Source organism: Drosophila santomea, chromosome X (genome assembly GCF_016746245.2).
Source record: "Drosophila santomea strain STO CAGO 1482 chromosome X, Prin_Dsan_1.1, whole genome shotgun sequence".
Classification (NCBI taxonomy): domain Eukaryota; kingdom Metazoa; phylum Arthropoda; class Insecta; order Diptera; family Drosophilidae; genus Drosophila; species Drosophila santomea.
This window is the reverse complement of record NC_053021.2, coordinates 15,096,396-16,207,254: the sequence shown is the minus strand read 5'-3', so window position 1 is coordinate 16,207,254 and position 1,110,859 is coordinate 15,096,396. Positions and strand designations below refer to the sequence as shown.

Here is a 1,110,859-nt window from a genome sequence, read left to right as displayed (position 1 = left end):
GTTGTGCTTTATTTCCTTTCTGTAGAACCTTTTTGATCTAGAGGCTTTGGTGTTCCAATAAAATGATCTACTTCCTACACAACCATTTTTTCCAGTGCACTTACTCACCTCTGTTTGTGATTCATTTTCTAACCATACAGAAAATTAAACGCGGAGCAGTAAAGTCCATGCGGAAGCGGAGGCAGTAGCCCCCGAATCTGAATCTGAAACTGAATCCGAGTCTGAATCCAAATCCGAATCCGAGTTTGAAGATGGGGCTGGAAGAAGAGTGGCTTCGGATCTGAAGTGGGTCGAAACCACTTAACACAAATTACGCAGCAAAATGTCGAGACGAATTGAAACGTTTCATCGTTTCTTCGATCGGCATTCCCGGCATCAATGAAAACGCTCGGTTTGGTTCATTCATGAAAAAGGCGATCAATGAAATGGCAAAATACCCGAACGCGACTATTAGACACATCCACAAAGTCAACAGATCGCTGGTGAACAATATATTCTAATGACAAGCGCCTGATCCCTGTTCCCGAACCCTTGTAACAGATTAAAAACACGTCTTGATATATATATGTATATATATACGAGTATATCGGGGATAATTATAACACCTCGTTAGTTTCTTTTTTGTTGGAACATTTACCCATTGATGGATCGCTTCTGGGGAACTTCAAAAGCCCTGCCGTAATGATGCGGATTGTTAATTGCGCAGAGCTTTTATTCGGCTGCCTATTATATGTTAAAGGTGCGAAAAGCATACGATCGCCAATTCAATGGGAAGATATATGAGCTGGTAGGTCGAAAGGATCGAACTGAGGTCCCAAGACCAAAGTGATCAGCTGGCCAATCAATTGGCTGATTAACTTTCTTGTAGGGGAAATCTTTGGTATCCGATGACTCAAGGTTAAGAGCGAAGTTTTGGTTCACCTTTTGGAAGGAAGGAAGGAATAACCTTATAATGTTATAATTATTAGACAACTAGGCACTAACCATTAAAGTTATGTTAACATTAGCATGTGACTGGGTCAAAGAATTAATTAACTTATGTAAATTTGCTTTCCCTTTCTAAAGAAATTATAAAATTTCTAAATTTAAACATACATATGTGTCAGCGTTAACTCGTGACAAGACCTTCAGCTACTGGACACTGATCGATCTATCAAATCTTCCGAAATATTTCCCCGTATTTAAATCATTTGTGATCATTGAACTCCCCTAAAAACGCAATAATTATGGGGATGCCGACACGCACAAAAAACGAGAAGAAAATACCAGTAGCCAGCACATTTAGCCATCGAGAAAATAAAAGTAAGCGAAGAGAAAATGAGCCAGTGGCCAAAAGGGGTAACCATTTTTCGAAAGATTTTGCATAAATCTTCAGCCAGAGAAATCACAGCCAGAGTCTGAAAGAGGAAGACGTTTTCGCAAACCAATAATCAGCGTGCTGCAGAATTGTCTACAAACCAAAAAGAAAAAAAAAATGGAAAGCCCCAAAGATTTAATGAAGTTTAGCACGATCACTTCCCCCAAAGAGATCTTGGGCTGATCTTGGCCCTAATTGGATGCATTTGCCCCGATCCCCGATCGCCGATCCCCAATCGGATTCGTTGCGATCCGCCAGATAAATGCTCAAAAACTGTGGAATAATGAGATAAACGCGAAAAATTAGCGATCGCAATGACGAAGATCCAAGATCCAAGATCCAAGGAATCGAGAAATCGAGGAATCCAATGTGGGATGTGGAATTGAAATCGGTTCGGTTTTTCAGCTTCGTTTTCAGCTTTTAATCCAATCACAATCACGCAGCTGCATTTACTCACCAAAAGTCGTTAGCCTAATTATATAGTGTTTCGATCGCCTCGACTCTACTCGTATCGTTTCGTTTCGTTTCGTTTGCATACTATATCTCGCAATTGTTATTGTAATTGGCCATGATGGCTGCCAAAGCTTGCCGTCTCTTTCGCCAGTAGCTACTCCCGTCTCTTTCTGTAATGTAGGCCTTGTGTTTGAGCCACACATCATTTGGCCAACTCCTCTCGTAAACGAAAACGTTTTAAGGCTTTTCATAAGCAATCTTTGCGCCGGTTTTTAATGACGCTTTTTTTCACTTCGCTTTTTTTTTCTTTGCCTTTGTTCTTCATTTTGTTTGTTCACCTCGCAGAAAAATGGGTGGATTTCGAGGTGGGGACCTAAAGGGGTCTTAAGAGCAGCTATCACTTAAGTGGCCAACGTTTCCGGCTTACAGGCCATTCCAAATGTCATGGGAATCACCGAGGCGAACCGATGTCGCTGTTTCTCGTTTCTCTAAATTAAAAGCACCTAACAAAAGTGCCATGAAAAATATGGGATTTGTTGAAACAGAACTTTGCATACATTTGTTGCAAAACCAAACAGATAATAGCAATCTATCCATTCTATCCATGATCTTTAGTAGTGTAAAAACCACACAATGGTCCCATTCGACAGGTTTCCGAGATATTTTCCTCTTCAAATTACATCTCCTCACTCCGCTCTTACCGCCCATTCATCATCGATTAACAGCTCTTATGAATGAAAAAGAAAGGCGTTTTCGGAGTGGGGATTGTACTGGGGAGCCATTACATCTATTTTCAGTTAATTTGCTTCTCTCCCTCGCAGCTCCCCAATAAACTAGCCCATAAATAATTGAACTCGAACGGAAAAGAGTTGGCGTAATTACGCTACAGGCTCTTGGTCTTTTGTCTTTTGCCTTTTCCTCGCGATACACACTGAAAAATATTCATTACTAAATATAAAAGCCTAGAAAATTCGAAAAACTTAGAAACATAATAACTTGCTCGTTAGATTAACTAAATTCCAGGAGTAATTTCATTTACTATGATTGAAAATATAAAAGCTTTTGTAAGGTTTGCACTAAGAAATATTAAACAGATATTTGACTTGGATAGGTAATTTCCTCAGAATTAAACACCTTTTCTTTGCAGTGTAGGATATACATTTCCCGCTCAACTCTTTGTGGTTAGCCATTGTCTTGGCCCAAAGTGGAGCCGGCTTTTGTGGCGCGTTTAATGCGTTTTAAATGGTTTCAAAATTTGATATAATTATAATTACGCTACTACCGCGAACCGTCGAAAAAAAAAAATAGAGAAATAAATGGATAAAAACGAGAAGCGTTGTACCGCAGACCGCAAAACGCGTCTAACAAGCTCCGGTGGCAATTACGGAGCGAATCAAAACGCCGGACCCTGAGATTTTTGAAAAGGCAGCTAATGCAACAATTGTAACCCCTTTTTGTTGCTCTTAATTAATTGCCAACAAATGAGGAGGGAAGATGTCGTTCTGGCTACCGCTGCAATTCTGCCACTCTGCCACTCTTCCACTCGAGTGACCTGCGATTGGTTTTATGCGTTTTTTATGCAAATGCAGGTCCTGCCAGGATCATTAGCATGCTCTTTCGGTACTAATTCGATTGCGCGACTCAAAAGTCGGAGCTCGAAAAAATGCATAAAAATGAAATGATAAATGATGAATGATATATCCACTCCCCCAGTCACTCAGCCAGCCGGCCAATGTCAAATGTAAATGATTATTATAATTGCATCTGAATCTGAATCCGTATCTGCATTTGTATCTGTATCTGTATCTGTATCTGTATCTGTATCTGTATCTGTATCTGTATCTGTATCTGTATCTGTATCTGTATCAGCATCAGTATCTGTATCTGTCGGACTTAACCATGCGTGAAATTTATTTAAATTCACTTTTAAGTGTGCACAAGTTGGAAATGTGTATAAATATTAAAATAGATTTATCACACGACCACTATGTATCTTAACAAAGAATAAAAAAAGGCAATCATTTCACAGCGAAAGCAATTTTATTTGGAATTACTAATGCTAGTAAATTGTAAGTGGATTGCGATTGGGATAGGGGGTTGCTGACTTTCCGACTTTAGATATTACCTATGTACATAACTAATTTTCTGATGTGATAATATATTTTTAAAATATGTTTATTCAATTAGATAGTGCGAATTTGGTGCTGCCTGTTTGTAATTTAAGATCCAAGATGTATGCCTTTGGATTTCAGGATAGCATCATTAATTTGTTGGACATTATATGTTCTTCTATATACAATAAATATACATATATATAAATTTCTAATATAGCACTTGATCGATGGCCACAACATTGGGGCTTTTGTTGTGGACGGCCGTCCGCACTTCCTGCCGCCCCATGAAGTGCCATTCAAAATGCGATTATGACAATTACAGTGTGCCTGAGTGTGTGTGGGAGTGCGTTTAGTGTGGCCAGGTAATTGCGTTGAACGTGCTGACAGAACGAACGACACGAAAGCGAAGAGTCGAGAATCAGTGACAGGAAACGTGGAAGTGGATGTTGGCTGAACGACGATGATGATGATGATGATGACAGCGCTTTGTTGACAAAACAGCTCGAAAACAGTTAAATGCATTTTAGTTCATATTTTAACAGTTGGTTAAGTTCTGTTTAATGATTTAAATAATTGCAGGCAGCTGACGACGACGCACGCAAGCTGCATGATCGGGGGAAAATTCCGAACGGCGGAGGGCGGTAAAAGCGGGAAAATTTCGAGGTGAATTGACGTTTTTCCCAGTGACCAGGAACCGAAATTCGCGCGACAGGAACAATTAAACGAGCAGCCGACCATGACACCCCACTCCAATTGTTCAGTTGCTCAGCTCTATATCCATATATATGTATATACTCGTATATGTATATATATTCTACAGATATGTTAATGCCTCGACGCAGGGAAATTGTCTCATTTATCAGGCGCGCAGGCGCACAAAATAAACGAGTCCGAATTGAAACGAAATTGTTCTCGCACTCGACAAACGAAATTTAAATATTTTAATCGGTTTGTTTAGTAGCGGCACAAAAAATACATTAATGCAATTAAAAATGAGTCAGCGAAACGGGCCTTTAATGCGAAGAATAAATGCTCTAGGAATTTTATAAAGTTTAAAAATGTAAATGTTTAATAAGGTAATGCGATTTAATTTTTACTATTTAACTATGTATTTAAAAAGTGCATTTAAGCCTCAAGTTGAACCCTTATCATTAACAATACGTACAATTAAAAGATTTTTTTTTTATTTATTTATATAGAGCTAAGTTACAAAGTGAATTTATAACTTAACTTAAAGCTATAGCACTGCACTAAAAGATTTTATTTGTACACACTGTATGTACACACTGTACACTCTACACTCTTCACTATACACTGTACATTACAGAAGAGCCCTAAATGCCATTTAAGGGTAAGAACACATGTGCCCTGCTGGTTTTCAAGATCAGACAATTACCTCACCTCGCAGATTAGATCACCAGGGGGCAAAGCCCAGTTGCCCGTGGGTTTTTGGCAAATCCCGAGTGGTCTGCACTGGGAAAAATGCTATGTATATGGGTGTGGGGTTACGAGAAGCGGACTTGGCCCGATAAGCATCGCTTCCGGTCTGGAGTTGGCGTTGGTGTTGCTGGTGCTGGTGTTGGTGTTGCTCTTGGCCCGAACTCGAGAGCCGAGTTTAAACAGCGAACTGAAAGTGGCCCGCGGTTAGTCGGGTGTATCAAATGGGGTCTGTGGCACCTCCGACCCCGAGAACAGGGCCATAAAAATGCGTCGTCTATCCACTATCCACTATCCATCTCGCTGACTAGATGGCCACGATCCTCCCCCGATTGTAGAGCGCGATACTAATTTTTGGTACCTACACTTAATTTACCTCGGGCCAAGCGACTAGGCGACAGCACACACAACCCCGCTTAGGAAATGGACATGGAAATGGAAATGGAAATGAAAATCTGTAAATTTGTTTTTATTGTCATTATAATTTGTAGTGTTGCGGTGTTGTGGTGTTGTGGTGTTGTGGTGTTGTGGTGCTGCTGTGCTTCCAACTAGCCGGTTCTAGTTGGCTGATAGCGTTTAGCACCTGACATTTTTAGTGGCAATTATCGGGGGCCACTGAGCGAAGTCAACGAACTGCCGCCGCCGAGTGGGAGACAAAATGCCTAACTGTTCTGTTCTCTATCTGCCATTTATGCTCGTTAGAGGAGCATTAAAAGGCACACACACAAAAGCCACAAAAAATTCAACAGCCCAACAGCCAAACAAAAATCATAGAAAATCAGAAAATCAGCTGCGAACGTCATGTTGCATGTTGTCATGAGTCATAAAGCAGAGTTGCATGTCCGCGGGCAACAGCAACAGCAACATCCACATCCACGGGCTGCAAGTCTCCAAAGAGCCGGGCTTAAAACTAAATTAGAAATTAAAAAACAGAAACGAACGAACAAAAAAAAATAGTAATGGCAAATATAAGCACATAAAAGGCGGAAGTGGAGCACTTTTTGTAGATTGTTTTGTGGGTCGAAATAAACTGAGAATGGTGGCCTACACCCTGCACCTTAATATTCTATTCTATATCTAGAAGAAGTCTATCTATTCTTTTTTAGCAATATAGCTTACAGCTTAGCTTTAAGTATTACTCTAAAATATATCATATTTCCTATATACATCAGCTTACTTTGCAGTGCATTTAGTGTGCGATTAAGTCACCTCGAAAATCCCAAAAACCAAGCTCCACTGCACTTGGCTGCCCATTTATGAGTCCGAATGCATTCCTGCCACCGCACCACCCACCTGAAGCCCCAACTGCACCACCTGCCACCCACCAAGTAGGCCCTCTCCACCCCCCTTTCACCACTGCCATTTCTGTTTCGAGGCCAACTATAATATTTTGAGTAGCGTTTTTTACGACCACGATTACGTTTACGATTACATAAGAATATAATATCGCAATTAATCGCATTTAACACAAAAATGTTCGGACCGTCCAAGGTGGTATGCAACCACCTCCACCACCGGCCACCCCCTCTACGCCCCCCGCCGCCCCCTTTGGGCATGGCATGCGTGTTGTTGCTGCTTGCGGCTGGCGCAATCTCGACACGACATACAACAATTAAAAACTTTTTTAATCGCCCCGTTTTTTCTTGAATTTAATTTGATGGTCTGCGCCGAACTCCCTTTCTTGTGCCTCCCCCATTTTCGGATTTCATTGGCATGCGATTTTGGATTAGCGTTACGAATTCCAAGTCCCACTTCCAGTTCTCCTTTGCCCATTAAAAATGAAGTACACTCTATTTTCCTTCTCACCTACAGAGTGCTACTACCTGGATAGTTATTTTGAGTGCTAAAGTACTGCAGCTTTACAACTTTTAGTCAATCAAAAGGGGGCTTCAAAACAGTTGGAGTTGCCAGTCAATAGCGAGACTCAAACCGCAACAAATGATCCCCCAATTCCATCCATTAAGTCGCATTAGGATTTAAACCCATTTGAACCCAACCAAAAGGCATCCAACTAATTTTCGAGCGCATAAAAACTTTTCAACGCACTTCAAGTGGCCACATAAAACACCTCGCATCACATCACTTTCCACACCTGGTCAAGACCACGCCCACGATTCGGGCTGGGATTACGGCCAAGTATCTCCAGCCATCAGCCATCGCAGACATCTCAGCCATCTCAACCATCTCCAGCCATCTGAAGCTCCGAAATTGTATTTTATTTGGTGTTTAGATTAAAAGATTTATGACTACAAATTATGGTACTTTGCTCCGGCGATAACATTTCCGTTCGCGGGGCGAGTCGCAGGCCTACTTAAACTCAACTTAATTTCCTAAGGCCAGCAATAAAAAATTAACAATTAATCTTGAATGAAAAATCTAACGGCCCTTAAGTTCACAGAGAGAGAGAGAGAGAGAGCGATTGCTACGTTTTTCTTGATTTTCCTTGATTTTTAGGCCCTATTTAGAAGGCTTAAAAACCAATTGAGTGGCCATTATTAAAGCGAGAAAAGAGAAGCGAGCGGCTCGTAAAACTGAGAAATTTATTCTCACACCCAATTTGAGTTCAGCCAGCAGATAACAGCCCCTGCCCCCCTCTCCCCCTCTCTTTCTATTCGAATACACCCCTCTCTTTCTGCTGCCCCACCACTTGAGGCTCATTAACGTGCCACGGATTCGAGACTGCAAAACACACACCTTAATTTGTCATTAATTTGCATACGACCAAGGAGTCGGTACCCACCCCCAAAAAATGGAAATGGACCGAAGACGATCTTCTGCACTGCGAGAAATAGTGGTGCAAGAAAGCAAGAATTAATTAACATGTTAATCAATCAATACAATCAATCTTTAGTTAGTTAGCCCAAACTTTGTTGCAAGATACATATTAAACCAGAATTTTCCTGTTTATTTTAAGTGCATAATAAAGTTAAAGTTGCTTGAAAATTTTTATTGAAAAGACTGCCATTAAATTTCTCCCAGTGAGCGATTCACCCTCGCACTTTTGAAACACACAAAACAAGAGAATAGACCGATGCGAGTGAATAAAATCGAGAATGGAAGAAGATTAGATTAAATGCAATGCTCGGTTGAAGCTCGGGTCTAGTGTGAACATAACTCTTAAACCAAATTACTATAAATCATTCGAAAATTCCACTTTTCACCTTCTCCCTGCGATGGACCTCCCATCTGGGCAGCGAACCAAGCAGCGCCCCAAAATTTAAATAATGCGGTAATAATAGACGCGCTTCAGTTGCTGTAATGACCGACTTGGCTTTAACTTTTTTTCGGGCTCTCGACTCTTTACTCTTGACTCTTGACTTTACTCTGCCGGGGGTAACACTTGTTCGCTGGCTTGGGGAACATCGTCCATCGCCATAAATTAGGCGGTCAGTTTGGTTCTGAGCTAACAAATTCCACTCCTTTAGTTAGCCGAATTTTCCAGCCGCGTTTTCCGGTCCAGCGATTGGGCCTATCTAATTAATCACACTGACCAAGTACGCATTAGTAGATGATGAGCAGCCATAAATATGTGATATGCATATTAGGCTGAGGGGTTTATCTAAACGGAACCATGTCCTACGAGATCGGCGGAGATATGGCAAATTGGGGTTCGGGTTGAAAGATCTTGTTTGTTCTCTTGACGCAACTCTTAGTGGCCTTTTAATAATACTACTTAGTATATATTACTTGCTTTCTTACTTTGTTTGTGACTAAGCTTCGATGTGGATATGCCCTTCGTGAGAAGATCTCCTTCGTTGCCCTTGGAGCCACTTGCTTTGGGCTTTTAAGCTAACAAGACGTGAAAATGTCGCCGGATCGGCTGACTGAGCACCGACAACAAAGCAGGCGAAAAGCGGAGCATTGGTAAGCATTTTCCTGGCTGCGATGGCTGCTTTTTCTGCTTTTTCTGCGATGTCTGCTGCGCATGCGCAACTCCGACGACTTCCGCTGGAAAACTTTGACTCCAGCTGGGAGTTAAAGCTGCGACTTGAGACGGGAAATTTATGCAGTTTTAAGTAAATTTGTTAAATGCGCGCTTTAATGCTTCGTTAACGCTTCGTAAATTTTTCACAAAACAAAAACAAAAGCATACAAAAAATAAGCAGACTGAGCTGAAAAACACAGAGCGAAACAACAGCAAAGTGACGAACAAAATAACTCGAGATCCGAGATCGGAGATCCAAGACCGGCGATCGCAGATCGCAGATCGGAGATCGGAGTGGAGAACTCCAGGGGCAGTTCGCTAGAAAAGTGCCGGCATTAAAGTCAACCACCTGTAATGAACTGACGCCACCGCAATTTAATTCACTCTCCGCTCGGCCTCAAACTGCAACTTGCAATGGGAATCCGAGTGGTGCGATGGAGGTGGATGTGGATGTGAATGTGGTGGCCACGGGACGGAAAGGGACGGGATCTGGGGGATTCCAGAGGAAGCCCATGACCATGGACTCTGGCAGCGATGCAAAACTGCACTGCGCCTCCGGGCAAAACACTGCAAAAAGTGGGGGATTCTTAGCGGGAATAAATATGCAAATACCAGTTGGAATACAATAAAAAGTGTACAAATGCATTGGAATTAAATGTGTGAGCTCAGCTTTTGGAAGCTAAGAAAACATTATGTGGTGTCAAATATTTGCTTGATTGCGGTGCATCCTTTTTCGGCACAGTGTAGCCGCAGTCCGCGCTCTTTTATACCATTCTGCGCCCCTCGATCCTCCTTCTGTCCGCGCTAATGAGCGTCGAATGGTTCTGGGACTAGCTCATAATTAGTCATAGTCATACTTAGTAGCAGCTGAGGAGCTGAGGAGCTGAGGCGGCCTTGCCGACTACAAATCAGCTGGCGATGGTCACGTGACACGGTCCATTTGCAGCCATAAAAAATATATGAAACTCAATGGAATTCTAATCTTTTAGCTATCACAATCTGACCAAACTAGCCACTATCGCCTGGAACAATATCCTGTACTAGTGTCTGGATTTTCATAAGCTTAGTTTCAAAAACTAGAAAAATATCTATAAGGTAATTATAATATTTAAGAACTATCGCAGCCATCGATCGTGCTGCCATCGCTGATGCAAGGCGAAGCTGCTGCGGTTGCAGATCTCCTTTGAAATTTAATCTATTGTAACTAATTAAGCTGGGAGTGGGAGAAAGGGGAGGAGAGCAGGAAAAGCGCTTAATTTGCAGTTTATTTTCAAGCTTGCGGTTTTCGCATCACTCGCTGAAATGCATTTACATATCGCTGCATTCAGTTGCCCCGCTTTGGGAATTGTTTGCATAACATTTTACACCAGTCTGCCTCCGTGGGAGATGGATTTTCATAATTATGCCAAATCTGTGAATGCCAAAGGCAACTGTACTTAAATGAAAAATATTGAAAATAGTAATTATGCGATGCAAGTGATCGATTTCGGCGATGGCCACTTTCTCACACATTTTCTATAATTGATAATTATACTTTCAGGTAACGCCACCTCCTTTTAATTTGTTATCGTTGGCAACTTATCGATTAATTACCGCTGCCGTGCTGGCCAATCGATTTTATCGATCGCATTAATTGAGCTCTGGCATTAACACGCTAACACATTTTGTGTGCCCAATCCAACGATCACCGATCGCTTGATCACCTGATCACCCGTTCATGATCGCCTGCATCTCCATCTGCATCTGCATCTCTCCTTAAGCCGCCTGATTGCAATTTAGCCCCGCCAGCCGCGCTCTTCGATTTCGCATCCAGATAACCGACAAATGGCGAACTTTTAGGCTGGCTGTCAATATTCGTTAGGCTCGTCCGCCGGCTAAAGTGTCAGGCCTGACAACAGCCGGGACATTTGCTTAATGATCTTACCCAGAAGTCGGGAAAATTGCACCGAGATAGCGCTAAATGAGTTGTGCACAGCGGGATAATCACATATAGGTTTAAAAAATGGTAATCGTATAATAACTAACACATAATGTTGGTTCTTAATAAGGGTTTTAGTATTTGGAGTGGGGTTAGTCATGTTAAGGCACATTTAAATTAATTATTTAAAGGTATTTTTCAGTTTTTCAGTCTCTTTTGAAAAACTCACAAAAAATTGCGAACAGTGGACCAACTTGGGTTAAGAATCCGCATTGCCATACATAAATCATCAATACGCAAATCAATTTGACATTTTCTCTCTTTTTCAATTAACAGCATTATGTTTTTGCTAAAGTTGGCTTAGTCCCGCTGAATCGCGAATCTTGAATTGCGAATCTCGAATCCGAGGACTTGGGCACCTGGACACTCGAAGTCTTCGGGATCAGAGCCCAAAAGTGCTTAATAAACTTGTTGCCAACGGTGAGCGACAGAAATTATAAATCGTTTCTGACATTTCAATTGACAGACACCAATGAGCGAGTTAATTTTCCAGCACCACAGTTCCAGCTTCACAGCTCCAAAGCCAAAAGTAAATCCATTGCGTTACAGTGCCAGCAAGAAGTTATTGCTAAGTAAACTAAGCATTTTTCATTTAACTTAATTCTTACGCTCACTTGAAATATAATATTCATTAAAGCGAAAAAATATTAATTTTTTTATTTTTGATATTCCTAACTTTCCTCTAAGTAACTTGTTCTTCTGGTGTGATAAACCTTCAGTGCCAGCCACCGTTTATAGAGCCAAAGAGTCACTCAACCTCCATTCCCCCCACCGATCCAAACCCCTCCCCGTGAAAATATATACCCCTACCTATCCAATCGACACAGTGGCTACTGTGTTAGCTGTCGCTCAAACTGGCGATCAAATGTGGCGTGATCGCGGGCAGAGTAAAATCCAAAATGTGATTAATTTCTTGCATATTAGAAATCATTTTTCAATTACCAAGACGACGGGCTACTTATGATTCCCTGACAACTTATCAAATTAAAACGACAAAAATCAAAAGTGATATCAATGAAGAGATCAGACCAAGCCAGACCAGACCAAGCCAGACCAGAAGTAGCACCAAAAAAAATCGAAAATCAGTTGGGAGAAAGCCAGAAGAAAGGCCTGGTAAAAAGCGCAGGGGTGAGGTGTACGGCGAACCGATGAATGAACGTGTGTAGCTCCCGTAGTCAATGGAGAAAAGGAAAACCCATAAAAGTATAGGTACACACATACATACATATGTGTATAGTATAGTATATATACCCAATATATCGAACTCTCGTCCGGTCAAGCGGACTGAGACGGGGAAGGGGAAGGGGGTAGCATACCGCTCTTGCAAACACACATCACCGATCCGGGGCCCTTAAGACGCAACGCATCGCGATCTTTAAGCTGCTTAGGGGATTAGTGTTTTCAGACATTTGACACGTTAACGTTACGAAGGGTAAGGTAGAGGAGGGGAGAGCGAGAGGGAGAGGGGCGGGGCAGGGACAGTGGTCTATATAAATAAACATTTGAGTGAGGTAAACTTGCCCCACTAAATACTCGCCACTGCAGAGGAAGTGCGTTCCATGGGTGAGCAGGCCGAAAAGAAAGAAAAAAACAAATGCCAAAACCGAGGCGAGCAATACTCTTTTCGTATAAATTCCCTTGCGACTATCAATAGGTTAGCAAAATAGTTATGGTCACCTAAAACTGTAGCATACACTTATTTCCAAAGTTTCATATCTGTAGTTAGACAAACAACAGAGTTTTGAATAAGCCATTCATAAGATGGGTAGTAACTTTTGGTTTTAAAGCATGCCAATTCTAAAAAGAAAACAAATTCGAGAATTTTGGCTTTAGAAATATTTCAGACATTTACTAATGAGCAGTAGAGTTACTTAATATCCGAAATAATTATACACATTATCAGTCATATTTCTTGCTTATAATAGGTGTCTAGCCATTTCCAGCTCTTTGCTTCATTTGCATTTAAGCGCAAGTAAGTATCTCATGCCAAAGTATCGCTACCCGTCCAGGATTCCCCTTCCTCCTTTCCCCTCCCCCAAAAACGAAGAGCGGGAAACGTTTAAGACACCTTTTTGGTTACGCATCGCTGCGTTGCGATCGCTGCAGTCGCCAGGTGCTGCTGTTGCTGCTGCTGCAGCTAAAAATGAATAAGAAACGCTGCGTTTCCTTATCTTAATCATGGCAAATTTAATTTAAACTCAATACGCAATTTACGCAAAAAGCATTTTAGATAAAGGACGAAAAACCAAAGCGAAATGGGCAACAAAGAGCAGCAAAGAGTGGCAAAGAGCGGGTAAAGTGAGCAGCCGAGCGGCTTAAAGGTCCACCTCATTGTTGCCCCTTCGCCTCCTTCCATTTGTTTCTCCTGCTGCTGCTGCTGCTGCTTTTGCTGCTGCTGCTGCTGCGCATGCGCAGCGCATGGAAAAGTTGACAAATGCCAAAATGCAAGCGGATTGTGTGTGACACTTCTGAAAAGCGGCTAAAAAGCCGAACTGCCCGCCGCGAGGGGGTTAAAGGGGTTAGGGGTTAAGGTTCTGAGGTGCGTCCCATCGCATCTCCCGATGCATTCAATCGTTCAAATTGTTTTGCGCTAAAACTCACGTGACGAGTGCAACCACGACGATGCTGGGAAAGGTTTGCGATATCTTACACTGAGCAAAACAAAATGTTAAAGTTCTTGAAAATATCTTACCTTTAACATGCAGCATTTCCGACATCAACATTGTATTTGCAAAAGCAAAATTATAAGTGTGTATAGCATGACTTATTGTTCTTATTTTTCCCTAGAGAAGAGCATTCATTTTATCGCAGTGTACTGCTTCTGCTGCTTTTGCGCCGCTCTTCATTTTATCAGATTTCTTAAGTGCAAAGCGAACTTGTTGGCTTTTTGTCGTCTTTAATGTTGAGTCCGAGGTTTAAATGTGACACTCGTGACTCTTGATGGGATTGCCAAAGACAGAGTAGAGCGCAGAAAGAGACGGCCTGCTGCAGCGGGGGAAAGAGACAGGCAAAAGGACAGGGGGCTGCGACTTTCGTGGGAATGGCGGATTAATTTGCACACTTAATTATTTTCAAACTCATAAACTAGAGCTCCACTGGAGTGGAGCATTCGACAAATGAATAGAGCCGTAAAAAGTTATGCTCGAAAATTGAAAAACCATGTTAATCCACGCAAAGGCAACAACAACATTTATTTTGATTGCTGATTGAGACAAATGAAACGTTCTATAAACAGACAAATAACGAGGCCCCAACAACTTTGGCCACACGCCGCCGACAACTAAAGACAAACAACAACAACAACAACAATAACAAAAACAAAAACAATAGGTGGGGGGAAAAATCTAAAAGCGACACCGAAGCCTTGTCAAAATGCATAAAAATTCAAATCAGAATCGGGCGAAAGAGAGGGGGCGATCCACAGGGAAAGAGACAGGAGACGGGGCGAGATCAAAGCGGGATCCCAGGGAGTGGGTTGGGTCTGGGTTTGGGTTTGAGTTTGGGTTTGGGTTTGGGTTCGGAATCGGATCGTATTTGGGATCGCTACGATCGCTAAGAAAACTGTGAGATTTAATGCTTATTTGCGCAGAGTCAAAACAGATTTCGTTGCGGCCATAATCATGACATAAAAAAGCAGAACAAAAACGATTTTCAATTCGATTTCAATGCGCACAGCAATTTAATTAAAGTTTTTCGATCTGCCAGCTATTACCACCATCCAATATGCACATACATATTGTACATACATATAGTTTTACCCACAAGTCTTGTCGTTTGTCGGCGCTGTGCTAAGAGTCATTAAATCGGACATGCGATTAATATTATATCATTCTAAGTGACTTTAAATGCGTTCGCCTTGGCAGTGGGATTAATTTCGCATGCATTTGCTTGTGAAAGCAAATTGCCTAAAAGTTGGTTGGAGTTGCTACTTCTTTCAAATGGTATCAATTCCAGGTTCCCCATGTATTAAACCCCATAAAACTGTATGCAAACTGCTCTGTGTACTACAATTTTCCACAATTGCCAGTTGCAAAAGAAAGACAATGTGCTGCGACCTTGATTTCTATCCCATAATGCAACGCCCCAATCAATTTGCAATTCGATGCGGTGATCTCTGTATTAACCCCATATTGTTAGTCGTGTGGGGAACACAAATTTCCAATATAATTTGCAATTTATGTATTGTATTGCGAATGCATTTCATTTCCCTAGATTACCCATCGCGGGGGGGTGCGAATGGGGGTGGAGGGGGTGATTTGAGTGGGCCACACACACGCGACTACGGCCTGCACTGAGAGAAAATGATGGTATTGCAACGCATAGCCCTCCTATTATTTCATATTTAAAGTAGGTTACCTCAAAATGCATATATGGTATACTCAGTAAATATCATTGGTTAACAATAATATCTATAATTAATCAATTATTTTCAGTGATGAAAGAATCAAAAATAATTCAGCAAATTATTCAGCTTATTATGTATGTATTTAAATTATGTAAATAGATTAAATCTCATATCTCATATCAAGAATAGCTACACTCTATAGTTGGCTATTGATTCCCTTACTACATGACCATTTTGCGAACTTTTTCTCCCTGTGCATTTCACTCGGCAAGCTATACAAACATCTATTTTTTCATATCTCGCTGGCCGCCGTATGCAATTAAAAATAGGGATTGGGTGAGAATGAGTTGGCCGATGGAGATGGAAGCGAGCAAAACAAAAGGAAATGTTTAAACAAATTATTTCGAATTAAACCGCAGGTATTTATTAATGTTTTGTGCTTGGCCGAGCGTGTCTCTGTCTGCGGCGCTCAGTCTAAGTGCATTTTGCGAGCGATTGCGAGCGTTTGCAATTTTACAATTTTACAATTAACAGCAAGTGAGTGGCGATGATGGTGGGCGCGGGGTGGACCCGGGAGAGGGAGGGGGAGCGGGGTCTAAGCGGTGGGTACAAAGCGGCGTATGCGTAATTTGTAATCGCTGCCAGCTGCTCTCGTGCCTCAGTGCCTGCAAAAACGTTTCAATTTCGAATTCGCGGAAGTTTTCTTTGCCTTTTGGCAGCACTGCTTTACTTTTCGGTTCCTATTTATATGGGTTTTTTTCGTGTTGTTTTTTTGTTTTTTTGGTTTTTGGTTTTTGCGGGCAGTTTAATAACTGCATCTTAATTGGCCCCGCAATTCCGTGAGGCATGCAACCCGGTTGGGGCAATTAAAAGCACCCGCGGGCCTTATGCAATCGATTTTGGGGTACAGTCGCACCTCGTGCTTGACAAACTGACAAATCCCCCCTCCCCCGACGACGGCCCACTTACCCACTTGGCCATTCGAGTGCTAAATTTGCTAACCGCTCCGATCCGATCCGATCCAAACCAAACCAATCCGATACGATGCGATATCATATGATAGCACCACCTGACACAAAGTCGCTTTAGCCGCAATCGCCGGGCGGATTAAGTATTAAATCACCGCTAAATGGCCATGCGATAATTTCTGGGTCCGTCATAATCCCATAAACGAGAAATGATTGCAGGATCGATGCATCGCAATTTGGCTGCAGTCCGACGTAAACAAAAACTGAAATTGCGCACTTACTTAATCACTTTGCTTTTCTAGGCCACTTTTTATTTGCACTTCTCTCAGCTAATAAAAATAGTTACCTTTCTTAGGCCCATTTTTATGTAGACCAAGTAACAAGTAAGGAAAATCCCGCCAAGAAATAAGCCAATCTATCGGTCAGTATCAATTTCCTATTGATTTTAATTAATTTATATATTAAACACAGTTCGATAGGAAATTTAATTACGAGCTCAACGAGGTATGCCATTCCATATTCGGACCAATATTTCGAATGTTCTGAACAAAATACTGATATTTATAGTCGCAAAATGACAGAAAAGCGGTTATTGGCAAAAAATCATCATCAAAAATTGAAAGAAAAGTGAAAAAGTTATATTTTTTTTTTTGAAAACACAGTTTGATTTGAAATTTAATTACGAGTTCAACGAGGTATAGCATTCCATATTTGGACCATTATTTCAAAAGTTTTGATTGTTTTATGCCGGAAACTAAGAAAAACTGCTTGCGACATCAAATTTAAAAATAAATCCATAAACATATAATTTTCCAATGTGAATGCCAATTTTTAAAGATACAAATTGAGATAAAATTAATAAAAACTCTTTTGAGGCGGAAAATCAGCAAAATGCGAATTCAGTTATAGTCTGAAACATGTATGTCACCATACGAGTATAAGCTCTCATTATACAAATTACCAATCGAAAATTAAAGGAGCTAAAAACTGCAATCGCTGACCTCCGGCCAGTTGTCCATTCAAAAAGCCGATCCCAAACTAACCCAGATTTCAATTTCGCACAGACCCAAAAGCAAACAAAGAGGACAAAGCGATGTGTATAGATATACGCGTATATTTTAACAATAATCGAGGCAATTATTTAACACATTTTGTAACCAATTGTCGAGTGGAGATGACAGACAAGACAAAGTCGTGAGATGGTGAATGAAACCAACATGCTTATGGAGTTTTTTTTTTTGGGGAGGGGGAGATGGAGGTAAGGCAATAAGCGCGGCTAAACAACCAACAAAAAACATGAAGAAAAGGTCTATGTAACTGTCATAATTAAAGTAATTTGGTAGAAAATTTTTAGCCAATTAACCAAAAAACCAAGCAGAAAATACGACAAGAAAAAAAATGGGGATGTCTGACAGCACAGATGCTGCTTAGTTTAATACTATAAAATGCCATCATATTGAGACGATGACGAGGGCAAAAATTTAAAAATAAACTTCCAGCGATCAAAAAAGGAAGAGAAACACGTGAAGTTAGTGTAATGAAAGCCAGTTTTCAGCTGGAGCAATGTAACGCATTTTAGACAGCGATGGCAAATAATACACGAAATATTTATAGAAAATTAAAAATATTTTATTTCTTAAATTGCATCATATTTCTGGTTAAGTATAGTATGAACTTTATGAGTTATCTCCGTTCGGATGACAGCTGTGAGATTCAAACGAGACGCGGCGGCGGCAATCCCAAAAACCGCAAAAGTTTTGACGCTTAATCAAATCGGCAAAGCGTTAATAATCCGATGTGTCGAAGGTGCCAGTCAAGTGTCACCAGGAATTCTGTCAGAACCAATCGAATCATCATCATCATCATCATGGTTGTGAACGAGTATTCCTCGAGATGGGCTCAAAAGCACGCCGCCAAACTCGCAAGGAATTCCCTAGAACCAAACTCAAATTATTTGTCACAATTTAAGACAGAGTTTTTTGCAAAATTATAACATTACATATGTATATTTTACGTTAAATCGAACTATTACACATAGCTAACTCCACGCTATAATATCTTACATGCGAACGATGAAATAACTCAAGTTATTTCATATCAATAGACCGTAGTTCTTGAGATATACCCATAAAACTACAAAACTTGAGCTTCGACGCGTGGGATTCCCAACACGGTGTGAATACGAAATATTTGTAACACCATTGCCTCACCCCCCGAAAATTTCTCTTTCCAAACCGAAGCCATTCAATTCAATTCAAATCCAATTCATTCATACGCGTTGCCCCGATTTTGCTGCCTCATTGTTGTTGTCAGCTGTGACCTTAGGCTGGTTTCAAAAAAAAAAGAAGAAAAAAACTAGAAAAAAATAGAAAAATAGAAAACTGGGGGGAAAAAAAAGTAGAAAAAAGCCAAAACCACGTAGTAACAATCAGAGACAAAACTCCGATTTCGATTCCGTTTGGTCAGTGCTAATTATGTGTGGGGAGAGCGACTGAGAGGGAGAGAAGAAGACAGAGAGAGACCTTACAGAGGTGCCATAAAAATCGGGCGAAACTCACCACACCGACCAGACGACTAACTGCGCAGCCGTGGTGAGTGGCAGCCTGAGCCTCCCCTTAAACTCCGCCTTTTATTTTCTAATTGATTTAAAGTGTGTTAACTTCCGCTGTCGATAATTTTGGTCCAGCCAGTCGCTCGGACCTCTCTTTCGCACCTGCGCAGCGCGCGCTGCCCCGCACATATGGCCATCTCTTTCGCTTCTTTCGCACCAATAAACAGCGACATCAGAAGAGTGCCAAAAAACGTAAAGAAGTAAAAAAAAAAAGATTAAATAAATACGAGGGGTGGGGGGGAGTTGGGCGAGAAGCAGTTGAGAAAGAACTTGGCAAATTGTTAATTAATCTTCATGGGCCCGGGCACATGCCGTCCCGCTCTCTCCCCTGCCGGCGACTGCGCTGCCGGCGTCGACGTCGACGTCGAGCAGGATGTTAAGTAAAAAGCATTTTAAAAGTTATTTTATGGCATTTAATGCAGTTTTGGATACAGAAAAACTGTGCGTTTAGATACTTTGACTCAAAGTTTGCCACTCCTGTTCTGCCATCCCCCTCCCTCCTCCTCTCTCACTCTCTCTCTCTCTTTCTCCGGATCTAACACACTTCCTGACCCGCCACACCCCCTGGTCCACCAGCCGCCCCCTTGTGCGAAAATGGCGAACGTAACGGAAACGCTTTTATACAATTAGATGGCAAGTACGTGGCATGTGGCAAGTACTGGAAATGAGCAAAAAAGGACCAAAAGGACCAAAAAAAGGACTCGGGGGTTGAGCTTGGTTTGCCAGTCGACAGAAAAGCACACATGACGCCAATTCTTTGGATCGGGAATCGACCGAAAGTTGTCAAGGTTGGCTACGGCCTTTTACAAAAGTATTGAATCACGAGTTTACCTATAACTCTGCAAGTCTGCCAGCTAAAGAACTGAGATTTTACACAATGTAATATGGAGCTCATACCTTTATGTTTCCTAAGTTTCACATCAATCTATAGTGATTTAAGGGATAATTAACCGATTTAGTGGGGAATTATAAATGAATATGATCCAAATTCACAAAAAGCGCTGCAAGACTGCGGTTATCGGGAAAATCCTTCGAAAGTTGAGGGCTCCCCATTAACGAACATCGTACGAACTGCGATTTCCATGTAGCAAATACATTGTTGACTGCCAAATGTTTCATGTTAACATGGCCAGTGCAATAATAATGAAAAAATCGATAGCGGCGAATGGTTTTATATAAACACACAATGCTAACACAACACAGCGCACAAAATTGCTTACAAAATCAACAAACAAGGCGGCCGATGTTGGCGATGGCCATGCAAAATGACCCATTACCATTAATTAGTTGCATTTAAACAGCGCCAGCAACAACAACAATAACAACAACAATAACTACAACAACAACAACAACGAAAACAACTAATGAAATGACCGCCGTCGATTAAAAGCGATAAGCAAACAGCGTACAGCAACAAAGTTGTTGCAATGGCCAGTGACAATTTAAGTGCAATTAATTTCTGCGGCCATGCAACAAGGTGGGCGGCACTGAGGGAGGGGGCGTGGCCGTCGAGGGTGCACTGCCGCTCTATCTATATTACATTTTTGCAATACCCTCGACGGGGCACTATCAATAAACATATACTATATATTTTAAAAATGCACATGCTATAATGTATCTTAATAGTTTTACCTATTCAAAAAGCTACATATATGTTAAATTGTTTAAAGTTTGTAAGAGTATTTCGAGCTTCTTATAAGCAATACTTTGTATTTCCAATGCAACTTCTGCTCGACCACGGGTAATTTTTTTAAGGGGAGATCTTTGGGGGCAAATAAATATTATGACGGTATTATTAAATATGATTTGCTGTCACGCCATCTCGCACACGTAATGCTGATTATTTTTTAATTAATTTTTCTACTTTAATGCTTTAATAATTCCAATTTCACTTTGTTGCCCGCCACTATTTTGTTTTCCAGCTTTGTTTCGCTTTGCAGATCAACACAGCACAGAATGTCCATCGATTTGGTCGAAAGAATAGAAAGTTTAGTCGGTAATTTAAAGTCTTTAATTACTGATATAGGATATCATCCTCGAAACATTGTGCAATAACTTCGGTAATATCATATAATTATATAAATATTTATATTTATATTTAAATTGTACTATCTTTTATGGGATGTTGTTCTGAATGTTGACCCGTTTTGAAGTCAAATGAAAACCTAACAATTAAATCAAAATATTATTGAAATATCACCAGGATTTGGAATCTCCGTTAGATGAAAATTAGAGATACAATTATAAAATAAAATCTAATATTTTCTAACCATTTCAGGCATGGTAACCAGTAAGCTGGGAGGTGGAAATCTGACCATAAGGATATGTTCTCCACCTTTTTCGAGGCGCTGTTACGTGTAACTGTAATTAAACGAGTCAGCGATACATGATTTTAACGCCTGTCGCGCAGCCCCAGGAAAAAAAAAGGAAGGCCGAAAAAGGAAAAGCCAAACAAATAACACCTGAAAAAAGTAGCAAGTAAGTTCCGAGGGGGTGAGCGGTTGGCTACGGCCGTTCCGGATCCCCCAACCCCCTTCTGAACGCCGCCCCTGCCGCCGAACAAGTTCACATTACCAGCGATCCAGGACCGCTGAGTGCGCTAAGCGGCTTTTAAGGACATGTCGCTGTGTTTATCTAGTCACAAGGACAATGACGCCACAAAAATGCCTCAAGTGCACTGCCAAAAATGTTTTTAGAGTATCAAAAACTATAGATAGTCTTTACTCAGCTTTTTAACAATAAAAAGGTTTTAGTGCTTTTCAAAATATAAATTAAAAAGAGTACAAATTTCACATAAATACATAACATATTTTATTTTCTGATGACATGATTTAGTTTACTTGGCTAATATGTATTTTTATCTTATTAAAAAAATATATATATAGGTTTCATCACATTTACACATAAGTTTAAAGAAGAAATTTCCAGAGAATTCTTACTATTTTTCCCAGTGCCAGTCGCACAACATGTGCAACCTCGTAGTTCCCTTTGTCCATATCCTGGTGCTTGTGTGTGTTTGTGTTTTTGTGCTTGTGAGTCCTGCCTGTCATGTCCTGGCCAGTTTTGTTTTCATTTGCGGCCAACATAAGTGACCAATTTTATGTGTCATTAAAATTGGACGCGCTACCTTCGCCTTCGTTTGCCTCTCGTTTGCTTCTGCTGCACTTTGTTTAATGAACACGCCAACCCAAACAGCTCTGGAAACAGGACCGCTCCTCGACCGCTCCCCCCGCCACTCGCCACCCCTCCCCCTCAAAACGCGATGGCTACTTTCTATGCTCGCTGGCTTGCATAATTAAATTACACCTGTCCCAGTGGCCGCTTGTCCTTTTTCCTTTGTTCTGTTCACAGCCAGCTTTGCTCTCTTTTTACACTAGATTCGTTGAAAAGTGTGTAGCAGCTAGAAAAACCATATAAAGTATATATGTTCTTGATCAAGATCAGTAGAGAAGGCGATCTAGCCATGTCCGTTCGTTTGTCCGTCCTTATGAACGTCGAGATCTTAGGAACTATAAAAGCAAGATAGTTCACATTAAAGTCCCTATTTATTATTATTTATAATACAAATATTTATTGCTCTTCATACTATATAAAATATTTTCAGAAACTGCTGAAAAATTGGGAAAAACGCCCCCATATGTATATTCCGTTTAAAAATGAATTAAACATAATTAAGAACTGATTTTCTTCCGTGTTTTACGTTGTTCCTGCCACCGCTTAAAAGTTCATTAACGCGCCTGCGCAGCCCAGCTACCGGAAATGTCCAAACTGAGAGCTAAAAGAGTCTATTCCGATACAATCCGATCCACATCGACTAAACTAGTCCAGCTCAAGCCCACCAGAGCAGTGCGTTTTGGACTTGGTGTGTGTTGATAATTAGCTGGCCCAACGGGAACAAAGGAGGGAGTTTACAGTAGCACATACTGCCACATCGAGACATCGAGCCCCGATGCCCGATGCCCCGAGGCGCCCCACAGTGTCCGTTTCTCGGGCATTTCATTCATGGAAACTCACGTCAAAACGCCAGCTGAACCCGAGCTCTCTGGGGTTAATCAGAAGTTCAGATACGCTATCTCGAAAGAAATGAAAACTGGCGAAATGTATCGGGTTTCCAGCTGACTTTGATCTTGAGAAAGTATGATATAAGAAAGGTATCTGGTTACCAAAAATCAAACCCCTATTGCGGTGCCTTTTTGTGGAGTTTTGGTGGATATGTTATACTGGTAAGCTTCGTTAGTATATAAAGGTTATAGGTTAGTCCTAACAATAAACTATTTATGATAGATAGTAGCTTGTTCTGGACAAGCTAGCAATTCAATTTCCTATTCTCCTATGCCGCATCCGTTTGCAAGTTAAGGTATCAGTAAATAAAAGTGTTACGGTTCGATTTGAATTCGTTTCGTATATATTACTGATGGACCGTCTTTCAATTTAAAACCAATTTCGGAGATAGGTAGACCGATACCTAAACGCCGATCATTAAAGGATCATTAGTGCTCATAATCTGATTATAATGCGCTCAGTTTGACTCTGTTTTAGTTGATCTCTGCTTTTTTTTGTGATTTTTTTGTTTTTGTTTTTGGCTTAGCATTTTATTAAGAAAGTTTTACCTGAGAGTTTTTTATGGTCTTGGCGGTGCCCAATTAATGGAGCACATCCCGTTGGCCAGTCACCAGTCACCAGTTGCCAGTTCCATTTCCACTCCCGTGTATCGTATGGGATCTCCTCATATCATATCGTATCGCATCGTATGGGATTGCGTGTCAGCGACAAATCTTGGGCCTTTCGTCTGTCTGCTGGGGGTCATGTGAATCCGGGGAGCTAATGGTGCCGGAAATAGAATTATGAATACGTTGGCGTGCGTAATTTATGCCATTGGAAATGCTTTCCACCACGATCCCCAGTTCTCCACTACTCCACTTCTCCAGTTCGAACCTCTTGCCTCCGGACAGAGCTTTTAGATTTATCTATGGCCCAGCACTAAATAAACCACAGGATGGATCTCCGATCTCTCCTGGCTTGTTGCTTTTTGTATTTTCCTCTCCTCACTTTTTATTTTGGTTTTTTCTTCATTTTTTGTTGTATTTTCTGCAGTCTCAGCGTGTGCGTATAATTTACACTTGAGCTAAAATATTGATACTTGAAAAGCAATTTAGATAAGACTCGCAGCGAGCAGACTGGAAATTCCGCTTCACACCTACCAAAAAAAAAAAAAGAAAGAAAAATTATAAAAATAAAAGGGAAAAAACAGGAGAAGAAGGTGTGAAAGGTATGCAGGACGGACATTAAGTGCCGGGGCCCACAATGCACTGGCAGCTGTCACCAGGACCAGAAAAATACAGAAAACTACGACTAAACATATATATGTACGAGTAATGGTATGGATATAGGTATTAGTATAGGTATAGGCAAAGTCATACAGTCATAGGCAGGAAGAACTGGCGACGACCTTCGCTCGAAGACCTCGTTAGAAGTGCTACCAGCTGTCAGCGGACTTATAGGCCAACTCACACCTCCGCTTAATGAGTGGCGATAACATCAAAAGGCAAAGGCCAGACATGATTTGTCCCAGACATGTGTAACATATATGTATGTGGTATATATAGTACATAGCGTAGACTGGCCTTACAAGTGCCGGATGTCCAGCGGTGCAATTAACGTTCATTTATTTTCGAATTAACATTTGATCATCGCAAGTCAAGGCAAGTCAAGGCGTTGCCGTCATCATTAGCAAGTTGTTCTTGGCCACCTTCATCCCTATTTAACGCCATTTTTAGCTGGCCGAACAGGAAGCTGATCTTATCAGTCGAATTAAGCCGCTTTCGGTCTCTAAAATGCGGTCAAGTCAGCTGTTAATAAAAAGTTAAAATCGAACATGAAAACAGGCGTTTACCCAAGGAAAATATGGTAAAAGTAGTGAAAATAGCTGCTTGTTATACATATATATTTTCATTTGAATAAATTAAATCATATGAGACACAAAAAGATTACTTAAGATGGTATGTATTTAATATCATATTAAAATTATTAAATTGATTAAATTAACTAAGATAACAAAACTTTCTATATGTTTCCTAAAATTTCAAGTAATCACTACCCAAAATAGTTACTTTACAATGGCCTTTCTCGGCGATTGCATCCTTGATTACCTTCGCAGCACTTTTGAGTGGCCTAATGGAAAAGTTGCAAAAACCAAACTTGACCGTGCTTAAGAACAAAGTTGTCGCGAGGAAATGCCCAGCTAATTTTCCACAGCCAGCAAGAGAACAACTTGGCCACGGGCAAAATACAAAAAAAAAACATAATAAAAGTAAAGAAGAGGCGAGAAAAAATGCAAAATGTTTTTAATGCGAACACTTTTAGCACTAATGGTGCCGGAATATTTAATTTGAGGACGCCAAAAGCGGAGCGACGATGGAGATGAAGGGCCCGAAAAGCGAATTCACATTAAGGACCAACCACCCGCCGCAGAGCATGTCAAATGTGAAGCCACCCCCACGGCGCACCACCCCCACTTTCCGCCCCCTTTTCACCCACTTCCCAGCCACTCCAACCACCAGCACCCCCCTCGGAGCTTTTGAGCTGGAGATGTTGGCGTAAATTTGTTAATTTGGCACCGATGACAACCAACCCAAAACAGGCCAAGCCAGCAGTCACCACCACGTACCAGTCGAGCTGGGTGGTGCAGTGGGTGGTGAGTGGGTGGCAGATGGGCGTGAGTTGGTAACATGGTAACGGTAACAGCAACAGGCAACCCCCCGCCCATTTGGCTGGTTGCTGTTCAGGTTTCAAGGACCTGCTGCAAAATGGGTATGTTCTTTATGGTATTGATACTGAAAAATGGGCTTTTTTATATTTACCAAGATATTTTTCCCTTTTCCTTTTATTTGTTTAAACTTCAAAGTTAGTTACGAATTCTAATACAATTAAAATGTTTTTGTATAAAAATTTTAAGTCCCATTTTGGCATAGAAAAACATTTGATAGTTATTTCTACTGCAATTACTTCTTCATTCTTAAACTGAAAAGTATTATAATGGGTATCGACGTGTCCTGTTCCTTGAAGATTTCTCGTTTTTTCGGCATCTTCTTTTTTCCACGCCTGTTGGTGTTGCGAGTTAAAATTGTTTTAATGTCGGGCGAAAGGGAGAGGCAAAAATTTATGCAAATTGCGCTCTTTTTGCATATTTAAAAAGCGAATACACGAGCACTTTGCCAAAGTAATTTGTTACATAATGGTGGCCAGAAGAGCCAGGAGTCCGGAGACGGGAGCACCACCAGCACCACCAGCACCACCAACACCACCCGGGACCACAGAGATGCTGCAGCATCCCGGCATCCAGCATCATCATTTCCACGTTGGGCGCCATTTTTGTTAAAAAGTTTAATTTGGCATAAGTGCGCGCCATTTTGGAACATTTTCTTCAAATTTTTGGGGGGAATTTTTCGACGAAATGGGGAGCACCTACAAAATGGTGGGCGCGAAAGGGGAATGCAAATTATGCAAATGCCGTTTGGCTTTTAAAATATGTTAATGTTAGTCGCACTCTTTGCGCTTCTTTTTGGGCTTTTTTAGCAAATAAGTGGGAGGCCTAAAAGGGACATGGGTATCAAGTATCCAAGGCTGGCAAATATACCTGTCATTATACCTGTCCTTGCAGAAGACGTTTTCTTCTCACATTTATTAAATTTTAATATGTAAAATCCTCGCATCATTTGAAAGTACATTACATTTGGCATACAATGTGACTTTTTCACTAATTTCATGTGTGTCTCGTGAACATAAATCATTTCCGCTGACTGAATGCAGATTACATAAGTCGTGTCATTGTCGGTCAACCAATTTCAATGAAACCCGCATTTTTAGTTTAACATAAAACGCGATTACAAGCTCACTTTCGAAATGCAGCTAACACCTAAGCAGATCCAGTATATAGTATACGAGTATATGAAGGGGATATTGCGTTTGGGGTGGGGGAAGTGCCATAAATCGCCAGACACGCCCCACACATCCCCCAGATGTCTGAAGGAGAGAGAGGGAGAGAGAGAGATAGAGAGCGAGACGGCGACAGCACTCAATGTCACCATTAAAAGCTGGCTAACAAAACCGGCGACAAAAAAATACTTGTCAACCTCTAACGATAATTGAGTCATAAACTTTATCTAATGACGATTTATGCCATTCAAAACAATGCATTGAAATGGAAATAAATTTTATTCGTGCGACGTTAAATCATAATTTCGAACCACAATGCCATTAAAATGAGAGAAAAATAGAAACCCCGGTCTCATTAGTACGCTTAACTGGTAACTGCCAACTGCCAACTGGTAACTGGTAACTGGCAACAGGTAACCCCTACACATCCGAGATCCCAGATCCTTCTTCATGCGTAAAAGGCCGAGAGACGCGCACTAATTAACTAAAAAATTTCAATTAAAATGTCTTTTGTTCGTGTGATTTTCGCCGTTTGGCCATTAGTTCATAGCCGTGGCCAACCGGAAACTTTTGTCACCCGAAAAATGAAAACCGGCCAGCTAATGAATGCACACAGGTCCGCCAGTTCGTTTTGGACATTTCCCCCCATTTTTTAGTTTTCACTTCTATTTTTCAATCCCATTTCCACGATCTATGCACTCAATTTCATTTTGACTCGGTATTCCCCTGTTTATTTGTTAATTTTGGGTTGAAAATGTCTTCATTAGCGCATAAATTAGGTTTAATTACATTTTAGTTGGTTTATTAAAAATTCCTGATCCGCAACAGATCCCACACACCACAGAAGTTCCTGCTTTTAAGTTCCTGAGATCTCCACATTCAAACGGACGGACAGACATACGGACAAGACCAGATCAAAGCTGCTATTGATCAAGAACATATATACTTTATATGTTTAGAAAATATTCCTCTTCGCTGTTATATTCATTTCAACGAATCTAGTATACTGTTTTACTCTACGAGCAACGGATATAATTACCTAAATATTTTGATCTATTAACGTATATCCATTATACCTGACTGGCCCCCCTTCTCGATTTCCTAAGCCTTTTCCACTTACTCCGCTTTTCATTAATCACATACCATTAACCATCAAGTCGGGCCAATCGATTGTCAAGTGCTCAGCGAAAATATAAAGAGAAAACAATTATATTTATTTACTTTTATCGTTGCGTATTTATCTTAATTACTTTTGGTCTATTGAGTGCCCCGCGTCCTGCGTGTTGTACAATTCAATTTGATTCGACGAGCAGCTGAAATAAAGACAATAACAGGGAAAAAAAAGGGAAAAACATGCGACAACAAACCAGAAACAAAAAGAGTCAAAGACAACGACAACGACAACGGCGACAGAGACAGAGACAATTCAATCAATTTTAGCCATGTTATCGCCTATCGATATCCTTTTTAATGATACGAGTGGAGCGGAGTGACCAAACCTTTTTCCATATCTTCTCCCAGTACCCTTACCTTTTGCCATAGAGTTGCCAAGGTCTGGGCCATATCATCGACCTCATCTCAATTTACCTTCGGCTTTTCGGAGTTTCGGAGCGGGAGTGCGAGTGCGAGTGCGAGTATGTCATCAAATCGGGCGGGGGCTGATGGAAAATGGTGTCGTTTTGATTCACCGCAAAACAAAATAATTCATCAATCATGCACACTTGACCGAACCACCGAGCGGACAGCCCAGCGGACGGACAGAGGAGCGGACAGGCAACGTGTCCGGTTCTTTGGAGCTGGAAGTGGATGCCCATTTGGCCATGGGCCACAGTGGGCCTTCGAATTCGAGTACCAAACAATGAACTGACTGCTAAATATAGTACGTTAATACGCCTCTCTCCGCGCTTCTCATGTTTGAATACCCTTAAATAAGACAAGCCTCTCTGTGCGCTTCTTTTAACTTTAAACTTTGACAGATTCTTTTTAGAACTCAGTTTTTAACAGATTCTTAAGATCGCACCAACATCCTTTTAATGAGACGATATGTTTACCTACTGAACTGTAACAATTAAAGCAATAAGTAATGATTGCATATTTTTCACTATCACTCCGTTTGGCTAAGTGCCATCCCACTGTGCCGTCCACGTCCACGCCCATTTGAATGCCTAAGCCTAAGCATTCTCATACCTGGCACACTCACTCGAATAAATGTGTGACCCGGCCTCTTACCCCTTCCAGCTCTCTGGACCACGTTAGTAGTGCCCCTTTGAACGGCGTTAGATTGCCGTCGCCGCAGTTGACAGCGCCGCATCCTTTTTGGCCGAAATTGATAGTCGACCGTGTGACAAATTATCATCAATCAATTCGAACATAGCGTTGCGTTGCGTGGGCCGCCCTTTGGTTGCCACGCCCACGTTAATTTTACTAGCCCTTAGTCATAATAGTTAAGCATGAGTACAAGTTACTGAAATAACCCAAAATGACAAATAATACCCGATAAGTGGTGCATCAACCCTGAGTGAAACCCCTGCGGAGTGGCTCGTCTCAACTATTTCTTCAGGTTTATCGATCGCCGATCAACGACTTTCGCACGCTTAACGACTGAATAATTTTAAGCAATTTAGCTGGTCTGTGTGGGGATTCAGTAAGTGTAAAGGGGGAAGGGTCGCAGGGCGTGGTGTTCAGAGTGAATGGTGAGCAAATTGACAAACGTTCAAAATGTAATCAATGCGAGATGCGAGATGCGTAAACCGAAACCGACACCATACCAATAACCCATACCAAACCATACCATACCATACCATACCATAACATACCTGCTGCGAATATGCGGCTGACTCTGCGATCGGTTGGATATATTGAATGAATCGGGTATGTGGAGCAGGCCACTTTTGACCAAGTTAAGTGCTCATTAATGCGTAACACGGAGATTGGCTTCAAAAGCCATGCACCGAATGCCTTTTAATTGTTATTAAATTACCTTTTGCCAGAGCCCACAGCGAGTTCACATGCCAGGGCTGACTGGACTGGACTGAACTGAACTGGAGTAGAGTGGAGTGGAGTGGAGTGGAGTAAAGTGAATGTGAGGACCACACGGGAGTCACTCAATCGAATACACCCCACTCTACACTGCGAAAATGAATGTCTAAGATGTTTGTGGAACTCACAGTGGTCTACAAGTTGACTAAATGTCTGAAACTGGACAACAAGAATACCAACTATATAATTACATAAGAATGTAAACATTTGAATCCAATATGGATGTAAAAGTAAAATAATAAAGGGAGTTGTAAATTATTTACTACACTGAATGTATAAAAGATCCTTTAGTTTTCCACAGTGCCTTCCATCTGCGTGTGTGTGCACAAATGATATTTAGCGATCTATTGTTGCGACGGGCTTTCGCCGAAGAAGACGATGATTTTGCATATTGTCGGGGGTTAGTGGCAAGTTCAATCAACTATAATGCGAAACCCAAGCCCCAGGGCCCAGAAGCCCAAGCCAAGAAGCCCGCGGCCATTTCGCCAGCTACTGTTCGAGTAAAAAATGAAAATAAACTAAGCGAATATATATATATACATACATATATATCGGGAAGTTGGGGTGTTAGGTCGACGTGTAATGGGGTAAAAATCGAAATCGAAAACCCAAATTATTGACACTTGAGGAGAGAACGTCGACGCCTGTCTTCAACTCTTTTTCGTGCCCGAGCTACCGAAAAGTGTTCGTTAATGAAACTTAATTGATTCAATTCATTAATCATTAACCACGGCTCCCAGACAGCCAGAGGATGTCTCTCTCTCCCCCTCTCTCTCTTTCTCTCTCTCTCTCTTTCTAGCGCAGTAGCCCCGTCTCTTTCCGCGCTTTTCATCCAGAGGGCGGGCGTTACTTCCGGTTGGCTTTAAGGGTTAAGCCCTCTGGATGACGCAGCTTGAAACAATTTTAAGATTATCCAGACTCCTCTGAGACTTTCACTTAATGTTGGGGAAAAATGGGGGAGCAGTTGGGAAATAATCATCAATGGAAAATCTGAGAAGCGGGCCTTTGGTCTCGGGTTACTAGGTCGTAAACTACAAGCCATTCATATATCATCTTCCTAAAAGGCCACATATTAAATTATGGTAAATGTTACAAAAAGACGCTTCAACAATACCCTTTTAAGCGATGTAAATAACGAAAAAATACAGAAAATAACACAAAATACATTAATTCAACGCTTAGCTTTGCAATGAAAGAACTTTACTTTTAAAAACCAGCGAATTTTATTGGATTAATTTCCACCTTATATTTACAAAACCTACTAAAAGTCGAGAGTTGCCCAAATTCCCATCGATAGTGTATTCAATTATGCATTTTTGATTTAAAATGTGCGCAGGCGCAGCCCGAAGAATGGAAAAGTGACAAATTTATGGTTAGACTTGGGCTTTCCACCTCGGTTTTTTTTTGGGTTTTTCTTCTGTGTTTTGACAATGAAAACTCTGGTCCACCGCTTTGATGTGCCAGCGTTTGGATTACCCACTCGAAACATTTGAAAATAGGTGTTAGTCGAGGAACGGGCATTGTTTGTGGCTGTTTAATTTATGTTTGGCTCTTAGCTAAATTCAAATTCTATCGCTCAATTATGTTGAGATAAAAGGAAATTGCTGCGACATTAACACTTTCTTAATCTGATGTTCTGAATTTATGTGCGGCCATGGAATTTTGAGGCGGCGTCTGGTCTCGTACCGCCGAAAAAAAAAAACTTGGGGGGAAAATGGAGAGCTCGGATGGATCTAAAGACCATGGGATGTGTTCCATGTCGATGTCGATGTCGTTGCATTAATGCCACGCGCACACTAAGCGGGCCAAAGTCAAAGAAAATCTGTGTGTTGTGTGTGTTGTGTGTGTGCCTGGGCTGTTTATTTTAAAATTTATTACCAAAATTATCGACTAAACGATGCAAGCAAAAACAATCGATAAAAGTGAATTCTTCGCCTGGGACCCCGAAAATGCCGAGGATGGGGGAAAAACCTTTTAATTTGCTTGTAACAAAAATTTGTTATCTCCTAAACTGTGCCATAAAAAACGAGAACGAAAAAGGCCGCGGCCGCAGTGCCGAACCCAGATCCATTTTAATATATCACACACAGGGACAGGGAGGCTGAAAACCAACAAAAACCAAAAAAAAAAAAAGAAAAAAATTAAGAAAACTGGACGAGGCCATGGGCCACCAGACACTTAGTCTGGAATTGGGTTCGGTTTTCAGTCTTCAGTGTTTTTGGGCTCTGGGGTTTCTGGGCCTGGCTTTTCGGCGGAGTGCAGGCTCTTAAAAGGTGTTGATGTTTAAGTTTAACATTGTTTCTCGTTATCGTTATAGTTTAGTGGCAGCGACAACAAAAGCGGTCCAAATAAAACCAAATAAAACCAAACAAACCAAACAAACCACACAAACCAAGCCAGAGCCAAAGGCCAAAAAACACACACACATCCAGCTAACACCGAAAAGTAACCGAACTTGGCTAATTGATGCAACTTTTATGACGGCGAGCGGCTCCAGCGTTTCGTATTGGGATCGGGATCGGGATTGGGATTCGGATTCGGGGCTGGTATTTTTAGCTCACACGTTTACAACCCGCCGATAAGCATCAGCAATGCTTCAGATAACAGCAACAACGACTGGGACACACTACTATATAAACACACACATAGTATGTGCTATATATGTACGTAAATGTGTGGATATAGGTACATTCGTATATAGTCTCTGGATCCCTCGACCGTGTGTTTGTATCTGGAGCAATCGCGTACAACTTTTACATTATGCACTTTTGAATACATCTTGTGCAGATAAGGCTCGCGTTCTGGGCCCGGAGCTAAAGTCCCTGCGACTTACAGGGTATCGCTGGGGGATGTCCATTTTTAATGCCAAAGTTGAGTGGAATAAATATCTGTTGATATTTGGCCATAGTTGAGTGGAATAAATATTAGTTGATATTTGGCCATAGTTGAGTGGAATAAATATCAGTTGATATTTAATATATTTATTTATATATATTTTAAGAAACTTTAATCCCTTTATAAAAAACTTATTTCCTTATGTGTCTACTTTTATGTGCTTCATAGATCTTTCGATGTTATTGCAGACTTTAAATAGTTCTTAGTCATGTGAAGCATTTTAAGTTAATTTATATATTTTTAATGGGTATCCACTCGACCCGAAGACGTTGTGTTTCCTGTTTGTGGGGATCCTGGGTTCTTGTCTCCGCTAAAATATATTCATCACCGACGAACTGATAGGAGGGCAGAGCTTTAATGAATGGCCACATGGAGAGTCCAGTTCCGCACTGGAGTCGAGATGAAATGAGTTGAGCTGAGCTGAGCTGAGCTGAACTGAACTGAACCGAGCTGAACTGAGTTGAGCTGAGCTGAGTCGAAGGTAGGTAGGTGTGCTAATTGATGTGCCATCTCCCCATCGCCATCTGCATCTGCATCTGCTCGAGGAAAGAGTGTTGAGGATGGAGATGGAGGAGGATGGAGGATGGAGGGCGGATATCGAGGTTGGAGGATGGTGGATGGAGGACTGATGACGGAGGACAGCAGACTGAGGACGAAGGAGGACTTTGGCGCACGTCATCCTGGTGGACGCGTGGGCTTATCGCGGTCCAAAGTTTTTGGGGCGTCATAAAGTTGCACGTTGTCAAGTGGCCGAGAGTCTGGAGAGCGTTGCCTTCGCTTTTTGAGCCTCTTTGAGCCATGTTAATGCATCAATCTGGCCAGGAAGAAAGGCAGAGAGGCCAGGAACTATTTGATTTATGTAGATGCCTGTAACCGAGGCTGAATGTCAGCTGAGGAATGGAATGCTGGATGTGTAACAAAGAGAGTGCCAGACAGAAAAAGGGGCAGACTTTTAAAGGGCATAACAACCGCATTTGCTTGCTACATTAAAACAAAAGGTTATATACTTTCAATTATATTCATAAAGAATTTCAAAAGAAATCAAAGATAGCAAAATCAAATATTTATAAGAGCTGTCTCACCAGGCTAAATATAAAACTGAATCAAACCAATAATCCCACTCAATAAATAGGAAATCCAACTGCAGATAGCAAAAGACCAAAAAACGAAGCCATTCAAAAGTCGGTTAGTATAGGAGTATAGTATAGATATGTCGGTGTTACCATGACAAAGAAGAAATCGTAAGAAAAATTGATTCGAACAATGCGCACACGAAATCTATAAGCATAATCATATAGCCATATAGCCATATAACCATATAAAATAAGCGACAGACATGAGCACAGAAAATATTTATGCAGCGAATACCGTACGAATGGCGAAGCTCGAATAATGAGATTCGAAAATAAATAATTTAGCACTTATCTTTAAGCAAAATGTTAACTTAATTAGATAATTACTTTAATGTCATTTTAAACAAAAACAAATGCGCTGTCGTCGCACTCCGTTTCGATATTCCAAAATCCGAGATTGGATCGGTTTGGGGCATTAACGCACACACTCACAAATTTTACTCAATGAACGCTGGAACAAAAGGAAGAGGAGGTGAAAAGGGGGACAAGGAGGAGGAGATGAAACCAAGATCGAACTGAATCGAATCGAATCGCATCGCATTCGAATCGAGTTGAAAACAAAACGTGTCGCCATCATCATCGTCGTCGTTGTCTCCCCGAAACTTAATTAATGCACAATCTTTTATATTGTTGGAAATTGACTTAAATTATTTATTAGCGAATAAAATTAAAAACTTAACGCCATAAAAGTGTTAAAACCACTTAGCAAGCCATTTGCCAAAGCCACATCACACATCCCCCCGCTGGGCATCCAAATCCCCGCAACCCCAACCACATCCACATCCAAATCCACATTCAATTCCGATTCCGATTCCACATCCACATTCACAATGCCCCCAAGTCGAGGGCAAAATCATTTATATGCGTAAAGCCTTTGTCAGAAATCGCTTCATTTGACAAAAGTAAAACCCAAATAGATTGGACAGTGCGTATCGTTTGCATAGGGCCCTACATTTTGGGTTAGAAAGCCCAAACCCCAGCTATTCCCTGTATTTATTAATAATTATTTAAGTAGTGCGTTACAATCACACTAATAAAGTGGATTTTTGGCACAACGTGAACTGCAGTTCATAATTATAGTACAAATATGTTATTTTTGTAAGTATGTGTTTAAATTAATATTTCTAAAACAGCAATATTTATTTCCAAACTTTATTTCAAAACTCCCTGAAAATATAACCAATAACAATGATGATATTGCTAATAGGATAGGATATCATTATGGTCACGTAACGCACTGTCCACCTACCTATTAGTACGTGCTGCTTTAGAAGTCTTCGATTTGAAGCGCAACTTGGCTGTGTTTTAATAAATTAGCCACTGAGAGCAGTTCGGATCTTCGGATGTTTGGATGTTTGGACCTGCGATCTTGGGCCAGTTGACAAGTCAGCGCCCGATTGCTTCACCTTTAACGTTTTGCGTTTTGATTTTGTCATTTTTCTTGTTGATATAAATATGCCTGTGCGATTAGCATAAAAAAGCAGTTAACAATTTGTACAACATTTATCTAGTTTTTCATTTAACTCTCTCGCCCCGCTCAATCGCGTATGGATTTTAAGTGGTCTTTTGTATAATGTGTAGGATATGAATGGCAGACCGTATATGTCTCTGTCTCCAAACTTTGGGCTCTGAGCTCTGGGCTATGGGCCCTGGTCATTGGGGCCAAGTTGGCTTTTTGGCCCGGATTAAGCCTGGTTCATTCATGCTTTGCAGGTGGAGGAGAGGTGGAATGCTGACGGCCATAAACTTTCATTATTAAGAGCGTTTTTGATCGCAACCGACTACGGGAACTTGACTTGTGGCCAAGGTTCGGTCGTGGAACTTGGTATGTGAATAGTGTTGCTGAAAAGGAAAACGCTTAATAGGGTTTAAGTGGTGCAAATTGGAAATTTGCTTATATCATAATAGATCGAGTTCACCAAGATCGCCGATCGCAGACAGTGGGCTTCAATACACACTTTAATTCCAAGTAACTTAGTTGTTTTAAAACGAATTCCGCCACAAGCGAAAAATGTTAATATGCAGCATTAATTGTTATCGGCTGCTTGTAATCAAATACGGCAATTGCTGCACAAGCAGCGTTCTGCAATTCATTTGGTAATTCGAAACGCTTACAAAGTTACGGCAGGCACAGTGGGAATTCTTTGCGGCAACTGAAAAGTACATCAAAATAGTAATCAAAAGTAATTTGCAACAGCAAACAGAAATGGGCGACAGGCGGCCACTTGAGTCCTTTTTTTTTTTTGTATTTGGAACAGCGGTCTTCAATACACCATATACCATACAAAACCATAGCATAAGGACCTTATGCCACAGGACGACGGGGTGCTCTGCCTTCAAATTCCAATTGCAACTCCAATGCCACTTCCACTTGGTTTACCGCGCACATCAACACCCTCGGCTAATTGATGACAAATTATTATGAGCTGCCGCCTCGCACCCAAAGCCAATTTTGATGAATGGAAATGGAAATGGAAATGAAAATGAAAATGGAATTGGGCAGGGGCATGTGGATGTGCATGTGGAAATCGACAGGCAAATGGAAATGGAAATGGAAAATGAAAATGAAAAGTCCGTATGCCAACTGACGCGCCTGACAACTGTCAAATTAGCAAATGAGCAAAGCAAGCTGCCTCACAACAATGGCAAATTAAGGCCAGGAATTACCATTTTGCATACATACATATGTACATACAGCACAAAGCCAAGGACGAACAAAGGACACGCGGGGGTTGATCGAGGGGTTCTCGAGTGCCGCCGAATGCCGGTAATGCCGGTGGATTAGGTGGGCTTTTCACAGCACTTTTGTGCGATTTGGCATCGAAATCTACTTAATTCAAGCTGACACCCAGTTGCTTTGCCATGCATTTGTATGTTAAATACAAATTTGGATGCATATGTATCAATTCTCTTTACACAGCCAACAAAGATGCTGAAAATATATCAAATTATCTATATATACTGCCCCAAAGAGGTTCATCATAGGTTCATTTTTTATTCAATATTAAACAAATCTCTTTTAAGAACTAGCACTACTTTTGATACAAACTGGTTGGCCATAGTTTTTCTATAAACAGCTTATATACATTTAAAGTTAATTTGTGCAATCCCATTTATTATGCAAACAATATTGAGAATTGAAACTACATGAAAGGCTGCTCTCTTCCCCTCCCCACTTGCCCCTCCCCGCTGATCGATCAACCCTGGGCGGTCCAGGTCCTTTTTGCCGGTCCTTTTTGCCTTTGGCCCTTCGGCGTGCCTTCTCCCACTTATTGCAGTATCGCCTGCTGTTGCCTTTTCTGTTCTAGTTGTAGTTGTAGTTGTAGTTGCAGTTGTAGTTGTGTGTTGTGTGTTGTATTTTTATTCCTGGGCCTTGACTTGGCACAATTGTATCCGTAAATTGGCTCAACTCGAGTCGAAGTCGATGCCAGTAATTGGATACCGATGTGGCAACTGTTTGCTTTCCGCGGCCTTTGTTTTCCGCACAGCTTGAGTTCCATTCAGGACTCTTTTTCTCTCTTTTTTTGACCGACTGACTGGTTGAATGACAGGCGGCAGGACTTGCTTTTAGTTTTGTGCACCATTTACCATTTACCATTTACCATTAACGATTCACGATTTACATGACCGCGGGCGCAGTTTAGTCACACTTCAGTTGCCCCCCAAAAAGTACAGAATTTCAAATACAAAAGTAGGCACTCCACTCGCATACTTCTCTTTTGGCCACGTGCCGCACTCTCGACCTGGCCAAACAAAAGCTTGACTTTTGGCGCCTTTCGAGCGTGTATTACCCATACACACCATATCCTGGGACCACACACAACCTCGGCTAACGGCACTTGGCCCCAAAAACCAAAAAAAAAAAAAATAAGGAAAACGGTGTACATCACATAATATCGAAGCTACGGGAAAGTATCGGCTTACTGCCATATCACATCGCCACGCATGGGATCGCCTTTTCAGCCATCATCATCGCAATATCATCATCGCATCATCATCATCATCATCATCATCGCCGCCGCCGTTCGGCTGTGAGAACCTTTTGACATTGGCGTGTGCCCCACGAAGGCGAGGGAATCAAGTTTTGGATACCCTGTGGCGGGGTATGCTGGGCTGGGGATTGCACAGAAAGAGGCCTGATTTACATGGATAAACTAGAAAGCTAATGAGTTAATTTATGGTATGAAAAGTGCATTGCAACATAGGATTGTGCCACCTCTACTTGATTCGCAAGACAAATGATTTTCATGGAAGTTGATTTTCACTATAGGTTATTCCAGGATAGCCTCCTAGTTCGCCTGATCCTGGGGATCTAGGCACCGCGCATGTACATGTACAGACTGATGATTGCCTTTTGCAGTTTGCACAGTTAGAATTGATTGAAAAACCGAAAACCGAAAACCGAAAACCGCAAATGCAATTGCAGAGCGAATTGCAAATCGAACGCATGCAAATTGGGCCGGCGGCTTCACTTCACTTCAGTTCAGTTCAGTTTAGTTCAGTTGGGGTATCTGTTTTTTCAGTGGCAGGCTCAAAACCAGTAGCCGCCGGTGGGTCCATCTGCATTTTTGAGGTCCAGATTCAAGATTCAAGATTCAAGATTCCCAATGCCAAATGCCAGATGCCCCTGTCCATCAAAAGGAACGTTTGAGCTCCAGAGGGCAGTGCGGCAAATTGGCAGCGTTTAACTGGCGGCGACGACCGACAAATCGATTTTTCTGATCCCTGGCGCCACACAGCCCATTCGCAGTAATTTAAAGGCATCGAAATCCGCTGTAGGAATATACATATATAATATATGGGTATAGTATCTCGGCATTGACATAACCTTGCATCGCCTGCCCTGCCCCTTTGACCACCGCCACATACCATGTACATAAATCTCCGCTGACTTCCTGACCTCCGCCATCTAATTCGATAAACACACGCATTTAAGCGCACAAATTTATTGATAACGGAAGCTCCCAAAATCCCAATCCCTTCAACCCCCTGGTGACTCCATGTGGGTACACTCAGAGAAATAATGGGTATCTTTAATATGTCTCTAAAAGGCCAAGAACTATTTCATTTGTATATCTTACTATACAAGTTGAAAGTTATTGAAGTTATATCAATGCAAATACCATATTAACAATAATAAGGCATACAATTATAGATTTTATTTAATTGTTTCTATATTTTTTAGCTGACTGTGTGTATTACGTACCGTATTCCCATCGATTCAGTGGCCGCTTTGTGCACAACAAATCGCCTGTGTAATGAAGCAGCATCGCCTGCTCCATCCTCCATCCTCCATCCTCCAACCCAACATCCTGGCAGCCTCACATCCTCACATCCTGACATCATCCTGGCATCCTGTGACAAATTAGCCTCACAAAGAAGTCGCTGGCGGATGGAGTGGGATAAAAAAGCGGGCGAACTTAAGGCGCACCCTGGCCAGAAAGTTGTCAATTAACTGGGGGAAAAATGGGTGGGTGGTGCAGAGTGGGTGGTTGGGTGGTTCAGTGGTTCAGTGGTGCGGCGGCATGGAGGACGGCAAACGCATTGCAATTGCTTCCGGTGTGAAAGCACTTTGTCAGCTCGGATGCACAAAAGACACAAATTTGCCAAACTCGCCAGAATGCGACAAATGGCATTGCACAATGGAGGCAATCATGGAAGTAAGTGATAAAATCAAACTAAGTCATTTAAATTCATGATATTCCTATTCCGATATCCCCTCTATATTGTAACTACATTAGCCATAAATATATAAAAAAGAAATACCCAACGAATTGTATAGTCATTTAAATTGATATTATTGTTGTGAGGAAATGGGGCGAAAATCAGAGTGCCATTAAAACATAATATTTGCATACCCCAGATGCACATAAACATTTATTTTAGGCGGATCATCAAAACTTATTGCAACTAAATTATGCAAAATAACAGGACTAGTTAGTTGATTAATCCATTAGACCTATTTTTGGAATACTTCAAAATTCCATAACTAAACCTACTTAACTTACCCAGTGATACTATCAATATTTGTATTAGCGACTTTCCGAGCGAGTCAACTCCATTTGCGGGATTAGCTTGGGAAAGTTGGGAGCCACTTTGTTTGCCCAATCAACTGTGAGATGACAACAAAAATATGCAAATAACCACCACCACCGCCATTAGATTGTGTATACATATATACAAGTATGTAGGCATAGACTCCCACTGGCCCAAAGGACCAAAGGAGCAAAGGAGCAAAAGTCCTGAAAACTTTCGCACGGTCTGGCGATTTGACGGGCCACTCATAAATTTATAAGTACTTGTACTCGAACTCTCAAACTCGGGGCACTCATAAAAATTTCAAATTCCAAATCGATGCGAAAAAACCAAGTTGTATTCAAACCGCAGCGGCGTATAATCAATTTGTTACAGAGGCGTTATGCAGACGTCTCTACGCACAAATCCAGAAGCCAAAATCCAAAATCCAAAATACAAAATACAAAAAAATACCCCATCGACACTTGACTTGGATGACGACGCAGCCACTTCACGCAGCGTTCCAAAGTCAAAGTCGACATTCAAGCCAGTTTGCTTGAGAATCCGGATTCGCATCCGCATCCGCATCCGCATCCGTATCCGGATCAATATCAGGATGAGGAGGACTCGGTGTCGGAGTTGCAAAGGAGTGGTGCTACTTGTGTGTGTGCCACTCGAAGGCAGCGCAAATTGAATTCGCTTAGCCGCAACCCCATAAATTAAAACATTAAGCAAGGCGGCGCTGTGCAGAAATTGAAATTGTCATAAAAGTAGCGAAAATGGCAAGCGGCATGTAAACAGCCAAAACAAACAGCTACGGGGTAGGTCCTTTCACCAGCTAGAGATGGCACTTCAATCGGGCTATCAAGGATATTTGTTTGAATTTACTGGGATATGCAAATGTATAGTTCATTTAAGGTGGGACAGCTTTTGGATTTATGTATGTTTGGTTATTAAATAAGCAAGATAGTTTTCGCTAAAATGAAAGATGGCATTTCATTATTTTCATCAATAACATATTAACATATTTATATATTAAATATATATTAAATATTAATTTTGTATCTTTATTACATTTAAACTAATCTGAATAATGCTCTATGCATTTATGGCAGCATATAGTAACCATGTTGTATAACCATATGAATTCCAGCAATAACCTGGTAACATAAACCCTTTAACCCATGTAGGCTGCAGTTAACCCACGAGTGCCATCTCACGCTGCCATCTCTATGCCCCTGATTTCCATGCAGGGTGGATTGAAATCCCTTCCGTTCCCGGCAAGTCAATTAGAAACGTTTCGACACTCGAGCGGCGAGCGATGAGCGGCGTCTTTGCGGAATCGGAAGCGGAATTGCGATTGGCGATGGGATGGGGCTCACTTCTTGCCAGAACGACGACGACGGCGATGAGAATGAGGACCAGGACCCTTGGCAAATGTTAACAATTTCTAAGTGAGCAGTTTAGTGGCCGCTTCCCAGGCCAAAATGCAACAGTTCCACGAGTGGCCCTATCGAGTTGCGAATTGCGAGTTGCGAGTTGCGATTTGCGTTCGAACCCTCGAGATTTTGACTGCGACTTTGGCGGCTCGTGTGTCAGCTCGCATTAGGCTCAGGATCGCAAAAAGGTCCTTCAGCAGTTGACGAGTCCTTAGGTCCTGTGCAAGACAAAGGCCAGTTCTGGATTGCTCTTTTTGTTGTTTCTTCGCTTTATTATTACTCCACACAATAGACGTCTTAAGACTAGGCACAAAAAAAAAAAAAGTTGTAAAAAAAAATACTATATTGTTTGGAAAAAAATCGTGTTGCTTATGTTGTTGGTCTGCTGCGTATGTACAAAAATCATTTACAAAAATGTACAAAATTGCATCTAAAGCTAGGTTTAATTAAATATAGAAAAAAAAATTTGATTTATATATACGTTTGTTTTTTTGTTCACAATTACTGGGCGTAGCTATTCTGGGAAACAGATGAACATGGGTAGTGTCTAATACTGTTACTTTTTGGGTAATTCTGTGGATATATTTTCGAGATTTTATACAAATTTTTAGTTTTATTTAGTTTACCACAAACATCTTTTAATGTACATTTTTAGTGGCAGTTCAGACATGATTTTTAGGGTTTTTAGCAAGCACATTTTATCTACAGCTGTGTCTTAAATAATGGTAGGTTTATAAGAACTTTCTATGAGTAATGAACTTTCGATTGGTCGTTAAATTTGTATTTCTTTGTAGTTGCAAAACTCTTGCAGACATTTTGAATGTGAGAAACAGTTTTGACATAATATCTAAAAAGGTTTGCAGTTCTGGGGAAACCACATATACAATATGTTCTAAAAACTTTATCTTGAACGCAGCTGCATATGCTTAAAAATCGCATGCCTATGTCTATGTGTATTTCCATTTTATTTTGGGCTTTACAATTTAAGAAAAAACACTTGTGTTCCAACTTTTTTGAAAAGATGTTCACCATACTTCATAGTTCTCGAATACACACCGCCCACTTGCTCATTTCCTTAGACAAATTTGTGAGATCCAGCTGTGGAGGAGGGATGAATTCTCTCGGGGATTCTCAGACCTCCAGGGCCAGTTCCTCGTCCTCATCCTCGTCCTGCTCTCGTTCGCGCTCTCTTTCCCGCTCCCTTTCCCGCTCCCGCTCCCGCTCCCGTTCGATGTCCCGCTCCTCGTCCCGCTCCCTGTCCTCCTCCTCGCCGATCCGCTCCCGATGCGGCGGACTGCCCGGATTCAGGGGCGGACTGGGCGTGATCAGGCGCTGGCGACTGCTGCTGCTGGTCCGCTCGCAGTCCGCCTCGCTATTGGCGCTCTGGCTGGTGGCTGGTGAGCGGGATGCCGCTGGCGGCTGCTGCTGCTGCTGCTGCTGTTGGGCGCCGGCGGATGCGGCCGCTGCCGCTGCAGCGGCATAGTAGCCGCTAAGCATGGGCGCTGCGCCGGGGGGCGGGGGAGCGGGCATGCCCGGTAGCGCCATGCCGGGCGGTATACTTGATGGATACATGCGGTACGAGGCGGGGAGCGAGGGCTTTTGCATGGCTGCTGCTGCGGCCGCCTGGCGGTAATAGATATCGATCGCGGAGGGCGTGGCGCCGTGGGGCGATTGGGCGGCAGCGGCGGCCGCGTACGGCCAGGCGCTCAAATAGGGCGTGGCACCGCCGTACAGCCGCTGAAAGGCCGCATAGTTGCCCGCCTCGGCCAGCAGTTCCAAGCCAACCGCCGTCTGGCGCTTCCACTTGGTTCTGCAATTGAAACGAAAATAGAGAAATAAATTAAACATTTGATATATATTATAAAAACATTTACTCAGTAAAATATCTGCTGTTAAATTTGTTAAAGCCCATTTGTTTTTAAAACATTTTCAGGAAACGAATGCAAGATGCAGTGAAAGCCATCGAGTCCTAGTCCTCATCCTCATCTTCATTCTCTCGATTAATCATGGCATAGTAATGCCGAGTCATTCGAGGCCTCTCAACCCAAAATATCCCGCCGTGCGGAATGGAGAATTCCGCCCCGGCTGTTTATATTTCGCACTTAATTGTTTTGTCATTAATCTTGTGCCAGCCCACCAAAAAAAAAATTAAAGGAAACTGGAAATACAGCTCTAGCTGAAAACTGAAAACTGAAAACCGAAAACTGAGGCCTAATTGGCAGCGACCCGCCCTTCTTTTTTGGCAAATCCTTTAATTGTTCAAGGCGCCAGGACTGCGACCAAAACTAGAACTAGAACCAGGTCGGGATCGTTTATTTTTTTACAATTTTTGCCCATTCATCGTAATATCCTTACGAACAGCAGCTGTGAAGTGTTTCGGCCTAATGGGATATATCATGAGTTGACTTTGGACGAGGTTATGACAGCCAAGGGTTTTTGTTTGTTTTTCCGAATGCTCATTGAATTTCTGACTGCCTTTCGGAAAGGAAATTGGATTAGGAAATAAATTCTTATCTTCGTTGTTTGGCCAAGGCGAAGTTAAAAATTATAAATCCTTCCTGGGTGTAAGTAATGCTAAATGAATTTGCATTAATACTTTTAGGAAATATGATAAAAGCGTAGCTAATTATAAAAACACTATACACTTCCGCAAAACAAGCTCAGTGATGTCTTTGCTTAGGAAACTAAGATGGTATATATACCTATAAAACATGCCACATTATTTTCACATCTAAAAATACATGAAAAAAAGTGTATAAAAAATAAAATAAAGCCCGCAACCCCCTTGGAGAATTCACACAGCCATCGGTCATATCCGGTTGCGTTTTGCGCCGTCAGCTACGCAAGATGTTGGTCTTCCAGCTCCTCATCTCCCATCTCCTCATCTCCCATCTCCCACTCCTAGTTCACAATTCACAATTCCCAATTGTTGTGGTAAGCATTCTGTGCTCGAAATTGTGACAAGTCATTGGGCAATAATTAAAAACGAAAATAAAACGCGATCGAACGTAATAAGGCGGCAATCGAAACGAAAAACGAAAGACTTAGGCAACAAACTTGCACTGGAAAAAATACCGCAAAAACCAGACGCCTCATTTACCGAAAGAGAATTTCTCGTTTAACGACTCTCAGCGCAAAATGCTAAAAATTAAGCAATCAGCATAAAAAAAAAGCACAGCCAACGATAATGTGATGAATGCTGAAGAGCAAAAAAATAAAAAGAAGAAAATTTAGCCATTATGAGGAATTTTATTGGAAAACTGCGCGAAGAAATGGGCGCAACGCTTTAATGGCGCTGATTACCGAACACTCAGGACAGCCCCCCGTAAAAACCAAAACCCCCCACCTCTGATATATGTATACCCATTAAAGCACAAAGCGTGCCGCTCACCTGCGATTCTGGTACCAGGTCTTCACCTGGCAGTCGCTCAGCTCCAGCTTGTTGGCCAACTCCATGCGATCCTGCACGCTGAGGTACTTCTGCCGCTCGAAGGACTTCTCCAGCGTCTGCAGCTGGTGGTCCGTGAAGGCGGTACGCGCCTTCCGCTGCTTCTTGCTCAGGCTCAAACTCAAGTGCGACGAGGAGTCGCCGTTCGCCGAGCTGCCGTTCTTCAAACTGTCCTCGCCATCGTCGTCCTTGCCACCTGCAAATGGAGTACAAGTTTGAAATTGAATTGCAAGTCCAAAGCGGTTCATTGAAGGTGCTAAACTAAACCTTTACGAATATCCATATTTTTGTACAATATCAGTTTCGCTTTTTATTCCCTTTTTTGATTTGAATGCCTTAAATGATTTCGCTCAGTGCACTATGTTTGTTGGAGAAACGTCAAGATATCTATTGCTCGGGGACCTCATTTCTGCCATATCCCCCGAACATCACTCATATATTTGCAATTTTCTGCAACATTTACGCGCTTTTTTGTTCGTTTATGGCCGGCCAACATGCAACAAGACCAACTGCAGCAACAGTTGCAACTGTGCCGCAGATGCAGCAACAGCAGCTACTGCTGCATGTGCATGTGGCAACATTGTTGTTGGTTCTGCTGCTGCTGCTGCTGCGGCTGCTACCTTCTGCTAATTTGCAATTAAACAGTTTATGAGCACAAATTACAACAACAACGAACAATTATCAGCATTACTTTGATGGATATGCACAGTGAAGCTTGCCGCTAAAGGACGACCCTGACCTGTACTTATTAGTGACTTAATGAAGTGGCAAGCATTTAAAAATTTTATTTTCTCTAAATTGTTTTTCTACTTATCGCAGCTAATCATAACTGCTAATAAGTTTGTACATTATTCGCAATAGCAAATAATATAAACAAATAATATAAACAAATAATATAAACAAATAATATAAACAAATAATATAAACAAATGATATAAACAAATGATATAAATAAATGATATAAACAAATAATATAAACAAATATAATAAAAACAAATAATACAAACAAATAATATAAGCAAATAATATAAGCAACTAATAAGAACACATATTTAAAAATATTACGACGCACCTTGTTAACTATTATAGCAACAAAAGAAACTAATTTCAGTAAACTGCTTAAGTTAAGTGAAAAATCTATACAATTAAGAAATTCTCTGCGTGTGCATTCGAAAATCACTTGAGCTTGAAAATCTATCAGAAATCTGTTTTACTTTGTTGAATGCCTCACTAATAACGAAGGCACTTTCTGGAGCCGGCCACGCCCCCGTCTTCCGTCTTCTGGCTTCCTCTTTCTCCTGTGCCAACTCCCACTCCCCGCCCCCCTTCCTCCTCTTGTTGGTTTAATGCATTAACAACCGTTCCCCGAAGAAGTTTGACTTTCGAAGCATTTCCGCAATTTCTGTTCCACACTTACACAGCTTGTAGTGCCCCCTCTTTCTGCCGCCACTCGCCCCCTCTCTTTCACTCCTTCACTCTGCCTTCCTGCCCCTGTTTTTTTTTTTTTTTTTTTTTAGATGGTAAGCCCCCCGTCTGCAGTTTTTACATTCGCATTTGTAATTAAGTGCTTGTGGCTAAACTGTATTAAACATGCTTAAGTGTGCAGCTCCTATTGCTCCCTCTCTCTCGCTCTTTCGCTTTAAAGCTATCCGTCTCCTTCTTTACTTAGTTTTTTTTCGCAGTTGCTGCTTTTTGTGTTTGCATTTTAATTGCGCAAGCGGCAGTAACCATGGGAAGAAGAAGAAGAAGAAGCAGCCGCAACACATTTGCAATTGGCCTTTTTGCATTTTAATTAAAGAATAAAAGCAATGTTCTTCTTCCAGACCACTTCCACTTCTACTTACCACCCCCCCAGCGACCCCCTTTGCCCACGGTTTTGGCTAAACGTTTATCAACATTTTGATAATGTTGGCGTTTAGTGCAGTCTAGTAACAACAACAACAACAGCAACAACAACGGCAGCAACAGAAAACGTTGCAAGTGCAGCAGCAACATGAGAAGCGAGTGGGCTTACATAACGGTGGTTGGCTTTTCGTGTTACCTGCATTATAATTTGTAATTATTATTGTGGCTGTTGGGTATGCGATTCAACATTTCCTTCACGGAAAACGGCTGGAAAATGATGTTGGAAAATCAACAACGAAGCCTTTACTGCTCTACAATTAACTATGAGAACCTTGTGCTTAAAGCAGTTCATGCTAGTTCGAATAATAATCGCAGCTTGTTTCTTAAAAAACTGTTTTTCTAATTTAACCAAGCCATCAAAAAGCTTAAGGCTCTCATTATCTAACCATGAAACACCTCGGTTAGGGCATATGCCAGCATATCAATCAAAACTTAAATAATATAAATAAGAAGCGGTGCCGAAAAGCAGAAGCAGACAGCAGACAGCAGACAGCAAAATAGAAACAAAAGACTTGGGCAACGAACTTGAATCGCTTTTGCGCTTCTTTGTGGCGCACGTGAATTTCGTGAATTTTTCGTGGATATCCATTAAACATTTTGTGGATTAAGTGGATGAGCTTTGTCTGTCCTGTTTGGAGCCACATACCCGTACACCGCATATGAATACGTGATCTTGGAAGCCAAAGCAAAAGTCTGGCATTCCACAAATGCCAAAATACGTAAATATGTGAAATGCGATGCCCGAAAATATCAATTTCAATATTGAAACTCTTTTCGCCTTCTCCTTTTTTTTTTTGTGGCACTCGATGGAGGCATTGAAGTGGCAGGAGTTACCCCGTCTATCATCCAGACTCACCGATTATTTCTCGAGCTCCCCCCTTTTTCGATCAGTGTACGGTTCGTTGGGCAGCGAACAAGCTTTTGGGTCAATTTCAAACGCGGTGCGAAGGATTCACGTTTGAGCCTCGTAAAAAACGCCAAGATGAGTAAAAAAAAAAAAACAAGGATAAAAGAAGGAGAAGACTAAGAAAGAGGTGAGCAAAGAGGCGGAGAAGGAGGGAGCGCAAGAAAGAGCAACAACTGTCGCTCGCACGCGTCTCAAGTGACACGCGAGTATTGAGTGCATTGCATTAGCATATCCCTCTCTTTCTCCGCACATCAGGCTATTCCTTTCTACTTGGTTTTCAAACTTTGGTTAGCTAGTCTAATAACTAATTGTTCATGTTTATTATTTGAGTAAACTTCACTGCGAAGGGCATCGAAATGTTATATTTTGAGAATACCCTTACCCGTCTCGTAGTTTTTTTCTCCTCTTTTTATTTTTTGTATCTTTCTCAGCGTGGGTTCTTCATGAAAGAGCGAGAGAGAAAGCGAGAATGTCAATGGGTGTTTATTTTTTGTGGAGACTGTGTGTGGGTTGTTCGGCTGCCCAGCCAGCAGATTAAATTTAATTTTGATTTTGATTTTGATTTCTTCAGTTTTATTTGGGTTTTTATTTATTTGCGTGTGTGTGTGGCACGGCGTGGCTTATGGCTTGTGGCTCAAGTCAAGGCAATTTCGTTTGGAAAAATTGACAGCGGGAAGTCAAAACAGAAGGGGGTCACTTGGAGGGAGAAATCTCCGCTTTTTGGTTATAGTTTAATTTGTTAATTGATTTTGGCACAAGTCAAAAAAAAACACACACGTAAATGTGAAAATTGTCCATGAAATTGGGCAAGCTTTGATTGAAACAAAATTGCTTAGCTTTAAAATTATCGTTAAAAATTCTAAATTGAGAACGAGCAATTATTAAAATAAGTCAAATTAGTCGGCAATTTAGCCATCCAAAAATAGAGAACAATCCATTTTATCATCTTTTCTGGGGTTTTCATTAAAAAGTATATGTACAGCAAAAAATGTAAGTCTCTATAATAAAAACACACATATTTTTTGACCATATTATTCTAGGGAAATCAACATTCCATTCCTGTAATTCCGATTTCCATGCTCTTTAAAATAAATATATATTTCAGCACGTTCTCGGCCTTTCTAAATGATATTACTGCAAATCAATTGCGAACGCACGATTACGGCTATTTAATAGTAATTTGTTATAATTTGCATATCGTTTAAAAGCACTTAACGAGAGGAAAAAAGCAAAACTAAAACCTGCAACAAAATCAATTAGATTGTTGCATGCAAAACAAGGGTGGTGGCGCGCGGGGCGTGGCACTCAAGGGTATTCCGTTGACAGTTTTGACTGGGAAATAAGCTGAAAATAAGCGCACACTTGGCTAATCTGGCCAAGAAGTAGAGGGGGATATAAAAAAAAAAGAAAACAGAAAAAGACAGACATACACAGCGAGAGGGAGAGGGAAAGAGACACAACCTGAGACACCTGCCTCAGTCTCAGACTCAGACTGAAACTCACCTGTATGTTTCGAGTCTTCGCCTATCAACCCAGCATTTTCCCCGTTCGAGCCTCACAATTTACGGTGGTTGTTGTGGCGGTTGTTGTTGGCCGTTATCTATTAGCCAACAGCCACAACAGCCACAACAAAAACGACAAAAACAAGAGGAAAAACAACCACGCTTAGCACTCAATATATGATATATCTCGGTCGCGGGGAAAATCGTAAATTTTAAGTGGTGCGAAGTCAGGGGTCAGATGGCTAGGTGTAAATTGCTTTCGAGATCCACTTGAAAACGAAAACCGAAGCAGCCGAATCGAATTTTATTAAATATTTGGTGTAATTTAGGTGTATGTTTATAAATATGTTTCTCTATAGACATAAAAGCGATTTTCGTTAAATAAAGTTGCTTGTACAGTGGAACTTTGGTAAAGTTTGTTAATGGAACTTGTTTTAATGATAATTACCTTTATTTACTTCCTTTAACTTTGTATGGAAATTGACTGTGACTTGAATACACACATTAGCTACATTTTGATTGGCTTTTATTTGAATACTGATACTAATGCACGATGATATTGCGTTTATATGTATGTACCTGTCAAAAATAGCCTAATTGAGATTCTAAGCATGCGTTCTTTCTTTGTGAATGTTAAAAACAGCACTATAACAATTAACAACTTTACATTAGTTACCACACATTACTTCTATATTTGAAATCATTCTATATAAATATATATACTCCGCACTTAGTGCTGTTCTTCACTACATCATCTATTCCTATCCAAGTGGCAGACAAGTCTCTTAAAGGCATTCTGCTATATATATATATACATATATGTATATTCGATATATATCCCCGACTATATAGATTTCGATTCATATCACCGACTTACCGCAATCATCGCTGTCGCTGTCGTCGATGGTGCTCGCCTGATCGCCGCTGATGCTGCTGCCTGCTCCGCCGAGCAACATGTTGCCGTTGCCACTGCCATTGTTGTTGTTGCTGTTGCTGCTGCTGTTGCCGCCGATGATGTTGCTGTTGGCACTAGCACTGTTGTTGTTGTTGTTGTTGTTGTTGTTGTTGTTGCTGGCACTGCTGCTGCTGTTGTTGTTGTTGCTGCTGCTGCCATTGCCACTGCCACCGCCGCCCAATTGCTGCAGCATCAGCGGCGAACGGGAGCGCTCATCGTGCATGGAATGATGCAGATGCGGATGGTGCTGCTGGTGGCTCAGGTGGCTCAAGTGGCTCAAATGCTGGCCAGGATCGCCGGGCAGTCCGTGGCCATGCCGATGCAGTGCCTCCAAACGTTCCCTCTCCAGCTGCAGGTGATGCGGGTGGGGATGTTGCTGCTGCTGCTGCTGCTGCTGTTGCTGCTGCTGTTGTTGCTGCAGCACGGCGTAGTGGGCGGGCGGAAAGTGGGCGAGCAAATGGGGTGGCATGGGGTGGTGGGCATAGGGGTTGTTGCCGGGCGGCGAATGCCTCTCCCTATAGTGTTCCCGCTCCCGTTCCCGCTCCCTCTCGCGTTCAAAGCGCAGCAACTGCTGCTGTTGCACGATGTACTGTTGCAGGGCAGCCTGCTGATGTTGCTGCTGCTGCTGCTGCTGCTGCTGATGATGCTGTTGCTGCTGCTGCTGCTGTTGGTGCTGGTGATGGTGGTGGTGATGCTGGGCGACCAGCGATTGCTCCCGCTCCGAGTCCGTCGGACTGCCACGCCCACCGCCGGAAGAGGCGGCTGCCAGGGCGGCCGCTGCTGCTGCTGCCGCCGCCGATGCGGCTGCCGCTCCAGCCAGAATATCGGTGATCATGAAGCGGGATCGCGTCGCCGTTGTGGCCGTCGCTGTTGTGGTGTTGCTGCCGACGGCCGGGGAAGCTGGACGCGGCATACCGCCGCCGACGGCAGCGGGATGATGAGCGGTGGCACTCGGTGCACTGCCAACGGGAGCTGCCGTTGTTGCGGACATTTCCGGTGGCATTGTGGTCATGTGTGGTTAGCCGACGATTCCGCGCTGCTGCTGCACCTGCACTTTGCACCGAAAAAAAACAAATGTGTGTAGCTCTGTACGTGTAACGCGAGTTTCAAGCACTTCTTCTTCAGTTAATTGCTGATAATTGTTAGCTGTTCTCATTTAATTCGTTAACTTGTTCAAGTTCTTGTTGTTGCTGTTGCTGTTGCTGTTGCAGTAAACGTTCGCTTGGCTCAACTGGATTCTAAACGCAAATGTCGCTGAGGTGCGCGCACTTTGTGGTGTTCAAAAGCGGAGCAACAACCGCTCGCCTTTGGCTTTCGACCGAAACTGAAACTTGCTGCCAGCAACAGCAGCTGCCAGCCGCAGCAGCAGCAGCAACAACAGCAGCAGCAACAACAGCAGCAACAACAACAGCAGCAACAACAACAGCAGCAACAACAGTAAGGCAAAAACCAGTTGAGCCACCGCTTCCCATCAGCTGCCACCTGTCGTCGTCTCTTTTTCGCCCATTGACCGGGCCAAGTGGCGGTGTGGTGAGTTTCCCTCTCTGTCGCCCGCTCTCTCTCGCATTCGCTCGCACCCACGGCTGCCCACATTTATTGCCCGCACTTATTGGTCGTAATTGGCAGCAATTGACATTCATTAGGCTTCAATCAGCGGCACTCAAGTCTGCCACCGTGGTGAGTTCCCGCCGGCAATGGCCGCACGCCTAACGGTTATTTTTATGGCGCGTGGTGAAGTTGGCTGTTTCAAATTGCAACCAGCTGAAAAGTATCGCAACTAACTTTATATTTCTTAAATAAATAGAGTTCATATTTAAAAAAAAAATTTTTAAAAAAGATATGTTTATTATGTTAAGTATTTTAGTTTATTTTATATAATTTTTAAGTGCTTGCAAAATCGACTTCAAATCGAAGTTTGATCGCGAGATATATTCACAAAAATAATATGCTTGGGAAACATTTATTAATTTCCTTTCTATTATATTTAATATAATTACTAATTTACTAAAAGTAGTTTCTACAGGAATGGTGACAGGAATCCTTAATAAAACATTTGTATAATCGCTCTGTTTTAGATGGTTTCCCTGCCCAGCGCGACTTGCCATAAACTTTTTATGGCAGCTGGCAACTCAACACGATTATGGCAGCAGGGCAGCTGCTGCCTTTGCTGCTGCTTCCACTTCTGTTGTTGCTGTTGTATCTGATGGACAGATATCCGGATGGCAAGATGGATGGATGGGATGCTGTCAACCCTGTTTTGTGCCAGGCCAGGCCAGGCCACGCCCCCTTAAACTGGTTCGTGCGAGCGAGAGGCAGGCGGCACGACATCCGTCCGTCTCGCTTTGGCCCATTGCCCGACCGCCTGTGGCTCTGGCCTCAGGCCCTCTCGCTCTGCGTACTTTGTTGTTGGTGTCTTTTGTTATTTTTGCGCTTGTTAACACTTTTTGTTTGGCATTTAAACAGTAAATTGGCAGCAGTTAAATGCTGCACGCTGCTCTGTCGCTCTCTCTCTCGCACGCGATAGTGCCCTCTCTTTCCACTCACTTCTGGTTTACTTCTTGTATCGATGTCAATTTGCTGCCTAATGTGCAAGTGAATGGGTCTCAGGGGCGTGGGTATCCAAAAGGGGGCTGTATATGGTGTATACTTGGTATACTGAGCAGGGGGAAGGCTCCAAACCCCCCCACCCCATCCCTTTGGACTAGCAGGAGCTGCTCGAGGAGGCCGTCTTTGGCGCCTGGAGGCGGATGCTGCCGCTGCCACATGCTCATTGTATGGTTAGCCTTTCAAAATGGCCTCACGGCTGCAATTGTCGGGTATTAGTAGTACCATTGGTATGTCTCCGAGTTCCTGTCGCCAAACGCTTCCACGAATGAAGTGGCCTAATCATAGACATATCCCAAGCATTTACGACCTGACAAACGATCGGGCTGGAACAGGAAAACGAAGACGTGACCGGGATCGTTGGCTGCAATTGGTATTCCCACTGCATAAGCCATAAGATTGATTTTCCTGCAACATACCATATGGCATTAATGGATATGAAACATGAATAGAAGGTGGCATGATGTCATATAGCTCTCCTAATCTTTCTAAATATATTTCATACTAAATTCCAATTTAGTTACTTGTAGAACTATTACTATGTTTTAAAGAAAATAACATGGAATGCAAAATAAATAGGACAAGTTCCTGAAATATATATTATTATATTATATATATTGTAATATATATTATATGGATAAGTACTAGAAATCCTCAGAAATCGGTGCTTACTGCACGTGTTCTAATTTTAATTGGAACTCCCCCAAGCCTATCCATCTAAAAGTAACTGGCTCCCACTCTCTCTTCCTCCGGAGTTGGAAACACGACCACCCCATTAATGAGGTTTCCGTAAAAATGTGACAATAATTTATCTCTCAGCATTCCCTTTGCCTGCTAATGAGGCAACTTGACTTTCGCCACTCGCATTCGCCGCCCGCACTCGCAATCACCGAAAATCCCACGGATATTCGACGTATTTTCATTTTCCAGCTTTTCCAGCTGCGTCCGCCATTTTGTCGGGCTCCAACTAACGGCACTTGCCGCTCGTTCAGCGGCTACAAAGCGAAATATAATACACAGCAGCGAAATAAGTTAATTAAAGATGAGCTCGCTGTAAATGGGAAACGTGCAAATACGACTGAGAAATACTCTAACTGAGGAGGAGAAGTTGTAATTTGTTGGCTTTACTTGAAATTCTCAATCAATTCTATTATATGTATAGATATATACTATAGGGTATAGATATAATATAGGGTATTATTAGATAATCCCAAGCTCTCAAGATTATCTCAGCGAGCATGAAAGGAACCATAAGATACTTGAGATTTCGAGTACCAATTTTCAGAATGATGCCACCATTTAATAGCTTCCTCCTTTAAAGAGTCACACATATCATCCTTATAACTCAACAGATCCCACCAAAATTAAAGTAATTCCCAATCAATGGAGTTATTAACGCCGAGTACCAACTTTCAGAACCCCATCATCGCTGGAAGCCCAGTTCGGATAGGATAGTCAGAGTGGCCGTTGCAGTGGAAGTGTGGTTCAGCTTTCGCGTGGTTTAAAAAGACATTAAAAATGACAAATACGCAGTTGGCGGTGCGAGAAGGTCTCGCTCCCAAGCAAATGACTGGGGACGCTCATTAAGAGTGGCTGCAAACTGACCAGCTGACCATTAACGTGACCCCCACACCCAAACCCACCCCCTCCTCCTCCTCCTCCTCCTCCTCCTCCTCCTCCTCCTCCTCCTCCTCCTCCTCCTCCCACCATCAGCAGCTCACTAGTAAATTTCCGAGTGTCGCCGTGGAAAGTAATTTTAATTAGCCAGTGCCACTCACCACCACCCACAGATTGCGATGGCTGGTGGGTGGTGGGTGGTGGGTGGCAAGCGGTGGAAAGTGGCTGAAAAGTGGGTGGAACAACCCCCCGGGGATGCGCTTAAGTGCCTTGAGGATGAGTATCTGAGTATCTGAGTATCCTCCGCATCCTCCGCATCCTGGGCCGTTGGCTTTTTGAAGGTGTCGTAATTGCACTCAGCTCACTTGATTCCCGATAAAAGCGGAACACAGGGAATTCGGATTTCGCATTTCGAATGCAAACAAATTAAAAAGCACTTAACAGGGGTCCACAGTGAGGGGGGAAATTTCCAGCAGAACACCATATATGTATGATATGCACCTTCTAGGCGCCATTCGTCGTCGTCGACCTGTGTGAGATCATTTAGCAGTTCGGATACGGATGCGGATTCGCATTCGTATTCACATTCATATTTGTATTCGCATTCGTATTCGTATTTGGATCGTAAATCCTCTGAGCGCTGAGCTGACCCTGGCGTGTGGCGTCAGTCAAAGCGAATTCAAATTGCCCGAAAGAGTTTAACATCCTGTTGGTTGGCGTCTACCCTGTCTACCTGGTTGAGATCCCCCGTTTCCTCGGCTCCCTCCACGCGAGATATCCACATATCCACAGATATCCAGATACCCGTAGCCCCCCATCCCCCGCGTTGGATCTTAATTGAGGTTTAACACAACATTTACCGCTTTTCGCTAATCGCCTTGATGCTGCCGACATTGGTTCAAAGGGGTCTCGCTGCGCTGCACAGTGGTAAGGATCTATTGTAACTGGATGATCAGTTCGAAATCGTATCTATCGTATAATATAGTATATAGTATAGTAGAAATACATGCATAGTTGTAAGGATCTATTCTTACACGATGATCAGTTTGAAATCGTATCTATCGTATAATATAGTATATAGTATAGTAGAAATACATGCATAGTTGTAAGGATCAGAGAACTGCAACGAGTATGATTAAGTATGAGCAAATACTCTGATCAAAAAGATACATCTTAAAAACATCTGTTGTATGTATAGACTTAAGTGCCATATACTGTGTATAAAAGCTGTTAATCTCTTTATTTAATATATAAATAATCTACCAACTTCATAAATATTTCTTAAAGCAGTCTATGTTTTCCATAAATCAGCAGAGTAATCTAAATTGTATCCAGTAAATTAGAAACACATTCAAGGAGCTGTTTGTTACCAATCCCAAGATTTAACCACTGTTCTTCTCGATCGAGGGAGTGGCCTTTCGGGCCCTAAATTCCTGCTTCGGCTCTAGTAGGCCAGCCAGGCAGAAACTCTTTGCTCATTCATAAAACCTGGGGCTCTGTTATACCCGTTACCCGCAGAGCAAGAGGGCATGCTATTTACTTGATTAGTATGTAACAGATAGAGTCCATAGACATTCTTGATTAGTCTGTGATTTCCTTTCAAATTTATTCCTTGCACTCCAAGTAGCGCAGTAATGGGTATCTGATAGTCGAGGGACTGCACTATAGCGTTCTCAATGGTTTTTGTTTTGATTATGCGGCTTAATAACAACACGTCATGTCATTTCATTTCGCTCTTCAGTTTTCGGCTTTCGAGAGGGTTTCCCTTCCCCATACAATCATTTCGTTGATCCCATTGAGAAATGCTCGACGTTTGTTCATCACGCAATGTCGCGTCCGCATTTAAAACACACGGCAAATACAAAAAAAAAAAACACAAAATAACCAAAATAAATAAATATAAGTTAAAAAAGCAGCAACCGCGGCTCTTTTCATCGTTTCATCAGTCATCTTTGGGAACTGTGTTGTTATTCTCGTTGCATTTATATTTAATAATATTGACGTTTGACCATCATATCGACCCTCGTTAGTTGTTAGTTGCCCCCCGTTGAAGTTTATAAACATTTTTCGGGAATTCATTCACCAGCTAAATTAGGGAAATATTTTTGGGCAGTTTGAGGAGTTGATATCTTGGCCAGACTAATTGGTTTAGATTCCCGAAAGGAAGTCGCACCAGAAACCAGAGAGAGATATCGATTAAATCGTCACTTTCTAAATTGATGGCTACTTAGATGTACTAGAAACTTGCAAAGATCCTATAATTCCATTTGGAATATATGTATACTTTCTTATACTTGAAATATATCTATTGCTAATTTAAAAGTAAAATAAACTATTAAGCAATTCAGCTCTGATTTTTTATACTTATAATTCCTGTGAGTCGAACATTGAAGTTGCATAAAAAATGTGTGTTTACTTGGATGACAACACTCTGGTAATTAAAACCCCTCCCCAAACAAATGATATATGCTCGCATTGGGCCGATTAGGCTTATCGCCTGTTATATATCATGATGGCCGATGGTCGATGGTCGAAACAAAGGCCCACTGACAAAATCGTACAAAAAGAGCCACAAATAAAGGCGAGAAATGAGATTGGACCGAGGCGAAAGACTTTTCCCCGGGCGGGGTAATTTCGAGTTTTATGCTAATTCCCATAGACCATCAACTGTGGACTGTGGACTATGGACTATTCATAAAAAAGCCAATCGAAAGGCGAGACCGAGAGCATCAAATTAAATCAGTTTAAATATGGCATAAAATAAGAGTACAAAATCATGTTTGTTTAAAAGGCCAACGGCCAACGGGGAAAACGGGGAAACGAACGCCAACGGGTTAGAGTTAGTATCTGAAATCGAATTTATCGCCGCACAATTTGTGAAATTAATTTACTCGCCCCAACTTCGATACGATTTTAAGCCCACTCCAATCCATATGAATTGGATATATTCTCGGAGTCTGCTACTCGGACTTTAGTGATTCGAGTGAGGTAATTATGAGTGCCCCTAATGCCGTGGCAGGCGATACGTTGTTTGATTGTCAGCTGCGGACGATAAGTTAAAAGTCCTGGCTGGCTGCCTCGCATAAATCGGGGCCCCTATCAAAATCTTATCGCCTCGCCACATCAGCGGTCAGAAAGTTTTCCCCGCCTTACCTTACCTTACCTTAACTTGCCCCAACTTAACTGAACTCACCTTTCCACAACCCACAATTCACAATCCGAAACAACGGCCGAGAATATCGCCATTTGGCGTTGACAATATTTTTCATGCTAAGAGACTTTTAAGCTGTCAGCGCGCGCCGCTCATAAAAATCGACCACCAAGCTGGACAGAATGGACGGAATCGAATCGAATCGAATTGAATTGAATCGAATTGAACCGGGTTGGATCGGATTGGATCGAGCCGCGTTGAATCGAATCAAAACTGGGCCTAAATCGACACAGAAAGAAAGAAAAACTGCAATGAGATGTAGTCAAGTTCTATGTGCAAGCAATAGAGCGTTTGCTGCAAAACTTGGCTCAAATGAAGATCGAAATATATAGTTTTAATAATTATTTATTTTATTATAATTAATAAATATTTATACTTAATAGTAATACTTAAATAATTAATATTTATACTTGTTAGTAATATTTAAATAATTAATATTTATACTTATTAGTAATATTTAAATAATTAATATTTATATTTATTAGTAATATTTAAATAATTAATATTTATACTTATTAGTAATATTTAAATAATTAATATTTATACTTATTAGTAATATTTAAATAATTAATTTTTATATGGTACTTATTAGTAATATTTAAATAATTAATATTTATATTTATTAGTAATATTTAAATAATTAATATTTATATTTATTAGTAATATTTAAATAATTAATATTTATATTTATTAGTAATATTTAAACTACTTACTAATAAACACATATGTGCACTTAAGTTGCTCTGGATTATAGGAACTTGCACTTTTCAGCTAGTTAGCTTGCATTTCAGTTTTACCCCGAGTTCTTGTTATATATCACATATACTTGGTTAGAACCTGAGTTTCTCTCAGTGCATTTGGAAGCACAAATTGCATTTCGAGGTTTCCCAACAGCGTCAAACTGTCTGGCAATTGTTTTATGCATTTAATGGGCTCCAACTTGTGGGAGGCGGAGACTTCGGACTTCGGCGGGGCTTAACTCGATTGGAATGCGACTTTGGCAAATAAATCAAAAGCCTCCGGAAAATAACCTGATTTCAAAAGGAGCTCGCGGAAAAGCGTAGGCTAAATTCACTGGCTAATATTGTAAATTCGTACATAGAAGCGATTGTAAGTTATTTAACAAAATGGATTAATGATTTATTAAATAGTTTTCCTTTTGCTTGTAACTTTATAACTTCATAAAGATACAAAATTAAATTCACACAATTTTGTTTGCATTTTAAAATGAGTTCTATCCTGAAAATGAAACTCTGGCTTAGGCCACAAACGACATGTATTAACTTGGCTTGCTGGCAGCGAATATTTCATATTTCTGTTTTTCACACCAAATGCCGAATGGCCTAGGACTAGTTGGCCCACTTCCCACTTCCCCTCAAACCCCAGCGGTCTGAATACCGGGCTGTTTTCATCTTTATTTGCTTTTCCAATTGACACGCCCCCCCACCCCATCCCACCCCGCACTTTTCCTGCTGCGATGAAAATCCGGCGAGGGCAAAAACAAATGAAACGAAACGAAAATGAACAAACAAATTGCCGGCGTTGTAACAACTTGACATCAGCACGTGCCCTTGTGTGAGTGCCAATGGGAGTGGGGCAGTGGCGTGCAAGGGGGTTTAGATGCCCCAAAAGGGATTTAGAAACTACCTGTAATATATGTAAGCTTATGCCATATTTATCTTACTAAATATTAAGTCCCAGGATCCTCGACATAATATGATAATAGCATATTTTAGTTACCAAAGCCTGTGAGAACTTTGGAACTATTTAGTGGCAACTATTTTGGTGATCATCTGGAATTTTGAGTTCATTGCGAAACCGATTTCTAAGAAAATACATTTTAAAAAGTAATTTAAATGTTTTGGTGGATGCAGCATTTGAACCTATAAGTTGGTACTTTGTACCTTAGGAAACAGGAACAAACTTACACCGAAATCCTCTTTAGCCCCCCTGTTTCTACGCCTCTGGCTGAGTGTGTAAAAGATTGTTGACAATTGCCAATGGCTGCTTGTAATTCCCAATCTATGAATATCAAATAGGCCGGGGTCTCGCGTCCAGGACCCAAAATCCCCAACCCTTGTTTGCCAATCAAATCATAATCTGAATTTGCGAACAACAAGTAGGTAGTAGCATGGTGGTTGGGGGGAGGGGTGGAATATATAGGATATAGGGACCTCATGAAGGAGCAAATGCAATTTTACAATGTTACATGAAACGAGAAAACGCGCAATTTGCGCCAGAGCGAGATGGCAAATCGAATGGCAGGATGTTGGGTGGGTGAGATGAGGGGAGGGGGGGTGCTGGAGAGGACTTGTGCTTTGACGCCTTTTTGATTTGATTGTCCATGACATGACGGCATCCCAGTCCGCTCATCCTGCCCTTCGTACCGCTCACCACCCCCCCACAACCCTGCACCCTATGTGCGAACACACATATGTACATATGTATGTACATACTTACATAGATATTCGCATATTCCTAGAATCCCCTCCCCCTCACGCTGCTCGTTGCATGGGCGCCATTTGTAATTCAAGTCAAAAGGCAGTTGGTGTTGTTGCCGTCGACGTGATACCCTGCAAAAGAAAGGGTATGCTACATGTAAGCTAAGCTGAGCAATAAAGTAGAATACCTATAAAGATTTGATATCCAGCATCTAGCATGGTACATTTTGTAACGTAAACTGAAAGTTTCGCATATTGTAATATCTTAAAAAAAAAAAGCAGTATTGATAAGTATAATAATATATTATATAAAAAGCAACAATTAAAATGAGTATTCATTTGGAAAGGGTATTTCGGAACTGTGCTCAAGGTTCCCTCTCAGCAACCGGATCCTTGCCGTTGTTGCTGCTGTTATTCCTCGACGGATTATAATTTTCTTTTCCGTTTCAATGCATTTCATTTCCGTGCCAACGCACGAACGACCCTTGATCCCATCTGTATGCCAATGTGTGTGTGTGCAAGTGTGCGAGTGTGCGAGTGTGTAATTGTGTACTTTGTATTTTTGCATTTTTGACTCAATTACAATTTTCATGCAAAGCCGGCAGCGAAAAGGAGAAAAAAAGCAGGGGCGTAGAAATAGTCGCAAGCATAAGTAATATTCCCGGTAATCGGATTACATAATGTGATCAGAATACGACATCAAATAAACAGCAGTCTAATGTAATTTCCTTTTTTTTCTACGACATTCGCCAATTTTCTGATTAGAATTCAAATTCGGTTCATTTGCTTGATGTCTTTGTAGTTCAAATATTTCAGTTTGATCACGTTTTTTGATTTCTGATTTGGGCGGGAATTTTCCAAATTATTGCTTTTGTTGGAATGGTAAATCTTGATTAGTGCTGCCAGATCGATGAAAATATACAACGTAGTGCTGCCAATGAGAATCTAAGGAAGAAAAATGCTACCCATAAACTCCGTTAATTTCGTAAATTTAATTAGCTGAAAAAAGTGAATTACAACTTAAAAATTTGGGAAAAATAAAGAATAAAGAAAGACCATTGCGGTCATTTGACAAAAGACGTTGCTGAAAATAGATTTTGTTTACCAATGAAGGTCCGATTACTTTAAATTTTAATTTAAAATTTAAATATAATTTAAAGCAAATATTTAACCGCCCGGAAATAAAAGACAAGAAACGTTCTTAATCCTCTCGCTTCATTCTTGTTTTTGCTCAATAAAACACTTAGATCTAATTTTGTTACATATTTCTCAGCTTTCATGCTTCTCGATTACTCAAAAAATAGGACTTTAAATTATTGAAAAAAAATTAATTATTTAATTATGCTTTAAACAATCGCACGCACACACAACTTTACCGCCTAAAAACTAACAGAACATAATGTGGCCACACGATTCTGATTCTGATTCTAATTCTGATTCTAATTCTGATTCTGATTCTCACTTTCACTTTCACTTTCAATTTATTGCGCTCTCTCTAGAGAACTATTGCCGCGCACCCTTCGCTCCCTTCTCGATATATTGATATATATATATAAAGCTGATCCTGCTGACACCAAAATTAAGGAGGGGGGAAAAGTGGGAGGAGCAACGAAGGGTCCTGCAATCGAACTCAAACTCTAGTTAAACATGGGGCTGTGTAGTATATGTATGTATATGTATATATATATGAATTATATATTGTATTGTACATGTGAATGGCGTTGGCTACTACATACTCATGTGTATAAAAGTTCGTTTCCTGTATACAAATCAACTACTACTGAGAACAACTTTATGCCTATTTGAAAAAAGAAGGGGAAAAGAAAAGTCTAGTCATATCGTAAACGTTACATCATTCGCGCAGGTTCATGAAATGCTATCGATGAGTTTTGGGACCAAGACAAGGACCCAGCTCGAAAACGGAGGAGGATGCCGAATGCTAGATGCTGGACGCCGCGCTCATTGGGTGTGCGCGGTTATCACGATGTTGATTTGCGGATAGACATCCGGCTTGGCCTCCGACGTGATCAGCTGCACCATCCGCTGCTGCAGCTCGTCCTGGCTGGCCTGCGTGCCCGGCGGTATCATCCATATGGCATCTGTGTGGACAGAAAGCGTTAAAACGGGTCATTAGATGTGGGTGGTTTAAACATAATTATTATAAATACAGTTTAAGAGCATGACGTTAGTACTTTAGAATTATTTACAGACTTAATATAATTTAAAAGGTATATCTAAAGAAATCAAATCAATTTATAAACTTGATTGCCATGATCAACCGGTTGAATTTCTTGTTTAATCGAGGGTTGAGAATACCTCTATAAACTGAATTACTTGTCACACTTGTGGTTTGTATGCTCAATAGATGTTTTTAGTTTCTAGTTCTAAGATCGAGGGCTGTCTCTTGCTCACCGCCAAAGTACCAGCCATTTGGAGTGCACAACCGCCACATGATCGGCGGCTGCGTGGGCATCAGATCCGCCAGGATATCACAAGTTTCGCCCGGACGCAGGGCGGGCACATTGATGCGCTGCGTCTGGATGGGCGAGGTCAGATAGCAATTGTTCGGCCAGCGCTCGGTGCCATCGTTCTGCAGCTGAAACGCCTGCTGCTGAGTATTCAGGTGCTTTCCCTGGACGATCTTCATCGAAGGCAGCGACTGTAAACTGCAGAAGTCCAGATAGCAGCCGACCGCCATCTGCAGGCTCCTAAAATTGTGAAATATGACGATTAATAATGTTGCATTCAATAGGCCATGAGTATGTACAAATTTGACCTAACTATAATTTACAAAGCGATATCTTTAATATTAAAACACTTTAAAAAGTACTTGGAAAGTTGGGGTCGCTCTTGAGATAAGGCTTTAAGATAGCGCTTAAATGTTCCTGTTTATAGTTTATAATAACATATATATATCAACATGACAAACTCAAAAACCTTAGTTTGCCATATTCATTATTCAAGAACTATACCTACTAAACTAGAAAACGTCGCTTATGATGATCCTAACTTGGGTGTATCATTATTATTAACCCATCTTTATGTAAAATATAGATATCTGCTAGATTATAATGTTAATGTTACCTGAATCAGTATAAAATCAAGACTTTATGGCATTTTCTTTGTTCCTAACCTTATGATTGTGATAATATCCACTTGCAATATGGATTTTATACACCAAGTTGCTATCTATTTTCAGGTAAATCCTTACCAGTTACTCATCTCGAGGTAAAACCTTGCCGATTCCCGGTTCATCTGGTTGTTCATTAGGCTCTGGAACTGGCTGATGAGGTCCTCGTGATCCGTGGTGCCCATGCAGCTGAACTGTTGCAGCAGCAGGGAGTCGATATCGAAGTCATTCGTCGGCAGACACTTGATCGTGGATGCGGATGCGTTGGTGGATGGTGCGGATGGACTGGGATTCAGATTCGAATTCGGATTTAGATTCGAATTCGGACTGATGTTTGGAGCGGAGTGTGGTAGCATTCCGGGGGGCGCGGGCAGGGGTATGGCCATCATGGGATTTGTGGTTGTTGTTGTATTGGTTGTGAGTCCGAATAACGGTTCACATTGCATCTGTTGTTGCTGCTGCTGCTGGCTATCCGAATTTGGATTCGGATTCGGATTTAGATTCAGATTCATATTCATGTTCTGCATCTCGGCGGCGTTCTCGTAGTTCTCCTCCACATCCATCTCGCTCTCGCACTCGCTCTGTCTCGATCTCGATCTCGCTCTCTCTGGCTGTGTCCTTTGTTTGCTTTCTCTCCCTTTCTTTCTGTAATTAATATATCAAATCAAAATCGCAATCAAATGAAAATGCGTTTTACGCTTTTGTTGTTGTTTGAGCACTTGTACACGCACGCACACCGACGCACGTTCGGTTGGAAATACTCACACACAGGCACGCACACACAGATGCAGCAGCTGGTTTTAAAGGGCGACAAAAACAACAACAGCGGCGGTCACCACGGCCAAGGGGGCGGGGCGGGGGGCGTTCCGGCTACCAGCGTCCGCTGGCGTGACCTGTGACCTCGAAGAAAGCCGAAAAGCGATCGCTTTGAAGCGAAGAAATGCGGGAATAAAATAAAAAGGCAACAATTCTGGACCGTACAGTGTGACCAGGCGATTCTATTCTTGTAGTCAAATTAAGTGTGAACGTGGCAAGGCGGTTTGCAAATACCACCCGGTAACAGGAAAATACTAAACGTATTTAGCATACAATAAAATAATCAATGTGAATATGTAAACAGAAGAACTTGATTCAGAAACAATACATACGAATATTGTGTACAAATCTTATCTTAAACAGCTTAAACATTCATTTTAAATGTTCTTCCCTTCTTAGATATTTCGATTACCTCGAATAAGAACAATATGAAAGTTATTGGGAGAAATGCAGCGAAAGATATTTGAATTTTAACGAAAATCGAACTTCAAATAGAATAGTATGCCCAGTTTTGGAAATACCGCGGTAAGTACTACCGTATATTGGTGGATTTCAATTTCCGAAACGGTCACACTCCTCGCATTCCGTTTTCTTCGTTCATTTCCCACAATACAACCTGCAATTTAGTTTTCTGTTTGTTGTTAAACATCTAACAAAAGCGCTTCGCACGCACAGCAAACCGGTCGATTCCGAATTCAGACGTGCTTAATAACGTTTGTAAGCAAAATTTGCTCGGTTGAAGTTGTAAATAACAACACGGAGGCTTTAAATCCGGCTTCAATTTTTTTTTTTGGTAAAAACCAGTAACAAACAAAACCAGAAACGAAAGTGTGTGGGTGAAAAGTTAAGAAAAAAGTAAAAGAATTTTTAGAATATTAGCACAGAAACGCACAAATACATAGATACGTATAGGAAAAGGAGCGCGCGGTAAAACAAAAAAAAAGAGGAGCAAAAAGAAGAAAAACGCCGACTGCGAAAACGGCGACAAAGTGAAATTGATAATAAACGGATAATTTATTTAAAATAATAACCAATCAGCGGCGTCAGTTATAAATAATTAAGAAAGTCAAGAAGAAAAGCAGCAGCAGCAGCACACTCTCACACACACAAACAGCGAAAATGGCAACACTAAACAAATTCACAAAAACGCTGTCCATTGATGAAAAGGCGGAGATCAAGGAGAAATTCATAGAGGTGAGATGACAAAAAGAGGGACAAAACGAAATGGTTGTTAGCAATGGCAACAGCAGCCGCAATATTCAATCAATAAGAGTAATAGGTGGCAAATTGTTGAAATTCAAATTGAATGACTCACACACACACGCACGCATGAGGCGCAGGAAGAAAACCGTTAAGCGGTGCATGTGGGCGTCGGCGTTGACAATGGGGAGCAGCGACGCCAACGCCGACTGCGCAGCCAGCTGCGACGCTGGCCTTCAACAGTGCAAAGCAACCCCCCATGAAGTGGACTTAAGTGACGAAGAAGCAGGGGCGGGGAAGAAGGAGCAGGAGGGGAGCAGAGGCGGCCCTAAGGTTTAACTTTGAAGGGGTCTTACTTCTCTGATTTTAAGTCATTCATTTGTTTTTATTTGTCATTTGAGTTGTTTTTACTTTGAATTATTCGCCTTAAAAAGGACTTAATATCCAGAATAAGGAATAAATATACAGAAGCAGCAAAAATTAAGTTGTTGAGATTAATAAAACGAACGCTAGATCACAAAAGCATAAAAGCATTAAACAGATCACCTAAAGGGGAATAAAATGGTCCTTAACCCTTCGAAATTCCCCCCCCATCAGCCACTGGAAAAGGCCGTGAAAAGAAGCAGAGACAAAGCATCGCTGGCTAACGGTTAATGCGCTTCGCCCGCTGCTGCATGTGCGAGTGCGAGGGAGAGGGGCGCGTGCGTGGATGTGGGTGGGAGGGGGCCAGCAGATGAGCAAACAAGTTTCCCTTTCCCGCATCTCTTATCTCCCGCTCTTTGGCACAGTGGAGAGTCGTTATCAAGAAAAAGTGAGACGAGTGGAGACAAACTTACTTTAATTTGTACCATATAGTGAATTTTATATTCGATTTCTGGACGAATATTTAAATTATCAAACTGTAAGGGTCATGTACCATACATATGATAATTCCATCACTTGATTCTACTGTAGACACTTTACTTTGGCTCTTTACCGCCCTGATAAAGTATGCAAATATTTCTTATCGTGCAGCGAGAATTTCCCCCAAATATTTACAGAAAAAAAAAACACTTCTTTAGTCTTACTTTTTGGGTGGAGCCCTTTGCAACTGCAAAGCCAAGAACAAAATCATTATAAAAGCAGCGCATGCGTGGAAAAACGCAAGTTCAATGCCGCAGCCAGCGTCGCTGTCCATTCCCCCCTCCGTCTAAGTGACTAATGCTAAACAAACTAAAAAATAAGACAACAACGTTGCCACCAACCAACCAACCATCATCTTTCACTTGGCGAATCTTTCTCGCGAATTTCGCGAGAACAATATTTGGGCAAGGCCAGCGTTATAACGTTAGCGTATAACGTGCATTTATTTCCATACCATGACACCACGTAAAAGTCGCTCTGCTGCCACCCCTTTTTTTTTGGGGAGTGGGGGGGTCGCAGGGGGCGGCGTGGAGGAATAGCATGGAAAACCAGTTTCTGCTTAAACTAAAAATAAAAATCACAGGCCAAGACACATATACGAGCCCCGTCACCGGGAGAGCGTGAAAAACTACGTCTCAGTCTCAGCTCGGTCGCAGCTTCAATTCAGATTCAGATATCTGCTCTCAAACGCAAGACATGTCGCACAGTGGGCCGCAGGGGGTTGGTCCACGAAATCAATTCAAAGTCTTACAAAGGTGAGAAGGCTAACAATAGATATCCCTACATGGGTATTTTCAATCGATGCAAACCGACGCGAATAGTTCGAGTGCGGGTCAGTTTGGTTTTTTGAAAATCTTTCAATGATTATTCTTATTATGAATTTATCAAATTTTGGTTTTCAAGCGCTCCCATTAATTTACCAGTATAAGATATTGATCTTAAATGATATATAATTTATAACATAGAAACCTTTTTTCTCGAACATGCAACGTTTGATACCCACAATTCGCTGTTTTCGACCCACTGTGCATTCGTCACCTTGGTTCAGGGGGCAACCGGAGTCGAGCAATTTTCGTTCAATTTTATGCACACATTTAATAGTTTGCAATTGTTTCTTGCTGATTTTTCGCTCGCCCGACTTTTCGAATGCCGCTCTGCATTTGGCATTTGGCTTTTCGCTGAGCTCGTAATTCCCGGCAATTCCGAAACCAAAAAAAAGAGGGAAATAATAAACGCCCACGCTGCAATTGCTTCGAGTGCAGGCCATAAAATCCGTATATGCTGGAAGACATAAAAAAAACTTTGCTTGATTGCAACTGCCAACGGGGAGGGAGAAAACGGAATGCAGGCATACAAAAGGAATCCTAATAAAATATAACAATCTTGGCCTAAAAACCCTGCCACAAGTGTGAAACTGGAAATTAAAAGCATTGAATTTAAATCATTTTACTAATAAACAACGTGTTTCATAAAGAGCACCACTTTTTATCTCAGTGTACCATTTAAGTCGGCTGCCGTCGCACGCGTGTTTGGCCGTTAATCGGTCGAACAATATGGGTCCATTGTGCTCGGAAATCCAATGGATCCAATGGATCCAATGGATCCGCGTGGCCAACAGAACGATTTGCAAGAAGCTGATTCCAAAACGAGATCAGGATAAACACTGCCACACCAGGCACACACACACACACAATGGGTGGGAGTTGTGTGGGCGGGGAACAATCGCTGCACTGATTGACACTTGAAAGCTGAAATCTGTTTTTTTGTTGGATGCTGCGATGACTAATGGCGAATGCCTCAAATCAAGGGAACAATTTCCACATCCAAATGAACGGCAATTCCGCGCTCATTTTATTCACTCAATGAAGGCTGCCTACTTATGGTATTGAAATTATGGTAAACAAACTTGTTTATCCCACGGGGACTCTATTTGATATTGTTGCCATTGCTATCTGGTGACTAATTACAAAGTAGGTTTCCCTATCTTGCTAATTGGGGAGTTTTTTGGCTGATAAACTAATATGCGAGGTTAAATAATATATTTGCTATAATAATACATATTACTTCACCGATTTCCAACTTACTATTTATTCGATACAATCAAGATTATTATGGTTCAGAGCATTAAGGATCCGGATTCAGGATGATTGCCCATCGCATGTGAGTGGCGGCACATTGTTGCCATTTGCTTATGTCAGGCAGCAAGACAGAGTTGCCACACCCACATACAAAGCGTTGAATTTGTTTGCCTTTCGTTTTCGTCTCTGGTTTCTGTGTTTCTTTCCCATTCTTTCAGTGTTTTTGTTTCTGTTTCTGCTTCTGCGTGGGAGTGTCAGTGTTAATTGCCGCAAAGCCCCGCATTTTGAGTGCCCCGATGTGAAGGAGATATGCAATGTGTTTTTATGGTTTATCGAGCTTGCATACTTGATAAACAATGACGGTAGAAATTTAAGCATTTCGATGAATACATTAGTGCGCTATATTTAGCAGATTTATGAGTAAGCTGCATTCAGTGTTCCCATAGTTTCCATCGTGGCATTAAACTGCAGTTATACCCGATTTTACACCTTTAGTATTCCTCGATTTATGACTCCGGGGATGCTATTATCTTGGGCGCAAGTGTGTGCCGCCTTTGTTGCATTGCATGTTGCTGTTTTCAAAAGCTGATGGGCAGGCACATAATTCATTGGGCTGCGTTTATTAGGTCTTTCGGCTGCTGCTGCTGCTGTTTTTCCTTTCCCGACGTTTTTTTTTTTCTGCTTTTACTCGTGTGTTCCCATTCACACAAAAAACAACACTTATTGTTGTCTTTTCCGAATTTATAATTCTTGGGGATGTTGCTGCAGCTTGGCTTTTATCAACATTGTTCGGGGCCCTCAAGTGCATTTTGAGTGCAGGCTACTCGGGCACTTAGCGCTAAAAACGCTTTCTTTATTTATATCGTTTTTAACTTCTTTGTCATTTTAATGCACATGCCAAAGAGTTTTGAATACCCGAACATACAGACGGCACACACAGTGCCCGTCAAAAGTCGTGCCGCACAGTGGGTCGTGATCAAGCAGCGATGATATCATTCGATCCGAAGATTGTGTGCTTATGAAGTCCATGGAACACGTAAGTGTTACGTGATTGGGAAGCAAACAAATCGAATGTTGGAAAGTATTTGAGAGCCATTTAAAATGTCGTTTTAAGAATCTGCGTATTAAATCAACACAAATTGCACACCAAACTGTGAAAAATACTTGCATGTATCCATTTTGCTTAAAATGCCAGTAATATATAATTTGTTTTGGAAATATGCATAGTTACACTGTGCATTGCTATCAAGAGTGAAAGTGTTCGTAATGCGTTGATTGCATTTTGTGTGCGATAAGTTGCAGCTGCATTAAGACAACCTCTCCCTCACTTTACCACTTTTTCTCTCTCGCTTATTTGGTTGTCCTTTTTCTCAAGTTGACGCACTGCATTTCCTTTCGTTTTGATACTCTTGCTTGGGGCAAATACAATTTTCCAACTTTTCTGGTATGTGTAGTAACTAACCTATTATTTGAGTGATAAAATAAATAATATCACACTTCTCCACAATATACAAATTTCCAATAACACATACATATGTATCCAAATTGACCTATGTTTTTATCACAGCATCTGGTAACTTTCTTAAGATATAGAATTATAATGCCTTGATGTACAAAACTTCCGACAGATGACCAATTCTAATGGCATTCTCCCCTTAAGGGTATTCAAATCTCGGGTACCATTTTTGGGCGCCTTTCCTCGTTGTTTTCGAATTGTTTTTTTGCGTGCCGGGTTTGTTGAACTCTGGCCAGTTACCTTTTGGGGGCAGCGTCGGATTGTTTGTCATTTCTTTTTATCAGTTTTTGCCATTTTCGGTTTTCACTTTGGCACTTGGCTGAAGGAAAGGTGAAGGGAGAGAGGGAGGAACGGGGTATATGGATATGGATACGGGTATGGTAAATAGAGACACGGATGATTTAGTGGCTCATTTCCAATATTTACCGGAGTGTAACTTGCCTTTCCCCCTTTACTTATCCCCCTTCTTTTCCACATTTTCCCCCTTCGCATTTTCCACAGTGCTTTTTGTGTCGCTGATTAACCGTAAATTTGTCATAATGAAGTGCAGCGTTGACTTTCACAGATCGCTCGTAGTGGCAGTCGCGTGCTCTATACACTTGACGAAACACCGTCTGTTTGTTGTGGGAAATCATTGGGGCGCGGCCAATACAATTAACACCCACATTTGGTGGGCGGGGAACTAGTTCATTAGCCGAACTAAACGCTCCTTTAGCGGCACAATTGAGTGGCCACAATGTGATGCACTTCAATTAGCAGGGCACTGTAAAAAATGCAATAGTTATGTTAAGATTCTTTGGTTCTTTTAAAGAAATATAGAAAAACATATAAATATTTTAAGGAAGATCTGATTGGAAAGTATAAACATAGGAACATTTAAAACAGCATATACGTTTATATGTACAATAGGTTTACATATTTCGTTTTATTCCAGTTTTAAAGTGAAACTTTCATAGTTCCTTATATTTTTTGTTAGGGTAAGAAACCCTTAAAGGAAAGGAAAACTTCAGTGCGAACCCACATAATTTATCAATGACATTTCCATACGATATGTTGTGGCGTCCGTTTCAATCCATTGAGGGTGTTCGCTCGCCTAATTGGCAAGTGGCCTTTATGACTCAGCCCTGGTAATTTATCCTCGCCCCTGACTAATACCCGTATTATATATCACTCGCGAAAGTGTAATCAGTCCGCAAAGCGGGTCTCTGTGGCAAAAGGAAGCGAAAACCCTAATAATGTTTTACTTGTGGTAAGCGGGAATCGCCCTGTCGTATCTGACATTTTTACATACGTATAATGGAGGGAAAGAAAATAGTTACCAAAAAATATAGCTAAACTTAGGTCAGACTATGAAGTTATCCTAAAAACTTTTATGAAACTGTTTTGTACATTTAAGTTCAGCGACCAAGTTGCATATGGAATAAAATGAATTGTTTGGTCAGAAACTCAAATAGTGCATACTGATATTCATAAAGTTTTTGAGTACATTTTTGCTGATGTTCAAATAGGTTTCAAGTACATTTATTTTGTTAGTAAATAGTTATTATTCATGAAATACCTATTATTCACTTTGAAAGTAAATGATTTTTCGTTACGGCCAGTGGTTTAAACCATCTAGTAGAGCCCTCGACCCCAACCAGCATTACTATTATTTTACCAGCAATTGTCTTCTCGGATCCACGCCCACAACTTGGCGAGGGACGCTCCGTCTAGTTGGCGGATATGTGTCACTGCTGATTATACAATTTACTTAACAGCTTTTTTTTTTTTTTTTTTTGTGTTGTGCGTGCGCTGGCTGGACGCGCTGCAAATTTCTACATAAATATTTACTACACTCAAAGTTGCGAGTAATCGCAGACAAGCGAAAACTCAAAATTTACTTTACGTGTTACAAATTTCAATTGACTGCGACAGCGTCGAAAAAAAAAAAAAACATTAAAAAAGACAACGAAGCCCAAGTTGAATGCGAACAACGACCGGCAAACAACCAGAAAAACAGCAGCAAATACAAAAAAAAAACAAAAACTACAACAACGCCAAGAGAAACGAAAAGTAACGCACTGACACCAATTGACACGTCAGGCGACAAAAGTTTTGTGCAGTGTTTCCTATTCGGGGAAGATGTTAAGATATGCAGTACATATATTGTCAATCTTCAAATGGGTGTTATATGATTTTTAAAGTTTCAGAGGCATAAATGGGTTTTAGTTTCTTTAAAAACAAGCATAACTATCTAAGATCGATTTTTTACTTATAACCAAATGCTGAAAACCAAACAAATTATATAAAATAGTACAATTTGAATTTAATTCATGAAAGATATACAAAATCATAATTTGTATTTTCTAACAACTTAATAGAATTAAATACCAAATGATAGATAATGTTGAGGTAAATATTTATACCATAACAACTTGATAGAATTCAGTGCAGAATTGAATACGAAATTTGTTATTAGAATATCAGTGCTGTTTACCTAGGTTAAAGTCGTTATTGATATAAATTGTATATCAAAAATGCAGAAAAAAATTCAAAAGTATTTCTTACTCCTATGTCTGTGTGCTGAAATAAATATAATGTACAATTTCTAGTAATATTTTCACACTTTTGTGGGGTGCACGGTCGTAAAGTATCTATTGGTGGTCTTTTTTTACGGCCGTGCAACGGTAAACAACTATCTAGCCTATCATCATTATTATCGCCAACATCGGCATAGGCATGGGCGCATTATTAATTTTTGTTCAATTGATTTCCCTTGCCTGTATTCGATTCGAACAGCCACTTAGATTTTAGCCCAGCCATCGCGACCTCCGTGGCAGCGGGGTCAAAGGGGGGGCACTTGGGGTACTTTGGGGGTCTTATATGCATGCCGCATAAAGCGGTATGAGTATCTATCAAACAATGCTGATTAACATGTTTCGAATGCTGAGCGTTGACTCACGTTTAATCAGCGCGCGTTGTTGTATTGTTGCTGTTTACTTGTGTGTGCTTTTTATTGTTGTTGTTGCTGATGTTGATGTAATGCTGCCTTTGTTGTCGAGGTCGCGACACACTGAAAAAGTGGGTGGAATGGGTTGGATTGTGACGGGAGGGGTGGGGAGGGGAGGGAAGCAACCATAGTTGCACTATCGGACGGCATTACTTGATATGCAAAAGCTAGGCTAATTCCACTTGTCGTGCCGGGCATACGAAATGACAGTTTTTGGACTCGAAAACCGGTTCAACGAAAGCGAAAAAAGTGGCACAAATACTTGATGTTTTCTGTTTTCTCGGCCAGGTGACATTTGCAATTACGTCACTCAAACATTTTCCCCCTAAAAGCCGCGGCAAACAAAACTTTAAAAACTATAGAGGCCGCTTAGCAATTTTTGTTTGGTTTTTTTGTTTTGTTGCTTGCTTCTTCCTCGAGGCTGCTAATGAACTTCATTTGCTGTAAATTGCCTTTAAATGACAGTGACTAAGCTCCGAATAGCGGCGCAAACATTGACGCTCGAAAAAATAGAAACAACAATTTAAAAAAATAAACAAAAAAAATACAAGAAAAAACGTTCATTAACAAAAATTTCGCGGGTTATTTTGTCATAATTATGATTGCCACCAAGGTTCTATTTTGGGTTCCAGAAAAGAAGAAATCTTACACTTGGACAAACAAATTAGCTATAAGATAAAAGCGTTTTAAAATAGATCTGTAAAACTAGCTACACTTGCTTAATAATTATAAAGAAGATAAATATAAGCATATAATATATATTGTAATTGCTGGTTATAAAACCGTTCTGCTTTTCTTCGAGTGTACATAGCAGGGGCAGGTGAAGGGTTAGCAAACATCGGTGACACCAAAAGTGAACCCGTAGAAAGTTGCTTGGGGTCAGGCGTGTGCGGTTCTGCTGTTTGATTTCTTACTGCCAGTAAAGAAGGTACTGCAAAGTGCCTTTTAACAAATTTAAATCTATAAAGACAATATTTGGGTTCCATAAAATGAAATGGTAGGCGTACTACAGGTGCTAATTAAGTACACTCTATTTTTAAATACAATAAACTCATCTCATGTTGTAAATATTTGTTAAATCATTGCACTTGGACAGGCAATTTGGAATAATTATCGAGGGAAAACAGTAGGCTGTTTAAGAAGGTTAACGACCGATAAACTATATCAGATACGATGTATTATAATGATATATTAGCACAACATTTTCGAAGAACACATTGCAACCAATCTGATGTCATAAACTACATATATGACTAAACCCAGCTGCACTTACTCAAAGTCGTGGATGGTATTATGTAATAACAACTGTTTTACAACAAAAGATGCAGTTTGCTCAGCTGGGTTTATTCTATTTAGTTCGATATATCGATATGTCGATCGAGGAGTGCCGACACTTACGAGCAAACAACTAAGGTCTTTGTACATATGTCCAGTGATTAGTCATCGCGAGTAACTGTTCGATAATACCACTGACCACTGTGCATAACTACACTGGGGAAATAATGTGCCTTCAAACTATTTGATTTTGACTATTTGCTATTTACTATCTTGTTGCACTATTATAAACCCCAAGGCGAAATGAAGTCATCTGAAAAACAGATCCTTGAGAGTTTTACGATAACCCCATGGGTTAGTGTTCAAAGGCAGTGCTAAACATTTATAGCGGCATTTCCTTGTCTTATCGCGCTTCGAACTTTTATTATCTTGGCTGGAATTAGATTTATGTTGTACAAGTTATAACCTAACCGAAATGACAATTGCCACATAATTCCCTCGCTGATACAATGGCTATTAAAAAACCAATTACGTTTAAATACCGTGTCCCTCTCTCAGGTGTTTCTTACACTCATTTTCCCATTATCTCTCTATAAGTTCACCCGCCAAGTGCCAAGTGGTACTGCATTTAACCGAAAACTTTTCGATGCGTAAGCAATTTGTTGAAAGCGATTTTGGGCTCTTGAGAGTTGAGAGTGTTGCGGATAGGGTTGCCACGTCACGGCAGAGGCCGGAAATTAACAGATGAATCAATTTAAATTTAAACCATAAGTGCTTACACTCATTTATTTCAGCTTATAATTCCTTATAAAACTGAATCACTGCTGTAAGTCACGGATGTGTTTTTGTACATTTTTAGTGAATGGTACGGTAATGGATAACCAAAAAAATAACTTAAATTATACTACGATAAACAATAGTGTTGTTTATGTTGCCTATGTGTTATTCGTTATTTCCAACTGAACCCCTATAAGGACTTTTAGATACCCTGCATTTTAAGGCGACTTTGGTACCTTGCCGCATTGTTGCACCTGAGGAAGAGCGAAAGAGAGTGGCCAATATCGGTGAAGGAAGTACAGTGAAGAGGGGACTGGTCCTATCCATTCCAGGAGAAAATGATTTCTGCACACTTTTAAAACCATTTACTTTGGGCTGAGCTATTTTTTATCGTAGCTTTTTTTTGCCTAGCGATTTAGGATGACGCGTTTTTAAAAGGTGTTCTTCTGCCTCTCTTTTCTCGGCTTCTCCCCTCTTTTGCTCTCTCATTTACTGATAAGGAACCGTTCGATTGGAGTGCTGTTTTTTTGCCTCTGTTTTTTGTGATAAAAGAAAAGGCATAAATAGTCCGTTCCACCGAAACACTCAATTAGTACTCAACTGTAGCTCGTGGAAAGCGAATCAGCCCAAAAAGAAAGAAGAACGAAGAACGAGGAAGAAAGCAAGGAGTAGTTACAAGAAATATTAAAATAAAGTTCGCATCCTTGGCTCTCTCTCTTCCGCTCTCTCGCGCCGACTTTCTTTTGCTCTCTCTCTCTCTCTCTCTGTCTCGATTAACTGGAGATCTCTTCCGCTCGCGCACCACCCACCGCTCTCTTTCTGCCGCGTTTGTGCGTGTGTGTGTCTGTGTACTAACTGTGTGCAAATCAATTAATTTTTTGTTGTTTGTTTGTTTTCGCAACGAAAACCAGAAGGAATATCGTAAATAATAAAATTAATTCCGCGTGCAAATATACATTGGAATAATGGCTGATATTCTCAACGTGGAGCAGCACCAAACGGTTCAGGAGTTCAAGCAGAATCTCGAGGAGCTCATTCCCAACGTAGGTGGCGCCACTGTGTAGGCCACAGTGGATAACTATATAACTATAAGCAATTAAGATCGTTTAATAGCAGCTTTGAAAAATTTAAAAAAAATCGGAAGTTAATTTGCAAATTGAATTTATAAATTGAGAAGAACAAATTGAGGCTCTGGAGTTGAACAGCCTTTAAAACAGCGAATTTTATTCTTTATTACTCACAATTCACGTAATCACTCCCTCTCGATTTTGGTGTGTCTGTGTTTCTTTCCCCCTCTTTATTTTCCTGCCCTATCAATTTTTCTCGGGGCACTTTATGGCTTTTTAATCGATAACACCGACAGGTGACACGCATACCAATACCCAATGCCCATAAGAGGGGCCTTTACAGTGAACACCTTCGATAAAGAGCACGCGCTCCAAACTGACCCACTGCTTATCTCCCTCCCCGCCCCCCGAAAATATGGCGAAAATCAGAATCACTTCCGTTCGATGTCAGTCATATGTTAGCCAAAAGAATTTCCCAGCTATCAGTCCGCTTCGATAGTCCCTCTTTTGGCCAAGGACAACACCCTCGTTGGCTAAACGGTTTTCCCCACCCCCTCGAGAGCCCGCGAACCACCACCACCCACTATCATATCATTACCATACACGTAATCGAGTGCTGCTTTCGATTTTTTATGTTTGCTTTTTGGCGCACAGAAATTTATCTTATCGACAAACAGCAAAAGCGGAGCAATCAACGCACCACCACAACCAAACCGAGTTACCAACCAGTGAGCCATAAATTCCACAGTCCACTCTATCAGCCGATCCAGCTTTCCAGCCCCTCCTCTTCCCCCCCTTGGATTTGTCCTATTTCGCACACCCAATATGGCCAAAATGTCGAACCTTTTATTGTACCGCCCGGTTAAATACTTCGGTTTTCCCCAATTTCGATATTTCGCATTGGGGTCCTCGAAATTCGCAACAATCTGGTGGGAAACTAATTTCAATCGTATTGAACTATGGTATATCTTAACACTAAACGACGATATGATATTATATGAAAGCAAATTGCAATTTTGCATTACGAGTACTTTACAAAAAAGGTTCTTATAAGACACCAAGTCGTACAGGATAAAATGTTGTTTCCAAATAATCCAACCTTAATAATATTGAGTTAGGTTAGTTGCCAGTAGGTTTATACAGATAGTAACACTGCAACATGGATCAGGAACCGTTTGTTATGACTATAATAGTTTCAACAAAATGGTTCCCTTTAAATTACATTTTGTTTTGTAACAACTTTAGCTATAAACGTAAATATCTTCTAACAATGACCAAACTAAAAGCTTATCTTATCTAAAATATTTCAAGCATATTGACCAAAACTCGCGTTTAGCCATTGAATATGACTAATACATTAAAGTCTAGTTGTGAAACCCAAATAACTGGGACCATAATATAGCTATTGGATTTACTTTAATTAATTTGGTCTTATATGAGAATATGTTAAGGGAACCCCAGATGGATTAAAATCTGTATTTTAAGTGGCTACCTTTTAGTCATGGAATTTGGCAAGAAATAATGAAGAGGTAAATTAATTTGGTGGTGTCCGAAACTTACCGTGTTTACAAACTGATTCATCGGGTGGTTCACAAACTTTTTTTTAGGCTTTCACTTCTTTAGTTTTTTCCGTAAAACTTCAACCACCTTTTCTACTACTTTTCTCTTATTTTCTGTGGCGCCCACTCACGCTTTTGAACTGTATAAATTGAAGCGAACAATTTTCGATAATCAACGATATGTCAGTCAGGTGGGAGATAGTGCCCCTCGAATTGGAAACTGAAAAGTGGAAATTAAATTCGATAAGGCTGGCACACAGAGTATATAGCAGCGATAAGTTAGCTGGAGATGGAATATACAATTTTGCATACCGAATTCCGCAGATAAAACAGGTGAAGGCACTGGAATGCGGCTGTGTGTTTGGCTCTCGGATTTGATTGATGACTCACAGATCGATGGGGCAATAGGCGACGGGCAACTTACTCATGACCGGGGATTACTCATGGATCTTTCCGCAATTTCAGTTTGTTTGTATTGTGCCCTTTAAAGTAATTTTGTGTTCCGAGAAGGACAGAATTTGTGTTTATGACTAAGGGAGGTCAATAATGTTTATGCCGATGCTATGAAATATTAATGGAGACTGACTAGATCTAATACAAATTATTTAACCGATTATTCTCCTTATTCCAGTTGGATGCCAACAAGGATGGCTTCATCGATCTGCACGAGCTAAAGGATGCCCTCAACCAGGTGGGCTTCAAGCTGGCAGGCTACCAGGTGCGCGAAATGATCGACGAGTACAAGGGCAAACAGCTGACCGCCTTCCAGGGCAAGTTGAATCTGGAGGAGTTCGAGGCACTGTGCCTGGACCTGAAGAGCAAGGATGTGGCCAGCACATTCAAGACGGTCGTCTCCAAGAAGGAGAACCTGGAGACCCTGGGCGGCATGTCGAGCATTTCGTCGGAGGGCACCACCCATTCGGTGCGCCTCGAGGAGCAGCTGGCCTTCTCCGACTGGATCAACTCGAATCTGGGCCACGACAAGGATCTGCAGCATCTGCTGCCCATCGATGGCGAGGGCAAGCGCTTGTATCTGAGCATCAAGGATGGTATTCTGCTGTGCAAAATCATCAACCACTCGTGCCCGGACACCATCGATGAGCGGGCGATCAACAAGAAGAACCTCACCGTCTACCGGGAGTTTGAGAACTTGACCCTGGCCTTGGTTTCCTCCCAGGCAATTGGATGCAACATTGTAAACATCGATGCCCACGATCTGGCCAAGGGCAAGCCACATCTGGTGCTGGGTCTTCTCTGGCAGATCATCCGCATCGGTCTGTTCAGCCACATCACCCTGGACAGCTGTCCGGGATTGGCAGGCCTACTCTTCGACAACGAACGTCTTGAGGATCTGATGAAGATGTCACCGGAGGCCATCCTCCTGCGCTGGGTTAACCATCATTTGGAGCGTGCCGGCATCTCGAGACGGTGCACCAACTTCCAGTCGGACATTGTCGATTCCGAGATCTATTCGCATCTGCTGAAGCAGATTGCCGGCAATGATGCGGATGTCAATCTGGATGCCCTGCGGGAATCCGATCTGCAGTCGCGCGCGGAGATCATGTTGCAGCAGGCCGCCAAGCTCAACTGCCGCAGCTTCCTCACGCCACAGGATGTCGTCAACGGCGTCTACAAACTCAATCTGGCCTTCGTGGCCAATCTGTTCAACAACCATCCGGGATTGGACAAGCCCGAGCAGATCGAGGGACTCGAGTCCATTGAGGAGACGCGCGAGGAGAAGAGTAAGTACTTTACATTAATTTTTAAAAATGGTTACTTGGCCTTTCTTGAAACCAAAGAAATATTAATTGTGACACCAGGCAATAAGGTTTATTTTAATAAGAAAAATGTAGATAAATCCTGCCATTTATAGCATAAGTAAAGCAGTTCTAGCAATTGTAAAGATATTTTTTATCAATTGGCTCTGCACAGGAAGTGCAAGCCATAAAAACTGAGAGTTTTTAACTTTATCAAAAGAAGGAAAGCTAATTGTACATATGTACGAGTATACATAGCCTTGAGTATAGTTAGGTGTGTTATATTTAATTGGAAAATATTTTACTCACATTTATATATTTTCTAGCCTACCGCAACTGGATGAACTCGATGGGCGTGGCCCCGCACGTGAACTGGCTCTACTCCGATTTGGCCGACGGTCTGGTCATTTTCCAGCTCTTCGACGTCATCAAGCCGGGCATTGTCAACTGGAGCCGTGTGCACAAGCGTTTCAGCCCGCTGCGCAAGTTCATGGAGAAGCTGGAGAACTGCAACTATGCGGTGGATCTGGGCAAGCAGCTAAAATTCTCGCTGGTCGGTATTGCGGGCCAGGATCTGAACGATGGAAATGCCACGCTGACGTTGGGTAAGCATTGAAATGAGTTCGCACTTTTGGATGATACTAATTCCGAACTACGTAATTGTTACAGCTCTCATCTGGCAGCTTATGCGCGCCTACACCCTGTCCATTCTGTCCCGCTTGGCCAACACTGGCAACCCCATCATCGAGAAGGAGATCGTCCAGTGGGTAAATAACCGACTGGCGGAGGCTGGCAAACAGTCGCAGCTGCGTAACTTCAACGACCCGGCCATTGCTGATGGCAAGATCGTGATCGATCTGATCGATGCCATCAAGGAGGGCAGCATCAACTACGAGTTGGTACGCACCAGCGGCACGCAGGAGGTGAGTCCTAACAATTGTTATGTCTTGAAATGTGATAAGCTGAACTAATGCTGTTTTGATTTCGCAGGATAACCTGGCCAATGCCAAGTATGCCATCTCCATGGCCCGCAAGATCGGCGCCCGCGTCTACGCCCTGCCCGAGGACATCACCGAGGTGAAGCCCAAGATGGTGATGACCGTTTTCGCCTGCATGATGGCCCTCGACTACGTGCCCAACATGGACAGTGTGGACCAGAACAACCACAACAGCTCCGCCAACAACAGCAATTAGGCGCCATAGCCACAACTCATTTATACATAAACAAAAGGATGGGATTTTGAAAGGGAAAAACAGAGTGGGAACTACGTAAATTTGTCGTATTCGCTAATTACAAATAACTCTATTCGATTGCGTTCCTTCCTGCGCTACCAATACGTTTTTGTGTTTTTTTTTTAAATTTCAATTACTTTTTGTAATTTTTTTTTTATTATATATTTATATATTATATAATTGAGTATGAGTTTCCCCCTATTGTAATTAAGCAAACAGATTTTAGAGTGTCGCACATCTGTTTTTGAGCCCGGCGAGGTGTTTCTTTATTAGTTTTGTTTAACAATTGTTTAATTTTACAACTGTAACCTTATTTTATAAATAGAGGTTTAGCTTTTTCCGCTTTAAATCCTTAAAAGAAAGAATTGTGAAACAAAAAAAAAAAAGATGAAAAAAAAAGCGACTTGTGCAGGATTAAGAGAGAATTATAATATTAACATTGCGACGAAAACAATTAACTTTGTAATATATATACATATATATTTATATACGATTACGATATGCGCCTATATACATAACATATAAATTTACATAAATCGATATATTTTTCCATAAACGCGTTGCCTAAGGGGAGATAACGAACGAAGATCAGGAACGGGGGAATATCCAGAAACAAAACAAGTCGAGGAAAACAGAGTAACTAATTTTATATTTACTATACATTTTTTTGCAAGTAATTGTAAGCCGCTTTTGTTTATGTTTTTTTCCAACGTGTATGTTTGTTCAATTTCTTTTTACATATTTGTATAATTTTGCGTTTAAGTGCGTTAGAGCGAGGTGGCAATAGGCAGCGCCAACACGGCGTAGAAAGAGAGGGCAACAAACATTTTTAGTGCAATGAGGCGACATACAAATCCAAGAGAAAAACGAATTAAGAAAATGATGAAGTAATACTATATGCATAATACAAGTAAAACAATAAAGTAAATAAAAAATACCAAACTGAATGGCGTTTCACTTCCGATGTAGAGTGTCACTTTATAAGTCATCCTATTTGCTTGATAGAAAATCAACATTAAGTCATCGGAGGTATTTTAAGGCAATAGTTATTGCTCTGTCAATTCACACATTTTGTGTCATATACTTTAACCAAAACGTTGACAGGTCATAGGTTGAATCATCTTTGGTTTTTTTGAAATATTAGATCAAGTTTCGCATTGATGACTAATGGCATAGCATGTACTTATTATGTTCACCAATGCAACTCACGTTTCCTGGAATTAATCATTAGGAAGATATGAAAGGCGATGAAGTTAATGGCAATGCGTGTTTAAATCCTTATCGATACGCTCCCCTATATGAGGGGATTTTCGTATTTCGGACCTTCCATCTAATCGAACGGCTTATCAATTGAGGAGCTTCTCACGTGGCAAGCAAATCAAATCGAAGGGCACTTCAATGAAATCGACCAGCAAAGATGACGCCGTAAACCTTGTGGCGAAGCAAACCATGTCATGCATGGAAATCCGTATATGAAATCCGAATCGAATGACCGGCGATTGCAAATTGCAATTGAAACTTGTGTAAATGGTGTGACTGCACGGTGGCCATGACTCTGTAAATTTTCTTTATGGCAAAAAATATTAACAAATTTGGCATTAAGAGATTTAACGTGGCGGAGAAATGATGTGTCGAAATCCATTTAAACTTAAATATTTTCCATTACTTTTATATGTCCTATAATGGCTACAATGGCTCTTAAGCCAAAAAGTAGGCAAATATATTTTGAATGAAATGATATATTTGAAAGTAAAGCATTTCGCATATTAAAGTCAGCCCAACAGTATGATTTAAAATCGAACGGTTGTTCAAGTAGTTGTTATAAGTCTTTCAGGCCCATCGTTATCTATTAGGTTTTTACATTTTATAGATAAATTCGGTGTCCAATGATCAATTGGCTTAATGCGTTATCAGAGCGCCAATGTGACTGGCTCAAGTTCCATTTACTCTTAACCCCTTTGTTAACACCTGAAACGAATGCAAAACCTAGGATATGTGTATCTATAATGCCAATACCATAAATCTAATTTAATATCCTTGTAGAACTAACATTAGTTATAATAAAGTTAAAGCTGGGATAAAGCCTTATGAAGTTACATTTTGGTAAGGTATCTAAAGTTTTTGAATGTGCAAGTCGTACATGACACGTAGAGGGTTAAGAAACCCAGCGATATAAAAGGAACACATCGGAAGAGGTTTCCAATAGTTGGTTCAAAACAACGACAACATGAAGTATACCATTCTTATTTTGGCTCTGGGCCTGCTCTGCGTAAGTTTTGCAATGGAAAATCGCAATTACTTGCGTAATAGTAGCAATTATTTGAATTCAAGGTAAATGCATTGGTGAAGCCTGTTCCCATCGCGTTGGAATCATCGCCAGAACTGGACGATCTGACCGATGGCAGCCTGGAGGTGGAGGACTTTAGCTTGCGTAGTACGACCTACAAATCCCTGAAGATCGCGCTGCGCAGCATCAAGGGACTCAATTGCATCCTCAAGTGGGTGGCGGGCATCCAGGGCAGTGCGACGCAGTTCAACACGGACGTGGTCGTGTGCGGCGTCAGTGCCAGCAAGGATGTGACCAGCCTGATCAACGCCAACAAGAAGATCCTCAGCACCTGCAACGACCTCATCAATCTCAGGTCGAACACTTGTCCCCAGACGGACGACGAGGAGGCCAAGGTATCCGGCAGCTGCTTTGTGAAGACCCTGCGCAAGGTGTGGTCCCTGAAGAAGCAAGTGGACAATGCCATCAAGCTGGCCAAGAAGATCCCCCAGACCGGTCCGAATGCCGTCGCCTGTGTCTCCGATGCAGTCAACACCCTGACCACCTACTACACCGCCTTTCCCCAGAACATCATCACCTGCTCCAAGCTGACTTCTTAGGGCCCACAGTGACCACAATCGATTCGAGCATTCAATAAAAATCCGTGTTAACACAGCTTTTGGTTGTTACTTATTTGTATAAGAGGAGAGAATATGATACTATACTCCAATTATATTTTATATAATTTTATATGGAATATATCTGTTGAATGGAATGTAACAAGTGCATCATCCCATTGTAATCACAATTAATATTGTGTATAATTGATATCATTTATGACTTCAAATAGGTAAAATAGTTAAGGAGGCAAAACTAAATATGTTTAGCTACTCCTAACCAAAAATGAAGTGCTTCTAAAAAAATACTACTGCAAGTGTACAAAAAATATAATAAAGTGAACAAAATATAATTTTTTTTTTGAAAACAGTTCGATAGGAAATTTAATTACGAGCTCAACGAGGTATGCCATTCCATATTCGGACCAATATTTCGAATGTTCTGATCACAAAACTGATATTTATAGTAGCAAAATAACAGAAAAGCGGTTATTGGCAAAAAATCATCAGCAAAAATTGGAAGAAAAGTGAAAAAGTTATAATTTTTTTTTTGAAAACACAGTTCGATAGGAAATTTAATTACGAGCTCAACGAGGTATGCCATTCCATATTCGGACCAATATTTCGAATGTTCTGATCACAAAACTGATATTTATAGTCGCAAAATAACAGAAAAGCGGTTATTGGCAAAAAATCATCAGCAAAAATTGGAAGAAAAGTGAAAAAGTTATATTTTTTTTTTTGAAAACACAGTTCGATAGGAAATTTAATTACGAGCTCAACGAGGTATGCCATTCCATATTCGGACCAATATTTCGAATGTTCTGATCACAAAACTGATATTTATAGTCGCAAAACAACAGAAAAGCGGTTATTGGCAAAAAATCATCAGCAAAAATTGGAAGAAAAGTGAAAAAGTTATATTTTTTTTTTTTGAAAACACAGTTCGATAGGAAATTTAATTACGAGCTCAACGAGGTATGCCATTCCATATTCGGACCAATATTTCGAATGTTCGATCACAAAACTGATATTTATAGTCGCAAAATAACAGAAAAGCGGTTATTGGCAAAAAATCATCAGCAAAAATTGGAAGAAAAGTGAAAAAGTTATTTTTTTTTTTTTGAAAACACAGTTCGATACGAAATTTAATTACGAGCTCAACGAGGTATGCCATTCCATATTCGGACCAATATTTCGAATGTTCTGATCACAAAACTGATATTTATAGTCGCAAAATAACAGAAAAGCGGTTATTGGCAAAAAATCATCAGCAAAAATTGGAAGAAAAGTGAAAAAGTTATTTTTTTTTTTTTGAAAACACAGTTCGATAGGAAATTTAATTACGAGCTCAACGAGGTATGCCATTCCATATTCGGACCAATATTTCGAATGTTCTGATCACAAAACTGATATTTATAGTCGCAAAACAACAGAAAAGCGGTTATTGGCAAAAAATCATCAGCAAAAATTGGAAGAAAAGTGAAAAAGTTATAATTTTTTTTTTGAAAACACAGTTCGATAGGAAATTTAATTACGAGCTCAACGAGGTATGCCATTCCATATTCGGACCAATATTTCGAATGTTCTGATCACAAAACTGATATTTATAGTCGCAAAATAACAGAAAAGCGGTTATTGGCAAAAAAATTGGAAGAAAAGTGAAAAAGTTATAATTTTATTTTTGAAAACACAGTTCGATGGGAAATTTAATTACGAGCTCAACGAGGTATGCCATTCCATATTCGGACCAATATTTCGAATGTTCTGATCACAAAACTAGATATTTATAGTCGCAAAATAACAGAAAAGCGGTTATTGGCAAAAAATCATCAGCAAAAATTGGAAGAAAAGTAAAAAAGTTATATTTTTTTTTTTGAAAACACAGTTCGATAGGAAATTTAATTACGAGCTCAACGAGGTATGCCATTCCATATTCGGACCAATATTTCGAATGTTCTGATCACAAAACTGATATTTATAGTCGCAAAACAACAGAAAAGCGGTTATTGGCAAAAAATCATCTTCAAAAATTGGAAGAAAAGTGAAAAATTTATAATTTTTTTTTTGAAAACACGGTTCGATGGGAAATTTAATTACGAGCTCAACGAGGTATGCCATTCCATATTCGGACCAATATTTCGAATGTTCTGATCACAAAACTGATATTTATAGTCGCAAAATAACAGAAAAGCGGGTATTGGCAAAAAATTATCAGCAAAAATTGGAAGAAAAGTGAAAAAGTTATATATTTTTTTTGAAAACACAGTTCGATAGGAAATTTAATTACGAGCTCAACGAGGTATGCCATTCCATATTCGGACCAATATTTCGAATGTTCTGATCACAAAACTGATATTTATAGTCGCAAAACAACAGAAAAGCGGTTATTGGCAAAAAATCATCAGCAAAAATTGGAAGAAAAGTGAAAAAGTTATAATTTTTTTTTTGAAAACACAGTTCGATAGGAAATTTAATTACGAGCTCAACGAGGTATGCCATTCTATATTCGGACCAATATTTCGAATGTTCTGATCACAAAACTGATATTTATAGTCGCAAAACAACAGAAAAGCGGTTATTGGCAAAAAATCATCTTCAAAAATTGGAAGAAAAGTGAAAAATTTATAATTTTTTTTTTGAAAACACGGTTCGATGGGAAATTTAATTACGAGCTCAACGAGGTATGCCATTCCATATTCGGACCAATATTTCGAATGTTCTGATCACAAAACTGATATTTATAGTCGCAAAATAACAGAAAAGCGGTTATTGGCAAAAAATTATCAGCAAAAATTGGAAGAAAAGTGAAAAAGTTATATATTTTTTTTTGAAAACACAGTTCGATAGGAAATTTAATTACGAGCTCAACGAGGTATGCCATTCCATATTCGGACCAATATTTCGAATGTTCTGATCACAAAACTGATATTTATAGTCGCAAAACAACAGAAAAGCGGTTATTGGCAAAAAATCATCAGCAAAAATTGGAAGAAAAGTGAAAAAGTTATATATTTTTTTTTGAAAACACAGTTCGATAGGAAATTTAATTACGAGCTCAACGAGGTATGCCATTCCATATTCGGACCAATATTTCGAATGTTCTGATCACAAAACTGATATTTATAGTCGCAAAATAACAGAAAAGCGGTTATTGGCAAAAAATTATCAGCAAAAATTGGAAGAAAAGTGAAAAAGTTATATATTTTTTTTTGAAAACACAGTTCGATAGGAAATTTAATTACGAGCTCAACGAGGTATGCCATTCCATATTCGGACCAATATTTCGAATGTTCTGATCACAAAACTGATATTTATAGTCGCAAAACAACAGAAAAGCGGTTATTGGCAAAAAATCATCAGCAAAAATTGGAAGAAAAGTGAAAAAGTTATAATTTTTTTTTTGAAAACACAGTTCGATAGGAAATTTAATTACGAGCTCAACGAGGTATGCCATTCCATATTCGGACCAATATTTCGAATGTTCTGATCACAAAACTGATATTTATAGTCGCAAAATAACAGAAAAGCGGTTATTGGCAAAAAATCATCAGCAAAAATTGGAAGAAAAGTGAAAAAGTTATAATTTTTTTTTTGAAAACACAGTTCGATAGGAAATTTAATTACGAGCTCAACGAGGTATGCCATTCCATATTCGGACCAATATTTCGAATGTTCTGATCACAAAACTGATATTTATAGTCGCAAAATAACAGAAAAGCGGTTATTGGCAAAAAATCATCTTCAAAAATTGGAAGAAAAGTGAAAAAGTTATAATTTTATTTTTGAAAACACAGTTCGATGGGAAATTTAATTACGAGCTCAACGAGGTATGCCATTCCATATTCGGACCAATATTTCGAATGTTCTGATCACAAAACTAGATATTTATAGTCGCAAAATAACAGAAAAGCGGTTATTGGCAAAAAATCATCAGCAAAAATTGGAAGAAAAGTGAAAAAGTTATAATTTTTTTTTTGAAAACACAGTTCGATAGGAAATTTAATTACGAGCTCAACGAGGTATGCCATTCCATATTCGGACCAATATTACGCATGCTCTGATCAAAACACTGATATTTATAGACGCAAAAAACAGAAAAACGAATTTCCGCAAAATGTCAATATGTATATGTATGAATAACTTTATTTTTATTTTAATTATTAAATATGTACGTTTATAAATTAAATATTTTTTGAGAATAAATATTTAGCCCGCATCAAGGCGCAAGTGAACATAAATTTGTAATTTAATAAACTACCTCCTAAGTGTGGAACATACCTGGTCAGGTCCATGATGCACTGCATCCAGAATGACGACGGGATACCCACATGGCCTCTGGAACCACTATCACACACACAGACACACAAACTACTACTTTTACTACCACATTTCAACTTCCGGTCAACTAATTTATGAGCTACCAGAGCGGCTATCCCATAAGGATTGAGTCAGAACTGATTGGGAATTATAAGTATTGGGGGACGAAATTTATTTTACATTACATTAATTATGTAAATTAAGTAAATTACAATGTATACAAAATAACTTTTGATATGTTTAATGTTTTGCGTTGAATGCTACCTATGTTTCAATGTTGAAAATCATTGTTGCACATTCAATGTTGCAAATTCAATGTTGTTAATTCAATGTTGCAAATTCAATGTTGCTAATTCAATGTTGCAAATTCAATGTTGCCAATTCAATGTTGCCAATTCAATGTTGCAAATTCAATGTTGCTAATTCAATGTTGCAAATTCAATGTTGCTAATTCAATGTTGCAAATTCAATGTTGCAAATTCAATGTTGCAAATTCAATGTTGCAAATTCAATGTTGCAAATTCAATGTTGCAAATTCAATGTTGCTAATTCAATGTTGCTAATTCAATGTTGCTAATTCAATGTTGCAAATTCAATGTTTTATGTTCAATGTTACTTTTAAAATAAGTATTGAAGTTAAATTTTACATATTTACTTTAAAAACCTACAAGTACATGGACAAAATAATGAAAATAAAAACGAAGCTTGCCAATTGAATCAAGAAGAGACACAATCGACAAGGATACTGCCGCTGATACTTCCGGCCAAGAAAATGATAGAAAATAAAATGGCATAACTGCAGCTAGTCTGTGTTAATTACGAGCTCAACGAGGTATGCCATTCCATACTCGGACCAATATCTCGAGTGATCTGATCAAAATACTGATATTAAGTGTGACAAAAACATTGTGAAAAAACAATTTTCCAATAGATATGATACCCTTAACCTAGGGCCACTAGATTTCCACTTCAGCCACGAGCAATGTTTGCAGATAAGGCGGCAATAATTTGTATTATAATACGTTTTCCCAACGTTTGATTGTTAATTGTTAATACTGATGCTTATTTCTAATTTAGATTTAAGCCACTTTGAGTATTCAACAGCTGTCAGCTGGACGTTGACAGCGTAGATAGGTGACTTTTCCAAGGGTTTTGTTTTGTTAAACGTCTCTAAAATAGAATACCCTCTGTTTCCCAGGAGCAACAGTCCGCCGGCGATTGTGCAGGTGCAGCATCGACACTTGAGAATGCCTATCTGGGGGATCTTCCAGCACTCTTCCAGCGGCATCGACACCACCCATCTCAGCTCAGCTGAGGAAGTCCCGACCAATCTGTCCATCTGATTATCTGGCTATCTACCTTTGTGTGTCCACGGTGCATAGATAATGCCAAATTAGTTTCGGACTTTGGGTGTGGGTTTAATTAAAATATACATATCGCTGGCACATTGGTTTGCCACTCAACTGATATGGCTACGGCCGATCTTCTATATAAACAAACCCCACGGATCGGTCAGCAAACATTCGCCAGCGAATTAATCCACCAGCAACATGAAAGTGCTCAACATCTGCCTCCTGGTCGTGGCCTCCGCCAGCTTCCTCCTGACCACCGCCAACGTAAGTCATCCGCTGGCCAGGACACACTGTCAAAGTTTTATCTGCTAAAAAAAACACTCAAGTGCCAATTTTAAAAAAAAATCCAAAAAGTGTGACAAAACTCGCAAAAAACCACAATCGTTGCTATAAGCAGTACATTTTTTTAATATTTTTTTACAAAGTTATTGAAAAAACGTTTTTGCTGTTACTAAACCTACAAGTTATTTTGTAAATCCTTGTGCTACTCAGAAAAGAATATTTGGACAGCTATTCCCTGATCTAAGGTGTTAAAAAGATAAACAATTTCGCAACTTCTTGTAGGCCAATGCCGTGGGTGCCTTCGAGGACTTCGAGGCCTACACCGATGCCGAGCTGGAGGAGCTCTACGCCGACGAGATGATGGCCATGGAGGATGAGCTCATGGACTTCGAGCAGTTCGGCTTCATTTCGTCGTGCCGCAAGGTTTTGGTGGCTGGATACAAGGGCATCAACGGCACCAAGTGCATCATCGAGGAGGTGGCCAAAGTGCTGCTCACCTGCACCGGTTACGTTGACGATTTGGCCACCTGCACCGGCAATATTCCCAAGGATGTGCAGGCCATGCTCAGCAATGCCAAGCAAATGATCGTCACCAGCAACAAGATCCTCAATCTGAGGTCCGACCTGTGCGCCTCCACCACCACCACCACCTCCAGGGGCGTCGTCTCCTCCACCAAGAGCTTCGCTCATTGCACCCTGAAGGCCTTCTGCGCCACCATGTCCCTGGTCCGCCGCATGAACACGATGATCAAGCAGGGCGCCGCCCTGCCCTTCAACACCTCCTCCTGCTACGTGAAAGCCACCAAGAAGGTGGTCGATGGCTGCAACGCCTTCGTGCCCAACATCAATGTCTGCATCGCCAGCATGACATAGGCGGTTCCCCAAAATTGGCAATAAAACAATGAAATTTTGAGCAAAGCATATATGCCTTCTTTCTCTTGTGGGTGTCAAGTTGGCCAAGTTAAAAGGGTTAGTTTTAAATTATATATATATATATGTATTTATTGGATTCATTCGTTCGCTTTTTCATTCATAGATGTGTAGTATGTATTCTCGTATGTATGTATGTAATTAAAAGTAATATTGTTTGAGCCGCGAATATAAAAACAAATAACAATAAAAAAATGCTTAACCGATCAATTAAATTAATGCGCCAATACTAAATAAATTCAAGCCGAGTCACAAACAAAAAAAAAAAATAAGTATATTAATAGAGAGAGTAGAAATGATACAAAATACAACACCGAAATAGAACTCAAGGACAGCAGCTAAGATTAGATATATACGTTTGATTCGCCTTGCGATACTGCGATACTGCACTGCCCACTAGGAATAACAATATATATGTACGTTTTGCCGGCCAAAAAAAACATGGAATACAATTAGGTGTAAAAGTACGGGTTATGATAATGCATATAGTACAATGTAAGTAGCTAGACCTTAGGCTTAGGTTGTATATGCTTTATATTTACGCTTTCTCTTGATCATTATAATTTTATAATTGCACATGCTTTAAGTTAATCGAAAAAAAACAAAAAAAAAAAAATGCACCGCTTAGGAGTCGTTTGATAGATTGGATTTCATTATCTTTTTGGGTATGTTGTGGTTGTGTGGTTGTGTGGATGTGTGGTTGTGTGGATGCATCAGATCAGGCTGAGGCGGCTGTTGGTCTTGCGCAGCTGGGCGCGCCATGGGATGATGTTGTCCTCCTCCTCCTCGGCGTGTCCCTGGCTGCCCTCCGATGGCTCGACGAGCTCCTGGCCTCCGCCGGCGCCAGAGTTAGCGTTACCCACAACGCCACCACCACCGCCATTGCCGAGCTCCTGATCCTGCTCAGCGCCCTTGGGATCGCCATGGTTCTCCTTGTTGCCCAACTGAAGGTGATGCTGCTGCTGTTGGTGTTGATGTTGCTGTTGCTGTTGCTGTTGCTGGAACTGGATCTGCTGGTAGTGCTGCTCCATGCCGGCCAGATTGATGTTGATGTTGTCGATGGACATGGCGCGGTTCTTCAGCCGCCAGGTGTCCGCCACCCGGTTGTTCTCCTCCACCTTGGGCGTGTAGATGGCCGCCCTAGAAGAAGGTGAGACAATTGAGGCCAGGGGTCAGGAGACTCCCCACTAGCCACTACACCCACTTACTTCAGCTTGTTCTCCGTCTCCTCGCGTCGCGCCAACAGATCCCGCTTCCACTGGGGAATCTGGGAGAGGCGACGTGACTCCGCCTCCTGGGCCATGCGCTCCTCAAAGTCCTTCTTGGCCCGCTCGGCCGCCTTCTTGGCCATCATCTGGCGCTTCCAGTCCGGTATGGCATTGCCGGCCTGATCCCGTTCCGGTATCTGCAAGTAGATCTTTGAGCCGCCTCTTAGCCACCGGTTCGCATCGGTTTTAGGTGGCATCAGTTGGTGCCAGTACTCACCTGGTCCACGTAGTTGTTGCCCGAGAACTGCTTGGTGATCTCCATGTAGTGCTCGGAGTCCATTCGGCTGGCCATCTGCTGCTCCACCTTCATCTTCTTGATGCCCGGTATGTCCTTGGAGATCTTCAGCTCGGCAATCAGGTCGGACTTGAGATACGTCTCCGTGCTGGAGGTCAGGCACTGCATGCTCAGGCTGCGAGCTGGCATCTGGTAGGGCTTCGGTACCTTCTGCGTGTCCGTGCGTCGCAGCTGGCGGAGATTGGATTGGGTACAGGGTATAGTAGTTAGTGATTGCCTCAAAGATACTATTACCTTTGCAATAATATTGTGCCTTGAATCACAATTGCTCACCTGCACGCTGTTCAGATCCTGAATGGAGATGGCCGAGAGTGGCTGGTGCTGCTTCCTGGTGGCCGTGTCCTGGCTATTGGGTGCCGATCCGTGCGGCTTCTTCGGCTTGTGCGACTTGCCAGACATGGTGGCATCCTGGCCACCTGCCACGCCCATGGGCGGACCCATCGGCGGTTGTGGGGGCAACATGCCATGGGGCAGCGGCGGCGGTGGTGGCGGCAGCGGTGGCTGCTCGCCCATTCCATGCAGCTGGTGGGGATGGTGCGGATGTGGATGCGGATGGGGGTGGTGCTGGTGCTGGTGCTGATGCTGGTGCGGATGCGACTGCGGATGCTGCGAGTGGAGCTGCGAGTGGTGCACCTGCTGCTGCTGGGCGATCTGTATCTGCATATAGTCCTCCGTATCCGTGGAGCTGTTGGGGAAAAGTATTGGATTATAGGGAGAGATCTTGGCTACTTTCACTCGGAAAAATGGCAGTTTGGAGTTGGAATGGGATGGGGATGGGTGTGGGTGGTGGTGGTCAGTGGTCAGTGGCCAATGGGAGCTGGGCGTTGAGCGTTAAGCGGACCTGCGCCAGGCGTGGCGTGTGCGCAGTATCATCTTCGGATTGCAACTGAGTTGCAGTGGCAGCTGCAACATCGGCAACTGTGGCAAGAAAAGTGGCAGGCCGCAAAGTGGCACGCATAAAATTTCATGCACTCTTGAGCGGCAGAGGAAGTGGCGAATCTCTCGGCTCCAGTGCTGCGCAGCTGGCTACCTCTGCCAGTCTTCAAGCTTTAGCTATCCAGTTTAGTTGCGTTGGTTAATGAAAATCTAGCTTTATTTTCCTTGGCGTTTTTCCCGCTGGAAAATGTGACGCAGCACGGCGATCTAGCCAGCTGCTAGCTGCTAATTGCCAGCGGCAGCCAAGCGTCTTTGAAGCCATGTATCTTATTTTATATGTTTTTTTATTTTTATTTTTGTTGTTGTTTTGTGTTTGGATTTTGGCTAATTGAGGCGAGGCAACTGTACCGCCGATACTAATTATAAAAAGCCGCTGCACGAGATGTTCAGCCAAATTAAATCGGCTGCCATGTGCTAATTGAAAGTCGGAGGATGGAGGATATATATGTATATACATACATATACAGGGGGTAATTGGGGGATAAACAGAGCTACTGTGTATGTACTACTCACCGGGCGGAGGATGGACACGAACGCTTGTCGATGCTGATGGACTTGAGATACTCGGACGGCTTGATGAGATGCGTGACGCCGTCTTGTGATTTATTGGGAAAACTGGGCGGCACAAAAGGCAGCACCAGCTGCTTGTTGACCAGATTGGGTCCGCCCGTCCGCTGTCCGCCAGCCAAGTGGGTTTCCCCATAGATCTGCTGCTGCTGCTGCTGCTGCTGCTGGGTGAGCTCGTAGTGATCCTCCGCAGAGGAGCCACCTCCGTACAGGCTGGGCGTATACTGATGCGGCTGCCCAGTCGCGTAGTGCGGCTGATTGGGATGGCTGGCATAGTTGCCGCCACCTCCATTGCCATTGCCATTCCCATTGCCATTCCCATTGGTATTGCTCCTCTGGCTTTTGGCGCCCTCCGAGTAGCCATAGTAATGGGCATTGGCCGCCGCAGCATTGGCAGCTACTCCGGATCGGGAGTGGGAGTGGGAGTGGGAGTGGGAGTCCTCCGAGCCGGCGGCAATGGAGCTGCCATTTGTGCTGCTGGCATTGAGCAGCTTGGCTTTCTTGTTCGCTGGAATTGAACCAATTTATTTATGAGTTTTGTGGGTTAGCAGTTATCAGCAGTCTGACTCTGGTCATGCTAGCTTGAGCAGGCAGCAAATAAACTACAGCAAATGTGCTTAAGAAAATAGGAAAATACAAAAAGTACAACAAAATACGAAACTACGAAACAACGAAAGGCACAAACACAATGGATCGCTGCGTAGGCGCCTTTCACCAGACGGAGATTTGCGAGGAGACGGAGTTGGAGATGGAGATGGAGATGGAGCTGCAACCCAGTTGCATATAAAAATACGAGCACTCGCACAGGTGAATCAAATGAATTACTTTTTGGGTAAAGAAGTGAATAAAATGAATTACTTTTTGGGTAAAGAAGTGAATCAAATGCATTACTTTTGGATGGAAGTTTGGAGGAGAGAAATGGGAAATGAGTGCTGCAAATGGGAATGCAAATAATTTGAAATTAGAGCTCAGTGGAACTGTAATAAGCATATCCTAAGATACTTATTTAATAAATCGATCATTCACTGACTTAACTTTAACTGCTGTTCATTTGACATATTCATAACTTAGCTATTTTTAGGCATACATATGAGCTGATAGGTAAGCTTCAGTATCTCAAATCGAGATCCACGCACACTCAAGTGTTAAAGTTCATTAAGTTGGTTAATGATAACCAAATGGCAGTTACAGCTCTCCATAATCGAGTATCTTATAGGATAGGCTAGACCAAATAGCAGGGCAAAATGTCTGGCGATAAGGGGCCAACTTAAGGGTGTCTGTGATAAGAAGAGTCTACAGTACAGATAAGCAAACGTGGCCAAAAAGTCCACACACGATGATTGAGTAGAACATGATATAGAGATTGCGAACCTAATTATGGGAAAAATATTCAAGTGCCCCAAGCCAATGTCTTTCCATATTGTTCCCCTTGATCTAGCTGAGATTCGATGGAAAGCTCGCTGCGCTTCCTGGGAAATCTCATCTATAGTTGGATTAATATCTGCAGACACGGAAGAATATACATAAGTTCCCCGCCGACATCTTCGTGGGAGTATGGCCATAAAAATTGAATTAGCCGCCGTTTCCATGGAAGTCAGCGCGCTGCATTCAATTTCCAGGCAGCCGGTTAATTGGCCAAAACACCAAAACACCATCTAAACCCGATCGCATCGGGTTACCAACTTTCACGGCCTTTTGGTAACCCGTTTCCACGGCGGCGATCATTACGTGGTTTTGCCGAGACGATGGCAGATTCATTGCTGCACTCTTATGGCCAAAACCACAATCGCAATCGAGTCCAGCCAGTTTGCATTGTGAATTTATTCAATCGATATGAAAAAAAAAAAAAAAACAACTCAAAATGCACACTTTTCCACATGTCCCCACACATTTTATCTTTTAATTTGTGCGGAGCAAAAAGCGGCTTGTACTTGTCAAGTTCGCGGTGAAATTCGAAATTGGAGTTGATGTCCAGTTCGGTTTCGTTTGCAGTTTTACGAGTGCAATGTCTGGTCTTCATAGTATCGCTTTTCAAATTGACTACTTAAGTGGTTTGGCTTGCAAAGTGCAAACAAAATTTGCTTTAAAGCTGGATAATATCACAGATATCAAAGCTTTGGGAAATGATGCTTAAGGTTTTCAATTACAAGTGGCATTGGATAATGTTTAGCATTAAATATTAAATGTAATTTTATGTGTTAGACAACTGTAGGTATTAAGGAATACAATATAGTTACGTTATTTATGAAACTGTTTGCTAACAACTTTATAAAAGGGATAAATTTAAAAATAAATATCAGTTTAGTTTGAATATGATGAAACCGAATATTGTTTGCAGAACTTTACTTCTTTTATTTTTAAAAACAAATTGTAAGTTATCTGGAAACGAAACAAGTTGCACAGTACACAAAGCTTCAGGAAACACAAAAGTGACAATTGTTTAATATAAATAACTCGCTTGTTATCAAACGTCACTTGTTGTAGTATTTCTTTTAAAGCCATCAAGGAATGTAATATGGAAAACCTCTCAATCAAACAACAAAAGGGCACATATTTAAAATAAAAACACTTCACGAGCTTTGAGATTGTTTATAACTCCGATTGGAAGCACTTACACCGAAATATATCAAAACGATGGAAGCTGAGCGTGAAATAATTCCGGCGCGAATTCTTGTGCATCTTAACCGAGCCCAGCATATTCATTCTGTATTTGCCACCTTCAATCAGAGCACATTATCAGAATGTTCGATGCGATATTGACGGCCGGAAAAGTGGGAAAAACGGGAAAAGTCGCGACTCTCAACTCGGGTGACGACGATGTTGCCTGGGCGAGCTCCGTTGGCAGCCTGAACTGGGTTCAAGCCATCGCCAAAGTTATTCACCCAAGACCATGACGACGGATCGCATTGGAGACACGAGTGAGGCCGCTTCGCAGAAACACGTTCACTTTCGTGGGTAAAAGTTTCGCAGTTGGCGGCAGATGCGAAGATCCACGAGCCGATTGCCAGGAGGTGGAGTCGGAGGGGGAGGTGAAGTGGGCGGCGGAGGCGAAGTGGGCGTGCCTCCCATGTGGGCGGTGGTGCGGGTGGTGGCTCGTCGGTGGCCAAATTGCTTCCTCATCGCGAATCGGGTCTCCCAAATGTCCACTGTGGGTATATGGCATACACATGTATGTACATTTTGAAGGCCTCTAACTCTAACAATTGGCAACGTTGTAGGCTGAGGCACTCAAAAAAAATGGGGGGAGCTTTACGAATTTGTAATTGTTCTTCAGCGATTCCCAAGCAATTTAATTTGGCAGTGTGTATTGTAATCAAGAAGCCCCATTTCGCATCGAATTTAAATGAAGTTGGAAATACTATGAAAGGTTATATAAATTTCTTGGCATTTTGGATAATAATGTTTTGTTATATCTTTAATGATTTAATTTAATATATTATTCTGTAATATATATTCAGCATGAAAGCTTAATCTCAATCAATTTTGACTTTAACAAATTAAGTTTTGAAAAGAGTTTGAAAAGGAAATGAGTGAGATGTTTCGCGGAGTGTAGCTCATATCTCATGACTTGTGCCTCGTACGGCAGTCAAGTGGCTGGGATTGTTTTCATCGCTGGCACTTCCACTTTTTCACTTTTCCAGCTCGGAGCCCGACTTCCACTTCTTTGTTTTGGCCACATTTTCCACGGATCTTTGCCGCCTCATCGTGCGAACGTTGGCTCAATTAAAGCCTCTCTCTCCATTTATTTTTTCTCCTGCCCCATCGGACATAATGGGCAATTAACAAATGGAAAATCGGAGCCAACACATGTCAAACATGGCAGGTATTATTCGCATTTTTCACTTGCTTCTTCTTTTTTGCTTGCGTAGTTACGCCTATTTTTGCAATTAAGTAAATACCCGATATTTATTGTGTGATAATGAGGGGGTTATTGTCTTTCCACTAGGAAAACGACTATTTGCATTTTTAGCTAATGAGCACAGGCATCTCTTGCAAGGTGACAAAAAGTAGTGGAAGGAAAATAAAGTAGCATTGATCCAAAGCCAAACTGCAAACTGCATTTGTTTAAATAAGGAGAAATTGTTTGCTGAATGGTAAGCGTATACACAAATCCACTAATCAATCATAATATTTTCCAAGCTGACGACATTAATTGTATGGCTTTGTGCGCACAGCCAGTTGCTCACTTCAATCAAGATGTAACCATTATCCCATCCAATCGACAGCCTTCGACTGCCACTGGGAGATCAGGTTCTCCTCGGGCAACTCGTTTCTGTCATTTCATTCACTGCAGGGCACTTCACAGGCACTTTTCCCCCCATGACTGGCGAATTTCCCCTAATTGATCAATCAAGCTGGACAAGTGGACAGTGAACACAATGGTCACAAGCCATCGACGATGCAGAACCACCCACAGAAATCATGGGGTTCAAAGACCTGGCAAACGGTTGAGGAACTTTAATCAATCACTTAATCAATGATTATTGCGCTCTGGAGTGATAACTGCCACCAGTAAGATTAGGGCAACACACTTTGCCTATTTAACTATCATAGATCCATTAGGGCAACACACTTTGCCTATTTAACTATCATAGATCCATTAGGGCAACACACGTTTTGCTATTTAACTATCATAGATCCATTAGGGCACCACACGTCTTCCTATTTAACTATCATAGTTCTGTAATCACAAAGAACTCACCCGATATGGTGGACATGGTGCGATTGTGGTTGCCGCGCACCAGTTCCGATGGCCTCAAGCTCGGCTCCTCGACCACTTCGAGTCCCGAATCCGAGTCGACTGCTTCAGTCACCGCCACAGGATTGGGTGCTGGAACTGGCGGAGGAGCTCCATTGGCATTGGTGGCACCCTGGTTCGGCATTTTCTTGTAGATGCCATTGCTGCCACTCATGCTGTTCGGCTGCTCGGCGCTCAAGTTGCTGCGTTGCTGCTGCACTGGTGCCCTCAGTGGTGGTGGCAGTGGTGGTGGAGGTGGTCCATTAACTGCAGGATTAGTAAAGGATTTTTTTAGAATTTTTCTCAGTTATCTTCTTATATCAGCTGTACTAACCCACTGCCAGATTTTGCATGGGTGGCGCCGAGGAGACTCGCTTGAGATTCCTGCTGCTCTGATTCATGTTGCCCATGCTGCTGATGTTGTTGTTGCTGCCGCTGATGTTGTTGCTGTTGCTATTGTTGTTGTTGTTGCTGGGGGCATCCGCCAGATTGTTGCGAATCATGGAGTTCTTGTGCGCCTGCTTGGTCCGCTCGGCCACATCCTCCGGCGGACAGACACTCTCGTAGGTGTCGCTCTTGATGCCGCCGTTGAGCAGCTGATTCTTCAGATTCACGTTCTTGGCGCTGTAGTTGTCCTTCAGCGAGGACTCGTATTTGCTGCTGTGCAATCCAATAATCGAATGCGATTTATTGCGATTTAGCAGGCTGTTGTTGTTGTTGTTATTGTTATTGTTGTTGCTCAGTGAGATGTTGCTGCTGCTGTTGTTCATGTTGCTGCTGTTGTTCATGTTGCGCTTGTTGTTCAAGTGCTGCGAAATCAAAGGGAAATCAAAGTTATGTTACAATAAAGAACTTCTAATAAGAAGAAAGCATGGTGAGGTTAACAGGCATTTCAAATACTTTGTGGCATACACTTTGCCAGCTTATAGTTATGTTGCAACAACAAATAAACTCAAATCGTAGTCTTACGTGATTGCTGTACTGCAGCACGATGTCCGTGCTCCTGGTGGAACTGGCGCTGGCCGATCGCGAATGGGAGCCACTGTCCCGCGACCGGGAGCGTCCCACGTTGTACTTGTGTTGCAGCTGCAGCTGCTGTTGCTGTTGCTGCTGCTGCTGCTGCTGTTGCTGGATGGTCTGGTGCTGCAGCTGCTGTTGCTGCTGCAACTGGTGTTGCTGCTGCTGCTGGTGCTGCTTGCGAGACTCCTCACGCACCAGATAGATATCCTCGTAGTCGTGATCCCCGCCGCCATTCTGATTGCTGGCCATGCCCTTGTGCGGCTTGTAGTTGTTGCTCTTGATGTTGCCGCTGGCGCTGATGTTGCTCATGTTGCTCATGTTGCTCATGTTGCTCATGTTGCTGATGTTGCTGCTGCTGCCGTGGCGATTGAAGCTCTGGCTGCGCAACTGCTGCTGCGGCTGCTTGGGCGAGTTGAAGCTGGACGAGATGGAGACGGACTCGTCGGAGCCGCTGCCCGCGCCGCTGGAACTGGAATGTACGTCCGCCTGGATGGTCATTGCGTTGCCCGCCTTCGACTGCAGCAGCGGGTGGGCGTGGCCCTTGCCATGCTGCTTCACACTGCTGCTGCAATCGGAGTCCACGAACAGATCCCGCACCCGATTGTAGATAATGTCCTGCGGATCGTGCAGAAAGAACGACTCTCCGGAGATGCTGCCATTCGGCGAGGGCGTATTGTACATGCCGCCATTCCGCATCGGGTTCACATACAAGCCATCGTTGGGCAGCAGGGCTCCTCCGCCTCCACCTCCACCTCCTCCTCCTCCTCCTCCTCCTCCTCCTCCAAGGCCTCCGCCTGCCGAAGAGGTGTTGCCACCCGGATTGCCGCCCAATGAGGACGAACCGTTGTACAACTTCTCGGAGGAGCTCCTCGATTGCTGCGAGTACAAGGCGTCGCTGTTCTTCCTCGTGATGCCCATTCCCATGCTCATGCCCATGCCCATGCCCATTCCCATGCCCATGCCCATGTTCATGCCCATGCCCAAGCCCATTCCCGATCCTCCTGCTCCGCCGCCCGCTATGGCCGGTGGATGCAAGTAGAATGGCTCCACGTCGGAGCTCAGAGTCGAGGAGGACTTGGACTTGATCGTATTGCTGCGACTCGTCTGCTTCGAGGAATTCGAGTTCGAGTTGCAGCTGCTGCTCAGGTGTTGCTGCTGCTGCAGTTGCTGCTGCTGCTGCTGTTGTTGCTGTTGCTGCTGCTGCTGGTGCTGCAGATGCTGCTGCGACTTGTGGCGCTGTGAGCTACTCTTGCCATTGTAGTCCACCGCAGTGCCGTGCTGCACCAAGACGTTCAGGCACTGAACAAAAAAATGAGGTAGATAAATATATTTATAAGTAAAATGTGAGATTTCCTAAGATGAAAAACGCACCTCAACCTGCTGATTTTCCGCCGCATCGTTGATGGGCGACTTGCCATATTTGTCGAGGGATAGTTTGGCTCCATGATTGAGCAGCCAACGGACTACGGATAGATGACCCCGGGAGGCGGCAAAGTGCAGGGGCGTGGCACCATCGCCATCTCGCAAATTGGGATCCACACCTTGATCTTGTACCTTTAATTCGAAAACATGCGCGGAATCCAATGATTTAATTGTATTACACATTAAGATGTTTATAAGCTGACTATAATTAATGGTACATAAGTGGAAAAACCACAGCAAACTGAACGATCCATCAATGTCTCTTTAGCTTGAAAAACACAACTGCCACGGCTAATCTATCTAAGAGCACGATGTCTTGACAAGATGTTGAGGTATTCATTCCTCGCTGTCCATCGAAATGCAGACTCCTTGTCCACTAAATCAAATCAATGTCTTTCGGCAGTTAAGTATGAGGCAGACTGCGTATGTGGAAAGTGGTTTGCCAGCCGCCAGGCGTTGCGGCTATAATGGAAACTATTTAGTTCAATTTAGAAAGGCGGTTTTGGTTTTCCACGGCCGCTGGCGATGTGATCTTGAAATTGCATTCTGCTTGTTGGGAGGCCATTGTCAGCGTTGCAAGCTGTGGCTTTGCATAAGCCACTCTCTCCGCTCCTTGGACACTTGTCCACTTGGCCACTTGGACACTTGGCAACTTGGCTACTTGGCAACTGGCTTCCTTCTCCATCGGACGCATTTCCCGATTGATAAATGGCACTGGCCTGGCGACAAACTGGCCGGGAATCCCACTCGAGAACCCCGTTAAAACCATTGAAAAACAGGACCCACAGACATCAGCGAATAGAAACGGGTTCACAGTCGCACTGAGCAAAATGAATGCGGGTTAAGAACAATCAATGTTCCTGTTTTCCCATAATAGTTTAAACATCTGAAGCAAAGAAAGTTGTCTCTGGGACTCTGTAAAAACTTGCTACCTGGTAATTGCTAATTAAAAATGAATTTATGACTCTGTGCACAAAGAACTAATATCGATGGTTCATTATATATGGCTAATGATTTTTTTTGCTTTACAGATCATTACAAGTTATACAAAACCCTTATAAATTCCTACTTAAAAATCGGTTGATATTATAAAATATGAAATATTTAAAATCCCCAGAATGCAACCCTTTCTATTTATTGTTCTTGTTTAGTGCAATCCCAATTGCAACATGCATTTTCTGCCAATGCACTCAACTCTGCAATTGACCCGCATTGCCGGCTGCAGTTGGCCAAGTTGGCCAGCCAAGTTAGCAGCTTGCAGATCGGATTAAAAGGCCGAATTTGAAGCGGAGCAACCCAGCAACTAGCCACTACTCACCATCCATTTGAGGCAATCCAAGCAGCCCATTTGTGAAGCGGCATGGATCGGTGCCATACCATCGCGTGCACGGACGTACAAAGAGCCGCCGGCCTCGAGCACCAGAAACTTGAGCACCTCCAAGTGGCCCTCCTGCGCCGCCAGGTAAACGGGCGTGACATCGTTGTCCATTTGCGTATTGGCGCTGCAATCCGGCGGATAAAAAAAAAACATATATACTCATTACTTGTCATCCAATTAGGTGCTTTAATATATGGCTTGACTTAATGAACAAAAAGTTGCACCGAAATAGCTAAAAGTGTTCTCAATTCGAAGGCAGAGTTGTATGCTATATCTAACTGCAGTTAATCGATGGAAACGCACTGGGTCAGTGGAAAATCTCTAGTCAGCATTTTCCTCTTCTTTGACCGGTTTTCCACCCGTTTTTATTGCGGAATATCATTGATCGATCGATTACAAAGAGATGGTCGATGGTAGGCAGAGATTAATCAACTGCACCGCCAATGGAAATGGTAATCTTTGAAGAGAATGTGTGGGAAAAGCTACACAGCGATTTGTCACGCTGTTCAGCGGACTATAATCGCATCAACATCAAATGTGGACTGCCATTGATCGGAATTGGGTAACAAATTCCGAGATTATGTCAAACTCTATAGGCCTCTTTGAAATGTGTAGTTTAAACGAAATGTTAATCGCTTTAAACCAACTAAAGCCATATTTATTGTAAACATTTTAAAAATATCAATGAGTTATTTAAACCCAATAATCGATATAATGGATATATGAGTACATGATTACTGAGATCATGAGTCATTTTAAGCATCCATATAAATGAAATTTGAAAGCAAGTTCAAGTGCACAATTGTAATACAGATTATTACTGATAGCAAAGAGAATGTAATTAATAATATAATTTAACCCCAGACTATACCACATGACCTGTATTTTTCATTCTATATAAGAAAAGTGTTTTCTGTTCTTGAAACTCCAACAAATAGATTAGAGTATCACTTGAGAGCATCGGTTTCTCTTTCAGGGATTTCGCACCTAACGACGCTGCGTCGGTTGTTCTGCTCCTTGCGCCCCGCGCCGCTCATCATGGGCGTGGCCTCGTCATCCTCGTTGGAGTCCTGATCCCCGCCGTCGTCCTCCATCTGCTGGCGCACCACCTCCACGGCGGACTTGCGCTGGTGGTGCGAGTGCGAGTGCGGGTGCGGGTGGTGGTTCATCTCCGTTTGTGCTGGTGGATCCTTGGCGTGCTGAAGCTGAAGCTGATGTTGATGCTGATGCTGATGTTCCTGCTGCTCGCTGCTGCGCTCCTGGGCAGCTGGCTCCTCGATGAGGCTGGTGTGGCCCTGGCCGCCGTCCTCGAGCTCCGATCCTGTGCTGCTGCTGTGGACGCTGCTGCTGAGAATGGTGGCCGTCACCACCTCGGTGGCGATGATGGTGTGGATGTCATTGTTGGACTTGGACTTCTGCTTGCTGCGGCGGTAGGAGGTCAGACTTGTGGTCATGCGGCCCAGGAGGCCCTTCTTAACGTTGATCGTGGAGAAGTAGCTGGCGGAGGAGGAGGAGGAGGTGGTTGGTGACGATGAGGAAGTGGACTGGTTTTGCTGGTCAGGTGAAAGGGGGGTGGTGTGTGTTTGAGTGGGTCCTTTGCCTCTAACATATATGTATATACTATATACATATATATTTATATTGATTCTTATTTTGATGGGTTCGAATTGGCAGTGCTTGTGGTGCGCTGGTGTTTTTTTTTTTGTTTATTGAATATTTTCTTTTGATTGGGTGAACTGTAATTTATTCGCCTGGGCTTACCGTTCCGTTCACGTTCGAAACTTCAGTTTTCAGTTTTTACTTTCGTTTGTCACCGGACTTTAAATATTTTCCGGTTTTCGTGTGTAGCTTTGATTTTCCTTGTACCGTTACACAAACACACACACACACACACTAACAGGCACGGGGGGGAAAAAAAAATGAGTTCGATTTATGGAACTGGTTTAGGAAAAATCACTTAAATGCCTTGCATTTGCATAGCAAGTTTTTGGCTGCAGTCTTTTGTTTTCCACTCGATTTGTACAATTTCTTTATGGATCACATACGAGTATGCTGAGTAGCTGAAACCGAAAGTCGGCATTATTCCGACAGCTCGCTGCGATGTCTGGGCTGTGATTAAACCCTCGATGCTCTATGCTCTATGCTCGATGCTCGATCTTATGCTTATGCTTCTTGCCTCACATCTATATAACTTTTTTTTAGGTGAAATTAACGCCTAAAAGCGAAACAAACAGACTGGGTACAGAAACACAGTCGAGGGGAGGAGGTTTCTCTCCACGAGTAGTTACGCCTGACTCCCAGTCTAAAGTCTGCACTTGTCTTGGCGTCTGCCACTCGTGTAGATGTTGCTGGTGTTGCTGGTGTTACCGTTTAGTTGGCTTGGCCTGGCTTTCCTCATGCCACAGTGGGGCAAGAGTGGGAGTGGGCCCCATCCAACGGTTGTATTATAATGGCCACTGATCACCGTGATCACGCCAATTTGGCCAGCGCCAAAATTACAGGCCAGCAAAACGCCAGCATACACTTGGTCAGCCGTTTCCCACTCCCAATTGCCTAACAGGCTGAGGCTGGAAAATCGTTAGCCAACTTTGGGTATCATTTAATTGTCTACTCCATATACTAGAGCAATAAATCAGGCAGCAGAACTTCATGGATGCCATGGAGACAGTGAGTGGTACCACTGTGCTTTCGCCCCCTGAGCTCCAGAAGATTCGCAGGCCGAACGGAGGCGTCGGAGGCGATGATGATGATGATGATGATGGGGATGGTGATGGTGATGGTGATGGGTATATGGGTACGGATACTAGTATCTGTTCACTTAGTCAACTGGCTTACGACTTCATGGATATTGCGCACGGCGGCGGAGTTAGCTTTCTTCGTCCGACTTCGGACTACTTGTTACATTTTCCAGCTTTTCTCGCTTAGAAATGAATTGTAAACCAATTAAAGTTGATTTTTCATCTTTATCCACTCCATACCGCCATTTATTTTTCGTGTGTTGTGGCTTCTTTAGTAGGTGAAAATACAGTACGAAACATATATCTCTATATATATATATATTGCCAATTTTTTTCCTCTTTGCTGTTTTTTGTTTTTGTGTTTGGCCTCCTTGTCTTGTTTCTCACTATTTGCAATTTAATAATTATTTTTTAATTTATTTAATGTGTCTGGGGGCCGAGGCAGCAAGTGGAATTAAAAAGCGAAATAATTGAGGCGAAGCAGGAGCCTCGTTAGAAATGCCAGTTGACAGTTATAGACTCGTTTATTTAATTGAACATTTGCGTGCTCGAATCCATTGATGGACGATCAACAATTGGCGATCCACAATCCAGACTCGTCGATTGCCCATCGCCGAGAGAATGCAGAATGATAGACATGCGAGTGACACAAAAAGAGCCCAGGCAGATGAAGAGATACAAAGATACAGATGCAGATACTGATACAGATACAGATACAGATACAGATACAGATACAGATACAGATACAAAGTTACAATAGCCAAAGTTTGTATTACGCAGCGATTAGTGGATACATTCAAGTGATTTCCCCTGCAAATGTGGGCAGTAAGTGCCGCTTCTCGATTTGAATTCTCCAGCAATTATCAAGATTTTTCTGGGTTCTCTTAAGAGGTTCTATAAGAGCATAGTTCTAATAATCCTAAGAAAGTGTATGCTTATTTCGGCAACTATAACCTACATAGAAATATGTTAAATATAAATGTTCTGTTCTATACTATTTTGAGCTTGGATTGATAACTCCCCTTTTATAAAGTTCATTTCTATAGAAGATATTTGTTGATTTAGTTTCTAGTTTTTATAAGCATTATTTGTCGAGTCAAGATGCTTAATCACAGTCCAGCGTAATGTATTTAATATGTTCAAAGATCCAGCGAGCTTGAATTAACTTATTTGCTCTACTAGATGGTTCTTCTAATTATAATACATTACAATTGCTACTGTTACTATTTCCATGTACTGACAAGCTGCATTTGTGAATATATTTATTGGTTTTTGAAATGATCATTAAACACAGTCCACGTTTTAAGTGACTATTTAAGTCTGTTTTAAGACCAAGCACAAGCACTCACAACTGAACGCATATATATATTTTAGAGCATTTAATTCCGCACTCGAACACACTGGCAAAAAAAAAGAAACGTATTGGCTTAGCACGGCATCCTTGGCGTCCCGGTGGCCAATTGATATACACTCGCTGCCTTGGCCAATCGATTAGTGGCAACTGAATGTTGGCCAAAAGCAGCCGTGGCTACCTTTTCATGGTTGCGGTTGCTGCGGCTGCTGCTGCTGCGGATGTTGCTGCTGGCTTGGGCATTAAGCCAAATGTTGTGGCTACTGTTTGCGGGGTGAAGATGGTTAAGATGGTGATGTTGCTGTTGCTGTTGCTTCAGCTGCTTGTGCGCCTTGCAGTTCTTTGGTACACTGAAACTGTTAATTAATTCGCGTTCCGATTCGTTAACTGCATTTGAGATACTTTGAAGCGCGAAATTTTGTCTGCCGTTGCTGCTGCTGCTGTTGCTGTTGTTGCTGTTGTTGCTGATGCGGCTGCTGCTGCTGTTGCGGCTACTGATGCTGCTGCTACTGCTGCTGCTGCTGCTGCGGGCTGACCAACGGACAGTCGCGGGGGCGTGGCCGCGCTGATGCATCGAGCTTCACAAAGAAACCGCACTAACTTCACCATTGAAATCAAAATTCAAATTCATTCCATGGCCGCGTGTTGCTGCTGCTGCTGCTGCTGCATAACGGTCGCTGGTAAACGGTAACAACTTTAACACCAACGATCACTGCATATATGTATATTTGTTTGAAATATATATGCTATACGCTATATTATGCTATATAAGACCGATGCGATACAAGACCCACGAACGAAAGCACCGTTCGCCTCGACTAGCCAAACGCGAATAGCCAGCACCACCGAACGCCAAGCGCCATCGAGTGGCCACCGCGAACCACTGGTGGTGGTGGTGGTGCTCCCTCCACTTCTTCCTCTTCCTCTTCTGCTCTTCTGCTTCTTCTTCATCGGCTTGCTCTTCTTCTGGAGACGGAGGAGGGGGCGTGGCGGGGGCAAACCAGGTAGCTCGACACCGAGCTGTCGCCATACGCATTATTATCAAATGGCCAGTGGCGAGGGCGGATCGAAAGCTTAACAGGTGTCAGCTGGCAGTAGGTGCCATTTAACAGTGACGCCCCCTAAAAATATTACAAACTATATTTCACACTCTCAAGTTCCTGAGCCTTCATAATTAATTTCTTTGGCAAGTTGTAATTTAATGTAATTTAAATGTAATTTACAAGAGCATAACAGTAAGTTTATTGCCTAACAAAAATAATAATAATATAAATATATCTTTAGAATTTGAACATAGTTTCAGCTTTTTCACACTTAGCACCTTAAATTAAACTTTTAACTGCACATTAAGTATTTTCATGTTATTCCTCACAGAAAGTCATTAAACTGCCCTCGCTTTCTTCTTTGCAGCGTTGATACCAGAAGCACCAGCTGTTTGCATCGCAGTGTCTCTGTACGCAAAACTATCAAACGGTTTGTGACGAGGGTGGGTTGAAAAGTTCGTAAGGCAATTAACTTCTGGTTTCACTTTATGTGTGCTGATACTCAAATATACTAGTTTAGGCATGGAATGATGATAGAAATAATATCTAGTGATTAAGTAGTCAGTACTTAGGAGCCTTTGTTTGTTTAGTAATAAAATATTTTTAAGCTTGATAATACAAAAATTTCTACCATATTATTATTTATTATATTATTATTATTTATAAGATTTATATTCAGAGCCGCCCTCGTTCTCATCTCTCGTTCTTTTCTGTGTCGCCATGTCAGTTGTCATGTCAATTGATCTGCCTTGGCGCTCTGTAAATATGAATTTTGCTGGTGAGGATCGCGGGAAGTGGGGATCAGGCAGTGGCACTGATTCCAACTCCAACTCCAACTACAACTCCGACTCCGATTCCGATTGTGATTCTGAGTGCGATTCTGATTCCTTGGCCAGTCAGTGCGGAGTTGCTCCACTTTGTGGCAACGAGTGAGGAAAACTCGTTGCAACGGTGCTTTGTGAGGCTGTGAGTTTTCCAGTTTGACTCCAATTGAAAATAGCACACGATGGAACCAAACCTGGCCTGGACTCGATTGCATTGGATGGCTTGGGGGGATCAAATGGAATAGGATGGGATGGGAGACAGGGAGTGCAGAGGATGGAGTGCATCTCGCTTGGCTGGCTCGCCTTGGCCAGTTGGAGTCCCATTCGCATTTCCCAATTAAATGAATCAGCTTTGGACGCGTGCTGCTGTTGGGGCACAGGAATTTAGGTGAATCAAACGCTGGCCACGGATCGCTAACCCACTTGGCGGGCTGTTTTTCCAAGTTTTCCATGTTTTCCAACATATTCGCCAGGTTTTCCTTGCCTTTCCTTGTTTTTACCCACTCGCCTTCATTCTTTCTACTTTGTTGGGTGAGCTAATAAGTTTTAATTAGTGCATTTAATTGCCTGCTCCCAGCTCTTCAGGTGGATAATTCGTAATAAGTTCTCAAATCGACTTCATCGTGTATTCAGTCAGTTTATGGTAATCAGATCGTTACAGAGGCTCAATACACTTGAATGCTTCCATTTAAATAATTATTACATTAGGGCAATAAATGGAGCAGATTAAACGAACAATAAAGTTCTTTTAATGCTATATTTGTTGCTACTGGAAACACTCTATAATCCAGTAAAAAATCAATTTGTTTTGGAAAAATGCTGATTACCAATTCTCCAAATATATATATACATGAATTTGCAGTTTTTCTCTATTACACATAATTTTGTTTTGAAAGCACTGAAATACCCACAATTATACGTTTAGCAATGGCTTTTATGACCAAGTCTATGTGCAGTTGCAACATTTTCCACAGCTAGTAAGCCACTTCTTTTAGATCTTAAACTAATCAAATCAGATAAGAAGCAACTAATGAGAATAATTGTCGCAGGTAAGTGGAAAGAAACCGCATCGCATGGAAATGCAGACAAATGGCGGAAAAAATAAAACACAAAGTGAAGCCATCGATCGTCGTGCGATTTCCCCGACACATAAAAACAAAGAACGGCTGGTGAAAAACGCTTTCACCCCGCAGCACAAAACGCGATGCAACTTTTGGTCATCATAAACTTGGGGACAGGTGCTCATCCACTTACCAAATATCCACGGATGCGGCGACCAGCAGTTGGACGCAATCGAGGCAGCCACGCGCGGCGGCATAGTGGAGGGCCAATGCTCCTCCGTTGGGTCTTTCGCTGCCGGAAACGCTCCCCGGATGGTGCAACTGGCCCACTTGGCCCATGCCGCCCAGGTTCATCATGCCGCCCACTCCGCCGAGGTAGGAGTCCAGCTGGTGGGAGTGCATCCTTATGCTCGGATTGAGGCTGCTGCTGTGGCTTTGGTTGCTGTGGAGGAGCTTGTTGCTGTGCAGATTGTTCAGTTTGTTGTTGTGGCTTAGGTGCAGATTCGAGTTGAGCGCATAATCGTTTATGGTTCTGCAGGAACGAGATAAATTTCGATAGTTTAATTTACCATTTTGTAGATAACAACATAACAATAATCATTTACTAGCCTAATTATAAAGAGCAACTTAATAATTTCATTACAGAAAGTATTGCATACTTTTAAGCTTGCTTTTTATCACCAAATGCAGCACACTTTTCTGCACGCCAAACAAATGACTCAAGTCACAAACTTACGAACTACGCTAAAGACTTAAGACACGAACTTGGGAAAACAATACAATTTTAAAGCACATTATTTATGAAATATCCCTGAAATTCATTTTACACTTTTCTTTTTTTACTAACATCCAGTGACTTTTGTTGCGAAGTGGTCGCATGTTCGATAAAGCCCAGAAAAAATGTACATTGTTATTAAATTATTTGTTTGGCAGCCATTTAGGCACTGCTTTTAATTAATTAATTGGCCTGGGTAAGTGATGGTGATTAATTTTGATGGCATCTGTTTGCGCATCTCGGGCTGCACTTGGATACACTGGGTGCCCTTTTCCGAATCACTAAACCAGGTCAAGTCTGCTGCTGACTCATCTGATTGCCGTTTCCGCGGCACAAACAAACAATCACAATCACAATCATAATGATAATGCTAAGAGAAACAATATACACGGCGACATATTAATTGAAAGCTGAGAAGCAGCGCCGCCAGCATTAAAATGCGAAAATACCGGGCATTTGTGGATGGATCTCGTTTGTCGCTGCTTTCCACTTGTGGCAACAAAAAGAAACAGAAAGCCGCGAAGACGACACTTTCTTCCAGTTTATTGCATCAACGCTGGCATCGCCGCACAACAAATGCCAAATGGAAAATGGAAGCGGGCCGGTAGCAGGTGTCAACAAAACAGGGCAGGTGCCACCAAACCCATGAAACCCGCAAAACCCACGAAAACCCACAAAAACCACAAAGCCAACAAAGCTAACAAAATCCGGCAAAAACCCACAAACATTTAGCTGAGAAAGAAAAAAGTGAAATAAGCGATTTGGCAATAGCATTACAGGCCAGTTGGTCAACTGAACTGGCAAAGGGGGTTAAGAAAATTATGATCTTTAAGGGTGTTAAGAGGTGACCACCGTTTTCTGGCTTCATCTGATCTCTGGTTTGTGATATAATGCAAGTAAGCCGAAAGTAAATACTTAGTTTTAAGGTGAAACTAGTAATGTATAATATATATATATAACTTGTCTGCTTTTAAACAAATTTATTTATTGATTCGTGCAGCTATTTAAAAAATGTATTTGCTCAGTGCTCCTACATACGAAATATTTGTAGTATCTTAACTAATGAGTATAGCAAACGCATCCATGCGGTTAATACTGTAATTTAAAAGGCAAAATTACAAAGCTTTCAAGGCAAGCTGCAAATAGTTTAATAATCTACAGACTTTGAAGTATGTTTCTATTCATCTTTCATCGGGCATCAAAACAAAGGCATAAATAGTTAAGTAAATATGTATTGGAGAGGAAGGGCATAGTCAAAGCTCGGAAAAAGTGGAAGAACGGAGAACGGAAGAAAATAATCATTTAAGAAATTATACTCATTGGAGATCTGTGGCTTTTTGTGGAATGGGAAAGCCGGAAAGTTGGTGGGAAATTTGCATTCTGCTTTCGATCTGAGAGTTCGCACATAATCCGATTGGCAACCACTATAAATCATACACCTATTCCTGATTTTGTCGACTATTTAAATTATAACACGCATTTTCATAGCTTTTTTTACAGTTTGCACTCATAACAAAAATTTGTTGTAGCACTCAAAAAAAAATGTGACACTAAAAGAGTCAGTAAATTGAGATTTCTTGCACTCCCAAATTATTTTAAAATTATTTTAACTTTCGTCACGTAGTTTTTATCGGCACATTACTGTAACTAATTGATTTCGGCGCTCGTCTATTTTTGTGGCTAATTTGTGTTCTGGTTTGCCGTTTTGTTTGTTTTTTATGGCGATTTCTTTTACCTCAATTTGACGGCAATCTCGCGGCACTTGACGCATGGCACCTGACCAGATTCCTTGGCGGTCACTGCTGCACTGCCTCCCTTTTCCGCTGGCGCTATTGTGGCATACTGGGCCTCCTCCTCCTCCTTTTCCAGCTGCTCGTCGTCGGCCTTCTCATCCGCCTCCGTTTCGCTGGCAAAGTCCACGACCAACTCCTCGTTGGACTCCTGGCTGGATGGCACCAATTGCCTGCGGCTGAAGTAGCCCACGTGCTGGTCCACGCCCGCATTGGCGTCCAGCAGGATGCGCTCGTAGGCGGCGCTCTCGTTTTCCGAGAGCGCGAATCGCTGCTCGAAAACCCGGACGGGCAGCGCACTTTTCCGTAGCACCTCCATCCGCTTGTGCCGCAGCTCGATGGAGAAGATCAGGCGGACGCGCACCAAACGCCGGAGACCCTGATGCGTTGATCTGGCGCGCTGTAGCCTTCGGCGCTGCTGTCTCAGCTCCAATTTCTCCAGACCCTTCAGCGACTTGGGATCGTGCAGGCCGTGATTGTAATCCTCCACAGCGGTCAAATCCAATGCGGAACGCGTGCGACGCCACGGCACCAAGTCGAAGTGGGCACCCGCCCAGGGATGGAAGTTCACCTGGCTGACGTTGGTGCTGCGATCCTGCTTGAGTATCCAATCCGATTGCTGCTCCTTGGTCACGCGCACGTGATCATTGCGTGCCGCTGCCTGCGGCTTGTGGCGTTTATATCGCGGCACCAGTGTCGCCTCCAACATTCGCGCATCCAGACCGTAATCGCGACGCAGCTGCTCCAGCTCCCTGCTGCTGGCCGTAAACTGAGCACCGTTCCACACGATCACCGGCGCACAACTGGCCATTGGTTGCGTTGTTCGTGGTTTGTTCCCTCTGCTGCTTGATGGTTCTATATGTTCTGTAAGTTCTGAAAGTCCCCCTGACTTCCGCGCACTTGTTGATTTTGTTCTGTTTCTGTTTCTGTTTCTGTTTTGTGATTTTTCCGAATCCCCACCGCTCGTCTTCCGGTTTCCGCTCGGCAATGTCGCGTTTGTCGCGTCCGCGCTCCGTGACGCCGGCGACGCAAATGTTCGCTGGCCAAAAAAGATACAAACTCAAAATCCGCAGTCAGTCGGGTTCCTATGCAAAAAAGTTGCGCCAGCTGCGCTGCCAGCCAAACGCCACTCATGATTAAGAGTTTTCAGTTGCTGCTGCTCTTTTCTGTTTCTGTTTCTGTTATTGTTATTGTTATTGTTTTTTTTTGTTATTGTTTTTGCTGATGTTGCTGTTGATGCTAATGTTTTTGTTATTGTAATTGCGATTATGGGCTGTTTTGTTGGGGTTGCTGGTGTTGTTGGTGCCGCTTTGTTTGCCGATATTGCCGCGCGTTGCTGCCACTGTTGCCGCAGCTACACGCAACGAAAATGTGGCCAATCTCTAGTTTAGATTTACTTTAATTTAATGTTTGATTTATATACAGTGATATTGTTTTACAATTAAATATCTTTTTTAATTATATGAATTTTAATCATTTTAATTACTCAAAATACATATTTTTCAACGAAAAACGAATACGAATTTTCTTTATAATAACATTTTACCCGCTTAAATAGATACTTGTGTGACTTCTAGATTTTTTATTACTTATTATTTTAGTTATTTATTACGACTGTCAGAGTTACGATAGCTTGTAAAATTACTAACTAAATAAATAGACAGCTGTCTATTTAATAATTTCTCAATTTAATGTAAGACTTTACAGCTTTTTATTTGCAATGTTTTATATTATCGTATTTAAGCATTGAATATTATCGTATTTAAGCACTGAATATTAGACGTTACGTTTGCAGCATTTTGAATCACTTTCCAGCGACTTAAGACTAAACATTTTCAAGGTGATTAACGAAACTGGAAATCGCATTTTCTCTCGGTGCACATTCAACGTTTGCTCAACATTGAAGAGTCGCGGGCTTTGCTGCCCCTCTGATTGTATTATTTATTTATTTTTCACGCTCACTGCCATGTCAACTCTGCTCTGGGGCAACCCTCTGCCGGCGTCGACGTCGGCGTCGCTTCACTCGGCTGCGCACGCGTCAACAACAACAACAACAACAACAAGAGAAACAAACAGCAATGGCATGCATAGTAATAGTAACTAAACCATAGTTGTTGGAATTATCGCCGCTGTTGCCGGGCATTCAGCCATTCGAGTTCACAGTTCTATTCTCGGCTAATTGACAGCATCGGGCCATTGGCATTGTATTGGCCAAATTAACCAACAATTGCGACAGTGAAAAAAGCCCTTTTTTTTAGTAAAGATATGGGAATAACTAATAAAATGAATTTTAAGTGATTTATTCAGATCTCCTAACCAATATATTAACTTAATATATTTAATCCTACAACTATCGTATATTGTATTTATTCATTTACCTTTTACAATTGTAATATTTGTTTATATATTGAATAAAGAAATATTTACTTGTTTCTTTTTATTTTGTGATATACCTTTGTGATAATAGTTAACCAATTATTTCAAATTTAAATACATTACAGCCAGTTAAGGCCAATTTCATCATCGTTTCCCATTTGCCTCGATCGAAGTTTAGCTAATTTCCATAGAAAATATGCAATTAAGTTGCAAAATATCCGCCTGCTGTTTATAGTTCTCATTGCCTTCTAAACAGACATGGCAAATATCAATTATGCTATATACTTTATACATACTACATATATAGAGATATAGAATTGGTGCCCCTAGAATGGGCGCAACTCAGGCGTGGCGAATAAAAATGAATTGGGGGCTGGCTTGCAGCTTCTTGAGTGGCAATTGAGCAACTCCAACTGCGCGCTTTTCCCCCGCATTTTTCCGCCCGGCTTTTCCACCTGTGTGACTCATGAAAAGCGTGTGCAGATGGCGTAAATAGTTGCCTCGATTTCTGGTTCAATGGCGCTGGCGGTCGAACTGCGGGTGTCATTCAGTACGAATATTACGTGACTTTCAGCTGCTGGAAAAGTAAAAACTTGTAGTTAAAGTGCTCAACCTAAACGTCAACCTCAACCTAAAACTCAAACTCTGCGTAATAGCATTCCCTGTGGGCCATGTGACCCAAAAAGGGCAATGAAAATGAAAACGCCAGAGATGAGAGCCATTAGGTGAGTTAGAAAGGCTGCCATTGAGGCTACGGCGAAGTCGTAGTTATAATGCAAATATAACAGAGCACATTATAGTGGAGGTCCATCCATCTCATCCATCCGCATTTCACGTATTTCACGTATTTGTCGCTGGCCATTCAAATTCAAATTCGAATTCACATCTGGCCGAAGGCTGTCCAAATCGCATCCATTCAGTCCATCATCAAAGTGCTGTGACATACATCCCAAGTCATATCGATAATATATTTATTGTATTTACTCTTGGCTCACATTGCCCGTGGGCATTCGTCGCTAAAATTGCGCAAGGAGTTTGTATTTGCTTTTTTCTTTACGTTTGTAAATTAGCATTAATATAATAAAGCGAGAACCGTTAAAATTTATTGGCTAGCAACTCTATCTCTATAAGAATTGTTAACTTTTCGCTAATCTCTACAGGAAATTAAGTAATATTGTTTTTGAGATTTCTCTCGGGATAACCGATTAGGCGTTATTGAAAATGATTTTAGATTATATTTCTATCTATTTGTGTATGAGTATACAAGTGAAGCAGATGTCAGCATTTTGTTGCATTCATATTATAATTTAACTTCCTAGTGCAATAAAAATGTAGATATCATTGGTTATTGTATCAACAACAAAGTGAGCCACACAGGCAGCAGGAAATCCTAGTTCAATGGATTATTGTCACCAGATCAAATGAAGTGCTTGCAAATATTTGCCAAAAAATTCCATTAAATGTGCTATTTATTTTTCTAACCCACTCTTAACTTGTCTTAACGGCTGGCAAGCTATTAATCTGCAAAGTATTCGAAGTACGAAAATAAACAATTTGAAAAGAGCTCAAATCATCAGCTCACAAATGCTCCAGTGATTTTGAAGGGTAAAACCATAAAAAAGGAAAATCATTTCTTTTGGGCGCGCTGGAAAACAGTTTGTTCGGTGGTTAACTGTGTGGCCCACTCGGCGGATGGGAAATGAACATAAAACTCTATAAAAAACAGCACCACTCGCGGCAACAAAAAGCTTTAATAGCACTGTGGTGGGGCAATAAAAACGTACGAAGAAAATAAAATGTGCCTGCTACTGCTATATGGATTTACGAATATTTAGGTAATTGCGCAATATGGAAAATGAGGGAGAATACACAAACGCATCAAAATTGGGTTAATTGGAATTTTACTGGATTTTACTTATATACCAAATACAACACCTTAATATACGTATTTTTTAATATTAAGAATAGTTTAAGCATTTCATTAATAATCTAAACGTACTTATTTGTTACAACAATTATTATACAAAAATTGATTGCTTTACGCTGCTTTCATTTTTCACCCGCCAAATTCTTTGACTTCCGATCACATCTTGCATACTCTTACTTTCGCTCCTTTGTTTCAGTTTTCGAGTTTTGCCAATCAAAAGCAGAACAGTCCGCTAGACTTTGATCCAACGGTAAACGCATCGTTTTCATCTATCCGTCGATTCAAGATCTCACATGGCACCTAAATATATCTTGACCCATCCGTCAATTCAAATTCAAATTCAAATTTTCGAACGGCCGAGAATCGAAACACGGCAAGTTTTCACTTTCGTGTGTGTGATTTTGGCAGTGGAGAAAAAACTTTGGAAGAGGAAAAGTAGAAAGCAAAAGTCAATGTGCTAAACTACTGAACTTTTGATGGCCGATGATATACTATATTAAGAATTTTTGGTGCTTCAGCAGCTATTTATAAATCAGTAATCAATCAGAGAAATTTAGCAAATTTAGTAAAGAATATTCAAAAATTTCATAAAGAACTTAAGCTAGTAAAATCGATGTGAGAAATTTTTGATTTAAATATTTCTTTTGGGAGTTTAAGTTGCCTTGCATTTTTCAAGAGCCACTTCTCTCTTTCTATCAAAATATGCCCGTCTCTGTCTGCGAACCTCCCGTGTCATTCATATGCAAATCTGAGTTGATTCAATCACTCATTCATGCAATTCAAATGAAGTTCGTCCCGTGAAAGTAAGCCATGGCAAAAGTCCGAGAAACAAACATTTGTCCAACAATCCAAGCCAAGCCAAGCCGACAACAAATGTTCAAACAAGACGAGACATCAGCGGCCGTCCACTCACCCGAAGACTCACCCAAGTTGTGACAGGTCGTGGTCCATTCCATTACGCCTCCCGCCTCCCGTCTGCCGACTGCCCTCCTGCCACGCCCCCTAACACCTAGCCGCCCCCTTGGTAAAGAAAAAAAAATAAAATCTCCAAGCGGAGAAGTTCGGTGAATGCCCTGCCTTTTGAGTGGCGACTGCAAATGAGTCAACTGGCTGGCAAACATGAATGCAAATATGAATATGCAGAATACCCTTCACTTTGAACTGAACCACGTACTCGAGGGCTTTGAGTTGGAAAATCTAAAGAAACCTGATGAAGACTGCTCTAGTTGCAACAGTTGTATACATAAAATTTTATCTTAATTCAAAGAGTCCTTAATATAACTTTAAGAACTACCAAACTACCAAAAGAAAATGAAAGTTTGGATAATAAGTATATATTAATATTCAAAACAATTAATAATTTAGTGGTCGTTGCCCATTTGCCTGCCGAATTAACTAATAGTCTGTAATGGACTGCGTGCGTATGGATTAACGAGATTTTTCGCAGCCGCCAAATGGCAAACGCCAAAAATCAATGAACTTGGTGGATTTATGGCTCTCCCTCGGCGACTTTGGGACTTTGGGACTTTGGCTTTCTGCGCTCTGCTAATGACCAAATGCGTGCAGGTTGGTCTTGGCCAAATCGATCGGGGGCTGGCAGCACTTGGACAAATGGCCAATTACGATTGGCGACAAGCCTACAACACGACACAGAGCCAAAGAGCCAAAGAGCCACACCGATGGGTGGGAAACCCGTTCGAGGCGATGGAAAACATGGAAAAGATGAAAATGCAGCGAAAAATGTCGTATGTAAACGCTTGCCTTAATAATCGACATTGGTGGAAAGTTGCAACCGCCACTCGGTTGTTGACCGCATCCATGTATACTAAATACATATATATGTATATACTTGTATATATATAAATATTTAAGTATGTATGAAGAGTCTGGAGTCTGGGCAAACGAAAGCAAAAGCTAAAGGAAAAGGATGGGAGGAGACAGAGGCGCGTCTCTGGAGCAAACAAGTTCCCCCAGAAATTTCACTTTCTTTCTTTTGCCGTTTCTTGGTTTTTAGCTTGGACTTAGCTCAGTTTTTGTTTTTAGTTTTAGACGAACTCCTTTTGGCAGTGGGCAAAAGCGTTGCTAATTAAAGCCATCGCTAATTGCACAAATAAATGTTACCACAAATAATGAGCGTCTGGCAATCAATGCGATCGACTTGTGATATATGTATATGTACGTAATCCGAGTTGAACGAACGGAAATGAAACGAAATTTGCAGGGAAAATCAAACTTCATACCGTACAGAGAAGATAATCTCAATTTGATTGGCTCTGGCAGCGGAATTAGTCACAGAATTATTAGCCAAATTGAAATCGAATTAACCGAAAATGTGCCAGCAACAAAACAATCAAAAATAATGGTGAAAAAAGTGGCGAACAAATAGGAAAGAAAGTTGAAACCAGCCGAATAGTATAGTATCCTATGATGTTAAGATAATAATTATACATTGAAAAAGATATTCATATACAACAAAATGATTTCCATTATTTACAACTCCAAGTTACTGAGCTAATGATTATGTACTTGGTAATATTCATTATTAAGTTATGTACAAATGCGAAATTATTGGAGGCAACACACTAGAACACCCATCGCGTAGAGTATCATATATAATGCAAGAAATATTACTAATCTCCGCGTTTGCCATGCAACAGTGAGCGAGTTTTCCGAAGGGGAAATCGCGGTGTGAGTGTTTGTGTGTGTGTGCAACTCCGAAACAAAACCAAATTTCATGCGGTTTTATTATTACCCATTTTTTGTGTTTTTCTTTCCAGATTCTACGCCTCTCACGTCCGTGGATATGGTTTTGGATATGGATATAGATATGGATATGGCCAGGCTGGTCCGTTCATTTATCACGGCACACGCTCTGGAACCGAATGGCAAGTGGCATGTAGCATGTGGCATGTGGCATGCGGCACGGCGGTACGTTGCACATAAACGCATTCGGCGCTCGGTGGTTACAACACCAGCAGCAAGCGTCGTAATTATCACAGCAAGTCGTATAATCTGAGCCAGCCCAAAACTCGAAGGGTTGTATAACTTAGGCAAATCGAGGCGAGTGATACATCGCACAGCGTTTCGCGGAGAAAGTCATCAACTATCCGTGAATCGACTGCTTTAAGACCGTTCGCCAAGGCCTACGGCGCGGAAGATTTCTATATCTCACTAAGTTCTTCTAGTTTTCATACAAAAATATTGCGCTGCTAAATAAAACATGCAAGTATGGTGGTCATACACAATGAATAACTATTGAATACCAAAACATTGAATACCAAAGCTTTGAACTATAAATAGTGAGGGTCTTAGCATACATTACATTCAATGCCTGCGACTTGCATACTTAAGTTAGCCAATTTCTAATTAAGTAACAACAGTTCTTGCACTACTAAACAATTTTATTTAATCCATTGTCCATTTGCAAAGAGCAAAACTACATTAAAATGTTTCATTGGTATTGGTACTTGGTATTTAAGCTATTGGTAAGGTTTATTGTGATTTATCTACTATTATGAATAATAAGTGAAATACGCTATTACTAGCTCTTTATATTTGAATATTCCTGTAAGTCATCACAATTGAGACTTGCTTGTGTTTTACAATTGCGCTTTATTTTGAGAATTGCCTTAAACTTATCATCGTGTAATTAAAATACTTTTGCAGAACTTACCGCAAAGCATTTCCTCTAGCGATCTGCAAAAACCAGATTTGCCAGCACTGATTGATAGATCTATAGATTGTTTGATTGATTGATTGCACTCACACACGCACACTCACAAGGCGAAGCACATGTTTTTTTAGAAGGCAGTGTGTTCCATGTTCTGTTTCAATGATAAACCTCCAAATTGTTAAACAAAACCAAAAAAAAATGTGTTCTTAAAGTTGCAACTGCATTTGTGCAGGCAAAATGCAAGTTCGTTGCCTAAGTCTTTTGTTTTGCTAGCGGTAAACGGTTGAAGAAAACGTCTGCGTTTTTCGTGGAGCGCGGCACGTGCTGAGCGAACAATGGTCGCGACTTGTTTGAGTCGCAGGTCTTGGCGCGGCGATCGTTGATCGTTGATCGGCGAAAGAGATGCCGTTGCAGTCGGCGAAAGAGATGGTGGCAAGGCCGGAGAAAGAGACGGCGCGAGAGCAGATACCACGCAGATGTGGACCAGCTCGCTCGGCCAGCGGTCGTCGGAGAAATGTAAAAGCCGAAAGCAGCGGACCCCAAAGAAGTGCCGAGCGTGAAAGCTCTCGGCCAAGCCTTCTTGTTGTGCCCGCCGATGTTTATATGTTTATATCTACACTATCTGCGGGTGTGTTGCCTCATCTATGAATTATATACGCTATGTAAAAGAAAGCTTTTTTCGATGTGAGCAGGAGTAAGCTAGTTTCAACATAATTTTGGAATATATACTTTCATAGAATATAAACACCTTTATAACTTGCGCCGCAATTATGACTCGGAAATATCAATGAATAGAATTGCTAGGCTGAAAACCAGCTAAAACTTGTTTATTTACCTATTTTAAATTTTTTACTATTTTATTCTGTAATATTTTACAATACATATCTTGGAATAACTCATAGATACTGTTTGCCTGTGAAGCAATCTTTTTTAGAAATCATGTTGCAACTACATTGGAAAGAGTATTTGCAAGTCGTGGCACACTTTTTGCGACACAGCCGCTGTTGATGTAAACATTTCTGATTCGAGTAATGCGCTTGTGCTCAGTTGATTTTCGATGCGCTTTTTGCACATTGCTAGACTTTTTCCCGCTCGCCTTTTTGTTGTATCAGTATGCTGGAATTTTTCTTTATTTCATTTGCTGTTGCTGCTGTTGTTGTTGCTTCTGCGTAGCTGTGGTGGGTATAATTTTATTCAATAGAATTTATGCTTTTTTATGGTCAAGCTTGCGGCGCGTCATGCGCGGAAACCTCATCGCTAACGGTGTTTTATGGCCAGTTTAAGGTTTTGTGCATAATTGTTTGGCTTGAGTTCGTTCGTTGCTCTGCCTCCATGGCTCTTTAAATCTTTGTGGTACGTACGGCGGCAGAGAGAAGCCCATTTAAATGCAATCAATCAATGACTTACGGCTAATTAGCCGTTGCAATTTAATAGAAATGCGAAAACACTTCATTAGCGCCGCCACTAATGAGGCAACATCGCTTTACGACGTGTTTACTTTGTCGCCCGGCTTCCATTTCCATTTCCACAACAACTTCAACTTCAAATTCAACTTCAAGTTCAAACTTCGAACTCTGCAGCGGTGCAAAGTGCATCGAATTGCAGTCGATGGCATAATTGCGTGCTTGCATCAGTGAAATCAAATTCATCGATTAGGCATTGCAAATTGCCACAAACTTAATTAGTAATTGACACAACGATTGCCCAATTGCTTAATTTCTTAATGGATTTCATAATGCCTAACCCACAAATCCAAATTGGGAGAAACTTCAAAGCGATCACTAAACTAACTACTTGGTATTCAAAGTCCAAGTAAAATAATAAAGTATATTATTTAAGCTTTCTTCTGCAGAACGAGCAAGGATAGAAGGGATTCTTTATAATCGCAGAATTAATTGTTGAAATGTTTCTAATTATATTGCAAACTCACCTGATGGCCGCCGACTGATGGTTGGCCAGCATGCGCATGCTGCCCCCGAAGCGGCGCGGCTGCAGCTGATTCTGGTGCGGATCGAGGTCAGGATCGAGCGGATAGCCGCCGGCCAGGTTCCTGCTGACCTGGCTGATCTGGCTGATGCGACTCATCCGGCTGGCGTGCGAGCCGCGCTCCGAGTTGCACTTGGAGCCGCACAGTGAGTTCTCGCAGAAGCGACAGCACTTGTTGTAGCTGAAGGTCGAGGTGCAGAGCGTGCAGAAGGAGTCCAGCTGCGACTCGGCCTGGTCGTCCTCCAGGTCGGCGTCCTCGTTGACCGACGGCTCCATCAGTTCGAGTTCATGATGGCCATGATGGCCATGATGGATGCCATGATGACGGCGCAATTTGATGGTTTGCGTGTGACTGCTGTGATCCTCGTCGGAGCAAAAGTGATAGGGTTCGCTCTCCGTGTCCTCCTCCTCGCCCAAACTGCTGCCGCCACTGCCTTCCGGGCGACCCGATCCCGTCGAAATGCCGAAGCTGCTCAATGGGCAGGAGGGATAGCGGGCGAGTGGAAAGGGTCGAACATTGTACTTGCTGGCCATCGATAGGTTCTCATTGAAGTAGATCACATTGGGCGACTGCACCTGGCCAGGACCAGCCCTCTCCCGCTCCCGCTCCCGCTCCCGCTCCCGATCACGATCCCTGTCCAATTCGCGATCCCTGCTGATGCTGAGATCGTGGTACTTGCGCAGGAATGCCGCATTGCAATCGGCGGCCGTGTATTCATGCAGTTTCTTCGGTTTTTGGGCGGGCGGCTTTTGGGTTTGCTGATTGTTCGACTTGATGTGATGCGAGTTGCTGCTGTTGTTCGTGTTGCTGTTGCTGCTGCAGCCGTTGCTGCCACTGTTATTGTTGTTGCTGCTGCTGTTATTGTTGCCGCCGGAGCGCAGCAGGTCGAAGAGGCGCTGCTTGAGGTCGCGCATGGCCACATGGGGTTCTGCAAATAAAAAATTAAACATAAAGTTAATAATTAGCTCTAAACCCTTCCATATAGTCAAACAATTTATTGTATGCCAACTGCACATACAAAGAGTGCCTTTTATTTTAGTTGTAACGAGAAACAACAAAAAACAAAAAAGCTTTTGACGCATATTTACAATAAGAAATCTAAAAGTTAAACTTGAAAATTCAAACTTAAGTATCCGTTACAGTTTTATAGCATATAACAAGCTGGTTCGTGTCTTGGCTAGCCCGTTTGAGAGCCACTGTGGCTGGCTACCTGCTGGAGCTTACAATGTTTCCGCAGCAACAAGCAACGGTCACACTGGCCAAAATAAAGTCAAAAATTGCACGCAAAATAAGTGGCGAGCAGCAGTCTGTGATCGAATTAGCCCAATTAAAGCAGGTAAATAGAGCCAAACAGATGATTAATCGAATGCCCAGCTAATGCCCTACGTGTTTGCAGCGCCCAGCAGCCGAAGGAGCCAAAGATGAGCAGCCAGCGCGGCAATGTAAGTCGCACACGTGCGCAGAAGCACAAAAATCGTCATGTTTTCAAAAACGATCTGCACGACAAGACGCCGCAGCAGCTGCGCCTGAATGCGATGCACGTGTCCACGGTGTGCCAGCGGTGCAAGGAGCAGATCGAGTGGAAGATCAAGTACAAGAAGTACAAGCCGCTGACGCAGGCCAAGATCTGCGCCCACTGCAAGGAGCGGTCGGTGAAGAAGGCCTACCATGTGGTCTGCAGGGACTGCGCCATCAAGGCGAACGCCTGCGCCAAGTGCCTGAAGAGCGCCACCGAGGTGGCCATCGAGGAGCCGCAGCCGACGCCCCGCGAGGAGCAGCAGCTGCAGTCGGAAATGGACCGGCTGGTCAAGTCGTTCTCGGAGCGCAAGCGACGTGCCTTTCTGCGCTACATGCGCAAGGGCAAGAAGCAGGAGAAGGATGGCAACGAGGATGAGCAGCTGGACGAGCAGCAGCTGGAGAGCCAGGAGAAGGCCAAACGGGTGGCGCACACACGCGACGAGCTGCTGGACAAGATCAAGCAGCTGAATCTCGCCGGCGATGGTGACGAGGACGAGGATGACTCAGACTTTGATTCCGACGAGGAAGACGACGACTCTGAGTTCGATTCCGAGGAGGAGGACGACGACAGCGAGGAGGAGCCACAGAAACCAGCCACCAAGGCGAAATAAACCTTTTTTTTTGTCATTTAGTTCTAATTAGTTTAGCTACTTGGTAGAGCAGGATAATGTGCACCTGGAGCACCGATTCTAGGCCATAGTTAGCTGACTCTCAGACTCGCACTCCAAAGCGAAGCTGGTTGGGCACAGGAGGAAGGTATCCTGCCCGAGTTGCAATTGCGTGGAGTGTAAACTTGGCGAGAGGCAGCGCCAATCTGTTGAAGAGCCACCCACCAGGCTAAATAAAACCATTTTCATCAAGAATTCCACTTTGTTAAACTTCGTGGCAGATGGCATAAGCCCAATAAGACTCGGAACAGCTGGTAGAATCGCAGTCACTGCGGCGGAATGGGGTGGTTATACATTGAACAAGAACATCAAGCTGCTGGCAGCCAGGAAATCCAATAAAAGAATATGTCCAACAGCTTTGTTAACCTCCGGGGAAAGAAAATGGAGGAGATACAAAGCTTGCTTAGTTTCAAAATCGATGAAATGTCTTCAAAAGCTTTAAATGAAATATATAGAATAATAAAGCTTCTATATAAAGTAGGGAAGCTTACTAATTTGTTCAACTTTCCACTTCCACGTTATATTTAAAAAAATGCCATAATTGTTATTAAATAAGTTTAGGGACTTCCTCATCCTTTCTTCCCCCCAAGAACTGCTGACAGTAGAGCAAAATAAAGAGAGCAGGCTTTTTTTTTGGGATTTTTCCCAAGTTACCATTTATATGAATGATAAAGTGCTCTGATCCGTCTTGTTTAAATTTGCATACACATACATACATATTGTACACATACTTATACCAGGAAAAGAAGAAGAATTTTGAGGTTACATTCAGATATGAAGTTGTAACACTGCGAGAATAATTCGCGCAGAAACAAACGGACGGAGAAAGGAACTTACGAGCATGGCTATACCAACCAGGATGCTGATACTGATCAAGAATTTATATACTGCATAAGTCCCATTTTAAGTATGCAATGACCCCGTTGAAAAATTGACCCCAATAAAAGCCTGCGATTTCTAGACCGTGCTGGTTAGCAGCACACGTTCTTCTGTCTTTTATTTCATATTGTATACGTCTTTCATGATGACAAGGCTTTCAATAGAGCGCAGTTGGATATACAGCTGATTATGAAAGGTTCTGGTTGGTGGCCAACTGATAGCCGACACCGACGGCTCCACCGGCATCTGGGTGGCTTTGATGTCCTTATGAGGGGACAAGTTCGGGGTCGACGACGACATCATCAACGGGTTGAGCAAGGTCGGGAAATGGAAGTCCATCGCCTCTTGGGCTTGCTCGTAGATCATATTCTTGGGCACGGGGAATTTGCGCCTCATAATGGCCCTTATATCTGCAGCCATGTCACCAAAGTCCGGGAAAATTCGTTTGTTGTTCATATTGTTAGAAACTTGGATTCGGCAGTCGAGAATGCAAGGGAAAATATTTAAAATCGCAGCGAGAAATTCGCGTCCGCCAGTCGTCGATGCAAATTTAAAATGGTGCGAACTGCATTTGGCTGCATCTGGCAACGCTGCACAGGAAAACACGCGGTTTCCTGTTTAAAAGTATCCAGCGTAAGGCACCCGTGCGACAGAAAGGGATGACGATAGCGTGCCAATTGCGGCCATTGCAAATTATCTATCAACTCACACATGCAGCGACTCTATTGTAATAATACAACGTTTGAGAGTATTCTGCTTTTTGCGAAACTAATACAGTTGTGTTCAAAAGTATTTGAATTGTGCACATCATTTAAGCCTAATTCATGTACAGCTTGGCATCAATGGAAGGAGCATTTTAAATTCCGTTTGAATGAAATAACACGTTTTAAAAAATGTTGTATGAGAAGGAGGGAAATCGTATTAAAAATGTATACACTGTAGATTATTTAAAAGTCTGTCAACATACTTTTTACTTGTGTGCATGTGTGTGTTTAAGCATTCATATATGTGTGTACAAGTTTTTGCGCCATTTGCTTTGGCGAAACACAATATGGTCTCAGGAGCTAAATACAAAGATATGTTTAGCTGAAGTAAAATGCAGAGTTTGAATCAGAGTCAGAGAAAGAAAATATTCAAAGTAAATATATCATATAGAGACCAGTAAAAGTTTCAAACGTTTATTTTATTTATTTTTGTGGACACACTGTCAGCCGGCCCGATAGGCGAAACCGCCGCCCGCAACAGGGTCCGATAACTTCTGCAATCCGCGCTATCGAAGTATTGCAGAAATACAGCTGATCGAAAACCGAAAAGAGTTGCAAAAAGCGCATAGAGATTGAAAACAGACGAATGGCGGACAGTGAAAAAGCGGTGAATCGTGGCCGTCGCCACGGCAGGAATAAGGCACCTCCGGTGCCGGGACAGCCCACGGCACAGGCACGATTGGTGGTCAATGGCCGGGAAACCGGTGGAGCGAAGGGCAATGGCAAACCAGCAAAGGCACGAACGGGTAAGGATTCGAAGGTCGCCGGGGGCGACAAGCTGAGGCCCGAGGACGAGAAGATGCTGCGCCAGCTGGTCAACGATTTCCTGCAGAGCCGCGAACCGGAGCAGCAGCTGCTCGGACTGACCAAGGCGCAGCGCAGCCACGTGCATCGATTGGCCCAGAGTCGTGGTCTGAAGACGGTAAGCAAGGGTTCCGAGGAGGACCGCGTCCTCTTCATAAGTCGCCCGCAGTCGAAGGGCCTGCAGCACAACCAGCTGGACAACGCAAAGCTGCACACTTGTCCCACGCTCGTCAACGTTTTGGATCAAATGGCCGGCGATGTGGAACGCAGATTGAAAAGCTCCGCTGATGCCTTTCGGCGCAACAATCAGCTGCATCAGGATCAGCGGCGTCCCTCCAACTTTGGCCTGGTCGGGCAGAGGCTCATCCCGCCGCCGCAGAGCAACTGGAACAGGAACATTCAGCAGGAGCGCCAGAGCCTGCCCATCTACAAGCAGCGCGAGAACATCCTCAGCGTGCTGCAACAAGATCAGGTGACCAAATGCTTCCTTCTGTCCTTAAAACCAAAATCTATTGATTATAAGTCAGTGGTTGCCTTTTGCTACAAATATCGAATCTATACTAATACTCAATGTTTGACGTACAGGTTTTGATCATCAAAGGAGCCACCGGCTCGGGCAAGTCCACCCAACTTCCGCAGTACATTCTCGAGTGGGCCGCCGAGCATCGTACTCCAGTCAGGATCGTGGTGAGCCAGCCTCGCCGCATAGCAGCCATTAGTGTTTCGGAGCGCATTTCCAAGGAGCGCGGCGAGGCGCCGGGCGGCACAGTGGGCTATCAGATTCGCATGAATAGTGAGTAGCAGTTGGCCGCAAAATTAATTATAACTATAAGCTATATTCCACTTTTGCCAGGACAATGCAGCAGCCACACGGTTCTAACGCTGACCACCAGTGGCTGCCTTTTGAGAGCTCTCGCCATGGATAACGAGTCCTTCTTTAAGAACACCACCCACTTAATTATCGACGAAGTCCACGAGCGTGATTTGGACACAGACTTTCTGCTGCTGGCCACCAAGCTGGAGCTGCAAAAGAATCCGCACCTCCGCCTCGTGCTTATGTCGGCCACCATGGATCTAAAAGCATTGTCCGATTACTTTGGTAGGGCCACTGTGATGGATGTGGAGGGGCGCAGCTTCGGTGTGGCGATCTATCATCTGGAGGACATTCTCAGCAACACTGGCTACATGCACCCGAGAATGGAGCGATTTTTGGGCGAGCTGACAGGCGAAGAAACTCCTAACGAACTGCTAGCCGCCTATTATGGTGGTCGCACCATCATAGATCCGGATATCGACAATGATTTGATCGTTTCGCTATTGGAGTTATTACTGCGACAAGGCGACGCTGGAGCGGTGATTGTGTACCTACCTGGCTATAGCGACATGACCTCGCTGCGTGACCGCTTGGAATCGTCACTGCCGCGGGACGACATCAAGATCATGCTGCTGCACAGCCAGGTGGACAACAACGAGCAGCGCAAGGCCTTTCGCATTTATTCTGGTGTGCGTTTAAAGATAATTCTCAGTACAAACATAGGACAAACTTCGATCACCATTCCGGATTTACTATATGTTATTGACACGGGTCGCGCCAAGATGAAGACCTATGATCCGGCCACAGATGCATCGCAGTTAACCAGCTCGTGGATCTCGCAGGCGGACGCCAAACAGCGGGCGGGAAGAGCTGGACGCTTGTGCCATGGCAATTGCTATCGGTTGTTTGACAGCTACCGCCTGAAGAGGATGGATCTGTACACTGTCCCTGAGATCATGAGGCGCACATTGGACGAGATATGTCTGCTGACCAAGGTGGCGGCGCCAGACAAGAAAATAGAACATTTTCTAGCTCTCGCTTTGGATCCTCCACAACAGGATGCCGTAATGCAGGCCTGCTCCAGACTGAAGCTATTGGGTGTGCTCGACGAACGGGACGAGATCACGCCACTGGGACGCATCATTGCCGAACTGCCGCTAGGCGTTCAATTTGGCAAATGCCTGGTGTACTCCATTTACTTGCGCTGCCTGGACAGCATGATCATAATTGCAGCATACCACTCGGTGAGGGATCCCTTCGTTCTAAACATGGAGCGCGGCAAGAAATCCGGGCAGCAGAATGCTAGAATTTCATTCGCTGGCGACGGGATGAGTGATTCGCTGGCGGCCATTAAACTCTACGAGGAGTTCACCAGCTTAAAGCGCATGAACATCGGCGACTTTTGCGAGCGCAATTTTGTTTGCCGTAACGCCATGGAGATGTTCGTATCGGCGGTTAGCACGCTACGCGATACCGTGTACCGCATATTCCGCTTTAACGATGCCAGTGCTCGTTTGGCCTCGTCCTTCAACAAGGATACGAACATGATCCGCCTGGCTCTGACTGCCGGACTGTATCCTAAGCTGGCGTACATGGATCGCGAGAACAAAAACCAGCTGGTGGCTGAAGGAGATCCATTTGTTCAGGTTTCGAGAACCTCATGCCTGCTGGGCAGAAAGAAGCAAAAGAAATTGGCCACCGAGTGGATTCTGTTCGTGGAGAAGACCCGCATTGCCGACCACATGTCCTCGCTGGAGCATACCACCCTGGTGAGCGGCTTGATGGTGGCTCTGGCTGGCGGAAAGCAGTTCACAACGGAGCCTCTTGACTCCCAGGTGCTTCTGTGCCTGGACTCGTGGATCCGTTTGAAATGCCCAGCTGACTTTGGACACCAGCTGCATAAAGTGCGAATGCTAATGGAGCGCGAGTTCGCCGTGTTGGTCTCGACACGGAAGCTCAGTCTAGTGGCCGATTTCATGGGGCCTGAAACACTTCGGCGGTTGCTGAAGGCGGATGTGTCCTCGACCAATCTGGCCGAGGGCAGAAGCCTACCGGACAGAGACAACTGTGATAACGACTACTGAATTCTACGCTTAAAACATAAGTTAAAAGTGAAATGCATATACATACTTAGGAACTACTCACAGTATTTGCAAAACGTATAAATAATCCAAGTTTTTGATCATAGACCTATATGCAGTGCGATTCATAAGCCTCGTACCTGATTAAGCCAGCTAATTTCACACGAAGAGGCAAACGAATATTTCCAATTTTTCCATATTTTTGTACAATCTAATGAAAGACTCTACTGTACTTATTACATATTAAGGTACATTTAAGGTAGCACACACGATATCTTAACTAGATTCCTTACATGTTGTGATACAAGAAGACGCCAAAGCGGCTTTCTTTAGCTGTTAAATCCAAGAATACATATATTCGAATTTTTAACCAGATCTCTGCACAATATTCCCTGAAATGTGTCAGCTATGAACTTATGGTCCCTGCCTTGATTTCCATTTTTGAATGATTCTCTTTAAACCAATATTAGTGATTTAAGTGCACTTTTGTAAAGGAAAAACCATTGCGGACGTTATCAGATACCCTAGAAAATACAATTTTTTTCATATTGATTAGAACCTGGCAAGAAATCCAATAAAATCAAAGCGTTTTTGAAAATTGTGCGCGTGAAGAAAAAAAATGTTTTATTTATGCATTAATGTAACTATCTTAAGCGCTGAATCGCACTGCACTGTAGGCACATTGGAAACACAGGGAATTCAAAATGTAAACCAAAAATATGACTTTGGAGACTGCAATTGCGGGCACTCCCTAATTGCCGGGTGAAAATATGTGGGCCACAAGTGCCACGAGATGCCAGGGAGATCGTAGCTCGGAGTCGGAGTCAAAGTCGAAGTTGGTGTCAGTGTCAGCGAGCCCAGTTGGTGGGCGTGGCTGTTCCCTGCGGTGCATTGGGCCATGGCAGTCGTGGAGCTGACGTTTATGCTCCACCTGCCCCACCTGCTCCACCTGCCTCCCACTGCCTCCATTCAGGCGCAAACAAGAGCGGGCAAATGGAGAAAAATACAAAAAAAATAAAAGCAAAGTTAATTGCACAGACGACGCAGTCAATAAACTTGAAGTCGAGCTTGTCGCTGGTGGAGCAACAATGGCCACAGAGACACCGGAGCAACTGCAACAAAAGACAGCAGCTTTTGCTCACAAAGAAAGTGAAATTAATTTGCTATTTTTCGCTCGACTGTAGCTCACTGAGCGAAAAGTCTTTGCAAACTGGGAGAGAGCATGGCCAATCTTCGATGTCTTTTATGTCTATATATATGTCTATATACGAGTATTACATGTTGTCGCTCCCAAAGAATATATGAAATTACAGTGGAAAACCAACAGACAGCACTTGGAAAAACATTTACAGGAACCACGTAAAATGTATTTATGTCTAAGGAATTACTTACTAAGCATTACTTTTAAATAACATGAATGTGAAACATAAAATGTTTTTACTTTTGCGTTTCAAAAAGGCACTTAGCCGATTTTTGATAACATTTTTTTATGAATCTTAGAAAGAGTAGTTATGAAAATCGAAATCAGTGTGTACTTGAAACTTTATGAAGGTTTAAACTAAATTTAAGTGTAAATGTATGCTTGATGTATGTACATCCGACTACTGATCTGAATAATAAAGTTTGATTAGATGTTTGAAGTTCTGTTTGGATTGCCTGCCGCTTGAATTGACCCAAATGAACTGCACCGCAAAGTGGCCATCCAATAATTCGCAACTCATCAGTGGGAATTGCGGGAAATCACAGTGGCCCAACCTCGAATTTTCCACAATTTGCACAGAGAGAATTCCGCAAGAAGAGTGAATGTGAATGGGGATGAGAAATGGGGGCCACCGGGCAGCAAGCCGAAGATCAATTTCCCCAGATGACTCCTCCATTGTGGCTGCCATCGAACTCTGGCCAGGATGAGGATGAGGATGGGTGGGCAGTGGCAGTGTCGGCTGAGTGCCAAATGAATGGCAATCGCCAATTGGCATCTGGCATTTGCTCTCGAAATCAAATGAAGTCAAATGGCCTGGCAGCGCAAGCAGCGCTAATGGATCGACCATAAACCTGGCCAACTAGTGGATCGGCTTCCACGGGGAAGCGGCCGGTTGAACGGACTCGCCACTAGCCACTAGCCACACTCACCATCATTGCCATCAACTCCGATTTAAATTGGACGCGGATCGGATCCCCGTTGCCAACCAGCTGGGCAGGTGTCTCTTTGTCTTTGTCATTGTCATTGGCCGCGGACAGGAAGGCGGAGATTATCGAACGGCATCGGTGATGATGCCACTGATTCCACCAGAAGTGTTTGTCATCCACAACAGGGCTTGGAATCCAATCGACATACAATTGTGTAACATTTAACATATTATATATAGTATTGCTCAGATTAGTGAACTCCAATCGATTGAAGCTTAAATCACAATCTTAAGTGTTTTACCCCTTTTTTAAGAGCGAAAATAGGTCAACTTATGAGTGATAAAATGCTCTGAAATCGAACAAATATTTCATTAGCTAAGCAATCAATACATTTAAACACTTAAGTGTAAACTCCACTGGCTACTGCGATGTATAGAACACATCAATTGAAGTACATTTTTAGTAAACGTGTCTTTCCATCACCATCTAATTGAGGATTAAGCCACAACACCATTTTATGTCAAACTCCGCTAAGAGATGGCAACCGATTCCACTGTCGCAGATGGTCGATGAAATGTGAGCTAATGACTCGACTCGGTCCCTCGACTGATTGATGATCGGTTGAAGGTTTTTTCTTTTAGGGGGGCTGCCAGTTACAGTTACATAATTACAGCAAATTGATTTTGGCAGAAGTTGCCGCCAGTTGTGAGCTGCTCCCAATGCCCCATGCTCCATGCTCTAATGCTCCACGATGATCCCATGGCTTCGGGGCGCCCAGAGATGACATCATCTCACATAATCGCACATCTGCAATAATCCCAGACATTTGACTTGTGCAGCACGGAATGCATTTCGGTAATTCCAGATTCCGAATTCCAAACTCCGAATACCACATATCATAAATATGTACATACGAGTATAGCATGTGCACACATACGTAGGGATTGGATTGGATTGGATCGCGCTGGATGGGATTGGACCAAAGGTAAAGGCACGAGATCACGCCAGTGAAAGTCTGCACCTTTAGCGGGGTCAAATCAATCAGGCTGGGCGGTAACTTGGGGAACTGTCTATCCATCTGGGTGGCACTACTACGAAATCCCCGCCAGATACCCACGAATTTTTTCGGGGATTTGCTCGAGAGCAACACCTTTCCAAAAACAACGCCTAATTATGTCATTAAAACGCTTGGCTTTTGTGAGCGCTTTGTGCGAAGCTGACCTGAAATTTTAATGTTCATAAAAATATTCAAGCTGCCATCTTTATGTCTCAATAATAATTTCGTCTCTCTTCAAAAAGTTTCTTGGAGTAAGCATTGGTTTTTAATGTCGAGTGCATTAAAAGTTGCTTATGTATTAAGATGAATATAAATTGCTGATGAATTAACAAATTTATTTTAATTTTTGAAATATTGTGTGCCATATTATCTGTATTTATTTATATTTTTAACCAGAAAAAAAATGCGTCTAGGACGCAGTCTAGTGAATTTTACAAGGCATTGAGAAAAAGAGGGGGGTACATCGGCGACCCATGACGAACTTTAACTGCGGTAAAAGTGAAGTCATGTGCTTTTGTAAAGTCAGTGTTTGGGGGCACCGAAAAGTAAAAGCCAAAACGAGAGTGAAGTGATGGCAAAACAAGCCGCGATCGTGATTCGCATTTGGCCACGGCCAACAGCCACTGGCCGCATGAATGGCCAGCAAATGGAGCCACCGACAGCAGCAGCACACAGCCTCAACATCAGGAGCCGGAAATCTGGTCAGGTTGTGACCCCCGGAAGTTGGCGCCGGAGCACAATCAATCAATATCTGGCAATAGCTGGCCGTATGCCGATCTATCATTATTTATGCACGACTCGAATATGGTGTAACATCTGCCTTTTGTTTCGTTTGTCACAACAACTTAATGACGACGGGCCGAATAATTTACTTTTTGTTTTTTTTTGTTTTTTTTTCGCTCATTATGGTGGCATAAAGCGTTGCCAATTCCATCGCAAATATTTGGCAGTTCCCGAAAACTGATAATCCATGGCTCAAATCTCTGTTTATGTAAGCCGACGCGAGAAATTGCCAAAGCAGTGCAGCAATGGATGGCCGGAGGCGTGGCAACAACGGCGCCAATCAGTGGCAACAACAGCGATAACAACGGCAACATCAGCAACATCAGCAACATCTGCAATGCCAGACACTCTCCAATGAAACAGCAACACCTGGACAACAGCAATAGCCAGATCATCTACACTCAGCCAAAAATGTATATGTCCAACTCACTTACAAGATTTACATGCTTAAAAAGATCGTATACATTGAAATGATTGCATTAGTTATTGAATATAGGTTTTTGCTATTTTTGTATAGTTTTTAAATATTTTTCTGTCTAAAATTAACATTATAAATTGATGAATGCCAGCCGTTCATTTTTGCGAGTGTACATAGGCAACATGAAGCAAACGCATAACAGCAACACGCTCGAGCATCCACTTGTTGCATAGTCCGATGTCAAGAGCCTCTGCTTTGGTCAAGCGCCAATTGAGATGTGACAGGTTGTCTGGTCAAGATCTGCGACTGACTACCAGGCACTTCACTCGAATCCACTTGTATCCACTTCACTCCTCACCTGCCCACCACCCCGCCACCCAGGGAAAAGGTCATCGGATTCCGGGGCACGAATAAAAAGCTGGATTAGTCCCAGGCACGAATTGCCTGTCATGATTATGCGATGCTATCCATGATATATAGCCCCTTTAATCTCTTAAGTTTTAATTTACCCTGTCTGCTTATACAATGGCCTATGCGCATTTCTTTCGGATTTTTGCAATTTCACAATGTACTTGGCAAAAACAAGGAGAATGCAGGATAACTATGGAGTTGTGGTAGACATGCCCCCAAAAGGCAGATTTCAAGACTAAAAGACTAAAGAAATGTTCAAATTAAATGTATATATATTTATTTATCCCATTTATGATATGTATGATAAAATACGAACTTTTGCAATATAATCTAACATATGTTTACCTTTAAAGGTGAAAGATTAGTATACAAATTATCAAACCGATAATTTCATTTTCCCACAAGCAATGCATTTGGAGCTTAGATCGGCTTAAAAATTATTCAGATCTGTTGGGCTTCGTTTGATGTCCAAACCGCTTAAGCGTCATATAAATTGTATAATTTTTTTTTTTTTATATAAATTGTATAATTTCCGATAACTGTTTTCCACCTGATCTTTGGGCTAATCGCCTTATGTGTGGGGCATCGCAATGCGTTCGAAAGTTACAGGTTTTCCAGTTCGAAAAAGGCCATTGTGTTGAGTTATTGGGACGCCGGGGCTTATTTATTAACGATGGTTTCACTTTCCAGCCACACAATTACGATCGGATGAAGGCGGCGAGGAAATGGGAGAGCAGACCCCGGCGAACAAATGGGACCCAACAAATTTGTTTATAAATGTCGCACAATATTTATTTGTTGACGCCGTCGTCATCATCGATATGTCATTGTTCGCACCGCCGTTGAGGGCAACCGAAATTTATGGGGCTTATGAGACATTTGACTCCATTCCGCGGAAGGTGAAGGGTTGACAATGGGCCACAGAATCGAAATTGGCCGAAAGTGTAACAATGGAACTCCGGACAAGACCAAGACTAAGCGATTCCAATTCGAAAGCGAGCAGGCGGCGCGGAAATTTATGCATAATTTCTGTGACAAATGCCACAAAACGGCGGCGAGAGAGCATGGAAAGTGTGAAAAGTGTGAAAAGTGCATTGATAATTATGATAATTGTCTGCTCTTAACAGGGAAATGATGAGTTCGGCAATAGATCTGTATCTTTAGATTCAGATTCAGATTAGATATAGCTACAAATCCAAAAAGAGTCTCGTATTGTTGAAGTACACTGGCTAACTTTCATTCTTAGTCAGTGATTTGTGGCGGTTGCCGTTTCTTATTCGTTGGCTTATTTCTCTGATTTCCACTGTTTTTGGGTTGCCTGCCTGATTATATGGTACGTGCTATTTCATTCGCCGACAGATACAAGCTACAAGATACTTAGATACATAGTTACAAAGATGCACAACTGCCAACCGCAAGACAACCAACGACATCCCAAGGGGAGGGCTTTGTGATGAGGCGATTAAAAACAAAGTCAATGCGAAGAGCAAAGTGCTCTACGGCCTATGATCTTCTTATATATACTCTATATTTTTTTATGCTTAATATATATATATATATATATGCTTAATATATATGCTATAATTAGCAACGGTATGTTTTCTAATGAGAAGAACGCATATATCCATTTATATATTTATTTATTTAGATACTGCATGTTTATTTAACTTGTTAATTTATTATATATGTTTATATTTATGTTTATGTTTATATATTTTTTACCCCCACACATGCTTCTTGATCAAGTTATTGGACCCGCCACCAAGTTAGCACCACATAAACAGCTACAACTTGATCATGATCATGATCATGGCCGCGTCGCTGTTTTACACGATACCAGCTGCTTCTCGAGGAGGAACCTCATCCCCATCCAAGTCCCCATCCCAATCTCCTTCAGCCTCTCCACCGCCAGGTGAGTTGGCCTACCTGCCCATCTACCTGCAATTATGATCCGCTAGCTGCGGATTGCCTACGAGGCATGTCAACGCCTAGGACGGCGCTCTTGAGTTTTTAGTTGGGTGCCAATCTGCGGGAATTTGCTGGAATCTGTCGGAATCTGTCGGAATCTGCCGGAATCCACGGCATCTACGGGATTCTGGGAAGCACTTCCCGGAGGCCAATTTCCCATTGACGATGCTGGGTTAGAAAAAAATAATAACAAAAGCACACCACTTATGCAAAACGAACGGGCGAGATTTACTTTAATCACACTGCTCTGGCCGATGTATAAAAGTGAAAATGCAGCAGCGCACTGCGGCGGTGGTGCGTTTGCTCGGGTGGTTGGGTGGTTGGGTGGTGCAAATTATGAAATTAGTATTATGTGAAACGGAGTTAAAAGTGTGATTAAACTGGAGCTGCAGTCAAAGTCACACACATGTGTGTGGGGCGTAAAAAGTATAACAAAAAAATTAAAAACAAAACCAACCTGCCGCATAATAAGCCGTCGCCGTCAAGACAATGAAAGTCAACTAAGTACCCACTCCACGGTAAGTGTGTGGGGCAATTAATATCATTTCAGCTTGATGGTGAAAAAATGTATGTGGATGTGTATGTAAATGTGGACGTGAGCGTGGATGCGAGAGACACCGCGATGGTTTTCCAAGTGAGCAGGTCGCCCAAAATGAAAATGCCGTCGTGTTCGACCCTTCGATGCTCAGGGTTAAATGAGCCGACCTTTTAATGTATAGATCTTTTTATCAAAATGGCAGCATTAAATAACTACTAAGATACATTAATTGCCAAAAAGTTAGCTATAAGTAAAGTTATGTTGATGAAGTTTCAGGTAATTCGTAGAATTCCGTGAGGCATTAAAACACCTGCTGGGCATACCTCCTGCTACCCAGTTGGGGCGATAGGAAGCCACGACAAGTGCAGCGACAAAAAAGCAAATAACAATTCCCGTGGCTTATTAGCAATGCCACTTAGAAGTTGGAGCAGGGAGAAAGTCATCCAGCTGAATGCACATGGAGAGGGTATGGAGAGGTTGAGCTGTCAACTGTACCGCCCCCCCATCCCGCACCCACTCAATTTCATACCATGCCATGAGATGCCATCCCGCCAACAGAAACCGCAAGCGCACTCAAGTTTGTTGCCTCAGTCTTTTGTTCTGCCACAACTCTGATTGCGGCTTATGTTGGATTGCGTAGGGAATTTCCCTAATCGCGGTTTCAGTTTCAATCATCAATGGCAATCGTAATCGTAAACGAGGAAAATTTCTAAGCAACGCCGCGGGGCATTGGCACGAGATCTTCTCCGATCTCCGATTTTTTAATATATATAATTTAAGGCACACACGAGGCCCATAAAAAATAAAAGCCATATTAAATGTACGAGTATGTGCATCTATAGTAAGTGCGCATCTCGACGTGCAAAAGAAAATGAGCTGCTTCGGCAATTAATAGACCATGAACAGTTTGCTAGACGAAGAAAATCTGCGCACCACTAAATCCAGCTTCATCTTGACTTTGACTAATGCGCACTTATCAAGAAAGACCCAAAAAACCAAAACTAGTTAAAGATGAAACTCTCTAAATAAGTGTCTATATAATTAAGACGAGCTTGTTTATTTTTAGCTCAACTGTTTATTCTTAATTTGATGTTTTTAATGACGTGCCAACTACTCGTGAAAATCATTTGCATTCCGTGATTCATATTTGAATTAAAGTTGCATGAATGTGGAAAAAATATGTATGCAAATGTTGGTTTTCGATTAGCGTCTGCATAGGTATTATTTAACTTTTTTCTAATTCATTTTTTGCTTAGATTCATTTGCATTTTAAGGGATATATTTTCAATTTTTCATTAAGCTTAACACGTTTTGCTTGGTATGTATTTTGAGTTATTTAATTCTTGTTAGCATACTTTGCATTATAAATTAAAAACATATTTTTCAAAAACATTATTTGTTTGCGTTGCATGCGTTTTACATATTTTATCCTCTGACTTACCGATAAAATTATTAAATATTCAAGACTTAAGCTGTCGTCACTGTATTCCTTTTGCCAATATTCCTCAACTTAAACACAACATATTAATCTTGATTGAAATTTTTAATTAACTTTTTCGATAGGCTGCCAATTATGACAAGTGAACAGGAAAAAAACAAACAAAAGAACACTAGTTGGCACGCACATTTAGATGGAGGTTCAAGGGGCAAGAGGATGAGTTTTCCCAAATGTGGAAGAAGGGCTATTATTCACTGGGAAAATACACGAGACGCGGTGGAAAATCGAGAGGAAAACTGCGAAGATGACGACGCGACGTCGACGATCCGACAGACACGTTTTCCAGTTACAACGTTGGCAACGGAATGAAATGGCCAAATCTGCAGCGGCTTCGTTGAAGCCCCAAATTATCCCAAAGAGCGAAAGCCGGCAAATCAAACAGAGAGCCAAACAGCCAGAGAGCTGAGAAAATGGCCCGGAGAGAGGCTTTCTCCGGCTGAGAAGAAAAAGCGAGACCGTCTACCACTTTGAATACCCTATAACGCAGGTGATCTATGCACCAAACTGTTGGCTTCTGTGCGCCGTTCAGCGCATAAATTTCCATCGCTTATGGGCAGCTCTTGTTGTTGTATTTTCCAGCCAAGTTGTCCCATTAGAGATAATGCCGTGCAGACAGGTGCACTCGATCATCGGCTACTTACAGTTCCACTGCTTTTTACTGGTCCAACTAATCCATTTGATAAGCAATTAATCGCTTACTTTATACGATCAGCAGCCCAATTTCAATAATGGAAAAGTATTGTTTATCAATAAAAAGTGAAAAGTTCACGACGAAGATTATTTAGCTTATTGATGTTCATGTTTATTATATATTTTTATAATTAATAGGGAGATCAGCTTTTTTAAGTGCCAAGCTGTTTAACTTTGTGCTGCATTTTTAATAAAAATTTAATATTGTAAATGTTAGCGATGCTAGTGATTATTCAACGTAATTTGCTTGCGTAAGAAATCACTTATCATTGCCAGAAAAACCTTCACGAATTTTCTAAAAGGCACTGGGTCATTCGCGGTGACTTGGCACAGGTGAAATACAAATTTCAGTTGCATGCCAAAATATTTGACTTCCCCATTTCAAATATTTCCCATTCACAGCATTTTTGCCCGGCAAGATTTCCACTTTATTTCTGTCAAGTTGATGTGTTGCATTGCTGCATTGTCGCTTGCATAACCAACAATTTGTTCACTTTCAAAAAAAAACAAAATAAAAAGTAAAAATACACCAAAAATAAAAGGTTTATGAAGGAGCTGCCAGGAGTGGGTGATGCGCCCACGCAGCAACATGGGCATAAACTGGACGCACTGCGTCCACTTTTCGGGCTTTTAAAACACCTGGCATGGTTGCGATTGGGCAATCGGAAGCCCGCAGGCTAATTGCCGCCATGCAGTTAATTTGTGATCTTTAATTAAAGCCAAGGAAAACAAAGCGAAGAGCAGTTTTCGAAGAGCTATAGATAAAGATGATTTCAGAGGGCCAGAGAATCTAATGATTGAGCGGAGCAAATTGATGTTTTGGTTTTTGAAAATTAAAATTGATTTTTTTTTTGTACATCTTGCTTACTTGTTTCTTGTTTTCTTCGTCGGATCATTAGCCAAAGAAGATCCATAGGACTTGGACTATAAATTCAAGTGTTTCTTGGTCCAAAGGCATCACAAACCATTGGATCTCAGCTTCGATCAGAATCTTAAATCTAATAAACTCAACTTCCAGAATGAAGGTAAGAAATCTCACAGTGCTAAGGATCTTCAAGCGTTAACCTCTTTTATGGCATCCATCAAGGTCTTTGTTTGCTTGTTGGCTTCCCTGGCTCTGGTCAATGCCGGTGGCCTCCGCGGTGGTGCTGGTGGTGCAGGTGGTGGCTATCTGCCCGGTGGAGGACGTGGTGGTGGCCGCCCTGCCATTGGAGCTGGCCTGGTGTCCCACGTCTCGCAGTCGCAGGGCAACACTAAGGTCCACATTGGCGGTGGCTCCGCTGGCGGTGCTGGCGGCTACGTCGGTGGTGCTGCCGCATACGGCGGTGGTGCTGGTGCTGCTTATGGCGGTGGTGCTGGCGCTTCATACGGCGGTGGTGCAGCCGCTTATGGCGGTGGACGCGGAGCTGGTGGCTGGCAAGGAGCTGGAGCTGGTGGAGCTCGTGGTGGTGCTGGTGGAGCTGGAGGCTGGCAGGGCGGTGCTGGTGGTGCTGGTGGAGCAGGAGGCTGGCAGGGTGGCGCCGGAGGAGCTGGAGCTGGCAACGCCTGGGGCAACCCCGCCGAGTTCGATTACACTGTCAACCACGCTTCCGGCGGTGCTGGTGGTGCAGGTGGCGCCTACGGTGGTGCTGCTGGTGCCCGCGGCGGTGCTGGCTGGTGGAACGATTAAGTCACGTCACCTTCCTTATCTGTAAACGAATCTGAATCCGACCAATAAAGAGACTAACAAAAAAAGAAGTTTGCTTCCTCAGTCGTTTGATTTCACAAAACGGGCTCATGACTTTGATTTTAAAATTGACTGTCAGTGGTTGCAAACTACGCTAAGCTTTAATGCCCGAAACTTTTTTGGGCGATTACAAGCAGTTAGCTTTAGCATGCCATACTAAGATATATGAAATTACATTTTAATCAAATCAGGGTAAACGTAAACAGTCTTGAATTGGTAATATCATCTTCGAAATGTTTTAAGGTTTACTTTTATGTATACCAACAGCCAGAAAGTAGCTTTTATAGTGAATACGAATTTAAATGATTACATGGAATGGAATCAGTTATTTTATCTTTAATAAATCGCTACGATTTCTTACAGTGCACAAGCTACAGCTTTTGCGCACAAAAACTTTGCATAACGTGAGCACTAGATGGCGCTGTGCCAAAGTTCGTTGCCTAAGTCTTTCGTTTGCTGGCTCGATGAAACCCGTTTACAACTGTGCTCTTTACGCCCTGCCCATGCGATGGATGTCTGAAGTTCAAGGTCATTCCCAGCCATTGCCACCGAAAGCGAAAGTTAATTACGGAAAAAAGATATGGAAAGAGGAACAACTGCATAGGATCTGCAGTGCAAGCTAAACGACTATTCCTTTTGAGGTCAGGGCGGGGAACAACTAAAGGTGTTAGTGCCAATCCTTGACACCAGCCCATAAAACATCAACTTAATTTAAGTGTGTGTGGTTAACACGAAGTTAAACAGTTTATTGGCTGTCATTGATTTATACGAAAATAAGTTTCTTTGCTTTTCGGTTCTCTTTTTTTTATTTTGTGTATTTTGTTTTGTTTTACTTCCGTTGGCAATCGTTGTTTGGCTTTGAATCCGCCGATTTTCTTTGTCTACGCCATTGTCTTTGATTCGATGATCATGAAGTTGCGGCGTCGATCAGTCTCGACTGAGTTCCATGTGCCATGTTCCATGTGCCATGTTCCATGTGCCATGTGCGTTCTCGGCCTTTTGGTTTTCGGTTACCAGGGAGCCTTGGACAAACGCATTACGATTCGCATTTTTGTTTATAAACAAATCTTTTATTTACACCGATCTGGACAAATTATGCTTGCGTGTGTGGGGTAACCTGTTTATGTTTTTGCATTTTTTCATCTAGTTTTCTGTATTCGAAGAGCTCGTGATGCACATTTGAAAAATGAACACGGCGGAATGTGTTTGATTGGTAAATTTATTTGTAGCTTCGACGTCTTGGGCATTTAATCTGCTTTAATGACAATTACGTGCACTTCCTTATGGAGCTTACGAATTAAGCATGTTATTACCTATATTTTGTTATCTTCTAGAATGCAGTGAAGCTAATGTTTTTGCTTCTAACTTATTATATGGGGAACATCATGGCATTAACGATCCACCCCTTCTAAGCCGATTTTAGTGATTAATGGAAAAATGCAATCGATTAACTTGCAATTAAATATCGATGTTTTACGACCACATCGCCGATGATCCAGCAAAGCAGTATAATTAACTTATATTTATATGAGCCTGCCTGCCATCAATTAGCCTTTTGCATATGTACGAGATCTCAGCTCCGAGATGATCAAATTATATATGTGGAAAACAAATGTATGGAAGGCAGTGATGTGCGATGGGTATTTATGTGTCTGCTGGATTCCCATAAAATACGAAATGCATTGGCATCGGCAATTTTCTATGCAAGCTTGCAAATTCGCATTTGGAATTAAATTAATGCCACTACAATATTAGTTATTATCATTACACATTACCAGCTTATTTATGAGTGTCATCAATTTTAGCCTTAATGTAATGCCCTCCCGACTGGGATGACAATGACTCCATCAAAAGTTCTCCTCAAAACAGCATCAACAACGTTCACTTTTTGGTTGGGGTTTCGGTTTTGGTTTCGGTTTCGGTTTCTATCCATATTTGCCTTTGTGTTTACTATTGCACTGGTAATTTCATTTGGGTACATAACTCGTAATTAAATATGTTAATTCTGTTGTTTTTTAATGGAAGCCTTCAGCTGTCCAAAGCCGTTGCGATGGGAAATAGTTTTGTAGGTTCGGCCATTACAGCCCGGCAATAAAGACGCCATTGTAAAGGAGATATACGTATAGATATACATCGCCATATTCGCATCTCGACTTCACAGCTTGCTGGACATTAAGTTAGTAGTGGGATCTAGGCGATAATCAGAACAGATATGATCTCAGTGGGTTAATGAGCAAACCAGAATTTTCTAAATTAAAGGTTAGACTAAACCAAATATCCATTGAGCAAATAACTAAGCAAAGATATTTATATTGATTTTATACATTATTTAAAAGTACATTTCGTGATCTGGTCTTTCATAATTGATAATCCATAAAGTCAACAGGTTGGTAATGAGGAAATTCAATTAAAACGTACGTTTCCTAGCTTCTGATTTTTCAAGCATATTTTTCAAAACTCAGAATCGCACTTTGTTGCCTCAGCTACTTGTATACTCGCTAGGCCAACTCGTATTCCACTTAATTGATAAGTGACCCATCGAATGCTGTCGATCTGTCGTCGGATCGGGAGCTTACAGCTTGGGGTATAATCGAATAAGACGATTATGAATATTCATACCACAAGAACGGGTATGTAAATGCCAGATGCTCAAGCAAACTTAGAAAAAAAATGAAAATGCCTTTCTATGTGTGCAAAACTTATATTTTTTCCCGATTTCTGAGGCGTGTGCTTGGCGGAGTGCATTGAACCCTTGGACTTGTGGGAGAGTTCTCTGAGGAGTGTTTATCTTTCGGGTTAGTACCGACAACTAGAGGGCCAGCGAAAATTCCCAGGCAATCTGCCATATCCGCCCAGCCAATATGCAAATATATGCCAAACCTAAGCATAGAAATAGAATCGCCGAACCGGTTCTACGAATTAATAAGCGATGATGTGGGCTATGGCTATGGTGTATGTGGGTATGGGTATTGGGTATTTGACAGTAGAATACACATTTGAATGGGCCTGCAATAGGCAAGCGATGAGTTAATAAAAGTTCTTGGCCAAAGCAGGAAGATGCCTTAGTTTTCCCACTTCAATCTGAACCTTGGGCAGAACTCACGATTTGGCCATTCATCAGTTTGACACTTCGGCTGCTTCTGCTAACTGCTTTTGGCCAACTGCTTTCTGCTGGCTAACTGACAAAACATTGATATAAATGTTGATTGTCGATCCATTGTTGCCCACTGCCGGCCGCGGTGATTAAATGCCGATAATTTGTTTGACTTTTAGCGATTTGCACAGTGGTTTATTGCTGATTAATCTATGTTTTTTTGAAGAAGGTATGCAAAACTTCTGGTGTATTAATGGGTACAGAGAAATCAAAATAGCTCCCATAAGAAATAAAGTAAAACAAAATCAAAATTGGTATTTATGTGCATACCACTGTATTATTTATAATGAATTTCCTACCAAGACATGCTAATAGAAGTGGGATCTCTGCTTCAAGTGTACGCTACTCTAAGTGTAATTGCGTTGCAAATTGAATTGTTTGCTCTTTCCACCCGTGGTCAGATGATGTTGTCATTCGTTGGCGATTTCCCAACGGCTGCAGCCCTGCATTTAACACCTCGCAACCCACTGTGCAAGCTGGAGGAGAAGCGGTTCCTCATCCGAAGTAAGCCGCGCATGCGCACAGATTAGCATAGGCAAACAAAAGAACCGCCGGCGAGCATAACCGAATGTGGGTTATTATGAAATCGCAGCCGAATCGATGATGCTGCTCTGGTCGCTCTGGTCGCTCTGCCCATCAATGGCTTCTAATTGGGGCCCCCCCATCTCATTCGGATCGACCCATCGATTTTTTGGGGGGTATAAATGTGCGTGCTCCGTCAGCGTTTGGAATTAGTTTGGTCAGCTGTTTGATAACGATTGTATCCCATTCGCTACTCGAGATGAAACCCTTTGCCTGCATCCTGGTGATCCTTGCCGCCATCCTGTCCGTCGGACAGGCCTCCCTGGGCGGTCTTCTTGGCGGCGGCGGCGGTGGCGGTGGAGGCGGCGGCTCCATTGGCGGCGGCGCTGGCGGCATTGGACAGCTGCTGCAGAGCAAGCTGGGCGGTCTCGGCGGAGGATTGGGCGGCGGCCTCGGCGGTCTGAGCGGTGCTCTTGGCGGCAAGCTCGGCGGCGGTGGAGGCGGTGGCGGTGGCGGCGGCGGCTACTCCGGTGGCTACTCCAACGGCGGCGGCTACTCCGGCGGCGGTGGATACTCCGGCGGTGGCGGATACGCTGCCCCTGCTCCCAGGCCCGTTGAGAAGGTGGTCATCGTGAAGGTCATTAGCGAGGGCTACTCCGGCGCCCAGTCTGGTGGCTACTCTGGTGGCTACTCCGGCGCCCAGTCTGGTGGCTACTCTGGTGGCTACTCCGGTGCTCAGTCTGGTGGCTACTCCGGTGGCGCTCAGTCCAGCGGATGGAACAAGGGCTGGTAAACGTGGAGCACGTCAAACTGAACCAACTACGCATAGTTCAAACTGCCAAACAGAAAGTTCGGCTTAGGATTAAATATTTTTTTTTTTAATATTTTTTTAGCGGTATTTGTTTGTTAGAATTTATACAATATACAAGAAAAGAATTTCCATTTTAAATTGCGTGTGCTTTGTGCTTGGAAGGTAACCGGTTGACTTTGGCTTCCTGCTCCGGCTCCGACTCTTGAGTCGAATCTGCCGCTGACCCAATGGCCAAATGGTTGAGGTCATCACCTGCCAATCGAAGTGGGAGAAGAAGAGGGAAGGTAATGAGACAGGTACTTAGTACACTTTCGACATCTATTTCAGCTTTTCTGCAGCACTTGCGCAACCAAAAAGCGCATTTTATTGTTTTCCCAGACATCGATCAATCCGTCGAGGAAAAAAAGTCTGTCAGAGTCGATCGCACAAAAGAGCCAAATTTGATTTTTATGCCGCCCATGAATTAAAATGGAAACGTGCAAAAGCCAAAAGGTTCAAGTGGTTCGATTCTAGAATTGGCCGATCAGACGTCTATGGTATAATTAGCATTTTGGGCCAAGATAGGCCGCTTTAAATTTTCAGAAAATATTCATTCTTGCCTTTGTTCTAGAGGAATAATTTCTGTGAATAAATTTGTACACAAATGGGATAGACTAATAAATAAAAACTCTTCTTTAACGAGGTTTCCGCAGGTGATGAGCTTTAATTATTTATGCATTTTATTTTTTAGCTTTTAGAATAGGTCGTGCTCCAAAATGGATATTTATGTATGTAGGCTGAAAAAAAAAAATTTTAAAAATGAAGTATATGCGTAATAATACAATATATAAAAGACAGATAAAATAAATATTTTTGAAATAATATATAACTGATCTGGTTAAAGGTATATACGTTTCGGTTTCTATTCTTGCTTCGATTTATGTCTGTGGCGAAATCAAGAATATATATCTCGCAATGATCTGCGTTTTTGGAATAATGAAATCGCATTCAAGCTGACAAAGCTCATCATGGTGTGAGACACCTTCTTTCGAGACCCGTCAATCTCCTGTGATGGGTTCTGTGCCAACTCATAAGTTGCAGCGGAACAATTGGGCCCAAGTCTCCGATTGATTGATTGATTTGCGGTGACCCGATTTCCAAGACAGCACGAATTATGTGCAACCGCACGGTAGCTCTGTAGCTCTGTAGCTCGGTAGCTCGGTAGCCAAAAAGACAAACACGCAGCTGCCTCGATCTCCAAATCCATTTCCATTTCCATCGCACACCTCCGCCACCTGCAGTTGGCAGTGCCAATTTCTACACCGATTCCAATACCCATTCCATCTGTATCACCATCGCCATTCTGAATAATGGGCAGACATAAAGAACCGATCGCCAGATTAATCCCTGACTCCTAATATCTGTAGTAGCCATCCAAACGCCGGCAGGCGAACTCAATTAAGTACTTTGCGGTTGCTACATAAACATAAAAGTGGAGAGCCATTAGATCGGCGATCATGATGCGGTATCAGCTACTGGGCTACACTGTGCTGCAAAAGAAAAGTCTGCCTTGGGTTTAAGTGTGCCAAAATAGTTATCTATTGATTAAAGTTTGAACGCACGAAATGATTAATTATCTTATCAAAAAGGCTTTCTTAGAAGTGTACTTTTTTTAAACAATTCTACACAAATAGTTCTTAACAAATTAGAAGCTCAGAATTTTTTCATTTTACATTCATAGATAGTTACCTTTAGTTTTCCCACTGATGCATAAGCAGCTGTTCATATCCATTATCCTGAGGGATTAAACCATTTGTTGCACCGTGTTTTCTACTTATATAGTAAAGTGCGCCTTTGAGAGGCGTTCGCTGGGCACAGCGGCTGTTCTGTGGGCCTACGTGGACCCACAAAGCGTACGAAACCGAAAGTTGATGGCGGCATAATGAGGCCCCAGTACTAAGGTGAGCTGAGCTGAGCCACCACCCGAGCCACTCTGCCCCACTCCGAACCACTCGGTGCCACCCCGAAGCGCCCAACCACTGGCTATTGTAAGCTGGTCGCTCGCTGGCAGTTTTGGCAATTACATCTGATTATACGAGGCAGCGGCTGTGGCGAAGCTGTCTCTCGGTGGCTCAGAATCTTGGATGGGTATAAATAGTCGAGAGTGGCTGCAGTGGGGCATTAGTTAGTGCACGGCAGCTGCGGAGATGCAAACCATGTTGACAACGCGACGACTTCGACTTCTCGGTCTGCTGGTGGTGCTGGGCTGCATAGTGGCCCAGGGCAAACCACATGGCTGGAGCAGCGGTGGCGGTGGTGGCGGCTGGTCCTCGGGCGGATCGGGTGGCAGCAAGGTCATTATCAGCGCCTGGCCATCCAGCGGTGGAGGCGGTTGGTCCTCCGGTGGCGGATCTGGAGGCTGGAAGAGCGGCGGTGGCGGCGGCGGCTGGTCATCTGGTGGATCTGGAGGTGGCTGGAAGAGCGGCGGCTCAGGAGGTTGGCCATCCGGAGGCAGCTCCGGCGGCTGGTCCTCGGGTGGATCCTCCGGCTGGCCAAGTTCCGGCAGTTCCGGCTGGAAGTCAGGCGGCGGCTCGGGATTATCCAGTGCCCTGTCCAGTCTCTCCAGTTGGAAGTCCCAGGCTTTGAGTAGCTTAGGCAGCGGTTGGAAGAGCGGCAGCGGAGGAGGTGGCTGGTCATCTGGTGGTTCCTCAGGCGGCGGCTGGAAGAGCGGCGGCGGATCTGGTGGTTGGTCCTCCGGTGGCTCCTCCGCTTGGCCCAGCAAGATCAGCAGCGGCTGGTCCTCCGGTGGAGGTGGAGGCGGTTGGTCCGCCGGAGGAGGCGGTGGCTGGAGCTGGTAAACAGATCCTGGCAGCAAGACGACATCCATCCGAGGCAAATCGGCGACGAGACGACACCACTATCCACTGCTCAACATGTACATAATATTGCCCTGTCCCAAATTTAATCCAACTTTTTTTTTTGTTTTTTGTATCTAACTATGTGAATAAATCTTACAAGAATGTAATTTTGCCCCACGTGCTTTTTTATTTAAATGGGTGAGTAAATTCTATTTTTTTAAATTAATTAAAAATAAATTAAGAGAATCCGCTTAAATTTTGTGTTTAAAAGTGATAAGCATTATAATATATATATATATATAAGATATATGTGTTATAAAGTAAATTAATATATAGTAAATTTGTTTACGCATATACAAATTGTTTATTAGGAACATATCACTTTTAGAATTAATCGCCATTGCCGCCAATTTTGTAAAATTCAAAGTTAAAGTTCCAAAATATTGTTTCCATCTCTAAATTAACGATTTTTATATTTTATGAATTGGTTTAAGTATTATTGTTTTTATAAAATTTGTACTTCGCCGTTTACTTATGTTAACTTAACCCATTTAAAAACCAAAACAATTACAAAATGCATAAACAAGATTTATTAGTATAAAAAAACAGTAAAAGCAGGAAAATTGGGGCTTTAGATAGGAGAAAAAAGAGAAGTTTCGAGGGATTGTCTCTATCTCAATGCCATGGAACACAAGTAAGCATCAGCCGGTGGATAAGCTGCTCCTGGTGGTTTCTTTACCAGCCACCGCCGTGCTGTTTGCCACCTCCACCGCCGTACAGGCCACCACCACCACCTCCTCCGCCGCCGCCTCCGTGCTTGTTGCCTCCATTTCCGCCCTGCCAGGACACGGAACTGCCGCGATTGCCGGCCAAGGACTTGCTGGCATGGCCACCGCCTCCTTGTCCGCCGCCATAGCCTCCTTGTCCTCCGTGGCCACCTGAAATTAGTTCAGAGGTTACGAAAAACATGACAATTTTGTATTGCACTGATTTAACCAAGTTAATACCTTGATTGCCACCTCCGTAGCCTCCTTGTCCACCGCCTCCATGGCCGCCTCCTCCGTTCTTCTGCCAGCCTCCTTGGCCACCGCCTCCATGTCCACCTAGAAGGGAAATGTATATAAGTATTTTATAAATCGTGAAACTTAACCTCAGTAAACTATGCACCATTCACAACATAGGTTTTATGTTTCTAAAATATTAATTAAGTGAAGATATGCAGATACCATGTGACATGTGCATAAGCCGTTTTTGTAAAATGAGATTAAAATTAAAAAAAAAGGTAAACAATTAAAACTGCCTCAAATTAAAGCAATGAAATAGTTTAACTTTAAGCATATGCCTAAATATATATTCACTTACCTTGGCTACCGCCGCCGTAGCCTCCCTGGCCGCCACCTCCATGACCACCACCTCCATGGCCACCGCCGCCTCCTCCGTTCTTCTGCCAGCCGCCTTGACCACCGCCTCCTCCGCCACCACCGCCGTAGCCACCCTGACCACCGCCACCACCGCCGCCGTAGCCACCACCACCGCCTCCACCGCCCAGCAAGCCGGCCGAAGCCACGGCGATCAGCAGGCAACACACGAACACAAGGATCACAGTGCGACGCATCCTTAGAACTTGTAAGTCACGCAAAAAAATAAATATAAAAAAAAGAGATTGTGGGACCGAGTTAGAACCGCTGTGCAATCGCTGCTGGAGGCTCAATACCACTGATGAATTAACCCAGAATTGAGGCACCTTTTTATAGCTCCGAAAGGCGGAAACTTCGGCTGAGTCAGCAGCCTGCCATCCCTCCAACTCCAAGTTGGAGCTCCCAAAGGAAGGTTGAGAACTGCACTTCATGTCGGCACAATGCAGCAAGCGGCTTAGCCAGCAACTTGTCTGGTTCAAAAAAGTCTCAAGTACGTCGGCGCACTCGGCGGATACGCAATGTGCGCTGTCTGGGAACATCGCGTATACGCCACCGCACCACTTGCAAACTGCTGAGCCATGGCTGCATCATTAATTGCCAGCGCACATGGCGCATTTGGCCACGAAACGCCTCGCAATTTGTCTTACAAGTTTACTATATCCATGCGAAATTCTAAGAATATTTGCTTTTTTTTTTTCATTTTGCGCCATCCATTCAATTTGTTGTTGAATTTTCTTAATTATTATTTTTAGTCTTGCCGCTTGGCAGGGTTAAGTAAAGTTGGAAATTTATGGAACACATTTATCGACGCTGCGGATTGTGGGAATCTGTGCTTATATTGTTACTTACTGGTATTTACCATATACTAGATTTGCACCCGCATTTTATTTGTTTATTTAATGCACAAATATTTAAATATGTTGTTGTATAAATTGAGCTTAAACCTTCAATACTCGATATGATTTTAATTGCTTTTCGGTTATTTAAGACGTTACAAATTTAAATATCGTTTACTATTTAATACTTTTTTTTATGAATATTTAACACAACAAATTTGTATTTTTCCCACGTCGCAGAGCATTTAAATGGTGCTTTTAAATAGAAAAAATATGAATATAATTTTCATTTCGTAGCTATGTTTGATTTGGCTTCGTTTCTCGCTATTGCCATGCAATGTTTGCGGCGATTAATCTTCATTTATACAGCAGCCGCAGCAATTCAATCGACAAATGGAGGAGACACGACTCCGCAGACACTGGTTCAATGTCAATTGGCGTGCAAACATCGCTGGCTGCATACACTCAAGTGCATCACTTACCATAAATTTCATCAACTCCACCGTGAATGTGAGCATATTGCTTTTCTTGGCTGCCAACGCGTGCTGCAGATATATGTATGTATGTTAGCACATTTGTATTGATGGGGGGCTTAAGCCAGAGCCCAGGAAAATTGTCTGCACATTGTGGAATTCGAAGTTGGAAACTGGCAATGTACGCTATGTTTCCACACGCTTTAATATTTAGTAAAATTTCACATTAAGACATATTCCATTATTAAAAAAATTAAGGTAAATATACCACATCAATAAATCATTTATAAAGACAATACAAGTAAAACCCTTAATTGGTATATGGTATAAGTTACGTTAACTCAATATAATTTCACAAAGAGTGAAGTGCTCTGTGACATTGATTTAGGTTTTAAAAAATAGATTTTAATCTCTGCTGGCTCTTCTTCCTAACAAAGTTGAAGCATACACGTACTTTAACTATTTAATCTGATTTTAAAACGTAACCTTAATAAAGGCCACATAACCAAGTTAAGTTCATTTCGTCGTTTAATTAGTTGTAAAAATTAAATGTTCTGTTTCTTCTTTACTTTTCATTTATTTTTTCATAAGCTTAAAAGTGTAACCACAGTGATTCCAGAAGATGATGATCTCCGCTGAACTCCAATCGCATCACCACCTTGGCCACCAACCTGTGGCTGTTCCACAATCATTTGCGAGATGCATAAACTACTAATAACTGCTCAGTCAGATATTTACTTGCAGACTTAGAATGTTAATTGCTAACGATTCATAATGCAGAGGTGATGCATCAAACAAATGCTAAATGTATGCCTTTGATTTATTCATTTATTTATTTGTTACACAAAAAAAAGGTACTTAAAAACTATGTTACAAAAACGTGCGGATTGTGAACCAGGTGCGGAGAGAGGGGATCGGGATCGGGATTGGGATTGGGATTGGAGTTGGGTTTGGGTTTGGGTTGCGTGTTCTAGAGACGGTATCTCCTCGATTCTTTACCACCAGCCACTATTGGAGCTGGAACTGGACCACCCATTGCTGTTCCATCCGGAGTTGCCGCTGCTCCAGCCAGAGTTGCCACCCCATCCAGAGTTGCCGCCCCATCCGGAATTGCCGCTGCTCCAGCCAGAGTTGCCACCCCATCCAGAGTTACCGCCCCATCCGGCGTTTCCTCCCCATGCAGAGCCGCCGCCGCCGCCTCCTCCGATCTTTATCACCTTGATGACCTGCGGCTGGGCCACCCAGCCACTGTTCCATCCGGAGCTGCTGCTGCCCCAAGGATTCGATCCCCAGCCCGAGGATCGCACCACTCCTGCCGATACACAGGCCACCAGGGCGCAGAGTACGATGAACACCTTCATTATGTTTGGTTTGGGTTTTTGTAGTTTATAGTCCTGATACGGAGTGTAAATCCTGGTTTGTTTTCGCTGTGCGTCTCGAAGTGTGGCACTCGAATGCTGTAACCACTGGATCAGCACTGGCTATTTATCGCAAAAGTAAACGGCGAACTGCGAACTGCAAACTGCGTGGCCCAGACTAATCTGGTCGAGAATCCACAAAATAAATCTCCAGCGGCGGGTGGCTGGGCCCGGGCCAGGCCAGGTCGGGTAATTGCAGTTTATTAAACCACTTTGAGCGTCCGATTCTTGACCAGGGTCAACTGGGTCTGCTTTACAAGCAGAAGCCGCAACTGGGTAGCCATCAAGCCCAGTCAGCCCAGCCAAGCATGTGGCCAAGTTGCAAAATTCGTACATAACTCACACGCTTGATGGATCATTTCCTCGCCTCGCTGCCAGCGGAAACTGCAGCAGCGCCTGCACAGCGAGAAAAACTAGATGGTAAATGTCTACATTTCACTAACTGATCGCTTTTTTAAACAATATTTTCTGCAGTATTCTCCCGTAGCTTCGGGCTAAAGCTTAAGCCGTGAAGTTGGCTTCAGGTGAGTCATTTGTCAAACTGACGGCTTAAGCCGCAAACGGAGACACTTGCAGATAGTTATGAAGACGGAGATGGAAATGCCGATGCAGTTACAGATGCAGATGCAGTTGCAGTTGCAGTTGCAGATGCAGATGCAGATCCCAGGTGAAGGGGCCGAAAAGAAAAAAAGATTAAAAACCCGAACGCCGAGTGGCACAGTGGGGAGATGAGCTCGAAAGGTAACTGGATCTGGGCGATGGCATTTCCTGATCCCGACTGTCAGCCGAAGGACAAGGGAAAGTCGCCGACCAAAAAAACCCCCAATCAATGTCTACGTAATGGTTGATTTGTATATATTTTAAATATCACTTGGCCTATAAGCAACGAGTTTATGGAGCAAAGGCTGATAGACAACTTTTCAGCTATAAAGATGCAATTCCACCTAGGACATCTAGGCCATTAAAGTGATCTAGAATATGATATATCAACGATCCCATCGAGAAATGAAATCATCGCTTCCCCGAACAACATTCACCAACTAAGGCGGCTGACCTCAGATGGCTATAAAACGCATCTGGACACAAAAAGGAAAACCAGATGACATCCAATTTCAATTCCAATTCCAATTCCACTGATAGTGCAATTTGGCCACTGTACCTGGGCGCCACTCGGATAATAGCCAAACAAAAAACATGAATAAAACAACTGCAGTCAGCAGTCAACAATCATGAGCTGGTGACTTGAGGTTAGTGGCGACACCGCGGCCTCTTTTCCACAAGTTATTTATCTTTCGGTTTTCTTCCACGGAGCATTATAATTTACCATGTAATTTGTGACAATAATATGTTCGTACATTATTACCCTGCTCACGGTCCGAAATGGGAATCAATTAATAGGTGAATGTGTGAGCATTCCATTTTTAAAATGCACCCTGCTCTATTAAGCTGATAATATAAGATTATGCCCTCCACACAATGTATTACCATCAATGATTAGCAACTTTTTGATATCTCTATAGTGCAACTATAAGAATAAGCCATATTGGTTGGTTTATTTGTATTTATTTATTTTTAAGTATGCTTATGCCTTTGACCATTATCCTTCGTTATCACATATATAGGGTATTCCAAGTGCTACTTATTCCGCTTTGCATAGGCTTTGCATAAGCACAGTAAACACAAATTTAATTGAATTGTCAACGCTTAGAAGGCAAATTGTGAGGCAATACATCGACCGCAATCGGTTTGAGCCAACAACAAAAAAAAAACAAGGCTTATTTCTAGCTTAGGATAGATTATGGGGCCTCCTCATCCGGACAACCAGGATCCCGATTTTGCAGTTGTGGAACTTGGCGCCTCAGTGGTGGTCGTGGATTCGGAGCACTTGCCGCAATGCTCCAATTGGGCCGATCGCACAATGGAGGCATGCATGCCGAAAGGTGAGTCGCCGCTGACCTCCAGGAAGAAGTTGCCCTTGATGTTTTGCGGCACCTGATAGCCCATGGGCACCTGGTCGCCCGGACAGCGGAAGTCGCGCATTCTCGATATCGAATTGCAGCGAACGGCCATGAAGTTGCGCTCATTTCCTGGATAAATGGTTTCCGCAAAATATTCCCAGGATCGGGCATGGGCACAGGTCACCGAGAAGCAGCCCGTTGGAAGCGGACCCATGCCGCCTGGATAGAAGTCCACATCGCCAACCGGATCCCGCTTGCCCAGCACACCCGAATTACTGTGGATCACATCGATGAAGTGGGCATCGCCGCGCATCAGACCCGAGAGGATTTCACCCTCGTTGAAGCACGGCTTGGCCGGATCCAAACCAGTGATCCTTGGTATCGTCTGATTGGTCATCTGCTGCAGGTGCCGTCCCGCCGAACCCACTATGTGGGCGCCCAGGCTGTGGCCAATGAGGTGGATATTCTCCACCGGCACCAGATCGAGGAGCTTCACCAGTCCCAAGGCGATGTTCTCGCCAATCTCCTCCGTGTTGAAGGCCGACCAGGTGTAGAGGGTATCCACGAATCGAGCAGCATCCACCGCCTGTAATTACGCATTTTGAACCAATTATTCTAGATATACTAGTACATACATATATGCATAAGCTGTGCATTATTAAGTAATGAGAAGTAATGAGAAGTAATGAGAAGTATAATGAGAAGTATAATGAGAAGTTCAAAGCCCGTGGCTTATATAATAGCATTAATTTGAATGAACAATGTGAGGTAAAGTGTATTACATTGAACCTCTTCAAACAAGAATCTAATCTGATCTAAACCTTATCACTTGGCAAACTCAATAATAATAAATATTTATATTACAAACTTATTACCTAGTTACCTTGTGTATTTAAAGGTTTAAATGGTTTAATTAAATTACTCAATTTTGTACTTACCACAAAGTTGACATCCCCACGGCAATTGTAGGCCTTGGAGAAGACGTCGATGGTATCCGATCCATTCACGGTGGTGGTCCATCCGGTGGCCAGGATGACGACCTTCTTCTTGGGATCAAACAGCGGACTAGACCACATGGCCTCGGGACTTGTAAGTGGAAAGTTTTTCTTCATGCAACCCGTTTGCAGCTGGAAGTTCATTTGATTGATATCCGGCGAGTACTTTGACCTGATTCTGTTTGAATGCAGCGCCTGGGAGCCTGAAAACATTCAATTAGCTCTTTATAATGAGTTGCTTTAATTTTTAAATATATTATACATTACTATATAAAACTGCTAAGTTAATTGGTAATTTATATAAATTTACAAGACTCAAAAACTCACATATAATATTCAGCGAGTTGGAGACAAACTCGAATGGATATCCCGCGATGAGCTGTTTGCTGCCATCTAGGAGTGCTTGAGGTGTGGGCAAAATACTGGGATTCACTATGCTGCTGCCCACATTTCCAATGGAATCCAGCACATCCGGAATCGTCCACTCAATGGCATTGATGGTGGGAACCTGAAGCTGGAGAAGGAGGAGGAGCGCGAGGAGCGGAAGCATCTTTGGCGGAACTCGTCCCATCCTGGACACAAACTCGACGAGAACTGAGTGCCGGAAGCCAAATGACAATTGTTTTTATAGCCTCCAGAGGGAGGGGCTCGTGCGACAAACACATTGCCTTATATATATGTATATATATATATACATATGTATATATTTGATTCCAGTCAACTGTGACCATATCGATGTGTGTTCAGATCAGATAAGGTGCACTTGTCACTTAATTAGTTGCCATTTCCATTACGATTCGTCGCCTTCGCCACATCTCGGCGAGAAATTGAGAAATCTGGCTCAGAGCAAGCTGCAGTCGCATGTCCCAAGCTCATCTGCATTTATATTAATTCTAATCGAAAACTAAAGCAAATCGGAAGGCATTAGCACTCAAAAAGATAACGCCGTGTTATGCAGTCGACCGGGCAACTAGTCGACCGTACAAACACCCTATTACAGCGATTATCAGTTTTCAATGGTTTTCATTCACCAAACCACACACAGATTGTTCTTTAATCTCAGCAAACAAAACAAAAATTGGAATTCCCCAAATCCTTATTCGCCACGTGCTGTCTTTCACTGATAATGGCATAAACAATCTTTCAGTTTACCAAAATCCTCAGTCGACTGGCAATGGCCCGTGCCATCGGTAGTGTATCAGAAAATACACTGCAAGAGTATATTGAATTACAACCAAAAGGATAGAGTGTTATTATTTAATTGATGTGAACATTTCTTTAAAAGTTAATTTCTATAAATTTGTAGTTGTAGAAAATATTAAAAATGATTTAATTATGTTATTATCTGGATTTGCTCTTTCTCTTTTCGGCAATCAAATCAGTGTTCTTAATTTATATTACGAGCTAAATACATTTATTTTTTATTTAATTAAGTTTTTCTTAAACCCAACGTGTTTGTATAAAATGATTCCACAATTTATTTTTTAATCTGCAGAAATATCTCTAATAATTTGGTAACATAAACCGATAACTCACTTTTGTTTTCATACATGTTTTTTTTTTTGAAGCTACTTAAGAAGTACTTAATGTTGCAGTGTAAGGTCAATTCTCACGTATTTAACATCAAATAGTGCCTCCGGTTACGACAACAGGGCCATATTAATGGCCATATTAATGCGGGCCCATTGCTCACCACTTATTTCCCATTCCGTATTCCCCGATCTCGGCTCCCAATCTCCAAGCCATTGTCATTCCGTCAACGTGCCCTGGACAATTTTAGTGGGCCCCAAGCGCAAAGAGACGTCACAAAAGAATTAAGTTGGCGTTGACATCAGCTTTCGGCGATTTCTCACACAAATCACGGAATTCTCAATTCTCCATTCTCCGGAAGATGGAAGGCGGAAGGTGGGGGGCTCAACTGGGGTTTGTCCTTGAAATTATCAGGGCAAATCCCTTCGGCATCTATTTGTGAATGTGCATCTGCCTAACAAATGACAGAGAAGACTTACAGTCGATCTCTATAATATAAATATATGTATAAATATAAAAACTGCTTAGGTGATATAGGTGAGGTGATAGGTGATGTAAAAAGGTGCGGATTATGTAACATATCTTGAAAAATATAACACAAAACTTGGCTGCACATTACAGTTTTTATTGCGTTTCTTTTTTAAATTAAAATCTTTTAAAAATTGTTAAAATTTTTTAAATATAAATGCATATACATATATATATTCATGCACAAGCTCCACATTCCGTTGAGGAGTTGGTGTAGCTCTGAAGATTGGCATTTGGGCCATAGGGCTGCACTGGATTGGCGGCCACGTAGAACAGTCCCAGATCCGTGGGCTTGGCGGCATAGCCCATCACGGTGTCCGTGTCCTTGCAATCGTTTCCGAGCAGCAGTTCCGAATAGCGTTTACATCGCTTGGCCAGAAAGTCATTCTCATTGGACGGATACAACGTTTCCGTCCAGTAATCCACAGCCCTCTGGTGCGAACAGCTCATCGGATCGAGCTCCTCACAGCCCGGCTTGAAGGGTATCCGTCCCTGGACAAAGAAGTCCGCATCTCCGGCCCGCTTCGATGTGCCCAGCATGCCGGGATTCGTGTGGATGATGTCCACAAATCGGGCATCGCCACTTCGCAGACCCTCCAGATCGTTGCCGTCGTAAAAACATGGATTGGCCGGATCCAGTCCGGTGATTCTGTGCAGGATTTGTCCGCCCGACATTTGCCGATAGTTTCTGCCCGTTGAGCCGGCTATCTGGGCGCCCAGGCTGTGACCCACCAAATGGAACCGTTTGGTCACATAGCTCGTATCCAGCCGGAGGAGCGCCGTGGCCAGATAGGCTCCAATAGCCTCGGTGTTCAGGGCGGACCATGTATACAGGGTGTCTATGAAGTTGGCGGCATCTAGAACCTGAAAGAAGGTGCATTTGTAATGACTAGAAAGTGGAATACCCATGGTATATATTATGTACGTTAACTGAGTGATTGCATTTTACAGAGAAATATCTCTCTCTTTAATATTATCTGTATCTTTCCCACCTGTAGATAAAGAGGGTATATACGGACTCACCAAAACATTGGTATCATTGCGACAACGATAGGCTTTGGTCACGGGGCCACTATTGGAATTATTAATGCTCGATTTCCAGCCGGTGATGAACAAGACAGTGGGTCGATCCTTGTAAAATCCTTTAGTATTCCACAACCGTTCCGCCTGCGTCAGTGGAATACTGGTGTTCTCGCAATCATCAGTCGAACGGAGCAGAAAACTCATGCGCGACATATCCGGTATTACTTTGGATCTCAACACTCCGAGATCCACGATGGTGCTGCATATGTAGTTCAAGGTGGAGAAGGCCAAGTCCAGGGGCACACCAAGACCGAACTGACTCAACTCATTCTGCAGGTAATTGAGCAGCTGCTCCTGATACGTACCCGCCTCGGCTTTCTTTTTAATAGCAATTAGGCTTTCAGTTGTCTTGTTCATTAAAATATCCCTGGAGCTCTTTAAGATATCACGTGGTTCATGTTCACGTGACATTACAGCTTTGAATGCATCTACAATCTTTGGCATTTTCCAAATTTGAGGTTCGAAATGTTTCAAGTTAACAGACTTCAGAATCTCTGGACTTGGAGAAGAGGTTATCGTTGGAGAATCAGCCTCAATGGACTCAGAAATCCCAACAAGCACCACCACCAGCACCACTAGAATCAAAGAAGAAGACATGGTAATCCGAAAGATACTGTAAAATCACCTACACATGGCTGCCCTTTTATACGAAGGCCAAGTGATATGTATATATATATAACTCCATATATATAGGTATATATCTTTCTTTTCAGTCATTGCAAACAAAATTTATCACCCTCAGAGAAATGAAAATGTTTTATTCCAAGACACGAAATCACGATATAGGCCACTTTCCACGTGTCCGAGCCTCACGAACTACTTAGTCTTGCAAAATCCAGGTAGCAATCGCAAAATTTCCTCCCAAAAATTTTGCGTTAGGAAATGTTGCATCGGCTGCCAAAAAGCGAGCCACCTAATAACCACCTTGCTACGCTCCCAATTACTCACCGCCCCCGCAATCGACGAAAGGCAAAAAATACAAAATGAAAACTAGAGGTAGTCGAGTGACTCGACTGTTAAATACCCATTGCTCAGAAGAAGTTCGAAAAAGAACGACAACCGGATAAGCAAATGAACTGGCACACAGAAAGACAGACGGACACGGTTATATCTAGTGATGCTGCTCAAGAATATATATATCCATAGTCGGAAAGGCTATTGTCTGCTTGTGACATAGCTCTCAACGAACATAATATACCCCTTTTACTCAAAGACTTGCGGGTATAGAAATTAAAAACAAAACAAGCGGCGCTTTTACATTGGCAATTTGTGTGCCCCACTGGTGGTGTTACTGCCGATGTTCGTTGATGTTGCCGGCACGCAACCCGCCAGCAACTGGCAACTATTAACCAGTAACCATCAACCAGCTACCAGTAAACAGCAAACAGCAAACAGCTAACAGCAACATGGAATAAACAGGGGCAATCAGAAGCGCCAAGAGCCCAAATGCGAGTGCTTCCAGTTGGCCATTTGGATGGTGGACTCACAGATTAATACGACTACTGGCCAATTATTCACACTGGCCAACTTCGAAGAAATGACGAGCTGCACCCAAAGAAAAATCACTATTAATGTCATTCCTTATATAGTAATATGTATTGTAGAAGTAACCATTTAAATAACAAATATTCTACTAATTTTTATTCATTTATTATTAGTCTAGTATATAATAGGGTTATAAAATAAATATTGATTATTTAACAAGCATTCAAACTAATAAAATATACAGCCCATACTTTAAGATTCTTACTAGTAAAGTTTTGTTGAATTAATTATTTATTTTCTTCACTTCATTTACTGATTTATTTATTATAATTTATTTAATGAGAGTACCCGCTCCTCGTTACAAACCAATCTTCTAAGTTTTTGGAAATTTATTCGCACACATCGCGCTGAATGGAAGGCAAGCACAATCGACAAATGTTTATACATATGTACATCGGTAGCGGTTTTGTTTCGCTTTTCCACCTTTTGCAATCTGCCAGGCACTCGTGCTCCATATATGGAGTATATAGTACTCATATCTGTTTGGGAATGGGAATTGGAATATGGGTGAGTGTGTCGTCTTGTGTCAGACGCATGGAGCTGCGAATTTTGTGGAAAATACTGGACTTCTCGCTCTGCTGGCTTCTTGGGCTTTTAATTGCAGTCGAGAGACTCGTGAAATCGAAATCAATTCAGATTGCTCTATATCCATTAGGCTATAATTTGGAGTCAGTTGGAGATATAGATTTATGTAAGACTCGCTTAATAAAATATATATAAACTATATACTTGTCAAGCAGATGCTGTTCTTTAGTCCTTTTTGTAATTTTTTGTAATGTTTTAAATATACGTTTTCTTTGCAACTTCGCCTATTTGAGAATGCAAAATAAAAAGTTTCCCAATGAGTTAATTGCACTTTTTGGCCACTTTGCACAATGGACACATCTCACTGCATTGTTTGGGCCGATAAATGTACACCTTCAACATACGTTCATACATATAAGTGAATGACTCTTTATATTTGCCATTCTACTTCCACTATTTGCTGTTGATAAACCCAATTAGTTGGCCTGTGCCAAAAATCTGGCGGGGCTTCCGCCTCAAGTGCAAATAGGCGGAGGGTTAAGGCCCATTGGGGTGCCACAGATGACGCAATGGACCAAATGCCGAGAACGGGAGCCTAATGGCCAAACAGCCGAAAAGCCGAAAAGCCGAAAAGCCAAAATATAATTGAGAAGACGAAAATTATTACGTATACGCACCATTGCAACAGGCTTTTCAATGGCCCCGCCACTTAGACGTCGACGTAATGCGGAGTAAGTGCAGCAAATTATCAGCTCCAGCCGAACGAGCGGCCAGCAGGCAGATGTCCGTTGCAACATTTGTTTTTTTTTTTTTTTTCTGTGTTTTTCGCTTTTCGCCAAACAAAACAAAAGACTGTGTGTAAAAGTCGACGGAAAATGTAGGAAAATGCAGGAAAATGCGGCATGTATTTGCGGTCGAATGTGAGTGCTTCGAGCATATAAAATCCAATGCAGTTGGTAGCAGTAAATTAGTTGACTCGAAACATTTCGCCGCGTCGGTTAAATCACTTCCATCACTTGTATATCCAACCAACCATGTTCACCTATCGCCTGAAACTGATGATCCTGCTGGGTCAACTGCTGCTCGGCATCCACAGTTATCCTTTGGGCGATGACGTGTCCTCCAATGCAGTGGTCCATTCGGCGGGACTCCTGGGTCACTACGCCGGCGGACTGACTGGCGGCGAAGCCCTGTCCAAGCTGGACTTCAGCTCATCCTCGCATGAATTTGGCGCCTCCGGGGAGGCGGATCACTTGGGCTCGCTGGGCGATCATCTGGGCGAGGAGAGCTTCCCGGCGGATTACGGCAGCAGCGATGCCGGCGAGGAGTACGCCGAGGCCAGCGAGGTGCACGCCCACTACGAGGACCACAAGGCTGTGCCCGGCATCGATCATGGCAAGGGGGCCTTCAGCTACAGCACCCTGTACGAGTTCAAGGATCGGGATGAGCACGAACTGCAGCACATCCAGCACCAGGCACTCGAACAGCAGGTGGAGCACCAGGCGGAGCACGACCTGTCCGAGCACCACCTGGCGGAGCACCACCATCTGGAGGATCTCTACTAAGACTGTGATAGTCGCACACAAGACCTAGCAATATGCTCAAAGAATATCTTATTCTAAAACTCTTTTTTTTTAACGATTATTAAAATAAATCTAAGTTTAAATGAAATGAAATGAAAATTATTTTTAAAAAAATCGAATAGAATAAAAATATCCTTGATATTAATTATTAAATAATCCGCATATTCAACCAATTAAAATTGGAAGTCAAAGCTAATTTTACAAATGTTGCATACATACAAATTGGTCCAAACTTTTGTAAACCTCAAAAACCCATATATTTTATAGCAATTTTATTGAATAACAAATTGAAAACAAAAAAAAACCTAAGCAATAAAATTATTAAAAACGCAGAAAAGTAGTTATTTATGATAGTTTGTAAACTGTTTTGCGATGAGCCCATTTAGCGACCGTGGGAGCGGACAACTGGATGCTGTGGCAATTTGAGTTGCGAAAAATCCACATTATCATTGACCACGATGCGGGGTTCATGGATGGAAGGTATCGATGGACTCGATGGAATCGTTGGAATCACCGAATGTGGCAGGTGCGAAGTCGTCAAGGTGTCCACATAGAAATGCGGCCAGGGATTTCCCACTGACGAGGAGTACGAGCTGGGCACCAGCAGCAGATGCGGCTGTTCCGTATCCGGAGCCAGTTGAAGAACACCCGAGGTTATGTGTATGGGTGGTCCATAGCCTGCGGAGATAATCGAAAACCGCAAATAAGTGAGTTACTTCGAATAGCATTACTCATACGCACCGTGGCTCGACGGCTGCTCCTTCTCCACCGCATGACCACGTACTAAAGCCGCAACAACCACTGGCAAAATAAACAATTTTACATTAAGCACTTGCATTTTGTTTGGCCAATTTTGTCAAGGGGCTCGCAGCTTTTATATGCGCCGGCGAACGGATGTTCTTGGTCTTGGATGAACGCCCATCGGTGACGATTTTGGATGACTGCACCGCAAATCGCATGACACTTGGTCGATAAAGATCGTGGAATCTATTGCAATTGGTCGTATTCCAATCAATTTTCCAATTAGTCAACGATTTCATACATTATCATTCATTTTGATGTAAGCCTAAAAGATTCTATAAAATTTGTGAGCACCAAGGAAAATGTTTATATAATTTGTTGTTTGCTTATAATCAAATGCAAATTAAAACCCTATAAACCAGAATCTCCCGGTGCCTCAAACTTGGCCTTGTTCTTAGGGCGATCTCTTCTAATCCGGCATTGGAATATGAATCGCAACTGATTCGCTGGGAGTTAGCAACTGGGTGTTAATTTAGCCTAGAATCAATAACACAATGGACCCTAAAAAACCCCGAAAAATAGATATACCCGTACATATGTACATACATATATACTAACAGACAGATGAATTTTGTCTGAAATATTGGCGATTATATAAGAATATAAAGGTATCGAGTATATTGATTTATTTGTATGTACACATCGATCGAACAAAAAAATACAGTTATTCGTTTTAGAACTAGAAAAAAAATAGTTGAGTACGGTTAGGTTAGGATAGATTTTTGGGTCCTTGAGTGTCCTTGAGCTTAACTCAATGGCTACATGGCCTAGCAGCCCACCAGCTTCTCAAAGATGCCGCCACGCTTCCAGCCGCCATTGAAGCCACCAGAGAATCCACCATTGGAACCGCCATTGTAGCCACCGTTGAAGCCACCGTCGTAGCCACCGTTGTAGCCACTGTTGTAGCCACCAGCAGAAGCGGAAGCGGAGGAGGAGGCACTGGAGTAGCTGGAATCCACGGCAGGTGGTCCGTACACCTGGGCAGGCGCACGATCCTCATCGACGATCAGCTTGATGGTCTTCACGACCTGTTGGCTCTGTGGCTGCGGGGCGTAGGATACGGGAGCGGGGGCGTAGCTGATGGCAGCTGGAGCAGGAGCTGGAGCTGAGTAACGCACCACTGGAGCTGGAGCAGGAGCGGAGTAAGTCACAGCGGGAGCGGGAGCTGGAGCGGAGTAGGTCACTGCGGGAGCGGGAGCGGAGTAGGTAACAGCGGGAGCAGCCTGTACACGCACCACTGGAGCGGGAGCAGGAGCAGGGGCGGAGTAGGTCACAGCTGGGGCAGCCTGAACGCGCACCACGGGAGCTGGAGCAGAGTAAGTCACCGCCGGGGCAGGAGCTGGAGCGGAGTAGGTAACAGCGGGAGCTGGAGCAGAGTAGGTAACAGCGGGAGCTGGTGCAGAGTAGGTAACAGCGGGAGCCGGAGCGGAGTAGGTAACAGCGGGAGCTGGAGCAGAGTAGGTCACAGCTGGGGCAGGAGCTGGAGCGGAGTAGCTCACAGCTGGAGCGGGAGCGGAGTAGGAGCTGGCGCTGGCACTGGAAGAGGCACTGGACGAGTATCCTCCATAGTTGCCACCATAGCCGGCCGAACGTCCGTAGGAGTAAGAGGGCTGCTCCACCACCTTGATGACCTTGATGACCTGCTCGCCGCCACCGTAACCGCCGCCATAACCACCGCCATAGTTGCCTCCATAGCTGCTGCTGCTGCTGCTGGCGGAAGAGGACGAGGAGGAGGAGCCATCGTATCCGGAACTGTACACCGGGCGGCTGGGCTGGCTGTAGTATCCCTGATTGTAGCCGCCGGAGTATCCACCGCTGCCATAGCCGCCTCCATAGCCACCGCTGCCGGTGGAGCTGCCGCCACCCAGACCGCCGCCAATGGCCTTCAGCAGGGCCAACTTGGCGCCCAACAGGGCATCGGAGGGAACTGGTGCCGAAAGGGCCAAAAGGGCCAGCGAAACGCAAACGTACAGCTTCATGGTGGTACTGGTGATGTTAGTGGTGCTAGTGGTGCTACTTGATGCTGCCGGCAACCTGAACGAAACTCAACTGATGGCCCAAATCGAGGCGAGGCACTAATTTATAGCCGGCCAACAGCCGTGTGCGTTTGTGTAGTTCTAAACTATGCTCCCTCATCCAGTCAACGAGATGAGAGATGCCCCCAGCACAGATGTTTGCTTAATTCATAAATGGTTACTTATGGGCCAAAAGAGGCGAGACAAGCGAATACAACCCAAGACAAGTCAGTCGGCCAGTCGACGAAATCTATTCCAAATCTGGGCGGGGCCCTGAGCCACACCGGCTGTCCGGCTGTCTGACTGTCTGTCTGTCTGTCCATATGTCACCTCAACTACTTAACCATCAAGTGAGATATTTTCTCGCATCTACCGGCACGGCACAAAATAGTTAAATAAATCTACGGCTCAAGAGCGTTACGGATTCGCAAGAAGCTCGGGTAATTCCCCAATTAGCACTGGGCGAAATATTTTTAATTGTTTATGTGATATGATATTAAACGCTGCAAAAGCTTTATGATCTAACCCAGATCATAAATAGATATAGAACAATATAGTGATGAATATATAGTGATATTGAATCAAAATGTTTTTGTTGGCAGTGAGTAGTGCAATGTATTATTTATCTGTGACATGCATTCTAAAGAATGTCTACAAATGATGGGGAAATTCTACCAGGCAATTAAATGCGGGTTGCATATTAATTATCTGTCTTATTCTATGTCCCAATTAGAATCAATTTCATATAAAATCTTCATATAGACTCGTCATATAGACTCCTCATATGCTAGTAAATAAAAATCCATATTCTTCTAATAACAAATTGTTCATTTGATTTGTTAACATATGCAATATATATATTAAATAAGATTATTTAATCTATGTAATTTGACACACCCCACAATTTCTCGCAGTGCACACTGGCACATGTGCGTGGCCAAATGTATTGGCATTGTCACTCATTCAGCCCCCGAAATCGTATGCATGACTCCACGTAGCCAAGGGGCTCAGCGGGTTGGAGCCTCGCCAATATCCAAATATCCAAATATCCAAATGGCCAAAAATCCAAAAATCCAAGTAACCCAAGCACGCCCAGAAATCTTTGCTCATCTCGGATTTCGATCCGAAAACCTGTCCACGTCCACGTTTTTTTGACGCACTCCCTCCCATCTTAGATCAAATATTACATATATGTAAATGTCGCTTTTTGGAACCCTTTGTATTATTTCTATTGATCTAGACGGTTATGCAAATTGGGTCACCAAAAAAAGAAAAAAAAATAAAGAAGAACCCTCCAAATATGTATGTTTGTTCCATCTGGCGAAATTTTCTGTTCCCATAATTCGACAACTGGTTTTATTTTTCGTAGCACGAGAGTATCGTAAAATACATTTTATGGAAAGATGCGTGGAATTTTAGGCATAAGCAACTAGTTGTTAGGTTTATACTTCTTGTATTTTTTACAAAAGTTTTAGGTAATTTTATTGCGTTTTTATGTAAGATAACATTTTAAGGCTGTTTCTAAACCTAATTGAATGCAGTGAATGAATTATTTATACATAGGTACAGTAAAATTTGTTCTTAACATTAACTAAATTGAGTATTAAACCTTGTTCAAAATATTTTAGTGTTCAAACACTTGCTGTATTTTCTACTTGGCTTTTTTTTATTTAATTTATTTTTGTTATCTTTAATTGTCTGAGCATTGCAAATATTAAATCATAGCCAATTTACACATTCCCATTTACAAATTGTGTACATTTTTTCTCCCGGCTTTTGTGGTTTTGGTGCTTTGGTGGTTTGGTGGTTCGGTGGTGCTCAAGTGGTTGAAGTGGCTGCGAAATATATGGCTAGAGCTGGAGATGGAAATGAAGATGGAGCTGGTCCAGCTCAACCAATTTGCACCCATGGGGCGTACAGCATTCTCGGCCGAACATTGTGTGTGTGTTTTTTTTTGGGCTTGGCTCTTGTGACTTTGACTTTGGTTTTGCTTTTGGTTTTTGGCACTTGATTAACATTAACAGTTTTCTTGGGCTCACGATCTGCAGTTCGATGAGCTGGGAAGAGTTTTGGGGGGGTGAAAAGGGTTAAAGCCGGCTAACTGAGTGCGTAAATAGCACTCAACTCTCGTTTTCATTCAGAGTTCCAAAACGAAGGTCACTAGGGATTGGTGGGCCTATATTTTTTTTTTTTTTGGGTGGTGGCTGTTTAAATGGCTGCGAAATATTATTTTGTAATTGTCAAGCAGTCAGTCAATTGCAAAAGCAAAAAGTCATACAGCATATCTATGAATAAAATTATATATAAAATATAGAACTTCCAGGGTTTAGTTTAGTCTCCTTTTATTTAGCACACTTTTGGGCAGATCATTCATTGATCGTCTTTTATTTGTAAAATTGTATTGCTTTTTTATGAGTAAAAAACTAGCTATAACATTTATAAATATTTTTAACACAGAATCCTTTATTAAAGTGTCCATTTAAAATTACTTTAAGTAGTATAATTACAACATTTACTCTTGGTGAGCTTAAAAGCAAACTCTTTTCTCTTCGTCTATACATTTTATTAGAAATCGTTAACTTTTAATTACAAATCGTTTTTTAAATTATCAAAAAAAAATACCGCTTGAAATTGCGGCTTCGTTGTCCTCTAGCAGAGTCCTCCAGCCAAACCCAGTGGTGGTGGTGGTGCAGCGAATCCCAGTCCAAAGCCACCGCCAGCGCCATAACCGGCTCCAAATCCGTAGGAGGCGGGCAGGGCGGCACCGCCGCCGAAGGAGCCTCCATAGCCACCCAATCCTCCGCCGAGACCACCTCCAAATCCGCTCACATAGCCAGCTCCACCGGCCAGGACAGGAGTGGCAACCGGCGTGGACACCGAAGTGACCACCGGTGTGACCACGGCAGAGGTGGAAATGGCTGGAGCAGCGCCCACAAAGCCGCTGGAGTAGCCACCGCCATAGCTGCCAGTGTAACCGCCGCCATATCCGCCACCATAGCCTCCACCATAGCCTCCACCATAGCCTCCACCATACCCTCCTCCGATTCCACCTCCTGGCACCACCGACACCTTGATCACCTTCACCACGTTCTCGGGAGCGTATCCATAGCCAGCGCCATAACCAGATCCGTAGCCAGATCCATATCCGTAGCCAGAACCATAGCCGCCGCCATATCCATATCCAGAACCGTAGCCAGACGCAGTGGCTCCGCCCAGCAGAAGATTAAGCTTGCCAAAGGTGGCCTCACCCGGCTTGGCCAGGGAAACCAACACAACTATGACTGCCGCCAATCCCAGATAGAACTTCATGGTGATGTAATGGGTGTATCTTCGATTTGACGACGATGGTACGACGGTGTTCCTGCTAATCCACAAAATCCACTCTTGACTTTGCCGCGTCGACTGATGAACTCTGGTGACCATACCATCGACTTTATACCCAGCCAAGTCGAATTGCTCGACAATAGTGCGCGATTGTTCTGTACCACAGCTCACAATGTGTGAAATTACTCAATGGGTTTTGGTGGTTTTGGAGGGTCCCCTGTCCCGACGACAGGTGAACTAGTGTCACAAATATTTGTGTCAAAGTCAGATTTTTCACTCTTTGCGGTCTTGTGGTTAAGCAGAAGGTTTGCGTTTATCTAGAATCCAAGAATATATAACGCAATTTTTGGGCAAACATTGCAGCTTCAAGGGAATTAGCACTTTCGTTTTCTTCCCGTTCGTTTTCTTCTTCTGGCGGAAAAACAGTCGGATTTGGTCATTAGTTGTGGGAACAAGTCAATTACCGCCAAAACCGGAAACGAAATGTAAAAGAATGCAAAAATGTAAACCATAGCTTAGCTAATTTCCACACAGAGCTGAAGAATGCACTCTGAACTAAAGGGTCCAATTCTTAAAAGTTTAACAAGACGCCATCAGCCAGGCCATAATTAAATTGTCAGCAAGTGAAGTACGATCGCTTTGAATTTAGGGCAAAATTCTCAGTTATCATCATAGAGTGTTCGAGTCCAAAAGGGGCAGTATCCAAAAAAAACCACCCAACCACCCAAATGAGCACGCGGAGGCAGGCCAGTCCTCTGCGGAATCTTCGCCAGAAATGCGGCGGCAGCTGCACCAGTGACGATGACCTGCCAGAGGTCAAGATAATCACCCAGCCGCTCAACGGTCTGCATTACATCCGGAATCGACTGAGACCACCGAAAGCCCAGAAGGGCATCTACTACAGTACGGATTGGGATAAGTCTGCGCTGGTCAGCAATTTCCAGAAAAGAGGTTGGCTACAGGTGCCCTCCTTCAATGGCGAATGGAACTTCTACTGGGCGTGCACCCAGAATTGTCGCTATATCTTCGGCATCGATCATCCGTATCGCATGCGATCCGATCAGTAAGTAGCGATATCTACTTAACTTAACCATCTAAGATCTCATTGCAGAGTCATTAACCACTTCCCGAACTCCGTGGAGCTGTCTCGCAAGGATCTGCTGATCAAGAACATCAAGCGGTATCGCAAGGATCTGGAGCGACGTGGTGATCCATTGGCCCAAAGTCATCCACCCGATACGAAACTGGGCATAGGCGGTACCAGATACAAGCACCTGGACATCATACCCATGACCTTTGTCCTGCCCTCCGACTACCAGATGTTCGTCGAGGTCTTCCATCGCAATCCGGCCAGCACGTGGATAGTGAAGCCATGCAGCAAGTCACAGGGTGTGGGCATCTATCTGGTCAACAAGTTGTCCAAGCTAAAGAAATTCGCCTACGATGCGCGCACCTTCTATCCGCAAATCAATCGGGACACCTGTGTCATTTCCAAGTACATCGACAATCCACTGCTCATCGGTGGCAAGAAGTTCGACCTGCGACTCTTCGTCCTGGTGACCACGTTCAATCCGCTCAAGGCGTATCTCTATAAGGAGGGCTTCTGCCGTTTCTGCACTGAGAAGTACGACGAAACGGAGATTGATAACGTTTTCATGCACCTGACGAACGTCAGCATCCAGAAAACGAACGTAAGTAGCCTTAAATCCATAGGCAGCCTTGCAAATAGGTAATAAAATATACACATAAATAACACGTATACGCCGTGTGTGCATCATATCCTATCCATTACTTAAGAAATGTTCTACTTTATTTAATACCTAGGAAGAGTACAATGCCATCCATGGTGGCAAGTGGCCACTCCAGAATCTGTGGCTCTATTTGGACAGCCTGCGAGGTGAGGGCGTTTCGGAGTTGCTGTGGAGTCGCATTACCGCGACCATACGGCACTCATTGGACGCAGTGGCTCCGGTGATGGCCAACGATCGTCATTGTTTCGAGGTCTATGGCTATGACATAATCATTGACAATAACCTCAAGCCCTGGCTGATCGAGATCAATACGTCGCCGTCGATGCACTCGACCACCACGAACGACCGCATGCTCAAGTCGCGGCTAATAGACAACGTTCTGGATGTGGTGGTACCGCCAAATTCTATGCCAGAGTAAGTCTGCAAACTATGTTTGCATGAGTTGGTTTGTCTAATATGTATGCAAATCCTTAGTGAGCACTGGGATAAAACGCCCAGTCCAGAGCTTCTGAAGAACTTCACCGTTCTGATGCCCATTTCACCTTCCAAGCCCCAGACAGAGGCGCCCGTTCGACGCAAGGGCAGAGTATCCAAGAAAAAGAAGTCCAAGTGCGCGGCTGCATCTTCAGCCGTTAGCTCATCCACTCCACCGCCCGCCGATGGAGAGTCCAAGATTAGGAAGCCCAACAAGGTGGTGAAGCGGTGATGCTGTGGAACCCGATCCTTTGTCGTTGGGTGGTTGTCAAATGGAAATGGAATCGGACTGGTTGTTTATGAAAATTTGTAACGTTTAATTCGCAACTCGGTATTCGGTATCGCACAAATTACTTAGGAAGTACACAAAATTAAAGTATCGTAAATATTCGCTATACATGTAGACTTACCCGCTAGTTTCGCTTAATCGTATGGATTCGTATAACTAAGTTAAGCTGCTTGTCTTTTTTAGAGACCTGGGCCGAGGTCGGCTGCACAAAACTTCTTGTCTAAGCTCGATAATCGTTGGAACAAAAAAAAAATACTACTCTTACTCATATAGCTATAAGTATTATATGGGTTGGCTTTAAGTTTAACTTTTCGCTTCTTGCAAATCCTCACGTTTGCACACACAAAATGGCGTCCGCTTTAAAGCTTTACAAAACAAACAAACAAGATCTATGTACAAATCAAAAAAATATAAGTAAATGTAAAAAAAAATATATAAATGACAATGGAAATTCTTAAGACCTTTCGTGGTGTTGGTCCAAAACTTTTGGAATTTGATGTTGTTCTTCTTTTCTGGTTGGCTTCTGCGTAAACTAGTTATGTACAAAGGCGTTTGACTTGGACTTAGAACTAATGCTTAATACAATCGGAAATTTATTAAATTAAATCTAAGCACTCGGCAAATGGATAGCGCTTAACGGGAATACTTTCCTTAATCGTTACTCTCTTGGTTTCTGTTTCGCCAAATATGCAATCTTTTAAGTATATATATATATTGTGAATTGTGAACTTAATATAGACGTGTGTCAGGGTGGGTCAATAGGTTGGAAATCCAATGAATCCAAGTTGTATTCTTGGCAGTTTACAATTATAAAATCGAATTTATCCTCTTTCTTTTGGACCACGAAATGATGATGGAATACTAATGTAAATATTATCCTGGTTCTTTCCGCTTAGCAAGAAAACGTCTAGGTTTTGTTTGCTTAATCATATATCACGGATAAATATCTATATATTGATTAATCAGGATATTAATTAAATTATATAGCAACCATTCCTTGGTTTCGGGTTAGTTACTAATCAATTTTAAACCTCATAATATAAAATAATATTCCTTCTGCCACATTAGGCTTACAATTGATGTTGATTAGACAAGATGACATTAACCAACCCACCCCTAATGCATGTGGTTTTCAACTTAAATAACTAAGTCCCTCGAATATGCAATGTGTTCAGCACTCGGTGGCGAAGTAGAAGACCTCCACCTCCTCGTTGACCTCGCTGAGAACGACCCGGTTTTCGGCCAGCACATCGCGAGTGGCGCGCGCTTGCGCCAACACCTATAGTCACACCTTGGAGGCGTGTGGCTGGGAACCGGCGGCACTGCCATATTGCGATTGTCCGGACATCTTCTGGACAGTCTGGTAGGTGGGCTGCTGCTGCTGCTGCTGCTGGAGTTGCTGCTGCTGATGCTGCTGCAGCAGGTGGGCGGGTATGCCGCCACTGCTCTGCTCCCGTATGGTTACCTGCGTCACAAACGGACCTCGACTCCGGGCACTGCTATTCAGGCTGGCTGGCGAGTAGCCATTCATGGCAGCCGCCTTCCAATGTGGGACATTGATGGGCGACGAGGAGGACGATGTGGCGCTGCTGCTGTGGCTGTGCTTAATGCTGCCCACCCGCTGCTGCTGCACCGTCTCGTACTCGTAGTAACTGCTCATGGGACGCACACCGTTCGATTGCGATTGCGGCTGGGCCAGGGATCCTGGCTGGGATCCGGAGCTCGTCGAGTGCATGCTCACATCCTGCGAGCGGGCACTGCGCTGCGAATGGTAATGCTGATGGCGGCGACTGCGAAAGCAAGCGGGTAATGTCCATGAGTAATTTACAATATGCAGATATCATGTTTATAATGTGTTTTGTCGGCAAAAAGAAAACCTAAACTTAACAAGCATTACGATTAAGCGTGATTAGATGCAGTGCAATTCGGTTGTTAGACTATAGATACTTTTTAATATATTATTGAAATTATTTGATATCTACTGATACTACTTATAATGATCATATCATTCTAAATTGTTGAAATATTTATAATGTTAGCTGCTCAACCCATAACCTTTTTTAATATCCTTTTTAATGATCCCCATACGGGTTTGCTTTAGAATATTCTGTTCAAAATATATATTCTTTTTTTATCTAAATGTTTACTTAATTAACCGATGCTCCAAGCCCATTACCAAAAAGCCGCTTTATATCTACGAACCGCACTGCACTGGGCTATCTGTGTGTTGGTGCGGTTGTGGGTGGTGGGTGGTGGTGTGAGTGTGGATGCAAGTGTTGGTGTTGGTGTAGGTGGGTGGGTTACCTTTCCGCCTCGACCTTGATGCGCTGCCGGATGACCTGCTGTCGCATGCACTCGAGTGTTGACTCCGAAAGCGTTTCCGAAATCGATGTGGTGGAATCGCCGCCACTGCTTCGACATATTTGTTTTTACCAGTGTAAATGTTATAGTGGTGGTACAGTGTGTGTGTGTGTGTATGGGTGAGTGTGGCGTGTGTGGATGGGCGGTTAACACATAGACAACAACATAGATACACAGACACGCGGAACAGAGAGAGAGAAAAAAGGGCGAGAAAGAGAGATACGACACATATGTACACAATGTTGTGTTAATTGGCTAATAAACATGGTTAATCAAACGAATATCCCGACACCGGCAAAATGAAAGGATGCAAAGGAGGTGCGGGCCCGCTCTCACCTAATCTGGTGTTGCTGGTGCTGCTGGTGGATGTCCTCGTAGTTGGAGTAATGCTGATAGCGATGGTTGAAGATGTCGTTCTGATGGATCCCATTGCTACCGACACCATTCGGAGCAGGCAGCGGTGGCGGTGGCTGATACGCCGGAGGCTTGCCATTCCTCTCCAGAGCGGCCAACGCAGCGGTTGGTATCTGTTGCTGCTGCTGCTGCTGCTGCTGGTGTTGCTGCAATTGCTGTTGTTGCTGCTGTTGCAGCTGCGGCGATGTGGCTGTGGAAACAACCGATGTGGGTGGCGAAATGTTCATCGCATAGTTGTCCACTGGCACCACGCCATCCTTGCGATTCTTGCCAAAGCGGAACATGTGACCGATGCCGCGCAGTATGCTTGGCTTCTTAGCCCGCGACGACTTGCAGCCATGTTTGCCATCGTTCAGGGAACTCTGGAATGGGCCATTGCGCTGCGACGCAAAGCCACCCTCGTGATCGCCATCCTCCAGAAGCCAGGTCTTCCGGGGCTCTAAAAAAGATAAACAAGTTATTCACAAGTCCACAAATACATGTATATTATTCAAAACTTACTGCTCGCGTCCGGTTCGCTGACCACGGCCGCCCGCAGACTGTCCTCCCTGCCACGTCCACGAGGTGCGCGCAACGCCTGATGACCACGCGGCTCATCCGACATCTGCAGCTCCTGCACCATCGTCTGCAGCGACTCCAGCGACGAGGACTTCTTCATGCCCAGCGATGGACCCAGATCGCCCAGCTGATCCCTGGCCTCCGCCTCGGCAGCGGCCAATTGCTGCTGCGTCTCCCTTTGCTCGATGCTGGATGCAGTCTTGGCATGTTTATAGCCCGAAAACTGGGCATTAGCGCTGGCTATGCGGGCCGTTAGGGACTCAATGGAACCGCCATAGACAGCCGATTTGGTCAGCTGAATGCGACGCTCGCGTTCCCGCTCCTCGCGCAACTTCTTATTCCGCTGATAGGTGCCAGTCTCGCGGGCATCCAGCGCCGCATGGTGCTTCTCGGAGATGCTGCGTCGTCCCAAGGCATCACGCGAGAAATGCTCCACGCCCGAGTTTGTCTCCAAGCTCAGTTGCGAGGAGTATGTGGCATCAAAGTTGCTGGATGTCGACGGAGTGCCAGGCACGGTATTAATGGCTGGCCCCTGATTGCCGACGACCAAATTCTGCGATGGATTAGCACTGCTCGCGTTGCAGTGCGGCCCATCGTGCGGACGCGCCGGCAGTGTTCTGTAAGAAAATTAAGGAGAAATTGAGAGATTGAGTTAAAAGATGTATTTGAGTGCCATCTAGTAATCAGACTCACGGAGACATCGGCTCGGCATCGTCCTCGATAAGCAGCGCCGTATTGCCGTGACCAGTGATCAAGTGCAGTTGCGCCGGCGACCAGTTGTCATTGGTGGCCATGTAGTAGCTCTCGTTCCTCAGAGCTGCACTGCTGCTAACGGGCACTGCAGGCAGGCGACGCTGCTGCTGCTGTTGCTGCTGCGAAGGATGCGGCTGTTGATGCTGCTGCTGCTGGTGCGACTGCTGTGAGGATGGCTGCGCTGAGTTCGATGAGCAAATGCCACCGGTTAGACGATCCAAAACGGGATTGCTCCATCTGTAAGACAATATTTTTGGTTATACTTCGCTTTGTACATGTGTCGTGTAATCTACTCACCTATTCATCTCATTGCCAGCACTGCCACCACCTCCGGCGCCATTGCAGCGCTGCTCCCTCTTCTCCGGACTCAAATAGATGACCGTCGCTCCGGAATTATCGCTAGCATTCGAGCTGCTATTGTTGTTATTGCCGCTACCATTCGAATTGCTGCCACCGCTGCTATTGCTATGGCTGTGACTGTGACTGTTACTGTGGTCAAGAATGTCACTGGAGCTGGCCGATCGCAAGATCTTACGGCCCACCAGCAGGGTTATGGTGCCCGGATGTTTCCCGGGCGTATTGACCATTGCACGACGTAGTGTCTCCATGGCTTCGGCATTGTTCTGGCCACGCAGCGATACTCCATTTACGCTGAGCAGCTGGTCGTTCATCCGCAGGCGACCATCGCGGGAAGCAGCACCGCCATGGATTACATTCTTCACGAATATACCCAAATCACCGTCGTGCTTCATCAGTCCATTGCTGCCGCTGGAGGCACTCGATCCAGAAGCGTTCAGATTCGAGCACGTCTTGCCCTTCACACTGACCCCCAGTCCGGCCTTTTCGGTGTCGTGAACGGGAATGTGCAGGGTCAGCTCCTCGCGGGAGTGCCAACTGTTGCTGCTGGGCGGCAGGCTGTCCTGTGGATTTAGAAACAAAATATATTAGTATAGTTTCAAATACTGCAAAGATTCTGATTCAACTTACATTTGAAGCCGCCGACTCGCTGCCCGCATCGATAAAGTGCTGAGATTCGTTGAGCTGCGATTGCTGCTGATGAGTGAACAGAGATCGTGCGCTGCTGGATTTCTGCACCGGAATGGGAGGCGCTGGAGCAGCAGCTGCTGGAACCGCTGGTGGAGCAACTGAAGGCGCCACCGCCACGCCAGCACTCTTCTCCGCCGGCTGGTCTGCCTGCTCCGCCAACTCCTGCTGGCGGGAGACCACAATCCTGACGGTAGCTCCCGCTGGCATGCCCCTCAAGATTGCCACCACATCCGTTTGTGTTTTGCCCGTCATCGGAGTGCCATCCACCTCGAGCAAACGATCACCGGGCTTCAGGCGTCCATCCTCGATGGCCGCACCTCGTGGCAGGATATTCTTGATGTAAATGGGACAGTGACCACCGGCGGGATTATCGCGTGTTGTGACCGAAAAGCCCAGACCGTTGGGTCCCTTCTTTAGCAAAATTTCGATTTTCCTGCCCAGTTTACGGGTATTGGCCACCTGCAGCGAGGTGCCCACCGGAGCAGCATGTGGCTTGCGGGTGGGTGACACCGTGGCCACCTCCACCATCTCGGCCACCTTGGAGTCACGCTGCTGGCGGCGATTGCGATCACCGCGCAGCACTCGCACTCTCAACTCCGAGCTCTCCAACGCCCGCCGCAGTTGCTCCTGAACCTGCGATTCGGTGAGTCCAATTAGCTTGATGCCATTGATTTCCAGAATGCGATCATCACGACGCAGTCGTCCCCTTTCGGCACGGCTACCCGGCTCCACATGTTGCACCAGCAGTCCACCGCCGTGCTCCTTGTCCGGCAGCGCAGTCAGTCCCAGCGGACTACCGTACTCGTTGATGATCAGCAGCATTTCGCCATCCTTCTCCCTGATGGATTCATATGCCTGTCCCAATGGCTCCTTTCGCTTGCTCTCCCTGGGCAAGGACTTGCTGGAGTAGGCACCATTCTGACCGTGACCACCATGATGGCCACCCTGCTGATATGTCTGCTGGGCTGGCGGCTGATTCTGTAGCTTCTCGGCCGCCTCCATCCACTTGTAGCCATTGCCGTCGCCCAGAAATTGCATCGACAGGCGACCGGATCGGGCAAATGGCTGATGGTTACCGGTGGAGCCGCCTACGCCATTTGCAGCATGGGGCTGTTGTTGGTGTAGCAGCTGTTCCTTTAGCTGATGACTGGGATCATCGTCCTCCTCCCACTGTGGCGATAACTGGCCACCGGCCTTGTCCAGCAACAGGCGCTCCGGCGAATCGCCGCCAGCGTAATGGGGTGCCGCAGCCGACCAGCGTTTGTTACTGCCCTCCGCCTTCAGGGAGGCCAGCAGATTGGGATCACTGCTGCGACGCACCATCAGTCCAACGCCGAGTCCAGCCATTGGTCCCGATGTGGTGCTGGTGACCTCGATGTGCGGCGTGGAGAGATCTCGCGGACAGGTGGGCGCCTCCGTATTGGTGGGATCACGAAAGATGTCCGGCGAACCGGTGCCCACGGACGAACTGCCCGACGCTCCATCGCCGCCTCCCTGCGGAACACCCGGATCCGGTCCTGGGTCATCAAAGTGCGCCAATATCTGCTCCCGATCGTCGGCCACGTCGCGGACACAGTCATCAGGATCGAGGATGCCCGACTGTGTCTGCAGATGCGTCACGGTCACCCAGGAATCGGGCTGTAAATGGAAAAGAACAAAACATTTGAATGAGCTTTAAGTTTAAATCTATTATTTGGTACATTAAACTATCTGCTATTAGTTCACAGTATTGAGTATGCACTGTATCTCCACAACAACGAAAGAGTAAGACGCGCATCTCTTGCATCTGTTATTCCCATTAGACTGGGGGCCATGGAAGTCGCGGAACTCTTTCCCAACATCCAACCAAGCCCTCCCCCAAAAACTCAAACTGCCATCTCGTAACTGCAATCTTCCATCTGGAGAGGCCCATGGAGGACGCATCGTCTCGCGAACTCGCTTCTCACATCCCATTTGCAGCATCTGCACATCTGTGCTTCCGCATGGAGCAACCACTACGTGTTGAGTCACTCCATCGCCCCAAAAAATCACCGCTCACGTGGGCTCATCACCAACTTGAACTCCCTGAGCGATGCCTAATAAGCCTAATAAGACCACGACGACCTCCAGCGCCCCAAATTGCAGTCTGCTCTTCTCGTCGAGCCGAGCAGCCAAGGAGTTGCTGGCGGTGTTGCTTTTGGCATTCCGATGGATTCCACAACAAATGCCAAATGCCGGCCACCAGCAACAAGACTCACTTGGAGAAAATTCTACCAAGAACTGGAAGTGATTTTTAACATTTTAGATCAATATTCCATTATGGAAAGATTATAAACTATAATCAGTAATCTTACTTCAATTACTTCATTCAAGCTGAGTTTCTTTTTATTTTGAAGCTTTTGATTTTTATCTATTGCTACACTTTTGTTGTTTAACTTATGTAGATGTTTTGGGAGTTTGTTATATTTTTTTTGTAGTGCATAAGAAACAAAACAATTGCATCATGGCTGAAAACCAGTCAAAAGCGTTGGAGGCTCAGCAAACTGAGACGAGCTGCAGAACTGGAACGTCGAACGAATCGTCAACTTGGCGCAATAATTTCGGCTATTTTTCGCGTCTTTTCCTTGATTTCTGTTTTCTGTTTTCGGTTCGCCTTTGTTTTTGGTTTGTTTCTTCACATGGTTTGTTCGATGTTTTTTTTTTTATTTTTTTTGTTGTTTGTGGGTCAAATAGCGCGCATTCAGACATTCTAAGTATCTATCAGATGCCTTAAAATGCCTTAAAAATGCAGTTGAGGAACAGTGGTTTTAAAAGACAAAATAAATCTAATGGAATTTAGTTTGTACTCAACGTTTTAGCCACTTTTCACCACTGTGCCTCATTGATTACACTTCTTTATGGTCATTTGTCAATGGAAATTATGCGGCAACGAGTCGACAACACGATCTCGATCTCATATATCATAAAAAGATTGAAAATGCTATGTGGGCGTGGTCGAACTGGGGGAATGCCAAAAGAGATTGTGATTGAATTTGGCATGTGTGCATAGCGGCACGTAGAAAAATATATCTACAATATCTCTAATTGAATTATTTCTATAATTTTGTATTGCTTTAATTTTAATTACAAATATATTTGATATGCAAACGTGCTTTACTACCAATCCATATTAAGGCATATTCTTAATTATAAAGCTAAGTACTCAATATATAATAAATATATAAAGGTGCTTCATTATTTAATAATATATTAATTAATAATATAGCACAACTCTGTTTTATGACATGATATTTATTTAAGATATTTCCTTTATTTTAATGATTTTTCCCAGTGATCTTTGATCTTAAACTTTGGAATTCCCCAATGCAGTATCCTATATCTTTCGATCTTTACCTTCACACACGAGTAGGCCGATGGCGAGGGCGGTCGCTTGGGCAGCGTGAGGGAGTAGGACTTGTGGAGCTGCCCATGGGGAATCCCCTCGTGCTTGGCGGCCACCTTGTAGGTGTGTCGCCACCCAAAGAGACCGCCCAATTTGTTGGCCAGCGCAGGACATTTTGGCGGCACGTCGAACATGGTCCAAATGCGTTCTTTGGTATTTGCTTATTGGTTTGATTAAATATATTTCGATTGGTTTTTTTCCCGTTTTATTGTTCGCTTTTCGTGGGCTTTTTTGTGCAACTGCCGATTAATTTCGATTTGAGGAACATTTCACCGCTGTGTGGCATTTAAAAGGTATTTATTAGCTGTGATTCAATGCTTCTTAGTCACTGCGATTGTGCCATTGTTATTATTATGATTATTGCTATTGTTGTTCTTCACTTGGTCTACGCTCTTATCGGTGATGCAATGCGGCAACTGTTGAGAGTGCCCTCCTATCAAAAACGCTATCAAAATGCAGTGTGAATTGGCTGCCTTATCGGTGGCACACGGAAATGCTATCTTTGGCACACACGAAAACGAAAACAGAACTCGCGTCTACGACATTGGAAATTGTAAGTAAGATATTGTGGAGGACGCCATAAAAACGATGTGAATGGTACCTTCTTCGACACGAAGGAGTTTTGTACAAATTTACTAACTACCACAAAGCAAATAAATGAAAATGAGATATCTAAGCAATGGAAGTTATGTCAATCGATAATAAACAAACTTATCACTTATCAAATTCAAAACAACACAAGTGGAAATTAAAAGCGAGTCACAATTAGTCAAGGTTTACGGTTTATATACATAAGTGTAACCCGGTTTTTCATTCTGCACACTCAACAAAAATGTAACCCAATTTTGCACTGCGGTTTACAATTATTTTACGCAAAACTAGTTTTTCGGTTCTGAGACGAGACGAGACTCTTTGGCTGAAAGCAAAGGCCTTTTCCCAAGCAGTTTTCAGGCTTACGCGGCTACCATTTTCCATATTTCCCCCTTTTACATACGACGATCGTGTGTTCGTGTTCAGGCATTTTTCCATAATATATGTATAATATATATATATATATAATGCATATATAATGCATTAATATGTAGATAAATCAACTGACAACGGACAGTTGCAACAGCAAAAAGGCAGTGGCAGCAACGGCGGCAAGTTGAACCCATTTCGCACACAAATTCGCTTTGATTATGCACCTGAGCAGCCCGAATACCTCAATGCCGTGGGAGCGAGCGAGATGGATGGTGGGACACACCTGTAATAAATGCGACGTTCGGTTCGCAAGTACAACAACAACAATGGATCGCATTTTTTTTTTTTTTTTTTTGCTGTTTGAAGCGCCAACAACGCGCTGAAGCATGACAAGATATATCTCCCATATCCACCGTGCCCCGCTCGCAAATGCGATTTATTTGCCTACTAGAAATTTTAGACACAGCAAAAGACAGTCTCCTTAGTACAACAAAATCAACTGAGAAGCAGATACAGATACAGATACATTCGGAATATTTATTTGTTTATATATGTACATACGAGTATATGTTTATATAGACCCCGAAATTCGCATAAGCATTTTTCCAGGCCGAGCCAATATTTGCTTAAGCCGAAAATAAAACCCAAGTCGAGTGCAGAAATAAAACAAACTCGCTCAACTCGCTGCTCTGTTCTACACTGAGCGAAAAGTGGATGTGCCATTTCCTTTTTCCATTTAGCATTGAAAAATAAAATTATGTTATGCACAATATCCATCGAAAATCCCGTGAGGCAAACGTAAATTGTTATTCGCACGATCATTCAAAGGTCACCTGCTTAACTCATTCATTACCATTCTCATTCAATCGAATGTAGTCATTGTGCAGAGTGAATTCATTCATTCATTCGGTAAAGCATTCATTGATTGGTTTATCATTCATTCAATAAATAATCAAGTAATTAGTAGTAGAATGAAAGCCAAAAATATATATATATACATACATATGTATATCTCTTTAATTCCATAATAATGTTAATTAAATGATGAGTTGTTACTTGCACTCTACAACTGCAAGGCATTACAAAGATAATTCTCAGACAAAATACTTCCTATCATTGTGGATTATGAAATGAAGTAAATTTATTTGCATCGTCTATTGCAAAGAAACAATAATTAATTATTTAAATATGACTTTCCTGTTTACTTGAAAATGCCTTGTTATACATTTAGCATATATTTTGATTACGAATCACGCACCAATTTGAATTATCAATTAGCAAATCCCTTCTTGGCTGCGATTCGGAAAATAAAAACGCTGCCTGCATAGAAATGGCTATATAATAATCTCCCAACCATATATATCATAAATACATATGCATATTATAATGGCATCAGCGACGCCACTCCCATGGGAAGAAATTAATTGAAAAGAGAAAAATGCTCGTAAATTAGCATAAAATGCGATCATATAAAGTTTTCTGACGCGGCCACGCCCCCAAGACATGCAACCGCCCCCGTCGCCGATTCCTTTGTGCCATTGCCAGCTAGCTAGCTTTCCGCTCGAGTTTTCAGTTTTCAGATTTCAGTTTTCAGTTTTCTGAAAGAGCTGGTGGCCATAATTCGCAATCAGGCCTTTAACAACCCACGAGATGCCGTGAGGTCCCAATCTCCATCGGTTGGTGGAAATGGAGGTGGGGTTTTTGGAATAGATGGGGGGATAAATGTGAGTGCCACAAACGTGCAGGAAATATGCAGGAGAAGAAAAAGAAAGGCCAAATTACATGCTGTCATTATGCATGCCATGCAGCAAAGGGCGGGAAAAAAAGCGGCAAAAATCTGAAGAAAATCCCCCATAATGAAGTGTAGCAAACGGCAGAAAAGAGCGGAAAAATATATGCAAAAAGCAAAATTAGATATAACTACAGCTAAGTGCAGGCACAAGGTGGCGGACCAACGGCCCGGAGGCGTGGCACCCTATTGTTGATTTAAATAACATTATTGTTAACGCCGGGGAAACTTGACGGAGAAATGCGACGTAAAAAAGAATTTTCCAAAGAAATACCAGCTAATAGTAATCAAAGTAGCACAAAAATGTTTGATATTCCGCTTAAAGTTATTAATTAAATTAAAACATTTAATATATATATTTCCACTACAACGAAAAATTCATCCCTAGGAAAAAATCTCTGTATAAGTGAGTTCAGTAAAAAGATCGAACTTTTTGCTGCCCAAAACGCGAACTTTCAAGATCCCAGAAAACTGAAAACTAAAAACAAGTGAAAGGTGAGAGGCGGCACCTTTTTAGCGTTCAGCTAAATCAGCGTCTGATTAACACAACGAAAGCAAAATAATATGGCTTCATGAAGGGCATTTGCACAAATAATTAGCAGATAATTGAATCCAGATCGTCTGTTTATTGTGCTCTGTTGTTTTGCACCCATCTCCAGCTGAAAACATATGGCGAGGTTAAGAAGGGCAGTTGTGGGTCACTGCAGTTACAAAAGGTACAAAGAAAAACAGCAGCTGCTGTTTCTTGGTTGGAAAAGCCTATCAAAGCTGTCGGAAAACCCGAGTGAAATGCAGTCGACGCCATTTGAGGCTATTAATGTCAATTGCAACGCTTTCTAATGGCCAGCCCCATTCGATTTGGCTTTCCCAATCACATTAAGCACTCTAATTATAATCAATCGCTGCGATATGATATGATAGTGAGATATGGGATCGAGTGGGTGTCATCTAGTCACCCAGCGTATTTCCCATATGCCGAGGTCGCTGGCCCGCGGGAAAATATTTCACAATGGACGTGGAAAAAGAAAAGCCAGCAAAAGTGACACAAGTTCCGTCGTAAACCCCACTCTATTCCAGGTTGATGGCCAAAGAAAGCCTGCCATAATTACTCAAAAAAAAAAATAAAAGAAAAGAAAAGAAAAAAACTAAAAGACTGACAAGAAAAAGAGCTTGAACCTTTAACACCCATCATGCGTGCCATGAAGATCGGGGGGAAAAACGAAACCTACCACTACATTGCGGCTCATCAACTTTTGCTTTTTGCTCTTTTCCCAGCTTTTACCTTTTTTCTACTGGCTTAATTACTGCCCAGGTAATTATGCGACACTTTAGTCAAGATCAATGGCTTGAGAGCCGCGGAAGTTAATGCCAACACATCATTATAATGATATGCGATTTTATGGGCAATTTATTGAAACTAAGCCGTAATATTAATGAATATGATAATCTGAATAAAATAAACCCTAAGCGATCTGCTTTAATATGATTATTATGATCAAACATTGATTTGTGTTAACAAACCTTTTAAAATAAATCACCAATAAATATATCTATATAGAATTTTGAGTTGTACCAATAAACCATGTGTACTGCTAATTTCAGTGCGAAAAGTGGCATTTACATCCGATTCCCTTCTGTATATATCGAGTATAAATCTTCCATAACACTCGTGTAAATACCTAGCTGAATCACAAATTATATTTCACAAACACGCGCTTGGCTCACATTTCCGCTGATAGGTAAACAAATGATTACTCCACCCGTTTAAGCTCCAAATGCAAAAGTGTGTGAGTCAGGGGCCTTGGGACAGATAATACCATTTTCTACTACGAGTACATATAACCCTTATCCACATTATTCGCCCTGTTGACATCTGGACAAATTGAGAAACTTACAAGGAAAGACTTTGAGTAGCTGTACGCTTAAAAATTGTTTACTTAATGTACGTTTTTCTGACGTTTCTTCGCTTTTTTGTTTGTCTGTTACGTATTAATATTAATTGCAGCTGAGCAGGGAAAAACTTTCATCTTTTTCCTGCCCATTTCTAAAGTGGAGCGTCGTCGACATAAACTGAACTGTGAGTTGAATACAGTGAGCACAGACAAATGGTAAACAACAAAAGCCGCTTACAAACTTTAACTTTAACGTTGGCTCGTAATTGCCATTGCCGAAAAAAAAAATATTTAAAGAGTGTGGGGAAGGGAAAAGTCCCCAACCGGTTCGCTTTTCTGACTACAAAAAGTTGACTGAACCCTCGGCGAGGGAGAAGGGAGGATTTTTGGGCGAATGAGTAGTTGTGATTGAGTAACACAGATTTTAATTGATTTAAACGGCTGCGACTTGTGCTTAATTGCACGTGAAAAGGCAGAGGAAGTACGGAAGTTGGGAAGAAAAGTAAAAGCTGGGCTTACACTTCAAGAAAATATATTGCACATGTATATAAATAGAACGGAAAGTGGCCCCATCACCCGTTTAATAGTCATGACCTATCAGTCAGAGGCAAATAATGCAGATACATGCATGTCAATTGTGGTGATATAATTCTCATCTTATCTGTATTCTCAGTGTAATAATGATTTGAAAGAGTGCTCTGTGCTTTTGAAACCTTTGAGTGAGCTTCACCAACTCGCATTACTCAAGCATTATTTAATATCTCAGTTATACGCATTTTATCTAACAAAAAATGGTAATGATAACGCTGCGAAAGAGACAGGCAGGTGATGGTAGAAAGGGAGGGAGAGATAGCGCTAGAGAGAGACGGATACAACACGTGCTCGTATTTCGTATTCGTTTCAGGTCAATTGAGTTCACTGTCACTTTCACTCACTGTCGTCTGTAACCAACAAGTTTGTATTTATTTACTTTTATTTTTGTTTAAAGCCACTTTGGTGACACTTGGCAACCGAAAGCCAAAACAACAAATACTATTAACGAACAGTTAATCAAGCAGAGCCGGCTTTTAACTGTGCATTTTGATTGTTTTGATTCGCTTTGTTTGATGGCCAACAACCAGCGATTTATTGGTATTTATGCTTTGTTTTTCTGTCGGCGCTGTTGTGGCTTTTATAGCTGGTATCGTTTTATTTTTGGTGAAAAACGGACAAACATAACATTACATTTCACGGGAAATGGCACAAGTTTTGAAAAATTGCAAACTAAACCATTTAGTAAACATTTTAAAACCGTAAATCACAAATAAATTCTATGTAAAATATTATTAACATTCACTTTTCATCAATTTTAAATAATAAACCCCTTTTTAAGCCCAAGAAAATACTTTAAATGCTAATATTATCCTGTACCAATGCACGGGAAGTAAACACTTTAAACAAAAATCCATTAATTAGGTGATCATGAAACCAAGATTGCCATTTATAACCAAGATAATCAAGAGCCCCATCGAGAGATCAACCAAAATAGTTATATGACTTTTTAGATTACCCCAATCGAATTTGTTTGGAAAAACCTTCTCGTTTCTAAAAAAAAAAAACAAAGAACTCAGCGAACGGTGAAAATATTTTATCAGTTCGAAACCACAACCGTAACCCGAAAGTTATTTTATCTGTGCTGAACGATAAGATTAACTCCAAGAATCGAAAGCACACAAATTATGCAGACTTTACTATATACATATATGTAACATACATACATACATATATCTGTGTGTGGCAGCATTCTAGTGGGTCATTCTAGTGGACCCACCCAATCGATGCCAAAGTCAGTGAAGGCCAACCACAAGCTTAACTCAAGCGGCAACTCCAACTGGTGGAACCACCCACCCCCACCCCCTTCAGTTGGCTCCCTCCCCGGCCACGCCCCCCGGCTTCCTCGGCTTTCAACCTGCTCCGATATACCAAGTTGGAGTCGCCGCAGTTTCAGTTCTCGTTCGCATTCGGATGCGGATTCTTGTTCTTTGCATTCCTGCCAAGTGAAAGTCGCTGGAATCAAGGCTATATGCAGCTCCCAAGGCTTTAGTGGCATGTTCTGGTACTTGTGGCACATACCACAGAACTTCCTGCAACTCAAAGTTTTAACATCTGTACCTTTAAATTCCGCATTATATGATCATTGCAACTAAGCAAAATTGGAATTTTGAAATACCTTTCAAAGCCGATCACAAATCAATTCAAATAAAATAACAAATCACATTCCAGGCATTAAAATGATTGAAATTCCAATCCCTTAAGATTTTATTCAAACAAAAGGCAGGTATTCAGTCAAACAGAAAGCTACCAACTCTTTGAAAAGAAAAACCAAAAAAACCTCAATTAGTGGTAGGCGTCCCAGACATTTCGATTTTAAATGTTACATTAAGAACCTTCTTAAAAGAATGATGGACAGGAAGGTTCCATGCCGTAAGCAAAGTAAAGTCATACGATAATCCCTTAGCAACCTAATCCGGTACGTAATATTTTCGTGAAACCCTATCGCAAAGTGAATTCCATTGCCAACATCACACCCGGCCAAATGTGGGAATGTCTGCTTCTAATTACCCGCCGTAAAATCAACTGAAATTGGAGACCCAAATGGATTTATTAGGCGTCGTAACAAGGATGTGGATGTGGAAATGCGAAGGTAGGCGAAAGAAAAATGTAAAAGGTCAAAGGATCCGATCCCATACTTCAAAAGAAGCCACCTAAAAGTTACAAAAGTAAAAACGCTGAGGCAGGGAACATTGGCCATATGGTGGGAAGATTCCCACTAATGATCGTTTCCCAAGTACAGGTGCCTTTAAATAAATGGAATAGGAAGCGGTTGTGCGAGATGAAAATAATTCCATTTTACAACATAGAAAATATATATTAATTTTAAGTCCTAAATCTTTTTCACTAGCAAACTTTCATTTTATTCAGGTCATTTAACAGCTATATCTATTGGGCATATTTTTTTCGAGTGTGTGTGTGTGCATGTCAAGACATTTCCTGCATTTCCTCGCTCGTCATGGGAATCTAAGCACAAGAAAACCTTTATAGGAAGAATCACCCCTAACAAGTGTTTGCGCCTTGCGCATATTTAAATAAGACACTTTTGTGTTATCTGGAATTTAATCTCAACTGTTTTTTGTCGTGGTAGATATATATCTATTTCTTTATCGGCTGCCGCCAGCCAACTTTAGATAAACCTCAAATTCTTGCAGTTTCAACTAAAGCACAATGGTCTTCAAACTGTGTGTTTTCACTCATTTTTGGCACTTGAACAAAACACAAAAAAAACGCATTTTTTAGTTTTTTTGTTTTTATTTCTTCGTTATATTTTTTGCACTTTATGCGAACCGTTAAAAGAATTGTGTTAAACAATTGCGGTACCGACGACTGCGGCCAGCGACGGCGACGTCCGACGACGACGCATTTCTGAAGCGAAGTGAAGTGCGGCCGCAAAAACAAAACACTCACGGCACTCACACACCAATCGCAGCCGCCGAAGAGAAAGAGAGAGAGAGAGCGCAAGATCGCGTGCACTGGAAAAATACCGCGAAACTAAACGGAATAAACAATATATTTTATAAAACAACTTTTAGAGATATAGTGCAATATAATAAAAACAATTATATATTTAATAAAAAGTGGAGCAAATAAAATTGAACTAGCAATATTTTGAAATACAATAAGTACGGATTTTACATTATTTTTTGCAGTGTGTTGAGAGAGCGCAACCATTCTCTCTCCCACTATCTCTCTCTTTTCACCTGCGTTTGGCGTTGGCAAGTGCAGGCGGTGTCAGTGGCTCTCAAACTGCTGGCAAATGACCACCGGGCAAGGAGAACAACAACAACAACAAACACTGCGCAGAAGAACTTTGTCAAGCGTAACGCAAACTCAAATGTGCAGAACATAAAAAAAAAGCAGCAGCAGGAAAAGGGGATGCAACCATCAACAACAACAACGACAGCTAAATTAGAAGCAACAAGTGCCCAGAATGCGGATATATCGTATTAAAAAAAACTCCCTATACTCAGAAAGGGTAAAATAACGAATCAAATGATATTGAAATAAATACAAATGATCGACCTGAACATTTTAAATTGAAAACCGACATAAAAATCCTAATATAAAAACCAAAATTCCCGAAACAGTTACTACGTTTTAAAAGGGATCTATACCTTTCATAGCTTTGTGTTTTTGCAAAACCATCCAACTAAAAGCCGAAATTTCAGATTGATGCCAAGTGTTATAGTTATATCAACCGAGGTAACCTATGCCATCCCATAATCCATATACCCGCCCTTCCTGGGCGGCGCTGAATGCAAATTTAAGTGGAATGGGCGGAGGAGGAGGAGGAGGAGGGTTTCGCTTGAAACAAAAGGCAGGGAAACGCAGAGTTGACGCCAGGACGTCGTTGGCATTATTAAGCGGTGTACTTGCTGTTTCTGTAGTAGTTGTTGTTGTTGGTGGTGGTGGTGGCAGGAAGGTGAGGCAAGGCAAGGCAAACTAGACACAGAATACCATGAACGATTGACGACGATGTCGGCGACGCCTGATAATGACGATGGTCGGATGGTAATCATCATCATTAGCAGTTTCCTTTTTCCACTTATTCTGGGACCAAAACATCACCACATCACCAACACAGCACCAACAACACCACCAACAACCACAATGGTCCGGCCTTCAAGTGCATTTGCAATTGTTGGTTTGCTAGGCATTTATTCCGCTTTTCAGCTGAAATTCTCGCGCTACGAAAACCAAACGAACTGGAAAGCTTCCTTTTTCCACGAGCAAAACTACAAAGCAGCAAAACTGCAAATGCGGAGGAAAAACTCGGCAACATTCGCATAATTAATGAGAGAAACGAAACAGCAGAAAAAATAAATACATAAATTCAATTTGTTGCTAGTCTTTACTAGTACAGTATTGGTTCGATAACACAATGTTTAACGTATTCACAAATTATAGGATATATATGTTTATGTTTTTAAAATATTGGTTGGGCAAGTGTTCAAAATAAACTATTAGAATTAACCGACAAAATGAATAAAAATGCCTTCTTTTCTATTAGTTTTTGCTCCCTAGTGTTCACTGTACCCGATTTGTTGGTACCATTACCGGCATAATTATGCATCCGCCTAAAAAAAGAGAAAGAGTGAGTGAGTGGCCAGTTCTGTGTGCTGGTGTGTGAATTGAAGCTCATCAGGTTCTGAATGCACTTAATTAATTCATTTCGCACAGGTTTATTTTAACCGGCTCACCACTCAATCACTCAATCAGGTGAGTCATCAATCAAGTCGTAGGTTTCCGTTCTTGAGCAATTAGATATTTGCCTTTCTTTGGCTCTCCATCATTCATTCATTTACAAATTCCCATTGTTCGGTCAGTGAATGTAAAACTTTAAGCAACCAAAACTTCCGTTCGGCTTTAAAAAAGAAAATAAACAAACAAAAAAAGCTTTGTCATCAGCCAAAATGCGAGCACACAATAACTAATGAGCAATAAGTCGCCGGGGAGGTGGGAAAATATATAACGAGGTGCACAGAAAAAAAAAAACTCAAACTTAATTTTATAATAAAACACGTAATATAATCGGATGCACCTGCAAGTTTTTAGTCTTAGCTAGTCAAAATTCTTCGTAAAATTCATTTTATTCAATGCTTAAAATTTATTTTCTCTGTAACTGAAAAGTGTGTGGTTTCGTTATTGAAAACTTCTCAGCTGTTTTCAAGCAGCTGGTCTCGTTTTACTGTTGTTATTTTTTTTCCCAGTTTCGCGTGCTTAAGACAAAGTTGCTCGACTGGTCCATTGTTTTCGGCATCTGGGCTTTATGGCTCCAGTGTGTGTTTAAACATTAGATTTAGACGCACACAGGTGCAGGCGCAAAAAAAATGTTAAGTTCGTTCACCATTTCACCCAATTTTCGATGGCTTTTTGAGTGTTTTGATTGGTTTTCCGTTCCGTTTCGTTTATTTGGGTTTTGTTTTGTTCTGTCGGGCAGTCAAAATAAAAACGAGGTTCAGAAGTGGGTGGCAGGTTGTAACTGTTGCGCTTCGATGACCTCAAGGTCGCCATCTCTTCTCACCCACTGATTTCAATTTTAATTTAAATCAAAATAAAGTGACTTCACTAGCGCCATCTAGATTTAGTGTCTACTTCGAAGGCGGCCTCTAACGGAAATGATCATACAGTTGCTTTAAAACTGTAGTCTCAGGAAAATAACACAGTTGTTATTTGTAGCAATAGAATAAAATAAATAAATAAAATCGACATTAACTAAGACAATTTAATTTGACTGACGATACTTTCATTTGATTAAAACACACTTTGAAGATCGCATAGCGCTGAACTAAACAGCGCCATCTAGACACCGAACTATTTAACTACTTGAAAAAAAAACGTCCGCTGTAACTATTTGGCGTGTTGGTGAACTGTGTAAAATATTCGGTAAAAAGTATGTAAATTTCTAAAGAGAGAGATCATTTAGAAAATATACACAGATTTTCATTTTAATATGAAAAGCTTAGAGAAAACCCTGTTTTAATTAGGTTTTATAAAATTGAACTATTCGATTTGTGTAAAAATGTATCAGTATTTAGAAATGTATAAAAAAAAACACATTGGTTTCATTCCTCTTTTCTTCTTATATAAAACATAATCGTTCTGAATCTATTGTCTTTGGTCTTTTGTTTTTTGGTGTTTCTGCGTCTCGTCCCCAGACATAAATAATTTATTACTTTTTGGCATTTGTTTGGTTTCCCCGCTGTCCCATTTACCCCAATAATGTTTGTTGTTTCCCCTCCTGTTTTTAGGTATTTTGTTGATTTTTGTTTTTGGTTTTTTGGGGGGGTTGTTGCGCTTGCAACATGCATCGATTGGCTGGGGCTGATAAGATATGGGAGCTATGACTTGGGAGCCCTGCCTAGTTTAGTTCGGCGCAAGTATATAGACTGGAATCTCTGCATTCTGGAACTAGTACTCAACTACGACTCACTGCACCCATGGCATGTGTCAGCTCGGTGCTTGCATTTCATTTGTCAGTAGAAATAAATGCTCGTTCAAGTGGGTCATCCATGCGGCATACCTGTTCCGTAGTGTTGTTTCACCCCACCAACTGTTGTTTCAATTAACTAGCTGTTATCTTACCTGCAAGTAGATAGAAATGGAAAGAAAATTAGTTTTAGATTACCAACGTTCATTTTTGGGGTAGGCAATAAATTGGAACAGTGATAATAAGTCCATTGATATGTTTACAAAACTAGGTTACACATTTTCCTTTTGATAAGTGCTCTAGTTAGATATTAAAATAAATGAATCATCGCGGAAATATGTTAGTTTCAAATAAAAATTATAAATAAGCATATAAGTTTTATCTTAATGAAAACGTTATATTCCAACAATGAACTATCATATTAAATTGAAATGCATTTTTCCTTTGCTAAGCATTTGTGTCACTTTAATCTTAAAGATAAATTAGTCATGCATTTTGCATCTCCTAAATATACAGTGTGCGTTCTATAGAGTGAACACCCTTTGACATTGTCGGAAAACTTTCTTTTCTCAGATCAACATATAATAAATAAAATGTCAAAAATTTATTTTTATTGTGTTAAATTTCGTTCAAATACATTTTGAAATCTTTTTATCGTATGTTTACCGTACCGCTAGTGAACTTCCCCTGTTTTTTTCTTAGCCTGTTGCTCCGGCCACGTCTCATTTCATTTGACACTCTCTGAATCTTTTGGACCATTTGTGCGGCTTCCTTTCTGTTTTCCACCGCTCGACTCCACTCACCCACTCCGCCCACTCCAACCACCTCCCACCGCCCACCACCCACCGCTAAGTGGATTTACTGTCGCTGCGTGCGCTTTATTAGCCACCGTGCACCAGTTGGTCGGCGGATGACGATGTCTCGTGCTTGCGTTACATTTTCATGCAACAAGCTACAACAACAAGACATGGGGGGAAAAACTAGGGGAACAGGGGGAGGATGACAATTGGGAGCGGGACGGAGAGAGAGAAAATGTTTTTCTAATGTCAAAGACACGATCAATTACAAGCGGCTTAAAGTCGGCGGCTCGTGACTGCCCGCTGTTGTTGCTGCGGTTGTGTGGTTACTGTAGTACAGTGGAAATAATTTTTTATAATTTCGGAAAATTATAATTACTTAGAGCATACTTAAATGCCATATTTCAAATTAATTTTAACAAATAATATACTTCTTATTTACGATTATATTATTTATTTCAATTATCATTTTTATTACCGTTTTAAACTTGATTTTGCTGACATTGCTGGCGTAATAGAACTGTATAATTTCATAATTAAAGGTACCACTGTACGCGCTTGTTGTTGTCGTGTGTTGGGGGTGGGGCCTTCATATGGATGGGATTACGAGGGAGCGGGCTGCAGGGGAAATCTTTGGGGAGCCGCACTCAAGTCGCACTTTGATTTGACACGCAGTGAGCGAGGGAAACGTGAGAGGAATGGCAGTGTCAAAGGCAGGGAGCTCGAGAGGAATGGGAACGAGTATGGGTACGGGTATGGGAATGGGTATGGGTAGGACCAAAACTAAACCAAAACCAAGCCAAACCAAACCCAAGAACCAAGCCAAGCCAAGCCAAACCCCTGACATTTTTGAGCGAGTGCCTGACGTTTATTTATGCATCTGCTTGCTCTGAATTTTAAAATGTGCTGAGTATCCTGGATTGCTGGGGATGGATATTCCGTGTGAGAAACTATTTAACTAATGGAGATGTGTGCATAGGGAATGCGACAAGATAGATTCTGGGAAAAGCCATGAATTTTAAGCCATATACAAGGCACGTAAACCGAATACTCATGAGGGATTTCAAATCAGATCTATTACACATTAGAGGTTTTGTAAGTTTCGTATAAAGTATGTATAGGATTTCGGTTAGCTTATAACAATTAGCTGATGAGTAATTCATCCCATTAGCAGCATGATCGAATGATTCATCATTATTTGTCCCATTTAGAGCACTTATCTTGGATTTTCCTCAACTTTTTAGCCAAGTCACTTAGCGCCAGCGAAACAAACCAAAGTAATACAAAAACTGACCCAGAGAGGCGACGAAAAAAAAAATCTAGAAAATACTACTCGCTCCTAATTGTAATTGTCTAAGCGGCTTGGCTTGGGTCACTTCTTCCTCCATAGGTAACAAAATAAAAAACGAAGTTAAAACTAAAACAAGACAACAATAAACCAATCGGATATTGCGCAAGCTTAAATTGTTGTTTTTATTTTGGCCTGCGTAGTCTTTTGTATCTTTGTTGGTTGTTTTTAATGTGTGTGAATTTCCGCAATGCCATCAACATGTTTAAAGGGGCGATGAAATGGGGGGGGAGGGGGGATTTCAGGGGTCAGAGTTCATTACAAAAGCTCGTTCGATCGTGGTTATGCAAAAGACAAGCCAGAGAGAGATAGTCAATTCGAGTGAAAGTGAGATGGCAACAGGTGATGAAGAAAATGAAAAAGCCAAGACAGCGTCAAAGAAAAGAAACGACGGAAACGCATTTATTTCAAGGCAAACCAGCTGGAGATAAAAGTTGGAGATGTAGCTGCAACTTCACTCAATCAGTCAATCAATCATCCAATCAATCAAGTGAATAAGGTAAGGTAATCCCATCAACTGGGTCCCCTACCAAAACCACAAAGAAAATGCCGAACAACAAAGCGCTAAGAAAACCGATATGAATTGAGATTCAACAGAGTAACTTAAACTTTAAGATATAAAGTAAGAAAATAGTTTACTTATTTATAAATATTTAGTATTTCGACTTATAAATATTTCAATTTCTACTTGGTAGTTCAACACAAAAAGCATTGCAAAAAAGTAGAATAATTGAAAAGCCAAAGTATAAAACAATATTTTATTCAAATTTACGAGTGCCTACTGTATTTGGTAACTGGATGCCGCTTTGGGGATTTTTTTCTGACTGTTCTTATTATCTTCATTCTTCTGCTGGGCAAACAAAAGCAAAGATCGGGTGGAGAAATGCAAGATGAAGAAAGGCTTCTTCTTATTCTTATTCTCCACACTCGCTGGGGTATCCAAAAACAATATAATTTATTGTTTGCGGAATTGAAAAAAGAGACGACGCACCACACACGCACAAAGGAAAAAAGAGTAAGCCGAGCTTTACATTCATGTGTGTCGCATGACACAGAACGCAGCCGCACAGTAAATAACAGCGATAAGTTATTGTGGAATTGGCAAGATAAATAAATTTGTTTATTGCCAGGAAATGCGATTTCGGTTACATTATGTTTCCGTTCAAATTACGGTCCTTATTTAAACAAAATATCCGTTATAACCGCTTAAACATTTAATAGGCTTTCAATAACATGGCTTCCATTCTAGAAGTCCCACTGTAGCACCATAGAAAGCGTTAAATGAAAGCTTCCTTTTTCAGACACCAAACGAACCCAAGACAAGCTAGCCAACAAACAAAAGGATCGCAATTTCATGCTAAATGCCACTTAAATACGTACTTCAAATAGAACTACAACAAAGCCCCTTTCTATAATACCCACACCATACCACTTTTATATGTCTGTATACAGATGGCACACCCTCTTTTTATCTGTGAATTGTAGAGACCTGCCGTAGTTGAGAGAATACCATCTCAGGTCGAACGATTCCCGATTCCAGGAATTATTCCGAGCGACAGGGGACACAACATTAAACCGAAATTAGAAGATACATTTATGGGCTTGGTTTCTGTGCTTTGGAATCGTAAACAATAATAATGTTACTGTGCGGGCAAATACACATTTTTTTTGGCAAGAATTCCGGCTTCCTAAAACTCTCGAAGGAATGATCAACCAAAAGAAACCCTGAACCAAGACAACCCTGTGCAAAAGTTCACATCATTTCGTAAGCTGGCTTGCGCAGCCCAACAAAAATAAACAAATATTTCAACACAAATAACAATTATCATAAAGAAACACAGTCGAAAATAAAGTAATACTATGAAAATATACTATGCACAAAGGCAACTACAACGCGATGACAAATCTTGTTTTATGCTTCCCTTTTTTGGGTTAAATAAAAAAAGGTTTTTATATAGAAATTAAATTTACTCTTTTCTGGTGGTTTTTTATTGTTCATGGAAGTGAAATTAAATGCCCAAAAATGCTTAGAAATTATGAGGGGCGCAGAGTGGAAGCGTTTGTCTCTGCATTCCACAAAAATAAATGGAAAGTGTTTGGGTGACTTTGAGGCAATAAATAAGGTCCAATGAAAAGCAAAAGAATTGTTTAACCGATTTTTTTTTTTGATAAACAGAAACGGAAAGCGAATGTCAGATAGTAAAAAAAAGTAACATTACTACATAACTAAACCATGGAATATATGTACATATGCTAATGCTAAAATTATTTGTAATTTTTGCAAGCCAAAGAAAATTTGCTGGTGTTTCCTTGTTATTTGCCCAGCGATTTGAAGTCAACGCGTGCAAAAAAGTAGAGTTGTTGTTGCTAAGCAATTTCAAGGCCAAGCCAGCGTTGTTGTTGGTCTTATTGTTGTGGCATGTGGGTGCATTGTACACACACCTCTGTTTACATACACACAAATGTACATGCACACATCTAAATGCGCTATAGCCTGCTCAATTGGAACGACTCTTTCTCTTCGTCCGCCATTTGCCGCCAGTCGTCGAGTTTGTCGCCTCAGTCTTTCGTTTTGCGAGAACGCAAAGTGAGCAAATGGGCAAATGGGCAAATGAGAGAGTAAAACGAGCGGCAGGCATGCGAAAAAGAGCCGTGTTGCTCTCTCTCACTGGGCAAAGAGCATCGCCCCCGCTCAAAGTACAGTGGTACCTCAACATCTTTAAGCAGAAGTAATAGTAATAAAAGAATCATATTAAAAATATACATGTTAATTGTTATAAATCCTAAATTGCACTGCAAGTTTACGCTTACTTATAAAGCAAACAAAATCCAACTTATCGAGCACCAACTGTCTATAATTAATTAAACACGTTGGAGAGGCAAGTGCGCAATTTATATTAGGCGTGGCCCAATTGCGGGGGCTCTTAGAGGGGCTTTAGCTATCGTTGTTACCTTTTGCGGTTTTGGCTCACCTTCCTGCCTATTTCTCATTTTCATTCAAAAGCATTTGCACGTGCAGCGCCTACGAAAAGCGGTCACGAAATAAAAGCAAAATAAAAAACCCAAAAGAAGCCAAAGTCGAGACAAGACCATCTTTACAGCCTTTTGCGAAGTGGCCTTCATCAACGACATTCTTTGGCACTGCCTCTTATTTCTCTCTTTGGATGAATCATTTGTAAAAATTTCACGTCTCTTTTATTTTGTTTGGTATTTTTCTAGAGGAAACACCTGGATAAATACAAATATAGGGAGATTGAGGCGATATGTAGTTTTATTTAGGGGGAAATATACAAGCTAGTGACTCACAGTCGTCGGCCAAATGTTAATTTCGGGCTGACATATGCCTAAACACAACTACAACCACGTTTATTAATTGGAGCCGAACAAAATGGGTTCCAAAATTAATGGCTGCGTTTATTTGATTTCTGGAAGTATTGCCTTTCATTGCCCGCCAAAGCTAAACTGAAACTGACCTAGCCCAAAAAAAAAAATACGGCGCAATCCCAGCTTTTCGCCTCTTTTTTTGAACTCAATAACCGTTGGCTGCCAATTCACTCGGCATTCCAGCCAGTCAGGCTTGGTTTTTTTGTACTATTTTTTGACTTTGCATCACCGAGAAGAAAAATGCGGTTTTTGTTGATTTCTACTACTTGCTTATTTTTGCCTTTATCACCGAAACGTGAGCGACGTTCTGCTTTGAGTCTTACGTTTTTGGTTATTACACAAATTGAAATTGAAATAAAAATAAAAACGTTAAGAAAACAAGCACAGCAGCTGCCCAGACGAGGATGCGTATGCCCTACAAAGAGGGTGGTATAGAATATTTGTACATTTTGTCATATTTATTCACAAAATAGTTGGCGACTTTTATTTTATAATAATCTTACTCAGTTTGAAACCTATAAGTTGGATAATCAAATGCTTATTTACTTGGTATTTATAGAGTTTATAGTAACAGAGTTCGTCTGGGTTTTTGGTTACCCGGCGATTGAGTTGGCTGAAAGTTCAGCGGAATGGATTCAAATGCAATGGAAGAGAACCCGGGGAATGAAATGCAAAAGTTGACCAACCAAACAACCGTTTGCGAGTGTGTATACGAGTATAAGTGTATTCGTGGGTACTTTATGGCTGATGAATGGTGACGCTGCGACTGTCGATGACTGGCGATGGGCACGGATATGGTTACGGTACGGGTTTGGGTAGTTGACCCAAGCCAACCCCTTTGGCAAACACTCGCAAAAAATAAATAAATAAAAAAGATACATTCCGATACGTGCCTATATCAGGCATGTGCGATCGCCATCGGTTGAACGCTTTTTGGGGTACGGTATATGGTACACAACATGCTATATTTACACCATGAGGAGCTCCGATCGAAAGGATAAAGAATAATGAGCAATGAATCACACAAAATTACATTCGAAACAAATGAAAGGTATTTAAATTGAAATTAAACTTTTGTTTGACTAATTTTATAACAAATCACTTAAATCAATTCTTAATATAGGAAGGGATTCGTAACTGAAATAAATAACTAACCAACTTAATGTTTGTACATTTAGTTGCTTTTTATTGGTAAGTTTTGGTTATCTCGCATTAATTAAACCAAATTTTATCAGTGTTTTAGAGACCGTGTTTATTTCGCGCTTACTCATTACCCGAAAACGTCACGTTGCTGCACAGAAAATGCTTTTGTGCAATGAAAAAAAAGAGAATATATAAAAACAAAATAGACCGGGAAGAGGGCGGCGGCGGTGGGCGGAAGGGGCCACGCCCACTCGAGCACCACTGACCAGCAGATCGTTGCATTGTTAAGCGATGTCGGTTCGTTTGTTTTCGTCTGGTTGCCACGTTTTTTAGATGACAAAACAACACAAAGCTAGTTTGAACAAAGCTCAATTATAAAAATTGAAATAAATAAACAAAACACAAACTAAATGGCCGTGTTTTTTTATTTGTATTTTATTGAAAAGCACGGAACGGGAACCACTTCATATTAATACGAAACGAATTGAGATTTTTCAATGGGAGAAATTGGATAAAATTAATAAAAATGTAAATTTAGCTGAACCCCATAATCAGAAAACTTTTAGTTTCGTTACGCGGCAAAAAGACGACAAAAGTCCATTGCAATGAAAAATGTTATAGGTAATATAAAATATATGTCAACCTATTATCACCTTGAATAGAAGAATTATAAAAAAATAGAAAAATTATTTTGTAATATCTTTTTGAGCAACTTCAGCTTGAACTTGAACTATTGGCCAATATTATGCACTTGACCCCGGGGTTCCCCTTCAATGGAGCTTGTCGACACACACGCACCGCCACCTCCCAATTCTGTTTTTAATTTTTTTTAATGATCTTTTGAGCCACCTTGGCGACCTAACCATGCATGAATATGACGTAGAGTGCTGCTCCCCACCTTGAACTCTCTTTACTTCTCATTAATTTGAATGATATAATAATAATAATAAATGGGGTAAAGTCAGAGTGGGGTTGGTGGGTGAGTTGGGAGTCAATCGCTTTATTTTCGGTAGGTGTGTTTCCATGTTTCCGCCACCGTAAGCTTGTCCAGTAATAATATTAACCAATTAATTTGCCTTTGGCCTGTTGGTTTTTGCCATTGAAAGGCGTCGTTGCAGCCTAAACAGCAGCTGCTACTCCCTTTTTCCCCCGCTACCCATTAATGGGTATTAACCCTCGTATCCTGAAATGCATCCCAAAGTGTACATGAAAACGGAAGCGGCACCAAACCAAACCCATCTGGAGCACACGAACCACCGCAATTGGGAAGTGAACCACCAAAATAACAAAAAAATTAAAACAAATATCACAAGGGAAGGGGGCGGCACGAATGGAGGCGTGGCCGGAGGTCAGGGGCGTGCCAGCGGTGGGGCGGTGGGTGCACACACACGTGCGTGACTAAAAATAGATACTCAATTAGTGTGGCAATAAAATGTTTTGTAATTCTACACGATATGATAAAAAAGTGCATTTTGGGCTACACCTTAAAAAATACTTTCAATAATAATCCAAACTATCAAACTAGAAAGACAGCACAAAGCAGCAAATAAAAGAAATATATTTTTTCGATTTTGTAAATATTTTCAATAAAAAGTTGGACCGTCCTAAAAGTTTAAAGAACGAGTTCAAATGCAAGCAGATTGATATAGATAATTTTATGGACAGGGAAAGGGGGAAACTTTCATAGAGAATGCAACTCGAGGCAGTAATTTCCAAAAAGGCAACAAAAAATCGTGCACTCGTGCCAGGCATGCAAATGCAACTCAAATATGTCCATTTACACCCCGACTTCTCCGTCGTGTACCGCCATCAAAACCCCTTTCCTTAGCACAAATTCGAAACCAAATTTGAGTTTCTGTGTCCATAAAGGGGAAAACGATTTGGCATGCAATACAATGTAAACAATCGAGAGATATAGTGCGGGAATAATAAAGCGGATACGAAATAATACCTCAATAAATCGATAGACGAAGGCTGCAACAAATTCCAAATCAGTGACGAATTCTCGTGACTAATGCAAAAAATAATCAAACACTTGGGCGATGTATTATATAAGAATATATAAGGCTATAAGAATGGAAAGATATGCTTCCCCCGAAGATAAACTCTTTCTTGAATTTAGATTTTATTTCTAGTTTAAACTGAAACCCAATCGTTTTAGTTCACGGAACCCTCTGCAATCGAACCATGTTCAGCTAGTTGTTTTCTGGGAAACGCAACTGGCAATTGGAATAGTAATTCCATATCCGATCGATCGCTGCAGTTTGTAGAATAATAAAATAATAAAATTAATCGAAGAACCCGTAGGCGAACCATGTCTGCGATATCGGCTAGTGAGTGGGTGTCACTTGAAATTATTTCCAATTTCAATTACACACAAATCGAGCTAGAAACTAAATACTGGATATATTGTTGAGTGGAGTGGAGAAACGATAATTCAATTGAATTTCTCGCTCCCAATTTGGTAGCGTGGCCAAGTGAATCAGCCCACAATGCACTGCAATAATAATATCTATGGCTTGGTTAATATGGCCTGGCTATATTGAAAATGACGCAGTCAACTGCTATTTTGTTGTAGCCTGTTGTTTTTGCCATATAACTATACATATATATATATACATATATATATAAATATAAGTGTATATATACAGAATGGAGAAACGTACAAACGTGTAATCAGGTTGTTGTCATGCCAACCGACAAAACAGAAACTATTATAGCTGCAGTCACAACCCCCAAGAGTCGAGTTTTACTGAGTTTGAGTCTGAGTTTGGGAATGGGTATAGGTATGGGTATGGGTATCGGTATGGGTATGGGTTCGAGCCTACATACTGTACCACATATACGATATACGTAGTACAGTGCTACCTGACGTCCGACGAAAGGCGGCGAGGTTCTGGGGGCGTGGCCTGGGGCAGGGGTTCTAGTGAAGTCAGGCATTTCATTATATCGCACTGACTTACTTGTTTGCGATAAAGAATTTTGATTGGAGTTGTTTATCTCACAGCGTTTTGCTTTGGAAACTCCAAGCTACTTCCTAATGAGAGTTATCAACTTTTATTGAAATATATTTGGTTATTTTAAAACAATACTAGCAAAATCCAATTGATTTTTCTACATTTTCCCATTTTGACCACATTTTCTTTTAGTTTCCCAGGGGCAAGTGGGAAATGCAGATGCCAATGGAGATTATCTACGAATGGGTGGGGTGGACCGCACGTGTGCGTGTGGTAGGTCCACCTTAAATGGTTTCTACTTTTTTTTTTTTGGTCAGCCTGGTGGAAGGCCTCTCACATAGCCGCTCATAATTGGCTTGCATTTTTCATTTCGAACAACAGCTGCAAAAATGTTTTATCTACAATGTTCAGGGAAAAGATCTAAAAGATCGCGGGTGGGAACGAACATAATGCCAAACACTAAAATGGACTAAATTAAAGATAGATTTATAATAGAAATTCCTAAAAGCTATCTTTTAATGGCATGTAATAACAAATTTGAAGTGAATAAAAATCTTTATAAATATCCATTACTTATTACTACTATACATGCGATTCCGGGCACTTCCGACCTTCAGTCCATAAGTACAACCGACATTTCGCCGTTCAGCCAAATGCCAGCGAAATTCTAACGAAATTCCATTGGCCATAAAAAGAAACTGGCCAAGGTGTTTGCCGCTTGGATTTATCGATTATTTGCCATTGTCAAAGCCTGGCCCCAACATAAAACCCCATAGATCCCCTTCCGCTTTTCCACTCATAGTGTTGCTACCATATTTTCATTGTAATTATTGACTTAAACCAATTAGAGCGCACTTAAAATACGCTAACAATTAGTAGCGTGAGTAGAAAAATCAAAAAATTTAACCGCAAACAATGTGCAAGCGAGATGGCAGCACAGGAGCGAGTGAGAGAGCGAAAGAAGAGAGCTGGATATATTTTTTTTATGACTAAATAATTTACAAATTGTGCAAAACTGGTTTTTCTGCCGCCGTTGTTGCCGCTTAATGCCAAGAATTCAGCAACAGCGACAAGGAAAATGCTCAATGAAATTTTTTTCTTCATCTTTGGTTTATACGCTGTATCTGTCTGTTTTTTTTTTTTTTTTTTTTTTTGCACTCATATCTCTGGTTTCCCAGGCATACAAAATAAACAGACGACGCAAGAGTTGAGCTTTGATAACACATAACGCCCACCAAAGTCGAACTCGAACAAAGGAATCGCAAGCGGGAATATCATATTGCTCCTAAACTATTTCGATTTGCCATATGGATCGAGTTTGTAGAATTATAGCTGACTCCTTAAAAGTCAGTTTCAAGTTCATTACTAGCAGTGTAACGCCTGTGCACAATTATTTATTATTTATAAACGCGTACATTATTTTTATTCAGATATTTCGAAGGTTAGCTAAAATATTCGCAATTATTATATATTTATTCATGATTATTAGTAGTTTCTCAATTTAAGTGATTGACAACAATTTTTGGGTAAATTCTTCTAATAGATTTCGAGTTACTATGGTTGGGATTATTGAATCTATTTAATTATCTATTTCCCCCTATAATTACTTCCTATACCAATTTTCACCTAAATACTTCCATTAAATTCCGAGTTACAATGGAATAGTATTGTCAAGATCCCAATTATCTCACACTTGGAATCGCATATGAAAACATCATGAATGTTATATATCTTCCATTGCAATAGGTCAGTTGGTAACACTCTAAGCCTTTTTTATCAGTTTGTAGCTCTTATACACCCTATTCCACTTCACACCTCACACACAATGTTAAGTTTGCACATGTTGGCTGCAAAAGATAATGAAACGAAAAGCGAAAAACAAAACAGAGCACTAGAAACAAAAAACTTGCGATCGCACAGCTGCAAAAAAAAATACGGATTCGGAATAGCAGAAATGTATATAAAAGATACAATAGTATCTCATGTGCCGAAGAATTTGAAGTGCAGCTAGCTGCAAGTCATTCGATTTCGTTGATCTTGCAAAAAGCAAAATGAGTTAACAGTCGAGGGTAAAAGAATATGAATTGTTATTCGAAACCGTATCATTAGTATTATACTTTAATTTTTTATACCAAATATGGTGATTGTGGTAAATTATTTTAGGATTCTCCTTAGATATTTTTGGGATCTGTTGGTGTAGCAAACCTACATTGCATTTGCATGCAATTGCATAATTAGCAGGTTGAATTTTTGGTCTGCAATTGGACGGCGCACGTGATCGCGAAATGGAAAGCGTCTTATTTGTTGGTAGCACCACCGCCGCCCCTCCGATCTGTTTACTTCCCCCTTTCTTTTCAGTCTTTCGGCTCTTGCACTTAATTGCAGCTGACACAGTTTCGTCTTTTGGCCAGACAATGAAAGCAAACCAAAATTCACACACGTTGCAACAGATCGGGCTCCACACAGGTCTCCCCGTCCATTGCCAGTTCCAGACCCCCCAATCCCCGCGAGAAACCAAATCCTCGCCGGAAATGCCATGCAGAAGACTTTGGTTTCGGACTATTTGTGGTTTGGATAAACGCCTAATTAGTGTAGCTTTTTCTCTAGCCTGCAATAAACAAATGATGGCTAGTACTTTCCATTTCCTCACACTTTCTACTGTACGAATCTATTCAGAATCTACTATTTAGGATATCAGAATAGACTATATTTTCCAATAGAACCCCAGTTTAATTTACCAACTTCGGTAATAAATTCTTATAGGAAGTTTAAGATTCCCAGGGCGCTAACCATCTAAATTATGACTTAATCGTTGCGGCAAGCAAAGAAAAACACAACTCATAATCATTATCAAAATAAAGGGAAATAAAGAACAAGGAAAAGAACGAGAAAAGGAAAGGAAAAAGGGATCCCCCGCACACCGAAATTGATTTCGAATCTGAATTTTCCCTGGAAAATTCCAGTGGACTCGGACGAGCCCTTCTCCCTTGATCTTTTGATTAATTATAGAGGACCTCGACGAATTTCAGATGTTATTTCTGATTAATTAGGGGGTCTCCCTTCTTGGGATTTCTCGCCCGGCAAAGTGCATTTCTTGACCCCTTTTCCCCTCTTCTTTTTGGGGTTACCTGTTGACTCGATCGGAATCGGGTTCAAACGAGTTCAAAATGAAATAAAAATGTTCTTTTGATTCCGGACTGACTTTTATTATAATTCGAGTCTTCTGTTCTGTTCGTTTCTGTTCTGTTGCTTGTTTAAGTTCTTCTCTTTCTTCTCCGATTTGTTGGTCGTTGTTATCATCTTCTCTCTGTCTTTTATTCACTCTGACACTCACTTTTTTCGGTTTTCAGTTTGTTTTTATGGCTTCGTCAGGGGCTTATCATTATTCAAATATTTTACCTAGGCCCTGTTTCTGTTTCCCCGATCTTTGCCATACTCTTCTATACCATACTATATGTGTGTATATCTTTTCCCCAGATAAGCGCCGCTGAAGAACCTTTTCTTGTTCGGTTTAATTCTAGTTTTTTTTGGGTTCTTTTCTTGTGTAATTACATCACTTTCAAGTGCAACGTTTCCGCTCTTGAGAAAATTGTTTACGGAACTGCGGGAGAAATGACGGAGGGTATTTTTCGGGAATCACTTGAGAAAAAAGTCAAAAGATACAATTACCGGTCGCGGCATGACTTACAGAGATACGTTGGTAACAATTGATAGATTTTCCATTGAAAATCTGTTCAAATATGTTTAATAAACTAAACTCTTTAGCCTAAACAAGTTAAATGTGCATGTTGAGAAACAAAATTACAACATTGTATAATTTCACATTAATTATTAACCAAATGTACGATTACAGTAACATTTATTAGCGACACATTTCTTTTTAATTACGTTTCAGCCGCAGATAATCAAAATATATCAACATTTTAACTGGCTGCCACAGAAAAAAAAGGTTTACGTTTTAACATTTAAATACATTTCTGACAAAATAAATGGCATAGTTAATCTTGTTTTGTCAGCACTTTTCTGAGGTGGGTTGGTAATCAACATAAATAAATGTAGAAGCAGTAATTTTACACAAAAAGATATCATTTAATTTATTTGCATTTTTTATCCCATAATAACCATTAACATATTTTTTACCGTTTTATTTACTAGTAGATTGGCTATATTCATTTATATTTGAGAATTGCGGTGTATTTTACTACATTTATTAGTATGCATAAATTTGAAAGTGACGATTCCAGTCGGGATAGATAATGGTTATCTATGTTTATAATATTATCATAATCTTGAAGCACCCTACCTTTGTATTTGGTATGACCTAAATAATATTGGCCCTTACAATTTGGATCGCTAACTTTGTTGTGTAGAATTTTAAGAACTGTATATCTTAATTTAGCGGGTTTCTTGTATCTTAAGGAACTCCGTGACTAAAATACTGGCACCACATCAGATATATCCGCTTACCTTGCCGGCCGCCTTGATGTAGCGTCGCGTGGCCTCCTTGACGAGATCGCGGACGAGGAGTTCGCCGGAACCGCAGGGAACCAGAATGCGAACGTCGCCGAAGCAGACGGTGACCTTCATTTCGAACTTTTCGTGTTAACAATTACTATTATCGTCTGCGAACTGCGATAATATACTATATGTATTTTTGATTGCTGCAATGCACTTTCTATTTTGCACACACATATATGCACTTGATTAAATTGGGCGATCGTTTAATTAATTTATTTTATTTTTTTCGAATTTTTCGGATTTTTTCCTATTACTATTTTGTATGCAGCTACTTTTTTTAACGCTATGCTCGTCTGCCTGCAGCAGCTTGTTGTTGTTGTTGGTTGTGTTGTTGTTGTTGTTGTTGCGACCGCATCATCATCATCGTCGTCGCTTTCCAGCTATCGCCTTCCTTGTTGCTCCTTTGCCGTGCACAGTGCGCTCGTTGTTGCTGTAGTTGTTGGTTGTTAGGCAGCTGCAACAAAAGTTGTTCTAGGGCGGCATGGGTGCGAGCGAGATGTCTGCGTGCCTGGAAAAAGGATCGGGATCGGGATCGCTTTCCAGTATGTACTTGTAGTCTCTCTCTCGCGCGCTCTCGTCGCGCTCTCTGGAAACTGGAACTCTCTTTTGCTATTTACTTAGCATATTTCACCGTATCGCATCGTTGTTATTGTTTGTTTTGTTGTGTTGGTGTGATTCATACACGCGCGCATTAAAAAAAACGAGTTACAACAACGGCAACCATAACAACAAACAACGGGCCAAGATCACTTATTTACTTCTTTTTATTAACGTTCTTCGCTCTCGCTCTCAAACTTGGCATTTGTTTTGGTCAAATTATTATATATTATGCACTGTACATTGCATGGTTTTAAATTTACGGTTCGATCATCGTTTTTTTTTTTGTTACTCTCTTTCAACGTTGCTTTTGTCGTGTTTTTCGTTTTCGGTTATCTCCTTTTTCGCCAGTTGGCGTCGCTTCTTTTTTGTTTTATCACTTTCAACTATTTACTTCGATTGCAAATGGAATAATATCGTTGACCGATACTCTTATTAACGAACTATTTGAACTCAAAAAAAATGCAAAAAAATCCACGATCAGCGCTTTGATTACTGCGCTTCGCATTCGAATTCGCCCTGGCGAGCAACAACAAATGACCAAAATTCTGGGGATGGAACCCCAGTCGATACTATCGGAGCAGCAACTTGGCGCCCTTGTGGTATTTGGCGATAGTGTTATGGGCGGTCACACCGCAGCTCATAATCCAGGGCTGGAACGTAAATTGCCGTCTAGTTCTGCAGCCCTAACGACTAATTTAATTTAATTTTTTATTGGTTAATATAAGTTAGCTTAGCAAATGAAGTAATAAATATAAATATTAAAGTACCTAAGTACACAGTTGAAAAAATATCTAAGAAGATTGTAATAGACAAGAACCCGTTCAATTGCATTCAGCAGCTTGGGAAATGCCGCAAGTATTTGCTAATTTCCCAACGAAACAAAATATATTCCAACTCTTATTTAATTTTTTTATTAACCAAATTATGTATGTGTGGAATGTATTCTTCTCGAGTATGAAACCTTAAATCGTATTATAAATAAAGTTAAACAATAGTTTTAACCGCTTTTCGCCAATATATATTGTTCGCGCCATGCTAAAAACCATCGAGTACACAGTTATCGATAGGCACGGGATATTCGCATCTGCGGAATCGATTGGCGGCAATTGTAACAATAAAACATACTCGCTCTCTTTTAACAAAAAAAAATAAGAAAATTACAAATCAAAAACCATATCCGATCGATGGCAGAACCCCGTCACGGCGCCTACAACTACAAGACATTATTGTGAGTAAAAAAGTTCGTTTACCAATGCCACTTGACCTCTAGTTTCCCCCCGAACCACATCCCCAGATGCACAAACATCCCGGAGCTTTTCCTGGACAAATATGTGGCGCGCTCGCACTTTGGCCGCTTTGGCACCCTGTTGAACTTCGTGCTGCGTCCGCGGCGGATGACCTGCACCGTGAGCTATGCTAGTGAGGAGCAGGCGGAGCGTGCGCTCCTCGAGGGCGGCAGCTTCCAGGGTCATCAGTTTGACATATCCTATGCTGAGAACGAGACGGCGCCGGCACAGAAAACGGAGGAGTGGGTGGATCCCGATGTTCAGGCGGAGTTGAGTGCCCTGCAATCGGGCTGGCGCAATGAGTACGCCACGGGCAAGCCCCTAAAGCCAACACAGAGTGGAGATGGTGCTGCTGGTGGCGGTGGCAGTTCAATGCTGCTTGCCCCACCGGTTGCGGCGGCAACGGCGTCGGTGAGCGTTAAGAATCCACCCGCCACCAGGGATCGTTCGCCTGCCCAGCTCAGGGATCTCGAGAACGTGATGCGCCGACCAGCCCACACAAGCGAGGAGAAGTTCCGCGTGTTGGATGCCCGCGATAAGCTGTTGCGCCTGAACGGAACGCAACAAAAGCTGGCCGGTGCCACGCAGGGTCACTGCCCCGATATGTGTCCGGAAAAGGAGCGCGTGCTGAGAGAGTTCCAGCGCCAGGTGGCCTTTTATGAGCTGCAACCGGGCTCCGATGAGTTAATCTGCCACGAAAGAGCGCTGAAACAGTACTCACGCAGCAGTGCCGACCAGGAGACGCCACTGCCGCATGAACTGCGCAATGAGACTGCCCTGCACATGACCATGAGCTATCTAATGCATGAGATTATGGACATTAGCGAGCGACAGGAGCCGCAGAGCCATCTGGGCGATTGGTTTCACTTCGTTTGGGATCGCACGAGGTCTATCCGAAAGGAGATCACCCAGCAGGAGCTGTGCTCGCTGGGCGCCGTCAAGCTGGTGGAGCAGTGCGCCCGCTTTCACATCCATTGCGCTGCCCGTCTGGTGGCCGCCGATCCCAGCGTCTTTGACAGCAAGATCAATGCCGAGAATCTAACCAAATGCCTGCAGACCCTGAAGTACATGTACCATGACCTGCGGCTGAAGGGCGTCCAGTGTCCCAGAGAGTCGGAATTCCGGGGCTACATCGTATTGCTAAATCTGGCCGATGCCAACTTTCTGTGGGACATCAGCCAGCTGCCCACTGAGCTGCAGAGTTGCCCCGAAGTGCGTCAGGCCATTCAGTTCTACTTGGCCCTGCAGGACACGAACTTTGTGCGCTTCTTTCAGCTGCTGATGGACGAGGATACCAGCTACCTCAGTGCCTGCATCCTAGTCGCATACTTCACGCGATTGCGCGTGCTGGGACTGCATCGTTTGATCCAGGCGTACAGGGCTCCGCGCAAGGATGAGGTGTCTTCGCTGCCTCTCAGCTACATCGCCGACCTGCTGAGCTTTGCCAGCGAACAGGAGGCGGCGGATTTTGTCCAACACTATGGCCTCGAGGTGAACGAGGCCGGCAGAGTTGTGCTGAGCAGAATGCACACGGTGGAGACGGAGTACAAGCTGCCACGACAGTATGAGGTAGGTGAAAGGTTTGTTTTATTCCTAAACCCAGTTTTTGATGTAATTGTTTTATCCTTTTTTTCAGCTGGTGGAAATGAAACGCGTGCAGAGCGTGGGCGAAGTCGTGAGTGGGGAACCCTTGCCACCACGAGACCTTTACCTCAACCACCGGCCGCACAACAGCTTCAACGAGCACGGGATGCTGAAGAGCATTGCATGGGCGGCCAAGGATCAGCTGCCTGGCATGCAGCAGGAGGAGATGCAGCAGCAAATGCCTTCGCATCCGCCAGCAGCCTCAAAACAGAGGGATAATTTCTTTAAGGTGCCAATGCAACCCGAAGGAACGGCAGCAGTGTTTGGAGCTCCTGCCACGGCTGCTGTTCCGATAGCCTCTTCCATCGAAGGATTTAGTTTTGTCCTACCCAAATCACGTGCCCAGGAGCTCCAGGAGCAGGCTCTGGCTGAGCAGCAGCGACGGGCACAAGAAGAGGCCAAGCATCAGGCCCTGCAAATAGCACTTGCCGCTGCGAAGAAGCGGGAAGCTGAACTCATGGCTATTCACGAGGCCAAAGTGGCCGAGGCCGAGCGAGTGCGTCAGCAGAAGCTGAGGGAACGCCAGGAGCAGCAGCGTCGCCAACAGGAGGAGTTGGAGGCACAACGCCAGCGGGAGCACGAGCAACTTCAGCTGGAAAGTGAGCGGCAGCTGAAACTGGAACAGCTGCGTCTTGTGCAGCAGCAGGAAAGGGAGGCCCGCAAAAAGACCAAGACTCTGGAATTCTACCAGGAAGTATTTCAGGACACACTCGCAGAAGTTTGCGAACAAGAGTTCAAGTTGCATAACCAGGCTTGCCGTTCCTACGAAACCGTGCTGGACTCACTAACACGCGATCTCGTCGCGCAGCAGATGCAGCAATCCCTCTACGAACTGGGCGTCATGCGGGTGTACATCAGGCGATGGCGCAACTATCGGCGGTCGCAGCAGCAGAAGGACTCGCTATTTAACCAACTGCCCTTGAGCTTTGGGGCCGATGATTCCGATCGATTGGTGAACGAACGCAGCGTGGAGGATTCATTGCGTCTGATCAGACGCTACAGACTTGGCGAGCCCTGCGATTATGGCAAACTTCTGGCTGGCCTGGAGGAGCAGAGTTGGCTGAAGCTGGATCTGTGGCGCGTGTTGGACAAGTGCCTGCCGCTGGCGCAACCAGGAGCTAGGCGCTTCTACAAGCTGGTGATAAGCCTGTCCGGCGGCCAGGAAGGTGTCCAGTTGAACTACGACTTGGACAGGGGACTACTGCAGCAGCCAAAGTCGCCGGATGCTCGTTCGGTGGAAGGAGGCTACATCCGGGGCTTCTCTCAGGGCATTGGCTTGAGTGTGCTCAAGATCCGGGATAATTACCACGACTGGAAAGCCAGCGATTTGGCTCAAGCCAATGGGATTATTTGCTTGATTGGACTGGAGGATTTTTGCTATCTGAAGCAGCGCTTGAAACCATTGCTGCAAGCGAGCCGCTGCCATGATGTGGCTGTAATTGTGCAGTATCCGGCTAATACCACCTTTGTGGAACCCGATATTCCTCTCCAGGATCTGTGCCTGCGCTCCTTCAACATCTTCCCTTTGAGACACTCTGGGAACAGCCGCCAGCGCTTGATGATTGCACTGGAAGCGGCTGTACAGTTTCTGGCCAAAGCCACGGAAAGCAAAGCTGTTGGACATCTACAGCAAGTGGAGACCCGCGAGTACTTGCTGGGTAACCTGGGTTCGGAACTCTTTCGCCGCCTAAAACACGCCGCCGAGCAGGATGCGGCCATCAGAAGAGGCACTCAGCTGAATCCACAGTTTGGTGCGGACCTCTTTAACGAGGCAGTGCAGCGCCTGCAGTTGGTGGCCGGCGAGGATTTGAGCGACTGCCCCCAGTTTCCCGAGGAGCTGCGTGTCTTTGTGCAGCCACTGCCCATCGAATCATCACTGCCCACCAATCGCTTGGAGCACTTTGAGCCCGGTTGGCACTTAACCGAGCGACGTCAGCGCATTGTTCAGCTCCTGGAGCGCTGTAAACTGCCAAGGATGTCGGAGCTGCCGCGATCTGCATCCCTGGCCGAGGCCCAATGCCAGTGGGTATTGGACTATGCGCAGCTAAGTCAGCAGGAAGACTGCGTGGAACAGATCGCCCTGCAGGCCATACAAATTCTGCAATCCAATGCGGCTGGCTACTTGAACTTTGTGGAATATCTCGCTGGCGAACGAATGCAATATATACTGGGGCAGGAGAGGAATCTGCCACGCGGAGTTGTGTACAAAACGAGAACGCTGAAGAGCCGCTTCCTGTGCGCATGGTACTATGAGTTGCGTGAGCCTCAGATGAACCAGCCCGTTTCCGCGGAAGAGGATGCCCAGGAGCAGGAGGAGCAGCCATCGCAAGCGGAGGCGCAGCAACTGGACTTCAACGACATTATGAGCAAGGCGGAGGCTGTGCTGAACAGGTGTCGCCAGCGGCAGGAAGATCGGCACACACTGCGCGACCTCAATAGGTCACATAAGACGAGGACGAGCAAGGTCGCATCGAACCAGAAACATGACGCGGAAAATAAGCCCAAGCGCAAGCGGCCCAACTTTAAGTAGTCGCTTTCATATTCACTTTCATCTTTAGCTTTTAGTTTAGCTTTTAGTTTGTATCATATGTATGTTAAGTGTAGTTCTTATATATGTGCTTAAGCATGATATTGCCAATTGTAAAAAGAGACAAAGCTAAATTGTAAACTGCATTCGGATTAGTTTAATTTTAAGTTCAAAATCGTGTAATCTTAGGTGCAACTATGTGGCCGAAACGCCGAAAAGAGCGAGACAGTGTGTTAGCTTAAGTTTACTAAGTAATTTTGCAATTTTTGTAATACATCTATACTTTTTTTGGACCATGCTCATCCGATTGCCTTCTGTGTAGTAGTTAGATAGTACTGAGTGGGCTGTGAACTCCCAAATGACAGGCCGTGTCACCCTTCAGTCAACTAAACAGCTCCGAGGCGATAGCATCCATTTATCCAAAATATTTGTGTTTCCGTTTTTTTTTATTTTGTTTTAAGGTTTTTTTTTTACATTCAAAACCACACAAAAGGATTTGCCTGGAACATGAAGAGCATAGTGGCTCAGACGGAATGCCAGCTGCGGCCTCTCAAAGGTGAGTGAGTGCATCCTGGACAGGATGCGGCCAGTATCTGGGGTCACATGCACTGGCAGATGGGGAAACGTATGTAGCTGCCCTCTGCGATTGTAGCTCCTAGTGTAGTTCTATCTTAAGGAGGTCAGTTTGCGGTTGCTAAGGATTAAGATACTTAGATAGTTTTGAAATTGTATTATATCTTAGCCATATATGGAAATCCTAGTTAGCTCACTTTGTCCATCACTTCATCATAAGCATTTTACCAATCCAATAAAGAGAAACTAATGATGCCACATCCTTTCAAGTGTCCGGCTTGGTTTCCGCGCTCAAGACGGCCCGTGGTGATCACCCGGGCAAAAGCAGCGCCGTTTGCCAGCTGGTGGCGCAGATGGTGGCCGGTCAGGTGAAGTCGCCATGGACGCCGCACCTGACATCGCTGATCGAACGCCCGGACACGAACAACCGCCACCTGTGGCGGCCATATGTCAGCTACAGCAGTCGCTACGCCCGCAAGCTATCCGTCCAGATGGAGCGACGTGGCTCGAGCATCAGCTTCCTGAGTGGTCAGAACTCGGGCTCGATGTGCTGCGTGCTGCCGGTGAAGACGCGCCATGCGCCCAAAACGCTGCAGGGACGAGAGTGGCCCATTTGGCGCCAATCCTCGATGCGACCGCTGCTCCTGCCGTCGTCCAATCTGTGGACGGGTGTGCTCAGCAAGCGTTTCTATGTGCCACGCCTACGTCCCGTCGAGGAGGTGGAGGAGGTGGAACGCCAGGCAGTGCCGCAGCTGAGGATCACCAAGGAGCAGAGCGAGGAGGAGGAGCAACAGCTCCAGCGGCGTAAAGATGGCAGTCGCCTGCGCAGCGAGTGCTCGGAGATTTATCTGGCGGACCGGGAGCAGGACTACAACGAGCGGGAGCGGGAGAATAGGCGCCATCGACAGCCCTACGTACCCAGCGAACTGATGACGCCCGAACTGGCCACCAAGTGGCAAACCACCAATGCCACCGGTAGCGACAGGGAGCGCCAGCTGCTGGATCTCGGGCAGCAGTTGAAGACGCGGCCATCCGTTCGGATGACGACGCACACCTGGAGCAGCGGCAATCAGAGGAGACAACGCAGCCGTCGGTCCAGTCCCCATCGGAATCCGATCGTCTCCGAGCTGGAAGGCTGGCGGCGATTGTCCAATCACCAGCCAGTGCCCGTCTTCCAGGGCGAGCCCGCCGAGCAGGAGCACCTGCGTCACGCCAGCCGCAAGACCAGCGCCAGGAGCATGATGCAGGAACAGGAGAGTTGCCAGGTAATGCGATTATAGGATTATAGCTCTTTGCGATCTTAAATGAATCCCATATGCTTGCAGATGGTGTGGGCGGAAAGGAAGAGATCACCGTGGCAGCGCACCGAGGTGACCGCCAGCAAATCGGGTCGAATGCCCAGCATACGGGCGGCCAAGTCGGCGGTCATGATGGCGCAGGAGGCGCGTAACAAGCACCACAGGCTGATCACCCAGGAGCTGGTGTACAGGCGCAGGCCCAGCACAGTGGACGCAGCGGAAGCAGAGGGCACAGAGGATCAGGATGCCCGCCATCGTCCCACCGTTGGAGGGCAGAAGATGTCCAAGGGAGCACCAGAGCGGGCATTGCTCAAACAGCATCTGGCCGATCTGCTGCCCGTCTCCCAGCCGGAGGACTCCTTTCGGATTGGCTACCAACCGAATGCGCCCACCCGGCAGCTCCTCGAGCAGGGCAAGTGCTATGTGTCGCTGCGCCGCGAGCAGTTCATCCACCTGCAACCCGTGCGGCCCAATTCCCTCATCCATGTGGCCGATCTGGAGATGCGGGAGTCGCCCCGTCAACCGGTGACCACGTTGCATCGCAGGGATGGCGCCAAACGACCGCGTCCCGTGGAGGTGGTGGTCAAGCCATCTCTGCTCACGGTGATCCGTCAGAATGCCGCCACCTGGGATCACAACGGAGGCAAAGTGGCCGCCAAGAGGTGCGATCTCGTGGGTGTGCGTCCCAAGGAGCAGGCCTCTGTGCGGCACCTGGTGCGGAAGGCCTCGTCCGTGGAGGCCATCGTCAAGGCCCAGGGCAAACACTCATTCGAGCCGAAGATCCAAACGTTGGCCAGTGACTACCATCGAGCGGCGAGCCAGAGACTGCCCCATGTGACCAGCAAGCTGGACATCAGCAAGGCGGCAGATCCCTTCAAGGATCTCGACGAGCCGCGCATCAAGGAGAAGGAGGTGGCCGCCAGCTGGAAGCAGGCGCATGTGGCCGGTAACAACAGGTACGAGGCGTCCACCTCCTACCGCCGGCGTGCATATCCCGGCAAGAAGTGCACCACCAAAGACATGACGGACTGCTACTTTCTGGCCAAGCGCAGCTCCTCCACGACGGTGATCGCCACACAAGCGGCATCCTCCAAGAAGGTGAAGCCACCCAAGCCGCCGGTGGTCAGTCCCAAGGTTCAGGTGCCCAGCGTGCTGCACAAGCAGAGGTACCACGACCTATCCTAGGGTATCCTAGATCCTCTGCATCAACCGTTTTTTGGACCACAAAACCCGGACAATCGATGGCAAATCCACATTCGAAGCGGAATTCCAAATTGAGCAGTGAACACTACAAATATACAACATTATATATACACACACACCTGGTGGATCGATGCTCCTCCCCGGAGAACTATTTTCAAATCGGAAAACTCGAAACTTGAAACTCAAACTCAAAACTCAAAACTCGAAACTCAAAACTCGAAACTCAAAACTCGAAACTCGAAACTCAAAACTCCAATCCAAAACTAAACTATCGCTTAAATTGCATCCTTCGAAAACGAACACGAAAACGAGCAGAATCGAAAATTCCAAAAATCTGAGGGTACAACTGCTTCGAAAACGATCGCTTTCATCCATTTTGGCATATTGATAGTTATTTATAACTCTTTGTTTTTTTTTTATATATATAGACACTTTTTTTCGATAATAGGAGACAGCCGTTTCAATGCCGTTTAAATTGAGACATTAGTGTTGCTAGAGCCAACAAATTTGTAGTTGTTACATACGTATTGCCCATTACAAAAAAGAACAAAAACAAAATAATATGTTAACTCAATACGCTGCAAAATTATGGACAGTGGTGACACTATGTAAAAATTATTGAATAAAAACGGAAACAATGGAATGTCTCGAAGAAAGGTGGTTTGTACTATAAGATTAGCTGGGAATTAATTATTAGCAGGGAATATCTTGAAAAATGTTCATATCTCCTCGAAATTACGTTCTTGCAGCAAATATTTCATAAGATCAAAGGTATATGACTAATCGCTCTATTAACCGTGAATGTGTACTATATATAGCATACGTTAAATATATGTATGTACTTATATTATAAACCCTAATTTATAACTAAACAGCAAAAAGGTAAACATGTTTATCATATTTCCCATTTGTTTACCAGCTAATTTCAACAAAACAGAAGCAAATTGCAATCGGAAAAACAGAAAAAAGAAAAACAGAATTGAAAAACACGTGACAATGAAAACGCAAAAAGGGCACATAGATAATACATAGGGAAATGAGTCGATTTTCCTATTTATAGAGCTGCAATGTCACCAAAATTATTTTTGGCAACCGCATGCAAGCCACATTTCACAATAGAATGCAAATTTGCATTTTCCAGAAAAACCAGTGGAAGTTTCTAAAAAAATGCATGCTATTTTAAACATTATATGGAGTTTTCTAGTTTCATGTTTAAATTAACTATTCAAATATACATTTAACTTAATAAAAACTCTTGGAAACTTCGCTTTGTTTTGGCCCACATTGACAGTCCGCGGGGTTTTGGTTTGTTTTATGTTTTGCTTTGTGTTTTTGGAAAGGGTTTGGGCTGCCAACGGGATTTTCTATTTAACATTTCATTTTGCACTACAATTAAACAATGCTTTCTTTCTTTCACATGCTTGCAATTAAACAATTAAGAACTAAACGAAGGGGTAGGACAGAGTTCATCCGGAGCTGTTCATCCGAATGGTTCAACCAGTGTGTATTGGTGGTGCCAGATGCTAGTCTACTGGAGATGGTGGCTCTGCTTGCACTGCCGCAGCGCCTCGTTGAATCCCTCGCAGAGGGTCAGATCCGCCTGACCCTGGGCGCACTGGATGAACTGTTTGAGCTCCCAGGCGCAGGCTCCCTGCGGCTCATTCGGCTGCTGCTGGGCGTAGTAGGGCTGCTGGGGGGCAGGAGCGGCTGCCGCCGGTGCGGGAGCAGCTGCCTCCTTGTCGCCAGAGCCGCTGAACAGCGAGGTCAGGCCATGACCCACGGTGTGTCCAATGGCTGAGCCCACGGCCACGCCTCCAGCGGTGGCGGCCATCTGCTGGAACATCGATGGCTGCTGCGGTGCCGGCATGCCGACGGCACTGGGAGGAGCACTCATGGGCGCCGGCACGGGGGCAGCGGCAGCCGGTGCTGGGGCACGTGCCTGGACAGGAGCTGGTGCCGGAGCGGGGGCGCGGGCCTGCACAGGTGCGCTGCTGTTGGGAGAAACAAAGAATCAATCAGTTGTTATTGTGGACTTTGCTCTGGCGTAGTGTTGTCGATTATTTGGTGATGAAATTGAAGGGGGGTCTTTGTAGTGGGCACATTGAACTATACATTACTGATTATTGCGGATTTTAAGGGATTTTTTATTGTATCTGCTGTTTTGAATATTTCTATGCAATTTCAAATTTTCTAAAAGGTATATACAGTTGGCTATTTTACTTTATAACAGACTTTAATATTTAGGTATTTATATAAATATTTATGTAAATAAATAGCCTGATATATATATATACATATATATCTATTAAGAATGATGGATTTAGTCAACTGTTTAAAAAACTGATGTTTTTAAGCACTTCCGGAATCGAAAAAGTAGCCAGATTTAGCGGGACATTCGCTGAGAGGACAGCACCACTGAAACATCCCATGTCATTGGGACTCCTCTTATTTTTTTAAGGTTACGTAACCTTAACCCATTTCAGGGTCCGGAAAAAGCGGCGGCAGTCGAAATGCTGTCCATAAGTTAAAGCCAGATCATCCGATTGATTGGTCGGTGATTTCGTAATCGTAATGCGTTTCCTGCCGGCGCTTTCTCCAATTTCCCCACGAATTTCGTATACTTTCGGCGACTTTCTTACCGACGAGCGGAGGGCGGAGGGCTGGCAGAACGTCCACGGCGAACCATTTTGTTTGTTTTATTTGTTTTTCTATCGACTCGGTTTCACGCAAGAATTTTACTTCCAACAGTTGTTGCTGTTTTGATGACGAGCTTGTAACTGAAATTCTGAAATAATCCCAATTGGACGAGAAACTTCGGCCTGCTGGCAGTGTGACCGGAGAAAATACTGGAAAATACTAGGGCAGAGGGTGTAAACTATCGGATACTGTATGTAGCAGCCCTGGTTATATGAGATGTTTTTAATAATTAAATATATTTTTAGTTAAAACTGGCATACTTCTAAAACATTTAATATGTAAAAAGTTATATGTTACAATATATATACAAATCTAATAAATTTAATATAATAACATATATTTTTCCACAAACATATATTATATATAACTAACTTTATATTAAAAGTGTATTTGCCCAAGTAATACCAAAGCATAGAATGTACTACTTTAATAATAATACGACATTTTAAAGAGTCGTAGAAATAAATACATTTCTAAAAACATAAACGTATATCTAAATTTCTTTAAAGTAAACATAATTCCGTAAATTCGGCCAAATTTATATTTGGCAAGCGAATGGCATCTATCGTTCCCCGTTGTGACTGGCAAACCCGCCAAATTCCGCATATCGATAGAAAGTCCAAACATTTCCATTAAAAAAGTTGTTTAATATCAAAAGACTGCCATAAAGCTTGATATATTCTTATGTAGTAGAAATACATGTAAAAATAAGCAAGCAATACGATTAAAAAAGGGAATAAGTTAAGAGAAAAGCCCCAATCATCGCCGACTATCTCTGTTCGATAGTTCACTCGTTGCGCAGCCCTGGCTGCCGAAATGCAACCGTGCGCGTGTCGGCGGAAATGTGACTCTGTGGCGTTGCCGCACACTGCCGTAACATGTTCTTTTTCAGGCGTTTGCCTTTGCGCTGACATCGTATCTCGATTTCTTCTGTGACAAAGTAAGGGATTTTCGACGTTTAATTGTGTGGATTGCGGCCAAAGATTGGCCAAAAGACGGCTAAATGCTGGCACCAAGTGTGGATACTGAGGGTTTTGTGAATTTACTGCGGCGAACTGCGGAATATTGCAATTTCCACCGAAATGAGGTTAAAAACGGGCGGCTTTTTGTTTGTGTGTGTGCGCGCGAGTGCAATTGTGTGTGTGCTTCACACGTGTTTGTTTCCCCCTTTTTTTTTGGTTTTTTTTTTTTATTTGCTTGCAGCGCAAGAAAATGTTAAATACAATATATATTCATGTATATTGAGCCAATTATCCAAAAGGATAACGTTCCAGAAGGTATAAACCCTTTTAAACTCGCAAGTCAACAACAACTCGCGTGTGTATATGTGCGGTGGAATTGCGCGTGTGTGTGTGTGTGCATATAGCGCGCATTTACAGTTTAAAAAACGTGTTAAGGCAGAAAAATTACTTAAATCTTTACTTGAAAGTTATTGTGAACTTTTTGTATACATAGCAGTGATCTTCACTGAAACTTTCATCTTCCACATAACTTGGACATTTTTTAAGTTTACTTTTGTTTTAAAAGAGGTTTTTAAGAATTTAAAACGAATGTAAAGCCCTTACAAATTATACGTATACCATAAAAAGCAGTTTTTTATATCCTTCTTTTGTGTTTCTAAAAGAAGTCTAGTTAAAGTTATAAACAATTGATTATATTGAATCAAATTATAATTCAAATGATAACATTTTCATTATTTAACTTATTTTAAATCGTTTGCAATCATCAATACCTTTTTGTGACGATGTATGCATAAACAAATACTGAAAAACACGTTTCTGTAAGACTTAGTTGGTTTTTAGGCAATACCTAATATGCAGTAACAGAAGTTAGACTGACAATAAATGAAAACAGATAATAGTAATAGATCGCAAAGCCCACAAGTATCCCACAGTAGAATGCCGATTTGCTGCAGACACGTGACTAACATATTTGCCTTCGAAAAACTCTTGCAGCATGGCCGAAGTTGCTGAAAACGTGGTGGAGACCTTCGAGGAGCCAGCGGCACCTATGGAAGCCGAGGTGGCCGAGACGATCCTGGAGACGAACGTGGTGTCCACCACTGAGCTGCCGGAGATTAAGCTGTTCGGCCGCTGGTCCTGCGACGATGTGACCGTCAACGACATCTCTCTGCAGGATTACATCTCGGTGAAGGAGAAGTTCGCCCGCTATCTTCCCCATTCCGCCGGACGTTATGCCGCCAAGCGTTTCCGCAAGGCCCAGTGCCCTATTGTGGAGCGTCTGACCTGCTCCCTGATGATGAAGGGTCGCAACAACGGCAAGAAGCTGATGGCCTGCCGCATCGTCAAGCACTCGTTCGAGATCATCCATCTGCTCACCGGGGAGAACCCTCTGCAGGTACTACACATACCCATCCCAATCCAAATCTGTTCCCACCTCCAACGAGCGTCCATGCTAAACTGTGGCCAGAGAACTTTCCCACTCGGTCATGGGTAGAATGGCACGCAGAGTAACCCCAAGGTTTTAATATCCTAGTGCCTGAAGATCACAAAGCCTCTTCTGGTTCTCCTGGAACTTAAAACCACACGACAAAACCATTATAAAGCATATGCGGTACCTTGGTGTAACATGATTCATAGGGAATGTTCAATACTTTCTAGTCCTCCTCAATGCTGGCTAGATTCTACATACTTTCCGAAGCATAACTCTCAAATGGACAAATAGTGAACCAAAGTTTTAATTATCCTAGTGCTAGATAGAAAACATCTTCTGGTTCTCCTGGAACTTAAAGCTACACTAGTATTAAAGAGGAGTCCTCCTCAATGCCAGTTGATGGTAATTTCCAGCCACACTGAGCATAACTCAAAATGGACTCATAGGAAAAGGTATTAACTATCCTTGTGCTTGAAGATAAACCCACTTCCCGCTCTCCTGGAACTTAATTCAACATTTAAGACTATATAATATTAGTGGATACTTTATAATGAGTCAACCTCAATGCTAGTTGAAGGAAACTCCATCCCAGCTAAAGCATATATTAACTAGACTCAGAGGAAACTGTGTTAATTATCCTAGTGCTTGAAGACTAAACCACTTCCCGCTCTCCTGGAATTTAAGACGACATTAGAAAGAAAGAATTCATTACAGAGATCAGTATACGTCCAAAACTAAAACTACAGCGTTGATCCCTACAGCGTTGTGGTATTCAATTGGACCAAAGGAAACCCCATGGTTAGCTATTCCTCTTAAGGGCATGGTCTAAAAAATGCAACCTTAATAAAGCATAAATCAACAATAACACATTCTTAGAACCCGCCTTTAGTAGTCCACCTCAATGCCAGACGGTTTAAAACTACCATGTCGTGCTGAGCATAACCAAAAATGGACTGATATTAAGTGAAATTGTTTTAACTATCCTTGTGCCTGAAGATATAAACCACTTCCTGCTCTCCTGGAAATTAAAACAACACTATAGATAAGCATTGTTCACCAAGAGTATTATTATCCGTCCAAAACTAAAACTGCAGCGCTGATTCCCACAGCGTTGTGGTATTCAACTGGACTACAACAAACCCCATGATTAGCTATTCCTCTTAAGGGCATGGTCTAAAAAATGCAACCTTAATAAAGCATAAATCAACAAAACCTCCCCTCAACCGCATTGGTACTTTTACTGGATTAAAGTAATAGCTTACTAATTTCGATTTTCCTTTTTGTGACTTCTTGCAGATCCTGGTCAGCGCCATCATCAACTCGGGACCCCGTGAGGACTCCACCCGTATTGGACGTGCCGGTACCGTCCGTCGTCAGGCCGTCGATGTGTCGCCCCTGCGTCGCGTCAACCAGGTAGGTTTCTTTAGAGGATTTGCCAGATGCATGTGCATGTGCTCACGGTGGCCGGTAGCAATGGCTTGTGGTTCGTTTGGAGACTGCTTGCTTATAACACTTGGCCAGAACGAAAATCTATCTAATATCCGTAGCGTCATAATGTGTAGTATAGCCGACATTTGGCGTATGAAACGAAGAGACATTATCAATTGCATAACCCTTAAATAGTTATGCTGCTATGCGATGATGATTAAATATTATTTATATAATTGGTTCATCTATTTTCTCTAGGCTATCTGGCTGTTGTGCACCGGAGCTCGTGAGGCTGCCTTCAGGAACATCAAGACCATCGCCGAGTGCCTGGCTGATGAGCTGATCAACGCTGCTAAGGTGGGTAAATTGGGCTATTGGAGAGCTCAAAGTAGTGGTGTACTTCTGTGGGGAAGGTCTACTCTAATGCTTGGCATTGTACCACCAAGATGCCTGGCCTCGCTTGTAGACCAGATCGAGAACCACGTTCGGCACGCGGATTAACCCAAGAATTGGGCTTTGAAATAGCTCTTTTCTTCCTTCTAGTGACACAGCTGGTCATTTTAATTTGTCCAATCTAATTCTGCATCATGGTTTATTTATGTAGTCTCGCTTTTGGACCAAATCAAACTCCCAATCTCTTATTATCCTTGTGCTCGCGACCACTTAACTGTCCTATGCATACGAGAAACGTAAAAGAACACTCATATAATTTAGTATTTTGCAACTGAATCGATTAGGAAACTAGAGGGGTCCAGTCTAATTCTGCATAATGGTTTATTTATGTAGTCTCGCTTTTGGACCAGATAAATTCCCATCCTTTATTATCCTTGTGCTTGTGATAATATCAAAGTTCAATGCACACGAGAAACGTAAAGGAACATTAGCGAAATATTTAAGACATTGGTATATAGCATTCCATAATAGGTCCAGTCTAATTCTGCATCATGGTTTAATTATGTAGTCTCGCTTTTGGACCAGATAAATTCCCATCCTTTATTATCCTTGTGCTTGTGATAATATCAAAGTTCAATGCACACGAGAAACGTAAAGGAACATTAGCGAAATATTTAAGACATTGGTATATAGCATTCCATAATAGGTCCAGTCTAATTCTGCATCATGGTTTAATTATGTAGTCTCGCTTTTGGACCAGATTAATTCCCATCCTTTATTATCCTTGTGCTTGCAATATCATTCAGTTCAATGCACACGAGAAACGTAAAAGAACACTAGCTTTAAATAAGTTAAGAACTTGTGAATCTTGAAAACATGTATCGCCAGTACTAATAACTTATGTTTAAATGTATTTGCAGGGATCTTCCAACTCGTACGCCATCAAGAAGAAGGATGAGTTGGAGCGTGTCGCCAAGTCCAACCGTTAAGGAGACATCATCACCAGCAAAAACAAACTTCTGTCTGTTTTTTTTTATACAAATAACGTGTGTACACTGAGAAATGATACACTAAATCTAAAATAAACAACAAGATGAAAAATTCAATGTAGACCATTCTTTTTTTTTATAGTTTTTAGTTTACAATAAACTTGATTGTCAGAGAGGAACTGATATTTAAGTTATTTTCTATTGGGCTGGATGTTCACCGTGAAACATGGAAGTTGGAAGAAATGGGAAGAAATAGCTATGGAATAGCTAACAATTAATAAAATAAAATGTTAGAAAGTATAGAAAAAGTTGTTACAAACACATTTAATTTCAAAACAATCGGAAACCCCTTATTTGTAATAATATTGTTACTATTGTTTCCTCTTTTTTTTATACATTTTTCACTAACTAAATATTAAGTGACACTACATAACTATAATAAGGCTGTATTAAATTTAAAGATAGTTGCAATATTTCGTAGATCTGGCATCACTATTTCTAAAATAAAATTATAAAAAAGCAAGTAAATGTTTATAACACTTCGATTAGTTCAATATATTTTCTATTTACCATTTTTGGAGAAAACTATGCCAAATAAAGAAACATTTTCATATATTTAGTGTGGCTTATTCATGAAATATCGCAGAGATATCGAAGTGTCATGACATCCGATTGTACAACTTGATTATCGATGTACAACAGGACCCGATAGGTTACAATTAACGCCAACTTATATCGATTTCAATTTCATTTCGTTTTAAAATTCTTTGGTAGTAGGTCGGATTGAGTTAAGTTCTCGTTATCACATTTCTGGATTGGTGTAAGATGTTCACAGTGGATGCAGGTGCAGACTCAGCAGTTACCAACGAAACTCCATTGAAAAGCCAGTAAGTGTATGGCAATCCTGGCCAGAAAACGGGACGTCTTTCTATTTGCAGACTTTTATAGATATGAAACACGTAAAATACACTAAACGCCACACGATATACTCAATATACAATGCAGATTTCACGTGCAGAAGCTGGTGGAGCACTTTTGCCGGCAGACGCAGTTGCTCAAGCTGGTCCAGGGCTCCTCTGGCCGCTTTGTGGCGAACTATAGGAGCAGCCGACGGCCAGAGGACCTCCTGGCCCCCATCCAGTTGCGCCTGGACTTCGACTACCGGCAACTACTCGAGATCTCGCCGCAACTCCTGCAACTCATCGTCGAGGAACCGCTGCAGTTCCAGGAAGCGGTCCGCTACTCGATCTACGGCCTGGTCCGCTCACATCTCAAGGACGCCGGCCTGAAGCCCATCGATATCAACCAGCTGCACGCCCACTGGCGCTTGGTGGGACTGCCCTTTACGCCGGGCCTGCAGTTCGAGCCGCGGGATCAGTTGATCCGGCTGGGTTTGTCCCAGGTTCTGGGCATCCTAGCCGCGTTCACGCCGCAGGAAACGCTGGTGTCAGTTCAGCAGTTTGTACATGTCCTGGCAGAGAATCGCTTTGTTTCCCTACTTCGCACGATTTCTTGTTTTTTTCTAATTAGACGTATCTGGCCATGTCTTGTCTTCCAATTGGAATTCCTATGTTACCAAGTTTGTTTATCTTTTTTAGATTGGATATGCATCATTAATTGTAGCTATAGTTCTTGCCTAGTATTTACGTTTGAAGATTTTGACTAAATTCACTGTTTCACTGTTTCACACTTTTCTAGTTTTCGGTTTTTACTATAGTATTATATTATTATATTAGTATATAGAGCCCAATCTACTAACGCAGTATTGTTCGTATCTCTTTCCTATAAATGATCATTGTGGTTACTGTTCAAGTAGCATGGTTTCCATTATCCTTATGTTTCATTTAAGTTGGTTAATAGTACTTATTATTTGTCTACTTCATGTATTGTTATACCCTTAGCTATATTTATTTCTAAACATATGAATTATAGAGCATACATCTCCTCTGCTAGGGCGTGTCTAGCTTTGATAACACGTATAATTTATTCCCTGATATTCTATTGTAGCCTGCAATCGATTTGGTACTGCGGCAGTGGCTGTATGCGAAATGCTATACAGACCAGCTCAACGGATGGTAGGTCCCATAGGCTAGGACTACTAACGAAACCTCTACTTCATCCAAATTGTGCCACATCCATATGTAACCTCTAACCATCTTCACCACCCTCGAAACCCTGTCCCACAAACTAATGTTGTACCATAACTAACCCATCATTGGCATTAATTGTTCACGAAATCCTGTGGAAGATCCATTGCTAATCCATTCCATCGATATCTTTCAGCACCCTTTTGTTCGGGCTGCTCGCGGCCCATGAGTGAATACCAAAAACTGCGCGTCACAGAAACCTACCGGATTTTAGCCATCTTGCCTATTTCCGCCATTCAGACACCTCGTATCACCAATTGCCTTCATCGCCCCAAGTTAGTCCGCCTTAGAGGTAAGTGCATCTGGTATCCAGGACATTATACACTTATGAAACTGACATGAATTGCATTTCATAGCCCACGCCCACGACTGCGAATTAAAGTTGGGTGCCAGCTACCTAATCTGCGGATACTTTGCAAGCTCGGCCACCACATATCAATTGGAAGCATGCCATCTAGGAAGCGCCTAGAGAACAAAGCCCGTCGTCGGCGCAATCCCGTTCAGCTCAATGATTTCTTGCGCGGCGATGACGAGCCAATTCAAATCACAACACCATTATCATCAAATGAATCTCAGTCACAGACGCCGTCTACTCCAAATGCCAACACAAGCTCCATAGGGTAGAATATTCGAGATATACCATTATGATTATCAAATACACTAATATGTATCCTCCAATGTCCAGCACCATCCCATCGAAGGACCTGTTCGAAAGCGATGTGACTCCCGTTATGACACCCACACCGCAGACCGACACCTACCAACCAACTGTTAATGTCTGGCGCTCACCCAAGGAAACCACTCAGCCCGAAGCTAACTATAATGTGAGTGCCGAGGAGTATCCGGATTTGGGCAAGCGTTTGAAGAGAGCCAAGCAACCAACGCCGACGATGACAAACCTGGAGAACGGCGCCACTGGCTCGCGCCTTCGCAGTCGTCGTAGTCGCATAATAAATCCACCTGTGCTGGCCAACTTTTTGCCAGATTCCGTGCTCCCGACGTCGAGCAACAGCAAGCAGCAATCTGTGGCCAATTGGCTATCGTCAGTACGTTCTAGCGACAGCCATGGCACTGCCAACGACCAGGCAAGCTGCTCTTTTTCGAACAAGATTACACTGCTGAGAAGGGATTCAGCCCAGGAGCTCGGGCAAAAAAGTGCTGCCCAGTCCTCCCCGAAGGAGAAACATACCGAACAGCAGCAGCAGAATACTCCAGCTGAAGCCCAAGAGCAGCAGAATACTCCACCTAAAGTCCAAGAGCAGCAGACAATTCCGGCTAGTGCTGTCAAGCATCAGCAGAACACAACTAATAATTCTTCAACGCCGCAGCAGAAGAGTTCTGTCAGTTCTTTACAGCAGCAGAAAGTAAGCGCCGCAAGATCTCTTTCACAGGAGCAGAAGAAATCTTCTGGCAATCTTACTCAACAACAGCAGCAGAGTTCTGTCAGTTTTTTGCAGCAGCAGAAAGAAAGCCCAGCAAGATCTCTCCCACAGGAGCAGAAGAAATCTTCTGGTAATCTTACCCAACAACAGCAGAAGAGTTCTGTCAGTTCTTTACAGCAGCAGAAAGAAAGCGCCGCAAGATCTCTTTCACAGGAGCAGAAGAAATCTTCTGGCAATCTTACTCAACAACAGCAGCAGAGTTCTGTCAGTTTTTTGCAGCAGCAGAAAGAAAGCCCCGCAAGATCTCTCCCACAGGAGCAGAAGAAATCTTCTGGTAATCTTACCCAACAACAGCAGAAGAGTTTTGTCACTTCTTTACAGCAGCGGAAAGAAAGCGTGGCAAAATCTTTCCCACAGGAGCAGAAGAAATCTTCTGGCAATCTTACTCAACAACAGCAGAAGAGTTTTGTCACTTCTTTACAGCAGCGGAAAGAAAGCGTGGCAAAATCTTTCCCACAGGAGCAGAAGAAATCTTCTGGCAATCTTACTCAACAACAGCAGAAGAGTTCTGTCAGTTTTTTGCAGCAGCGGAAAGAAAGCGTATCAAAATCTCTCCCACAGGAGCAGAAGAAATCTTCTGGCAATCTTACTCAACAACAGCAGAAGAGTTCTGTCAGTTTTTTGCAGCAGCGGAAAGAAAGCGTAGCGAAATCTCTCCCACAGGAGCAGAGGACATCTAGCAATCTTTCTCAACAACAGCAGAAGAGTTCTGTCAGTTTTTTGCAGCAGCAGAAAGAAAGCCCATCAAGATCTTTCCCACAGGAGCAGAAGAAATCTTCTGGCAATCTTACTCAACAACAGCAGAAGAGTTTTGTCACTTCTTTACAGCAGCGGAAAGAAAGCGTGGCAAAATCTCTCCCACAGGAGCAGAAGAAATCTTTTGGCAATCTTACTCAACAACAGCAGAAGAGTTCTGTCACTTCTTTACAGCAGCGGAAAGAAAGCGTAGCAAAATCTCTCCCCCAGGAGCAGAAGAAATCTTCTGGAAATCTTACTCAACAACAGCAGAAGAGTTCTGTCAGTTTTTTGCAGCAGCAGAAAGAAAGCCCAGCAAGATCTTTCCCACAGGAGCAGAAGAAATCTTCTGGCAATCTTACTCAACAACAGCAGAAGAGTTTTGTCACTTCTTTACAGCAGCGGAAAGAAAGCGTGGCAAAATCTCTCCCACAGGAGCAGAAGAAATCTTTTGGCAATCTTACTCAACAACAGCAGAAGAGTTCTGTCACTTCTTTACAGCAGCGGAAAGAAAGCGTAGCAAAATCTCTCCCCCAGGAGCAGAAGAAATCTTCTGGAAATCTTACTCAACAACAGCAGAAGAGTTCTGTCAGTTTTTTGCAGCAGCAGAAAGAAAGCCCAGCAAGATCTTTCCCACAGGAGCAGAAGAAATCTTTTGGCAATCTTACTCAACAACAGCAGAAGAGTTCTGTCACTTCTTTACAGCAGCGGAAAGAAAGAGTAGCAAGATCTCTCCCACAGGAGCAGAGGACATCTTCTGGCAATCTTACTCAACAACAGCAGAAGAGTTCTGAAAGTTCTAGACAACAGCAGCAGAAGATAAGATCGCCTGGCAAATTGCAACAGCAGCAACAGAAGAGTCCTGCAAATACCGTAGGGAATCAGAAGAAGCGGAAGTCTCCTGGCATTCAACAGGCCTGGCATCAACAAATGAGCCCAGGAAATTCTTTCCAGCAGGAGCAGCACAAATCTTCGGGGGGGACACTCACAGAGCAGCAGCAGCAGCCAAAGAGTCTTGCGAAAACATTGAAGCATCAGCCGAAAAGTCCGACAAACTCTGTTCAGCAGCAGCAACATCACGTAGCCCATAGTAATCAGAGTCGGGCGCAGTCAGCGAGACCTGTCAAGCCCATTCATTCGCGCCCAAAGAGCCAGGAGAGAAAGGCTCCTGTTACAAACAATTTCTCTGTGTCAAGCCGTCTACCCACCGATGAGCGCATCCAGCAGCCCACTCAATTTTCGGGTCCCAGCAATGCCAACGATGTGGACGAGGAAGTTGTGCCGCCGACGCCAAACAACCAAAGTGAGAGAATGCCGAGAAGATTCCCACGGCGCGGCAACAACCGGCGGGTGGTGCGCAGTCTGCAGGCGTTCACTCGAGAGTTCACGCAGTCCTCGCCGGAGGCATCGCCAGAGGGATTGCCGGAGGGATCGCCAGAGGGATTGCCAGAGGTATTGCCGGAGCGATCGCCGGTAGGATCGCCAGAGGGATCGCCAGAAGTATTGCCAGAGGGATCGCCAGAGGTATTGCCAGAGGAATTGCCGGAGGAGTCGCCACAGCAAGAGGTGGTACAGTGCAAGCAACATGAGCAACCGCAACAGGTGAAGAGCTTACCAGAAAACGAACCGAACTGCCGCATGCATCAATTGGCTATGCACAGCGCATTGAACTCAGATGCCCTGGAGTTCCGCCCTGCGGAAAGGCGTGAGGCCGGAGGATTCAGTGAACGTGCCCAAGTTTGCCGATTGAGCGTAAGTCATTGCACCCTAAGGTAAATCTTGTTTTTAAAACTCCTTCTTCATTTGGCCACTACAGCGAAGACGTCGCCGCCAGCGTTTTTTGCGCTCTTTACACGTGGAACCATTGCTCCCGTCATACGAGCTAGTACCAAGCGAGCCACTGCGACCCGTGTGCCACGTGCCTGACTGCTGCTATTACAGAGCCCCACCATCAGTAATCACTCCTGAGATAGTTCAACCGCCGTCTCCACAACGACTGCCAGTCACCGTACCGGTCCAACCCATGATGCCACCGACAACGATCGAGGTGTTTACCACCAGCAACCCGCCGCCCATGGTCGTCTATAATCCGCAGTCGGGGAATTTGTGGAGCAATCCATCACCATATATGCCCATTGAAATCGAAAACAACAGGGTCAGCCAGTCGGTTTTTCGGCTTGCCAGCCTCCCGTGCACTGGGGTGGGCACCCCAACTACGGATTCCTTTACCAGCTGGCCACCCCCCAGCCAGCACCACAGCCCCAGCCGCCTCCCATCCAGTATTTCCGGGCCCAGCCAGTTCTCGCATACTCTCAGCTCGCCGCCGGTGAAGCGCCAGCAGCACCAAAAATTATCGCCATCAATCATCCACCAGGACGAGGACCTATTGTACAGCAGGTCTCTGTTGGATATGGACCGGGAGGAGACCCAGTGGGAGCAGCAGGGTCAGGAATGGCAGTGGGAGTCGCCGCAGGAGTCCTCCAGGTTCCAGTCGCAGCCGCTGCCGCAGCCACAGGTCGTCGACGACGTACACGGCGTGCCAAACGCCGACGTCGCTAAGGACGCAGGACCACCGCTCGAGCGACACAAGATATTCCGAGCACCATCACAGCACGGCCAGGACTATCCCAAGCCGGATCTTAACTGCGTGCCGTCCAGCATCAAGAAGCTACATCGTCTAATTTCGTCCCAGTATTCCGACTACTCATTCGTCTACGCCATGAGTGCTCAGCTCAGTCAGGACTGTGTGCCCATGGATTGCTATGTGTACCTGAAGATGGTACTGCTGGCCAGTATCGTTTCAATCGAATCCGATGAGGTGCGGGCTCCAATTTCGCTATGCATCATCGCCACCGACAGCCTGATGGCCAATCGCCTGATGAACAAAGTTGGCCAACTGGCTCCACGCTACCTGGGACCTCACGACTACGGACTGCAACCCACCTTCAGTGCTTTGCCCACCCGCTTCAACTGGATAGTGGCCAGTCCTTTACTATTAGCTCAGCAGGGTGTTTACCACGCCGGCGATTGGACTCGTCTGTCCAAGGAGCAGGGATGCCAACTGGAGAAGTGCATCGAAAATGGAGCGGTCCCAGTGCCGCAGTTGCACATCGATCAGCCCTTGGAGGCAGCCGTTTGGACCCACTGGCAGCCTGACAACTCCAGCAATCAGACACAGGCCCTCGCCAAATTGTGCCCGTAAGATAGACAAAACTAAAGCATGCTTATATACTAACCTAATCTACTTTGCAGAATCTTCGGGCTGCCCATTTATATGGGTGCTCAGGTCAACAAGAGTCTCTGGAACTTTATAATCCAGCAGCACAGCGCTGAGGGACAAAATGTGGTTAACGATGGCTTGAACATTCCCGAGGACGACATGCGCATGCTTATCCATCTGTTGCACCAGCGCAAGACCACCCTAACCGATGGCGCCCAGCACATGCTGCAAAAGTATTACGTGATCTCCAGGAAAGAGCGACCGAGTTAGTCCATTTAACAACCTAACTTTTTATATTTAAACCCAACCATAAATGTTACTTTTCTGTGCCCTTCTAATTGATGGCAACTTACGTTCTCCATCCCGCTCTTTTCCAGCTGTCTTCTCCAGCAAGACGTATATAGTGCTGAAACAATTTGCCGAGTGCTTTGCCAAACTGGCGCTGCGTCTGGAGGTCCTTGAATCGGACGTTTGTGTGGCCATCTTCCACTGCGAGCATTTCGTGCAGAGCATATTTGGGGCCAAGGAAAACCAGGCACCGCCGGCGGTGATCAATTTCAATGTGATCTCCTGCATCGATCCGTACATGAACGAGTTTGCCCGCTGGCTGCTTCAGTATCTGGATAGCTACGAGGACGAAGAGCTGGGAATGAACGCGGCCAAGAGGCGACGCACTGATAGCTGGGGCATGCCCTAAACATTTGGCATCGATTACGAGTCCAACTTGCCATTGATTTAGTATTACTCGTAGATTTATAACCATCGCACACTGGACCAATTTTGAATACCTTTTGTAGTTTTATACAGATGGATTTACAACACGTCGTGTTTGTAAACAAAATTGGCACTGAAGCCACACAACACTACCTCTCTAATCTATTCACTATAACAAACAACACCTGAAGCGTTCAAAAGCAAAGTCTATATTTGTAAACATTTGTTCTCCTCTTCCCCCTATACCACAACACTTGATTCATTCGGTATATGTTTTGTGTATATCGCATGATGATCGCGAATAGTTCCTAAAATTCTATTCGCGAAAATCAAGAACCATTGTTTGTAAAATCTTGTACCGGATCGTTGGTAATCGTTGAACAACGATCTTTTTGGTATTTTTGGGAAACTAAATATTTTCAAAATTGTTTTTGATACAAGTATTAAATTTAAATGTGTGGCCACAAATATGTATAACCTTTATTTTTTTTTGATACAACATATTTCTACGAAATATGAACAAACCTGAAAATAACTGTGAATAATATATAAAATACATACTTTAAGTAAAGGATGCCAAACAAATTAAAAACAAATATGGAAAGAGCTGTCGAAAATGTCCACTTTCTAGAGAGTTTTCGATTTTTTCTCATTTTAAAGTCCAAGAAAAATATCAGTCTGTTTAATTTGTGTTTCAAATGTTACATTTGAAAGCCAGAGATATTTAGATAGTTTTTTTTTTTATGGTAAATAACAATATATCCACAGAAAATAATGAAACCTGAAATGGGCTGTGAATAATATAAAACTTAACTATAATTAAGTCATGGACACCAAAAAGAAAGAACGACAGGATGACAAACAAATGTATTTTTTTAAAATACAGAACGAACAATTACTTTGTTGACTACGTTAACCATGTAAAGTAAACAGAAGTATCCTCTTCAGTTTCAAATCGAATAAAATTCATTTGTTTATTTAAAAAAAAACAATTCTTTTTATTAACTACCTTGTATTGTTACAAATATTTATACATAGTTATTGTTATTATTAGTTTCGTATTTCTCAGTTTTTCTTTTGCTTTTGATTATCCTTTCCAACTGCCTGAGCAAATCGTTCAGTTTTAGTCTTACGCGTAGTAATGGGCCAATATAGTTTGACTCCCTATTTCTCGATTGGATTGTACCAATTATACATTTATCAAAATATATGGTATATTTTTTATACAATATAATAGATAGGCATACAATATTATAAAGTGTTTGGGTAAATTCACGATGAAACTTCAAGTGTTCAAGAGTCATGTTGGTAGTTACATTTAAATCGTTATACAATTTGTATATGTTTATTGTTATGTTCTAGGGTTTATGATATATATGCGAGCATATAGATATCAGGGCGTCCAATTGAGCAAGAATTTCCAAATCTTTAGTATGTTGAACGCACTGCCACTATTGGTCAGTGGTATCCATATGATTGGGTTGTAGAATGGCGGTGTTAGTAGCATGGGGCTGTCCTTGATTTACATTCGTTCGTTACATTCTAAAACTAGATATAAAAAATAGTTCTTAACTACAATATGACAAAGTAAAATGTACATACATAATAATATATAGGTCTAAAAAAATACGTTCTTGACTTTGGTCCAGTACTGAAATCTCGGATTTCGTTAGTTCGCCAAAAAAATAGAAAGTTTTAGGTTCCATTTGCCCTTGTCCTATTTGAGCAACTGTTTTTTTGGTCTTACTTGGCTACGTTTTTCTTTTTCTTATGTTTTCTTTGTTATTAGTTAAGTTATTTGAGCTTATACATTAAATATGTTTCCCATCTAAGTTTGAGACTGTGCACTGGGCAGAAGTGTTTGGGGTCCTCCGCGGAATCCATTAGTAGTCCAGATTACCCTGGGCCCCGGTGATGATGGCATCGATCCAAATGCGCGCCGCCGAATCGGATGCGGCTTGCAAATTGTAGCTTCGCTTCTTCGTTTTTACAATAAACGTGCAATGCGGTCGGCCGCTCTTCGAGGCATTCAGATGATCCAGATAGACCTCGTCGATGGTCTGTGGATGAGAACAAGATGTGTCTGTAAGATACGCGAGTTGCGGGTGTACAATGATATGGACTCACTGCAAAGTAGGCGCCGCCACGTGGTTTCCTCTCCGATTTATCAGAGTAGTAAATTAAGGCGCTCCTCTGGCGATCCAGGACAAACCAGCGTCTCGACCACGCATGAAACGTGGCACCCAGCTTGTGCAGGTAACTGGAAAAATCATTCGAATTATAGTTTAGTTTGCTTTTAAGGGCAACATATTACAAGAGCTTACCCGCGACAACTGTGCGCGTCCACAAAGACATGCGGGCACAGATCGATCTGGTGGCCAGCCGTCTCGATGTGGTGGCGCAGATTCAGATCCGGCGAGAAGATGGGCAGGTAGCGGGTGAGCGGACGCTGGTGTTTAGGCAGAATGCGTTTCCGATCGCTGGCGGTGCTGCCACCGCTTCCGCTGTTTCCACTTCCGCTGCCCGCCGACGCCGTGTCCTGTGAATTGCTGCTGGCCCGCTTGTTATCCGCCGCCGCCGGCGACGTGGAGGAGTCCATTCCGTTGCCAAACTTGGGCGCCTCAATCGTCGCATCGCAATTGTTGGCCTCCGAAAGCGGACGCGGACTTCGCGCCACCATTTGGCTGCCACCACCTACTCCGCCGCCGCCGCCGCCGCCGCCTCCCATTCCCAGGGCAATGGCATGGTGCTCCAATTCCGGCTGCGAGTGCCGTTGCTGAAATGGTAATGAAAATCCGTTTTAAATACGTCTTCAGTGCCTTGCATTTTTTTGCAAAATCGCCATTATATTAAGACCATTAAACTGGTATTGCTTTTGCATTTCGCACATTTTGTTTCGCTTTATGGCCCATAAACTTATGTTTTCAACAAAGGCGATTATACGATTATGTCCTCAATAATTTGTAATTTTGATTATTTTTTTAATTGCTTACTTGTTTGTATCATTTTTATACGTTATTTTTACTTTTACATATTATTAAATGTTCGATATAGTATGTTTATAATAAAAAGGTCTATTGAGTTTTGGATTTTTAATATTAATATTAATTTTTTGGTTATAGGTTTGGCCGTAGTTTGCCATATATTATTTAATGAAATTTCATGTTTTGCTAGATTTGTAAACTATATTTAACACTGTTTAAAAACAGAACAGAACTGCTTCATCTTTTTTATATATTTACATCTATTTTATGCTTTGTAACCCGGATGGATTTGTTTTAATTATTTGGTTTGCAAATTCTGTGTAATTCAGTTATAAAGTCCAACTCTTTTTTAATTAAATCACGATCCACTCACTAAGTAATACAACTCATTGCGCTGGCGTGCATTTGCATCCGTGCGCCGATGCTGTACGTAGGTCATCCACACGGACATATCGATGGGAAAATCGACGGAAAACCGGATGGGAAATACTTGTTGAAAATCACTTGTGCTTCCAGTGGAAATGGGCAACTAACTAAGCGATTCTCCGACGAAAACCGAGGATGATGAGGCGACGCCGCCAAAGCTTCTTGTGCTCTACAGACTTTTAGACTTTCAGATATTCAGATATTCAGACATTCAGACTATCCGACGGATCTCGACGAATGGGGCGCACATGAACATTGTCCAGCAGCCGGAGGATCGCGAACCAGATCGAGGTAATTATACGCGGATCTTTGTGGCCAATGAACGGGTGGAGATACCAATGGCCAGTCTATTGCCGAAATCGGGAAATGTGTAAACAAACGGGCTAAGAATCGAGTTGAAACGTAAACATGGCATATAAAAAAATAATGCAAATTCAATATTAATACGGAGCACACACGTAACGCGTAACTAAGAGAGATACAACCAAAATAAAACAAAGACCACAGCAAATATCCAAACTTATTAATAAGTGCAGTAGTCCATATAGACTTCGCAATGGGGAGCACGACGGAGTGGTGGGGGGTGTGGTTCTTTTTAAAATAAACACGGCTAAAATAAAACAGCTAACAAAATGCCGAGGCGGCCAACAACTCGTGACTAACGAGCTGGCGATGGATTTCATCGTCATCCAGGAGGATGAGAGGTGCACTCAAAAAAAAATATATATACTTTCCAATACAAATAAAGATTAAAATCTCATTAAAAAAATAGAGAAACTCTACGGATATTTTAAGCTAAATTTGTTTCAACACAAAGGCTATTTAACATAGTTTATAATGATTTTTTTATGAATGAAAAAACTTGAGAACTATCACGAAAGAATTTTAGTTATTTTTTATGAAACCTAAAGATCTTTATGAATAAAAAGATGGATTTCATCGTCATCCAGGAGGATGAGAGGTGCACTCAAAAAAAATATATATACTTTCCAATACAAATAAAGATTAAAATCTCATTAAAAAAATAGAGAAACTCTACGGATATTTTAAGCTAAATTTGTTTCAACACAAAGGCTATTTAACATAGTTTATAATGATTTTTTTATGAATGAAAAAACTTGAGAATTATCACGAAAGAATTTTAGTTATTTTTTATGAAACCTAAAGATCTTTATGAATGAAAAAAACTTGGGAATTATATCGAAGGATAAACTCAAATATTTGTTTATGTTTTGACATTTAAAAATTGTGATATAAACGACTCGTAACTTTGGTACTTTCATGGTTCGTTATATGGATTTAATTTCAAAATTTAAAAAAATATAGCAAATAAATGAGATATTTTTTTTAAGCGCATGGCGAAGAGAAACATGCTTTCTAAAATTACGCATAGGATCGCACTCTTACTCCCACTATTTCTCTTAATCTTAACCTAGTTTTTTGGACTCTTGTCTTCACGATCGTGTGATCTTGAAAACCAAATGATATTTAATAGGGTAGTTCAATGTCAAATTGATTGGAGTGATTTGTATCAAAAGTTTGAGAAAATCAAATGTGTAATTATATAGTTAACGATAAAATGCCTCACACTTGAATCTTGTTGAAAAATCACAAAAGTACGCGTACATCATAAATTTGGAATAATTACGACTGAAACTCGTAAAATCGTATACTTAGCACAAACAAAAACAAAACTGCAATGAATGAATTTTCGGATAAATGAAAACGGGGATTTACTGAGAAAATAAAGCAAAACAACGAAAGCTCCGAAAAACAGATAATCAACAGCAAAATAAATAATACCAAAAGAGTAATTTACAAATGTTATGGCCAATAATAAGGCGTTGAAAGTTCATCAGCGATAACAAATAAAAGAGTATTTCATACAAAATATAAGCAGTGATTCAACAACTTTTACATATATCTAAAAAAAAAGTTGGGTGATTCAGTAAAAGGAAGTTCGGGAATTGAATCTAAAAGTCAGCTTCAACAGCTAATTGAATTAAAATATTTTACACCTAATCATTTTTTCAAGTAGCTATTACTAATTGTACGCTGATACTTTACGGCGAGCTGCCTACATTCCACTTTAATTGTTATCAATTAGAAACACTATTCTATTATTATACCCTTCAAGAGTTATTAGGTTAGCAATCTTGTGAATTGCGATCAAGGGAAGCCAAAACCACTTCAAGAAAATATTTCAAACAGTTTCATTTGCGGATCCCTTTATTTACACCTTTTTCTTATCTGAGCGGAGGTGTGTAATAAAACCCAAAACAATGCACACGTTCTCTTATCGATATTGTTAAACCGCTTATATGCGCGTATATTGCACTTTATCAAGATATATGAATATTATCTTGATAAAAGTATATAGAAACAGCCATTACGAGGAAGTTACTAGTTGCATTATTACATAATTACAAATCTAATCTAATAGGTGAGCTATTTCTTTGGATTGCGAACTCGTAAGTGACCAAAAGTGCCACAAATAGCATTTGAAAGCAAAACAACCGTCATGCGAGAATTATAGCCAGTAGTAATCGATGTTTCAGCGGAATTACAAACTCATCTGGCTACTCACAATGGCTGAATTGTTTATGGACAGAAAGGAAATGGCACATAAATTGGTGGGTGGAAAAATTGTTGGGTTGGGGTCACTGGCAATTGCGTTTTTGACCACCAAAAATTTCCCGGAAGCCCAATCAAAAATCTACAATAACAATAACAAACAAACGGAAAAGCTTTCGTTTTGTTTGGCCTAGGTCATCAATTTTGTGAAGGGGTCAAGTTTTATTTTTAAATCGCTTTCATCAGCTCACCTGTTGCGGTGTCGTTCCACCAGCTGTTGCTGTTGTTGCTGTAGTTGTGGGACTACTGCCCGTTGACTTTCGGTTCTGCACATTATTCTCCTTATCGCCGCCGATCTTGTGCACCTGGTCATCCACTGCGTCACCTGGTTTCTGATTGAGCTTCTGCAGCTCCGTCTTCTCGAACAACTTCGCGTCTTTGCCGCCGCTGCAAAAGGCAATAAATAAATCAATTTAAATATAATCAACAACTATTAAGGGGACTGAAAACTAAAGTAGCTTGGTTTATAGAAATTTGTAAAATAATTAAACACGAAACTGTATAAGAAAACACAAATATTTGTTTTGAAAATGCAGTTCATTTGGTTAAAAGAAGTAACTTTTTAAAAGACACCATATCTATTTGATCATTATTAACATTTAAAATCAAATATGTGCATTTGTTTTGATTTCGATGCTTTATCACGCACACACAACAAATTGCAACGGACACTGATATATATTTTTATAACTTTTTATATCATTTTTTATATCTGTTGAATTCCTTCAGAATGTGTCAACTTAAACACAACCACTATCACCACAGAAAGCTCGAGTGCCAAGTGCTTAATGGATTTCACTGTACATATTTCTTTCTAAAACACCGGCATTATTTTTATTCGATCATCGTACCAGCAGGGAATCATCGCGTTGATTCGATACATCATCTATTCAGAATGACTCATTCCCGTGCGAACTTCGATTCCGAATTCCCGATTCTCGGTACTCGGTACTCGATTCTCGATTCCGATGGCTAACGCTCGAGTTCCAACTGCAAGACTGCGAAAGCCCAAAAAAAAACTGACTAAGCGGGCGGACGGAATGGATGTGAATGTGAATGCACAATCCGAAAGCAACAGTTGGCACACAATCCAACGATTGAGTCACATAGATACTCCGGCGAACGCACACTCGGATACACAATCAGCTGATAAGCTTATCAGCCACGGTGCACAGCAAGAAATGGTATGGGTTCTCAAGAGTTTTGTTTTTAAAAAAAAATTTTGTGTTCATACAACACATTTGTGCTTTATATCTCAATTTTCTTGAATATGGATATACAATTTATTTTGAATTTTAATTTTTTTTTATTTCATAAACTCTGAAATATATCAAATCCATTTGTATATATTTTTTGCATCTATTTCTGTGTATGAGCTAAAATTGCAAGCACAAATGGACTGCGAAAAATCATGAAAATAAATAATTTGAAAAGCTACTCAAATGACGGGCGCCGTTCGATCAGCAAATGAGCACTAAACTAAAACTCCAGTCGTTGGAAGTTTTTTATTTGCCCAGACGAATTCGATCGTCGCGTCTTTATTGATTTTGGTGTGTATTTTGTTTGGGCTTTCAATTCAAATTTCTGAGTGATTTGACAACCGGTTTTCAAGAGGGTGGAGTGCTGGGCACACATTGTTTAGCTATTAGCCACAAAGTTTGATTAATTATGGGAGCGCGAGTTCAATGAGCAAGCCAATAGGCATTTTTACAACACACTGCACCACAAAACTGGGTAACTTCTTCAGCGAAATGGTTATTTAATCTAGCTACAGTCATTCGTATAAATCAGTATCAATCAACGACTGATTCATAAAAGACACTTGTGCCATAGATACAAATGGACTATTAATTAATCAACAATCGATTTCATTCAACTTTGGACAATTTGCCAGATAAGATATTAAATAATTTATACCAAACAAATCACAAGTGAATGCTAATTGCTATTGGCAAGTATTAAGTAGCTTAAGCTCTTTATAATAATGCAGCGACCTATTTAACACCTAATACACCATTAAAGAATTCAAAATATCAAGCTGCAAATATAATTTCTTGCATCGGAGTGTAAGTTGCACTGGAAGTGCATCTTTGTTGTCGCACATCGAGTAATTATCGCGACAGGGGGCACATTCAATTAGCTGGGGGTGCGGTGGAGCAGGGGACTGGATACCGAATGGGGGTCAACTCACTTGGCATCCGATTCCAGCTGTCGTTGCTGCTCCATCGATTGCTGGGTGGAGAGCAGATACTGGGTGCGGGCCTCGTCGTGGCTCTTCTTTTTCAGATCGTACATCTTCTGGCGCTCGTGCTCAATGACCTGGTGACCTGTGAACCGTAAATGAGAGTGTGAGTATTGATTTAAGTATATATATATTTCCATTGGCAAAATTAATAAGAAGTATTAGGATTCAGTGAACCGAATTCAATTTGTTTTGAAACTTGATTGGCAGTCAAATCGAAGATTTGCCATCAATTCGGTTTTAAAAAGCACTGCTGCGAAGCAATACTAGTTTTTAATAGGGTTTCTTGTATACTATTGAAAAGCAATACGTTTGGTAAAAGGTACTGTTCAAAATGATTTTGCTAATATAATTGCTTTTATAAATTTATGATTAAAAGTAGTTTTCCCTACCCTGTTGAGCCAAGAGAAGCTTGCGATTCCTCTCGATCTCCATGATGCTGTCGAAGATCTTTGTGCTGGCACCCTGACTGGCGGAGATGGGCGCATCATTGGCCACCTTGCAGCTGCGATCAATGTCATCCTGCGAGGGCACACGTCTCTCCAGTGGATTAACCTCAAAGCGATCGCCTTGCAGCGAAAGATTGAAGCTTATCTGCTCACAACTCCCGCCGCCCAAATCCTCGAAAAGCTGAAGGGGCAGACGCTTGGGCGTACTGGTGTTGGCTTCGATTTTATGATTGTAGAACATATTTTCATTAACGCTTTTCGACATCAAATCCTCTTGGTTTCGTCGCTTGGGGCAAAGCAGTTCGGCAGAGCCAAACAGAGATTGGGACATCACGCCATTGACCAGATTGCTGCCTGTGGATCCCGGCGAGCTGGGCGAACCGGGTTCCTCTTCATCCGGTCCGATTTGTATGCGCAGTGCGGCCAATTCGGCCTCCAGGGTAAGACGCTGCTCCTGCCGTTTGAATTCCTCATGACTGGCATGGTGCTCGGACTCCTCCTCGAAATACTGAAACTCCAGGTCCTCGAAAGTCTTTCTATCGCTCTCCAAAGATTCGCATACCAGCTGCAGCTCCTCCTTCAGGCAGGCATTGTTTGGTTTCTGCTTTAACATGGCTCGTAGTCTGCAAGTTAAAGAAATAAGTATGTAATTTGTTGCTCGTATGCTCTTTCTATAAATTGACTTACTTCTTAAGCTGATCCTGCTTAATTTCGATGGACTGCTTAAGTTTGGCCTGCTGATTCTCCTCCATGACGCGAGTGGCATTCCTTTGGGCCTCCAGGCGGCGAACCCGGTTCTGCAGGGCCTGCAATTGCAGACGCGGCGAGGCACTGGCGGCTAAGGGCTGCTCGCCCAATTCCAACTGAAAGAAAAGGAATTTCTTATTAAACTGATTCTCAATAGCTTGAATAAGGCTATACTGATCGATTTTGACAGCAGTCTATGTGGTAACAAGGAATTTGAAAGCAAGTAAAAATGTACCTCCAATCCCTCGATTCCCGCTGAAGGTGGCAGCTCGGCCAGTTCCCGCTTCAGCTGCTTGCGCCGCTGGGTGAGCTCCCGCCGCTGGCGCTGCTCTAGATGAATGCTTCTGGGTGCCGGTGCTGGCTTCCTGCTCGGTTTGGGTGACTGCGTCTGCGACTCCACGGACTGCAGATTAAGGGTGAGATTGTTGATGTTCTTGTTACTCCGCTTGGCGGGCACCATGCGATCCAATTGCTGCTGCTTGCGTTCAAAGGATTTGAAGAGCTGCTCGTAGTCGCGTTGTTGATTTGGAGCCGGTGGTTTAGGTGCCAACGGTGGCTTCACCATGCTGGGAATGGGTATGGGTTTGGATGAAGAGACTACAGCGCTGGATGCCTGAGGTGGTGGACTGATGGCCAAAGCAAAGGCATTGCCAAAGGACACATCCTTTTTCGGCGACATGCAGTTGGTGCGGATCTTTGTCCTCGGACTCTGTGGCACATACTTGCCACCTGGAGTGGCCGAATGGTTCTGGTTAAGATTCTCATGGCTGACCCTGACCGCAGCCGTGGGAGCAAGTGCATTGGCAGATACTCCACTGGACGTTCCGCCTCCTCCCGCTGAAGCTGGCACATGGATTTGGCCATTGATCTCCACACGATTGGGCCCCAGCAACCGTACATTCTCATAGCCAGAGGAACTACTCAAAAGTGATATATTGGCACTGCTGCCTGCTCCTGCCTGCTGTGGAAATGGTGACTTATTCTTGTCCCGTGGCAACGAACCATTGGTTTTGATGCGGTTCTGCACAATCGGGGAGGATGTGATGCTGGAGGTACTGGAAGCATTGTGCGCAGGAGGCACGGAGTTGTTCCGATCCGCGTACTCCGTGCAGATCTTCAGCATATCCTCCAGTTCGGCGCCACCGCCAGTGCCAGAATTATTCCCGGCAGCCAGACCATTATTTATATCGCTATTCACACCATTCATCGAGTAGATTTGCAGGCCACCCGCTTTGGGATAACGATCGTAGCGATCGTTATTGACTTTCGTTAGTAGATCCGGTGCAGGCTGTTGCTGCTGCTGCTGAAGCTGCTCCTTGTAGATTGCCGCATTGCTGGGCACATTCCAGTAACCACCATTGCTGCCCACTCCCTTGGCATACTGATTGTTCAGCTGCTTTTCGTTGCGATGATTCTCGGCGAGATTACGGGCAAAACTGGCGTATTTCTGACCCAAAACATCCTTGGCCGGCATGTTGACAGTGACCAGATCGGAGGAGAAGACCTTGGGGCACTCCAGTTCGTAGGTGGATGGGTTATTAATCGGGTTAATGATGCTCTCGTAGAAGGATTCCAGCTCCAGGGACTGACTCAGCTCGTGGGCCTGCCTCGCCGATTGTGTAAAATCGATTTGGGGCATCGAAATCCGCTCGTTGGAGCCCATCGCCGATCGCATCATCTGCGCCTCGTCCGGATTGTTGAACCTCAGATAATTCGAGTTGCCAATGGTGATCATCGCCCCCTGGCTGAGCTTCGTCTCCTCCAGGATCGGTGCACCGTCGATCAGTAGGCGAGAATCCTTTTCGGGCACCAGGGTCACCTCGTTGGCGTCGCTCCTGCAAAATTGTACGTGGAAATGTTAGTCGTAAGTGGAATGTTAAAAAAAAAGTGTTGTAACTTAAGACTTTTATTACAAAAGATTAGATAATTAGCCTTTCCCTTAAAATATATAGGTTAAAATAATGCAACGTAATACAAAGACTTTTGAAGATGTAGATACAGAATCTAAGGACTTTACAAGTACTATTTGTATTCAACATTGATATATTATTAATATAATTAATATTACCTGTAGATGGTGCAGTGCAGTGGACGCACCCCACTTCCATTCAACGATATGCTGCAACTGGCTGTGGATCCAATCGTAGTGTCACCTAAATGAAAATTCAAATAGATTCAGTATAACTTTATTCAAAACTCTGTTTAGAAAGCGAAAGCCTTACACTTGAAGTGGTTTTCGGTAATGTGAGGTTGGAATATTTAGACAGTCGATTCGGTTGAACAGTATTCCTTATCTCGCTTCACATCTCTCACTCTCTGATTTTTTGGGTATTTACATATAGCATATTCTTAACTGCTCTCGGTGTTGGTACAGTGGTAGTAACTCATTTTTTCTAGGCATGCTTTTCTGGATACACCTAATCTTTTCTTTTAACTAAATATTCAACAGCTTTACAAGACTTTTATTAAAAATAACTTCTTCTCAGATTTTGAAACATACATTTTTATCGGAAATAGTATATTTTTCCTCCTTCTTTTGTTTTAAATTAAATCTTTTTTTTAACATGTCACATTTTTTTTATTTATTTTCGATATTCATAACTCTGTTACTTCTTTTATTTAAACCGTTTCAGCACTTTTCATCCCATTGTAAACTTAAATAAAAAAAAACGTTGAGCTTATCGCAGTTTGCTCACCAGTTTTGTTGTCTTTTGTGCGTCGCTTTCGCAAGACTTTTTGTGTGTGTGCGCTTTGCTACTTGTTGTTTTTGCTTTTTTTTCGGTACTTTGCTTATCGCTTTACAAGTGACCTTGCCGGGGCAGAAAAAAAATAATAATAAAGAGAGGGAGCAAGAGAGAGGAAAAAATGCGCACGCGTGGCCGCAGCAGCAAACGAAACGCAAATGACACGCGTGCGAGGGAGAGGGACGCATCTGAGTAACGGTGCGTGTCCAGTGGGCTCTGTTAGAGATGGCCTCGTGTTGCGATAGCTGCGCCAGCACATATCGAATCACGAATTTAAAATAAAAAAAAGTTTTTTTAAACAAATTTAAAAACTGCTTGTTTTGAACTTGAATGAATTAAAAAATTGGCATATTTGAAACTTAAATTCAAAAGTATTTTACTGCACTTGTTTGAATATATTCTAGAGTTTCCGTTCGTGTCTCGTCCATCACCAAGGCTTGCCGCACTCACACTCACCTATGTGTATGTAGTGGATGGTGACGGCGGTGCTCAGTCGTCCGCCGCCCAGAGAAACGAGATGCGGATCCGAGGCGGCGACTCTCAGCGACGGATCCTTTTTCGTCAGGGACATCTGCAAAACGAGAAGGTGAAAAGAGCGGGAATTAAAAGGGCGCTCGATTGAATACGAGGAATGCGCAGTGTCATATGGGAGTTGCATGGGCAGCTGGCCAGTAATTGTTATTGGGATTTTTGGCACACTATTATTGAGGGATTTCAGGGGTTCCCTATAATTATAACTGAGCATGTGTGCGTGTGTGTGTGTGCCAGCACGTGCTCTTCAAAGGGAGGAAATTCCACAGCTGTGCTGAATTTTTGGCATTTAATGAGTTTTGTAATCCCCTATTAAAATTTCAGTTTAAAGCCCACGTTTCTTTCTCACTATCTCGAAACTTTTTACAGCCGAAGTTGCCATAAACTGTTTTCACACAACTTCCGAATGATGTCATATTGTACGATGAGTGAGCCCCCTTTCAAGTCGAACTCACGCACTTGCAGCTGATAAAGTTGCACTCGCAACAGTAAATATATACATATGTACATTCATGTACATATATAAAAAATGGAGAAGCAACAATAACAACAACAAAAACATCAATCAAACAAGAAATGTTGGAAAATGATTTATGATTTACGCAGCTACATATGTACATACATATGAATGAATGGTTACATGTGTGTTGGTTTTAAAGTAGATTGAAAACTTTATCAGGCAAACAACGTGCGCTCCCATTTTCCAGTTATCCAATGTGGACACATAATGTGGAACGGTCAACCATGAAGCCACCACACACTACACACCACACACGACGGTCCAACAGCCACAATGATACGAAAGTTATGGAATTATCAGTGACATGATCACGATGACCATAAAATGCTATTGCAACAGGGGCGTAAGTGTGATTTTTTAATGCGGTTATTATGGTTTGCAACTTAGGATATATACTTAACCCTAAAATGCATTTAAATTGCTTTTGATATTTAATAAGCAATTATCATATGATGAGTTTCCACAGTCTGAGCCCCTGATAATCCTCCAGGGGTATGCCACTGGATTATAATGATGATCATGACGCCGCCACTTAATCGCAGTCGCCTTTTTGCCGTCGACCACTTTTGGTGTTTATGACCCAATTCGGACTGTTTCAGCTTCACTGTACATTGTACGGGGGGGATACGGTAGGGGAATATGGAGATGGGGCCAAATGGGGGCCACCTTTGGAAACAGAAAAAAAAAAACATTTTCGATGTGGATCGGCAGGCGGAAAATGAGAAGCGGGCATGCCCTCAAACGCAATCATTTCCGCGCCCCAAAAATAAAAGTGAAAACTTTTACGACGACTCCCACTTTTTCCGCTCACACACATGGTGAGCTGCTATATCTCTGGTTTCTGCGAGTGTATGTGTGCCTTATCAAAGGCCGAATTTTTCATTTATTTGTTTATGTTTGATTGATTAGGCTCATAACGTATTCGTACCCAATGATTCAAGCCAACATATTCCATAATCTATACCATGTCACTGGGTTTTAATATGTAGGAAAGGTATTTCAATTTTGTACCAATAAAAACTTAAGGGCTTTGCGGCGGTATACCAGCAATCAGAATCAAATGTATTGGAATATAGTTTTAGTATGTGATTTTTATAGGTTTAATTCGATTACTTAAATTATTATTGGCTATATTAGATAATATTTATATTGCAGAATATGCTATTGATTATCGGTATTACTTGTGCAATTTTGTTTACATTTTCCAGTTGCATGTCATCTTCCCAATTCAATTTCTTAACCCATGGAGCGCTACTTTCGCTTTCCGTCTAGACGCTTCTTCGGTTTTTTCTTTTTGTAGTTTGGGTACCTCACATTCCTCATCATCATGATTATCATCATCAGCATCAGCAGCAGCATCATCATTATAATCACGATGATGAGCGACTTTGGGGGCTGTATCATCAGCCGATCATTACAACAAAACATTACGAAATGCATTTTAGCTTTTGCTTTTATTCGATTTTCTTTCGCTTTTCCGCTCGCTTCCCTCAAATTCTGTGGCACGTCATCTTGTGTGTGACTGGAAAAACTAAAGGAAAATCCACAATCCACAAGATGTGTAATAAATTACACCGAAGAAAGGCGAGACAACAAAGGCGATTTTAAAGTGAATCAAATGGCCTGGAATAGTCCATCCAAATAGAAAAAGTGAGTCAGAAGAGCTGCCCCAAGATGCGCTCCCCAATTGCCCCCCGTTTCCTCCCCCTCCCCACTCCCCCCGCGCTTTCTATGTGTTTTTGTAGGCTTTTTATGACCGCCAACAACAAAGGTATTCCAATTCCATTGAGATAAGATAAGGGCAAACGAAAAATCATCGAAAGACCACAGATATGCCGCGCAACGAGCATTATGTAAAAGCCGCGAAGCGATAACAAACATACTTTCCACACACCGCCGTTTAATAATGGGGCCGTAAGTGTACATATAATATGAAAAGAAAATAAAACCTTAAAGTTCCAACTGCACACATAATGATTTACCAGTTAGCTGCACATATAACAATATGTTAATGTACTTTATGCCACGTTTGGCGGTTCATAAATATAGTTTAAAGTAGATAATGTTCGAAACTCCATTATTTTCACCCCTGCTGTGCATTAAAGCCAACACCATTGTGTGACACGTGTGGGTGTGTGTGTGTGTGTGTGGAGGGTGGGGATCCCAATAATGTGGCATGGGGCCTTTGAAGATGAGGCATCTTTGCTCACAAGACAAATAATCAAACAAAAAAGTGTCAACGCAATTAACAGTTTCCTTTTTTCCCTTATTTCTGCCAGCTCGCTTCCCTCATTAACCCCCAGATCACTTTTCCCCGCCCGATTTCATATATATATCAACCCCCTCCCCTGCCCATCTCGAAATATACCCCACAAATGGTTCGACTTCAGCCTGATGAGCTCCCTCTGATGATGAATACATTTTTGCCATTTTTAGTTGACTTTATTTATAGAGAGCAAACACAGCTGGTAAATATGCCTCCCTTTCTCCCTGTTGATTACACAGAGAAAAAACAGTGCATATTGGCTAGCCTTGTAGTAAACAATATTTATACTTCGAAATACACAAAGCAAAGTAACTTTTTTAATTTTTCAGATTTTTTGACTTTATAATACAAAGCATATTCAATGAACCCATCACTCTTTTTTTCCCATCAAATTTGTTTGAATTTCTCGTTTTTGCAAGTGTAACAAGTATATGCAAGGTGCATTAGCCAACTGTCAATATTTTGAATTTGCAAAAAAACGAAAAACTCGGTTGGTTTGTTTGCTTATTTGGGGCTGCTGTCAGTTTTGGCTCCATTTCAGTGCCAAAAATCCACACATTCCGTGGACAAGTTTTCCATTTTGTTCGCTGGGGCTGGTGTGGGCGTGGTCCGAGGGCGTTTGCTAATGGCATTTTGCTGTTTCAAAGCCAAACAAATGCCAATTGTAAGCCAATGTGGAATTCAGCTTGAGACGTGACCTGAACAAGGGAATTAAAACCCTTGGCTGCGGTATACGGTATGGAATGACATATGTATGATGTACACATAAGAACTTCCGGCAATTGGAACTCCACTTCATAGTACAACTTGTGGTTCCGCTGCACGTTCAAGGAAAAATTCGATAAACGTGTCATAAAATAGTCACAAATAGTTGTCATTATTATTATACAGACTATCCTACTTTAAAGTTATGCAGAAACCAATTCACAGTAGAGAAATTTCAATAATTGCCCCATTAATTTGTTTATAATCATATATACTAATGATAATTACATTATCGCAATCTAGAAACCGTGTGCGGATTTCCTGTGTAATCCACTAAAAAAGCGACCAAATTTGGTGGGTACGAGGCACCTTTTCATGGGTTAAGCAAATTTAGAGCACGAACCATAAGTAGATGCTCATATTCATCCAATTTAAGTACCTCGAGACCTTCGGGGACATCAAATATAATATAATAAAAACCAAATGTAGAACACGGTTTTTAGCGAATGAGAAACATATGCATATGGCTGACACAATTGCGAGCAAATTTCTTGGCTATAAAGTTATACAAACATAATTATCTATGCAAACCGAAATAAAACAGTTTTTTTCGTTGGCAAATTGTGAATTAAAATGATTTGCAAAGCGTAACCAAACAAACCGAAAACAGAACTGAATAAAAGCCACAATTTATAAATGAGTACAGTGAATCTGCGATAAATTAAATAACTGAATTGAAACCATGTGGCATTTGTCAATAAACATTTATTTAATATTTAACCAGGCTACACATATTTTTAATCATTTTTGCCGTTGAAACAACAAAATTCACCTGTAGTTTACATTTGTTTCATATTTTCGAAGGTCAGTCGACACAGTTACGTGCGTAAAATAAAACATAAATAAATTAGCAGAGACAGCGGGGAGTGGTGAAAAGGGGGTCGCACGCCCATGTCTTGTGCATATCAAAATGCAACCCACTTTTGGCACCACGCCCCCGTTTCCCCCCACACACATACACACACACACACCATCACTTCTTAATAATAAATAATGTGTGAAAATTATCGTGGCGTTTATTTGTACCTGTCGCAAATGATGATGATTGTCAAAGGGTTTTCACACTCGTCCCCTTTTGTTCTATTGCTGTGACACACTTTTCAGTCTATTAACTTGTTCAAAACTGTGGGTGGAACCACGCAAAAGAGAAGGGTAAACTGTGTGCTGTGGGCGCCACTTGGAAACTTTGGACAAAAAAGAGTATTCACTGAGATGCCAACAATGCATATTTAAGAAAGCCAAATTTTTTTTTTTTTTTTTTAATGTATATTTTTAAGGCTGCTTTGCGTAACTGAGAAATTATATTGTAATATACATATGTGTTAATAATAGTGAGCATATCGAAGATGGAGTGACACGTTTCGATAGTTGAACTTTTTTAAATATATTTTGAATAAATTTTATTTAGCTTAGAATAAAAATATTTTTTTAAATTATTATATTTTTTTAAACTGGAACAAACTGAATTAAAAGACTTGATGGTGAGGCCATCACTAGATCGCCGATGCTCCATCTCCGAATCTCCATTTTCGATGGGGTTACGTGGGGGCCTTCTGTGTGTCAAGTGGCTTGTTAATTATGCTTATGACTTCAAGAGAATTAACCTAAAATGGGGGGAAAATGAAACTACTGCAGCGTCTTTGGGGAAATACGAAAATAAATAAAAAAAAAATCTAATTAACACACAATTTGAAGCAATTCTCAGCCGCTCGACTCGCCGATGCTCATCTCCAACCAATTGAGTTCAATTGAAGTAGTAGGCATCAACAATGGGACACCATTTATGAATCATTTGTGGAAAATATAACAAAATCAAGGGGGAAATTGCAGAAAGCGTGCAAATGCAAATGCAAACAAATGCGTGATGTCATCACAAAGGCAGCAGCAAAACAGCAGCAACATCGGGCAATTGCATTTAACACGACAACAACGAAGACAAAGCGTCCACCGCAATCAGCGGGCCAAGTTGTACAAGTGCACTGAGAGAAATTATGCTACAATCGCAATAAGCTGAGAAATAAGGTCGTTTGTGTACGGTTAACCCTTTTTCATATCAATTAAATGAAGTCTTTTATTGAATTTACAAAAATGTAGAAGGCAATATGATAAAATTGAATGATTTTATTACGAGTATCGTTACAAATTTAATTTTGTTTTATGTTTGTTATAGGTAATTTATATGTTTAGGTTTGTGCTTACCGGATTGTATTATATATATATTATGAATGGGGTTAAATTTAGTATAAAAGAATCATTTTTATACATACATCGTATTACCCAACTACTTGTTGATATATCAATTTAGTTACTGTTCGCCTTAAAATATATATGTATTTTTTTTCTCTGTAGAGGTTATTTTTTATGGTTTTCTGCGAATATGTGGCTGTGTGGGGGGTAAAGTAATTCAAAGTAAAGTGAGGCAAAGTGAAACAACAAAACTTGATTTGACTGGATGACTTCATTAACGGAACACGCAGCAGACAAAGCGAATTTACATCCACAAACTCATTGAAAAAAAAAACAAAAAAAACAACCAAGAAATGTTATTAACAACTATTGCGCCAAGCTATAATTATTATTAATAGTGAGACTTCGATGCATTTCAAACTTTTATCTTACAGGCATCTTTATATGTACATAGTAATAATACAGATATGAAACTTTAATTGTTTTAGCAAACAATTTTAAAAATGATTTTTCTTTACAAGGATATAACTTTAAAAACAAAACTAGTCTTTATACGATTAATTGTATTTATTTGCAGACCGCTTCAATTACCTTTTTTGAGGTGGGCGTGTTTGTAATTTATTTAGTTTATTGATTCAATTAAATTCAACTTTGAGCATTGCGTTAAATTAAAGTCAAGCCCCAAGAAATGAAAATGAAGGCCATCTTTGTCCCACGCAAAGTGCGTGGATTCCAGGGGCGAACAAGGGTTAATGCTGGCGGTTTATTGAACTCACAGCCACAGCAACAAAACTACACTTTTTTCTCTCCAAGTCTTTTTGTTTTTGCACTGTTTACGGCCGGAAAACGGAAGCGCCTGTTTTGGTATTGTTTATTATTGTCTGCATTTATGCTGCGCTGCCCATTGAAAGAATTATGAATGTGCGTTTATGGTTATGGGCTAGGGACTGTAGGGAATGCCATATATATACATATGTACATACATCTAGGGTATATACATATGTATATATAGGGTGATAGAGAATGGAACTTGTGACTAGACAACTAAAAGCGGCGAATTGGAACGACATGGTGACATTGCAATGGTAGCACCGTTGTCGCTGCCAAAGGTGTCGCCTCCAACTATTGCCACATGTCGCACAAGGCACGTACACTGCGAAAAACGAGTGGAATCTAACGGATAGCAATACGTTCCGGTTTACGAGATACTTTTGTATGAGATCAATGGTTAAGTTTTTTGTATAAGCAAAAAGTCACTTTCAGTAGCTTTCCATGATTTATCAACCTTTTTGATAGCCAAGTGTGTGGCTACTTCTATGGAATATTAGACAAGGAAATGGGGTTACGTACATATCAGATATCTTTCGCAGTGCATCGCCGAATACTCATCACTCACACACACACACACACACACACATACACACCGATATGGACGCACCATTAAAGATCGGCGACGGTGACAAAGTGCGTCCGGTTTTCAAAAGTGTCGGATGCAAATGTGCAAGGCAGCGAATGCGGGGGATAAAGACAACGAGTAGGAGGAGAAAGAGGAGTTGGAGGAGGAGGAAGAACAGTTGGATAAAGCGAAGGAGAAGCCAGCGATAGAAGGAGAAAAGGAGAAGCCAGCGATAGAAGTAGAAAACAAAAGTCATCGAAATATAACAATATTGGCAATGCACTTTTCGCAGGCAGGGAAATTGAAATCGAAACATGTGCAGCGATGGAAAATGCTTCTGCTGCTGCTTCCATTTCCACTTTTTCCACTCCTTTTCCAAGCAGCTGCAGCACCATAAAGTGTGAAATGGAAAAACACATTAAAAAAGCAGGGAAAAAGTCGGGGAAAAAGAACGAAACATATGCTGGCTGGCCGGCTGACTGGCGGGTCGGGAAAATGCGGCACAGTGGGTCACAAAGTGTTAAATCATTTAAGTACGAACAATTTTAAAACGAGACGGAAGCTCGTTAAATTTCTCATTTGAAATTTTCCAAAATATAATGGAAATGGAAAAACCATTAAAACACCAAAATATAGGTTGCTGCTTTCAGACCGTAAAAGTGAAATAAAATTTAAGAAAATGAAGAGAGCGATAAAAATGTAACATGTGCTCTTTTAAATATTTTAATACAAGACAGGAAAAAAATATATATTAGAAAAGAGGCTTAAATAAATTCCAAAATCGGCCAACAAATACACATAATATACAATATATAATGATATATATATATAATTAAATTATTATGATATAATTAAATATATAATTCAGCAGCCAAGCTACTAGTAACAGTACTTGTGTACTTGCTGAAATTCGAAAAGCCCATTTAATCGGCGACTTTCGGACTTTCGGGAACCAGATCTTCAAAGGCGATTCTACGGAACTCTTATGGGTGTTTTTGCATAAGCAGCGCTATTGTGTTTTGCCGAGGAGTGAAATTCGAGGCAGCAGGACTGGGGAGGCACTGGAGGAGGGGATGGAGAAGGAGGTGCCCAAACACGATTCCCCAGAACGGCGTCATCCATCTTGCACTTGATGCGGGGCCATTTAATGCCCGGCGAGAAAATAAACTTCGCCGGAATGAAACTGAAATGCCACCCACCGAGGATGCAAAAAAAAAAAAAAAAAATAATACAAAATAAACCCCCGTTGGAAAATGAAGCTGAGTCGGCAAAAATCAAATGGCATCTCACTGAATTCGCTTGGTCGGCAAACTGGTGGCAGGCAGTGTAAGTATCTCCACATCTGTTTGCCCATTTGCTGACATCCAAACTGCAATGCGAACCAAACCAGAGTTTTATGCTTTCATTTTATTCTTTGCCAATGTTGTGTTGATGTTTAAACGAGCTGCCAGCAGACGGGGTAAGAATGACACATGGAACATTTGTTTTTATGTTTTTTATGAAATCAATTCGAGATTTGGCACATTCGAAATATATTTAGTTGGGCGTATTTATAAAAGTTATATTTAATGCATTATTATGGAAATAGGATCTACAAGAAAGGTATTAATTAATACTCTTTTTTTTCTCCATGGCATAATTAGTAAAGTATCTTTTGGTCAGCCCACGCCAAAAGATACTTTACGTGTGTTATTTCAACTGAGCTCATTTCTTGAAGCAAACGGCTCAAACAGACAAAAACCAAACCGGCAATGAAAATAACAACAATTGTTAGCTGAGCCGGCTAAGGCAACAAATTAATAAAAGGCCATGACAACAATCGAGCGAAGGAAAATCAACAAATTCGAGTCAGTAATATCCAGCCCACCTAGCGAAATAATTTAGCAAACATAAAACTAACAAAACGTGTAAAAACCATAGAAAAAAAAATTACCGAAATCGAACTGAAAATGCCCTAAAAAACGGGTTTGAAAAAATCGAATTAGAGTTCAATACCTTTTGGAGATTTTTTTTAAATTTCTGTCCTTTATTGAAAAGCAATAAAAAGCTAATAAATTACAGTATGCGTGTGAAAGTTGCCTCATTTAAATACAAATTAAAACCACATCGTTTGGATTTTATTAATTCCAATTAGCATTTTACAACCTTTAAGATAATGGTTACATAAATAAACTATAAAGTGGAGCATTTTTAAGCTTAATTCAACAAAATTGAGGCACAGAAAAATGCACTTGAATTAATGTCATTGTTTTTAAAGAAGTTCCATTATATTATGTGCATTTTGATCTCAATTGCATTATGCCCACTTTCGTAAGTTAGTGTATAAATGGCAATATGTATTCATAATCCAAGTCAAACGTTGATTTTTCGTCTTGAACTTCGCTTTGCTTTTTTTTCCGCCTTCCTTTGTTGTTTGCCCTTTTTTCTGATCTCAGACACGTTCCACTCGCGTTTGAAATTTCGCAGCCCAAAAAACAAAAAAACACAAAAAAAACCCACTAAAAAAACCGTATAAAGAAGAAATAAAAAAAAAAGGTAATATAAGACCCGAACAAGTTCTCGGGTAAATAATTAAATATGTATCTTGACTCTTTATATTCGCTGGTTATTTGTGTATTTAGCCGGGCTATTCATTTACTGGCCTTGCCATTCCCAAGTGATGCCAATTTGAGCAATTTACATAATTCCAGTCGCTGGGAATGGGTTTTGTGGCCCAATAGTAATAGTAGTAGCCACATTCAGACGTCATAACATCTGGCGGAAACTCGCAGGCATTATAGTACTGCAATTACAGCCCACTTTCCACCGCTGAGAAGCGGATTTTTAGCTTAAAAAGCTTCATTCAGACATGAGTTACATAAGAAGTGCCAAAAAAGTGATGTAGGCCTTCTGGCAGGATATTACTTTATTTATATATAAATCAAAATCAAATAAAAAGAAGTACCCGACCTTTAGAGAAATGCACTCAAATCCATGGCGAGGTTACCAGCCAGCTGGGAGTTCACAGTGCTTGCATCGCATGTGGCAGCCACGCCCCAAAAAAAAAAGGAAAAGGCAAAAGAAACGCGCAACCGAACTTTCGCAACTGGCCGCCCCGCCGCTTAACCCACCGACGGCACCGCCGCTTAACCCCCACCAGCCGCAGCCACCACAAGTGACCCACTCACTCGAGAATGGAGAATCGAGAATGGAGAATAGAGAATCCCTCTCTTTCCGCCTGTCTGAGCTGCTTTTTATGGAAACCGGCTAAATTCCATTTGATTTGGAAGTCGGGCCAAGAGCCAAGAGCCAAGAGCCTCGTCTTCTTGTCATCATTTCTTGGCTTAACTTGCCTTTGCTTTTCTTTTCCCTCTTTCTCTGCACAGCAAGAAATACATTTTTTTCCCACATATCCAGCAGTTTGCGAACCAAAAATGCATTGCTGATCCATTAACATATTGCCATTTCTGGGCTCAACTGGTTTCTCGCTTTTAACTTGGCTGGCGGCTGTCTTTAAGGTGTGATTAAAAGTCTCGTAAATTTCCATATTTAATCCTAATATGGAAAATGGTTACAATTCTGATGAGTAAGTTAGAAATTATCTTATCTTCGTCTCCCTATTTATATTGCTTAAATATTGTTTATCTTAATCTTTGAATAAGGGTAAAATAATTTAGGGTTCTAAGTTCTTCAAGGAACTTGTTTTTGTACTTCATATAATCTATTGAGATAATTTGGAGATAGATAATTAAAGGAAATGATGATAGTGGGGATTACTCCTTTTTTCCCCATGTTAATATGTTCGGTGTTGCAAAGGCAAAAATAATAATTTTCCTCGTTGATTATAAACCGAATATCTCCAATCAGAAAATAATTTTGGCGCCAAAGCATGAGTTGTGATTTTGTGTTCTTATTTGTTTTACTGTATATATATTTTCCTATTGGATTTGATATGCTGTTGCTTGTGATTTCTCGCAGTGCACTGCATTTCACTTCGACTGTCAAGGGCGTTTTCTTTTCCACTTTGGGATAAACAGTTACTTTTGGGATTGCATATTGTTGCATTTGCTATGAATTGGCGTATATGAAGAGCATTACTTACTTTACAACTTCCGGCGTCAACTGTTGCTGTTTGTTGTTGTTGGGCTGCTGGGCTGCTGGGAAGTGTCACGGTTCTCCTCGAATTTGCATTCGATAATAACAAAAACAATGATCACAAGAAATCAAAAGCCGCGCAAACAAACAAACAAACACAGACACACACGCACGCACGAGGGCACACGCACACTAGTGCACGAAACGAGTTTATTTGCTGCACACAACAGCAACACCACCACCAACAACAACAACAACAAAGGCGAAAAGGAAACCGCAAGCAGCCAAGGATAAAATGCGATTTGCAATTAAATTCCACCGCATCGTCAGCATCATCGGGTGGTCGATTTTCTCACAGTGCTGAATGGAAGGCAGCTGGCAAGCCAGTGAACGCGAAAAAAAACAAAACAAAATACGGCGAAAAAGGTAAATAAACGCACGAAACGCCGACGAAGGGACTATTTACAAAATCTCTCCTCACTTTTGAACCGAATTCAGCAACGCAACAACACAAACTACTCAAGCGGCCAGTGTGACCGCGCTGGTTAAGGTTGGAAATACCTCGGCGCAGAAATTAATACCGCTGAATATTTGGTATTTCTTAAGGATCATGTCTCGGCGGTGTCTTAGCACAGACTCCAACCAGGGTTGATAACTTTGATAGACAGTTGGTTGAAAACTAGGGAGAGGAACGTGAATTTGGCGCGCTTTTAAAATATTTATTACTTTTATAATTCACTTGTTACAATTATCAAAAATCTTGTTATTAAACGTCATTATTTGTTTCAATTTTAATATTGAACATATATTTAAGTTGGCTATTACGTGTGCTTTTTTCAGTAAATTATATTAATAATACATTCAAACCTGTATTTTTACAGTAAATACCAAATCAGCTCTGAACCAGTTCATATGAACGCCGATGTTCCGTTTTTTCAACTTCAAAAAAGATAACGTTTTCACATCACTAGGAAGTACTGATAAATCATATATTACTTTATTTTTCGTATATTAAAGCAGTTAAAAAGCGAACCCAAACTAATAGAAATGCCGGTGAGTAATATACATCGAGGTATGCAGCCGCAGATGAGTAGTTTCTAAACGAAATGTACAAAAAATAATTGAAATTAAAAACCCGCCCATTTGTTTACATGGATCGCACAGGCCTTTCACTCGGAAATCGAGGAGTTCCAAGCCTCGGTGGGGAACATGGCCATTCTACCGCTACGCACCCAAGTCCGAGGACCAGCGCCCAATGTTGATATTCCCAACGACATCATCGATGAGTCACTTTACTTCTGGAAGTCCAACATTTTCTTCCGCACTTACGAAGTTAAGGTTGGTAGTCGCAGCCGAACAAAGAAATGAGCGCAGAGATAAAGCGTAGCAATATTCCAATTTTCCAATTTTAAAGTAAAGATATTCATTAAGTTTGTAAAATATTTCGAGGCAATTTTCAAGCCTTGCTAAAAGCAATTTAATAATGCGTCATCTCACCGCCTTTATTCGTAGAAATATGTCGTTACAATCAACCTGATAAGGTTCTTGTTTTTCTTCTTATATTTTTGTTAAATGAAATTCCAATTATAAACCCTTCTCTTTATAGAAAACATATAACTAAAAAGGTTCTTTTCAGGCAAATACTTTTTTTTAACATCTTAAATTTGCTTTGAAACTTAGGAACCCATAAACTTTTTGAACACTTTTTTCAACATTCGGGTAGCTCAGGGTTTTTATAAATAATATCTATTGCTTAATAATTACGAAATATATGATAGAATATTATTTCCATATTTACACTTTCCTAACCAACCTACTAAATAACCCCTATATCTACCTTGCATATCTAATCGCAGTCGGAGGTGGACAGGGTGCTTATCTACATCACGCTCTACATCACGGAATGCTTGAAGCGATTGGCCCACTGCACGAGTAAATCGCAGGGTCAGCAGGAGCTCTATACGCTGGCCATCTCCCGGTTCGATATACCCGGCGATGCGGGATTCCCGCTGAATGGAATATACACGAAGCCCGAGGATCCGGAGCTGATGCGTCAGTACATGCTGCAGTTGCGCCAGGAAACCGGAAACAGATTGCTGGAGAAGGTCTTCGATACTGCGGATGGAAAGCCGAGCAAGTGGTGGATATGCTTTGCCAAGAAGAAGTTCATGGAGAAGAGTCTCTCGGGACCGGGAATGTAGATGAATGCATAAGTTATTTCAAAGTTTGTTAACTCCTTTTTTTTGACTGTATTAATTGTAGAGACTCCCTGATAAACTGCCGATTATAGTAAAGTATTAAATCGTTAAATTCCTTGTAGATTTATGTTTATTCATTTATATACACGCTTTCAAAAGCGCATATTCACACTGTAAGCGAACTTAATGTTAAACATTGTTTGCTGAAAGCTAATTAATACTTTATAAAAATCTCACTATATTTATAAAATCGATGGATAGCATTTATTACATATGATTAAAACGATAATTTGCAGGCTCTTACACAATTAAAGCCTTATATTGGTAATCAATTTTTAAAAATGGGTTTTAGCTGCAGATCATTTTCCTTTATGCCTTGTTTTATGTTTTGTTATGTTTCGTGCCAATTAAACATTTCTTCATACATACACACAAATGCACAGCTTAAAATAACTATCAACAAAACAAAAAAAAAAAAAACAAAAAATAGTGGAAAATTACACAAATTAATCTTACAATAGAGCAGGGAAACGCATTCACATAGTTTCACGGAATGACAGCATTATTTATGTACAACAAATACTTGCTAGCGATTTAAGCCTACTTAAACTCCTTGACGATCTCCACGATGCTCTGGTAGGTGCCAGTGACGATTCCCAGCACGGCCACCGACAGGATGAGGATGTTCTTGATGTAGGACCACACACCCAGCGCCTTGGGCACCTGCGCCCGCGTCACAAAGTCGATCAGCACCGGAATCACGAAGGCCAGACAGGTGGAGCACAGTGCTCCGATCAGCGAGATGAACAGATTCAGCTTGGGAACGACCAGCGCAACGCCAACTAAAGAAAATAGTGCACAATGTATAATTACAATCATTAAGTACAGATTATACGGCTTTATCATGGATATTGAATAAAATGGTTATAAGGATATATTCACTTACATGTCATCATAACCATGAAGAAACGAAGGCACACCTGCATAGTAATGGGATACTTTTGGGCGCAGTTATTGGAACGCTTTAGTGGAGGCCACAGGATCTTCATCATCACAAAGAACTGGATGGGGTAGCCCAGGAAAACACCCAGCGCTGCGATCACTTTCACCACCTGCGAGAATCTGCAATGAAAGCAATCAAGTAAATTAAGAAATAAATAAGAATTAACTTTAATGTGCCCTGTTCAAGGGGTCTTGGTTCTACTTACACTTCCTCCACCACAAGATTGAGTGTTATGCTGCCGGCGACCTCCTCGCCCCAACGCACATAGCTCACGAATCCGGTGAAGATGAACAGCGCCGTGGTGAAGAACATCGTGGAGTTGAGGACACCAAAACGGGTGCTAAAGTTCTCCGGGCGGCGCATAGAGTTCCGCAGCGGCAGGATGAGGGCAATGCCCTCGTAGGAGAAGAGGGCGGTGCCAAAGAACAGGGCCAACTGAGCACCGCCCGTGAAGAGGTGCCTGTCCCCGACCGACGGCATGGGTCCATCCGAGAAGGCAATGGTCAGGGTGGCAATCAGTCCAAAGAGCAGGGCCACATTGGCGAACAGCGACACGGGCGAGATGTACTTCAGGTTGGTCATCAGCGAGGGAATCATCGCCGGCAGCAGGGTGATCAGCATCACCATGCTCATGCTGATATCGATGCCGTTCTGCTGGAGCACCTGGAATCATATATTGCATGATATTTTTATAAGCCAAAATGATATTTGTGAAAATATATGCATTTTTATATTTTTAAAAATACTTATCCTGCTTAAAATATATTTAAATAATATTTATGCCTCTACTGATTGGGCCAAAAAATGTGTAAGTGCTTAAACAAGAGTTGTAAGCTCTATACAAATTATGTGATACTCTTCCAGTTTTTTTTAATATTTGAATACTAGGTTCATAAATATGGAGGTAAAGTTATTTTTAAGTGCTAAAACTAATCTTGTACACACTTAAAAAATATCACAGCTTCATTAAATTAATCCAAACTAAATGACAGTTTTTATGTTATGTTACCATATTTTAAATGAACTTTAAATAGTTTAAATTCATATATTTTTTATAATTTTAAATAATATAAAATGTTTTTACTCACCTGGTGCAGATTCTCCGTGATGAAGACAAAGTAGATGGCGCAGAAGCCGAACTGCGTGACGCAGAGGAACATTTCGACGACCAGCTTCATCACACGCGACATTTTCCGTAGTGGGCGTGGCCCGTGCTCGAAGCACTTCTCCACCGTTTCCGGATAGTCGAGGAAGTCAACGCCGGGCGTCCGTTCCACGGCGAGCACCGATCCACGGATGAGCATGCGCTCGCAGTGGACGCACATCACCGCAATGATGGGCAGCAGGATGGTGGCTCCCGCCAGTCCGCCGTTCTTGAAGCAATCGCCCATGGCGAAGAGTCCGGCGCCGACGCTTCCCTTGAAGAGATGCGTGGCCGCCTCCAGTTCGCTGGTTTCGTGGCCACGCCTGCGCACCGGATCGCCGTTCTCGAGATCGCCGCCCTTCTCGGCGGGGGCACCCTTCTCCACGCCCTTCTCCGTGAAGCGCTCCGCATTCTTCTCCGGATTCTTCTCGCTCTGCCTTCCCGTTATTTCCAGTGTCCTTCCCATTTCGCCGGCTGCTTCGATCGCCTTTTGATCGCTGCGCTGCTGCTGCTGTGGATTAAATGGAAAATTTTGAAAAAATCTCTCTCTCTCTCTCTCTCTGCGATTTTCGGCTTCTTCGAGGAGAGCTTTAACGGTACTTGCGTTCTCGCGGAAGAAAGACGGCCAGAGAAGGAGAAGGAGCGAGTGATCAAGCACAGTTAGGTCTCCCTCTCTCTCTCTTTGGCATTATCTTTATCCAAATCTAAACCTTAACCCCAGGTGGGCCAACATACAAATATTGAAAAGTACCGTAGTAAATCAACTTAATTTATAGTCAGTTTTATGGCGAATATAATATAAAAATAAATATTTAAATAATATAACTTCTTCGCTTTTAAGATTAAAAGTTAAAAAGTTAAAGGTTAAAAAGGTACATTTAAAAAACTTTCTTTCTGATAAGAAATATTGTAAGTAACAACAAATAAGAACTGGGTTCAATTTATTAATATGTAAAGTTATAAAGCAATGAATAAAATAAAAAATGAAATGCGTGGCAATAAAAATGCTGCCACATATAATAGTTTTACCAATGGCAAAACGTTAATGAAGTCGCATAAAATACTGAATGCCAATTAAAAGCGCTCAATTCATTATAATTCACATCGCTTGCAGACCAGTTCACATCAATGTCAAAGCGCGTAAAATCACAATCATTTGATTGCTTCCTCGGCGGATTTTTGTGATTTGCAGAAATTAGCATATTTTTAGTGGCTTTGCTTTTAAATTCCTTGCGTTAAAAACACTTAACAAGTAGCAAAAAAAAAAATCTGTAGGTACTACAAAAGTCACGACATTTTTCGCTTAGTTTCTGCTTTGAAAATGCACTTTATTTTACTCATTTATAATTTGCGAGCTTAAAACCTAATTACACTGGAAATAAAAACTGATTACTATCGTGGTGAGTAAACAAAACACTTTCAACAACCGAAGAGCAAGAAAAAAAAATAATTAACCCGTCAAGGCCAGCAGCACTTAATTAATCACAAATCCAGCAAGTAGTATGCACTTCAATGATACATATGATTATTGATTATGCTTATTTTGCAGCATTACTTAATTCACCGATCACTGATTAGAGCGCTACGCATTGAATATCTGAATATCTTATTCAGCCGATCGATCGGCGATGATCACCTGTTGCTTGTTGCGAGTACGAGTACAAGTATCGAGTATATCCAAGTATCGAGTGTTTCTGCGAATATAGGACCGCTCGCGTCAAGAACTCAAACCAGACTCAATGCTCGAGTTGGCCAACAGCGGCGAAAAGCGAAAATTGCAAACGGCAAAAGGCAAAAGTCGGAAGGCAGAAATAAAACAAAAATATATAAATAAAGAGCGAACGTGTGTGTGTGTGAGCGATGCAAAAATGCGCATAACGTTTAACCCCCTGCACTTGCTACGAAATAGAACAACACCCCTCTCGTGGTTTTGAAAAAATATGAATATAAATTATAGTTATAAGTATGCTATAAGTGCATGTTCAAAAAAGTGCTTAAAATAAATTCCAAAATATTTACCCATATATTTTATCAATTTAAATAATAGATATCATTTATGAAGCATAATAAAGTCAAGCTGATCACCTGGAAGTAGTGGGTTAAAATGCGTGGGAGATCGTGGAGTGTGAGATCAGTTCCGATCCCAAAACCCATAATGCATTTCTAAGCGCTATTTGCAACTGGGTTAACTGACTCAAGTGGCTTGCAAATCACTTTCCCCCGAGGACTTGTCACTTTCCAGTGGAAAATTACGGGGGAAATGCATTCAACCGTTGGGTGATAAAAATATAAATACTCGTATATACACCTATGTAATATATAAATAGCAGGCAATCACTCATCGATAAAAGATAAGCTGAGCCGCTTGTCGTCATGGATCAATGATTAATATAAAACTTGAGACTAAGAATATTTCACATTCACAATTCAAATTTCTGAAACAATTAAAAGTTTATTGCACTTTAATAAATACAAAATTCCAGTTTTTTCACTTGTGGTATAGATCCAGTTAAATTAAGAGAATAAACAAAACAAATTAAGGTGGATAAAACATGCACGTAATTGATGTTAATTAATTGAATTAGGTATTGTTTCTAATTCATGCAAATGACTTGTATTAATTGCCCTGCCAGGAAAAATGTTCAATCTATGGAATGGGATTCATGAATTCCGTGTAATTTCATGAGTTTCAGCTTTCCTAGCCGATTTATTTTTTTATCATTAAATAATATACAATTTTTGCTGTTCTTCATTAATTAAAATCGCTTTACTGATCTGTAAATCTAGCACACTAAATTTAAACAGAAAACATTCTGCTCTAAATTGCAATGCTATGGTCGGCATGCGATGTTAGTTTATTTATTTATTATTTACTTTGAAACATTACATAAAACATGACTAGAGTTTGTTTAGAAATTAAATGCATATTGTTTTCCAGCACGTGATTGCAGCAAAGTAATTAGTTTTAACTAAGTGTACTTAAACAAAAATAAATAAGCAACGCAGTTTAATTACTAGCTTTAATTTGTTCAGTAGTTCAGTTTATTGCTGGCAATATTTCGTCTAAAGTAGCTGCGTTAAAAATATATAAAGTGTTACAAAAACTCGGCGTATTTGGTTGCCATTCGTGTTTGCTTATGACGACGTACATTTGTGGGCAGTAAAAATGTTGTCATTCATCATTCAAAGTTAGTTAATTTATTTATTTGCTCGCTGTTCGCTATGCGACTGTATCTTAAGAGTGATTGCGTCACGACATTGAATACACTGATATATTTTGAAATTCTTTTGTAGTGCGGTTCTTTCTTTTTGTTCCGGCAGGAAGTGGTTCGATCAGGTTCAAGGATCCGGTCACATTCTGGATTCCGGAATTCGATTGTCGGTACGGTTTTACACGGCACGTGCCCATTGGATCGAATTCTTGGGCGTAGCATGAATATTTTACAGATATTCCATACACCGCATTCGTGATCGTTACACCTTTACCTTAACCCCCTGAAGCCCCTCGGTACTTGCAATTGGCAGACGCACGGAAATTTACCGCCTTGATTGAAGAAGCGCCAGTTAAATGAATTGCACGGAATCAAAGTTTTCCGGCCGTTTGCTGCATCTCACTTCTTCCAATCTTCCAATCAACCAGTCGATCGATCGATCGATAGATCGATGTTGACGGAATCGGAATTCAGCAATTGGATTATATAAGGGGTACGAAAAACAAATGCATAACAAAACTGCAGGGCCGCTTGAGGGGGTACGATATTTTCCAGATCATAACGAAATCATACTACATTGTTAAACTTTAAGTAAGGTTTATTGTTTAGGAAGTTTGATTAGTTTCTTGTTATGCTGTGTTATATTACCAACTATTAGTATCTCTTTCTAAAATGTTCATATGATCTTAACTATTAAGGTTTATAGTGCGCTCCTGTCTAACGGAATGCATATCCAACGACATTGCCTGCAGTTCCAGTCATCGTTTGAGTTGAAGGTTCGAACGGTTACGATTAGATTGATTTGGTTCGGATCGGATTAGATTAGTGTAATTCCCATACGGGGCGGTAGATATGATTCCACGTATATGGCTCTTAACCAGTTTGCGCCAGATGAAAGCGAAAGTTCGCATACGTAAGAGACATCTATCAGAATACAATTTATGGTTTCTTCAGAAACCGGGTCAATGTCAAAACTAATTTGGAGTATAATTGCGAATTTATTTTCGCTGCCAGATTAAAACAGTTTCGAGCAACCTGTTCCACGACTTTATTAGTATTCGGCTCATTTATTTTATTACCACTTTTATTCGCACGTTTTCTGTGGCGATAAATAGCTGCAAATGATTTGTGACTCAGCACATTTCTAGTGGCACGCAAGTCAGTGATAGCTTAGCTTAAGTACACACATTGAGAAGCGCAGAGAAGGGCGCTCTTTTAATTACTATTAAAAGTATTTAATATTACTATTTTCAAGCACTTTTTTAGTATTTTCTCGTTGGCAAGGGCTTAGCTTAAGTGCATACATTGAGAAGCGCAGAGAAGGGCGCTCTTTTAATTACTATATCTAGTATCTAGTATCACTATTTTCTAGCACTGTTTTTTAGTAACTTGTCGTTGGCAACTCCTTAGCTTACGTGCATACATTGAGAAGCGCAGAGAAGGGCGCTGCCATTATAAAATTAATAATATTAATAATCCGCTCCCTTTTCTAATATCTTTACTATCGAAAATCCATTCCGATCCAAAATTATTGCCAGCCTGTTCTTTCAAGTACTCGAAGCCCCAAAAACACATCTGTCAAGTTCTTGTCATGTTGCGATGACGTCAAAACGAACGTCGCATTGTTTATTCTCACTTAATATCTATGAAAAAAATAATCAATTATAGTAGGTAAAATGCGCTGCACGCTTACTAAGACACAAAAGAAGGCACTTAGCTATATATATAGCTATGTATAGCTATGTTTTTTTTGTTGATGATAAATTCGCAAGCATATTTTGTTTTTATGTCAATAACTAAGCATTAAGATTAATATTAATATAATTGCTTTATGTTTTATTTTTGATACGTGGATAATTATGATAAAATGATGGTCGTTAACTGTTTGCTGTTAGTTTAATGAATATCTTTAAAGCTTTGAGGTTTGGTATATCATTTCGTTTTGATAAATATGATCCTCTGCTATTCCTGTATTGTTCGTGTAAGGCATCTTAACTGATTGCTCATCTCAGAAACTCGAAGATCGTTAAGCATTGTTTTTCTCCTAAAACCGAATTTCTGGTTCATTTATATTTATCATTTTTTTTCGCGCCGGAATCCTGAGTTTGTCGTAAATATGATATTGTATGGTGATTTTGGCGTTCATAAATTATATTTTTGTTACTATTATGTTGATTTAATTGATCCTTTGCGTGTTTTTTATAGCTTGATCTCCTTGGAAGATTACAAGGATGATAATTTCATGCACCTTTTCTACGATGCTGATGATCTTTAGTTTTCGATGTTGCTCTCAATAGTTGGTTTTCTACTCAGTGCACCTCCTCCTCGCCGAAGTGCTTGACAATTTGCTTGAGACTTTCGTAGGAGCCAGTGAAGAAGCCCAGTAAAGCGAGCACCAGAATGACGAGGTTCTTCGCGCAAATCCAGATGCCCGGTCCTTTGTTCAGCTCACTCCTTGAGATCAACTCGATGACTGGCGGAAAGACGAGGGCCAAAGCCGTTGAGCATAGTGCTCCTATCAGCGAGATGAAAAGTCCCAGGGCCGGCACCATTTCCGCGATGGCAACTGCAGGAGAACCTTGTCAGCTATCCCACATTCTAAAATGGTTCCACATGCCGGATACTTACGAGTCACCAGGACCATAAAGGTGCGGAAACCCAGCTCTCCGAGCAGTGATCGTCCTTGGATGCCGCACATTTGCTTGGCACTGGGCCACATAATCTGGATGGCCACGAAGAACTGCAGGGGATAACCGAGGAGAACGCCAGCGGACACCATCAGTTTGACCGACTGGGCCAGTCTGTGGATGATGGGGAAGGGTCTCATATACATATGTAGGTGCCAAAGTCAAGACAGCGCCCACTCACATGGTATCGCCCAGATTGAGGGTCAAACTGCCACCGACCTGCTCGCCCCACTTCATGTAGCCGACGGATCCGGCGAACATGAACATGACGGAGACAAGGAACATGCCCACATTGAGCACACCCAATGGCCGCTCGAACTGGTGTGGCTTTCGCATGGCGTTCTTCAGCGGCATCACCAGGGCAATGCCCTCGAAGGCAAAGATGGCGGTGCCGAAGAAGAGTGCCAGCTGGGAGCCGTTCGTCCAGAGGGCGCGTTCCTCCACCTCCGGCAGTCCGTCCTTGAGGGCATAGTACAGTGTTATGGCCAGTCCCAGGATCATGCACACATTGGCGAACATGGAGACGGGCGTCAGCCACTTGAGATTCGTGATCAGCGAACTGAGCAGCACCGGCACGAAGGCCAGCAGCATCACCAGATGGACATTCATGTCGATATCGTAGGCTTGCAGGATCTTTGGAAAAGGCAATCCAAGAATCCAACATCAGTTTTATCCTAGCTCTTCCCACTGCAGCCACCTCCTCCAACTCACCTGCTTCAGATTCGTGCTGATGAACACAAAGTATATGCAACAAAAGCCCAATTGGGTCACACAAATGAATATGTCCACCAGTCGCCCCATCGTTCGCGACCAGCCCCTCAACTTGGGCGGACCATTCTCGAAGCACTGCTCCACCGTCTGGGCATAGTCCGCACACACGGTCTCTCCCTTGAGATCGCGCATCTTCTTGGAGCAGGCCACCAGGACGTGTTGGCAGTGGATGGACACCACGGCTATCACCACTGTCAGCAGTGGCGCCACCAGGAGACCTCCGTTCTTGAAGGCATCGCCCATGGCGAACAGACCGGGTCCAATGTTGCCCTTGAACAAGTGCACGATGGTCTCCAGATAGCTTGAATTACAGCAACATAGATTCGTAGATCATCTTGGGACTAACTTATGGTGCAGCTGGGTTAGGTTGTCCACTGATGGCTTGGTTCAGTAACTCCACTTTAGTTGGGTTCACGGTTAGTACATGGGTTATAGTCAGTGGTTTAAAGCTGGGATTCAGGATTGTTATATTCAGGTTATGGAGTTATTGGACATCTTAAAGGTTTTGGGTTTCGGGTTTCGAGGATTAACTGGACATTCGGGTTGCTCGATGCTGGTTTACATTTGCATGTTATTCCTTGGAGATTATTGTTAGTTTGGCTATATACTGATGAGTTTGTTTAAAGCTGGGATAATTGGGGTTTTGGCGTTGATGGTTTTTGATACAGGCACATGCATTAACAAATTGCTAGTAAGAAGTCCATGGTTATTATTTTATAGCAGGATCGATGCAAGCAGGGTTATTGTTGCAAGGCGGGTTAGTTGGTTAAAGCAGGAGTTCAGGCTGGATTGAGGTTTATGCTGGGTTTGGTACAGGATAGGATGTATAATATACTCTAATATCTAAAGCTCTTTCAAAGGTTAGTAGGACTGCCACTTGAGTTAATTCGCAGGTTGTTGGTGGGGGTAGGTAGTTGTTTTTAGGTTGGTTTACGGGAAGCAAGCAGTTAGATCGGGCATTTTCCACAATCGGTCATACCTTGTAGGCGGATGGTACTCCGCATCGTGATCCTGTTCCTTCGCGACCTTGGCCACTCCACCTCCACCTGCCGTTTCACCTGTGGAGCCTCCCTCCACAGTTTCCTGTCGCGGAATTGTCGCTGTTTGATTTTTCTCTAGTTGAGTTGGCGCCTTTCGGTTTTATAATACATTGATGATACACATTGATGACAAGAAGGGAAAAATTAAAAACAAAAGCTTACAGTTAAATTAAGAATATGCAACAAAATAAACGCCTTTTTCCTCGAATGCCTGATGGGTTTTAATTGAGCGATGAAAACGCAATCCTCTCAAGTGTTTCCGCCTGTCAATCTCCATGATTAAGTTCATAGACGGAGATCTTATCCGCAGGGAATCACAGATCAAGTCGTGGCAATATATAGAATACCACATGACTTCACTAAGCTAGTGCCCACTGTAATAAATTGAATAGGGGATTTCCATTGCCGATGCGACAGATGGAAAAGTTCCCGCCATATGAGTGATAAGAGTGCCAACGGTTTGCTTAGTCCAATGGCCATAAACTAAATCAAAGCCAATTAAACGGATTCATAAAAGCCCAATACAAAGCAAATTAAATGCCACCTATATCTTTATCTATATATAGTGTCGCCCAGATAAGTGGCCTTTCGATTTTCGATGACACCCAAACGACTGCCAAACAGACCAATAGACCATCAGACCATCAAACCCAGCGATATCTATATCTATAGCACGTGTCGCCTCGAGTTCAATGGGTCCAATTGAAATTTGCAGACAATCTCGAAAAGCTGTTAACATTGTAATAAAATATGGACTCCTGTTAAGGGCGTTGTTGAGCTTTGAAGCATTCAGGGAAATTGTACATTACTCATAGTACATTAATGTTATTTCTTTAATTATCTAGAACAATTGCCGCATTTAATACATTTTACAACGATTCGTGCCTTGCAATAGAATCCCATCACGTTTTCTTGTTATGCATCACAGCAGTCAGCAATAACACGTTTATGAAAAAACCCACGTTCATTCACAATATTTAAATCGCGATCGATAAGTTACTATCAAGGAGTTATGACTGCAATATTGAACATTTCATACATTGATTAAGATGGATGACTGCTTGATTTATTGGCCACTTTGTCAGTTGGACACATGAAGTTGTCGAAAGTGTCACAGTGTTTTTTCAATACCTGTTGCCAGCTACCCAATGTATATATAATATATATATACTATATATATTGTGTATATCTATGGAGGGGTCCAAGTGAATCTTAAGTGTCGTAAATTACGAGCTACTTATCGCCAAACTGATTTTGCTTTCGCTGCGAATCATTTGGGCCTCGTTCAGATTATCGCCGTCTCACATGTGGTATACGCAATCTACTGGAGGACATGGCGCCCCTGACGTATACGTGATATTCAAAAGGGTGCTACATACATAGCGAGCATGACGCCTTGCGCCCTGTGTACATCCAGACATCTATTTCGCTGCTTATCGGCAGTTAAAGTAGTTAAAACAAAGTATAAATTGTTATTGTTATTATCGTGCGCTCGCTGGAAGGTAAAAAATGAAAGCAAAACTTTGAGGAACTAAGATTTCAGGAATGCTATACATTTAGTTCTTAAATAGGGTATTGAAGGAGTCGTTATTTCAAATATTGAGGAAACTACATGGGCGTGGAAAAGGGGGGTGGCAATGTCATACCCTTGAGCGGCTTCCACTTTAATCTAGACCAGACATTTACCGTGGAAAAGCAGACGGTCAATTGAGAGCAGATAACACCAGATAGTCTCTTAGCAATCTGAAGTGCGTGGTTTAGTCGGTGTTATAGTCCACCCGCAAAAACCCCGCTCTGGATGGTCACCCCCTCCGCCACCTCTTAACCGCTCTTAACCCATGGCAGCAGCCATTGGCAAACTGTCAACAGGCCGCAGTGATCTTATTTATGTGCGGTCTCATTTTCCTTATGTTTTTTTTTTTTGTTTGTTCTGTCATTTTTGTACTCTTTGCTTCTTGAATTGAGCAATGTCTTCGAGTGGAAAATTTTCCACCGCCGATGGTGCGTGTGGTTCTGTTGGTCTGTTGATCGCTCTGTCGAGGGTTCACTGCACTTGGAGGCAACACAACAAAAAAAAATTGTTTAATTTCTCCTTTATTAATGTTGCCGGAAATCTGACAAGCTCAAAGGGAACCTTGATTGGCTTTTATTGGCAACGCTTTTGTTCGCCATACAAATGCATTTGGAAAAAAAAGATTTCATGAAATGTGAGATCCACTTTTAACACAGCGAAAGTTGTTACTTATATTACGAGACTTGCATTTTTAAAAATTTATCTTAAAGTTCTCTCTAATATTTACAGTTTGTCTAAAAATTCGTTTACATTTGGAATTTTTATGCTTCGTATTTTATATTTTTTTAATACTTCTTTATATTTCTCTAAAAGTATTGAATACTGCAGATAGTTTAGCTGAGTGTATGCAAGTAAAATAGTGATTGGTGTCTGGTGCAGAACAAGTTCTGACCTTGATCAAGCAAATGCATAAAACTGTGTGATTTTCCATGTTTGATCATTTGCATTTTCAAATTGCAGGCCAGTGTAAACACCTCAGGCGTAACTGGGCAAAATGCAGCAGGGGTGTCTAATCCAGGGGGGTTTGGTTTGGCTGCCATAAATTATGGGCAATCTTTCATCGGAGATAAGTGCCCGCAAATCCATAAATCGAATCCAGCAGATAAGCAGGAATTTCGCACTAATCAATGAATTCGTTAAGCGGAAGTTGATGCCAATATGGAAGGCTAATGGCCATAAAAAACCAGGTCATGTGGGGTATCTTAATTTATTGGATTCATTTAACTTATTTGCTGAATAAAGTAAGGGAAAAACCTTTACTATAATGAATTAGTGCTATTTATCTTTTTCATTGAATTTTTTATTTAAAAAAAACCTTTGTTTTATATGCTTTTTTATTCACTTAACATTAATAAATAATTATCACAAGTCACCTCATTCATTTTGCTCTGTTGTTTATACAATTATTTGCATACTCATTGGGTTTCCACTACGATTTTTATGCCACATTCCATTGCTTAATTGCTGTTATTAAGCTGGCTTATCTAAAATTAACCCGCACCCTCTGAAAATTACCCGCCACGCCCCTGGTTTTGACCAAGAAAAAGGCAACAGCTGTGCTAAAACTTTAGTTGCTTTTTCCTTTGCTTGACTTTGCACTTGAATTTCTTTGGTTTTGCCAAAAGAAGTTGTCTGTGTTTACTGTTTTTTTTTTCTTGTCTTTTTGGTTTTTTGTTTTTAGCTGCGAATTTGAGTTTTTGTTGTTGTTTGACAACCGGCAAAATTAACCCGTTTTTTTTTGTATTTGTGCGTCGTAATTATTTCTCTGTAGGTTTCCCCTTTTTCGACCCTTTTGTTTTTTTCGTTTCACTTTTGGCTTTTTGGTTTTTGCGTTTCGGGTTTTCTTTTTTTAGGCATGTGTCTTAAATTTAACGATTGCAATTTAATTACACACCTCGGCATCCATGTTGTTGCTGCTGTTGTTGTTGTTGTTGTGGCTCTTGATGTTGTTCTTGTCGCAGAAGTCGGTCAATAAAGTAAGCAAAACAAACGAGGCAAACAAAAAGAATCAACCAAAAAAAATGAAGAAACACACACGTAATTTGCCTGTTCTTGATCTTAATGATTTATTTTCGTAGCCTGCATTTGGCCACCGATCTAAATTTTCGTCTTCGGTTTTCCGAGGATGCGGATGCGGTTAGATTCCGATTCCGATTCCGAATCAGAGATTTTGTTGCCTTTGGCGATCTGTGTTCACTGTGTGTTGTGTGTTAATCGCTCCACGAAAAATTCAAGACTGACGACCGGCGACAATCGTTTGGTTATTCGGACGGCCCGCGAGTGGGAGTGAGATAGATGGGCGTGCACTCGCAGAAAAGGGCGCCAACAATGCATGATTTTATAAAATATTAGCACAACTTGTCGGCTGGAGTTGACAATACATATATGCTTCTTAATATGTTTAAATTGAAGATAAAATAATTTACCAAAAAGTTTTTTCGCTTAAACTATAAATTAATTTTTAATTGCATATTTTACTTAATCTATTATTAATTTATTTTTCTAATATTCAGAATATAATTTTTTGCCTCAAGAATTCACTCGGAAGTATATTCTCGTTTTTTTCCAAGTGTAGAAGATGGCAGAGAGCATCTCCTCGCTCTCGCTCACTCCTTCACGGGCTCATTACAAAAAAATTCGACAGATGCGAGTGCAAAAGAGATAGCTGACCACCAACAGGTTGTCGATCAGCTGTTATAATTAAATGGCACAGTGCGCATAGCGCCCAACAGGTGGCGCTGCCGCAAGTGAATGAAGTCAATTAATGAATGAAATAATCTTCAAGTAGAAAGATAACAAACTTGAAACTTTGCTAGTTAATCGAGATGTGGAGTCTAACAAGCATGTAAACTGTATATTTTTGGGCAATTATGCAATCACAATAAAACTAGTATACAAACTATGCTTATTGTATTATAGGAAATACATGTATCCTTATAATTAGTTAAGGTAATTTATTTGGCCAGAAGTCTAACCATCTTCGGGTTACGGACCGTTTAATTTGTGTTTTATTATTATTGATTTGTATAAAAATAAATTAAAGCGGCGGAAGAACAAAGAATTTCAGCAATAAATGTGCACAGCAAAAAAAAACAGGTTTCTTAAAAACAATACAAAACATTTAAACGATCGAAACGTTTTGAATGTATATTACTACTCAACGATGCTTCGTTTTATTTCCATGCACCATTGGTATATTATTAAAATATTATTAATTTCTATACACCATTGGTTTATTATTAAAATATTATTAATTTCTATACACCATTGGTTTATTATTAAAATATTATTATTATTAGTTGGCCATTTTTTTGCAGTGTAGATTCCTCTCCATGCGCTTCTATTGCGGGACGCACGTCAACTATTCGAGGAGATCGCTCAATTGAAGACGGACGGCGACCTCAGAGCCTCAGAACACAAAGAAGCGCCAATTCGACCCTGAAACCCTGTCCCTGGCCTTGAAAATAGATGGGTAGCAAAATTCCATAGATACGAATTCCTATACACATGTGCCACCACCTCACAAGATCGAACATTGTCCTCTGATTTGGCATGATGCGTCTTTTCTTCCAACTTTTTCTGATGCGTGGATGGATGGGTTGATGGTTGGATGTGTGGTTTGAATATAAAAAGATTCACATTTTGGGTCAGCCGACCCAATGACGAATACAATTTAGACAGAACATGTGCGAATCGCATACATATACATACAATATATAGGAGTGTTCGCAACACTCTATCAAAAGCTTATCATCTTTATACCCGTTACTCGTAGAGTAAAAGGGTATACTAGATTCGTTGAAAAGTATGTAACAGGCAGAAGGAAGCGTTTCCGACCATATAAAGTATATATATTCTTGATCAGGATCAGTAGCCGAGTCGATCTGGCCATGTCCGTCTGTCCGTCCGTCTGTCTGTCCGTCTGTCCGTCTGTCCGTCTGTCCGTCTGTCCGTATGAACGTCGAGATCTCAGGAAGTACAAAAGCTAGAAAGTTGAGATTAAGTATACAGACTCCAGGGACATAGACGCAGCGCAAGTTTGTCGATTCAGGTTGCCACGCCCACTCTTACGCCCACAAACCGCCCAAAACTGCCACGCCCACATTTTTGAAAAATGTTTTAATATTTTTTCATTTTTGTATTGGTCTTGTAAATTTCTATCGATTTGCAAAAAAACTTTTTGCCACGCCCACTCTAACGCCCACAAACCGCCCAAAGCTGCCACGCCCACACTTTTGAAAAATGTTTTGATATTTTTTCATTTTTGTATTGGTGTTGTAAATTTCTATCTATTTGCCAAAAAACTTTTGGCCACGCCCACTCTAACGCCCACAAACCGCCCAAAGCTGCCACGCCCACACTTTTGAAAAATGTTCTGATATTTTTTCAGTTTTGTATTAGTCTTGTAAATTTCTATCTATTTGCCAAAAAACTTTTGGCCACGCCCACTCTAACGCCCACAAACCGCCAAAAACTGTCCTTCGCACTTACACTAGCTGAGTAACGGGTATCATATAGTCGGGGAACTCGACTATAGCGTTCTCTCTTGTTTTAAACTGGAAATCTGAAACACACGGAAATTTGACAAAACCATTAAATATATTTTTTAAATGTATTATTTACTTTTCAAAATGCACTAGTAATTAAAAAATATATCCCATGAAATTTATAGGGTATTCAAAGTTCCGCTCGAGTAGAAATACATTTGCTGAATGCATTATAAATTCTTCGATATAAAACGAAAATATATTAATACAAATAAATAAAACGTGTTGGCTAGAAAAATAAAAATGAATTGTTTTCATTTAAATGTCGTCGAACTTCAGCAAATGCTCTTCAATTATTTTTTGCTGCAGAAATATTTGCTCTTTTCAATTTTTATCACAATAATATGAATTTTCTTTTTGAGGGCTGAACATGAAACCATTGGGTGTGCACCTATAAATAAGTATATAGTTTTTTTATGTGACTTTTTAGACACAATTTATGACAAAACGTGAAAATTTTCCACTATCGCGTGCCAACATTTTAAAAGCATTAGACGCATTTTGTTATAGTGCGAATATATTGTTAGAAAATATGTTTTAATTATTTTCTTCAAGTTGATACAACTTGATAAATCATTCCCGAAAATGCAACTATTTATGTATGTATAAGATATGGTAAATTAAATAGAAGGTAGCCCCATTATTGGTGACTTTCGCTTTCAACTTCTTAACTCATCCAAAACCAGTAGTTCTGCTTCTGCCATATATAGACGATATATAATCGTAAGCTCCTATATCTAGAAATATACTTACATATATATGTAAGTACATTTGTGGTACTTTTTGACATGCTTGGCTTCTGTTTAGATCGCCGACTAAAACGAAAACGAGCAATTAAAAATGTTACTTTTTTTATTTAGCTGTCTCTTGGCCAGCGACGGCGGCTCGGCTTTTGTTTATATTATTCAGTGCATTATTGTTATTAAAAGTCATACGGCCAGACCCCCTTTTATTCGCTTGAGGCGTTTTCAAAGCGTTTTGTCAATTGCCGTTGGCTCGAAACGTTAAATGTTTTTTTTAGTGACGCTCCAGTAAGACTACTACTGTAAGTACTGGCAGAGAATATTATTGTCTTAGTGCTGGTAATTACCCACTGGCAGATAGACATACCTGATTTTGAGGGCGGGGTCACCGCCCCTCGGCGAAAGTCACCAACAACAACTCAAAATTACATATGTATGTAGAAAAGCAACGTTTAGCAAAAGTTCCGATTTAATTGCAGAATGCGTAGAAAGTGAAAGATTTGGATTTAGACATTGTCGCCATAACCGAGACGGAATCTCGATCTCCTAAAGCATTCTGCTCCTGCTCCAAGTCACTTCACGCCATTGTCACCGAGTACCCGTAACCGAAAGCGAAATCACGGATTTAATGTCCAAATAAATAGCAAAAGTATAAGTATTGAATTATTATCATTATTCTTCATAAGGTGAATACTTTTTGCTGTAATACTTTTTCTCCCACATACTAATGAGCGATTTCTTGTAATTTATGGCCATGTCCAGCAATTCCATTTCAGTTCGCAGGCAGTTGGCTGTTTGGATGAGCAATCGGATTGAATTGTTGGCTTTTGGAGCCAGTGCGTCCCACTGCCTCCTCCCTTCTCCCTCCTCGGACAAGTCCGACCTGTTGGCCCCACCTCCGGCGCCTAATCCTCCAGAAAGGCAAGCAGCGTTGTCGCCTAAGCAAAGTCGCATGGGGGCCAACAAAAGCTCACCCAGAAAGGCACTGAGCGAAAATTCCACAGACTTGCACTTAATATAACACTTACTTTATATATCACTTGTTATATCAATGTTTTATTTATTTATGGAAAATCAACAACTAAATTATTAAAAATAAAAAGGATAAGACTTGCGTTATCTATTTTCCTTCCACGTACTGTCGCTTCCATCATTTTTCCAGCACTTAACCCTTGTGTGCCCCATTGGCGATTAGATCGGCAATTTGGCATGGCTCGATAACTGTCGCAAGGCCAGTTAAGAAGATGGTTGGTTGGGGCTACCAACTAACTGGCGGCCAGAACGTTGGGGTTACGGCAGCGACTTAAAGCCACAGAGAGGCAGAAGTGAAGGAGGAGGTGGAAAGAGAGGAGGAGGAGGTGGAAAAAGAGGAGGAGGAGCGTTACGGGCCAAAAGCCAAGTGGCCGAAACTGTGCTGGCGCAGGGGCCCGAAGACGGGGCTTTCACCGACCGGCTGAGTTGGGCCCGCGACTTGGGGCCCGTTTCATTTGCCAACCAGCCGCGCAGCCAAACAGTCATCGTCATTTTCGTGGTCGTGGATGATTATCCAAGTCAGCTTGGAGCGAGCATTAGACATGGTAACTGGGCTGCCCGTTGTGCTCTTGATCGTGGTCGTGGCTGTCGTCCATCCAACGCGGGCCATCGACTTTGGCTATCATCCGAGCGCCGAAGAGTTTGACAGCCTGGTGCGCCAAAGCTGGGGTCGCGATCTCCTCCAGCGTCGCGTCCAAGATCGCCGTTTTGTGCCGCGCTACCAGCACCAGACCTCCATTCGCTTCGAGCCGCCAGAACTGGATTTCCAGCTGTTCGACAAGGATCAGGATCAGGATCAGGATTATGCGCCCTCCCAGCCGTATGTCTTTGAGTCTGTGGAGGATAACCAACAGGGAGCCACAACTACCGATCAATTCCATGTGCAGAGCGAACTGCTGGAGATCAAGGAGCCACATCCTACGCACAAACCCCAAACGCAGAAGCCACAATCCGCCGGCAATGGCACCACATTTCCCATATACTTCACCCATCCAACGACCGGCATTGTCTACGCCATCAGCCAAGTGGGCGCGGGAGTGGGTCAGAATTCCAGTGTGGTGCCCACCCAAAGTCGCAACGATAGCAACTCCATTGCCATCTATGTGACCAAGGCGCAGTACGATGCCGATATGGAGAGTCTGCGCAGGCAATATGAACAGCAATGCCAGCCAATTCCACCGGGTACGGTCATATCCACACTGAATCCCGTGCATCATGGTGGCACCACCGCCAGGCCGCAGATCATTCGACTCAAGAAGCCCAAGAATCCAATGGCCAAGCCCAGTAACAAATTACCCAATCCAAATTATCGCCCACCACCGGTGATGGTGACCAGTGGGCCCATCGATCACGTTTCCGATCAGCTGCTCAAGTTGCCCCACCGTACGGGCAGCACCGCAACCACCAGCACCACAACCAGCACCACTTCAAGGCCAAATACGCGTCGAAAGAAGCGCAAGAAGAAACCAAAGAACAAGACTAAAGTGATCAAAAGGAGGCCGGGCTATGGCGGCAACAATACCAGAAGTCCGCACGGCTCCTTGCCCATCATCCTGGGCAAGAGACCCAGCACCACCAAAATCCAAACCACCACCAGCAGCACCACCACAACGCGACCACCGCCGGCTTATACGCAAGTGGAGAAGCCACATATGCCACTGGCCACGCTGCCCACCTCGAGTGTCTTTAGTCAGCACTTGTTGAGAGGCGGCCTGGAGTCGGCGGAGGAAAGTGAAACACTGGAGGAACAGGAACCACTTCCAGGGGCTGAGCCACTGAATCTTAGAACGAGGCGATGGGTGGAAGATATGCCTGGAGTGGAACCACTTCAGTCGAAAAGAAACTCCTCTTTAAAGGCGTTGATCAAGAAAAGAGTTCTCAAAAGTGCTGTCAAGAGAATTAGGAGAAGTAAAGAACCAAAAGGAGGTCCTTTGAAGAATCAGCAGGAAACCCTTCACCTTAGAAGTCGCCGCTCTTTGGATAGTCCTAAAAGTGCTGGAACAGAGAAGTCTATAAAAGCAGGAAGGGCTATAAAAGTTCCCACAAAAGAAGCTGAAAAAGAGGTCACAACTGAGGCAACAAAAGGATCACCGAAAGGCGTTGCCAAGGAGTCCAGAACCATATTATCCAGAGTATCTCCCCATGGAGTAGCAGCTCGACGGGTGAGCACTCCCAAAAGACGCTCGCCGAAGGGCAGTTCCAGAAGGCGAAGGACCAAGCAGCAGACACCACCAACCACGCAGAAGCAGGAGAAGAATGCGGGTGGCGTTCTACACATACCCACCGCCTTGCATCTGCTCCACAGGAATCACAGCCAGGATGAAGCACCCAAAGTTCGAAATAATGCCAATCAAAAGCAGAGAAATACAACTAAAATTAAAATTAAAGAACGCAAACGCGGTAGACCCGAGCTGCCCAGCTTCGATCTATTCGAACTCATGTCCGATGGCGACTACGAGGATGAGGGAGAGGAGGAGGAGGAGGAGGAAGACGACGATGAAGACTACTACTTTGAGGAGGAGCACAAGGATAAGGATACAGAGAAGCCCAATAAAAGCAGCAGCACAGAAACAACACAAAGTGATCTCAAGGAGGATAGCAGCTCCGCGGAGGAGGGCGCCGATTTTGGAGCTATGGTGGAGGAGGAAACGACGACCACGGCGACCATAACGAGCAGCGAGGAGGAGGATGCCACCTCCAGCACCAAAGACACCATGGCCAAGAAGAAGATTCGCATCAAGCGGCGACCAGTGGACTCCGATGAGGATTACGACGATGACGAGGACTCCGGCATTGCTGGCTTCTTTCGCATGATCTTCTATCCCGTCCAAGTGGTCATGTCACGGCTCATGGACGGCTTTGGCACTCCCGATGAGGAGGAGGACAAGCAGCCAGCCAGTCCAGCCGCATCGAAGTACCCCAGCTATACCCTGTATCATAGCGCCCACAGCAATGAAGCGTATGCCGAGCCGGAGGATGAGGATGCGGAGGATGACGAAGACTCCTCCTCCTCGCTGGGCAGCTGGTTTGGCTCCTGGTTTGGCCTGCAGCGACGCACCAAGAAGATCGGCAGCACCACCACCACCACCAGCGTGCCAGTGCCATTGCCCGCGCCCACCAAGGCGCCACCCGGCTGGCTGGAGTCCTGGTTCGGATTCGGCTCCACCACGGAGGCGGATGCGGAGGCGGAAGCGGAAGATGACTACGACAGTGAGTACTATGCTTTAAGTATAACTCATGCCATCTCCATGCTTGATTAGTTATTTATTTTGGGAAATTGGGCAATTTGCTAATTTATACGTTCGTTTTCTCTAACATTGTTAGAGGTTCGAATCTAATTACCGTGCAATTAAAAGCGAGCCATGCAAATTTCTTGTTATGCGAGTGGTTCGTTTAATGGCGAGATTGGCTGAATGAGCAGGAAGATAAAAGGGAAAACCCAAGGGAGAACCCAATTGAATGGCTAACGGCGTGGCTCCACCAAATGGGTTCTCGTTTTCCTTCACGCTTTCTGCACTGCCAAGACATAAAAAACCAACAACAGCACCAATACATATGACATATTTTCTCCAACGAACAGAATGGTTTTCCACCTGGTTCGATTCGCGGCCAAAGCGAAAGGTACGACGTCGTTCCACCACCTCCACATCGACCACCTCGACGACAACCACGACGCACACACCATCGGCGGCGGCCCAAGTGCCCATCCTGACCATTGTGGATCCACTGAGGAATCCACAGAACTGGATCGGCATACTGGCCCACCACATTGTCAACACCACTGGCAGTGCCATCTCCACGAGCACCAGCAACCCGCTCCTCCAGGCACTGGCCACGCGAATGACCACCAGGGGAACCACTAGCACCACAACCACCACATCGCGACCAGAGGTGCCCAGGCGCATAAGCTATGACAAGTACCAGATTTGGCGTCTAAAGCCGCAGGATGAGCAGCAGGTTCGCGCACTGGAGGCGTTCAAGAAGGGCGAGGATGGCGTCAAGTTGCACTGGCTCAAGGGTCCAAGTCTCAGGTAATAATCAATTAAGAGGTTAATACCACTTTTCACTCACTTCATCATTTTAGAGGCCTGACGGATGTGCTGGTGCCACCCAAAATGCTCGTGGACTTCCAGGGCACCCTGAACTACGAGGGCATAGCGCATGAAGTGCTCATTTTCGATGTGGGCAAGGCCATCGCCTACGAACTGACCAAAGAGGATTACCTGCAAACCACGCGACCCTCGAAGCCACGACCCACTGTACCGCCGCCCATGACATGGAATCGTTACCACAATCACGATGAGATCGTCAAGTATCTGGAGACGGTGCGAATGCGTCATCCGCAGCTGGTTGAGCTCATCCACATCGGTCGTTCCTTCGAGGGTCGACCCTTGATTGTGGTGAAGATCGAGTCCAAACAATCGACGGCGGTGGCGAATAACGAGGCTCCACACACCATCAAGCGACCCAAGCGGAAACGGAAGTCGGGTCAGGCCAATGCCGTGTTCGTGGAGGCTGGTGCTCAGGGATTGGCCTGGATTGGACCCGCGACGGCCACCTGGATGATTGCCGAGTTGCTGCGACTAATGAAGACGAACAGTGAGTATAATCAACCAAATTGGGTTTTAAGCACATAATAGGAATAAAGCTAACCCAGATCATAAGTATCGTAAGATCAGATCATAAGTATCAGTTGTGTAAGTTCTGCAAAGGAATCATTAAGTTTATTCAAATTGAAATTTTGTTGCCAATTGTCGAATGGTTCGTGTGGCCAGACAATACACATGTGTAGCTCTCGCCTGTCAGTATCAAGTCAGTTGAACGAATATTGGCGCCCAACGTGGGGCCGCGAATCCCTCTTGGTTACTGCATCATGCGAGCCAGTGCGTCGCGCATCCAGAGCACAATGGTGGGCGGCTGTTTCATCTCAGTGGGAATAGCGTATCGTCTGGAGCTGAGGAATATTGCCCGTCCCTCGCAATCCGTATACCGCATCTTACGGTGCGAGTGAAAGCCCAGGCTGGGTCCACAACTAGCTGCCTTCTTGATCTTGGGCTTGTGGGCACAGCTCCTGGTCTTGGAGGCACTGCTCTTGGTCTTGGACTTGCTGGATCTGTGGAAGAAGCCAATGCCACCACCTTTGGCCCTGGAACGGGCTCGATCCCGTGAACGACAACAGGAGCCACTGAGGTGAGTCACCTGCGAAATGGCGAAGGCGACAAGCAGCAGGCCGAACACAATGGCCACCGCCACCTGAACGTTGCGATCGGCGTTCTTTAGGTCCACCAGCAACTGGACGACATGGTAGCCCAGAGTAATCCAAAATGTTATCGTGCAGATGGCAAAGAAGCTAGCGAAAGATCCCATAGATTATCAAAGGTTCAGTGCCAGGAGTTATCAATATATGTATACTCACAACAGCACACCGAGTACCTCCAGTAGGAAGGTAATGAAGAAGTTCAGCTGATCGCTCCCGAAATCCGCTCCAAAGGATCCTCGTTGGGCGGCGCCAACGGGCTTATAGCCAGCACCTCGTAGGGCACTGGGTGCAGCTGGACCTCCTGATGCGGGTGCCAAGATTAACGGTGCATTGCCCAGCGTTTCCGGATATACAAAGCTACCGGTATCAACGCCATGTGCCTCACCGCAGGCGGCATCACAGCCAGTTCCATAGCCGCAGTCCTCATCGCATGCCACGCCCAGGCTGCATCGCTCGTGGCCCAAGGTGGCGGTGCCCAGATTGATGGCGAATCCCAGGGTGTCCCTGCCGGCGTGACCAGCGCCACTTGGCGGTTGATGCGCCGTCCAGCCATGGCGGCAGGCGCCCATGCTCTGGCCACTCTGTCCACTCTGGGCACTCTGTCTTCGGTTGTCATCGCTGTCATCGTTGGATATCATGCTATACCTGTTCTGATCGTAGAAGGTGTGCGGTGCGAAGTTTATGTTGCCAGCCCCGCCGTCATTCAGACCGACGGGCGTGGACTCAAAGCGCAGATTGCCCCCAGCGGGAGGATTGGATGTGCTACGCGAGGAGGTTCGGAATACCTCGGTCACCTCCTCCGATATACGCGGACTCTCCGAGTCCCTGGCCGTGGTACTGAAAACCAAACCAACGTGTGCGCCATGCACCGCCGATCCCCGGGGACTGGCCGCCTCCGGAATGACCATAACGCCCGGATTCACACCGGACACATCTGATGCGCCGGATTCTCTATCGGGCACGATTGGTGCCGCACCATCGTCTGGATTTTCGGTAACTTGCAGGCCGTGCGGAGCTCTGGCGATGCGGGAAACCCTCTGGAGTCTGCCGCCCAGAAGGGATGTGATGGTGGATGCTTTATTACCGTCTGGCGATGATGAGCCACTGCCCTCTGCCACTCCTCCTCCTCGTCCTCCGCCAACAGAGGAATTCGATTTGGAGCGCACGTATTGACGCGAGGACTTTCGGGGTCTTCGCCTCTCCATCCCGATCTTGATCCAACTGGTGGAGCAGTGGCAAGCTGTTGACGCCTAAATGATACACTTTCGATTTTTCGGTCTACAGATAAACTGACTAACGGACTGACAAAGGGATAACTAATGTGATCTGAGTTGGGGTACAGCGGCAACGTTGATCGGTTGAAAATCATATTATACTTCTTATTTACAATATATATATATATACATGAATATTTAATTAACCCCTTTGAATAACCCCTGAAACGTTTACTCAACAGAAAGCAACGAGGACGTGGAGTTCATCCGGAACACCACCTGGTACATAATGCCGGTCCTGAATCCGGACGGATATGCGTACAGCCACGAGTACGATCGGTTCTGGAAGAAGTCGCGATCGCAGCACCAGGCTCCGCCACCCAGTGGCCTCCTGGACTCGGCGATGACGTGGCTGCAGCAGAAACGTGGTCCGGATAAGGTCTGCTACGGGGTGGATCTGGACAGGAACTGGCTGTATCATTGGGGCAAAAGGGGCAGCTCCAAGGCGCCCTGCAACGAGTTCTACGCCGGTCCGGCGCCATTTTCCGAACCGGAAACCAAGGCCGTCTCTGACTTCCTCGTGGATTACAGGACGCAGATAAAGGTGTGCTTACAAACAATATATAAGAAAATACATATATTATATATTAAATTCTGATTCTGATCTTTGCAGCTGTACATTTCGCTGCAGGCCTATGGACAGGTGATATCCTATCCGGTCAAGGTCAATTCCACGTTCAACTCAGAAAGATTGGACGACTTTCTGGATGTGGCGATGGTGGGCACCGATGGATTGCGCAAGAAGGGCAGTAAATCCCGATATAAGGTCGATGCATCCAACGATCTAATCGAACAGCGATCGGGTGCGTACTATGCCTCTACTATGATATATAAACTAGCTAATCCTTTGGTTTCCTTGATTACTGCAGGCTGTGCGGACGCCTTTGCCGCCTACGAGATTGGGATACCCTTCAGCTACACGCTCCAGCTGGCGGACAACGGAGTGCACGGCTATCTGCTGCCCAGCAGCGCCATCGAGCCCACGGCTCGGGATGCCTTCGAGATCATTAGCGGCATGCTGGACTACATTTGAGGCTAGCCATCGGGGATCGGATTCCAGACGATATCGAAGGCAGCAGGGATTTTGGGTGGGGCTACATGTGAAAGAGTTTTAGTTCCTTTTAAACGGGCTTTGGTGGCTTGCGTTCCGGAGATCAGCAGATCACTTGCCACATTTCCGGAATACATTCTCCAATACAATTAGCTGCATTTACGCTGCATTTGCGTTCCAATTTTTTTTTTTTTTATTATTTTACACAAATTACCTTAAATTGAGATTTCCGTTTAGCATAATAAATATTATTATTATTATATGTATGTATATTATAATTAAATATCAGCAACTTTTTTTTTGGTAGTTTTAATCCCGTTTAGACTAAATAGTATGCTATAATAAAGTCTTATATTTGATCGAGCATTCGATTTCTTGGCTTTCGTGTAACGATTTGCATGGATGCCATGTAGGGGGATATTTTCTTAAGTTCTTTCGAAAGATACGCACTGTCGTAGTATTATATTCTCATATAATACACCGTGCACTACCTTTTAACAAATTACTTTCTTAAATATTCGACTGTTCTTTATCTTAACAACAAACTCCATGTGGGTATATCTTTTGGGAAGGCCATACACATAGCTTTCAAGTCAATAAAATGGAACTATAGTTTTCATAACTGTTGGTTCTTAAAGACATAACTCAAAATTCGTTCGAAATTGGAAAATTCTTTCCAGCTTTGAAAATATTCGTCAAACTTGACAAATTTCCTGTTTTAACCGTAGAGAAAGGGGATTTTAAGTAGCTCATTGATAGCGCAAAGCAAGAGCATACGGTGAATAACTATGATTATTATACTGTCAGCTAGGTTTAGCCTCAGGAACTGGTTACCAAGATGTGGAGCTCTGTAAGGCACTGCAGTGGTTGCAAACTCCTGTCCTCCGTCTAGGCGAATCTCTGGGAGACCATAATCTTGGCCGAGAGCTTGGAGAAGTTCGTGTGACACTCGTTGCCATGGAAATAGAGTCCAATGAGCAGCTTGAACTGGGCTGCTGACATGGGATACGGTTCCTGCGACATCACCACAATGGTGTCGATGCATTTGCCCGCCTTCTGTTCCGCCATGTTGGCCAGGATTTCGCGGTAATTCACAAAGGACGCGGAGCACTTGGCAATGTGTCGGACCATTTTGTCCGTGGAGCACTGCTGCATCACGGGGCGCAGTAGTGCATCCAGGACAAGGGACTGCAGATCAAAGACTATCAAATCGGGACTGCGCAAGGACTCGGCGCTATCCTGCATTTCCAGCATGCGGAGCGGGGTGCTCTCCACGTCCACCAGTTGCAGAATGGTCAGATATTTGCTGCAGCTATGGGCCTCCTCCCATGGATAACGTTTCGCCATTCCCTGCTGGCGACTGGTGATCAGTAAAACGCGCTTTTCTTTGGTGGCAAAGCGTTCGCATAGCTAAAAGAATTGCAATTCGATGTTTATAAGCCAAGCTAAATCGGGGTTTCTAACTCACCTTTGCCAAATTAAGGGCGTAATCCTCGCTGCCCGTCAAATATATATAGTTATTGTTGCAGTCGCTTAAACTCATTCCTTGAAAATTCTTAGAAATTAAACAATATATATTTAAGAAATTCTTAAATTCTTCAGCCGCTGTTATCGGTATCGGGATTTTCCTAAGTCGGCCTATCGTGAATCGATACATCCGGTAGGAGTACTGTTGACCAGTGTGGCCGTCCAGAAAAATAATTCTATCAAACTGTATTTTTATACCAAATGCATAAGAAACTAATAATTTAACAACAATACCACTACAACTTAAAAAAAATATTACATGCCAAAATAATTTCTTTGTATATTTATTTAAATACATATTATTTCACTTAATACCAAATCAGAATTAAAAACCAAGCCGAGTTGGCAGCCCCCATCGCAGAGAGACCATCTTGCATTCCGTCCAACGCCTAGCGGTGGCAGGCACTAAAAAATACCATAAAAAGCGGCGCCACCTAGAGTACACCACACTAACCAGCCAATTGGCACATATAGCCGAGCTCTTCGCACGCCCGCAAAGCGTCCAGCGCGAATGAGATGGCCGCACACAGCGACCGATTGCTGTCAAACTCAACACAGCCGTGCCGACGAACAGACCGCACAAAGCGTAATGCAAAAGAATTGAAAAAATCATCAAGTATAGAGGCCAAAAAGCGAACGCAGCAAGTCGGCGTATAATTAAACAATTGTCGTTCAATGCTTAGCAAATAAATGCGGCGATTACAGCGCAGCAAAGAAGGCGAGCGGCAAATTGCGAACTGCGGTAAGGTTCAAAGAAAAAAAACCGAGTAATGTTGAAAAGAAGTCAAACGAAATACGGATGAAGCGACACCACACACACACACACGGACGCACGCATACACTCACAAACACTCGGGCACGCAGAGGCGAATGCCGTGTGTGCTTTAAGTGAAAAATTAAAGGCGTTCCGAATGCTAATTGCATTAAGGAGAGACCAAAAAGGAAGCTGTCTAAAGGATTGCCTTGAATGTTTGTACTTTTAGGAGGCAGCAAAATAAGCCGATAAAACGGCGACCGCAATTTAGGCACACACACTCCCACATCCGCTACACAAACACCGAGTCAGGGGCCACACAGCAAACAGCACACAAACACACATGCCACTGAGAGCCTCCCATACAAGCAGACCACAACACACACACACACACATACAAGCGAGCGTGCCTTGGCAGGTTAGAAGAAGAAGAGGAAGCGGCGGAGGCGGACGGTGGAGCAAAAAGGAGGCGCCAAAGGCCCCGGAATATTGGATCAAATCGGAATAAGGCTGCATTATCTTCGCCACGAGAAGAGGAAGCAGCAGTAGCAGCAGCAGCTCTTCGACGAAGGAGAAGAGGAAGCAGCCGCAGCAGAAGCGGAAGAAGAAGAAGAAGCAGGAGAAAGAGGGAAATCCAACAGAAGCAGCAGCAGCGTATTTGGCGAAAAACTTGCATTGATGGTAATGCATGCTAGAAAACCGCAGCGTATGAACGATGGGTAATATATCAAATATAATATGCAATCTACCGTAATATCGGAAATAACAGTGATTTCAAACGCACTCACACACACACAGACACACGCACACCCATAATTGTATATTTTTTTGTTTACGTTCTGTCCTACTGCCATCTCGCTCTAACTCGCAGTGCCCGCGTTTCCTTTTTAGTCGCCAATTTTCTCCGTTTACCCTAATTAAAAGATTTTCGTCGATATATTGTTTTAACTTTGTTTATTGCTTTGATTTTCCCCCTTTCCCATCGGCATTCTCGCAATATTCGTGTTATTCGTCTTTTCACCACACAATAGTTGCTTCTCGCTCGCACGCGCTCAGCTGGCAAAAGGCCACACAAAAAAAATTCGTTCTTGTAACATTTACAGTTGCTTATTGCACTGCAAAATAAGTTCATATCCATTGTTTATCAATCGCGTTTCATTTAGTTTGTTTATTTACCATCGGTTTTTAGCCGGCTTTCGTTTGTCCGTTGAACCCAGAGCAACTAAAATTAATGACTGTCAACAAATCAATGCCGGCAATTGATAAGCGCCTCTATTGATAAAAGACAGCTCAATCGGAATTGGGAAATCGATTTACAAATGGCATTTTCCCTTAAAGCACCGTGGGTTTAACATTTAAATTAGTTTTGAAACACAAATTCAGGCACTGCCAATTGTAAATATATTTACACAAAGGATGGCAGACTAACTAGCCCAACCAAGTGTGCTCTAAAGTGTGTTTTATATACCCAACTCCATTTCAAAGGAAACTAATAAACTTTTCATCTTTCTCCACCATTTTCTAGGTACTTTGAGAAGCATACCAGCCACACATCATACCAGGTAAGCAGGACGATCCGAAATTCCTTCTCGAACTCCGCAATTAATCACATTCACATGCCAGCTTTTAGTGAACATTTTTAGTTTCGTAGTTTAGCTCCATTCGTAGTGCACCCAAAAGCCACAAAAAATGAATATAATAGCCAATGTAAATCGTATTTTATCGAACCATCGATTTCCCCTCTGTCATTTGCTGATATTTTGGTAAAGAGAAAAATCAACAAAATTGCAAATTGTATAGCCTGGATTCTGGATTTATTTTTGGTTCATATTTCTCATTATTTCTTTCAATCGCTGTCTTTGTTGTGCATCCCAGATCTTACTTTCCCGTAACCTCATCCATTTTTGAACTGACCGAATCGTGTTTCATTTTAACCCATTCAAAAACGCGGCATTGCAGCCTGAACTGATCTTAACTTGAGAAACGAATCTATACGCAACACTGCTAAAAAAAAAACAGATCCAAAACCAATCCAATTCAAATTCGATTAATCAACAAAATATCCTATTTAGAAAGAAATTATTCAAATACAATATCTAACCGAAGAGCACAAACAAATGCTTTAAATCGAATGATATATGAATGATATATAAATATACAAATTTGTCAAACTATTTTAAATAGATATCAAATGCATAACCAATTTCTAAACTCTGCCTAAGAAATAGAAACCTAATCAAAGTCAAATAGCCTTAAAAACGACGTAGTAAACAATTATACATCAATATTAAAAAAAAAACAACATGAATGTGCGACTAAAGGAGAAAAGAATTTCCAAATTATTTAACGAAATTATCAACGAACGATAACAACAAAAACACAAATGTGCCTCATACATAAAGCAACTACAATCAATTAAGTCAACAACAAATAACCAATGCAAAACAAATAGGAAACAAACCAAAGCCAAAGTCAAATAACATTGTGCCCTCGAAAACAAGCGACCAATTGGACTTTTAATTTAAATACAAACCTAATACGAATAAGTTAATTATCTATGAGGAGCAACAAAAACTCCTTCGGCAGCAGCAACCACAACACCAACAACATGGCTGTTGATCTCTCCCTTTCGACAACAACAATTGCCAATTGCAACAGCAACATTAGCAACCATAATAACAATAACAATATCGCGAACAGCAAAAGCAGCGCAGCAGCAGCTACGCTGGCAGCGAATTCAACGCCTTCAGCAGTGGGTCTCTGTCGCCTAGAAGTAAGTAATCCCCAGATCCAAGATCCCAGAAAATAATGGTTAAAAAATAAATCTAAAATTAAATGAGAAAAGGAAATAAAGTGAATAAGGACCATTAAAGTGCCAACACAATCGTACTGAGCGAAAGAAAACCAAACTCAAAAAGCAACAAAGAATACATTTAAATAAAGGAACAAATAAAACTACTCATCCATTGTCAAAAAATCAAATTAAAATAAGGCAACAGGACATAAAACATGCAGCAGCAATAAAACCTCCATTCAAATTCGTATATTTTAAACAAAAATCTGAATAAAACGACACACAAATCGCCGCTATAAAAACATTATCAACAAATTATGATTTACATACCAAACACCTAATTCTGGAAAGGAATATTATTTTACATCTCTTAAACAATGAAACACCACTCAATTATAAAGGATTATTTATTATACAGTTTATGATTATTGAACAATCAAGGATTGGAATATTATTGAATTATTTGATTTTTAACAAACCATGGACCAAAAACAAGGATTATAATTTAATTTTATCTTTATATAGACAATTATGGATTTTCAGTTCGGATAACCTGAAGACAAATAATTTGAAAAACCTATTTACTCTCAATTAAAATATAATTTACTCAGAAGACGACAACAAAAACCAAACACACGACACATTTCAAAATTCTTCTCGATTACACATTTGATTTCTCAAACCATCGGAGTTTCATTTCACCCAACTTTCCTTTTGTATCCTTTCGTTTCCATTGGCAATAATCACAAGCGAGAACATTGGCAAAAGTAGCTGGCATTATGCATTTACTTATGATTTTCCTATTGAGTAGATTTAGTTCAACTAACCAACCACCCTGCTCCCCAAAAATTAAACAACTTGAAAAGTTTAAACTAAACCGAGACTTAAATCAACTGCTATTAATAATGCAACACTGAATATACCAGTGGTTTTGTACTTTTCAAGAGATTCAGCAAGGATTTCCAATATTAATCCCTTTTCTTGGAATACAAAATGGTTTAACTTAAATTACAATTCGCTATTTACTTGAAGTATTTAATCCTTACTGCGATTTCTCGAAGAGTACTCGACAAACATTGTATTTTGTAGCACTGTGCAATTAATTTTGGGAATGTAAATCGACTAAAAACTGTGTGCGCTTCTATTTACCCGTCCAGAGCTCAAAGTACAGCAGTTCAAAGCGCGACTACGAACGCGATCGTTCCTCCAATTATCGCGATCGTGACCTGTCGCCAGGCGCTGGCGGTGGAGGAGGCGGCGGATCCGCTGGAGGAGGTGGCGGCGGCGGCGGCAGCAGCAGCGGCAATGGCGGCGGACCATTGAACAATGGCAACAGCTACCGCTCCCAGTCGCCGGACATTGATTCGCCATCGTCCCGTTCGCACGATCTGCGCGATCGCAGCGATCATCGGGGCGGAGGTGGCGGCAATGGGCGTGGCGGCAGCGGCGAGCGGTACAGCTTTATGCAAAAGATGCGGGATCGAGATCGGGAGGTCTACAAGAAGGATAAATATTCAGGTAAGTTGACTCAACTGCAAATTAGAGTTGTACACCTCATCATATGCACTATTCATTACTCCATAGATAAACGTGATCGGCGTGGCAACGATCGCGACTCGGAGTCGTCGTATCGCACCAACCATGATAGGGATCGTCGTGGCGGCGGAGGCGGCAACGCCAGCGGCAAGCTCTGCTCCTCGCGGGAGAACGACAAACGATCCGGGTCCGACGATCGCGATCGGGAGCGGGACCGAGATCTGCGCGACTTGCGCGACAAGCGGGATCGCGGTTCCGATCGCGACAGGGACATGTACAAGAAGGACAAGTACGCAGGTAAGTCCAAGCACCCATGTACCCTACATTTTCCACATCAACTAAACATATGTTTTACCTTTTTTTGTTAGACAAACGAGATCGCAGCGATCGGGGTGAGCGGACGGCGCGTTATGGCGACTGGAGCGAGCATGTCAGCTCATCAGGTGAGTCCATCTATGACGGGTTATTCTTCTCCAGGCTCTAAACGAAAATGTTGGTTTGCTTTCAGGCAAAATGTATTACTACAACTGCAAGACGGAAATCTCTCAATGGGAGAAACCAAAGGAATGGGTGGACAGAGAAAGGTAAACGCAATGGCATTATAAATATGACCAGCAAAGATCTTGGGGAAAATCTGTAATAAGAGCACCCTTGTTCTCATTAAACATCTTTATTAATGTGTTATATGCTTGCAGAAATTTGCCGCGCGATCAGCATCGTGAGAAGGATTACCGCGACAAGGATCGCGATCGCGACCGCGATGATCGTTTCTCCAGATCAAGTGAGTTAGTTGCTTTATAAGTTTTGAATATATGATTCCAAATTTGCGTTTTTTATTGCAGCATACAAACATTCCAATTCTTCGCGCGACAATTCACGACTGAGATGGAATTACGACAACGATGGCGGTCCGCCCAGTCATCGAAGGCGTTTGGATGGTGAGCATACCGCTAATTCCATATCGCCAATTTACTTAACCGAATAAAAAATCTTACCAATAGGTCGACACAACGACAATGCTGACATGGACATAAGCGGCGACTCCACGCCTACCTCGGAGGCCAGTTACTCGCTAAGCGGCACGCCCACAACACACGGAGGCGGTCCTGGCGGAGGAGGTCCCGGAGGCGGAGGCAGTGGCGGCGGTGCCGGTAACAACAGCGATCAGCCAATGGGCAATGCCCTGCCCCGTTTGGCCTCCCACCCGACTGCCAACTCCTCCGCATCCGTGGCAACGGGCACAGGTTCGGCGGGGGGAATGCACTACGGCAGCGGAGCGGGCGGTGGCCCAGTAACGGGCGCCACAATGCTGCCCACAATGTCGGGCATGCTGAATAGCAACAGCAGCAACAGTGCCGGCGGCAGCAGCAGCAATGCCAGCAGCAGCAGCCTGAGGAACTCCGTTGTCGGACACATTGGCTCCACCTCTGGCGTAAGTTTGACTTGATGGTAGCCCTGAGCGGTGGTTGTAACCTTATTTATATGCATTGCAGACAACTGTGCCCACACTGGGGAGTCAGGATCCGCACCAGCACCATCTGAACTCGAATGCTCCACTGCCACCGGGTGCCAAGGGCAAGGATCAGGCGCTACTAATGCGCCAGAAGATGCACCTGGGCCTGGGCCTCGATGTACAATCACATCACGGCGTTAACTCGGTTGGTTCTGCGGCAGATGGGTCCAATCACGCCTACAATTCGGTCAATAACTCGGTCTCCGGCAGCTTGCGGTAAGCGAGAAAAGGCATATTGAAAGACCATGGGCTAAAGATTATTAATTTTAACATTGCAGAGACTCGCCGTTGTATGTGCACCACAGCATGTCGCCCTCGTTGAGCTTCACCAAGAGTCCCATACCGACGATTGTGGGCCACACGAACAATGTGAACATCGCCTACACCTGCAATCCACCCTTTGGCCTCAAAACGACCCTCGATGGCGGAGTGATGGTCCCGAATGCCTCACCGGCCACGCCCGGCGGCAACGCCTCCTCCGGCTCCAGTGGAGCGAATAGTAGCCAAAGCATCGTGCCCGGCCTGGGCGCCGTCAGCGGAATCAGTGTGATCACCTCGATGGGCAGCAACAGCGGCGGGGGAGGCGAAGGACCGCCTACGCCCACACAGGAGCTGGACTTGAGTGGCTCAGCGTTGGAGCAGCAACAGTTGGCCGCCGCAGCGGCAGCCGCGACAGCAGCCAGCCTTCAGGCGGCGCAACAGGCCCAACAGCAGCGGAAATGTACGTATTCTAATTCTAGGGTGTTCGCAGTTTTTTTTTTTTTACTAACAATACTAAACAATGTTTGATTATTGTTATTCTAGTGGATGGCACATCGTCGGCCACGCTGAGCTCGCTGCAGAGCTGCGTGAGTTCCTCAGGACAGGCGGCAAACCTGCGCGGTCCCGAGATTTCACCCAAGCTGGCCAAATACTTCCGCGCCGATCTGATTGCGCATGTGACCAATTGGCAGGCGGAGGTGCTGGAGCGTCAGGTAAGCTGTGAGGTAGGATTTGCCTGCGAAGGGAGCACTAACTCGACCTCTGAACATACATATACAAACTCGATACATGGACTCGAACTGATTGTAAATGTTTTTCATTGTTTCTCGAAGGCGCAGAAGTGCTGTGAGGATACACACCTGTTCGGCGACATCACCTGCACGAGGATATGCGCGGAGTTGAAGTGTGCCCGCAGCCTGGTGCGAAGCACCGAAATCAATGCCACCCTGCAGGAACAAAAGTGAGTGAACCAATGCCACTTAAATGACAGCTGTCCACTTAACCAATACATTTTATCTATTATCCTTCGCAGAATTATGTATTTACGCCACCAGATCCGCCGTATTGAGGAGTCGAAGACTCAGAACGCGTTTATGTCAGACGATACTTAGGATCAGGAGCAGGTTAGGCTGCGCGTACATCGCAAGCTGTCTGTTAGGCTCAAAAAGAGCTTCTTCTGGCGCAGCTGATGATGATTGCGATGATGATTGGTCCATTGTGGCCGCCGTCAGCAGCTAGCCTTTGTCCTCGTTTCGCAGGCCCGGATTAACCCCTATATATTGAGGGTATCCGAAAATGGATTAGATGATGACGACGACTGGCGGGGGCCCCACGACAATGACTGAGAAACCGCGTGCATCCTGCTCCATCCTCCTACTTCTCTCCTCTGGGCGACGCATCTCTCCCCACCACCACAACCAGCCCGCGATTCACTTGTGTTCGGATCGAGTTCCAGTTCCCAACCAACGATATAGTGGCAGTATGTAACTGGTTGAGCGGACTGCATGGACTTGGCACAGGACAAATCAGGATAAATCAACCAACAGCTGCAACAAGAACTTTAACAAGAAACACAAAAAAACTAAAACATAATTTATAATTAGCAAAGCGTAAATTAAAAACAAAAAAAAACTTAAATAAGCATAAAGCAAGACGGAGGAAAAGCCAGAAAAATAGCCACAAATAAAACACCCCACTCAAGATAACTACAGAAGAAGATAACTACAGCCGACAAGAACCGACTTATCAAGATCAAGAAGCAATATGGATAAAGCCACGTATCTTCGAATCGAATCGAATCGAAACGGATCGAATCGAAAGAAACAAAACAAAAGATATACAAACGAAATAGGATCAACAACACCAGCAAAGCAACAACACCAACAAAAAACAAGTCAACATAGTATACTCAACTGCAATAAAAAGCTAATTAAACTATATACAAATTATATATAAATAAATATATATAAATAGAGTATATGAAAGATTGTATATTTACAACCACCCAACATAAATACGGAGGAGAAATCATGATGATAAAATGATTACGATGACAACCAAAATGCGAGTCAAGTCGAGACGAATGCACGCTTCTCGGGACGAGGAAATCGACAATTTTATATATATATTTATTTGTATATATAGGTTGGTAACCCAACGACCCGCACGCCGTTTTTCTATTTATTTTTACCGTGCGATCGAAATGTTTGTTTAATCTGCTGATCATCGGCTTGGTATCCTGCTAATTGGTGCAATTTGTATATCTTGTTTTGTAGTTATTTACCGATAAAATCCATCGCCCGGCCACACCTAAAACTGCAATTAATTTTGTTTAATTTAAAATGTATAAGCATAAAAATTTATATTTAATAACACACCATATTCTTTAACCTCCGATTTAAATTGCAGTTAGATTTGTTTTAGTTTAGTTTTTTTTGTATGCCTTTAATGTCTTTACGATATATGATCATATATATATTTTTTATTATATATGCATATATAATTTATTTGGCAAAGCGACAATTTTTTTGTTATTTAAGCGTAGCGAAGCGAAAGAAGTCACGAGAGAGAGGGGCGGGGAATGAAGAACTAACAACACGTATATAAGTGTAATTTTGAGTTTTTTTTTAAATCTAAACTTGACAAACCAACAAACAAACAAGAAATGGTTCTGCGTATTGAGCAGATTCGAAACAAAAAGAAAGCAAACAACAATTTAATAATGATAATGCTAATAACTATTGTAGATATACATATAAATAATATATAAAAAAATATATTAGCTAAGCGTCGAAAACAAAACAAAACAAAACAAAAAAACAACCGAAAAATAGAAACTTTTATTATGAATTAATTAAAAAATACAACAACAACAAAATAATGGTCAATATGTTTATTTCAATGGGCACTTTTCTCCAACAAGGAGGCGTTTCCTTTTCAGATTCGTATGTCACACACCTTGCCATACGAAAACATCAGTTCGAATCGTGCTCTCGTGAACTAAAGTCGTACGCACAAATTATTCAACAAAAAAAGTATATATTTTTCTTGCCTTAAAAATGTATAGAAACGTACATCTACATGCTTGTCGCTATTGCTCGTGCTCGTTGTCACACGTGAGTCCAAAAGAATTCGTCCTCGTTTCTGGTCTATCATTATCCAATTTTAATGTGCAGGACACTGAGTTATCAACACGAGGCACCGGCTTTTCTGTACTCACCAGATCTACGCAGACAAGTCCGAAGTATAGATACGAAGACTGTGAAGTGGAGGAATGCTGGTGCTCAGATCCTAGATGCTCGTTTCGCAGGGAATTCCCTGTTTCCTACTCGCAGCGCTCTCGAAAGTCGGAGGAAACGCGGGTAAATAAGCAATACATAATTTATATTATATATGATATGATATGACAGTTCTTGAGTATTCATTTGTTTTTATCCCAAGTACATTAATAATGATTGATTTACTCTGATTATAACTACGCCCTTAGAGTTCTTCCAAGCAATCTTCGAATAAACAACGACGCAGCTCCAGAAAAATGCATTCTTCGCGGTACTATGGGATTCCGAATTTGCCTCTGGAGTCTGCAGATGACAATTATGTAGACGGAGTGGAATATGAACTCAGCCAGAGCGAGTCCAGTGTATCACCAGTCAGCCGTTATACGACGGATGACGCAAAGTCCTCTGACACAGTTAAATCTACCGGGAAGTGCAGATGCAAGTGCTCCAAACCAGAACGCCTCCCGAAAACTATTAGTTCAAGGAGTGCCGAAGAAATCAAACCAGAACGCCTTCCGAAAACTATTAGTTTAAAGAGTGCTGAAGAAATCAAACCAGAACGCCTTCCGAAAACTATTAGTTTAAAGAGTGCCGAAGAAATCAAACCTGAAGGCCTCCCAAAAATTATTAGTCTAAGGAGTGCCGAAGAAATCAAAAAGGCGGTTCGATCGCAGATTGCAGTGCTGGAGAAATTGGAGGCAAATGGGTGCGATTGTTATATTTGTAAGCCACCACCACCAAGTAAAAAAACCATGTGTGAGTCTTCTTCGGAGTCGAAGAAATCGAAACCTAGCCAAAGTGGCCATCATGCCAATGACACTGCCAATGATTTGGTCAGAACCGAGATAATTGATCCGATGATAAGGCGTTTGCAGCGCGTGTATCTGAACAACAAGATACACGAACTGGGCATCCTGGATAGTCTGTATGATATGAGGGCGCAAATCAACGAGGTTTATAGGAACCGTAATAACTAATGGGATTCCTTCTTATGCTTACACTTGACTATTTCTTTGTATATTTTCTATAATTAAAATTGGGGTAACCGGGGGCAACATGTGCGTCTTTTCTTCTGAAAGCCAATTCAAATCTGGCGCCAAAAGTGCCGGCAAAGCTCTCTCTCTATCTCTCTCTCTGTTATTTTGAACCGTTATAGCCGGCTTTTCCTTTGCAGCGAGCGCCTCGTGCGGCCGGAAAAGCCGTTGGAAAAGCTCAAAGCTTGCGAATACCCAATAGACGAATGTGCAGCGCAGCGAATTCGCTGCTCCGAATGAATCGGAAAATGAACTTTCTGCGCGGGGGTGAGGCGGGCGAGGCGGAAAAGTTCGCGCCTGTGTGCGTGCGTATCTGTGTTGTTTTCCTTTTTTCCTTTGGCTTTCTTTTTTTTTTTAGCATTTCCCTAGCATCTCCGCTTCGTTTTCGGAGGACGACGAAACGCCAACAAGTAGCAGTTCAGCATTCGACGCGTTCGCTTGCCAGCGGACACAGGCCAAAGTAAGCGGGTCAACTTTCAGCGAAACGGTTGGGTTTCGAAAACGCCGAGTAACGGTTATCGGTTCGGGCAATTTTTCAAATATTTATTATTATTTGAGAGTGTTTCGCATGTGTAATGATATCAAAAGCGCGATAGAATCAAATTGATAAAATAAACTAGCACATTGAAATTCTTGTGGAAGTTCACTAACCAAAAACTGCCAAGGGTGAGCCAGAAAAATTCAAAATAAATCACAATTGTAATATAGTTCAATACTCAATTAATCTCAAAAGCTGGGAAATTAGTTAAAAGGTGTTTTAAATATGTAAATTCGTTTTTAAGCCAGCTATTATTGCGTGTGAATGTGAAAAAGAATTACAAATTATTGAAAAAGAATGTTGGTCATTATGCCTTTCAAAACATTGAACTTTTTACTGTTAAATGGTTGTGTTTTTAACAGATTAAACGAAAATAAATAAATATTTCTAGCATGAGTTTTATAATCGATTATCATCAATGACAAAGAGAAACTGTTATTTGTGTGGTTAACACATGTCGCGCAACTTTGCCTAATTGTTTTAAATTTTGTGATATTTGCAACTTGTTTTGGACTTTCCTGTATGCGCTTTATGATTTGCCATTTGCAAATAGTAAAAAGCAGTCGACAAAAAACGAGTGAAAACCAGTTGCAAACAGGCAGCTACAAAAAATGGCAGCCTGCATACTTTATTTTGAATGCACTTTGAAGCTGTCACATAAACCGAACAAACAGGGGAATATACAAATACACATTTATGGGTGGGGACGGGGGGTTGCCGCCCCCGTGACCCTTGTAGTGCACTCGCAGAAAGTGCGGGTCGAAATTGGAAAGAATACGTTTTTATATCATATATCATAGATCATATTTAGCTATGAACAGAAAATAAAAATGTTAATTTGCACAATTGCAGAGCAGCTTAATTATGTGTTATTATGTGCTGATTTACTGCATTTTTTTCAGTGTGCCACCCTTGAGTGGTTGTCGCGACCACTCATCATCTGTCATTGATTTGTTTTCCGTTCCATTTGCCCCCGCGAAGCCTTGCTACCCCCCTCCTCCACCCCTCTTGTAAACTAATTAGAGAAGGGTCCAAGGATACTCGCATGTCCTTCAAAATGATTTGCGGCTCTTTCGCTTATTGTGTTTGATTTCATGCACTTCTTCTGGCTGCCTTCGAAATTTATTTCGCTTGCCCGCCAAAAAATTGCGGAACGCTCTTAAAGCGAAAATGTTGGTGGGGAAATTGGGAAATTGGGAAAGGGTGTTTGCGTGTTTGGGTGTTTGGGCGGAAGGACCTTATTGACAATGGAGCATTCTGCATTCTGTGCGCTCTGGAATGCCAAGAGTCGAGAGTCAAGAGCCATAAATTTGACGCCGCCAAGTCCTTTTGGCATCCGCAGCAAACAAAATGCGTTAAAGCGGGGCGGGGTGGAGAGGGGCGGGTGGAAAATCATAAAGGAAAATTGCAGGGGCGAGAGTGCCGAGCTGATGCGGTCATTTGAGTGCCAGCAAGAGAAATGTGCAGCAAACAAAAATAATAATATTATTTTCATTATTAATCTACAGCTATTATTTGTCTCCCCATTTTCGACAAAGGGTCTTCAATGGTTCCTCTAAAGTTTTCCACAAGGAAATTTAAGTTTTGTGCTGCGAACTGCAGTTTGATGATGGAACAATCTCAATATAAAATACAATTTTTAGAGGAGTTTCTATTTTTTTGTGTGCCAAATCATTTTATTCAATAAAAAGAATGAGTACACTTAATCAAATTAGGTTAATGAAACTTTTAAATATATACATGTATCCTCACTCGTGGTTTTCTCCACACATTTATTTATTTGATTCACAGACGCCAATCAATTGAATTCCCAAACCCAAAAAACCAAAAAACCAGAAAACCCAAAAAACCACAAGCTCAGACGACCGCAGTTTCTTAATTGGTTAAACCAAATTTCCTTTGACCTTCGCCGAGAATAGAAAAATCAGAGGGCAAGGAGGGTTCTATTCAAATTATGTGCATGTATTTCACTTTCGTTTTCATTTGCGACTGTTTGTCGTTTGTCGTTTGTTTTCTTGATTTAGATTCTGGTTTCTTGTTTCAGCCGGATTTCTCTTTATGGCCAAAAACATTTGCCAGCAGTGCGGTCGAAATGTGGCTGTTGTTTCGTGCTGGACAAACATTTTCATTTTCATTTTCATTTTCGCTGCCGATTCCTTATTGCTCTTGTTTCGGCAACTGCACTCAATTTTATAGCCTCTTCGCATTTTATTTAGTTGGCTATGTTTTTTTTTTTGCCTTTTTTTGGCTTTCTGAATGGGACGATTTTCAATGGACCTCCCTGGGAATTTCCCCGCCCCCCAAAAAGCCTCGCTGTTATAATTTCATTTTCCGGCCCATATACATTTACATTTTTATTTCCTCCCGGACGCCTGCGACACAAAAAATTGTTTTCACCATGTTTTATGAGTTTGGCCTAATGTTTTGGTCTGATTTAAATGAAGTAATACAAGTGGCCCAAAGTCGAGGGCACCGTTTCACGACCCCCAGCGAACTGCGTGACACTTATACAAATTGCATTTATCATCTGGAGTTTTCCTCGACCATTTTTGACTTTTAAACTTTCACAACTCCAAAAGAAAATCTGCAAGCAAAGTGGAACGCAGTAAACACATTGTCAGCAAACTAAAACGGATAACATCCTTGCCCCACACTTCCTTCCTCTTTTTTTTGCCGTGTGTTTTATGAGGGTTTATCCAGAGTTTTTTGCACCCTAAAACCACAAAAAAAAATAAAAAAATCAACAGGGACACACTACTTTGCATACAGCTGTGGATAAATTACTAGCAATCTTAAGCAACATAATTAATCATGTACAAAATTTCAAAATTTTATATTTCTTTGATTGTTTATTTAAAATTTGTGCCTCTTTCTCCATTAACTTTTAAAAGCAAACTGTTTTTATTTCCACATATGGTAACTATCAGTTTAAAGATAGTTGTATCGGCTGTCGGAAATCAAGATACATGGCAATGAAATCGTAAACATCTAGCTCTGATTTCCCACTTTTCGGGCCTCCATTTTTATGTGCGACTTTTCTTTATAGCCGGTTGCCACAAGATGTTGCTTTGGGGCTAGCATAATATATATATAGCGTTTGGGGATAGTCCAAATCGAGTGTGGAATAAGTGGGAATGAACTGTTTACGATGCTGCGGGAAAATCCAGAGGGGCTTTTAAAAAAATATGTTTTCGTTTTCGCACTGGCCTAAGAAAACAGTAGAGCCTAGCGTGCAAAATAGGTTTTAATTTAATGGAAATTATACAAACGCTTATTTTTATGGGATTATTATTCTGTCATCTGTGGGTGGTGGTATTTACATATGTAATACATATATACATGAGTCACAGATTATTCAATTCAAGTGTTTTGGCTGTTAAGGAATGGGATTGTACTGGTAATCGAAATAATTCTTTCAATATTCCCTATCCTTATCCTTATTTCCCATATCGATTTCTAATCCTTCAATAATGGCTTTTCCCCTGGAACCAGGTCGGTTTGCCAGCATTTCCCTTATCTAAGATTGCTAAATTGTTTTTTTTTTCTGCTGATTATATCTGATTGTTGTTGTTCTGCTGCTGCTGCTGCTGCTTCTTCTTCTTTAACATTTTCCCCAGCCGCCAGCGTCGTGGTGCCAAGGGGGCGTGGCAGGGGGAGTGTGGCTTGTGGGCTGCTGATGTTTCGCATGTCATTGTCGTAAGTTGGCATATGTCACCAAGGTGTTATGCGCACATATACATACATCTATATACTCGCATTTATACATATGTTTGTGTGTGTGTGTGCGTGTACATCGTCTTTTTTTCTAAAACAACGCAAAATTGCGAAAAGAAGGAAAAACGCGGGCACACATACATTTAAAGTGTGCGTCGCATTAAGGTTTATGTGTGCGAAAAGCCAACGCGGAACATTTGTGTTTGTGTGTGTAGGGGACCTAGTTTTTGTGGGTATACTCCATCCGTGGATATCTGGAATTCAAAAACATATCTTCGAGATCTTCAAAGACTTTAAAGACTTATTAAACACTATTGTAATGATGTAAGTTACATTCTTATATGCATATATTATTAATTAACAAACAATAATTATGGGGAAAAATTGATTTCTTTATCTGTTTCGTTTAAGAAGTAAATACAAATTATTTTTTTTTATTTAATATTTTTTTGTAGAGCACTGAAAGTGCGTTGTTCACATCATGAAATCTGTTACTTTTGAGTGAGATTTGCCAGAGATTTCAGGGGCAGAAAAAACACTTTATTCGCTAGGCCATTACCCGTTTCCACCTCCCATCCTCGCGCCCTCCATTACTTTCAGAGTAAATTTATGTTAATAACAAAATCAGAAAATCCTTAAATTGTCATTAGCTAAGCCTTTTTGGTAAGTCCACTGAGATTTTGTCGCAGCTTTACAGATATATATATATATACATTTTTTTTTGGTTGGCTTGCGTTCTGGCGGCAAATTCAGCGGATTTAACCTGCGAACCCGGGCTTTTAATGGCTTTTGTTGGGGTTGAGGGATTTTCGACCTGGCCCAAAGTGGCCAACGAACACGGAGAATGCTTTTAGGCTGGCCAGGACTAATTCCCCAGATTGTGTGCCGTAGAAGTTGCAATTTTTCTTGAATTTGCATTCAAAGCGTTTGGGGCGACTTGGGTGGATTTTCGGTTTCTCCCTTCGTTGCCTACTTAAGTGGGCCGGAAACAGATTTTGCCCTGCTTTTATCTCCGTTTCCTTTGATGCATTTGTTTACGCCTCTTATCGGCCATTGTTGTGCTGTGCATTTCCGTTTCCGTTTGACCTACGCCCTACGCCTTTTGGTACTCAGTACTCAAAAGCAGGACTGTGGATACAGCACTCCCCAGATGCCTTTCCATCTATGAGCGAACAAATGATGTGCCCGCTCGATTCTTGCCAATAAAATCCATCTTAACTTTTATGGCCCAAAGGAGCCACCCCTTCTTATCGGCCAAACAAGCTATACGGAGAAAAATGATCTTATGTTTCATATTTTTATCTATTTTCTTATAAAAAATTTATTTATTTAAAAGTATGAAAGTTTAAGAAAAAAATATGTACAAACTAAGTTTTTTTATTTAAAGTGCTCAAGTGTTTGTTTTACCAATTTGTAGGAACGTGTTTGTAGTGATTTCTTGCAGTGTAGCACCTCAGGGGCAGCATAGAGTTGAGCCTGGCTTTTAAAGCTTTGCGCCCTTAAGCCCTTGTCAAATGTCATGTGTCCTGTGTCCTGTGTCCTCCCGTCCCTTGTCCTGAATGGGAGCTTATCGCCCGTTGGTGTCCCTAAATTGCAGCTGAACTTGTTCGCACTGGAAGCCAAAAGATAAACCGAAATTAAAATAACAATTGAACCTGCATTGGATGTCCGGTTCGAGAAGTGCCTAGAGAAATGTTTGGCCAGATCAATTATCTTATCAAATGCAGCTCAATTGTGGGTCCAGGTGTTTTGAAAATGAATAAAATTGCAATAACAATAGTGTACTTATTTCATTTACCAATTTAGATGTTAAGAATCTAGGTAACTGAGTTTATGTTCCCTATCTTCTTTCAGCCTCTTTCAATATGAACTATATTACTGTCACTTGTAATTTACAAACTGAAGCATAGACTATAAACTGCATATATATTTTTTTCGAAAGCAATAAAATATTTACGATTAATCTTAATTTGGTAAAATGATCAACTGAGTTTAGCTACCAAATAGAGCCTCAAGAATGCTTGTTAAAAACGGGCAGATAAATTTGAAATATGACAAATTAGTTTCGTGTTGGCCAGTCTTGGGTGCATCCGGATCCTTATTGTTCCATATTGTTGAGATTCCGGGCACGTATGTCCATCACGCGTCCAGGGGAGTCCTTAAAGGGGGTTGGGGGTGGGGGTTTGACCACGGATTTGTCAACAGGAGTATTTGGAAGGGGGTGAAAAGTTAAACTCGGGCATTAAATTCAATGGACAGGCCACAGGCACCGACAACGACGACCAACTTGTTTTCATCCACCGCCCCCAATCCAGCCACGCCCCCATCGCCGCATGTGTGTGGGGAAAGTGATGCCAGTGGAAAATCAACAGCAAGCGGGCAAAAATAACAATTAGAAAATAGAATGGAAAACAAAACGGGGGGCTAAGGATTTTCATTGCTTTTTATTGCATTTATTTTCTGATTTAAATTTAATGGCTTGGACTTCGTAGAGTTAAGCGAATGCACAAATAACAACTTTAAGTATTAGAGTAGTTATTAAAACTTTAAAGTTTTACACTTAGAAGTTACGCAATCCTGTTGTATTAAATGTTATGTTAAATATTTTTAAAACAAGAGAGAACGCTATAGTCGAGTTCCCCGACTATCTGATACCCGTTACTCAGCTAGTGGAAGGGAGAAGGAGAGTCTTAAACACAGTTTTTGGCGGTTTGTAGGCGTAATAGTGGGCGTGGCAGAAAGTTTTTTGGCAAATCGATAGAAATTTACAAAACCAACACAAAAATGAAAAAATATCAAAACATTTTCCAACAGTGTGGGCGTAGCAGCTTTGGGCGGTTTGTGGGCGTTAGAGTGGGTGTGGCAAAAAGTTTTTTGGTAAATCGATAGAAAATAACAAAACTAATGCAAAAATGAAAAAATATGAAAATATTTTTCAAAAGTGTGGGCGTGGCAGTTTTGGGCGGTTTGTGGGCGTTAGAGTGGGCGTGGCAACATGAATCGACAAACTTGCGCTGCGTCTATGTCTCTGGAGTCTGCATGCTTAATCTCAACTTTCTAGCTTTTGTAGTTCCTGAGATCTCAGCGTTCATACGGACGGACAGACAGACGGACAGACGGACAGACGGACAGACGGACAGACGGACATGGTCATATCGACTCGGCTATTGATCCTGATCAAGAATATATATACTTTATATGGTCGGAAACGCTTCCTTCTGCCTGTTACATACTTTTCAACGAATCTAGTATACCCTTTTACTCTACGAGTAACGGGTATAAATATTCGTTTGAATTCCGTTTAAATGAGAACTCTTAAAAGCGAGAAAAAAGGATAACTTCTCATTTCTGTTGTGAGCAGAACGCAACAGGAAAACGATGTCATTGCAAAAAAAAGAGGACAACAGGAAAACAGAAGTATCTTTCAAGTGGCCATCATCAGAATTGTTTTCCTTTTTTTTTTTTTTTTGTAGCTCCTTTTCTTGGTTGTTTTTTCGTATTGCTGTGGAGGTTGTTGTTCCATTTGCAATGAATTAATTGACCAAGTTTTGCTTTGAAACTTCGCCTCGCTGTGGCCACAAATTGCAGTCATCAAAACTGGAAACTGGAAAAAGAGGGTTTCGTTTGAAGTAGGGGGCTTCGCAAAAAGGGGTGGGGATAATAGCCGAGAGGAGACAATTCAATTTATCAGCTTTAGGGCGATTCTGTAATGGCATTTCCTACGTGAGATTGCTGGAGTGCTTCAAATGGCTTCATCGGCCTCAACGTTTAGATGGATTCTTCAATATTTTCGCTTTTTTCTTATATTATAGCTTTCAATGATTAGTTTTTTCTACCGACTTTCAGCTGAAAATAAGGCTTTTCTGTGGTGATAAACGATTACATCTCGGGGTTTTCAGCTTGCTAGCACTAAACAAAAATATCATGAATATTTATCCTTGGGCATAATTATCTACTACGCACCTCACACACACACACACACACGCACAGACACGCATAGAGCAGCCTAAATAATAACAGAATTCCCAGGACATCATGGGTGGGGCGACAAAAGGGGGCAGTGGGGGTCGAGCACTTACTTAGGGCCAAAAGTGCCCCATTGTTTTGCCCACAACATGTGGGTGGCGCGGGTGTTTCGGATGCTGGTGTGCCTCAGCTTAAATTGCTTGGAATTTATGCATCCTGTCAGGAGGAAGAAAACGGGGGGCAGGGGGCGGGGGCCTACGAAGGACCACAAGTGGGCGACAGATTCTCCTGGGCTTATCCTAGGGCGTCATAAGTCAAGCTCATTAGAAAACCGTTAAGGAACAACAACTCAGGCGTCATCCTTTAAAGTGCGAAAACTCTAAAAAAAAAAAAATAAATAAAAGGAAAACTGCCAAGTGGGCAAGCGGCCAGGAAAACGTACAGACTGCCTTTTAGAATTTCCCAGCTCGCATTTTTTGTTTATTTATGTCCTTACTAATTGCTCAGTGCGGCAAATAGAGAAAAAGCCAGCATGCGAAGAGGGAAGATAATCAGACCGCAGAAAAAGGTGAGCTTTTTGCTCGGGAAATGCACAAAGAAAATTCAATAGAGTCCTTGGCGACGCTGGAATAAGGATTTCTCAGGAAAACATAGCGCAAAGTTCAAAGAATAATTTATTTAGCTAGTTCTTATTAACACTGAACCCTAAGAAGAAAATTTGAGCATTTTGTATTATTATCCCAACTGAATTAAAAGTTGGTCAAGTGTGTTTCAAGACCACTTGCATTATTATCCTTTTTTTAGATAAGAAACGAAGTAAGCAACAAATTAAAGTTAAGTAACAATTACTTTCCCAAGTAACTGCATTTTAGCTATACTCTTTTTTCCCACTCGGTCTCGTTTTGCCGACTTTTATGCACTGTTGGTGATTTCTGTGTTATTTTAAGGACCTGAAATGGCAACATTCTGGGGCGCAGAGCGCAGAGCACTCAACTTTCATGGCGCCGGGAATCGCAGGGCGGCCAAATGAGCGCCATTTTTATGGCCTAATGAACTTAAGCAGCTTAACCCCTCAAAATGTGCAGGACCAAAGGGTCCTGCGCAAATGCACGGCACATGGCATTGCTAATTGAGTGGCAGGACTCGCTGCCTGTTTTAATTCAGGATGTCTGCTTTGGTCATAAATAAACGTTATTTAATTAATTGCCACCGGTAATCACACAATTTGGCATTTCAATTCATGCATGCAATTAAATTGTTATTAACAGGTTAATCCCAGTTTTATTTCCCACAAGGTACATCGTTTTGTTAAAAATGTTTAAAATATTTTTTGGAAGCTTAATTCGTCTTTATATAATATATCTGATAAGTACTTCATGTTGAATACAGCTAAATGGGCTAAAAATATATTTTAATTAAATTTTTTTAATTACTATAAATTTTTTTAGAAAATAGTGGATTTAGGTGCTGTAATTTAGGTAAATGTACTTTTGAGTTGACTTTTTGAAGAGAGAATATTGGTTTTACAACCTTTTAGAATCCTTAGATGCTTTCGCAAAGGTCTACGTTTTTTTCCTCAGTGAGCATAGTGTTCATCATAACCGCGTGACACCCTGGACACTGCCGTCCTTTGTCCCTCGCCGTGACAACTGTCAAACGTTTGATTTGTTATGCAGCGAGCGGCGAAGGAAAATGTTTTGACATTTATCAAAGGTAAGCAGCGCCAATTTGCCGCTCGCTTGCAGGTGCAAAATGCTTAGCAAATGAATTTCAGGTGAGCTCCATCTCCAGCTTCAGCTCCAGCTCCAGGATGATTGATTATTCCATATGGGCGATGGATGGCTGCCTGTGACTCGAACACCTTCAATTTATATTGGCATTTCGTTTATTTTGCGCCAAATGCCGAAACAATGAAATTTTAATGAGCTCTGGATGCAAAATGCGAGTTAAGCTGCTTGTCGCATTATTTATGTTAAATATGCTGAATATTTAATTGACGCACAAAGACGATGGCCGCTCAAAATAAATAAAATCTGGTTCCGATGCCATAGCATTATAGTATCTGATGCACCATATACCATATCCCATATCCCATATCCCATATCGCATTTCCCGGAATGTTTACCAAAGCTATTGGCTTAACCGGCTGAGTTTAATTGGTTTGACTTGCCAACGAGCTGGGCGGCATTTTCCGATTAATTGATGGGTGGGAAAAGTGTGCGATACGGACGAAACGAAAGTCAAGCTGGCATTTAAATTGCTATTAAGCGCAATCGAGTAATGTCAAGTTATTGTGTTATTCCAACTAAGTGCTTGTCTTGATTCACCAGATAATTGCTTTTAATTTAAGACTGCTTTAGAGTGTTTGTGAGTATGGTTGCCAAAAATATACGTTTTTAATTCAATTAAACAATTGAATTGCAATATTTGTGCACTTAAACAGCAGTTCGTTTAAGCTATTTACAAAGAATTTCTGTTTTATTTTTTAAGCAAAAATAAAATCATGAAATCATGGCAATAAATATTTGCGACCATTGCTGCCATTTATCTGCTGATGATTGAGTCAAAATAAATATGTATATGTGTGAAACAATGAACTTTTGTAGAATTTATAGCAAAAGTTCTCGACAATGAAAACTGAGAAAAAACCAGCAACACCGATTATTATCCTTGATTTTCGGTGAAATACGAGTATGTCTATTTTAGAATTAATGGCAATGCCATTTGGGTGTTAATTATTCAACAGGTGATTTGAAAGCTGGTTCTCGTGCCATATCATTTTAAATTCGCAAACAAAATGCTTAAAGCCTTTATCCTCGACGCTTTATCCTTGCATCGTCCTGGTGGAAATGCATTGAAAACTTTTGTTCATTGTTCATTGGCTTGTTTTTGTGTCAGTTTTATTAAATGGTCTGTGGTTTTGTTTTTGCTGTTTGCAAACTGTTCCATTGTGTTGTAGTGCACAGAAATGGATGTTTTCGCTGGGCATTTGCATAATTGAGTAGCCAAAAACTATAAATTCCGCCGACAGTCAAATCGATTATATGGTTTGCTCTTTGTTCCTTTCCAAGCATCTATGGCATTTATGTATAAGTTTTGCATATATTTTTGATGGCGAGCGAAAACTTTTGAATTGCAGCAGACGGCAATGCAAATTCTAAACGCGAATCCCGAATTCAAATCTTAAATGCAGCGCTCTGAAAGGAAAACTTTTAGCTGAAAATGGTATTTTCTACGAATTATTTTGCTTGCCAAATGGAATTGTTATAACATAAAACGGTTCGTCAGTTACCCTTTTAACTTTTATTGTAATACTTTATTAGATGCAGTTTTTGGCAATGGTAACAAAGTAACAAACTGAAGTATGCAAGTTAATATTTCATATTATATAATGTGACTTTTTATTAATAAAGTAGATGGACATATTCAAAGTAAATTGAAGTCAATGCCTTCCTATATATTTTTTCGCTTTAAGGTCCATTTCCTTGTTGATCTACCTATTCCCAGCACTAGTTTACTTTTGCCATCCGGGGAGACACTATTTGCAATCAGAGTTCCAAGAAAAGATTGGATGAAAGTGTGTGGGGTGGGTCAGGAAGTGGGATGGATGGATTTCAGTGGGTTGGTGGGTGAAAGTGCAGTGGAAGTGCAGAATATTGGGCGCCATTGTTGACATTGTTTCGATTGCCTCCAAACACGCCATGGAGGATTTTTATTTTTTATTTTTATTTTACTCTGTTTTCGAGATTTGCCATGCGAATTTGTTGCCATTTTTGATTTTCGACCAGCAGCCGCACAGCATCCAAATTGTGAGCTGTATTTGCATATTTCCACAGCCAAAATTGCACCAAAAATTCACGCCATAAAGGGTTCAGTGAAGGGGGGGGAGGGGGTTTTTAAAGGGGGGCTTAGAAAGTGGGCAAAGTGCAACAGTTGCAGAGAGTTGTTGCAACGTCAGGCAAATGGAATCGAGTTGAGTTGAGTTGAGTGCCTGGCGTCGCCTGAAATGCGATGCTACGAATGCACCGGGAAAAAATGGAATGCTTCTCAGAGTTAATTCACACTTAAATGTAATAAAATGGAAATAAATATTAGCACTTCGTTGTAATTGTATTAATATTTCTAAAAATATCTTAGAATTCATTAAGTACATATAAGTGAAATGAAATCATACTAAATATTATATAAAGGCACCCCCTTTTTCGAGTGCATTTCTGGCATATTTCAGTGGGTGACCTGAAGTACAGATGAAGTTTGCATATCGCGAAAGCGACAAGTTGTGGACCCCGAAAAATGAGCAAACTGCCGCCAGACATGAGGAATCCGAGTTGACACAGGCAATGGAAATTAACTTACTTATGTGGGCAGGAAGATCGGGGTACATAGCACACATTACTACCTGTGCAGTATAGTATACTCTATATGTCATGACCCTGACTTTTGCCGGATGCTTGGCAATTCCATTATGGAGGGAGGACCAAACTTTTATTTCTCTTGCTGCCCTTTTTTTTTTTCGTATTCACCATTTTTTTTTCCGCATTTTCCCCGAATGTCAAGCAATTTCATGAGCCACGAGTTTTGTATCCTTTTGAACTACAAGCGAGCAGCGGCCAAAAAGTTTCTGCCATCAGAGCCAAAAAAAAAAAAAAAAAGGTTTGAATAACGAAATTATTGGCTGCACCTGATGATGGCAAAGTTTTGGCCATAAAATCCCCGCGCTGAGATACGAGCGGCTGATTAACACTTTTCAAATTACCAACGGCCAGCCAAGCAAAAGAACTGAAGAGGCCGAAGCGAATCCCTAGTTCCCAGTTAGAGGTCAACCCACAAAAAATGTAAACAAATCTCACACAAAGGCAAGCCGAAAAATTCTTGGAGCAAACTTCATTAAGACAACAAAAATGAAACATTCTTATGGGTCGACAGGTCGAGATATGGCCATTTTATCACTGCAAATGTACGCTCGGTAACGAAGTCTAAGTACCCTGCAAAATTGGCTGAATGTCGTTTTAAAATAAGAAAGATACGTTTCTTGAGTTACGATTATCAGTCATAATTACCATTATAATTATATATGGTATATTTAATTAAATTATTCTTTTTATAAGAAGCAAGAAAGAAGCTAAGTTGCAACCTTTGAAATTCTCTCACATTCTCAACTTTTATTAGTTTGAATGGTTTAATCTTAGGAATTTCTTCACAGATTTCAGCACAAATTTATTTCCTCTTCGCTCGCCCTGAAAAGTATGCTACATTTGGGCCAAACTTAGAACCATAAATACAGTTTATATGCGATAGTGGCGCGTTTTAAGTGTTTCAGTGTTCTCCATTATTTCTCGAGCTCACTTTTTTTGTATATTATTTACGATTATTATTATGTACTTGTTACCTCCTGGCATTTCGCTTGGCGGCATAGCATTGCGTGTGTGCGAGTGTTTGGTTGTGGGAAAATGGCAAAGGGAAAAGGGAAAACAGAAAGGACTTCCGGCCTGTTGTCTCTTGGCTGCGAGGCTGCTGCTATTTCAATTAATTTTTGCTTCGCACATTGCTGATGATGTTTGCCGACTTCGTGCGCCACCAGCGCCAGCAGGAAAATTGAAAAGAAAACTCCCCCAGCGAAGGGAAACTGGTGGGCATGGTCACGGCTGAAAAGTGGTAGGAAAATATCAATGGGGGAAAATAAAGCACCTGAAAATTGAGAAAAAAAAAGGAAAGGATTGAATGCATTACTGCTGGGCTAGAAAGTATGGCAATCAAAGAGCGGTAAGCTGAGAAAATATAAAGAAATACGCAAATTTATAATTTTCGTATTTGGCAGAAGTAATGAATTTAAGAATTTAATGCTGCACATAAACTGAGTCGTCTATACGAACACACCTAACAATTTCCAGAACTCAATCAATAACAATTATCTGCGACTGCCTTAATCTAGTTTGTGAAATCTGATTAACTTATTTATTCAGCACTTTAGAGAATCCTTCGTTCTTCGTCCTTCGTCCTTCGTCCTGCTTCTGCTGTCTTCTTCTGGAATTTCTCTGGTTTCTCAGAATCTGCTCCGTTTGCTGGCTCATTGTTTAATAGTTTCACGCCACCTCATGGCATTTGCTTCATTTGTCAATCATTTGGTGGCAATCATCCTCGCGAACACCGAGTTGAATGCACTACACTGAGCACAATTTCGTGCTATGAAACAGTTGTGTGGGCAAAAAATATATTTCTCCTGCAACTTATTTTGTCGACTGTTTTTGGTGGGGCGGTGGCTCCCTCTTAGCTCGTATTTACTTCTTTCGTTTATGTTTCTGTTTGCGTGAGTCTGTGCTTGATGGAAGTACACATACATTTGCTTTGTGTGCTTCAGATATTTTGGATGTACACTGGCAAAGTTTTCCCACGAATAAAGAATTAAATATCATATTTAATTGAACTCATGATCGAATTCCATATAAACATTAGCTCAATCCTAAATCCACTTTTTTATACATTCCAAAAAAATAGTACAAAATATATGAAGAACTAAGAATTGTTATTTTAAACACTAAATTGTCTTAGTGCCGCAGAGCTTTTGTTGTGGCCAGCAGAAAATCGGATTGTCTTCGCAGCTAAAGCTAAAGGGTCTGTAATTTGGCCCCATCCTCTTTGCTCGCTGAGCAGCTGGGCAGACTTGCTGCTTTCTACTTGCTACTTGCTACTTGCTACTTGCTACTTGCTTGTAGCTACTTGGTACTTGGCTTGCTAGTTGCTTGCAGTACTTGCAACACCGCCCACAAAACCCCGTCCCCTTGGCCACTTAAGCATGCTAAGATTTCCGTTGCGCTGGCGTTTGTTTTATTGCACGAAGCAAACGGAAAGCACAATGGCAGAAGAGCAGAAAGCAAAAGCAAGAGCAACAAATAAATATAAATAATGAAATACAAAGTCATTTTGCGCCACAATGACAATGGCAACTCCTACGACTATATTCCACACTCCAATCTGGGCTGCCACGCCCCCATAGCTCCCATAGCCCCCTCAACCCCCAGGTGGCTCTAACAGCAGTCATATGCTTATGCCACCAGGGGACCCTCCATTTCCATTCCCCATCTACCATCTACCATCTAGTATCTAGTATCCATATCGGTTGCTGTTTATGTTTCTGTGTATCTGAGTATCTGAGTAGCCGAGTATCTCAGCGTGTGCGAATGAGATATCTGGGGCTGTTTATTATCCGGACAATGATTATATAGACACAGAACAACAATAGGGGATTCACCACAAATACTAAGGAGCCAAATCAAGCCGCACATGTAGTGTAATTCGGGAAAATAATTAAATTATTTCTGCAAAAAAAAGCGAAATATTATTTATAGAAAATATACTTACAAAGCAGAAAAATGCTGCTTACCTATAAAAAATGTTTAAAAAATATTGGCACTTAATTTTATAACAAACCAAACTGAAGAATAATAAGAACTTATTAATGATTAAAAAATGTTACTAAAATTGAATGATTTTAAGAAAACTTAAAGTCAATGCTCAGAGAATGAAAGCCAGAAACGACGATCGAATTAGGCGCGAATGGGAGAATTGCGTGAGTGAATGCTGATTGTGGGCCCAAATTCCCGATTCCACTCACAGATATTCGCCATTCAGCCGATTGGGGAATGGTGTCATGAAGACACTAGCCAGATGGAAATTCCGGATAGAGATAGAGCCGTACGCATTCCGGACACGCACAGCCATCCCGATGCAAATGCTGCGAGTAATAGACTGTGGGTTGGAACTATTTATGGTTTTGGCATGGGCGAAGTCGCTTTCACAATTGGGCCTACGATTGTTGAGGCCATTTGACAGCTGTGGAAGGAAAGCGAAAGCAAACTTGTATCCCAAAATGAAACAGAAACGGAAACCGAAATCACAGCAGCTACAACCAGCTTAACAAACCCCAGAGGCCATTTTTTTTTTGCTGCTCGTAAAAGCCCTTGAAGCTCTTGAAGATCTCGCAGAAATCACTTTAGAATTCTCTCAGCGTGTCGAAAAATGCATCCGCAATCACTTATGCAAACGCATTCGTTGAGGCACGAAAAAAACGGCGGTCTCTCAAATATGCAACGAATTTTTCTGCTGTTTGACAGCGGCAACAATTGCAACGTGATTGGCCCAAAGGGCCGTGCAAATGCGGCCAAAAGGAAAAACACTGTGATACAGGCCAAAAGGAAAAACACTGTGATACAGGGAAAACAATGTTGGCAAATGGAAAACGGCAAACGTTCCATGCATATGCAAGTTGCTGTGTTAATTGTGTTGTCCCGCTTCTGTTATTCAGCGAGAGTGCGGTCACACACTCGCCCGTCGGGGAAGTGCAGCCACATTATTTCAACGTGATGAAACATGTCGCATCAATATTGCCTGTTTTCTGTGTTTTGACCGGAAATCAAATGGCTTGGCCACTTTCAAACTGAGTTTTAAATACTTACCAGAGCATTTTAGAAATGATTGTGAATGCATTATTTTTGCGAGAAATACTTTTATAAAAATTCTAGTTTAAGTCCATTGCTTTAAATGAGCTTAACAATTTGAAAGCAGTGGCAATTGGGAATCTTATTATATATTTTCGTAGCGTAGATTGAATGAATAAATGAATGAATGAGTTTCCCAGCAGCTACTTGCCACAAGAAAGTGCAGCATGCTCACCGAAAGCTATTTTGCCTTAAATATTTCTGAGTTTTCCCCCATTGTGTGACTGGCGTAGTCGGAGTTTCACTCAGCTCTCTGAATTTTCCGAGGCACCTCGACCGGCTGGCTTTTCCCGCCATAATGCCGTTTGCCATAGTGCGTTGCCCCGGGCGGTTGGGCAACTAAATTGAGCTGGATGCACAACTGCTGGCTTGTCATTTAGCTGGATGAGGATGAGGATGTTGATGTGGATGTGGATGAAGGCGAAAGGCTGGTGCTGAAGCAAAGAGAACCGAGAAATCCAGGAACCCAGAAATCCGGGAATTCACGTTCAAGTTTCGCCGCCATCGAGCTACTGCATAAATAAAGAGGCGCAAATTAAATTTGCAATTTTGTTGCCACAAATGCGGCAAAGGTGCTGGAATGTAGCTCCAATGGATTTGCCATGTCTGCACTTGTTGGCTGCTGTTAATCGGCAATGCGGTTTTTCGATTCAGCCAAAAAAAAACAAAAAACAAAAAAGAAATCGAATACAAAAAACGAGTAACCAAAAAAAAAGGGAAATAAATAAACCCCGAAAGTGGATAAAACACGTTGTCAACGACAGCAGCGAAAAATCCGCGCCAGGTTGTTGGGTTTCCTCCTTTTTGCCGCAACTTTCGGCATTCAAGGGACATTTATTAGATGGCAAATGCAGAACACACTTTCTTCCCGTAAATTGGAGCTGATGAGAAGTGCCACTTACTCTACGAGTAATGGGTACAACTCTAGTGGATCACTTAATTCGTTAATCTTCTTAAATGTTAATATATACATATACTCTAAGTTGTTGCGAATTTAGTTATTTTTATGCATGTCTAGTTATATTTTTTCTATGTTAGTTTTATTTACTAAGAATTACGAATAAAATTGACTGCTTATTTCTCAAGCCAAATAGGTTCAGTTTTAGAAATTTACTATTATTACACCTAACACATTGAATCCTATATTTCTGATTTTTTGCCAATTTTTCTTGTTTTTTTTCGGCGTGCGAGTTCTTTTTTTTGGGCACTAGAATGCATAAAGTAAATTCCTTGAGCGTTTCCATTTGGATTTTATGACCGACATTTTCATAGGACCATTTTTTGGCCATATCACTTCGTTTTTTTTTGGCCTTTCTGCTCGCACTTTGTTTTTTCGGCATCTTTATCGGGTACACGCATCATTGGCTTGAAGGCTTTCCACACACCCAGAACACATCCAATCTCGTAAAGTTTATGATGGCTGTTTCTTGGTGTTTTCCTTTTTTTTTTTTGGTGGTGTAGGGGGTTTTTGGAAATATTTCACTTATGAGCGAATGACAGACGTGCCATAACTTTTCATCCATCGTGTCGTTTCAGATACGTTCTCAAGATGCAGACGAATGTGCAAATCGACTCGAAGAATCTGCGCAGCACCGATGACAATTTCCGTTCCCGTGGCCATCACATCACCATCGAGGTGAGTGTCCACTTAACACATGTCCTTTGATGCGCCCTGATATCCTGGCGGGCAATGGATACACCAGCATACAGAGACATTCAGCCCAGAGCCGCAGCAGCCAAAACAGTGAAACATCGAAACATTCTCGCATTTCAGCCATATTAATTACAGTTGAAAGTTTGGGCCTCTGTCTCCATTCTCATCTGCCACTGGGGGCCATCAAATTGAATTGGTACGTTGCTTTGGGTGATTTCTTGATGGCCAGACAAGGTTGGAACTTAATTAATTTTGGTAGATGGAAGGAAACACCAGGATCATATGTGGGCTGCAGGCGGCAGTCTCATGATTTGATTTGTTTGTCCATACGAAGATGGTCATTAATTCAATTTACCATATTTTGTGAACACGTTTTGGCCGAAATTTTCACATTTATTTAGATTAAGTTACGTCCAAAGCGGTCTGCCGAAATGTCTCATCTGACAAATAGAATAATAAGCGAATAATAAAGGTTAACAGATTGCCAGGGATATATGTTATTTCAAATTAATGTTGATATACTTCAGGGTGGCTAGTAACGAGAAGAAACATTGAAAATGGGTTGTATTTATATAAGTAGATTATTTTGATAGATTTCGAATTTTGTTGATTAAAAACTTAAAAGCAATTGACTAAATTGTAATTGAAGAAATTTAAAACTACTTACTTATTATACCCGTTACTCGTAGAGTAAAAGGGTATACTAGATTCGTTGAAAAGTATGTAACAGGCAGAAGGAAGGGTTTCCGACCATATAAAGTATATATATTCTTGATCAGGACCAATAGCCGAGTCGATATGACCATGTCCGTCTGTCCGTCTGTCCGTCTGTCCGTCTGTCCGTCTGTCCGTCTGTCCGTCTGTCTGTCCGTCCGTATGAACGCTGTGATCTCAGGAACTACAAAAGCTAGAAAGTTAGGATTAAGCATACAGACTCCAGAGACATAGACGCAGCGCAAGTTTGTCGATTCATGTTGCCACGCCCACTCTAACGCCCACAAACCGCCCAAAACTGCCACGCCCACACTTTTGAAAAATGTTTTGATATCTTTTCATTTTTGAATTGGTCTTGTAAATTTCTATCGATTTGCCAAAAAACTTTTTGCCACGCCCACTCTAACGCCCACAAACCGCCAAAAGCTGCTACGCCCACACTTTTGAAAAATGTTTTGATATCTTTTCATTTTTGTATTGGTCTTGTAAATTTCTATCGATTTGCCAAAACACTTTTTGCCACGCCCCCTCTAACGCCCACAAACCGCCCAAAACTGCCACGCCCACACTTTTGAAAAATGTTATGATATTTTTTCATTTTTGTATTGGTCTTGTAAATTTCTATCGATTTGCCAAAAAACTTTTTTCCACGCCCCCTCTAACGCCCACAAACCGCCCAAAACTGCCACGCCCACACTTTTGAAAAATGTTTTGATATTTTTTCATTTTTGTATTATTCTTGTAAATTTCTATCGATTGGCCAAAAAACTTTTTGCCACGCCCACTCTAACGCCCACAAATCGCCAAAAGCTGCTACGCCCACACTTTTGAAAAATGTTTTGATATTTTTTCATTTTTGTATTGGTCTTGTAAATTTCTGTCGATTTGCCAAAAAACTTTTTAAATTTAAATGCTGAGTAACGGGTATCTAATAGTCGGGAAACTCGACTATAGCGTTCTTTCTTGTTTTTTATAATAGTTTTCAAATGGAATACAAAGAAATATATTTTACTTCCGCAAGCTGACTTTAAATAAAATAAAAAATCATATTTGTGGACTGGCTAAAATATTCATATTAAGAAATCCAAGTTCTCAAAAATATTCCATTGCATGCATTTCGAAAACTTTTACCAGTATTTCTTTCTTACAAGGATTTTCTTTCCAAGCATATGTTGATTGGGTAAATGAGTCAAGAGCTTTTCACAAGCACCATCTGCAAAAGCTTGCATATCATTTGTTAACATTTAAAAGGAAACTGCTCAGGTTTTTAATGCAAAATACCATTGATTTAAGAAATGATCTTAAGTCCCTACCGTATTCAGTTATATTTTCCCACGTTTTCTGTATACTTTGATTAAGAATTCATTTTAATTTGGGCGCACGCAACAAGTGGCATTTGCAGAGAGCGAATCCTGAGCTTTTGCTGCATGCGCGCATGCGCACTGCCGCGAGCTTAAAGCTGCGCAAAGTGCAGGAAAAGCAGAAAAGCGGAAAAGCGGAAAAGCTCGCGCCCAGCATCAGCTGCTTGTGCAGATTTCTCGGCGAAAACGGCCATCTGATTTTTGTTTTGTGCACCGCCGCCCCTCCGGGAAAAACACCCCCCGCCAGCTGACTGGCTTTTCTCAATGAACCTTTTCCAACGAGTGGGGCGGCGCCAAAGGGAGCGTTTTGGGTGGTTGGGGGGAAAATGGGAGCGTGGGCGCTGCTTTTCCTCTGGCTTTCCGCTTTTTTGCTCAGTCGCTTGCAACATTTTGGCGCGTGTTGACATGCGAAAAGTTCGGTCCGCGACGGGCGATTCGAACGCTTCTTAGCAACGTTATCCATCTTATCCGTTCAAAAAGCTGCAGCAAATCCAAATCCAATTCCATTTTCATTTTCTTTTTCGGCACTCGCTGATTTCGCTGAATTTGCTGACTTCGCTGCTTTATTTTGTTCGAGTGTACCGCGCGTGTTCTGTGTGGCAAGAAAGTAATTAAAAAAGTGTATTTTCATCGCCTCTAAAGTTCGGCAATATTTGGTTTTCATGTGCTGCGAGCTGGGCCGGCATTTTGAGTTTGGCGCCTAAATAACATCCTTCGCTTCCTTTACACCAGCTGACCAAAAAGGAGCAACACGAAGAGGAAAAAAGAGGAGGAAAATGCTATAGCCTTCAACGGTAGCTTTGTTTACACTCGCACTCGTTGTATGGTAGAGAAATCAGTTTTATTATCCTCTCGAATGGGATTATTAATTTAGCCATCAGCCATGAGCACGCAGTAATTCCATCCTAATTGTCACTTGCCAACGAAGGACAATGAAATGCGAGCGATGTGAGGAGGTCCTTGTGTGTGCTTTTCGAAATTAATATATAATATTTTCCACGATAACAGCTGTCGAGCTGTTGAGCTGTAGTGCTGTGGAGCTGTGGAGCTGTTGAGCATTGTACCCCGTTTAACTGCCGGGAAAATCGAGATTATTAATCAAGTCAGCACACTCGAGGTCATTGCGTTGGGTACAACTTTCGTTTGTTTGGGGGGTAAACACAACAGCCAGTGTAAAAGTAAAAGTGAACCACAGTTTCGAATGTTTCTCGAAGGCGCAAAACTTTCCCAGCAGATTTCAAATATTGGTGGCAAAGTTATAGAGAGTTTTCCGCTTTAATTGGGAAAGTCAAAAGTGGGCAAATACATCGATTTATTAGAGAAATAAATAATCTCACAGCAACAATTTGAAAATTTTTGGAAATACATATGCTTAAAAGGAAACAGGCTACATCGACAACGAAAAATCTTTACAATTAATAAAATAGATAAAAATATTATCTAATATAATTATTAAAAAATTGTTGCTGTGAGATTTAAACAACTAAAGTTATATGCAACAAAAAATTGATAATTTAAATAATATATAGTTAAGCCAATGAACGTATTTCTGAAGTAGAAATAATGAAATAAAATTTTATATTATAATATGGAAAGAAATGCAGTGAAATTAAAGCAAAGGGTTGACCCTAAGTAAGTAAGTAGTAAGAAATCTTTATCAAGGACTTAAAAATGATGTTCCCCAGGCGTAACTGTAGGAATAATAAGAAATAACTTACTTAAGCCCCCTGATTTATCTTTGAAGATTGATTGGGGCACATTGCAAGTGTCCCGCAGGCGAATTAATTTATTTAGCCCACTTTGTGGGGCTCTTCAAATTACAGCAGACCTTGGCCATGTGTCATTCAGCTGCTGGTTGCTGAAGTAGTTCAAAACGAAATCAAGTGAACCGTGCTGGGGCCTTCACCCCCAAAAAACCGACAGATGACATTGGCCCTGACCCTTGACCCGTGGAGGTCGTCACTTGCAGCTTGTTGAATGCAGCTGGCTGACTGGCTGGTTGGTTGGTTGGAAAATGTGGAGTTGAGTAGCCGGCTCGTTCTGCGATTTTCGCTGGCCGCTCGTATTTTTCAGCTCCTCGGGCGAAATGATAGTTTTACTTTTACGTTTCGAAAGCATTTTCCATGTACAACAGATTTTGGACTGCCAATATAAAAATGCTGCAATGGAGCACAATTCGGCGACTAAAAAAGGGAATGGGATTGGCAGCCTTTTAAGCTAATCCCATGTTGAATATCAGAACTAATGGGATTTGGGTTTCCCAAGAAAATGCAAAGAGAACGGAGCGCATTTAAGCTAGTAAAAGCTTAAAGAAAATACCATTATAACATTATATAATATATTATTTATAATAATATTATTTAGTTGTCTGTGGATTTTTAAATTAAATTAGAAATGGTTAATAACATTATTTTGTTGCATAGCGTATGTCCAAGTCGACTTCAATGGAATCGCTTTTTAATAGAGTCATTTCAGGCAACACTTTTATTTAACTGCTCTCGTTTTTCTGCTTTGCCAAATCAAATAAAATTGTTTTAAATGGCCAAAAGCTCATTGAGTAGGTTGCCAAGGGTTCGATACGATTGCCCGCCCCCTTTTTCACACGCCCCTGGGCAGCGGGGGTCACTCATCTTGTTCGTGGCTGGCACTCAGTTTGATTATCATATTACGTTGCTCCTTTTATGGGCCAAAAACTCAAAGAAAAGGAAGCCGTTTAGGCCCGACTTTATTATTGAAAGCCAAAGAGCATTTTGGCCAGTCCGAGCGACCTGAACTTCACTGCCGCCCCCTTTTCCTTTCCTTTTTTTTTGGCGTTCAGGATTTCGGGACTAGTATCCTTATTGAATTTTGTGTTGGCCTGTTTGCATTCGGAGGCCATCAATGTTCGTGGCCATAGTGAAACTTAGGGGGGGTTTTTCTGGCCCAAAAGCGCTGCCAACCACAAATGTGTGTGCGGTTCATGGATCCTGTATTCCTTGTCCTGTACAAACATTTTTACACACACACACAACATACAAACAGGACTACACTCGGACTCCTGGGACATAGTTTTTAATGTTGTTAAAACTTGTCACTCCACTTATAATCAACTCGATTAAAACGAAGCCTATCCTGTGGTGACATGGCCTCATTTTACTTTGCTTTCTTTCCCAGTGTTTTTGGCAGGCAATAAAGCATTTGCAGCCCGTTGTCTGAGTGACTGGTACAGTGAAGACAGGCTACAAATAATTTCCAAACTTCCAAATTTATTAAAGGGGAAAAAGTAGTAAAGTTTACTTAGAAGATGCAAGAGTTCGTTTTTTTGGGTATATAGAAGAAATTATTAAATATTTTTGTAACCTCTTATAATTCCAATTAAATCGGAAATACCAATTTCCCAAACTTACACATTTGCCCATATAATTGGCTTAAATGTGTTATATGCGTTGTGAAAATGATGCTTAGTTTTCAACTTTACCCAACTTTTTATGCTGGCCCACTTAAAATTCCCACTTAGCCAACGGCGACTGTGCATAATTCCAACTTGCTGAGTGGCCACCAGGAGAATTCCTTCGTTCGTCCTGCGTCCTTGGTCCTTCGTCCTTCGTCCTCAACCCTTCGGAGGTGTATGAAAAGTGTGCATCTATTTTGTTGGCCAGAGACTGCACACACAATGGTGGGAGGGGGAGAGGGGGCGAATGTGGCTAAAAGTGGGTGTTAGGTGGGCGTATGGAGACTACTACTACTAATACTACTACTGAATGCTGTCCATTGTTGTCTGGGCTACCTTGGCTTGCCTGGCTGTTCCATTGTCTGTTTCTTGTTGTCCTGTTTGGGAAGCTGTGCGCCATCTGCCACGCCCTCGGCGAAAGACCACCGCCCACTGCCCAGCACACCCACACCATTTGTCCTGGTCCTCTCCTTTTGGCCTTTGTCAATGTAAACAATTTAATTTGCTTAGTTGGCGTAATATTCGCCATCAATAAAAAACTTTGGGTCTGGGAAGTGTGGGCATGCCACACAATGACTATCGATAACGGGCAAGAAGCAGCATAAGCCGGGGAACAGGTCCAAAAGCAGGAGAAATGGTGGAGAAATGGTGGAGAAAAGGTGGAGAAAGCAGGTTTGTCTCGCATCTCGTCCTTGAGGCTTTCACTTCGCCAGCGTCTGCAATCGAGTGCTGAACGCACTTGAAATAAATCGCAGCCAGAAAGAAACATACACACCCACTCGTCAAAGTACACGGTGAAAAAAGGTGTGGTTAGTTTAAACATTTGTTTAATTTATACTGTCATATACAGCATGTAAATTTTTATATCATTCGTAATAGGTTTTTGTTTATTTATCGCAATATATTTTTTTAATATATATTTTAAATATATTTTATGCAGATGGATGAAATGTTTTTTTTTATTATTCATGGCAGCTTGCAAATAACAAAAATATGTTTAGTGTCAACTCAATAATTTCATATATGTATATTGATTATTATTAAATTAGATTTTGTATTTTTTCGCTGTATCTACGAATATTGTTGGGACCATTGTGCAGAGCAACATTAAATCGTTATGGCCAACGTCTTTTGTGTGTGAAAGTCATTCAGTCAGTCTGTTATTCAGTCAGTCCGTCAATTTGTCAGTTAGTTCGCTTGTCAGTTAGTCAGTTTGTCAGTTAGTCAGTCCTTTATTCGCTCCCTTGTTCCACCTCTCCATCCACTTTCATTCCCATTGTGACCGCAATTGCGTGTAATTGTTAATCTCTTGCATTGATTTTCCACCCCGCACTCACACTTTTCACTCTCCCCTGGCACCGTTCCTTCACCTTAATGATCCGATAATTAAATTAGCTCACAGCAATTGACCAATTGAAGCTTCTCCGGCTTGGCAGGCTGCCGCATAGCTCCTCTTTCAACTGCAGCCGGGCAACGGTGCGTATGATTAACATTGCACTCGCAGAGGAATTGGCGATAATTGCCGAGAAAATGCGAATGAAATGGCTGCAATGTCGGTCAGCAAAAGCAAACAAGAATCAATAAGGTCAAACAACTTGCGCATGAATCAACACAGATTTTTTCAAAATAAATTTAAAATCCGTCAATGATTTTAGTGGTTCAATTTATAGTTGAACGGAAACTTCTATCGTTAATATACTTAATTGTTAAGCCGAAAAATCATTTACATAGAACCTCCCCTATCAAGATGGTTTCTTTAAGTGACACATTAAACTTTCTATATTAAATTAGTTTCTAAGGACATAAACGGCTTTAGAGCAGATAAGAAAACTTGTTGGGGAGATAAGCAAATGGTTACATAGAAAGTTTTGTGGAAACTTTTCATGCCAACCCCGCCAACAAATTTCCATCGATGGCAGCTTTCAACGGCAGGCGACCATCCACTTCTGTGTCCTGTTATTAATTTGATTCGAATGAGCTGCTACAAATGAATGCCAGCTAGAAGGTCCTGGCATCGGGAGTGTGTCAGGATGTGGGACCGAAATGAACCTGCTACGGACATCAAAGACAGCGCTCTGGCATCTATTAAACATATACAACATATCATAAATAACAAACAATTATGCGGGCATTGGCCAAAAGGGATTCCACATGTCCGCATGGAGTGGATGGGCGAATGAGAGGATGAAAGGATGAGAGAATGTCAGGATGAGGATGAGGATGTGGCCATGTTGGCCAGGATACGCGCAGGTGGAGCTGATAGATGTAAAGGATTTGCTGCCCAGAGCAACTAGGCAAATCAAGAGTGGATAAGTGGGAATTCCAGCATTCAGACAGCCTGTCAGCCACCGAACTGATTTATGCATTTTACCCAGGACCTACGATTCCGCATTCAGGCTTCAGGACTCCTGGTTCCTGAGTCTTGATTCCTGATTCTGGATTCAAGTTTCCCCCCTTTTGTGACTGCACATGAAAATTGCTTAATTACGTGTGCCGAGCTTCGTTAAGATAAAGTCAAACATTAATTCAGTCTCTTTAAGCAATTCCATTTAATTTTCATTAGCAAAAGCCGCAAATTAGAAGAAACTTTTCTCGCCGCCCGCCTCTCCCATAAAATGCCAACAATTTTCATGAATATTAAAATATTTAAATTCAAACTCATCGGTGCGCTGGCAAAAATAGGGTAGAAAAAAATCAAAAGACAGCCCGAAAAATACTCTGCGACCTGAGACGAAGATGAAATTTGAAATTCAAAGACTGTTCCAATTTTGCGGCTGCAATTATTAACATTATTTACTCGGCCAGAATTTCAATCAGTTTTTAAAGGACGCCAGATACACGCCTAAAAAAATACGTGTTTTAAATTAGTAATTTTAGTTGTAGATCAATTAAATGTAATTCCTCTTTTCTGACATTTTAAATATATCCTTGTATTTCTATTAAAAATGTATACATGCATCTTTCACTACCCTTTTTTTATTCACAAAATTCGCTTGCATTTTTCATCTATTATTAATAATTTGTATATGTATTTAAAATAGTTTTTAATCTCTTCTGAATGTGGCAGAACTTTAAAAGTTACTTCTTACCCAGCTTTTGTGCTCATTTCTTTTGTAAAGTGTAGGTATACCCATTCGTGTAAAATGTTTCTGGGCCGCCACCTCATTTTTCATTGTCAGCAAATTGGCCCCGGCTTAAACGGCCGGCTTTAGTGTCGATTTTAATTAGGGCCTCCGGACCTGGAACCCTCTGCTGACTGACAATCCGGGCCACTGAATTCAGCTATGAAAACGGACACCACAACCAAAACCAAAACCAAAACTGAAACCAAAACCAAAACCGAAGCCAAACTGTAACCGCTACCAAAGTAAAAGCCAAAACGAAACCGAAACCGAAACCCTCGGGGACAGGCGACATCACATCACTGGTCAGCAGGATGGCAGGATAACAGGACAGCAGGACAGCAGGACGACGGGACAGGACATCATTACGGCGACTCTGACCCCCCGAAAAATCTTAGCGGCCCTGGCCATAAATCAAATAAACGCCGACTAAGCTGAAAAACACAACAGGACGGGCAAAAAAAGCTGCTGCGAAAATGCCCGCAAAGAAAATACATGGAAAACAAGAAGGAAAATGAACAAGCCGAACTTAAAATGCCCTGCAAATGTCTTTAGCTTAAGTCTGCCCAAATTTAATTAAATTGAAATAAACCTAAGCTATTTTAATAATACTGAATATATATACATATGTATATATACAGTGAATAAGTTGCGGTCCAACATAAATAACTTTGCAGTTATTTGAGTTGCATCCCTAATTAAATGAATATATTCCATTCCATGTGATATGATTTAACCCCTTTTAATCTCCAGTGTATAGAAATATTACGATCCAATTAAACCATCATCCCTATTCAACCCCACTATGATCTATATTAAACTTAAGTATAATTCCTTTTTGATCCGTGCACATGCCATTATTGATTCGATGATAATCCATAATCGAAATTGTAATCTACATTATTATTGTCTATGACCTTTTCCGCGAAAGGGCAACACACAAAAACAATGCCAAATCCGGACTTTTAGGGCCACAGGATGTGGTCGTGGGGCTTCCTTCTCGACGAGGTTCACGGCCGGAGCACATGATAAAAATTGACACCATCGCCGGAGTGAAGCGATTGCCCGGAGATGCCCGGCCGTAAAAGGCCTCCGGATTGCCGACTCCGGTCCATGGACTTTTGCCTTTTTTTTTTGGGCCGTAATAAAAATGTCGTTGCATTAGTGTCTGAAAGTGCGTTGAGTTCACAGCCCAACTTCATATGTGGTACATACATACAGTTGTGTGTGTTTGTGTGTGGGGGCGTAATAAAAATTTAGTATGTGTCACATTGTTGCCCCAGTCGTTCAGCGGGTCTCCACCACCCTCTGCCCACCCTCTGCCACCCTTTGCCATCCTTTTATTTCCTGCATTAGCCCTGACCGGAAGTCGGCACTTTAGAGCCTTGCTTTTATTGTGCTTACTTGGTTCATTTTTTTTTGGTAGTGAGAGTCCTTTTTGGAGTCCTGATGTTTGAGTGGCTGTAGTAAGGGAAATAAATTTCGTCATTAGGCCATGCAGATTAAGTGTTTTTATACGTATTTACTTGGCCTTCTTCCTCACTGTTGTTGTTGTCCTCTTGATTGATTCGATTCGATTTGACTTGATTCACGCATATTAATCATACGCCCTGCGGCCCCGTTTTTGGCATTCGCCACCGAAAAGAAAAAAAATAACAAAATCAAAGCCCAGAACAGCGGCGTGAGAAAACAAATGAAGCCAGAAATCTTGTTCAAAATTTCAAGGCATTTAGCAAAGTAAACAGCCCTCGAGACACGCTTGAAAAAGTAATTATGCATGGTATAGTGGGGCAAGTGGGTGGCTGGGTTGGTTGGAGTTTAGTTGGGATTTGGTATGGATGGGTTCTCCAAATGCAGAGTGTTGGCCATGGTTCATTGAGTTGGCAAACTGGTTTTATTAATGGCAGACAGGCGGCCTTGCTGGCGATTGCATATTAAGTTAGCAAACTTGATTAGGCATTCGTTCCCTCAAAAATGCTCCAAGTTCTTGTGAAACTAGTTTTCAAATTCAGCACCTTGCACAACAACAATTAAATATTCATGTATTAGCCAGCATAAAGGATTTAAGTTAACTAAAAGCGATGTTCGGCAAAAAATTATCATGATTTATAGTCGCAAAATAACAGAAAACCGATTTACGGCAAAAATCATCATCAAAAATTGGAAGAAAAGTGAAAAAGTTATAATTTTTTTTTTGAAAACACAGTTTGATACGAATTTTAATTTCGAGCTCAACGAGGTATGCCATTCCATATTCGGACCCATATTTCAAAAGTTCTGATCAAAATACTGATATTTATAGTCGCAAAATAACAAAAAAGCGATTTTGGGCAAAAAATCATCATCAAAAATTGAAAGAAAAGTGAAAACAAAATTTTTTTTTTTTTGAAAACACAGTTCGATGGGAAATTTAATAACGAGCTCAACGAGGTATGCCATTCCACATTCGGACCAATATTTCGAATGTTCTGATCAAAATACCGATATTTATAGTCGCTTTAAGAAGTTAAAGCTATGAAGTTTGAATATCGGAATATTTTAAGAACATTTTATTGCATTTATTACCCATTATTATTAGCATTCATTATTGTATTTCATAACTGAATTAAATACTCATTAGTATTTTATATTAACAAAGTTTCTTTAAAAATTTATGGCTTTAGTTTCGTATATCTTTAATAAGATCTTGCTAAACTCCTTTCGCATAACTATAGTTGAACTGCGATTATTTTTATTCCCAAATCAAGCACATCGATGCTTCCTGATTGAATCATAACTTCTTAATATTCTCACGGAGTTTTCCCACCGCCCCGCCATTCAATTAAGGCAAGTTTCCCAGCGGAACTAGTTCCACGAGTTATATGCGTGCCACGCCCCCCGGCACACCATCCGCATTTGGGATATGGGGCGTTAGCCGTTATTTATTGATTACGTGTCATATCACTCATACGCGCCGTTGTGCGCCCCATCGTTCGATTCGCTGCTGTGCGATTCGAGTCGAGTCGAGTCGATTGAAATGTAACGCAAGTGGATGCGAGGGCGCAAAAGGGCCGGGATGCCATGAAACATGGCCCAAAAAGTGGGCCAAAATGGTGGCTGAGGGTGCAGGAGGGGGGCTGAGGGGGCCAAAAGGACATGAAGGCATCAGCAGCCAAACGAAACTTGTGCAAATAATTAAGTGCGCTTAAGTGATTTGCTCGACATCGACATCGAGCGATGACTACATGAAGATGACGATGACGACGATGGTGCACAGCAAATAAAATATAAAAGAAAGGAAATCCAAATTAAATGGGCGCATTAAACATAAGTTAAAGAAAGAGTTCAAGATAATTAAATTGGTCAAATTAAATGATATTAAATAGCGTAACTAAATATTAAAATAATTTTCATTTTCGGAAGTACATTTTAACTACCCAAATACACGCTTTATCTTTTTCTCGATAATATTAGTAGCGAATGACATTGCCAGCATAAATGGGTCAACAATTACTACGGCAAATTTGTGCATAGCCTTCAAAGGCAGTAATGTTTGTTGATGAGGCTTAAGAGTTGATTAAGAAAGCCATTGTTTGTTGGCAAAGAATGTGAAATTCTCAGCTGACTAAGCCCGAAAACGAAAATGGCAAGGACCATACGAAAATGGGTACAGAACACATTTAAATCCAATTGAATACATTTTTGAAAATATTGCAAAGAAAACACACATATATTATGGTTTTGCTGGCCAAGTTCATTCAAATGGGCCAAAATCTACACAATCTCTTGATTCCTTCTCCATGTTTCCATGTTTTCCGTTTCGGGCCTTCTCAAAATAACAAGCCACTGAGATATCCTGCGGCTTTGCTGTCCTCTTAACTTGAGTCGACCATGGAAAGCAATCAGCGAGTGCTACTTCTATTGCCACTGCTGCTTACCACTAGGGCTACACTGTCAAAAATTTCCAGTACTCTGTACTTTGATTTAAAACAATTATAAGAATTTAAATTTTATTATGAAAAAAGTGTTTTAGTCTTTTCTGCACTTGAAAAACGTGATGAAATTGTAAATAATAAATATATAAATACAAGAAAATTGCCATTGCATATGTTTAAAAATTATTATATTAAAACAAAAATGTTAATGACATAATTTTCACTTGTTCATGAGTGCTGCTTATTAACTAATATAAATCAAACTTAGCTAAGTTGCCAAGTAATTCTCCAAGTGTAGGGCAACTCTGGCAGCGCCAGACGTTTGGGTGTTGTCTAAATTTGATCAAAATACCAAAAAAAAAGAAAAAAAACTTGCACTTTCTGTTCTGTTTGACTGGGCAAATTTGCCCAAATTGTTGGAACAATCCGTCAATGCCGACGGGTTGTCCTTGGAAATCCTGGCCAATCCTTGCCCCGCCATCCTTGCACAAACCGAAGCAGCAAGTGAAGCTGTTTTTTATGGCTCTCCATGTTCTTTACTCTTTTTGTTTTTCTTTGTGTGTGTTTTTTTTTTTTTGCTTTTCTAGCCGTTTGGAGCTGCTGCAGCAGCTCTCGTAGAAATCCCAAATGGCCCGCAGCTGCTGCAGGTGGCCAGGGAATCGAGCCAAGGACATGAAGTGGGCGCTGGGAAGGGGGGAGGAAAACAGGGGTGAAGGGCAAGGACAAACTGGGATGAGGGATAAGTTTCCAGCAGGAGGAGAGATGCGGCCAAGGAAGGCAGACGAAGGTCGCTTGTAGGTCGTGTGTCGAAGGTCATCCCACAGCAATTAATGCTGCACACTGCACACTGCAGAGTCTACCCAAACCAAAAAACCAAACTCAAAACCCTCCGCTCGTGCAGAATGTCACATTAAAAATGCATTTCTCATATGGCGTCAGTCAGTCGGCCGAGTGCAAATAAATAAATGAATCTGAATAACTTAAAAGCGCATTTTAATTAACTTTCGCAGCAAATTGACCCGCCCCGCCGCCGACCGACCTTCCGCACAATTAAGCGCCCAATTGCGGCATCCGTGACATCCGAGCTGCAAATATGTGGCTAAACATGTCAAACGATCCCAACCACCGGAGCCAAACTCAATTTACATCTAGCATAAGGGTTTAAAAAAAAAAATACTGAACGAGAAAGGTTTCATTTCACAATGCCAAGCATGTGACAGATGATAACTCACTTACATTGTATGTGTAAAAATATGTTTTTAATTTTCAGTATATGTACCATTTCTAACTACAATTATAAAATGATAATTTATTATTTTTTTAAAGTAACTGCTGAGATAGCAGACTTCTCTGATCCACTGTTGGTAGAATATTTGCCAGAATTTCCATTAAACGCTGTGTTTTAGATTCGGCTCACTGGCTACAGGGACATGTGGCACCTCCACTTTCCTCCTCAGCTTACATTTCCCCAGCTTAATTTCAATCGATGCGTTGTGCTTTATTCAGAAGGGGGCTGAAAGGACTTGTAATTATGAGCGATTGGCGGGCAGAAGCCGCAGCAATTGAATGGGAGGCGCAGTGTCGCCAACTTTGGCACTTTAAGTGCTTCCTGCCAAGAGACCTAGGAACGAGGACCATGGACCGTGGACCGTGTAGTGAATCCCCACCAGCTTCTCAATGCAATTTAATTAAGAGCAACAAAGTGGAAATTTCGCGCCCTGCGAGCGAGCAGAGAATAGAAAAGCTGGAGGGAGTGGCAACTAACGAAGCGTGCCGAACATTTTTCTTCTGGCCCGTCGTCGAAAAGTTCAAATGAAAATTAGAAGAAAAGCGCAGGAAAATTAAGCCAAAATACATAAAAAAAAAAAATATATAGAAGAAGAAAATAAGTTGGTCAAAGCAGGCAAAGCGGAAATTATGTTGCGGCCATTTCTTTATTTTCTTTTCTTTCATTTTATTATACCCGTTACTCGTAGAGTAAAAGGGTATACTAGATTCGTTGAAAAGTATGTAACAGGCAGAAGGAAGGGTTTCCGACCATATAAAGTATATATATTCTTGATCAGGACCAATAGCCGAGTCGATATGACCATGTCCGTCTGTCCGTCTGTCCGTCTGTCCGTCTGTCCGTCTGTCTGTCCGTCCGTATGAACGCTGTGATCTCAGGAACTACAAAAGCTAGAAAGTTAGGATTAAGCATACAGACTCCAGAGACATAGACGCAGCGCAAGTTTGTCGATTCATGTTGCCACGCCCACTCTAACGCCCACAAACCGCCCAAAACTGCCACGCCCACACTTTTGAAAAATGTTTTGATATCTTTTCATTTTTGAATTGGTCTTGTAAATTTCTATCGATTTGCCAAAAAACTTTTTGCCACGCCCACTCTAACGCCCACAAAGCGCCAAAAGCTGCTACGCCCACACTTTTGAAAAATGTTTTGATATCTTTTCATTTTTGTATTGGTCTTGTAAATTTCTATCGATTTGCCAAAACACTTTTTGCCACGCCCCCTCTAACGCCCACAAACCGCCCAAAACTGCCACGCCCACACTTTTGAAAAATGTTTTGATATTTTTTCATTTTTGTATTGGTCTTGTAAATTTCTATCGATTTGCCAAAAAACTTTTTGCCACGCCCACTCTAACGCCCACAAATCGCCAAAAGCTGCTACGCCCACACTTTTGAAAAATGTTTTGATATTTTTTCATTTTTGTATTGGTCTTGTAAATTTCTGTCGATTTGCCAAAAAACTTTTTAAATTTAAATGCTGAGTAACGGGTATCTAATAGTCGGGAAACTCGACTATAGCGTTCTTTCTTGTTTTTATTTTTATTTCAAGGGAGACAAAGCCGTAGGGCAACAAAAAAAAAAAAAAAAAGAAAAAAAATATTGCCAAATTAAGAAGTGGCCAGGAGCTGGTGGCCACTGCTAATGGCGCTTGAACGAGGCAAGAAAATAAGTAAATATACACAAGAAAGTCACCAAATGCTAATCTGAATTCGAATCCGTATCCGCATCCGGCTGCCGGATTTTGCATCTTGGATTTGGACTACGGCGTTTGGGGTTTTGGGTTTGGATTTTGGGGTTTGGGGTTTGGGTTTTTCGGGCTTGGGGCTTGGCTACTGCCGAGAGTCCCTGTCAATTATTTGCATTTTGCCATGGGAAACTTGACAGTTGAAAGCGTTCTCTCAATTGCACATGGCCGGCGTTTAGAGGGGTTCGCTTTTGCATTTTTGCACTTGCGGAGCACTGAGGCGCTCATGCATAATTTACCACTCCACTTTCCCTTGGACTGGCCAAAACCATTTGGTTGCCGCCGGCACCGCAATCCCCCTCATCTGGCTGAGCGTTTTCAAGGGGTGAACTAAGGGGGGCACGGCGGGATTACTACCTATTGTAATGAAATGGGGCTTAAAATTCCATTAGTTCTTTGCCAATCTCGTTTTTCAATCACTATTCAAATTACAGTTTCTATACTCATCTTAAAATAATATAATATCCTAATATCCTGCAAGGCAATTCGAAGGGAAATCAAATAAGAGGCGGCATAAGTGGAGAAACACCTGTGCTGATTCAATTAGCCGCGCATGCCCGCCCATTCACTGCTACCCTGTTGGCTGTCCCGTGGAGAAGAGCTTGGAATGCACGAGGACTGGCCTCTTGCCCAGTAAAGGGGCGTGGCAGAGGCTGCAGCAATGGGCGTGGCAGTGAAACACGTGCTTTTGTTGCGCTTTTGAATAAAATCACCAATTCTGATCACAAAAGATTTTAGACATTAAATAAATGAAACTTTTTTTACATTGAAAGCTTAAAGAGCATTCCCACCGTGTTATGATAAATATATTTTGATAATTTTTGTTGTTAAGATGTAAGATATTTTGTAATAGTTTATTTTGAATATACTTAGTTAAAAGTAAGCCATTTTATGGCCCACTGTGCGCTTGTGAGATCCGTTGACTGCGTCTGGTTAAGTTGCCTGAATCCTCGCCGGAGTCCAAATCCAAATGCGAATGTGAATCTGTGTGTGAATGTGAATGTGTGAATCTGTATCTGAATCTGAGTCCTTGTTTCCGTTTTTCCGCGTTCCGGTTGCATAATTACGTATGCAGTGCGTTGCTGGGCCCATTTTTTGATTTGCATATTAATGCTGATGATACGACGAGTGCTTCCCCCTTTTACTTTTTCTTGTTTTCTCGCATATCACGCATGCGCCTCGTTGTTTGACTTGCACCCATTATGAATATTGCGTATTAAAATGCAAATTAAAGCCAAATTAGCAAGTGTGTGTGGGTGGCGAATTTTCATTTTCATTTTCATTCTCATTCTCATTCACTGTCACTGCCATCGTCTACGGTCATCTACTTTTGTGGGCGTGGTCCGTGGGAATTTTCACGATTTTGCGCCGCCACTTGACCGCTATCATTCCCATTGACAACTCGAATTGCTTTTCGATGAAGTGTGCTGGCCACTTCATAACTTTCCACACCGCGATTCATTTCGTGGCCAAAGTTTACACCTTTCCGGCATTTATCTTTTTCATGTACTCAATCGTTTTTCCATTGAGAAAACCATTGAAAAGTTTTGCGGCAAAACAAAAAAGTTCTGCCCCGGTTTGGTTTATTTTCTCGCTTTCTTGCTGAAAATGCTGCCGCTGTTTTTGATGGCCTGTTCAAGTTGAGGTGACACATTTTCCTTTCCGGCGCCAAGTAAATGTAAAAAAACAAATACAATTTCATAGCCGTTTAGTTGTCACCTTAGGTGCACTGGGCGAAAATGTCGCTTACCAATGGTACTAAACATAGTTGGGAAATTCTATCTGACAGTTGCAGTTTTAATATATGGAATTTTTACAGTTCTTAAGCCATTTAAAGTAGGTTTTTAGGTGTTTAGAGTGTAACTCGGCTTGATGTGAAGTGTGTGCTGTGGATGTGATTGTTTTTAGTGCAAAATACTTGATTTTTGTTGCCGTGTGGCTTAACTGCTAGCTGTCGCCTCGTTCTGGCTTTTATTCCATCTCCCTGGCTGCTCGTAAAGCGTGTGTAATGCCGTTAATACAAATTTTCAGCGTTTACAAATTGCGCATACGACGCGTGGCGCAGGTGGAAAAGGTGGGCATAATCATTGGGGACAAACAGACGTTTCAGCTTTGAAAATGGAATTTTCAACGTGTCAGCAGCAGCCGCCTTCGGCTATATGGGTGGGTATATGGGTGAATGCTGTGCAAAATACACACTCATACAAATGCTTTCAATGCAATAATGTCTTTTGGAGCAGCAGTTGAAAGATTGTGAAACTAATTGGACATTCCGAAAATTCCACTTTCTCTCAGAAATGAATGCTTCTGGCTTTTACTATATGATTTCATATGTACACTTTCTTATTCATGCAATCGCTACTATTTTCTTGAACGGCGCTGTGCCAGTTGTCATATGTCTTCTCCGGTTTTATTGACAGACGTGCCGGGTCGCTGCTCCTCGCTGCTCTTCGCTGACTCGCCTCCGTCCCTCGAGAATCGCTCGTCATGTTTAATTAGAATTGCGGCTCATTGGAATTGTTATTTGTCAGCACTCTCTGCACTGCTACCCTGTAAACCTAAAAATCCCCTCGCGGCCGAGCAATTTCTTGTGAACACGATTTGCGGGTAAATATCCATTCGAGATCCTAATGTGATTTTACGCAGTTTAATTTGAAAATTGTTGGCCAAAAGCCTTGGGTTACGCAACTGCAGATCAAAGGAGTGTATTTCATATTTCTCTTGATATTACTTTATTGGATTCCCAGAAATCTCCACCTTGTTTGATGAAGTGTGTTTGGCCTGGAGTGGGAAATATCTATCTACATTTTAAAATGCCATCGATAAATAGATTGTATGGGGAAAATTGTATTTTTCTAAAAAGGTTATTGACTAAGAAACTAAAACTTGAGCATAAACTAAACGTTTAGACCAATGAAAGGGATACTTATTTCCTCTGTAGTAACTTTGTCCACCAACTTTGGTCTGCTGGAATTTTTCCACTTTCGCTGCCACGCACAAAAGTTGGACGTCAAAACATATTTTTTGCGGCCAAGTCAGTTTTCCGTAATTGTTATGGGCAACTTTTGCGGATTTGGCCAACTTATGGTGGCCATCGGCACGCGCCAATGCCAATTAATAGTCGAGTATTCCACTAGGGCTCTGATTCACTTTCACTTTTTCTCCACTGAGCTGTCAGTGGCAATTAGTAAATCAATTAAAAGTTTGCTTCATTTGTGGAATTTTGCTGCAGCTTCTGTTATCCGACTGAGCACACCCCGTGTATAATAACAATAATAATAATAGTCGTAAAATAATAACAACCGCATATAACCATAACCGTCGCCCGATAATACTGTGACTGGATTAAACCGATCGGGATATATACCTTTATATATATATATATATATTGAAACCATGTCGGTCGATTTGAGTGGACAGCAGGAGCCGACCATATCGGTGATAACCACAGTTCCGGTGGCCCAAAACGGCGGCGAAATGGACGCCCTGCTGCTCGGCAGGATTGGGGTGAGTAGTAGCACGAATTGGGAATCACCAGTGAATCACCAACCATCTACCATCTACTCCTACCACCTACTACTGCCCCTCATCCGAACAAACAGAGAAACCACATACAAAAACATTGACTATTTCCCCTCACTAAGTAGCAAAGTGCGTGATGTTCACTACCAAAACAAAAAAAACAAAAAAATATTAATATAAGCCAACTACCAAAAATTAGAGAACTCAGATATACGAATACCCTTGCAGAAAGATATTTGTTATATTACTCATTCTTTGATTCGCGGATTTCACCTGACTTTAAAGTATTTTTGCCAGTTTATTTGCACGCAAAAGGTAAAAATTCTAGTCAAAGCTAATTAAATCAAAGATTATTATACATCGAAATTCGCCCTAATTTTATAATAAATCAAAAATTGATCATACATTTTTAGAATTATAAAAATAGCAACGTAAATCGAGTTAGTGACTTTTCAACTACTAATTAAACGTTCTAAAAAGTTATAAATACAAAGAAAGTTAGAGTAGAATCTTTTTAAAAATCGTTTATTTAAAAGATTACTTTGGCTTTTGCAAAAATCTACAAGGGTATTTTCATATTTTATGTATGACATGAAAAGAATGAAGGCAAACCAAACTGATGCGCAAAACTGTCATTGCCTCTTGCATTTTAGCTAGACAAATATTTGGCTTGGCTTCCGTTTCCTTTCCGTTTTCCTCTATTTTTTGCTCTGTTCACACTTCACCTCTCGAATACTTCAACTAGTTGGAACGGCTTTAGTGGGTGTCAACAAACAACAAAACAAAAAATATGTATAAGAATAAACTTTCCTCTGCTCACACAATTTTTGTCATTAGCTGAAACGTAGTTGCAAGCTCTCTCACTTTCTCCTCTAACTAAAATACATCGGTTATCTATAGCCATTTTAGCATAGGTTTAAGTTCCCTTCCCAAAAAGCGTAAGTATTCCCCATTTAACTCCTTCTTTACGTATAAATTTCGGCGCTGCTTCGATATATAACTGCTATTTATTTGAATGAACTACGTTTTTGCCCAGTTAGTTGCCTTTTGACCAGCTTGGCCGAAGCTTTACTTTCTCATCCATTTTCAACATCCAAAATATATAAAATAAATGTCGAATGAAATTAGTGCAAATGAAAAATGGTTCTGAATATCCACAACATTGTAGAGGAAAGTGATGTGACCACAAATGAGACAAAGGTAAAATCGTTTCGCTAATTAAGTTGAATGTGTCAATGAGTAAAGCTGATTTTAATTTGATTTTAATATTTGATGCATTTTGTAAATTTCGATTTGTATCGCTTATGTATTTAGAGTCACTTAGTTAGGCATTTTAGTTAGAAATAATTCTGATAAAAATTGATGGCTATGTTGGCTATGAAATGTTCTTTCATAGCTGCAAATTTTTATTGCAATCAGGGACATTGCCATTTTACGAGTATATATAAATTTTGGGAGGAATGAAAAATATCATTTCACTGTTGCCAAATTTGTGTGTCCAAGGCCTCAACTGTTAATGGGACTTTTCCACTTTGATGTGGCCAACTCGATTCCAACTTGGCCCCAATGTTAATTAAGCGGCTGGCTCTTGTTCCCTGTTTTCCACATTTTCCGCCCTCAACACAATGCACACAATTTCCATTTTAGCTTTCCCGCAACTGCAGAAAGTTAGTGAGCGAGCAAATAAATTGCGGAGGGAAAGCCACAAAACAACTGAAAGTAAGTGCAAGTCGGGCTTTATTGGGCTGCCATTTTAATTAAAAATCCAGCAAAACGAAATTCAATCAAATTAAAAATAAAGTCTCCGCTCGGACCTTGATTTATGTATGCAAATTAAAAATAATGTGGTAATAGAGAAGGGAATTATTGTTTGAAAACCATATAAGCGTATAGAAATAACTTACTTTACTAGCCAAGCCTTAAAATACTGAGTATTTGCAATATGTATAGTTAAATTTAGGTAGAAACAGAAAGGGATATTTTAAATATTTTATGACTATTTCCAAACAGCTTAGTGACCTCTTCCCAGAAAGAAAGCAAGCTTGTGTCGGGTTTTACTGCTCCCTTTTTTAATTAGGGCCCCAACAAAAAGCGGAATTCAATCAAATTAAAAATAAAGCTCTTGGCAGGACTCCTGGCCATATCTCAAATACCCATCTCCCATTTGATGCGGTGTTCTGCTTTGCCCCACATTTTCCTTAATTTTCATTTTAGAACCAATAAAATGCGCACATTAATTTTACTGCATAGCAAAAGGGGATTAGCACTACAGAACTGCAAGAGTGGCATTTTTTGCCACCCTACTCACACTCAACAAATTTGAGTGTCGGGTGCCACTCACACCGGTCATCGCGGGTACTTACAAACACCCGTTCAAAATATTCGGGTGTCTGGTAGACACTCGAGTGTCTGTGGTAACATAATTACTGAAAAATATAGAAATATGTCCAAAATCTGTAGATAGCCTCCTTTTTTTTTCTCTAATTTTACAAAATTTTAAACCACACGAAATAGACATTTCTTTTTTATATACTATATTATTTGCTTTGTTAAAATTTTTAAAATGACAAAAAAAAAAAGAAGCAGCTATAGAAGCCGCAGCCAAAAGTCAGCAAGTTAAGCGTCCCTCTTCGTTTCTCCCCAGTACTCACCCCTTTCCTCAAGCTCTCCTCTCTTCCACGTCAGAGCTGAGAGCTGGTTGTAGCTTCTGGAAAATAGCTAGCTCAGTCCTCCAGTAGGTCGAAATCACTTTATTGATATCCTCTGCTGCCACATAAAATCACTGCACTACTCACTCACATTTGGTATTTTTTTTTTGAAAAACATCGAAAAAGTGGTTTGCTTATGTACAACTTTTGAGAAGCGCAGAGGAGGGCACTTCTTTTTTGGTATTATTTAGTATTATGTGGTATTAAGTATTTAGTTTTATTTAGTATTTAGTATGGTTTGGTATTATTTAGTTATATTCATTATTTCCTTTTAATGTAACGTAATATTTTCAGCTATCTTACTTAACATTTTTTTAATAAAACACCCAGGTGTTTTTTATTGCCGCAAATAGTGTCAACGGGTGTACTTAGAGTTCTCTGAGTTATCTTGGCACCCCAAATGAGGCAACCACAACTTTAGTTTGCCATTGGTAATGTGATATTTTTTTATGTCTTTCATATCGGACATATACATATGTATTTGTTTAGCTACATATGTATGAGTGTGTGTGTGTGTGGGCCAGTTGCTGTGGAACAAGCTCATTAAACAGCCAAATCCAACCATTTGATTATGTGCCATAAAAGCGTAAAATGAACATGTGTCGAGAAGAGTGTGAGGTTTTTTGTTGGCGTTTCCATTGCGACGCAGGATGATAAAAAAGGCGATGCAATTGCATTTTGCTCCATTTTCCACTAAGCGGCTTCCATTGGTTGGGAACTTACTTTGTCAAGCTACTCCGGAATTTCCGAAGAATTGCCAGTCATAAACTATCGTGAAAATTCCATAAAGCGATATCTGAGCTTGTCATATATACATAAGCTCATTGATTGAATATCGAAAAATATTTATTAATTTTATATAACAAGAAAAAGATTATTACTTATATAAGAGACACAAATGGAATCAAGGATTAGGCATTTTTAAATTGGTTTATGATTCTTATCAACACTTTTCATTTTGCAGATAGTAAAAGCCAATTAAAAAAGGTTTTTTCACAACTAATTTAATTTAATTTATGTGCGTTCTCTGCACTTTATATGCCCCACTATCTGCACTAGGTTGAGAGCATTTTAGAGTCCTAAGACGACAGAGCAGACATTTTATGTGATTCGAGGAAAATGGGAAAATATTAAAAGGAAAACGATTTCGCCAGTGCGCTCATGTGTTTTTTTCTTTTTTTTTCTCGACGGAAATCGAAAATCTGTAATCTTGTGCATCGATTGGCAGCCACATTTTCTACTCCGCCATTTTCCACATCCGCATTTTCCACATCGCATTTTGCCGCAAAGAGCGTGTTATAGAAATGTTTACAAGATGGGCAAACAGTTTTAATCGAAGCGCAATGATTTTCTGACTCGCAACTTTGGCGCTGGCATAAGTGTATATGCATTAAATGTGCAGTGCCATTTGCCAAATTGATTTGCAATGTGGGTGGGCGGCAAATGTGATCCGAGTTGGTCAAGAGTATCTATCTATCTATCCATCAGATACACATGAGATACACACGGCGGCCAAAGCGACAAAACATTTCGGTGTTGCATGAATGATTGAGTTTGCCATCCTCCGCCTGCAGGATGATGGATGCATCCGATGTCACATTTGCTACATTTACTAGGCCCGTGCCAAAGGGGCTCAAGGGGGGGAAGGGGTAAATGGGTGGCGTTAATCGAATCAAATGCACCGCACGTTGTGTCCACAGGCATTGGCCAAAGCCATTGTCAGGGACATGAGCAGATGGCCATGCATTAAATCATGGCCACAGTGGGGCAAAGTTTAGAAATATTCAACCAAAGTGGACAACTTATGCGGTTTTAGAATTTAATTTATTAACATTATAAAAGTGAATATTACTTTAATACAAGTGTAGTATTTTTTATATCGATTACTAGCCGAATCTGTTTGTCCGTCCGTTTGTCTGTCCGTATAAACGTTTAGATGGCAGAAGCTTTTAACGCTAGATAAGCGCCGCTAAATTGTTTCTCAGTTTACGCCCTCACCACTGTGGTTTTCCGGTGGCTATAACGTCGGTGGAGGAGCGTCGATTGGGGCGTGGCATGGCCGTAACTGTTAGTCGGGACCTGACACGCTTGATTGAGTTGAAAATCAGATTTGTGGTACCCTCGCAGCTCGCATTGCAAATTGAAATAAAAACGAAACGTGACATTTGGTTTGCTTGGCAACAGGCAACAGACTGAAAACGGAAATGAAAATGAAACCGAAACAAAGGGCCAAACAATCGAGTAAAGTTTCAGGTTCTTCGCCCCCTTAGTTGATACCCTTTCAGTGGGTACCTATGGCTAACACAACAGATGTTTTGAAATGCACTTATATTCTATGCTATCATAAAAGGGTATCCGTAGCTTTCTACTACTTCTGTATGGATCTAAATCGGGGAAAAAGGGGTGCCAATCTCTGCTTTCGAAACGCATATTTTATTGTCAAAATCAATAGATGTCAGCGTTTAACAGCTGCCAGCGGCAAAATACAACCCCTGATTGCCTGCCAAAAGCTCGTTCGTTTTATTAGATTTTCCCTGCCGGTGACTTTTGACCCAGGTAAGTCCTAGAAATTTCCCTTTGCTGTTTCGTTGTTCTAGTGTATTTTCCGGACCTTTGTCTGTCTTTTTCTCGCTTCCTGCATGCCCCATACACACGCACACACCCCAGACAACAACACAAATCCAGTTTCATGCTTCCCAAATTTTCAAAAAAAAAAAAACAGAAAAAAACTTAAAAATAAATCTCATCATGTTAAATGTGCAATCATTTGATAAACATTTATATTTATATATATATATGAAAGAATTTATATATTTTTTCTTTTTCTCTTCTACTCCCCCCGCCACCCCCTCAAAAACACACGCACACACCCACAAAACACACACGAATCCCCGAAATATATATATGTATGTATGTATATATGTATGTACTTATGTGTATATGTGTCCACCACAAAACAAAATTTAAAACCCAAAAATACTCACACGAAATGACAAAAATAATGTCTAAACATTATGAATCGAGCAGCATTCGGTAAGTATGCAAAGTATTTTTATTTATTAACATTTTAAGTCTTAGGTAAACAAGAAGAATGTAATGTTTGGTGTTATAAGGAAAAGTTTAAGTCTATTTTAAGTGAATTTATAGATAAGCTGCAGTACTTTAATATATTGATTTCTGATTTGCCATAACTCTCCGTTACGATACCGGAAAAATAATTAATTGACAATAAATATATAAAAATAAAAGCCGTTTATAACAAATTATCAAGTACATTTCCGCCAGTTTTTTTTTTGCATATGGCTCATTATGAGGGCTATTCCCTCAACCTGTCGTTATTGTTTACAATTATTAAGTAAGCAGCGCGGTGGTAATAAAATTATTTAGAGACCTCCGCGGAAGCACCGGAAACCTTTATAGTCTGGACGTGTCCTGACGGCTCGCTGAAATTTATGAATTTCCCACCCCCCCTGAAACCCCCGAGGTCACCCGCCTTATAGACCGACTTGTCGGCGGTCCCGCTGACTTGGCTAATGGACAGCCGTTGGCGCAAAGTGAAGAAAAAAGAAGAGAAAGCGACTTCTGCGGTTGCCTAGGACTTTCAGGCGAGCGAGCGACTTCTCTGTGCCTATCTAACGATGCCATTATATTGTCATGAATATGATTATGCCCGCCCATATATATAAATATAAATATCGTATTTTTGCGCGGCGCGGGGGGCACAACAGAAAGGTAAAAGGCGCGAATGCTGGCATCATATTTCACTTGTTGTGCAGCATTGAAGTTGGGTGGTGAGAGGAAAAAGTTTTGGCCTTAAATAAATAGCGGAAAATATGGCAGAATGCTGGGAATTCTTGTCACCATTCCACGGACACCGTGTGGCCCCGTCTCTTTCCGCCTTCTTCTTGCCGTCTTTTTCTGCGAGTTCTGTTCCTTTTGCTTGTGTCTCTTTCGCTGCTGCTGTGTGTGTCCCTTTCTTGGCCAAGCGAATTTATGTGCGGCGCGTGTGAAGAATTTGTAGCCTCGCCTCTAATTGCATGGCGGTAACTGAAGACCTGTGTGTGTTTCTTTTTTTAGCACTGGGTATCCTAGCAAAAAATAACGTGCATAGTGGTGTTGTCTGCCATAATTAAAGCCGACTTAGCAGACAGCGAGCATCTGTTTTCGGTCTGACAAAGTTCAAGTTCAGAGCGGCAGCAAACGAGAACCACCGCACCACCAAACCCACCACCCCTCCTCCCCTCACCATTCGTACTAAGACCACCCATGTATCCCCCCCATCTACAACCTGCCACCCCTTTTCGCTGACCTTGTGGAGACAAGTGCAAAGTGCAAGGCAGGCAAGGACTTATAACAGCTGCACTGTTATAATGAATACTAATGACATATTATCTTTATTTTGTTAACTAATTTAAGCTACCATTTTATACAGGTTAATAAACAAAAATATTCCATTCAAACTTGGGTTTATACAGTTCAAAATTGCTAATTGAGTAGGAAAAAGGTACAAAAAACTAATCAAAACTTGCGGCACAAATAATTAATATTAAAATGCCTAATAATGTTTCATAAACTATTTCAGACATACTTTCTCATTGGCTATCGTTTGTTTTTTGGCTCACCACCAGTTCTCTTGGTAATTAGTGAAAATATTATAATTTTCTCGCAGTTTTCCAGTTGCAGCTGCCGCATTTTTCCACCTTTCGTTCATTCATAATTCAGTTTTGGGCCGACATATCCCACATAGCGGCCTTTCGTCCTGCGTCCTTTCATCCCGCCCTCCTTAAACTGGCATTTAAGCTGCTGCGGTTCTTCTCGCTTTTCCGCTTTTCCGCTTTTCCCCACTCTGCCCGCGCTTGACACATCAAGTATACGCCATGTGGCGCTGTGCTATGTCAGCTATTTCTCGTTTATTAAACGTCGCGGGCGCAAAAATTTAATAAAAACCGACAGGAAAGTAGATGCTTAGCCAGCCAAGCGTTGAGCCCTCGATAAGTTATTATACCCATGCCAGTGTGGAATCCCCCCCCGAAAAAAAAAGGGGCGAACATAAAAATAAGCAGCGAATAAGGCGACAAAACAATTGACATGGCCATAAAAGCAATCAGTTGCTGGCTGTTGGCTGTTGGCGGACAAAAGGGAGATTTGTTTGTGTAAATCGCTTTTCAAATCGCACTTCATCAGCGGAAATAAATCGCCGGAAATCCGAGGAGCAAATCTTGCGTATCCTTGGCCAAGGCCATAAAACGCGTGGGCATTCCAACTACGATATCCAGAGTCCGGACTTAATTGTACCTAGAAAAAGGACATCAAATGCAGGACACACATCCTGTGAGCGAGCCCAAGTGGGCGTGGCACTTGTTGTAGGCTTCCAAGAGGACTGTGTGTGTGTTGTGTATATTTGCAAATCGATTTCGTTGTGATTGTGAAAACAATTTGAAAATTGCTTTGAGCCATTTTGGGGCAAGTCGAGCGACAAGCGGTTGGTAAATAAGAAAACCCACAAGTTCACACACACACACACACATGTCCGCCCACGCACACACATTTGTAAGGCAGGCACACACACGCACACAGAGACAATTTCGGTGAAAGCTTGGAAAATTCTCAAAAAAAGGATGTGTTAACAGCGATATTCGCAAAATATAGAAATTTAAAACTTGTTTTTAATTCAAAAATTTAGCTTTACTTAATAAACTTTCTTTATATAATTATTGTTTATTAAATAAATCAAATAAATCAAACCATTTAAAACCAAATTGACGGATATTTAAAACACCGATTGAGTTCATTTTGATTTCCTCTTCCACAAAAACCCACACGAGCTGAAACAATTTTCCAGCTTTGCCCACATCCTTTGTGATTTTGGGTAAGGCCGGAAAAGGAGAGGGGGCGTGGCTGGCAGCTATGACAACTGAAATAGGCTGCACTAATTTGACAGAGCTCGGAATACAGGAATCGGTGGGTGGACTGCAGCCGGGTGCACTGAATGATTGACTGACTCTGACACCTTCGCCAAAGTTGCCCCAGCTACGACGATTCGGTTCCATTCGACACATCCCGTCGACACAAAGGAACATGGTGGAAAATCAAGGGAAATCGGGGGTGGAGTGACGGATTGGGGGGGGGGGGGGGGAGAAGGAAAAACTTCCAGCTGACTCAACAGGAAAATCAGTCAAAGTTGATTCGAATCGATGATGTGGCAGAAAGTTGAGCAACAAATTTAATGCTGCCATATGAGTATATGCGTTTGAGCTTTATTTTCCACGAATTCTCAAAGTGGTATTTGCGAAATTCACTCTAAATTGTAAAATTGTAGAAGCACTGAAAGATTTAGCTTATTCAATTTTTAATTTGCCAACCATTCTTTATATTTATGAAAACGTCTATTGATTGAAACGTTTGAAACGTGAATAACAAATAGAAGGGAATTGGAAAAAGGCAAAGTTTGTTCTTGCAATGGAATAGAATTGGAACTTGAGTGGTCTCTGTGGTGTGTGGCTCAGTGCTGCTGCTCGTCCTCCTCGTCGATCATCTGGTAGTCGGCATTGAAGTGGCCGCCCTGCTCCATTTTCTCCAGCCGCAATTCCTCCTCGCCCTCCTGGACCAACTTGGCCCAGGAATCGGGAAAGTGGCTGTGCGACTTGCGCTGCAAACGTTCCTTGTTCTTGCCCATGCGGTAATCGAGGTTCAGGTCCAAGTCACTGGTGTCCAGCACCTCGTCCATGGGGTCGTCTTCGTCGCCACCGTATGAGCTCGACTGGATGTGATACTCCTGGTCCGCCATCTTCTCGAACAAGTCCGACTCATCGTCGTAGTCGAAGTAGGTCGGTTTCTTTGCCCGTCTTCCCTCCACTTGCCAGTAGCCGAGAATCAGCATGGAAATGTAGATCATCACCAGCAACGCCATGGAAGTCATTGTCGATAAGTTTTCGGAGTGCTGACTGTAGTCGGAATGAGTCGAATTGGCTGAAACAGTTGACAGTAGAAACGCAGGCGTACTGGGATTACACATTTATCACATTTTGAAATTTGGCATTATTTTTAACAAGTTCTGGTACTTTACTTTCAAGAAGTAGCTTGCTCTTCTGGAATAAGTTTGAAACAGAAGTGCATATAAATGGTTTCAACCTTTATTGCAGCTGCTCCTTAAACAGTTACATTTATGATATATATTCATTCTACTACGATGGATTCATCATCTTCATCACATTGCGCTCGATCTCATCCCGATTGTCCATGAGGCGCCGCAACCTAGCCTCGTACTCCTCGTATCGTATTGGAGTTTTCTCCTCCGGTTGCACTGGCGATGAAGCCTGAACTTCTGGAGAGGATTCCGGCGAGGGCATCCAGTATCTCGACTTTGATCCCGTGATGTCCTGGCCGCTGTTTAGTGTGGCTTGCAGCTGGGCAGGACCATGGAAGAGTTGCAATAGAGGTGGAACCAGCACTCGACGATCCTCAGTTAGAGGCACTTCTGGTGGCACATCCCTGTTCATCATCGCACTCTCATCGGCATAACATCGCTCGTCACCACACGGCTCGCTTAGCCCATAGAAATCCGGCTTCTTGGACCATTTGACAATGGGATGTTCCGTGGGCGTGGTGCCATGGTGGTTGCTTCTGCAAGAGGTGTCCTTTTTCTTGGTCAAACGCGATTGAAGGACCTTGAGGTTGTCGGTCATGGCTTTGGTGTGCTTGTGCAGCGCACCCAGTAAACAGTTGATTCTGGCCACGAAGGCCTCATCTTCGATACTAATCTCCTCGGTTACCTCTTCTCCAACGGTCTCATCATCGCCATCGTCTTCGTGGCAATCGTTGCTATCATCGTCACCATCACTATTGGCCGCAGGATCGGCATCCTCGTCATCGTCCTCATCCTTGACGATTTTCTTGGCCGTCTTGCAGCGATTCTTCTTCTCATATCTCACATCATGCGGATTCTCGGCGGGACAGATGCCCGATTGCGAGTCCATGTAGGCATTGCCCTTCCACTGATCCCGATCTGGATCGAGTTCCTCCTCCAGGTCCCAGCTTCGTTGCTTCTTTGGCTTTTGAAATATGGAGCTAAAGCCATCGAAGGTGTCGCCTTCATCAAGATACCTTATCAGTTGAGCCAATTGTATCTGCATCAAAAAAATAAATATAATAATTATTTTCGTTAACCAGGACATTTTATTTTATTCCCTAAACTCGGTGACTTTCAAGGCGTAGCAATTGACATTAAATGCTTTTTCTAGCATTTAAACATCAAACGATGTTTCTTTGAATTTTAATTGTTTGCTCTTGATGCTCATAACCATTTTTGCTTAACCTCCGGAATGGAAATCTTACAAAACCAATGGATTCCTGTGGCTTTCCTTCCGGTATGTCATCAGTTTGCATTCCTGCTGCTTCTGGCGGCTTCATCTCCTGATGCTTTTCTCCAGCTTTTCCCTGATTTTCGCGCACTTTCCCACAGTTTCCCACAGTTTCCCGCCGTTACCCGCAGTTTCCTGCTGCCACTGACGTCAAGGATGCGGCACTGAAATGTTCACTTATTGCGGTTTTTGTTTCCATTCTTTTACCCCGCCTGTTGTTTACAACCTGCGCACGATTGCCCCAAAGGTGCGACCATGGGCGGGTTGGCATTGGGGGTTGCTAAATGTGGGTGGTGCTGTGTGCTGGGTGGTGGTGGGTGCTGGGTGGTGCTGGGATAATGGGGGGTTGCGTCTAACGAATTCATCAGCGCTCACAAAAGATGAAGAAAAATGGTAAGCTGATGGCCACAAGCTAAACACCCACGCAAGCGGAAGGGAAGTCACTAACCAACCCTCGGAAAAACCCCAACACTCGGCCATGCACTGCGAAAAGAAAATGAGGAATATACTAAAGAAAAATATGTATATTTTCGCAGATCTATAAATGTGCTATGAAAGCATTGTGGAGTTTTTCTGAGTGCATAATAACATGATGCTGAGCGTCAGTTGCTTGCGAAAGTTGCTAGAGGATGGAAATGGAAATAGAAATAGAAACGCAACACAAGTGCTACAGACAAGTGCGATGATGAAGACGATGATGGTGCAGGTGATGCAGGTGATGCAGGTGATGCAGGTGGGAGTGGGAAAAGTTACGGCTTATATGCATCATCGGAGAACGATGGGCGGGTCATGATGATGAGTTCCGCTCATGGAAACTGCATTTTCAGTGTCACTTTCCCCTGAAAATGTCTTTATGCCCGAGCAAATTGGAAAAACACGCATGCACTGCTGGAAAATAGAAGCCACAATTGCGATTAATACATCTTAAGTTTTGTTAAATTTTGTACATTATTATATTGCATAAAAGGTTTAAACTACACCTCTATCTATGAGTCCTAAGCTTATAGATATATCCTTTTAATTTTAGCCTTCTTCAAATATTTTACAAAAACTTCTTCATCTTTGCAGTAACTATTTATTTTTGGATATTTTGAATTGTAATAAGCTAATATTTCTCTAGGTGTAAAGGTATGCTTAACTAGGTCTGCCCCACAGTTGTGTACTCTTACAGATTTGATTTAATTCCGCCGGCCCATTGCAGCGTTTTGTAATTGCCCGAGCAGGCGACTTTTGTGGAAATTGCAATTAAACTGCTGCAGTTGATGGCAGTCATCGTTGTTAGGGAGTTGATTTCTTTTCCACAGGATACACTCGTTCAGCGTGCAGGAAAATGCACATCTGTGGGGAAAAGTTGGCCGGAGGGAGCTTTCTAGTTCAGTGACATTTACAACTTTAATTTAAAGTGGCAAGCCCTTTTACTCGCATTCGCAGTGGCAATTAGCAGGGAAACGAGGGGAGCACAAAATCAGCTATTTCTAATTATGTGCTTCAGGGTTTGCCCCTTTTTAATGGAACATAATTTATTTGCTCCTTTACGTTTTAATTTAATAACCTTTCGAACATCAAAAAATTAATAATATTATTCTGAGCTTGTTTCAGAAAAAAGGTTTTGTTTTGAGTAAATATGATATTTGCAGTATTATTTTCTGTGCTCTGAAGTCTTTAATTCAGCCAATGAAAAGTTTAATCCGAAAACCTAAGGTAATTTGCCAAACAACAATTTAACTTCAAGCGTTCTTAATGAATCACATTTTGAATGCATACTTTAAATATAGTTAAAAACATAACTGACATTGCATTCACAAAAGCTGCGCTTAAAACTTAAAAGCTGTTATCCTTGACTTCAAACTTTAAGCTTACAAAAGTTACAAGACTAAAAGCCATTCAAAAGTCCTGTACAAAAAGCGTGAAGCATCCTGAGAAACCCAAACAGCTTTCAAGAGCTTGAGTTCCTCGTCCTGAAAGCTCAAATTATTCAAAACACAAAGTTTCCCGCTCCTGCCATTCTTCACTTTTCACTTTCCACTTTCGCTCATATGCTTTCTATCATTTTCCACCGTTTGCCAGTTTTTCCGCGCTTTTCCTCGTGCACCGCATAAATCATTTCTCCTTGGAGGGTTAAGCATACGCAGCATTGCACCGCGTTGTGTGCGGTTTTTCCACATTGCATTCGGAAAACGGCATTGAAAAGCTGTTGGCGAAACAAAATTTATGACCCCCTAGACTTTATACTCTGACTTTTGCCCGCTGGCCTGTTGCTGAGTTTTCACTTTTCATGTGGGGCGCCGTTTTCCGAGCGCCGTTGCCAAAAATGTGCGCCAGCATCATTTGTAAAAAGTCTTTCAATTGACAGGGAAAAAACAAAAGGGAAAATTGCTTATTAGACATTAGCTGAAAAGAAAAACTTGGCCAAGCACTTGGCACTTACTCTCGTTTCATTCAGTGTTTGGTTTGGCCAATGACTTTCATTCAGCTGCTTGCGTATTCCATTCACTTGCCATAAAGGATTTTTCATGGTACGCAGGACGAAGGCACGTGAAATATGCTAAATGGACGCGAACTCAAGACAAACAAACAAACAAACGACGACGACGGTTGATCAACTGCCTTGGTTAACCCTTGTTTCTCCAGGGGGCTTTCATGCACATCCCCCTTTTTTTTTCAGGACCAGGTGCACATTATTCATTCCTCTGACACGGCCGCCAAAAAAAAAAAAACTGAAATAAGGACACGTCTGCGTTGGGGTAATGGGCGGTAATCGACTTGATAATACCCCGAGGATAAACGACAGCTAAAAGGTGTAATTAATTACATTTGCTTTCAATGAGTGCGTAATCAGTTTGTTCGAATCTCAAATTGCATTTTGCATTAGCTCTTTAATTAAATAGTTAATCTCAATTACTTCAAGGCATTTTTACATAATTTTGGAAAATTATCAGTATAAAATATTACTTTAATATATAAATACATTTTTACTATAATTAGGAATTTGTTTGTGATTTACCCATATAATCTCAGTGGACTGATGCGAATACCAAGTCATGTTCACAACTTTCTATACTTTACAAAGTTTTCGAAACGCCTTTTCGCATCGTCTGCGTTATTTTGTACCCCTTGCTGACTTGGCTGCAACTTTAAAAAGAATTGCACGATGGCAAAAACTTTAAAAAGCAAGGACCTGAAAAGCAACCTCATTAGGCACGTTCTGTCATTATACTCCCAAAAGAAAGTTCATGGATTGTTTAGAGCTTAGAACATTGCAAACTAAAAAAGGAATGCATTTTCTATGAAGTTAATAAAAGTTAATAAGTTAGGCTAAAGGTTCTTAGATTAAACATTTTGGGGAAATAGCAACAGAGAAAATAATTATAAATTTAAACAGCGCAACTGTTTATCAAAGTATTTAATTTAAATTTTATTTATATTTGATTCAATTTGTTTTTAAAAACCCAGTCGCTTGGCTTTTATTGCGGTTTTATTTTGCTTTTGGCAATTTTGTTTTGCTCGCTGCCTTCCGCGTTTTTCCTGGCACAGCCCTCCAAACAATTTTCCACGTGATTGTGGAAAAGCTTGGGTGCCACAAACTGGCGGCAGCTTTCATGCGGATGTTTTGAAAGCTCGACAGCGCGCGGCTGCTGCGATAATACGGAAAATGTCGAATGGAAACTGGCGACAACTGTGCGTGTGCGATTTTCCGATTTTCCGCAGCGTCTTCGCTCAGTTCTGCCCAAAACGCCAGCTGCTAAAGTCGCACCGCTGAAGTCGCACGGAAAACGCGCGAGCGGAAATCGCGTTGCGTCGCTCGTCCTCGTTGCTCCTTTTTGAATCCTGGCGCATCTCGTCGGCGATCGCCGTTCACCCGTTTGAAATCTCCCTCTCTGCGCGCCCATTTATATTTCCCGTATAAATCCAAACCAGAAACAAGTAAACTAAAACGTGGTCTAAACAGCCACACGCCCAAAAATAATTGCATTTTTTTTCTGTGTTATAAGCCAGTAAAAGCGGAAATTCTGTGAGTGTGAAATAAAAATGCGCAAATTGCTTAATTGACAATTGGCCAACCAAAGCCGTAAAGTAATCCAATAAAGAACGTATAAAAAAGGCATCAAAATGAATTAAGGGGAGGAAATCGGTGGAATCTGATTTGAGAGGAAATTGGGGAATTTAAATGCTTAAAACATTGGAATAATCTACTGAACAATAAGATATTGAAAAACATTGCAATTTTTGTTTACCAATGAGATAAGTAGTTTATTTAATGAACATTTTAACATAAATACATTTAATTAGCGCAGATAAAGAAGAAATGAGGACAAACGTGATGAGTTAGTTGAGCAAGAAATATTCCTTTACTGAAAATACTTAAACAGAAGATTACTAATACTGTATAATTATTAATTGAAATTTTTGTGAACTATAGAAATGCTTAGCAATGTTTAATGTTAGTAAGATTGATGTAATTTTGTAAGACAAGCGTACAACTTTATTTGGTATTGAATAAATAAAAGAATTATAATTATAAGATTGCAGGCCTGTAAATCAAGTATACGCCGCGTGGTTGCTTTTGCTGCTTGTTTGTGGGATTTAGCCTGTTGCGATTCTGGCACAGATTGCTAAAATAAAAAGAGTCGACACAAATTGCTGAGGAATTCCGATTGGCAAATCTTTGATTTCTCTCTCGTTTGGCTGCGTGCTGATTGCCCCAAGAGCCCGTAAAATGCCGCCGTCTTTGGTCCTTTTGCCAGCCTCCCTTGGCTCCAAGTCCCAAGTCCCAAGTCCTTTGTCCTTTGTCCTTTTTACTTTTATTTTGTACTCTGTACCTGGCCCTGCCGAATGCCAAACGCTGAATGAATGATGCTGACTCCTGATGCCCGGGCCTCACCTTATTTATTTGGGAATTGCCACTGTCTGGCTTTGGAATCGGTTACTTTGTCTTTGGCCAATATTTGCATGGCAAATAGAAGCCGAGTAAAGCCACAATGCTCAATGCTGCTCATCGACAATGATTATCGTTATTTTTGTTATCGTCCTGGCCCTTCTTCATTTGCCCCTTGGCATTGGGCAATGGGAAATGGGCAATATGTTAATAATGCCCTGGTAATTAGCCAAAAAGTCGGGCGTCGGTTAATTTGGCAAACAGCGTCAACTAATTAAATCACGTAGCAAATGCATAAAAATAAAGCGTTTCGTTCTATCTCTAATTTGATCCCTGTGGGCCAAAACGACGCCACTTTTAGGCAAATTAATAGGCCAAGAAAAAGATGCCCGGGCTCAGACAAACAACAGCAATTAGGCCTTTGGCTGGCTTACATATGTGAGCATTGTCTAGGCACCCTAGACCTACATTTTCCAACCAACCCCCATTTTCCCCCGTTTCCCATATTCCCACTTTTCCGTTTCCCATTTTCCCCCCAAACCCATCAAAGGCTTAAGGGTTCGAATAAATTGCCTTCATCATCTTTCACTTTTCGTGTGGTCTCACCATTCCCTTTTTTTTCCTTTCATCCGAAAGTTTCTTTTGAACACACATTTCTATGCCCGACACACATGGCGAAGTTTATTAAAATTTCCTGTCATCTTGTGGCATTAACACACAAATGGGAAACTTTGAAGAATATATAGAAAAAAGTGCGTGGTCCTGGAAAGTTTTGAAAACGAAATGAAATTAAAGCAAATGCATGCGAATCTCTTATTGAATTATCTGCAAAACTTTCCACGCCTAACCAAGCAAAACTCACACTAACTTTCCATAGTAAACACAATGACAGTGAGCTGCGGCTTTTTCCGGGTTTTCCAAAGTTTACACAAATCTTTTGCTTAACAGTTGACAGTTTTTTTGCATCTGCCAAATGGTTTTATTAATTTATTAGGTCAACACTCTAGCCTAGAAAATATAAACTCTGTAATAAAATGATTTAACTTCTTTAAAATGATTAAACAATAAGCGAAATTAAATAAAGTTTGTGTGCCTAAATATATTCAGACTATATGAAACAACATATTATGTGTAAACTTCAATTTTTCAAGATTTTTAAAATGTTAATAATATGATTCATAGAACAAGAAACTTGATTATTTGTTTTGTATACTTAAAATATAAGATACAATTATCGCTACATTTGTGCGATTGAAACATTGAAGATGCTGGTCAACTTTTGTGGCGTTTTAAAGGACACCCTTCCCCTTCGATGGTGGACCCGTCGCATCCTCCATCTCGTACATCCCAACCCATCCAATTCCATTCCTTTACTTTCCTTTCCATCCCATCCAATTCCATTCCTTTACTTTCCTTTCCATCCCATCCAATCCCATACCATTCCATCCCATCCGCTGGGCGACAAGTCATGCGATATGTTGGCAAGGACGTCAAGTGCCCGTATATAGTTACATTAACCGCACACAACGGCCCTCATGGCTATTGTTGTTGTTGTTGTTGTTGTTGTTGCAGTTGTTGTTGTTGCAGGGCGGCTGTTGGCTTATTTAAGTTTCAACTTCAGCTCGAGTTTTTGTTTTCAGCCGTCCGCCCAGCAAAGACATTGTATTAAAGGCGGCCGACGTGCTCAAGTATCTGTATCTCATTCGCAGCATCCAGCAAACAGCAAGCAGCAAACAGCAGCCCCATGGCTCCCCCAATCCCCCAATCCCCCAGTTAGTTGTATATCATTAGCATGAAGGAGCTGTCGGCGAAACTTTCCCAAATTGCAGCTACACAGAAAGAAAGATGATTAAATTCTAATCAATAGTATTGTGCATACTAATAGGTTAAAGGTTTCATAAGTACACTTAGTATGCACTTATTTGAAATTAGAAATTTCCAAATACCCAAAAATTAATAATAAAATTTAAGCTAGTTTATGCAATTGCCTTTTCTCTCGGTGTAAAAAAAGTAGCGGTGGTATAAAAAAAAGCATCTTTTGGAGCGTGCCAAAGTGCAGAGCGAGCAGATAGAAGGCGGCAAAAGCAACCGAATCGAATAAACCATACTCGGAATAATGCAATAAATCTCGCAAACGAACTTTAATACAGAGTGCAAAGCGAACTCAAATTACACATAAATTTCAATTGGAAAAGTCGAAGTGAAGGCCGGGCCTAAGGATTTATCGCCCGACGATAATAATTAAGGCGGCCAGCCAGCCGAACGCAGATACACTTGGCCCACTCATAGAGAGCAGCGCCCCACAAACCGCAGAGCAGATAGCAAACGTTGGAGCAGCAGAAACAGAACGAGATACATCTCCAGATACAGATACAAGAAGAAAACAACCAGTATGAATGCCGCACAGAGCGGCGGCCACACGGGTGGCGGTGGCTCCATGGGCAAGAAGGGCTCCCAAATGGAGGTAATTATATTAAATTTCATTTACCACCCACTGAAAGTGATGGTGCTGAAAGTGCGCGTCCAGTTGCGTGTTGCGACCCAAGAAGTCCTTTCATTGCCTTTGATTTGGTCTTTATTTGAAACCTATTACCCTCTTCTCTTGGCATTAATACCCTTTTCAGCCTTTCTGGGAATATTACTTGCGAGTCGAGTCCATAACTTCTAGGACTTTCTTGGTTCAGCATTCTTTAAGATACTCAAAGTATACATAAAAATACAATAGCTCTCTTGAAAAAATTGTTAAAATATATTTCTCGAGTATTAATATTATTTTGGAAGCTATTTTATGTGGTTTATTGTAGAACCCCGAATTTTCACTAGAAATATTGGTAAATTTCAAGAGTATTAAGTGACTCAGTATTAACTTTGTTTATTTCGTTTTTATGTTCCAATTTACAGCGTTTTGCTTTGTACTATTTATGGGCATTTCTTTGAACATCCGAAAATGGTGGGCGCGCCCACATTAAGGGGGCGTGGCAGGCTTGACCTGTGTGTCGCCATTTGTAATGAGCGCAAATTGAATTCTCCATGCTGAGCCGAGACGTGACTTAGGTCTTGAAAAAATGAAAGTTGAAAAAAGGCATAAGAGAAAAACAAAGTGAAAAGGAAAATACAAATTAAAATAAAGCAATTCGATTAGCTTTCAGCCATGAAATTCTCAAGCAAGCCAAAGGCAATCAAGTTGAAGTCCAGTTTCGCCAAATATTATGCGTTCTTTGAATACTTTTTAGCTCAATTCCGAAACTTTGGCATTCTATAAAATTAGAACAAATAACATAATAAAAAGGGGGTCGTCACTAATTAAATGTGTCACAAAAGCAGCACAGGCAATAAAATAAATAAAACTATATGTAAATGAATAAATTAGGCAAAAGCAAACAAGCGAGCGAGCATTAAAAATTAAATTGTGAGAATTCCATTTGCCAAGTGGCAATCAGGATCACAATGTCCTTGTTGTTCTTGCTGTTGCCCCGTGCTCCTCCTGTAAACACACAATTAAAAACGGTGGGTGGTTTTTTTGGTGATGTTTTGGGTGGTTGGGTGGTTGGGTGGTTGGGTGGTTGGGTGGTTGAGTGGTTGAGTGGTTGGGCATATAATGGGCAAGGTTGTCCGCTGCCATCGCACCTGTCATTCAAACGCTCTTGGCCATAAATGTTTTAAATGGCCATAAAGCAACAACAGCTTAATGAGCAGGCTCCGCTCCACCCCTCGCCCTCCCCCGCCACAAAAAAAAAAAAAAAAATCCCCCTCATTTTCATTTTGTGTTGTTCATTCCTAATTAAGCCAGAAATTCTTCCTTTCACTTTGTCCCTTGCCCCAGCTTTTGATTGCAATTTGCTGAATGTATTTACTTAAGGCCAGCGCATGGGGCATTTTTATTTTGGACAGGTCAGAGTTTCTCTTAATCATATATCTAGCAAAAATGCCATATAAAGACTTTGTAAAGGAAAATATCTTTAATAGAGTATTTTTTATTTTGCTAGATTGGCACCGAAAACATTATATCTATCACCATAATTGATTTGTTTAGCCTTATAGCTATAGTTAATTATTTTCGCTTGCTTTAGTTTCAGAACTAAAATGCTATAAACGTTCATAAACATTGGAAATGCTTTGCAGGCAAACTAAAATTATAATCCCTCGCCATTTAATAGTCGTGCTACTTGCATAATTCTTTTTATTCCGCAATTGTGCAGAAACCCCGTTTTGGGTGGTGGGTTAGTTGATGGTTTTGAGTGGTTCAGGTTTTGTGGTCATAGCGAAAGCACGTTCGTGGCCTCCAATTCTCTGCGGGCTGTTGGTGTTGTAGTGGGAGTAAGTTTCGGCCTCAAGGCGCCACCCACCACCCACCTCCTAACATCCTCCTCTCACAAAGAATGGCCATCCCGCAGTCGCCTCCCTTTTCGCGGTGCGATTGCGTTTCAGTCATGGCTGGCGACTTCATCATCCATTAATGTCACTCAATCTGTGCGCATAAATTTGCATAAAGCGAAATCCAATTTACTTTAACCATTATACGTGTATGTATATGCGACTAGCAAAAAAAAAAAAAAAAAGAGAAAAAACTTACATGATATATACGAACTTTCTTGGAATGCGACACAAATATCCATTTTGCGGTATGATGATGCCTGCGAAAATGCAGAAACACCCACTCGTTGGATGTGAATAACGCCTGGCATTCCATTTGCGTGCCACATTTTAATTTGTTATGCGGACAAATCCGCTTAAGTTCGTTCCCAGGGCAAATGCTCAAAAAACCGGAAGGAAATGTGGCACAAGTAATTAACAAAAAAAACCAAAGTCTAGGAAAAATCTATACAAACGCAGCCATGTAAAAGAAAAACTAGCCTAGGTTCATGTATGTATACTAGTAAGTCACTGAAAAGGGAAAGTTAAAGTACTTTATTATTTAAATAAATAAAAATAAATACTCAACAATATGTATCTTGAATTGTTGCACTTATGTATGTATTTCTTTAATTACCAGACATCCTTTGTATCTTGAACTGTTGCAGTTATGTACATATGTATGTACATCCTTAAGACTTGTAACTTAAGGGAAAATGATATTCCTTAGCGCAAGTTTCCGCTATGCCCTTTGTTCTCAATTAAACGCTGCACTAACTTTCACCTTTCACCTTCGCAGGTGAGTGCGTTTGATGGGTCCTTTCGCGTGGGGCTGACAGGTCACAGTTCACGATGTCCGAGTACCAACTACCAACAGCCATCACCCTCGTCACCTCATCCGGTAAAACTTAGGCTACTCCGGTGGTGCACACGCCATGCTAATCGGTCATTAACATGACACCGATTTCTCGGCGAGCTTTCGCTTTTCTATCGTTGTTTTCCTTTTTGGCGCATTGCGTATACGCCACGTGGCCGCCATGCCTTTTCACTCCCTTCGCATGGCGCTTCTAATTAAACGCTGGCGAAAAATGCTACAAATTCCTTATTTTTCCGTCCGGATTTTATTAAATCTAGTCAAAGGGATAGCACTTTTTTTACGTATTTTTTCGCAGCGTGGCGAATTTGCCACAGAGTTGACACAATTGCATTGCGTGATGGTATTTCGGTGGCCTTCTTTGCCGAGCAATCAAAGCCAAGAGTGTTGACTGAATCCGGGTCGAAGTCTCTCAGTGAGCTAATTTCCGGTCCCTGAAAGCCTGAAAAGCGTTACAGACTTGACTTGGTTGGCTGCTTGGAAAATGCCTCAACCTAAATTTCCATTGCAAATGTAGCGAGCTTAATTAACACTTGAGATATAGATTCACCATGGTTTTCGGGCAAATGAATAGGAAATGTTTGCTAGGCATTTGTAAAAATATATACTGCTTTTTGGTAGAGTGCTCTGCTGTTAATTCGAAATGTTTTATAATGATAGCCTTTCTACAGCTTAAAGTCACTTTTTTCTACATTTTTGGTTAAAATTTGGCTGTTTGCATGCCGTCGCACGTTTAACAAATCTGGGCTTGTGCTTTTTACGAGTCTGCTCACAATTTTTATTGTCACATTTATGACTCTCAAATAAATCTGGATGCCGTGGCATATTTTTGTTCAAATTTGCTGCCTGCCTGGGTTTTCCTAATCCTTTTGGGGACTGTGTAAGCATCTTTATACGCACTACAAGCAAATCAAATCTATGAATTTTTAAGAGGACCTTCCCATTCTTCCTTTTCCCGTTTCTATGCCCTTTCTTGGACTTCTGCTTCCTTTTCGCATTGTCACGGCCTTGGGCTTGGAGCGGCTTTTTCGTCCACTGGTCCATTGGCAAGTCATGTCAAGAGCAAGCCATCAATTTTCTTAAATCACCAAAAACGAAAAAAAAACGAAAAAAAACGAAGAAGAGGCCGGAAAAAGGGGGCGGCACATGCCGTTAGAGCACTTAAAAACCACAAGATGAGCTCGTCAGATACCGCCTACAAGTCGGTACCCCCCCTCCCCTTCGCCCATTTGGAAAATTCTCCACGAACACATGTTAAATTTCCCTTCATGCAGGCATTTCTTTTGATTTCTATACCCTAACAGGGGGTATTATATGCACTAAAGTCAGGCATTTTTAAAAAATCTATGGCATACTGAAAATTGTTTTAGATAGTTATTATATTTAAAGGGTATGCTGTTTTATATATATAATAAGGTGTAATTAAAAATACTAAACCTTAGTAGAGTATTTCCATTGCCCGTATTTTTTTTGACCATTTTTTTTTCCCCAACTCTGCTTTCCTTCCTTTTGGCCAGCCACAAAAAAGGGACGGGGGCACCGAGCTCAGATATTTTCTCTAAATATTTGCAGGCAAATGGGGAGGAGGTTACGTCGGTACAACATTACTTGTATTGGCCGTAAAAACGAGAGCCACAAAAAAGGGCCAGAACGAAAAACTAATTGAATTAAATTTCACAATTTTCCACGGCTCATAGTTTGGCATGTCGAACTGAGGGAAATGGAAAAGCCGGGGACAGTTTCCATATGCCAAATGCCCTTGCGGTTGGTAAGTCGACGATGACACACACGATAAAGATAGAGCCAACAAGATGAAAAGATACAAATGTACTCATTACTTTGGGGCAAGTCAATGGAGTTGCTCGAATGTTGGTATTAGGATGGCAAAAGAAACTTGAATATCCAGCAATTTGTGCTGAAGTTCTTTCATCTTTCTAGGCGGATTTTCTTGGGGGGGCAAGCACATAGTTTAATATACAAAATAAATGCTTCGCATTTTGATAGCCCCATTAACTTAATTCGTTAGTTGAATTCGGTGTAACATGCGCTTGATATATTTAATACGAGGGTCGTTTGATAAGTCCGTGACTTTTTGAATAAAATATATTTTTTTCGTCAAAGAAGCGTTTTATTTCTCAACATAATCTCCTTTTAGCTCTATACATTTAGTCCAGCGTTTTTCCAATTTTTTTATTCCTTCCAAATAATAGGTTTTCTCAAGGCCCTCAAAATAGTCGTTTGTTTCTGTGATGACCTCTTCATTTGACCCGAATCTCTTACCGCCGAGCCATTTCTTCATGTTTGGAAACAAAAAATAGTCACAGGGGGCTAAATCTGGAGAATATGCTGGATGGGGTAGCAGTTCGTAGCCCAATTTATGAAATTTTGCCATGCTGACTACACACGTGTGCACCCGTGCATTGTCCTGATGGAACAGCACTTTTTTTTTCGCCAAATGCGGTCGTTTCTGCTTCAAATCAATATCGAATCTGTCCAAAAGCTCTGAATAATATTCGCCGGTGATCGTTTTACCCTTTTCAAGGTAATCGATGTGAATGATACCTTGTGCATCCCAAAAAACTGTGGCCATGACCTTGTTGGCCGACAGACCCACCTTGGCCTTCTTTGGTGCACGTTCACCCGGAGAAACCCACTGTCTTGATTGTTCTTTGGTCTCTGGTGTGGTGTGGTGGATCCATGTTTCGTCTACGGTAACGAAACGGCGCAAAAATTCGTTTGGATTGCGGTTGAACATCGCCAAACACTCCTTTGAAATGGTCACACGGTTGCGCTTATGGTCGTGTGTGAGCAATCGCGGCACCCATCGCGCGGAAAGCTTTTTCATGTCCAAATATTCATGTAAAATGTGATGTACCCGTTCAGTTGAGATGCCTACAGCCTCAGCTACCTCACGCACTTTCATTCTCCGATCATCCAATATCATTCCATGGATTTTGTCGACGATTTCTGGCATGACGACCTCTTTTGGGCGACCTGAACGTTCGGCATCACTTGTACTGGTACGACCACAACGGAACTCAGTAAACCATTTCTTAACCATTGAAATTGATGGTGCAGAGTCCCCATAATATTTATCAAGTCTTTCCTTGGTTTCGGTGATGGATTTTTTACGCAAAAAATAATGCTTAATTAGCACACGAAATTCACTTTTTTCCATTTTCGTTAAAATTCACGAGATCGTCTGCTTTCAATGCCTATAAAACGCAAACCAAAAAACGCAGCTTTCTCAAAATTTTACAGTCAGCTGTTAATCGATAACTGCTGACAGGAGCAGTGTTGTATTTAGAGCAGGTGCGCGGCAAATACAAAAAGTCACGGACTTATCAAACGACCCTCGTATTTTACTTTAATGACATTCATTTAACATCATCGGTTTTTGTGGCGCACTGTGTACTTTCCTTGAAATTAGCATTTTCCTGTACATAAATTTGTGTATTTCTGGGAACAGAACTTCATCTCCCCTGGGATATTTGAGTTGTTCTGTTTTTCTTCTCTGTTTTCGGTATCTGCACTGTTGTGGGTACATAGACGAAAAATTGCTTATCAAATTTCGCAGAATTTTCCTGCATTTCCCATCGCATTTTCAGGTAATCAAGAATTAAATTTACATTTGCCAAAGACGAAGACGTAGAAGAAGGAGCGCATTTGGCCTTTGGATTTTGATTGTTAGCAATTTATCACACAGGGAAGCGAAGACGAGTCTGGGGAAAACGGGAAAACTGGGAAAACTGGGAAGAACTTGAGAGAGTATTCAAAGTGGGGAAAAGTGGAAAAAGAAAGTGTCAACGCTTATCATTTGTCTTGGGCTGCAAAACCGTAGGGTTTCCATTCAGCCTCCGCGCTCCCCGCTCTGTCAGTTGGTCGGACACTCTATCTGTCAGCAGTCAGCCACCCACTTTCCCCCGCACTCCTCATTTTCCACCCCACCCCCCACCCAACCCCAAAAAGAAGCGAAAAGCCAAAAATGCAAAATGAATGTGAAGTGCTTGGGGGGGTGGAATGGGAGGCTGGTTTGAAATTTATTGCAAACTACGCAACAAAGCAAAAAACATTATTGTAGCTGTCCGCCCCCAAAGCCACCAAAAACCTCCCCCAAAAAAAAACAGGAAACCCCCCCCCCCCAATTGCCAGTTCTCCAATGGCCTACAATTTATGATTAAAACAAAAGATCTAAAAATTCTTTGTGCCGTCATTTTGTACGTGACCAACGAGAAATTCTGTGACAAAGGCGGCGGAAAAGCTGGCGAAAAACTGGCTAAAAACTGCGCGAAAATCTTCCGTGCAATGCGCATTTTATTTTCTAATTTATTTCGTTTTAATTTTAATTTATTTTCATTTCTTCGTGCTCTTTGCCTGCGCGCACACAAAGCCGAAAGCCAGATGAATAAACTGCCACCGAATGACCTTGATGTCTGGCAAAAGCAAAGAAAGCTGAGAACGCAAAGAAAGCAAAGAAAGCTGAGAAAGTGGAGAAAGCATTAGAATGTTGTGCTGCATACGCGTAGGCGCCGCCACGTGACAAGCACATCAATTGACGAAAAAGGGGCATGGCGCTTTTCCAGGGCCGGGGGAAAATTCTGGGCGACAGTCAGGTGTTGCCAAAACGCCAAAGTAATCATTGGCCCAAACAAAAGGAAATCTAAAAGAAAAGACGTGCAAAGCGGTTCTATTCCATATATATATAATTTTGGAATATAAAGGTTTTTCAAGTGGCTCTTAAGAACTTAAACTACAAAATGATTCTAACTTTTTAATCCACTAAAAATAGGCCATTTCAAAAAATATGTAATAATTTAATAAAGATTTATGTAAAACTACAAAATGAATGATTCGCACTTTTAAATGCACCTAAAATAAAGCGTAACCATATCAAAATATATGTAACAATTTAATCAAGCTTTATGTAGTACTAACTTAAAATATTTATTTCCATTGCCAAACAAGCTGCTAACAACCTGAAACTAATTCTGTTTCGGACATTCCCTTTAAAATTCAGCCCATAAAATCCGAAGTAAAATCCCCAAGTCGAGTCAGTAGATCGCCGTTGGCCAAGACAGCCAGCTAAGTGAGCCAATGAATTCCTGGCCAAAAATACTAGTGAAAGTTCAACAGGAGTGGCAGCAGAAGCGTAGAAGAAGCGTTGCTGCTGACAATAAAAACAATTTACAACTTTTGCAAGGACCACCGCCACTGATTGATCCCCGACCCCCTTTTGTACCCCAAACTTTTGCAGTGTGTGTGTGCGTGTGTTACCCTCTTTTTTTTTGGGAAAAGTTGCCGCCTGTGCTGTTAGCAAGTTTTTAGCGCGACTGCAACTCAATCAGTTGCAAAAGTGCCCAAAAGACACGGTTACTTACATGAACATGTACAGTTGGGCACACACTATTAGGGGTTTTTAGTGGAAATTTGTAATTATAACAATTATTATGTAATTTCTATTAGGTGCTGGCAATGAATGTAATGCATTTTCGCATGCTTGTGAAATATTGTGCGCCCATTTAGGTTCTATTATTGCGAACAGCGCTGTTCACGGGAAGCGCACATTTAATTGCCAGGCGAAAAAGTCCATAAACATGGCCAGGACCCAAAGACAATGGCTTAGACGGCAATGGGCCCTCATGAGCCATAAAAGCTTCAAGCGCGTAAATTTTCACGCAGCAACAATAAGAACAGAAACGATAAAGCCCTAGATGGAGAAGAAAAACATTTAGTATTTTATACACTGCAGCAACAGGGTACAATAAAAGTGGCACTCCGTTTGCGCACATTAAACAATATTGGACATAAAAACGGGCAGCTTGTGTATGATCAGCAAAACGTTGTACCCAAATAAATATTTTATATCTTTTCGTTTTTTAATCACATAAACGTGACAGTGGGCAGTAAAACCATAGCTAAACTAAACATAATATAATTTAATTCATCATAAATTTATTATTTGATACGTTTTCATGTTTGGGAAGCTTTTCAAATTTGAATTTCATTTTTTAGTTATTATATTGCTGCACTTTCGATTTACAGCCTATTTTCTTTGTTTGTTTTAGCAAGAGGAATATTCAAAGGTTCCCACTACACTTTCAAGCATACTCTATTGTTTTTTTATTTTCGTTATAGAAGGCGAAATTTACTTTAACGAGCAAAAGTTTTTGAAGCTGCCCAGAGCATCAGAGTGAGAAGGGTAGAGAGAGAGAGAGAGAGAGAGAGAGGGAGCGAGATAGGAAGTTAAGCCAAGTTAAGGGCAAAGAGCGGTGGGTGGTGGTTGGTGTGGGTGGTGCGTCTGGGGCTGCAGGGGGAAGCGGGAGCTGCAAGGGGGCGGATGGCAATCCCTAAATGGCAATTTGGCAGCCGCAGTCGCTGGCGTTTTATTAACGCGGCTAATTCCATGCATGGCAGCCAGCAAACGAACTGTGCTGCTGGCCACTAAGCTGGATGGCCTCCTGCAACGTCAAGGACGAAGATGCCACCCCCCCCTGTAACCCCCCCCCCCCCCCTGTAACCCCCTGTCAATCCGGGAAACCCCCTGCACTGGTCGTCAATTCTGCTTAGCTAATCTCTAGCTGCGTGCGCGTTACCAAAATCCAGATACGACTAAAGCCCCATGCCAAAGCCAAAGCTACTCCCCCTGCCACGCCCCTTACATAAAAACCGAGCAGGAAAAAGAAAGAAAACGAAAAGAAAAAGTAGCAGTAAAAGTAAAAAGCGGAATTTATAAATAAAAACCCTACAAATCCGCTTGACTTGCTTTCGGCCCCGGCGTATAAAGCGTATAAAGAAAAATGCTGCGGAAAAGTTTGCTTTTTCCGTTTCGTACTTTTCGCATGCATTTCCATGCTACACCCTCGTGCATACTCCTCGGATACCCTATAAACAACGCGGATTATTAGCGGTGCGACATAAAACAAACTTTGGGCAACAACTTTTTTAAGGCCAACGAAGGGAAAGACAATGAGCGCATACTTCATCAAGTTTTTCGAATTTAAAATGACGAAATGAGCTCTGGAATCTGCAGAGGAATTAAATACGCATTCACCAAATTCGTTTTAATGCGTAATGCAATTTAGTCTACATTTTACAATTATATAGGGATATTAATAATACGAATAGCATAAATAAATATTGGTTATTGAAGGTTATTGAAATGCTTGATAAGCCCTTTATAGATCCGACGGCATAAAGTTACTGAAGTTTTTGCAGCAACATATTTGACAGCAGCCAAGGAAGCGGTAAAGAATAAAAAGCTGGTGGGCCAAAAAAAAAAAAGGGGGTTATGTCCTGGCATGTGGAGTCCTGGCCACCTTTGAACCACAACCCCTGCATTTATATTATAGTTTATGGGCACTGCCTCGAGGTGGAAAAGCCGCGAGGCATGCATATTAATTAAAGTGTAGCAACGTGGCGTATACGCAATATGTCGGTGCAATCGATTGTGATGTAATATCAAACGGATTAAACACGGAATTGGGAGCAGAAAAGGCGCTGGAAATTGAAGAGCGGATGAGTGGAAAGCGGAAAATGTGTAAATTTGAATGTAAGGCGGAGAAAGTGCAAACTAATCTGCATTGGATGCCATCACATGTCACTCGGCAATTATCTCCATCTGGCCATCTCTGTTCCACATTCTCTGCTGTCTCCTGCTCTATTTCTGGTTTTCCCTGCGCTTTTCCAGCGTTTTAACCATCAGCCTGCAGCAGTCTGATGGAAATCCAGCTGAATCTCTGCACTTGACAGCAGCATGTGAACTGTAATGAAAATGAAGCTGCGACTCTCAAATGGAGTTCAGCGCAGAAGCCAATGAAGCGGACTTAGGGCAATAACTTAGGATCTTTTGAATTTCGGAATAATCATGATAAATGATTTCATATATTTGACAAAGGATATATATATATTTCAAGACATATATGCGCGTAAAAAAGTTGATTTCTGGGAGCCCAAAACTGTGCATGTATTAAATAGCAAAGGTGTGTTAGTACAAAAAACAGGAACTTTAAGAAGATCTGTAAACATTTTGTTTTGAAGTGTATGTCCAGCCCAACTGAATCTTAGTTTTAAGGGGGCTAAGTGACACTGTGACGGGATAAGACGTGTTTAATTGAGGCTAACTCGGGGGGCAGGAAAGAAGCTGAGGAAATTCACTTGCAAGGCCATCCTTCGTACAAGCGGATGGCACAGAGTGCCCCCCGATTTGTCGCAGTGCCCTTGGCAGCTGTTGTCCTGCTGATGCAAGTGCCACGCATTCCACACGAGCACAACAATGTGATTAAAATGCAATTTGCTGCCATTTACTTTGTGCATAAGGCGAGCAAAATGCTCGAAAGCTGCTCTGAGCTCGAGTTAGCTGCTGTTGATGGTGATTGTGATGTGGATGTGGATGAGGATGAGGATGTCGAGTTGGAGTCCGGAGCAGGAGCTAACTTGTATGGAGGAGCCCACTTGTATGGGCCGGTGTGTGTGCGAGTGCGAGGGCTGCATTCATTTCCGCTTTAAGCAGGGCGAAATAATAAAATTTTATTATGCACTTGCCGCCTGCCTTGAATGGCCACGATGATGATGACGACAACGATGGCGATGGAATCCCGATGATGATGATGATGCAGCCTGAAGAACAGCAGGATTTCAGCACATGTGCGTGTGCAATTTATGGCTAAGGACCTGCTCACATTCACACTCACAGGAGGTGGCAACCAAGTGCCTTGTTGGGCATTCAAATTACAAACAACGCAAAGTCCATATACATTTTTAGTTGTGGAATTTGAAGCCATAAATATCAAGGAAAATTGCACAGCACTTGCGAAAAATATTTTCGATCAGCTTTCAGAACATTTATCGCACATATCTGCATCACAAATTCCTGAAAAAACTGCATTTATGTATTTAAATTTAAATTGTATTTTATTGACATGGGAAATTTCAATTGGATTCATCAATTTATCAAAGAAAGTTGTAAAGTTGGTTTGGATGGACATTCAAATAATTTCATTATTTGTTTGAATACGTTAAGGGGATTTTTCAAGTGTGTTCCGCCTGCCGTTTTTGTTCTTCCCCCTCGCAAATGATTGATGATGAATGATTGATGCTTGATTTATGTATGTGCGAGTACTCCGCACTTTATTTTCGTCTGGAGCTGCACTTAAAAGCCGCATCGAAAATCGCTGGCAAGTGCAACACAAGTTGTGAAGTATGTTGGGTTGGCAAAGGAATTTGAGTGCCACCCTCCGACCAACAGGACCACGCAGGACTACGAAGGACTCTTATGTGTGTGTGAGTGTGTGTGTGTGTGAGTTAGTGTGCAAGGGGATGTGCGATGTGCCGCTTCGTTAGTCTGACAGCTTTTCGTTTCGATTCGCTTGGCTGGCTGAGAGATGTGCATATCGAATGGGGCCAGAACAGAAGATGCCTTGCAATGCGTTTATCCAAGCTCTTTAGGCTTTAATTAATCCAGTCAAATATTTACACAGCCCATGAAATCGAACCGCAAACAATATTGCTGCTCGAGCGAGCAAATGAATCCAATCAAATGAAGTGCAATTAAATAAATAGGCAATCTAAATTTGTTGCACTTGATTTTGGCTTACCAAATTTGGCACTAAATTAGCTAAAACGCAACGCAACATATAATGTATCTAAACTGAAATCATTGATTATATATCACTGAACTGGGTATAATTTATCAAAGTGTTTCACTAGCTATTCCTGCAAATGAAGCATATCGTACACAGTTTGCATTTCAATTTCATTCAAGTTCTGTTAGGGCATGTTTGATACCATCAAATGCTGGCTGGCTGAAACTTTCACCATCAAGCCAGAAACTTTCGAGTTGATGTGGCTGCTATTACCTATCAAGGGGGAAACTTTTCTTCAGCTGATGAGTGGCGAGCAGATCGTAAACAGACTGCTGACGTATGCGCAATATTATCGCGCATACGCCATGTGGTCCCTCTGTGAAACGCGTGGCGACACATGTCAGCGATGAGCTGTCAATGCAAGGCTGCAATTGAACTAATTGGACGCTAATTGAAAGGGGAGCCGTGCCAAGCCAAAAGCCGAAAGCCAAAACTAAGCGCCACAACTTGCCACTTGCCAAGGCCAACTGGTGAATATTTAATGTAGCGCATTGATATGAGAAATCAAGGATTCCCCCAGCTGCTGGATCTATACTCAGCAGGAGCAATGACAGCTTGCCTTGGGCAAACACTCGAGCTGCCTCCATGGAGCTCTTATCAAAAAGCGAGCCCCAACCCACTTGGCTCCACTGCCACAGCCACAGCCCCTTTCAGCCATCGGGCTTCAATGCAAACAGAACAGAACAGAAGTCGAGTCGAGTTGAATTCCTGCCACAGCAAGCCCAAAAATAAATATTATCGACAGGCGAGAGCACAGGGCCTTCGCATCTTTCTGAATATTTAAACACTCTAAAATGCTGAAATTGTACAAAAAAAAAAAAAACTTTAGAGCTTATGTTAACAAAGAATTTATCAGCATATTTTTAAGTTATTCAAAATTTTAACATTCTGGAATATAAAACTTGAGCTTGTTGTTAATAACATCTTGTGGTTAGTTAAACATTTATTCTGTTCTTTAATTAATTTTAAATACAAATTTTCTTATTTTCTTGCTTGCTTGAAGAGCATAGAAATATTCACGATTATCTATACTCGGTGAATACAATTCAGTCGCTCTGCCGCTTCCTTTGGAAGTTCCCAAGAAGTGTGCATCGGATTTCAGTGATATCTATGTATATGCGTTGGCTTCCCAGAAAGGGATTGCTTTGCTGAAGGATTGGAACCGAGGTCACCGGAGTGAAATTGCAGCAACTGTTGAGCTGCTGAGTTGCTGAGCCAGAAGATGGCCGCTCCATCGAGGACGACAGATGCCATGCCCTGATTTCCAGAGAGGGTGTTTCCTGAGGAAACCATAAATCAGGAACGCTTTCATCTTTCCGTTAAGCCATTACAAATGCACTTTGACACTTTCACCTTTATTTTATTTCATTTTATCTGGCTCCTGACTTTCCCTCATCAGCTCACCTCTTTGGCCCTCCGGCGAAAATCAAGCAACAAATCAAAGTTTCCCCTCTTCAAACGATAAAAACAAGAAAAAAGATATACATATATATATTTGGGTGAGACCCCAATCCCAATCCACACAAGAAGAAGATGCCATTTGATAAACATTATTGAACATGTCCGACAATTTTTCAACAACAATCGCGTTCCAGCGTTCCCGGGCATTTGATGGATACAAAAACGATTTAAGGGGGATATAAATGACAAGGCATTTCTTTTTTGGCAGCTGCACAACTGATTGATTTTCAACCAGGCCGGGAAAACGATAACTCGGGGAGAAGTAAGAAGAGTAAGAAGAGTAAGAAAGTGGGTGAGCTAGGGAAAGTGGGCGGCAATTGCCCAGGGGCGGCACTGGGCGTGGCACCGACGGATAGTCCCTGCACATTTAATTGCAGCCGGCGGAAATCGCACAAGCGTAAACACACATTTCACATCTGTGGCCGCCAATCAATTGATTTCCGCTCATGTTCGAATTCATTCTCATTGCCGCCGCTTTTCCACTGGCTGCAATCAACAGAGGAGCCAGTCTTTAAATTTGAAAACTTGCTCAACTTCTTCTCTATTTGCAAGAAAATTAATTTAAAATATTACTTTTCACCAGGGCATGTAACTGCTGAAAAATCGTCATAAAAGGGATTCAATTAATAAAATACAAATGCAGTTTATTGCTTTATATTGTTTAACTTTAGTTAGGGAAAAGGCAAAACCACTTACAACTCTTCCCAAAAAAAAGGTGTCAATTTATCAGAAATAAATCGCATACATTGGGTTATAGTTTCATACAAATTTGACAGATGCTCCGGACACAGGAGACAAATGTCCCAATCGCAATCATCATTGTGCTATGCCATAGTCCTCATCCTCATCATCATCCCAATCATCTTCATCATCATCATCATCATCATCATCATCATCATCCTCCCAATCATCTTCATCATCATCATCATTCCAATCATCTTCATCATCCTCATCATCATCCTCATCATCATCATCATCCTCATCAGCATCCTTAGCCATTCGTGTCCAGTTTGACTGTGCAACTTCCGGTTGGCGTCCCTTCCGCTTGTTTGATTGCTTTTGGCCCAGGGTGCGAGACGTGACCGCCGCGGCGGTTGGAAAAGCGGTATCTGCAACTGGAAACTGCTATCTGGTAACTGGTATCTGGTATCTGGTAACTGGTAACTGGTAACTGGGATCTGGTCCAGCATCGCTTCGTCCTGAAATTGATTGAGCTGTGCAGTGGCCAGTGTCCCCTGTCCTTCGCAACTACAACAACTGTTTGTCTTTCTGCCCATGTCTGATTTTTTTTTCTGGTCCTGGCCATTTTGCGGCGAGTCCTCGATGGCTTTCTTCCGCCTGTGAAACGCGTCGCATAATTAATTTTGCCATCGGTTGCAAACTGTGTGTGTGTGTTGGGAAATTGGCCAACAATGCCAAATAAGTTGGCCGTTAAGAAATCGATACGGCATTTGAATAAATCGAATGATTTATTCATTCAATCGCTCACTCGCCCAAGGGGCCATTGAATGTTGAATATTGAATATATGGGTGGGCTAATCACAGCCACAATAGAAATTCAATGTCGAGAATTCACAAAATTCAAGATAAACGCAACCGTTTTATTTCCTATTACAGCCTGGATAGTTCATAGTTTTTTATATATTTTATATACAAAATTTTAATTAAAATGTAACAAACGCATACTGTAGCATTAACAGACTGAACGATAGTTTGTGCAAATATTAGTGGCCGACATTAACCCATGTTTGCACAAGAGTTATGTGCTTTTGGCCCATACCCCGATTTTCCACACGTAATCCCAGCCACTTCTTGGCCAACTTAGTTGCCATTTCTCCCGGCTTATGTCTTCGATTGTGACTTTATGTGCGGCACATGGATGCTTCCATTATGCTTTTTATGATCGACTGTCAAGTGGGGCTCGTGTGTGGGCGTGGCACTCATTAATAGACGCCCCCTTATGTATAAAACATGGCTTGTGGGTCAGTGGCGGCTGGATTGGAGAACTAGAGAAGGCGAAAGTCATAGAAAGCGTGTAGTTAAGTGCCTCGAAATCGGTATCAAATCCGTCGCCCGTTTCTGGTATCATCCTTTGAAGGCCTGAAGGTCACCGCCCCAGCTCCGAGTGCCCCCTTTGATATTTTTCCGACTACTTCCATGCGCGCATTCGTGTCGCCATTGAGACATGTTGGCATCAAGTTTATTTTGTATGAATTTATGGGCCAAAAGCTTTCTCTCGTCTCATGCAAATTTCTATGGCCACTCACCCACTTGGCTGAGATTGCTCTCAAAAAAAAAAAAAAAATGGGGAAAAAAAATGAAAAGAAAATTGGAAGGTGTGGCAGAATGTGGGAGAAAGTCAGGGGCGTGACTGGGACCTAAATCAAGTTGAGTGCCTGCAAATGGCAATCAGCTGAGAATAATGGCGATTATATATGGATATGGATTCGTATAACTTAAGCTGGCCGACAAAATGGCAAAACGATGGCATTATGTCATACCAAAAAACAGCGGAGAACTAGTTGAACATAGGCAACATACAAGAGTAAGTTATTGAAAATCATTTTAATACCTATTTATAATTAAAATTATTTTTTTATTATTATTTATTTGTGCTTTATCCCTTATATATATATGTACATTTCATTAAAGCTAATGGTATGATTAGGTATTTACAGTGTTTAGCTAAGGCTTTCATCTGAAATATTTATTAATTATGTCTAGTTGACCTGTTTTAGTTTTTTTTTTTTTTTTTTTTTTGTATAACAATATTAATTAAAATTATGAGAAGTAATTTTGTTAAACAATTAAACTGTTCTGCTGGCTAAGTTTAACAGGATAAAATTGGGAAAAAGAACACTTGCGTTGGCTTTAACTTTGCCTTGTTCCATTTGGCTGAAAGTGCCTGGGTCTTATTACCTGCCTTGGGTAGTTTCTCCGCCTGGAAACTGCCAGCTCCTCCGATTCCTCCAGCTCATTTGCTATGCCATTTGGTGCTGGTCACGAGGGATGAGTAGGAGGAGGAGGTCAAAGTGCATAGAAGTCTGCAATATAGCGGGCCAAATGGGGCCAACAACTGGCTGGGATGCAATTTCCAGATTTGTGCGTGTTCGCCCCACCAAGCCCCTTGAATTCTCCCCCCCTTTTAATTTGACGTGTGTGCATAATTGAGGGCCTGCACAATCGCAAAGGCCCCCTGAAAGCGCCGCCCATTTGTGAGTTCGTTTATAATTCAGAAACGTACCGGGGAAATGCCAATTTGCTTTCAGACCAAATCAAGCGCTACCCAAAGGCATGCAACAAACAAACAAGCTGGCAAACACCAACTGAAAGTGAAACCCCAAAAACGGGTACAATAGCCAAACATCTGAGGGTTGCAAACAAATGTGAAATGGAAAGTGGAAACTGTGGAAGGTGGAAAATGGTAGCTGTGGAGAATTGCAGCATTTTTGGGAAGAACGTGACAACGCCGCCATCGTTTCACCGCTGGCCAATTTGCGACAGGTGCTACAGATGCCCGGAAAGCGACAATAAAACATACCAAAAATAAAGTTAGCACAACACAAATCTCGATCTAATACACTGCGAAAAAGTGCTGCAAACAGAATTTGATTTTTAAAAATATGCTATAAAGTGCACCATTTAAAAGGTGTTACAACAATTTGCAAGTCTTAATTTAAAATACCATTTCATGGACGTTTCTTACGATTTATGCGGTATACAATTTTTTCTTTCTGTGTATTTTCCATTTCCGTCTTTTTTGCCCCCCTCTAAAGGCGATAACGAAAATCCTTCGGCAAATTGTTGTGTTAACCGCCCGACTACGTGAGTTTTTGTGAGGAGAAAACTATGTAACGGCGGCTGTGGAAATTCAGTGGAAATTCAGTGGGCGTTTGGTCGGCGAGAGTGGAAAGTGGGCGTGGCTGGCTAAATGGCCAGCGCATGCAGCACGCAATCGCTGGTGGACACTTCCGTAGATAATAAATGGCGCTCGGAGGAGACATCGTATTTAACTCAAAAATGTACTCGGCCAGCGAGCCAACCTTTGACCCCCCAAATGACCCCCAACTGCCTTCACTCCCCCTGCGCCCTGAAAAAGAAGAAAAGAGGAAAGGAAAGCCCGTGGGTCACGCGATTTACGAGACAGCAGTTTATTTTTAGACATCCTTTTTTGCGAGGAAGGGAGGTATAATTATTACGTGGCAAAGTAACAACTTCGTTTGCTAACAGAAATTTTGGAAGGCGAGCTCGAAATGGAAAATAAATGTAACCAGTTTGTTATAAATTGAATATTTTTATAAAATAACAGCCTTCTTTTGTGCAAAGGCAACTGCTATATAAAGAGGTATTTTTTCAAAATAATAACTTCGCATATTTTAGTTTAAAGGACACGCGAAATAGTTTATATGATAAGTAGTAGCCAAGCTTATCTCGACTACATATTTTTGGGCTCATTTTAAGAGAGCAGTCCATTTGAAATGGCCACACGTGTCCACCTGGAGCCTCTTCAAGGACTCGCTGTGTGCGTACGCGTGTGCCGGAATGTCCTGCGAGATTGTTCGACGAGGGTTCGGAAGTGTGTATTTGTTCGATGGTCACGTGCCTTCGTTTAGTTTGCATATCGCATATCGCACATCGCACATCGCACACGCACCCTCGGGGTTTTTGGTCAACTTTTGTGTGACTTTTGCGGACCCCCAGCTCGTCGGCTGATGTCATAAAGAAGTTGCCTTTCCTTTGCTCTCGACCTTTCAGCTTCCTCTTGCCACATTTCCTTTTCACTTTCACTGGCCTTTCAACTTGTGTTCCCTGCTTTTGGCCGGCTATATTTGGCGGCTAATGACTGGTGAAAACACGGCCCCGCACTCTGATTGAATTCCAGCTGAAGAGCGACGAGAGCGCTTACAAAAATCTGCAGTCCACGTGGCGTATGCGCAGGGTCGTCGTGGGCGGAGCGGATGCAAAAGGGGGCGTGGCAGGTGCAGCTGGGCAACTGGCGGATGGCATTTGTGGTGCTCAGACTGGTGGCGCCGCACAATTGAGACGAACTTAGTTTATGGGAATGATAACTTTGTGGACATATTCCTGGATAATATAAAGTAAAATGCCATGGAAATAAAAATGAAAAGAAAAAACATATTTCATTCATTAATTAATCTAAAACTATTTCAAAAAGAAACTTGTTATTTGTGAGCAATGTTCCTTTCCTATTATTTGTTAGATAACATTGCCTGGAATTTGCATCAGCTAATTACCTTTCAATAGTAAAATAAGCGAGTCCACTTTAAAATCAGTTTAGAGTACATAATTGCGATTATGATCCCACTGTGCCTTCCGCACAATGGGAAATGCCTCCTGCCGTCGCGAGCCGCACACGTGTGGCCATTCATTTATTTGGCCAGCGATGGCATGTCCTGAGTGTCCTGGGCCAACATGTCCTTCGGCTGATGTCAGAGAAGCTTTTAGTGGCCACAAATCAGGGCGGGCGAAATTCTTTTGGCAAACAAACGGAGATTATTCAGTCGCCCCAGCTGCGCGAACAATGACGTTGTTTGCCTAGTTTTTACTGTGGGGGCGTGGTCCCAACTGCCTCCAAAAGATATACACACACAAACACACACACACACAGACGAATAGAAATTCAAGCAACGCTCATTATGTTTTACCCCAGGGGCATTATTCATTTATGCATTGCCAAAGGCGCGTCAATAAAAATTTTCCCGCTCATTAATTTTTATTGCATACTTTTTGGGGCTAGAACAAAGTCCTCTCTGTATGCGTGTGTATTGGTTGTGTGTGTGTGTGTGTGTGTGTGTGTGTGTGTGTGCGTGTTAGCAATTTCGACCCTCAAGGGTTGGAAAGTTTAATTAAACGGAGCGGGCATAACGATTATGATCCCGCATGCCGAACACCGAACACCGAGTTTCCAATCCCAAATTCCCGCTGCCCACCATAATGAGTGCGTCGCCGTTGCACTCTGCCAAAATTCGCCCTCCATTAATATCCCATTGAAGTTGCAACTAATTAAGCGCGGCACAAACTTACGCCGCATAAATGGTTTCTCATTAAAAATTAATCGAAACACAAGAGCAGAAACTGTGCGCACTGAAGTGGAGTGGAGTGGAGTGCAGGACAGTTGAGTTGAGTCCTGTGGATGGGCGGACATTAAGGATCCATGGGTTTTCGTGCATGTTAAGCTCACTTTTGGCCCGATGCCATGGCCGAAATTGATGGCCAAAACGAAATGACAATACATCAAAAAAGCACTTGTCGTAAATCAGTCAAAAAAGAAGCCAATACACGTTCGTCGCGTGCCATATTTCACACTAGTTTTTATGATACTTTTTATACATTTTTTGTTGTGATTTACTCATACTTTTTTATGTTGGTATATTATTTTATACATCAATTTTTGATGAATTTATTTTTTTACCTTCCTTGCGTGCCTTGTGTCTCACTATCACAAATCATATCTCAGATCATAAAGTATAATTATTATATTCTTATTTGTTACCTTTTCCTGCGTGTTGTTTTATAAAAATATAATAAATTATTTATATGAAGAAAAGGCAGGAGAATATTTGTAATAAAATATATAATATTTGTAGATTATAAATCTAAAACAGAACAGAATCATCTGATATGTGTGATAATACCTTCTACAAAAGCTAACCAAGAATACAAAGCAAGTGTAGGATGTATATGATTTATGGGGCTCACACTCAATTGCCATAATTTAGATGCAGATGACAGAAAAAAATAGAGAAAGGAACGACTGGAAAAAAAGAAAAGTAAATGACGATTGTGTGTGTGGGTCACGTTTTTTAAGCATAAAAAAGAGGCGGAAAAAAGAAAAATGCATTCGAAATGAGAATGAAATGAGAGACGAGAGAAAAGGAGCGGAAGCTGAAAAGGAAATTTCTAAAGGCTAGTTTAATTAAAGATCATGAAAGTTTTCGAAATAACTACTGAATTATAAGCCACAACGTACGAGCTTGAAAATTCTTTACACATTTGAAAATCTTTCAAAGATAAACCACCAAATATAACCGCCTACTTTGACATCACAAATACTTCACTACACCTTTTTCTAAATTGTTTTCAAAATGACACCACTCAACTGTTACTATTTGCTATTGCATCTCCAAAGTATTTATCTAAATTTTATGTTTTTAAATTGCTAATGAAATGCAGTCGCCGGATCAACTTCGATTTCTGGCCAATTGATCATGGTGTCAATTAGCGAAATGGAAGCCTTCGTTATCAATTAGAGTGTGTCGCACGGAAATATAAAATTACCCGGCCACCGAAATGCGGAGGAAAGCGAAAGCGAAGGAGTTCAGCTGGGAGGCAGGATGCAGCAGGACGCAGCAGGACATCTGCAGATGCAGCGGGAGGGTCCTGCATCCTGTCGCTCCTGCTGCTTAACGAAATATGCAAATTGCCTAAAAGTATGCCACAGACAATGGCAGCAGAACAAACAACAGCATTTTGCAATTAGTGCAACTGTCAACAGGACATGGAAGGCGAAGGCTGAATGTGGGCGGTGGAATCTGTCCCATCTGGGTGTCCTGGTGGTAATGCTGGTGGGTGGGTGCTGGCTGACTGAGTGGGTGGTGGACTGGTGGACTGGTGGACTGGTGGACTGGTGAACTGGTGAACTGATGGGCTGGCTGACAGGACAGACGAGAGCGCCATGACCAAATGCAAGGTCGTGGCCCATCAACGCCATTCACTTGAGACCTCGCTCTCCGGTTCTCAGTTCTTGGTTCTTGGTTCTCGTTTCTAGGTTCTCGGTTCTTCGTGCCCCGTTCCGTTCCGTTTCTCCGGCTCTCTGACCTGTCAGCCAGCTCATCATGTGGCCTAAGTGCCTTTTGGGATTCAGCCGCCAGGGCAGCCGTATCATCCCGACCAGAGAACTGCAAGAGTGGCATGTTTTGCCAGCCTACTCACACTCAACAAATTTAATGTTACAAGAATGTAAACAACACGAAATAGACCTTTCTTTTTTATGTATTACATTATTTGCTTTGTTCAAATTTGTAATATTTGCTTCCCATATTTAACTTTATAAATGAAGTACTAATAAAGTACTATGAGTACTCACCCCTTTCCTCAAGCTCTCCTCTCTTTCCACGTCAGAGCTGACAGCTGGTTGTAGCTCCTGGAAAATAGCTAGCTCAGGCACTTCCTCCAGTAGGTCGAAATCACTTTATTGGTATCCTCTGCTGCCACATAAAATCACTGCACCACTCACTCACACTTAGTATTTTTTTTGTTAAAAACATCGAAAAAGTGGTTTGCTTATGTAGGACTTTTGAGAAGCGCAGAGGAGGGCACTTATTTTTTGGTATTATTTAGTATTATTTAGTATTAAGTATTTAGTATTATTTAGTATTAAGTATTTAGTATTATTTAGTATTATGTATTTAGTATTATTTAGTATTTAGTATTATTCATTATTTCCTTTTAATGTAACGTAATACTTTCAGCTATCTTACTTATAATTTTATAATTTCACTTTGAATGCCAGCTACTTGGGCTCAAGTTGAAACAGCAACACGACAGCAGCCACTTGATATTTGGGCTTCGGCCCGTATAATATAAGTTGAAAACCGAAACAAAAACTTTGCACAAGTTTCCTTTTTCTTTTTAATAATATCTGCAACCTTAAAGGGGTTGGCCAATAATCGGTTAATTTCTACTTCAGCATTTTTATTTGAAATGTTTAGCGGCTCTCAGACAATATGCAGTTTCAATAAGGAGGCTTCATTTAAAAAGCAATATAAATAATTGAAAAAGTTTAGACTTGACTTTTTACTTGAGGCTTACATAATTTTCATTGAAGTTTTAACTGGATTACTGGGTTATAGCATTAAAACTAATAGCAATTAACCAAAGAAGACTTCAAAGCTTATTAGTTTAATCACTTAATTTGAGGAATTAAAGCATATAAGAATTTAGCTTATTTAAATGTTTTTAACGTACCTTAAAACGTATCGTTAGGCAATTTAAAGTTAGCCTGCAAAACAATGTTGACTTATTTTCCCTAGATCCTCTCACCTTCTGCCTGAAACTTTTGTGCTGAGTTTTATGGCTGCCCGAGTCATGATTAATTTGGCTTTTTGTGTTTATGGCCAAACTTAGACTGGACTTGTTTTGGTTTAGCTGGACTTTCACCTCCTTTCTCCTCCTTTCTCTTCCCAAACTACCCATGTAGATATGTTCGTTTGTGTGTTTAATACCCCACCTTCGTTTTGTTTCTTTGCAGGTAAGCTTGAAAGGACATCCTCAACCTTAGTTGGCCCAAAAGCTGCCTTGGCACAATTTCACGCCCCAGCTGGCCCGAATACCCCCCAACCCCCCAACCCCACCCCCTCCTCATCAGCCAAATGAAGGCAAATAGTAAATGGCCGGGGGGAAAGGGGGAGAAGTGGGGCACGAAAAACAGCTGATGAAAGTACTGAAAACTCTAATTGAATTTCATGTGTGCATGTGTGTAACTGTCGCCGGGACAAAGTTTCAATAGCATTTCAATTTAAATTTCCCAGCAGCAAACGAACTTCACGAGTTCGCCAGAGGAAAAATGCAGGGGTAATGCAAGCGATTACTTAACTTGCACTTTTATAACGGGTGTTTTTTTTAGAGGTATAGAACTTTAAGTTGGCATTACTGTTCAAGATGGCGACCGATTTAACAGCTGTCAAGTGATTTATTCTCAGTTTGGTTTGGCAATTCGTCATGCGTGCTTACAAAATCCAACTCGTGCAAGAATTGAAACCAAACGATCATCAAGCAAGGCGTAGATTCGTCGAATGGGCCCAAAACGAGATTGCTGTTGTTCCCGATTTTTCATAAGCCTCCAAGATCTTGTGATTTAACACCGCTAGACTACTTTTTGTGGGGCTATGTAAAGTCATTGGTCTATGCGGATAAGCCACAAACGCTAAACCATTTGGAAGACAACATTCGCCGTGTTATTGCCGATATACGGCCAAATGTTGGAAAAAGTCATTGCAAATTGGACGTCCAGATTGGACTACATCCGAGCCAGCCGTGGCGGTCATATGCCAGAAATCATATTTAAAATGTAATGCCACAAGATTATCTTTCATGTCAATAAAATTCATGTCAATCGAATAATCCATCGTTGTTTTATTGCAATTTAAAGTTCTATACCTCTAAAAAAAACACCCTATACAATATTTACCACATTTGCAGTATTTACAGCTCACATGTGGGGCTTCTGAATTATTCTGAAAATATTATTATATTATTGTTGCACATAACTTGCAACCTGTGTTCTCTTCGCTTTACAACATTTCTGCCAAAGATCAATATTAAAAAGTTACGCTACGAATGGAAAATGAATATTTAAATTTCTTATATTTTGCTCTTGAAATTTACAATGTTTTTTTCCCCCCCAAATAAGAAAGCATAGCAAAAACAGCATTTAGCTGCAAAATTCTCAAAAGCAAATTTAAGGAATACAAAACAAGCTCTAAAGCAATCCGGTTTAAAATCTTTTCAATCCGTTCTGGTTTTTGACCAATTCCAAGGGAAGGCAATTTATCAAAGCTGCTTTCTTCGCCAGATTTCGAATCAATGCCAGACAATGATGGATGGCAGCTTTTCCCTGAGGAAATTTTCGGCACCAATATGCCAAATGTAAGAGCCCAAAGCCAAAGCCAAAGCCAAAGCCAAAGCCGAAGCCATGCAGCGGAAAATGAATGTGAAAAAAATAGATGTGAAAACTCAATTAAATTGTGCAGCGCATTTGGATCGCCTGCGTAATGGACGCACAAGCAAACACTAATGCCCACGTTCCACTCCTCGTTTTTATGGCCACAAAGTCGGCAAACATTTAAAACCTCATTCAAATGGCGCCATGTGGCATTTAAGTCCCCCGAGAAGCGTATGTGTGGTGCTGGATATGTGTGTATATCTATGATTTTATATGCATATATACATATATATATATATAGCACGCCCCCCGGTTATAGACAATTAGTGGCACTCGACAATCTGCGAAAAGTTTCTACAATTCCCCACGCGATTTTTGTGCTTTGTTTGGGAGAAAAATTGAGGATAGAGATTTGTCGGGAGGATAACAAATATGCGTCCTGCCAACGATGCCATCGGAAAATTCGTCGGGAGATGGCAAATTAAATTCACGTTAAGCTGCCAAGGACCCAACAACAGCAACAACAATTACAAGTACAATAATAATAATAAAAATTATAATAAATTATAGATTAAAGTCCCGTCAGTGGCAGACGCCCAGGAATACGAAATGAATTTCCCATCGAGGCACTTCGACCAAATGATACTTATTAAAGGTTATGACAAATGGATTAAAGTTAAATAATGACCTTTTAACAACCATGAGCTAATATTAATTTATCTGTAGTTGATTATTTATTATTTTTTATCGAATAAATTCAGCTCTATTTAAATTAAACGGATTTAAAGGCAATCCTTTAATCGTGGCATTCACAAATGTCATTGCACCAGCTCAGACATAAATTTTGTATAAATTAATTTTAATGTTTTGCCAAGCCACAAAGTTTCAAAGTTCATTACGCATACGCAGTGTTGACACATTTTGTTACACACAGTCGACGCAAAGTGAATGGAACGCAATGCTAGCGGGCTTGTTGAAAAACTTGTATGTTCATAAATAGTTTCGACACATTTTATTTACAAAGAGTTATGCATAGTTCAGGAATAGTTTCGACACATTTTATTTACAAAAAGTTATGCATAATTTTGTTTGGCAAAACATGTCGTATGCGCTATTTCTGAGAGCAGTGCTTTGGCACTCGTTGTACATGTTACATGCCCAATACATCCATAATAACCACAAGGATACAGGGCAAAATGAGTGTCTTATCTCGCCGAAACGAGGTGGAGTGCTCTGCGAACTGCCTAGACCGATAAATAGATGCTTATTATTCAAGTGCGCAGCCATCTGCGACTCGCAAGATGTTACAGGTGCCACAAGCAGAAGCCCCCATTCCTACGCCCCTGTCATCCAGTTACCAGCATTTGTGTTAACTTAATAAGGCGTTGCCCGGAGGCAGATGCCCGGGTGGGCGTGGCAGTGGGGAGGCGCCTCTTCACGTGAAATTCGGCCACAGGCACCACACGCATGCTGAGCTCGACAACTCAGGTGGTGGGTGGCAGGTGGGGGGAATCCCCTGCCATGGCCACGCCCCCGCCACCAGCACAGCCGCCCCTTGATGCCGCCTAATCAACTGCCGCTTATTTATTTAACTTTGGTTTCACATTCGCCATGCGAGCAGAAGAGATGTGCTTAACTTTCTGCTGGCTGCTAAAGGCAACAGGAAGAAATTGTTGGCGTTTTCAAAAGTATCTCAGCCATTCAAAAATATATGTCATATTTATATATATACTATAAACAAGGATGTGCGCCAAGAAATATGCATTCCTACTTACACAGAATGCGACTATATAAACAATTTTGCTATACAACGCCCTTGTTTATTTTTTGGAGTGTATATAAAGCCAGAGACAATTCAGAGCATCTCATTTTCGTCTTTTTTCCTGTCCCAGCTGACTGAGTTAAGTCATCAAGAAATTCCATTTGATTTCACCCGAATTGAAATTGAACAAAAAAAAAAAGTGCTGATATTCCGTTTAATATTTAATAGAAATAAAAACGCAAATACAAATACAAATTCAATTTAAGTTCGATTTTCATTTAATTATGCATTTATGTGTGTTTGTGTTCAGAGTAATTAATTAAATTGCTGTCAAATATTCGATTATAAATTGAACGCGCAATTAACGCTGATTAAACAAAAATTGAAATGGATTTGCGTAGTGGGAAATTTTAAATTTTAATTTTTTGTGCCGCACAAATGTTCGTTGAGATTAACTTTAACTTTGCGAGGAAAATGGCGAGGGGTGGAAAATGGGGAAGGCATGGTTTTCTTTTCATTTTCCCTGCGCTTAATGTGCAAACTTACTCATGTAAATGAAAAAACGCAGGTGGCAAAAGTTTTCTGCGCACCCACACAAAGACAAAGCGGACTGAACGTGTGTGTGTGTGTGTGTGTGTTCACTGTGTCACTGGGTGTGTGTCTGTATGTGTGTGTGTTTGTGTGTGAGGGTGCGCTTGTATTGGCACTCGTATTTACATGATATTTAGAAAACACTCTCTCCAAAACTTGGGGCTCAACATGAGGCATAAGGACAGCAAGGACTCGAACATAAATTAACTTGGCTGCCTGTCTCTTTCTTCTGTTGTATGTCCATCTCCCTCCCTCTCTCTTATTTTGGTCCTTTAAGCCCCGTTTGTGTTGTCCGTATTTTATTGCCTCTTTTGGCCGCATTTTCTATGCGCATACCAATGTGGCATTAATTTCATTTTAGCTGCAACAAACTTTAGCAAAAATGTAGTTTCTCATTTAAATTGAATTCCTCTTTGATGGCCAGCTGCATTCGATTATGGCCAAAACTGAAGCCAAGCGAATAACGATTAAGGCTCAAATGGCCGCCATTCTGCGCAGTTCAAATTGTTCCATTAAATTGCCAAATAAATATCTCTGCTTGCTTAACCCATTTTTTATACATGGAAATTTCGAAAAATAAATATTTAATTCCACAAATGCGCAAACAAGCGTTTGTTATTGCACCAATAATTTATGTAAACTGCATAACTGCACAAAAAAATAGAAAAATATAGAAAGTTGCGCGGAATATTTCGGAAACTGTTTTCCATCAATTTTACTAACAAATAATAAATATTCGCAATAAAAACAAGGAAGAATTTCATACACATAAAAATGAATTTGTTCAACTTAAATTCAACAGAGATAACAATTAAACTGCTATTCACATTTGTACACTTAAAACAACAAATGTATTCCCACAATCAGTGTCTAAAAACCATCTTTGGCTTCTTGGCCACTCTGGATTTTGACCTCATCAACTTGATGTTTACTGTTTATCCACAAACATGCGCATATATATTAATGAATAACATATACGATCGCAGTCATCCACATCTGCATAACAATATTTGCATGGCCATCGAGCATTAACTGGCCAAGTCTGGGGGCAAAATGGAAAACAAAGCCCACCACCACTCCACCACGGCTTCCAGCCACTAGTTACACGTGTTGATTTGGCCAGCTTTGCCATTTTGGCCAATGGCCAATAGCAAATGGGTAATAGCAAATGGGAAATGGGTTTTGAGGCTGAAAACGCGGCACTGCGGTCGTGCGGTTATTAAACATGTTGGCCACAAGCAACCGCGGCAATGTGAGTGAGTGCCTCGGAAAAACAATAATCCAACTGCTGATGTTGATTTTCCACGCTTGTTTCCACTGTTTGCTGTTGTTGTAGTTGCTGCGTGCGCCTGCATGCTGATTTCCGTTTCCTGTTTACGAGCACAACCACACACACACACACACTCACACAGAGCAACCCCTTACAAATACGGCGGCACGAAAAAGCGTGTAAATATTCAGGGGCATTTTCCACAATATGAACCGAAATTTTTACGGCATACATTTTTAATAAACCCCTATCCCAGCTGCAGGACCTTCGAGGCGTCTTTTATACCACAAGCCATATTTCCGATTCGGTGTAAGCACAGTTGTGTGCAAAACAATAGTAACTGTTTTCTATTTAATAAGCATTTTAAAGGTAATGCTATTTCAAATATTCGTAGCTAATTCAATTTATTAAAATAAATTCCCAAAACTAATTAATACCTTCTAATGAACATAAAATCCTCTCGAACACAATCTGCTTTAATAAATGTGCATTTTGAGCAATTGTATTTAAGAACGGATTGAAGCACTATTGTTTTAACTCACACTTGATGCACTCGTGTTGGTATCCTATTTAAAAGCCACGACTGTACCCACAACTCTTGGCATCCACATTCATATATGCATAGGTGACGGCGGCTGTGTGCGTGATGCCATCGATAAATATAAATATGCTCTTGAGAGTTGGTCAACGGAATCCCTATATCTCCCACTTCAACGCCGACCATCTTTGTGTCTGGTTTGCGTTTTCGCCTCGATTTGTGTGTTTTACATGCAGAGCAGAGAAACACCTGCCGCCAGAAGTCGAAATGGGTGTTTCTTTTTGGCTGAATACCACATCTACTTCCTGCTAAACAGATTACAGTGCTAGTGCGTATAGAAAATGTTATAGTAAAAGCATTGCCTCAAAATGCTACACTCAGTCTATGGACCTTTATCTTTATAGATTAAAAATGGATTTCAGTTCGCATCACCCTGTTGGGCAGCGCTGGTGTTTATGGCCAACAGCCTTGGCAGTTACATCTGTTATTTGTTGTCATTCCGCTCGTCGATGGCGATTATTGTAAATCAACTTTGAGCCAAACCAACTTCAAGTGGTTGTAACACTTGTTGTAGCTCCCATTTCAGACAGCACAACAGCACAACTGGGTATTTGCCCATGTTGTTGTCACATCTGTAATCGCATTGGATATCGCATTAATTTTGCAACATTGCCACGCCAATGCGACAAGGCACAAAACAGCAGAAAAAAAAAAAGAAATAGACGTACAAAAAGGAGAATAAATGTTAATCGAGTTCCTGGGACTGACAGTCGATTGAGGTGAGCTCGAATTGGATTGGTTTATGTGTTCGGGATGGCTTTACATCATGCCTGACTGCCCCCCCTTTTCCCAGCTAAATTCTGAAGCCGCCCCTCAACACACTCCCACACACTCACGCACACACATACGTAAGGTGTACACACATTTCCCAGTCAGCGGAATGTCCTTGCGGTTTCTGTGCGGTTTTGCGAGTCCTGCATTTGACATATGCGGTGAATTGTGAAATACTCAAGTCAGCAGGCGCCTCGTAAGCAATTTAGCCTCAAACCGTAAGGACATCCGCATTCGCAATCCTCTTGGCCTCACAGCATTAATTTCTTTGCGGTCAAAACTTTTTTCGAGTAATATTCAAAAAACCAGCAGGACAATGCCAAAAAGACAGTTAAAAGCTGACTCGAGCATTGTGTGGCTTAAGGTCCACGATTTATGAAAAGTTCCCGAGTGGAAGATGGATTTCAGGAGCTTTGGTGTGGAGAAACTTTATCAGTAGAGGGCTTAAATAGCTTTCCAAAGAGCCTAGATTATTTGCAGGACTTTTGCGACTTTTCAAAGCTTTCGAAAGAACAGGGATTATTTGCGGAACTTTTTTGACTTTTAAAGCTCTAAAGTCGTGCAAAAACGCCTTCTCTGGAAGTCAATTCTGAGTTTCAGGAGCTTTTAAGTTGTTTTCAATCCTTTGGCTTTCAAGTTGTTAATTTTCAAATAATAAAACGATATTAGCATTAGCAAGGAAAGGTAAGTCATAAACAGTTTTAAAGGAACTATTTTTTATGAAATCGAATATGTATGTGAGAGTTTGAAATTAAACTAGTTTTTCGTAGGGTTAATTTTAAGTAATTTTAACGAAATTCGGAAAACTTTACTGGTTATAAATTTAATTTCTGCAAATTTGTCTATAGCCAAAACTGTTTTTAAAGTCTAATACGTATAACAAAATATAGATAAACAAAACTATATGTACAGATCTCTAGAAAAAATATGAAGAAACACATTGATTTGAAGAAATCACTTATCTGAACTCAGTTTTGAAAAGCTAACTACTTTTGCTCAAAAAGCTCAGCCAGGACAATAAAAGCTCTATTCTTTCGATCAGCTGTTTTCGGGGCCATTATCTTTTGGCGCCCAAAATCCACAGGAGTGTGTGTGTGTGAGCGTGCTGTGTGTGTTGGTAAAGCGTAAACAATAAAAACACCCGGCCCCATTTACGCACACCAGTGCACACTGAACACACCGACACAGCGAACTCCTTCACCTCACACACACACGCATGCACACACACACACACACATGCACAGCGGACGGACACACACACGCAGACGCAGCAGAGAGATGGCGGACGGAATTTACCGTTTGTTTCGCTCCGCCATTGAGTTTTTGGCATTCAGTTTCATTTTCACTTTCAGTCGTCGTTTGACTTCCGTACGGAAGCGTTCGCTCTGTCGCGTTCGTCCCTCTCACTCTCACTCTCTCCGACTTAGACTACGACTTCGACTCTCTCTATTATTATTTTGATACTCGCTTGCAATTATTTCGCTCAGTGTAGCCCAGGAAAATGTAATCAACTTGAAGAACAAGACCGAATATATTGTGACAAGAAATCATCCATTAAAGGTGGGAAAAGCGGGGAAAGTTGCTCCAAAAATAACACAGAAAAATATATAGAACAGCTGTTGTTGTTGTTGTTGTTGTTGTTGCTCTCGGTGCTGCTGCTGCGTGTGGTGTGTGTGTGTGTGCGAGTGTGTGTGTGTTATTGCATGTGTGTTGGTTACGCCATTTAACCCCTCCTTCAAATTATCCTGCTCTGTTTTACTTACTCAATGAAAGCAAAACAATCTACACGGAGGAGAAAGAAGAAAGAACTAAAACAACACATAAATAACCATTAAAAAGTTCACTGAAGAAAAATTCAAGTTCAGTCGTAAATTCTTCTTAATATATATTTAAAATGTGAATGCTTTCTTATAATTACTTTTTAAAAAGATACGAATTCAAGCTAACCAATTCTTATTTTTAAGCTCAAGATTTGGAATAATGACCTATTTGTTTCAAACCAAAAATGATGCTTGTAGATATACTAAGAGCCATATAAAATAAAAATCCATTTCATGAAGGAAAGCACACAATTTAATAGTAATTTTCCAATTTTCTAATTAATTACCCAACCAATTATTATTTTGAATACCATTAAAATGCTTATTTGGTAAATCAATGTAACCAATATGGAGAATATACTTTTAAGTGTAGTTGAAACTAATTATAAACAAATAAGGCAGCATTGTTTTGCAGTGCAGCTAAGCATGTGTGCGTGCCAGGCACATAAATCCATGAGGACATTTTTAATTTCCTGCTGAATGGCGAGCGGAATGCAAACAAACAGCTGACAAACGGGGCAAAGTGTGTCAAAGTCCGTGCTCATATCGTCAGACTGCAGCAGCTGCGGCAGCTGTTTAGAATGCATGCCCCGTTTGCTGCTAAACTAAACTAGACTATGGTGTACCTATGGCATAATGGCACACTACGATATATACCAGCCACATTGGCCGTCCTATTTATGCGTTCCATCTTGGCCCACAGAAGAAGACAAAAAGTTTTCGCAACCTAAAGCCGAGGGCTGTATATTTTGCTGCCTTTGCCGCCTTTTTTTTTTTTTTTGCCTTTCCCATCTTGGCCCGCTGGCTGTGCTCCTTTTGGCCATGTTCACTGTTTGCACACAGCTTCAGATCCTGCCTGTGTGTGTGTTTGTGTGGTGTGTGCATGTAGGTGTGTTGGTGTGTGTGTTTGGCATTGATATATGCCAGTGCTTCGGTTAGTGCGGAGCACCCGAGATTGGCCACTGATACGACAGACAGACAGCTGGGCTTAAGGATAATACGAGGTTCGGACTATTATCTCAATTTCACAATGCACTTTTCCACTTTTGCACGACGACGACATCTTTAGCATGTCATGTACGTCGTGTTTTCTTATGGAATATTCTGCTGAAGCTGGCAAAAATGGCACACGATTGGAGTAAAAAGTGTATACCTTAATTTGCTTAAATATAACACTTCCTTGTTTGCTTTCTTAAATTATTCGCAGAATTTAATACAAAGCTAGTTGAAATAATTGCGAAATATTTGAGTTCTCGCTGGCAAGAATTTAACCTTTAGCAACTTCCGCTGACGAGCACTGGCCAAAATAAAATTTCCTCATTTTACAAGCGGAAACTTTCCGACTTTGGCTTACTAAGAATATGGCGCCGCCCCTTATGGCCAAAATAGTTTCCTGCTTTTCCACACACACACACACACATATCTGTGCGAAAAGTAAGCTGGCGAAAATTCAACAAGATTGTTCAAGGCCATCGAAACGAGAAGGGGTTTAAAATTGAGAGCCACAGAAACCAAATTGATTGCCCGAAAAAATGCGAGAGAAGGCGAAGCAAAGCGGCTGCAAAACCTATGTAAGCAACTGACCGGCCACATCAATCATACGCAGTGTTGTACGTCGCCACGTCACAAACATTTGCATAGACTCCTGCCCACTTGACCGCCTTTCCATTGGCCAACAATATGCAAATTGCAAATGTGTGCCAAGTTTTTCGAAAAGTTTTCCCTCCATTTTCTTGCTCCTCCATCTCTTCCAAACAACTGGCGCTGTTGAAGTTTCCAGTTTGGCCAGTTTTCTCAGTTTTGCCAGCTTTCTCAGTTTTGCCAGTTTTCTCAGCTTTCTCAGTTTTCTCAGTATTATGCTAATACTTTCTGCAAAGATTTCCCTCCCGCTCCTCACATGTGCCATCCGTACCACATCCGGGATTCAATTGAAATCTTTGGCGTTCTTTTTTTTTCCTCCTTTTTTTTGGCGTTCTGCGACTAAGTCGTTTATCTGGCAGCGAACAGTGCCGGCAAATTGAATCAACAGCTTAAAGTTACGGGATAGCACATCATTATAATCATTATAATCATTATGACGTCGGTCGCATTATGCGGACGCGTTCAGGTTAAGTCGCTTGACATCGCCGCGATTATGCAAATTTAGGGCGCTTTGAAAGGGCCGCCAGAATTTATTGCCCAAAAAGCCGCCAAGGTTTCGGAGCCTGATGATTGCATAAACAGCTCATTAAAGGACGCACACACACACGCACACACACACACTAAGAACGGCATTAGGCGGGAAAAATCGTGGTGCAAAATGGGGCGGGAAAATCTTTACGACGCACATCTCTAATTTAGATAATGCCCAACGCACAACATGGCGTATGTGAGTCCAAAAGTCAAAGCACGAAAATCCGGCCGACGAGACACTGAAATAAAAACATGATTACAAAACCACCTGTAGGGGTGCCTCAATATATTAGGTTTTCCAAAAGTCTGTGAATATCTCCAACAAATCTCCAATAAATAATTTGTAAGCAACGTTAGGTAAAAGTGAAACACATGCAATCTATTAAAAAAAAGTGTATATGTGTATTAAAAGAATATATTTATTATTTTGCACTTTTCTTTTTTGTACATTTCAAATATTATTATTTATATTATATTTTGCGGCATATTTTTTCCATGTGTATACCTAATGCACGCTATAATGGCCATTTTTATTTGATTAATGAGCCATTTGACTTGGTAACAGCGAAGGCAGCAAGAGCAGCAGCCTTTTTTTTTCCGTTCTCCCAAAAGTGGCAACAGTTTGGCCGGTTCTCAGAGGGCTCAGCAACTTTCCGCCTGCAAACTAATAAGCCATCTCATCTTATCTCATCGCATCGCATCGCATCGCATGGCATCATCTCATCTCATTTCATTTGATCTCATCTCATCTCATCTAATTTCTTGACGGATGCGTACCCCGTGTGAAAATAATCGGCAACAGCTTTATCATGGTGGAGATACAAAAGCCGCACTCGGCCCTAAAACGACCATCGCTGAAACGGGAAACGGTCGTGGTTAACAACAGTGCGCCGACCATCAAGAAGGTGACTCTGGTGCCCAAGGACGAGGTGAGAAAAGGATCTGTTGGCCCCACAAAGTTCAGCCAATTTGCATTAATTTGCGGTTGGAAAGTAATGCATTTCTGGCCACATAACTCGATTAATTGTGTCATATTTATAGCTTAATTACTCAAAAGACATGTGTTGGTATTCAAATGGAATGCTGAGCAGAACAATTAAATCACTCTTAGTGCTTTTGAAAGTGACAAATGCCAATTAGATGGATTGATTTTTAATTTGACGGCTAAATTATAATGCATAATCAGCATTTGATGTGTCTAAATGCCAGTTATGCTTATTTAAGGTAGGCATATCTGAAAGTCAAAACCAATTTGTCGCCGACATTTCGGCCATTTTTTCTTTTCGGCCACATTCGACAACAGTGTCTTTTCAGGGCACTGGAATATTTTGGCCAAGTTAATTAAGTATGCAAATGCCTTAGTCTTTGTCTTCGTCGTCGTTTTCGTTTTCGTCTTCGAGGGCAGTGGAAAATGTAGTCTAGGTTCTAGGCACGAGTGGATGGGATTAAGTGGCTCCATTTTTGCCAACGCTCATTTAATTGCTTTCAGACGCGCCGCAGATGGGAGTCCTTTGTCCTTGATCCCTTTTCTTGCCAGGATTCATAAATAAAACAACATGGGCCAGATTTCACAGTTTATAAATTTCCGAATTATACACTTCAGCTTAAGAGCGGGTAATTGAGTGGGGAGTGCCACTTTCCAGGCCACTTTCGATTGGCATTTCATTATTTCGGGTCCTGGCCATAAATAAAACACAAACTCGATTTGCCATATCGATTGCCATATCGGTAGACCTGCGGCAATGCCATCAAAAGCAGCCGCTTCCTCGATTTTCACTGCTTTTCCACCCGCCTTCCAGCATTTCCCGGCAAATCTTCGGCCATAAATAAGCGGTCCTGTTCTTTATTACCTCATTTTTGTTTTTTGTTTGTTCTTTATTTTTCTTGAGTCGGAAGTAGCGGATATAAATTAATAACACAAAATAAAATCAAAATAAAATTTTAAGGGCTTGCCAAATTAAATTTGTGCCACTGATTCACTTTTTTACCCATTCTACAGTTGTTAAACTCGTTTTAAGCTGACAAACTTTTCGGCTGGCGACAAATGGGGGAAAAAGTTTTCCAGTAGCTGATTACGGGTTGTGCAGAGGGTTAAGGGGCTCAGCGGGTTAAGGGGCTCAGCGGGTTAAGCCGCACTTCCCCAGATTCGCTTTTAATTATCCTCATTTGTGAAATGTGACTGGGTTGTGAAAATTTGAACAAAACTCTTTGGCTTTGCTGCAATCGAAAGGGATTTAAATGGTAACTTAATGAGTAAATGAGTGATGTATTATTTTAACAAATAAATGGTTTATTCTATGCTGGCTAAAGCAAGTCTGCTCTTATCCCCAAACTTCGATACCTATTGTAACATATGTGTGTCTTCGACAACCCAAGGAATTTCCCAACTTTTCCCATGAAGTTTTGCTGCAATTTGTGGCCACGATAAGACGCTGGCGATGGCCGAAGCGAAAGGCGGGGCAAACTTGGATCAATAAATAAAAGTAGACAATAAATTTTGCATGCCGGGCAAAAGTGGCGATAAGGATAAGCTCTGTGCTCTTCTGCTTTGAATGGGTAGAGTTTTTACCCTTTCATTAATAATTGTCAGCCACGCATGAGGGAAATGCGGAAAATGTGGGAAATGTGAAAATGTGGGCCACGACGAATGGGTGGCAATGGTCAACGTACAAATGGGCCAAAAGGACCAAAAGTCCATCATAATGACATAAGTTTTCGCTTCATGTGTGTGCCGCTGTGTGTGTGGGCAGTAAAACTTTGTGTACCTTTCTCTATCACTCCCTATTTCACTTTCTACATTATACCAATGCACAGAAAAGAATTATTTAAAATGAATTAATAAAAATGTATATTAATTGTGTCATGCTTATGAGTTAATCTAGAACAAGAAAGTTTCTTAAACCTCTAAATCCAAAAGGCTGTAAGTACATTTAAAATCAATCTAATTTCTTTAAATACTATTGTTTGAATTTAAATTTGAATTTCATTTTTTCTGTGCAACCTAACGACTTTCTCCGCTTGTGCCTTCAATGTGGCAAATGATTTTTTTCCACCGGTCCTCAGGAGACCCATTTTGGAATGCCTCCCAGTATTTCAGTCTTTATTCACACCATTTACCCATTTACCCATCGGCCCACCGCGTTTTCTATATCTACTGGTTTGCGTAATATTTGCGCCTATTCTTGCTCCTCTTCGGCCCAGGGCTATAACTTTTTTCTGTGCAATTTCTAATTAAAAGCCGACAGTTAGTTGAGCGCTGACAGCCGAAAAGTATGGATCAACACGCCGGTTCAAGGACTCAAGGATTCATTAGATTATTCGTTGGTATTGGTGTTGGTGTTGGTGTTGGTGTTGCTTGCCCGCCTTGAAAGTCGATTAGTATTAAGATTGAGTGCGAACATTTCGGCCTTGAAGGAAACACATTGCCCGGCAGGATACTATGCATTTTGAGGTAAATATACAGATAAGTATTTCAGGCTGCTTTCAAGTAAAAGCCAACAGAAAAAGGTAGTTAATTCATCGTGGCTGAAGCCAATGCTAATGCCAAGTACAAAAACTCTAATCATTTGTGTGAGGGAAGTTATGAGCTTACTTATGAGCTTACAAATTTGCCAAGCTTTTGTATAGCTGCGGGGCTTAAGTCCTGGAAAGTATCCTTTGTTACGTGGAAGACTTTGCTGGTAGCCATGGACTTGATCGTATTTTAAGAAGCTCTAAGTTTTAATGCTAACAATGCTGTATTGCAAACAAAAAGAAAACAAATTTCAATCAAGTTCTTTAACTGCAATCACTAGGGTACCAAAGCATAGCATACTTTTCAGGGTTCCGCCCACTTTTTAACATTGTTTCGCAGAAGAGTTCATAATTTGATTCCTGGACTGGTGGCCACGAATCGTATCGTCGTCGTGCAGCAGCTGCCTTCGAAAATGGAGCAATCACAATTGTCGCCTCATGCCACATACATATATGTACCACATATACGTCATTGTTTTTCGGCCAGCCTCCGGAAATCCAATTAAGCACTTGACGACGTGCAGTAAGAGCATTCAAAGTTCCCCTCCCCCTTCGCCGAAAATGCAGAAATTCAGAAATTCTGAAATTCCTGCCCTTTCGTCGGGTTTTTTGTGGGTTCAGTGGAGAATGTTTATGGTGGGCCATTGAATGCAGCTGCAAAAACCGACACAATGTGTGAGAACACATGAATTTTTGACCAAGGACATAAACCCCTTTTATGCAACACTAAAAAGTTCCATAATAGTTGCACTTAAACATTTACACAATCTCATCTCGATTACGTACTTTATTGCGTACTTAAAAGAGCTGAACACTTCCTATTGAAATGTTAAATAAGTTGATTTATTCCCCATTAAATATGCGATACTTTTCAGCAATTTTATCACCATTTTAAAATGGTTGTTCTACTAATATTATTATTGCATCAACTTCATTGTTGTTTTTTTGGCATTCATGTGGAAATATTCTACTTTATCTATTTCCTCGCTTTATTGATTGCATTGGCGTTTATTTCTTTCGCCACATCATTATCTTTCTAGCACTTTTTCTGTTTGTTATTCGAACAACCTTTGTGCTAGGTCATTATTTGTTGCAGGAAAGTAAAATGTTTAGAGCAGGATGCGGGTTAAATATTTTCTTTATTTTTTGTTTTTGGACGGGCAGCTTTTGGATAAATCCTGCGAGTGAGTCATCAACTGCAGGCCAGGTCGGAAAATGCAATCATGGCCAGCCAGGATACGGCATACGGACACGGATACGTGGAATCCAATCCTTTGTGGTCCGACCGCAATGGCAAACACAAATACAAATACAAACACAGAAACACACACACACAGACATTCACATAGACACACCCCCTCACGGCAACGTGGAGGTAAAATCAACAATAACAAAGTATCCCCAGCTCAAGCATATGCACTTGTCAGTGGCATCTTCTCCAGAGTGGCAGCCCATAAAAGATGCATCCTAACCCAGTTCGGCCCACAGAAACCCACAGAAACTCACAGAAACTGAGAGAAACTCGGAGAAACCAACCCATCCGATCCGAGCATGGCTTTGTCAGCTGTCGGCTTTGGTTGCAGTTTAATGGAGCAGGAAAAAAAACAAGCAAGAAACAAACAAAGTCCATTGAAATCGGCAAAAGGTTTCTCTTTCTTCCTTTTTATTCCACCAGCACAAAGGCAAAAAAATCCTTTAATGCAATTGGGCAACTGATAGTTAAAGTCGCATCAAAAACGCTCTAGGCGAAATACAATTAATGTGTTGCCTTAAACAGCACTATTTAATATAAGAAACTAATTGCGATTTTCACGGGTATTTCAATGCACTTTCTCGTTGCATCGAACAATTGAAAAACAAGTGGAAATGTAATCACAGAAAATTACGGCAAAGTACGCAAAGCCGCAGCCTGAATCCGGGCACAGGGAATCGCCATCGCCATCGCCATCGCAATCGGAATCGGAATCCGACATCCTACATCCGGAATACGAAATGCAAATGCAGCTCTTGAATCGATAATACAGCGGATGAGGCGGTTTCAGTCCCAGTTTCAGTCCCAGTTTCAGTCGCAGTTCCCGCACCTTCCTCCAATGGGCATTTAATGAGCTGTGAACGCGCTCACAATGCGCCTGCATTTGGCGTCCTGCCCAAGGACCAACAACAAGGAGTCGATGTGACGACAATGGGCCACAGAAACAGCCAAACCAAGCCCAAGAGCAAAAGCAAAAGCAACAATGCCAGCCGGCAACAACTTCAGTCAGTTGCGCATAAATTATGCGCACTCTTTGTCACGTATACGCCCCGTGTGTCGTGGCCTCGGGCATCGGGTATATTAGCACCACCATTTAAGAAGCCCAATTCACATTCAGGCTAATAATGCTAATAAATCAGAAATCCTATTGAAATTACCCGTATGGGGTGATTTGATTTTGATTTTTGCATGACTTGCTCTTGTACTTGTATAAGGTATCAACTTTGATTGCACATCGAAAAGCTAGAGTTGCACTTCAATGCGTTGGGCACAACCTGAAAACGTTTAAGGCAATGCATGTATCCCAGTCGAGTGCCATTGAGAGGTCCTTTCATTTTCGGTCCACACCTACTGTTCCTACTGTTGGCACACAGTACAATTGTCACACCTTTTTACGGCCCGGCTGGCATTAATAGCTAATGAAGGCACATCAACGAACCAACGACCACATGGCAGTGGCAATGAAATGGGCCGCAGGACAAAGGACAATTGGCCGCCGTCAAATGGCAGACAATTTGCTATTGTCTCTCCCTTTTTGTGGCCATAAATTGTTCGGAAACTTTTGGCTGCTGTTTTCCCGAGCTTTCTCTTTCCGCATCCTGTTTTCCGAGTTTTCCGTAATTAATTTGCCAGTTTATGTCACGCTTAAACTGTTCGTGCTTCCGGAAAAACTTCTACACATGTAAATTTAAATTCAGCCCATGGCAACATCCCTTGATTGAAAATTGGCTTTTGATTTGCTAAAAAGCTTGATCAAGTGCATTGTGTTTATTATCTGCTGGCGGAAATGTAATTAAATCATCTATAATTTAATGTAGAATTAAATAGGTTTTGTTGTATATTGTCTCTGTAGAAATAATAAATTATTTAATAATTACCAGCCTTGATTTATGCATAGCAAATGAACTTTAAATGCTGCCGCATCATTAAAAGTTTTTCTGAAAATAAACCAAAATGCATTTAATTGAAGCATTATTTTTTATTTTTTTTTTTTTATCAAAAATGAATGTCGTAAAGTTGTGAAACAAGGGAAATTGAGTTAAGGCTGACTGATTTTATGACCTCCTATTAAAACTATACGGAAATCACGCAGCTTGAAACTTTTTGATGACGCTCGTCAGCGGAGAAAACTTCAGACGGCACTTTCCCAGGATATAAAGTGGACTTAACAGCCCACGACAACAAAACATGAAAGTGCAGCGATCTCTGGAATTGGGCAAACTTTCTCCTTGGCAAACCTAACTAATTTCCTTGGCAACTAATTTCAATTAGCACTTGCCAGCCGGGAAATCCCCTTTTCTGTTTTCATTTACCACATGCCATTCGCCATTTGCCATTCGTCATTTGCCATTTGCCACTTACCATACAGCATTCCCATTTCCACATTTCCGCATTTCCACATTTCCACAGCCAAGTGCATTTGAATTTTTAATTCAATTTCAGCACAAGCAGTGCCATTGATTGCGAGTGTAAGCCACTTTGGGGACTAAGGCCGGAATCGAATTTGCAAAATGCGACTGCTACTGCGAAAGGGAAAATGGAACTCAAAATGAAAATGAAAACGAAAATGAAAATGAAATGGGTAGAGCAACCACAACCACCACCAGAATCTAAACCATGTCCAAATGCACAGCTCCGAGTCCTGCGCCAAGAAATCCGAGTCCTGGCTAAGAGGAAATCAACTGGGGGCGTGGCAAAAAAAGGGGGCGCCCCTTTGGGCCACACATGCAAAATGCATTAAAAGAGTTTGGAACTATCGCATGGTCACTTTGGGAATTGGGAGTGGAAGTAAGAAAAGGGCGTGCAATGCATCAAAATAAGATATACTTTTGAATATTTGAAAATGAATGAATAATCAGCAAAACCTTGCCCACTTAATCTATGACCAACTTTCGTTGTTATGCCATTTGCTTAATTAAATCGAAAACTGGGCGCAGTCTCAAGCAATTAACCAATTAAAAGGAAATGGGGAAATTGGGAGATACTAAATGCGAATGAATAGGCAGTGAAAAGCAAGTATTTGCAAGTCTCCATTTCTGTTACTGATTGTTGGATATATATTATAAGAATGTAATATAAAGACACTACCTTAACCTGACTACACTTGACACTCTTCCAGGAACTGGTGGCCATTTCTCCGGAGCGCCGCAACTGGCGCGGCATCTTCATCGCCCTGCTGGTCATCGCCGCCGTCTTCAGCCTGATCATCTTCTCGATCTTCCTGCTGTCGCCGGAGGATGAGGGTCTGCGGATCCGTGGACGCCGCATGCTGCCCAGCGACATCCTGGGCAGAAGCCTCCAGTGGAAGCCCTTCAACGGCACCTGGAGCAATGGTGAGTCCTGCCAGTCCCGAAATGCAAGTGCCTTTCCAATGAAAGTCCTTTTTGCAGGTCGTGAGCTCATTTATCGCGACCCAACGGGCGGCCTTTCCATTCTCAATATGGCCGATCTCACCACACGCATTCTTATGACCAATTCAACATTCGTAAGTTCTTGAAAAACTGAAACTAGTATACTTTGTAGTTTCTATCAATGAATGCATTCATTTATTCCAGCGCCAACTGAATGCGGAATCATTTCTTGTCGCACCTGACCAGAAATACGTACTACTGCAATCGGACTCAAATGCCGAGGGCTCCAGGTGGGTAATCTTCCAGAATTTTGTTGGGAAACTATACTCCAACTTCTTATTTTATTTAATAATTAATTATATTGCATATATGCTAATCAACTTTTCTTTCATTTGTTTTAGTTTCTTAAAGCTTGCCAACATTATCAACTTCATTGTAGCTCAGTTCTCACTTTTTATTTGTAGAGACATAATTAATGGTAAATAAATTACACTCAGCCAAATACCTAATCATAAACATTTTAATAGATAATTTTTTTATATATATTTCACCTATAACCTATATATTCCATAAATGAATGACACTCTACCAAATACCCAACCATAAACATATTAAATAGATTATTTGCATATATTCCACCTCTTTTCCGGACAGACATCACGTATACGAGGTGCAGACGGCCAACACATTCCCGCTGGGGCCAACGGAGAACATAGCGGAGGCGCCACGCCTCCAGCACGTGGTGTGGGCGCCAGCGAATCCGCCGCCACCGCCGCTTGGAGCACCACCACCCAGTGGTGGCAATGGTGGCAGTGGTGCTAGCGGCGCCAGCACCACCACAATGGCGCCTCTGCCCAGTGGCAGCATAATCCTGAACAGCCTGGCTGGCGCTGCCAATGGACCAGCATCCGCCGGAGCCACCGGCTCCTCGGCACCAAATCCGAATGGCAAGGCCGGCGGTTACACTTTGAACCAGGCCATCGCCTTTGTCCACCACAACGACATCTACTACAAGCCCAAGGTGCAGGGCGAACTCGTGTGCCGGATAACGCAGACGGGCTCGGATTCGCTGGAGGGCGAGTCCACGGGGGTGGTGTTCAATGGGGTGCCCGATTGGATGTACGAGAATGTGCCGGAGCTGGAGAGCCGCCGGAGCAGCATGGAGTTCTCGCCGGACGGACTCTTCTTAGCCTTCCTCAGCTACAACGACAGCGAGGTCGCCGAGTACAAGTGAGTGAAAGTTCATCGACATTTCCTAGAAATTCGAAATAAATAAGCATACTTACAACAAGTAATTTATTATAATTCCGCAGATACACTTGGATGGGCGATGATATCAAGTATCCGGCGGTGATGAGCCAGCGATACCCCAAGACGGGCTCCCGCAATCCGAATGTCACGGTCAACGTGGTGAATCTCTCAGTGATCAAGTACATCTTTCCCACGCAGATCAGGCTGCCCAGCGAGCTCTCCAATGGCAGCTACGTGGGCGGCCTGACCTGGGCCTCATCCACGGACCTGTCGGTGACGGTGACCAACCGCGAGCAGACCAAGGCCACCACGGTGCTGTGCAGAGCACCACACTTCCACTGCCAGGCGGTGCACACGGAGGTGACCATCAACGATGGCTGGGTGCTGCCGTCGGAACGGCCCATCTTCTCGGTCCGCAACCAGGCGCACAATCGGCTGGGCAAGATGGTACAGAATGCGGAGGAGATCCTGGCGGAGAGTCAGAATGTGAATGTGACGGATGGCCAAACGCACACGACCCATGAGATCAGCAATGGTGGCTACCTGTTGAAGCGTCTGCCTGTGCGGGATGGCGAACACGGTCACTATCGCCATGTGGTCTTCATATCCTCGCTGGACCGACGACCCGTGCCCCTGACCATGGGTCGCTTCGAGGTCACCGAGATCGTCGGCTGGGATGAGCCGCATGAGATCGTCTACTTCATGGCTGCGCCGGAGAAGAGACCTGGCGAACGGCATCTGTACAAGATTAACCTGAAGCTCAATGTCACCGAATCGAATCGGACGTACATCACCTCCACATCGCCCACCTGTCTCACCTGCGACAACACGGAGTCCACGTACCGGCTGCACCGAGTCAGGATCTCGCAGCGTGGCGATCGCTGGGAGGATATAGTGGCGCGCCTGGAGCCAGATGATTGCCTCTACGATATACCCAAGAATTGCCTGTACAATCGGGTGCAGTTCAGCCAGGACTACAGCTACTATGTGCAGGAGTGCCTGGGTCCGGAGGCGCCCAGTGTTTACCTGGTGGAGACGGCCAGCAATGACAAGATCTACGTGCTGAATGCCGGCGATGTCCTGCGCCACCGGCTCTCCCAACTCGCCATTCCGCAATCACGCACCTTCAGCGTGGAGATCCGCCATGGATTCCATGCCCAGGTGCGGCTCTTCCTGCCACCCGGAATGCGTGAGGAGGAGGAGGTAGCCTTTCCACTGGTGCTCCACGTGTAAGTTGCCATTTCATTACCTAGCCAGTTTCTCAAAACTAATGATTTGCATTTGAAAATCACAGCGATGCCTCGCCGGGATCACAGTTGGTAACAGAGCGCTTCCACGTGGACTGGAACTGGTATTTGGCCAGCCAGAGGAGTTTCATAGTGGCCCAGATCGACGGGCGTGGCAGTGGCTTCCAGGGCGAATTGCTCCGCACCCAGGTGCACGGAAAACTGGGCACCGTCGAGGTGGAGGATCAACTAGGAGTCCTAACGTAAGCCAATCCCAATGAGCACAGTTTATGTAAGTATCTAATATATTTCCCCTTTTTAGGTATCTGCGGGATAACCTGAAGTTCATCGATCCGCTGAGGATCTGCGCCTTTGGCTGGGGCTACGGCGGCTACGCCTCCTCCATGATGCTCATCGACGACTCCCAGCAGGTGCTGCAGTGCGCGGTGGCGATCAATCCCATTGTCAACTTTGGATTCCACTGTGAGTGGCACTTTATTATGATTTAGAGATCATTTGCAGCAACTATTTCGTTGCCCTTTCTGCAGATTCCTTCTTCACGGAGCGCTACATACCGCTGAAGGGCGACTACTTGCGTGCCCTCCAGGAGGCGGATCTCACCATGAAGGCGGGCAACATCAAGGGACGCAATCTGATGCTGATGCACGGCACGGCGGACACGATGGTGCACCAGGAGCACACGCTGATGCTGGTGCGGGCGCTGGTGGAGCAGCAGGTGAAGTTCCGGCACCAGGTGTATCCGGATGAGGATCACACGATCGCCAGGTCGCTGAGCCATGTCTACAAGACGATGGAGTGGTACTTCGATGAGTGCTTCGGCCCCGTCGACGACAACGAGTGGGACCCCACGGGTCTATTCGTGTTCAAGCAATAATTAAGACCCCCCTACGATCCTTACGACGAGGATCCGCTGGCCAATCAGCTCAGCGACATCGACATCGGCATCGGACCAGCCACCGATGCGCATCCGGATGCGGATGCGGATGCCGACGGCGATTCCGCCGGCAGCAATCTGTCCACCCTGCTGACCGCCACCACGACGACCGCCTCGCTATCGGCGCTCGACGAACTGGACAACCGGCTGCAGGCCCTGGACCTGATCACCTCCTCCACGGCCACCACCCTCAGCAAGGTCGCCGGCAAGCTGTGCAACTACAGCAGCAAGCGCCGGCTCCACCAGTCGGAGGCCGTGCTCGCCCAGAAGTCGCGCATCCTCCAGCACTAGGGGATTCACCCAAGGGGTGTCCTCCACCGTGTGTGAAGTGTGTGAAGTGTGTGTGTTTGCCGGGTGGGCAGATCTATCCTCATTTCACTTTTGACACGGGTTTGCGGAAGTTCTTCACATTTTGCTGCTATTTACAAGTCTCTACTTTATTTTGGTTATTTAAAATAATTTATAGTTGAAACACGTATATTTCTACAGTTTTAAACTAATGCGACTATTATTTTTTGTATGCTTGCTATTCCTCTATCACTTCCGCACTTCTTTTAGGAAATATACAAATCGAACATTAAATTTATATATTTAAATTAATAATTTGTTAACTTAGTTAAAGTCGCTTTTTTCAATTCCGCTGATTATTGACGAATGTGAAAATGAGGATAGCGTATCCAATTGCAGGTCTTCTTAAAGTTTAGCCTAATTTAAAGTTTATTTCATTTTGCTAAATTTTAAAATGTAAACTTAGATTCCGCAAATTTATAAAGAATGTGAAAACAGGGAACGATTATTTAGTGTGCAAGTGTGGATTCTCCAATGGCATTTATAGGTACAATTTGTTAAGAATGTAGTCTAGTTCTTAAAAACTTTAACTTTAACATTTTTGAAATGTTTATTATTTACGGCAATTTATTGTTTTCAAAATTAAAATATTTCTTTAAAATTTGGCATTTTTTGAATACGAGCTAGGATCAAAATATTTTGAATATACATATATAAATTATTAACATAATTTATTAAAATACTTTATTTGCTTATAATTCTTTTTAGAGTTAATTTCGAGAGATGCAATGTTTATATATATATCTATATATATGCATTTCGCTTTATATGATTTTGCCGGCGAGAATCGGTGTGAATGCGAATCGAGAAAACAGAGTTAAAAGAAACCAAGAAAACCAAAGCAAGGTGATTCATTTATGCGACTGATTATTAACATATGTGTATTAAATAATTAACCAAACTGATGGTGCGAGGGGGTGACGATACAATGATGATGTAACGGGCCGATGTAAAGGGCGAGATGTCGATGTCCTTGACGTAAGGATACAAATGTAGGGGATTTACCTAATTGCTAATGGCAAACAAACCGAATACAGCGCGATATGTGTGTGTCATGGTGTATGTACAAGTAATTCGTTTAGACCTCATTGTTGTTTCTTTACGTGTTCGTTTCGATGTGTATAAACATATAGTTATAATTGACTGAACGTTATTTTTTTTGTATATATTAACGATTAAATTTTAAAGCGAAGTGAAAGCGAGGGCGCTAATCGAATTCGAAACTTATTGAAACAATTACACAAGTCATGTCCAAATGAAAGAAGGAGGGAATATCTTTTAAATAGCCAACAAGTGTTTGTGAGTAGTCATGAAAAAACAAGAACGAGAAATAAAAGCTTAATGCCCCATTAAATGTTTGTGATAGTCGAGAGTAGGCGACTATAAAATACCCTGTACTCCATAGATACTGATCCCGATCCCGATTGTGATCGTGATCGTGATTCTTCTCTCCCGACTTCCGGTGTGCAAAAGCTTTAATCTTCATATCCATTCAACGTTCAATGCTGTGGATACAGGGTATTTCCAGCTGTCTAGCATCCAAAACAGATCTAATTTTTAATCTAAATATATATGGAGAGTGGATGGAGCGGAGATTGTGCCACACTAAAGACAAGTCCCAGGCTTGCAAAGCCCCCTACACCGATCGCATTGGATCAGGTATACATATGTCTTATATATACATATGTACATATGTATGTGGGGGAATTGGTGTGCTTTAGCGAAAACTAAACCAAAACAAAACAAAACAAAAAATGGCGAAACAATTTTTTTTAGATTTTTTTACCATTAACATTAAATGGAAGGAGGAAGTCGCAAGTTCCATATTTGAAATGGGACATACTTGTCAAATGCCTAGGTGTTAAATGTTGCGTCAATAAGCGAAATTGAAATTGAAATTTTATTGTAGCAGGGCCGATGAGAGGCCCTCGACTTCCAGAATCCAACTAAACCTAAGAAATCCAGATAAAACAATATAGTCAAGCTTTAAATGTTGTACACGATGGGGGGTTGCAGCCACTTGAAACCCAAGTTACCTAAACCAAAAGAAGAGAATGCCCAAATACAGACCCGAGAATAAATAAATGTTAAACTTAACTAAACGATAAATGCATATTTATAAATGTTTAAAACAAGAATTCTATAATAAACTAAAGGAAAACTATATATGTAATTGTGCTAAGGCAGAATTTAATGTATTCCAAGCTATCAAAGCGACAAAAAGCCATTAACTACGTGGAACCAAACAATGTAAACGCAAAGCTAACAGCAAATACAAAATGCAACATACAACTCATTTCCCTAAAGTACAAAGGAAACGATGGAAAACCTATTATTCAATTGAACACATCTAACACAAAAAAGACCAAAACTGGACAGTATTTAACGAAGTGATTTGGTTTCAAGACAACATCTCAGCATAAAGTATTCAAGCCGAAATCGAACCGAATCCAAATAGATATAGCAAAGAAAAAACGAACTAAACTATGTATTTCCAACAAACAGACACAAGTATACCAACAAAGCGATCCAAAGCAACTAAAAACCAAAAAAGCGAAACAATAAAGACATTTTTGTGTGTATGCAAAATTAAATAGAAATATGTGGTTTTAAATTTGTGTTCTTTTTCAATTCCGAGCTTTGAAATTAATCTGGGGCTTCAATCAATTGCATCTGCATCTGCATCTTGTCTAAAGAAAATATTTCATAAATTCAAAGCTTATTTTATTTAATACCCAATCACATCTTTAAATAAAAGGAACTAAAACGTATAAATTAAGAAAAATATTATTATTCATATTTAGTTTAATTTGGCAAATGGTAGACGGTTTTAGTTAATGAATGAAAATGTAGTTTAAATCGATTTTAATGGCGCCAAACAGAAAGCGGAAATAGCAATGATGAATAAGAGCCGGAAACTCGATTTCTTATCGATACTTACGAAACTGCAGTGATTGGCAATTGCGAAACGTGCACTCACCAACACTTTCCGATAAACTATCGCGAGGGTATCGATAGCACATCTAGCTATCGACGTACCGTAGTAATCGATAGGCTCGGACAGAAAACGCTGTTTATGTCGATGACAGTCTTGTTTTTGTTGCGTTTAGGTTACGAAATTAATGGAAGGCAGACGAATCCTTGTTCTGCCAGTATAAATAGATAGATATAAACAACAACACAAGTGTAAATTACTAGTGAATACCCCGAGAGCCAAACGAAAAAGCAAAAAGTACGTGCAAAAGTTTTGGAAAAGGAGAAAACGAAAGCGAAACGCAGTTACAGTGAATTTAAGTTGGTGTGCGTGTGCGTGTGTGTGCATGTCGGAAAGTGAAACATAAAGGAAAATAAAAAATATTTTTTTTAAGGTGCTAAGCGCACGTTAAGGCAACCAAAGAAAAAAAACGTAGATAATAAACGATTATTATAAAAATAAAACCAAAAATAGTACCCGTGCATGTGTGTGTGTGTCTGTTTATAGTTTTTGTTTCTTTCGTTTTGTCATGCGCTCTCTCTCTTTTTTGTTTTTGCTTGCTGCCAAAAAAGCAAATCCAAAAACAATCACACATGGCTGATACACAGGAAAAAGTGCAAAGCAACAGTTGCACACTGAGTCTTTCCTCTCCATTTATTCATTTTTCCTCGATTGAATTGTCAGTCCTCGTGAATTTCAACACTGTTGTAAATAGAAAATTTGTATTAGCAAGTGTGTGTGTGCGTAGTACTGTGCTCCAACACGAAAATCGAAAATTCGGCCACGAAAGAAGAGAGCGAGAGCGCAACTAAAAATTTCGTTTGTTCCCGGATCCTAACTAAATCCTGTTTTATTGTTGTTTGGCTTTTGTTTCGTTTCGTATTGTTTATTTAGTTTTTATTAGCAAAGTTTAGGCAAATAACACATAAGACAACCAATGCAACAACAACAACTACTGCCACAGGAATAACAAGGACACGGACGCGAAATAGAGAGAGAGAGTGAGAGAGAGACGACACCAAGGCAAACACACACTTACACATCCTCGCTGCAACTATTTTGTTTTTGTCATCCCCACCAGGAGAGACAAAAGGAGAGGGAGCGAGTGAGAGGAGCCAGTGCGAACGAGAGCAACGATGGATCGCTACGACATGGAGGACGTCGTGGTGGCGCCCCCTGCCGAGTGCAGTTCGCCGCTCAAGGAGTGGCGCCTCAAGCGCCAGGCAGGCACACTAGACCGCTCTGATATCATCGAGTTCTTAAAGCGCGAGTCGCCCAAGTATTTCGATTACCAGACGAGCGGTACGGATACAGGTGAGTCGAAGTGCCTATGCACGTAATCCTTACCCGTATGAATCAGAAACTGTCAAAACTAGTTTTATTGCTCTTTGGAAAACAGCTTTTTTATGTTGTGATATAGCTATTCTTTCAATTCCAATAAGATACATTCATTTCATTCTTTGAGATAGTTTTCAAGTAGAATATTGCATTCTTTCGATCAGAAGGCTGGTAATAATGGCACTACCATAATGCCAAATCGATAGGGGCGTCAAAAGTTGGTCGAATCCCATTAAAAACTCTCGCTCTTGAATTATCATTATTCGTCGTGTGTTTTGGTGCTATTTTTGTTCAGCTTTCGTCTTTTGTTTATTGCCATTGAACAATTGCACGCTTTTGTTGACTTTGCTGTTGTCCTCACGTTTTGTCTATTTCACATTTCCGCGAATTTGTTTTTCCTATGCGGCGTGCTTTGCTACGCCAAGTTTTCCTTTCAATTGGCTCTCCAAGTTTGCCAGCTCAAAACGCAACACCCCCTTATCAGCCCACCGCTCACCTGCCCGCCTTCTCGATTTTCTACCTGTCTCGCCTTCTATGCACACTCACCATATCGTACACTGTGGGAAATCTTCTGATATTGATTTAGGAACTAAAACATAAGCAAGAAAGTATGTGCATTTTCTAAGGCTCTCTTTCAATTTGCAAACCAGCTTGCATGTCCCAATTCTTATTAGAGAAGATTTTAAATCTCTAAAACTAGCATTAGTGTATAAGAGATAAAACAATATCAAATAAAATGTATGACAGCTTTTGCGGCAATTATAAATGGGAAATTTTTGTTTTTTTGCCCAGTGTATGCAAGTTGTTTCAACAATGGCTAAAGCCAAAGCCTGGCCTGGCAACAAATAAATGTAGTAAACAAACTCGTTTTGCACCACATTCCGCCAGAAGTTGGCATTATCCGAAGCTAAATGCAAAAACGCGACTATTGAAACAAACAAATTGGGAGAATCTAGGAAAGCATTTGAAGCGTCACTAATTTGGAGACGGCTTTACGTTTATAACATATTGATTTAATAGGAAATGGGGAAATGCGACGAAAGGAAATATTTGTTTGTATGCCAACTATGTGGAACATATATTGACACTTATGACCAATTTATGTGACTAAATCTAGTACATTGTAGGTAATGGGAATTGAAATATAAATAATAATTAGTTCCAGTGTATATTCTTCTTTGAATGCTCTTCATTTCCTGGCTTTATTGAGTAATCCGTTCGTGGCTTGGCGATTATTTCCGCCAATTACTTTAACAATGTTTACTTTCCGCTTTTGCTAATCGTGTTTTTACCCCTTTTCATGGCCTTTACCATTTCTTATCGGCTGCTAAGCATATGGATGTCATGGCTACCGATGTTGTTGCGTTGCCATGCCCATATACCCTATACGAGTATAGCTCCCTGTATATTGCTTCGTTTTATTTCGCAGAGAGCGGAGACGAATCCCCGAATTTCGCTGCTGACTGATAAGCCAGAGAGTACAGAAGAGTATACAGAAATATGTGCATACATATGTATGTATGTATGTATTTGGAGGCAGTTTATTCAACCTGCATTTATCTGGTCCAGGTGCACGTTTAGGGCATTTGACGTGTCCAGTTTTTGCCAATTTTCGGTGTTTATATCTCTGGCTGGCTGTTCGCCTGATAAACGCTATACATGCCCCAAAGTGCGAAGACATTTCTCATCGTCTCGCAGTGGAAATGATTCAAACTTGGGAAACTCATGTATTATACATTTATGCGTTGTTACACAAAATGCTGTCCAAATTTTGTCTTTCTTTCTTATCTTTGTTTCTGATATCTTCCTCATCTTAAGCGTACACAAATGTCTTGTTTCTTTTTCCGCTTTCGCTCTCGTTTTTTTTTTTGTGCAAAAACAGCACAGCTGACACAATTTTGGGCATATATTATATTTAACAAAAGGTGTAGGTGTTTGTATTTACCGAGATTTATGTATATGAGGTCGATCGCCCACCTACCCTTGCAGAACTCAAAAATGCTCTTTGTAACGATTCGAGTCTTCAATCTCGGTATCGAGAAATGTGCAATACAGTGGGTGCCACAATTAATATCATCTTGAATAAACTTAAGATTTATTTGTTCCGAAAAATAACATTTCATTGGAAGCTGTAATTGCGTGTGTTGTTTGTAATTCAGTTTTTGATCTTTTAAATTTAAAAAATCTATGAATCATTCATTTGCCAACCATTTTGATGATCCTTTCATATTTCTTTTTGTAGCATTCCTCATATTTTAAAAATCGAGTACCGCGATCTCTTTTCGTGACCGTGCCTGTAGAATTGTGATTCAGGAACCGATGAGGTGGCCCTGGCCTCTTCTTTTCCGGCGTTCTTTCTCCTGTATAGTGCATTTCAGTTCAGTTTCGATTCAGTTCGATTCGATTTTTTCTTTTATTTTCCGCTCCAGGCGCCTTCTTTGTTCCAGTCTATTGCGCCTCAGTAAACTGACGCACACGCAGTTTAAATGCATTTCTTTATAGCCACCCATGTACCTGGAGATATAGCTAAATGCAGCTATATGTATGACCATGAAGATTATATACACTAACTATTTTCGAGCTATCGCCGCTTAGGGCTATCATAACTGTGTATATAGAAAGTACACAGCGAGTTTTCTATTCGTATTTACTGTATGTGCATTGCAGACATTGTAGGTAGTAGATACATATGCATATATGTATATATTTTATTTTTCACTGATAGCCCTGAAGCTACGTCAGATGCGTTGATAATAGATTATATTGAAAGCTATCGCTCTCTTTTCAATATTGTATTTTTTCGATTCTGCGCTGCAGAGTTTTCACAGCGTTTGTGGCGACCTTGAACTGCATTTGTTGTAAATGGTTTATTTTTGTATTTGTAGTTGTATTTGTATTTGCATTTGATTTCATTTGGTTTTTCTGGTTGCGAAAACTCGTTTAGCCCGAAGGTTTCTCTTGTCTTCGACTGTGATTCTCTTTTGCGGTCGCCCAGCCCCAATAATATAGCCGCGATGATCATGATCACAATCACAATCACGATCACGATTATTATCCACATGCGGTGCGGTCTGACCTGTTCTAAACATTTGAAAGATACTCCAGCCTGACTATGACCACTGTTGCATTACTCACGGCATCGAAAAACAATAAAGCCAGCAGATGACAGTTCGCTAGCTCATGAGTCAGTATGTTTATTTATAACCTCCAATACCAATGTCTTCGAGCCGTCTTTAATTACATTTAACCAGAAGTTGGGCAGACCACAGCTATCAGTATATATATTATATATATTTAGAATTAAAGATTAAAATAATATAGCACGAGTAATGAAACTGCACCATCGCGTACCTAATTCAATTGTATTTTTAAATCATTTATTTGTTTTCAAACGTAAATTTAGACTTTGAACACAATGAAGCTGCCAATTTTAGATTCCTAGCTCCAATTAGATTCTTAAATTTAATTACTTATTACAGTTACAATGTTACTAATTTTAAACAATTGTTTGTCTTTCAGACACCAATGCGATCACTCGTGAGTACACAACTGTTTTAAGTGAAAACAAGAGAGAACGCTATAGTCGAGTTCCCCGACTATCTGATACCCGTTACTCAGCTAGTGGAAGGGAGAAGGAGAGTCTTAAACACAGTTTTTGGCGGTTTGTAGGCGTTATAGTGGGCGTGGCAGAAAGTTTTTTGGCAAATCGGTAGAAATTTACAAGACTAATACAAAAATGAAAAAATATCAAAACATTTTTCAAAAGTGTGGGCGTAGCAGCTTTGGGCGGTTTGTGGGCGTTATAGTGGGCGTGGCAGAAAGTTTTTTGGCAAATCGATAGAAATTTAGAAGACTAATACAAAAATGAAAAAATATCAAAACATTTTTCAAAAGTGTGGGCGTGGCAGCTTTGGGCGGTTTGTGGGCGTTAGAGTGGGCGTGGCAAAATTTTTTTTGACAAATCGATAGAAATTTACAACACCAATACAAAAATGAAAAAATATCAAAACATTTTTCAAAAGTGTGGGCGTGGCAGTTTTGGGCGGTTTGTGGGCGTTAGAGTGGGCGTGGCAGCATGATTCGACAAACTTGCGCTGCGTCTATGTCCCTGGAGTCTGTATGCTTAATCTCAACTTTCTAGCTTTTGTAGTTCCTGAGATCTCGACGTTCATACGGACAGACAGACGGACAGACGGACAGACGGACAGACGGACAGACGGACAGACGGACAGACGGACAGACGGACAGACGGACGGACAGACGGACATGGCCAAATCGACTCGGCTATTGATCCTGATCAAGAATATATATACTTTATATGGTCGGAAACGCTTCCTTCTGCCTGTTACATACTTTTCAACGAATCTAGTATACCCTTTTACTCTACGAGTAACGGGTATAACAACTGTTTTAAGGTAAACTTACCTAAAGCCACGGCTAAACTATAATCCCGATTGAACAACCACAACAGACACTATTTCACTAATCCGCCCAAACTCGCACTAATCGTAACCCTTCATCCTCCCCCACTCCATCCCCATTCATCAATCAAATCCAATCAAATCAAATCAAATCAAATCAAATCAAATCAAATGAAATCAAATCCAATGCAATCCGAACCGAACCGAACTGACCAATCCATCCAATTCCATCCGATTTCAACCGTGCGGGCTGTCGTGGGACAAACTGCTTGGAGTGTGGGTGTAATCACCACGAGCATGGTTGGGGCCAAGGGCCTACGAACACGGATAACTTGCGAGTTGGGGTGCTGTTCCATTTGACCCATGCGCAGGCGAACATGATGCCAGAGATCAAGCGGCTTAGGTGCAGGATGAGCCTGATTTGCGGCTCCAGTAAGTCTGGAGCGGATTAGCGTGTCGCGACCCCACACCAGCTAGGCTTTTTTTAATATACTCCGCATTCAGCAAACCCATTGAGCCCACTTTTGGTTCCGTTCAAACTAATGGTGTTATCTCTTCTCCAGTCAAGTGCATGTTCAAAGAGTCGTTGGCCAAGGAGGAAATCATCGATGTTGTGGTGGAATTTATGCTGGGCGACAATCCATCCTCCGCGTTGGAGAAGCTCCGGCTGGAGGGCAACACGGCCACCGTCTGCGGCAAGGTCTTCAAGAACGGGGAGCCCACCTACAGCTGCCGCGAGTGCGGCGTCGATCCCACCTGCGTGCTGTGCGTCAACTGCTTCAAGCGCTCGGCGCATCGCTTCCACAAATACAAGATGTCCACTTCCGGCGGCGGCGGTTGCTGCGACTGCGGAGACGACGAGGCCTGGAAGAAGGATCACTACTGCGAGCTGCATCTGGTCAGTAGCAATTACAGTACCCACAGATGCAAATACTAGGAAAACTAATAAACACAATTTCTCCTTTCCAATCTGTCCAGGCAAATCGCAAGAATCCGCTGGAGAGCAAGATCCTGACAGACGCGGTACTGGAACGGGTTGAGATCTGCTTTGGGGCAATCCTCGCCTTCTGCGTAAGTTACTTGGAGATCGAGCCAAACGCCAGTCTGCAGTGCCTGGATGGGAACGTGGAGGGTGGCCAAGTGGACGGAGCGCAGTATTGCACTGTGCTCTATAACGACGAGTCGCACACGTTTGACCAGGTCATCCAGACGCTGACCAAGATCGCCAAGTGCCGGCCAAAGGACGCCATGGAAATTGTGGCGGCGATTGATCGCGAGGGACGAGCGGTTGTCAAATGCGATACATTTGAGGTGGGTCAAAAAACACAACTTCTTCGCAAGAGCATCATTTATTCATAGCGGTATTCGTTTTTCAGGAGTGCAACAAACTAAAGGAATCCATCGAGAATCAAATGATCCTGCCGACCGCCCTGCTGTCGACGGCGCGCAACAACCAGTCCCTGAGGACATCGGTGCTGCACATCGGGGCCGTGGCCTGTCAGCAATTTGCCCTGCAGCTGCTCGGCTGGTTCCAGGAGTTCCTGGTGCGTCACTATCTCTTCCGGAAAACGTTCTCCGAGCTGGTGCAGCGCAAACAGGAGGCCTTCTGCATCCGGCATATCCTCGAGTACGACGTGAAGCTGTGGAAGACGGCGCGCACCTGCTGGCACCGCCTTCTCATCTCTGGTATGCTCATGGAGTACGACAACAAGATGGTCCTTGCCCAGGAGTTTTCGCGTCGCTACGCCACTATTGTGGAGGACTTTATCAGCGATGACCACGATCACGCCTTTTCGATAGTCTCGCTCAGCGTTCAGCTGTTCACGGTGCCTAGCATAGCCCATCATCTGATCGCTCATGAGGGCATCTTTAACAAGCTGGTGCACACGTTCTACCACGTTGCCATCGAGAAGTTCATCCGTAACAAGACGCTGCACTTTAGCAAGAACATCGCCAGCCTCACCTTCTTCAAGCGGGCTAACTACATCCTCTACGATCTGCGATACCTGCTCAGCCTAAAGCCGGAGGTGATGAGCAACGATCTAAGGAGCGGTTTCCTAGAAGGTAGGCACCGGCAGCTTGTTCAATTTGTAAGCCATTCAACCTAATTGATCCCCCATTTGTAACACACAGGCTGTCGGGTTTTGATGCGCGTGCTAAACGTAATGCAGGGCATGGAGTCGATAACCAGGCAGACGGGCCAACACATGGACTACGAGCCGGAATGGGAATGCGCCTTCAACCTTCACATCAAGCTGGCCACGACCATCTCGCAGGTGATTGAGTGGGCGTCCGGCGATGTGAAGCTGCTGCGTAAGCTCTACAAGATGACATTGCGTGCGCTGGTGGGCAACAGTTTTATAGTGGGTGGCGAGAGGACCGTGCAGCCGAAAAAAGTGGCTGGCCATTTAGCAAACTGTCTAGTTTATGATGTAGCAGTGCAGCCGGTGTCCATCCACCTGCCATTGTCGCGTTTCTACGCCGGAATTTATCTGCACCTGGGTGCCCACGATTTAACCTACGACGAGCTGCAGACGGAAACAGATGCGTTAAGCATTAAGCTGACGCCCAGGGAGATCATCGAACCGGTTTTGTGCACCCAAGCTATGATCGCCCAGGTGGCCGCGGGCATGTGGCGCCGCAATGGGTACACCCTGTTGCACCAACTCTACTTCTACCGAAATGTGCGTTGCCGCGTGGAAATGCTGGACAGGGACATAGCCTGCCTGCAGATAGGCGCCTCCCTTATGGAGAGCAACGAGTTCCTGATCCATGTGTTGAATAAGTTCAACATGATCCCCTGGTTACAGGAAACATACTGGTCCATGTTGTCGGATAATGATATGAACGAAGAAATCCTGCGAGAAGCATCTATCTTTGACGAGTTCCTGGAACTACTGATCGTGATCATTGGAGAACGTTGGATGCCTGGCGTTTCGATGGTGACCGAAGAGGATCGCCTGCGCAAGGAGATCATCCAGCTGTTGTGTATCAAATCCTACTCACACTCTGAGTTGAGTCGCGCCTTGCCGGATGGCAATAGCGGCAACAACGACATCATTTTCGAGGATGTTATCAACACGGTGGCCGTGTTCAAGAAGCCCGTTGGAGCCGACAGCAAGGGCGTGTACGAACTAAAGGAGCATTTGCTTGTAGAGTTTAATATGTACTTCTATCACTACACCAAAGAGGACAAGTCCAAGGCCGAGGAACAGCAGCGGGAGCGGCGCAAGGCCAAGAAGCAGCTTGTCTGCTGCCCGCCACCGATGTTGCCGCAACTTACACCAGCCTTTACGTGAGTTTAAAGGCAACATCTCCTAATCTATATATTGACGCATGGTTCTTTTTAGATCCATGGCCAACATCTTGCAGTGCCCTGTATTCCTCAACATTTGCACCTTGGTCATGAACCGGGCATTGAATGTGCACAGTCGCTCTTTTACCGAATCGCATCTTCAAAAGGTATATGTATTTCATTTTACTTATGGTTCAATCTTGCTAATATCTAATTTCGTATATTTCCCCACAGGTTCTTCACTTGCTGGGCTTTGCCATTCAGGAAGAGCTTAGCGAGCACTATTCCTTCTTGAGCTTCTACGAGCGTTCGCAGCAGTACGGAATTCTGGAGAAGTTGGAAGAACTCGCCCGCTGCCCGAGGGTAAGTGTGATCCCTAAAAATTTAAATTCCACTAGCTAATATTTTCTTTTTTATAATTACCCTGCCAGTTGGAGGCTCATTACGACTTTGTGTTGTGGACCATCGAGCGCTACAAGCAGCTCCAGGCCAAGCAGGCGCCCAGTGATGGTGGAGCAGGACCTAGTGGCTCGCAGCAAAGCGCCGGTGAGGAGCTGCCACTCAGCTCCGAAGAGCAGGCGCGTAAGGAGAAGGAGAATCGTGCTCGTTTGGCGGCTGAACGCCGCGCCCAGATAATGGCCCAGATGCAGAATGCCCAAAAGTCGTTCATGAACAGCAATGCAGAAATGTTTGCGGCCACCGACAAGGACACGCGCGAGGAGTCAGCATCCACGGGTGCAATGGATTGGGCGGATATACCGTCCGAGGAGGAACAGGGAGCAGTGGCTCTTAAGCCGAACATAGCCTGCTTGGGACCGAACCGCAAGCTTTATCAGGGCAGCGACGATAACTTTAAATGCATCCTATGCTTTGAGAACTGTGCCATCAGTCGATGCGGCCCTCCATTGGTTAGCTCTGCCTTTGTCCAAACCTCGCGTGTGATTTACACTACGCCAAACTTGCGTAGTAGTCAAAGCGCACTGCACATGAGCTGCTGCGGCCATGTGATGCACTACAACTGCTGGCTGGAGTACTTCAGCAACGAGGAGTTCAAGGAGCTGCGTCGTCCGCACCGCAATCGTGCGGTCCTAGGAAACCAGTCGGCCAACGTGGAGTTCCACTGCCCGTATTGCCGAACCCTAAGTAACACCGTACTGCCGGTTACCGAAGCGTTGCCCGCTTTTTCGCCGGCTCCTACATCGACCGATAGCTATTTGCCATTGGACAGTTTCGTGGAGATCATGAGCACACTGGCCATCGAACTGGGTGCCATGAAAGACGACGAGGTGGCCCAATTTCCAAGTCTGTCCAACATTCTGCGCATGTCCGGCGTGGTCGGGGGCTTGGCTCAATTCGAGCGGAGCGTGCAGCTAATCAAGAATCCTCCTAGATTGCATGCCGACTTTAGCGAATTGATGCAATTCCTAAACAAAACGCTCCTAACAAATTTCATGCAGATTCAGAAGTCACATTTTAAGGATCATCCACCCACTGAACCCAATCCCGAATGCCTCGAGCTGGTGTCCATGCTGTGGGACACGTGCAGCTACACGCTGCAGGCGCTGGAGATATATTTATTCGTAGTCCAAAAGCCATTGAAGTCCGAGCTGTCCATGCGCCACCAGAGTTGTGCCCGGAACTTGGTGAGGGCTTGCTCATTGCGTCCGTCGTTGCGTTTCGAAGCGGAGTTCTCCGCTAGACTCCTGGACACCGTCTTCAATCAAAATGGCACCAGTGTGCTCGAGTGGGACTGCTTCCGCGTGCTGGTGCCGTTCCAGTTTGGAGTGCTCAATCTGATGGTACCCGAAAAGGGTAAGTGCGCAAAAGTATTTATTAAAAAGCTGTGATTAACCAGATGGTTTTTCATTATTTTTCAGGTTATAAATCAATCATACCCAGCGGCAGCATGTTCGACTTTTACATCCTGCAGACTATGTTCCTGGCCAATCTAACCAAGGCGGTCCTCTGTTTTGATGTGGATAAGGAAACAGCCGAACGAGAGCCCAATTCTGAGCTGACACAATTGGATTACGTGGAGCAGCTACCGTCACGAATTCGGGACAACATGGTGGCCTTTTATCGCCGCTACAATATCCCAGCCAGAGTGCTGCAAAAGAATAAACAGAAGCAGTTGGCGGAGGAAGACACGGAGGAGAATCAGAGTCATGAGCAGACAGTGGTGATACCCTGCGAATCGCATCATTTGGCCCTTCTACTCGAATACGTGCAGCAACAGATGAGCTCATTTTTGCGCTGCTCCTGTCTCTTCTATCACTTCCTTACAGATGTGGAGTTTCCAGACACGTTTCCCACAGATCATCCGGATCGCTTTGATCTGATGTGCCAGTACTTGGGCCTGGATCCCATGCTGGGTGTCTACTTTGACATGGAGACGGTGTACGCCACCATGATGCACTCGTTTGCCTCGCATCCGCACATTGACCGCGACGTGGAGCAGCGTTGCCAGCCTGAGGCGCGTCGCTCCCTGCAGCTGGAACCTTGCCTGCGCCCGCTGCCGCGCTTGAAGGTACTGTGTGACGACTTTAGCGATTTAATCAACAGCGTATCGGACATCTTCTGTCCGAACAACGAGCGCGAGGCCATGAAAACGCCAACGATGTGCCTGATATGCGGCTCAATACTGTGTGGTCAATCGTACTGCTGCCAGCCAGAGCTGGATAAGGTCTCGGTGGGCGCGTGCACTCATCACGCCCACGCTTGTGGCGCCGAGGTGGGCATCTTCCTGCGCATTCGCGACTGTCAGGTTGTGTACCTGGGCCGTGGCAAAGGGTGCTTCATTCCGCCGCCATATTTGGACGAGTATGGCGAAACTGATATGGGTCTGAGGCGCGGTAATCCACTGAGACTCTGCCAGGCGGCTTACAGCAAGATCTTCCTGCAGTGGCTGGGTCATGGATTGCACGAGGAGATCGCCCGGCTGAACGACAACACAAATGTGGCGGCGGCGCAGTGGCATCACATGTAGTCCTCCGCAGGCACCGATAAGGGAGCAGAGGGCAGGCATAAAATAGGAAATGGCGGCAGTCTATGTGATTATTACATACTAACATTAGGAGAGCCTATTTATACGTCTAAGCATTTTACTACTTGTCCGTTTTGGAGACGCGCTCACTCATCCAGCGAGCCAACCACGCACCCAGCCAGCATCCCCATCCCACACAGTCAAGGACACCAGCCACGAACACGCCACCACCACACAATCCTGTCCAGCGGCCCTGAAACCGGCAACTGAAACCATTGTTTGATTTTCTTCTTATTAATTAATATTAATCGATTACAATATTCTTATTATTTTTTTGAGCTAATGTTAGAAAACTTGTTGATAGTTTGAGTTTGAGCGGCCCAGCGCCCTCTAGTTATATATATGTATGTATATATATGCATATTTATATATATATATATATGTTTATATATATATATGTAATCATATGCTAAAAATGTAACGACTAGGTTAAACTTTTGCCAGCACTTCAAATGTCGCAGCAACTAAAGGAAGAATATTACATTAAAATAAAGGCAAACATTTATACGTCCCGCTCTCTCCCCCTCTCACTCCTGCTCATGCAGCCCCACTCCACTCGATGTATATATAGTCCCGAACTTTGAGTGCCGATCCTAACCAGGTTGAGATCCTATTTTTGGCGTTTGTTGAGTTGTATATTTAGTTAGTGTAAAAATATTGATACCGATTAAGCGTACGTCCGAGAGTCGTAGTCGCACCGCATCCCCTTCCTCCTTCCCTCCATTCCCAATTCCACCACACACCTCCCCATCCGCCCATCACCTACGCACACAGTGAAGCATACACCTACAGTCGCCCTCTCTTTCAGCGCCCTGCCTTGACACCCATCTCTCTCTAATCCAAGGAACACAATAAAATTAGTCGAACCATGTTTACTTGATCAATATACTTAACACCCTGTATGACTATATATTTACATAATAACAAGCGTATATATATATATATACTATAGATACATCACACGCATATTTCTTTTTATGTATTGTACAACAAAAAACAAAATTGACTATGTATGTTAAATTCAACCGAAAAGAAAACTAATGTTCTTGAAAAACATAAATCTTAAGAAAATGGATAATGAAGCAGAAAAAAAAAACAAGAAACAACAGAAATAAATGCAAAATTTTAGTGATATTCAAGTGTCCTTGCGTTTTTAATGGGTGGGAATGGGAATGGGAATCATCGTTCACATGAGACCTTTACTTTCAGTTATGACAGTGAGTACTTTCAAATAAATTAACTCAACTTGATAGTTTTATTATATCAAAATAATCATTAGCAAATGAATTTATTTTTATTAGTTAAATGGTTTTAAATGTAAGCAAATATTGCATAAATGCAAAACCAATTGAAAACATAGATGTAAGTATAAAAACGACATAAGGTATTTTTTGAAACCTTTAACTAATCTAAAATTTGATGCTCTGTTTGGCTGTGCCTAACTAATAGTTCGCCGTACCTCCATATGTGGATATTGGCTAGATATGTCGGATAACGAGCTATGTTGAAGACAAAGGGCGTATTCTTAGTTATACGATTGATATTCCTTAAGCTTATGTACAATTTGGTATTTGAGTGCCGTTATTTACAAAAAAAAGTGAAAAAAAATATTTTTTTTTCGTTGGCTAATTCGAAATATTGGAAAATTGTCGAAATACTTCGTAAAAAATATCGCTAATCGTATATATGCCTAAGTTTTGCGAATAAATTCAGAATATCTACATAAAAATGCACAAGACGACGTTAAAATCTATGTTTGGCAGCTGGGAGAGGGCACTTTTACTTGATGATGATCTCCGCCGGCGGCAAGATGTTGTCCCTGTACAAGCAGTACCAGATGCTGGAGTACCAAATGGTTCGGTCCACCCACTCGCTGCCCGCCAGGACATGACCAATGAATGGTGCATCGCGCGATCTGTTAAATAGGATGGATGATATTAAACTATTTCATTGCAGTCGCAGATGATGATGACCCACCTCATGATCTGCGCCTGCGTACGCTCCACAAAGGTGATAGCCCAACTCCAGGGAAAGTCGCGCTTGCGCTCGCATCCCAGGTACGCCGTGCTGCTCTGCAGAAAGATCTCCCGCACAATGGTCGTTTTGTCGTTCTTGTCCTTCTTGGACACCACAATCTTTCCATCCCGCAGTTCGCACTGAAGCGTTTTAAAGGTTTTCGTTCTGGAGTCCGCAAATCGCAGCTCCTTGCCGGGCGTTACGGTGGCCAGATTTTTCACCGCTCTTTGGATCTCGCACAGCATCTCAACTGGACGAACCACCAGGTAGTTGTGCTTGCGATCCTCCTCCGGCCAATAGGACCAATTCAGAATCACATCGAACACCTTGGTATCATGGTGAAGCGGACGCTCTAAGCTGTCGTTCAGGATCACCTCGTACAGGGTCAACTGGTGGGTGGGCAGCTGCATCTTGGCGGAGTATTCGCGACACAGCTCGTAGGCGGTCTTTGTGGGCGATATGGTGGCGTTCACTTGCGTCTTCTCCTGCTCATAAGTCACAAAGTGTTGGTAATAATAAAATATTTTACTGTTAATACGTTTTCAAAATATCGCACCTCAGTTTTGTTTTCAGGATTGGGATTAAGGCTGATCCAGATCTTGATGTCCCCGGACTGCTTCACCGCATCCTTAAGCGTTTCGGCGGCCGCATAATACTTTTGCAGACATGCCAGCATGGCCTGCTCCCGTTTCTACAATAAGTATGATCTCAAATCATATTTTAAATGTATATTTATTTTCAGTTAACTCACAATTTCATCGGCACTGCAGGGGAAAAGATTTTTGTAGAGCACTACTAGATCGCTGAGCACATCCGCCTCCTTTTGCGAGTAGATTAGCTCGTCGCTCTGTGGATTAAAATATAAAAAAAAAATTAATTTAAATTGACAATGCTAGTGCTCCTAGTGCTTACCTTCTTGGCCAGCAGCGTGGGACCCCAGATCATGGTTAGATTTTGAACACTCATCTTGTTCTTGGACTGCTGCGAACTGATGAAGACCAGATGACCCACAATGCGGCGCAGTGTCTCGCGCTCGATGGCGGATAGTCGGCCAAGTAGCTCCCGATAGATGGGAATCTTTTCGGTGGCCACCGCCAGCTCCGTGACGAAGACAAAGCTGTCCGTCAGCTTGCCGAGCAATCGTTCGGGTAGATCGCGCATAAAGCGCTTGAGGACATTGGCCACATCGTGCTCATTGTATTCATTTCGGGTGATCTCCACATTGAAGGCGTCCGCACGGAAGGCGCTCATAAGCTTGTGCATGGAGTTCTCTGATCCGGACTTGCGGTATATACCCTCTGACATGGAACCGTGGATGTACACAAAGTTGATGCACTTGTCCACAATGACGGGCACATCGTACCGCGTAAGCTGTTGATCGCCCAGCGAAAAGCCATTGTTGTGGGCCACCTCACGGATGATGTGCCTCCAGATCTTAGTCTCGCGGGCTGAACTCATGATCATGTAGACAGCATACGGCGGGCAGTCAATCATCAGCATGGGACCGCTTTCCACGTGCAGATTGTCAATGGACTCGTCGCTCTCCTTCAGAACTGTTTGAAAATATATTGATTTAATGGGATTTTACGGGGATCAGTTCAAGGATCAGCTCACCTATGCAGCGGGCTTTGCGCAGATCCATCTTCTCCACATTGCCGTTGGCCTCGCTTACAAAGATCAAGCGTCGCTGGCTCTTGCGAAGCACCAACCAGGTGCCGCTCCACTCAGAGGTGATAGAGTTCTGCAAATAAATGGCATAAGAATCCCAGGAATCCAGCTAATAAAAGTACTCACCTTCAGATAACACCATCCAGCACGATAGTAGTGGCAAGTGTACTTCACCGGCAGGCTGTTGGTCAAGCTCTCGAGAATCTTTTGCATCCAGACGCCGCGTTCCGACTCCTTGCCAACGCCATACAGATGCGAGACACGCTGTTGCTTTACATTCCCCGACGAGTTGCTGGTCATAAGAAGATTGGGATTGGAGGACATGGTATCTCCCGCTCCATTTCCGTTCTTCGGCTGCGAAGTGGTTATCTCGAAGCAGTAGAAATGGGTGGCCGTGTCCGTGACGCGACTGTTGCTCACGCATTGCAGCGTGGTGATCGTGTCCAGGGGTATCATCTCTCTGGGCGTCTTCATCTCCTGGTCGAGAAACGTCTGGAACTGGCGTTCCCTGAGTATGGCCTTGCGATTCTGCATCTCCTTGAGTATATCCTCCACGACACCGGATGGAAAGCGCACCAGCGGACCCTCGTAGCGGATTAGCAATGGCGATAAGCTCGGTCTGGGCACCATTTGCAGGGCCACCCGTACGTCGGACTGCCGCTGATTTGCTCCCCTGAAGCTGGCCTTTCGTTTCATGGCGTCCATTTTCAGTTTCACATTGGAGATGGCATTGATGGTTTGTCGAAAGCGGGAGCCGATGGTGGAGCGATTCTCCTGACTGCCGGCGGCATCCTTGCTACCTCCAATGGCTTCCAAGTAGGTGGGTGGGCTGTCGCCCTCGATGGGCGGCGTAGTTTTGGAAGCGATGGGTGTTACATCGCAACCTGATGCCTTGTCCGGCACAAACCAGTTGGTGCGGTTCCTTGAGGCACTGGCCAAGTCCACTGGCCCACTTGCCTTATTTGCCGACTGCGGCATTCGGCTGAGATAGGGCTTTGCACGCTCCTCGTCTCTGACCCGCTCCTGATCCGAGTCCAGCATGTTCTCCATGCTATCACTCAGCAGACGGGCATTCTGGTGCACTATCTGCGGCAGCTGGGGCTTCGGTGATGTGGCGGCACTCGTCGTGGGCTCTTCCTCGGAGGTGCACATGCTCACATCGTCCTGCTCCGCCTTAACCGTGCCGTAGGTGTCCTCCTCGAGCAGATGCTCCAGCAGCAGCAACTCATTGCTTTTGTTGGACCTGGCGAGGGTCGAACTCTTGCTGCTGAGCGGGTCGAACTCTTCGATGAGGGCCTGCGGCAGGGGAACCCCGCCCACAGCTCCTTCGGCGGCATCCAGCTCCGAATCCTCGGTGATGCAGGCCAGCTGCTGCTGCTCCGCCACCTGGTTGGGGGTCAGCACATTGCTGCGACTGCTCCCTGCGGTGGCCATTTCAAAAAGCTTGCCATAGGTTGCCTCCTGATTGGCGTACACCGGTTCGGGCGAGGAGCTTGCCTCCTGTTCCTCATCCTCCTCCTCCCCCTCGTTTTCGTCTTCGCCGTAGAACTCCCACGAATCGCTGCGTTCCGGTTTCGGTGTCTTGGTCTCCGCCTCGGCATTCTTGGCGGAGATCAGCAGGGATTCCTCGCGCTCTGCGGCCGCTGCCGCCCGATTGAGTTCCTCCAGTTGGGCGGAGTCGACGGGCGGACGTCGCAGTTCGATGTGTTCGTAGTTCTTACGACGCTTCTGGCGCACCGGCGGCTGCAGTGCATCCAGGCGGAACTGCTCCGGTTGCTGGGAGAGGCGGGGTGGCGGAAAGGCAGGCATGGGCAGTCGTGGCGACTCGTCGCTATTTGAGGAGCTGCTGCTCAGCTGCCGCTGGTTGCGCAACTGCACCAACTGGGCAGCCTCCTGTGCGAGATTCCTGGACATGGGCGAGGCACTGGGCGAGGGACGTGACCGCAGTGCCTCGTCGTAGCTGGGCGGTTTGCCTTGCGTTTTGGGCACCTCGTAGCAGCCGTCGTCCTCCTTTTCCGGATCCGTACGCAGATACTCCTTCTGTTGCAGTTTCGCCTCGTTTTCACGCAGGTCGGAGAGACCGCCGTTTCGGTTCAATGGACTGGAGAACTGTATCGTGCTAAAGACCTCCGTATTGGGCATTGTTTGCCGCCTGTCCAGATCCATTTCACCCGATCCTCCTGGCCTTTCGCCTACTTCCGCCTTGTCCTTATTCCTGCCAAGACTGAAATTGGAGCCGAACCTCTTGCCGGCGTGCTTCAAACTCCGGCTAGCATCCGCTCCGAGGGTGCTGATTGCCTCCGTGGAGCTCTTCAGGTTCCTGTCCAGTCGCTTCTTGGCTCCCTTGGCCTTGACCGTGATCCGCTCGCCGATGGCTTCTCCCAGCAGCTTGGATGTGGTGCCCAGCGATCGGAGCAGGTTACTGCGGGGAGTTCAAGGAACACAATCTATTAGATATTTCGATATTTTGGTACTAAAGACTATTCCATTCCCTTTAGTTAGTTTAGTAGTTAAGATCCAAAAAACATCAAGCTAAATTTGTTAGACCACAAAAAACTTCGTGTTCAGGCGGGGATCATTCCAAAGATTGAATGTGGGCATCCAGAACACCAAGGTAAACCCAAACCGAAACACCGCACTTCATTCGAAGAACACCGAAATAAAGTTCTTTAAGGATTTTTACAATACAATAATAAAATTTAAACTATTTCGAAAGAAGAAAAACCAAAACCTGTTAATTTAACGATATGCCTCACTTTTTTATAAAGTATCTTATAATACCTTATGCAGCTTCTTATACAATTTAGACAGTGCCCGACATTGCCTTTCCTCTTCACGGTTCCCAACCGATTGATCTTGAAAACCATTGTCAACCACACAAAACTCAGATTTCGGTGTGAAAAACGATCTTAAGACTTTCCGCTCTACTATTTTTAAACGATCCCGCTTGTCATTGATCTTGAACAGACGCCAGGCTAATTATAGGCACGAATCCCTTGATGGTTCTATTTTCATTTACGGATGCAGAGGGAAGTGAAGGCGGAAGTGATCTCGTGGAGACATAGCCCGAAATAGGTGGGCATGGAGTTCCGCAGGAAAGTACATAAATCAGAAGGGATGCTATCAAGCTAGGGATATATTTTTGGCCCAATGTGATATGTAAATGATAAGTGAAACAGCTGTCCCTTTAGCAGGAAGCTATCAAACTAAGCGATTCATGCTGGAAGTGTCGCGGTTTAAAATTATTTATCTAAATTCCAAATACTCACAGAAAAAACCCCGCCAACTGCGGTAAACTCTCGATAAGAGATTATTTAGAAAACAAAATTAATGGCTCAATAAACTAGATAACAAACTTAGCAAATTTGTACAGCAATGTCGAAGGAAGAATGTGATTATTTTACGCTGTTTGTTTAGGCTTCAAATGTTTACTGAAATGCAATAATATGTTTCTCTATTGGTGTATAAAAACTTATTGTAACCACAACCGCAAATTAAGAAAACATTTATCAAAGTTAAACTACTAAACATTGTAGAGAAAAAAACATAAAAGTACACATCAAAGATCATAACTGAGAAGATTAATTTTCAAAAATCAAAAGTGTCTGTGCATAAGATTTTAAAAACATTTTGTGCAAACTACAAAATTAAACAAAAATACACCCAAAAATCCGCGTATATATTGTGCATTGTTAGCATCCATTTTAGAGCAAAAGAAAGGGGAGCCCATCGAAAAACTAAGGAAAGTGCAAGACAAAGGGGTAGAAATGATGGTCAATGGTTTACTTGTCGTCGCCATCGTCGCCATCTTGGCTGCCGGAGGACTGTTCTGCGGAGGAGGACTCTGCCTGTGGATGGTTTCCGTTTGGATCCGGATGATCCGACTGCAGAATGGATGAATCGACGGCGTCTACGTACCCGGGTGACTGCGACTTGAACTTGCCGCTGTGGGAGCTCTCGCTGCAGTCCAGTGAGGCGTTGGACGCGTACCGCGATCCTTCCCGATCCTCGTCAGCTTTGCCCGGCGTCTGGACACTGGTGGTGGAGAACTCGCTGCAGATCGAGGCTCGCTGGTCGGGCAGGAAGTTGAGTGGCTTGGGCGGTATTTGTGGCGCCGCTCGCAGAATCCTTAGTGGCACCTCATCTTCGGGTTCCGGTTCGGGATCCTCCGCTGGTGGCAATCGCTGGCGTGGAGCTGGCCTTGGTGTCGCATACACCGGCTCCTGAACATTCTCATTGGCATCCGGCCCGTAGATCGGCTGCTGACTATCGGCGTTATTCTCCTGCAGGATCAACTTGTTTTGTCCACTCGATGGCAGCTTCTTCTCCGCACAATTGCCGTGCAGATTCTCCGCATTGATGTTAAGCTTCTTAATGTTATTGTGGTTGATATTGTTGTTAGTTGTATTGGGTGTCCTGATCTCTATATTCTCGTAGTTGGCGGGACGCAGCTCCGGATAGAGGCGGCGGGGAGCGGGCACAGGACGCTCCTGCTCCATGGTGGAGCCTGCAAAATACAGATGGAAAATTGGGTTAATACAGCTTATTACAAAATATATATATAATACCAAAGTTGGTATGGGCAAAGAGAAAATAAAAACTAGATCTAGATAGCAAATTATCTAGGTAACACGAGTGAATCCGCTCTTATAAGGACCGTAGGTAACCGGGTTATCCCAACAGCCTCCTTGTCACTTATTGACCACCAAAGTTACCTGATTAGGATACCCTAGGGATTTAAGCCCTGTTAGCGGATTTAACCCGTAGAAGATATATTCTTACAGGTAAGCCCTTGGAATTTCAGCAGTTACCTGCCCGACTTACCGCCCAGGTAACCTATTGTACTATATAAATGTCGACTACTGCTTGAAACCTCACACTTCTCACCAGTTAACTGAGCAATCGACATGTCCACGAGTTCTATCTCCGAATTCTATCAATCCTCATTGATTTTCTGGAGCCATCTGATCCACCTACTGCTGCAGTTCATCCAGACCAAGTGCTGGAATCACACCACACAGAAGAAGAAGGAGCAGGAGCAAACGGAACTCAAGGAACCCTGTGCCATCGCAAAAACCATGGACGCCTTTGTGGAGGAGCAGCAGAAGCGGGTGCAACGGAAGGCCCAGGAGTACGCCAAAGTGGAGCTACTGCATCGCCTGCTCGTGCAGCAGCAACTGCAGGAACTGGAGCAGCGGCGACTCATCCGATTGGCTCTGGCCAGAAGGCGACTGGACTACTCCAATTAGACAATTAGACGTGCAATTAGCTCATAATTTATTTAGATTTATAATTTACGCTTAGATTGTGCCCAAGTATTCCCAATTTCCAAGTGGCCACATAATTATGTACATAAGTGCCAGCGAGGCAAATAAAAATATGCAGAGAGTGCGAAAATTAAAGACACGTGTTTGCATTTCCCTACGAGCGACCAACAATATTCGCCTCTTCGATCATTCGATCATTAATTTTTCCCCCCCTCACAAATGCGCTTTCACTTTCCGCTTTCAAAGTCAGCGCTTTTCAGTCGATTATTTATTCAGTTGGATTGAAACAGAGATTTGAATAAACAGCATTCAAACTGCCCAAGTGCAATTATCAGCACATTTTCGACGGCGAGTTTAGAAAGTGTGATAAAAAATAAACAAACGATAAGGGTGTTTTAAATTTAATAACAGCAAAGTGTGCAGCATTTCGGTAGCCCAAATGCCCATTAAGAAGTTATTTTAAGTTAAGCTGAATGCTAAGGTAAGTGGTATGCAATAGTGTCTCAAGTTTTTGCTTTAAAATAATATATAATACATAATAAATGTGCCTTTTGGAGATAATAGTTTAATATGTGATATGAATAACACGTTAGCTATTGCAATTCGATGCAGATAGTTCACATTTCCAACTACGTACTCCTATGCAATGTAACTTTTACAAGTGCGGCATCTGGCATTTGAGCGTTGTTTACTCCATTACTTTGCTCCATTGATGATCCTAATTTCTGGTGCCCACCCATTGTTTCGCTGCACTTCCATTGCAGTTCCCTGAACTTTTCAACTCTCGACAGCGCCCAAAGTGGACCAGACCAGAGCAGACCCTATCAGATCGGAGCGGATCAGATCGTATAGTTTGGCATGGGATTGCACAGAGTGGACCATCTGGGGATCCCGGGAATTGCTGTCGTTGTCGCTTAAGTGGTCGCCCCACTTCAAATGGGAGTTCTCCTCCACTCCTCCACTCCACCAATAGTCCACATCCCTTAGCCTCGATGGTTTTGTTTATAAGCGTTTAAAGTTTAAACGAACTCATTGTTGCGCTTATTGTCGCCGGCGCACTTCTCCTCACTTCTCTTGTTTATTTTTTTGTTTTGCATATTGCGCCGGATAAGTTGAATGAATGAACTTGATGGATGGCATGACTCACATTAGAACGGACCCTATATGTTTTCCGGGAATATCAGCTAGAACTACTACTACGCCGCCATTCGTGTCTTCTCCTCGATGATTAATCGAATATCGAATTTTACGCTCTCACACGACGGGCAATAAATGGATATACTCGACTCGTATAGTGAGCGAGTGCTGACCAAGTGAATCAATTGTTTTGCCGCACACAATCACGAATACGAATCCACATTCAATTGCCCAATTCTGTGACCATGTGGACTAAGTACAGTGCGTTTCATAGCATTAATGCACTCTGATTTTGTATAAAAGGATTATTTGTACATGAAATTAGAACTCCTTTTAAACTGAGTTTTGTTTTATGTCTTTGCAATAGAGATCCTAACACTCTTCTCCTAACGAACTAGAAAGTGCTCTAACTATTGGTGTTTAGCTATTTGTTTTCCAATTATTGTCCCCATAAATATGACCGAAATGTGTCATACTTTCGTGTGGTGAGATACTCGCGAATTGTACCCAGTGCATATAGCTCGTATAGTATAAAACACACTCTATATACACGTTTTGTCCAGATATCGTTCGTATTTATAGTGGTTGGGAAAAAAGAGCGATAAGAATGACAAGCCACCCAAGAGTGATAATTATATATGGTTGTATGTATGTAGCACTGAGTGCCAGTTTACATCATGAATGACCGGCGATAGATGGACGTCTGGAAGTCCTCGGATTTATATGCTAAAGCTGATAGGCAAATCGAAACTCTTGATTCATCAATGGCAGCAATGAGCAATATCGATATGCACTATTGAATGAGAAACTAAAAGTCCCGATACTATTTTCTTTAATGGATATTTTCGTTTGGAAAATAGCCATAAATCCATTTTAAAGCCAACTTTGATATATATATTGATATATCACATTTCGCTGCCGCACGTTGCTCCATTATTTGGCGCAATTATACGATCTAATAGGGCTTACTTCCGTTGCGATATTATTTGGCCAAACAAAAAAAGGAAATATTTTTAAATATATACAACGTATATTTGGAATATGAAAACGGGTGAATTTAATACACATTTAAACATATAAAGGCTTGCATGCAAATAAAGTAATGAATTCATGCGCATTTGCAATTGGATAGTCATTTATTCGCATGAATCACTTGCGTTCTCCCTTTACGTTTTTATGCTTTTCTTCTTTTGTTGCATTGTTATTTTGCTAATTACAGCAGTTTCCATGGACCAAGTGCAATGGCTTTGTGATAGTGCACTGAGCAAAATAACTGAACATTGGTCATTTAGTTGGGATTCTGTTCTACTATTTTCAGAGTCTTCTTAGTTTGTTCCGAAAATATTGTTATAATCGAAGTGGCAATTGTTGCTGAAGATAAAGAACAGATATATAGAATGATATTTTCACCGTGTATCTCTATACGTATTCTCTGATTCACGAACTGCGTTTGAGCTTTGTTTTTGTTTATGTTTATAAGCGCGATAAGCGCTGCGACAGTAAAAATAAGCTGAGTTAACTGTTTGTCCCTCATTCCCCGGGATCGTATTCATGGTGCAAAAAGTATAAATATTTAAAAAAAAAATGGAAAAAAAACTGGAGGAAATGGGCACAGATAGTTCCACACTCGAGTTAACGCTTCCATGGCCCCAATTATATAAGACCAGGCAGCGCGAAGAATCGGAGAATCACGGGGGGCAGTGTGGGGTTAAGCGATCTCGCGACTTGCGACGCGGTTTCCAAGTTGTTTGACAGCATTTTTTGTCGTATGTAAGTTGCCATCGATTTGTGATTTGATTTACACACGGCGAAAAGAGAAGCCAGGTAGACAGAGAAGAACCCACCAAACGATCGTTAGAGGGTAGAGGAAATCCCAGACACTTGACTACTGATTACCTGGACTATCACGAGGGGAATACTAAGCGTGGAGCCATTCCGTTCATCTGTAACTGTGTATATACATATATCTGTCACTGTGTATAGGTAGAATCTTTAGGTGCACCTATTGAAGGGTTAAAGATTTATGGTCATTTACCATATTGTTTTGACAAATACAAACGCAGACTTACATGAGTTCCATTTTTAGGCAAGAAAAAGCAATTAAAATAGGTAAGCTATGGTATTTCTGAAGAAATGGGAGAAGATTACAGCTCTTGTTATTTAATATAGATATATTATAAAATTATTAAGCTGCTTTTCCTTTTTAATAATCATATTGTTTACGAATCGGATACATACATATGTACATATTTGTATTAAGAAGTAAAAATCCAATTATTTGTCAACTCACGGGTTTGCTGTATTTCATTTATTTTATAACCTAATAATAACTAAGAGATCTTGAGAGGTATTTATTTAGTTATCCCAACTTTCCAACTTTTCCCCTGGATTGATCGATTATTTGGTTATTGATTCTGCTGCGAAAGTCAAAGGGAAACCCGAATCCAATCGGAGAATGTGTGTCGACTGTCTTAATATGTTTATAATTGACTTAATTGCCAAACAATTAAGAACAGCAACAAAATGTGTCAAACGTGTGAAGGGGAGAGGGGAGAGCGGCGGAAAGAGATGGAGCGGAGAAGCTCCACAGGTGACACCTGTCCCGCTCACACAGTCCAGCGGCAAATGGGAGCGATAAGCAGTTAGAAGCGAAATATATGTGTGTCAAAAATGATCATAATTGCAAATGCGTTCAAAGCAATAGTGGTCTTATAAATTTAGGCAAAATTATATTTATATTTCTTAAATTTGCATATAAACAAGTTAACTTCATATGTTTACATAGTTGCCAAAACACTCTACTAAGCTAATAACTTATTACAAAATATATATCTACTAACGGAGTATTTAGAAACGTATAAATGGGAGCTGAATGTTATTAATATTGCCGTAATATATGAAATATTTCATTTATTTTTAATATAACTGTTATTTGGCACACAGCTGTCTTAAAAAATTATCAGCCCACCAACACAGACAAACGGCCCGCATATGTACACGGATTGATTAGGACGCATTGGAGAGAGAAGAGACAATTGAAAATCGAAGCCCGCAGAAAAAGAGATCGCGAAGAAACGGCGGCTTTCAAATAAGAAGCATTAAAATCGCTTTTACCTTTCGCTTTTTCCTTGTTCAAAATTCGTATGCAGCTTTTGCGTGGTCAACTTAACTTCGTTTTATATTCACAACATACACACACACACAGAGCTCAACAATAAAAAACGAAAACAAAGAGTGAGGGAGAGAGCGGTGGGCGAAAAGCAAAGTATCTGGTAAATTGCTAAACCGATTTCCCACACATATTGATATTGCACTGATATTTTACGGCCGCCAATTGTTGACACATTTTCACAAACATTTCGCCCCAGTTTGCACCGCTTTATATTATTTATTTATTTATTATTCTTGCGGAATGAATCACTTGCGGAATGTCTCACACACACATGCGCACAGGTACGCATTGTTTGCATCCGTCTCGCTCTCTCTCTAGCGATCGTTGCTGCTGGCTTCGGCAGAGAACAACAACTATTTGCCCAACAAAAGTTGACAATTCGCGGATGGAAAAGTCATGACCAGAACAAGATTCTTTGTTTTGTCCCCAAAGCCCGCTTTCCGAACCGGATTTTCCGATCCGAACGATCTGCGCCCGATCGAAAAATACAAATGCATAATGTAATATAACGGGCGCGCCCAGTGTGGCCGTTCGCTGAAAGACAGAATTTGCCTGGGTAAAAGTTGTAATAGTTATTATCAGTATATTCCGGCACCGCCAGCTATCGATAGAAAATAATCGGCTGGTCGTGATGAATAAAGAAAAATGTTTTCACAACCTGGTAACACTGCATTGTATACCAGAAAAAAAAATGGTATTAGCATTAGCAGCGAAAAAACCAAATAAATAAAGAAAAAATCAATTAAAAGTGCGCCGTTCCAAAGGACTAACACAAAAGACTCGATCAACAATATCAGATGCTTGAGAATCAGTCGGAAAACCCGACACCCAACCGTTAGGCTAGTGAAAAAGTGCAAAATAAACATTCGCCCAGGGGAGGGGGCCATTCAGAAAACAGTCAAGAGTCTTCCGAAAATACTCATATTACTCCAGAACTAGAATACCACACGGATCGTTTTGGATCTGCAATGGCCACCAGCGAGATCTCGAGCTCCAATGAGCGCCACTACTACGCCAAACTGGAGGCCATCAAGGACATCAGGGACAAGACGCTGTCGCTGGAGAAGCTCAAGGTGCGGATTATTAAGGAGGTGAAGCTGAGCGATGATGAGGAGAAATGCCTGGAGGAGTATCGCAAGGAGATGGAGCACCTGCTCGAGGAGAAGATGTCGCACGTGGAGGAGCTGCGCCAGATCCATGCGGACATCAACGACATGGAGAACATTATCAAGCAGACGAAGGAGAACCAGACGCGCTCCTTCGACATGGCCAACCGGGTGTACGAGGAATACCTGGCCCTCAAGTACCAGATCGATCACATGCGCCGTGACTATCTCGGACTAAGTCCGCTGCGGGATCTTCACGAGGAGGAGGGCAGTCCCATTTCGAAGGATCGCTTCCAGACCAACTTCCTTAAGGTGGCCGCCCAATCAGCGGCAGCAGCAGCTGCTGCAGCAGCGGCGGCGGCCTCGGTTAATCAGACCTCGTCGCTGGCCCGTCCGCATGCCCGGCATCCCCTGATGCCGGAGGCCACGGTGACCGCGCTGCCATCTGGCGGCGGACAGGGCGGCGTTGGTGGTGGCGGCGCTGCAGGCGGTGGTGGAGGATCCGTGGGCGGCGGAGGTGCCGGTGGCGGCAATCCTGGACACGCCTTCATGCCACCCGCCCCGCCGGGAGCAGGCAGTGCTGCTGCCGCCGCCGCTGCGGCAGCCGCTGCAGTGCGTCTGGGCAAGGGCGATTTCTCAGCACCACCGCCACCGCCGCCGCCCAGCAATCGACTGCAGCAGTCGCCATCGATCGGCATCGGCCACCATCCCTCGTTTCGCTCCGACTTCAATGTGAATCTCCGCCAGCAGCCGCCACCGATGAAGTCCTGTCTGTCCTGCCACCAGCAGATCCACCGGAACGCGCCCATCTGTCCACTCTGCAAGGCCAAGTCGCGCTCCCGCAATCCCAAGAAGCCCAAGAAGAAGAACAACTAAACGGCCACCGCTCAAGACCAGCAACTACACTCATCTTAAGTCCGGAGCTGGTTCCGGAAAGTTAGCACTAAAACGAATGTGTTTTTTTTTATGCCTCATCTATTTATTAATCCCAATGGAAAGTATTACAACACCACAAGGCGGTGTGCTCATGATTGTTTTGAGAAGTTTTGCAAGAACGTAAAGTACTGTACTGAGCAAAACATTAATATTTTATACCTTATTGGTGTATTTGAAAGTCTCTGGAGAAAATATTCATGACGCACCAGCCATTAACAAATTCTCATAACAATTTTAGTTGGTAAAGCCAATGAATTTGATTTTTATTTTTACTATAATTACTATAAGTGTATTTTAAAAACTCAAATAACGTGTCAAATTATCGAGAACGAAAATTCTTTTTATACATGTAAGCCATGCAAAATATGCAACTATGCCATATTTAAGCAGCAAAAAAAAACACGAAAATCAATAAAAATATTTCATTTTTAAATGCGTTCTTTTAGTTCCTTAGTTGTTAACTAAAAAGTTGGAGTGTACATAGACGTATTTACATTTTACATTACCTTACATTATCCGTGAACTAAAAAGTATTTGAAATATACAGCGTACTAAAATTCAGATCAATGGTATTTTTGCGTGTCCCCGGATTTGGTCACACCCAACTTAAGCCGAGCAACAAGTTCGGTTTTTTTATTTAACTTTTAATCCGGCCCGCAAAACAACAAATTCGTATTTGCTGCGCTGAGTTTCGTTGTTTCAGTGGTTGTCTTAGTAAAAAGTAGCAACAACCACTTTAAATTGAACGCATCAGTGCACTTGTTTTTTTTGGTAATTTTTCTTCCTGTGGATCAGTTTGTGGTTTTTGTTCTTGTTGTCGCTGCGTGCGTAGAATTTGTGAAAAGAGAAAGTTCTGCGCCGCCTTTTCTCCGCCTCTCTTTCCCCCAATTCTTCCACACAGTCGTGGCCAAGAAGTTGCGCCTGCGCAGCGACAATTTCACAAGAAATCGAGGTCGATCGCGAGTTGGTAAGTGTCTTTCACGGAAAGTGGCCCAAAAGCTGATACTTAAAGCCAATAACTAAAATAATAATTATAAATTATATCCCTGGAAACTCTTAGCTGTTTGAAGTCTTCATAAGAGATGTCGTTATGCTTTAGTTTGAGCAACTAAATGTTTGACATACAAAGAGCTGATCTTTAATCAGACAAAGGTGGAACATCTAAAAATATTGTAGTCAATAATATTCAAAAGTATTAAATCACAAGAGTTTAACACGGTGAATATCAGATTACACATAGACGATTGTTAATCGTACCACTATTTTATACATATTTATAAAAGAAACATTTATGTTGAATTTTGCTGTTTTCAAAAGTTTTTCACATCATATAATATTAAATGTTTTGCCCCCTTTCCTTGCAGTAATCCGCTTGGAACACCATGGGCACCAAGCAGACCGTATCTCCGGTGGCCGGAAAGAATAAGACCACCGATTCGCCCAGCGGATCTCCATCGAAGCTCAAGTCCAATGGCCAGGTGCAGGGGAAGGCCAAAAACAAGGAGGTTAATGCTCTGCCGCCACAGAAATCGGTGGTCATAGCCTATCTATGCTGGCTTTTCGGCGGAATCTTTGGACTGCATCATCTGTACCTGCATCGCGATCGACACGCTTTCATTTGGTGGTGCACCCTGGGTGGCTACATGGGCATTGGCTGGATGGGCGAGCTCTTCCTGATCCCCGAGTATGTGCGGGATGCCAACGAGGATCCCAAGTTCGTCAAGATGTTTGTGGCCAAGCTGCAGGCGTATCCGAAACCGCCGTATTCCTCGAAGAGATTCGTCGGCCAGGTGATGATCGGCCACCTGTTCGGTCAGGTGTGTTCCATGGCCATTCCAGAGACCCTGGTCGGCGGCTGGGATCTGAGCTTCCTACACTGGGCGATACCGCTGGTCGTTTCCCTGGGCGTTTGGATTGTGGGCAACATTGGCCGGGAGCAGGGTGTCTGGTGGCACTGCCTGGCGACCGCCTATCTGGCGTATCCGGCGAGGTATCTGATATACGACGAGACCTACTCTCTGCTGTTCACTGGCCTCGTGGCGGCACTGACCTTTGACGGCTTGTCCAAGCAGTGGCGAAGGACGCCGCCACGAAGGGGAAGCCCCGGTGAGAGGACCTTCAAGCTGACCACCGCCGTGATCATCTACTGCGCCTTCTGGGGCAGCTTCCTGTACTTCAACGGCACCATTTCGGACGAGGACGGCGGCGAGGTGCCCATCCACGAGGCCATCCATAACTTCTTGGCCTCCGCGTGGTGGACAGATCTGAAGCAAGCCCTGCAGGACACCTATAACTATGCGCAGCATCACGGCTGGTACGAGACCTGGAAGGAGGTGTTCGAAAGCATGGACGTGGATGGCGAACGCAATTCATACAAGGTCTTGGGCGTAAGTGCCACCGCCTCGCAGGCCGAGATCACCGCTGCGTACAGGAAGCTCTCCAAGGAGTACCATCCCGACAAGGTCAAGGACGAGGGCTTGCGGGCCCAGGCCCACCAGCGCTTCATCGAAATCCAGCAGGCGTACAGTGTGCTCAGCAAGATCAAGTCCAACCGGCGGCGCAAGAACAAGCAGTACCAGGAGGAGGAGGCCATCGTCCTTTGAGCGCAGCTCTTCTCCATCTAGTCTAAGTATATATAGCGCCTAGGAAATAAGATTCTTCACATGCGATTACTTACAAAAATAGTACCTAAAGTGCTGCTAAAGCACATATGGCGAATTCTTTAAATGTTATTCAAATTTAACTAATGCTTATCAGTTGTATTTGTTTACACATGTATTTATTACCATAAATCAGCGTTGTTTGTTGTCAAGACAGCGTTTAAAAATATTAAAGCACCCCAAAAATTGTTCGAAAACACCAAAAACTATTTATAAATATCATTGTACTGGGTATCTATAGGTCGGTTAAATCGACTGGACTGTGCGCAACTTCCATGCGACTAGAAAAAATAGAAAATTAGCTGCGCTTACGTGTCGGCCGTTAAGAAAATGCCCTTAACTAATTAACGCGTGAACGGCAAAATATTACCAAATCACGCTTCTCTCTCTCAGTGAAAGAATTCGATCCATTTAGATTTATATTCATTTATTTATTTTATATATTTTACATAATATAATGAACTACTTACGAGACTAAGCAAAAAAAAAAAGAAAAATATGTATTGTAATTTTTTTTCTCACAAATTTGTTGTGTGCGTGTATTTTTTCCATTAATATTTAAGTAAAACGTTTAAATAAAACGAACAAAATTTATATATATCGCTTTGTGGATGTGTTTATGGTATATCATTAGATTTCACTTTAATATTAATTGCCATCGCAGGGAGTTTGTTGAAGAAGAAGAAAAAATCAAACTCAAAATCGAAAAACAAAATATCGTAAAAATAGGGTTGACGAAAAAAAATATATAAACAGGAAACAATAACTCGCTTAATTTTAGTTTAAAACATAATACTGAGCAAAAAATGTGTATATAACATTTTGCCTACTAGATTTTTTGCTTTTTTATTTTAAAGATATTTTTATATATTAATTAATTGCTTTTCGTTTGTTTTCCATTTTTTCACTGATCCATCGTGTATATATATTTTTTAAATATATATTCCATCAGGGCCAGTATTTTTAAACTTTACAAATTTGACTATTTTTATATAATTGTTTTTTTTTGTTTGTTTGTTGTTGTGACTGTTTTTGTGTTTCGTGTGGGCGTGTGTAGGTTATCACGTTTTCTTTTTTCTTTTAAAAAAAAAACAAAAACTCAATTACAAAAAAAGAAGGGTTTTACAATTCTTGTTTAGGGGTAGACTATATTTAAAATACGTTTTAAAATAAAATAACAATTTGTTAGGCATCGTACACACACACACTGCTGCAGTGTGTGCGTCTCGTGTATAGGTGTGTGCGTTTTTTAGTTTGTATGATTGTGTGATACCCAGTTTTAAAGAACGCCCTTATTTTCAAATATAAATGTACCGATAATGTATCGAAATGCATATTTCAGAAATTGTATGTTTGACTTGCATTCGGCAAATAAAAAACATTTGCGATTTCAAGTCGATGGATTATATCGATCGATTTCGATAAGCGTCGATTAATTTATATTTGAAAGCAGGAAGTCCGTATCAACCAAGTACAAGTGTGCTTACACCTAGACTAACACACAAAGGTTTTGCATTTTCCGGGGTTTCTCACTGCCTTTGCATTCAATAGCATTTCGCTCTTTTCGATCTCTTCTCTGTATGTACAAACTAAAGTTAAAGCCAAACTCGGTTGGACTTTGAGCTAAATGGTTTCTCTCTTGCAGGTGTCTCGGGTGTTCGGGGGGGGGGTGAGGGGTACAAATGTTCTACTACAAAACTACAACCACAAAAGTATGCAACGCGTTGCGGCCTTCTAACGGCGCTAGTTGTTTATCGATCACGGAGCGCATTTGTCTATCGATAGTTATGCTAGTTTTCAATTATCGATAGAGTTCTTCGTCTTTTTTTTTTTTCATTTAATCTTGTCTTTTTTTTTTGCATTCAAATCGATAAAGCGTCCAATCAATTCGCCTTCTGTCTATCGATAACTTGATGGAATGTGGGGTGTGAGGGGCATGTGCGGTGTTTTTTGTTTTGCTTTTGGGGGTGTCCTTGGGTGAGAATAAAACATTTACAGGCGCGTGACCACAATGTCCTCCTCGAGATCGTCCAGTTCGTCGTCGGTCTCCTCGACGCCATCTGCTCCTGCCTCGGCGGCGGCCAAAGCGGCAGCGGCTGCGGCGGCGGCTGCCTCCTTCTCCTTCTCGGCGGCCTCCAGTTTCTCCTGCTTCTTGAGCTTGCGTTGCTGCAATGGAGGAGGATATTAGGTTTTGGGTGCATGTCAACTTGATGGCCCACTTCTGGGGATACTTAAGGAGCGGCTCCTCCAAAAAGCTTTTAATGCCCGAGTCCTTTTTTTCAATTTAATCCTATTCAATTCTATTAGAAACTAGAAATACTATTTTTATATTCTCTTTGCATGTGTACGTGTGTTTCGCAAAAACTGTTGCCTACTTTTGGGCATGCAAGGCAACGAGCAACGAGATATCAATTTAAAAATGTCTGCAACTATAGCTATGATCTATTTTATACTTTCCAAATTTGAAATAGTACTCTTCGATAATAAAGCATCCCAGCAAAGAGTATTAAATGAATATCGTGGCTTGTCAGACTCACCTTCTTCCTGTAGAGGATCTCCACGATCACGTAGCCGATGCAGCCGAGCGTGAGCACCGCCAGCAGAATGTAGAGCTTCATCTGCGTGCAGAGTGTGGTGGCGTAGGCGTAGGCAATCACGAATCCGGCGGACTCCCACAGGCGGTAGTTGGAGAAGGCGGCCTCCTTGTTCCGGCGGAACAGCAGTCCGTACAGTCCGTTGATCTGCGTCTGCCACACGGCATCGCCGACGCCCCACAGGCCGGACATGGCATAGAAGATGATGGGATTATCGGGATTGGGACGCCAGAAGAGCTCGACGGTGATCAGGGTGAAGTGGACGACGGCGCCGAGGACAATGATGGGCGTGCGACCAATGTACTTCATCACCGATCCGAAGAGGATCGAGCACAGGGCATTCACCACACCGAAACAGATCATGACGAAACCAATCTTGTTCACTCCCAGGGCGCAGGCCACATAGGCCTGGGTGAAATCGGCACCGATGAAGGCCTGCTCCATGCCAATGAAAACGGTGATGGGGATGAGGAGCTGCAGATTCGGTTTCTTCATCTGACGGAAGGTGGCGGACAGCAGCTGCAGTCCCGACAATTCGGCGGCGGAATTGGAACCCTTGCGCTTCTCACCATACCGCTTGAGGGGATCCAGGAAGAAGGCGATGATGCAGACGGCGGCCACAATGCAGGACAGATAGATCATTGAGATCTCGAAGATCTCATCCTCTGGCGGACGCTCCAGGTTGCCATGGCCGCCGCTGCCGGTGGTGCAAAAGTTGGCACCGCAGAACTGCAAATCCTCCTCGCTGACCGTCGTGTTCGAGCTGCTGCTACCGCCATGGGCGCCGCTGGAGAGGACTAAAGGGGATGGCAGGGTCTTGAGTTAGTTGGGTATTTCGATGTCTGGTGTCTGGCCAATCGGCGGCCAGTGCTACAGTTCTTATCGTAATTATGTTTACTAATGTTGTAGATTTCCGGGAATCGGTTAGCGATTATCAAATATGCTTTGTAATCGCTGGCCTTAAATGACTAAAATGAGATTCCCGGTAGCTGGCTAAATCAAAAGCTAATACTTTATTAATTTAAGAGTCGAGTTGGCAATCTTTTCAGTCTTTACGATCTGATCTGATTAGATTGCTGGTGACTTTTCGCAATTGTTTATGACTCAGTTATGACCATTTCAAGAGTGTGGTGTTTTTTACAAAAGGAAGTGTGACGAGATTACTTAGCATAGGAGTTTTGAAACTCACCCAAACTGGAGATGAGATTGCCCCAGAGCTCAGCGGATTGCCAGGCCAGGAAGAAGAAGCCAAAGAATCGCACTATAATGGCATCCACCGCCTGTTCCGTGATCTTGGCATACACCTGTCCAACCTGCGTCAAATAGGTGGCCTTGGACGCCCACATGGGTGCGGCGCCCATACCCACAAGGATACCGGCGGGCACCAACGTGTAGAATCGCGGGAAGAGCTGGAATGCGATGTATGGTGCGTAGCAGAGCATGCTGCACACCAATGTCCATTTGACCGTTAGTTTCCTAATGATCAGAGTGGGCAGGAAGATGCAGGAGACCACCAAGGCGGCGTAGATCGCACTAAGCGACACTGTGCCCAGGCCATCCTTGGCGTTTATAGAGGATTGCAGATTGGCCGTGCCCTAAAATATGAGAGTTTGGTTAGCTGGCGTACATTTCGAGTTTATCGAGAAATGGTGATCAATTTTTGGGTAATTAATAAAGCTGAGGAAAAAGTTGCTTAATAATGTAATTAGTTTAAAGTTTTTTAGGTTTTTAGTTTTTGGTTTTTAGTTTTTTGTATTTTTTTTTTTTTTTGTATTGGTTTTTTTTTTTCAATTGGTGTTCAATTGTCAAAGATGGCGGTACATACTTTGTGATCAATATTCTTAAGTTATTTTAAATGCTGTTAATATCACAGAAAAATTCTGCAATAAATAAATATAACATTATTATACTTTTTGCATTCAAACAATTTGCAGTAGATTGAGTTCATCATAGGTACATAATTCGGATTCAAACAATTACAATTACAATGACTATTACATTAACAAAGAAATTTTGGCAACGATTACTACAAATTTCGAAACAGTTTTTCTTTTTCTTTTTTATTTTTTTTTGTTCGTTTTAAGGGCTATTGTGGCAATTGTGTCTCTCACCTGAAACGCTGTAAACTGCACCATGAAGGCGATCGAGATGATCGAGATATTCTTTAAGATGCGCCATTTCTCGCCCGGATTCAGCACAACTTTCTCTCGCAGCGAGGCGGTGTCGGGCTCGAAACCAGCTTTTGGCTAAAAATAAACGAAAAACAAGCAAAGAAAACGTATCGTAAGCAAAGTGGCAACAGATCGGTATTCGCTTTTGGCTCAGATCTCCCATCTCTCGCATCTCCGAACCCCGAGGAGTGCAGCCCGCGGATTTATATGTATATATATGTAGATGTAATATCAAATGGGATGGGATAATGAATGGATGATCATGATAATCATGATCCTACTTTCTTTCTTATCTCCGCATTTTTCGGAGCAGCGTTAACTTTCTTGCTGTGTCTTTAGATAATAAACAAATTTATTTAAATAGCTGACCATCAAAACCAATTTTCTTTGGGTTGTAAAACCAAATGCACAGCGAGAAAAGCAGCGTGGAAAATATCCAAACAAAATAAGGCCAAGCAATATAAATTAATGTAAGATAATTGCTAATAGTCAATTGGTTTACCATCTAGATGCTATCAGTGTTCAAAAAAATATTCATTTCATTTATACTTTATTCATTTTCATTTCTCTATAGAGCATTCGCAGTTCGGCTAGCCCCTTTGACAGCTTTCATTTTCTGGTCTTGTTTGCGCCGCCCGACACACTACACATTAATTAATTATTTATGTGTTGGCGCATTTTACACTTTTAGCTTGAAAAACAAACAAAAAAAAAAAACGAAGGGGGAAAATTTTCGGAATGATCCGCACTCAATTTAAAAAGCCCGCACGCGTTTTGCTCGCGTTTCGCGCGCGTTTTTGCGCATTGCGCATGCGTGGCGCGCCCTGCCCGCTTTTCGCCTCCAAAATGGCCATCGAAATGCCCGTGCCGCCTGGCGCTGGCTCCCGAGAACCGACCCAGAGCCAGAAACGGGCCCAAAGCCACTCCGAAACTGGCCATTTCGCATGCACCGCACAGGGCCAGAAGGTTACATCGATAGAGGAGTAGAGTACGTAGCATTTAGACAGTCAGGGGCGTCGGCTTCGCAGGGGGTTCGTTTCAGTGCGGTGCGGTGCGGTGCGGTTTAACCCACACGCGTTGTTATGCAAGTCGCCCCATCGATTACATTTTTCACATTTTATCTGTTTCGTTCACTCGACACCTTCTGTGTATGTATGTACATATGTCTGAATGAGTGTTTTTTATTTTTACTTTTTTTTTTTTTTTTTTTTAATTTAAGCCAACAATATGGACTTAATTACAGCACATAATAGTTGCCGCTGTTCACACGATTTAAAAGTTAAGGAAATCGGTAGATCGGGCGAGTTGAGGGGCTATAGAAACCCCGTTTTGTTTGTATGCAAATTGCAGACAGATTTCAGATACAAAAATCCCCTCGCAGCTTATCAGCATAATAAAATTGCATTTAAATTTTGATTATAAACAAAAAGGGAACAACAAATGGCAAACCATTAAAAACGTCAGCGCAAGCACACTCAGAAAAAAATAAAAAAAACAAGAAAAAGGAAAAAATTCCTGAAACTCCTAAATGTCACATTTAATGAACAGGTCAAAAACGCAGTAGTGTAAAATTGAAAGTTGAGCGCAATTGGTTTATACAAAGTGCAACAAAAACAGCGAGCAGGCTGTCAAAAATGTAATATCACGCATACGCCCTGTATGCGCACATTTATGAAATCTAGGTAAAAGGTATTTAAAATTCAAATGTGAGCCAGTGTTTTTAGGACAGAGTATAGATAAAAGTGCGGCTTGATTGACTGCAATCAATAACAAAGCAATTAAATGGAACTTCTAAGAAAAGCGATGGTGAATTTCAGCGAAACGCTGTGTGTTCAAAAGCTGCAAGGGATTTTCAGCTATCGATTGCAGTTGCTGATTGCACACCGCAAGTGCAAATGAATATGGGCTAGGAAAGGTAGGAAAATCATGACAATGCACAAAAGCCAAATGGAAAACCACTCTCAACTGTCTGCCTGCGGTTTTTTGTTAGTGCTTGCTGTGTGTTTGTGTCATGCTTTTCCCGCTAACAGCTGATATTTGGGTTTTGTTCGCTGTTCACCCATTTCATTTCTAGCCAGTTTTGTATACCTTTGCTTTGTATACTTTGCGAAGAAACGGCAAGCCGAGCTTTAAAACAAGTGCGCGTAATAATAATGCCAGTGCGCCAGTGCACAGGGGCCATAATGATATGCGAGAGTGTTGGCAGCGACGCCGCTAGTTGAGACCGAGACAAACAAAAACCGCCGCAAACCAGTTCAAAGCGGCCTGGTCGCTTCGAGTGTGGCCGCAGGTGTGCTGTGTGTGTTCATTTTGTATACATTTTCTTCGAGTGTGTTTGCGTGCGTGCACTAAGAGAAAATATGCAGCTCTTATTGGCCATTGAAATGCGAGTTTCAATTTTAAAATAACAAACTCTTTTTAAAATTGGTTTACTAAATTAAATAGTTAGAATTATTCAAGAAAGCATTCATATAATTTATGCGATAATGTTTACTATGAGTAAGTAATAGTAACATATGCAAAGAGGGATTTAAATATTAAAAACAAAACTACTTAGCTCATGCTAATGACACATATTGCTTTAGAATTATTTATTTAATTTTTTTTGCTGTGGAAAGCCAAATGCTTCGGCAACATGTTGCCAGCGACCTACTGTCTGTTGCACGTGTGTGTGTGCGTCTGCGTCTGTCTGTGGCAACATGTTGCGCACGCGCTGCGCCGCACGAGATTTGCGTTTTATTTTTAAACGCGGCACGTTTCGTGTTTGCTCAGCTCACACAAGTCTACCACCCCCCACCCCCCTGGAAATCCCCTTCACATTTTACATGCCATTTGGCTGTGTGGTGCCTTACATACAGCAGCGGTCAGCAGAATGCAGCACAGCAGCCATTAAAGCTGCGGACACAGATGCATTTTACAGAAATCTGCTGCGTTGACCGCCGTTGTAAGTTGGTTAACGTTCTCTGGTTTCTTATACGAAATTGGTATTATTTTTATTTTTTTTTTTGGCTGCTGCGGTTCTGTGTTGACCAAGCGCGGAAAACGAGTTTGGTTTCGATGTCTCCCAAGAACCGATTACACACTGGGTGGGGCATGTGGCATGGGGCATGGGGCATGTGGCATGGATCTTGTGGAGGGGATGGGTGTGGGGGTGGGGTGCGGCCATTGTAAATTGGCAATATTTTATTATGAAACCTTGTCGGTGCTTTAATTGTGCAATACGTTTTTAGTCTGTCGTTAGTTGCTGTTTGTTCGTCCAACTTGGTTTATTATTATTATTTTTTTTTCGGCTTTAGTTTCTTCTGTTTCTGTTGCTGTTACCTTATTTATTGCCAAATCGGTTGGCCATCAGCTGGCTGGTCAAGTTTGTGGCTAAGACTTATCCATAAATACTTCTTCGTTCCCGTGTGTGTGTGTGTGTGTGCGCTTTCTGCTGTCACATTTCTTTTTCTGCTTTTCAGCTTCTCGCGTGGGCTTTTCGATTTTTCGAATTTTTGTCTTTGGTTTTTGGTTTTTGGTTTTTGGCTTTTGGTTTTCAGTTTCTTGAGGTGAAATTTATTTCGCCTCATTAAAAGCCAAGCCAAGGAGTGGCCAAAAGCAAGCCACATCACATGCTAATGATCATCCGATTCCGAATTTTGGCTTAGTTCGACCGGGTTTCTCGCTTTATTGAACACTTCCTCCCCAACATAAGGGCCATCGTAAGAAATAAAAACTGTGACGCGTGTCATTATAAAACATGATTTCTTTGGCGAAGGCAAACACAGTCATTAAGTCCACAGCAAAACAATACAAAATACTAAACAATACAAAATGAAAAAACAAAAATCATAAACAAGCGGCCCCAGACACTCGATAAGTGTAATCCACCTTATAAGCTATATGGCCAAATGCTATACGAGTTTATATACCTAGTCGTCCATGCATGAATGAATGCCAAAAACGAGAATGTGACAGCAATTTTCAAGTGACTTTTCAAGCTTTTATGGTCATTTCGATAGGTTCCATGCCAGAGAGAACCCGGTAAATTCCCAAGCCGTCTGATTAGAACTTGATCTAGGCGTGTGTGTTTATAAGGTTGGCCATTGGCACTCCACAGTTTGCAGAAATTCAAGCTCAACTAACTCCAATGACTTCCTATGCGCGGTTCTCATTGAACTGGTAAACCAGTTGGGACATTGTAATTACCCTACTAAATCGAATTAATCTAATTAACCGACTAGGGCGATAATGTTCTATGTGATCTGCAGAACGGATTCTAACTTGCTTAGAATTCGCTATGTGGCACTAATTTGCAGTGAGAAGAAGTGAGGTAAACCCAATTAAGAGACCTTACTTACAAGACCAATAGCAACCCAACGATCTGAGTAATGAATTGAGGTTCGCGGCCCAAATTTGGTATAGGGTCTGCTCACACTTTTCAATGTTGAATAATTGAGGAAGAGTTATCATTTAATTATGCAGAACGCGAAATAATGAGCCTTGTTTCGTAATTTCTTTTCGCCCGCCTTTGTTTACAAGATTTGTGGGCCGGTGATTTCATTATGGGTACGTTGACGTGTCCAGCGCTTGTTCAAGATGAATGAGGAGGTGCAAGCCAGGTAAGCACTCCTCGAGGTGGAGAACTACTTGGGATCCCATCCAGATCCCATCCCAGAACCCATAACAAAGTAAAACACTCACCTTGACGGGCTCATCGTTCTCGAAACCGGCGTTCGTGAAACCAGTCATCTTGCTGGCTCTTTGTGTTGTCCGCTCCCTTTTGGATTTATTTGGGCCTGGTTAATCAATTAACCCAAGGGAAAAGTGGGCTGCAAACAGACAGAGAGAGAGAGAAAGACATGTAACACCATTAGACGATTATAAAGCCATTTGTTCGCTATTGCAAAATACAGTGGACATAGCCAGCGATTTGCGAGTACTCGTATGTATTCAGCAAGCGGTAATAACAATAATAATAAAAAATATAATAACATCAATACAGAAAGATTTTCGTTATTGAAAATTGCCTGGAGCGAGCCATAATTGTTGGAAATTTCGTAGACAAATTGATGGCACTGACTGCTTGACTGACTGCTTGACTGACTGACTGACTGACTGACTAACTGACTGACTGACTGACCGTATATATATCTACATACATACATACATATTATAGCCCAGGAACAATTTCGAATCTGTTTGAGATTCAGAAGCATTCTGCCAAAGTCTTCCCCATTCATTTGGCCCGCGTTCCCATCGGTTGGTTACCAATTTTGCCATTGTCTAATTGTTTATAATTGACATTACCCGCCGCCCCCGCCACCGCCCCCCCCTTTCATCCGCAGTTCAAGTTCATGTCCAATTAATTGCATATTAGGCGGTATCCAAAACTATTATTCAGGCCCCTCAACTGAAGCGACAAAACACAATGAAACCTCTGACGACACAACAAAACACTAAAATATCAAACACACTCTCGCACAAAACCAGTAATGATAATAAAACAAAAAAAAATTGGGTAAACTTTTTATGGCCAGACATTGGCATAGAAATTCTCAAAGGAAATACGCTCAACAAATAATCAAGCGAAATAATCAAAACTCCAGCATAAAAATGCTAAAAACTTTATGAGTTATAATCATGCCGCTGCTGATCGCCGGGTGCGGTTTCTTTTTACAATTCTGCATAAATTAATATTTATTTATGCTAACTAAGAAGTTAACATTTTCCAAGAAAAAAAGGCAACGGCTTTAGAAATAGATGAGGATATAGACCGAAAATATCGATGGCCTCGGTTGGTTCACTCGGCTGATCGCCATTTGCAGTCACGTGTGGATCAGTGGACTATAACCAAATACAAGTTTATTATATGTACTCTCTAAATGGTACATTTTAGCTAACTATTTACTATTTTATCTTCAGTACCATATAATCTATTTTGTGCATACATCTCACGTTTTTCCGATTTGGATGTTAGCTGGGACTTGTTAATGATTTTATTAGCAGACCCTATGACTGATTGGCTTAAGCGCGACCTATTGTTACTATAATGTGGCATAAGCTGCAGTCCCAAGTGTCCTATGAATTTTAGCAGTCACTCTGGCGATTGTCTAAGATTTTCTCTGATGCAATCCAATCCGATCCGATCCGAGTAGTGACTCGTCACTATCCGGCATGTGACTTCACATGCATTATATATGGGGACTTGGTGTTATGGCAGTGACAGTTGAATTTGCGGCGTGAAGAGCACGAGCTGTAGGATTGATAGGTATATAGATGTATTTGAGTACTAATGGGTACCAATATGCCAGTATATCCCAAACTATAATCGATTAGTGGGCCTAAGTATCTGCTACGCGACCAATTCAATTCGATTCGATACGATTCCATTTGATTTGGTTCGACTACTATCGCAGATAATACGACGTAGATTGGGCATTTCGGGTTTTTATTATTTACGAAAAAATCCAGAAACGTAGCAAACGTAATAAAAACTGGCCAAAATGAATAGGGCTCATAAAGAACTTGCTACTGGCGACTGCGATCAACGATCCACTGACGTCATCACAACAAAGTCGGCGCCGTCTAATGCTAATTATCTTAAAGCCAAACAGCTGGCAAAAGTCGATAGTCTTGGCCGTATATGTACATACATATATATAGGTACTATATTTATATACAAACAATATGAGCATGCCAGAATATTTGGCCAGCACGTGTTGTTCTCAGAGCTTTTCAATTGGCGATATAGTTTTTTAGCGGATTTAGCCGATTGCACATATCTGATATCTGATGGCATGCATCCGATTAGAAGTGAATATATATAAAATGTATAATATGTATGTAGATACATCTATTATCCGAATTTGGCCGGCAATTGGCGGTTCTCTACATTTGAGCCAAAGATTTTTATGGCTGCTGCGTGTGGGTTAATTTTTGTATATGTCGCATATAGTACATAAAAAAAGCGCGACACGCGCCAAACGTCATTAAAAAAAAAACAAGCATTACGTTTTCAATTATTATTCTAGCGAAATAACGCACTCATCAAAGTCGGGAACTCCATAACGCACGACGTATCATCGTATCATCGCAATTGTCGTATTTCCCTTTCCATCCAACGCCTTTCGAAATCAAAATCAAAATCAAAATCGATATCGAAATCGGCTATAGACAATCTGCATTATCTTGGCTTGAGTGGCCTACAAATTGGCTAGTGCCAAATGTATTTTCATTGTTATTCGCTCGCTTTTATTTATTATTATTTCCATTTTGCCACAGAGCCCTTCACCTAAACTGCCTTTATTCGCTCGCAAAGATTTGGATTTTTGCACTTTTTAGGGATACTCTTGAATTACTTCAAAAGTTTGTGAATGAAAAATGTTGCATTTACTTATTTACAGCACCTATTTTTCTTAAGGACATTGACTGCTAATTTAAAGTTCTCAAAAATTATTATTGTTTAAGTATAACATTCTCGATTAAAATAGAGGTTTTTTAAATATATTACAATCAAATAAAAAGCTCCTAAGCTAACCCACTATTTTTGGCAACAAGTGCAGTTGGCAAAAGTAAAAAGAAAGCACTGCTACTTTTTCAACGAATTAAATTGAATTGAATCGAAACGAATTATTTTTATACAAGATTTAAGACTTTTTCCGACACGCGGAACTGTCGCAGTTTCCGCAATTGAGAAATAAAATCTATAGTATTATTTGTGTGGCAGTGGAAAACCTTAAACCGAATGCTTTATAGCACTTGTTCAACGAGTTGTATGCCTTTTTTTTTCGCTTTATAGAGTAACTCAATACGGTCGGCTTGTTTTGATTTTTGTTACTAAATACTACAATTTGCTTCGATTTGTTTTTTCTCTTTTTTATATTTTTCTGCATTCGAATTTGGTTATTTGTAATAAGTTTTTGTTGCTCTTTCGCTTCGCTTTGTTCAACTTTATGGCTGTGATTTGTTAGCCTTGTTTGTTGGCTGGATGTTTTGGACTTTTGACAGGATCTTCACTTATACTTTTTGGTGGTCACACTCACAATTGTCGGGCAAAAAAAATGCGGATCCTTTGGCCGGTGGACACGGAACTCGAAACTTGAAACTTCAAAACTCGAACCTTGAATCTTGGCGATCTTGGCGCAGTAGGAACTCGATTTTAGGACTGAGCCAAGGAATTAAAAGGGAACTCCAAGTGGCCAAGTGGCTGTCTCAGAGCCTCGCAGTACAATGCCAAGAAACTGCGACAACGTGCGAATTTTAAACGAAAAGCACTTTCTAGCTAATTGGAGTGATTAGTGGCAGGCGTCGCTGTCGACGTCGACGTCGCCACCAGGTAATCGCAAATGGCGGTCCAAGAGCTGGCCAAGATATATGTGGGCAAGGTTATCGCCTGGCCGGAGCTAACTGTAAATAATCGGACAGAGACAGAGACGGAGACAGAGACAGAGATAGAGATACAGCCCCGGCGGCATTATTATATATATTTGACTATATAGTATGTATATTTGTTGTACTCGTCTTAAATTGTTAACTCATTTTGGGCAGATACTATATAGTATATATATTTGCACTCTCTCTCTCTGATTTGCCTTTGCCAATTTCATAGGGGGCAGCGGGTGACAGTGGGTGGCAGGTGGGCGTGGCAGTTAAGTCGCGAGTCGTGTGGCAGCTTTCAGGAGCGGTTCAGCCGCAAAGATCATTCTATGGGGCCTCTATAATCAACCTAAGTTTAAAAGGATTTCCTAGACTTTCGACTGGGATTCCTTTGAATTTATAAGGATTCTTGTGAATAATTTGTGTGAATAATTCCCACTGGAATTGCATGAGATTCTAAGAGTTTCCCAATTAAAAAGACTCTAAAAAATTCCTAAAAGCAGGAGCTTAAATAATAGTTAATACTTCAGCTCAAAGTCCATATACATTGGAACCCTTCGAGATGCCCTAAGTTCTAAGTAATTATGCTTGGCATGGCATGGGTATCGCTGCGATCTCCACGGATCCGCTGGGACAGCCGCTCCTGGGCGATAGGAGGGCTCTTCAGCTGTCGAGAGATTGATACTTTGAAGCACTGGAGCGAGGAGTGGATCCGGCTCGATAAGATTAGTCGGTTCCAGCTCCAACGACATATACAACGGCTATTTATTGTCTCCATTTGGACGCGGCAATAGCCGTTCCATAAATTCTAATTAATAAACGCGCACGGGTTGATCGAAGGGCGTTTTTGGGGGTTTGGGGGTTTGGGGGCGGTGGGTGGTGAGTTGTTTTTTTTCGGGTGGCTCATCCTATCACCAAAAATGTGATAGGCCAGTCTTGTGGCTAAGTTATCGCGGTTATTAGCGCGTGATTATGTGGACTGTGATTTCGATGCCGGTGATCGTAAATAATATATGTATGATTAGCACAAAGTTACGCGGAAAACCCGGCAATAAAAAAATCGGGTGTCCACGGGTTTTTAGGGATTTTTTTTCCCCACTTGCTACCGCCTTTTCTTTGTTTCACTGCAGTGCGTTTGTGATTCGTTTCGTTTCATTTCAATTGGGCTTATGGTTTATGGCCACTTGCCCATTTCGGACTCCACTTGGCGGCAGTGGCTCAAGTGTCTGTGACTAAGGGTCTCCGGTTTATCGGGATATCAATAAATTCGGTCACTCGAAAGTCGAGAATCGGGTGACGGGCGCTAATGAAGAATGACGGATGAAATTGCCCCTAGGATAGCGATCAGTAATACCGGTAAAGTGCACTGTCAGAAATCGGGTAACAGCACACACTTACAATTTGCCAAAATACGAACTAAATTCTTGCCTGTGCAGCTGAACAAGACTCAACTATACATAGTTGCCAAAAAACAAAAAAAAAAAAGAGTTGGAAGCCACAAAAAGCGAGTGTATTACTGGCTGTGCGCCGCAGTTGTGTCAACAAAAGTATGATGCCCGCGTTGAAGGGTATCGCACTTGACACATGCCTGGGTTTATTCACACACCGATCGGCTGTGAAGCTACTTAAGTATGTATGGAGCTTTAAAGCCGGCGAGACTCGTTGCGGATCTGGCCCGAAGGAAAGAGCCAACTCGAGGGAGTTGTGATCAAGAGCTGCGATCGCGACTTGGAGCCCCACAAAATATTTGCTATTTGGATGACCCAGTTTTCGGGCCAAAGCAACCAAATAAAAAATGCCAAGACTTGGGTGAACCAAAAAAAAAAAAAAACAATACACTTCGATTGGCATTGGTGGGCATTTGAATAAGCCAGCGAACGTAGTTTCTTTCTTTCTACAAGTTGTTTCAAATTTCGGTAGAAGTATTTCAAAAGTATTAATAACACTTTAATTATTTAAATGCCTTTGGGAGGAATGATCTAATAAATTGAAAAAGGTTTTTATGAACATGATTATTGCGGTTCTTAAACGAGCATTTATAATATACATATGTAAGTACCTTTTAAGCACTTTACTGCATATACAGTAGGTGCGCTTCTTATTCACTTATCCTTTCAAATGAGAACAACTCATCGAGGTGCATTTGCTTTGATCTCCAAAGGTTAAGTTCCCTAACGAATAGAGGCACACATTGTAAGGCTTTATCAGTCTAATAGATCGTTTAAAATCAATTAATCTCCGATTCGGTGTGTACTTAAGCCCTAAAGCCACGAGAGGCCATCGACATAAGTCAATGGCTGATTGATAGAGACAGCTTATCACTTGGAATACAACAATGGAAGTCGCATAACGCTTACAACAACCATTAAACCAATGAACCATCGAAAATCATAAATCGAAAATCGAAAATCGAAGGCTAAACCATTGATAAACGACATAAACAGGAAAAGCTGCCAGCCAGGTAAATAATACGAGTATAATGAGTCATAAGATCTGGAGCGATCTGTTGTTACCAAGTCAATTGGGCCAAAATGTGAATAACAACTGATGAAATGGGCCCAAATCACTGGCTATTCTTGCTGCCAGAGGCCTGACTTCTATCGGTATCGATATTGATATTATATTAATTAACATTTTTTTTTCCACACTTTTTTTTTGTTGCTGCAGTGAATTCCAATAATCAGGTTTATTGCCAGAAAATTTCACAAAATCTCCACACACACACATGCGAGTATATGACAATTTTTTGCTGGTCACGTGCATGGATCTCGAGTGGGCTGAAAAAAACGCTGGGAACCCAACTGGTTTCGTCGTCAGCAATTGTGGGCATACACTCTTTGCCTTTTTTCTCTGATTTTTTTTTTGTTTTTTTTCTTTTGTTTTTCGTCTTTTTGTGGGCATTTGCCTATTTATAGCCAATATTTTTAGCTGCTGATTTCATTTCTTTACTGGAGTGTCCGATACTCGAGGCGGGTACATATATTTTAATTAAAGTAACAACACAAATCGCTTAAGTGACCAGCGACCAGCGAACAGCGACAAATTGTCTAAGGAGGATTAGAGATTGCGGCACACACGTCGTATGCGCGATTTCTGCTCAGATCTGCGGCAGATAGACATATAAGCCATTTCTAATTTTTGAAGGGTGCAATTCGAAATTCTGATAGCCCGCACCTGATAGCCCGCATTCTACGAGATGTTTCTACAGGAAATTATGGTCGGCCAACTAACGAAATTGATAGCCGTATTGAAATAGTTAGAGTTTAAGGCAGGTGCCCAGTTATAATAAAATATTTATTTATTTTATTGTTTGTGCATGGATTATAGAGGTGGACAGCAGAAATAATTGAAACAACGTGCTCCAAACTTGACTAACAATCCAAATAACCAAATTGTTTCGCTTTGTTGGCCGTCGGCCGAGTTGATTGAACTGGCCCAAAAGCAATTGTACACGACAATTACTTAATAACAATACGGTTTCATATATTGGCCCGTATCTCTATGTGATATAATTAAAATCTTGGCTCTTAATTGTTGTCGAATGTCAACGAGATCGGCACAAAGGCGGATTGATTTTGAGATTTGATAACAACAAGGCCCTAATGATAGTTAATCTTCGAGGGGCGTGGCAGGGGGGCCAAAGCGATTTGCATTGTGTTTTTCGGGGGCAAATTGAAAATGGGAAAATAAATTTAAAAAATAAAAAATGGCCACAAATCAGAGAGATCAGAAAACAAAACACAAAAATAATCAAAACATAGAGGGAGAAAAAAGATTCTCCCAGGTTAAATCACAGTGGAATTAACACGCAACTGTGCACACAATAATCGTATTAATAACAATGATTTCCACAGTCCCCGGGCCATTCATACATCGTATATAGATATATAGATACATATATATATATATAAATATATATATATGTTATATATGGGCATTATTTTGTTTTTGATATTATATGAACTAAGCCAGCTAGCCAATTTCCGCCCGCCAATTTGAACCTCGTCGAGTGAGTTTGCGTGATTTGTCTGGCCATAAAATATTATATTGGTATAACCGGGCTGTAATCGGCATGCTAGCCATATATCATATAGTATATAAATATATATATATATATAGCCTGTGCGGGATGGCAGAAATCAGAAATCACGGCTTAATCAAATTTAAATTGATTGATTTGGCGGCGACCGTAAAGATTACTGCACGCGGCTATAAATCGATTGATTCGTATCAGCAGCTATCGGCAGCTCCTTTATAGAGCGTTATACAATAAAAATGATGCCATAAAATTATGGCCTGGATTACGTGCCAAAGAGGAAGTGACTCCAAGTGGTTCCAGGGTCTAGCGAAATTCCGGCACTCGAAAGGGTTCTGCACGTGTGCCCATGGAAAGTGAAAGGTTCTAGAAAGCTATTAACCTTAGTTCCAAAGTTCTCAGCCAACTATTTATATATAAATAAAGCATTTCGTTTATTTTTCGACTGAGCAAAAGGAAAGGAAGGAGAAAATACTGTGCGCACAAGACAACCTAGACCTTGAGCCGGCTAAAAACATCCGATTGACATCTAACAGGTCGCCAAGACTCGTCATCGAAATGCATACTTCTAAGCATATATACATTTCTGCTATGCAATTGCAATTGCAATTTCAAGAACACACAATTCATGTATTATTTTAAAATTGCCAGCTCTTGCAACCGATGCTATTTGCAACCTGCAACATTCTGCAAGAGAAATCGTATTTCTCTTTTTGCATCACGTATACGCAGCGTTGCTCTGCCCGGGCAAGCATTGCTCATACGCCGCGTGTGTTTTTTGCACATCTTGGCCAACTGCTTCCCACAGCAGCGCGAGAAATAAAAGCACACACAAAAAAGCCAACAAATCACCGCGTAATACAGCAAACTGAACTAAAAATGGCCAAGACCGAGACCTTCGTCCGCGATTAGAATGCAATTAGTGGCAGCAAGCAAACGGCAAACACAGCAACAAAAATATAAAAAAAAAAAAAAAACTAACAAAATAGTAATAGGAAAAAACTCCTCGAAAAAAAAGGTGTTCTAACAAAAAACATTGCATTGAGCTTCATTTCATATCATTCTGTTCAATTTCCATTTCCATTTCAGTTTCAATTCAATTTTTTACTCTGCCCGCCGTTACAGTTTCGTTTTCAGTTAGTTGTCGTTTTTATTTATTTATTTCTCATTTGCTCCGTCATTTTTTTTTATCTGTCATAATAACTTCCGCTTCAGTCTCTTTACGAGCGTAAGAATAATTAGAGGGCACTATACAGCACCGAGTTCTTTACTTAACCCACATTGTTTTGCCCATGAGGTTTATTTTCAGCAAGAATTTTGGCATGAAGAGATTATGGGAAGAGAATAATGCCTTGTCACCTGTCTGCTTTTAATTTTATTTATACTTGTGGCCAAAATAAATTGGGAATCGAAAAGTCTGTTTACAGGGAATATATTCATTCAAGCACCCAGTATTGTATCATTGTATCGTTCAAATGATTTTCGAAAAGATTTCAATGGTGCAAAGAAGCCTTTGGGTAATTTATACCCATTTTATAGTACATATATACGTATCTGTCACGCGTACAGTATTATCATTTAAACAAAATAACTCTAATAAATGCTTCATAAATTAAATGTAAGAACTTAAGCGTGAAAAGATTTTTAGACAAATAATGCCCAGTCACCTGTCCGTTTGTATTTTTTTCGACAAATAAACGAAAAGTCTGAAATCCGCCTCCGCTTTTGGCCATTAAGTGTTTGCCCAGCCTGCGGCTTAAACTCAATTGTTTGGCTTTTGATATTTCTACGCTTTGGTCCGTGTTTTTCTGCGTCGCAAAACATGGGCCTTTCCCAAGCGCCTTCATCAACAAAGATTAAAAATCCAAAAAAAAAGAGTGAAAAAAATAGAGGAAAAAAGAGGAAAAAAGAGGAAAAAATGGGGGGCATAATGGGACATAATGAACGTGTTATATAATCGCAGAGCACATCAAAGTTCAATGTTTGCCATTGAGACGCTTCTAGCACTATCATATCACTCTGTGATATTATGAAATGCGAATGGGAATACGAATTCCAAATCTTATCTACCAGCGGCCACGAGTCTGGATGCTATATGCTAGTATACCCGTATTCGGATTCCAAATCGGATTCGGGCTCATCAGCGACGTGGCTGGTCATACGGTGGCTCTTATCACGGGCAGCTGGTAATTATTTGGCTATAAATAACAATAAAAACCTGATCGTAAAACTCACAGCGCACCTTATCACGATAATGATCGTTGGCCGCTTGGCTACCGTCTTTCATTTCAGTATCTCTCTCTGTAGTTTTATAATTTCCCATTCCATTTCAATGGCGGGGGGCCTGTGTGGAAAATCCAAAAAAAAAATACTTCAAAATTAACACCAGATCGCGGAGCCTGTTTAATGGAAAGTTTTGATTGCGGCTTGGAAGTTTTCCCAGCGCCTTGAAACTCCGATTCTAGAGGTTACAAGCCGTTTCATGTTTATTTCATTTCATTCACAAAAGAAACTCGTCAGCGCCAACAAAAGGTGCCTTCAAACATATATATATATGTGATCCATATGTATCTATATATATCTATATATATATACATATGTATCTATATATTCATATTGGATGTAAACAAGTTTTAGTCTTATTTTTGTCACCAATCATGGTTGCTGCTGTTCGAGGCTTATGCAATGTTGGCTATCGATTTTATCACTTGCTACGGCCCCAAAGTGTTGGCCATTCAACCAAGTCAGCAGAAAAAATTCTAAATAAAAGAGTTTTTAAAGAGTCATATTAAAGAGTTTTACAAAAAAATGCGGGTAAATTCACACAGCTATGCAAACTTGGCTCTCAAATTTGTGGATTTAGTTTATGGCAAGTTAGAACTTAACAAACTGAATAGCCTGTGTATCTCGCAGATTGCTTACCTAGCGTATTAAATTATATAGTTTACCTTGCAACCTTGCTTAACATTACAATTAAATACGGAAAAATATAGGGCAGCCATAAATTGTGTAATAAATAAAAGCGGGGATTAGTGCGAGCTGCAAAAGGGACGGAATAAGTGGCGCATTTTATCAGATTTTATTCTGCTTATTTAATCATGCTATAACGAATTCCGGGAAAAATAAACGATTACGTGCAAACATGAATTTTAGTAAATTCTATCCTCTGAGCACGAATACAAAGCCGCCTTTTAGCCCACTTTTTTGCCTTTAACCAGTTTCGCTAACTTCTTTATCAGGTTGAGAGAACTAGAAGTTCAGCAGTCTGGGGCTCTTCCCCGAAAAAAATGCAAATCGAGGGAATTGGCTGACTAATTACACCTTGATATCTAGATTTGAATTCAAGACGATGGCGATGGCGATGATGATGATGATGCTGATGATGGGTGCGCCTGTGTTTGCCGTGTTGCCAACTTTAATGAAGTGATAACACATTGGACGGCCCAAGAAGACGCTCCAATTTTGCTTTCGGCGAGGATGCTAATTTGCCGTTTACATAAACTTGATTTGCCCAGCGTATTAACGAGACGGGAGTCAATATTTGCCAGGCCATTTGGCACTGGTCGTGCCAACGAGGATCCGTCGTAGTGGTGCGACCACGGTGCGGATGAGTAATAAAGTCAAGCTGCCGTCTTCTACGCTGTCATTCAAGACGAAGTTGTTGTGCAAACGATCGCAGCACGGCACGATATCAACAGCAGATATACATACATAGCTGCCATAAGCAGCCGCAAAACTCAGATATTATTATCAGCATTGTGTTTCGGTTTTTTGTTCTACTCGTACATCTGCAGCGTCAACAGTGCCGAAAAAAAAGCGAATAAACAAATACAGAATCAACTATGGACAATGCGTATAAAGAAAGTGCACCCAACAACAATGGAAAACTTCTCGGCTTTTCTGATCCATATCGCCCACTATATACAATATAGAGACCTATGGGCTTCAGTTTTTCCTCGTCGAGTTCATAATTTAAGTTGCTGCCAATTTTATCGCTGCCTTGGCTATATTTCTGATTGATTAATGGCTGACTATCTGAGAAACTCGTTCGTCATTAAGAAAATAATTCGGGTATTTGTTTTCATCTATTTTAAATGATGATTATTTCAGTGGTATTCAATTTATGGCCATGTTTGGGAGTATTAGACTTAATTTACGGCCAAGTTCCTGATCTACAAATTGATAATTTAAGTGACAAAAATTAATGAAATGCCATGTTAAAGATTTTTGTATAACAATCAATTTTGTTGTTGATTTAATGTTATAATTTATATTCAGCTTGCTGTAAACAGTTTGCAGTTGGCTTTTCGATTTATGGGAACATTTCATAAGACAATTAAGAGGAAAAAGGTTCACTTGCATAATTATCTTGATATTTTCATCGTAACAAAGTAATTTCATATTGTTCAGATTTCTTTCAACTAACAAAATATTTGAAACAATTGTTAATCAAAATTTTTACTGAATGCCTGAAAGCACTTAAGTTCTCAACGTTGAATTTAGTTATGTAATTGTTTAGTTAATAGATTAATTAAGCAACCAATTTTAATTGCCTGCAAAGCGTTGCAGTAATCGCTCGGATATATATAATATTTTCGGTTGGATAATAATAAGGCCGCTAATTAAATAAGACTTAATAAGTCTGGTAAGAATAATCGCATTCTACAGCCCGTACCGTTAGGCGTGTGTACAATAATTGTGCGACTCATTGAGCCATAAATATTTCATAATTAAATAAAGAGTTTGATTTGTATCTGTGTTTGCCTGTGTTTGCTGTCTGCTACTTTTTGTTGATTTTGTTCGTTTTTTTTTTGTTTTGTTTTTTTTTTTTTTTGCGGAAGTGCATTGATTTTCCACTCAAGTGGGCACTTGACTCGCCGCTGTCGTCATGAATTGATTTTCTCACCTTTATTTACTTAAGTTTTTCAGCTTCTCCTCTCGCACCGCGCAGCTCTCGAAAAATGTTAATTAGTTTTTTCCCCGGCGGCCAGCACTTTTAATTAGAACTTAGTATTAGTATTTCTGTTTGTCAGCAGCGACAGTTGTTTCTAGGTGATTTGTTATCGCAACATTTATGCAAATTGCCATTGCAAGTGGGCAATTTGTGTGCGGAAATCCGTTTGCAACGCATCTTCATGCGACTTGACTTTTCAACAAAAAAAAAAAAAAAAAGCAACTCACATCAATCGAAAAAATCGAAGAAATCGACAAAAAAAATCGACAAAGCATCGAAATCGAAAAAAGCGCACTGTGGATCCCAATAGTGAAAGTTTTCTATGCTGATCCGGGGCGCCAGATGTGAGCTGCCTGCCATATAAGCCACATATAACACATATATAAGATATATACAAGCCCGTAAGCCGCTGACGCCGATTGACAAGCTGAGCATGCGCGGCCATCGCTTAAATAACGCCCCGTGTCTCTGCATCGCGCATGCCAAAATTCAAAATCCCAAGTCTATGTGCCTCCCTGTCACCTGTCCCCTGTCCCCTGTTTCCCAATCCCCAATCCACAAACCCCAATCCCACATCCCAAAAAGTATCCATCAGATACAGCGCGTCACATGGCCATAGATGGGCGTGTGGGTGTGGACCACCCACAAAATGCCATTTGTGCCAAATTAGCCGACATCAAAATTGCGCGTACGTAAGGGAAGTCAAGTGAATAATGATTTTAAATCTACCAGCCACCTGAATATTTCCCTCTAAATCTATATCTACATTTACGAGCTTAACAACATATTTTCATGTTTTTCACTTGACAAACTAAGACAGTTTTTCTGCACAAAATATTTGAATATTTAAATGTAATTGTAAATTTTCTGCACAAAATATTTGAATATTTGAAATGAATTGTAAATTGTAAATTTGTTGTACCTAAATTTACAAGTGCAAATTCGTCGTTAGATTGTTACTATAGTAAAGTCTGGAATTTTCAGCTCCATTAACTCACATCGCCCTTCATTTGAAAGTCATACACTTTCTGAAGTTGAAAGTCTCTGCAAACTGAGACTTGAAAAGCGATTATCGTTAAGCTTGACCATAAATAATTTTGTAGTGCAAAAATCGGACTATATTTCATAGATTGTAAGGGTTTTTCCAAACTCCACACATAACTCAACTGTTTTGAATATTTGCGAATATTTTAAGGAAAATATATTGGTAACATAAGCTATATGTGATCGAACTAACCCAACTTCTACGCTCAACTTAAGGGGAACAACCCCATTTGCCACGCCCACTTGGCTTTCATTAGAATTGCCTAACAACTTCCACTTTTGCCGTGTTTGGTTTTCATTTTTATTTTCATTTTCATGTTATTTTTATTTCCATTTTGTTTTGCTTTTGGCCCCACTAAGCCGCAAAGTTTATGCAATTTGTTTATTTATATTTGCGGCAGCCAGTTGTTTTGGGTCTTTGGGTTTTTCGCCCCTGTAAATGAGTTCTCATGATTAAGAAGGTTTGTTGTATTTTTATAAAAATGATTAATAGTTGCAAACAGTAGTGTGTAAGTGCTTTGATTGTTTTCAAGGAAATGAAATTTTTGGGATATGTTATATAAGTGTATTTGTTTTCTAAACACTTACTATTATATAATTTTATATGTTATATAAGGGAATTTAAAAATTTCGACCCTCATTTAAAAATAATTTGTTTTCTTCGTACTGTTTATCACAATTTATATTTTAAAATACCTAACGATCACAAAAAAAGGTTATTTAATTCTATTATTTATGCTTAAAACATAAATGTACAAATTAAACAAAGCCTGGCTTTATGCTCCTCAAAAATGCCATCAATTTTCAAATATAAATCAAATTAACTACAGGACACTGTATTTCACAAACTTTAAGTCTCATATTCTTAAGGACACCGACTTTATAGATCCCTTTTGCAAGCGTTTAGTTAGCTCCTGCACTTACCGTTATTTGTGGATCTGCAACTCTTAAACGAGAGAGCGACTTCCAGTCCTCACTGTGTGTGTGCGTGTGTGTGTGGGCTTGTGTTCGGGGTGCGTGTGTGTGCGTGAGCGTGTGCGGACGGCCCAAAAAAACAGGATGCGCTGCTTTGCCGCTTAACGAAAAAAAATGCACTTCCGTCTTTTAATGCGATCGCCTTTGTATTGGTGAGCGCGTTTTTGAATTATGATATTATTGTTTTTATTTTCTTTATTGTTTTTATAATTTTTGTTTTTGTTTTTTTTTTTTTGGCAATTAAGTGTTATGTAATTGGATTTGGTTGCTCTTTTGTTCTGGACTTTGAAGCAGGAAGCTTAAGGGGGGCTTTTTCGGGGGGGCGAATGGTTTACATTTCCGTTGGGGAAAAAAATGGATCCGAAAAAAAAAATGTCACAAAGGATGCGTCGTGGTCACCAACAAAGTCACATATGTGCTTAAGCTTTTATTTATTTATAGCGTATTTGGATTATTTTCGAATAGCAATTGATTTTCGAAATTAAAAAAATTTGTTTTTTTCAATTTTCAGAGAGAGGGAAAAGCACACGACCAACTTGAAAACGCACTAAAACGGTATTAAAAGCCGAGACTAAAATTAACTTTGCAAGTAATTTACAAGCCGGAGCCGAAGCGAAGCCCGAAAAAAGCCGAAGTTGGCCGAAAGCGAGAGCGAGAGAGCGCCCGAGAGTTCACTTCACTTTTTTCTTGATATTTATCGCTGTTGCTGTTGTTGTTGTTGTCTTGTCACAGATCGTTATTATAATTGTGGTTGCTGTTGTTGTTGTTGTTGTTGCGGGGGAGAGAGAGATGCGATGCCCTTGTTGCTGTTGTAGCTGTTGTTGCAGTTGTTGTTGCTGCCGCCGTTGCGATGCCAGATAATGGATAATGGCAAATCAGCCGAAATCAGCTAAAATCAGGCAAAATCAGCTGCTCGTTATCGCTCTCGAGTGCTGCTGTCTGTGGTGGCCAAACGTTGATCGCTGGCCGTTCGCTTGGGAATGATGTTGGCTTAAAGCCCGGCGCTACGTAATATACGCTCAGATCCTGTTTGCATGCCGTCGACGTCGCTGCCGGCGTCGCTGTCGGCGTCGCAGCCGGCTGCAGAAGAGAGCGATGCGAAGAGATGGAGATGAAGTGAGCGAAGAGAAAGATCACGAGCTTTTTTCCGATTTCTGTTGGCCCTGCATCGCACAGTGGGCCAGAAAGCGGAAAATGCCAGTTGGCTATTTGCCCAGACACAAAAATACAAAAAAAAAAAAAAGAAACGGGGGAATAATTGAATCAAATTGTTTTGGTAAACATTAGCCACTTGGCAGTTTGCCTATTACGTTTTAACAAATCAAATATATTTTAAGTGCAAAATAACATGTTCACAAATATTACAAGGAACCTATTTAAAGCATCGTAAGAATGTTAAGATCGCGAAAATTTCTCTTTCGAATTCGAATTTTACTAACCCATTCGAATTTCTGAAAATCAAATGCAAATCGGTGTTTCGACCAGCAAATTAATCTAATCACATTGATTTGGTAAATATATTTCCTAGTTGGCACACTGCCTATTACGTTTTACATATCAAATACAAATAATATGCAAATAATTAATATTAATCCAAATCAAGGCAAACTGTGTTTTCTTACATTTGCATGTCAATTACTTCAATAACGTTGACTTAAGAAATTAAAGAAATTCAAAGTGATTTGGTAAACTGTAGCCACTTGGCAAATTACGTTCATTACGTTTTTCAAACCAAATATATAAAGTCACACTAGATTTGAATCATGAACTGAATACAAATAATGTAATTAATACCATTAATAAAAAATATATGTACATCTAACGAGGAAAACTTTGGGGTTCATTCCTAATGTAAATAATATATCAACATTTACAGAGGTGTTTTGATATTTCTTAGTTTTCATTTTGTCCGTTGTTAATTAGTGATCCTCAAATTGGAGTTCTTGAACTTGGGCCCACTGTGCGGAAGTCGACTGCGCAGCATGTGGGATTCACACGCCAGCCAATCGCTTCCAGCGGCTCTTTTCAACTTTCATTAGAAATTATCTGATGCCACGCCCACTTTCGTGGAGTATCCGATTGTGTGTGTGTGTGTGTGTGTGTGAGAGTGAGTGTGTGCTTGTGGGGATGCATATATTGAAAATTGGATTTAGCGGCAGCGATATCGCCATATCCCCCCGATTCGGTCATATAGCCCCCCCAATTTTAGCACATCTTAATTCGATAATTGCCAATAATTGCCGTTAATGGAAGAGATGAAACAACAATTGGCGCAACGCCATTGATAAATCGAGGAATATGGCACATTAAATCGGTTATATGCGATATCAGAGATATAGGCTCCCCTCAAGTGCAATTGTTTGGGGCGAAGCGACGACAAACAAACGGATGGATGGACAAACAAAACAAAAGCCCCCCAACTTCCAATGCTTCCATAATTGTTGGGGGGGCCAGAAACAAAAGAGCCAGACAAGCCGTCAAGCAATTTTTATCGTTTCATTTTTAATTTATTAATTATTTATTTGTTTGCTTAAACGAACGACGTTGTCGTTTATTGTCGTCTCCTCATCGCTTCTCGGTGTTTGTATCTCAATTTTCGGTATTCCGACGTCACGATATGGATATATGGATATATGGATACGGATATATGAGAGTGAGAGTAAGTATATTTATGCTGATACACAGATGCGGGCCCATCCACAAGTATATGGAACGTATGTATATATATAGTTCATAATCGAGCAATCAAGCAATCGAGCTAACCATATCCGCAATGTTTTGGCCTTCTTGCTTCGCGAGAATTTGGCTGGAAACTCGGTCTAAAGAACATTTGTTTCGCCATTAAGCGGTGGTTCCTTTCATTTCTCGTTTTCTGTCAACTTTATGTTTAAACAAAACATATACGTTTCTTTTGTGTAAATACGCCCGAGTAAGCTATTGAACGATTTCGGTTCGTTTAACCCGGTTTCAAGGCCAGGCTCTAACCCACATTTGTTATTCGAAAATTGCTGGTTTTCAAATATACTCAAAACTACAATGTTTAAGGCTTGTAATTTTTATTTTTTCGAGTCTATATAGCGAGTGTATAAATTTATTTATAATTATATGATTTAAAGTCACGTGTCGTTTAGAAACCCTTATACGCTGGCGTATACTTAATATTTATTTTAGAAATATTTACTTTTCACTGTCCACTCTTTGAACGCCTTTTGCACTGCGCAATTGATCCTAGTGGAATAATACCAAAGTGCAGATCGCTTTAAACTTGTCGACGTCATCAGGCGGACAAACAGTGTCGCTGTTATCAATCTCGTGTATCTGGATATATGTATATCCACATCCATAGATACATTGAAGGGAAATGGGGAGGCGTGGGGTGGCAGCACCGAGCGTTGTCCCTCGTTTAATTGTCGCTTTATTTATTAGATATCGCGATTAGATACCCCCACCATCTGCAATTTCAATTAAACACCCAAGACACAATACAATCTGCACTGATCTGCCCCAAGCTGACTCGGTTAGGATCGAGTGCGTACATGTGCATATATAGTATAGTGATGTATAGTATATTATGGTGTGTGTGTATATAAGACTGATTCATTTGGCCTCCTGAATGCGTCACCCGGATGCCAATGGGCGGTGGGAGATCCGATGCGATGCGATGCGATGTGACTTCCAGTCATAATGGCTTATACAATTATCGCCGGCACCACATGATAGTGTATGTACTATGTAACAACGAGATGGGGCGCTAATTGGAGGCGCGACACGTGCTAGTATCTGCCAAGGGCTATAATCTATAGGCTATATTCTGAACCTGAAGCTCTATTAATCAAATCGGTGTGAAGTTGCATAAGCAAAGAAAAGCCCCCAAAACAAAGACGAAATCCACACCAGTCATCACAAGATACTTAGCTCTTTTGGGCTGACTAATGCGAGAGATAAGCCACCGCTTGCGATAAGATAGATCTAGATCTCCAACTGGAAGTCTGGTTATAAAGGAAATATATTCAAATTTGGTCGCAAAGAATTCGACTGGAATGTAACTAGTTTTTCCAAACGGTATTTAGTATGGTAATGAGTTTGTGCCACCCAAAAATGCGTTGTAAAAATAATGGGAACTTTGTGTAGATATCCATAGTTATTGGATTGCAGATATTGTAGAATCTTTTCAGTACTTATTTTACGGTTTTCAGAAAAACCATATCTCTGCCATGCAGTTACTCTAATCTGAAGCAGAAGCCGCTGACTAACCAGCCCAGCGATGTTTTCACAGATCTGTGAAATCTTTTGGGATCTTTTGGCGATAAGGAGTGCGTTAGAATTCGTGGACCATGCTTCGCGCTGTTTGTGTTTGGCCTTAGCAAATTGCAAATCACTTTACGAGCTCTGCGAACTGTAAATCTAGTGCCACGGAAAGCGACAAGAGTTGGCTATAACTGTGCACATATAGGGCTATTTATCTGGCCGATCCGGCGACACCCATGTGGGTCAGACAGCGACGAATATATACGAGCACGGGTATTTGCCTTAGCGCCCCGACTACCGCACTTGAATTTTTAATAACCTTTTCAAGTTCACTGCCTCGTATCGTTGTATCGTTGTATCATTGTATCATTGTATCATTGTATCATTGTATCATTGTATCATTGTATCATACGGCAGCCATATAATAGCCATTGTTTACTATACTATGCCATCCTAAGCCATCGGATCGGATCCCCAGCATTTCATCATCTGCAGCAACATTTGATTCGATTTCGGTTTCGGTTTGGCTCGAGTTCGAACTTGAGTTCGAGTTCGTCGTCGTTATCGTCTGCCGTCGTTCATTCATTAATTCAATCAATTAATAATGGCTAAGAACAATTAACACTTGGCCAAGCCGCTGTAGATATATGTATGTAGCTTCCGAAACGCATATAGATACAGATACATCTGCGATCGGCAGACCGCTCTGCGCCGGACCCAATTGGTTTCCATCCGCCTCGATCCGCCGATCCATCGATTCACCCAACTCCTCTGCGACATGTGTATTAATATAATATTTCCCTTTTGTTCGTTGCTGGTGGCTACTTGTGTGAACTGGGATGTCTGGATGCAGACATGCGTATAAAACAATTTAATTAACTTTTTCCGAGTCTCACTTCAGCAGCAGATAGCTAAATTAAAGTGCTCATTTCCCTACTCATCCTTAGATAGCTTTTAGCTAATGCAAAAGACCATTCAATTTCTCTGATTACGTTTAAAGTGCTAGATTTTAATTAAAATTGTGCGATTTTCGGGGCGTTCCAGTGTCGAACTTAAAATAGGCAATGCGAGTGATTTACAGCCTTAAAGTGGAGTATTTTAATTATAAAGAAATTTATTTATGATATTTTTTTTTCGGCAGGTAAAGTACATAGATAAACGTGAGCCTTGAAAACTGGGAACATGGAAGGTGTGAATCAGCATTGTATGCGGCTATTTCATCAATATGGTCAACGAGTTGTATGAATTACTGCAAACAGTTCGTTAATATTGTTAATATTGTAAATAATCATTAAACGGTTTAAACAGCTGTCACTATTGGCAGTGAAAAGATGTTCGGGTGCTAAGTGTTGAAAATTATAAATATAGCACCCAAGAACCAAGTGTAAGTTTTTCGCCGGCCGTTTTGTTTACCAAGTCACAGTTAATTAAATATCAATCTCCCGTCAGCTCTTCACATCGTCTGTGAATCGAGTTGGCTAAATAATGAACTCAGCTAAACGGCATAAATCACACGGGCTCCTAATGTATAATTTACAACAAAAGAAATCTTAACCAAATGATGATTGAGTATGGGAAATTCTGCTCGTTCCTGCCATTTAAGTGATCATTATTTCTGATGAAAAATTTCCGCTTTTCAGTAAGAATTTTGTGCGACGCAACTGGATTTCCTGCCCGAAAAACACCAATTGCCCAACCCAATCCCCATTCCAATCCATTTCAATCCATTTCAACCCATTTAAACCCACGCACGCGAGCCAAGAAGTCCACGGGTGAGTCCGCAACGGTGGTTCAGTCTAGATCGGGAACGGACAGTTAGGATGGTATCGAATGATATGGGGGTTTAGTATCGGCCCGCTTTGAATCATTAGCCATAGACTGTGGCACAGTCATCAATCTTCCAATTGTCCACGTCCATAGCTCGGCTTAGCCCCTTCGATCCGATACGATCCATTCCGATCCATTCCTATCCGATTCGATTCGATTCGATTCGATTCCAATCGCAACGGAGCCACACGAACAAGTGCCAAAAACTTGGCTGGCACTGCTGAAAAACACTAGATACTCTTGCAAATATCGAGATTAGTGATGGATTTAATTACTTGCCTAGTTCATAATACCAAACATACCACATATCAAAATTTGTAGGTTAATCGCAAAACAAATCTTACGTTTAAACGTTGAGTAAATGATTGGTAACTTCGCTATTTAATGAAACTTTATTTGGGCAACTGCTTTGAATAACTTCCTCAATAAGCAGAAACCTGATTAAAATATGTCAGAACTTTCTAATAAAAAAATAAATGATGTATGCATGTATGCAGCACATTATAACAACTTAAGAACTTGATTAAAATGCCTCATTTCCTATAAATCCCCTGCTTAATTGCAAGAAAAGAAACAGTATCCATAGATCTACATAAATGGTGTGGAAAATGGTGACAAGTGTGGAGCTGTGAGCGGAGTACCCCCAATGAGGGTATGTAAATAAATATTGTTGAAAACCGGCAAGTCGGCGACGTCGATGGAAACAGAAATCAGCTTGAAACTGCTTGTTGCCGGTTGAAACTAGAATCGGTGGACCGTTCGGATCGGTTCGGATCGGATCGGTTGGGTTTCAATTTTGGCTCGGATTGTCTCGGATTGGATTGGATTGGGTTGGGTTGGGTCGGGTTGACTTGCGTGCAACTGGCGGGCCAAGTTAAGACGGGCTTGACTTGGTGGTTATGGGCCCATTAAGACGATTTGCGGGCATCCGTATATCGGACATTGCAAACTAACAAACTGGCGAAAAAGTCGCTGATTTACGGACTTTAACCCGCACCTGACAAAGAAAATGAATCCCGATCCCCCATGAGGCCACAAATTATTGGCATGGCCGACTAAGAAATGCATTAAGCTGACTTAAATACGATTATGATGTGGCGTTCTTTAAGTTTCGGCTGGCTTCTCATTTGAAAGGATAACGACTAGGGAATACCTGTTAGCCTAAATTCTAAAGACTAAATATTATAAATCCATAAAGATACATCTCCAAAACAAACAGATTTTAACAGTTTACACTTTAACTGCATCTACTTATAAAAGAACGACTATCAGTACTATATCTCAATTTAAATAAAATATGTTGTTTAAACAATATAAGCTATTGCTGAGCAGGCAACCCAATCACGTGATCTTGTGGTCACTTCTTCTCCCTGAAAATCCGTTCTCCTCAGAACTAAAGAATATTTTGGTTCTTATTGCAGGGTTTGGCAATCGCATACTCGCATGGTGCCACTCTTGACGGTGTTTTTTGCGAATCGTGTCGCATAATTTGCAGTGAACCGCAATCGACATAACTCATACGCCGCGTGTCCCAAATGGAGGTTAAGAGCCAGTGCAGTCGGTGCAGTGCCAGTTCGAGTGTCTATAAATAAATCTCTCGATGCAATCGCAAACTGGTCTGTCCACTCGGACTCTCGTACCCAAAAACGAAACCATACGATCCGATCCATTCAGATGCGAAACCAAACGAAACGAATCGAAATGGCCTGCAGTTGCATGCCGAAGAACGGCCAAAACGCGTCCACATCAGTTTCAGTATCAGTATCAGTATATTTCGGCTAAAGTCATTTCTTGGCTGTTTTTGGCAGCACCGACGGTCAAGGACGTACATTAACCAGGGCCCACTGTGCCGCGACGGCTGTGGCGGGGCGGGGCGGGGTTTACAGTGAAGACAGAGGCCAGACAGACAATTACATAAATGCACGGCACAGGTAGTTTGCTCGCTAGGGAACCACAGTAAACCAGAAGGCACGAGTGAAAGCATAACTAAATAAATGAAAAGCATCGACAGAGAAAGAACTTTGCAAATATATCAGCGACCTAAGATTCAAGCATTTTTATTTGTAACTTAAAAATATAAGATTAAAACCTAATATATACCAATCAAAATAAATAAGAAGCTAAAGATTGTGCTTTGAAATTTTAGTTTTTAATAAATCGCCATCTCGCATTAGCGAAGCCCTAAAGTGAGTAGACAAGTTCTGCAAAAGTCTTGAAGAATGGTTAACTGAAAAACGAACCAATGCACTCATAATTCAGAACGGAAAAATAATTAATTGGCCTGACAAGTTGGTAAAACCTTTCTAAACTGTTTCTTGTTTATTCTCATTTTTTGGTTTCGTTAGTTTTCGTTGACATTGCTCACTTGGCTGCACGTGGCGTATGCGCAATATTCTGTGGTCGGTGGTCGGTGGTCTTTGGTCTGAAATCTTGAATTAACAGCAGCCACACCCCGAAGACAAGAATGCCACTTTTTGCTCGGATCCATTTCAATTGCAATTTTTATAACGCTGTCCAGCGTTTTTATGCCACATTTTATTGCTTAACAATGGGATCTGAAATTCGGTTTTTTCTCTCTTATCGCAAGGCCGTTCATAAAAACAAAACAAATATGCACACATGTATATACTGAGTTGATCTGGACTGTCCCAGTTGATTGCATTTTATTGATTTTATTATTCTGCGATTATGGCTCATTAAGTTTACAACTTTTCGGCCATCTTCTTTAGCATCGTACCCATTTATTCACCGATTGATTTATCCGTGAGATTGTGTAAAAATTGCACTTGCAATGCGATTTACAAAATATACGGATATATTCACAATAAAAAGAAAAGCTCAATGTTATAAATAAAATGAATTTTGGGAAGGACAAAAGAACCGAGGTCTGTGTAAATATTTACGTGCGTCATTATATTTGGCCAATTACCTTATGTGCTAGACGAATTTCCAATTAAGCGAGCACTTTTCAACAAGAGAGCACTTTTCTCCCACAATAGATCAATGACACCGCCCCAAAACATCCGTCCCGAAAAACGAAAAACGTTTCACAATCCCAAGAAAACTGGGGACCTTGACTATCAAATGCGAACTACATTTCAATGTCGACACTAATACCGCCCACCCCCTGAGAACACAATGCTACTTCCAGATACTACAGCTGAGATACATTCGAGATGTTCTAGATACGATCTGAAACGATCCAATACGATCCGATACGATACGATACGATACGATCTGATACGATCCAATCCAAAGCCGTGCTCACGGCCTTCCTCGTGCTGCCTGCGTTGTCTTGCCACACGCCACACAAATTGACGTAGTAAACTCTTTCCAACTGGCGGTAAATACCATTTATGTACTTAATATTTATTTATTTTGTATTTTTTTTCCCGTTGTTCGAGTCTCTCAGGGTAAGTTTTCCAAACAATAGCGGGAAAAAATTAGCACAGCTGCTTCAAAAAAAAAGGAAAAAAAGCAAAAAAAAAAAAGGGAAAAAACCGAAATACAAATAACACACAAAATTAGAAGAAGAAAAAAGTATTGAGCAAAGTACGTGAAAAGCGCGAATACAAATACAAATATTATTGCAAAAAATTAAACAAATAGGAGGCTGAGAAAACTATTAAGTTTTTTTCAATAAAACTCCACAATATTTATTTCCCCCCTCCCCGCCCATTATAGAGCAAATTGCAATTAGCAGCAATTTGCGAACTATCTAATTGATAAGCTCCATATTTGTTTGCGCTGGCCCAGGTGAAATTCGTAGTCTAAAACTCATAATCCACATATCCATAATGTATAATATAATATATGATCCGTAATCCAGACCAGACTTTGCATAGCCTTCCCGTGAGTGATCAGTCATCGCGACAATTAATGTACGACATTAGAGTGGACCATTAACACGGCCATGCTAAGTGGCCATCCTCTAACGTTTATTGTCCATCGTTCATTCGCAGTGCGGTCAAAACCCCTTCAACCCTTGATTAATTATCGCCAATCAATGGGATGTCGCGTCTTGCGAAACCCACACAATGATGAAATATATTTTTGTGTTTTAATCTAGGAATCGAAATTGGAATTAGAATTCGTAACGAAAATTGGCGCGGCGGAGGCCTGTCGTTCATACACGATCTTCTTCTGTCTGTAGAATCGAATCCGGTTTTTATTTTCGGCTCTTGTGTTGTGGCTTTTATTTCCAGCATTATGACAAATGTCTGGCGATCCATCAAAATGTGCCAAACACTCGGTTATTTATGAATGTGGCGTAGCAAATGTCCAACGTTCCCCGTAATTTGGTTCACTTCATTGTCTGGCAATATCCCAATATCCAATTTCATACGACTTTCGGGGCGGAACCTATAAGCAATACATACGTGGAAAATACTATCTAAATTCAGACAGGAGGGGTTGCCATTTTAGCACATTAACTAAAACAGACTACCATTTATTGCGCACTAACTTTATGTATGTATTTAAGGGTGTATTATTATATATTATATATTATTTTCAGCTCAGATTCCTTTCCAAATAATCATTTGCAGTTAACTGTAAGCAGCCCTATTAAATATGTTATGCAAATTTATAAAACGTATATGTATTTGTCCCCATTCAAAAGCCCAATTAATCATATTTTTTCCTGTCCGCAGTTTCAAAACATTAATTAACTTCTTCTTTGTGGATTCTGTCAAATCAAAACCACTCCCATGTGCAAAATTCTTGTCTATAAAAAATATGCAACAAAAAAAAAAAGAAAGAAACAAAACCGCAAATGAATATTTATTCTGAGGTTAACCAAAAAAAAGACCATAAAATCCAATAAGTTATGGGGACTGTAAAAAGTGTATAGAAAAAAATGTAAGTTTGACAGCATTTACAGCGAAAACCATCTGGGCCTCCAAATAGTTATAATTCCGTTCATCTACATCTAGTATATCTTGTTAACATATTTTGTGTTGTTCACATATTTATGCTTCGCCGTTTGCATGTGAATTATTATTTAATTTTATCTGCGTAGCGGTCCGTCCATACAATTTCCTTGAGGTTTTGCATAAAAGTACAAAAAGCATTTGTGTTTACAAATCAATAATGCAAAAATCCGCATGGTAGGCGTTATCAACAACCGTTGCTGTTGACCACGCCCTCCCCTTCCTCATCATCATTATGGTCACTTGCACAGTAAATAAAAGTTCAATGTTTGAATACATTAAACTTAAAGACCCAGCCTGGTATGTAGATACTTATACTTATACGAGTATGTGCTGATAATAATACTGCTGGAAATGGAGGTGCTGGTGGAGGTGCTGGTGGAGGTAGGCCAGACTTGTCGAGGTGCCTCGAGGTGCTGACAGTACGAGCAGCGCCAGCGAAATGACCATTTTCAATAACACTCACGTAGCATCCGAGTCGATAAATTACAATAAAGGCGGCGAGGGATCCACAGTTGAAATTTCGTCGCTGGCAGCACGTCCAAAAACAACATTCAACATTCAACAATCAACTTTCAACAATCAACAATCGGCAATTCAGTGGCAGCAACAGAAGCGACAGCAACGGGAGCAGCGAATGGGAAGGTTACCACTTTTGGTGACCCCAAACCCCACGAATTACAAATGCACTTAACATTCTTCGACAAAAGTTCCATGCTCTCAGCAATTAAATCAAACTAAAATTAACTATATAAACTATAAGTGTATGGTAATTAAAATAAAAAAATATAGATAAAATATTGACAACGCACATAAATAAATATATTTAGTATCAATCATCGTATGCATAATAACGAATGATTTAAATACGAAACATAAAAAATAACTAATAACAGCTGATTAGGTGTCAAATATTATAAGCTGTTGAATAGCAAATGAAATAATCAATAAGACAGATTATAATAATAAATACAAATGAGCACACACGAATAAATAAAGAACTCATTTAACAATGCAAATAAATAAACACGAGCACCGAAAAAGGAACACAATAGTTCAAAGTGTTTACATTTTGTTTTCTATAGAAGTAAGTGACTGAACTGCAGGTAGGAGATTTATTATCCATGGATATACATATATTGTGGGACCAATTCGACAATAAAATCAATCGAACCCAATTTAAAGGGAATAGGTACCAGAAACACAAGGCAGACGAGTTTTTCTCGGCGAGGAGGAAGAAATAATTATAATTATGTATGTGAAGGCCAAGGACGAGCAGCCATTCCCTGGATTCGTGATCGGGTCAAGGGATTTCCCACTCCTATTTTTAGGCAGTTCGATGGAATCAATGAAATATTATATCAAGTGGGCTCTTATCACAAAAAATCAAGACAATTACGCCGGAACAATAAATACAACAAATAATGGTTGACCAAGCCGCTTATTTATAATTCTTTATATTTATACACCTATACACTTGATTGAGCACTTGGCACGAGCTGTCAACTTCCACGATGATGATATGCAAAAATAATTGAAATTCTGGATGTCTGAGGATGATCTTGAGTATGATCCAAAATCGCCATCTTTTCTGGCAGGCCTTGAATCATTGGGGTGATTCCCCCGCCGCCTATACGCATGAATCACCGCCGCAAATAAGAATAATAATTTTTAATCAAACCTCGATAAGCATTTCGAGTTGCATTTGTATTTCCTAATTAATTAGCTTCACGTCTAGTTCTGTTTGCCCGATTTTGTTCATCGAAAACATCGAGAAATGCAGACGTCATACATTTGAAAACAAGACATCAGTCAGCATTGTATTTGCATGTATTTGGGTGTGCACTTGAAATAATACTAGGCACCTTGTAAAGCATACGTCAGTTTAACAAAAAAAAGGATTAAATAGTTCTGCAATATTAAGTAGTTATTTTTTATCAAAATATATAAATGGCCCTTCAATTTCATGACTCGTAAATAGATAGCACTACTTTATGCGGCCAATTAAACAAATTGTTTCAAATCAAGTTTATCTTTATTGATTGTTTATAGTTCGATCTATTGGCGGCAATTAAAACTTTCGGAAAAACCTCAGACTCTGCCGAAATGATAAGGTCGCCGAATGATAAGAATCGAGGGATGATAAGTGCCCTCACAATGATAAGGCTAATAATTTCCAATTATCGACGGCTATTGTTTGTCACAAGGGGGGAAATGGGTTTTACTATCAAATTCAGCAATATCATTGAATGCAAACTTTACTTAAAAATCTATATAACTATTATTTGAATATGAATATATGATATTTTGATTTTTGTGCTACCAAACGGTTAGTATCGGTTGGCTTTTCGGTTTAGGAATTGGTCCAAAATGTTTTCGAGCGCGAAATGTTTGCTGTTCAGCAGGTGGGCTTGCAAAGGCAAGGGGGGTGTTGAGGCGGGGAAAGGGGGGTGCAAGGGGGAGCAGAGGGGTGTAGAGGGGCGTGGAGGGGGCGGTGAAGCGACCTGAGCTGGGGTTTTGAACTGGCTTGGCTACCTTACCCGTTCACCTTGTAAATCAGCGCCACATACTAAAAATACCAGTGATCCGAGCTCTTTTGTTGTTGTTGCTGCTGTTTCTTGGCTTGTTGTTGTTGTTGTTGTTGTTATTGTTGTTATTATTGTTGTTGTGTTTGTTGTTCTTGTTGCTGCTGCTGCTGTTTGTTTTTGGCCAGTATTTGTTATTGTTTTCATTATGGTTTCTGCAGTCGGCCGACTTGAAGTTGGCCAACGAGCAACGACTTTAGCCTGAACCGCTTCTAATAGTTTATAATTTGAGCCAAACCTGTCGGCCATTTTGCTTGCAAATTTTTATATGTCTCGCATTTTGTTTATGTTTTCGATTTTGGAGTTCTTCGAACTCGTCGGGGTTTTTGAGATCTCATGAAAAATTGCCCAACCCGCTGACAACAGAAGAAGCGCCATCACTGAGCGAAAAATGCCACAAAAAACAAGGCAAAAAAAATGGGTAAAAAAAAAGGTAAAAAAGCAAAAAAAGGCCATCTGGTGAACGATAAGAGGAGCTGAGAGTTTTTTGCCATTGCGGAAGCTATATTTATACGAGTGTTTTATTTCTTTTTTGCATACTCTAAAAGTAGGTATTTCGCTTTACGTATTCACTTGGAAATCGACACCTGAATTATAACGTTGGTATTCCAAATAAAAAAAAAAGCTTATTAGCAATTAAAAAGAAAATGTTTACAAGTGTTATTTTTATTTGTGGGCATAAAAGATGTTCGTGTTTGGCGGCAAAGAAGAACGTTGGTAATCCAAATTGTTAAAGCTGCTATTAAAAATATTTAAGCGAGTAATTCATTTCTTTTTCTTTTTTTTTTTTGGTATGCCAAACGATGTAATTCGATTTTTGTGTTCAACGGTTTGTTATTTAGTCGTAATTCCGATTTCCAATAGTCGTTAAACACAAATTCAATTAACACAATGTGAGAAAAGGAATGTAATTTTGGCTATTTGAATTATATCCGGATAGGGTATAAACCCCGACTACAATCAAGTTGAACTTCTCTTCTCGTTTTTTGGCAAAAACGTGCCCGAGTCCGTTGCCCGTTGACCGATTTGTTTACCTCGGCTACAAAAAAGAACCTGAGGAGCAGCCGCAGCAGCACAAAGAATATTTAATAAGATGTGTCTTCAAATTCAAAGTGTCGAGAAGTCGCCAGAAGCAGCAACAATGCCACAAGCCTAGGTTTTTAGGACCGGCGTTATATACTACATCTATTATATCTCCCATATAAGTGGTGTGCGTGCAGATGGCATTATTATAATTATTATTATTTGTTTTTTTTTTGAACCGGCTGACAAGAGTGTCTCATTCGGATTCTCAGGGTTGGCAGTTTCTTGATCCGCACAGCGCCTGCTCGCAGTTCCTGCTTTTATGTCCATTTTGCTTGTACCATTTGTATATGGTATATACCCACTTTTTGCCACACATTCAATTCTGCGATTCTGTGTTTCTGGTGTGCAGGTGGAGCGGCGCTTGTAAGTGGATTCCAATTAGAACGCCGACTCCACTCCGCTTTCAATTTGCCAATTGGCCTTGGCTCCGCCGCACGTTTCTGCAGCGGCCAGTGAGAGAGATGGCAGTATGAGCTCAGAAAGAGAGGGCAGGTGAGCACATGGTGTGGGTTGCACCAAATAAATATGATAACTAAACAATAATGAAAATAATAATGAAAATATCACGCATACGACCTGTTGCTCCGCACTTACTGTTTTCCACACAGTTGCATCATAGAAAATTATATTTTATTTAATTTCAAAAAATTTGCAAAGTTACTTCCAACTTTGTTAAACTTTTATATATTCTCAAAGTTTCTACCACTTAGTTAGTAACTTATATTGAGCTATTCTAATAAAGTTCTATGTTACAATGTATATTTGTAGATAGTTTGCAACTCAGGTAACTACAAATTATATTTCACATTCGCGGTCCACCCTAATTAACAACAGTGTAATAGAGTAAAGGAAGTCAGCCAGAACCGAGCGACACATATTCCAAGACTTTGTCAGCCAGTCCAAGTGCAATGCATTTGGTTTAAGAATAGCCTTTAAGAATAGCCAAGCTAAGCAACAATTCGATATTGCAACTCATGACCAGCAGGGTCGGCTGGTCAGAGTCATAAATCAGCGCTAGAAATAGTTAATAATAGAATAATAATAAATAATGGAAATAGTGGTAGGACACTGCGGTTTGCTTTCCTCGTCTAAGCATTCTTTGCGGATTATCCAACTGACATTTGCGTAGAGCAACTTTCTCTCTGCATCTCTCCAATCCTTTCACATTCTCAACATCTGCCACTTTCATCTGTCATTTCAATTCTCACCGCTCGCAATCGAATTCCAACGTTAAACGACATCTGCCGACTCTCGATTTCTGTTAAATCAATTATATTGAAAATCTTTTGGCAGAACATTAAGAGGCTTTTAGTGGCTTACGAAATGGAATACTCTGCTAAGCAAGTGATAAATGTGAGTTAGCCTTACTATTCAACACGGCTTGGCATTTTGTCGGGCAGAAAAGTGAAACCTTAAGTAATATTCTACCATTCTTTCTTTCTTTTAGTAATAGCTAAATTACTTGAAATGCATTACCGCAGTCTGAAATAGATTTTCATAAAGTATCCATGAGTCAGCTCATAAGTTAAACTCCCCAACCAAGTGGCATTTATTTTGTTGGTCACTCGCTGGCGCTTATTTGCTGTGAACCTGTTACAGAGTTGGGCTCAAGTGGAGACCATGGCGGTGGCATTCCTGAGCCTGGCATGCCCAAAGACGAAGCCGCACCCGCAAACGCTTTCCATCTCGATCGGATTCGGATTCTCTATTATCCAATATCCATTCTCCTCTTGCGATCTGGGAAATACGTTGATCTAGGCGAGAGAGGGAGAGAGAGATCAATTAAGACAGGTGATTGCCTGGCCAGCAATTAAATTCTTGACGGGCTCTAATGTATGTCCATAGTGTTTATTGCCAATGACTGACTGAATTCAATTGAAATGTCTATATCCGACTCTTACCTCAGCGGTGCCAGGTGGCAGTGGCGATTCGAGGGGGCCTTCGAAAGGAAAACCGGACACCTCACGATCCAGTTGAATCCAGTAAGCCGCCAGCGGTATTCTGGCCACCGTGTCGGATACGCGATTTCTGAAGATCAGAGATGGCCAAGGAAAACGCAGCTTAATAGGTCAGTTTTTTGCCCAAAATAGAGGATATAATGCATGGTTAGTATTGGTAATTAGAAGTAAAAATATGTAATTCTTTTGCCTGTCTGACCACTTTTAGCCAAGTTCAGTTAAATTACCGAAGTAACAATTTTTCCTACCATTAACAACAAATTTCAAGGAGATCTGAATTAAATTATACAATTATTTTCCGTTCAAAGGAAAACCAAATAATGCATACAACCTGCTATACGAAATTTCTTTCTGCTCTAATTTACAGACAAATTTGAAAGAAACTTGTCAAACAAACAATAAAATCGATTATTCGTTGTACATTGCGCAAATTGATATCAGCCTCTAATTGCATATTAATTAACCGCGAACTTGTCGAAAATTTTCCACCAGCGCCATATGAAAGCTTTTTCACCGAAATATTTGCTGTTCGCAGGTAAATGCTAGAAAACCGAAATCGAATCGAAAGGTTCAATAAAAAGCAATTTGCCAGGGAACATTTTCAGCACCAGACTCAACCAGATATCGAATTTGCCATCCAGAATCCGAATTTGCCAGCTGTAAATGGCAATTAAACGCCCGGCATACGAAAACTTTTATGGGCCACTGTAAACGCCCCGCTAATCAATTGTGCAAATGTGACATTTTTGAGGGGCCATTTCTTGTTTGCCGAGTGTCTTAAATATTTTTTTTCATTGGCATGGTCGACTGGCTTTTGGCAACTGCCACACAGCCGCCGCAGGGGGTGTGTATACTCATTGGCCATCAGGGGTTAAGGGGGTTAAGGAATGACACCCAGGCGGCTGCAGTCAATTTGCTTTAACACTTTAAAACAAAGCCCACTAAAGGAGGCTTAACGCTTTCGATACTCGATCTCGTACCTTCCGCATACACTGCCAGAAAACGGACACATTTTGAATAATATTCTGCCTTTGCGTATTTAATTGAATAATATCGAACGATAGACATAAACCTTGTTTATTGCCAAGAACCTTAATTTGGCATAATTCTAAACAAGTTTCTAATCAATAAGTTTGGCAAAAAAAAAAAAAAAAAACAAAACCAAAAAGATCGAGTTCATTAAGACTTAATTAGAAGGAAAATATGTTTCGATGAATCATCACTAAATATAATTGGTGATCCTTTTGAATGGAGAGAATTCCATGCAAAATTTATTTAAAAACCCCACTAGCTTTATGTAGATTTGTTATTTATTCAAATGCCAATGCAAAATTCAAGATCAAGAACGCAAATGCTGCAGATTGAATTAGTGATTGTTTGCTTAATTCGCAAACAACTGAAATGACCTAATATTAAATTCAAACATTTTATTTAATTTTGAAACGTATTTGATTACTAATAACATAATTGATCTCTGCCTGAAAGCATTCAATTTGATTTGCTGCATCGTTAACTGAATCTCTAATTCGCAACAATCCATGCTACTTCGAAATGTATATCCAATTGAGCCAATCAGAAGAGCTACAGATACTCGATCATTTTGAGTCGGATATGGATATAGATATGGATATGAATATGGATATGGATGCCCTGATTTGGATGAGGGATGCCTGCACTTCCTAATTACTCAATCAACTGGGATCTCCACTGGGGCATGATCGCATCTAATGATCCAAATGATCAGCGATCGGATTGCAGCTTCGGCTTCCCCACAGCCGCTGTATCGTTTACACAATGATAGCCGTAGGCAATTAGATGATGGCCGTAATTACGGGCCAAATTACCCGGCAGCCGAAAGGGAATCTGCCAGTCTGCCAGTTTGCAAGTCCGACTGAAGTCTGACAACCTTCATCAGCGCTTGCATGATTGCCATATTTAGCTAATCTATCAATTATTGCATACAACTAATTGAAAATGGTTTAGGCAAATAATAAAGACAAGTCAGCGAAGCATGTCCAAGTCGGGGTCACGTGATCCGTAACTCCGTGATCCGGAATCCGGAATCCGTGACTGTCTGGGAATTTACGCCATTATACAAGGGTTTAGGAAGTGCTTATCAAGCGTTTAAAATTATAAAATTATATTTTTTAATTTAGTTAATATGTGTTCCTTCCAAGATCGGATTGAATAAAGTAATAATAAGCATGGCTAAATGTTAATAATTGTTTTTAGACAACTTAAGCACTCCACTCCCAAGTCGTGGCCATCGAATCCGGAATCTTCCATTTGCGTGTCGGCTCCACATTCACTTGTTTGCCTTTTTGCGCATTAAAATTTGCTATTTATTTATTTGTTCCTGAAAGTATTATTTATTTAATTAATTTAATACCCTTCTCATTTATTTATTTGCTTAATAAACAAAATGCGAACGGCGTATTGCGAATGGCGAATGGCCCACGATGTGTACACTACATATTTGCTCTTCTCATTTTGATTAAATGCTGTTTTCTGTATTTAATCAAATGAGAGTGGGTGGTAATGGGTGGTGCCTTCATTATGGAGCGTAGATGAAATGTCAACGACTTGTGACAAATTAAAAGTGCAACGTCAGCGAGCAGGAAATGATCTTGGAGTAGCGAACCCAATGGGCTGAATGCCCTCGATAGGGAATTTCAATTCCAATTTCCAAGGAAATCAGGTGCACCTGTTATACCCTACGTTTAAAGCAATCAAAAATTGGTCTTTTTCCAGTGAAAGCAAATTGTTAAGACATACAAACAAATAAAGAAAGAGGCGTCGCATTTAAAGCTGCAAACAGGGCGTATGCGTTATATTAGCAAGAGTGTTAACTTCAATAAATATTTGCTAGTTTCAGCCAATGGGAGCCACTTGTTTTTGTGGGAATCCAGGAAAACAAACCCCTTTTTTATGGCTTGCAAAATAGCATGCCACAGTGTTAAGCAGCCAATAAATCTAAAAATAATTTAGTTATACGATTTTTTCCTGCATTTAATCCTACTGAATCCTCATCATTGCATTGCTGAATTCCGTATTCGCAATGGATGAGCATCCCCGGTTCTTATCTATTTGCACTGCCAACTATATCCCGGAGAATAGTTTTGAGTGCAAACAGGCAAATAAACCGAACGAGCGGGCAAACAATGTTTATGGACTTATATACAAAACAGTAGCCAAGTACCCCGTTTGCACAACGTTCAGATCCACACTTCTATATCTATATCTACAACTATATCTATCTCAGTATGTGCATATGCATATTAATATATGCATGTCGCATTGGCCCTGCCCGCTAAATTGCACGAATTATCTATCGCATTTATATAAGTCGGGCAGAACAGTAAAAGTCGGGTAAACATGGGATCAAACAATGAAAAATTAATAGAAAAACAAGAAGAAATGTTACGAGTTGCAAATAAATACACTGCGTTTTTATCTTAAGCACCAGATACAGATACTGTATCCATAGGTATACAAAGTAATAAAGGCACTTAGATGTAATGTACTTAGATTTAAATACTCTCACATCAATCTCAAAGAGTTTGCGTGCTGTGGCCTTTCAGAATTCGACGTTAGTTGTGTATTTCTATAATTGCTGGGAGTTATGCCCATTAGGCTTTAACGTGCACTGATAATGACAGACTGTGAAAATAATAAGTTTTGATTAAATACGAACGTGGTTGTTTAGAAATTCGATAACATCTTTATGCCAAGTTTAGCATTGGCAAGGAACTATTGTGTTCGACCTTGCGTTAAAAATAGCTTTAAAATAGAATCAATCAACTTTCGAATCTGTCCAGCAAATGGATAACTTGCAGCAACTAGAAGTAGTAATGGAACCATTTATATATTATTTATATACTTCTTATATCTGTAATGAAACATTAGTAAGAAAACGGCTCATCCTGGAAGCAGCTTTATGAATCTTTAAAGAAGCTGTTCAAATCATTTGGAAGCTGCAAAAGGCTGAGCACAGCATGTCCTTAAAACGGGCGACTTTCTAATACTTTAATGATTCAAAATGGATGTCTTAGCCCCGGGATAATGGGTTAATGGGTTAATTTGCACCCATATAACTAATGCAATGTTCAGGCCTTTCGATCCGGTCAGATCGGGTCAGCAGCAGTTCAAAGCGGTCTTTGTGGCTGGTTAGTTAATACGGGTGTTTATGATGCAAACACATTCGATCGGCTCACAACAGCTGTGACCATTATAATACTCATTGTAATTGATGCATATGAATTCCGATTATATTGCATTTGCATGAGCATTCGACTCGAAATTTGCATTCAAACAGTGCGTTGCAGTCGCAGTAAGGCAGTAACTAAAGGGGGAAACACTTTCAAATAGCAAAACACCATATTTATATGAACTTCGAAAACCATTCTCTAATTTATCGAAGTAGAAAAATATCTTATTAGTTATGGCAGCATTGTGTCATGCATACCTACAATGCCGTACCGCACTGTATCCTATATAGTCCAGTACCAGGCATTGTAATCGCATCCCATCGATCTCAATTGCAAATGGAGTGTTATCGAACACGTTGGTACCCTGTAACTGGGACGAAGCTAGTGGAGTCGACCTTAAAAGGCATTTAGAACACATTGTGCCAATAGGCGTCACACGCCGCGTCGAGTGCAGATTTATTACTATTTACTATTTACTATTTATATTTGGAATTTATCGTTTGTTGTGACTTGACTTTCGTCAGCTAGCCGCCTGTTTATTGTTATTACGACACCGCGCGAGGCAAACAGATAGCGGCCCAGAAAACAAATAGAGTCATACGTATTCTATAACATCTCATGGAAAGCGGAAACTACACACACACACACACACACACAAGTCGACAACTCCCAGCAGCTTAGAATGCACACATATTTCATCATCTATATGATAACTAGATCTAAGGCTATCAATGGATATTTTCAAGGACCTCAGCTCCAAGGACTATAGGTGTACGAATGAATGTACTTATATGTTTAATGTAAGCATCTTTTCTATATAGAACGCATTTCATAATATCCATATACCCATGCACATGATCTATTGCATTATTCTTCAAATAGTTAGAACTCAGTAATAAGTTTTTAAATCAAAAAAGTAAGCATTGACACAGTACAAATATTAGCAGAATTTTATTGCTTCACTTTAGCCCACCCACAAAATGATTCACATGACGAATGCAAACCACGTGCATTCAACAATACGTTTTATAAGAAAACCAGCTGAACCCGAATGCACAAACATTGTAAATTTCCCGAGATCTGCAAAGTCAGTTTTGGACGGGGGAAATCACCTTATATGTACGTAGCAATCGTCACGCGGAATTGCGAATGAGTTCAGCGAATTTGGACGTTGATGTGGAGATGGATGTGCATGTGGATGTGGAGATGGATGTGGATGTGGAGATGGATGTGAATGTGGAGATGGGTGTGGATATGGATATGGAGGTGACTGTGATCTGGGGATGGCGCCGCATCTGATCCTTTGGCAAATAGCAGAAGGGGATTACTGGGCTAAGTTCCCATTTCGAGTGCGGGGCTTATCGCCAGCGCCACCAGAAATAACCGAAAAATGGATGAAGATGAGAAATTCTGTTTCTGTTTCTGTTTCGGGAGCATGAATATGAAATATTTCGCTTTATTTGCAAATCATTTAGCCAGCGCCATAAACGGTGGGACGCGCCATTGAAGCCGAGCAAACACCACCAAATCAGGCCATAAAACCAGAGCAGCCTGGGTGCTATAAAGTATAAACTATAAAGTGAGCAAACAGTGCCATCCCGTCGAGATTCACTGGTTCAGTGTCAGGGTGCAGTCCACGGTCCTCACACTTTCCCATTACCACCGCCCGTGGTAATTGTCAATGGTTCGTGGCGTAGATCTTGAAGTAGAGTGCCGCACAGGTCTTTATATCTCCCGAGGTCAGGTGGACCAGGGCCTTCACATCTCCGGCGACGTCCATGCGGGGCATGTTCCTCAGAAACACATGGTTGCTCACATTGACCAGGCTGTAAACGTGCTGGAATTGGTAACTACTTTGAGCCACTATTTCTACAAATATTTCAAATATTTCAAATATTTCTACAAATATTTCCCCCCCAATTTTACCCCTTCAAATTCCTTTCTTTCTTTCCTTTTGAACTTACCCCCTTGGTCGGCGGACAAACCTTCTCCTTCTTGGGGACTTTCATGAAGACGAGATGCCACAGCTCCAAGGGATCGAACAAGGCGTGGCACAAGTGGTTCCTCTTCAGGGCCAGCAGTGTGGGTATCCATTCGCTGCGTTCCCAGCGGAATATATCCACCTGCAGGACAATCGGACGGTTGGGCAAGTCCATCAACACCTTGATGTCGCCATTGAAGTAGAGGGTCTCCAGATCCTTGGCCATATTGAATGTCAAATTGCTAATGTCGATAATCTGTTGCATCGGCGTATTGCCTTTATCCTCTGCAGCATTGCACTTAATATTCAGGGTCGTGTCATCGCCTAGTACCTCGTAGTTCATGCTCTAAATGAAAATATATTATTCGACACAACTAAATGATTCATAAAAATCCCAAGATTTGAAGAAATGTTTTTTATACCTGAGTCCCTTGCAGGGATTGCAGAATGCATAGCAAGCCAATAATCCAGCCGATGCACTGCTCCATTTCGTGGTTTTTGAAGATCACCCGTGGTTGCAACAATTTATACGTTGCTCTGCTAATTGCTCGCCAATTAGCCTACGATATTCGCATTGTTTAACTAATTGCCAAATTAAGTTGTACACAGATTGTTTAATTGCCGATGCAGATACTCAAAAATGCCATTCAGATTCACCGATCGTAGCACCCTCGAAAACATTTTGGAAAAAAAACGGAGTAGAGAACACTGAAAACAACAACGAAAGCAGACCAATTCGGCATGCGGCGGGCGTAATCCGGAAGGTCGGAGCCCGGATTCGTCCGGAAGTGGGTCGTCCGTCTCAATGGAACACCCATGCACATCTCGTACACCCACATCACGCATACGTCGTGTGCGCCTGCGGGACAACGAGTGTACACACTACGAGTAGCCAATAAAAATAAGCAAACGCACTTGACCCTGGACAACCGACAACCGACAACCGGGCGACAAGCGACTTGGGCTTGGCTCGCCGATTCTGTTTGTAGGCCATGGCTGCCGTAAAATAGCAAATCGGGCCGACACACGACGCCCGTTATCCATGTTATCCAAGTTATCCGATAACGGAGCGCCTCTGCGTAAGGGCCATAAAGCGCAAACAAGGCAAAAGCCAGAACAGCAGCAAAAGCGCGTGGCCCACACTCGCGTGTCTATGGCCCGGGAATGGAGCAGGCTGCTCCGGAGCACTAGCCTACTTTTCGGGTTGCGATTAAAGCTAAACAAGGCATTGTTAAAGATCTATAAGAACTAGATTCTGGTTGCTTATGTATGGCATTTTTAATCACAATTAAACGCTATCAACACACAATTTAAATCTATTTTCTTAGGCTCCTAAGCGTTTGAGGTATCATTTAAAACGCTCATTTATAAGCCTAAAAGAGTATATTAGAGGTTAAAATTCGTTCTTATATGATACAATCGGTCTTTTTTACAAACAATTAGTCATAATTTGGGACTTTCAGAATCATTTACAATTTTGTTTCTAATAAGATTGCAAAGTAATTGTTGATCATATACGTTTACGATGCATAGGAATTTTCATTGCCGAAATGCTAAATTCTACCGATACTAGCCTAATAGTCTTTTCTAACCTATTTTACAATGTATCACGTCTGGTTTTCAGGATTGTCTTTGATATGAGCCAAATTACTAAAATTTTTAACTGCTAAATGGAAACATTAAAAATGTTTTAAGTCTTGAATCAGTCGGTTGAATGGTCTTGGTCAGTTTCTTGAGAGTTGGCGATTATTGGTTTGCCGTAGAGCATGACTTTGGCCAAAATGGACTTGCAACCAGAGGCGCGAGCATTGGTACTGCGGATTATCTCATCTACGTGCTCATCTTCCAGTTGCACCATTGCGTTGGCGGCTTCTCTGCGGATGCAGTCGATCAGATGAGTGGATTCCAGTGTTGCGTAGGTGATCACTTGGGTGTGTGGCATATTTCGCAGGTTCTCCATATCCATGTTTAATGCCTTGCCGGACTGCATGCTATTCACGTTAAAGATGAGCACAAGGGTCAAGAGTTTCTGGTGCGAATGCTCAGTCTGGTTGGCGTTCTCTTTGGCCATATTTATTAGTTGGTTGATGGCAGGCACGAATTGTGCATCCTTCGGCGTCATGTTGTCAATAAGGATCATATTCTGGCCGCAATTTGTAAGGTCGGATAGCATGCTCTTCAGTTGGCGCAATGTACGACTATCGCTCCAGGAAAGCGTCTTCATGTTCTCGGACCAGGGAAAGTTTTCCCGCAAGATGCGCGCAGTGTGGCTCTTGCCCACGCCCGAAGTGCCCACCAAGACGATGGTCTGTTTAGAAGATAATCAGGGTTATTAATACTTAAAATATTATTAATTCATCAAGCTAAACAAAGGTCTGTAACCAGGATGACCACATACATGGTAACGCTCCGCTTAGGATGTACAGTACATCTATAGTTAGTTACCTCTTTGGCGATGCTGTCCAGTGCCAGTTCTAGTTGGTCCAATGCCTGCTCCTGGTTGAGTACCTGGTGGCGGGCGTGCTGGACCATGTCGCCCAGCCGCTGGGAGGGATTGCAGTAGTTGTCCTGGTTGTGCACGATCGAGTGGTATTGGTTTTTGTAGTTTTCCAGGAATCCGTAGAACGTGGAAGAGTTGTCGGTAAGCCTTAGGAGCTGGCGGCCCACTGTGACGATAGCGAGTATGAGGAGTACCAAATTCTTCTTCTTTTGGTCTCTCTTGGCCTCTCTTTCTTCCGACCGCTTGTTCTCCAGCAGGCGGCGAATCCTCCTCCTCCTTCTGGCGTTTCGCATGCTCGTCATGAACGCATCGGGTTTTGGCTTTAGAGTATTGGATGTAGTCATTTTACTTATAGTTCCGTTTTTAGGGACGAAGTTTTGTTGTTAAATATTTTGTTGGTGAAATCTTTCGAAAAAGTAGGAAATGTAAAAAGTCGTGTGTGAAATCGAAGTTGTTAGCTGTACGAAGCCACTAGGGAGACTGAAGGTTTTGGGTTGACTTGTGGAGAAATACAATTTTTAGCCTACTTTGATTAATTTTTATGAAATTTATGCTCGCAAAGTTACAACTGGCATTAATCTAAATGCCGCCTCATGCAGTGTTTCTGTAAGTCAACATGTTTTGGTATTTTAGTATCAAAATATTTTTACATTTTACACAAATGTAAAAACTTAAGTATTATTTTTAAATCTAATTTAAGGAATATATATTTAAAAAGTTTTTATCAATGAAATTAAATAAATATGCATAAATTATAATTTTAGCTTATTGGTAATTGGTATTAGCTAGTACTTAAATTCAAATTGTACCTTGAATAAATTTCAAAATCACTTAAAACAGCTTATTAGTGATGTTGCAGAATATAAATTTAGTACAATCATTATTAATGCATTATTATTAGGTGCTTTAGTGCTAATTAAATAATTTTTAAAATTGCACAAAAATATATCAAAACTTATCAGTAAAATCAACCCTGCTTGCTGTGGTATATTCACAGAATATTTTTTCCGTGTGCCAATTTCGGTATATTTTACGCGCCTCAACACAAACGGTCAGTTTGCAGAATCCTACTTCTTAAAACTGTCATTATTTCAATAATTCAATAACCCGGAGCAAATCTCAGCCAGTCAATCCGATCCGCAATGACGAACGAGGACGTGGGCACCAACAGCGTCGCCGACCGCCTGCAGGTGGGTCCGCGCGAAGGCGTCACCTATCCGATCCAGATGAAGTACTGTGGCCACTGCACGATGCCCATTGAGGTGAGTTCGTCTGCAAAGCTGGGAAAAATCCATATGATCCCTATTGGCCATGAACTTACATATATGTATCCTTTGTCCGCAGTACTGCGAGTACTATCCGGAATACGAGAAGTGCAAGGACTGGCTGGAGCGCCACATGCCCGACGACTTCGAGCGACTGAAGATCGAGGAGGAGGCTGCTGCCGCCGACGGCACGGATGACGACAAGAAGCGCCAGAAGCGCGGTGGCAAGGGATTGCTGCGCGTCAAGAAGAAGGAGGATGTGCCCAAGCGCATCTGCGTCTCGAGGGCGGCACGTGGCAAGAAGAAGTCCGTGACCGTGGTCACAGGATTGAGCACTTTCGGTAGGTCTCGGAGTTGGCACACAAAATTAGTCTTCATTTTAGATAAAAGTCCGTCTTCAAACCATGAAACTTAGATTTTTTCTATACATCCTTGTGAGCTTTATTGTTAATTATGGCTAATACATATTCCAGATATTGATCTCAAGGTGGCGGCCAAGTTCTTTGGCACAAAGTTTGCCTGTGGCTCTTCGGTGACCGGCGACGATGAGATCGTCATTCAGGGCGACGTCAAGGATGACTTGTTCGATGTCATACCCGAGAAATGGGCCGAGATCGACGAGGACGTCATCGAGGATTTGGGCGATCAGAAGCGAACATAAATAATTTACTTTTTTAGCTTATTTTATACGCTACATCAACATAAAAATATGAAACGTTAAACGTAATAATCAGTTGGGTTTTTCCAGTGGCTGCTCCCCTGGTTTTTCTCCATCTGCTGGCGGACTGGAGTCGATTTCCATTGGAGTTGCTTCATCCGTTGCAGGCGCTGGAGCAGCTTTATTCTCTGTTTCCACAACTACACCATCCGCTGGAGTAACTCCATCCGCTGGAGTAACTCCATCCGCTGGAGTAACTCCATCCGCTGGAGTAACTCCATCCGCTGGAGTAACTCCATCCGCTGGAGTAACTCCATCCGCTGTCGTGGTTTGTTCCGCTGGAGCGACTTCTTCCGCTGGATTGGATTTGGCCTGCGAACTACGCTTTCCAGTCTTGCCGGTCTTGGCAGTGGTCTCCGCAGGTTTTTCCGCCGGTGTTTCCTTACTAGCGTCTTTGGGTTCCCCTCCATGGAAGTGTTTGTAGCTCAGCTGAATGATCTTCTCGTTCTCCTCATCGGTTAGTGGAGCTTTATTGTCGTCGATGAGCTGGGGAGGTTGTTAAATGTTACTTAATCTGTTTGGCCTATGATAGACTAATCCTCACCAGCTGCGTGTGCAGGGCACTTGTAGGCGGGTCGTTGATCATTTGTAGGATCTCTTGGGACTTCAGACGATAGGAAGACAGATCCTTCACGTAATTTGCAATGTTCTCACGAGTTTGTGTCTTGCAGGGCGACTCCTCCAGATACTGTAGTGCCTGTAGAACCACGCATTTGGTTAATTTATCATCAATTAATAAAATATTTTCAAAAAGCAATACCTCATAGGTAACAGTGGCCAAGTTTCGCATGCCAAACTTCTTTTTGGTGCTCTTAATCTTCTGCAGAATCTGCATCACCTCCAGATTGGTGAGGTACGAGAACGTGGGATTGACCCTGGAATAGAAACGAAATCATCAGCATGTTATTCACTGTTTAATGGAAAATTAAAAAAAAAAACAAAACAATCCTCACGTTTCCATTTCGGCAAATATTAGTATGACCGCAGGGCGCGCGCTGAAATATACCACACAACTGCATTTAATGGTAAGTTTCTACATATAACTGTTAAGGTAATTTATATATAAAAAACATATACTTAATAAATTCATTGGTGTTAAATGTATCAAACTTAGTGTTCAATTCAATCAATCGATAACTTTAATAAATTTGCTGTTAAAAATGGGCACATATACATTGAATTAAAGGAAAATCATATTTTTAAGTGTTTTCTTTATATTTAATCGGATAAGGCCTGTAATATAGTAATACGTTTATTAAAGTTAGTTAGACACTTAGTTAGTTTTCATTGTAGTTGATGTATTTTTTTCCATTAAAGCTATGGGCACACCAGTGCATCGCTTAACATAACATTACAGCGAATTTCGCCACTGTTATTTGATTGTGCCACTTGCTGTTAATGTTTTGGAGTCCACTCCGCTGTAGGAAGCAGAGGATGTGGATGCGGTGATACTGGAATCCTGTGGACGACATGCATTCCCATACGAACGAGGCGGCGTCGACGTCGACAACGGCGGGCGTGGTCACAAATGGAGCAGGCGGATCGGGAGCTGGAGCAGCTGGAGCCCATGGCAGCACGGAGGGCAAAATCCGGTGCATCTTCCTCAGCGAATTCCATGCAACGGCGGGCTGCAAGATAAGCTGTCAGGTGAGCTGGTTCCCAGTACTAATACTAATAATACAATAAAATTCAATTCTTATCCACGTTCCTCAGGTTCCCGATAACTACATATCCAAGGATGTGTTCGATGCCATCAACGTTTACATCATACCCAAGCAGCATCTTCAACGCTGCATTCTCACCGTGAACGCAATGGACGTGAAGATAGTCGGCTATCCGGTGGGCATCCAGGATCAGCAGAAGTACGCACGGAATGCCTTCCTATTCAACCTATGCTTTGTGTGCGATTCGCGGGCCAGAAGCGTCCAGTACGAGCCGGTGGTCAAGAAGCTGTCCGAATACCTCATAATGATGGAGGAGGAGTCGTGCTTCCTGTCTCGCGAAAATGACAAGCGTCGCCTACAGAACATCTTCGAGACTGTACTACGGGACCTTAACGAGCGCAAGGTGGCCACCATTGTTGAGGGCGACAACACCATTTACCTGAAGATTGTCATGCACAAACCGGACCCGCCGCCGGTCAAGGATCACATGGTGCCCCTGCTGCTGGCGAACCTGCGCGATGCTCCGCTGGACAACTGGGATCTTACCACGCAACAGGTGCGGGCTAAGCCTGATGCGAATTTCATTTCATTCATTGATTCATTTTATTTCATGGTTTTCCCCAGATCCTGCCTTATATAAATGGAATCAACCATGTTGCCCGCATTGCCGCCGAAGCGGACGTGGAAACGGACCTGGTCAAGTCGTGCATACAAAATTTGGTCTACTACGGGGTCGTCCAGCTGCTGCCCATCCTGAAGTACAGCAACGTGTACATGACCCAGAACCTAAAGCATCTCATCCAGAGTGCATCGCTGAGCGGAGCCTGCCGGAAATACGTCGCTTTGCGTCCGGACAAAACGTTACCCAGTGTGCAGCGTATCTTTCAGTTCTACGCCTCGATGACTCACGGCGTCACCCTGCGAGCCATTTGCCAGCGATTGTGCCCCCAGCACCACAACATCGATGAGCGGCGCATGGTGATCTTCGGGCTGCAGCATCGATTCATTCGCTGCATCCACAAGTACCCGGTGTTCACGGGCTCAGTGCCTTCCGGGCGGCAGAAGATGTACACCGGGCTGATCAGCTTTGATGAGATCTGCTGCAAGACGGGTCTCTCGCCCTGCACCATCGAGCGGGATATCGAGAAGGACACGAATGTGACTGTGATCTGGAAGTGACGACCGAATGGACGTCTCCGGCCGGTTGGGTTTGTTGTAGTTTGTAAGCGAATAGATTGTTATGTTTCCAATAGCTTTTTTATATACACACATATACACGTACAAGTTTAAGAATTCAGTGGTTTGGCTTGGGCTGGTTCCGGATCTGATTTGCCAGCTGGCCAGCAATCAGGAATCCTTTGCGCCAGAGAGAATGCAATCATGAACCGCCTGGGCCACACAGGCGTCCTCCGAGGCCATGCCTTAAGTAGAAAAAATGTGAATTGAATTTGAATATAACTTTGAAAAAGACAGAGATAGTCATATAGTTAAGTAAACTAAATAAAAACGCACCCATGGATTGAAAGATGGTGATTTCTGTCTCCTTTGGGTAGTTTTCACTGAGAATGATCTGTCCCACTTCAGCGGTGATCGGAGCAGGTAGCCCCACCAATTCAGCCTCTGCATTGGTATAGCAATCTACGTAGACCTTGGCCTGGTGGTAAATGTCTGCAGCCAGCTCCGAAAAGTGAACTTCGCCGGCTCCCACAGCTGCAATCGAAAGTTAAGAAGAGTAGGTATCTTATTATTCCCTTAATACAGCAGGCCTACCATTAATATGAACACCCTGTTTGGGTTTCAGATCCGCAAACTGGATGACCGACTCCTTGGCGTACGTGGCAATGCAGATGACATCCGCATCCTGGCAAGCTTCGTGAGCACTTGGGCAAACTTTAACCTGGGTTCCGCTTTCGGTGTCCAATGTTCGCTGCAGTTCGTCCGCTAAAGCCTGAGCCTTTGCCAGCGTGCGATTGTACAGATTGAGCTGCTTCACCCGGAAGTTGGCGCAAAAGGCGGCGGCATGGAGCTGCCCCTGGACTCCACAGCCCACGATGGCCACGTTGATAGACCTTTCCTGCTCCGCCTGCGACCCAAAGCGCCTGAAGTACAGATACTTGGTGGCCACCAGTGAAGCGGACACAGTGCGCCAGGTGGTCAAGTCAGTGCCCTCCATTATGGCCGACAGTTGACCAGTTTGATTGTCGAACAGCAACACATGGGCATGGATGCTGGGCAGTGGGGGATCCCGAGCGGGATTCTCACGGAACGAGCTCACCAACTTGCAGGCTAGTGTGGAGCGAGACTGCTGGGCATCCCCAGGAGATTTTGGCGATTCCAGGCTGTAGTTGCCCACATAGGCGGGCATGGTTAACAGAATCCTTCCGGGTTCCTTGCCGCAAGCGGTGAAACTCCTCTTCGGTTGGCAGGCAAAGGATGTAGATTCCGGATGGGTTTCCGTATCCTGCTTAACTATAGCTACAAGTGCTGTTTCCACTGCTCTATTGACCAGCGGCCAGCTGAGAACCTGACGCACTGCATCCGCATTGTAGTAAGCTGGTGTAGAGCTGCTCATTGTTAATATATTAATAATAAAGATTAATAATCTGATCGATAGTTGGAATCAAACTTAGTATCTAATCCGATCAGTGTTTCTTATCGGATTTTGTAAAATATACCAGCACTATTGACTCAAAAAGGACTAAAAAATGCCGTTATTATTATTTAAAACCTATCGAAACCAACAGTCGATTACTTTAATGATGCAAAGCGTTAGAATTTTAAATTTGATTTTGAATAATAGAAAACATTTTAAAGAAAAAAGTTTAAACGACAGCTGAAATCAGGAAAGACCATTAAATAGCGAAATAAAATCTGAAATGGGAAAAGCCAACCAAAAACCAATTTTCACGGGCGACTGTTTTTCCTCATTTCTAATGCAGTTTTCCCCATTCTTCGGCAGCGCTGGGAAAATGCATTTTCACCGCACGCCAAGGGCGAAACCGCAGCGCGAAAAAGGGAAACCGCTTCTGTCAACGGCTTTATCGGCCCCAAAGAGATTCTCGCGAACAGCTGGAAACTGAACCACAGCCCACACAACCCGTCCACTTCACTCCACCCGACTCCACTTCACTCCACTTCAATCCAATCCAATCCCACCCAGAGCAATCCAATTCAGAGTCGCAGCAGCCGACACGAAAGTGAAAAGCGAATGCACTTTTCCGAGGCTGCAGCTGATAGGAAAATTAATTTATGCACCGCCATTGTCTTTCTGCTCGCGCCATTTTATTTTCCCAGCTGCTAATTCAAATTTTGACATAATTTCTTCACTGTGCGCCTCCGTCGCCTGCTTTCTCGCCTTTTTCCCAACCAATTTCACTTGACTTGACCTTTGCGCGGCTGCTTCATGGGTTTCAATGCACTGCGCGAAATATGTCGCACTTCTGCAAATTCATTTCGAGTTCTTTCAAATAGCTACCTATTCTGTCAGTCATACAAAACGGCTAGGATTGTACAGTGCACAGTGAGAAATTTGGTATGCATTTCACTATTTTATGTACGAAGAGTAGTTTTTCGCTAATTTATGATTCTATAATGCTACCTTAAGGCATGAAATCATGTGCCCAGTTTTTAAGCATTTCGAAATATGAACGGGATAAGCTATATTTTTTTTTCGAGTGCACGGGCCTGTGTGGTTAGGTGGTGGCGGCCTTGGGAATGTGCAGTTGCTGCCTGATTTATATGCGCCCCCCAAGTGCAACAAATCAAAGTCGAGCTGCTGCTGACTCATTGGAGCGGCTCCTGGTTTATCGCGGTGACCTGTTGCATGCCCCACTCCTGGAAACTCGGCGGTGGCACCACCAGAACCAAAAGAACCAAATGAACCAACAGAACGAACAGAACTTGCAGAACCACCAGCAGCAGCACTTCTGAGTGTTCTGACCTTGCTGGCGGGTAAGTGGTTGGCCATAAATTTTGGCATTGCGCAAAAGCCACACCGGCAGCAAACAAATTAACAAAAAAAAAAAAACGCCCCGATTCTGAGCTTATTCCAATTCCAATCCCAAGAATCCATATCCGAAAAGTGAATTGTCGCTCTGACGCTTTGAATAAATTGCTGAACGATTTGGCAAGCGCCAAAACTTAATGGCCAAAAAGGATTTCGCCTCGCTGCGCATAAATTTGCGGGCCAAAATCAATGACGAATTTATTGGCCAACTACGTAAACAAGAAGTTGAGGATTTGAACACTGCATAAAATGAAATTAAAATGTTACAGACTGACTTTTATATTTATATTTATATTTTATATTATATTATTATATTATATTATTATATTTTTTATTATATTTTATATTTATATTTTATGTTTTGATAAGAAAGTTTTAATATTGATTGAATAACATTTAAGCACTTTAATTTAATTATTTATTTTAAATACAATTTAATGACTTTTTTTTTACCATTTAACGTTTAGTGAGTACATTTTTCCAATTGAACAATATTCAGATATTATTTTTAATAGTTTAAATAGATGCTTAAAATCTATCTTAAAAAAGAGCTACTGAAATGCGAACTTGATCTTTTTATATTTATGCAATTTTGTCTGGCGGCTTTTGAAATGGAAACTGTAAGTGTAACTGTAACGGTAACGATTCCTGTAACTGTAATAGTTATAGTAATAGTAATAGTAATGGTAATAGCAATGGCAATAGTCTACTATAGCATACTATAGTCTACCAGCCACACACAGAAACAGAACGTTGCCACACCTTTTCTTTGCGGAGCTGGATTTTAATTTTTTACTGCCTTATTTCTGCGCTTAGTTTAAATTTGTTATTGTTTTAGTGCGCGCCCGCACACTTGGCCCACACAGATACACACTCACACTAGCGCACACACGTAGGTTAGAAAAAGGAAAGTCTGCCGGCGCGAAAAACTCGGTGCTTAAGTTTCGCATTTTGTATCTCGCATTTTGTACCCCGTATTTTGTATTTTGTATTTCGTATTTTGTAGTTCGTATTTTGTAGATCAATCTTGGAATGGGTTTGTGCCGTTAGCCGCCGGCGACGTCGTCGCTCACTAAAATGTTGTTTGTCCTTGGAGAATGTGGCAAAAAAGATAGAAAAATTGTATGGAAAAAATATTAAAATTATAATATACATGTGCGCACTGTTACCGCACAAGTGCACAGTGAAAAAAAAACACAAGCGATAAGTGTTTAAACATAAAAACCATTTGGTAATTTTGGTTATAATTCACGGGAATTATCATTCTATCATATGAAATGTCTCGTAAACAATCGAGTGTCTGTGGTAACAAATTTACTCAAAATCGAAGTAGGTTATGCCCAAAATCTGTAGATAGCTTCCTTTTTTGCATTAATTTTACAAAAATTTAAACAACACGAAATATACAATTCCTTTTTATATTATTGATCATTATTTGATTGATTGATATTATTTGCTTTGCTAAAATTGTTAATATTTGCATCTCATATTTAACTTTTTAAATGTATAATTTTTCATTTAAAAATGATAAAAAAAAAAAAAAAAACAAGCAGCCACAGCCAAAAGTCAGAAAGTTAGGCGTCCCTCTCCATTTCTCCCCAGTACTCACCCCTTTCCTCAAGCTCTCCTCTCTTCCACGTCAGAGCTGAGAGCTGGTTGTAGCTCCTGGGAAATAGCTAGCTCAGGCACTTCCTCCAGTAGGTCGAAATCACTTTATTGGTATCCTCTGCTGCCACTTAAAATCACTGCACTACTCACTCACATTTGGTATTTTTTTTTTTAAAACATCGAAAAAGTGGTTTGCTTATGTAGAACTTTTGAGAAGCGCAGAGGAGGGCACTTCTTTTTTGGTATTATTTAGTATTATTTGGTATTAAGTATTTAGTATTATTTAGTATTTAGTATTATTGTAGCGGGTGCACTCAGAGTGCCGGTGGCTCTCTGCAGTTCTCTGATTCTTAAGCAATGTTAAGCGATGTTGCCCAAAAGAGAGCTATAGAATATGGAAATTCTAATTGGGACATATGAAACACCCAATATGGAATTACTCTAATTAAGTTACAAAAATAAGCATAAATTATAAAAAAATTAAAAAGAAATTATTTAACTAACTTGAAAAGAGTAATTTAATTGAATATAAAAATCATTAAATATAATAAATATCTTGTCACAATACTTTTATAATTTTATGAACAATTTGGTTTAGTAATCCTTTTTCTATTGGCCATCAAATAGACAATACTTTTTTTCCAGTGCCGAGATATATGTGTGCACATATCTGACGACGACTATAATTGTGCCGTTATGTTTAAGCGTTGGCGCCGCACCCAATGGACTCCACCGAGCAGCCCCCACACCCCCTCCCTCCCCTATACTCACCCCTCTGCCACACAACTCCCTGCCACCCCTCACCCTCTTCCTGCACCACCAATTAGATTCGATCGGCAAGTATTGTTTCTTGTTATTGTTGTCGGACTCACTGCAGGCATTGCCTTAGTTCGCCTTTGTCTAATGATTTCGATTATTGGATTGTTTTATTTTCCCCTTTTTTTTTTCTCGGACTATGTACGCTTTTCTACGATACATTTTTACAACTTCCGTCTGTGCACTTTGCGTGGAGCATTGGAATGCTAGAATGATAAAAATGCAAATTGGACACAACATCAACATAAATTGGAGCTTGTTTAGGTAGTTCGATCGAAATCGACTACATATTCGAAAGACATTTCCTCAAAATCATATTAGTACAGCAAGTATTACATAAAACAAATTAAACATTAGCCTTTATGTGTGCTATTTTCAATATCTGTATGGTAGAATAATACATATGCAAAGTGGACTTCAAAACAACATAAGTTGAAGCTGGTTTTAGTAATGGGTTTCTAAACTGCTTTTATATTATCCGAAATGTGTTTCCTGAAAATCCAAATTTATGGAAAATCAGTAATACACTGATTTCCATATGAATACATGTATTTTATTTTAGACATGCTAATGCTATAATTATTAAAATGCAAATCGAATATAAGGGCTTAAAAAGCCGAAACAAATTGGATTCAATTTGACTACATTTTAGCAATAACATTTCCTGAAAACTATCATAATAAAAGTAATATTGTAACATACATAAATTTAAATATTTAATACGTTTAGTTCACAAAGTTAGAGTTATGAAAATAAAATGCAAATAGATTACCGCTTACTATCGAATTATTTTTGTTGAGGAAGGACATATGTTTACTTTATCACATTTTCAGTTAAGCCGTTTTTGTTTGGAGTACTTGCAGGTCTTAAAAATGCCAAATGCACTTAACCATAGTTACTGAGTAATATTTTTTTTCCTTTTTGGGCCTGAAATTTATGCGCCGGCCCTTCATGAGTCTTTATCGCTGCAATTGCTGCACCTCAACTGCTCGACTTATTTCTGCTGCCTTTTTCGTACGCCCACTGACTAATCCAGGGCCTAATATTTCAGAGGCCTATGATTAGCATATTTCATACCCCTTCCCCTTACCCCCTCCCCCCTAGCCATTAAGTTTAGGCCGCGTTTCGTTTCCACCAACTTGGCTTTCAGTCGTTCCACTGGCTTTTCAGTCGTCTCAGCCACGATCGTTTGGGGGATCGGTTTTCTTCGCCGGCGATTTTTCGGTTGAACTCGGCTTGGCTTTTATCAGGCAGTCAGTCAGTGTTTCGCTTTTGGCCAGAGCTGACGAATTTCCTCCTCTCGCCTTTTGAGCCCGGCCAAAAACAATAATCAAACGGGCTGCAGAAACGTTCAAAAACTTGGCGGTTGTGTGGTGAAGTGACTATGAATTGATCAAATTTATCAATATATACTTGTTATAGTATAGAAAGGGGTAAATCACATTTATTCGCTAATGAGCGTGTGTCGAGTTACTTATTTGTTCTGATTTGCCAATTTTTTTTTGTACTCCTTTTTGTTTTTGTGCAATTGGTCATTTATAATATTCTGTACATCGTGGAATTATGAAATTCAACAACAGCAGCAGCCACAAATAATAATAATAATCAAAGAAAGCAAAGCGAAGCGAGAGAAACAACAAATTCTAATATGCTAATGAATTAAATTTGTTTATGGTGCAGTCGAAGGAATTCCAAAAATAAAGTGCAAAAAAGTAAAACAACAAAATAATTTTATTTGAAAATTGAACCTGTTCTGTTAGCGGCTGGATCCGGCGATTGAGGTAAGCTGATTAATTTTGGCTTAATCATATTCAAACACAACTCAAATGCGTCGCAAAACATCGCTCATAAAAATGGGGGCATATTTAGATATACAGCATATATATTTTATATGTTTATGTTTGCTAACTGGCCGATTTGTGAGTCGATTTGGCTGCAGTTCTGCAACGCTGATTTGGACTTGGCTTTGGCTTTAACTTTGGATTAGTGGCAGTAAAACACTTCCGATCCCACTGAACCGCAACCATCTCGATGGAAGAAAGACGACCTTGCCCATGAAAGAACCAGAACCCACTACCTTGGTCCCATATACTATATGTGTCTGCATTTAAGGTCTTCATGGGGAAGGAAGTCCGGTTGGACTGAAGGATGGCCGAGTGGCGGAATCAAGGCAAGGTCGTCTTTATAAGTTCAGTTCTAACAATTCATTTTCAAAATGCAATCATTTATGGATAATCTCAGAGTTGTTATGTTTTAAGACTCATAACTTAAGAAACATAACTTTCAGTTGTTCTTTTCTCTAAAAGCAGGAATGATCTTATAAAGGCTCATAAAATGTATAAATGTATGCAAATTAGAAACGCTGTCTGAAATATTTCAAGCACTTAATGAATGAATAAAAACAGCATTTCAATAAGTATACTAATCATGTCATCGGATTGCCTTAAATTGTGGGGTATACATAAGTGTAAATTTAAGGCATGATGGAGTAGTTTAAATAAAAATAAAGATTTTATAATATTTTTATATTACCTTGCTAAATAGGTTTTAAATTGTTGAATTCAACGCAGTTGCCAAAATTCATTTTAAATTATAATATGTTTCATAGCTTCATACATTTTTGAATTAAATACAATTGGAAAACTTTGAGTAAATCATTAGAATACATTTCGCAACCCAAATGCTCCTTGAACACCTTCCCTATTTATGTGTTTTTCGGATTTTCGGATTCGGGATTACCCCATCGCTTGCCCAACACTCGGCCCCATCCATCCATCCATCCGGTGGAGTGAAAAGGGGATCGGGTGAGCAGTGACCACAAGTTGGCAGCTTGGCGGCATTAAAGAGCAACTTAGGCACTTACCTCTTGACCCGACCCACTTCCATATGTCACAAAAGAACAGCGTCAGTCGGTGGTTATAGTGGTGATAGTGCTTCGATTCAATTCGATTCGATTCGTTTCGGTCGTTCCCGGAAAATCAGTGAAAAAACTTACAAAAATTCCAGACCCTCGATCATCGACGATTGCGTTGTTCCATATGCGCATAAAGCAAATTGCATTAACATTTAGGCCTACGCGCAGAATGCCGCCCACTTTGCGGCTGTGCTGCGGCAGCAAATGTGCCATTCCACTCCATACATTCCGCTCGTTCCGCCGTTCCATTCCACATCGTACCGTCTGTGCTTTATCAGCAAGCCGATTCGCAGCGATCAGTCGCAATTCAAAGTGCGCGCTGTGCGGAGCCATTTAGAGCTATTTAAATCGCTCAACCGTTTTCCGACGGCGGTTATTTTCGAAAATCCCAATTGAAAATGGCGAATATAATCAAATAAGTCGATCGATTTCAATCACTAACGGTACACGGTACTGGGCATGCACTGATTTCAAATGTCATGTTCATCAGCAATAAAACAGTGATTTTTTTTGGGTTTTTTCGCCAGCCGATCGGTCATAAAAATATATGATAAAAACAAGGTGCATGCAGTGAAACAAGCCATAAATTAGCAAAAGGTATGCGTAATACACATAAGAGTGATGATGATACAGGCCCAGAAATTAGCCACTTTATATGGACAGAGTGTTGTGCGCATGTGAAAGTGATGGCTACCTTTTTAGAATTTCAAAACCCAAACAAATTATTACAAGTGTTTTATTGGATGCAACAAAAAATGTGTTAACAAATACAAGAATATTTTAACAACAGGAATTCAATTCAAGGAGCTACGAAATTTGAAACGCAATATGCTTTAAATAGTATATTTATATTTTGAAATATGGTTTTACATTTGTTACTCTCATAAATATTGCAACAATAGCAAACTCGTTTTGGGAATTCTAAAATATTTGGAGCTCAAGTTAATTATTTATTGTTAATTTGTGTTGTCTGGAGTACATATGCTTTGTTTAATCTCATAATTTGCATAATATTCATATGCTGAATGAATGCTGAAATACTGATATTCTACCTACACTGGAATATGAAAATATTTCTTATTTTAAGCTGATATTCAATATATGCTTACTTTGTTTATCATTGGTTTAATATTTAATTTCTTTTAACTAGAACTTTCGCTTTGAGACAGTTTGTAATAAAGTCAATATCTTATACATGTATGTTTCGAATACCTAACTATTTTGGCTTTATCCCGGTAGGAACTATTTGCGATCAACAAACGAATTGTATTGTTTGCCGTATTACGTTTTCTGTGATCACGGCGATATACATAATTGCGACACAACCCGGTCATGTGCCCATAACTTCCCATTTCTCTTGTCGCTGGTCAAGAGTCTTCAGCACTTTGTTCGATTGAATTTTTTTGTAAATTGACTTTCTGCGATTGTTGCCGTTTGCCTTACGCTACATGTACATACATACATATGTACATACATATGTATATATATATAGCGCATATAGCTATATATCGGTGTGTCGCTCGGCTTTGGCTCACTTTGGCAGCTTTCTTGCATAATAAACAAGATCAGGCTCAGCACACAATGTGCAACATTAGGCCAATGTTGGTACGTGGACACACTCCTCCAAAAGGGGTCGGCCGCAGCGGGGAGGGGGTGCTGGCCTGAGTGGGGCATGGGGACAATCATGGACGGCGGGCGCTAAACTGCTAAGAAAACAAAAAGCGAAAAGCAGTCGGTAAAGCACACCGTAAACAATAAGTGCGAACTAGTATTTATCTAGAATATCATTATTGGGCATAGAAAATGCATCAAAAACTTTAGAAATATCTAAAATATATTAGATATACATATGTGCATTATTCATCGAGCTTAGAATTATTCCATGTAACAATTGAATATACCACACTATATAGAAAAAGTAAAAAATTATATATTGTGCTCGTATCAAAACACTATTTATATATATTAAAGCTTAAATAAATCATAACATGTGCTATTCATTCCATGTCGAAGGCGACTATGAAATTCGGTAGAATTTTCTCTCAGTGCAGCGCCAACATGCAGCGCAACAAGCGATGTCGGTGGCTACTTTTGCTCTCGTTTCGACTGCTGCGTGAGGCACATGGATAACTGGATAACTTGGACAGTTTCCCGTTACCTGTGTCCCGCTCTGCCCCCCCTCATCTCCCTCACTCTCCGTCGCCCCTCTCTTTCACTCTGATCGTGTTCGCTGTGAACCTGCCACAGAAAACAACAGCAACAACAAAAACAACAAGAAAAAAATAACCACCGAAAATAAATCGCCAACCGCAAAAGTTTGCAAACTTTTTTAACTTCACAATAAATGCAAACGAAAAATGAACAAATGTTGCTCCATTTCGCCGCTCAGCGAACCCTTTTTGTGACTATACATTAAAGTTAGCCGCTGCTTACAGTAGAACCCCCTTACATGCGATAAGCCCTGCAAGAGAGTCCTTTTAAAATGGTAGGGTAGCAAAAAAGCACTTTGATTGTTCGGAAAGGAGTGCAGATAGATGTGACCTCTTTCCGAAGTCTTCCGTTTGGCAGTCAATCTGATGCGATGAGATTGGAGCACCAGATGTGATGGACTCCGTGGGACTCCAGGGGGGATTCCCCATAATTTGTTGGTCTTATAAATGCGGACGCGTGGCACGAGTCGAGTGCGATCGAATCCCCAAGTCGCTGCAACCATAATTGCCGGCACTCACACACACACACACACACACACGAGCAAAATAGTTCCATCATCCACTCGAGGAGTCGTTAGTCCCGATCCACCAAGTTGCAAGTTGCAAGTCGCCAGTTGCAAGTCGCCAGAGTCGAGAGTCTTCAGTCCAGAGATCTGGTGACTCTGGGCCAACTTGAAAAAGAGCCAACGTCGTGCCCAGCGATCTGCATTGTTTGGCAAATTTGTAAGCCAAAACTTATTGCAAACTTTATTTTTTCTCGCTGCCGCGGTGGCTATTTCTGCCTTGCATACCCTTACACAAGGTATATCTACTTGTTGAAGGAGTCAAATATATTTACAAAGTCATTAAAAAGGGGTAAATGTTTTATGTTCTTTGTTTGATTTTGACTCAGCTTTTGCAAGTTTTTGCTTTACTTTTGGGTTAACACTTTTGTCAAGGAAGAGCATTGCCGGCCTGCTTCCTTTTCCAGTTTTTTTCTTTTGCTGTCCGACTGACTTTTGGCTGCTGCTTTGTTGCTTTTGTTGCCTTGTTGCTTTGCTGCCTTGTTGCTTTGCTGCTTTGCTGGCCAAAAGCCGACGACGACAACAGCTTCTTGTAATTATGGCGAGAGCCGCAAGTTGCGGACACCTTGGCCATGTTTATCTTGCAGGAACTGCGAGTCTGGGCCCTCAGCAAAAAGATAAGCTTCGCCCACATGCCACATGCCACAAAGTGTCGGTGCTGAGTGCTCGCGTCTCCGAAATGCCACTGCAAGATGACAAAGTGCCACATCCACATCCAGGTAGCTGCCATAATGGTAACAAAACAAAACCCATTGCGACCGATTGGGTAACTCCGGGGTTTATATTAAGCTGAAAATATGTAGTACTACTTACTTGGATTTTGCTTTTTGTTCTGAAACTTTGAAACTAAGAAATTTGGCTACGGAATGTTAACATTTTGCTGACCACAAATAATAATACATATTTGAAAAGTATTTAAACAAAATTGTGAAATGCTGGCTGACATTAGAATTTTATTGCAGTTTAAAATGAAAGGTTCTCTAAGGTTATTCAACAAAATGATGCATAAAATGCAAAATGCATTACTCGTATTGATGTGATTCCTATTTTTAGATTGATGCCACAGCAGAATGTGTGCCTAACTAGGCAATTGAGAAGATGTCACAGCTGCAAACAATGCAATTTCCACCCACATTTTCCAAACGATTTTGTACATTTTAATTAGTGGATTGTGCAATATGCGATGCCATGTGTTCGCTGGTGGGATGTCTCATTTATGGCTCGCGCCCCGTTTTGGGCGACTTCAAAGGGTGGCCGCAGGCGAAACCACTGCACCACTGCACCACTGCATTGGAACCACCTAGCACCTAGCACCTAGCGAGCCACTGAGAGGCACCGCCATGCGAAAAGTAAAACATTTAGTGGGCAAAAGTTTAATTAAAGCAAGGCGCAGGCATGTTCGGCTAAATGAACCTTGGCAAGAATTTCCATGGCGCAACCACCACGGGCAACAACAACCACTCAAGCGCGTCATTTGGTTTATCAATTTTCCGTTGCCGCGCTGCCGTCTTGTGCAATTGCATTTTCCGCACAGCCCCTTTGGTTTTTCATTTTCATTTTCCTATTGGGCTTGTGTTTGAGGTTTTTCCTTTTAAACATTAACACCCCTCTCACCCCACACACACACACACACACGGCCCAGTCGCTCCCATGACTCACGATAGAAAAATAGAAATAAAAAAGTGCATAGATCTAGCATAAAGTGGAGCAACAAGCACATGTGTGTAACGCCCACTGGGTGTGGAGACGTCCGATGCTGGATGGCCATGCCTTCAAGCTGGCAAAACAATTTGCTATTAGCAGTTTGGTGTTTGGTGTTTGCCGTCTGGTGTTCACTGTTCACTGTTCACTGTTTGCTGTTCACTGTTTGCTGTTTGCTATTTGCCATTTGATTTGCTTTGGCAGCTTTTCATTTGCAACCCGCTGATGACAACAAATCATGACAATGCTCAAGGTACAATGTCAAGACCTCGCGCCACATGCCTCGCAAACTAAAGCATTTAAATCTAGACATAAGGTGGCGTGGGTCAAGCTGTTCGAGAAGTCTCCACCCCCATCGCTGCTATAGAAGGACGCACCACACTCGCACAGGTCACTTACTTTGGGGCAACAAGTTACACAAATTTAAATAAATAAAATAAATAATTTAATCTTTATATGCCACACTTCTAATCTCTAGTTGGATTAGCTAACAATCGTTGAAAGTGAAAAATTGAGAACAATTCATGTCTTGTTTTAATGATCTCTTAATTTCCACTTCTAACGTTTGCATGCATAGTATATATTTCCTTTGGAGCAGCCAAGTATTACTTTCAAATTTTTGCGCAGACACAGTTGGCCAAACATTCGGCATGGCTATGCTCTATTTGCCCGCGGTGGTTCGGTTTGGCGGTGGTTCGGTTCGCTGGTTCAGTGGTGCAAGTCGGGGCGGTTCAATCGATCGCTGGTGTCGCCGATAGAAGATTCGATGATAGGGGAGATCCAAATGCGCGTTGTCTGGCATTCACTTGGCTGATTGACGGTGCAAGGTTGGGTCAGGGTTAGTGTCAGGTGGTGTCAGGTGGTGTCAGGTGGTGCAGGGTGGTGTCAGGTGGTGCAGGGTGCTGCAGGGTGGTGCAGGGTGGTGCTTTGCGGCGCAAGAGGTGTTTCAGACACCTCAGGGTATTTGTGTGCCGAGGTTAAAGGGGATTAAACGAACCAGCTTTGAATGTAACTAATATTTAGTCAGCATTGAATATTAATGATTTTGTATTAGAAGTGCAACTTTTATGCTGTAGATACTTTTGTACCATGTTAAAATATTTATAAGTTTATAAATCTTATACTACATTACTTATTTACATATTTACTATAGATGGCATTATTACTCAGAAAACTTAGACATTTACTCTTAGGCAGCGTTTTAGTTATATCAAATATTATATATATTCTTTTATATATTTCCTATAAATTTGAATGCTGTATTTTCCACTTGCTGAATCCTCGCTGGACCAGCTTCGCCTTTTGACCCACAACCCAGCCCAGAACCACTGAACCACTGAACCCTCGCTTTGTGTGGCTTTCACTTTCGAATCGCAGCTCGCCAGTGGTTTTGCTTGGCCTGACTTGCTTTTGTTTATTTTATCTGACCGAATCGATCGGGATCCAATCACTTTGTGAGTGGCTAGTTGACGCCTCCGTGAACCACCGCTGACCTCTCACCCACCGCACAGCACCACCCAGCACCACCCCCTCCACCTCATCCATTGATTTTCGCGATGCTGCGCCGCTCTTGTAGATAATCCATTGATAAGGCTTGTACTTTACGGTTTTCAATTTCGAATTAAAAGTTGGCCAGGCCAGGAAAAAGGTTCGGTGGGCTGGGGGGTGGTAGGGGATCAAAATGGCGCAATGACATTTAAATTGGCTACGAAGTTTTCCTTCTTTTTTTTCTCGGTTTTCTGACCGCCCTACAAAACGTGCTCCATAGTTGGTGGTGCTGTGTTATTTTCGGGTTTCTTTCGATAAAAGCCAGAGCAGCGACTTGACAAAATGAAATGCGCTCAAATTAAAGTGATTTTTTTTTTTTTTTGGTCGAGGCTTTGGCTTTGCTTCTTTATTGCTTAGCGTACTTCTTGTGTTGTTGTGTACCTTTTGTGGTTTGTTGTTTGTTGGTTTGTAGCTTGTTGTTTGTTTGTTGTTACAGCAACGAGCGGCTGCGAAAAGGAAACTTAAAAAAAAATACAGAAAAATTATGACTTTTGATCTAATTATGGCTTTGGACTCTATTTGTTTGTCCCGCGGCAACCTTGGCACCAATTTGTTTGCTTTACTTTGCCCAACTTGGTATTTTGTTTATTTTCTGCTGCCTGCCGCCTGTTGTTGTTGTTGTTATTATTTCGTTTGGTAATTGTATTATTGCTTTCTCTACCGCATTCTAAGGCATAGCCGACTGCCACGCCCACACATCGATATTGCCTGCAAACAATAATTACTGCAGCAACATTTGGCAATATTTGATTTGATTTGATTTGATTTTGGGATTGGTTGCTTTGCGATATTTTAAATTGGAGCAGTAATCGAGACAAAGGAAAACCAAGAAACATATTTGAGATAACCAAACAATTATCCAAAAGCCGCTGGTCATATGATTTACTGGCTTTATTATTTTTTTTTGTTTTTATTGTAAAACCGCTTAAGTTGTTGCACGATGTTGGATTTCTGGGATTTCGGGAGTTGTTTCGTGTTTTATTCCCCAATTTTTTGCGCAATCTTTAGCGCCGCCAAGCGGCCAAACGAATGACTTAAGAAACGAACTTTAGCATTTTTTTTTTCTGCCTCCGGCCCGGCTTCTTTTATTTTTTCATGCGAATTTTCTTATCCACCCTGCCCCATGGAAAAATCCCAGGGGCGTGGCTCAATCAAGGGGCGGAGAAGGGGGCTTTTGATTTTTGCTTTTTTTTCAGCTGCACAATTTTGTCGCTCAAACGACTCCATTAAGTCAGTCGATGGTTTTATGGCTTTATGCTTATTGCCAGCTGATGAATTGCATTTTGCATACCCTAACTAAATTCGTGACGGCTACAGAGTTCATTGAATATGCTAGCCAGCTATGTATTTTGTTAGAAACATGTTAGCAGGATAGTTGACGTCTTACATTTTATTAGCTGTTTTAATACTTTTCAATTGGGCTTATGGTCTATTTGATTTGGTTGTAACTCTTCTTGAAAAGAGCATTACACATTCAGTATTTGTCGTGATGTGTGTGGCTCATTTAAACGTTTTTCCTTCTTTTATTTTCAATGCTCATATTTATGTAAATTTCATAGGCGTGACTCAATGATTTGTAGTCCGTGGCTATATAAGCGTCGATCTGCATATCGCCTATCGGCGCGGCTATATTTGTGTATTCGAATCGCGTTGACAACTCGACGACGGCCCTTTCACATATATTTTTTTTACTTTTTTTATTTTGGACTGAACAATCAGTGGCCGCGGATTAGCTGCATCGACAGATCCGAATGGGTCGCTATATATGAACATATATATCCATAGATATCCATGCTGTCAAATTCGTTGCACTCATTAGGCCAATTGAATTGGCTGCGGGAAAAATGGTAATAAAAACCCAAATACAAATCCAAATCCGAAATTGTAAACGTGTCTTAATTGTGTTGTTAAGGCCGTTCGGTAATTCGATATGATTCGATATGTGATATGTAGCTTAAAAAAAATTGTAAAAATTGAAAACTAAGCCAAGCCTCCGCAACGTCAAAATTAATCACTTCCCTTTTACTAGAATTTGCATGCAGACCTCAGACTTTCGATTTTTTTTTTTTTTTTTTGCATGCCTCTGATTTGATTTGATTCGAGTTCAGACGCCTTTTGTGGGGTTTTTCATTCGCTTTTCGTTTTGGTATCAATTAAAACCCAATTATGCCCCGCAGGCAAGTCTCGGAAAATGCGCACCAAATGCAAAGATAATGCCCGTCCGGTCATAACGGGTTTGGGCCACGCATCCAAGGTTACCATGAGCAAATATTCATGTGCGATCGACGACTTATATGCTATATATATGTACATATATTCGAGTGCAGATCAGCGAATGCTCCCCGTTGTCAGGCGATCTGTAAAATGCAAATATCTGGAACAGGCACCCAGATCGTTCTGCGAAGTGAATCACGGCATCGAGGAGTCCACAGATCAAGGCAATTAATCAGTAGCTCTGGTATGCCAAGGAGTGCTAAAAACTTCAATTAAAATGCAGTTCTTAGACTATTCCATCTATGGTTTAAATGGCTAGCAAAACATAATAATTAAAAGAAAAGAAAAAGGAAAGGCAAAGAAAAAGCTAAGTAAAAGCACGCCAAGATTTAGATTGCTTTATAATCTCTTAAGACATTTGAGAAAAATTAATTAAAGTCGGTTAAAACTAAGTTCCATCATTAGGCACACACCATTATCATTTCATCCACAATTAAGCTTTATTTGCAGTCATATTTCGGCTATAACAAAATATCTTTCACTTAATACTTCGCTGAGTTTATCTGCAGACATTCATCACTTGTAGTTTGCCCAGTTTGCATTACTTTCTTTCTTGTTTTTTCCCCACCCATAACGAGATCACCATTATGTTAGCAATATCTTAATTTATTTGGCGCAGCAAATAAGGAAACTGTTTGGTGCGCAAAAAAATTATGATGCAAAATTATGGAGGCTGAAAAGATAATTTATACCCAACTACCGCCCAAGTGTGGTGTCCGTTGTCAATGTTCGATTTATTGGGCACATGTCGACTGTCCGAATCGTGCCGATTGGCAATCGATAACGATAGGTTCGACAAGCTGCCGTCGATGTGTGGTCCCATCGATCGATCAAGTTGTCCGGCCGCCTGTCCAGCGATAAGATCGAATCGCCATCTGTTTTTCAGTTTTTACAGCCTCTGTTTTTTGCAACCTTTTTTTTTTTGTTTTTTTCATTTTCATACGATGAAGCTGTCATAAGTTCTATGCTCTCAATTTCCCATTGACAATTCGATTTGTTTCGTTTCGTTTCGTTTCGTTTGGTTTCGATTCAATTTATGCGCTTCCTGTCCAATCGATTGGCATCAATTATACGGCATTCTCGACTTAATAATATCGCCGGCTGTTCATGTCAGATGGCATTGATTGCATCCTGTTGAACACACATTTTTCGACCACTTTTGGGGGTCTGTCCAAATGTGGGGCATTCTCTGCGATCTCTGCAACACCAGTAAAATAGACCCCACCAAACTTCGTTTTGGCATGCCGCTCATAAGTCTCTTTTATGGCGTTTTAAAGTGTTTCACATCGCAATTATTGTTAATCAGCAGCCGGCTAATTGCAGCTCTGGTCGCCGCCATAAACAGACGAATTATAATCACAATTAAATGCGATAAGTAGCCGCTTAGCGCGGTTGACAATGAAAATTTCCAAGTCATTTTAGTTTTGGATTGTGTCTTTACACAATTTCCTTGGGAATTTATATCGTGTGTCTAATGCTAGGAAATCTGCAGATTACATACTTACTGTATGTATGTGATTATTACAAATTTAAAATGTGCTTTTAAATTCTTTTTTATAATTCCAACTTTGAGAAAGACTATTGACATGATGCTACTGAGATGGCTACAACATAATTTGAATAAAACCTCCAAAAAATCATTGAATCTGCGAACGGAAAGATGCATAAATCATTTATTTTCTGAGCGGAAACCCATCGACCATCCCTCTTTTCCGATCTGCAATTCGATTCAAGGGCCTTTGGAATATGCATTAATTGCTGTCATAAGCAATGAATGCATATCGTTTGTCTTGTGGCACGGCAAAGGCAAATAACTCAGCCCGAACAATATCTGGTTGGACAAATGGTTGGCAATATGTTTTGCAATCGTTGCCATATTCCGTATTCCGTATTCCGATTCCGATGGCGATGGCGATGGCGATGTCGATGCCATATGTCAATGGCTTCTGCGGGTTCTCACAATTGCCAACACATTGTTTTTATTACGGTTGAGGGCAATTAAAAGCGATTTAATTATCAAACGGATGGCCGGAGGGATGGGGCAAATGGCTAGATATATGTTTTATTTCTTTCGCTGGAATTAAATGCAAATGAAGAGCGCAGGCCGCAGAAAATAGCTGAAATAGCTGACTTCGTTGCGCATGCGTGTGACTTGATTACAACAACAAAACCGTTGACAAAGACTTTTATTGGCAGGCAACAAACGGCGGCGGTGCAAAAAAAAAAAAAAATGAAATGAAATGAAAATTATCGTGCCACCGCGCAGAGAAATAAAGGAAAAATGCATCGAACGCGCACGCATACCAAGCAAATTATAGAGGGACTAGCAACAACAAATAAAAAAAAAATATATAAAAAACCAGACCAAGTGGTTAAGTCTGTAGCCACTTGCGTCATCTAGACATATGCATTGTGGCATTTGTCATTTCAATTGCGCGTAAGCTTAAATAACTGGCAAGTTTGTGTCCTAAGTCTTTCGTTTTTTCCCCATTCGAATTTTTCCGCTGAGAAATTCTGACTGCGAAATAGAAACACTGCATTGGGAAATTTAACTGGGATTTAATAATATATAATTCGTGAATAAAATGTTATAATATTCATGTTAAACATATTTTTGTATTTTATTATCTTTTTAGAAATCTCTGTCAATCGTACAAATGTTTTTGGGGTGAGTGGAATACACATGAAGTGTTTTTAAGTAAGTGGTTAATTGCTTTTTTTTTGTAATAAAATTGAAATTGAATTTTGAGTGAAATTATAAGCTTGTTTGTGCAGATTTTAATTTAATCGCTATAAGTTTTTTATTACAATTTTTCATAGAAACTCTTTTATTGCTTAAATATTTATTGTAGTCAATCACAGTTTGCAATACTGTTTACCTCTTTAACGCTCATCTGTTCGCCGATATACACAAATGTAATTTTTGGGCCTTTTAATACTCGTTTATTATCTGCCCATTAAATCGGTTTATCTATCAATTTCGTACTTACTTTTTACACAACCAACTACATCCGACCGAGCGCCTTTTAATTTAAGCAACAACGAAAAAAAAAACCCTCAAGCCAGCTGAAAAAAAATTAAATCACGAAGCGCGAGCAATTGCAAAAAAAAAAAAAATTAAATAATAAAACCATCAGCATAATCTGTTGCTTGGTCAAAAAGACGATGATTATGTTGATGATGATGATGCGCGTGCCGTGGCGCCATTTAGTGCAAATTTGTCGATGCTTCCGGCCAAAAAAAGATTTCGCTGGCCCACCTGCAACAGTAGCAACATCAAATACCAACTGGCAACTGGCAACTGGCAAAAAGCAACACCAACGGTGGCAAGAGGCAACATCAACATCAACAGCAGACATTCACTTTGGCTACCTTCGCATTTCCATTTCCATTCAATGCCAAAAAGAAAAGCGCCTCATAATTTCCGTGCCGCTTTTCCACTTTTTGGGAAAATGGATTTGTGGTGAAAGATGAGTTGGCGCTTTTTTGTGGCCACAATACTGGCCTGTCCTCACCTCGGCCCATCTATCAATTCGAATTGAATTTAGCCAGCCCACTCGATTTAGATTCATAGTCGAGTCAAGTAATTTGCATGATGTTGCTGCTGCTGCGGTGGCTGCTTTTGCCACTTTTGCTGCTTTTGCTGCTTTTGCCGCTTTTGTTGGCAATTAAGCGTTAAGAGTTGGTCTGGCCCGGAAGCCGTGCCCAAAAGATCGCGTACAGTTAGAACGGCCGGCGGCAACCGATAATTATGGTTAATAAATATTAGCTGCCAAAAGTGCAATAAACCAGACGAGCGACAGGCGACAAATGCAAAGCAGAAAGCCACCGGGTCAAAGGGGCGTGGCAAAGGGGGTAGCTAAAGGGGAAGGGGCAGGGGGAAGGGGTGTTTGTCTGGTTTGGTTCTTGGCCCGATCATATTTCCAGCTAGTTAATTACAATCGACACACACATGCTATCTGGCATGCTAAGGAAAATAATAGAACAAATTGTCACACTATTTGTGGATTTTTTAAAAATTATGTTTAGTATTTAAGTATTAATATACTTAAATAGTAGGAATCATACAAACTTAAATTAGAAAAATTAAAAATTTGTTAACTATTTATTTACTTTTGCATACTTATGCATAACAAAGTCTCTATTAATTGTATACCATTTTATGTCACATGTCAATTTAAATGCCTTTAAACGGTAATGGAAAGTATTAAGCATTTTAAGCATTTTAAACTACCTTGCACCACTGTAACCTTTGGTGTTTCCATTTCGTTGGCTGCCAAAGCGCAGTTTAAACAAACATTTTGCTGACCGACAGATCGCAACGCCCCAGTACCCCCCCCCGTCTTATCGAGGGGGCGTGGCACTGGGGGGCGAACTGAAAAAATGAAAAAAAGTACTAAGTTGCATGCAACAATTTCAGAGTTTCCAGTGGACTCCTTGTTAACGTTTGGCAATTAAACCGTTATCGGGGACATTAAAAGGCACTAAAAACAAAAATGTTGGAAAAAATCTTAGAAGTAAAGTAAGGTAAAACCAATTAGAGCGTTTAGACCAGACGAGATTTCGCAATTGTTTAATAGCCATTTTTCAACCTGACGGACCGAGTGATCGATTCTTAAAATTGAATTTAATTAGAGCTGAGTACTATGACAAACTGATTAATTAAAGCCAATTCGAAACGCCCACTTGGGGCCTACATAGATATGGGCCCAACATATGGGCTCCGATCGGTAAATGTCTATATACGTAGTATACATATATGTATGACCCGGTACTTATCCGATACGATACGATACGATACGATCCGGGCAAGTGTCGTTGCTAATGGCTGTGGAAGCTGGCGACAAGTCTGAGCTGAGATGCTAAATTGTTGTTAATTTGCAGCCATAATTCAAGCCAAGCGCCTCATAAACAAACAACTTTGTTAACAACATAATGGCCAGGGGCGTGGGTGCAAAGGGGGCTCCAGATGGGAGGTGGGGGGTCTGGCCTCACTATCAGTTGCAAGTGTTGAAGTCATAAATCTGCATAATGATCATGTCGCAGCCCGTTAGTGCGTTAACTTATTTAATACTTAATCGTGTTACGCGCCCGTGTTCGTGTGTGTGTGTGTGTGTGTGTGGGTTGATTTGGCCAAGACAACAAAAATAACAACATTTTCTGCAGATTTAATGATCTGTCATGGGTTCCTTTCACAATTTTAGAAGGGTGTCAGGTTGCTTCGAGCCGCCGCTGAATCAGCACAAAATTCTAGCCGTAGAATGGACCGAAATAGCATTGATTACCCTTGAAGGAATATATGCAAATCAAAAGACTTAGGCAAAGAACTCGGAGCAACATAAAGTCAAAGTTACAGGCGTCAAATTACTATTAAATTATAAAGAGTTTCTCTTCTTTAAAAAAATATTTTAACTAAGTACTTGGTTTGCTTAACCTTTGTTTGCTTTTCCAGTTTCCTATTAGTCATCCAAAACCATAGCCATAAACTTCACAACACTTTCGTACAAAACTGCAAACTTTCCGCCACTTTCTAGGTATCTAAAGGCCCCTTGCATGTGCATATAATAATAATAACATGATTCTAGGGCCAAAGTCACTCGCTTTTCGCAGCTTTCACAGTGCTGTGCGAATTCAAATCCAAGTATTTCTCTGGCGGCACTCCACTTTTGCCCACCCCGTCATTGTCATTAGCGCTGGACTACAAACTGCAGACTGCAGACTGTAGACAGTAGACAGTAGACACTCGAAAACAGACACATGTGAACAGCTCGGGTGCCACGCCCACCTGACAGCCGACTGCCCATTGTTGACAGCGGGAAAGTTGCCTCTTTGTCTGCCGTTTGTTTTTTTAGTGTCTTGACTTTTGCCCTTCTTTCACTCGATGGATGGTGAAACAAAAGCCAAAACGAAAAAAAACAGGCAGCTGAAACTAATGCTATTGGCCCACTGTGCACCTGGCACGGTTCATTAACGCCGCAACACCTTAATTAAACCGAATTAGTAAAAGCGCGCCGCAATTGCCGACCCACAAAAGCGAGATGTGATGTCGCTCATTACGCGCATTTGCATAATGATCGGGGTTTTATTCTAATTTCGGTCTTTGGCCCGTCTTTTGCAATGGGAACTGAGAGGGAAGTGCTCTTTAATTGACGTGGATACACCATAATATGAGTCTGGATAAATACACTACTTTTTCTAATTGTTATTAGTAAACTGTGGAAAAAAAGGGGGAAAGCACTTGGGATGTACAGAGTTTAAATACATTCAGTTAGTGAATATTACTAGAAATCATATTGGCAATGGTAAATTTTCCAATGATGACAGCAGACACTTTTCCGTTTTCCAATCCACCCACATTAACCTTGAAAGAGAGCGTGTGGCAAACGAAAACCTTGTAACAATCAATCGCCATAAAAACGAGATCAAATCGATCTCTATCGGATATTAAGTAGCGGGTAGCGGGTGGCGGGTGGCGGGGAGAGGATGGAGGTTAGTACTCAGCCAGACAAACGAATCTGCTGTCGAATCATGTTCGAATCCCCAGTCGTAATGCCTTCCGTTCACGGCTCAAAGAAAACCATAAAAAACCAAAAAATAAAAAAAAAAAAAAAAACAACTCTATTATTCATGGGGCAAATCGACGGCGAAAATCAAAGCAAACAGCATCGTTGTCGGCGATTAAACAATAAAATAACAATTATTGGCGGCAGCGCAGCAGAGCGGCTGTCCCGTAATGAATGAATTTGGCGAGGTGATGAGTGCGGCAAATGAGTCAAGTGGCATCCATGAGTGCAGCTTCCACGAAGTTGCAGCTTCTGCGAACGGAACTCGTAAATCAAGTGCTTTTCGTCCGGCGATCGGTGTTTGCTGCACTGAAAATAATCTAAACTAAATAATCTAATCAAAAGTGAATGGCTTTTTAAAATGTTTCAAAGTTTTATTTAAGGAAAATAAATTATTCACAATTTTTTTATACATTCTGTATGCTTTTTACTCAATTCAAGATGAATTGGTACATTTATTGTATACTTTTATAAATGCAATTGATAAAGAGTGATTGATTATATTCAAAATAAATTAATTAAGTAAGAAATGGGAACATATAAGTATATATTATGCTTTTTTTTTTCTTTCTGTGTATTTTTGTTTGGCGTCCACTTGCTGCTCTCATGATGATCAACACCATGAGTTGGGGGCATTCAAACGCTTAGCCATTAATCGGCTTTGGCTGCACTTAATTTTCGGGAGCCTAACGATGGATGGTAAAAACAAATAAAATTGTATATGCAAGTGCTGTTTAATTGAGGAACCGCCGATCATGTGGCACACGCACATGTTCAATTGCAACATGCCACACAGATGCAAATACATACATACTCACATATATCTCGGCAGTTACAGATACAGTTACATTTACAGATACAGATAGAGATACGGAGAGCAGTCGATTCATGGAAATCTTAGGGAAATTGCAAAACATTTACTCAGTTTCAACTTCAACTTCGACTCCGATATCCGGTTGCCAGTGGGTTTCTGTTGCCGCTCGGCGACTTATTAAATCATTTTTGCCGACTTTATTTCGCATTTTTGTGCCTGGCATACAAAAGCACTGTACGCAGGAAAAGCAGCAAAACGATTTACTTGTATGCACAGAGTGTGGCAGATGCCAGAAATAATATTGCAAAATCTTAATAAACTGAAAAATAATGCAGAGGAAATGAGGCAAAGCAAAAGGGAGGAACATTACGTGAGATTGATTGCCCATTTACGAGGAGTAGATATGAACGCAATGGCTACGAGTTGGTTAACGCAGGAAAGTGGATATTTAAGGCTTGTGTGGAATTTTTAATTTAATTTAATAAGTTAAAAAATGTAATAAGTTAATACGTAAAGGAAGCATTTATAGATTCTTGTTTGATTTATTCAGAAAGTATCAACTCTTCAGCGAGCGCATTTGAAATATTCATTGACAAATCCAACGAGTAATCTGTTTAAGCAACTCAACAAAGGTGCTTCAAAGTGCCACCGCCGCCGCTCGGAAAAAGCTAAGTACACTTGAAAGCCAAGTCAAACATGGCCAAGTCGGGCCAAGAGTGTTGGCCAACATTTGACTAATTAACACATCACAGTCAACTGGGTGAGACGACGGTCAGCACTCGATAAATGGGTCAGTCGGCTCACAGTTGCTCACACGGTTGGCCTAATGTGATTTTGATGTACTGCACAAAAACGAGTGTGGAAAATATGCTTGCTTATTTATAATTTCTCTTCTTAATGCGGCAATTACGTGCAACGTGCAATGTGCAACGGAAGGCAGATGGACACTCATCCGCATGGATGGTGACAGTCTCGCCAGGTGTTGCATCCACACCAAAACAGAAAACCGAACAAAAATCGTTGGCAAAACTATGGACTTCCGCCTTTCGCCTGTGGAAATATTGGAAATAGTGGAAGTCGTAGAACTGAGCTGCCTCCGCTTATAAATCCCCTAATTAAAATCGTAATTACGCTTTGAATTGCGTTTTTTGTGCTGCCAGCGGTTTCATTACCATTCTTGTTGTGGGTATTAAGTAACAAAGATCTGTAAATCTGTAAAAGCTTTACTTTCAACGGCTTGGATTGATTGAATTTTGTGGCCATCTGGTATTACAAGTAATTGGTTTTATCAACAAAGTTTTACAGTACTTTATTCTACTTACATATTATGCGATACCAGTTTCATATATTCCTACTTCCCTTTTTAAGTATAAATATTCCCCTTTTTGTAAACCCGAATCACTTGACATTTCTGTCATTGTTTGGCTACATCTAATTGCGTTTATCAACTAAGTTTTACATCTATATCTGGTTTGAACTCAAAAATAATAATAATTTCCTTAACCTCTTGCAGTTCGTTGATTGGCGGCCAGAACGCTGCGTCATGTTGTTGCTGCCAACGGAAATGTGTCCAGCAGCAACGACAACAACTATAAACAACATCAAAAGTTGCCCAACGAAAAGTAATTTGCGAAAATCATAAAAAAGTAGCGTAAATAACTCCCGGCTCTACCAGATCCAAGTGGAGCAAAAAGCACAAAGGCCAAGCGCGAAAATAGCCAGAAAATTGCTGGAAATCTTTTGGTTCACACCAAAAACAAGAAACCCCAGAAACGCAAAATAATAACATTCTAGAACGACAACTATAGGAACAAGCCGAGTGAAAAAAAAGAAAAAACTAAAGACGAAAAAACAACAGCAAGTGTCGCCGTTTTCTTATGCACAAAAACCATTCTGTGATATCTCAAGACCCAAAGGTGAGTTGCACAAACCAATTTTGCCGGCGAATTGAAAAACGCAAAGTTTCCAAAAGGAAATCAAAGTTGGAAGTAAAAACACTTGGCCTGCGGAAACGGAAATGCATTAACCTTTGTTTATCAAGGTGTTTAATGAGTTAGCCTAAACTAAAAACTCCAAGTTAGAATTCGAACATAGGTGTTTTGTCTATTAATTTAAGTGGCGTAGTAAAATAAAATACCTTAATCAGCTAATTAATATGAATGCACAAGTGATCACAATGTTTATGACTTCATTATTGGCAGTTGGTAACAAATGATACGTATTGCCGCAAACACCTAATCTCATTAATTTATTACTTCAACTTTCATAGATCAGCCAATCCCATTTTTCACCCATTTTTTCTGCACTCATAAGTTTCCTGCTTAGATTGTATCTCAGTGGTTGTCCCCCATGCGATTCTACTGTCTTGCTAGCTGGATAGATAGATAGATAGATATATATGTACATATATGTGTGTTGGAATTAGTCGATCATGTTGCGTCCCAACTTAACGGTGGGTGTAGCTCAGCTCAGCTCAATTAACAACGGGAACCGAACGACACTGCAAGAAAATGTAGATGCACTGGGGAAAATCAAAGTTACTAGCTAACAAGTATATATTTTTAAAGAATTAAAATGCTCCATCAGCTTAAGATCTAAAGTTCATGTGGTTCCATTATGATAAGTTACTATTCTTTGGACAAACTTATACAGCAAAGAGGAATTTATTTTCGCGGTGTGAAAACCGCATTCTTCGCCTGTCGTTGACAATTAGAGAGCGAATTATGCTAACTAAATGTGCGACGGGCTAAACTGAAAACTGCATCGCAACTCGGCGGGAGGGCCTCGAGATCGGGGCGTGGCTATATAGCGCATTGATCCAAACCGATCCATTCCAGATCGACGTTGCATAAGTGAGGTTGGGAAATTTTCATTGGGTTTTTTTTTTTTTGTTTTTGCTGAGCCGCCGTGGTGAGTGGCAATTATAATTATAGATTATCGGGTGAAAATTCGGTACGAAATTCGAGTTTTTCGCGGAGGCCACATCAATTTTCCCCCCATGGGAAAAGCCGGTGGGTGGCCGGTGCTGGAAAAACCTGTGGAAATGTGTCACTCGGCTACCAAAAGCCCGCCTCTTGTCGCCCCATTGCGTCACGGTAGTTAAAAGGTGTCAATCACCGGCCACAGCCAACGAACAACCAACAACCAGCAACTCGCAACATGCAACATGCAATATGTGTTGCATGTATTGGAGCCGCGAGCGATTCGATTTTGGGGGAGCTCAAAACTACGTGATTCATTTGCGGTTTCAGCTGGGAACATTTCGTCGAGCGGCGTTGCTCTTGTGGCTCCAAAAAGGAGTTGGGGTCTAGCTTTCACTTCAATGGAACTAGCCGACAATCTAAACAATATCTTTTTTGTTTCAGTTTTGTATTGTAATGCTGCTATATTCTCTCATAAAATCATATATTATGCTCTAGATCTCAATGTAAAACGTACTTAAAGGCACCAATAAAGTTCAATCGATGCATATCGATTCTGTTCCCATAAAATCGAAGCAAATGCTGTCGCCCTTTTCGCTTGAAACGGCACACGAATCGAATGGCTTTACACGTTGGTTAACTAAATACTTATATATAGAGCTAAGTAGGCAGCTTGTCATTAGGGCAAAATCATGATGGGAATGGGAAGTGAGCAGTGGGTACTGTGGACTGTGGAGTAGCCACGACGAAGGGGGCATTCTGGGCACTTTGCATAATAAAGTTGTTTGCTTTGGCTTTTGCTGCACGCTTCCCACGCCCAGTTTCCCCTAGTTATAAACCACCAAATTCCACCGATTTGCCCCCCTAATCAAGTGTTTTTTTATTGCTTGTTTCGCGCTGGGTCTGCGATTTCGGTTTGGAGTCAGCACCGACAGACAGACAGACAGACACGCCCAGCAACACTGCTCTGCGAATGACACAAGATTTCCGCTTAATTGAGGGTTCAATATTTCTAGCTGCGGACCAAGTGGCGTATGCGCAATGCGCGGAATGCATGCCCAAAATATTACGCATACGCCGCGTTGCCGTGGAGGGAAGAGAATGTTAGCTTTAAACTGTAACAAAAAACGTACTCCCTCATTATTGCATCACACACTGCAGCCTGATCAATCAACCCGCAACAACAATAAAATTCCCAAAAAAAACCAAAAAAAAAATTAAAGGCATAGCAATAAACTCAGAAATACCACATTTTAAATCAATGAATATTTTGTAAACATTTCTCGTTGTTGTTGCTGGCCCAGTTACGCGCCGAGCATAACTTTACCCATAATAACAACGACGACGGACTCTCGCTTTCACACCAGAGCCGCCGGAATACAGAATGAAATATATACACACAGACGGGGTCATGTTAATAGTTATGGGCTTAGAAAATAACTCTCTAAAGAAAAGCTAAATGTCATTTTAAACAAATTATTCAGCATCTTATTTTATAGGAAGTAACTACTGAGATTTCTTTGCTCCCAGAACTATTATTTTGAACACGGGTGTAAGCAAAGCTGGCTTAACTTGGGTTGGCTAATGCGCCGAGTGCCTCTTGATATTCGTTGCCAATAAGCAGAAACAGAAACCAACGAAAGACTAACGATAATACATCATATATAAAATTGTTAGGAGCTTACGCAAAGCCAGGAAGTGTCAGGCACACCTGATACCCTCTAAAAGCCATTAAAATATGTTTTAAATATGTTGCGAAAAGCTTTTTTACTAGAACTACTATGGTTAAGTTTCGTCTGCTCAAAGTCCTATTTCTCATTAACTACAAAATGTGTAAGTTACCAAAGTGCTAAAATTTGATTACATGGAACTACAAAAAATAATAATATAATATACCGAAGAACAAGATAATCATAATTGACTTTTTAATAATTGCGATATCCAACAATTTGCAGAAAAAATGCTTATGAGGTATTTTAGAGTTGCATTGCCCCTGATATTGTTTGCCATTTTGTTATTCTCTGGTCGACAGGCAGCTTTTTTGTTACTTAAATTATTTACCATAAATTCACAGAGCAAGTGGCGTCCAAGAAAATAGAGCAATAAGTTGGGGGAACAAAGTAAAGTAAAGCGAGGCAAATTGTTGCACAACTAAATCGCATTTATTTAAAATTCCAGACCATTGCGAGCGGCGTTCAACGAAAGGTATCAACGCGAAACAACGGCACAAATACAAATATTTCGCTTTGGCGGCAAAATAAATATATGTATGCAAACCGAACGAACGATCATGTCCCAACTTCTGTGGATTGCAGTCTGGGCTATGCGGGGTATCGGGGGGGTCTGGAGGGGTCCGGTGTCCACGATATCCAGGGTAGTTCGCCCCCACAGTGAAGCCTCGTGGCGATTTAAATTTTTTCATTTTTTCCACTGTTTTGCTGCCTTGTACTACTTTCCTGTCGCTGATTTCGGGCTGCGATAACCAAGTGACTTACTATTCGCCATGTTAAGATCGCGATTCGGTTTTTGGTTTCGGCCTGGCCTCAGGTGCAGTGTTAGGCTTATTAAGGATGAAGGAATCCGTCGTAAACACCATAAATATGTCGCCATCGACAGTCTTTCACTTGCCGATTCGCTTGCCAAATCATAAGTAAGAAATTGTAGTATTTCTTGTAAATATACAACCTTTATTTCGCTGCTTTTTTGGAACACAATAAATTTAAGTATGGCCACCTCTATAAAGTGTAACAAGCCATAAACCATTGCACCTTTCCATTGCTATCAATCATTGACCATCGCCGATTAACCTTCACTCCAATTCGGTTTGGCAGTTACGCCCAACCGAAGTTGCAACATTTTAATTTCGATTATTTTATTCGAACGCACAATTCCACGGAAAGTTTCTTTCTCCGCTCCAAATCCGCACACGAATTTTAATATTTTTGATTAGCATTTAGTTTTAATTGTGGGGCTTATTGTCATTCGACTTGCTCCGCTACTTCCATTGTTCTTTGATTAACTATTAACTAGAGCACAGCGTTCGTTGACTTATTTGAAACTGAAACTTCCATCTAAAATCGAATATTAGCCACCCCTAAAAATTGAAACTCACAAAATTCCAGCATCAGTTCTCATTTGAATTGTGCCGCGTTACAAAGTGTTGCGGAAATAGAGTTGGTCAACTGGGTACTAAGAGTACTCGTTTATTGTAAGTCGAGAACAGGCAAAGGAATGTCTATGTAATAAATACGAAATAATAACAAGAACAATTAGATAATAATGTGGAGCAAAAAAACACGAACGGCGGCGATAAAAAATGAATTGAGTCCAATTTAATCTATGACACCATCGCCCAAAACTGCTTTCAAATAAACTAATTAAATTTAAGTAAAGCAACAGGCGCAGCAACAACAAAGAATTATTTATTGCCAATGGCCAAAGACAACCGCGTTGCCTTTCATTCAAAACACAAAAGCCTACGAAACAACAAAAAATGTATGAGAAAGGCGGGCTTGTCAAGTCGCACCGAATGGGTATACCCTTGAAATAGTTGCTAAAATATCAAAATAATAATGTGATAATAATAATACATGCATTTGTATATTATATACCTTTATTAAACTCGAGAAAGTGCTTTTGTGGATCCTTAAACATTTATTTATGTCTATCTGACTTATGCCAAATTTTAAGATATTAATACTGCGATAATAATAGAATATGAACAGCAGATGTAGATCAGTTGAGTCTAAGAAGCACTCTTAAATTGGAATTTAAAAAAAACTAATTTAAAATTTATAGAAAATAATTCGATTGCCGACTAGTGCCAAATTCAAAGATTAAGCCACTTTGCAGTACCCTCGTTGCGGTTATGAAAAATGCCTCCAAGTGGCTGGCGGCGACTCCAAGGCTTGGCCTGGAACGTGGTCGCCTCTATGACGAATCTCTGGCGGAGATCGGCGATCGGAGAACGGGGGGATACGGGGTATCCGGGGTATCCGGGGGATTGGCCACTACAGGCACCGTTAGGCACCGACCACTGCGCACGCGAACAGTTTTCATTATTTACTGTTTTACTGTTTTACTGTTTATGATACCCTACGCCCACAGCGATCTAAACAGAGTGGGTACTTGCACTAAGCTATAAAGTATGCAAAGTTCATTTTAAAAGTGATACTTAAAATCAGATCATTTGGCAAACAATTGAATACAAATTGGGTCTTAAGCAACCATAAATTTTATTACTATTAAATAATAAATATATGCAGTGCTTTTATATATATTATAATATTATATTTATGGCTTCATTTGTACAATATATTTAGCAAACATTCTGTTTACAACTAGTGAGTGTACTTAACATTGGTGGACCTACCAGCCGCGATTAGCCGCTGACTTTTTGTTTCAACTTCTTTTTTGATTGCCAAACAACAATTTGGCAGCCGTCGCTGGTCGCTGGTTCTACGAATAAAATAAGAGCCAAATAAAAGCGGGCTAAAAGCAAAGGCTGAAATTGGAGCGCAGTGGACAGGCGCTAGGCACACGATACAACGCATTCCTAGTCCATTCCGAAGTCCAGTCCAAGTCCAGTTTTGGGCTTAGTCTAAGTCTCGGACTGGGTTTCGGTTTCAGCCCCAGCTTCAGTTTCAGTTTCGGCTTCGAATCACGTTCCATTTGATTGTTTCTATTTTTACCCCCACTTTTTTTTTTCTTTTTTGTTCACCCTGCATATATATATATATATCTGTTTTTTTTTTTGTGACTGCACTTTGCATTGTTTTTTTTTTCGGGGTTTGGCAACTGCGCCCAACAACGAAAATGCCTCAAGCTTGGCGCCTGCACTTGTGGGCGCCAATAAAAAAATATAGATATACCATATATATATATATATATATATGTATATATATATATAAGAAATATAAGAAAAAGTCTTCAACCTGTCGCGTTTTTTGGTCAATTAGCCACGGCGCGTATGAGTAATGCCCAGCGACGAGAAGTCGAGAAAAACACAAAAACACAAAGACCAAAAGTAAAATGTTATTTATGATTCGATTTCTTCAAAGCTCTGTCCTTGATTTCGCATTTGGCATTTCGGGGCGTCGAAAGTGACTGGCATCGAATTGGATTGGATTGTATTAAATTGATGGGCGGACAAGCCTACGTTCTTTCGGCTTCAAGTGGCGTAGGAAAATCGGTCTTAAGACTCAAAGTTAAAGGTTTAATTGCAGGTGCATTTCAATGGCTACTTCATAGCTCCTAGAACTCGAACTCATTCATTATTTGCATCACATAACTAAGATAATACAAAACCTAAGTAAAATATGCGAATTAGAAAAGTTTCGGAATTTGCATAAAATTTTCATAGATTTCTATTCAATTCTCACAACTTGAAGAATGAAAAGTCTTTCATAGTTGGAATTTCTAGATTAAAATGATTTATTTATAAAAGGCAAATATTGGTAAATTTTTAATTATATTATACCACTCTGCGATCATGAATTTCTCACCTTTTCCTGCTTTTAATTGTGCAATCGAATTGCTGAAAAATCACGAATCGCACCCCTCTCTTTTTTTTTTCCAACGATGCGCTCAAGTGCATTTGTAAATGAAAAAAAAAGCTATTTTGACTTCAGGTTTTTTTTGCTTGTCTTCACTTTTTTTGGGGTTTTGGATTTTTGCAAGCGACGCGTGCTTCAAACTTTACGGCTGCTTTTTGTTATTGTTATCTGCTCATTCATGTTAATTAACCGCTCGTAGCAACAACAACTAGAAACACGATTGTGAGCGGTCTTGGCATACACATATTTGTTGCTATTTCCAATTGATTTACGGCTGAATGAGCCTGCTTTAAGCCATTGTTTACAGCGATCTTTTAAGATCAAATCTGAGGGTACTTTGGAAGGGTTATGTTGGCAGGAGATTTATAATTAAAACCCACTCTATGTACCAGATTAATTCACTTTGCTTTTATTTCGGCCAGCAAATTGCTTGCTGTCTTACGAAGTTTATGAGATACGTTAACTTGCTTTGCTAGTGCACTTAATTACCACCCAAATAGCAAGCTTATTATGAAATGTTGACTTATATAAGATACATTAAATAATATACTTAAAATAATAAAATACTTTACAAAGTTATTTCTTGTACAAATTCGTTTTCCAAACTAAAAAAAATAATTATAAGTGATTTATAAGGTTTTAAAAATGTTTAGGCATAAATAAATCTGTAAATAAAGTGGGAAATATGTGCATAAACTTTAAATTACCTAAAAGCGACTTGGGATTGTAAAGTTTATAGTTTCCAAAGGCAGTCTTTGCTCTATGTGTTATATTTTCCGCTGTTTTCCGTTTTCTCCGATTTAATAACACCCATTTGACTGGCGCTCGTGTTGTGTTTCTTCTGCAGATGGCATCGTTAACCTTGCACTTGATAGTGATAGCTCTGCTGGCGTCGACTGCGCTGTCAACGGCGGCGACACCAACAACAACAACTACAGCAGCCACAGCAGCAACTGCGACAGCGGCAGCGACGCGACAGCGCGGCCGAGGCGCAGCCCTCTTCCAGGGGGCGGGGGGCGTGCCGGTGTCCACCACCAGCACAGAGGCGCCAACGCTGAGGGCGCCACGTCAGCGTCGTCCGCCCACGACGCAGTCGATCGATTTGACGGTGACGGTGACCCCGATACGCAGTCGCGGCCGCAGTGGCAGCGCAGCGACGCCTCTGCCGCCGCTGGCAGCACCGAGAACAACAACAACAACAACAGCAGCAACAAGCGGTAGGCTATTGCAGCGGCGGCGCAGCACAACAGCAACAACAACAACAACAACAACAACTGGAGCTCCTGCCTCGGCTGGCAGATCGTCCAGGGATCGGGGGAGTGTGCGGAGTCCCAGGCAGCCGCGTGATACCCCGGATTTAAGTGGCGATTCGAGTATTCGACGCAGTTGGCAGTCCGCCCCGCCCACCACCAGTCCCTACCACGCCCACGCGCCCACTTCCAGTTCCAGTGACAGCGCAGGCTCCGCTTCCAGCACCACTTCCAGTCGAGGCGCACTGAAAACGTGAGTGATACCCTACACTAAGGAGGCTAGGCATGCTGGTTCTGGCATAGTTACTTTGTCGAGTGCAATAGATGAAGATATTGAAAGATATACGATTTTTTATTGCAAATGAGATAATATTTTTGATAGTTAACTGCAAGTTTAGAGTATTAATTTTTCTTTTAAAATGCACGGTACTTTAACCGTCGGTTCGCCCACCATGATTGCCCACCATGATTGTGGTCTTTGCCTTTTGATATCTTGGCAGGCGCCTGCCCATTTTGGGTGCCGCCTTTTGATTTATGTGCCATGGCACAGATGTGTGATATTCCCGATCCCTGACTGCGATTCCCCAATACCAATTTCGTTGACAGGCCCCGAATGATTCAGCGCCTGGTGGCCGGTCACATCCACAATGCCCAGGGCCACTCCACCTACGAGGTGTCGGCGGTGAGTGCCAACAGCTCCTTCTCCAGTTTTGGTCCTTCCACGACGGCAAGCACGAGTACCTCGACATCCACAACAACGACGACAACCACGACGACGACGACGAAGAAAACTCCTTTGAGGAGCAAGGCGAGCAGCAGCTACCGACTGGCCAAGCCATCGAGCAGGCCGAGATTAACCAGCACGGTAGCCACCACGCGATTTAGCAATCCGCCGAGCATCTCGAGATCCACAACACCGCTGCCCCCACCCACATCCAATACCCCGAATCCCTACAAGGAAAGGGAATCGGACGATGATGAGGCTCTGCTCAATGAACCCGACGACTTCGACAACTGGGACAATGGCATCCTGCGGCTGAGCGCTGGATCTGGGAAGGAAGCCGATGCACCGGCCAAGAAGCCGGCCAAGGAGGAACAGAAGAAGACGCTGGCGGATCAGGTGAGGGATGGCAAGTACGGGCTGATCGAAAAGGAGCTCTTCCGTCGCATTCCCAAGCGACCGGGAGTGCTGAGCTATGCCCGGAACTCGGAGGTGCCGCTGGACAACGAACGCAACTACGGTGGCCTGAACGAGGAGGATATCTGGCTGGCCGAGGATCACCTGCTGGTGATCAAGGGCGGCTCCCTCAACGAGGAGGCGGAGGACAATCAGCACGGTCCGTGGCCGGCAATCGATGACTACGATGCGCCCGGGAGACAGATCAAGTTGCCAGCAAATCCGGCGGTGCCGCCTCCATTTCCCGTGCAGCTCGAACCAAACGGGCCGCTGCAGCTTATCCGAGATAATCAACTCGAGATCCTCCGTCCGGCGGCTGGCAATGCAACGCTATCCGCTAAGGGAGCCAACCACCAGGGCCACCAAGGCGCCACCGCTGAAAATCTCTCATCGCATCCTGTTGCCCGGACGGGAGCGACTGCAGCATCTCCGGCAGCTAAGTCCGCGGATGCCGCCGGTCCGGATACTACCGGTCCGGCCTACGTCTATCCGGCGCCCTATGCCCCCTGGCTGCTCTACCCCACTAACGACACGGTGGCGTCCAAGGGCCTGCTGAGGACTCCGCCGCTCCTGGGACCCTGGCTGATCAACGGCCTGAATGGCAACGGTTCGCTGGTCGGCGATTCCCCACTTCCGGCCAATGTCAGCGATTTCGACGAGGATGATCCCTCGCTGTACTATCCACCAGCCTACACGTTCGTGTACAGGAGCAACTACACGAATCCGGTGCCACCAGGACCGCTGGTGCCGGGCATTGTCCTACCCCCGCCACCGGATCACTTCAGCCGACTGGAGGGCAGTGGCTCGACGCGAAGACCTCCGACCACGACCAGCAGCACTACGAGCAGTACGAGCAGCAGTACCACGACCACAAGCACCACCACCACAACCACTTCCAGGCCACCAGTGCACTTGCCCGCCATCCGAACGTCGTATAAGCCCAAGTACAATGGCATCACCTATCTGCCACCGCCGCCCAGGCACAGTTCACCCAAATATGTGGAAAGAGTGCCTGTGCCGGTGGCCGTGCCCATTCCCATCTATCCAGTCAACTACACACCGCGACCCCAGCTGGTCTTCGTACCCAGCTCGACGGAGAGCTCTCGCCAGGATCAGTCACTCGATCCGCCGCTCTCCAAGTCCAATCCCATCTACTACGAGTACTTTGAGGCCAAGCGGCAACCGGGTTCAATCAAATCCAATGCCATCGATGACTTTCTGGCCACCAAACCGCCGAAACGACACCATCACAACAATAATCTCCACCAGCGTGAGCATCTGCAGCACTACAAGGCGTCGCCAAGTCCCGCCAACGATGTGGCCCCCGAGGTGGTCAACATCACGCCCAAGCCCAGGAACGCCCAGCTGCAGCTGCATGCGGAGTACGAGGCGTCACTGGGCCAACTGCTCAGGAGCAACCTCATCTCGCCGACAGGAGGAGCAAATGCGGGGCGATTCCATGTGAGTTTGATTAAGAATTTCAATTTTATTAATTTAAGGAATTAATTATTTAAACAAGAGAGAACGCTGCAGTCGAGTTTCTCGACTATCTGATACCCGTTACTCAGCGTTACTTGCGGGGTGCTGGGTCCGGGGTGCGGGGTGCTGGGTGCGGGGTGCGGGGTGCGGAGTGCTGGTTGCGGAGTTCATATGATTAAATACATGTTTTTTGGCAAAACGATAGAAATTTACAAGACCAATACAAAAATGAAAAAATATCAAAACAAACAAGTGTGGTCGTGGCAGTTTTGGGCGGTTAGAGTGGGCGTGGCAACATGAATCGACAAACTTGCGCTGCTTCTATGTCTCTGGAGTCTGTATGCTTAATCTTTCTAGCTTTTGTAGTTCCTGAGATCTCGACGTTCATACGGACGGACAGACGGACAGACGGACGGACAGACTCTACGAGTAACGGGTATAATAATTTGTTAAATTAACAAACAGAAAAATCGCCACGATTAGTAATTTCACCAAAGCGCCATCTATGGACTGTCTCAGAAAGCTTTTGACATTTGAATTAAAAATGCTGCATAGTTTCAGGCTGCGCTTAACTGGCGGATTTTAATTTATTTAGTTTTATTAAAGCGACAAATCCGTACATGCAGTACTAGTACCATAACATTGCAATTAAACGTATAAATAATATATATATTATATATAATATAAATAAAAAAAAGAGAAAACGATTTTTGGCAAAAATTAAATATTTACGATTGATATTTTCGGTATAACTTGGCTAAAAAAGGTCAGAAAGTTAAAAGAATTACATTTTTGTACTCCTAATTACCAATACTTACCAACCAAATCACTTTTTAAACGACTTTGTTAAAATAATTTTTGGCCAAATTTTCGCATTTATTTGTAAGGGGGTAACATCATCAAAAATTGAAAGAAAAGTGATCAAGTTAATTTTTTTTTTTTGAAAACACAGTTTGATAGGAAATTTAATTACGAGCTCAACGAGGTATGGCATTCCATATTCGGACCAATATTTCGAATGTTCTGATCAAAATACTGATATTTATAGTCGCAAAATAACAGAAAAGCGGTTATTGGCAAAAAATCATCATCAAAAATTGAAAGAAAAGTAAAAAAGTTATAATTTTTTTTTGAAAATACAGTTTGATAGGAAATTTAATTACTAGCTCAACGAGGTATGCCATTCCATATTCGGACCAATATTGCAAAAGTTCTGATTAAAATACTGATATTTATAGTCGCAAAATAACAGAAAAGAGGTTATTGGCAAAAAATCATCATAAAAAATTGGAAGAAAAGTGAAAATAATATTTTTTTTTTGTTGAAAACACAGTTTGATAGGAAATTTAATTACGAGCTCAACGAGGTATGCCATTCCATATTCGGACCAATATTTCCAAAGTTCTGATTAAAATACTGATATTTATAGTCGCAGAATAACAGAAAACCCATTTTCGGCAAAAATTCAGAAATCATCATCAAATTAGACGAAAAGTTAATAAAAAAAAATGTGGGAGTAGTTGGAAAGTTAAAATCAAAGCCAAAACTATGTTGGCTTGCTTACACCAAAGAATCTACAAATTCGCGAATGTAATATATTATTATGGAATATTTGCAGCCCCCCGACTTTGACAAGCAGCCCTTCCTGCCCATGGTGAACTACAGTGCGGATGAGCACGATCAGAACGCCTTCAAGGCGATAGTTTACCAGCCTCCTGGCCAGCGACAGCGTCACTTGCGTGTGGGCAAACAGCAGCTCCAGTTGGATCCCAATCTGGATGCCACCCAACCGGACTCCTACCTGCCGGGTCGCCACTTCCGTGTGGGCAAACAGCACCAGCAGCAACCGATCTATGAGCCGCAGATCTACAGCACGCCAATTCCGCAATTTGTGGAGGATCCACAGCAATTGCGGCCCCCATCTCCTGTCCAGTCCAATCCTCTGCAGTTCTGGCAGCGACCTCCGCCGCAGTTCAAGAGAGTGCGTCCGAGCAGCAAACAGGGACATCTTGCCCACTCCCATCCGCACTCACACTATCCGCCGTACTATGTGCCCGGATATCCGAGTGCTCCGTCGGCGGAGCCCCTTTACCGTCTGGTGCCCGTGGCCCAGCACAAGCACTGGAGGAACAAGCAGCCGCAGGTTCAGCAGGTGCAGTCGCAGCCGATCCAGGTGCAGTCCCAGAACCAGGGCTATCCCGATCGGAGCGTGAATATCGGTCACAGTCTCGCCGGCGATATCCTGGTCAACTACAACACGAACAACCAGTTCAATCCGCAGGCGGAACTGGTGCCCCAGGCCCAGTTGGCGGCACCGCCTCCTCCGCTCTCCTATCAGGCCCAAAGTGGCCAGCCCTTGTGGTCCGAACGGGAACGGGAACGGAATCGGGACAGGGAGCGATCGGTGAGGCAGTCAAGGGAACAGCAGCAGCAGCAACAGCAGCAGCAGTAATAATATACGTACATACTTATCATAATCTGAGTAATCATGTCGATAATGATGGTTCTATGTCATTGATAAGCGTAGTGTCAAAATGTGATCTATACGGAGGCCAATCCGAATCCGCTATTTTGCTATTGAATCCCAGCCTAGACGATACGAAATGGAAAGCCTAACCCTTTTAATAGAGAAATGATAATCTTACTTATTGTTTATAACATTTCTTAAGGCCCTTGGATTCCATAGACCCAAATCTTTTAATATGGTCTCACTTTTGTTCATTCAACATTTCTATATCTTCTGCATTATATTTTGTGTTTTTTTAATAGAATATTTCGTGTACTGTAAAGCTGTTATAAAATTGAAACTTTTCCATTAATACACTGTCCACTTTCTTCGCCACCACTAACAAATAGTTACGTTATGTAGAGCTGGTCATATAAGAAATAAACCCCGATTTGGTCCTGCTGCTCACCTTTCGATATGCAGATATACATACATATGTATATCGCCAATCGCTGGCAGAGTTAATATATATATTTATACCACATTTAAGTACCTACATATGTATATCCCTATGCGGTAAATATATACACGAGTATATTCGAAAACCTATGTAAATAATAAACGAGTGTAGGCGCTACGGACACCACTTAGTCTTAGGGGCAGTAAATTACTTTTATGCATTATCGATATGGATAGAACGAAGGATCCTTCGCTTAGCCGTAGCTATACATATGTTTTATCCTGCACACACACACTATATGTATTATTTTTTTCTATTTATTGTAATCTGTTTTTGAATGTTTTTCCAAAATCATTGCAAAACTTTGTATAAAAGCCATAACAACTAAGGTCACTATAAGTTAAAATCACGCTATGCAACTAATGAACACACTATGCGTTAATTACACATTTAGTTTGTATACCATACATAAACAATATACATATATACTTTTTTTTTTGCTAAATGTAAACGAATTAAATAATTTGTAGACGAAAATTCTTATTATCGAAATAAAGCAAACTGAAAATACTGATTGTTTTGTTTTCGAAGGACTTTTTGAAATCGATATTTACAATACTCGGCCATGGCTTTGAAAGTTAAGGATATGCATTTATCGATATCATATCGGGCATTGGTGGTCGATAAACAACAGCTGGCTGGATGTAAACAACGGTATTGGCGCAGGCGCAGGACGAAAAGAGAGCGGAAGAGCGGGTCGAGAGAGAGTTTCTGGGGTAGGAAGGACGAAAAATCGATGAAGGACTATCAGCAGGAAGCTCTAAGGAGCCGATTGACTTTGGGCCGTAAAATGATTACGGGCTAAAAGCTAAAAAACACTTCGCGCCAGAGCGAGAGAGCACGAGAGAGCGAGAGCGAGAGGGCGAGAGTGAGTGAGAGAGGGCAAAAGGAGCAACAGCGACAGCAAGCGAAAACTTGGAAAAAATCGCTGCTAAAAATAAAAAGAAAATTTAAATTAAAAATTCGAAAAATACACAAATTCAAAATTATACCAGAAAAGCTGCTGGAGCATTGTACTAAGCAAACCGTCACCTTGTGTGCGTGTGTGTGTGTGTGTGTGTGCCATAACTCCAGTGAATTTCAAGCATACAGGAAAAAAGGAAACGGAAGAGCGGAAGCAGTAAAATCGAAGTGAAAATCCAGGAGGAGCCAGAGGTGGAAAAAGCTTCGCAAAATGGCATTAGAAAAGGCAAAATGACAACTAAAAATTGAACAAAATCTATTTAAGCCATTCAATTGATTCACACACACACACACACGCACTCAAGCCCACACACACACACACACACACGCGCACACAGGCTGGGAAAACACCACCCACTTTGGTGAAAGGAGCAGCGGTAGGAAGCAGAAGTAGAAGCACTCGACAAGCAGCCGGCACCCACGCCCCTCTGCGCCCAGCGTTTAAAAATAGCCACAGCTCTGGAAACCAAATATCCCTGGAGCGCAGCCGTTCGAGAAAATGGTAACGATGAACTCGGAGGCGGACAAAACACAAGCCACCAATGCCAGCAGCACCGCGGCGCCGGCCAAAACGGACTGCACCAGCAGCAACAGCAGCGATCCGCTGGCGGTGGCCATTCCGGAGCCACAGTCCGCCAACGCCACCACCACCGCCACTGCCACTGCTAGCACCAACACCACCGTCGTTGTCGGAGGAGGAGGAGCAGGAGGAGCTGCAGCAGCAGGAGTAGTAGTGTCCGGCACAGGCACTCCATCGCCAACACCACTGCCCAATGGCAGTAACAATGGCAGTGGCTCAGCGGCCTCACCAGCAGCAACAGGAACAGGAACAGGAGCCACAGTAGGCACAACATCGGCATCCCAGCCAGCAACCACACCAACCACTGCACCCACATCCACATCCACACCCACCGTTGCAGGTGCCAAGACGGCAGCCGCCACCACCACATCCCCCTCCTCGGCCACATCCTCGTCGACGGCGGCGGCGGGCAGCAAACAGAGCGGCACCAGCGGCGGTCTGCTGACGGTCAGCGGGAACCACCATCACCACCACCACGCCCACCCACAGCAGTCGGCGGCGGGACAGTCGGCCGCCCAGCCGCCACAGCCGCCCACCGCATCCGCCCTAGCGGTTCCATCGGCGTCGCATCATCAGCGCGGCGGGAAGAACGAGGACGCACCCAATATCCTAGTGTACAAAAAGGTAATGAACTTAGTCACACAGGAAATGTTATTATTTATGTAATAGTTCATTTAGTTACTTATGTTTTCTACCAAACATTCTTGAAAGGTCCTGAAATTGCCCGCCTTAAAAGAACAAAATTAAGATTTTATTTAAACTTTATATGTAAATGCACATGTGATAACCTTACAGGCGCATTATCATTAATTGTTACCTTGAACAATGCCTTGCATATTTGTGTTTTGCTAGATAATTGCATTTCCCTTTTTATACCCGTTACTCGTAGAGTAAAAGGGTATACTAGATTCGTTGAAAAGTATGTAACAGGCAGAAGGAAGCGTTTCCGACCATATAAAGTATATATATTCTTGATCAGGATCAGTAGCCGAGTCGATCTGGACATGTCCGTCTGTCCGTCCGTCTGTCTGTCCGTCTGTCCGTCTGTCCGTCTGTCCGTCTGTCCGTCTGTCCGTATGAACGTCGAGATCTCAGGAACTACAAAAGCTAGAAAGTTGAGATTGAGTATACAGACTCCAGGGACATAGACGCAGCGCAAGTTTGTCGATTTAGGTTGCCACGCCCACTCTAACGCCCACAAACCGCCCAAAACTGCCACGCCCACATTTTTGAAAAATGTTTTAATATTTTTTCATTTTTGTATTGGTCTTGTAAATTTCTATCGATTTGCCAAAAAACTTTTGGCCACGCCCACTCTAACGCCCACAAACCGCCAAAAACTGTCCTTCGCTCTTACACTAGCTGAGTAACGGGTATCAGATAGTCGGGGAACTCGACTATAGCGTTCTCTCTTGTTTTTTTCTTGAGAGTGGTGTTCATTAGCGTTATTATGGACATGCCAGCTTATTCAGCTTATTGATTCGCAGTCAGTTTTGCCGCTAATTGGCGCTTATTAAATCGATTCCATTCCCAGATGGAGGCCATCATCGAGAAGATGCAGGCGGAGTCGACGGGCGTGGCCGTGCGCACGGTGAAGGCGTTCATGAGCAAGGTGCCATCGGTGTTCACGGGTGCGGATCTGGTGGCCTGGATCCTCAAGAACTTCGACGTGGAGGACGTGACGGAGGCGTTGCACTTTGCCCACCTGCTCAGCTCACATGGCTACATATTCCCCATCGACGATCACGCGCTGACCGTCAAAAATGACGGCACCTTCTACAGGTGAGTGGTACCATCTCTTATGGTATCTTGGCATCTTCCACAATATGTAAGCAATTCTCGCACAGATTCCAGACGCCCTACTTTTGGCCCTCGAATTGCTGGGAGCCCGAGAATACGGACTATGCCGTCTACCTTTGCAAGCGCACCATGCAGAATAAGACGCGACTCGAGTTGGCCGACTACGAGGCCGAGAATCTGGCCAAGCTGCAGAAGATGTTCTCCAGGAAGTGGGAGTTTATATTCATGCAGGTCAGACTTTTAACCGATAATATAATAGGGCATTTTAATCTCATATGATTTGCATATTTTCCAGGCTGAATCGCAGAGCAAAGTGGCCAAGAAGCGGGACAAGCTGGAGCGGAAGGTGCTGGACTCGCAGGAGCGGGCCTTCTGGGATGTCCATCGGCCGATGCCCGGCTGCGTCAACACCACCGAGATCGACATAAAGAAGGCCTATCGACGCGGTGGTTCCAGCCATGGAACCGGATCCGCCGGCGCCTCCCTGGCCAAGAATCCCGTCGAGCAGCTGACGCGGATCATCGCGCTGCGCAAACAGAAACTCGAGCGTCGCACAATCAAAGTGTCAAAAGCGGCCGAAGCGTAAGATATACAATTATGCATAAATTAGATTTGATTACATTAAAAATTATGTATTATTCCACAGTTTGGTTGCCTACTACGATCAGTACAATGAGTTTGATTACTTTATAACCTCGCCCGAGCTGCCGAATCCTTGGCAAACCGATAGCACCGAGATGTGGGATACGGAGAAGAATAGGTAAGACACCTCATATCTTAAAGCTAATAATGATTAATGCATTTCATTTGTTAATAATTATTTTCAATCTAACAGCAAAGAAGTTCCTGTGCGGCGCGTGAAGCGCTGGGCATTCAGTTTGCGCGAATTACTGAACGATGCCATTGGACGCGAGCAGTTCACCAAGTTCTTGGAGAAGGAGTACAGCGGCGAGAATCTCAAGTGAGTGTCTTCCACAATCGTTGCTAATATGTCCTATCCACTATCTCCTTGACTTTCCACAGATTCTGGGAATCGGTGCAGGAGATGAAGGCGCTGCCGCAATCAGAGATCAAGGAGGCGATCCAGAAGATCTGGCAGGAGTTCCTGGCCCCAGAGGCCCCATGTCCGGTCAACGTGGACTCCAAGTCGGTGGAGCTGGCCCGCGAGGCGGTCAACTCGCCAAGCGGCCCGAACAGGTGGTGCTTCGACGTGGCCGCCTCGCATGTGTATCACCTGATGAAGAGCGACTCGTACTCCAGGTATCTGAGATCGGACATGTACAAGGATTACCTGAACTGCTCGCGCAAGAAGATCAAGTCCATACCGAATCTGTTCGGGGTGAAACGTTGAGATACGCTGCGGGGATTCCCCGTCATCGCAGTGGGCTAGGCGGTCCTTGTGCAGGGGAATTGCCAAATGAACTTGGTACTCACTCGGTACTCACTCGGTACTCAAATCGGTACTCATTCGTTGTTACTCATTTAATTAATCTGCCACTGTGTCGCGTGTTCTCTCGATTTTGATGTATTTTTTTATGTGATTGTTTGTTGATCGATTATGCGTTACCTCAAAGTGCCCCAAGAAAAACCATAGTAGCCATCTCAATCTGTAGCTATCTCCCTCTAAATCAGACGAAATGCAAAAACACCACTTACTATGCAAATATGAAACTGCCAAAGGCTTGATTAAGAACAAATAGTAATCGAATACTGGAGGTTTTTCTGAAATCAATGGATATTTTAAAACAATTACCTGCTGAGGTCTAAATGATAGGATAAACAAGTACCTAGGAATTTCACAGCAATATATTGAACATAATGATTCCATAATCAGAGATTTCGAAATTTGTATGAATCTACTTTTTGGAGCCACTCAATAGTTGTTTTCAAATCTCTAGCGATTCTCAGTTAAGCCATCCGGAATGTACTTATTTTAATAACCGAATACGGAAAGTTGAAGACGAAAGACAACACCAACAACCGCCGAGACCTTATTCTCATACTTATAATATACAAGCGAATACGAATTATTAACTATTAACCGACATGCAAAACGATCGTAATCGAAGACACCAATATGAAAATATGATGAAAAACCATAGAGAAACCACTAGTAAATGTCAAACTGTAACCAAATAACACCAAACATACGAAAATCCAAGAAATGCCCCGATTCTATGAGGTACTTATATTCAAACTAAGAGAATTAGCTTAATTAATAGGAAGGCAAGAAATCTTACGAAAATTTAAAACGGAAAACCCACTCATGCCTGACAGCTTTTGTCAGCATGCGATGCCATAGCATTCAGCTTTTCTGCCGGTCAAATTTTAAATAGCTTTTGACACGATCCCTCATCCATCAGAGAAATGTAAGAAAAATCTAATTGTTGGCTTAAGTTCCTTTATCACCTTGATTAGGTGTCTCTTTTCATCACTCCTCTCCCTCTCTCTCTCTCTCTTGCACACACACACACCCGCACCGTTACCTGCATACCCATACACACCCACTCACATATCGTTAAGGCGCCAGAAAAATAAGAAATATAATAGCTAAGATTTTAATCATAATATTTTTTTGCCGCTCACTGTGCGCGTGTGTGTGTGTGACAAAGAGAGAGACAGAGAGATGGTCTAATGTTTTCGTTTTTAGTGAATGTTTAGAATTAATTATGTTAATAATAGACAGTAAAGTAGTAGCAACAAGTGGAAGATGGCAAACGAGAGTGCGAGAGCCAAGTTCGGTTGGGCGAGTGGGCAGTGAAGTAGGATAGATAGGGTCAAAGGTGTGATAGCTTATAGGAAGTTAGAACAAAAAAAAAAAAAACAAGTGAGCTTTACAAACAAATAAAGGGGCTAAACAACTAGGGAGACTTGATAGCCCCAACGAACTTGGTTCTCCCAGTAGAATCTCTCCCAAAATATAATTTGGATTGGACAAACGGGGTAGGACTCGAAACTATTACACATACAGCTGCGGTCAAAACAATAGCAGCGTGCGCTTAAAAAATTGGAATATCCTTTAATTGAAGCCTAATACCAAGTCTCAAAAGCAATCAGCAGTAGTTTTGTGTCTTATGTGTATGAATAGTTTTCTTATTTCTTTTTAGAAAGTTCTTTATTATTTCATTTAATTACATTATATTACGCTGCTCCTATTTTGACCGCAACTGTATAAAAGTGAGCGCAGCTATATATTAATGTGAAACATCAAACTGATCCTCGGATCTTTCGGAATAGCAATTAGGCTTAGGTAAACTAAGGAACTTGAACTTGAAACTTGGAACTATATATATACACATGTAATTTGCACACACACTCATGCACTCATGCTGCCTACTTTTGGGCCAAAAAAGGATTAGCAAAAGGATACAAAAATCAGAGGCGTATTATATGTACGATTACTTAATTAGGATCGCATTGTGTGTGTCTATCTAATTGTAACTGTAATTGTAAATGGTGTCTACAAATAATAACTTCAACTATACAATATAAAGTATACAGAATTCAGTAAAATTAAAGATACACGAAAAAGGAAAAAAGAAAACGGAATAATTATAAACTACGATATATACCATATATCTCGATGTGCGTCTATGTGTTGGTAGTGAACAATTTAAATCGATTTCAAAATAGCCAAAGCTAAGACAAGAAAAAAACTGGGAAAACCCCTCCATTCACACACAAATTTTCCTTTGGCTTTCCACTGTTATCGTTTGCCAGATTATATATAATTACATATATATATATAGAAACTGTTGGCCAACTGTTTTTCCCCTTTTACTGTTTCAACGCCCCCACCTAATGAAAATAACCATTAAATGTAGCGGAAACTATAAAAACTCTAAACAAAATCGATGAAAAACTAAGTGGTTAAAAGGGAAAATTGGTCCCTTAACTCGAAGAAAACTAATTAAATCAAATAATCAAAAAATATTCGATATATGTACGTGTACACAACAAGCAACAGCAAAACAACTTTTTAGGTTTAGACTGCAGGAAAAAATTTAAATAAAACACTACAAACAACATACAAAAATCAATAAGTATTAAATAAACTAAAACAAGCAAGGAAAACTACAAGAAAAACACAACAAATGGCCGCGTTTATTGTAAATTGTTCAGCAAGAAAAACAAAACTGAAGTAAATAAATAAAGCGCAATTTAAGCAACAAAAAACCAAAGTATAAAATAAATGAATTTCATTGTGACTCAAAACTAACTAATACACAAACTTAAGCAAACATAAGTGCGTTTTATTTGTGATAAGGGGCTTAATCGATTTTAATTAATAACAAATTTATATATTTTATTTACGTTAATTAAAAAATATTTAAAATTAGGCATTTTATTTGTTTATTTCCAATATTTTTATAGAAAATTCATACCAATTCTACTATTCTTTTATATATGTAAATTAATATCCACGTAATTTTCCATGTAGGAATTTTACACGAGTAGTTATAAAAGTAGGTGGTTCCGTTGAAAATGGGGAAAAGCCCCAAATCGAAATCAGTTTCCGTTGGCTTATGGCTATGCCGAACCCAAATCAAATGGCGATAGCGACACCACCCACAACCTCCTCAGACTGTCAGGTGTTTACCTTTGTTTATTCACTTTTTATTTATATTTTTTATTATTATTACCCGCGAGGTCTCGAGATAAGCCTAAGCAACAACGACTTCCCGTCCCGCAACAAAGCTCTGCTGCCCCTTATCAATTTGTCTCCCGGAACACGAGTATGAGTATGAGTATGAATATGAGTCTCAATCTGGAACCGAATGTGGCCAAGTTTTATCCGGGGGATGCGACTTATCTAATTTGCTTTGGCCAGGCTTTTGGCCAAGACACAGATACTTGCGAATGGCAGTGAAGTTGAGATGCAGGAAAAGATACTCGGATACAGATACAGATACAGATACAGCGGCATGCGACGTGACCGGCATTTTGCACAAGTTTTTCCCAAAGACGATTCTACAGGGAAATGGCAAGGGGGGGGGAGGGGGGATTTTTTTAGAGAGCAGCCCGATCACGTTTTCGCTATAAAACCTTAAATGGGACTTGGCCGCTCTAAGCCCCGTTCTCTCTGGAAATCCATATATCTGCGTACCTGGAAAAAGAGTGATCATCTCGAGTCATTGCACCGCTGTCCATGTGTTCATCGAACTATCCCATAGGCACATACATACATATATGATATAATCTGGTTGGGGTAACGGTACCCGGTGCTTCGTATCCAGGCGAATCGTGCCTATTCGACGTCTCATTCGGGGCATTGATAATCCATTGACCCACATTTATTTTAAATCAAATACTCGTACAATATACAATACAACACAAAACAATATTCGGATGACGCAATCGGGGTTTATTGAACACAATTTTAACGGATCAAAAAATTAGTCTGATAAGGCAAAAAGGTAATGTACAGTCAAGCTTCCTTCACAGTGTACCTTCTCATTTTAACGCAATATTGCAAATCAAAACGTAAAGATTTAATTCCTGCTCTATCTTTATCATAAACGAACTATTTTTAAATGAAACTACTGCCAACACACACGTGGACAACGCAGAATGATATGCAAAATGATAAAGATATCGTATAGTTTTTATGGCATTTTTTTGCGTCTTCACAATCTTTGTTATCTGCTGTAGTATAAGAAATATTTTCCTTTTACATTTAACAACTTCCATTGCAGTGGCTTCTTCTGCTCCACGAAATCTGTAATCTCTTCCCAGGTCTTAGTGAATTCCCAAAACTCCCCCCTGCCAAGATTCTAAATTCAAGGCTCACGATTAAGGTAAGCCCCATAAACATTTCTGAGAGCCAACTATCCAAAAAGGCACAAATAAATAGCAGTATGTTAGGTGAAGATTTCACCACTTGCCAGGCGAAGAATGTGCGAATAAAGATAAAGGAGCAGGAGAAGATAAGAGTGCAGAAGACTCCAGACAGAAGAGGTGTCTTCTCCTTATCAGTGCTTTTGTGTGTGCGTGTGCAGATCGTTAAGCTGTGACAACAACAACAAGCGTTGCCCCATCGCCGCCTCAATGTGTCACATTGGCAATCAGATAACGGCATCTCTTATCACCAGGCTCCCGAAAATGAGCGAGTGAGCAGCAGCCGCAGAGAGAGAGAGAGAGAGCGCGAGAGAGAAGAATTGCGAAGAGTGTCTTCGGCCCGCGTCACGATTCACACATCAGCGGAGTAGAGAACCAAACTAGATCTACGAATGCTTTCAGAGATGCTCAGAAAAGTATTCATGATCAATAAATAGTTGATTTTATAAATTAAGAAAAAAAAATATCACATTATCAGAGTCACAAATAGAGATAATTTCTGTATTTCTTGACTTTATGTTTTACTTAAGAAGTCTTATAATTTGTAACTCTTCTTTTAAGGCCTTGAATATGCTATTTAAAGAATGAACTTGATAAAGCGTGGCAACCTTCAGCAAAACAAGCAAACTGATTATTAAATTACAAGTAAGTATGGTAAATGGCATGAAATAAAATCAAAATATTTTATAATAATATATTCATACTAAAGTTTAAAACTTATATTAAAATGAAGCTATTTTATTCGTAGTTACGTTGATAACTAATAACTTTGAACGCCCAGTTGCAGCATCTCTGGTGCGAAGATTGGAGAGCGGAGAGTGGAGAGCATCTTCACGAGCGCCAACAAAAGCAACAACAGACGCCTTCACCTCTGCCGACGTCGGCAGCGGAAAGCGAGGCGCTGGCAGCGACGTTTGCGATCTGCCAGTCGCTTCTCAGCATTCTACGCCTCTGGTTCGAAATTCTCACAACGAGCAGAAAAGAAAAGCATAAAGACCCTACGTACTACGTGCCGAATAAAGACCGAGGAACAGGGGAAGAAGCGGTGGCCAGCGAACAGAAGACGGAAAATCCATTTCTATATACCCAACCACATCGACATCGACAACGACATCGGGATCGAGAATCCACATCGAGATCGAGATGTGTATATGAAGGCAGTTCCTGCTCGCAGACCGGTCGTCCGTAGTAGTAGCATCGTTGTGCTCCACAGTTCCAAAGTTCAGTGAGTGGGCCACAGAAGAATCGAGGGTGAAGAATCCAAATCCAAAACCAAAACCGAATCAAAATCTATAATTTGAATCCTGCGCGGAGAAAAGAGATTCGATCCAAGATTTGTTGTAATGGTGCACAGGCGCTGGATTTTCTGTGTGAGCGGCGAGGATCCAAACTTCAGGAAGGAGCACTACGAGTACACCCAAAGCCAGCACCGATAATTCCAATCTCCAAACCAAGTGCCAATTTCCAATTTCTTCTTAAAGAAGTCCATTCAACTTGCTGCAATTCAGTGTGCCAACGATCTCATTTGCAAACCGCAAAATAATCACAAACATAACAAAACAAAAATAAAATTTAAAAACAAAAAAAATTCACCCACGAAAAACAATTGAAACGCGTGCATAATTGCTAATATAAAACAAAAGAAGAAAAACAGAATTTCAGTGCTTTTTGTTTGTATATTTTTTTATTGTTTGGCCTTTTGTGCTCATCAAATTTGAGGAAGAGAATTCAATCGAAGAATTGCAAAAACGAAGCGAGGCAAAGAGTGCGTGAGATAGAGAGCAGAAAGAGAGAGAGAGGAACATCCACGGCGGCCAAAAAGCATTTTCGAGTGAGTACACAGAGAAAAATACCTATGTATATGCCACTAAAGCTACTGTTATGTTAGTACAAAAAATACAAGAACATAACATTGTAAAAAGCATTAATTAAGCATTCTTAAGCATTAAAAAAGAGTATTAAGCATTCTACGAGATATATTCAATTCGATCATAATTTTCCAAGGGAGCTTTTCCATGTGGGTCGCTTTTCGCAAGTGTACCAAATGCCGACAAACATGTTTACCCCAAGTGACCCCCCAAAAACCCCCCCATTTCTAAGGCTATAAATAAAGTGCACAAAGTGGGAAAAGCCAAAGGAGCGAAAGGGATGGCAGACAGCTGGTGTGCATATTCGTATGGCTCATCTTTTTTTGTTTTCTTTTTTTCTCTCTCTGTGGGCCATGCAATTGGCAAAATAAAATAAAAGAAAATTTGAGCCATCGCTTCGCTTGGAAAACAGGTGTTTTCAGTTTCAATGCTTATCAGCAGCTACAACAAAGCCATTTATTTTGAAATTCGCTCGGGAAAAAAGTAAACAATGTGTTTCCACACTTCGAAATGCTTTTGTTTCACAAAAAAAAGCGAGAAGAATCGTCAAGAGCAACAAGCGGATAAATAAAATTTATTGATAGCAGGCAAAAAGAATTAAATGTTTTCATCATTAGTTTCTATATATAGTATCGTTGTGCACACACATATAGCCACTTCTTGCGCAGTCCAGCATGTGAAATAAATATATAAAAAACCAAAAAAAAAATTAAAAGAAAAACAATAAAAGAAGAACTTGTAGAACGAGCCGAGGCACTTTTATTCATATATAACTATGTATGCACGATGTACGGTGGCCACCAATTATTGTCAAAAACTTGACTACGTGACCAAACAGGAAATAGAGAAGAAAAGAGCGAGCTGCACAAGTGGAGGAATCTTTTTCGGCTTTTCTGGCGAAGCTTTCACTTCCAAGGGGATCCCCGCCTCCCCTCCCCTTTTAGGTTTCCCCCCGCCATTTAGTCAATCAAAAGGCATCGAGCAACAAATGCTCCCCCATTCACAATTAAGCGACACTCGGCGATCTGATCAATTAATACAATATTTAATGCCTCTCCATCGTCATCGGCATCGATTCATTTGTTTTTGCTTCATGTAAAGCACTTAAAGATACAGATGCACACATGACCACAGTCGGGGTTAGGCTAATAGATAAAGTAATGTAAAGCGACATTTGTTCATCACCAGCGCTTTTATAAAGATTTTCCCCAGAGTCTTCCAATTTCAGAATGGAAAAAGATGGGTTTTTTTCGTATGATTATTTTGCTGTAATGTTCACTGTAAGTTCACTTATCACCGAGTCATATCTAATTGTATAGATTCCCAATTAATTGCCCTCTGCTGTGTATATCCGATTCAGGCCAGACAATTCCCAAGAATTTGTTGCCTCGCTTTTTGTGGGCGTCAGTTTCGTCAGGTTTTTCTTTTTTTTTTCCATTTTCATTTTCAGTTTCTGCTTTAGTTTTATGATTTTCTTGTCGCGGCAATTAAGGAAATTGTTGTGCTGTGCTATGTGGTGTCTGTTTGTGCCATATAGATTGCCACACATCGGATAATGGTGAGGGAGGTCGGGAATATCGCCCAAGGAATTTTAATTAAATTCTGCATTGTTCTGAGCCACAAACGCCACTTTTATTAACAAACTATAGTCTTTCTTGCCGGTTTCATAACGTTTCAAAGCGAAAAAATGGCTGGCGATTAGAAAAAAACATTAAAACGCTGTCACTCTCAGGATTGGTATCTTTTCAATTACTTAAGCTGCTGAAAAAGTGATTGAATATTGGCTGAGGCATTTAAATGTCACCTTCAAGTTTCATATTATCTATGGGTGAAATTACTGGAGTCCATATAAACATGATTCCAATGTAAATACATATGTAAGTAGCTGGCTGTGCAATGCACAATCAACATGATATCCGATGAAAATCTACCCCAATTAAGTGCATTAATTTTGCTTACAAACAGCAGTATATCATTTTTCCCCCAGCAACTAATGGGAAATCTGAGCGGTGCACAAAATCCACACACAGTACATACTCGTACTTATGTATGTAGTACTATTACTACATCTATTATATATTTTGTGGCATTGTGCAGCTGCATTATCCCCTCTTATCGGGCTTTGATAAGCCCCAAAAGATTGCGAGCGAACTGCAGATTCGCCAAATCTGTATATTCACACCATACATGCATATAATTCCATTTAGCTGCGCTGAATCATATCGTATATATGACGCATGTGCTCCAGAAAACAAATAGGGAAATTCACCCGTCTACTGGGAATCGTATACTTTTACGGCCTTGTTATTGTTTTTGTGTCTAGGCTAATTCTTTGTAAATCCTACAAACTGACGAGCCAAGTATCGAAATAAATAAATCCGAAGGCCCTAGCAGCACAACTCTAAATGCGAATTTAGCGTTAAACCAAAGTGCAGCTCCCTCGAAAATAACTCAAGCCGAGTCATCAGTAATTCGATACACATGCTGCATACCACATACATATGTATGTATGTATATGGCATATGGAACTGATAAATGTTCTGGTGATCTCTGCACTTGGCTGATTTGCACTCCAATTGGGTTTCTGGGCCACTGCTGACGCTCGAATGGCGATCAAAGTCTCTCTTTTCAAAGTCAAGCTCAGCCGGTAATGTAATTCCATGTTATTCGTAATTGCCGGGTGTTTTAACAGAGATTTAGCTTTTTGTCAGCTTTTTCTTTCGGCCTTTCCCTATTCATTTGATTTGTGGGCGTCGCTGACAGCCAATTTGTATTTGTAGGCAATCATTTTTTGATCAGCTGACATTGTGCACATGCAAACGGTAAAGATACTAAAGTATATCCCATATCACACATACTTAACGTCTGGAAATATGATGTGCTTTTCAACATCTGGTCAATGACTCGATCCGATTTTCGACCCGTTGCTGATGCAATTTGTGAATGGAAGCATGCGAATTGTATTCAAAATTTGGATATCGTCACGTAGTACTACGCATATCATCCCTGCACCGGAAGTATGCATATATATAGATATAGAAGTAACTGGCAGATACGGAAATGCATAGGCAGCGATTGACTTTAGTCGTAAATCTTACAGTTTTGCCAATATGTTTATTGGAAAGACAAAGATGATCCTCTGGCTGATTAAAGCGATGCAAAAACTTGCAGCAGATGAAATTCGAGCGAAATAATAACGGGAAACAAGGGAAAAGGTTAATGCGCCCCGATTCTTACGTAAATCCGTGTCGAAGTCGAAAATCCAAATTGGGTCCTCACCCAGAAAGCAAACTTTATGAATTAACAAGCGCATTAAATCATTCAAATGAGGTAAAAAGCGTCGGAAAACGGGAATGAAAACGAGGACAATCAATGACAAACTCTTTGCAGGCAAAACCGGTTTGTATTTGAGTATATTTAAGCCGTTGCGCCGTCTTATCAGTGTGAAACTGATAATGGCGCACCATCTGTATACGAGTGTATATCATATTTGCGCTTGTCATATGATGCATCTGTAACTGAGATCTATATGAACTGCAATTAAGAGTATCTATTGTGGCCGACGAGGTCCGGGCGATTCATTCAGCAGACGCAGTTGGAATTACAATTGCAAATTTCCATTGTCTGATCGGCTTCGGCTTTGACTTCGAGGTTTTCACATCTCCAAGTTCGCCGCATTCCCATTTGCAGAGATCTTAAGTATTTCAGCGGTAATCAAGACTTGTCGCCACGCTATCTGCTATCTTGTATCTGGAATACATATATGTATGTATGTCTTTGCCAGAGTTCAGACCACTTTCAGATAAAGTTCACCATATCAAAGGAGCGATGGCAGTTCTTTGCAACCGGTTTCTAGATATTACCAGCTGACAAGAACCTTATTAACTTGCCCGCTATCATTATTTTCTTGGGCAATTACCACCTCTCTATGCCCTTTGCAATTTTTAATTAATTTCCACCACTGCAATTGACAAAAAAAAAAAATTTTTCTGCTTAGCATTTCGTTCTTGAATTGCATTGCTGTGATCGCGTGCTGCTACCCATTGCAGTTTTCTGGGTATGCTGGCACTTTTGCACCGGAAAATTTACTACTCTAATTTAAAGTTTTCTTCAGTTCCCTGGGAATCCTAGATGGAATTATCTATTATTACCTATTATTAAGGTATGTCCAAAGTTTAGAAACTGCCGCTTTAAGGCGAAATATTCTAGTTGACTTGAGTTCTGTAGGGTGCGTCCAAAGTCCAGATATGAAAGTGTTGAAGCTCTCAGCTGACAGCATATCCACATCGATTATGCTATATGGCCACTTTTGCTGGACGCTTTTCCAGTCCGATTTCAACATTTGACCGGCCCAGATCGCCACGAATCGGTTTCAGCCCGAACGAGCTGGCTTTAATTTCACTCTTTGTTTGTTTGTTATTTATTTTGTGCAAGTCAAGTCCAATGCTGAAGTGTTAATTGACAAACGCCTTGGTGCAAATACATACCATCTTATTATTGAGAGACAAATAACAATGCGTGTGAGAACGACAAACAATCACGTGCAAGAGGCCCTTATCGTTCAAGTGAACTGCAAATCCCCTTTTTGATAAGACCCATCTTCGATGCAGTATCAGCCACCATAGTTTTACAAATCAAGTATACGCCGGGTGTGGCGTTGATGCCATTTCATCTTAATTTTTCCACCTTATCTCCCTGTGCGGTGTAAAAAAAAACACAGCCATAAAGCGCTCCTCTCACAACACCATAAATAATATGCACATAAATTATAAACTTTATAAAGAAAAACAAAACATATATAGTAGATATAAATTAAACGTAAACGGCCGGTTTTTGTTTATCTAATGTTTTAATGCAAACATGCGGCAAACGAATTAAACAGTATCAATTTCCACTTTTAAAAATATTTGAATAAGTCAACGATTTCATTTCCAGTGTAGATAGCAACGCTCATTGAGAAATATTTTTTATAATAAGCTGAATCTTTAAAGCGAACAATATAAACAATATATATGCTAATTAAATAAGAAGATTTAAAATTCTCTTGTTTTAACTACCGTGGATATTAGTTTTAAATAATAAACAGAAATCACATCTCTGTGAAAATAAAAAACATTTTTTTAGCTCAAAGAATAAATAATAAATATTCGAACCTCGATGGCTGTAAGATCAAAGACTGCATCAACAATTCAACTCATGTGTCACACTCAAATCATTGAATAAATACGCTTACATCAACAATATAGAGACAGTAATAAATTAACCAATTGATATCAATAGAAAAACATAAAACAAAACAAAAAAAACAAACAAAGTCGAGAGGAGTGAATAGAACGAATATCAAAATGCGCGCCGTATACGACTTGTTGCTGAGCAACGCCTTTGATCCCAGGTACGAATATGATTCGCCATATCTATATAGATATATATATGTATATAAGGCTATATAGACCACAATCCCAATCAGAATCGCAGACTCAGACATGTGGGTTTGGAATATGATACATCTTGGCCGGTAATTGAATGGTAACCAATGTTAATTGGACTCTAAACGAGAAATGCTTAGCAAATATTTGATTTTCACCGTCTGCGCCTCAGTGACGCAGTTGATTTTATTGACAAAGATGGGGCGTTTATCAAATGTTTATGGTATTATTAAGCCAATGCGATATGCGCTAAATATTTGCCAAACAAATCGAAAACAGCAATTGGACTGCAAAGTGTTCTTGGCTAAATAAATTGAAAAATATCGCATCTCCCACTCCGTTAACACAGTAATAAAACCTTGTTAAAGTCCAGCGATAAAACTTAAGTAATGATTCAGTTTTATTCGGATTAATTAATTATCTAGTTCTAATTGGATTTATATTTCCCACACTGCAAACAAATCGATTCACATCTAATTATGTACTTTAAATATTTTGTACTTGTGTAACGCATGTGTATGAATTCCTATAAAATTATGAAATTAGCTCAGATCTAATAGTATGCAATAAGCTCTAATATATACGAAAAGCCACCATTGTCTGGATAGCACAGCGATTGCAGTTTGTGATCGGAACCGCTTCCACTGCAAAAATCTCATGGGTATTCATTGGGGATTAACAATCGAGAGCCAGCAATTAGCCGAAGTTCCCATCACATAAACATGAGACGTCTGGGCCACACTGGGAGAAAAAACACAATTAAATACCGGCTTATTGGAATACTTTCAAATCAATGCATTGTGCAAATGGAGCCGCGGAAAATGAAAGAAGTTCAACATATCCTTTGGCACAAAATTTCAATAGCGGCCATTCAAAATATTTGTATTATATGTTGAAACAAATTCCCCCTTCTTTTTCGCCGTGTAATCCTGTATGTTTGTCCCACTTTCCAGAATGGTGCTCCAGAACCACAACACGGTGGTGGCCCGTTCCACCTTGACGCCGAACAGCAGCAGCCAGAACTTTGGCTCCCATCCGCTGGGTGGATCGCCCAACGGTTCCGGATCCGGACGTACTCCTCTGAACGCCGGACCGAGCACCCAGCGTCCCATATTGGATCTGCTGGTGGCCATGGTGGCCGTGCCGGTGCTGATCCTCTGCGCCCTGCAGCTGGAGAAGAATCTGCGGGACAACAGCGTGGAGTCCCGCTGGCTGGTCTTCGCCCTGGGCATTGGGATGCTGGTGATCAGCGTGATCATCTGCGGCTATGTCACGCACCGCATGGGCGTCTGCATTTGGGCGGGACCCATCGATGAGGCGGGAAACCGGGCCACCAATGGAGCCATGCCACATGTGAGTACTGAGTAGTGGACAGAATGCTTATGAATCACTCACTCGCTGCAGAAGATTTATAATCGTTCTATATACATATATATTCTGAACTTATTTCCAGATCAACTCCCAGAATGATGTGCTGCGCATTGTGGACTCACTGCCGCCAAGTTACGATAGTGTGGTGAAGTTCGAGCTGCCGCCGCCGGCCTACGATTGCCTGGTCATCGACATGGAACAGTCGAAGGATCTGCAGCCGCCACAGACCACCGCCAAGCCAGGAGCTGGAGGATCCACCTCCCCGCCCGGAGCCACCCTGCACATCTAAGGGGAAAGTGGGGGGGATGAATTGAGCAGTGGAAGGAGGAGAGAGAATTAAGAGATTTTTTCCCAACTGGCAGCGCAACGGATTTCTGTACTTGACCCACTTAAAAACCACATGCAAACATATCTATAACTACGATTTCGATAGGTGGTTTTCTAGAAACTCTGTTGTTTTTTTCCCGAAAGAAAAAACCCAGATCATTGAGCTAAATACCGCCATATATCCGTATATCTATTATAATGTTTGGCTCACTGGTAGCTTGGCAAAGCATTATGGCATTGTATTTACTTTGATTGTAAGCAGCTAGTATTTAAACTCGTAGTGCCCATCAATAACGATATCGATTCCTTTGCATTGTACATAGAGTTCTCTGAAAACACAAGCACACACAGCATCTAGTCCAAAGTTGTATATAGCCGAAAAAGAAATAACTGAACCACACATGATGCGCCCATATATAAGATTTAAGCACATACGACTATATTGTATACTAAATGAATGCCAGGGCAGGGCGGGAATCAAACTACAAAACTACTGGGTAGCAATTAGTCTTAGTCTTAGCGTATTGCCTGTATATAACTATGTATATTTCAATTACAAATACTTTTATATAGCCATCTCGACAGCGATGTCGATTGCCAACAAATGTCGGAAAACGTTCAGTGTTGCTTTCCAGAAATAAAGAATTCCTATTAAGTTTATTGAAATGCAAGCAAATTGTTTTTGCCATTTTGGTTTTTTTTTGGTTTTTGTTTGTTTTTATTTTTATTTTTATTGTATAAGGTAGTAGTTAGGTAGTAGCATATAAATTTATATAACGTACGATATACATAGTATGTAAAAAAGACATAGCTAGCTTAAATACTTTCACTTGATGCGATCGATCTGCTTTCCAACTCTCTAAACCAGATCTGCCCATTTATACTCTCGTGTTCCATGGAAATTGCTCTCTTTTTCGGGCAGTTCTACAGTTCTACTCTAATCTCAATGCAATGTTTCTGTGCATGTGTGTAGGTGCGTGTGCGTGTGCGTGTGTGTGTGTGTGACTTATGCGTGTGTGAGTGAGTGGGTGGATGGGTAGTTGGGTGAACTCTTCAACTCTTCAACTAATCACCCTAGAAACCTGCAACTCCGCCGCGTTTGCGATAGTCGGCATTCGCATAGATTGCAGTGGCATTTCTCGAAATGGCCGTGACCACGGATGATATGTTCTTGGCAGTGGACTTCAACTTGTGTCCCCGTTTGGTCAGCAACTGGAGCAGGGACTCCGGATAGCCATTCTCCTCGTACTCCAGGACATCGGGCATCAGTTGGTGGTAGAAGCGCGGTGCATTAATCGCCTGGCGCAGATCATCGCCGAACCACAGCACATTGGCGAGCACCTCGACCACGGCGGGTATGATCTTGCTGCCACCGGCTGCTCCAATGGCCATTTTCAGGTTGCCTTCCTTGTCGGCCAGAAGGATCGGCGATTGCGAGGACATCGCACGCTTGTGGGCCTCGATTTTGTTCGCCTGCGATTGGGGCAACTTGAAAAAGTTGTTCGCCCCCTCAAAGTCGTTCATTCCGCTGTTCAGCACAATACCCGTACGTGGTCCAATTAAACCGGAGCCAAAACTGAAATTTATTATTGAATGGATTATTCTATATCTAAGACTAACAATGGGTACTCACTAGAAATTGATGGAGCTGGTCACTGAGACGGCATCTCCGTTGGGCGCCAGGACAACCAGATTGGATGTGCCATCCGGATCCGCAATGGCGGCAAAGTTGGCTCCATACGCCTGCGCATCGGGCAGCACGTGGGAATCATTGATCTTGGCCCGGTTCTGATCGCCAAAGTCCGGACTATTCAGGCGGCTAACCAGCTCGCGTGCATCAATGAAATGCATATCGCCCAACTCCGGACGCAGGGCAAAGGCGAACTTCATGGCCTCAACAAAGCGATGAATGGTACGTGCCTTCAGCTCATCCGTGGACAGATCGTGTGCCGTGAAGTTGTAGCCCTGCAGGATGGCCAGGATGTGGGCCACCACCGAGCCGGAACTGACCGGTGGCACCACATACAGCGTGTCGTCACCCAAGTCCATGGTAATCGAGTTGATCACATCGGCCTCGTACGACTCCAGATCATCGGCCACAATAATGCTGCCCACGTCCTGCAGATCCTGCACCAGCAGCTTGGCTATCGTTCCATTGTACATGTCCATGGGTCCATTCTCCGCCAGCAGCTTGTAGGTCTTGCATAGATTTTTCGGTGGCTTCACTACCGTTCCGGCGGCATGGGGCTTGCCAGTTTGCGCATTCAGATAGATTCTGCAAGAGGAACATACACTTAGAAAAAAGACACTTTTCAAAAGCAATTTCATGCTGTTTGGACAATTTACTGGTACTGCTCGTGCTTCTTGATGTCCGGCAAGGCGAGACCCAGCGAGCGTTCCATGTGCTGCGACACATGGTATCCCTTCTCGCAGAGCTCCAGCGATGGAGCCACCAGTTCCGCCCACGGCAGCTGTCCGAACTTCTGATGCGCCACGTGGTAGCCCATCACCTCGCCGGGCACAGCGATGCTCAGCGGTCCTTTGAAGGACTTTTCCGGCTGCTGGTCGAACATGTCCTCGGTGACCTCGTAGGGCGCCACCTCGCGGGCATCGATGGCGGTGGCAATGCGCTCCTTCCGATTGTAGATGTTCATCAGGTGGCCACCACCGATGCCCATGCTCTGCAGCGTCAGCAGTCCGTTGCACAGGAGGGCGGCGATCGCTGCGTCCACGGCGCTGCCATTCTTCTGCAGGATGCCGCTACAAGGATTGGGATCAAGATGGAAAATAAGCTATAGTTTCTATAGTTGATGATGCAGTGTTATAAGATATAACATTTTATCATCTAACTTCCCTTCTTAAACTTTATATCTTCGCCATCTACATCAATAGTTACCTGCCGATCTTGCTGCACTCGATGTTATCGGAACTCACGGCTCCATGTTGGTAGACGCCCAGCACCGAGTTGTACTCCTCGCTGGTATCGATCCTGATCTGATCCGCCAGCCAGGTGGGTGGTGCCGCCGTGGTTGCCGCCGTGATGGCGGCCACATTGGGCTGGTCCGCTGGAGTGGGCGTTGGGTTCGTGAGGTTGCCAATGTTGTTCGTTTTCGTTTCCGTTTCCGGTTCCTGTTGCTGCTCATCATCTGTTGAATGAAATGTTTTAGGTGTGGGACTGGGATAGCTATCTGTTCTGCTAGTGGTTGTTGTTTTTGTTGTTGTTGTTCTTGTTGGTGGTGGTTGTGTTGCACTTATTGTTGCTGCTGCTGCTATTGTTGCTATTGTTGTTGTGCTGGTGCTTATTGTGGTTGCTAATCCTGATGGTGCAATTGTTGTTATGGTTGCCTCTGTGCTTGTTGTTCTTGGTGTTGCTGTCGTTGTTGTTGTTGTAGTTGTTGTGTTATTTCTATTTGGCGTCGATTTAGGCCAGTCTTCGTTGTTGTTGTTGTTGTTGTTATTTAGTGAGTTGGGGTGTAAAGTTTTTGGTTGGGGTTTTGTTCATGTGAATATTTTTTGGTGCCACAATAGAAGAAATTATTTTGAACTAGATTAGGTGCCAGGTGCTTGGTTAAGATGAATCGAAAGCATGCAGTAAATAAGCGAAGATTTTTCTATATTCTATTTTATTTTATTTTTTATCATAGGGTGACTAAATTCGGTCTTGAAAACGGTGCCAAAGTCTCTGTTCGTATACAACAATACATCTACACATACAATATCTATCTGAATCGAGTTTCGGTATTAGTTTGCAGTGGGTGAGTGAATTGTTAGCTGGATGTGGTTGGCCATATACATATATGTATATGTACCTTTGACCCGATTACCCATACTCACCACTGAAACACAGACTGATGATCACGTAGCTGATCAGGGCAATGCCGATAAAGCAGATCAGCACGATGGTTAGCTTCTTCATCCAGGCCAAAACCTTCACGCGCCTGCGAAAGTTCAATTGAAAGTGATGGATATAATCAGAAATTGGACCAAAACCAAAGAACAATGTTTACTAAGACCTATTTTAAATTAAAAAAACTGTGAGGAAACAAAATGATTTTAATTAATTTAAAAAAAACTTATAATAGTGTAATCTTTAGCTATATATTTTAATTGTTTAACACAAGTCTCTACTATTGCAGTTGCCTGAACTTGTTTAATGCGATTTCCATGTAAGCAGCTTCCTCAGCTCGTCGCAGCCATAAAACGCGCCAAGGACACTGGGAACCTAAATGTTATTGCTAATGTCCTATTTTATGCTCACATCTGTTCGCGACGCGCCTCCTCGGCGGCGGCCGTGTCCTGCATGAGTTCGCCGCCATTCTTCTCCTCATCGAAGTCCAAGCCGCCGGCGGACTTCAGGGGTATCTTGTTCATGGCATCCTCGTTGCTGTGGTGCACCATCTTGGTGGCATCCGCTGCTGCACTTGCTCCGGCTCCTGTTCCTGTTCCTGTTCCTGTTCCAGTTCCCGCCGAACCCGCTGGGATTGTGATGGAGCTGTAGTTTGAATTATGAAAATTATGCGTAAATAAGTTGTAAACAAATGCAACAGTTTTTGCTATTCGCAGCGCTCGAAAATATGCAACAGTTTTCGCCAGCAGCTTTCAACACCAACTGAAAATGAAACTGAAACTGAACATGAATGCGGCCAAAGCACCGACAATCTCAAGCGATTCTCAGTCATCGACAAACGAGAACTACAGTGGAGCCTCTAAAAATTACTGGAAGATGTGGTATGAAGACCGCTCACAGCTCTTTAATATTTATAAAACCCCTCTTTTTATATTATAAATACTGTATCATTTTGTTAAACAAAAACGTATATGAGTTCGTGTTAGCGACTCTTCACTGTTACAACTCAAACAACGACTATATCGCTGTCGTCATCGCCAACTTTGATGGCAGGATGTGGCTTGTGTGCTCGGCTACCCGACACCGTTCACCGTTCACCACCCACCGCCCACCGCCCAACGCACCCACGTTCCTAGGGTGGGCGTGTCCCGCATAAAAATGGGTCAGACAAGCGTCGACGTCGACGTCGATAGCGACAGCGACGCCGGCAGAGGCGGTAGCAGTTGGAAATGCATTTTCCTCAATCGAGCGAGTGGATTTCCTTTTGTTGCTACGACCATAACCATAATTGAATGTTGTGATTGTGAGCTCGCGTGGTTCGCGGGATTTTGTGGGCGGAAATGGGGTGGTGTTGGGTTAAGTCATTGCTCGCGGGAATTGGGTTAATTGCTGCCAGCGAAAAGAAATAGAAAAAAATTACAAAAAAAAAAGAAAAAACAAAAATGCAACGGACAGGGCAGCACCTTTTGCACCGCGGTCCTGACCTGGGCTACATTTGTAATTGTTGACGTCGCCACTCGCACTCGCACGAACCCCTTTTAACCCCTGAAACCCCAACCCGCGAGTACGCCCCTTTAACCCACCACGCTGATGATGACGACACTTGCTGAAGAGGAAAAGCCCCTCGTAAAACAGGGTGCTTGAAAAGTAGCAACATTAAAATGTTAAATCGTTCTTGATCGCAGTATAGAAATAATAATATCATGCATATTTAGAATTAACTCATAATATTCCAAACCTAGTTTATGGTTCTAAAACCAAGTTTATAAATGTCAAATCAATATAGTAGCTACGCAGAGAGCTTTTCGCTGTTTTCTGCGATTTCTTTTTAGTACATCGAAGTACCACTGTATGACTGTAGAAGCTCTGCCTGAAACGCATGGCCCTATACGTGGTGTGCACTTTTTAATATTGCCCGTTGGTGTTTTTTTTTTTTCTGGTTAATAATACTCTTTGCCGCTGCCGACTTTGCACGGCCTGGCAGGCAGGCATTTGCGCTATTTTTGGGTCAACTGCATTTAATTTCGTTTCGTTTTCGTTAAATGGTCGGTGGGCCGAAAGAACAAGCCACAATTATGAGGCATTCGGAATGCAATTGGGGTTTACGATCCACTTGTTCCTGGCTGCGCCCACGAAAAATGGCACACGGAACCCAAAATAGAGTTCGCTGTGCCATGACCATAGCAAATTAAATACAAATACTCACAAATAGTTCCCTATTCTGTTTCACTTTAATTGATTGCTATTTCCACTTAGCGGTTCGCCGGAACCGAACGACAGGTGGCGTGTTGGTGGTGGTCATTAGGCAAGGATAATTACTCAATTGCAACTTTGTTTTGGCAAACGGCTGCTTTAGTTGAAACTCTTTTAGCTAATTTTACATTGTAATATTGTTAAATTGTTAAGCTTTCTCTCCAAGCCTCATTAATGTCCCACTACATATTTATTTATTAAAGAAAATTTAAATTCCGTTTAAATTCTAACAACTTCATTTTCACATTACAATTTTTAGTTTTGGCGCTTGCGCAGCGCCTACAAACCAAATTAACTGCCAGCTAACTAATATGAAATCGCATTTGGAATTGGCTGTCAATATTCCTACGTGTGAAGACTAAACAATAGGCAATAATTTCAAAAATCCGATGCGAAATCGCTTGAATTATGGCTATTGGATAGTTTCATCGTTTGGGCCAATACTTTTAAGGGAAGTGACCGACAAGCAATATTAATAATAAGTACACCCATGTCCAAATACATGGCGACATATGTTTCAGGCATGTGAGTGTGCATTACTTTAATTACTCCATTATATTCACAAGACAAAGGAATGCAAAAATCACTGCCTGGCTTTCATCTTAAGCCGACTTCTTATCGAAGGAATTCACAATCTGAATAAAAAAGGAAGTATTAAGTGCAGGGTAAAACTATAACTAAAGATATGGGTCAGTCAGTACAGAGATAGCTATGCAATTTATTCAAATATATATTTCCCATTGAGCAGACGCATTGAAAACGCGTGTTTTCCCCTTTAACCACCTATAATTTGTAATCTAAAAGCTGAATCTCAGCAAAGCATAGTTTATTTCGAGTGAATTTCCACACAAAATGCTTGATAATTGTTTGTATTTGATGGGGGCAAGGGCAGATGGCCATAGATCATGGTTGATTGGGCATGCCCAAGCCCAATCAAATGGCGGCACCAATCCGATTTGCATTTCGGATGCCAAACGAATCGATTCGGTATTCGGTGGGCAATTAAATCAACAATTTGACAAAACAAATACAATTAAAATGCACGAAGACCGGCGCAAATAAATCAAAACTTGCCGAGGCCCATAATACGCTGCATAATTTAGCTTCGAGTGACGAACGCCTTTGGCGACACCCAAAAAATACTCAAAATTGCACTGCGTCTAAGTGTGTTATGTCCAAAAGTTTAGAGTTTTTTTTGCACCCAGAGACCCCAAAGTGGCCCCATTCCCAGCTTTACGAGGAGTCTGTTGGTTATAAGCTATTTTTACTCTGCTTTGTTCGCTGCTGCTCAAAAAACATCTTTCGAAATCGAATGGGCAGGGAAATTATGAAAACGGTAGGCTTCAACGCAAATTTCACAAATCTAGAACAGCCATAAACTTCGGAAATATTCAGATGACAAGCCAAATTAAAAGATCTAAGATATTTTACAATTGCATGCATTGCAACATCTTTTATTTAGTTAGGAATACCGAACCTTCCGGCAAATATAATACACTTTCTAAGCTACTTTAACACTGAGCACTTGCACGTAGCTCTTATTAAGTCATTGTATATAATTAATAATATTTGCCTAACCCTTTCAGCACAAAGATGGTCAATTCAGTGGCCCAACGCCAAAAACCCAGACGAGATAATGGCAGCGAGGGACTTGTCATAGATCAACTAGAACAAAGGTCTGTCATTGTAAAGGATTCCCGGATTCGCGGATTTACGGATTCACGGATTTTGACACATTCGGCGCACTGGCGGCACTCGCGTTTTTCCAATCCAAATTGGTGACAGTGCAAATTGATCTCGCCCAAAGTTCAGGGCCGCTGGCCCACCAGATAAGTAGCGCAATCCAAATGCGGGTGCACATTGTGTACTAAATGCTACATAGTACATACTATATGCACACTGTACAGTAGCATCTGGGTGTTGTGCGAGTACACTCGTAGTAGATAGACACCCCAGATCCAGATATTAGCTGGCATGGCATGGGCTTTTCTTCAGAGCTCTGGTTTTGTTCTTCTCTGTTCACTCGCTTGATTAAGTTGTCAGCAATCAGCTGAAGGCACCGAAACGAGACGGCGTTTAGCGTCGATTACTGTTAGACTAAGTGGCCCGATCCCAGATCTGTTGAGCCAACAATTGAGCGCTCTCTTGGGAATTAGCTTGATAAAAAAAACCAGCCCATCAACCAACAAGCCCACCAAATCACAACAAACCAAACAAACAAACACCGCACTTGGACTGTAAGAGTAAAGAAAACCAGGGAAAATAATGGAAAATGTGATGGAAAGAGTTAAGGGGTGGGAGTTCATGCGGGATCAAAAGATAACCCGAACACAAAGGGAGTTGTGATATTCCCGCCTATTATCTTTATGCTGCCCACTGATCCCAGAAGTGAAGGTCAGGGCACCGAAAGCCAATAAAAAGATTAAGGGGTTGTGATTGCCAAAAATAGACTCAGCTCACATGACATGTCAAACTAATCCCAGCAAAGCCTATTTAATTCATTCATACTCATATTCACATTCATATCAAGTTACGAGTTACGAGTTACGAGTACCTATGATTCGTTGGAAATATAATATTTTTGCAGCTGCGCCTGGATGGCCAATAAACTTCTGCTCCTAACACTGAGTTCATTTGAAGGCGATAAAGAAATTGCAGACAATTCCACATCCAGTGTCACTTCCGCTCTTGGCACTCATATCAGCATTCCTATGAATTTCTTTCCCGCTCCTTCCGCTTTCAATTTATCAGTTTAAAAAACATGTGGAGTTTCCCAAGAACTGCTTTGGTCATTTTTGTATAATAGCACTTGTGTATATATGAAATCAACTACAACTAAATACATATTTCCCTACTATGGAATAATTTCCCTTCTAACTTGCATTTTTAAAGTTTGCACCAATGAAATGTGATATATGGGAAAACTAATCACACATTTTCCTATTTTTCACGCCCGTCCCTGAATTACTTAAGTTTCCATGCCATTTTATTTTGACTGATTTATGGATTTGCCATCAATGGATTTCCATAAATTTTAGCTCGAATATTTTTGGCATTTCAGGAATTCGACATGTTATCACCCATTTTCCAGTTCTAGAATATTTGTGAAGCGAACATTTTTCATGGCATCCAATGACCTTCAGCAAGAACAAGAAAAAAGAGTGCATTCTCAACAAGTGTTTGCTTTTCTACGCTCTGTTTTTTTATTTTTTTTTTTATTTGCTGTGTTTGTTAATATTGTTATAATTTTTATTTTGGCGCATTTGGCGGCATTTTCGGCGTCTGGCATTTATTTGGCTTTCATTCTTTGGCCGACGCCTTTGTTTCGCTGCTGTATTCGTTTATTTTTAAATATAATAATTGCAAAATGAAACGGAAAAGACACGCTGTGTTTTTTTGGCCCTAGACTTGGACTTGGACTTGTTGCTGCCAACGTATTTTTTATAAATATCACATATACATATCTCCTTCTATATAATTTTTTTCTGCTCTGCGGTGGACGGTTTTTTTCAGGTGGGCGAACCTGGCGAATGCCGGCCCAGCATTAAACAAAAAAAGAAAAAAAAAATTAAACAAGAAACATACAACATACAACAGAAATAAAACACATTTTGAGTTAACGATCCTGAGATACGCACACGCACCACAACAACAACAAAATGGAATAAAAAAAATATGTTTTTGTCACCTTTGATTTTTTTTTTTTTTTGTAATTTAAGTCGTGTAATTTTTTCGAAAACGCGCGCGTTTTTTAATTTTATACTCAAAAAATTGCGGAGTCGAGTAACGAATGCACGGGTAGTATCCTACGCAAATACGAGTATATATCCGCGGCTATATATAACTGTGTGGGAATTCTATAATTTTCAATTATATATTTAACTTCTTTTTAGCTATATTTTTTAGTCGCGTGTCGCGTCTGCGACGTCGTCTGCGTCTGTTGGTCAACTGAATTAAGAACGGCCGCTAACGACGACGACGCTGGCGCAGCGGCAGCGTTTTGAGGCGGAGGCGGCAGAGCCAGTGATGCGCATCTGGCTTGATTCCCGACATGCTTAGAGATTTTAAAAAAATAAGACACATATGCACTGACAGTTGTACGTTTGTGCTACTAGTACCTTTAGCAAGCAATCAAAACTGATAGGGATTTTATTTCAGAAGTTTAAAAGACGTACAAATTTACCAACCATACCACGAAAAACCTAGTCTTTATTTAATATTTAATAGTAAGTATAGAAAACATTACGTTATGGTGTGGGAGTAACAACTATATATAAACTATTTCAAAAAAACCTGAAAACATGTTAGTGCAAAATTTAATACATACATATGTATGTATGTATATTTTGCCTTATTTTGTATTACTTTAAAGGTGCTCAAATATCTTAAACAAATCAAACATCTCTGGAGCAGTTATTTAAAAAAAAATATATTTACATATTAATAAAACATAAATGAAAACTAAATATAGATTTTTATTGTGGGAAATATTTAAAGATTTATTTAAAGGGTGGGATAGCTTCCTTTTCTGAAGTGTTCGCCATCTCTGACTGCGACTGCTTTTCGTCTAGTCGAGTGGGCAGCGAAGTTGCGTCGCTGCCGCAGCGCAGCTACTGTTGCTCTTGTTGTATTTTTGTTTCATACTATATTTTATTTTATTTTTATTTATTTATATTTTTTTATTGTTTTTTTTTTGTTTTTTGTTCCACGATGCATTGCAAATTGTTGCTGGCGGTGCGGAAATCACAAAAAATTAGACGACCCCGTGATTGCCATCATTCTGGATGCTAGTTCTGCGAGTTCTGGTTGGCTTTCGGTTTTAGTTTTATCTGGGCTTTATTTTTTCAGTGGTTCCCGGGTTGGGGGGCGTGGCCACCACCCACCCGCCGGCGAGCCATTAAGAGCAATTTGTTGACAGTGACACACAAAAATGGACACACAAAGCGACGCGAGGCGACAAAACAGGCTCAACCAAACAAACAAACCGCAACCAAGCCAAACTAACGAAAATGAAAGAAAAAAAATATAGCAAAATAAAATAGTAATGATAACATGGAGGGAAAATCGGAAAATGTGAGACAATTCCGTGACATCATCAAATCACTTTAATTGCAATCGCCGCCAAGGTTGGCAAATTGAGTAAGGATAACCGTCGTTTCTGTATTTATGCTCCTCATTTATTTCACTTTGATTTATTTCCCATTACTGAGAAAGTATCTACAACTGTTGAATCTAATTTTCCCTCTGACTTGGGTATCTTTCGGATGTCTGCTTCTGAAGTCAGGTGAAATTGAAGGCGCTTTATGTGGGAACGGGTGCAATAAAATAATGGTAAGTTAGCTTGCAGTGACAGCTGGTAGATTATGGTGAAAGTATAAGTAATATAGTTTTTAAAATTGGTGTCCTTTATGACCTATTCCCTAACCGATCTAATGACTTGACCGCGACTGTTGCTAGATGTGCGTGTTTGCTGGAGCGGTCATCGCTTGGCCATCATCTCCGCACATCCGCTGGGCATCTTTTTTTTGTATTATTTTGTATTATTTTGCATTTTCCATGCACTCTGGTGATGCGATGTGTGTCTTTGTGGGGCCACGCAGATTTCCGCTGCAGTTTGACATTTGCAGTGGTCCGCCGGTGATAAGAGAGCTGTGCAGCGGACAAAAGGCAACGCCAAACGCCACAAGGAGGCATCATGGATGATCATGGAAGCATGTCAATTGCACTGAGATACAAAGATACTGAGATACATGTGTGGCTGGCGAAAACAGTACTTATTTATTTCTACATGCGCGATGTCGTGCTGCTAAAGCGTGCAATTTGCCACAGTCGCCATACTATACTCTATACTATATTCTATATACTATATACTGTATGCTATATGCTAGATGCTATATGGTATATGGTATATAAAAGCTGGATCCAGAGGCAAATCAAAGGCAGCAGACGACAAACGGCGGACGACAAACAAAAAAGAGCGCACGGAAAAAATTAAAATGTGTGTCAACAAATTGCACAAATTATCGGCAGTTGAGCGCAGTTTGGGTACACTCGAAAAAAACTAAGAGCACTTTTAAGAGAAGCTCAAAGAGATAATAAAATGGTGATTTTAAGAGGAAAAAGGTAAACCATTCGCAGGGAATGGTATACTAAACCCGATTGTCTATTTTATTGTTTAACATAATAGCTGCCAAGCCATTTCTTTCGGTGTAGTCCAACCTTACAGACCCACAACTCGTTTGTGACTCCAGTGTGTGACAACAAACAAAGATATGACCTTAATCTGATCACCTTTAAATTGGCATGCAATGATCATTTTCCCTAAACGCATGGTGCACGCTGACCGAAAGCAAGGGGCGAGTGGAGGAGGCTTCACTGTACTTGAAGCGTACGCTTGTGGGCGGAGTGGGCGGCATTGCATCCATCCACATGACAATGGGCTAATTGCAGGGAATCCATCACGCGGACTCATCCCACTGTTCATAAAAAACACAACTCAACACTTGACCCTGCGGTATCTGCCCTTTTTGGTTTGATTTTATTAATCCCATTCAACTTTACATCGATTTGCATAATAAATCACAGCTACTGTAAACACAACATTGCGTGGGCCTCTTTTTGAATTAAAAATCGAAATAAACTGGAAAATCATACAAATTGAAGAGGAAATTGTCTATATTTATATGAAACAAGCGGATAAGTTTTGTATATTTTAAAAAAGCTGAATTAAAAGGTATTATTAATAGGTATTATGCTATCACTTGCATATTTTAAAAAAAAACGAGAGACAATAATTTTAGTTAAAAATCTTTATAAGTCATCTCTGCAAGCTGCCCATCAAAATCAATGGTCACAAGCCCAACCCAAATGAAATAAATGGCTTTTTGCTCGCTGACATTTTTTAGGTGCGAATGCAGAGGAGAATACACATCCATCACATGCAATTTTAATTTTTTATTTTTTATGCGTTGGTTGTTGGTTGTTGGCGACGCCGACGCGGTGACGTCACAAATTTATTTAACCAGCTAACCTTGGCCCGATCTGCTCTCTCACTCGCACTCGCACTGGAGAGGGGGCGCGGAAATGGAGATTTATATATTTGTGCATTTCCACTGATAACAGTGAAAGAAATTATTAACCATTAATCAATAACCATTAATAGTAATCCTACATTTAAACGTTACATTGTTGAAGCTCCTATGAACGTGTTATATTTGCACGCAGTATTAGATTATCTAGAATAACATTGATATTCATTTTTGCGAGTGCATATTTGAACTTGTCACTTGTCTGTCTGGGATTTGTGGATTCGGTTTGGACAACAACTTGATCGGCACTGCCCATTAATCCGCCGCCACCTCGGAATAGAAAAAAAAGTGCAGATGGAGATGGAGATGGAGGCACTTGGCGGGCTCATTAAATGGTCGTGGAAAAATTCCCTTCTGGTACTCGATGTTTTTGTTTTCGTTTTTCGGATCTCTGGTTTTTGAAGTGCTCCACATTGTGTTGCGCGCTTTCATGTGGCATGCCACGCCACGCCCCAATCATCCTGTGGAAACTATTTTCGATTCGTCTGACACACATCGATGGGCAGGAAAGGCGGAAAAAAGTGGGAAACGAGCAGAGTGAGTAATTGTTTACATTGCGCTTCTTGTGAGCTACTTTACGGCCCAGCATGTGACCACGCATATCCACCGATTTTCCTGCCCGATTTTCCTCCCCCAATTTTCCTGCAAGAGAAAAAAAAACAGGGCACAAGAATTTCACTTGTTGGTTTTTCCGCGCCGCGTATTATCCCTCTTTTTTTTTTGTTGATGGATTGTTTTGCGGTCCACTGAAATGGACGAAACTTAAAGTTTGTACTAATGGCAACAAAAATATCCGAAGGAAACACCAGTACACACAGAAAAAATAGGGGGAGGTGTGGGCACAATGCACATATTTGGCTGGCATGTAAATGTAAACAGCATTGAAGCGATTTGATCTTTGATTACCTTGAATTCACTCAGACATTTTGAAGAAACGTAAACATTTCATTTGGGTTACCTTTGAGAGCATACAAAAATAACCAAACGTTTGTTTATGCTGCCCAACATGTATTTAGTTAGTGGAACGTTGGAAGAACTATAGTAAAAACCTTGAAACAATTTTTAAATATGATAAAGTAAAGTAGAAAAATAAATAAATACTAAAAAAAATTATAAAAAGTTTTGGTATTTTTTGCTACCGTTCTATGCGATTCTCATAAGTCGCACGTAAGTAAACTCGATCGGCGAATAATTTAGTATGTTTTTCAGTATTTTTTGTGTATTTATTGTGAAGTGCTCTCTTAACTTTTTAGTGGTTTTAAGTATAGTTTGCAAGTTAATAAAGTTTTTATGGATTCGAAGACCCAATTTGAACCCAGGTGAACTTACGATTGCAGTGTTGAGAGATTTGTGGCCGACGCACCTACGCCGCATGCCGTGGAATGCATTTCGCAACTTTTGCCGATTTGATCGTGCTCTCTATGGGATTAGCACCTCCTCTCCAGCTCTTGGATGCCGATGCCGCCAGCTGGCGATTCAAATCGCTTATGCCAATGCACGCACAGTAAAAAATTGCAAAAAAAATAGAAGTTATTATGAACACGGCACGGATGGATTTCCTTGACTTTAAGTTTGGAAAATCAGTTCTGGTTGGATTTGAATTGGATCTATGATATGGAAGTGGAATCTACAACAGGTTGAAAGTGGCGATTACTTCTGGTCGCGACTTTGGACAGCGACAATTTTTGGAGGCCGCAGCGTACGCGGCGTTCAGTTTCCGACTGAATTCTCACTTTCCGCCGGAGATGCCGTCCTGAGATGCTGCCGCTGCGACGCCGGCAGAGGCAGAGTCCGGCCCCATTTCCCCCATTTTAACATTACCATCACCATCACCATTCCATGCCACCTCATAGCTACAGCCGCAGCTAAATACAGATCCGAATCCAAATCCACCCACGTGGGCCGGCCAATTGTTGCTGCCGTTAGCATAAACATTTAAGCATCCCGCAACAGTGCGCGACATACATGTAGGGCTAGGGAAATAACTTTGCTGTAACTCACATTATACTTAATAGAACTTAGAAATGTATATATTGGCGCCATGTTAGCTAAACTTTTTTGGTTTTCATATATAAACGACATCAAATTTCTGACATATCTTATAATTTCGCAACGCACTGTCCAAAAAAGATAAATAACCGAAAGGAAATGACTGCCGTTGCCGTTGCTGTTTTCAGTTCTTCGTGTAGGTGAGCGATGCATGTCACTGTTTTATTTTACCACAATTAAACTACTCGCAACATCACAAAACATACAAGACCAACGCTGCGTATGAGCAATGCGGCTGGCCATTAATCAGTTTTATTCAAAGAGAACTCGGGAAGTTTAATGAAGAACTCTTGCCTGCATGGGAATTACATAAAGGAATTTCTTGCATATCTGAGGATGGCATACAAAATAATACCGACAAAAGAAATCCATAACTAATCCAAGATCTGTAAGCCATTCCGGCGGATAGTTTTCCTGATTCCTGGAAGCGGCGGGCACATGTTGTTAGTTTGCGGGAATGTCTGTGGTGGCATGAATCCCATGAATCACGGACAGATAAAATATATCCCCATAAAACTGGAGGCCCCAAGCCAACAGCCGGCGAAAGTGAAATGTTCCGAGATAGATACATATATAGTCCGAAACATACGTAGATTATTCAGAGCAACCGAATGGACGAAAGACAATGGCGAAAAGTTGAGTTTATGGGCTGGCGAAAAAGAAGCGTATTTAAAGTTTGAAATTAATGGTCACTAGGGGTGGCTAAAAAAATATATACAAAACTCTTATAATCATTATTTAGTTTCTACTTTAGCAGGGAAACTATTATACATTTTTAAATATTTAATTTTATTTAATATCTGTACGATACAGATGCACTTTAATATTTTGAAGGAATTCTGTGCGTTTTAAGGTCCCCATTCCCATTTCTACATTTTCCCACTACTTCACTGACTAAGCCCATAAACAATCCGCCACTTGTTTGTTTATAATCCCCATTCCAAAAAGAGGAAGATCCCAAAATCGAAGAATATCGAAAAAAGAAATAGAATTGAAAATCCAAGCGCTATGTGAGATATTCCATCTGGCCGGCCGTGTAATAAAGATCCTCGGGGTGGCGGGGTTTACCACAAAAAAAAAGAAAAACTTGAAAGGGGGCAGTATCTGAAATAGAACAAAATGTTTTGGGGGGAATGTAGCGAAATAAGGCACTTATGTACTTAGAGCGATGCGAGATGTGAAGTCGAGAACTCGCAGAAACAGACACACTCGACCACTTGACAATGATGGGTGAGGATTCTCAGGAGATCTCACAGAGCGTTCGACTTGAGTGGTGTCACTTGGTCTCACCAAACCTCCCCCGACAGCAGCTCGTTAAAATCCAGACAAAAATCTAGAAAAAAAAAGCAGCGGAAAAGTGACATCAGCCCTGCGAAATTCTTGCTCGTTTCATGTTCGAATTTCGTTGGCCAAATACAAAAGTCCGGAACAAAATTTGGCCAATACCAAAATTGTCTCTCAATTAAGTTTCAATTGGCACACAATGCGGCAAAAGCAAAACAAGGGCAACACAATGGTTAATACGAACTCCGAATGCCCTGAAAACTATTCTTAGTTTTATATTTAAATATATAATGTTTTTTTGTGTTTAATATATACAAGTTGAGCTATGAATAGCCTGAAAAAGAAATACATATATAAAGGTATTCCATTTTTTTTTTGTTTATGACTTAATTTTTTAATATGATAAAGTATTATTGTGCAATCGTCAAATAGCAAAAAATACAAAAAAAATTAAATGATAAAAAGTTTTGGTATTTTTTGCTACCGTTCTATGCGATTCTCATAAGTCGCACGTAAGTAAACTCGATCGGCGAATAATTTAGTATGTTTTTCAGTATTTTTTGTGTATTTATTGTGAAGTGCTTTCTTAACTTTTTAGTGGTTTTATGACTTACTTTGATTTACATATAATATATATAAATATATGTGAAAATATTTATAAATATTGAATTATTTATTTTTTTATTTGATTTTATAACCAAGCCATATCTCTTTTTTTTACTTTGTATGGGCAGCAAGAGAAACTGAGTTGGGAATCAATTAAAATTGGAGTCGCGTGGCGATTAGCGCCATTAGTCGATATCCGCAATCGCTGAGGGCGCAGTCCAAATTTCCGGCGCAGCCCCTTTTTCCGTGTCCACACGCAGCGAAAAAGTGGGTAAGTCATAAAGGGGCTTTCAGTATGAGCTCAATTGAAGCTTGCATTTTTTATTTGCAAGGCAAATAAATATTTTTTCTCCTTCTATATTAGCTAAAATTTTTAATTGTTTCTTCAAACAGATATATTTTCTTTCAGTGTCAACTGAGGTCATTTTACCCGTGGATTCGGCGTTCGTTGCCCTTTTTTTTGTTGCCTTTGCCGTGGATTTATTTATTGTTGTACTGTTTTCTGGGCCATAAACATTCGACTAAGCAAGAAGAACAATAAATAAGAACATGAGAAACCTGGCTACAGAGAGAGAAAATCCAGTCGATTGAGAGGTTTCCATCTTTGAGTACTACAACTGATGTGCCACTGTATTCTTTAGTTTTTTTAAGGTTTTTATTGTACCGCAATTTTCGATTCAACATGTATGTTCTTAAACAATTACCAATTTTTAATCAATTTTATTGCTTTCAAGTTAAGGTTTCGGTTTTCGTTGCAGTGAAAGCGTGTTTTTTTCTGTGTATACAGCCTCAACACCTAAACCTAGTCCAAGTAGGGATAGGTGGGGAGTTCCTCATCCACCCGATCCACTGGCCGCACTTGCAGCGTCCGCCAAAGTTTCCTCTTGCCCGGCGCCGGCTTGTCCAGTTTCCCGCGGCTCTTCTGCAGATCATTGTAGGCCGGCGGCGGTGCATTCCGGAGCAGACCACCGCGGTTGCGGCGCACAGCCCTACGGACGGGCATCCTGATCGGGGTCAGCCAGCGCAGCTGCTCCTGGCGGCGTTTGTGGCGCTGCCGGAGTGTCCGGGAGGCGCAATACGGACGAACAGTGATGTAGAAGAAGACCTCGATGACCGAGAAGATGCTGAAGCCCATGAAAAGTCCCAAGAGACCGCCCGTATTTGCTGGTAAGTTAAAAGATTAACACAATATATATAATCTAGATTGAACTACTTTTCCACATTATAACTCTGATAAAAAGTATCATGTTCCAAGTTGATTTGCAACAAACTAAACTCACACAAGAATTCAGTAAAGCCAAACATCTCGGACTTGGTGGTGCTGCGAAATATGTTGGTCATGTAGTAGAAGTGCAGGATTGAAATCTCGCTGGCGTTGCTATATGGTCCATGGAAAATATAGTCGGGCAGATTCTCGCCGGCCTGGAATCGTGGATCGGAAACGATCGAAGCCGTCGATATGGTGGCCTTGTAGGTGAGCTCAAAGCATCCCGGCCAGCAGCTCTCGCAGGATAGATTCGTCAGCGAGGACTCAATCTCGGTTTGGACCCGATCCGTGCACTGATTATCGTTGGGTCCACACACCCTGGCCTGCGGATCGATCCGTGGCAGGTAGTACAGCACACAACTGCACTCGCGGAGCAACAACTTCGCCTCGCATTCCAGCTCGCAGTTCTTGCGCGAATACGTCCGGTAGTAGGCCAGGTCATTCTCATCGGAGAAGAGGCAGCGGCGCACCGATTTCTTGATGGACCGTATGGTGGGCAGGGCGTCCTCATAGATCGGTTCGATGGGTATCCGTGCCTCGCGTCCCGCGGTCACAACGAAGCCATAGTTGCTCACTTTCGGCAGTTCGGCGGGATTGTGAACGAGGACCTTGAAAGCGCATTTATGCATACAATAAATAGTTTACTTAATGCTTTCTATCCCACCTTGAAGCCCACACTCATGGACTTGGTGCAGTAGTACTCCGCTATGGAGGCATTCAGCACAACGGTGAGACCCATGCGGATACCCGTGCCGCCCGAGGTGCGCGGATAGTAGAACTCCGGTAAGTTGCGAGCATAGCCCTTCTCCGGTGTCCAATCGATGGGCTCGTAGCGGGTATTCGGATGAGCCGTCTCCAGCCGCACATCGTCACTGTAATTCCGAATGAGATACGACGGATGCAAGGCATTGAAATTGCAGCACAGCCCATCGTCCGTCAGTATGGAGGTGAAGAGCCAGGAGCAGTCCTCCTCCCGCGATCCGTAGGTGCAGTACAGGAGCATTTTCTCGCACGGCTGGGCCACGTCCACCAGGATCGCCTTGAAGTACTTCCATGTACCGATATACGAGATGGTCGTGTCCCCGCCCTGGTCACACAGACCCATCAGCAGCGAGAAATTGGTGCTGCTGCGGCCAATAAGTTCCACTTTACTGAGCAGCGCCTGGTTGAGATTACAGATCGTGATCGCCGGAAAAGGCATGTTGCTGGTCAGCTTTTGCTTGGCACTGGTCGATATGATTATGGGCGAGGCACTCCACTTCATGTACACGTTGGATATGAAGAACACGGACAGGATCACCACCAGCACGAAGGCAAGTCCAAAAAAAATGCTGAAAACGATACATGATAATGGAAATGCTGTACTTAATTGCATATACAATTCATGGTGAACTGATAATCTTAATATTATTTAAAATAGTATACAAGAACTTACCGTTCCGGAATGGTGATGCTCTCCTCGGCAATGTACTTCAATCCATGGAGAGTGCTGTTCTTCAGGTAGTAAACCACACTTCTCTTAATGGCCGCCCCGCTACAGATGGTATTCGCATCGTCTTCCGATTCGGAATCCTTTTTGCACGCCGAGGAGCCACTGTGGCGTCGCCTGCTTTCCGTCAACGTCCTCATGATGCACTGCGTCCGCACTTTTTGGGATCTGCACTATTTATAGGTCACTGCTAACTGCCAACCGACTGCACTCTCAGGTGCAATTCCATGGCGGTCATCAGCTTTAATCATATTGATCCAGAGCAAACACGGTCGTCCATTTGCAGTGATAACTGCCAAATTGATTTTAGCCACCCCGTTGCCATTCAGGAATTTGGAAAATCAAGCGGATGGCCACAAAATACGATTACACCGAGGCAAATAAACTTTACACCTGAAAGTAAACATGGATACACGCACGCTATTCAATACAGATATTCTAGAAATATTATATACATATGAACGTGTTAAAAAGGATTAGAGCAGCAGCTTTGTACCAAAAGCAATCATATTTTCACAAAAGTTTACAATTTAGCTGAACGCCATTAAAAGTGCGATCAAGTTAATTGATGTGTAGTAAACACAAATATGAAAAACGGATGGAAACCACAGCATACATTAAACTAAATTGGCCAAGATTTTTTATCACCACCAAATGTTCCAGCAAATAATAACGCATCCATTTCAAAACTGAAGGTGGCTAAATTCATTTAATAGGCATCTTTCGTGAGCCAGTTAAGTACTTCATAAATAATCTCCATCAGCCAGGGACTGTTTTGCCACTCATCCATTTACATTGGCCTACTAATGGCAAGCTATTTGGCTTTTCTTTTGGTTTCTTTTTAGAAATACAGCTTCAATATTAACCTTAATCTTCAGTAAAAATTCAAAATACTATTCAAAAAAAATTTGTCTAAGACATTCCTTCCTTATTTCTATATTTACATAATCCATTAATAATCTTCTTAATTAATATTTTCAATGATTTTCTTCATGCAATATACACCAAAAAATAAAATAAATGTTGTAAACTTTCATATTATACAACTTTTTCAATGTTCAACGTAAAAAGTAGTTGAAATACCTTTCACTCTATCATAGGATTCATCTTCTCCAAGGCTAGATAACCGCTTCCGAATGAATTGCTCTTTCTAATTCGGGTTGAACTGAAAGAAGTCCACGTTGAGATCGAGAATAGCCTCTGTGTTGGGCGTTTCCTTCATGGTCAGGGCCTCCACGGCATTGTCGCTGGCATGATCGTAGCCGTGGTTCACGGTTGGAGCAGCAGTTGCCACTGGCGGCTGCATAAGATCGCTTACATTCCGCAGCAAACTCTCCTCAGAAGGCGGATGAAGTTGACCGCCCGCCGACAGATTAAGACGTTGTGCAGCCTCGTCAGTGAGTGGATCGTCCAGCGACATACTCAGCTCTGCGTAGACCACCAGATTGCGGGCTCTTTCGCTACCGCCGCCGGCAACCAAGGCGGCTCCCTCCGGTTCCGGCATCGGGGCCAGCGGCGATTCCATGGCGGACATATCCAGGGCATACTGACCCTCGGGTATGCCCAAAACTCGTGCTATGCGTGCATTTACAAAATGCAATCCAGAGGTATTTCGTATAAGACGTTGGCTGCGCAACTGCAGCTGCTCCACAAAGTCGTTGAGTTCGTTCAGAAAGAGATCAGATCGCTGTTCCTCGCTGAGATGCGAATGCCGTTGCAGTTGGGCGGTCAAAAGCCCGAACAGCGTAGGCGTGGACGGAGGAGGAGCTGTTGATGGTGCTGTAGCTGTTGCTGCAGCTGCAGGCGGTGGCTGCTCGCCCGGACGGGGCATGTGCTCTGGGAACTTGACAAAGTGACGCTGCAGACGCCGTCCCAGAAAGATCTTCCCACAGCCCGGACAAACGGCATTCTTGGGCACAGCTCGTTGAGTGGTTGTTGTGGTCGGTTCCTGGCTTGTACTGACGCTGCTGCTGACAATCGTACTTTTGGGCGCTGGCATGGGTGCCCGGTAGTCCTTGTCGCGCAAGTCGGCCACCAGCATCTCCAGCAAGCGGGCAGAACTTGGCTCCACGGCAGGACCACTGGCCACGGGAGCGGGCTGTGGCATTGAGCTACGCACCTGGCGACCGGATCTGGTGCGATGGGTGTCGGCAGCAGGTTTCTGCTCCGCCACAGCTGGTTTTTTAGCCACAGGAGCTGTGGCAACCGCACTGGCTCTTTTCGATGGTCTTCCCACTTTGGGAGGTGGATTCAGAGCATTTTTCTCTATCGGCGGACTAATACCCATGCCGGCGGGATCCGGACAACGGTAAATCGTTATCTGCTGCGTCACTGCATCCGTGCGAATCACCTGATTGCGCTTTCTGCACAGGATTACAAGGTCACAGAGTGAGATAATAAAAGCAGCCAAAAAGGGCTTACTACGCACCGGTCGATGACTATGTGATCGTCTTTGGACAGCTTGTGCAGACTGCAGGCCAGCTGGCCGAGAGTATCCTTCTCCCGCAGCAAATCGTCTCCAGTGACCGGCAAACCTCCGTCAGGCGCGGAATTCTCTGCAGTACTCTTGGCGGCCTCCTGCCGATCCTGCACAGAACCTGTCTTCTCCGGCAGCACCTGCAGGTCGGCCAGTACCGCGGGCTCCTCCAGGAGATGCTTCATTGGCCAGCCACGTTTGGTGGTTTCGAATAAAAACAAAAAACAAATCAAATAACAAACCCGAATTTGGATTTGAAGGTGTTCGTGTTATTTTGGTATTTTTTAGAAGAACCAAGTACTTATTTAGTATATTCTTGTGACTAAGGTCACACAAATTGTTTGATTTAAATGTGTAAACACCTTGTGGTGAATAGACTAGAGCTGGGAAACTATGGATGGTTGGAACATTCGATATTTCCGATGGTTTTTATTGAAATATTCGATACTATCACGATAGTGCTTTATTTTTTAAATAATTGTAAATTGAGAAAGGATTTTTTGGCTCATTTACTAAACGACTTTTATAAACAAAAACATGTTTGATAAAACTCATATATCAGCTCTAGAATAGACATGCTCATGCAGATTAGAAAACAAATCGAAGAGTCATGATTTCTACTCTCAAAAGAATTACTGTCATCACTCGCACTAACTTTTCAGATCACAATTACTAAGCGCACGCTCATCAGACATCATCATAATTTAATCTATCATCATTTAAAACCCAATTCAACTTTCGATATTAATCGCCTTCACTTGATATTCAACACAACCATAGTCAAAGGCGTTAACCCGTTTTAAGCCTCAAATTCCGGATAATCTGTTTGAATTTGGAAAATTCGTGTAGGCGAAGAAAATGGCCGAGAACACGGGATTCATCAATGTGCCCTGGCAGCAGCACCGGCTGGGCGGGCGGTACACTAGGCCGTTCCCTTCGATGAGCCGCCCGAAATGCCTTGGCGTCTGCAGCATAAACGCTAGCCGGGATTATGTGGACGACGCCAGCCATGCCGGCTACCTGGCTGGCCAACCGTGGCCAGAGCTGCCGCTCGATCTCAACGATGGAATAGAGGATGTGATCCGCAAGCCCCTCGATCACATCAAACGGGATCTGGAATATATGCTGCTCTATATCAAGCATCACCAGAAGGAACTGCTCCGCAAGCGGAGCTCCGATCCGGGAAACCTCTTCTTGGACACCGACTTTATAACGTTGCGTGGTATTTTGCGGCAGATAATGTGCCTGCAGTATGATACTAATCGCACTTTCCGCATCAAGGCGACTCTCCTCAACGGCAGCGTCTATATGGCCAAAGAGGAAACGCCAGAGCAGCAGTGGGAGAACGAGAACATGAGCAAGAAACAGCTGGACATGTGCTCCTGGGGTTTCAAGTTTGAGCAGTACCTGACCAGTGCCCAGGCGCAGGGCAAGCCGATCACCAATGTGCCGGTCAACGAGGCAGAGGAGTTTATGGGCGTATATCGCGTGAACCTGGCCGGGATTGGGATACTCTACGGCGCCGAACTGGACTGTGTGGACAGCTTGAAGCCAGTGTGAGTTGTCCAGGGCTTAATGCCACTTATTGGTTTACAATTCAGCATGTTTATGAATGATCAATGGTCTATCCATTCCCATAATCCATAATCTATCCATAATCCCATTAGTGACTTCAACGATCCCAAAGTGCTCGACTCCTTGAATTTCGTGGAGCTGAAGACCAGCGCCTTTAATATGAACAGACACCAAATGCGCAGCTTCGATTCGTACAAGTCGGCCAACTGGTGGAGTCAGTCATTCCTGGTGGCCATCGATACGATATACGTGGGACTGCGAGACGCCAAGGGATTGGTGCAGAAGATCGATAAGATCGATGCACGTACACTGAACCACAACAAGCCGTGGAATCCATCGGCAATGGCTTGGTTCCTGGAACAGTTCTTACGCAATCTTAAGAAGCTGCTGGTGACCATTAACGATCCGTTTGCGGTGGTCCAGGTGACTTTTCAAGATAAGCGCGCCCACTATGAAGTGCTCCGCGGCCCGGAACACCAAATCCTGCCCGATTGGTATCGAGATTTGCTCAAGGCGGCCACCTAAAGCATTTGCACTGTATGACATTTGCTCTTCAAGAGTAAGTCTGATTAATCATGGAATTAATCGTTTTTTATGATTCTCGTACGTTATATACTATTGAATTGAATGCATTAGTCACTTGAGGTCGTTGGTCTCCAGAAGGGGCACGGCGCTTGGTTCCAGCTTGGCACTGGTTGGGCCATAACGTCGTCTATCGGGCGGACTGCCGGCGGTGAAGCCGCCCATTCCAAATACGTGGCCTCCGCTGCCGCCGAGCGATTCGCGCTTCTCGATAACACAGTCAAAGAAGCGGGATAGTTTCACGGCATCAGTGGTTCCAGCGGCCAGACTCCGGTTGTCTCGGCAATTCAGCCAAATCTCCTCGGCGCCACACTTATCGGCTGGTGGATAATGAAATGGATGAATGTAAGGAGAAAACATTTGTCTTGTAGCATTTGGAGGCACCTATTCCGCCCGCCTTCTTCACCGCCGTCTTGGGCTGCCGCTTCTCGTCGATGAGGTCCAGTTTGGTGCCCATGACCAGGATGGGCGTTTGCGTGGCGCCTAGAAACTCCTCCATGTCGAACCGGATGTGGCCATCCGTGCCGGAGGTGTTTGATGAGAAGCTGCTCAGTGGGGTGGTCGGCGATGGGGGCATGGATGTGCACCGCGATTTGTACGTATCCTTGCCCTCCTTGTTAACGATCTCATAAAGCCAGTCGAGCAACTGCTCCTGCGACTTGCCGTTGGTGAGGTCGTGCACCAGAATGATGCCATGGATGCCCGTGTAGAAGACGCTGCGGGTGTTTTTGTGGCTCAGCGAGCCTCCGACATCGAACAGCTCCACAAAGTAGGGACACTGGCGAGCGGTGCCCTCCTTGAACTCATGAATCTTCACCTGGATGTTGCAGCCCACTGTCCAGCCGGGACGGATGAGGGACTCGTTGTGGGCGATCAGATGCGTCAGGCAGGTCTTGCCCACACCTGAAGAGGCAATTCTCGAGGGGATTAGTGGCACGTAGAGCCTTTGCCGCCCATTATTTACCCGAATCGCCAACCACAACAATTCGCACCCGATTGTTCATCGCCATTTGATTGAGAAATTGCGGCCACGGCCACACTGGCATTTCGTAAAACTACTAAAAAATATAATAATATAAATTTCAGTAATAGTTAAACTATTACGTAATGTAATTTCGAATGGAACTTAGTCCTTAAACTTTAAACAAATGCCTGTTCATTTAATCAATTAAATAATTTTGAAATATAAATTCCTTTGTGCTGGTATATTTTTAGGGGTCTCGTGGTATATGCAGGCTATCGCTCGCCGGTCACACTGGCTAAAGCTTAAAAAAAAAACACTTGGCAAAATTCAGATAATAAACAAAATCAAAAATAGTTGAATTTCGAATAAGATGGAGTACGAAAGTGTGCTGATCGTGAAGCCGGAGGTGTTTATCTACAAAATACCGCCCCGTGCAAGCAATCGAGGCTATAGGTAAGTGGACAAATCGGTTGGGAAAAGAGGCGACTATTTTTTTTTCGCCCCCTGCTTTGGATTTTCTGCCACCAAAATTGAAAGTTTTCTCGTGCATTTCAACGCCCACTCATTGCACATATAACTAAATATATATGTGTATATATCCACCCCGGGGTGTAAGAATGCATTAATTATGTTTTTCTTTCTTAGTCAAGGTTACAGGCACCACGACTTTTTGTTGTTGTTGCTGCTGCTGAGGCTGTGAAGTTCAATTCCAATTGATTTTTTTTTTTGGTGCAATTATTGTTGAACATTTTCACTTACACGTATCAGGGAACCAAAAAGAAAAAGCAGAAATACACACAGAAAAAAACGGGGGGCAGCGAAAAAGCTCCGCTGGCGTGCGTGTAATTGTTGCTACTTGCAGGCACTCTCTTTGTTTTCCTTTTGTTGCTGTTTATTTCACAGTTAACTGCGCTCAGGTGAGCAAATAACACAAATTAACAGAATACCTCAAATATTGAGGGTATACTATAATTAAATGGCTATGAACGACCTATTAATCTATTAATCGAGTGCCTGGTGAATTAATCTACAAGAACCACATTCTGCATTCCACCGGTTATTTCTAATGTAATTTATGGCTTGTGTATAGCATCGTGTAGTGAGTCCCTCAATTATCTTACAAGATATATTGCTCTTTATACCGACTATTTCTTCAGCACCCATATGATTATATATGTAGCTTCACTTCTGAAAACTGAAAACTATCAAAATGAAAGAATTCTTAGACTAGAAGAGCCAGATAAAGTCCATGTCGTTCATTTTCTGTAAGATTTTCAGACCTAAATAATATATTTAACTTTCCTTATCAGAGTACATACAATTTCCGCAAGAAAAGATAACTAATTAAAGTAATTTTCTTGTTTCAAATGCATATTCACAGAGCGGGAGATTGGAACTTAAAAGAGCCCACCTGGACGGGCAGGATGCGACTGGTGGCCAAGGGCACAGCCGTCGTCCTGAAGCTGGAGGACAAGACCAGTGGTGCCCTGTTCGCCAACTGCCCCATCGACACATATCCCGGCGTGGCCATTGAGGCGGTATCCGACAGCTCCCGGTACTTTGTCATCCGCGTGCAGGACGATAATGGACGATCGGCATTCCTGGGCCTCGGATTTGGTGATCGATCAGATTCGTTCGATCTGAATGTGGCGCTACAAGATCACTTCAAGTGGGTGAAGAACCAGGAGCAGATCGAGAAGGAGAAGACGGAGCCCAAGCAGGAGCTGGGTCTGGGATTCAAGGAGGGCGAGACCATCAAGATCAACATGAGGATAACGGTGGGTACAACTGCATGGACTTTAAGCGCTAAACAACCATTTCCATAAGGCATCTGGTCAAGTTTTACACTTTGTGCTTAATCAGCTTCTGTAACGAAGTCTCTGTTTCAAAGCCACTTTGTTGAAGATGTGCACATTCCACTCTTTTTGCTTAATCAGCTTATCTGAACAGCTGAAACTTGATCATTATGGTTTGTGGTCCAAGATAGCGATTCTGGTCTTAAGAAAACGCTGAATCAAACTTTTTTAATGTTTGGAATTTTGATATTTATTTCAGAAAAAGGATGGTTCCGAGGGATCCTCGCGCACTGGCAAGAACAAAGGCTCCTCGGGCGTGCTGCCACCGCCGCCTGGTGGCCTTGGAAAGATCGCTCCGCCACCGGCCGCCGCCGCAGCCACGACGGTACGGCAAAGTCCCGGCGTTTCGCCTGCCCACAGACCCGCCGCTGGAGGATCCGAATGGACCGACTATGCATCCGCCGGGTGAGTTGTAACTGGTGTTATACCCAACTATGTTTATCGACTAGTTAAACAGCGAATTGGCTTGTGATTTACAAAGGGGCATTGAATCTTTCTTACAACGCGAATTCTTGTTTTCCAGTGGCAACCAGGGACAACAGAACTCGGCCAATGCCAACTGGGTGCAGTTCTAGATAGACATCATCCTGTTCCTGCTGCTGCTGCGCTCCTACCCCCCAGAACTTTATGTTTAAGACTCTTCAGATGTGTTTTTTTTTATTCACCATTTGCAAGCAAATTATTATCGTTTTGAATAAGACCAAAAGATTGAACAGAACATTCAGCAAGGGCGTCACGCGTTAAAGTTAAAGATTTTTAATTCAATTGAAATTGTGTATTAGTTTCCCCGCCCACCACTCGCCCACCATCTATCTCTCTCTCCCACTCCCTCTATCTGCGTAATTACGTCTCGCTCTAATTGGAGAAGTATGATGAAGGTGGGCGGAGTTCTCAGTGAGCGGGGATTTGTAGCGAACTATTTAGTCTGGTTGTTAATTGTATAAATGAAAGTAACGATAATTTGTATGGAAATTATACTAAAATGTAATTTGTTAACGTCGAGATAATGCAATTAAAAATGCATACTAAGTTTAAATCAAGTTATACACGAACACGAACACTGCAACAGCTAAACTGAAGTGAAATATTCAACTTTTGAGTACTTACACACGACACACACGCACGTAAAAAGGACATTCCGCAGATGAGAGATAGGACGCACTACATACCAATATAATTTATTGTTAACTCTATTCCCAATTCTCCCTGATCCGCTTGTTTTACACCCCTACCTTAAATGGAATACAAGAAATTATGCAGATCTATCCACCTGTTCCCGTTTTCGGCTTTAATCACATTGTGTGAAATCGGAATTGATTTAATCGAACATGAAACACTAGACATGGATTGAATTTTATTAGCCTTAGTTTCAAATGAATGCTTACTGGATTAGTTATGGTTTCACATAATTTGAGAGGAACGCAATCGGGATCAGGGCAATATATATATTTTTTTCTGTTTTTAAAAGGCACACACATGCATAGCAACTAAGTAAATCAAATGAATTATATATAATATACAATATGAAGAAATATCCATATGTATTAATAAACCACATTATTGTAGAGAAGGAAACCTTGCTAAATCTGAATTGTTGTTTCATCCCCGATCCCCCCTCCCTTCGCCCAAAATCAATATCCTATAACTATGCTAAACGAAACTCTGTGCTCCACTCTCTTGTTTCTGTTGCTGTTGATAACAAAAAACGAAGAAAAATGTAAAAAAAAGGGAGTTCTATTCGTTCCATAAATGTTTATGATTAGAGCTGCTTCTGGCACACATTTTCATCGCTTTACATTTAGAAATATCTATGTGGAAAGCCCAGCTCACGTCTTCTGGGGATATAACTAACTGCTATATTTGATAGTTATTTTTTGAGCTAATTTATTATTTACTTTTAATGGGAAACTATACAAGTCCTGGCTCTGCTTTAAGTAAATCTTACGACTTCAATAGCCAACAGCCAATAATTTGAATTGAGCAGTACGTATTCGGTTGATAGTTTGTATTCTTGAAATTCGCAGTCTTCAAAAGCTTCTATGATATTTTCCAAATTTGTTTCTGTTTATGGCGCCTTGAGTTTTCAGTGTAACATCCCAGAACTGCGAACAGGATATATTTTCGCTTAGTTTTCTTGGCTAATTTTAGATAACCTTCGAAACGAACATATTCGCCAGCTTTGAGCAGTCAACAAAATCAACAAACGAAACATAAATTACATGGAAATAAAATTATATATATATATACACACAAGATATATACAAAATGTAATTAATATTAATGAAATACGAAATAAAAATAGCAATGAATTTCAATGTAAAATTCCAAAGCTATTTTATGGGTAAAAACGATTTGGGCGTTAAAAAACAAGATTTTTACGAATTCCAGCTCGCTGATAAATATAATCTTTGTGTTAATTTACCCCTTGTTTAATAAAAACCACATTTGCTTTGAATTTTTCTGTTTTTTTTTTTCATACGTTTTTATTTAACTTACAATTTTGTTTTCGGATTTCTTGTAGGTTGTTTTCTGCAATGATGTTCTTTTTTTTCGATTTTCTTATGCATTTGTTTTTTAAATAATCGTTTAGGTTTTAGTACATATAATTACAACGCAATATTTTCATAGGACTTCGATTTCCGACTCTCGACTGCCGCTTGACTTCGCGCCGATACACAATTAATTTATCCGGCTTCCTGCTTCCTCAATATTTAGCTTTAGTAATTTTCTGCCTCCGGATTTCACTTTCCAACTTCATTTGCCGAACTACGTGGATCAATGTTACATCATCGTATTCTATTCATATACATAGCTATCTGCATAAATAGATGTTGGGTATCTGGTATAACCTGGCTAGCTTGAAGTGACAATCACCACGGATTGCACATCATAGTTTTAGTTTGGGTTCCCCGATCGAACTTTAGGTAATGACAGGCTCGTAACTCGAATCACCAAATAAGAATACAGTTTACATGCCAATAGAACTATATCTTATCGAGACTCTGAGATATGGTTACCCACTGTATATACATATAAGGAGATTTTGAACCGATCATTGCACATAGTTAGATCAGAGTTCCCTTTCAGCTCCTCCTCCGCCTTCAGTTTTGAGTACAATGTTATCGCTTTAATTTCGATTTCGTTAGGTGGAAATTTGTTTTCTGTTTCGGGGAAAGACACCACACACATATGCGGCATCATGAGCTGCAAGTTCCGGAAATTGGATGAAATAAGGCGGGATAGGCGGCTTTAAGTAGCATATACAAATAGTGTATATATATATAACATTATATTTCTATTGCGATTTTCTATTGCGATTTTCTATTGCGATTTTCTTGAAGTGTCTCTTATTTTTGTTATTTACACAGCTTCATTTGTGGTTTGCATAATGCAAAAAAAAAAAAAAAAAAATTGGGGTTATACATTTTACAATACCATTCAATATTACTGCTTCGCTTAATCGTAAATCAGACGCACAGCTGGCATATAACAGATATCGTACTCCTAAACTCTTCACTCCGTTTCGCATTAATGCATGATGACAATGATTAACAGTTTGTGCCCACTATCAGCATTATCCTCATCAACATAAACATCTTCTGGTGTCATTACAATCGACATGACTTTTTACTTAAGTGCTATTAACTAAAACATAACTTAACCTTATTTATGTGTGATTTTGTGTGTTTTTACGTACATTTGCTGCATGTAATGTGCACAAAGTGGGGTTAAAAGGGATTGCTTTTGTAAGAAAAATACGGTATGCAATTCTTAAACGGAAAATCTTAAATCAAATGTACAATTTATGTTCTCGGATGCCATCGACATCATATCGGCCGTTCATTCAGTTTACGCGCAGTGCTCTTTATGTTATTCTTTTTCATTTTCGATGCCAGAAGGTGGAGTTGGTTGGTGTCCTAATGACCAGGAGCTTGGCTTTGGGCTGGGATCGCAATTGGTTGTGGATTACATGAAGCGCTGGCGTTTACTGCTATAGTGGCAAATGTCCATTTTGTCGTCGATGGGACTGCCGGGACGCTTGCAATGGCGCGCGATTTCGTTGGCAACAAATGCGAATAGTTCTGGGCCACTGAAACATAAAGAACATTTATTAGTCCACCTCAATTAGCTAGCTTTAAATTGGCACTTGATTAGCTAAATTGTTTACTGAACAACCATCTTAATAAAATCCTTCTTTTTTACTTTATTTTTTCTAATAAAATAATAACAACTCTGTATATTTCCGCGCGTCTTTAAGTTTTGGAAAGATTGCAAAAACCAGTTTTCAATGCATATGCCAAAAAAGGTATTCTCATGTTTCCTGTTGCACTCATTCTCGTCGTTTTCAGAAAATTCTTTCGGGATTGTTCAAAACTTGCAGTGGCTGAACTTGAAATACACATGTTTCCTGGGATAACCTCCAAAAGCAGTCGCAGTGAGGAGTAAACGCATGATAAACCCCTCAACTAACCGTGGGCGCAAAACCAAGGCCTCCTTGAAGGTGTGCAAATCATCGCCGATTCCACCGCCGGTTCCGCCCGTTCCTTCCTGACGGCCACCGCCTGCTCCGGCGGACAGCAAATGTCCACCGCCGGCAGCTGTGGGCGGACCACAAGTCAAGCCCAGTCCGGAGCCGTGGAATCCCAGGCCAGAGCCACCACTGCCACTCTGGTGGTGATGCTCCGGCTTCGGCGAGCTGCAAATAACAGATGCAAGGATCCAGTTTTAAATGGGCTGGCTTGGTGGAAATTGCAACGGCGACTCACCGACGATTGGCATGTGGATTTGTGTTGGATGGCGGTAGGGGTTTTCCGGCCAGATAGGCCAACAGATCCTCGCGCCGTATCATGCGGCGTTTTTTGCTTCGCGCCCAATCGGCCAATTCGCGAGTGCGTCTTTGGTAGCCGCACTGAATGGCAGCGTCGCTGGTGCGTTTGAGACCATCACATGATTCTGGAGAAGATCAATGCACACGGATTAGTCAGGCAGGATTCTTTTGGGGAACCGACTTGGACTCACCTTTGTAGAGTGTTGTCACAGTGCCAGCTGCGGTCTGGAAGGGCAGCCAAAGGGCGCCTGTGTCTGAGGAAAATGTGTTCGATGAGCGCTCTGTAAAATATGCAGAAATATGTTATTATATCCAGTTATTTAGTAGTTTTTTTTTTTTTAAATTTCTATCCTTCAGTGTTGCTTTTGGTTTGGTTAGTGTTCTACATTCTTTACTATGATTTAAATGTGGTGCTACAAAATACAGAATGTATTGTAGGGGAAAATGCAATCAATAGATCAGATACTTTAGCTTTGAGATATTTGTTGTATAACTTTTGAAAACAAGTATTTAAAATTGTGAATCGTATTTTAATAGTTGAGTCCATTGCTAAATTGGTAAATTATTACCTTAAGATATTAATTTATATATATAGCTACAGGATATAAGGACATGGTGAAATGAAATGGCGAACTCGCAAGCCTTGTAAAACCTATTCTTTGTGTTAAGTAAACAATAGAAACAAACATGTCCGACCTGTCGATCGTTTTTTCCCATTTCTCATTCTCTTTTCTCGTTTGACCCTTGCTCCTTGCACACCTGCTGCACGAAAGGACGAAAAAGGACGAGAGGGAGACAGAGAGAACGAGAAGAGCCGTTATCGACCCGGAGGAAGAGCAAGAATGCGGTGCAAGAGGGATGGCAATAGGCACTCGAAATTATTTGCAAACAAAAAAAAAACAAGAATGAGAAGGCAAAGAGCATGGGAGATTAATCTTACACCTATGTTCCCTACTTCATTTTGTTTTGTATTTCGCTAGCCGAAAACAATGACGAAATCAAAACAGCTGTTCGACTCTCTCACACACACGCACGCAAGCAAACAGATGAGCCTTTACGCACATGTTGATTAATGATATCAACAACAACAACAACAACAGGGTCGGCAGCAACAACAAATATGGGCAATGAACATTCTTAAAGGCGACGCCTCTGCCCTTTTTTCCTCTCGCTCTCCCTATTTTCCATAGCCATTGCACTTGCCATCTCTCTTTTCGTGCCATCTCGTTCTCTCTTTTGCTTGCTCCCTGTTCTATTGCATCTCCCCCTTCTTCATTGCTTATAACCCAAAACAAAAACAGCAAAAGCAACACTGGAGCCCTTTCTGCATTTTGATAATGCGTAGTATCGAAGAGCGAGAGAGAAGGGAAGTTGCATTTTCATGAAAGCCGGGCTGCTGCTACCTCCTATTCTTCTTCTCCTGGCTGTTCTATTTATACCTCGCCCAAAACTATTTTTGAAGAGAGACTATACACACACACACACACAGATGCAGATAGTCAGACGAAATGGAAACACAAAGAACAGTAACAAAAAAGCATGGAAGCCTACGCCCTTGGAAGGGATAACGGGATCTATCCCCCAGCCCCCGTCGCAATCAACTCACCTCTGTACAGCTGTGCAACGGCGGTGGCCGAATCCTGGAATGCTCCCCAAACAGTGCCCAGATTGTTGTCCCGCTGACGCACAAACTCCCGTTCGTATTCATCGTGCTGACCGTGGATTTCTCGGTGACACTGCTCCTCCAGCCAGCTCTCCTCGCCTCCTGACTCCGGTTGTTGTTGCATTTCTCTTTCCTCTCACGGTCTCTCTTGCCTTGTGTCCCTTCCAAGTTACGGGTTCTTTCCCGTTCCGGCAAATGTGCCTGGACAATCTTCTTCTTCCGCTGCTCCTTTTCTGCTGCTGCTGTTGCTGCTGCTTCTTCTTTCTTTGGTGCTGCTGCTACGACGACACACGCACACACACACTCACACGCGAAGCGAAACGCACCAACACACTCGCACGCACTTTGGACCAAACTCTTGGTTTTGATATTGGTTTTAGCCAGGAAATCGGTTGGCAATCCTTTGTTTCCACCTTCTGCCCAAAAAGAGGGCTCCTCTGGCCGCCCGGTTGAAAATGATAATAATTTATTTATTGCACAAACGTAGAGCGAGCAGCACTTTTATGTAGTAAACCAGCACAAAAAAGAACGACACTCAGCGGCGGCGTTGCCAGATCTGCAAGAACTGTCAAGCGAACGCTGCTGGCATTCTAGTTCAATTATCGGTCCGGTAGCTGATTCTAAGCCTTGTGAACCAGTCACTTATTTTTGCTTCTTAAAAATAAAGATGGCGGCATAATGGCTTCTTAAGTCTGACGTAAAGTAGAACATTTCAATAAATAAGTGGTCCATATTGTTTTGGAATTATTTCGTATATGAGCTTTCTAGGTTTATAAATGTATTCTTATCTGGCGAACCAGTCACAAACAACTACTAGGTTCAAAGTAAATTAACGAAATTTAATATTTTTTAGTTTATAATTTAAAAATAATTTAAAACAGCCGTATTTATGCTGGTAACGGTGTTTTTATGAATTAATATACTCTTTTTTATTTGTTGCGTTGCTAGAACCGAACACAATCTAAACAATATATTGTTTTAATGTTGATGTTGTAATATTTAATAAAACGACTGAATTGACATGGCAATATATTATACGAACAAGTAAAACTAAATGTTGCCATCTGATAACGCGGTATAAATAAATACATGTACATATATCGACAATACTAAAAATTTAATAATTAATTAAAAATACTAAATTTGTTGCATACCCAACATTTTTCATAGGTTCCATAATGGAAGTTAGAACCATTTATTTAATTTGGGTAGCCAATTTAAATATTCATTTGTCCACAAATGCACAACGAAACGGCGTAAAAAGTCTCCCTTCTGATGCCCCACAAATTGCCCTCTAATTGCACAAAACAATACAATTGCTAAATATTTATTACGCACTTTTATAGTTCCAGTTCCGAGGTAACCAGTTCCGGAGCAGCATGTAGTGGAGCAAAGTGGCATCGCCGCAGTCTGCACGTTTTTAAAAGCCGGCCAAATTCAGTCAGAATTCAAAACAAAGCAGAAGGATCCTCCCCAAAACCAGGATGTTCATGAACTCGAATCTTTTCGAGCCGGGCAAATCGAAACCGGAGCGTAGCTTCGTTCAGTTGGCGGTGAAGCAAAACCAGCGCTTCGATGGCCGGCGCTCCAACGAGTGCCGCGATGTGGAGCTGACCTTCGGCGCGGATTGGGGTACCGTGGCGGTGTCCATGGGCGACACGAAGGTGCTAACCCACGTTACCTGCGACATGGGCGCACCGGCCACGTCTCGGCCCAACGAGGGCAAACTCCAGCTGAACGTGAACCTTGGCGGCGTGGCTTTTCTGGACGAGGTGCAGACCACACATGACCAGCGATCGCTCACCCTGAACTCCCTGCTCGAGAGGACATTCCGCAGCTCCAGAAGCGTCGATCTGGAGTCTTTGTGCGTGGCCGCCGAGCAGCATGTGTGGTGCATCCGTGTCGACGTCAATGTCCTCAACCACGACGGTAATCTGTATGGTAAGGACACCAATATCAAAATGAAAGGTGATTGATTAACTTTTAAATGACCATCTGAGTTAGTCAAGAGCCCATACTTTGATCGTTTTTTAAGATAATCTCATGTATTTAACTGCTGTTATTTCTTATAGACGCCAGCACCATAGCCACCTTGGCTGCATTGATGCACTTCCGCCGACCGGATGTCACGTTTACGGACGATGAGCTGCGCATCTATACGGAAAAGGAGCGGGAATTTATTCCACTGCTATTCCTTCACTATCCCGTCAGTGTAACCTACTGTATATACAAGAGCAGTGGGCAGCCAATAGTGGATCCCACGCTGCTGGAAGAGAACGCTGCCGATTCAGTAATTGTCCTGAGCTTTAACTCGTACCAGGAGCTTTGCAGCCTAAATGCCGGAGGCACTGCACCCACAAATGTCCGCACCATCATGCAGTGTGCCCGCAATGCTGCGACTCGTTGCAAGTCCCTGGTGGATTTCGTACGCAAAGCCTTGTTGCTGGACGAAGAACGTCGATTGCAGGGCGGTCGATTGGTCAATGGACTGGTAGCTCTCATTGGAAATACGCAACACAAACTAAGTTTCAATAAACTGATGAGCTGCCAAAAGCAGGAACCGCAGCCAGCTCCAACCGAGAAAATGGAGTTGGATAACGAGATCAGTGAGAAGCCAGAGGTCGAGGAGATTGAAGTCAAGGAAGAGCCGTCCAAGCAGGAAACAGGTGACGCCCCCATGGACTCCAGCGGTTGGCTACCCCAGGATGAGGACTCCCAGGAACTGCCCATACCCTCGGAAGCATCCACATCGAAGGCAGGCAAGGGTAAACAAAATCGCAGTAAAAACAAGGCAAATAAAAAGCCGCAGCAGAAGAAACAAAGTAAGTTAACAATCAAAATAATTAATGAAAGCTGAGTTCCATTGATAACGCACTGTTTCTCCCCTAGATCACAGCGACTCTGAGGAGGAAGCCAGGCAATACATCTAGCCGATGTGATAGTCATGTAGTTAAGAGAAAATGCTTTCTATTAAGTTTTATTTAGGCTTAAATGTATGGCTAAAATCAGTCTAGGCTTTAACAGAAATCGTTTAATGCGGAATTCCAATTGATTTGTGGAACCGATGTTCGTCTAAGTTAGGCTTAAACTAGAGCTCAAAATATATTTCCAACCCGCTGGGGCTAACGACATGATGTTTAAGTTTAAATATTGCATGTTAATTCGTTCACACTTTTACAGCGAGAATATATTGGCTTCCGATTCATGTTGCTTTCATTGAAGTCTAATTGTGCTTTGATTCGTTTAAAGTTTCTTGGTGTTTTCTTGTCTTGTTGCTTGCTGATGTCTAGCCATCCCCACTTAACTTGATTTATAATACAAACGATTAAATGAACAACATTCGCGTCGCCATGTCTTTAAGCCTAAGGATACGAGTTGCTATTTGATTCAGTGTGTTCAGTGTTTTCTGTTAATTCTCTTGTTAATTTACATAGTTTATTAATGTAGTGCGTGTATAAAGAGCTATTAACAACGGACCAAGGCTACAATTAGTTTTGTAAATTTCTTGTTTAAGATTAGGTTTACATTCGCGTTATACTATTTTTGTTTTGGGAGCACCAGTTGCCATTTTCCTTACATTCTTTCATTGCAGTTTTCCCTTTCGAATTTTACTTGTATTCCGGGGAGTCGAGGAAAGGGTTTGGGCAGTGGTGCTTTATGGGCGCATAGGAGTGGGTTTCTTGGGGGTCACACAGATGAGAAGGGCATTTCACTATCAGTATTTTCGTTTATCCTTGTTCGGTTCAACAATGCTGACGTCCAGCAAATGCAGCAACAATGTGAGAAGTGTGTTTTTTTGATTGGCAGTTGGCCAGCGTTAAAAGGAGAAAACGTCGTCGGCGTCCTCCTCCTCCCTCCGCCCGCCGACGCGCCTTCAGGTGGTATCGTTGCCAAGGCCGTTTTTCTGGTCCAGCTTATTCGCGCCCATCTTCACCATATACACAAAGACCGTGATGATCTCCTTCTCCTTGATTTGTATTGTCTTGAAGTGTTTCATAATTGTCTGCGGGAGAAAAGTGTAAGTATGCATCTGGATTAAAACAGAGTCTGCACAACCTTATAAGCTAAATAAAGAGTAATAGGGCGATACAAAAGATAATTTGGATGAAATGGTAAGGTTTTTCATCTATATGAATGATAAGCACTTCGTATGCATATGGGCATCATGGCTGTTCTTGGTTACTAAAGAAACACAACTTGAATGTATTTAAATTTCACATGTAGCATCACACAGCACTTTACACCAGTGTTTCTACATGATTCGGCCCCAACTAAAGTGGGTATGCCCACCTAATATTGAAAGTAGGTCAAACTTACATCCGCCAGCTGCGCCCGTTTCATTCCCTGCCGCGCTTGAACCTTGTAGTGGCGTTTGTAGCGGCGCAGCGTGCTGACGCCCAGCTGATAGAGATCGGGAAACTCGTGCAGGTCCGTGTCCGTCTCGTTGCTGTCGTCCTCGCTGTCCTTGCGACGTCGCTTGGTGCGCACAGACTGGATGCGCTCCTTGTGGTGGTCACAGATGTAGATGTGCTGCGCGGCGGGATCGCTGCTGAGCTTCAGCCGCTTCTGGGCCACCGTTTTCTGGATGCGCTTGGAGTAGCTGGCGTAGCCGGCCTGGTTGCGACACCGCTCCATGTCGTCGATTAGGCAGCAGGTTTGGTCCGTGTGCCCGCGACTGTCCTCCTCGCCGGTGCTGAATCCGTTGTTCATCCTGTTCCCGATCCTTGCCGATCTCTGGTGAGTTGCTATCCAATCCAATCCCTTCCTGCTTTGCTTGCTGCTCCTCTGATTTTCTCCGTTTCGCTGCTTTGTCTCCCCTTTTGCCTTTTGCTTTGCTTTGTTTCCCTTTTCAAGAAAAAAATTTTCTTTCAACTGTGTGGTGTGACCAGACTGGGAAATGGAGAAATTCCTCGGCAGCTGTCAAGCGCGCAAATATTTGAAACTTTTGTATTTTTATGATTTAATTGTTATAAATGGGGTACTAATAGCATAATCGCACAAAGTGTTTTGGAAATCCAACCTCTTAAGCTATATAACGAATTATTTATCTGTAGAGCATATTATTTTTGAAGCCGTTTGTTAGTATGTATATTAATACTAAAATTAAAAAAATACCATGTACTAAAAACTACTTAGTACCTTTTCCAACACTGATTCTAATACCGATAGGTAATCAACGGTACGATAGTTACGCCAGCTACAGTATTTGTCATCACTAGGTCACAATTGTTCGCTTAAACGAAATTTGAATTGTCAGAAAATTCCATCAAAATGCCTGGAACGCAAATTGCAAGCGACAGCGACATGGAGACCGCTCTGGAGGAGTTCAAGCAGCGCCAGGGACGCCGGAACAGTATCGGCTCGGCCACGTACACGTGCAGCATGCCCAAATGCGAGGCCACCTTCAAGCGGCTGGACCAATTGGATCGCCACGAATATCACCACACTGGGATTGTAAGTATAGCAAATGGGGATAGGGCATTGTATAGCCAGTAGTAACCACGGCACTTTGCAGAAGAAGCACGCCTGCTCCTACGAGGGCTGCGACAAGACGTACTCCATTGTAACGCACTTGAAGAGGCATCTGCGGAGCACCCACGAGCGTCCGGATTCGGCGGCCATGAAGACGGTGAAGTGCGCGCTGGAGGAATGCAGCAAGATGTTCATCTCGGTCAGCAATATGACCCGTCACATGCGCGAGACCCACGAGAGCCCACGCGTCTATCCCTGCAACCACTGCAGTGCCAATTTCTCGCAGAAGCTCAAGCTGAAGCGCCACGAGATCAGGGAGCACACGCTGGAGTATCCCTTCAGCTGCTCGAAGTGCTCGCGCGGCTTCTTCCAGGAGTGGCAGTGCCAGAGTCACGAGCCCAGCTGCAAGCTGTACGAGTGTCCCGGTTGCCCGTTGAAGTTCGACAAGTGGACGTTGTATACGCAGCATTGCCGCGACACGTTGCACGGAAAGAATCGTCACAAGTGTGACCGGTGCGAGAGCGCCTTCGACAAGCCCAGCGAACTGAAGCGTCACCTCGAGGTGAAGCATAAGGAGGCGGCGGACAAAGATGCGGGCGCCTCCTCGTTCACCTGCAACGAGGAAGGCTGCGGCAAGAGTTACTCGTACCTCAGGAATCTCCGCCAGCACATGCTCACTGCCCACTCGGGCAGGCGTTTCGAGTGCCAGGCCCTGGACTGCGGCCGCTGCTTCAGCAGCGCACAGAATCTTTCCAAGCATCTGCTCAGGGATCACAAGGATGGCAAGAAGAAAAAGCAAGAAGACTTGAAAGCTAAAAAGGATAAGAGTAAGAAACTAGAAGGGGGCAAACTTAAATCCACTTCACGCAAGCGACGTCGCGATGCCGGACGCAGCAAACACTCGAGGCTCTCCAAACTGGCCTGCCTGCAACTGGACAAGGAGGAGGACGAGGCGGTGCGTGAACGACAGCCCTTGGCCCTCGAAAAGATCACCCAGTCGCTGAAGGAAGACCCCATTGACGAGCTGCTGGCACAGACCCTGCAGGATGAAGAGGACGTGGAGCAGGAGTAGGCCAAAATGCCATTAATTAAGGAAGCGAGTAAGAAGATCTAGTCCAAACCCACAAAATATCGATATAAATAACGTATAGTAGCTACAAGAGGCTACAAAATGCAGTGCGAATGACTTTAAGCTATTATAAATCTTTCAAAGAAACAACAATTGCTTTAAAATAAATGTAACTACGCACTGAATGTTTAGTAAATAAATTAGGAGCATCCTTATAGCAAGCTATTATTATTAGTCGCCGCCTGGAGCGAATTACTTTTTAATCAGAAATTTATTTACGTTAAGATCGTAGGTATCACATTCCTTGACTTAAACCAATAAATCCTTGTTTATATGCAAGTATATACTTTTCCTTTAAGACGAAATAAAGGAAAGATTCTCTCACATAATTCTTTTGTCTGTTTCTTTTTTTTTATTAAACAATCTTCTAAAAACGAAAAAAATGCTTAATGCGAGGACGCGATGGCGCAGGAGGACTGGATGTTTACGGATCGGTAGCAAGCGAGTGCCATTTCAGGTGGCTACAGTGAGTTGATGATCTTCCGGCTGCGCATCTGCTCCATCCAGCTCTCGTACTGCTGCTCCGGCGTCTGCGGCTCCTGGTAGTAGTGCTGCGGCGGCTCACCCTCCTCCAGTCGCACGAAGTAGTGGCAGTGCTTGTACTCCACCTTGCCGAAGCGACCGCGAGCATGCCTCCTCACGCCCTTGAAGACGCGTCCCTTGCCCACAAAGGATTCGGCTGGAAGTTGAGAAGTATACAGATATAAGATATAGGGATAGGATAGGGATAGAGAGTTTCCAATAGTTTCTTGCGCCTCTGCTCACCTATCCAGAGATTGCTCTTGTACTCCACATTGTGCCGCTCCACTGCCATTTGCTGGGCCTCCAGTATGGTCTCCTTCACATCGGTGGCGCCCTTTTTGAGCACAAAGTTGAGCTGCTTCAGCGCCTCATCGACGGACATTCCGCGAACGAAGGCAGCGATGTACCACATCTTGTCCGGACTGTATTTGATGTTGTTGCGCATGTGGCAGACGTACTGGAAGTGGATTACACGTGAATTGGGAGGATTATAACTGCTGCACGATCCAAATATCTTACAGCCTTTCTGGGCTCCTCGTCCGTTTCCTGCGGCGGATGCACGGTCTTGTTGTACTCCAGCCACTTACGGGGTCCGTAGTTGTACTTGTTCCACTTGGCGCACAGCATTCCGGCGGAAGCGGCCGTGTGCAGGGATTTCGACTGGAGGGCAGGTGGTGAAACTGGTGATATGGCGGTTGATCTGCTGGCTTCGCCCGATCTGAGGAGCGCTGCTCCCTGTGGCGCCTGCAGGCGCAGCTGGGACATCTGCCGGATCACCTTGTGCATCTTAGTTTGGATGTTTTATCACAGCAAAACCAGGCAATTCAATCCGGAACGGAAAACGCAGACTTTCCGTAAAAAAAATAATCGCGTAATCTGCCAGTGTGACCAGTGGCAGCAAGCATGCCGTGTGCCTAAAACGTACCGCACAAACGGCTGATCTGCGAGCGGTCTGGCTGCGCTAGGTTGGGGTATAAAATGCATCTGGCAGCGTTATCAGTACTGTTTAAAAAATATTTCATTTATTAAATTAAAAATTAATTTCAAATACTTAAATTATTAGATAAAATCAAATTAAATGAGATGAATTCAGCAGTTCACATTGATAAGCAATTCAAATTATTTGTTAAAATGAAACCATTAACATAAAAAGCAAACTTAATTATGTTCTTAAAAAATATATATAAGCTAACAATAAAATGTACTCTTTTACTAAGCTATTATTTTCACACATAATCAAAACTCGTTTATGCAATTATTAAATATTCTAGTTGATATACACTTGACTTAATTGTGCTTAACGGAGCGTCGCGCCTTCGTTTGAATTGTCCAACAGTCTGGCAGCGCCGCTGATTATTTGAAATTGTATCTGCGGGATTGCTAGCCATTTGAGTGCTGCATTCGGTGGCGTGAAGCGAAAGTTGGCTGGTGTTAAGTGCGGAGCGCTCGCGTTCGAAACGGAAACTCAACGGGCGCCAGATTCGATTTAAATTCGAAACACAAATTCGCGTATGCAAATTCAATTCGATGGTAATTGGACGGCGAAACGTTACTACTTGCGTGATATCTGATATATCCAATGCATTCGAAATGTTTAGCGCATTTCCGAGGGCTCATTGTTTGTTTTCATTAATTTGTATTGCCAGTTGTTTGCTCTGCCTCGAATGGCCGGCGAAAATGCTCGTATTGTCGAATTGCAATACATTCCGAGATCTCGTGATTGCGAATCTAAACCATCTGGATAAATGGGAGAACTTATTTTCGCTGCAGCGCTCTAATTTTCCAGGCAGAGTTCATTTGCTTCAACGCACATGCGAAAATCTATTAAATTGTGTAATTAAAACGTATTGGTTCCAAAGCAAATATAGTAAAACCGTTGAAAAAGTGTAATTACCTTTTCGAATTTTAAAATATATGATTTCCAATTTTTTGAATCTATATGTTAACTTTACCAACTGGCTGAAAATCATACAAGTTTGTGCGCTGAATATGTAAACATAAAAATTATTAATTTATATCCAAAGTCAAAACTATGTTCAAAATAAAGATTCTGCCATATGTATGGGCCACCAAGATGACACATCAAATGGCCGAAACTTTTGCTAACGGAAATTACAGACTTCCCACACGAAACTTACCTTTGAAATCTGTTCGAGTGGGATGCTCGCACATAGATAATGAAAAAAAAAATAAAACTTTTGCTATCGTTTCGGGTGTTTGAGAGCTTCGAGATTGCTCTCCCGTTCCGAGTCGAAAAACTAGAGACTACGGAGCAGAGTATCTCCATTGAGTAGGCGATCTGGCACGAGCAGTTCACCCATGTATCTCTGGCGGTGCTAAGATGTATCTTACAGATACTTTGCGCCATTAGTCGTGGTTTAAATCTTGCTGCGTTCGCTGCCGAGGTAGAGCAAATAGCAAAAAGCAAAAAGCAAATGGCAAATAAAACTACTACAAATATAACAAATAAAAGTGAACTTCGCTAATCAACAGCACAGAGAGAGATAATAAAAACGCAACACGCGACGCGCTAACAATTAGTTTGAAACATTTTTTTCCAGTGTTGAAGCACCAGTGAAAAGTGCACTCACCAAATAAATATTTATAATATATATTTTTTAAACAACATTTAACAAAAAAGCACAAAGAGCCAAAATCAACAAATTCAAATTGATGTCGCAGCTGTGTTTGCACCACCGCCGCGGCGTTTTGTGCAGTGTAGAATTCGATCTGTATATGCACGTCTATATATACATGTGCATATATACCTAGATATAGGCGGACTCTGCTGGGCGTAGCACACAGCTTCCAACTTTTTAGATTTATTTTTAGATAAATGATCGGGTGTGTGTTTTTTCCACTAATTTGATGTGTTTTTTTCCGTATTCATATCTTAACCATCTGGGCAAGATTGTATCGCAATTCCAGCCCATGGCTGCTACTAATTATCTTAAATTGGTGCACGAAAAAGAAAAGTGTTAAAAAAAGGCTTTCAAACCTATACTTCTATACCAAAGGTTATTTAGTTTGCAACTGAATATGTTAAAAGTTCAAGCGGTGATCGAATAAATGGGAAACTAACAAATATTTTTAGAAACTTTCGCCAGACTCTTGCGCTCTTTTTGCATTTAAATGCGAATTGCACGCTAAGGAAGTTATTTATGCAAATTTTGCAACTTTCAGTTAACAATTGTGCTCGCCTGGCAACGAACTTCAGTTTTTAGCCTGCAATTTGTGGGCCACGAAATTAACTGTCTTATTTATATTGGCACATTCGCCAGTCATTTTGAATGCCAGCCGCATGATCAATTGTAATTTCGTTGAATGTTAAATTGCCTACACCATATGGTGCGTTCTAAAGCAAATTTTTTGAGGTTTTTTTTTTTCGTTTTTCGTTTAATTATTATTCAGTTTCTTGTCTATGAATGGCAGCCGCCCATCAATGAACTCGAATCGCCCACACTCGTCGGAAAAACTGGGCATTAAGTGCACATATATATGGTGGAAAATGTGTCAAATGTCACCTGCACACCGCCTACAACTTGTTTGTTTCTTTCCGCCACAGAAACCTAGCTGCACTGAAAAAAAAATATCCATCTCTTGCATCTACTTGCCACTAAAATAATAGTGCACTTGCATTTCCAACTCTTCCTTGAAAGTTATCTTCAATTTGGAGCAAATTTGTGTGGGAAGGGCTGGCTGGCTTCAAGCTGGCTAAAAGTCTAATGGCTTTATGGCCGTTATTTTGTTATTTTGGCCAACCTGTTTGACGGCCCATTACGTCACCAGCAGCGCGATGCTGAGCGTAGAACGCGCCAAAATCTAAGCATGCAGCTAAAAAAAACACCAAAAGCAAACATGAAACCGTCAAAAATGTCTAAAAACAACAAATCAGATTTTAGAATTAGCCAACATTAAAGACACGACCCGACTGATACCCTAGCACTTTGCTGCAGTGAAAACAAGAAGCTTGAAATCATTTAAACTGAACGTAAAAAACTTTTAAGCTTTCAAATGAATTAATGCAAATTAAGTGGTAAAATAATGTGATTTGTAGCAATAATTTAAAAAAATAATAAATTTAAAGTAAAAAATAAGTAATTAATTCCCAAGCTAAAAAATATTAAAAATGAAACTAAAACCAAATATAAATATTGAAATAATAACATAAATTAAAAGCATTTAATGGATGTTTGGTTTAACCAGCATTGAAACTTATAGAGCAATGTAAAACATTAAGATATAATGCAAGAATAAATAATAATAAAAACCTAAAATCGAGTTTAATAATAAATAAACAAATAAAGTTTAATAATAATTAAAGTTTAATAATAAATAAATAAATAAAGTTTAATAATAAATAAATAAATCAAGTTTAATAATAAATAAATAAATCAAGTTTAATAATAAATAAATAAATAAAGTTTAAAAATAATTAAATAAATAAAGTTTAATAATAAATAAATAAATAAAGTTTAATAATAAATAAATAAATAAAGCTTAATAATAAATAAAATATGGGTAGAAATTAATGAATGACATGCAGTTTATTGAGTGAAACTGAACCGTGTAATAAAGACCGATATGGAATGCCCGTAATTGCCCGACATCCGACTTCAGACATTAGATATCCGACCAGCCCTAACCACGCCGCCCACCCCGCGATTTCCAAGGCCAAGAGATCTTGATTATGATGTTAAGACAGACAGAGAAAGAGAGAGAGAGATAGAGAGAGAGAGAGAGAGATAGTGAGAGAGAGACGTAGAGATAGAGATACGTGGAGATACTAAAAAACAGAGACACTCAGCATTTGCCGAGTTGAAGAATATAGTTTTTTGGTTTTGGCTTTTGTGTTTTATGCTCTTTTTTTTTTTGGTTTTTGGTTTTGGAATCTCAACTCATGTTGGCCAAGGTTGAGTTTATATAATAAATAAAGCCGCGTGTGTGTGTGTGTGTGTGTGTGCGTCTCTTTCGACCATATGTTATAATAATTCTCGATTCCGATCGCCAGCTGTGAAGATGCAAGCGTAAAGTGCCAAGTTCTTGGATGCAAGCCCAGCGAAATCGAAACAAATTCGAGAGAAAGTCAAAAATATAGAATAAAAGAAAGTAACCAGCGAATACGAAGTAAGAAAAGTGCCCAAAATGAGTGGAGATTCCATCCACCGAAGAAGAATGGCTCTTCACGCCCCGTTAACGATCCTGATCCTGCTCCTGGTGGCCATCTCCACGCATGGCTACAACATCGATCTGCCCAGCTACGTCCGTTTCCGGCAGTCCAGCAAGTCCATGTTCGGATTCAGCATTGCGATGCACAAGGGTCGCAGTGGATTCTACGGCAATCAGAGCAAGTAAGTCCACATAAACTAACTAGACTATAACTTTTTAGGGGACAGTTTAGGTATGATGACTATTAGGTGATGACTAGATTCTAGGGCTAAAAGAAAGAAATCTCTTACCATTATTCATTTCATTATTCATTACAACTTCCGAAGAGGGTCATTTATTTCGCTTTATCTGCGTACGACCCTCTTGACATTTCTTTTCAATAAATTATCTTCATTGGAAACAAAATGTGCTTTAAACTCAAACTCATTAAAGATAAGTAAATCATATGGGATTTATGTAAGCACGCTCTCTACACTTTATGCCGTCTGTAAAGTCGTTTTATCTGAATTTCTCAATTTCTGAATTCATGCCGCTATCGGTTACTCTCTCCATTTCACTTTCCCAGTACAATTTGTATGGCGATCGGTAAAAGATGCTGGTGCTCACACTTGGAATATCTTTCACAAATACCTGATAAGACCAAGCGATCTAAATAAAATGTTAAATATAGTATTTGTTAGTTATTAAAGCCAGCTTTTTCCCAAATTAAGTAGAACGCTCTTGTTTTGATGAAGTCGACTGTGCCCAAAAAAAAAAAAGAATTCCGATATGAGAGAAAAGGGGAAACCATTGCATCTGGCGATAAAAGAATTCATTGCATTAAGTTTAAGCTTCCGGGATGCAACAGTTGCAATCATTCTTTTTCGGCAATCCCATTTTAAAGTCAGAAAAACGCCAAAACGGAATATGCCATAAGCAGCGACATATGTATATGCAGATAGCCATATGATTCAAGTGACTATTAATGTTATCACTGGCGTAGCAAACTGAGAGATACTTGGCTGCATGACAGACCGCTTGTTTAGTCTTCTTTTTTTTTCGCAGCCGTCCATTGGTAGAGATAATCCAGTGACATGTTAATCTTCAAGTAGAGATTCCCGGCTATCTGCACTAGGCTCCCAGCACGCAAGCGCCTTTTTTCCAATCTTGAGGAGCGTGAAAATATGCATCTAGAATGCTAAACGCCCATTAGTTTCAATCGCAACGAGATAGCGTCGCCCATTCGGGAAAAGATTCATTGATAAATTTACGAGCGTGGTCATTTAAATCCATCTGGGTCACTTGGAGCACTTCCCGCACTCCTCGACCTTCCGTCGAGCGGAAAGTTTATTGGGGTCTGTTTTTTTTTTTTTTTTTTTTCATTTCTGACCCCCTGACAAATGGCGAAAAACATATTTCCATTTCCCGCCCAGTACTTTCACGCTATTCATGTGAGCCGTTCGATTGCAGCGATAGCCTTTGTGAACCCGCAAAGTTCAGCTTGATGGACCGTGTTAATCGCATAGTCCCAGGCCTACACTGCGCAAAAATCCCCCTAACAGATTCAAATCATGGTAAAGCTGCAGTTGCAGCCACTTCGACATGACTCGCTATTAGTTTGCACTAAAGTTACTGGCATTTATGTGTAGTAATGCATTTGTAATAATTTCTAGAAATATTTTCTTGCAGAAATATTTTGCTGTGTACTGCGGCATTGAGGCGGTAGTCTGCTTAGACTTTTCGCACGTTAGCTGGTTTCCTTAGGAGGAGTTGGGGCCTCCACTTGGAGGAGAGTTCGAGGACTGAAGAACGGCGTTGAAGTCGCTGAAGAATCCGTCGAAGATCCGAAGATCGATGGAGAGAGTGGAAGGAGTGGAGGGAGTGGATGAACCAGGGACCAGGGGCTATCAGGGCAACAGCATCTGGCCTGGCTACGTGTGTGAATGGCCTTTTGGCCGTTTGCACTTCTTTTGCCGCCATAAGTCTCTATAATCCATTTATACACAGCAGTCGCGGAGAACGGAGAGCTGCTGCGCTAAGTGCACTTAAAAGCAACGAAAATTATTTAAATGCAGCGTTAAAATTGTTTACAATTCAATAAACAGACGCAAACACACACGGAATTTGGTTAGACCCTGCCCCAGAAGTGGCGACAACTGAAGATACAGATACAGATACAGATACAGATACAAAGATACAGCTACAGCTACAGATACAGATACAAAGATACACAGATAAGAGACGCCAAACAAAAAGTTAGCACTCAGTGACTTTAAACCCAAGTTGAGCGATCTTCAAATGCTCTTTATTTATTTATTTATTTATTTACAAAAGTATCTCACACTGTTTAGCATTTAGCTCTGGAAAATAATGAAAATTTGTTGAATAACTTATAAGTTAAAAGTATGTAACATCAAATTGAAGCTATATACTGTGCATTGCCCAGACAATATTGATAGTAGCACTATCTGTCAGTAAATTCTATATGGAATAAACGGTCGCAAACTATGAAGTAATAGTATTAACACTTGCTATTAGCATTTTAACATTTTAGCTAAAAGCTTAAGACACTCGACTCCATGAGATAATTGTGCGTTAAATGAGAAGACAAAGATACACAGTCACGAAGTGAGGAAAGTGGTGTGCACGAGGTGGCTAAGTAACTATTATACATAGATGTGGTTATTGTTTATAAGGCAACAGCAGCCGAAGTTGTTGGCCAATATGTGGTTTGCCCTGAGAGCGGCAATTAATACACGCTGTAACCGTTTTTGTACAAGAATTCTACGTGGGGTATATCTGCCGTGCTACCTTGAATAGCGAATGTATCTATGTATCTATGTATCTGTATCTGGGCATCTATGCGATGCACCTGTATCTGCCGCAGCGGCATACTTATCTGCGTGGTGCGTTCTATTTACGGTCAAGTGTTCGGATACAAAGCGGCAAGGTTGTCGCCGCTTCACCCAATTGGCCAAATAAAGTCGTTTGTCCGTTATCCAGAACGAGAGTCGATCGGTTGGTTGGTTGGTTGGTTGGATAGCTGGTCACAAGTTGCCTTATAGACGGACTTGATGGTCGGTACCAACTCATTAGCCTGACCCCGTTCTCCATGCCTTGCCTGCATTCGGTATCCTTGTGGCACATTATATCTAGTTCAGTGAAATCGCCGGTGTTGAATTAACACACATCATCAAACTGTTTGCCAGCCAGGCATAAAATGGCATAAAGATAACTCCCATGTGATGTGACTCTTGGTTTCCTTTGGTTGGCTGCTTAACTTTATATGCCTTGCCAATCAGCTGAGCTGTTATCACCAGAGCATTTCTATGAGTAATATGGAATATAGCCAGCCAGGCGTGTATAAATAGATGTTCATATTGTTAAGCCTAGGTGCGATTGTTTTTCTAAACGATTTCATTTGTAATGTTTTATAATCATGGAATATAATTATAGCATATTGATGATATAATTTCAGTGCATTGCTTTTGAGTTTGTTTCGTAAACAGTTGATTATTTCAAAACCTTTTGGGCAAGCAAACGTTTTCGTAACACATTTAGTAACCGCATCGCAAAGATAGCATCTCCAAAGTCACCCCTTGAATTATTTTTAGCCACTTCTCCGGTAGCCCACCAACATCGATCGTTGCCATTGCGGCATTGCAAGATCACTTGAGCAGTTCACTTGGGGTCTCCATCCGCAGTGACTTCCCTCGGTTCTCCAGTTCTCTAGTTCTCCAGTTCTCTAGTTCTCCAGATAGCCAGACCTCCAGTAAGTGGTGCGGGCAATCCATCTATTGCATAAACTCAAATAAACTACTGTCAGCTGCAGCCTGAGATCGTATCGATCGTCTGTCTCTCGGCCTTTTTGTTGTGGTTATGAAATGGCAAAAACGGCGGCGGGCAATGAGTACTGTAATTGATTTCAAATATTTATGCCGCACATGCACTGCAAAAAATATAAATATAAATATAAATATATAAATATATTTAAATATATATATATAAATCAAAATATTTTAAATATAATATATTTCTCTGCTAAATGATCTATGATCTTAATACATCATTTAAAATGAAAACAAACATATATTCACAACATATTTGGCACACTTGTAATTCTTCCAAATTCATACCTTTTATTTTGTATATTTTTTTTGAATAACATTAACCACTTGTAGTGACCATTTATATTTTCTCTGCACTCGAATACTTTGGCATTTTCATTTGTTTGGCCAAACCGCCTTAATTGCCGCTTGATTGCGGAGTTTCGAGTGCTGGGGTAGCCATAAGATATCCATCGCAGATCGGAGATAGTCGATCATCGATCGCAGATCAGCTGGCCATAGGGGAACTAAGGAAAACGGAAGTGTCAATGTGTAAAAAAGGTGCTGGGAAACCGCACACACACGCACTTGGGTGCGGGGAAATGGAAAATGTTAAATGGAAAATAGTAAATGGGATATTGAAAAGGGAAAATGGTAAACTGAAAATGGTAAGCTGAAAATGGTAAATTGAAATTGGTAAATGGTAAATCGCTCAATGGACAAAACAAACGCCGGGTCTGTCACGTGTGCAAGGGTTTCGGCTCGGCTTTTCCCGGTTTTCCCCGGCCGCCGGAGGGCGCACACATGTTTAGCGCCGACACGCCCTCGCCGTCGCCCACTTTTCCCAATTTCTCCCCGACTTTCGCCTCACCCTCATATCATTCCCTGCCGATCGGCTACGATATGATCCTATCCCACACGATCCATTCGTTTCGGTTCCTTTAACGCCGCCTGACTTCGCAAGTGACTTGGCTGTTTTTCTCCTCACTTTTTTCTGTTCTGTTGCTCGACTTGAAGGGAAAATGGTACCCCCTTTTATTTACCTTACTTGAAAGGTAACCACGTGACAGTGTCCCTCAAAAGTCAGCCTCAAACGGCGGAAGTTCGGTTTAAAGTTGAGCAACTAAAGTGGTTTTATAAACCTTTAAAAATTTAAATAATGCTGGGGCGTAAACTGGAGTATTTACATATGAGAGCTGATTGGATCAGCGGAAATTGGAGTGATCTCTTGGGAAACTAAACAATTTTGCGCTGACGGGAAGCGTTCAAAAATGCATATAAACAAAGATCAAAGAATTTAGCTATGAGCCAAGAGTTTGTTTAACTTGTAATATTTATTTATTTTTTTAATAGCGATGTAGCACATGATGATGGTCATTTTTGAAGGAATTATCGTTTGGCCTTATGCAGAAATTGAAATTTAATTTCACTTTTGCTGACATGTTTAGGAGAACGTTCTGTGGGGAATCGCAGGCCATAGAATGTCACTTAAACCCCGTTTCTGCAGCTGTCTTTTGACATATCTATCTACTGGCGGTTGACTTTTCTGCAGCACTGTGGACTGAACTCATTCAGGAGGAGAAGTTTGTGGCAGGAAGCATGCGCAGCTTCACACGCGCCCCGCACCCACATCATTCAGAAAATTGAGAGCTGCAGAAGGCCCACAAATCCGCAGTGGGACTGAAAACGAATACGCACATGAATATACTCGTATGTGCATACTCACAAATACTCGAACGGAGAAGTATAGACGTACACATCCTGCGAACACATGTGTTCAGCGAATGACTCGGAAGTCGGGGGCACAGGAGAGGCGGTAATTTTTGAAAATGTTATTTTTAAAACATTATTTTTATTGCGGCTGCTGCACGCGACGTCCAAGTCGAAGGTAATTCAAGACGGGTCTCCGTCTCTCTCTCCCTGGACAAACTCAATTTGGCATTCAAGGCGCGAAGCAACAGAAGGTTTCCATTCCATACCAAACCATACCATTTCAGTTTATTGTATTGTATGGCATGGTATAGTATGGTATGGTATTGTATGGCATGGTATGGTATGGCATTGTATTGTATTGTGTCTTCTTGGTGGCTCCTTTTTTCCCTGAATTTCGGTTTCAAGACATGTGTGCGGAAAATTGCTTTTCGATCTATCCTTTCCGATTGAGCCATTGAACCGTTTTCAAATTACAAATCGAAAAACCAAAAAAACCAAAAAAACTGAACAATCACATGTGTTCGTTTGGCGCCTGGTCGCATGTTTTGATTTTTTTCAATTGACTCGCATTGATTTTGATCATTTTAGAGGCTGGCATTGTGTGCGGTCGGGGGTTTTGATCTCTATAAGGTCCACTGAACACCCCGACAATACCATCGCATTCCGGACTGACGCGTGCTCTAAAAACTTATAAATTCAAATTACGTAAGCCAGAACGCTTGACTGCCTTAAATTCATTTGGCAATGGGGGAAATTTCTAAGTGATTGCAAGCAAATCATCATTAAATGAACGAACAATGTGATTAGCTAAATTAATGGGAAATAGTGAATAAGTAATATTTATTTGCATATTATTAATCAGTACTTAGTCACAGCATGATAAAAAATCTATATATTAAGTTCAACATAATTCAACTCGACTTCGTGGTAAATAGTATATGCTTTAAATAAATATTGTTCTGCATGGCAATCTTGGTATTCAATTGACATGAGTCAAACAAACAAATATGCATTAATCATCGAGCGAAAAAAAGGTCTCTCATTTTTCGGAAATTTCGTTACTCATTGATCCACTGAAGTGAAATGCAAATGGGATCTACGAGGCGCCCCCTCAAATTGGAAACTCTTTAAGAATGGGGGAACCTGTTTGAGCTTGTGTCATTTCTGTTCGTCTGTCCATAAATTAATATTAATTATATTCAAAGGCGAGCGAGAGAATGATCGAATCGACGCCGTTCGATGAATGCCAATGATGTCAGCACTGAGCGCACATATCAGATACAAAGATACAAAGATACGCAGATGGAAAGATACTCAATTTCAGGTTTACAGAGCGTTAGAGAACTCGATCTATTGCGCTCAGTAGAGCTTTTTTGCTAGCGTTCTTTTTTGTTTTTGCCACTAAAATCTTAACTTTGCAATAAACTGCAGCTGCCCAGTTGTGCAGTTGTGTAGTTGAAATCTTTTTTGAATAAGTACGTTGCAAATGCCGCCAGAAACAACAGCTTGCAAACTTCCAAAGACCCGCTCCATTCAGTCGTTTAAAACCCTTCCATTTACTGCGCGACACTGTGAAAAAAAGTGTGCTACACTTGTAATATTCCGAATAATATTTTAAGGCCAAACCTTACACAGTTCTGCTGTTTGTAAACCGCTTCCATATGCATATAAACTATTATAAAAATAGGCAGCTGTTTAGTGAGTAAGAAATGTGTTTGTTGAACTCTGTTTGCTGTTGGCTATTTGCACACCATTTTCACATCTAGGGCTGTGAATTTCCGCGCAGTGCACTTACTCGCCCATTCATAGGAAGTTCGGCTGTGGGTCGTCCCCTCTCGAGTTTCACGCATCTGTGGCATTTTTGCTTTAGTGAAGCATCAAATTGTTGCATGTGGGCCGCGCAGGTCGCTCGCCAAGGGGGCGGATCGTCGAAAAGGGGGCGGGGCGGTGAATGGGTGGCTTAATCAACTCTCAAGTGTTTGATTTGGACCGTTTGCGGCGTGCCGTCTGTAGCATCCGTAAAAGTTTGCTACACTTACAAAAAATATGCGCCCCTCTTATTTAGTTACTTTATTTATTGCTTTGGCAATTTATAAGTTGGAAATACATAAAAAATGTTTATAAAATAAGAAGACTATGTTTTGCTAAAACGTTTTAGAATTCTTGGAATATTTTTTAGAAATCAAATAAATAGAGACTTGCATTTGTCTAACTATTTTGGTTAGATTCATGTGGAAGAATGTATTTGCTTGTAAATGACTTTCAAATAATGGCCAAATTGTGCCAGTGCATTTATTCACTTTCCGTTTTATTATGCTCAATTTTAATGAAGACCCATTTGCTGCACCCTAGGGTTAAAGCAACCATCAGCCATCGTCCAAAGAACTGGGCACCCTTTCCCATTCTTTTCCTTTCTGTTCGCCGCACTTCCGCATTCAATGCTAATGACAGCTGTCAATGTGCGTGCCCCGACGAACTGCTGCTCCTGGAGGCGAACGAACCACTAGAACCATCAGAACCACTGACTCTCCGAAGTCCAGAGCCACGGGGTGGGAAAGATCGAGGGTGCGGGCGGTGCTGTTCCATTGGGAGGGTTGCCGAGTGGCAAGTAGGGAGGTTTTGATCGGCTCGAATGGAACTTCAATTTCAGGAATTTGAAGAGTCCAATTAAATGTGTTAAAGGAATGGCATTGGGAACTCATTGGAAGATCATTAAAACAGGGTTCGAGTGCTGAGCAGATGAGCAGACAACAAATTGTTGCAACCTTCAATGTCACTTAAGAATAACATATTTATATTATATAGGATATACATGCAGGATAAAGGATTTTCTTTCTATAAACTCCACTTATTTATTTATTCCCCATTTTCTGCCCATTATTAACCCCCCATTTTTTCCGTTTCAGTGTCAGCTTGGTCGTTGGAGCACCCAAATTCGACACATCCCGCTATCAACAGGGCGTCAGCGAGGCAGGAGGCGTTTTCAAATGCAGCCTCAATGACGACGACTGCAAATTGGTGCCATTCGACTCCAAAGGTAAGTTGATAAGTTTATTGAGGGAAGAGGAACATACATATATGCACCTTAATTCGAGTCTGAGTCTGAGTCTTGGGTAGATGGCAGCTCCTAAGCGCAGTAGTTGGCGCCAATCCCCGCGAGAAACTGGCGCCAGGGAAGCAGAAATCGCAATTAGTTTATTTATGGCCAACACGCATGCGCAACCTTTTAGTATGCAAAATGCGAAGAATGCAGTGGCAAACAAAATGTGCAAAATAAATGCGAGAAATGCAAAATTACGATAATATATACATATATTTTTAGACAATTGCCAGCAAACCGAGCCGAACATCCGCGGCATAGAACGGAAATGATAAACTCACTCGCATGCACTTCCTACTGTCGCCCCAAAGTTTTAGCATATTTTTTGCATATTTTTGCCATTAACTGAGTTCTCTGCACTCGGCGTTTGTCTGCCATAAATATGCACAATTCGATTGCGGGGAAGAGGGGGAAATGAGTAAGAAATAAAAGGAAAGAGGTAAACACCTTGGGTAAAAGTTATTGACACGTGCCCCATCAGACTGCAGACCGCAGACTGAAGACTGCAGACTCGATAATGGATGTTAATGCTTCCATGGGGGGTGTGTCCCATAAATTTATAGACCCCCACCAGCTGCCCTCTTCATACCGCTAAAATAATATATAAATCTCTGCTCAAACTCATGCTTAATGTGGCTAAAAAAAAAAATAAAAAAATAAATTAAAGGAGTCAACAGGTGCTTCATTCAGCTCGCAGGTTCGTTGGGTTTGCTCATCTACTTAAGTGATTCTGTGTGATTCATCGGGCTCTGTCAGCCAATCATTAGCTGTTAGATCTTATTCACCACTCACTCACCATTCATTTCGCAGAAAGCGTTGTCTTCATGACGGAATACTCATAAATACTCATATAGTACAAAAGGAGGAAAAGTATTCGCTATGTTTGTTCCGTGATAAATGTGTAATTAGTTGTTTGAATTTCTGCGAAATTTCACTGATTGTACATATATATTCGTTTACAAAATATTCATAAACTCAGTTAAATCTCTTGGACTGCTAATCCATTATAAAAATGGCATTTGAAATATCCCCAGAATAAAATGACAACAAACTTGGTTTCTATATATTTTCCACACTTCTTCATCCATCCATCACCTTTAGTTAGCATTTTTGATGGACTCACTGCTGGGCATTTATTCCCTCATTAGCCCAAAATTTGTACAGTACGCACACTCCATAATTGAAATTAATATTATATATACACATATCATATATACGCGTATAGCACCTCACTTTACCCTCTGGAAATTGTGTCATAAATCAGCGACAAAGGAAGTGACCATCATCATTATCCATTATCCACGTACTTCTCAAGTGTTTTGTGTTTGTTCTCAGTGTAGCTTAATTAGTTTGCCTTTCTCCCCCTGCCCTGACTTAAAATACATATTAATTTCACTAAATTGTTCATTTCCGTCCACATTTTGTCAGAATTATTTCTGCGTCTTTGTTTTTTCGCTCTCCTCAGAGAACTTAATCTTTGCCCGCTTCTTTCTGTACAAAGAATTAGGTTTATTATCTTTTCAGCCTTGCAATTTTGATTTGCGAAATACAAATATTTGACGAGTTAATAATATGAATCTCTCGTTTTCCAACCAGGCAACAATCGGAATGTGGACAAGGAGATCGTGGACAGGAAGTCCTATCAATGGTTGGGCGCCACTGTGGCCACAGGTCGGGATAGTGACTTGGTTGTGGTAAGTGTGAAATACAATAAATAAACATGAAATTCAGATATACTTTCATTTTTACTTTTTAAAGAACGTCTCAAGTCATTGATTTTATTTTTGGCTTTACGATTACCTAATGCCCTTGTGGTGTGCCCTAAAAATAGTTAATAACCCACCGATAACTCCTATTATCGCCCATTAAAACCACCGCTTTATGGTGGCACACAAAGTGAGTCAATGTGAGGACTAAGCTGAAAGATACTTTCATTTTCCGCAGACCACAAGACGACCTATATACTAACTAAAAAAAAAAAGGAAAAAAAGGTCAGATTTTAGTGTTCACCGATGATGGCATCATCGTAGCTCGTTAAAATGTCAAATTGCATTGAAAGTGCAAGGGAATTGATGGCATTCGCCCACCTCAACGCGTAACTGACACCTTTTCCTTTTCCCTTTTCCATTTCCATCATGCGCCATGAAAATCTCTGAGGAAAATTACATTTTTTATGGCTGGCTATCTGTTTGCCGTTAGATATCAGTGGGTGTTACGTATAGAAGACTGTGTTCTCAATGGGGTTTTTCGATTTGGATTTGGATTTTGTTTTGGTTTTGGTTTTCGATTTCTATGATTTTGTCATCACTGCGGTTCAGCGGTGGATTGCGTCAAGTAAGCCACAATAGAAAACCAAGACAGATGGAAAACTATAATAAGATACCAATGCTCAGATACAGTGCTTTGTGGCTGCACAGTGAGAAATCTTCAAGTTATTTCATGAAAACATTTTATGCGCTTTGAAAATATTTGCATTTGTGCAAGTGTGCTTTCTTGCATTTGTGCCAAAGTGCTTTGCTGCTTTGGGAGCTGTCTTTATTGATTTCTATATATTTTTATTTGAAGGCACTTTCGCATTTATAAATATAAAATTTTGTACACATTCTATGAAGTTTCTGTTTGTGCAAGTGCGCTTTGTTGCTTAGTGCCAGAGTGCTTGTGTGCTTTTCTGCTTTTGGAACTCGGACTCTTAAAGGTGCGCCACGTCTCGCAACTTTTGTTAATTGCGTTCGCGTTGGCGTTTGCTTCTTTTGTTGGCCGCTTGTTGACCGCCCACCCAGCATAAACATTTGATTTTCACTTTAGTTCTCAATTAACTTTGATTTGGCCCATTTGATTTTGGCCCTGGCGCACCAAGAACCGTTAACATTGATGGCCTTTGTTACCCTTGTTGTTGTTGCGGCCAGGTCAGGTCACTTCCGCCAAATGGGAAATGTGAAATGGGAACCTGGGACCTCGAAACTTGGCAACTGGGTCTGGGACTCCGAATGGGAATGGGAATGGCCTTCGAACGCCCATTAGCCGGATGAGGAGCGAGCAGGTCATCCATCCATCCATCGATTGCTTTTCGCCGTATTACAATCCATCCAGCGCATTACATCAGTCGCTGAGTTAATGTGTGCTGTAGTTAAGGAATTATATCATCAGGCAGCTTTAAACATTTAGAGGGTTTCATTTAATTCGTAAACTTAGTTTCATATAAAGCATGGCTTATTCAGCATTTAAGCTGCATTTTAAGCTGCATTTTAAGCTGCATTTTGAGAACTTTCTTTCAAGACAAATAGCAGTCGCAATCGGTTGGCAAACGCCAAGTACCTCGAAGTGACCTTTAGCCTGGCTCATTGTTTTGGGCATGTCAACTATGTATTTCCATTTCCATTTCCATATCCATTTCCATTCTTTAAAACCAAATTGTTTTGTCGTGTTCCCGGCTTATTTCCTCAGCAGCTTAACATATTTTGAACGATTTTTGTGCCTGGCTTTTGTTTGAGCTTTCTTTTTGCTTGATTTTTTTTCTTTTTTTTTCTTAATTTTTTTTTAGTAGTTTTGAGGTCTCTGTCTGTATTTGGGCTTTTGTTTTTTGGCCGATTTTTGTGTGTATTTCTTTTTTTGTTCATGTGGTTTATTGCCCATGTTTGGAGCAGAGTGCATACCAAAACGCCAACGATAAATTTTTGAGACATTAAACTGCACTTTTGCAGACGCCGGTTCTTCCTGTTTGTTGTTGTTTTAGTCGTTTTTCTTGTGGGAGCAAACAGAAAAACAAAAAAAAAAAAAAACCAAAGTCAAAAGTCAACACGTTTGACATGGTCGACATGCAGACGTTACCATTGCGAATGCCCAAGAATATCTTCTGGGGGCCAACGAGCCAGATGCAGATGCGGATGCCAAATCGGCTAGGCCCAAGGCAACTCCGATCTGAGCATCCCCTCTAGTCCCCCAATCCCCTCATTCCCTGAGTCCCCGATCTGTCCTCCTACTCCGCCTTAACTATATATAACGATTTATATCTGTGTGTGCGAGTGCCCTCGCCATATTGGAGTTCAATAGCGCTGCAATTTCGCAGATCGTGTCGATGATCATGTCGCAATCGCAGCACGGCAAACCAAACAGCATCTCTTCCAGAATTTGTTAACCCAAAGCCGACTTTAAATTACCTAACCAAACGTTGCTGCCAGTAAATTGTTTATTTATTAATTTATTTGGGAAGTTTTACAATTGAAATTGATTTCAAAAGGTTTCTTGAGTTATGCCACAATTATTCTTTGTATTTTTTTAATATATTTATTTATTAAGTGAAGAATCCGTACATCATAATATTGTATCTTAACATCACAGGGGAGAAATATCCTAGGGGTAACCAAACACTATATACAAATTAGTGAAATTGCGTTCTAAAAGAATCAAGAATCAAAGATTCTAAAAAGAATCACGCTTTTTTTCGCTGCATACTTTTAGACACTTGCATTTTGTGATTTTTGGTAGTTAACACCTGACTGCCCCGAGTAGTATACCCATCAAGTGGTTGTGTAGTATCAAAAAACGTAGCAAAACGAGACCGCACGACATGCGGCACTTGCGAAAGAGACGGCTATATGGGGAGAGAGGGAGAGAGATAGACAGACGCAGTGAGTTCACAGTGATGTCACCTTGCTGTTGTTGCGCCGCTGATTGCGGATCATGGTCATTGTGGGCGGTGGCGATGGCGATGGCGATGGTGATGGTAATGGCCACCCCGCCCACTCGGCGACAAGTTGTTGATTGGGGCCACATTCGGCGTGTGATCTCATACCAATATATTTGTTTTTTTTTTTGGGCTACAGCATACAATTGTTGCCTGATCCTTGGCCCAAAATTTACGGCAATTAATGCTGACCCAATTTTATTAAAACTTTTACAATCGCTGGATTCACTTCTTGCTGCATTTGCTTGGTAAATAATGCCCTTAAAGTGTTTATTGCCCAGCTTTTGGGGTCAGCATACAAATATTGACCACATTAAATATAAACTCTGGTAAAAAACGTATAAATATTGCTAAATGTTTGCATAAAATGGTAAAATACTTATGCGAAGTGCAATAAACCAACTTTCTTGCCATAGTTCGAAATGACTTGGCCATAAATAAGGCATCTGGAAATGGTAGCGATTTCGTACTTATAAGAGTCCCACTCTTGGCCAAAACCCATATTCATAACCATAATTTTTGATTTCAATGCTCGGCAAGAAGAGCCACTTGGTGGGACCTGTTTCATTCGTTTCGGGATCCATTCTCCACCGGCCACTCCTCATTTGCATATCTAACTATTTTACCGCGAACTGCAAACTGTTCCCGCTGTTGGCCAAAGAATCTGTCTTTCTGCCGGCCAAACTGATAATAAAGTTTTTAATAGGAAATTGCTATTAACTTATTGATCATGGCATGGACAATGGTCCACGCGGCCAATTGTTGGGAATTTCAATTGAATTGTTCAACGCTCCCCCGATTGCCCAGCGGCAACTCGATTGTCTGTCGCGGCTCGCAGGGTCTTGTTTTTATTATTATTTGCCCATTTCTTATGCACACACTGGGAGAAACTTCAGGTATTAAACAGATCACTTGATTATGTAGGTTCCCCGAAAAATAAACTTGGAAATTAAAGCGGCTTTGCTATAAAGTAGGTTGTTTTGTTTCTGGAACTGTGTGTTTAAAACTATAGCACCCATGAGATTTACCCCTAGTTTTGGAGTATTTATAATTTCATATAGAGTTGAGCTAACTTTTGCCCAGTGTAGGGATAGCTGGACTGTGATTTTATTTATTTTTTTTGATATTTTTCTCGGTTGCCCGTTTCTGCGCCTGCTTGCATAATATGGCCTGGCCCATAGATTTGTGATTCAATGGGGCATTTGAATGGCTCAGCCTCTCCAGCCGCTTCCATCCGATATCCGATCAGCATGCATTTTTGGCGATAGCGCGTCATTTTGAGTTTATGTCAGAGTTGCCAAAAGCAGGAGCATGGAGATGGAGCATGGAGGGGAAGGATGGAGGAGTTGGATGGAGCAGGCGGTTGGAGGAGTTGGATGGGGCGGAAAAGCGACAGATACAGAGAGCCACTGGTTGCCATAAATGGCACAATATGTATAAATTTGTAAAAGTAATTGCACTGCAGAGACAATGGCCAGGCCTAAGATCTTGACGCTGATGTTGATGCCTCCTGCCTTCTGCCCTCTGCTGTTCCTGCCCCATGCCCAATGCCTCATGCCGCATGCCCCATGCCTCATGCCCCATGCCACAAGCTCCGCAAACCGCTGACCATATTTGGAGCGGCACTGCGACAGAGATGGCTGAGACCTCGAGTCTCGTGCGTGTTTTATGTCCAACTGCCAGCCATTTATACATTATAAAACTATATAAACACACAGATCTGCTGGGATGCGAAGCGATCCAATGCGACGAGGCTAACTCACTCCCCAAGCACAGTGGGTGCAGTGACTGCGAAAAAGTGCAGAACTTGATAAAGGAATTTAGAGAACAAAAGTGGGGTGAAAAAGTAGGAATCAGTAAGTTATAGTTAAAACAGAAATTCGAATAACTGGTAGCTCTTAAAGTTCTTTCTTATGACAATATAAATCGCAAAGTTCCATCATTGCACTAAATTTATCCAAGGTTATTTAATCCTTTTTTGAGCTGTGGTCCCACTGTGCCTGGGGGATAGGGGGTCTGTTAATTCGCTTTGGCCATTTTAGGAGGGCCACCACTCCATGCCTTTGCCGTTTCTGCCATGGCCTGCCATTGTCTCACATCTTCACCAAATAATTTCCATGGCTGCCCCCGTCTCCCTCACCTGCACTGGAAAAAACACAATAAATATTCAACTTAATATATATGAATATTTTTACAAAGTAATGTAAATGATAAAATATTAATATTATTTTAATTGTTATGCGTAGAGAAGGAAATAGCCACCCTAAATCATCAGTTCAGATATCTATTCTATGTACAAATTAGTCAGCATGTTAAGCTTAGTAGTAAATGATTACACTTAGTTATTAATCAATATCTACAGCTCATTTCTCGCCGTGTAATGCACTCGAATCTCCAATGATTTTCCCCATTTCCCATTGCAGGCCTGTGCACCGCGCTATGTCTTCCACACGATGACGCCATCGAGGGCGTTCCGCATTGATCCCGTGGGCACCTGCTTCACCTCGCACAACTTCGAGGAGTTCCACGAGGTCTCCCCCTGCCGGACAAGTGAGTATCGATCAGTGGGACTGGGACTGGGACCGGGATTAGCATTAACCCACACCAATGGACCCTAAGGCTACCTCCGATTCGGTGTGATTCGGTAATTCGAGCGGCAGAGGGAATCCCTTGAAAAGCGAAATTCAAACTGTCAGTCTCTGTGGCATTCCTTCGGCTTTTGTTGCTATACTTGTAGTTACCTTTATATATTTTTTTTGGTAATACTCGAGCGTATCGAATAACGGCTACTTTGGGGAAAGTGAAAAGCCCCAAGAGTGCCCCACAATCGCTTTGGCCACAATTTAGTTGGCTTGGAACATGTTCCACTGAAGTGAACACCACGATTCTGCGCCCGCAGTCCGAGAAACCGAACCTTACGAAGAACTGATTAAACAAGAAAAGATCACCATCACAGCTGTACGTCCCGGTGAAGGATCACGTGCCGGTTCAGTCTCTATAGCACAAGTTAGAACAGCTACAAAGCTACTTTAGGGCCAATCCCCACGAGGACATCTCGCAGCAACCACTGCCCCGACCAGAAAGCGTAATCTTTTTCGTGGGAATCCAAGTCAACTCTAATTTAAATTACATTGAACACATGCCAGCAAACAGATGTCACCACCACCGATCCCCGGTTCATGTCCATATCCCTCGTTAGTGGCCGTACTTCTGGTACACCCACTCCTTGTTGTCCAGCGGACAGACCAGGCGCGTCTTCAGCCAGCGCGCGATGCAGTGATGATGGAAAGCGTGGTTGCACTCGCCCCAAGCCACGGTGCAATCGTCCTGGCTTGCATTCGGATCCGCCTGGCACTCGATGCACAGGTTCATGATGTGGTTACGGCAGATGGCACAGTTGTCCACCGCTACGTCCCATGCCCAAATGGCGCGTGCCACCCACTTCTTTACCACAAAGCGCTCCGTCCTGGCTGGGCCAGCTGCTCCACTACAGGATGGCTCCTTGTCATTGAAGTCCATGTCATGGAAGTCCTCCGTCTCCTCGACCTCCCTCTCCTCAACTTCCTTCTCCTCGGACATTGTGTGAAATAAATGAATTTTTCTCTCTCAAATTAGGATTGTCGCTTCGTATTCGAATTTGATTTGAACTATTGTAGATTCCATATGTTTCTAGCGTGACATTAAAAAGAGTGACGACTACTGATTTAACTAGCAAATCCCATCGGCGAATAAATAAAAAAATAAATATGAGCACAAAATGTTATAAAAACAATTTATAAAAAAACATACAGGAAAAAAAAAAAATTTTAAATAAGAGTCAATTTTATGCAGATTGTTAGCATATTTAAATACGTTTGAAACACTTTCTACAACTACTTGCATTGTAGAATTGAAATTTTAAGCAGGTAACTCAATTATTAAATGCTTAAAAAATAAATCGGATATGCTTGCAAGTACAGAAGTGTAGAAGAAGTTGATTCAACTTCAAAAGACTTTGAATGTTTGGATTACAAAGTTTATTATCCGATCGTGATCGAAATATAGCTTCTTTTAAGAACGCAGCTGTTGGAAAGTGAAGTTTTCGATGTTCTCTCATTTTTCCAACACAACTTGGCGATAAGTGACTAATTTGACGTCATTTGGAGGCATAAACCAACGGCAGATCGAATCGTAAACCTTTGCAACCCAGAAAATCCCCAACCATCTGAATGGACTGAAAGATTTATGCGACTTGACAGCCGACAAATGCGCACCGAGGAAAACTTGAAAAAACATATCCATTCTGTTTGTAAATCTAAAAATATTTAATTCGATGTAGTAGCTTTGTAGTTGTTTTTTTTTTTATTTGTTTCGTTCTGATGCATTTTGTTTTTCTAGCTTTTACCTCACATTACTTTCCCTTGCTTTCTATTTTATTCTGTTTTTATTATTTTTACGCTTTTCTTGTTTTTCGTTTTTCGTTTCTCGTTGATTTTGGGACAGCCTGCCAAATTTGTTTGGTTAGTCATCGCTTTAAACCGACTATATCTAGGTCTATATAAATGCTCATATAGGTATCTACATACATACATTCATAGATACATGTGCGAGCACACATGGGGCATTCGCGTCCTCCTCCTCCGCAAAGTTTTGGATGAGGTGTGATTATTTTTAGCAGCGCCTCGCAGATGCAAAGCATTCAACTGGCGTGTATATATGCATATATCTTTCGGATTTTTAAGGAGCTATATCCGTATATATTGTATGTATATATATGGATGTGTGTTTACGTATGAATATTTCTATATGGGGGCTAGCATATGGCCATTAGTCGGGGTTGTGACTCTTGAACTAGTTTATCATACGGAAGAATTGCTTTGCTTATTTCAACTTTCAGTTTTATAGCTTATTTGCTTAGTGGTTCGTGGAATGGCCAACAATATGATGGCAAAGTACACTGCATTTGGTCAAAAGTCGGAGTCAATTGAGGAGGCTGTAGTAAACTGATTCATTGAGCAAAATGTTTCATAATTAAGTGAATTCCAGGGATAGTTTTCAACAACTGCTTATCGAACACGTTTGGCATGATAAAACAAATACAATATATTTATTGAGAAAAGCTGAATATAATTCACATTGACCTAGAATTTCTAAAGCTTAAAGGGGGCTTCAAATAGCACTATAAATCAAAGATTTTAGTTGGAGTTATGGGTTTAATTTATAGCAGTCTCATAATAAGCAGACTATAATAAACTGTTACAATGAACTGCAATTTACTTGGGGAATTTAATATGCTTGTTTAATATGTTATAGTTTGCTTTACATTTTTATGCTCACCTTATTGGCTATAATTCTTTGAAGCAGTTGCATGAGCTCATATGAGGCGATTGCTCAATCCGCGACCAAATTGGCCCAGCCAAGGGCGATTTATAGATTCTAAACACACACGAATGGGCCAACTCGATTCCCAGTGGCCAGTTTGTTGCGTTATTAATGCTGTTGTTGTGAAATGATTAGCAGCAACATCAGCAGCAGCAGCAGCAGCAGCAGCAGCAATTCATCCTGACAGTCGGTCGGTTGGTTGAGCACATTCCGACATCACTGAAAGCAATAAATACCAACTTAACGCACAAAATGCCAAACTAAATAGTTAAAGGAAACGCAGGGCAATACAAATACAAGAAAAAAGAGGGGTAAATCAAAGTACAAAGCAATCGAGTCGAGTCGAGTGACCAAGCCAAGTTGAAATGTCGGCAAAGGAGCGCAGTTCTCGGCGTGCCCTTGCTAAAAACTAATTGTAATTCAAGACGGGGCGATTTTATTATGGGAATTACTACAACTGCGAAGACAATGCCATGGGTATGCTCACGTACGAGGACCTGTGTGCGTTACGATTATACAAAAACAAAACAAGAAAATAAAAACAAAACAAAAAAAAGAGTTAAAAGAGTTGACTTATGCGATTGCCGGTGCCAGCAGCAACATGTTGCTGCCGTCGCTGCTGTCGCTGGGCTCAAATTGAAACACTTCGAGACAAATTGTTATCGTTTAATTTGATCAAACGCACGATCTGCCTGTTGATTTCTCTGTTGTTTTTGCTCCAAGTCCCCCTTTCCTGCCCCTCTTTAGCTGGAGGCCTGGCTTGTGACATCAAGCTGTTGGTGTTGCGGGAAATACCCTTTCCTAAAATACAGGATAGTACTAATTTAAGTAAATGTAAAGCACATAAAATCACATACCGTTTTTATTACATTACATTAAAGGTAAAGTTCAACATTGCGCCCAATGTACATAGCAAAACGCCCACCCGGGGGCGCCACAAGTTGCGCAGTGTGCATAGCTACCATGATAGCATTGCAATAGGGTATCCTAGCACTCGACTTCCTGCCGTTTTATTTCTTGTTGATCTTTTTGCTGATGTTACGTGATTTCGTATTTGGTAGCAAGGCAACATTCGCCAGACACTTTGCCGGACAAACAAACAAACAAACAAAAGGCGGGGCCAACAAAAGGATGTGTGACTGTGCATGGGTATATGGATGTGGATGTGTTTGTGAATGTGTTTGTGAATATGTGTTTGTGGATATGTGTGCGGATGCCGTCTCCACTTTGGGCCTCGTCTTGATCTTTTTGTTTGCCGCTCGCAGGCAGTTGGGGCTGCCTTTATTGTTGTGTTTTCATTTCAATGTCCATCGCTGTGGCAGGCAACGATCTTGCCCCAAAGGCGCGCTCTAATCCTTTTATGTTGTTCCAACTCGCTCGTCCAACTCTCGTCCAGCGTCTGACAAATAGCAGCGCAATTTATTGCATTGCATCGGTAATTATTTGCAATTTATTGTCCCACACACCGTTCCCCCCTTTCTCGCAAACTAAAAGCCCCGTGGCCCTGCGAACATTTATGATGAAATCGCACAATGCCTAAATGGTCAACTGCGTGTGACTGGCATTCCCCTTGCCCCAGCCTCCAATTTTTTTTTCCCCCCCATTTTGCCCAATCACTTATGCGATGCATTTCCATCTCTCGTTGCAGACAACTGGGGTTATCATCGCCAGGGCTCGTGTCAGGCTGGATTCAGTGCAGCGATCAATGGGGTAAGTACTCATTGGGTATCCGTACACCCTATTAAAGAACGGGGGGGTATATGGGTGAAGACTTAAACCAAAGTGATATCGTTATTGCATTGTTAATTATAGCCTTAATATCAGAAATAAAATATTAAAATAAATCATCTAGAACCGCTTGGCCCTTTGAGTATTTTAGTATACGTGTCTAATTTAGCAAAATATCAAAATTATCAAAATATCAAAGATCAAAACATACTCTTGCATACTTTTATACACCTTCATAGGTTGCTTCAAAATTATAGTATACATGACATATATTTCAAACAATTTCAAGAGTATCCCAAGTGCGTCAATTAACTACATCCGATCTCTAGATCTTCACAACGTTCCCTTTTTCTCTCTTTTTTTTATTTTTTTGTATTTTTTTTTGGGGCTTCATTGAGTTATTATATGCATGGAATGATTCGGATAAGACAGACGGACGGACGGACGTGGGCACGTTTAGTTGGCACCTCGTTGGGATCGTGGCATAACATTTGCATTCACAATTGCATCCCCAGCATTCGATTTGACTATTATACACACATGTGTACATATATGTACATAACTAGCTATATATGTACATACATATATTTGTAACCTCTTTTCTCCCGTTGCAGAATGGCTCGCGTTTGTTCATCGGCGCACCTGGCAGTTGGTATTGGCAAGGTAAGTGCACGTTTTTCCCACATGTACCGTGTACCGTTGTTCTACTTCTTATTTATTTATTTATTTATTTATTTATCCGTACCTCAATATACCTTTTGTCTCTTGAGACGAGTTACTTTACTGTATGTATTTTGATGTTGCTGCTATTTCTAGTATCTCGTGTCTCAATGAGGCGACCGAAATTGATCCAATGTATTTAGACATAGCTAGAACTATAAGTAATATCCGTAAACCCTAGAACATCCCAAACACACGAACACACACACACAAACAAACACACACGTAGTCTGGTTTGAAATTTGAATTTCGTTATCCCCATTTGTCTTCGTCCTTTCCCTAGCTATGAAGCCCACGAAAGTATTGAATTTTGATTGCCTTCCGATGTACAAAATCAAAGTGATTGCATTAACATAGTATCCCCTAGTTTAGTTTATCTTACTCCCACTCCTTCGTGTGTTTTTTCACTTTTTATCTTTAGCAAGTTCGTAACCTAAGTAACTTTCACAGTGATACGAAATCAAATGGATAGTGTCCAAATAATATGGGTCTAGTTATATGTATGTTTGTACCGTAATACACATTTTCCGAAAGGGAACCTATGTTCTCCAGTCTCTAACACTCGATCCCGTAGATCTAAGCGGGCTAAATAAAATGTGCATCTGTAGAAGATGGAATGCCAATGGAATTAAGCTGTATCTTAGATGTGTCTTAAGTGCATGTCGCATTGTAGTGTCGTCTAGTCGATAAAATATCCTTAGGTATAAGGATAAAATTATATATGAAAACGTTATCTTTTTGTAAAATTGTACTGGCTAAGAAAAAACGATAAGTGTGCATCTGAAAGAGCTTATACTTTCCCAAAATATATTATATATAACTAAACTTTAGTTACAAAAGTAATAGTTATGCGCCAATCAATTGGTTACTTTAGGTAGAATTATTAAGTGCACACTTATCAAACGAATAAAGTTACCTAAGTTTTGTGACGTACATTCATATACATGTATGTATGTATATTGTGTTGTCGAGTTGTTGTCCTCCAATTCGTTTAACCCCAATTGGCCTAACGTCGCACTGTTGTCGCTCCCAGAAGCTAACTAGTTTGTACCGTACGAAATTGTACCGAAAGGTACATACAAATCAAAAGTTTGCTAACTCCGATATCATCATCTACAACTCGACAGCAGGAGTCAGCATTATAACCGTAAATCGTATTAGTGTTAATCGTAATTTAATGTATACTTAACCCAATTGAATTTAGCATTTACTGCATTTACTGTACCGTATTTGATACACGATTTCTACTGTAACTGTAACTGTAACTGTAATCGTATCTATAACTGTAACTGTAACTGTACCTTTACCGTATAACGCGTCATGTTCTTCCTGATCTGATTAATCAAAATTATGTTCTCTCTTTCTCTTTATATTTTTTGCTCCTTCCTCCACCTTCTGTCTCACTCTACACTCAATCAATATCCCGTGTGTGTCGGGGCAAAATGCATGCGATTTTGTACCGAAATTGATATGAAAATGCGATATGCATTCTGTACCGATTCCCAAAAAAAAAACCGAACCGCACCACTCGATCACCCGAAACCCGTAAACCAATACCGATTACCGAATACCGTATCCCAATCAACAATCTTCCCCAACAACCAATGTTGCTATCTAAAAAAACTCCCGATATACCGAAAAAAAACAAAAACCATAAAAAGGACAAACCTACTCGATACCGCCCGATGCCAGGTTTCCATTTAAGCCGCCTCTTTATCAGCCCTTCGGCACTGGAGGTAATAATAATAAAAAAAAAAAACGCCAAAACTATAAAAAATCAAATAAACCAAAAATACAAACAGCAACTATGCTTCTCACCCACTGCCTCAAAACTCAACCGAAACTGTACCTACGAACATTAACCCAGCGTAAAAAAAAAGTACCTAAACACAAACACACACACCCACACCCATACCCATACATTCACACACACAAAACTCCAAATGAGAGTAGCATTAACGGTGTCTGATAATCAAAAATAAAATACCATCTCAACCTCATGAAAGCTCTATCCAACATCCATCATGCATATAAGAAAACACCCCTGGCAATCCATCGAAATAAAGCAAACTCTATAGATTTGTGTGATGGTTTGCAGTAAAACTCTATAGATGAAAGCTTCGCTTCCTAACTTCTGTGGTTCCATGCGGTCAAAAAAAAGATACTTTTAGTACCTAAGTTGCTTTGCTGAAATCTGCTTAAATGGCTGTTGCCTTAACAACTGTGCTCTTTTTGGGAAACTTGGGCGAAAGAGAAGTTCTTTTTATTTAGCTGTTTAAACAAATAAAATAAAACAATTTCTCTTTCACCTAACTATGGGGTTTTCCTAAAGGGGTGGCAAAGGAGTCACGGGACGGCAAAAAGAGATTATATAGATTATACTTTATATGGTTATAGTGGCCATAATTCAATACATAATTCAGTACATTTCAAAGCTGTCTGAAAGTATGCAATGTATTTTTTCAATCGAGGGGTTCGTGACTTTGGAGAATGTTTAAAGTAAATGTTTATTAAGAAATGAAAGTGATGTTTAATAAACCAAGTTTATATTAAACATCCAAGTTATTTAAACCAAGTTTAAATAAATTAAACTGCAATGATGAAAATATTATAAATTATATTTTTAAGATTACCTAATGAAAAATACTTCTTATTTCTCTTGCTGCCTGTACCAAGTCGTCCCTGTTGTCTCGCCCAAAAACCCGCTTAGCTTACAGCTGTAGTGCATGTAGTTTATATCTGGTCTTGACTGTACTAATTGGGAATGCTAACTAACCGTAATCTCTGCACGTTCTCTTAGCATGTTTCCGTTTGTAGTGCCCCCTGTAGTCACAGACACACACACACACACACACGTAATCATCCAAAACCGTAGCGTAGTATCTTGTGGTAATTGTTGTTGTGGCTTCCTTGGCTGGGAGTAGTTGCAAAAAAAAAAGGTCCATGTGCCATCTTATCATGTGCCCATCATCGTTGATTTCGTTGTTTGTTGTTGCCCAGCATGCCCATAGCCATTAAGCGCCAACAGTTGCGGTCACAAAACTAGATATTGGCATTAAATAGTAAATTGAAATTAAAAAAGTAATATACTATTATTTTGACCGCAACTGTGGCCAAACCAACTCACCTTAAAACACCAGAAATAGAGCGGACTTATCTTCCTCGGAGAATAATCGGAGAATTTTCCGCTGATTCACAGGTATGGCCAGCTCCCACGACGTGACCAGGCCGGAGAACCAGGTGTTCTCCACCTCGGAGAGTTCCTCGCTGAACGATGACTCCTATTTGGGCTACTCGATGGTCACCGGTGACTTCGATGGCGATCGCAGCGAGGATGTGGCCATTGGAATGCCCCGAGGTGGCAATCTCGTGGGCAGGATCGTCATCAATCGCTGGAACATGGCGAACATTTTCAATATCACGGGTCGTCAGATTGGCGAGTACTTTGGCTACTCCTTGGCCACCAGCGATGTGGATGGCGATGGTCTAGATGATCTGCTTATCGGTGCGCCCATGTACACGGATCCCGACAACGTGGAGGGCAAATACGATGTGGGCAGGGTGTATATCCTGCTGCAGGGTGGTCCCACCGAGGAGAAGCGTTGGACAACGGAGCACATTCGCGATGGCTACCTCAGCAAGGGTAGATTCGGCTTGGCGCTGACCACCTTGGGCGATGTGAATGGCGATGGCTATGGTGACTTCGCCGTGGGCGCTCCCTACGATGGACCCGAGGGTCGTGGCGTGGTCTACATCTTCCATGGCTCGCCGGTGGGTCCATTGGCCAAGCCGTCGCAGATCATCAAGTCCGAGCAGTTGGTGGAGGGTGCTCCCTATCCGCGAACATTTGGCTTCGCCCTGTCCGGTGGTCTGGACATGGACGGCAATACCTATCCGGATCTCGCCGTGGGCGCCTACAGCTCCGACCAGGTGTTCATCTTCAAATCGCGACCGGTGGCCGCAGTTAATGCCGAAACCAGCTTCGCCAGCAACTCGAAGCTGATCAGTCTGGACGACAGGAGCTGTCAGCTGCAGAGGGATCACAAGAAGGTGCCATGCATGCTGCTGACCACCTGCTGGAGCTACACGGGTCGCTATCTGCCCGAGCAACTGGACTTCGATGTGTCCTGGCTGCTGGACGCCAAGAAGTTGCCCAATCCCCGCATGTTCTTCCTTAGGGATGAGGGCAAGAACATCAGGAATCAGACGATCCGCTTGAACTATGGCCAGAAGTACTGCCTGAATGAGACCGTCTATCTGCTGGACAAGGTGCAGGATAAGCTGACGCCTCTGGAGGTGGAAGCCCGCTACAATCTGCGCAGTAGTCGTCCCTTGGACCCGATGGTTCGCAACCGGAGGAGCATCCTTGAGCCGGTGATTGATCAGAACCGTGAGATCGTCCTGCGGGATGCCATCAACATTCAGAAGAACTGTGGACCCGACAACATTTGCGAACCAGATCTCAAACTGAAAGTCAGGTAAGTCATAGGGTATCACCTCGTTCAGATGTTCCTGGTAGTAATAACTCTCTCTTGGTTATGGAACAGCACTGTGGACAAGTATCTTTTTGGCTCGCCCGAACCTCTGGTCATCGAGGTTCTTATCTCGAACACCAATGAGGATGCCTTCGAGGCTGCCTTCTACATGGTCACCCCGCCGGATCTTCAGTTCAGGAAGCTGCAGCAGCTGGGCGAGAAGAAGGACACGCCTATCACATGCTCGCCGCCCACTCCGGAGAACAACCACACACTCAAGTGCGACATTGGAAACCCGTTGGAGTCTGGAAAGATTGTAAGTTTGTTATCTCTAAGTTTTGTATAAACTAATACTAACTTATACAAATCTTTGTAATCTTTATAGGCACACTTCAAGATCAGTTTGGTGCCGGAGGAGAAGTACGGTAGCTCGTCCAGCTACGACTTCTACTGGGAGGCCAATTCCACGAATCTGGAGAAACCCGGCTCCGATTACGACAACAAGATCCGGCAGAGCGTGGGCATCTGGGTGGACACGGATCTGGACATCAAGGGCACCTCCCTGCCGGACTACCAGCTGTACAAGGCCGACGACTACTTGGACTTGAAGAATGCCACGAAGGAGGACGATATTGGACCGCAGGTAGTGCACATCTACGAGATTCGCAACAATCGTCCGTCGATCATCGAGGAGGCGGAGGTCTTCATCCATCTGCCCCACGAGACAATCGTCGGGGATCCTTTGATGTACCTGTTGAATCAACCAGAGACCGGGGGCAAGATCCAGTGTGACGATGTGGCATTCAATGAGTACAATCTGCTGCTGGACGAGAAGCTGGTTAAGAAGTCCTATCTGCAGGCCCAGGGAGCCATTTGGAATTCGGCCCAGGCCTCTGGTCAATCGTCAAGCTCCTCGGCTTCCGGCGGTGGCAGTGTTCTCATTGAGAAGGCCAGCGGTGATGGATTCGTAAGAGGAGTCTTGGTCAGCAATAGCACCGATGCGGGTGACAAATTGAGTCCCAAGCAAGTGGAGCAACGGCGACAGGAGGACACATTGGAGGCACTGGGAGATGCATCCTTCGTGCATCGCGATCGCGCCAGTCAGGCGGTCCAGGAACCACGCGTTAATCAGAGCAGCTTCACTACATGGTCCACCAGCAGCTCCTCGGGTGCTCCATCGGCACAGCTGCGTGGCCACAGCACCCAGGGTCACATCCAGATGGCCGAACCAGTTCAGCACACGAGCAGCTCGTCCTCCTCCTCCTCCAACTACCGAACTTGGCCAGCAGAGCAGCACAATCAGCAACTCCTTTTGGCCGGTTCCGGCGGATCGGGACTGGGATCCCCGGTTACCTTCAACGACAAATCGCAATTTGGTGGCCGTAACAACAACTTCCATACCGGCACCTTGGACTTGGGCACCCTAAATCGAGGCAATGTGGACAGCGAGCTGTACAGGAGTCAGGATCAATACCAGAATCCCAGCCAGAGTCTGGGCCAAAGCCAGGGTCAGTTCCAAGCCAATGCCAACCAGGGACACTACCAGGGCCAGAATCAGGCCCAGTTCCAAGCTCGTAATCCGGGCTTCCAGGGACAGACATCGTACCAGGGACAGACGCAGTATAGTGGCCAACCCGGTGGCTATCAGACCCACCACGTGACCTACTCCTCGGGCAGCAAACCCTACTATGGCCGCGAGAATGAGGACTTCTACGACGAGGACAACCTGCAGCAGGCAACACCTGGACACTGGAGCAGCAGCAGCAGCTCCAGCTCGAGTTCCGGCACACGCCGCCTGCGGAGATCCGATGATAAGGATGAGGAGGCGGAGAAGCCGCAACAGATCGACCTGAAGTCACCCTGCCAGTCGGCCAAGTGCAAGACCATCCGCTGTGTGGTCACTAATCTGGGCACCGAGGACGGCGACGCCGCCTTTGTGGCCATCCGGGCACGCATGGTGGCCAAGACGATGGAGAAGCTGGCCTCCAACGTGCCACTCAATGTGTCCACACTGGCGGTGGCCAATGTCACCCTGCTGCCCTTCATCGGAGCGCCCAAGGATGCCATCGTGAAGACGCACGAGATCTTCTACAAGGCGGAACCGGAACCGCTCCAGGTGCCCGATGTGGTGCCTCTGTGGGTCGTCGTCCTGGCCGCCTGTGCCGGAGCCCTCATCTTCCTGCTGCTTGTCTGGCTGCTGTACAAGGTGAGTTTGACATGAATGTGAGATAAAAATTTCACTTAATTAAATAACTTATTATTTTACCCCTACAGTGCGGCTTCTTTAACCGCAACCGGCCAACGGATCACTCGCAGGAGCGGCAGCCACTGAGGAATGGATACCACGGCGACGAGCATCTGTAGAGTGCCAGGATGTCCTCCAAGTGCTCCAGTTTAGCGAAGAGAACTAACACAGCCACGAAATACTTCTAACATCGCACTAAAACCAAACCACAACGTACTAAAAACAAACGAAACGGCTCTAAGACGTACTAAAATCGAGCGCTTAGTCGAGTTTTAAACCATGCGATGTCGACACGGGAGTTGCCAGTGGATAATCCCCTCTATATACATAGATATATATAACTATTTTGTTGGGGATCAGACTGCTGCTTGGATAACATGAGGGAGAACATTGTTAGAAAAACAACACATTTAAACTTGCCTAGTCACGACATGAAGAACTTTCTAATGCGTAAAGGTTTTTTAACTTTAACAAACACACACAACCACACATATTTTTTTGATAATTTTTAGACTTTTGTGTTTTAGTTCTTTGCAAAAATTTCGAGGAAAGTTACACATGTGCTATATTAATCTGTACTAAGGAAGCGAAATGAAGAAGTCGAAAGGAACCTAGGCTAAGTGAGTGAATGAATGAAATGAATTGACTGAATGAATGAATGAGCACTGATTGAATGTGAGTGATAGCCAATATGGAAATATCGAAGTAATAAGTTCTGAATCGAGAAAAAAGGGGAGTATGTAGAGCCGAGAGCTGCCCAATACTGCCACACCCCCAGCAGCCCAGGCATGGAAAATGAATACAGAGAAAGTCCACACTTATTAGGTGCTACTCTAATTTTTTTTAAATCGCTTAAAATTATTCGGCGTTTGCCTAGTGCAAGGCCCATTTATGGACAATTGTTTGCCAAACTCAAAGTTTGCCGGTTGGAGGAAAAGTTACAACGCCAAAATGTGTTGAAAAATGCAAAAGAAATTATTAAAAATATTAAACAATTATTGAATAATCTATATAATTCTTGAATGTAAACTCTGTGTAAATACTAAAAATGAAAAACAAGGAAAGTGAAGAAGAAGAAGAACAGTTGAATCGTTATATTTAAATTAATATTGCATTTATTTCCAAATTACAGTGGGAGAAGCGCTGACCGACTTCTTGCAGTGTACTCTCGAAATAAAACACCTGTCTGTACCACGTAAAACCGCCTACTAAAAATTAGTCTCGCCCGCTGCTCACAGTTAGTTTAGTTCAATTATACGCTACTGTTTAATTTATTAACTGTACTTATAAATGCGTGTCATGAATAATGATTGATTGCCCCCTTATATTTTTTTTTTGCTAATTTCTGTATTAAATTTAATGATTTACCATAAAAATACAAATAAAAATGACGGTCGAGTTGTAAAATTAAAGAAGTGTATGGGTAATTATGACTATCTGGGTGGGATTTTCCCGACGGTACAGTATATTTTGAGCATACTTTTCTTAATTGATTTATTGCAGGGATTTCTTTTGCGCATTATGATCTTAAACTTATTTAAATCTCTAAAAACGTTGTTTTCTGGCATCTCCTATTCCGGTTCATGTCTTTGCTATTCAATAGCACTGTTTCCTACCATTCCCAAGTTTCACATATTCGATATATCGCGCCGATATAGAGATGGTTTTTTGATTTCATTTGCGGCTCCGATTGTCCATCTCCAGCGACCATCGCCATAAAAATCGTCACAAAACAAAACTACGACCGTTGATTTGGATGTCGTTCCCCGTTAAGAAATTAAAAAGAAACTCTAAACCGCCGCGAAAATTATAAAAAGTTCGTATTTGAATTCCTGTTAATGATACGAAATAACTGCACTCGAATTTAAAACACGCACAACCCTGTTTTCATTGAGAAGGTGAACATAGCGGTTTATTCGGTTTCTCGTTGTTGTTGTTGCTGAGCGCGTAAGAATTCAAAGCAGATCTCAAAAAAAGTCCGCGCGTATGTGTACTGCTTGATTTTTTTTTCGAGTGTGTGTTTTTGCGAATAAAAGTATTTGTAATTGTGGCGCGATGCAAATATATCAAAATGCCAAATGAGCTATAAACAAAAAGGTAAAAAACTAAGATTTTCCTTCTGCACAGGAATTTCCAATCTCGTATGTGTGTGTGAAAGAGAGAGAGTAAATGTAAGCGCACTTCAAGCCAGCGTTTTGTTGTTGTTGTTTTTGTACGAAGGTGGAAAAGTGTCGCAGTGTGTGTGTGCTAGTGTGTGTGTGAAATGCCGGCAGAACCGGTTTAGCAAGTGGCCAAAGCAAAAACAAAAAGAAAATAAAAATAATAAAAAATAACCGATCAGATACTTCGTTCACACGTCGATCGGTATTGCGATCAGGAACCTCATTGCGACTGATGATGTGTGATGATCGTTTAATTTGGGGATATAAATGTCATAAACGGAAACCGAATATCTTTTATATCAAGTCGTATTTATACGCTGAGTAGATTTATTATTTTACTGTGTCAAAAAAGTTTGCTCACCGACTTATTTGTACATTTTTTTAATTCTAAAATTGGTATGTTTTAAAACCCCAATTCATTTCGTTCGCAACCATCTATGAATGAACATCGCGATCTCCTTTCGTGTGAACGAGCAAGCAACAGCAATACCAACAATTCTGTGTCGCTCTCTCTTCTTTGCCGTCTCCTCCTTCTCCCTGATTCGTTGCAAATGCGCCTGCGTGTCAATTCTTTTATTTTTATTTTCCTTTCCCGAAATTCCCGTAATTAATGCGTAAGAACGTCGACGTCGGCAGAGGAAGAAAACGAAGAAGCAGAGGATCAGTGCATCACGTCCCAAAAAAGAAAAACAACAAGAAATCATAATTTTGAGATAATAAGCCGGTGACATTGAAAAACGGCGTAAATCACCTTGATCTTGGGCAGAAATCTACAGATCTTAACGCCTGATTGCGTTATTAGTTAGTTTTGTAAACTTTTTCCAAAGGTGTTGCAAGTAATAGGGGAATGGAAATTATTTGAAAATCTTCTTAAATGTAGAAAAATGTATTTATCAAAAGTAGTTTCCACAGATATTCCCAGGTACACGCAAACAATTATTTTGGTACACATTTCATCATAAAATCATTTAAGTTAGATGAATATACCAGATGGTAATAATTAGTGAGTAAATTTAGTAAATTTATTTCCCAGATATTGTTTGTTTTTGATAATTGGATTGTTCTGCGGATAATTATGATATTTGAAGCACTTCCTGTTGCAGTTCCTGTTGTTTTTACCCCCTTACACTTCTCTTCTCCGCTTCTTCCGTTTTGGCCCACTTATTTTTGGATTACCGTTATGCATTTAGCACTTTAAGCATGTGCAAAAGTAAACCCTCCGCTATTCATCGTTGTAGAGCCATTGTAATGCTCACGCGCGATATTGGGACTGCACAATCCCCAAAAACTCCCTCAAGTTTTTTGTACCTATGTATGTATGTATGTACATAGTTGCCTCCGCCCGCATTCGTCACTTTGCCATTGTCTGCGTCACTCGTTACGCACTTTTTGAAACATCGAAACAAAAAGTGAAACACTCGAAAAGCTAACCTTAACCGCACCTTTTTCCGTTAAACGTTTTACGGTTTCAGCATTCCGCTCGAGTGGTTTTTGCATACGAGGGTTAAGATCACAAAGAGATTGTGTGTACATAGCTCAGCTCGAATGGCTTACAGACCTGGTCGATCGCATATGATAGGTTCTACAGATAATTGCTTTTAAAATTAAACTTTTCACAAAAATGTAAATACGTTTTCTTATCTATTTATCCATTGTTTATTACCTTTGAATTTAAATTATTGGTGAATACACAAGTAATGCTACATTTATTTGCACTACAGTGTTCTGAAAATCTTAGAAATGTTCTCAGCCAGCTCAATTAATTAGGTTTCCATGTTTAGAGTGTTTGTTTCGTTCGCAAGCAAAGTTGCATAAGCAAACATTCACATTCTGCAGTTCTCAATTTGTCGACTTTTTAGTGACTTCGACTAGTTGACGACAAATTGTTGACACATTTAACAACTGATTGCGATGGGCGGTGGGTGGAAGGGGTTAAGGGGGGTGCGACAAGGTTATCATCGCACCCAAAGCTGCCCAATCAACACTTTTGATAATACTAGAGCGTTGTTCGCTGTGCCATTAACTCAAATTAAATGTCAATAGTGCGGGGCACAAAAATCGTATAAATTGGGTTCGACATGGTGGCGAAAATCGCTGTCAAATTACGCCACACTCAATTAGCCGCAAAGTCAAATTGATTTTCTAATTCCATGTATTATTTTGTATGGCTAATATCTGTTTAGCACGTCTAAATTGTCAGTATGCGCCGAAAAGTATGATTTTTTAAGTCCCAGCATTACTTTTTATAACGCCTGTCACAACTGGTCACTGAATTTATGGTCTTCCCCAACCTATCTATACATTTTCGTTCATTATCTGTAGAGATTTATATGGTCGCTGGTGATTTATGCGCGGCATGTTCAAATATGGTAACTCGAACTGGAAAGGAAATAAATGGGAGGGGAAAGTGGAAGTCGCTTTTTTGGTCACACAAAGCAAACACCGATTTTCTTTCAGTTTTCTTCGGAGGCGGGGCAGCGGAAATATTACAATAAATACCTACATATGCTGTGAATGAATAATGTCTTCATTTCACTTTGGCTAAGAATTATTGCCTCATAATTGTAATAAATTGCAGCGCTGTAGGAATAACAATATAATTTTGGAGCGAAACTTGATTCATTATTACTGTTCCTGGATAAAAAAAAAGAAGAACTGCTGACTCGCACTTTCATTGAGTTCTTTTTCCATCAACACTTGGATTTTATCAAAGTCAGTTTATCTCCGACTTCCAAGGGAATTTCCCACACCTCTTCACATTTATTATCTCCATCCCCAATCGAACTGCGTCTCAACTTTCAATTGCGCTGCGCTCGAGGAATAAGAATAATAATCGAGAATCCACCCCAAACTAAATGACGCCGCATCTTCGTAATATTTTCTAGTGGCCGAGATAAACTCAGCATAAGCTTAAGTTTCTTTATAAGCTCATGAATCAATCAAAATCCATAATCAAATCAAGCCAAATATGCATAAATCAGAAAAAAAACTCAGAAAAAAAAAGGCTGAAATCAAAGCAACAGCAACTTGATAAAGAACGATGAAATCGAGCTCTGTTTTTTGGCGCTTATATTACTGGGAGCGTGTGTCCCCAATAATTAATGTTTTTTTTTTTCAATAAAATTTCGCAACTGCGGCAGGCGTTCTTTGAGCTGACAAAGTGGCCCATAAAACCCGAGAAGCTATGAGTGACAACTCATTTTTGTACGAAATATTTAAGGCATTAAAGCCTGCAGAACATAAATCACTGAAAGGGTTGAAAGCGAAAACAGCAAGTCGAAGTAAATTCATTCTATAAACTCTGATAAGCTTTTAAAGAAAAAATATAGAAAATGTGTGAAACAATTAGGAATTGTAGCGTTATATTTTATAAGAAAATAAATGCTCACGGAGCTGATTAAAATGATTACAATTTCTGTAAATTCCTTTAGAAATCCTCTCATTAATGCTTTTAAATCTCTCAGTTACTTTAGTGTGTCATCCGCGTTTATCTATATACGACTTCTTCTAGAGATCTTATCGCTTGATATGGGATTCAGTTCTCTCAGCATTACTCAACAACCTGAGATAGTCGCCCATAACACCACCATTCCATCGTAACCTTCAGTTTTTCGAGTGGCCATATAGGGGTAGACAGATAAAGTCGGAGATATAGAGTGCGGTGATTATTGTTTATGGGCCTCCAAATTTTAAGCAGCCAAAGAAGAGTACTTATTTTTTTAATTAATCCCTTAGGCAATCTACAGAAATAATCTTGCTGAATATTACGAAATTGATTTATGCTAACCGTGAACTATATAAAAGTAATACTTATCAGGTTGAAAAAAAATAGGCGGAGAATGTCTTAGTAGCAGCGCCTAGAAATGAGCAATGTATTAGGCAATAATCTCAACTCGATAAGATAAGTAATAGCCGTTTTCATTGTTTTTTTTTTCCTTTTCGCTTATATTATTTTTTCACCCAGCCAAATCCTCACAACTGACCACAACTTATCGCTTTTTTGGGGCTCTTAAGATTTGCAGGGGTTTGGAAAAAGAAATCTAGATTGAATATCGGACTTGTTTGTAAATGCCAATGCGCTGAGGGCTCTTCTAATTAAATGTAATTGTGATTCACGGCGTGGTAATGTCCGCCAGGCATTTTTAAAATGGATTTTCTAATGCTGAAGAATGTATTTTTTGCCATGCGACTTGAATATCATGTGCTGATGCTCGAATTGCGCTTAATAATCGCTCGCGTGCATTGTATGTAGTTTCATAATTAACCTGCCGCCTCCACATTTCATTGTGTGGGTAAATTGGCTGCTTTCCTCGCGGATTAAATGACACAAATGCTATACGATTTCACGGCGAAAACAAAAGGTGGAAAACAATTTCAAGTCTAGCATAACCACAGAGAAACAAAGCCCAGTGACGCCCTCTGGCGGTCGGCGGAGCGAAACTAAAGCGGTCTGCAATACAAATAGATCACTTTTAAAGATCGTACTCTATCGATTGATATAGCCAACCAATGGCTACTGAAATGCATTGCAATGCTTTAAAATAACATAATACTTCGCCTATGCGGTTTTCTTATCAATTCACAATCAATTTAGGTAAATTTGTAGGCCTTAGGCTTCTTCTTAAACCCTAAACTTTCTAATACTCTAAATATTATAGAACTTGCCTACATTGCCAGACAGATTTTTCGTGCAATTAGCAATTAACCTAGTTTAGTTTTTTAAGACAATCGAGACGTCGCTGCATTTTTAATTATTTGCACGGCGCTCAATAGAAATTTATGCATGTCGCAAAAATAAAAGTCCTCAGCCAACGATCTTTCTGTCTCTTTCCCTTTCTCTTGGAGGTCTCACTCCCACATATTTGGATATATATTTTCGCCAGTCGAAGTCTTTCGCCAGTGCAAATTGCCAGCAATTGTTGTCAATTTAAAATTGAAAAGAAGTCAAATGTTGAACAAGAATGCATGCAACATACATATGTATATATGCGCTTAGGAGCGAATATATAGCCGCTGATCTTGGATACTTGAACGCTTTCATACCGCTGGGTGCATTCAAGATGGTGTTCAAAAACATATCAAGCTACTAAATATATTGTTTAAAGTTAATTTAATGCAAATATGTAGTTTTAAATAGCGAGCTAGAGTTACCATCATGTATTCAAAGATCGAAAATAGTATCTAAACAATGATTGAAGTATGTAAGATTGCCTATTGATAACTTTACTTTAAAAAGCAATTCCTTAGATTATCGGATTACTTTTAAGCAAACATCCAGGTGCCATTTTGTTGGCCTCAGCTGTGGATCTCAAGCATCAAGTGCCTGCTATCTCTGGGCAATTTTCACTTATCTCCGATGCTCCACATAACAAAAAGGTTTCTTTATTGCCAGAGGTTGGTGGGTGGTTGGGTGTATGGGTGGGTCGACGAGTGTATAGCCCCGTATATCATGTCTCAAGGTAATCTTTTGATTAGCAAGAGACGGGGTAATATCGCCTGGAATTCCGTGTATTCGTATACTTTGGGTAAATTCTCAACGATTTCCTTGTTTTACTTGCAGAGCTACTTAGGAAGTGATTGAAAATGCCGAATCATCTGAATTGAGGGATAGAAACGACGAGAGCACGACTTAAATCACCTGGGGAAAACAACGAGGGGCACATCCACACGCAATGGCCATCAATCAGGGCAAGTACAAACCGACGATCTGCGCCATCGACGAGGTGGATGACCGCAGTTTCAAGCTGCACAACAGCCAGGACGAGATCGGGGGCAAGCAGCAGCTGCAGCAGATCGAGGGCAGCGAAACGGCACCGCTGACCACCAATCAGCAGAAGTTGCACATGGATGACGGCTCACATCTGACGCCCAAGGATCTGGAGGCGGCGCGCCAGGATGCCCTCAATGAGGTGGCAGGCGGAGGAGCAGGTGGCAGGACACCAGCGGCAATCACACCCAACTCCACGCATCCATCGGCCAATGGACTGAGAGGTAAGATACCGTCATCGAAGGCATGATTCATTCATTTTCATCCATTCTCATGCTTCGAAGTTGAATTTCCTTAAACAAGAAAATTGAAAATATACAAAATTTATGCGACATTTCAAATAAATGTTTGTGTGAATACATATAAGAATCTTAATTATCTTTAGTAGTTCTGTTTAAACAAATAACGTTTATTTTTTTAAACTTAAACTGATATTTCATTATAACCTATAACTTAAATTAAAGAGTTAATTTGATTCCATTGTCTTTAAAGTTCACAATTGCGATTTAGTTGCTTTTGTAGAGTAAAATATGCATGCACTTGCAGCCAGTTCCATCCTCATTTCATTAATATCACATTCTCCCTATCCCTGGCCCTCGCCCGATGATAGCCTTGCTGCTTCCAGGCCGACGATCCTTCGACGCGCTGATGAGCCTGTCGCGCAAGCGACGCATCCTGTACGTAACCACCGCCTGCCTGTGCGCCCTGCTCCTGCTGATCATCATCCTGCTGCTGGCCTTCTGGCCGGAGGTGCCCTCCTACCTGCGGGCGCCGCTCTGCCTGGAGAAGGAGTGCGTGGAGAGCAGCAGGCAGCTGCTTCTCTGGGCCAACACCTCGAAGAGTCCTTGCCACGAGACGTACGAGTGGGCCTGCGGCAACTTTGCCAGCGATTATGCCAACCACGACTACTTTGTGATCAAACGCGGCGAGTGGAACTACGAGACCTACAATGAGTATCAGGGTAAGCTGGGCTTTATCCCCCATCTATCTGCCATTAATGTACCATATCTGTTCACAGAACTCAATGAACTGAATCGATTTATTGCAATGCTGCCCAATTCGCAAGAGGGTTCCGTGGAGTCCACGGTGAGCAGTTTGTATCGCAGTTGCCGCGAGACCGACGTCCTCGACAAGAGTCAGTCGGATCTGCTCCTGAAACGGGCCATCAATGCAGTGTGTGAGTTCTAGTATTAACTACCTACACTTTTGCGGGCATATATACAGAAAAAGAAACTGATTGACTTCTATGCATATTGGTTTTCTAAGGACTTTTCTCTTTTCTGAACTTTTATCCAAAAATGTGGCATACTTTTAGGCTTCGCAGTTAAAGTGTTTCAAATTGACCAATACTTTAGGAAGTTTTCTTCCGATGGTTAATAATTTGATTTTGTCATTTTAAATTCAGGTTTCCTCGTTCTCCGCTCTAGGTAAAAAGAATCAAGATCATTATTTATATTCTTCTATTTCGGTAAAAATGTATTTATGCTTTCAAAAAAAAACCTTTGACTATTGCATCGCTGTACAGTAAAATTGTGGCTATTTATCATTATGCTGCTGACTATCTATTTGCCATTGGGTGGCAGATAGACGGCGCTCTTGGCATTCTTGATGATGGTGCCACCGGAGATGACTCCTCCGGCGATTCCGCCAGAGCTGCCGCCAGACGACGAGGTCGTAGTGTAGCTGCCACCAGTGGAGCCAGTGCCTCCAGAAACGTAGTGAGAGCTGCCACCGGTGGAGCCAGTGCCTCCGGAAACGTAGGTAGAGCTGCCGCCAGTGGAGCCAGTAACTCCGGACACGTACTGAGAGCTGCCAGAGCTGGCGGCACCAACAGCACCACCATCCAAGATGCCCACAACCGACTGAGCGGGGGCCACTCCACCATCCTGGTGCTCTGAGGTTCCCTCGATCCTGTCGTATTCGGCTGATAGATAAGGATGATGTGTATTAGTACCGTACTAAGAATACACATATTCATAGTGCCAAGATGTGGACAACTCACCTTGAATCTGCTGCTGGGCGTGAGAGGCCTCGGCCTCGGTCTTGTACTTGATGAAGAAGACCTCCGGCTTGCTGGGCACCGTGGGTGCGGGTGTGGCAATGTCGTTGACCTCCAGCTGGTTGTCCTTCTTGCTGAGCACATAGATGACGGTCTTCTCCTCCTTGGGCGCATATTCGGCGGACAGCTTGACATTGGCATTGCTTGAGGATGGGGCCTTGATGAATACCACACGGTAGTTCTTCTGCGGACGTCCAATCACCAGATGCTTGGAGCGCTCCAGATTCTCATGCTCTTCGGGTGCGGCGACGGTGAAGAACTGCTTGTGGATGATGGGCTCCTGGAAGCCACGCTGGACCTCCTGCTCCTGCTGCTGCTGGTAGCTGGGTGCCTGATAGCCGGCCAGAGTACCGAATCCAATGTTGGGCGAGGGTCCAAATCCGGTGAAGGAGCTGCCGCCGTAGTTGGAGGAACCGCCGTTGCTGTAGGTGGCACCTTGTCCACCAGTTGAGTAGGTGGCACCATTTCCACCAGTCGAGTAGGTGACTCCTTGTCCGCCAGTCGAGTAGGTGGCTCCTTGTCCACCAGTCGAGTAGGTGGCTCCTTGTCCACCAGTCGAGTAGGTGGCTCCATGACCATTACCGCCGCCAGTGGTGTAGGTGGCTCCCTGACCACCACTGTAGTGGCTCACCGATTGGGGGGCAGAGGAGCTGCCCACCAGGGAGCCAACGCTGGCGGTCTGGAAGGCGCCCAGCGGGCCGTAGGAAGCCACCGAGGAGTGGCTGGGAGCGGTCAGGAAACCGCCGCCGGATCCTCCACTGGATCCGCTGGAGGTGGTCAAGGAACCAGAGACTCCGCTGCCATAGTTATAGCCCTGGGGCTTGGCTTCGCTGAGGACCAGCAGAGAGCAAAGGGTCTAGAAAAGCACACACACACAAAAATAAAAAAAAAAAATAAAAAAATGTAATCCTTCGGTTAATCCTGCGTTCCCATCGCTCCTCCGCCGCTCTTCCGGTTAATCCTCCAGCAGTTAACTTACCACAAATAGACGCATGTTGAGTGCTTTTCAGTTGTTGGCTTAATGATGCTACCCCTTGATGATTTGTGGCCTTTTATACCCCGAATATTGGTTCCTCCGCTTCTTACGATTTTTCTATAATTTTTTCTTTTTCTTTTCGCCGGTTTAATTAATTGCTCAATTATTTGGCTATCGCGAAGCTCTGACATTTGACTTGTGTTTCTGGCCCTCTCTGTCGCACCTCTGGGCGCCGTCTCTTTCGCGCTTCCTTTAATGTGACCTGTTGTCCATCGATGTTCGTTTTGTTTCTTTTCGCTGCGATCATAAATCATAGTCGAATTCATATATATTCGCGCCGCTCGTCGACGATGTTGATCGCAGGTGGATCAATATCAATATCAATATCAATACCAATATCCATACCAATTCCACACAACACACGAAATTCGGTTGCATTTTTTCCGTTTTGTCGCATTGTTGCGTGTTCATCAAGCCAACATTTTCGCGTTGTATGCAAAAGTTTGCATAAAATCCTTCATTGATTGATTGATCTCTTGCGATTGATCAAGTATGGATATAAGTATATGTATGTAGGAACGTGTTTATGACTTAATTTGATCAGCATTGAAAAGATTAGCCCGTTTGCAAAGATAAAAAGGTTTTGAGATATTCGAATTTATTATAATATAATATTAATCCATACTGTGAAGGTGTACAAAAAGTAAAAAAATATATAACATTCTCTTCAATGTTTATAGTTCCATCGAGCCTTGCTCCCAGTGTCATTATCTATGGCGGATTTGAAGGTTCTGTTTTTTTTTCTGCGTGCATATATTTATTAGTTAGGCTTAGAAACAGCTCCCTGTTCATCAACAGTAACGCGTTCATAACAGTGTTGACGAGTTCCTGGATTCTTTGACTCAAATGCACTTTCTTCATGCGAACTAGTGATGGAAATATAATGGGCATGATGACCTCGTTGTTTTGCGTCATAAGCTCCAAAAAATCGTGGTCGTCCCATAAATATAGAGTCTGCTCAGCTATCTGAAACGTAGTAATACTCTGGGTCATCCATAAACCATTTTTTAGGTTCAACTCTTACCTTAGCGCTTTGACTGGATAAACATTTAGCAATTTGTTTAAACGCCGGCACCAGGGCTTTCGTAACCTCTTGCTCATCTTGTATTACCAGAATACTGGCAATCTCGGTCAGAAACAAAGTCTCCTTGTCATAGGCTGTCTTTGGCCACAGTCTCAGAAGACCAATGACATATCGTTGAATGAAAGATGGTTTCAAGTGGAGAAATTCGATAATGCAATATATCAGCACAGAGAAATAACCTGTCATCGATTGGGGTTTGTGCAAAGGCAAAAAGACATTAAAAAGCACTTGCTCCTCATCGGTACTTAGTGGCGGCGAATATCCCTTGATTATACTGATCGAAAAACACAAAATTAACAAGAGATATAAAAGGTAAATTAGGTAGAAACCTACTCGTAATAAATTTCCAGAAGTTCTGCGATGCAATGACACTCAATTGATTCGAAAGTAAATCGATAGAATACATCGCTAAACTGTTTTAAAATAAATTCACGCAAATAGACCAACTTTATATAGACGCGCCGCAACAGAGACTGTACATATGTGCGATCGTCCACATCTTTTGTGTCCAAGTGTTCCAATAGCTATAGGAATGCCATTAGTTAACTTCAAACTCTGAAGATTCCCACCACTCACCTTTACGACAATCATCTTATCGAGCTTACGTTCATCGTCGCCGGGGAAAAAAGTCCATCCGTTCAAGAAACAAGAGTACAGCTCTAGGATTACCTTCTTTTTGGCCAACATCTCCGTCCTTTTTTCGATTTCACACACACTTAAGTCAATGCATCTCGGCTGAGAGTCAGAGTCAGAGTCAGAGCTACTCATTTTGGGAACGTTTGAAATATAAAGCTATTTTTGGGAGCAGAATGGATGTTCGTTGACCGGTCACTCGATTATGAGTGTTATGTGCCAGTTGAAAGCAATCGAATAGCTTATGTGATTGCCGAAAAGTGTGTCCCAAATATACAAAGTTAAAGAACTATTTAATGCAATATTTAATGCAATAAGTGCAAGTTAACTTTCACTTGCAGTGCTTTCAATTTCCTTTAGAAATTCCCTTTCTATCGCATTTGCCATCTTTAAACGCACACTTGACCATTTGCGCATATATTTGAAATTTTAGCTTTAGCCATCTTGATTGATGGGCGCGATTTGTTTGCTGTCTTTGTTGTTCAAACAAATGCCTTCAAGAATCAGTGGGTTCTTTATTTTCTGGTTCTTTTCTTTTCGCCGGTGATTTTTCTTGTTTTTTTTTTGGGACTTCTTTTCAGCTGGCTTGGTTCTTGGAATAGAACTTGCTTCCGCCATGGGACTTTAGTTTGACGTATTAAGCCTTTGTTAACAAGAGCTTAATTATGTTGGAGGAATTAAATAGCATCACTAAGAGCGTTATTATTTTTTCTAGCCACAGGCGCAGCAATTTATTGGCATTGACTTCATACTGAGCTTTTATTTTGAATGCTGTATACTCTTGTATATTTTGAAACGTTGAGATTACTGTATTTTAAATCAAAATAAACTGCTGCATTTGATTATACACTTTCATTTATAAACTGCCTCTTGAATTAAATTCATTTGGAGTTTGAAAACTAGTCGGCTTTCTGTTGTCGCAATGGCATTTCAATTATTGTTGGACTTTAGGTTTCCGCTTTGATCTTCGCAGTTTTGACAAATCTTTGTTAGCCCATAAATTATATCATTAGTTTTGATAAGTTCGGCGGCATGGCAAACAAAGTGCCGAAAAGGATTTTATAATACGCCAGACAGGAAATACCCTAGGCACTTATATTATTTTAATATTTATTTATCTATAAGCTGCATAATTTTATTACATTTATTGGTAGTGTGTTTAGTGTGTGTTTTTTTTTTCCGTTCATTTCTATACATCCAACAAAGGGTATTCCAAAATATGCATACATGGCGTTGTGTCATGGTCTATTTTTAGTTTTTTAGTTAAAGCGACTAAAAGCAGAAATTCCAAAACCACAAATCGTCGGCCGAGTGTTTCTGCTGGTTTTGTTGATGAAAAATTTCAATATAATTGCCATAATTTGAATGCGTTTTGGGCAGGGCCGATTTAGGCCCATTGTCTGTGTCTGCGCTTTTGGCTAAAACCAATGTGTGATTTATTTATATATTTTTTTTGAGCACCTTGAAATGCTCAGTTTCATAGTGAAAACAATGGAGTGTGGATAGGCAGGCTCAGTTTGGCGACTTAGAATCGCACTTTTTAGTTTTTAAATTTTCGCCACGACCTTGGCTTTTATTTGCTTTTGCTTTGCTGGCCAACCAGCAACAAGATTAATTGCTGCCAAATTGTTGCTGCTGCCAATCAAAAAAAGGTCGCCCACTTGATGCCCAAAAATGGCTTAAAAAATCCCATTAATTAAATGCAAATGCAAATAAATCCAAAAGCAGATAAACTAGCCGAGCCAAAGAGACATCATAAAAAACTGCATTGCCGTTTTGCGGTTTTTTTTTTCGGTTGCGAATTGCAAAATTTATGCAGATTGTTTGTTTTACGATTCTATTTTTTGCAAACTATCAAGCTGAAGCGAAATTTTTGAGACCCTGAATCTCAGAAATGCGAAAATGCCACAAATATAAATAAGAGGTACTTCTTTTGCTATATTTATTTATATATATATAGTTTTTTTCACATTTTTCTTGAATAATTTGTTAAAACAACTTGATAGGCAACTAAATAAGCCCTTTGCAAACTCAACGCGAATTCTTCTCCTTTGTCACAGGGTCAAAGCACTTTTGTCAGTATCTGTTTTCAAACACAAAGCAAATCAGATAAAAAAGTTTGCAAAAATTATGCTAAACAAGAAAAAAAAAAAAGAAAACAAAAAAAACTTTTTACGCGTTTGCCGAGTTTTGTGATAAATTCGCTGGTGGAAATGGCTTATCAATTATATGCAAATAGCATGGAATATTCAACAAGTTGCGGATATAATCGTCGCTTCAGTTAGTTCGTTCCACTGGCGCCAAGACTGTGGAGGTGGGTCTATCGTAGTGATAGCCAGGTGATTGCCTGGCACTTGGGTAAGGAGGAGCTGCTGGATATTGGGGGCTACCAAGTGCTCCAATCACCGACTTAATGGGCGCCACATAGGGCGCTGCGATTTCTGTATTTCCACCCAGCTGATCGTATTGCGTTTGGATTTCCCTTTGGGCAGCCGCTGCCTCATCGTCGCTTTTGTACTTGATGAAGAACACGTCTGGCTTCTGTTCGGCTTGAGACTTCTGCTGAGGTGCCACAATATCCGCGGCCTCCAGTTCCGGTTGCTTCCGGGTTAGCACATAGATCACAGTTCGCTCCTCTTGGGGCGCCAACTCCGCCGTATATTTCACATGCTCGCTGTTGCCCGTTGGAGCACGAATGAAAATCACTCGGTAATTCCTGCGCGGCTGTCCGATAAGCAAATGTTTAGTCCGTGGCTCCAGATCCTCGGCATCTTCGGCGGCTGATATACTGTAGAACTGCTTGGTTATGATGGGTTCCATGGCCGGATTTGGTGGTGGTAAATAGTGCGATCCTTGGGCCCAGGACAGACTTAATAACGAAAGTGATAGGCACACAAATATGTTCAACATTTCACGAATTCCAGAAGACAACTGACTTCGGGTTTTCATCTCAGCTGCACTTTTAAAAGCGATCTACTTAGATCGCACAGTGCGATAGGAGTGAAAATCTGTGAAAATTAGCTTTATTACATATTTTGCCGACCTCTAATCGCTCCATTTGGAGCCAAAACAAAAGACTTGAGCAACGAACTTGCTCTTGGCTCCAAATTTAATTGTGCGTGAAACTGTGGGAACAGAAAGAAGCTGCTCAGGTTTTTTTTTAGTTTACTATATTACATAATAAACATGTTATCTCTTGGTCTTTACTATTATTAAATTATGTTAGTTGACTTTGTAATAATAATAATAGTTTCCCCATAACCTTGTTAAAATAAATAATATAAATACTAAATAAAAGTAAATCATCAAAACATGATTAATAATCATCAGACTGAAGGATTTTAATTAAATATTAGTTTTACCAATGTTACATGCTTACAACAACGTTTTTCTCGTTAGTTCTTTAATCCAAGAAGTTCAACGTCGAATAGCCTTGAAAATTCAGTTGAAAACCCGATTACCCCAAAAAATCCCCTAACTTAATTTAAAAGCAATTAATTAAAGTTGGATTTGCTTCGGTTTTGACATACCTTTTCGTTATGCTCTTCTCACATCTCACCGATTTGCAGATCATTTATCATCATGTGGGTTTCGGATATTGATGTGCTATGTGCCATGTGCCGTGTGCCATGTGCTCTATGGTCAAAAGCATTTGGGTGGGATTGATCCCAGCATCCAACGCCCTCACCATTGACTAATGATCTTGCCCAACTCCAGTTGATCGCTGTTACCATCTGCATCTTTCGGCCAATTCCGAATCCGATTCCGAACCCAATTCCGATCTTAGTTTAGTTGTATTTGGTTCGCAGCCTCGTCGCTGATTAGTAGATTAATTTGGGCTCTTTTGCTCGTTTTCTGCAGGTTGTTGTCAACAAGAGGCAATTATAATACCACCAATATACAAATATGTATATATGTGCATTGGATTTGCATAAATTGGCGCGTAATTCCCACACTTTCATGTCGCATTTAAGCAAAATGGTACAGCTAATTTGATTTATGTTCGCTTTTATTAAGAAAAATTGCTTGGCCATAAGCGGCATACGCATAGATAAGTGGGTTAGATGTGCCCAATGAAGATGTTATCGTTGGCATAGCTTGGTTTTTTGAGCCAATTCTAACTGATTTTTGGTAATGCTGTGATAAAGAATATTAATCGGTTATTTGTTTATCGAATAATTTGACTTGGAATTGCATAAAGTTCTCTGTTTGAGTCAAAAGTGGTATTATTTTGCAATCCCCAACAGCTCACTGTTATTATTATTTTTCCCACACATTGTTTTATTGCCGCAATTAAATCTCAATTAATATTAATGCAAATGCCAATAAAGAGATGCGATAACTTCCCTAATGCCCAAATTGGTTTGCACTTGGTTGTTTTATTTCCTCGCTTCAATTTTGTGCAGTATTAGCTTCGGATTCAACATTAATCAATCGATCTTTGGCCCGATTTTATGCAGCGTCAGTTTAATGGCCCAATCAAAGCAACAAAATGGAGAGAAATAAGCCAAAATCAAAATATAAAACTCTGCTATTTAATTAAATTTGATGGGCTTATTTTGATTTCTCACTTCATTTAAGCTAATTTCTGTTGGAAATTTTAACGGCAGCTTTGGCTTCGATTTCTGAATACCAACACGATTCCGATTCCGATTTGGATTTGGATTTGGACATATATTGAAATGTCGCTGATTGCTGATGCTGATTTGAATATCGGGGAAAACAAAGCCGAATTGTTTGTTTCTGTCTCGATTTATTTTTGACTTTGACTTTGATTTGGATTTTGATTTCGTTTTTAATTTAATTGCGCCGAAGAGACATTTCAATTTTATTTATACGATTTTTATTAATTTTTTAAATGACTGACCTTCTGACTTCTTCCATACTTGTTTTTACATATATATATATATATTTATTGAACTGGTGAAACGAGTAATATTAGGTTTTCCTTTGAAACCAGATGCATTAGAAATTACTGAAGACCACCCATGTTTTTTCACTTGATAAAAGAAATTGCTTAGTTGATTTAAAAGTGATATCATTTCGTTGAGAAATTTAAACACATTGCTTACAATTTTTTTTTTTAATATAAGCTTTTTATTAACAACAGTTCGATATAACACAAAAAAAATACAAAAAAATATTGAGGCATTTCTTAAAAATATACAACACAACAGGGTTCGAGAATGGGCGTTTTGTTTTTCTGATTTTTATGATGGAGAGAGATGATCCACTGGTGCCGACATCCTCTAGTGCTTCAGCAAACTGGGCAGATACTGGGAGTTGGGCGCCACTGCCGGTGGACGGTTGGCGATCTGGCGGTAGTTGTAGCTACCATCGGGATTCAGGCCATCCAGGCTGCCGATCACCGAGGTGATGGGTGCATTGTTGTCCTCCTGGTACTCGTTGGTGCCACCGAGCTTGTCGTACTGTCCCTGGATCTCCTGCTGCGCCTGCTTGGCCTCGTCGTCGGTCTTGTACTTGATGAAGAACACCTCCGGCTTGCTGGGCTGTGTGGGTGCGGGCGTGGCAATGTCACTGGCGTCCACATCGTTATCCTTCTTGCTGAGCACATAGATGACGGTCTTCTCCTCCTGTGGCGCAAACTCGGCGGAATATTTCACGTTGGCATTATCGCCGGCTGGCGCCTTGATGAACACCACGCGGTAGTTCTTCTGTGGACGGCCCAAGACCAGATGCTTCACCTTGCCATCGTTGCTGTGATCCTCGGGTGCGGAGACCAGATAGAACTTCTTGTTGATGATGGGCGCCAGGGTGGTGCTGGCCGGGGGCAGGTACTTGTCGCCACCACGGTGTGGCTGGATGCTGACCAGACCGCCGCCGGAGGAGCCACCGATTCCCACACTGCCAACGGGCGCGGATCCACCGCCGATGAAGATGTCCGAACTGGGCTGTTCGTAGCCGTATTGGGGACGGGCTTGGGTCAAAGCCACCAGGATCAGGCAGCCAACGAGCACTTGCTGGACAAACATGGTGATTTTTTGTTATTTTTTTCGTATATGCGTAATCCCTTCCTGAGTGTTTGTAATCCTTAGTGGTAGTTGTTCTCCTGTTTTGGGGATGCTGCGTTGACGAATTGCTGCGAGCCAATGATTGCATTTTGGGCCGCTCCACTTGTCTTAAATATGCTCCGATTGTCAAATGGCTGCCTCCTCTGTCGGCGTCGCTGTTTGGCCGTTTATGCAAATGCAAATGCCGCATATAACATCATCATAGCCGCTGCTCTCGATAGCCAAAGCATCGTCACATCGTCATCATCGTCTTCTCTGGGCCTATGGGTCTACGGCTGCTATACGCCGCCTTGTGATCTGACCTAAAACTTATTCAAATTAGAACGAACGCAGCCGAGCCAGCAACAGAGCAACAGAGCAACAGCAACCACCATGGTTTGGGCCCACCATTGGACCATTGGACCATTGGACAAAGACGACTCTCCTCTGACATTGAACTTGACTGGGCCGGTGCGGTGCGGTGACCCTGGTGGACGGCTGGGCATTCGCGATGGATTAGCAAATATCTAAATGTACGGCTTCATCACTAGCTGATATATATGTACCTATATCTTACCTATCTCACCTGCAAAAAAAAAAAAACTGAAAAAACTATTGAATGGGGGCCTAGCGAATCTCATTAAACGGCACCTCATCATCACTGGCGGCATCAATCTTGTCCAGAAACACGTTTGCTGGGTTATTTGTTAGTTTGTTTGTTCACGTCCATCATTAGTTTCGGGCCTATCGATTAATTTGCGAATATCTGTGACAGTTGGATTGATCAATGAATTTCTTGGGCTTGCATTTATTTCTATTTTTGGCAAATTTCTAACTTCAAAGTATTCCATTTTTAACAAAGCTCTTGTTACATTCAGTTTATATTCTGTAGTTAGTTACTCTTATCGCTCATGAAGTGATAACTGAAGAAGTACTTGCTTGTTAGTGAAATAAATAAAAAATAATATTTATGTCTTATATATTTGAAACTTCTTTTGAAACCTTTTTTCGTTTTCCGTTTAAATATATGCGTTTCAAAAATGAAACTGGCATTGTTTCACAATTGAGTCGAATTTAATTTCCGTTGCCTTAAAAGATCCAGATCATTATCGCCCAGATTAGCCATCTTGTTCCATCTGTCCGGAATTTCCCACCAATTTCGAGTGGTGTTTCGCTATTTTTGTCACCATAAATGGTGACCCAAACGCAAAATCGATCGGTGGGTGAGTCAGTGAAAAGCCAAGACTCGAACCAACGTTCACCCGGCGCTTTGGAGGTCGCATTAATATTGCCAAAATAAACACATAAAACATAATTTGCACTCATCGAGCGTATTTGAATAATGCCTTTGAATGGATTTATGGCCCCCAAGATTAATGATAGAATATAAACGCATAAAACAAACAATGGGGTGGCGTTTTGGACTAGATTGTAATCCGCATTCTAACAGTTTCCAATCGATTTGACTAGATCCGACTAGACTAATTTAGCCATTAGCCGATCACAGATCACAGATCATAGATCGCATATCGCCTGTGGATTATGGAAAACCGAACAAAATGATAATTATCAATTAGGCATTCCATATTTATAAGCACCTGCGATCGCGATCGCGATCGCGTTCGCTCGCTGTGCTGGAAATTTATGTAACATTTTATTGATGATGACAGTAATAGAAATCGAATCGAGGGACAAATCTTCGATCTTTCGATCTCAATCTTCTTCGGACCTCGGCTCTTTGCGGCTACCGTCCGTCGCGGTAGGTTTTTTATTTAGTAGGTGTGATTATCTTTATGCAAAAGATCTGGCCGCCGCCCATTGATATGCAGATCTCCGGATCTCCAGATCTCCGAGCGAGATATGGGAGATGGTAACTGATTTTTTCGACCCTCCTCCTCCTCCTGCGATTTGTAATTGATAATATATTTGTTTGCGGGCGTGACCCATTTGCCGCTCAATATATATTTGGATTTGGTATAGCTAATTTTTATTTAATACCCTTAGGTATTTTAATGCGACTTGCATTGGACCAACTGGCGACCTTGGCGACTGCGACGACCACCGATAGCGCGATAGCTATTCCGATTTTAATTCCAATTCCATTTCCAATTCCAACTCCGAGTTGAGTTTCCTCTAATTCGCTAATTTATTTACCCGAGTGGCTTTTTGAGTTGAGTTTTTGAACGGGTTGAACGGGCCAGTTGATCGGGTTGAACAATTATGAGCAGCTTGCCAAATAGGCGAGGCAGCTGTCTCATGGATTAGTATTATGTGTTTTTTTGGGCGACATCGCGGCCTCTTCGATTATGCAAGATGCAGGCGGTTCAACCAGATCAATTCACTCCAGGGATTTCCATTTAAAGGTGAAAAATCTCTAGTCATTCGGTTGTACAAATGCTAAACCATGACTTCAATTTTTCAACTCCATTGTACCAAAAATAGAACTCAGTGAGCTTTACATTTTTTGAATGCCTATAAGAACTCTTAAAGTTTATTTAAAAAAAAAAATGTATACACAAATAATAAGAATTAGGGCCAAGGGCAAAACTAAATAGGAAAAATCGCAAAGGTTTCCCCAACAAGATTCCACTGGAATGGGCCCCAAACCCAAGGGGTTTTCCCAACCAGTCCGAATCTTCCAGGGCTGGAGTGTGCATGTGTCATGTCATTGGCAGTGGATGCGGACTTTGTGCTGGAATCCAGGCTATGATTCACCTACTTCCGCACCGGCCTCACGGGCAGATAGGTGGCCTGGGCATTGGTGCCGGTGGTCACGGTGCTGATCACCTGGCGCTGGCTACCCTCGGCATCGTAGCTGGATCCAGCATCCACGGTGGGAACTCCGCCGGTGCCCACGACGCTCACGCTGCCGCTGGCATCGGTCAACACGCCGGAGGCTCCATTGTCGCCCAGGCTGCCGATCACGGAGGAAACGGGAATCACGCCCTCGTTGCTGGTCTCCGAGCTTCCACCCAGAGCATCATAGTTGGCTATATAACGTGGCATAGAATGATATCAAGTTGATGGGATTTGGAATGCAATCAGATGTGTGAACTCACCCTGAATGGTCTGCTGGGCATGAGCCGCCTCCTGAGGAGTCTTGTACTTGACAAAGAAGACCTCCGGCTTGTTGGCCACAGGGCGCTGAGTGACCACCTCGGCGGAGACATCGAGGGCATTGGACTTCTTGGACAGCACATAGATGGCAGTCTTCTCCTCCACGGGCGCCACGTTGGCAATGATCTTGGCCTTGCTGGCGGTGGATGTGGGTGCATTGATGAAGACCACACGGTAGTTCTTCTGGGGCCTGCCCACGTTCACATAGCGCACGATCTGCTGCTCATCGTGATCCTCGGGCGCACTGTGGATGTAGAAGTGCTTGTTGATCTGGGCGGGCTGGAAGTTGGCCAGGTGGCTGATGTACGACTCCTGCTCGTTGTAGTTGATGGTGGGTCCGGGCTGCAGACCGGCCAGGCCAATGCTGTCGCTCACAATGCCACCGCTCACCGAGGATGAGGAGGAGTCCACTTGGTAGTTGGCAGAGCCAGAGCTGCCCACCTGGTAGTTGACCACACCAGAGGAGCCGGCGGAGCCGGAGGAGCCCAGATTAAGCTGGCCAATGGCTGGTGACGAACTGTAGTAGTTGGTGCCAGCGGCCGTGGGCTGATACGAGGTGGCCACCGTGGTCAGGGGAGCAGTGATCACCTGGTTGGCCACCAGGTTGCCGTTGTAGCCACCAGCCTGGTAGCTGTAGCCCGCCAGATGGCTGACATCCGGACGAGGAGCGGCCAGAGAACCGCCAATCACAGCCAGAACGGCCAAAACCTAAGGGTTTTCAAACTCCCTTAGTTAGTTGCTCCGGAAATCCCTTGAAGACTCACTGCGAACTTACCACAAACTGCTTCATGCTGGACTTGGTACAATGGATGGATGGATGAGGAGGAGGAGCAACTGTCGCCCTGGAGCTGTTGCACTGGATTGATATGCCAGTCACAAACAACTGTCACCTTTTATACAGCGGCCAAGATTTGCCTTTAATTGAAGTTAATTAAAGTGGTTTGCAATAAATCGTTAAAAAACTATAACACCCAAAAATCCCAAAATCGAAAATCAAAGTCCGTGCTATAACTACGAAATCCGGCTGACACGGCTGGTATTTTGATTTATTTCTTCTCGTATCTCTTGCTTTTGTTTTTGTGTACCAGTATCAAGTGCTAATTGCAAATGTCAACAAACTAAAACACAGTCAATTTCTATGTCTGCATGTCATTCGACTGGATGATGAAGTTTGCGTGGATGGCACTCATAATGGTGACCCCACACCATGGGGTTGAAGTTATGAGAGATCCACATTAGTGATAACCTATTAATCTTCCAAAGAATCTTGAAGTAATATTACTTGCTCTTTTGGTTGATATCCCAAAACCAAGTGATCAGAAAAATACCGATTACACTGCTTAACAAGATAAAATTGCTAGTAAATAGAACTTATTTAAGAAATGCACACTTCTACCCAAAACTTTAGTAAATAATTGTATTTAAATTAATTTAGCTGTATAAATTGCCATATTTTTTTAAGACTTTCAAGGGATTTCTTAAGAAAGGGCATTCCAAGTGTTTCCTTTAACATTCATTTGTTTTTTGTTTTAATATTTTATGATTGCAAGAGAAGACGGACTAAGCGCCCCGAAAAATTTCAAGCAGGCAAACATTTTAGCGCCTTTAATTGCCATAAACCACCGACATTCGGCCATATAAACTTGTTTCAGTGTATGTGTATATGCGGATCTATGCTATAATGTGTGCATGCAACTGATATTTTCTTGCCAAAATTCATGGGCTTTTGGGTTCTGGGGAATGTCTATTAGCGCATAGCCAGCGCATAGGGGGGTTTCCACTGAAAGAACCAGAACTATTCGCATGATCCCACTAATGTGCGCCTCGTGATTCGTTTCCAGATGGCTGGCAGGCATTCCGCGACTCCAATCGACTGCAATCCTGGGAATACAAGCGGGTTCTGGTCGTCCTGCAGGCCAAACATGGCATATTCCCCTACTATCGCGTCACCGTGGAGAACGGCTTTAGTAATCCCCACGACTATGTGATCACCCTGGACGAGGGGGAATTGGGTCTGCCGGACAAGTACTTCTATGGCAATGACGCCGATGAGGAAGTGGTTCGTGGCTATAAGCTGCTCCTCCGGGATTTTGCCATCAACATGGGTGAGTTTTGAACTTAAAAATCATTGTTTGGTATTCATTAACAAATTGATTTATTTAGGAATCGTTTCCCGGGAGGCTGATCTATTTGCCGACGATATTTTCCACTACGAGCGTCGCATTGTGAATCACATTGAGGACGCCAAAGCGGATGCAAGTCGTCCGATAAACAAGCTAATGCGTCTGGCCGATCTGAAAATTAAAGCACCATCCGTAAGTCAAGCTAATTTATTTGTAGCTATAACAATTTAACGATGGTTTCCCCTTTAGTTGCCCATTCTGGAGTCTCTGCAGGCCATTTTCCCGAAAACCAAAATCACCGAAGACACCGAGGTCTTGGTACGCGATCCAGAGGTTATGCATGCCCTATCTGTATTACTCTCCACTTCGGATAAAAAGTATGTTTACGCGTACATTTACTTGGCAGCTAATGCTTAATAATATCTTTTTATTCATAGGCCTATTAACAACTTTATTATATGGTCACTGGCACGTAAAATGCTGCCGCATTTGTCCAAGGAGTATCGCACTTTGGCGGAGAACTTTGACCATGCCTTGTATGGACGCACAGCCAGCTATCCCAGGTGGCTCATATGCAGCAAAGTGGTGCGCGATTGGCTGCCCTTTGCTGTGGATGCACTGCAGCAACAACCACCCAGGCAGCAATTCGAAGCGGTGTCGTCCAAGAGCAGGGGCTTAAACAAGACACAGGGCAACGAGGAGCTGCTCAAGCTGATGTTCTTCAGTCTGCGGAATCAGTTGAAAGATTCGCTGGAACAGGCCAAATGGCTGGAGCCGGCGGCTAGGGAGTTCATCCAAAAGAAACTCAACGAGATGCGGCTGCAGTTTGGCATACCCGATGAGGTGTTGCAGCAGACCAACTATCTTGCGCAATACTACAACGAACTGATACTCAATAATGTGTTTTTCGTGGAGCATTTGGAGTGGATTTGGACATTCCGTCGATCGCAGATGGAAAAGAAGCTGGGCCCGCTGGCCATACTGGATGTGTAAGTCTTGCGCAGTGTGCATCTGATCTGCTGATCCAAAAACTTTCTAACACTTTCTCCACGATCTTATTTATTTCTCCATGCATCCATCCATCCCGCTCTGTTTGGCAACAGCATTGTTTCCGAAATGTATACAAGGGACCATCCACAGGCCATCGCCTACTCCAATAAACTGAATATGCTGCTCGTCTCCAAGGTGTTGATCAGCTCCAATTACTATGACTACCGATATCCTGTGTACGTAAAATCGATTATATACTTATTTATAGTATATACATTTCGCTCGATAACTTTCTAATGATTTCTTCTCTTTTTTCTTTTCGTGCAGAGCTGTGAACTTTGCCCGCATAGGCACTGATATATTGGAGGCCCTGATCGATAACTTCTCCACCTTCCTGCTGCAGTTCAACACCCAGAGCACGGATATCAGTGATGCGGCGCCGGAGATTCGGTATGCCCAGCCGGATGTGAATTGTCTGGCAGCTGGACAGCCACCACGGTTGGTCCACGAGCTGAATGAGCTATCGAGTAATGCCCTAAAGAGCTTCCATGTAACGCTGAGTGCAGCTCGAACGGCAGCGAGGGCTTTGAGCAACTTTGTGAATGCCATTGATGCGGGCAGTGCCATTCCGGGATCGGGAATCGATCAGGCTAATACCTATGAGGCCCTTGGACTTACCAGGCGGCTAAGGATACCTGGACTGAGGTCTTTCAATGAGAACGAACTCTTTACGCTCTCCTACATGCAGCAGCACTGCAGCACCACAATTGCGGACAAGGACTACGCCAGGATCAAGCCGCTCGTAGAGAGCCAGCTAGCCGAGAGCTATCTGTGAGTGGTTGCCATTTCAGTCACCAGCACAATAAACACTAATGTTGCGTGTTATTTCAGATTTAACGCCACCTGGCAGCACATCCAGTTCCTCCCTCGCTCTACAAACTGTGCCGCCGCGGAGGCGAGTTGCTCCAACCTGCTCTGAGATGCGATTTTCCATCCACCAGGACCTCCACCTCAGCCAGAGGCCTGTGGATGAACCGGAGGGTGATGTCCTCGGCAGCTGCGGAATGGAACAACCTATTTATTGTACTTTTTTTTAACTCCCACACATTGCCAGAGACACAGACACCGACACCGATATACAGAATACACTTTACACTATATACCATACAGACAGACACAGACCCCACCCCACCACACATTGCTCTAGTTGTAGTTTAGCGATTAAGCTTAGCACGTAGCTTAACCATGAAGGATCAGACTTGACATTAACTAGCCACTGTTGACATCACGCCACACATTCGCAATCTGCTCCAACTTGACACGAAGTAAGCAAGTGGGGCAGCAAGTCGACTTAAGTACGAACCCTACGCCTAGTTTAGTCTAGTGAAGTAGCCTTAACTTAGTTAGTTGCTAAGCGCCGTCTGCCACCTTGTATAAATTGATGAATTTGATTTTTGGAGAACCATTAAATGAGAATGACTTTTCATCCCAATTGGAAAAGGAACTTGTAATTGTTTGGGAAACAATATTTCGAATGTTCTGATCAAAATACTGATATTTATAGTCGCAAAATAACAGAAAAGCGGTTATTAGCAAAGGATCATCATCAAAAATTGGAAGAAAAGTGAAAACAAAACTATTTTTTTTCTGAAAACACAGTTTGATAGGCAATTTAATTACGAGCTCAACGAGGTATGCCGTTCCAAATTCGGACCAATATTTCGAATGTTCCGATCAAAATACTGATATGTATAGCCGCAAAATAACAGAAAACCCATTTTTCGGCAAAAAATCATCATCAAAAATTGGAAAAAAAACTGAAAACAAAATTTTTTTTTTTTGAAAACACAGTTCGATAGGAAATTTAATTACGAGCTCAACGAGGTATGCCGATCCAAATTTTGACCAATATTTCGAATGTTCCGATCAAAATACTGATATTTATAGTCGCAAAATAACAGAAAAGCGATTTTGGGCAAAAAATCATCATCAAAAATTGGAAGAAAAACTGAAAACAAAATTTTTTTTTTTTGAAAACACAGTTTGATAGGAAATTTAATTACGAGCTCAACGAGGTATGCCGTTCCAAATTCGGACCAATATTTCGAATGTTCCGATCAAAATACTGATATTTATAGTCGCAAAATAACAAAAAAGCGATTTTGGGCAAAAAATCATCATCAAAAATTGGAAGAAAAGTGAAAAAGTTATAATTTTTTTTTTGAAAACACAGTTTGATAGGCAATTTAATTACGAGCTCAACGAGGTATGCCGTTCCAAATTCGGACCAATATTTCGAATGTTCCGATCAAAATACTGATATTTATAGTCGCAAAATAACAGAAAAGCGGTTATTGGCAAAAAATCATCATCAAAAATTGGAAGAAAAGTGAAAACAAAACTATTTTTTTTCTGAAAACACAGTTTGATAGGCAATTTAATTACGAGCTCAACGAGGTATGCCATTCCATATTCGGATCAATATTTCGAATGTTCCGATCAAAATACTGATATTTATAGTCGCAAAATAACAGAAAAGCGGTTATTGGCAAAAAATCATCATCAAAAATTGGAAGAAAAGTGAAAATAATATTTTTTTTTTTTTGAAAACACAGTTTGATAGGAAATTTAATTACGAGCTCAACGAGGTATGGCATTCCATATTCGGACCAATATTTCGAATGTTCTGATCAAAATACTGATATTTATAGTCGCAAAATAACAGAAAACCCATTTTTCGGCAAAAAATCATCATCAAAAATTGGAAAAAAAACTTAAAACAAAATAATTTTTTTTTGAAAACACAGTTCGATAGGAAATTTAATTACGAGCTCAACGAGGTATGCCATTCCATATTCGGACCAATATTTCAAAAGTTCTGCTTAAAATACTGATATTTATAGTCGCAAAATAACAGAAAAGCGATTTTCGGCAAAAATTCAGAAATCATCATTAAAAACTGGAAGAAAAGTGAAAAATAAATGTGGGAGTAATTCGATTAGAAAATGTCTACAAATCATTGCCTACTTTCAGGATACCCATCAATTTAATATTAAAATAGATACTCTTGTATCCATACACACAATAATTTTTATTTACATCATTTTTTGTCCATGGATTTTTAAAGTTCTGTTAATTTTACTACACTTACAATTTGTCACCTTGTGGCGGAATAAAGTTACTATTCACGATACCATAAGATTAGCATAGAGCTCTACATTAAGTTCTGTAAAATCATATAAAAGGGTTGGCAGTCGCAGGTTGTTGCCATTATCAGTTCACTTTGTGGCCTACAATGTCGTTGATATAATTGGCTACACTGCGATGAAATTCGACATCCACGCTTTCGATTAGCTGCGAGCTTAGCTTGCTAGCCACTCTATAAAGTATTCATATGTTATAAAATATTATGGTTTATATTAGTTATATTAAAGTCTTACTTGGCATAGATTTTCCAGGGCGCTGAGCTGTGTGAATTGTTGTAGAAACAGCTGCGATTGCAGTTGGCTTGAAAGCGGTCCCGCTCATGGAGGACCTGCTGCCACGGATCAGTGGGTCTGGGAGTAGTTGGATTCTTCTTAATCTGGTTGCTATCATTCAGCTTCCTAATCTGCTCCTTGAGAAGACGCTTCTCGCGGCAGCTGATCACCAGCTGCTTGTCCCGTTCCAGCTGCGCCCGCTCCCGCATCGCCTGCTCCTGGCGTTCGGTCAGCGGATGCTGAACGCTTCGATACTCTGGGGCATTACTCACACTATTGTACCGTCCGGTGGCGTGCACTTTAGGCTCAGTTTTCATATAGGTGTGCACCTTGTTTTCGTCCTTCAGTTCCTTCTCCAGCACCTTCATCTCCTGGCGCTCCTTCAGTTGGCGATGTCCTTTCAATAATTTCTCCTTATACGGGGAATCAGTCAGGCTAAGGGGTCTACAAAAAATTGGTTTATAATGCTAATTAGATTTGCAAATTATAAGATATTTATTTTATATTGATGAACATCGCAGATGCTGATAGAAGTCTGTAATATAACACCCGTATTCATAAATAAAAATGATAATATCAAACTTATACCCATGTATACATGTTCCCTATATAGATAAAGTTGAGTTATTGCATCAGCTTTCGGCGCTTTCTCCGGGAAAGAGCTGTCCGGGGAGCTGTTGGCACTGGCTTCCATATGGGCTGCCGTCACGCAAGTTTTCTTACCCCTCGGGGAACTGCACACGATGTCCCAAGCCCCAAAACCTCCCAGCCACCCACTCCACTTATTTTTTCGCAGTGATAGTGGAAGGCAGAGGCCTCAAGGCCAATGCCAAAAATAGGAAAATTACAATTTCTCTAGAACACATTTTTAAGTACCCTACTATGTATCACTCTTTTAATTTTATTAAATTTTCCAATAGAGACATTAAGACGTTTACGTTTAATATTGCTTTCTTTTAATTTTGCAATTTATATATATTATGTAAATTATGTCTGAATACAGACTAGAATATAATATATAAAAAAGTTTATTTACAATTTGAAACACTATAAACTCAATGATAAAGAACTAGTGGCAAATTGCATGCGTTAGTCGTTGCAACTTGTTGACTTCATAGAGCATACTTACGCGATTCATTCACTCATTCATTCATTTGTGCCTCTATTCAAAGCCTGGGTCACTGGGGTCAGGGTTGTGGCTCCACAACAACCCCACCACCCCCCGGTTTCCCCTTTTTTTTGGGAAACCCCCTCTTCTCTCTCTCCATTTCGGTGGCAGTGATAGCGCACGTAAATAATATGACACAATCAAACTTGGCAATGGAGAAGCCAAAAACCGTTGAAGAATTAATTAATAAACACCGCCCGATGAGGCAACCCTCCCGCAGAAAGAGATGGGGCTAACCGTTCGCTAAATGGCAAAGCCAAATTTATTGATCAAACAAATAAAGCGCATCATCGCCAGCAGAATACAACAAATACAACAAAAGTCCAAAAGAGTGGAGCAAATGACGAAATAAAGTCATGAGAACTACGAAAAGGGTGGTTTTAGATCTACAGGATAGGATTTATCAAAAGGTTAAAAGGTTTTCGAACGATTGCCTATAGGTAAATATAGCCACGCACACCCAGTAAGATACACATGTATAGGGTATAACTGGATCCCGAACTTTGGTTGGGTAAAAAGAAATATTGCATAGAAATATCACATAAAAAAAATCAAAAGAAGGGTTATAAGGTTGCTGGCGTGCTTGAAACCCATCACTATTTATAGAGCTCCTTTATTAACCGAAATCGAAAGATTGCCGAATTTCGGTTGGGTAAATATAGCACAGCACACGGTATACGAGTATATACGCCCATATAACGCAAATTCCAACTGCAAACAGTTGTCGATTAGCGCCCGGCGATCGTAGTATTTGATTACGTTCGTTCTTCATATCAGCAAAAGAGCAAACTGCAAAAAGCTGCCAAATTTGCACACCAAAAAGACAATAAAAAAATAAAGAAAAAAACGTAACAAAAACGCGAGACATCATGAGACATTAGCGGAGCCAGTAATGACCCAAAAACCAGAACCATATAAAGCCAGTAATCCGAAAAATCAGCGGGAGAGCGCGGAGCAGAGCGACCCTGAACTTGCCATTAGTCACCGACTTTGACTATCTTAACAGTTAGATATCTACAACTAAGCCCCACTGGATAAATATATATGTATAGATATATATGTAATACCCATGAAAACAATTAACAGTTGAGGAGGGAGAAGATCATAAGTAGTTTCTAAACAAAATTACACAAAAGCAAGATTTGTAAAGAAATTATTAATGGATAGTTATAAGCACTAATGCTTTATTGCTTTCATTGTCAATCCATAACATCTTAACAGTTTGGCAGTTTTTATAATTAATTATTTTCAATTATTTAACGATATTGTTTGCCAATTTTGTACTTTATGAAGCTGTTTGGACTGCAATAAAACTGATAAGTAGCTGAATAATAAAAATACTCGCGAAGAATCAAATTTGAATCAACAAATTTGTGCATAAAAGTTAACTTAACTTTGCAGTTCACAATATGGAAATTTCATTTAAAACGTTATAGTAAATAAAATTAAATACAGGGTGCCAAGGCTGTCGAGTAAGTTGAAGCCCACAAAAAAGGGTCAAACGAAAAGAGAGCGAGAAAGAGAGATAGTTTGAACTAAAACAACAAAGGAAATCAAAACAAATACCAAAACACCTTAGTGGCCCTTGTTGTTGTTGTTGTTGCTCCTGTTTTTGTTCTTCGTTAGCTGTTATTGTTGTTGTTGTTGTCATTGCTTTAGACGCCGGCTAAGTTGTAGTAGTGTGTGTGTGTGTGTGTACATGAGTAACTCCACGCGGGCAGAGCATTGGCAGCGCCGCCGGCAGAGCAGATGGCGTCAGCGGAGGAGCATTGCCAGCTGACTCCTACTTTCCGACTCTCGCCAATCCCCCCCCCCCGAACTTCCCCTCTCACCCATCCATTTCGCACTCTCCCCCACACTCTCTCTCAGCTGACGACCGGCGATGACATCATTCTGGCGCTGGCATTGCCTCTGCCGCGGCGCAGTCGCAGCGCCCCAAACGTCGCCACCTCGACAACAGCGAAGGTAAACTCAATAGCAACGCTGCTCACAAAATGCTCAGTTGTTAAAATCAAAAATTATATAATATGTTATTCATAAAGTATAATCTATAATTATATTCTATTAGGTAATTCTAGATTAATTGTGCGACACAATAAATTTCGCTTAAGAAAAATAATAATTTTTGGTTCTAAAATAAGAACACAGTATATAATAATATAATCAATAATAATTATAATAATAATAATTAATTACTGCTACTTTTTTCCAACTTTACGATAAGAACAATGCTTTTAAATATTTGTAAATGCTATTCGTAGTACCTCAGCTGTTTGGGGCACCTACAGCATCTGGAGGAACACTATTTGATTATTATTTTCAAATATAGCTGCCACCTGGGTAGCCAACCGAAACCGTAACCATTATACCGTTTCAACCGAAATAACCGAATCAATTTTACAACCGTAACTGAAAAAGGTAATTTCGAAAAAACATTTCTACCCGCTTATATTTAATGTGAATAGAATATATGTAGAGTTACTTACCCGCAAAAAGTTAGATAGATAGTAACTAATATATATAAACAAGACACTCACATCATCTGGAGCAGCATGAGCATGGTGTCCCGGGAGGCGTCTCCGGTGGCGCCCACCATATCCACGATGCCCTTGTCGTGCTGCTCGCTCCGCTGCAGAAGCTGCAGCAGTGCATCCCGCTTCGCCGGCGGCAGTTGCTGCGGATTCTGGACGAGCGGTATGGCAATGTTGTGGTGATCCCCTTCTCCATCACCGTTTCCATCACCATTCCGATCCCGATCCTCCGCCAATTCAGCGCCGCCTCCGCCATTGTGGTTGTTTCTACGAGCGCTGAGCATTGGCGTTCCAGCTGGCACTGGAGGTGGTTGCGCCATCTGGCGGCTCACCCCCTTGGCGACCTTGGCACCAGCGCCTCTTCTCCTGAACTGCGCGACAGGCGGTGGCGGTGGCGGTGGCTGATAGTCGGTGACTCGCTCGATCCTCGAAAGCATCAGCTCCAACTGCTGGTGCGCCTCCGCCAAGGATTTGCCCTTTGTGGGCTGGCAAGGTCGTTGGCAGCTGGGCTGATCCCGTTGCTGCTGCTTGGGCGCCGAACGCGGATGGGTGGCGAGGTGGGGACACAGATGCGAGTCGACCTTGGCGCGAACTGCTCGCAGACATGGACGCATCTGGCTGCCAGGCGGCTGTGGAGCAGCTCTTCGCAGAGTGGGTGGCGCTGGTGGCGCTGGTGGCGCTGGAGGCACGGTGTAGTGCCCACCGAAGGCCGTTCGAGTGGCGGCCAACGTTGGGTGGTGCTGGTTACGGTTCCTCACCGCTGATCGCTGACTTCGCTGACTGACGCTGGGTCGTCGCTCCTTGGGGGACTGATCATCCAGGTAAGGATTGGAGTGCGGCACCAACTGGAATAAGTTATTTGCGTTTTATTGGAAAAAACTTTACTGATAACCATTTGAATTTGGATTAACTAAATAATTTACCTACATACAACATATATAGATTTTAGTTCGAAAACATTAAAGTAATAGCTTATAAGTAACCACCCAGAACTTTCGTTATTCACTAATTCTATAATTTACTTCTATTTATCTAATTTATATAACATATTGCTTTTAATTTAGCACAAATGCGCCATATAATATTATATATTATTATTATAATATTATATAATATATTACATTATTATATAATATATATATAATATTATAATATTATGACAAGAAATTGTTGGTTATTATAAATAGAGGCAATTTAGAACATAATATATAATATATATAATAAATATAATATATGTTAATATATAGATTAGGATAACACATACCCTGGCGGACAGAGCTTGCCGCGGAGGCTTCACTGGCGACGCCCGTGGATGCCTGCGATCCTGCTGCCCCCGGGTGTCATTGCTACCACCTGGTCGCACCACGGCTATGTTGCCGGAACTGGCAGGCGAAAGCCGGCGCCACTTGCCGGTGGATGCGGTTGGGGTGTTGGCGTTGGCCTTGCCGGTATTGGTGGTATTGGTGGTATTGGTGCTCCTGCACCGCTGGCCCCTCGGACTCTCCGCAGCGCGGCCACTGCGCCTGCGCACCAACTGACGCGTCGACGACGCCGGCAGCGACGGCAGCAGCTGCTCCGGCCCCCTCATGTCCAATTCCATGCCGTCGCAGCTCCTCCTCTGCCGCTCCTCAGTCGTTCCTCAGTCGCTCCTCAGTTGCTCCTCAGTCGCTCCTCAGTTGCTCCTCTGCCGCTGCGCTGCCACGCACGCCGACGACCGGCGGTTCAGTTTCAGTTTCTTGGCCGATGTTCGCCGGTTCGGTTCGATTTGATCCGATCCAATCTAATATATAACGCACTATATATTCTTCGACTGCTTTTCGCGCTCCGCCAACGTTTCGCGTGTTTTTATTGCCGCCACTGCCCTTTCTATCCCGGTTTTCAACTGAAATTTGCACGGTATACTACAAAAAAATAAACAAACAAAAAACAAGTACGCAAAAATTGTGGGGAAACTTATTAATATTTGCTACAATTATATAAATTGTTCGAAGCCGTCTGTTTTCTGTATTTCGAACTTGCCTTTTATTGACAGCTTTTGCTATGAGGGTTACTTTGTTTTGATTCAACGAGGTGCGATTGAGCAGTTTCAGAAAGATGTGTTTTATTCAAAATTATTGTTAAAATATTTGAAGCATGCAGTGAGTTACTTATTTTGCTTTTATTAAAGTAAATACAATTATTTAAATTTTATTAAATAATGTGCTTAGCGAACTTGCTGGATTTTTAACTCAGAATTTAAATATAAACGTTGTGTTTTTAAATGGAATGTAGCATACCTTTTTTTTAGTAGGCTGTGAAAATCATGTGTTGTTTTACATTTTTTTTTCATGTTTTCCTATTCAGTTAGTGCTTTGTTTTCCCCCGAGCATCAGCTCGCTCAAAAAACTAATGTCAACTGTATTTTCTTACACTTTTTTTTAAGTTCAAACCTCATCGAAAAACAAGCACAAGCAAACACCAGCAGAAACAGCCAAAACAGCCAGCAAAATGGTAAGTGAATGAATATAACCATATAACCAATTTGGGGAATGAAAAGAGAGTGGGTAGAGTGGGAGGCTGGGTGCTCCAAATGCAAATCACTTTCCAACTTACTGGTCGCCCAGCTGGCTGGCCCAATACCCAATACCACATCCCAATTCCAAACCCAAACCCAAAGCCAATTCAAATCCGAATCCCCAATCTCCGGCGTGGGCGTCTTTCAAACAGGTTGCAGATTGCTCATACGCCGCGTTGGCCACCCATTCGGTGTGCTGTGTGTGTTGTTGTGTGTATGGTGTGTATTGCGCCTAAGTTTTCCGCTTTCGATTTTCAGTTTTCAGCTTTCCTTGTGCAAGATTCATGGCACAAATGTGTGAGCGGAATTTTGAGAGTGTCAACTGCCAGCGAAATCAACTAAACCCAACTGAAATTGTCATCCATCTGGCTTTTGGCTACCAAAAAAAAAATAAAAAATAAAAAACATAAAAAGAGCGAAAAAAAAAACAAACAAAAATAAAAATTCACGCACACTCGAATATGGTTTGCCTTGCCTTATTAGACTTTATGTTAATTACCATACTAAAACTGAAAAAAAAATACAGAAAAAAAAACAGAAAAAACAATAATGAAATAGTAGTGATTTTCAAGAGTTACCAAGTGTCTGCCAAGTGGGCGTTCCAAGTCGTGTTTTGGAAAATATTTGAGTTTCGAATAGTGTTTTTATCAGTGGGCGATATAGCAAGTGTGCGGATTAAGGGCCATAAACATTATTATATATCTAGTTTGTATATATGTATGCACATTTGGATACATACTTAGCGTCCTAAGGTTAAGCTAAGCCCAGAACATCTCGCCTCGGATGATATCATCCCCGAGCTTTTTACACACAAAATATCATCAATTTACAAAGCGATTTATTCGTTGTCCGCTTAATAAAATGAGCCATATAAATCAGCCACTTTGGCGAAGCCTGCTTAACCAGAAGGTTTTGAAGAGTCATCATCGCCGCGATCATCGTTATGTTCACCAAACCATAATGATCTCGATCGGGACAGGGATTGGGATTGGGTTTAGGATTGGGATTGGGATGGGGTTCGGGAAGGGAGTGATGGTCTGGTCAACGTCTGGACGACTGATAAATGAAATTGGTTTATTCACCTATTCACCCGACTAACCACACGGAAATTAATGTTAATGCTAAAGTTGATGTTTGGGCTTGGCACTTTTCAAAGCACACAAGTCATTTGACTTTGGTTTTGTGATCTTCGAATAGTTTCTTCAAATGATGAATGAAATTGATTTGCTTTGATATTTTCAACAACTCGATTGGCTGGCTCTGGTTTTCTATAGCAACATGGTCTTCTTTTATATGTAGCACTTAAACAACTCACTGGTTATTATAAATATGCATATTATTTTGATTCATACAAAACTTTCCATTGTCGTTCATATTTGTTTATCCTATTTAAATGGCTGCTGATTGAGAACTTCCTATTAGGAATTTATGTCTTAAATGTTCCGATGAGTCTATTCTTTTTTCAGCATTTAATAAGTAAAACTTTCTATAAATTGACTAAATTTATGCCTAGCTTCCCTTTATCTTAACTTATTCAAAATGCTGTTGTTCTACATTTGTGGCCTTCGGAAGAGTACAATTTTCAATGTTTTTCGCCATGCAAAAGTCTTTGAATAATCCGCTCCATCGATCTTCCGCAAAAGTTTCCCGGCAGATAATCGCACTTATATATACAATTTGCCGTATATTACAGAGCCATTTCGGCATTTCACTCACAGTTTAAATGGCATTAATGGCCATTACGTATACGCAGTGTGTGCCGCACAATGTTTAGAGTGTGTGTGTGGGGATCTTTTGGGGGATCTTTTGCTCGTTGGAGGCGTCTGCTACCAATTATCTGATCCAAGGCAACGGGCCTTATATACACATTGCATACCCCCCGCACCGCGGTGATTGACAACTCTGATTGATGGACGCGAAGCGAATAACAATAACAACAAAAATCGAGAGCACTTGACGCCACCCCCTCGAAAATGCCACCCAAACGCCTGTAAATTTTCACTGCCTGCCATGAATCATGCATTCAATATTTTAATTATCGCCTATGAATAAACAATATACTCGCGCACAATACAAAAGGAGAGAGCTGTAATATAGATTTCCACTTGTTGCGGTGGCCTCTGATGTATTGTTTTATTTTTATTTTTCATTTTCATTTGTATTTTAATTTTTTTTTTGTAATTTTTACGTTCATTTTTTTGCTAGTGCTTTCAAGGGAAAAAAAAGTATTGGAATCGCTTGCAATATTGCGGCAATTAACTGATAAGAAATGCAAATCGTCAACAAAAACGTAATGAAACGTGAAAATTGCAATTCGAGCCGAACTGAGTAAGCAAAAGATGGGTGACAGTGGGTTAAATGGCGGGTTAAATGCGTTTGGAATTCGCAATTATATGGGTTAACAGGCGGCTTCGATTTTTGATTACTTCAATTTGCAGATGCAATTGTATGTAGGGCTAAGCTGGCAGTAAAAGTCATTGAACTTCTTTTTCAAATCATACTAAATGTAGTGTATACACTTATTATTCAGTGCTAACTTTTTTATCTATGTATGTAGATATATATTTTTGTTTGTTTGCTTGCTGCTGCCCATTAAGCGCTAAACATTTTGCTTAATTTTTGCAGCCTGGCTTTTTGTTACTTTTTGTATTCGGGGGCTGTGTGTGTGGCCTTTTGTTATTGTTTTCTTAATCCAAGCAAACTTATTTGAAGTGTGCGAGCGATGCTGCCCTTGGCCCCCTTAAAGTGCCTCCCCTCTCTTTCTTCTGGAATGGCGCGCTCTCTTTCCTCTGGAATAGCGCCCTCTCTTTCCCGTGCGTGTTTGTTTAATTCGATTCTAACTCTAGCGATGATCTAAGTGAGACGTCGTCTAATGCAGAAAGAAATGCTTGTTGTTGCTGCTACATCTGGCGAACAACTTAAAACAACCCAAAGAACAACGAACAACGAACAACGAGCAAACTTGGAAGTCCGAAAGAAATGTGCGTTTAATTTGGGCAAATTAAATTTTTGAAAATTTGAACATTCGAAAATTACCGCACACTGAAATGTAAATAAAACCGCAATGAAAACATCGAAGGATTGCAATTTGCGGATATTTCACATTATTCCCATTATTTATGGCCGCCTCTTTCGGCATTTTTATGAGCAATCGTTGCATTTTCCCTCTTTTTTATACCCGTTACTCGTAGAGTAAAAGGGTATACTAGATTCGTTGAAAAGTATGTAACAGGCAGAAGGAAGCGTTTCCGACCATATAAAGTATATATATTCTTGATCAGGATCAATAGCCGAGTCGATTTGGCCATGTCCGTCTGTCCGTCCGTCTGTCCGTCTGTCCGTCTGTCCGTCCGTCCGTCCGTCTGTCCGTCTGTCTGTCCGTATGAACGTCGAGATCTCAGGAACTACAAAAGCTAGAAAGTTGAGATTAAGCATACAGACTCCAGAGACATAGAAGCAGCGCAAGTTTGTCGATTCATGTTGCCACGCCCACTCTAACGCCCACAAACCGCCCAAAACTGCCACGCCCACACTTTTGAAAAATGTTTTGATATTTTTTCATTTTTGTATTAGTCTTCTAAATTTCTATCGATTTGCCAAAAAACTTTCTGCCACGCCCACTATAACGCCCACAAACCGCCCAAAGCTGCCACGCCCACACTTTTGAAAAATGTTTTGATATTTTTTCATTTTTGTATTAGTCTTCCACATTTCTATCGATTTGCCAAAGAACTTTTTGCCACGCCCACTCTAACGCCCACAAACCTGCACTTCTACTAGCTGAGTAACGGGTATCAGATAGTCGGGGAACTCGACTATAGCGTTCTCTCTTGTTTTTTTTTGGCATCCACTTAAATCGTGTAACTTGGCCAACAACAATCCATTTCTAGCCCGACTTCTTGGGTGGTTCACCCTTATTTATTTATTTGGAGGTGTTACCACCAGGTGATAATGGCCCAAACGTGATGGGCTAGTTAATGTAATGCTTGGCCATACTAAAAGCTAATAGCGAAAGATGGCCAAAACAAAAAAGTAGAAAAGCAGGTGTTTGCTACCAAAATAGCATATAACTGCATACTTTTGGGGTTAACTTTCCCCTTTCAAGGCTAACAAATGGATCTACAATTTATTTTGTATTACCTAAAAGTACATAAAAATCTTAATTATAAGTAGATATATAATTCTTTGATATTTATCGTTCATATTTATTTATCCAAAACTCTGAACTTTCACAACTGTGGTGGCAACCCACCTGACAACTCAATATTGTATAATATATGTGTTATGGTTATTGTTATTATAGCCGCTGCTTTGTAAATAATTTTACGCTGATGCTCATCATTTATTGTATATTATATATATATATATGTGTGTATATAATTATTTTGATATTTGCGCCGGGTGTTCTTTGTGCTGAAGCCTCTGGCATTTGGTATTGGGTTACGTAAATTCGCACCAGCAGCTGTCTCTGCGGTTTTTGAACCCGCTGATGAGCTGAATCTCAGTTGAATCCCATTAGCAGCTAGCCCGCTCCCAGAAAATTCGCCCACAATTATGGTGTATTATGAAATATTTGAAGTACGTGATTTTCATTTGAAATGCGCAAATATTAATGGCTTCTATCCGCAGTCATTCACTAATAATTCTTGTTGCTGTTCTCTCATCTAATTTGCCCAGTCGGAGCCGATGTCCATCTGTCACAAGTGCAATGAGGTCATCCAGCAGCGCATCATCACCGCTCTTGGCAAGACCTGGCATCCGGAGCACTTCGCCTGCAAGGACTGCCAACGCCCCATCTCCGAGGCCACCTTCAACATCCAGGCGGATGAGCCCGTCTGCTCCGACTGCTTCGTGAAGAACTACTCGGGCACCTGCTCCGGATGCAAGCAGCCCATCCTGGAGGTGAGTAATCGATGTCTTCAGATTTTTATATTTATATTATTATTTATAAGTGCTCCAGGAATAATAGTTTATACTGTAAATATAAAGTAATGAAATATATAGTAAAAAAATATATAGTAAATATATAGTAACAAAATATATAGTAACAAAATATATAGTAAAAAAATTTATAGTAAAAATATAGTAAAAAAAATATATAGTTACTATATATATAGTAGTATATATATATATAGTATATATAGTATATATATAGTAAAAAATATATAGTAACAAAATATATAGTAACAAAATATATAGTAAAAATTTAGTAAAGAAAATATATTGTAAAAAAATATATAGTAAATATATAGTAACCAAATATATAGTAACAAAATATATAGTAACAAAATATATAGTAACAAAATATATAGTAACAAAATATATAGTAACAAAATATATAGTAACAAAATATATAGTAACAAAATATATAGTAAATATATAGTAAAGAAATATAGTAAAGAAATATAGTAAAGAAATATATAGTAAAATATAGTAAAAAAATATATAGTAAATTTATAGTAAATATATAGTAAATATATAGTAACAAAATATATAGTAAAACTATATAGTAATTGAAACGTTCTTCACGGCATGCAGTAGTTTTCCCTATTCCATAACTATCCTATTCTGTGAAACCAAAGTGAAGTTATCTAATTACTATATGCTAATTACTATTTGCCTGACAAATATTATTTAAATTCTTGTGCACCAGCCAAATTTGTTTCGCACCGGAAATTCGCAACCATGCTGATTAGGAACCGAATGCGCAAATATTTGTGTACTTCCCATCAGTGGTTCTGCATTCGAGTATAGGTATTCCTATTCGTATACGTATAGGTATCCGTATCTGTATAGGTATCCGTATCTGTACACGTATCCGTATTATTTGTATCTGTATTTGTATCTGTATCTTTTTCGTATCCATAGTTCGCATCGTCTGTTTGCCATAAAATCCGCGGCTTTACGAGCATCGTTGTAATGAATACTGTCAACATTTACCTAGATTCGCTGCGCCATAAAACCACTTAGATATCTGCTTAGTGACGATTTAATTAAGGAAGTGATTGCGTTTGTATTTTTAGACATTTGTGTTGTTTCCATTGAATAAGGCAAGAAAGTATCCGCAAATTTCTATTTTTATACGCGAGCAGCAAGCATTCAAAATTTCACCTTTCAAACTGAAATTCAAAACTTAATTTAAGCATTTGAAATAAATACTTACTTGCTCTTAAATACTTTTGAATCGATGAATAATCGCAATTGTAGTTGGGGATTTCTAAATTCAATAAATATTTTCCCCACACAGCATTTGTATTCATTTTATTTGAAGTGCATTTGTTATTCCCCTTTTGCTGTTTTCTTTTTTTTTTTATTTATTTTGCGCAAGGTCGGGCTGAACTCAACGTGGGTGTGTGCGCGATTGATTGGCTTTGATTATGATGATAAAATTATAAATATTGGTATATATGCACATTGTGTGCACCATTGGTTACTCGCAATTGGACTAAGTAGCCTAATACTTGGGCGCAGCTTGTAGTTTAGACACCAGCATATACTCTACATTTATTTTCCCTAAATTTGCATATATATATTTTTCCAGCGCACCATCAAGGCCATGGAGAAGTCGTGGCACGAGGATTGCTTCGTGTGCAACGGACCCTGCAAGAAGCCGCTGGTGGGCACCTCCTTCTACGAGCGGGATGGCCATCCCTACTGCCGGGCGGACTTCGAGCAGCTCTTCGCCGCCAGGTGCGCCGGCTGCGGAAATCCGATTACGGAGAACGCGATCGTGGCGCTCAATGCCAAGTGGCATCGGGAGTGCTTCCAGTGCAAGGTTGTAACTGATCCCATCGAGGATTAACTGATTAATCGAGGAGTGCCTAATGCTTATCCTTATGTTCTTATTTCAGAAATGTAACACACCCATCACGGCCAGTTCCTTTGCCGTCGAGGACAACAAACCGCTGTGCACGGCCTGCTCCGGTTAAGGAGTCCGGAGTCCGTAGTCCGGAGTCCCAACCATTCACATCGCTATCTATGTATATTATCTATTCTTATGGTATTTGTAGTAATCCAATTTGTTGAGCCAATCGCCGAGGAACGCAGCAAGCAGCAGCAAGGTCGTGGAAATGGGAAAATTGAAAATTATGAAAATTCCAATACATTTCGGTGTTGAAAGAAATTTACATTTTGATGGACAGCAACACGAGAAGTGCATTCAAATGGGGTGGAGAATGTATGTTGGTGGTGGAAGAGGAGGGGCAGGAGGGGGAGGGGTTGTTTATGCTTAAAATAATTATAATTGTCTTTCTCTCTTTATCTTTCGCTATCTCACTCACTCACGCCCACAACCACGCCCCACTCACTGCGATTCTCCACTCGAAAATTCAATCGCGAACGTTGTCGTACTGCACAAAAGTATCTGATAAATACAAATTAATCTTTGAATCATTGTTGATATCTCTTACAAATAAACAAAATACAAATAAGCACTGTTTATATACTTTTCTGCATAAAAGAATTATATAGCAAATGATATACTTTTCTGGATAATAGAATTATATAGCAAATTCATTTAATTTAATTCGTTCAAAGTTGGCATTTTATTCGCACTACGAATGAATACTTAACAATTTGGCATTTGATCGATGAATAGTATTTAAACTAGTGAGTAATAGTTTAACAATTTGGCAAATCAACAATTTAGATGGATGAATAGGTGCTTTGATTGATGCACAGAATATCTACCGCTCCTGGTGGACACCTCCGCCCTGGGCGCTCTTCTCAGCCAGGATGACGCCCAGCGATCGTATGAGTGGATCCAGCACCTGTTTCACCTGCGAACGGGACACCAGGTGCAGGGCATCCAGCAACACGCGATGCAGTTGCTCCTCCCGCGGCGCTGACCTTGCGCTCTCCGGCTGGACATTCCCGTAACCGAAGCGCTGACCTCCATAACCCAAAGTGGGCAGCAGGCTCAGTGAACTGCTGGTGCCACCATCGGCGGTCATCTGCATCTGGGTTTGCATATCGTCGGCTCCCAGAGATGGCGCCTCCATATCAGCGGGCTGTTGTTCCAGCTGCCCATTAACATTCTCAGCCGGATTTGCTGGATTCCCCGGAGTGTTGGTTGCATTTGGAGTGTTCCTTGGACGACGCAGCCGTGGTGGTCGCTGCTTCTCCGCCGGCGGACGCTCCTTGGGCACCAGACGCGGCTCGTAGAGCTTCAGGTCATTCAGGCACATCTTGAGATCGTACCGCTCGTGCGAACGCATCTTCTCCTGCCTCGGCTGAGTGGGTGCACGCGGTGGATGCGAGGACTTCTTCTTGCTGCCATGCTTGCGAGCACTCTGGTTGCCCAGTGGATGAGTCTTGCGCAGACGCCGCATCGCCTCGCGGGCCAACTTGAAGCGCTCCTCCTGCATGTCCTCGATGAAGCTGAGGAATCGTGTGCAGCGTTCCTGCAGGCACTCCACCACCGGATCCTGGCGATCCAGCATGCCCTTGTCCAAACAGCAATTGGTCATCGTGTAGATCATCTCAATGAGTGCGCTCAACTTCTGGGGCACCTTCTCCAGCAGGAAGTAGCGCAGTTGCCGTTGGTACGTCTGGATGGACTGCTGCATCAGGCCGTAGACACAGACGACCCGCTGGCAGGCCTCATTGGAGTGGGCACTATGGAAGCTGGCCACCGTGGTGTAGCGCACATCGTCGATCATTCCCTTCAATGGGTAGAGGAAGTTCCTCGAGAAGCGCACGCAGAATTCGAAGGCATTGCGCTGGCGCTTCTGCCGCTCCTGGGCACTGCAATGGGGCACCTGGAGGTGGAGCAGACTGGTCTGCAGCTTGTCCAGTGCGTTGATGATACGCTCTTGCGTCAGCGTGATCTTGTTGTAGATGGCCAGCTTTTCAATCTTCAGATCCTCCAGCGATTTGCTGTACACCACCATGGGTTTCGGTTTGCGCCGTCTGCTCAGCCTTTCCGGTGTGGTTACGATCTCCTTGAGGGGATTTGGGGGATTAGGTGCATTGGGGGGTTGTGGTGAGCTCTGTGGCACGGCAGAGCTGCGTCGTGTCCTTGGATTGGCCGGATTCCTGTGACTTCCCGCGGCACTCGCCATGACATTAGTTCGGCGTGGCCTACTACTCTTTGGAGCAGCATCCACTGCCGCCTGCCTTTGGTTGCCCCGCCTGGACTGTGGTGGCTTGGGCAGCTCCAAGGGTTGCAACTGGTTTTTCTGCTCCTGGATACGTAGCGTCTCCTCCGACCGCTGCGAGGTGTATCTCATGGGCGAGAGACTCTTGAGCAAGCTGAGCCGATGGGGTCGCCTCTCCATCTCCACAAAAACCGGCTGCATGGGCTGCTCCACCTGATTATCCCGCTCCGAATCACTGGTGGTGTACTCCGGCTTGGACTCCACGTAGCGCATGTAGCCCGGACGATCGACATACTCGTGCTCCAGGTCGCTGTCCTCGAGGAAGAAGGGCATCACTGGCTCTGGCTCCACGGTGCCATGTTGCTCCATGAACTCGTAGGCCGACAGGGAAGTGGCATTTTGCGCCTGGCAGACGTTCACCTTGATCGCCTGCGATGCCATCTCCGAGGGCAGGATGTCCGCCCACTTGGGCTGCGGCTTATGATAGTCCTCGTAGGATACTTGACCCATTCGCGCCGGCGAACTATTCTCCAGTGCCGTCCTCTGCTTCTTGGCCCAAATCCTTCGCTGCTTGGCCAGCACTTTGGGACGCGGCGTGGCATCGGGACTAACTGGCGACGACTCGCCCATGCTCTGCAGCTCCGCACACACCTCACGATGCAGTTCCTCCAATCTCTCGTAGGTGTGATCCTGCTGCATCGCCTCCACATGATGATTCCTTCTTCGGCTCGTGGCCAGCTGCTTCTTACGGCTTCTGAGTTTCTTCTTGGCAACTTTCGGTGATTCGGAACCACCGCAAAGACGTGGAGACTGTTGTGCTTGGTATTTGTTACTTGGCAGGTCGTTTAACTCACTGCCATCATACTCCTCCTCCTCATCATGCTCATCATCATCATTCTCATCATCATCATTCTCATCATCATCATTCTCATCATCATCATCATCATCATCATCATCCTCACCATCATCATCATCATCATCACCATCATCATCATTATCATCGTCATTGTAGATGGACTCGGAATCGAGGGACAGCTGGGTGACCACGTCCAGATCGCGTGAGGTCACCATGCTGGTCACATCCTGACCAGGACGACGTACCTTGCAGAAACGCGGCATGCTGGGCACATGGGATCTGCCCATTTCCCGCTGCCGCTTCATCTGCGCCAATTCCGCACCTCGCAATGCATTGTAACGCCTCACCGCATTCGGAATGGATTCCGGTCCAGAGAACTAGGTTACCAATTAGGTGGGTCACCATTTACAACTGCTATATTATAATATAACCGCATTAAGCTTACCCGAAACTCAAAGTTGCTGCCTCGACCAGCGGATTGGGAATCGAATCCATGGCTTCCGTACATATCTTGGTAGTTCATGTTCCTTCAGCTTCAGTTGCTTCTGTCAAGTGTATGGGTATGTTTTACCTTTTTTCACGGAAATTGCATCTATAACTCAGTGGTTTTCTTAGTTTTTTGTTTTTTCAAGGATTGAATTTTGCACTGAACGTTTTTTCCAAAATCAAAACTTATAAGAACGGGTCTGAGTAAGATTTCTGTTGATAGTTTTTGCATGAACGTTCTGATCGACCTAGTTTTCCAAACTCTCTAACTTGCCAGTTAAGTTAAACCTAAAATCTGACTACTTTTCTGCAAGCTGCTCAGTTTAATGAGAAAATTGGGAAAATTGGGAAAATTGTCAAAAAAGAAAACTCCATTTTCTTCTAGAATAGATTGCACTGGTTGAACGCTTTATTAGGGTCTCTTCCTGTTCACAATAAATAGTACGACGAAGGTGCCAACTTAAGTCCTAGGCATGCTTAGAAGTAAACAAAAAATCCTTAATTATCGTTTATCCGCGCTCCTCAGCCGAATATATTCGAGTACAGGCTATTCAATCCATTGCTGATGGTCGAGAAGATGCCGCTGTCGCTGGAGGCGGCGCCCGCGTAGGGCGGCACAGGTGGGCGGTAATGTTGGGGCGCCGGAATGGGGCGGTACAGACCACCCACGCCACCCACTGGCACTCCGCCGCCGGCTGCCATGGGCCCAATGCCCTCCAAGCGCTGCGAAGTCAACAAGATGTTGTGGTTATGGTTGGTGGTTCCCCTTTTTAGATTATTGTTACAAGCAACCATTATTGTTATTATTTAGTTATAAACCTTTTACCAGCAAAGGTCTTTACATTTAAGTGAGTTATTAGTGTTTAGGATTTGTTTGAACAAAAAGAGACTCAATTATTTGAAGGCATTAACTGAAGGTAGATAAATTATGGTTATATTAGGTACATAATTTGAAAATTTATATTTTACTTCAGTGAATTTTCAAACTTAAACTGAACTGTTTCAATTTGGAAAGTTAACGTTAAATTGTTTGTTAACAACTTACAAACATTGACCAAGTAAAAACTAAAAAAGGATACTTGAGTTTAGAGTGAGATGTTCAATGGTGTGTTAGTGGGTTAATGTTTTTAGTGAGTTAATGTTTTTAGTGGGTTAATGTTTTTAGTGGGTTAGTTGCGTAGCATTTCCTAGGTCTAAACCAATTTAGCTATTATTTACACGCCAGCCACACTTCACAAGACTGCGAATTGGACTCCAATATCCTCAGATCTTCATTATTCCGGCGACAGCTGCAGCTTTCCATTCACGGCGGAGGATTTGGTGGAGGTGGATGTGCCGGCAGCCACCAGATACTGATTATGGTTAGTCGATGTTAAAGGGGATTCAGAAAACAGAGAGGGTTAGGCCAGCACCTGGGATGTTGGGGAGCAGAGAATGGATGCGGGTGGCTACGTACCTTCGAGGGCTGCAGTGTCACATTCAGCAGCGTGGGATGCTGCTCCACGATCACGAACTCCACCTCGCGCGGCGCAAAGCCCTCGGCGAAGACCTTAAATGGATGATCCAATGGCATTAGATCAGAGTTATACATATGGTATGATATGGTGGCTCAGCACTCACCTCCACTTTGTAGTAGCCCGGCAGGAGTATGCGCCAGAACTCGCCGTACTTGGTCGTCTGGAAGCCCACATCGCGACCCTTGATCTTGATGGAGGCGCGCTCGATGGGCATGCCCGCCGGATCGAACACGAATCCCTGGACACCGCGATGCGCCTCGGCCAGGAACTTGATGAGCGACTTTGTGATGGCAATGAAGAGATCATGAACTTTCAATAGATTATATTGAAATATATTTACTTACCAGCTGATTATCCTCCCAGTACTTCTTGAGCTCGTAGGCTGGCGGGAACTTGCAGCAGGATATCTCCAGTGTGATCTCCATGCAGCCGTACCACACGTAGTTGTAGTCCTGCATGCCGCCAGTCAGTGGATACCAGGCGGCACCATTGGTGATGCCATTCTCGAAGGCCGGCGTCGCCGACTTGCAGGCCACGCCCCTGGACATCTTGGCATGGTTGCGGGCATAGACCAGGGACAGATGCTTGAACACATCGTCGTCGGGCGTCAGTGATGGCGCCGCCGAGTAGGTCTGGAACACTGCGCCCAAGGGACATGTTTTGGCGTAACGGAACAGAAAGAGAAGCAAACACGATTAGATGGATCGTTCGGGATCGGAGGTCGCGGTGGACGCGGAGGACTCACTCGCGCACAAGGCGGACGAACGGCAGATCCCTTTGAGCAGCCATATTGGTGGGAGAGTACAGAATCAGCTTTATCAATCGGCACTCGACTGGGAGTCCAAATGGGAAAGGATATGGCCTCGCAGAGCGCAGCCACTGGATGTCCTTGCAGATCGCATAAACCCAAATTCAAATGGTAATAGCTCATTTACTAAATTTTAGCAGCTCATTTACTAAATTGTTTCAGCTCATTTACCAAATTGTTTCAGCTCATTTACTAAATCATATCAACTCATTTACTAAATCATTTTAGCTTATTAACTAAATTGTTTCAGCTCATTTACCAAATCATATCAGCTCATTTACCAAATCATATCAGCTCATTTACCAAATCATATCAGCTCATTTACTAAATCATATCAGCTCATTTACTAAATCATATCAACTCTTTTACTAAATCATATCAACTCTTTTACTAAATCATATCAGCTCATTCACCAAGATCTCTTGATAAAGCATAGTCCACAAATATTCGGCTATCACTGGACTTTGTAGGACTCTGTTGATAACACCCATCTGGAATTATCTAGAAGCCGCGTAATGTGCTTCCTAACAAAGTTTTGGTTGTGACCAACCCAGAAACATGGGTAAGCCAATAAGCAGACAGACATAACTATAAGATCTCTCAATGGGAACTAGGAACTTAATCTCTGCAAGGACATTTGCAGTGTTGCATCTGGATCTGGGGACATACATACATACTACTGGGACTACTTACTGGAGTTCGGCGTGTTGTCGTAGGGATAGCTGGCCACCAGGGCACCACCATGCAGGCTGCCACTGAGCACGAACTGGATCTTGGATATCCAATCCTTGACAGAATCCGTTTCCGGCTGACCCCGCTTATTGTTCTGCTTGAAATAGTCGGGAAAGTTGCGATTCAGATCGAATCCTCGAGCATTATATCTAAAAAGTAAGTGAGCTGAAGTTGCAATCTTGGACAATCTCCGATAGAAACGCACCTTCCTTGGCCACCATCGCATGTGCCTTCTTTGGAAACGGCATATCCATCCGGATTCATGGTGGGCAGTATGTGTATCCGTGTATTGTCCAGCAGCCACTTGACGTACTGATCCGAACTGTAGCTGGTCACAAAGTACTGGATGAGATGGAGCAGCATCTCCCGGCCGACGGGCTCATTGCCATGGATATTGCCCACATACTTCACATCCGGCTTGCCCACCATGTGCTCATACGGCGACGAGCTGACCACCATCACCCAGAGATCACGTCCCTGGATCGACTTTCCAATGGAGTACAAGGCAGTGAGATTCGGGTACCGCGCACTGGTGGCTCTGTTTAAAAGTTAGTAAGGTGAGTAAGCAAAATAGTTAGCAGTCTATCTGGTTTAGAAAGTGTAAACAATGAGACACAAAGGATCTCCGAATGAAGAGCTCACCTGAGGAACCTCGTGAGCTCCTCGTGATCGTGGTAGACAAAGTCCAGGTGCTGGGCATCCGGCATGTAGGCCCTGGGCTCCGGCAGACCCGGTTCCGCGGTCATCTGATGGTGTTGCATCTGCATGCCATCACCGGGATTGACCGTCTTCGCATCGCAGTGGAGCAATTGGAGCAGCAGGAGCAGAACGGAGGGCAGCAGGAGCAGCAGCAACTGCAACTGGTGGCCGGCAATGAGTGGCGTTCGCAAGATCATGGTCGGTCGGCGGCGAGTCTGCGAATGGTCAAAACTGGCGGTCGGACAGACCATTTAATGTCCAGTAGTCTCTGGCGGTGTGAAATGCGGTTCGAAGTGAGAGCCAACTGGTTGTGCGGCTGGACAAGACGAATTGGTTCGCCAGAGGATGGTATACCATGGTATACTGTGGTATGGTATACTATGGTATGGTATGGTATACTATGGTATGGTATGGTATGGTATGGTATGGTATGGTATGGGTTGGGATGAGATGAGCTTTGCTACGTGCGAGTCGAGATCTGCGATCTGCGATCGTTGGCCCCTGTCGTCGCAACTGTGTGGCATGCCTCAAACGTGTTCGCCCTGGACTATTACCCCCCACACTCCTGCACCTGGACAGCATGCATCACCACACCAGAGTTAAGAGTTCGTTGCTACATGGCCACGAAAATGCGCACATAGTCTTCATACAACATCTCAATTAACTGGATCCCGAAAATATCAAAGAGATGCCTTTGTAATAAGTCGTAAAAGCATTGCCAAACTTAAAGTTACATACACTTAATTTTTAATATTTATTATTTTGCAAGTAAACTGACATAAGTTCCATGATCGTTTTATAATTTTGCCATCCCTATGGCGTTCCTAGAAACTGATCCCCGCAGATATAATACCATCGATACGGGACTCGATCCCGATAGCCCCGCACAAGGCGAGGGCTTGTCTAATCAGGAGGAGTCGCTGTCACCGGATGGCTGGCTCTATCTATCCGGCTATCTCTCTCCAACTGGCAGATAAGATACCCATACCCATGCCATGCCCCCTGCATGGGTATAAGAACTCACGCCATCGCTGCGAGCCCATCAAAAGTCAAACAAAAGCGTAGTGCCATGCAGCTGCCCATCACCATTGGACTAATCCTTGTGGCCGCCGTTGCGCTGGCCCAGCCGCAGGGCAGGATCGCTGGTGGAGAAGATGCCGTGCCCGGCCAGCTGCCCTACCAGGCGTCCCTCTCCGTCGGCGGCAGCTACAACTGCGGCGCCGTGATCATTGGCCAGCGCCACGCCCTCACCGCCCTCACCTGCGTCTGCTCCGATGGCAAGGATAACCCGTAAGTATCCGTAATTAGAGTCTAAACAAAATTCTTATAGTTAAAGAGCAACTTGCAGAAGCTTAAATGTAACTATGTTACTAGGATCAGTAAGGGTTTTCTTCCATAAGTATCTGATGGAACTGAAAAAGCAAAGATAAGCTGAATTTTCAAGTATTTCCAAATACGTAGAAAATATTTCTCTAAAAGCGAATATTATATATAAACTACCTAGTTTTAGTACTTCTAAAGCTTCTTTTGAGGAACTTCCTAAGATTTGATTCAATTTCAGTTGGCCTGCTGCCCTCTTCGCCGTGACCGTGGGATCGGTGGATCTCTACAATGGAGGCAAGCAGCTGCGCGTGGAGGAGATTACCATCAACCCGAACTACAACAACCTGAAGACTGGAATCGCCCTGCTCCGTCTGCAGGAGGAGATCACATTCAGCGAGACAGTGAGTGCCATTCCGCTGGCCCAGGATGCTCCGCCGCTGGGCGCCCAGGTGGAGGTCTCCGGCTGGGGACGCACCACCGAGTCCGAGGTGAACATGCATCGCACCCTGCAAATTGGCGCCGCCGAGGTGATGGCACCACGCGAATGCGCCCTGGCCAAACGGGATGAGCTGCAGCTGGTGGACGACCAGGTGCTGTGCCTGGGCCACGAACGTCGTCGGGGAATCTGCAGTGGGGATATCGGAGGTCCGGCCGTCTACCAGGGCCAGCTGGTGGGTCTGGGCGCCCAGATCCTCGGCGAGTGCGGTGGCATGCTGCCCGAGCGCTTCGTTAGCATCGCGGCCAACTACGATTGGATCCAGCTGCAGTTGCAATAAACCAATGTCGATGGCAAAAGCATTATGAAATCCAACGTTTTTATTTTAAAGAGGGCTTTGAAGTTAACAGTATTGTTAAAAATATAGTTTTTAGTATAACATACTAATATTTTGCTTAGTGATGTAAATAAATCCAGAGGTAATTTCTTATGTTTGTGAATTAAGTTTCCTCTATTGGCTATTGTAAAGCATATTAAGTGCTTTTGTTTATTCAAATTACTAAGTAGTCGTAAGCAAACTCATACCGATAGAAAATAAATATTGCTCTTACAATTTAAAACATTTTAAAATCAGAATTTCGTGGCATACTTATAGGAGCTTTTTTAGAAATCCTATAAAACAATAAAGGGTGCTTTAAATCCAAAGTATACAGTGAAAAATGGAACGTGGGCTTGCGAAACGAGTTCCATGAATTTTATACTTAACACTAATCTATTTCTATTGTTCTAGCTGGCATTCAAAGGGAAATTATAAAACTATAGATAAAATTAAATTATAAATTATAAATACTAAATAATACTAAATACTAAATAATACTAAATACTAAATTATACTAAATACTAAATAATACTAAATACTAAATAATACTAAATACTAAATAATACCAAAAAATAAGTGCCCTCCTCCGCGCTTCTCAAAAGTCCTACATAAGCAAACCACTTTTTCGATGTTTTTAAAAAAAAAAATACCAAATGTGAGTGAGTGGTGCAGTGTTTTTATGTGGCAGCAGAGGATACCAATAAAGTGATTTCGACCTACTGGAGGAAGTGACTGAGCTACCTATTTTCCAGGAGCTACAACCAGCTGTCGGCTCTGACGTGGAAGAGAGGAGAGCTTGAGGAAAGGGGTGAGTACAGTTTTAAAGACCCCCTCGATGTTGAAGTTGTTGTAAGATTAAGTAAGTAAGCGTGATGTTTAGTTATATTATTTACATATATGTTTAATTGCAATGTTATGGTACTAGTACTGCATGTACGGATTAGTAGCTTTAATAAAACTAAATAATAATAATAAAGGCGCACGATTAAGTCGTAAATTAATACCTGCAATTAACGATTGCTAAGTCAGCTAAAAATATATACCCACCATAAGTTAGAAAGCTGATAGCACTTAAAATGTGTAATATTTCCTAGTAAGAATTACTTTCTATCAGAGAAAACAAAACCAACTTTATCTAAAACGCACTCAAAGTAAAGTTTTGTTATAGAAAAGATTGTCGAGTGTAAATCAAAACCGGAAAAGCGCACTTTACCTGAAAACACTTTAGGTACAAATATTTACAAAATCTGTTTCGCTTCCATGTTTTTAAAAAGGTCCAAAACTGAAGGTTAACCTATTTAAACGATGTTACGTAGTATAAAATAAAAAGTACCATTTAAAGTGAATTATGAATGTGATTGTTGAAATCTAATGTAATCATGTATCACTATCATATCCGCAACACAAATAATCCCCATTAATATCTCGTTTTTATTTAAACAGCATTGTCGTTGATCCACTCCAGATGCTGGGTCACATCCACGTAGCCATCGGGCTGTCCGGAACCACATCCGCCCACAAAGAAGGCAGCAATGCCCACCAATTGGCTGTTGTACGCCGCCGGAGCACCTGCATCACCGGAACAAAGTCCAGCGAAATCCTCGGCCAACGGCGACAAACAGAGAAGATCCTCCTGCTGCAGGAACAGCTCCTTCTGGCAATCGGAGGCGCTCAGGCTCTGCCTGGTGGACACCTGGAGGCCATGACTGAGAGAGCCGTCCACCTGGCTGGAACCCCAGCCGGAGAAGGTGATCGCCGCACCCGCCGCCGGTCGCTCGGTGGCCAAATCAATGGGTTTCGTGTTCGCATTCAGCACCACCGGCGATTGCAGCTGCAGCAGGGCCAAGTCATTGGAGCCGACTGCATCCGCAGTGGAGTAGTTCTGGTGGATTATGATGTTGGACAGGGGCACCAGTTGGCCACCAGCCAGACGCTGAATGCTGCCCACTCGCACATTGTAGGAACGAGCTGGGTAGCTGGATGGAGGAGTTGGTATTGAGAAGATGTATACTGTTCCACAAGGTTATGCTACACAGTGAAAAAGTTTATGCACTTGGCTGCATTTCGAATTGATTGGTTTCACATTGATTATTGAGTGATTATTCTTTGGCACATTTCTTCATCTTTGCAAGTAAGTTCAGTATATTGAAACAATTCCATATAGAAACAATTCCATATAGAAACAATTCCACATAGAAACAATTCCATATAGAAACAATTCCATATAGAAACAACCTGAGTTGACATAAACTTTTTCTCTCCGTGTAAACACCAGCTACCTCTGCTGCCCACCACCCAAGCTGACGCAATGGGCTGCGGTGAGTATCCACTTGTCGCGGATCAGAGCTCCTCCGCACACATGGACGCCATTCCGCCGCAGGGAGATGCTGTGTGGCTGGGAGCCCACCTCCGCCGGCAGCCGACTGCCCTGGACGCCGCCCAAGGTCACGCTGACCAGGAGCAGCAGCAGGAGGAGGAGTTGGTATGGATATGACTGAACCGGACTCATGGCTTGTGGGATCTCAACTGAAAGTTGCTCCTGCCGGCCGGCGTCCCTTTATAGAGCACACACGTTTACGACCATGGGTTAAGCAATCTAATCGCCCACATTTGCTGCCCGCATCATAAATTCAAGTCGCACTCCTTATCGCCACACAATGGCCATCGCATCAGATTAGATCGCCGAGTGGCGGTGACCATCGATCGCTGGGTTCTATGCCCGTTCAGTTGCCAATCCAACGCCATGGCTGATCCACGCATCACTCTGGGCCTCGGCCTGCTAATCTTTGGTCTGCTGATCCTCCACTCCACGGAGGCAACGCCACAAGGTCGCATTCTTGGCGGCGAGGACGTCGCCCAGGGCGAGTATCCATGGTCCGCATCCGTGCGTTACAACAAGGCGCACGTCTGCTCCGGCGCCATCATCTCCAATAGCCACATCCTGACCGCCGCCCACTGTGTGTCCAGCGTGGGCATCACTCCGTGAGTGCTAACTACACTTCCAGGAAATGGAATGCATTCTACTAAGCTCTAATTCCCTGGTTTTTTTCTTCCAGTGTGGATGCCAGCACCTTGGCCGTCCGCGTCGGCACCATCAATCAATATGCCGGCGGCAGCATTGTGAATGTGAAGAGCGTGCTCATCCAGCCATCGTATGGCAACTTCCTGCACGACATCGCCATTCTGGAGCTGTCCAAGTCCTTGGTCTTTGACACACGCATCGCTGCCATCGCACTGCCGCCCGCCAAAGAGGGGGAGGAGGAGGCGACGGAGGATGTGGACGCCGAGCTGCCCAACGGCACACCCGTCTATGTGGCCGGTTGGGGTGAACTTGCCGATGGCACCGCCTCCTACAAACAGCAGAAGGCCAACTACAATACGCTGAGCCGTTCGCTGTGCGAATATGAAGCCGGCTATGGCTACGAGTCCGTGGTGTGCCTCTCCAGAGCCGAGGGCGAGGGCATCTGTCGCGGTGATGCCGGCGCGGCCGTCATCGATGACGAGCAGGTGCTACGCGGCCTGACCAGCTTCAACTTCGGACCCTGCGGCAGCAAGTATCCGGATGTGGCCACCCGCGTCTCCTACTACGTCAACTGGATCGAGGCCAATACCCAGTAAACCGCCAAGGTTCACCAAGGATTACCCTCTATTTTTTATACATTTTTTTCACGTGCATAAAGTGTGTTTACCCCCTCTAAAAAAAACAAAAAAAAAACCTGAAATTGTGTTTGGAAACTTGCAAACTATATGGAATTTAGTGCTGGTCATAAAGCTGCAATCGATGTGGCGCCGTTCAAAGGTTCTTCAGTTAGCCAGAAACCTTGGGCATTTTTACTACTTTATGGTTTATTTCATATATATCAAGGATTATCTAACAGACTAGTAAATGGTCACAATCATTGGCCATTATAGTTTATAGAGCCATATATAACGAAGCAGAAAACTAAGATAGAGATCTTAGGAAAACCCGGTAAACGCCCACAGAAACACGAACAAACTTTTAACTTCAATGACTGAGCGAAATCTTTATAATCCCGATTGCTTATCGCCCAGCTAAAGATGCCAATCAGGGGTAATTCCTACTAAATACGTTGATTACTTGCTTAGTTCGAAGGCATTTGAAGTCATTAGAAATTATAGGATAACTTAAAGATGCCAAGTTTCGATAATTCTTATTCTATTTAGCTGCCCTGAGTCATGACTTACTCATCATTGTCTGATATACTCGTAGATGGTGTTCTATTCCCCCTGCCAACGCCCTCTGCAATTTCCTATTTATGTGCCAATTGAGCGGTGAAATAAACAAGTAACAATGGTCTATAGCGGCATAAAGCTGGCAATGGCGGCGATAAGATTAGATTTTCTCCGATGCCCAAGCCGAAGATAAGCATTGGTCAAGGCAGGGGTGAAGTAGAAGGCGGGAGGAGCTGGTTAGATGGAGCTAGTCACTTCAATACTCGCCGCTGGCATTGCGCATTTCCAAACCAACCGTCGTGGGCAGCAGAGCCACCAAAAAAAAAAACTCCTGAAAATGATGCAGTCGAGCCTAGTGATTGTGGGTCTGCTCGGATTGATGCTACTGGGCATGTGCCACGCCCAGGGACGCATTATGGGCGGCGAGGAAGCGGACCCCACGGCCACGCCCTTCGCCGCCTCTTTGCGGGTGGACAATGCACACGCGTGCGGCGGATGCATTCTCGCCCAGACCAAGATCCTCACCACCGCCCACTGCGTCTATCGCGATGGAAAGCTGTGAGTATATTTATTATTATTATTATTATTTAGATTATTCACCAAATTCCTTTTTATTTTTTTTTGTTTAATAAGTAAGTGTTCTTTAAAGAGAAGAAGTACGTAGCATGTACTTTGGTACAACTAGGCGTATGAGCGATATTTGCAGATAGTAATGCCTTTAGACACTATATCTATAGATACTATGTATTTAGTAATTGTATAAAATAGAGTGAGGGCTTTATGAATCTATCATAACAGTATTTGCTTAGGAATTTGCTTTCTATCTCGTTATATTATTATCTCGTTAAATTATTATCTCGTAAATTATTATCTTGATAAATTAATCGAAATTAATTAAATTAATTTACAAACAGAATCGATGCCAGTCGCCTGTCGGTCCGCGTGGGCAGCACGAACCAGTATGCCGGTGGCAAGATACTCTTTGTGGCATCGGTTGCCGTGCATCCGGACTACTACAACCTGGACAACAACCTGGCCGTGATCACACTGGCCACTGCGCTGACCTACACCGAACGGATCAGTGCCATCCCAGTGGTGGCCAGTGGTGAGGCACTGCCCGCCGTGGGATCGGCGGTGAGCGTGGCGGGATGGGGTCGCACCAGCGATGGCACCACCTCGTACAAGATCCATGAGACGACGCTGACGTTGGCCACGGAGGCGAGCTGCCTGGATGCGTACAGTGGACATGGCGAGCAGAGCTTCTGCCTGGCCCACGAACTGAAGGAGGGCACCTGCCACGGCGATGGAGGCAGTGGCGCCGTCTATGGCGACACCTTGATCGGACTGACGAACTTTGTGGTGGGCGCCTGCGGCTCCCGCTATCCGGATGTCTTTGTGCGCCTCTCCAGCTACGCGGATTGGATTCAGGAGCAGATCGCCTAGTAATTGCCATAACACACCATGTTTCCTTTGCAAGCGAAGCCAAAATAATAACGATTTCCCTCTTCCCCCAATTGGCAATGAGTCAATAGTTTGATTTCGATAAGGATAAGGATCGGCGATTGCCACTGGACACACTGGTTAACGTAATAGCTTCAATAGCTAACTAACTAAGCACCGCCGCCTTGCGCGTGAAATGCTTATATTTATTTATGACCTCAACTGCTTTTATAGCCCACAACTCGCGACTTCGATAAAGCCCTCGGGCTTTGGGCTCAATTTGGGCAAGATGTTGAGCATGTACATGTACGCCATCTAGACCTTGAATTAATTATGTAAGGAATCTTGAAGATTTTCTTATTCATATTTGCTGAAATTAACTGTCTTTCTCTAGACTATCGCATGTTACACAATCCATACGATGGCCTTACTTTTGGCACTTCTCCACCTAAATCTTATTGCACTTAGAAGGGTTGCTTGCAATCCAAATGGGGTAACTATCTAATTAAATTAGATTAAATCAAATAACAAGTTCAACAGGGTATGACATAAAGTACTAATCAAAGTACTAATATTTCTTAACCAAAAATAAGAGCTACGATTTTTGGCAGAAATGCAGAACTACTAACTACTTTACTTACTTACTTAAATCTGCTCATTTTTTGCAAGCATTTTTTCTGTAGAAATTTAACAGAAATTCAATACATTCGCTGTACCAAACTAAAGATCTACTTTTGGAAATCTTCAAAAAATCCTTTTAAATACTTGCAACTTGGCTTTGTTTAAGCACTTTTGTGATTCCCAAACCCTTTTGGGCCAACTTCCAACCTCCAAACTCTTTCCACCGCAGGTTGCACACCCCCATTAATTAGAGGGGCTTCATTTGCAAACGAATTGGGGGAAGTTAACTAAATTAGGCTGCAGCTCGATAGCGACATTGACTTTGACATCTTAGGGAACTAATGATGATGAGGTTCTCCATACATATACCCAGTGAAGTCTGGCAGTGAGCACTACTCTTCAGTTAGCCAGCTAAGTCATGTTACCCATCTGGACACCTCTACTAGTTCTTTGTGCCGCCGGAGTTCTGGGCCACAACGACTCCGTGGTGGAGCCCCGCATTGTGGGCGGCACCAAGGCGAACGAGGGTCAGTTCCCCCACCAAATCTCACTTCGCCGACGTGGCAGTCACACCTGTGGTGGCTCCATCATCTCCAAGGACTACGTGGTCACCGCGGCACATTGCGTGAAGCAAGGCAACAATGTGTAGGTATTGCAAGCTCAAGAAGTCGCGTATTTAAATCGATTGTTTTTGCACTCAGAGCACCAGCTAACCAGCTGGAGATTCAGGCGGGCAGCCTGCTCCTCTCCAGCGGCGGAGTTCGCGTTCCAGTGGCCACCGTCACCGTGCATCCCAACTACAAAGGTGATGGCTACGATGTGGCCGTGTTGCGACTGCGCGATTCGCTGGCCTTCAACTCCAACGTGGCCGCCATCCAGCTGGCCAGCGATGATCCGCCCAACGATGCCAACGTGGACATCTCCGGCTGGGGCGCCATCTCGCAGCGTGGACCCATCTCCAACTCCCTGCTGTACGTGCAGGTGAAGGCGCTGTCGCGGGAAACGTGCCAGAGGAGGTACCTCCGCCAGCTGCCGGAGACCACCATGTGCCTGCTGCATCCCAAGGACAAGGGCGCCTGCTACGGCGACTCCGGCGGCCCGGCCACCTACCAGGGCAAACTGGTCGGCCTGGCCAGCTTCGTGCTCGGCGGCTGCGGACGAGCTGCGCCCGATGGCTACGAAAGGGTCTCCAAGCTGCGCACTTGGATCGCCGCGAAGGCCAGTTTGTAAACCGGGTTAAAAACTATATATATGTATATCCCAACTTTATTTTTTTCTCATGAACTTTAGCAGCGTAGCAGAATTATGTGTTGCTTAAAGCACTTAAATCAAATAAAATATTATCAGCAATGCACAGCTTTCTTGAAAACTCTTTGTTTCGGAATAAAGTAACAAATGTTTTTCTTTTATGCGAAAATAAAAAAAGAAAAGGAAAAGCTACATATATACTCCACCTTTGCAAAGTTGCTGACCCCATTTTAAAATTTTTACATACATATAACACTTGTAAAGCAAAGCTATCATTTTGGGAGTGATTCAAATTCAAATGGGAGGTAGTTGATCTAATGAGGAGCCCCCTTTTTCCCCCCTTTTTTTGGGGTCATCTCTACATGACTCATTTGCGAGGCAGCGAATTGTGACGGCTTTTTAGAACCCGCTTGGTAACTTGGTAACTTGGTGGCCATTTATCAGAGCGCAACTTTTACCCGCTTTTCCCCGCCTCTTCCCCTGCCAGTGAAAGTGAAAATGAAAATCAGCCAAGAGCTCGCCCAACTCTTTCTATTATTGCTCGGTAATTTTCCGCTTTTTTTTCGGTTTTCGATTTTCAGTTTTTCAGTTTTCCAGGCACTTGGCGTTTAATGACTTTGTTTTGCTTTTCATTTAACTGGTCTCGCACTTTTTATTTATCCACCAGTTTCCACAACTTCAATTTTCCACCATCTCTTTGTTTTCCTTCGCTCTCTTTTTGGATTTTTCTCAATTATCGGATCGCTGGGGATCGTGGCGTGCCTCCATGGTTTTTGGTGTCCCAAAGTGTTGCCCCTGCCCCCCAGGTAAACTGGCACGATTTGTTCACTTTGTCCACATGGCTGTCAATCCATCCATCAATCTGTCCATCAATCAGTCCATCAATCTGCCAGTTAATGCGACGCTTAAAATGCAATTCACGGACAAAGTCATCGAACCTTTTGGAGTTGAAGAACTCCATGATCTGCCATCTTGGTGGTAATTCAGGGGATTGGCTCTCAAAAACCTGAATATTTAATGCTTGTAGTTAAGGCAAATGTTGCACTTAAATCATTTATTGCATTGGCAATTAACAAGTAACAAATTCTCAGAGTTCTCTCTCAGTGTAGTTCAAACCTGATAAGAAATCGCCGAGTTTATCATCAAAGTGGCTCAATTTCACCCGGTCCACTTTGGTGCCAGTTCCAAGAAGCCAACTATGTACACTCCGCACTCCACACTCCGCACTGTCCAGTGACCACTGCCCACTGCCCACTATCCACTATCCACTGTCCACTGGCCACTGGCCACTGGCCACTGACCAGTTCCAATCCAATGGACGAGACTCCAGAGAGATACATTCAAAAGTCGAGACATGTCGCGGCGGCAAACAAATTTCTTCTTATTTTGGGCTTCAATTTTGATTAGCATGGAAAGTCAGTGTAAGTGGCTTTTAATGGTCAGAGCGATGGCAAAGCCGATCGGCGGGTTAATGCTAACGGGTTTGCCCGAATCCCAATCCGGCCATGGAGAAACACTCATGGCTCTTTGGAGTCCGCAGACTGAAAACTGAAAACTGAAGACTCAAGACAGCAGGCCGAAGACAGCAGACAGAAGACAGCAGACAGAAGACAGCAGACAGAAGACAGCGGGCAGAAGACAGAAGACAGCAGACTAAAGACTGGGAATTGAAGAGCTGCGAGGGGGGAGGGAAGTGGAGCAGGGAGCAGTGGAGCAGGCCAGTTAACCCACTAACCTTGTTAGCTGAAAAGTGGGCAGGCACTGGTTAAAGGCGCTCACCACCACTGTCAAGTTCAATGCTAAATTGCTGCCAAAAGGGGCAGCACACACGCGGCCAAGCAAATAGTTGCAGCCCAATTTAAAATGCACATCAAAAAATAACAATTTAAATGCAATGATTTAATGTTAAATTATTATAAAGAATTCTGTTGCTGTTGACCCAAGTATTGCAATATTAAATCATTATTTAAATTATTATTTGTTACTTGGGCTAACAGCAAGATAATTCTTTATAATAATTTCACATCAAAAAATAACAAATTAAATGCAGTGATATAATGTTAAATTATTATAAAGAATTCTGTTGCTGTTGACCCAAGTATTGCAATATTAAATAAGTATTGCAATATTAAAATAATATTAAATAAAATTTAAAGTCGTAGAACTTGATTCCTCATTAGCATATAGAAACCATATAAATTGCTCACATTTTCTTATCAATTTGCGTACATATGGAATTTCAGCGATAATCCATATGACATTTCAGTGACTAATTCCCCGTTGAATACAGATAATTGTGAGAGTATCCCTGGTTCTATGCTCCTGCCCCCGACTGTGGCAGGAAAAGAAGGCGGGGCGGGCAGAGGGCGTGGCGGGGCCTGAGGTCATGCGATGGCCTTCGAAGGAGGCGACATGCGCAGTGGGTTAGTGAGCCATGTGGCTGGATTGTTGGATTGCTGGAGGGATGTGGAGGGTGTGGGGGATGTGGAGTGGGGTGTTTATATAACAACAATGCCAGTGCAGGCCCGCCGACATTCGGCTGCAATGTGACCTTCACCTTGGCAGTGGCAGCAAGGCCGCGCCTGCACCACCCCCTGGTGCTGGTCCACCCAATCGTCCCGAGGCCTGGCCTTGATCTTAAACTTTCCCACGAGAAAGAGACGGTATTCGGTATTCGGTATTCACCTGATTTCCTGCTGCTGCCTTTGGATTTCCAGTTTTCTGCTCGCGACAGCAATTTCTACTATTATTATTCTTGCAGCTGGCGTTGTTTTTGTAGTTGTTGTATTGCTTGTTGCTGTGGTTCTTCGCACCTTTTTTTCTGCAATGGGAAATTTGCATAAAATATTCAATCAACTTTCATTGTTCCAGGCGGCCGCCTTTGCCGGGCTTCAATTTCGAGCACATCAAAAAAAAATACAAACAAACAGAAAGCAAAACAAATTCTCCGATTTTTGTGGTAGTTTCTCTTTGCGCCTACGCGATTGAACAAATTAGCACTGAAACATTGTTGAAACAAAAACAAAGCCGCGTGTTTGACAAAGCAAAAGGAAGAGTTACGCGTTTAAATGGATTCTATTTTTCATTTGCTGAAGCTTACACTTTCCCAAAGGAACCAGAATGAAATCGGAGAGGGAGCTGGTTTTCAAAACGCGTCCGATTGCCAGCGCCGTTAAAGTTCGACTGAGTTTGTGGCGCGTTGTTCGTGGCTACGGAGGCCAGAAATCAGATTGCCAGGCCGCCAATGCAACGACCTCCAATCGGTCTGCACAAGCGTTTCAGTCGGAAAAGTTTCTTTCAAACATTAAATAATTCATTTTACTTGCTAAAATTAATTTTTTTGTAATTTTTCTTCTTAGTTTTGGAATTTTACAGGCAATTTTCCTGAAAAGCCTTTTTAACTTCCAGTTTTCAACACATTCTGCTTTTGTCAGCCTGCTAATTTTGAGCACCCGCTGCAGTCGCACAGCGGGTAGCTTCCGTCAGTGCGCAACACTGAGTTAGCTTATTCAGTATTTTTGAGTTACATTGCAAACTGAGCTGTAGCTACAAACTCTCTGTTTCTTTTCTTATTTTAGCTCTACAGTGCAATTTGCTTGCAAAACAGCTTAAAAACAGATTGCTTTATATTATTATAGAATTACGCACATACGTAAATGTATAAAATATCCTTGATTCTGCTTTTACGTCGTATAAAACTTCCCATAGTTTTTGAAGTACCTTTCCTTTTGATTTATAATTCTTTACTGCTTGATATTCATTACATATATACCTATTTTATGGCTTTTAGAATGTTGAATCATGTTAAAATGTACTTTTTGAGGTTTAAATTTGAAATCACTTATTCAAGTGAATTGGCGCGAAGTAAGACCGTTCTCCACCAGTATTATTCGTGTGGTACTTTTGCTGGTATCTTTGGCTCGAATGTTTTTGTAAATCGAAAAGCAAAGCAGAGCTAAATTGCAATCAGATCTCGACGCGACGGCGATGAAGAAGCATCATTAAAAGCGCGCAGAAAATATACGTTTCAAAATATACATATTCCGCTCAAATAACAATATTTGGTATTGTAAATAGTATTCCCTTAGTAATTCGGAATATTTCTCGCGACAATTTTTTGTTTTCGTGAAGTTCTACGCTGTTTTGTTCGAAAAAGAGGAAACCAAAACAACGGAAATAGTTAATAACAAAGTGCGTGAGCCTATTATTTTTATTATTATTTTTTTATGTGTGTGAGAGCGGTGATTTGGCCGTGGTTGTGTGTGTGTGTGTGTATTGTGCATCTCACTGTTATTTGTGGTTGTGTAGGTCAAGGTGAAGCAGCTGCACCGTTAGTTTTCCACCCATTGACTATGCACTTTTCAATTGCGAATACATTTGATGTGCATATGTGTGGGCAGAAACCCTAAAAAGTCAATATTGCAGTTAGTAGCTCTCTTTCGCACTGCCTACCCTGCCTAACTGCCTACCTCCCTCCCTCCCGCTCGCACCTCTTTGAGTGAGATAAGCACTAGATAAGCATGTGTGCGTAATTTACTGTTAAGCTTAACCCCTAGTAAACAACAAACTTTATACCTAATTAAAATGTGATGTTCAAAACTATATGGGAAAAAATGTAAAACAGTAATTTAAGTGATTGATTAACCCGCCCAAATACACTGTAACTAAAACTTATTAATATGCACACATAAAACTAAATATAGATTCGTAGTCTTTAATTCTGTATAATTTATTAAATACACCAATTCAATTACCCATTAAATATTAAATTTAGTGTCAATTTAATGTGGCAACAGTAGCAGCTGGCAACCTGCAGTAAAATCAACAACAACAACACCGGATTGTGCAACCTGCAACTTGCAACACAGGCGACAAGACGGCGTTTCTACCGCAGCGTCGCCTCTTCGGCGGCGGCAATGTGCCCCCCTCGGCGTCCATGAAGCACCAGCCGCCGCCCCCGCCACTCCCCCTCAGCCAGCCGCCCTCGATGGGCGGTGCAGCAGCGGGGGGCGTGGCCAGCGTTATAAGCAGCATGAACGGCGGCAGCAACAGCAGCGTCAGTGGCATTGAGGCGGTTAAATGCCGACCACCCATTTACCCCAAACGTAAGTAAATCCCTTCTTTAAGGGTGCACGCAAATCTGTTGACAAAAAAGCGGACGAAAACATCAAGGGGTTAATGAAGCAGTTCGAAAAGGGTTCACATATCATACATACATGCATACATACATACTTTTAATGCGTAAAGCAGTTTCCTAGAAAACTCTGTCACAGAAAAGGACAGAAACCAAAACAGAACAATATTTTGGCACTTAATAAAAGCTATTTCTACCCTATTTCTTTTTTGGCGCGCAATTCATTCATACATTTGTATCGATTCCTGGAAATAGGGATTTAAAGAAAATGATATGATATTTGCGAGTTTTGCTTTAGTTCTGTTTATTTTGAAAACATCAATCAAGGCAAAATTAAACAAATCATTTTCTCTGGGTGAAGCTCTCAATAGGAATTGTTAGTTACATTATTTCAATGATATTTCTTAGTGACTCATATCTATAAATTCTAGCTATGTACATATATATGTACATATGAACATAAATAAAGCCTACCATGGCTGATGTTATCATACATAAGAAGTTGATAAAACGAGAACGACCTTTACAGATAAAGGTTTAATAAGTAGTTTAAAGAATGCGTTCTTGAAAACCCAATTAGGTATAATATTTTCTTTTCAAATTACACACAACTCCACAACTTGGCGCGCAGTGCACTTGGGTTCTCCTTCTCCACGGACCAATTGCCTTTGGCTGGATCGATGCTATCTAGTATTTGGCATTCGGTATCTGGTAACTAACTGGGATCTGGCATCTGGTAACTGAGATCTAGTAACTGGGATCTGGGATCTCGATAGGCTACCTTATTACGTGGCCCACTCCGCTGTTTTTCCGCCAACAAGAAAATTGGCTGGCCAGTTTCCGAGGCAACTACACATGCATGTATGGATGTACATATGCATGTATGTATGGATGTACATATGCATGTATGTATGTACATACTGTATGTATTTTCCGATGGTTTTGGTTTTGGTTTTAGTTTCGGTTTTGGAGGAAAGTCGACGGCGGCTTCCTTTCCTTTTTTGCCCACTTCACTTTGTTTTGGCTTCGCTTTCGCCTTGCATTTTTTTCATCAACTTTTTCTTGGCTTTTGCTTTTGGACTGCGGGAGGGGGTGTTTGTACTGAGTTGGTTGTTGCGACTGCCGTTTTTGGTAGGCGTAGACTTTGTTTTTATTTTTATTTGTTTCCCCCATGTTTTCTATTTTGTTCCTACTCCGCATTTTGTGTAGCTTGCAGCAGGCCGCACCCAACACACCCAGCACAATCCCAATTGCAGATCGGTCTGTGCCTTGGGCTATGGGCCTTTTGGTCTTGGCCACTTGGCCACTTGGCATTGGCCTTAAGTTGGTAACTTGGTAACTTGGTTACTTCGGCGGCAACGTGACCGCAGCTAACGGTTCTCCTGGTTGACATGTCGTTAGTGGCCGATGAGCATTTGTGTCGCCGATATCGGGCTACGTTCCTAACTTGGCCAAACGACCCATAGGAATATGTGTGTACTGGTCCACACTGCAAAAAAAAACGATAGCAGTTATGGGCTTTTATTATACATTGTTATATCTACATATCTCAATTACTCTCTTATGGTTACATACATTTGTATTCAAAATATAAACAACTTCTATAGAAATATGGAATATTTTAGAAAGTCATCTTGCTTTATCATCTTTTTTCTTTTCTCTGCTGTTTTTTATATGAAGTGCGATATTTTTATGAGAATTATTATTATTATTATGAGAATTTGATGAGCAATACCCACTTCATTTTACTCGCTTCATTATGTTCGCACACATACAGCCATAGTCATAGACCTAGAATCGAACGTGATAAGATAAACACATTTTAGCGAGGGCTAATAGTATTTATAAATATTGCACTGAGCTCACCTTAAGTTGACTCTACAGTGTTTACTTGCCATCAATAAGTAAGCCAATTTGCAAATACGTTTTTATGGGCATTTCTATGGATGTGAAAAGTAAAGAGGGTTATCAAGTGGAGTAACTTGAAAACTAGCCAATCAATTGATTGAAAACAAAGTTTTATTTGATACTTACTGCTGTAGTCAGTTAACTGGTGTTCACTGTACTCGCAGCCACTCTCCCCAAATGGCGTTCAATTAATTGATGCATTGGGAAAAATCACGCTCATCGATTGTCTAAGTTTAGTCATACATTTCAACCATTTCCATTTCTCAATTGTATGATGCCTTCACTTCGCATTCCCAGTTTTTCAAGTTGCAGTTCCAATTTTGTATGTGGCAGGCTTTCGTTTTGTTAGTTCCAATTAAAAATGCGGCAGCTTAGCGTTTAAAAACTCATTAAGAGCCAACTCCATTGTTATGGCAAATGCATACACATGTTCCCTTCTCCCGATGTCTCCTATATGTTCTACTATATGTTTTCTCACTCATTGTTCGAATGCGGGGGCGTATGTATGCAGTTGCACAACAGCGGTCAAGAAAGAAGCATCCCTTATGGGTAATTACATATATATGTTTGTGAATTAAAATGCGTTTTGTATTATCTATTATTCCTATTTAGTTCTAAGCAATCCCGTCACTACTTCTCTGCCCGCGTCTGTAGACAGCGCACAGTGGGAGTGGTATTTTCATGGCAATTAGGGAAATCAGTGCATAAAGCTGTCAAATTCCCCATTCTGTGAAAAGGGGTTAAGTGTCGGGGGGCTTGCTGCTGCAATGGCACATATTCTGATGTTTTCGGCTATTCATATGCTATATACATGTATTAGATGTATTATAAATAGAATGCGTAAATCAAGACAGAGTGCATTTAGGCGGGAATAGACCTACATATCTGCATAGAAGTGGTGGGATGTCAAAGGCGGGACAGATCCATTTCAAAGATCAAAGTTTCAGTAATAATAGCACTTTACGTATATATGTACATCGCAAGTATTTAGAACTTTTTGTTCTTGTCTTGGAAATCAAATGGAATCTGTGTGTTACTAAATTTACAGATTTTTGAAATCTGTCTAATCGATCAACAAAACAGATGGATGTGGTTTTCTATGCTGAAATCTGAATGGTTAATACTTTGGCCCCATAGATCCATTTTCCCCATTCGAGCTCCGCATTTGTTAGGCAATTTTGTGCATTTCGGATCGAGTTCAAAGATAAACAATTTTGTGTGTGTGTGGATACTGAAGAAGTTCGAAATCCGAACGGTTGGAAAATGCCTCTCTGGATGCGAGAAATTCCCTTGAAATTCCCTGTGAAAAGCTGCCTGGGGGAAGGGGGTTGCCACGGGTGGTGGGGAATAGGTGGGGGGAATGGGAGGCGGTAAACCTGGCCAGCTACTTCAAATGCCGTCAATTGTTTTGAAAGTTTTCAGCGTGTCAAGAGCGAAGATGCAGCTATTTATGGAACAGCGCAACAAGGCAGCAACACGAATGCCCTTGGATGTGTGGACAGGCGTACAGTGAAGCCTGGCCACATCGAACCAGGGAGTAAGTTAATCAATAAGATTCAAGTGCTGGTACCTAGAAAAACCTAACATTTTATATAGTTTGACTAGAAAAGAAGCTTGGTTAGAGATATTGGTCATGTGGGAGCCACTTCGAGCATGGCTCCTGTCAGCGCGCCTTTGTTTACCTAACTAAATGCCTGTGAGGCTGGTCTGGAAATGGCGGAAAAGTGAGCGGAGAAGAAACCCAATGCCGATGCACGTTCGATGGCTGCATCGCGAGTCATTCCAAGCCCCCAAAGACCCAGAAGTCCCCCTAAGTTCCCCAAGTCTCCTCTCCAGATTCCTATTTCTCCGTCTGGGCACTCGTGCGTTCAACGAGCCACTCGAACTCCAGAAAGTGGAGGAACAAGATGCGTAGATGGGCTCCAAGAAAATATAACAATATGGGCACCGAAGTTGCCAATGCTCTACTTAAAATGCCAGACCTAATTTGATTCTTTATAGCATCTTATTTCCTACACTAATTTCCTAGGTATTGAATGTAAAATGAACTTTCTACATAATGTGCCTAATAATGTGGGTATCTTATTGCCAAACAAATTCATTTATACTATGTAAATTCAGAACCTTAATAAAAGTAGTTAAGCCTTTTGGTATAGAGTAGAAAAGCGCACTTGAGAACATAAAAAATGAGCTGCATTTTGCAGCATAACTCGAATTGAGCTTAATTGAAATGAAATTGAGATGGCTGAAAAAGTAGAAGAAGGCGAATGAATGAGCGACCGAGATTGAGATTGAGATTGAAATTGATGTGTCGCCAAGTGTTAAATGGTCCGTCATAATGCCGATCAAGATCGTGTGTGTCGAGTGGCAAAGGGAAATTCATTTCCCAGGCCATTTGCCAGCGATTCTGATCAAACGCTGAAATGCTCAAGTGTTTGACACCCAACAACCTATCCAATAGTAATACCCATGGGCATTTTATCTCCCCCTCGGTTACCAACAGAATGCAAGGGAACTTATATCAAGTTCTTTTCTTTTTTTTTTTAGTGTAAAACTTTAAGCGACAGACGAGCGAGCGACCCAGCAATAATGACAGCGACAAGTCTAGTCAATGAACCACATCGCAGTGGGGCTGAGGGCGGGGGGGAAAATCGTTGGGGAAAGATGAAAACTGCAACGCCCACAGAAAAGCTCTTTGGGATAAACAAACGACAAACGACAAGCGACAATAAGCAGCGGCGATAGAGATCTTCAGGCACAGTGAGAAATATTGGACAGAGGGGGCAACCATCAGATTTACTAAATTGAGAGCTCAGATTTTGTCAGACGAGTGTGGGTGGGTCTGGAAAATGGAAAATGGGAAATGGAGTATAGGTTCTTGCACATAGTGGGTGCTGGCTGGATGTGGGCGTTTTCCCAACTATGTAGACTGATGATGAAAGAGATAGAGCAGGTGAAGAAGGAAAGCCAACAGTTGAAGGAAGTCTACTTTACACTATGTTTGGTATTCAATAAAAATCGATTCTTTCTCTCAGTGCCTTATGGCATCTCACCCTTTAGAATCCCCTCCCCCCGCTGTCTGTCCATCCCCTTCTTGTTTACACAAGCCAATCTTTCAGTCGGGCCAAGTCATTGTGCTCATTAGCCTTCCTTGCGGTCGCGTTCCGATTTCGCACATTTATCCGACAGATGCAGATATGCAGCAGATATAAAGATACCATCCATCCCAGCGATCTGGCGAGATAACTGTATCTGAGCTTGAGCCCAAAGTCCCAAACAAATATCGTAGTCCAAGGCGATAAAGCCACGCAGCAGCAAGTTCATCACATCCCATGTTTGCACGCGATTCGCAACAATTAAACAAAGTTTACCAAAATATTCCGAGACATTTGGCGATGATCATGCGGTATCAAGAGGTATTCTCCAACTGATATACCCCGATTTGTTAGCGTGCCGAGGGAGCATAACATGGATTTTGTAATCTGCTCAGTAGCACTTATGCACATACATTAAGCATATATTTCGCAATATTTTTCAACAAATAATTATTTAATATATACAATATAAATAAGCAATTGAATCTATTTTCTTAATGGTTTTCTGTCACGCCAGTAGCGAAATCGGTTAGGTTTTACAACATATAATTTATAAAATGGCAACATCTATACTTTCTTAGCTTTTCTTAGTTGCCTAAAGCGGTTAATTGAAGCCACATTTCGCTTGGCCAGTGTCATTAGGAATTTGGTCCTTCAGTTTGAGGGTTTGTACTCGAGTTGCATTGTGTCATCCTGCAGACTAAGGGGTCCTTATTCCATATCCCCTTGGCCTTGCCAGCTAAGCGCCTTTCCAACTCGATTAAATGCGAAACGTGAGCGGGAACAATGAGCTGACTGTCTCCCCGCTGACTGACACCCTTAGGAACTCAGGAACTCTGGAACACATAAACTCAGGAACTCATGAACACAAAAACTCAGGAACTCATGAAGACAGAAACTCAGAAACATAGGAACTCGGTAGCTCAGGAACTTGGTAACTTCGGAAATCAGGGGGTGAGTGCTTTAGCGATCCGCGGGGGTGGGCCCTCAGCCAATGCTGCCGTATCGCAGGAAGCGTGGAAGGGGAAGTGCCACGGGGTGCAAAATGCAAAACGGTTTGTAAGAAAATGCAAGTAACCTGAGCTGCGGAATGAGGTAACTCTGAATGTTTGGCATTGTAATGGGAAAAGAAATACGGTAAACAATTTCAAATTAAATTGTTAAAACTTTGTCATAAAATTATATAGATTTAGTTATCAATATTCCTTGTTTGACCTATCAAGTTTTTGAGTTTCATTGGAAAAACAACTATCTGGCAACATTGGCCACTTGCCCCGTTATTATGTTATCTGGCCCACTTTTTTCCGGGCTTCCGTTAGTTTGAGCCAGGTCCTTGAGCGCAGGCGCGGAGAGAACGCGGCTCGAGAGGGTGATAGTACGGGTGAAAGTTGCATTTCGGTGTTGCCACTTGATGTAACATCCTTGGCAAAGGATAGTGGGCGTATGGTGAGGGGGTGTGGCCAAAGGGCGCTGGGGAGAGAGAGCAAGAGAGAGAGAGAGAGTGAGAGAGAGACCATTAGATTTGGACGTTTTTAGGGCAGTTCGCTCGCCAGTTGCAGCTCCACCACAATACAATAAAGTGTTCATCAAACTCGGGGATTTATTTTTTCAACGACCAAACAACAAACCACTACAGACTCACACTACGAGAATAAAACCGAATTAATAAGCGGTTAAAAACCATAAGCAAACAAATCCAACAATGTGGCAAATTTGCTGATAAGCAGGAAGACAAAGTGTTAACCCGGAAGGCAGAAAAAGTGGCGAGGCTTGGGCCAATTACGTTTTAAGTAGGCGTTCCGTATACACACGAAAGTCGGCGGGAAAGGGCGGCACAGGAGGCAGGAGGCGGAGGGAGTTACGAGGACCAAAGAACCCAAGAACCAGGACACACACACACACACCAGCAGCAGCAGGAACATGTGTAAGGAGCATCCAAGGAGCACAGATGGCATGCATGGGCTTCCTTCCTTGCCCACATCCCAAAAACCTGTCACCCCTTCACTCGAAAGTCATTCCCACATTTCATTTGCCTAATGAGACGGCTATGAAGTCGGCTCAAGGACTCGAGATTCAAAACCCAAGTGCAAGGTCCTTCAGTCGATTAGCTCGTTTTGAGTTCTCATTCCTAATTAAACACTTGGCGAATAAATTGGACACTTGGCACAGCATTTGCTGTGGATTTGCGTCAAGGAGTGGCATTACCTGTGCCTAACCATATGATATATAAACCCATTAAATCATATTATTTAAATCCTTAAAACCTAATATTATGAAATAACCTTTTTTTAATGAACACCTCGACTAAAATCACCGTGTATACTCTATTTTCCAACAGCTAAAACGCCCTCGTTCGACAAGGATCGGGACTACATAGGCTTTGCCACGCTACCGGAGCAAGTGCACCGGAAGTCAGTGAAGCGGGGCTTCGAGTTCACACTCATGGTGGTGGGCGAGTCCGGACTGGGCAAGTCCACACTGATAAACAGCCTCTTCCTGGGCGATCTGTACAAGAACCGGCAGATGCCCAATGTGGAGGAGCGCATCGAGAAGACGACAAAGGTGGAGAAGAAGACAATGGACATCGAGGAGCGGGGCGTCCGGCTCCGACTGACGGTGGTGGACACCCCGGGATTCGGGGATGCCATCAATTGCGAGGACAGCTGGCGCGTCTGCACCCAGTACATTGACGAGCAGTTCCGCCAGTACTTCACCGACGAGAGCGGCCTCAATCGCCGCAACATCCAGGACAATCGGGTGCACTGTTGCCTCTACTTCGTCCCGCCATGGGGCCACAGGTAGGATCCTAACTAATAAATCACTGTAAATCACTAAATGTTGTATAAGTTTGAATGTACTTTCAATATATGATATTATATAAATATGAAATGTAATAATGTATGCTTTCATCCCTTTGCAGCCTGCGACAGATGGACCTCGACTTAATCCGGCGGCTGCACCGCAAGGTGAACATCGTGCTGGTGATCGGGAAGGCCGACTGCCTAAACAAGCAGGAGGTGCGCAAGCTGAAGGAGCGCATCCTGCAGGACCTGGAGGACAACCACATCCAGCTGTATCAGTTTCCCGAGTGCGACTCCGACGAGGACGACGACTTCAAGCAGCAGGACCGCGAGCTAAAGGCCTCCATTCCGTTCGCCGTCGTCGGCAGCAACACCATTCTCGAGGTGGCCGGCAAGAAGGTCCGGGGGCGCCAGTATCCGTGGGGCGTGGTCAACGTGGAGGACCCAGAGCACAGCGACTTCATTAAGCTGCGCACCTTCTTGATATCCACGCACATGCAGGACCTCAAGGATACCACACAGGTGGGTTGTTATTGAAGAAAATTGCGTCTTATCAACGAGTAGTACTAATATATATACGCTTGAAATATTTCAGGACGTGCACTACGAGAACTTCCGGGCGCAGTGCATCTCGCAGATTTCGCAGCACGCGCTGCGTGAGCGCGGCAAGTTGAAGCGGGACTCGATTAGTTCGACCAACGGATTCGACGCGGCCATCTCGGAGACGGACAGGCTGCTCCTGCAGAAGGACGAGGAGATACGGAGGATGCAGGACATGCTCACCCAGATGCAGGAGAAGCTCAAGCAGACCCATCTTATGGAGATGAAGAAGAATGACAGCGTGATCGATGTCTAGGGAATGGAAATGGGAACGTGTTCAATTTTGCACCGCCATATATGCACATACCTACTATATAGGACATATATGGTGACCCAGAGAAATCCTGGAGCAGCTGCAACCAAATCGACTTTGTTTATAAGCTAGCACAGACTTTTTAAAGAAAAAAAACACCCAATTAAATCCAAAATAAGAATGATTAAGACAACGACTCCCCAAAAGCACAAAGAATCCGACGAACCAAAAACTGCAGACATCACAGCCTTTTTCAATTTTGTAGCTAAAGTAACGATTTCGTTAGTTCTCTAACGATTTAATGGAACACATCTATCTTGAGACATTAGATATTGATCAATACAATTACGATATTATACCAAAGTTTAGGGAGTTTCAAAAACTTAACGCAAGTAAATTGTTAATGGAAAAGATCAAGAAACCACAGAGGCACATAGAAGTACCGCTAACGATACAGAGAAAGACATAAACAGATCCCGAAAATGTTTTAATTTCATTGTACGAGAATAATTTTAATACATTTAATTTCCTTACATTTTGGGTTGAAAGAGCAAATCTTGCGAAAGATCATGATATAAGCAAGTTTGCTTGAATTATGTGTAAAGAACTTGTACCATTTATATTGTAAGAATATATCAGATCGAATGATATAGGACAAACCGCTGGAGGTTTTGGCACTGAATTTTCATGAATCGACTTTCAGCAAGTTCCAATTATTTATGCTAATTACGTATTATCAGATATATGTATCTATGAAACAAAACGTATTTTGTTGAAACGAATTGTTAATGAATTTATTTTAAATTAATCGATTAAGCCTTCACGCAACAACCATAATATTTAAATGAAATTATAGTCGAAAAATTATATATAAACATAGCGATTGCTACAAATCGATTTCAAATAAAGATAAAAATAATTTATGTGGCGCATTTCTTTTCTTTTCAAACAATTAACACAAATTTAATAAGCTAGATTTGAAGGTTTAACAATAAGTTTCCTGTTTTCATTTTTGAAAAATGTCCGTTAATTCAGCTTTAAGTAGTTACTACGCACTGCTTGCACACTGCTTGCCGTGACTGCCAGGAGCCAAGTGCAACAGTTGCGCATCACTGGCAGAGTTGCACACGGTTATCGATAAGTGATTGATTTGTTGCAATGCCGAAGGGCGGGAAAGAAGAGGCGATTCTAGTTAATTTAAACAAATTAAAACCAAATTAGTTGTGACATTAATGATTTACTTTTGTACTTGTTGCTGTTGTCGTGGCAGAGAGACGTACCGATTCGATAACATGACAGCGATGACGTCACGCGCCACGCAGCTGGGACAACAACAAAAACAATTGGATTTGAACCGGCAAGAACTGAATATTTTGGCATTATTATTAAAAATTCAGTATTTCGGCATTGGCGCGGGCCAAGATACTCTCATACACGCAATTAGCGCGCACACGTACACCGCAAGTGCGAGCGAGACAGCAAGCACTTACTCATGCGAGCGGAGAAGAAAGGCAAAAACAAAATAAACCAAAAGAAAGAGAGAATTCTGCAATATCATATTCGGATGTGTGGATGTGATTGTTATATTTTGTTATTAGTTCAGCGACGCCACTCGTCGTCAACCGTAAACGATGTCCGAAGATGCCAAGAGTAAGTGCACCCAGTGAGCTGGCAACTAATGCCACCTTGGCCCATCCGCCAGCAATCCCATTAAAACCGATTATTTCCAGGTCCAGGACCACGCACACGGAACATCATCGAGAACCAGCTGTTCCGCCGGCAGCGTAGCCTGAAATTGGAGGCACTGCAGCGCCAGCGGACCTTGGATTCCAACGACGGAGTGGAGGGATTGGGCGCAGATGCGGAACCCTTCGACAAGGTCAGTTATCATACATTTTATGAGGTGCTCCGCATGGTATATTTACGAGCTTTTTACGCCGAACAACAGACGCACATCGTCATCATCTTCACGGAGAAGGCCAAGCTGCGGCACTGCCAGGATGTGGAGAAGATCATCCAGGAGTTTGGCATCCAGACCACGCTGGAGATCGTGGGGTAAGTAAATATAATTAACTATATAAAGTAATATATAGATATAAACAACGAATCTTACACTTTTTTTACTTAAAAACTATCAAGAAAATGTGATTGTTTAAGTCTTATGACTTCCAAACATTTAGCACTGAATATAGAAATTTATTTATGTAACGCACAAAAACTATGAAGTCTATATTATTAACTCGTTAGCAAAAACAAAAATAATTTTATATAATCAACAAAAGAAATCTTGTTGAATTACATAAATAATACAGCGAAAATTAAAAAAATTTCAAAGATGTGGCACTGGTTGCTGTTCCATATAGTCATAGTAATAGCAACATTTCTATGAAAAACAATTAAAATCTAGGACACATCAGTAAATCAAATCAAATTAGCAAACAGCAAGTGCAGTGTTTACAATGCAAAAACCAGATCTTTTGATCTCCACTTTGTTTGGAAATGAATATCGATTTTACTATTTGTTTACGAAAGTTCTTGCTTAAGTACTTCTCCAGAAATAATCAAATTCAATTTGGATTACAGAAAAACCGAAAAGTATCTATACCTGTCGGCCAGCGTGGATACCCTGCTCCGCTTGGCGGATGCCGCCGAGCTGGAGAAGATGACCACCACGAACAGCATGCAGAAGTTCAACCACGGCTGCATCTCGGACTTCCTGCTGCCCGGAATGGGCAAGGAGCAGATCCTGCGCTACTGCGAGATTCCTGTTCTTATCAAGGACGTGATCCAGGACGGCATTAAGTCCTACGTGCAAAAGGGGTACATCGAGGATATGTTTCCCCTCCACGATATCGTAAGTTATGTATCCTATTTATATACGTGGATATGTTACATGTTATTTGTAATACATAAATCTATACACCTAGCTGTATCTCGAACGCTTCAACTGGAACCTGAAACGCACCAAGCTGCCCATTGAGGACATCCGGAACTACTTTGGCTCCAGCATAGGTCTCTATTTCGGCTTCATCGAGTTCTACACAAAGGCCCTGATCTTTCCCACCCTTTTTGGTATACTTCAAAATGTTTTCGAACTGAACATCTCGCTGGTCTGCAGTTTCTACGTAGTTTGGACCACGGTAAGTTTATTTGTCCACCTACAAGGCAAAACAAAGTAAACTTTTGCACAATAAAAATGAATTGCTTTTACAGTTTATAAATCTAAGTATAGCAACACTTAAGTGCTCTTAAGTTGGAAACTTTTAAGTGCTATAGTAAAAATAGCTAGCATGTATGTATTTTAATCTTGCAGTTTTACAAATTTTTAAGTTCGAATAGTTTAATTATAAACCAACTAAATCATTGTCACTAAAAATAGTTAACTACAGATTAAATCAAGAGCTGGCATATAGCATTATGAAATCTGCTAGTTAGTAAGATTTTGTTTCTACAAACGATTTGATACTAACATATTTCAATATTTTTAGATTTTCCTCGAGTTGTGGAAGCGTAAGTGTGCCGGCTACTCGTATCGATGGGGCACCATCGAGATGAGCAGCCTGGACAAGCCGCGATCCGCTTACACGGGCCAGATGAAACCGGATCCCATCACCGGCAAAATGACACTCCACTACCCGATGCGGTACACATACCTGCAGATGTACTGCATCTCGTATCCCGTGGTGCTGGGCTGTGTGGTGGCAGCCGGCTGGTTTGCCCTCTACCAGTTCCAGATCGAAGCCGAGGTGCTGGCGGATTTTGGACCGGACTCCTGGCTGCTGTACGTGCCGGTTATTGTGCAGTCGGTGCTGATTGCGATATTTTCGTGGGCATACGAGAAGCTGGCCACATTCCTCACCAACCTGGAGAACCATCGAACACGATCGCAGTACGACCGTCATCGGGTCAATAAGCTGATGCTCTTCGAGATCGTGAATAACTTCTTCTCGCAGTTCTATATCGCCTTCGTACTGCACGATCTGCGCCAGCTTAAGTACCAGCTAATGATGCAACTGCTGGTCTTCCAGGTGCTGTGCATTGCCCAGGAGATTGGAATACCGCTGCTGGCGGTGCTGCGCCAGAAGTACGCTGAGTTCCGGCATCGCGAGGTGGCCGAGGAGAAGCTGCGATCCATCAGTGATCTGCCGCGCTACGAGCAATCGTTCTACGAGTCAGGATTAGATGAATATCATTCCACGTACGAGGACTACCTGCAGGTCTGCATCCAGTTTGGATTCGTGGTCCTATTTGCTGCCGTTGCCCCGTTTGCCGCCATTGGAGCTCTGATAAACAACGTCTTTGCGGTGCACATTGATATGTGGAAGCTATGCAACATATTCAAGCGACCATTTGCCAGGCGGGCCAAGAACATTGGCGCTTGGCAGTTGGCCTTCGAGCTGCTCTCGGTCATGTCGTTGCTGAGCAACTGCGGTCTGCTCTTTCTCCAGCCTAATGTCAAGTGAGCTATGGCGTTTACCAACCTTCTTCTTGATATTCATTCCATTCTATTCCTTTCCATTCTATCAGGGACTTCTTCTCGCACTGGCTGCCATCGGTGCCGGATCTTTCGTTCGTGATCTTCGAGCACTTGCTGCTGGGCCTGAAGTTCCTCATCCACAAGGTTATCCACGAGAGGCCGCGCTGGGTGCGCATCGGACTGCTGAAGGCGGACTTCGAAACCAGCCAGGCTCTCAAGCAACTCAAGTGGGTGTAAGAATACCAATGCGGAAGTAACTAGCTAACGAACTTTTTTACTTGCAGGAAATTCAAGGCGGAGGCCAACAAGATGGCCTGAGATCGGGCCACAAGATCGCCGGATCTCCCACTCTACTCGTTTTGGTGCTAATGAAACCAGTCCATTTTAAATGTTATTATTTATAAACATACGACTAATCGCTTTTACCGTGAATGTTTGAGACCAACGGAAATAAGGTGCCTTAAACCTAAAACTCATATAAATACGTCCACAAATTACTTAAGATACTGTTTTTTTGTCTGGCCGGGATTAGCGTGATTATCGTGCGCCTCGAAAGTGCCGGAACGCCAAGTAGGCATCCAGGGCATGCAAAATTCCCGCCGCATAGCCCATGTACTGAAAATTAAAGAATTAAGAGGATTGTTGTCTTTAGATGAATAAATAGCACTCACGTAACAGGCGGTCATGGCCGGATATGCCCAGAATCCGGGTCGCACCAGAAACTGCGGATGCAGCCACACCACGCAGGCGAAACCCATGTAACTGGATGAGCTGAAGTACATGCAGCTGGCGAGGCCATTGAACAAGGTCTCCTGGAATAAGAGCGAAAACCATATCGTATATAAATAAATGTATAAAATGTTTAAGTTAGAAATAATCTATTGAGGAAAGCTGTAAGTCAACCTACGAAAAGTGACTGGCGGATGAGGCTGTAGGATTTGTCGGAGAAGGCGTAGCACAGCAGCAGGATGCCGGTGGTGGTGAAGCAGTGGCCGGTGGTGGCCAGGAAGCTGGTTAACGCCTGGCCAATAGAGTCAGCGTATGGGACGCCGTACCGGATGAGCAGTCCCTCGCAGAGCATGGCCAGGCCCAGTTGCATCAGCTTGAGGAGGCCAATCCGCGAGAGAACGAACCCGAAGTTTATGCAGGTGCAGACGCGACAGCAGCAGATCCGAATGCCCAGCGGCTGGCTCATTCCCCGAACTCCAAACGAGGCCATGGTCTGATTGCAACTGATCCCGGCGATGCAGCGACTCCGCTTTGTTGTTGAATGTTGTCGTAGTGCCAGCGTAGTGCTATAAATAACTTTCGAAACACATGGACCCCAAGTGGCGCATTTCCTTGCAATGTTCCAGTGATGTTGCACCAAATCCACCCCAATCTCCAGCTAAATTTAGAACAGTCATGAGCAATTTAAACAATGTGCGAGGATTTGTCTATGCGCAAGGTTACCTCCTTAAATACCCGATTTATATACCATATATTAAAATATACATACAATTTGTATTGTTAAAATATCATTTTTGTTTCAATTTGATCCATTTACCCAAGTGTTTACTGTTCTGCCTTGAGTTTAATTTTCGATGCCATCCAAATTCTAGTAGTTTATTCAAATCGTTCCAAAAACGTAGAGCATTAATCTCCAAATTTGAAGGTCACTCGATTGCAACAGATCCTGCATCCAAAGCCCCACTTCCAGTATGTGCATGCCGTATCTGAATAAGCTCTTGGGTGGCGGAGATCGCCGGCAGCGTCGCACCCGTGATGGAGGCATTACCCCGCTGCCCAGCTTGGCCAATGTGACCCAGGTCTCCATGGACACCGTCAAGTCCGCCAAGTCAGCAAAGTCAGGGAAGTCGGCCAAGTCCGGCAAGTCCGCCAGTCGCCGCAGTACCAATGCCAATGTTAATCCCTCTGAGTCCAGTGTCAGCAGCATTGAGGATAATACGGAGCAGCCTCTGGCGACCGCCTCCCGAGGAGCTGTGCGCAACACCTCCGCCTCGGTGGCCACCAGTGCTGCTCCAGCAGACGAAGCGAGAGCACGACGTTCCTGGTGGGGTTACTTTGGCATGAGCAAAACCAAGAAGTCCAGCATTGAGTCGCTGTAGGATTCCAAAGATCGGGATTGAAGCGAATTGCCACCAATGGGAAATACATTCAATGGGTACGGATGGTCATCGAATTCGGGTTGGAGTCTCTTATGAACTAATCAAAAATCTATTGCTTATTCGGTTTCAAGATATAAGTTGAATTAAAATTTTTATTTTCGAACCTCTGGACTAAAGTTCCAAAAAGTACTAAAGTTTTTATATGGGATCTGCTATTATACCATTTTAATCGTATTCGGAACTAAAATATTTATTGAATTTCCGGATGGCAGGTATTTTCCGATTTTCCGAATTTCCTCTGTTCCGCTTTTCCGACCGACAACAACGACGACGACCAGTTCGTCGAATATATCTTTATGCTCTCGTGTTTATTTTTAAAGATATGTACACACATATATAATAATATATCAACCGATCGGGCAGAAAATAGGAAAGCTCTGTCTGTCTGCCTTTCATTGGGGCAAATGCGTCTGACGCCGCAGCAGCAAAACAACAAAAGTTTAAAATGTTAAATAGTTTCAGTAAAGAAGCAAAGGGCTGTAAATAATTCGCATCTAAAAAATCCCTTGTAAATTGTTGTGTTGACTCAATAAAAAAGTGCGACAAATTCTCGTAATTATTTTCATTTTAAGTTTCCAAATTCACTTCCCAAAAATAAGTTGAAATCCATTTAGTCAAGAAAATAAATCGTTTTATTCTGTTTACATGTTATTCTTCATGTTCTCAAAGTTTTTAAAAAGTCAATTTGAAAGTAAACAAAAACGCAGCGCTTCCCGGTTGTGAAAAAGAGACGTTCTGAACGTCGTTAACTGATATTGTATGTTAATCAAAATGTTGTGTTCGGGTGATGCTTCTCGAAGACTCAGTCTTGGCATTCTCTGGTACTTATGAGCTATGTTATGGCACCTAGGCGCATAACTAGTGCGTTGAACGTTCTTAGACGGTGTTCTCTTTTGGACGGTACACGAAACTCATGGTTTTGGTGTCGATCATGTGCACCTTGGCCACCGTAAGCCAAGTCTGCGGTGCCGCATCGCGCAGAATCGCCACTAGGCGCTTCACCGGCAGAAAGGCCACGCAGTCCTTGTGGTCCTCTTCCGGGCATTCGTCTTCGGGATTACAAAAATTAAGGTCGTCGTTGCTTGGGACTCCCGGAACAGGGCGCTTCACGGGGATCACATCCTTCTTACTTCCCTTGTACAGCGCCCCAGTTGCACTCAACAACTGGGTAACCAATCCCAGGCGGAATACACGCAGCTGTTTGGCATTGTTGCTAATGGCACGCATAACGGCATTGATCATGTTGGCCGAATTATGAATACACTTTGGGGTCAGCAGCAGATCGGTAACAGTGGGGCACATGGCAATCAAATTGGTAAAATGGCTTTCTACATCCACATTAATCAGCTCCAATTGCTTTACCCCTCCAGCATGGGAAATGCCAAGCATAATGTCGTACAACGGAAAAACGGCACCGACCTGGTGCTCGTTCTCCAAGCGAATCGACCGTAGAGACTTTAAATATGGCAGCACTTTCTGTCCAAATCGATCAGTCTTCATGCCCTGGCATGAACTCAACACTAGCAACCTCAGACACGATAGTTTCGTCAAGAACTGGAAGTCCTCCGCGCCTAGAAAATGAACTCCACGTATAACCAACTCGGTTAGATTCTTCAGGTTGCCCAGAGAGTGGATTGATTCAAATTTGTTTCGGCGGTCCGACAAGTAGATGTGCAACACGCGCAGTTCATCTGATTGATGTCCAAGAGTGCTGAGATTTAATGTGGGACTGTTGCAGATTGTCCTTAGCTCCAGCAGTTGAGGCAAATGGCGAAAGACCAAAGTAAGGAACTCAGCACCTACTTTACCAGTGGTTAGGACGCGCAGTGCTTTCAGGACGCGCATGTCGCCAGTAGTGAGAATCTGCGGCTTTGTCAATATTACGCCGAACATGTCCAGCTCGCGAGTGCGATGGCGGGCGAGTTCACGCAGACAGTACACCCAGTTGCTAATATGGGTGTCGCGAAGACTGACTGTATGCCATACACTCTTATCCCGACTGACCATGGCCCAAGTTTTGCAAACCCGCGCCATTTTTGCACGTTCCTGGATGGGGGAGACAAATCAAAATATACGCGTTAACTTGTACTTTCATATTTTGCTATAAGCTGTTAACTTTACCTTCAGGTTCAGTGTTTTCATAATGCCCATCAGCACTTGACATCCGATGTGGGCATCGCCCAGGCTCGCCACCAAAGCGTTGCCCGAATTCTTATTTGAGATCGTTTCAGAGACAGTCAAACTCTGCTGGCGTGGAACCCTGTAAATTTTTGGGGAAATACATATTAAATTAGCCATTAGCTGTGGGTTTCGTAGGCCCTGGTGGTCTGCGTTTTGGAACTAAACCGACTCACACTTTCACTTGGCGACAAGGCGAATCGGCTTTGATGGCTATAGCCTTCCGTCCGCCAATCACAACAATCTCCTGTTCCTTTGAAGCGGGCTTCTGACCCAAGTTGTTATACAGATTTGGCGGCGGATGTTGACTGGGCATTTTAATTTCCTCGATGACCTCCATCACGCTGCTGACACTCTCAATGTCATCTTCATAATTATTCTGATCCTCATGTACCGGCATCTGCTTATTTCCGCTTTCCTTCTCACTCTTTTTCATAAAATAGATACATCTCTACAAAAAATGGTATTATAAGCCATTAAAATTCGTATACCCTTTCGAATACTACCTTGCACATAATAGGCGTGGACCCATCCGAAATCATAGGAGCCTGACAGCGCACACAAGCCCTGGTCTTCTGAGAGAATCCTCTTGCGTGAGCCCTGGACATGAAGCTACAAAATATATAAATATTGAAAAGTATAAATGTTTACAATATATCTACCTTCGCTTGCGAGTGGAGCTAATAACAATCGGTGAGCCACCGGAGCTGCTGCTGGCGTTGCTAGATGCCTGAGCCCGAGATTTCCCCTTCACAGCCATGGTGGAGGTCCAGCCCTCGCTCGGTGGACTTGCCCCTTTGGGCACCTTAGGCTTCGGCACTCGCTTTCCAGTTACCGCCAAGGGAGACGGCTGGGGCTGTTGGTACTTCGGTCGCACTACGTGGGACGGGGTGGCTTGACCCACACTTACTTCCTCCGCTTCCGGGACCGCCTTCTGTGCGGTGTGCTCGTAGGGCACAATAAAGAAACCGTCACCGGTGCGACGCCTTGGATTCCCAGAGCTGGGTATAAAGAAATCCCGCTCGTTTTCGGATTTTTGCTTCAGAGGCGCGAAAATAACTTTAGCGGTGCAATTGTCGCCGGTGGATTCGTTCATCACTTTCTTCGTCTCCTCGACCAGCGGTTCATGGCTGCTAAAGCGCACTGTACGACGCACCTCCTCCGTCCGCGAATTGTGGTTAGTGTAAGACATGGAACGTTGTTCGAGGCGAACGGATGTGGCTTCCCTGATGTCCTTAAGTTTAAGTTTGTCCCAAAAAGCCTCAGCTGCCGCCTTCGTCTTGGCAAACTCTTCTGCAGCCAGTTTTGCGTCCATTTCGGACGTGCTGAGTTTGCAGACACCTACACTCGGCGGCGATGGTACCAATGATGCATTTGAGTTGCTCTTATTCTCGTCCACCACCTGTTTCCCGGCAGGCATGGCATGCGGCTGCTTGTCTTCGGCCGGCTCCTTTTCCTTTGCCAGCTTCTTCTTCATAACTTCATCCTAAGGAAGAGTGGGGCGACACAAGGGGGAGAAAAGGTCAATAGTTAGTAAGTTTGTAATATTCCCAATTCTTAGCATAAGATTTTTATAAGAGTCTCCACCTTGAAGGGTAAAACAGCTTGTTGCACGTTGGATGCTGTTGTACTGGAACTGGATGTTGTTGCAGTACCAGTTGCATTTGTATTCTTGCTTGTGGTTGTAGTTGTGGTGCGTTTTTTTAAATTGGCTTCGAAATCAAATGTCTGTTTCGGTTCTGTTCCACGTCCTGAAGCCATTGACACCAACATATTCATGTCAGAATTGGAGGACAGAGTGGTGTCGAATGGCGATGCTAACGACTTCGGCTGCTGCGGCTGCTGTTGCTTTTGTTGCTGCTCCATTTGTTGATGCTGCTTATGTTCCTGCTGCTTCTGTTCCTGCTGGTGCTTTTGTTGCTGCTGCTTCTGTTCCTGCTGGTGCTTTTGTTGCTGCTGCTGCTCCTTAGACTTATTAGTGATTTGAGCTGGCTTTGTTGAACCTGCTGCTGTCTCCTCTTGCGGTTCCACTCTTGGAAAAACCTTTAGACCACTCCATGGCAGTACACGCGGCATGGCCGTCGACTATTGTCATCGTGTGCGGGTTGTGTAATTAATTGGTTGAGATTTGAGATAGGCACAGATACGATTACGTGTTGAGACATACAATAATACATAACATACAAATAGCTGTCCGCACTCTACAGAACACACAAAAAAGAACGAGCATAGCCCTCTGTATACCAGTTACCAAGTTTGATTTGAATAAACATAGGGCACTAGCCTATAAACAATTAATGGGGTTCTCATAACCGTACGCTCTTCGGATATACGGGTTATGGAAACTTCTGGTTACGATAAATACTACAGGACAGGCTGTTACTCGACCTTTTTGCAAGATTATTTACAACATTATAAAATAGACTAGAATTACTTTCATCGTACGTTAATAAAGCAATAGGGCCCATTTAAAGTGCACATGATTTTCCCATACGAATTAGAGGGCAAGTAATGCCTAATGATTATACACAAAAATATATTAATTTGAAGTTCAACTGGTGTGCAGTTCATATGGGATTAAAATTACTTTGGAACAAAAAAAATAAATGTGAGTTATGTATGTATGTGTTTTTGTGCATTAGTACCGACCGAAAGGGAGATTTTAATAGCCCATGTGTGGATTGAACGTGAGTATACAGAGGGAAATTCCATAAGCTTGAACAGACAGCAGCAGGCCAGCTCCCATCCTGGACATCTCCGCCATCCCCGCTACTCACCAGCGGCTCCGCATTCGAGTTACTATCAATGTTCGATATGGGCGTTAGCTTTGGGAATTCTCCAGTCCATCCCATGAGACCTAAATCTCCCGATACACGGCGGTCACGATTACGGCGATCACGGCGTCTGCGGCGTTCAATATGACTTTTCTTCTTTATCATCTTATCAGACATATAGTTAAAACCTATGGAAGTTGAGATGAGATATGTTAGATTATACCACAACTAATGGTTGATGTTCTTTGCTGCTTACCACCAAAGGTTACAGCATTCGGTTCCTGATCAGAATCGGAATCGTCGAAGTTCAAGTCTTTCCTGTGAGGCGAAAGAGAGCCATCGATGACACTAAGATTCCCGAATGCGGAATTGTCATTGTGCACCAGCAGGCGGTCGCGTACATTGCTTGGTCCTACTCTGGCCCTCTCTCCACCAACGGAACCCTTTCCATCTGTAGCACGACGACCACCTATGCGATTTTGATTCCCGGCGAAACTGCGTCCTGCAGCTGTAGATGATCCTGATTCGGAACCAAGGCCACGACTGCCGTTAGTCTGCTCCCATGACTTGGTATCGCTGCTTGAGATGCGATATGAGGGCTTCCTCTCACGCGGCTTTGACGGCCCGGGATTGTCATCGGACGAGCTCATGTCGCTCTGGAATGGATGTGCAAGAAATCAAGGCTAAGTTTCTGGCTATATGTTGTATATCTCCATATAAAAGAGTACTGCTTACGACTTACAGCAGCTTTAGGCACCCTATTCAATGGAATTTTGGCTGACCTTGAAACTTTCTGCTGAAGACCAGAGTTGCCACATTTTAAAGTCGAGCGAATTTATTGTCAATAATCTATCACTAAATTTGAAAAGATGAAGCTGAAAACTATAGTCTGTTTACCAGAATTGTCACCTTAGACCGTTTTAATACTTTACATCAAGCAAACTCGGCAAAATATTGACCTAGAAACTTTTCGCTGAGACCAGAGTTGTCGCTTTGAAATTTCGCATTTTAGCGAAACTCTTGGCTGCACCACCAGAGTTGTCCGAGCTGTTTATTGTAAGGTCCTGGAACTAGCACTTTTTAAAATTTGACAAGCGAATTCTGATTTCAAGTTTTGTATTTTATTTTTTGATATTCTGACATACATATCTACATATGTATATGGTTGCATGCAAGGACCTGTATTTTATGCTCATGTCAAAGAATACGCAACATTTACGCATTTGTGTGTGTGTAACGACAAATTTCGACAAGAGCTTGCAGGTAAATCTGCACAAACACACATCCATACATATACATGCGTCTACGTGCGCGGCTTCGCGGTTTGTTTTTGTAACGTTTCTCCTTTGATCGCCACTCGCTCCTTTCGCTACAATTCATAATCAATAAGAAACCTGCACGCGCACACACGCAAAAACTTAATAGCTGTTTCTTGCCGGCAGATGCACAAATTTCAGTTTTTCTTGTTTAAGTTGAATTTACTAGCACTGTTTCGAACCGTTTTACTTGGCCGTTGTTTATAAGCATATGCTTTGCCGCATATTCGGCGTATCGCGAACTTGCGCTGCAAGTGTGTGTGTGTTTGTGTGAGCGACGCTTTTTAAATCAACCGCAGACTGTTCACTTAACCGAGTTAAATTGGGGAAACTCAAGAATTTTGTTTTAATTTTTTCGCTTACCTTTATAAAAGAAAAGAAAATTTCACTTAAAAAGATTACAATTCATAATCAATAAGAAACCTGCACGCGCACACACGCAAAAACTTAATAGCTGTTTCTTGCCGGCAGATGCACAAATTTCAGTTTTTCTTGTTTCAGTTGAATTTACTAAACAGCACTTTTTCGAACCGTTTTACTTGGCCGTTGTGTTTATAAGCCTATGCTTTGCCGCATATTCGGCGTATCGCGAACTTGCGCTGCAAGTGTGTGTGTGTTTGTGTGAGCGACGCTTTTTAAATCAACCGCAGACTGTTCACTTAACCGAGTTAAATTGGGGAAACTCAAAAATTTTGTTTTAATTTTTTCGCTTACCTTTATAAAAGAAAAGAAAATTTCACTTAAAAAGATTACAATTCACAATCAATAAGAAACCTGCACGCGCACACACGCAAAAACTTAATAGCTGTTTCTTGCCGGCAGATGCACAAATTTCAGTTTTTCTTGTTTCAGTTGAATTTACTAAACAGCACTTTTTCGAACCGTTTTACTTGGCCGTTGTGTTTATAAGCCTATGCTTTGCCGCATATTCGGCGTTATGCGAACTTGCGCTGCAAGTGTGTGTGTGTGTTAGTGTGAGCGACGCTTTTTAAATCAACCGCAGACTGTTCACTTAACCGAGTTAAATTGGGGAAACTCAAGAATTTTGTTTTAATTTTTTCGCTTACCTTTATAAAAGAAAAGAAAATTTCACTTAAAAAGATTACTGAACACGACGAATTTCCTCGGCAAAGTGACTGAGCGCACAAGCGTAGTTAACTTATCGACTTTCACTCACACAATAATGCGTTTTGATGGAAAATCTCGAAGTCGATTATCGATACTATCGAATGATTTTTGAGATTTTTTTTACACATTTTAATACCAAAAAGTAGAAAATAATGTTTAAATACTTACCGTTTTGTTCCCGGATATAGATCACTGACTTTGTTCAAACAAATGTCTGAAAATATAATATTTTTCTCTTCATTTGTTATTTATTCTTCTAAGGGAATACGAAATTGCCAGTTCTGCCGACTCATAACGCTTTTTCTTCATCAAGTTTCGTGCCATGTGCAGTCATCGATAGTCCAACAAAAAAGTATCGCGTGCAATCATCCCTGGCGACACAACTGGTTGTGCATATGTATGTCGCGATATTACATACATTTATAATATTGCCAGCTCTGCACGTGAAATCCGAAGACGGCTGTAATAATCTGTGATCAAATCAAGTGAGTTGCGCTAAATGCGAACTCCATAAGCTATACAACACTATCTATCCATCCCTATAATTTTATAGACATGTCCAAGGCCAAGGGTAGGAAGAAGGAGCGCTTCGATGACGACGAGGAGCAGCTGGAGAAAGTTCAGGAGAAGAAACCACCGACGAACAAGAAGGGCGGTAAGAAGGGAAAGCGAGGAGGTGGTGGCGACTCCAGCGACGAGGATGTCACGCCCAAGAATCGAGAGAACGAGGATCTGGAGAGCATAGCCTCCTCCAATCAGAGCAAGCAGCAGGCGGCCGGCAAAAAGCAAGCCAAGAAGGGTAAAAAGGGCAAGAAGAATGACGACTGGAGCGACGAGGATGATAAGCCAGCGAAAAGTCTGCCTGCCAACGATCTGGACGATGAAGATGACGACGAGGCGCCTGTGCCAACCAAGCCAGCTGCAAAAAAGCCACAGCCCAGCAAGAAGAACAAGAAGAACAACAAGAAAAACGATTTCTCTGACGAAGAGGAACCTGAGCTGGACTTGGACGATCTGAACGATGAGGACGAGGTGGAAGTTGTTGCTGCCAAGCCAGCCCCCAAGAAGTCGAAGAAGAAGCAACAGGCTCAGCAGAAGAACAAGTTCGCCATGAGCGATGATGAAGAGGATGAGGTCGCCGAAGATCTGCCAAATGACAGCGAGGAAGAAGAGGAACAGGTGTCCAACAATGCAACCAAAAAGTCCAAGAAGGAACAGCAAAAACAAAAACTACCATCCAGCGAAGACGACGAACAGCCCGAAAAGGAAGTGGAGGAGCAGAAAGTGGCGGAAGTCCTAAGCGAGAAAGTGGCTGCAGTGAGTCTCAAGGAAAAGACACCTGAACCTGTAGCCGTACCCGAACCCGAGCCCGAACCCGAGTCTGAAGCTCAACCCGAGGAGGAACCTGAAGCTGAAGCCGATCCCAAGTCCGAGGACAGCAAGGAAACCAAGGAGAAGAAACTCACCCACAAGGAGAAGAAGAAGCAAAAGAAGCAGCAGGAGTACGAACGTCAAATGGAGCTGATGACGAAGAAGGGTGGTGCCGGGCACTCGGACTTGGACAATAATTTCACCATGTCCCAGGTGCAGAAAACCGCTGGTCAAAAGGCGGCTCTGGAGCAAGCCGTGGACATCAAGATCGAGAATTTCACCATCTCAGCCAAGGGTGAGTCATTCCTTCAACTTTTCCTTGTGTATTATTAATAATATCTCCATCTTATAGGTAACGATCTATTTGTGAACGCCAACCTTTTGATTGCTCATGGACGACGTTATGGTTTGGTGGGTCCCAACGGCCACGGCAAGACCACCTTGTTGCGGCACATTTCCACCCGTGCCTTTGCCATACCGCCCAATATCGATGTGCTGCTCTGCGAACAGGAAGTCGTTGCCACCGACAAAACGGCCATCGATACAATCCTGGAAGCGGATGTGCGACGCACACAGATGCTAAAGAAGGCCGATGAACTGGAGAAACAGTTTGTCGGTGGCGATTTGACTGTGCAGGAGGAGCTAAACGATACCTTCGCGGAACTGAAAGCCATTGGAGCGTACTCGGCGGAAGCCAGAGCACGACGAATTCTTGCTGGTTTGGGTTTCAGCAAAGAGATGCAGGATAGGCCCACCAACAAATTCTCTGGTGGCTGGCGCATGAGAGTGTCTCTAGCCAGAGCTCTCTATCTGGAGCCCACGCTGCTAATGCTCGACGAACCGACCAATCACTTGGATCTTAATGCTGTTATCTGGCTGGACAACTATCTGCAGGGCTGGAAAAAGACCCTGTTAATCGTGTCTCACGACCAGAGTTTCTTGGATAATGTCTGCAATGAGATCATTCATTTGGATCAGAAGAAACTGCAATACTACAAGGGCAACTATTCCATGTTCAAGAAGATGTATGTGCAGAAACGCCGCGAGATGATCAAGGAGTACGAGAAGCAGGAGAAGCGCCTGCGAGAGCTGAAGGCCCACGGTCAGTCGAAGAAGGCAGCGGAAAAGAAGCAAAAGGAATCGCTCACACGCAAGCAGGAGAAGAACAAGTCCAAGCAGCAGAAACAGGACGAAGACGAAGGTCCGCAGGAGCTGCTGGCCAGGCCCAAAGAATATATCGTCAAGTTCCGCTTCCCAGAGCCATCGCAGCTCCAGCCACCCATTTTGGGTATCCACAATGTCACCTTCGCCTTTCCGCCTCAGAAACCACTGTTCATCAAGGTTGACTTTGGTATTGATCTAACTAGTCGCGTGGCCATCGTGGGACCTAATGGTGTGGGAAAATCGACCTTCCTCAAGCTACTGCTCGGTGAACTGGAACCGCAGGAAGGTGAGCAGCGCAAGAATCACCGCCTCCACGTGGGCCGCTTCGATCAGCACTCAGGTGAACATCTCACGGCAGAGGAATCGGCTGCGGAGTACCTGCAGCGACTGTTCAATCTGCCTCACGAAAAGGCGCGCAAGGCATTGGGTTCCTTTGGTTTGGTCAGTCATGCCCACACCATCAAGATGAAGGATCTGTCCGGTGGTCAGAAAGCTCGCGTGGCCCTCGCTGAGCTTTGCTTGAGTGCGCCGGATGTACTCATTCTCGATGAGCCTACGAACAATCTGGATATCGAAAGTATCGACGCCTTGGCGGAGGCAATCAACGAGTACGAGGGTGGTGTGATCATCGTCTCCCACGACGAGCGTTTGATTCGTGAAACAGGTTGCACCCTCTACGTGATTGAGGACCAAACGATAAATGAGATTGTTGGAGAGTTCGACGACTACAGGAAAGAGGTTCTCGATTCGCTGGGCGAGGTGGTCAACAATCCTAGCGTGGTGGCCAATGCGGCTGTGCTGCAATAACCCTTAAGTTGCATACGGACTTGGAGTCCATGCCACTGGTCATCATCTCGTCAGCCGGCTCGCTCTGTTAATTGTTCAACTGTTGAATGGATTATCCGCTAGTTAGCCTTTTTATACCAACATATATACAATAACAAATTGTGCAAGTAAATGTTATTACACAAGAGCGGTGAAGAACATGTTGTTTATTTTTATCATATGAGAGTTAAGAAATTATGGGATGATTTTGTTGTTTCTGTATGATGACATACAATAGTTGGGTAACTGGGTAAAATCACACGTAAATTCTAATGGTAAAATTTGTGCTTGCTGTTTATATATAGTTTATTCCGAGAAATGAGGAAAATAGTAATTAAAGTACATAATATTAATTCTTAGATATAATTGTGGACATCCTAGCCGCTGCGATAGAACGCCTTGACATTATTAATCAGGTGGCTCAATCCATTATAGCCATCCTTATCGAAGTCGATGTTCTCGCCACCAAACTCAATGATCTGTAAGTGAATAATTAGGGGAAATGGTTAGGTATCATTGAAAGGACTCCAAGGAGTGAGTGCACCCACCTCCTTGGCCCTTATGGTGTCTGCACCATGGGGCACACCAATGACCTCCACCCAGGCTCCTTCGGCGGCGCCCAACTCTCCCGGCAGATTGATCTTCAGCTTGTGGTTATCCGTGGAACTGGCCAGCAAAGTGGATCCCGCCACGCTCTCCACGCGAACCATTATGCTCACGGTTTGGCCGGAAAACTGTTTCAGCATGCCGCCGTTGATAATTGAGCGTGGATCAAATGCATCCATATTAGGCCTCAGTTTATTTCGATTCAACAAGCAAAATTCGCGAATTTCAGCAGAAAATGAAATGCCCTAAACAAGAAAGAGCGCCAATACAGCAATCGAGCCTGTCAATCGATAACCGTATTGCATGATGTCGGCTATCGATGGTATTCGAATTTTGTAGTCAATATATTTAATGTTTTATTGTATTTATTGAAAAGTGAAAAGTCATTAAATTTGTTCAGATAAAAACTTGAAAACTGTGCATGTATGTATAATAATAAATAAAACCAATTCCTTTTGATTTCAACAGTGATATGAGTTGTGATCACCAAAGATAATGCAAAATTTAAAAAAAATGTATGAATTCAGCGTCTTAATTTGTAATATATTCTGAAAATTGACTTTACTTACACCTAATGGATTACAAGTGTTACATCAAAGTTATCGATAGCATACAAGATGCGCGGTGCTTACAGATATGCTGTACGGTGAGGACGTGCGGATTTTAGCACGATAGCCAGTTACATCGATCTATCGATAGTTTATAGACTGGCCAATGTTTATTGTTATAAAATAAATGTTAAAAATAAACAATTAATCACTTAATATAAACAAAAACTAGTGCAAGCAGCAAGTGCGTTGTAAAGACGACCCTGCCCTTCGAATTTCCTTATTGCGGGCATAAAAACCCAACAACAACAACGCCACCATCAGCAGCAACAACAATAAGCAGGAGATTTAGATTCGCAACGCAATCAAAACGAAATAAAAAAAAAGGAAAAAAACTACAAGGCGAAACGCATAAATAACTAGGGGAACAAATAATAGTAATAATAAGACTAAAAGCAAGTGGAAAAGTACGAAAGCGAAAAGAGAAAACATATGTACGTTGCGTGAGAGTGACGTGTGTGTGTGTGTGAGCGAAAGAGAAAGAGCGAGAGGGGAGGCGAGCAAAAACAAAAACAACATAACAGCATAAGCGAGACCTTGAAAACTTTAAAAGCAGCAAAAAACAAAAACAACAAAACAGCCAAAAATAAGAAACTAAAAGCTGAAAAAGTAATAAAAAATAGTTTACCCGAAAAAAAAATCCATATAACATTTCTAGAAGTGCGGAGCGTATACTCTGTTATGGAGAGTGACGATTTTCATTTACCGCAAGGCGCCAATTAAAGGGGAAAATCCATAAACCGAGGATTACAAGTGGAAAACAAGGACGCAGAAACGCCAGAAAAAGACCAAAAATGGCAGCAGCAGAGGCGGGCAACACGGGCACCACAGGGTCAGCTGGCTCCACAGGATCGGGATCGGGAAGTGGAAGCTCCTCAGATCCAGCGAATGGACGGGAGGCCCGCAATCTTGCCGAGAAACAGCGACGGGATAAGCTTAATGCCAGCATCCAGGAGCTGGCCACCATGGTACCACATGCAGCCGAATCCTCCCGTCGCCTGGACAAAACCGCCGTCCTCAGATTCGCCACCCATGGACTGAGACTCCAGTATGTCTTTGGCAAATCCGCTTCCAAACGTCGCAGGAAATCCGGCCTTAAGGGCTCGGGTATGTCCGCCTTACCTGTCGGAGATCTACCCAATCCTAGTCTGCATCTAACGGACACTCTAATGCAACTGTTGGATTGCTGTTTCATCACTCTAACCTGCAGTGGCCAAATCGTTCTGGTCTCCACCAGCGTGGAGCAGCTATTGGGCCATTGTCAGTCCGATTTGTATGGCCAGAATCTGCTGCAGATCACTCATCCCGACGATCAGGACCTGTTGAGGCAACAGCTAATACCCAGGGATATAGAGACCCTGTTCTATCAGCATCAGCACCAGCAGCAGGGTCACAATCCCCAGCAGCACTCCACTTCCACATCGGCCTCAGCTTCCGGCAGTGATCTGGAGGAGGAGGAAATGGAGTCGGATGAGCACCGTCTGGGGCGGCAGCAGGGAGAGGTGGACGAAGACGAGGATCACCCCTACAACCGACGCACACCCAGCCCGCGGAGAATTGCCCATTTGGCGACTATTGATGAACGACTACGCATGGATCGCCGCTGCTTTACCGTCCGTTTGGCTAGGGCTTCTACGCGAGCGGAGGCCACTCGTAATTACGAGCGGGTAAAGATCGACGGCTGCTTTCGACGCAGTGATTCATCCTTGACCGGAGGTGCCGCTGCCAACTATCCGATTGTTTCCCAGCTAATACGACGCTCCAGAAACAACAATATGCTGGCTGCTGCTGCAGCTGTGGCAGCAGAAGCGACGACGGTGCCGCCCCAGCACGATGCCATTGCCCAGGCGGCGCTGCACGGGATCAGTGGCAACGATATTGTCCTGGTGGCCATGGCCAGGGTGCTGAGAGAGGAACGGAGGGAACCGCCTGAGGAGACGGAGGGAACCGTGGGCTTGACCATCTACAGGCAGCCAGAACCCTATCAATTGGAGTACCATACGAGGCATCTAATCGACGGCAGCATCATCGACTGTGATCAAAGGATTGGTCTGGTGGCGGGCTATATGAAGGATGAGGTGGGTATACCAACATTATCTTCCTGAACTGTTTATAACTAATCGTGTATTCTCAATCCGAAACAGGTGCGCAACCTTAGTCCATTCTGTTTCATGCACCTGGACGACGTTCGCTGGGTGATTGTGGCCCTTCGTCAAATGTACGATTGCAACAGTGATTATGGCGAGAGCTGCTACCGTCTGCTGTCCCGCAACGGGCGCTTCATATACCTGCACACCAAGGGCTTTCTGGAGGTCGACCGTGGCAGCAACAAGGTGCATTCCTTTCTGTGCGTCAACACGCTGCTCGATGAGGAGGCGGGCCGGCAAAAGGTGCAAGAGATGAAGGAGAAATTCTCGACAATCATCAAGACGGATGTGCCCACGCAGGGCAGCAGTCCCGATTTGCCCGCCTCCCAGGCACCGCAGCAACTGGAGAGGATTGTGCTCTATCTAATAGAGAACCTACAGAAGAGTGTGGATTCGGCGGAGACGGTTGGGGGACAGGGCATGGAAAGCCTTATGGACGATGGCTACAGTTCGCCAGCGAATACGTTAACCCTCGAAGAGTTAGCTCCCTCGCCCACGCCCACCTTGGCCTTGGTGCCGCCGGCTCCGTCTTTGGTCAAGAACTCCATCTCCAAGTCGGTGAGTGTGGTCAATGTTACGGCGGCCAGAAAGTTTCAGCAGGAGCATCAGAAGCAGCGTGAACGAGATCGGGAACAGCTTAAGGAGCGCACCAACTCCACGCAGGGCGTAATCCGCCAATTGAGCAGCTGCCTAAGCGAAGCGGAAACAGCATCCTGTACTCTATCACCAGCCAGTAGTTTGAGTGCCGGCGAAGCACCGGACACGCCCGATCCGCACAGCAACACATCACCGCCACCATCGCTCCATCAACGTCCCAGTGTCCTGCATCGAACCTTGACCAGCACGCTGCGATGACGGGCTGACGGAACCTGGTTTGCCTTCTAATTGGGTGTGGAAATGGACGTCATTGGTAGCTCACATGGCTCACATACATCTTAGTGTCGGTAATATAATCCTAGCCAATCACAAAGTGAAAACCCAAAATGTATCGGAGGAAAACGGGCATTAATCAGATAGTTTAAAAAGCTAGTAGCCAAACCACTAAAAACGATGTGTTGAATGTTTTGCCAGGAGAACATGGGTTGAAGAACCTTTTTATTCACATTTGCAAACTTTGAGCAATTAGACATTTTATTTTTCAGTATATAATGAGTTGGCTTATAAATGCAATTAACAAATCAGAACTTGTAATCAAGCAATTCTGTAATTTAATATGGGACTTTCCGTTTTTTGCCTTCTACGTACTTTTCAACTTGTTCCAATTGGATTATTCATTATACAGCAAACATATCTATAGGGTTACCGTATTATAAACAAAATTAAGGTGGTTTCATTTGAGTTTAAAAATAACCATGGCTTTATGATGAAAGTGCAATATAAGCTCGCATTTATTTTGATATGATGATATTATGGCAGTAATAATGATCTGATCACGATAAACGTTTTTCTCAAAACATAAGCGATACATTTTGGGTATATGGCTATTACTGTTTATGTGTGTGATTTCGGTATAAAAAAAAGTAGTTTGATTACATGTTATATTGAATGGCGATCGTTGTGTGCTGCTAAATGCGTTCCATTATCAATAATCTTCGTTATGTAATTACGTTTAACTTGTAAATATGTATGAGTGCGTGCGAGTGTGTGATCAAGTGAGAATGGGTATGAATGAATATTAGATCAGTGCTCGGATTTGGTTTTAGTTGAAATTTAAGCCCCATTTCCCAATTTCCCAGTTATCACCTTCCGCCCCAAACACCAGTGTAAAAAGAGTACAAAAAAAAAAATAGAAAACAAACAAACAATTATATATTTATTTCGCCCTAAGTCTAGAACGTGCTAAAACAACTCATTAATAGTTAAACGGAAGTTGCAATCGATGGAAATTAAACGTTCGATTTTAGTTTTGCCATCTCCCTCGAAGAAAGAGAAAGGACTACATACAGTCAAACTTCTCCAAGTCAAATTTATATATTATAAAATTATTTTTTTATAAATCTTAAAAAATCTTTTATAACCCTATGCAGAGAACACTTTCACGCGCAGCTACATTTTAAAACATTATATAGTATTGGGAACATTACAAAGAATATAGAGAACGAAATTAGAAACTAGGAATGCCAAAATGTATATTTTAAAATATACAACGAACTACACCATATCTATACCCTCATAAAAGTTTGTTCAAAATTAAAAAAAAAAAAAGTTCGCCACTGATATAAAATCCAATTCGCTAAAGACAAATTAATCACTTTAATGATCCAATTTACATGTCTATATTGTCTACCGGAAGAAATACGATACATTTGTTGTTTAGGTTCGTATTAGCGAAGTTTGGCTGTAGTTCAATACTCACGGAAAGGGAGCGAGACATATTCCCATCTCGCTCCAGCGTGTTATCAAAGCCTTTGCCATTGTCCTTGGCGTTGCGTTCTTATCACCGGCGTATCGGAGGGAATATATGATTTTTTTTCGGGCAAGTGGTTCTAGTGGTAAATATGAGGCGGTGGGTGGTTTTGGGGGTTGCGGGCATGGCGGATGGTGAAGGGCGTAGAGGACGGGGGTACACGTTTCGTTATTTTTTGTTTTATAGCGAAATTCATCTAGCTATAAACGTATGCATATATACTATTAACTTTTCGTTTAGCTCAATTTTTTGTTTGTATTTCTAATTATTACTCGGTTTGTCTAGTGTGTAATTTAATTAAAAGTCCAATGCTAATTCCCCAGCGAATCGTTCAGTGTTTGTTTATACGAGTTGTGCTCTTTAAACACTTTTGGCTTATCCTTTCATTTAATTTTTGTTTGTTTTTCTTGCGTTGTTATATGTACAAATAAAAATAAAAGTTAAAATTGTTTTTTTTTTTAGCAATTTAGTTTTAAGTGTAATGTCAAATGTCAAGAGGTAGACTCTGCATAAGAATAATAATGTGTAATGTCATTTTTAGAACTTGCTAATCTTTAGCAATTAAAAAGTAGCCTGTAATTAACAATAATTAATTATAATAACCAGTAACAATTCATGCAGATGAAACTTTAATAAATAATAAATTATATAAATAAAAATGAAGGTGTTTTTATTTATTGAAATTAAATATTACATTTTTCTATAGGGGATAAGCTTTAAGCGGAACTGGTAAATTTATTTATTATAGTTTCACTTTAAATTTCTTTTGTCCACTTGAATATTCGAGCCAAAACTGATTTGAAATGCGCGCGCTACCGAACACTTCTATTGCTGCCTCGCTCGCACGCTTAGCAGCCGTATAACGGTGGTTCAAATTCCCCTTAGAGGTGGACTTAACTCGCGTATATAATTGATTGTAGTCGATTTTCAAAAAACCAAACCCCTCATCTTTGCTTTGAATACATGATACAATTACTACATTTATTTTGTAACCACGCAGGAAAGTAACGGTTAATGCTGATTAACAGTTGGAAGTGACAAGAGAAACATAGAAGCCGAACAGGTTCCTATCGATACTATCGGCGTGTCATCGATTATTTGTCCAGCTCTACAGGTGAAACGAGCGTCGGCGATTTCGATTCCAATTCCGATTTCGACTCCGGGTCCGAATCTAAATCCGAATCAGATTCCAATTCAGTGTGGTGAAGAGCGAACGGGAGTGCGGACGGAACGGACGCGAAATCTATTTAGGCGGGCCGCAAAGCAAACGCTCGAAAAACGCAAAATTTGTCGATTGTCCGTTCCGCTTTTTTTTGTGTCTGTGCTTTGCGTCGCGTGCCTGCGTGTACGTGTGCGTGCGCCTGTGTTCGTTTTTTGTTATTTTTTTTATAACCAACGACAACAACAAAAGAGAAGTAAATAAAATTCACAAAATTAACGGTGTATATATTTAAATGATTTGGTTGTTTTTGGTGGCGTGCCGTATGAGAAAAATTTGAGAATAACGCAGTGGAAAACGTAAGAAATGCTGAAATAAAGCTTAAAGTAAAAGCAGAAATTGAGAGTTGTTTGTGTGTGTGTGTGCAACAATAATAACAAAACGAGATGGCGAGAGGGGGGCAGACAGAGACAGAGCGAGAGAGGTAGAAGCAACACCTACGCAGCTTTTTTGTGTGTTATTTCGTTTTTGCCATGCCGCTGCTTTCTCTCTTTCACACGCAGCCTCATTTGAATATTTTGTTGTTGTGCGGCAAATTTCTCCACTTCCTGTTTCTCTGTCGGCATTTAATTTTTGGGGGATCTTTTTGGTGTGTTTCATAAAGTCCCTATTTAAAACCCTCAATAAATTGCGAAAATTTTCCAGCCGCATTAAAAAAAACTTGTCCCACATATAACAATAAATAAGAGGTGAAGAAATATGTACGTTAATAAAAACTTGTTTTGTTTTTGTGTTTTATGTGCCGAGATCATAAAGCTCTCTCTTCCCCTCTCTCGATCACCCGCTGCTCTCTTTCTCACGACCAGAAGGAAAAAGATCAATCAAATCAATCTGCTCTGCTCTTCTTCTCTCTTTTCCTCTCTTTGAAGGTCTTTTTTGCATAGCAATGTTGCCAAGCGCAGAGAGCAACAACAACATAGTGCAACAATAACAAACCATACGCAGAACAAAATTTAGGAAACTAAAAAGGGATCTCTCCCAAATTATATTCGTCTTAAGGAAAGATTACCAATTAATTAGGAGCCTTTTAAAAAGTTACAAGGATTAGATCGGAATTATCCCAATAAGATATAATAATTGTCAAAGCAATTTGAATTTTGTGCGGTGTATCGTTTCGATTTCGCAAAACTGGTTTTTGAGGCGTTTAGTTTTATTTGTTTTTCATATTTATTTGTTTTATTTGCTGGCCGCGATATTTTAAATATTTCAATGACGTCAGCGGAGGCTAAACTGTTGATCAGCAGTATTTTTTGCAACTGCACAAGACAGTGCAATTAATTAGCACTTATCTGCGAAAGAGATTTAAATGAAATTAATGCTTGCAAAATTCCACAGTTCCAGGAGTAGAAACAGGTATATGATTTCTTCAAGCGCAAAAATATATTTTTTAAATGTCTAATGGTTTATTAAGTAAAAGTAAGTCTTGAAAGTTGTATAGTGGTGGGGTTATAAATTTGACTTTTAAATCCTCAATGTGTATTCAAATTTCATTTAAGGCTAGTTCCAATGTGCAGAAATATAGAAACAAGTCGCAGAAAAATATGAAAAAAGAAACAACTGAAGCATTTGGCGCAAGCGCAAAGTGTTGAAGAAGAAGAAGAGGAAGCAGAGCAGGTAGAGAGCAGGATAGCGACACTATCTAGCTGTCTCCTTCTCGCGATCGCTCTTTCATTTATTTTTATTTCATCCTCTCTTGCAGATCACAAAATTAACAAAAACAAAACAAAAATATGTTATAATCAATTCAAATAAAATCCGGAAAGTAATATATAAAATTGCACTACGCTGACGAAAAAAACTGTGAAAACAATGCATTTAATCAAAGTAAAGACTAAACTCGTGCTGAAAATGCCCGAATTCGAAAGAAACTAGCGAAAAATCCAATTCAAAAATCGCACAATAAATTGCAAAGTCTACAGCAACAACAACATAGAAAAAAAGAGAACAAGAAAAGGAGAGAGAAAGGGAGAAGGAGAGGAAAACAACAACGAAAACAGCAGCAAAACGACGGCCCCAAAATGTTGTACCAGCTAAGTAAAGCCACAACTAGAATCCGGCTCAAAAGGCAAAAAGCCGTTCCACAACATCGCTGGCTCTGGAGTTTAGCATTTCTGGCAGCATTTACACTAAAGGTAAGCGAGAGGGCCAACAAACATGGCCAAAACACACAATAGCGGGTGGATTTATAGACACCATCGGCTCAGGCAATTGTATAATTACTCGTTTCGTAGTCTTAACCTGGAAAAAAAAACAAATACTCAACACAACTTTCCATCTTACATCATTATTTCAGCATTAATTCAAAATAAATATGCAAATATACATAGATAGAATGCTTAATAGAGCCTCGTCTTATCTACATTTTCAAAGTGATAGGATATCAGAGCTGAAGAACAATAACATTAAATAACTTCATTTAACTTCCAAATTCGAGGGCTATCGGAGATCGAAAAGGTTCTGCAAACATTGTCCAGAGTTATTTAATTATTTGTTTGTGCACACCCCGCACCCCCCACATGGAAATCATCGTCTTCATCGTCACTTTTGTCTGTGGTCTTTCCCATGTTAATTAAATTCAATTATTTCGCATCGTGTTTGCTTTTCGCTATTGTTCATGCGGATGTATTTGTCTCACTGGACACACACAGTACTGAAAACAAACAAACAAATAAACTCTACCCCAATCAAAGACCTTGAGGAAACAACAAACAAAAGCAAGAGTAAAAACAATAACCGAACAAGATTTTGCATTTTGCATCTCAAGTCGTGTGTTGTGCAGATATGAAGTAGAATGCATTTAACCGAAGATAAAGATGCGACATATGCCCTGTATCCACAAAAGAGTTAAGTATAATTGCACTTAACTCGTTGTCCTACGTTTGTCTAATAAAATACTTTGCATGCCTAACATTTTTAATAGATACTTTGAGGTGTGTGTTGCATAATAAGTAATTGCATTGCCTACTCTTCGATGTGTGCAACCATGCAACTACATACATGTATGTGATGCAATCGATAAGACTGGCAATTTTCCTAATTGGGTTTTCGACTTTTGCGAGTTTTGCACGAATTCAATTTTCATAAAGATGATACTTTAAGGGAAAATTTCTAAATTTCTGGCTTTTTCATAGGGCATTGATGCTAACTCAAGTCGAGCTGTTTGCCAACTGCTATTCACCGGTTACTGTGGGTAATTAATTGTTACAGATGTGGGCACGACTTGTCATGAATTCTAGACCCGCAATGAACCGGCTAGAATCCGATATCGGTTTCATTTTACATTGACAAACTTTTATTCGTTTGTTTTTATTTGTTTAGCAAAATTGTTGGCGCGTAACGGCTACTAAATATACATATATGCACATATGTGTAAACATTATATTCTATTTCTAGTACAACTAACCAATTGATTCCCGGTAGATCCATTTCCATTGGTTTTTTGAGTCGTTAAAGTTGTAACACCGGTTGTGGGTTTGTTTTTCATTTTTCATTGCACCGATAAGTGGCCAAAAATATTTGCCATTTGGTCACATACAATCTCAACTTATTTCGTCGTTGGTGGCCATAAGTCACGTTTCACTTTAATAGTAAACACGAATATATGTATGTAGATACATTCATTAATGCAAGTACACATCCATAAGATACTTTTCGCTTATATTCTTTTCCGCATAAAATGATCAAGTGTTTCGCGAAATGTTTTACCTATATATGTATAAATGTATAAAGCAATAAAAAATAATTTGTTTATAGCCTTAAAGAGCAACTTAAGGAAAGCTCAATAATTGGTTTAAACATTTGTTTTTGGCATATTTATGGCATGGATAAATATGAACCGAGGCCCCCGATTAAATGGAGCGTAAAATGTGGCTTACGGAGAAAATTTAAAACAATTATCCCAGTAGGAATCTGGGCACGGGGGGAATAAGGAAGTGTTGGGTAATTAAATGCCGGCCAGAATCCTCAGATGCACAACGCAGATAGGACGACACTCCTCCCAAAAAAAAAATAACTCCGTCGCACACCACACCCATTTCGTGTCCAGGACACGTGTCAACCGTAGCAGAAACAAAAACATCCAGATGGGGCACACTTCTTCCAGAAAATAGCCGAGATTGGGGGGAAAAAGGTGGTAAGAAGTCGGTGCAGGATGGCAATTAAATGCAACCCTGCATTGTCATGCAATTGACACCGAAAACACTCAGGTTTTTACCCCCTCCACTGACAGAGGGAAACCCCTTTGTTTTTTGCACCCAGAGCAAAAACCGAACTCTACTCGAAAACGTGCATAAATTAAGTAACAATTAAGCCAAGTTGAGCTCAACTTATTAACCCTCCGATGGCCTGACTAATTGATCTTATTCCAGATTAGCAATACCCGAGTGAGTCAGTTGAAAGTGCAGAATAAAGTGAAGGTTATCTTAGAACTTAGACTGCAGAGCAAAGCAACAGAATAGATCACTTCCGCTTAGCTCAATAAAAGATAGTTGTCGCCCTCGCACACTCGCGTGGTGCGCTTCGTCACTACGTGGACTGCCGTCCACAGTGATATATGCCAGATCGACTTTTGCGCGAGTCTTAAAAATATCTTGCAACAATATTTTTTGAACGAGTTACCACTTCGTCTCGCTTTCCCAGACATCAAACACAAACTGAAAATAGAGCCCGAATGCCGGAAATGCAACATCAAAATGCGAAATTAAGAGTGAAAAATCGAAAAGAAAACTGCAAGTAAAATGTGGTTTTCCAATGGGGGAAATTGTTTCCATAACTGGATCCATTTCTGCCTCCGACTTTTATTTCATAGATCGATTAAGGCCCGAGGAGGAATCGTTTGGCCAATCCTCCCCTGCTTTCAAGCATAGTTTCTGATTGGAAAAACGGGCATTTTTCGGCATGGAGGAAATGTTTGGCCCATTCGAAATATACGTCATTGTCCTGTCACAAAAGCCAGAAAAGAACCGAAAATGAAATTGCTCTAACGGTGTTTGCTCCCGTGAGGCGTTTTTCGATTCACCCACTATTTTATAAGGGTGACTTTTCCGCACAACTCTCGCCATATAAAATACACTCATATATATGTATATATATCTTTGAAGGTATTCACAACTGCGGCGATGAGTGCAGCAGTAGATATAAAACATACCAAATTAATTTTGCTATTTTAATATTTAAGTAACGTATAAACCTTTATGTTTAAAATTATGAAGTTTCATTTCAATGTACGAGCAACTATAATTTCTAAAGATCTATATCTTCATATAGTAAATCTTCATTTGGTAACAGTTTTCAAACTTAGTTCTACAACTGCGAACGCGTCTGTTGCCGAAAAGTGTGTGTGTGCGTTTTCTATATAAAGTCACTTAATATTTAGTTCACTGTACACATGATTCATAACCGGGGAGGTTTCTTTCAAACGAGGGGAGTTATTATATGAGGGCGAGGCCGGAAGGAGACTGCACTAGTTCCTGCCGCCACTTGAGCATTATGAAAGTCATAATTTTTGTATGCGAAAACTTTGTTACATAGACTGTCTGCTTACTAATTACTTGTCTGTGTGTGTGGGTGTGTGTGTGTGTGTTCTGCTGCAAAAGGTCGACAAAATGACTTGGCACAAATGAAGAGCTGAAATCTGGTGGCCAAAAGTAGAGCAGACTGGCCATAGAGTAACAACATATGGTCGTATACCAAGTCTGATCCATTTTGTAATACAAAACGGAATTCTCGACTGAAAATGTGTGTTAAATGCGTTAAATTCTTACTTACAACCTTGCAATTTTAATTATCTTTATTGATCTGAGCGCTTCACTTTGAATGCTCCCTTTTTTTTTTATAAATGCTCACTCCATTTATGATTAGCTCAATTTTTATTAATTAAAATCGATGCACGTACATTCTGCACTGCAATCGTAAATCCCGATCCGTTTGTATACAGGAATTCGCAATTCCAAGTGAACAAAAGGCAAACAAGCTTCCCGTCTGCTTAATAAAAAAAAGGAAAAAACTAATGAGAAAATGCAATGGAAAATGGGGGGAGGAGGGGTCGCTGTTTTGCAGTTGCTGTTTGTTTAATTGAAATTTATTGACTGCGCGTTTGTAAATGCTTTCATCTGGAGCCGACGGAGCTAAAGAGCGGAGTTACCAGATGCAGATGCAGTGGCAGGCGGAGAATTTACTTGCCACAAGGACCACCCTTGGATTTTCACACTCTGATTTTCCCCATTTGCAGCCCCGCATTTGCGGCTCATTTGCGAGCCCCACTTTTCCCCATGCGCTGACATTTTCATTTTTGTACAAGAAAATCTTGCGAAATAATCCACAAAATTCTTGGGTGCCCAGTAAATGACTCCATATGGACGCATTAGCACCATTGGAGATTTTCCTTTTTATTTTCTTCTAGCTTGTCAATCTCTTTATTGGATAGTTCTTGGCCCGATGCCTGTCAGTTGGCCCAAACTGACAGCTTGTCTGTTTTATGCTATATTGTGACAGGCGAAATAAGGTGATTTAGGTGTGGAGTGGATGAAGTACGTCTAAATGCTCCAGAACTTTGGGGGAGAATGTATATATACTTATATGTATTTATATACATATAAGAAATAATTTTGAACATCACTGTGTAAAGAATTTATTATTAAACATTCCAACTAAGAACATGCGACTTTTTTCTCACAGCAAATGCACTTAGTGACAATCCTAATGCCGTAAACCACTTTCATGGGCATATAATACTCGTAGATATCCATTCTTTTGTAACAATGAAGCCAACCGGAATCGAACAAATCCACCCAAAAAATCGAAGCTGAACAGGAAATAAATGAAAAGAGAAGACAAATCGGATCGCATCAATGATTTCCCATTGCAGGAAATAGTGACCGATGTCATTGGCCTTGAAATTTGTGAAAATTCGACAACCCTCCGATGGTGGAAAAAAGGGAAAACTCCCTCTAGGAAAACTGTTTGGCCAGCACGATCGTAATTTAGTTGAGTTCGAAGGGTGTGAATTCATTTGTCGATTTAATTATTAGTTGCTGCTGCTGCTGCTGTGCACTTTAATAAAAAATAGTTACTTCAATATTATTATAGATTGGAGCGTTTTTATTTCTTACTAAACTTCAACATGCAAATTAAAAATTTTATTATCAAAGATATTTAGTTGCCAAATTTGTTTCTTGCTAAACAAGATTGATTTATTTTGCTCAGTGCTGATTTGTGAAACTCAACTCTCGACTACTCCTGTTTTATTTTTCTGTGCCGAAGCAGCGAGGGTGGATAGAAAAAATGTCCACCCCCGACGAAAATTATCGAGTGCGTGCGTACAATTCACTGACCTTGGGATATATGCACTCGGATTGGGAATCGGAATGCGGAAACCTCAAACTCAATCGAATCGGGGTTGCAAGTTAATCCACTCCACATGGTCCATCAATTCAATTAGTCGATGGGAGCAAAATGAAAGATAAAAGCTATCCTGTTATTTGCCATCGATAAACGAATAACGAAAGAATGTCTTTTACTCCACAATGAAAGTGATATCTTAAAATGGCGATATCGTAACTGATACGTTTAAGGATATACCCCATTATATACCCCATACCCCATACTATTCACATTTCCTAAAAATGACGCCAAACTACAGCCAATTTCGAAGTGTCATAGAACTTTAAACTTGTAGTTACAACTGATTCACTGATTCAGCTTTTCAAACAAAGTTAAATTGGACATACCAAGAATGACTGAGTTCCAGCACGTTGCATATTCATCGCTTGTAACCAATCACCCGCCAGACTTGGCTATGGACTCCATAATTGAGGTGCTTTATGCTCCAGAAAAAAGAAATGTATGAAGAATATTCAGAGGATGTGCTCCAGGGCTTGGAGTCTCTGAACGAGCATGTAACTAGACGCTAAATAACGTTTAGCATGGAAATTGCAACATTTCGCACAGTTGGCTCGGGCTTCACCTGTGGCCACCACCACCACCCCCATTACCACCTTCATTCCACCATTTCCACACACTTCCTCAAGCCTTCCAACTTCACTCGTGACTTAAACTGTTTGCATAAACATTTCCATTCTTTCTGCCATCCACATACGTCGTTCGCAACCCGCAACTCAGCCAAATCCCACCATGCACCATCATCCAGCATTAGGACTACGTGCTAAAGTGCACTGCGGAGTCAACAGCGTCTTCCCTGCAAATTCAATTTGCCGCAAGTTTAGCAAACACTGCGAAAATTACCACAAACTGGGGTACAACTTGTTCTAGTTAGTTTGGTTCTTAAAGAAAAAGTTCCACAAATAGTAATTATAAGTTTGCTCCACCCGGGGGCGCCACAAACGTTGTTCTGATTTCTAGATGTTTTATATATTCAAATGGTTAATGTTTTCCGCTCTCTTTTAAATCTTATATTAAGAAATAAATAAATATATTGTGACTTTCTTCTTTTGCTAAAGTTATGATAAAGTCTTGAGCAATTAGGTTCATAATTATTTGAAATGTTCCCTATTTTCTCAGTGCCCCTACTGTTGACAGTTATGGCATTGGTAGCAAAAGCTGGTGGGTGGCAATGGCAGTTATGACAGTGGTAGCAAATGCTTGTGGGTGGCTCTGTGGCACGTGGAAATTGGGAATTGGAGGTGCATCCTTAAGCCGTTTCTTAAACGTAGCAATCAGCTTACATGGCCGTAATTCGCATAGGGTTTCAAGTGAACTGTGAGTTTATGATATCGTGTGTGCCAGCGACATTTTGATCGTCCTTCGCAGTTTGTGCAAGTTATCAGCACATTAAATGATGGCCATTGGCAATTTTCGGGGATAAGGTTCTTTTAATGGCCTTTTCGACACGTGTGTGCGTGTGAGTCGCGTTTTCATTAGCACAGCATTTTATTGCTATTTTTTGTGGAATTTCACACACAAGCAAAGGAAAAGAAACATCTATATGATGGGACCTCTTTAAGTTCAAACATTTTTAAAAAAACCTTTTTAAAAGTGAAAAGGTATATATAATATTGGAAGTATAATAAAAGTTGAATGATTTACTATCCCCCTTCAAATGGGAAAACACAATACAAAGAGGGAAATCAAAGCAGCTTTTCCTCTTCCTTCTGCTCTCCTCCCTCCGTGGAATGCATTTTTAACACTTTTTTGGCACGCATCTCGCGCGACTTTTCCCAAGGGTGGAATAAAAAACCGAAAGGGGGGTTCCAGATATGATGGCAATCGAGGGGTGTGAGTAGGCAACGCGGGGTAGTTCGATCTGGCTGCCTTTATTATTTATCGATTGGCATTCGATTGGCCATTCGGCCTGTTAACAATTCAGATGGTGAACAATGGACGACTGACAGCAGATAGCGTTGGCTTTCATCAATTGTTTATATTGGGACAACACCTCAAGCAATGGTACACTTAAAAACATCGTTTTTTCCAATTGATTAAGTAGCTCAGTTTGTTTAAAGTTTCCGTAGCGTAATATAAGCCTAGCTAGGCATGAAATTTTAGATTTCTAAAGCCTTAAATTAAACAAAATAAAATCTAAAGCCAAATAAGCGCAAAAACCGAGAGCAAACCAAACCAAACCAAAAACAAACAAACATATCAAACGTCCCTCAACATCTGTTGAAAAATGATTGAAGCACCGAAATGCCGGCTGACACAAACGAATGGTAAAAGGCCAACATATGTGGCGACCTAACCCCAGCCCTTCCAAAAGTACATACATACATATATATATATATTTCTTGACATCTTCGTGGTATTATGTCACAAGGTGGGCTACGTGTTGGGCTTATGCTAATTTATAGCGGCACCAGAAGCTATCCAGACTCAGGTTGTAGCAATTCCAGGCCTACGCCTGGTGCTAACTTTTGCCACCACTCGCGGACAATTGAGATATCTGTGTGCTCTAGTTATTTTATTTTTTCCATTTACCATTTGTTCTGGGCTTCTCGGGGTTTCCGGGGGTTAAATCGCTGGGCAACAACAAATGACATTAACAACGCTTAGAGCAATTACACAGAGACAGACGGCGAATAAGAGAAATATGTGTATGGAAGGAAGGGTGGCTGAATGGGTGGGTGCCGCCACTGGGCAGGGGATCGGGGATTATTTATAATGAGGCAATAACAATTTGTGCTGCAGTTGGTCATGACATTCGATTAAGCTGTCGAATGGCTTGGCTTTTGTCTCTGGCCGTTCTGCTTTCTCACATAGCCCAAAAGTTAAGCTGCTGGTTGTATAACTCATTTGCTATGTTTCCACATTATCATCTCTTGTAATCCGTGTAGTTTTTACCTTCAATTTTAAATTAAGATGCCCAAAATCAAGCCCTGTAGAGTAATTTATTAATCTCACATAATTGATAATGCAATTTGATTAGAATGTGTATTTAAGTGCCGTTTCTCTCTTTTCATTTCAGGTTCGTACATAAAACTAGTTAACCTCTCAACTTCCAACTTTAAACTAAAACTTCTATGGTCGCCCAGAAGTGAAGAACATTTAACTTTGTGGACTCTCAGCACTGAAAGGAAATTGTGAAAGGAATTGTGAAAATTCAGAGGTTTAGGTCTAATGCCACTTCAAAGCACTCAAGTTGTCGCAATAATGCTCTTAGGAGCAGCTACATCTATACAGATATACAAATGCATTTATACATCTACATACATTTGGGAAAATTGCAAAGAGTGGGCGGAGTTCAACGCATTGTTGCACATAATTCAGGTTTATTGTTAAAAAAAAAAGACAAAGACAAAGCCAAGTCGCAAACACTCCAAGGCAATTGTGACTTGTTTTATTTCCAATATAATTTCAAACTTTTTGTAGCTGCATCTTTAAAGATTTCAAGTCTTTGGGGCTTTAACCTAGAGTTTGAATATTTTTATATGATTTATTTCAAATGGTTTCTGAAAAGCGTTATTGCATTGGCCATGTGCCACACAGTCAGCCCAAAATTTATTCATGCACTTGGCCCTTGCATAAACTTACTTGCTGCATTTAAATGCATTTAGAAACGCTTAGCTGGCACTGAAAACAGCCAGATGGAGATGGTAAGATATGGGATATGGGATATGGGATATGCAAGGGGATGTGGGGTTACCACAAAAGGTCGGCCTTAACCCCTGACAGCCCCCCTGGAAAAGAATGGAGACGAGCGGTGGAGCTCGCTAAGCTAAGACAAAGCTTTCTGGTTTATCTGTCTGCACCAGGCAAGTGCGATTTCTCTTTCGCACTCTTTTGTTTCTGTCTCTGTTTGTCAACGCACACACAGGTTCAGACACACACACACAGCCAGACACACCCAGCAGTGTGTGAGTGCGGCTCTATGCGGTTTATTTATGCCGTCTGCCTGATTTCCGCTTTTTAAATGCTTCTGCCCTCTGTTGCAGCTTCTGCTGGTGCGCTGCTTGGGCGAATACACTGAAAAAACCAAAGTGCACTTGCAAAGGATAAATTAGGTTTTAAAATTTAAAAATCGAATGACTACTTGGATCGAATGAGACTTTACTTTGAACACTTCGTTGTAATCTATGTACTCATTGAATCCAATTTGATCGTGAGTGGATACAAATACATATTAATTCAAGCTTTGAACTTCTCTCAGTGTACGCTACATCGCCTCTGTCCTTCAAATCACACAACAACAAATTTATTTCCATTCTGTTCTTTTCTATGCGTTCGCTGTTAATTTTCGCTTTTTGTTTCATTCCGTACGTCTCACTTCCAGCCTCACTCCATCTCTTTCTGGCGGAGGTGCTAAGTGGAACACCAATTGGCCCTGACAAAGGCATTGCAATTAGAGAGGGGGCAAGCGAGACGGGGAGAGTGAGGCCCGAGTGAGATGGATAGAGATTGAGCTGTGGGTGCAGAGAAAAGTTAATGGGGAAAGGATTTCTTGTAATAGATCCGTTCCTAATGAACAGCTCCATTTCCTCAATTTGAGAAAGGAAGAGAACTCGAGAAAGCGAAGGAAATTAATTATAGGAAGGTACAAAAGTTCTTTTTTAGCGAGGAGACGTTGACAAAGGATTGAGAATTAATGTAGAGGTGGAAAAGGAAGAAAGTGTAAAACAATGTGCAATTGTATAATTTATAGGTTTATACATTCTGAGTTTTCCAACGTTCCTGGTTTTCTGGTGTATCTTTCTAGCTTCTTAAGATCTTAGTTTGCTAGCTAAAATGTTTCGTTTTCAATGTTCCTACAATATCAATGGACTTCAATGTCTTAGTTGGTTCAAGAAACTCTTTCATGAAATACACACTAAGTGTCTACCTAATTCGATAATATTCTCGTTAAATTTATCCCCGACCACATGGCAACTTAATCAAACAGCAATTTAAAGCATTTCCCCATCGCCACCATCCAAAGTAAACAAATCAAACGGGGTGCAGATAATAAATGAGTGACGTGCGGTGACGAGTTGCATGCAACCCCAAAGAAGAACTAGATGCACTGACCGCAAACTGAAATGGAATTCCCTTGTCCAATGTGTCCGAAAGCCGAAAGGTCAACGCCAATAAAAGGGTTGTGGATGGAGATGGATGGACGGATGGATGTATGCAAATGAGTCTAATTAGATGACAGGACATGCACACATGATTAAAACGAAATATTTCGGTTTTGTCGGGGTCACCACATTGGAAGTTCTTCATTTTCTATTGAACCCCATCCATCCAGCTGGCAAATAGAGTTAAAAGCCGAAATTTGAAGCGGTCACACATAATTGTCAACAAATTTGAGCACGAAAAACCTCAACCCCCCACAGAAACCTCAAACATTTTCAAGTACACCCTGCTGAGCATTGAAATACTTTTAAGCCAACGCTAAAAGCAAAATGATTAATTGCATTTGCTTCATGGCTAAGGAAAAATGGAAAAACGCCAAGAACAAGAGAATTTTCCTGCTTCTTAAGTAATTTCGGGGGTTGATAAACTCACAGAGGGAAAAAATCTTAGCTTTTTGATTTAATTATAAATGTATATTTATTTAAAGATTACATACTTCTACAGTCAGACTAGAACGACTATTTATTTGCAAGAAAACTTCCAGGACTTTATTTCTGAAAGGCTTTTCACTTCGTGTAGGGCGTGTTTCGTTACTCTGTGCGACTTTTACTTTGCCGCCTGATAAATTAAATTGAATTCCCTTCCGTGGCCGGGCTGTGTGATGTCATGAAATCCGTTTAAACACAACTTTATATAGACACCCCGTCCCCAACTGGATACCATCCCCCTTATAAGTCTGCCACCCCGCCAAGCTGTCGCATCAGATGCTGATGATGATGATGATGATGATGGGAGCTATGAGCATTTCTTGTCGCTATGGCGATGGGAAGTGCTTTTGACCAGCTTACCAACCCCGAACTCCCCAGGAAAAATTGTCTAATTTCAGAAGGATTCTTGTGCAAAGGGGGGATAACTCTGGACTTGGTACTCCTCAAAACGTCAACCCACTTTATTCCCTCATTTCCGTTGATCAGGGGCGAAGGCTATAGTTGCTCTAGGCTTAAGCTTTTCCTGTTTGTTGTTGCCATTGTGGTTGGTGTGCCTTGGGCTTGGAGTCGCAGGTTTGTTTCATTTAAAGAAGGTTATAAAAATTGCCAGCTAGGGCAGTTCTGAATGCTTGGAGGGCAGAAAGAGATAAGGGGTATATGCACGAAATAATTAATGGTAAATGATTTTTCGATGGATATACATTTGATGAAGATGGATGCTCTTTCAAGCCACTTTGCCCATTGAATTTTAATTAATTAAGGGTAGAAGTACGCTTTGTGATCAGCAATATGATTGATATCAGTGGGAGGTCCAGTTGGGTAAACTTTAGTTTACGTGTTTAAATTCAGTGTTTTACCAATAGAAAGAGAGAGAGAGAGAGAGGCCTACTGAAATGACAGGAAAGAAAGTCCGTGTTTAAATCACCTTTTCCCCATTTCGCCTCCCTGCTTTCTTCCACCCTCCTTTTACCCCCTTTTTTAAGCCAGCTCGTTGATTTTATCGTCTGCTTTGACAGCTGTCACGCCGCCATTGTTGAATGCCATTGGTGTTGCCGTCGTGTATTGTTGTTGAAATTGCGTTGTCGCTGTTGTTGAGTGTGTTGTTATCATTGCATTTCCCCATGTGATTCGCATTGATTGATAGTCAGCGAAGATTTTTGCAAAGGGGAAATGAGTTTGCGACGTTTGTAGACAGAAATTGTGACACAAATTTGTATTCGGTTTTAGATTTTATTCGTGGATAAGTGTTACAAAGTGGATAATTAGTAAAAGGGCTGAACGAGTATGTGAAAATCACAGTGGAACCACTAGTAAAATTTATATATGCGTACAGTTTGATTTTAAATACGAGTGAAGTTGTGATACTTGTATCAAATTCACTTTATTAATAAGTGGAGAAAGCTTTTACGCTCTGTGCCTGCAACAATAGATCACAATTCCATTTCCGTAGTAGTCGCTTCCTAGCAATTTCCTGACGCCAGGTGTCGCATTTGTGCATTAATGCTCACCTCATCCATTGTGCTCCGTTAAATTGCATCTGTCTCACTTTTGGTGACTGCCTCTGCCAACATTTCCGCCACAGACGACGAATGGAAAAGTGTCGAGGAAAAGTGGGCAAGGTGTATGTATGTATGATGGGTTGGGAAAAGGGCTGAAGTAGCTAAAGGGAATTGTTTTGCTCTCGTTGTCTATTGTGCGATGGATGGAAAGGTGGAGATAGCAAGGGAGTTGCGCAAAGGTGCATAGAACACACAAACACACACACATACACACACACACTAATATTGATTGCTGCGGACCCTATGCGGGCAAATAAACTGAACTATGCATGAACCCAAATCGAATTACCTGTCTGAGTCCACCGTTGGACTTCATTAACTGGTGGAAATCACCTCTCTGGTTGCTGTCAAACCCCTATTTGCCTCCTTTCACCCGGTGTCACAGCTAATTTTCCATGCAATTACATGCAGTTTACTGTGAAGTACTGCCCGTGGTCTCCTCGACTACGTTTTTCACTTCCCATCGCCTTCCATTTTCACTCGTCGTGTTGTCCTGTTTGGCCTTTGGGGCATATGGCAATATCCCTTCTGCCGTTTGGTCTTTTAACTTTTAATTGCATCAGTGACGCTTGATTAAACATGTTCCAAAAAGTCAATTTGGGACTACTTTTGACAGCTCCAATAGAACGCAAATAGAATGCAGAGGGGAATAGCTATCCATTTCATAGTTGAATGAGAACTGTAAGGATACATTTTCTTAATGCATAAATGAATTGTTTTCAAAACAAAGAAACCCGCACACAAAAACATTTGTGAGCCAAATAAAAGAAAAAACATTTTTGGAAAATCTGTGTAAAAACCAAAAAAGTGGGCAACAAAGGTGGTCCGGAATTAATCAATGAATTTTTGTGGGATTTAACAAGTGGGTCAGATGAAATGCCCATGGAAAACGCACAAACACATGTAAGTGAATACGGAAAGCAAAGGGAAGTGCGGAAAAACAACAGAAGCTTGCCGAAAAAATAAGACTTTTGTGAATGATAGCTGCTATATCGCTATCTCTGTCCACTGTCGCTATCTCTTTTGCACTGTTTTTCCCTCTGTTCATTCATGGAAATTCAAATTTTCGCCGCTGTTTTCGCATTTATCTAACGGCATTTACTGCGCAACAATCGTGCCCTCTCTCTCTCTCTCTCTTCCGGCATCGGACCCTCTCTTTCGTTCTGCCGCCTTTGGCGCTGTACCACATGGCGTATACGTATACGAAAGTTTTGCCGGCTACTCTTCGCAGGAACAAACGGTCTGTGTGTGTGTGTGTGTGTGTGTGTCGGCGCGTCTGTGTGTGTATCTGCCGAAATATATTGATTTTCTCTATTCCCTTTTATTAAGCATTTTCTGTTCACTGTTGTGAACACTTTTGTTGTCTGCATTTGTTGTTGTTGTTGTCTTTGCTCCCCGCAGACGAGACTTTCCTTTTTTGTTGTTGTAACTTTGGCAAAAAAGAAGAAAAAAAAACAGGAAATCACAACAAAAAGTTTGCCGGCTCCGGGTAAAGAATACATATAGTTGTAATGCTCATTTAATATTTCCTCCCTTGTTTTTTTTTTTCGTTGCCTGACAACCCTGGCACAGTGATGCAATTTGGTTTCTAAAGCTGTTTACATTCATAATATTTTAATTTATAAAGTATATCAAATTAGACGAAAATATACTTTAGATGGTATATCAAATTAGACGAAAATATACTTTAGATGGTATATCAAATTAGACGAAAATATACTATTGTCAAATATAAATATAAAATAATAATAATATAATAATAATTTTTCAAAATGCTGAAAATAAACTTCAAAACAACGCGCATGTTGCCCACTGTACAATGAGCACGACATTTGCTTTCTCAGCTTTATTTTTGTTGTACTTTTTTGCGTCGGCTCTTTTTTTGTGCAGCTTCCGCTTTCACATAGTTGGGCTTCCACTCCCACTCCCTGTGCCGCCCACTTCTGACCCTCCCATTTGAAAGAAACATTTTGTAGGAGAAAACAAATTGAATTTGTCTGCCCGGTATTCCAAGACTTTGCCGGCAACCAAACATAATCCCTTTTTCAGGAATTCCCTTCGGAGAAAGTGCGGAAAAAGGCCAGCGAGTACAGTAACTAATTCAGATTAATATTTTAGTTTCGATTTTTATAGAAAATATTTCGCATATCTGTATAAAAACTTCGCTACTTAACAGCACAATATTTTAAGTATAAGATTTGTTACTAACAAGTTTGCTTTTTTCATATCTTCAATAACAAAATGAACTTATGTGACTTATTCAGTGTGTGGTCTGCGGTTCTACTTAGTGAGTGCTCACTGTAAGCCCTAGCTTCACTTTCAGGCGGCTCTTTGTAACCGTAAACAAAGCGCCAGGGGAAAAGGTTCCCGGGAAAAGTGGAAAAAGGAGCGGATCCTGAAATGGCTACAGGGCGAACACACATTTGTAAACACTCCCACACAAGCGATTACATACGTACATACATATGCACACATACATATGATACATACAAACAACACCCACACACTCGTAGCAATTTATGTATGTGCAGACACACACTTTGTGGCTGAAAATTGTTTGCACAAATCTTTTGCCCGAGAAGAAGAAGAGGGATTTTTTTTTGTATGAAATGTGAAACTTTTGCCAACCGTAAAGTTCCTGATGATGAACAAACCAAACTTCTCTGTGCGTCTCTCCTCATGTCTAATAGCATTAAAGTCGGAAATATTCATATTCCATTCAGGCAGTGAAAGTTTCCCTTCCAACCAGATTTCCGTTTGAATTTTGCATAGATTTTTTAAATAAACGTTGAACAGAAGGCAGGACTCCTCCTGTCTGCATTTAATTGAATTTAATTCACTGATTGTGTGTATGGTTTTCTTGGGTTGTGTTTTTTTTTGGGGTATCACAGCATCTAATTGAATTATTTAGAGATTCTGCACAGAGGTCCAAAAAAGACCTAAAATGTGTACTGGAAATGAAATAAAAAGTACATACATACATATGTCTTCAAAGTAAGCTCAAAATAAAGTTACTTGGATTTTCCCACTTTTGTGTTGCCTACTTTTATGGGCTTCCCATTTTGTGTCTCCTGTTTCAATTGCTAAGTAATAATCAATTTGTCATAACAATTGTATGGAGATTTTTCTTTAGATGTCTTGTTTTCAGCTTTTATGGTCTTTTATCGAACATTAAAGCTTGCACGTTTCATTCGGTATCCTTTTACAATCCGGCCAACCTATTAATCATTCTATCAATCAATCAATTCATTAAATTCTCGGACTTTCTCCCCTTTTTTTATACAACCCTTTTTTTATGGGCAAACTTTCTTTCTTTTTGCCATCATCTGGCTTTTTATTTCTTTGACGTCTTATGCGATTTTGATGGCCATAAAATGTCATGGGCTACGGCGTCATAAAAATAAGATGAAAATAAAGGGAAAATGAGGGGAGAGTGCGAGAAAAGAGGGAGTTCCTGTAGAGGCGAGGGAGAAAATGGGATTTGTTTGCGATTTTTCGCAGTAAATTAGGCAAATTAAAATGGCCTAAAAAATTTCCTTTGACAGAAAAGAAATGCAAATTTATGTGCAGCACACGCCCATATCTCCATTGCTCAAGGATCTGATCAAAAAATTTTGCAGCAAGAAAGCTGAAAGCTGAAAACCGAGAAAGGATAAAAAACGGCAAAAAAAACTGAGTGCAGAGATGCAGAAAAAGGAGTTGGAGATTCTGTTGGGGTAAGCAAAACAATAGGCGGCACATGGCAAGGAATAAAAGCGAGGAAATGCCAGTGGAAATGGGAAAAGAAGACGTTGATTTGTGGGGCTGAATCCGCCATAATGTCCTTGAAAGGATGTGAGTATATTTCTATGTATGTATATATACATACATATGTAGATGGCTGTGTATACAGGTGGCCCATAGCCCAAAGCCATTTTCCTTATTTTGCCCATCACCGCCTTCCCTGCTCCCTATTAATCCAGGTCCTATTCCTTTGGGGGCCCCCATTTCCCATTTCCCTATTAACCGGGAATTGTTTGCACAAATATTTCCACCGCTTGCGGCCTCAAAGGAAAACAAAAGAAAAGCTTACAGTCCACACGCCATCCACAAAAGGAAAAGTATAGCGATTTTCTTCTAGGATTACTCTAAGATACGTTCGCAAATATTTTACGAGTGCTCAAGGAGAACCTTTTCGATAACAGCATTTTATTGTACAGATTTATAGTTATTTATGTTGGCTGTATTCAAATTTAATTAATTTGGAGCCATAGAATAAACATTTATCATAGATATAAATCGAAGTGATTACAAATCACTAGCAAAGTTGGCTTATCTTGGCATAGTTTGTGTTTGATTTTGGACTTCAAAGCTTACGTATTTATGGAGTTTTCTGAAGGAATTCGGCAATCTACATAACTTGGCAATTAGAAAATGTAAATTGCCGCAGAAAAGAAGGCCAACTACCTCACCCAACCTACACATATACACATCTGCCTGCCTGACTGTGTGTCTTTTAATATTCTGCTGCTGTTTCTTCATTTCGGAGTTTGGCAAATGCAAATTGCCGCACAGCTGCCGTAAGTTACTGCCTCCTAATCCTGCAGTTCCTGCTTTCCGGCTTTCCTGGTTTCCTGGGCTGCTCCTGCTGCCATTCCAGCCGTTGCTGCAAAATGAGAACATGAAATGAGAAAATGTTAATTAATTTGAATTTCAGCACCAAGAAGGGCGGGCCAGTCTGCCGCAATTTCCCATTGCCATTGTGTTTTGCTGCAGAGAGCACAAATAATGATGCTTTTCAGATCAAAAGTAATGTTAAATATTTGCACATATGATTTCGTTGGTTTAAATAAGTAAAGTTTGCAATAAAAAGTTATGAGTATTGTACATAACCACCGCTAGGTGGCGCTCGGGTATCTTAAAGTCAAAACACTTGACTAAATCGTTCTGTTTCTCTTTATCTTAAATTACGATGAATTCTCATCGAAAGTAATACATACTTAGTAGTATTTAAGTAGTAGTAGTTTAAAACCTCATTGCTTTCCAGTTTTTTGTGCGGTGTAAATGATAGCACTCCCGCGAAACTGGCAAACTGATGCAATGACAAACTGACGCCGCTGTCAAGTAGGAAATGCGATGCATTGTTGTAGTTTGTTGTCGCTGTCGCTTATAACAATGACACCAAATTACATCATTAATGAAAAATATAACACAACAAGAAGGCGGCTGCGAGCTTGTCGCTGCAGATGAAAACTTGCATCACGACAACAGACGCGGCCTGCTTTTGCCATACAAAACATAAACATATACATATATACACTTATATATATATATATATTTATATATAAAGCAAAAAAAGCATAGGTACTACTGGCATATGCATTGCACACACATAGATAACCTTATCTAAATATCTACGAGTGTTTGTCTGCATACTTGAGTTTGAGTTTTGCGGTTTGGGTTACATGCGAAGTGAAATCGCTGGAAAATCCCAAATAGGGTGAGAGGAAAACCTTACAAAGAGAAAATGCTCAAGCACTCGAGCATTAAAGTACTTGATATACATTTGTGGTTCTGCGGAAAACCGAGCTACTTAATTCCACTGAATAATGTCAATTCCGCTTTCAACGACTTCTAGCTGGGCAATTTCTTAAAGATTTTCGTTGATGTATTTCGTTAGAGATTTTCGTTAATTTACTGCATTTTATGACAGTTTTATAACGACAAAATTGCAGTTATCGAACGAAACTTTATTTAATTTTTCCTAATTAGTGCACCAAATAAATGAAAAACTTTGCTTCGAAAGTTTCACGCAAGGAGAACTATTTTGATACGAAAGAAATTCGCCGCTTTTTTGCCATTTCAATGCGTTGCAATGCGAAACCAACTCGAACTTTGAACATTCAGCAAAGAACTTGCGCCCCTAAAGTTTGCTCTTAAAAGAAATCTTCAACTTTTGACACTTCCATGCACTCCAACGCTTCTCAATACATTTTCCAGCACTGGCAGGTGTGCTTTATCGCGCAAAATTGGTCCTCAAGCTGACGTTCTAGGCGAATAGTGTGTGTGTTGGTTTGTCCCCAGCCACAACCACATTTATGTATGTACATTTCTATCTTTTAACATCATCAAAAACCATCAGCTGAAAATGTGTTCGCTATTGGGTACACCTATGTATCTATAGCAGGGATTATAGTGCTGAGTACTGGTTTTGGTTTTGTTTTTGGTTTTTCAGCAAACAGCTCAGCTTTTGGTTCAACAAACTTCAATTAATGGCACACGGCAGGTTGAGCTTTTGTTGTTCCTTTGTTTGTTTGTTGGCCAAACTAGGAAAAAATGTGAAAAAATAGCGTTGAAAAAAAGGAAACTTTGCGACACTTTCAAGTGTCGTCGGCGGCTGGTGGGCTCATAACGAACACCAGTTGAGAACTACGCCCAATGCACTGGCAGAAAAAAACGTGGCAGTTTATTCATTAACAATTCTTGTAGCAAACTATCACAAGTATCAAAAGTAAATGGTTGCATAATTCGTGGTAACTTCTTCGGTCCCTTCCATTATGGAAATTCCCGCTTGATTTTTTCCAGTGCATCGCCGCAATATACCCTACCCACTGGCACTGCGCCCTCAGCCATTCATCTAAATGTTGCCTAGCCTAGTTTGGTTTTGGTTTGGGCCGTATGGAGCCACCTCGCCGCCACCAATGGAGTTTTTGAATTTTCCTATGGCTTTTCCCACTTTTCACAACCCCCCTCCCGCCCATTTAGTTTTCACTCTCTTTTATGCGTTTTGGTTGGCTTCTTCTTCTTCGCCCGCTGCGTAAATATTTACGTTGCTTAAAATGTTGCTCTTTGGACTTGTATAGCATGGGCGCTAATGCCTCGGTGGGCGTGTGGACTTGTGGGCTTGTGGGCGTGGTTCAATTACCGCCTCTGAGGTTGTGCAAAATTCATTTCACACACATTCTATGCATGGAGATTTGTGGCTTAAAATGCATCCACACACACACACAGAGCCAAGTTCTGGAGAAATGGTGTGCCATTTGGTTAAACTATCAACTGTAAACTATAAAGTCGCAATCAACACTGTTGCTTATCGTGGTTGGGCTATATTCATTTGTCATTGCTTTCTGCACATTGCACATAAAAACAAAAAAAAAAAACAAAAAAACTGCACATAAAACTGTGGCAGTGCGAATTTTTATGCAGCAATAAGTTGGTTTCATTACAATGTTTGGATGTAAAAATTGGAGAGAGTTGAAAGTAATGGTTTTGCGGACGGGTAACAAAGTTTTTAATTACAAGCGTGACATACTTTTGCGACAGTTGTTGTTGGCTCAAACAACAGAATAACAGAACAACAGAAGACCAAGGTGGCCCTATTAATTGGCAACAGGAACAAGGAGCCAAGGACCAAAAGGGCTGTTCATTCGGGCCCAAAATCAGCGTAAATGGTTATCCCAACTGCCTTGGCATCAATCTGTCAGGATATATAGCCAACTGGGCTAAGAAGCGATTCTCTCGCTTTAAATCCTTAAAGGATTGAGTTCAGCCAGCTGAATTGGGGCTAAGGCCTTGCCACGTTTCGCTGCACATGCTAAAATGGCAAAATGCGAAAATGTGCAAAAAGCAAGTGGCTGCGCAAATGCAAATGCAAATCCGTATCCAAATCCAAATCCAAATGCGAATGCAAACGCCGAGTGCAAGTCGAAGTCATTTAATTAAAATGCTGCATGCCGCATGCTGCTAACTTTTAATTAAGATTAAACGCACTCGCCATTTAATTGTGAGCAACTAAATGGGGTTTAGCTGAAATTACAAAAGTTATAATTGGAATATATTGGAATACAAAACAAAATAAATACCTTTGTACTAAAATAAATACTTGAAAGTTATATGATAACCAATCAAATGGAATCTCTGGTAGAGAAATGCAAACATGGCTATGTCGTTTCAAATTCTATCAAGTTTTTCATGCTCGTCCAAGGAAAATAGGTTAGCGTATAACGATTTCGCCCAACCCCATTTCTTCGGGGGGGAAATGGGTGGAAAATCCTAACTGACATTTGACATGGCCAAAACCGAGAAAGCTTTGTATTGGCAAAATGTCAAAGGGGCCAACAGCAAACAGCCGAAATCCGAAATCGAAAGAAAAGCCGGAGAAATGCAAAGCACACATTAAGGTTAATTCCCCGAGATGGGCATTCGACAAGGTCCATTAATAATGCTAATTTATTGATTTCGTGTTGCACAACTCGCTTTTGCGTCCACTCATTTATCTACTTCCAATCTTTTTTTTGTTTATTGCCGATTGTGACCCCGATTACGTAACTGTGTGTTGTATATATTGGAAGTTTAAAATGTGCACATTTAAATTTGAAATTCACGCTAGAACATTAGTATATGATTTGTTGTCTAAGAGAAGAGTTTTTACTGCCAAACGTTAATTACATGCTTAATACTTGCAACATTATTTGGCAACTTTTAACCGATTTCCAAAATATACCCAGTGCGTAATTATGGCTTTTGGTTGCAGACTTTTACCTGAAATAGCCACTGAATGTTTCTCCCATTTCAATGGCCAGTATGCGAGTTCCCTCAAGGAATCACCAGTCCTCCCCAAAATATTTCCATTTGTATCCCTATCCAGGATACGCATCGTTGAGCAGCAAAGAAAATGGCAAACCGAGGAATAATATTCAGTGCAAAAGTTGTTTTTTTGCAGATGGAGAAGAGGAGAGGGAAAATAAGAGGAGGCTAAGGGGAATTGGCAGTGGAAAATTGTTACCATCTCCTCTCTGTCTTGGCATAAATATTGATTTTTTCCTTTTTTGCATTTGTTATTTTGAGTTTTGCATATAAGGGAAGCTAACTTAACTGCAGACCCTTCACAATTTCTTCCCTCATTTAAAACATAATTTATGCAATCCGCAGCAGAAACTTTGATGGCAGGAGTAAAAGGGTTTTTTTAAAGTGTCATTTTCTGCAAAGGAGAAGTCCGGCTCATTAAATTCCCATTTTGCAGTTTTCATTTTTAATTAACTGGCAAAAATGCATTGATTGAAATAAGCAGACTTTTGGGTTGAGGATAATTCCGTCTGAGTTTCCATATGTTGAATAAAAATTGAATACAATAAAATATATACAATAATATTAGTTAAATGAATGGTTAAATGCAGAAATGCACAAAGAATATTAAATATGAGATGCTTAAAAAGGAAATTTGCCTTTATTTTTGACATTGGGAATCCACTTTGTACTGATGTCATTTAAATTTACATATTCGCGTACATATTCCTCCACTTGATGAACAACAACAAGCACTTGACAACTTTTCCCCCTGGCTTTTCCATTTGCATAAACACATTTGATATGTGTAAAAGATAAGCAGCACAAAATGAAAATGGTGAGGTGTTGAAAATATTATGATAAAGGTGGCACATTCTTGTTGAAACTTTTACTTTAAAAAGGAATTTAGAAAATTATATATATATAATTATAAATTAGGTAGTTGAGAAATAAACAAGTTTTTCAAACTTAAATCTTCCTCTTATCGAAATAGTGTAATTACAATAATAACGGTGGCTTTATTCCTTTACCGGTGCTGGCTGTCTCTTTCGCACAGTCTACCTGTCTCACCTGTATCCCGTATTAAGCAATTATCAAGATGGCGCCTCGTCTGTGCACTATGGGGAATTCGACCTGTTTTTTTGGCATAAATGTATTTTTTAAAGTGTTTCAAATTTTGAAATTTTTTTTTTTAACATATTAAGAATTGATCAAAGATTTATAATCTGTAACGCAAATGTTAAATTAACAGTCCACTGTTAAAATTAACAGCTGTAAAGTCAGCTGTTGCAAACACAAAGCACATGCCATCGGAGAGCTTCTTTTTTTAGTGCTTACTAAAATTAATATTTCTTGAACCACAAGGCCTAAACCCGTCAAATTTGAAATGAATACTTATTCTTGAGGTGTGTACTATGTGTTTCTACTAATATGTTGCTTAGTTCGTGCGCGTAAACTTAACAATTTGTATATTTATCAAGTGATGTTCTCGTCCAACTTTCAAAATAAAATTTCAACTTTGAATAGAGTTTTAAAAAATTGTTCAAATTTGTTTAGTAAGTGTGTTAGTCCATGCTGTAGAGTGATTAATTCCCTATTTAGAACACATAGGTTTCATTTGCGAATTTTTGCGACTTTTCGCGAAAATTAAATTATTAGGTAGCAACCTCTCAATTTTCAATGCGGCCCTCCTAGAAGCGTGGCGCACGCATTGTTGGGCATATCGACGACAGTCTTCTTGAAATTAATCAAGGTAACTTATGGCATGTTTCATAACACTTTTTTGCATAAATGAAAAATAAAAATAAATAAATAAATGAAATAAAAAACTTTATAATACCCGGCCTGGACGGAAGGCAAGGCCCGTTGAACATCATATGAAAACTACTACTGAAATGGCTCTGGCCTTATGACGAACAAAAATGAAAAATAAAAATGTCTTATTTTTCAACGTTAAAATAGATACTGAAGAATATAATGGGTAGAAAAAAAAAAAATCGTAAAGATAGGGGGGCGGGGGGCTGATGTGGGCGGTTTTTTGAAGGCGGCGACACGCCCACTTTGCCAAATTGATTGTAAAGGTGTGTATAGGAATAGACAAAAAAATTATCATCGTATCTTAAATATTTTACGAGATATTAATTTATGCCAAAAAAACAGGTCGAATTCCCCATAGTGCTGTGTAACGGCAACTTTTGAATGCTCACTCACTTTGCACACACACACAAACATGCACACGCATAGGGACACAAACTGCGCCTAGACATGCCATCCCTTTCCCTCCTGTTGCCTATTTTCCCAACCGCCGCCCACATTTGCCGGCACCTTTGGCTCCTTTTATATGCCCATTTGTCACAATATTTGCCATGAAAGGCAACTAATAAATTCTCTTACTGCGCGCTACTTGGCCTTCCCTCCTTCTCTTGTCCCTCCCTTATCCACCGTTCCACTTTGTCTGCAAGTTTTCAACTTGTACACACACACTCCCTCACACACACACAAACATGCCGGCATACACATGTCAACAGGGCAAAAGTTTCATTGGTAAATTGCCTGGTCAAAAGCAAAAGGCGAACTGTAGTTTGCTTTCAGGCAGGCTAAGCAAGTCACTACTCGTGTTAGTGTATTCATGCACTCAGAAAAATCGCTATTTACAATAAAGATAAAGATGTAAACTATGAACAATTGCTATCTGACAGTGGTTTAGAAAACAATAAAACTTTTAAAGTACGTTTAAAATTGAACAAATGCTTAAAGAATCAACTTTAATTAAGTCTGAACGTTAAGCAAGTAAGTTTTAACTTCATAATCATTTTTATAATTTTTCTCAGTGCATAACTATGTATGTATGTATGTCCTTATGTCGGGGAGCCTAACTCAAGTCCACAAATGCTGTCCTTTCGCTGTCTGTTCGTGCTTTATGGCTGAGGCCCATTCACAAAATACTTTTCTATACCTTTGGGCATCTTCAGTGTAAATGGAAGCTGGAAAATGGGAAATGGGAAAAGGAGAAGGATCCAAAGCTACTTAGACACTTCCCCTGACCACCGCCACCGACGAGGATTTGGGCTTTGGGCTTTGAGGTTCCTTTGGGACATTTGTTGATTGCCGTCTGCCATCGAAATCGTTTTGTAATTGCAGAATTGAGCACTTTTCAAAAAGGCCAAGGGTGGGGAAAATTGTGCAACATTAGGAAAAGCGGTATAATAAATTGCTGAGCTTTAGTTATTTCCTTAAAAAATACTATTTACATACATACATATGTACATATGTGCATATGTGTACCTACCTTGGCATGAAAACTCTAGAATAACACATACTTTTACTTATTTTTGAACAGAACTTCCCAGACATTTTTGCAAAGCGGAAGTCGTAGGCGGAAAATAATGATCGAATGAGCTTAAGAGATATGTACATACGTCTGATTCGCAACTGCGATTTCGACTTGCAGACAATTTTCGCGGCTCCAATTTAAGTTTCCGGTTTTCGTTGTCAGTTATTAAAGTTGCGGATAATGCTGATAAACTGATAGCTGTGTTGCCGCTGTTATGACAACAAGCAAAACAAACAAGAAAAACAATCAGAGAAGCAAGCAATTCTAGTCACGCATATTAACCAATAAAAGAAAGGTGAAATGAGGGAGGAGGGTGCGGGGTGGGTGGCCGATGGGAGGTCTTAAGCGATTTAAATAGCCGCTCAACTGAACTGAGCTCGGCTCAGAGCTTAGAGCTCAGAGCATAAAAACATCCGAAAAAAAACAGTAAAACGTACAAACGTGCAGTTCAAAAGAAGAGAAACAGAGGAATTCCAAAAGAAATAGAAATGAAAAAAAAGAGAAAAAAGAAAAGAAAAGGAAAGAAAAGCAACTGAAAACAAAAACATATCCAAAAACGAGACGTGCAATGAATGGCAATTTCTACGCAAAGAGATGTAGAAGAAGCAACAAATGAGCATAAATTGAGGTAATTGAGGTGGGAGAGTGAAGTACACTTAAAAATATATTATAAACTAAACATTTTCCATTTTAAAAAAACAGGCCAAGAAGCATTTAAAACCTTTTTCTTTTTAAATTTAATATATACAGCTTAAGAAAGTATTGGTGTTAGCTACAGACAAGCATATGTAAAGCGGACTATACATATTTTTACATTATAGAATTAAATAAATATTTTTCGGGCTTCGGGTGAGCCTAAAAAAATTGATCATAAAAATTTTGAGATCCGCTTTTTTATTTGTGTACGCACGCAATAACCAGACAACTTATGCATACATATGTATGTCACTCCCCGGCCTTATCCGCCACGCCCACTTTAGTTACTCACTTCATTGTCCACTCTTTATTTCGAATACCCCACCTACCTTCATTTCCGTCTCTCCTCCACCTTCCACCTTTCGCCTGAAACCTGCAATTCAAGCGGCAACTTTTCACACTTCAACTACAGCCACGGCCGTAAGTAAAGAACTAGTTGCAACTGCAACAGCGTCTGGAGACAGAGGCTTAGGTGGTACTTTTTTTCGAAGGGGGATTACATCATAGATTACCCTCTGCCTTATAACTTGTACTCAAGAGTATATTTCAGATCAAAATTTAATTATATTTGCCAGAACTTTAGCACTTTCGCACACTTGTTTTACAAGTAGTCATTAGTCATGCAGCATCCAGGTGCTTTTAGAGCCCCCCTTCGTTGCGCCACTGCTCTGTCAGTTGGCTGTCCGGGAAACGGGAGAACAGAGGAACGGACAAGCTGGAGACCCCCGAATGGAGCACTTTATGCTAATTGCGCTTTTCTGCCTCTCGGTCAGGTGGCCCAGCCAACCCAGCAACCAATGCAAGTCGTAGACAAGTCAAGTGCTCTGTTATTCGAAGAGGGGGAGGGGAGGGGAGGTGCAAGTAAAAGTTCTGTGCACAGAAGATACAAAAATGTTGCTTTCAAGTGCACTATTACTGGCTAATTAATGGTTAAAAATAAGCTTGGCAATTATGTTTTTAAAAATAAGGGGAAAAAGGGATGAAGCACTTGACTAAAAAGTAGTTAATAATTAGCTTTGGCTTTCGCGATTATCAGCGGGTAAACTGGATATAGTGTGACCTTGCAACTCTAAGAAGCACGCAGTGTGAACTTGCAACGATAAGGATTAGCACCTAATCATTTCATCATTTCCTTTTACAATTTAAATATCAAATATCTTAAATCCTACGAAATTTTCCATTTCCCAATTCCCGCATTTAAATGGTTGAGAAAATTGAGAAAAATATTCAGGTTTCTTAAATAAGAGAAACAGCGAAAACCTTAGTACCAAAGTGATGAAAATGTCTGAGGAGAGACAGAATTTCGAGGGCAAGTATTTATGTGCATTTATACTAAAAAGCACTATAGCAAAATGTGCCCCAGTTGTTTTCTTGTGCCGGCTTATCTCTGGAAAATGTCCAGCTTTTCTTTATTCAGTTGTTTGCTGGCATTGTGTGCCTCATGTTGCCATTGTTCTACTTGTGTTGTTGCTTCTTGGATTGGCTTTTCTGTGGACTTCTTTTATTCATAGGCTGTCCCACCTGAGATGACGTTGAACTTTTAACTTGCGAGAGATGTCGTAACTTCCCATCTCTTTATGTCGCTTTTTATTTGTTGCTGTCCAAATGTCTTTATGCGCTTAAAGGTGGAAATTCTAGTACTCCAGACTCTTGGGAATTTGCCTCTTGGGACTTTGAAATGCAATATTACTCGTATATTGTGGCTAAGAGGTATTTGGGTTAAAGTCTTACTCAACGGGAGTGGATAGATGCAACATATTTCAAACATGGTCTAAAATTTATTTGGATAAAAAGTCCAGCGTCATAATCCCAAAATGCCTTTGGTTATTACGGCTTTGCACTTGTTAGCCAAAAACCGTTTTGGCTACTGTGTTTAATTATTCAAATGAAACTCGCCCGTTGGTCGTTGTTGTTTGCAGCGTGTGTTTGTTTGCTTCGCTCGCAATGTTTGCTTTGCATTTGTTTGTCTGTTTGTTTGATTGTTTGCTCTTGGCCTTTGTTTGCCTTGGCCAGTCTGCATCAGCAGCTGCGACAGCAACAGCCACAGCCAGAGACAGAGCGATGGCAAAAGTTGAAGTTCATGTTTCTTTAGTGGCTCACGGCTGAAAAGTACGCACAAACAAATCACAGAAAAAACAACATGACGAATAAATATGATTTTAATGCGGGAAAAGTCTCTTTCATCGGACCTCTTCAAATATGTTTATATCAAAAGCAATAGCTGCAGTTAAAAGCCTGTTTCTGAGATCGACTTTAAACAATGAACATGCGTTGCCCCACAAAACTCCTTGATAATCTGCGATGTTTTCGAAGCCTTGGCCATAAAACCACTTGATACGAACTTCAAGACCATGTCTGGCTTAGGGTTTTATACTTTATATGTTATATAACAAATTCGAAGGCTTTCAGTGCATTGTTAATTGCCATTAATTTTGATATTACCATTATTATTTGTTGTGTATTTCTGCAAAATTCGTGGCTTCGCCTCTGGCTTAAACAAATGGCAAAAAATGTGTGAGTCACAGAGCGTGGACTTGAAATGAGAGGAGTGTAGTACATATGGGGTGTGGTTAAATTAACTCAAATGGTTTGTGCCCGAGCAATTGCAAAACAAATAAAAAAAAAATAAATAAAAATAAAACCGCCAGCGAAAACTCATGTGCGAATAATGCAAAGTGTAAATTGAGCATTTAAGTGAAACGAAACCACAACAAATCGTACATATATATTATATATATGTATGTATATATATCCATTTAATACACATATGTGTACACTTCTTCAATGGAGTATGCGATGCGAATATTTAATTGCATAATGTGAGTCTGACCAGACTGACACACTATGCGTTAATAATAATCAACAAACTTACCATGATCATCGTTAATGTTGCCATTGATTTCAGTGTTGTGCGTTTGGCTTTTTTGCAGCCAAAAGGAGTTTTTTTTTATTTCCACCATGCTTTTAAAAGTTAGAGGAGTTTCAACTTGTTATAATTCCCAACTGGTCGAAGACCTACTAAGTTCTAATGATAAAAAGCAACTCCACTTTAAGTTCTCTGGTTTATAATGCATACAACTTAGTTACTGCGACTTGTATGGTTTTGGAATAATAGCATCACTAATTCACACCATCATCATTATCTTGGCTAATGACTAATGGGCCATGGTAGCTGTGGAGCTCATGTAATGGCCAGAAAGAAAAGAAATGAAACCAAAGAAAAAGAAAAGAAAACGCCAGTAACAGACGCACAGCTTGAAAAAGCGAAATGAAGAAAGCAAAACAAGAAGCTCAACGAAAAGTGTTCAATTATGCAAGCGAGTTACAGTTAGGCGCCCACCAAATACAAAAAAAAAAAAAAAAAAAAAAAAAAAAGTTGAAAACATTAAATAAAAGAGGTAATACGGGTATTCCAGGGGTAAAAGTGGGGTATAGCCGTTTTTGGAGCTGCTGGCCAACATTTCATTTCGATTTCGAAGCGAAAGCGCAACGCAAATTGCAATTGAATTCATTTTTTTTTTTTTACTTATTTGTTTCACTCTGCCTTTAGTTTTCTGGCGAAAAAAAGCGTTGTGAAAATATTGCAAGTAAGCCGACTGGGTTGGATAAATAATAAATAATTGATTGTTTGACCGATTGATTGAGTGAGTGACGACGGTAATTGGCAAACTCCATTCCGTATGCAGTGCAATTCGTTTCTGGAGTGGAGTGCCATTGCCATTTTGCGAAGGGGGTATACAGGTGGGCTGCACTAAGTGCTCACTTTAAAGTGTTTGGTAAAAAAAAAAAAAACGAAAATGGGGGAAATTGAGCTGTCAAAGCAAACAGGTTGACAATGCTTTTTGCTAAATGGCAATGTGAAAATTGCCACTGAATTAAGATTTGCATACGCTGCTGATTTTTTGCGCGTTCTACTCGTTTATGCTTTCGCCAAATTGGTGATTATTCGCTGAATATTTTAATCTCAAGAACTATGAAAATGTAATTTTCCGAACAATTAAAACAGTAATTGAATTCTGTCCACTTAATATTTTTACTATAAATTTTTATTTGCCGCCCAAAGTCATCAATCAAGCCAACAAGTTGGCAACATTTTTTTTTTATCCACTTCCTGGCGCCATTTTTTTTTGGAACGCCATTTTGTGTGTGTTTGAGTTATACCTTTTTTCATTTTTGTGTTCAAACGCTTTCAGTTTGATGGTCAACTTGCTCTAGCCTTTTTATGAACTTTCTGTACGGCCATTTGAACACATTTGAAAACATTAGAACAGTCACGCCTGCCATAAAAAAATAAGAGCAGTCCCGCAATTTGATCGAATTGAATTGCTGCCAAATGAAATTACAAAAGTTTGAACAACTGCCCCGAAGAAATTGATAGTTTCGGTTCAAATGGAGGATATAACCACGGGTTTCGTTGATTTCCATTTTCCTAATTGAGCGTTAAAATTGAGTGGTTCGCAAAACCACTCCAGTCCAGTAATTGGATATAGTAATAACCGTCATAAAGTCGAGTTTTGGGTTAATCGTGTTTTTCTGGTAAGAAAAGGACTGTATTTAACTGCTATAAACTCAATGCTCTTTGCTGTTTATAACATTTAATTTTCAATTGTTTTAAGCTCTAGAAAATATCTAGTTTCAAAGTGTTTAAAGATTTTACCTAGTTGAAGATGAACTACATTTGAAAAGGTGCATGCATAATTGTCGCGTTTAAATGCAATGCAATAATTGTCGCGGATATGCAGTCTGGATTTAAGTCTCCACCGACGGCGACTGCATTTCCCTCATTTTAATCCTTTAATGTGCCGTAGTCCTCATCTCCTTGTCTGCCGCCCCGCGGGATGTGTGGCAGCATCTGTGTCCTGTGTCCTATGTCCTGTGTCCTGTGTCCTGCGTCCCTCTGCTAGCCAAATCCATTATACCGCCTCCTTTTTTATTTCGTCGCTTGCCTCAGTTTCGCGGCAGTTTCGAGGGGGGTTCCAATAGTTGGGAGTGGGCGTGGGCAGAGCTCATTGTTTGCGGTGTTAATATTTGGCGTCTGGCACCAGCAGACAGCGCCAGGAATGCCGACAAATACACTGGGAGAAAAACGAAAGCGAAATCTGTAAAAATCAAAGCAGCAAATCATTCTAAACAGCAACAAATCAGAGGGCTAATGTGAGATTGCTTTTCTCGACAAATATATCTTAGGTAGCAACAATTTGCAGCCCATTTCTCTCTGTGTGCAAACGAGCGGAGTAACAAGGACAACCGTTTACTGTCAACACCCGCTCATGCCGTCTCTGTTTGTATCTGTATCTGCATCTGTATCTGCATCGGTAGCTGCATCTCTATCTGCATCATCGTCATTATCATCATCATGATGTGCCATTTAATTGTCACTCGCGTTACTTTTTGTTTGTTTGCCAGTCGGTAGTCGTCCTTGTTGCTTTTGCTGCAGGTATTGTTGCTGTAATGTCATTGCACTTTTTGTGCTAACTGAAAATGACAGAGAGTAAACTTAAAATGAATGTACCTAACAACGAACTTAAGCGTAAGCGCATAAAAGTGCAATGCCATAAGAATAAGAAGGATATTACTTCTCACTAGAAGCTCCAACTAACTGTTATATGTTGTATATCTTATCTTCTTGCAGGACGTGCGATGTGCAGATCTAGCCATTAGTATACCCAACAATCCCGGCCTGGACGATGGGGCCTCCTATCGCTTGGACTACAGTCCGCCCTTCGGTTATCCGGAGCCCAACACGACGATTGCCTCCCGGGAAATCGGCGATGAGATACAATTCTCACGCGCCCTTCCGGGCACCAAATACAACTTTTGGCTGTACTACACGAACTTCACGCACCACGATTGGCTCACCTGGACGGTGACGATAACAACAGGTGAGTGATGAGCGAACAATGGTCCTTAAAATACTACATACTTCGAATGCATCAATACCTATCAAATAATTAAGGAATTAAGGGGGCATATTACAAAGATGTCAACTATATTACTCATACGCAACGTTGACTTAGAACTCATCTACAAAAAGTTCTTTATTGTTTTAAGGATTTCCATATGTAACTACTATATCATTATAATATGTTGCTCCTGCACACTTTAAGTTCTAGATGTCTGATTAGAAGAACAGATATTACAAAAAATATTGAGCAGACCAACGTGGCGTATGCGTAATATTGAATTAAAGCAATCGCTGATCAACATAAAAACCTTAGTCATATTATCCGGTATAGGGCACTATACCAAATATATGTTTAATCGATCTCTATATATTGTTGTCTCCCTTTCACTTGCAAACTCTGCCGGTTTTTGAGTAAAAGTGGTTGGCCATTACTGGTTTTGTTTGTGTTGCCTTTGTTTATGTCTTTATGTTACTTTTGCCTCTGTTTTTATTGTATTTTTTTTTTCAACGCTGTCGATCGGCGGCGATAACTTGAAATTTTTGTACACTTTCTTTCGTTGACCAGCTTGGTGTATTTATTTTTCTTTTTTTGCAAAAACAGCAGTAAAGATTAAACAAAACAAAAAATGGGGAAGAGTGTTTTAGCGGAATTTCTTGAAAATGCGTTGGCAATAATAACATAACAGCATTTTGCTCATTATCGTAGACAGTAAAAAGTACAAATGATACAACCGTTTGTAACGCTTTTCTTTCCTCTTTTTCTTCCCTGCTTCCATAAATTTTCCCCATTTCCACTGAACGAGACCCTTGGGTAATTTATAGGCATAGACTGGCACTCAACGCCCTGTTTTTGTCCACTCCCCCCGGTTTTCCCACTTCCCCTCCCTTCCTTGATCAACCCCTCGTTTTGGCTGGACTTTCGCAGGTGTCGGTCGAATTTTCACCCTCCGTATTTTTCACAGTTGGAAAAACATCCAGTTACTTCTGAAATATGATGTTCTATTAGTTTAGATTACATTTTATGTTTTTTCCATTGCTGAATTTTTAATTAATATTCTATAAATCGTACATGACACACTTCGGCCCAAAAAATTATACTTCCAAATACTCGTGTATGCAATTTTCTAAAATCTTGAACACGTGTTTTTTATCAGTGTAGACACTGCACAAACTCCCACTCCAATTAACCAACTTTCGTCCATGTTGTACTTCCCCTCTATCCGTTTGTCTGATTGATTTCGTTACTTAGTTCGATTTGCTCATTAGCCAGCTTACAAACATTTGACGAGGGTGTGGAGCTTTGGAGGGGAAATGGCTAATATCGAACTGCAATTAGCAGTTTGTGGCACTTGCAACTCGTATTTGGTTGCATGTTTCGTTTGCTTTCTTTCAAACATACAACACAACGCAATACAACAGGATAAGGCAATTAGATGGAAGCCATTTGGAGGACAAGGCCAAGTTCTATCACTTTGTAATCCTGTATCTTGAATTTCAAACTATTTCAAATAGGGGTGGTTGTAATTTATTTCAAATCCCTTGAAAAGCCTTCAAGAGCTTCTCAAATTGCAAAGCCTTCAGTGAAAAGGGAACTATTGATACAAATTGAACTTATTGGCCGAGTAAACCAAGTAAACCATTACAAATGGAATTGTATTAATTAATGTGCTTTTCCCCGGCAGCTCCCGATCCGCCATCGAATCTGTCCGTTCAGGTGAGGAGCGGCAAGAACGCCATCATCCTGTGGTCACCGCCCACCCAGGGCAGCTATACGGCATTCAAGATCAAGGTGCTCGGCCTGTCGGAGGCGTCGAGCAGCTACAACCGCACCTTCCAAGTGAACGACAACACATTCCAGCACAGCGTCAAGGAGCTGACCCCCGGAGCCACCTACCAGGTGCAGGCCTATACCATCTACGATGGCAAGGAGTCGGTGGCCTACACCAGTCGCAACTTCACCACAAGTGAGTCCATTCAAGACAATCCAAGCCCAATAATAACCAGAGTATCAAAGCCAATACCCCAATACACTTAAAAAAAAATATATATGTTATTGTTCTATTCGGTGATGGTGACTTAACCTGATTAACTTCTTTGTCTCCCGCTTTCATTGTAACTAAAAACCAAATATACACGCACAAAAAATACGAATTTAAATTAACAACACGTGACAAAAAGGTCGAAGGACGCGGCATAAAGAATTGCTGGACATTAAGATCCTAAGAGGTAATGTTTAAGCTTATCCCTATCCCTAAAAACTGATTCCTTTTCCTAAAAACTAATTCATTCCCCTAAAAACTGATTCCTTTCCCTAAAAAGAAATCCTTTTCCCTAAAAACTAATCCCTTCCCCTAACAACTAATCTCTCTTTGCCTCACTAACCCAAATTGCACTGATTAACCTACTCAAATAAACACCACGCTAATTTTAAGTTCATGAGACTCACATATTACCTATTAATAGGCTATTATTATGCTTTACTTATTAAAATTAAATACCATAAGCCTTAAAACGTTTCTGTCTGTGTACCCAGCACATGACTGACCTCAAACCACCTCCTTTGCACAGGCTACAGTCGAAAATTGCATTCCAAAATGCATTTGTGATCCGACAATTGGCAACCGCAGCGCACTTTCTCCACCCAAAAATGGAGGAGGAGGCTTTTCCCCATTTTCCCACACTTTCCTGCCGCTTTTCTCGCAATTTTCCCTGCACAATGTGCTTGTCCAGCCGCAGCAAAGTGACCGAAACACAAATAACACTGGTCACTTTGTAAGTGCAACGCTTGCTGGCAAAAATACCTTAATCTGTAATAATCCTAAAAGAGGCTTATGGTGCAATTAACTTATTTTCAAAAAGTGTGTTATACACTTGTTTATATTCAATTGCTTTTAACATTATGTATGAGTATATAAATAGAGCGTTACGCTCTATATTTAACCTTTTTTTCAACATTTTATGTTTAGTTTTTAACATGAATTGGTTCTAGTTTTCTTTAACATAACTCACATTTTTGTATTGATTTAGTAGTTTAAATTAAATCAAATATAAACCTTTTGGTGCTGGAACTCACTGCTCACATCCACTGTGCCAAACAATTCCCAACTAGCACAACACACACACACACACATATGTATATACACACAGCCTGCGGCAGAATGCCTCATAATCCAAACCCCAAAAACTCTAACCCCCCTACAAAACAAACTAAAACTTCGACTCAACCAAAAATTCCGACTGCGACCGCAACTAACGCAAAGCCACTTCTCTGTCTTGTCCGGCAAATCCACATCCACAACCACGTCCGCATCCGAACACGAACATCCACTCCAATTCGCAATTGGGAATCCGCAGAGCCCAACACTCCGGGGAAATTCATCGTCTGGTTCCGTAATGAGACGACACTGCTGGTCCTGTGGCAGCCGCCGTATCCGGCGGGCATCTACACGCACTACAAGGTGTCCATCGAGCCGCCGGATGCCAACGATAGTGTGCTCTATGTGGAGAAGGAGGGCGAACCGCCCGGACCGGCGCAGGCCGCCTTCAAGGGTCTGGTGCCCGGTAGGGCGTACAACATATCCGTGCAGACGATGTCCGAGGATGAGATCTCATTGCCGACGACGGCGCAATATCGCACGGTGCCATTGCGTCCGCTGAACGTGACCTTTGACCGCGACTTCATTACCTCCAATTCGTTCCGGGTGCTGTGGGAGGCGCCCAAGGGCATCTCCGAATTTGACAAGTACCAAGTCTCGGTGGCCACCACCCGGCGCCAATCCACAGTCCCCCGCAGCAATGAACCAGTGGCCTTCTTCGACTTTCGCGACATCGCGGAACCGGGCAAGACATTCAATGTGATCGTGAAGACCGTTTCCGGTAAGGTCACCTCGTGGCCAGCCACCGGAGATGTCACACTGCGTCCACTGCCCGTGCGCAATCTGCGAAGCATCAACGATGACAAGACCAACACCATGATCATCACGTGGGAGGCGGATCCGGCCAGCACGCAGGATGAGTACCGCATTGTGTGAGTATCTGCCTTCAATCTGAAATGTCTTTCCAACTGAAATTTGATAGTAATGTTTACTTCCGTTTACTTCCAACAGATACCACGAACTGGAGACCTTTAATGGTGACACCAGTACGCTGACCACGGATCGAACACGATTCACCCTGGAGAGCCTGCTACCCGGCCGTAACTACTCACTGTCCGTTCATGCTGTATCCAAAAAGGTGGAATCGAACGAGACCAGCATCTTCGTGGTCACGCGACCATCGTCGCCCATCATCGAGGACTTGAAGAGCATACGGATGGGTCTGAACATCAGTTGGAAGAGCGATGTCAACTCGAAGCAGGAGCAATACGAGGTGCTCTACTCCCGGAACGGAACCAGCGATTTGCGCACCCAAAAGACCAAGGAGTCGCGTCTGGTGATCAAGAATCTGCAGCCTGGTGCTGGCTATGAACTCAAGGTGTTTGCAGTTAGTCACGACTTGCGAAGCGAACCACATGCCTACTTCCAAGCAGTTTGTAAGTTTAAATCTCACGATTGTAAAGTATTGTATGTAACTGAAACTATGCGATTTCAGATCCCAATCCGCCGCGCAACATGACCATCGAGACGGTGAGGAGCAACTCGGTGCTGGTCCACTGGTCTCCGCCGGAGAGCGGTGAATTCACAGAGTACTCGATACGCTATCGCACGGACAGCGAACAGCAGTGGGTGCGCCTGCCCAGCGTTCGCTCCACGGAGGCGGACATCACCGACATGACCAAGGGCGAAAAGTACACCATTCAGGTGAACACGGTCAGCTTTGGCGTGGAGAGTCCCGTGCCCCAGGAGGTGAACACCACAGTGCCCCCAAATCCGGTGTCCAATATCATTCAACTGGTGGACTCACGGAACATCACCTTGGAGTGGCCCAAGCCAGAGGGTCGCGTGGAGTCCTACATTCTCAAGTGGTGGCCCAGCGATAATCCCGGTCGTGTCCAGACCAAGAACGTCTCCGAGAACAAGTCGGGTGAGTTAGCGATCGATTGGACTGATGACGCCTTCTCGAATCCTGAATATAAACCGGAAACACTCTCACATCCTCCTATCTGAACCCCCACCCACTTCTTGCTTTGCCTTACCAATTCTTTTGTTTTCGGCATATCTTCTAGAAGTCATCCCTTTTCTTTAATGTTTTACTTAGATTTTTGAAACTTTAAATTTCCACTCCTGACTTTGTAAGACTACCATACATTTCTTGGCCTATAATCTGTATATTATTCAAACTAAAGTTTATCCTTAATCATTAAACTTTTAACCAGTTTCATATTTAAAATCCTTTCCTATACATACTTTTAATAACTTTCTTATAAATTGTACCATTTACGATTTAAATACGACTCTCCCTTAAATTTTCTTTCATTTTTCTATTCCTTTGATGGATTTGAATATATTTTGTTGGAGATTTCCAACTTAAGCCATACTTTTCCTGGTGGTTATGAATCTGTCTATCCCTCCTGTGCTTCCAAGTAATTCTTGGTAAACATCTTGTGATAGGGCAATTTTCCCCGATCTGTTCCTCCTACCTTTCCCTTTCAACTGCAATCTTCTGAAGCTTCCTCCTGTTCTGTTCCACTCTAACCCATCCCCTTCTGCTTCTGTGACTCATCCAACAACAGCCGACGATTTGTCGACGGTGCGTGTGCTGATCGGCGAACTGATGCCCGGCGTGCAGTACAAGTTTGATATCCAGACGACGTCGTATGGAATACTGTCGGGCATCACCAGTCTCTATCCGCGCACCATGCCGCTCATCCAGTCGGACGTGGTGGTGGCCAATGGCGAGAAGGAGGACGAGAGGGACACCATCACACTGAGCTACACACCCACGCCGCAGTCGTCGTCCAAGTTTGATATCTATCGGTTCTCGCTCGGCGATGCCGAGATCCGGGACAAGGAGAAGCTGGCCAACGATACGGATCGCAAGGTGACGTTTACGGGTCTGGTGCCTGGTCGATTGTACAACATCACAGTTTGGACTGTGAGCGGTGGTGTGGCCAGTTTGCCTATACAACGACAGGATCGCCTGTATCCGGAACCCATCACCCAGCTGCATGCCACCAACATTACGGATACGGAGATCTCGCTGCGCTGGGACTTGCCCAAGGGCGAGTACAATGACTTCGACATTGCCTACCTCACGGCGGACAATCTGTTGGCCCAGAATATGACCACCAGGAACGAGATCACCATCAGTGACCTGCGACCCCACAGAAACTACACCTTCACCGTGGTTGTCCGTTCCGGCACTGAATCGTCCGTTCTGCGGAGCAGTTCACCACTGTCCGCCAGCTTTACGACCAACGAAGCGGTACCGGGGCGTGTGGAACGCTTCCATCCCACCGATGTCCAGCCCAGCGAGATCAATTTCGAGTGGTCGCTGCCCTCCAGTGAGGCAAATGGCGTCATTCGTCAATTCTCGATCGCCTATACGAATATCAATAATCTCACGGATGCGGGCATGCAGGACTTTGAATCGGAGGAAGCATTCGGTGTGATCAAGAACCTCAAGCCCGGCGAGACGTATGTGTTTAAGATTCAGGCCAAGACTGCCATCGGTTTCGGACCGGAGCGGGAGTACCGACAAACGATGCCGATACTGGCGCCACCACGTCCTGCCACACAGGTGGTGCCCACCGAGGTCTATCGCAGCTCATCGACGATTCAGATTCGGTTTAGGAAGAACTACTTCTCGGATCAAAACGGCCAGGTGCGCATGTACACGATCATTGTGGCCGAGGATGATGCCAAGAATGCCTCCGGCCTGGAGATGCCCAGCTGGCTGGATGTGCAGTCGTACAGCGTTTGGCTGCCCTATCAGGCCATAGATCCCTACTATCCGTTCGAGAACCGATCCGTGGAGGACTTCACCATCGGCACGGAGAACTGTGACAACCACAAGATCGGCTACTGCAACGGCCCACTGAAATCGGGAACCACCTACCGCGTCAAGGTGCGGGCGTTCACCGGAGCGGACAAGTTCACGGATACCGCCTACAGTTTCCCCATTCAGACAGGTGAGTGTGGGGATCGATTTGAAATGGAATTATGTAAGGTAGTTACTTGAACTAATTAGGACAAACTAGGGGATTAGAAATGATCTTAGATGCATAGAAATATAGTTGGAATTCCATTTACTTGGAGCAAATAATATTAATAGAACTTAAAACCTCTCTACTTATCCATGACTGTTCCGATATATACATGTATATAGAAATGCTAAGTTCACCGGGTAAGCAATTTGTAATATTTTATAAACCTCAACGTTCCTTTTGTTTGAGTTTTTAGCCATTTTCAAAGTTATGTTTTAGTATTTAAGCTTTGCTTTAAGAATTATTTTATGATTTATGATTTTGATTACTGCAACTTTTTGGTCGACAGTCTTACTCATCCAATGGATAACTTTCATCCACAGATCAAGACAACACCTCGCTGATTGTGGCCATTACGGTGCCACTAACCATCATCCTGGTGCTCCTGGTGACCCTTTTGTTCTACAAACGGCGACGCAACAATTGCCGCAAGACGACCAAGGATTCCCGGGCCAATGACAATATGTCACTGCCGGATAGCGTGATCGAGCAGAATCGCCCCATTTTGATCAAGAACTTTGCGGAGCACTATCGCTTGATGTCCGCCGATTCGGACTTTCGTTTCAGCGAGGAATTCGAGGAACTGAAGCACGTGGGCCGGGATCAGCCATGCACCTTTGCCGATCTGCCCTGCAATCGTCCAAAGAATAGATTCACCAATATACTGCCCTACGATCACTCACGTTTCAAGCTGCAGCCGGTGGACGATGATGAGGGCAGTGATTACATCAATGCCAATTACGTACCAGGACACAATTCACCGCGGGAGTTCATCGTGACACAGGGACCATTGCATTCGACACGCGATGACTTCTGGCGGATGTGCTGGGAGAGCAACTCGCGGGCCATTGTCATGCTGACCAGGTGCTTTGAGAAGGGTCGCGAAAAGTGCGATCAGTACTGGCCAAATGATACGGTGCCCGTCTTCTACGGGGACATCAAGGTGCAGATACTCAACGACAGTCACTATGCCGACTGGGTGATGACCGAGTTTATGCTATGCAGGGTAAGTGGTCCTTCAAGCAGGATTACCTATACCCCTTACTCATTAACGACTACTGGTATCTTCAAATTCTAGGGCAGCGAACAGCGCATCCTGCGGCACTTCCACTTCACCACCTGGCCGGACTTTGGCGTTCCCAATCCGCCACAGACATTGGTGCGCTTTGTGCGCGCCTTCCGCGATCGCATTGGTGCGGAACAGCGACCCATTGTGGTCCACTGTAGTGCCGGTGTGGGAAGGTCGGGCACCTTCATCACCCTGGATCGCATCCTGCAGCAGATCAACACGTCTGACTATGTGGACATATTCGGCATAGTGTATGCCATGCGCAAGGGTGAGTATTTGCTATTAACATCAAGTGCACAATTATAACGCTTATCATTTATCACAGAGCGCGTTTGGATGGTGCAGACGGAGCAGCAGTACATCTGCATCCACCAGTGCCTGCTGGCGGTGCTCGAGGGCAAGGAGAACATCGTGGGTCCCGCTCGCGAGATGCACGACAACGAGGGCTATGAAGGTAGGTCTCTGGACCAGGGGCATTAAACTTTCCCCCAGCCAGCCCCAACCGTTCGTTCGCACACTGACTAACCAAAGACAAAAAAAAGAAACAGAAAAAATAATGAAACCAGATAGACAAAGAGCCCCAGGACATTGTGGGACTTCTTCTTCTAGCCTATTGTTTTTTTTTTTGTTGATCCTTACTAGACCTAAGCTTTATGTTTCGATTTTCATTCTGGTGATGGGTGACTAACTATGAGCAAAATCATTTTCCTTCATTTTCCCCCCCGAAACAATGCAATGCAAACGCAACACTCAGGCCAACAAGTGCAGCTGGACGAGAACGGCGATGTGGTGGCCACCATTGAGGGTCACCTGTCGCATCATGACCTACAGCAGGCCGAGGCGGAGGCGATTGATGATGAGAATGCGGCGATACTCCATGATGATCAGCAGCCGCTGACCAGTAGCTTTACTGGACACCACAGTCACATGCCGCCCACCACATCGATGAGCTCCTTTGGCGGCGGAGGTGGCGGTGGAGGTCATACAAATGTGGATGCACCGGATAGATGACATTCGGTTGTCAACCAGAGTGATAACAACAATTCGGTGGTTATCGTTCTGGTTGACAACAAGCCCAGCTCGATGATCTGCAAGGACAGCAAGGGCGGCAACATCGATGTGCTCGAATCGCAGCAGCAGCAGCAACAGCAGCCCATCCAGGGAGGCCACAACATAACCACCATATCCGCCGTCAACGGCTACAATACGCTACAGCATAGACGGAAATCGCAGCTGATCACGTTCAGCTCGTCGTCCTGTGATATCAAGAACAGTCTCAGCCATGAGTACATCAATGGATCCAATGGATCGGCAGCTAATGGTCCACCCAGTTCCGGTTCCGGTTCCGGTCCAGGAAGCAATCGGGCCAGTCGTGCCAATGTCCGACTAAGTTTCGCCGAAGAAGATGTAATGATCTTGCCGCAAAGCCACAACCAGCAATCCAATCATCAGGATGACGAGGTCTTCACGCGACGTCGTTCACTGCTGGAGGTGGAACTTGGTGTGGAGGTGGGCGAAGATGGTGAACTGGCACCGCACGAAATGGAAGAGGATCTCGAAGAGGAGGACGAGGATGAGGAGCTGTATATGCACGATGAGTTCGAGACCCACATCGACACCAAGTCGAATAATGCCAACGATGACAGCGGTGGCGGCAGCTACGAGGACTCCCATGCCCTACACTCCTCATTGGGGGGCAGCAATCGAAATAGCCTGGAGAAGGATGACGACGACATCGAGGTGGATGTCATTAGCACGGACGTTAGCTGTTACGATCAGCTGCTGGGAAGCAGTTGCAACACGCGAAACGGCGATGACGATGACATAGCCACGCTGGTCGGCGATGGCGACTATTCCACCACGAAACTCAGCAAGGCATCCCGATTATCCGGCACCGGAGTCGGTGGATTAGTGGTCAGCGGGGGAGGAGTTGGAACTGGCATCGGCGGTGGAATCGCTGTTAACGGTGGTGGTGTTTTGGGAAATGGTGTTGGTTCCGAGGCTGGCGGCGGCATCATCTATGCCAATCCGTTCATGGGTTTGTAGAAACTTACGCAAATCCCTTAGGAGTGGGTCAGTGCGTTTCATGGGCACAACAATAGCTTTGTAAATTTATAACTTCTGTAGTTGAAGTCAACGTGTTCACCATGAAACGCACTATGACCGCCACATTCCCTAGATGTTTTGTATCTTTTCCGATTGTGTTTACCTGCATGATTACCTGTTTCTTGTATTATAGTATTGATTGTTTTCTAACCCCGCATGTGCTTAGCCTTTGCTCAACTTATCGTACAATTCTAACCATGCCATTTCGACTGTCTTTCAGATGACGAGGGCATTGCAGAGTCGGGCATGTAAAGCCATTCCAAAACTCCAGCCAATACTCCAGCAAATCCCAACCAACTGAACTCAACTCAACCGAATGGAACCCAACCCAACCCAACCATCTTGTGGCAACTACATTATTATTATTTACTTAAGGGACGAAGTGCGGAGGAGAGCGCGGAGAATCAACGCTTGATATTATACTTGGATATATGTGTACTACACTGGATACTACTGGATATATATACTCTACACCGATCTATCGAATGGGAATGCAGCAATCTCGCCAAACAGAACGAACACGCATCAATTTATACATTTTATATATATCTAAGATAACGAGAAATTGGCGTACAATGTAACCGCAATTGCCGCTTCAAACCGACGGACGGCAATACTAAATACTGGAATACTGATTGTATTTTTACGCTAGCCACAATTTGATATAAACTATATATCTTCCAATTTTTTTGTACACCTAATGTTAGTTGAAATATGTGAGCGAGACGAGCAAATTTTTGTAGCAAACTAAAAGCGCTAAATGTTTACTTTTTTATATTATTATATATATAAATACTTGATAAACATATACCTAATATTAGATATAAACTAAACTAACTATAAATCGCACACACTCATACACTCACACACAAACACAATGCAATAATTGAGTTACATAGTTTTAAACAAATGTTAAAACATTTTGCTGCAACCGTCGGAGATGTAGTGTACAATTTTAAGTTTCTCGTATTTTTTTTTCTGTTTTGTGTTTAACTTTTTGTAACTTTTACAAAGCGTAAACTGTGTATGTATGTGCTACATTGATTTTTGTTTAATTATATCAAGTTTTATTTAAAAAATCGAATACCACTTTGCATTCTCCTCATTTTGAACTTGGCGCTCACACTTATTACTTATAATAGGTCGAGTCCAGCTGGCGCTGGATATCAATCCAATCAACAGATAGTAATGTTAAACACCGAAGTAAATGTTTAAACAAAAACACACAGAGACACAAGAGTCGTGTTTCCATTTTCACTTACGTTTGTCGGTATGAGATTTTACTCACAGAGAAGGAGGGTTTTTTAGATATTCAGCTTAAAACTGAAAACATTTAATAAATCAGCAAGCTTAAATCGATAAAATTGTTGTATATATCAAATAGTTTAGCACTGTGTGATTTTATTTATCTTAACTCGTTTTTAAGTGCTTGCTGTATGATCTTACTTAAATAATTAATTAAATTTTATAAACAGAAAAGCACTTTAAAGAATTTATTTATTTGTTCAATTATAAAAAAAACTTTAATTTAAATTAAGTGAATATGGAAACACAGCTAACCAACAGACAGCACAAATAGAACAACAGGAACAAATGACCAACGCATTTCGTAAGGCGATAATCATTTACACGAAAAAACCAATATGAATAACAGAATCCCACGCAAACTGAAGACTAACTAACAAGCAAGTTAAGGGCTAGTTAATGGAGCCGGTGCCAAAGCAGAAATGAAAAACAACACCTACACACTACAACTAAATGTAACAATAGCAATAAATTTTAATGAAAATTGTAGTCCAAATAATTTGCATACATTTGTATTGTATTTTGTCCAAACTAAGTTGAAATGATTAACCGAACTGTGAAAGAGTGCAATAGAAATCGTTTTGCTTCTAGATTAGTGAAAATACAACGAAGCCCCTAATTTGAATACGAACTAACCAAAAGTCCCCGCCCTCCCCCAATAACAATAAACACATATGCATAAATATGCAAAAAGTTAGAGAAGATGAAACTAGAAAGTCTGTATAATGCATACATAATATACGACTCCATTATACACTTACTAAGGCCGACGAATAACATATGCATATACAATATAGACATATATTAAATATATATCATTGTAATAATTTGTAATGTTTATCAGTAGAATTATGGTCCGAGGTGGAGCAGACGAGTAAAACGCATGCAGAGATCCATTAAAGTGTACTGTAAAATGTGCCACATTTTGTTTTATATAAATTTATTATATTTCAGAGGGTAAGTAAACTTAACAACTAGTCTTATATGGAAGATCCTAATGAATTTTGGAAATCATCGCAACATTTCATCCATCAAAGCTGAACTATTACTATAGATAACATTTGGCTACGTGTGGAAAATAAGCCAAAACTTAGGAAAATCCTTAGTCCATTAAACAAAAACGTATTTAACATTTGGCTACGATCGTGCTAGTATTGCATACTTTTAGGTCCATCTTTTTGCACAGAGATTGTGTGAATTAACTATCAAATTGGCACTGGAATTGGTCGATGGTGTCCCACTACTGATTACTAGACGCTGTTGCGCCTGCTGCCTTCATGGCCAGCATGGCGTCCAGTTCGCCCTGGATGTTCTCGAACTGGTTGAACAGTTCCATTAGTTCCGGATGCGTCATTTCGATGTTGATATCCTCGCCGACGGCCGTTTTCATTTGGAGCACGGCCAGCGGAGTCTTCTCCCGCTGCTGGCAATGCGAGGAGATCTCCATGTTGAGCTTCCAGGCCACATCTTCGATGACATTTGATTCGTACCGCTTGCTGGCCAAATTGTTCATAATGGGCGTCGTTTCGCGCACCCACAAACGCAAAATGGCATCGATCTTGGCCTCATCCTCCAGCTGCAGTTTCTCGCGCAGCTCACGCTGCAGCAAACTTGGCTTGATAATGAACGTGGAGATGCGACGGAGGATGTAGGAGAAGGTCTTGATCAGCAGCAGAAAGTCCTGACGTGGCACGCCCACCAATCGCTCCAATTCCTCGAGTGTGTACTCCGGTTCGGTGCTGCTCGTGGGATTCTCGTCAGCGCTGCTATCAGCCCGGCCGGTGGTCGTCACACTGGTGCCCACCGTACTACTGGTGGCACTCGCCGACGCTCCGCTGGGACTCATCTGCCGGTGGGTGTAAAATAGAACCGTCGTGAAGGTCTCGTACGGCAGGGCATTGATGATTTTGATGCCCTCACGGGCTCTAAAATATAAAAGCAAACCATTAATCACTAATAGAAAGTAAATAGCACATACCTTTCGGTGATCTTTATCCAGTTAATGCTCATTGTAAGATGTAGTTATTTATTTGTAAGGAACATAGAGTTATCAAGTCTTTAGAAGCACTTTTTGATTAAGACTGTATTATTATTTGTTTATACGGAGTAACAAAATAAAAAAACTATCGACTTGCCACCTGGCGGCGTTGCCACATAGATGGTACTGTCAATAATAACGGTAAGTGATAGCTAGATATACAAATATATCATACATATTTTTTATTATTAATGATATTTTTTATTTAAATGATTGTAGCGCCTTCCTCCGCGCTTCTCACATTTCTAATATCTCTATGGTATCTGAACTTTTCCTAATAGTATACTTTTAGCGCCTTCCTCCGCGATTCTCAAATTTTTAATATAACTATTGCATCTGAACTACCATTTTCAGTATTTTTTACCGCCTTCCTATGCGCTTCTCAAATTTCTAATATAGCTATGGTATCTAAACTACCCTTTTTTAGTATTTTTTACCGCCTTCCTACGCGCTTCTCAAATTTCTAATATCGCTGTGGTAACTAAATTTTCATTATCAGTATATTCCTAGCGCTTTTTTTAAAATGTGAATACCGCTATGGTATCTAATCTTCCTCCATTAAGTTAATTTAATTCCTGGTATCTCGATTCCTTTAACCAAAACAAAAATACAATGTTTTCAATAATGTTTGCGCTGAAAAATAAAATCTAAAAATAAAAAAACACCTTACGTTAATTTCAATACAAGAATATCGACGGACCATTCTCAATTTTGAAAATATTATTAAATATGTATAATTTTTCAACTCACTAGCTAGATTTGGCATGAAAACCGCTCTACCTGGCAACTCCTCTGATGCCTATCGATGGTCCGCTCGATAGCGCCAACAATCGATAGGCAGTATTTGTGTATTGGAAACGCGGCTTAACTTAGTGCAGATTTTTCCGCTGATTCGGCTGCAAAAGATGCACTTTTGAGGCGCAGCGAGTGCACCCACGCCCCCGAGTTCGAGTGCAGTTGCAGTCGGGAAAGTTTGAAAAGTGCGCGGAGCAAGGAGAGCGACGAGTTCGTTGAGCTACAGCGAAACGGAAAAGTGGCAAAAGCGGGGGAAACAGGCGCAGCGGAGCGAATGATAAACGGAAATCGGGATCGAAAAATTGGAAACAAAACCAACCACCGATTATAAAAAAAGCAGCATCTCAAAAGTAAGGACACCAAGCTTAAGTTTCTGCGAAAGCGCGAGAAAAACAAAAACGCCAACTGAACTAACGGAACAGTGCGTCGAGATATATGCATGTGTATGCAGTATACGTATGTGTGTTTTTGCCTTCGTGTGATGGTGTTGTTCCTGTGTAAATAAACAAAACCCGGCTCTTGAGTCTTTCGTTAGTTCCTTTCGCCTTGGCCTGCGTGGTATTTTAATGGGAAAAACTTAATTTGGCGTAGCATAACTTCCAGTTTATTTCCCTATTTTGCAATCTGTGTGTATCAGAGTTCTGGTGCTTCCAACATGCCGTAAAAATCGATAGCGCGTCGTCGGTTGTTTATTTTATGCTTCGTCTGCATTTTGCAGCCCCTTTTTATCGCTCTCCCCTTTTCACCCACCCTTGCACACACTCACACTCTCTCCGGCGGAGTCGTATTGATGCATACACACACACACATGCAGACGGTTTATATGGAAAATTAAAAATAATACTTTTTATCGCGGCATGCAAAAGGCAAAGCTGCAAAAACAGAAACAATTCCAATTCCAGCAACAATAATCTAGCCATGCAATCAATTTTAGCAAAACAATAAGAATAATGGCTTGGTTTCAGTTTCCCTGCTTTTCTTTCCCGTTCTTTTTTTTTTTCTTTATATTCGGTTTTATCGCATTTTCCGCTCATTATGGCAGTTTAGCATATTTATGCTGGAAAAATATTGGGGTTTCTTCGCTTCTTACCTTTGTTTTACGTTTTGTTTGTTTTTCCGTCGGGCTGTAAAAACAGCAGTTAATCCAATTAAGAAAAATAAAACTCTAAATGGTATAGCCACCACGAATTTTAAATCACCTTTCAACTAAATTTGCGCCTTACCACTCAACTATAAATTTGTAGAAATTGAATTTCTGCTTATGCCAGCTAAATTAATCATTTGTTTTGCAGGCATATTTATAGTTATTATTTATGAATTTGGATTTATGCTGGCTGTGATTTTATAAAAATGACTCAAGTTTTTATCTTGACTTTGCTAATAAACTTCCTACATATGTAAGCATAAAATAATTGATGCAATGACTAATTCTTATTCATATTCAACTTTTGTTTAACGTATCCAATTTTTTATAAATTTTTTATAAAATGTATATAGAAGAATGTACTCCACTTCCTATGTGATAACGCTGCAAATTTTCGCCTATTATCCCTCGCTTATTGGTTAATCTCGAAAGCTGGTCTGGTTAACAGGAGATCTTGAGATGGTTTCTTGAATTGGATATAATTTGCATGGTTGGCCAATCTTTTGGGTCGGCTATGCCCGCCTCTTTGCTTGGTAGAGGAGCTTGGGCAGCGGGCACTTGCAATTGGCACCAGCTTCGGGCCAGTCAGTCCGCCAGACTTGGTCTTTGGGTCGAGATGTGGAGCTGAATACTGTGCCACACTTTATAAGGGATACTACTGCGATACAGATACCGCGGACACGGCTGACATGCACTAATGCCCCGAATAATGCCTATTGCAGACGGGGATAATGGAGTCACAGAAGCGGCCGTCGTTGGACTTACACACGGATATGCCAGCAGGATCAGCAGCTGGAGGATCTGGGCTGGGAGCTGCAGCTGAGATGTCGCCCACTTCCGGTTTCCTGCCGGACATGCCGCAGTGGAAGAAGGACCTCATCCAGCGCAGAAAGACGAACGTGGCCCGCACCCAGGCGGCGTCCATCACCTCGCCCACCGATGGCAGTTGTGGGGCTTTGGCAGAAGCCACTGCCGCTCCAGGTGCAATTGCAGGTGAGTGGTGGTTGGACAAACTGGAATACTTTCACCTGACATGCAAATCAAAGGTATTTCCAAGCCAAGCATTTCTGTCAAGACATGTTAGGTGTAAGTATTCGTATTTTTTTTCGGTGTTTACTGCATTTTTCTTTTTAAAAATCTTTATTTCAAACAACCACCATTCTTATCCCTTTAAAGAAATACCGTTCGTTACTTAAAATAATCTTAACGAACTAAGTTTTTCGCAAATGGTCTTTAAAATAGTTTAATACTGCCGCACTCCGAAAGCAAAAAAAAAACAAGAGAGAACGCTGTAGTCGAAGTAATGAAGTACATGTAACAAAAATTTAACCCGGGGTGCGGGGTCCGGGGTGCAGGGTCCGGGATGCGGGGTGCGGGGTCCGGGGTGCGGGGTACGGTGTGCGGGGTCCGGGGTGCGGGGTGTAATGAAGTACATGTAACAAAAATTTAACCCAAGGTGCGTGGTCCGGGGTGCTGGGTCCGGGGTGCGGTGTGCGGGGTCCGGGGTCCGGGGTGCGGGGTACGGTGTGCGGGGTGCGGGGTCCGGGGTGCTGGGTCCGGGGTGCGGGGTCCGGAGTCCTGGGTGCGGGGTCCGGGGTGCGGGGTCCGGGGTGCGGGGTCCTGGGTGCAGGGTGCGGGGTCCGTGGTCCGGGGTGCGGGGTCCAGGGTGCGGGGTCGGCGGTGCGGGGTCCGGGTGTGGGGTCCGGGGTGCGGAGTGCGGGGTGCGCGGTCCGGGGTGCGGGGTCCGGGGTGCGGGGTGCGGGGTCCAGGGTGCGGGGTCCGGGGTGCGTGGTCCGGGGTGCGGGGTCTGGGGTGCGAGGTCCGTGGTCCGGGGTGCGGGGTCCGGGGTGCGGGGTCCGTGGTCCGGGGTGCGGGGTGCGCGGTCCGGTGTGCGGGGTCCGTGGTCCGGGGTGCGGGGTCCGGGGTGCGGTGTGCGTGGTCCGGAGTGCAGGGTCCGGGGTGCTGGGTGCGGGGTGCTGGGTGCGGAGTTCATATGATTAAATACATGTTTTTTGGCAAAACGATAGAAATTTACAAGACCAATACAAAAATGAAAAAATATCAAAACATTTTTTAAAAGTGTGGACGTGGCAGTTTTGGGCGGTTTTTGGGCGTTAGAGTGGGCGTGGCAACATGAATCGACAAACTTGCGCTGCTTCTATGTCTCTGGAGTCTGTATGCTTAATCTCAACTTTCTAGCTTTTGTAGTTCCTGAGATCTCGACGTTCATACGGACAGACAGACGGACGGACAGACGGACATGGCCAGATCGACTCGGCTATTGATCCTGATCAAGAATATATATACTTTATATGGTCGGAAACGCTTCCTTCTGCCTGTTACATACTTTTCAACGAATCTAGTATACCCATTTACTCTACGAGTAACGGGTATAATAAATTATTAATAAGTGTGAAATATATTGACCGGAAAAATTCGAAAGACTAATTGTGACTTACGCAATCTGCAATAGCTCAGTTGGCATTTAAGTCATGAGTAGTGGTAACAAGTGTTTTTAATTCGTTTTGCCGACAATTACCATTTCTATTACCGGTATACTTTCAAATTACCCGCCGCACATATCGATAATCGCTTATCGATAGCTGACAGAGTTGTCAGATTGCAGGCGAATAAGATAAAAAAAAAACCAAGTTATGTTTTATTGTACTGTCTGTATAACATTTGTATTTGCTTTCTCTTTTCAACCCTTTTTCCAACAGATTCCATAGAACCGGCGACAATCAGTAGCACTAGTCAAAAGAGAAACATGATCGGTTCAGAGGAAAAGTCTGAGAAATCTTCTATTTCCAATACCAATTCCGACTCCACTGGAGGTCATCACTCTGTTGTTGCCGTCTCCCTTTCGCCCGAAGCGGCAGCAACAACAAATGTAACAGTAACACCAATACCAAAGCAGCGATCGAGTTTACTCAACACAAGAAGTCAGGAGAGGGAGATGGTGCGATATATTCTAAGCGAGAGCGGAGAGCGTGATGGAGAGCCAGAGAGTAGCGAACAGCCGGCTGGTGTGGTGAGTAGCAGCCGGTGCGGTGAAGTTGAAACTGGCACAATTGGATCGCCGTCGTCGTCAGCAAATCAAAATCCAAACCCAAATCATTTAAAAACGAAATGCAAACCGGGACAGAGCGTTGCTGAGGGCAAGCCTTCAGCGAAAGAGACCAACGTCGATAACAGCAAGAGCTGCAGCAAAACCAAGAGTATTTCCGATAAATTGCAGAGCAACAAGTTTATAATTCAACAGCAGCAGCAACAACAACAGCAGCATCAGCAACAACAGCAACTGTCGCCCACAAAGGTAACGGTAAAACCGACAATGGTCGCCATGCAAGAGATGAAGAAGACAACCAAACAAAATGGCCAGCACCGACATCTAGCGGGCAAAATTGGCAGCGTAGCAGGAGGCGATGTGGATCCACAACATCCACCGACGAATCCCATACCAGATTCATTGGACACCGGTGAGGATCTAAGCTACGGTCCCGGAATTGTGTCCAAACTGCGATGCCGCTACTTGAGCCTGGCCCTCCGCGAGTCCCGCCAGCAGAGCAGCAAACAACGCCTCCAACGCTCCACCAGTCTGAATACCCTGCTCGACCGCGACGATGATGAGGTAGAAGTGGAGGAGCCCGAGGTGGCCACCAGCCAGGTGCGTGCCAAATCCACACCGCCACCGATATTGGGGGCAAAACCAACACCGAAACCCAGCAGCCAGCAGCAGCGTCCCGTCAGTCTGGGCGCCAATGGCGCTGGGTCAGCTGTTAACCCGCCCTCGAATTTGGATCATGCCCAACCGGGCGTCGTTGCCAATGGAGGCGCAGGATCTGGCCAACGATCGCGTCACTTTAAACGCGGCAACGAGGTGATGAAGCGAGCACGTTCCGTGGAGGCTTTGCTCTGCGAGAAATCGCCATGGAACAGCCAGAGAATCAGCACTGCCGGCGCAGCATCAGCAGCAGCGCCTTCACCACCTGCTCCCAAGGCCACAGCCGCTGCTCCCTCACCTGTTACCTCGCCCACCTGCGTCACCATCGAGGATAAGATCCACAATGCCCGCGAACGGTTGCACAGCGGCACGGACACGGCGCCACCCAAGCGCCTGACCTCCATCATCGATGACACCGAGCGACCGCCACCGGATCTGGTCAAGCAGACGCTCAAGATGTTCGAGGCGAGTGCCAATCGGCGTCCACGCGCCGCCCATCGTTCCAATGGCGTGGGCGGAGTGGCCAGCAAGGTGGCCAACTACAAATCGATCATTAAGGATCAGAAGCAACCATCATCAGCAGCGGCGACGCCACCGCCGCCCGGCATGGGTTTTGCCTCCTCCACGCCGCTAAGGCATGTCCATCCGGATATTATACCCCGTCAGGTGGATTCGCCCGTATCGGCGTTGAGTGTGATGATGCGTCGCATGGAGCTGCAGGAGCCCGAGACGCCGGAAAGGGAGACACGGGACGCGGAGGCCACACCGCAGAGCGAGGCGCCAAGTGAGACTGAGCGAAATGATCGCGATGAAGGCGATGGCGAAGTCGATGACGACAACCATAACAACAACGACGACGATCACGACGACGGCGACGACAGCAGCGACAACAATGAGCAACGCGATAAAATGGGCGCGGCGTCGGCCGTGGCAGGCGGCGATAAGCCTAAGTCCCCAGCGGAATCGGCAGCGGGAGGCGCCCAACGATCATTCGCTCCCTCGACGGAGAACGCGCATGTAGCCAGCGGGAGTAGCAGTACCAGTGCCAGTGCCAGTGTACGCAAGCTTAGCAACAACAACGACTCCAGCGGACCAGCGGTGACCAAACAGATCGGTGTTATCCGTCCCCTATTCAATAGCCAGGGAGCTGGGAGCACGCCGCTAACGAGTCGCGAGATCGAAAAGAATCGCATCAATGAGATGAAGAAGTCGACGGCCACAGAAGCCGGTGGTGCGGTAACCGGGTCCGGATCCGGATCAGGTGCTGGCGCTGGATCAGGAACCTCGCCCACCACTAGTCTCGACAGCGTGATAAACACCAAGGATGCGGCCAGCAACGAAACGGAGGCGAGTGCCTCGCCACTGTGGACACTGCGCAAGCTGAGGAATCAGAGCCAGGCGGCCGGTGGAGGATCGGGTCCCAGTTCCAGCCTTCATTCCACAGAGAACACCTCGATGGTGTTCAACTTTTCCAAGAGCACCAAGGAAGTGCCCGACTACATCGAAAGCGACGTTGTGATTTTCAGGCGCAAGCGGGAGCTGCCAAAGGTGAGTACCAAATGGGAAAGGGGAAATGGGTATCTATGTACTGGGTACTACTGGTTAGGAGGGTTTCCATTCTTTTTTCTGTACGAAATCTTTCCCGGAAGAGTCACATTCGGGCGTCTTATCGGCGGACAGCCTTGCGGATTATTCATGCTTAATAATTACCCCATGCATTATTATTTTCCCCGATAGTAATTTGGTTTCTTTCGTCCGTCCCCAATATCGCTGTTGTTTTGGCTCATTTTCCGTTTCTTTCTCGCGTACTTTTTTATTATTATTATTTTCCCCTTTTTTTTTTTTTTTGTGTCATACACCAGCCAAGCCGTATAAACAAATATGAAACAAAGCACACAGAGAACAGCGATCATGCGCATTTCGAAAGTTCAGCAAGGCAGGGCGAGAACGGCACTGAGGAACTGCGGAGAAACGGAGAATCGGGCGTAGAATTGACAAAGCGCTACTTGTATACTCTTTCTTTCTTTCGAGCGAACTCGTGGGCATATATCTCGACTTTGCTTTCTGGGAAATTAGTCATGTGTGTTGTGCAAACACGTCGTTTATAACGCCAATTGAGCCAAGATGACTGACTAATTGCCTACTTGCGATAAGGAAAGGGATCTCCTCCAGTTGTTCGATCAATGATCGGAAATGGAAATATTGATAGTTTGGAGTTTTTTGTATGCAGGAAGATACATACAGTATAGCACTATATAAATGAGATCAGTAATGTAAATGCATTATGCTCCAGTCTTAATGTTTAGATTACTCCAATTAGCATTGTAATTAGCAGAAGCTGAGGTTTTCAATGATTTCTGACCGCCCATTTATTATCTGCCGGCAGCCAAATCATGGTGTTGATCAATACGATTACATTAATTAACAATTCAGCGATTTGGCAGATCAACTATGCATCTGCCACTGTCATTGCCACTGCCATTGGTGGTGCGCTACACTGCTGTAGGAAGTGGCAAACCCCTAATAGAGATCGAAGCTTGCATCACAGCTGCGAATAGTTCGATGTGATCTTCTGCTCCGAGTCAATTAAAATTCGCCTTGAATAGCTCGTCGATCGATAGCCCCGAATCGTGTGCGACATGAGCAGATGCCCCTCCTATGTATGTATATCAATGCATATACATAACTCTATATACATATATACATAGCTATATATCTACATAAACACATATCTGCATATTCGTTCCCAAGTCTGCTTTGTTCCCAGCCAGATGCAAGTCTCATCTTCTGGCAGTCTTCTGCCTTCTGCCTTCTGTCTTCAGTCTTCAGTGTTCAGTTGCTTCTTCTTCTGCGTTTGGGCTCTTCTTTGGCTGCACTTTTCGAGATCGGAAGAATGGGAAACCAGTTTTGAGGCATGCATGTGGACGACATGAGAAGATATTTCTGCGCTTCCTGCTGCCAGCAAAAGTCCGAGTCTGTAGAGATATGTGTACACAGTGCCCATGAGATATTATGTGTCTCTCAGTCTGTCTGTGGGGAACTTTATTCTTGGGGCAGGGATGAGCTGCTCCTCGGGATGCCGGTTTTGATGGGTTGGGACTACAAGGCAAGACAAGGCTGCTCCTTACAGCTGTTCCTGTTACCTTGCCAAGCATGTTCAAATACCCTCTATTTTGTGATGGCAATACAGCTTTTTCTTGTTGTTTAGCTCATCTTATCAGCAAATCTTAAATCCATAGAAAGAATCTTATTTATAGCAGATTTCAAATGATTTTCCATTTAGAATTTGTTAATATTTCAATATCTATTTATTACATTTATTTACATTAAGCTCATAACAAATTAGGTAGCCAAATTTCCACAAAAGTACCTTACCTATGTCATGTTCTTTGCAGTTGGAAAAGCTGATGGTGTAGCCCATACTCTATATCTATGGAGTCTATAGCTCTCCCTTAGCTTTAGACTGTAGCTTTCGGTGCGACTGAGTTTTCCTCTTGTCTTCTTCTCGCTGCTAAACCCGTTTGGTTTGTGCTCTGTGCCGTTCTCCTCTCTCTCTCTGCTGCCATGTTACTCTCTATGTCCATATCCATATCTCCATATCTCCATGGCTCTATATCTCAATGGTTCCATAGCTCCATGTCTCCATAGCTCCATGGCTCCATGGCTCCGTGGCTCTCTTGGCCCTCTTCCTACCACTGAACTCAATTTTGTCAATTCTTTTTTGAGGCTCACTTCTACTTGCTGGGTTTGCCTTTGCTTTTGCTTTTTGCCTTTGCCTTGTCTCTTTTATCTCGCTTTGAACTTTATTATCTGCGGCAGTGGTATACGAGTATATGGCATATATACCATATGGTATGTTATATGGCTGGGGGTCGATTTGTGCCACAAAAATACAAAAAATGGGCCAAAAACAGTGAGATACGAGGGGAGTAGAGTAGGGGAATAGGGGAGATGCATGACATGGAACGGGACTGGGAACTGAAATTGGAACCGGGATCTGGACATGAACCTGGACCTGGACTTGGTACTCTGCTCTGGTGCGCTGGAACCCCCGTCGTGAGTCACAAGATGACCCATAACATAATGCCGATTAAGAATGGCTTTCCATGAATTTCACTTTTCGAACACATGGTGACCTGGAAACCGGACAGATTTTCGGGTGGAAGGGGTGAAGCTGATCCATCCTTCTTTGTAAATCATCGAGAGACGGCCATTTAAATCCGAAAACAAAAATCGAGAAAAAAAAAAACTTATGGTAAACGAGTTATACATCAGCGAAATGTGGAGGGTTGCTGGACGTTCTGAAAGTTCTGTAGGTAGTTAAACCGAAAACAAGGCGTGTTTACCATTAAGTGATCATATCTGCAGCAACAGAAGAACATTGCAAATAGCTTTAACATTTGCATTTGCATTTAAACGAATTTCATTTCCAAACAAACAAAGCGTTTGCAATGAAGATAATGAATACTTTTATTATTGGGGAGCACATTATTTAAAATCAACATTTACTGTATGCACAACGTTGTTGTGATTTAGCTATTTGTTTGTGATGTAAACCTTTTAGAAATGCTTGTACTAATAGTATCCTCTCTTTTCTTTCCTTTTAGCCAAACGAACCTGGCTTCGTGCTGCTGGGCGATCTCTCCGTGGAGACGTCAACGGACACGGACTATGACGACTACTCCATGTGCCCGCCATCGCCCTGCGATGTGGAGTTCGAGAATGCCAACATTGTGATCGACGGCAAGTCCAGCATACGCCAAAAACCCAAAGAGTCTTCGGTATGTACGCAAGGATATGGACTGGAATGCAAAATCCCCTAAATCTGAACTCTCAACCTATAAACAGCTATAATAGTGTAGTCGTTACACATACCCCACTCATGAGTGAGTCAGATGCGGCGTTTTGTTTTGCCACCAGAATGGGTAGATAGCATTGGTTCTTTTTGTCCAATTCCAATTCCAGTTTGGGTTGTGTATGTGAAAAGGATAAGATAAGATTATTTGTGCCCCTTGGCAAGGAGGGAATGTACATACAAATTCGAGTGCCATGCACGAACTGTTTGACCACTTCAATGGGTGAGAGCTCGTCGATAAGAAGGGGGGAAATGTAAAGCATAAACATTTTATTTCGCCTTATATAACATACACATTTATCGGCTGTGTCGGTCGCCTGTCCAGGGACTATTAATCAACCAGCATTAGGTTCGCCTTATTTCGGGATTTGTTTGCCCATTTCGCTTTCGCAGTGGTTTGATCTGTACTGCTTCGTACTGTTCTGTTCGCCTGGCGCTAATTTATTTATTTATTCCCATACTCGGGTGCGTTCCATCAGTGTGACTGATATGGGATAGCCTCAGCAGCCAACGGCTGTATTTCAGAATCAATTCAATCGTATTCGTATTCGTATTCGTATTTGTATTCGAATCGTATCGTATCGTATCGTATCGCATCGCAACGCATCGAATTGCGTCGGTCTGTTTGGGGTTTGTTCTCCGATAAGGAAGAAGCCCGATTTCTGCAGTCATTGGGGTTGACTCATTGATATGCCATCGCGATAAGGCATCCATCGATGAGTAAGTGCCGACCGGGTTGGGAGTTGCTTTTGGAACAATCTGTTTGCCATTATTACCCCAATGTCACGGTTAAATGCTATTATTGCTATTGCCAGCTGAAAAGTGGCCAAATGTCCAATGCATTATGCATTTGCCCCACACATTGCCTTTCATTCATCAATCGTTTGGATATTTGATTTATTTATAACAAGGTTTATAATTGGTCCAATGCTTTCGTCTAACCTTGAATTTATTTAATGGCAAGCTAAGAAACTATATTCGGTGATTTGTGGACCGCTAAATGTAAATCGAACCGTCTGGTTATGTAAATTATACACCACCAGTTGAACGCAACCAAAATAAAGGACTGAAAACAGTCTAAGATAAGCACATATCTTAACGTGTTGATCTTGACTTTGAGTGCCTTTATAGGCCTACAGTTTACATATATATGTAGTTTTGTTTAAAATGCAGTATCCAAATAGTTATCGCTAAGTTCAATGGCGCCAGTATTATAGTGTATTCAACATTGGTTTTGTTATCAGCAATGCCAGCTAAGTCATACATTTGTGACAAATTAAAAATAGTTTCGTTTAAAGGGAAAGCAGTGGTTGAGTGGCATGACTTCAGTTTAGTATAGTGGCTATTAATTAGACGACTATCACAGTTAGGCATGTAAAGATCTGTACCAAAAATGGCACAAGCATTTCATTGTTAATTATTATTATTATTCAACAAACTATCAATTATAGCATGAGTTAGTGAGTTCGGATTCTTCCATTTCCACATTTCTTGATGCCCCATTGAACCCATCGAAGTGAAAGTAATCTCAGAATCGAGCACTGATCAGATTTCTTTTGATTTTCCCACAGTTCCGCGTGCAGTTCAACGACACGCTAACGTCGACGTTTGAATACCCCTCCGAGGCATCGATGACCATCGAGGATCCGCCGTACGCCGATCCATTTGGCCATGTGAGCAAACACCACCAGATGCTGCTCGCCGAGCAGATGCACCTGTTGCAGCACCAGGAGCAGCTGGAGCTGGAGCAAATGCACCAGCTGGGGCTGGTGCCGGAGCAGCATCATCATGTGACCGTCGACGAGATCATCGAGCTGCCCACATCGACGGCGGGACATGGACATGGCATCGGACTTGGTCACAGGGCGGGGGCGGCGGGGGGCGGCACGATGCTGGGGAATTTACCGTTGGGTAAGTAATATCTGTTCCACAGCGTTCATCCAAGCGTGCATTGTATTATTATTATTGTTGTTGCTGTACGTTGTACGTTGTACGATGTATGTTGTGTGTTGTTGTATGTGGCATGCAGCAGCGAATGATGATGGAATGGCTTTTTGTCTTTGTCTCTCTCTCTCTCTCTCACTCTATCTGTCTGTCTCTGTCACACACTGTCGCTGTCTCTCTCTGTCTGCCTGCCTGATTGCCTGCATACTTGCCTCTCTATCTATATCTCTATCTCTCTCTCTATCCCCGTCTCTATCTCTGTCACTTGCCTTGTCCTTAATCTTGATTTACCATCTACCAGCTGCGTTCTTGAGTTCTCTTTTTTGTTTACCATCATTAATACCCACTCATCCATCACACATCGTCGCGATCTCTGTTTTTTTTTTTTTTTTTTTCTTGAGTTCAACACTTTCGCTTGCCATGGCCGGATCGCGAATGTCACAATTCAAAAACCAAAAAAAAAAACCCCAAAGACACCTCCAGACACTTGTCAAGCAATGAACGTAGAAAGGTAGTGCCATATATCAGTTATATCAGAATAACTATCCTCGTTACAATGCTGATCGAGTGATAAATGTTAAAAATAAACTGTGAAAAGAGCTTAAGTCAAGGAATTTACATGCACAAGTTTATGCTCCATGTTAAATTATATTTTATGTAAGATCTGTACTGTTCCAATTAGAAAGTGTTTTCAAATTGACAAAAATCAATGTAAAGTTATAGTACAAAACAGATTTAAACTGAAGTATAGGACTAGGAACCCACTGAAATCGGTGACCTGAGAGCCCAAACTTAAAATCGGGTATATAACAACGAAGGTTTCTGCACTTTACAGATGCTGATAGAGCCACCGAGCACCCTGTCTCCGTATCAGTTTCTGAGCCCGCTCCAAACTCCGCTCCAGCCTCCGCTTCAGTCTCCGCCTCAACTTCCGTAACCGTAACCGTCTCAGAACCCAAATGTTTTAGCGCCAGGACCACGGGCAACGGCTGCTGGCCGTGGCCGCGGTTCCGTACGGTCCTTGGTGCTCAGTTTCGCCGGCTGACCAGGCGCATCAGGTGGGTGCAGCCATCAGCTAGCCGCCCTTCCAATGCCCCGTTTACCCCGATCCTCCTGCTCTTCTATAAACGCTATAATGTCACAGCTCTCAACGAACCAAAAGCTAACGAACCCAAGCAACCGAGATCTCCAAATAGCAAAAAACCATCGTGATCCGTCGTCTTTACTGGCTGAATGGCTTTCAATTTCGCCTCACGCATATTTTGCAGATTACCCAAGTTTAGGGAGGGGTATTATCTTGCCACAGTCGCCACAACAGCAGCCACCACAGCAGCAGCAGCAGCAGCCGCAGCAGCCAGAACCTGCAATAGCCACATCAGCAGCAGCAGCAACGCTGGCAGCAGTGGCAGGATCAGCAGTGGCAATGCCAACAGAAGTGGAAGTCGAGCCACCACCAGTGGCACCACCAGCCACAGTCGCCAAGCGCCCCGAGCTCCCGGCGAAGCCAGCACAGCAGCAACAGCAGCAGCAGGCGGCGCGTAGGGCCAGGCCATCGGTGCTGCTGAAACCGCAGTACGCCTGCTTCCTTCGGCACGACGATGGTGCACCCAAATCCCAGCCAGCTGCTGCTGCACGACCGCGCAAGGCAGCCTCGTTTTCATTGGGCGGCAATCAGCAACGCCAGTCGAAGGAGAAGCAGCAGGAGCAGCAGCAGCAGCAGCAGCAGTCGCCTCATCATCATTACCAGTCACAGTCAGAGTCACAGCCACAGCATCAGCAGAGTAAATATGAACGAAGCGATTGCAGCAGGAGTCGGGGCAGTGGCGAGAGTCCAGCTCCAGATCTCCAGCAGCGACGTCGTCGGCCTAGTCTGCCGTCGTCGCTGGCTTTGTCCAATGCCAGCTCGGCCCTGCTCCAGGCACGCATTCCAGGCACCACGCTCTACTATGTCTGATGGCCTGGCCTGGGCCACCCGATATGAATAGCACTAGTCTCCAAACTCCAAACTCCAAACACCAAACTCCAGATAAGCCGATAACCAGATATCCAGATAACCAGAACTCCAACTCCGAACCGATCTGAAAGCGCCAGCGAAACGTAGGCATTGCCCAAGCTTTACTAAATGTTTACAACTAGGCTAAAGAACACCCATCATCCCTTGGATACCTCTTGGTGACCCCCGTTCCGCTCCCAAACAAAACAAAAACAAAAACAAAAATACTTTGGTTTGATGGCCGCTAAACTGTAAAGTGTAACCCTGTGCATATCCGACTCACTCCAAAACAAATAACTCAATGCGGAAATCAGGAACACCAAACCCCCGAACACACGAATCACCACACACACAAGAAAACACTGGGGCAACCGGACACTCGAAACACACGTTTAATCGATTCATAGATGCCTAGATGCCCAGATGCCTAGATGCTTCCCGATGCACTGACGCCGTTTATGCGGATGCCCCGGATAACAATCAACAGCAATTCGCGAATTGACGAGGGAAGAATTACGCAAAGGATGGATATTGAAACTAACTTTAATGAAGGATTATGCTGGTCTCCCTACACTTCACTAAAACCAAACCACGTTCCCTTGACTGCTGCTTGATAATGCCCTGCTCCTCCGTCTCTATTCATTATCCACAACCCTATGTATAAGATGCTCTATAGCGTATACTGACCATTAAATGGTTCTTTACCTAGTAAATTGTATGCCAAGTATCAGATTGAACCATCAGCTCATCTTGTTAGAGATGATTGTAGAAACGTTTTTAGGGCACCTATATGCTTAAGAATTTATGCAAACTAGTCAGCTAGAGATCGAAGAAATTGTTAAAATACTTAATATCACGTTTGTAGGGGTAACAAAGCGTTTAATAAGCTAAAAGTCGGGCCCCCAGTTGCACCTAATGCTGTAAACAAAGCAAAGCACCTTATGCAGCGATTAATTCCGACATGTGGCGGTGTAAACCAAACAAAAACGAGTCATAGAACACTAGTTAGTGACTATTTTCATTTGAGTTACGTATTAAGTATACATATTTGTGCACCCGTGTGAGTTGGCGTTAGCTATGTGTTATGTGCTTATGTATGTTTGCTTTGTTTCGTTTGTTTGATTCAGTTCAGTTTAGCTCAGTTCGGTTTGGTTTGGTATGCAGTTGTGGGGCATGTATTGAATTGCAATTTGCGATTTGAAATTGTAGCCATGTAGTTACGCTAACCTACCTTCTCGCCCCCCCGCTGTTTCCCCCGCCACCCAAATGGTTTTCATTTCAACAACAAACAACCTTTTGTTAAAGTCACCGCTGTCGCTTTGTTTTGTTTGCTATTTGTTTACTTCTATTTCTATTTTTTGTTCATACTAATTTCTTTTTGCAGATATTATTTAAATGTAACAGAAAATACATAAGCAAAGCGTTGAAATAATATCTATTGTATACCAAAACCAAAAACAAATATCTATGATAACAAACAAGCAAAGGCAATTAAACCGATCCGTAAACTGAATAACCGATTAATAAATGCAGCCGCTCAACCCGAACCGCAATAAATAACTATCGAGTAAAAAATAGAACCACTAAAACAATGAAAAATTCAAAATGCTATATGCAATATGCAATATGCAATATGCAAAATGCCAATCCAAATAACCCAATAACCGATTCAAGTGCGAGAACAGAAATGCCACACCTCTAACCCAGTGCACTTGCTCTGTCTGCTCCGCTGGGCAATCAAACTAATCGCCAATTCATATTACTATTAAGGTAACTAACCCAGATTAGAACAGACACTCAAACACACACATACATACACCCACACCACATGGCACATCCTGGTCATATCATCAACTTCCATCGCTCATCTCCATTTCTCCATCTCCGGGTCATGTTTCGTTTTCATTTGCTTGAAAAGATCCGGGCGAGATCCTCCTTTATCCACAACACCATCACCGCCATCACCACCCACCCTGATTATATATATGTATGTATATATATATATTCTCAAGTATATTTCCCAACTCGGTGCCACCTTATTTACCACTGTACTAACCCCAAATCCTCACGAGGATTTAAACCCACTTAATGGAAATGAAGTAATACAATCAGCTAATCTCGATCCACGCATAATTGCAGGCTCCACGGCCCTGGGCTTCTACACGCCCATGAAGGGCACGCCGATGGACAACCTCTTCCAGCTGGGTGTCACCCGGTACGCCCTGCCCGAGAGCAGCAGCAGCAGCGGGAGCAGCAATGGCAGCCACAGCCCGGGCAGCAACGGGAGCAGTCCAGCCGGAGCTGCGGGCAGCCGGTTGATGTTCAACGGGAATGGCAGCATTATGGGCATCGGCGAGGGACTGATCAAGGAGGACGACTTGGCGGCGGCGACGGAAGCAGGACCTGGATCTGGAGCAGGTGCCTCCAAGAAGGGCTCAGCTGTGGACGAGGATGATTACCATCTGACGGCGACGCCGGGCGCCGAAGTTGTGTACAGCGAGGGTACACAGAAGACGGATTTGCTATATTAAGTCGTCCTGCCAGCCAAAAAACCGGAGCGTGTTGCTCATTTTTCTACCGGTTTCCTCCAAACCTTCCACACATAATACCCTACCCCAAAACCCCCCACCATTCCCCATTATTGAAAAGCGTGCGCTTAGGTGAAATATCAATTTCGGTTAGACACAAAAACAGTAATGAAACAAAAAAATATAACAAGGCAACGTAAACCAAGTATGGCAAGAAATCCATCAAGATACGTATATAAATAGATATTATTTGTAAGTTTGTAGGCCTAGAGATCCGATGTGTATGTGTACAACAGCAAGCGTGTGTGTCTGTCTTCTTTATATATATATATATGGTTTTTTTTTTTCGATAAATTAATAATTATATTATTGTAATGTATCTACATACGGCACTGAATGAACAACTTTGCTGCTGCAATTGTATTTGTATTGTGTATTCCATTTACGGCATTTTGATAGTAAATATACAACAACAACAAATCAACGTATTTCCGACTGCATCCCGAAGATTACTGAAATCTTAATCTGAGAAATACGCAACGAGCGGTCAGGTCCCCAGGTCCGCCCGAGTATTAACTTAAAGGATCTTAATGATCCAATCTTGTGACCCATCATCATTTCTATTCGCGACCCTTCCAAAACGAAAATGAAGAACATTCTAAGCTCCGCTTACCCATTCGGAAGAAAGCTAAGGAAAATGTAACATTTGCCTCATAATTATTATATACATTAGCGCTTATTGAATATTTTTTACAATTGTATTCCGTAAATAAATATAATATACATCAACATCAAGTCGCGTTTTTTAAGTTGAAGGCTATTCTCTTAGGCCACAGCAAACTCTTAATAACAGTTACTTTCAAAAGCTATCATTGAATAATTGCTTAAAATCTATCAATTGGCTTACTGTATACGAACAACTATATTTCGCTGAAAATATCAAATTATTACTTAGAAACGTATTTTTTAAATTTAAAGTTGCTTTTAGCAGGGAGCAAGTGTTTGCTATCGTGTCTTCGCTAACAGGTGTAAGTCTTTGCTAAGTGCGTGGGTGTCTTTGCTAATCGCACCCCTGATCAGGAACGTGTCTTTGCTAACAATGCATAATCGATAGGCATCGACGAGCTATCGATGCTGTCGATTTTCGTGAATACTCGATAGTATCGCGTTGGTATCGAGGCTAGTGCCACCTCCAGTTTTGTGATTGTGTCAAAAATACAGGGTTTTATTGTTGCATTTGCAATTTAATCCGATAAATATATATTTGGCGTGGAGTTATGCACGAGACGTCGTTGCCAGCGATTAGAGAGCCGAGCGGCCACACGTGTATGTGTTTCACTGGCGGTGCGTGCGCCAACTCCGCCAAAAAGCGTACTACTTTTAACCTTAGTTGACATTGAAATGTACCCGCTTAGTTGGATGTCCACGATGGTGCGTGTGTGTGTGTGTATATGTGTGCTGTGCGGCGTCTGTGTACGCGAGTGTGTGTGATTGCAAAGGAGGATGGGAGAAACGAGAGCAGAGCAAAAACAAAAACAAAAGGAACAGAAACCTGCTGCACATAGTCGGTGCATGCGAGCCTGTGTGTGTGTGTGTGTGCGTGCAAGCAAAACAACTGCAAGAAATCAGCAACAGCAGTAAGAAGCAGAGAAACAGTATCAGTGATAAGGAGGCTAAACAACAACAACAGTAACAGCAGCAGCAGCAGCAGCAATGATAATGCACCCTTTTGAAATGCAAACAAAACAAAGCGTTGTAGTTGTGTAATCATTCACAACAGACACACACGCACACACACTTGTGTAATAATAAATTTTAATTCTATTATTTTTGATTTAATTTTTGCCTGTTATTCAAATCGATCTGTGCTTTTGCAGTTGGCATTCGTCGTTATTAATTAAATCAGCCGCCAACAGCTGAGCGAGAGAGCAATAGAGAGCAACAGAGAGGGAGAGCGACAGGAGAGGATCCCACTTTCAATCGAATCCGAATCCGGGAATCGAAAATCGGAGCAGCGCAGTCGGCAGCGCAGTTAGCAGAGGCTTGGTAATTAAAAGGAAAGACCGAACTGAACCGAACTGAACTAAACTGAAACGAAACGAACTGAAACGTTACGTTACGAACTGAAGCGACTGAAGAAACGAAAAGAAAAGAACGAAAGTCGGCAGAGTCGGAAAGTCGGAAAGTCGACTGTCGGCAAGTCTGATTGTCGGCAAAGTCCCAAAGTCGGCAAAGTCGGAGAGTCGCAGTCTCAGTCGCAGTCACCGAGACAGAGATTCCACTCGTGTCGCACGTCCGTTCGTTTCCACATTGTCGTTATAAAAATAGCAACGCCTTAAACGATCGCATCAACCTCATCAACAGAACACCACCAGAAATCACCGCCCCCTCCTCCTTCTCCTCCTCCGCGTCCGTGTCCGCCGCCACCACCGCTACCGCTACCGCCACCGCATCCCATCACCATCATCTTCATTAGCACGCAGCCCGACAGAGTAACTAACTGATCTTGATTGCGATCATGATCATGATCACTGCCATCATCATGTAATCCTTCACTAACCAATTGCTTCCCCCACTCGCCCGCTAAACAGATTCCAACCTGCCGTTTCGGCAGCCGGCAAGATTTCACTAGATCTAATGGCCAAGGACGAGGAGGATGACCTGCTGCCCGACAAGGATGCGGCCAAGGGCTTCTATGCCAAATATGAGCCCAAGGAGATTCTGGGCAGGTGAGAATCAATAATCGATAGGCATTTGGCGGCACCTCAAACCCCTTATCTAATACTTGAAAAATCATTAGAACTTAACTATTGAAATATGTTCCTCTCTATTTTCACTTAAATTATTTGATATTCATGGCTTAGTTATTTCTGCCACTTAAAAATCCTATAGATCATAGAACTATTGATACTCGTTTCATCAGAAATCACTACAACATCCAAAACATCCCAACCTCTTACTGCTAGATCTGCACCAATGCAGTTTGGCTAAATGGTGCCAAGTGATTCAGCCTCATAAACCTTCCACTCTTTGCATGGAGCAATGGCATGGGCTGCTTTTCAAGCGGCGCCTGTCTGCCGTCCACTTCTCCGCTCACTCAAGCCTCACCAAAGATCACAATTTGCTAGGCAAATAGCAGGAGACTAAGCGAAAACAAGGGCTAATTACATATTACAATTCTAGTGATTAGAGATTAGATAAATTCCCGATCATGGCAATGTCAAGTGCAGCAAAAGCAGAATTGTTTATCTACATCCCATGTTTGTCTTACAGGGGCATCAGTTCGACCGTGAGGCGATGCATCGAAAAGGAGACGGGCAAGGAGTTCGCCGCCAAGATAATCGACTTGGGTGCCACCACAGAGGCGGGCGAGACGAATCCATATCACATGCTGGAGGCAACCAGACAAGAAATCTCAATACTGCGCCAGGTTATGGGACATCCCTACATAAGTTAGTTTCACATAGCACTCACATGTACACAATAACACCACTAACCATCTACATTGTCGTGCACAGTTGATCTGCAGGATGTGTTTGAGTCAGATGCATTTGTTTTCCTCGTGTTCGAGCTGTGCCCCAAAGGCGAGCTCTTCGACTATCTGACCTCTGTGGTGACGCTCTCCGAGAAGAAGACGCGCACCATTATGCGACAGATCTTCGAGGGCGTCGAGTACATACACGCCAAGAACATTGTCCATCGGGATCTGAAGCCCGAGAACATTTTGCTGGACGAGAACCACAACGTAAAGATCACGGACTTTGGCTTCGCCAGGCAGCTGCAAGAGGGCGAGAAACTTACAGGTAACTATTATCCAGTTTCAATCTTTCTTTGCTAAGCTTAACTATGTACTTTCCCCCCATTAGATCTGTGCGGAACGCCGGGATATTTGGCGCCCGAAACGCTCAAGTGCAACATGTTCGAAGGATCCCCCGGCTACTCGCAGGAAGTGGACATGTAAGAACGAACAAGCTAGCCATTTATTAATACATTACACCCTTTTTGGCTCGAGTAATTCGAAGAAGTAATTTAAGCAGAAAAAGTATCAGATATATTGTAATACGAATTTTCTGCTCGAATTACAAAATTGCTTATGGTAATAACAAGTGTTATTATTAACTTTTTTGCTTACATAAATATAAAAGAAAGGTCTAAATGCTCCCATCGATATTAGACCCATTTTTCACTTCTTTATTTTTATAGACGCAAATTTGCTGATAGTTGTTTATACATTGATTTTACTAGTGTTATTCGCGTGAGGCGATTTGTTTTGATCTTTAGGTGTGCATTTTAATAAATGACTCACACAAGCAGAAATCTGAGTAGTTCCGATGCCGACGTCTATTTTTCTTCGGTTCAGCAAAACGCAGGGCTTTTTGTATTTTTCGGTTGTTGAACGTTTCCCACTGATATCTACGTTACTTGGTTTCAGCAGAAATTTAAAATAGGAAAAATTGACACCTTTTACCCATTTCTTTTTCTCTTTCGATTTCGATTTCGTTTTGTTGTTTTGCAGATGGGCCTGTGGCGTGATTATGTTCACGCTGCTCGTCGGTTGTCCACCTTTCTGGCACCGCAAGCAGATGGTCATGCTGCGGAATATCATGGAGGGCAAGTACAGCTTCACCTCGCCGGAGTGGGCTGATATTTCAGGTTGGTCCAATGATATACACATGCCAAACGTATGCTCATTTATCACGATTGATTGCAGAGGATCCCAAGGATCTGATACGCAAATGTCTAGTCGTTGATCCTGCGCAACGTATCACCGTCAAGGAAGTATTAAGACATCCATTCTTCAACCAAATGGTAAGTGCCGGAATAGTTGGCAGCCGCCGGGCTCCAATTACCAACACCACCACCACCACTACTACAACAACCACCTGTACAAGAGGAAAATCAGTTAAATTAGTTCAATTAGTCGCCAAGAATGAGGTCCGCCTTCGAGTCGCCTTTTGTGTTCGGGCAGCAGTCTATATAGTTTACCAGGTTCCTGTTCATGTACATAGATACTAGATCTCTAGTTGATGGGCTTAACCTGTGGAGGGGATCTTCTACACAACCAACCCACCCAACCAAACACCTGGCCCTGCAAATGTTCCTAAAAACACAATGTACACCTAAGAACACACACTCTGATGGAAAGAACACACCTGTGACTCACAAACCACTCACAACAGCCTATTAACTGCTTCTTCTTACTGTTACCTCCTAAAAATTACGATTATGATTTATGATTCGGTTAGGATAGCAGCCTAACCACCCGTAGTTTAGTCCAATTGTCAGATATATGGCCTGACAGGATCTGTCATTAGTTTGGATCCCCCCTCACAAAAAAAAAAAAAAAGAAACCCTTCGGGCCCTCTTAAGCAGCACTTCGCGTTTTGTTAACTTTTTATTTTTATGATTACTACTTTTATTATACCAAACATTTTCTCTCTTCTTTTCCTTACATATAAACTATATATCAAATCGAATGCAATTAATTTTAAACGAACCCAAACGAACGATAACGAACACACACCACTACTATCGATAGCTGTTCGAGCAAAACATTGATGGCCTCAAGCGCAGCCTGTCGACCAAGTCCCGACGAATGAGTCGCATCACTGAGATCGCACTGGTAACGAACCGTTCCCGGACTAACCCAAGCTCTCTCTTAATCTCTCTGTGCTGTGTGTCTCCGTGTCCATTTAATATCGGAGCCGTAATCGTAATCGCAATCGCAATCGCTGTAATAACGATGATCCCGATAATAACGATAATACCGATAATCAAACAATCGGGCCGGCAGACCCAACTCATGACCATATATGTATGCAAACCCTGCCGGCCCAGCATTCGTGTCTGTGTTCCGTTGCATTCTGTTCTGTTTCGTTCTGTGCCGATCTAATATAACCCAGCTAAACTGTACATCATAGTGCATATCAATTGTATACTATACACATTTACTTACTTAAATACCGTTCAGGTCATCTGGGCCAAGCATAATAACTTTTATTCGACAATATTCAGCGATAAACAAAACGGAACGACAACTAAAACTAAAACTAAAACGTACCTGATCTGCTTCGTTTTTGTTTGCATCTGATTTGATTTGCTTGTCGACTGATCGATGCCCCATGATGATAACAAAAAACCCTCCTCTAATCCCATTTCTTGTTGTGTTCGATGTTGTTGTCGATTTTGTGTGTTTTTTGTACAAATCAAACGATTGCCCCGATAACTAAAAACGATAACACACGTCTGCAGCTCAGCGCTCGCCATTTGAATCATAATCTGTTAAGTTAATAACTGTGTCTGCATGCCAACCAATCAACAAATCCAGCAGGGTTTCCCTTATCCCAACCTCCAAGGAAAAACCCCAATCCCTATTTTGAGTCACTGCATGCAAGCGTGCATTAACCATTTTAGTCAGCGAGAAGAAGGAGAAAAAGGCAGTGAGATTTGAGGATTTGTACTCCCATATCTTGAAAAATTCACAAAGTAAAATAATAGAATAGAGTAAAATTCAAAGGCATTGAATCAAGGTGCATATAAGTATGAAAAACGAAGGTACATATATTAGGCCACTAGGATGTATGTAGAGTGTAAGTTGAGTTCACTTTAGGTATTATACGTATAAGAACGCCCTGATGCACCCCAACTTTTGATTTAATCCCCATGACTGATATACCAATTTTAATTTCTTCCGCGCCCACTCTGCTGCTGCTACCTCTGACCACCCTCCTGCCCACCAATCTCATCCTTCCTCCGCCTCCGCATTCGTCCTCGGTTTTTTGTTTGCCACTCGCGGTGTCGACGGGATCAGGTGTTAATGGGTGACCGCCGACACACGGCCCCGCCCATCGCGGCCGCCCACTCGAGCAGCAGGTACCTGTTCAATAACGAGGCGTCATCGTACCGCTTTGGGCAGCTAAACAGTTGCAGTGGCGGTGGCAGTGGCAGTGGCGCCCCCAATTATCTGTACTGTGCGCCACAGAGCTCCTACTCGTCGAATCGAATGCGCGATGGGCCGCTGGACGATGCAGCTGCCAGTGCATCCGCCACCTGCCATGCCCATGCCATGTCATCCAACGCATCCACCTCCACCTACGCCACCAATGCCAACAGCAACGCCAACGCCGCCACAAACTTGGCAATGGCATCTAGCTCCTTGGCATCCGCCTCCTCACACAAAACGCTCACGGCGACGGTCTACTATCAGCAGCAGCCGCAACAGCATCAGACGCAGCAGCAGCAGCAGCAGTATCAGCAGCAGCAACAGACGACGCAACTGCCGGTGCCGATGCCGATGCCGGTGCAGTTGCAGTTGCAACATCCACAATTGCAGCCCGGTGGCGATGGCAAGCAATCGGTGTATGCACCTCCTACAGTGCAGGCAGGTTTTCCATTAATACTCTTTGATCTCGCTTACTCCTTACCCATTCACGAATGGCCCAACAGGCGGTGGCAGGAATCGCTAGGGAAACGTTAAATTGCATACCACAGACCTGGACGAGTGTGCACCACAATTCCAATCGAGTTGCCTGAGTTTATTGCATTTTCTTTTTAAATCTTTATAATTTACATATATTTTGTTACCCTTTTTTATATTTAAATGAGAACTTGTGTTCATTTTCGTTCAAGCACTTTGTTGTTTGCTTTCTACTTGCTGTAAATTTAAAAGTATCTCAATAATGAAATCAACTTTTGATTACTATATATGTTAAATCACTATATCAGTCAGTTTTGTATGGAATTTTTCGTTTTTGCTAACGTTTTTTGACAGCCGCGCGGGCTATGCCTAATATTTAGTTGCCACACGTACCACTACCGATTAATTTCTAGTGCTTTTAGTTGATTCGAATCAGTCCACTCCACTCCATAAATCATCAGAGACAAGCTGCACTCGATTTTCACCTCCAAAGTATCATCATTCACCCATCACCCCTCTCACTCCCACTCACTCACTGTCTCTTTCTAAATGATGTTCGATCTGTCGATGGATCGTATGTTAATATCTACCGATCGCTCGATCAGCCGCTGCTTTCTATCCAAAAATCCACCCATCTACTACCACCCGTCTACTATTTAGCATAAGATTTTGAAAGTACCTCTACCTCTGCATTATACTATTACTATTACTATTACTATTATTGTATTCTCTTATAGCTGACACTTAGTCATATCATAGCGAGTAAACACTATGTTTGTATTATATGCACCTTTCTCTAGTACATATCTCTCGGGTGAACTGGATGATATTTACAAGAACTGTATGTAGTAGTTGACTTGCTTCCGCCGTTTATACCTCTGTGTAGCGTTAGCCTATAGTAAATACATAGTATATATATACTATCTATAGATCGTATATACATAGATCACTAATCCTCTCGGTGTCTCTCATTTGTCTCTGTGTCTTGTGGAGGAAGTCAGGATAGTTTGATAAGCTAACTAGCATGTTAGTCTTAATTATAATTAATCCCCCATTAACATCCCCCCATTGTGTATATACACGCAAAGAAAAAACTATGGTACTTTTCGATCGTTATTAACCATTGCTGCTAAATTTCTAATTTCTAATCAAAAGTCTATGGTTTCTACAGCTTTATTTGGCTAATATATTCGGATTTAATATTCGTTTGTGTGCATATACTGCCCATTTATAATCAATTATCAATTATGAAATAACGCCAAAATCGATTCACTGACAAATTATTTTGTTTAATTTCTCCTCTGTTGATGATGTTAAACACGTTTTGTTTGTGTGTCATGTTCTCTATATTGTCAGAGTCTCAACGCCCTTATAAGATGTGTGTCTATAAGTCGGTGTTGTGGAGACTCCCTTGTGAGTAAACCAAGTCAAAGTGAGATAGATTTGCATATACATAGTATTTTATCCATACAACCACGCCCACTCCGCACACCTAAAACACACTCAAATCGTCTATGTATGTATATTCGTTCGATTTGCATAATGCCACACATGTGAATATATATATATATGTTGAATGGTAATACGTAAATAGCGTCAATGTTGTGGTTCACCTCAAAATGTGTTTCTCTCACTGTAATTGACCCCGCTAACCCAATGCCCTAACCTCTGACATCTGACCCCTGATCCATGACCCATGACCTTTGGCTAATGGCTTTCGGTGATGGCTTCGTTGTCCTCTGTTTACCGCGTCTGCTTAACCCATCTAAACACTTCAAAATGAATGTAACTAATGCCAACCCGAATCACTAACGCTCATCCATCGAAACACTGACCCAAATGTTGTACTCACTCCACTAACAATAACACCCAAATGTGGACTAACACTGGGACCAAAACACTCGAAACATATCGCTGTTCCCGATCCGTATTGTTCTTCTTCGTTTGTCCGAGAAGTTAACCATTAACCATTAGGCTAAAATCCAATTGCTAACCACGAGACGAACTAACCGAAACCGTAACCTAACACCCTTTAACCCACCCCGCTGATTTAACCCATGGCGTGTGCACCTCTAACCCAAACACAAAGCCAAAAGAATAAAGAGATCAATGCCGCATTGCCGTGTATCCAGTTGGTTTAATCCGTATCCCCTTTGTCCTCTCTCTCACGTTTAGCTGCGCAAACAGAGTCGCTTCAACGCGCGCAAAAAGTTCCAATTCGCCATACTCGTGATACGGGCCGTCATCCGGATACGGCGCCTGCGCTTCACCGCCGAGCCGCTTCACGTTGAGGAGGCCATCCGGGATCCGTATCGCGTCAAGGTTCTGCGCAAGGTGAGTGTTACTCAAATCGCGATAAAGCGATCTGGAATATATGTATGTACTCATTCTACTTTCTTGCAGGTCATCGATGGCTGTGCCTTCCGTGTCTACGGACATTGGGTTAAGAAGGGCGAGGGCCAGAACCGGGCCGCCCTCTTCGAGAATACTCCGCGCACCGAGCTGCACGCGCTCTACATCAACAATCTCAGCCGATAGGAGGCGGTCGGGCGGCGGGGCGTGGTCGCTGAGCTACATAAGCACACACAAAAAAAACACACACACAAAAAACACCCACAAAGAACACCCACACTCACAGCAAAACAGCAGAAAAAATAAGCGAAACCCAAGCTAGCAAGCAACCAAGAAACGAATTAGCAAAAGTTACTATGAAAAACAGGAAATTGCAATTGCAATGGAAGAAAGAGATAGAGACACACCAAAAAGGATGCAATCTAACCATTCGGATTCGCCTCGTTCTGGACGGAGAGCCAACTAGTAACATTACCTCTCTGCCTTCTTCGTCCTTGTGATTTTGTTTAAATACCTTTTTTTTTTAAATTGTATTTCATATTATTATGTCCTTTGCGCCAGCCATCTAGTGTAATCAGTTAGTAGTGTAGCGTCGAATCGGGCCATATATCATAACCATGCCCAGTGGTGGTGTACCATATAACCCGACGCCAGAACGAGCCGAATCGGATATTGGATATTGGATAGTGGATATCGGATATAGATGAGATAGGTAGCTAGGTAGATCCAAACCTTGTCTCACCATCCTCCATCCTCCAAAAACCCAACTAAGCCCACACAAGCAAGCGTACATGCATATGTATTTTCTGTTAATGATTCTATTAAATTATTTAATTGTATTGCTAAGCGTTTACATTTTAATTGTTATGTTGTAGTATACACAATAAATAAAAAAAAAAAACAAACAAAAAAAATCGAGGATCGATGTTAAAAACAATACCATTGCAAAGGTGAGCAATTGTAGGATTAGTAGGATTGAATTAATTAGCTTTAGATGTGCTTCTCGCAATTGTATTTGCGCTCGCAGCACTCGGGAAAATCGCGATTGATGTTCACAAAGTCGCGCTGCTTGCAGCCGGGCGGCGGAGCAACTGCATCACAGGTCTTGAAGGTCACCACGCCATCCGCATGGCACTCGGCCCTCACACACTGCAGATTCGGCGCCAGTCCCGTCTGTCCCGGCGACAGGATCGTGTGCGTGTCCAGCACACACTTGCCGGGATGCGCTGCAAGCGGATGAAGCATAAGGTTATTACATGGCATGGGAGTACGTTGGATGCCGGATGCCGGATGTGGGCACTAGCTCACCTGAATTGCTCAGCTTGACTTTGGCAACGGCCGCCTGGGCACCTTGGCCGCCAAGGATGACGAGCAGGCTGAGGAGGAGGAGTGCGGCAACGGCGGAGGTAAAGTGCGACATTCTGCTTGATACACTGGCTGGACTGGATCACTGGTAATCTCTGGTGGAACTCTGGATCGAGCGATGTTATCAACTGGGATGCTGGTGCGCAAGTGCTGCTGTTTGGATGCCAATGGCAATGTTTTATACGCAGCCCGGGGGCGTCGGTTATCAGAAGGCGAAAACCGAAAGCCAAAGCCCCCGGAATGAGGCGGCTTATCCGCTCCGCTCCAGCTGCCGACGACATCGACGACACCGACTTGACCTTGTCCAACGAACGGAGCTCCTTTTTCCGATTACCCGGCTGCCGGTTTAGCTGCCTGTTTGGCTGCTTTTTTCTTTTCGTTTTTTTTTCTGAATATTTGTAATCGTTTTTTTTTATTTTCACTTCCCTGCGGTTCATTGAGTACTTAATTACAATTGCCCACGCACACAGAGACGCCTTTCATTTATTTATGCACAAGCACACACACACATATATGTTTATTGTTATTATTCTTTTTTTTATTATTTTTTTAATCGACGCTGTAGAAGCTTATCACGTTTCTCATTTTTTTCGGTTTTTCGGCACCCGTTTTGGTTTGCCACCTTTTATTTTTTTGATTTTTGGGTTTTGTGGGGAATTTTCTTGTTTTGGTGTTTTGGAATTCCTGCGGGGTTTGCGCAGTGGAGCTGCAACGGGTTTACCGCCACTTGACTCATCATCCCGAGGGCACGCATCTTCAATTTGCACTTTCACCGGCGCCACGGGGTTCTTGAACCGCCGCAAAGCCATCATAACAAACTGGTCCTTCAATACTCGTTGGATATATAATATTGATGAATGATCGGTAGTATCATTCTCATTCTCATTCTCAGGTTGAAAAGCCTTTCAACCCACAGGCCAATGTAATTGGTGTAATGGCATTAATGGCTTAAACGAACAACAAAATGCGAAATGTTAACAACAAGCTCAGATCGAAAATAAAAGCAATAGACAATTGTTTCTTTTTAAAACATTACTATTTATTTCTTTTACTTTGACGCTTGAATTTATCAGATTTAGTTTTGTTTTGCGTCCTTTGTGTTTTCTTTGTTTTTTTTTTATTCAACTATTTTACAGGTGATAGACTATATTGCGCTTAGTGAAACTACATGCACTTCTATATATAATTTATTTATATATATATAAATATATTTATGTATATTCTTGTCAACATAATTTCTTCGGCTTTCGGCTTACATTTTATTAAAAGACTTGTACAAATGCAGAATTAAAATAATATTCAGAATTGGAATCGCTATCAGAGCGTAAAAGTTCGTAAACGTGAACAAGAAAGAAAAAGTCACAAAGTATTGATGGACAAGTGACAAGTACAGAAAGAGCGAGATTTCATTTGAGATTCTGGACATTCGATAGATTCTGGTGATGCTGATACGAGCCGATGCGAACTGCACCATGGAAATTCCAGGTGGAATGCGGCAGATAAGATTTACAGATCAATCAACAACATGGCCGAGAAAGGAGTGCTGTGAGCAGCGAACTAAATGCCCGCATAGAGAGGCAGCTTGGCGGTGTCCACCTTCTCCTCCACTTTAAAGGAGGGAAATAGGCCGCCCTGATTGGTGCGTGTGTTCTTGCCCTTGGAGTTGCCATCCCAATGGTTACCAGCCACTGAGACTAGGTCACCAACACGCAACTGTAGATCCTCGTGCGTACGTGGCTTGTGGGCGATAACGACGCGACGATTGTGCGCATTCTGACCTCCGTAGTAGTATATGTCGTCCAGCGACTTGAACCGATGCGCTGCATCCGGATACATCGTCTGCATTATCTCGTAGGCCACGCGACACACTTGCGACGAGAAAGTGCACACCAGATGATCGGACATGGAGAGCAGGTGGATGTCCAAAATGATCCCGTTCAGGGCCGTATCCGTGTATCGTGTGGAAACGGACGCCATGCGCGCCACCTCCGGATCACCAATGATCTGGTACTGTGGGTACTTCCTGCGAGCCTCTTCAATAACCTGAGCATCATCCGACGCGAGGAAAATGCGGCGAGCCACCGTGCTGCCATTCACCTCCAGCGTGCGGTAGTAGTCCTCCACATAGGTCATGTACTCCTCCACACTGTGGCAGGCCGCCTCTGTGCCCACTTTGTCCGTGCGACGGACATGAACGCTATACGAAAAAGACACCGAATATTTAATTTCTTCAAGAGAAGGAAAAGTCTTAGTGCACTTACCCAACGATGGGACGCTCCCATCCCAAATTCCGCATGCCAGCGGTAAGGAAATCCCGCGTCGTTGGTTGCGGTCGAAGCAAATACTTAAGGAACTGACCCACCCACCAAACGATGGGGTCTCCATGCAGACGCTTGAGTCTCGGCGCCAGATCCTCGGGAACGGCGAGCGGCAGGTACGGCGGTCTCGGCATCAGCGAGTCAATGATGGGCAACACCAGCACCTGGGTGTTCGGCTTGCCCGGCCAATTGTATGTGTTGGCGGTGCCCGCATCATGGCAGCTGTTGGACACCGGCTGGAAGACCTCCTCCCAGCCGCCCTTGTGATACCGCCATCCGCGGGATTTCAAGATGAGCGTCCGCTCGGTGGCATAGGCCACTATAAAGCAATACACCACATGGTGCAGTTGGCAGCCGTAGCCACAACCCTGGAATTAGATAGAGTCGTCGATTAAAGCATGTGCATGTGCATAACTAATAACAAGCAGATTAAATGATTTCCTTGTTGGTATAAGCCAAGGAAACCATTTTCTAGGAATTTAAACATATCTATCGCACTGACAAGTGAATTGGCTTAATGGTAACAAAAAGATTAGCTCGAGAAATGGGAGGAAATCTATACAACGCACCTTGTTGAGCTTGCAGACCAGCTTGCGCGCATTCTGACAGTCACTGGGATTCTGTAGGTGGTGCAGGCGCCGCTGTACCAAATCGCTCAGTTCACGCGCCTCCTTGTGCCGCCAGGCTTCGTAGCCATCGGACTGACGCATTCGCTCCATATCGCTCAGCAGAGAACGCTTGTGCTCGGCGCCCTGCAGCAGCACCTGGTTGATGGACTCCTCCAGATCGGCACTCGCATGGCCGGCGGCCACGGCTTTGCGCACTTTGCCCAGTTCGCTGCTGAAGAAGTTCCAGATCTCAGCAATGTTTGTCTGGATGCGTCGGCGCGTGAACTCGTACTCCAGGCTGGGCTCAAACTCGCCATGATCGTTGACACCTGCCTCCAGATCATTGGGCGCTCCCTCGGCCACATTATTCCAACCGCGCAGATCAGCGGGCGCCGACTCGAACATGGATTCTGGTTCCGGGCCGCCGACCTCGGGCGCTAGCTTTGGATTCAGCGCATCGTTCTCCAGCCTTTGCACCAGTTTCAGTGCGCTCTGCTTGTCCAGTTGGTCACTGAAAACAAAGAGATGGGGGTTTAGGTTAGCAAAGCAGCTTATCGCATGTAATTCCGCCTACGTGCCATGCATAATTAGCCACGCTGCTAACAAATCAGAAAAAATGATGATCGCAACAGTGTACCTGGCAATGCTACAATGTTTCAGGAAACTATACATGGTAGAACTACGCTTGAAGCTTCTTTATTTCCATATAAAACGCGAACTGGTTATTGATTGATGTTAATCTCTTTGATATCACAGCTGTTGCGGCATTTAAAACTTTATACAAGTGCTTCAGAGCCCAGAAAACAATTATTTAGCAAAACTAAAACGGGATTTCAATGCAGGGGATTGCGAACAATGATATTCTGTTGCCCCCGGCTGTATGCCCAGCTCCAGCCAGCTGTGTCAGCCACCTACCTCATCAGCTCGTCGATGAGCTGTTTAAGCTCCTCGTTGCGCTGACGTGTGTGCTCCAGCATCTGAAGCGCCTGTGAGATGCGGCGGGCGTTCAGCTCACTCTCCCCGGCCGCCTGCTGCCCCTGTGTATTGGTCAGCTTGACCACAAACACGTAGACCAATCCGATCCAGGCCAGGACGAATATGATAAGGGCACGGGCCCACGAGTTGGCCGAAGCCCCGAATAGCTGACGCACCAGCAGCATGGCGGCGTTTCCACTGCTCCTCCTCCTATGGATACTGCCCACCGCTCGCCGGGACCACAATCGATCTGCCAGGGGATCAAGGAACGGGGCACCGAACGGGGGGGGGGCGGACTTGGGAATGCGCTCTATGTGGACTTTGATGCGGAGCTGTTTCAATTCCGGCACATAGTCCCAATTAACTCCGATCCGGCCAGCGACCAAGGCGGTCCAATGACATGGTCGACGGGTATAGGGTTCCGCTTTGATTTATAGATATTGTATATATGCTATATGATGTATGGTGGCCAGCTGCAATGCGAGTTGTTTCTGACTGGAGGAGGAGGCGCAAGTGGATATCGCTGATCGGGCTGGCCAGGTAGTCGTGGCAAGTCAAATTAGGTGCGAAATTATTCTATATGTTTCCGTCCTGTTCTGTGTTTTCTTTTGATTAGCACTAGAGCTGTGTTGTCAACACACAATGTTATCGATATGCAGTAATCGGAATATATATATACATACCCACGACTAGAAAAGCGCTGCCATATTCGGACAATTGACAACCTTACTATCGATAAGTCGATGACCATGACGATAACGAGTTCCAACGGCTCTTAACGTAACGCTTATTCAAAACGTCAAATTAAAAACAAAAAACTATTGAAGTGATAAAACAATTGAAGATGCTTTGTGGATGTTTTCAGTTTTATGCCGTGTTCTCTTAATATTTCACATTTTATTTGGACTTATGCTACTAATAATAAAAATGATTATAATTTTCAGATGTGTTGTTATTTTCAAAGTTCCGACCGATCTGCGAGTTGTATGGGTCGTGGATAACGGGGGAACCACCCGTTACCGGCAACCCAGACCACCCGGAGATCGGACGACCTGCGCCGGGTGCAATCAAGATGCGGGCTTCTTATGCTTTTGTTTCTTCTTTTTTTTTTGTGGAAATCAAATGAAAAATGATTATCGTATAAATTATAAAAAATTCAGTATATGTAAAGTTAAAAAAAAAGTTGTACACATAAAATATAAATTATATTATTATAATTACGACCACAAAAATTTCTTAGTGTTGAAATGAGTTTTGTTTCTTCCGAGTGTTTGTGTTTTTATATGTGTGTGTGTGTGGGTTGGTGTGTGTGTGAAGAGGGGGTGTATTGTGTGTGCGGCGTGTTTTTTGAGTGAGAGAGATAGAGAGAGCGCGAGTAGCTGCGGGTCGTAGGTCGAGGGGGTTGAGGTGGTGGTGGGGCTTGGTTTATGCGACAAGTTTTGATTTATTATTAAATTTAAATACCTATGTATATAAATTACGTTTCTGTTTTATTATAATTATTGTTGTTTCCATCTTAATCATTTTGTTTTGTTTCGTTTTTTATTTTCTCATTTTTTTTTTTGTTTTTTGTATGTAGTGGGCAACTGCGGCATTTGTAAATTTCTTTATATTTAAATGTTCCTTTTGACTGTGTAAAAATATCGATTTCCATCTGATCTTGTTTTGTAGTTACTATTCATGTATGCATTTGCTTTTCGTTTCAGTTATATTACGTTAACGCTGCATTCTGAACTCTCTTTTGCTGCTGCTGCTTCTGCTGTTTGTTCTTCGGATTCTTAATCGGATTCTTCAGATTCTTCATCTTGGCGCGCTTCCTATGCTATTGAAATGTTGTTTGTGGTACTGCTTACTGCCTTCTGCATCGGGATCTTATATTCCGCTCTGATCTGATCGGTTATGTTTATGTTATATGTCGGATTGTGTGTGTGTGTGTGTGTGTATGTGGTGTCGTGTTGTGTGTATGAGAGTGGAGTGTGTTGGGTGTTCGCTTCTCGTTATATGTTGTATATATATATAATATATTATATGTATGTATAATTAGTTGCTTAATAGTAGAATTTCTTGAATGTTGTTGTGGTAAAGTGTAGGTAATGTTGCTCTATGTCTCTATGTCGACTCAACTGCACTACATACATATGTCTTTCCACCAGATACGCGGCGAAACGAACCGAACCGTGCCGAGACGAGCCGAACCGAACCGAACCGAACCGATCCCCGTTTCTGATCTGCATCCGTATCCGTATTTCGTATCCTCACCTCCGCCTCATTCGCTGCGCAGTTTCTTTAGCTCCGGTGACTTCTCCCCCACGCCCACACCAACTCCGCCGGCGTTATTCAGCTCCATATCGCAGTGCAGGGCCGTACGCTTCTGGCCAATAGCTGGCGCCGAATCTGCATCCGCTGACGCTACCGGCGAAACCGCATCCGCCACCTTCTTCGCCGCCAGCTGCTGCAGTTTACTGTCCCTCACAATGCCGTTGCTGCTATTGCTCTCGTCAGCCTCTAGCTCCGCCTCATTATCCTCCTCCTCGTCCAGCTCATCTTCCTCCTCGTCCTCCGCCTCATCCTCATCCTCGTCGCCCAGGACGCCGTTCCCGTTTCCGTTTCCATTGGCTGGTGCTGCAGTCGCTTTGCTGGCTGGCTGCGGTTCTGCTGTAACCGCTTCCTCTTCTGCCGATGGAGCCGCCTGACCGTTGTTGGTGATCGAATTATTAGTTTTGTGGGGCTGGCTCGGCGCCTGCGTCTGATTCTGGGTCGAGTGCTGTGTCGGAGTCAGGATGGTCAGGCTGTTGGTCTTGGGCGGCGCCTCCTGATTACTTTCGGAGTCCGAGGCGAGCGGTGTGCCACCCAAGCCAATGCCAATGCCCAGGGCTATGGGCTCGCCGTCCTCTGTGGAGGTGGTGGCCGTTGTCTGTGTGGTGCCATCGTTGTCATCGATGATCGGCTCCTGGGAGGTGGAATCGTTCGACACGAAGTTTGAGTCACCGTCCTGCAGGGCGGCGCCTACGGCAGCTGCGTTGTTCTTGGCTTCGCCCGACTGTAGAGGCGTCAGCGCAGCCGGGTTGGTGTTCTCGTTCTCTGTCTCCGATTCTGTAGCAGTGTTGCGACCGCCTGGGGATAGAAAGCATTGGGTTAGGCATCAATGGACAATTTGTTAACTCGGCGAACTGCGACCAGAATAATTGAAAAAAGAAACCTTGTGTTTGCTATCTGCGGTGCGGATATTACCTATTTTACTGTAGTTGCTCATTATTAACTTTACAATTCTTGCTCTTAAACTGATATGTTCTCAATCGTAAATGCTTTCAACGAATATATTATAAATTTGACTGATAATTCATCTACTACTGCAATACTAATAACATAACTTTTCATAACATGACATTTCATAACACAAGGTTTCTGGAAAAGATTACTCGTTTGAGTCTGGTGTTGCTCGTGTGAACACTCTAGCCGCAGCTGCCGGATCATTTTCACTGCTTACCTGCTCCCTGGCTTTCGTCGTCCAAATCGACACCCACACCGTCGTTGGTATCGTCGCCATCAAGCACCTTGCTGCTGCTGCCGTTTGTGCTGAGTGAACCGGTGCCAGTGGCGGAGGCGCCGGATCCCGGCGGCGGCATATCATCGAGCATCTCGGGACTGAGATCGTTGGCCACATAGTGAGACCAGAGGGCCAGCTCCACGCGATGCGGCGACCAGTGCGGCGTATCCCCGCCCACCTCCGCATTGAGGCGCTCCACGGTGGACTGGATGTGATTGACGAAGTTGAGGTACTCCTTGGTGGTGTAATCGATGCCCTCGATCTCTGGTATGGCCATCAGGCACTCGTCGGCCATGAATGGTGCCGAATCGGGAGCGGCGGCCGCCAGCAGTGCACTGGCCATTGTGGTGCCGACGCCCTTGAGGTTCGATAAAGCTGTGATCGCCTGCTCTAGATTGGGCAGCTTGCGGAAGGCCTTCTTTGTCTCCTGGATGACGGCGCGCGGTGTGTTGACCTTGACCAGGTAGGATAGCTGCGGATAGAATTTGCCGCGCGACTGCTTCCACTTCATCGACTGGACGAGTTCATCGTATACCATATGCGCATCCTTGCCGCGTGCCTTAATCAATTTGGGCAGTTCATTCTGATACCACTGATCCAAGCGGATCAGCTCCTGCGGCTTCTTGCAGCGTTTCTCAGCCTTTAGCTTAAGAACCTGGGGATAGAGCTGGTAGCAATACTCGAACTGTGTGGTGCTCCCGTTCTCGAAGAACGAGACCGTCGCCTTGCCGTTGGACATCTTCTGCGGATGCGGATTTGTCGTTGTCGCCTGCTAATGATTGGTGCTATCGATGTATCTCCGTATCGTGGGATCTATCTTCTTGGGGCCCAGGACGTTGGCTGATCCGCAAGTGCCCGGCTGGCTGACTGGCTATATATATATATGTATATATATATATATGTATATATATATATATGTATATATATATATATATATTTACTTAGGTGTAAGCTACTATATGTACGCCAAATCAATCTATTGCTGACGGTTTAATCTCCTGCTTTATCCTGTCCGTTCCGAGCTGCTCCTGTCAATGTACTGCTATTCGTGCGTTGAGAGTTCCCGGCAAGGAAGAAGAGAGTACGTGAGAGACAGCGAGTGCGAGAGAGGGAGCACGAAGAAGCAGCAAAGCAAAGGAGAGTGGAAGAAAAGAGAAGAAAAGAGGCACACAATTAGGTTTACAGTTACGATTACATATGCAAGGGGGATCGGTGGCATCGGGCGGTACTTCGATTGATTACTGTTAATGCTGCTGCTGCTGCGGCTGTGTCTCTGTTGTTTGTTGTATTTACTCAATCCGATAATCGCTCACTATTTGCCAAAAATCTGCTCGCTTCCTCCGCCGTGTGCACAACACACAAATCGAATTTTTACAGTGCCGTCGTCGGGTTCTTTTTAGTCCGCCATGCACTCATACAGGCAAACTGACAGGCACACGGACGGACAAACACACACACGCACACACAACCAGCACACTCGCTCTCGCACACCCAAAGAGAGAGGCCGCTCATACACAGGCAAAAACACGCACACACCACACACACACACCGACTAAAACACACACTTATATACTGAGGCAACAGCAGCAGCAGCAGAAAATTTCTTTTTCATCTAGGTTTTCGAAAAAATACGAACGCGAGCATTAAATAAACGAATGCTACTATTTTTTCGTTGTTGTTGTTTGTTTGTTCTTTTTTCGTACCTCTTGTCTTTTTGGCAAACGCTGAGAACAGCTTTTCACTAGCGCACTGCACGCACACAGATGAGTGGGTGAACAACAAATACCTTTTAGTTAGTCGCCGCCAGTCTTCCTTTCCGTCCACATCCAAACAACTACTCCAATGCTTTGCTGTTTTTCTGTGTTACCTCTGCTTTGCTTCGCTTCGCCTCTGTGCTTGTGCTGTGTGCTTCGTGCTGTGCCCGTGCTGTGCTTCTTCTTCTTCTTCCTCTGCTGTTTCAGTCTCTGCTTCTGCTTTCTGCCTGCAGGGGCGTCGTTGACAACCGACAAATGAAAAGGGGGTAACTCTGTTCTCCAAATGAGCACGCCACAGAAAGCACAACAAAAAAGAAAAAGGATCGGAGCGGAGCTGAGCGTTGCAGCTGTGCGATGTGCTGCTAACTCGTGTGACGAGAATTGGGAATTGGGATTGCGAATGCGAATGGGAATGGGAATACGAGAAGCGAATATGGGAATGACAAACGACGACGAACCGGGAACAGGAGTTGTCGCTCTATCTCGCCCGCACTCACTGCCCGAAAGTATCTGTATCTCTCTGGCACCCTCGGCGTTCCATTTTGCCGGCGACGTCCGTGCTCTCTGCCGCCGCTCTGCCATCGTCTCTGCCGCTGCGTTTATGCGAAATGCTTTACACGAAAACCTGTTCAAAGCGGAGGCATAAACGCGGCTTTGTCGATCAACTTCCATGTCATTGAAAGTCTTGTTTGAGTTATAGAAACTTCGAGTACAAAATATTTATATTTCAGCAATGTTTACCCTTATCGGCTTAGCTAATGCAATCATGCTTTATGTTTTTACAAATAGCAAGCTTGCACTGGAATTAACTTAAAAATAAGTATTTCTATTTTCAGGACCTTTAATTTAATCCGTACTTAGTTGGAAAATAAAATGGAATGGGTTCTAAAATAATTTAAAAATTCGCGATATTCTAGTGTAAACAGCTTCTTCGCTGCTTTTGTTGTGCCAGTTGCCAGCGGCAGCGGCGTCGTTGTGCCATTATTCATGAGGGGGTGCGTCAGGTTTGCTGAGTTTTACCGACTTGTTTGCGTAAAGCGAAATTATTTATGGCTCAGCACGAACAGCGATAGAAATGCATGCATACATATGTTGCTGGTTGGTTAAAAAGTTGCCCTTACATGCAGTTAAGTGCTTATAATTTGTCTACTTGCACATATTAAATAATGTACATAATTAATCGGCGGTTCGAGGAAGAACTGGAGAATGTACGGAAAGAATTCGAGTGATCAAGAAGTAGTTATGTATATGTACATACACATACATATACATATATATTTATATATATAAATATCAAAAATATTATAAAATTGTTTGAACTTTCAAGCATTAACTAATTCGAGAACAGCTGCTGGTTCCATAATCGAGTACACACGTGTGCTACTCAAAGTCTAAGCTGAGAGAGCGGTCGAGCGGCAACTTGATATTTAAAAAACAGAACCCTACTTAACAGTCGACTCAAGTTCGATCCCCCCGCAGGTACGCCCCTCAGTTCACCTATCGCTCGTTTGCCTTTGCCGCCATCATTCGCTGTGGCCGTTTCTACCCTATTCGTTGTCGTCGTTCGTTGAGCGACGAACAACATAGCAGCTGCAATTTAGCTGTTTCTGTTTGTGCCTTCTCTGTGCCTGCCATTCGCTCATTATACCCTTGCAAAGAGAACTATCGCTATTTAAGATAGCGGTAATCCTATCTAATACATTATCGATTTGTTTAATGGTTTTATATGTACTTAAGTGCGATTTAATTGACAATTCGATAAACTATTAAAATAAGCCCTTAGCAGTGGCTTTATTTTCAAAGATGTTTAAGCGAAATCTAATTTATTCAATAAGCGATCGGACTATTCTAGTTTGTAGAGCACCAAAAAATCGGCTAGACGCAGATGGCTTCCTTTTCTCGTTTTGCCCCGCTGCTCTCTCACACACACACACAAACGCACACATGCAGTGATGCATGTGCGACGCGGCGATATGCGTGCGATATATCGCATCGATACTCGATGCGGATGCCCATCTGTTTTGCGGCTTTTTCCCGCTTTCCCTGTTGCAAAACCCGTTTTTCGAATTACAAAACGGAGTGTATTTCAAAAGTGATAATGATTAATTTTCTAAAATCCCCGCTGGAGAGCGGCATTCGTAGTGGTTGGATTTGTATTCTCTCTTTGCCATGTCACGGCTGTATGTATTAATCATTCGGTATACAAGCAACTTTTTCGCACACCCCCCTCCCAAATTAACTACGTCTCTGTGTGTGCGATTCGCTCGTTTTTGTGTTTTGCCATTCTCGCTGTTTACGCACTAATACACACAAGTAGCTGTTCGACGTTGCCAGATCAGCAAGTTATTCGCTCAGCGTTTTACCGGCGCAGGAAAGTTTAAAATGTAAAATGGTTTATGTATATTCTGCTTATATTTCTTTAGAGACAAAAAATAATATAATATAATACCAAAATGTAATACGTAGAGTATTTTTAGGATTTGGGCAGCGTACAATTTAAGGCAATGTTATATTTAAGATTTGGGCACAACAGTCACAATAATGTAAGTTCCCCCTAACATTTGTATTTACTTATATCGATGATCAGGTGGCCCTGCCTATCGATAGCCCCGTTGTGGCATCTCTAGTCTTGTTCATCAAAATTTTATTTTGTATCCGGACGTGGTCCCCCAACATTTCAGATCTCTCCAAGCGTTTCGTGCATCATGTTCGCCAGGTCCATTTTATCTGTGGCCGTGTGCGGCCTTCTCCTGTCGCCCCTCCTGCCCATCACCCGTGCGTCCCAGGAGGAGGAGGACAAACAGTTCGCCGTGGAACTGGACCCGGAAACCTTTGACACGGCGATTGCCGGCGGCAATGTCCTCGTCAAGTTCGTTGCTCCATGGTAAGTTGCAATTCGTTTTGGGTTCCCCTCCCCTCCCCTTTGTATCGACCTGCGCCTACACTTTAACGAAATTAAATGTCGGCGTCCCAAATTGGCCAACTTTTGCCGGCGAATCACAGCGGCCCACATAGGTCGTTTATTTTATGTGATCAGGCCACGCACACATAATTATTAGTGGTGTTTTGGTTTTCACTGGCAACATTAATATTAAAACTGTTAACCAAATCTTGTTTATCAATATTTACTAAAATTAAATGTAGAACACAAATAATGGTCTTTAAAACTAGTTAAAATAACTACTTAATTAGAAATTTTAATAATTACAATATTTTTTATAGTATTAACCAAATAAAGTATAAAAGTTGCAAAACCAGTAATATCCTTTCTTTTCAAATAAGAAAATCCATTACAAATTTGGCGAAATACGTTTTGAATCCAAATCAAATTCTTTACTCTCAGAGATCCCGAAAATGGGAATCTGAAAACCAGAACACACCTTTTGTTAAATTTGTTATATTTGGGCTTGCATGAAATACCTGGCGATCTTCAGTGACATAAATTCGTGATCCCGCCCATTTGGTCAAAAAACGGAAGATCCGTAGAACAGAAGATTCGTCACGTCTTTCGAGCAAATCGCACGTTCGCCGATAAGACGATCAAAAGGGCTTTGTTGTCCCCATGATTGACAAACTAAATACTCCAGATTTCGGCCACTATTATAGTTTCCATAGCGCCCGGCTCTCACGTCTTATCAAAAGCCATCACAATGTCTATGAGCTAATTTGATTAGGTTCAATTATGTTGCTAGGAAGTGCTCTGCGATTAGAGAGGGGAGTTTAAGGAAGCTCGAAATGCGATTCGGCATTAGCGGCAGTTGATAAACTCTTTGTTCGGGACAAAGCGCCAAGTCTTATCGCTGTGCATTGTTTTGTTTTCCTTTGTATGGGGGGCAAAGCAATGTGATTTTGACCGATTTATCGATTCCTATTTCAAAATCAATTTAATCTCAATAGATTAGGGGCTATATATATTGTTTCCTAATTGTGAGTCATACAAAATTTGTATCCATTTCATATGTCATTATTAAATCCAACATTTTATTGTACATATGTAAATAGGTGCCCCCATTGCAAGCGTCTTAAGCCCCTGTGGGAGCAGCTGGCCGAGATAATGAACGTGGATAACCCCAAGGTGGTCATCGCCAGGGTTGACTGCACCAAGCACCAGGAACTCTGCGCCACCCACCAGGTTACCGGCTATCCCACACTACGCCTCTTCAAGCTGGGCGAAGAGGAATCGATCGAGTTTAAGAGCACTTGGGACTTGCCCGCCATTACCGATTTCATCAACAAGGAACTGGGCGCACCCGCCGAGGGGGATCTCGGTGATGTCAAGCGCGAGCAGGTCGAGAACGTCAATCTTGGCAAGGTGGTGGACCTCACCGAAGACACCTTTGCCAAGCACGTGTCCAGCGGCAATCACTTTGTCAAATTCTTTGCACCCTGGTGCAGTCATTGTCAGGTAAGCCAAAACAAATACAATGTCTTCTCGCTGAATATGTTTAACTGTGACATCCTTTCTGTACAGCGTTTGGCACCTACGTGGGAGGATCTGGCCAAGGAGCTGGTGAAAGAGCCTGCCGTAACCATCTCGAAGATCGACTGCACCCAGTTCCGTTCCATATGCCAGGACTTTGAGGTCAAGGGCTATCCTACTCTTCTCTGGATCGAGGATGGCAAGAAGATTGAAAAGTACTCGGGTGCTCGTGATCTGTCCACGCTGAAGGTTTATGTAGAGAAAATGGTAGGCGTGCCACTGGAGAAGACCGCTGGCGAGACCGGCGATGAGGAGGAGGCTATCAAGGAGGTTGCCGGCAAGGAGGAGGCAGCCAAGAAGCTAGCCCCACAACAGCTGACTGGCGAGAAAGAGTTCGACCAAACCATTGCCGAGGGTATTGCCTTCATCAAGTTCTATGCTCCGTGGTGTGGACACTGCCAGAAGCTGCAGCCCACATGGGAGCAACTGGCCACGGAGACGCACCAGGCTCAAAGCACCGTGAAAATTGCCAAGGTTGACTGCACGGCGCCGGAGAACAAGCAAGTGTGCATCGACCAGCAGGTGGAGGGCTACCCAACCCTCTTCCTGTACAAAAACGGTCAGCGCCAGAACGAGTACGAGGGCAGTCGCTCACTGCCGGAGCTGCAGGCCTACCTTAAGAAGTTCCTCGGCCACGACGAGCTCTAAATCGTCTGCCGGTTCACAGGGGATCAGCAGTAGTCCAATGATCAAATAATCGCCCGCCAAATTAATTGTAATCGTATGTTTTTCTCCAGCATAAACCTCTGTGAGGAGTCCGCATTTAATCAATATAATCGAACAACTCCCAAAAGACAACGCGCTTTACTGGAATTGACAAGTTCAATCTATGTTCCTTCGCTGTTTTTAGTTTTCGTCCTCCTTAGCTGAGTTTGTTAACCTTTTTATATGTATTTAGTGTTTACGTAAATGGGCCACGGGACTGTATGCGCGAAGAAAAGCCATTTAGCGTAATTTAATTTCAATTTTAAAATCATTTTGTAGCCTATGTTAAAGTCATTCTTAGGAACATTTTTCAACACAAAAATAAATATCAATTGGAAAACAATAGCCTGCTGTTTAAAGTATTTTACATTTGCCTAATGAGACAATGAACTGTACATATGGTTTATTTGAATAATTGTTTGGGAATAACCACCATTTGATGTTCCGGAGAGCTTCAACCAATTGTTTATGGGTTTTTTTTTTTTAAATATAAATATGCCAGTTCTGTGCCAAGGTTTAAGCTGACTTATTTGTGTACTTTAATTATTTGTTTAACACACTTGCAAATCAATGTAGATTTTAATGTTAAATTGAAATAATTTAACAATGGAGCAGACAGTTATTTTTTCAAATTGAAATTCCAGGTGCGCGCACTTGTGTCGATATGCTGAACTTAAACTACGATAACAGCTTATCGATTTTAGATGTAGTCGAGCGAATCGCCATTTGATAACACTGCATTTTCGAAGAATCTTTATATCGGTCAGTCCTGCTGTTTGGGATGCATCCCTGGGACACAGCTGCGATATATATCGTATCGGGTCATATGCATCGTCCGTCGTTGTTTTTGCATCTGAAGAGAGACTTTTTGTCATGTCTTTGGTTCGTGCTAACGGAGCCGTCCTGTAGATTGTCCTTAAGTCACTTGTCAGCGCAGACCGCATTCCCAGCCGGGTTCCCGTCGATACCCAATATCCCCGATTCCCGATGAACGCCAGCGGTAACGGTGGAGCACCACCCGTCTCCGGTGGAGTGGGCGGTTTTGGTGGTGCGCTCGGAGCGGTTGCTGGCGCTGGTGGTGCTGGCGTAGGCGGTGGTGGTGGCGGATGCGGAGCTGGAGGTGCTGGAGGCGCAGGTCCGGACGGAGGGCCCGGTGGCGGGGCAGCTGCTGCGGACCAGGCTGGCGAGGCAGCTGGAGGTGCAGCAGGTGGCGATGCAGCCGTCAATCCGCAAGGAAATGACAATGGAACCAGCGATAGCACAGCGAATGGACCCAACTCTACCGAGGATCAGGACGCCAAGCGTCGCAAGTGTCGCGAAACAGAAGAAGCTCAGGATGGAGCCAGCACGGTGGGTAAACGCCAAAAAACAAGCTCTTATTAACCAGTTATAAACCATATGATTGCTCACATCAATGTGTGTTATCAACATTATTGATTTTGTCCACTATTATTGGGGGATAATAGTACTGCATAGTCAAACTAACTCAGAACCTTTATGTTTATTAGATCCTTGGAGAATATGCTCTAATCCTGTTGAAATCTTACCCATCCAGATGATCGATGCAAATAGTGTGCTCAATAAGATCGCTAACCTGTACGCCGAACAGCTGATGTCGGACATAGTGCTCCTGGTGGACGGCAAGGAGTATCCCGCCCACCGCGTCATCCTCTGCGCCAGCAGCGACGTCTTCCAGGTGATGCTAATGAATCCGGAGTGGAACGAGTGCAGCAAGCATGTAATCGAGCTGCACGAGGAGGCCTGCTGCTCGGCGGTGTTTCCGCAGTTCATCAAGTACCTATACGTTGGCCACATCGAGGTCACACTGCAGACGGTGATGCCAATGCTGGCGCTGAGCGACAAGTATAATGTGCGCGACCTGATCGATCTGTGCGTGGGCTACATGAACAAGCACGTGGCCAAGGCGGCCACCAGCGGTTACCTCGTTTCCTGGCTGCAGTATACGCTCTCCTTCACGCCCACCCACAACGATCTCACCGAAACGCTCAAGCGGTTTCTCAAATGGAACCTCGAGATGGTGGCCGAGTCGCGAGACTTTGTGGAAATGGACCCGGCCATACTGATACTGCTGTTGCAGCAAAACGATCTGGTTGTCACCAGCGAGTACAAATTGTTTGCCATCCTGCAGACGTGGCTGCTGCATCGTCGCGAACAGATGGAGGCCACTGGCAGTGGCGGCTTCATGGAGCTGATCGAGCAGACTGTGTCACACATCCGCTTCGGCATGATGACGCCGCGCCAGCTTTCACACCTGCTAATGGATCCGTTGATCGAGTACCATAAGGAGTTCCTCGTCGAACGCATTGCCATCGGCATGAGCTATCAGTCGGGCCAGGAGGATCGTGTGCGGGAGGTGCGAGCCACCGAATCTGGTGAGCTGCAGTTTACGCCGCGACTCTATTGGAACGACACCTGGAGCGTCGACATCGATGTGCACAACTTTGACGCGATCGAGGACTACAAGAATTATGTGACCTGCTTCTTTTCGCAGCGTCACATTGCCGAGACTGAAGAGGACGGTAAGTAGTGGCCGCCAGCTGGCCTCGATTGATGATCTAGAATATGATTACGATGACTTAATCCACAGATCCCTGCATGACATGGGAAATCGAGTTTTTCCCGCGAGGCGTTAAGTACAACAAGGCCAAAATGGTATGGGGCGAGGACGTACCAGGCTGCTCCTTTAATACAGTGCGTTTACGGGTTACCTGCAAGCATCAAAACATCGGCGAGGAGCGTTTTAAGGTGATTATAGTTCCGCTAGTTCCCCTGTGTATTTGTAGACTTTGGGGACATAATCATTCATGCGTTTATGTTTATTTTCAGATCGCCGTGCTGATCGTTGGCGTACAGAACCAGATTATGCACATTCGCACAGTCGTGGAGCGTACGGAGTACTTCTCGGATACGTCGCGCGTTATCAACCTGGACAACCTGCTGCCGTACGAGGAGCTGGAGCACACATCACCGTACTTGAGTCCCCATCTGACGGGCACCGCACGAAACACGCTTACCCTGCACGTGGTCATCACGCCGATGGGCTCCCACACCTGCCGTGATGCGCCGCCGTTTCAGTTCTAGAAAAAAAAGGAAAAAAAAGAAGCGGTTTTGTGGGCATCTCAACTATAGCACTCCGTACTTCCCGGCGCATCCACAGGCACACGCATCCTCATGCATCCCCACAGCCACCACCACTGTATTTCAACCTACCATTTAAAATTTGTATGTATGTATAAATCCACTATGACTGCGAATCCCCCTGGGCTCAATCTTTGCGATCCTAACTGGCGGTCTACTTCGGCCCCCAATCGATCACATCTCGATTGCAATATATATGTTTTGTTATTAGTTTTTTTTTTGTTTTATATTACATTAATTCCTATAAGTTAAGCGCACCGACAGTGAGTGAGTTCTTAGGCAGAGCCATTTTCACTGCTTGATGTTGGCCATATTGGACCCGAAGCCCATATGGTACTGTATTTACTTTACCATTTCGCAGAAGACTATTGAAAGGAGATTTTCTAATAAACGTTAAACTGTAAAGTAAAAAAAAAAGAGAGAAAAAAATCGCCAAAATCGCTACCGACATGGCTGAGAAAGAGAGGGTCGCGTTTGGCTATTTGCCGTCTCGTTTGCAAACTGTAGCGCCAATGCATGAGGCATCAGTTTTAATGTTTTACAGCCGATAGATATGTGTAGCCGCTTGTGTGTGCCCGCTTAGGCTTTTGGATCCCTTTACGAGTGCTTTTGTGGCCCGGGATCAACCTGTCGCGTCTCGGGGGCCTATCTTTATGTGTGTGCTCTCTGCTGTCCATATAGTCTGCAGTGCGGAACAACAAATATGGCATAAGTGATGGACTCTGTATGGAGTCGGTCGCCAAGACAAAACGAATATATGTACATATATATATACATATAGATATGTGTAAATCGGTTCAGGTAACGATCATCAATCGAATTGATTTAATCTTGGCGTTAATGTAGTTGTTAAATAAAATGTCTCTTCAAAAATCAGCTATGGTCTATTATTGAAGTTTGCGTTTTCATTAGACTGAAACTAAAGACTAGAATTACTGTCATTTAACAATATTATTTAGTGATTTCGGTTTTAATTTAATTATTGCCTAACGTTGACCAGTCATTTTGTAAAATAACGTCTCTGAAAACCTCTAATAAAGGTGTATAAAACTTGAAACTTAATGTTTTTATTACCTCCTGTAGTACAAATATGATGATAGGCTTGCATGAGAATATCAATAAAGTATTTTATTTTACTTTAATCCGACTTATTGTTTTATAATTTCTCCTGGTTTTTCATTGGTTCTAGGGGAGTTCTACTGGATTGCAATGTAAGTTCTTGAAGTTTTTTGCTTTCTATAACCCACCTATAACTATAACTATAACTATAACTATCTTACTATCCACTCGAAACTGTTGCTATGCTCCAGGAATCATTGCTTAAGAGACATCCAATCACCAGGGGGCTGTTTTTGATCTAATGTGATGCCATTTACGATCGGTGGGCTTAGTCTTATCGCCGATCTTTCATCTTGCTTGCTTAAATAACCAAGAACTTTAACATCACGATACATGATACTGACTTGCAAATTGCTTCAAGTTGGTGCGGTTGGTTATTCAAGATTTACAGCTCTTGTTTTCGTCTTTATTTTTGGTGGGTTGCGGATATCTCTGGCCGGGTTTACGATTGTGTTACCGTACAGAGCTTTACAGAACGCAATTGCGATCGGACTTTGAAGCACGTACCTACTTTTAAGTCCACAGCCCCACGGAGCTAATCAGTTGGCCGTGGAACGTGCCGCCAGTCGCAACGAATCCTCGCTCCGTCTCCCACATCCAGGACATCATGGATAATCCCGCATATGTAATAGATTGCGAGCGCGAGTTCGGTGAGTGAACGAAATAAATGTTTATGGTTTAAAGTGATATCTATTAAAATATGGAAATAAAAATGCGAATGATGAAAAGTTGTGAAATATAAGATATTATAGTAAAATCTGATCGATATTAGAAATCGCAGTAGAATGATCACAATACGGTTTTTATACTAGTGAAGATAAAAAAATATATTTCCCAAGATGAATGCATAACCCAAAGCAACAGTAGTCCATAGTTAACTTATTTTTGTTTGCTATGCTTTATTATTGCCAAAATGACTTTGTTTTTCTTGGTATACATATATAAGATATATGCGGTATATAAGATATATATGCGGTATATGCCCATCAGTTACAGATTCAATTCTATATCGTATGCATATCGTTTATACGTATTATTATTATTTATTATTGATGAATTCAATTCTCGTGTCTTTGGATGCAGATGCAGTTTTACTATCTCTCCCTTTCACCTTCTCTCTTTCTCTCTCTCTCCCTCTCTTTCTCTTGCCCACTTTCCTTAACTATTTTTCCCGCTTTTTCGCTTAGTGTAGTTGGTTTTTGATAGGCTTGCATTTAGTGTGTAAGTATGTGAATAGAACGAGCCAATGTCACGTCACACATCGGTTATATGCCCCATATATGTACATACATATGTGCATATATGACCACATATTTGTTCTTGAGTTGAGCACGCCAGGTTTTATCTTAAGAAGCAAAGCGCCTATGGGTAATACGTCAGCTATTTTTAGGCCACTTTATAGTGCGAATCTCTTGTGTGTTCACGTGGCTAATTAGGCTTACATTTTACATTCGTTTGCCAGATAATACAGTTCCGAAACCAATATTTCGTTGAATTTGTTGTACATGCTATTAGAAGTACATAATATAGCCTGCATATACCGATATCTGATCATGACATAGTCCTCTTTGCGTGAGGCGACTTGGATTGTGTGTGATTCATACTGATGCTGAATTATAGTGACATTTATCCGCTTCCCCGTTTGCAAGGGGGGTATACTCCTTGGATGGGTTACTGGTAATTGGTAATTGGTATTTGGTATTTTTGTAATTGCTAATTGGTTACTAGTTACTGGTTAATGGTTAACTGGTAAACTCTGGTTACTCTAGGGTTGGCTAATTATTGTAGTTGGTGTAGCGTTCGCTAGCTGCCTGGAAGCAGTGTCCTAGGTGGGGTGAGTTTGCTGCTGAGCTTGGTGAGGTGAGCCGCCTGTGTGATCCGTGATCCGTGATCGCTGATATCGAGTGACTTTCTACTGAAGTGGGTCCCGTATTATGCGTGTGTGTGTGTCCCTTTCGAGTGAGTGTTTTTTTTTGAATTGAGTTTTGAATTGAGTTTAGTTGAGTGAAGTGGTGTGGAGTGTGGTTGGTACATCGACTATCGTTTAGCTACGGTTTCAACTATCCTTTTGCAGTACATAACGTTTATTAACCTCTTCTATTTGTGGCCAGGCCTGGCTACGTATATATATGGACCAATTTCTAGCTCAGTACTGATACAAGTCATGACTTACATGTATCTATAGCAGAAATAAGTTATGCAACCGATCTACTTGCTTTGGCTTTTGTTTACATTATAGAATAAGCGATTAAAACGTTTGTTCCTAAGCTATTACTATAAATCGTTCATTTGGTTGAATCGCAAACGCATTCTACGCATTAACTGAGTTTATATTTGTACCTGTAAATTTCAATATGAAATGTCTAATATATCTCTATCAATTTCGAAAACATATCTACTCGAACTGATTAATTGAAATATCTTTTCCATGCTTATGCCAGTACTGAGCTTAACTGAGTTATTTCTCCATTGATATAGGTATGACAAGGTAATGCCCATATGTTAGTCATTTTTTCATTTCTGTGAGCTAATCTCCAATTCCGATCTTGACTGTAGTGTATATTCCTCTATATGCATTACAAAAAAAAAAAAAAAACAATGAACCGCGACGTTTAAGTTTCCTGATTGGGTCCAGTCCCTTACTTCTCGAAGATCAGCTCGCCGGTGAGGAACGGATTGAGGTAGGTCTGCGCCTCGTAGCCAGAAACGGAGGCAGTCGTGGTCCTTCGTCGCCCGCCGGATTGCGCCCCGTTCCGCCTCTCGCCATGGACATGTCCGTGGGCGTGATGTGAGGGTCGCTTCTCCTCGCTGGGACTGAGGATCAGGGGAATGGGCATCGAGGTGTATAGCTGCAGTTGTGGTGCCTGGACAATGGTTCCTGCCGCCGGATTCAGTGGTGCGTCCATATAACCGTGTGGCAATGTGGCCGCAGTGGCCAAGGACGCATCTCCTCCGGCTGTGGTGCTCGGCGTGGAGCTGGCAATCGAATTGGCAATGGACAGTTTCTTTTGACCACCGGCTCGAGCTCTATGATGTTTGTAGTGACCCCGATGTGTCTTCCGCTTCAGGTGACCCATTCCGGTTACTTCGATCGGCGGCGAGGTGTCCAGGATTAGGGGCATATGAGCCTGCTCTTGATCTGCATCCAAGTTGCCCAGGCCCGACTGATCACCACCCATCGTGTGACTTATGTTTGCCGGTAGCGGGCTATATGGACCTAAAAGCGGCTTCTTGGGCGGCTCCCTGGGATGTGGATGGGGATGCGGATGTGCCTGAATGATGGTGGCCGTGGCAAAGACCTCCTGGAAGCGATTGTTTGCCTCCAGTTGCTGCAGTTGAAGATGTTGGCGCTGCAGCAGTTGCTGGCGTTGCTGCTGCATGTGGCTGAGGATGCGGTACTGCTCGAGGATGTGCTTGTAGAACTGCTCCGCGGTCACTTCCGATGAGTTCAGGAGGCGAATGGCTATTTTTTCGGGTATCACAATTTTATCTGCAAGAATTGAAAGCGAATTTGTATTTATTACTGCGATTTAAAGCTTAAATTCGTTTCAAAAGCAATCATAATGATTCTATTCTGTCTGTTTTTGCAAGTGATTTTCTTAGTTTTAACCTAATAGCTTGAAATGGCGAAACTCCAAAGTTGGCAAAACATCAAAAGCGAACACTAAGCATATTACCTTACATTCGGTTCTGGCCAAGTGCATTCTCGCTGTCATAAATTGCAATTTTGTTTGCCTTTCTGGCGTATAACTTTCATTGAGCCCCCAGATTCCACACTTAATTGCATCAAATTAGATTTATTGAACTGCAAACTGCAAATGGAAAGTACACCAAGAAAAACTGCACCCTAGCGTGTTTGGGGCGGTGGGTGGTTTCGGGTGGATTTGGGTGGTTTTGGGTGGATTTGGGTGGTTCGGGTGTAGTCGTGTGCATGACACCCCATTGACCTAATTTCGAGTTGATTTACAAAAACTGAACAAAAAGCCAAGAATCAGCGGAAGGATGAAGGCGGAACGAACTCAAGCCGAAGCGAGTGGAACATTGTGGGCGGCTTTTTCACGTCCCTCCTGAGAAAGTGTTGCCAATTGCGATATTTTGCCAAGAAATTTGGGTACATTCTGTTTAAACTTACCTAAAAACTACGTGTGCCATTGTTTATTACAGAATGCTTAGTAATAAATTAAAGAACAATTCAATTAAGACCCTTTTAATGGAATTATTGCTGCGAGTCACCACTTTACTATCTTTTCATATAGTTAAGAACGAAAAAAATTCTTCAATAACTGTCACTTCTGTGAATCAGATATGGCAGTACTTAACCATATTTGTTCGACTGTGTGCACAGCGTGCACTTTCCGTTAAAAGCACTTTATATTGAGGCTAAAAAAAAGGGTCAACACTATCCTGCCAGCCATCCAAGCCCATCGGTAATGGCTAACTACTACTAATGGGTAGCCCAGCCCCAACGTTAACCCTAATACCCCATACCCATCACAATGCCCATTCCCATCACAATCGTAATAGCACTAGCTCTTAACTCTGGTAGCCTAGATTCGGGCTTTGTCCCAGATTGACCGCTGGCCGCAAATTACCCGGCGCGTGATTGGTTTCTGGTTTTTTTTTTTTTGGTCACTGGTCATTGGTCATTGGTGACCGGTTGGCAGTCATCAGTTTATGATGGGAGCAGTTTAACCGATGATGTGGAGTACAGTGATTACACGGTTGACTAACCGCCCGCCTTACCGCAATGCGTGGCCTTGGTGACAAAGGGCCGGATGGTGGGGTCCCAGATGAAGATGTAGTACAGGGATAGCATGATGGCCGCCAGCGAAACGCAAAGTACATAGACGGCGACGGTCAGGATGCGGATGACCTTGCGGTTGCTCTGCTGCGGCTGGTAGCATCGGCTTATTGTCTCCGTGGGCGGCAGTTTCACTTTCTCCTCCATCGAACTGTGTTTCGAGTTCATTTTTGATTCGATCTATTCGTTTGTTTTTTTGATTGTTTCGATATGGCTCTTCTTGATTTTGCTTGCTTTCCTTTAAAAACTTATTTGAATTCTCCTTTTTTTTTATTTGTTTTTGGCAGTGTCCCGTTATAGTCTAGTATTTTGTATTTGTTTGATAAATGCAAAGTTCTTTTCGGTTTTTAGCTAGCCACATTCGATTAGTTTTACATGTAAATGATATATATTTGATTTCAATTATTTTATTATTGTTGTTTATGCGTGGCGAGCTTAAAAGTACAAAAAAAGGGCGCGCAAAAACTTGTCTGCCAACCGACGCGTCGAAAGTGTGAAAGCGAAATGAGAGCAGAGAGAGAGATTCTGACAGGAGTTGGTACCGTTTTTCGCCTTCGTTCGCTTTTGCAGTTCCTGCTTCGTGCGAGAGCGTATCGCTCGCTCGCTCACACTCGCTCTTCCATCCTTCGTAGCAACTTCGGCTGCCTTTGGGGGAGCGGGCATTAGCGCGTTGCATTAGCGATCTTCGCTTTTAATTTCATTCATAAAATCCATCTCTCTCGCTCGCGCTCATTTGCATTTTCGGCTGCCCACGCTCAGTGTTGTTTCTTCTGTTTCTTTTTTTTTCGTTGTGTGTTCTTTTCATTATTTCGATGGATGGCATTCCTTGAAGGCGAAATAAAAACAAAAACAAACCGCATGTCGGCACGTTGCCGCTCTTTGTGTGTCAAGTGCAGTTTTCACTCCCTCGAAAATCAGCGCTCCCCTTTTTGCGTTCGATTTACATGCGGAAATTAAAATGCGCGCTTGAATTAATTTTCCATTATTCCAATGATTTCAATGCCAATCAAATGTTTGGCCAATTGAGGCGATTTTTCGCATCGATAAAATCAAATGTTGTGCAATTTCTGGTGGGCCGTTTTCCGCCCAGTTGGGCGGTGGGTGATATTTGTGGGTGTGGGCGTGGGCGTGGCGGTGCACTGCTGGCTTTGACAGCAACCTTCGCAGGTGTCGCGAAGGACGTTCAAACTTTCGCTGCACCGCCCGCCATAGCCCACCTTTAACCGCCGTGCACACCTTCGTTTTCCGTTGCCTTCGGGGGGTTAACAAACTGCAACTGGGTCACTAGGACAAGTCGAGAGAGAAAATGGCAGAGAGCGAACGAACGAGCAAGAGAGTGCAAAGGGAGAGAGCGAAACGAATGCAGCGCTCGGCGAATTGAAATGCAGACGTGCGAGTGAGAGGACCGAACGGTATTGCAATGTTGGCCATTGATTTTGTTGTATAAGTTCCACTCACACACACACAGTCAAAGTGCTGGGAAAGAGATAGCCAGTCACACACCCACATGCATGTGCAGTTACAGGTGAACTTCCAAAACGCAAACACAGGACTTAAATGCCTAAAAGTATGCTATAGAAATATCAAAATGTGTAGAATGAGGTTATTAAAACCGAACACTTAAAGCTGAAGGTGGTTAAGCGGTCCAGAATTTTCTACTGGCGCGTGTTCGCCAAAACAAAGCTCCACTGTACGTGCACTTAAATGCATATTCATCATGTGGGCCAGGATGTAGGACACGCTCACACTCACACGCAAGTTCACATGCATTTGCCGAGCAGCATTGTTGCAAAGTTTCCTTCAAGGAGTTTAATTCGCCAACGTGGCCAGGTAGAGCACTCATCCTGCCTGTTCTGGCCTCGAAAATGTTTTGGGCCCGGCCTATTGCATTTTCCATTTTCCATTTGCCATTACACATTCCCCACCACTTCCGCTTCCCTGCGGCCATTTTGCCCATCGCAAGTTTAAGGATGGTTTATCCATCTGCTTACTTATGTGCAGACAAAGCTGATTAAGCAGCTCGGGCAGCCGGAACGATGGGATAACTTGGGCTGTGGGTCTTGGCAAGCGGGCAAGGGTAAACTTATTCCCCCAACATGCATGATACAGAGTTGGATACACATAATTAAACTTAAACTTTTGCTGGGCGCAAAGTTTCTGGGCCAAAAAACGATGGGCGAGAAGGGAAGGGAAGGGAAGGGCCTATCCACTTAATAAGAACTAATGGCATGGCTCGAGTAAATGTGTGTGCAGGAAAGATATTGGTTTTGAATTAATTAGACTAACAAAGTTTGCCATTCAAATCAAATTTAAAAGTTAAAAGCCTGGGACAACATTGCGTATGAGTAACAAAAGCGGGAACCTCAAATATAACTCATACGCCACATATGCCAGAATGTGACTGCAATGCAAATTATGAATGCAAATTAATCCTTATTGGATCCTTACCAAAAATGAAAGAACGTTTCTCTGAGTTTGGTGCTATTGATGGCGGTGATGGATGAATAGCCTGGAAGGGATGGATAGCCAGGCTGTTCTAGCCGAAAGCAGGTCCCTTCTTCTGGCCCTTGTAAACGGGTGGCATGCGTGAGTCCCAGAAGAAGATGTGGTAGATGGACAGGAAGAAGCCCAGACAGCAGAGACCGCACAGATAGATCACGATCACAAAGTACCGAGCAAATCGCTCGGTGCACGTGGGCTCAGCGAACACAATCTCCTCCAGCTGCGGTGACTTGGGCACATACGATGTGGCACAGGCACTTCTACGCGGCGCACTGCTGCTGGCCAAGCGAACGCTGCTGCTACTACCACTTCCGGTTCCGGTTGAACCCCTGACCGCTTCTTCAAGCACTTCCGCTTCCTCGCTCTTCACATTCGATTCGATAAGATTGACGATCTTGGCCAGATTCGCCATGCTGGCCGCATTGCCCAGGCCCACTCTGCTGGATTCGGACGTAGTGGACATTACTGCGGATATACACGTCGTTCTGGTCGTGCCCGTTCAGCTCGCGATGTGCCAGCTACTGATTTAGCAAATGCCACCACGATTAAATCAAAATCACTCGAATGACGCCATATCCCCCCCTTCCCCCCCCCAAGGTAGTAGAGCAAATGGGAATTGGTGGTTTCAACTCTGCGATTCGGTGGCACGTAGCAAAGCGGATTAGTTTTGTGCCTGGCTGTCAACTTTTGATATCGGCCACGGGGCCAAATTAAGCCACTAAACCCAGCCCACAAACAGTGTTGACTGCTTTTTGCCAAATAAAATCTCTTCAGCGGTGTCGAAAGCAACCGCAATAGGATTAAAGTGCTTTTACCAAATGTAAATGCAAAATATATAGGCATTAGGTGCCTTGCAAAAGAATAACTTCTACAGGAATGAAAGGTTAAATAAGAAACATGTTACTGTAATGATCAGTGTTGAAGTGTTTATGATTATCATAGTATAATTGAGTCAAATTATATAGCATACTTTTTCGCGCCGCTCCTCAAGATTAAACATCAGTGTAAATTTGTGTGTAGTACAGCCAAAAGTCAATCTAATTAGATAGCAGCGATTTAATTGACAAATAGCCAAATTAGCTGACAGCACTGTCACCATACGAATGGCCCTAAATTCTGTCCGTTGTCGTGGTCAGTTTGACGTGGCCACTCACCCAATTCCGGTCACTGATGTCGCTGGGAGATGGCTAACTAACTGCCTGACTGGGGCTAACTGACTGCTATCCTAGCCAATTGGATGCGTGTGCTTGAACACGGGCAGCGGCGGCATGCGGGAGTCCCAGATGAACAGGTAGTAGACCGCCAAAGTCAGGCCCATGCCACTCACGCCGCCCATGTAGAGCATCAAGGTGAGCAGCCGGAAGGTTTTCGACTCAAAGAAGTCATTCGATTTGGGCATCGATATCTCCTCATCCTTGGCCTCCTTGACCACATCGGCCAGGTTGGCCATCAGTGCTGATTGTCCGCTCATTTCGCTGTCGCCCACTTCTTTTTCTCTAGATGTACAAACAACAAACAACAAACAACAAAAGGTGGCCAATTGCAAGCGTAACCGCCTCTTCGAACGAACTGAACACAATTGAGCAATGGCTCCGACTGTCCGTGGATCTGGTCTTTGGTTCTGTTTCTTCTGTTTGCCGTTCGTGCTTCCTCGATTCTCGCATTCCGCTCGACGGTTTTTTGCGGTTTCTTTGGGTTTTGGGTTTTGGGCGTGGGCACCTGGCACCTGGCACCTAACTTGGGCCAGGGTGATGGAGCGGGGTGATGGATTCATCGTCTTGGCGGCCACGCTAATAAGATTCGCCAGTTGTATTTTGAGTATCCCAACCGAGCGCCAACCCATTCCAACCGGATCCGCATCACGTGCTGCGTTCTTGACGACCACTTGACCCGGTTAGTCGTCACTCCTCCAATCCTGATTCCCTATCCACATCCACTTTGCTTTATTCTTTATTCTTTAGCCACCTATTCTTGTCGTTCTGTCCATATGCAGATTCTATATTCATGTTTGGCCCGGGAAATGAAAGTGACGTTGGTGGATGGATGGGCAGTGTGCTCAAAAAGGCATAACCGAATTAAAAAGCTTCTGGAACTTGTTAGTTCACTCACATGGATGGTATCGATTTGTGTGCCTCTAATGCTTCAAAATATCTGAAATCCATTCAAGTCCTTTGATTTTTGAATAGTATATAGCCATTTTATACAGCTCTTATATTGTTACTATTCTTAATTGATTTTCGCTTTCATCTTGTTACTATTCTTAATTGATTTTCGCTTTCATCTGATTTCAAAATTGGATTTTCTTACACACTTAAAAAATATGTTAAACTACTTTTTCTGTTTTGAATAGATTTCCCTCTTTTGTAACTAGTAAATCTTAGCATATTTGTATTCAAGGGCATCTCCCAGTCGAGACTTTCACTGGGGCCCACTTTGGCCACCTTTGCTAGCATTCCCAAATCCAATTAGCAGCAGTCCAACCCACTTCGCCTGCAATTGTGAAGGTACTGGTACTTACCGCCCGGCTGGGTCAAGTGGTCAAATGGTCAAATGGTCACTGGTACTCGTGCACCTTCTGCACTGGATGGCCGCCAATGGAGACGGGGAACTTGAGGTGGATGTCCGGCATGCTGGAGTCGAAGAATATGAGATAGTAGAGTGCCAGCACCATGCCCAGGCCACTGATCCCGCCCAGATACAAAAAGATCGAGATTATGCGAAAGGTCTTCGATTCGAAGAAGGCTGGCGGTGGCTGCTCCTTGGGCAGACGCACGTCGTCGTTCTCCTCCAGCTTCTCAGCCAAATCCAAAGTGGATGAGGCCATGATTGAACGCCAACTAAACTTTGATTCCTGGCAAAGCGAAATGCTGGGGAAAAACTTGAATTATTCCATAAACTCTAGGGTTTCGCTTTGAGTGACAATGATTGACTGATCCTTTTGGATGCGTACACTTAAAGAAATTAAATGCATCTAATAATAAACAATAAATAATATAATATAAACAATAATAAGAATATATGAAACTAAAAATGTATATATACAAAAAGGCTATTTCTAAATTAAAGAGTTATGCTTATAATAATCAGCTTGTATCATCAACATTTTCGAACCGTGTAGCAACCATCCCCGGGGGTCGCGAAGAGAACCTGTCGGAGAAGCCCCGGCCCCACACTTTCGAGGAGGCCATCACGCTGACGGGAGTGGGCCGCTTCCACTACAAGTTGCTGCTCATCTGCGGCCTCTGCTTCATGGGCGTCATGGTGGAGATCATGGGCGTTAGCCTGATCATGAACCAGATGAAGTGCGACCTCCAGCCGACGCTGGAGCAGCAGGGCATCCTCGCGTCCGCCGGTTTCCTCGGCGTCGTCTTGAGTTCCCATGCCATGGGCTTTCTGGCGGACACTTGGGGTCGGGCGACCACCTTGCGCTACGCCCTGTGCCTCAGTTCGGTGTGCTCCATTGTGTCCGCCTTCTCGGTGAACATCTGGATGCTGATCGTCTTCCGCTTCCTAACGGGCTTCTTCATCTCCGGCGGACAGGCGTGCGTGTTCAGTTTGTGCGGCGAGTTCCATGGCTCCGGATCGAGGATCAGGCATGTGACCCTGCTGTCCGGATTCCTTTGCACGGCCATGATGTTTGCGCCAGGTGAGTTCAAGAATGTGGAATGTGTCTATTATGGATTTGCATCTTATGTTCTCGCAGCTATGGCAATTGGTATTTTACCACTGCGGATCGAGACGATTGTGTTTGGAATGCGCTTCTCGTCCTGGCGCGTTTTGCTCCTGGCCAACGTGTCCGTTTCGCTGCTGGCTCTGGTGGGGATCACCGCTCTGCCCGAAACACCCAAATACTTGCTGGTCCAGGGACGTGGCGATGAGTCGCTGCAAATTCTGCGCAACATTTTTGCCCAGAACTCTGGCCGAGATCCCGCGGAGTATCCGGTTAAGGAGGTGGCCCTGGAGAGCGGTGGCGCCAGCTTGTCCGATGTTCATGGTTTCGTGGACGCAGTGCGTCTCGTTTGGCACCAGACAGTGCCGCTATTCCATCGCACCCGACTGTGGCACACCCTGAACATTTGCTGCACCCAGTTCCTCATCTATTTCCTGGCCCAGGGCATCTTCATGTGGTTCCCCACCATCCTGGATGAGTTGGGCACACGGAATGGCAATGATACGCTGCTCTGCAATGTCCTGCAGGATTTGAATATTGCTACTGCGTCGCAGGAGGAGAACTTGTCCAGCTGCTCCGTGGCCGTGGACACCTCCACTTACCAGGTGATGATCATCATCGGCGGCTGCTTCGTGTTGATCTACTTGATCTTTGCCTACATCATTGACTACATGGGCAAAAAGAATCTGCTAAGTGAGTAAACAATAAGTAAAGTAAGTCGATGATCCTAACATTATCCTTTCCAGTGGCCTGGATGGTCCTGACCATGATCTCTTTGGTGGCACTGCACTACGTGGAGCAGTTCGCCCTGGTGGTGATCGCCCTGACTATTGTGATGGCCATTGGCAATTGCGGCGGCCTGGTCAGCACCATAGCCATGGAATTCTATCCCACGCACATCAATGCCATGGGCATGTGCTTCATCATGATGGTGGGTCGCTTGGGCGCCGTGGTGGGCAGCAATATCCTTGGCCGCATGCTCTTCGCCAGCTGCAATCCGATCTTCTGGGCCATGTTGGCCCTGGTGGTGCTCCTCTGCGCCTTGGGCTTCTTCCTGCCGGAGAAGACACGTGGGCAGCGGAAGAAGCCCTCGGACACAGCAAAGGCTATTGTGGCTGCCACCACTAGCCCCATTTTCGCCATTAACTCCAAGTAGGATTAGGTAACGCTAAGTAGAGAAAATCCACTCAACAACCCATCGATTCAACAACTTCATTCAAATGCCTTTTTTTCGATTTCCTAAATACTGTATATATTAAAAGTACTTTTTAATGTTTTTTTTTTCAATATAATTAAATATGTACTTAAAAAAATTATTATTAAATATGTACTTAAACAAATAATATTATATATGTACCTAAATATATTAAATATGTACTTAAACAAATATTATTAAGTATGTACTTAAACAAATATTATTAAATATGTTCTTAAACAAATATTATTAAATATGTACTTAAACAAATATTATTAAGTATGTACTTAAACAAATATTATTAAATATGTACTTAAACAAATATTATATTATTAAATATGTACTTAAACAAATATTATTAAATATGTACTTAAACATTATTATAGTCTACGGTAGGGTAAACGTAAGTTTAATAAAATAACCGACTTCTGAAAGTCAAAGTCAAATGTTAAGTTAATATCTTTATAATGCTTGGGAGTGGCGATGGCAAAGGAGAACTCCACCAAGTTGCACGTAAATGGCTAAGGAATCAGGAGCGGGAACAAGAGCAGCCGGCTTGGAAATGGGAAATGGATTAGGTAAATGTTTGTGCCCATTCCGCCGCCAGTGGCGATGGATGTTGTCACCGAGGCAACAGGCACAAGTAGAAGTAGCTGCATTAACATTCCAGGCATTCGTCGCTGGGCGCAGGGGACGCTGGTCAAGGGGGGATTGGGGAAGACTAAACGCATTCCGAGTGCCGTCGCATCACCAACTTCAACTTCAACTTCAACTGCTACTCAAGGTGGCGGGTATACGTGTGGGGCATATTTGCCACTCTCCTATTGAGTTATACAATTATTATGCCACAGCAATAAAAAGTAGTAATAAATTCTTTATTTACATAACTAGAAAGCATTGGTATTGTCCATTGTCCGTACACGTGTCCGCTCAAGAGAGAACTCAATGATTTGGACTTAATTCACTTGTTTTTGAATCTTAATGTTAAAGTTGCTCTGCATATTTGTAGTTCTTCTTTTACAGGGTAGAGCATAATCGAGTTACTCAAACGAGTTCTGGCCAACTTGTCGGCCAGTGTTGTTGCGGGCCTTTTTTTTTATTTTGTTTGTATTTATTCAGCAAAACGGTATTTGCTCCGCCGGCTGGTCACAGTCTGCGCCTGCGTCTGCGTCTGTGGCGGCACCTCCAACCCGCCGATCAGGTAGGAAATGGGCAACCAAGCAAGTGAACAGGTAACCCAGGTAAGCAGCCAAATAGCCAAAGAGCCAAAGAGCCAAGCTAGCTGGCCAAGCAACAAACCGTTGCCAATCATAACACACACGTTGCCACACAGAGAAGCCAACCGACGCCGCGACTATGAGACAGTGTCATTGCGGATTCCTAACGCCGATTCCAACTGCAAGTCCAATTCCGATCACCTCCGCCACAATCCCTGAGCTCAAGAAACGATCGCCCGATCGCCGGATTGCCGGATCGCCGGCCATTGATTGCCTAACTGCGCATTTCTCGACTTATATGGCATTGGCCAGATAACCACCTAACAACTGCCAGTCCCCAGTCCCCAGTCTCCAGTATCTTCAGTCTCCAATGTCCAGTCTTCAGTTCTTCACTTCACCCAGTCTACGTTTCGGTACTCCATCGGTGTCCATCGTCTGAGTGTCAGTTTCGTCTTCGTTCTGGTCCCAATGCCAGTTCCATTAGCCAATGCCATTGCAATTGCCATTGCCATTGCCATTGCCATTGCCATTGCCATTGCCATTGCCATCTTAACATCGCCGAAGAGCCATCTGTGGGGGCTAGCTGAGAATCCAGTCCGCAGTCCACAGTCCAGCCTACCCACAACATCTTGGCCATCGCCCAATTCTGGAGGTGGCTCGAGGTCACCATCGCAGAAATCCCGATTTTCATTCTGACAAATTCAACAATGTAATCGGCATCAGCTATCGTTATCCACAGATGTATCTGGGTCACCTTTGTGCAGTTACAGATACAGATAGAGAAACATAAATGAGTGCGAATAGTAAAAATTTCTCAATTCTTCGGAATTACTTAGCAAAAAATAGTTGAGTTGGATTTAAAATCATAATGCAAATATCTTTAGAAGATTCGGGGTCACCATTGAACAGCGTCAGGTGACAAATGAGCAGAAGTTGCAGAATATTCGTTGAGGGGCGACCAGCCATTGTGATGTGGCCCATCGACCGGCCCACTTACCCATAATGCTGACAAGTTAGCATCGACATTAACTCAGTGGCGGTATCGCCTCCTCCTCCTCCCCCCTTGCTCCTCCTCTTCCGCCGGTCACAAATGCGATGCTAATTGCAACAACACCTGCGATGATGGTTCGTAATGGCGATGACAATGGAAGAGTCTGTCCGCGGCGACAGCTTCATTTGCTTGTGGGTCACGATGCTTGGTTTCTTTGGGGCTGGTGTCGAATGACTTGGGACATCATTGGAGGCACAGGTGCTGGGCACAAGTCCATACCGACCAGGTGGGCTCACGGAGGGTATTAACATCGCGCACGCCCCAAATGGAGCAGCATCTGCCGGCGTGTGACAAAAATAGTTAAATAGCCGACTTAGCCAAATTGGCACTTGGCGATCAAGTGTACAGTAAGAGAGATGCACTCAAAGAAATTTTACAGATTAAATCAATAAAATACATTGGATTTAATGGGTCCTACTTTGTGTATGAAAAGCTCCTTTTACCAGAATTAGTTTATAAGTTACTATTATGAGTTACAATTTATTTGTATACTATTTATTGTATATTCTTGAAAGCCAATACTTTTCTCTGAGTGCAGCTGAAGACGGCAGCAATAGGAACAGCAGTCGGAGCAGAGATGGATTTAGAGACAGCTTTAGAAGTGCGTTGAGGAATTACAATGATGACAGAAAGGAGAGGAGCAGGAATAGCAGAGTCTGATGGCAAAGGGGGAGGGGAAGGGGTGGTGGTGGAACAGCGGGCGGACAAAGTGTGCCGATGGATGTCTTAGAAACGGGCGATGGCGATAGCCAACACGCCAAGTGGGAAGAAAGAACGAGCAACTGAGACGGCGACAGACGCCAAATTCAAAAGTGGACTGCGCATGCGTGGAATGGGAATGAGAACGAGAACGAGAACGCGATTGCGAACGGAGAATCAGAGAACTGGAGAATCGGAGAATTGGAGATTCGCACTTGAGGAGTTGAGGAGGGACAGAAACAACTTTGTTGCCCTGACTCCCATGTTGAGCTAATGAAGCGGGCCAGGAGGTGGTTTGGTACAACGACCAGGTGGACGCCCGCCAAGTCAAACGTTATTTAATCACAATTGCAATGGCCTCACTGGAAGCAACAACAACAACAACAACAGCTCCAGTCTGGCCTGGTAGAAGTAGCTACGACAGGTGCTGCTGCCGCCGCATTGGTACTGAATCCAAAGGAATGCATCACGGCAGAACAACAAAAACACAAGTCCAGAAGATCGCGGCTACCTTTGCGAACTGGAATGTACTTATCATTAGTACTTATCAAATTAATTTGTAACTCTCTACAACTGATGAGCTGATTACTTACAACAGTTTTGAAAATGTTAATGATTTAAATAAAATTGGGAAATAAATAGGGTCAGTGAACAAATTATTTCAATCAAAAGTCCCAAAAGTTCAAATATAAAATGGTAACAAGATCTAAAAGCTAGTTCGTTTTAAGGAACATCAAATAAAGGACGCATTCTTCTGGGACCAGGGATTCTTCCACTTTCTTCCGCTAAACACATCATGCTCTCAGGTGCGCGAAAGAAGAGGGTACTACACAAAAAAAAAACCCGATGTGGCAGCCGAGACTCTGGAAGAGGCAGTCGCAGTGGCGTGTGGAGTATGCAGGCGCGACGGCCAATCAATTCTCAGAAATGAAAACGCCGTCTTCGGTGGGTATTACCGTTGCTGTTGTTCTGCTTCTGCCGCTGGCTCTTCTCATTCTACTGGCTCGGCTCTTCACATTTCTCCGCCTTGTTGTTGGCACAATTGTGCGATGCAACACACAGCAACAGCCACATAAACAGAAAAGAATGCGAAGAAATGCAAAATGCAAACACCACGAACCACAACACAACCACTTTCCAAATGCATTCATGATGTTTACCGTTTAAATGCGCCCAGTCTACAAAGAGAGTTAGTGTCAGCATGAGGGAAAGAGATGGAGAGAGGCAGTGGGGCAGTGAGAACGAGAGATCGGGCGAGAGCGAGGAGCAGTAGCCTCTCAAACACTAACAACAAATGTGGAGAAAAGCAGCTGCCAGTAGAAGTCCAAGAGGGAGAAGAAGAAGAACGAGGAAAAGAAGAGCCAGCATGAAAACCGTTGCAGATTTGCAGATTTGCGTGTGAGTGTGTGTGTCAGCTTGGCATACAAATGAGTGCGAAAGAGACGGAGCACAAGATCGCAAGAGGAAACGGATTTTGTTCTTTTTTTTTTTTTTTGTTTATTGCTTAAATCAGCTCCGATCAACTTCTGTTCCCATCTTGATTAGTTGTCAACGACGGGCGAAAACTGTTTAACCGTTATGAGCCGGCAGATCGGTTCCCAGCCCCAAAAAGCTAACTTATGCACCTTGCACACCTGAAAAGCTGGCTACAATATTTTGCCCTGCCTGCGCACAGGCAGGTAGAGGTATGAAGGGTATAACGATTATTTGGGTAGTCTATATCAGGATATTTACTTTTTACTTATTACTTCTAAAGCGTTTCTTTATTTTGAATTATAAATTAAATTTGTTGTTACCAGAGATGCGTGGTTTTATTACAATTTAATTACGCGTTTAAAAAGCAATCACCTAATGCATGGATAACACTATAGGGTATCCATTGAGTCGAAAGCTCCTTTACGAGACGATCGCGCCGAAAGTTCAAGTTCAAGTGCGCCAAATTCCCGACGTCGACGTCGGCAGCGCTGCCATCATTCCAGTGCAGTGCCGTCTTCCTGCAGGAGAAGGACTTTCCACAGATCTCGCGATCTCCTGCTGTTTGAGGGGGCGTTCGAAAATGATCAAAGTGCTAGATGTAAGTTTCTTTTTATTGGCCGTCTAATTGGCAGGCTATTCTATGTCATTAGGCCGCTTGATTAGCGCCAGCAACAACAATCACAACAGTAAGAACAACAAGTTCTGGCTGAGTTGTGCTCATTTCCGCAGCTGCCAACGCAGGTGTAAAAAGCTCGTCGCGCAGTCGCAGTCGACGCAGACAGCGATACTCTCTCAGTGTGTAAGTGTGTGTTTCTAGCTTCGCCTGCTTCTTTCGCTGCCGCTCTCCCCCTTTCTCTCTTGCTCGCTCTTTTGTGCTGCTGCTGCTGCTTCTTCTTCTTCTTGTGCTGCTGCTGTTGCCTCTTTCTTCTTATGCTGCTGCTGCTGCTGCTTCGGCTGCTGCGACTGCGGCTGCGGCTGCTGCTGTTCCCGACAGTTACATTACGAGGCCAAAGAAAGTATCGCCTGGCTGGCTTGCGTATTTCGCGTTCGTCGCTCGCCGAGTCCACACGTGCTGCTGCTGCTAACGGTCGTGATCGGTGATCGTGATCCGTGATCCGGTGCCCTGTGTGCGCTTTTCCAGTCCCCCCCACACAACAACAAAGTTGATCAAATATATAGAAATTTCGAATATAATTAGAAAATCAAATAAGTAACACCATCCAAAGTGCTTACAAGTGTTAGTGCAATTTTTTTTTTATTGTTGTTATTGTTGCCACTGCCTGTTACCGTTACTTGCTTAAGCTTAAGCAAGACATCGAGAAAGAGAAAGAACGAGCAGCGAGTTGAGAAGAAACGTCCCCGCGAAGTGAGTGTTTCTTCTATCCAAAAGCAAATCATTTTTTTTTGTTATTTTTTTTTGTATTTGCGATATATTGCCAATTTGAATTTTGAGTAGTGTGTCCAGCAGCAACTTAGTTTATTCCTTTGCGATTCTTCTTAGACCATTTCTTCTGCTTCCTGCGGAGACTTTATTTGTTGGCATCTGCCATTCCTGCTTCTTAGTCGTACATCTCTTAGTGCAGACCCAATGGCATGGCTTGAGCTCTGTGAAACATCCAATCTTGGCCTTTCCAGCATCTTCTGCCCCGACTTCTTGCACTGCCAGTGGAGCCGATTAACCAGCTAGACAGCAAATGCAGCCGAGCATTTCATGCTTTCTAATTTTCCCAATTAGCACAAATGCGGCTAGCTTGTTGCCTCCGCTTCTTGTGCCCCACCCCTCGTCCCCTCGTCTTCTGCCTGCCACTGATTCTTCTGCTGCTGCTGCTGCACCTCTTGCCTCTTCTCAGCCTGGCCAGAATCGAAATCAAAATCAAAGGTGTTGCATGCACTGCGCCTTGGCGGCGGCTGGCACTTTCCAAAGCTTTTCCCGTGTGGAAAATATAACAATCATACATAATAATAGTCACAACAATCACACGTACCACGAAGACGAGACGCGAAGAGTTAGAGTCCCATAAAAGACAAAAAAAAAAAAAAAACAGCAACATCATCTGTCGGATCATATTCCCACACGCCCAGCAGGTGCACTATTTATTGACCGAGCTCCAAAACCCCCCCAAATCTCCGCCCCCTGCCCCCACACAACTCGCATACACCTGTCAAATGGCAACTAATCATCAATCAGTCGCCATGAGCACGGTCTTCTCTCGGTTCCCTCGGACTGAAAAGTCTTTGATGACCATGATGATGATGATTCCTCTTTATTTGCGTTACGTGTTTGGCGGTCCAGTCCGGTTCAGTTTGGTTTGCTCCGTTCTGTTCTGTTCCGATTTCACTTCTGTGCTCCTCTGCTCCTCTGCATCGTACATATTTATGCCACACCATTTTGCCTATTTTTTTTTTTTTTTTGGTTCGTGCCTCACTCACATTTCAATGCATTTGCCAAACGCAGCGAGGGGATTTCACAAAAGCACGGAATTATAAGGAGTCCAGAGCAGCTGCATCACACTCAGCTGTGTCCTGACCCTCGGAAAGATTACTCTTTATCGGTAAGTTACTCGACTACGTACTGTCTTTAATTGCAGCTACTAACTTTGTGGGCAAAATAGCTTATATTGATAACTTGTAGAACTGCGTAACATCTAAAGTAAAACATTTGAAAGCTAGATTAGCTGGCTCTTTGAAGGATTCTAGTTAGTCAACTACTGGTGGTCTTAACCCTTTAAGGCCTTTAAGCTTCTATTCTTGCATATTCCAGCATACTGGCAACGCACCCTAACGACTTATTAAGTAATTAATTAATTCATTGCATTGACAATTGTCGATACAAGCCAGACAGATGGACACGAGGATAAGTGTGCCAATTGCAAGTTTATTAGCATACTGCTTCGACACCTTTTGCTGACCACATTGCCACCATTAAGACGTTGTTGACAGCCAGCAGATGAAATGTTATGACAACTTTCGTCACTTGGCAGTTGGTTCATTAGTCTGCGAGTTTGTCTGCGGCAGAGACCAGATAAATAGAACAGATCTTCGCCAAGATACACGGGGCCAAGTAGATGGAGAAGTGAGTGGTAGCGGTGCAAATGCATTTGATCCGTTTTGGAGCGCATTAAATGCACCGTTAACTACTTCGAATTCTAATTAAGCTGATGCGACAATCCAAAGCACGCCGCTGTGGCACAATAAACTCAATTCCAGGAGGCCAGATTGGCAGTGCGGCCAGAGCGGCAAACAAACACGCGACTTGGCCATAAATGCAACGCCAAGTTGCAACCAGCCAGTTGCAAGTCTCGTTGTCGCATTCGCATCGGCATTGGCATTGGCATTGGGATCGCTATTGGAATCGGTATCGAACAACGGCAACTATCTCCACGCTGGCGTATCTCTTTGTTTGGCCTAAAATGATTGGCTTTAACCATTATTGGTGGAACCCTAAGCGGCTTTATCCCCCCCTCCTCCCTCTTCAATCCCCCCCCCAAACACTTTTCGTTGCAAGGTCTGCCCCTTCGTTTCTTCATTCATTGTTGCCGAGCCTCGTCTCATCGATGACGCATAATTTATGAGCTGCTGCCGCGATCGACCCAGTAAATTCTGTTCCCAGTGTTCTCTTTCACATCCATATACCATATCCACATTCGCAGATACATCGTAGTAACAGTAGATACTTGGATACATGGATACATGGATACATAGATACAGATACAGACGTGTACAGTATGCAGATGCGGATACGAGATAAAACCTTGTCGACAAGTCTTTTCTTCCACAGAATGTTAATTTGTATTCAGCCAACATCAAAGATACTTCGGACACTGGAAAATATGTAGATTGCGATGGAAGGGGGGATGGAGAGGGAAGCTTTGAGATGCCGGCGTCTCGTCGTCTAACTGTTCTTCGCCTTTCTACAAACATTCCATAATGAAATGGAAACTTTTCGTGGCACATTTCGGTCTTTGGTGCATCTCCGACCCAACCAAACGGTTAGAAAAGTGAGAGTACTGATTGACCCATCAAGTTTACATCTCTTAAACACTTGGGAAATAAGTTTACTTAAAAACTTAAGAGTGGCTTAAAAATACATTTTGATAGGGAGTTGTTAGCCCTTCTGAAATTTGCAAATTAGAATTTCCATTTTTAAATACAGTAACATTTCATATTTGGGCTATTATTTCAAAAAACAACTTTTGGACAAAATGCTTTGCTTACAAAAGAAATTTTTATCATTACTAGACTAAAAATGGTAATATATTTAAAAGAATAATAGTTTTCTGCAGCTAATTACCAATACTAAGTAACTCTATCACCTTTTAAAGGATTTTGAAAACTTAATTTTTTGCGTAAATTTGCAAAAAATTTTAAATGCCTAAATGCCAGTAGATTGGGGACTTAATTACGAGCCCAACGAGGTGTGGCAACCCATATTTAAACCATTACTTGCAAAGTGCTGGCCTAATATAACAGATTACTTTCAGGCGGAAAATCGAAAAACGGAGTTTAATTGGCTATTAAGGTGTGAACATGCGGCAGAATCGCTTCTCAAAGTCGAAGCCCCTCTGAGCCAGAACAGTGCGGGCCATGAGTGTATGTACATATTTAAAGACCTCGAGACGAGTCCTCTTCAAGCGCCGAGTGCCAAGTGACCCAAGGGCACAGCGCATCGAGCAACTCTTGAACACTCTGTGGCATAAACATGCCCAATAAAGATGTTGGCTTTTCGTCTGTGCATCCGATGATAAGCAGCTGGATGGCTGTATGGCTAGGTGGCAAGGTGGCAAGGTGGCAAGGTGGCAAGGTGGCAGACTGGGCTTGGTCTTGCCCCAACGTTACCAGCTCCAAGCACACCCAATCCGCACTCCGTGCCTCATTCCCATTCTTGAATTCGAATCCGAGGAGCATTGTTTGCACTTGACTCTGCTGGTAGTGGGGGAGTGGGTTTCCGAGTGGGATTCCGAGTGGGAGTCATGGATGCTGGTTGGAGGATAAGCGGGCGCTCAGTTGGCAGTTGTCATGTTGACAACAGACTGCCAAACAAAAGTTTCGCTGCAACGAGTGAAAACGAAGGAAAGGAAGGTTTTCGGTGTTTTGCAAATGGCTCTTCAGGCTGAAGCCATGATTCCCAGACTCTGGGCCTGGCCCAAATTTGAATGGCAACTGCAACTGTCGGAGGAGGGATTTTTATGCCATAGTATGCCATGGTATGGAGATGGTATGGAGATGGTATGGTGTGGAATGGTGCGGAATGGAGTCAGGAGCCATTTGACACGTTCTCGGTCTTTGCCAGCGCCATTTGAACGTTTTCCAGCTGCGGAATGGCTGTTGACAACTGCTGCAACAACTGGGAAACAACTGGGAAACGATGTCATCCTCACTGTCGACTCTTCCACTTCCCATCTCACTGCCATGAGATTTAGTGGCAAATTGTTGCCATCTTCGTGTGTGGAGAGGCGCACAAATTTAATATTCTGCAGCTATTAACTCGGGACTGTTTCACTGTTCACAGCTTGTTTGGGAAAAACTTACGTTCACCAAATTGGCCATCTTTATGGATCAGCTTTAATTGCGTACCAGCCTAATTAAACCGAATAAAATTGCATTTGGCGATGTTGGACGCTGAATGCGCCCCCGAAAAACAAAATGAAAAAATGAAAAACTGTTGCCAAAAGTGGACAAACTTGCTCCAAAAAAAAAAAAGGTGGCCAAGTCGGAGGTGGCTAGCTGGTTTGTGTTTGTAACCAGTTTAATTAAAAGAAAGTGAACCATTTAAAAATGTATTTTGATTTCGGCTTTTAGCTTTTCCCATAGCCAAACCAAAGCATCATTATCATTATCGTGCGCTTGATTATTGTGCTTTTCACTGGGGCATGGTAAGCTAAAAATACGTGCTATTATATACAGACATACATACAAACATAGATAGATAGATGTATCTCATCAAAAAATAAGCCAACGTAAAGATATACGAGTTTACGTTTATATATCTATATCTAAACTGAAATGAAGCATGGGCAGGTGATTTACCGTTTGCTTTTTGCACAGACCGTTATTCGATTCGAAAGTGGTCGGCGCCATCGGCATTTCCAACTCGGATTCAACTCCATTTCCACTTCCATTTCCACTGGCATTTCCATTTCCACAAGAAAAGTGAAAACTGGTGGTAACCGTAAGCAAAGTTCGGCATTGATCGCCTTTTGATGCGACAATTTCTATACGATTTCGATTTCGATTTCGTTTTGATTCGATTTTGATTCGTTTTTGATTCGTTTTTTGATTCATGTTCGTTCGTCTCGATGACTTGATGCATAGTTAATGAGTCAAAAAAATGGATCGCATCGAATCGTATCTTTTGGATTGTATCTATTAGATTGTATCTATTGGATCGTATTTATTGGATCGTATCTATTGGATCGTATCTATTGCAGTGTTTCTTTATGTTTTATTTATTTATTATTTTTTTTTTTTGGGCATATAGTTGTTAGTTTTAGGGGGCCCAATTCACAGAGCGTGTCGAGTTAACTTCTACTTTTCCGCTCTTCCGCTCTGCCCCCTGCTTCTGCTTCTCCTTCTGTTTCTGCCCCCCGCGTGTTGCAAGTGCGGTACTGTTAATTGCAACGCTAGTAGCAGCAGCAGCAGCAGAAGAAGAAGAAGCACCACTATCGGCGGCGTCATTAATTAAGCGCCACTAGAGCGTGCAACACGCGGCCAAAGAGCTCCATCGCACTTTCTTTGGCTTAGTTAGTTAGCTGGCTTGGCAGTTAGTTAAGTTAGTTAGTTTGCTCGTCATGTCCCCAAGTGGGAAAGGTGCTACATTGCTGTCCTAAAATCCAAAAAAAACAAAAAACAGCCTTGTAAGTTCATATATCATATAGATGTGTCAAAATATGCATATTAGATACTTGTGCTTGGAGACACAGTTAAGTTCCTAATCCGCAATCTAATCCATAATTCAGTGCGCTGAAGAGACCCACAGATCCGTGGATACCACCCATCAGTGCCTCCGGGTAAAAAGTCTTAATTGGACGCCCTCTGTCGGCGCTCATGCAAATTAGCACCTGAGTTACAGTTAGTCTAGCCGCAGTCTGGAATTTTTTTTTTTCTTTTTGGGCGCTACTTGGCAATTTTTGGTCTTAAATACGAACAGTTTTCACTCTTCACTCGCTAGATGAAAGACAACAAATAAGAAAAGAGGAGAAAAAACAATAAACAAGTGGGGAGAAATTAATTGGCTCCGAATTAAAGACAAATAAGCATATCGGCTGTTCATCGTTTACCGTTGGTAACGTCGTTTTTTTTTTTTGGTTTTTTTTTTTTTTTTTATTATCTTTCAGTTTGTTTCTTTTTATTTACAGTTCTGCGCAAGATTCTCCAGTGACCGCATTTTTGCGCTTCATTCGGAGGCTTGTCCATCATCTTTCATCTTTTCGTGCATTCGAATCTCGCATTCGGTATCTCGAATCCATGGATACGAAATTCGCTTTGTTTCCAATTTCATTTTCACCTGTTTTATAGCCGTGCGCACCTGGGTAAAAGTGGGCACACGAATCACACAATGAAACGCAGACAAGAAATGAGATTTTATTATTATTATTATTATTATTATTATTGCTGCTCTATGGATCTGTGATCTGTGATCTGTGCACTGTTGTGGGCTTGACCAACCGACCAACTGACGAACTGACGAACTGACTTACTGACTCACTGACTTACTGACTATCTGATTGATTGATTGATTGCCGGCGTCTCCTTAATTGCTGGTCGATCTGGTGAACAGGGAAAGTGCAGCCAACGCACAATCGACCGACCGTGTAAATATTTGTCGAATTTATTTATTTATCCGCCACTGTGTGCGAATAAATTGAACAAATTGGAAAGTTTGCAGTGAAATTTTCGGCAATTTTCTAATGTCAATTAATGGCATTTCATGGTTCTCGCCGCTTAAAAAGGTTCTATAAATAGTTTTCAACGGCGAAACGTGACAGTTCTATAAAGTTTTCAATAATTTAACAAAATACTTTGTGGCAAAAATAATCTGTAAATGAAACCAAGCTTAGTTGTTATATATTTAAATAGGAACTGATCTTTTAAAACAAATGTACTTAAAGTCCTTTCGCTGGGAATATATATATATAATATCTACGCTTTTCATGTCTTAATAATTTAGTTTAACTTTTAACACATAATGCTGCAGTGGGTCACCAAGCATGACTCACGACCAACTCCTCCTGCGGCTCCAACTTCAACTTCAACTTCAACTCCACTTCCAACTCGATCTCCATCTCCACCTCCAATTCCATTTTCATCGACATCGATCTCAGGCACCTCAATTTGCAATGTTGAAATGACGCCCCCGGGGGTCCCGTGATCGAATGGATCAGAGTCGTTCGGCGATCGGCAGGTTGCAAGTTGCAAGTTGCAAGTTCGGGTTGGGGTTGGGGTTCAGGTTCGAGGATCAGGTCCGGGCGAAATTGGCCGCCCGGCCGTTTATTAAATTTCAATTTGTTTATGGCTTCTTTTCGTGGTCGCGCAGCTCCACAGCCTCACATTTGCGGCCATTTCACGTAGTTGGGCAATTTTCGGCCGATCCATTTGGCCATTTGGCCAATGGTTCAATGGCACAGTGGTCCAATGGTCCAATGGTCCACTGGTCCATTGGTGCACTGGTGCATTGGCCGGGGGCGTCAGGTTAAGTGCGATCTGGCCCCGGATACGGACAGCGCGCTAATGACGAGCATCGACATCTTTATTACCCCAACGGGCTCCTTCGGCGAGCTCCAGAAAATGGAAAAAAGAAGCCAAGGAACCCAGAAGAACCCCAAAAGAACCCAAGGAGCCCAAAGAACTTAAAAGAACCCAAGGAACCCAAGGAACTTAAAAGAACCAAAGGAACCAAAAGCACCCAAAAGAACTAAAAGAACCTTGAGGGTGAGGGCCTTTAACAATTGATATTTAACATACGAATCGTTTGGCGGACGACAACGATGATGATGATGATGACGATGTGACCCCGCCCACTCTGTGTTCTTGCGCCGCCCCACAAAATCAAAAAAAATATACAAAAAATGAACAATTTGGGAATTTCATGGGAAAAGAATAAGAAAGGCAAGGAACTTGATGGGAAGAATTGTGTAATTAAGTCAGGTGGAATTTGCTTAGTGATACTACAATTCAATCACCCATTTAAAAGCCTTTTCCCAATACAATCTACATATGTTCAACTACATGCCAGTGCTACTTAATGGCTTGAAAGATGTTAAGTGCGTTGCGATCGAGTTTGAGATGCAATAACTATCAGATACACGCCCCAAATTGAGTAAAGATCGGATTGACATTCGCTTTTTGCAACAAGTTAGCCCAGTTTCTTGGTTTCTGGCCCACAACCATCATTAGCAGGACATGCGATTGCAATCAGGGATCAGGGGATCAGTCAATCTCTTAATGCAATTGCCGCAATTTTCATGGCCACATTTACTGCGGATCACGACTTTCGCTCCCTCAACCTGCAAGCTGCCCACCGAATTCGTGCCTCTAAATCGATTACTTTCCTTGAAAGATATTTATGCACTATAGTGCAGCACAAAGCCCTCAGTTTATTGTGCAAATGCGTTCAATTAAGAGTGTGCAATTAATTGAATACATGCGCTACAGTGTTGATTGGCTGGCATGGACGTAGAATAACACACGCGCAGTGCAGTGAAAGCGCTTCAATTATTTCCGTTGTTTGGGTGGAGAAACAGCTGATTTCTACTTTCTAACACTGTGCTACATGAATGCAGCACTATTTAAATTGTAGTCAAATAAGATAAATACTATGAATGTCTGAAGCTAACATTGTTGTTAAATTAAAGAAGAGGTGAAGAGAGAAAACCAGTTAATTCCCACTTTTGTATGGCTATTTTGTATAATTGGGGTAGTCCCAGAACCCAAGAACTAACTTTAGTTACTGTCTGATATGATTGACTGATTATTATTATGTTTTTATTTTCAGATCCGATCGCCACGCCCACAGCCCCAACATGTGGAGCCCACAAAAAGGCCCTACACGACTGTGGGACCTTAGGTTTAGTAGCTGTATATTTATCTTACACTTAATGGTAAGTAAACGAAATCAAATTTAAACCATAACAAGTGTGAGCTACAAATAGAACCTTATCTTATCTACCGAATCGTCGCGAAAGGGTTGCAAAGCTGTTTGATAAACAAATGTTTTGATTACAGCACATAAACAATACATTTTAGAAAAGTTAGATATTGTTCCCTAAGGGGTTTTAATCATATAATGTTTGAATGCATTTGTCATAATTGAAATAGTTAGTTCAGAAGTTAAGATCTCTTGAGATATCACAAACGATCAACTTTGTGCCCAGTAGAGGCAGTTTGCTACCCTAGATGGTTTCGCCAACGGGCTTGATGATCAGCTCGTGGATCTGGACACTGGGCGGCGTTTGGATGCAGTAGCTGATGGCATCGGCCACATCCTCGGAGCGAAGCAATGGTAAATCGGGAAAAAGTTGCAGGGCCTTCTTGTCGATGATCTCCGTATCCACGGCACCGGGACTTATGCTCTACAAAGGCACAAGAAAGGCACAATATGTATCAGCAAGGGTTAATCAAAAGCCCAGATAATCTTAGTGCACTTACCGTGATCTTGGTCTGGGTCTTGCTGGTGAGGAACTCATGACGCAGCACCTCCGTCAGCGCGGTGACGGCAAACTTCGATGGCGAGTACATGCCCATGATGAAACCAGGACTGGTGACCACCCGATGGCCGGCGACACTGTTGACGATCAGGATGTGTCCATCGTTCACATTGCGCTTCTGCAGGGACTTGAATGCCTCGCGGGTGCACCACGAAACACCCAGCACATTGGTATCCAGAATGGCACGCAAATCAGCGGAATTGCTCTCACTGGTGATGCCCACTCCAACACGAACAATGCCAGCATTGTTCACCAGCACATCGGCGCCACCCAGTGTGGCATCGATCCAGGCGAAGGCATCGATCACCTCCTGCTCCTGGCTGACATCGCATCTGCGTCCATGGAAACGACTGGCCTGTTCCGCCGGCAGCGATGACTTCAGCTCCTTTAGACGCTCCTCGCGACGTGCCAGACCCAAGACCACCATGCCCTTGGCCACCAAATCCTTGCAGACGGCAGCTCCGATTCCAGAACTGGCGCCAGTGACAACAGCAACGCGATTTAGCCAACGATTCATAGTTTCTGCTTGCTATTTGTTTATACTATTCAGTTGATAGATACTCGTATTTATATACAGTTGCTTGGCGATCGGGACCTCGTCTAGAACAGCACTTTCCACGCCGACCCACTGCCTTTTATAGTTCACCATCAGTTCACAGAAGCGACCAGTGTGCCGAACTCAAATCGGGAGAGTCTAGAAGTAGTATTATACCACTCGTCTCTGTTTCGCTCGAATCCAAAACATTCTCGTCGTTCAGCCGGCGCTATTCAATTGTAGCGTAAGCGTGAATTGCTACAACACAATCTAGAAACACACTTCGAGCATACATCATATGCGATAGCCATCCCCTATGATGATAAACAGAAAAAACAGAAAACAGAATGAGTGCGTTTGTGAGTGGAATTCAATGTGGATCAGCACATTCGGTTGGGAGCTTCCGAAGACGGAAGACCACACTGTGTCTACGTCTCAGCTAGAGTTCCATGTAGAATTCACCAAACATGACGTATTTGTTTTGCTTCGAAAAGTGCAAATCATTGTAAGTAAGGGAGAATCATTGATAGTAGGCAGCTTTCAAGTCGCATGTATATATTTGTAAATCTTATCAAACTAAGTAAAACTTTCAGCAAGAGATAGTTAAAATAGTTATTGTAAAAAGCGATGATTTTCATAGTGCTTATTACGCATACGAACGCTTTGTTTATTACGCATACGCACTGTTGTCAGTGATTTTATTTGAATGATTTATAAAACAGAATATATGATGTAAAATATGATGGCAAACTATTCGTTGGCTTGATCAAGATGTAAAACAATTACACCGCATTTGCATAAACTAATTTATACAGCAACCAGCAACTGGAAGATCTGGCTGCGCCGTCAGACAATGTGGCACCAGCCAAGATCGGATGCTATATACCCGGTTATATACATATATAAATATATATATATATATATATCTACATATATATACGTGCTTATAGCCACTTAGCCAGTAAGGCAACTTTTACTGGCGGAGGGGGCATGGAAAATGCAAATTCCTTGAGCCAGCGACTTTGCACAGACTTGCCTCGATTTGATTTTGCTGATCGAAGCCGATCTATGCGGCATGCGGCATGTGGCAAGGCAGTTTGGGGCAGGTATCGGTATGCAAATATGCAAATGTCAGGTGCAACTACCTCCCCAAAAACCACAAGCCCCTCTGCAACATGCAGCATGCAGCATGCAACATGCAGCATGGGAGCACAGGTTCCAGTTAGATCCCCCTCAAAAAGCCAAACGGATGCAGGCCAAGTGGAATTCGCTTTCCCATTTCGATTGGCCTTCATTGGCCATTGAAATGGAGGGGGGAGGGGGAGGGGGAACTGAAGACTGGACACCAAAGACCGGAGACTGGAGAGCCTGCAGCCTGAAGACTGAAGACTGGAGAGACTGGATTGCCGTTTCGTTTTTATTGGCAACACGTTTGTCAGGTGCCACCAGGTGCCAGGTGGAACCGTTAGGAGCCCACCCACAAGGTTGGCCATTGAATTTCGGGATCGGGATCGGGATCGGAATCGAGATCGGGAATATCAAGTTATAGCTGAAATCTATACAAGTTCCAATTCATAGATGACTTTTAGATGACTAAGTTTAGACGCAATGCATACTTGTGTTCTTTAGCTCTATAGAAACCATTAACAAACAATTATCAAACAATTAACAAATAATTAACAAACTTTTTTAATTACAGTTTAGTTTAGTCATAGCTGGTAATGAACTATGGCCCATGGAGCGGCCAGATGGGATGCCCAACATCGTTTCACTGGAGGTGATGTGCGGCAAGGATCACATGGATGTACATCTAACCTTTTCGCACCCATTCGAGGGCATTGTCAGCTCCAAAGGTGAGTTATTTCTATTCTTCAATAAAATCCTTTAATTTATCTACATCATTATCCTTAAAGGACAACACAGCGATCCACGCTGCGTTTACGTGCCGCCCTCGTCGGGCAAAACATTCTTCTCCTTCCGCATCTCGTACTCCCGCTGCGGCACCAAGCCGGATCTCAACGGGCAGTTCTACGAGAATACGGTGAGTGAACCCTCTCTATAAGAAGAAGGTCCACCGATAATCTGATCTGATATTCCTCTTCAATTGCCAGGTGGTGGTGCAGTACGATAAGGATCTGCTGGAAGTTTGGGACGAGGCCAAGCGATTGCGCTGCGAGTGGTTCAATGACTACGAGAAGACCGCCTCCAAGCCACCGATGGTAATAGCCGATCTCGATGTTATCCAGCTCGATTTCCGCGGTAAGTTAACAAAAAATATGTTAACAAAATATGTTAACAAAATAAGTTAACTAAAAATGTGAGTAGTGATTAGTATCATACCTATTTCACTCACTTAAAGCGCTTTGTTTTGCACCATTAGATATGCTTGTGTGATCTATGATTAAGATTATGTGATCTATGATTGAGAATTTGATTTGCTGTTGCAGGTGACAATGTGGACTGCTGGATGGAGATACAGCATGGCAAGGGACCCTGGGCGCCGCCAGTAAGTGGCATTGTGCCACTCGGCTCCACTCTGACCCTGGTGGTGGCCATTAACGATTATCGAGGTAAGATACTCATCATTCTCGCTCGCTTTCAAGTGCTTAAAGTAATTAAATCCATGCTCGATCTCTGCCAGGCGAATTCGATATGCGTGTCAAGTCCTGCGTGGCGTCCGATGGATCCGGTCATGTGATCAACCTGTCCGATGAGTTTGGCTGCGTGCTGCGACCCAAGATGATCTCACGCTTCCTAAAGGCCCGTGCGCCCGACGAGAGGGCCACCGTGATTACCTACGCCTTCTTCCACGCCTTCAAGTTCCCGGATGCGCTGAGTGTGCACATCAAGTGCAAGGTGGAGATCTGCCGCCACGGCTGCCTCGATCATTGCCAGAACACGGGCGTGGCCGGTGGTGGTGGTGGTGGATCCGGCGAGAATCTCGGTTTGGGTCTCGGCCTGGGACTGACGAATGCCAATGAGCGCAAGGATGTGCACATTTCGGATGCCATGGGCAGCAGCAGCAACGATCTGCTCAGAGATCTGGCACTGCCGCCGGGCGGTCAACATGGCATGGGCATGGGCATGGGACCAGATCACGACATCTTCTACGAGGACATCATTCACGATCACAAGCAAACGCTGGGCGGAGGCGGTGTATTGCCAGCTGGCGGCGATTATGGTCACGAGAAGAGTGTCAATCTGCAGCCGCGTCCCGTGCACGAGGAACAGGAGGAGGCGGATCTCTCCGATCTGTTTGGCGACGAAGATCTCGCCGACTTGGACATGGAAGGCGGCGAGGGTGAGCGTTACTTGGGCCTGAAGAAGAGCGGCAAGTTCCCACACGGTCCGCGGCAGTTGGAGGCCCAGAAACGCATGGGTGTGCCGATGGCGGGACCTCGTTCCCTGGAGCCACATGGTCATGAGGATGAGGAGGTGCCACGACCCGTCTACAGGCCACAGGCGGAGGCGTTGAAGCAGCCACGCGAGGATCACATCGATTTGGACAAGGAGGAGGAGGAGGAAGAGAAGGTGCAAAAGACGCAGCCGGAGGAGAAGCTGGCAGGAGAAGCAGCTGCAGCTGCAGCTGCCGGCAATGATTCCTCCAAGAGCCGTCGCCGTCGTTCCTTGGTCATTTCCGATCGCAAGGTGCGCAGTGCCGACGTGGGCGTCAGCGGTCTGTACGATGTTATATCCGAGGCGGATTTGGCCTTCTCGCCGGACTCCAAACAGGAGGCGGTCACCGTGTTCCAGGGCAAGATCAGTGAGGAGGTCGTCTACGGCATATGCATGCCGGTGCCCGGCTTTAGCATTCTCTTCATCGTTGTCATCTCGGCAACGATCGTGTCCGCTCTGGTGGCCGGATCGCTGCTCTATCGCTACCAGCTGCAAAAGGAGGCGCTGGAGAAGCAGACGCCCATGCCGGTGACCGGAACACTGGCCTCCTGGATGACCCTGCGACTCTTCCGCCTGCGACACATGCAACAGCAGCAGCAGCAACAGCAACAGCAGCAGCAGCAACAAGTGAGGCAGCCGAGTTCCGGACATGAAACGGTCCAGTGATCGTTCAAGATCAAGATATAGATCGCAATCAGAATCAGAATCGGAATTAGAATCGGAATAGCAATCGAAAGCGAATTCAAAATCGAGGTGGAAACCAGCAAAAAGCTAAATCAAATCACGTTGCCCACATCTATGCCTTCCATTATTATTTATTTATTATGATTATTGTTTTTTTTTTTTTGAATGTATTATTGGGTTGTTTGTTCGGCATCCTGATCCAAACAAAAAGAGATATATGGTGCAGATATCAGATATCAGAGATCGGGCAACAATGCAATACTCAAACTGCTCGATTCGGTGCTGAATGTTTTCAACAAGTTTTTTTTTTTGTAATTTGTTTTTTGGGTGCATTTAGTCGTAAAATTGCATAGAGAAAATCATAGAAAAATAATGGAAAAGTACACAAAGAGAGAGAGATGCACAAACGTAATGAAATCAAGACTCCGGAAAGGTGCTCCAGGTTTAAGGAGATGGATGTTATGCAACGCATCCACTAGGCATAAGGGAACTTATTTATTTATATATATATTTATATCTATAAATTATACATACGAGATTTAGATGTAAGTCGCGTGGTATGGAAATTTTTAATTTTATTATGTTTCGGACACTTGTTTAGTTTTTATTTGCATTTGTGCGCTCTTTTCGATCCAAACATATGTAGGGGAATTTTTAGTTAAATTTAGTACATTCTCACTCACACACACACACACACACACACTCATAAAAGCACAGACTTGCTGACGCACACATACAAAACCGACTACCATTTTCCATTGAAAGTATAAACAAAAGAAAATGCAACTGCTTGCATGCATATTAAAATTTAAGTGCAAATTTTGTAACTGAAAAATTGACAATTGAATAAAGACTAGTTGAGATGAAAAATAAAAAACCTGCCATTGTCGGAATTTATTAGAAACTTCATAAAATAAAGGGTGCTTTAAATCCAAGGAGTCTAAAATTATGCAGTGAAAAATGGAACGTGGGCTTTCAAAACGAATTCATTTTATACTTAATTAAGAATATTCTATTTCTATTGTTCTTGCTGGCATTCAAAGTGAAATTATAAAATTATAAGTAATAAGTATGGAAATAATGAATAATACTAAATACTAAAAAATACTAAGTACTAAATACTAAATAATACTAAGTACTAAATACTAAATAATACGAAATACTAAAATAATACTAAATACTAAAATAATACTAAATACTTAATACTAGATAATACTAAATAATACCAAAATATAGGTGCCCTCCTCTGCGCTTCTCAAAAGTTATACGTAAGCAAACCACTTTTTCGATGTTTTAAAAAAAAAAATACTAAATTTGAGTGAGTGGTGCAGTGATTTCTAAGGCAGCAGAGGATATTAATAATTGATTTCGACCTACTGGAGGAAGTGACTGAGCTAGCTATTTCCCAGGAGCTACAACTAGCTCTCAGCTCTGACGTGGAAAGAGCTTGAGAAAAGGGGTGAGTACCAAAAGTAATGTGGTTTTAAAATACTGTTGCATACTTTTAGATTTGCTGGAAATTTTTGCATTACTCTTGATTTGCCCTCTTTGATGATTTCGGCATACTCACACAGAATAGTGTACACTCTTTCCATAAAATCAAAATGAAAATGAGAAAAAAACGTTTAAGGGATTCTAAACATTTTATTGAACACTTTTATCTTCTCACTCGCTTTGCTCGGCTTACAAAAGTAGACAAAAAAAATCGAAGATATATATAAGGCGGTATATATGTGGGTATGTATGCGATATGTATAAATCATTATGCAAATAAATAAGTGGACTACAAGGGCGTACTAACTGATATAAGTGAAGGGAGTCGTCTGGAAGTGTGGGAAAATCTCTCTGACAGTGGGACGCAAAAGTATTCGGCTTAGTCTACGGCTTAAAGCGCTTAAAATATTTAGTGACTAATTCAAGTGTATATTTGTTATGCATGTGTTTGTGTGCAAAATGTGCGTGTATGCGTTTATGCGTGTATGCGTGTCTACAAAGTCTTAAGAGAGTCTTACGAGAAATACTCTAAGTAATGGATTGTATCGGCTCAACTGCTGAAGAAAGCTACAAGTGATTGTCAGATGGATATATGTTGTATGATGTGGGCTGATCATGGCTTAGCACCGTTTTACATGAAATAGAACCTAGGCTTACACTAAAACAAAAATAATCGATTATCGGACTGCCACCAAGAGAGGGAATGTGGATGTGATAGATGCAGACAGGAAGTGGTGTGCTAGGGTTTATAGCTACAGTTTGCAGGAAACGGAAATGGAAATTAACAGGGAAAAGGAGGTGTAAAAGGTAGAGGAAGTGGAAGTGGAAGTGGAAAAGGAAGTGGAAGTGGAAGAGGAGGAGGAGAACCCAGTAAACGGCTTGAGTTAATGTTAAATGATTTGTATCAAAAATTATACTAACGAAGTGTACGCTACAAATTTAAGAGCCGCAGACGCAGACACAACTGTACCTAGAACCGGAAACGGAAGCGCTGGCGAAACGCAGTAGCTAGTGATGGCACCAATGGCAGTTACTCTTCAAATCGGTCTCATTGCATTTGAATATTTTTACTAACACAAAAATATAATTAAATTGATTCAAGCCAATTTCAATTTGAATTCTAGAATTTGATCACTTTAAGAACGGTTTTGAAAACAATTTATACTGTTTTTCAACCAAAAGACGTGATTCCATAGAAGCTATCAGTAGTGCCATTGCCCAGCCGCCGCCAATCGGTAATCCGCCCGTGTAACTAGTTGCAGTCGCACAGTCGGTGGCGTGCTCACGACATCGCCCGCTTCTTGGAGAGCGTTCCCTGCAGATCCGCCGGCGAGGGCAGCTGGATGACGGGCAGCGGTGCCAGCTGGGGATTCGTGAAGGCCACCGCGCGCTCCTTGGCGCTGCCGGCGAACGATGAGAACGGACGCAGTCGAACGTAGAGGACGGCGGACGTGAGGCAGGACGTCACCAGGATGCCCAGGAGAACGATGAGCGTGATGGCAAAGCCCGGCGTGGTCATGCAGATCAAGCCCTCCTCGCGCAATGGAAATACCATGGTCTGTGGACTGCGATCCACGCCAGAGTTGGCGCCATTCGTTGAGCTACCATTACCATTACCATTACCACCGGCCTGCTCATCGATGGCGAAGGTCAGATCGCCGGAGGAGACCACCTTGATGATCCGATTCAGACCCACCTGCGGTTCGGCCACCGCTCGAGCACGTCGCTGCACCCTGCGCTCATCCCGCCGCTTGCCAATCGCGCTGGCCACATGGTAGGCATCCACATGGAGTTGCGGCGGCGGTCCGTATTGCGATTCTGGACCCACCTGCAGGTGGTGGACATCCTGCAGGTTCGTTTCCGCCGAACATTGCTCGGGACAATGGTAGCGACAGATCTGGATGGTGCACTGGAAATGCACCTCCATTGAGTCCGGGAACTTGAAGGCCTGGAAGTGGGCATAGGACAGCACGGACGCTGAGGCGCCAAAGTTCTTGATCTTGGTGAAGCGCGACATGAGCTTGGGTCGGGTGACACAGCCACGCTGGTCCACCAATTGGATGGGCGCCCGCTTGCCGTCGTGCGCCACACAATTCCTCACCAGCATATCGAACTTGGAGTCATCATCCTTGATGGCCAGCACCATGGTCATCGTCTGGCCGATCTTGACCAGGCCAGAGACCTCCGATGCCCACGGACCCTTGCCCACCTGGATTTGCATCCAGCAGCCAACGTTATCGCCAGCAAAATCGGCCCTCACCACATCCAGCATATCGACGGGGAACGGACGGAAGGTGACGCTCTTCTCGTACTGATCATGCCACGTGCAACGCAGTTTCCTGGCCTGATCCCACACCTCCTGCACCTGCGGATCATACTGGATGACGATGATGTTCTCGAAATACGTTCCAGCTCCCGTGCTGCCCGCCTCGTGGCCATAGCCCTGGCCATAGTTGTCCGTATTGCCGGCGGTGCCGCACTCATGCAGTCCAATGTCAAAGGTCGCCGAGCTGCGTCCCAATCCCGATGGCAAGTGGACGCAGTTCATGTTGCTGTAGTGACCCTTGGAGAAGACGATGCCATTGAAGGGCTTGTCGAACTGCACGAACACCTTCATGCCGTTCTTCTCGCACTTGACGTCCAGCGACACAATCTTGGGCATATCCTGCACAGGTGCCGCCCAGATCTCATTGTTGCTCGATCCGCCCACACTTAAGTCGGGCACCTGCACCTGCTGCTGCTGCCCCTGCTGCTGCTGCTGCGTATGTTGCTGCTGCTGCTGTTGCTGCTGCGGTTGCACCTGCAACTGCAACTGCGGCGGTGGCTGCGGTCGCTGCTGCAACTGCGGCGGCGGTGGTCCCTTGTAGAACTGGGCACCCGGTGGCGGTGGAGGTCCAAACGGCTGGCCAAAGCTCAGCGGGATGTTCTGATGATTATCTGTGGGATTTCAATATTTATTTTAATATTAATAAACTAAATACTACATACTGCAGTGGAGCTAGCTGTTTGCACTTACTGCGCATGGTGAGTGCCACATTTGGTGGCGGCTGTGGCATGTTGTGCTGGTAGTGCACCTGCACCTTGGGCACCGATTGCGGCAACTGCATCTGGATCTGCGGCAACTGCTGATGCTGCTGCTGCTGCTGTTGCTGCTGCTGTTGTTGCTGCTGTTGCTGCTGCTGCTGCTGCTGTTGCGCCTGGGCCTGCTGCTCCTGCTCCGATTCCTGGGCCATCTGGTCCAGCTCGTTCTCGTGATCCCCAAGAGCGATGGTCAGATCGTCGTCGGGTCCGCCGGCAATCGCCTTCACCACCTCCACATCGTCCGCGCAAACGAGTGCGACCTGTAGCCCCATTTTTTTGATGTTAAATGTGGAGAGGGTGAAAAGATGAGAATGAGAAGTTGCGCTGAAGAACGGTTTGATTTCAGTTGCGGAATGTCCAATGGAATGGGCGCAGAGCAGCAAGTGGCAAGTGGCAAGTGGGGTAGGCTGATTGCAAGGCGGATGCGGCATGCAACTCAATTGCATAAGGCAGCAAAAAGCCGTGGAGAAAGAGAAAAAACCACTGGCACTGCAACAATTTCGCTTTTTTCCGCCGTCTGTTTGCCGTTTGTCGATTGCCGTTTGCCGTTTTCTGTTTTCTGTTTTCCAACCAGCAACTCTTCTTGTGCCACATGCAACATGCGGCGACCCAATTGCCATGAAGATCCGCCTGGCTTAAAAGGCGATGTCAAGGCTAGAACCAGACCAGACCGGGCTAGACCAGACGACTACTACACAAACAAAAGACCAGAGACCATGGACCATAGACCATATAACATAGACCATGGAGCCACGGACCCAACCCGAAAGACCGAAGACGGAAGACCGAAGACGGAAGACCCAAGACACCAGACACCAGACATTCAAGACCCAGATTGAACATGGAGTAGGAGATGCCGGGCTGGAATGATGGTGATGTGTACCCGATAATAGCCACCTAACAGATTAGATACCATCCAGATAAATTAGATGCCGGATGGATGGGAAGCAACAGCTCTTCTAGTAATATTAATATGAAATGGAATATTAATTTCCAGTTCTTACTGTAGAACTGTAGAACTGCTAAATTGCTAGAAAGTTAGTTAAGTATATAAACATACAAGTAAAACCTTTCTCTCTGCAACTGTAGCATCTTGAAAATGTTGAAACATCTTCTATATATAAGCCATCCATCCTTTCTAATCAAGATTCCCATGTCGCAGCTTGTGACCAACTGTGCGATCTGCTAATAAACTTAATTAATTTTCCATTACTTTCTTTTTGCGTCCTTCACTCGCCGCTTGGCAGTTTGGATTGGCCAGTGGCCAGTGGCCAGTGGCCAGTGGCCATGTTCCGGGTGACCATTTCTACATTTCTTCATTTCGCCTGGCCATTCAGGAAGATCTTGATCCGCGACGACGACGATGGCTTGGCCGTGTACTTGTCGCCAACAACTGGACTGATTCAGTTACCAACTCGCCAAGTTGCCAAGTTGCCTGCACTTCCCTGCCTATCTTGGCAATTAGATGAGAGAGCGGCAGGAGGTGGAAGCACTGGAGCAATTGCGGACAGGTGGACGACGATGATGGCCATGGCCATGGAAATGGCGATCATGGCCAAGATACTCATACCCATACCCAAAACCCATAGCCATACCCATACCCATACCCATACCCATAGCAATCCCATGATGAAGATGCCCAGCGAAGATGGCGAGGCTGCATCCCATTTGGCCAAATCTGTGCCGCACCGCCGAAAACAACTTTCTCCGCCAACTGGGAAGCTGAAGCTGAGAAAACTGAGCATCCGAGTGTCCCAGTGTCTCAGTATCTCAGGTATTGGATTTTTATATTTCTTTTTTTTTTTTTTGTAGTCTTAAGTTGGGATGTCGCAACGGCTGAGACGGCGGCATCCTGAAGCAATCCTGTTTGGTAGAAAGTGATGTGGCAAGCGCGGCAGACAATTGACGACAAAAAGCAAGTAAGTAAGCAAGCAAGCAAGTAAATGGTAAAATTGTAAATGCTCGATGGGGCAACATGCTTGGAGGCTACGGATGGCAAACAAGTGGCCCACGAACCCAGCAAAACCCACTGCTCAAAATTCTAGAATCAAATTAGCATGCGGCTACGTGATTTGGAGCAACTGCAGCGTCAAGCGATGAATACCAAAAAACTATGCTCAAATTCGGGCAAATCGCACAGAGAAAAAATAAACCAAAAAAATGTTATAAAAACCTAGACATTTGTATACAATTATTTCAAATTCTACTTGTGATTATATGTGTATTTATACCAAAAAAAAACACTTTTGGCCGACTTCTTCTTTGTGAAATGTAACCTGCTTCGTTTTGCAACTCATATGCGACTTCAACCAGAAACTAATCATCTCGGGGGAGCTGCGTTAATTGAAATGTGTGCCAAGTGGGCTTCACTGTTTGCCCATCCAAGCCAGTGGGAAGTCGTGAGTCTCAAGGGGCGCCCCCTCCCAAATCCTCCATTTCAAGCCCCCCCTTGCGGTCCCCCACGTAATACGAAATGGAGAAGACTAATGATGTGACTAAAGACTAAAGTCTCAAGACTCAAGACTCAAGACTTAAGACTCAAGACTCAAGGCTAGAGACGGAAGACAGAAGACAGGAGACAGAAGAAACCGGCTGTTGTTGCCAATCTTGACCTCGACCAATGCATGGTGCTAGGCTATTTTTTTTATTTTTTGTTTTTTTTTTTTTGAGGGGGATTTCGGGAAGAGGCTGTCTGCCTGGCAGCGCACCAAATCGGGAGAAAGTGAAACATTAGCAGAGAATCGGAATTTGGCAACCACTTGGGCATGGAGGAGCATGTTGGGATGGGGGATAGAGGATGGAGGATGGAGGGTCAAAGGTGAACGCCAGGCCGTTTGGCAGCATTTCTCGACCCCAAGATGAAAGCGAAAAGGAGGCGAAAAGTGGAGATGATGCTGCCACCACATGCTGCCGCTCGTTAAAGCAATGGAAATGGAAATGCTTCGTTTTCCTATGCTTTTTTTGGCCCGGCTAAATTGTGTCATCGCCCCCCAGAATGGCCGAAAAAACGCTGGCGAACAACAAAAAGAATAACTTTCTAACATCATGAACGCTGGACACAAGGAGATTCGGACTGGGAGGATGGGGAGTGGGGATTGGGGCATGTGGCATGGGTATTACCTAGGCGACATGGGATGCACATGGAATTTTATTATGTGCCAAAAAGGCGAAAAGGAAAAGAGAAAGGAATGCGGCGAATAAACGTGGTTTTTTGAGTGTATGTGCTGTATAGTGTAATATCATAATAGAGTACGTTTTATACTGTAATATTATAATAAAGCACGTTGCCTCAAATAGTTGCTAATATCCATCTAAATGTGTCTACATAACTGAAGTGGAGCAATCTTTGCGAATTAATTGAAACACCGCCTTGCAACGTTAAGTTTCTAAATTCCAGAGATGGCATCTGCAATGTGCAGTATCCTTTCCATTACGCGCACTAATTACTCGATTTTCCGTTACTTTCCCCGCTGGTCACTGCGATATCATATATATACACATACATACATATATATGTTCCTGATTGGTTCCAGGAACTAAAAGCAGCGCATGTAACATTCGCACAAGCCGGAGAAACGAGGCCATGCCAATTACACGTCCCATCCAACCCATTCCCACACATTCCCGCACATTCCCACCCATTCCATGGCGTTCCATTCAGTTCAGTTCAGTTCCTCTTCATTCCGTTTCATTCCGGTAGAGGCGCTCTTTCACTCACACACTCGCACACTGGCACACTTGGACTCGCACGCACACGTCGCGGCAGACGACAGGCAGACAGAAGGAGAGGGAGCGTGGCGGAGAGAGCAGGATGCGTAGCAGTGGCGCAGAAAAGGGGGTCTTGGTCTCTATATCGTAGATAATAATAATCACCGTCTGAACTAATTATTAAATAAATGAATTGTTAAACGCTTTCGTTTTGAACTACACATTTTTTCGAATATTTAATTTTTTATTAAAAACCCCCTTCTAATATTTACGTACTTCTTTACGTGCATATTTTATAAGACTGTCTCCAAACTGGAAGCCTTCAGCTGAAGCGAAATAAATTCCCCCCTCTAATAAAAAGCCACGCACGCCACTGAAAGTGAGAGAAGCTTAAGCCGGCTGCTGCTAATGGGAATTATCTTTTTAAGCTGCCGTTGTGTCTGCGGCTTATGGCTTCAATTGATTTCAATTATTTGCATCGGCTCAACTCACCTGCAGTGAAAGGAAAATGATAAGCGGCAGCCAAATCTTCTTAGCACCGATTTCTACGTTTCTTCGTAGATTTCTGCAGCGCACTTGCTTGTGTTGTTGCTGTTGCTGTTGTTGCTGCTGCTGCTGCTGCTGTTGTTGCTGCTGTTGTTGCTGCTGCTGTTGTTGCATGTTGCTGCCGTTACTGCTGCTGCTGCTGCTGGTGATTGTGATGATGGCGATGGTGTTTCTGTTTGTTAAGTGTGTAATTAATTTGTTTATCGTTATTCGATATGTGTAGTGTTGTTGTGGGCGGTCAAAGAAGGAGAAGGCGAAGGCGAAGAAGCAGGAGAAGAAGGAGAAGAATAAGCAGAGGAAGCTGAAGAAACGGAAAGCGGCAGAGAGAACGAAGCGGCGAAGAAAGTGCTTTTCGCTTTTATTTCTTCACATTGTTATGGTTACCTGCTATATGAAAGTGTTGCCCGCTAATTGCAATTTATTAGCAATTTCTCAGTCAACTCAATGATGATTGATTGACTTGCTAAGTGTTGCGCCCCCTCTTCTTTTCCCCTCCCCTCCCCCTTCTTTCCCCTTTCTAACTCCACCCGCTGACCATAAATGAAAAGATTACTAAAAAAAAAGAGAGACAGACAGAAAGAAGAAAGAAAGGGAAGCTGCGACAAGGCGAGAAAGAAAAGAACCTGTGTAATGACAACTCACTTGTGAAAATAAAAGGGTAACTGCGGAGGTGAAAAGTGTTAATAGGTTTCCCCATAACTCAAGTGGGTCAAACTTGGCCCAGACAAATACGAGCGCTCTTAGTTGGCCAATTAGAAGGCCAAAGATGGTGACAAAGGTGCGAGGAAATGCCGCCGAAAGAGAGAGTGAAGAAAGAGTGCAGGCGAGAAAGCAGCACTCTGGAAGAATTCTGCGAATTCTACACTCACTATTTATTGACCTTGAAAACTTACTACTGACTCCTGTCATTACCTTTAATTATCAATGCTTAATTTATAATTTTCTCACTTTGAAATTAAGTTTACTGAGGGCTTTGTTTAAGAAGACAAGGTTTTCCCATTTTTAAAAAACAATTTAATACTTTTAAGTTATTTTCAGGTTTTACGTTTTAATTCCCTGCACTTTAAGTTATCATTTGGAAATCAAGTTTGTCTGTGAAAATGTAATGCTGTCTTATAACGTTGGATTCTAATAATCAATTTAAGTTCTTCTATGTTCCTCAGCCATCTTTATTGATAAGGATGTATTTGATCACTGAGAAACGCATATTTATGTTGAAAAACTATAATTTCTATTAAAAGAAGTTCCAAATAGCTGAACTAAGATCACTTCAGATCAAATATGTACTGTATGTAAGTTTATTAATTGCAAGTGATAACTGCAACATGATTACTAGGAGTAAGTAAAACACCAAGTTAAGATCTCTCTTTATGTCTACCACTTATTTCCCTCATCATTTTCATAATTTGGGATCCTCTCTCAGCTGTTCTACTGCTTCCGTTTCCGCTGCGCACGAGGCAACTTCCGGCTTGTGGATCCTATCCTAGCCGGCACTTACCTATAAGGTCCTAGGCTCAATTCCAATTTCTGCTGCAGCTAAAGTTTCGATTCCGAACTTAATTTCAATTCCAAATCGAAATCAAAATCAAAATTCCGAAGGCTGACAAACAGGATGCGTTAGCGGCAACTTTCGAAAACAGTTGCACTTGGAACGGTGGCCGTTACGATGATGTTGTTGCTACTGCTGCAGTTGCTGCTGCTGATGCGGTTGCTGTTGCTGCTGATGCGGTTGCTGTTGCTGCTGATGCAGATGCTGCTGCGTCTGTTGCTGATGCTGCTGCAGTTCGCTGATGTTGCCGATGGGAGGAGGGGGGCGGTTGTTGCACGCGGTCAACAATTAACGATCGCAAGTGGAGCACACACAAAAGAAAATGCAAACAAAAACAACAACAACAACAACGAAAAAAAAAACAAAAGAAAAGGACACAAAAAGCGTGTTGATCACTTTGCTGCTAACCGTTTTTCCCAGCGGTTCTTTACGTTCCGTTCCGTTACGTTTGACGTTTGCTTTACGTTTGTTTACTTGTTTGTTTTTCTATGCGCTTTTTACATATGTAAGTTGGCTAATTTGTTCGATTTGTTGCCGTTACGCTCGCATATATATCTTGATCGTTTTTTTTTTTTGTATTATTTGTGATTTTTTGCTATGCATGCGGGGCGGCTGTGAAGAACGAGGATCGATCGCGCCTGGAGGAGCAGAAAGAGGGAGCAACGCGTCTGCTTCGCGCCGTGGTTTAGCGCCGAATGCTGCAGACACCTGCTTTCTCGCAGCGGAACACTTCGCATGCGCAGCAGCAGCAGCAACAGCAGCAGCAACAGCAGCAGCGGCAGCAGCGCGACGTCAACGTCGGCAGCGAAATTTCTTCTTTCCATTCCATTGAGGCCTCCAGTGAGGCAGTCGGCCAAGTGCGGCAAGCCAAAATACGATGCCAAGTACGACTTGTTCGAGTACAGCTTGCCGGCTCATGTTGCATGTGCCTGTTGCTGCTGCAGTTGTTGTTGCATGTGCCTGTTGCTGCTGCCTGTTGCTGCTGCATGTTGCTGTTGCTGCTGTAGTTGTTGTTGCTGCTGTAGTTGTTGTTGCTGCTGTAGTTGTTGTTGCTGCTGCCTGTTGTTGCTGCTGCTGCTGCTGTAGTTGTTGTTATTGCTGCATGTTGCTGCTGCTGCTGGTGTCGCTTTTTGGGCCCAAATGTTGCTGCTTTGACTGTTGTTGCTTTGGATACTCCTATTGTTGTTGCAGATACTGCTCATGTTGTTGCTATTGCTATTGCTGCATCTTGCTGTTGCTGTTGCTTTTGTTGTTGCTGTTGCTGTTGCTGCTGCTGTTGTTGCTGCTGCTTGTGGCATGCGTCGTCGGCCGCCAGTTGGTTTCCCCCAGCCTTCTGTTTGTTTACACTGGGCAGCAGATAGATTTACATACATATACATATGTATGCATACATATATACATATGTACATATATGTGCGTACAACTTTCAGTTGCGCTGGGTTACAGCAGCAACAGCAGCAGCAGCCGCAGCAGCAGACAACTTCGTTGACAATTGCATGTGGCACAGCACAAGTCCTCTAACTGTTTGCACTTTCTATTCCCCTCCTGCCACCAGCCAACAGCCAACAGTCGACTGCTTGCCACACTGACCAAGCCCACAAGACGCGGACTCCGCAATTATTGACTGCCACTGCCACTGCCCATGCTCCAGTTGTGGCAAGCAATCAAGCCGAGCGGCGGGGCAACGCGTGTGTGGGCGCCCTACGATTGCCGCACGCTGCGCTGCCCCCAGTGGGTGCCCCAAGTGGGTGGCAAATGGGTGTTGCAAGTTGGTTGGGGTGGCAGTGAATAAAGTAAGTAAAAACTGACACACAAACAAGTGCGGCAGAGATATCGTGGTTTATTTTTCTTTTTTTTCTTGACTCCCCTTGTAATGTTTCATCGACTGTGCCACTTTTCCATAAAATATTTTTGCCAACTGCCGCATTTGGCATTGTCGAGCAACACAACACAACACAGCACAACAACAAAAACTGTAACACCAACTGCACCAACTGCAACAACAACAACAACAATAAGTGTACGCCACTTGCTCTTGTTGCAATAATAGGATGAGCAACTGCAACACCAGCGACAACCAAGCCAATTGATAACCAGACGGCACAGTGGGGCAAAAGCATGCATCTCTCTCCCATTTCCTGATTATCGGGCAACTTAAAAGTCTGCATTGTGCTAAAACTTTGGAAATAATGGTTTATTCTAAATTCTAAATTGAAGCTTTTAATTTTTTGCCATTTTTTTAAAATTTTTGATGATAAAAAATACGAAATACGAGCCAAAAATTAAATTCTATATTTCCCAAAAAGTGATAGGGATCGTTAGCATTGATAAGTAGTTAGATATTTTACTAAAAAGACCATTTTTAATTCACAGAATCCTACATAACAAAAAAAAATGTTAAATTCCGGGCTCATATCATTGTATTGTATTAAAATTAACGCAATTAAGGATCAAAATGGAGGCAAAAGAAATAATTTTCGAAATGCTCCATTTAATATGAAATCATTTAGTTAATCAGCCGCAAATGAAATGTAAATGTTGCAATCAACATTTTAACAATGCTGTCAATTTGAAGGCCATAATGTCTAGATGGCCACTTTAATGACCCAATGACCCACTGTGCGCCATGCCCCATGACGATTCCATGTCGTTCCGGAGCATTTCATCGCCATTTCGATGCCACTTGGTAGTTTTGAGTTTTTAGGGGCGCCAACTCGCGATTCATTCCATTCCTGTTTGCTAAATATGACCAAAAAGACCCGTTTCGAAATTGGAGTAATTTCGATTGGAGTCATTGCTGGAGTGGTGGTGGTGGCCAGTGGTTGGGGCCAAAGCTGCTCCGGTTCCGCCAGAAAGTGGCGTCTATCGCTGCACACATTGCACACCGCACATTAAGTAACACGCGCCATTCAGTCTGCCGTCCACTAACTTGGTCTGCTAACTTGGTCAATTACTGCCGATTTTGCATGGATGCAAAGCAAATCCAATCCCAGCGGAAGAACCTGCAGCTCAAGCCTGGTATGTGGCATGGTGGCATGGTGGCAAGGTGGCATGGTGGCTTGGTGGCAAGGTGGCTCGGTGGCAGCATATATCATATAAAGAAGGGCAGCTGGCTTCGCTGGTCGCACGCCTCACGCATCTTAAGCGGCATCGCGAGATGTCTTATTAAAAGTATCTTGTTACTTTCACCATCCGCCGCCGACTTGAATTGCGCTTCAATTTCTCACAACTTTTTTTCCGTTTTTATTTTCTTACTTTTTTTTTGTGTTTTTTTTTTCCTCTTTTTGTTGTATTTTTGTACGGGGGGCTATGGGCTTGTTGGCTGACCAAATGTGGTGCCACATGTGTGTTTGTTGTTGTTGTTGTTGTGCGTTGCAAAAGGTCTGGGTGAAAACGAGATGCCGGTGGAGCAGGTCGAAGTACGTCCATCGGGATTCTACGGTTCTGGCTGCAGCTAATGCCACATCAAGTGGACACACATACATACATATGTACATGCATATATGTACACATATGTATGTATGATACATACATACGTACTACATAAGTTGCCGGGCCAAAATCCTCTTCGCCACGCCGGTTTTCTAGCCAACTATTTGGGTCGCTCTCACAATTTATTGGTTTAGTTTTCATTGCATTGACACTTCATCATCGCCGGGCAAAACAGCCTGCGTTTGTCATCTGTCGCGCTTGCTGCTGTTGCTGCTGCTGCTGTTGTTGCTGCAACTGCAACGTGCTGCTGCTGCTGCTGTTGCTGCTGTTGGTATAACCTTTCGTCTGCTTGGCCAGCGCCCAGAGGGGTTACAAGGTGGCAATGGCAGATATCGACCAAAGTGAAAACACCGACAGCACACAGCACACAACAGCAACAAGTGCCACGGCAGCAGCAGCAGCAACAGCAACAATTGCTGCAACTGCAACTGCAACAACAACACCGTGTGTCGCCATAAAGCGGCAGCTGCAAACAGTAGCAATAGCTGCCATTAGGCCATGAGAAGACACTTTTTGTGCGCTGTGGGCGTGGAAATATTAGGCGGAGCAGCTGCCACCCAAGGGAGCAGATTTGGTTTGGCTTACACTGCGAGAAAAGTCCCAGTAATCGCAATAGAAGTTTGTGCTTTACTCCTCCTTACTCAGTGTATGACAAAATGTTACCTTCATGATGTTCTTAAAAATCTTATAAATTATAACATAAGTTCTTCGTCATCAAAAATGGAAAGAAAAGTAAAAAAAAAAAAAAAATTTTTTTGAAAAACCAGTTTGATAGGAAATTTAATTACAAACTCAACGAGGTATCACATTCCATATTCGGACTAATATTTCGAATGTTATGATCAAAAAACTGATATTTATAGTCGCAAAATAACAGAAAAGCGATTTTCGTCAAAAAATCATCATCAAAAATTGGAAGAAAAGTGAAAAAAAAAATTTTTTTTTTTGAAAACACAGTTTGATAGGAAATTTAATTACGAACTCAACGAGGTATGACATTCCAAATTTGGAGCAATATTTGCACCCTGGACCCCGCACCCCGCACAAAAGTACAAAAATTTCAAAACATTTTTTTAAAGTGTAGGCAAGGCAATTCGATACTTGTCAACGAATCTAGTATAACCTTTCACTCTGCGAATAATGGGCACTATAAAACAACATTAAAAGTCAATTAGCCGCTGTCGAAAGAGATTCTCCAATCGAAGCAGTCCCATGTCCGCCACTGCCACTTGTCCGCCTCATCCGATTCCATACGATATGATATGATACAATCTACAATCCGATCCCATTCGATTCGATTCGATTCGCTTCGATTCGAACGCACACACACATGTGTGTAGTGTGAGTATCTCGAGTATCTGAGGGAGTACTTTGGGGTATCTGAGAGTACGTATCGCGGCATCGCAAGTATCCGAGCAAGTATCTTGGCCTGCGGCCATATCTACAGCCTGGAAATCGAATGGAATTTCAGGTGCGGACGAACCCCATTCATCGAATGAATGGGGCTGGATGGGATCCATCGATCGGTTATGAAAGTTCCGCAACAAAAAAAAAGTATGTATGTATGTATGAACACTTTTTGAATACTTTTGAGCTACATTCTCGCCATGAAAGTTTTTATTTCTGGGAAATGAAACGGAGAACTTTCATATCGATGGGTTTGGGTAACACTTTAACAAAAGGCGCAACTTAATTTGCTCGAAATATGGCGAGATATGACTTTTCTAAATCGAAATGATAAACAGCTTAATTACACTTTTAAAATTGTCTTCAAACCGCAAATTATTTTGAGTACATAATAAATTAAGTTTTCACTCGTAAATTAGAAACCCGAAAATAGTTAAATACTCAGTGTAAAAATTTAGAGATCATGCAAAATGTCATCATAAATTAGATGGACCACTTGACTGCGCTGAACTTGCCCCTCATATTGGGAAGATCACTTTGAAGAGCATCGTAGATCACTTTCCTCGTTTTTCTTGGTTTTTCCACGACATTCCGCGCATTTCCTTTCTTTTGGGGCTCAAACATTTCAGTTTTCAGTTGTCAGTTGACCCCAGTCCATCAGGAGAGGCACATTCCCAGACCCAAAGCTGCCAACTGGTGACCAAGGCGTTGACATTGGAGATGTCTGTGGAGTTGGGGGAGACTGGGGAAGTTGGGGGAGTCTGGGGAAGACTGGGGGAGACTGGGGGGTCTGGGGGAGTCTGGGGGAAGTCTGGGGAATCTGGGGAGTCTGTGAGCTCGGCCATTCGGACAGCTAGACAAACACACCCACTTTCCAAATGAAAACAAAATCGCGGACCACCAAATAGCAGCACGAAGTCGCCTCCATCCTCCTGTCCCCCCCCCCCCCCCACATTTTCCATTTCCATTTTGTTTATATTTCTGTACTCCATAGCCATAAAAAAAAAAACTAAAAAACGAACGAGTGTCTGAGTGCCGCAGACGACGATCGTGAAATATCGATGCTGAATGCGCCGCGCATGCGCAAACAAAACGGAACCCACTTGATGGGTTTATGTTGCTCCAACGACGGATGATGGATGGTGGCCATGGGAAGGGCACGCACAGACCCCAATCCCCACCCCAATCCCCAACGAAAATCCCCCTGCATACCCCTTAAATACCGCGCAGATTTTCCAGCATTTACGGACTTGTGTAGCTGCATAATTGAGTCGGTGGCCAGCGAAAACTAGCCATGATCCATGTGGCATCAAGTGCACTCCAAGTAATCCCACACTGGCTGGGAAAGCCACACGCACTCGAGTTCAGTTGGAGGAGCAGCTGATGGCCACCACTCCATGCCAGGCCAGTATCATGCAGAATCCGAGTGCAGCGTGGGCAAAAGTTGAGTTACTTGCAAAGGAAAAGATCTTAATAGCTTGGTTTAGATGCGAGAATGGGTTCAGATTGCAACTAATTGCAATGGAGTGGTCTCTTTCAGAAATAATCTAATAATAGAACATATAACTATATAATTTCATATAGATACATAGGATGTGTATAGTAGAATAAGTAGCATGTATTAATGTAAAGTTATATCTTTAAGATACGATATCTATATGGTGTATCTATAACATTGTTTTTTATAACTACAAATGGAACTCTACAACTAGTCGATGTCTTGGACTCCAAAGTATGTAAATATATATAAGTTTATATATAATGTATGTATATATTTGCAATAAAACGAGAAATTTGCCTATCGCGCTAATCAAGAAGGTCCATTGTCTTGGCAGCTGAAAGTTGTAGTGGCACCATAATCCAATCCATCGGCCTGCTCCCCAGTTCGGTATGCCATTAACGAACCCACCGGACGTGGACACCATCATCCACCAGCGTCCAGCTCAATTCAATTTCTGCGTTAACGTTTCTTACTTTTTTCTTTGTATTTTTCTACCAATTTTTTTTTGTTGCGTTTTATTTTTTACCATTTTATGTGTGGCTGTTGTTGCCGATTGCTTGGCAGGCTTCGCAGGCGGGCATCGATCAATTGCAAATAGAAAACAAATCTCCAATCAGCCGAATTGCTCCCACAGCTTGTCCATGGGCGGGGGATCGAAAAAAGGGGGGGGTTAGGTTAGCTGGATGGGTCATCAGCTCGGCTTGCGGGTGGTGGCCAATTGGCCGAAAAGAGACAGAAAACGCGATGCTGCGAAAGAAAGTGTTAAGACCAATTTGGAATATGCGCTGGTGAAATTTAAATCATTTTCAAATTTAATTACCGGCAAATAAACGTTTGACATTCCACACCGCACCGCGCCAGACATTCCGTCGACTGTCACCTGTAGCTCAAGCTTAAGCTGAAGCTCACCTGTGGATTCCGATTCCGGCTGCACAGATTTTGAGTTGCCCCACCTGTTGTTGCCCCCCATTCAGCTTTTTGGATGCCAACTCACATTCGCCGTCGGATTCAGATTCAGTTTCGGATGCGGATTCGGATTCGGGTTCGGATTCGGGTGTGGCACTCCCAGTGTGCGAGGCATTCCGATTCCGGCTGCAGACCCCCATTTATGTGGCCATTTCGGTTGGATGGATGGAATGGATGCGATGGATGGATGAGCGGCTGGCGTGTCCGAAAGATCTCAGCCAGAGTCGTTCATTGAGTAAGCTCGATGCGCAGCCGGATGAGCACACTGCGAAAAACTAGTGGGAGCAGTAAAAAGAAACAACATTTCAATAAACAACCAACTTAATAATTCGCAAAAAAGTTCTATAACCTCTTTATTAACCTTCAACTATTTAATACATAGTCTAATTCATTTTAAAATTACTCAAATTGGCTAATATATTTCCATATTTGTAGACATTTTATAGATTTCCTTGATATTTAGTTGATAAGGCTTCAAAATGGTTGCCCACATATGGGTTAAGGGTTTGTGGGAATGCTGGCCTACTTATTCGGTTTCTCTATCTTCGTACCTCCCCGCTGATCCTGCCCTTTATCCGCCCTTGATCTTGGTTTTCATTCATCCGCACGCACACACACATACATGCTCCAGTTAGGAAGAGCGAGAGCAGAGCGAATGGAAAGAGAGCGGGAGAGCGAAAGGAGTAGGCGACATTTCTTCGATTGCGCGCACTTGTTGCTTTAGTTCGTTTTCGTTTCATTTCGTTTCGCTGCCGCATTAAGAGCCGCTTTTCGCTTCGGTGCGTCTGCGATGGCGAAGGAGAGCGAAATGGAGGGGGGGAGGTGGCGGCGAAAGGTGGGAGAAAGGCGAGGGAAGGAGCTGCCGTAGAAGCCGGAACTGGCCGCTAACGCATCGCATCGCAACGCAATGCGGCGACGAAAGTTGCGCCGCTTTTTTGGGCTGGCCAACAAAAAACCAGACAACTCCAAAAGAAATGAGAGAAGCTACAAAAAAAAAAGCGATGCAAAAAGAAGCTATGCTTGCAGACGCAGGCGGAAGAAGAAGCGGCGGCGGCAAAAGTAGCAACCTTCGAGGATGTCCAGTTTCATTCCAGTCCGGTCGTGAAAATGCCGCGCAACTCGTTTCGCAATAAAGAGAAAGTGTCCAGCGGATCGCGCTGTTCGTTCTGGCGATCGTAAAGAATAAATTTGCTGGCTATTAAAATGTTTCCTGTTTCCACTCGCCGTTCACCGCACACCGCTCGCCACTTACCCTTCCCGCACACACTACCCCGAAAAATTCGCTCTCCGCGGCGAGAAAGTTGCCTGGAAATCTGGAAATCTGCATCCATGCGACAAGTGAAAACAAGATGCAGCCAAAAATACCTACCCCCCTTCCTCAGACTCTATATATTTCCATATACGTATATATATATAAATATATAATTATATATGTGTGTGCATTGGAAGGCGTTGACTGGACTTTACTGGCAAAACGGACGTTACAATTGATAAGAGCGACTAACTCACCCGCGCTCTTGGAAAGAGAGCAAGTGCATGGGAGCGGGGAGCGAGGGGAGAAGCAGTGGCGGCTGATTAAGTTCCAATATTAAAATGCTGGAAAGAGATGGCATCGCCGTGGAAACCCGCTAAACTTTCGGTGCTAGTGATTCCAGGAAGCAGTGGAAAGGTAGGTCAAACCATATCCTGGAATCATAAAGTTTCTATTTTTAATTAACAATTTAATTCTGTGTATTGTACTCAAATGGTAAGCCAACATGTAACATTCTCTCAACTCTAATCAACTCCTACATATAGCTAAAATCCAGCCAAGTGCTCAGTAATGTCGCATTTATTTCCAGCCACCCGATAATGACCCAGCCACAGCTATTCCCATAGAATTCTGTGGCAATAAGAAGGCGCCTTATCCGCAAAAACATCCGAATCCGTTGCGTTCCGATTTGTTCAGCACTCGGAAAAGCAAATCTCAACATTTGAGTTATACAAATAATTTGTTTTTCAAACATTTCATAATTCAAATGTTGTGTAAAACAAGAAATATTTGAGATTTATTCCATTACATTAAGATCCATACATTTAAGCAGCGCAATGATACTTAGCACTTACTTACCATTCCAAGACTTCTCTTCTAAATTTTCCAATATTTTTTTTACAGTGTTATTGCTGCTGGATGCTAATGTCGCATGTTGCTCGCGGAGATGGCGCAGTGCCATCGAAAACAGTGCCAGCTAAAAGCGCAACGGAGATCGAGCGTCTGAGACCGCCGGAAGATTGACGACAATAATCCGGAATAATGCCAGCGATCATGGGCAGGACTGGATCGCTCCTGCTGATCGCCGTGCTCATAATCATCCTGGATGCTTTACTCAGCCCGGTGGATGGCAATCTGTGGACACGACACAATAGCAATGCCTATCAAACCAGGAGGCGCTCAGGTCCCAGCAATCGGTGTCCCAAGGTATGTACTCCAGCCATTCCACCCACTCCCATCAAGGTCAACTAAGCACATAAATAAATATGCATGAGTGTAGTTCATAGTATGACTCATTCCTTTGCCCGCTAAGCAAAAAGCCCCTTATGAAATTCAAATTGCGACTGAAACCCTGTTATAACTAGAAAACATAATAGCATTTGTTTCAAAAACAACCGGATATTAAGGTCACCTGGCTAAATAGCAAAGCGAGTAGAACGGCAGACAGTCGAGGCGATCCATTGGATAGTCGGGCGCAGGTGCAGCTCTGGATGTACAGGTTACCGTCCCTGGTCACGTCCCGGGCCTCTCCTAACTGGATCACTTTCTTTGGCAACGCTCCGATTCGATTTCATTCTAAGCACAGCCGCCGGAGGAGGCGAGCATCTCAAATCCAAAACCAAGCCAAAAGCGAGTCAAGCCCAAAGACTCATCAATATGCCGGACATATTTCAAGTCGCTAGTGATGACACCATCTACTTAGCTGGCAAAAATAACTGTGTCTATAGCTGAACTTCCTCAACTGAAACGATTTTGTGGCTAAAAAGCTGAACTCTAACCTTCCAGATAGTGCAATGTAGTGATATAAAAGTAATAATAGATTTGTAATAGATTTATCTGTATCCTGCCTCACTGGGTAATCCATGCACGTTCCATCTCTAGCGAGTAGAATGAATGGGACATGAAGCGAGCGCAGAAAGAGGCAGGCAGAAGAAATGGGCTCACACCGATGCCAAAATCAATCACACTTTCTAAGTGGCTCAGACGTCGTCTGAGTCTCGCTGTCTTCTCTCCACTCCGCTCCTCTTCTCTTCTCTTCTCTGCTCTGCCCGCCCTCCCCCCCTGTTTTCTACGTCTGCATCTCCGTTGGCGGCGACAATTGCACTTTGATGCAGGTGCAGTTCGACAAATACTGCTACGAATACAAATACCGAAAAGCGAGCCAAAAGCCAGAAAACAATCAGCGAGAATAGACAAAAGACACGCACGTAGAGACCCGAAGAAAGAGACGGCGCGAGGACAGAGGCTAACGAGATGAGGGGGGGGGCCCAAGTGAAAAGGGGGGTGGTGGGAAAGCGGGGGGCGACACATGCGGTGCAATGCGCTTTTGAGGCGCATCAATCAGAGGCTGTCTTTCGTCTGAAACTCGCGTGTCTCCGTGTCTGCGCGTCGCGTCTTGCAAGACAGCGATAGAGATGGCAACAGCGGCGCAGAGAGAGAGAGAGACGGGCATAGTGACTTCTCAATGAAATGTCAGTAGTCAATCACGGTGACAGCGCTAACGGCTTTCGTCGTCTGTCGCTTCTTCAACTCTTTCACCAACCTGAAGTTTGTTTTGTTTTGTGGTCGCCAGGGCAAACAATGTAAATACATGCAGCTAGCCAACGGGAGGGGGGAGGGCGAGGGGGATTTCAGCCAAGAGTCATTTGTGGCCTAAGCGTTTATTGCGCTTATTTATTAGCAGCCTTGTCCTCACAAATGTCATACTAATGCTCCTACACTTAACTTTCCATACAAAAAACCTAAAACCTTTGGAAAACCTTCTAAATCTACTGCTAAGTAATTGAAATAAATATACATAAAGCTTTCAGGATCTGAAGAGGCTATAATGTTAACATTATAAAGATCACCTAACAATAGTATTATAAATTATTATGGTTATCAAATTTCCGTTACAGGTGGGCGCCATTAAAAACTTCGATTTGGAACGCATGATGGGCTGTTGGCACGTGGTTCAGTATTACGCATCCACAGAGGAACTTCCGGAATACGCGTGCATGCGCAGTCACTTCTCCTTCTCCAAAGAGGATCAACATGTGAGTGGCTGCAAGGATCTCCATACCCGTTACAAATAATTACTGGATTTCTAATTCAATTAGATAACGATGAACTTTAGCTACATATTCGCGGAGGATCCGCTGCGCGAGAAGCTGGTGGGCAACATCACCTGGATGATACCCAAATTCGAAGAGCCAGGACATTGGCAGCACACGGAGGACATATGTAAGTAAAGAAAAGGTTTTTCACAAGCAAATTTCAAACTAAAACGCTTTCCAAATTTTGTTGAAATATGTTATTACATTATATTATGGCAACTATTATGGCTAATAATGCCTATAATGCCATGTCATTTAGTGCCTAAAAGTATGCACCGGAATTTACTGATGGAATATTTAAGTGCATACTTTTAAGAGCAAAGTGTAATAAATTCGATCTGCCCGGGTTTAAGATATAATTAAACAGCATTTAAGTTTCTAAACGCATATAATAGAAGATACCCCCTTCCAGATGAGGGCATCTACAACACATACGTTTTGGACACGGATTACGATACCTGGGGCCTGGTGATGCACTGCGCCGAGAAAAAGAAGCAACCACGTTACCTGTCCGCACTGCTTTTGTCCCGGAAAACATCGCTGGCCGACAACGAGATCAGCTTCCTGCGCGGCAAGTTGCCGCAGGATATCGACACATCCTTTATGTTCGACATCGGCCAGGAATCGTGCGAAAACCTAATGGAATCCAGTCGTGACGATCCGCTGGCCTATGTGGTGAATGGAAACCAGAGAGCCAAGGAAATCTTCAAGATTGTCAATAAGCTGTGACAGTGAGCACATGCACATAAATATAGACGTATTATTAGTCTAAATAATCATCTAAGAAAAAAATATTATACCAAAAATCGATTTATTTTGTCGATAATAAAAATTTAAAAATTCACTTTCAAAACTTGCAACGTAGTGTGACCATACAACTGATACAAAATAATACCCAAAAGTAGTAGTAAGACCATCTTGCTATACGTAATCAGTAAATCGATAGATAAATAGTAAAACAGCCAACTAAATGCGGGTAATAAAACATGTTTAAGCACATGAATTTGTTTAACAAATAGTGCCACGTTATATTAGGTTAATTGCTTTCCTGAAACAGTGTTTTCAAGCGCGCAAGCCATACAAACCGATATATCGCTTAGCGATGACACGGCGTCACGGCGATTGGCAATCGCCTGCGGACAGCGCAGGACAGCGGTTATCGATAGTCGCGATTGCATACCTGGTACCATCGTCTTCGCTACAATATTTGCCTTTACCGGTTCAGCTGCATTGCAAAATTCAATCAATTTGCGTAATTATTAACAATTTAGGTGAGTGCTGGCCACTGGAAGACAGCCGCAGCGGAAATAATGCAGAAAAGCAAGTCGGTGTGCGTTGGATTGCGCTCATCAGTGTGAAGGCGTGCGTGTGTGCACGTCTCTATGTGCGCTTCCCTGTGTGTGTGTGTGTTTGTGTGTGTGGCCCCTGTATATGTGTCTCTTTTTTTTCTCAATTGTCACAGTGTGTGCTTCTTCTTGCTGCTCGGCACATTTTGTATGAGCGCTTGTCAATTGTCAAAATACGAGTATAAAAATTTATTTTTTTTGCCCCCTTCCCTTCATCCAAACGAACTGATCATCGAAAACTAGTAATATTATACAAGCAAGGAGAATCGCACGGAAAACCGAAAACAAAATCCTCAACAGCCAATCCAACCAAAAAAAAGGAAAAAAAAACGAAAAAAAGCGGAAAAAGAGAGTGTGGTGTGTGCGAGCAACAAGAAGCGGAGCCAAAAGGAAACGAAAAGAAAACGGGGGGCTGGGGAAACAAGAAAGTGGAAAAACTTTCGTCAAGTTTGCGTTCCATGGTATTTTAACAATAAATTCCGAACGCCAGCCCAATTACGCAAAATAATTCCCTTAATGTATGTAATAGTGCGTGAGCGTTTGTCTCAGTGTGCGTGCCATGATTGCATGTGTGTGTGTGTGCGGGTGTGCATGTGTGGTATGCGTGTGCAGGATAATTTGTCAGCAAGAAAAAGAAGAAAAGATGAATTAGCAACTCTATTCGCTTATCTTTGCAGCAAAATGAGCAGCTCCGAGGAAGTCTCCTGGGTCACCTGGTTCTGTGGACTTCGTGGCAATGAGTTCTTCTGCGAGGTGAGATATCTTCATCATCCATCAGCATCAAAGACGTTTTACCCGCGATAATCGCGTTATCTAAGCGCGCGCTATAAGTGCAACAATTGCAAAGTGCAGCCCTGAATCTCTGCCTATGCGTGTGTTACTCTGTGTGTGTGTGTGTGTGCCGCAAGGTGGGGCAATACTGTGCCCAACTGTACACACATGCAGATACCCCACGATATAGTAGATATATGGGGGCATAATCCAGAACACATCCTAATTGCATACGCTTTCGATTCCAGGTGGATGAGGACTACATACAGGATAAATTCAATTTAACTGGTTTAAATGAGCAGGTGCCCAACTATCGGCAAGCATTGGACATGATACTGGACTTGGAGCCGGGTAAGATCAGAATGGGATATTTCCCCCACCACCAAGATCCTAATGCATGTATCTAATGTGCCTTTTCAATCCGCAGAGGACGAGCTCGAGGACAATCCCCTGCAGTCCGACATGACCGAGCAGGCCGCCGAGATGCTCTATGGCCTCATACACGCCAGATATATACTAACAAATCGCGGCATCGCTCAAATGATCGAGAAATATCAAACTGGCGATTTCGGACATTGTCCACGTGTCTACTGTGAAAGTCAGCCCATGCTGCCATTGGGTGCGTAAGCAGATCCTTGATTAATTATTCTTACCAATTGCTCTACCTCACATAATATTAATCTTTCTGCTCGAAATTGATTATAATCTGGAAACAACATATCCACGAGCAACCTCGTGCTCCGTTCTCAAAACAGTTTCTACATTCTCAGAAAAGATGAAAGCGTTCATAATCATACATCTATTGCAATTCCCTGAATAGCAAATCCTTGGGGCTTTCCCAGGATATCTTAACGCGTTCTTAAGATCTCTGTGTTGTTTTCCATACTTAAATTACTGAAACAGAAATGCAATTACCTTCGCAAAGCTTCTCAATTGCCAGACGTAAATAAATAAATCATTCCCGAAACTTCCTCACACGTCGTTATCGATCAAATTAGACAATGCTGAATCAAATTCACAAATGCAAGATAAGATTTCAATTTGTAATAAACAAACTGCCCCATAACGCAATCTTGTGCAATAGACGTGCCTTGTAAACATTTCTGCAAATGCGATTGGCAACCTATTTAAATTTCTAGAGCTTAAATGATTATTATTGTTGCCATGTTCAGTTAAATCAATTTAGATACGTATGTGCCAGATTCTCACAAACAATTCACTAGATCTTAGATCTTTAAGTTGCTCTGCCACTGCTCTAATACTCTTGTTAATCCTCAGGTCTGTCGGACATCCCCGGCGAGGCAATGGTGAAGACCTATTGCCCCAAGTGCATTGACGTGTACACACCAAAATCGTCGCGCCACCACCACACCGATGGCGCCTATTTCGGCACTGGATTTCCACACATGCTCTTCATGGTGCATCCCGAATATCGTCCCAAGCGTCCTACTAATCAGTTTGTTCCAAGGTGAGTTTTATGCCGCTTACTTTAGACACACAAATTGTTGACATTCTCTATATTTCACGTATCCAACACGACGACAACTTGAACAACAACAAATAGGCTGTATGGCTTTAAAATACACAGCTTAGCTTATCAAATTCAGCTGCAGGCAGCAGCCAATTTTAAAATGCCACTACGAGCGGTAAATTTAAAACTTAATAACTAGCTATTAGTGTCCTATCCACCGTTTACCTCACTCCCTCATCTTTTTTGTTGTATTTTATTTTGGAATCTAAAAATCTATATATTGACTAAAAACCAAAAAAAAAAAAAAAAACACCACCTAAGGATCATTCAACTAAGCATATAAATATATTATATCTTTTTTTATTTGTTTTCTCTCCCCACACATACAAAACCACCAAACCAACCACCACCACCACACAAAAAACCAAATCAAATCAAACATCCATAAAATCCGATTGACAACCTGAACCTGAATATGATTATGAATCGAAACATGTCTCTGCCTGTCTGAACAAAACAAAACAAACAAAAAATCAAACCTATCGATCTACAATCGATCGTTCCAATCGATCGATTCTTAACATTGGGTGTAGAAAAACTAATTAAATAAATCCACCAACAACAACAACAAATACTACAACACAAACACATACGCGCACGAACACAACAACAACAACAAAAAACAACAAACAATCCATTCAACTGCATGTAAACCAAACAAAAACAAAAATCGAAATGTTAGTTTACAACGGGAAGACCGATAGACAGCAACACACAACAACAACAACAACCACAACCACACTGAGAGACGGAGAGAGAGACAACTGTATTGAGGTTTTTTAACGCTAGGAGCAAAGTTTCATTTATATAAATATAAAAACTAAAAAACAACACAAAAAACAAAAACAAACTGCGTTTATATTTAAAAAGAGAAGAGAAACAAAATAAGAGAAATCAAACATTCAACAGAAGAAATTGTATAACAAAACGAAATATGTAGACGAAAGGACACACAGACACACGCCGATTCATTTAGAGCACACACTCGAAACATGTGGAAACCTCATGCTATTTTGATTTTTATTTAAATCACTGCAACTTCTTATTAATCTAATCTTCATGCAAACATTCAGCAACATGTATTAAGTTAGCTTTTAGTATTACCGCTGAGCAGGAAATCCTTCGCATTGAAGTTTAAGTTCAAGTACTATACAAGCATAACTCTCAAATACACACACACAAACATCCACACACACGCGCTTATATATATTATTTGCTTTAGTCAATTAACCAATTACATATGTGTTTTTACCTGTTCGTTTCGTCACTTTTGATGTATGTATGTTTATGTGTGACATTTTACAACACTGGCGGTGCAACACTTGACCAAAAACAAAAGAAGGAAAGAAAACAAAAGAGACTCGAATTAGACAGAGAAAAAAGAGAGTGTGTGAGAGAGAGAGACAGAGAGAGTTAGAGGTATAGCGATAGGTAAGAAGAAAGTAATTTAAAGTAGAGAAAACAACGATATAAGCAACATAGTACTTCCAAATAATAAAGAACACAAATAACGATCACCATTTATGTAAACGACAACGCAAATAAAACCCTGTATAAATCCCATAGAGCCGACCAAAACCGTGAAGATCCCCAACCTAGTGGCAGCCAAGATAATTAAAGAAGAAGTTAACGAAACCCCAACTCCCTCAAAGAAGTAGCCGCAAAATCAATGAAATCAACAAGAACATCCAGTACAGTCATCCCCATCCATACACCCACCACCCACCCACCCACTGACTCGCACACACACAGACGCACAATCACACATAGATACCGAAATCAAACCCCCATCCCTCACTTAACACCCACAATCACAACAAAACACACAGAATGAAAACAAATGAAGAAAAGCCACCACTTGGAAGATAAGGATGTGGATCGAAGAAGAGGAAGAAGTATGGCATCTGGACTCGAGCAACAAACCGAACGTATCAAGCCCCAAAAAGCCCAATTAGACACACACACACAATCAAACAAACAAATACATGCACACCCACACATACACTCATGAGCATGCACGGACAAGCAGACAGCAAAAAGCAAAAGAATGGCAAAAGGATCCTTTTTTCATGATGTACACACACTGTAATCCAAGCGAATGTTGCGGCAAGTGTTGCCTTATCGTTCCCAGAAGCAATAACTAACTTGTGGCAGTGTTCAACAATCAATCAAAAACACAATAAGAAAAACAAATGAAAAAATAAATCGAAAAGCGAAGCCAGCATTAAAATTCATTGCAGATTGTGTGTGTTCAGTAAAGTAAAAAACAAGAGAAAAAAAAATTACAAAAGATGCAAAAACGTACATAATACATACATATATAGCTTTGGCTTTGTTCCAGTTGTAGCGGCATTAATCGGTATAGTTTAGTTTTTTAAGGGTCCAAAATTGGAATCTTTTCCTTTTCTAATTCTACTGAATTCAACTTGCCCTTCCCCTTGTTGTTCTTTTTTTTTCCAATTCTTAACTCTAAACGTATTGTATGTAGTTGCAAGAGCATTTTCGCCCAATTGTAATAATGTAGAGAATTGCATTTCTTCTGCCAAAACGAATTAATTCAATTTGTTTTTTTTTTATGTTGTTAAGATCAATATGAATATTTGCGTAATTAGGAAGAACGCAAAACAAAACAAAACAAAACACACAAACAATAAAACGAGAAGTGAAGAACGTTTTTTAAGAAAATTAGAAATAAAGTATAAATATATATATATATATATGAAAAACTATATAGAGATCGATAGAAAGGCCGAGGACCGTTGATAAGTTAATCTGAGAGTGTGCAGAAAACTGTTTACAATTAATTGATGAGAAAATAAAACGAAACGAGAAATGAAAATAATGGAGAACAAAAGTAATAATAACAATAACTAAAATAAAAACGAAACTGATATTTAATACAAAAACGCAGTCTATCATTTCGCGCCACTTTGAATTCGAGTATTTGAGCATTTCCTCATTTGAACGCCTCACAATCGCAAGAAAATATTATTATATTATTTTTGAAAATCTTTTCTTCTTATTCCTTACATAAAGAGGATTCGATTGGTCATGATAATTAGCTTGAAAGAAACATAAGGAAATCTGCCGCTTGCGTCTTTCGTGTCCCTTAAAGATTTGTAAAATATGTCACCGCAGTGTTTTATGTTCCATGTGCCCACGGCATCCTGGGTATTTTCGTATAGCATTTTAATTTGATTTCACTTTTCCATATGCTTCGCTTTTTGCACCTCCTCAAGGACTATATTGCACTCTGTCAGGAGATCCTGAGTCGTCCTGATCCCGAGGCCGAGGCCGAGTGATCGTCGTTGTTCCATTTTCCACAGACGAACTTCTCTAGCTCGCCCACAAATATTATATTTCGAGAGATATTGATTAAATATTTTGTATGCTAACTTAAAAAAAAAAAACTAAAAAAGAATTCTGTTTGACAGTTTTTTATGTAAAGTTGCCAGTTGTTTTTAGTGATTGAAAAAAGAGTTCAAATAGATTTAATTTTAGCTTTGCCAGTTCGAAGAGATTGTAAGCTTAACTCGAATCAAATTGAGTTGGAGAAGTTCTACTGCGATTATTTCTCGATCCTTTCACCCACAACGACGATGCACTGCTACATGTAACCGGTGCTGACAAAACCTGGCTGCTGCAGCACCCGCCTGATCTATTTTAATTTATATATCCCCCTCCAGAAATTACCTGCTTAGCGGCCGATCCTAATGCGAATGTGAAACGAATACGGCAACGAACATTGAATGATGTGAACAAATAAATATGCTAAATTTATACATTATTGGTTTATTTTTATTAATAACTTAAATGGGCCCAATCATGCACCTCACTCGACACACCCATACACATACAAATGTTTGGAACTGCTTGCTTCTCCATTTCCATGGAAAACACCCCGTAACCCCCGAAATTCACTGGCCCTACTTACAACTCACACCTGGATAGGCGCAAACTCTAGAGATTTAATAATTTTATTTCGAAATTAATTTATTATTCCAGTGCTTGTAGCTGGTCTTATTTGGTTCACTTAAAATGTACTTTTTGAAGCATACTTTTCAGCACTTTTTCTTTAAAAGCTTCCAGGTGCATTTAAAAAGTACTTTAAAAAGACTTTATTTAAACCAATTTTCGTTGCTTTTAAATAATTTAAGTCTCTAGAGATTTCGAGAGTACCACAGCAATTAGGGGAAAAAACAACACAATTGGAACATTAATTGAAAAGAGAACACAGAGACGCAGAGACACACACATAATGAAGATTACTCAGAATTTGGAGATTTAGAAGGACATTCATATCACCGCTCCGTTCCCCCGGATTTCCCATGGAACTTTTCCGTTGGCTCGGCCAACTCATTTGGTATAGACATTCACGGTTCAGATCAATATCCTGAAGCCATTTCCATACCATTATAATCTCAAATCGTTTTCCCATTTCGAAATAAAGATGTCACTCTTAATGCAATTATCTATAACATTCAAATACAAATCCAAATCTGAAGAACAACTTTTTTAAATTGAAGTTCATAATTTTTAATTTTGCATTCGAATTAACTTTCCCCAAACCTGTAGATACTAAAACAATTTTACCGTTTCGATCAAGCATATATAAAAATTTACAAAGTTTTATTTGTGAGCTTGCACTAATTTTAATTCTGCCGAAATTGGAAAGACGGTTGTATTTACACCAACTTATTCCCACAATTGATTGAATTGATAATTGATGTGTGTGTTTCTCTTTTCTCTTCCGCTTTCTTTTTCTACTTTCTGCTCTCTTCCACGTTTTTACCCGTACGTGTGCGTTTTCTTATCATTTGTTTTTCCAACAAAACAACAATTCGCTATGATATGATACGATTTGATAATGGCAATTCGCTGATCCCCGTGCAGCAACGTGGTCAGCCGCCCAAGGACGAAGAGCCTGAGAATAATGCCGATACGGTCCCCAAGCGCCTCTAAGCGCAAGCAGTGCATCCAAGCAGTGCAGCCAAGCAGTCCAGCAGCCGATACACTCAGTCACACACACACACACACCTGAAGACAGACACAGATACAGATATACACACACAAACACAGGGCGGCCCACACTGAGGAAAAGAATTTGGAGATAGACAGGAAGGACCAACATCAAAATCTTCAACGCTGGATTAAAAAACAACAGCAAATCACCCGTTAAACACATACAGACATACACACACACACAGTCAGCTCCTGTTCGAAAAAAGAAGGAAAGTAGGATCTGGTGCAGTGTGTTCAGAGTTTTGAACGCAAAGGTAAAAATGAATCTAATAACCAGTGCAAAATTGGATAATGTATTATTATTCCATTGTTTTATAGTTTTTGGTCCTTAAATAATTTTAAGACATGTGTTTTTTTCCTATTAACTATTCGCGTGCATCAAATGTGCTACTTTCAAACTATTTATACTTGTATTTTAAATATTTGAAATTGTGTTTGAGAATTTTTGAAAATGGTTCCCGAATCGACAGTTATTAGATTACTTTTTACTCTGGTCACACTGAACAGGTGTCGTCAACTATATTCTTTGCATTTTATTTATTAAGTGAAATGAAAGGGGCTAAACCGATTTAGATATATAGTATCTTTAAAATATTTAGTCATGTGGCCGTATACCCACCTTTGTTCCCTCATTTCAAAATCCTCCCCCGTCCCGCCCGCAAAGAGCCCAATTCGATATCGAATCGCCCAGCCTGTTTGCTTCCTCTTCAAAGCGTACTACTTCAAGAACTTGCACATGTCGAAAGCGGAATGCGGAAAATCTACAACAACAATAAGAACAGAAAACAAAAACCCAAAACTGAACGTGAGCCGAATTCAAATGCGAAATCGTTCGGCGTTCCCTTTTTTCGAAATCTGAGAGTGCATATACTTATATAGAAATACATATACATATAACATATAAACAATATACCGTTAGCTTATTTATATATGTACACACACATACAAAACATACACACACATACATAGACACATGCAGACCTGTTCCCAAATTCGAATCGGGTTTAAATTGAGCGAAACCGGAAATTAAAACGAAGCCAAGAAATTGAAAAGTTCTTCGATTGAGTCAAAATCGCCGCTCTTTCGAGTTCGTTGGATTCAAGATCGAATACGAAATTGGGAACAGAACTGATATTTAACACAAACAAGAACAACAAACAAAACAAAACTAAACAAAACGGAAACAAACAAAATATTTTATGTATTTTTTTAATGTATTTAAGAATAATTAAGATTAAAAGAAACAAAAAACGAGAGAAAGCAGTTGGCGTAAGATGATAATGCAGTTATCGCAGGAATTACATATATAGCAAAAAGCAGAGATAAGGTTAATATGTTGCGCAAGGAAATGAGATAAATAATGAGATGATGAATTTCGATGCCAGCGAATGGGGAGAAAACAATAAAGATGAAGAAAAACGACAAATATTGTTATTTATTTTTGGAAATACCCATTATCTTTATCTTTAGCGAAGGAACACAGAAGACCCATTTATATTCTCTTGCCCAATTAAAAAACACAGATTTAATTTTTTCCATTTTTTTTTATTTTATTTTTAAATAAATTAGAAAATTCTTCGTAAAATCGAAGAACCCATTTATGAAGCCTGGCCCGATGGTGTTAGCCGCAGCTTTCTAGTGGTTTCCTTATGATTTTGTGGTTTATCTCTTGCTCTTTTGCCATTTGCATTCTCATCGACCTATTCTCCGCACGACCCGCAGCTCCCTGTGCTCCTCTCCCTTCTATATCTCATCAATATAGCCCGATTTGCCGACATATTCGCATTGCTATACAGTTATCAGATATCAGTGCCAATATGCCCGTGGAATTCGGACCATTACTCGCTTATACATATAACATTTGTCTGTTTTGTTTGTTTTGTTTGTTGCTTCCGCTTTACATATCCGTAGGCTAACGCTAACCTATTGATTTGCGACGCCTCGGGGATTTCGGGGCTTACAGTCGTCACAGTTATGTGTATAGATATATAAAAAAAATTTACAGTTTTACATAATTATGCAGCTAACGTGTGGGAAGTGGGCGGAAGGGCGTGAGAATTGCGAGGAACACTCGAATAAATCGTTATTACATTTCTCATATTTTTTGCCGACAAAAAAATACTTTAAGTTAAAGTGTAGAAAAAAAAAATGTATAAAAAAAGGATTGTGTTTTTTTCTTTTTGTTTTGTTTTCACGTTTTTCTAATGGATTTCTTTCTGGAAAGTTTGCCTTAAAGGTCGAATGGATGGGGGATGGCTGCTGAGGGCTGTAAAGTAGTATTATCTTTTGTTGTTGTGATCTCTGCTATATCTTCCTCTTATTCTTCTTCTTGTTGATGTTGTTGTTGTGGCTACTGCGTTTGCAATTAAGTTAAAATTGTTTTTTCAGTCTGAATTCCAACACTATGATCTCGAATGGATGCGGGCTGGGCTGTGTGTATGTTATGTTGAGGAGGGGTGGCCATCTTACAGCTCGTCCTTGAGATCGGCATCATCGCCGCCCTCTGGAGGAGGAGCACCGCCAGCACCCTGGTACAGCTTAGCGATCACGGGCTGAACGATGGCCTCCAGATCCTTCTTCTGCTTCTTGTACTCCTCGGGATCGGCATCGGGATTCTGTTCCAGCCACTTGATCGACTCATCGATGGCCGACTCCAGCTTGGTCTTCTCCTCGTCGCTCAGCTTGGCGCCCAGCTTGTCCTTGTCGCCGATCTGGTTCTTCAGACTGTAGGCATACGACTCCAGTTCGTTGCGCGACTCGACACGCTCCTTCAGCTTCTTGTCCTCATCGGCGAACTTTTCAGCATCGTGGATCATGCGATCGATGTCCTCGGGCGTCAGGCGGTTCTGGTCGTTGGTGATGACGATCTTTTCCTTGTTACCGGTACCCTTGTCCTCGGCACTGACCTGCAGGATGCCGTTGGCGTCGATCTCGAACGAAACCTCAATCTGGGGAATGCCACGGGGTGCTGGTGGAATGCCAGTCAGATCGAATTTGCCCAACAGATGGTTGTCCTTGGTCATGGGACGCTCGCCCTCGTACACCTGGATGGTGACAGTGTGCTGGTTATCGGAGGCAGTGGAGAACACCTGCGACTTCTTGGTGGGGATGACGGTGTTACGGGGAATCAGCTTGGTCATCACACCGCCGACGGTCTCAATACCCATGGTCAGTGGGTTCACATCGAGCAGCACAATAGCATCGGTATCTTGTTCGCCAGAGAGCACGCCAGCCTGCACAGCAGCACCGTAGGCCACAGCCTCATCGGGATTGATGCCTCGGGATGGTTCCTTGCCGCCGAAGAAGTCCTTGACCAGCTGCTGTACCTTGGGGATACGAGTGGAGCCACCGACCAGCACAATCTCGTGCACGTCCTTCTTGTTCATGTCAGCATCCTCGAGCACCTTCTGCACTGGCTTCAGGGTGGAACGGAACAGATCCAGGTTGAGCTCCTCGAACTTGGCACGGGTCAGGGTCTCGGAGAAGTCATCGCCCTCGAAGAAGGATTCAATTTCGATGCGCACCTGGTGGGAACCAGACAGGGCACGCTTGGCCTTCTCAACCTCACGACGCAGCTTCTGAACAGCACGGTTGTCCTTGCGAATGTCCTTGCCCTTCTTCTTCTTGTACAGCTTGATGAAGTGATCCATCACACGCTGATCGAAGTCCTCACCTCCCAAATGAGTATCACCGTTGGTGGCCACCACCTCGAACACTCCGTTATCGATGGTCAGCAGGGAGACATCGAAGGTACCGCCGCCCAAATCGAACACAAGCACGTTCTTCTCGCCCTCCTTCTTGTCCAGACCGTAGGCAATAGCAGCAGCAGTGGGTTCGTTGATGATGCGCATCACCTGCAGACCGGCAATCACACCAGCATCCTTGGTAGCCTGACGCTGGGCATCGTTGAAGTAGGCTGGTACGGTGACGACGGCATGGGTGACCTTCTTGCCCAGATAGGCCTCAGCGGTTTCCTTCATCTTGCCCAGAACCATGGCGGAGATCTCCTCGGGTGCGAAGACCTTGGCGCCCTGCGACGTGTCAACGCTGATATGGGGCTTCGAGTTCTTCTCGACAACCTTGAAGGGGAAGAACTTGATGTCGTGCTGCACATTGGTGTCGGACCACTCGCGGCCGATCAGACGCTTGGCATCGAAGACCGTGTTCTCGGGATTTGTGGTCAACTGATTCTTGGCGGCATCTCCAATGAGACGCTCACCGTCAGCGGTGAAAGCGACGTAGGATGGAGTGATGCGGTTACCCTGATCGTTGGCGATGATCTCAACGCGTCCATTCTTGTACACACCAACGCTGTAAGGAGAATATGGGGGAGAAATACTTAGATTAGTACCGAATCGTAAATTGAAAGTTTAAAGTTGCCCAGTGGTTGCGATACACGTCTACACGTGTGAGTAAATTTGAACTTGAATCTCTAACTACAGCGAAAATTACTTATTATAATGCGCACGTGGAAGTATGTCAGCTAAAATTACAAGTATAAGTGCATAGATAAAGTCCAGTTTCTTAACAACTTATACAATCGTAAGTAATTTTTAAGGGCATTTCAACTTTACAAAATCTAAAATTGTTAATTTTACTATGACTTGTAATAAAAGAACACGTCCCAATTAACGCAAGAGTATTTGGTTTAAAAAAAAAAAAAACTCTAGAATTTATGACCACTGTATAGTTTATGATCTAGATATTTCAAGGGGATTTGATATCAATGGAAGAGCAGGTCTAACTTACCAAGAATACGTGGTGCCCAAATCAATGCCGATCACTGTGCCCAGCTCCTTGTCCTTCTCCTTCTTTTCCTCGCCCAGCGAGAGGCCAACGAAGGCCACGACAGCCAGTAATATGCATAACCTCATATTGAAGATCTCTCAGGAAAACTGCAAATAAAAAAGGGATAATGTTAATTTTTGCCCAATTATTTCAAGCTCGGCTTTTTGTACACGTCAACACAATCACACGCAGACACACACACAAACATCTATAGGCACAGTATTCTTTCTCCCTCTCACATTCGGCGAGAGAACCACTACTGATGACGTCGGCCAGATTGTCAACTGTCAACATATACCGTTAGCTGTGCCACTTTGGCAACCTTATTCTTTTAACCACAATTCTACGATTATAAGTACCAATACCTTTTCTTTAAGTCAAGATCAGTTGAAAAACACGTCTACTCCAATGGCTAACTGCCCGGCAACTGCTAAGCGGTGCGCTCATCTCTGTTCTGCTGACATTGACCGACGTCGACGTCACCGGAAAGCGAGAGAAGGAGAGAGAGAGAGAGAGAGCGCGTGAAAGAGCAGCCAAATTTGTATACGTGTAACATTTTTCTGGTTCTTTCTTTGGACAAGAGGGCGACTGCTGCCGGCGAGAGAGCGGCCAAATAACTGGTTTAATTCTTTTCGTACTTCCACGCACTCGGAGAAAGTCCCCCTCCCCACGCACAATTCTAGAAGGAAAGCTGGCTTTGCACAGCTGTTTGTAGCTTAACCACTTAGGTATTTTATTCTTTTGTTACTATGCCGCACTGACGTGTACTTTGCGACCAGCGCCAAAAGGCACTGAGAGAGAGAGAGAGAGAGCAAAGCGATGAGCTTATAAATCTGCCAAATAAATGACGTGTACCAAGCGGATTGAGCGCACACACACGCATACAGATAACCCTACTCCCACTCACACAGACGCCTAAGTGCGCAAGCGCTTTGCGGTCTTTCAAAAAAAAAAAAGAAGTGCATGCTAAATTAACCGTAAATTACTGTAAGAAGACAACAATAACTTCACCTATGTAAATTCAAACTTAAGATGTAAAAAACTAACACAAAGGAGCAGACAAAGTTCATTCACCGAACTTGTCATTTGCATATTAACTAAGTCGTGCGTCACGACCACCACGTCATTGGTTGGCCTTTATTGGATGCAACTATAAAAGAACATAAATTCACACGTTTCTATTTTTTTTTTTGGGCACGTGCTGGCAAACTTTTTGTGGCAGACCCCTTTTACTTTTGCCAACATGGCGACCGTAAAGTTGTAGTGTATTGGTGTTCCTCTTAGCTTCCCGTTCTTTTACAAATATTCTGGCAGTGCCTGTGCACTTTGCAACTATGGTTGCTAACGTTTAGCTTGTATTTATGCCTTTTTTTTGTAACTAACACTTACACTTATCGCTGAGCGGATAACAATTTCGGATTTGTTTCGATTTAATGTGCTTTCTCGACGCTTCAAACTGAACTGACAGAGCCGTAGAATATGTGGCTGCTGCTTTTCTGACTTTTTTGCCGGCGCTTTCTACGCACGCACACAGTTACACGCTGCGGCACACACACACACGTGCAACTCTGGGGCCGAAAAGACACGTCAGTGGTAGATCAGTGTTGAAAAGCGTGCGTTTGTTGTCCAACGAATAACCGTTTTTTGAATATATTTATTGATTTCTAAACACTATATTTGTGTTACTTTTATCAATGTCAAGTTGATTTTAAGGTATTTTGGCTATGTGTAAATAATATATTTACTGTTACGAAGCAAATGTTTTATATTATTCTTTCTATTAACACCTTTCTGTCAGTTCAATTAAAAGCTGAATAGTTGGCTCAACTTTGTTATAAAAAAAAAAAACTATCCAAGCCAGTTAATTTCTTGACACACACAACAATAACATATTAAAAAAAATAAACATATCTGAATATACACTTATAAAACAGTTTATAATATCCTTTTCATATACTTACATTTTCTAACTAAAACTATTAAAAAAAATTCACTTATTTAGGTAATTGTCACTTTTTGTCACAGAAGTATAAGTCTTTGTTGTTTTTTGGCTTGGTTTTAATTGATCTAATGGGAATGTAACGATTTCTTGTTTATATTTGCGGTCACAGCGCGTTACGTTGTTCTTGGGATAATAAATTGTATTTAATAATTCGCGTTTCTCTTTTGCTGTGCTGTTATTCCTTGTACTTTTGTTTTGAAACTGATTTTCGCTCTCTGCTTTCCGGCTATTTATTGCTCCTCGCTCCCACGTACCACTGACGTGTCGATGAATTTACTTTTCTAGAAACATCGATAGGCATCTAGCAATCGAATAAGTCGAACAAATATCACGTTAGACAAAAATTCTTAGTAGATAAAGGTGTTGAGCATATTTTCTGATTTATTATTTATTTTAATTAAGACTAATAGACTAATATCATAAATATTAAAGTGTAAATAATCAATATTAAATTAAAATAATATATTTTTTGTATGATTATAACTGTTTTTAACTATCCTTTTTTTTTTAATAATAATAGTTTCGTTTATATAAAACTACATTAATATTTATTCAATACATTAAATGCAATTTTAAACGATAATTCTCTTAGCATGTTCCACCTCTAGCACTGACGTGTCGCAGGCGTAGCGGTACCGCCCACTAATGCCAACTCTCTCTTTCTGAGCTTTCCACTATTTGTTTACCCAAACATTTGCGGTGCGGAGAGAGTGCGATGTTTGGCCCTCTTTTTTTTTCTATTTTGGTGTTTGGTTTGTCTGATGCAAATGTGCGTTTGCCTTAAGTAACGCAAGCAACGAACACTGACGTGTACATTGCCCCAGGTTTACCGTTATGCTTCCAGCTGAATCTGGACGTTTGCCGTTACTTTAAGTGGGGCGTAATTACTGACAACTTCCTGCGTCTAAAAAACTTCTCATTCCAATATTTAAAGTTATAATTCATGCATGCTTTAAGAATCTTATTACTGTAAGCAGATATTTACATTACAAATTCTAATTCAGTTTGTTTAGTTTCAAAATGTTTTTTAATATTGTAAGAATACGATCTACTGAACCAACAATATTTGAAGTAAATAAGAAAGATCTATTTAACGATATCTAAAAATAACAACTAATACCTTATGTTTTTTGTGAGTAATGAGTAATGTATTAAAACTTATTTTCCATTTTGAAAGTGTTAATGTGAAATATAGTAATATACGCTTTCATTTATGGAACATGTATAATTTAATCAAATATATATACAAAATCAAATATCCCCTGAAATTATCTAGAATTCTATATATAAATGGGAATAATCGGCTATTTTGAATTTCACATAGGAACTCTTGATTTTTGCAACACTTCCCAGAACTTTAATTAATTAAAATAAATCATGTTTCGGTTTTATCTGAAATGCCGAACATTATAGAAACTTATGTTGGACCAGCACACCCCAAATATTGATTAAAACATGTTTCGAAAATATCATGACTAATAACTGGGTTGATTCACATGGTATATTCTCCGAATGAGTCGAAAATACCACGATTGTCTGGCAATTTCCAGGCATATCCCCGATCTTCATTCCAAATGATAATTTCCATAAATTAAACCTCTGCCGATAAGACCATATATACATATATAGCATATTTATAGCGAGTGCTTGACCGTTCCGCAGTACTTATCAGTTCGCATCCGCCCGAGAATAAAAAACACCCACTTTTTAGTTTTCTTTTGGTTTTTTTTTTTTTTTGTTTTTTTGTCGATTTTTGTAATGACACTCATTCAATATCAATATATTTTCATAACAATACATAATAGCATGTAATAATCTTTTTATCATCTCCCCGCTCAGCGCCCCATCGATATCGTACCGTACTTTACATTAAAAAAGTATACGTTGACCAAATTCTGGTGTGAAATCCAGCCAAAATAGTTTTCTTTCTGTCGCAGATTGTGCAGGAAAAACTATGGACAGTTGAACTCTAAGCAACACATTCAATAATCTCTATTCGGTAATTTCCATATCTATTAAAACAAACTAAAAAAAAATATAATTGATGATACAATCTAGGTTCTTTATGGCGAATTTGCTACACTCGGATAATGGGTAATGAAAATAATGGTCGACGTGGTCGAAGAATAGGCCACATCATCTGCACTCCACAATAATTAAAGCTTAACGACAATATAAACATCAATTGCTTTACAATGCTGTCGTTTCTCTGGGTTTTTGTTTTGTTTTGGTCAAAAGTTTGTGGCTATTTGAAAAAGTGAACTAAAATCGCTAAGATGTATATGTTTCACACATATATATATATATAAAAAGTCGGAGCATAAAGAAAAGCACATCGAAAAACGATTAATAGTTAATAGTTTGTATAAGAGTATAGTTACAGCTTTCTTTTTTGCTTTTGGGCAATAGAGTGCACAAAATTGGTTTGCTTTCTTCGTATATAATATATAAAGTGGCTTTAAATTGAATTTGTATGCTTGGTTTTCCATCGCGAGTTGCTGAAACACTTGAGTTGCATAGATCCTTTTTGAGTGTGTTCTAGGCTTTTCTTTTTTCTTTTTCTTTACCATTTTGTGAAAGAGTTTGGTCCGTAACTGCGACACGAAGTGATTTATTCTATGGATACAGCATGTTGGCTCTACGGCATCTTTACGATCTTAGAATCGCCGGCTAGTTAACAATATCAACAATGGGCAAGCAGATGTTATTGAAAAAGTTTGGAACAATGAAGTTATCTGTGGATAATACTTGGCAGTTGGCCTCAATTATTTACAACGGACAAAATGCGGCGCTCTCATTTGTGTTTACTTAAAAGGTCGAAATGTAAAATGGAACATGGAAGCTTTTCGAAAGAAATGTAGTATTTTGTGACCCATATCATATGAAAGGCCAACTGGTTTGGAATTATCCAAAGATTACCCTCTGCCAATGCGATTCTTTGTCAAACCAAATAAAGACCCATTTTCTGCATATATCTGCGTATATATAGTGGTGTATATATATATTCTGTGTTCTGCTTGGTGCGGTGGCAGCAAATTGTTTCATCATTTTCCTCCATATCAACCTTCTCATCAACATCCTTCAACTTTCTGCGGCTTTCTGGGGCTCCTACTCGTGCCTCACTCCGCAAATGGACAGGAACGTACTGAAGTTGTGCAGGCTGCAGGCGGGCAGCACTGTGTAGACAATGGCGGCCGTATCCTGGCACTTGAGACGGAAATCGTGCAGCGCCTGAAGCAGCAGATCCGTTGCCGGTGCGGCATTCACTTGGTAGAACAATTTCAGGTGAATCGCCGGCACTGGCTGGTGCTGATCTCCGCCAGCACCGCCCGGTTGCGTAGGCGTGGCCGGTGGAGTTCCCGAATTCATCGGTTGCTGCGCCTGCTTCTTGGCCAGCGGATAGTCTTTCAGCAGACGATTAACCACATACGTGAAGATTTCGTCCAGGTGTTCGGCAGTAACCGATTGCGCAAGACGGCAGTGATTCCCCAGTATGTCGTCGCTCAGCTGCGTCAGTTGGGTGGTGGACGAGGCCAGGCCAGTGGACACATAGCAAACGATGGCCGCGCAATTGTTCTCGTAGTTCCAGCGACGACGTATCGAGATGGTATAATCGCCCACCGAACAGCCAGTCTCCTCATCTGTAAAGCAAAATAAGGAATAAAATAAGGAGATGTTTGTGTGACTTGTAATTTATGTGCCTTACAGTCGAAACGATCGTTGTGGGTGTGCGCCCACACCTGCCATTCCACCAGTGCCTCACGCGGCAGTGCCGGCAGCACTATATAGTCCATGATGGCATTGGTGGTGCGACGCTCCCACTGGCGACGTGCCTCGCCAATGAAGGCTGGATGGGTCACAAAGCAGATGCCGTGCACCACATCGCGCAGCTGGCCGTGGGCGTTCATCGCCTTGGCAATGCGGCTGATGTGGCGCAACGTAAGCTTGCACTGCGGACGAATGCCGCCCTCGATGATTGTCATGCTGCCGGGCACCAGGGCGATCTGGCCGGAGATGTACGTAATGTCGCCAATCTGCAAGAGATTTTAAGATTTGGGAATTAGTGCTTGTAGAATTCGATCGATCTATATTGTAAATCTCACCCTGGTGGACTGGCTATATGGTCCAATGTTGGCCGGCGCCCAGTGCGAGATACCCTGCACATGCATCGTGTTGCGGCGCCCGTTGAGCAGTGCCGCTGCAGTCTCCTCGCCCTCGCGATCACGCTCCTCGGCACTGGATATCGTTCCGGCCACCGGTTGGCGGTAGGCAATGGCCTCCATTACCACATGGCAGCCATCGGGCAGCGGACACTCAACGCAGACGCGCGTCGGCGGATTATGAAAGTCGAAGGCGCGATGGTAGACACGATTCAGCGCTGGATACTCGCCGATGGAGCGGACGTAGAGCGTGACATAGCACAGATCCTGCAGATCGTAGCCCTTGGCCTGGCACATATCGCGCAGCGTGTCCAATGCCTGCTGCATGCCCTGCTCAATGCCCTCCGTTCCGGAGCCTGTCGAAGGATTAAGCAAAGCGTTAGCAATCAGTTTTTGAGTCAATACAAATGTCAAGCACGGTGGTCACTTGATGAATCTACTCGTAATGTTTTAGTGTTAATTTAGGTATGGGAAATGTTAGTTTTAGTTTGACAATACACTAACTACAATATATAATTTGTACTCATATTATACTTATAAACAAATTATACTAAAGTACGAAAAATGTTTATAAGAATTATGCAAAAGCTCGAAACACATTCGTTATGGGTTACTGTACTAAGAGCGAGTGACCACCGTGCCCATTGAAAGTGATAGTATATAGATGCAATAGAGACTCTTTGGATACCCTGTATGCCCGCCAGCCACATCCAGCCCTTGGCATTGATGGCCGCTCTGGCCTCGTTGACCAGTGGACGGAATTCCCGCTCGTACTTCAGCGGACTGGGCGGTTGTGTGGTGGCCAAAGGTGCTCCTGATCCTGCTCCTACTCCTATTCCAATTCCTCCACCAGCTACGCCCGGATGACAGCAGGTATTGGCGCTGAGCCCAAGCGAGGAGATGGCCAGCGACAGCGAGCCGCACACGGCGGCCGTGCTGCTGCCGAGCCCATGGCCACCGCCCTGGCTCTGTGAGCTGGCCAGGCTGCTCAGGCCGTCGGCGGTGGTGGTCAGCAGCATGGACGCACAGGCTGAGGTGGAACAGATTGGCGGTCCTCCAACTCCGCCCAGTATCGGCGCCGCCGCCGCTGTGGGCTCGTCGACGCTGGCGCTCTTCGTGACAATGGGTATCGGCGAGGAGGCGGTGGCGGCCAGATGGCGGCCAAATGAGTTACTGCGCGATATCAGCTCACTTTGGCTAAGCGATTCGCGCAGCCTCGTCTCCTTTTCGATTAGCTCCAACTCCGTTTCACTGAAGTCCGGATCGCTGAGGTCGCTGTATGTCGATTCGTTCAGATCGCTTATATAGTCGAGTGAACGCTTCACGAACACCACCTCATTGCCGCCACTGCTGGCCGCGCCCGCCGCCTCCTTTGGCTGCAGCGTCAGTTTGGTGAAATTGATGTAGCCCACCGGGCAGATGGGATCGGCACTGCTGATGATCGTCTGGATGTCCTCGACAACGATGCGCTGCCGGAAGAGCGGGCAGTCCAAGGTGAATGTCTCATACTCGCCACCCTCGCCGCACACATTCAGTCCGTACTTGTCGCGCATCTTCAGCAGATGCGGCTGCATCTCGCGCAGCGACTTGCCCAGATGTCGATCCGGCACGAGGCCCAGGGCAGCCACCTGTGTCCGGGATATCGGGGGAGATGGAGGCGCCGTGGATGGTTAAGCGTGGGTATATTGCGACACAAGAACACCTTCGATGGCGTGCAGACTTGCAATGGTTGTGGTCTAAAGATCTACTTTAGATGTGAAGTACTCAAGTATTGTAAGTTAACTGAACTATTTTCAATACTTTTCAGCCACAAATTGTTTGGAAATAATTCTATTGACTCCTATTATTCGCAAATTAGCATGTCGCATATCATCTTTCTCTACCAGCAATCGAATAGTATTGAACATCATTATGTTGTTATTTTGTATATTTACAATGGTTGCTTATGGCAGCTGGAGTGTAATTCAGGTGAAATAGATCATTTTCAGCTGAGCAAGTCGAGCGTTCTGCTTACATGGTCTAAATTTAGCACAAATGACAACTACGCTGATGAATTGGATAGCTGGAGCTGCTGGCGTGGATTGGTTACGATTATGAAACCCATCAACGAATATGTCATGTACGTTCATTCAAAACTCCCTCACAAATCTGCACAGCCATCGAAGGTGTTTCTTAACGTTTTTCTTCTATATTTTTTTTTTTGTATTTTCACAAACGTGTATCGCAACGTGCTTGTGGACGCATCCATACGTACCTTGATGATGATGGCGTGCACCTGGCAGTCGATCATCTCCTGCAGCAATTCAGTCTGATCTCTCCTCCACAGATAGGCCAGGGATATCAGGTTCAGGCGGCTGCACACGTTCTCCACACGCACGCGTTGGTAATCCGACAGGATGGCGCCCACGGCCACCGCATCCACCTGCAGTTCGTGCTGCGAATGGAATGGAGCATAAGTATATATCGAGCAGAGTTGGATAACTATGTATATATGGTACAAATGGATATAAGACAATGAATATTTTAAAGAAGATATGGCAAATAGAGATCCTCCTGAAGGTTAAACTCTAATAAAGTAGATATCAGACAATTCTACTTTTCTTTTAGAATTTCAAAGTCATCGAAAGCATGCCGTCATAATTGTTAAACTATTTTCGCAGTGAAAGACAGCACTGTATTAGTTCTTATATACGACACTGTGCCAACGTAATTAATTTGCTATCAGCTCAAAGCTGATCAAATTGTAATGCACGAAATCAGCTAAGCGAATGCAAAAATGTAATTACACTTTGAGTGCAGGCGATACTGATACTGAAACTGATGGTCGGTTCGGTTAATAATACTATAATGCCTATAAGGCCTGCCAAACTGTAATCACCATCAACAGTTTTTCTTGGGCCGTTCGATTCTCTGTCAGTAAACAATTTGTGCGATTATATAGTATAGTATAGTATTCCTGGTTCGTAATGTAATTGTTTTGGTTGCTGCGGTTTTTAATACATGTACATATATATTTTGAATACTTTCTGTATTATTATTTTGAGTGTGTTTTTTTTAACCCGGCGGAATGGTTCACGTGCACGGCAACAGCTCGTCCCGTCTCGATTGGCCGGGCATCGCGATAAGATTACCCACCGGCGACTTCCCATCGCGAATGGCTGTATATGTGAATATTTAAATGCGAATGAGAATGCGCCCACCCAATTACCGGGTGGCTTGTGGATTTGCAGTTGCAATCTGTGCTGCAGTTGATTGATGCGCAGAAATGCGGATGAGTGGGCACGACCAGGACGACCAAGGACATCGCACAACAAGCGCGGATTTACGAACCAAAGCGCAATTCACTGATAGGCCCACGAATGAAAACTAAAAACTATTACGTGCAGTTAAAGAAAATACTTTTCCCCACCAAAACATATTCATTTCAAGCATTTAAGGATCCAAATTCATTACCTAGAAACAAAAACCCATTGAAAAGTAACCCCTTCAAGCTCATTTATCAAGATGTTTTGTCTAGCGCAATATTTGCCAACGATAGGGCTCGTTTTTCTCCGTGTATATGTAACCCAAACCAAGTGAAGGCTATGTGATATAACTATATCTGATAACACACACTTGCGATTTTACGAAAATAAGCAGGACTGCGTGGAGACATAAACAAGTAATTCGAATCGATTTCAATGGTAAGTGCACTTTTTCCGCTTCTATTACAAGCAAAACTAAACAAAAAGTTCGTCGAAGCAAACATTTACAGGCCTAAAGGTCTCGTGTTTTCCAAGTGAATAGGAAAGCTTGAGAACCCTTTATAAACATACCTTATAATTCCATAGTAATGTATACATTAAAAACCAATTATGTATTATACGCGAATATGGAAAGGCTTAACAAAACAAGAGTATCAACAGCAATTGCAGTTGATTTCCCCCAAGTTTTCTTATCACCCGTATTAATCAGAGTTTGGGGAATGGGTCGAGGTTGGGATTTGGGTTTGGGGCCAATCATTAAGCAATCAATCACCTTGCATGTCTCCAGCAGACTGTATAGATCCTCGACCTCGTCGTCATCGGTGGGCACGTACTGCTTGCCGGTCTGGGTGCTCTTGCCCTTGGTTTCGCGCCGGTACAGTGGCAATCCCATGGCGCTGGCCAGAATCTCGATGCCCATGTGGCCGACCGTCTGGTACATGAAGCTGTCCAGTTCGTCTGGAATGTAGAGATTCGGAGGCACAAGCGGCAAGAGATCAAATAGGGCGTATCGCTGATAAATGATAGTGCAAATAGGAATACCAAAATACCAATGTTGTGTGCTTGTGACAAACAACTAAATTGAAAGCATACAGCTATCAACATTTATGATCCTTCTTCAGAATCGTAATCAATGGTATACAAATGGGGGAAAAACGATATGTGTTTAGTTTTCTATATCCTTTAAGCTTGATATGATCGCCGAAGACTATGGCTAAGTGATTGTTGTGGACTCACCTCTGTCCTTGGGATGCAGATTGGCCAGGGCGACGATTTCGTGGCCCTCGGCGACGCACTGCATCATGTTGTAGCAGCTGTCCTTGCCGCCACTGACCATGGCCACCACCCGCATCTTGAAGCCGATTTCCGATGCGATTTCGCTCAGTGTAATGGGTTGTGCTAGTGTGTGCGTGTGTGTGTGTGTGTGTGTAGCGATGTCTTCTGCCTCTCTTTTATCTTTAGCTTTATTTTTGGCTTAGTTTGTGCTGCTCGTTAGTCCCGAAGTGCGTGCTCATTTGGTCTGCTTTTGTTGACTAGACTGATTTGCCGTGTCTTTTGGTTTGTTTTTCACTCTTCCCTCGCTCTCTCTCTGCCGCCGCCTCCGCCGCTCTTGTGCTGCAAAAGAAATAGCGATAGAAAAGTAAAAAAAAAAAATAACACAAAAAAACAAATAAATATAGAGGAACTAAAGGAGAAGGTAAATTGCCTGATTACAAAGCTTTCAAACTGTAAAAGTGCCCGTGTGTAATTGTTTTAAAACCGTAAGTGCTTGTTGCTCGAGGAAATTGAATTAAAGCTGGGAAAATACCCCCACACATACACAAACGCACGCACGCACATGCACATGCACAGGCGATCTGATTGCACTATCGCAGGACCTCGCTATTCGGCTTCCTTCTTCTCCCTTGCCATCGCTTCTTCCTCTTCCCCTTTCCCAATTGGAAAATTGCACGAAGGTCACACATACACACACACACACAAGCGCGCGAATAGATAGATGCTTTTATTTTGCATTTGTTTAGAGCAGAATATTTAAACATGTATAAATCTACGTTTTATAAATAAATCGAATTAGTTGCGCCGGCAGAAGAAGCGCGTGCAGCAGCAACAACAAACATGCGGAGCAGCAAAACAAGAAGGCGCAAAGAAAACGAAAGTAAAGCGAAAGGAGATTAAGGAAAAAACGAGTGTGTCTTATATACAATCACACCCACGCACACACATGCACGCACAGATTTGACCCAAATATATTATTTTCAACATATAACACTTTCTTCATTTCCTTTCCTTTTTCTCATTTGGATGAACTCACTCTGGATACCAACACACAACCAAACACACACGCACACACACACACACAGATAGGCACAACCGCAAATAAACACACACTTTGCGAATTTCGAAAAACAACAAACACAATGCGCCGTGTGGCTGTTGTGCAAAAATATGCCGCTGGACAGGATTAGATGAATCCTGGGGCAAATGGGAGCGATCACGAACGCTTACCAACCCAGCTGGTCGAGCTTTATAATTGTTGTGCGACAGAACTTTACGCCAACGTAAATGGCAAAAAATTAATTTTTTTTGCCGCTAATGCAGCGCCAGTGTTGCCAAATGGCGTTGGTCTGAATTTACCAATCGGTTCCGGCCTAGGACAATAAGATACTAAGAAATACTACAAAAGCTCAAATTTAATAATGACATAAAATACTAATAAAATAATTAATACAGAAAATATGTGAATTCGAAACTATACTATTTTTAAGAGCATTTAGTGTTGGCTTGTTTATATTTCAGTAACACATAACAAGTTATGATATTTATGGATTTATCCGTTACAAATCCCTATTAATATACTTTTAAAAAACATAATGTCTGGTCACACTAAGCGCGCTATACTATAAATATCCCGATACCCCAGCACCCTACTAATTTGGTTTTTTAGATTTCAGCTGCCGCGGTCACACTGGCAGAGCACCCAGAGACCAAAAGAGCGAGACAAAAAACAGAGACAGAAACAGCGCAGCAACCAAAATAATAACAATTAATAATACTAAGTGTCCGCTAAAGATATTGCACGAATAAAGGCAAACGCTCGGCAGCAGTCAGACCAGCTAGTACTAGTTTTTTTTCCCCTTTCGTTCTGGCAGCAGTCTCTCTTGGTTATTTTCTTTTTTTTTCTGTTGCGACGCATAAATCGTCTCTTAATCGATATATACATATATATATATATGAGTTAACGGGAGAGTACGAAAACAAGGCGAACGTTTTGCAGATTTAATGTCGCAGTTACTTTATGTGCAGCAACAACAACATTGGGAGTAGGCAAAAGCAACAGCAACGATAACAATAACAAAATCATAAACGAAAAACGACGAAAAGGAAACTCAAGTAAAACGTACGACGCAGCGCAGTCGTTGTGTCTGTATTGGTGCGTGTGTTTGTGTGCGCGAGTGCGAGTGAGCCAGCAATAGGGCTCTGCGTCGACGGCGGCAGCGGCAGAGGAAGACGAAGAAGAAACATACAAAAAAATAGTTCAGTTTTTTTCAAACAAAACTCGAGCTCCGCAGTTGAGAATTTGCTGCGCGTTTTGAAAAAGCTTGTAATTAATAGGAAGACGCCCATCATTAAGCAACAACAGTTGGAGGGCGTGTCAAATCAAAATAAAAAGTAGCACATAAACACAACATAAGGGGGAACGAAAAAGAGAGAAAAAGCAAGACGCAATTGGAGATTTTGTTGCTGCTGCTGCCGCCTGCAACAACCGAAGATAATAATAAAGAGGAGTTTCAAACAAGAACCAACAAAAACAACAATAAGAACTGACGAAAAGCACACACCAAAAAGGAAATCAACAACAAAAGCTAAAGCAAGAAAGAAAGAGGCGAGAGAGAGTAGGAGAGCGAGCAGCTAAAAACATATGATTTTTGTTTGTGTTGTTGTTTTTGCGCGCGCTCTGCGGAACGTGTGAGAAAAGTGGAACGAGCGAAACGAGTGGCAGTGTTGTTGTGCTTCAGCTGCTGCTGATTCAACCAACGAGCAGCAACAACAACGCAAGTGGTAAGTTCTTCCTCTTCTTCTAGTTGTTTTTGTTTGACGCGCAAAAAAAAATGGAAAAAGAAAAGCAAAGAAAATCGTGTATATATGTGTACGTATATGAAAATCAAATCCTCTATTTATGCAACTATTTGTTTATTGTTGCTCTGTCGAAATCACAGACGTGTAAGTTGTGCAAACAAAGAGCCAAGAATAGAGCAAATAAAAGGGGAAGCAAAGCAGTGAAAAGAGAAGGAGAGAGCAGAAATTGTACCACCAAGTATTTGCTGTTATTTAAATGTCAAAAGTAGTGGAAATTTTGTTTTGGCTGTGACGCGAAAAAAAACAATATTTCAAAACACAAACAATGAAGAAAAAAAATCAGACACAGATACACTCGCCCACATATATGTATGTGTGTGTATGTGCGCATTAGACGGCCAACAACAAAGCAGTGGAATCGAAACGAAATGATAGTGGAACACATTTGAGCACAGTGCGCTAAAAGTGAGAAATCTATCATAGAAAAAATAATGCTTTTTAAATAATGAGATTAGCAAGGACAAATACTATTTGAATATTTCGTTATTTAACTTTACCACAGCTTGTTTGTTATTTACAATCTCATTGGATTACAACTTTAAATTTGTGTTCGTGTTTTCGATCCACTGTGCGACGCTGCAAGGCAAAAAGAGAGAGATTTAGAGAGAGCAATAAGAGCATAGCTGCAAAAGAGAGGACACCAACAACATTTCGTTGCAGCTGAGTTGCTGAAAAGTGCGTTTGTGTGTGCATTCAAGTGCAACTGGCAGTGTGTTAGAGTTTTGTTTTCGTTTTCGGCTCTCTTCTCCTCCGTCTCCCTCTCTCTCTCTCTCTCTCTCTCTTTCTGTCCCACTCACTTTTCGACTTCTGTATATATTTTGATAATTGCTCTGCTTTTGCCTCTTTGTTTTCCAGCTGTATTCGAGGGCAAAAGCAACAACAGCTAAATGCTGTCGTGTAATCAAAAAATAACAAAAATATTTGGATGGCACAAATTGTTTTGGCTTCATTTACAAAATTTAAAACGCACATTAAAAGTGACATTTTTCAATTGCCACCACCCGCTCTTCTTTTTCCTCATCGCGTACTGTTTGCACCCCACTTTCCCCCAACGGCCCATCTGTGATTTTACCTAATAGAAATGTTTGCCAAAAAATCGCTAAATGTTTGGCCGAGTGGGTGTGTGTCATTGAAAATAAACAGAAACACAAAAGCAGAGAACAAAAAAACAAAACATAGAAAAAGCGAAAATTGCATTCCGCCTGTCAGCACTACAGTGGTACTACGTTCTGATCTACATTTTTGAAAGTGCCTATTTTTCCTTCTATTAGAAATTTTTAAGCGTTTTTACTGAGGTAAACTAAAAATGCAGTGAAACTAAAAGCTTCTTTAAATATAGCATATTGCCCTATAAAATGATTTTCCACAAAAATAACTCTTGCTTAAAAACGCATCGAAGGGGTTTTACTGTGCGAGTATGGCCTATGGGCTAGTTTTATCTGCTCTAGACCAAGGGGTTCCTTTGTTCGCATCCAAGGACTGCCAAAGGTTGAGGGACGTGGACGGAAGCCCATGTGCCTTATCATCTGATGAGGTGTATATGGGGGCGTGTGTGACTGATATACGTACATATGTATATGTATTCCACTTTAATCTGCATCAATAGGAATTATTTCGCTTGTAATCAAGTACAAATAATCAGCTGTGTGTGGGTTGATGAACTTGTGCTATTAAAAAAAAATCTGTTTCACAAATACTTTATAAAGTAGCTATGTAAATGTACATATGTGTGTTCGTGCAACTCGAGAGAATAAGCACTTCAAAATAGAATGGTTACCAGGAGACATTTTTTTTAAATAAAATAATCTGGTATTTCTCTGTTTAAAATGGCTGTTACTCATAGCCTAAAACACGTTTAATTACTAAAACTGATGAAATAAATGGCTTGTCTAACATCTGAACGGTGTGTGTTGGTATTGATTGTAGCACCCCTGCAGTTCCATCCATTGCGTTTTTGGGATGTTATTGAGTGTGGAACTGCAGAGACCTGTTCGCAAATCGTTGTTGTATGTACATATACATATGTACATACATATGTAGAAGGAAAGGGAAAGGTTTGCTGAGATTTTGTCAAGTGGCCTTTGGCAATGGGCAGCATAAACAATGGGGCTTCCAATGCAAAATGCATGTCTCTCTTTGCATTTCTGTGGTACGATGGAACTGCATCGTTTATGCGTTGGCCGCGTTCCCGTTTGAACTTGCACTGGAATTGATCGAGTGTCAAGGATGCGTGTAAACTAATTCGAGGGCAGGTGCATTCATACCTCTATATAAAGAATCTCAATTAACTTAACGACCTGGCTAGTAAAGTTTAAGAAATTCAACGTATTCAAAAGCATCTCAACTATTTAAAATAATCATTGCCATTTAAAAATAGTCAACGATCTTGGAGCTCAGTATAATTTTGAGCAAATGTATGCATTTATGAGCAGATATTTGAAAATACTATACTGATCTATAATGACCTACATTTGATACTGGCTTTTGTTTTGGAAGTTTGACTGTATCAACATTGAGGGGTCTGTCTCTTTCTCCCTCACTCCGCAATCTTTCTGCGATTTAATGCCGTTTGGATGTCTATTGCTAAACAAAGGCAAATGCGTTACATATGGTCGCTGTGTGGGTGCGAGCAAGAGAGAAACAGCGAGGGGGTGGTCGATTGTCTCTATTTCTCTCGCAAGTATGTCGCTTTTGAGTTTGTGTGACATTGCACGTTCCTATTACAGTTATTGTTTTTGTTTGTGTTTGTGTTGCGCGTGTGCCAAGCCAATTGAGGAATGCAGTGATGCAGCTGCACTCCTCCCACACTCTCCCGATTCTGTGGGGGAGCTTAACCCTTGGGTCACTAGAATCCCGACATTAGAATTTCGTTTGGGAATTTCTAGTGCTCAAGAGCAATGTGTGCCCCATCTTTCCAAATTCCTCTCTGGTATTTCGCAATTTTTACAAGCGTTTAATTGAATCATTACGCCTTTACAACACGACTTCGTGCCTTATCATTGGTTAATTCCAATACGGAATACTATAGACGTATATAGCTGTGGTAATTACCTCATTTCTATCTATATGTGGCGAAATACCCGTTTAATCAATTGCAACCACACGTGGAAAAGTTTTGCCAACTGCATATACATATTCATTATGCATTTTATTTGAGCAGTCATCGATAGGGATCGTTAACCCATCGTCCTTTGAATAGGTTAAATGGTAAATGAATCATCCATATGGATACCTTTTAAAAAGCCACCTTTTTGTCAAATTTGTTTAAATTACAATTATGCGATTAAATCAGCTTAAACGGTTAAACTGCTTAGGTATTAAAAAATAACAATACATTAATTCAACGAAAATAGAAATGATCCTTTACGCGGGTTCATAAGGGTTAATGTGTTTTCCTTTTACGGAACTTTTTTGCTGTCTTTGTTTTACCTTCTCATCAATTGGAAAATGGAAAATGGAAAATGGAGATTGGATCTTAGGCTTGGCTTAAACGGTTATTTCCAATAAGATGGGAAAACGGAGAGAAGAACAGCTCATTGCGAGCTTCTTTGTGTTTGCATATTGCGTTTTGCTGGCGAATATGAGGTGAAAAGGAACAGACAACCAAAACTAGAAGCTAAAGGCTAAAAGCTGAAGCAAATGGCCTGATGATTTCTGCGTGACTTTGAGGTTTGTTGTTGTGGTTTGAAGCTTGCTTTTCTTTTTCTTTCCTGTATACGAGTATTGTTTTATTTTTTGCGTTGTTTATTTGTTTTTACGATACCTTCAATTTGTAAGCGTATATTGTTGCTGCTTTATTGCACACAATTTGCACCCATGGAATTGAAATTGTCAAAAGTGGAGGGGGGATGGGGTGGGCTCAGAAACCCATCGAAATAGTAAAATTTAAATTAAAACAAAGCGCAGCGAAGAAATACACGTAATGTGCTAATAAATTGGTAACAAGAGAGTGAAGAGGGGGCGGGGAATTGGGTGGCAGTGGGTGGGGAGGTGGTTACTGTCCAAAGATTAAAGCATTTTGATTGAGACAAAGAGAAAACGGAACGAAATGGAATGACCAAAAGAAACTATGAAATGTGCGCATTAGGGTGGACCTTAACTCAATGTTAAATCATACGTTCTTTATCACGCATACGTAGTGTTGTTAATATTTGGGAGTACATGTATTGTAACGAGCTCAACGATTCTGATTCATTTCCAAAGCTTTGCTCAAAATGCAGATTACTTTTAGACGAAAAGTCAGGAAATTTTTTTATTTTGGCCAAAATTCTGTATGCACTGCTAAAGCAATGATTGCTTTGCTTAACAAATAATTAATATGTTAACTGGGCGTAAAAGTGTTTAATTATTTTTAATGATACATCAAGTTGAGCAACCTGTTTTCGGTGCATTTCAGGTTGTTTTGCTGTAGTTGTACTTTGCAATGAGTCAATTCGCATATAATTACGAATATTAATGACTTCCAAAAGCTTAACAAAAAGTTGAACAGACTATCAACATAAGATCTTCAAACCATTGGTGCACAGTTCATGTTTCACAAACTCGACCAAAGTTCTTTTGGGTTCACCCTCAAGAGAGTGGAACAGATGAATGTGTGAGATTGTTCAATTTGTTTATTTATTGTCTTTGCTTTCTATTTGCAGTTGACAACCAGAGAGCAAACGAGAGAGAGAGAGAGACAAAGCGAGAACGAATCAGCTGGGGAAAGAAACAACCGATCAGACGCAGTGTCTCCAAAAGAAAGAGAGTAGACAAGAAAAGCGAACGAGGCTGCCACCCGCCACCCACTGCCATTAGCCATCAGCCATCTGCCACCCCCAGCCGTCCGCTGCCCATTGACCTCCAGTGTGGAGGCACTGCATCATTGGCAGCAGCTGTGGTAGCAGCTAGAAGAGGAGCGATTCCGGCGGCCAGCAGTCACCACCGGCCATCCCCCCCAGCAGCCGCCGCATCATGTCCGCGGACTCGCCACGCCGCCATCCCTCCGGCGTGGTCGGTTCCGGCATTGGATCGGGCTCCGGATCCGGTTCCGGCCTGGGCTCCGGTTCTGCTGGTGGCAGCAAATCGGGTGCCGCCGTGCCGGCCATTGTACCTCCGCAAACAGTGTCGGATCGTTCGATCCTTGACTCGGCCATTGGTTTCATCAACGATGTGACGCTGGCCAATCAGCCGGTGCAAGATCCCAAGGACACGATCACCTGGGCCCGTTTCGAAACGTGTGCGGATGTCAGCGATCCGCGCTTCGGTGATGACTGGGAACTCGACGGGAACGCAGCGCCACCACTGTTGCTGATTCTAGGCTACGGTCTGGGCGTCCAAGTGTGGGCTATACCAGCCAACGGCGAGGCGGTCGAGGTGCTATCCTGGCGTCACGGCGTCGTCACTGCGCTCCGTGTGCTGCCCACGCCGGCCACGGCTGCCGCCCTGGATGAGAATGGTCGGGCGGATGAGCCGGTCGATGCGTTTGCCGAGAAACGTCCCCTGGTGGCGTTCGTTGATGGAGGCAGTGCAGCGGCCAGCGGTCTACTGGCTGGCAGCTCGGGATTAGGTCTGGGTGGCGGCGGCGTAGGAGTCACAACAGTTGGCGGCTCGGTTGGAGGAGTCGGCGGTATCGGTGTGTCGGCCGCTGCCCAATTCAGTGCCGTAAATTTCATGTCCCTCAAAACGGGTGTCCAGGTGAAGACGATCAAGTTCAAGAACGCCGTGCTGGACATCCAGGCAAATCGATCGGCGGTGGTCATCACGTTCCACGAACGGATCGCTGTCTTTGATGCCAGGACACTGGAGGACCGCCTAACCATTACCACCTGCTATCCCAGTCCGGGGTAAGTTCGGACCACGGGAAAAAACCATTTAGTCAATTAGTTGAAATTGAAGATAGTTATAACGCCCAACCATTTCACATTAACTAAAATGATAGAAATAATGATAATGGGGATCTAATGAACTCAATTTGTATTACATGGTGACAGTAGGTAATTTTAGATGGTTCATTAAATGTGATGATAGTTAGAATTAGTTGAAAGTAACCAACGCTAGTTTTGCTAATGAGAACCTAGAATCTAGAATTGATTGCTCTTTCTTTGCAGGATCAACCCCAATCCCATTGCTCTGGGACCGCGCTGGCTGGCGTATGCGGAGCATAAACTGCTGCACTCCAAGCGCAGCGGCGGCGGTTGCGATGGCGAGGGCGTTCCCAGCTACACGGCCACTGTTCTCAATGCGGCCAAATCCCTGAGCAAGGGACTGCGAGAGTTTGGTGAACAGGTGGCCGCCGGTCTAACGGGCACCACTGCCGGCAGCGGCGCCAGCTCCAAGAGCAGCAGCTTTGATTCGGCCAGCGGCGGTCCCGATGCCAAGCAGTCCGGTGTGGTCACCATCATCGATGTAAAGGTTCGTGAAGATATATTTTTAGTACTATATTTGATCCAATACTGATTACATTTATGATTTGCAGCATCCGGTGAAGGACTACAGCCCCACGTCGGGTACTCCGTTGAGCTCCACGGGTGGCTCACAGGGCGGTGGCGATCCCATCGTTGCTCACTTTGTGGCCCACAGCGAGGCTCTGGTAGCCATGGAGTTTGACAGCTCTGGTATGCTGCTTCTCACCGCCGATCGACGCGGTCACGATTTCCACGTGTTCCGGGTACAACCGCATCCTGTGGGTCCCAGCCTGGCTGCCGTGCACCACCTGTACGTGCTCCATCGCGGCGACACTAGCGCCAAGGTGCAGCACATCGCCTTCTCGCTGGACTCGCGCTGGGCTGCCGTGTCCACGTTGCGCGGCACCACCCACGTCTTCCCAATCACGCCCTACGGCGGCGCCATGGGCGTTCGCACGCACACCTCGCTGCATGTGGTCAACAAGCTGTCCCGATTCCACCGGAGCGCCGGCCTCGGAGCAGATGGGCGCTCCAGTTCGCCGATCTCGCACTCGGAGAGCACCACGTTCGTGCAATCACTGCAGCCGTATCATAATCCCACGTTGCCGCCGTATCCGCGGCCGTCAGTGGTGCAACCGCTGGCCCAGTTGCGCCAGCCCTTCACTCTTGGATCACCGCCAGGATCGGCGGGTCTGGGCGGTGGCGCGGGCGGAGGCGGAGTCATGGGCTCTGGAGTTAGCTCCGTCGGTCATGGTGTTGGTGTTGGTGTAGGCAGTAGCAGCCAACGGCAGCGACAACGTCTCTCCTCGCTGTCGGACGATAGCGGCAAACCACTGAGTGTCTGCTCCATCTTCGCCAAGTCGCGCTCCTGGCTGCTGGAGCCACCAATGGCGACGCGAGAGCAGCCGCATCGTGTCCAGCGCAAGGCGGTGGACTCGCTCTTCGTGATGGCCGGCCACGGGGCGCTTATCCAGTACGATCTGGACACGAAGCTAGCCTCACGTAAGTTACTCCGATAGCTTTTTCGTATCATCTACTGTATGGCACACAAATCTTGTCAATTGCAGATGTTGCCAAAGAGAAGATTTGTGATGACACGCCCATCGAGCTGGAGGTTGAGGCCCGCGCCCAGTGGAATCTGGGACGGCGCAAGGATGGATCTCAAGAAATCGCACCGCCGCTGGGTCTGGACAATTGGCTGATTAAGGATCGCCATGCCAGCCTGCTGTTGGACAGCGCCCATCATTTCGACGAGCCGGACGAGCGAACCGAAAGCTGGCTGGCCCAGGTGGAGATCATCACGCACGCTGGTCCCCACCGCCGGCTGTGGATGGGTCCGCAGTTCGTTTTCAAGAACTACAATACGCCCAGCGGGTAAGATAGTCTATTTATTTGGGCATTATGTCGAGGGAAAACTAATCCGCATTTCTTCTATCCTCATACAGTTCCAATCTGAACCACGTCGATGCAGAGGCTGTGGAAATTGGCGTGACCAAGACGACGACCACCACGTTGCCCTCGACGGCAGCTGCTTCTGCCTTGGGATTGGGTTCGGTGGGAGGCAAGGATCGGTCCAGTCCGCTCAATGTGCCGCTAAGTGCAGCCACATCGGTGGGCGGAGCCGGCATTGGCAGTGCAGCAGTGACGGGACGCAGCGGTGCCGGCGTACCGGTTCTCATCGAATCCGGATCGTACAGTAAGTATTCTCTACTTTGTCTATATTCCTTTCCACATGCAACGTACTCATATATTCATAAACGCAATAGGCAGCATTGAGCAGAGTCCCAAATTGATGGATCGCTTTCGACATGGCCACCTGGACTCGGATTATGGCCATGGCGATACACGTCTGAAGGAGGATTTGGCGGATGCCATGCGAGAATCGCCATCTACGGCAGCGGCTCGACGTGAGAATACGGGTAAGTGGCTACCAAATCCCATGTCGTCCTGGATAGATGTACACAAAAATATCGCATGTTGTGCAAGACTATTCGAATGCTAGCCGCTGATTCCGGGAAGGGACCTTGCTTCTCTGATTCTGGACGGGATCATTCAAGCGGGTTGAGCTCCCGGAGTCAAAGGCATCCTCGTTGATTATTAGCCGATTCTCGATGTCTTCACAAATTTGTTTATTAATTGTTTACGATCTATACAAACGTTTTATGTACTCTTCTTATATTTTGGAATTTCTATTTGTATTTACGTTTTTGTTTTGGAAACACTCATATTTTTATATATATATTCTTATTCTTACGTTTTTTATTTCGAACGCTTTCAAAATGAAAATGTTTAATTAAAAATATTTTTGGTGGTCAAACAAAACTAAAAAAAAAAAAATGTATTTTGATCTTGTTAATGAAACACCACGAAATTGGCATTGGTTGTTGATAATGATGATAAACTAAGATGATATGATGCTGATAATGATGATGTTATAGCCATCCCTTCCACCTTTCTCCTTTGCATGTACCTTTTACTCTACTTCAACCTCATTTCACTAAGCTTTCTCCTTCAATTCACATCAATTCACATTTTCCCCCTTCTCTGCGTGTGTGTGTGTGTGTGTATGTGAGCGTGTGTATTGGAGTGTTTTTGTGGTGTAAAGTGTGTTGGTAATTTTTTTTTAAGCTTTAGTTGTTGAAATTTTATTTTTGTAGCCGGAAACAAAAATCACTTAACCAAATTAACAATGAACTTATCTTTGGTGTTTTTGTCTAGCCATAAAATGAGATACCACTAAAATTAATCTATTTCTATTTTATTGACTACTAAATTTAAGCTAACAACATTTTTGCCACAGCAGTGTCCACTATCTAAATGCAAATATAAAAACCCACAAAAACCATACCCACCCCCCTCAAAAAAAAGAATTCTTCTGCAACACGTTATATACACATCTACTTTTGCCCCATTGGTCGCTGTTAATCCTGTCGAGCACCTAACCCCCTGGAATTTGGTCGGACTGATCGGGTGGAATGTATGGAGTTATATATCCTCGATCTTGTCTGATTTTCCCAATGAAAATTTGAACGCTTTTCTCCACACGAAGCAGCACAGTATTTCCATTTTCTTCTACTCCACCACAGCACTTCTGATCCTATTTTACTTTCTCACACTTGATTTTCCCATAGATCTTTTTTCAGTTGCAAGCTTTATTTTACACGTTTTACTCACCAGCGTTTACTACTTTCCACAAAAGTTTTTCCAACACATTTCCTTACAACCAACACTATTTCTACGTTTTCATCTCACGTTTTTTTCTTTGTAATTTACCCGTTTCTCGTAAAAACTAGTTAGAAGGAAGAGTTTCTGTTCTTCTAAAGTATTCAAGTCATGTCCCAATCTTCATTCGTCTGTCTGTCCGTATAAAATGTTTGTCCGTATAAATTGAAGTCGCTTCTTTAAACTACCGACAGATGTCGCTTTTTTCCGCCAGATGGCTAGTTTTTTTTCAAAGCTACTTTTATTTTGCAACGGGTATCAGATAGTCGAGGCATTCGACTATGGCGTTTCTTCATAACTTCACATTGATTCTAAGCTTTTCATCATTCAAGATTACATTTTTCATCACATGTGCTTTGCTGCTTCCTTCTCCTCTTCTTCTGATTCACTCTACTTATGGGTGCCTGTTTTTCTTGTCCCTTGTCTCTTGTGATTCGTTTGATGCACTTCAAAATTTGTGTTCGTTAAAAAAACGAAAGGAAAGAAAATTTGTGTGCCGAAAGTTTCATTGCACGTGCGAGTGAGAAAGCGAACGAGTGTTTGGGGGCGAGTGAGATGTAAAGAGGGAGCAAGCAAGGCGGGAGAAAAAGAGAGAGAGAAAGGGAGAGAGAGAGAGAGAGAACGATTGAGAGGAAAAAGCACATTAATCTACATGAATCTCTTAATAAAAAGCCAAAGCCATAAAAATTTCGGAAACGCAATTCAAAATTCACGATTAAACTATTTCCAGTTTCGTTATTACTTCCCCAAAATCAATGTCTCGCTATTATCTTAACTTTATTTTTTAATTATTTTCGTTTTCACACTAAAACAAACAACAAAAACAAAAAAAAAAAGACAGTTTAAAAGTTTATTTTCGTTTTTCATTTTTAAGTTGCCCAATACAAATATATATCTTTACAAATTTATATATTTTTCTGTTTCACGTTCGATTTTCCTTTTTTGTTTTGAGTGTTTTCCGCTTCCTTTTCAATCGAAAAAATAAAAAAAAAAAACAAGTTTTAATCGCGCCTACTGCCAAAAATGCATTACAAGCTTAGCTTAAATGTTACAAAATATGTAGAACAAACTGATCGCTGAAATGTATTTTCCAATTAAACATTTTCAATACTTCGAATCAGTATCGAAATCAAAATTCGCCTTTGGCTTTTTGTTTTTTGTTTCCTGTACGAACCAAAATGCGCTTTTCTCATAATTTGTTTTCTCTTCTATTTCTCTTTTTTCTCCGCTCTGTGTTCTGTGTCCTGTGCCCCAACGTTGTTGACCCGCCTGCATCTGCAGCTGCATCTGTCGATCAGGCAGCTCCCCCATGTGGCGATCACCTGGCCACCGCCTACTCGCCTGCTTCAGCGGATCAACTGGCTGCCGGCGCCGGAGGAAGTGCGTCCTCGAATTGTGATAATGCCTGCTATTACGATGCGCTCGCCGAGCACGAGAGTCTCAATGATCTGGACGAGGTGGTGGAGGATCCCCAACAGCATCAACATCAGCATCCAGATACGGAGACGCATTTGCATTCAATGGACTCCATTTCAGCCCTGGCATCCGTTCTGCCCAACATTTGTAGCTACTCGCGTGTGGAGAAGATGGTCAATCCGCTGGGCACTGTCACGGATCTGAATGCGGGCATCTCCGGTGAACTGCAAACGGATATGCTGGACGAGGTGGTTGGCCAACTGTCCGCCGAGGATACGGTCATCCATGAGAATTGTGATGAGGCTCTCTTCCGGCCAGTGGTGGCCATCTTTTGCAGTGATCCGGCTGAGAGGCAGAAGCTCCTTCAAAAGGATCACCAGACGGAAGAAGCGACGGCATCGGAACTGGAACGGGAACAGGCCAGTTGCCAACCGCCCGTGGTGCTGGTCAATAAGTTGATTGTACCGGTGATTGCCAAGGAGGTGGACGAGGTGCTTGTTCAGAAGGAGAAGCAAAAGTCCCAGAAGCAATCGCACAAGGCGCAGCAACAGCAGCAGCAGCAACAGCAACAGCAACAGCAACAGCAGCAGCAGCAGCAACAGCAGCAGCAGCAGCAGCAGCAGCAGCAACAGCAACAGCAACAACAACAGAAGACCCTAAGATCCCTGGCTGCCGCCGAGGATGCGGCACAAGCGCAGAAATTCGCAGAGCTTTCACATCTCAACAAGCCCAGGGGCAATAGCAACAGCAACAACAATAAAACTGCCAGCCAGAAGAGTGGTAGTGGCACCTCCGAGGATGAGGCCACCACTACCATCACAATCGCTAAAACAGCGAAGAAGGCCAAGAATAACAAGCAAAAGACCAGCGGCAAAGTCAGCGAAAAGAAGCCAGAGCCAAAGAATCTGGAGGAGGAGAATATCACTGTCGAGAAAGAGGAAGTGAAGGCGATTCCGGTGGTCAAGGAGGGCGCATCCCACAAGGATGGCGATTCGGATGCGGAATCTGATCATGCAGATAGTCTGCTGGCCAACAAGAGCAGCATTGCGGCCGTTATGGTGAGCAGTGCCAGTGCCCAGGGATTAAGTTTGCACGTGGAGATGAGTGCGCCGGATACGGAACACGACGACGATGAAGAGATAGAAGAGCTCGAGGAGGAGCCACCCAAAATGGCCAAAGACAACAAGAAGAAGCAAGTAGCAGGAGAAGCAGTGGCAACCATGACAATCGACAAGGAGAAGGAAAAAGCCAAGGAAAAGGAGATGAAGCTAAAAGAGAAGGAAAGGGAAGCCAAGCTTCAGGAGAAAGAAAAAGAAGAAAGGCTGAAGGCCAAGGAAAGAGAAGAGAACCTTAAGCTGGAACGAGAGGAAAAGCTTAAGGAAGAGAGACTCAAGGAGAAGGAACGCGAAGAGAAGTTAAAGGAGGAAAAGATCAAGGAAAAGCAACGGGAGGAAAAGCTGAAGGAGGAGAAGCTTAAGGAAGAGAAACTTAAGGAGAAGGAACGAGAAGAAAGGATCAAGGAGAAAGAGCGAGAAGAAAAGCTTAAGGAGAAGCAACGAGAGGAAAAGCTTAAGGAGGAAAAGATTAAGGAAAAGGAGAGGGAGGAAAAACTCAAGGAAAAGCAAAGGGAAGAAAAAATCAAGGAGAAGGAGAGAGAAGAAAAGCTCCGAAAAGAGCGTGAAGAGAAAATTAAGGAAAAGGAGCGAGAAGAGAAAATCAAAGAGAAGGAGCGAGCTGAAAAGATCAAGGAGAAGGAACGAGAAGAGAAACTAAAGAAAGAAAAGGAAGAAAAGCTCAAGGAGAAGGAAGAGCTGCTCAAGAAAAAGGAGAGGGAGGAAAAGGAGAGAGAAGAAAAGCTCAAGGAAAAGGAAAGGCAAGAGAAGCTGAAAGAAAAGGAGCGGGAAGAGAAGCTCAAAAAGGAAATGGAAGAGCGGCAACGAGAAAAGGAAAGGGAGGAGAAGCTGAAAGAGAAGGAAAGAGCTGAAAGGCTCAAAGAACTCGAAAAAGAAGCAAAGCTGAAAGAAAAGGAGGAACAGCTCAAGGAGAAGGAAAAGGAGGTTAAGCTGAAGGAGAAGAAGGAGAAAGAGAAGGCCAAGGAGAAGGAGAAATCTCTAGAAACCGAAAAGCCCCTCATCTCGGCAAGCGTGAGTAATCCTTGGAGGCGAGTCGTCGAGGAGACGCCACCCAAACTGCCAGCGGCTCAGGATTATCCGAGCCTTGGCAAGAAACCCACTAAATCGAGTCCGGAGAAGAAGCGGGATGAAAAACTGCTGCCAGGACTGACGACTCCCCCAAAGGAGGTGAACGACACCTTTGAGGACTTCTTGAGCGGCTTAAAGCCACTGGAGGCCTTGCCACCTCTTCCCGCTCTCGAACCCCTGGAAGTGAAGGAGGACTCGAAAAAGGAACCCGTCAGTCTAATCAATTTTGAAAGTCCGTTGCAGGAGACTGCATCCATACCGCGGAAGATTTCCCCACCGCCTCGTGGTTTCACCGAACAGAACTTGATCCTCGCCTTGTGCGGTTCCCTGCACTATGAAAATGAACAGGAACGGATGCGGGAATCGGACGCAGGAGTGCAGCCTGAGGTGATAACCACACCGGAACCGGTCTTCATTACCCTGGATACGCTGGCCCTGCAGAAATCCACCTCTACGTCGAATAACTCCTCCGGATCCGAGGAGATTGTCGTCATGGAGGAGCCCGTAAAGAAGCTGAGCAAGAAGCACAAGCGATTGAAGCAGCTCCAGCTGCAGCAGCAGCAGCAGCAAAGGGAGCGGGAACCGGACGACGAGGAGCTGCGTCCCCTGATCAGCATCAGCATGTGCGATTCGCAGCTGGAAGTGCAGGACATACCATCCAGGACCACGCCCGACGACGATGAGGGTGTCGAGGAGGAGCCTGAGACGGAGCCAGAGCAATCCCTGCCGGAGGATCTACTGCACTTTGGGAGCAGTGGCGTGGCCACCAATGCCACCACCACCGACAGCGAGGGACCAGTGCCGGCCACCACATCCGACGACAATGTCGTCTACGGCTCCTCCAGCACAACCAATGCCGCACCGCACAAGCTGAAGACCAAGAAGCTGGAGCACAAGATCAATCTGATAGCGGCCATCGAGGCGGCCACCTCCTCGTCCACATCCTCGGCGGAGGAGAGCAGTGTGGAGACGACGGTACATCCAGATCCCACGGGCCTCGGTCTCGGCATTGGCCTGCAATCTCATTCGCCGGGCGCTGCAGTCGCCGCTGGGAACTTGATCACGGGTGCCGCTGCACCTGCATCTCTGCCCGCTGCCGGTGGCGTCACCTCTGTGGGATTGGGCGTTGGCGTGGCCAGCCCACCGAGTGCCACAAAGAAGAAGACGAAGCGCCGAAAGAGATAAGAATTAGCGATCTGTTTGCTGTGCGTCTTTAGCCTGGTTGTCCTGTGGCATCTGTACGCCGCCAATCGACAGGATGGAGCACCCACTGCCCATGCGCTCCAACAGCAGCAGCAACAACAGCAACAGCCGCCGCCACCGGATCATCCACCACCAACGGAGGAGGAGTCAGGGCCAGCCATTCTTCAGCCCAATCCCGTGCTGAAGCAGGAGGAAGGTGAGCAGCCGGCGGGCAGGACCAGAGCCAAGTAGAAGAAGAGGAGAGGACGCCAAGCAAACGAGTGGAGATCACCGAGTGCTCCACACAGTAATGGACAGCAACCACGACAGATGATGACTCTAGATTCATAATTTTTAGCTGAGTGCAAGAAAAGTATATCATTTCAGTAACCACACAACAACAAAAACAAAAACAAAAACAAAAACAAAACAATTCAAAAAGCAAAACCAACAAAAAACAAAACAAAACACAAAACTCTGCAAAAAAAATGTGATTTATCGAAAAGAAAAACAACAAGTTAGTTATAATGCATAATTTAAAGCGAAACGAAACATAAACAACAAAAAAAACAAAAATGAAAACAAAACGACTGTAGCTACTCGTTTAGACAAAAAACATAAAACAATTAAGGAAAAGCGACAAAAATATTTAAATACTAACCGATTTTTAAGTGCAAAGTTATATTGTTAGCTATACATTTCTAGAAATTAAAAATATAACAATATATATATATAAACCAAACACACTTATATATATATATATATATATATATATAATATATATTGAAAAGGCCTAAAAGTAAAAACACTTTGATCAAGTATCAAAACTAATTAATGCTCTCAAATTGTACATAAATGGCGCCCGAAAATCCGCTCAGTGTGGAGATCGAAATTTGTAAAATTGATATCCTGCCCCTAAGCTAACACACACACACACACTATACACTCACACACATGCAGCTAAAGCTTGCAGGACACCCAGTTGGAATTTAATGGTTAAATACAGATATTCAGGCCCATAAATGGGTATTCAATAGAACGACTTTTCCCCAAGAAACTACATTTTCCTGCCCAAGCAGCCAACTGCGTGTAAGAACCTACTGCAAAGCGACTAATGACTAAACTATGTGGATTATATTACTAATTGTCCAATGTCACAATTGTTTAAACTCGTTTCTAGGCTTTGCTTTCGTTAAGTTTTCTCCATACTCGTTCAAGTTTCAAGGTCTCTTTTTTGAACCTTTTCTTCTTTTTTTTTTTTATTTTCTTCCATTGTCAATTACTCTGTGTTAATTTATTCATTTTATTAGAAATGGTCTCGCTTGTTTGTGTTTAATTTGTTTTAATTTCGTAATTTTTTTTGTTTCTTGAAAAGATTGTAAAAAGTGAGGAAATCAATTGTTTTTTGTATATAATATTTGTATATCGTATAAAAATTACATCTAACTCGCAGTATTTATGATTTACGTTTGAGAGATGGATGAAAAAAGGAGGCAAGGAAATCGCTAAACACTAAAATTTAATTTAATTAAATGATGTATGATTAAATAAATGCAATTTTAGTTAAAACAACAAATACGACTAAAAAGTGTTGTTACTGGGAATCGCGGTAATTTAAGTATATTATTTTAATTTTGGCAGCAATTTGGAATAGATTTCCTGGATTTTCAGTTAATGTAAATGCATGACAAACCAATTTAGACTTGCAAACCAAAAAAGATTGTTTGTTATGAATGATTATAAATGAAAGATTATAAACTAATGTGCATTCTACATGTTTTTTAGGCATATATTTCACCACGGATCAGCTGGATGGATTGGTTCTGAACAACAACAATAACATCAACAACAACATCATCCCAACCAAAGACAACCCGAATCCCAATGCGATGCCAAGTAGCAAGGACAAGGTCCAGAAGCCGGAGATCAGCGATGCCGGCGACTATCCCATACGTCATTCGTTCGGCGATCAGGGCGAACTGTCGACGGTGGTGAACATCGAGGTGTTCGACGATCAGCTTAGCATGAGCAGCATCAGCACCAACAGTCGCCTCTCCCTGGAGGGACCGCCATCGCAATCCTCGCCACCACTCAGCCTGACCAACGGCCTGATGGACACCAATCTGATGCACTTCAGCGAGAGTGCGACTGCCACTGCAGTGGCCCATGGAGCGCATGGAAGAGGTGCCAACCGCTACGAGGTGGACGACGAGGAGCTGGATGAGGAGGCGGAACCGGATGTGGAGGAGGATGAGGCTGCGGCTGAGCGGGAGGATCGCCAACTGGGCAGGCGGAATTTGTGAGAGTTAATGCAGAGGGCGGGCCTGTTGGGTGGCCAGCTCCACCAGATGCGACGCATGTGCACCCAGCTCTTCGGTGCGCGCGCTGGCGAGGATTCCTAGACGTAGCTTTTGGTAGCGGCTTGCTCCAACCTGTATTCTCCGCATCTGCAGATGTATCTGCATTTGCATCTGCATCTGCATCTCCAGCGGCTTCTGCCTCGGTATTTGTATCTGTATCTGTGTCGCCGACGACGACGATCTGTGTCGTAGTTTAATTTTTGCTTGTTTTGTTTAGTCCAAGTAGTCGATGTAGTCGAGGTATCCGGTAGCGATTCTGTAGCCATTTTAATATTTTTTTTTTTTTAGATTCTGTTTATTGATTTCTACGAAAGAAAAGAAAACATACTTTCCCCCGAGAAAAAACTAAAATGTGAAATGCCAATGCAATAAAAGTGAAAACAAAATCGTGTGAAAAGATATATAAGCATAAGAAATAGATCAGATCAGACCTCAGCTGAATGCCGTGATATTTAAAATAAAATTTAACAAAAAACCAATTAAACGAAGTGAAACGTTATGAAAGCAAATGAATTGAGGAGCGTAGAACGAGCGAGAGGCGTAATACAATACAATATTAATTATATATGTATATCGATATATATATATAAATATATGTATCTAGAGATCGAAGGGCGCAACGAGCGCATCAACCACAATGAACCACAAAATATGAGATATGTAATAGCATAATAACTCCATCTACTTACCCTAGACTAAAGATGAGCTCCTTAAGCCCAAATTCGCTTATTTTTCCAACTCTTATTTTATACCTTAATTAAGTAGGAATTTAGTTTTATATACTTTTCTATTGTGAACCAATGAGGTCGAAGTCTCCAGTTCAAGAACTCACTGTGCGTTTAGTGAGCAATGATTTATTATACAGATTTTCCTTACCCAACGTTTTGTGAAATGCACTGAAAATAGTTAACTAATTCCGAGTCCTGAATATTCTGCCTTCAGCATTCATAGTTTTGGCAATTCTTCGATACGGAAACGTGAAATCATTCCAAAAATGACGCGCAAGAAACATTAACGTAAAGTTCATAATAAAGTTGCCCAATATAAATGAGAAAAAAATAAATAAATAAATAAAACATATCCATTTACAGATATACATATATAGTATAGATATATCCACATTGGTGCATTAACGACATCCCAAAATGAAAAGCAAAAGTCTTGAGAGAACAGTTCAAACTTCATGGCAAAACATGTAAACTATATATTTTTTTATAAACGTTGAACGATGATCTACACATTTATATATTATAGATGAGCATACTAAGAAGATCCCATCCCATGAATAATCAAAATCGAAAATCAATCGCAGTTAAGCAATGAGAATTTGCTCTTATTGCCGCTTCCTGTTTCCACCTAAAAAAAGGGGGTAAAGATATAAAAACTGAGGTCGCTGAAATCAAACATAGATACAAAAACATACACACACACACACACACACACACGCATACTGCTGGCCAGGTTGAGGTTGTGGATATAGAAGATTGAACATTTTATATAACAAATGAAAGAGAGAAATGGAAGTTTTGCAGAAGGAGAGAAGAAACAAGTATACAAATATTTTTTATACGTGCAACAGTCGTCTTCACTTTGTGTTTGTTTCGATTTTCAACAACAAATTTTTTAGCCAGCTAAGTCTACGGATATGATTTCGCTTATATATATATAGAGATATACACACAACATATAGATACGCAAATTGGCAGACCATTTACTTAAAAACCTATATCTAAATATATGAGTATATATATCTATGTTTATGTGGGCATCTTATCCCGATGTTCATTTCATGTCGTCGCATGTTTTTTCCCCTTAGTTAATCGAAAATCAAACAAACAAAGAAAAAAAAAACACCTAAAAGCCTAAGCAAAAAAATCACAAAAAAATCTATCTTTTTTAATTCATTTGTATAACCGAAAGTGTCATAGAATTCATTTGAGGAATTGATTCTAGAATTGATTCCACCATATAATATAATAAATGCATAAACTAAAAAACTCAATGAACATCGTTTTTCTCTGCAAGGGTTTCAAGTGTTACGAATATTAGGATTTAATGTCTTATAAACTTTTTAAAAACTTGATCTTTTCGGTTTCAAGATTTTAGTTTCTACAAATATTAACTAAAATCCGGCTTAGAAGATGTTATTTTTAATATGTTTTTCAATTAATTTATTTGTTAAAAAAGGTATATTAAGAAGTGTATATATCAAAGTCGGTGGGTTGATTTGGAGCCAAAGGACCTAAATATTTAACCACTGCGACGACTGCGTCGCACTTTCTTGCTATTCTTGTCCTTCTGATCCTTCTTGTTTTTCTTGCTACTCTTGTTCTTGGACTTCTTGTCCTTCTTGTTCTTCTTGTCCTTCTTGTCTTTCTTGTCCTTCCTGAGGCGCCGGTTGACGTAGTGCCTCCTGTGCCGAACTTTCTTATCGCTGGACGACGATGAAGCCTCCGTGGTGGTGGTGGTCGTGGGCGCATCTGTCGTGGTAGTGGTCGTCGTGGTGGTGGTGGTTTTAGTCGAATCCGTCGGAGGCGTAGCCGCTGGCGTACCAGAAGGAGTGGGCGTAGCTGCCGGAGTGGGCGTAGCTGCCGGAGTGGGCGTAGCTGCCGGAGTGGGCGAAGCGATGGCCAGGATGCTGGCGAGGATCAGAACGCAGAGGAATCGCATGGTGTGGTTTTGAGGCAATGGCACTTGGAACTGTGCTTTTCAACCGATTCTTAACAGACTTTTATAGCACCCATACCATCCAGACCATCCAACCAGCATCTAAATGCCTGAAAATGAAAGTTCTATTTGTCCAGGGCAAATAGTGCCACCCATTTCTCGCCTGTCTTGGATCTCCGCTACTCCGGATTCATGGCTTTGTTTCATTTGGTTCGCTGTTTGCATGGAACACGCTTAGAATCCCAGTTTGTTTGCACTGGAGGCACATATAATGGCACATAATAATTGGCAATATTTGCCAAAATCGAGGGTACAAGTTCTGTTCGTAATAAAAGCATTGTTGATATTGTCAGGCAGTTTATTAATATCTTTTGCACATGTGATTCTGTTTGATGGATCTGTTTCACTTTAGGAACTTCTAACGAATTTTCGGTTCTAGTTATGATGGTATAATGATTATAATATAAATCGGTCTTAAAGTGATATAAATCTGTTGTAATCTGATATAAATCTGTCATATTCTGATATAAAATCTGTTGTAATCTGATATAAATCTGTCATATTCTGATAAAAATCTGTCATAATCTGATATAAATCTGTAATATTCTGATATAAATCTGTCTTAATATGATATAAATCTGTCATATTCTGATATAAATCTATTTTAATCTGATATAAAAATTGTCTTAATATGATATAAATCTGTCATATTCTGATATAAATCTATTTTAATCTGATATAAATCTGTCATAATCTAATATAAATCTGTCATATTCTGATATAAATCTGTTGTAATCTGATATAAATCTATCTTAATCTGATATAAATCTGTTGTAATCTGATAAGAAGATATCATAAGGGATCTTCTCATGCTTTGCAGACCCAGCGGAATCATCACCATCATCATGAAGCTGCCCAAGATCTCTTCACCTGCCATTCGCTTTATGTTCGTAGTACCTAGGATGAGCTGGAATCCATTAGATACGCTTTTGTGCCGAGATTCATCCGGCGAAAGAATGTCAATGCCACTGACCAGTGGGATTTAGAGCCACCTAAATTATGAACACTTTTTGTTCGAATAATTATTATACTATAACATATACTATAACACAGCGAATTTTTACTATCTCGACTTGAAAGTATCTGATATAAACTTGACAGAATATTAGCAAACCTAAGAGGTCATCTTTGGGCAATACTTGTGTGTTGTTTTTCGCTGTTTTCTGGTATTAGAGCACTGCGTTTACATAATACCATCAATCATGGTACAATCCTCAGTGATTGATGGAGGAAGTGACCGCTGCACAAATCCCCTAATAGAGTCTCGATTTCCCAGTTGATGGATTAGATAACTAAGCTCACAAACAACCAACCATGTCGAATTGCATTCGTCACAGTTTAAGTGACACAAAAGATGGCAATTTGAGGGGATTTCAAATTTGCCAATTGTTTTGGCTAAAGTTTTCATAAAAAAGATGTGTTTCTCATCCACGAGCGGAGGGTGAACAAATATTTGTGGGCAAATATAGGAATCGAGCAGCTCAACACTCGACAATGGCCTCTTTTGTTGAATTAAGTGTTTCAATTTGCTTCGTTCAGGGTTGTCAGGTTGTTGGCAGTGTACTTTAACTACTTCTGGTCACAACTTTTGTTGCAGTGTGCAAGCTATACATGTATCATCTGATTTTTGGTCCATCTTTCGATTTCAAAAGTTCATTGGATATGCAACTCCCCTTAGTTGTTCTGATATAAGAGCAGTTCGTAGCAGTAATTCGATAATGGCAGCCCCCAAGTTTCAGCGACACGCAAGCTCACATAAGATCATTTGCAAAATGGGAAAAAAAACTATATTATATATGAAATGGAAATGGAAGCACGCTAGGGATGAGATGCCCCATCCCCAAGTCCCAAGATGCGCGTATCCAATTCAATTTCATCCACTCAGTTTCGCCTACGACGTCGTCATGTTTGGATCGCTTCTACTGGGCATCGCCACCCTGCTGGGCATCATCTACGCCTTTCTGGTGTCCAACTTTGGCCACTGGCGGCGACGTGGAGTCACCGAACCCAAGGCTCTGCCCCTCTTCGGTTCCTTTCCCAGCATGGTGTGGCCACGCCAGCACTTCACCATGGACATGCGCGATATCTACATGTGGGTATTCATCTTATTCTATATCCCATTATTATATATCCCATTTAATGGATGCACTTGCTCTGCAGGCGTTACAGGCACACCCATAGCTATGTGGGCTGCTACCTGTTGCGTGCACCCAAGCTGCTCGTCTTGGAGCCCCGCCTGGTGTACGAGATCTATGTGAGCGCGTTCAGTCACTTTGAGAACAACGATGCCTCCAAGATGGTGGACATAGCCAAGGATCGCCTGGTCGCCCTCAATCCCTTTGTGCTCGAGGGCGAGGAGTGGCGCCACCAGCGGGCGGTCTTCTCCACTCTGCTGACCAACGGTCGCATCCGCACCACCCATGCCATCATGCAGCGCGTCTGCCAGGATCTCTGCCAGTTCATCGCCATGAAGTCCGCCGGCGGCAAGGAGCTGGACTGCATTGATGTGAGTTATCCTATCACAAATGGTATCAAACTACTTCAAAGGGTTTATACAGCTTGGTCTCCGATTCACGGGCGAATCCTTGTTTGACTGCGTCCTGGGCATCCAGGCGCGCACCTTCACCGACAATCCGCTGCCGGTGGTGCGGCAGAACCACGAGATGTCCGCCGAGAATCGCGGACTGGCCATTGCCGGTGCCGTCAGTGGACTCTTTCCGAATCTGCCGCGTTGGCTGCGTCCCAAGGTGTTTCCCCGTTCCCACGATCAGTTCTACGGCGCGATGATCAGCGAGGCACTGCGTCTGCGACGTTCCAAGCACCAGGAGCGCAACGACTTCATCAATCATCTGCTCGAGATGCAGCGGGAACTGGATCTCAGCGAGGAGGACATGGCCTCGCATGCCATGACCTTCATGTTCGACGGTCTGGACACCACCTCCAATAGCATTGCCCACTGCCTGCTCCTGGTAATGTACTTCACCCATCTGCATATCTATTCTAACCTATATGGATCGCCCTAGCTGGCTCGCAATCCCGATAGCCAGCGACGTCTGGTCGAGGAACTGCAGCAGGTCAGTTCTGGCGGAGATCTGCCCGATCTGGACGCGCTGATAGACCTGCCCTACCTGAGTGCCTGCTTTAATGGTGGGTAATGCTATGCAGCATTGAAATGTCAAATATTTAACAGATATATATTATATATATTTAGAGAGCTTACGGATTTATCCGGCTGGCGGCTGGGCATCGAAGAGCTGCACCAAGGAGTACGAGCTGCGGGGTAGCCACCATGCGGAGCCACTCAAGCTGCGGCCCGGCGACAATGTGATGGTGCCCATCTACGCCCTGCACAATGATCCCGATCACTATCCGGAACCCGAGGTATTCCGGCCCGAAAGATTCCTGGACGGTGGACTGAAGACCAGCAAGCAGCAGGGCATCTTTCTGGGCTTTGGGAATGGACCGCGCCAGTGTGTGGGTATGCGATTGGGTCTAGCCATGGCCAAAGCCGCTCTGGCGGCCATTGTGCAGCGATTCGAGGTCCTGGTCAGTCCACGGACACTGAGCGGCACGGAAATCGATCCCATGACCTTTGTGGGCGTCCACAAGGGCGGCATCTGGCTGCAGTTCGTCCCACGGCAAAACTGGACTAGGAAACCCATATAGAAAGTAGTTCCAAGAAACACAAAAAGGGTTTAGCTCATATACTTTATATATGTATAATAATATTCATTTAGTAAAATAATATTGTTGTATAGTGCAACTTATACTTCTCATTGTTTATTAGAAACTTGTAAGGTCTAAATTTCAGTTAAGTTGGATGATCTATTACCTTTCTATTACCAGTTTTAATGGGCTTTCCCATCGAGTTTTCAATGATTTGTATTTTCATTTTATCAATGGAAATTAGAGTGGACCTTCACCTTTGTTGGGCTCAGGGTTTAGCTGCATTCATCGGGGAATTATGTCATCGGGCGATGTCCAAACTCTGGCATTATAATTCATCAAAAGGGCGGCGGAAATAAATGCATTCATACCAAATACACTGAAAGAAATAAATGTTGGCGTAAAATCAAAGAGTTATGTTGAATATTCATACAAAAATATGTTAATTAACCAAAACAAATCAGGAAAAATGTTAATAATAATATTCACATTGGTGACAACATTTTCTCAATAACTTGAAATGAGTTATTTGCAAAATCATTTGTTTATTTCTTTTTTTAGGGGGAAGGCCTACGATATTGGGTATTGAGTAAGGTGCGAATAATTGTCATGGCATCACACTGAAACTGAAACTGAAAAATGGAACGTGTAGGCCCCAAAATCCCAGAAATCCGGCCTGGCCTTTCACTATTAGCCACTTACTAAGAGCGGAAGCAAACAAATAAATAAAACCCGTCAAAAACCCACTGTTCGCAGTCCCAAATGAAAATGAAACCAAAACCAGCGAAGGTCACGCATTTGGGAGAGAGTTTTTGGGCCCCAAAACCAGAAGATGACACGCCTCTGGGATGAATAATTTGGGATCAGAGACATCGTCGAAATTATAGTGGCAATCATAGAGATGTAACAGCTATAGCCATCTAATTTGTTTATAGGGCTTTTTCAGATGTAATAGAGGATAATATGAACCCAAACTGAAGATTCCAAGTGGAAACTCTTTGAAATGCAATTCAAAAGAGTTGCTATCATATGTTAGCTCTTTAGCAAACATTCAAGTATATAGTGTTATATATTTTCTGATTGCAATCGCTGCCAATTTGAGTCGAATATAACCAAGTACCCTTTACTGATTCACCTTCTCGTCGAGCACAACCCATTTGTTAAGCATTAAAATTCAAGGTTCGCCGTAAAATGCACAGCCAACTGAGATTCCCGATTAGCCCCAATCAACGAAATTAAACAGTCAAATTATTTACATATTTTACGTAAGTATAAATTTATTAGGTAAGAAATTCGTATCGGTTGTTATTGCATGCAAATGATTTGATTTCGAATGCGATTGTGTCTCGTGTATTTGTGGGTTTTTTGGGTATTTGAATTCGTTACTGAAATGCATGCGAAATGAGGTGGAAAATCGAAAGAGTTGGAACGAAAAACTCAAAAAAAAAAATATATATATGTATATATAGCAAAAATATATAGCTGAATGATGAGATTAAGAACTAATCAGTGCTGGGCATTGCGCTCCGGATGAGTGCCCCAATCCCCTACAGACTGGCCACGGGATGCAGACGCAGTGGCTTCGATGCCTGCCGCACGATACGCGACCTGGGACGAGCTGGTGGCAAGTAGGCATTGCTACGTGGCTGCGCCAGTGGCAGCAATCGCAGTGGCTGCTGCACATCATCGTAGATCTTGACGGTCTGCACATGACTCTCCGCACCACTGTGCGCATTCTGGGTGACCACCCGGACCACCTGATGGCGTCCCTGCGGCTGCTCATTGCTAGCGCCCAGTATCTTGATCGTCTTCACACCAGCCTGATCGAGTTGCTCCAGCACCTTGAACGTTCGTGTGGCATGCGGCTTCACTATCTGCACCGTGCGCACCCGGGAGCTGCCACGCAGCGCAACAGGTGCCACCACTGGGGCTGTGGCTGCCATGGCCACATTCACCGCCACCTGGACGTCCTTGGGCATGAACTTCTGCAGCGATTGCTGCGCCTTGAAGTTGAGGGTGGGCTGCAGCTTCTGCTGGCTCTGCACCACGCGGTGGTAGTGGTGGTGCAGGTGGTGCTGTGCCTGCTGCACCTGCTGGGGTTGCTGGCGGGGCACAGCACTGCTCACGTAGGCAGGGGCATAGAAACGGGGACGCTTCGATTGCTCACGGTACATGGGAGCCACCTCGATGACCTGCTGCTGCTGCTGCTGCTGCTGGACATGATGATGTTGCTTCTGCTGGACATGATGATGTTGCTGCTGGCGGACAGTGACTGGCTGGGCATAGCGGGCGAAGGGCTGCACGGTGTTCATGTAGCTCCGCAGGGAGTGGATGTGCGTCACCTGGGTGGGCGCTGGAGCTGGCAGCGAAATGGCAATGGGAGCGGGGCCACTCACGTGGATGGGAGCGGGAGCGGGAACTCGCACTGGAGCTGGAGCAGGTGCAGCAACACGGACAGGAGCAGGAGCAGGAGCTGGTGCAGCAACGCGGACTGGAGCTGGAGCAGGAGCAGCCACTGCTGGTGGCAGATAGCCAGATGCCCTGTATTGCTGCTGGTAGGAGTGGCTGCTAGAAGTGGCTGTCGCCTGGACAACGGCAACAGGAGCTGGAGCTGCAGCTGGAGCGGAAACTGGAGCGGGAGCAGGTGCAGCCAAGGGAGCAGGAGCGGGAATGGAAACGGTAGCATGAGCCGCAACTGGCGATGGAGCTGGAGCTGAAGCAGTGCCAGTGGGAGGCAGGTAGCCAGGAGCCGTAAACTGTTGCTGGTAGCCGCCACTAGTGGATGTGGCCAGTGTGTTTTGAGGAGCCAAAGGCTGCTGCTGCTGCGACTTGGGACGACCATAGACGATGTCTGCGCTTTGCTGTTGCTGGGCAGCCTGCAACTGAGACTGCACCACGATCTGCTGCTGCTGCAGTTGCTGTTGCTGTTGCTGCCGCTGTTGTTGCTGTTGCTGCTGCTGTTGCTGTTGCTGCTGTTGTTGCTGCTGCTGTTGCTGTTGCTGTTGCTGTTGCTGCTGCTGTTGCAAGAGCAACTGCTGCTCCTGCTGCTGCTTCAGCAGTTTGGTTTGGGTTTGCAGGCTGTGCAGCTCGGCAATGGCGGCCTCGGCGTTTTCGGGCTTCACGAAATCATAGCCATCGGGCAGGGCACCAGGATTGCTAGCGGTTGCTTCCGCGGGAGCAGCGTACACCTGTTGCTGTTGCAGCTGTTGTTGCTGCTGTTGCTGCAACTGTTGTTGCTGCTGTGGCTGCTGCAGCTGTTGCTGCTGTGGCTGTGCCTGCTGGTAGGTGATCTGGGTGGGTGCCTGGGGACGTGGCTCATCGTAGCCAGGTGGCAGATAGCCAGGAGCACGATACTCGCCGGCCACCTGCTGCACGGATGCAACACTCTGTGTGTTGGTGGCAACATTCTGAACGGAGGACACACTCTGCGCTGCGGTGGCGACACTCTGGCTGAGCGACACGGGCAACTGATCGGGAGACGCGAATTCGTAGCCAGGTGGCAGATAGCCAGGAGCACGGTATTCCTGACCCGGATTCTGCACAGAAACCTCCTGCTGCTGCTGAACGGACTGAATCTGTTGCACTTGCTGTTGCTGCTGTTGCTGTTGCACCTCTTGAACTTGCTGCACTTGCTGCACTTGCTGCTGCTGCTGTTCCTGCTGCTGTGGTGGCAGATATGTTGGTCCTTGGAAGACCTTCTGTGGCTGCTGGTAGCTGATGGGCGTGGCCTGGTAGCTGGGCACTGGCTGGGCAACTGCCTCTCCGGCAGTGGGCGGCAGATATGCTGGAGCCTCGTAGTTGTTCTGTTGGCTGTACTGCTGTTGCACCTGCTGTTGCTGCTGCGGAATCACTGGCTGTTGTTGCTGCTGCACATACTCCTGTTGCTGCTGAATCACTTGCTGCTGCTGTTGCTGCTGCTGGACAATGGGTGCGGCCACCGTGGGTGGCAGATAGGCCTGACCGCTGTAACCCACCGGGGATGAAGCCGGAGCTGTGCGCTGGAAATCATGCTGGTAGCTCGAAGGGAAGGGCACGGGAATCGAGGCAGCAGCTGAGGAAGGAGCAGGAGCAGCTGCAGTGGCAACTGGAGCTGGAACTGGAGTGGCAGCAGGAGCCGGAACTGGAGCATCGGCAAAGTTGAGGAAGCTCAAGTCCAAGCTATCGTCGTGGGCATGAGCATTGGCACTCTGACCCGCGGGCGGCAGGTAGGCGGGGCCCTTGGCGGCAAAGTGATTGTGCACCTCGAAGATCTGATAGCCGGAATTGGCGTAGTTGCTCTCCTGGAAGCCACCGCCCGTCTTGTAGTACTGCTGCTTGGTGATCAGCTGCGGTTGCTGCTGCTGCAGTTGCTGTTGCTGCAGTTGCAGTTGCTGCTGCTGTTGCTGTTGCAACTTGAGCGATATATCCGCTTGGGTTAATCCGCATAGCGCACAGATGGCGAGCGCAATGAAGGCGCCAAAGAACTTCACCGAGAACGAATCGTAAGGAAACAAACACAAAACAAATACTTTGAGTCACAGAAAAAAAAAAGATGTTGTTATAAATATGTTGTTATATTATCACTGTTATGTGGATGGATGTGGGATTTGTGTGTGGTGAATGAATCCTTGGCTGAATGGTAATCCTTAGCCATGGGGCAGGTGCAGCGCTTACATTCATCTTCACAGTGGTCGTGCTTGAGCCCTCGATGTCCAACCGATCAATGATGCCCCCATTGACCCAGCCACTCGTTTTATACAAGGGCCATCCGCAAACTAGTCGCTAAGTCGGCGCATCTTCAACTTCATCGTCATATTCATCTACATCTACATCGATCGACATCTCATCTCCATCGCGCCATCATTTTTCCCCCCTTTTCGCTGAACCTTCGTCATCTTTCGCCGAGCTGCAAACTCCGAGCTCCAAGCTGCCCAGTGGTCAATGGTCAGTGGACAGAAGGGGACCTTTCATTAGTTGGGCTTAGTTACCATGGGATGCTGCGCAACATTTTCGGATAGTTGCGCTGCGGCGGCTCGTTCGCATTTCGCTCGGATATTCAGATTCCGCTTATTGAGTTATCGCCGCTCAGCTACACTGAAAACTTTCTAGTACCATAAATGAAATGCCCAAAAAAAACAGGCTTGACTTGGTGCTAACTTAATATGTATTTTAATAATTTCACTAAATATGTAAAGTACTACGTACTACGTATTACGTTACATTAAAAGGAAATAGTGAATAATACTAAATACTAAATAATACTAAATACTAAATAATACTAAATACTAAATAATACTAAATACTTAATACTAAATAATACCAAAAAATAAGTGCCCTCCTCTGCGATTCTCAAAAGTCCTACGTAAGCAAACCACTTTTTCGATGTTTTAAAAAAAAAAAATACTAAATGTGAGTGAGTGGTGCAGTGATTTTATGTGGCAGCAGAGGATACCAATAATGTGATTTCGACCTACTGGAGAAAGTGCCTAAGCTAGCTATTTTCCAGGAGCTACAACGTGGAGAGAGCTTGGGGAAAGGGGTGAGTACCTCAAAACAATTGGACAGTTTTAAAGACCCTCTCGATGTTTGAGATTTTGTTGTTAGTCCTCCCGCGAAAGGTGAGAGGTTTGGTTATATTATTTATATGTTTAATTGCAATGTTATTGTACTAGTACTGGATTCGTCGCTTTAATAAAACTATAATATATTTTTTCTTTTCCAAAACTGTCTAAAGTTTTTCGCAGTGCATGCCGTGCGCTTTTGGGCGGATGTAACTAATACGCCTGCTAGCTAAATACGCCGCGGACATGGGACATCAGTCACCGGTGGTCAGTGCGTTCTCCGTCCGGATTGCGCAATCCTACGGCTCGTTATCGGCTGGCTTGGATTTCCTGTTATTAGCTTTTCAGCTGCGCATTTGCATCGGTTTCGGATACAGATACGGATTCGGATTCGGATTCAGATACGAATTCAGGTACGGATACGGATACGGGTTTCGCAAAATGATCGCTAAATAGCTGGCTGGCATTGCCAAAAATGATTACATCTGTCATTAGCCATGCGTGTCGGCTGGCTTCATTTGGTTTTTATATTTGTTTATTTATTTGTATATTTTTCGAGGGCCTATGAATTAAACATTAAATATTGATAAGCGTGTCGCCTCACCTCTGGAGTTGCAAATAACACCACCTGCTAAACGGGAAACATTCGTGAATTCTTGTGCAACAGCAGTTGAAGTTTTATGATGGCTTCAAATTTGAAAAGCCACTTTAATTGTTATAAAAGACATTTTTAAGTAAGGAACGCGATTCTTATCAGCATTTTAATAAGACAATATTTTTACACACTTTACTATTTAGAGAATACATATTTTATAATTCTGTAAATAAAATATATCACATCTGTGCTCCAAAAACCATTCATTCACACATCGCCTATCCAAAAAAACGACATAAAACATGACTCTATTCATAGGCTTTTGATACCAATCACAACAAAACAGATGCAGTTGTATAACCATTATAGCGACATATGTATCTTTCATTTGGTTTGCCGCAGAAACGCGTGTAATTTTCCCATGGCGATCGGTTTTTGGAGGGGGATTTACCCCTCTCGCCGATAATCGAGAAACCTTGACCCATCTTGACTCAAATATTTTATGCATACTCTAGCCAATGCATACAAAACGGCCAAAACGATCGCCAGCCACTTGGCCAACAGACGACAAAAGGCGGCCGAAAGGGGAAAATGTTCGGAGGAGATGGCCAACAAAGGCGGGACATGCAAATAATTGAATCGAATTGAATTGAATCGAGATATTGGCCCAGAGATACTTATTAACTGATTAAATAAAACAATGTGCGAACGTTTATTTCGGTTCGCATTCATGGGGCTTTTATGTGTTGGATTGCATAATTATATGGCATTTGTAAAATGTTTTATGACAATATTTTGACATGATATATAGTTTAGATGAGAATGAGAAAAACGATGGTAAAAAAAAACTTATTATATAAATTAGATACATATATTTTATAAAATATTTTATTATATAGTTTAGATAAAAAGATAAAAAAGGTTGGTAGCTTAGGAACTTATTAGATATACTAGATACATATATTTATTTAATATATTTCATTAGGCAAGAAATAATCATCAACATTAAGTTCCATTTTATTGTAAATTTGGGAATAATAGTTTAATGTTAGACCATCTAATTTAAAAATCAAATAATGCGTCTTGCCACAGTAATTACAGCCAGTTAATCAAAACTATTATTCAAAATTGGTTATGAAATGCATTTTATTGTAACTCTATCCCCAATTCTTTGGGGCCATAAATTTGGGCACAGCGTGAATTAGCATTGGATATGCATTATTAATTATTTATGAGTGTTCCCCTGCAGTTTGTTGGCATAACTACAAAATTTGATATGCATATTGCCTGGCTTGTTAATTATTTAATTTCTCGCTTGAATTCCCTCTCTCTCTTTCTGCTCTATCTCTCTCCCTTTCCGGTTCCCTGTGGAAAATGTAAAAATGCCCAAAAATGTGCATATATTCACATTAACAAACATCGCCACCCATTAGTGGGCCATTGGAGGTCGATTTACATACTTATAACTTATACTTATTGGCCATGCGTTGGCTGGAATATCTATTGGTATTAAATGTGTGCCATATTCGAGCTGGAACAGCAACAGGTTGCAGCCGAAACGTAGTGGGGCTACACAGAAAGAAATTGGGCATTAATATGTACATACCTAACAAAAATTGTTCTTTATATGTATGTATAACTTATATTTCCTATGTTTTTACAATATTACGCAAAAGTGTTACTTAAAGTAGTTATCTAGTCATTTGATAATTTTCATCATAAACACTTTTTCATTTAATCGTCTATGTATTTTTACTACTGCTATTTCTGTCAGTGCATTGGAAATATTTGGCAAAGACGATAAAGATAAACAAACTTACTACTACAAAAAAAAAAAAAATCACAACACGAAAAATAAAAACGAAATGAAAAGGGAAACCGAATCGATTTAATAAATATGCGACTGCAAAGAGGGCAGATCAATGGCTTTTCAATAACTTATTTGGTTTATAGAGTTATAAATTCAACTTACGATATGTTAGCTTAAGAAACTTTGTTCATATCTGATGCAGTTCTCTTGCACATGAATATATAATATTATATAAAATGGATATGTGGTCAGTGTTAAATAAAGAACAATATTAAGTATTATATTTAATAATATATTATAATAATATATTAAAAATGCATTACCATACTTTAAAGCAGTATATATACGAGAAGTCTACAAAATAGTTTGCTTATGTTTCATAATAAAGTTTTGTAATAAAACCATTCATTTCCTAGAAACTATTGAGCAACCCTCGCAGCATCCGGTCGCAGATCGCCCATTGACGGATGGACCGGTGTCGTCGGATTACTAATTGACACATAAAACCCGGAGAGTCTCCGGCAGCCACAGCGGCGACCTCTTGGCCCAAAAAGTGGGGCTATAATTCGTGGACTTTTCAGGGGGATGGGGGGTTAAGGCATGGAAATGGGCGTGGCGCTTTAGGAAGCTTGGGGCGTGTTCGGCTCATTTGTTTTTGGGGGCCTCATCGGTGACGATACATTGATTGACCATTATCTCTATTGAGCCACGCCATGCAAAATTGATTGGGTTTCGAAATCGCAGTTTTTAATTACCGCTGCTGGCCAAAATAATTGCTGCGCATGAATAATTTATATCAATTAATATTTATAAATAATATCTATAAGGCTGTAAGTTAAGAGTTACATCTTAATAGTTGGGTTTGCTTATTTTATACCAGGAATTATAGAAAGCTAAGATTGAAAGACACTTGATGAAAGACTAAATTATAATTAAGAGTGCAAAGTTGGTAACTGGGTCTGCGATTTAACCTCTGACACGCGTGGCACATAACTCCAGTTATTACTATCATTATATCTGGGTAATTGGCACCCGAGGTGTGATTAACCCCATTTTGTGGCCGATCAATCGATCCGCTGACAATTCATTTACAAAAGTCCTTCGGATTGGATTTCCCTTTCACTTTGGCTTTGAGCTACCTGGCCATTTGTTGTTGCCAAGCCGCGAATTCAGTTTGGGCCAATATCTTTTAGGGCCAGCCAGGTAATTAATTAATGTGTCAAAAAACCAAACAAGAAACTTCAATGTCTTGTTTATTGTCTAGAAATAATACTAATCATAGTTGGATATTTAGAATATTGAAAATCTGGCAGAAACAATAAAAAAAGGATATATTCGCACAACTTCAAAGTTAAAGTGTAAACCTATTAACAGAAACCACTTACAGCATAATAAAGATATTTCATACAAATTTAGTTTGCAAGAAAAAAATAAATAACATTTTTGGCAATTTTATTGTTTATTGTTTTTTGCCTCAGCATTTTTTCCCTGAATGATGTGTCACTGTCATTGTCTTGGACTGATTTAAATACTATTAATTGGCCGGCGGACAAACGGCGATATTTGCATATCATTTATCGTATTTGATATCTGGACATGTGTATATATTTGGCAATGCCATATGCGATTGACAAAAGATCTGCGAATTTCCAAGAGTCAGTCAATGAAGATCAACAAATAAAAGATGACAGACCGCGCAAAAGGCAGTTAAAAAGATTTATTGCATCTCAATGGCGCATCAGCTCAGCGGTGGCAATAATTTGGTTTGCATAATTGTCGTTTAGTAACACGAATCCCCAAACGGATTTCATAATATCCATTATATTTGCTGATATATCTGGGTGTGAATGCGCAGACAACGCAGTTATCTCTTATCAGTTTTCAAACCAATTTGGATCTCAAAAGTTGACCAAGTTGCCCAAATTATTATCACACTGATATGGCTGGAAGTATGAACAAGATTAATGCATTCATAAAAATCAATGATAATTTTCCGTTTGCTGATAAATGTATCCCTTTATTCCACTTGATAGGTACGTGCTATAAGTTATCATATTCGTGGCTGCTTTATTCATTTTGTATCTTTGTATCTATTCAATTTGATGTCATATCTATATTAATTTACTTTACAAAGAGTAAAACTTAAAATATGCTTCACTGAGCACATAATAATATAATTCTCAATTAAAGTACATTTTCTAATACCACATACTTCACCACGCAGCTAAAATACTTTTCTATTGACTCAGCTGAATTTCGAAAGATATATACGTACAAATCTTAGCTATATCCGTGACGTTCTACACGCCACGCCATCTGAACTGGGATATGTTAAAAGAACAGAGTCTTGTGAAAATTCAGTCGATTTTGTGTTCAGTTTAGAATAAATATAGATACTTTTACTGCGCGAAATATTGCCGAAGTCAAAGGGGTTTTCATTGTTTATATCTTTCATTGTCCGCTTTTCTTGCTTCTGGGCGAGATTCATTCCCCAATGAGCCCTCCCCTATTGAAACGCTTTGTGAATACCTTTAGCTATCGATTTGTGGTTGCTTTTTTATGTATTTAAAAAAAAAACATTCTCTGTTTTACCGGGTGGGGTCTTAACGAAAAAATATTACATGTCGTTAGGGGTTTTTTTCCCGATAAAGAAACGCCCTTGAGGGGGGGGGGGGGAATGAATACGTTGTGGCTAAGACGAGATTGACAACATTTCGGGGGATTCGGACTGTTGGGGATTGTTGTTTTGGGGGGACACCCTCTCCTTTCAAGGGCTCTGAACTAAGCTAGATCCCAACATGAAGCCCGATCCTCTAGAGCCGCCCGTAGTGCGCCTGGCTGGGCTTTCGGTCCGTAAAGAAGTTCCTCAGCACCATAATCTGAACGAGACCGATCAGGATGACGGCGGCCGTCTCCAGGGATGACCAGACCATAACCCGCTGGTTGAGATCTTCGGCCCGCTTGCGACCTTGCGCCTCCCTCAGCCGGTGATGCGTCTGGGCGTCCAGAATATCGTTGAGGCCCTTGTGAATCGCCTGCGACGATGTCTCCATTTGTGTAAGCACCGTGGCATGTTCATCCACACCGGGCAGAGCCGGCTCGTCGCCCACTTGGAAGTCCACGTAGACGATCTTGTGCGAGAAGGCCGAGAATTGATTGCCAAAGCAGGCGGTATACACGCCCGTTGTCTCGGCGACAAACTGATGGCTGTCAAAGGTGGCCTTCTCCAGTTTGTAGATGACCTTGCCCTGCGGATCCTTCAGGGTAACGTCCACATCCAATTGGCCACCGGCCGACACCTGGAACTCAAAGTAGGCGCTCGAATTCTTCTTGATCTCCTCGTAGAAGCAATCCTCCGCGTTATCGGCCAAATCGAACGTGAATTCCACGGCAGAGATGCAGTGCATCATCAGAGCCACCACAAATACAACGATTTGTGTGTTCATGGTTCCTATTTGCTTTTTGGTATTGCCTGCTGGATTCGATTGATTCCCTGGTTCGCCGCCTGCTATTTTTCCAGCTGCAAAGGAAATACGCTGGGTCACTGACAAGATTCCGGCCAAATGCGATGCCACCTGTCATTTCATTTACTCACCAGCCTCCGTCCGAATTACGTGACGTGTTTTTGTTATTTGTGATATGGTATCGATATGGCCACCAGTCGGCGTTCTTTGTTATCGCCGCACGATAGGTCTGAGGTTCTGACGTGTCAACACTCTTTTTTGGCGCTCGCTGTGCAACACTACATGCCCACGTAGAGGCTATCGGTATTTGATGTGCTACCTATCGATATTGCAGTGCTGCCACCCTTTTCGAGAACCTTGACTTGGCGCCATTATTAAAATTTCTTGTGTTTATAATTAAACTTCATTAAAATAACAAAAATGTAATATATATACATTTTATTATTTAAAATTTTATTACGTCATCACGTTCTCAAGATTTTTGTAAAACTATTAATCTTCAAAACACGTTTCAATATTGGAAATGTGAGTGGCTAAGTGCATAAATCCAGTTATTGTCCACCGAACAAAAAATTTTTTAAAAGTAAATGGCGAAAAAAGGAAAGGGAAGCTGATCAGGGTCTACACCTGCAGGCGTAGCAGTGCGTGCTTGGAGAGAACGGTGATCACATTGTTTGCCGTAGTTATGCCCAGAATTTCGTCAACATTGTCACCCAAGGTGACAAGATTCTGTTTACCCAAGGAGACGGGAGGTCCGTTGCGCCGGCGCAGACCACCAGCGGATTCGTGACTCGGGAAGTAGACGAGCACGTGGCGTACAGGGTCACATATGACCACGTAATCCAAATCCGGACAGCAGGCGGTGAACTTTCGCTGAACCTTGGAGGCCTGCACGTAGCCGAAGGCGTGCAGCTGGCCCTCGTGGCGGACACTCCATTCATCTGGACGACTGGGCTGGTACATCTGCAGCCATATGGAGGCGTCGACGCCCTGGCGGGTAGCAAAGGCGGCCGGAAACCCAGGACGCAGCGTGGTGGTGAGCACCAGTGGCGTGGAACCAAGAAAAATGGTGTGAGTGATGTTACCGCTGGACAGATTGAAGCGCACTGAAAGAGAACGTTTTAATGAAGTATATACAAAACAATGAAATACTTACCCATCTTAATTTCCTCGTCCGCGGGTCCCAGGTCGCATTCCTCAAGCGGATTCTCGAGATCGGGAATGGGCAGTGGTGTAGCATCCATGGGAGGTACATCTTCCGCTACGCCGTCGTCCTCCTGCGCGAGCAACCGTGGCCAGTTCTGTGTCTCCGCCTTGGTAAGATGTAATTCTAGGCCATTCTCCACCAACTTAAGGACACCTAAATCTTCTCCCACACTACCGTATAACTCTTCGGTGAAGATATTTTCACCCCGGTGCTTTACAACGATATTTGTGCTAGAGCCGCTCACGTCAAACTCTTCTGCGGATGCAGTTGAAGGAACTTTGAAACGAATGAGCACATTATTAGCTGTCTGGGACCAGCCATAATTAGCTTGGCCACCATTTTGCAGCTGGACTTCCTGATTAACTGGGGGATTTAAGCGGGCAGCGACTGCCGCCGCAGCGGCTGCTTCCTCGGCTGCCTGACGCTGCTCGGGTGTCTGAACTTCGCGGTTGCTGGCAATGACTAGGGACTCGGCGCGAGGCTCAAAAGCACAGTATTGCAATGAGCCAGTGGTTTCCAGGCGTTGGCAGATGCTATATGACCACTCCTCATTGTTGGGCAATTGACTCCACCGTGCCCAGGTCAAATCCATGTAATAGACGTGCGTCTGGTCCCGGGCAACTGCATCACGGCGTGCCACATGACCAGCCACCAGTGAGATTTGCTTACGTTCCTGCACCACATCCAGCCGGGCATCAAAGAGTTCAAAGCCGCGATGACCACTGGCATTATTCACCGGCGAGCGTGTAATCCGTTGCCATTCCTGCTCACCGGATCGCGATCTGTCGCCAGTGTCCACCAGATGGTATGAGGTCATCCCGTCGCAGATCACACAAAACCTTTCCGAAACGAAAATGATTGTGTAGTTGTAGTCCCCCGGCCTATGTAGCCTCTCATCGCCCTGATCGCTATAGTCCACCGTGAAGACAACGCGCTGGCCACGTGTATGCCCACTCTGTGGATCGGAGGTGCACTGCACCAGCTGGTGGCGCTCGTTGAAGAAGTAGCTGTGGTGACGCAGCCATGGATCGGCTACCAGATGATTGTGCCGGGCAAAGAGCTCCACATGCAGCAGCGAGAACTGACTGGCGTGCGGCTCCAGCACGTAGGCATCACATCCAAGATCCTGCCGCAGCACTGGCACCGAATCGAAGGACAACTTGTAGCCATCGAAGTTCGGGCACACCAGATTGCGGTCCACTTTCAGTTCCACCACCGGCATGTTGAGTTCCTAGGCCAATCTTGAGTTCGATTTTAGTAGAGATTTGGAAAAAATGGAAATAGAAATTCCAGAAAGTCAAGGCAAAAGGGGCCAAAACAAATCAAATCAAATCGTTTGTCAGCCGGATAGCGATGACAGTTCGGGCCGAAGTTTGTATCGAGAACTGGGAGATATCGATAGTGGGGGAGCTTTTTGCTGGACGATATCTCGATATTCTAAAAATCTAATTTGATTTGGCGTTATGTGAAGATGTACATTTTTTGACCGAAAATTAACTAAACAAAACAATAGCTTTAAGCGAAACATTAGTCAGCAACATTTTGTATCATCCCTTGCACGAAATTATCGATAAATGTATTATCTATCGAATCGAAAGCTTCAGCGATATATCAAACGCCCTACGTGGTATCGGCCATCTCGAGAGCGCCTGTCTATCGGCCTACGGCCATCGCTAGTTGCGTGCCGTGCGAAAAACATAACGGGAGCGGAGCAGCTGTTGCCTGTTAATTGAAAAATTAAACACAAAATTGTGAGTTTCGTGTGGAGTTTGGCCAAGTGAAAAGCGTTGGCGGGAGGCAACTACTCCAACACAACAAATCAGTAGCAGCTGCAATACGACACACTCGACTCCAAAGTTATTTTAGTGACACAATTCGGTACGGGCAATAGGGCGAGGGGCAACTCAAAAGTTCAAAATCTCAAGTTATCAAGTGCTCAAGTAATTCCGTAACGTCGTATTCCGCCCATCAAAATAATGCACATTGAGGATGCCAAGTGACGAGAAAGAAGCAGCGACAATGTCCACGGTGCGCCTGCCCATTGTGGGCATGACTTGCCAGTCGTGTGTGCGCAATATTACAGAGCACATTGGCCAGAAATCGGGAATCCTTGGCGTGCGCATCATTCTTGAGGAGAATGCGGGCTACTTCGACTACGATCCCCGACAGACGGACCCCACCCAGATAGCCAGCGATATCGACGACATGGGCTTCGAGTGCAGCTATCCAGGGGAAGCACCAAATCCCCCCACAATTCCCTCCAGCGCTTGGACCAACATACGGGTGGTGGGCATGACCTGCCAGTCGTGCGTGCGCAACATTGAGGGCAACATCGGCACCAAGCCGGGCATCCATTCCATTGAGGTGCAACTGGCGGCCAAGAATGCCCGCGTGCAGTACGATCCCGCCAAGTATGATCCCGCCCAGATAGCCGAACTCATCGATGACATGGGCTTTGAGGCAAGCGTGCAGGAACCTCGTTCCCCATCCCACTCGCCGTCATCCGCTCCCGCCTCATCACCCAAAAAGAGAGCTACTCCCACTCATCCTCCTTCATATGCTCAAAATGGTGCAGCAGTGGCCATACCCGTCGAACAGGAGCTACTGACCAAGTGCTTCCTTCACATCCGGGGCATGACGTGCGCCAGCTGTGTGGCCGCCATCGAGAAGCACTGCAAGAAGATCTACGGACTGGACAGCATTCTGGTTGCCCTGCTGGCCGCCAAGGCGGAGGTCAAGTTCAATGCCAATGTTGTGACGGCCGAGAATATAGCGAAATCCATCACAGAGCTGGGCTTCCCCACCGAACTCATCGATGAGCCGGACAATGGCGAGGCCGAGGTGGAGCTGGAGATCATGGGCATGACTTGCGCCTCCTGTGTCAACAAGATCGAGAGTCATGTGCTCAAAATAAAGGGCGTGACCACCGCCTCCGTCACACTGCTAACAAAAAGGGGTGAGTGCTGCACAAAGTAGTTTACAAACTTCGAACTACTTTAATAGTCAATGTAGAATTTAAAATCACGTTCTGGGTCATGCACTCGAATAGCGAGTCTGGCATTCCACAAGTGGTGGTGCCAAGTGTTACACAATATTTATAATAAACACCTGGAACCGGGCCATCAATCGAATTGCACCTGTTGCGGTTTACTCTGGCCCAACGCCCACAAGTGTTCAGCTTACGTTTGATCGGATATCTTGTTTATATCCGAACTTAAGGGTTCAAATTTTGGAAATCGGAGTAATGAGGTTTAAGAGAAACAAACTATTTAAATGGGAATAACAAATGATTTATACACACATTAAAGGGTATTTCGAAGTGTGCCCTTGTGCGTTTTTATTCGGCGCAAAGCAACAGCTGTTCCTTTATTAACCTCCTAGCATGTGGAGAGCGACTCTGGAATCGGTGCAAATGTTTTTGTTCGCTTTTCACAATTGAAAACTGGCCCAGCAATTGTTTATTGCAACTGATATACTCGATTTACTTTATGCTCCATGGCTGGGGGGCCTATAATTTCGGTAGGGTGCGAGGCGGGTTGATAAGAAAGTGCGAGGAGGAGCACTACTAGATGTACATTCATACTTATGTATATACACATATGTACTTTATATAAGCCATACACTATGCTTTCAGCAAACAATGCCACTGGCAACTAGATTAAAGTGCTGAAATCCACGCTCGTGTGCGTGGGCAAGTAAAGTTATCTGGAACACTGGGGGGAATTCAATGGCGAACCGAGAGGCGGGAAAGCGATTAGGGATTCTGCTAAAATATTTGAAATATTATTGGTCTCTAGAAAAACAGATATATGTCACAAGTAGGGAGTTTTATTGCCTAGACGAGACTATGGAGTATTTTTTGCGAGTGTTCAGGAAGAAACATACAAGATTAGCTGACAACAAGGGAGCACAATTAAAATGCGTAGTGTGATTGCTCGGAGCTCTTTGTTTTCATAAACTTGGACTGCCAATATCGAGCTAGCATTTAAGCCTTGAAACTGAAAGTCCGCCTGTTTGGAAAGAAAAAAAAACTCAAAACAAAAGTGAAAGAGCTACAACACGCCCCGAAATACAAGTACATTCATATATTTATATTAATATGTACATATATACGAGTATATATCTACGATCGGGTGGCAAACAACTGAGGAACTAATCTCGCTTTTGTCTGGAAAGAGGGAGACCTCTCTCTTTTGCAGCTTTGGACTCTTTGTGCTCCGCATGCGTGACCACGAACTCCCATCCACTCCACTTCCACTTATTACACAGCGAACAATTGGGCTGGCTAAGATATATGATAAGCTATAATTTTGTTCAAAGAAGTTGATCAAATATCTAGCTGTAACTAGTAATATTTAACACACTTTGGATTGAAGGAGTTAATAGTGTAGTTATATTATAAGCACCCCTTTTTCCCCAGTTCACTTCACTTTGATTTAGAGCTGCGCTCTTTTATTTTACCTTCACTCATTTGAGTTTGCTCTTGTCCCGCGTAACTTGATTTGAAATTAGTGGCGAATTATGCAACGACTTCGCTCTGATCACCATATTGCTATTGAATTCTGGCTGATTCACGAATATCGGTTTGCATACCTGGATTCAACGGGCGTACGTGCGCCGTTTGAAAAGCTAAGTTGCAAAGGGGATAAAATTAAATAAATAAAAGAAAATGCATAAATGGGAGCCTCGTAATTATGATTGCAATGGAACTGGTTTTCGGTTTCAGTTCACTTGCCTTTTGCGATTTTTTTTCGCTTTCGACATGGATATGCACACGGCGGAGAAAAGCGAAACTATTTCGATTATATGACACTGAAAACTATTTTAGACCATCGCAAGTAACTAACATGAATATCAATCGGTGGCAGTTGTATGAGAGGATATATGGTGCTATATTGCATGCATTTTAATACATTATTTAGTATTTGAATAATTTGAATTTACCTATTTATTGGGATAAGACTTATTTATATATTCAAGTGTATTAGTCATCATTCCCAAGCACAAAAAAGTGCTTGACTTACTTCTAAAAGAGTTTTTAAGTGTTTTGGGCTCTGAAGTTGGATTTCTGCCATATGGATTAGTCCGATTCCGTGGTACTGCTTATCTTTCAATTAATTAGCACTTAAACTTCTTCAACTTCGGAACGCATTAACTCTATCTGATTAGTTCAACTTGTAGTTAAACAATTGTTACTTGAACATTAGCTTGTTCGCTTGTTTGTTTGCAGTTTGTTTGGCCCAAGTCGGTAGTCGAAATTGGGAGTGTAAACTGTTGAGCAAAACATATGTTTTCCTACGATTCTTATCGTCCGGCGATAAGTGAACGACAGAGAACAAACGACAGCCAATCTCAATTCAAATTGAAAATGTTCTAAAATGGTAACAACCAAGCACGAGCGATAAGATGCAATAAGCGAGCAAATAAAGAACAACTGAATGGAGGCTCTCTACAAGATCCTAGGTTCCAGAAAATATACTATACTATAAATAAACTCAAAAACGCTCTAAACAATAGAAGGACTAGTGTACCTCTACTATAAATACATGCCATTTGGTAGAACTAACTAATAGTCTATAGAAAATGAAGTTGCAAAGCGAATTTCTGGTGGCATTTCGCGTGTACACACGACCCGCACTTATCAATTGAAAAAGCGGGCGAAGATCGATCGATGGCACTGATAATTAGCGGCAATTGTCACTTTTGGTGTGATCAACCTAATCCTTCCTCAATTTTGCACACGACCCGTGGTCTGGTGTCCACTTGATGACCCTCTAATGGAACGATAAATAATCATATCATGGGTTCTGTCAACTATTTCATTCTGTCTTATTCATTTTCGAGTATATTTACAAATGACAAACTGCTCATAATTGTTTGTTTATATAAGAAGCGGGTGAAGATATCCACAAAAAACTCACATTGACACCAATTAAGGGACTTTACATGGATACAAAGGTTTTTTTCTTTTGAATAATCATTGCATTTTGCGTTACAACACAGACGGCTAGTAAATTGTTTAATAAACAAACCGTTGCTCTAATCTAAAAGTAAATTTGCCTAGTTACAGCTTACGAGATTTCAATTGAAACAGAATGATGATCTTTTGTTATATTTTGATATGAATTTCTAATAGTGATTGCATTGAGTAGACAAAACTGCAGGCACACAAATATTGATAGACTCAAATGTAGTATAAGTAATACTAAGCTTGGCCTTTATAAACATATGCCCATGTATCTTTTAAAATTATTCTGGGCTGTAGGAATAAATGAGTAAGCACTGATTATTAAAAACTGTATAAGGAATCATATATGTTATACAAATGTATAAAAAATGCAAATCCCGAGAGTTGTGATGGTTATATGCACAACTTATAAGGCGATTATTCGCGTATCAATGAACCCAGTTGAAGATTGTAATGCTGGTGGCGGGGAAACCCTTTCAAATAGAGATCGGAAGTGTGGAGAACTAATAACACGATGAATGGGGGAACCTTCTGGGGGAATAACATGCTCAACAGATGGCAATAATATCGAAAAATTCCAGTTGCGACATGCTAATCATGTAGAACGGCAGCGATTCAGTTTACACATTCGACACACATAGTTGAAAACCTATCTTATCTAATGGCACTGATGGCAAAGGCAATGAACCTACAACTGCGATAATTTGTCCACAAGATTCCGGGAGCTTCTAAACCCCACGGGATTTACTCTAATTCGGCTGCATGCGATAGTTTTGGCCACATGCCTGATAAACAAGACGGCCTAAATTGGTGAAATGTGGCAAATGTACGTTGTAGCTCACATAGCCAAAACTATCAGCCATTGCAATCGAAGCCATTCAAATCTGTCGCCATCGAACCGGTTGTACGCTCCAATTTCAATACCAGAACAACCGGCATTATTTCCAGTCACAATTTCATTTGATGCCAACATCAAAAAGGCAATCTCCTCCAAAGCTTCCCTATGTATATGTTTACTATATGGAAATACTATATGTCTTGGCAAAACACTGGAGTGGCTATAAAAGTGATAGCAAGCTCCAGAAACTGTGATGAAATTGATATGGCACTCAGATATGCGAGTGCACAGTCAAATTCAAGTAAACATATCCAAGGAAATGGGAATTTCATTGCGGAATGCAATGTACTATAACCTAAGAGTAGTAATTTTGAAATATCTTAGATATATGTATCTCAAATATGGTTTAGATCTATTTTGTGGGCATTTTCAGTCAGTTTCTTGGCATTGCAATCGCTATTATAGATCAGCAGTATGTACATGGCTTTCTCTTCAATCAACTGGAATGAGTGCCAGTGCAGCCTGAATCTGTGATGAATATCCTATGTGAATACTCACTGGCCATTCAAAGCGGCTTTCTCTATTTCTTACGACTGGTTCTGTAATCGTTGAACATGAAGCAAGTCCGGTTTTGCAGTGTACCAATTGAAATAAACTAGGCTGAAATGGGGGGAATAATTAAGAAAACTTACAGAGCTACATCGCTGTAATTAACTTATTCAACTGATTAGAATAGATGATATTTAGTTACATCTTAGTTAGTTTATTTCATAGGTTAACTCAATTTAGATGAATTCCTTAACCCAATTGCAAGATAACAACACTTAATTGCGTCCATCTTCATGTGAACAGGGAAATTCCGGTACATCACGGAGGAGACGGGTCCGCGGAGCATCTGCGAGGCGATCGAGGGGCTGGGATTCGAGGCCAAGCTGATGACCGGCCGGGACAAGATGGCACACAATTACCTGGAGCACAAGGAGGAGATCCGGAAGTGGCGCAACGCCTTTCTGGTCTCGCTAATCTTTGGCGGCCCCTGCATGGTGGCCATGATCTATTTCATGCTGGATATGAACGACAGGGGACACGCCAACATGTGCTGCCTTGTGCCCGGCCTGTCGATGGAGAACCTGGTGATGTTCCTGCTGTCAACGCCAGTGCAGTTCTTCGGTGGCTTCCACTTCTATGTGCAATCGTATCGTGCGATCAAACACGGCACCACGAACATGGATGTACTGATCTCGATGGTCACGACCATCTCGTATGTGTACTCCGTCGCCGTGGTGATCGCAGCCGTATTGCTGGAGCAGAATAGCTCTCCATTGACCTTCTTCGATACGCCGCCCATGCTGCTGATCTTCATATCGCTGGGTCGCTGGCTGGAGCACATAGCCAAGGGGAAGACATCGGAGGCGCTGTCCAAGCTGCTCTCCCTCAAGGCGGCCGATGCCATGCTGGTCGAGATCTCACCGGACTTCGATATCATCAGCGAGAAGGTGATATCTGTGGATTATGTGCAGCGTGGCGATATCCTAAAGGTGATACCGGGCGCCAAAGTTCCTGTCGACGGCAAAGTCTTGTACGGTCACTCCAGTTGCGATGAATCCCTGATCACCGGTGAGTCCATGCCGGTGGCCAAGCGAAAGGGATCCGTGGTGATCGGCGGTTCCATTAACCAAAATGGAGTGCTCCTGGTGGAGGCCACGCACACGGGTGAGAATACGACGCTCGCGCAGATTGTGCGATTAGTGGAGGAGGCACAGACCAGTAAGGCGCCCATCCAGCAGCTGGCCGATCGAATTGCCGGCTACTTTGTGCCCTTCGTTGTTGTGGTTTCGAGCATCACGCTGATTGCTTGGATCATCATTGGCTTCTCCAATCCAAACCTGGTGCCCGTGGCCATGGAGCATAAGAAGCACATGGACCAAAATACCATCATTGTTAGCTATGCATTTAAATGCGCCTTGAGCGTGCTGGCCATTGCGTGCCCATGTGCATTGGGCTTGGCCACGCCCACCGCCGTTATGGTGGCCACTGGAACGGGTGCGATCAATGGCGTGCTGGTGAAAGGAGCCACTGCCCTAGAGAATGCCCACAAGGTGAGCAATCGATTTGCCATGTTAGCATGAACCCTACTTATACACAACTTTCGCGATTCCAGGTAAAGACTGTGGTCTTTGACAAGACCGGCACCATAACCCATGGCACACCGATGACCAGCAAGGTTACCCTCTTCGTCACGGCCCAGGTCTGCAGCCTGGCTCGGGCTCTGACGATCGTGGGAGCCGCCGAGCAGAACAGCGAGCATCCGATCGCCTCCGCCATTGTGCACTTCGCCAAGGATATGCTGAACGTGGGCGCGACACCTCAGGCCGGCAACTTTGGCAAGAGCAGTCACTTTCAGGCCGTGCCCGGCTGTGGCATCCGCGTCACCGTCTCCAATTACGAGCAAACCCTGCGACAGGCGTGCAACGCCGAACGCATCATTAACTATGAGAACCTGCATCGCACTCATCCACAGGTATCGGTGCCGGTGGACAATGGAGCCAGTATCGAACACTTGCTGCCGCCGTGCAGCGTACACAAGTCCATGGAACTGAACAATCAGCAGTTGCTATCCGACTTGGTCTTGGATCAGGAGGAACAGCTTCCCGCCGATCAGAAAATAATCGATGGCCCCGAGATTCTGGTGCTGATCGGCAATCGGGAGTGGATGGAACGCAATGCCATCGAGGTGCCGCTGGAGATTAGCGATTGTATGACGCATGAAGAACGAAAGGGACACACCGCGGTGCTGTGCGCCCTCAACGGGCAGCTGGTGTGCATGTTTGCGGTGTCCGATATGGTCAAGCCGGAGGCCCATCTCGCCGTCTATACACTGAAGCGAATGGGCATCGATGTGGTTCTGCTCACGGGGGATAACAAGAACACGGCTGCCAGCATAGCCCGAGAGGTGAGTCACCACGATAAGCAATACTGTTTCCAGTCTAATAATCTTATTTTTTATTAGGTTGGCATCCGAACCGTGTACGCGGAAGTGCTGCCATCGCACAAAGTGGCCAAGATCCAGCGTATACAGGCCAATGGTATTCGCGTGGCCATGGTGGGCGATGGAGTCAACGACAGTCCGGCGCTGGCGCAGGCGGATGTGGGAATTACGATTGCAGCGGGCACCGATGTGGCCGCCGAGGCATCGGACATTGTGCTGATGCGCAACGATCTGCTGGACGTGGTGGCCTGCCTGGACTTGTCCCGCTGCACAGTGCGTCGCATTCGCTACAACTTCTTCTTTGCCAGCATGTACAATCTGCTTGGCATCCCGCTGGCCAGTGGCTTGTTCGCACCCTACGGCTTCACTCTGCTGCCATGGATGGCATCCGTGGCGATGGCCGCAAGTTCGGTGAGCGTTGTCTGCTCCTCGCTGCTGCTCAAGATGTATCGCAAACCGACGGCAAAGACGCTGCGCACGGCAGAGTACGAGGCGCAATTGGCGGCGGAACGAGCTGGTGGCTCCGAATACGAGCTGGACAAGCTATCCCTCCATCGTGGCCTTGACGATCTGCCCGAAAAGGGCAGAATGGCATTTAAGCGGTCCAGCACATCGCTAATTTCGCGCATTTTCATGCACGGAAACGGCGGCATCACGTCGCCGGATGCCAAACACGAGGAGGGACTGCTGGATCCCGAGGAGCAGTATGATGGCCGCACCAAGATCGTGAGGAGTCGCTTTCATGCCAATGATAGCACCGAACTGCAGAAGCTGTGAGCTTAACGATGGCAACTTTCCAGCAAACCACAATCCAACCGAAGACCTCAAAACGACAAATTTTCAGTGAAATTGTTAGCGGACTTTAAATTGAACCAGTAAGAGAGCGAATTATAAAACCTATGTACATATTTGCAGATTGTTTTGACAAAGGATAAGCAGTAGGATCCTAGAGCTAGCTTTGTTCCACTTGCAGCTTAATATGAGTTTGTGTGCCTCACATAAGGAAAAGATATAGGTTTTTTTTTTGGAAAAGTATTCCCTGTATGTAAATATAGCTCAAACACAAAGTCGTTCACTTTTATTTTAAGTATACTTTTTTTTTGAACAATTGAGGTGCCTTCTTATCTTTTTGTATTTTGAGAACTGCAAACTTTATATTAAGTATTGAAACAAACAAAGACGACATTTCGCTACCACTGATTCTAGAGTTCTTTTGTTGTAAAATCAATTTGTGGCCGGTTTTCCATTTCTTAGACCCACAACCACACCGTCCCCATTTTCTATACAATTTTTATTTTTCCCATTTTTATTAAGAAACCCTAAACAGCTATAAGTTTCTTGTTTGATACGACAGTTTCTTTTCTTTCCCGCTTGATTATGATTATGATTATGATTATTATTATTGTATACAAACCTTTTTTTTTTTTGTTATAATCGTAAGTAAAATATTATTATTAAGTTCAACTGAACAAAGGCAAAGGAGAGTCACAGACCGGAAGACGAGACCCAGACATCAATCATCATTGAACTATTGTTACTCATTGTTAATTCACATTATCATATATGCACATATACAAAGGTAAAATAAATCAAAAGACGAAAATCGAACAACTTTAAGACCATTTGACCCCCATTTCGGCTTTAATCCTTATTTAAGCAATCCGAAGACGACGAACACTTGTAAAACAATTGGGCACAAGTATAAGACGAACATTCTTTTGATGTACATTTAATGTTTATAAACATATAAATAAAACGAGAGTTACGGCAAGGAGAATCCCCATACCAGCAAATTGCATCGGAAGTTTTATTACTTGACACTTCACAGGATGCCTAAACACAAAACGCAACTTGATTACTTTAAATTTTGATTTTTATTCGTGTATTTGTATTAAATCAGTACGAAAGTCAGTGCGATCGAACATAAACGGTGTTTCCATACTCCAAAATGCATTTGTCCTTAGCTGCGTGTGTGCTGCGTTACTAATTTATAATGGATGAGCGTATTACAACATAAGAGCAAATTCCTGACTTGGTCAGAAGGTAATCGTAAAAAAAAAAAGCTTGCATTCTGTGTAACTAATCTTCTACCTTTGGCTAGTGAAATAAATTGAAATGGCGGAGATGGTTTGTTGGGTGGGTGTGGGGTGTGTTGGGTGTGTTGGGTGTGTTGGCCGCAAATCTCACGCCTGGCCGAGTGCATCCTCAATGCGAGCGGTGAGCAGCAGCTCCTCGTCCTGCTGGCTCTTTTGCTTGGGATAGACGTCTAGGCCCTTCTTGAACTCGTTAATATCCATTATGGTGTTTTGATTGGGAGCACCGGGCAGGAAGACGACACTCAACTTGTTTTCTAGAGCAGCAAATAGATCCTCGTCGCCCTCCTCTTCCGACGATTCCTCCTCATCCTCCTGATCGTCTTTATCAGAGCCACTCTCATCATCCGTTTTGTTTGCGTCCTTAATGTCTTCATCGTCGCGATCGATGTTGGTACCACACAATGGTTCCGGCACACCTGGTGGCCGATGGCCAATCACCTGCACGGACAACTTCCTCATGTTATCGGCGTCAATGCGCAGAAGAAAGTCAATGATCTCATCTTTTTGCAGCGTGCGCAATATTTCAATCTGGCGCCGTCGACGATCGAAGAGGTAGTCTTCGTTAATGATCTCATCCCAGTTGCGACCCATTTCCGTGCTCAATGCCATGTCCGCCACGAGTTTCAGCTTGATCAGCGAGTCGCGAGTGTGTTCGTATTCATCTTCAGGCAGGTGGCGCAGAATTTGCAGCATTTTGGCGCGGAACACCTCAATGCGCGTCTCCACATAGTTGGCCGTTGTCTTTGTCTCCTGTGAGTTAACCATAATGGAATACCCAGCAATGCCGTAGTTAATTCTAACAGTGGCGCCCACATGGTAGCCTAGCTGTTCTTTGGTCCGCAATTGGTCAAACAATGGTTCGTCCACGAACATCATCATCAGATCGAGAATGCTCTCCACACGAACTGTATTGGGTCCGATTTGATAGAAGTTTGTAATCACCGTGTTTGTATCCTGCTCGTTGAGGGCATGGCATCGGATAATATTAGTTCCCAGCGGCAGCATTATGGTCCTATCCTCCACGTAGCGACGCTCCTTGATCGCCTTGCAATCGAGGCGACTCAGCACCGAGTTCAGTACATTGTGAGCGGACTCCTCCGTGTAGTTGCCCTGGATGAGAGACTGGATGTATAGTTCCTTCGGGAACTGGCGGGCAAACTCGCGCAGATCGTCCAAAGTAATATCGTTGAGGCACTTGTACTTGTCGATCATCAGCCAGCGGATTTGCTCCAGCACACAAAGACGAACGTCCCTGAAAAAGAGCGAGAAAGATATATACATAGTTTAGTATCGGCATTGTTTGAATTCATGGATTTCTTACCTGTTGAGTGCCTTTGGCTTGATCAAAGTGTTGAAGAAGTTTTTACGCTGGTTCTTGCGGAAGGCAGCAAGCATATTTTCGTCGAGCGTTTCTGCCACATGGAGCATGCCTTCGGCAATGGCTTCCACGATGAGATGCAGTTTCTCATTGTAGCCGCTCACCTTGAGGAGCAAACCCTTTTCGATGGCGTTAAAGGTGTAAGAGAGTCCGGCGCTAATGGCTGGATAAAGTTCCTCGCACACATGGAACTTAACCAGTTCCTCGTAAAGTGTGCACATGGCATCGCTGAACGAAAATTAAGGGTAAATATATGTATAAGAGGACCTTAGAAAACCACGTGTATGTACTTACTTCTTGGCACTTTGCCGCTGCAGCGGCGAGATAAAATAGAAAGCCATGTGGGCTTCAGGTAAATCGAACTTATCGTCCTGGCGGAACCAGAGCTCGCAGGTGTCCGTCTTGAGCAGCTTCTTCGGTGCATCGGGCACTTCCGGCTTTCCCATCGAGTGCCAAAACAGTGTAAAGTCCTCCGTGACAAACTTATTCGGTTCGGGCAAGAACAATTCCGGTAGGGGCTTTGAGTCCTCCCACAACTTGCGCCACTTCTCTGGCATCGGAATGGTGGCGTACTCAGTGCCGAACCACTCCTCTGTCTGATCGTAGGCGGAGACGCCATCATACTTGTTGCGTGAGGTAACCATCAGGTTGAACTTCATCTCATTCAGGTGGCTAATCAGTTCTTTGAGATGCTCCTCATTGTACTCATAATAGAGCTCCTTGCCGGTGAGAATATCTTTCGGTGGGAAGTACTTTGAGTTCAACACCAGCTCCTGTACATTGTCGAAGGCTGGACGCTGAGCCTGGAACCGGAAACCTGTTTCCTCGATGCGCTGTTGCTCCTCGTAAACTTCCTTCATGGAACCGCAGTTGGTGAAGAGCTTGACGTAGGCAAACGTTGCTGCCAGGACTTCGTCCAGATTCTTAAAACCCTCGTCGGTGAGATAAATGCAAACGTTGAACAGAGCATACATGGAGTTCAAATCAAAGCCGTTCTCCTCGATGCCCGCAATCAGATGGAGAGCCCACAGGCGGCGTCGCAAGTAGGCGCACAGGCTGCCACGACCTTCGTAGCCCAGCAAATACGACAGAAACTGGTCGGGCTTACTGCGGTAATACTGACGCACATTGGGCAGCACCCAGGTCAGCTCCAGTTTGCACTCGTTCTCCACCGGCTTTACAAAGAACACCTGCTCGTGGAACTCGGGTTTAAAGGCGTCCCTGTAGTTGAAGCTGCTCAAGTCGGGAGCCTTCACCTCGTTGTGGGGAACATCAGAAAAGTGACGCACCACCAGTGATTCCAGCTCATCGATGGGCAAACGAGCCTGCAGGCAAACATACATGCGATTGGCGCCATAGTGTTCCTTGCGGATTTCGTGTAGAATCTTCTGCAGCTCAGCGTCGTCAACGTTTTCCTTCAGCGACTTCATATTGCCCCAGGCAAAGGTGCCATGGGGGAAACCTTTGGTGGCCAAACTGGCCAGCAGCTGATCACGCCTGGTCTCATCATCCTGAAGAATCTGCTGGAACTCTGAGTCGACGGCGCTGCGTTCGCGTTGCATAGCCTCCTGCTTCATCAGTGGCGCCTTCATCAGGGCCGTAAAATAGTCCAAACTGGAGTCCAGATGCTTCTCGGCTACCTCGAAATAGAAAAGTGTCTCCTCGCAGTCAGTGTTGGCATTGCTAAAGCCGCCGCATTTCTTAATGTGCGCATCAAATATGTTCTCCTCTGGATACTTCTCCGATCCCATGAAGATCATGTGCTCGAGAAAGTGTGCCAGTCCCTGATATTTTGTGGGCTCAGCAAAGGATCCGTAATCAATCAACAGGGCGCAAGCGGCCAGTTTTTCGTCGCCTTCCTCGCTGCCCGATTCCACGCTGCTGCCAGTATCGGAGGAGGTAGATGAGCTGGAATCGCTACTTGAGGTCACGGAACTGCTGGTCGACTCGCACTCGCACGACTTATCCGAGGACGACTCGGATGTGGTGAAGCCATCGTGTGGCATGGGACTGGGATCGGAGACAATCAGCGCATGCAATCCATTGCCCAAGAGCAGCGTCCTAAGGGAAAAGCAACCATTGAATCCGGTTCAACTGGCTAAATAGCCCGCTACTCACTTGTAAAGCTTCTTGTCCGTCTCCGACTTGTCCGGCGTGTCCAGATACTTGACCTGGTCTGTCATTTTGCACAACGAGCCGTGCGTGAAAGTCCGTACGCCGGTTAATTGAGTAATTGGGCTCCGGCGTTTCGTCCGGACGTGAAATTCGATTTGTCTGAACAAATGTGCGCTGTATCGCTGCCAGCGCATGCAACTCTCGAATGGGAATAAAGCGGATGACGATCCGGATCGACTGGGATCGGATCGATGGGAAATGCTGGGGGAACAACGTCACAGGCTGCCAAACTCCCGACGCAAAGGCAAATAATTAATATTTTAGCGATAAAAACTATTAATCGAAAGACGTGGGCTCAGTGATGGGACCAGGTGCTTGGGTGTCGGCTTATCGATAACGCCTTAAAATTGGTTTGTGTGGCGGAATTTTTACATGTGGTGAAATTAATATTTAAATATACCATGTAAGGTATGACAGATTTCTTTGCAGTAAATTGATCACTGATCAGTGATTCGATCTGAGCTTAATCATAAAAGCTACGAATAACATTTAAACAAATCAATAGTTATGAAGAAAATATGTAATAAAAAATACCAAAAGCTTGCACCGATAGCCGCGGAGAAATATCGGAAGCCGATAGACTCCGATAAGTTCGGACAGATTACGTCTGGTATCGAAAGGAAGTTGTGTTTATTCCAAATAAATCCTACTCCAGCGGAGATGCAGTCGCGCAGCAAGTCTGATATGAAGCCCATTCGAAAAGAGATTCTCAATCCGGGAAACGCTTACATCGAGCTAACCCCGGGCACAAGGGTAAGTACCCAAAACCGCTCAGCAGGTTGTTCAATTCCATCTGAGACAGATGCAGCAGGAGCAAAACAGTGGGAAATTGGGCCAAGGCCACAGTTAGTGGGTGGTGCACCTAACACAGCCTCATTCATCTTGAAATTTCCGTTTTGCAGGTGAAGTTCCACTTCCAAACGCGAAGGGCCGGAGACAGTCGCATCATCGATGACAGCCGCAAGATGGAGAAGCCCATGGAACTGGTCCTGGGGAAGAAGTTTAAGCTGGAGGTCTGGGAGCTGATTGTGCAGCAGATGTCTCTTAACGAAGTGGCCAAGTTCACGGTGCATAAATCGGTAAGGAAATGTGATGTAGAGAACCTCGTCAACCACTGATTAAATTTTCCAAACTCTTGCGTCTACAGCTCTGCTCTCAATATCCGTTCATATCGAAGACCCTGCGGGACATTGGCAAGAAACCAGAGGAACGACGTCACTGCTGCGGAATGACGCTGCAGAACGAGGGCATTGGGTACACCGACCTGGACGAGCTGCTGCAAAATCCTGCCGAACTAGAGTTCATCATTGAACTGATCTCCATTGAGCTGCCCGAGCAGTACGAAAAGGAGCGCTGGCAGATGTCCGATGACGAGAAGATGCTGGCCACCAGTACGCTACGCGAACGGGGAAACAACTTCTACAAGGCCAGCCGGTTTACTGAGGCAGAGACCTGCTACCGCGAGGCCGTCGGCATTGTGGAGCAGCTGATGCTGAAGGAGAAGCCGCACGACGAGGAGTGGCAGGAGCTGGCGGCCATCAAGACACCGCTGTTGTTAAACTACGCGCAATGCCGGTTGATCGCCGGTGACTTCTACGCTGTGATTGAGCACTGCAACGAGGTGCTCACCCTGGATCCGCGCAATGTGAAGGCACTGTTTCGGCGGGCCAAGGCCCATGCGGGTGCCTGGAATCCAGCTCAGGCACGTCGAGACTTTCTCGACGCTTTGGCCCTGGACGCCAGCCTAAAGTCGACTGTTTCTAAAGAGCTTAAGTCCATCGAGGATCAGCAGCAGGCCCGTAACGTCCAGGATCGCATTCATATGCAGAAGCTCTTCTAGAACATAAGTTGCGTCAACGTGCTGCTCATGCTGCTTGTCTATTGGAGCAGCTACCTGCAGCGCTAGCAGTTCTTGTCACTACCTTCTTTTCTTTCGCTGGCCGTCAGCTTCGCCCACGGTCTTGTGCTGCTCTGTTCGATGGCGAACCTATTCCTCTGCTGCTGGACCCTCACGAAGCTACTGCGAGCACTGCAGGGGATCAGCTGGTGATTTTGCGACAACATAACACAATCAACTACGGTACCATACCACCTCATTTTGTGAGAACTGCATTTCAGAGCACTATATGCCCATACTCATCCTTCGCCTCGACTCACATTCAACGGTGTAGGCTAAAGGGTTTAAATATAATGTAAATGTACCATCCAAATGCTTGAATGGAATTGTAATCGTGTGTATATGGAATGCAACATGTTGTTTGCGTAGCGTTACCAAAAATAGTAATCAAATGTTTCACATTTGTTGTCCATAGTCGTATATGTATGTTTGTATTTGTATATCCCTATATGCGATATTTATTCGTAGCTAGAATCTATCCTAAATCTAGACAAATTGTATAAGATGTAATAAATGTGCTTTTGTGCTGTCTAATTGTTAATTGTAGTTGGAGACTTTATTGTTTGTATATATGCTGCAAGCATACGTAGTAATATGCATTTGCATAAGAGAATACATTGTATTAAATAAATAACCAATCCTTTAAATGGACTAGTAACAATTTCTATGGTTTCCAAATAATATCAGTACTGAGCTGAGGTTATCTTTTGTGGTTAGCTGACCGAAATAAAATTATCGCATTCGCTCGTACACCAAGGAAAATAACTTGTTGACTTCAAAATAATGAGAAACTATTTTGTTACTCCAAGAAGCTTTTGTTACTTCCCCGATATCAAAAACACAAATATTAACAAACTGCAACCAACTGCGGTTCAAGAAATAAAATATCAAATTTTGTATTAATATTAAGTTTGATTTACTAATTAAAAATCACGATTAAGCGGCATCGTTAACGAGTAATATACACAGTAAATACACGATTATTATGAGCTAGGAAAATCTTTGGAGACCAATAAGAGTGTGGATTCAGTGGGGATCCTACAGCCGCCACAGACGACTGCTGTTGCCCCCGGTGGCGCCCTCAGCCTCGCCGCGCAGCTTGTTGTCATCGGTGCGCCAGACGAAGGGCTCCAGTCGGTCATCGTCGTCCAGGAAGTTATTGATCGCCTCCAGACTGGCAATGTTCTCGTGCAGCAGCGAATTGCACCTGCTCAGCTGATGGGATATGCTCCGGATCTTGGCGAATTGCTCGGCGTACGAGGCGTACGTCTTTTGCATGTCCACGAATCCGGCAAAAAGGGTGGTGATGGAGTTGCTCACCACCTTGGTGCGTTCGACGAGGTGATTTTGTTCGCTGGCCACATAGCTGGCGCACAGATTCAGATGTGTTTGCATGCGGGCACATATGTTGACCAGATGCTGCGAATTCAGTCGCTCCAGAATCTCCGCATCTCGTGTATTGGTCGCCGACGTGATGGACTCACGGAGCACGGGCAGAAACTGCGGTATATTGCGCAGGCGTGCCAGGTCAAGGTCCACATCCTCGCCAGCATCGCTGGCACCGGGACGCACAATCACAATATTATGACTGGATGCGGTGGACTGGGGTCGCTTTGGTTTCACGGCGCTGGTGAGTCCACTCGGATGTGACTTTCTGGCCGCCGCCCGGCTGGCGCTGCTCTGCTGGAGCATGTGCGCCGGCTTGCTGCGTATCTTGGGCGAATCGCCGATGGGCCGATCCGTATAGGACACATATGGAAGGTCGGAGCAGACGCTCAGCGGCGGCGAAGGCGGTCTGCTCAGTTCGGAGCCGCCGGGCGAAGCGGCCTCGGCGATGATCTGCTTGCTAGCTATCACAATGCTAGCTGGACCCACTCCAGCACCTGGTCCCACCAATGTGCCACCTGCTCCTCCAGTCGTCGGCTGGCGATGACCAACACCACGTCGCTTGTTGGCCGCCGCCGTTGCCGCCAGCATCATGGAGCTCCCATCGCCGAGGGATCCAGTGGCCGCTCCTGGCGGCTGGCGTCCGTCGAAGATCTCGTGGCCATCGGCCTCAGCCCGCTGCTGCGAATGCTCGGCGCCCATTTATCGATCCGATTCCTGGCAATTCCGACTCCAAGTTCCGCGTACTCCTTGGCTGAAGTTCGTGGTTAGCTGGCGCTGTCACTGATGCCGTGCTGGGCCCACCTGCTGCGTCATTTCCAGTGGTCAAAGCCTGGGGATTCACTCCCAAAAACAAATCGATGTTAATTCCTTAGAACGAATCCCAACAAAGTCCTAATTAAGTCCTAAAAATTTCCCAGCTGCCAGTTTGAATGCGCTAGTGCGTTTTGCGGTATTTAAATACAAATAACGAGCTGTTTCCACCGCTCGCATGATTGCAGCTTTCAAAAACGGGGGTTTCCATTTTTATGTGAACTTTTCTTTTCCCAAAAATATCATTGCAATAAAAGTTAAACTATATAATTAAGGATGAATTTATAATGAATAATCATATTTATTAGTTTTATAAAGAGATCTTTTGGTCAAATCTTTTAAACACAGAAATACTGCGCTTCTTTCAGAAGTATAAATTTAAAGCCGTAGTTATAGTTTCTAACTTTTAATGTTAATAGACTTTTCAGGTAGCTGCTGATAATGTGAGATATAAATAACTTTTATAAGCAAGCTCTTATATTTTCGCTGTCTTTTATCGCTGTTTTGCGATCGAGCTCTAGTTGGGCTGTATAAATAGGGGGATGTCATAGAGGTTCAGATAAGCATAGGCGATAAGTGGAAAGCCTTCTCTCCCATTGCTTCCGTATAAGTTCGCCAGTGTTTCTGTGGCCGTCGTCGTTCTAACCGGCATTTTCGACCGACGCGTCGTGTCTTTTGAGGTGCTAATTCTCAGCATCGGATATAGACTCGGTTTTGCTTTTTTTTTTTTTGTTATTGGTTTCGGTTTCGATTTCAGTTTGAGCAATATTCAGCAAAGTCAGTTGGCTGACGACCGTGATCGCGATAGCAACACTTTCACCCACCAGAACGGATTGCAATGGTGAGCAGGGATTGGTGCTTTCGTGGAATAATCTTATCGAGGTGTTCCATCGATCTACGCACCTGAACTCTCTAGTCTACCCATATATTATTATTAGTATTAGTCCTTTCTGGAACAGCTATTTTAAATTGGCTTACTTTTTAAAGCCTAACTAATGTTGGTCTAGGTCATGTATTTTTTTTAGATTTAAGATCAGTCAGTTCAGTTTGAATTTAATGTATTTTTTAAATAAGAGCATTTTTTTAAAAACTGAATCATAATATTTTATTACTCAGCTATTTTTAATGTTTATTAAATTTCCTTTTATCGCCTTAGGCCAAACCGCAGCACATTTTGCAGCTGAGTGAGGAGCAGCGGAGCAGCTTCGTCGACTCCTTCGACCGGGTGCTCAGCGACATCGATGGCGTCCTGTGGACCTTGGAGCACAGTGTGCCGCGTGCCGCCGATGGCTACGCTGCCCTCCAGCGGATCGGCAAGCAGCTGACCTTCGTGACCAACAACAGTGTGCGCACGATGGAGCAGTGCGTCCAGAAGTTCGCCAAGATCGGTATGCAGGTGCGGCCGGATCAGATTTGGCATCCGGCCAAGTCCGTCGTCAGCTATCTGCAGAGCATCAAGTTCCAGGGCCTCATCTACATCATCGCCAGCCAGCAGTTCAAGGCGGTGTTGCGCGAGGCGGGATTCCAGCTCCTGGACGGGGTGAGTGGTAACTAGATGGGTCGAAGTTTAAGGTTCAAAAAGGGTTTCGAAATATAATAATTATCATTTTATGGCTAGGATATCTATATATAGAAAATCTATACCAACTTTTCCTGCAGCCCAACGAATTCATCGAGGAGAGCTACGTGAGCCTGGCCCAGCACATCTTTGGCAGGGAGCCGGTGCGCGCCGTCATCATCGACGTGGACTTCAACCTGACCTCGCCCAAGCTGCTGCGTGCCCATCTGTATCTGCGCCATCCCGAGTGCCTGCTCATCGAAGGCGCCACCGATCGCCTGCTGCCGGTGGCCAAGGGTGTGAACATCATCGGTCCGGGTGCCTTCGCCTCCATTCTGATGGAGGCCAGTGGCAAGACGGCCCTAACGCTGGGCAAACCTGGCCGCGTGTTGGGTGAGCTGATTGTGGAGCAGTGCAAGATCGATCAGCCGAGTCGGGTGCTCATGATCGGCGACATGCTGGCCCAGGATGTGAGCTTTGGGCGGCAGTGCGGCTTCCAAACGCTGCTGGTGCTCAGCGGCGGATGCAGCAGGGAGCAGCTGCTGGCGGAAACGGATCCGCAGTACATACCGGACTACTATGCAGACTCCGTGGCCGATGTGGCCCAGTTGCTGGGTGAGGCGCCCAAGTCGCGTGTCTAGACGGAGTCGAGGATCGGCGGAGATCGAACAAAGATATATATCCATTAGCTGTAGCTGTAGTTATTATGGGTATCGGGTTAACTGATATACATACGTAGTTTATTAGTGCTAACAAGATCGTATTCTGTCCCTTAGTGAAATTTGAATCATAGTAAGCAAACAGAGTTGACGAACCTTGGACTTCCAGGAAATAAAGCGATGCAACCATTTGGTCGTAAAAGATTCATAGATGTGCAGTGCATATATAGTGCATATATACATATATATTATATAGTCTAGCTGAAACAACCCACGATATATATTATCTAAAAAATATACACAAATTACAAAGAAACTTGGAGATTGCACTTTGGGATTCCCCGCAATTCACAATGTAAAGAGATTTCCATTTCTAAAATAAAAAGATTTTAAAACATTACTCTCACATCTATTATTTTATATTTTGTAGATCATCTTGATCAGATATCAAATATATATGGAAATTGTTAATATCTCATGGTATATAAACTTTCTAATATCTATGTATATTCCAAATAGATCGCTATATTCCAAATAATAGGGTATCCCTCACTTCCGAAGTCGAGGCACAGTGTGCAGTGAGTAATCGTAGATTTGGTTTTCTGCCCATTACCAACAAACAAACTTGATTACAAACTGAAATCGGCAGATAAGTTTGACAAACACTCGAGCACTATCATCAAACTGAATGTGCCGAGTCACGGTTACTCGAATCCGGATTATGGGGTGCTAACTGGCCGAGGCAATCGGCCAGGTAATCGGGCATGTGGGCATGATCTTTGGGCAGTCGCTGGACATCCTCCAGCTTCGTGCCGCCGGTGAGGACGAGGAGCGTCTGGTAGCCACTGGCGCGCGCGAATCCAATGTCGCTGGCCAGGCTGTCGCCCACGAAGAGCACGCGGCTGGGCGGGATTGCCCGATGGCGCTCCAGCAGTAGCTTGCGCAGATCCTCTCCTGGCTTGCCCAACGTTATGGGCCGACGGCACACCGCCTGGGTCACCACATCGATAAAGGCGCCGGGTCCTGTTTGATTGGAAGCAATCAAGTGAATCCATGACATGGATTAACCTTTTAAAGGCCAGGCTTACCTATGATTTCACCCTTGCCAAACGGAATCAAAGCATCGGCAGCTCCGGCGAGGAAGAGGCACTGAGGATTCTGGAGCTGAACATGGGCGCGCATCAACTTGGCCGCCGACAGATTGAAGTCCACATCGATAATGACCGCATCCACCGTTTCGCCGGAGAAGATGGCCTCGTGCAGATCCTTCAGGCTCGTAATGATTCCCGGTCCACTCTATTCAAATTCCAACTAGAGATTGTGAAGCTCTCGCCAGGATTACCGACTACCTACCTCTTCGGTCAAACGAAAGCCGGCATTCACGAGGACTTCCTTGAATGGCGGAGTGGCCAGGCAGTAGATGAGTCCCTCGAAGTTAATGGAGCTCAGGTGATCGCAGATGGTTTGCGCAGGATGTACGACTTGATGCTGGTTAGGAAGATATAATAGTTTACAATATGGTTCCCAATTCTCTTAGCTCACCTCATCAATCTTAAGATGGCCCTGCTGCTCGAACTTCTCGATGTGCTCCTTCAGCGAACTGATGCTATTGTTGGTCACGAAGGTCACTTCCTTGCCCAGATGGGCCAAATGGGCCAATGCGTCGGCGGAACCGGGTATGAAATCCCTCAGCGGATACCAAACAACTCCTGCAGGAATAGACCGAGTCATGACTATATCGAGTAGTTGGAATCTAAAGCAAACTTGCCATCGCAATCGCAGAAAACCAAATCGAATGAGTCAATGAACTCCTCGCGTTCCTTGTTTGTCATGTTCTTTAGATATTTAATCTAGGGGAAAGATATTTTTTAATGAAAGCTTATCCCTTTGGATACGACAAAGGCGTATCTATATATCACAAAATCCGCTTATCCAACCAGATCATTGTGCTATTATTTCGCCTGCCATTCTACCCACCGAACTCATTCCGATCGAGTGATGGAAACCACGACACAAATCCGGATTTGGTGAGGTTTAAGCACGGGATTCCAATTTCAATTCCAAATCTAATTCCGATCCAGATTCAGATACAGATACAGATTCAGGTACAGATTCAGATACAGATTCAGATACAGATTCAGATACAGATTCAGGTACAGATTCAGATACAGATTCAGATTCAGATACAGCTGCAGATTCAGATACAGCTACAGATTCAGATACAGCTACAGATTCAGGCTCGGATTCCGATTCCAATTCCAATTCCAATTCCTCTGAAAGATTCCAGCTGAAAGTTCCAGTCCAGCGATGCGACTCAACCGAAGTGCCAGCGACAGATTTGTAACTAAGTCCAGCGAGACGAGCACGCCAATCTGGAAGACCCAGCCCCAAGAGCACTGCCTGGCTGTGGAAAGGGGGCGATTGCATTACACATTTCAAATTGCATTAGACTGCTGGCTGCAGGCAGTCCAGTGGCATGCAGATTGGGGCGAGGTAAGTGGCGCACACTGTTCAAAATAGATTCAAATAGATGTATGTTCCAAAAATGCATGATCTAGAGTAGTTGGTACTCAAAGAATTACGATTGGTTAGCGAATCTAGAGCTCAAACTCTTCTGAAAACACTTTTGTGTCCAGATTTTCATTTCTTCGTATATAAACGAGTAGGGTATAGAACGTTTTTCCAAGTGTAGTTACACCTCAATCGCTCGTAATCCATGGGCAGCTGGGTGGCAAGGGGCAGTAGGTGGTGTCTCTGGCAATTGAATGTTGTCCAGCCAAGTCGCTGGGTAGGTGGCGTTCCAATTGATTTGCTTTCATCGCCTCTCAATTGAGCAATTTCGATGTCAGCTTATCCATATCCAGTGCATCCGGTTTACTTATCTACAAAAATTTGTACCTTTGTACATGCAAACTAAAAAAATTATACAAGTAGAATGTCATATATCATATAAATAATGGAGTTAAACCCATTTCGTTTATTTGTTATTTCTTTTTTTTTCCGGCACACAACACAATTGGTTTCTGGCTTAAACTCTAACGTAATCGTAGCTGCTATGATTAGTTTTAGTTCGTATCGTATAAATATGTTTATCAAAACAACAATTCACTATAGGTGTACGCACTGGTAAGTAGCATTTAGAGTTCTACAAAATATTAATATTGCGAAATGTGCAATGCTCTCGCTTGGCAATAATCAACAATAAAAACAATGATTTCTTGTGGGTGGAAGGATGAACAGCACATACATATGTACATAGGATACATACATATGGCTGAGTTCGCTTCTCGGTTTGTGGGCAACATTGTAAGGTACATTGGATTGTTTCTTAGTGTCTGGGATGGATGCCAGCTTCTTCAGCTCGCACACATTTTGTGGTGTATATCGTTTTGTAATCGTTTTGCTCATGACCGATCCAACATGGGTAAGCGGAAGTTGGCAGAAGCTACCACAAGTTCCGCCGCTTCTAAATTATAAATACTCGTTGTTAATGCACTTTGGACGTGTGCTTGTGTGTTGTCTGTGTTGTGTTGTGTTGTGTTGTGTTGTGTTGTGTTGTGTTGGTGTGTATATAATTTAAAAATATTCAAATACATATCCCTAGAACTGTGTGTATATCTCTGTGTGTGCTGCTAAAGCGACTTGGCCTCACTGTGATCCAACCGGGTTTGATGATTCAGTATGCTCGAGTCCATCAAGTAACAATATAAAATCCTATTCTTGTTCGTATGTATATAAAATGCAATTGCTTGACTTGCGGGGCTCCGATTCCCCATATTCGTTGAGCATTTCCCATGCAAACACAGTACAAAAACCATCATAAGTACGAAGCACTGCATCCATGCGATGGCAGTCGACAATCCCTAGATATTCGCGTGTCGGTATACATATATACAAAAGTCTAGCTAACTAGGGGGAAACCAAGGAATGATCTGGCGAACATGCAGCTCCTACACAAAAGAGGTGGCATCATCGCGGCTCCGGATCACCGTTTCGTTGTTGCGCTGACGCAGTTCACCATCCGACTTTGGGTGGCCATTGAGTTCCGTCTGCACCAATTTCATGGCGTGCCGTTTCTCGTACTCGATGATGTGCTCCCGCAGCAGGAAGTTCTCCCGCTTGATGCGCTTCAGCAGGCGACCCGAGACATCCGGCACGGCCCAGCGCAGGATGCCCTGCAGCATGGTGATAATGTTCTGTGGGCAAACACAATCAACTTTAGCTCGAAATGGATTTGCACTGGCTTTGCTCACCTGGTAGATGACTATGAAGGCCAGCCGACCCGTCAGTATCTTCCAATATATCATGGGTCGTTTGTAGGGATGCGGATCGTCCGGTGAGTTTCGGAACTCGGTGTAGCGACACACCGTCTCGTTCACATGCTGACTGCCACCGAGCAGTGGCTGCACCTGGAAGTCCTTGGTGTTGAACACGGCCAGCGTGAAGTTCAGATAGTTGTTCAGCTCGGGATCACCCATTGAGGCGGCATACACGATCTTCGGTATGAGGTTCGTGCTAAATGCGATTATCATTGCCTGCAAAGCGTATTTGTATGAGGAATTACTAAGCAATTGAAGCGGAGACATGTTTATTAGACTCACACTCGAGGCCACGGCAATACGCGTGACGACGGTCATGATGTTGTGCCACACTCCAATGTCGCGGGCACGCATTCCCACGGGCCGCCGCAGGAAGCGCAGCATCTTGATGGCGTCCAGGCGCACCTCAATCACGTTGTTCAGCAGGGCGAGCAGCGGCGCCAGTGGGAAGGCCAAACTGAACAGAGTGATGAAACCGAATTGCACAACTGCAGAAGCAGAAATGGTTCGTTAATAAATGGGAACTACAAGGTATAGTTATAGAAGTACGTACCCATTTCGAGGTACTCCACGTAGAGCGAGTTGTTCTGGGCGGGCAGTAGATTGTAGTCCTCGGTGAACTGATTGTAAGGCACCAGACGCTGATCCTGGTGGCTCTTATACCAGCCGTGGCGATAGCTTAACTCCTTGAAGGTGCGCATCAGATAGGGTATAAGCATCTCCACGATGGCATTGACCGCCTGCTTGCCAGCCATAATGATGACCAACTGCATGCAGAGCTCCATAAGGCAGCCGCCGGGATTGCACTCCTCCTGGCGGAAGCCCAGCACGCGATTGTACTTCGCCGGATAGCCGACGAACTTGCCCTTGAGGAAGGCGATGTAGAAGAGCGAGGAGTAGTAATTGACGAACTGGAACACATAGTTTTTGATAGTTAGGCTCTCATCGTACTCCGTCTGGGTGCGACAGTACTCGTAGTTGGTTAGCTTCACTGCCAAACTGGAGTACATTATGTCCAGCAGCGAGATCACTATGAGGTCAATGATGCCCGCCGTCATGGGCAATATCATAACCTTAAATGTCATGGAATTCTCACTGCCCAAAATGCTGTGCGAGGCTCGCTGTGCCATTCTATAGATGATTATGCCCGCTATGGCGATGACTGATATGCAAATCTATATGCAATTAGAAGACATTATATAATGTGTGGCTCCAATGGCAGCAGACTTGTGGTTGTTACTCACAAACAATATCATGATGCTGTAACTGGTGAAGTTGGGCAGGAACTTGATACTCCAGAAGGGCACATCCGGATCCAGGACGGTCCGCTTGCCAGTCTGATCCTGCTCATAGGCTTTTCCGGCCAGCCTCTTGCTGCGCGATATTTTGGCCAAGTACTGCGGACGCGGATGCTCCACGTGGTGGGTGAAGCCGGTCAGTCCCCAGCGGTGCACCAGACCCGCCGAGTAGCGTTTCCAGAACTCCAGATACACCACCGCCCAAATGGCCATCGAAAAGGCGAACACCACCGTCATATTGTTGTCTATCAGATAGTTGAACTTGGAAGAGGTACACGTCTCGTTCAGTCGCCAATAGTCACAGCTGCGGTCGCACTGCGGACACATGATCGTCCCATTGTCGTTGCAAATGTCCCGGCTAATCGGATCGCTGCTCCACGTGATGAAGCCGTACAGGAAGCAGAGCACTCCAAACACGCTAATGGGTATCAGCATTTGCGTGTAGAATCCCAGCCAGGCAAAGTAGAGTGCCACCTTTGCGCCGAAGTAGTCTTTGATTTGGTCCAGTGGCTGCAGGCTGCAAGTAAACGATTATAGTGCTTAACTTTAGCTCTAACCAAGTGCCTATATTATGATAGCTTTGTTCTAGAGCTCCATGGCTTTACCAGGAATGGTATATACGTTCTAGTAATATAATCTTCTAATACAACAGCGGCTTTTCTTTACAATATTCTCATGAACCTGCAATCTAAACAATCAAGCTTGCTTCGTAAGGATCAGCTTTCTCGGCTCGAGTAGCCTTTCCAAGAACTTCAACTATTGTTTAAACTGAAAGTGTCTGATTGCCTTACTTCTTCCACTTGGATATGTTGGCCCACTCCTTGAGCAGCCGATCGCGATCATCTTTCTGCAATGAAATATGAATTGCTTATGAGTGAGAAATTCAAACTGAAAGGGCGTTTGGAGTTTGAAACCCACATCGTGCAAGGTGTAGGCGCAGGTATATACGCCATCCTGGACGAGCTTCTCGATGCCCAGATTGTCGGCCGTCTCCTCGCCCTCCACGAAATGCTGGCGCTGCAGAATGAAATTGATGATGGAGTAGCGGGTGCTGGCGTCGAGAAAGTTCGGATGCTCCGTATCATACAGCTCCAGATAGTTGCGGGAGAACTCGAGATGGATGCGCGGTTCGCGTTCCGGAAATAGAGCCGTATTCAGCTGCACGGAGCTAAAGAGACTTTTGCACATGCGACTCAGGCAGGTCTTGAACTCGTGCGCCGATTCGGCAAAGATTTGATCCTGGCCGGGAATCGGCTTGAGCGGCACCTTGATCTTAAGTATCTCCGCATAGCGATACAGCACCTCCGTCGGCGCATGGATCTTGATGAAGTGCACGCGCTGCACCTTGTTGTGCTCCAGCTGCAAGCCCTCCCGCTGCAAATTCGCCTCGAAGATCTCGCACTTGCGCCGGTGCTCCTCCAGCTGCGTCTCTCCATTGTACGCCAGCACAAAGTCCACGCTCCGCTTGCCATCGTCGAAGCGTCTGTATGTCTGCAGAATCACAGAGAGTTCCCGGAGATGAGCATGTGCCAGTGGTCAGAGTTCCGGAGATGAGCATGTGCCAGTGGTCAGAGTTCCGGAGATGAGCATGTGCCAGTGGTCAGAGTTCCGGGAGATGAGCATGCGCCAGTGGAGGAGAGAGAACGACAGAGAAGGGAGAGCATTAGTATAAATCAGTGTCACGGTGAGTCACTCGCTTGTGATCTTGATCTTAAAAATACATTCGCTTATCAACTAGACGAGACGGAAACAAAGCGTGTGGGTGCGTGTGCCTACACCTTTCCCCCCTGGTCACCACCCTATCACCGTGGCGGACTCCTCCCGCCGATCTCCGGAGCGCAGGCCGCACAGGAGGCAGCACTTCAGCATGATGGCAGTCCGGAGAAACCGAATCGAAACACAACACAACCGTCGTGGTCGAGATACTGCTGGCAAATAGAATGTGCTCCAAAGTACCGAAACGCCCGACTTAGATTTATTTAATATAAGAGTATACTAAAATTCGCATTAAGTGTTCATACCCAATCCCGCAAGCAAACTATAGGAAATAGAGAAATATAAACAAACAAAGGAGAGCGTGAAAGAAGGCGGCAAGAACTTGATCAAGTGCAGAATATGTGTATATATCTATATATGTGTATATATCGTTACAGAAAACAGGGAAATCATATACGTGACTGGTGCGGGTACAGTGGTCGCCCCTTAGCGGGAATCCTCTTCGATTTTCAAAGGAGAATCGAAGTTATGAGCTCTATTCTTCTATTTGCTGAGTGCTATAAACATAAACATCTGATTATGAGCTAAATTCACAGATTCTATATATAGAAGATACTATATTCTATCACCGAAGATCTTTGATAGATTTCTAAATATTCCAATATAAATACTCCAACAAGTACTCACTTGTTAGATTGACACACAATTATTTTTGAAACTTATTAAATGACTAATTCGTATTTTCTAATAATTGTTTTAAATTTCGTTGTGTAATAGTGCAATATATTCTTAAATGGTGTTTAGATTTTTGAATAGAAAACTAACAAATTAGTATGCATTTAAAATGTGGTTGTTATAAGAAGTTAAAGTTCCCTAGGAGTGCTCATTTGGAAGCCCCTCTCGTGGAGGCAACCACTGCACCGCGTTCCATCGAGATTCGTGTCTAAAAGCTTGAATGAGCAGATGATCCAGCAGATGGGTGAAAGTGATTGGTGGATGACGAGCGGATGAGATGGACTGGGCAACAGCAACTAACTGCAAGACAAACATGGAGGTGAGATCGATGGACGTGCGATGTGGATAATAGACATCGGCGGCAGTGCAAAAGCGAAGGCTTTCAACCGGAGCCATGTGCTTAAACGTTGTGGAACGCATTTGCTTTTTGAATGTTGAATTGCAATTGGAATTGGAATTGGAATTGGAATCGTATGCTATACTGTCGTTGTTTACCCTTGATTTCCACTGGGAGTATGTTATTGGCAATTTCTTATCTTTATTAGAAATGTTGCTACTAGTTCTTAACAGACGTCTAGAGACCTCATCGTCACCACCTCCTTGTCCTCCATCTCCGGTCACACCAATCCCGGTGGGCAGATGGTTTCGTCCGTTTTGCAGGGCAATCATTTGGGCGGCAATCGCGGCATCCGTGTGATCACCACTACCACCACCACCACCACCGCCGTTGAGGTGCTCCAGTGCCGTCGACTGGCGGTATCCAGGCTGCCAGGCCAGCGCCGCGTGCTCGGCGTTTGCTCCGCCGCCCAGACGCAGTCTTCCTCCTAATCCACCTCCTTCATCGCCCGCCAGATCGACCGCGGAGTGGTAGATGGTGTTGCGCGACTGCGAGATCGATTTGCGATGCGCCGCCGCAGCAGCCGCCGCCTCCGATTCCGCCAGCGATATGGTGTCGAAGTACAGACTCTCCCGCTCGTCCATTTCCGATTCGGGATAGTCGTAGTCGTGGGTGCGGACTGCAACGAAGTTTGAGATTAGTCGGATGTTCTGGCACTCGCATTACAAGTGGATGAGATTCAGATGATATGAGATGAGTTGAGTGGAGTTGAGTGGAGAGGTGAGGCGGTGGTGCTGATGAGTTAGTTGTTACATTGCCACACTCCAATTACGTGAAAGAGTGCTTGACTACGATTCACTTGAAAGCAACTTTAGCAGGAATAGTAACACCACTTGGGGTTTGCAGATATATGACATGATATATGATCTCTTTGATGATTTAGCTCAATAAATGATTTAACAAATTGAATCTATAAAATTACTTTGAACTGGTGAAAGTAAGACAAAAGTGCTTGATATAATCCGATATAATAACAAATTGAGCCAACTTCAACAAATTATTAGCTATTAAAGTGCGACATATTTAGCTTGTATTGTCATGAAAAATATGGAGAGCAAATAATACTTCAAAGTTTAATCATTTGACAAATTCCAACACAATAAGTGCTATAAACTCAATAAATGATATAATAAAAGAGAAAACACAAAGTTGTCTATACCAAAATAGATTATTTGCCCCAATGTTATTAATTGAGATTAATCGAAATATCAGACCCGCTAATATTAATTACTGATAAGCCACGAAAATCCCGATAGTGAGTCTGTGGCCATGATAATGGGGATGATGGAATTTGATGGCCTTTCAGGCGGACCCAATTTGGAAGCCAACTTATCGGGTTCCAGCTCCAGCTGTCGCTGATACCGCCCCGCCTGACTCATTTAAATGCGGTCAATTACATAAGTGGCCCACATAAGTGCGTTTCCATGTGTCCATTCCATGGAATGCGTGTGAGAACTTCGATGAACGAATGGATCGAGGGTGGGATCGAGGGTTGGATGAATGAACGGATGATTGGACGGATGGACACACTGCTGCTGCTGATGATGATCAGTTTCCGGAGCAGGAACCCCCCATCCCAGTTCTATTTCCAAACTAAGAAGGGGCAAACTGAATCAACTCAAGCTTGAAACAAAAACCAAACAATGACAATGCTCCAAAGATCAATATTATACTGAACGAAATGAAACATATATATATGGTGTGTACATAAGAGCGGAGAACAAACAAATTTGCATGCCAACGGGTGCGATGTTTACTTAGTTAACTTAAATAATTTACCCGCCGAATACATGATTGTTGTGGCTAGGGAAGAGCTAGGTGAATGTCTTGGCGGCAGTTTGGTTTTATGGGAAGTCGATCGATCGCTGATCCCTCCAGCGGTCTGTTACCAGCGATCCAGCTGATCTAGCTGATCCTGCTGATCCTTCTGATCCCTCTGATCCCTCGTTTCGAGTGACTCCTTCTCAAATCCTGAATCTTTCGGCACTTTCTCGGCGGCTGCGCAGCGGCACCGACTTCCACGCATTACGATTCTCGGCCTGCCGGCAGTGGAAGAAGAGCAATTGGTGCAGGCAATAAGCTCGTGGCTCCACAAAACCAAAACCAAAAAAAAAAAACTAAAAAACAAAAACTGGATATTTCTAAGCAACAAGTGCAAACTAAAACCGAAAGCGAAACACTCAGAGATTCGGCCGCGAATGATGTCAGACGGGAAAAATTAAATGTTGAGCCAGTGGGAAAGAAATGTGCGTACACTCGCGTTGTTTGGCGATTACTGAAAACAGAGTACGAAAAGAATAATAGAGGCAGAAATATATACAAATTCGGTTCGGGTTTGCCAGCCAGCCAGCCAACCAGCCAACCAGCCAACCAGCCAGTCAGTCAGTCAGCTAACCAACCTCACAAATCGCCGACCGCCACAATAAACTGATTGCCCAAATAGGCGTGCAGCTAGATGTGACGACGCACAGTGGCCGGAAATCGCTCGAAATGGGTGCCATAAAGCTAGTGCACCCCAAGAATGTTATCCAAACTTGAGGACCATCTAGAGAGATAGATGGAATGGCTTTAGTTCAAACAATTATTCAGTTAAGTCGCTCAGAGATCTTGCAGTTCTATAAAGTATGTTACTTTCTATTCAGTATTTGAAATAATGGATCAATCATGATTTTATATTAAATATTATGGAATGCATAGAAATCATAACCATTTAATTGCTGAAGTTCAAGTATTAAACAAGATTTATTTATGACTTATAGCTGCCTATCTATTATTGGGTGACTATATAAACCCACTGTAGTCATATGCACATTAATACAGAAAAAAACCTCCATTTGCGTCGAAAGTTTCACGAGAGAACAACTTTTTGTGTCCATCTTAAATAGTAAATAAATCCAAACAGTCGATTGTGGTTTAGATTCAATTTCGCCTGTGTATACACATATATACCCATTTTTCTCATTTTCCAGAAATCTGATAATTGTACGACTATAATAGGTGGTGCTTATTTTAATGTTAATTTATGGATCATTAAAAGTTGAGAATATAGAAAGATGGAAACGCACAACATTAAGATTCTAAATAACGCTATTGTCTTAAAATGCTTGTTTCAACATAATACAGTGCCATTGACTGCTTATAAAAAGAGACCACGGCAATTTTGATTGATGTCAAGTGATTGACCCGTCTGGATTGAATATGTTAACAACGGCAGGATTTGTATGTAAAATATTTGAGTTTCGACATCATTTTCCTGGGAAAGTGTGGTGCCAGAATCATTAACCTTGACGGAATACAGGCAATCCCTGGGTGCAGGCGAATGTTTGAATTCGAGGGGCGAGAATATGTTGGCGGCAAAGGTAAAGGTCAAGTTGCTAGCGCAGATTGTTGACAAACCAAAGTGCGAACAGAATGCTCGCATCGAAGTCTCTCTATAGGAACGAAACCAGTTTTGGCATATGTATAATGGAACACCCATAAAATAAAGGTGGGAGGAACTAGTCCAAGACACGCGAATCGGTTGAAAGAACATAGAAGCACGCCGGAGAAAGCTCTAGTCCCCAAAATTCAGAATACCGGATGACGACCGGGTGAAGGTGATGACGATGATTGCGTTTCTGATAATGATGATGGTGATGATGATGCACTACACCTTCGATTCTGTCTATGTGGACATTTCTATTTTTAGCAAACTGCAGTGGCCGAAAATAAACGGAAGGCCTGCCGGCGGAGCATTGCATACTATAGCTATGGAATATCGAGATTTTGGTTAGGAACAAGGTGTTAGTATAGCTGTTTACGTCCTGCCAACGTGATAAATCCAATCCCATTTAACTTTTGTGCTCTCACCTGGGTTTGTTGTCGTTGACTTCAGCTAGTGTTCACCGTAGTTGACATATCCACGGGACCTCGCAAGTAACTGCCGCTTTCCGCGCACTCCACTCGATTCGCACAGGCGATAAACAATTATTGTGATGGAAGAGACCGCCAGCAAGGCTTGTTTTTAATAAATTTATTTTTTAACGCCACAAACGAACCGTCCGCGGCCAGTGTTGCCAGATGCATAACATTATTCAATCAGCTGTTGATTGGGCTATTCATTTCGCGCTTACCAACACCACACTATCTATCGATAGGCATACAGATGGTTTTTGCATATCGGTGATACGATACCAGTGACTTGACATTGCAGCTGGTCCATCACTAATAGTAGTTTGATATTTTGGATGAACGTGAAACATCTGTAATATACTTATCTTTAAAAAATTGTGCGATAAATTAACGGTGGCTGGAGCATCCGGGAGGATAGCGAGGCGCCATGGTGTACATCGACCATAGTGAGTGCAAAATACTTGAGTTCACCCTGGAATTCCCATCACATATTGCATTGTCTTGATTCCACAGATGGGCGCGTGTGGGAGAAGCGTCCGTGGGACTGGCGACGGATTGTGGAGCTATTTGTGGGGATATGGTTTGCCATCAAGCAGCTGTGAGTTGACCACTGGACTGCACGTCGTGCATAACAACTAATGCAGCATGTTTTCCCCCGCAGATTCCTTACATTCCTCGCTCCCTTTACGGCCAACGATAACCAGGCCAATCCGCGACGCGGAAATGGATGGGGAGGCGGTGGTGGATGGGGAGGTGGCGGTGGCGGCGGAGGAGGCGGCGGCGGTGGAGGTGGCGGTAGACCTGGATCTGGATCAGGTGGACTAAGACCAAACCGCCGGATCGGACGCATTCAGCCGTCTATGAGCTGCAATATGCCCGCTGGAGGCGGATGAGGATAGTAGCGACATCCGGTACCCAAGATTCCAGCACTCTTGGGAGGATGTCGCGCCGACAGAAGGCTGGCCGCGTCAAGCAGCATCCCAAATGGCCCAGAAATCACGGTTTATCCCGCCCATGTGGCGCATATGACGCAGTTGCCTTAAACTCGGACTCGAGCGGACAACTGCTGAATACGATTAATCACTGATTCCTGGGTCGCTGCTTACGTGGCCGTCGTCGGTTCCATTTACCAACTAGCTCCAATATATAGCTACAGGTTTTTTTCTATCGGTCTGCGGGTTTACATTGTTCAATTTACAAGTTCAAAGTCACAGTACCCAAATATACATAGTAACTCTGGTGAAATACATAAATAAATACCAACCATTACTTTTGCAAAAGCGCTGTTTTAATAAGTTCCAAAACAATGTGTTTTTAAATTCAAATATTTATCCATTTATATGGATATTAATTAACATTTTTCAGTGACTATCGAATGACATCAGCGCAGGCTTTGCGATATATGTTGTTTCATCAGCTGCTTTGTTTGTCCATCTCTAAACACCACGTCAATTTTTGTTTTGTACACAATCAGATCAAAAAATTAAGATTTGGCCCAGATTTGGAAATATTTGAAAGAAACAACAGATTTGCATGCTAGTTTCGACTTGAAATGGCGTACGTCGATCAAAGTGAGTGGAAATGGATGAGCATGTGATGTCCAGAGTGATCAGCCCTTTGTTTTGTAGATGGTCGCCTATGGGAGAAACGTCCTTGGGACTTGAGACGGATTTTGGCCATATTCGTGGGTATATGGCTCGCCGTCAAGCAGTTGTAAGTGATAAATAAAGGTTCCAGATTCAGGATGCTTTAACCCATAACCTTTTTTTCAGGTTTGAATCGTTCCTGTCTCCATTCACTGGAAATGATAACAGTGGAGACAACTCCCGTCGCGGAAGTGGATGGGGAAGTAGCAGCTGGGGAGGAGGCGGAGGAGGAGGTGGCGGTGGTGGTGGCGGAGGCGGTGGCGGTGGAGGAGGAGGCGGTGGCGGTGGCTATGGCGGAGGAGGCTTAAGGCCCAACCGACGAATTGGACGCATACCGCCGCCCTCCCAATCCTGCAGTGCTGGAGGATGCTGCGGTTAATCCAATAGTTCGTGCGTTTTGGTCCCCAGAACTGCTTAACCAAAATGCTCCAATATATAATCCATCTCACTTCGTGATGCGGCAATTAAAGTATATAGTTATGGTGTCTTAAATATATTATAGCTCTATTTTAGTCATATGGTTTTGGATTAATTGAGCAAATTCAAAATATGCATTCATAAGTATATGTACACACACAGATGTATGTGCACATATTCATAATAATAAACTTTGTAATTTCCTAACTTACATTGAATCGTAGCTTAACATTCTTCTCACTTATATTTGCTACAAATTTTTGTGGCATTTTGATTTATTTGTTTAATTACGAGCTCATATCTGGAGTTCGATAGGAAATTTAATTACGAGCTCAACGAGGTATGCCATTCCATATTCGGACTAATATTTCGAATGTTATGATTGAAATACTGATATTTATAGTCGCAAAATAACAGAAAAGCGGTTTTCGGCAAAAAATCATCATCAAAAATTGGAAGAAAAGTGAAAAATGTATACGTTTTTTTTTGAAAACACAGTTCGATAGGAAATTTAATTACGAGCTCAACGAGGTATGCCATTCCATATTCTGACTAATATTTCGAATGTTATGATTGAAATACTGATATTTATAGCCGCAAAATAACAGAAAAGCGATTTTGGTAAAAAATCATCATGAAAAATTTGAAGAAAAGTGAAAAATGTATAAGTTTTTTTTTGAAAACACAGTTCGATAGGAAATTTAATTACGAGCTCAACGAGGTATGCCATTCCATATTCGGACTAATATTTCGAATGTTATGATTGAAATACTGATATTTATAGCCGCAAAATAACAGAAAAGCGATTTTGGTAAAAAATCATCATGAAAAATTGGAAGAAAAGTGAAAAATTTATAAGTTTTTTTTTGAAAACACAGTTCGATAGGAAATTTAATTACGAGCTCAACGAGATATGCCATTCCATATTCGGACTAATATTTCGAATGTTATGATTGAAATACTGATATTTATAGCCGCAAAATAACAGAAAAGCGATTTTGGTCAAGAAAACATTATCAAAAATTGGAAGAAAAGTGAAAAATGTATAAGATTTTTTTTGAAAACACAGTTCGATAGGAAATTTAATTACGAGCTCAACGAGGTATGCCATTCCATATTCGGACTAATATTTCGAATGTTATGATCAAAATATCGATATTTATAGTCGCAAAATAACAGAAAAGCGGTTTTCGCAAAAAATCATCTTCAAAAATTGGATTTTGCGATTCGGCAATCTAAAGCAACACAACCAACGCACACACACATGTGTGTAGTGTGAGTATCTCGTAATCGAGGTAAAGTTTTCTTAACTAGGCTAAAAATAAACTTACTTACAAGCTTTTGAATCTTCCGCCAAAGAATGATTTCCGAATAATCGAGAATACCCCAAATGCAGCCACTCTTTGACAGACCGAGCGCGATCTGGTAGCGCCGCTCGGAACATATGTTCAGTTGACTGGTGGATAGAAGAAGCACAGATGCGGCGCCTGGTGCGAAATTGGAATTGCCGATTGTTATTCAACGCCAAATCTGGCCAAGAAATTGTGAGACATGCCGGAACTCACCAGGAGGCCAAGATCAGTGCGGATCCCAAGGACAAGAAAGCGGTTGAGGTGGACAAGAATGGATACGGGGCCAAACATTGCATGAGTCTAGTGGAGTAAGCTGCACAAACTTGAACGACTCACGTTATCCGTATAATTGAATATGAATCTATTGCGGATAACTAGGAAATACGACTACGAGAACTACCTGTGCACCCTGCTCCTTCCGCGGGAACTGCGACGTGCTGCCTTCGCCCTGCGGGCATTCAATGTGGAGGTCTCCAGATCGGTCAGCGGCCATGTAAGTGGGGCATCAGAATCCATTGGGGCTTACTTCATGGGTTAGAATAACGTGCGGCTTTAGTTGCAAAAGGAGCTTTAACTTCTTGTCTGTTTTATCTATAGCACCAGCGGATTTTGTCCACATCCCATAAATAGTTTATATAATCTTATTTATTTTGTCAAACTTACTTATTTCCATATCCTTGCAGCAAATTGAGCCGCAAATAGCGAAAATGCGCCTTAAGTTCTGGCACGACTCCATAGATAAGTGCTTTGAGCCGGATTCCCAACGATCCTACGTGGAGGACCAGCCTGTCCTGCGCGAACTGAAACACACGGTGGGCAGTCGCAAGCTTAATAAGGTCTATTTGCGTCGTCTGGTCACAGCACGTGAACGTCCGCCCACCCATGCATTTGAGTCGATACGCGAGCTGGAGGAGTACACGGAACAGACCTTCTCCTCGCTACTGCTCCTGCTGTTGGAGGTGGGCGGAGTACGTGACCTAAATGCCGATCATGCCGCCTCCCACTTGGGCAAAGCCCAGGGCATCGCCACCCTGCTGCGATCCATACCGCTGGCAGGACGTCAGCAGGCGCCTTGCATCCCGCTCGAGGTGCTAGTGTCGCATGGCGTTAGTCAGGAGCGCATCATTCGCTCGAAGAGCAACGACAAAGGTGTCGAGGACTGCATATTCGATGTGGCCAGTGCCGCTAATACGCACCTGAAGCTCGCCAGGCAGCTTCACGATAAGGTGCCGCCGCAGGTGCGCAAGATCTTCCTCTCCGCCGTGGCCACAGATTCATACTTGGAGCGCCTGCGCCGTGCTAACTTCCTGTGAGTTCCTTTGTTATATCTATTCCTTTATTTTATATTCCATTGTTTCATATTGGATGTTATTTTTATCCAGTTATAAGTACCTACTTCTTCAGTTTAAATGGTAGCTACATTTAGTTTTTATGTTCAGTATTTGTGGAGGGGAACCTTCTTATGACTTAACCCCATGTTCATCATATGCTTTTCCCATCTTTTAGGCTGACCCACAAGAGCTGCGTAGGCCGCGACACCTTACTGCCAGCACGTTTATTCTGGAAGTCGCTGTTTAATCGGTTCTGAGAGCGAAAGTAGTACCAAAAAATGCTTTATTGTTGACTTCTTTAATAAAAATCACTATAAAATATCAGGTTTTACTTTTTTTGGGATCAATAGAAGAGGATTTTTAAAGTTTTGAACTAAACTATGAAGAGAACTTGATCGTAATTGTTTGGATGCAAAGGGTTAAGACGTTGCAGGAATATCGTTATCTCGCTTCGAATCGGGAGGCGAATACTATCGATCACAGGTGGACCAAAGGCTCGTCCCGCGGGAGGTATCGATGGATACGATGCAAGTCCCGATTGGTACAGTAGTTGCTAGATGATTTCAGAGCGTTGCAGGCGCAGTTTTAGTTTTTTATGAATGTTAGAATTGATGTGGAAAGTGTGTGTTGGATACTATTGAGAACGGAGCAGTGCGACAATCGCTCAACAAGATAAGCACCGTTTGTTTTTGGTCCCGTTTCCGGTTTTCTGTTGCCGGTTCCGGGAAAATTGCAACGCCCCCGAATATTTGGCAATGGTGAGTTTTTGGCGCGCTTTCTTTCCACTTCTATTTTGAACTTTATAAACGCTTATTTTCCGCTCATATTCTCTTCTTGCAGTTGCCGGGCTTTATTGCCTTTTTTATTTTGCCCACTTTGCGTTGCGATTTCGGTTCTCCTTGCATGTAACGGTTCTTTTTGGACCCCCCTATCACACACAACGAAACGAGAAGTAAAGAAAAGAGAGGATAGGCAAGGAGACCGCAATTTACGAAAATTAAAAGAGTGTGTGTGTGAAAATACGGTACTTTTACACTGGTGGCCGTTGAAAGTGAGTCAAAGTCAATATTTAAAATCCTGAAATGAAATAAAGTGTATATGACTAAAAGCACCAAAATACAAAAAAGAAAAGAAAACCTAAAAAAATCAAAAATATAAAAATACACAAAAATTTATAATATATATCAAAGCAAAAAAAAACAATAAAAAAAATCTAAAAAAGTTTTTCAACTCGAAAAAGAATCTAAAAAAATTAAAAATAATTTTATCCTAAATTAAAAACTAGTTTTAAGCAACTGAGCGCACGGGCCGAGCAATTTTTTATACCCAAAACTCGAGCCACGACAGCCACATACCCTAGATTTCCCAATACCTGGGCTATGTTCACCACCCGCATATCCGGCGACATGAAGATCTTTGCCGCAGATGTTGCCGAGAGCAGCGCCACAGGAACTTGCAACACGACCATGCAGCAGCAACAGCAGCAGCATCAGCAGTCGCAGCAACTCGAGTTCCGGCCACTAATGTCCGCCGGATCGCCGAGTTCCAAGCCGGGACAATGTCATCTGAAGTTTGGCAAGTACAACAATAAGACGGCCAATCTGATGCGCCAGGTGAATGGTTGCCACAGCAGTAACAGCAACAGCAACAACGAGGCCAACAAGGGACAGCAGCAACTGCACTACTGCAACAACAACAACAGCAGCAGCAACAACAACAACAACAATAATAATAATAATAATAGTCATTCGTGGGCCCGAAAGAAATACTTTGGCAATGGCAACAGCAATGGCAACAACAGTCTGCAGCAGCAGCAACAGCATCCATCTTCGTACTTCCAGCGGCAGCAGCAGCAGCAACAGCAGCAAATGCAGCTGCAACAAGAGCAGCAGGCGATGAACAACAACGATGTGCTGATGAAGAATCAAAATATTGCTAACGCACAGGTTTCTGATAGCAAGTCTAGCGACAGCAACAACAACAACAGCAGTAACAACAACAACAACACTAACAACAACAACAACACTAGCAGTAGCAGCAGCAGCAGTTGCAGCAACAGAACAAAGCCAGCCAAATGGCTCAATGAGAACAGTAGCAGCAGCAGCAACAACAACATTAATAACAATAATATCAGCTGCAGAAATAACAACACCAATAGCATTGTTACCAAGCGGCGCAACTCCTCATCAGCGGACGCATGTGCCGGCTACTTTCGCAAATCGGAGTCGGAATCTGGATGCTCGGAAGCTGCAGCAGAATCGGCGGAAACAGAGGTAACCGGAACAGCTTCCTGCAACAACAAGAGGTACACAGGAAACGCGGCGAGCGCAGGCAGTGGAACTGAAGCGAACATGGGTAAAAGTCAGGATCAGGAGCAGGATCAGTCGGCTAAGCAGCGACCGCGACAGCAACCTTTAAGTTTCTGGAAAACCAATTACCCACAGACTAGCGCTAGTCAGCTCAAAGATGTGAGTGGTTTCTTAGCTATGCTCTCAACTCCAGGCTTAATCCGTGATTTCTTTCAGAAGGAAACCGTTGCAGCAGTTGTGTCGGCGGCCGCAGTAGCAGCAGCAGCTGCAGCATCGGAGCAACAGCAGCAACAGCAGTCGCTGTCACTCGAGCACAGGCGCAACTCGGGCTATCAGCAGCATCAGCAGCACAACTACTATCCATATTACTATTCGCAGCCCAAGCAGTTGACCATCGCCTCCTTCCTGCAGAAGGAAATGCTGCCGGATAGCACTGAGAAGTCCAGTCAGCACAGCAGCAGTAATACGGGCAGCAACAGCAGCCACAACAACAGCAGCAGCAACATGATTGGAAACAGCAGCAGCAGCAACGGGAATAGAAACTATTCACGAAACCAATATGGACATCAGTCGGCGGGGTCTGGCTACCAGCAGCAGCAGCAGCGGTACCGCAATGCCCAGAATGTCTATCAGCAATACCAGCATCAGCAGCAGCAGCAACATCATGCTAACCAGCAGCAGCAGCACACGCATCCGCACTTCCGCCGGAAGCACAGCGACAACGGCAGCGGCATTAACAAGAAGATGCACTACAGTCCACCGGGAAAGAGTGGGGATCAAGCGGACAGATCCGCATCTGGACAGCAACAGCACCACCATCCACATCAGCAACAGCAGACAATCGAGATCTTGGCCAGCAGCCACTTCAACGCCATGCACCGCCGAATGCAGGGTGGCAATAGTAAGAACGGCTACTACCAGCACAGCTATAATCCATTGACGGGCGAGGTTGGTTCAACGCCCACGCGCTCCGAGCACCAAAATATCTATAATCTTACTTATATTCATGTGGATACGGAGGCAACCAGCGAAGCCGCATCAGAAGCAGGATCAACACCGGTGGTCAAGCCATCGCTGCTCAGCAAGCCGAACATTTCGATAACGCCAGCTTCCAGCACAACGCCGACCCCTGTGGACAGAGCACTGCCCCCGGCGGTTCGCTCCGCATCTGCTCCGGTATCCGGTTCTGTTTTACCTGCGCCAACGAACCACGTACGAAACATGTTTCCACCGCCACCGCTGGCTTTGCTTGGTGGCCACGGATTGCTGTCACCGGTGACCACAACCACGCCCACCAAAATGATAAGCTGCGCCCAGCTGGATGAGGCCATCACTGCGGCGGCCGCCAGTGTGGACAAGTTGTCCACGAGTCCAAGTTATAATCAGGCGGGGCACTACATTATTCCGCCCCATCAGCAGCAGCCATCCTCGCACCCAATCCCGACTGGGACGAGTTCACATCCTCCGCCGCCGCCACCGCCACATATGTTCTTTCACTTTGCCGACAGGTACTGCAATCCGGGCAATCAGGGTCACCAGGCGCCTCCAGCTACCGTGTGGCCGCACTCCAGTTCGCCCTGCTATCCGGCCTCCTACGGTTCCAGCTGCGGAAGTGCAACAGGAGCCGGAAAATCGCCGCACAGCAAGGATGGTAATGCCGTTGCACTACGACCCGCATCGCCAGCGCTCTCCTCATCCTCACTTGGCAGTGAGTCGCACTGGAGCGGAACAAGCAATCGCAGTCGGTAAGTCTGGTACGGGCTTAGGCCTGATGAAGCCAAGTTGATCTATTCACTAATTTATTTTCAGCTTGGGCCATAGTGGCCATCTCTCTGTTTCGCCAACTCCTAGCGCACTGGGATCTGCTCAATTATCTCCGCATCTGGCCGAGATGCGTGTGCAGCATCCGTTGCACCAGCAACATCCCGCATCACATGCCAGTAATCGTCCACATGGCCAGATGGGCGGACATGCAATGAGCTCCTATGTTCCGCACCGCCCACCACCACCACCACCGCCTCCACATCCGTCCATCTCATCGCCGAACCCAACTCCAGTTGCTGCTGGAGCCGGAGGGCCGTGGTACGAGATGCTCCTGCCTCCCGATCGCTACTTGGCCCAAGCGCGAAATATTGAGGTCGCCGTGCAGCCAGAGAAGCTCATCTGCATGTGCAAGTACGACAATCTGTCGGCGGAAATCTGGAAGAGATTCCGGGGAGCCCAGCAAACGCACAAGAAGTTTAAGCTTAAAATGCGTCTCTGGCGGTACTTGTACCTATGGATGCACGTAAGTTAAGCTAATAAATGTATGAACATTATTTAATGTAATGTAAAATACAGCAACCGATGTTTGAGAGGTATCGCATCTGCCTAGTTGGATCCACCATCACGGGCTTCGGGACGGACTCATCCGATATCGACATGTGTCTGCTGCCCGAGCAGGGGGTACATCCCCACCAGCATCAGTACCACCAGCACCAGCACCAACACTTCCACAATGAGAAGCGAACGGAGGCACTGATCATTCTCACTTTGTTTAACGCGGTTTTAAAGGACACGGGTAAGGACAACGAATTCCGTGTACTGATTCCGGAACAAAGTGACTGTCGTTTGCAGAGGTTTTTCAGGACTTCAATCTGATCGAGGCAAGAGTGCCGATCCTGCGCTTCAAGGACATCACCAATGGAATCGAGGTCGATCTCAACTTCAACAACTGCGTGGGTATCAAAAACACCTATCTGCTACAACTTTACGCCCAAAGTAAGATGTTCTTCAGAGTTTTTGGTATTTAAATTCAATTTGTATTGAAAATTCTTCATGTTCTTGTCAATGACTCTATTAGAATTTGGTGTGCGTTTGATTGACTGAGTGCCTGTCCTAAATGTTTTAAAAAGCTAGCAATCCTTTCAGAGGATAATGTTACAAGTAAGTTTACCATCTTTTAGTTGCCGTGTGAATCGAATGAATATGTTTACTTTTAAATGTATGTCCCACTTATGAGTGCTTTGTTTATAAGAAATTTTGTAACTCAAACTATATCCTTGTAGTGGATTGGCGAACACGACCATTGGTGGTGATTGTGAAGCTCTGGGCCCAGTATCACGACATCAACGATGCCAAGCGCATGACCATTTCCAGCTACTCGCTGGTGCTAATGGTGCTGCACTACCTGCAGCACGCCTGCGTGCCCCACGTCCTGCCCTGCCTGCACTCGCTGTATCCGGAGAAGTTCCAGCTGGGACAACAGGACTGCCTGGACCTGGATCTCATCGAACCGATCGAGCCCTACCAGGCGCTAAACACCCAGACGCTCGGGGAGCACCTTTTGGGTTTCTTCAAGTACTACAGCAGCTTTGAGTAAGTGCCGATCTGATTTTCCATCCACTGAATGTAATTCGCCATTTTTTATTTGCATACAGTTTTCGGAACCTTGCCATCTCCATTCGAACTGGTGGTGTCCTGCCGGTTTCCACATGCCGAATGGCGAAAAGCCCCAAGAACGATGTCTACCAGTGGAAGGAGCTGAACATCGAGGAGCCCTTCGATCTGTCCAACACGGCGCGATCCGTCTATGATGCGCCCACATTTGAGCGCGTGAAGGCCGTCTTTCTAATCTCGGCACGTCGGCTCGATCATACCCTCGACCTGGCCACCATCTTCCGGCCCATTCACCACGTGCCCGAGCACTTTCCCCAGCAGCAGCAGTTTGAGCAGCAGCTACACCATCCGATTGCCGGTCAGCAGCGAAGTGCCGGAGGAGGAGGTGCCAATCCAGTGTCGAGCAAATTGAACCCAGATGCAGCGTCGACCTTTGCCGAAACGACTGCAGCGCATGTCGTCTAATTGGAGCCGATTGAATGGCAACGTAAAAGAAACTTACAAAAATGAAGAAATTAAATAGATAAGTAATATGTGCAGCAATGTTAAATCAAAACAGAAAACCTTGTAAATTGAAATTCAAAAAAAAAAATCCGAACAATCCGTACGGAAATTTACGTGAAAGCCCTACTGGAATCGAATTTCAATACATTTTTAATGCATTATCTTGTTAAATGTTATTATATTCACCTATTTATACCTTTATAAACTCAAATTGTTTGCTCGCATTCCATTAATGATTGTAAACAGCCACGGGAGGTGTGCGATGTCCGTCACTCCAGTGGTGTGTATGTATCTTTTTGAAAAACAATATGTCATCCGAAAATGTAAAATTGCAAGTTCTGTAAAATAAAAAGCAACAAAACAGCCAAATGCCTTGGCATTTAAATTCATTTTCCACACGCCCCAAACAGGAAAAACTTTGCGCACTTATTGGTTTTTTCGCAAGGGAAAACTTAAATTCTTTATTTTGAATTTCAAAAAAAAAGTTTCATTTTCTTGAAACAAAGAGTCGCATGGAGGAAGAATTATCTCACAATATATAGAAAAAATATACCATTTTCATGTCGTTTTAAAAACAATGAACAGGCATCTGTAACTGCATTAATATTATTAATTATTAACCTTTTCTGATCTTGACCCTTTACTCCGTTGGTTCGGTTTGTAAATGTTTGTTGTGTACCTAGATTGAAATATCGCAATGCGTTTTCTTATCAATCATTCGATTTCCTAACTGCGCTGGAAGCCTGCATCCGCTTTGGGGGATCCGCCAGCGTTCCCGTGCGATTGAAAATGGTGTATCCATGTTTTTTGAAGTTGATTTTGTTTCGTCTTGATTTTTTTGTTTGTTTTGTTTGATTTTATATCGTGTTTGTTAGGATAACAAATGCATACAGTAATCAAAAAAGAGTCCAAAAAATGTACAACAGTGGGCATACATATATGGGGATCGGTGTGAGTAAACCGCTTTGGGTGGGAAAAATGTTAGAACAGGAGCTAAAGATTGGCTGCTGCACTGGAGGCCAGAATAAGGTTAGAAGGTAAGCCACTTGGTGAATACGTGTCCTGGGCGGGAGTGATTGCGTCATTGCGTGTTAGGCTCCGGCTGCGAATCCTGGCTGGCAAAACAGAAATGAAACGTGTCGAGAAGTTGTCCATCGTCGTTTCAAGGGCATCTTGTGTGGCGCCTTGCTGGCAGGTTGACTCATCCATGGGCGAACTCCGCCTAAGGAGCGCACTCCTGACCAATGGCCAATGGCCGGTGGCCAGTGGCAAGTCGCCTGGCTATGACTCCATGGCCCGCGGCGTTTCGGGAACAGCGGCTGCAGCAGTGCATCCTGGCAGCCTACAGTGATTTGCTCTCGATTTCCTTTTCGATCTTTTGACATCTCTCCTCCTCCTCCGTCTCAGTCTTCTTTTTAACTCCACTCAGTCCACATCTTGCCATCTCCGTCTCCATCTGTCACACTGTTTCGTCTCGATTTGCCGTCTTTAATGTCCCGCTTTGTCCTCATGTTCCTAGGTCGCATTTTCGCATTGTTTCCCGCATCTGTCGTTGTTCCCGTGATAGTTCTCTTTGCTTTGTTCCTGCTGCCTACTGATGCTACTCCTTGATGATCACTTCAAAGTTGAGTTTGTTGTTGTTTCGTTTGGGTTGCTTGTTATCGTTTGTAGTTGGTGCACCTCCGGCCGGATTCTCAATAAGGCTGTGAGAACTGATTCAAACTGCGCTCGCCCGACTGCAACACACAAATAATTCAATTACGATGGGCGTCACTTAGTATTATTCATTTTAAAACCATCAATTCCACACTTACCACGTTAAAGGCGACATCCTGGGATAACAAACCGTCCATCTGCGATATTTGCCCAAAGTCCTGCGAAAGTTCCGGCTGCTGTGAAAGAGCAAATCCGCTAGGCTGCGTCATCTGCAGCGACAAAGGCACCGGCTGCTGACTGAACGGAGTAGCACTGCATACCGAGCCCGTCTGTCCGCCTGGTCCTCCAGTTGCCGGTGCTCCACCAATCACACCACCCGTTGCGCGCGATTTTCCCAGTTTCTGGGTCTTTTTATTGCCGGCTAGAGAGACGCCTGATCCGGCTCCAGTGATTCCAACTCCCGAATTCGACGGAGAGAAGTTACCCGATTGCTGTTGAATGGCGCGATTCTGCTTGGCCGCCATGATCGCCTGCTGGTGTTGGTTATAGAACCGCGGCGGAAGATTGCTCATGTTCATGAACATGCCAACCGGGACTGGCATGTTGCCGAGCGCTGCTGCTCCGTGCTCGTTGGATATGTAGCCAATGGAGTCGTGGTGCAGGTGGGCAGCCGCCCAACTGGGTCCGGTCCCGCCAGCGCTTCCGAAGTTGTTGTTGCCACCGGCACCACCATTGCCTCCGCTGCCCAGGCCAAAGCCCATCATGGAATTGGAGCTGGGAGCACCGTAACCGAGGGGTGAGTTCCCGTAGGGACCACCACCTCCACTGCCGCCGTACTGCCCGCCATTCATGGTCTGGCCGGGCATTTGGCGACCTTGGCCGTAACCGCCACTGCGATCGTAAATGGAGCCCGGCACCATTACTTCCTTGGCATCGGCAATCATGGTGGACATAAAGTGTGCCCCAATGTTCATGCTGTTGACGAGCTTCTTGGGTTTCTGGAAGTGGATGAGCGACTCCTTGAGGTTGTTCAGCGATCCCTCCACGAGCACCTTACGGTCCTTGTAGAAGTTGAGCAGATGGTTCCACAGTTGCTGCTTCGCTAGCACTTTGGGATTGCCCACAATGATGATGCCATACTTGGCTCGGGTAAGGGCCACGTTAAGGCGACGTGGATCGTTCAAGAAGCCGATTCCCTGACGCTCGTTAGATCGCACGCACGACATGATAATGATGTCCTTCTCACGTCCCTGGAACGCGTCCACGCTGGCGATCTCGATCTCCTGGTAAAGGCGAGAGTGCAGGCTGCCCTGGTATTGCATGTACTGCACCAGGTACGCGCGCTGACCTTCGTAAGGCGTAATGATTCCAATTTGTTCAGGCTTAATGCCTGCCTTGAGGAATCTGGTCGTGATCTTTTCCACGTTGGCCGCCTCTGTGCGGTTGAGGAACGACGTACCGGAGCCGGCAATCTCCTCCTGTCCCTGGGTCACCAGGAAGAACATCGGTCTCTCTGGCTGTGGCCAGGGGAAATCCAGCTTAAGGCGACGATCCTCCGCGCAGACACCGTTCTGCAGCGATCCCTCGTAGAAGAAGTTGGATGGGAACTGGGACAGCTCGGGGTGCATACGATATTGCACCTCCAGCCGGAACGGACGGATGCCCAGAACCACCAGGCGCTCGAACAGACTTTGCGAGAGGCCGGCACGAGCTGCTTTCTTGCACATAACAACCGGTCCCAACTGGCAGTGATCGCCCACGAGGATCAGCTGCTTGGCGCCCAGCACCACTGGCACCATGCACTCCGGCTCCGTCGACTGCATAGACTCATCGATCAGGATCGAGGTGAATTTGATGCGCGATAGACGTCCATCGCCGGCGCCCACGCATGTGCAGCAGATGACGTCGGCAGCCTCCAGCAATTGGTTCTCGGCGGCGCGTTTCAGGCTGCGGTAGCGCTTTTCGTCCGCTGAGCTCAGCTCGCCGGTCTCGTCTTTCAGCTGCTGCAGCTTCTTTAGCTCCGAATTGGTCTCCATATTGCGGATTTGGTTGTGCAGCGCCAGGAAGCTGACTGGGCTATCGATAGCCTCGCGACTCTTGGCGCAAACACGCACCACTTTCAGGTTTGTGCGGTGAATCTTCTCCGTTAGTTGGTCCACGGCCGTGTTGCTGGGAGCGCATACCAGCACTGTGCCACCATGCAGCTTGACCAGCTGGTAAACAATGGTGGCCGATGTCACTGTTTTGCCGGTGCCGGGCGGCCCTTGGATCAGCGAGAGCGGTCGCTGAAGCGCGTGTTTTACGGCATACACCTGACTGCGATTCAAATCGGGCAGATGCGGGGCACTATAGAGCTTGGGCTGGGCGCCGCGGAACAGCACCTCGTCGTTTGAGTCCGGACGACCGTGACCCAACAGGCGCGAGTAGATGTAGTTCGACACCGAGTTGCGATCCATCGCAAATTTGCGCAAGGCACGTGTCATGCGATCAAAAGAAGTGCACTTCCATATGAAGTCCACGGTAAAGTTGCTGGTGCATTTAACCGGGGCATTCGATGAGGTTTTCAGCTCCAGGCCGACATCGTCGCCGAAATTGTCCGGCACCTTGATAACGTGGCCGATCTCGCTCCACGGATTGTACAGCTCACCCACGTAGCGCAGGCGAAGCTCGTCGCCGTGCATGAGCTTCATGTCTGAGTCGGTCTTGGCCAACGTAAAGTAGGCAATGGTCTTCTTGTTGAGGCCCACGTCCCAGCGTACCTCGATGTTCTCCTGGGTGGCCGACTCTTTCAGCTTCTTGTCGTAGTCGGCCTCAAGGCGGACCAGCGGCCCAAAGGTTTTCTCGTACTGATAGCCATCCTCGTAGCGAAGCAGCACCTGTGCTGGCTCCGAGTCGATGCCTGGCTTCTCCAGATCTTGGAACGTGGCCTCAATATTGTCCTTCCATAGCTCCTCCAGCTTGTTGATCTGGGCGGCTGAGATTTGGCGCGCTCGCAGTTGTCCCTGCTCGCTGGGTTGCTTTACCAGCCAAGGCAAAAAGCAGCGGTCCGCAATCAGAGGTTTCCACTGTTCCTGGTCCCAGTTCATGTCCTTTAGCGAATTCTGGGCGGCACACGGCTGGCGACAGAGCAGCACGACCACAGAATCGGCCTTGGCCGGAATGAAGCCCAGCACAAAGACGTTGCGCACACCGCAGGAGTAGCACTCCAGGATAGTCTCGCCCAGGGGACCTTCCCCATGGAGCGTCACCTCGCGATGCTTGGCCCTCACCAAATGATTGATGATGTGCGAACCGGAGGTGCTGCCACGTCCGTTGCAAAACCACTTGCGGCAATTGTTGCACATGACCACCGTGGCTGGATCGTGGATGCCGCAGTACTTGCACGCATGCGCCGGCAGCTCCTTCACATACGAGCTGCCCCCCTCGTCGTCCTCCTCTTCGAACTGCAGATCGGCCAGATCGTTGGTGATGCTGGCCAGTCGCGGATGCGAGTCACCGCCAGAGCGGCGTGGCTGTAAGTTGGAAGGGGAAAATGTAATTTGGGTTTTATGAACAGTTTGATGGCCAACTCACGTGCAGTTCCAGCTGATCGTTCTGCGTCTGGCTCTGCGAGGTAGAGGGCATGGTAAAGTCGCGGTAATCGTACTGCGTGGGCTGCGTATCCGCTCCCGGGAGCAGCTCATTGTCGTCCATGTCCAGGAACGAGAGCGCCGAGCTGGGCGCGTACGTGTCCACGCTCATGGCGCCTGTTGTTTCTTCTCACCCAAGGTTGTTAATTTTGCTGCGTTTCTGCGGGGATCGCGGTGAGATCTCGTTAGCAATGTGCACTGGTGGATGAATATGGCGCCCGGATGGGACTAACGCTTACCTGCAGTACCCGTTGCAAAGGCACAAATCGCTTGGTCCGGGTTTCCGGAATGGGCAAATTCCTAAGCTTGGAGCGTGGCCGCGATGATTATGGTATGGTGATGGTATCGCGTGTGCGTTTGGCGCTTTCCGATTTCGGGAGCCGGCCGTTCGGCGCTTTTTCGAAACAGTGGCTGTTGTGTGTTCTGAAGCGAGTCCGTTCGAGATTTCCACGCTCGTGAGAGGCACGTAGGATTAAAAAAAGGCAACGAATTTCTCGCTTGTTCAACAAATTTGCCCGGCCTGCTTTGCCAGTGTTAAAAATACGTCAGTTTGCATTTGACTCACGAGGGGCTTATCGATAATCGTGTATGGCAATGGTCCCAGGACTATCGATAACACATAATCGCTAGTGATGAGCAAGGTGACTGTAGATAGTATCGCTGTCGGGCGAAATAAAATATCGTTTAAGTATTTTGTTTTGAATTATTCGTAAAATAGTTTTAAAATGTTATGCATGCTGGAAACAAAATAAATGACCCTTTGCCAAAATATTTCCAAAAATAAAAGAATTGAATCAACAAGCATAGGATTCGTGCATTGCGTATTTATTTAAAAGTGTTTACATAGGAAACTTTATAAAATGTATTAATTAGCTTTTAAAATATACATATAACGAAATACATATGGCCAGAAAAATCAAAAACGCTAATACATAGCAGCCTACTGAAACCCAAAAAAATAATTTTAGCTTATAGCCTATAAATAAATTTTTAGAATAGCTTGGGCAAGCCGCAGCATTAACTTTGCCTGTGATATTTCTTCTGAAGTATTGTTCCTGGTTGGAATTGCTGTTCATTATCATTTTAGAATTAAGTGCGCGATTAAGTTTGATTTCAACAAGGTCCACCTATAACACATAAAATTGGTTTTAAATGTTCTAACTTCAATTATATTTTCAACTTACTCTCTAAACAGCAAATTCCAGCATAAAGCTTCGTGATTTAACTACAAAAATAAATAATTATTTAACATCCATGCATCTTATCATTCGGCATCACTCACTTTAATTGTCTCCAGGGATAGGCAAAAATTATAATAAAATCGTTTTCTTACTGAAGGCTGTATATTAAACAATTCTTTAGAGGATCGGTATAGTTTACGTGTTTCCCGGTCGAGACTCGGAAACGGTTTGAGTTCAGAAAAGTGTGTTTTTACTTGAATTGAGCGAGGGCTTCATAAATTTACATTCATTCATAGGTAGGCATGTGCATATGTTTTCCTCGAACTGCGACAGCAAAACAACCGAAAAATGCGCATACAGCATTTAAAATATACACTTAGGAAAATATTTTCATAGTTCCGAAATAGGAGACGCTTTTGTCATATTTAATTTTCATTTTTGACTTTTTAATTATTTATGTTGCGGAAATTCGATTTGAAATAAAACCAAGGCCAACTTTGTTAGTGGGTATATTTATTTATTTATAATTTATTTCAAATTGTTTTAGAGTATACACATTTTGCAAGGCTTGCGTAGCCAAAAAGCGAATTAAATATGTAAGTTTGTTGTTTATAAGGCATGTTTGTAGCATGTCGCTATCGCTGATTGCGAAATATTAATATTTATCAATTAAACTTATAGTAAATGTCTTGGACGGATTAGTACTATGTTACGAGAAAATTGATTATCATGAGAAAGTATATCGTGTGAACTTGCAATCTGCTTGTGTCGTTTGTTCAATTAGGATACCCGAACATTTAGTCTACTTGTATTCAATTCCAATATGTAGTGTATCGAGGTGAATACTATGCAGTAGTAATACTTTTATTTCAAACCTGTGTATCTATCCCATCTACCGGAGTAACATATATATGTAACATATATTTTTATAAAGACTGAAGATCCTCGAATCTGTAATCTGTAATCTGCAATCTGTTCAAAATCCATTGTGTGCATGTGGCAGTTTGAACTTTATATATACAAAGTACATATATACATTTGCAACTAGAAAGTAGTAGCTAAGCATAAACAATTGGACTTGCAAACAACTAATTTCGACAATTGTTGATAAGTTGTAAAGTTGAGAAGTATTATCATTTGGACAGGATTTTGTGACTGCTCCAACAAATTTCCCATCAAACGGCAGCGTAACATTTAAAGAACACTTTTAGCTAAAATTATAACACTCACATACCATCATCTACCATCTGGTTAATTAACTACCCTGCTCTTTTCCCTTTAGAACATCTTTGATTAAATGCGAAATCTCAGGTGGGAGTGCAGAACACACGAATCGAATGGAGTTGATACCACTGGGAAACAATATTTCAAAATTTCAATACAAATTAAAATTACGAATTTAAAAAAAAAAAAAAACAGAAAACTAAGTCATCATCATACGCTTTGAACTGACAGTGAAGTTTTTCTTTATAGTGGCTACTTTGTCAGGCAATTGTAATTGGCACGTTTGTTAATTATTGTAAGGTTATTGAGTACTCGTACATGTATGACCCATTAATTGGAATTGATTTGCCCTCGATTATTCGGTCCTCATTCGGTCCAAGGTGGCTCATCTGGAGTTTCCTACCGATTGTTAGTGTCAATGGGAGTTAGATTCCGATCCGTTTACCACTTGCGTGGCGGCAAGGGCATCTCCTTCTCGGCGTGGTACACCCTCCGATGGGTCTCCACGTATTCACTCTGCGTCTGGGTCTGGGACAGCACACGCTCGCCGCTCCTTCCGGTGGCTAGGGCCACTTGGTTGGACGACAGGGGCTGCAAGGATTGGATGTGGAATGTAATATGGGATAATGGCATTCATTTGGAAGGCGAACTCACCTGTCGGGCGCGGCGAGTGTGCGGAGTGCCCTCCGGCGAGGAGACCTCCATCTCATCGGGCGCTGTCCAGTGCTCGGTGAACTCGCTGGCGGATCGGGCCAGCGAGGGATGGCTGAGGGAGCGGTGGAAGGAGCGCCGGTCGTCGTCGTCGTAGTACTGCATCCGGTAGTAGCTGCTGGCGTCGCTCACGTTGTCCGGATGGTCCACCTGGTGCGGGCGCCCAAAGTCGACGGTCACCTCGGACATCGATCGGAAGTCGTTGTGGTCGGTCTGGTAGGAGGTGCGCGAGCTGCGACGCGATCGCTGCAGATTGAAGGGTCCGCCAGGACCGACGCCAGGTCCTGCTCCTGTCATGAGCATGCCGGTCATGCCCGGATCGTTGCGAATGGTGCGCACACTCGAGCCACCATCGCTGTCGTACTCGTAGAGCGTGGGCAGGGAGCTGCGACGGGATCGGGTGTCCCATGGCTGCGGCGATGCCTTCTTGCCGCGCCTGGGTGTGCGCATCTCTACGTCGGGATCATCGTCGCCGGGCGGTGCCAGGATGCGTATGATCACGTCCCAGGTCTGTGGCTCGAACATGCGCTCGTACCGGGTGTCCTGGCGAATCCGCTCGAAGTCCTCGCGCACCACCGCCTCGGTGAGCATGGTGCGCAGCGAGGACTGGGTGGTGATGATCTCCTTCCACTTGGCCCGATCGTCGTAGCTCAGATTGTGCACGGAACTCACATCGTCCTGGCCCACCTCCGACATTTCGGGCTCCTCTAGGATACGGATGAGCACGTCCCAGTTGGGCACATCCTTGTCCTGTGGCGGCACCTCGATCGGCTTCATGTTGCCCACCAGCTCGGGGCTGGTCAGCTTCAGCTTGTTGTCGTGGATCTGGGCCGGTAGCTCCGCCGGCGGCAGGCTCAGCTCGCTGCGTTCCATCTTGGGCGTGAGGGTCAGTCCGGAGGCGCTGGAAATGTCCGAGAAGTTCTCCCACAGCTGCTGCTCCCGGTCGCCCGGGTAGTTGCGCACCCGCACATCGAACTTGGGATCCACTTGCGGTGGCGGTGGTGGCGGCGGCAGCGGTGCCCTCGGCTTGCTCTTGTACTCGGTGACCCTACGCTTGTGGCTCTCGATGTCCTCGATGGTCTTCTTCTCGGTCACCGTGCGCAGATAGACATCATCGACGGTGTGCGAGGTCACCGGTGGCTCCACCGCCGGCATGAACTCATCCTCATAGTAGTGCATCGTTTCCACCGTCATGTCCGGGGCCTCGGAGGACAAGTCCGTGATCTCGCTGGGTGCCGGGCCGTCGGTGTAATCCGACCAGGTCTCTGGGCGACCATCCACCACCTCGTGATGGGTTCGTGTGTAAACGGAGAACTTCGGCTCGACGACAGCCGGCGGCGGGAGGGGAATGGATTGGGGCACTTGCGGTGCCGGATGGAGTTCGGGCACATAGGTGAACTGCGAGTGCATCGTCTCCACTTGCGGTGGCAGGGAGTCCATGGTGAGCACGCTCTCGCGATCCTCGTAGGCCTCCATGATGGTCGACAGATTGTTGCGATCCGGACGCAAAGTGGCCACACTCTCCGTATCCGAGGTTACGGGGGAAGGTGGTGGCGGTGGTGACTTCTTCACGCGCACCTGCACATCGAATTTGGGCGAATCGACGGCGGCCACCGCCTCCTGCATGGGAATCGAGTGACGGGTGACCGAGGTGGTGGTCATCACCGCATTCGCGGACGGCATCTCCTGTGCGGGAGCATAGTGATCGCTGTAGATGCTCGAGGTTTCGTGGACAAAGGCGCGATTCTCGAAGCTGCCCGCCGAGCTGAAGGGCAGCGATCTCGTATCGATCTCCTCGATCTCCGAGTGCGATTCACTGGGATAGTCGGAGGGTATCAGTGCACCCTCGCTGCCCGACGAGCTGTAGACCGCCTGTAGAGCGGCATGGGCTCTGGGTATCTTGACGCCCTCGAAGGCACTGATGTTGCCCACACTGCTGCCACTCAACTTGGTGATCTCCGATCCGCTGCCCATGCTCATCGGCAGGCGACGCACCACCGGAATGGAGCGACTGCGCAGGCAGTAGTACGAAACGGCCAGTCCCAGGAGCAGCAGCGTGAGGAACATGATGGCGCAGATGATCATCAGGATCTGGATGCTCTTCAGCGGCGGCTGCAGCACAGAACTGGTGGCAATCGGGTTCAGGCTGTGCAGGAGGAGGAAGCATAGGGATTGGATTGGTCATCATATATTGGGTGGGAGTTCTTGGGAACTCCTGGGACTAGACTTACATGGGTGCCGGCAGAGCAGGTGGAAGCGAGGGCACGGGCGGTGGATAGCGGCAGACTATCGTGATGATCTCGTCGCCGTCCATTTCCAGATTGGCGTGGAATCGCACAATGATGTTGTTGGTGAACACACGGGTGGGGTTCTGCGGTGCAGAATGGGATAAACAAGGCCTAGATATGTAGTTGTCACCACAAGGATACTCACCTGGATGGTACCGCATCCCTTGAGCGGCAGCTCGAGTCGATAGCTGAGCGCTCCTTTTCCACTAACGCGGCACGCACTGCTGCGATCATAGTCAGCCTGGATAATGCCATGGAACGGATCGTTGAACTTGAGATCAACCTGTTGGGGGGCAAAGCCTTGTTTATTTGCTGTCTTGGGTTGGGGTAATCCTCGAAAGGAAATGCAATTACCTGCATGGAACCGGCGGCGCAGTTGAGAGCGGCCTTCGTTCGGTTGAGGAAAATCAGTGGACTGATGTCGTCCAGTTTGGTGACCTTCAAGAAAGCATACAAGTCTTTTAAGTCATGTCAAGAATATATAATTGCTTCATCGCTTTCATATTACTGTTCACTATATATCACTATATATCACTACATTCCACATACCTTCTGCAGAGCCCCAATAATAATAATTCCCATATAAACCTATAAGCCGGGACATTCCACAGCAAACTAACTAGGTGGCTGGGTTCATGCATATTTAATAGGCACTTTCTGCCATGCTCCATCGTGCTCCATTTCGAGCCCGAAACAATGGGCCTGCGAATTTCCCTAGGATCTGTGGAAAAATCGAGCATCCATTGTGAATTTGAAGCCACTTCCAACGGAAGTATGTAGCCCGAGTTGCTGATATAACACTAGCTTATAAAACGAAAAGATGCAAATGTCTTTAATTTGCAGTTGCAGTTGCATTTCCCCATTACAAATAAGATGGAGCAGTGTTCTCTACCCATTAACGATGTGCATTCCTATTCTTTTCGGCCTGTTCTCGCAGTTTAAGCCCATCTTAGATGCAGTTTTCGACATTGACGACCGTTTAAATGGATAAACTAGCGAAGCTTGATGGATGCCTCAGCCATGACTCCCCACCCCCCGCCACCAACTGGCGATTGCAAGGGCGTTAAACCGAGTAAAGTTGTTGCAGTTGCTGGAGCACTCACCTTGCCGTCCAGTGTCGCCTCCTCGGGCAATCCGTTGGTGGTGTAGTTGCCGCTGTCTCCATGCTGCACGTAATTGGACTGGGCCGCCGTCTGGCCGGCGAGGGAAATCAGCAGGAGAGCGGCCAGCAGGCCACGCCGTCCTCTTCTGGCCAAGAGTGGCCCTTGGTCCGAGCTCATTTCGGTTGGCAGTTCCACGCGGGGCTCTCCAGAGCCAGAAAAACACAAAAAATGCGATCGGGCTGTGACAAAAAAAAGCTCAATTAGGAAATGCATAAAAATATAAATATATTACAGAACTAGCTACCTAATTACCTTAAATAATAATGCAGTAAATATTAAATGCTTACACATACCATATGGCATGCCAATGAATCGAACAACACTGCGTATGCGTAATAAATACTTCATACGACCTGTGTACTGTGCACCATAAGATCAAAGACACATAAGCTTACAAAGAATATAAAGGTTTCCTGCTTAAAATCGTATCTTTTTAGCTAGACGTGCAAAGAAAGTTCCAAGTACCTTTGTTAAATAACTAAGCATAAATCAGGCAGTTAAAGTGCATAATTTATTGCTAACCCGAAAGGTACCGTTCAGTTGAACCATCACAGACTCAGATAAAGACTCAAATAAACTACCTCCACCTCGCCCATTGTATTTCTCTTGCTTGTGGTTTTTTTTTGGCGGCCTTCTGTCAACGACCTTCGCCCCAAATATCGCGATGCGAAGATACATAGATACATGGATAGATGGATACATGGATACCTAGGCACAGATACATATGTGATTCATGTGGAGCTCGGCTTAGCCATAAAGTCCAGAACCCATTTTTCAATCTGAGCTCTTATGTATCTCTTTTCACTTTGCCTTCAATTTTGGCTTTGATGAACAGATGAACAGATGTTCGATGCGAAGATTGATAGGTCAGCCAACTTGGGATTTGAAGAGATCTGAGACTGGCATACGCAAATTACACTAGCTAACACAAAAAAACAAAATTATACAAATGCACTTTTGATACAGAAAGTCATATTATCAGTTTGAAATTAGGTTGCACTTTTAATACAGAAAGTCATATTATCAATTTGAAATTAGGTTGTACTTTTAATACAGAAAGTCATATTTTCTGTTTGAAATTAAGTTGGGTGTTTATGACTTTAATTTTGTCATCCAGTTTATTTATTTATGCAGTTTATTTGTCATTCCATCCACTTACACTTATTGCATAAAAGCGTCTGCGCTCACGCAACGCTGAAAGACAAGAGATTCGATGTAGAAGTTGAGGCAATTGGTAGACCAATATAGACAGACACCTACGACAATTTAGCCATATTTGTCACAGGCACTCGCCTTGAAGCGGATCTCCCTCCATCTGCCGACTGCATTGCGACAAGCCAAAGCAAAGCAGAAGCAAAGCAGAGCAGAAGCAGAGCAAAAGCAGTGAAAAAGCAAAGCAATAGCAGAGCCAGTTCGAGTCGAGTTGATACAAGACAAAAGTGTAGCGAAAAACCAGCACTGGCTGTGGCTAAGACTCTACTCCTCCGATATAAGCTTACCATTTTTTGCAAGAACGGGTTTTTCACTCAGCCAACCAACACAAAGCACACAGTTTCAGCAGACAGATTCAGATACGTACGTAGCTCAGCTACAGATACAGATACAGATACATTGGCAGGGAAAAAAGCTGGGCACGTAGGAGCGGATTTTAGCCACAGCCCTGGCAAGGTAACTTAATGGTACACCTGGGCCAAAATCCTGTTCCAGCCACTCGATTTAAGCCATGCAGCACACAGCACTCGAGCTGCACTGCAAATATATATGTACATGTACTTGTCAAGGTTGCTGTCGCGTTTCAATAGACAAACTTTGTTATCATTCGAGTGAGTCACGAATCTGGCTTAAATATGCGAAAAGAACTTGTTTTTGGTTCCACCGGAAACCCGCTATTTCACTGCCCATTTCAAACGGATCTTGAATATATAGTACAGATATTATATCTCCAAACTCTGAACTTTAAAATCTTGCGTTTTCCAATTTCGCTTGCACTGCTGAGCTTTCAAGCTGTTATTTTATATATATTATATATATATTTAGATACAATGGGGCTTGTAAATGCAGTCAAGCGAAAAAGTTCTAAGGTCCTATGAGATAAGATGTTGAGTCAGTCACTAAAAATGCAATGAGTCAGGCTTTTCCTATTTACTTTTCACAAACGTGATTGTGTTATGAAGTACATATATCCCAAAACATAGAAATAAAGTACATATATCAAAAAAGATAGAAATAAAGTACATATATCAAAAAACATAGAAATAAAGTACATATATCAAAAAACATAGAAATAAAGTACATATAACACAAAACATAGACACCTAATTATGTTTTCTTTAAATAGGTACGAGAATATATTTTAAGCTAATTTCAAATTTAAAAGAAGTTAAACATTGCTTTCGAAAATAAAAAGATGTCAATAATTACGAGTTTATTTTTGAATATTATAAAATCTACTAAAGTTGGAAAATAAAATATGACTTACTTAAAACTTAAAATACTTACTTTCCGCTAAGAAACTGCCTTCTTTTATGTTACTATCCTAATTGCAGCGGAAAATCATAAAGGGTTTTCTAGTTTTATTTTCGTGTACGTGAGGCCGCGCAAAAAATCGCAATTAATTGGATTAGTGTTCTTTCCCATGTAAAAATTTTCGGCACACACATGTGTGTGTGTATGTGCTAGCACACCTTTAGCCATGTAAGTGGGTACATATGTATGTATTTATGCACAGGTAGGTGAGTATCTTTTGTATGCAGCCTCACACACACACACATACACAGAGAGACACAGAGACACACACACACACCAACACTGAGAGACCAGAAGGTATCTATAGATAGGTTCGCATTGTCGCTCAGTTGGAAAAAACTGGTATTTTGAGTGGTCGCTCGCTCGCTGCGAGTCTCAAATACCCCTGGTAGCTCCACCATGCTCCACGGTACTCCGCACCAGCACCAGCACCAGCACCCGCCCCCGCACCCGTCCCTCCAGATCCGAGCTATGGTTTAATGATTACGCGACGACCGAGAGTTGGCAAGGCATGAGTACCAGTCGAAATACAAGTGCACTGAGAGAAACAGGTACGCATATTCTGGAAGTTCGTAACTGCAACTACTCTACTGCTCTCTTATAAGTTCTTAATGTTAAATCTATTGTAAAATGGGTTTAGCATATTGCAATGTTTTGATATCACATCATATTAGATAATTTAATATAATAATATTCATAATTTTATAATTTCGACATAATTCTGTAGAATTAGAAGTATTTACACCTTAATACACCTCAATTTCTTCAAAGCACCGCACCGTTTCTCTCGGTGTACGTCAGGTATGTATCGCAAACTCGGGCTGCGCATGCGCTGTGCGCTTATTGAGCCGTCTCCCTCCCGCATCGCTGCCTCTCTTTCGCGCCCCCAGAGACGAGCTTGCCTCATCGCAATGCGTAAGCATCGGCGACACTGCTCGGTGTTTTGTGTTCAAGCTCTGGAAAACAAGAGCTTCTACGGCGGCGTTTCGACGGCATTCCAACTGGGCGATACCCACGCATTAGCCATGAATACCTTCTGAAGTACAATCGGCACTGAAAATCTGCTGGCTGGTACTTAGATTCTGGTTTGGCACACGTTTTTTTCATCTTTAGTGGCCAAAACTGGATTATGATATACTTGCGATTCATTTGCTTGCAGCCTTCTTATATAATACGTAACAAACTCACTTGAGCTGACTATCCTAAGAAGTATCTGTATCAAGTATCTGTATAATATTTCGATGCTTCCTCCCTTCAGAGAAGTACCAAACTACCTTAAGAACTCCAGCACAGTTATAATTGGCTTATAAAGCAATTACTAGATGACTTGTGGGATATGTAATATGAGACGAAAGTCAGATAACTGCAGAATCTAACTGGTAAGTGCATTTTAAGCCACTCCAGCTAATCGATTCAAGAGCCACCTGAAGTGCAGCCGCTTAAGAGCAACATAAGCCCAGTGGCATCCGTTCACGAAAAGGCAGTCGTCACGATGGAGATAACAATTAAATTTGATGAAATCATCAAGTCAAATCATCAAGGCGCTGAGAACTCTCCATTCTGCCACACTTCCGCACACGATCAGATACAATTGAGTGGAGTGGAGTGGATACGGTGGTTTGGAGTGAAGTGAAACTTTCTCGGATCAGAATCAAAAGCAATTTATTCTGCCAGGGGATTACTGTACCTCCTCGGCTTGGATCTTTCCTTTTCATTTGTCTGCGAGGGAAAGCCCAAGATTGGTTCTTTTGTGAGTGGGCCTGCCTATTGAAAACAGGGCCCCATTGTCCGCTGCCCATTCAAAGTGCTTAGCTTTTCTATTTGCCAACGAGAACGAGAACGGGAATGCAATTCCACTGGGTTAGTGATATGTTAGTAATGCGAATTCCTGGAAGACCGACGATGATTTATATATTCAGTACCCCGAAGGCATCACTTGCAAAAGTGTCACACCTTGACTCAACTCAAAATTGAGTTGCAGCACACATCTCGTTGTTTGTTTTTTACGTGTTAGCACAGTTTGCATTATTGGATACTTAAACAATGATATTGTATTCTTCAGAAGGTTGTATATATGCGATTAGTTCGTAGTTTTAATGGGTCATCATGTCACATTTAAGCCTTCTTGTTTACCAGCTTACTAGTTTATAGCACTACTCATGGGTCATTATAGTTTTTCTAGCCATCAACTTTAAAACCGTAAGCCACTCAAAAAAAAAATTGTAGTTTCACTGACGAATGTTATGCACCAAAGTTGCTTGTGCTAGGCCATTTCAAATGTTGTTTGCCAGTTGGGTTATTCAAATTAGCCACGAAGATGAGCTTTCGCAAGTGTATTACGGGAAATAGATATGCAAATAACAAAAGAAAAAACTACTCGTGCAACTTAAACGAACAAAAAAATATGAAACAAAACAAAAAACGTAGCTAAGTATATATACTTTTTCCGTTTGAGTCGCGCTTCGACGTCTGCTTTTTTGAATTCACTAAATGCCGATTTGTATCTCTTCTTTCTTTTCTCACAATATTTATTTTCTTATTTTTTTTTGGAATTTTGTGTGATCTGAGACCAGACTTGTCTCTAACACTTGTCCGTGCCCGAACGCGCTCTAGTGGATTACTGGCTGGCGACTGACTGCTTGGTTTGGGCCCAGTCTGGTCGGATCGGCCTTCTCGGCCCACAGCTTTTGAGCCAGCCAGCCAGCTTGCCAAGTTCCCAACTTCCCAACTTCCCAAGTTGCCAGTCTGCCAGTTTGCCAGTTTGCCGAGCTGAGGCTGGGTCTCTGAGCACTTATCATTCGCCGTCTCCCCTTCTACCAACTGGCTCTCTGGCTCGTCGGAGTTGATAACCTGGCTATAACGACAAACAAACCAGCTAACAATCTGAACATTCCAACAGGTGTCCAAAAGTATGCAGTAAGTGAGCTTGCTTCTTCATAACCTGGCTTAAAATGATCATACAAAGTAGCTACTGTTTTAAACTGCTAATTATCACTGCCAACGTTTAGTGTAAGTTTAGCCCATTTTCCTAAGGAGTAACATCCTCAAGAAATGGTGAAAAATTAAGATTTCCCAATTCGATTTCTCAAACGATTGGGAATTCAATTACGAGCTCAACGAGGCATGGCAATCCATACTCGTGCAATTATTGCCAGTGTTTTGCAATTAAATAATTGTTTTTAGATAGGAAATATTTTCTAGACTTTTGTTAGCTGTAATCTGGCTACTAATGCTGTACTTGGCGCATCACTGGCTAATTACTTTTGGCCGTCTCTCTCTTTCTCGTGCTAACGTAATTCGAGCTCGGCTTTCGGCCTAAGCCTCGTTCACCTTTGCTGGCTCAGCGATGCACGACCAACTCGATTATTTGGCAGTGGGTTCCGAGCCCCAAATGAGCGCCCTTTTTGGCCATCTCTCGCCTTTTGGTCAGAAACCTGTTGCGTACAGAGAGAAAAGTCTCACTTCTAATGGCTAATTATTTGGTAATAGTTAGGAGGCCTAAAGAAAAAACTAATTTCGATAAATCAAGAATTATGGCGAAACTAGTAAGTAGAAAATAAGCGAATTATATATAGATTTAGTAATATAACTAACAAAAATACAAAATAATATCATTAAATATTTGTTAATATATTGCTATACATACATATTAGCTATCATTTTGCCAAGTGTACCTGTTATGGAGCTAGCGATCTGCTCTCTCTCAAGCTCCAAGTGTCTCTCCCCATTTAAAACCTCGAGCTTTTGGATCCCAAGCTTATGCTGCCAGTAAAAAGCTCCACATTTAACCAATTTCAAATGGTTTTGACCAAAAAGTACAGCCCACAACCAACAGATCAAACTCGCTAACCAAATTTGTCCATTTCACTAAGCTTTTCTGTGGGAACTTAACTGTGATCCATAGTTTCTGTCAAAATATTGTCTATTTGAATTGGAATAGACATTATAGAAATACTCCGAATTTCATAAGAAGTGTGTGTTTGTGGTTTTTGATAAATATATATATATAAATTTATAAACAGAATAAATAAGTTGAAGGAGGGCCGTTCAGGGCGCTCTCTTTCGAGATAACGAGAGATTTGTTTGTGGTGTTGTTTTTTTGTTTTTTTTTTGTGGAAAATGAGTGGCCAGGACATCCAGCCGGTCTACCAGTCATCGTCCATCTCCTTGGAGATCTCAAGGAGGAAGGGCGTCTTGAAGTTCTGCAGCTTTCGTCGGCAGTTTCTGCTCAGCGGATTATTGCGTAGATCGACGAGGGCCAAATTGTCACTGGTAATTGCCTCGTCGGTATCAATTTCTAATGGATATAGCCATACACAAATGCATTTGGATCATTAGGTAATTGGTTGGGCGAAGGCTTCTGCTATGGTACTCACCCAATATGGCATTGTTCTGGGCATCCAGACTGGCAAGACTCTGAAGCTTAAAGACTACTTGTGGCAAAACGATGAACGAGTTGTTCGAGATATTCAGCTTGGTCAGCGCAGACAAGCTGGCGAACTCCTCTGGCAGCCTCGACAGTTTGTTGTGTGACAGATTGAGATCTTAAAAGAAATAGCAAATTTAAATTAATATATAATATTATATATATTATTGTTGGGCAATACGCACCTGTGATGGTGCTGAACTTTTGCGAGAACTTGGGCGAAACGCTCTTGAGCACATTGCCGCTGAGATTGCAGGTGACCAGCTCTGTGTTACGCATAAGATGGTAGACTGCATCTGGTATTTGCATCAGTTCACAGCTCGAAAGATCTGAAAGAGCAGAGATGTATAGTTAATAACCTTAGGGATATGAACAGCTGGAAGAAAACCACTGGCTTCAAGAACAGAAATAGCTTTTGCCATTGAAAAGCTATACAACATATGTTCTTCTAGTCCACCATGTATATGGTATGATATGGTATGATATGGTATTTGGTGTAATTGAGTTTATAACTAGGGAACGAACTCCTACCTAAATGAGCACTTTCGTTGGCTTCTTCACAACGCTCAATCACCTTGACCACCAAGTGCGCCATCGCCAAGTTTCCATGCGATCCCCTGGAGTATCGGCCTTATCAATATACCTATATGTATATAGATATATATTTATATATATATAACTTCCCGATTTGCCTTATGCTCGCTCACAGCCGATGTGGTCAACACTGAGCACGTGAATGGAACTGCCTAAATATAAATACGACATTTCCCCATCTGCGCACGCAACTTGTTATGCGAAAAGAGCGCCGATATCGGTGGACTCTCTATATGCTCTATATGCTCCATATGCTTTATAGTTATAAGTTATAGTGAGTCACGATCGCGAAAGCTTTTCGCTTTTCGCATTCCGAGTTTTGAGTATAAGAGCGGGGAGAAAGACTCTGTTTGTTTCGCGGAAATTGCGTTTGTCTACACTGCGAAACTGCGTTGTGTTTTCTTTTCGGGAAAAACCCATTAATCAATGAAATAAAACTGATTTACAACATTTCATTAAGAGTGTGTGCATGCATTGTTTGTATGTATGTATTTATGTTTTTAGAGCAGGAGCACTAGTAAACATATTAATAGCGTGCTTCGGAATAAATAAATATTAACGTTTTCAGTTCATGGTAAACGGGAAGTAAATAAATAAAATAATAAATATGTGCACTTTTAAAAAAAGCTATTTTACATTTATACATTTAAGTTTTGAAACGTAAGTGGCTTTGCTTTTACTGCATATATTTTATAGCATCGTAAATCAAATTGTAACAAATTGCTAACCCTTAACTTACGAGATACACTTTAAACAAAAAGTTATCAAAGTGTGGCTACATTTTGTATTTTAGCTTTGCTCATAAAGATTTTTAGATTTGTTAAACAATTCGTAAATATGCAAATCCAATCGCAGGACTCATTCATCATAACAAACACTGAAGGCAAGTCTGCGTATTGAAGAATCGAAGAATGAAATCATATGGAGGCCAATGTCTTGGCAATTAGTACCACCCCCACTCCCACTCCCACTTCCACCCCTCACCCCAACCCCCATTACCACTTCCCCTTTCATTGCCACTTATCGCGCCCATTGATAATTTACCTTTCTTTGTTAACCGATCGTGATTCGAGGCAACAATCTGGGAAAACAATGCAATATATGTACATATGAGCAACGCAATCGGCAGAGACGCACTTTCCTCGTCAATTTGTTGTTCTTTTCGGATTGGTAAGGCACTCAATTATAAACAAATTGTTGGCTTTTGTATGGGGAAGTCGGTGCGCAATAACTGAAATTGGCAATTGGCCAATTGTCCATACTACGACCTATATACGAATGTGTGCATATATGGATGGAATAAACACAACCCGTTTAGTTGCAACTGCGCCTCAAGCGCAAATGAGTGGGTCACATGTACATACTAATAGCCTAGTATACCCCAGTGTACCCAGTATACCCAGTATAACCAGTATACCCAGTATACCCAGTATACCCAGTATACCCAGTTATCTAGTATACCATCTATGACCTACCCAGCTTGTGGTTCTCCTTGGCGTCCTCGCACCGCTGAACCACCCGGATGACTCCTTGTCCGGCGATCGGAGGACAGGTGACGATGCCGCCGATCCTCGCTATGTGCGGCGGAATACTCGGATCGTCTGAAAGGCCGGACTCCTCGCTGGGATCCTCACTGGAGAGATTGGTGTTGCGGTTGTCGTTGCCATCGTTGGGATCGTTGTTGCCATTGTTACTACCATTATTACCACCATTGTTACCACCATTGCTGCCACTGTTTGGGATGTTTGTTATGTCGTTGCCAAAAGGCCGCATCTTTGGTTTTGTTTTGTTTTTTTTTTTTTTTGGTTTTAACTAGTTATATGAAGTTGGCGTAGTCTCACTGGGTAATCAATCACTCGAAAAAAATATGTGTTCCAATCACTGTTGCAAGTGTATGATGATTGGTTCAAGATATATATGTTTCCTATTATTTGGACTGTTTAAAACGCGAGCTGCTAACTGAATCGCAGCCAACTGAACGTGACTATCTTCCGCATTGAAATATTGAAAATGCTTTTTACTTTCGGTTTTTATAGCACGAAGAAGAAAGAAAAGCTGCGCATAACAAAACAAATGAAAAATAAAATGGGAAGAAAAACAACAAATAATAGCACAATTTGGCAGCTTCAGCAGCACACCGAACTCGAGATACTCTTTCTTTGGCTCTGAATCAGGCATTAGATCTATCAGAAGAACTTAATGTTCATTAAATCTTTAATTTGTGCATGTTTGAAGGAATTGGAAGTGATAATCCATATAAAGTATCTCTCAGTTTATCGAATTAGAGCTAAAAAACAAAAATATATAAAAAATAAATATATATAAATAATTTTGAGATACATATAAAGACATCTTTGAGTGAGAACTGAGATATAAAGCGAGTTCTTACGTGAAGTCCTGCTTGTAATATATTCAATATCTCCAATATTCGAATAAAGGGATATAGTGCAGTCGATTAACCCCCACTAAAGGGTATAGCTGCAGCGTAACAAAATGTCTTGTCATCTTAAGAGCAATAGCCTCTGATATAAACAGTCCTTCTTTCTCTTGCCAATAAAATGAGCTTGTTCTATCTGCGGAAAAGTGTAAAAGTTCAATGCGAAAATAGAGAGTAGATGTTTGAGAGAGAGAGAGGATCGCACCGTACACTAGTCAGCAAAATAATGGAAATACTGAGATTTATTAACAAAGTGTAATTACGATACAAAAGCTCCAAGATTAGCAGCAGATTTTCATACAAGCAAGTAATTTAGAACGACTTTCATAGCTTGTTGACCAGTGTAAATTGGCCAACATGCTTATAGAATCGACTTTTACGCATCAGCCGTTCGCTGTTTTCCTCCTCCAGTCGAAAACGCGTCGTATTGAACACCTCATTTCCATGTAAGATATGTAATTATAAAATAATAAGCAAACATTTGTGCACTTATTCGAGATAATGGCCATTTTCAAGGTTGCCAAGGCCATTCTACCCATTATCTTGAAATAAAGATACAGATAATTCCAGTCGATCAAAGAGAGCTGTCGAAAGGCAAAAGGCCAATTTCAAGTTCTGCTCCCCAAAGCTCCACATTGCACTTTCTTTAAAGTGGGGAAAAGCTTTCGCCACAAAACATTGAACAATATGCATTTGGAACATCGAAATACCCTGGAGTAACGTTAAAAAATGATCCAATAGATGCACCCTTTTTATAAGAATTAGGATTGGAATATATTACTTTCCAAATCCAAAGATCCTTTCAGTTCAGAAATTTTCCAACCTCGAGAAGAGTATGACTGCATCGAGAACAAAGTGTCTGGTCATCTCAAGAGCAATAGCCCTTGATATAAACACTCATGCCTGCTGCCGCGGAAAAGCTTGTTCATTCTGAGGAAAAGTAGAAAAGTGGAAAAGTGGAAAAGTAGAAAAGTGTAAAAGTTCAATATGAACGGAGAAAGTGCGTCGTATATAAAGCGTACTTATAGAACCGATCTTCTACGCATCCGTCATATGATTTTTCTCTGTTCCGGAATCTTTCGAGTCTCTAGTCTTCAGTCTCATTAGATCACTTGGCATTTTGAACTTGACATTTCCACGTTCGCATATACTATAGAACACAAAGAATGATATGATAAATTAACCCATTTTAGAAAATGATTTAAAAGTAGCTACTAACTTTACTAAAGGAAATCAATGCGAAAATATTAAAATCAACGTCAAAAATATTTAATTTAATTTGCACACACTTTCTTTTCACGTACTCTCTTACATACCGATATACAAAGATTTAGCTATAAAATATTAGATAAATATCATACGAAATGTGATGGAACTCGGTTAAAAATGTTTATTTGCCGAAAACAAGTTGGGAACTCTATGGATACCATTGATATTAATATCCATTTAGTTTTGGGTTAATCCCATATTATGTATTATGTATGTACAAATCTCTGTTTTAAAACTGACAAATAAGCGTATTTGGATCGAAACAAATGGCTAAAATTGAAATACTTCTAGTTAAGTATGCCACAACACGAATTAAAAATGCCCATTAGTTCACTAACACATTTCCAGTCTACTACTTCTTAAGATTATGTACGAGTTCACGCGAATACACAAGTATTTAACCATTGACATTGCGACGATCATTGAGGATCCCAGCATCCCAGGATCCCAGGATCATCATCTACTGCAGCACCACACCCTGGGCATGCTGCAAACCCGTGCACAAGTACAGCATGATGATGCTCAGCGCCTGGACGCGCTCATCCGATCTGTCCGACTTCCAGGGCGAGGACTCCGTCGCCTTCTCCGCGTCGTTCATCTGCGTGTAGCCCTCGGTCTCCGCATCCAGTGCCACCTTCAGTTTCGTTAGCTGCAAGTATCATATTAGTTATATATATATATATATGTATATTCCAGATGCCATGGCGGACGCACCAGCTCGTTAATCTTGGCCACACGCTCGTCGGGCGGCAGGGCAACGTATAAGTGTTTGCTGGTGCTCTTGGCCAGGTTCATCAGATCCTCGTTGCGCGTGTGCCGGATGATGGGCTCCGTGATGACGATGACCTGCTCGAAGCTCAACTCCGGACAGTCCAGGGGCAGGGCCTCCAGGTGCTGGGTGACGCTCTCGAAGGGATTCTGCTGCAGCGCAGGTGTCGCCTCCTCCACAATCGATGATTTTCTGCCAGTTAGAGATATTCCATAAGTGTACCCACATAAGTTCAGGATGTGGACTTACCGGGATGGCGTGTGCTGCGGACTGGGCGGCAGACTCTTGGAGTTCATCTGCTGACCACTGCCAGTTAGCGAGGAGACGATGCCGGGAATGTCCAGGTTGCTCGCCTGCCGCTTGATGCCCTGGGCCAGCATTCCGGTGAGGCTGGATCGATGGACATCCAGGCCGGCGGGCGTCGGCGATTGAATCTGTCCCTCTGTCCCAGCAGACGTGTCATCCAACGGAGTGACGCCCGTGCTGGCATCCAGGATCTGCGGATTGTCGGCCTGTGTGATGGTGAACTCCGGCCGGCTGGCCATCGAAGGAGTGGAGGAGGAGGAGGAGGAGGTGGCCGGCATGGAGCCAGTGCAGTCCACCGGACCGCAGACGGTGGCCATCTGGCACTTGACTATGCACTTCTTGTGGCAGCACATGGAGCACTCCTGGCACTGCATGGCGTCCTTCAGCCAGATCTTCTTGCCGCAGAAGTCGCACTGCGTCGCCCGATGGAAGTGCGTCCTCACAAAGTCGTGTGCCCTTGGAGCGGCTGCTCCTGCGGCACCAGAGGATTCGCCGGTTGTGCCGCTGTCCGCCAAGGAGCTGGTCAGCTTTAGGAACTGCGACTGATCTTCTGAAGCCACTCGATCGCCAGCTAATGGATTCCTGCAATGCAAAAACTATGAATTAGTTCAGTCTTTTAATGCAGAACTTGTGGCGATTACCTGGCCGGAGACTGGGACTTGGAGGTGCTTTTGATGGGCACATCGCCCACCGTCAAATTGGGATTGCCCATCCAGGAGAAGCCGAACAGAATGTCGCCAAAGCAAAAGTGCGGATTGAAGCCGGACTGATTGGACAGCGGATGCGTCTTCCTGCGGCACAGTAAATACACATTATATTAAATCAATTGTGGCTAATGAGTGATTCACTAGCCAACTTACACAGCCTGCAGTGATGCGGGTTTGAGACTGATCTGCTTGAGGCACTGGTTCAGACTGGTTTCGGAGCACTCCACGAGAATTTGGCCGATCTGGACATTGTTGTAGCCCAAGAGCACACTCTCGCCGGCGGATTTGCCAAAGACGCAGACGTTGAGGAAGCGACTGGAGTTGTCCAACTGGAAGCTGCACACGTCGTCCATGTGGATGAGTGGACTAAACGGGCAGTCGATGGTGGAGTGCTGGTAGAAGTAGTTGGCCGCCTCCTCCACTTCCTCCTTGCCTTTGTCCTTCTCCTTGTCCTTGTCTCTATCCTTGTCCTTGTCCTTATCCTTGTCTTTATCTTTGTCCTTGTCCTTATCCTTGTCCTTGTCGCGATCCTTATCGCCGCTCTCCCGACTCATCGTCTTCTTGATAGCCTTGGCAATGAGGTTGGACTTCTTGGGTGAATTGGTTGGTGTACCGCTTAGGCTGGGCCTCACCACCAGGTGCTTGGGTGCCGGATCAGCGGGTGCTGCTGCAGCTGGCGGAGCAGGCTCATCCGTTTCCGCCAACCGTTGCTGGCAGGGATATGAAGTGGGCAGATCGCCGATATCCTCGTACTTATCAAAGTCCTCCAGTATGGCATCGTTGCGAATGATGCCGGGAATAATGCGCTCGATGCGCAGACTAAAGACAGTGGCCTGCAGCGTCTTGACCACCTTGGCAATCTGCTGAATGGTGGTTACCGGTCTGCCCTCGATGGCCACCAGTACGTCGCCGGCCAGCAGATTGGACTTGCAGGCCGGTGTATTGGGGAGCACGGATTCGATGCGGACCACCTGGCTGCCGCTCTGCTTGAAGACGATGCCAATCTGCTGGTTCTTCGCCTTGTGAATGAACACGTCCAGCGAGATGAGCACATTCCGGCTATCCCGCTGACTGGCCTCGATGAACGGCACCGGCGCCAGTGTGATGGTGCAGTACGTCTCACTGGCACCCGGATAGCCCATCAGCCGGGACAGCTCCGCCAGCTTAACGGTGAGCATCCCATTCGGCTGGATGTCACAGTCGCCGGCATCCTCCTCCGCCGTCCAGTGGAAGAAGGGCTTGTAGCGCAGCTTGTAGTTGGGCAGCGTGTGTTTCCGGCGCACCGCCTTCCGGATCTGGTTCGAGATCAGGTTGGTTATGTTCGACTGCATCTGGCGGCCCTGATACTTCGACTCGATGTCCAGGATCAGCTCCGGATCGCCCAGGAAACTAATTGACCAGTGCGTGTAGGGCTTCCTCGTGAACTGCAATCGCGCCATTCCCGAAAGCTGTTTCACTGCAAAAGAAGATGTTTTGATAAGTAATTAGTAGGGATTAGTTAAATATATATATATGTATGTATAAGATACAAATTAGGGAGAACATGTAATACCCTAATTATTCCTATTTCATACACTGATATATCAAAAACATACATTTCCAGAAGCTTTCATGAACAATTAAGTTCCATTCCCAGTGGCCAACTCACTCACCCCTAAGCGTTATCGATCCCTTCTTGCCCAGCACCATGTCCGCGTCAATGGAAGTTGTGAAATTGCCCACGTAGTTGATGTCCAGCAGCAGGTCAAGATTCTCGATTCGCTGCTCATCCTTGTCCAGCTCCACGTTGTGCACTGATAGCGACTTGACGTCTGGAAACTGGTCGCCCAACTCGAGCTCTTTAATCTGCAATATTGTAATAATTATAGATGATTTCTGTTAGTACACCAATCAATTTCAAAACTTTTTTGTATAAAAACTTATGTAAATCTCACCGTGAGCTTATCCAGCAGTTTTCCGGTGGTGGTCTTTGAAATCAGTTCGTCCAGCTCAATGGACAGCTTGCGGTAGAACCACTTCCGCACCCGATTGGAGTTCTTGAACTCGTGGAAGAGAAACTGCATGACAAAGTTGAGGGAGACCAGGGCGGAGGCTCGCCGCAGGCTCTCCTGGTGGTTCTCGCATCCATTCCCTGCGCCTCCACCCACTCCAGAGTTCGATAGTCTCTTCAGGTTCCTGGCCGTTTGCTTAATGTTCTTCGATTGTTGGAAAAGAAAAGGCAGTTGAAAATGTTTAATGCAACATGGGCTTGTACTTACCAGTGGCAGGGTGTATTTGGCATTCGCCTGCTTCTGCTCCTCGCTTTCGTCGGGCAGATTGGAGAACTTGATGAAGATGAGGTACTGCAGCAGGATCATCACCACTCCGCCGATCAGCAGGAAGATCAGGCAGAGCAGCAGAATGTTTGAAATGGGTATCTCCATGCTGGTGGCGCTTTACACTCCTCCTTTCCTCTCTCTCTCACGCGATTTTCACTGTCTGTTGCTCCGGATTTGGTTGCTGGAGGAGCTGCGAGGATTCCAATGCTCCACTGGCCACAATATTACTGATGTCAGTCTTTTCAATTACGTTCTGGGTGTGCTCGCATTGTATCGTATCTCGCCCAGTATCGTTTGCAGTTCACACGCAGCAGTTTGATTGCAGCCGAACTCTTGACCCATCCATTTGGCTGGAATCCAAGCCGATTTGGCCAATATGAGGTAGCTGCGAACTTACAACTATATACAACTTACAACTGCTGAATAGGCGACATAAAATCAATATGTATCCGCAGCACTGGCTGCGCCTTTTTTTGTGCCCTGTGCCCTGTGCCCTGTGTACTGTGTACTCTGTGCCCGCTGCAGTGCGCCTGCGTCCGGATCAGCTGGTCACCTTCCTGGGGGTGGATTCGCAGCCAATCCGGAGGCCAGTCGTCAGCTGTTCGGAACGGTGGACTGGGTTGCACGGAAGCCACTAGTTCAACAGGAAGTTCTAATTGCATGGGGTAGATACTTTCGCTTCAATTGCATGCAATCCAGGATGCTGGAATCCTTGACTACTTGAGTCGTTGAAAACTTAAGTACTTGGATATTATTTGAATAAAATACGAGATTTGCAATTTTTGTGTTATTTTTTTGACATTTATTTTCTTGTTGTTTTTTTTTTGTTTTTATTATGGTATTCCTTTACTTTATGTAAAATAAGAAAGTATTAATAGTTTTATTAACAAATTTGTTGAAGGCAGGTATTTATGTTATTATATGTTTATGTATGTATATCTTGTATATAAATTACGAGTCATCTTTATAATTACATAATTATTAAATGTAGTTTAATTATCTCTAGCGTATCTTAGTAATTAATTTAACTGCTTTATTCACTTAGTATATTAAATTAAGATATTTATATTTATATTCATGTTTTTCTTTTTGTTTGTTTGCTTTCATATATTTATGTATATGTATTATCATTACAATTTAGCCGTAACAGTTACATTCTTCTAATTTTAAACTAATTTCATTATTATTAATTTTGTTTCCTTTCCTATTCGCATATCATCCCCAATCACCTCCTATATTTTATATATTCTTGTTGCTTTGTAAAAAAAAGTCAGATCTACTTACATATATGTATTTCCATTTTACTTTTGCTTGTTTCCGTTCTTTTTTTGGTTTTTGGTTTTTTGTTTTTAAGTTTAGTTTTTTTTTTGTTTGTTTTTCATGTAACCGCTCACACCAGACAGTAAACAAATAACAAAATATACAATCGAATCGTTGAGTTGGGGTTAAATGTGGTTAAATGTTTGTTGTTTTGAAAGAAGTAAGCCAGTAAGAAGTAGGACATGAGTTGGGGAACACAGGTGTAAATGTATCTGTATCTGTAACTGTATCTGTAACTGTATATGTATCTGTATCTGGATCGGGCACTGCTTCTTATGGCATTTCGAATTGGGGAGGGAATGCGAGGATCTGGATCTGGAAGAACAATCGATCGCAGCACTGTGTAACTAAATGTTTGTTATATTTTTTGCTTAAAGTTTTCTGTTAAATGGCGGGACGTGGTGCCCGAATTGTTCTTCCCCGGAAAAGTGATGTTGATATTTGATCCCTGCAAATGGCAACTGGCACCTGGCACCTAAACACTTTTTGGAGTACGTACGAGTGGGAGTACCATGTATGTTGTGGGAGTAAAGTTGGGCAGAGTTCGCGGTCGGCCAGCTGGGAGCCTTTTTTCGAAGGACGAAAGCGGATTGAATCGAATCGAAATGGAATCGAATGGAATGGAATCGAATTGAAATGGTCAGGAGCATGCCAATATATTTGCTAACTAAATATTTCCTCTATAGGCATCATGAACTGGATAAACGTCTGATACTGAATGCATGTCAGTAAACTAACTTCATACTTTGTACTCATTTCTATTCTTTTTTTTTGTTTTTTGTTTTTGGTTTTTTCTTTTCTGGTTTCGGTTTCTTCGGTTTTTTCTTGCATTTTTTTTGGTTTTTTTTTTGGTACGTATTTTGTGTTTTTTTTTTTATTATTTATCTATATTTTGTTTAGTTTTGGCATCGGGGCAATGATTCAGTAGTAGTAATTGAGCTAATGAGCCCTAAGCTGCCCTTCCAAGAACTCTACTGGTGTGGGGATATCGCTAGTTATAATTCGAATGTTAATGTTAAGCAAGCGGTGCAAAATGAAGGTAAAAAATCGGATCTTAGCCTAGGACTGAGGACTTGAAACATTTGCCTCGCGGACAAACTTTTACTGGAAGTAGTCAAAAGTGAACCTCGGAAATACAACGTGCAACGTGTATACAATTAATTAATTAATTAATTCATTGGAGAGTGATTCATTCTATATCGGCGATCTTTGTTTTTTTCTTCTTTTTTTTTTTCGTAGCGATGGAGTTCCCATTTTATTTGATACTAGTTATAAACTATTGTATATTTTATCTATGTAGGCGTGTATATATATCTTCAATGTTTGTTTGTCAGCATCCGTAATTAAGATAATTATAGAAGAATACGCTTGTCGGTTACCTTTCTCACACTCCCCTCTCCTTGTCTAGACTCTAGAAAATCGCCATAAAATCAACAATTAAAAAGTTCGAAAAAAAAAAACACACAGAAAATGTTATGAGAAATTTTGGTTTAAAAATGATATTAACAAGACTTGTGATTTAAGTTTCCACACAATGAAACCAGCAAATTCAAAATAAAACAGGTAAATAAAATTGAGTTTTGGAAAGTTGGTATAAAATGTGGGGCATTTTTAAAACTTACGGCTCACAGCCACAGACATTTTAAAATGGCGAGTTTCTAAGTTGAATGGCGATCTTGACCGTTTTTTGAGTGTATATTTGGGTTAATCGATTCTAGGTTAGTCGTTTTCCCTATTCAGTATTGCTCAGTTAATATTTAAGTATCGTACACAGCTAAAGTCAGCTCAGTTAAGTTAGTTTAGGGCAAGTGTTTCTGTTTGCTAAATGTTTTTCATTTCATTTTCATATTAATTTTCATTTAAATTTTTTTTACTTCCGTATGCACTCTACGCTAGTCATCGACATATTCGTAATGGTAAGTTCATTTGCTGTGTAAATTCGCATTACTGCTCAGCTGCTATAATTATTTACTTAAGTTATGGATTCATTTCTTTAAATTACAATTATTGTGCGCTCTTCGATATCCCGTCGTCCAACATGTACGATTCGTCTATCTATACACATGATGACTGCATTTTCTGGTAGTGAGTTGGAGGGGCTGTGTGCATGGCTATATATTTGAATACATCATTACGTTTGGTGTGCCATGAGCTCTGCATTTTTACACATTACATTTTTACACATTCAATTCGAGTATGAGGAGTCGGAGGTGTATATATTATATCTACACATGTTTATGTTTGTGGAAACAATGGCCTGCTCGTTATATATAAATACATATGGACATCGAGTTCTTTCAACTGATCGGAAAGTTTGCGAGGAGCTAATTTCAGCATACGAAATACATTAACAGAAGCATAAACCTTTCTTCGCAGATTCTTGCAGATTACAGAGTAACTATGAAAACTATGAATACAACGTTCCATTTGCTAAGGGAAATATTACGATAAATAAGCTATTGTAAATTGCTAAAGTCTGTATACACAAATGGCACTGAACGATGCTTACTTTACAGATACTTGCTTTGGTCATAATTGAGTTATTTGGATTTAGTTTCGGATTCAATATGATGGATTTGCCATATAGTGTGGAGTTCTTCTAATCATTGAAAAAAGTATCCGCACGAGTATAAATACAGAACTGAATATAAAAATCGTAGGGCATTAAATTGCGCTAATATTCGCTATCGGGTTTCATTTTGATGAAAGTATTTATAATAGTAGTCGTAGGTAAATATATTACATACAAAAAAAAAACCAAACAAAAAAGAAGCTATTTGATATCTACAATTATCTGGTATGTACATTGAATAAATAAAATGTCGCATTTAAGTACACATACAATTGAATGACTAACTTTAAATACAAACAAGTCAAAAACGCTTGCAGATTATCGTACCGATTCCTCGAGCTAAATCCTAGATAACTTACAATGTATGCGAGTACCTACAATCTTTATTTCCTATGTATTTTCGACCTAGATCTATGTGTGTGTGTGTGTGTGTGTGTGTGTTTGTGTGTGTGTGTGTGTTCTGCTTGAAAGAGTTCTGTTATCGTCGTTAGCTTCATTTTGATGTGCTCTTCGTCTAGACTTGCCCTTACATTAAAAAAAAGTACAATACACTTGATCATATTCATATCTAAAATTATGTTCTTGTCTACTCCTATTTCTAAGCAAATAGTAGCTCTAATCTGTTTACAATCTCCCCACTTCTGCTCCCATTGCGTGGAATAGGGTCTCTCACACATTCATTACACCTCGTTTCGGTTTCGGTTTCAGTTTCAGTTTCAGTTTGAGTTTCAATTAAAGTTGCACTTTTAGTGGATCTGCTTTCTGGTTTCTGGATACTTGATTCTGGATACTGGATACTTGATTCTGGATACTGGATTCTGTATTCTGGATACTAGTCTCTGGATACTGGATACTGGATACTGGATACTGGTGTCTGGACTATGAACTTTGGATAATGGATGCTCGTTCTTGATCCTGTCCTCCTTAAAGCGTATGATACGAATACTGCGGATCGTGCTGGTGATGCTGCTGCTGCAGTGGTGGCTCGTGTTGTTGTAGATCTGGTGTAGTTAGTTCTGGCTGGCGATAATGATGAGCTGGTGCATCCTCCACTCTGTCATTGTCAGTTCCTCGTTCGGTATTATAATTAATGTCATTATCTGAATATATCTTTTTAATAGCTAATGGGGACGTTATTGTAATTGGTACGCTTAATATCATTGCTTCAGTTTTAGTTGTCCTTGGTGTTATTGCAGTTGTTCCGGTTTCACTTCTCTTCATATTTCTAATGAATTCGATATCGGAGTGGGGCGATGTTGTTCTGGTCGCCGGCAATGATGCCATCACCGGGGATCCGTATGGAACCGCTTGCCGGTACCATCTGAGCCACCCATCCTGATGAAATTGTTGCTCCTGCTTCTGTTGCGATTGCGGTTGTCGATTTGGGTTTAATTCCTGTAAGCTAACTCCAGCCAATTTGATATCAGATATAGTTGTTCCTAGTTTCGGTGTCGATACGTTCGTGCCATACCTTTGATATAGGTGCTGCTCTTGGTGTGGTCGTTGGTGTAGGTGGTGTAGGTGTTGGTGTTGGTGTAAGTGTTGGTGTTGGTGTTGGTGTACTAGTGGACAAAGGTATGGATGGGTTCGCTGATGTTCGGGTATCTGATAGCTGTGTCGTATCGTATCAAAATTGTGATCTAAGTTTGGTGCTGACAACGAGGAGCAAATGGCCTGATGCTATACCCAGATCTGATCCTTTCGATTACGCGATCGCAATCAAAGCCTTTGCTAGCACCAATCCTCCTCATCCGAATCGGAGTGTCGAGGGTTCAGACCACTCTTTGGCTTAAAACCATTTAGAACTGGAGATGGCAGTACACGACCTGTTCGGCCCATAGCCAGCGCTTGTTCGAATGACAGCGGTGCTATATATTCCAGTCTATGGGGTAGATAGATTACTTGAGTATTTGAATACTATATAGTACGGCTAGTACTACTCACCTTTCTCTTTCGACCTCCCGCTCGCGATCTCTTTCGCGCTCGTACAACTCCCGCTCGCGATCCCGGTACTCGTAGCGCAGGTCGTACTCGTGCAGGCGATCGCGATCCCTTTCGCGATCCCGATCCCGATCCCGATCCCTAAGGCGTTCGCGATCCCGCTCGCGTTCTCTACTACTGTAGTACATGTCCCTCGGATCTCGCAGCAGGTCGCGGTGGTGTGGTAGCGAGTGAACACTGTGGGGCGTTGAGTGGTGTGTCTGCAAGAAAAGAGGTTACATGGGGTAAAGGGTATCTGATAGTCGAGACATTCATCATCACTTACATGTGTGGGACTGGCATTCAGTTTGGGGAAATTGATATTGGTTGGCTTGAGCTGCAGTGTTGACGGTTTGCTGGGCGTCGGAGGAAGCCGTCTTCCGATGCCGGCTCTTCGGGAGGCCAGTGTAGGGTAACTGTGCTGTACATGCGTTACACCTGCGGAAATTGGAGACATTACTTCCCTGTGGGCTGAACAGGTGCATTCTAGGGCATTAGTCGTTGCAAAAATACTCTGCTGTTATGATACTGAACAAAGTGTACCTAAGTTGTTCTTCATTAACATTAACATGGACTTAAAACATACATACAAATATATATATGAAACATAAGATAGAATGGGACATGTTCATTTCGTTTAGTTTTGGCACTAACTATCTAACAACTGAAGACAATCAGACAGACTTTAGCGTAACCGGGTTTATCTTGAATTTAATTGTGCGACATTTAATTAGTGGCAGTCTTGTTTAGTCTCATTGAATTCTGAAAGTACAGGTCAAAATTAGCTCAAAACGTATTAAGATTTTACTAATTATGATTATAGTTTAGAAAAATAGAAACAATGTTTATTTGACAGGTACTTTCAAAACTCCTAGTTTATATCTTTCGCACAATTGTGATTTAATTGTTTTTATGACAGGTAATTTTACATTGACATTGAGGAGAGGATGAACATGTCCCAATGAGAACGTAGTTTACATATTTAACTTTAATGTTGTTTAAAAAAATGTTGCTATGCCAAAAATGCATTCACTGTATCTACGTTCATAAGCGTGTGGAATTATTTGAGCACCCTACAGAATTATACAACTTAGAAAATAATGGAACAGTAACAGTGCTATATAATGTATTGAGAGAAATATACACAAGTAGTTGGATGATTTGGGGGGAATGGCCGGTCGGCAGCTAAATTGTTCATGGCAACATGCGTGACTGTTCGATTCGATCTATTGAGATATCAATTATGCAAAAACGAAAAGGATGGATTAAGATTAAGATGGTGCAGAATTGAACTATTGACGCACATTCACAGATAGATAGATAAGATAGATAAATATGCACACACGTCTAGATACTGAAACACCCGAAGGCTGCAACCCAAATTATTCCTCTGGTAAATATTACATATAAATATTACATGTACGTAAGTAGCTCAGTCGATTTCACCGCCCACAACTGGTACAAAAAACATTGCCTACATATCTGTGTAGTAGTAACTGGGTGTTTCTTTTTTTTTTTTTTTTTGGTTTTTTTTGTTTTGTTTTTGGAACAAGAAGCAAGCTTTAAATAGAGATTCTTGGTCAGTGTCATATCCTGTGCTGGTCAGGCTGACAGAGGTCAATTTCGAACAAAAAAAAAAAATAGGATATTTGGCTATGGATGACTATGGCTTACGAACTTCACCTTCTTTGTGGGATTGACTAGGAAATGATGTTCACTTATCTCACCCCTACACATTGTATTGCTGTTCTTACATCGATGCTTTTTTTTAAGAAGTGACCAGTACTGGGTGTTCGCCTCAGAGTCCGTCGAAAGTAGTCCTAACTTAAGAATGGTATATGTGAAACGCTATTGCTCTATTGCTCTATTTAACAGTTGAACAGTTCATTTGCCAGAGATTCAGTGTGGTAGTTTGGTAGTTGATGACGAGAATGGATGTCTGTACATGTCAGCACCATACATACGAGATGTGATTATAATATAGGTGGTGGTGGATGGTACGAGGATGGCATCTAGAGAAATGAAAACAACAAACGCTGCTAGTGTAACAAGAGTACGAATAGTTGGGCACATAATCGTAATCATGGGTACTTCGGTGTTGTAGATCACTGATCTGAATGAATTCGAGAGCTGTGTGGGATGTATGATAGGAGTATTTCAACTATTCGATTTGTTGAAGCTTATGGTTGACTGGTTGGCTGATTGATTGACTGATTGATTGACTGGTTGATTGACTGTTGGTTGTTTTCTGATTGAACGTCTGGGCATGACAATACATGGTACATGTTAAGCATGGTTGGCAACTATGTACGAATACAAGTTAGTTACGGATTACGAGTTACGAGTTAACGAGTTTACGATTTACGAGTAAGCATGTCTGATCATTGATGTTTTGTTAAAGTTGAGATGGTTGAAGTCGAAATTTGTGTAGAAGAAAATACTAGCATATATAGAAAACAAGTTGAGTAGTTGTTTTTTTTTTTTTTGTTTAAATTGTTTAAAGTTGATTTTGATTGAGCTTGTTGGACTTTAGATAACAAGTGCTAAGGATGTACCCATATCAATCCCATAACCAAGTCTGTCTCGTTCACGCATCTCCTGAAGTCTAGCGGGACTCGGCGATCGTGATCTTTGACATAGACTGGTTGTCCCATATGTGGGATAAGGCAGTTGAGTGCGTTTACTGCGAGACAAATGACCACCATATCGAGAAGGCGAAGGCGAACGGGCCGGACTTGTCGATGCTGACCATGAACCTATATTGTACATATAACAACAATAATAAAAAAACGTAGTAATTAAGGATGTCGGGGCACAACATTTTACGTATTTGATCTTAGCAACATATTTTCTTTTCATTTTTTTTTGTTTGTTTTATAAAGGGGGGACCGACTTAACGGAAACGGAAACGATAAAATTATTATTGGAATATAATATATTTGTATTAAGAGATTTCGTTAATAGCTATGGAATTGTAGACATATATGTATATATGTATATAACTACGGTTCTACGAAATAGATCAAAAATCCCTGGAGTGTCCAAGTCCCTGGTTCTGTGTGTGCCCCTGTGTGGCAAGCCGATCTCAAATGGATACGATAGTGATTAAGGGCAACATCGGAGAAAGGACAAATCGAGAATACAGGATAATGTTCGTAAATCCCTAACCAGATCATTTGGCTTACCACCAGCGCACACACACACACACACGCACGAAAGTCAGTTGAAAGTAGTAGTAGTAGTAGTAGTAGTAGTAGTAGTAGTAGTAGTTAATGGTTATAATGCCATGGGCCATGGGCCATCGAGCCAATAAATACCTCTTGGATACCGCGGATGACTGTTGCCATGCCTAGGATGGCGAGTCTCCTTGACCATCTCTACAACATTAGATACGGTATCGGAGAACCCGATATCATGATGTATGTATTGATGGCCACGCCGTCGAGGACTCGGAGATCTGGCCAGTGGAGAGCCGTTGTGCCTGCAGAATGCATAAAAGGGTTTAATCATTAATCATAATTGAGAAGTAAATGTATTATTCTTACCTCAGGCTAGGCGATCGCCGATGGCCATTCATGTACGAATGTCCAGGATGTAGATGGCCAGCATCGGCACCGGTTAGCGACTCCTGCGATGGGTGTCTCGATGCGTCCTGCAGCTCCAGCATCTAGTTGGAAGATGATGGTGGAACGTTTTAGTCAGCCAACTGGGTCACCATGAATGCTACCACTCGAAATCAGTCCGAAAAGATTGAGAAGTAGTTTGGGGTACGGAGTTTGAAGTTCGGAGTTGGGGTTTTTAGGTTGGGGGAAAAGCAGGTGGTGGTTGGTTTCGATTGGGGGAAACACTTCCAGATGGTCGAATCGATTCTAATTTGCACAGCATTTCTATAGATTTCATATTTTTGGGTGACTCCTCTAGACCGATTTCTTGTGGATTCATTCATTGCAGGGATACGTAAGTTTAGGTATATCTGTGTATTTATAAATTTAGAACTATAGTTGTCCAATGCCCCGTAATGGAGCGTTGGCAATAGATATGTTTATATGCTTGTACTTGTATATAATGCTACAAAATAAATATACATAGAGACATGTATGCTTACTTTGTGGGATATAGTTGTTAGGGGGGGTAGTATACGGTATATACGGTATATAAAAGTAAACAAAAGCAATCATTACTCCACTGCAACAAAATACATATTCAAATGCGTTTTCAATTGTACTAGTTTGTATAGAAGGGTTCTTAAATGTGGGATTATATTGGTATTTGTATTTGATGTTTAACCTATTTTAGGGCATGTAACATTTAAGGAATTCCATACACTACTCGGGAGTATACATATACATATATACTTGGTCACTTTCTCTAGATAATTATTGGTTTTGGGTTCTCTTGTAATCGACTGGATGTCTTCTCATACTTGAGATATTTTTTTCTGAAAATGATATGACTGCCATTTTGCGTTTCTTATTACGCCAATTGTTTAACTTTCGACTTTGTCTACGTTATTTGTTTTCTCTTTTTTTTTTTTGGTTTTTTGGTTTACTGTCCTATATTTACGGTGATATGATGTAGTACAAAAGAAGTGAAACGCAAAATACGAAGAAACAGCAATCGCTCTTTGCATCTGGATAGTGTAGATTTGCCAGATTTTCGCTACAAGATATATCTACAAGATAAAAAGGATTGCTAGGCATGCAAGTGATTGTGTTGATAGCGTGTAGTTGATAAAGCAGTGATACATATAATAAGGCGGAATATTGAAAGCTAGGCAAATATGTACTATAACTACAGGCATGCACTACTTAGTCAAAATTCGTTGGTTAAATGTGTGGTGTAATGGTGGGTAATGGGTGTTGGTCAGGTCCTGAGTCCTGAGTCCTTTTCCAATTGCTCCTGTTATTTGGGTCGTGGAAAGAGCAGCTGCATCGAGCGCCAATTGATTTGCAATCGACGAACTTACTTACCGTTCACAAACCGTTTCGCATTCGTGATTGGACTTTACGAATAACATTCAAATACCAAAACTGTATACTTATTACATTCAAATCGAAATTCGAAAACAATTACTACCTACACATAAAGCCGCCTTTATATGTGTAACTAGAGGGAAAACTCGCTAGAAATCAATAATCAGAGATCTTCGCCTCACTTTAAGTCTAAACCATTACAATACAAGTTACAATTTGTGTGCTAAGTGGCTGGCTTTGACTCTAAGAGAAAAAGCCATTCTCTAGTTATGTGTTATAGTGTTAGAGTTGCCCTAAGAGTGACTAAAGATTAACCTTCTGATTAACCACTTCCTACCAAACTGGAAGGTTTTCCTCCGCAAGGCTTTATGTGTACGTAGAAAAGTGTATCAGGTCACTTCCGGTTCTCAGTTCCACTGTCCAACCGGAAGTCGGTAACACTGAAAGTGACAACTAGAAGTGACGCGATATTCCTGTCAGTTTGAAGATTGAAGATTATCGGACTTTGCACAAAAGGCTGTGAGTGGGAACAGAGTTAGAACCGCCAACTTATTTCACATGGCTGGCACGCCTCATGCGAATTGCTATCAACGATTGTTAATTGTCAATTTTCAATGGTTAATTCTTAATTGTTAATGTGGCAGACTTGATCTGAGAGTGGGAAATTCGCAGTTTCTGGTGTAAGAATGAAGGTGTCTCGATATGTCTAGGTCGCAATTGTACTGGGGATTGGTGAGTTAATCATACATTGCTGGCATGTTTTGTACGTGAAAACCAAAGATGTTATTGCACTTCTGCCTATGCTTACACTATTTTCCTAAAGGACCTGGCAAACCAGTTGGTGAAACGGGCTCTCACACTCATTGGAATGGGGGAGAAAAACGATTGCAAGTCCGCTTTTTTCAACTACAAGTCAACTTTCAGGTTTGCAATAGAAATAAACTATTCAATGAAGAGGCTATTTGTCAGAAGAGTGAGATTTCAAAGTTCAAACCACATATCTTTCATTCATTTTCAGAACTGAATGTGGGATCGGACGGCCAAATCGGACTGTGATTTATTTGGGGCTGAGTGGAGCTTTGCCAGAGCCTTTCGGTTTGCTGTTCGTTGCCACTGTTAACTGCTCAACTTGTCCAAGAAACCAACGAACCAAGGATGCCTAAGTACATGGGAGTACATTTAGTGGTTATAGAAACGATCAAATTACAACATTGAGTACGAGTACGAGTACTAAGCCAAGTTTTGCGTTTCTAATGTTATTGTTTTTTTTTTGTTGTTAAATTGCTATGCAACATTTAGGTACGAGTATGTATTGCACTATTGAGTAAACGCAAATTAAAGTTTTATAGTAGGTTGAGTACGCAGTACACACATGTGCGCATGTATATATGATGTATGTATGTATTTATATATTCATATAGTCATATTTATGCATGTGGAGCTCGGCAATATCTGGCACATTATATATTATATATTCATATTGTACATAGTCATAGATACGTCGTACATGGGCGCGTACAGCTATACATATACTTATGAGTGAGTATGTATGTATTTAAAGGTACTAGTTGATTACTTGACTTAATCGGTTTTGTGAACAACATTTATATCGGAAACGGAGTATGGACACAAAGAGTATTCACATAAATTTATATAATACACAATTAATTATTATTTTTGGATTAGTAAAATTTGTTGATAATTTCATTTTGGTTTACCGCTTGGAGTTTATCAAACTTATTCACCTTTTTGTTTCTGAAATATTTAAAAATTAGAAGAAAAACAATTTACTTATGTCAATGTTGAAGAATGCGCAAAGGCACAAAGATCTTGTAGTTAGTTGCTAATAGTGTTGGTAAGTGTTGTTGTTGTTAGTAGTAGTAGTAGTAGTAGTTGGATTTCGATAGTGTTGTGAAGCGAAAGTTATCTTATGCATGTACATATGTATGTTGAATGTATGCTGTGGTCCTTCACGATCAGCGAAATTACTGACTCATTTTCAAGGAAGATATCGAGATTAGATCTGAGTTTCGAAGAGCAGCTTTCACTTATTTAGGAACAAGTTTAGTTAGTTAGGGTTAACAAGCGAGCAGCTGTTGAAATGTTGGGAATTATAACGATGTTAGGATCCTAAAACTTTATAGAGAATGTTTGGCGGAAGCGCTCGTTGACTTGTTCGTCAGTCTGGGAAAAGGAAGTTACAGCGGAAGATATTGTAGCATACTTTTTTGCGCAAAGCGGAATAGATATTCCGGGAACGAGCTCAGAGCTTAGATATAGTATGTATCTGTATAAAGAAGACCACTTGTCTCGTTTTATGGATGATAATGAACAAATGAATGAGCTCAAATGGTTATAATGGCGATGGCGATGGCGATGGCAATGACGATGGGTGTGATACTTGGCACTTTACGGACTATGGTTAAGATTGAAGCTGGTTTAAATTACCTAACTGATCGCTTTCTGATCGTACTCCGCCGTGCCAGTGTTGCCAAACTGTTGTGTTCGGCATCACCGTTTGCGTGGTGGTGGTGCGTGCTGGCTAACAAATGTGTTTGTGAGTTGGCGGCTCCTTCCCCATTCGGCTCGAAACTTATGGAGCCCTGACGCGATCCTCCTTTGTCAAGGGCGGCCATATCGAGGAGGCAGTTAAAGAATGATTGTTTCTACGGATTGTTCGGATTGTTTCGATTGGCCATTGATTTGGTAGACAGGAAAGTGCAGTGGTTTTAATTGCCATTCCGTTCCGTATTCGGTATTAGTTTGGTTTCGTTCGTTGCAGTTCGTTTTCATGAATATTTTTCGTGTATTTTTGTTTTTATATATATATTTTTTTTAGTTGTAGTTGTTTTTTTTTTTTTAAGTTGTAGAAATACAGATTTCAGATAGTGTTGCAATTCAATTAAATTGTTGTTTATTGTAGACACAGTTGTGGTTAAAGTTGGGTGATTGGTGAATATTTGATGTAGTAACATTGCAACGCATTGGGATTGGTTTTGATTTTGTTTTTGTTTTGGTTTTTGTTTTGGTTTTTTGTTTTGGTTTTTGTTTTTTGTATAAGCATTGAAAATGGAATGTAAGAATTATTATAGAGTAATTAAAAAGTATAAGAAGATTACAGAACAGAAATGATAATCAAAAGTATCGTTATTATCGCATATACTTGTATGTATGTACATATGCATAGTATATATTTGGTTTATACATATGTACGATTGTTAATAATGGAGCGATGGCCCCAGCTTAATATCTTTACATTGAGGTATGGTATAGTATAGTAGCATTTCGAGATGTGTCAAGCTCTATTCGGGATTGTGTCGGTATTATGTAGGTTGGTTTTTGAGGAGGCAATGTTGTATAAGAGATGCTTTCGCTTAAGATTTCATAAATAGCTTAAAAGAGAGGCTTGCTTAATATGGTAAAAGCATGCGCAAACATTTTTACAACTCACTATGATTTAAAGAAAATCTAAGAGGTACCGCTATGAGACAAAATTGTTACGATTGTTTTTAATATTGTTGGTATTATTATTATTATTATTATGTGCCGATTTAGAGAAATGGTCAACCAAACATGTGATTACGAGATTTATCAAAGTTTTGTCTATGAGTAACAAAAGAATAAACTATCTTGTGGGAAAGTAAAATATAACTTATACTTGTATGGCATTTAAATGGATGTACCAAATTAATATTAATCCTACATGCCCATATGACATTGGACCTACATTTTTGAAATTTTCTTTTACCAACCAGATGATTATTTAGGAAATCGTAGTTTTTATGATGTGCTAAGTAGAATGTTTCTTTTTTTAATTTATAATAAATATTAATTACCCCTTTCAAAAATCGTTGTTGTTTTCTATTCTCGGTTTCATGTCATATAGGCATATTGGCATACAAAAACTTGACCGATTTCATTCTTCCATGCTTTTGTTTTATTAATTTTTGAATTAGTGTCTTAAATTGATGCGATCGCTTGGTTACCTTAAGCATGCCTATTCAGCAGAAAAGATTACAAGAAATTCAGTGGCAATTCGACTGGTAAATGAAAATATTAAATATAGGACATTTGCCTGATACTATCACAAAAGGCCTAGTTCATATAAAGTGTGGTTTCATTGAATCCACTTTCAATCTTTCAATCTAATCAAATTCCAATATATACAGATGGTCTAGAGTTCTTTGTGTCAAAGGTTAAGTATATATATATTTGGTCGGTATATTAAAATGCAGACTTGCGATTGAGTGCAACAGTCCGGATTCATACTTAAAAACAGTGCTTTACTTTTGTAAAGTGTACAATAAACTAAAGGACAATTACAATTACTTCAAATGCATCAACACACAAGGACTTAGACGTTCCACAATGTAAAAATAGTTATTAAAATCGCAGAGCCCTAAACAATAATGTTTTTATCGTAATCTTGATCGAAAGACTTTTGCAATCTTCAATTGGTTCCGAATTTCTGCATTTAAAAATGAATTTCGCCATTCAAAACGCACCATTTATTTGTAATATATATCGATTTTTCTTATATGAAACTAATATTTAAAGTCCTTCGTTTAAAGTCCTTTGAAGGACGAAGGACTGGCTGCTATATGAGAACTTGCATCATCACTTGCGCCATTCCAGCTCTAAAGGAGAAGCCTAGTAATTAAAGCTTTTGCCAGGACCTTAGGAGGTCCTTTGGGGTAGTTAAAAAGCAGGCGACCTATATCAGGTGTATCAGGAATATCAGGGGAATTATCCCTGCAAAGTGCACACTCTTCTATGGCTATTTTAAAGTGTGCTTGACTAGTGGGTGTGTTAAGCGAAACATGACCATGGCATTGCAGTTGGGTGTTCATCTACAGCTGGATTATTATTATTATAATTATAGTTAGGATATAGGTGTGTTTTCGGTTTGGATATTTTAGTTTTTCTTATATACGATGGTAGGTAGGCAGGCTTATGCTGGTTTCCTAGTGATATTATTGCACTTAGGCGAGTATGCAAAACATGCCTCTAGCCGAGAATGGTGAAACAGTTGGTTGTACAAAAGTAGTAGACGCAAAACATGTGGAAGAGGAGGAGCTTCGTATTTAAAAGGCGAAAGTAAAACCAAGCGAAAGATAGATAGGTATACTCGTATATATATGGAAATATATTATATACCGGCTCCTCGACTGCCGTTGGGCTATATTTATGCTCATCGTCGTGCTCCAGCTTCTTCCGCTATCATAGATCATCGATGTAGTTTACGATGTAATCGTAACCACATTGTCCAATTATTATTTTCAGTTCAGTAGAACATGGACCAAATGTCAATTATGCATTTTTTTTTTTTAATTTCAATTTTGAGTTGTCAATTGATCGTTTGTGTGTTGTGCACCAAAACAGGATAACAGATAAAACATTTTGATTAATTATTTCAATACGTGTGTGTTTAGCCCACATGGATTCGCTTTTTCCTTAATTTTATCGAATCAAGTACATTTTGCACAATTTTGTGTAAAAGCGAACCCGTGAGTGGTAAGATTTGGAGATAAAGTGGTTGTGTGTTAATGTTCCTTGACCTTTTTAGTGGTCCCACTAGTAATACGACTAATTTGGCGGATATTGTATGTTTCCGGATTTTCTCTTGTGTTGACGTTGTGTAAAAACAAATGGCAAACCTCTAGAAATATCTAAGTATCAATACATACAGTTTTGTGTAACGAAGTTAACTCTGTTTTTTAATTATTTTTTTGATTGTCGTATCTACTTGGAACGAACATACAATCGCAAACTGGAGAATCAAAATACGAACTTCTCAACTCTACCGATATATATATTTGTAGGTATATATATTTGAGTATGTAGTTATAGTACTTAAAGATACTCGACTTCTACTGACTCATTATACGAGTTAAGTTTCACCGTCTTCCCCATTGGGTTGCAATACTTTCTGCTCCCGATTTGGAAACATTCAAATGGATTCGAATCGAAAGGGAGAAAAATATGCAACCCATGCAGTGGCAGATCCAAGAGTTCTATACTAATTACAATCGAATTAATCAGAATTAATTTCCACTTCCTCTGCAATTTCCCTCTGGATCCGCCCCTTTTGCTTCCACATGACTGCCCGTAGATAATTTCAAATTTTGTCAGTAAAATATATATGGTATATATATATGGATTTGAGATCGGATCTGATCGGGCCTAATTAAGCCAATTAAGGGCAGCTGCGAGTACACATAGTTTGTAATATATGTGGTTAATCGCAAGTACTCGCATGTGGTTATATAAATGCGATTGTGTATTTCTAAGATTCGTGTACTTGTCTCACATACAAACGGGCATGTATGTGCGCAATATATAGGGTATTGTATATACAAATGTGATAAACATGAGGTTGCATATAAAATTAATTATATACCTCCTTCCAGTTCTGCATATTTTGCATTATTTCGTTTAATTTGTTAACGTTTGTTTGTATTTTTTTTTTTTTAATTTTAATTGTTGTTATTCAATGAAGGAGTTCATATTCAGTTGTATGAGAAGAGAAATCATAATATCACATATTTATTCCATGTTATATAGATTTTATAGAATATTTTGTGGTTGGTGTCGTTTAGATTCAAAATGTAAAATTGTTTTGTGGTAGAGAAAAAGTTTTAATCAAGCTTTGTTCCTAAGCGGAAAAATCGCCCTAAATAGGTTTATATTCTATGGTAAAATACTTGTTATTGAATAATGCCATATATAAGTAAACCTTATTTTGTAGTATATAGTAAGTTTCTGTGTTATATACATAAGCGTTTCCGAAGATAGGATTTTCCCGCCTTAAATGCGGATTATAAAACCTTTCATTCCAAATAAAGTATGTTTTAAACAGCTTAAGCCGAAAAAGCCTGTAGACTTGAGATATACATATATGTATTTTTGAAAAGTATAGGTATTTACATAGTAAGGGAAAGTTGAAAGTTGTGTGACGCTTTCTTGTAATTCAGGGCGATTTCTTGAAAGTGCAATGTGAACTTAAAGTGCTTTGAACTTTCCAAAAGACCGATAGATATTTGACTTATATATCTTCCTAATTCTGGCAGGACAGTGGACTTATCATAGATCGATGTGTACTCCGAATAAATCTGCCTAAGTTTCGGGGCTTACGGATGCCTAAAGATTCCTTAAGTGGGTACCATAAAACTGAGTAATATCCTGCCTGGATATCTTTGACTCTACGCAACTGGAGTTGTGCGGTAGTTTGTGTTCAGGGGCTGGATGGATGGGTTTCTTGAGTGGCTTACCGGCATTCCCGAATCGAGTTGGCCGAACCGCGTGCTGCGCCAGGACTCCAGGATGAGGAAACCTGCATAGATTTTACCCACTGACAGTTTGCCCTTGTTGAGCTGATCGCTGGGCGGGACCAGCAGGTTCAGCATCTTCTTCGCCTGCAATGGCCAGATGTTCGTGATGGTCTCCCGCAGTTCCATGTCCGCCTGGTCCATCTCCTCAGCTGATGGTGAGATAAACACGATTAGTGCACAAATCATAACATAAACATAAACATAAATCCGGATTACACAATAGAAGTATTGCATCTCTAAACTATTAACAACGATTTCTGAACATGCCATTTGCAAACTAATACTTTGAAAGATATGTACATTGTAATTAGTAACTATTGATAGAAATACATACGCGCTCTCATTTTGATGCTGAGATTCTCGCGAATCAAAGCGAATAACGTTGTGGTGAACTGAACTCTCAATTCATCGTCCAGTGGCATATTCATTCTAATCAGTTTCTTGTAGGCCAGTCGATTGGGACACTTGTTGCCAAAGCCCAACGGTGGATCCATGTTCTTCAGCATGTCGTACATTTCCGTGTAGTGTATTTTTCCACTAGTTATCCGGGGAACACAACAAGAGTTAGATGCTTAGTTGCTCCGTAACAGTAAGTTCATATCTATAGTCGAGTGTACGGACTATGTTTCACCCAGCACTCACATTATCAATTAGCCATTTTGTGAAATGTGAATACCGTGCAGAAAACAGTGTAAATTGTGTTATATCGGTATATTGATATCGTGCAGCTCACACGGGTTTATCTCATGCGAGGAAAAAAGGAAAGAAAAATCAAGTACTCGGCATTGCATTTTACCCAATCCTTTGTTCATTTCTTGCTATCCTTGTATAGGACTTAAGCTCAACTTGTGCACAAAGCCGCTCGGGAGCGATGTCAACCAACGAGTATGAATCAAATACGACCAAATAATAATCGTTTAATATATAGAAGGGCAGCCGAGGAGATTGGCTCGAATGACGGAAGTAGAGGGAAATCAAAGTGAAATCATAGGAACAGAACTTAAGGTTTGAGGGGGTAAATGTGTTGGTGGTGTTGGTGGTGTTTATGATTTTATATTAAACAGATAATTACGTCGCATTTGGATCATATTCCGCCCATATGCGCACAAATTCGTCTAAGTGATGGGCACCCAATATGCTGGAGTCCCTGGTGAGATAATCGAAATTATCCATGATGACGGCGACGAACAGATTCAGCATCAGGAAGGAGCAGAAGAATATAAACGATACGAAGTAGGCGTAGGCCAGTGTGGATCCGCAGTACTCCCCAGGTGCCTTCTCGGCGTCATCGTCGCAGGCCTTGCCCTTCAAACATGCCAGCATTATGTTGGGCCATGCCTCGCCAGTTGCACACCTGTGGTGTGTGTACGATGTGGTGTGCAGTGTGTGTCAATCGGTTCGACAGTTCAGTTCAGTTCAGTTGCATATGCAATATACAAGTTGAGTTAATTATTGCGCCAATTGGGGTCAGACTTACAGCTCTACATGTGTGTTTTTGTTTGATTGATTGGGATTGGGATTGGGATTGGTCGGTACGAAAATGCTCTAGATGGCTTTATAGTATATATAGTATGTATAATATGTATTATATGGCAACTACTAGGTATTTACAGAGATAGCTGGCACAACTGCCAGGCTCAAGTGTTCAAGTGTATATACATACGGGGGGGCACTGCGGGGGTATATTTGGGATTGCTGAACGATGTAGTAGGTATAAAGCTTACTCTATATATCTATGTATGATTACGAGGTATACGTATGCACTCTCTTCAAGTTCTAGTTGCTAGCAAACCTAGCTATCTACGAACGATGGACACATATCGCCATATATCTCAGGGATCGCAATGATTGCATAGCACGAGAACCCTGAAATATATTGCTTCTCATGGCTATTCTATGTAATTACCATTAAATTATTATTAAGCTTACAAGTTCTCAGTAACACATTAAGTATACTATATGCTCTAAAGTTAGGCCATTGAGTGAAATGACAAAACAAAAACAATTTGGAATCGGTATGATAATCTAGATTCTGACTCTGGTTATATGTTCAGAATTGCTAGCACTATTTTTTGCTCAGTATACTCTATAGATCTATAAAGATTGTTTTACATACAGACTAAGCTACGATTTAAAATTACTTATGATTGGCAGTTAGCGGAATTTCCGGACAAACGGATATTTATGCCAATGGGAGTTAAGGTTTTTATTCATACAGACTTTTCATACCTAGAGCTATGGTGTTAATAAGCTAGATGAGTTCCATAGATGAGTTTCATGAGTTTCATGAGTTAGATGAATTTCATACAGACATACATATTTCAAATTTCAATCGAGAGTTCTATTAACTTTGCTATTAACTATAGCGATATATATTTATGTAGATATAGAGAAATATAAGTTGGGATGGGCAAATCGTTTTGCGTCGTACAAGTATATAACAGCTATATATGTATATGTATGTATATATAAGTAGCTATAACGTAAATTACCAGCAATACTGTAAAACTATTGAACTTTCATTTAAATCTCAACTGATTAACTGCAACAACGAAAAGTGCAAACTTTGAAAAATCAAGCTGCGCTCAAATGTAGTAATTTTTCAATAATAATATATGTATGTAGAGCTCTACAGGTTTGTAAATACATAGATATTACATATATGTATACGTATATTCCAGTTTTTTTTTTTTTTTTTTGTTGAATCAGTGTCACAACTCTAGAACTCAATCTACTTACACAGGTATCAAAGAACTTGAATTGTTGTTACGCAAAACGAATGTACGAGTATGTAATGAAATAGGTTCGAGATCTGAGTGGTTTTATATTGTAGTTATGGATTTACCACCGCTTATAAGGTTGTCACAAATCCGATTTACTCCGCGATCAGCTTGGAGAAGCTCGAAAAAGTTAAATTTCATCGTACTAGAAACCATATAAGGGTTACATAAGTATATGCTAAGCGAGTGGTTCTAAAATCTAGAATTTTCTATATAACTTCGAGGTATGTAAATGGGTTAGAAGTTTGAAATTGCTTATGGGAGAATCCAAGAGCTAGAATTTGAAGAAAATCCCCTAATAAGGCTACGAATTTCTAAATATATATATGTATCTATAACTCACACATATCGTTGTTGCTAGGGTTTGTCACTTTTAGGGTGCTAACCACCTTATAGATGGACCCTATCGCTAATCTATTGACGTACTATTTAGTTATAAGTTATGTTAGAGCGCGAAAGTGGTAAAGTTAAATTACGCTAACTTGTATTAAATGTATAACTATTAACTTAAGTACTGAGAGTCGAAACTTTTTGTTGGGTTTTGTAAGAAATGACTGGAGAGATCTAGGAGTTACGTACCTGAATAGCAACATGACGCCTTGCTCAAATGATTGGAAGTTGTTGTGTCTAGTAATGGAATTTTCCACCGTACCTAGTTTGATATTCCCGAACACCTATTCACGATTCAGATATCGGTAAAGAATGCATTGATTATTGGTTCATTTTTTGTTTAGTAACTGAAATGGTTAAGTTATATTCGTTATTCACATTACACAGATTCGGATTCAGATTAAGATTCCGTCTTCACCTCAATTATATTCAATATTCTCCACAATGCTGTCTCTACTACGAATGGAAAAACCCGCGAATCCTGACCAAAAAAAACGGCAAATCCATGTGTGAGTGATTCAGGACGATCAGGACTATAAGGACTACAATGTGTGCCCCGCCCACTTGCCCCGATTTGCAAAGTCGATGTGGATGTGTGGGTGTGTTTGATTGGATAGTTTGGGAATTGAGTTGCATAGCTAAAACTCTATGACAGTCAAAATGGGAACGGTTAACACTTATTTCATTTACTCAGCAGCTCACGAATCCAATCAAGTTTCGGCTAATTAACAAGCTTACTAAACGATTTACAGAATTCTAAATTATACTTATATTTGTGCTATTTACTGAGCCCACAAAAACGTAAGCCAAATGATGATAATTGCAAACAATAAGGACTTCTGCTACCATCCACAAAGAAAAGCAGTTCTTCAAAGGTTTTACATCCTTGCACTTAGCATTTATGCCATTTACTATTTTAGTCAATTTACTTAATGAGTTTACTCTCTTTTTAAGCTGTATAGTTTTTACAAGTATTAATTATTACTTTCCTAATAGTACTATTATTTAATATATAACATATATTTTACAATTAGGAAAAACCAGAGACTCTTTGCTTGAATCACATCTACTAAACAATTATTACACTGTTATTATTATGAATCTGTTATTGTTTGATCGATTTTTATGCCAACTCAATTCGATTTGGGAAATTGGGAAAGTTTTCAGCTTTTCAGATGCCACGACTGGCATCCTTGCAAACACACAAATATTAAAGGAACATAGGATTCATAGGAACTTCATTAACTAGCGCATCTATGTACAACATTAAAATAAAATGTGCTATGGAAAAGCTACATTCACATTCGATTAGTGATAGAAACGAGATCGGGATAATGGAAAGGTATAAAAATCAAAGCTACCAATACGAATATGTACGAATATGTAGCTTGATTCAAAGTCACAAATCTCAACTGCAACTGCAAACAATACGGATCAAACAACTTTCAAACGCATAAACTGTATCCACGATTTATATCGCATATGCATAAGCTTTTTAATTTCATTTCATTTGATTCAAACAGACTACGAATTGATGGTTATACGAGTAGTTTGGCATTTTAGTTTTACGGATAGATTATGAAAACCACAGCGGATGGATGGATGCCCTCTAGTAAATTTACACCGACCGAATGCACCACAATCACAGTAGCAGTACGATTATATCGAATTGTGGCTCGACATATGACTACGTATTGATGTTGAGTAGAGTTAGAGTTAGAGTTAAGAGTATATAGGTGACTGTGGTGCCTTTATCAATTTGGGTAATCGCTATTTAGTTACTATTGCTAACTAGGTTACAGTTCTCGTTTACCGAAAGAGCAGCATGATTCCACCGGAGAACGACTGGAAGTTATTGTGGCGGTTGAGTTGCGTGTCCGGATCATATTTAATGTTGCCGAAAACCTTTTGGTTCCATGTAGACATTATAATTGAATTGAATTGAATTCATGTATTTGTATTATTTGCTTGAAACAAAACCAATATCCTCGTATTTGTCTCTACTCTAGTGAGCTAATTGAAAAGTTAGTAATGCAAAAACCAAACAAGAAAACTAGTTACTTATGCTATGTGATATTTTTTATTGCACATTATTGCACCCGATTATTCATTCATCACCCCAAAAAGCATTTGACAGTGGAGAATGCCTATTTAACCCTAGCTAATACAAAAAAAATCCACCATTTTGTTTATCGTTAATCGTTTTCGGAAATCGGGACTTCCGTTTCCGGTTTTGGACTTACCTGCATGCCAATAATGGCGTATATGAAAAATAGCATGGCTATAAGCAAACAGACATAGGGCAGTGCCTTAAAGGATTGCACAAATGTCCACAGCAGAATTCGAATCGTGTATCCTTGTCGAAGTAATTTGATAAGTCGCGCCGCTCGAAATAAACGCAGGAAGCCGACGTTGATTGAGTTCGACTGTAAAATATTATTGGCCAAAGAAGAAGAGAGTCGAAGAGACAAACAAACAAATAAAAAACGAGAGAGAGAGAAAACAGAACGGATAAGGAAATTGGCATTAGAGACTGCTTGCAAGTTTCCCATCATTACAGTGCGAAGATTCAATGAGCTCGGCTCACGGAATCCAGGGAACTCGGGAAACTCGGGGAAACTCAGGGAAACTTGGGGAAACTCGGGGAAACTTAGGGGAACTCAAGGATCTAGAAGGCGTCGCCATCGATCTACGTGATTCGATGCATTTCAATCTAAGCTATCGAATGATAGTAGTAGCAGTATGCAGTAGGTACTAAGTAGTAGGTAATTAGTAGTAGGTATTTAGTAGTTAGTAGTAGGTAATTAGTAATTAGTAGTTAGTTGCTCGTTCCGTTAGTAGCAGTAGTAGGTGGCAAGTAGTTAGTAAGAGTAGGTTGTATTAGGCTGTATTAGGTGAAGTGCAGTAGTATGTTTCGGTAGGTAGTAAGTAAAAGGTAGAGAGTTACATACATAGAATAGAAGTGGCAGTAGTAAGTAGTTTCATTGGTTAGTTGTACGTTACAAACAAAGTAAATAATTGAAGCTATTTTAGTTAGTTGTTTGCTCTATCACAAATGGAACAGAAACGAAACCAAAGCAATGACAGACAATCCAATTGGAATTTACTGATAGTATGTCTATACAGAGGACAAATGCTAAACAAAAATGAATTATCATTTAAACCATTTGTACAGCAATCGTAATTGTAATATACAAATTCGGAAAATTGATCAGCAAAACGAAAAGTAAACTATTTAATTGGTATTTGGTGCGTTGTATCAGTGTTTGTGTTTTTCGGTTACAGTGTCTTGTGTTTAGACTATCACCCAAAAAGTAGTAGTAGTGATTTGTGCGTGGCCATCTGCCAAAAACTAATTAACAAACTGTACGTAGTAGAAAAATGACACATATTTGTTTGTTCGTCTAAGGAGGAAATTTGGAAAAGCGATGTATGTGCGTGGGTACTTATTAACGTATTAATTGGTATTCTCAACATTTTGATTATTAGTTCTTCGTCTAATCTAATCGTCCCAAGGTAAAAAGTGGAACATGCGAGGCGTGTTCTACAAATGTACGTAAATTGAAATTGAATTTGAATTTTAATTGAATTTTAGATGGGCCTAGGTTGGCGAAAAACCAATTGGACAGTACAACAGTTGGGTAAGTTATGTACAATGAAATGCTCCCTTTTTGTGGGGAGAGTGAACGTTGCAGTACTCTAGTTGCTTGTACAGTTTTTGTACAGTGTACATTTTGTATGGAAATGTCGAAATCGACGGGTCTTTGGCCAAAATATTTTACGCATCAGCTGTTGGAATCGTCGCATGGGCGGCTGCAAACCAGGATTTCATGATTTCATTTAATCCCCGCTTTGCGACCGATCATGCGCGATGTGTGAATGTGGCATTAAGTGGCGGTTAAGATGCTAACCGACACTTCAACCGCTGATTTAAGGACGCATACCGCCTCACCGTGGGATCTGCATTGATAAATCACGTTCGACTCGACGCTGTAGAACATGGAATTATTTATATGTATATATATATATATATATACTTTATACTATTGGTAATTATATATTAATATTGCGTATGTACACTGAAACAAACAAAGGTGAATTCCATACCGAACGGCATTGATAACGGGGTAGTCCTGAAAACGCGCTTAATTGTTATCCAAAAAAAGATCAAAGTTCAAAGTTATTCGCATTTACATTATCACAGATACCCCTTAGTAAGGTAATCTCTTTCGGATCAATTTAGGCCAATTTCGGGTTTACCCCATTGCCAATCGGAGTTCGGATGTGAATTGCGTGTGAGTACTTAACTAATGAGTTTGCTTGCATATACTTAAAGTTAGAGAGTGTTTAGAGTATATAGAGACTACGGAGTCTAGAGCGAATGAAGGGGGGATATTAGATGTTTTTTGAGTAGCAAGTGCTGACACACTACAGTGTCCTCGTTGCCTGTTGCAAAATTCATTGGTGTGTGGATTGGTGTGATCGAAAAATGAAAGAGCATCTAACGTCGCAGTGTACATTTCCAAGTCCTCGATCGAGAGTTATATACACGGGGTATGGGATATAGAATGGCATGAAAGCTAAGCAGAGAGGCGCTATACATCACTACCTGTGATTCTGCACTCGGCTATATATGTACTAGTTGGAATCGCTCTGCGGGTTATGCGGCTATTATTTATTATACAGATTTACGATTTAGATTTAGATATAGATATAGATTGATATTGAGATTGATATTGAGAGAGAGGACAGTTGTTCCTTGCGAAGATGTGAGTCTTGGGAAACTTGGGACGACGCACTTAAAAGTAACTTGGATGGACTAATCTAACCCAAAAATCGAAAATTAGGGATGCGGGTAAGTACACACAAGTATACATATATATAGTTGATGATCACAGCCCTGGCTATACTCGCTGATTTATTTATATATATATATATATGTAATCTCATATATATGGTTAACTAGCTAGGAGTAATTACGTAGAGAGTGGGCGAATAAATAAAAGAAAGTTGAACATGAATCTACAGATGATTCATCGATGTGATCGATCTACTCGTATTATAAAGAATTTAAGTTCAAAATGGGAATTACGGTTCGTGGTAAACATTCTGGTTGAAGTTAAGGTTGGCTAAATTTGCTAATTAGACAAAAGAATTTTGTAGAGTGTTGTGTCATGGGTTTGTATCATATTGTAATTGTATTGTTTTGTTTGTCATCGTTAATGTTGGAGTTTTTGGTTAGTTTTGAAAGTAGAAAGCTTGTTAGGATAGATTTGTTTACTTACATCCTGTTAGTCAGAAACCATTTTCAATTGAAATTTTTGGATTTGTTTTGAGACAAATCAATGTGCACACAACTCATAAAGCGCACAAGAAACGATTCGTATATATATTTGAATATATATATATATATATTATCAATGTATATTATTTTTTGACGACTCAGGCAATTGTTCAATCATTGTTGTAGTTGTTGTTGTTAGTTGTAGTAGTAGTAGTGGTTGGTGTTGTTGAATTTATCATTCAGCAGTTTGCAATCGATTGCAATCAGATATTCAGATTTGTAGTTCAGATCGTTGCAATTTACAAGACGAATAACAACAGGGAAATGTTTATGATAGTTTTTTGCATTCAATTGGTTTCGTTTTTTATTGGTTTTGGTTTTGTTTTTTTTTTTTTCAGTGCAGTTAATATGCACTCAGACGTTTGACGATCGATCAATCACAGGTCAAACGAAATTCGTTGGGCGGCGTTCAATTTGTTGATTTTCGTAATGGTTTTAACACATTTTTTTTTGTGATTTTTTCGTTTCGTTTGATTTTTTTTTTTGTTTTTTTGAAAAATACAGAAAACAAATAAAGTAGAGTTGAAAATTAGTAGGACAAGTTTTCTGCAGTTTCTAGCAGGCATACAAAGATAGATCAAGATCAATATCAGTAAGCAGAGAGTTTTCTATGTTGTTGTGTGTAAAATATGTATGTCATTGTACTAGTGTCTCGATTGTTTTCTAATTCATTTGGTTTTGGGGAAATTACAGCTCAGCAAGGGTCTAAAAATCGATGTTTCTATTCACGCAGATCGGCTTAGTTATGCTAGGCATTATGTTTTGTATTCACTTCTACAAGGGCTGTTGGTTTTGATTAAAAACGTATTGAAAACAGAAAGGTTGATAGACGAAATGAATTACGAAAACCGAAAGTTACCTCGCAAATGGATATTTTTATGTTTTATTCTATTTTTTTGGTACCTCTCTTACCCAGGACTTTTGTAAGGACCTTTTGCAGGATCTGCGGTGGAACAACCAAGGCAGGCAACTATATAGTACAACCACACATTTCAGCATTATAAACTTCTTAAGCAGTTAAAAGAATTTGGGGTTGCGTGTGTTTAGTAAGCGGAAGCCAAAAAAACTTATTGCTTAGAAAAACTCCGAGTGAATTGAACGATCAAAACCGCAAGTGTGTGAGTGACTCGAGTTAATGATTAGAATCGGAATCAGAATGTGTGTATCTGAAGGTGCAAAATGTGAAATGTGAAACATGCAGGAGATGTAACGACAGCTAATCCAAATCCCTACTAAAAAGTTGCAGTCATGGTGGTGAAAGATGTGAGCATAGCAAAACTGAATGTGGCGGTGTTAAAAAGAATTCTTCTTACGGGGGGCATTAATTTACTTTTTTTATTTTTCTTATTTTTTGGGCGTTTTTTTGAGGCGGGAGTAAGCATATCTGGAAAGCCATCCTCTGTCTTATGATAGCAAGAAACTACTGGCTGAGCCGGCGAAAAAAAATATTACCCAGAGAGAAAACTAGCAGAAGCAGGCGGAAAATGGACTGGGGTTTTCTCAATCAATCACAGACGCAAAAAAAAAAATATATATTGTATATATATTAAACTAAAGACCAGACAGTATTGGAAATCATGCTTTTGAAGAGTCAAGTTTACGATTGTTCAAGATCAACAGAATTCGATAGACGTACTATACTATATGCATGTTAAAAAGTTAATCCAGTCTGAGCCGCAGTTCCTGCAGTTTTTCATGTAAGTACCTCTTTGGTTGGCCTCAATGCAATTTACTCGCCGACTTCGAATGCGACTACTTACAGTTACAGTGTAACAGATCGACTGTTGGGCAGCTCAGCTCAGTTCAGAAAATACCTCATCCGATGCACAAGTTCGATGTGATAATGATGGCAATGATGCTGATTTTGATCTGGCTTTGGTTATATATCGGTTTATATATCGAATAGTTTCTCGAAGCATTATCCAATATCGGATATTCTCAGGTTGAAAAGGGGTTTTGCGTATATATATCTTCTGTGTGTGCATGATGGACAGTGTGAGTGAAGCGTTTATTCGCAACGAGTGTTTTGGGTTGTGTGTTCTGGATTGGTGACGAATGTCGTGAAATTGCAATATCGATTAAACCAAAGAAGTCCATGTGCACTGTTAACCAAACGGAAGCAAGTGGATCAAAACTCGAACAAAAGTTGCATAATACCTATGCATATTGTAGGCACTTCAGCAAATGGACTTACTATTGTAAGACTCGGGTATTACTAACTTATAGGCAGATAACACTGGCTTCCGAATCCTTTAGTTGCTCATAATCTCTGGTATTTTTTATTCAATAATTACGATGAAATTATTTATGAGTACAAACCTTATTTGTACTAACTAAAACCATTTAAAGGCAATTTGTTTTGGAATTATGAGAGCCCTTTTAGATTCAAAATATGAGCAACAATAGGATCGTTAAGATAAAGCCATTAATATTTATATAAAAACTTTGGCCTGCTTATTTGGGATGCTTATTTAAAGGGATGCTTATTTGTAGTTTTTAGTTATTAGTTCTTGAACATTTGTGAAACTTTGAACTTGAGCTTCTAAAGTCCCAAGGATTTGACAACACATATATGCATGGGTCACCCTTTCGCTGTACATTCCACCATTATCTTTTGATTATCGCTTGACTATAAGCCTATGTAAGCAACTTTTTACAGGAGACAGAAAAGACAGTTTATAGGTAACCATAAAATACAGATAGATATAGTGACAGACAGAGAGACACAGTAGCAAGTACAAATCGCAATGTAGTGTGCTATGCAACAGAAAATCGGAATGCCAAATCAGAAACGGAAATTAAAATGAAAATAGGAAATTTAAGCGAGATGGTTTAACTAAGTGAAATTAGTATATATAGTGTCGCACGGAAAAAATGGAGCTAATTGTCGGTGAGTTAATAATTATTGTAGTAAGAACTAAAATGAAACTAGGCAGATGTTCTTAGGCACAACGAAAATGATAGAAAAGTCAATAGTTCATAGTTAATAGTGAATAGTGAATAGTGAATAGAGTTAGAGGATCGTAATTAATAAGCTTTTCTGAAGGTGGAAGGCCATTACTTAGCGTTTTAAGCGTTTTAAGAATCTAAGTTCATCGATTGGTATTGGAATACACATTGAAAACTTTTTGGATAAATGCAAAATCAGTGTAGACAGTGTTTCGTACTTACATCGTGCTGCAGGTTGTGTCGTTTGGTTGTACATGTTGTAATCGATGTTCGGATGTAGTTGTTGTTGATGATGATATATATTGATAGAGATATAGCCACGTTCACACATACACGGACACCGGCCACCGGAAGCCGGCCACATGTGTGTGTGTGCACGTGCAAGGATGCGATTATGCATGTGTATATGTGCGTGCACGCGGTTGATTAACAGACACACAGTAGCAGGACATACACATACACATGCATGGGATTGGTTTTGATTCGATTCGTTCAGATGTTCAGATGATGATCATATATTTGGAATCATTTGAATTGTTGATCGATTGTTTGATTAATTTGGTCGATTAATTCGATATGTTGATTGATTCGATTTCATTCGATTGGGATTCCATTTCAGATTTCGATTGATTTCATTTGATTTTTGTTCACATTTTGCATATAATAATCGTTTGAATTTGAATTTGATTGGTTCAGTGAGTTGATATATAAATATTTTGTTTTTTTTTTTTCATATACAAATTCGTTGGTGATTTGGTGGCATTGGTGATTGTGGTAGTGGATCGGTGGATCAGTGGATCAGTGGATCAGTGGTACAGTGGTTGGTGGTGGTTTTTGGTGATCGAGAGAGACATATATAGAGTTTGTTGCACATTCATTGCATTTGGTATTTGTAATTACATAGATGGTATTGTTGTTATTGGTTGTTTTTATGTTGTTGTTGTTGTTGTTGTTTGTGTTGAAGTTATTATTGTTTGAACGAACGTTGATTGAATTCGATTTCAATTCATTCCCGATGTGGCCAATTGCAAAGGACATATAAAACGTGAAGTTCGCATATATAAATTATACATTATATATAAGATAATTGTACACCAGTGTATAGATGTGGAGATTTGCGTGAGTTATATATATGAAATTACACATTTTTTGAGATGTGTGCGTGGGTTTTTTGGATTGTTGTCGTTATTGTGTAGATATATATTTATATATATCATTGCGTGAGTGATTATTATATATTTTATGTAATTTTATATTTTTTTTTTTTTATTTGCATTCATCGAAACATATTTTTGGATTGATTCGGATTGGGTTTTCCCGATTTTGAAACCACATTTGGTTTTTGGTTTTCGTACATAAATAAATATGGAAAAGGAAATCAAAAAAGATATATGATTATTAATTTCTGTAATTTGTGATGTTTTTGTTTCGTTGTTGTTTAATTTGGTTATACTGATTGTGTGTATTCCTTATCATATTCATAAAAATAACCAAATGAATTTGGGTATCGGTGTTTGAATGTAAAAGGATAATTGTAAAAAACATGTTAAAACAGTGGGTGTAAAACTGTACTGTCCTTGCCATCTGTGCATAGTGCCAAATCCTGACTGTTGCGCTGGATAAAAATACGACTTAATGCTAAGTGCGGTGAAGGCCCGCAAATAAGTGTATTAGATATATGGTTTAAAAGTCCGCAAAATCGGACGAACTCAGCTGATTGGCTGATTCCCCCCGTTAAAGAAGCAAATCGCTGGAAGGGTTTTCAAGAGCCAGATCCAAAAGCTAATGACTCTTGAGAGATGCTAACTGGAGCCAGCAATTTTCAACATTTTTCAAATCTTTACCCCTGATTCTCTGAATGTCTGGAATAAAATAGTTCTTGGCAAAACAACATTCGTGCGCATGAGCCTAACGTTGGTTGCGAAATTATATAGACTTAAAGATACACCCGAGACATATATGCACATACGCATCAGGGTAATCATATAGATACTTATTAGATATTTTCTTCTTTCTTAGTTGCGTGTACTTGTTATAAGGTGTGCTTGTGTCGTAGTTCAAGTGTGGACATGTATCTTGGCAAAATAATGAAGCTAGATACATTTGTTATTAAGTTTGGCATAACATTGTTTCTTGTCTTGCATAACGGCACAGAAATCGAACACAACAATAATATGTATGCTCTGGGTTGTGTGGTGACAAGCAACTGATAATTACCCCGAATTCCATCCAAAGTGCATCCACAATGCTGCCCAAAACGGTGATCAAATCGAATATGTTCCACGGGTCCTTGAAGAAGTTCTACAACGCGATCAAATTCAGAGTATGTATTAATATGCAAAGTACTAGCATTTAATAAGTAATACAAAGAGTCATAAGGAGGTAGCAAGATCTTTTACTTAGGGATATTCATAATCAAAAAACACTCACCTTAACACCGAATCCAATGATTTTGAGCACCGTTTCCACACTGAACATGCCGGTGAATCCCATGTTGATGTACTTCAGCGCCTTTTCGTACATGTCGCCCTGATTGTGATACTGTGGGGATTAACAAATGTGATTAGATGCAATATAGATATACATTTTGATGATTTACATGATTGAAAGCATATTGCAGGGAGATCAGTAGACCGGGAACTTACCTTCATCATCAGCAAAAGGGTATTGAATACGATCAACATCATAATGAAGTACTCAAAGGGCGTGGACACCACAATGCGCCACACTTTATACTTGAAGGTGTTCCGATTCTTGGGCATATAGCGTTCGAGGGGACGTGCTCCTATAGTGAAATCGATGCAGGATTTCTAGAGTGAAGAGAAATGTAATTATGCACATGAATTTCGCATGTCCTTGAAGTGACGCTCGTGGCTAAATGCATTGCACAATACAAATGCATTTGGTACCAAACGTTAACTAGGGTGTCTTAACGCCTATATGTTTTGAAAGCACATCAATTCGAGTACCAGTTTCTAATTCTATATACACACATTAATCATCAACATCGATTTAAACCACTACATTTCGACACCAAATCAAAGCAAACTCAAAATGAAATTGATACGTTCATATGGTTTTGAAGCAAAATAATAAGGTTCTACCCCCGTTAGTTAAAGGCGAATACATTCATTTAACACATGCCCAATTTGAAATATATGGTTTTACTTTCGAGGATGTGTCTGTATTTGGAGGGCACAAAATCACAGGGATCACCCGTTAAAAGTTTAAACTAATATTACACTTTTCTTACGATATTTCCACTACCGGCGGATGTTTGTAGAATGCATACTTACAATCGTCTGTGTTCGCGATTTGGGATTTGATGGATTTGACGCGTTTGAAAAGCTTTGGCAACTGACTTTACGATACAAATCGTTAAATATTCCAAGACTACTGGGGAATATTTAAGGACTATCGTGTGTGAAATGATACATCTCTATTTTCCGGTAAATGTTCACTATTTATATCAAAAAGGCAACTAATCGAGGCTTCTAAGCGAATGTTCAATAATATTTATATTTATATGGGGACTAGGGTCTAAACTCGTTTTGAGGCCCACCAAAATACACGTGGATCTAAGGGCGGATCTATACGCAAATGTATTCAAACACATATTTTAAACATATATGTATATAGAAAGAGTGTTTGTTTTTTGTTTTTGTAGGGGGGGTGTTATTGGGGATCATCCACAACGAAGGGCGAGAAAAAGCAAGGCAAACATTTTGAGTACATACGAGTACGTGTGGAGCTAGACTAGGATTTGGACACATTCGATGTACGAGTAGAGTATTTGGCTCAGTGTACTCGGTGTACAGTGTGTACTTGTTGTGTTTGAGTTGGAGTTCGTTGACTTATAGGTATATATAAGTATATTCTTGAAAAGTACTAGTAGTTTGGGGGGTAGTAGTTAGCAGTAAGTAAGTTAGTAGTAGCAGTTGTGGTAATGTCGATAGCGGGCTTTACGAGTTAGTGAAATGTACGTGCAAATCAATCAATCAATTCATTAAAAATCAACTTTAACATTGTTAATGTTTTTTTTTTTTTGGTTCTTTTTTTTTTTGGGCAGGGGGGCAGGGTGTTTTACATATACGACAAGCAGTACATTACACACACAACACACACATAATTTATAAGCACAGAGAGAGAGAGAGAGAGAGAGAGTGAGACAGAGAGAGGTAGAAATGCGGACTCACATATGTAGGTATTACGGGTCGGATGGGCGTGGCTCACCTGATTTTTGTCAATTTCGCCATCTTGTAACTCAGCTTCGCCTTGCTCTTGAAACGTAATAATAATCAAGGCCACGAATATGTTGACGAAGAAGAACGGAAATACAATAAAATACACAATATAAAATATGGACATTTCGATCCGGAAATTTTGGATTGGACCCCTATCTTCATAAGTGGCAGCCATTGAGTGTTGCAAGACCCTATTTATCGGTATGATCGCAGTTCAATCGGTATCGGTATCGATTTCGAGATCGATATGGAATGCGTTTGTCGTTGGTTTTTGTACACAGATGTGTGTGGATGGACATTCAGGTGCAGTTGGTATTGTGTTGTGGATTGTTGAAGAAAGAGAGGCAAAAGATATTAGTTAGCTATGTCTTCCATTTCGATTTGCTCATCCGACAGATAGACAGAGAGTTCGATAGACAGGATACAGATACATATTACAATTCAAGATATATAGATTTAGATGTAGATGTAGATGTAGATGTAGATAGAGCGGGGGGAAGTATACATAATCGATCTTATCAGTTAGAACAACAACAAATTGGCTTACTGTGGCCATCCCTCGCCGGTCTGAACGGCGAACAGGGTCAACATCGCAGCGGCCACATTGTCGTAGTGGAAAGCCCGCGGTTTCCAGACACGTTGCTCCTGTTTTGGCAGCAGCTCGTCCTCCTCGTACTTGAAGTAGTAGCCCCTTTGGTTGCGTTTTTAAGCGTTTTTTTGTTTGTTTGTTTTCGGTTCATTTAGGGTTTTCATGTTTTCATGTTTTCATGTTTACGGTGTGGTTCAGTCAGTTATGTGGATTTATATTAGTAATTTGATTGAGAATCATTGAGAAAAATACCAACATAAGGTTTGCACAATAAAACACTAAGTTCGAAACAGAAAATTGGCAATGAAACTAAAGTTTGGCAAGCATCTAAAAACTGAACAGAACATCAATTGGGAATCGTTATATTGTACTATATTTTCTTTCTTTTCTTTATGTTTTGTAGCTTTTGAAATCTTAATGGCGTGGTGAAATGATTTGAATGTGAAATATATGTGGAAATCGAAGTCTAGTAAACAGAACGACAGTTAGTTTTCTATAGAAACACATACTGGGGTGCCGTCAAAATCGTATTGTGTTATAGAATTTTGCTAATGACCGCATATATGTACTACCAATCCTTAATATATTTTCGGACACCCCTTGAAGAGTTGAAGATGAATGAATTTTGAGATGGCACGATGGTTAGTCAGTGGTGCAAGAAGCTGCTGTCACATCTACAAACTGCATTGACCAAGTACGAGTGTGCAAATTTGACTTGGCTTAGGAGAGATCAACCCAAATCAACACTCGATACGGTCTTGAATAGGAGGGCGTACAAATAAAGAAATGCTCGAAAATCACTACATACAAGAATGAAAAAAGAAACGAACTAGTTCTAAGCCCATTACCCGTGGAATGGATGAATGGAATAAAATCTATGGGTCGACTTGGAGCTGTGGATCAAAAGTAGAGCTCCCTCTTACTGGCACTACGTGGTTCGTAGTTCGTGGTTTGTGGTTTTTGGTTTGAGGTTTTTGGTTTGTGGTTTTTGGTTCGTGGTTTTTGGTTTTTGGTTTTTGATTCGTGGTTCGGCACGTTGTCGGTTCGGTGATGTGTAACAAAGCAGCTGCGCTCAAATGAATGGGCTCTCAACTTGAATTCGAAATAAATCAAGCTAAACTACACACCTAGTTTATTATAAAAATGTAAAATGCAAATATTTAGGTGCCAAGGTATATGTACGAGTATTCGACACTTTAGCTGCCTTTGAAACTGCACAGGTTCTATTTACCTAAAGTTTTACTCGAACCGATTGGAAATTTTGTAGTAACTCGAAAAAAAATTAAATATATTTATATAAAGTTTCATCGCTGGCGGCGTATAGGCGTGAGTGTAGATGCTAGTGGGCGTTGGGATGTACGTGTACATATGTATTGGTTTTTTTTTTTCTTTAAGTAAAATTTTTATTGGTTTTGATTTTGGTTGTCAATTCGGGTTGACCGAAGTTATTGCATACGAAGGCCAAACAGCTAAAACAAACCGATACTCAATGGCTTTTGGTAGTCGTTGAACGTCCATCGGTTGCAACGCGAGTATCGGACTTTGTTTTTCACTTCTCAACAGCGTCGAGTGTAAGATAATAACGCGGTGTTACATAATAATAATATAATAGACATAATGATACTCTTTACACACACAAATAACTTGGGAAAGAGCGCTCGTCATCTAGTTGGATATAGTCTACTGCAAAATGGTTACGATACCTACGATAGCACTATTCGTACAAACCGAAAACTGTCTCCTTTTATTATATTCATATATTCATATATTTCTTTATTACTTTTCTGTTTCTGGAACAGATCAAAAGACTGGCACTGGAACATACAAATAATGGCGTGTATGCATGGATGATGGCTAGATATTGGGATACACGTACTACTTGGCTTGGAATAAAGAGAACTTGGAGTTAAAAGGAAGCCAGGAAGCCAGGAAGCCTTGGACAAGAACTTGCATTCGAAGTGTACAGGTGGATAGGTGGACAGGTGGACAGGTGGGTCTTCTTGAGGTTGAGCTTTGCAATATCCGAACTGAGTTACCCTATCTAGTTGTCTAGTCTAAAGCGGTCCGTGGACTGCTATGCGCGTGCTTATTAAGAAATCTTCTGGTAGTAATATGGACTCTTTGGTATTTGGATAATACCCAATTGCAAGTAAAAATGAAACATTTAAATATTGATATAATTTATATGGTTTTAAGTACACAAGCTAAACGCGAAGACTCTTTTGCTAGTTCCATTGGTATTGGTGTTAACCGAGCTTTGATTTTAGGTTTGTGAAGACAACATATACAAACATACACTGATACGTCTGATAACTGATTAAATATACATATATAAAATAATTATAGAAAATTAGGCGTAACTGGTAAGGTATTTTTCAGGTGGCAACTAGAAACTGTAGGTTTGCATTTCTATATCACAGATGTTGATTCGAACGCATTTTCTCTCTATTTCATATGCTTTTTATCAGTCACTTTTTGATTCGGTTGGTTTTTCTCTTTTTTTCTTTTCTCTTTCTTTTTTGCCTTTTTTTCTCTTCAATTTTTGTTTATGGTTGATTTTCGTTTTTGTTTTCTTTTTCTTTTTTTTTGCTTTTATTGTGTTGTTTTTGGCCCGTTTAATCGCGTGACTGTTAATTAGACAAGTCAGGCAAGAAAAACATGGCGAGAAACTATAAAATGCTACTCTTACATTCTGTTAAATCAGTGCACCTTTTTTGGTTTCATGAAAACAAATATGATAATAGAACAAACATAAGGGCAATAATAATGCTCAGGTTAACGAAAACAATCGTACAACACACATACAAAAAACAAGAATGGATCTGGAAACTTATATCCTAAATGCTCTCTATTGGGACCACTTTAAATTTACACATAAACGTGGGCATTTTTAGTTATATACACTAGGAGGACTTGAGATTATCTAACAAAGATAATGATTAACCTGCTTTTGCTCGGTATTTGTTTGGTATTACTGATCCTATTAAAGCTAGTTTGAGTCTTGCACTCACAACGAGGGAATATTTGCTAAACATCAATGTATTCGGAGTTTGGAAAGTGTTGTGTAGGCAAAGCACTCCTATGAAATGCAGCTGGCCTTGAAATATTACTTAATTGATAGTATTCGATTCTCCCATCACCTTAAACCACACGTTGTCTCGGTTTCTCATACAGCTCTAGAACAGTTGTGCAATACCTTAAATGAGTTAACTATCTATCTGTAGAAAGTAAACGAAGTTGCACCAGGTTTTTACTTCTGCCCTTTTAAGTAGGCAACATATATTAGCATAATCACTAGACCTAACATTTATAGCTAAACACATACACATACATATGTATAATGATGCATCGGGTCGATGTGGAAGATATTTACTTTTCAAATTACTCACTTTACTTCTACTGCATACATGGTTTTTAAGAAAACATTTAAGTGAAATTATTCGCTACAGCAGCTAGTTAAGTCTTATAAACTATTGCACAGCCGACCAGTTAAAAAGATATAAAACAGAGCCAAGGCACTTTTCGATGGGTGATGGTAGAGGGTGGTACTATTTTCTTGAACATAGCTATACATGTACGTGTAAGAGCCCAGAAAAATATCGGGAAATGTACGTACGAGTGGATGGTATGTGTTTTTGTTCTTTCTTCTCGCATCTATAAGCTACATATGTTCGAGGTATTTTCAAACATAATCATCTAGTTGTATAAATGGACCTTAGACAAGGAAACACACAAATGAGCAATTAGCAAGAGAGACAGATAGAAAGACAGTCATAGAGAGCGTGTTTTTGTGGTAGAAAGTAGGGAGAGCTAGAGCGCTACAGTGTAACGCGACTATACGAGATTGTAGAGGGTTAAATGATCGAGATGGTAAATCAGAACGAAAAAAAAAACCAAAAGTAGCGATCACTACGGTGGGACAATGAGTATCAGAGAGGCCGGGATACCTACGGCAATAAGGATGATTCAATAATAGAACAATAGAACTTAAGATCGAGACAACATTTGAAAAATCAAGAATAATAAGATTACAAAGAACTTAGGTAAGCGAACGAACAGTTTTGGTAAACTTGAAATTGAAATTGAATAGAAATGTTACTTACTGGCACTCTGCGGAAGTATGTTTACTTTCGTCCGTACAATGAAAAAATTTTCCATTGAACAATTGTACTCCAATAACAGAAAATATAAATTGAAACAATATGTACACGATTAGAATGTTAACAACATTTTTCAATGAGTTCACGACGCAATCGAACACGGCTTTCAATTTCGGTACACGCTTAATGGTCTTCAATGGGCGCAGTACACGCAATACCCGTAGCGATTTAATAGTCGATAAATTTTGTCCAGCGCTGCTACCGCTCATATCGAAACCGAAACTAACAGCAGCGCATATAACGACCACAGCATCCATAATATTCCAGAATTCTCTTAAATAGCTGCCAGGGTGCAGGATCACACCCAAGTCTACAATTTTCAGCAACATTTCTATCGTGAATACGCCGGTAAATGCATAATCGAAATAATTCAATATCTTGTTTCGCCTCGAGTTCTCACGAACGGGATCTTCGGCTGCTAATGCTATTGATGACATTGAGATGACAACCATAATGAAGAAATCAAAATATGGTAAATTAACCACCCAATGGGCGCCGCGTCGTATGCTGTATAAGTCGTACGTTATCGTTATCGTTATCGTTATTTTCATTTTTAGATTTTTTATATATGATTTTAGATTTTGATTTGATCGAATTTCATCATCGGTGGATAGGATATTTCATAAATATATATCGTAGATATAGATTTTGCGTTTAATCATGTAATCAATTAGGATCATGGTCGTATTTTTGCATTCAGGATTGCGTCAAATTCGGTGGCAGTTTTTGTTTTGGTTTTGATTTTATAGTTTTGATCAGTTTTCATTCGAAATTCGGTTTGGTGTGGGTAGAAAATTTCAAAGATTTTTGTTCAGGTTTCCATATCAGATTCCGATTGTAATTTTCGCATTTTTGATTCGATTTTTTGGATGTTTTTTTTTTTTTGTGGGGCAACCGTTCATTTTAATTAAATTTGTTGATGGTTTTGAATTTTTTGTCATCGTTCCAATTTCGCATTGAATTTGTTTAGGTTTTGATTTAGTTTATTGTTTGTTTGAATTTTGAGATGAGTTCGTTGTTTATAATGAATTGTTGTTGTTGTTGTTAAGCAGTTTGTTGTTGTTTGGTTCGAAGTGTCGATGATTTGTTAACAAAATTGTTGCGTTTTTTCGAGATGATTTTGTGGTGGTGGTTGATGGTTGATGATGGCGATAATAGTAGTCGGATATTGTGGTTGAATATATTTACAAACACATGTCAATTCATTAATTTGTTTGTTTGTTTGTGTGCAACATAAGATTGTAATCCAAAACAGGAAAACAGGAAAAAAGGTAAAAAGAAAAGAGTATATCGCATCAGTAATTGATTAAGTTGTACTACGGTTATAGTAGTTTATAAGATATTAGAATATGTCATTGGCTATGGATGATATACGTAGTAACTAGAATAGGATACTGTACAATATGGATAGGGAATACTTCTATAGAACCCTTTTGATAAGCTTTTGATAACCTTGAAAACTGGATCATGGCTACACAATGATCAATGCATCATTACAACAAACAGAGAGTGTTCCAGTAGTCTTATTTTCGGGATTGGATTCGAAAACGGGATTGGATCCTGGAAGAGACTCGATTAACTTAACTCTAGGATGGAACCCTATCTGATCTGAGCACTACGATTGAATGACCCATGACCTATGACCCCGACCATGAGCAATGGAAAGTTGATTGAGTGATGGAATATTTACGGATTGGTTGGTGATAGTATAAACATCGATGAGTAGGGCAGCATCGGCTTGGGACCCTCGGTCACCTCCTCCTCCTCCTTCTTCTCCTCCTCCTTCTTCTTGCCCTTGGACTTGCTGGGGGCGACAGCACCGTCGCCATTCTCCACATGAACTCCATCCGCCTGGAGGGCCTCCATCTCCTTCTCGAGCTCCTGCAGTTGTTTCTCTTTATCCTCTTCGACTTGTTCCTCTTCGGCTGCTGTAAGTTCTTGGGCATTCGCCAAATTATCAACGGCGATAGCCAAGAACACATTCAATAGCGTGTAATTTCCGAAGAGTACCAAAACGATAAAGTATCTGTCGAAAGAGCATCAAGAACACACAAAAAACAATCAGAGTTGAACACACTCAATTGTATCAATCTATTTTTGGGGCATTAGCTCAGGAGAGGAACCTCCTCGATGATATGAAACTCAAAAGATACGTCAACGTGTGCTGGGAAATTCTTAAAAAAACGTAATCGGGAATTAATTGTACGGCATTTTGTGGGGGCTGTTTGAAAACTGAGAGGCAACTACGTTTGGTTTTGAGAAATTCATTCTTTCTGTTTTTCTGTTGCATTCCTGTAAATAGAGATGAGATTGAGAATAGACAAAGGTATAGCGTTTAATGGACTGTACAGATTCATTATCAAAGACCAAAGGTTCTCTACACTTACGGATTAATGGGTATTCACGATGAATGATATAGTTAGTGGGTGGCTTGATTGGCGGTTTGGTTTCTTTTTTGTATTTTTGTTAACTTGCGCTTGCAGAATTTTTTGGTGAGTAAAATTCTTCAAGCCTGTAAGTCTGAGGTCGATTGCACACATTAATGGTTCGACGTTCAATGAATTGCGAATATGCTCGCTTGGTTGGAAGTATCATTAACATTATCTAGCGCTATCATTTCGATTTTTGATAATTAGGGATAGAGGGGCGGCAAATAGAATCATAATCCTAACGTTTTTGATCGAGATCAAAAGGTTTTCCATAGTGCGTTAACTACATTTACCTTTACATATACATGTACTTGTTTGTTTTTAGTTTTCGACTGGCATACATACAATGCACATGATAGAATGATGGGTACACGGAATACAACAAAACTTAAACTTACATAGAGTAAATCATTCCTTTCTGCGCACCACCCTGAGAAATGATGCCCTGGTACATGACCTCGTTCCAATCTTCGCCAGTGAGGATTTGGAATACAGTCAACAGTGCTATCGGGAAAGTGTTAAAATTCGTTTCGGGCGTGGCTCCGGGCAGATTGAACTGGCCGCCAAACAACTGCATGCCCAGTAAGGCGAATATAAGGATGAACAAGAAGAGCAGGAACAACAATGAGATGATCGATCTCATCGAGTTCAACAGTGAGATGACTAGATTGCGCAGCGACGACCAGTACTTGGTGACTTTGAAGATGCGCAGCAATCGCAGGGCACGCAGCACAGACAGACCGAACGAACCGCCTTTCACCTCGGACCAGATCACTTCGAATATCGAACCACTAATGACAACGCAATCAAATCGGTTGAACGACGACTCAAAGTAGATGCGGGGCCCCAACGCGTACATCTTGATGAACATCTCCGACATGAACAGTCCCAGGAAGATGAATTCAGCATAGTCTGTAAGACAAAAAATTCCATTATCCAATGGGTTATCGATTATCCATTATCCATAGTGATACGTACACAGAAACTCCGTGAGGAACGAGGGCTGGCCGTAATGCTCGACGGCAACGCAGACGGTGTTCAGAAAGACGAGGACGATGACGAACCAGTAGAACCACTGCGTCTTCACCGTGTGCCGGATCCAGAAACGAAACCTCTTCTCCGCCCGCCAGAATCCAGTACAACTTCCTTGGGGTTTCGAGCGCGTTTTGAGGTAACCTACAGAGAACAGAGATCGCCAGCCAATCAGTTGGGAAGCCTTTTAAATCTATGATTATATCTCCACCTATGATTACAATCAGGCAAGTGTGACCTGCGTTTAAATACGTGTGCGATGCACTTCAAAACGATTTAAAGAGCTCTTACTCTTGCTGTGTTTTGAAACGCACAACGCACTGTAGGCAACAATTAATGTACTCAAATATAAGGCGAAAGATGTATGTGTTTTTGTTGATCGTAGCGATAACGAGTATGATTGACTATTTGTTATAAAGACGACGTTGTACAAGTGCGAATTGTATTGTTTTGGGTGGGCACTATCTCTATATTCACTTTGTCCTTACGATTGTTGTCTATAAGTAACTATGTAAGGTGCTCATTTTCAATAACAAAGATCCCTCAGTTGACTTTCTACCCTCACTACCTCGCGATAGTTAATGTTCGTTATGAGTTAATTATATTAATTAATAGGTTTTAGTTTACTAGTATTTATGTAGATTGTATACCCCACATACATATAATACCAACTACTTTCTCATATTTACACAAGTGAGAAGATTACGTATATAGTATTTGTTATAGAGTTGCTGTACGATGAGATCAATGAATTGGTTTAATTCTAGTTAATTTGTTAGCACATTAAATGGGATTTTAACTATCTGACGCTTGTGCAGATTTTTCACTTGGTGAAAAAATAAATAATAATTTACTTACACATTTCGATAATATTCAAGGTAAGAATTACAATTTCGTTTGTTGTAGTAAGTTCAAACATAGAAATAAAAAATGTATTAATTGCACATCGAAGTTCCTTAAAACGCAATGCAATAGGAAAACTAAAAACTAAAGAGTTCAATTAAGTTTGCAGCCAATCGTTTTGGTTTCGTTTATTGGTTAATTGCTTTATCCCATCAAGCAACCATTTCATTTCATGGATTGTCTTTTATGTTGTTTGTTATGTTTGTCAATTATATAGAAATGAGCTCATCGAACACTATTTAAAATATCTTTCTTACCATCGTCTCCGTAATCTTCCTCCGCTTCCTCTTCCTCTGTATCTGTGGACTTGGATTTTCCCAAGCTTTTCAGCTTTTTCCGCTTGGCAGCATTTCGTCTTCGAGCTAAAGGGAAAAATTTTATGATAAAATATTATATGGGTGCTATGATTAAAATTTCATAAAACTCACCCTCCATTATGTGCATTTTCTCCTCTTCGGTTGTTCGCTCCTCGGCCAGGATAACCTCCTCTGAAATAGCATCAAAATGCAGTGATTGGTGATGGGTCACAGCGGGGAAATCGATTTGATCAACACATAAGCAGAGGGGATATATGTACATTATAGTCAAAATGGTCAAAATGTGGGTATATGTTTATATATTGGGGCGGCATGAGGGATATGTGTCCATATTTCCACGAAAACTATTTTAATTCGGAGTATATTGAGGAATTTATTCACTTTCAAATTTGGCAATGTATAGATAGATAGGTTCGAGGGTTTCAAGTCTATGAGGAAAGGGATGCTAAGAATGTGCCAAAAGTGCTGGCTATTAAGAAACATCTCAATACAACGTATATTTTATTTTTATATCATCTTAGGTATGTATGAATATATCGTTAATTTATATGAAAATGATATAAACGATATACAGTTAATGTATCTTTCAGTGAAGCAATGATATTGAAGAAGAATCACATATTGGGCATTTTTTTTTTTAGAATCCTGTTGCAGTTTGGAAATAGGATTTAATAATGATTATCGACCAGCTTTTGGTAATCTACTATAGTTTTCCTATTTCCCATTTCCATTGAGTTTAGTTTAGTTTTATAGCCATGGAAAAGGACCTCATTTAAATGTTGGCATATACTTCGTTTTTATAATATATATGTACATATGGATGTGGATGAACATGGGGCGAGTGGTGTTTAAATTTTTATGTTTGTATATATTTGTGTGTGAGAATTGTTTGTTGTATGATTTTAGTCATATTGTGTGTGTGTGTGTGTGTGTGTGTGTGTGTGTGTATATATAGATTTACAAACAAGAAATAGGGGTAAATACTATACCAGCTTTACAAATCCATTCAACATAGCCGTTCAACTCTCTTTCTAGTTGCTGCTGCCTTCTAAGTTTAAGAAACTCTTGTCTATTTTCTACTTTTTCTCGTTCTTTTGCGAATTCACTACAAAAAATAATTAAATAGAACGTGATAAACCAAAAAACAGGATTGATTGATTGCTAAAACGATCATGTATGCTTTGGTATTACAATATCAAAGTTCACACCATACTTTCGTCATTGTTTGTTGTTTTTGTACGAGTGTAATCAACAGAGAAAGAAAAACTTAAGGATTCGTAAAATGAAAATATGCCAGTGCCTTTTTTTTTTTGGAAAACAACAAACGGGCATCAACAGAAAGTTGAAATTATTTACTGGAAATGGAAATAAAGCAACAGAAATGCAATTTAACACATATATATTTATTGCGCCTCCGCGACGGGACCCTTCAATGAGGTCAAAAGTCAAGGGAAAATATATATAAAAGAAGGGAAAATGTGTTAGATTATATATGTGTGCATACAAGCAAATATGAAATGATTTATTTGTATTCGGTGGCGACAAATAAATATATAGAGAATGATGATGCCATTGCATCATTGCATCATCGGGATTTCACGCTAAATTCAATAACTCTAAATTTTCCCTGGTTCGCTGGGAGTCTAGGAGTCTAGGAATCTAGGAGTTTAAGAGTCTCTGAGTCTGGAGCGATGATACATTTTGATGGCGATAGTTTAGTTGGTAACCAGGGACAGAACATATTGAAAGGTGGGTGCACTGCTCTATCAGTGTATATAGTGTAATTGGGGAGTGTACTATATAGCCGAGATATCGAGAACGAAAACGAGGTCGAGACTCAACAACAAATCACGAGTCCGCTGGCGGGGATTGTATATAGGTAAGTAAGTAACTGGAGGTTAAGATGGCTAACTGCAGTTGAAATAGCTATGCATTTGGTTAGTTTGGTTTGGGGGAATTCAACTTTATCGCTATGGTAGTAAGAATCGGGTTAAGTGTGTGGCAAAATGCAGAGAATATAATACGCATTACGCACTGGAGAGTATATGGATTAGATTATTGGTTGTTTGGTTTGGTTGGTTGGTAGAAACTATATAGTGGGGTGAACGGCATCTCGCAGTTAATATTTGAATAATTCGGTTCATTGGAGGTACATAGTAGTTGTATTGTATTGATTGATTGTAAGTAAGTAATTAAGTTTTTTTGGGTACCAGAACTCTTTGCAGCCGGGGAATTGCTTGCGATCTATTTAAGAATACATAACTAGCAGTAAATCAAACACGTTCTTTATAAACTGGTTAAGGAAGTACAAAGTATGGGTCGGAGTTTGGTTTGCTTTTTGGTTTAATTAGTTTAATTTGATGGGTGTTTAACGCAATGAACTCGGATAACTCGGATTCGATAGCATTAGCATACGAGTAGACATATTTGTTCTGTATTTGGCCGATAATAGTTAGTTAATTAGTTATAATTGCAGGTTGTGTTTGTATGACGTTCGGGTTGATTATGGCAGTTTACTTGGTTGCACTTAGATATAGAGATCTAGTTGTATAAACCTGCTTGTGTGATCCAGTCAAGGTACGAGACCATTGCTGTCTGAAACATGGCCCGAAAGCGGCATTTTTGAAACTCCATGCGACGTTCGACACGATTTCGTTCGTTCGAAAACTCTCTGAATTCGGGAATACGATAGTTAAATGCATTGAACATAATTTCGGAGAAATCAAAAATATACATATACATATATATAACCAAACGTACAAGTTGAATGCAAATCAAAATGACAGTATATCGAACACGTACATACATATATTTCAATCGTCCGGCCACAGGCGCAATATTTTTCATAATTTACAGCCAAATGGAGTTTTTTTACTTTTTATTTTTTTGGCACCATGCACGTAGCTCTACGTAAAACCGATATATACATATGTATAATCTGGCAATTGGACACTCGACACTCTCTTTACATTTAATCTTTACAAAAATATTTAAATATTTATTCCATATCGAAATGATCTAAACATATGTATGCAGTATTTTCAGATCCCATTTATCCATTTTTTTTTCTTCATCTTTTACTCAACAAAAATCGAATTGAAATCATAAATAGAACGTAATGTGAACTGGTGTAGAAGTGGGCTTCATCGTTAACATAAAGCAATTCGCGATCAACTTACCCACTAAGGACACCAAGAACTAAGTTGAGCATAAAAAATGAGCCTATAACTATAAGAGGCACGAAATATATCCAATTCCATCCTGAACCTAATGCGTCGTTGGTCTGCATAGAAGTTGAAGTAGAAGTAGTAGTAGTATCAGTTAGGATATAGATAAATAAAGATCACTGATTGTGACTTACCCAATACAGTATTGCCGTCCAGCCCTCCATGGTGATACATTGGAATACGGTCAACATGGCAAATCCGATGTTATCGAAACTCGTGATACCTGAATTTGGTCCCTCCCACTTCTCCAGACACATGCTCGTGGTGTTGTTGCATACGAAGGAGCCGGCGGCCTTTTCCAGGATGTTGTCCGTGTTGCAAGGCGTCTCTGATTCGCCCTCCTTCACTAGTTTGTCTGCTCAAAAAAACAGGAACAGGATTAGCTGGGATCGCGAAACTCTAGCATTTGATGGGATATTACTTGGATCTTCTAAGCTATAACAAGTCTTATGCAGTGCGCCCGAATAAAACTCGAGTCCAATGATTGCAAAAATTACGATTGCAAACAACACCAAGAGACCGATTTGCAGTAAAGGTGCCATCGCCTTGATTATAGATTTTAAAACTACTTGTAAACCTGTTGACGTTGCCGTTCATCCGATCCAGAAACGATTCAGTTGATTCGGTTGATTGGTTGAGTTGATTGGAGAAGATGGACGTTGGATTAGAAAGATGTGTATGCTGGGTATGTGTTCACATTCAGGACATGATTGTCGCAGCTGGAAAGCTCCACGACAACCATGTGCCACAAAACAACCATTCTAGTCAAAAAAGAGTACGTTTCAAACGAAAATCGAAAACTAAGTGGTGGCAAAGATGCAGGCTCTTCTCACACACAATTCCCACTCACTCGAACTAGAAATCAGAAATCAGAATCAAAAACAGTCTCATTTACGCACACTTAAGAGTCTGGAGCAAGGTTTGGGGTATCAAAATCAAGAATTAGAACAGAAGGACAACAACGACATGTAGAATTAAACAGAGGAACTACTCACTAGGAATTCCAGACACTAATTTTAAGGGCCGTAGCACACGAATGGCTCTAAGTGTTCTTAGGTCTACCTCGGGCCCTATTTGTGGGTACTGTGTCATGAATCTGTTTGCAGACGTTAAGCGATCGAAATGAAGTTATATATTGATTAGCGATACACAATGTATACAGATCAAAAATATCATAGAGATCATATAATCATAATTGGAATAATTGGAAGATCGAAATCATACGAGTACAAAACAAAAGTTCATATGTATTGTGCAGCTTAAATCGAAACTTGAATCGAAAGCAAGAAGCAACCAAGAAGTGTACAAATTTAAATAACTTAAGTAATCCAGAGTAACGTTTAACGCGCGGTTAGTTCATATTTTTCGCACACACAATGGGTAACCCAAGCGAAAACGCAGAATAGTTTATCTTTGCTCTCCTTTCCAATATTCAATATTTCAATATTTAATATTTTCTGGCATTCACATACATAAATTGTATATTGGAGAGCAAATATAAACTATGGTTTTGGTCAGCTATGGAGTAGAATATGAGTTATAGCTATCATTTAAAATATAAATTCAATCTAATGCTTATTACATACACACTGCTTATTTCAAAGTTCTAGGAAATTTAAGAGAATATTCTAGGAAATTTAAGTGAATATTCCCTTTAACAGACACAAATTTGTGATGTATAAAATCAAATAATAAGTTGAACACATCTACAATTGACTAAAACTGATTTTGGTCAGTCGCTCTATGGTTTCTATAGTTTTATATATAGATGTAAACTTATCATTTATGTGCCAGCTATTATCGGAAATCAATAATATTCGCTATTATTCTACCACCTTTAAAAGGGGGTTTATACATATGTGGCTTGCAAGTTGCGATCTATTTTAAATCGAATTGACAGGTAACTTGAATTATAGTCATGGAATCACACATAGTTATACAGAGCCTTTAACTCACTTATATGTAGCTAATTGTTATAAAGGTTATATAGTCGAAAGCACTACAAAACATAAAGAGTATACAGCTATATATATTTATAAATCCATAAAGAACTACAGAGTGTTAGCCACGAAATATATGTTTTTTAAAGTTGAATTTTTAAGCTCTTAAATTCGTGGCTAACACTGTACACGAATTTATTTATTATATAAACCTACGAGATAACACATTGCATCCTACTGATGCCATCTATAATTGAATAATGCTACCGCTTTCCTTCTTAAAATTTATTTTGTTTGAAAACATCTATAACAGTTTTGTTTTGAGAATCATAGAACATCGAAAGCTTGATCGAGGTCTAAAGTTATTTTATAACTACTTAATGTATAACTATTAAATATATAATAACACTATTTTAGCATCTAATTTGGTTTCTGTTAATGCCGTTTTCGCTACGCCTATTCCAATTAAGTTCAGGATGAGGATCCATGTAAGTTAACTAGCTTTTTCGAGTGTAATTTGTTTGGTTAATATATATGTTTACTGAAGAAAACGATGTATTATCTGGCCTAGGTTTTGGTTTTGTAGCAACTAATGGTTTGTTTGGCTTTTGTTGGCAGATGTCTTACTTGGAATTCGGGATACGAGCTTCAGTGGGCGTAAAACACGAAAAGATCGCAACATACGCAGGTCAACATCTATATTGGCCTCAGCAAATATCGTCATGGCTCTGCAATTGGCATTGATATTTGCCATTTCGAGTTTGTTACACGCATTTAAACATACGGGAGAAGTTGTTAATACAATCGCTTACTTTATCGCTTATATCTATGTATATGCTTTAGTTTAGAAAGTGGTCTTACCGCAACACCAAAAAATATTGGGCACTTAATAACTAAATACATATCGTAATGTAGAATTTATGGAGTGTACAATTTTAAATAACAACTTACAACTAAAGTTTAGATCTATGATGAATCGAGAAAAAGTTACTTCGCTTTTCAAAAGATTCAGAAAATCTTTGGGAAAACGTGTTCTTCGAATTCATAATGAATCAAGACATATATGTACATAGTTGAAATTGGTTTGGATTGAACAAAAAGATAATGCTTGCACGGCGTGGAGTTTTAAAATCGATATTATTTGGAAATAAAATTGGTGCATGTGCTTGAAATATGTAAATATAGTTTGGTTCATTATTTACCCCGTAACTACAACGAAAAAATCCATGATGTTCCAAATATTCCTGAGATAGGAGTGTTTATGCAGAACAAGCCCTAAGGCGAGGATCTTGAGCGACGCTTCTACACAGAAAATGCATAAAAAATAGGCCTCCGTTTTTTCCTAATTAATTAATGGCCAAAACGTATATTATTAGGTGAATCCGTTTCAGCATTTCAGCATAGCAAGCATATCCATCTTACCAATTTTTGAGCCAATACTGTCTTGTCGCCCCCTGGCAAGTGCTCCTCTAGTGCCAACACAACACAGTTGGCTATGATTGTCAATAACACAGCGTATTCAAAGGGCGGCCATTCTATGATGAATCGTGTGTACTTTCTAATTGGGTTATCCTCGGTTAGAATAAACAATGACGTCGGACCACCACCTGGTGGGTTTTCCTCTTTTTTCGGGCCACCCATTCTATCAGCTAAGCGATGGGCTCCCTTTCGATCCAAGTGCCCCCCGCCTAAGGAGTCCTGTTGATGCTCTGCTTGCACTACTTCCTGAGCCGCTTCCAACCTGTATGGATGAAGGATAGAGTGTGAAATATTGATGTACTGCCTACGTAGGACTACTTAGGCTATTCCTATTCATTTAATCGCGCTTAGGGCTGATTTAAATCAAATTATTCGCTCAACAACGACATATAGTATATACTCATATCATATATATCACAGCTAAATCATAGCTTTTAGATATTAATTTAAAAATGTGACCTAGTTTTATAAACTCAATTCTTGTTCTAAATAAACAACAGTTTAAATGATATAGTTATAGCTTTCTGAAATATAAAATAATTTATAGAATTATTACTTATACGCCATTTAGGTGGTGATTTCGGTCTCTTCATATTTTATATTTTGCATACATAACGATGTAGGCAATGTTTTATTTTGGTTTATAAATAAATATTAGTTAATATGATACTTAAAAGAGAAAGTCGTTTATATTGTGCCTAACAAACAGCGCAAGGATAAATTCTGAAGCACAAATGCTTTGTTTTATGTCTTAAATATCAGAACTATAACAAAATAAACGAAGAACATATAAACGTATTGCAATTCATTTTTATAGCTTTAATTCGGAGCCATAAAGTGAAAGAAACCTAAGAATCCTGTTCTAAATCAGGACAGCAAGCTATTGGACTTCAGAATTCATAATATTTTTAATTAGATGAAGGGGTGGCACGTACCGTCACTGTATCCAATTTCTGATACTTTTGTAACGACCGCTCGGCCATAATTATATTAAACAAGGTCAACCACAATACGCATTTGTCGGGAGTGACACGCCGTCCGTATGGAACGATAGCGGCAACTGGACATTTAGCTCGCGAGTCCGATTGACTGTTGCTGGTGATTACTGGAGGATGTGGAGGATGTTGTTGAGGCTGTGGAGGATGTTTGGATTGGAGGCTGGACGCTGAAGGATTCCGGGTGCGAGTCCTTTAACTTCCTTAGCTTCCTTCACTCGCGTCCTCGTCCTGAATCCCTCGATCGTTGACTTCTGCTTGGCCGTTTGTCTGCACGTATCCCTTTGCCGTATTTATCGCTCTTTGAATCGTAGTCTTTCTATTATTCATTAGCTATTCCGCATTACCACTGTGTTATTTATTGCACTTGAACTGAATATGGAAATTACAAATTAGACGCCATTCACACACGCACACTTGATTGTAAATAAAAACTGGTCAGATTTCGGAATCTGTTTTTTTTTTTTGCTTGCGGCGGTTTTGAGTGTTTCAATGTTGTGCTACTTATTTTGCCAACCGATAATTATGATGCGCTCGGGTCAATTCAGTTCATGACCTATTGAAAACATGCTCATACACTCGCGCACGAACATATACATACATATGATTGGATGGGAATGACTGCGGTGTGGGTATGGGTATGGGCATGGGAATGTGGTTACTTAGGTGCATACGAAGTGCATGGCTGGTGTTATTTGTGTACCTACTAATAAGTGGGGTGTATCTATAAGGAAGCAGATCCAGAACATTTCAGACTGGCTATGGCTGTGGACACGGTGTACAGATAGATGTGATTATTTCGGTTATTGGTATAAAATTCCATTACTGGAACACGCCATGAATGAAAAACGTTAGGGGATGAAAAAGTCAGAGGCTGAGAGACGAGAGACTGGCACACATACAAATGCATGTGTATGGGCCACCAAAAAAAAAAAAAAAGCTCAATACACTCGCACACGCACACATATACACGGGCTGTGGTGAGTTGCGAAACGGTGAGATTCCGAGTTCCGAATTCCGACTGGAAGGATTTTGAAAACTTGTTTACCTTTTTCGGAGTAATCTTGAATTAACAAATCAGCGAAACAGGCGGTGGTGCTATTAACAAGGTTTTAGCTTTACAGCTATGTGTGGATTAATCAAATGTTTTGATTTAGTTAGCTGATAACAAGAATTGGCATTTGCAAATTTCAACTCTCGCCATTCCATCCACACACACACACACACACGTGCCGGCAGAAGCTCTCTCTCTCTCACTCTCTCTCTCACGCTCTTTTAGTTTCAACAATCACTGGGTCACACCGATAACGATAACATCGCAGCCACAAATCGCTTGCCTACTTTTAAGGGCCCAGTAAGTCTGGTTGCGTTTGCATTTAAATTAACTATTGGCCTATTTTAAATTGCGCATTTTCAATTGCGCAAAGCAATGGCTTTTCTTTAAAAGCAATATTTTGGTTAACAGGGTACATTTACAGTATAAATCCAGCTCTTTTTTCCCTAGTGACGTCACCAGGCACAGTTGTCTGCAGTTTTTTTTGTATGTTGACGATGTTTTTTGGAACGAGTTTGGGTTTAGGAATGGGCAGAAGCTATATACATATATATCTGTGTGTCTGACTACAATCGGGCCACAGTGAGACCAACGAACCTGTAATTGCCAAAAATAAACAGCAACAATGACACACTTGCCATCGCCGCCCCCCTTAACTAACGCTTTTTGTTATTTTTTCTGGAAATGTTACACTTTTAATGGGGCTTTAAGAAGGACCAACTAACTGAAATGTGATATATCGTTATTCTTTAGTTACAGAGCACACAACTACCACAATATTTGCTCATATGCTCGCATTCAATTCTACATATTCATATGAGCATTGTTCAAAGAACAGAGACAAACAAATTTTTCACTTCCGTGAAGAGAGAAGAACATCATTAGAATTCGTTTCCGGTATGGAAAAAATATACATATGTGCATGTGTATGTGTGTGGGTTGGGAAATTTACGACTAGTAAATATTTGTGTGGGCTGGGGGAAATATAGTTAATTTAAATATTCATTTGGGGGGGTGCTTCCTGCTACATCGCCTCAATTCATTCACCTCGAAAGTGCGTGTACACGTCACAAAAATAAACGATAAACCGATAGGCTAAAACAGCCGAAAACTCCATATCTCCTTTTCCTTCAGCTTCAGCTTTAGCTTTAGCTTTTCCTTTCGCCTTTCGCCTTTCCTTTTCCACTTGCCACTTGCTACTTGCCACATCCACTTCCACTTCCATTCACCGCAATATATAGCACCACCGACGCAACATTCCGCCCGTTGTGCTACCGACCCGCTGACCCAATCCCAACCACTATATATATAGCTATATATATGCATATGTATATGTATATGGATATGGATATTTGTGTGTGTGTGTTGGTGTTGGTGTGTGGTGCGTTCGTTCGTGGGGCTTGTTAACTTTAACTTTTACAACTGTTTTTTAAGGATGGCTACGGTAATTGGGATTGGAATATATATATGTACATATATGTATGTGGCTAAAAATAAAAATTAGATCTGGGTGCCTGGAGAAGCACAATCAGAGGTCGTTTATTGGCTTCAGTAAGCCCGAATAATGCTTTTCACTTGGTTTCCCGATTTCTTTTCTTTGCTATTTGTGCTGCCCTCGCCGCCATTGTCGCCAATTCGACGTTTTGTCATTGGGTTTTTACACGATTTTCACGATTTTCACGCTTTTCACGTTTTTCCGACTATATTTCTTGTTCTTGGTTTGGATGTTTGTAGTGTTATTTTCACCACTCGACCCGAATTCGGATGCCAGCGCACACAACATTCGAAATGTGAAATTTTCACAGCACTTTTGAGCCCGCATTGCGAGTGATTTGCACTTGATTTCTTAACACCATGCATTGATATTCAGCCACATTTGGATTGTAGCATAATTGCTGATTAAATGGTTGAGCACGAATTGAAAATAAAAAACAAAAACCGCTTCTACGGGAGCTGACAGCACCGACTTTGTCTCACCAGTTGGACGAAAAACTCAACAAAACGCAAGACTTCAACTCGGCGACTTTGTATCACATACTACCACATCGCCAGGGCCCACACACACGCACAAAGGGCAAAAATATGGGGAAAAAAATCCACCAGCCCTGCGCTCTGCGTCCGCCCGAAAGCTCAGGTCCAAGCTCCAGTTCAAGCTCAGTTGCAGGGGTGGACACACTGGCCAGTGTAGCGAAAGTGCAAGGGAGAGCGCATGCGTGTCCTCTTCAGCTCTAGCTCTTCTTGAGAGCATTACATTCGTTTATTGAGCTTTAAGCTCCGCTTGCTTTTCACTTCTATGAAGCAAAACTATCGAACTTTCGAGAAATCGGCTTTTCAAAAGCCTGGCTTAGGAAGTACTTTCTAAATTGAAAAGAAGAAGGACGAAGTTTAACCTACTTAGCTATCCTTAGATGCTTTTTTTACTTTGCAAGGATGCTGCTTTACTACTGTTTAAAATTTTTGATAAAGCTTTAAGCTCTGCATGTTTTCAACCCCTAATAAGGAAAACCCCCGCCTTGTCGATATATCGGATATTTGAAAACGCGGCTTTAACCAAATTTTAAAGGCTCAAAGGGGCTACCATGTTTGACCTAATTAAAATGAAAGTATACAACTTATTTTACCCCTTATCCCAAAAAAAAGTTAACTTTTGGCGCTTCAACAATTTTAACCCTTTGTACATTTCAATAAGCCCTATCTATAAATATTAATTAATTTATCAAGAATCCATGCTATCTATAATAAGTTATATCCACGGACTATTATGGTGTAAAAATCAGTTTTCAGTTAGGTTTCAATACTTGTTCAAAGTTAGAATGATCTTTTTAAAAGAATATTAAGTTTAAAAGGTTAATATGTGAGTTGAAAGTGGTACTTACATTAGGTCGCCTAGATTGGGTCGCGTCTGGACAAGAGCAAAACTTTCCGGAGCCCGGCGCCTTTTGCTGGACCCTTGGGAGCCGTAGTGCGTGCTCCGCCGGATGACGCCATCGCCGATGATGGCAATATTGTCATCCAGGCCGTTGATGTTGCTAATAGTCAATCGCGCCATAGGAGATGAGCCCCTTCTGCGACGAGCTCCCACTCCGCCCAGCATTCTGGGTATCGGTGAATCGAACTTTGCAATGCGCGAAATAAACTCCAAATATGGCCATTTCTGTAAAATATTCACTACCAACCGGGCACGTTCACAATTCGAAAGAGTTGCACTGGCCAGCGGATCTTCATCGATTGCGGATTGCAAATTGCGGATGTCCGGAGACGAAGGGCCCAGAGCCCCGGGTGTGATGCACCAGCTGCCACGGTCCGGACGGAACTGAACTGAACTGAACTGATAGTCGATGGCTACGATGGCTACGTTTGCTGTCGATGCCCCAACAGCCCAGCAAGATAGATAACAGAACAGATGGCGATGACGACGATTGCGGCTGATGACGTGCTTGATAGTAGCCAGCATATGCGCAGTGCAGTCTGCTGCTGGGCTGGTAATTAGGGTGTCCAGGTGTCCGTGGGTGAACGCCACTCAGACGGGCAGGCCGCCCACTCCGGATATTGACAGCTTCCTTTGTTCACGAGCGCCAGCACACTGATAACAAAGGTGTGGCAAATGTTACTATATATCAATTAAGTTTGCTATCATCAAACATACCTGTGATTCTCTCTGTATACATGTTTCCTTTGGGTGGTCGCAAGAATTCAAATATTAAGATTTTAATGTTGTTAATTTGGTGTTCATTTGATTCAAAAGTCTAACGATTCTATAGGAAACTTCCTTTTGGCTTTCCCGTGCCATAATTTATTATATGAATTGCCTTACTGTCTTAAATAAAAGTAAAACTGAAATGCCATAATCATTCACAAGTTTCTGTGCGAAAACTAGAAAGTAAACCGATATTCGCTAATTACTCCGAGTAACTTTTTCCCATCGCCATGCCCAAGGGGCTATCACAGCGCTTACATACAAATGCGTTCCCATACGCATTTAGGATGTGATTTATATTACGAAGGCCGTGATCCAGTCCAGAAACTTGGCCACGTCGGCATATATGATGTACTGGTTCTTACAGCAAAGCTTATGGCTAGATTCCGGATCCGTTGACTCTACGGCGGGCAGCGCCGCTGACACTGTGCCACGCAGCATCCAGCGATTGTTCCGGCGGATGAAAAGCCCGGCCCCCGATATGCCGGTGTAAATGCTGGCACCACTCTGATGCGTATCTCGTTCCTCCGCCTGGATGCCGGCGCAAAATGTTCGATTTGAGGATAGGCTGCGAAAGTGGGCATTGGCCCGAAAGCATTCGGCATTGCCGACAATGGGTGCCTTTATTACCTTGGGTGCACTGGCATCGGTGGACTTCTTGCCCGGTAGCCCCGACAACAGCTTCTGATCTTGGGTACTGTTCGATCTGTCAAAGCTCCAGCCGATGACGATGCCCCGCTCGCCCACAATATACTCCGTTTTGCTGGAACCAGACCACAGGCAAGCGGGCCGAATAAAGGTGTTAAATCTGCAAGGAATGTAATAAATTTTACGTATTAAGATTGATTGAATATATAAACAGACCCACCGAACTTCGTTCTTGAGTATAATCACTGCGATATCCGCATCGTAGCTGCTCAGCTGACTGTTAAAGTCGGGATGAATGTAAATGCCATCGACGGGAGCGGCCAGAGATCCCTCCTCGTTCCAGTTCTTCAAATTGTGACGGCCCAGAAAGACGAGCACCTCGTTGGATGTGTAGCGTTTGTTGAACAACTTGAAGCAGTGCGCCGAGCTGATTACCACGCGTCCCGAGACCAGCGATCCACCACACTGAAAGTCCAGGGAAGTCAGGTTGTTCACATAGATAGCCGCTAGCCAGGGCCACGATCCCCTGGTGATCGATGGCAGGCTATCAGCGCCATCGCTTTCTATCGCTTCTGCATCCGCTTCCGATTCGTCCACAAACTGATGCTCAAGGCCATCATCTTCGTCGTCATCGACAAAAACTGGCGCTGTGATGTCGTCGGAGCTCTTTGGATCCCCGTTTTCGCCATGAAGTGGTTCCGTTCTTTGGGACAAGTGAAAGTCCAGTTCCCTGTCGATGCGTCCGCAAATCTCCTTGGGCGCGTGGGCAAAGGGTTTTCTACAAAAGCGGACATTAAGTAACGAATGAATGTCACGATCGTGTGTGTGTGTTTTAACCGACCAAAATCCGGATATCCGGATGCATACTTCTTGAACTGGATGTGCGGCGTACTGGGTGGCTTGTCGATCGTTTTTCGCACCTCCTCCTCCTCGTCGGGATCCAGCAACAGGGAGCTCTTCTTATCCGGTATGAAAGACAACTTCCTGATGTGCTCCAACTGGATTTGGGTCATGAAGATGCTGTGCTCTGTGGTGCGGGCAAACAAATCATGGGTTAAATCGTGTGCTCCGTGCTCCCGAGTTCCGTGGATACGCACCGCCGGATCCAAAACAGATCACATGATTGTTGGCCGACATGAGGAGCAATTTGGGCGGGAAGTGATGCTTGGGAAAGCGGATCTTGTACAGAACCGGGGCATTGTGTGTAAACTTGCCGCGTGTAAGTAGCTCGATTTCGCCCAGATAGTTCTGTGTGTACTAATTACTATAAGATAACAACTGGATGGCACTATTCCTCTATTACCGTCGTGGGCTTGCCCCGCATCGAGAGCGTCACCCGGATGTGGAGCGGCTGGTGGCCATCCGGACTGCGCACGGCCATCAGGCCGAACCATTCGCTGCCGTCGAAGCGGTACTGAAACACCTTGGGGCACGGACTGATCGGCATTCCCTGGGCGACCGCCTTGGATACGTGCTCGATGCAGAGGATCAGGATCGCCGCCAGGTGCAGCCTCATTGTTAATGTCTGGGAATGCCCGGATTCCGGATGAAAATGCTCTTTCACTCCAAAACAAACGTAAACAATGCCGTGATCTCGATCGAAGCTTTGACGGTCCGGGAACGCTGTGTGCATTTTATACCCCAAAACAGCGTTGCCGGACCAGCAAAAATGAGGGAAATTTCCACAAACGTTATCCTTTAAATTCTAAAATTTCCCATTTGAAATTATTTCAAAATTTATTAGAGTAATTTCTTGTTAAATACGAGTAAAACTAACAAGGCATTTTATCCTTTAAATTCTAAATTCTCTTGTTATTATTTCAAAGTTTATTAGAGTAATTTCTTGTTTAATTAGAGTAAAACTAGCAAGGCATTTTGTATTTTACAAGGTTATTTACAAAGCGATCGTTTAGCAATGATGATCAAACTCCAAATGGGAGAAACCGCATTTATTTGAAATTGTCTGATTTATTAGGAAAATTCATCCTCCTCGCCGTAGCCCCATTCATCCTCGAGCTCCTCGTTGCCAAAGAATCGCTCCAGATCCTGTTCGGCCTCCGCCGGCACGGTATCGGCGGTGAGCAACTGGTCCTGATCCTCCGGACAGCCGCGGCAGCGACTCTCGTTGATTCCGTAGTTGAGGCAATTCTCGCCGACGCACTCGCAGCATCCGTCGTGGAACCATCGATAGCTACTGGCGCCCATGCTCTCGCACTGCTGCCGGCACTTGTTCGCCCGGATGCACGAGTTCACATAGATGACCGTGCACAGGGTGACACTTGCGGAGCCAGCATTTCCATTGCCATTTCCATTGCTACTTCCGGTTGCGGCATCACCGCCTTGAACGCGCTGCTTGAAGCCGGCACGCATGGAGAACCGTATGGTGGACCAGCCCTCGTCATCCTCGGCGGTCAGGGTGTCGAACAGCTCGGGCACACCCTCAATGTCCCCGATCTCCGAGCGTGGTGTCAGCGAGGGCAGGGCATCCTTGTGCTTGGGACACATGTCCAGGCAGCCACAGCACTCGATGTACAGTTCGCCGAGGCAATTCAGGCAGTCCTTGCAGCAGTGGCAGTCATTCAACTTGCACTGACAGCTCTGGGTGATGAGGCACTTGGACACCACCGATCCGCAGACCACCTCGTTGCAACCATCATCGTTGGCCAAGGCCGCCAACGGAGCGAATCCAAGGAAGAGGACGACGGAGTAACACAGCAACTGCATTCTGTTCGAGATCTCGCTGCCTTCTGATGCATTATGCAGGATTGCGGCATGCCTTTATATATATTACATATACTATCATCCAGATGGCCAGGTAGCGAGCTCATCCTCACCACAATCCACTAATCCACTCGCTTGAGGACAATCAGGTAGTGGCCCACAGGAGGCCCACTGGTCATTTAAAACCATTTAGTTGCTACTCCCCCAATAAAATGGCCCAAAATAAAGGATGATCCTGCCAAAATACCATCACTTTTAAGGCGATTTCTGGGACTTTGGCACTTTGAACACAGGTAATGTAGCTATTGACTAATATGAACCGCCATAAAGTAAGCCAATTAGGTAACATAAATAAAGTCCTCTTCTTAAACCTACATACAACTTAACCGCAAACAGGTATTATTTGTGGCATGGTTTTAACAGGTAATGTTTTGGCCAAAAAGCAAAATCTACATAACTTGCCTAAATAGATAGCAGCTGTAAGAGAAGTGTCAATCGATTGGAAATTGAATTACGAGTTAGACAAGATTTGACATTCCATACTTGTATTAAAACACTGATAACAAGGATACCCATTTAAGCTATTTGTGAGATTTGGCAAGAACTTGTTTTTTGCAATTTAGTTGCCCCTTTTGATTGGGTGCGTGCCCCAATTAATTAAAAGTGTCTGCGGAGACTTATTCTCGCTCATATCAATCCCCATTATCACTATCACTTGAGGCGTACACGGAGAACACGCCCGATATCTTTACGGCTCTAATGTAATTGGGATTTGGCCGACTCTGTGTGCCAGCTGACGCAAGCAGCGAAATATTTTCATTTCCTTATCAGTTTCAGGTCTAAACATAAGTTAGATATTCACACACGTTTATTTATATACATATCTAGAGCCGGGGTATAAGGTACATATGCTTTATTGGAAACACACACACTCTCTTGCCCGTCGGTTATTTACAGTGTTTGTTAAATAATAGCAACTAGTGACACAATATTTCCAACAAATCGTCATAAAATATAGTACAAATTAGATGTAAACAAATAAAAAAAAAAAAGAGTGATATAAAGTAATGGATATGGTAGATATGCATATGCATATTGCCTATGCAAAACCGCTGCACGTCCGATTTTTTGTACTCTCCGTGTTGATTTTCACACAAAATCATCGAGCATATTGCACAAAAGTAGTAATCGCTATGATCCCGATCCCGATCCCGATCAGTTGCCGAACTTGATGGACTTTTCCGCGTGGTGGGCTGATCCATGATTGAAGCTGGCGCTGCTCCGACTGCTTCCATTCTTCAGTATCCCATTGGATGCGGGCTCTCCATTCGTTTTGCGCAGCGTTTCCCGTTTCGTCGTCGTCCGCTGATCTCCGTACTCCCCAATGGTCACGGTGCCCAGTCGCAGGGTTCGCCGCTGCTGCTGGCTGGTGGCCACATCCCGTCCAGAAACCGCACCGCTTCCAGGCGGCGGCGATCGCAGCTGGACGGCATCGTAGTCGGGCTGGGGCGTGGCTGGTGGTCGGAATCCGCCCACACTGATGCTGGCACTGCGCATGGGCGACATGGGCTGCTTGACCTTGGCCAAGCTGCCGTTGCCCAGTCCATTTCCACTTCCGTTTCCGTTTGCCGCTCCGTTTCCGGTCATCAGCTTGAGCTGCTGCGACGGCATCTGCTTTGTCTGCGGATTGGCGAACTGTGGCGGCTGCAAAACAGTTGCGAAATCATTTAGATGCAAAAACTATTAAGTACATTTATAGCCATTCAGCATTTATAGCCACTAAAGGCGTGGCACCGCAGAAAAGCTATGATTTTTAATGTTGACGTTTTGAGATAAAGACGTTTAAGATTTGAATTTCGAATTTGGTGGGAGGTAGTTTTATTGATAGCTGCAAAGCTGGCTTAATCATATATCTTGGGTCATAGGTCATAGCTCTGCTGGCCTATTGGGTGGGTAACTCGGACACGGATCATTCGCTTACCGGTGGCGGCAGTTCCGGCGACCCATTGCCATTCGCCGTATGGACTCCGTTCTGTTGCTGCAGGCGATTGTTGCTACTAAAGTTGCCCATGTGGCTTGTGTTGCCTGTGCTGCTTGTGTTGCTTGTGTTGCTTGTGTTGCTTGTGCTGCTTGTGCTGCTGTTGCTCCTGTTGCCGCTGAAGCCATTGCTGTTGATACTATTCCGATAACAGCTCTCATCCGGCATAATCGAGGTGCGTTTCAGCGTTTCACCGCGCTCCTGCAAAACGAAAAAAAAAGAAGAACCAATTAGCAGACTAGCAGTAGATCAAATTAGAGTGCATGCTAGTCCCTGAAAATACCTGGTAGGTGGACATGGTCACCAGGGGACGACCCATGCTAACTGGCCGCATGGTGGGCATGGCACCTGACCCCTCCCCGCCACCCCCGCCACCCGCTCCACCGTTTTTCACGCGCAGCAAACTCATTTCCTCCGGCCGTAATGTGATCTATCCGCCAGCGAACTCTTGCCAAGACTGGACAACTTCGGCGACGCAATTTGGTTCATCGTTCATCGTTCAGCGGCCGACGGACGACGGACGACGGGACGACTCGTCGATTAGATAAAGCCATTGAGGGGTAGTCACTGAACAGTCAGCTCCAAAATATACCCATTCACCCCACCTGTTTACTTTTGGCCATTTGCTGTTTGCCCGACTTTGTTTTGGTTTCTCCAACATGCTCCACTCTCTCTCTCTATCTCTCATTTGGCTGTCTCTCTCTCTCTCATTTGGCTGTGAGTCATTTGCCCAGTTTGGCTGATGGTGCGGAACTCTGGCCAAAATTGGCCTGGAGTCGCTGAAGAGCGGAGAGCCCTTGATAACAATGTGAGTGTCATTGGGCAAACGCAAAAATTTGATTGATTTTCGCGGAACTGCAAGTGTTCCGTCATCCAAAAACATTAAGCTGACTGCGATTGCCGTTTAAATATAAAACACAGTCAATACTGATATGTTTGATTAGGAAATTTATACTTAATTAAGTAAAAGTATATATACGAGTGGCTAAAACGATTAACCAATTACTAATTATGGCCAAATTCGATGGATGCACCAAGTCGCATTGACCATTGGCTCACTGACTGATCCTAATCAGCGGCACATGCTGCCCAGTTATATGGCCCATGCAATCTGGGCTTATCGATTTGGCCGATAAGAAGCCATCACCAAGTTATAATGAAGCACTAACCACCCCACTTGCCCCCTCAACTGCTAGTGCCACAAGTGGGCAGCTACTTGAGTTGCTGCTCGGTTGGGTAATAGCAGCGATCAACAATGGTTTGGGAACGGGTGTCTTGGGATGGGAAGGGTTTACGAGGGGGGCACCACTACCACTGGCCCACGACAAGTGCAGTCGGTGGAGTTGGCGCTGGCTCTCTTGACCTTTGCGAGTAGCCGACTATCAATGGACTGGCGATGTGACTGCTGCGTTTTTGAACTGTTGCTGCTAGTTGATGTTGCTGCTAGATGATGTTGCTGCTAGTTGATGTTGCTGCTTGCTCACCTTGTGCTCGCTCTCATGGAACCCGTTCCTGAACATTCGCTGGTGCGCCCGCTTGAATTCGTCCATCAGCGCCGTGTGCTGATCTCCGCCAGCGCCACTTGAGCCACTGGAACCACTTGAACCACCTGCCCCTCCAGCTCCTCCGGCGCCTGGCAAATTGCTGATGCGTTCGCTGCCCTGCAATGTTGCAGCCACGCCAGCAACATTCGCCCGCTGGCGATGCGACACTTGGCCGCCGGAGCTGCAGCTGCGGTGCCCTCCACTTCCACTTCCAACTCCATTTCCATTGTGGCCCGTCAGCTGGCGATCCACGTTTCCATTTCCATTCACATCCCGATCTCGATCTCGATTGTTGCGCTGCTGCTGCTGCTTCTGCAATGATTCCAATTAGTTGCTGGTGGAGCAATCTTTCATGGTGCACTTAAAAAAACGAGTGTCACCTCAGAGCGACATTTATAGGTTTAAAGTTTAAATATATATATTCTATAATACCTCTTTGCGCTTCTTGAGCTCCTCGGTTATGGCACTGGAGAGACTGCTGCCCACTGAGCCACTGGCATTGGCTCCTTCATTCATCGCCGGCGGCGGTGGAGCAGGTGCAGCGATGACTCCTCCTGATCCTGATCCTGTTCCAGAAGATCCAGCAGATGCAGCAGAACCGCCTGCTAATCCCATGCCGGAACCAGAGGAGTTGACCGGCCGCAGATGGCTGCGCTTCATGGTGGTTGAGTTGCGGGTTGGATGCGATTGTGACTGCTGACTGCGACCGGAAGTTCCGCTGGCCGAAGATGCGGAACCCGAAACGGAACTGCCACCGGAACTGGCTATATATGTGTTGTTTATGGATGTGCCATTCTCCGTCAACTTGATGATGGTCCTGTTCATCTGCTTGTGCACCTCGACGCCCTGCGACCAATTTGGACTACCTGCCCCATGTCCGGCTCCAACTGCTCCAACTGCTCCACCTGCTCCGGATTCCTCCCTGACCGCCGTCAAACGCTTGGACTTGGCGTCCGCCCAGCAAGGACTCTGATCGCCGGTCACCGAACTGGCGGAGCTATTGTAGCCACTGGATTCACCCGGAAAGAGGTCACATCCGGCCGCCGTGCGCACCACCATGTCCAGTTTGCTGCTGCTCTTCATCACGGCGACGGCCTCGCTGAAGAGCACGTCCGAGAAGTCGATGCTGTTGACGCTGAGGATCTGGTCACCCGGCCGCAAGCCCGCCTCCCGGGCCACACTCCGCTCCTTGGTGAACTGCACAAAGATGCCCGGCTTCCACTCGGGACCCTTGCAAATGCCCAGTCCCAGCTTCGTCCTGGGCGCCACATGGAGCACCACACTGATGTCCCGGCTGGCACCGCGTCGCTCGCCCTTGAAGGAACTCTCCGAGGGAGTGCCACTTACGCTGGGCAACTTCACCACGCTCCACGACAAGCGTTCCTCTGGTTGGCTAAGATGTTGTATACCTATTAAATCCAATTTCGCATTGTCTAAAACTAAGTTGCACTTACTCTCTGACAGGCAGCATTCCCACACCGCGCACTTTCAGGGTGACCCGATCCTGGCCAGCCACCAGTTGGATGAACTCCTTGTGCACGGCATCGTCCAGTCGGAAGCCATTGATCCGCAAGATCTGGTCGCCAATCTGCGCGAGAAAGCAGTGCGTAAGTGGAAGACCTCGCCCTGGAATCCGTCACGTAGTGCTAGTGCTACGTGATCGGAATTTTCGATTGATCCACTGGTTGCCCCAGTGACTCAGTGACCCACTACTTGCTACTCACCCGCAGACCCTTTAGCTGCGCCTCGCCGCCGTGCTCCACGTGGGAGACAAAGAAGCCGGTGCCGTGTTCCCGTCCGCCGCGCACCGTGAATCCGTAGGTGCTGCCCCTTTCCGGTCCGCCGACCAGGAGGCGCCTCTGATGCGGCCGCACCAGGCGCAGAACGCGGAGGCGGGAGCTCGCAGGTATGGCGCACCACGAGGAGGCCGCCGTGGTCGTCAAGGTCATCACATCGCTGGACGCCGAACTGGTCGTCGATCCCTGCATGCTGCTGCTGCAGTCCGTCGACGCCGAGTTGGTCAGCGATGCGGATGTGGACATCGAAGCCGAGGCTGCTGTCATCGCCATCATAATGCGGATATGTCTTCACAGGCAGCTGCAGCAAAAGGAAAACAAAATTTAATATATAATTTATATTTACAATATAAAATGTTAGATTCTTTCAAACGAACTCCGAAGTCAAGACATAACTACTCCAAATGTGATCACCGATGTCTAAAGGTTTTAATCTATAGGTTTTAGTTTCATTCTAGATATTATAGCTTATTATCAGTCAGAAAACGAAGTGAAGTTGAGTTGCCAAAAAGCGAATTAAGTGGATGCCGTGCGAAAGTTGAAGAAAGTGGGGAGTGTCTTCCCCCTTCTCGAAAAATAATGTCCGATTCGCGACGTGAACAGCCTGACAAGTAATAACGCAGAAGACACAAGTATGTACATACATACATATATGTATATACTATGTACATATGTATAAATAAAGTGAGCAAAACTTGAACTTGCAATCGAAAATTTGCCGAATTGGGTCACACGCATCGGCAGAGGCGGTGCTGCTGGTGGTTTGTCTACACTGAGCGAATTTTTGTGCTACGAGAGCGTAGTAAGCTCATAAGCAGGTGTTGTTTAGTGGGAAAACAAATACAATGAAATGCAAATAAAATAAAATAATAAAATTAAATAAAATAAAATAACAAAATAAAATGAAAATACAAATTGATTATAGAGTAGAATATTTTAAAAGAATGCAAACCATGTATAGTTTCCATTTGGATAACAACTATTTATTTGGGAATATTTCTTGTTGGTCCCTAGTTTTTTCGCGCGGTGTAGAATTGGTGCTGGCGGTGCCTGCTTTCACGCACCACTGCCACCAGTTGGTGGAGCTTGCGAGTTGGTAAGCCCAGAGATCTGAGGCGATTTACATTCACTGCCGCCGCCGTCGCATAATTTCACTTTTTCACGTAATTCTACGCTTCACTTGCAGTCAGAAAAACAACAACAAAAAAAAGAGCAAAAGAAACTGGGGAAAATTATAGAAATTTATTATTGAAATTATGCGACTGCCCCCGCCGGGCCTTGCATTATGCACTTCGATTTGGAGCGAATCAGCTATTTGTTAGCTGCTCCAGCTGCCACATAAATCATTCGCTTCGCCAAAGTTCAACTCACTTACCAGCGACCCGAAGACAATATATATATGTATATATATGTATATATTCGAGGGGAAGGGGAAAAGGTGGAGGTGATGCCAAGATGTGAACCCAAATTGCCTCAGTTACCCACTTACGGCGCACCACTGACGCAAGTGGCAATTACTTGGATCAAAACATTTATAATTGCCCGCCGCCTAATAGCAAAATGGAAATATGAATCGGAATTTTGAATTGCAATCCGAATGGGAAAGATATAAATCATTCGATAATCGGACGCTGGTTGCTATGGGTATATGGCGAAGGAAAAGTGTGTCGAATGGAAAGATAATTGCACATAGCATAATATAGAATTGGGTTATGTGAGCAGGCTGATTTAATACCCATTAAATCAACGAAAGTTGAAATAGGTGAAGTGACCGATTTTCATCGAGTTATTATTGAATTGTGTCATCAAAATTAAAAGAGGGGATTGCTGTCATCTGAATTAATTGTTAAAGATAGATAGTTACATACATAGTAGTTAGATTTGCAATCACTTATTAATAACCAACATCTTTGGCTGTTAATTAAAAACTCCAAGGGGTCTGTCTTTCAAAATAGATTTTAGTGGCTGTAACTTGCAGTATGTTATGAACACTTAACTTAAATAAGGTGCGCTAACTCGCCAGGATTTCTCAATGAAATATTCATAACTAAAGCCAATCGTACTTACAACTGAAAATACCTTGGCTTATTGAATGAAGCCAGTCGACGACTTTCGAGACATTGAATTGGATTGAAGTATGCTGCATTCAACGCACATCCGCTGGCAATTTGACATCGCAGCTATTCCGCCGATTAGCGACAATTATCGGTGGTTAAGTTCAGACCCAGACCCAAATACCTGCACTTTTATCTCGATAATGGAGGAGTTTCCCGACCCGCCAGACAAAGATCTCGTTCAGCGCTGTCGATGAAAAGCGGCAGCATGCAACCAGCAAACCAGCAACACAATCAACCTGCAACCTGCAACCTGCAACTTGCAACATGAAACTGACAGACGGCAAGCTGCAGCACCGCTCCCTTTTCCTTTCGACAGTTAATAACAATAGAAAGAGTGTAATAATAATAATAATGATAATCTCTTTCTGTGGCCGCCACGAATTATTTGGCAGTTACAATTAAGTTTCGACAAACAACTGCAGCGGCGGCAAGAAAGCGGCAGCCAAAACAAAACCAAAAAGGCCAACATCTCTGACGGCCTTTCACCTGTTGAATGTCGAAAACAAAAAGCAACTGCCTCACCGCTCGATTCCCCCGTTTGACCCCTCTCTTGACCCCTGCAATTAGTTCTAATGAGTTGCTGTTGCTGCTGCGGCATCTACAACTTCCTGTCACGCCTCAGATATCCACCTTTCCCCGCGCTTTTATTTCTTTTTTTTTCCCCACCGTGTTGACACTTTCCGTTCGGTTTCCGTTTGGCAATTGCTCAGCTTTTGCTTACACTTTAATTGAAAAAAGCAAAAAATAAAAAACTAACTACAAAGCAAGAGAGAAATAACAAAAAAATAACAAGCCTTGACCACTGGCTGATTTGGATTTCCATACGAACTTCATGCTCGGCAGTTCCTCGGAAATGTGCGAAGAAATTTTCTCGGCCACGGCTGAAAAAAAACAACAAGTAAAAATCTGTTTTTATCGCCTTGTTTTCTGTGTTTCGGTTGCGTCTTCTTAGGCAGCTGAAATGTAGTAATTATTTGTGGACATGACTTTCTCTGCACATATGCATATAGTCTGGCATATAGTCAGTTGTCCAGCTTCCAGTTGGGCATTTTCCATCTAGACTTTTAGTGCCCTGCCTTCTTTTTTTTTGGTTTTTTTTGTTAGCGGCTCACGTAGCAGTACGATGTGTTCTCCGCATTTCATGTGCGTGACAAGCGCGTTAAGTGCTTTCCCATTTGGTTCGAGATGGAGATTCGTTGGACTCGCATTAACATCGGGTTCTCCATAAACTGATAATCACGCCCGACTTTTGTTTCAGTTCTTCGATTGCAGCTCGCAATTTCACTCGAAATTGTGGAGTCATGATCGAGGGAAAGTCGTAAAGGTCCGCTGATCGATCGCGTTCTATGTGTCGCATGGGTGTCAACGCGTATTGAATGATTTATAGTCCTATTCGCCTAGTTGCGTTCAAATAATAGCCCATTTACACTGAAGCATTTTCACGCAAGATGTCTGGAATACACACACACATTACATGCACACTCAATTAATCAAAGTTTGGATAATGCTTTGCTGTAAACACTATTGAATAGAGTAGCGCGCTTTTCTAGGAAACCGCATTTATCGAAGAAACATTTTAGTTAAATTATATAAGGTAGCTCATTAGATACACTGCAACAGTTGTGTGCAATCTTTGCCATAAATTATCCAAAAGTCAAGGGCGATTGACAAACGCTTGATGTTCACTTGGCTAATCTTTCAATCAGCGTCTTCTCGCAGAGGGAGACATCCATTAAGCATTCACTCCGTGCCATGTCGAATTCCGTAGCGCTGGATCGTCAAAATGACTTATCTCGCGTTCGTTGCCTAAGTCTTTCGATTCACAGATTGCCGCAACGAGGGAAACATGGGTTTGCTGTTGCTGTTACTGTTACTGTTGCTGCTCTGCTTTGCTTTGCCTGTAATTACGAGTTCATTGGGCATGATTTAATTGGCCACAACACAAAATGGAAATATTTGCACGTATGCATGCAGCATTTCTCCATATTTTCACATTTGAATAGGCAGGAGCAGCAGCTGCTGAGCGAAATTACAATAAATAAAAGAGAAATTTCTGTCGAATTTGTCGTCCGTTGGACGAGACACACGTGTGCGCCTCAATTGCTTATAGCTTGTGTATCTTGCATGTGGCACTTTTGCATGTGGCACTAGTGTTGTTGCTGATGCTGCTGCGACTGATGATGCGCACCTGTGCCCAGGCTTTTACTTCCGCCGCGGCAATCAGGCAAACGCACGACTGACAACGTGACAAATTGTCGATAATCTAAGCAGCATCCTCTGCTGCAGCTGCCGTCTGCCGTCTGCTGAAGCATTTTTCTGGTGAAAACGCCGCTTGCCAAGGCTTATCGCCAAATTTGCAAGCAATGTCAAACGTGGGTTATGCCACCGAGGAGGATGCGCCGTCGCCATAATCGTGATGCAGCGCCTCGGCAACTCCATAAATACCAAATGCGGCTGTCGTGCGCAAGGAAGCCAATGGCAACAGGCAACTGGCAACAGGCAACTGGCGACCAGCATCCACAATCCAGCAACTTGCAACACGGCTGGCTGGGAATCTGCTCCTTCGTCTGGAGAAAGCGCCTTGTGCACTTTTACTCTGGCTCATTTTAATTGCAGAACATTAACAGCGATGTGTGGGGGTTAAAGGAAGGTGACTACGTCTGTGTCGTCTGCTTTCACCTTCAGCCAATTAAGTGCAGCTTATGCAACAGCCGCCAAGGATTGCTTCACACAACGGACACAAGAGAAAGGGCAAGGCACCGCAGCATCTGCAACATCTGAAAGTATGCAGCTATTTCCAAATATACTAATGTAAGAATGGATAATCTAGAAACAGTTTCCGCCTTCGAAACAGCCAAATATACAATATTTGTGGCCACAATTCAATGGAGTTTGTGTGGCAGCGTAAAGCGCTTTGCGTGTGTGTGGCAATGGGACACAGCCAAAAGCTGGGGTGAAACCCTCGGCTGGCAAAACAATTTAAATTTTGCGCTTCAAATCATTCCGAGTTTGATTGCGTGCAAGATGAGCTTGCCACCGCTGCCTGCCGCCGCCTCTCATTTGCCTGATTGCGTCAGCTGGAAATTGGCACTCACAGCAGCCAGCAACACCAACCACATCAACTAAATTCCCGCCCAGCAGCTGCACAATGGGCAAATGGCAGCATTGACGCTGTTTACTTTTGGCTGCCCACTGTATTTTTTGGCGGCGAAATGCAACAGCAGCAACACTTGAAACACTAGACACACACTACAAAAACACTGCAGACGACTAGCTGCAACATCATCGGTGGCAAGCTGCAACAATCGCATCATCAGGCGATGCCGTTGCTGCTATTGAACTTTTGCTATTTGGCCAAGATTCCCACACACCTGCTGCAGCATTGAGTTGTTGTTGCAGCTGCGACTTTAGTTGTTGTGGTTGTTGTTGTTGATGCTGCCACCCACTTGCAGCGTGTGAAACGTTGAACAACTTTGTGTCCAAGGCGTGACACGAAACTTTGTTTCAAGTACGTTTGCCGTGTGTTGTGAAGCCCTGCAGCCAAATGATGGGTGCCGCTTAAAAAAGCCAAGAAAATAATGATGAAAAAAAATCAAAAAAACAGCAGAGGGTGTTGCAAACGGGGTAAATGACCGCTGATGGCGGCAAAAATTGAATTGTTTTGCATAAATTGATGTTTCACCGTAGCCGTCCGTTTTCAGTTTCGGTTTCGGTTTCGGTTGCAATTGTGTCTGTTTGCATTCGAGGGTGTTGCTTTTAATTGAAGTGCCATGCTGTCCCGTTCCCACTCAAATACACTGTTATAAAAAAGATAAGGTCACTTTGCAATGAACATTTGATATGTGTTGAATAGTTACTAGATTTTTTCCAGTGCAACTGTGTTTGATTTCCTAATACATTTGAATCGCCAAACAAACAGTTGAAAAGAGACCGCATATTTCCCATTCGACTTTGTTCATTATTTACCTAATGAATATGACAAAAAATTAAGCTGACAATGGGTAGCTGATATGCTGATATTATTACTGTTGTTATTATTATTTTTTTCCTGTGTACCCCCTTACCGCAATCCCTTTTTTTTGTCCAAGTTGCCCACGCGAAACAGCTGCCCAAACTCAACGAAGGCGAAGGAGATTCAGCTGCAGTTGGAGATTGGAGATGGAGCCACAGCTGGCGGCCCAGCTGCCACTTCTGGGTATTTTTCCGTGGGCGCAGGAGAGGATTGGCGGCGGAGCAAACTGGATTGGCTGGGCGCGGTTTTGGTCGAAGCCATCTGCAGATCATCACCTTCTTGCCACAGCGAAAGTTGCAGCGAAATCTTTGCCGACGAATTCTAGAGCATCACAGCCACTAATACCCATTGCTACCCTGTATCTTTGGGACTGCATTTCTAAGACCCTCTTTCTTTCTACCAGATGTATAATTTTTCACTTAAAGAAGACATCCCACTGTTAGAATGTTGAGAATTTCCGTTTGTCTAAGCTAATTTATATGAAAATATTTTCCGCAAACACGCCATTATGTTAATAATTACTTTAGAAAAAACATAACTTAAGAATTTATGCAAAGTAAAGGATTGAGAAAAATCATGAGAAACCCTAATTACCGTAGCGAAATACAAAACAGTGAGCAAACGTTTACTTTTCGCTAATTTAGCAACGGTTGCCAGTGGGTTAAGTTGGCTAAAAGGCTTATCCTATGCCACAAATGCCAGTCTTGGTAGACGCGGTAGATGCGGTAGACTCGGCAGACCTGGTGGAAAACCCAACCAGTCCAAGAGTCGCCGCCAAATGTCCGTCCTTCTGTTTTGTCCGCCAAGTCCGCCTGGCAAAAATGCCATCTGAGGCTAACTGGGCGGCGAGGCGAACTGGTTGCCCAGGCCGTTTGCTGCACCGAAAATATTTGGGAAAGCTTTCAAAGAGTTTTTTGATAGAAATTAAATTGATAAAATAGATAACCAGTTTGGGAATAACGAAATAAGCAGAAGGAATATTAATTAAACATGTATCTTTAGGATATAAAACAAGTTTTAGGCTTAACACATTATAGTATAATCCTGAAAAATGATAATTATTATGAAACCATTAAAGGATTAATAGCAAGCATATGACATATTTCCATCGAGCTACATGTAGTGCATATCTGCTGCCCAAGGATTTTCTCCGTGTGTGGTGCAGCTGGTGGTGCGGTGGTTCGAATTACAAAAGGAGCTGAGTGGAGTGGAGCCGGGTTTCAAGTTAGCCTGGGCAGCCGAAGGCAGCGGCGGCAACCGTTTTTTGCCTCATTGCTTTTTATTATAATTTCAATTTTGTGTATCTATGAGATACGCGCAACGTGAATTGGCATTTTCCATTTGGCAATTTGCATGTGCAATGCAATGCGGGCAGCAAGATATGCAGTGAGATCCAGCAATCCAGAGATCCAATGACTCCAAGATCCCTGCCAAACAGTCCGGGTAATTAAAGAGCCATTAACGCCCCATCATCATGGGAATGGCTTGCAAATGCTGATGACGATGACGATGACAATGATGACGAGTATCTGCGATGACGCGGTGGTGGTGGTGATGATGGTGGTGCTGGTGATGATGGTGGTGCTGGTGATGATGGTGGCGTTGTCCAGGAAATGCAATTAACCGATTGGCCCACAAGCCGTGCTCATTGGAAAGTCGCCGTTTTGTGGGACTCTGTTTGTTGTTAGTTGTTTGTTGTAAACTATTTGCTGTTTGCTGGCCGAGCCACAAAGTGTGCCTGTTATTGTTATTGCCATGGCTTTAACCCACCGCAGGCCCATTGGCCAGGTGCTCACCAGGTGAGTGCCCGTCCGCGGCTCGAGTGTCCAAATTGCTGGCGGGGATTGCATAAGCGGCCCAGCCAAGATGCAATGATCAATCAGGCGGCCCAATCAGTTAGTTACCCAGTCCATCAATCATAACGAGGCCCTCGGTCGCTGGCTCATTTTCAAGGAAACCGCTGCTGCTGCGTAAACGATTCTACTACGGGCGGTCTTCGGTCTTCGGTCATCGAGAATCTCGTTTATCAGCCGCGAGGCGCACTCTTGGCACATATTTTCCTCTGACCATAGTTTTTCAATCCACCACAAGTCTAAGTACTGCTTTTCACATCAATATACCACGCGGGGTTTTAAATATTTCGAAATGCATTCAAAGCAGTTATGTTCATTAGCTAAGCACTCATCCTGTAGTAAGGAGTGATCATATTATGCTCGTAAAAACCTATTTTAATTCTATTAAGTTCTAGTAATCCCAACTATAGTATATTAAACTGGTAAATATACATCTGAACACATAGTTCTTGCCGTTGATGGATTCGTGACTTATTTCGGCGGTGAGAACTTTCTTATTTTCATTTCTCCAAATCTTCGCAATGAACTTCAAAGTATTTAGAGCAAATCTAACACGAAGATACAGCAATAACAGCAATAACAATAACAATAACAGGGGCAGCAATAACAAAAGGCAGTTGAAGGCCGACAATTAACGCGTTATTTATTAATATCTGAAAATTGTGTCGCCCGTTAAGCGGTTTACAGATGGCGGCTACCAAGACGACAATATAATGCCAACAATAACAGCCGAGACAAGGCATTAAGTTACATCTTCAAACACACACACTGTGCAGATGAGGACACCGAGAAATTGGGGTAAATACTCCAAATTGTATGGGACAAGATAAAAACCAAAATCATCATCATATTTCACATTCGGTAGCCGTGCATTTTGGCAACTATTTATTTTAGAATTTGTCTTAAGCATAAAGTCTTGTTAAGGAACTTATTCTCCCTGTGTACTTCGTGGTGGTGCATAGTTTGCGTATTTTATTTATTATTTTTTACCTCATTTGCGGTGCGGGCGTCCCAAGAAGAAGAAAAAGAAGAGCCTGAAGAATTCTCCGCACGAAGACTAGCAATTAGAGCGCGGCAGCAACAACAACAACAGCAACCACTCGCGCACACGCTCGCAGAATTCTTGCTGAATCGCGGATCTCGAAATCGCAAGCAAAAACAAAACAAAAAGCAGAAAAAAGCAACCGAAAAGCAAAGAGTCGCGCTGCACTTTACACTTTTGTGGCTTGAAGCGCTCAGGTGAGACAGGTGCAGCGTTTATTGTGCCCGCCAGCACTTTCAGCACTCTTTTTTCTGGCCCCAAAAATTGGAATAATGCACTCAAAAAACAAATGAAAAAAGCACACACGTTTATATTATATACATGTATTTTTTGAAGCCGGCTGCGTTGGCGATATTCTTTAATTCGAAGTATTTCAATCTCGAAATGTAGTCGTTATCAATGTATGTAGGTTTTCCGCTGTGACGACGTGAATCCCGCGAGAAGCGACGACAAATTGAAGCGGTAAATAAATTGGAGCCGTCGTCAAAGTGACCGCGCAACTGGAAAAGCTTAAGAAACCAAAAAGAAAAAAAGCTGTTGCCAAACCAGTTTTCCACACTGCGTTCGCTTTTGCGCAGAAGCTACCAGATGTTCGAACCTGCACTTTAAACTTCACCATTGGGTAAGCTTTTCGGCGACTTCAAACCAAAAATAAATGTTCATTATTATATAAAACAAATTCAATTCTTTTAACAATGTTTAGAACTGAGAAACAGAAGAGAAACAGAGTTTTATAATCGGTATTGTTTATGATCACCACTTAACGCTGATCTGGCAACGCTGCGTGTACTGTTATTCCCCAAAAGCTGCAGTGTGACCAACAAAATTTCCAAGCACTACAACTGAAACTCCGCAATAAAACACACACACCTGCCATTGAGATTTGCTTAGTAAAGTTGCGAAAGCGTTGTGGAGTCGTTTATTCTCATTCATTCATGTTACAAATGCACTCTTGGAGCGTTTTAGTTATAGCCTAGCGCGATCGCGATATTTTCTTCATTTCTTCTACACTTTTTGCGCGCCTCTGCAACTGCACTCTTCGCACTTACACTTACAAGTCAATAGAAAGATATAGATTGAGAGAGTCGAGATGGGCAAGTAAATAACACAAGTACATGGTTCTCTATATTATATATATATATATATATATGCATATAGTATATATATACACACATGTATATATACATACTGTATACTGTATACGACGAAGCGAAAATAAATGTATATTTGTATAGATTTATAATAATAGTATATGTATAGATTTGTAGCGCTGTTGCTAATAGTTTTCACATATAAAAATGTTTCCTTTGTTAGACATTTACAACATTTATATCCAAGTGGCAACTATAATACATATAAGTACATTTATGTATATCAATATATAACTCTTTAGATCTTTTTATATAGGCATATAACTGTACGTAGCTGTCTGTATATATAGGTATCGGTATCGGTATCGGTATCATTATTAGCTGGACGCGGACAGAGGCAGGAGAATCCGGAGTTCTAAATATGTATGTATATGTATGTATATATATGTATATATGTACTGCCCGATTCCTGATCTGCTGATCTGCTCCGATCCCTGATATTACATATGTATGTATGCATGTGGCATGTGTGTGAGGGCGTGAAAATATAGGCTAGTAAGCTTTGATTTGATAGTGCAGCAAGGTGGCTAGAATTTGTTCGGTTACAATACTTCCGATATTTTTCCATATTTTTTTCTCTTAGGTACGCACACTGGTACAAAAGTATGCAAGTATTTGTTTAAAGGCAGCGCGGGACTACTTGGACACACATATGTTTTGTTTTGCTTTTCTTTTAGTATAGGCTCTATGTGTACGCGTTTGTGATCTAATCGTTAATGGTGGTAATCGTGGATTAATGGGCGGCACTGATTTTGTGTTAGTTAACATTCGCTATAAGTTTACATAGGTTACACTCTTAATAAATATATTTATATATTTAATATAATTTAATATATATGTATATATAATTTACTGATTTTAGGGCGGGGCAGGTGCTCGCTGATACATCTTTACAATATTAGAAGTCGAAAAGTGCTGGGAAAGTGGGGCGTTGTTGGGGGCTAAGAGGGAAAAGGTGGAGCAAGGGGTGGTGGGGGCGTGCAGGGGCTAAGTGTGAGAAAGTCTTGACTAAATGTAATGTACAGGACTACGTTGTCTACGCTTCATCGTCATCTTCATCCTCTAATCACAAGACGATATCCTACATATCTGATATCCTTGCAATGCATCGACACTGTTGTACTTTCGATAGATTTGCTTTGTTGTGCTGGCATGTTGAGCTTTTACTTTGAAATGGTTTGCCTGCTGTGCTGGGAACCGCGGGCGAGAGGGATAAATGGAGAGTCTGCGAATAGTGTGACCAACGTTGCTAGCAAGGCATGACAATTATTCATACATCGTATAGGATGTACGAAGAAAACAAGAATCGGTTTTACGTATTAAACGTATCTCGATAATTTTAAGAACTGTAATACCTGCTTCATTAGTCAATGAATAATACAATATTTGAATACTTTACGTAACATCGAGTTAGAAGATAATACTGATACTGATAGCACTGCTTTTGATTGAATCAATCTTAGGTCATGAGGTACAGATATTCTATAAAGTTCACTGAAGTATATCCATTTACACACCGCAAATATATAGGTTTTGGTAACATGAACAACACGGACTACACTTTCACTTTCTAGGGCAATACCCATTGATATACACTTGTGATATATAGTTGGCCGCACTGAAGCATCAACCCTCCACCGACGGAGAGAGACAGATATAGAGAGTGAGACAGACAGAGAGAGATAGAGAGAGCATGAGATGCAGACGTAGCTGTAAATTAGCCATTCGGGAGCGGGAGCGGGATTACTTTCGGAGGACTTCTGGAAGGAGGTGGAAGGATCCATTGGTAGGGGCAGGGGCTGCGCCTACAGATCAAAATAAAACTCAACAAGCATGGCCTAAAACTGGTTGACCTTCAGCTCGTTTCCCTGCAGCTGGACTAGACGGAAGGCCTCGCGAATAGTCGGTGTCATTAGGAGCTTGAGGTTCTCCTCGGCCTCGCCGGGCAGCGAGCGCAGTAGCTCCATGGAGGCCACCACCAGTTGGGCGAGGGCAGCCCTCTTGTAGTTGGAGTCTTTGAGGATGCTGCTGGCCCGCTGCTGTTCGATTTCTGGCGAAATGGACTCCGCCTCCGAGGACTTGGCCTGTCGATTGGTGTCGAACGGATTGCTGCGGCATTTGGGCTGAAACTCGCTGATCAACGTGGTCATGGTCACATTCTCCTCCTCCTGCAGCTGGACGCACTTGCTGGGCGAGGTGCTGCTGCCGGATCCGGATCCGGAACCAGAGCCCGTATCTGTCATTTCGGCATCTCCATTTCCGTTGAGCGAGATGCACATGGGCTTGGTCTGCGGATGGTGTAGTAGTTGCGGTGGCTTCTGGCGCAGCTTGCCCGACCCACTTTCGATCTCGTGAAGGGCAGAGTTACTCAAGTACAGCTCACATACCAGATTCCAGGCGTCCTGCAGGCAAAACAGATATCGCACAAAGTTCTCCTTCTTCTTCACTGTGGTGGTGTTCAGGCGGGAGCAGGACTCCAGAATGAAGTTCAGATCCTCTGGTCCCAGATTGTAGACAACAATGTCGTTCAGATGCGAGTCCACCAGCGCTATGTAGTAGATCATCCACGAGGAGGTCATCTGCTTGTACAGATTCGCGGCGTACTCGATGTTTGACACCTTTTGCATGAGGAACTTGAGGCCGGGTCGCGAATCAAACTCCAGGGCGGACATCAGGTACTGCTTGACGCAGCGCAGCAGGATCTCCTTGGAGCGAAAGTCCAGGTCGTAGTCGTGACTGGGTGAAGCCGCCGAAGCTGCATAGTTGTCGAAGATGCAGGTGGACACCGCCTGGGGCACACACTTCAAGCGCGACAGGAGCAACTTGGCCACCAGCTGGAGCAACATCTGGTTAGCCAGCAGACCAACCACTAGGTTCTTGAACGGAATCCGGATCACAAAGTTATCCAGATTCGAGTTGAAGCCATTGTTAAGCGGGTACAAGAGAAACGAGTAGCTCCGGTCGTCGGACAACTTGCACTGCGAGGCACTGGGCGTGGGCGCCTGATTCTGACCCGGTTCCCGCTGATTGTCGGACAGGAAGACCTGCTGCGCCAGCGCATATATCCTGGCCAGCTCCTCCAAACTGCTATCCCGTCGTGCGGCCACCTTCACGTTAGCGCAATCCCCGTAGAAACTATTCGACTTCTCGTGGAAGGCGAACGAGAGCTGACGCAGAGGAGCAATGGTCACGGTGCAGGCGCGATGGATTGCGGAGCAGGCGATCATCCACTGCGATTCATTGAAGAGCATGCCGGTGGAGAGGATCACGTGCTTCAAGCAGGACACCGATATCCTAGCGATAGCCTCCTGCGACTGAGCAGCACACTCGATTAGGACCAGCAGCAATTGCTTCAAGGCCAGCGTGGCTGAACCCGAGATCTTGGTGGGCGATTCTATAAGGTTCGATCCACCTCCTCCCACACCTGCGCCGTTCTTCTGCTGCTCCTCGCTAGCGGAACTGGAGCTGCTGTCGTACTGCTGCGTGTAGCCACATCCGTGATCCTGTACAGACGGCGACTGCTGCTGCTGCTGCTCCCTTTCGATTCTTTCCGTCACGAATTTCAGCTTGGAGTACAGCAGATTGTCCGCCGGATGAACTATTTGCGCTAAACGTGTTTTGGTTCCCGCTCCTAGGCGCCGCTGCTCTGGCACCGATTTCTCGATGAACTCCACTACCAGGTCGGTGGTCATGCAGCAGCAGTGTTTGAAGTTCTTCTCCACAAGCTGCCAAGAGGAGCCCGTTTTGTTGATGTACCGCAGCCAGTCCTGTATCATCGGCACCAGCAGGTGATTGATGCAGTAGAAACCGAAATCGATGCCCGGGCTGGCCAGCAGGTTCTTGAACAGCTTGAAGATCGTCTGCAGGATGGGCGCCTGGTGGGAGTAGGGGCAGACGATCAGCGAGTTTGTGAGTCCGTCGAGCAGCAGGAACCAAACTTTGAGCACACCCGACGGTTTGTCCATCTCGTCGATCTTGACAATGGTGTCCTTATCGATGTGCAGGGACCTGTAGGAGATCATGTACTGCTCGTTGCGCGTCTGTAGATAATCGTTTCCGAAATAGGTAAAGTTCTCCATCGAACTGGGTATATTCGCGTCGATGATGTGCGTGTAGGAGATCCCCTTGATCTTGTATGTGGAGTGGAAATTGGGACACTTGGGCATACTGTGCATGAAGCCCAGGATGCTGGAGCACCGCTCCAGGAAGCGAAGAGTCTCGTGAAGGAAGTCCGTCGGCCGGAAAGTGTTATCCTCCTCCTGCTGGCCACCACTCGATCCAGTTCCTCCAGCTGCACTTCCACTGCCACTGGAGCAGGCATTGTTATTTCCTCCTCCAGAGATTTCCAGATAGGACAGCAAGCACAGGATGCAATCCAATCCCGCGTTGGCGAACACCAGCGTGTTGTCCGAGTCGAGGAACACCCGAAAGATGTCGATGATGTTGCTCATGTTCAGCATCCGGCTACGTGCATTCCGAAGGGTACCGAACAGTGGTCGCCATCCGGAACGGATCTCTGTGCGGTGCGCCTCCACCACCTCGTACAGACAGGCCACGATCTGATCCTGCACATCCACATCCGTATCCATGCTCAGCAGATTCTCGAAGGGCTTCAGCAGTGCCTCGTTGAAGTGGAAGTACGGCAGCTCCGACTGCTCCACCAGGAGTGCTGTGATGATGTCGTGGATATACTCAATCGCTCGCTTCGAGATCATCCGGTCCCGATGGCAGGCAGCCTATTAATTAGATATATATCAATAATTTGTCATTTGATAATATAAAATCCCAAAGAGGGGGTACTCACATCCATCAGATGCGGTCCTGTGATGGCCCAAACTTTGAGCACGTGCAGCAGTGGTCGTGAGCTGCGAAACACCTTGAGCGTGACATCGCCAATGCGGTGGAGGAGCAACGACATGGGCAGCGAGTCCAGCTTCTTCCAGCCCTTGCTGGGCCACCAGATGCGGCTGCCCTTGCGCGCCACCTGGCTCTTGTATAGCTGCTCCCTGGAGGCGCGGCACAAATGCTTAAGGAACTGACACAGCGAGGGCAGACTCAGACGTTCGGCGGCGTCCCCAAACAGATTTTCCGCCTGGTGGGACAGGGCGCAGAGCACCTTGGAGGTGTCGCTCTGACTCAGCAGCACTGTCTCATTCGTTCCCGAGTAGACTTTTAGGATGGATGTGATGTTCGTGTTGGGGCTCTGCATCGGCGCCTGCAGAAAGCTGTACACATCCACACTGAGAAGGAATATGAATCAGTAAATATATAAATGTACGGGGCATACTAGCACTTACCAGGTCTCGTCATCATCGATGGGGATCGAGGACAGATTGAGCTTGTCCTGGACATTGCCGTTGCTCAGCTTCTCGCCCGTCTCCAAGTCGCGGCGACTGCTGCCCGGTGAGGCGGAAATGGCCGGATTTTGCATGCTGAAGATTTCATGCTCCAGCTGGCTGACATGCCGGCAAACGGCGAAAATGCTTGGCCAACAATCTGCACTGTAGCTGCCCAGATTCAGGCCACCGGTAAGCACCACGTCCATGGACATGGCCTGACTGGCGGAGATTCGCGGTCCGGAGGTCTGGCAGACGTTTGAGGCCAGCAAGTTGAGTATCTTCCCGGCCAAATGCTGCAGATTCAAACTGTTGCTAAGCGTGGCGGCCTAAAAATATGCGACATCTTGGATAAGTATTGAACTAAATATGATTTGAATATAATTCTTACCGAATGTAGACCATCCAAGCACATGGCATACAGGGCCTCTCCATTCGATTTATTCGCCTTGGCCTTCACCCTCAGTGTTCGCTTAGACAGGGCCACCAATTTGTTGGAGGCAGAACTGGTCTGCAGATCGCCCAAGCCGGAACTCAGCACGATTACCATCGAGTCCCAGCAGCAGGTGAGCAGGCGGCGGCACAGCTTCTTGGCCGCTTCCCGGCGCTTGTCGTGGAGCTGCTCCTCATCCTTGTGCTTCACATTGGCCGTCTGCAGGCGCTGCCACTCCGACAGCATCTGGGTAGCACCCAGTCCTCCGGCATCACACAGCATGTCAACGAGGGCGCAGCGCGGCCCAATGCCTTCCACTTGCTGGCGGGGCATGGCCTCAAGGACATTGCAAACGGTCACCGATTGGTAGAGCTCGCACAGCCACGGAGAGGAGAGATAGACAAGGACACCAGTGTTCTGGACTGAGGTCACAAACTGCTGCTCCGACATGGGCACCAGGATATCCTTGTGGGACATGCCTTGGGCCACCTGCTCGTAGTAGCCGGCCCGCATCAGCTGCAGGCTGAGCAGCAGCGATGAGTAGATCGCCAGGTAGATGCCGTCCGCATTGATGGCCGTCAGGTTGTAGTCAAAGTCCGAGAAGTTCATGCTGTTCTCCTGACAAACGGCGGAGGCAAACTCCTGCATCGCTTCGTCCAGCTCCACGCAGCTGCGCAGTCGCAGGAGTTTCGGCACCAGATCCTGCCTTAACGCCCGGGCGAAATCCCGAGCGTGCTGCCGATCATTGTCGCTATCGGTTCGTATGGGCATTACGGGCGCCTCCAGATGCGAATATGGCCAGCGGTTCTCCACGCGGGACGTTTCATCGCTGGAGCTGCTTGGATCGTCGTCTTCGGGTCCCTCTGTGTCCCCGGAGCCATTGGAGGCCGCATCCTGTTCGTGCTGCGGCTCACCCTCGCTCTCCGATCCCGAGGAGGTCTCAAAGACAGTCTGCCGGAACTCCACTATGGCATCTCGATACGGAGCTGGCAGGCGGGCCATACTCTGATAGGTGAGTGGACCGGAGTAGTCCGCATCCTTGAGCAGGTCGTGACGCCCATTGACCACCTGGACGATCTGGTCGCTGATCATCGACTCGGTAAGCTCTCCGCTGCAGAGCACTTGCAAGCTGTCCAGCAGGGCAACCATGCACTCCACGCTCGCCTGTAGACTCGCCTCTGTGGCGGAACCCACGCCGCTGGCGCCATAGGCACACTCCTCCATGGCGTCCACCAAACTAAAATACAGTTTAATATACGTTATGCATTTTAAGACCTGCACAGTAAACTTACAGCCGGAATAACGCCATTTCATCGCTGCATCCTTGGGCGGTGTTTTTGTCGACGTATAGAATCACCGCCAGGTCGATGAGACGCTCCGGGCTCTTGAAGATCTCCCTCACGCAACGAAGTGGCTCTGTGCGATTTTGGGGCGCTGGCAGCAGAAGCATTCGATGGAAGAGGGCCTCCAGCATGGGGCGCAGTGATCCGTGGGCTCCGGCAATCCGGAGTAACTGAATGGCGGTCAAATAGACGCAGCGAGCTTGCGGACCATCCAAGCCTGGGCCCGTGAAGAAGCCACGAGCCTCGTTCTCTATCATGTGTAGGGCATCCCTGAAAGAATATAGAGATTTAATGTTTAATATGAATTCTGTACGATTTTGCTTTTACTCACTTGTAGGTAAACTTCTTGTCCAGGTTGATCCTTCCTGGGGATCCCAGTGCCGCCGCCAATGTGGGGCAGAACTTCTGCCAGAGGAACGAGGTGAAGTGCGGATTGGCATGTACATTCCGGGGCAGAGCGGAGCTCAGCGTGAGGATGCATTCGGTGAGGTACAGCGAGCTGTGGTTTTCGCACTTCTTGTTCGGCGAGGCATTCACGTTGGGCTCCACCAGCCGGCTGCACAGCCACTGCATCACCGGTATGACCTCGTTGTAGACGGCGGAGGCCTGCGTTTGGGTCATCAGGCCGGCGGGTGCCGTCTTCTTGACCTCCTCGGCCTCCTCGATGAGGAAGGCACAAAACGTACGCAGGCACTGGGAGGCGGCGGCCAATGAGGCGGCCTTGGTGGCCCGCGAGCCCATCTCCCAGCACTCGCCGCATCTGGAGAGGATCTCGATGAGTAGGCGGCCGTTCAGGGTGCATGCTGGTGAGCAGGCCATCGCCAGGAAGAGCCGGAGCACGTTGACCACCGTGTCCTCGCTGCTCGTCGTGGGCAGGATGCCGTTGGTGGCCCTCAGGAGCTGCGATGGCAGCCATACGGAGTCGTCCTCCGGCTCAAGGCCGATGTAGAAGCGTTCGTCCTTGATGACCCGCTATTGGGATGGCAAAGAAAGGAAAAACAGGATTAGTAAGGGGCGGTAGTAAATATAGATAGTATAAACGGAGAAATGGAAAATCAAGGATAAATCGCAGGAATCTAGAACATGTGAATGGCAATGGAATAGCGAAATGGGCAAGCAAATCCGGAATTATTGATTACCATGTTGTTAACCAGTCATAAACAAAAGTCACATCCGACCCTTGAGGACTTCCAGCAATTAGCCTATTCCGCCCGTTGCCCACCAATGCCCCAATGGCCCACATATGCCATATGCTATATGCCACATGCCATCTCCCATGTCCCAAATCCCATTGCCATTTGCCCATGTCCTTTGTTCGTTGTTCGTTGACCAGTGTGTGCATATGGAATGATAAATCCGTTTTGTGCGCCGGAAGTTCCGGCCGGAAAATGTGTGTCAGTGGTTGTTATGGCCATTGTTTGGCCCACAGTCCCATTACCATTTAACTGCCCCTTCCGATAATCGCCGTTTCCGGACGGTGCACTTACATGGAGGCCGTTGAGTCCCATCGTGATAAACTTGGGCCGCTTCGTGTCCAGCGCCATCTGCAGGGCGGTAAAGCAAACGGAGCGCAGCTCGTGCGACGGATCCCGGTGGATACCATGCTGGCGGTACAGCTTATCTGCAGGGTCAACAAAATTGGGTCATTAGTTAGTGGGTATTAGTAACATGTATCTGCGCAAATACTTTCTTTATCAACTGAAAATCGCACTGTAATATCTTTTGCTTCTCTTAGCGCGTAAGAAGTTATATTCTGAGTCGCTGGCAAAACGTTGCGATTAATGTTCATTGCCGTGGGCACACAAGTATGTACATACATATGTATGTATGTAACTAATACAGCCAGTAAAATCAGTACTGATAAGCGAGCGGAAGCGGTGCGGGAACCCATAAGCTCCACCAACCGCAAATCATTGCCTACTTTTCTGCAACGCCAACGCAGGCAAACACAAAAAAGTACTACAAAATCGGACTTTCAAAGCATAAAATAAATTATAAAAAATAAATATAAAAATAAGCATTTTCAATTTACAATTCACTTATTTCCAATATAAAACCTTATAAATGTAAAGTAATGAAAATGAAAGTCTTTGCCGAAACTTAAGTGCCGCGCCGAAAAAGCGAAGGGCATTGCACAAAGGAAGTGGCAACTAACGGTAAACAACAAACATTTGGCGGCAACAAAAGTAGCCAAAGGGCAAGGGAAAGCGAGAAAGGAAGTGAGGAAATGGCAACAATCTCGTTCGTTCGCCCGCTATCTCTCCCTCTCTCTGTCTTTCTCGTTTTCACCGTACCAACTGTAAACGGAGTTCACACAAATTGCAAAAAAAAAGAGAAAATAACAAGAAGAAGAAAACTCACCGTAAGCGATTTGCGCCGTTTGCCGCAGCGCATTGTGTTTAGTGCCCGTTGATTCCTTGATAATGAGCAAGAAAAGGTCCTCCATATTGCCCGTCTCGTTCTAGGCCTCACTGCTCGGTGCGGCGACTGTAGTTGTGTGCGTTTGTGTGGGCCAAAAGTCTATCTGCTGGTGTGCGTGCGTTTATGTCGCTGCTTCAGGCAATTCCTCTTGCTGTGGTTGTTGCTTCGCCCTTGCACGCCATCATTGGTAGTAACAACAGCAACAACAACTCAATTAGCGCCTAAAAAATTGGTAGTAAAATCAATACAAACGAAGATAATAACAATACAGCAACCGTGAAGGATTGTATATATATATATATATATGTACATATGTTATGTTGCCGCCATATGTATGCTAACACACACGCATACATACGCAAGCTCGCACTCACACATGGCGGAAAGTTCCAATGTGGCGTTTTCGCGTCACGTCACTTTTGCACTTCTCAAAAACTTTCGCACACACATTGCAATTGTGCACCTTCGAAAAGTTCAAACAGTGTGTATCCGTTTTCCTTGAAAAACTTTTCCCACTTTCACATACACACACGAACACACACGACAGGCGAACAATGCACCAGGCAATTGCAACGGTACTTATTTTTTTTATAAATTAAATCCATGTCAGGCGATAACCACAGCCCACAAGCACTTGCCACTGCGATTACTCATCGGAAATTACCATTTCTTGCAATGGAAGTGGTCCATGGTCCTTGGTAACGGTATCCAGCCACCACTTGTGGTTTTTCCCCTATGTTTTCAACCGTTATTCCGAACTTTACTTTCTGTTTTTTTTTTTTTTTTTTGTGTTCTTATTCCTCTCGCTTTTCCGGGGGAAAATGCGCTGCACTTGCCGTTGGATGCGACAAATGCTGTGTGACGCGAAAGGAAAGCACTTTCTCCATTTACGGCGGAGTGCGCACGGAGTACCATTAGCAATGCGCATGCCTGCCAATCAGGCAATCAGCTGTTCGATTGTAGCGTTTATCGGTCAGCTGAAAGTTTGGAAAAACTAGGGCGGCAGACACAGTTTGAAAGATGGAGCATTACACGATCCCAGGAAAACCTATGTAGTTTTTATACATCCAGCAGCATAACCATTTGGAATATCACACACTTCCATTGACGTTGCACACTAATGTTGCCACAAAGTATGCTATGGTATTGAATAGAGTCAAACGAAAATAGGATTTGAAATCTTTATACAAAAAAGACTTTGTTCCTTGTTTTGCGAAGCTTTATTTCATTTCACTGGAAGTAAAACAACTAAACACTAAACTGTGTACATTTAGTTACAAGCTCTTTTTTGTATACATTCATTTTTTGTATTCACAAGTGCCCAAACATCAACTATAACCTTGAAATGTTTATAAGAGTGGTGTGCAGCCCTGGCAAACTTTAAGCTGCTGGCCATGTTTCGTTGATTCTTCGACTAATCAATAAACAAATGGAGTCACAGTTACGGGAGTACAGTCAAAAGTAAAGTAAGAGGTAACAAAATGAAGACCGCCAAACAGAAGACTTTTCAAATGTTCAGTCATACCTGTCCACATCCGGATAAAATGCTCAAACTTAGATCCACTGGACACCTTTCACTGGGACCGTTTCCACAGGTGGTTGCTTTCCGTTTCCAGTTCTCTCGCTCTCTCTCTCTCTCTTTCTCTTGCAATCTCTCTCTGCTCGCTTTAAATGCCATTAATTATATTTCGCATTGATTTAAATAGTTTAACTGACAGAGTAAAATTAGGAGAGAAAAAAAAATAATAAACAGTATTCAGTTGCGTATATCAAAAACCATTCTTTGCTCTCATGACATAGAAGACTAAAAAGTGCAAGTGCAGATTCCTATTTCGCCTACTTCACGGGCTTCGACTTCCACAGGCCGTCGTTGAGGAAGTGGTACGTCTCGATGCCGATGCCTTTGTTCTTCGCCAGACTGTGGAGATGGCAAGAGAAATGGTGGTTCATGGTTTAATCAAATGTCAAAAATAACCTAACAGCTAGGAAATATGAAAGCATTGAGAGCTTTTCAAACGCATTTCCATTAGGAATTATTCTTTTACATTTAGTCTGGAGCATTCCACAACTCGAAGAAGTTAGAAAGCAATAACCATTCACATTTCGACACACAAGTAGGAATGTAAGAATAAAAATTGATACTTTTACATTAACTTCTAGGGAAAGGCACTTACATTTCCTGTGTGGATAGCGTGAGCAGTCCAATGGCCAGGGCGTGCTCCTTGCCTTCAGCCATGATAGCCACCACGGTGTCCTTGTCGGCCGGCGTCATGCAGGCGCCTGGAGAAGTGAGGCCGGGACACATGACGTTGGCGCCGCTCAGTACGAAGCGGATGGCGCCTTTGTCCACTTGCTGCATGGTCACGAAGTAGGGGAACTTGTGCAGGAGCCGCAGCGTGGGCATCCAGGGGCCATCGCGGTGGCGGAAGAACACCTGTTCGCCGGCTCCATTCAGCAGCAGTTCGATGTGGTCATGGCTGGCGGAGTAGTAATGGGATATGAATGGTGTTGTGCGGTGTGAGTAAGTACTTACCACTTGGCGATGCGGTACGAGTCTTTCTTGGGCAGGATCAGGTCGATGTGGGACTCCAACTTGGGATACGCCTCCAGCAACTTGGCACGTATGCCCTTCTGCACCGACGACTTCAGCTGCTGAATGCTGGAAATGCTGTCCTTCTCCTCGAATCTGCACAGTTTTTGGGGCTATGGTTAGTCTGATACCGCCATTGCATCCATGGCATACGTACTTTTTGAACATTTTGCACGATTTCCTTGCGTACTTTTCTCCTGGTCCGGCGGTGCCAATCGGTCTTCAATGTATGACTGAAGCTATCGGTTATCGATTTCAGCACGCACTGCAGTGTGACCAGATTTGTGCGAAATACCAACTATCGTTTATAAAGTGTGCGTGCGATATATGGTATTGAAAATTTACATTCGAATATGATAACAGAGTATTTGACTTTACAGATTGAAGTAATTGCATTGTATAATAGTTTATTTGACTTTACAATTGTAACCGGCACAAAACCACTTATTTAAAGATTTTCTGTATACCAGAAGCCGAGGTATAAGTAGGCGCTGATCCCTGACCTCTGAGCCGATAGCTAGCGTCACTTTCAACACTGGCCGAAATGGCACATTAACAAAACATTTGTTGTATCAACAACATCGTGTCCGAGTCGAATTGTATATATTTTGTAAATTATTTATATTTTTATAAGCGTACTCGCATGAACGCCGCCTGCGGCAGGTATATCGCAGGAAATGAACGCTCCAAAAGCACACAGTAAGTGGTAACAGCTGCATACAATTGGGCTCAATAGGAATCGCATCATGCGCATCATTCGCATCATTTGCTCATCCGTTTCCTTAATTTGCAGAGAAGACGCCGTTGGAGGTAATCCATGAGTTCATCAAGGGCGTGGATGATGGCACCATACGTCGCGATCTGGCGGAGGACTGCATCCTCAGCTACTACAGTCGTAATGTGCGTGGCGCCAAGGCCATCACCGGATTTCTAAGAGCCCAGTTGACAACGCGCTACAAGCACGAGCATTTCGAGGAAGCGGAGCGTGTGGCAACAGGCGACGAGCTGCTGCTGCAGGCACGCTTCGGCAGATCCTTTGACGCCGCTCGTCGTCGCATCTACGAGGAGAAGGAGCGCAAAAGCGCCACCACGCTGCATCTGCATGCGGAGAGCGATGACGAGGGTGCAAACGAGGAGTTTTCCACATCCCTGATCACGCCCCCTCGCCCCTCCAGCTACAATATGAAGTCACTGAAGTATGTGGAGAGCTGTGGCCTGTTGAACAGGCGCGATGAACATGTCTACGGCGGCCTGGACTTGGGCGAATCATGCGCCGTCCACCTCACTTTGGGCTATCGACGCACCCAGCTGCCCGGCGGTCAAGTGAGCGGCTTCGAGATCTGCCTGGCTGTATACGATCGGGGTCTAACAAACCTGAATCGATCCACTCTAGCTGCGCCACAATTCGGCATTTCATTTCCACGACGGTCCCGCTCAAATGAAACTACCGATGATGAGGCCGATGCCGATAAGGATTCACCGCCGCCCACATCGAGGCGCGGCGTTCGTCGTACTTTATTTACCGAGGAGAACACTCAGGAGGAAGAGGATCGCGATCCCGAACCCATTCCCGAGGTGGAGCAGGAGCAACCAGCACCGCAGGAGGCTGAGGAGTCGGCTCGCGAGGCAGTCAACATCGCCGTGGACTTGCCCACACCCCTGGAGACGACAAGCTGCAGCAGCTATACACCAAGGAAACGCCTACAGACAACCAATGGCATCGAAGTGCCGCCCAAACGCACACCGGGACGACAGCGGATGCGTTTCTAGACCGGATAGATGTTTAAGCAGCTGTAGTCATTAGTTGTTTTTCCCAAATCTACGTAGCACAATTCTTTTTTTGGACTTTCGAGGATACCCCACAAATTTCCGTAATTATTTGAAGAAGACTGACTGATTGCAACCGTTTTGGTCCCGCTTTCAGGGACCCCGCGTCGCGCTCGGCTAAACTACAATATGTATTGTATTACATAATCCCTTGTATTTATTTATGTATTAAAGTTCAATGTTAATTAAAGCCAATCTTTTGAAAATATTTGCAAAACTGATCAAAAATTGTACGTAAAATGCAGACATGTTTTTGCATTTGACATACAATTTGACTTTACACAACGTGAATGCTTGGTGTGCGTATCGGCTTAAGTTTACACAACGGCAATGGTTGGTGTGTGCCTCGGCTTGAGTTTACCCTGATTGGTTTGTGCCTCGGCTTGAGTTTACCCTGCTTGGTTTGTGTCTCGGCTCGAGTTTATCCAGCTTGGTTTGTGTCTCGGCTTGACGTTGACCAGCTGCAATAGTTGGTTTGTGTCTCCGCTTGAATGGTTTTTTACAACTGTTCCCAGTAACTAATATTATATAGGAAAATCAGTTGAACTATAAAATAGTTACTATAAACTGCGTGTGTAACTCAGTGAGCTATAATAATTAAATAAAGCCCACTAGCTAGTAGAACATATATTTAAACAAGTTAATAGTTAATTGGTATATTTTACTTTTTCTCTATAAAAACTATGAAAACCATTTATTTCTTCGACTTTTCGCTGCAACATGGCAGCTTTATAAAATTGATGCAATAAATTTTGGAAACTAAATCCTGGCAACTTGAGATGCCGTAAATATGGGCTTCCTTGTGTTGTATATATGCCATTCAAGCCATCGATGCCACCGTGAATAATGCCTGGCATACTATATAGCTATATAGATATATAGCCGACTAATGCCGGCAGAGATCAGACGTGAAAGAACCTAATAAATCGTCGCTCCTGTTGTCGCCACTCTCAAGTGGGTGGGCTTATTCGGCAGGTCTATTTTCGTAATGCCATCGGGGGGAAGAAAGATTGGATGGAAAATGGAAAGAAAATCCATTTGATTAAAACGGTATGCCCTGGCGGGGCGGGTCGAAGTGGGGCGGTTCGGGAACATCGTAAGCAGGGGGGTGGTTCACTGGCTGGTTCGCATTAAGACATCAAATAGACAACAAAGTGGGGTCTGGTCTCAATCTGCTGCATGTGCTCTCTGGGCCCGGCCAAAAAAGCCCGAGAGCAGTTCGAATCGTTAAGCCAGCCAAGTGGAAAAGGCAGACTCCTTCTCCTCATCCCTCCGCCACCCATCCTCCTCCATCATCCCCATCCTCCTGCACCTGCTCTTGCTGCTTTTCCCGCTTTTCCTGCTCTCTGGTGCTTGAAATTAGATTTCTGCCGTTGGTCGGCATTCGTTACGAGGTTTACGGCGGCACACGCTCTGAAATTTACCAGTCAAACGATTCGCATACACTCGAATATGGGACAATAATGCCCACACACACACATTATTTGACCATATGAGGTACTTAAGTTACTTAAAGTTAAAAAAATCATAAATTGAAACTATACCCCCAATGCAAACTCTTTCCACAACAAAACTTAAAGTTAGGTAGCTTGAAACTGAATTTTAGTTTTATTACTTATTAAATGGCATTTCTAATAAATGCTACAAACAAATAACATAGTTTACATAGCGGTGCTGTGTCAGTTGTGCTCATTTTTTCTGAGTGTAGCTGCAGTAGAGCCGGGTTGAGCCTGGCAAATCCTTGGCTTAGCTACAGCTGATTTATGTTTGGAGCCCTGCGACTTCACGAAGGTGGGGAGTCATGTTGGGTGGGTGCGATGTTTACGAGCGGATTAAGTTTTGCCTTTCAAACAAATTCCATTCGAATTTAATGAGCCCCGAGATTACATCACCGAAAGGGAAGGATGCCAACGCGGGAGTGGGATGCGTTTTTAATTGAAAGATGTCGCCGCGATGCAGACGCAATTTGACAATCCATCAGGGCGTCAATCGGATATGTGGTATATAAGATATATATGTTATTTATGGTATATATGTTATATATATGCTATATATGGCATGTGTGGTGTATGGCATGGTGCCCAATCTATGATTCCGATCCACTTAGACGGGCGTTGTCTAATTTATGCCGCCTTGTTCTCAATTAGTTGCAACTGCAACAGCAGCGGCTGTTTGCCCCAGGGAATCGGGGGGAATTGGGGGAATTGGGGAGGTTATACTATATGGGGCGAGTTCTCCACTTACAGCAGCACGACAAACCCGAAACTATTCGTCTAGCATTACACGATACTTAGCCGCCGCTTATTTATGTCCCTGTCAACGCCTCTCAGCTGCTCCGCCTTCTCTCTATCTCTCTTTCTCTTTTTCTCTTCCTCTAGAGATTCCTCCCCCCGTCGAGAACATGCGAAATTCAGAAGCATGTGGGGCATACTTTTGGTTAATTGAAACCTGTTGTAAATCACAAATCATATTGACGTCTGATGTCCCCCAAGAAACAGATATAGAAACTGAAACTGCAGCAGATGTCGTCGGTTTTTCATAATCTTATAAATTTGGGGTCGAAAGCTCTGGAGAGGCAGCTGCTTTGCGATCTTAACGAACTCGTGGCGCTATGGGAACTTTTCTATAAACATGATATACTTCTAAGTACTGCAGCACTCAGCTGAGATCAGCTTTTTTTGCTAGTATAAAGATCTTGAGAAATCACAACAGATTGGAGTTTCTGCGCTCCAAGGAAGTGCGTAACTCACTTGGAAGTGCTAAACATTCAACCCCATCTTACCAGCATTTCCAGCCCATGAATAAGCTTGTAAGCACTACCACTTCCAGTCCATAAACTTTGCCCTCAAACTGAATTTTAAGTTGATTTCGCTTGATTACTTCATTTTCGGGCAGACAAGAGAGCATAAGCAAAAAGGGAACAACTAATGGTGAAAATATTGCCATTGCTTTTGCGACAAGTGCGCATTTGTCTGCCCTCAACTCTATTAACGTACATATATACTTATATATATATATAAATATAAATATAGATGTGTGTGTATATTTTTCCGGCTGCTATTGTCCATTTGCGATTGTCGAGGGTGTCATTTGGTAATTGTTACAAGCTGCCGCATATTTGGACAAGCAACTCGCAGCACTCGAAAACAAACAAATGACTCGAGAGACGACGAGTGGATGCGAGTGGATGCGAGTCAATGGGATTGGAAGTGGTGTGGGAACCACCCTCGACTGGCTACCACTGAATGCCACTGGTGGTGGTGGTGGCTCATCGCCCAGCCATCCACTCATTTGTAAGCGGATACGCATCCAATAACCAGCAGTAACCAGCAGTAACCAGGACTCAGGACCTTCGACTCCGGCGAATGTCATTAGTTTACAGTTGTCTGATTTCCATCCTCGGCGCTCGAGAATGTTGTGATCGATGATGACATCTCCATTCGAGCATCTCCATCCTCCGTGGGCTTGTTGATAATGATGTTGATTTCGGTTTTGTGCACTTCCCCTTCGACTTATTTCAACATATGGCGGCATGATCCCAAGGAGATTACGTTGAGCAAATCATTGTCCACTGCTTTTCAATCGATTCGAGATCTACGTTTGTTGGTTTAACGAAAAAGGGTTCAATGATCTCCAAGTGCACGCAACTTTCCAGGAAAGTAAAGTTCCATTTTGGAGTACTGCAATTAAGCAGTAATCCTTCTCTTTTGGAATTCCCCGAAAATGCGCTCCAAAATGAATGGCTAATTGCATTGGATGCAGCCTCTAGTCAAAACAGGAAAAATTCCCAATTCCGGCGGCCAATTCCCAGACAACTAATTAATGTCAGTCGTCTGGGAATGCGCAATTCTCGGTCCAAAAAAGTAAAGGGAGTCCTCGTAACCCCAAGGACCTCGAAGTGGCGCAGTGCAGCCGCGTCGTAACTCAAAAAGCACTTAACCCATAAAAGTGAAATAATTCGGTGGAATAACAAACGCACTTAACAAATTACAGATGTGAAAATTTCATTTTCGGTGTCCGACCTCCATCCTTCCTTCCTTTTTCCCCCGCTTTTCCCTGGTTTTCCCTGGTTTTCCCTGGTTTTCCCTTTCCAGAAGGGGGATGTTTCTCCCCTCGATTCACCCACTCTGCATTCCACAAATTAGAAAATGATTAATGGACTCAACCGGTTGCACAGCAGCATTCCCCTCACTAAATCCAGGACCTGATCCACTCCATGGTGGCGCCGTCGTGGTCACATCCTCGCCAAAGGAGCAGCCAACAGGCAGGAGGAACAGTGCGTCTGGCACACTTCAGCATAAAATAGCACTCGAGAGAATCGAATGGCTGGCGACGGATGCACTGCGACAAAAATCGTTAGCTATCTGAAATCAGAAACTATTCAAAGTTAATTTACAAAACCTTTAGAACATAGAACTATAGTTAGTAGTAACTATAGCTAATTGTATATATTGTATATATATATATTGTATATATATATATTGTATATTTGTTCATATTTTTCTCTCGGTGCCTGGGCACCCTGCTGCTTTTCGTCCTGCTGCCGCAGGAGTCGCGTTAAAATCACTCTTCCGTTTCGCAGGCAGAGGCTGCTGTTCCTCCATGGAAGGGGGTTGGATGGAAGGAGGGGGGCTTGAGCCACCCCCGACCCACCAGGAGGGGTGTGTTTGTTGTCATTTATTGCTGTTGTCCTGCCCTCCTCCTCCTCCTCCTTCTCCTCCTTCTCCACTTTCCGGCCTTTCCTCCTGTGTTGTGTGATTTTTTCTGGGGTCACGCTTTGCTCTTTTGATCACTACCACATCCACATCCACTTCCATGGCCAGGACACCAGCACATCCTGGCCGTGAATCAAATTACACTTTAAATCCTTGATTTTAATCTGAAGGGGCTGACAAATGGATTTTTATGTCAATTCCCCGACAAAGGGCTAAGCAATTGAATTTCGCATTCTGACATAACGCCAGCAGCAGGGGTGGCGTTTATTCCCGCTGCCCGGGGGGTTACATTCGTGTTACATCCATGTATGCGGTGTATCCCTTCTCCGCAGGATGAGCAGGACTCGGCAGGATTCGGCAGGATGCAGCCGGATGCTGTAGGATTCAGCGGCGGAAGGAAGCAATCAGTGGGCGTTGTCTCTGCGGGCGGCGTTTTAATCTCTGATTGGATTGCCGAGCTGTTGATGTTTAACGTTTATGAGGTTGCGCATTTTCCGACACTTTTCCGCTCTTCCGTTTTCCCGCCCAATTAGTGAATAAACAAATGCAGCAACTGCGTTAATTTAATACATAATTTATTCAGCTCTATTATTTATTTTTAATCATTTTATGACTCCATATTTACCAGAATTCTAGTGTAAAACTAAAAGTTTAACCACATGCCGCATGTTTTGTGCTTAGACTTTCGAGTGGCGCAAGCTGGAAAAGCTGGCCAAGTCAACCGGTTTTTGGCCAACTCCATGGCGCGAATGCAAATCCTTGTTGGCAGGAATCTGGCCAACTTGTGGGCGCTCGATAATTAGCCATGCCTGTCACACATACCCAAAGATACACCCTCGACTAACTGGAGAATATGGACAATCTGGCAGGGGAATAGGGGTATGGGTATGGGTATGGAAAAGGTGGGACAGTGTCATAAAAATGTATAATAACAATATTTCAATGTCGCAGCGGGACATCATTGTTGCCATGTTAACGCTTATTTTTTGTTTACATTTTCATAATTTCCAGCGCAGCGGCTTAAAAAGCCAACAACTTTGAAAGCAGACACACCACACAAAAGCCAACCGAAACTGAAACTGAAGCGAAACTCGTACAAACTGTGCCCACTTTTGGCAGACAAAAGGAATTTCGCGGTATTTTCACGCTTGAAAAACAGAAATCGGAATGGGGATCGGTACTGGGATCCGTACTGGGATCGGAATCGGGATAGTTACTGGGATCTGGGAATCAGGAGTGGTGGCTGCTCCGGTTTTGGGTTTCATTCAAAGGAAACTTCACTCCTTTTTGGCCGCTGCGGATTAAAATGATAACAAGACTTCGGCGACCAGCTTTTGTTTCGTGCACTGAGAAAAAATATAGTTAGGCCATTTGTAATGGGTTCCAGCTGGATTTAGCACTTAAAATTGTAGGAACACATGCACTCCAGACGTAGTTACACCTTTATAACTTTATTTATTCCCCCCCGATTTTTTTTTCCAGTGTAGCAAGGGGTTCCGATTGTTGCGCTCCTCCCTGCAGCAAAAAGATGAGTTTAACAAAAAAAACGAGGCACCTGCCTGAGTTGCTGTGCCGCTTCTCTGTATCCCAAAAAACCATCTTCTTGGCGACTTCAATTCTGTTTTTACGCTTGAATTTCTCGGGACTGTTTCAATTTGGCCCTCAAAAGGAGCATGTTTGTAATCGCGTCAGGCTCCAGAAATGCAATGATCTATATGAAAGATGCGATTTTGGGGCATTCGAAGCTGTGTTTCTCATGTTCGAGAGCTCTGAGTTTACCTGGCACAATTCCCACATTGCCATAAGTTTAGTAAGTATATAATTGAATATAAATAAATATATAGATAAAGCAGCGTGTGCGGAGTGCTCAAAGTTCAATTATTGCCCCTTTTAATGGATATTTTCGAATGCCAGGAGTATCGACCACCCAATTCCTTAACGATCCAGCGGCGATCATCGTCCAGAAATACAGAAAAACATTCGAAACACGAGGCACGAATGTTGGCCAACAACTCAATTGGGTTTAGGATTTTATGGCTTCATCTGCGACTGGCTTTATGGGGCATAATTAAAAGTTTATGGTTAACGCCGCCCATCGGTGTTGGGATTGGTATTGGTATAGGGATTGGGATTGAGATTGGTATTGGTATTGGGATTGGGATTGGGATTGGGATCCCGCATCCAAAGATCATCGCATGGCGCCCGTTTCGCCCATAAAATGGGGCATTAAATCTGCAGAGCAAAGCAGATTTGCCTAAGACAAAAGTCACTAAGTCGGCTGGGCACTGTGACTAAGCACTGATATAAAGATTATCTTTATGGATCGTGTTGCCGTTTAGTTTAATTCGCCTCATCTCACATACGATTCGTTTTGATTCGATTTGATTCGATTCGATTCGATTTGATTCGATTCAATACGTTCAACGATCACTTCTCCACAGGTGGCACTTCACAGGCTACACGGGGGCAAATGCAAATGATTACCATTTTGTGGCTCAAAGTGTATTCTTTCTTTCTTGGCTAACAATGGGATTAATCACTGCTTAGTATACACATAGGTTCTCTCTCCCTTTACGCTCAGTGTAGGAATATTTTCGACTGTGTTGTGAGTAATAAAATCTGCATAAATCATCGCCGCTTGGCATTCGACTCGCTCAGCTCGTTGCGATCTCTTTGCTCGATTCTCTGGACTGTGACCTCTTTGTGTTCCCAATGGGCATCTTGGGTATCATGGAGATGGTTTGGAGATGGGTATGGGTATGGGTATGTGACTGGAGATCGGGTTGGAGTTCGGCGCTGGCTAATGAGGGCGTTGCCAATATGTCAATTTGATCGCCCCGCAATAAACGCATTTCGTTTCGCTTCCCATAAATGATATAAGCTATAAGATAAATGATAAATGAGCAGCGCGTGCCCCCAAAAACGACGATCTTTAAGCCGGGGTCATCGCTGGCTACCTGTGTTCCAGTTCCAGTCGCGGCCACCAGGTGCTATTTTGATGCATGGTCCACCATCAATTAGGGGCGCAATTGATTTTCGCCGTTCCAAATTGATGGACGCCTATTTGTTTGGGCTCAACACAGCTCTCGTTGAGATCTTCAAAACATATACTCATATCTCATATTCCGTTCACTAAACTCCGATCTCCGATCTCAGAGCTCAGATCTCCGATCTCCGATCTCTTGATGGATAAGAGGCATTAGGGCTGCCCTGACATGATGGCCCTTTCAAGATGACACACCCCGGGCCAGGAGTTCTATCCCATCCCATCCCATCCTATCCTATCCTATCCTATCTTATCTCATCTGATCCCATGCCATACCATACCATCTGTAACTCCATTCGGCTTTTTCTCAATGCTCGCAGATCTTTTTGCGGCCCATTCATCAGCGCATTTCCGCTTTTAATTATTGCCACGTCGCATTTGCCGCTGGAATGACATGCAACCAAATTGCCGGCGATAAATTTTGCGCACATTTCAGCAAAGAGTCCAGGGAAAATTGCAGCAAAATAAAAGCAGCGTGAAAAACACAAGCAGCACGCAGCTACACATAGCTACATATAAGTATCTGTACAAAAACTGAGTATAAGCAGTATGCACGCAGTTCTTAAATATATTTGTAAATTAACAGGAACTAATAAAAATATAGAATTTTTAAAATTTGTTTAAAAATTCATCATAAATTTAAATTTATATTCCAAATGATTTTAAGTATGTACACATACTTTTGCGAGCCACTGTATGCCATTTTCTGGATCGCGTTGCGCGGATTGCCAATTACATGCAACTTAACATAATTATTTGTCACCAGGCGCAGGACAAAAAAATCCAAAAAAAAAAAAACAATGTTAGCTGGGCGAGAGCGAGAGGGCGAGTAGGGTGAGAGAGCGAGAGTGAGAGGCAAGAACGCACTGGAATGCTGGCAGCAATTGGCGCGCCAACAAATTGCTGGAATAATTACGCACACATTTACAGATTGATTCGTCGCCGCTGACAAAAAGGCATTAAAAAAGAGTAAATAAGATAAAAAAGGAAATAAATGACAACAAAAAAAGCCTGACGAAGTGCAGAGTGAGCGATCTGAGATGTTGCTGCTGTTGTTGCTGTTGCAGATGTTGCTGCTGTTGCAGATGTTGCAGCAATTCATTGATGAACGTGAGGTGTCAAGCAAATTGACTGCCGTTCAAAGGCGTGGATTCATTTCATTTGGCAGTGGGAAAGCTGTTATCGATATTATCGATTTTGCTTATCGCAAACTGACCGATTAGTTTGGAACATGCCAAGCTATACTAATAGTAATTGCCTGAGAAATACAAGATATATGCGCATAAGACAACCAAAACCCACAGCATGTATATTAAAATCAATAAGCTCAAGTTAAGCTAAGACCCCCCTTTCGCAGACGCCCCTGGATGTGCAAGGAATGCGACGTTTACGTGAATTACGCTCAAATTACAAGAGTCTGTAAAAAAGGCCAGGAAAAATACCTGCGAGACACGCGGACTGAAAATAGCTGCGACGCACTGAAAATGCGCGGCAAATTAAAATTTCTCGCAAATCGGCAGACGTGAATGGCCAACAGGATACACTTTTTATGTTCGCTTACTATCTGTTCATATTTAAACATATCTTTATTTACAGTGGAGACATTGCACACTGGTTTCTAATTACAAATTTGTATTTACAACATTTATTTGCAACATTTGTTTACAACATTTATTTGCAACATTTATTTACAACATTTATTTACAACATTTATTTACAACATTTATTTACAACATTTACTTGCAACATTTGTTACCCCTTTTTCCTTTTTTTTGTGATGTCTGTCGCATTTGCTCCTTTCTCCTTTCGCGCTCATTGAGCTCGTTAGGCGATAAGTTTATGCGGCATTAAATTTTATGCGGCCATAAAACAAACAAATACGCCCCTGCTACACTAAGGCAAATATTACGGCAACTCAGCACGATAAAACAATGAAAACAACGAAAACATCGAAAACAACGAAAACACCAAAAACACAACAGAAACAGGAACAAAAACAAGAACAGAAACAGGAACAGAAACAGGCTATAACAATAGCCGGCAAATGGAATGTGCCATGCGAAAGGGAGTGGGAGTTGTATGGTGAGCACTTTGCAGGGAAACAGGAGCAGAGCCCAAAAAAGGACACAGTTTTAGGGGCAAAAAGAAGCCAATGCGCGTGCTCGGCATTCAGGGCGTATACGTAATGTGGAGTGGCAGTGGAAGTGGCAGTGGTAGTGGTGCTAGTAGTGGTACTGGTAGTGGTTGTGATACTGGTAGTGGGGGAAAAGGCGATTCAAAGTCTGGCAAAAAAAAGAAAGAAAACAAAAAACATGTTGCTTTACGCCCTTCGACAACTCAACTTGGTCCATTGACAATGGCCAAAATGGCCAAATATGGTCAGCAATTGTGGCATTGTTGCAAGATCGCAAGCGCAGAAATGTAGTTAATACTTTAGGGCTAGACACGAATTAATAAAAAGCGCGGTTAGTTACGTCTCATTTATTTCGTTCAGTGCAGGAGTAGAACAGCTGCTCATGTCGTGATTATGCCTCGTAATTCGAGTCTAATCGTCGATTAATATTTATGGCAACTGCATAAGAATGCTGAAGAATGCAATTCAACCTCTGGCAGAATTACGAGTTTTATCTTTTATCTAATCGCGTGTCAAATCGCGGGGAGTTTCTCACTTCTTGACAGCGTTTTGATGGTAACCCAAAACCAAAGTTCGCCATCGCGATAAGGCTGAAAAGATGAAAAGAAGGGCATTGCAGGGGATCCTCGAAGGACGAAGGATGCGGAATCCTCTCGCTTGTAAAATGATTAACAAGCCCGATAGGCCGTGTGACCCGAACAATAGCATTGCCACTGGAATTTGCCACTTTCCCGCCCTCTTTGCCACTGCGTGCCCCTCTTTTCTTTGCGTGTACATAGAGTCGCAAACACAGCTGTTCTAATAAATAGTAATAATGCTGAACAATAGGGCACACAATGCTGCCTCCGCTGATTATCTTCCCTGTGGATTAGCACACGAGTTTTCCAACTTCCTTGAACTTTAGGTAGGCAACTTCTTGGTTAACCCTTTTGCGCTCAACGACCGCAATTAGTCGCCACACACTTTATGTAAATTTCGAGCTGTGGTGATAAAATATTGTATGTCCTTGCCGCAGGATTCTACTACTTGCCACCTGCAGCAGCAGCAGCAGAAACTGAGAGGGCAAACCACAAGAGCAACACAACAGGAGTCATGGAATGCAGCCATGCAGAAAAGGAGGTCGGCAAACGATGTGGCAAGTTAATTCGCCCCAAAACTCCAATGCTCGTAATCCAATAGATTAATGGGGCGTACGCGTATACGCCTCTACGAATATTTATGGGCGTGGCCGTGTTTGCATTTAATGAGCGCGACAAACATTCGACATTCGAACGTTGATGATTTATGCGGCTGTTCATTAGGTTCATTAAAAGTGAAAGGATCGCTTGATCGGCAGGTGGCTACATGGATGTGAATATGAATGTGAGTGTGAATGTGAATATGAATATGAGTGTGAATGTGGATGCGGTCGATCTTCGATGATCTCGCCTCGTTCTGTGCGTTTATTTGTTTGTTTATTTATTTGTTTGTTTGTTTGTTTGTTTGCCCGCTTATTCGCCCCGAAATGAGTCGTAACTAATAAATGTTTACGACTCTTCTGTAGAATTCGAGGCGACCGCAAGTGCAACCGAACAGCCCAAATGAGCACAATAAAAATCATTTCGAGCGGCATTAAAATGACACATTGTCGACCCCAGGCCCTTGTATTTTATGCCATTCTTAATTACACTGCGCAAAAAAAAACTGTTTAACAAGCAGAAAATAGGAGGTTCATGATCATGATCCCTTATCATAACTACACTCTCAACTGAATCACTGCCATCAGAGAAATGACTAATGCTTGCTATTACACACTTGGCCATAGCTCTTAGGTATTTTCTCTCAGTGCATCCTTTCCGCTTGGCATCGGGTCAGCAGCTCTTGGCCAGGCGCCACTCAATGGGTTAGCGGCAGGTCAGCGGCGTCTTCGCCGGCGGACAACCCGCAGCGTTCGAGGAGCAACAAAAACCACACCACGCCACACAACACACACCACAACACACACACACTAAAGCACAACACACACAGAGAGGAGGGGCAGAAGTGAGTCAGAAAATTGAAAACTAAAGGGAACCGAGAAAACAGCAGCCAACAGTAATGAGCTGACAAAGGGCAGCAATGTGAAAAAGGTGGAAATTGGCTGGTGAACGCAGCGCTAACACGCGTAGCTCATTATGCAGTTTATACACTGCGAGATTTACTCATATAAAATGCACTTTAGTTGTAATTGAATGCCTTATAATATAGCAGATAAACAAGGCTATTGAAGGCTATTGAAGGCTAAGAAGGCTAAGAAGGCTAAGAAGGCTTTTGAAGTCTAAGAAGGCTATTGAAGTCTAAGAAGGCATTGATCAAACTGAAGGAAGTACCTATGTATGTATGTAACATGCGTTGACAACTTTAGGTACATACACATTTTCAAGGGTCGCAAATGGAAAAAGGGACTGGAGAACTGGAGAACTGGAGAACTGGAGGATACGCCAAAGTCCAGTCCACGAAGATGGATGGCCTTCTTATCTAACGTCCAAAGCGATAAGGCTGATGTCGGTGGAGGCGAGCCAGGTGGATGAGGGTCGGAGATCGGAGATCGGGGATCGGAGATGGAGGATCGGAGATGGAGGATCGAAGTACGGGGTCTCATCTCCATGCTCAAACAGTTGGCGATGGAACGGCGGCTGTCAGCGGACATGGCCAGTCTATAAATCATATGTTCATTGAGCCCACGCCCCCAACTCCCTGAATTTCCAAACGCCTTCGTCTTGGTGACATTCCCCCCCCTCTCTCACTCTCTCTCTCTCTCTCTATATATATGTATATATGTATATACATATGTATAAATAGGTATGTATTTATAGTAGGTTTGCTGCATACCCGCTTTTTATTCGACTACTTTTTATCGTGCTGGATCAAGCGATCAATCCAGCACAGGTAGAAAAAGCAGCAACAACAAGAGAGGGGAAGGGGGAGCAGGGGGAAGGGGGAGCGGGGAAAAACAGGTACAGGTGCATTGATGGCATTTTAATTATTGCGCCCATTGCGACGTTTAGCCAAGCAAACAAGCGAGCGAGCGAAGAAACCAAAACCAACGCCAAGATGGATCTGCCTTTGGAGCCTTGGGATGTGTCCACTTTGGAGCTGCGTTCGTTCGACTTGCAAATATAGCTGGCAGGCGTGAAATTTCCCCAATGCGGTGGGTCCAACCGTACAGTGGGCACTCTGAGATATGAATCGGGACTCTGAGTCGAAGTTGCAGTTAAAGTTGGAGGATGCGAGGCAGGTGAACAAACTGCGCTGCAAGTGTCCGCCCCTCGATAAAGGAACACTTTGCGAGCACTGTAATTTGGCACGGATCGCTATTTGTTTTGCTTGCCCGGCACAGTGGGTCAAATATCATTTTCACACTTGATTTTCCAATGCTTACAGATGCTTCGCGTTCAAAATTCAAGTAGGCGTGCTTTAAAGCGTTATATTATATATCTGAAATTTATTATTTAAATTTGATTAGTAGTAGTTTTTGCATTGCTTTCGTTGTTCATTTAGGCAGGTACCACTGTACGCTGATCGCTGATCGCGACGATCGCACGCACGCACATTTCACTTTATTTATGAGGCGTGCGCGGTGGGCGTGGCCCGCTTGTTGATCGGCGCTACATTCCAGGCCCCGCCACGCCCCTCCCCCCGCCCCTTAACAGCGCCCACTTGCGAGCGTTTTCAATCAACGTTCGTTCCCGGGGCTGCCAGGCGAAGACAAGCGCGGACCACCCTTTTAATGAAGCCCTAATTACAGTCTTTATAACAAAAGGTGATTACCAAAGCAAACCAACAACACCAACAACACCAACTCCAATGCAACCAGAACCGAACTGGGTTTCTGGTTAGGGAATGGGAATGGGCATGGATACTTGGCCATGGGATCGAGATCGGACCACATCAACGGCTCTTTAGCAGAGGGACTGCGTCTGCGGATCTCGCGTCTTCCGCCTTCGGCGCTCTCTGCAGTCTGCAGTCTGGGACTTTGACTTGGGTAGCGACTCCTCCTCCTCCACCTCCTCCTCCAGATCTCCCCAACTCTGCACTGCGCCAATCGCTGCGAGTTAAGTATAGTAGAGTTCTTATCGAGTGATACACTTTTCTGCCAGTGCATTGCCCTGCCGCTTAGCACTGCCCATCATCGTCGCATTATTTATAACTTTTCATGTTTAAATTTGTAATTTTGGCGCACTGCAAGTCAGTGGTGAATCTCGTGACTGGAGCCACTCTTCACCTGGCGATGCCTCCTCCTCCTCCTCCTTCGGAGCCTTGTAAATATTGATTTTAATCGAAATTGCCCTAAATTGCTTGTTTTTCATGTGCTCGGCCATGCAATTTAAGACACTTTTGCTGTGAACAAAACTGCGTGTGGCTGACAAGCGAGAAGCGCACGAAAAATAATGTACAGCTAAAAGTAAAATACAACTTAAAATAATGTACAGCTAAAAATAATATGCAGCTAAAAATAATGTACAGCTAAAAATAATGTACAGCTAAAAATAATGTACAGCTAAAAATAATAAACAAGTAAAAATAATAAACAAGTAAAAATAATAAACAAGTAAAAATAATAAACAAGTAAAAATAATGTACAGCTAAAAATAATGTACAGCTAAAAATAATAAAAAGCTAAAAATAATAAACAGCTAAAAATAATATGCAGCTAAAAATAATAAACAAGTAAAAATAATATACAGCTATAAATAATATACCCTTTTACTCTACGAGTAACGGGTATAAAAATATACAAGTAAAAATAATATATAGCTAAAAATAATATACAGAATACAAACGAGTACTTAGTTTAAATAGAATTTAAAGCAGAGTTGCTTCATCACCACATTAGTTATTATTATTACTATTATATTCTCATGTCGCATATCAGTGCGCTCCTTCGATTCTGCGATTCAGTTCAAAAGCAACCCATTAAATCCATTTGCAAGTAAAACATCAATGCACCGCACATAACCCTATATAACCATATAAACCAGGCGATCTGAGAGCCAACTTGAAAGGATGCCGCCATCCCGCCGACAGAGAGCAACTTATCATGTCCAAATTAAGTTCAATCCCAAGTAAACAAGGCCAGCAACAAGGGGCACTGCAATGGGGCGAAGGGGGGAAACAGTACCAGCTCCAGTAACCAGGACATGGGCGTAGTGGGCATCCTTTAAACAGGAAGATCCAGCAATAGTATGTGAGATTTGGGAATATATAACCCCCCTTTTAAAAAATTCTAGTAACCAGGACATGGGCGTAGTTGGAATCGTTGAAGGAGGAGGTATTAACATAGTATGTAATGTTTTGGAATCTACCCCCCTTTTTCAAGAATTCTAGTAACCAGGACATGGGCGTAGTTGGAATCGTTGAAGGAGGAAGTATTAACATAATATGCTCTCTCTTGGAATCTAACCCCCCTTTGAATCCCCACTCACCACGCACATGACACATATGTCGATTTTCAATTCTTCCTGCCAACTCTATTTGCCAAGAGCCTCTGAGTGGGAGGCTCATAGAGGGGAAAGGAGTGGGAGGGGGGGGGGGGGGGAGGGTTTTTTCTTTTTGGAGGGATTGCTCCACCGAAGGCGCTCAGCTTTTATTTCCCTCTTCATTTCGTTGCTTTGCGTTTCTGTGCTGGGGCCTTTGTTTGAATTAATCGAAGTGATATTTTGCTTGTCCCAAAATAATTTATCCCAGCCGCAGTCACGCTGCCCCAACCCTTTACTCTTACCTACACTGAGCCAAAACTATAGTTAACCTATGCTACAGCTTTCAAACTAAACAAACAAGTATTTATTGAATATAAGTCAGGAGGATTTAAATGAAATTCTTTCTATGTCAATTTGATATTTGTGTGCAATCGTAGAAATATTTCGTTTACCATTCTATAGAAAGCTGATCGTGAGATTATACTAGCTGCCATTTGTTTGCAGTGTAGCGCTGTGCGACTGCCCCAAGCTCCAACTGGAATCGGAGCTGGAGTTGGAGCCTTTATTGGTTTTGCGTGGCTGTTTGGCTGTTGGACTGTTGTTTCCACTTCTCATTGGGGCGAGCGTCGAAAGGCGATGGAGCGAAATATAAATATTCGCCATACGGTGCCCCTTGATGCATTCTGACGTGAGTTGTGGCCTAAGCGCGCGTTATTAACCGCAATTTATGCGTTTTTGAAGAGAGTAACTGCGTCTTTGGTTCTGCCAGCAACTGCGAATGCGAATGCGGCGCCAGCGGTGCTCCCACTCTGGCTCTGGATTCGATTGCAGATCGAACTCCGATCCTTTCTCCAAGCAAATTGATTTCGAACATTCATTATGCGACGCGAAAACGGGGCAGTTCTTTGTTGGATATCCTTAACCCGTGTGTTGCCATTGAATTTCTTGATATTCTTATTCATTCAAAACTTTATATATAAATGAAAAGCGTTGCTATTAGACATGATAACACATTCGCTCAAATGAAGACAAGTGGCAGTCAGCACTTTAGCCGATAATTGTACGTAATTAAACGAATTAAATTGAATTGAATTCATTTCAATTGAAACGCAGTGATTTTCTCGCTTGTCCGATTGTCCATCTCACAATGGAAACGTCCAGTGGATAATGACAGTTCCTGACAGCAGGCTAAGTGTGGATTTCCTTTGGGAAAATACACATTTCGTGTTGCGTTTCACTTTAGTTCATTTTGGATTTGCAAGTTCTCATTAGCATGTTGTTCTCGCTCCGCACCCCTCGTTTTGAGTCCCCAAACTTCTTTTCGCATACGCAGCTGCCGATCGAGTTCGTTGCCTAAGTCTTTCGTTGCGTGCGTGCCACTAAGAAAATGCGCACGAACGAGACACATAGATAGGGAGGGGAAAGGGGAAGGAAAAAGGGGGGCTTGGTCTGAAAGTTTATGTGCAATTAACAAGATTCGCATAAAATTACAAAACTGGCATAATTCAAGATAGCAACATGATCAGCTCTCACAGAACCATCACAATCGAGTTGACGGCGAAGGAGTTTTGCCGGACAAACGGACAAAATAAACGGACAACAGGACAAGGGGACAACGGACAGCAGCTAAATGGCCTGCTAATGGCCTAAAGTGTACTTGCCGATAATATTAAGCACATGTGCATCACTTAGTCGCCTCGCTGAAATTTATTAAGTTCCAATTCCCATTTGTCCGCTGTCCGTTGTCCGTTGTCCGCCAAACGAGAGATAGCCGCTCTCCAAACGGAGATAGTGGGCATAAAATTGTTGAAATTATGAGCGCTGGTAGATGAAATCAATTTACATGCATTCAATTACAAATTGTGAACCATCAGAGACAAGACTCGCTTTCCAGCCTCATCAGTTTGCCAAGTTTATGGCGGGATTTGGGATTTGGGCAGCTCGAAATGGCCAACTGCCTTGTAACTGCCTCGTTTTAACGATCCTGCCCAGAAGATCTCGTCGTGGGTTTGTTGCGACAACTTTTGTGGCGCAGTTAAACGTTTGCATGATTTTGATTTTAATGATGCCACAGATGCCTCGAATCGGATACCAGATACCAGATACGAGATACTCAGATACCACTGACCAGATACGAGATACCACATACCACATACCACTGAGAGAGTTACTCCATGATCCAGGGAGGTGGGACATCCTAATTAGCGACTGGCTGTGATGGCCATCAAAATAAACACTTGTACAATACGAGCCAACTGGGATTGCGACGTGTTTGCGCCATAAATTTGTCAACTTTACAATGGGAAATGCCACCAGCCGGAGGAGGAGGCAGCCAGAAGGGCGGTGTTTAGGATCCCCAAGAGAGAGTGAGAGAGAGAGAGAGTGAGTGAAAGAGTGAGAGAGAGTGAGAGAGAAGGAGAGAACTGTGATCGATGGTCGGCGAGGTGCGGATGAGCTGGGTTGTCCATCGCCGCAATCCTCATGCTAAAAATGCCATTCCAGTTGCGATAATGCAAAGTGGCCTTTGGTAGCCCCATTTCTGGGCCATAATAGCAATTTCATGTTAATGGGCGCCAGCTCCACTTGCCTTATCTTCCAATGCCACTCCGATGCTTCCTCCTCCTCCTTCTCCTTCTGCTCCTTCTGCTCCTTCTGCTCCTCCGCTGCAGCATCACCTCCGATTCCAGATCCTCGCGTTTGGTGGCTCGTTTAGAGGCGACTAATGGCCTAATGGCTCATCAGCGCATGTTGCGCGTTCTGCGGGAATTGCATTAAATGCAAAAACAGAGAACCAAATATCAGCACAACGACTGCCCCACTCGAATATCGTTGCCATAATTTAAATGAAGCCCAGCGATAAGACAGCCTGCATTCCCCGTTGTATATATATATATATATATATATATCCCAACCAGTTGGACTCCTCTTTTTTACCAGACTTCACAGTCCGCAGTGCAGATCTCCGTTTCCTCGACTGACGGTCAGCGCTGCATGTGTTTTTGGTTATAATTTAAATGAGAACGATCGCTAAATGATCTCATTCCCGTCTCGACTTCGAAACCGAATGCTGTGGGAAGATCTCCAAAGTGGCCATGCTGCGCCACATGGCAGGCGCACTGATCCAATGGGGATCACTTAACGCTATTACCTAGCATACTACTCAACTTCAAGTGATAATATTTGATTTTCACTTACTTTTGTTTGTCATCGCTAAAGAGTATAATTTGGAAATCGTAGCATATGCAGCGCTTATCCCTGGCATTAGGCGCATTCTTTAGCTGCAGATTGTGGCCCATGCAATTACCGACTAACTGCTACCACGCAATTACCCCAAAAACCCAACTTCCTTCAACTTTGGGGAACGTGTCAGTGGCTCCAGCTGGAAAGAAGTACAAAGCAGAAGATTACAGCCCGTTGACAAGGCACCAGAGCTGGGATTAATCAATTGCTCTGCAATTATCGGGGGGTAAAAAGGGAGGTGGAGGAGGAGCAGATCCCCAACAGGAAGAGAAAAGGGAACACAGTAAACTGGAACCCATCACGCCGCTCGTACAAAGCCTAATGGCCATAATGAATGGATTAAGCCAGCATTTACGCAAACGCGTTGATATTTCCTCTGACCAAACAAAATATAAATCGAGCCAACTACATGGGACCTGTCCAAATCAAAGGGGGGGGTGGCTTGCAGGGGGGAGTGCCTTAACAATTTGCATGTTCCTGCCCCCCCTGAGCCGTTGCTTGCATCTTGGCATCTACTTAATTTCAAGTTGTCCGCGGAAAAACTTAAGCATATTTAACCGCATGTCGCTGATTTTAATGGCGCTGCTTGGGCGAGAGGAGCGTATCTGTATATATGTATATACATATGTATGGTGGGTTAAGATTGAGGGGGGGGGGATGGGGAACTTGGGGCAAGCGAGCTTGTTCTTCAGTCTCATTTCGTGGCGACGCTCACGCATATTCCGCATATGCAGACGACGCGCGACGGGATGCAGGCGCCACTTGGCCAGCAAGCAGAGTCAGTTGCTGGGTTCCGGGCATCTCGACATCTCTGGGTCTCCACTGGGTACATGGGTAGATGGGCAAGGGCTCCAGGGCGGGCTAATGCCAGGTAAATGTTAAGCGCGGAATGCCATTGCCCTCGTTGCAGCCAGCTGACCTTTGCACATGCCACACCATCGCTTTCGATTCCCAATTCGATTCCCGTCTCCAAAAGGGTCAGCCAGGGCGGGGGAAGGGGTCAGCCAGGAGGGGGGTAAATCAGGAGCATATACATGTATATACATGTGATACTTGTGTGTACCGCAGAGAAGCGCCAGCGATTGTCTTCATCAAAAACGCTGCCTGTCAACGGGGCCATCATATCGAATGACAAACTCGAGTGCACAATAAGAAAGGCTTAAAGCATTCAGAAGAAAAAAGAGAAAATACAAAAAAAGTATACAAAGGAATGAAGAGAAGGATGAGAAAAGGTTATATATACCGGGATTATCAGGGCTCCGGCCAGTTCAATCGGAAAATGATCGATGAGCGATCGTGGCAAGGTGCATCTTTGTTTGGCCTAATTAAGCCGAGTTATTTAAGCTGGCTGCCCATCCTTTCCACACACACTCCGCACTCCATTCGATTGGGAGTCAAGAGTTCGGGGTACCAGTGGTTTCCTTTGAGGTAACCCGATGATATAGTCACGTAATCCAGCCGACAAACGTGTGTGGCTTCTAGGAAGGAATGTTTGAAAGCTTTCCAAATCCTACATCTAATCTAGGGTATTATGTTTCCATTGATTGATAACCCGCTTGTATTACTTTCAATCATTTATTTGATAGTCCTAGAAGTCCTGGAAGCATCCTTCCTTTTGGAAGCACCACAAAGTTGCCAACTCTGCCTGCAGACCAAATGTATCTCCTGCTTGCATCTCGTGGTCCGAATCTCCGGATAAATGAACATGTCCGCGTCAAAGTGTCGCCCCTGCGAAAGCGCCACAAAGGCGCTGGAAAGGATCAGGAGGGGATCAGTAGGAGACAGGAGGGAACAGCGGGGTCAGAGTGTCGTGTAGGAACAGCGGCAGCTGCTGGACATCCCATGCCCCGGCAAAGGGAATGGGAATGGGAATGGAATGGCAGGGAATGGAGAAAAGCAGGGGAGGATCGCCGGGCGAAGGGTTGTTGCTGCTGCCAGCGATTGCAATCTTTGTGCTGCAGTTGTCGCTTCTGTTTCTGTTTTTCGGTTTCTTGTGCTGCTCCTGCTTCTCCTCCTCCATCTCCTGGTTCTCCTGCACCAGCGGATGCTCCTTTTCCTGCTTAATTTTCCGCCATTTGCTCATTTGCTGCACAACCAGAAAGCGTATGTGTGCTACAGAGAAAGAAGAGCCATTAAATTAATTAAAATAATAGAAATATATAAATATAGATATATATAGATATATATAATTAAAATAAATAAATGAAAAGTTTCTATTGGAAATATACTTCTGCTTACCTTGTTTATATACAAAGGACAGTCCACTTTTTTGCGGTGCAGATGCTGGGCGGGATTGAAGGTGGAGATCTCGTGCAGCTGATAAGCAGCGCCTCCCGATGAAGTCGTTTTTTTTTTTGTATTTTTTTGTGTTTTTTTGGGAATCCCGAGAGCCGGCGACATACACAATTTAATTAAAGACGCGACTACCGGATAGGATTGCATCGGAAACTATCGCCGATCGATCGAATCGCGGATCGCGGATTGAGGATCGCGGATTGGGGAATCGGTGACACGCATAAGTCCTGCACATCGATGCTAAAGATCCAATGATATCGGCAACTCCTTTACGGTCCTCTTGAGTAGCTGACCTTGGGCACTAATGAAGATCTCGTCGAGACGCCGCTGCTGCGGCTGTTGCATAATTCATTTCCAATTTATACGCCATAAAAGCGATAATGGCCGCAATTAAGTTCGTGTTCCTTTGATAATTTTCCACATTTACGCGGCCATTAAAATGATTCCGAACGCATTTTTCAGACCCTCCTATCAGCTCGCCTCATTTCCATTTCCATTCTAGGTGCCCATACCTCTAGCCATACCCATACCCCATACCCATGCCCATGCCCATGACCATGCCCATTCCCATTACCGTTCCCAATCCCCGACAGGCTCCATTCAACGCTTATCTCGCAGCGGCGTGGAGTTGGGTAAGAGCAACTGGGGGAATTGGGAATATTGCATAGGTATAGCCATAGGATATAGCCATGGTATATAGGCATAGTATAGTCCAACCCCGAGGTGTTAATTAGCATTATCTTAATGCACGTTCCGGCACACAGTTCAAATTGAATTATACATAATAATTTGTCCGCCGCTCTTTAAAGTGCAACTTAATGTTCCAGCGGACAGCCCATCTACTACATCTCCATCTTGCTCCCTGGCCCTGGAACTTGGACTTCTCGTCTCCAGTTCCTGGTCTCCGGAGTAGGGGTCAGTGGTGACCCCAAAACTTGGACGCAGCGCAAATATGGTGGAGTTCCCGAGGAGGTGGGGAGAGTCCAGAGAGCTCGTGTTAAGCGCTCATTAATCACATTAGATATGCATTAATTCGGTAAGGAATTCAATGGCGTGTAGCCGAGCGAAAGAGACGGCGACAGTGGGGGGTGGGAGTGGGAGAGAAATAGATACTTCTCGGGCGAAAGAGAAGGAACCATTACTTTTAGCTTACTTAGCTTTCAGGTCTACAGTTCTAGGATAAAAGCCAATAATTGTGTTAAACAACTTCCATTTGAATTATATCGTTTATAGAGGAGTGATCCTATAGTTTGCCTAAAATGGCAAATGAAAATATACGAAAAATGAATGGAAAATGAAAAGTTTTGTATTTACTATACGATGTTAGAACTGAGTTCGGAAAGGTAGGACATTGAAAGATGCAACCAATTTCAGCCAAGTTATGAGTTACAAGTTATAAATTATATATGTATATTGACTTTTATCATTTAACAAACTTGTGTCACCATTTTGGGCTACTCACACTGGAGGAGCAAACAAATCAATATCTATAATCCCGGATCCTGTTTATTTTTGCCACTGTCTGGCACATTAGACGTGTCCTGCGACGCCCAACCCCCAAGAATAAAAACCCCCAACCCCCAAAAATAAAAACCCCCAACCCCCAAGAATAAAAACCCGCAACCCACAAGAAGAACCCCACAATTCCCCAATAATTCATGCAGTTCACCGTTTCCACCCACCACAAAGGCAACAACAACCCCAAGAGCCCAAAACAAAGCAAATAAAGCGAAAAGAACAAACAAACAAACGAGGTGAGCACTCTGTATGGGTGAGTATCTGTGTGAGCGAGCTGATGCCCGGCTGCGAGTGTGTGTGCGTGAGAGAGAGTGCCAAAGGGGGCGGAGCCAAAGGAAGGGTGGCTCAAAAGCGGCGCTTATCTACGCAAATATAACTCTATAGAATAAACTATAGCCAAAGATCTGCAGGCGATTTTTTCATGTGTGCTATGTGTGCTATATGTGCTTTATGTTACTTTATGTTTTTGTTTGTTTTCCAAATTACAGCTATAATGCGAGAGAGAGTGAGTGAGAGAGAGAGAGCGAGAGCGAGCGGCACAGCCATGTTGGGGAGCAGGCGCGAAAAAGAGAAAGAGCGAGAGAGAGTGAGAGCGCGCTCGCGTGGCTGGGGCTGTCTCGCTCGCACGCGAAAAGGGGAGCCCAGCCGGGCAGCGCAGCCAGCGGCGGCAGCGACGTCGACAGCGACCGAGGCTGAGGCAGTTTTCTTGCGGTGCGCCCGCCATTCGAAATCAGTCAATGTTCAGTTGACGGCGCGAGAAGACGCGGGAGAAAGAGAGCGGAGAATTGGAGAGCTAAAAGCTATAGTTAGGAATCAGCTACAAGATACAATCAAACAAGATACAAGATACAATCGAATAAGATACAAGATCAAGATCATACAAGATACAAGATACAATTATACAAGATACAATCATACAAGATACAAGTTAGAAGATAGAATCCCCGTCGCCGAATCGAAGCTTCCTCTATGTCAACGCTATAAAAGATTGCAAAGCTCGCAAGAATCGCAGAATCAAAAGAAAGAATAGAAACTAATTCAATCAAGTTGCAGTACCGTCGCTGTGCCGTTACAATTATTTATTGTTTTTTGTGTGTGTGAGTGCGTGTGTGTGCGTGTGTGCGTGTGTGACTGACTACATGTGTGCCTCGTAGGTAATGAGTGCAGTTGGCAGCAGTGATTCCAGCAGCAGGAGCAGAGACTAAAAGACTTTGGGCGCCACACGAAAAAAAGTAGTGCCCCGCCGTGTGGAGAATGCTGGTGCCGTCGGACATGATTGCGGCACAGTCCAAGATGGTATACCAGATGAACAAGTACTGTGCGGACCGCGTCCAGGTGCGCAAGGCGCAGATCCACAAGCAGATCCAGGAGGTCTGTCGCATCGTCCAGGATGTGCTCAAGGAGGTGGAGGTGCAGGAGCCGCGCTTCATCTCCTCGCTGAACGACTACAATGGACGCTTCGAGGGATTGGAGGTTATATCGCCCACCGAATTCGAGATCATCATCTATCTGAATCAAATGGGTGTGCTCAACTTTGTCGACGATGGCACACTGCCCGGCTGTGCCGTGCTCAAGCTGAGTGACGGCAGGAAGCGCTCCATGTCACTGTGGGTGGAGTTCATCACGGCCAGTGGTTATCTGTCCGCCCGCAAGATCCGCTCCAGGTTCCAAACGCTGGTGGCGCAGGCATGCGATAAGTGCGCCTATCGCGACATCGTCAAGATGATCGCCGACACCACGGAGGTGAAGCTGCGCATCCGGGAGCGCATCATCGTCCAGATCACGCCCGCCTTCAAGTGCGCCGGCCTCTGGCCAAGATCCGCCTCCCACTGGCCGCTGCCGGGCATCCCCTGGCCGCATCCGAACATCGTCGCCGAGGTGAAGACCGAGGGATTCGACATGCTCTCCAAGGAGTGCATCGCACTGCAGGGCAAGAACTCCGCCATGGAGGGCGATGCATGGGTGCTCAGCTTCACCGACGCCGAGAACCGGCTGCTCCAAGGTGAGTTGCCGTCGGGAAATCTCTGATTGGCTGTACCGCCCATCTCCATGTGGGGGCTTCTCGTGATAGAGACGGGGGGGGTAGAGCTCTTAACTATCTACACACACACACTAGCTGAAAGTATTCCAAAGAAGCTTATGATTCTAACAGTTACATAGTTGCATTGCCTTGGCTTAAAGCATCCCGCTATCTTTCAAATTTATCATATATTAGTAGCACATTTCACGCCTTTCAATTTATTACTATAGAAGTGGGATATCATTAGATAGATACATGTATAATCTTTCCTTACTTCCCTAATCGGATATGAAATGAGTACACTCTGATTTCTCTCAGTGCCGCATGAGTGGCTACCGTATTGCGGGCATGTTTTGGGCAGTGCCTCCAGTGTCGTCCCCCAATCAGTAATCAGTGACACACTTAAGCTGAATTGATTTATTCCCATCAAATCAGCGACTTGGTCTTGATACGCCCGTAATTGGTTGTAAATTAACCGTGCGACGGAGAAACATCGTATCATTTTGAAGATCTTTCAGCTGGCTGGGAGAAGAATGAAGTGGAGCTAACTTCCATTTCGGTTTTAGGTGATCGGTTAGCACAGTAAATGGATTTCAAGCTTACTACGAACACTAAATGAATTCAAATCAGTGGATTGTCTAAGGATGTGGGAACTGGATTAAAGAATGGATTAAAGAGATTAAAGGCTTCTCTAAACGATGTATCATATTTGATTGGTTGTAAGAGACAAGATATCTTAAGAAAACACCCTACCTTTTGAGCTTAGTATCTAAAATCGATGTACAACACACACAATCACCTTGCAGCGATGTCACATGGAATCTGCATAGTTGGGCGGCAAATTGCACTGCAGACTCAATTCAATTAGGCAGGGCGATAAGATGGCCGTCGATTAGTGGGTATCCGTATCCTCCGTACACTCCCATTGAGTCCACTCGACGACGACTGCCGAACGAGACATGCGATTATCGGACGCAGATATGATATGAGATACGAGCCAGCGTCGCCCAGTTGGCTACGATCATAAATCTGATGTTCGATCGTTTGGTTGAGGGGGGAGTCTCAATACTTCGTACCCGGGGAGTTGGAGTCTTCAGCTCTTTGGTTTTTTAGCTTCTCGGTTTCTCAGTTTTTTCAGTTTTTTTTTTTCAGTTTTTTTTTTTCTTGGTTTTGGTTATTTGGTCGCAGCGCGACAACGCACACAAATCTGCTGATCACCGAGAGATAAGCGCAGTCTCGCGGTAGTCGTAGTCCCAAGGCAGTTAGACGGTTAGTTGCTCGGACTATGGAGCTATAGAGCCACAGAGCTGCAGAGCCACAGTGGAGCTACAGAAGTAGAGAAACAGGTTTCTGTATGAACAATGCCAATGGCGGGGCCATAAATAAGTTTCTAAACGATTTTATAAATATTTTAAATCTCGGCGATTAGATAAAGTCAACAAATAAATAAAACAACAGCGAGCCGGGCATGAGATGACACACACACACACACACACACACACACACATGGGGGCAAGCAAAGGAAACATAACGAAAGAGGTAGAAAGATTGGATTTTGGGGTTTGGGGTTTGGGTTTTGGGGATTGGGAGCCAAAAGCTGGAAGTCGAGGCAAAAGAGGGAAACAGAAAATCAAGCCAGAAACAGAAACCAAATTCAAAATCAAAATCACAACCAAAACCAAACTTAAAACCAAAACTGAAACTGAAACCCAAATCAAAAACCATTCAACGATCTCTGATCGATATTGATCCGACTTTTTCACCCGCGTGTTTGTCATTTAATTTAATGACTCCCAGACTAACTTTCTTCTGGATTAAGGTGCGGTACATAAGTGTAACGATCGCAAACTATAATTATAATTAGCACGCTCACTGGCAGCTCCAAAATTAACGTCCACTTGACATGGCATCGATTTCGATTGGCACTTGGAATCGCAAATCGCACTTCTCTCGCCCCCACAAGTCGAGTGCCAATATTGTGGCAATATCGTTCACCATTGATTAGTCCAAATGTGAAGCGCAATCCGGAGCAAGAAGCTCCGGAGCGGGGTAAAAAAAAAAGAGCCGTAGACGTGATTATCGGACCGGAGCCGAGATTAGCCCGGCTGACATCGTGCCAACGTAGCCATGATTTATGTGCTCCAACGCACTGGGGCCACAATAAATTAGGAATCAGACCGCGTTTATATGTATGTACCTGTGTACGTCCGCCTCTCGAAGGAGAAATGGAAACCAGAACATAAGTACCCCATATACGTACGTATATGGTTGATCAATCAAACTGAAGGGGGGAGGGGGAGGGCGGAGAATATGGAGAGTGTTTTGATATTTGCACGGGTATAACTCGAAAGTACTCAGTAATACCTATCTATAGAAAGTAATATCATTTCAGTAGCATGGAACTATCTATAGAAAGTAGTATTCTTTCAGCAGTTTAAAAACTATCTATAGAAAGTAATATCATTTCAGCAGTTTAAAAACTATCTATTGAATGTAATATCATTTCAGCAGTTTAAAAACTATCTACAGAATGTAATATCATTTCACTAAAGGGAACTAGAACTATAACTAATATAATTTCCCCCGAAGGACCTACCACTAGAATGTAATATCATTTCACTAGTGGGAACTTTCTATAGAATGTCATATAATATCATTTAACCTTAATGAACTATCTACAGAATGTAATATCATTTCACTAGAGGGAACTATCTATAGAATGTCATATAATATCATTTCACCTTAATGAACTATCTACAGAATGTAATATCATTTCACTAGAGGGAACTATCTATAGAATGTCATATAATATCATTTCACTAGAGGGAACTATCTACAGAATATAATATTATTTCACTAGAAGGACCTATCTACAGGATGTAATATCATTTCAGCAGTAAGACCTATCTACAGAATGTAATATCATTTTACCAGCAGGACCTTCAATGCATTATCTCTTAGACTTACTGCCACTTTGCATATAGAGTATACCTTTCCACACTTTTACTTGATATCAGCACAAAAGGCATGAGGCAGGTTTCGAGAATCGCCAAGCTTTCTCAAGTGCTCCAAATGGTGATGCACTTGAGATAGAAAGCGTTCCACTGACCAAGCCCATCGATCAGTGGCTGTTTCACTGACTAAGAACGATTCAACTATAGGGGTTCTGTCAAAATCGTTTCAAATCAATAGTGCTCGACTCGTATCGATGGCATCGAATGGACATAATGATGCATTGGGCCAAGGGGCAGACTGTGGAGCACGAAAAAGAAACCATTGTGGTCCTTACTAGCAAGTTCTAGCCACTAACTTTGGGTTTTTTATAGAACTGATAGAATCGTAATGAGAATTGATTAGGTTTAAGTGCACTTAAGCATTTTCTTATACTTGCTTGCAATGATATATTTATATTTACCATATATATTATACATATATGTACCATAATTCCCATACAAAACCTGAAAGTTAGAGGCATTACCTTTACTGAGTACTGATCAACTCCTTTCCATTTGCGAATCATCCAAATTCCAGGAGCGAGTCGACGACGCTGCCTGAGCATCCTGAAGACCCTGCGAGATCGGCACCTGGACCTGCCCGGCAATCCGGTGACGTCGTACCATCTGAAGACCCTGCTGCTCTACGAGTGCGAGAAGCATCCGCGCGAGATGGAGTGGGAGGAGAACTGCATCGCGGACCGCATCAATGGGATATTCCTGCAGCTGATATCCTGCCTGCAGTGCCGCCGCTGTCCGCACTACTTCCTGCCCAACATGGATCTCTTCAAGGGCAAGTCGCCGGGTGCCCTGGAGAATGCGGCCAAGCAGGTTTGGCGGCTCACCCGGATCATGTTGACCAATGTCCGTTGCCTGGAGGAGCTGTAGGAGCTGTAGGAGCTACTACTACTACTATCCCATTGAAACCATTGGAGCTGGGGCCTTCTGTGTTTTTTTTATGCGCCTTTTGTTATTAACTGATGTGTTTTTTTTTTTTTTTTATTTGTACAACTAAAGACAAAGGATCGCAAGGATCAAAGGCGATGGGCGGGATCAAAGAAAGGAGAAAAGAAAGTAGAAAGTAGAGAGAGAGAGAGAGAGAGAAAGCAGTGAAATTGTAACCCAAATACTATTTGATATTTCGCTAGATCGTAACTTAAGTTTAGGTGCTTTCGAAAAGTATACGCCGCTTACAGAGTTTCCTATAATTAGAGCATACTTAGTGTTATCCATTTAGATCGTCATTGTCGCAAAACGCACACAAGTTACCAACTAGTTACATTTGTATGTACGATATATATATATTGTATATATAATATATCACTTTTTTTTTTTATTCGGCCCAATTTGCTAATAGCAAAAGAGTGCAGAGCAAAATTAGCTAAATTAGCTGTAAGTCCAATGAAACTGAGACAGCCGAGCGGTGGAATATTTCCCCGTCGGTGCTAAATTATTTATTCTATGTTTTTGCCTTCTTCTTGTGAGTTTAGTCAATAAAACGTAAGTTTTTCAATGAATTCAAGCAGTATTTTGACTATTTTTGGGGGTTAATTATTTTCCATTTTTTTAAGAACAATTGCAGTGATAGTTAATGCCCAGCTATTGGCCATGGAATATAGTCTGTATATGGCCATTTTGTGTATGCGGAATATCTGTCCAAAGCTGCCAACTTCTCGAGGGTCTCGTCCGTCGATCAACGGCTGGTCCTTTGATGTTTTGCCGACTTTATTGATAGGCCACGATTGCGATGATTTCGATGATT

The 1,110,859-nt window shown here is 42.6% G+C and overlaps 141 protein-coding genes, 3 long non-coding RNA genes and 7 other non-coding genes across 267 annotated transcripts; 74 read left to right on the top strand and 77 right to left on the bottom strand.

Annotated features, from left to right (window-relative positions):
• Positions 1-42,590: 42,590 nt before the first annotated feature.
• On the bottom strand, positions 42,591-51,664 carry LOC120457042 (homeobox protein B-H2). Of its 2 annotated transcripts, none has more exons than XM_039644210.1 (3): positions 50,284-51,664; positions 45,036-45,288; positions 42,591-43,454 (listed from the first exon to the last, which is right to left on the bottom strand). In XM_039644210.1, the coding sequence occupies exons 1-3, from the start codon at positions 51,371-51,373 to the stop codon at positions 42,776-42,778; spliced, it is 2,022 nt and encodes a 673-aa protein (XP_039500144.1). In that variant the 5' UTR covers positions 51,374-51,664; the 3' UTR covers positions 42,591-42,775. The 2 variants fall into 2 exon arrangements, with proteins under 2 accessions (XP_039500144.1, XP_039500145.1); XM_039644211.1 differs by lacking the exon at positions 50,284-51,664 and adding an exon at positions 45,360-45,466.
• A 9,768-nt stretch (positions 51,665-61,432) lies between these two features.
• On the bottom strand, positions 61,433-87,817 carry LOC120454992 (protein ILRUN). 4 transcript variants are annotated; one of them, XM_039640789.1, is made up of 5 exons: positions 77,857-78,097; positions 77,546-77,764; positions 63,446-64,009; positions 62,647-62,942; positions 61,433-62,333 (listed from the first exon to the last, which is right to left on the bottom strand). In XM_039640789.1, the coding sequence occupies exons 3-5, from the start codon at positions 63,925-63,927 to the stop codon at positions 62,194-62,196; spliced, it is 918 nt and encodes a 305-aa protein (XP_039496723.1). In that variant the 5' UTR covers positions 63,928-64,009; positions 77,546-77,764; positions 77,857-78,097; the 3' UTR covers positions 61,433-62,193. The 4 variants fall into 4 exon arrangements, with proteins under 4 accessions (XP_039496723.1, XP_039496722.1, XP_039496724.1 ...); XM_039640788.1 differs by lacking the exons at positions 77,546-77,764; positions 77,857-78,097 and adding an exon at positions 87,699-87,817; XM_039640790.2 differs by lacking the exons at positions 77,546-77,764; positions 77,857-78,097 and adding an exon at positions 68,368-69,842.
• Positions 64,774-81,476, top strand: LOC120454990 (plastin-1). Of its 2 annotated transcripts, none has more exons than XM_039640787.2 (5): positions 64,774-65,374; positions 78,176-79,286; positions 79,628-79,906; positions 79,971-80,224; positions 80,292-81,476. In XM_039640787.2, exons 1-5 carry the CDS (start codon positions 65,300-65,302, stop codon positions 80,493-80,495), a joined length of 1,923 nt encoding a protein of 640 aa, XP_039496721.1. In that variant the 5' UTR covers positions 64,774-65,299; the 3' UTR covers positions 80,496-81,476. The 2 variants fall into 2 exon arrangements, with proteins under 2 accessions (XP_039496721.1, XP_039496720.1); XM_039640786.2 differs by lacking the exon at positions 64,774-65,374 and adding an exon at positions 75,528-75,961.
• On the bottom strand, positions 81,297-82,020 carry LOC120454994. Its single transcript, XR_005616703.2, has 2 exons — positions 81,858-82,020; positions 81,297-81,748 (listed from the first exon to the last, which is right to left on the bottom strand). It is a non-coding gene; the product is annotated as an uncharacterized LOC120454994 (long non-coding RNA).
• On the top strand, positions 82,705-83,475 carry LOC120454993. The gene is made up of 2 exons (XM_039640793.1): positions 82,705-82,803; positions 82,866-83,475. The coding sequence occupies exons 1-2, from the start codon at positions 82,762-82,764 to the stop codon at positions 83,418-83,420; spliced, it is 597 nt and encodes a 198-aa protein (XP_039496727.1). The 5' UTR covers positions 82,705-82,761; the 3' UTR covers positions 83,421-83,475.
• A 1,430-nt stretch (positions 87,818-89,247) lies between the features above and the next one.
• LOC120456093 lies at positions 89,248-90,284 on the top strand. Its single transcript, XM_039642689.1, has 2 exons — positions 89,248-89,353; positions 89,654-90,284. Exons 1-2 carry the CDS (start codon positions 89,288-89,290, stop codon positions 90,242-90,244), a joined length of 657 nt encoding a protein of 218 aa, XP_039498623.1. The 5' UTR covers positions 89,248-89,287; the 3' UTR covers positions 90,245-90,284.
• A 96-nt stretch (positions 90,285-90,380) lies between these two features.
• Positions 90,381-112,320, bottom strand: LOC120456895 (protein PF14_0175). 3 transcript variants are annotated; one of them, XM_039643997.1, is made up of 13 exons: positions 111,453-112,320; positions 109,136-109,474; positions 102,913-103,422; positions 101,866-102,049; positions 100,497-100,679; positions 99,075-100,424; positions 98,440-98,914; positions 98,070-98,372; positions 93,314-93,875; positions 92,138-92,549; positions 91,787-92,035; positions 91,510-91,706; positions 90,381-91,441 (listed from the first exon to the last, which is right to left on the bottom strand). In XM_039643997.1, exons 1-13 carry the CDS (start codon positions 112,316-112,318, stop codon positions 91,015-91,017), a joined length of 6,057 nt encoding a protein of 2,018 aa, XP_039499931.1. In that variant the 5' UTR covers positions 112,319-112,320; the 3' UTR covers positions 90,381-91,014. The 3 variants fall into 3 exon arrangements, with proteins under 3 accessions (XP_039499931.1, XP_039499928.1, XP_039499929.1); XM_039643994.1 differs by lacking the exon at positions 102,913-103,422 and having other exon boundaries at positions 91,510-91,718; XM_039643995.2 differs by lacking the exon at positions 102,913-103,422.
• Positions 112,321-122,704: 10,384 nt separating this feature from the next.
• LOC120456896 (uncharacterized protein C9orf85 homolog) lies at positions 122,705-123,851 on the top strand. The gene is made up of 2 exons (XM_039643998.1): positions 122,705-122,806; positions 122,867-123,851. Exon 2 carries the CDS (start codon positions 122,892-122,894, stop codon positions 123,597-123,599), a length of 708 nt encoding a protein of 235 aa, XP_039499932.1. The 5' UTR covers positions 122,705-122,806; positions 122,867-122,891; the 3' UTR covers positions 123,600-123,851.
• A 1,945-nt stretch (positions 123,852-125,796) lies between these two features.
• Positions 125,797-130,581, top strand: LOC120456070 (DExH-box ATP-dependent RNA helicase DExH6). The gene is made up of 3 exons (XM_039642659.1): positions 125,797-126,575; positions 126,689-126,896; positions 126,957-130,581. Exons 1-3 carry the CDS (start codon positions 125,886-125,888, stop codon positions 128,999-129,001), a joined length of 2,943 nt encoding a protein of 980 aa, XP_039498593.1. The 5' UTR covers positions 125,797-125,885; the 3' UTR covers positions 129,002-130,581.
• Positions 130,582-133,214: 2,633 nt separating this feature from the next.
• LOC120455694 (glycine-rich cell wall structural protein 2) lies at positions 133,215-140,157 on the top strand. The gene is made up of 3 exons (XM_044006588.1): positions 133,215-133,378; positions 139,443-139,897; positions 139,949-140,157. Exons 1-3 carry the CDS (start codon positions 133,215-133,217, stop codon positions 140,155-140,157), a joined length of 828 nt encoding a protein of 275 aa, XP_043862523.1.
• Positions 140,158-144,126: 3,969 nt separating this feature from the next.
• Positions 144,127-144,683, top strand: LOC120456818 (glycine-rich cell wall structural protein 1.0). Its single transcript, XM_039643865.1, has one exon. The coding sequence runs from the start codon at positions 144,150-144,152 to the stop codon at positions 144,681-144,683; it is 534 nt and encodes a 177-aa protein (XP_039499799.1). The 5' UTR covers positions 144,127-144,149.
• A 3,422-nt stretch (positions 144,684-148,105) lies between these two features.
• Positions 148,106-149,268, bottom strand: LOC120455766 (ctenidin-1). Of its 2 annotated transcripts, XM_039642221.1 has the most exons (4): positions 148,901-149,268; positions 148,615-148,641; positions 148,546-148,566; positions 148,106-148,476 (listed from the first exon to the last, which is right to left on the bottom strand). In XM_039642221.1, the coding sequence occupies exons 1-4, from the start codon at positions 149,151-149,153 to the stop codon at positions 148,274-148,276; spliced, it is 504 nt and encodes a 167-aa protein (XP_039498155.1). In that variant the 5' UTR covers positions 149,154-149,268; the 3' UTR covers positions 148,106-148,273. The 2 variants fall into 2 exon arrangements, with proteins under 2 accessions (XP_039498155.1, XP_039498154.1); XM_039642220.1 differs by having other exon boundaries at positions 148,546-148,641; positions 148,901-149,267.
• Positions 149,269-151,075: 1,807 nt separating this feature from the next.
• LOC120455764 (uncharacterized transmembrane protein DDB_G0289901) lies at positions 151,076-151,743 on the bottom strand. 3 transcript variants are annotated; one of them, XM_039642217.2, is made up of 2 exons: positions 151,397-151,743; positions 151,076-151,339 (listed from the first exon to the last, which is right to left on the bottom strand). In XM_039642217.2, exons 1-2 carry the CDS (start codon positions 151,624-151,626, stop codon positions 151,261-151,263), a joined length of 309 nt encoding a protein of 102 aa, XP_039498151.1. In that variant the 5' UTR covers positions 151,627-151,743; the 3' UTR covers positions 151,076-151,260. The 3 variants fall into 3 exon arrangements, with proteins under 3 accessions (XP_039498151.1, XP_039498150.1, XP_039498149.1); XM_039642216.2 differs by having other exon boundaries at positions 151,076-151,346; positions 151,404-151,743; XM_039642215.2 differs by having other exon boundaries at positions 151,076-151,743.
• Positions 151,744-153,230: 1,487 nt separating this feature from the next.
• Positions 153,231-155,241, bottom strand: LOC120456646 (vitellogenin-3). The gene is made up of 3 exons (XM_039643572.2): positions 154,964-155,241; positions 154,580-154,839; positions 153,231-154,227 (listed from the first exon to the last, which is right to left on the bottom strand). Exons 1-3 carry the CDS (start codon positions 155,205-155,207, stop codon positions 153,493-153,495), a joined length of 1,239 nt encoding a protein of 412 aa, XP_039499506.1. The 5' UTR covers positions 155,208-155,241; the 3' UTR covers positions 153,231-153,492.
• A 1,529-nt stretch (positions 155,242-156,770) lies between these two features.
• On the bottom strand, positions 156,771-158,401 carry LOC120457035 (phospholipase A1). Its single transcript, XM_039644202.2, has 2 exons — positions 157,718-158,401; positions 156,771-157,558 (listed from the first exon to the last, which is right to left on the bottom strand). The coding sequence occupies exons 1-2, from the start codon at positions 158,372-158,374 to the stop codon at positions 156,872-156,874; spliced, it is 1,344 nt and encodes a 447-aa protein (XP_039500136.1). The 5' UTR covers positions 158,375-158,401; the 3' UTR covers positions 156,771-156,871.
• Positions 158,402-160,881: 2,480 nt separating this feature from the next.
• On the top strand, positions 160,882-161,412 carry LOC120456838. Its single transcript, XM_039643890.1, has one exon. The coding sequence runs from the start codon at positions 160,882-160,884 to the stop codon at positions 161,410-161,412; it is 531 nt and encodes a 176-aa protein (XP_039499824.1).
• Positions 161,413-161,812: 400 nt separating this feature from the next.
• On the bottom strand, positions 161,813-162,389 carry LOC120456970. The gene is given in 3 exon segments (XM_039644117.1): positions 161,813-162,108; positions 162,172-162,286; positions 162,288-162,389. Coding segments are annotated over 3 exon segments (513 nt in total).
• Positions 162,390-162,849: 460 nt separating this feature from the next.
• On the bottom strand, positions 162,850-164,270 carry LOC120457030 (translation initiation factor IF-2). Its single transcript, XM_039644192.1, has one exon. The coding sequence runs from the start codon at positions 164,208-164,210 to the stop codon at positions 162,999-163,001; it is 1,212 nt and encodes a 403-aa protein (XP_039500126.1). The 5' UTR covers positions 164,211-164,270; the 3' UTR covers positions 162,850-162,998.
• A 2,625-nt stretch (positions 164,271-166,895) lies between these two features.
• Positions 166,896-167,647, bottom strand: LOC120457053 (glycine-rich cell wall structural protein). Its single transcript, XM_039644227.1, has one exon. The coding sequence runs from the start codon at positions 167,553-167,555 to the stop codon at positions 166,896-166,898; it is 660 nt and encodes a 219-aa protein (XP_039500161.1). The 5' UTR covers positions 167,556-167,647.
• A 532-nt stretch (positions 167,648-168,179) lies between these two features.
• LOC120457381 (probable tubulin polyglutamylase TTLL1) lies at positions 168,180-170,200 on the top strand. The gene is made up of 4 exons (XM_039644924.2): positions 168,180-168,633; positions 168,682-169,261; positions 169,395-169,735; positions 169,796-170,200. Exons 1-4 carry the CDS (start codon positions 168,299-168,301, stop codon positions 170,025-170,027), a joined length of 1,488 nt encoding a protein of 495 aa, XP_039500858.1. The 5' UTR covers positions 168,180-168,298; the 3' UTR covers positions 170,028-170,200.
• Positions 170,089-205,581, bottom strand: LOC120457380 (partitioning defective 3 homolog). Of its 4 annotated transcripts, XM_039644919.1 has the most exons (9): positions 186,664-186,750; positions 178,590-178,913; positions 175,158-176,855; positions 174,468-175,090; positions 174,111-174,407; positions 173,361-174,034; positions 172,782-173,298; positions 172,389-172,493; positions 170,089-171,874 (listed from the first exon to the last, which is right to left on the bottom strand). In XM_039644919.1, exons 2-9 carry the CDS (start codon positions 178,770-178,772, stop codon positions 171,370-171,372), a joined length of 4,602 nt encoding a protein of 1,533 aa, XP_039500853.1. In that variant the 5' UTR covers positions 178,773-178,913; positions 186,664-186,750; the 3' UTR covers positions 170,089-171,369. The 4 variants fall into 4 exon arrangements, with proteins under 4 accessions (XP_039500853.1, XP_039500854.1, XP_039500856.1 ...); XM_039644920.1 differs by lacking the exons at positions 178,590-178,913; positions 186,664-186,750 and adding an exon at positions 204,403-205,581; XM_039644922.2 differs by lacking the exon at positions 172,389-172,493 and having other exon boundaries at positions 186,664-186,748.
• A 531-nt stretch (positions 205,582-206,112) lies between these two features.
• Positions 206,113-210,812, top strand: LOC120455148 (protein xmas-2-like). Its single transcript, XM_039641053.2, has 3 exons — positions 206,113-206,281; positions 206,348-207,908; positions 207,976-210,812. The coding sequence occupies exons 1-3, from the start codon at positions 206,238-206,240 to the stop codon at positions 210,511-210,513; spliced, it is 4,143 nt and encodes a 1,380-aa protein (XP_039496987.1). The 5' UTR covers positions 206,113-206,237; the 3' UTR covers positions 210,514-210,812.
• A 57-nt stretch (positions 210,813-210,869) lies between these two features.
• Positions 210,870-214,236, top strand: LOC120455149 (protein xmas-1-like). Its single transcript, XM_039641054.1, has 3 exons — positions 210,870-211,066; positions 211,354-212,348; positions 212,409-214,236. The coding sequence occupies exons 1-3, from the start codon at positions 211,018-211,020 to the stop codon at positions 213,564-213,566; spliced, it is 2,202 nt and encodes a 733-aa protein (XP_039496988.1). The 5' UTR covers positions 210,870-211,017; the 3' UTR covers positions 213,567-214,236.
• A 611-nt stretch (positions 214,237-214,847) lies between these two features.
• LOC120455150 (coiled-coil-helix-coiled-coil-helix domain-containing protein 2) lies at positions 214,848-216,390 on the bottom strand. 2 transcript variants are annotated; one of them, XM_039641056.1, is made up of 2 exons: positions 216,224-216,390; positions 214,848-215,572 (listed from the first exon to the last, which is right to left on the bottom strand). In XM_039641056.1, the coding sequence occupies exons 1-2, from the start codon at positions 216,268-216,270 to the stop codon at positions 215,113-215,115; spliced, it is 507 nt and encodes a 168-aa protein (XP_039496990.1). In that variant the 5' UTR covers positions 216,271-216,390; the 3' UTR covers positions 214,848-215,112. The 2 variants fall into 2 exon arrangements, with proteins under 2 accessions (XP_039496990.1, XP_039496989.1); XM_039641055.1 differs by having other exon boundaries at positions 214,848-215,575; positions 216,224-216,383.
• Positions 216,391-217,117: 727 nt separating this feature from the next.
• Positions 217,118-221,602, top strand: LOC120456400 (40S ribosomal protein S5a). Its single transcript, XM_039643229.2, has 5 exons — positions 217,118-217,221; positions 218,237-218,639; positions 219,972-220,088; positions 220,362-220,460; positions 221,417-221,602. The coding sequence occupies exons 2-5, from the start codon at positions 218,238-218,240 to the stop codon at positions 221,483-221,485; spliced, it is 687 nt and encodes a 228-aa protein (XP_039499163.1). The 5' UTR covers positions 217,118-217,221; position 218,237; the 3' UTR covers positions 221,486-221,602.
• LOC120457426 lies at positions 219,393-219,546 on the top strand. Its single transcript, XR_005616951.1, has one exon. It is a non-coding gene; the product is annotated as a small nucleolar RNA psi18S-1854 (small nucleolar RNA).
• On the top strand, positions 219,741-219,894 carry LOC120457425. The gene has a single exon (XR_005616950.1). It is a non-coding gene; the product is annotated as a small nucleolar RNA psi18S-1854 (small nucleolar RNA).
• LOC120457427 lies at positions 220,133-220,277 on the top strand. Its single transcript, XR_005616952.1, has one exon. It is a non-coding gene; the product is annotated as a small nucleolar RNA psi28S-2876 (small nucleolar RNA).
• On the top strand, positions 220,666-220,806 carry LOC120457431. The gene has a single exon (XR_005616956.1). It is a non-coding gene; the product is annotated as a small nucleolar RNA psi28S-1192 (small nucleolar RNA).
• Positions 220,848-220,986, top strand: LOC120457430. Its single transcript, XR_005616955.1, has one exon. It is a non-coding gene; the product is annotated as a small nucleolar RNA psi28S-1192 (small nucleolar RNA).
• On the top strand, positions 221,023-221,161 carry LOC120457429. The gene has a single exon (XR_005616954.1). It is a non-coding gene; the product is annotated as a small nucleolar RNA psi28S-1192 (small nucleolar RNA).
• Positions 221,198-221,335, top strand: LOC120457428. The gene has a single exon (XR_005616953.1). It is a non-coding gene; the product is annotated as a small nucleolar RNA psi28S-1192 (small nucleolar RNA).
• Positions 221,603-222,244: 642 nt separating the features above from the next.
• LOC120457246 lies at positions 222,245-224,127 on the top strand. Its single transcript, XM_039644635.2, has 5 exons — positions 222,245-222,372; positions 222,491-222,931; positions 223,493-223,560; positions 223,769-223,924; positions 223,989-224,127. Exons 1-5 carry the CDS (start codon positions 222,311-222,313, stop codon positions 224,099-224,101), a joined length of 840 nt encoding a protein of 279 aa, XP_039500569.1. The 5' UTR covers positions 222,245-222,310; the 3' UTR covers positions 224,102-224,127.
• Positions 224,080-231,345, top strand: LOC120457244 (protein FAM186A). Of its 2 annotated transcripts, XM_039644631.2 has the most exons (6): positions 224,080-224,252; positions 224,318-224,924; positions 224,958-227,561; positions 227,626-229,007; positions 229,062-229,294; positions 229,407-231,345. In XM_039644631.2, exons 1-6 carry the CDS (start codon positions 224,080-224,082, stop codon positions 229,724-229,726), a joined length of 5,319 nt encoding a protein of 1,772 aa, XP_039500565.1. In that variant the 3' UTR covers positions 229,727-231,345. The 2 variants fall into 2 exon arrangements, with proteins under 2 accessions (XP_039500565.1, XP_039500563.1); XM_039644629.2 differs by having other exon boundaries at positions 224,318-227,561.
• On the bottom strand, positions 231,049-254,215 carry LOC120457245 (pleckstrin homology-like domain family B member 1). Of its 4 annotated transcripts, XR_005616920.1 has the most exons (12): positions 253,716-254,215; positions 242,426-242,540; positions 241,294-241,378; positions 239,461-241,060; positions 239,166-239,341; positions 238,422-239,101; positions 237,979-238,114; positions 235,979-236,174; positions 232,068-232,519; positions 231,871-232,003; positions 231,346-231,803; positions 231,049-231,291 (listed from the first exon to the last, which is right to left on the bottom strand). XR_005616920.1 is itself a non-coding variant. In XM_039644632.1 (11 exons), the coding sequence occupies exons 2-11, from the start codon at positions 242,538-242,540 to the stop codon at positions 231,627-231,629; spliced, it is 3,750 nt and encodes a 1,249-aa protein (XP_039500566.1). In that variant the 5' UTR covers positions 253,716-254,215; the 3' UTR covers positions 231,049-231,626. The 4 variants fall into 4 exon arrangements, 3 of the variants coding, with proteins under 3 accessions (XP_039500566.1, XP_039500567.1, XP_039500568.1); XM_039644632.1 differs by having other exon boundaries at positions 231,049-231,803; XM_039644633.2 differs by lacking the exons at positions 242,426-242,540; positions 253,716-254,215 and adding an exon at positions 241,448-241,591 and having other exon boundaries at positions 231,049-231,803.
• Positions 254,216-254,662: 447 nt separating this feature from the next.
• On the top strand, positions 254,663-256,026 carry LOC120455479 (actin-related protein 2/3 complex subunit 3). The gene is made up of 3 exons (XM_039641714.2): positions 254,663-254,761; positions 254,873-255,046; positions 255,565-256,026. The coding sequence occupies exons 1-3, from the start codon at positions 254,756-254,758 to the stop codon at positions 255,907-255,909; spliced, it is 525 nt and encodes a 174-aa protein (XP_039497648.1). The 5' UTR covers positions 254,663-254,755; the 3' UTR covers positions 255,910-256,026.
• Positions 256,027-256,124: 98 nt separating this feature from the next.
• On the bottom strand, positions 256,125-269,372 carry LOC120455477 (proton-coupled amino acid transporter-like protein CG1139). 4 transcript variants are annotated; one of them, XM_039641709.2, is made up of 5 exons: positions 269,231-269,372; positions 257,998-258,564; positions 257,115-257,572; positions 256,853-257,028; positions 256,125-256,748 (listed from the first exon to the last, which is right to left on the bottom strand). In XM_039641709.2, the coding sequence occupies exons 1-5, from the start codon at positions 269,240-269,242 to the stop codon at positions 256,507-256,509; spliced, it is 1,455 nt and encodes a 484-aa protein (XP_039497643.1). In that variant the 5' UTR covers positions 269,243-269,372; the 3' UTR covers positions 256,125-256,506. The 4 variants fall into 4 exon arrangements, with proteins under 4 accessions (XP_039497643.1, XP_039497644.1, XP_039497645.1 ...); XM_039641710.2 differs by having other exon boundaries at positions 257,998-258,561; positions 269,231-269,265; XM_039641711.2 differs by lacking the exon at positions 269,231-269,372 and adding an exon at positions 259,690-259,842.
• LOC120455478 (proton-coupled amino acid transporter 1) lies at positions 261,229-269,367 on the bottom strand. The gene is made up of 6 exons (XM_039641713.2): positions 269,231-269,367; positions 265,703-265,854; positions 264,664-265,024; positions 264,134-264,585; positions 263,894-264,066; positions 261,229-263,831 (listed from the first exon to the last, which is right to left on the bottom strand). The coding sequence occupies exons 1-6, from the start codon at positions 269,240-269,242 to the stop codon at positions 263,575-263,577; spliced, it is 1,407 nt and encodes a 468-aa protein (XP_039497647.1). The 5' UTR covers positions 269,243-269,367; the 3' UTR covers positions 261,229-263,574.
• Positions 269,373-274,200: 4,828 nt separating the features above from the next.
• Positions 274,201-281,267, top strand: LOC120456923. The gene is made up of 6 exons (XM_039644062.1): positions 274,201-276,868; positions 277,239-277,689; positions 277,743-278,257; positions 280,375-280,736; positions 280,806-280,995; positions 281,062-281,267. Exons 1-6 carry the CDS (start codon positions 274,201-274,203, stop codon positions 281,223-281,225), a joined length of 4,350 nt encoding a protein of 1,449 aa, XP_039499996.1. The 3' UTR covers positions 281,226-281,267.
• LOC120456924 lies at positions 278,357-280,245 on the bottom strand. The gene is made up of 2 exons (XM_039644063.2): positions 279,075-280,245; positions 278,357-279,008 (listed from the first exon to the last, which is right to left on the bottom strand). The coding sequence occupies exons 1-2, from the start codon at positions 280,121-280,123 to the stop codon at positions 278,522-278,524; spliced, it is 1,536 nt and encodes a 511-aa protein (XP_039499997.1). The 5' UTR covers positions 280,124-280,245; the 3' UTR covers positions 278,357-278,521.
• Positions 281,268-281,412: 145 nt separating the features above from the next.
• Positions 281,413-282,891, bottom strand: LOC120456910. Its single transcript, XM_039644040.2, has 2 exons — positions 282,712-282,891; positions 281,413-282,653 (listed from the first exon to the last, which is right to left on the bottom strand). The coding sequence occupies exons 1-2, from the start codon at positions 282,784-282,786 to the stop codon at positions 282,132-282,134; spliced, it is 597 nt and encodes a 198-aa protein (XP_039499974.1). The 5' UTR covers positions 282,787-282,891; the 3' UTR covers positions 281,413-282,131.
• Positions 282,892-283,294: 403 nt separating this feature from the next.
• On the top strand, positions 283,295-292,144 carry LOC120455527 (WW domain-containing adapter protein with coiled-coil homolog). Of its 2 annotated transcripts, none has more exons than XM_039641817.1 (15): positions 283,295-283,512; positions 283,754-284,243; positions 285,050-285,086; positions 287,476-287,836; positions 287,903-288,151; positions 288,223-288,297; positions 288,363-288,438; positions 288,550-288,635; positions 288,697-288,792; positions 288,856-289,286; positions 289,348-289,583; positions 289,646-290,088; positions 290,172-290,341; positions 290,468-290,589; positions 290,662-292,144. In XM_039641817.1, exons 2-15 carry the CDS (start codon positions 284,203-284,205, stop codon positions 290,738-290,740), a joined length of 2,502 nt encoding a protein of 833 aa, XP_039497751.1. In that variant the 5' UTR covers positions 283,295-283,512; positions 283,754-284,202; the 3' UTR covers positions 290,741-292,144. The 2 variants fall into 2 exon arrangements, with proteins under 2 accessions (XP_039497751.1, XP_039497750.1); XM_039641816.1 differs by having other exon boundaries at positions 283,298-283,512; positions 290,462-290,589.
• Positions 292,145-292,584: 440 nt separating this feature from the next.
• On the top strand, positions 292,585-293,961 carry LOC120455864. The gene is made up of 3 exons (XM_039642336.1): positions 292,585-292,744; positions 292,805-292,990; positions 293,116-293,961. The coding sequence occupies exons 1-3, from the start codon at positions 292,688-292,690 to the stop codon at positions 293,881-293,883; spliced, it is 1,011 nt and encodes a 336-aa protein (XP_039498270.1). The 5' UTR covers positions 292,585-292,687; the 3' UTR covers positions 293,884-293,961.
• An 18,228-nt stretch (positions 293,962-312,189) lies between these two features.
• On the top strand, positions 312,190-397,832 carry LOC120455872 (inactive dipeptidyl peptidase 10). Of its 4 annotated transcripts, none has more exons than XM_039642350.1 (10): positions 331,360-331,392; positions 337,143-337,148; positions 391,232-391,445; positions 391,503-391,597; positions 391,668-391,753; positions 392,118-392,693; positions 392,777-393,943; positions 394,009-394,203; positions 394,263-394,423; positions 394,489-397,832. In XM_039642350.1, exons 1-10 carry the CDS (start codon positions 331,363-331,365, stop codon positions 394,833-394,835), a joined length of 2,877 nt encoding a protein of 958 aa, XP_039498284.1. In that variant the 5' UTR covers positions 331,360-331,362; the 3' UTR covers positions 394,836-397,832. The 4 variants fall into 4 exon arrangements, with proteins under 4 accessions (XP_039498282.1, XP_039498284.1, XP_039498283.1 ...); XM_039642347.2 differs by lacking the exons at positions 331,360-331,392; positions 337,143-337,148 and adding exons at positions 380,735-380,916; positions 384,151-384,277; XM_039642348.1 differs by lacking the exons at positions 331,360-331,392; positions 337,143-337,148 and adding an exon at positions 312,190-312,289.
• On the bottom strand, positions 340,448-341,105 carry LOC120455874. The gene has a single exon (XM_039642352.1). It carries the CDS (start codon positions 341,032-341,034, stop codon positions 340,618-340,620), a length of 417 nt encoding a protein of 138 aa, XP_039498286.1. The 5' UTR covers positions 341,035-341,105; the 3' UTR covers positions 340,448-340,617.
• On the bottom strand, positions 341,271-342,320 carry LOC120455873. Its single transcript, XM_039642351.2, has one exon. It carries the CDS (start codon positions 342,287-342,289, stop codon positions 341,300-341,302), a length of 990 nt encoding a protein of 329 aa, XP_039498285.1. The 5' UTR covers positions 342,290-342,320; the 3' UTR covers positions 341,271-341,299.
• Positions 397,833-398,303: 471 nt separating the features above from the next.
• On the top strand, positions 398,304-411,453 carry LOC120456473 (E3 ubiquitin-protein ligase UBR1). 6 transcript variants are annotated; one of them, XM_039643332.2, is made up of 13 exons: positions 398,304-398,475; positions 399,112-399,218; positions 399,299-399,531; positions 403,075-403,092; positions 404,226-404,408; positions 404,540-404,874; positions 404,955-405,287; positions 405,353-406,040; positions 406,110-407,271; positions 407,327-407,438; positions 407,506-407,634; positions 407,703-409,083; positions 409,149-411,453. In XM_039643332.2, exons 3-13 carry the CDS (start codon positions 399,354-399,356, stop codon positions 410,255-410,257), a joined length of 5,628 nt encoding a protein of 1,875 aa, XP_039499266.1. In that variant the 5' UTR covers positions 398,304-398,475; positions 399,112-399,218; positions 399,299-399,353; the 3' UTR covers positions 410,258-411,453. The 6 variants fall into 6 exon arrangements, with proteins under 6 accessions (XP_039499266.1, XP_039499267.1, XP_039499265.1 ...); XM_039643333.2 differs by lacking the exon at positions 399,112-399,218; XM_039643331.2 differs by having other exon boundaries at positions 399,112-399,531.
• Positions 411,454-411,969: 516 nt separating this feature from the next.
• LOC120456474 lies at positions 411,970-424,081 on the bottom strand. Of its 3 annotated transcripts, none has more exons than XM_039643337.2 (9): positions 423,517-424,081; positions 417,785-418,505; positions 414,125-416,420; positions 413,945-414,071; positions 413,243-413,883; positions 413,082-413,177; positions 412,887-413,021; positions 412,292-412,815; positions 411,970-412,229 (listed from the first exon to the last, which is right to left on the bottom strand). In XM_039643337.2, the coding sequence occupies exons 2-9, from the start codon at positions 418,495-418,497 to the stop codon at positions 412,094-412,096; spliced, it is 4,668 nt and encodes a 1,555-aa protein (XP_039499271.1). In that variant the 5' UTR covers positions 418,498-418,505; positions 423,517-424,081; the 3' UTR covers positions 411,970-412,093. The 3 variants fall into 3 exon arrangements, with proteins under 3 accessions (XP_039499271.1, XP_039499272.1, XP_039499273.1); XM_039643338.2 differs by having other exon boundaries at positions 417,917-418,505; XM_039643339.2 differs by lacking the exons at positions 417,785-418,505; positions 423,517-424,081 and adding an exon at positions 416,780-417,294.
• Positions 418,864-419,361, top strand: LOC120456476. Its single transcript, XM_039643340.2, has one exon. It carries the CDS (start codon positions 418,906-418,908, stop codon positions 419,245-419,247), a length of 342 nt encoding a protein of 113 aa, XP_039499274.1. The 5' UTR covers positions 418,864-418,905; the 3' UTR covers positions 419,248-419,361.
• Positions 424,082-424,249: 168 nt separating the features above from the next.
• On the top strand, positions 424,250-426,015 carry LOC120456837 (zinc finger C4H2 domain-containing protein). Its single transcript, XM_039643889.2, has one exon. The coding sequence runs from the start codon at positions 424,543-424,545 to the stop codon at positions 425,554-425,556; it is 1,014 nt and encodes a 337-aa protein (XP_039499823.1). The 5' UTR covers positions 424,250-424,542; the 3' UTR covers positions 425,557-426,015.
• Positions 426,016-426,220: 205 nt separating this feature from the next.
• LOC120456644 (dnaJ homolog subfamily C member 22) lies at positions 426,221-428,334 on the top strand. Its single transcript, XM_039643569.2, has 2 exons — positions 426,221-426,583; positions 426,981-428,334. Exon 2 carries the CDS (start codon positions 426,999-427,001, stop codon positions 428,217-428,219), a length of 1,221 nt encoding a protein of 406 aa, XP_039499503.1. The 5' UTR covers positions 426,221-426,583; positions 426,981-426,998; the 3' UTR covers positions 428,220-428,334.
• Positions 428,335-429,285: 951 nt separating this feature from the next.
• On the bottom strand, positions 429,286-453,393 carry LOC120455159 (UNC93-like protein). Of its 3 annotated transcripts, none has more exons than XM_039641070.2 (6): positions 452,358-453,393; positions 437,725-437,852; positions 432,982-433,116; positions 432,060-432,465; positions 430,814-431,667; positions 429,286-430,442 (listed from the first exon to the last, which is right to left on the bottom strand). In XM_039641070.2, exons 2-6 carry the CDS (start codon positions 437,770-437,772, stop codon positions 430,269-430,271), a joined length of 1,617 nt encoding a protein of 538 aa, XP_039497004.1. In that variant the 5' UTR covers positions 437,773-437,852; positions 452,358-453,393; the 3' UTR covers positions 429,286-430,268. The 3 variants fall into 3 exon arrangements, with proteins under 3 accessions (XP_039497004.1, XP_039497007.1, XP_039497005.1); XM_039641073.2 differs by lacking the exon at positions 452,358-453,393 and adding an exon at positions 450,342-450,434; XM_039641071.2 differs by lacking the exon at positions 452,358-453,393 and adding an exon at positions 441,066-441,250.
• A 14,952-nt stretch (positions 453,394-468,345) lies between these two features.
• On the top strand, positions 468,346-471,808 carry LOC120455298. 2 transcript variants are annotated; one of them, XR_005616733.1, is made up of 3 exons: positions 468,346-468,438; positions 468,533-469,153; positions 471,573-471,808. It is a non-coding gene; the product is annotated as an uncharacterized LOC120455298 (long non-coding RNA). The 2 variants fall into 2 exon arrangements; XR_005616732.1 differs by lacking the exon at positions 471,573-471,808 and having other exon boundaries at positions 468,533-468,918; positions 468,992-469,125.
• Positions 471,809-474,691: 2,883 nt separating this feature from the next.
• LOC120455296 lies at positions 474,692-476,494 on the bottom strand. Its single transcript, XM_039641337.1, has 3 exons — positions 475,655-476,494; positions 475,216-475,578; positions 474,692-475,088 (listed from the first exon to the last, which is right to left on the bottom strand). Exons 1-3 carry the CDS (start codon positions 475,718-475,720, stop codon positions 474,930-474,932), a joined length of 588 nt encoding a protein of 195 aa, XP_039497271.1. The 5' UTR covers positions 475,721-476,494; the 3' UTR covers positions 474,692-474,929.
• Positions 476,495-476,600: 106 nt separating this feature from the next.
• On the bottom strand, positions 476,601-478,300 carry LOC120455294. Its single transcript, XM_039641335.2, has 2 exons — positions 477,678-478,300; positions 476,601-477,540 (listed from the first exon to the last, which is right to left on the bottom strand). Exons 1-2 carry the CDS (start codon positions 478,074-478,076, stop codon positions 476,935-476,937), a joined length of 1,005 nt encoding a protein of 334 aa, XP_039497269.1. The 5' UTR covers positions 478,077-478,300; the 3' UTR covers positions 476,601-476,934.
• A 463-nt stretch (positions 478,301-478,763) lies between these two features.
• Positions 478,764-479,724, top strand: LOC120455297 (density-regulated protein homolog). Its single transcript, XM_039641338.2, has 3 exons — positions 478,764-478,994; positions 479,077-479,338; positions 479,471-479,724. The coding sequence occupies exons 1-3, from the start codon at positions 478,875-478,877 to the stop codon at positions 479,656-479,658; spliced, it is 570 nt and encodes a 189-aa protein (XP_039497272.1). The 5' UTR covers positions 478,764-478,874; the 3' UTR covers positions 479,659-479,724.
• On the bottom strand, positions 479,663-480,709 carry LOC120455295 (DNA-directed RNA polymerase III subunit RPC9). The gene is made up of 4 exons (XM_039641336.1): positions 480,669-480,709; positions 480,476-480,590; positions 480,260-480,412; positions 479,663-480,201 (listed from the first exon to the last, which is right to left on the bottom strand). Exons 1-4 carry the CDS (start codon positions 480,674-480,676, stop codon positions 479,728-479,730), a joined length of 750 nt encoding a protein of 249 aa, XP_039497270.1. The 5' UTR covers positions 480,677-480,709; the 3' UTR covers positions 479,663-479,727.
• Positions 480,710-481,055: 346 nt separating this feature from the next.
• LOC120456416 (GATOR complex protein NPRL2) lies at positions 481,056-482,904 on the top strand. Its single transcript, XM_039643248.2, has 3 exons — positions 481,056-481,362; positions 481,429-481,935; positions 482,004-482,904. The coding sequence occupies exons 1-3, from the start codon at positions 481,186-481,188 to the stop codon at positions 482,556-482,558; spliced, it is 1,239 nt and encodes a 412-aa protein (XP_039499182.1). The 5' UTR covers positions 481,056-481,185; the 3' UTR covers positions 482,559-482,904.
• On the bottom strand, positions 482,618-484,026 carry LOC120456417 (ketimine reductase mu-crystallin). Its single transcript, XM_039643249.2, has 3 exons — positions 483,150-484,026; positions 482,892-483,089; positions 482,618-482,800 (listed from the first exon to the last, which is right to left on the bottom strand). The coding sequence occupies exons 1-3, from the start codon at positions 483,949-483,951 to the stop codon at positions 482,727-482,729; spliced, it is 1,074 nt and encodes a 357-aa protein (XP_039499183.1). The 5' UTR covers positions 483,952-484,026; the 3' UTR covers positions 482,618-482,726.
• A 7,016-nt stretch (positions 484,027-491,042) lies between these two features.
• LOC120456318 (mucin-5AC) lies at positions 491,043-522,227 on the top strand. Of its 3 annotated transcripts, none has more exons than XM_039643076.2 (6): positions 491,043-491,320; positions 501,656-501,687; positions 507,910-508,312; positions 515,720-516,375; positions 516,729-518,760; positions 520,397-522,227. In XM_039643076.2, exons 3-6 carry the CDS (start codon positions 508,274-508,276, stop codon positions 521,228-521,230), a joined length of 3,561 nt encoding a protein of 1,186 aa, XP_039499010.1. In that variant the 5' UTR covers positions 491,043-491,320; positions 501,656-501,687; positions 507,910-508,273; the 3' UTR covers positions 521,231-522,227. The 3 variants fall into 3 exon arrangements, with proteins under 3 accessions (XP_039499010.1, XP_039499009.1, XP_039499011.1); XM_039643075.2 differs by having other exon boundaries at positions 501,656-501,717; XM_039643077.2 differs by lacking the exon at positions 501,656-501,687.
• Positions 522,228-522,535: 308 nt separating this feature from the next.
• Positions 522,536-528,606, top strand: LOC120456490 (regulator of G-protein signaling 7). The gene is made up of 7 exons (XM_039643356.2): positions 522,536-523,911; positions 524,822-525,069; positions 525,135-525,318; positions 525,383-525,669; positions 525,734-525,847; positions 525,923-526,048; positions 526,111-528,606. Exons 1-7 carry the CDS (start codon positions 523,207-523,209, stop codon positions 526,436-526,438), a joined length of 1,992 nt encoding a protein of 663 aa, XP_039499290.1. The 5' UTR covers positions 522,536-523,206; the 3' UTR covers positions 526,439-528,606.
• A 3,238-nt stretch (positions 528,607-531,844) lies between these two features.
• Positions 531,845-532,369, top strand: LOC120455552. The gene has a single exon (XM_039641894.2). It carries the CDS (start codon positions 532,269-532,271, stop codon positions 532,359-532,361), a length of 93 nt encoding a protein of 30 aa, XP_039497828.1. The 5' UTR covers positions 531,845-532,268; the 3' UTR covers positions 532,362-532,369.
• Positions 532,370-532,618: 249 nt separating this feature from the next.
• LOC120455551 lies at positions 532,619-540,588 on the top strand. 2 transcript variants are annotated; one of them, XM_039641893.2, is made up of 3 exons: positions 532,619-532,756; positions 539,173-539,572; positions 539,673-540,588. In XM_039641893.2, the coding sequence occupies exons 2-3, from the start codon at positions 539,174-539,176 to the stop codon at positions 539,877-539,879; spliced, it is 606 nt and encodes a 201-aa protein (XP_039497827.1). In that variant the 5' UTR covers positions 532,619-532,756; position 539,173; the 3' UTR covers positions 539,880-540,588. The 2 variants fall into 2 exon arrangements, with proteins under 2 accessions (XP_039497827.1, XP_039497826.1); XM_039641892.2 differs by lacking the exon at positions 532,619-532,756 and adding an exon at positions 537,915-538,185.
• Positions 540,589-540,619: 31 nt separating this feature from the next.
• On the bottom strand, positions 540,620-554,816 carry LOC120455549 (glutathione hydrolase 1 proenzyme). Of its 3 annotated transcripts, none has more exons than XM_039641889.2 (7): positions 554,435-554,816; positions 544,176-544,409; positions 543,752-543,855; positions 542,814-543,348; positions 542,264-542,677; positions 541,551-542,192; positions 540,620-541,493 (listed from the first exon to the last, which is right to left on the bottom strand). In XM_039641889.2, the coding sequence occupies exons 1-7, from the start codon at positions 554,491-554,493 to the stop codon at positions 540,992-540,994; spliced, it is 2,490 nt and encodes an 829-aa protein (XP_039497823.1). In that variant the 5' UTR covers positions 554,494-554,816; the 3' UTR covers positions 540,620-540,991. The 3 variants fall into 3 exon arrangements, with proteins under 3 accessions (XP_039497823.1, XP_039497825.1, XP_039497824.1); XM_039641891.2 differs by having other exon boundaries at positions 542,814-543,063; positions 554,435-554,815; XM_039641890.2 differs by lacking the exon at positions 554,435-554,816 and adding an exon at positions 549,706-549,951 and having other exon boundaries at positions 540,621-541,493.
• A 2,867-nt stretch (positions 554,817-557,683) lies between these two features.
• On the bottom strand, positions 557,684-559,948 carry LOC120456398 (pickpocket protein 28). The gene is made up of 4 exons (XM_039643227.2): positions 559,747-559,948; positions 558,976-559,642; positions 558,325-558,919; positions 557,684-558,208 (listed from the first exon to the last, which is right to left on the bottom strand). Exons 1-4 carry the CDS (start codon positions 559,938-559,940, stop codon positions 557,847-557,849), a joined length of 1,818 nt encoding a protein of 605 aa, XP_039499161.1. The 5' UTR covers positions 559,941-559,948; the 3' UTR covers positions 557,684-557,846.
• A 108-nt stretch (positions 559,949-560,056) lies between these two features.
• LOC120456399 lies at positions 560,057-562,573 on the bottom strand. Of its 2 annotated transcripts, XR_005616830.2 has the most exons (3): positions 562,229-562,573; positions 560,884-562,163; positions 560,057-560,193 (listed from the first exon to the last, which is right to left on the bottom strand). XR_005616830.2 is itself a non-coding variant. In XM_039643228.2 (2 exons), the coding sequence occupies exons 1-2, from the start codon at positions 562,459-562,461 to the stop codon at positions 560,951-560,953; spliced, it is 1,446 nt and encodes a 481-aa protein (XP_039499162.1). In that variant the 5' UTR covers positions 562,462-562,573; the 3' UTR covers positions 560,482-560,950. The 2 variants fall into 2 exon arrangements, 1 of the variants encoding a protein (XP_039499162.1); XM_039643228.2 differs by lacking the exon at positions 560,057-560,193 and having other exon boundaries at positions 560,482-562,163.
• Positions 562,574-562,855: 282 nt separating this feature from the next.
• On the top strand, positions 562,856-564,627 carry LOC120455063 (decapping nuclease DXO homolog). 2 transcript variants are annotated; one of them, XM_039640915.2, is made up of 3 exons: positions 562,856-563,832; positions 563,944-564,410; positions 564,488-564,627. In XM_039640915.2, the coding sequence occupies exons 1-2, from the start codon at positions 563,135-563,137 to the stop codon at positions 564,374-564,376; spliced, it is 1,131 nt and encodes a 376-aa protein (XP_039496849.1). In that variant the 5' UTR covers positions 562,856-563,134; the 3' UTR covers positions 564,377-564,410; positions 564,488-564,627. The 2 variants fall into 2 exon arrangements, with proteins under 2 accessions (XP_039496849.1, XP_039496848.1); XM_039640914.2 differs by having other exon boundaries at positions 563,944-564,495.
• LOC120455064 (rab-like protein 3) lies at positions 564,425-565,506 on the bottom strand. Its single transcript, XM_039640916.1, has 3 exons — positions 565,398-565,506; positions 564,818-565,336; positions 564,425-564,753 (listed from the first exon to the last, which is right to left on the bottom strand). Exons 1-3 carry the CDS (start codon positions 565,477-565,479, stop codon positions 564,488-564,490), a joined length of 867 nt encoding a protein of 288 aa, XP_039496850.1. The 5' UTR covers positions 565,480-565,506; the 3' UTR covers positions 564,425-564,487.
• Positions 565,507-565,675: 169 nt separating this feature from the next.
• On the top strand, positions 565,676-568,828 carry LOC120455066 (NECAP-like protein CG9132). Its single transcript, XM_039640918.2, has 4 exons — positions 565,676-565,850; positions 566,779-567,175; positions 567,453-567,658; positions 567,777-568,828. Exons 1-4 carry the CDS (start codon positions 565,768-565,770, stop codon positions 567,826-567,828), a joined length of 738 nt encoding a protein of 245 aa, XP_039496852.1. The 5' UTR covers positions 565,676-565,767; the 3' UTR covers positions 567,829-568,828.
• Positions 568,829-570,507: 1,679 nt separating this feature from the next.
• LOC120455065 (UPF0472 protein C16orf72 homolog) lies at positions 570,508-574,308 on the bottom strand. The gene is made up of 5 exons (XM_039640917.1): positions 573,688-574,308; positions 572,273-572,362; positions 572,020-572,206; positions 571,725-571,949; positions 570,508-571,343 (listed from the first exon to the last, which is right to left on the bottom strand). The coding sequence occupies exons 1-5, from the start codon at positions 573,866-573,868 to the stop codon at positions 571,220-571,222; spliced, it is 807 nt and encodes a 268-aa protein (XP_039496851.1). The 5' UTR covers positions 573,869-574,308; the 3' UTR covers positions 570,508-571,219.
• An 807-nt stretch (positions 574,309-575,115) lies between these two features.
• LOC120456259 (exosome complex component rrp45) lies at positions 575,116-576,875 on the top strand. The gene is made up of 3 exons (XM_039642982.1): positions 575,116-575,685; positions 575,817-576,566; positions 576,634-576,875. Exons 1-3 carry the CDS (start codon positions 575,229-575,231, stop codon positions 576,672-576,674), a joined length of 1,248 nt encoding a protein of 415 aa, XP_039498916.1. The 5' UTR covers positions 575,116-575,228; the 3' UTR covers positions 576,675-576,875.
• Positions 576,876-577,157: 282 nt separating this feature from the next.
• Positions 577,158-578,625, bottom strand: LOC120456260 (histone deacetylase complex subunit SAP30 homolog). The gene is made up of 2 exons (XM_039642983.1): positions 578,062-578,625; positions 577,158-577,747 (listed from the first exon to the last, which is right to left on the bottom strand). Exons 1-2 carry the CDS (start codon positions 578,452-578,454, stop codon positions 577,619-577,621), a joined length of 522 nt encoding a protein of 173 aa, XP_039498917.1. The 5' UTR covers positions 578,455-578,625; the 3' UTR covers positions 577,158-577,618.
• Positions 578,626-578,937: 312 nt separating this feature from the next.
• On the top strand, positions 578,938-580,624 carry LOC120456616 (zinc finger protein 184). The gene is made up of 2 exons (XM_039643538.1): positions 578,938-579,198; positions 579,260-580,624. The coding sequence occupies exons 1-2, from the start codon at positions 579,016-579,018 to the stop codon at positions 580,286-580,288; spliced, it is 1,212 nt and encodes a 403-aa protein (XP_039499472.1). The 5' UTR covers positions 578,938-579,015; the 3' UTR covers positions 580,289-580,624.
• A 50-nt stretch (positions 580,625-580,674) lies between these two features.
• On the bottom strand, positions 580,675-581,766 carry LOC120456620 (39S ribosomal protein L22, mitochondrial). Its single transcript, XM_039643542.2, has 3 exons — positions 581,387-581,766; positions 581,111-581,324; positions 580,675-581,024 (listed from the first exon to the last, which is right to left on the bottom strand). Exons 1-3 carry the CDS (start codon positions 581,651-581,653, stop codon positions 580,807-580,809), a joined length of 699 nt encoding a protein of 232 aa, XP_039499476.1. The 5' UTR covers positions 581,654-581,766; the 3' UTR covers positions 580,675-580,806.
• A 505-nt stretch (positions 581,767-582,271) lies between these two features.
• On the top strand, positions 582,272-615,280 carry LOC120456614 (integrin alpha-PS2). Of its 4 annotated transcripts, none has more exons than XM_039643532.1 (12): positions 582,272-582,397; positions 585,879-586,218; positions 594,462-594,592; positions 596,252-596,349; positions 601,763-601,889; positions 606,349-606,410; positions 607,043-607,091; positions 608,810-608,884; positions 610,348-611,626; positions 611,696-611,939; positions 612,009-613,829; positions 613,898-615,280. In XM_039643532.1, exons 2-12 carry the CDS (start codon positions 586,013-586,015, stop codon positions 613,985-613,987), a joined length of 4,182 nt encoding a protein of 1,393 aa, XP_039499466.1. In that variant the 5' UTR covers positions 582,272-582,397; positions 585,879-586,012; the 3' UTR covers positions 613,988-615,280. The 4 variants fall into 4 exon arrangements, with proteins under 4 accessions (XP_039499466.1, XP_039499468.1, XP_043862556.1 ...); XM_039643534.1 differs by having other exon boundaries at positions 582,278-582,376; XM_039643533.1 differs by lacking the exon at positions 582,272-582,397 and adding an exon at positions 583,193-583,272.
• Positions 602,442-603,015, bottom strand: LOC120456622 (RING-box protein 1B). Its single transcript, XM_039643545.2, has one exon. The coding sequence runs from the start codon at positions 602,916-602,918 to the stop codon at positions 602,535-602,537; it is 384 nt and encodes a 127-aa protein (XP_039499479.1). The 5' UTR covers positions 602,919-603,015; the 3' UTR covers positions 602,442-602,534.
• Positions 615,281-615,593: 313 nt separating the features above from the next.
• On the top strand, positions 615,594-640,350 carry LOC120456615 (protein gone early). 2 transcript variants are annotated; one of them, XM_039643537.2, is made up of 11 exons: positions 615,594-615,965; positions 621,591-622,021; positions 622,423-622,758; positions 622,816-622,974; positions 637,579-637,842; positions 637,901-638,052; positions 638,110-638,237; positions 638,298-638,849; positions 638,964-639,086; positions 639,178-639,681; positions 639,742-640,350. In XM_039643537.2, the coding sequence occupies exons 2-11, from the start codon at positions 621,703-621,705 to the stop codon at positions 639,827-639,829; spliced, it is 2,625 nt and encodes an 874-aa protein (XP_039499471.1). In that variant the 5' UTR covers positions 615,594-615,965; positions 621,591-621,702; the 3' UTR covers positions 639,830-640,350. The 2 variants fall into 2 exon arrangements, with proteins under 2 accessions (XP_039499471.1, XP_039499470.1); XM_039643536.2 differs by having other exon boundaries at positions 622,408-622,758.
• LOC120455589 (uncharacterized PE-PGRS family protein PE_PGRS54) lies at positions 623,360-624,850 on the bottom strand. The gene is made up of 3 exons (XM_039641962.1): positions 624,836-624,850; positions 623,800-624,712; positions 623,360-623,721 (listed from the first exon to the last, which is right to left on the bottom strand). Exons 1-3 carry the CDS (start codon positions 624,848-624,850, stop codon positions 623,360-623,362), a joined length of 1,290 nt encoding a protein of 429 aa, XP_039497896.1.
• LOC120456618 (serine/threonine-protein phosphatase 2A 56 kDa regulatory subunit epsilon isoform) lies at positions 625,474-626,832 on the bottom strand. Of its 2 annotated transcripts, none has more exons than XM_039643539.1 (4): positions 626,553-626,831; positions 626,310-626,500; positions 625,917-626,250; positions 625,474-625,858 (listed from the first exon to the last, which is right to left on the bottom strand). In XM_039643539.1, the coding sequence occupies exons 1-4, from the start codon at positions 626,742-626,744 to the stop codon at positions 625,604-625,606; spliced, it is 972 nt and encodes a 323-aa protein (XP_039499473.1). In that variant the 5' UTR covers positions 626,745-626,831; the 3' UTR covers positions 625,474-625,603. The 2 variants fall into 2 exon arrangements, with proteins under 2 accessions (XP_039499473.1, XP_039499474.1); XM_039643540.2 differs by having other exon boundaries at positions 625,719-625,854; positions 626,553-626,832.
• On the bottom strand, positions 628,779-629,698 carry LOC120456621. The gene has a single exon (XM_039643544.1). The coding sequence runs from the start codon at positions 629,556-629,558 to the stop codon at positions 628,887-628,889; it is 672 nt and encodes a 223-aa protein (XP_039499478.1). The 5' UTR covers positions 629,559-629,698; the 3' UTR covers positions 628,779-628,886.
• LOC120456619 lies at positions 631,859-632,602 on the bottom strand. The gene has a single exon (XM_039643541.1). The coding sequence runs from the start codon at positions 632,600-632,602 to the stop codon at positions 631,859-631,861; it is 744 nt and encodes a 247-aa protein (XP_039499475.1).
• Positions 635,136-636,527, bottom strand: LOC120455588. The gene is made up of 3 exons (XM_039641961.1): positions 636,513-636,527; positions 635,680-636,445; positions 635,136-635,610 (listed from the first exon to the last, which is right to left on the bottom strand). Exons 1-3 carry the CDS (start codon positions 636,525-636,527, stop codon positions 635,336-635,338), a joined length of 1,056 nt encoding a protein of 351 aa, XP_039497895.1. The 3' UTR covers positions 635,136-635,335.
• A 1,588-nt stretch (positions 640,351-641,938) lies between the features above and the next one.
• Positions 641,939-647,630, bottom strand: LOC120456524 (WAS/WASL-interacting protein family member 3). The gene is made up of 4 exons (XM_039643393.2): positions 647,293-647,630; positions 646,035-646,873; positions 642,291-642,773; positions 641,939-642,229 (listed from the first exon to the last, which is right to left on the bottom strand). The coding sequence occupies exons 1-4, from the start codon at positions 647,626-647,628 to the stop codon at positions 642,124-642,126; spliced, it is 1,764 nt and encodes a 587-aa protein (XP_039499327.1). The 5' UTR covers positions 647,629-647,630; the 3' UTR covers positions 641,939-642,123.
• A 156-nt stretch (positions 647,631-647,786) lies between these two features.
• On the top strand, positions 647,787-656,012 carry LOC120456525 (transforming growth factor beta-1-induced transcript 1 protein). 2 transcript variants are annotated; one of them, XM_039643395.1, is made up of 5 exons: positions 647,787-647,924; positions 648,451-648,518; positions 653,260-653,484; positions 655,124-655,357; positions 655,434-656,012. In XM_039643395.1, the coding sequence occupies exons 2-5, from the start codon at positions 648,516-648,518 to the stop codon at positions 655,509-655,511; spliced, it is 540 nt and encodes a 179-aa protein (XP_039499329.1). In that variant the 5' UTR covers positions 647,787-647,924; positions 648,451-648,515; the 3' UTR covers positions 655,512-656,012. The 2 variants fall into 2 exon arrangements, with proteins under 2 accessions (XP_039499329.1, XP_039499328.1); XM_039643394.1 differs by having other exon boundaries at positions 647,827-647,958.
• A 90-nt stretch (positions 656,013-656,102) lies between these two features.
• Positions 656,103-659,296, bottom strand: LOC120456745. The gene is made up of 2 exons (XM_039643735.1): positions 658,982-659,296; positions 656,103-658,913 (listed from the first exon to the last, which is right to left on the bottom strand). The coding sequence occupies exons 1-2, from the start codon at positions 659,057-659,059 to the stop codon at positions 656,268-656,270; spliced, it is 2,724 nt and encodes a 907-aa protein (XP_039499669.1). The 5' UTR covers positions 659,060-659,296; the 3' UTR covers positions 656,103-656,267.
• A 106-nt stretch (positions 659,297-659,402) lies between these two features.
• LOC120455227 (carboxypeptidase D) lies at positions 659,403-675,601 on the bottom strand. Of its 5 annotated transcripts, none has more exons than XM_039641198.1 (10): positions 675,520-675,601; positions 675,105-675,240; positions 662,722-663,009; positions 662,285-662,617; positions 662,041-662,228; positions 661,285-661,326; positions 660,884-661,179; positions 660,643-660,819; positions 660,479-660,571; positions 659,403-659,745 (listed from the first exon to the last, which is right to left on the bottom strand). In XM_039641198.1, exons 3-10 carry the CDS (start codon positions 662,973-662,975, stop codon positions 659,545-659,547), a joined length of 1,584 nt encoding a protein of 527 aa, XP_039497132.1. In that variant the 5' UTR covers positions 662,976-663,009; positions 675,105-675,240; positions 675,520-675,601; the 3' UTR covers positions 659,403-659,544. The 5 variants fall into 5 exon arrangements, with proteins under 5 accessions (XP_039497132.1, XP_039497133.1, XP_039497134.1 ...); XM_039641199.1 differs by having other exon boundaries at positions 661,285-661,314; XM_039641202.1 differs by having other exon boundaries at positions 659,605-660,374.
• Positions 663,813-664,907, top strand: LOC120455229 (serine protease SP24D). The gene is made up of 2 exons (XM_039641205.2): positions 663,813-664,068; positions 664,340-664,907. The coding sequence occupies exons 1-2, from the start codon at positions 663,848-663,850 to the stop codon at positions 664,875-664,877; spliced, it is 759 nt and encodes a 252-aa protein (XP_039497139.1). The 5' UTR covers positions 663,813-663,847; the 3' UTR covers positions 664,878-664,907.
• On the bottom strand, positions 666,252-667,458 carry LOC120455232 (serine protease SP24D). The gene is made up of 2 exons (XM_039641208.2): positions 667,196-667,458; positions 666,252-666,892 (listed from the first exon to the last, which is right to left on the bottom strand). Exons 1-2 carry the CDS (start codon positions 667,423-667,425, stop codon positions 666,352-666,354), a joined length of 771 nt encoding a protein of 256 aa, XP_039497142.1. The 5' UTR covers positions 667,426-667,458; the 3' UTR covers positions 666,252-666,351.
• On the top strand, positions 667,536-668,638 carry LOC120455230 (chymotrypsin-1). Its single transcript, XM_039641206.2, has 2 exons — positions 667,536-667,898; positions 667,973-668,638. The coding sequence occupies exons 1-2, from the start codon at positions 667,660-667,662 to the stop codon at positions 668,532-668,534; spliced, it is 801 nt and encodes a 266-aa protein (XP_039497140.1). The 5' UTR covers positions 667,536-667,659; the 3' UTR covers positions 668,535-668,638.
• LOC120455228 (trypsin beta) lies at positions 669,089-670,624 on the top strand. Its single transcript, XM_039641204.2, has 2 exons — positions 669,089-669,668; positions 670,025-670,624. Exons 1-2 carry the CDS (start codon positions 669,352-669,354, stop codon positions 670,551-670,553), a joined length of 846 nt encoding a protein of 281 aa, XP_039497138.1. The 5' UTR covers positions 669,089-669,351; the 3' UTR covers positions 670,554-670,624.
• LOC120455231 (serine protease SP24D) lies at positions 671,353-672,408 on the top strand. Its single transcript, XM_039641207.2, has 2 exons — positions 671,353-671,816; positions 671,873-672,408. The coding sequence occupies exons 1-2, from the start codon at positions 671,590-671,592 to the stop codon at positions 672,399-672,401; spliced, it is 756 nt and encodes a 251-aa protein (XP_039497141.1). The 5' UTR covers positions 671,353-671,589; the 3' UTR covers positions 672,402-672,408.
• Positions 675,602-676,378: 777 nt separating the features above from the next.
• LOC120456319 (septin-2) lies at positions 676,379-687,133 on the top strand. 3 transcript variants are annotated; one of them, XM_039643079.2, is made up of 5 exons: positions 676,379-676,610; positions 677,219-677,524; positions 684,895-685,354; positions 685,477-685,879; positions 685,953-687,133. In XM_039643079.2, the coding sequence occupies exons 2-5, from the start codon at positions 677,356-677,358 to the stop codon at positions 686,211-686,213; spliced, it is 1,293 nt and encodes a 430-aa protein (XP_039499013.1). In that variant the 5' UTR covers positions 676,379-676,610; positions 677,219-677,355; the 3' UTR covers positions 686,214-687,133. The 3 variants fall into 3 exon arrangements, with proteins under 3 accessions (XP_039499013.1, XP_039499012.1, XP_039499014.1); XM_039643078.2 differs by having other exon boundaries at positions 677,194-677,524; XM_039643080.2 differs by lacking the exons at positions 676,379-676,610; positions 677,219-677,524 and adding an exon at positions 684,142-684,480.
• Positions 687,134-687,420: 287 nt separating this feature from the next.
• On the top strand, positions 687,421-691,184 carry LOC120456144 (anoctamin-10). Its single transcript, XM_039642771.2, has 8 exons — positions 687,421-687,860; positions 687,941-688,089; positions 688,159-688,265; positions 688,794-689,064; positions 689,138-689,350; positions 689,699-690,669; positions 690,738-690,914; positions 690,972-691,184. Exons 1-8 carry the CDS (start codon positions 687,842-687,844, stop codon positions 691,003-691,005), a joined length of 1,941 nt encoding a protein of 646 aa, XP_039498705.1. The 5' UTR covers positions 687,421-687,841; the 3' UTR covers positions 691,006-691,184.
• LOC120456145 (protein singles bar) lies at positions 691,172-692,225 on the bottom strand. 2 transcript variants are annotated; one of them, XM_039642773.1, is made up of 3 exons: positions 691,595-692,178; positions 691,359-691,499; positions 691,172-691,302 (listed from the first exon to the last, which is right to left on the bottom strand). In XM_039642773.1, exons 1-3 carry the CDS (start codon positions 691,904-691,906, stop codon positions 691,225-691,227), a joined length of 531 nt encoding a protein of 176 aa, XP_039498707.1. In that variant the 5' UTR covers positions 691,907-692,178; the 3' UTR covers positions 691,172-691,224. The 2 variants fall into 2 exon arrangements, with proteins under 2 accessions (XP_039498707.1, XP_039498706.1); XM_039642772.2 differs by having other exon boundaries at positions 691,178-691,499; positions 691,595-692,074; positions 692,140-692,225.
• A 22-nt stretch (positions 692,226-692,247) lies between these two features.
• LOC120456146 lies at positions 692,248-692,958 on the top strand. The gene has a single exon (XM_039642774.2). It carries the CDS (start codon positions 692,388-692,390, stop codon positions 692,793-692,795), a length of 408 nt encoding a protein of 135 aa, XP_039498708.1. The 5' UTR covers positions 692,248-692,387; the 3' UTR covers positions 692,796-692,958.
• Positions 692,959-693,464: 506 nt separating this feature from the next.
• LOC120457362 lies at positions 693,465-700,303 on the bottom strand. Of its 4 annotated transcripts, XM_039644890.2 has the most exons (9): positions 700,191-700,303; positions 698,064-698,463; positions 697,811-697,995; positions 696,621-697,118; positions 695,696-696,519; positions 695,540-695,645; positions 695,210-695,484; positions 694,977-695,115; positions 693,465-694,901 (listed from the first exon to the last, which is right to left on the bottom strand). In XM_039644890.2, the coding sequence occupies exons 2-9, from the start codon at positions 698,455-698,457 to the stop codon at positions 693,732-693,734; spliced, it is 3,591 nt and encodes a 1,196-aa protein (XP_039500824.1). In that variant the 5' UTR covers positions 698,458-698,463; positions 700,191-700,303; the 3' UTR covers positions 693,465-693,731. The 4 variants fall into 4 exon arrangements, with proteins under 4 accessions (XP_039500824.1, XP_039500825.1, XP_039500826.1 ...); XM_039644891.2 differs by lacking the exon at positions 700,191-700,303 and having other exon boundaries at positions 695,540-695,633; XM_039644892.2 differs by lacking the exon at positions 700,191-700,303 and having other exon boundaries at positions 696,621-696,992.
• Positions 700,304-700,558: 255 nt separating this feature from the next.
• LOC120457363 (ATP-binding cassette sub-family F member 1) lies at positions 700,559-703,767 on the top strand. Its single transcript, XM_039644894.1, has 3 exons — positions 700,559-700,736; positions 700,805-701,917; positions 701,975-703,767. Exons 2-3 carry the CDS (start codon positions 700,807-700,809, stop codon positions 703,591-703,593), a joined length of 2,730 nt encoding a protein of 909 aa, XP_039500828.1. The 5' UTR covers positions 700,559-700,736; positions 700,805-700,806; the 3' UTR covers positions 703,594-703,767.
• Positions 703,768-703,892: 125 nt separating this feature from the next.
• Positions 703,893-704,508, bottom strand: LOC120457364 (replication protein A 14 kDa subunit). The gene is made up of 2 exons (XM_039644895.2): positions 704,160-704,508; positions 703,893-704,090 (listed from the first exon to the last, which is right to left on the bottom strand). The coding sequence occupies exons 1-2, from the start codon at positions 704,394-704,396 to the stop codon at positions 703,989-703,991; spliced, it is 339 nt and encodes a 112-aa protein (XP_039500829.1). The 5' UTR covers positions 704,397-704,508; the 3' UTR covers positions 703,893-703,988.
• A 406-nt stretch (positions 704,509-704,914) lies between these two features.
• LOC120456004 lies at positions 704,915-709,996 on the top strand. Its single transcript, XM_039642562.1, has 2 exons — positions 704,915-706,903; positions 706,970-709,996. Exons 1-2 carry the CDS (start codon positions 705,620-705,622, stop codon positions 707,825-707,827), a joined length of 2,142 nt encoding a protein of 713 aa, XP_039498496.1. The 5' UTR covers positions 704,915-705,619; the 3' UTR covers positions 707,828-709,996.
• Positions 709,997-710,561: 565 nt separating this feature from the next.
• On the top strand, positions 710,562-756,025 carry LOC120457366 (tyrosine-protein phosphatase 10D). 2 transcript variants are annotated; one of them, XM_039644896.2, is made up of 12 exons: positions 710,562-710,897; positions 712,298-712,730; positions 743,353-743,602; positions 745,308-745,589; positions 746,980-747,652; positions 747,732-748,156; positions 748,216-748,647; positions 749,297-750,694; positions 751,093-751,775; positions 751,848-752,106; positions 752,164-752,292; positions 752,593-752,990. In XM_039644896.2, the coding sequence occupies exons 2-12, from the start codon at positions 712,617-712,619 to the stop codon at positions 752,847-752,849; spliced, it is 4,902 nt and encodes a 1,633-aa protein (XP_039500830.1). In that variant the 5' UTR covers positions 710,562-710,897; positions 712,298-712,616; the 3' UTR covers positions 752,850-752,990. The 2 variants fall into 2 exon arrangements, with proteins under 2 accessions (XP_039500830.1, XP_039500831.1); XM_039644897.2 differs by lacking the exon at positions 752,593-752,990 and adding an exon at positions 754,165-756,025 and having other exon boundaries at positions 710,563-710,897.
• A 147-nt stretch (positions 756,026-756,172) lies between these two features.
• Positions 756,173-757,397, bottom strand: LOC120457367 (COMM domain-containing protein 10). Its single transcript, XM_039644898.1, has 2 exons — positions 757,228-757,397; positions 756,173-757,174 (listed from the first exon to the last, which is right to left on the bottom strand). Exons 1-2 carry the CDS (start codon positions 757,257-757,259, stop codon positions 756,490-756,492), a joined length of 717 nt encoding a protein of 238 aa, XP_039500832.1. The 5' UTR covers positions 757,260-757,397; the 3' UTR covers positions 756,173-756,489.
• A 727-nt stretch (positions 757,398-758,124) lies between these two features.
• Positions 758,125-775,065, top strand: LOC120455020. Of its 3 annotated transcripts, none has more exons than XM_039640846.2 (6): positions 758,125-758,432; positions 759,949-760,219; positions 761,947-764,498; positions 767,558-767,731; positions 769,377-769,716; positions 771,018-771,846. In XM_039640846.2, the coding sequence occupies exons 2-6, from the start codon at positions 759,958-759,960 to the stop codon at positions 771,701-771,703; spliced, it is 4,014 nt and encodes a 1,337-aa protein (XP_039496780.1). In that variant the 5' UTR covers positions 758,125-758,432; positions 759,949-759,957; the 3' UTR covers positions 771,704-771,846. The 3 variants fall into 3 exon arrangements, with proteins under 3 accessions (XP_039496780.1, XP_039496782.1, XP_039496781.1); XM_039640848.2 differs by lacking the exon at positions 771,018-771,846 and adding an exon at positions 773,127-773,512 and having other exon boundaries at positions 758,128-758,432; XM_039640847.2 differs by lacking the exon at positions 771,018-771,846 and adding an exon at positions 773,882-775,065 and having other exon boundaries at positions 758,129-758,432.
• A 375-nt stretch (positions 775,066-775,440) lies between these two features.
• On the top strand, positions 775,441-784,290 carry LOC120455340 (phosphorylase b kinase gamma catalytic chain, skeletal muscle/heart isoform). Of its 10 annotated transcripts, none has more exons than XM_039641422.2 (11): positions 775,441-775,596; positions 776,148-776,316; positions 776,862-776,999; positions 777,544-777,722; positions 777,789-778,073; positions 778,137-778,227; positions 778,787-778,923; positions 778,982-779,079; positions 781,082-781,651; positions 783,863-784,021; positions 784,091-784,290. In XM_039641422.2, the coding sequence occupies exons 3-11, from the start codon at positions 776,908-776,910 to the stop codon at positions 784,223-784,225; spliced, it is 1,746 nt and encodes a 581-aa protein (XP_039497356.1). In that variant the 5' UTR covers positions 775,441-775,596; positions 776,148-776,316; positions 776,862-776,907; the 3' UTR covers positions 784,226-784,290. The 10 variants fall into 10 exon arrangements, with proteins under 10 accessions (XP_039497356.1, XP_039497357.1, XP_039497363.1 ...); XM_039641423.2 differs by having other exon boundaries at positions 776,148-776,327; XM_039641430.2 differs by lacking the exon at positions 781,082-781,651 and adding an exon at positions 779,810-779,893 and having other exon boundaries at positions 775,442-775,596.
• On the bottom strand, positions 784,264-785,564 carry LOC120455342. The gene is made up of 2 exons (XM_039641432.2): positions 785,348-785,564; positions 784,264-785,265 (listed from the first exon to the last, which is right to left on the bottom strand). Exons 1-2 carry the CDS (start codon positions 785,457-785,459, stop codon positions 785,030-785,032), a joined length of 348 nt encoding a protein of 115 aa, XP_039497366.1. The 5' UTR covers positions 785,460-785,564; the 3' UTR covers positions 784,264-785,029.
• Positions 785,565-786,421: 857 nt separating this feature from the next.
• LOC120455072 (alpha-(1,6)-fucosyltransferase) lies at positions 786,422-789,943 on the bottom strand. Its single transcript, XM_039640923.2, has 4 exons — positions 789,246-789,943; positions 788,292-788,841; positions 787,666-788,090; positions 786,422-787,601 (listed from the first exon to the last, which is right to left on the bottom strand). Exons 1-4 carry the CDS (start codon positions 789,488-789,490, stop codon positions 786,962-786,964), a joined length of 1,860 nt encoding a protein of 619 aa, XP_039496857.1. The 5' UTR covers positions 789,491-789,943; the 3' UTR covers positions 786,422-786,961.
• A 503-nt stretch (positions 789,944-790,446) lies between these two features.
• Positions 790,447-795,069, bottom strand: LOC120455073 (protein bfr2). Of its 5 annotated transcripts, none has more exons than XM_039640924.2 (3): positions 794,556-795,069; positions 792,793-793,894; positions 790,447-792,419 (listed from the first exon to the last, which is right to left on the bottom strand). In XM_039640924.2, exons 2-3 carry the CDS (start codon positions 793,589-793,591, stop codon positions 791,572-791,574), a joined length of 1,647 nt encoding a protein of 548 aa, XP_039496858.1. In that variant the 5' UTR covers positions 793,592-793,894; positions 794,556-795,069; the 3' UTR covers positions 790,447-791,571. The 5 variants fall into 5 exon arrangements, with proteins under 5 accessions (XP_039496858.1, XP_039496859.1, XP_039496860.1 ...); XM_039640925.2 differs by having other exon boundaries at positions 792,793-793,891; XM_039640926.2 differs by having other exon boundaries at positions 794,639-795,069.
• Positions 795,070-797,231: 2,162 nt separating this feature from the next.
• LOC120456402 (thioredoxin domain-containing protein 5 homolog) lies at positions 797,232-800,134 on the top strand. Its single transcript, XM_039643230.2, has 3 exons — positions 797,232-797,490; positions 798,609-799,011; positions 799,078-800,134. The coding sequence occupies exons 1-3, from the start codon at positions 797,312-797,314 to the stop codon at positions 799,732-799,734; spliced, it is 1,239 nt and encodes a 412-aa protein (XP_039499164.1). The 5' UTR covers positions 797,232-797,311; the 3' UTR covers positions 799,735-800,134.
• Positions 800,135-800,585: 451 nt separating this feature from the next.
• On the top strand, positions 800,586-803,367 carry LOC120456340 (BTB/POZ domain-containing protein 17). The gene is made up of 4 exons (XM_039643114.2): positions 800,586-801,141; positions 801,347-802,331; positions 802,400-802,557; positions 802,639-803,367. Exons 1-4 carry the CDS (start codon positions 800,779-800,781, stop codon positions 802,891-802,893), a joined length of 1,761 nt encoding a protein of 586 aa, XP_039499048.1. The 5' UTR covers positions 800,586-800,778; the 3' UTR covers positions 802,894-803,367.
• A 1,177-nt stretch (positions 803,368-804,544) lies between these two features.
• Positions 804,545-816,313, top strand: LOC120455799 (synaptic vesicle 2-related protein). Its single transcript, XM_039642260.2, has 4 exons — positions 804,545-804,719; positions 814,491-815,018; positions 815,076-815,735; positions 815,789-816,313. The coding sequence occupies exons 1-4, from the start codon at positions 804,677-804,679 to the stop codon at positions 816,196-816,198; spliced, it is 1,641 nt and encodes a 546-aa protein (XP_039498194.1). The 5' UTR covers positions 804,545-804,676; the 3' UTR covers positions 816,199-816,313.
• Positions 806,065-809,054, bottom strand: LOC120455800. The gene is made up of 2 exons (XM_039642261.2): positions 808,813-809,054; positions 806,065-807,559 (listed from the first exon to the last, which is right to left on the bottom strand). Exons 1-2 carry the CDS (start codon positions 809,036-809,038, stop codon positions 806,709-806,711), a joined length of 1,077 nt encoding a protein of 358 aa, XP_039498195.1. The 5' UTR covers positions 809,039-809,054; the 3' UTR covers positions 806,065-806,708.
• Positions 807,454-812,994, bottom strand: LOC120455802. Its single transcript, XM_039642262.2, has 2 exons — positions 812,527-812,994; positions 807,454-807,559 (listed from the first exon to the last, which is right to left on the bottom strand). The coding sequence occupies exon 1, from the start codon at positions 812,841-812,843 to the stop codon at positions 812,598-812,600; it is 246 nt and encodes an 81-aa protein (XP_039498196.1). The 5' UTR covers positions 812,844-812,994; the 3' UTR covers positions 807,454-807,559; positions 812,527-812,597.
• On the bottom strand, positions 807,467-814,369 carry LOC120455804. The gene is made up of 2 exons (XM_039642264.2): positions 813,891-814,369; positions 807,467-807,559 (listed from the first exon to the last, which is right to left on the bottom strand). Exon 1 carries the CDS (start codon positions 814,194-814,196, stop codon positions 813,927-813,929), a length of 270 nt encoding a protein of 89 aa, XP_039498198.1. The 5' UTR covers positions 814,197-814,369; the 3' UTR covers positions 807,467-807,559; positions 813,891-813,926.
• LOC120455803 lies at positions 810,989-811,979 on the bottom strand. Its single transcript, XM_039642263.2, has one exon. It carries the CDS (start codon positions 811,833-811,835, stop codon positions 811,407-811,409), a length of 429 nt encoding a protein of 142 aa, XP_039498197.1. The 5' UTR covers positions 811,836-811,979; the 3' UTR covers positions 810,989-811,406.
• A 5,393-nt stretch (positions 816,314-821,706) lies between the features above and the next one.
• LOC120456650 lies at positions 821,707-836,854 on the top strand. Of its 2 annotated transcripts, XM_039643578.2 has the most exons (8): positions 821,707-822,046; positions 823,136-823,232; positions 830,672-830,777; positions 833,618-833,771; positions 833,832-833,959; positions 834,030-834,177; positions 834,366-834,488; positions 834,560-836,854. In XM_039643578.2, the coding sequence occupies exons 3-8, from the start codon at positions 830,700-830,702 to the stop codon at positions 835,978-835,980; spliced, it is 2,052 nt and encodes a 683-aa protein (XP_039499512.1). In that variant the 5' UTR covers positions 821,707-822,046; positions 823,136-823,232; positions 830,672-830,699; the 3' UTR covers positions 835,981-836,854. The 2 variants fall into 2 exon arrangements, with proteins under 2 accessions (XP_039499512.1, XP_039499513.1); XM_039643579.1 differs by lacking the exons at positions 821,707-822,046; positions 823,136-823,232 and having other exon boundaries at positions 830,650-830,777.
• On the bottom strand, positions 830,640-831,999 carry LOC120456651 (farnesol dehydrogenase). Its single transcript, XM_039643581.2, has 2 exons — positions 831,325-831,999; positions 830,640-831,248 (listed from the first exon to the last, which is right to left on the bottom strand). The coding sequence occupies exons 1-2, from the start codon at positions 831,898-831,900 to the stop codon at positions 831,069-831,071; spliced, it is 756 nt and encodes a 251-aa protein (XP_039499515.1). The 5' UTR covers positions 831,901-831,999; the 3' UTR covers positions 830,640-831,068.
• A 1,873-nt stretch (positions 836,855-838,727) lies between the features above and the next one.
• On the bottom strand, positions 838,728-844,905 carry LOC120455928 (the record flags this gene model as incomplete). Its single annotated transcript, XM_039642454.1, has 3 exons — positions 838,728-840,429; positions 840,509-840,833; positions 844,774-844,905. Coding segments are annotated over 3 exons (2,112 nt in total), but the record flags the coding sequence as incomplete, so codon positions are not given.
• An 11,053-nt stretch (positions 844,906-855,958) lies between these two features.
• Positions 855,959-858,933, top strand: LOC120455790. The gene is made up of 4 exons (XM_039642247.2): positions 855,959-856,200; positions 857,892-858,029; positions 858,093-858,216; positions 858,502-858,933. Exons 1-4 carry the CDS (start codon positions 856,036-856,038, stop codon positions 858,816-858,818), a joined length of 744 nt encoding a protein of 247 aa, XP_039498181.1. The 5' UTR covers positions 855,959-856,035; the 3' UTR covers positions 858,819-858,933.
• Positions 858,934-859,216: 283 nt separating this feature from the next.
• LOC120456797 (casein kinase II subunit beta) lies at positions 859,217-868,172 on the top strand. 10 transcript variants are annotated; one of them, XM_039643824.1, is made up of 7 exons: positions 859,217-859,360; positions 860,113-860,188; positions 860,455-860,557; positions 860,634-860,825; positions 861,485-861,674; positions 861,771-861,852; positions 866,631-868,172. In XM_039643824.1, exons 2-7 carry the CDS (start codon positions 860,117-860,119, stop codon positions 866,697-866,699), a joined length of 708 nt encoding a protein of 235 aa, XP_039499758.1. In that variant the 5' UTR covers positions 859,217-859,360; positions 860,113-860,116; the 3' UTR covers positions 866,700-868,172. The 10 variants fall into 10 exon arrangements, with proteins under 10 accessions (XP_039499758.1, XP_039499761.1, XP_039499755.1 ...); XM_039643827.1 differs by lacking the exon at positions 859,217-859,360 and adding an exon at positions 859,565-859,583; XM_039643821.1 differs by lacking the exon at positions 859,217-859,360 and adding an exon at positions 859,596-859,614.
• Positions 868,173-868,283: 111 nt separating this feature from the next.
• Positions 868,284-873,738, bottom strand: LOC120456796 (endoplasmic reticulum chaperone BiP). Of its 3 annotated transcripts, none has more exons than XM_039643820.2 (3): positions 873,509-873,738; positions 871,509-871,654; positions 868,284-871,070 (listed from the first exon to the last, which is right to left on the bottom strand). In XM_039643820.2, exons 2-3 carry the CDS (start codon positions 871,631-871,633, stop codon positions 869,225-869,227), a joined length of 1,971 nt encoding a protein of 656 aa, XP_039499754.1. In that variant the 5' UTR covers positions 871,634-871,654; positions 873,509-873,738; the 3' UTR covers positions 868,284-869,224. The 3 variants fall into 3 exon arrangements, with proteins under 3 accessions (XP_039499754.1, XP_039499752.1, XP_039499753.1); XM_039643818.2 differs by lacking the exon at positions 873,509-873,738 and adding an exon at positions 872,937-873,092; XM_039643819.2 differs by lacking the exon at positions 873,509-873,738 and adding an exon at positions 871,913-872,011.
• Positions 873,739-876,144: 2,406 nt separating this feature from the next.
• On the bottom strand, positions 876,145-883,610 carry LOC120456795. Of its 2 annotated transcripts, none has more exons than XM_039643815.1 (8): positions 883,460-883,610; positions 882,191-882,568; positions 881,727-881,911; positions 879,964-880,143; positions 878,398-879,337; positions 877,653-878,065; positions 877,256-877,583; positions 876,145-877,190 (listed from the first exon to the last, which is right to left on the bottom strand). In XM_039643815.1, exons 2-8 carry the CDS (start codon positions 882,303-882,305, stop codon positions 876,658-876,660), a joined length of 2,694 nt encoding a protein of 897 aa, XP_039499749.1. In that variant the 5' UTR covers positions 882,306-882,568; positions 883,460-883,610; the 3' UTR covers positions 876,145-876,657. The 2 variants fall into 2 exon arrangements, with proteins under 2 accessions (XP_039499749.1, XP_039499751.1); XM_039643817.1 differs by having other exon boundaries at positions 883,464-883,589.
• Positions 883,611-883,900: 290 nt separating this feature from the next.
• On the top strand, positions 883,901-903,858 carry LOC120456794 (breast carcinoma-amplified sequence 3 homolog). 2 transcript variants are annotated; one of them, XM_039643813.2, is made up of 8 exons: positions 883,901-885,013; positions 889,735-890,916; positions 891,181-891,484; positions 891,549-892,479; positions 892,545-892,851; positions 892,923-893,173; positions 893,244-893,396; positions 895,981-901,074. In XM_039643813.2, the coding sequence occupies exons 2-8, from the start codon at positions 890,045-890,047 to the stop codon at positions 899,499-899,501; spliced, it is 6,339 nt and encodes a 2,112-aa protein (XP_039499747.1). In that variant the 5' UTR covers positions 883,901-885,013; positions 889,735-890,044; the 3' UTR covers positions 899,502-901,074. The 2 variants fall into 2 exon arrangements, with proteins under 2 accessions (XP_039499747.1, XP_039499748.1); XM_039643814.2 differs by lacking the exon at positions 895,981-901,074 and adding an exon at positions 901,284-903,858 and having other exon boundaries at positions 883,905-885,013.
• Positions 903,859-904,108: 250 nt separating this feature from the next.
• LOC120456254 (nucleolar protein 58) lies at positions 904,109-904,993 on the bottom strand. The gene has a single exon (XM_039642974.1). The coding sequence runs from the start codon at positions 904,526-904,528 to the stop codon at positions 904,109-904,111; it is 420 nt and encodes a 139-aa protein (XP_039498908.1). The 5' UTR covers positions 904,529-904,993.
• Positions 904,994-906,460: 1,467 nt separating this feature from the next.
• On the top strand, positions 906,461-908,348 carry LOC120456916 (probable cytochrome P450 28c1). Its single transcript, XM_039644047.2, has 5 exons — positions 906,461-906,677; positions 906,746-907,091; positions 907,144-907,554; positions 907,609-907,732; positions 907,797-908,348. Exons 1-5 carry the CDS (start codon positions 906,490-906,492, stop codon positions 908,249-908,251), a joined length of 1,524 nt encoding a protein of 507 aa, XP_039499981.1. The 5' UTR covers positions 906,461-906,489; the 3' UTR covers positions 908,252-908,348.
• Positions 908,349-909,742: 1,394 nt separating this feature from the next.
• Positions 909,743-912,966, bottom strand: LOC120457029 (transcription factor SPT20 homolog). Its single transcript, XM_039644191.2, has 2 exons — positions 912,948-912,966; positions 909,743-912,758 (listed from the first exon to the last, which is right to left on the bottom strand). The coding sequence occupies exons 1-2, from the start codon at positions 912,964-912,966 to the stop codon at positions 909,799-909,801; spliced, it is 2,979 nt and encodes a 992-aa protein (XP_039500125.2). The 3' UTR covers positions 909,743-909,798.
• A 666-nt stretch (positions 912,967-913,632) lies between these two features.
• Positions 913,633-915,214, top strand: LOC120456008. Of its 2 annotated transcripts, none has more exons than XR_005616790.1 (3): positions 913,633-913,769; positions 913,965-914,204; positions 914,902-915,214. It is a non-coding gene; the product is annotated as an uncharacterized LOC120456008 (long non-coding RNA). The 2 variants fall into 2 exon arrangements; XR_005616791.2 differs by lacking the exon at positions 914,902-915,214 and adding an exon at positions 914,789-914,889.
• A 3,508-nt stretch (positions 915,215-918,722) lies between these two features.
• Positions 918,723-919,937, bottom strand: LOC120456143 (transmembrane emp24 domain-containing protein 3). Its single transcript, XM_039642770.1, has 2 exons — positions 919,792-919,937; positions 918,723-919,716 (listed from the first exon to the last, which is right to left on the bottom strand). Exon 2 carries the CDS (start codon positions 919,640-919,642, stop codon positions 919,010-919,012), a length of 633 nt encoding a protein of 210 aa, XP_039498704.1. The 5' UTR covers positions 919,643-919,716; positions 919,792-919,937; the 3' UTR covers positions 918,723-919,009.
• Positions 919,938-920,083: 146 nt separating this feature from the next.
• On the bottom strand, positions 920,084-922,233 carry LOC120456140 (nudC domain-containing protein 1). The gene is made up of 2 exons (XM_039642766.2): positions 920,817-922,233; positions 920,084-920,766 (listed from the first exon to the last, which is right to left on the bottom strand). The coding sequence occupies exons 1-2, from the start codon at positions 922,087-922,089 to the stop codon at positions 920,282-920,284; spliced, it is 1,758 nt and encodes a 585-aa protein (XP_039498700.1). The 5' UTR covers positions 922,090-922,233; the 3' UTR covers positions 920,084-920,281.
• Positions 922,234-922,445: 212 nt separating this feature from the next.
• On the top strand, positions 922,446-931,570 carry LOC120456137 (copper-transporting ATPase 1). Its single transcript, XM_039642764.2, has 4 exons — positions 922,446-923,823; positions 928,526-929,772; positions 929,835-930,626; positions 930,684-931,570. Exons 1-4 carry the CDS (start codon positions 922,857-922,859, stop codon positions 931,437-931,439), a joined length of 3,762 nt encoding a protein of 1,253 aa, XP_039498698.1. The 5' UTR covers positions 922,446-922,856; the 3' UTR covers positions 931,440-931,570.
• A 947-nt stretch (positions 931,571-932,517) lies between these two features.
• Positions 932,518-936,663, bottom strand: LOC120456139 (nardilysin). Its single transcript, XM_039642765.1, has 4 exons — positions 936,255-936,663; positions 934,431-936,197; positions 934,080-934,364; positions 932,518-934,010 (listed from the first exon to the last, which is right to left on the bottom strand). Exons 1-4 carry the CDS (start codon positions 936,443-936,445, stop codon positions 932,846-932,848), a joined length of 3,408 nt encoding a protein of 1,135 aa, XP_039498699.1. The 5' UTR covers positions 936,446-936,663; the 3' UTR covers positions 932,518-932,845.
• Positions 936,664-936,905: 242 nt separating this feature from the next.
• Positions 936,906-939,207, top strand: LOC120456141 (AH receptor-interacting protein). Its single transcript, XM_039642767.1, has 3 exons — positions 936,906-937,064; positions 937,214-937,390; positions 937,459-939,207. Exons 1-3 carry the CDS (start codon positions 936,972-936,974, stop codon positions 938,149-938,151), a joined length of 963 nt encoding a protein of 320 aa, XP_039498701.1. The 5' UTR covers positions 936,906-936,971; the 3' UTR covers positions 938,152-939,207.
• Positions 939,075-940,501, bottom strand: LOC120456142 (BLOC-1-related complex subunit 5). The gene has a single exon (XM_039642769.2). The coding sequence runs from the start codon at positions 940,294-940,296 to the stop codon at positions 939,247-939,249; it is 1,050 nt and encodes a 349-aa protein (XP_039498703.1). The 5' UTR covers positions 940,297-940,501; the 3' UTR covers positions 939,075-939,246.
• A 524-nt stretch (positions 940,502-941,025) lies between these two features.
• On the top strand, positions 941,026-943,024 carry LOC120456931 (chronophin). Its single transcript, XM_039644069.2, has 3 exons — positions 941,026-941,248; positions 941,564-941,947; positions 942,067-943,024. The coding sequence occupies exons 1-3, from the start codon at positions 941,246-941,248 to the stop codon at positions 942,604-942,606; spliced, it is 927 nt and encodes a 308-aa protein (XP_039500003.1). The 5' UTR covers positions 941,026-941,245; the 3' UTR covers positions 942,607-943,024.
• A 27-nt stretch (positions 943,025-943,051) lies between these two features.
• Positions 943,052-944,738, bottom strand: LOC120455929 (4-nitrophenylphosphatase). The gene is made up of 6 exons (XM_039642455.1): positions 944,602-944,738; positions 944,393-944,474; positions 944,167-944,333; positions 943,978-944,112; positions 943,713-943,920; positions 943,052-943,647 (listed from the first exon to the last, which is right to left on the bottom strand). The coding sequence occupies exons 1-6, from the start codon at positions 944,608-944,610 to the stop codon at positions 943,304-943,306; spliced, it is 945 nt and encodes a 314-aa protein (XP_039498389.1). The 5' UTR covers positions 944,611-944,738; the 3' UTR covers positions 943,052-943,303.
• An 824-nt stretch (positions 944,739-945,562) lies between these two features.
• Positions 945,563-955,143, bottom strand: LOC120455214 (anoctamin-6). 4 transcript variants are annotated; one of them, XM_039641176.1, is made up of 10 exons: positions 954,939-955,143; positions 952,869-953,128; positions 951,188-951,708; positions 949,160-949,732; positions 949,033-949,088; positions 948,188-948,758; positions 947,497-948,118; positions 947,226-947,431; positions 946,878-947,159; positions 945,563-946,820 (listed from the first exon to the last, which is right to left on the bottom strand). In XM_039641176.1, the coding sequence occupies exons 2-10, from the start codon at positions 952,879-952,881 to the stop codon at positions 946,575-946,577; spliced, it is 3,090 nt and encodes a 1,029-aa protein (XP_039497110.1). In that variant the 5' UTR covers positions 952,882-953,128; positions 954,939-955,143; the 3' UTR covers positions 945,563-946,574. The 4 variants fall into 4 exon arrangements, with proteins under 4 accessions (XP_039497110.1, XP_039497112.1, XP_039497111.1 ...); XM_039641178.1 differs by having other exon boundaries at positions 951,275-951,708; positions 954,939-955,142; XM_039641177.1 differs by lacking the exon at positions 952,869-953,128 and having other exon boundaries at positions 954,939-955,142.
• A 124-nt stretch (positions 955,144-955,267) lies between these two features.
• Positions 955,268-956,260, top strand: LOC120455216 (glycine-rich selenoprotein). Its single transcript, XM_039641181.2, has 3 exons — positions 955,268-955,426; positions 955,494-955,578; positions 955,642-956,260. The coding sequence occupies exons 1-3, from the start codon at positions 955,408-955,410 to the stop codon at positions 955,871-955,873; spliced, it is 336 nt and encodes a 111-aa protein (XP_039497115.1). The 5' UTR covers positions 955,268-955,407; the 3' UTR covers positions 955,874-956,260.
• Positions 956,261-956,391: 131 nt separating this feature from the next.
• Positions 956,392-957,254, top strand: LOC120455215 (glycine-rich selenoprotein). Its single transcript, XM_039641180.2, has 3 exons — positions 956,392-956,551; positions 956,609-956,693; positions 956,753-957,254. Exons 1-3 carry the CDS (start codon positions 956,533-956,535, stop codon positions 957,003-957,005), a joined length of 357 nt encoding a protein of 118 aa, XP_039497114.1. The 5' UTR covers positions 956,392-956,532; the 3' UTR covers positions 957,006-957,254.
• Positions 957,255-958,481: 1,227 nt separating this feature from the next.
• LOC120456918 (NADH dehydrogenase (ubiquinone) complex I, assembly factor 6 homolog) lies at positions 958,482-960,050 on the top strand. Its single transcript, XM_039644052.2, has 4 exons — positions 958,482-958,703; positions 958,774-958,888; positions 959,079-959,704; positions 959,902-960,050. The coding sequence occupies exons 1-4, from the start codon at positions 958,522-958,524 to the stop codon at positions 959,981-959,983; spliced, it is 1,005 nt and encodes a 334-aa protein (XP_039499986.1). The 5' UTR covers positions 958,482-958,521; the 3' UTR covers positions 959,984-960,050.
• Positions 960,051-960,260: 210 nt separating this feature from the next.
• On the top strand, positions 960,261-966,286 carry LOC120455673 (poly(A) RNA polymerase gld-2 homolog B). Of its 4 annotated transcripts, none has more exons than XM_039642076.1 (8): positions 960,261-960,484; positions 960,567-962,194; positions 962,255-963,780; positions 963,845-964,322; positions 964,376-964,595; positions 964,652-964,795; positions 965,083-965,392; positions 965,455-966,286. In XM_039642076.1, exons 2-8 carry the CDS (start codon positions 961,106-961,108, stop codon positions 965,876-965,878), a joined length of 4,191 nt encoding a protein of 1,396 aa, XP_039498010.1. In that variant the 5' UTR covers positions 960,261-960,484; positions 960,567-961,105; the 3' UTR covers positions 965,879-966,286. The 4 variants fall into 4 exon arrangements, with proteins under 4 accessions (XP_039498010.1, XP_039498012.1, XP_039498011.1 ...); XM_039642078.1 differs by having other exon boundaries at positions 962,252-963,780; positions 963,887-964,322; XM_039642077.1 differs by having other exon boundaries at positions 962,252-963,780; positions 963,857-964,322.
• Positions 966,287-966,343: 57 nt separating this feature from the next.
• LOC120455516 (regulator of nonsense transcripts 1 homolog) lies at positions 966,344-971,754 on the bottom strand. Its single transcript, XM_039641789.2, has 4 exons — positions 971,442-971,754; positions 971,147-971,362; positions 967,732-971,085; positions 966,344-967,653 (listed from the first exon to the last, which is right to left on the bottom strand). Exons 2-4 carry the CDS (start codon positions 971,312-971,314, stop codon positions 967,612-967,614), a joined length of 3,564 nt encoding a protein of 1,187 aa, XP_039497723.1. The 5' UTR covers positions 971,315-971,362; positions 971,442-971,754; the 3' UTR covers positions 966,344-967,611.
• Positions 971,755-972,056: 302 nt separating this feature from the next.
• On the bottom strand, positions 972,057-972,802 carry LOC120456321. The gene is made up of 3 exons (XM_039643082.1): positions 972,485-972,802; positions 972,387-972,427; positions 972,057-972,329 (listed from the first exon to the last, which is right to left on the bottom strand). Exon 3 carries the CDS (start codon positions 972,282-972,284, stop codon positions 972,072-972,074), a length of 213 nt encoding a protein of 70 aa, XP_039499016.1. The 5' UTR covers positions 972,285-972,329; positions 972,387-972,427; positions 972,485-972,802; the 3' UTR covers positions 972,057-972,071.
• Positions 972,803-972,879: 77 nt separating this feature from the next.
• On the bottom strand, positions 972,880-982,935 carry LOC120455911. 2 transcript variants are annotated; one of them, XM_039642419.2, is made up of 7 exons: positions 982,737-982,935; positions 977,710-977,948; positions 976,961-977,044; positions 976,752-976,889; positions 976,550-976,689; positions 974,262-976,464; positions 972,880-974,198 (listed from the first exon to the last, which is right to left on the bottom strand). In XM_039642419.2, exons 2-7 carry the CDS (start codon positions 977,884-977,886, stop codon positions 974,049-974,051), a joined length of 2,892 nt encoding a protein of 963 aa, XP_039498353.1. In that variant the 5' UTR covers positions 977,887-977,948; positions 982,737-982,935; the 3' UTR covers positions 972,880-974,048. The 2 variants fall into 2 exon arrangements, with proteins under 2 accessions (XP_039498353.1, XP_039498354.1); XM_039642420.1 differs by lacking the exon at positions 982,737-982,935 and adding an exon at positions 978,929-978,943.
• A 1,339-nt stretch (positions 982,936-984,274) lies between these two features.
• Positions 984,275-987,322, bottom strand: LOC120457040 (leucine-rich repeat-containing protein 20). Of its 2 annotated transcripts, none has more exons than XM_039644208.2 (4): positions 986,791-987,322; positions 984,907-985,050; positions 984,672-984,839; positions 984,275-984,592 (listed from the first exon to the last, which is right to left on the bottom strand). In XM_039644208.2, the coding sequence occupies exons 1-4, from the start codon at positions 987,086-987,088 to the stop codon at positions 984,441-984,443; spliced, it is 762 nt and encodes a 253-aa protein (XP_039500142.1). In that variant the 5' UTR covers positions 987,089-987,322; the 3' UTR covers positions 984,275-984,440. The 2 variants fall into 2 exon arrangements, with proteins under 2 accessions (XP_039500142.1, XP_039500143.1); XM_039644209.2 differs by lacking the exon at positions 986,791-987,322 and adding an exon at positions 985,253-985,482.
• Positions 987,323-989,012: 1,690 nt separating this feature from the next.
• LOC120456801 (PDZ domain-containing protein 8) lies at positions 989,013-993,635 on the bottom strand. 2 transcript variants are annotated; one of them, XM_039643835.2, is made up of 9 exons: positions 993,536-993,635; positions 993,062-993,471; positions 992,738-992,998; positions 992,456-992,648; positions 990,957-992,259; positions 990,738-990,887; positions 990,040-990,678; positions 989,736-989,982; positions 989,013-989,670 (listed from the first exon to the last, which is right to left on the bottom strand). In XM_039643835.2, exons 2-9 carry the CDS (start codon positions 993,224-993,226, stop codon positions 989,482-989,484), a joined length of 3,147 nt encoding a protein of 1,048 aa, XP_039499769.1. In that variant the 5' UTR covers positions 993,227-993,471; positions 993,536-993,635; the 3' UTR covers positions 989,013-989,481. The 2 variants fall into 2 exon arrangements, with proteins under 2 accessions (XP_039499769.1, XP_039499770.1); XM_039643836.2 differs by lacking the exon at positions 993,536-993,635 and having other exon boundaries at positions 993,062-993,527.
• A 4,588-nt stretch (positions 993,636-998,223) lies between these two features.
• On the bottom strand, positions 998,224-1,048,583 carry LOC120457125 (voltage-dependent calcium channel type A subunit alpha-1). 16 transcript variants are annotated; one of them, XM_039644358.2, is made up of 36 exons: positions 1,047,107-1,047,184; positions 1,044,016-1,044,447; positions 1,043,024-1,043,342; positions 1,042,804-1,042,943; positions 1,040,657-1,040,757; positions 1,040,083-1,040,238; positions 1,039,796-1,040,016; positions 1,039,614-1,039,717; positions 1,037,424-1,037,539; positions 1,036,546-1,036,605; positions 1,036,375-1,036,479; positions 1,035,161-1,035,358; positions 1,034,581-1,035,094; positions 1,033,444-1,033,779; positions 1,031,697-1,032,260; positions 1,027,552-1,027,695; positions 1,026,994-1,027,195; positions 1,025,406-1,025,570; positions 1,025,191-1,025,301; positions 1,024,978-1,025,061; positions 1,022,983-1,022,988; positions 1,019,753-1,019,755; positions 1,016,711-1,016,893; positions 1,014,657-1,014,751; positions 1,012,370-1,012,651; positions 1,011,632-1,011,834; positions 1,011,238-1,011,446; positions 1,009,124-1,009,183; positions 1,006,415-1,006,632; positions 1,005,685-1,005,721; positions 1,002,539-1,002,660; positions 1,002,311-1,002,474; positions 1,001,549-1,001,749; positions 999,280-999,431; positions 998,958-999,214; positions 998,224-998,895 (listed from the first exon to the last, which is right to left on the bottom strand). In XM_039644358.2, the coding sequence occupies exons 3-36, from the start codon at positions 1,043,240-1,043,242 to the stop codon at positions 998,745-998,747; spliced, it is 5,883 nt and encodes a 1,960-aa protein (XP_039500292.1). In that variant the 5' UTR covers positions 1,043,243-1,043,342; positions 1,044,016-1,044,447; positions 1,047,107-1,047,184; the 3' UTR covers positions 998,224-998,744. The 16 variants fall into 16 exon arrangements, with proteins under 16 accessions (XP_039500292.1, XP_039500293.1, XP_039500276.1 ...); XM_039644359.2 differs by having other exon boundaries at positions 1,047,097-1,047,113; XM_039644342.2 differs by lacking the exons at positions 1,009,124-1,009,183; positions 1,019,753-1,019,755; positions 1,037,424-1,037,539; positions 1,044,016-1,044,447; positions 1,047,107-1,047,184 and adding exons at positions 1,038,990-1,039,105; positions 1,048,006-1,048,583 and having other exon boundaries at positions 1,005,712-1,005,721.
• A 384-nt stretch (positions 1,048,584-1,048,967) lies between these two features.
• On the bottom strand, positions 1,048,968-1,051,072 carry LOC120457126 (serine protease gd). 3 transcript variants are annotated; one of them, XM_039644361.1, is made up of 5 exons: positions 1,050,778-1,051,072; positions 1,050,572-1,050,731; positions 1,050,342-1,050,501; positions 1,049,695-1,050,252; positions 1,048,968-1,049,634 (listed from the first exon to the last, which is right to left on the bottom strand). In XM_039644361.1, the coding sequence occupies exons 1-5, from the start codon at positions 1,050,988-1,050,990 to the stop codon at positions 1,049,121-1,049,123; spliced, it is 1,605 nt and encodes a 534-aa protein (XP_039500295.1). In that variant the 5' UTR covers positions 1,050,991-1,051,072; the 3' UTR covers positions 1,048,968-1,049,120. The 3 variants fall into 3 exon arrangements, with proteins under 3 accessions (XP_039500295.1, XP_039500296.1, XP_039500297.1); XM_039644362.1 differs by having other exon boundaries at positions 1,050,572-1,050,722; XM_039644363.1 differs by lacking the exon at positions 1,048,968-1,049,634 and having other exon boundaries at positions 1,049,897-1,050,252; positions 1,050,316-1,050,501; positions 1,050,572-1,050,722; positions 1,050,778-1,051,066.
• Positions 1,051,073-1,051,311: 239 nt separating this feature from the next.
• On the bottom strand, positions 1,051,312-1,052,217 carry LOC120456020 (protein twisted gastrulation). Its single transcript, XM_039642584.2, has one exon. It carries the CDS (start codon positions 1,052,196-1,052,198, stop codon positions 1,051,446-1,051,448), a length of 753 nt encoding a protein of 250 aa, XP_039498518.1. The 5' UTR covers positions 1,052,199-1,052,217; the 3' UTR covers positions 1,051,312-1,051,445.
• Positions 1,052,218-1,053,051: 834 nt separating this feature from the next.
• On the bottom strand, positions 1,053,052-1,067,103 carry LOC120455419 (cell wall protein AWA1). The gene is made up of 7 exons (XM_039641568.2): positions 1,066,546-1,067,103; positions 1,057,502-1,057,874; positions 1,057,232-1,057,365; positions 1,056,210-1,057,170; positions 1,055,718-1,056,089; positions 1,054,177-1,054,434; positions 1,053,052-1,053,899 (listed from the first exon to the last, which is right to left on the bottom strand). The coding sequence occupies exons 2-7, from the start codon at positions 1,057,847-1,057,849 to the stop codon at positions 1,053,411-1,053,413; spliced, it is 2,562 nt and encodes an 853-aa protein (XP_039497502.1). The 5' UTR covers positions 1,057,850-1,057,874; positions 1,066,546-1,067,103; the 3' UTR covers positions 1,053,052-1,053,410.
• A 370-nt stretch (positions 1,067,104-1,067,473) lies between these two features.
• LOC120455418 (brefeldin A-inhibited guanine nucleotide-exchange protein 3) lies at positions 1,067,474-1,078,178 on the bottom strand. Of its 2 annotated transcripts, none has more exons than XM_039641566.2 (9): positions 1,077,946-1,078,178; positions 1,077,222-1,077,502; positions 1,076,348-1,076,481; positions 1,075,192-1,075,832; positions 1,074,810-1,075,130; positions 1,073,476-1,074,754; positions 1,073,046-1,073,413; positions 1,072,553-1,072,988; positions 1,067,474-1,072,484 (listed from the first exon to the last, which is right to left on the bottom strand). In XM_039641566.2, the coding sequence occupies exons 2-9, from the start codon at positions 1,077,304-1,077,306 to the stop codon at positions 1,069,587-1,069,589; spliced, it is 6,162 nt and encodes a 2,053-aa protein (XP_039497500.1). In that variant the 5' UTR covers positions 1,077,307-1,077,502; positions 1,077,946-1,078,178; the 3' UTR covers positions 1,067,474-1,069,586. The 2 variants fall into 2 exon arrangements, with proteins under 2 accessions (XP_039497500.1, XP_039497501.1); XM_039641567.2 differs by lacking the exon at positions 1,077,946-1,078,178 and adding an exon at positions 1,077,656-1,077,771.
• A 769-nt stretch (positions 1,078,179-1,078,947) lies between these two features.
• LOC120456484 (malignant T-cell-amplified sequence 1 homolog) lies at positions 1,078,948-1,080,170 on the bottom strand. The gene is made up of 4 exons (XM_039643348.1): positions 1,080,029-1,080,170; positions 1,079,815-1,079,967; positions 1,079,456-1,079,758; positions 1,078,948-1,079,199 (listed from the first exon to the last, which is right to left on the bottom strand). Exons 1-4 carry the CDS (start codon positions 1,080,037-1,080,039, stop codon positions 1,079,118-1,079,120), a joined length of 549 nt encoding a protein of 182 aa, XP_039499282.1. The 5' UTR covers positions 1,080,040-1,080,170; the 3' UTR covers positions 1,078,948-1,079,117.
• A 240-nt stretch (positions 1,080,171-1,080,410) lies between these two features.
• On the top strand, positions 1,080,411-1,081,888 carry LOC120456483 (cell cycle negative regulator roughex). Its single transcript, XM_039643347.2, has 2 exons — positions 1,080,411-1,080,570; positions 1,080,665-1,081,888. Exons 1-2 carry the CDS (start codon positions 1,080,549-1,080,551, stop codon positions 1,081,639-1,081,641), a joined length of 999 nt encoding a protein of 332 aa, XP_039499281.1. The 5' UTR covers positions 1,080,411-1,080,548; the 3' UTR covers positions 1,081,642-1,081,888.
• Positions 1,081,889-1,104,834: 22,946 nt separating this feature from the next.
• Positions 1,104,835-1,110,619, top strand: LOC120456824 (protein mab-21). Its single transcript, XM_039643873.1, has 2 exons — positions 1,104,835-1,106,086; positions 1,109,636-1,110,619. Exons 1-2 carry the CDS (start codon positions 1,105,339-1,105,341, stop codon positions 1,109,983-1,109,985), a joined length of 1,098 nt encoding a protein of 365 aa, XP_039499807.1. The 5' UTR covers positions 1,104,835-1,105,338; the 3' UTR covers positions 1,109,986-1,110,619.
• The last annotated feature ends 240 nt before the right edge of the window (positions 1,110,620-1,110,859 follow it).

Coding starts and splice junctions, on each gene's coding strand:
- LOC120457380 (XM_039644919.1), bottom strand. CDS start 178,772: ATGTTCGACGTGCCGCCAAAATGTCCTGCGCTGGCCAACAAATTGGGC. Junction 176,856..178,589: donor CGGCCTACTCGTGTGTGAAG/GTAAAGATCGAA, acceptor TTCCATTTACAG/CCCGATTCCTGGGTGACCGT. Junction 173,299..173,360: donor CAGCGAACCGGACGCGAGCA/GTAAGTTTTGAA, acceptor TATCTTTTTTAG/AGCCCCGGAAGACCTGGCTT.
- LOC120456137 (XM_039642764.2), top strand. CDS start 922,857: ATGCCAAGTGACGAGAAAGAAGCAGCGACAATGTCCACGGTGCGCCTG. Junction 929,773..929,834: donor CCCTAGAGAATGCCCACAAG/GTGAGCAATCGA, acceptor TCGCGATTCCAG/GTAAAGACTGTGGTCTTTGA. Junction 930,627..930,683: donor CTGCCAGCATAGCCCGAGAG/GTGAGTCACCAC, acceptor ATTTTTTATTAG/GTTGGCATCCGAACCGTGTA.
- LOC120456417 (XM_039643249.2), bottom strand. CDS start 483,951: ATGAGCAGCTCTACACCAGCTTACTACAATGCGGATGCAGTGCGTCAG. Junction 483,090..483,149: donor ACAGGGTGTTCATATTAATG/GTAGGCCTGCTG, acceptor TTTCGATTGCAG/CTGTGGGAGCCGGCGAAGTT. Junction 482,801..482,891: donor CACCATCTTTCAATCCATGG/GTGCGTTTTTAT, acceptor TTTCTACTTAAG/GCATGGCCTCGGAGGACGCC.
- LOC120456402 (XM_039643230.2), top strand. CDS start 797,312: ATGTTCGCCAGGTCCATTTTATCTGTGGCCGTGTGCGGCCTTCTCCTG. Junction 797,491..798,608: donor GTCAAGTTCGTTGCTCCATG/GTAAGTTGCAAT, acceptor ATATGTAAATAG/GTGCCCCCATTGCAAGCGTC. Junction 799,012..799,077: donor CCTGGTGCAGTCATTGTCAG/GTAAGCCAAAAC, acceptor CTTTCTGTACAG/CGTTTGGCACCTACGTGGGA.
- LOC120456254 (XM_039642974.1), bottom strand. CDS start 904,528: ATGCGATTCCTCTGCGTTCTGATCCTCGCCAGCATCCTGGCCATCGCT.
- LOC120455477 (XM_039641709.2), bottom strand. Junction 257,573..257,997: donor TCACGGAGAATCTGCACCAG/GTGAGTAAAAAC, acceptor ATATGATTCCAG/GTGCTCCAGCAGAACGGCAT. Junction 257,029..257,114: donor AATCTTGTGGTGGAGGAAGT/GTAAGTAGAACC, acceptor CTTTCATTGCAG/ATTCTCGCAGGTGGTGAAAG.
- LOC120456615 (XM_039643536.2), top strand. CDS start 621,703: ATGGCCATCAATCAGGGCAAGTACAAACCGACGATCTGCGCCATCGAC. Junction 622,975..637,578: donor ACGGGCCATCAATGCAGTGT/GTGAGTTCTAGT, acceptor ATTCGTTTCCAG/ATGGCTGGCAGGCATTCCGC. Junction 639,682..639,741: donor CAGCTAGCCGAGAGCTATCT/GTGAGTGGTTGC, acceptor GTGTTATTTCAG/ATTTAACGCCACCTGGCAGC.
- LOC120456931 (XM_039644069.2), top strand. Junction 941,948..942,066: donor GATTCCAGCTCCTGGACGGG/GTGAGTGGTAAC, acceptor CTTTTCCTGCAG/CCCAACGAATTCATCGAGGA.
- LOC120456259 (XM_039642982.1), top strand. CDS start 575,229: ATGTTCATGAACTCGAATCTTTTCGAGCCGGGCAAATCGAAACCGGAG. Junction 575,686..575,816: donor CCACGACGGTAATCTGTATG/GTAAGGACACCA, acceptor TATTTCTTATAG/ACGCCAGCACCATAGCCACC. Junction 576,567..576,633: donor GCCGCAGCAGAAGAAACAAA/GTAAGTTAACAA, acceptor TTTCTCCCCTAG/ATCACAGCGACTCTGAGGAG.
- LOC120457030 (XM_039644192.1), bottom strand. CDS start 164,210: ATGAAGCTGTACGTTTGCGTTTCGCTGGCCCTTTTGGCCCTTTCGGCA.
- LOC120455020 (XM_039640846.2), top strand. CDS start 759,958: ATGGAGTCACAGAAGCGGCCGTCGTTGGACTTACACACGGATATGCCA. Junction 760,220..761,946: donor CGCTCCAGGTGCAATTGCAG/GTGAGTGGTGGT, acceptor TTTTTCCAACAG/ATTCCATAGAACCGGCGACA. Junction 767,732..769,376: donor AAAAACCCAAAGAGTCTTCG/GTATGTACGCAA, acceptor ATTTTCCCACAG/TTCCGCGTGCAGTTCAACGA.
- LOC120455803 (XM_039642263.2), bottom strand. CDS start 811,835: ATGTCCACTACGTCCGAATCCAGCAGAGTGGGCCTGGGCAATGCGGCC.
- LOC120456146 (XM_039642774.2), top strand. CDS start 692,388: ATGTGCATGCCGTATCTGAATAAGCTCTTGGGTGGCGGAGATCGCCGG.
- LOC120455150 (XM_039641055.1), bottom strand. CDS start 216,270: ATGGTTCGCCGTGGACGTTCTGCCAGCCCTCCGCCCTCCGCTCGTCG. Junction 215,576..216,223: donor CCTCCGCCCTCCGCTCGTCG/GTAAGAAAGTCG, acceptor TTCTCCCAACAG/CAGCGCACCTGTGCAGGCCC.
- LOC120456490 (XM_039643356.2), top strand. CDS start 523,207: ATGGTAACGATGAACTCGGAGGCGGACAAAACACAAGCCACCAATGCC. Junction 525,070..525,134: donor AATGACGGCACCTTCTACAG/GTGAGTGGTACC, acceptor ATTCTCGCACAG/ATTCCAGACGCCCTACTTTT. Junction 525,319..525,382: donor GGGAGTTTATATTCATGCAG/GTCAGACTTTTA, acceptor CATATTTTCCAG/GCTGAATCGCAGAGCAAAGT.
- LOC120457125 (XM_039644342.2), bottom strand. CDS start 1,048,583: ATGCTGGCTACTATCAAGCACGTCATCAGCCGCAATCGTCGTCATCGC. Junction 1,011,835..1,012,369: donor GAATATGATCCAAATGCGAC/GTAATTATCTGT, acceptor CCGGATAACTAG/TGGAAAAATACACTACACGG. Junction 1,011,447..1,011,631: donor CAGCATCAAAATGAGAGCGC/GTATGTATTTCT, acceptor TCTCACCATCAG/CTGAGGAGATGGACCAGGCG.
- LOC120456795 (XM_039643815.1), bottom strand. CDS start 882,305: ATGCGGGTGGTGGCCATGGTCAGTGGCGGCAAGGACAGCTGCTACAAC. Junction 881,912..882,190: donor TCTGCATCCCAAGGACAGAG/GTGAGTCCACAA, acceptor TCTACATTCCAG/ACGAACTGGACAGCTTCATG. Junction 879,338..879,963: donor TGCACGCCATCATCATCAAG/GTACGTATGGAT, acceptor TCCCGGACACAG/GTGGCTGCCCTGGGCCTCGT.
- LOC120456145 (XM_039642772.2), bottom strand. CDS start 691,906: ATGGCCTCGTTTGGAGTTCGGGGAATGAGCCAGCCGCTGGGCATTCGG. Junction 691,500..691,594: donor TCATCCGCCAGTCACTTTTC/GTAGGTTGACTT, acceptor CTCTTATTCCAG/GAGACCTTGTTCAATGGCCT.
- LOC120455551 (XM_039641892.2), top strand. CDS start 538,139: ATGCGCGCCGTATACGACTTGTTGCTGAGCAACGCCTTTGATCCCAG. Junction 538,186..539,172: donor AGCAACGCCTTTGATCCCAG/GTACGAATATGA, acceptor CCCACTTTCCAG/AATGGTGCTCCAGAACCACA. Junction 539,573..539,672: donor CCAATGGAGCCATGCCACAT/GTGAGTACTGAG, acceptor ACTTATTTCCAG/ATCAACTCCCAGAATGATGT.
- LOC120457364 (XM_039644895.2), bottom strand. CDS start 704,396: ATGGATGCATTTGATCCACGCTCAATTATCAACGGCGGCATGCTGAAA. Junction 704,091..704,159: donor ACACCATAAGGGCCAAGGAG/GTGGGTGCACTC, acceptor ATTCACTTACAG/ATCATTGAGTTTGGTGGCGA.
- LOC120456139 (XM_039642765.1), bottom strand. CDS start 936,445: ATGCGCTGGCAGCGATACAGCGCACATTTGTTCAGACAAATCGAATTT. Junction 936,198..936,254: donor ACGGACAAGAAGCTTTACAA/GTGAGTAGCGGG, acceptor CTTTTCCCTTAG/GACGCTGCTCTTGGGCAATG. Junction 934,011..934,079: donor AAGCCAAAGGCACTCAACAG/GTAAGAAATCCA, acceptor GCTCTTTTTCAG/GGACGTTCGTCTTTGTGTGC.
- LOC120455589 (XM_039641962.1), bottom strand. Junction 623,722..623,799: donor CGCCCAGCAGCAGATTCAAG/GTGAGTTGTCCA, acceptor CTTATCTATCAG/CCGAATACGACAGGATCGAG.
- LOC120455588 (XM_039641961.1), bottom strand. Junction 635,611..635,679: donor TGCCCAGCAGACCATTCAGG/GTGAGTTCACAC, acceptor CACGTTATATAG/CCAACTATGATGCTCTGGGT.
- LOC120457126 (XM_039644361.1), bottom strand. CDS start 1,050,990: ATGAGGCTGCACCTGGCGGCGATCCTGATCCTCTGCATCGAGCACGTA. Junction 1,050,732..1,050,777: donor TGCGGGGCAAGCCCACGACG/GTAATAGAGGAA, acceptor TATAGTAATTAG/TACACACAGAACTATCTGGG. Junction 1,050,502..1,050,571: donor GATCTGTTTTGGATCCGGCG/GTGCGTATCCAC, acceptor CCCGCACCACAG/AGCACAGCATCTTCATGACC.
- LOC120454993 (XM_039640793.1), top strand. CDS start 82,762: ATGAAGTATACCATTCTTATTTTGGCTCTGGGCCTGCTCTGC. Junction 82,804..82,865: donor TGGCTCTGGGCCTGCTCTGC/GTAAGTTTTGCA, acceptor TTTGAATTCAAG/GTAAATGCATTGGTGAAGCC.
- LOC120455064 (XM_039640916.1), bottom strand. CDS start 565,479: ATGCCAGTGTGGCCGTGGCCGCAATTTCTCAATCAAATGGCGATGAAC. Junction 565,337..565,397: donor TGTTGTGGTTGGCGATTCGG/GTAAATAATGGG, acceptor TTGCCTCTTCAG/GTGTGGGCAAGACCTGCCTG. Junction 564,754..564,817: donor GAAGAAGGCGGGCGGAATAG/GTGCCTCCAAAT, acceptor ATTATCCACCAG/CCGATAAGTGTGGCGCCGAG.
- LOC120455929 (XM_039642455.1), bottom strand. Junction 944,334..944,392: donor GGTTTTCTGCGATTGCGATG/GCAAGTTTGCTT, acceptor CTATTCCTGCAG/GAGTTGTTTGGTATCCGCTG. Junction 943,921..943,977: donor GCTTTCGTTTGACCGAAGAG/GTAGGTAGTCGG, acceptor GAATTTGAATAG/AGTGGACCGGGAATCATTAC.
- LOC120455799 (XM_039642260.2), top strand. CDS start 804,677: ATGGATAATCCCGCATATGTAATAGATTGCGAGCGCGAGTTCG. Junction 804,720..814,490: donor AGATTGCGAGCGCGAGTTCG/GTGAGTGAACGA, acceptor CGAACCGTGTAG/CAACCATCCCCGGGGGTCGC. Junction 815,019..815,075: donor GGCCATGATGTTTGCGCCAG/GTGAGTTCAAGA, acceptor ATGTTCTCGCAG/CTATGGCAATTGGTATTTTA.
- LOC120456837 (XM_039643889.2), top strand. CDS start 424,543: ATGGCCACCAGCGAGATCTCGAGCTCCAATGAGCGCCACTACTACGCC.
- LOC120455764 (XM_039642215.2), bottom strand. CDS start 151,626: ATGAAGGTGTTCATCGTACTCTGCGCCCTGGTGGCCTGTGTATCGGCA.
- LOC120456644 (XM_039643569.2), top strand. CDS start 426,999: ATGGGCACCAAGCAGACCGTATCTCCGGTGGCCGGAAAGAATAAGACC.
- LOC120457042 (XM_039644210.1), bottom strand. CDS start 51,373: ATGACCACAATGCCACCGGAAATGTCCGCAACAACGGCAGCTCCCGTT. Junction 45,289..50,283: donor CAGCGACAGCGATGATTGCG/GTAAGTCGGTGA, acceptor CTCCATTTGCAG/GTGGCAAGGACGACGATGGC. Junction 43,455..45,035: donor ACCTGGTACCAGAATCGCAG/GTGAGCGGCACG, acceptor TTTCAATTGCAG/AACCAAGTGGAAGCGCCAGA.
- LOC120456824 (XM_039643873.1), top strand. CDS start 1,105,339: ATGCTGGTGCCGTCGGACATGATTGCGGCACAGTCCAAGATGGTATAC. Junction 1,106,087..1,109,635: donor CGAGAACCGGCTGCTCCAAG/GTGAGTTGCCGT, acceptor TCCAAATTCCAG/GAGCGAGTCGACGACGCTGC.
- LOC120455228 (XM_039641204.2), top strand. CDS start 669,352: ATGGAGCTAGTCACTTCAATACTCGCCGCTGGCATTGCGCATTTCCAA. Junction 669,669..670,024: donor GTCTATCGCGATGGAAAGCT/GTGAGTATATTT, acceptor ATTTACAAACAG/AATCGATGCCAGTCGCCTGT.
- LOC120456020 (XM_039642584.2), bottom strand. CDS start 1,052,198: ATGCAGTTGCTGTGTTACTCCGTCGTCCTCTTCCTTGGATTCGCTCCG.
- LOC120456650 (XM_039643578.2), top strand. CDS start 830,700: ATGTGGAGCCCACAAAAAGGCCCTACACGACTGTGGGACCTTAGGTTT. Junction 833,772..833,831: donor GGGCATTGTCAGCTCCAAAG/GTGAGTTATTTC, acceptor TTATCCTTAAAG/GACAACACAGCGATCCACGC. Junction 834,178..834,365: donor TATCCAGCTCGATTTCCGCG/GTAAGTTAACAA, acceptor TTGCTGTTGCAG/GTGACAATGTGGACTGCTGG.
- LOC120455294 (XM_039641335.2), bottom strand. CDS start 478,076: ATGACTACATCCAATACTCTAAAGCCAAAACCCGATGCGTTCATGACG. Junction 477,541..477,677: donor TGGACAGCATCGCCAAAGAG/GTAACTAACTAT, acceptor TCTTCTAAACAG/ACCATCGTCTTGGTGGGCAC.
- LOC120457244 (XM_039644629.2), top strand. CDS start 224,080: ATGCCATCTAGGAAGCGCCTAGAGAACAAAGCCCGTCGTCGGCGCAAT. Junction 229,008..229,061: donor GCCCTCGCCAAATTGTGCCC/GTAAGATAGACA, acceptor TCTACTTTGCAG/AATCTTCGGGCTGCCCATTT. Junction 229,295..229,406: donor CTCCAGGAAAGAGCGACCGA/GTTAGTCCATTT, acceptor GCTCTTTTCCAG/CTGTCTTCTCCAGCAAGACG.
- LOC120456620 (XM_039643542.2), bottom strand. CDS start 581,653: ATGCACAAGGTGATCCGGCAGATGTCCCAGCTGCGCCTGCAGGCGCCA. Junction 581,325..581,386: donor ACGAGGAGCCCAGAAAGGCT/GTAAGATATTTG, acceptor ATCCACTTCCAG/TACGTCTGCCACATGCGCAA. Junction 581,025..581,110: donor CAAGAGCAATCTCTGGATAG/GTGAGCAGAGGC, acceptor CTCAACTTCCAG/CCGAATCCTTTGTGGGCAAG.
- LOC120456916 (XM_039644047.2), top strand. CDS start 906,490: ATGTTTGGATCGCTTCTACTGGGCATCGCCACCCTGCTGGGCATCATC. Junction 906,678..906,745: donor GACATGCGCGATATCTACAT/GTGGGTATTCAT, acceptor CTTGCTCTGCAG/GCGTTACAGGCACACCCATA. Junction 907,555..907,608: donor TTGCCCACTGCCTGCTCCTG/GTAATGTACTTC, acceptor GGATCGCCCTAG/CTGGCTCGCAATCCCGATAG.
- LOC120455527 (XM_039641816.1), top strand. CDS start 284,203: ATGGTAATGCATGCTAGAAAACCGCAGCGTATGAACGATGG. Junction 287,837..287,902: donor CAAGAAGGATAAATATTCAG/GTAAGTTGACTC, acceptor ATTACTCCATAG/ATAAACGTGATCGGCGTGGC. Junction 289,287..289,347: donor ACATTGGCTCCACCTCTGGC/GTAAGTTTGACT, acceptor TATGCATTGCAG/ACAACTGTGCCCACACTGGG.
- LOC120456923 (XM_039644062.1), top strand. CDS start 274,201: ATGGTAACTGGGCTGCCCGTTGTGCTCTTGATCGTGGTCGTGGCTGTC. Junction 277,690..277,742: donor CTCAAGGGTCCAAGTCTCAG/GTAATAATCAAT, acceptor TCATCATTTTAG/AGGCCTGACGGATGTGCTGG. Junction 280,996..281,061: donor TCTAATCGAACAGCGATCGG/GTGCGTACTATG, acceptor TGATTACTGCAG/GCTGTGCGGACGCCTTTGCC.
- LOC120456474 (XM_039643337.2), bottom strand. CDS start 418,497: ATGGAGCAGGAGCGTCCTGTGCCCGCTCCCCGCCGCCTCTATCCGGAG. Junction 413,022..413,081: donor CCTGCAGTGCCGATGAAATT/GTGAGTTAACTG, acceptor TACTTATTGTAG/AAACGGGAGCAGGCCATGCT. Junction 412,230..412,291: donor ACGCAGGCGCAGATCATGAG/GTGGGTCATCAT, acceptor CCTATTTAACAG/ATCGCGCGATGCACCATTCA.
- LOC120455231 (XM_039641207.2), top strand. CDS start 671,590: ATGTTACCCATCTGGACACCTCTACTAGTTCTTTGTGCCGCCGGAGTT. Junction 671,817..671,872: donor GTGAAGCAAGGCAACAATGT/GTAGGTATTGCA, acceptor TTTTGCACTCAG/AGCACCAGCTAACCAGCTGG.
- LOC120456398 (XM_039643227.2), bottom strand. CDS start 559,940: ATGAGGACGTTGACGGAAAGCAGGCGACGCCACAGTGGCTCCTCGGCG. Junction 559,643..559,746: donor AGCATCACCATTCCGGAACG/GTAAGTTCTTGT, acceptor TATCGTTTTCAG/CATTTTTTTTGGACTTGCCT. Junction 558,209..558,324: donor TGGCTTTACTGAATTCTTGT/GTGAGTTTAGTT, acceptor TTAACTTACCAG/CAAATACGGGCGGTCTCTTG.
- LOC120455065 (XM_039640917.1), bottom strand. CDS start 573,868: ATGCAACAACAACCGGAGTCAGGAGGCGAGGAGAGCTGGCTGGAGGAG. Junction 572,363..573,687: donor CGTTGCACAGCTGTACAGAG/GTGAGTTGATTG, acceptor CATATTTTACAG/AGCGCTCATCGAACACATTT. Junction 572,207..572,272: donor TGTGACAACACTCTACAAAG/GTGAGTCCAAGT, acceptor GATCTTCTCCAG/AATCATGTGATGGTCTCAAA.
- LOC120455297 (XM_039641338.2), top strand. CDS start 478,875: ATGACGAACGAGGACGTGGGCACCAACAGCGTCGCCGACCGCCTGCAG. Junction 478,995..479,076: donor ACTGCACGATGCCCATTGAG/GTGAGTTCGTCT, acceptor CTTTGTCCGCAG/TACTGCGAGTACTATCCGGA. Junction 479,339..479,470: donor CACAGGATTGAGCACTTTCG/GTAGGTCTCGGA, acceptor TACATATTCCAG/ATATTGATCTCAAGGTGGCG.
- LOC120455911 (XM_039642419.2), bottom strand. CDS start 977,886: ATGAGCTCGGACCAAGGGCCACTCTTGGCCAGAAGAGGACGGCGTGGC. Junction 976,465..976,549: donor CCTGCTCTGCCGGCACCCAT/GTAAGTCTAGTC, acceptor CCTCCTGCACAG/CCTGAACCCGATTGCCACCA. Junction 974,199..974,261: donor ACACTCGCCGCGCCCGACAG/GTGAGTTCGCCT, acceptor CAATCCTTGCAG/CCCCTGTCGTCCAACCAAGT.
- LOC120456818 (XM_039643865.1), top strand. CDS start 144,150: ATGAAACCCTTTGCCTGCATCCTGGTGATCCTTGCCGCCATCCTGTCC.
- LOC120455232 (XM_039641208.2), bottom strand. CDS start 667,425: ATGAGTCCGGTTCAGTCATATCCATACCAACTCCTCCTCCTGCTGCTG. Junction 666,893..667,195: donor TTGGGTGGTGGGCAGCAGAG/GTAGCTGGTGTT, acceptor TCCTCCATCCAG/CTACCCAGCTCGTTCCTACA.
- LOC120456144 (XM_039642771.2), top strand. Junction 688,090..688,158: donor ATGCGGAACCCTTCGACAAG/GTCAGTTATCAT, acceptor GCCGAACAACAG/ACGCACATCGTCATCATCTT. Junction 690,915..690,971: donor CAGGCTCTCAAGCAACTCAA/GTGGGTGTAAGA, acceptor TTTTACTTGCAG/GAAATTCAAGGCGGAGGCCA.
- LOC120456318 (XM_039643077.2), top strand. CDS start 508,274: ATGCACAAAAACCATTCTGTGATATCTCAAGACCCAAAG. Junction 508,313..515,719: donor TGATATCTCAAGACCCAAAG/GTGAGTTGCACA, acceptor TTTCTTCTGCAG/ATGGCATCGTTAACCTTGCA. Junction 516,376..516,728: donor AGTCGAGGCGCACTGAAAAC/GTGAGTGATACC, acceptor TTTCGTTGACAG/GCCCCGAATGATTCAGCGCC.
- LOC120455766 (XM_039642220.1), bottom strand. CDS start 149,153: ATGCGTCGCACTGTGATCCTTGTGTTCGTGTGTTGCCTGCTGATCGCC. Junction 148,642..148,900: donor CTACGGCGGCGGTAGCCAAG/GTAAGTGAATAT, acceptor TTTCCCTTCTAG/GTGGACATGGAGGCGGTGGC. Junction 148,477..148,545: donor CTACGGAGGTGGCAATCAAG/GTATTAACTTGG, acceptor AACTAATTTCAG/GTGGCCACGGAGGACAAGGA.
- LOC120455214 (XM_039641176.1), bottom strand. Junction 948,759..949,032: donor AACATATCCAAGTGGAAGAA/GTAAGGCAATCA, acceptor GTTTACTTGCAG/CCTGCAGCCACTGGACCAAA. Junction 947,160..947,225: donor GTATTGCCGTGGCCTCGAGT/GTGAGTCTAATA, acceptor TACGCTTTGCAG/GCAATGATAATCGCATTTAG.
- LOC120456651 (XM_039643581.2), bottom strand. CDS start 831,900: ATGAATCGTTGGCTAAATCGCGTTGCTGTTGTCACTGGCGCCAGTTCT. Junction 831,249..831,324: donor AGACCCAGACCAAGATCACG/GTAAGTGCACTA, acceptor GTGCCTTTGTAG/AGCATAAGTCCCGGTGCCGT.
- LOC120456319 (XM_039643079.2), top strand. CDS start 677,356: ATGAAGCACCAGCCGCCGCCCCCGCCACTCCCCCTCAGCCAGCCGCCC. Junction 685,355..685,476: donor GTCCCGCCATGGGGCCACAG/GTAGGATCCTAA, acceptor ATCCCTTTGCAG/CCTGCGACAGATGGACCTCG. Junction 685,880..685,952: donor ACCTCAAGGATACCACACAG/GTGGGTTGTTAT, acceptor GAAATATTTCAG/GACGTGCACTACGAGAACTT.
- LOC120456400 (XM_039643229.2), top strand. CDS start 218,238: ATGGCCGAAGTTGCTGAAAACGTGGTGGAGACCTTCGAGGAGCCAGCG. Junction 218,640..219,971: donor CCGGGGAGAACCCTCTGCAG/GTACTACACATA, acceptor GACTTCTTGCAG/ATCCTGGTCAGCGCCATCAT. Junction 220,461..221,416: donor AGCTGATCAACGCTGCTAAG/GTGGGTAAATTG, acceptor ATGTATTTGCAG/GGATCTTCCAACTCGTACGC.
- LOC120455066 (XM_039640918.2), top strand. CDS start 565,768: ATGGAGTACGAAAGTGTGCTGATCGTGAAGCCGGAGGTGTTTATCTAC. Junction 565,851..566,778: donor GCAAGCAATCGAGGCTATAG/GTAAGTGGACAA, acceptor GCATATTCACAG/AGCGGGAGATTGGAACTTAA. Junction 567,659..567,776: donor ACCGACTATGCATCCGCCGG/GTGAGTTGTAAC, acceptor CTTGTTTTCCAG/TGGCAACCAGGGACAACAGA.
- LOC120457053 (XM_039644227.1), bottom strand. CDS start 167,555: ATGAAGTTCTATCTGGGATTGGCGGCAGTCATAGTTGTGTTGGTTTCC.
- LOC120456321 (XM_039643082.1), bottom strand. CDS start 972,284: ATGATAATGAACAGCAATTCCAACCAGGAACAATACTTCAGAAGAAAT.
- LOC120455159 (XM_039641070.2), bottom strand. CDS start 437,772: ATGACTGGTTTCACGAACGCCGGTTTCGAGAACGATGAGCCCGTCAAG. Junction 431,668..432,059: donor CAATCTCATCTCCAGTTTGG/GTGAGTTTCAAA, acceptor CATCCCCTTTAG/TCCTCTCCAGCGGCGCCCAT. Junction 430,443..430,813: donor AGATCCTCTACAGGAAGAAG/GTGAGTCTGACA, acceptor CCTCCATTGCAG/CAACGCAAGCTCAAGAAGCA.
- LOC120455295 (XM_039641336.1), bottom strand. Junction 480,413..480,475: donor TGGCCACTGTTACCTATGAG/GTATTGCTTTTT, acceptor GTGGTTCTACAG/GCACTACAGTATCTGGAGGA. Junction 480,202..480,259: donor GTGCCCTGCACACGCAGCTG/GTGAGGATTAGT, acceptor CAACCTCCCCAG/CTCATCGACGACAATAAAGC.
- LOC120456646 (XM_039643572.2), bottom strand. CDS start 155,207: ATGGGACGAGTTCCGCCAAAGATGCTTCCGCTCCTCGCGCTCCTCCTC. Junction 154,840..154,963: donor CAACTCGCTGAATATTATAT/GTGAGTTTTTGA, acceptor GAATGTTTTCAG/GCTCCCAGGCGCTGCATTCA. Junction 154,228..154,579: donor GTGGGGATGTCAACTTTGTG/GTAAGTACAAAA, acceptor GCGTAATTACAG/GCGGTGGATGCTGCTCGATT.
- LOC120456838 (XM_039643890.1), top strand. CDS start 160,882: ATGTTCACCTATCGCCTGAAACTGATGATCCTGCTGGGTCAACTGCTG.
- LOC120455340 (XM_039641422.2), top strand. CDS start 776,908: ATGGCCAAGGACGAGGAGGATGACCTGCTGCCCGACAAGGATGCGGCC. Junction 778,074..778,136: donor AGAGGGCGAGAAACTTACAG/GTAACTATTATC, acceptor TCCCCCCATTAG/ATCTGTGCGGAACGCCGGGA. Junction 778,924..778,981: donor GGAGTGGGCTGATATTTCAG/GTTGGTCCAATG, acceptor GATTGATTGCAG/AGGATCCCAAGGATCTGATA.
- LOC120456524 (XM_039643393.2), bottom strand. CDS start 647,628: ATGGAATTGGACATGAGGGGGCCGGAGCAGCTGCTGCCGTCGCTGCCG. Junction 642,774..646,034: donor CTCATGCTGCTCCAGATGAT/GTGAGTGTCTTG, acceptor AATTTTTTGTAG/ACCCCTTAGCCTGACTGATT. Junction 642,230..642,290: donor CCCTGGAAAATCTATGCCAA/GTAAGACTTTAA, acceptor AATACTTTATAG/AGTGGCTAGCAAGCTAAGCT.
- LOC120455874 (XM_039642352.1), bottom strand. CDS start 341,034: ATGACTTCCATGGCGTTGCTGGTGATGATCTACATTTCCATGCTGATT.
- LOC120454990 (XM_039640786.2), top strand. CDS start 75,884: ATGGCTGATATTCTCAACGTGGAGCAGCACCAAACGGTTCAGGAGTTC. Junction 75,962..78,175: donor TCGAGGAGCTCATTCCCAAC/GTAGGTGGCGCC, acceptor TCCTTATTCCAG/TTGGATGCCAACAAGGATGG. Junction 79,907..79,970: donor AAATGCCACGCTGACGTTGG/GTAAGCATTGAA, acceptor TAATTGTTACAG/CTCTCATCTGGCAGCTTATG.
- LOC120456070 (XM_039642659.1), top strand. CDS start 125,886: ATGGCGGACAGTGAAAAAGCGGTGAATCGTGGCCGTCGCCACGGCAGG. Junction 126,576..126,688: donor GCGTGCTGCAACAAGATCAG/GTGACCAAATGC, acceptor TTTGACGTACAG/GTTTTGATCATCAAAGGAGC. Junction 126,897..126,956: donor CTATCAGATTCGCATGAATA/GTGAGTAGCAGT, acceptor CACTTTTGCCAG/GACAATGCAGCAGCCACACG.
- LOC120456416 (XM_039643248.2), top strand. CDS start 481,186: ATGCATTCCCATACGAACGAGGCGGCGTCGACGTCGACAACGGCGGGC. Junction 481,363..481,428: donor GCTGCAAGATAAGCTGTCAG/GTGAGCTGGTTC, acceptor CACGTTCCTCAG/GTTCCCGATAACTACATATC. Junction 481,936..482,003: donor GGGATCTTACCACGCAACAG/GTGCGGGCTAAG, acceptor GGTTTTCCCCAG/ATCCTGCCTTATATAAATGG.
- LOC120455063 (XM_039640915.2), top strand. CDS start 563,135: ATGGCCGAGAACACGGGATTCATCAATGTGCCCTGGCAGCAGCACCGG. Junction 563,833..563,943: donor GTGGACAGCTTGAAGCCAGT/GTGAGTTGTCCA, acceptor TAATCCCATTAG/TGACTTCAACGATCCCAAAG.
- LOC120456618 (XM_039643539.1), bottom strand. CDS start 626,744: ATGAGTAGCTCTGACTCTGACTCTGACTCTCAGCCGAGATGCATTGAC. Junction 626,501..626,552: donor ATAAGATGATTGTCGTAAAG/GTGAGTGGTGGG, acceptor GCATTCCTATAG/CTATTGGAACACTTGGACAC. Junction 626,251..626,309: donor CTTCTGGAAATTTATTACGA/GTAGGTTTCTAC, acceptor TTTTTCGATCAG/TATAATCAAGGGATATTCGC.
- LOC120455215 (XM_039641180.2), top strand. Junction 956,694..956,752: donor TGGCTCGCCGTCAAGCAGTT/GTAAGTGATAAA, acceptor CCTTTTTTTCAG/GTTTGAATCGTTCCTGTCTC.
- LOC120455342 (XM_039641432.2), bottom strand. CDS start 785,459: ATGTCGCACTTTACCTCCGCCGTTGCCGCACTCCTCCTCCTCAGCCTG. Junction 785,266..785,347: donor AGTCAAGCTGAGCAATTCAG/GTGAGCTAGTGC, acceptor ATCCGCTTGCAG/CGCATCCCGGCAAGTGTGTG.
- LOC120456910 (XM_039644040.2), bottom strand. CDS start 282,786: ATGAGTTTAAGCGACTGCAACAATAACTATATATATTTGACGGGCAGC. Junction 282,654..282,711: donor ACGCCCTTAATTTGGCAAAG/GTGAGTTAGAAA, acceptor CAATTCTTTTAG/CTATGCGAACGCTTTGCCAC.
- LOC120456745 (XM_039643735.1), bottom strand. CDS start 659,059: ATGAACTACCAAGATATGTACGGAAGCCATGGATTCGATTCCCAATCC. Junction 658,914..658,981: donor GCAGCAACTTTGAGTTTCGG/GTAAGCTTAATG, acceptor TTGGTAACCTAG/TTCTCTGGACCGGAATCCAT.
- LOC120456140 (XM_039642766.2), bottom strand. CDS start 922,089: ATGCCGGTGGTGGAACTGAAAGTGGACCGCAATCTGGTGTGCCCGAAC. Junction 920,767..920,816: donor GGACGAGGAAATTAAGATGG/GTAAGTATTTCA, acceptor GTTCTCTTTCAG/TGCGCTTCAATCTGTCCAGC.
- LOC120456525 (XM_039643395.1), top strand. Junction 653,485..655,123: donor GCAAGCAGCCCATCCTGGAG/GTGAGTAATCGA, acceptor ATATTTTTCCAG/CGCACCATCAAGGCCATGGA. Junction 655,358..655,433: donor GGGAGTGCTTCCAGTGCAAG/GTTGTAACTGAT, acceptor TTCTTATTTCAG/AAATGTAACACACCCATCAC.
- LOC120455479 (XM_039641714.2), top strand. Junction 255,047..255,564: donor TCCGCACTTACGAAGTTAAG/GTTGGTAGTCGC, acceptor ATCTAATCGCAG/TCGGAGGTGGACAGGGTGCT.
- LOC120456143 (XM_039642770.1), bottom strand. CDS start 919,642: ATGAACACACAAATCGTTGTATTTGTGGTGGCTCTGATGATGCACTGC.
- LOC120455149 (XM_039641054.1), top strand. CDS start 211,018: ATGAAGAGCATAGTGGCTCAGACGGAATGCCAGCTGCGGCCTCTCAAA. Junction 211,067..211,353: donor CCAGCTGCGGCCTCTCAAAG/GTGAGTGAGTGC, acceptor CATCCTTTCAAG/TGTCCGGCTTGGTTTCCGCG. Junction 212,349..212,408: donor AGGAACAGGAGAGTTGCCAG/GTAATGCGATTA, acceptor ATATGCTTGCAG/ATGGTGTGGGCGGAAAGGAA.
- LOC120456616 (XM_039643538.1), top strand. CDS start 579,016: ATGCCTGGAACGCAAATTGCAAGCGACAGCGACATGGAGACCGCTCTG. Junction 579,199..579,259: donor AATATCACCACACTGGGATT/GTAAGTATAGCA, acceptor GGCACTTTGCAG/AAGAAGCACGCCTGCTCCTA.
- LOC120456093 (XM_039642689.1), top strand. CDS start 89,288: ATGAAAGTGCTCAACATCTGCCTCCTGGTCGTGGCCTCCGCCAGCTTC. Junction 89,354..89,653: donor TCCTCCTGACCACCGCCAAC/GTAAGTCATCCG, acceptor AACTTCTTGTAG/GCCAATGCCGTGGGTGCCTT.
- LOC120455549 (XM_039641889.2), bottom strand. CDS start 554,493: ATGCATTCCACGGCATGCGGCGTAGGTGCGTCGGCCACAAATCTCTCA. Junction 543,349..543,751: donor CATCAGTCTGTGTTTCAGTG/GTGAGTATGGGT, acceptor ACAACAACGAAG/ACTGGCCTAAATCGACGCCA. Junction 541,494..541,550: donor ACCAGCTCCATCAATTTCTA/GTGAGTACCCAT, acceptor AATAAATTTCAG/TTTTGGCTCCGGTTTAATTG.
- LOC120457035 (XM_039644202.2), bottom strand. CDS start 158,374: ATGTCTTCTTCTTTGATTCTAGTGGTGCTGGTGGTGGTGCTTGTTGGG. Junction 157,559..157,717: donor GCAATGATACCAATGTTTTG/GTGAGTCCGTAT, acceptor ACCTTCTTTCAG/GTTCTAGATGCCGCCAACTT.
- LOC120456918 (XM_039644052.2), top strand. CDS start 958,522: ATGCGGCGCCTGGTGCGAAATTGGAATTGCCGATTGTTATTCAACGCC. Junction 958,704..958,773: donor CATTGCATGAGTCTAGTGGA/GTAAGCTGCACA, acceptor GCGGATAACTAG/GAAATACGACTACGAGAACT. Junction 958,889..959,078: donor CCAGATCGGTCAGCGGCCAT/GTAAGTGGGGCA, acceptor ATATCCTTGCAG/CAAATTGAGCCGCAAATAGC.
- LOC120455694 (XM_044006588.1), top strand. CDS start 133,215: ATGGCCGGAGGCGTGGCAACAACGGCGCCAATCAGTGGCAACAACAGC. Junction 133,379..139,442: donor ATCTACACTCAGCCAAAAAT/GTATATGTCCAA, acceptor CTTGGTCCAAAG/GCATCACAAACCATTGGATC. Junction 139,898..139,948: donor TGGCGGTGGACGCGGAGCTG/GTGGCTGGCAAG, acceptor GTGCTGGTGGAG/CTGGAGGCTGGCAGGGCGGT.
- LOC120456484 (XM_039643348.1), bottom strand. Junction 1,079,759..1,079,814: donor TCGTACCGCATCGCCAAGTG/GTAAGTACTTAC, acceptor CTACTCCGCCAG/CCATGACCACATCGAACTGC. Junction 1,079,200..1,079,455: donor ACGCTATCCACACAGGAAAT/GTAAGTGCCTTT, acceptor CCATCTCCACAG/TCTGGCGAAGAACAAAGGCA.
- LOC120457366 (XM_039644896.2), top strand. CDS start 712,617: ATGTTGTACCAGCTAAGTAAAGCCACAACTAGAATCCGGCTCAAAAGG. Junction 745,590..746,979: donor CAGTCGCAACTTCACCACAA/GTGAGTCCATTC, acceptor GGGAATCCGCAG/AGCCCAACACTCCGGGGAAA. Junction 748,648..749,296: donor CGTCTCCGAGAACAAGTCGG/GTGAGTTAGCGA, acceptor ATCCAACAACAG/CCGACGATTTGTCGACGGTG.
- LOC120456797 (XM_039643824.1), top strand. CDS start 860,117: ATGAGCAGCTCCGAGGAAGTCTCCTGGGTCACCTGGTTCTGTGGACTT. Junction 860,826..861,484: donor TCAGCCCATGCTGCCATTGG/GTGCGTAAGCAG, acceptor GTTAATCCTCAG/GTCTGTCGGACATCCCCGGC. Junction 861,675..861,770: donor ACTAATCAGTTTGTTCCAAG/GTGAGTTTTATG, acceptor AACAACAAATAG/GCTGTATGGCTTTAAAATAC.
- LOC120455790 (XM_039642247.2), top strand. CDS start 856,036: ATGCCAGCGATCATGGGCAGGACTGGATCGCTCCTGCTGATCGCCGTG. Junction 858,030..858,092: donor TCTCCAAAGAGGATCAACAT/GTGAGTGGCTGC, acceptor TAATTCAATTAG/ATAACGATGAACTTTAGCTA. Junction 858,217..858,501: donor GCAGCACACGGAGGACATAT/GTAAGTAAAGAA, acceptor ACCCCCTTCCAG/ATGAGGGCATCTACAACACA.
- LOC120457040 (XM_039644208.2), bottom strand. CDS start 987,088: ATGCGGCCTTTTGGCAACGACATAACAAACATCCCAAACAGTGGCAGC. Junction 985,051..986,790: donor CAAGGAGAACCACAAGCTGG/GTAGGTCATAGA, acceptor CTGCTCTTTCAG/ATCTTTCGAGCTGTGAACTG. Junction 984,840..984,906: donor AAAGTTCAGCACCATCACAG/GTGCGTATTGCC, acceptor ATTTCTTTTAAG/ATCTCAATCTGTCACACAAC.
- LOC120455216 (XM_039641181.2), top strand. Junction 955,579..955,641: donor TGGTTTGCCATCAAGCAGCT/GTGAGTTGACCA, acceptor TTTCCCCCGCAG/ATTCCTTACATTCCTCGCTC.
- LOC120455230 (XM_039641206.2), top strand. CDS start 667,660: ATGGCTGATCCACGCATCACTCTGGGCCTCGGCCTGCTAATCTTTGGT. Junction 667,899..667,972: donor TCCAGCGTGGGCATCACTCC/GTGAGTGCTAAC, acceptor TTTTTCTTCCAG/TGTGGATGCCAGCACCTTGG.
- LOC120455227 (XM_039641198.1), bottom strand. CDS start 662,975: ATGATCTTGCGAACGCCACTCATTGCCGGCCACCAGTTGCAGTTGCTG. Junction 661,327..662,040: donor CGACAACACGCCGAACTCCA/GTAAGTAGTCCC, acceptor TCCCACCAATAT/GGCTGCTCAAAGGGATCTGC. Junction 659,746..660,478: donor TGACACTGCAGCCCTCGAAG/GTACGTAGCCAC, acceptor TTGACTTCGCAG/CGCTTGGAGGGCATTGGGCC.
- LOC120456796 (XM_039643820.2), bottom strand. CDS start 871,633: ATGAGGTTATGCATATTACTGGCTGTCGTGGCCTTCGTTGGCCTCTCG. Junction 871,071..871,508: donor TTGGGCACCACGTATTCTTG/GTAAGTTAGACC, acceptor TTCTCCTTACAG/CGTTGGTGTGTACAAGAATG.
- LOC120456476 (XM_039643340.2), top strand. CDS start 418,906: ATGTCCACGAGTTCTATCTCCGAATTCTATCAATCCTCATTGATTTTC.
- LOC120455516 (XM_039641789.2), bottom strand. CDS start 971,314: ATGAGCGTGGACACGTACGCGCCCAGCTCGGCGCTCTCGTTCCTGGAC. Junction 971,086..971,146: donor ACGATCAGCTGGAACTGCAC/GTGAGTTGGCCA, acceptor TCCAACTTACAG/CCACGCCGCTCTGGCGGTGA. Junction 967,654..967,731: donor AGGATGTCGCCTTTAACGTG/GTAAGTGTGGAA, acceptor TGTGTGTTGCAG/TCGGGCGAGCGCAGTTTGAA.
- LOC120456483 (XM_039643347.2), top strand. CDS start 1,080,549: ATGAACGCTCCAAAAGCACACA. Junction 1,080,571..1,080,664: donor GAACGCTCCAAAAGCACACA/GTAAGTGGTAAC, acceptor CTTAATTTGCAG/AGAAGACGCCGTTGGAGGTA.
- LOC120456142 (XM_039642769.2), bottom strand. CDS start 940,296: ATGGGCGCCGAGCATTCGCAGCAGCGGGCTGAGGCCGATGGCCACGAG.
- LOC120455800 (XM_039642261.2), bottom strand. CDS start 809,038: ATGAACTCGAAACACAGTTCGATGGAGGAGAAAGTGAAACTGCCGCCC. Junction 807,560..808,812: donor CACCAAGGCCACGCATTGCG/GTAAGGCGGGCG, acceptor CAATTCTTGCAG/ATAAAATTGTGATACCCGAA.
- LOC120457362 (XM_039644890.2), bottom strand. CDS start 698,457: ATGAGCTCGTCCGATGACAATCCCGGGCCGTCAAAGCCGCGTGAGAGG. Junction 697,119..697,810: donor ACTCGAATGCGGAGCCGCTG/GTGAGTAGCGGG, acceptor CGATGACAATAG/TCGACGGCCATGCCGCGTGT. Junction 695,646..695,695: donor AGCTCCACTCGCAAGCGAAG/GTAGATATATTG, acceptor TATATTTTGTAG/CTTCATGTCCAGGGCTCACG.
- LOC120457246 (XM_039644635.2), top strand. CDS start 222,311: ATGTTCACAGTGGATGCAGGTGCAGACTCAGCAGTTACCAACGAAACT. Junction 222,373..222,490: donor GAAACTCCATTGAAAAGCCA/GTAAGTGTATGG, acceptor TATACAATGCAG/ATTTCACGTGCAGAAGCTGG. Junction 223,925..223,988: donor CAAGTTAGTCCGCCTTAGAG/GTAAGTGCATCT, acceptor TGCATTTCATAG/CCCACGCCCACGACTGCGAA.
- LOC120455478 (XM_039641713.2), bottom strand. Junction 264,067..264,133: donor CTCAATCTGGGCGATACCAT/GTGAGTGGGCGC, acceptor CATCATCCACAG/ACTGGCCCAGTCGGTCAAAC. Junction 263,832..263,893: donor CTTTATGGTCCTGGTGACTC/GTAAGTATCCGG, acceptor GTTCTCCTGCAG/TTGCCATCGCGGAAATGGTG.
- LOC120457363 (XM_039644894.1), top strand. CDS start 700,807: ATGTCCAAGGCCAAGGGTAGGAAGAAGGAGCGCTTCGATGACGACGAG. Junction 701,918..701,974: donor TTTCACCATCTCAGCCAAGG/GTGAGTCATTCC, acceptor TCCATCTTATAG/GTAACGATCTATTTGTGAAC.
- LOC120455673 (XM_039642075.2), top strand. CDS start 961,106: ATGTTCACCACCCGCATATCCGGCGACATGAAGATCTTTGCCGCAGAT. Junction 963,781..963,844: donor GGAACAAGCAATCGCAGTCG/GTAAGTCTGGTA, acceptor ATTTATTTTCAG/CTTGGGCCATAGTGGCCATC. Junction 964,596..964,651: donor CGCGGTTTTAAAGGACACGG/GTAAGGACAACG, acceptor TGTCGTTTGCAG/AGGTTTTTCAGGACTTCAAT.
- LOC120455229 (XM_039641205.2), top strand. CDS start 663,848: ATGCAGCTGCCCATCACCATTGGACTAATCCTTGTGGCCGCCGTTGCG. Junction 664,069..664,339: donor TCCGATGGCAAGGATAACCC/GTAAGTATCCGT, acceptor ATTCAATTTCAG/TTGGCCTGCTGCCCTCTTCG.
- LOC120455552 (XM_039641894.2), top strand. CDS start 532,269: ATGGTGCACAGGCGCTGGATTTTCTGTGTGAGCGGCGAGGATCCAAAC.
- LOC120456614 (XM_039643532.1), top strand. CDS start 586,013: ATGAGTGGAGATTCCATCCACCGAAGAAGAATGGCTCTTCACGCCCCG. Junction 586,219..594,461: donor TTCTACGGCAATCAGAGCAA/GTAAGTCCACAT, acceptor TTTCCGTTTCAG/TGTCAGCTTGGTCGTTGGAG. Junction 608,885..610,347: donor TCAGCCCTTCGGCACTGGAG/GTAATAATAATA, acceptor GCTGATTCACAG/GTATGGCCAGCTCCCACGAC.
- LOC120456895 (XM_039643997.1), bottom strand. CDS start 112,318: ATGGCCAGTTGTGCGCCGGTGATCGTGTGGAACGGTGCTCAGTTTACG. Junction 100,680..101,865: donor TGGATTGCCTCAAATGGATG/GTGAGTAGTGGC, acceptor TTCGAATTAAAG/GTACAAGATCAAGGTGTGGA. Junction 100,425..100,496: donor CGGAAAATCAGCAGGTTGAG/GTGCGTTTTTCA, acceptor TTTTTTGTTCAG/TGCCTGAACGTCTTGGTGCA.
- LOC120456924 (XM_039644063.2), bottom strand. CDS start 280,123: ATGGAGAGGCGAAGACCCCGAAAGTCCTCGCGTCAATACGTGCGCTCC. Junction 279,009..279,074: donor GAGGTACTCGGTGTGCTGTT/GTGAGTATACAT, acceptor ATCTTTCGCTAG/CTTCTTTGCCATCTGCACGA.
- LOC120454992 (XM_039640788.1), bottom strand. CDS start 87,724: ATGCAGTGCATCATGGACCTGACCAG. Junction 64,010..87,698: donor TGCATCATGGACCTGACCAG/GTATGTTCCACA, acceptor TATTAATTACAG/AAAGAAAGGGAGAGAAAGCA. Junction 62,943..63,445: donor TACCTCGAGATGAGTAACTG/GTAAGGATTTAC, acceptor TCACAATTTTAG/GAGCCTGCAGATGGCGGTCG.
- LOC120455419 (XM_039641568.2), bottom strand. CDS start 1,057,849: ATGATGGCGATGACAGCAGCCTCGGCTTCGATGTCCACATCCGCATCG. Junction 1,057,366..1,057,501: donor CGCAGCTAAAGGGTCTGCGG/GTGAGTAGCAAG, acceptor TTTCTCGCGCAG/ATTGGCGACCAGATCTTGCG. Junction 1,057,171..1,057,231: donor GGAATGCTGCCTGTCAGAGA/GTAAGTGCAACT, acceptor ACAACATCTTAG/CCAACCAGAGGAACGCTTGT.
- LOC120455418 (XM_039641566.2), bottom strand. CDS start 1,077,306: ATGGAGGACCTTTTCTTGCTCATTATCAAGGAATCAACGGGCACTAAA. Junction 1,074,755..1,074,809: donor GAAATGGCGTTATTCCGGCT/GTAAGTTTACTG, acceptor ACTGTATTTTAG/TTTGGTGGACGCCATGGAGG. Junction 1,072,485..1,072,552: donor CAGGACCGCATCTGATGGAT/GTGAGTACCCCC, acceptor TCTAATTAATAG/GCTGCCTGCCATCGGGACCG.
- LOC120455804 (XM_039642264.2), bottom strand. CDS start 814,196: ATGGCCTCATCCACTTTGGATTTGGCTGAGAAGCTGGAGGAGAACGAC.
- LOC120456399 (XM_039643228.2), bottom strand. CDS start 562,461: ATGAAGCATCTCCTGGAGGAGCCCGCGGTACTGGCCGACCTGCAGGTG. Junction 562,164..562,228: donor GATCACATAGTCATCGACCG/GTGCGTAGTAAG, acceptor AATCCTGTGCAG/AAAGCGCAATCAGGTGATTC.
- LOC120456260 (XM_039642983.1), bottom strand. CDS start 578,454: ATGAACAACGGATTCAGCACCGGCGAGGAGGACAGTCGCGGGCACACG. Junction 577,748..578,061: donor AACGGGCGCAGCTGGCGGAT/GTAAGTTTGACC, acceptor TTTCTCCCGCAG/ACAATTATGAAACACTTCAA.
- LOC120456141 (XM_039642767.1), top strand. CDS start 936,972: ATGCAGTCGCGCAGCAAGTCTGATATGAAGCCCATTCGAAAAGAGATT. Junction 937,065..937,213: donor AGCTAACCCCGGGCACAAGG/GTAAGTACCCAA, acceptor TCCGTTTTGCAG/GTGAAGTTCCACTTCCAAAC. Junction 937,391..937,458: donor AGTTCACGGTGCATAAATCG/GTAAGGAAATGT, acceptor TTGCGTCTACAG/CTCTGCTCTCAATATCCGTT.
- LOC120456621 (XM_039643544.1), bottom strand. CDS start 629,558: ATGAAAACCCGAAGTCAGTTGTCTTCTGGAATTCGTGAAATGTTGAAC.
- LOC120456004 (XM_039642562.1), top strand. CDS start 705,620: ATGGCAGCAGCAGAGGCGGGCAACACGGGCACCACAGGGTCAGCTGGC. Junction 706,904..706,969: donor CGGGCTATATGAAGGATGAG/GTGGGTATACCA, acceptor AATCCGAAACAG/GTGCGCAACCTTAGTCCATT.
- LOC120455864 (XM_039642336.1), top strand. CDS start 292,688: ATGTATAGAAACGTACATCTACATGCTTGTCGCTATTGCTCGTGCTCG. Junction 292,745..292,804: donor GCTCGTGCTCGTTGTCACAC/GTGAGTCCAAAA, acceptor TTTAATGTGCAG/GACACTGAGTTATCAACACG. Junction 292,991..293,115: donor GAAAGTCGGAGGAAACGCGG/GTAAATAAGCAA, acceptor CTACGCCCTTAG/AGTTCTTCCAAGCAATCTTC.
- LOC120456794 (XM_039643813.2), top strand. CDS start 890,045: ATGTCCGCGGACTCGCCACGCCGCCATCCCTCCGGCGTGGTCGGTTCC. Junction 892,852..892,922: donor AACTACAATACGCCCAGCGG/GTAAGATAGTCT, acceptor ATCCTCATACAG/TTCCAATCTGAACCACGTCG. Junction 893,174..893,243: donor CATCGAATCCGGATCGTACA/GTAAGTATTCTC, acceptor TAAACGCAATAG/GCAGCATTGAGCAGAGTCCC.
- LOC120456801 (XM_039643835.2), bottom strand. CDS start 993,226: ATGGAGATACCCATTTCAAACATTCTGCTGCTCTGCCTGATCTTCCTG. Junction 992,999..993,061: donor CCAAATACACCCTGCCACTG/GTAAGTACAAGC, acceptor CAACAATCGAAG/AACATTAAGCAAACGGCCAG. Junction 989,671..989,735: donor TGGCCAAGATTAACGAGCTG/GTGCGTCCGCCA, acceptor TGATACTTGCAG/CTAACGAAACTGAAGGTGGC.
- LOC120455148 (XM_039641053.2), top strand. CDS start 206,238: ATGGCAGAACCCCGTCACGGCGCCTACAACTACAAGACATTATT. Junction 206,282..206,347: donor TACAACTACAAGACATTATT/GTGAGTAAAAAA, acceptor CCACATCCCCAG/ATGCACAAACATCCCGGAGC. Junction 207,909..207,975: donor AGCTGCCACGACAGTATGAG/GTAGGTGAAAGG, acceptor CCTTTTTTTCAG/CTGGTGGAAATGAAACGCGT.
- LOC120455072 (XM_039640923.2), bottom strand. CDS start 789,490: ATGCTGCTGGTGCGTCAGCTATTCGGGGCTTCGGCCAACTCGTGGGCC. Junction 788,842..789,245: donor CTCATCGACGAGCTGATGAG/GTAGGTGGCTGA, acceptor CTTTGTTTTCAG/TGACCAACTGGACAAGCAGA. Junction 787,602..787,665: donor TGGGAGCGTCCCATCGTTGG/GTAAGTGCACTA, acceptor TTTTTCGTATAG/CGTTCATGTCCGTCGCACGG.
- LOC120456340 (XM_039643114.2), top strand. CDS start 800,779: ATGAACGCCAGCGGTAACGGTGGAGCACCACCCGTCTCCGGTGGAGTG. Junction 801,142..801,346: donor CTCAGGATGGAGCCAGCACG/GTGGGTAAACGC, acceptor TTACCCATCCAG/ATGATCGATGCAAATAGTGT. Junction 802,332..802,399: donor TGCCGAGACTGAAGAGGACG/GTAAGTAGTGGC, acceptor CTTAATCCACAG/ATCCCTGCATGACATGGGAA.
- LOC120456896 (XM_039643998.1), top strand. CDS start 122,892: ATGAGCAGCCAGCGCGGCAATGTAAGTCGCACACGTGCGCAGAAGCAC.
- LOC120455872 (XM_039642347.2), top strand. CDS start 384,158: ATGGTGGAGATACAAAAGCCGCACTCGGCCCTAAAACGACCATCGCTG. Junction 394,204..394,262: donor GATCAACTAGGAGTCCTAAC/GTAAGCCAATCC, acceptor TCCCCTTTTTAG/GTATCTGCGGGATAACCTGA. Junction 394,424..394,488: donor TGTCAACTTTGGATTCCACT/GTGAGTGGCACT, acceptor CCCTTTCTGCAG/ATTCCTTCTTCACGGAGCGC.
- LOC120456619 (XM_039643541.1), bottom strand. CDS start 632,602: ATGTTTGTCCAGCAAGTGCTCGTTGGCTGCCTGATCCTGGTGGCTTTG.
- LOC120457245 (XM_039644632.1), bottom strand. CDS start 242,540: ATGTCCCTGACGAAAAAGGATCCGTCGCTGAGAGTCGCCGCCTCGGAT. Junction 239,342..239,460: donor CGGGAATCGAGGGATTGGAG/GTACATTTTTAC, acceptor CTTTTCTTTCAG/TTGGAATTGGGCGAGCAGCC. Junction 236,175..237,978: donor CAGCTGGAATCGGATGCCAA/GTGAGTTGACCC, acceptor TGCCTTTTGCAG/CGGCGGCAAAGACGCGAAGT.
- LOC120455073 (XM_039640924.2), bottom strand. CDS start 793,591: ATGTCCAACGGCAAGGCGACGGTCTCGTTCTTCGAGAACGGGAGCACC. Junction 792,420..792,792: donor CGACGAAAGCCAGGGAGCAG/GTAAGCAGTGAA, acceptor TTCTATCCCCAG/GCGGTCGCAACACTGCTACA.
- LOC120456622 (XM_039643545.2), bottom strand. CDS start 602,918: ATGTCCGAGGAGAAGGAAGTTGAGGAGAGGGAGGTCGAGGAGACGGAG.
- LOC120455873 (XM_039642351.2), bottom strand. CDS start 342,289: ATGTCCTGGTTAACGAAAATAATTATTATATTTATTTTTTTGATGCAG.
- LOC120456473 (XM_039643333.2), top strand. CDS start 399,354: ATGGATCGCTACGACATGGAGGACGTCGTGGTGGCGCCCCCTGCCGAG. Junction 405,288..405,352: donor TCAAATGCGATACATTTGAG/GTGGGTCAAAAA, acceptor TTCGTTTTTCAG/GAGTGCAACAAACTAAAGGA. Junction 407,272..407,326: donor CAACTTACACCAGCCTTTAC/GTGAGTTTAAAG, acceptor GGTTCTTTTTAG/ATCCATGGCCAACATCTTGC.
- LOC120455296 (XM_039641337.1), bottom strand. CDS start 475,720: ATGGAGCAGTGCATCGGCTGGATTATTGGCTTGCTATGCATTCTGCAA. Junction 475,579..475,654: donor AATCCCTGCAAGGGACTCAG/GTATAAAAAACA, acceptor ATTTTCATTTAG/AGCATGAACTACGAGGTACT. Junction 475,089..475,215: donor TTTGTCCGCCGACCAAGGGG/GTAAGTTCAAAA, acceptor TACCAATTCCAG/CACGTTTACAGCCTGGTCAA.
- LOC120455802 (XM_039642262.2), bottom strand. CDS start 812,843: ATGAGCGGACAATCAGCACTGATGGCCAACCTGGCCGATGTGGTCAAG.
- LOC120457381 (XM_039644924.2), top strand. CDS start 168,299: ATGAGCACGCGGAGGCAGGCCAGTCCTCTGCGGAATCTTCGCCAGAAA. Junction 168,634..168,681: donor TATCGCATGCGATCCGATCA/GTAAGTAGCGAT, acceptor ATCTCATTGCAG/AGTCATTAACCACTTCCCGA. Junction 169,736..169,795: donor CCGCCAAATTCTATGCCAGA/GTAAGTCTGCAA, acceptor GCAAATCCTTAG/TGAGCACTGGGATAAAACGC.
- LOC120457367 (XM_039644898.1), bottom strand. CDS start 757,259: ATGAGCATTAACTGGATAAAGATCACCGAAAG. Junction 757,175..757,227: donor TGGATAAAGATCACCGAAAG/GTATGTGCTATT, acceptor TTTATATTTTAG/AGCCCGTGAGGGCATCAAAA.